At 45.4% G+C, this 968609-nt stretch overlaps 1 protein-coding gene and 1 pseudogene across 1 annotated transcript; one reads left to right on the top strand and one right to left on the bottom strand.

Moving 5' to 3' along the window:
* Positions 1 to 36136: 36136 nt before the first annotated feature.
* Positions 36137 to 905363, bottom strand: MAP4K1 (mitogen-activated protein kinase kinase kinase kinase 1). The gene is made up of 32 exons (XM_069644317.1): positions 905197 to 905363; positions 622318 to 622375; positions 613022 to 613112; positions 560382 to 560446; positions 547443 to 547498; positions 547075 to 547122; positions 532747 to 532789; positions 530960 to 531032; positions 507157 to 507288; positions 475606 to 475668; positions 451361 to 451442; positions 423036 to 423152; positions 392279 to 392357; positions 381094 to 381152; positions 380324 to 380391; positions 364831 to 364881; positions 359755 to 359797; positions 356103 to 356262; positions 312343 to 312422; positions 250486 to 250527; positions 249648 to 249732; positions 247751 to 247827; positions 229280 to 229340; positions 214644 to 214749; positions 211418 to 211476; positions 206721 to 206824; positions 181034 to 181211; positions 172059 to 172127; positions 141060 to 141137; positions 139028 to 139098; positions 44299 to 44354; positions 36137 to 37669 (listed from the first exon to the last, which is right to left on the bottom strand). The coding sequence occupies exons 1-32, from the start codon at positions 905341 to 905343 to the stop codon at positions 37597 to 37599; spliced, it is 2574 nt and encodes an 857-aa protein (XP_069500418.1). The 5' UTR covers positions 905344 to 905363; the 3' UTR covers positions 36137 to 37596.
* Positions 513306 to 514204, top strand: LOC138566096 (heterogeneous nuclear ribonucleoprotein K pseudogene; annotated as a pseudogene).
* Positions 905364 to 968609: the final 63246 nt, after the last annotated feature.

The following is a 968609-nucleotide window of genomic DNA, read 5'->3' as shown; positions in this document are numbered from 1 at the left end:
GGAAATGTGTAAGGTTTGTATGGTCTGCGGAGTGTGCGGCAGAATTTGAGTTGGTTAAGAAGGAAGTAGAGAATGCTCCTTCATTGAAGTCATTTGACCTAAAAAATAAAACTGCTTTGACTGTGGATGCAAGTGAAGTGGGTCTGGGGGCAGTGCTAGAGCAATGGATAAAAGGTGAATGGGTACCAGTGGCTTTTGCTTCGAGGAGTTTGAGAGAGGTGGAAGCAAGGTACTCTGTAATTGAGAGAGAGACTTTGGCAGTTTTATGGGCTTCAAAACACTTCAAGACATTTTTGTGGGGCATACCTTATATTGTCAGAACGGACCACAAACCGTTGGTGCAGGTATTTTCTACCAAAGGGGTCATGGCAGTGTCTCCGAGAATTGCAAAGTGGTCAGTACAATTGCAGGATTACAATTTTTCCTTGCAGTATTTTCCAGGAAGGTTGAATGTTGTTGCGGACTGTTTGTCTCGTTTGCCAGTGGGTCAGTGTGATGGTGAGGCAGGAGTAGTACAAGAGGATGATTCGCAGGAGTGTCAGGTTGCTTTGGTGACTTCAGCTGTGGAGAAGTCGTTGTGGGATCGGGAGTCTGAGAGGGATCTTGAGTTGAGGTGGATTAGGGAAGGTTTGCTTAAGGGGTGGCACACTGTTAAGGACAGGTTGGAAGGGAAAGCTTATGTTCAGGTTATTGATGAATTAGCCCAGGGTCCCTGGGGTGTGTCTAGGGGTTGTAGATTGATACCTCCTGTGAGTTTGAGGGCTAGAATACTGGAATTGGCACATGTTGGTCATTTGGGACGATCTTTGACTAAAAGGAGATTGAGAGAGGAGTACTGGTGGCCGTCTATGGATAAGGATGTTGAGCAAGTAGTGAAAGATTGTATGGAATGTTCTGTTAGTGATAAGAGCAAGGTACTGCATCCACAACCTATACATCCTGTAGAGGTTCCAGAGCAAGTATGGTCGAAATTGGCTTTGGATATCATGTGTCCATTTGATTGTTTAGAGCCTGAGTCCAGATATATGTTGGTATTGGTGGACTATACGTCCAGGTGGATTGAGGTGGCGGCATGTTCTAGTGTTACAACCAATTCAGTTATTGATTTTTTGAGGAAAGTATTTGATCGTGAAGGATTACCTGCAACTTTAGTTACTGACAATGGGGTGCAGTTCACCTCTAGAGCAATGAGAGATTTTTTCGAGCAGCATGCCATTTCGCTTTGTAGGACAGCTTTATATAATCCTTCTGCGAATGGATTAGTTGAGAGAGCAAATGGTACTATTAAGTCAGCCATACAATTGGCTTTGGCCAATGGGTTAGATTGGCAGGATGTGTTGACACAATATCTGGCTGCATATCGGAGAACGCCTGCCATGCTTACGGGAAGATCTCCATTTGAACTCATGAGGGGTAGGAAGGCAGGTACAACATTGAGAACTTTGGCCATGGGGGGTGGTGGGCCATGCGATAGGGGCTTGCGAGCCATTCATCGCAGTGTTTTGGAGCGCTAGCAGAGCACAATGTCTTCACAAAAAGCTAGGAAGGAGTTGAATGTTAAGCCTGGGGATGAAGTTTACATTAAGAATCCTAGGATGGTTCACAAGGGTTACAGCTCTTTTATGCCCTCAAAGAGTTATCAAGGTGGGAAAGGGGCATGTGCACTTGGAGGATGGCACTGTTTGGAGTAAGAGAAGGGTGGTGGTGAGTGGGTGCAAAAGTATGGATAGGCCAGGTGTGGGATCTAATTTGGAATCGCAAGAAACAGTTCTGGATTATGATCCTGTGGATTCACAAGGAATAAGGATTGAACAAGAAGGGATGGGTCAAATTCCAATTCCTGTTGGTCCAGAGGTAGATGTGGAATGTCAGAATGCTATGGATCAGCAACATGATGAGAGACAACATAGGGGTCATGTGGGTAGGACCTGTGGTCCTCCCATAAGATTTAGAGATTACATTTGTTAAAAGTACAAGTACATTTAATTGCTCTAATTTTTGGTCTGTATCTAGATGGAAGTTGTATTGATGATAAGTCATGTAACATTTTGTTTATGTTCCATTGTTCGAATTGATATTAACAGTTTTATCCAAGGGAAGAGGATATGTTGTAATATGCACGGGCTCGTGCATAGGCACACTGGTGGAATGTTGATGCATGTTTGGCAACCAACATTCCACAGTGGCCGTTGGAGCTGAGGGAGCTGTGATCCGCTGCGGGGTCTTACAAATAAAGATACTTATATTCTTATATATTGGAGTGGCGGTGGATTATTACAGTAACACACCTAGAACACAGACGTGCACAAGACGCCATTTCCTCCTGGTTCTACAAGCACCACGGAAAAGAACAACCTTTATCCTACTCCCTCTTCCCTCACTAATGTATTCAGCCCACATTCTTACAGAACCCCTTTAGCGCATGGAGACAATACCAATGGTAACGGTATAAGACATCTTGACATAACATAAACTAACACTCTGATGTGCTTCCTTGACTGTAATCCTCTGATCAGGCAAATTAGAGGACTGCCACCATATCATTAATGTCCTTTGTACTTCAGTTTGTCTGCTTCATTATCACATCTTGAACACGCTTGTAAATGGATATGCAGGTTTTGCAGAATTGTAATTGCCTTGCTGGTGCTGAAATACTTCTCATTTGTTTTGCAAACTCCCTATTCCCTTTCCCCTGGACTGTGCCCGCCTGCATTTTCCAAAACTGTGTGAAGTGAGCTGACAGGGTTGCGGAGGGAGTTAGTTGGTGACGTGTGTTGCTGACAATCCCATACACATTGACATGCATCCATGCGTAAATGTGTTCTCTTATGGCCCATTAAAGAAATCTACATGCAAATTAACTGCTGATTGAGTGTGGCAATTATAATGCTAGTGGTGTAGACAATCCACCGCCCACTGTTCTCATCCAACTACTTCATTCACACTCTTGTTTTATAATATTTATCCTGAAACAGAGATCTCAAATCATGTTCTCCAAGTCCTGGCATAGTTACCACATGCCATTTTCATTCCTGTACACTTTATACAAACAAGACTACAAGTACCAGAATGCCATATGGTCTAAGCACCAAAAGCCAAGACATGTTGATTATTTTATACTTGGCATGGAACAACTTAAGATCCTGGCCAATGCATTAAATTACTACTACTCAAGGTCCTGTATTCGTCCTATCAGTTAATGGCTGATCAACACATGCTTTCTTAACTTTTAGTCGTAAATAGGGGCATTGGAGCTCTATAATGAAACATTTTATGTTTCAAGAATGAACACCACACAATGAAACTCAGTCCTATTAAGGAATATCACAGAGCGTTCGCATTCAGATGGGTATGTCTTCGTTCACATCAAAGTTACAGCGTCCGCCTCACCCGCATGCACTTTACGCTACTTTACTGACAGCTCGCATTGAAGTGGCCTTCAATGAGAGGCCTTGCACATATGGCCCCTAGCGGCCCAGTTTGACCTTTCCCCCCACATGCTCTCCTTTTTTGTTTCTCGCATTCACATTTACACAGCCATTGTCTGCCTCTATCACTTCTGACAGTTGGCCTGGCAGTCCTACACAATTTTCTTGGGGATTGCAAGAAGGTGTCTAAAACGAATACATGATAATCAAGCCTCCATAATTCAAGGGCATGCATGAGAACATCTCAGATCATCGCAAAACCATGGTTTGACTAATCCTATTACCAGCTTCCAATGTATTTGAAACTGCTATCAATGCTAAATGTTCATCACCATAAGATGTTGCATTTTCTTTGTCAACTAATCAGCATTCAATCTAATCCAGTGCAAATGACTAGCAATACATCCCTACTTACCCCTCTCTCAACCTTTTTGCATGTTTCGAATTGTTAGTCTGTGTGTCTCGCACCCCACCCCTGCTTCTCCCTTCCTCTCACCTTTTCCCGCTTCTTCTCCTCGAGCACACCATGTTCTTTTACCCCTGGCTGAGGCAGAATACACAACTTTCTGGACAAGGTCTGGCACTGTACCTCTACGGTGGTGATGTGGACAGTACAAATGCTTGTAAACATAACACACCTTACATATAACCTAGAAGAGTCAGTGTGATAAAGTCATGTGCTTGTAGTCATCTTTTTACATAGACAAGTAGCTAGTTTATATTCATGACATGTACATTTGCAGGTCCATAAAAACGTTAGAAACATTTTATGGACATCAAACAAAACAAGCAAATCCATATTTAACAGCTGTCAGGGAACAGCTTTAACTGCTGAACGGTGACGAGAATGGCAAGTTGGGCCTCAGGCCAAATCAAAATGGATCTTGCCCCTCATGTCACTCCCAGTCTACACCACTCAGATATAATATCCTTACCTGCACCCTATAGGTATATGTAACCCTGTGGTATTTACTCCTGGTTGCACTCTTATGTTCGCTGCACTTGGCATTGAACCCTCATACAACTTTCACCACTGGGACATTTCATTTTTATTCAAACCTAGAATGATTTAGCTATATCTGGGATAATGGCTCTTGGTTACACTAGCTCCTCACTGCACCCTTGATCCTAGTTGATCCTTGCCTGCACCCTATTGATAGCTAGACCACTGTGATATTTGCTCATGGACCTTGCAAATATCTTCCCCTCTATATTTGTGCTATTGATCACTTCCTTCTGTTATATGCACGACCATGTTGTAATCCTGTTTGCACTTTTTTTGTGTTGTACTTCTGATTATACCCCTGTGATATTTGCACTATTGTGTTTTGCTCCTGGTGGCATTGTTCGGCTATATGAAATTATGCTGTGGGCTTGTTTTCCCTCTTCTGATTGCATCTTCATAAGACTTTTGCATTGCTACTGCTTACAAACCTACTAACATAATGTTCTCCCTCATGGCTATCGCATGAAACTAATTGTGTGACTGCTATGTTTACTGGGTTCACAAGTACTCCCAGCTTCAACCTCCTACCAGCCAAAAGGTAGTAGTTATCACTGAGGTTTCCATCACCCCGGGCACCTTGCACCCAGATCCATTGACAAAAGGCAGGCCGGGGTGGAAATGCACGTCTGGTTGAAGCCTCTGTCAGGACCCTATACTACTAACAACTGTGCCCTAGCTACACTCTGCATCACTTCACCGACCTCTGCAACACATCATCTGGGACCACAGAACACACATACCTGTCAAGTTAAACATTGTGTACCTACCCACTCATCCAACCTAACCACCACCGCCTCTATGAAGTGGAACTGAAAGTACAGCAGAGTCAGAGCAGTTGACACACTCAGCTTACTCTGTTATAAGGATTTATAGAGTGCACTACTGCCACAAGGCATCTCGGCGCTAGGAAACCACAATACGGTCCACTTCAATCTGCTGTAGAATAGAACATTTTTCAGGGACTGCCTGAATTCCATATGGTTAGGACTGTGAAGGTTAACCTGGTGTAGCCTCCATCTATGCCTATCATAAGTGGAAAGCCTTATTGCGGAACCAGCTCCTTTGCCTCACTTTACAGGACTCTCAACTCAAGGGATAGCCTCCATCTTTGTCCATTGTATAATGAGTATTATGAGACCTAGTCCTCTGCCCCACCACACAGGATACTTAACTCTAGGCATATAGCCATACTGTGAAGGTCAGCTCCGAGACATATAACCCACTAACCAAAAAAGCTCAAACGCTGCATACTTAACTCCTATGGAAACCTACACAACCACCTCTCGCTCAGTAAAACGTGTGCACTTCACCACACTGCAACAACAAACAAACAACACATAAGCTGCACCAACAGCACACGCGGCCTGACTCCAATCCGATACTCACACCAAAGCTCAGTGCACAGTGTAAACCGAGCTGAAGCTGCCAACAGCACACCACTTCTCCCACTATCCTACTGGCTCCTGACCCTACTAACCCAACCCGCCTTCTCGTTTACAGATTTGCCTGAGCGCCTTGGGACCAACTCTGTTGGTGACAGTGCGCTATACAAATACCTTTAACATTAAACACTGGCCTGTCGCCTCCTCCAAGCTAAACTTTGCTGACCTTGGAGCATTCACAACGAACTGTGGGGCTCTCAGTTTAAAATAAAGGGCACAGTCAACTGCTTTCAGCCTGCCCCAAAGCCCATTAGTTCCCCCAGAAAACCCCACTGACCAAGTTAAATGCAGTTTTGGAGTCCAAAAATGACAACACCGGGTCAGTCATGTCTTCAACCAGTAAATCCATCAAAGTGAGAGTTTTCTAAAAGCTCCCTGTCTCCCTAAAGCGCATACCATCTGATCTCAGTTGACAAGGCCGGGCAGCACGTTATCCAACCTAGTCGCCAGTACCCTTGTGAAGATTTTCACCTCTACAAACGAAACTGTCACCCCAACTTTTTTCTCGAAGAATCGTCAGTACATCCACTCCACCTCAAAGAGATGTATTGTGTTGTATATGGAAAAAGGACATGGCCCCTTTAAGAGGACCAAGGCGAGGGGAGCGGGAGAAAGGCGGAAGGGGAGGGGCACAGTGGGAGAGGGCAGAACGTGTGAGAGAGAAATAAAGAAGGTTGACAGGATCCCAGGCTCCGTGTCTTTAATCAGGCGTATGCATGAGCGATGTGTACGGCAGGCCTAACACTGGCGACGAAGCCGATGCGAAGACTCGCGTGCCGGCAGCAGTAACAGGAGGGCGGTGAGCCCAGCAGTTGAGGAGGGCCCGTGTGCCCGGCAGTCTGGGCCCGTGTGCCCGTTGCTAATAGGAGGCCTGCGCGCCTCGGGAAGGTGAGGCCTGTCTGAGGAGGGCCCGTGTGCCCGGCAGTTTGAGGTGGGCCTGTGTACCCGTGGCCCAGCAGTGGCCCGTGTGCCCTGCAACTCGACAGAAGGCCCGTGTGCCCGTTGCCAACCGGAGGCCTGTGCGCCTCGAGAAGGTGAGGCCCACGTGAGGAGGGCCCGTGTGCCCGGCAGTTCGAGGTGGGCCCGTGTACCCTGAGGCCCAGCAGTGGCCCGTGTGCCCTGCAGCCCGTTGCTAATCGGAGGCCTGTGCGCCTCGAGAAGGAGAGGACCGTGCGAGGAGGGCCCGTGTGCCTGGCAGTTTGAGGTGGGCCCGCCTACCCAGTGGCCCAGCAGTGGCCCGTGTGCCCTGCAGCTCACCAGAGGGCACGTGTGCCCGTGGCTGATCGGAGGCCCGTGCGCCTCGAGAAGGTGTGGCCCGTGTGCCCCAGGTGGGAGAGGACCGCGCGCTTCGTTGGACGGGGAGGGCCCGTGTGCCCGTCATCGACCGACGGCCGGTGCGCCCCACACAGAGGAAGTCTGCGCACCTCGAGGGAGCAAAGCCTGCGCGCCGGAGAAGAGAGGAAAGAGCGCCGGAGGACCGGAGTGGGCCCGTGCGCCCAGGAGAGAAGCGCCAACTCCGACGAGAGGACTGGCACCTTGACGACCACTTCAAGTAATGAGGGGGGGAAAAGGAAGCCTCGCGTCTCCCGATTGTGACAAGCTAAAGCAGTCTGGAAGGACCGCAACTCGGGGAAGGAACCCCGTGCCCCCCCACGTGACACTCACAAATATCACGGGAGAAGAAGAACCCCGTGTCTCCCCACGTGACACCTTCGGGTCACAAGAGAAAGGGACAACAAAAGAAATCCCTGTGTCTCCCCATGTGACATTTACAATTTATACGCGGAAACCGCAATTTACACAAGGAAGCTCCCACAAAAGAACCCTGTGTCTTCCCACGTGACATTTCCAATCAAAAAAAAAAAAAAATCAAAAGGGAATACACTATTACCACACCACGCGGGAGAAAGGAAAACCTGCACCCACGTGGAAACGGTACAAAAGGACCGTAACGCCATAGTTAACCACCATATGCACCTAAGTGCCACCCAACCAACAGAAGGAATTTCAGTGACACCATCATGTCGGCTTCAGACGCCACAGATCCCAATGCACAGCCAGCACCACTAGAGATACCATCCTCATACGCCAGCCTAATGAGGAGACCCGCGCCGTTCACTCTAAACCCACACCATGACCAGGGCCAACGATGGGAAGAGTGGATGGAAGAATTTGAGGACTTTGTAGGTGCCATAGGCACGCAACAACCACCCAACATACTAAGCATCTTCGCAAATGTAGCTGGCAGAGAAATTAAGAACATCATACGCACGATCCTGTTACAGGACCGTTCCACGTCTGCAAAACTACAACAAGCCATCAATGACAAAATTGTCATCTCACCCAATCGCGACTACGAGAGATACACGTTCAACCAATGCAGTCAACTACCCCACAAATCAATGGGGGAATTTGTCATTTGCCTTCAAAGGAAAATATCGAAGTGCGACTTTAATGACGAGGAAGCCATCAGGCTACGTATAATAGAAGGCTGTGTATCGTCGATGTTCCGGAAACACCTCCTAAAGAAGCCCTTATCCCTAAAGGAGGTATAAGACCTAGCCAGAGTTTACGAGAGAGTGGACATCCAAGCAGCGGCCATCGAGAACCCCAAGAAGGGAGAAGTAATAGCAGCAGTACATCCCTATGCCCGAAACACAGCACAACAAACAAGGATGAACACGAGGTACCCGTCACAACGGACACAAAGTGACCGCCAATGCTATCGTTGTGGATTTGAATACCCACACAGAGGTCCCTGTCCGGCCATCGGCCAACGCTGCATGAGATGCGGCATGGAAAATCACTTCCAAGTGATGTGTAAAGAACTGCTACCGGAAGGAGGATCATCACGCCCGAGACCTGTCACTCGCACGATGGAAACTCACACAGACCAACCGCGCCAGACGGACAGAAACACGTCAACCTCCGCGAATGGTTATCAACGCCCAAACACTATAAGAGCCCTCGAAGGTCTCCAGATCGAGCCAGACAAAAAAGATCATGAACTATATGACACGCACAGGAGTAACGTCATGCAAAACGTGGAGTATGAAGTGACCCACAGGGGAGAGACCACAAGTTTGTGTGAGCAAGACAGAGACCCATACCTCAACTTCCCGCCCCAACATCACCCAGGAGGGAATGACCACACTCAATACTTGCAAGATGGCTACGACATAGAGTACGTATGTCTTCTCAGTGTTGAAGATGAAGACATGTCGGCCCCAGAGTAACGGTCCAACTGGGCAACATCAGAAACAGATTCATCATTGACACGGGAGCAACAGTAAATGTCATGAATGAAGACATCTACCGTAACATAGCGCCATCATACCCCCTACAAGAATCCAGAACACACATTTTTCAATGGTGAGTGACACAACCCATGTCTTCTAAAGGAAAGTTCCAATGCAATCTACGGCACAGAAACATCACAATACCAGCCACGATACACGTCGTAAGGAGCCCATCCGTCGGCCGCTGCCTCCTCAGCTACCGAACAGCTAAGGCCCTTGCCCTAATTGACCTACACTACGACCCGTCAGAAGAAATAGAAGGGCTACCACTGCCTCACGGACTCATCAAGTCAATAACAGACAAGTCCCTATCGAAAGAAGACCTCAAACGCCAATTCCCCAGGCTATTTGAAGGGGTGGGCATGTTAAAAGACTCATGCATCAAGCTGCACATTGACAACAACATCAGACCGGTCCCACAACACCCGCGCAAAGTGGGTTTCCACCTTCAAGAACAAGTATCAAAAGAAATACAACTTCTTCTCTCCAATGATATCATAGAGAAAGCAGATGGACCAACACAATAGTCATCGTCCCCAAAGACAACTGTCGTCTCCGCATATGCGTTGACATGCGCATCCCAAACACCGCTATCCAAAGGGAAAGGCACCCGGGCCCAAGCTTAGAAGACATGCTGATCAGGCTAAACCAAGCCAGATTCTTCTCGAAGCTTGACCTCAACCAAGGATATCATCAACTTGTCCTGGATCCAGAGTCACGGCCCATCACCACATTTGCATTGCACGATGGGTTATTCCGATATAAAAGGTTACATTTTGGCATATCATCCGCCGCAGAGATCTTTCAAGAGACCATCAGACGGCTCATAGCATCGGAGATGAATGCACTAAACTATAGTGACGACATCTTGATATTCGGGAGAGATCAGGACCAGCACGACAAAGCCCTAACAACTGTCTGCTCCATCCTACAAGACGCGGGACTGACCCTCAACGAGCCCAAGTGCGACATCAACAAGACAAGCTTAAAATTCTTCGGACACACATTCTCGAACAGGGGCATAACAGCCGACCCGGACAAAATCAAAGCAATAACCGAACTCCAAGCACCTACGACCGCTGCTGAACTACGCTCCCTGTTGGGAATGGCAGGATACTGCGCGCGTTACCTCCCAAACTATGCCTCAACAACTGACCCGCTCCGCAACCTCCTAAAGAAAAATACACCATTCACCTGGGATGCACCTTGCCAGGAAGCGTTCATGGTAATAAAGGAAGGCCTCTCCAACAACCGTCAACTGGCATATTTTCGTCCAGACTGGCATACCATTATTACAGTTGATGCGAGCCTGGTGGGACTAGGAGCCATCCTAGCCCAGACCGACCCCTCGGACAGTACTCATCACGCAATAGTTGCATATGCTAGCCGTGCCCTGTCACACACTGAAAAAGCTTACTCTCAAGCGGAGAGAGAAAGCCTAGCCGCGGTATGGGCATGCGAAAAGTACCACCATTTCATCATCGGTCGAAATTTCACCCTGGTCACGGACCACCAACCCCTGCTGTCAATCTTTGGAAACCCCAGGACGAAAATGCCGCCCCGCATTGAACGATGGGGGATAAGACTGCAAGAGTACGATTACTCCATTATCCACAAACCAGGGGGAGGTGCCAATCCAGCGGACTACCTATCCAGGCATCCCCTAAGGGACAAAAAGGACACACTACAACACAAAGCCACTGAATATATCTCATACCTGTCAGCAAATGCCACGCCACCCACCATCTCCTTAACAACATTTGAGGAAAGAAGCAAAGCAGACCCGACAATCAGAGCCGCAATCTCCCTCACCCGCTCCAACAAATGGAGAGAGCATCGCACAAGAAAAACGGAAATGGAGGAGGTAGACCAGAAAGAACTCGACCGGCTGTCCAAGATACACGACAAACTCATAGCCACTGACCAAGGACTCCTATCACGGGGGAAGAGGCTATTGCCAGGGAGAAAGACCCTGGCAACCCTAGCTCATGAAGGCCACAGAGGCATAGAGAACACCAAATGATTCCTCAGGAACTACGTCTGGTTCCCATATATGGATGTGATAGTAGAAGACATGCTTAAGCACTGCAGACCCTGCCAACTAGCAGTGCAAGGACCGAACCCAAACCCTCTGCAACTAACAACGCTCCCGACAAGACCATGGCAAAGAGTCGCAATGGACTTCTACGGACCCCTAGAAGAAGGGGGTTATCAATTAGTAATAATAGATGAGTATTCAAGATTCCCCTTTGTCAAACAAACAATGTCAACATCATTCGAGGAAACCGCACCCATAGTGGACGAACTGTTCAGCGAATGGGGCATCCCCAACGTTGTCAAAACCAACAACGGATCTCCATTCCAAGGAAGGGAATTCGCAAACTTTGCAACCCACCTAGGATTCTACCACCAAAAGATCACCCCGCTGTGGCCCCAAGCCAACGGGATGGTGGAACGATTTATGGCTACCATCAAACTGACAAGACAAAAGGCAGTGGCAGAGCAGACGCCACATCCGAAGGCCATCTGCAGCATGCTCCGGGGCTATCGGAATACCCAACATGACGCGACAGGAAAACCACCAGCCGAACTCATGGTGAGATACCAACCCAGAACGCGCATTCCCCGATGGGAAGAATATACACCTGAAGAAGACCTAGCCATCAGAGAACGAGACGCCGAAAAGAAGAGGAAAGAAAAGCAATGGGCCGACACGAGAAGGAGAGCGAAAGGACAATAGCTAGAGATCGGACAAACTGTCCTCGTGCGACAAAAGCAGCGCAAGAAAACAGACACCCGGTACAGTCCCGAACCGCGAATAATCACGGTCATCAAGGGACCCATGGTCACAGCAACCGGAGACCTAGGAGACATCACCCGCAATTCCTCATTCTTCAAGAAATTGTATCTAGAGGAACCCGAGACACAAGAACACCTACTGAGGACAGTAGTGAGGAAGAAGAAACAGAGCCCCCAGTGGAATCAACTGGCGGGAGCCGCGAATCACCAGGGAGACCCCCTCGGACAATAAAGAACCCAATGAGACTCATCGAACAGATGTAATTGGACTTTCATGTTAAGCACGGGGGAGGTGTTGTATATGGAAAAAGGACATGGCCCCTTTAAGAGGACCAAGGCGAGGGGAGCGGGAGAAAGGCGGAAGGGGAGGGGCACAGGGGGAGAGGGCAGAATGTGTGAGAGAGAAATAAAGTAGGTTGACAGGATCCCAGGCTCCGTGTCTTTAATCAGGAGTATGCATGAGCGATGTGTACGGCAGGCCTAACATATTGTTATGTGTGATTTCTATGGAGCGTCATTTACATTTTGGTGTACTCATCACTGCGACCCAGCCCTTGTTTGCCACCGCCATCTTGTGGTAATGCAAAGTAAAAAGCGCGCGGGTTGAATGTGAATACTATGGTGTCCCAAACCAGACCATACACATTCCTGCTGGTGATGCTTGTTGCCGGCAAGGAAAAATGCAGCCGCGACCCGTTTGTGCAATCACGTGTTGCCATGGAAATGCGGAAGACTCTTTTGTCTGCGAACTGCGCGAGGTTTTCACTTCATCCACATGTCTATCTTGCTGTTTAGTCAGTGTTTGAGACTACATGTTTACTTTACCATATCCCTTTCGATATCTTGGTGAAACTATAGCATACTCGATCGGGCTCCACATCAGGCACATTAAGTGTCCAATGTTATACATGTTTACGGTGCCGCATGTATTTGTGGAGGAATGCATCTACAGATCAAAAGATTAAACAAACTAAGTATAAAGGATCTGCATTAACCATCCTATGATCATGTTATTTTTTTGTACTTATGAGAATGACCATAGTTTAACATTTGTAGTATAAAATAAATGTGTGTTAAGCTTTTTCCCTGCGTATCACTCTCGGGTTGGTAATTTCACAAACTGTGCGATTACCATTGTTCCATCATTTGCAATCATTTTCGCTAATATATGTTTTGCCTCTACTTTTTCTTATGTACCTCTGGCTGGCTTTTTCTGTTCTGCATATTTAACACAACCAGTTTGCTTTGTGTACATGTTCAAATATTGTTCTGCGCAACGTGATTAACAACCGCAAGTCTGTGTGCTGAGTTTATTTAAAACTTTGCAATACATTAGTACAATCCAGGTGGGATATTTTAGGCTCAAATCATTTTGCAGGTATGTTTGTAAAATACTTTACTGGTTGGATGAGGAGCGAAAGCTACATTCTCAGTTTGTCATGTTTCTATTATTTTTTTTATTTTTTTTATTATTACTTGTATTTAATCATAAAACAAGATTTTTACAAGAGTGAATTTCATCTGGTCGATTTCATATTCGCATTGCGTCTTAAGATCAATGCCAGCCTTACAGTTAGATTAGTTGTTAGGCCGTTGTAAGCCCAACCTCCGGTGTCAGTTTTGTTCTTTCCATTGCCAAGTTCAAAAGTTTAGCAGCTGTCGTAAGCCATCGAGTCTTTTCTCCTGTAATAAGGCGATTCCACCAGATGTATTTGTTTCCCGCGAAGGAGGTGGCCGTCAAAGGGGTGAAGTAGGCAATCTTGGCTTGATGGAGAGCAGGGCAGCGCATCAATAGATGTTTTATCGATTCAATCTCTTCGGGGTTTGCACAGAGTCTACAGGTTTTTTCCTCTGAACCTGTTCTGATCGCTAGAATCTCTTGGGTTGGTAAGACATTTAGGCGAGCTTTTAAGAAAATTCTCATCAGTGATTTGTCGGGGTATCTATTGCAATAATCCATAGGTTCTTTCAATTTATTCATATTCATAGGAAGGTGGGCTAGAAGTTTGTTTGCTGATACATTTTCAATCGTGTTAATCCAGTCCAAAGATTCCAGTTTTATTTTGATCCTAGTTGGATTTTCCTTCAGTTCTTCTTCGGTACACACTATTGTCTGTAGTTTTTGTTTTTGGTCCATCGCCCACAGATTCATAGTGTGATTGAAGCCTTTTTCAATTTCTTTTGCCATCATTCGATAGATTTCGAGACTCCCCGGGTGAATGATTTTTCTATATAGCTGAAGAGAACTGTGGTCCACCACTGCTTCTAGGGACAGAAGGCCAAGTTTTCGCCTTATAGAAGCTATCGGGGTAGAGTTTGGTAGACCCAGGGCCGCTCTCCATATGTAGCCTTTGAGTTTTTGCCAGAGTAGTGGAGGGATTGAAGGTGTGGCGTCCATGCCATAGGTCAACGAAGGAACAATCTTCGCCATGTAGTAGTTTATTGCCGGTTGAAGTGAGAACTTGCCTATTTTCGGTCTACTAATCTCAGTTGCGCTGTTAGATTTTTTGTTTTCGACCATAGGCTAGCTTGCATGCTGCAAGATTTCTTCGAGCTGTCAAGTTGTACTCCCAGATATTTGAATGAGTCCACCACTTCAATTTGTGTCTCGTTGAGATGCCTTTGAAACCGCTCCTTCTTTTTACTGGCAGGTTTTTGTAGGATCATTATTTTTGTTTTAGATTTGTTAATCTCCAAGTTATTTTCCTGTATATAGGTTGAGAGATTATCCAGTTGACGTTGGAGACCAACCTGGGTCAGATCAAGTAGAATTAGGTCATCCGCATACAGCAGTCTTGAAATTCTTGCCGACCCTATTTTTGGTGGAAATGACCTGATCTTACTTTGGCTATCTTTGAAATCCCCCAGAAAAGATATAAACAGCGCCGGAGCCAGAGGGCAACCTTTCTTTACTCCGTGACACGTCGGGATGGAATTTGATAGTAAGCCTTGGTTGTTTAGGCAAACTTTTATGCTGGTGTCGCTATGTAGACTGATTATGGGCTCCAAGATCGAGTCTGGACAGTCCCATGTCCTCAGTTTCGCCCACAGTTTCTGCCTGTACACTCTGTCAAAAGCTTGAGATAAGTCGACAAATGCAAGAAAGATTCAAGGCGCTCCTGTCAGAACTCTTTCTTTAAGTATGGTCAGACACATTATGTTTGCGCTGGTACTTGCATTTTTCTGAAAACCTGTTTGCAGAGGATCAAAACACGTGGAGGTAAGTTCCCATTTCCGAAAATGTGACAAGAGGGTGGAGGCGAAGATCTTTCCAATAACGTCAAGAAGGGCTATTGGCCGGATTAGTCTCGATTTTCAGATCGTAGAACTGCGACTTGGTCCCCTTGTTTCTGCATGTGAGATTCAGTAAGTTGTGATCGCTATGGCTTGTTTTAATTACGCTGAAGGAGGCTATATTGAGATATAGAGATTTGGAGACAAAGATGTAGTCAAAAGTGGCCGATGACGAATCACGTTCCCAGGTTGGAATCAGGGCATCTGAGTCAGTCACCATGGCTGAGTTAAGGAGATTACGAGATTTCATAATTGCGTTCCATGCCAAACCCCTATTAGAAGCAGTTGAATTTATGGATTGTTTTCTTGGAGTTGTGCAAGATGTTACGCAATTGGTCACCGCAGATCAGAATATTAGAAGATTTATAGTTCATTGCGATTTCGTCGATTGTGTTGGTCACTTCCTCACACATGTTCGCAGTCGAGGTCTTTTGAGGGTTCCAGTACACATTTATTATTGCTACAGCATCCTGTGTTCCAGACTTTGTAAAAAAGGTTTCCGGATTCCATGTGGTTAGAACTGCCAAGATTTCATAGGTCCGCTTTATGACCTTTATGATGGATAGACCGGAACCAATCCGGATAGCTGTCAGAAAACCTGACAAAGGATGGCCTAAAAGTCCCTTGTGGGCCGGAGATATTTCAATGGAGTAGCCGTCAAGAGCTGGTTTTTCGCGCAGCCATGTTTCCTGCAGACATATGATGTCGTAGGGGCTTAGGTCGTGACTCTCAGGTTCTGTAAGATGAACATGTCCCCTAGTATTCCATGATGCTATGCTTAGGATTTACCTCACAGGTGTTTTCAAAGACGTATGGGATGTGAGTAGCATCGATTTAGCATCCCCAGATGATTGTTATCTTTTCAACCCCGGAGTTAGGACACTGTGAAACCAGCTCCATTTGTCATTCTTTGTTGATTTTTCTGGCTCAGTCGGGGTTTGCTTAGAGACTCTTCTTACGGACCTGTCATTGAACGGCGAGGGTCTTCGTTCATGGTCTCGAAGACGTGGGGTTGTAGCAAGTTTTAGACACCGATCAGACTTGTGTTTTTGTCTCCGATCTTCTCTATGTTCAAATCTTTCGTCGCTGCTTGTCTTATGTGTCAGGTGGCTAGTTCCAGACACTCCTTCCGATGAAGTGCCGTCGGATCTCATGATCTTGTTCGATGCTGATATTGGGCTTCTTCCCCTTCTTACTGATCAATATAAATCTTCAGTTCTGGATTTGAATCTATAGTTCTTTTTTGGGGAAGTTCTGTGGTCAAGTCTTGGAGATTCTTTGGGGATCGCAGCAGGAATCTCGCATAAGTTGAACCCCAAGTGTGCTAATTCCCCATATACATCTTGGGAGAGTTCTTCCAAGACACGTTGTTTGATGTGCAAGTACGCCTTTGCTAGCTTCTTTCTATGATATGGCTCAATCAGGACAAATTTTAGGTTTCGTAGAGTTTTTACCTTCTTAAGTGTCTTGAGAACGGTATTGCGATTTAAGACCATGTAATGGTCGATTGTGGTTATTTGATTTATTTTGAAAAGACGTGTCTCTGTTAGAGACTGACCTCTTTGTCTGGCATGTTCGTCTCTAGAGCGTCTCAATGGACTGTTTTTGCGGTTTGTATGATTGCCTGGCACTGGAAGTTGTTTTTGATGCTTCTGAGCCGCCGAGTCCGGTGCTGATTTAAGATTTTTCGATTCTGATTCAATCGTTTGCGCCGAGGGAGTAGTTACCTCGATAGGATCGATGGTTTGGTCACGGTTCCCTTTTGTATTCACTGGGCTCATTATTCCACCTTCTGCTCCATCCAAATGTTGAGTTAGGTCCATCATCGAACTCTGGACTATAAATTCTTCGATCGACTTGGGAGAGGTGGATATGCAAATGACTGAGTTGTTGACGCTTTGAGTTGACTGAGGTAACTTCGGGGTTTCTTTTGATGATTCCTTTTGTTTATTTCTCTTTGTCATCAGGGAATCCAAAGCCGACACTGTTTGCTCTCTGCTTCCTCTTGATTTGTTGATTGTTGCAATTTTCAGCAATGGTTTACTTTTAGTCGTCAATATTGTCGTTTGTTGATTTTCTGTAGTCTTCTGATGTTTAGCCACTATTGGATTGTCTTGGGGAAGCTTTTCTGTTTGTTTTTTAAAGACTGGTGCCAGATCTTGTGGCGTATCCGGCACTTCGGTCTGGGATTCTTTTTCCACAGTAGCCGGAGAAGCTGGTTTAAGACAGGACAGGAGGTCTTCTAGTCGGCTCAGTTTTGCGTCCCATATATCTCTCTGATCTTTATTTTTTTGGTCCAGCGCTGTAATGAAACCTTCTACAAATATTAATTTGCTATGCATCAGTGCAGCTAGGACCGAACTGTCTTTCAAAGATTCATTGATAGCTTCATACAGCTTTCCAAAGGGTGCTAGAGCTATTGTAATTGCTGACATGATTATTGGGAGATCTGTTTTTTTTTAAGGCGAATCTTTGTTGCCTGAGGCTGTAATTTCACTGAGTCTTCGATTTTCTGGGGGGATCTGGGATGTGGTGTTTGTTGAGACGCTAGGTTTGAAGCTTGCAAGTGGTCGTCAGATTGAAAAGACCCCACATCTGGGACCCGATGGTCAGGGAGAGGCCGTTTTTCTGGTGGCGGTGAGAATGGGCCAGCCTGTGGTTCCGGGCTACGTTTAGGCATGGACGAGATTTGTTTGCCCCGTGTTTGGGCAGAGTCTTTAGGGCTAGACAGCTTGGTTAACTCATGTTGATTGTCCTCTGCCACACAGGAGTTGTCAATGCTAGATCGGTTTGCACCGATTGCGTTGCGGGTCACTCCCTGTGGTTCTGGATCTTTGTTAATTTCTTTGTCCGATGGAACCTTGTTGATAAGGTTTGGTACACCCCTTTCGGGTAGCTCTTCTTGTCTGGGTGCCTCAAAGGCTTCTTTCGATCCAATTAATTGGTTTTTGATGGCCGTTTGAATCTGGGCCTGGTTGGGCGGCCCAGAGGTTAGTTTCCTTGCTTTGCTCACGGGTGGTAGGTCCTGAATGGCCTCCAAAATTTCGCATCTGATAATTCTTTGGTTTGGTCCAATTTTCTTTTGAATTGCTTATTTATAAAGTCTTTCAGTGCACTGGAGAGAAGGGGCGCCGGTAGGGTTGCCTTTCCTGTTTTCTTTGCTCTATTTAATTTTGTTTTTGCATTTGTTGTAATCTTTTTTTTTCTCTTTTGACTTTGTTTAGTGGCTTCTTGAGAGTCTTTGACTTCTGATTCCGGCACGTAGCTAATTCCAGATGGGAACTAGACACATCTGAAAGCAAGTCCGTATGGAGAAGTGTGTTTAGATTCCTTAGATGGACGGGCAAACCCTTTAGGGTCGCACATAGCACTTCCACTTCCACTGCTGTTTCAGCATTTTCCTGAGTGGAAAAATCCGCCCGATCTGTTAATGGGGGGGCCCGAGGGGCCGAAAGACAGTCTGTATTGCTTGACACTTCTTGGAGGCGTGGTATTGGGCCTCCACCGTTATTGTCATTGAGTTTGCGATGGAACTTTTGTCTGTCGTGGAGCCCTTTATGGGGCCCTCCGGTTCAGACAGCAGAGCAACCACGTTCTGGGCGGGCTTTGCGCTAAAGTCTTGCACCCTGCTAGAACTCTCCGGGCTCAACTTTTCCGCAGTTTCCACGGTTAGTGTCGGAGAGGAGTTCCGTTCTCTGGCGACATGCGCCTTTACCTTTGCCCGAGGCGACCCGCTTCCAAAGGGGCACATCCCACACCCATCGCCCACGACCGGCTGCACAGGGGTCCGGGCCAACAGCCCTTCGACGGGTAAGCCCAGAGCACCCCTCGTCTCGTTTTCAAGACGGGATGGCAGAGCCTGACGGGCGGGGGAGCGGTTGCCAGAAGAAGAAATGTAGCGAGCCGGCTGTACCACAACAGGACGGAAGGCTCCGGAGGACCCCAAGCCCTGAATCCGAACCACTGGAGAAACAGGTATGGCAGGTAGTGTGTGCATGTTAGGTTCAGTGAGTTCGATGGGCGTAACTGTTTTTGCCGTTTCTGAATCAGAAATGTCCGACACATTAAGGGTCGTATTAGGCGATAGACTTGATGATTCAGAAAGAGTTGTCGGGGTATTTAAGGGTACCGCCTCGACCCTATGGGCAACTTCCAAGTTCTGGTCCTTACTGCCAGTAGGAGCCGTTGTTTGTGTCGGAAAAAAGATAGTGTTCGCCATGTTCGTTAAACTCGTACTGGTCGTGGGTACGACTATTGTTGTCTTCGGTGGTAATCTTTGTTCTTTTAGCTTTTTAAGGCTCGGCGCTGATTTAAATTTGATTTTCTTGTTGTCAGCTGTTTTCAGGGAGCTCCGTAGTATTCGGAGGGAGGCCTCCGAGGAGGAGTCCATTGTGGTGGCGTTTACACGCTGTTGAGGCCGAGTCTCAGGCGTACCAGTCGGCTTCAATGGCTCCATCCTCTGCAGCAGACTGCAGACGACTGCTCACCCGCTGCTCATGCTCCGCTCACCGCTCTGCGGTGTATGACTGAATTAAAGAGTCTTCCAGCAAAGGACAGCGTAGAAAGACCAGTGTGTGACTGCAGGCGACTGCTCACCCTCTGCTCCATTATTTGAAATGTATTTGTCATGGTGGTTTATTTTGTGATTTTTGTTGTTTCCAAGTAATACCGCAAAGCAGATAATTATGTTAGTTCATCAAGTAAAATATTTACAAATAATTTTTCCTTGCTGTAACAAGAAGTGCGACACAATATGGCCACGTGTGGGATTAGATGACTGAGCTCAAATCTCATCTTCAGCTCATAACCAAAGTGTGTGATCCTGGGCAACTCATTAAATCTCCTGGTCCCCAACCTGTCAAAATTGCCTGTGCAATATTTGATAATAGTCATCACCTAAGAATGATTTGATTGTCAGGGTGAGCTCTTCATAAAAGCATCATCCTACTCTGTTGCGTAATCTATAATAATAGTAACCATTGAGAAACTTCACTCCACAAAGTAATTTGTTTTGTTGCTCAATAACCACCAGTTTAGAAACATGAACGTCTTCTAATCTCAGTCTTCTGTGTCTATACTGGATTGTGTATACCACTTTTATATGATTACTGACTCTACTGACTTGCATGGAGGACCTGTGCATCTTTAGGATTTTATCAGAGAAGTTCTACGGAGAAAGTGTGTGATGTAAGGTGATCATTGAAGAGCAAAGGCATTGGAACATGCAATATTACTTTTAGCAATGGTGGCTAGAGGGGCTGAAGCTGTTCTTAGTAACCATAAATAACTTGGGGCTCGATGCGAGTGGGAAACTCCTTAATTGGGCATTTTGAAGAAATGAAGATTGTAGAAAATATTGGTTGCTTTATTGTACATAGTACATGATGGTGTCCAACACGTTTCGAGTTATCAACCCTTCTTCAGGGGCAGTGGCACAATTTTTCAATTTTTCTAAAAAAACAAAGAAAACAAATCATATTTTAACCAATTCTATAAGTTCATATAGCCTATACACGTTTTAAACTCGGAAAAATGACAATACCGACATCTTTTCAGCAGATGATAACAATTTTAAAAGTAATGTTAGGATACAGATATCAGATTACAAGCAAATCCCTGGACTAGACATTGTGATTTGTTGGACAAAAGAACAAAAGGTAACTCTCATTTTACTATTTAAAACTTTTTAAACAGATCCTGTATCTCTAGGAGAGGTAGGTAATATTTCTGTACATAATCCCAATGACCTATTAGTTGTTAGTCAAACATATGAAAAAAGCCCTTACCCTACAGGGTAGAAAGTTGTGCAAGGGTAAGTTTTTAAAGAAGTGCTTCAGGTCAGAGTGTTCAAATTTCTTTCTTTGAGTCTCTCTATATTATGTAAAAAAGAGTGTTACGTAAAAGTAGTCTAAGTACTGATAAAAATGAGAAGATGAGGATAGGTGAATGGCAACTTACATGTCGCTCATGAATCAAAATGCTATTTAACATATTTCATCGGAAGGTTATCTCAAAAAGGGAATGGTAACAGGTAATGTCCAGGATGAGGCAGTCGGCTGAGTATTAGAAAATGGACAGGTAAAGAAAAGAAGGTGAGTATATATAGTGGCCTATAGATTGGAGGTCAAGTATTCGATGCCGAACAGGCCAAAGTACTTACTTAAATCTAGAGAAAAGGAGCTTAGAGTCTTCACGGTGGTTCGCATTTACCAGGCTGGAGATGCGACTACACCGTGAGGCATCTCCTTTTATACTGTCATCAAATGGGTTTTCACAAGAGTCATGTGCGGCAGATACGCCGATGTGCGCATGTGTGGATTTCTACCGTCATGTTTGTTGATACGTGGTGTGTGTCAGACGAGTGACATCACAATCACATTTTGCGTAAGTAAATAGAAACCATCGAGCGTGAGATGCTCGAAAGAAAACTGGCGTGCTGCATAGTATTTTTAATGTGAAGAAATTCAAGTAGTGAAGTTGTGAAAGTGATATGGGCAATCCGATACTGTGGTCAAAAATAACCGTCCAATATTATGTATCGAGTAGTCAACCGAAGTGTGTCGTTAAATGTATTATGCGAAAAGAAAGAAGAAGTGAACAGAATTGCCTAAATATAAACACAAATAGACATAAATGTGAACATACACATGAGAAATACATATTGATATAAATCAGACAATGCTCGATCAGCGGAGGGTAATTGTATGGTTACATATTTCCTGTCCCAAATTGGATGCACATTCTCATAGCCAGAACCTAGTCTTTAACACAGATAGTGGATGTTAAAAAATGGTGCGGATTGGGAGAGTTCTTAGGTGCCAGATGGGCAGTATGGCAGTCTGTCTATTGAAACAATAGTTTTAAAAGAAAAAAAGGCAATAATGAAGGATGGCTAATTATAGGAAAGGACCTAGATAATAATCCTCATTCATCCCCAATGGGGTAAGTGAGTCGAGGGAATGTATCCAATAAAGTTCTCTTTGTGACAGGATTTTTTGTAGGTCACCACCTCTTGGAAGAGGGTGTACAATTTCGAGGATTACAACTCTCATTTGGGCCACAGTATGTTTGTGGTCTCTGAAGTGTCTGTAGACTGGAGATTTTATATTTTTGGTACGGATATTATATTTATGCTCCGTCCAACGTTCTTTTGCTTTTCTTGCTGTTTTCCCCACATAGTGTAGCCCGCAAGGGCAGCCTAGTGCATAAATGACATTTTTCGAGTCACAGGTGGCGTATTGTCTTAGTGGTATTTTTTGCCAGTGTTGGCATGTCTAATATGGTCTCCCTTTATCACATTGGAGCAATGCTGGAGTTCAAGCAAGGAAAGGTGCAATTTTTTGGTTTGTTTAAAACAGTTTGTTTAGGAATTTTCTGTTTTTCTGCTTTGATTAACTTGTCTCGAAAATTCCAACCCCTTTTGTAGGCCAACATGGGTGGTTCTGGGAACAGCTGATTGAGCTGTGGGTCTGATTTAATGATGTCCCAATTTTTGTAGATCATCCGTTTTATCTGGAAACTCTGGCTAGAGTATTTCAGTGTGTGTATCAAATTGGATTTGGCCTCCTTTGGTTTAGTGTCCAGTAGGTCCGTCCGGCTGTGTGCTTCTGTTCTGAGTATGGCCGTGTCGATAAGTTCAGTTGGAAAATGTCGATCTTTAAATCTGGACTTCATGATTGAATATTCCTCTTGAAGTTTGTCAGCCTCTGAAGTGATTCTCTTCAGGCGGAGGAGTTGACTATATGGTAAGTTCTCTTTTAGATGTTTCGGATGATGGATGGTTTCCCAATTTCAATTGTCAACTTGATTCTGTCGTCGCATTGGTTTAGGTAGTCCCAGAAGGTCAGTAGTACCGATTCCATGCCATTGAAGATGCAAAATATGTCGTTTGTAAGAAGAATTGTCTGTTGAACCTGAAATCAAAGATCTCGATATGAACAAACCTAACCTTATACTATTCACCATGGATGTAAGTAGTTTATATACTTCAATCCCACACAACCAAGGAATTGACGCATTAGAATGGTTCCTCCTTCAACATCATGAAATCAAGATACAAAAGACCTTTGCAATTGAATTAATTAACATCATCTTATTCAACAATTATTTCAGGTTCAATGGACAATACTTCTTACAAACCTCAGGGACATCGATGGGGTCTCCAGTGGCACCTTCCTATGCCAATATATTTATGCATTATTTTGAACATACTTATGTCTTGGAGAATCCAACATGGAAAGGAAAAATCAAAAAATGGTATAGATACATTGACGACATATTTGGCATCTTCCAGGGCACGGAACCGGAACTACTGACCTTCTGGGACTACCTAAACCAATGCAATGACAGGATCAAGTTGACAATTGAAATTGGGAAACCATCCATCAATTTCTTGGATGTAACTATAGAAATTTCCAACTCAGCCGTAAAGACACAAATTTACAGAAAACCCACAGATGTTAACAGTACCCTACACTTCTATAGTTCGCATCCGAAACATCTAAAAGAGAATTTACCATATAGCCAACTCCTCCGCCTGAAGAGAATCACTTCAGAGGCTGACAAACTTCAAGAGGAATATTCAATCATGAAGTCCAGATTTAAAGATCGACATTTTCCAACTGAACTTATCGACAAGGCCATACTCAGAACAGAAGCACACAGCCGGACGGACCTACTGGACACTAAACCAAAGGAGGCCAAATCCAATTTGATACACACACTGAAATACTCTAGCCCGAGTTTCCAGATAAAACGGATAATCTACAAAAATTGGGACATCATTAAATCAGACCCACAGCTCAATCAGCTGTTCCCAGAACCACCCATGTTGGCCTACAAAAGAGGTAGGAATTTTTGAGACAAGTTAATCAAAGCAGAAAAATGGAAAATCCCTAAACAAACCATTTTAAACAAACCAAAAAATTGCACCTTTCCTTGCTTGAACTGCCAGCATTGCTCCAATGTGATAAAGGGAGACCATATTAGACATGCCAACACTGGCAAAAAAATACCACTAAGACAATACGCCACCTGTGACTCGAAAAACGTCATTTATGCTCTATGCTGCACTTGCGGGCTATACTATGTGGGGAAAACAGCGAGAAAAGCGAAAGAACTTTGGACAGAGCATAAATCTAATATCCGTACCAAAATATGAAATCTCCAGTCTACAGACACTTCAGAGACCACAAACATACTGTGGCCCAAATGAGAGTTGTAATCCTCGAATTGTACACCCTCTTCCAAGAGGTGGTGACCTACAAAAAATCCTGTCACAAAGAGAACTTTATTGGATACATTCCCTTGACTCACTTACCCCATTGGGGATGAATGAAGATTATTATCTAGGTCCTTTCTTATAATTAGCCATCCTTCATTATTGCCTTTGTTCCTTTTAAAACTATTTCTTCAATATACTACCCATCTGGCATCTAAGAACTCTCCCAATCCGCACCATTTCTTAACATCCACTATCTGTGTTAAAGACTAGGTTCTGGCTATGAGAATGTGCATCCAATTTGGGACAGGAAATATGTAAGCATACAATTACCCTCCGCTGATCGAGCATTGTCTGATTTATATCAATATGTATTTCTCATGTGTATTTTCACATTTATGTCTATTTGTGTTTATATTTAGGCAATTCTGCTCACTTCTTCTTTCTTTTTGCATAATACATTTAACGACACACTTCGGTTGACTACTCGATACATAATATTGTATGGTTATTTTTGACCACAGTATCAGATTGCCCATATCACTTTCACAACTTTAATACTTGAATTTCTTCACATTAAAAATACTATACAACACACCAGTTTTCTTTCGAGCATCTCATGCTCGATGGTTTCTATGTACTTACGCAAAACGGGATTGTGACGTCACTCGTCTGACGCACACCACGTATCAACAAACATGACCGTAGAAATCCACACATGCGCACATCGGCGTATCTGCCGCGCATGACTCTTGTGACAACCCATTTGATGACAGTATAAAAGGAGATGCCTCACGGTGCAGTCGCATCTCCAGCCTGGTAAACGCGACCCACCGTGAAGACTCTAAGCTCCTTTTCTCTAGATTTAAGTAAGTACATTGGCCTCTTCGGCATCGAATACTTGACCTCCAATCTATAGGCCACTATATATAATCACCTTATTTTCTTTACCTGTCCTTTTTCTAATACCCAGCCGACTGCCGCCTCCTGGACATTACCTGTTACCATTCCCTTTTGGAGATAAACATCCGATGGAATATGCTAAATAGCATTTTGATTCACGAGCGACATGTACGTTGCCATTCACCTATCCTCATATTCTCCTTTTTTATCGGTACTTAGACTACTTTTTCATAACACTCTTTTTTACATAATATAGAGAGACTCAAAGAAAGAAATTTGAAAAATCTGACCTGAAGCACTTCTTTAAAAACTTACCCTTGCACAACTTTCTACCCTGTAGGGTAAGCGCTTTTTTCATATGTTTGACTAACAACTAATAGGTCATTGGGATTATGTACAGAAATATTACGTACCTCTCCTAGAGATACAGGATCTGTTTAAAAAGTTTAAAGAGTAAAATGAGAGTTACCTTTTGTTCTTTTGTTCAACAAATCACAATGTCTAGTCCAGGGATTTGCTTGTAATCTGATATATGTATCCTAAAATTACTTTTCAAATTGTTATCATCTGCTGAAAAGATGGCTGTATTGTCATTTTTCCGAGTTTAAAACGTTTATAGGCTATATGAACTTATAGAATTGGTTAAAATATGATTTATGTTTTCTTCATTTTTTTAGAAAAATTGAAAAATTGTGCCATTGCCCCTGAAGAAGAGTTGATAACTCGAAACGTGTTGGGCACCATCATGTACTATGTACAATAAAGCAACCATATTTTCTACAATCTTCGTTTCTTCAAAACATTTATTTGTTCAATGAATATGGTTTATGTACCACTTAAATTGCTTACTACAAAACACTTTATGCTAAATGTTTCCTGAAACAATGTATAAAACGAGTATCTATAACTGCCTTTAGTTATTGATCTGTATTTACAGATATTGGACAGTGTGCAGGGGACGGGAGTTCCCAAACCTTTTGGGAACAACCACTCTTTTCCATATACATATCCAACCTAGATGCCAAGGTTGAGCCTTTCTCCCCCGGCACCTCAAATTTATTTTCAAAACCTTGACTTTTATTGTTTCCCTAACTGTAAAACATCTTACATAGGTGTGCCTCCAGGTTCTATACACCTCTCATAAAGTCACTTATCCCCAATGGGGAGCCCTTCCCTGTGAGGATGGGGAGGTGAGGCAGCTACCCAACAGTCCCCCTGGGGTGGTAAAAAGCGGGAGGACCTCCCAAGGAGAGACTCTGCCTATATGGACCTGGACTCCCGTTCCTTGATGGAACTCCCTAATCCTCCTTCTCTACAAACTATAGAAACCTTAAGATCTGTTGAGGTGAAGGCAGACAATACTTCTGTATACTATTGTAATACTCCTTCTCTTCTTCCTGTAAGATAAGATACCTTTAATATGAATATTCCTGCTCAGTCTAAACAGGATTTGTACTAGGAAGGTACTGAGAAGAAGAAGAACATTTGTGGAGACATACAGAATACTCATGCTCCTTCTAAACAGGTGTTACATTTCAGCCACGAAAGGCTGTGTTTCCCTATTACGCAGCTTCCCTGCGGAGAAAGACGCATTTGCATGCTCCCTTGTGGAGCAGATTCAGGTTGCCATGGCGCCTGTATACACTCCGGAGGAACCCGTGTCAGCTGACACGTTACGTGCGTGGGGAACACGTATCAAAGCCACGCCCCCTGTGCTTTTAAAAACACCGTTCTCCAGAAGGCTTTTTGCTGCTAATTGTGGTGTTACTCTCATACAGTTACGTTCCGTATTCCTCGTGAACTCCTATTTCAAACTTCTATTGAATTCCTGGTTCCCGACTTGCGCGTGTATTCCTGGACTGTTTTCGGATCTCCTTCTGGCTTTGTCTGTACTTTGTACGTTGCTGACCTGGACTGACCCACTCCTCCTTGTTGGTTTCCTGCACCCCCGGCCTTGACTTGGACCACTACTGGATTGCCTCTGCACGTGCCCACTGCCTCCTTGCAGTTTCCTAGCCTTACTTCCTTCGGGACTCCTCAGCTGCTCAACATCCTGCCCGAGGGTGTAAGGTAAATCAAGTCTAAATCATTCCCTTGGGGAGACCCTGTCAGCGCTAACTCAGCTGAACTGCTTCAGTCAGAGACCATTACTCTGCTGGGTTTACTGGTACATTTCCTTCTTCCTGTCTGATTCTATTTATACATTTTCTGGGACTACAACATTCTTCAGTGAACAGCTCTCCAAGTGCATTTGAGACGCTTTCCTGTGTATGCACCAACCCATCACTAGTGCGACCCTTGTGCCGCCCGGGTTTTACCTTCCTGTACTAACCTGCCCTTTTGGTATTTTATCTTGTCGTTGTTGCCCTCCATTCTGGACACCATTAACTCTTGAGAATTCCTCCTTTCAGGTCTGTTTTTGGTTTGATTACCTATTGGGAGCCTATTAGGTTACATTGATGCTTATGAAAATGGGTTTATTTTCCTTGAATTAAGGGGAGCTGGGATACTGGAGGCTGAACCATGAATTCCTGTTCTACTTCCGTCTCCAAGGTCGCCTTATCCAGATTTCTTGACCTACTTACAGAACGGTGAGTAACAACGGGACTATTACTATGAATGTACTGAGAAGAAGAAGAACATTCAAGGAGTCATACGGAATACTCATGTTTAGTCTAAGCAAGATTTGTGCTATGAAGATCCTGAGAAGAAGAACATCTATGGAGTGATACAGAACACTCTTGTCAAAGATACTGGGACGAGGGGGCTCCAAGGAGACAAGAGGATGACACAAGTAAGCCCGACAACAGACTACGGCCCTCCATTGGGGACGGCCTCAGTAAATAAGATAAAAAGCAAAGAAGGACTCACTAAAGGGTATGAAGCCTGATCAAACCGAGAAGAGAAGACAAGATGCTGCAGGAGCAACCCAGATGTTGGGAGGACGCCAGCCACAGACCAGAGGAGTACTTCTGTGGCCAAGTAGGAGCAAGCCGAGCTGGATGCTGGAATCCGGGAGACGGTGGCGTGACCTCAAGGGGGTGGACCGAGTGGCCCTGCAACTACACTAATACTGCCAGTGACGTGCTCCAAACAAAGTAAAGGTAACAGGAACTACAGGAGACCCGGTATAGGAGTGGGGTGCGTGTGAATCACACCTCAAGAGTGTTCTCACTCATCTCAGTAATTGCATTGTAGAGGAGCAGCTGCATGCCTCTGCAGGAAACCCTGCCCTTTACCTCCCATATGTTGGAGAACTGAGATTGTGCTGTGTTTGACACCAGGAGTTGTGCCAAAACCACAGCGTGTGTTTGAAAGAAGATACTCATTGAGACTACCGTACCAAATGTATCCAAGAAGCAATGACAACCTAAGGGTGGAACTCCCTGAAGGAAAATGAAAAAGAGCAAGAAAGAAGCTAGTGACATCACAAGAGACATATAGAATGCCCAAGATACTGGCCGAAGAGAATGTATGGATGCTACAGAAATTAATGAAGAAGATAAGAATCAAGTGAAGTTTAAAATATGAAAAAGAAGATTGCACATACACAAAGTGCTGCAGAGAATCAACCATTTCATTTGTACAGACGCTGAAACGCAAGTAGACCAAGTCATCATAGAAGCTGGCTATACGTAGTGAAAAGGAGGCCGGCACAGCCGGCATTGTATAGAAGCTGGACCTCGGAATCATGAATTTAGAAAGCCAGGATTTATGATGCGGAAAGGGAGAATTGTGTTGCAGCAAGATTAAGCTGAGTCGTGGAGCTGCATGGCGAGGTTGTCTGGTCTGGAGTCAAGAGCGAAGCAGCCATGGTCAGCTATCTATTCTGGAAAGGAGAGAACGTGCAAAGGATAAATCATCCCTGGTTAAGGTGAAAAGAAAGAACACCAAGGTTGCCATGGTTAATTAATTTAAGACATTTAAAACCTGCAAATTGGACCAAATTGTGGTGTCCTGCCACGTGAGCCAAGGATGAAAATGGAGTTCGACTTGGAGTCCCAGAACATAATAGTGAAAAGGATACCTTTGCAAGGCCAAGTTTAAAGAAAATCTTCATGGCAGAAGGCAGGGGTGATGAGAGATGCTGGGCTAATTGGGTGGGGAGGTAGTGTCATGCCCCATCTCCTTGCACCTGGGTCTGGGCTTCCGTGCTGCTAACTGAACTGAATGTTTCACACATGGCACAAGCAGGCCAACCAATTGTAGTGATCCATATAACGAAGGACCTTATAGTTTGAAAACCAATGAGAAACCGTGTATCTAATGTTTCTGAAGACAACATGTTTTAGAGGTAGGTATATATTATCCACCTGACAGACAGTGGGCAGCCAATCGCAATCCTAGTTCCTATAGAAAATATACTTAGATGTTCCCCTTAAGCCAATCCCAACCCTTTGTAGATTTTTCATTATTTGCCACAGAGTATGATGTCACCTCTGATGTATTTCTGACACATGAACTATATTTTGTGAAAAGATCGCTGAGAGAACCTGAGCGTCTGTCCATTGATGTTCGTTGTAAACACCCTGTTTTAGATAATTGTTAATAAAACAGTACTTTGCCATCTTCCTGAGTTGGTTCGGCTATTTGGACTCAGAGTTATTTTGTGTGATCCCATCCATTACATGCACTTCCTAAAGGGCCCAAAGCTCACGTGGTAGCGGTGTGGGTGGTTCAAAAGTTCCAAACTAGATCAGCTCCAGATTTTCAGACGATCGGGCGTCCTCCACAATTAGCTGGAAGATCACAGAGTTTCCTGTGGAGAACGGGTGAATAGAAATAAACTTACAAGAAGAACCGAGGTGGTGGGCTGGTCCACCTTTGGAGAAATCGCTGCCCGGTTTCCAAGGGCGCTCTGCGGACAGAAGGCAAGGTGGTCCGATTGGAGGAGAAGTCGATACCGAAGGCCTCGAGTCGATCAACGAATGGTGAGTAGACTAAGGGAAATGGCAAATAAAGAAACAGGATTGTGATAATTTTGAGTAACAGGGAAATATTGTGAAGATAAAGAGATACTCCCTAGAAATCCTAATTCAAGGGAATTAGAAGGAAACATTTCAAACTCCAGCATGAGTAGTGTGAACTATAAAACGCGCAATCAGGACAGCATAAGGTAATATCTCAAAACCTGTACAGGGTAAAAGAAAAGAAAAGGCGAGAGAAGAGGTGATCACAGTGTTTTATGAAGTGTAAATGTCTGACTAGTTTAAATGTTGTTTGTTGAGTAAAATATTGAGGAGCAATAGAAAGAGTTGAAAAAGTAACAGTAAGTAAAGATAAAGTGAAGTAAAACGATTGGCTCCAATCAAAAGAATAGATAGGCCATTGAAACAAGAGGATTGAGCAGCGACTGATAGTGCTTGCTTATATTTGTTGTTTTAAAAATGTTGAAAAGTGGCGATTTAACCAAAGGTAAAAGGTTTATTTGATGGTCTGGTAAGTATTTACAGTCAATTGAGACTTGTCATTATGGGGGATACTCATCTCATGCACCTAAGCAAAACACTGCCAAAACGTATGCCCAAACACAAATGGAACAGTGCAGAATGGGTCAAGGGCAAAGCAGATAAAATGTTCATGCTGTGGCCACAAGGGGGATCATTGTCAAGAGCGTTATTGTAACTCATGACCACATACGTGCACGCTGCATACACACGGAAGAAATTAGAGAAAAGATTAGCGATTTTAGAGCTTTGGAAGATGTAGCAAGAGGAAAGAGAAGGCCCGCCACCTGAGGAGTGGATGCTTAATCAGCATAAGCAGGAAGGGGTTGAGCCCTCCGCTCCCCTTACCTTGCCTATAGCAAAGAGTGTTGTTACGGAAGAGATAGGAGTTTAGCCTTTAAAGGAATTAAGAGCAGCAACGGGGTACAGTAATATATGATCCGCCCTGCTTACAGTTGCAACGATAGTCTAGAAGAGAGTAAAAGAAAGGAAGAGATTCATAAGTTCTTACAAGACAAGGAACAAAAAAGTGAGCTGTCGAATTTGTCGATAGAAATAGACAGGGAGGTTAAGAGATGGAAAGTAGGAAAGGATAAGACTGACGAGGGAGCGCTTATACAAAATAAATTGTTGGGAGGACAGATATTACTCAAGATAGATGGGAACAGTATCGAGGAAGTTAGGCAAAGAGAAGATAAGGACGGACAAGAAAGGAAGGATAAGAAATGAGAGAAAAGATTGAAAGAGAATGCGCAGAAAAATAAAAGTAGGGAGCGACGAGAGCAGATATACCAGGAGGAGCCAGAGAAAATTGAAGAATGGCCAAAAGAACAAAGAAAGTACAACAATAGATAAAGAGTGATAGAAGAAAGGGACAGAAAGGGAAGAAGAGAGAGGAGGAGGAAGACTAAAAGATACAGATTAATTACAAGAGATGCAAGAAAGCAAAGGGAAGTAGATGAAGAAATAGAACAAAAAAGGAGACAGGGAGGTTTCCATGCCAGTCTCATCCGAAAGGAACAAATGAGGCTGAGCCCAGAAATACAATGGGACAGAGTGGAAGAGATTCTTCCGATAAAGGAAGTAACACCAGCAATATCTAGAGAAGGCTCCAAGAAGAAAGATTTGATGTCGAAGGCATTAGAGAAAGGATCGATAAGGTCTATCAAAAGTTAAGATAAGGTAGCGAGTATGGAACTCGAGAGAATGGTGATCGATCCCCAGTACGTCAATCTCGAAGTGAGGAGGTAAACCTGTTCAATGATGAATTTCAGCCATTGTCTGTGAGCAGACTGAACTTAGACAAGGGCGAGGGGGATGATAATCACACTAGTTGCGGCCTAGACGTGGCGGACGAAGAAAGAGAGTTTGATCTTGGGGCAGAAGGAGGGAGCGCATGCACCCCTGAAGGAAGCCCGCGAATGGATAAGGAAGTGAGATGGTCAGATCTGGAACAACCTAAAGATAGAAAACGCCAGATCCCATAGCATATCCTGAGCGTCCATGAGAATGATCTCATAGTGAGATGGGAGAGTCTCCATCATATGTAAGCACGCTAAAGTCATTACCAACAAGTAGACAGGCATTGATTATTATCCCTGCCATGGCTAGACTAATAGTGGGATCCGACTATGGGGCGGGGTTCACACAATTCCCCTTGTTAGAGAAGGGGGAGCAAGAGTGTAGTACATTCCATGGCCACAGATGGATAAGGATAACTTAAAATGCAAGCTCCCTAGTTTGACTTCAGGGGCTGAGAAATGGACATACGAATTATAGAAAATGGCAGGAGGAAATATGCTGGAAATAGGGGACATAAAAGGTCTCCTGGCAGCCATTCTTAGAGAGAGGGCCAATAACATAAGGAGGAGAGCGGGATATTCAAGTGTGACTGCACAAAACACAGCGCATGATGGAGCGCCGTTTAATAAATAATTGTAGAGCAGACATTTGAGGGCTCTCAGGGTACAATATCCTGACACATCAGATACGGCTGCAATTATGACACGGAAAATGAAGGAAGAGGAAGACCCTATTGCTAACATTCAGGATATTCAGGAGAAATGGCAACTTGAAACTCGAGAGTCTTGGGAAAAGACAGTGGCATTATTTTACCACATTTTATGTTAGGGGTTGCCTAGCCAGTACAGAGGCAGATGAAAAAACAAGTAGGGATGAAAGCAAAGCCATGGGCTGAGATACAGTTGATGATAGTGCATCATTGTCAGTTATTACAAGAGAAGAACAAGAAGAAAGATGAGAATAGGAAGATCGAGGAAGGCAAGTTAGTTCAGAAAAAGTTGTCAAAATTTGCCATAGAAGGGGCGGTATTGACAAGCGAAGACGGATTGGGAATGCAGGAAGCAATAGGTACATCGCAGGTTAATACCTCATGCCCGATGGACCGAGGTGGGAATGGGTTTACGCAACGAGGTGGACGAATAGGTTATATTGGAAGAGGAGGCAGATTTCAGAATAACCAAAGTGGGTTTCAAAATACACAGAATGAGAACCAGAGTGCTGAGGGAGGATATAACCAAGGAGGGATTGACAGGAGGGTTCCCCCACTAGGTTGTAATTGTGGAATGACAGGACATATTGCACGGCTATGTGGGAGCCAAGGGAATATACAAAATGGCCAGTTTTCCAGAGGGGCAGCTTATCTTCTGCCATACAGCTCACAGACCAGAGAGGGCTTTGCCAAAGAATACCCTTCTTATCAGGTACAAGCACCTCAAGTACGGAAGATGCAACAGCAGGGACAAGCACAAATGAATCCGCCACAAGGGCAGTTGCAACAAGCCCCTATGCAGACACAGCAGTATGCAAATACAGGACAAGTATTAACACCTAGAATAGGAGGTGTGACTGTGGTAGGAGGAACTCCTTTCACAGTGACAGGGATGAGCTTGTATCCACAATAGGACAACTCACAGGGTGACTTGATGTGTTCAGTACTATCTGTGACACCAGACCCCCAAGAGGAACCAAGAGTCGATTTGACTGAGTGCGTTGAGGCCCAGGGGTGTAAGGCACTATATAACAATGCAAATAGATGGATAGAAATAGAGGCAAATCACTTTCTTTTCTTGTAAACACTGGAACAACTCATTCGTGTATACGAGACGGAAAATATCCCATGTCAGGTATTGCCATGAATGCTCAAGGTTTCTCTGGAGCTATCAGTTGAGTTCCTTTTACTGATAAATTATCCATTTTCACAGGAGAATGAGACATGTCCGTCCCCCTGTTATATTCATGACAGACGCTGGTTAACATTATAGAAAGCGATTTAATGATGAAGCTTAATATGATGATTTCATTTACTGACCAAGGAATAGTGTGCTCCACTCCAGGAATACACTATTTAAACATGGGAGAGTTTATACTGCCATTTACAAACCAAGTGGCTCTGCGAGGCATTGCAGTAGATCCACAGATTTTTTATATGGGGTAAGTATTTTACTGACATGGCTACCTGGCCTGGTAGGAAATGGCTACCTTGCCTGGGAGGAAAGATTGTGAGGATACCTGATCAGTTTCTATTTAGACCACAAATACCTATGGATGAGGAGGGTGGACAGACTATTCCTATAGAGTTGGAAACAGCTATAGTACGAAAAGAAATGGCAATGCTCGAAGGAATAGATGATGAGGGTAGACAATGTAAAACAGTGATATCTCTTGAGAAGGGTACAGACTGACTGACATAACTAATGATGATATGTTCAGGGAAGACAGAAGCGATGGCGAAGTAGTGTTCTTCATGAGCATTACATACTGGATCAGGATACCCAGTGGATATCACAACTATACACATTAAGATTTTAAAATGGCGCTGGCAGACGGGAACCCGTTCTTGCTGACACGTGTGATTAAGTGTATTACGGAATCAGGTAAGACTGCTAAACCTATGCGATCACACTAACATCGTTCACTTGCCTGACACAAGCACAATGGTTGAGATGTATGATCATGATGATACACGGTTTTCTTAAGGGAACAATATGAGTAGGATAGCTTTGGATTTAACATTATACGACAGAATAATGGGAACAATTGATTCCCCTATACTCTTGACACCATACGCCAGTGATACACTTATCTTGATGTATTGTACTGAATGGAAGACACGATTTAGGTTTACAGGCTGTCATTACGCTCTATGGGACACTTTGATTAAATTAGCACCTTGTGCGACTATTTTGATTTTCAGACTTCTTTCTGACCTGGGGATTGGGCCCCATTATTTTCATTGTGATACAGCCTTTTGGATTGATCCTTCCATAAACGGGTAAACGTACCTGTAAATTGTTGTATGGCATACCATGCTGAATTCTAGGCCAGGAGTGAAATAATTCTTTCTGATAATTAAATTAATGAATTTTTGTGTGTTTTCTCCCCCTTTTCCATTTGTTTTTTTTTACTTAATAATGTGGATATATCATATATGTTTTTCTTAACCCCTCCAACCCTCCCCTTGACCAATCCTTCTTTTTCTGTCTGTGCTTTATTATTTTCATTTGAAATTGTTAATGTATTTTGCGGCATGCTGATTTAATTACTGAATTAATAGTTAATTTTGCTCACAACAAAAACATTTTTGGATTTGATTTACATTTTTTGGTTCACATGTTTTGTTTCACATTACTTCTGTTAATCCATTTACAAACATGCGGTTCTTGTCATGATGCAATTGTATATATTTGTTCAATGTTGTTGGTGCACAATAACAGCCCGGATTTGATGAAGGCTCAGGGGAGCCGAAACACGTGTAATCGTTCGTACATGGGCTCTACTTACTTGTCTGGTTGAATAGTAAAACCAAACTTACACGTATTTGATGGCGCTGAGTCCTGGAGTCATTTTCTGGTGTACTGTTTCTGATTGACGGTTAGGCTTTTCTACCGTCTGAATCCAGTGACTTGCGACATTTATAGGATTCATTGAATGCTGATTTATTATTGTGGCCCCTTAATTAATATTGAAGGGATTGTAAGGAGTCGCCTGCCAGAGCAACTTACACCAAAGCCACTTTTTTTTTTTGTAAACCAATTATAATTCACAGTTTTCTCATAAACAGAAACCCATGATGCTAGATGTTGCTTTTTTCTTGCAAACTGGGACTCACAATGATTGTCTTTTTTTCTAGACACACTGAGCAAAAAACAATTACAGCTGTAGCTTTATTTTCCCCATTCTCTAAAGTGTCCCTATTGTTAGAAATAGAGTAGCCTGTTTATATATCTGTCTACATTATGCCATTGCAAAAGATATGGTTAAAAATGTATCCCTTGGTTTCAGGTGGAAAGAACTGAAGTTTATGGTTCTCAATACTTCAACCCATCCACGAGAGATACACAGAAACTCAGATCTGGCCTGGCTTTTCCTGATCCCAGTGAAGATAATCCGGGTATGTTCAAGCTGTGCTACTTTCTGCTGCCATTGCCAGCATTGCAGCGGCATAGTTTAACATTCCTTGTTATAGGTGCTCCAGGGTTGGTTGGAAGGAACAAACATGGATGCTTGAAAAATGTGGTTGCGTACATTTCTGGTTTCTTTAAGAGATAATGTCCCGGACAGACCATGCTTCGCAGAGCCTGTAGTGGCTGGAGCCTCAATTATTGAGGAACATCATCCTTACTCATAGGAACACAGTTGGCCCCAGGGCATCAGGGTCCTCAAAGACCATAGTCTACCAGGTGGTACTTGGAAAGGCAGTTGCCTGGGTTCCAAAGTTGGAAGGACTGGAGGAGTTTGCAGAAATAGATGTGACGCTGCATTTAACAGTGGCCTTGAAGCCTAAAAAGGGATTTCGGGTCAATTAGTAGGGGTGTCAGAGATGATTGGGCAGAGACATTAACGACAGTCCTTGTACCCCAGCACAAGGGCTTTTCGTGGGGTCTTCCAAGGCCAGAAATGCACAGGCAAGTGCATTTAGTTCAGTCTTCTCTACTCTTCAGTGACAAGTACCTACAATCAACGAATTGGGCAAGGCATTTGCTAAGTTTTTCCCTAACCCTTGGACATTCAACAGTCTCCAGAAAATGTGCTTAGGGTGGAGTCCGGAAATCAACTCTTGTGAAACTCACAGATAGAGGCCTCCTCTACAGTAGAATCAGAAGTGGCATGCTACGTGGGCATGTTGAAGAACCAACCAGGTACCATACTGAGTATGCAGCACGTGCAACAAGGTAGGTCCGTTTGCATGCATTGGAAACAGCTGTGCAGAGCCGTTGGCATGTCGCGTAATGAACTAGGCACATCACAGAATCAGCAGGGTTTGTCCCTGGACATGTGGTTGTAGCAAGAGGCTAGATTAATGATATGAAGCGGAAACATCAGTTCAGGTCTTCCTGGGCATTCAGGAGAATCAGCAGACCCTACAGTGGATCCCCAAAGCAGGTCCCAGGGCATGTGGCGGAAGGAGCAGTGATGGTCCCTGGTCATGTGATGGACATAATCATGTGACAGATGCTATGGGCAGGCCATTGGATGTGCAATGTAGTAAGAGGAGCAGGCGCATGGCCGTGCATTTGAATCTGTAGGTCAGGGTCCGAATAGATGGCGAAACGCCAGTGTCTAGGCAGGTAGATCAGAAAAGCAGGTCCACAGGTTTGTGACGGATTCAGTAGGGCAGGACACCAGGCTTCCAGTAGAACCAGTAATGTAGGACTCTGGAAGGCGTCGAGTGAACATGGCAGGCCCACCGGTAAGTGACAGAATCAGCAGGGCAGGTCCCAAGGCAGAGAGCTCTCTCATTCCTGGATGTAAAGGTTACTTGCTGAGGAGCTGTCATCAACTGGCCTCGTTTCTAGGACAATTGTCTTACTGTTGTGAAAATAAAAAGAGAGCGAGTTAGTTCGAGTGGAACGAGAGGAGAGAGTGACAATGGGTAAAGAGACATATTAAGAAAGCAAAGCAAAGCTCATGCCCAGACCATGGTCCCTACCATAATACTTGCTAAGAAAGCAAAACAATGCCCATGATCGGGCCATGCTCTCTACATTGGTACATGTTAAGAAAGCATTGCAATGCCCATGGCCAGCCCATACTCCATACATTGGTACATGTTAAGAAAGCAAATCAATGCCCATGGCCAGGCCATGCTCCCTACATTGGTACATGTTAAGAAAACAAAGCAATGCCCATGGCCGGGCCATGCTCCCTACATTGGTACTTGTTAAGCAAGCAAAGCAATGCCCATGGCCAGGCCATGCTCCCTACATTGGTACATGTTAAGAAAACAAAGCAATGCCCATGGCCGGGCCATGGTCTCTACATTGGTACTTGTTAAGCAAGCACAGCAATTCCTACGGCCAGGCCATGCTCTCTACATTGGTACTTGTCCTCCCCATGACCATTCCTTTCTCTCTGCCACCGGAATGGCACGCATAAGTAATTAAAGGGGGGGTAGGGGGTTGGTGTTTGAATAAAGGACATATGTCCTACAGACTAACCATAAGCACATTGATACAGTATTGTGTTACTCTTACATGGTCACCTTTACTTTCTTCATACATCTGGAAAGATTCCAAGGCATTTACTGCTCTATGTGGGTGGCAGGGCAACAAGCAGAACTGGGGTAGCCAAAAGTATTCTTTATCTCGGGCTGAGTAAACTGTGAAATGACTATAGAGCTGACATCCATTGGTGATTGTTTATAGATGGCCTCTGGGGTTGCTTTGAAGATCTCATCAATTTGACCTGCTTTTGGAATAGTGCAGTAGAGAATTCACTGGGCCCTCGTATTGGCACTCTGATTCTTGCACTTTCAATGGCTAAGTACATCTAAAGGACTCTTTGTGGTGATAGTGCACTTTACAAGCCGGGAGGATAGTTCAAGGGCAATGCGCTTACCTTGGAAAAGGACAACGCAAAGCAGCACAGGTTTGAATCCCGGTCCTGTGCTTAGAGACTGATCTCCGGTTAGAGATTGATCTCCGGTATATAGCACGTTATAAATAATCAATTAATAAATACGCATAAGATAAAATAATAATTGGGCCTGCATGTCATTGGCAGATAGGACATTTGTCACCCTACCTGCCCCCAAACATAGACTGAGGTTACAGTCTGTCGGCTACTGTTAGCTGTTTGTGGCAGGCAAGCCTCTGATTTGGCAGATTTGGTGTAGCACTTTCTTACTTACTGGTGGCTGTTGACGATCAACATATGCTGTCATAGAACCTAACGTAAAGACCACAGTTCACTCAATGAGGGGAATACTTTTGATGGCTTCAATCCTACTTCGTATACAAGATGCTATTTAACAGGCCATCAAAGCCTTCGGAGCCCTCTTTTTTGGTTAAGGACTACCATTCAAAGTAAACATGTTATATGGATAAAGCGCTAGATACATTTTCATCAAGAGTCATAGAGCCCTTCCAGATCTTGGGTTGTCCTTTTGGCTAGCAAACAACATAGGAAATGAAGTCTCCCGATTCAGTTGAAAATCAGATAAAACTTTCAGCAAAAAGAAAGAAGGTTTTTTTTTCAATGACAAGACATGAAACGTTTGGATCCTGTAACCTTGCATAACAACCATCTCAAAGATTACCTTCCTCCTTATCAGCATATACTGATTATCGCCGGTTCAGCACTCAGTCTAACCCCATCCTGGATCAGGGTCTCCTGCATGTTACGTTATGGGAGCCCCATAAATGTCTCTTTATAGCCTGGTTTAGCAAGGAGGATGCTCTCTTTTGCCATCAATTGCCCAAAGTTTGGATCTGCAGGATTCTACTTAAATGTGTAAAATATGAGTGTTATTCAATTTTCCAAGGTCCAGCAGAAAACCCCGAGCCACTTAGTCTTGCTCTGAGCTTCCATTGTTTATTTCCACACCATCTGCAATTTGTGCAGGTCATAAGCGAAACCCAATGACTCCATATTAGGGCTAAAAGTAACAGTTGGCCATTCTCAAGAAGTAGTTGAAGATGGTCGCCTGGCGCTAAAACTCAGTTTGCTCCACACACGTGCTACAAAAATATTCCAACACGGAGAGCTGTGAAACTTGTGAATGAGTTTGGGTATGGCGGGAATGGGAGGGAAAGCAGACTCAGATCACCCACCAGCTGAATGGTGGTGAGGACTATGCATGATCTCACTGGCCAGTGGGCGGAGGGCAGCTGAGTGAGTGCCTCAAGGTTTGTTCCCTTGAAAAACACCATATTCTTGTTAGCATGAACTAGTATCATGTTTCTCTTCTCTTTTCAGGAAACAAAAAATGTAAACTTCAAAATGAAGACAGATGCCCTACTGCGTGCATGAAGAAGGAACCCCCAGTGTTTCGAATGTAGCAAGACATGTGTTGCTAATGACGCTTCTAGAGCCTACGAGTAAACATGACCACCATAAGAGCCTGCTTTCCCCTGTGAGAGATGGAGACTTGGAGGAAATAGACATTATCCTCTTGGTCCTAATGGAGGTCAGCATGGATATGCCCTTCTCTTGCTCAGGGCACACCCTGGTCAGAGGATGCCACAAGAACTAGCACCCCTCAGAAACCACCAGGCTGTGGTGGAGCTGTGCATTGGGCAATGCTTTGCTGTCTCCTGCAGAGCCACTGAAGTCTGTGGTGGGCGGTGGAGGGGGCTTTCTCAAAAGGCGATCTGAGCATGGGGATCTAGTCTAATAGACCCAAGCTGACTGATCTTTTTGTTCTATATTTCTTTTAGCCTTGCCTTTTTTATCTATCTTCTATGCTTTTATTTAACTTTTCCTCTGCTCGTGTATTACCCATTTTGCCGGCAATTGCATGTTTTTATATATTGTCACTAGTGTCTTGAAAATGGTTGCACTTAATACAAACTACTTACTACCTACTTACTACTTACTAGTGTCACTAAAGTGCAACAGAACCAATGTGGTGAGATGGATCAGTGACTCCTATGACAAGGGTAACTGTCAACCAATGACCTTACACGCAGGGATAGATACAGCTCTCTGTCCTCCTCATGGGTACCACAGACCGCGCCCTTGACCTAGGTACAGACCCAGAAGGCCAATGGAAGCCAAAGGGCAGCACTCTGTTGTGACTGTGCCGCAACCTATGACAACATGGAGGAGCTTATGATGTGGCTCGCAGGTCACTATCCGCAAATAAGTATCCCGAAGGTTGAGCAAACGCAATTCTCTAAATGCAGGCAGGGCACGATCCATGCTGCTACCATAATGAAATTTCCACTCCAAGGTGTTAAATATGATTATTGTATTGTATTGAAAGACATCTGGAGCAAAGTCCTTTACCATTCTCAGTGGCATGGACTCAGTCTGTGGATACTGTTTCAAGTTCTCACTCTTTCAAAAGAGGTGTTTGAGTCCAACTAATGGCATAGGAAAGGACTGAGGGCCGGGTGAGGAGAATTTGCACTAATGAACAGGTAGTGTGCAAGGATTCCTGGTGATAGTCCTTCAATTTTCCAGTTTTGGTTTCTGAGAGTCTTAGCTGGAGTGCATCCCTATTAGATGGCCTCTGTCTTTTTGTAGTGTCCACTGGAGCAGCATTCAGGTGTTAAGTATCTATCTGTAAAGGCTACAGTGTACATGTGGTACATCCCTTATCTGACCTGAAGGAAGGAGATGGCAGAGGGAAGGACATAATAAGTGGAGTGTGGCCTTTAGGCCAGGTTGGTGAAAATCTGCATTAGCTATATAGCTATGAGTGAACAAATCATTCATTAGTGGTAGGCAGAAAAATACATTTCTGACAAAGATTCAGACCCAGCAAAACCGAGTGAGCATCTTGTGCCAAAAACAAAGATTTTAGCCAGGATTCTTTTCAGGTTGTGGTGCCTAGTTCTGTATCCTGTGGGGTTGCATCAACTGGATCACGGAGTGCGATGATCATTTCCAAGGATATCTTTCAGCCATCTTAAAACGCCAAGGTATATTCCAAGGTCACAGCATTGCAAAAACATCTATGGAAAATATGCAGGCCTTCCTAGATCAGAAGGATAAACTTGCAGAGGATGGCATCAGCATTTGCTCGGTAAAGAACAGCCCCGTTTACTGGTTAAATTGCCACTCTTTTGCATATGTGCATATTCCCTTTATACCAAGTGGGGTCAATGACGTGGCTTTAAGCCTTTGCTCCAACGCAGGGCCATCAAGGCCAAACTGGACCGTGCAGCACAGACAAATGCAGTCCAATTGGTCACCTGAGGTGTGAGTCTCCCATGGGTCCACCTGGAACGGATCCATTTACTCAACTCTAAAGGTACATCTGCAGTCCCTGGTGTTAGGTCATGCAGCCACATCAAGGGTGTTGCTGTTGTTTGGCCATTGGCACACTTTGAGTTGGCCCTTCCATAGTGACTAGGGAGGGAACAAGGCCACCCTCTGGCTCAGGAAATGCGGGAATGTGTTCTCTGAGGCACACAGGGAAGATTTCAGTGACGTTCTATTAAAATGAAAACAAAAAAATGCTGTGCGTATTCCTAATAACTCTCAGGGTAGATCTGACAATGCATATCCAATCCCATGGATAGATACATTCAGACTGTCTACCAGCCACTGCATATTCAATCCCGCGAGAAGATACATTCAGACTGTCTACCAGACACTGCATATCCAATCCCATGGGTAGATACATTCAGACTGTCTACCAGACACTGCATATCCAATCCCATGGGTAGATACAGTCAGACTATCAGACACTGCATATCCAATCCCACGGGTAGATACATTCAGACTATCAGACACTGCATATCCAATCCCACGGGTAGATACATTCAGACTATCGGACACTACATAGCCAATCCCGCAAGTAGATACATTCAGACTGTATCAGACACTGCATAGCCAATCCCACGGGCAGATTCAGACTGTCTATCAGACACTGCATATTCAATCCCGCGAGAAGATACATTCAGACTGTCAGACACTGCATATCCAATCCCACGTGCAAATCCAATCCCACGGGTAGATACATTGAGACTATCAGACACTGCATATCCAATCCCGCGAGTAGATACATTCAGACTGTATCAGACACTGCATAGCCAATCCCGCGAGTAGATACATTCAGACTGTATCAGACACTGCATAGCCAATCCCACGGGCAGATTCAGACTGTCTATCAGACACTGCATATCCAATTCCACGAGTAGATACATTCAGACTATCAGACACTGCATATCCAATCCCACGAGTACATACATTCAGACTCTATCAGACACTACATAGCCAATCCCGCGAGTAGATACATTCAGACTGTATCAGACACTGCATAGCCAATCCCACGGGCAGATTCAGACTGTCTATCAGACACTGCATATCCAATCACGCGAGTAGATACATTCAGTCTATCAGACACTGCATATCCAATCCCACGGGTAGATACATTCAGACTATCAGACACTACATAGCCAATCCCGCGAGTAGATACATTCAGACTGTATCAGACACTGCATAGCCAATCCCACGGGCAGATTCAGACTGTCTATCAGACACTGCATATCCAATCCCACGAGTAGATACATTCAGACTATCATACACTGCATATCCAATCCCACGGGTAGATACATTCAGACTATCAGACACTGCATATCCAATCCCACGGGTAGATACATTCAGACTGTATCAGACACTGCATAGAAGGGGACTGGGCGCATAAGAATAAGGGCTAGTGTGATGGAAAGAGGCAGCGAATAGAGTGAGAGGGTCCAAACAAGAGATTAAGAAGGAAAAAGAGGCACCAAGAGATGGGGGGGTTAGGGGGAGACTGGGAGAGGTAGAAAAACGAAGAGATAGAGTAATGGGAGCTGGGGGGTGTTATGGGGTGCACGTGGGAAGGGCTGAAAATAGAGGGCATAGGGAGAGTTAGGGAGAAAGAGAGAATAGGGGAAGGCGAGTGTGAGATAGCACTGAACCCCCATATTATGCAGTTTTGATTACAGGCTCCAGCCTCCAACCTGGAAAGATCAGCTCATCTATGTTCCTCAGTCGGTTTCAACTAAGGACACATTGACATTGAACCTTCTTTATTCCATAGAGAGGGCAGCTAGACAGGAGACCCTGTCAACACTAACTGCATCTCACCTACCACATAAATGCCATGACTAATAAGGACTATCCCAACACGTGATCATGCCCACCTGATGTTTCACACCAATGGACAGCCTCACGCCTTTGCACATTAACAGACCATTCAAAAGATGCGTGCATCCACACATACAATGCAGATAGAACAGTGAATAACATAGGGCGAGAAAATGTTAGGAACTAGAGAACAGAGACACGAGAGGAATAAGAGACAGAACAGAAAACACATAGGTACGAAGTTGGTTGAAGGGAAGGTGTTAGAGATCAAGGAAAGACAGGAAGGAACTGGAGAAAGGAGAGCGAGTGCCACACATTGACACATCAGTAAAATGATATCCAATCACAAGCAGGCTACCAACAAACACAGTAGAGATACCAAGTCGTATCCCTCATCTCTCGTGGAAACATTTTACCTGCTGGAGTTCAGGAGGCGGATCTGACGTTTATCATCCCGGACATCCTCCATCACCTGCAGAAACGACAGTAACTGCCATCATGAGAGGGAAAAAACAAACTTGGAGGGGAGGGGGGGTAGGACATGTGTGGAAAGCCAGGCCCCCACTAGTTCATAGAGTCAGATCCAGCAAGTATCTCAAGTCATCATCACACATGAGGGCATTTTGGTAGACAGAGATGAGAGCGTTCTGTACAGCCTAGCCTGTTTTTGCTGACGACTGGTGCCTCTTTCTTACTGTCATGTTCCCTCTGTGCATTGCTGTTATTTCAGTGTCTGTCAGGCACAGATGTGAACCGTTTCAAGTCCCTTGCCACCCTGCAGTGGGGAGACCACTGGCCCCTGGGTACTTGGTGAGCGGGCGGAGGGCCGCATAGTGAGAAAGAACCTGCGGGGACTTGAACATAAGCTGACAAAAATATGAGTGAGCATCTCTGCATAATACGAGTTTCTTTTCTGTTTACTGGGTTCCTGAAGGGATTTGAGTCTTTTTGCTCAACTCCCCCCACGATCCCCACAGTACGCCGAATATGACAGAAAACAAACCCAATTCTTTGTGGTTCTATTCCCACCCTCGATGTCAGTAACGGCACACGTTATTTACCTCTATGCCCACACTCTTTGCATCAGCGGCGCTTCAGGTCAGGCAAGTAAAATGGCTTCTTTGGGCTAAACTGCACAAGACCCCCAGACTCGTATGTAGTGGAAAAGGTTGTTTTAATGTGACAGGCCAAAGCTTACGATAAAACGCTAACCCAGCTCTTTGGCCTTACAGACTACTGATTGTTAATTAATTAATTAAATCCTGCATTAATTCCTGTCCCTTGTTACCTCCCCTCCATTACTCCCACCCTTCTTCCCCCATTGTCCCCCATCTTCTCCCCAAGGCCACACCCCTCCTTCTTCCATACTTATTCACCTTTCTTTTACCCCCAGGCTAGCCAGTCCGTACAAACAGCGGTACCACCCTCCTTTACTGTGCTAATACCCCTTTTTGCTTCCTCCAACCATCCTCCAAAGGACCATCTCCTCCTTTTACTCTTGTTCCACCAGTGCTCCCCTCAACACCTTTCTCTCTCCTCCCACTCTTGGCCGCGGAGCCTGGCTGTCCTGCCACATCAGCAACAACAATAAACCATTGAACACATCAAACAGCACCCCCTAATGTCCCAGCCTGTCACACCAACACCCTCACCCCTTTGTAAGCCACCAAGCCTTTTTTCCTGTGCTCCCAACCCCTGATAAGAAAACATTCACTGGCATTTATAAGCACGGGGTGGGAAGTCAAGAAACGCAACACCATTTCCAACTGTCGCTGCTCCCAACCTTCCCAGCCCCATTTTATACCGAGAAGTGGGCACTTTGGCCCCAGCACTGTTCGCTGGCCGAGGTGCAGTGCTGAAATCACCCCAGGGGAATCGCGCACTCCCCAGGAGACCCTTTGGGCTAAATTGCTAAAGAAATCACAGACTTGCATGTGGTGGAAAAGATTGCTCTAAAATGCTAACCTGGTTTTTCAGCCTTACAGAGTATTGATCATTAACAATTACAGTTCATTAATTAAATCTTTCATTTATTCCTGTCCCATGTTCCCGCCCCTCCCCCTCAGTTCCTCTCACCCTTCTTCCCCCTTTACACCCCATCTTCTCCCTGAGGCCACACCCCTTCTTCTTCCATACCACTTAACCCCTCTTGTACCCATCGGGCTAGCCTGTCCATGCAAACAGCGCTACCACCCTCCTTTACCAGGCAAGCACCGCTTTTTGCTTCCCCCAACCATCTGCCAAAGGACCATGTCCCCGGCACCCAGAAAACCCTCCCCCGAGGTGTTCTTTCTACCCCAACCCCAACTCTCATCTATCTCCACCTCTTTACCAATTCTCCTACCTCCATCCTCAAATCTAGCAAGTAATATTGATTACCCATTACCTACAGGTGCACTCCATCCTCTCGAAATAAATCAAACTCCTTGTACTTAATGTCCTGGTGTGTCACTGTCCGCACCCCCCATGACCTGCAGAATGTTCCCATTACCCTGTTGATCTTTTTTCGTGTACGCTCAACTGCCCCTTCTTTGATAGCCCCCCTCCAAACCTTACCTAAGAATCAACTATGTCCAATACAAAGAAACCATTGGCCAAAACTCCCTCAGTCAGCTCAAATCCCTCTTCAATTTATTTATCAGCGCCACCCCTGGCTCCCTGACCAAACCTTTCGCTCCCAAGAGGAAAAACAGTGCTGCTGCAGCCCATGCCGCTCCCTGAACCGAGACAGCCTGGGCAGCAACTGGTCCCGCTTTAGACCTCCCACCCCCGACCATCTCAAGAATGCAACTGCATAACAGCGTCCCAATTGGGTACAGAAAATTCGCTTTTCAGCCACTCTCCCAGCTCATTCCACCATGGATGGCCACAGATCCATATCCGGGGAACCTCACTGCTCCCTCCAGCTGCATCTGCAAGAGAAATGTACATGAGATACCCTGTTAACAAACTCCCCCCATTTCTACCCTCCCCTCCCCTAACCACTCCCCTTCCCAAGTTCTCTTATTTACACCTTGTATTTTGATGACTTCCAATGGCATAATCTCTTCATTCCCCCTTCAGTTAAGACCAACTTACTCCCTTCCGATGCCGCACCAATCCTGAAAGAATGAGTCCATAATGCTGCCAACCTCTTCCTCATCCCCCCAGAACCTGCCCTGCCATCACCCCTTCTCCATTCTCATGTTGGCAAACTAAACCTTCCCTACCTGAACCTCCTTCACCATGTTATACCAGCCCTGGCTAGGCACAAATCCTGTCCTCCCCTGTCCAAATGAACCCAGAGCTGTTTGCCTTTCTGATCCATTTTGAATTACTGATCTTAACTGAACTTGCAGCCAATCAACCCTCCACTAAATGCAGTGCTCTCCCTCTCATAGCTGCCATAGCTCCTCTGGGATCTGGTGCCCTTCAAGCTCTGCTTCGAGTGCCAACCGATGGAATCTCTGTCACTGAAAATGAGATAATGCATCAGCGATGCCATTATCCTTTCCTGGCACATGCGTTGCCTTAAACACAATATTCCACCTCAGGCACTGCAGCACAAACTCATTCAAAAGCCTGGACACCCTCTGATCCTTAGTAGACTGTCTGTTCGCCACATTAACCACTGCTGTATTATCCACATTGAAGTTCACCTTGTTGTTCTCCAACTCTTTGCCCCACAATGCCAAAGCAACCAGAAATGGAAAGAACTCCAACAATGCAAGGTTCCTCCCTCCCTTTCTCCAGTGTGGTGGCCATCTCTCTGCACGCCATCTCCTTTGCCAGTACACCCCAAAAACTCCTGCTCATGAGGCATCAGTGAAGACCTGTAGCTCTCAAGCCACTGAGTCCCCTAGCAGCCACATTGACGCTCCATTAAAATCCCCCAAGGAATGCAACCATACACTGCAGTCATTCCTGAGAGTCCCTGACACCCTTATTCTGTGGTGTGGTTGTTTCGCCCTGGTAAGACCTTGCCATGCTTCTGCAGAATGTCCGTCCCGGAGCCACAACACGGCACACAAAATTCAGGTGTACCAGCATCTGTATTTCTACCAGCGTCACTTTGCACGCCCCATCACCTTCTCCAGTAACTGGGCCAATTTGTTCACCTTGTCGTCCGGCAGGTGTGAGGTCATCACCACCAAATCCAATCCATTCCCCAAAAAGGTCAGGACCACTGTCAGCCTCTCTGCCTTGTCTTCCACCAGCGGAACTCCCAAATCATCTATCAACTCCTGGAAAACCTCTAGCATCTCCTGACACTCCTACTTTCTCCCCGCCCCACTGATAAACAAAAAATCATCTAGCTAATGCAACACTCCTTCAAACCTGATCTGCATGTGAAACACCACTGCAGGAAAGATCTAAAACTCTCAAACAATGCACTGGACACTGCCTATCCCATAGGCGGCACTTTATCCACAAAAATCTGGTCTTCAAACTGCATCCGCAACAACCAAAAATCCTCTGGATGCACTGGCAGCAACCTGAACGCAGACTTGATCTCACACTTGGCCATAAAAGCTCCCTTTCCTTTCTCTCCGCAAGCTCCATCCCCTGATCCATGCTCGTGTAAGAGACCATACAATGATTTTGGTCATTGACATGTCCTCTGGCCATGACAAATGGTGGATCAGTGTGAACTTCCCTTCAACCTTTTAGGCACCACCCCATGAGGGGACACCACCAAATCACCGAGCAACTCCACAAAAGGTCCAACTACCCTCCCCTTTGCGACTTCTTTCTCCAGCTTCAGCCTTACAATGTCTGGTCTGTGCCGTACAGACTTCAAGTTTTCCACCCACCTCCACCCCTAGGTCCTTGATACCCCAGCTTAAAACCCTCTCGAAACCCTTCCCCAAAAATCTTTGCTGCTTCCCTGTCTGGGTAAAAGCACAGCCATTCTTCCATCTTATCCAACTTAAATGGAGTATAGACCTTTCCCCACAATCCCAATCCCTGCACCCCTGCCCCTCCCTCTGATTCCTGTAGCAACACATTGCATGACAGCGTGCTGTCCTGCGCACCTGCTGCACTTGTGCTTAAACCTACAGACAGTCTTGGAGAACCCTTCCTTGTTGAATGGCCAGCATGCTGCTGACGGCGGCCCTCTGCCTCCTCCCCCACCCCGTCTGAGGTGGGGCGACCATCAAAGGGCTGGTAAGGCACAGGCAATCCGCTTACTGTGTGCAAAGTGGGCGTTGGATGTGTGGGCGCCATCTACTGTAACCACAAATGCAGGTCACTCTCACCCCACACTGCCACCTGGTCCTCCCCATCCTTGTCCTAATTTCCTAATCATACCTCACCCATGCAAAACCACCAAAGCTGACAAATGCCTTCCTAATGACGTATAGATATTTGAACAACGCCACACTCCCCTCTGGGTAATTCTCACAGTACACACTAGCATATATTAAAAAGGCTGGCATTGAATTATTAATCATTACAGGCACCTTTGGCCTCGATAGCAGCTCCTTCTCCTTTAATCCCTCTCTTGGCCTCACTTCCTTCTGTAGGAGCTTAAATACATCCACACATTTCCCCACTGTGAGAAACCTGAACGTGTTTCACCCGCTAGTCCGCAAGGATCTGTCATCCAGGTGGCCAGGACATGGCCATCGCTTTTGGATCCAGTTCCTGGGGGGTCAACCAGTGTGGGAGGATCACATGTGTAAGGGGTCTTCGGGGAGTGGGAGTGGGACACCGGATGGTGAGATGTGGTTCTCCTTCTGTGTAACACCTTTACCCCATCTCGAGGATACTCAGGATCTCAACCCCCCACTTTCTTAACACAAACACTTTCTCACGGACAGCTTGCTATGAGAGAAAACAGACTAACACTAGCCGTATACCTGACATGTCCCAATACAATGGTGAGGCCTAGTCAGCAATTACTGACCATCACGCACACATGCAGCTTTATAACATGACTCAGGTGTATAAAGATAGGGGACTGCGAAGGAGGAGGGAGAAGGCATTGTACCAGCGAGGCAAAGCACATGAGGAAACAGCAGTTCCAAGATGGCAGTTTCACATGAGGAGAAAGATGGCGAAACAGAAGGGGATCACAAGGAAAAAAGTGCCCTTGACCTTTTCGACAAGGAACCGTTACTATCACGAAACCTCAAGAATAGAAAGCTTAAGACCAGGAAACCAGTCTGAAGAATCCACATTGTGTGTCAGAGATAGCTGGGGCACTCCTGTGTCGATAATCAAGGCGGTTAGAATCGTCTGCTGCCATGGTACTTTCCTTGGCTCAAAAAACAAAGCAGCACCAGTGAAATAAACACAGCCGGTGAGTTGGGGGAGACAATACCAGACCAGTCTGTGTTCAAGCCAAGTTTGCAAGCTGCAATATTGCATGGTGAGCGCTGAAGCGACCAGTATATGAAACATATGTGATAACCAATGCAAGTAAAATTGAACAGCAGATGAGTAATTGAACTTTGAAGCCAAGAGACGATACCTTTGACAGAGAGGTCTGGCACTGTGTGTGTGCTCATTCGAAGGTCTCTGTAAGGTATCCAACTCAGAGTTGACAAAGGTGAAAGAGTGGCAAAGAACTGTGCATCGAATTGGTCCTGCAACGGGTCAAGCAAAATCCTGTGCACACTCGAAAGTCTTCGATGTTGATACTGCCCAGAAAGTTGACAACAAATTAGAGAAAGTTTGTCCGAGCCCGAACGAGGGAGATCAATTGAAAGTTCGGGGTTAAAGCAAGTTTGTGTTAGAGTGAATTAAATTGGTCCTAGCCCGGCTGAGGGAGACTGATTGAACATTGTGTTAATATGGATCTGAGCCCGGCTGAGGGGGATCCGGGTTGAATAGTGAATCACTGAAGAAATTGGATACATGAAAATCCTACGAGCATTGTGTTAAAGGGAATCTGAGCCCGGCTGAGGGGGATCCGGGGTGAACCGTGAATCACCTGAGAAATTGAGTGAAATCTTGAGAGGAAAATAATGTATTGTTTGTTTGTCGCATCAGGCCCCCTGAAAGAAGAGACTTTGAAAGGCAAAGAGACTTGGGCATGGAAGGTCCTGATGCTAATGTTTGAACTGCACCCTCGTGCTAGAGAAGCCAGAGACTGTGCTAAGCTTGAGTGTGCTGCATTGTCCTGTGCTGAAAATGGGGGGAAGGTAGGCAAACGGCCTGAATAACCTGCCATATCATTTCTTGAACACTTCTTTCTTTTACATAACATTGTTTCACACACTATTTGTATTTAGCAGTAACGATTGGCAGTAGTTTTTTTTTAGTATAGAACCTTTTGTTTTGACAAGACACCACTAGGACTGCGTTATAATTTTTTGATGGTGGTAGCTTGCTCCCATCTTTAGATTTATGAGTAGATGGGCATTTTTCAACCCTTTTTGAAGTTCAATAAACACCCTTGAACTGTGGTCACTTGTAAATGTCTTACTGTTGATACCATGCCTTCCTTACACTGCCATTAAATGCGCCCCTGGTGGCTTTGTGATACCAATATATGCCAACGTCTTCAACTTCTCTGTCCAGGGTAACAGTCCTGGATCTTTCCCTTCTTCCACCAACTACTGGGGAGGGCATCCACCTCCTAGCCCCTGCACTGTTTATCAGACACTTTTTCCCCTGGCCCCCTCCTTACTGCCGTAGCCACCTTCTGCTCCCCTACATTATCCCCTTCTACAACCCCCTTCCCTTTCACCTGAGTCCTGCAACTCCCCTTCCCTGCCGGCAACACTTTGTGCCTTTGGACCCTCACCACCCATTTCACTTTCTGCTTGTGAGTTAATTTTGGGGAGACACTCCCTGCCGGGGAGCTACAGCATTTGGAGTGCATGTTATGGAGGGTGTCCTTTCCTCCACGAATCAGATATCAATACATAAAAGCCAACCAGGTCACGCACATCCGAAAGCACACCCTCCTTATCACTCTGATGGTAAGGTGATCATGTTTTGGTGGTTACATTATTGCCCAAATCTCAGACCACAAAAGAATAAATTCCGACCACAGGATCTTATGGAAGGTATTTAGACCTTACTGTTGCTAGCCTGACTGCAATGCTTGTCATAATAACTTGTTTGTTTATACAGTGCTTGCAAGAACGGAAGATGCCACCTCGGAACACAGTAAGTAACAGGTGCTACTATTGTATTGTAAATCCCAATGGTATTCATTAAGTTTATTAACCTTAAGAAGATGTCGGGGCAGAAATGGCCCTGTCTGGATTTGAGTCTTGGCCTCAGGTTGTACACAGATCTCAAAAGTGAGAGATTAACTGAATGGGATATATCATGATGCGGAGACCATCTCACTTTAAAGTCTCCATGGTCCTTCCTCTCCAATATGAGGATTCTGGGCTGGACATCTCTTGATGTCAATGTACACTCTGAAGTATACTCTTGGTGGAATGTAGTGCATTTTACTATAACACCCTACATGCATACATGCATACATGTAAAGGGCTGGTCTGGTACTAAAGGTAGACAAATAATGGTGCCTCCTCTCTAGTTTCCATTGGAGATGACACCACAGGAAGTTAAAACACATCAAGAGACATCCTCGGTGGCATTATGTGAAGAGACATTATGACCTTCTGTCCTCAATGGCATTTTGTCAAATGAAATGTCTGGAACATCAGCATAAAGGGTAAAAATGCCCCAGTATATTTTAAATTAACAAAAGTCCATAAAATGCCCTTAATGCTATTTAGACATATGATCTTTATGATATGATATGATAGTTTATTTATATAGCGCCTATACACAATGTGTTTCAAAGCGCTTCAAGGCAAGGGAAGGGAACAAGGGTAAACACAATGACATTCTTACAGGCCATGAACAGTAAGGATGTGAAATTAACTATTGTACTCGGCCTGACGACATTTCAGATAGTGCAAGAGCTAAGACATAGATAAGGAAGGGAGGGGGAGAAGGGGAAGGAAATGTAAACAGACAGGCGACTACCGTACTAGGCCTGACGACATTTCTGGTAGAGCCGGAGAAAAACAAAAGGTGAGGGAGAGGGGTGCAGAAAGGTAGGGGAGGACCAAAACAAGCGACTATCGTACTAGGCCTGACAACATTTCAGATAGTGCTGGATGGGTCGTGGTGAGGGTTACATTAAGGGGAGGTGGGAGGAGACAGAAGAGGTTCCTATCATACTAGGTCCAGGGACAATTCTGATAGAGTAAGTGCATAGAAGAAAGTAAGGGGAGGAGGGGAGGAGATAGGAGAAGGGAGAGGATGGGAGAACAGAGAGTAAGCACTCAAAAGAGTGGAGAAGCAAGAGGGGAGAGCGAATACAACTGCAGAAGTCAGTAGTAACACATCATGTTGCAAGCCAGGATACAAGATGAAGACGGAAACAGCATAATTCAGGGCCACCGTGAGTACAAGATGAAAAGGAAGTCCAGCATGAGAGTTGAGAAAGGGTGACGCACCGTAAATCTATGAAGTCCATAAAAGTCAAATCCAGCATTGGCCACAAGACGGTGATGGTGAAACCAGAATGTATCAGGACAGACTCCTGCAGAAGTAGGCTGGAGGGGTCAAGGAGGGGGGAAGCCTGGTAGAAGAATCAAGCAAAACAGGCAACATCTGTGTGTGAGAAGGGGGGGCAAAAGGGAACATCACGGGAGACCAGAACGGGTGGGGATGGCCTGCGGAGACAGAGGGTGTAAACACATGTTGGTGCATGCTAGCCTGCTGTCTGAGCAGGGGGTCGGCCCCTGGGTCCTCGTGGTCTGAACAGGTCAAAACAGGAATTGTCCTTTTCTTCGTTTGCCCTTCGCTTCGGACGTCCGGGCGAGAGACGCCCTTGATCTAAGAGTTAAGAGCAGGAAGGAAGAGGCAGGGCTAAGAAGGTGGGTGGTGCTTAGGCCGGGTGATCTAGATCCACTTGCACCTGCTCCCCAGCTGCAAAGGAAAAGAGCCTGGAGGGCTACTTAAGTAGGCAAAAGAGCGGCAAGCAGGACTTTGTAGCTCTTGGCTCTTCTTTCACTGAAGGCACCAGTCGTGTCTATGTAGTCTAAGCATGCTGCTGCAATTGCTCCTTCAATTGATAGAAAGGTGAGATCCCAACTCAGTAGATGCGTCCGGGGCATTATTGAGAATGGACATCTCTAAGGGCAAGCAAACAAAGCACATGAAGCCTTGGGCTTTGTTAATGGACTTGACTGGCAAGATAGTGTCATGGGTTAAGCACTCGTTGCTGAAATCTGTGTATGCTCCCGGCAACGCCAACTCAGCCTTTCATTCTCCCCAAGTTGTTAAATGAGGGCCCGTTTCCGTTGGATACTAATGATTGTAAATATTAATGGCCTCTGTAGACTGCTTTGACAAAAACACTATAAATAACAGAATATTATTATTACTATATGTGTTAAAGAACTTTGCAAGGTATTCACTAATCAGGGATGAAAGCAGCAAGGTTGAACATCTTTTGAAACAGTCCAGAGGGCCTCAGAACATCTGGTACCATAATGTGTTATTTCTAGCATTTCTTTTCTAAGTCTTCCCTCTACTCACTGTAGTCTAGGGATGCAGAAATATCTGCTTCTAGTGGGGGAAGTGTGAGTCCTGGTCCAACAGCTGCAATTGGGAAATGTTGAGCATTCATATGGCTTCCTCATCTTCAGTCTGCAGAACCTCTGTTCTGCGGATGCAACAGCCACTCGGCTAGAAAGTCGAAATCTTCATGCAAGTGCTCAATCTGTACACGTAATTAGCACCAGGCTGCATCATCTCTCACAAGTTCAGGTCATTTAGTCTAAATCTATAGTGGTCTGCTTTCCTTGTTCCGCGATGTTGCCTTGTTACCATCCTCCATTTTGTTCCCCATGCTGCCAGTCTCGTTTTACCTTACCGTGTACTGTCAGCCAGTCGAAGAGGTGAGTGCGAGCATTTTTCGTGTGGCAGGATTGGCATGGGCCAGGAGCGGGCACGGCGCCAGCCTCTCCTCTACGTATACGCTGAGCCTGCTATCTGCATGTGCCACATTCTGCTCATCCTCCATGCCCTGTCCCGGTTTTTGATGCATGCTTGTGTAAGATATGATATGATATGATAGGCTATTTATAACGCGCTTAATACCCAGAGGTTTCTAAGCGTGGACCCGGGGATCGGACCTGTGTTGCTCCGTGTCATCTTGCTTCCAAGGCAAGCAGGTTGCCCCTGAGCTATCCTCCCGAGACAAGAAGGGGAGTGCACACACCCAGATTCTGCTGGGTGCTAGTGGCCAGTAAGCACCCAGAGCCCTCTTTGTCATCTTGGACTGGCGGGAGATTTCTGGCAGATCTGCCCCACGGTCCCCCACAGAATCGCCCAAACATATTGAAGAACTTCTAAGGACATATCTTTTTCTGGTAGGCCAGGAATAAGGGAGTTAATTTACTGAAACACGGAGTTCCCCCACTCAGAAGAATGAACCCCAACTGCTGTGCTAACCGACCGACGCGACCGAAGATGTGGCAGTCGCGAAATCTCTACTTTTCCACTGTTTACCTCTTTAAAGCTGAAAATAACCTAAGAACGGTGTAAGCTGCTGAAAGCATCTATGAACGCACTGTGCTGCCGCATCAACGAGAACACAACACAGTACCACTGAATGCACTCGCGCGACCTCTATTCATGCCAGTCCCTCACATTGAAACATTTACATTTTCTTTGTAAATTCCCATCTACGTTTGAAGTCACTTCCAGTCTCTGGTTCTTCTGTTCTGTTGTTTGTTTAAAGGCCTGTAAGTGTAAAACCCTCTTGGCGATACCTTGGTAAGAATGTAAGAAATTCATCAGCATGTTTCACGGCCATATCAAGTTGCGTGCTTTCACTCGTATCAGTTTACTGACTGACAGTGTTTGCCACAACAACATGTCCGCCCGCGTTACCAAGCGTAGGGGGAATTGACATGACGAAGGCTCTGGTGCCAGCAGTCATGTCGCTTCACTTCAGATGGTCACGTCAGGGGCAGTTTCAGACACTTGCATTCGTCCTTTAGTTGATGCATTTGTCTGAAGACTGGCAGCTTTCCTGCTTGCCACATTCCCACCGAGTAGAAGAGGCACATAGGAGGGGCAATGAAACTCCCACTTCTTTCAGCATTGTCTTTCTTTATGTCGATGCAGAATGGTGCAAAGTCACTCAATGATACCAAAGAAGGTTGTTGCCTCAGTGGTTTGGATTCAGGGGAGGACTGGCAACTTTTGGCATGTGGACAAGTCTAATTCGTTGGCGCATGGCACAGTGCAGTGGCCAAAGCCTGCAATGCAGCAGCACCAAATTCCACAACAGAATAACTCAATACCAATCTCTGCGCCCCAACACATTAGCAAGTATATATAGTTGACATTATTGACATTACTTTCTTTTTATGCAACATATCTTTCAGTTATGTTTGTGGTTTCTTAGAGAGCCGAACCCCAGGAAACTCTCCCACATACCCACCACAATAACATTATTTCACCAGGGTCATGTAATGGGTGAAATGGGATAGCTATTAATATGAGCCCAGGTTTGCTTGTGTCTCACTTTGCAATGTGACAGCCGGCTACATCTCCTCCATTCGCATCAGATCCCGTCATTAGTATTAGACCAATGAAAAGAGGTGGCAAAGCTAGAGCTGAGCCCGAAATGAACCAGAGGTCTGGCTTCTCTCTCCGAGCCAAACATGAGTTGTCACAGAAAAAGACCCATTCCTGCCTTCCTGCCTCCCCAGCCCACAACATAAAACCCATACCTGGCACTCTGTCTGCCGTTCCAGTCTATACACATAACATCCTCACTTGGCAAACTGCCTCCCCACAAGTTTACATTATCACAATGGTTACAATTATAATAATTTATGGAGTAAAAATGTAGATCATAAATCCCACATGAGTGATAACTTTCTCTGCAGATAGTTAGGGAAAATAAGGCACAATGATGAAAAGTGATTTGCCCAGAATCACATATTTATGAAGTTTAGAAGGTGGGGCTTTGGGTCTTGTCTTCTTGGTTCTACAGTTTCCAATTTAGAAAGCAGGGGAGACTTCATCTTCTCCTATTCCATCTTCAATATTAACATTTAAAAACACACTTTCTGCAATGTTGTAATTCAAGGGATAAACTAGTACACTGTTCCATAAATCTGGCTTTCAAAACACCAATTTATCTACAAGAGGGAAGCCTTTTAATAGTTTGTATCCTGTGGTGAAACCATCTGAAAGTACACACAATTGTACAGACTCAGATTATAAATATAATGAAAATTCACTATAGTTATAATCTTAGTCTGTGTAATGGTGTGTATTTCCAACGCACCAGGTCACATGATAAAGCACCCTGTAAAAATATAAGAGAGGCTTTAATTGAAACATATGTTCATAAGGCAAGTATGCATAACCCTGTCAAAAAAAGAAAGTGGCTGAGTCGGTCCAACAATCAGGGCAGTGACATGCAGGTCAGGCAGAGATCTGAGTTACAGTTAATCAACTTGCTGACCTACCTTTACAGATTTGTACCTCTGCCTCATGAACCCTAGTTTCCCTACTGATCACCCTTCAGTGCCTATCCCTTTCACCAGATTCTTGATGTCCCTTTATTTCCCCTTAATTACAATTGACTTTCAGAGCTCTGTTACCCCTTTTCTCCATTCTTTAACCCTTAATTTAATCTCCTTCCCTTACCTTGATTTCACCCTTTTCCGTTGCCTACATCGCTTAGTCACAAGTTCCTTACCCCCCTCCATTGCCTTGGCTCACATGTAGAACGTACACCACCTTGATTTGCCAGTCAGCCTATGGGATCTGTACGTGTACAGCGCACAGTGTAAGTCGCCAAAGGGGCTTGGCTTTCACTGTGGTCCCAAGTTTCTCTTTCTTGGAAAGCCTGCTGCATATTTAAATTCATGTACGCAAAGGGAACTGTAAGGGGAGACTACCTGGGATTTGGAGATGGCAAGGGAACAAGAGCGACCTGTTATATTTATTTGTGATTTCAAGGAAGGTGGAGTGTGTGCATGTGTCTGTGTATGTGCTTATGTTTGAGTTTCTGTGATTGTGGTGATATGTTTGAGTGTATTTGTGACTGTGTAAGGTACAGGTGTAAGGATGTATACATGTACATGTGACCGTGTATCTATATATCTGAATCTGTTGTTGATATGCATGTGTGTCTTTGGCTTGTCGCAATAGTGTTCTGACCCACTCTATGCTGATTGGCCCTCGCACACAATTACTGGCCCTGACAACATGATGAACTTGCTCTCGCTCCCCGCCCCCCAGACGATCATACATGCCCCCTGTCCCTCGGACCCCCCCATCTTCCCCTGCAAGGACCACCAACTCTATAACCAGCACAAACGTTTATCTAACAACTCCTGTAAATCGGATTGCACCTTGGATGTGGCCGCTTAAAGGTGTCTGGTCAAAATGCTCATTCAGACAGACCACTAGAGATACAGACGGTAATTAGGCCAGTTTCAAACTATGGATAGCTATGGTCACACACTTAGCTGGATCTCCCTACCTAATCATCAAGGGCTTACCCAAGCATTCAGAACGCTCAACCCATAGGTCTCACTGGGGGTAGGGAGGAAATGCACCAGCTCAACCGGGGCAACTGTGCCCGGAATGCACTTTGTTGGCTTTTGGTGGTAGGAATAGAGATACATTAAGATGAACTTAGATGGGTCTTTCCGTTGGGGACGGGAAGAATACCATTGGTCCTAGGACATAGGTGGCAATATCTATTTAACTTAATTTATTTCCTATTGTACTAAACGAATGACACCAGGCAGGTCCTTCCAAGAGGTAGTATGCTAACCCCACAAGAAGATGCACTCGAACAACCAGTCTATTGTCTTGAGAGTCCCAAGAAAACGACACAGAAGAAAAATGTGTCCGAGTCTAACGGAAGTATTAATCATACCACGTCTGTGGACACATCCCGCAGACACGGCTCCCCATCCATGCACTCTAGAATGCAGTTATGGCTATTTCAAATCCGGTCTAGCAGCTTGCATAGCCATCCACACTGAAACCCCTGACATGCCTCAACACCTCTACCATTAGTATTCAGCGAAAACCTAAGTTCAAATTCGTCTAGCTGGGAACACATTGAGTCTCCTACAGTAGCAATCTGTCTTAAATGGCTAACAACACCCGCCCACGTGCCTGACCTCTGGGTTGCTTTCCTGAGCCTAACCAGCCCTCCAAGCCCTAATCCTGGCTGGTAGAATTCAAACAGGCATCTTAAATTAAACTCTTATAACTCTACAATACCTGGACTTTGGTCCCTGAGGATGTTCCAACCACAAAGTGCATTGAGGCCATACAAATGGGGAAATGGTGCTATATACATGACAACTACAATACACAGCAATGCCAAATGATCATAGACTTAGGAACTCATTCAGAGTTGGGTGGTAACATTAAAATCAGCAGTATTTGGCAAGCACTGCCAATTTTACCATCCACCCATTTCAGGGACTGATCAAATACCACCAGCGGTATTCCATGGGAATGCTGGTGGCTGTATTTTAGAGTGTAGATGTTCTTCTGAACATCCAGCGATTGCTACCTCCACCTATTAGGTAGAGGTAAAAAATCCAAATTGGCCCAAATCGTTTAAAACGTTTTATTATTGTACGGGAGGTTAGAAACAGGTGCTTCCCTTCAATACGGTCAAAAGAGTTTTTTTCATAAAGGGCCTTGTTAAGGGGGTGGAAATGTGGGCATCTCTGATGCCCCCCTCTCACCAACCTACCCATGTACCATGCATGATTAAAACGTACACTGGTGGTACGAGCCAGCAAGCACAACCAGGAGAGAACCACCATTAATGGGAACTAGACATACAACACACCGACTCAGGCAGACACAAGAACAAACAATAACGCACAAGGGAAAAAAGGCAAATTACACTGCATCCTACTCAACGTAAGATCCATGGCAAGAAACACAACAGAATTCCACAACCTCCTAAGCGAGGAAGGCACAGACGCGCTCCTTCTCACAGAAACATGACTATCAGACAACTACAAAACTATAGCGCACAAAGCCATAACAGACAACTTAAGACTAATTGTTAGTATAGTTTGGGCACTAGGCTTAAACTCGACTTGCGCTTTACTCAGGGTGTTTCTTGGTTTCTTTCAGTTTTACTTGAGCTGCGAGGTTGCCGGTCATTAAGGTGTTGCCACAACTCGTGTCTTAACAAGAAATTGTATTTGTCTGGTTTACCTTGCGCTTAGGATCATTAAAGACACTTGATATTTTAGGGTTGATAGTATTAGGTTTTAATCTTTGATGGCATAGTTATTGTTGTTTGTCAGTTGACACCGAAAGGAACCCGAAAGGAGACGATATTCTCCAAGGAACAGACACACTCTACAAGGGGGCACCCATGGGCAATGACAGGAAACTGAGCCCCCGCAAACTGCAAAATGTGGAAACAATTTAAGGAATATTAGCCATGATAAAGACCCAGAGGAGTTGAAACAACAATAACGATGTCATCAAAGAGTAAAAACCTAATACTATCAACCCTAAAATATGAAGTGTCTTTAATGATCCTAATCGCATGGTTAACCAGACAAATACAAAATACATGTCATCAGAGGAGGCGGAATCGCAATGGTGCATAATGAACACATCTGTGCCTCGCCACTCCCCTCAACGGACATCGAAGACTGTGAAGCTGTCCTTGTCAAGATCAAACTCAACAACCAAGCCAACATAGTGTTCCTTCTGAACTACAGACCGCCATCCTACAACCTGAACATCGCCACGAAACTAGCAGACTCCATCGCCATCCCATCAGCCTAGCATGGCAAACTAATCAAATTCGGAGATTTCAACATCTAGTTTGAAAGACAAAACAAAACCTCAGCTAATTTTCTGTGCGCTCCTGAAAATACCCCACTTCAAGCAAATAGTAAACAGATCCACCCACAACACTGGACAAACCTTGGACGCAATCTTCTGCAGTGGAGGACTGCGCATCCACCCCACCAACACCAATGGTATGGAGCGATCACTACCTGATACCATTCTACATCAAATTCCAAATCGGCTAAAAACCTTAAACGCAATACTACACGTCACTTGGAAAAGAAACTGGGAGAGTCTAAGCTTGGAATCCTTAACAGATTTGCTAGAATCAACGCAACCAAGCACCACAGAGCTGAACGAAATGAACCCAGACTCAGCGGAAAACGTACTCAGCACCTGGATCACTGAAGTCTTAGACTGACTAGCACCAGCAAAAAATGTCAAAGCCACACCAAAAAAGCTTGCTGCAAGATGGTTGACCAAAGAGCTGAAAGAACTAAAAAGAAAAAAAACTGCAAAATGGAAAATATATGGAGAGAACATTACAACCGACCAGACTAAATAAAATACCAAAGACAACTCAGATTATACAAATCAACAGTACTCAAAGCAACAAAAGAAAATACTAAACTACAAGAATCGAATCGACAAAACAACACGCAAAAAGAACTCTTCAGAATCATCAAAGAGATAATAAACCCTTCATTCTGCAACAGACATCATCCCAACACAAGGATTATGTGACAACATCACCAACCACCTCAGATCAAAAATAGAAACACTCCAACAGACTGTCAACGCAAACTGTACTAATACAAACTCAACCACTGAGGCACGGATAACTGGCAAAACACCAATCACAGCAACACTTACCTGCTTTGAACCAATAACTGAAGAAACTTTCTCCACATTTATAAAGGACACCAACTACACAGGATCTCCAAGTGACCCTTGTCCCCGGATATCTACAAAGAAATCCTCAACCACAAAACCCCAACGTCACACTTCCGGCACCTAATGAACCTGTCGCTAATCACATTTGAAGGAGACCAATCTCCTTCAAATCGGCATAAAGAAACCACTGATAAAAAGAAAATGGAAAGTGCGGAGGATCCCAGCAACTAAAGACCTGTATCCAACCGGCCCTTCCCGGCAAAGATAAGGGGGACCCATGCATGCAAAATCCTGCTTAAATGCGTTAAAAGAAATGGAATACTCAACCACTCACACGTTGGTTTCAGACTACTGAGAGAAATGGAATCGGCACTCCTATCCATATGGGAAGACCTTAAAATAAATTAAGACAATGGCAGTCAGTCTGCCCTCAGACTACTGGACATCTCTATGACAGTCAACACAATTAGCCAAATTGCACTAATTAAAAGGCTGGTGGAATGTGACATAAAAGACTCCACCCTAAAATAGCTAACCTCCTTCCTCACAAATCAAACCGAAAGAACTTACATACTACTTTTCACCTCAAACACCAAAAACATCTCCTGCGGAGGTACAGAAGGATCCAGCCTCTACTGCCACTCTCCAACCTCTACATGTCCCCCTTGATGAAAATCATTTGAACCCACGGACTGACTGCCTACAACTACGCAGATGACACAAAACTGACCATGAAGCTACCCACGACCCAAGAACCAAACAATACCCTCAACAATTGTCTCACAGACGTCTAGAGCGGGATGACAATGAAGAACCTCAAATTGAACCCGGCCAAAACAGAAATAATGGTCTCACCCGCAGGAGGCAACGGAACCAATCCACAAATGGACTGGCCGCTAGAAATGGGAACCCAACCGCAAACATCAAATATAATAAATAACCTAGGAATGCTCATGGACAATGGATTATCCCTGGAACCTCAAGTCAACGCTATCACAAAGAAGTGCTTCTATCTCTTGAGACTCCTTGGGGGGATGCTCCTGTACCTCTCTTGTCCACATAGAACCTTACAATCATATCCCTGATATTAACAAGAATTGACTATGTAAACAGTCTCTACCTAGGAATACCTGAAAGGCTCACCCAAAAAGTGCTGCGCATCAAGAACACTGCAGTTCTGAGAAGCCTACGTTCTCAGAGGCCATAAGGATAGTTCAGGGGCAATGCGTTTGTTTTAGAAGCAAGACAACGTATAGCAACACAGGTTTAAATCCCGGGCTTGCACTTAGAAACTGGTCCCCGGTATTAAGCGCATTGTAAAAGAATAATTATAATTACATTGGCTACCAGTAACAAAGGGCATTAGATTCAAGGCCCTCTGAATAGTCCACAATCCCTCACACAGACAAGGAGTCAAATTTCTCCAGGCCAAGATCAGCCACTACCAACCAAGAAGAGACATAAGATCAAGCAACGACCTCCAAATAGAGACAAAAGCATACGAAAAAAGGAAATTCTGGAAGAACTGCATTCTCACGCTTAATTGCTAGCCTACGGAACACAATGCCTAAGGATATAAGAACCACAGAAGACCACCTCATCTTCAGGAAATGACTAAAAATATGGTTATTCAACTGCCAAATACCAGCACAAGGGGACAATAGCAGCAAAGGCAAAGAGGACTGAAAGAAATGCACAAAGGCACAATAGCACAGATAAGGGCGAATAGCAGAGAAATCAAAGAGGACCAAAATACCCCTCCACTCTCCTCCTGCCAGTCATACGCCACAGCTAGAGAGATCAGCGAAGAGTAGCCATGCCTCACATTAGACAGATCTGTGAAAGACACCACACGCATAACATCTAGACATTCTGGAAAGACCAGCCATGTAATGCATTAAATTGAAGCATGCAAACTAACCATGCGTCATTCCAGATAATTAGGGTAGTTCAGCCACGCATCGCCTTTGGAAGGTTTGCGAAGACCAGCCATGTGCCACTTTAGCTGCCAATCGTACAACAAGCTAATGCACAATTACACAGAATAATCCTTGCTGAGCAACTAAAGACCTATTGGGTGCAACCGATTTATTGCACTCAGAAGAACCAGTGGGGGAAGGTAGCCCCCAGAGCTTGGAGAGGTGGCAGGGAATATTGAAGAGCACGACTAAGTGGTAACTGGATGAGCACTGAGGACATATTTTGGAAGTACTTTTGAGATTAACCAATGTAATAATCAATCCACCCTACTCCTGCTCCTCCATCACAATCCACAACTATACCTGACTATGGGCTAGCCAAAATACACATACACACACCAAGTATTAATTAGCTTTTTCACTCAGCAAACTACAGAGACACTAAACCTAACCTCTGATGGAAAATACCAGTGCACACAATCCATAAAACCTTAGCCTTACCACACACAAACACACTGAAACAAACACCAACACAACTCCCTCAGGCATTTTACAAACAACCATGACACTGGACTCTGCCCTATGGATACAACAAACCAGTGCACACGATTATACTTCCACCCTAACCGCACACGATTCACACACCCAACATAAACACTAGTACACAACCGAGGCACTGAGTCTTACCCTTACGGTAACAAGCTGGCACGAACAAGCATCTTGCACGCAAGGCAACACACACACGCCAGTTTCTCCTGGTTCTGAACCTATCCTATCGTCCTATCCTCACTAACACACTATGCCCTCGTTTCTTGAAGAGCCACGTGAGCGCCTGGAGACCGCCCCTGGGTGGTAGCAGTGCGCAATATAAATCAACATAACACTACAATACATACTCAATTTCCACCTTCACATGGACGGTGAACATGATTGCAAACCATTTTTTTTAAATAATCTTTTTATGTTACCACCAGCGGAGGTGGCATTTCCAAAATACCTCTGGAGGTATTCCAGAAATACCACCTCCCTCGATGGTAAATTCTAAATTGGACAGATTTTCTGAAATAACTATGGTGGATATTGTAACGTTCTACAGCAATAATTCATTAAAAGAATCCACCAAACTCTGAATGTCACCTTTAGTTTGTAGTCTACTTATAATTGATACCTGAAGGTCACATCTTTCTATAGATGTTTTTCAACTGTGCCCAAAGGTGAGTGCCACAAACAATCCACCCTCTATTTTCATAGCCACTGTATACTAACATCCATCTGTGCTACTCAGGGTGCTATTAAAGTCTTTTTTAAAGAAACTCACTAGTTATAATGCAATACATCGGGACATAGGGGAAGAGTTCTTAAAGAATAAAACAGTGGACAAATTATAATAAGATATGGACCGTGATGAGCTGCTGAGGCTCGTAACAGACCAATGGGGGTGCAGTGGTGCGCACATTGCCATTCAGGGTCACAGAAGCTTGTATTTAAATGCGTGCGTTTCTGCTGGGCCATATGAACATGCACCTGTAGCTGAGGCACTTCTCACTCTCGCTTGTTCACTCTGGAGGCTTATGTGAGGGGGCCACACAGGCATATCTGCAACATTTCTGAAAACAAGACAAGTGCCTCATGTCATCTACAAAGAAGCTGAGCAGACCTTGCAGCACTCAGTTCCTTTTAGGCAGCCTGGAGTCTGATGGATGTTCCCTTTTGCAATTATTTGTTTTGCATTTTGCAGCCCTCGCTCTGTGAGCAACAGCCCAGCCAGCCTGGAGGTAATTTCCCCCCTCACCCATGCCCCCCCTCCCAGCACGCCCCTGGTTAGGCTGCTGCATCCTCCACAACTAGCTTCAAATTGTGACAGGGACAGCTATTAAAAAATAATTTTTAGATTTTATTTTAAGATTTGAACGTGCACTCCTTGGTGCTGACATTATATGCTAACCTCACTGTCATATAATTGTCCACATCAATCTGCAAGGGGAAGATTCAGTGCTTCGAGCTTAAGCAATTAATGCTTACTTTCGTCTACCAGGGGCCTGAATGCATGCAGTGCTTATTTATTTATTTATTTATGTATTTATTTATTTTCTTTGTTGGTAGCGCCCAGACCCGGCGGTTCACCGGCGCCAAGAGAGCGATACATAATAGGTTACAGAAGGTGGTAGGAAACATAGAGGTTATTTTCACATAATTAGGTTCATCGAGGAGAGACAAGCAGTACAGTTGAGTTACACATGTTTGTTAAACAGCACCGTTTTTACTTTCTCGCGGAAGAGTGGGTAGGTGGACTGACTCATGGACGGTAACACAACTATCAGTAAGTCTGACAAATTCCACACAAAAAGTCACTTGAGCTGCATGATGCCCATCAGGTGTACAGCCAACAACAGACAGAACTGCATGTGTGTCTCTGGCACAGCACAGGATTTCTTTCAGTGAAGTCCTATGGCATGAGCTCAGTCAGTTCATTCAGAATGTCTTTGCCCATATATTGTGCATGAGGTGTATTTATAGTAAGCCCAAGAACAATTCCTGATTGCTTGGTGCCTCTATAAAGCCTCCCTCCAATGAGTGGTCCCTGCTTGTCATCTTTATCATTGGAAATTTCCTGCATAGTCGAAGTTTAAGCTCAAGTCACTTGTGAATATTTGTGATGTTTTCCAGCAAATTCTCATTCCCCTTTAATGGTTGTCCGAGGTCAATTTACCTGAGTAGGGTTCTCTTATCATCTAAATCTGTGTAGAAAGCACTAATGGAATCTATGCATGTTGGATCTCCCACACTTTCCCCATTCTCTGCCAGTGCCACAGTGTCCTGGTGCTGCTGCTTGCGGAGCTCTTGCTTCAGACTGTGGAACTCAGAGATTGTGCTAGTGGTTGCAGCAATGGCTCGTGGCCACCTGCTCCAGCAAGGCGGCCCACCTTATTACTATTAGAAACTGTGACAATATGCCTCAATGTAATATGGTGTGATAGAAGCTTGCTCCATTGTTTCCAGTGCTAACAGTGTGTTAATGAAACTTCTTGTGTGACTCTGATTCTTAACAAAGACATAGATAGTATACATTACAGATCCTGCAGGTCGCACAGGTCCTGCAAGTACTCATTGCATGAAGAGCGCTTAAGTAAGCCTGGACGAACTTAATTAAATATGACTCTCAGATCCCTCAAATCCCTTTGATGTGATTCCCCCTACACAACGAGCGCAGGATGGGCCTTTGGTGCGGTTCCCAGAGGTCTGCAACCTTTGGCTCTCCAGATGTTTTGGACTACAACTCCCATCACTCCTAACCATCATATTCAATGGTGAGTGACCATGGCAGTTGTAGTCCATAACATCTGAAGAGCCACAGGTTGCAGACCCCTGCGCCTAGTTGATACACGCGTAGTAGTACTGAACACTAAAGATCTAACTCAGTACCCAATGCTTCTCGAAGGAGATATTAGTGCTTTTTACTTTTGTGTAATTCTCTTGCAAAGTGATTATTTTTCATTTATTATTGTCATTACATGAACAAATCACAAGTGGTGTTTTAGCCACTCAAATAACTAGCACCTGAATGGTTATAAAAACATGCAAATTCTCACATTTTTTTTACTTAATGTACTGTTTACTTAATGAACTATTTTTCCATGTGTAATCCACATTTTCTTAGATTGTATTATGATTAAATGTATTTACTTTGTGAAACATTCTGCTTACTTTATTGACATTGAATAGGCATTGTCAGCCTACAGTGTGCCCTGACTTTGTCCCCCATTCCTGGTGGACCTCCTGTTCGTTATACACCCAGTGTGTTGTGGCACACATGCTTGAATGCTCTAACTGCTGATGCACATGTCCATGGAGGAGTGGATTCTTAGGTCGACAGACTGCTGTGGTACCCTCCCCACAATAGCCATAACCTTATAGTGCATGCACCGTGTGGGATTAAAAAAAACAGCGGCTGGGATCCTGGGTTTCTACAAAAGAGTATGCAAGAGGTCCACTGCCAAAACTAAAGCCAGGTTAGCATTGCGGTGGCGCTGTCTGTCATGTGACTTGAGATATTTTTGGGCAGGCTCAAATGTTTCCACAGCACTGGCTCGAAGAATTGTGGGATCAATGCTATGCATTGATGGAGTTCAGGGTGTAGGGCTTGGTATCTCACTCCCAAACAATAACACTGCTGCAGTATTTACAGGGGCAATTGTGTGGACTGGTGGTGGTATGATGCTTGCCTTTTGGTCTGGGGAGGACGGAACTGCAGATCTTTTGACTTCTGTACATGTTTGCACATGGTACAGCAGCCTAGAGGATCGCATAGATGTGGTACCAATGTTGGTATCTGCCTTTCCTCGGCACACCTTTTTCTGGCAGAGTGTTCAAGAGGCCAGATTCGGTTGTTATTTATTCTGTGTGAAGTACTCAACACTTGTTGACATTCCTTGTAAGCTAACAACACACTGGCTCTGGTCATCTGGACAAGATGATACTGTGAGTGGTGGGTGCGTTCACAATGATTTGATGTGCTTCCTGATCTTTGACTGAAAGGCAGTTTCTTGAAGAAACAGTACACCGGTGGGGTGTAAGGTGGGGTGTAAACGTCTATTATCTGCATATGTTAGAATTCTCCTCGTCCTCCCTACCACTGCTTTCCAGTAGCAACACACATTCCTGTCTGGACGCTGATGGATCATAATCTTTGTCTTATTCACCATCCATGTTATCGTCATCATCATCATTGTCTGACTTCTCAGTGTCTGGAAGCAGCAGAGAGAGAACTCTGGGGTTTTCAATCTCCTCCCTCTAGTTGAACAGACCCTGTGTTGTTCTTTCCAGACTTGTGAAGAGGGTGGGGTGGAATGTGAGTTGGACGATCACTTCAATTAACCACTTGCAATTATGGCATGCCTCGTGCACACATCAAGTGTTGCTTTATATGTGAAAGGACCTCCAGCAGCTACACTCCGCCTACTCTGGCTCGTTTACAGTTACTTGGACACAGAAGGCTTGGTTCCCCTTCGGGCCTCCTACAATCAATGCTATTTTCTCCAGACTTCTAGCTGTATCTTCGAAAATTAAGAGTCATGCGAGTGTTTGTCTCACGGTCACCCAAGCTGCTCTCCCTCTCAGGAATGCCCTCTCCCTAAACTGACCACAGATGTTAATTGTGGAATTGTCTGTCTTCTTTTCACTTAATGTGTCACAGAACGCTGTGTAAGCAAAGCCTACCTGAAATCTCACTCTCTAAGTCCCCAGTCACTGCTACCTGTCCCTACCTCTCGTTCTACTCATCTACTAAAACTCCACTCCAGCTTATTAACACTTCCCAAAAAGTCTTTAGGCTGGCTCCAGCAATAGCCTATTGCCTCTCTGAAAGCTGCCCAAAGCTAAAAACGAGCTCCAACTACACATGTCCCTTTCTAGACCACTCAGTCATACTCAGTTAGATTTCCGAAGAAGTTCAGCCACGGTTCGACATGGTCGAATCCTCTCAAATTCAGGTGATATCAGATTCTAAAATGGGAAAAGCCAAACTGCAAGTTCCAGACTGGAAAGAATACAATCAGGACTGCATGACATACACAGGACATGGAAATATTGAGAGCCCTGTGTGTATGTTTCTAAATCTATAACTACATGACAAAGGCTGAAAGGGGAAACACCTATTCAACAAAATATGTGGGTGTCACTAAGATCTGAAATGTATTATAATAGAACATATTGCCTTTCAGGATCCCACTATTTGTAGCAAAGTGGTAGAAACATGCTGCATGTCTATGGACCTCATTACGACTCAGGCGGTAAGGGGTTTACGGCAGCGTAAACAGCGCCGACCCTTACCGCCTGATTCCGAGGTCCCTTAGCGCCATGGCGGATTTAACACCTGCTTTTCGCAGGTGTTAAAATCCATGGCGCTAAGGGACCATGTTGTTAATTACGCCACTGTAATTTACGGCGGCGTAATTAACGCCTTCCCCACTCCCATTATGCCCTATGGGGCAAAAATGGGAATGGGGAAGGGTAAATGGGGATTGGGGACTTACCGCCCCGCCGACCTCGGAATGGGGCGGTAAGTCCGCCAACCACCATGGCGTAAACGTAGTTTACGCCATGGTGGTAAAGGTACGACCCAGGCGGTAACTTACCGCCTGGGTCGTAATGAGGCCCTATGTATTCTTTCTGAGGCCAAAAGTGCATTGAAATTGTACAGTTTATTTCTATTTTTAAGACGTGCGTGAGTGAGAGCAGCTTCTGAAATTTGTTTACAAATACAAGCCGGGAGATATCTCAGTAATTAAGCACAGAGAACAGCGTGGGTCCGATTTAAATCCTGGCCGGGTCAGCCTTCATTGTTTCTGGGGCAATGTTAGTACCCCCAGTCCAATAAACCCCAAGCAGGGACACACACCTCATGGGTGTCCTACCCATTTATGATAGCATTCCCAGGCTCCCACCCTCAGTCAGTCCTTCAGGCCTCCCTACCCACCGGCCATAGATCTTTTTGCTTGTTAAGAGCTCACTATATCCCATCTGCAATATCCTCCTGAAATCTCCATCCATGGGTACTACTCCCAGCCTCCTATCTATCCATGATAGGACCCATATGCTGCAATATCCCTATGATCGGTACCCAGCCTAACAAAGGGGTCTGGAATTCCTAAAACATACCCATTAAAAAATAATTCCCTTCTGACCCTTCCATGCATCCCTCGTAACTCCTGGGCCTCCCATCCTTATATAGTACCCCCTACTATACCATAATACTATTTAAGGCACCAGGGACGTCATTTCATCAAAATGCCAGTGGTAGCGGAAGTGACATCACATGACTCTTGACCTCTGATGACATCACAGGAAGTGATGTCATTTGACCCCACCCCAAAGTAATATTACAGGAAGTGATGGAACACGACCTTTCACGCCTTGACAAAACAGGTAGTGGTATCACATAGTATTGTTCCTAAGTACACTACGTAAAATATGGTTACAGTATCACTATAATGTGATATACATTTCATACAAGATTGGATCGCCATATGTATCATTAAGATCAGGGTGTATAGGCCCATATTACCAAATGACTGTGAATGCAAGCAGACGTCCCTGGCCAAATGATAATGATGTGTTATTGTATAGCACTTACGCTTAAGTGCTTTATATAGAACAAATATACATACAATATCACCCAAGCTGTGTTGGTACTCATTTATTGACCTCAGAAGGATGACATGCTGATTTGAGGTGTTTAAGAACAGACTAAATCAGTGACTCACCCCCTGAAGTGTGCCTGAAATAAACCTTTAATGATTCCAACAATTATTGTATAGAATTCCAGAAAGACAAATGATTTGGTATTCCTATTCTTTCTTATTTATTGTCACTGCTGAAAGTGTTAGACTTGTGGAACTCCTGTTCTTTTTTTATTTATTTTGTATGTATTTTTTAAAGAGGCTTGAACAAGAAAGCCAGCCACTCCAGAAGCAAAGAGCCACATTGCGCTGGCCAAAGCCCAGAAGCAGGCATACAATTTTAAAAAAAAAAATGTAACTCAGTTTGTTTTCTTTTTTTTGTAGGGGTAGCAAGAGAGACCCCAGGGGTAGCAAGGGAGACCTCAGGGGTCGCAGTTGTAACCCCTGGCAACCCCTAAATGACGTCCCCGCAAGGCACTTTAGTGGCATGACACGTTAGGCAAATGTTGTCCAGGGAAATATATGGGATGCACACATGTTACATTCTGTTCAGTAGTGATGATTTTGATGTTCAGATTTTTTTCTGAAAGTCCATATTGCTTTGCACACATTTGCCCTGGGATAAAGCAGAGCTGTTCTTGTCTACTTTTAATAGCAAAGACTTACCTAGGGCCTCATTACAACCCAGGCGGTAAGTTCCCTACTTTACCACCATGGTGTAAACTCTGTTTACACCATGGAGGATGGCGGATTTACCACCCCATTCCAAGGTGAGTGGGGCGGTAAATCCCCATTCCCCATTTACCCTTCCCCATTCCCATTTTTGCCCCATAGGGCATAATGGGAGTGGGGAAGGCGCTAATTACGGCACCGTAATGAGGCCCATAGTCTCGCAAAATGCTAGGAAATAAGAGTCTTGAAAGTCTTTGGATGTAGGAGTTTCTCTCATTTCCTATTGCTTCTAATGCACATTGCTGACATATTCTGTCCTCCCTGAGTTCATTGTTTGAGCTCTGTCTGTCAGTTCCTAGTTCAAGATTGTGGTTCAGTGAGTGTTTGCCTGAGATTTTGTTTTTTTACTTAATTTAGGTCATCTGCGAGTTGAAAGTGTTGCCCAATGACGTGTAACATTCTAGCTATCTGTGCTGTCCTAGTTCTGCGCTCCAGTACTTTGTATATTGCTTCTTTAGGGCTTGGTCTATGCCTTGGTCAGTTCTTCCTCTTGCCTTTGTTTTCTATGCTGTCAAACTGTGTGGCACTGCTGCTGAACAACCACCATTTTGTAACATATGCTGATGAAGGGGTTGTGTCTAGAGTGTTGCCGTTTGGCCTCAGTGACAGCTTTTGAATTATTTAATTAGAGGGGTGCAAATGTTTCCCACTAATATGCAGGACTGAACGAGTGTAGCGAGGGATCCTAAACTAACCAATGGGAGTTTGGGGTGTTCTCTTGCCCAGAACATCTTTAAAATAAATGGGCTCAAATGGCGCATTTTACAGCGCACATTCTGTGAACAATTGGGTAAAAAGCCACAAAGCTTGCAATCAGTTGTGTAGGGTAAACTTCCAATAGATGCAAGTCATCAACAGTACACAGGAGCATTTTCCAACTCATTTACATGATATCACTGCCAATGTTCCCTCTAAGCTGTGCGCATGTGCGCTTGCCCAGCTTCCTTCTGGGAGCCGCTCACACGATTTTTAGCAGCGCACACAGACAATTCTCACCTATTACTATGCAATAAAATCCCTAACAGCAAAATACAACACAAGAGGTTAAAAACTAATTTGAAAAATTGGCTCCATGAACAAAATAATCTAACCAAGATATGCCTGCACACATTAACCAAAAATGTTCCCTCCCCACCCATGACTCCTAAACCTGACTCTACCATACTTTTACATTATGACTCTAACTTCTGCCCTAGAGTACATTAAGATACTACCGAACAACCTTGACTCTTCCTCTCTTGGCTCAGTGAAAGGTTAGCAGATGTGTACCTACATCCACTAGTTTTATGTTTATTGTAACATGAATAACGTTAACATGAATAATGTTCACGCAGCAGAATTCCAGTTACTCATTGTGCCTTACCAAAAGCGACACCTACACTATATTATCGAACTACCAGCTCAAATATCGGATGCTATTAAGCAGGCTACTTGGATGTGTAACCAAATTCCATACTTCCTCTTCTTTGTACATATGTCACGCAAGTGCTTTGAAGTGCCCCCCTTGTAAGTTAAAGCATTATAAAACTCAAATATTAATTTGCCCTCTAAGGATTTAGAAAAGACAGAGGTGAGGCTCAGTGTCTCCTACTTTAGCATTACTAACATTACCCTATAAGTAGAGAGCAACACTGCAGTATCATTTACTTAGCCTACAAGGGATAATGGGTATGGACTATGCCTGAGATAACTCCTCCATAGTAACAGGGCAATGGATATTCAGACAGGAAAATGCTTTTCACTCAATCTGCATCGTTTCCAAGTGTTCAGAGTTCCTTCGGGCATAGACCATCACACATTATATGGTAACTCACTTCTATTCAAAAACAGTTTCACTGAGCACTTGTGTAATCCTACACAATGATATAAGGGTGGGGTATGTTGCAAACAATCTTGTATGCACTGCAAAGAATTGTGCACATGCAGAGTCATGACATTCTTAAAATGTACATCATATGTTGAGGCATTATAAATATGCCTTGCTTGCAAAGTATTGTGGGTCTGCAAATATGCCAATGAGTGTTTATTGCTACAATCCCTCACTTTTTACAGTGCTATATCAACTAGTATTGGAGGCAAGCACAGGGGCCCGGGGAAGGCTATGGGTGGAAGTATCACTCTTTGTGGGTGATGAACAAAGCAGCACATTTCATGGACCAAGTCAGATATTTCGGCACTACACTGAAGGAAATGTGTTGCATGTTTGCTAAAGGATAGCAAATTCTAGTACCCATCTAGACAACAGCACCTTCTTTCTCTTCCGATGCTCAACTGCAGAGGGCTTTTCAATATAACCATGTGTTCTGTGTGTGCAGTCTCTAGCATCTCCCTGCATCTTATTTAACTAATCACAAAGGATTACAAAAGAAGGATCCATAGTTACAGAAGAAGGTACTCAATCAGTTGTATCTCTGATGAATTGATGCTTTTAACTTAGAAGGCATATATGTGTGTGATTTTCTTCAACAGGGTTCCATAATAATACTCAGTAAGGCTCTTGTTTAAATGTATCTATGGTGCAGAAGGGTGGGAAAAACTATACACTTTATTATGTGCCCTGTCACTTCACTCCCTATGTCAGGGGTACAAGCAGGGCTCTAATCAGATTTTGCTTCCTAATTGGAGTCAAATGATTTTCCAGGGAGTAAAAAAGTAATTAGCTTTGCCAATAGGGATACTTTCTGCTTATTAAAAGATATTCTTTCCCCATAAAACTCCTTTCGAGATTGGGCATTAATATTATTAGAGTATCTTCCTTCCTATGCCACTGCTCTACTGGTCACTAATTCGCAAAAATATCAGTGGAGCTTTGAAGGTTGAAGCAATGATATGTTCATTGTTTCTCGTTTTTGCTAGGCACATTTTCTTTTTTTAGGGAGTAGTAACAATGCATGGTGCATATGTCTCTTAGCTCTAAGGCAGGTGTTATCACTACCCACAGGAGAACATAATGTGAATAGTCAGCAGAGGCACAGGAATTTTGGATCATCATATTCTAAGGTGCAGTTATTATGATGCAATGATCCTCCTTACACAAATTATTATCATGTTCTCCTGGCCGTTGAATTACTTCATTAAAGTGGCACTTGAACTCCTTTCAGCATGTATTTGACACATTGCTTTTAATTGCCATTCATCCATCAGCAAATGTATTCTGCATGAGTTTGTTGACAGCCACATCAGTTATGACAAGAGATATTTGTGTTTTGTAATACAAATGAGGGATTTTCCAGTGGCATAAAACATATAGGACCTCATTACGACTTGGGGCGGTATCTTGGTGTAAATCTGCCAGAATACTGGTCAAATGAATTACTGTTACCGCCACTTTGTCCGGAGGAATTTCCGCCAGATTACAACTGGTGGTGGCGGCGTAATTCCCCATTCATATTGCGTCCATTGGACTCAATGTGGCTATTTTGGGGGAATTACAGCAGCAGAAATTCCGACCATTTCGGTGTTGAGGTGGAGGATTTACCTCCAGGATTTTCCAGGAGTCAAATTTTCCACTCCAGGCTGGAAATCGTAATTTGATGTTGTGGTAAAGTTGACGGTAAAGGAGTTACCGCCAACTTTACCACTTACTGCCAAACTCGTAATGAAGCCGGCATTTTCCTCTGCGCAGAAGTATATTTGCAAGGTACTGTGGCAGATATTGAAGTCTTCGACTGGTTGATGAGTTTTCTGTATAATCCTATATGACATATTGTATTTAGCCTATGTGTTTTAAAAAAGTGTGGTAAGATTTTTAAAGAATTGCTGTGGCTGGAAAGAGGAAATTCCTTTCCAAACTCTCTTCTGCGATGGTAGCTCACAATGTGGCTTATCTCATTAGTCCATTGCGCACATGGAAAATAATGTGCGCACAACAGCCAACCGGTCCTGCACATAGAGAAAAATAATTAGAGGGAACATTGATCACTGCCCACAATATATGCCAGTATAAAAAGCTGTTCATACTGGTTGTGGCGATACATGCTCATGCAGGCTGCACCCCTACATGCTACATGCCAATATTACTGTATAAAAATATATTGCTTCCTGCAGCTGAGGGAGCGCTCAGTGTTTTGACTGGGCTGGCTTGGCCTGTCTACTACAAGTGGCAGGTCGGTGCCCCATTGCCCATTATGGACGGGCTACCCATTTGGTCTTGCAGGGCCTGATAGGGGCGTTGGGTTGCTGCTCTTGATATGGCATCAGAATTTAAAAATTCACTTTTAGACGTTGAGCAGCAGGTGGTTCTCCTTAGTTCTGTGGCGCACCCGCGGTTTGGGCAGTTTATACGCACTCAAAGTACCTGTTTGCAGAGCTGGTGATGCAGAATTTCTGTGGGAGATTCGACCCATTCTGCATACTCTGTTTTAAGTGTTGGACCACACGCCCTACTCCTGTAAAGTAGGATAGGTTAATGGTGTTGTCAAAAATATTTAGCATTCTTTTTACAGGTTAAATGAACTATGAGAGTTGTTTAGTGATGGCACGGGATGCAGGGAGGGCTTTTTCTTGAAGTGGTTTTACTGCCAGTTTTAGAACTCACAGATGTATTTATTTATCTATCTTTTTATAGTGCACCGGAGCCCGCAGGCATCAGGGCGCAGAACGATTACTGCTTATTGCAGATGCATGTTTTCTGGGCTCTAGCTAAGTGTGGTCTAAACATGCTAAACATCTGTTCAATTAAGGAATAGTCTACATTTGTTGCGGTTGTTCCTTTAGATGTGGTTGGTCCTCCAGGGCCCAGGTTTTGCACTATTCTTTGAGGAGATTCAGACTGTATTGAAGTCCTTCCTGGGTAGGGGCAAGAATGAAAGGGCCATCTGCAGGCCTTTTCTTTCTGAGCCATTCCGTCGCATCCCTGGGGCCTGGGATTCATCCGGTAACATAGGGAGGTCATTGATATAGAGAATGCGTAAGGTTGGGCTGAGGTTACACCCTTGTCTCACTCCTCATTCCTGTTCAAAGGACCGAGTTTGCATATGGTGAAGCTTCAACTTGCAGCTGATTGAATTGTGCATCTGTCATAAGTCATCTGTCAGCCGGTCTGATAGCACAGCGAGTAGAGCGCTCGCTTTGACATCTGTGCAGAACACCACACACCGTGGGTTATAATAAGCAGCGCTCAGATACCTGGGGGTTTGTAGCGCTATATAAATGCTAAATTATTATTATTAATATGAAGTCTTCCCTCCTATTCCAGCCTGCAGTAATTTAGGTTTTAGTGCTATCTGCCAGATAGAATCCAACACGCTATAAAGCAAGCAAATATTTTCCCCGTTTTTGTTCTTTACATATTTGCTGATCAGGGACTGCAAGGTGAAGTAGTGGTGTTTGATTCAGTGTTTGGGTAGGATCCTAGCTGACTATTATGCAAAATGTTATTCTCGATTAGGAAGTTCAGTACTTTTGGTTCATGAGGCCCCAAAATAGTTTTCTGAGGTTACTTGTTATACCTCTTCCCCTGTAGTTGTTTTCTGAGGTTACTTGCTATACCTCTTCCCCTGTAGTTGTTTTCTGAGGTTACTTGCTATACCTCTTCCCCTGTAGTTGTTTTCTGAGGTTACTTGCTATACCTCTTCCCCTGTAGTTGTTTTCTGAGGTTACTTGCTATACCTCTTCCCCTGTAGTTGTTTTCTGAGGTTACTTGCTATACCTCTTCCCCTGTAGTTGCTTTGATTCAGGGGATCACTATCTTTATATCTGGACCAAGTGACTGAGAGCTGCCCAGATTGTGGAATGATATTAAATAGTTTCACTAGTGCTTTTTGGATTTGGTAAGAGGAACGAACATAGTATTTTATCGAGGCCGCAGGAGTCCTTTGTTTTAGTTTTTTGATACCTTCTTTTATTTCCTGAATGGTTATAGGCTTGTCTGTGGGATTTTTCTGGTCTTTAAAACCTCCCCCCGGGAGATACAGCTTTGTCGTGACCTGTTTCTGGCCCTCTGTCAGGTTTTCAGTAGGGATGGCTTTTTATAAGTTTCTAAAGTAGTCTGTTCCTATTTTACCATCATTAATAGTTTATTATTTAAGAAGCTGCTTTCACTTGAACTCTCTATTTGAGCAAGTTTGCCTGTCATGTATTCCATCCTTTTCTTCCTTACTGTTGATTTATATTCCCTGCGTGTGCAGAGATGTTTTGAGCAAAGCGTGGGGTTCACTGGGTTCTGGCATTTTAGGCTAGACAAGTTTCCAAGTTGTTGTTTCAGGTTTTTTTACAGTCCATTCCAAACCAGGTATCCAATTGGCCATTGTGTTCCATATGTTTGGGGGGTTTATAATTTAAGTGCATCTATTGCTGTTCTCATGACCACATTATTCACGTCTATGAGAGCTTGCTGTGTGTCGGCTCTTGTCTGGTTGTAGGTTGTATTGAGTAAGGGGTTTGCTTAAACTTCTTGTTTTGTTGGAATGGACAGCATAGATTAATTTGTCTTTACTCGCTTCTATCCAGCGAATTATGTGGGGGATCTGTACATTTTCTTTAGAGGGGGTATTCTCAGTGGGCTGTACAGGGATGTTTGTATGTATAAACCCAGTGATAGCATAATCGATTATGCTGCTGCCCTGAGTTGAATTGAAAGTAAATTGTCCGAAAGTATCACCTCTTGCCTCCCCCCCATTCAGGCTTTGCACACCTACAGTCTTGCACAGGCCTAGTTACTATTTGCCATCTGGGTCAGTGGTGTTGTCATAGCTATTTCTGTGTTTTCAGTCCTCTTTCGTTCAGATGCATGTCATCATATCATTGGTGCCACTGTCCACAGGAATATACCCTGACACCCCATTTTTAGTATCCCCCTACAGACCACACTCATAATGTACCCTGAGACCCCATTCACCATGTTTCAGTATCTGGTGTGGATCCTCATCCATAGCTCTCCATTTTCATTCATAGCTGAGTGAGTATCCCCTAATTAACAGCAATTACCCAGAGCGAGACCTATGGAACCCATTAACCCCATATTTAGAGCCTCTTGCGCCTGGCCTCGCCCTCCATAGTTAACTCCAACCCAGTTCGTCCCTGGAGATTGGGGGTCGGTTCTGGCAATGCCTGGGCTGGTGAAAAAAAAAAGCTGTTCATCCTTCTTAGGTCGCTAAATGAGTACCAACACAGGTTGGGGGATATTGTATGCATATTTGTTATATAAAAAAGAGCTGAAGCGTAAGTGCTATACAATAACATCTTATCATTTGGCCTTGGACGTCTGCTTGTATTCACAGTAATTTCGTGTACTTAGGAACAATGCTATTTGATACCACTTCCTGTTTTGTCAAGGGGTGAAAGGTCGTGTTTAATCGCTTCCCAGGACGTCACTTTGTGCACCACACTCACTAAGTGAGCTTCAAGCAGGCAGCAGAGGCAGCAGAGGTGCACTGCTGATAATGGTGGCTCACAAAAGTGAACTTCAAACAGCAAACTGAAGGCCACACTCAGTGCCGGCCCCAGGTCAGCCCTGTGGGAAATGTGTGTGCCCCTCCCCCCCCCACCAAAACTGCATAACAGCAGGGGGCTCCCTTCTGTTGCTGGGCTGATACTAGAACGAGTATCAGCGCAACAACAGAACTGAGCCCCCTGCGGAACTTGCAAAGTGTATTTAAGGACGCTTTGCCTCCAGCCCAGTGTCATGTATATAACGCCTATCACGCCGACACTGACCTGGAGGCAATGCACCCTTTGACTTACCGCACAGTGGGTGCGCACCTTGAGCCAGCGCTGGCTAAACTGCAGTGCATGTGTGCTCCTGTGAACTTGTGGCTACTTCCCACTGATGCCTGTGACAAACGGAATAGGCCTGCGTGATCTACTGGAAATAAGAGAGAGGATCAGGCTGGGTGCTAGTGGATCACCCATCTACCCACACTCAGAAAGAGCACACCCAGCAATTCAGCCGTGCAGGGCAGTGGGAGTAGGTGCAGTCCTCTACACCACTAACTGCAGCATGGGAACGTGTGCTGCGGCTCCTATGTGCACGTCTGCTGCTCTGCCTTCAAATTCATCAATAGACCTCATGTAATACCACATTTTCTGAATCATTTATCGTCTCTGGCCGACATTCTCAATCCAGATGAGATGCCTCCGAACCTGCTGAGTTTCAAAGGTGCTGGAAGGCATCCATTTTGGTCTGGTGATCCCATTCAGGGGCGTCATTTGGGGATCACCAGGGGTCGCAACTGCGACCCCTGAGGGTTCCCTTGCTACCCCTGTGGTCTCCCTTGCTACCCCTAAAAACATGTTTTTATTTATTTATTTACATTGAAGCTCCTGGGTGGTGGCCAGTGCCATGTGGCTCTTTGTTTCTGGAGAGGCTGACATTTATGTTGAAGCCTCTTAGAAAAACAGGGTGTTCCACAAGGTTAACACTTTGAGCAGTGACCCTAAATAAGAACGAATAGGAATAAGAAATTATTAGTTTTTCTGGAACTCTATACATTAATTGTTAGACTCATTAAAGGGGTGAAAGGTCATGTTCTATCGCTTCCCATGTCAGTTCGGGTGGGGTCAAATGACATCACTTCCTGTGATGTTGTCAGAAGTCAAGGGTCATGTGATGTCACTTCCACTACCACAGGCATTTTGGTGAAATGACGTCCCTGATCCTATTGAGTGTTTTTGAAGCACGATGAATGTTTGCTGGGAGGGTGCTTCCTCTGGTCTATATGAAGGACCTTTCCGCTGGAGTATATGGAGGGCCTGCTTGTGTGAGGGGTGAAATTGAGTACAACGCTGGTGACACATTGAGTTGAGCGTGTGAGCAGGAAGTTGAACATTCCAGACATAAAATGGGTCTGCGATTGTGTTGAGGGTGGCGGACGCAACAAGTACTGATTACTTTTTAAACTGCTAAAAATTAAAAAAAAATTGCTGTTCGTGCCCATGTATCTGGTGTCTGGTAATCTTGCCTGTTCTTTATAAGACGCTGCATGTCTCTGAAATGCTTCCTTAAACACAGTACACACACCAGTACAGAATGTTGCGTGCCCCTGGTCCTTACCCAACCAGGCCCGCAGCAGGTACTATCGAGCATGCCCAAGACTGAGGAGAGAGAACAGGAGGGGACTGAATGTTACAAGTCCCATTATTTGTGGGTCAGCAACCAGCATGGGGACGGAGCGGGCTTCACATCTCTCCACTCCATCCCCAGATACCTTCAGCCCCTGCCTAGCAACGCTGTCCCCCGGTGCCAGAGTCTGGCGCAGCACTGGGATTTTTCTCCCTGCAAGAGCAAACTCAAGCCGCGGACTCCTCCGCCACACCCACCTCGGAGATTACACTCGCCAGTGCCAATGCAGACCGGGCTCACCACGGGACGAACGACACTCAAACACGTAATATGCTTCCGCTTGATAGATTCTTAAAAGAGACAGGCCTATTTCATGTTTGAGAACCAAGACATTTCTGTAGCTCAAAAGCTCGCTGTGGAAAACAACCACTGGCACGTGATTCATGGAATTATTTGCGTGCAAAACGTGGATGTGCGTGCCATTCTGCCCGCAAATCCCCATTCGTCAAACTCGGATTTGAGTGCAGAATGGCACACAAATCACCGTTTTATACACAAATAATTCCATGAATCAAGGAGGGTGCGTAGCAACGTGGCAACAGCGTAGATAGAGGGGAGGGTGGCGAACACCCTGGCGCGCATTATTTAGAGTTGGTTAGCAGGAGTTAAGCGTTCTTTTCAATATATTTTTTAAAAAAATGAACAAAGGTAGTATGTAGGCAGTTTATTTGGTTGTGGATAGGAAATGGAAAAAAAGAATTAAGAACATTTCTTATTTTTATGGAAATAAATTGTAATATATTGCATATCATAAATAGGAGATATGTATTTAAACACTTCGAGCCGGTGAATGTTAGTTGTAATCGTGTCATTGGGCCTCATTACGACCCGGGCGGTAAGGGATTACCGGTACCGGTAAGGGCACCGGTGCCGGTAATCCCTTACCACCCTATTCCGAGGTCCCTTTGCGGGTCCTCCCTTAACGGCTGGTGAAACCAGCCATTAAGGACGGAACCCGCAAAGGGACTATAGAGGTAATAACGGTACCGCAATTTGCGGTACCGTTATTAGCGCCTTCCCCATTCCCATTGAGCCCTATGGGGGCTAAAATGGGAATGGGGAAGGGCCATGGTGAATGGGGAATTACCGCCCCCGCCAACCTTGGAATGGTTGTCATCTGTAGTAGTTTCAGATGGCAAACGTTGATTTCACATCGGAATGGTAGTTTTATGTGACAATTGCACTCAGTCTGGATTTATACTGAGAAACGCAAAAATACAAACCCCATAATGCAACGGGGCTGCAAGGGGAACACCACAACACTGACTGAACTGCTAACTCACGGAGCAGCAACCGAGTATTGATTACTCAAGTAATTGTGCCCAAAAATACAGACACTTCCATTATTTTTCTTTACTTATTGATCACCCAGAGACCTGGGCGCTACTATTATTACCCTGGGAACTTTGCAAGACTCTGAGACTGCTAGAAGACCAACATGTGGGTTATACACAGATCTCTGCCGCAGGCTCATTAACCCAGGGAGCTATTTTAGCAGGTGCAAGTACCAATTCCTTTATGAATACTATAAAACTGCCCGATCAAAGTACATTTTTAGTAGCTCATTGGGTCCTTTTAATTATTCTGAGGTACAATCCCGCCTGAAAGCCATTCACAACCGTATGAAGTGTGGACAATCACACGCTTCCATTGCAACAAACAGCCCTTTTTAGGGCACATAAACCCACCAGGCGACACGTTCCACAGGCACCTATTGCATTCAGGATATGCTTGTCCAGACCTATTCTCCTTTGCATTCTTGGGTTGGTAGTTTTGCTTTTCCCATTATAAATACATGCCTACAAGTCCCAGAATGCATTGAAAAAAGGACTCAATAGCACCTCCTGATTGTAATGAGACCTGTTGGCATGTGAGACTGCTCCAAGGCTCGACCAGAACAAAAACAGAGCACTTGACAGTAGACGAAAACTGTTTAACACTATGACCGATTTCTTGAATTAAGTTTATGAAATGTGTTTAGGAGGCTCTGTTTTTCTTCCAGCTTCCTCACGCATTCCCCCAGAAGCAAGGACACGTGCAGACTTGAACCCCACAGGTGCAGGAAGGAAAGTACCAGAAGACTTGCTTCCCGCTCTGTGCACTTCTCCCTGTGACTTGCAAGTGCTCCATTGCTTCCCAAAGCTAGGCCCGCGCTCAATGAATACCCTCAGTGATTAATGAATGCATTACGGGGGCTACACCCCATGGGGGGACTGGAAAGGCGGCGGCTTCCATGCCATACACATTGAACAACTAGGATGATAGGTTCTAATATTTTTGAAATAAGAGGCACACAAGCATTTTTGCGTGGTGGACACAGACGACGGTGTTTCAACCATGTTAAAAGTGTTGGATTCAGATGGTTTCAAAAGCTCTGCCATTGCGCGCGTTTCCACATAACTAGCACCCACCACAAGCAATCAGAGGGGGAGAAAACACATAAAGGAAGGCATTACATTCGTCTCATGCATAATCTAAATGGAATCATAACCTTATTTCTTCCTTCCCTCCAACCACACATTAACACAGCTGATTCTTTTTTCACAGTATGGCCCTTATATCCCATGAAAACACAAACCATGTTTCAGAAAAGCAAAAGAATGAAAACATAAACAAGGAGGGGTAATGCATGTCTTCCAACATACGGGAAGGAGGGGGCTAATTACAAATCGAGACCCCATAAATCTAATCCAGTGTAGCATACTGAGCCCAATGAAAACACGAGCCAAAGAGAAAAGGGAAGAGCTGGCACTATTTGCATCAAAGAGCGACACCATAGCCAGCCAATCCAAACAGCAGAACACAGGTCATGAAGGCATGTTCTTCTAACAAACTGGTGGCCCAGGAGTGAGAAAAGGAGGGACTATATGCCAAGCAATGACGTGGATGGGTATTTATCCACCAATTTCATTCTCCCTTCTCTGCACACTATACATTCTATTGCATTACTTATAACTCACAGAAGGTGGCCCTAAAGAGCCACCCACGGGCCAAAACTAAAATGGTTCCTATCTTTTTCCATACATTTCTGATAATGCATTCTGTAGGTGTGGCTGCCGCACCATATCTTTGTGGTTGTTTTCATTTGAACCTGGTGGTTGAGGCACCTTGGTGGCACCCACTGGGAAGTACGTATGGATCTCTTTGACTCCTCTAGAGTCTTTATTAACATCTATCTAAATGGTACTGTCATGGTGCAAGGCCCTCAGGCTAACCTCCTCCTCTTTGATAGGCAGTTCCCTCGCCTCATCAACTTCCTCTCATCTCCAGCTATCCCCTACTCTCTTCGCCTGCCTACCTTGCCCTCCTCCGCCTCCTCCTTTGCCCCATCTCAAGCTCCTTCCACACCTTCGCAGGGCGTACCTACGATCTGTACCCTTCCCCGGAAGGTCTTTAAAGGCATGGTCTAGTAAAAAATGTTATTTAAAAAATAGATAGGCAACATAAAAAAAAAATACTAGCATTCTCTTTTTTAAAACTTCCTATGTAAAATTTTGAGCTATTCAAGCTCAAAATTCGCAAAAGCAAGCACATGGGCGCATCCATTTTGTGAAATGGATGCCCTCCTGTGCTGGCTTTTGCTTTTGCGGCACTAATGAAGGAAAAGCCAGCCAGCTGTATTAAACAAAAGCTACCGCTGGGTGGCTTTCCCTTCATTAGTGCTGTACGCGGAGGACGGGGACCGGAGACCAGAGCAGGAAAGCTGCAGCTGAATCTCGGTAAGTGCTATTTATTTAAAAAAAAGAAATAAGCACTAGCTGCGGTTTTTTTTCTAAGTTTTCCGGGCTGGAGGAGCCCGGAAAACTTAGAAATAAAACCGCAGCTTTAAAAACGTTGTATTTATGTTTGCGGTCGCTTTTGAAGTGACCGCAAACATAAATACAATGGTATTGTGTTGGAAAACGCTGCGGTTTTTCTTTCCAAGTTTCTCAGGCTCCTCCGGCTCGGAGGAGCCTGAGAAACTCGGAAAGAAAAACTGCAGCGTTTTCCAACACAACCGCGTTGTGTTTCTGCCTGCTGTGGCTATCACTTTGGGTCTCCGGTACTCCCAGGGGAGCACCGGAGACCCAAAGTGAAAGCCACAGCAGGCAGAAACACAACGTGGTTGTGTTTACATGCCGCGTAGTGTTTCTGCCTACAGCTGATTTCCCATTTTGGGCTCTCGCAGAGGTTGCGAAAGAGTGAAGATGAGGGACAGGTAGAATCAAGATGAATGTTGAGATAAACAAGGAGGAGAGGTTGAGTGGTTGAGGCCAAGAGGGAAGAGGAGAGGTCAGCCCACTCAGAGAGAAAAGAGGTGATTTGACCAGGGGGCCGGTAGAGAGTAGCAACAGTAAGAGAGTGGCTAGGAGAGAGAGAGAGAGCCTGCAGACTAGGCATTCAAACGAGGAGTAAGCTTGAGTGGGAATGAGAGAGGCAGGGATCCACTCAGGGAAGATAAGGGGAGGAGAGTGTCAAAACTCGTGATAGAGCTGGCTGTGAACCATTTCTCGGTGAGACCGAGGACATCAAGGTCGAGTACTTCTAGGAGGTGACGACGAGTTTTTAACGGCCGAACGAGAATTTAGTTGCCGCGTTGTTTCTGCCTAAATCTGCTTTCCCATTTGGGGCTCTCGGACTCCCCGTGGGGAGCCTGAGAGCCCCAAATGGGAAAGCAGATTCAGGCAGAAACACAACGCGGTTGTGTTGGAAAACGCTGCGGTTTTTCTTTCCGAGTTTCTCAGGCTCCTCCGAGCCGGAGGAGCCTGAGAAACTTACCGCAGCGTTTTCTAACACAATAACGTTGTATTTATGTTTACGGTCGCTTCAAAAGCGACCGCAAACATAAATACAACGTTTTTAAAGCTGCGGTCTTATTTCTAAGTTTTCCGGGCTCCTCCAGCTAGTGCTTATTTTTTAAAAAAAATAAATAGCACTTACCGAGATTCAGCTGCAGCTTTCCTGCTCTGGTCTCCGGTCCCCGTCCTCCGCATACAGCACTAATGAAGGGAAAGCCACCCAGCGGTAGCTTTTGTCTACTACAGCTGGCTGGCTTTTCCTTCATTAGTGCCGCAAAAGCAAAAGCCAGCACAGGAGGGCATCCATTTCACAAAATGGATGCGCCCATGTGCTTGCTTTTGCGAATTTTGAGCTTGAATAGCTCAAAATTTTACATAGGAAGTTTTAAAAAAGAGAATGCTAGTATTTCTTTTTTTATGTTGCCTATCTATTTTTTAAATAACATTTTTTACTAGACCATGCCTTTAAGTCTGGCAACCTTCTCCATCTCGCCAAACTAAATTCTCGTTCGGCCGTTAAAAACTCGTCGTCACCTCCTAGAAGAACTCGACCTTGATGTCCTCGGTCTCACCGAGAAATGGTTCACAGCCAGCTCTATCACAAGTTTTGACACTCTCCTCCCCTTATCTTCCCTGAGTGGATCCCTGCCTCTCTCATTCCCACTCAAGCTTACTCCTCGTTTGAATGCCTAGTCTGCAGGCTCTCTCTCTCTCTTCTAGCCACTCTCTTACTGTTGCTACTCTCTACCGGCCCCCTGGTCAAATCACCTCTTTTCTCTCTGAGTGGGCTAACCTTTCCTCTTCCCTCTTGGCCTCAACCACTCAACCTCTCCTCCTTGGTGATCTCAACATTCATCTTGATTCTACCTGTCCCTCATCTTCACTCTTTCGCAACCTCTGCGATTCACTCTCCCTCTCCATCCTTCCCTCCTGCCCGACTCACTTGGCTGGCCACACACTTGATGTCTTGATCTCATCCGGCCTTCCCCTCCCTACCCCCTTTACCACTCCTCTCTCCTGGAGTGATCATTGCCTCCTCTCCTCTCATCTCTCCATCTCCTCCCCTAAGCTAAGTCCACTCCTAAATTGCCACCCACCTTCTCAGATATCCGGGCCATGAAGTGTGTGTCAGTCGAGGCCTTCGCTGCAACCTTCTCCCCCCCTCCTCCATCCCAGGCTGACTCACACCCTGACACAGCCCTCTCTCTTCTCTACTCCTCTATTTCTGCTACTCTTGATACCCTTGCCCCCGTCATGAGGATCCGTTTGAAGTACAAAGCCAAGTGCAATTCTTGGTATGACTCTGACCTATCTACACTTAAACGGAAGTGTAGGGCAGCAGAGAGGAAATGGAGGGTCTTCTTGCTCATCCTCTGACAAATTGGCCTGCCGCCTGCTCCAAAGGCAATACCGACTTGCTGTCCGCACTAAGAAGAGAGTCCACATTCAAGCCCGTGTCTCTGCGGCATCTAACAACTCGGCCGAACTTTTCAAAATCTGCAAGGAGCTGGCCAACCCTACTGCAGTCTCCACCCTTCCTCTCTCCTCCCAGGATCTTTGCAATGCCCTTGCCTCTCACTTTATCTCTAAAACCCAGGACATCCTGTCCACCCTCTCCTCTGCTCCCCCTTCTCGTCCCTCTCCTTCTCGGCCTGCTGACCCTCCCTCAGCTACCCCTAATCCCCCTTTCTCCTCCTTTCCTCTTGTCTACCCTGATGAGATATATAGACAAGTCCGATCTATGAAAACCTCATCAAAACATGTCCATCCCTGTTCCTCTAAAACCATTAAGGACCACATTGACACCCGTGCACCGGCCCTTGCTGATTTCTGCAACCTCTCCTTTGCCTCTGGCTCTTTCCCCACCCCTCTTAAACACTCCCTTGTGCATCCTCTCCTCAAGAAATCCACTGCTGATCCGTCATGTCCGGCAAACTACCGCCCAACTTCCATTACTCCCTTTTTGGGCAAGCTCCTGGAAAAGCTGGCCATCTCTCAGCTTAAACTCCATTCCGACTCTGTTGGGTCCCTCCATGACCACCAATCTGGCTTCAGAGCTGCCAGAAGTACCGAAACTGCTCTCGTGAACATCCGTGAAAACCTGCTCTCCAACCTCGATTCTAACATTCCCTCTGTCCTCATCCTACTTGATCTCTCTCCTCTGCGGTCGACACGGTCAACCATACCACACTGCTCAATCGTCTTCGTGACAACCTGGGTATCACTGATCAGGCACTGGCCTGATTGACCTCTTTTCTCTCTGATCAACCCTCCCAGGTACAACTTGGGTCCTTCCTATCTTCTATCTCCCTCTCCACATGTGGTGTCCCCAAGGGGTCTATCCTCTCGCCCTGGCTTTTCAACCAATACCTGGCAACTCTCGCTTACTGCATCTCAATGTTCTGCTCAACTTTCCAGTGCTATGCTGATGACACTCAACTCTTTTTCAGGCTTCCTTCAGCTTCCTCCTCTCCTTCCCTCATCTCTGATTGTCTAATCACCATTCAAAATTGGTGTGCCGCCAATGATCTATGGGCCTCATTACACGGAAGGCGGTAATGGTTAACGGCCACCGTTAATGGTAACGGTGATCGTTAACCATTACCGCCTTACTACGAGGTCCCTTAGCGGGTTGGTGCTTTAACGCCTGCTTTTTGCAGGCGTTAAAAACCAACCCGCTAAGGGACCTCGGAGCTAATTACGGCACCGCAAAATTGCGGTGCCCTAATTAGCGCCTTCCCCATTCCCATAGAGCCCTAAAGGGCAAAAATGGGAATGGGGAAGGGCAATGGCGGAAGGGGGATTTACCGCCCCTCCAACCTTGGAATGGGGTGGTAAATCCCCTTTCTGCCAAGGCGGTGCCGGTATTTTACCGGCATGAGCCATGGCGCTAATAGCGCCATGGCTCACCGCCTTCCGTGTAATGAGGCCCTATGTCTAAATGCCAACAAGACTGAGATAATCCTTATTGGTACACCATCTCCATCCTTTCCTCCCACCCCCACCTGCACGGCTAAGAACCTTGGGGTTATCTTTGACTCTACACTTTCCTTCTCCACACACATCTCTGATGTCTCCAAAAATCTAACTTTTTACTTCACCTCCTTAGAGGTACTCTGCCTTTCCTCTCCTTCCCTCAAAAGCTCACTGTCTCCCAAGCTCTGGTTCTTTCCAGACTGGATTACTGTACAGCCTCTTTCTAAATCTACCTGCCTCCACTCTCCGCCCTCTACAACTAATCCAGAACAGGACTGCAAGACTTGTCCTTGGCCTGAAGCCCTGGGATCGTATCTCTCCAGCCTTGAAATCCCTTCATTGGCTCCAAGTGGATGCAAGGATTAAATTTAAAACCCTGTGCATTGTCCACAAGGCTATCTGGGGCCTTGGTACAAAATACCTTCAACTATCCCTCGGTAAATACCTCCCCTCTCGAGCCCTTCGCTCCTCTACTTCTAACTCCCTCAGGGTTAGTAGTTTTGCAAAAAACGGGCTCAGGGTAGATCCCTTTCTTCGGCTGGTCCCTCCCTTTGAAACAGCCTCCCGGCCACCTTGAATCTTGAGGAAAAACATCTTCAGTTCCGGAAACGTCCCAAGACCTTCCTCTTTGCCTCTGCCTTTGCCCCCCTTCTCCCCTGTTGATCTGTTTCTTCTCATGGCATTGTGCACCTGGCCACCCTCTGTTCTTTCGGGCCCAGGTACCTGCTCACCCTGCCACCCTCCTGCACTGCCTCCAGGCCACCATCTGCACTAGGGTTCTGTGTCTGTACCCATACAGTCCCCCTCCCACGTTTCTTCTGCATTTATGAGATATACCTTTCTGACTAACTTTCACCTGCCACTTGCTGGCTGCACTACCATGGTTTAAAGCCCTTATTTATTATTTATTCTATTTAATATTTATTTATGTTTTCTCTCCTCTGCTTTGCACTTTCCACTCACCCCCCTTTCCTTGCCCTTTTCCCCCATTTTCCTTTCCCATGCACTTGCGCTTTCTTAAATGTCACTGGGTCTAGTAAGATCGCTGTTTTTCTGTTTTTTTCTACCTTGTTTCCCCTCCCTTTTTGCCTGGTCGCGCTCTGAAACACTTGTGTACGAGCGCGATATAAATAAAATATCATTTCATTTCATGTTCTGAATTATACTTTCACCTGATGTTGATATCTGCTTTCCACCATAACACATTCCATTGTTATGTCCTGGCTTTGCATACATTATTAATTCATTGGCTGCATAATCGATAACAATTGGTCTACGAAGGGTTACACGCCCAGCAGCAGTCCAATCTTTGGAGGAGGGACTTCCACTTTTCAGAAAACCCCTTCACGGTCATCCTTAAATCCTTAGATGTCATTGGGTGGAGGAAATCCCAGTAGTGTGGGAGGAGGCAGCTATCCTTTGGTGCTATGTGTAGCCTTCTTCACAGGCTCACGGTCACCAGAGATTGTAATAATGACACAACACAACACTAAGAGGATGAATTTACAACTCTTTATTCCTTTGCATCTCTGTCATAACTAACTTTTCCTTCCTCCCCGCTCCATCCGCCATTTCCTTGCTTCCTCATTCCTTATGGTCCATTCTTCCCCTAACGAGGTGAATAGCACCTCAACAGAATATTGCATCAGGCTGCTGGATGCACAATCTATTTTAACATGCCCGAGTGAAAATTAGAACCCAGTAATATCGTTTGATTCTAGTCTCTAGGATAACCTTCACCTTCACCAGAAAGCAGACTTGTAGGTTCCCTGCAGTTGGGTGAGCAACGCATTATTTTGGTGCCAGCGTTTCCCCTTGTGCTCGTTCCGAGTCAATATATTAAAGTCATAACCAGGGTTGAACATTATATGTTTATCTCAGATATATGAAAGCTTTCAATCTATCCACTGGTGCGTCCCTGTAAAGCCAGACCTGTAGGTTATGTGTTTGGATGAAACGTCACAAGCTAGAGTTGCGGCGAAAGTGGGGCAGAATGCATTTATTAAGTGGTGTTTTGTGCCACAACGTGTTGCTTTTATAACGCAAACGTGGCAGGCAGGCAAAGGGGAAATGGCATAGGTGACAGACAATGTATATATAGCTCCAGTATTCACTGTGATTAGTTCCTACATTTAAGTGTGTAGCCTATAGAGTGGGTGCTCACTGATTCTAATGGTATCAACTTAAGAAGTCAAAGAAATTATGGAAGGAGTTGAGGTTCAGCGGGCTTCCATGGCCAGCCAGGGTCGTCATCACAATCAGTTAAGACATGTTGCATACGCAGCATCCCCACCACGTTCCAGTGTCTTAACTTCACCCCTTGCCCAAGATAATTGACTAATACCAACAACAGATTTATATGTATGCTGGCGACGCACAGAGCCTCTTTCATATGGACGATGGTTTTGTGGCCATGGGTAACCAAGGGTATGTATCACACTGACTCACCTGTGATATGCTATATTAAGAGTTTCTTCATAATGCACCAGCCACCACAACTGGGTATTCCATTCCATGACTTATTGAATTGTACCTATTGAGGGTACAGTGTGTTTCACCCAGAAACACCTACAAAAGCAAATAACAGTCAACGGGGGAAACCTGCATCATGTGCAGTACATTAGCAAGAAATGTAGTGAACATTCAGCCAGTAGAGGATGGGGGGTACATGGTACATAAATCAGAGATAGGACAGGTACATGGCACATAAATCAGAGATAGGACAGGCACATTACAGAGGGTAGTCTGAGGGTCTGGACTATGCACAGGGCAGTATGTACACCTGGAAAGATAGTCAGGCAGGGTTTAGTAATTTGGGAGTAAGCAGAGGGTGACCTTTCTTGGTTTAAAAGGTGGCGTTTTAGTGCACATTTGAAGGAGTGGACAGTAGTTGCATTTTTAACATGGGGAGGAAGGGAGGGTCAGTGGTGCAGGGCATAAAGGGAGATGAAGCGGAAGCAAAAGGAAGTGCGGGGAGGTCAATGTATGTAGAGCTTAGGGATTGTACTAAAGCAGAGGAGTAGCAGGAAATAGTTTTGGCTCTTAGGGACAGTTATGTCTGTTATCTCTCCAAAGAAGGAAAAAAGCACTCTGGCAAGAAAAGAGGCTGGAAAGCACAATGGAAAAGACAGTGGTACCGTCTTACAGCACAAGGCACACTCAGGGGGATCTGGGACTGGGAACCCCACACCCCTACTCCCTTCTCAAACCTCTGCCATAGGATTGGCTTGGCTTACGTCCTGGAGGCCACCTATCCCAGGATGGGAGAGGTTCCTGCTCCCCTTGACAGGGATAGGACCCTGACCCCTTAATATACCTCCATCCCTTCTTCCAAGACCCTATTTTCTTTGCTCTTTCTATCTACCTGGGGCTATGTAGCTTGACATTTTTCATGCCGAGTCTGGAGAGTCTTTAGGCACTTATGTGGGGTGATTGTTATTGGGGGTTATTCCTTTGTATCATTCACTGATATAGGGGATGGTGCAAGGATTTTTGTTGCTAATATGTGGGGTGCATTTAAGGCCCTAACCAGAAATCCCCTTCACCTAAAACCGCATTTGAACAGTGCCACCAAAATGGCTGTGCTTTTGTCTTTCTGGAAAATGTGTGGCAAGCAGTAGAACACTGCATTGAAAAAAAACATAACTCGAAGTTATGCCCTGCAACCAGACCATTGCGGCGTCTGTTTTTCTTACATCAGGAGAACAAAAAGTATGTACGACATCCAAAACAGCCTTGTTTTAGTGATGAATCACATGAGGGGCAAGGGTTTCTACATTACAACCTGACACAGCTTTTGTTTCCCTTTGATGTGAACCATTGCGCTCAAATTACTGCAAATGAAAGAAATAGCGTGGCTTTTTCTCTTTTCTGTGTCAAAATCAAAGAAATCCTGTACAGTATCTCTCTGTGTCCACGAACCAACAGTACATGCAAAACCCCTCCAAAGAACTAATTGAAAGACAATCCCGTGACCGGCAGAACCGCATTTTGAAAATTTAAATGAAAGGTCTGCACACATGTGAATCTGTTCTTGGGAAAATAAGGAAAAATGTTGTTTAAAAGTCAACGTTGAATGACAGCTTTTGCTTGCACAGAAATGTCTGAATATGTGTGGGTGGGGATTTGGCTACACAATGTACATTATATTTGTCCCCACATGATTTAGTTACCTTGGAAAAGACTCAGAAACCAGTAAAACTGTTTTTTGGCTCAGGCACAGAGCCTTGCCTCCCACTGAAAATTCGCACCAATAAGTGAAACAGTCCACAATGGCATGTGAGCTGGCCGAGAGTGTGAGGATTCTCTGCTCTACCGGACTAGCATGCATTACTGTAAGAGGGGACAAAGGAAGCATTGTGGCTAGTGCGTGACCAAGAAGTGTGATTCCCTCCAGCACCCACTCTGAAGGAGGAACTGTCAAACTTCAAAGGGAATCATAAAAGTCCTTTGTTGCAAGCCGAGCCAGGAGGAGACAGTTTTCTGTGGGGTTCTGCAGCACCACCCCATATGTGACAAATCCTCCCGATTGACATTAAGGGACTTCTTCATTTAAGACATTTTTCCCTGCATTCTGAATAAGTAATAATTTTGTTGTGATGCTAGTTTTCCATGTGATTTTTCGGCGGATGTAAAGAGAACACATGCATGTTTCTAGCACTTTGGGAACTGAAATGGCCAGGAAACACGCTTTTCTGGCTGATTTTAAAATGGGACAAATATGACGAGCGGTGGGAAGCTGGAGATGTACATAATGAATATGCTTGATGATTTGCAGAGTGATAACTATCATGCATTTTGTGAAAATGGCCAAAAGGTGCCAAGGGGTCACGCTACCTCTCACTGAGTTGCCGATTGGACTGTCTAATTCCCTATGGCCCACTGAAACCATTCTTATGGCGGTGGCTCGTAGAGGTTTGAAGTTATGAAGAATAACTCAGTTTTGCTAAAAAGTGGACCTGAGAAACAAAGAACTGTCATAAATGACCATACAAACAAATTATGCTCTCTCCCCTGGAACCAATGACACCAGGGCGTGGAGGGAAAAATGGTAGGCTGTCCTATCCCAGGGTAGGAGTAATTCTAGGGTACTTCCCCCAAATTGTAAAATACATGATGTCATTTTGGGCTATATAAGGGGGGACTATACTAGACAGAGAGATCAGATCAGATTCACACACACACAACACTCCGGGGAGACAGGAGAAAGAAGAGGAGGCGGCTGATCCCATCCAAGAGAGTGCAGTGACCAGATCCTCGCCTAGCTGACCCCATCCAGGAGAGCACAGTGACCAGACCCTGGCCTAGCTGACCCCTTCTAGGAGAGTGCATTGACCAGACCCTAGCCTGGCTTTCCAGAAACCCATCCAGGAGAGCGCAGAGACCATATCCCTTGCCCAGCTGTCCACAGAGTCCTGTGATCCAGCCTGGCTGTCCAGAACCCCAAACCAAGGCTTACTTTGTTAGTAGCAACTAACCCCAGTCCCAAACTGCATTAACCCCTTTCTTTGTAACATACATCCCATAGAAAATCTCATTGAAAGTCCCAAATTGCCTACAAGAATCTGGCACACAAAATTCTGTATTAGCCTGTTTATGTTAGAGTATTTCTTTGATAAATCTTTCAGGTGTCTGTCTAAGTCCTGAGTATCATTTTGAAGAAAATCAATTAATTCCCCATTGAAAATTCACGCTCAATATTGTTGCCATTCGAAAACCAACAATTTTGTCAAGTGTTTCTACTAATGATAGTCTTTAAAATATAGCCTTTAAGAAGTAGCCTCCTTGTCACTGAAATTTGAATTTGCTCGTGTCCTGTGCACATTACCCCATGAACTCTTAACTTGCATCTGTCCCATTGAAAACCCAAACCATAGTCCCGTTGAGAGCAACCCCTTTCTGTTAGAATCCTATCTGTAATGTGCCTTTGTCCTTATCTTTAAAACCGATTTCTGATTTTGACAGCTAAGCCCTTTCTGTGGCTGCCTGTCATCCCCAATCCTGTGTGAAAACGAAATTCTGATTTGCTCTGTGTTTTTTTTTTGCATTTGTTTGCTTTCCAAAATCGATGTTCTAACCTTGTGTTCATGTTGACTTTGTGCCCTGCTTAGTCATCTGTAAGCTTCCATATCTCTCAAGTTTAGCAACACAGATTCCTTTCTAGCTGTTCCACCGCTGTTGTGAGCTGCTGTGCGAGTAACAAGCAAATCTGATTCGGCCGTTTTGCTCAAAAGTCGGGTTTTCATTTTCTTTTCTGACTTCCCATCTTGGGGTGGTGGGTTGCATTCTAAATTCGGTTCTTCTCTATCCTTACTCCTTGCCACTGCCTCACATTCAAAGAGAATTAAGTTAGCTGATGTTTGGGGGTGAGTGTTGCAGGGATAGTGCTTAACTTTAGTGCTATCACACGCTTAAAAAATAGTTTTCCTGTGTTGTCATTTAAGATCCATGTGAACTGTGTAAGATTTTGAACCCATTGTTCTGTAGGACGTATTGCTTTTGTGTGCCACAACAATGGTGGCTATTGTAAAATTGTATTTTGAATATGCTTTCCTTTTCCATTAAATAATTAATTAATAAATATCTTATTGATACACACCGGCCTGGTTCCTAGTCCATTGTGACACGGAGTGTTTGTAAAATATGGGTGCGAGAGAGGTTGGGGCCTACCTGAGGTTTATTAAAGATAAAAAGAGTTTTTATTGTGCGCCACATTCCTTGTCAGGGGAAGGAGTCCCTGGCGGGATTGTGCCATGTTATAAAACCGGGACAGTGAGAGAAAGTTCACTTGGCAGTCCACACCCCCCACTATGTATCACCACCTCATGCAAGATTTGTCCTCACTGTGTCACATGTTTGTCTTGCTCACCACATTCACAGATTGACTTTTCATCATCATGATTTAGACCTTCATTTCATAACAAGGTAAATGTAAATCACTCTCTCTTACACACACAATCTACAACACAGACAGGATTAGGAACAATAACCAGATCAAGCAAGATAAAAAAATATCCGTATCAGGCTGGATTCAGAAAAATCTATATCAGGTAGAATTAGAAATAAGGATCATCAGACATGCCATTCCCATAATCCCTTATGCCTCGTCCCCCACACACACACATTCCTGTGGCAGCAGTTTTCTCAGTCATTATGGACCGCTTTAATGACATACAGTAGGCATCTATTTAAAGGTTGTCAGAAGGAGGCAATTGCTTCCTTCCACCAACTGCGCTGGCTTTCTGCCAGCAACCCCCAATTTGGAGGTGGAGATACAGATGGCTATGCTTTCAGCATTTCTGCCTCGGCCATGCTTCCATCCACATCTATATTGCCTTCACCAAAGTGAGTAGTAGAATCCGCTGCTTGAGTCAATGAAAAGTAGAGGGTGGTGGCGGCTATCAGTAGCTTTACTATTGCCACCTCTAGCTTGGAATGGTGGAAGCCCCCCTCGCACCTTTCTTTCAATCATCATAGATAATGTTATTTTGTTGCTGAAAGGAGGAAATCTTATTTGGTGTCTTGGAGCTCTGGGAGGGAAATAGGTGTGGGGCTGCCCCACCAGCCCCTGACCAGGTGGTACTCTACCCAAGGCACATATGGCATTGCAGGGAATCCACCTGGTGAAAGGTATGTGGACAGCCTGATAACTGCCAGAGGGCGGCTGTTAACACTGGATATGAAAATAAAGCGCTGTCTCTGCCGCCCGGCCTTGCTGCCAGGAAGTGCAATGAAGGGAACTCTGGAGATGTTTTCCCGGTGGGCCCCTGCATCCTGGCCCTCTTTTGTGTGGTGATACTAATTTCCTGTTCCTCTGACCTTCTTTCCCAGTCGTCCAATCCCCTTCCCTCCATCTCTCCTCATCCAACAAATCCCTTTGAAGACAATCATTTGTTATACATTTTCCAGCTTCATTCTTAAAATATATGTTATGTTCATTGTTATGTTCGTTATTTGTTATTTGTAACAACTTTTTAATCCCTGTGTAGAGGCCAATATGTTTGAAAATACACTATTTGAACACATTTTTCCAAATATTCTTGAGGGGAGAACCACTCCCAAAACCTACTTATGTGGGCTGGGCTTGCTCACCCGGTGTAATATAAGGCCACTTTGAAATCCATTTCCAGGAACACTTTTGATTCCCAGTCCACCTCTGAGTAAGGTGCAGCAGAAGCTCTGTTTCCACCAATTCTCTCAGACTGGGGCTTTAGTGCACTGTGCAGCTCTATCTATCTATCTATCTATCTATCTATCTATCTATCTATCTATCTATCTATCTATCTATCTATCTATCTATCTATCTATCTATCCATCTATCCATCCATCTATCCATCCATCCATCCATCCATCCATCCATCCATCCATCCATCCATCCATCCATCCATCCATCCATCCATCCATCCATCCATCCATCTATCTATCTATCTATCTATCTATCTATCTATCTATCTATCTATCTATCTATCTATCTATCTATCTTTTGTATTGCCCAAAGGCCTCAGGGCGCTCACAAGACAGACAACAAAAAACAGAAAACGGGGGGAAGGAGCAATGTCAAACGATTGCCATTTGGGTCATGCGGTTGGTTTAATCGATCCCGCTGTCAAAGAGGAGCGTTTTCAGTTGCTTTTTGAACCTGGTCATTGAAGCGCATGCTCTAAGCTCTGAGGGGAGTGAGTTCCAGATGGTAGGTGCCCAGGCTTAAAACCGGCACCACCAATCTTTTTTAGAGTAACATGTGGTTGAAATAGTGTTACAGTTTTTTTTTAACTGAGAGTTTGCCTGAAAGGAGTTGTTTTAACTCTCGAAGAAAGGTAAGAGGTTGCTTCGCCTAAAAGACATTTGAACACAAGGATGGAGCCCTTGAATTGTATTCGCTGCTCAACTGGGAACCAGTGTAACCTCCTACGAGAAGCTGAAATCTTAGAACAACGACTTAGCCCGCATACAGCCCAAACAGCTTCGTTCTGTGGCACCTGTAACTTCTTTATGTTGGATTTGGAGGTACCTAGTGAATTTACAATGGCTGCTGAAAACAGTGCTCGATTATCCTCAGATAAATAAGGGCGAATCTGATACAGGAGGCTGACAAAGTAGGCGCAGGAGGATTTAAGGTAAGACACGTGTTTCTTAAAAGAGAGATGTGATTAAAAGAAGACTCCTAATGTTTTGACTGCATCAGACACTATGATGGTATTACCATTGACTTCAAAACATTTATACCCAGTGTGAAGGATTTTTAGCTTTTGTTGGGTGCCGATATTAAGCAACCCCGTTTTTGAGTCGTTCAAGGCCAGAGAGTTAGCAGCCATCCATAACTGTATGGCTTTGAACACTTTTTCACTCTGTCCACATCTTCACTATAGACGCCAGATAGTTTAAACACTATCGGGGTGTCGTCTGCGTAGTTTGCAAACTGCACCCTGAGTGAAACAAGAAGATCACATAGGTGTTTTGAGTACACTTTGAACAACAATAGTGGAGACAAGCATGAACCCTGTGCAACGCTTGTTTTAACAAATTCTACTGGCCCTTCCTTAAAAAAAGGTACAGTTTCCAACAAACTGCACAATCAATGATCCCCTCGTACTACTAAGTTTGTTGTGTGAAGTGATTAATTGTTGTTTTGAGAATGTGTGCTACACCGCTCGCATAACTAACCTCGGACAGCAATGGCCGTAAAGACAACACACAGAGAAGAATTACTTCCCCTACATAGCGGAAAGGCACAAATTGGGTAACATTAGAGTAAGTGACCCTCACACAAATAACAGGTAGGTACAGCACAAGGGGAGCATTGAAAGCTGCCATCACATACTGGGCAGACATATTGTGGGCAGTTACACTGCAAACTATTAGCACACACCGAACAGGTACAGCATGGCATGCAGTAGTGCCAACGTATTTCACAAGCATTCAAAACAGTAACAGGCTAGGCAGCACTGCTGCAAAGTGTGCACAACTACACTACAAGCTTTTCTCACAAATACAGCACATACACAGTTGCTGCATGGGCCTGGCTAGCGCAGGCTTCCCTCACACATTGAACAGGTGCAGCAGGCGCAGTAAAGGGAGGTCTAGCACAAGCACTCCTCACACAAGTAAAACCTTGACCAGGCCAGTTAAAAATCTATGAGATACGACATGGGCAGGACCAGTGAAAGCTTTCCTCACAAACAGATGCAGCATGTGCAGAGTCACGGCAAGCTTCCCTAACAAGCAAGTACACACACAGCATGGACAGGGCCAATGCAAGCTTCTTTCTCAAACAGGCAGATCATGGGTAGGATAGAAGCATGCTTCTCTCACAGGGGGTTCAACACGGGTAAATGGAAGTTGTTTCTTAACATAAGAATCACTGTATGCTTCCCTCAGAAACAGGTACGGGTATAGAATGGACAGGGCAGAGCATGTTATGGCCTCACAAGTGTGCAGCGTCAAGCATGGACAATGCCAATATGTGTTTCCCAAACAAATAGGTACATGGCCAGCATTGGTAACCCCAGGCCCTTAACAAATGGGTACATGTACAGCATGAGTGTGGACAGTGCAAGCAGGGCTCCTGGACAGGTACAATGTGGGCAAGGCCAGTTCAAGGCACCGGCAAACAGGTATCCGTATAACAACCAGGTCCAATGTGCCTTTCCCTTACAAATATGCACAAAAACAGCACTGGCAGAACAGGCCTGTACAAACCTCTCTCATAAATGGGTACATGTTTACCACAAACAGGAACCGCGCACAATTCCCTGACAGAGGTAGAGTATGTCTAAGGCCACTGCAGGTTTTCCTCCTGAACTGGTACAGGGACAGCATGGTCAGAGCAAGGGCAAGCTCCCCACAAAGACACAATTGGCACAGCACGGACAGTGCCAGTGAAAGTATAATTCATAAAGAGAAGATATAGCATGAGCTCTGACTCCGCAGAGCCTAAAAGCTCCCATGCATACAGACTCTCTTCCCCAATCAGCAGATTTTACCAGTGGCCATGTGTTGGCTGTGGAGCTGAGTGGGGTGCTGGCCTTCCTTAATGTGTGGGAGTGAATGTGAAAAATAAGGCACAGTGCGCCCTGTTGTTGGCCTACATCCTCACCCACCCCGCCCCCACCACGTGCCCTATGGTCAAAGTAGTTGCTCCGGCCCTATTATTAAGATATCTCAGTTTAGAGGGTCACACCTTTTTTGATCACATTTTCCATATTCTGCAGTCACCTACCAAAATGTCCAGTTACCCCCCCACTGTAAGTTTAAGATTTGACCAGAATTGTAACATCAGATAACCCACAGAAAACCTTGATATGTTGAGCGGAGCACTATTCATTTACCCTCAACATGCTCATATTATCAGCCAGGATGCCTACCTTGGTTTTGTAGCCTGCAACGAATAAACATATGCTGGCAAAGAGGGAATGCAATTTAGCGAACAAAATAAATTGCAAATCTAATCAATTGGGCAGATTCTCTTTATTACCTTTACAAAAAATGCCGGATACTACATGCAGCTGTGCATTCGCCCAGATACCAATAATTGAGACATGCATGTTGTGATGTGTACCTAAAATAAAGTATATTTGGTCATGCAGTGGTTTTAAAGTTGCATGAATATGTGCACTTCCACTTGAGAGCAAACACTGCAACAAATCAATTGTAGGGTCAGTACTAAAAGGCAGCCCTTCCAGCATTGCTTGCAAGATCATATCATGCTTATGAAAACATGTAAGCGATAATGTGGTGCAAGCACAATGCACTTGGACCTTAATGAGATTGTGTGGGGAAAGCTGATCAACTCCTTGCTGTTGAACTTGCATGAGGGCCCTAGGTCCATCCCATCTTCCTCCTGTTCATTCCTTTGAGGTTTCTGATTTGGCTGGCCCATGCTCTGTCTTCAGAGTTGCCAAGTAGGATCTATGATCACTCTGATCGGCCTGGGGTACATAACTTCGTCTATTAGTGAATCCTAGATATGTGAGAGATGTGGTTTGCAGCTGGGCACCCTGTAATTCCAGGCAAACATCATGTAACCACTTTAGCTCAGAGTGGTTTGCAATTCTCTTTTAATTCATGATAAGAGGGGGAACCTGCAGTTTAGGTCCCCCTGCTGGTCCGCACCCTAGGCAGCTGCCTAGTTTGCCTAGTACCTGCACCGTCCCTACGTTTTATCCAGAACAGCAGATATACAAATAGGCACTGACTGGGTGTATATGTGTTATATTTACCAGAACCACAATTAGAATGCAACTTGTATCTAGATGAGAGTGTACTCTAAATTAAAATGTGATTACTTAGCTGCCATCTTTAATCGGAATAACTCATGTTATCACGCTTCAAGTTTGCATGCCAAAGTTGAACCTTTAATCCATTGTGTGGAAATATTGGCTTACAATGGCCAGAAACAAACAGGCATTGACTTTAGTTTTTACAGGTCCAGCGCCTGGCTAACATCAACGTATAGGGTGATGGAAATGAAGTGGGCACACCTCAAAAAATTCCTGGAATTACAACATTGAACAATTAGGTATAATGGTTGTTGTTTTTGTCAAGATTCGTGCCTTCTTTCGGTGGACACAAAAGAAGAATTTGACGGCCTCTGGGACACTGATATATAGTGTGTTTTTCTGTCCATAGAGTCTGAGTGCATAACGCGATCCTTTTCATGTGATTGCTCTGACCTCGCAGGGATGCACGAGTGATGAATATCAGTGAGTAGTCTCCTCAAATGGCGGATATCTTGCAGTCAACCGTGCAGGGAATGCAAAGCTCGTGGGCGTTCTTTAATGTTACTGTACATTTCCATTCTTTGACTGTGCGCCACGGGTCATCCCGGCACTCCTGAATGAAGTCTATTATGCAATTATTTAATTCGAGAGAGGCAAGGGGACACAAGGTCTTAGGGAGACGAGGAACTCACCCTTATATGGCTGAATGGGAGAAACGCTCTTTGCGAATGCCTCGGTTCTGCCTCAGTTCTGCCTCACGATTCATGAACATTCCCTAGCTTAATGATCAAGACCATGCCCTGAAATTGCAGAGTTCCGCAAGGATTACAGATGGACTTTTCCTTCTTTATCGTAAAGCTGGTTGGCAACCTTGTATTACCGCTTCTTCTGAATGAGCTCATTATATTAAAATGCTCAGGCAACTCATTCCAATAAGAGTATGTACATGGCAGTCACCATTCTTCATACATGCTTTACATTCTTACATTCTTTACAACATATCAACCTAATATCCAATCACCATCAAAAGATCTCTAGCCTGGCCAAGCACTCTGGGAAGATTCTCAGTGTAGATTGAAGACATGATGGGAGGATTTCGAAATTCTATTGTGATTTTTGGACTGCAAAAAAGAAATGATTTCTGTTTCTTATTCTTGCTAAGAAAGTAGCCATTTTTGCGATCAAATGAACAAAGAAAATCTATGATTAAAAGGAGTACCAAAACCGTTGTAAGGACAAACTTGAATGTGTCATCTCTGATTAAACTGTTAAGTACTCTTAAATTCAGAATAGGCCTACTAAATGTTTCCACCTTTCTCTTAAGAAATGCATTTAATAACTTTTGAAATAGAATCTTTCTCCTAAGTTAATTTTTCAATAGTTCTTGATTATTCTGGAAAGGGTTTCTATTCAATCCTTGGAACACGATTTCAAGAGGCAAGCTGAACCGGTGATGACATTTAAAGAATGGTCTTTCATGATCATGTCTGGCTCTCGTTTGTAAAATGCTATCCTCTTCTAGTTAAAGAGAAATTCCAAAAGCCCCTTTCCTTAATTTTTGGGAGGAATAGACCGAAGCGAGTACATTGATTTTCCCCCGGAAGAAAGACGTTGGAGCAAGAGCATCCTAGCCTCTTGGTGTTTCTGTGTTTTTGGGAGGTAGTTAACTGGGGTAGGTGATGACCAATAGGGAGCCTGCATTGGATGATGGAGATGGAATCCTGCTCTATGGCAGCATTGGTAGTGTTGATAATGTCTACTCACCCAAATAATTCTCACAAAGCTTCAGGCTTGGTGTCTTTCTTTCATTTCCAGCATGCCGCCGAACGGGAGGGCGGCCATCACAATACATGGGGCTGTGCTAAAGGTTTGGGTGGAAGTATGCAACTCTCAAGCATGCACCTCTTCTTTGTGCAAGTCCAGAAGCACTCTGACTACTGGGGCAGTCATAACAGTGGGAGGTCTGAAGGTCGGTTTATCTAGAGGCATACCTTCTCCAAAGATAGACCGTTCTCCCTTCTTTTTGCCTTTGCCAAATACTGACATTGGTGACATTTCCCCTGCCGTTTCTGGCTGGCGTTTACAACACAGAAGTCACCATGGCTGGTCAGTGTTTCCATCTCACATGCTGTGATTCGCCATAAGTGATCTTAGGTTAACTAACTCTTTTCTGGCCTCAACTGAGCCTGTAAGGGACTGAGTCTAATAAACTGCAAACCAGAAAAAGGGCGCTCACAGCTGTATGGAGCATCGGAGCTTGGGGGAGAGAGGGGAGGAGATTGTGCAGAGAACAGACATCCCTGGATGCAAGTAGACATCATAGGCTGGTGTTAGTAAAGAAGAAGCGATTCGGGCTGCCGTTTTTAAAATAAAAACATCTGGGATACGGCACCTTTGTCAAAGGAAAGCCCATTCTGCATTGCTTCCCTGCACGATGCTGTAGAAAGCAGATTTGTCATCTCGGAAAAAGGCTTTGGAAGAGCCTATTCTTACTCCAGGGAGGAGATATCCTGTACTTCTCTTCAATATCTTCAGCATTGGGAGGGAGATGTCCTGCACTCTTGTACATCTTCCTCATGGGTGAAATGCTTTGTACTCCTTTTGCAGATCTTCCTCATAGGGGTGGAAAGTCCTGTACTTCTCTAGCACATCTTCCTCAAAGGGGGGAGGGTCATTGTGCACCCCTCTCACACATCTTTAGATGGGGTGAGAGGTATCCTGCACTCCTCGCAAACATCTTCCGCAAAGGTTGGGGGAACGGCCTGCACTTCTCTCACATATGGTCGTCATAGGGAGGAGACTCCATGTACTCCTTTTAAACATCTTCATTATATGGGGCGTCGTGCGGCATTCCTCTCACATATCTTCCTCATCCAGGGGAGAGGGCCTGTGCTCCTCTCAAACATCTTTATCAAAGGAAGGAGATGTCCTTTATTTCTCCCACAGATACTGTACTCATCACAAACATCTTCCTCAAAGGTGGGAGACATCCTTTACTCTTCTTCTCCATCTTCTCCATAGGGCCAGACGCCCTATACTCCTCCTGCACATCTTCCTCAGATGTCCTGTACTCTTCTCTCCTATCGTCCTCATATGGAGAGACATCTGTACTGCTTTTGTGCATCTTCCTCACAGCAGAGGGGGTAGATATCCTGAACTACACTTATACATATTTGTAAAAGGGAAGACATATTGTAATTCTCACCCATATCTTCTCATCGGGGATAGGTCTTCTGTTCTCTTCTCGCATATCTTCTCATAGGGGATAGATCTTCTGTTCTCTTCTCGCACATCTTCCTCATAGGGGTAGATATCCTGTTCTCCTCTCGCATATCTTCCTCATAGGGGATAGATCTCCTGTTCTGCTCTCGCATATCTTCCTCATAGGGGATAGATCTCCTGTTCTCCTCTCGCATATCTTCCTCATACGGGATAGATCTCCTGTTCTGCTCTCCCATATCTTCCTCAGAGGGTGTACATGTCCTGTACTCTTCTTAAACGTTTTCCTCATAGAGAAGTACCCAGCAACATTCAAAAACAACTGCCAAGACAGGTCCTTTTTGTGTCCATAGTTCTGAGCTTTAAGGGACAACAACCTTTGCAGTGCTCTTCCCCTATACCTTTCCTTCACCTACCCTAACCCTTGAGCCTAGGCACCGGCAGGGAAGCGAAACACAAAAGCGCGATTAGATGCAGTAGTAACCGTGTGTTCTTCACACAACAGTGCTTTCTTCCTTAGATGCAGAGGACTTTGTTTATTTTTGTGATGAGATGGCGGCACATAATACAGAGATGTCTTATTGCTCCAAACAGGGTGCAGGTGCTCATTCTTCTTTATAATGAGCACAATCCAAAAATAATGTAAAGGGACAAGGCAACATCTAAGCCAAAGAGATTGCAGCGATCCAACAAGAAGAACCACAGGATGGCTCATCCGATACTGTGACAAATCAACTTCCGGGGCACCAGTGGTCCAGGGATGAATATCGGTTTCAAATTAATCAATCAGCCCCACATCTCTAGTACACCAGAAGGGATCTGAACAGATTGGAAACACAAGGAAATGATAAACCTCCTTGTTGAATTTTGGTACAGTGGACGGAATGGCAGGCTTTACTCCAAAAGGTTGTGGATCGTTGGTTAGTTGCAACACAGCGAAAATACAATTATTACCCAATGATAAAAGGGACTGTCCAGTCAAGGTTGTTATACAAATATCTACTTTATTATTATCATAACAGACAGTTCTAGCACACTGTGAAATACAACCCACCGTGTATAGGAATGCCGGTGAAAGACTGTTTCAAAGAAGGCAAAGGGATGCACTCTGGATACTGACAGTAGGGTAGTCGGTATAGTAAATAATCGCAATAGTTCAATGATACTTGGTTTCAACATAAAGGGAGCAATGGGTCATAAAATGTCAGAAGGGGCCTTCGGAGAAGGACAAGGGGGACAGAACCACAATGTACCTTGTGCTGTAGGAGCTCTTGGTGCTCGACAGGGTTGAGTCAGTTTCAGGGCACTTTGCAGCTTTTGCGACAGAGTTCGAGACAGGAGACAGCTGTGGGTATCAGGCAGCAGGCAGTTCGGCGGGGGATGCTGGATGGATGACTACAGGCTGACCTACACAGTGGCTCTGGTCAGGAATCCTTGCCTCAGTGCTGGTCAGCAGTAAGCACTGGTCAAGGTGTCTCAAACTGCTTTAGCTAGTGTGGCGTAACAACAGTCAGCAGTGCAGTCGGTTACAGCTTGAGGGGCTGAACTGGCTCGAAAATATCCTTTAAGGTGGACATCGGTAGATGCTTGTCGATGCACTCCTCCTAGCTTCTTCACTGGGCTTGTGTCGTCCTTTAAGGCGGACGCCCCAAAGCTGAGGAGAGTGTTGCAGGCAACTGCCTTGTCCTTGGTTTGGTTCAGAGACTCTCTGGCACTTCCCACCTAGGAAGCGTGCTGCAAAGCTTAGCAGGGCACGCTGTGTGCTTGCTAGTTACTGTTTCTTTGGCTGCTGGAAGGTCCTCTGGATTCGGTATCTCCCTCTGTTCCCTGGGAGATGTTTAAGGGAGGGTTCCTGCTTCCCTCTTGGAGGTCCTGGCCTTCCTGCACTGGCGAACGATGTAAGGCAGACTGTACCACCAGCCATGGTCCAATGATGAGTTCTTCCTTCTGCTTCTGGTGGAGCCTTCAGATGATCTGCCAAAAGAGGGGCTTGGCCCTCTTTTAAAGCCAAATGGACCACATGGATTGGTGTAGGCTAAGCCTACCTTACTGAACCAATCCTGGGTCCCCACCAACAATTTCCTGTATGCATGAGGTCATAACCAGAGTGTTTTGCAACAGAAAAGGTAAAGGGTTGAAAACATGTAATACTAAGTCCCACCCATCATCCTGTCTGTTGTGGATCAAAGGGTCCCTCTGATTAATGGAGCTCTCTGTGGTTCCTGATTAAAGAGGCAGGTCTCCCTTGAAGCTGCGGCAAGACCAGACTTTCTGGCTCCGTCAATCCAACTACTCATACCTTCTGAATGGGGTCTCCCTGCAGGGATGACTAGTGTAAACACGCAGTCCTAGACATGACATTTCACTGTCAATTGACACTAATAGCAGGATCTGGCATCAGGTTGACACAGTGCATATGAAAGGGTGTTGGGGTTTCTTGTCTCCATTGTAAGCCTCTGCAGCCAGGCCCCATGTGGGCCTGTCTGAATTAAACTATGATTAGTATGCAAATGTTGCCACCAGCTACAGAGCTCAACAAAAGGACAGGGCAGATTCATGGAGCCTTTATTAGTTAATTATACTGGCCATGGCAGGGGAAGGTTTGGCCCTCCCCCTTCTGAGATGACATGGTGTACTCCTGGCTGTCATATCCCAACTAAATATGACAGGGGGGACTGCGCCTGTAGGCTGTGTCCACCCAGAGTACACAGGTCTATGCGTATGTGTAATGTTTTGACACTAACCTGTCTCGTGCAGCAATTTACGAGGCAATTGGGGAGTCCCCCTAAGGACCCTAACACCTCCCTCCTCCCTGAAAGGGAAACGAAGGGGTGTGCAAGGGATCCCAGGGAAACCCTCCTGGGGGAAAAAACCCTGCTGGAACGGATGAGAAGCTGGATCGGTCGCGTCTCCGCTGGCTGCAGCTCCTCAAGATTTGCGGGATTAACTGGATCTGGTCACTGTACCTCGGCGAAGTCCTGATTGAAAATAAGTGAATGAGAGATGAGAGAAGGAACTAGGTACGAGAGGAATCAATATCTTGATTGGGTAAGTACCTAATTTGTCTGGAAGAGGGGACTATCTGTGGACTGCGGAACGGGAAGGCTAGGCAGAATGGTAAGGCTGTAGGAAAGAGTAGAAAAGAAAGGTAAGTATAGGTATGAGGTATAGAATAGTAACCCCCTAGTTGCGAACTCACGTAGCGTCTGTAGAGAGTAGCGACGCTCTGGGCTTCGGCTCTGCTGGACCATATCCAGAATCCATGAGAGAACGAGATGACGTCAGAGGACATCTGACTTGTGAACGTGAAAACACTGCACCGTAACCCAGAGGATGAGAGGCCATCTTGGAAGAGGGAAAAACGGCGAGTGCACGCAATCTCCAGCGTTCCCACAGGGAACGCCGGTGCCAGCTAGCCGTGACAGTATGCCTCCTTCCGATGGTAACACCTCCTGGTTTGCCCGGATGACACCTGTGAAAACGGCGAACCAGTAAGGGGGCGTGTACTGCTGAAGCTGGTTCCCACGTACGGTCGGCCACCGAGTAACCCTTCCAGTGGATCAAATACTGCAGTCGACCGCGATGATAACGGGAATCACAAATGCCCGAGACTTCGAACTCCGGACCTTCCGTAGTAGCTACTGGAGGCGGGTAGGCTCTTATAGATCGGCCAAAATGATCCGATCTGTGAAGTTTGAGTTGCGAAACATGAAAAACTGGGTAAATCCTGGACCAAGAAGGTGGGAGCTGTAACTCAAAAGCCAAAGGACCTTTTGCTCTTAATACTGTAAAAGGTCCTAAATATTTCGGAGACAATTTAGAGGGAACCAGATGTCTGGGCAGAAACTTTGCTGAGAGCCAGACCAAATCCCCCGGGACAATCACTGGAGCCGATGAACGATGCAAGTCAGCATAACGTTTAGAATGCTCTTGAGCTTCCAGTAATGCGGTTCTGGCCAAAAGATGTCCCTGTTGAATGTCGCCCATTAGGGCGTCCACATCTGGAAAGGCCGAAGCTCTGAGAAGAGACGATGAATAGCAGGAAGGATCGTACCCATAGGTACAATGAAAGGGACTGGTTTTGATAGACGCATGAGGAGCATTATTGTAGGCAAACTCTGCCAAGGGTAACAAATCCTTCCAATTGTCCTGTGCCGCTAATACAAAACAGCGCAGATACGTCTCCAGAGTCTGATTTAAACGTTCAGTCTGCCCATTAGTTTGAGGATGGTATCCCGAACTCAAGGCTCTCTTTATGCCTAAAGCAGAGCAGACTTGTTGCCAATATCGAGAAATATATTGGGAACCTCGATCTGACACTATGCTGTCAGGAAGACCATGTCGGGAAAAGATGGAGTCTATGAACTGTCATGCCATCTGTGGAGCTTTCGGTACTGAAGGTAGGGCTTGGAAATGAGCCAATTTGGTGAAATAATCCACTGTTACCATAATGGTTGTATGATCTTTAGACACAGGTAAGTCAACGATAAAATCCGTGGAAATCAATTGCCAAGGACGAGTAGGTATTTGGACTAGAGCCAGCTTTTCCAATGGTTTACTGCGAGGAACCTTGACTTGCAAACAGACTACACAGGAAGAGACGTAATCAGTCACGTCCCTTCTTAAGGTTTCCCACCAAAAATGTCTCAGTATGAGTTCTTGGGTACTGGCTATTCCACGATGTCCAGCAACCATAGAATCGTGGCACATGTGCATGACTTCCGTTCGGAGCTGGAGTGAGGGAATGTACACCTGATGACCCCGGTAGAAACATCCGTCTTCGAGACTTAGTCCCCATTTGTCTGCCTGACCTCTAATGGAGTCCATTAAGATTAGAGTTTGGGCTGCTACAGAGTGGAGAAAGTCCTGAACTATAGATATGAACGTAGCATGAGGAAACAATCTCTCGGTCTGAAAACCAGATTTGCAATCAGGATCTCTACGAGATAGAGCGTCAGCTTGAAGATTGATTTTACCTGGAATGATAGTGAAAGTGATATTGTAGGGAGAGAAAAAATGGGCCCATCTTGCTTGCCGGCTGTTACGAGTCTCCGCGTACTGTAAACTCTTGAGATTCTGATGGTCAGTGCGGACCTCAATGGGATGTTGGGAACCCAACAGGAGATGTCTCCATTCCTGAAAGGCCCGTTTTATAGCCAGCAACTCTTTCTCTAACACTGTGTAATTGATCTCAGAGGGAGAAAAAGTCTTGGACAGAAAAGCCACAGGGTGTTCTGGTCCTTGAGTAAAAGCTTGTTTAAGCACCGCACCCAATGCAAAATGGGAGGCATCAGTTTCTACTATAAACGGTAAGTTTTGATCTGGGATTCGTAAGAGAGGAGCAGAAGTAAAGAGAGTCCTTAAAGTTTCAAAGGCTGACTGGGCGTCTTCTGTCCAACAAAAGGGCTTTCCTTTCTTGAGTAGTCTTGTAAGGGGCAGAACGATTGATGAGAATCCAGCTATAAATTTCCTATAGAAATTCGAAAACCCGGGGGCGTGGCCAACCGCCATGTGAGGAAGCCGTACCTTGGAGGAGCTCCGTGTAATACGCCCAACGATCCGCCGCCAACTTAAAACAAAGATTGCAAAAACGCTTGAAAATAGTCTCATCGGACTGTGAATGCCTGAGGAACCTGTAGCTGCGGCTTGGAGCGGCTCTGTACCCTCATTCCGACACTGCGACGCATGAGAGGGGAGAGACGCCGATGCCGGAAAATGGCGGCCGCATAGAGGTCCGCCGCCCTGTGGAAACCAGCGGCCTGAATCGAGCCAGACCCAGGGAGCCCAGCCTTTGCCGCGGGGAGCGGGTGTCCAGCGATCGGCACTGGCGTGCTGAGGAGGCGGGCCAGCGCCCCGGTGTACCCGGTCGGCTGAACGGAGAGAGGTGCGTGGACCCAGCCCGGCGCTCCCCCGATCGCCCAGCACCCCGGGACGGGGCTCCGGGAGGCATTTCGGAGCGACCGCGAGGCCCGGAGGCGGGAAGAGCCGCTCGCGCTGGCTGGGACGCCCCGCCACTGGGCGACCCGCTGAGCGCCGCGGCCCCACAACAAGGTCCCTGGCCGACAGCGGGAGGAGACAGGAAGGAAACAGCGACCGAAGAAGGGCGATAAGGAGTCGGTGGGGGGGAGCAGAGATCTCTATCCCCCCAGCATCCAAAACCGAGGGCCCTGCCCCTCACGGCCCCCGGACCCGCAGGGCCTGGCACCAGGAGGCGGAGCGGTGCGCTGATGTGAGACGCCAACAGGGACCAGCGTGGTGGGCCCCGGAGTAAACAGTGGCCTACACAGGGTGGGGGCTCCCCCAGTGACCGGAGCGGAGCGAAGCGAAAATGATCGTGAACCCCCGGGTGCCCCGAGACACCAGCTGAACTAGGCATCGGGGGGCCGTTTCCCCCAGACTCATTAACCCCTGAACGGCTTCTTAAGCCAGCCTGCAATGGCCTCCGCGCTACAAGCGCCCTAACGCCCCGGCTTTGCTTCAGATCACCCCTACCCCCCGCGGCAGCCCTTAAGGATAGAGGGCAATACACTCGGACATATAACGCAGCGCTGCGCTCCCAAGAGACAGACCACCCTGACTACCACCCAGGGCCAACAGAGCACACGGCAGGCCGCCACACCACGTAAACCATGTCGGCTAAAACCGCCAGAGGCAAACATAGACAGACCACTATGGAATCCTTTGCCGCCTCTGGGGCACCCGGCCCGGATGCCACCCACGCCAGCAATGAGGCACCAAATGCAGAAGCGTCTGAACCATCGAATTCGCAACTTCTGGAGGCCATCATGTCACTCCAGAATACCATGGAAAATAAGATAGACGCTGTGGCCATAGACTTGAATCTGCTACGTCAAGATGTGCGATCCATCGCCAACAGAACAGACACCCTTGAAACCCAAATGAAGGAACACTGTGAGTCCAAAGCTAAGCTCTCAAAGGAAGTGGACGTCCTAGTACAGAAGGTAAAGAACCTCGAAGATAGAGCGGAGGAGGCAGAGGGAAGGGCCCGCAGGAGTAACATCAGAATCATCGGCCTACCCGAGGGAATCGAAGGCAATGACCCCACGAACTACGTCGAAGACCTACTTATACACGAGATTGGCGCGGGGAAGCTGTCTCAAGGCTTTACTATTGAGAGAGCCCACCGATCCCTGGCCAGACGGCCGCCACCTGGAAATCCGCCTAGGCCTATAATAGCCAAAGTACTGAATTACAAAGACAGGGAAGCAATCCTGGCCTTCTCCAGGCTGGGAGGTTCCATACAGAGAGACTCCGCCAAGGTCACCATTTACCCCGATTACACCCTACAGGTCCAGAGAAGCAGGGCTATGTTCAACCACACCAAAGCCAGACTAAAAAAGGCAGGATTGCGATACATGCTCCTATATCCGGCCAGATTAAAGGTCCTTCACAACAACAAGGCCCTTTTATTCGATACTCCCGCTGAAGCGACTGAATGGATGGACAGAGCACAGATCCCAGACTGGGAACCGAAACAGCACAAGCCTAAACCGCCAGACCCATGAGGCCGCTCATACTATCCCCCAGCAACATCTACCACATACTCAGTACTACTAGATAAAGAGCGGCAACCCAGATGCAACTGGAGCCACACTGACCACGGAAGCACTTCACACTTGTTACAATCAGGACGTGAAGCCACACCCGCCCTAGAACTATCTTTTTTTTTTGGGTAATTACCCGTCCGTAGGGCACCTAGGGACTTAGGTCCATGGGGCAGAAACGGGAATGTCAGAACGGGGGATACCCCGCTAGACGAGTTATGTTACAAGTTCAGTTAACAGTTAATGTTTATGGGGACAAAGAAGTTCAAGACAAACAAACACACCGCAATCCACTAAAACACCCAAAGATGTCAATGGAACTGATCAGATTCACTCGCCACATGATAGGCTGCCGCACCAAGAGCCAGACGCCGCAAGGCAGCCCACCCAGGTACCCTCACCCACACCACATTCATGGCTAATGCGATTAGAGTAATGACATGGAATGTTAGAGGGTTGAACAGTTATATTAAGCAACACAGAGTCTACACCTTCCTTAAACGCCACAAGATAGGCATTGCCTTATTACAAGAGACCCACCTGAACGCACGGAAATTAGCAGCGCTGGCCGGGGTGTGGAGGGGGACCCTAATAGGCACCAAGTACTCCAGCTACGCCAGGGGGGTGCTAATATGGATAGCCCCTAACACGCCCATCAAAGTGACGCACACTAACATCGACGATGAAGGTAGAATGGTCCAGATACGTTGCACTATAGAAGGCAAGGAACTATGCTTGGTCAACACTTATGCCCCCAACCACGACGCCACGGTCTTCTTTAGATCATTGTATACCCGATTGAGCCCAAGCCGAGATGGCACGATCATATGGGGGGGGGATCACAATTGTACTTTACAGCCACGCATGGATAGATCAGACGGTATACATTCTCAGCCCTCCCCGCCCGCAAAAATATTAAAGGCCCTCACACAACAATACGCCCTATGCGACCTCTGGAGAGCACAGCACCCTGAGGGTAGAGCCTACTCCTTTTATTCACCACCACATGCAGTACACACTAGAATAGATAGCATACTGGTTAGCAATGAACACTTAGATGCGTTTGAAGACACGCAATACCTGGCTAGAGTGCTGTCGGACCACTCCCCTCTGATGACCACATGGTCCCTAACTGCGCCCAGACCCCCTATGCCCACATGGAGGCTCCGGAGTGAAGCGTTACTAGACAAGGCATTCTGTGAACAGATAGGGCAATGCACATCCGCCTACTGGCAGATAAATATAGACAGTGTCCAGCATATCAACACTGCCTGGGAGGCATACAAAGTAGTGATAAGGGGGGACATGATAGCCGCTGCAGGGGGCGCCCAAAAATCCATCACTTCCCAACTGACGCGTGCAGAAGACGAGCTACAACACCTAGAGACTGCAGCCTCATCAGACCCTGCCCAAATATGCAGAGCGGTTGAACTAAAGCAGGCCTGCCTGCTGCACTGGGAGGCGCTCGGGAGGCTCAACTATGCCAAGCACATTGAAAGAAGCCATGCCCTAGGCGACAAACCTGGGAAGTTGCTATCGTGGCTATATAAACGAGAGGCCCCTAGACAACCCATCTGCCAAATCCGGGACGCAGCAGGGCTAGAAACATACTCACAAATGGATATCAACCGCACTTTTGCAGAATACTACCAGAAGCTATACACTGACCCCTCACCCCCCACTGACATGGCAATAGAGGATGTGTTAGACATCATTAGGCTGCCACACCTCGAGGAACAAATGGCAGAGTCCCTGGAAGGCCCTGTCACCCCTGAGGAGGTAGCGACCGCCATCAGATCGCTGCCCTCCGGGAAAGCACCGGGACCAGACGGACTCCCAGGAGAGTTCTATAAGACCTACGTAGATACACTGGCCCCGTTAATGTCCCAGGTGTTCAATGAGGCGTATGAATTAGGCTACCTCCCGGACACCATGAGAGAAGCAACCATCATCCCACTACTAAAGCCCAACAAGGATGCTACAGACTGTGGGTCATACAGGCCCTTGTCCCTATTAAATGTGGACAGCAAGATTCTGACGGCAATATTGGCCATGAGGTTGCGCAGTGCCATCCCGATCCTGATCCACCAGGACCAGACAGGGTACGTGCCGGGCAGAACCATCACGGAAAACCTGCGCAAACTACATCATGTCATTTACAGTACCGAGGGTAGACGAGAGAAATGCGCAGTAGCGTCTCTGGACGCCTCAAAGGCGTTCGACTCGGTTCGCTGGAGGTGGCTCCTAGCTACCTTGTCTAAAATGGGGATGGGGCCTAGCTTTATTAAATGGGTTACACTCATTTACACTAACCCAGAGGCCAGAGTGCGCACCAACAAAACTTATTCGGACAAATGGAGGTTATCCCGAGGTACTAGACAAGGTTGCCCCCTGTCCCCCATGCTATACATCCTCGCCGTCGAACCCATAGCAGCATACCTCAGACAGGAATATGGAGACGTAGGCATCGAGATAGATGGGGTATCCCATTTGCTCTCTATGTACGCAGACGATATGCTCCTCTATCTGAGGAACCCTGAACACACACTGCCCTACATTCTAGAGACCCTGGAGGGGTTTCACAGAGTCACTGGCATCCACATCAACCGTAGCAAATCCTGCTTGTTCCCTCTGGCGGCCTTGAGCGAGCTTGCAGCCGACGAGCTCCCTACACTAGAATTGAAATGGGAACCCACCTCCTTTAAATACCTGGGCATTGTGATCCACAGAGACCCTAAAATGGAACACACCCTCAATACAGTCAGGGCAAAGGAAGGCCTAGCGAAATCAATGAATTTTTGGGGCAGGCTGCCGCTTTCGGTGGCTGGCAGGGTGGGGCTGCTCAAGATGGTAGCATTACCTAGGCTTCTTTACCATCTTACCAACGTGCCATATAACATCCCACAACAATTCTTTAACGACCTACATAAGCTCTGCAGAAAATTTCTGTGGCAGGAAGGAAGGCACAGAGTGGCCCTGGGCACGATGCAAAGACCTTATGACAAGGGAGGCCTGAGGGTCCCCAACTTTGAACTTTACTATTTGGCCGGACAGCTAAAACATGTGATCCAGTGGATGGCGGATGGCGCTTCTACAGACACCCGCCTGCTGCAGCCAAGCATCGCCCAATCGCTACTGAGAGACCTGCTGTGGGTCGAGCCATGCCAAAAACACCAATACCCATACTTAGTCCAACTTGGAACTCAGATTTGGAAGAGAGCCAGTAAATCCATGAGCCTCAAAGACCCATACTCCCCACAGATCCCGATAGCTGCACTCATGGTAGACAGACCAGGGAGTCGGAAAACAATAAGAGACACATGGGAGCTGTGCGGCGTTGCCACCCTGGGAGACCTAGTGGATGACCAGGGCATCCTGACATTTGCTGAACTGCAGGAAATCTCTGGATTACACACGGGTCAATTCCTTCTGTACAATGCTGTAGCGAAGAGGGTTGCTGCCCGCTGGCCATCTGTAGAAAACTTGGACACACGACATGAAAGGATCGAGAGCCTGCTGGCGGCGGCGGAAGGGGGCCACAAGACCTCCAGGGTTTACGAAACGTTGCTAGACAGTACTACCCAGCACAGCCTCAAGTGCAAGGCAAAGTGGGAAATGGAACTTGGACAGCAATTTGAAGAAGCTGAGTGGGAACCATTACAAGATACCACAAAAAGGTATCTAGAAACGCCAGATTTCAGCTTATACAGTTTTACATAACAAACAGAGCATACCTCACCCCGGCTATCATTTCCAGATTCAACGAAGCCAACAGCAGGGGATGCCCCAAGTGTAACGAACCCCACGCAGATATGACCCACATGTTCTGGGGGTGCCCCGCAATGCAAACCTTCTGGACACTAATCAAAACCAAAGTGGCTGAGGCTGACGTCACCCTGGAGGTGCATACGCCCACAGCATGCATTCTGGGAAGATACCCCAGGAACCGGAAGAACAAACCACTGAACAAGCTAAAAGACCTAATGTACATTCTTGCAAAGCGACACATCGCCATGTGTTGGAAACGCCCCCAGGCCCCGTGTTTAGTAACATGGTGGGAAGACCTCCGGAGATGGACACAGGCCGAAACAGGGGCCTGGGAGAAAGCCCAAAGCGAGCAAAGACTGGACACCTCTGCCGACCTACTCCAATGGGTGGAGCTCACGGTGACGCTATTCAGCCCCAAGACGGTGGACTCATCGAGTGAAAGTACGATCACTGTAGAATAAAGCGGAAAGGACCTTGCGGTGCAGAGCGAAATGGTCTTGCAAGTTGGGAGCGAGGGAGGGGTGGGGTGCGGGGCGGGGGGGAGTTCAAAAGGGGTTGTATGCGGCCAATTCATGGCCCTGCTGTTGGTATGTTTGACTTAAATGTAATAAACAAATATAAAAAAAAAAAAAAGAAATTCGAAAACTCCAGAAATCTCTGTAGTTCCTTGACAGAACTAGGAGAGGACCATTCCAGAATAGCGGTCACCTTACGAGGATCCATGGATATTCCAGTAGGGGACAAAACGAACCCCAGGTAAGTGACCGTAGTCTGATGGAATATACACTTTTCAGGCTTGCAATAGAGGTGGTTACTTCGTAATCGGTGTAATACCTGACATACGTGTCGGTGATGTTCTTTTGGATTCCTGGAAAATACCAATATGTCGTCAAGATACACCACTACCGTATGAAGAAGGAGGTCTGAGAATATATGATCAATGAACCTTTGAAACACTGCCGGGGCATTCGCGAGTCCGAAGGGCATTACTCGGTATTCGAAATGTCCAAAAGGAGTACGAAATGCGGTCTTCCACTTATCCCCTTCCTTAATTCTAATGAGGTGATATGCCCCTCTGAGGTCCAACTTTGTGTAAATAGTTGCCCCTTTTACTGCTTCTAGGATGTCCGGTATTAATGGCATTGGGTATCGATCGGGAATCGTGATCTTATTAAGTCCCCTATAATCAATGCAGGGACGTAATTCATCCGTGTCCTTCTTAGCTATGAAGAATAATGATGCGCCTGCAGGGGAAGTCGATTCCGTAATCAAACCATTTCTGAGGTGGGTATCCAAATACTGCCGTAGGAATAATTTTTCCTTTTCAGAAAGGATGTACATCTTTCCAAAGGGGAGTGGTTGAGAGGAGTCTAGCCGGATGCAACAATCATCTCTCCGATGAGGCGGAAGTTCAGAAAATTGGGAAGAGGAGAAAATGTCCTGAAACTCTTCGTACTCAGGAGGAACAAGAGTAAGCAAGTCTACTATCCTTTGAGAGGCCACAGGGTTCGATGAAGGAGCACAAAATCCCACTGACCCTTCAGTAAGACAGTGTTGGGTAAAATATTCTGATCCCAAAAAAATGGAACCGGCTGCCCAATTTATGTATGGGTTATGTAGTTTTAACCAGGGCAAGCCCAGAATGACAGGGTAGTGAGCTGCTTTTATTATATCAAATACGGCTTCCTCCCTATGTGAACCAATGAGCATCGTCAAAGTGTGAGTCTGTTCTCGGATAGGTCCCGATATTAGTGGGGTTCCGTCTACGCCCTCAACTGGTATCGCGATAGCTTTGGGAGTTCGGGGAATATTCAGTTTTCTCGCCCAAAAATCGTCCATGAACAAACCAGCTGCTCCACAGTCGACCAAGGCTGGGACAGAAACAATGTTTTCATCTGGCCAAGAAAAAGTGACGCGCAAGACTACCATGTCCAGCGAAGGAGACAACCTTGTAGGAGATTGGGAACCGGTATCAGTTACCCCGACCGTAGGTCCCCTTACGGTTGAGGTCTGGCGTTTCCCGAACAAAATGGTTTTCTGAGAGGAGCGACTGGGCACTCGTGCATGGTATGATCAGAAGAACCACAATACATGCATAGTCCTCGGGATCTTCTACGGGCGCGTTCCTCTTGAGTCAGAGGACCCCGTGTAGTGCCTAACTGCATAGGTTCGTCTGCAGTAGCTGTTTTGGAGAAGGATACTAATTCAGGCGCAGAGCGATGACTTCTCCCTTTCCTCTTCTCTGCGTGCCTTTCTTGCAGTCGATAGTCCAGCTGCATGGTCAATGAGATAAGTTCAGCTAAGGTGTTTGGTCTCGGAACTCGAGCCAATTCATCCTTCAACTCCTCATTAACCCCTCTCCTAAACAATGTAATAAGTGCGTCATCGGCCCAGGATATGCCTAAGGCCATTTGTTTAAAGCGGGTAACAAATTCTAAGACTCCTAAAGAGCCTTGCTTGAAATCTAGGAGTTTCTCTTGAGAGGAGACATTGTATTCTCTCCGTGAAAACATAGCTTTTAGACTTGCCGTAAAAGCAGGCACCGAATCCAATATGGCATTATTGGAAGTGACAATAGGTGTGGCCCAGGCTAGCGCGGGGCCCGTGAGATGAGTAATCATATATCCCACTCTATCTCTGTCTGAGGGAAAGAATGATGTCTTAAAAGCAAATTGAACCGTACAAGCATCCAAAAATTCCCTTAGAGAATGCGGGTTTCCGGCATATTTCCCGCCTGGCAGAGGGACAGGAGGAATTTCTGAACTAGTGGGGGCCTTATTTAGCATTTGCTGTTTAAGGATTGCATTTTCATGCTTTAAGGCTTGTACCTCGTGGGACAATCCTTGTACTGCGGTCGTCAACTGCTGCACTTGATCTAAGGCTGCTTGCAAAGTAGTCATGATGTGCATCTAAGTATTCCTCCTCTATATTATTATTTTTTCCTTGGGCGTCGCTAGCTGTAATGTTTTGACACTAACCTGTCTCGTGCAGCAATTTACGAGGCAATTGGGGAGTCCCCCTAAGGACCCTAACACCTCCCTCCTCCCTAAAAGGGAAACGAAGGGGTGTGCAAGGGATCCCAGGGAAACCCTCCTGGGGGAAAAAACCCTGCTGGAACGGATGAGAAGCTGGATCGGTCGCGTCTCCACTGGCTGCAGCTCCTCAAGATTTGCGGGATTAACTGGATCTGGTCACTGTACCTCGGCGAAGTCCTGATTGAAAATAAGTGAATGAGAGATGAGAGAAGGAACTAGGTACGAGAGGAATCAATATCTTGATTGGGTAAGTACCTAATTTGTCTGGAAGAGGGGACTATCTGTGGACTGCGGAACGGGAAGGCTAGGCAGAATGGTAAGGCTGTAGGAAAGAGTAGAAAAGAAAGGTAAGTATAGGTATGAGGTATAGAATAGTAACCCCCTAGTTGCGAACTCACGTAGCGTCTGTAGAGAGTAGCGACGCTCTGGGCTTCGGCTCTGCTGGACCATATCCGGAATCCATGAGAGAACGAGATGACGTCAGAGGACATCTGACTTGTGAACGTGAAAACACTGCACCGTAACCCAGAGGATGAGAGGCCATCTTGGAAGAGGGAAAAACGGCGAGTGCACGCAATCTCCAGCGTTACCACAGGGAACGCCGGTGCCAGCTAGCCGTGACAGTATGTTGTGCACTGAGCACAGGAAAATGTGTGCAGATTATCTCCACACATTTTCAAGAGGTTCATCTACCATCATTCAATTTCATTTAAAATTTCAAAAAAGCCCAGTCGAGCGCACACCCACCATGCGGATGGTTGAATTCCTCAGAGATATGGAATAGAAAATGCAAACGCCCAGAGCCATCACTCTCACGCATGCTTGGCTGGATTGCGGAACCATTCCCACTGCAGGTGAGTCCACTGAAAATGAAGCATTGCCGAGATCAGTGAACAATGTGGAGTTTTAGCAGTGTTTATCTTTGCAAGGGGCTCCCGTTATGAAACAGTGTTGCCCCGTTATAACAATCTCGAAATATTATCTAGAAATATTATGGTGAATACAAAATTGAGGGGTGAAGGACACTCCAGTGTGATGTAAATACTTTGCCACAATACAATCACACACACACACACACCAAAAGGGAACCGTTAGGTCAGACTCAAGGTCCATTCAGGAGGTTTACAGAGTTTACATTATTTGGCGAAAGATCTACGACCATTGATACTCACCTTTATCAAATTCTACCACCGTGCTTTCGTCCTTCTAAAATTGAGCACATTTGCTTTGCCAATGAGCATGGATAAGAAGTTGATTTTTATTTGAGGGTAGGCAACCAAATCATAGCTTTGGCCCAATATCAAATCACACTTGGACCGTCCCAGTCCTAGTCTACAGACTGGGCTCCTTCAATCCGAGAATATTTCACTCCGACTAACTGCAGATGAAATAATACTTTAGCCAATCAGACAATATGAGGTCTACAAAAGGGACGAGTGCTTAGAAGTGGCTGCAAGGCGTTATGTAGGACATTACAGAAACACATAAATGAATAAACAAAAATATAACGTATATCAATATTTATACTTCAGGATAAAATACTGAACACAAGCTGCTGAGATCTGTCTGCTCCCTGCAGAGCACGGGGTTGAATTGCAGCAGGAAGCTGCGGCCTGCAGATACAATGGCAGGACTGCAGCAAATTAACTAACCGAGGAACCGTCTTACCGTGTTTGCACTGGCACAGTGGGTTACACTGAAATCTTTTTTTGCAAGTCCTTGTAAACAATTTAATGTGTCAAAGGCTTTGGAATCTGTTACGTTAGGGTTACACATACACCTCTGCCGCAGCTGAATGAATCCAGCAGACTTGGAATTAGAACCTGTGTCTCATACGACACATGTCTTTTCAACATGGGGTCAGCTCACACCAGAGTCTTGTCCTCATCCGTAAGTGCTGCCACCATAGTTGCATTGGCCACACAAGCCTTAGTTGTCCACCGTCCTTTGTGCACCATTATGGGCATTTGTAGATCTTTGTTGGCACATCACCTTTTTGTCCCATTGATAGTACTGGGTCTTGGAACCAGACTGTTTTTGACCCCAAATGATGATTAGGTGCAATTGACTTTTCACAACAATGGGGTGCAAGTCTATGCAAAAAGCTTGGAATTTAAGGGGTTAAATTGTACTTTTCACTACATCATGGAGTCCAGTCAACCGTGGGTGTAATCCACAGATTTGAACGGCTCTGTGTAAAACAAAGGTATATAATCTCAGAGACTCTCCTGGTTGGTCCAAGTGCTTTTATTTAAAAACGTCTTGGCCCTAGGGCCGTTGCTTCCTCTCTCATTTTCCTCGGGGGTCTACTCCCAACGCAGGCGTCCGTAACCCCTGGCTTAGTGCTACTGATCAGTAACCCCTACTGTCTGATGGCTGTTCTTTCCTGGAAGGGTCTCCCTAAGACGTCAGCTACCTGACTCCCTTGGGGGCTTCCTAACTGTCCCTACTCTAAACGGCTGTTAGTGTTCTAATAGGGGGTTGGGAAGTGCCTGTCACTTTTCAGGGAATTCAGGCTTGCTCACTCATGCCCTCCCTTCTCTGTGCTCACTGGGCGTCATTGGGAGTTTGCTGGAATCCTGCAGGTAAATCCGATGGGATACCACCAAACGTTATTACTGTTCCTGCTGTCTGAAATCCCGGAATTACCGGGATATTACAGGTGCAAATGGACTAAATGGAATAGTAAAATAACATAAACACATTTAAGCATAGATACAAACACATATTTCTCAGTGCTGAGAAAAAGTATGAAAGAATCGAAAAAATATGCAGTAATTTAAACAATGAAAAAAAGAAAGCTATTACAAAACCTAGTAAAAAAGCAATCACCCCAGTCACCCACCAATTCCCCACTATGAACCCGAAGTGTGCAGTGGTACCCCCTGTCTGGACATATACATGGCTTGTTCTTAAGAACGCCAGGGGGCTACTACAGCTTGTTCCCCATTACAAAAAGATCATTCATCCTTCTCATGAGTCTATAGAGGGTCCACTGCAAGAGAACGCCATAGTTCCAGATGTGAAAAAGGGGAACCTTTCCAGTGCAGGCCCTTTCTCTGCAGCGGTACAACATACCCCACACTGCCCCTTGTGTTAGGACAGGTGAAGCAGCGCTTTAACTTTGTGGGGAAAGGTTAGAGCGTGAATATTGATCTTCAGAGGAGGGCAGGAGTCCATAATCTTTCATTCTCATTCAAATTCTCTCCAAGCAGAGGGTGCTCTTCATGCCACCCCTCTCACACCCGCCTGAAGAATCCAGGGGGTGTGCCAGGCCTGTTGTATGATCTCTTGACTGGTGAAGTCTTCACAATAACTGGATGGTATAAGCATAAGTATTAATCTGCCACCAGGTATTAAGAGATCTCACGGCATTGAAGGGATCTGCTGAGGCAACTGACCTTTCCCCGGTGAAGAAGGCAAAGTCAGCAAAGCAGGTTTATCATTGGTTCTGCCAGATCAGGGCAAGTGTGCAACCTGCGGCCTTCCAGGTGTTTTGTACTGCAACTCCCATAATCCCTCAGCATTGAGTTGGCTGTCTATGGCTGATTGGAGATTACGTCCAAAACATCTGGAGATCCGTAGGTTGCATGGCCCTGTGGCAGATGGTGTCATGTGTTGCTATTTCATGTTGTCATGTACTGTATCCTATATCGATGATGAACCCACATGATCTGATTCTATGCACCAAAGAGATATATACACTGAAAACACTGCCTCTATTGGCAGAGCGATACGAGCCACCGAAGCAGCCATCTTGTATAAGAATCATCCACATTTATCAGTAGAAAAGGTCAGAGCTGAGAGCTTAAAAGACACACTGAGAAATGTTGGGGGCTCCACATGCCATTAACAAGGAACCTTGATCTTATATGGCACCTGTGAAGGTCAAGTAACACCTAGGCTCCTTCTTAAGGAAAGGAAAAGAATCAGACCAATAGCTGGAAGGGAGCAGCTCTAATCCATTTCACATGACCAATTTACTTATGGCTACACAATAGGGGTGATGAAGTTTTTATGACATTTTTTAAATTTAAAGTAGTACAAACTCCCTGTTTAAGACATTGGATTTTCGAATCCGATTTTAAAAGGACCCCAAAACATACATGGTGGAACAGGAGCAAGGGTAAATTGGGGTGGGGCAGAGAGGACGAATCAGGTTTGAGGGACAGACCTCCATGAATGCAAGGAGAAGGTGGGGGGTCATTTTATTATGAGTGCCTTTAAACCCTCATTTCCCCCTCCACCTCATTGCACAGCCGTTGCAAGGCGTAGGAGGGCAGCAAAGCAGAGTTCGAATCTCCGCTTTGCTTTCCCCCTCCGCCTCAGGAGAGCGCCTGGTTTTACGTGAGATTTTCATGAAGGCGTTAAAATGATGGATTCCAAAAGAATACGCCTCGCAATTGCAACTGCTTAGTAGCAGGCAGATTCCATTGGAACCCAATATAAAATGCTGCCTGCAAAGGATACTTTGTAGGCAGTATTTTATTTCTCTCAAAGCAGAAGGTAAAAGGGAAGAGTAAAGGCAATTCTGCCTTGCCTTACGCTTTACTTTTACACTCCACTTTGAGCGTGATGAAAATTGTATGCAGGGAATGGAGCAGCACCCCTGGTGAGAAAATAATTATGCAAATTCTAAAACGAAATACATTCGAACCTAAACTCATGAATGATATGTAGATTCACACTAAATCACAATCATGGTCATTTCAAACTGTGCCGTAACGTGAATGGAAGGCGTAACAATGACCATCGAGTTCAAGAAGAGGTTAAAGACAATCCTTTTCAATTTTTCAATACCCCTCTTGGGTGAGCTCCTTTGTCTCTAAAACCCCAGTTCTGACGCTCCTGCCTGTAGTCTGTCTTCGTCTTGTTTTTGCCTGCGCTCTGAGGTCTTCGGGCATGCAGTGCTCTATAACAATTAAAATAAATATATATAAGCCCTGAGTAAAGCTTTCGCGGCTTCCATTCACGCCACATCTCATTTTTAAGCTTTTGTATGGCGGAGAAGAAGAGTGAAACGCAACTTGTGTTTCCGCTGCTCACTTCCTCTGTGCCATACAAATGCCCCAGCAGGTGTGCTGGCATGGATTTTCATGCTGGTGCAGATGCTGAAGATCACTATGGGGTCCGCCTGCTTCATGCACCAGCAAATAGCAGACAGTGCCCATAGGAATCCAGTGCAGACACTGCCTGACAAAGAATTCAAATGAAACGCTCCTCGGCATGCTCGCACGTTGGGAAGGGTTTCATTTCAATTGGGAACACTGCTTACCATGCACGCATTTCATTTGTGAACGCTGCTTGCCAAGCAAGCATGGCAAGCAATGCTCAGAAACAAAAGTAAATTCTGCTTGGCATGCAAGCATGCCAGGCAGTGTTTATTCACTGTGCACTGCGGAGTGCAAATGTGAAGGGCAAAAGGCAGTTTGTCCTTTACATTTGCACTAAGCAGTGCAAATAACGACAATTTGGAGTCAGGGAGTCGCTTACGTTCCAATGTAAGGTAAAAGCTCGCTAACTGCAAATTACGTTTATATAGAAAATGTGCCCCAATGAGTAATGCTTGAGATCAACTCCAGTCCCTGGAGCATAGCTCAGTGGCAACGTGCGTACCTTGGAAGCAAGACCACACGAAGCAACACAGGTTCGATCCCTGGGTCCGTGCTTAGAAACCTCTGGGTGTTTAAGCGCGTTATCAATATGCAACTAAGACCAAAAAAAAAACCAATTACGCAACTAACAAACACTTTCTGTAACAGCGCCTCGATGTGTGAGCGCTTTAAAAATGTAAAATTAAAAAATCAGTATTACAGAATGCTTGCTGGCACAGTAGTGCTAGAGCAAATGCACTTGTGCTGCCCTCTGGTTCACTAGATGCAGGCACGCATTGACACTTAAGGGCCTTTACATTTCTGTGTAAAAGACATTTCACAGAAATGTTCGGGCCTGCTCGCCAGCATGTCCAAATACACCCTCACCTGCTTTAATGTGTTTTGCATGTGCATGCAAGCAACACATTTGCGGAAGTGCACATCGCTTTGTGGGCTGTCCCGGAAAATCAACAATCCACTGCATCCTAAACAGCGGTGATAGACAATGAGCGCTTGTCAATAGCAATGGATACTCTTACAAGTAATTGCAGGTGCTGCCTGGGGTTAATTAGTAGGCCTGGTGCAAAGCAAAAAGTTGTACAAATCTGCACTAAAGCAGAAAGCAGAGCATAGCATACTTTAGAAATACCATCCTCTCGAGTTGGGCGAACCCAGCAAAGCTACACATAGCCTATAACTCGCCCACTCCTGCACCCCCACTCAGCCAGCAAATACTGTAACCATGGCTTGTGAAAACATCATCTGCTGTTCTTTTCTACTGGAAGTTACATGCCCCCCCACCCCCCCATTTTCTAAACATATCACCGAGGTGGTTTTTCATAAACCACCCATTTATTTATTTATTTATTGGTTTATGTGGAAGTCCAGCCTCAAAGCATGTACCAAGTATTGATCCCATGCTGCTTGACATTGTTTTGCTTCAAGACAAGAATGTTGCCCCAGAACTATCCCCCTGACCCTTTTATTTTCATTACTGCCTAAATAGTCACAGACCCCCAGAAAAGACTACATTCATGAACCGCTCAGCCCACCCAGGCTGAACAATACATCGGATCTTAGCAAAGACCCATAGCAGCACAAGGACACACACGTGAACATATTGGTACGCCTTTATGAAAAACTAGACCAAATTCATCTCAAAAGCTAGGAAATGGAACCAAACAAGCACCACGATATCGACAATATCTCGAGCCCTGAAGAAGCAGCTTATGGTGAAACACACATTGCTGCTTTTCAAACAAACCAAACATTAACAAATGTTGTTTTTTTAAATACAAAAACTTGATTTTATTTGTGTTTGGCAGATTAAAAAAAACAACAACATACACCAGCAATGTAGAGCAAAACACTATTGCGTTAGAGTACAGACAGAGGAACAAAAACAAGTAGACAATATTCCACACCGTAAGTAATACAATTGTCCCACTCCTATCGCACATCAAATCTCCTTGCTGGCGTTATCATTCTCCACCGTCTAGGGCCGGCTGTTCCCTCTGCGAGCCACTGAGGTAAGTACGAAACTTGCACCATATGTCTCTAGGCCTAGAAGTACTTGCCGTGGTGGATATATATAATTCCTCACAATCCTCTGCCCAAATCATGTTGGAAAACCATTTCCGTTGCATGGGTGGATTGGCCTTTCTCCAGCTTTGCAGTATACTGTACAGTGTTTAGCAATTACATACCTAGGGCCCGATTCATGGAATATTTGCCTGGTTCAAAGTGAATTTGCACTGCTGAAAAGTGGCTTTGCACTGCCGACACAAACCCTGATTCATGGAACCGTGCAAAGTGTACTTTTGCTGTGCAAAAGTCCGGACTTTGCATGGAAAAAATACACTTTGCACGGTTCCATGAATCAGGGTTTGTGTCGGCAGTGCAAAGCCACTTTTCAGCAGTGCAAATTCACTTGGAACCGGGCAAATATTCCATGAATTGGGCCGCTAGTGTTTAAGAGGGCTCGTATACGTTTTTCCCGAATGCTCTCCCACAGTCCAAGCATTGCCTCTATAGGGAAGTATGCGAGTGGGTGTTGTACGATCACTGCTAGTGTATCGAGCACAGCATGTGCAAGTGACTGGCCCCTTTATTTCTACACCGGGGACACCTACTAATTGGGTCAGGGTATATCTTCTGAAGTTTATCAGGAGTGTAATATAACCTATTAAGTATTTTATACTGAATGAGTTTGAACCTAGAGTTAAGGGATGTGGTTTTAGTCAGTGAACACATTTTATACCATTGCTCATCAGTGATTTCAATGTTCTTCTCCTCTGCCCATTTATCTCTAGCCGACGGCACCTGTTCACCAGCTTTATATATAATCTTTTTTTTTCTTTCATCTTGCACAGTGTTGCCACTATTCTGCGGCATCCATAGGAATTACACATATACACTAGAAACCCACTGGTTCCCCTCGGTATGTGTCCCACCATCTGGACACCACTGCACGCATCCAATAGAATAGCAAGGTGTCAGTAATGGTGCTCGTATCCCTCTGCTTTCATGTCTGCTTGGTAATGAACGTCCCATCTGGGAACAGGTCCCCCACTGCCCGGTACACCAATGCTTCCCATCTCCCCATGAGCGTGTTATCACAGGTGGGTTCCAGCCCTGGGAACCTCCATAATAGCAGCCATTTGTAGTAAGAGCGGGAGCCCGCTGTGCATTGGAATATGCCTCGCCATGCGGGTGTGGTTTGCACCGAATCAAAGGGGTAGTCATCAGTATATTTGCCATCCAACGGCAGAGTTCTTATATCGGATTTGCCAGATGCCCTAAATTCCAGAAAGGCATGGGGCATGGCCTCCGTTCCGTATCAATATGTTGAGAATTGTGCTTGGGCCGTGAGCCAGTATTTTTCTAAATTGGGTGCAGCATATCCCCTTTCTCATTCGGTAATGCCATGTCGACCCATTTCTTGCGAACTGCCACAGAATGCCATAGGAACTGCACTAGCGTATAGTGAAGTCTGGTGAAGTACTCCTTGCCCGGCCATATGGGCACATTTGCAAACATATATAGTAATTTGGGCAGGAGTGCTAGTTTGCCCACCAATAAAAGCAGGGCAGACAGCCAGCGGGAAGCCTTCCCCATCACATACGTCTCATCGTTGTATATTTACGGTTTAGTAAGGATTTTTTGTCCCTAGCCACCTGGATCCCAAATAGCGAATCGCATCCGGTGACCACTTTAGAAAGTACACCCCAAGATGCTTACTCATCTGTTCGGTAAGGGGAAACATTTCCGATTTTGAGTAGTTAATCGTGAAGCTGGAAGAGATCCCAAACTCTTGTATGTCTCTTATCGAGTCTAGGTTTACACTGGAATCTCTAATGTACAGTAGTACATCATCAGCGTATTGCAAAATAATGTCTGGGGGACCAAGCAGCCTGATTCCCCTATTCCTGTGCCGCTCGATAACCATATCCACCATTGGCTCAATTGCAAGCACTAATAAAAGTGGGGATAGGGGGCAACCCTGGAGCGTGACCCTCTTCTGCGGTATTGCCTTTGAGAGTTGTGCCAGTGGGTATGTGTATTAGAGCTTGATGAATTTGATCATATTCTCTCCTGGGCCACATTTCTCCAGAATGATGAACATGTATTCCCAGGAGACCAAGTCAAAGGCCTTCTGCGCATCTAAGGCAACGGCCACTGCTGCGGTGTCAGGTTTAAGGCATGCCATGATGTTAAACAGCCGACGGATGTTTAGCGCCGTGGATCTGCCTGGAATAAATCCCTCCTGGTCATTATGCACTAAGTGCGGCATAAGGGGAAGGATTCTGTTTGCAATGATTTTGGCGAAAATATTTGTATTCACATTCATTAGTGACAGAGGCCTGTATGACCCACACTTGTTGGCCGGCTTGCCAGGTTTTAGGAGAATTGTTATGGTAGCATCCTGTAGTGTGTCGGGCAGAACCGAGCACCTCAGTGCCTCTTCCACACCTTCAGTAAGTGGGGAGCCAGTATTGGGCCGTACACTACAGAGAACTCATCCGTTAGGTCGTCCGGCCCCAGGGCCTTGCCCCTTGGAAGTTCCCCTATTACTTTGACAATTTCCTCTACTGTGAACAGGACATTTCTTTTTTCCCTAGCACTCTCAGATAATCTAGACAGTGGTACCCCCTCTAGTTGTGATTCAATGACATGCAACCCACACTGCGGGGCCGCCCTGTACAAAGTTGTATAAACTTGCTTGAATATTTCTAGGATCTCTTTATCCGAGTGTTTGCTTCCTTCCTGTGCATTCAGAACCCCTTTCACATGCGAGGGGTCCGTCTCTGCCCGTACTAGTTGGGCTAGCTTCTTACCGGGATGCTCACCATCCCTATAGCGCTGTGCTGTCGCAGGGTTTGCAAAATATTTAACCTCCCTATGGGCGTGGCCCCTGAATTGTTCTAATACAGAGTGTATCTCAGCCATAATTATAGGGTCTCGGCCAGCTGCATATGTGTTTTCTAACATTTTTTGTTGGAGCTCACAATTGGCCAGCTCCCGCCTAATCATTCTAAGGACCCTGAATTCTTTAGATATCGCCAGCCCCCTAATGTAGGCCTTGAATGCTTGCCATAGCATACCGTGTGATGTATCCCCAAGGATGTTGTGTTGAAAGTAAGTGCATATGACCTCTTCAATGTCTGCTTTAAACACCACACCCTGAAGGGCTTCTGACTTGATCCTCCATCGTGAGCCAGTTTTAGACTCTGCGCCCACCGAAATCGACATGGTAACAGGGGAGTGATCCGAGAGTGTGCAAGGTAGAATAGCACAACTGGAAACCCTCCCCCACCCATTATTTTAGGATTTGTATCAGTTCAATACGGGAGGCCATGTCGTGGACGGAGGAATAATACGTGTATTGGTGATCGTATGGGTGCAGTACCCTCCAAATGTCCCGCAATTCCAGCTTGCCCATCTGATCAGTGAGACTGAGACTACTCTTGGATAGTGGCTTTGGGGCTGTCCCCGTACAGTCTAGGTCCTGATCTAATAGGCAGTTCATATCGCCCGCCCAGATTATGGGGTTCAGTGGGTGTGTGCAGATGGTGTCCGCAATAGCCTCATAGAAGTCGTTGTATCTACATTCGGACCATAAGTATTGGCAAACAACAATTCTACTCCTTCTAGTACCCTATACACCATCACGTATCTACCCTCTGGGTCAATACAGGTCCCCTTAAGTACAAATTTAAGCATTTTGTGTATTACTATCATAACCCCTCTGGAATGAGTTGAATACACTGCGAAAAATCTATTAGGACCCCAGCAAGGGTGCAATCTGACGGTTAGTGGCCGCAGTTCGGTGTTTCTCTTAAAGAAAGAGAACATTGACCTTATTTCTTTATGGCATAGGATATCACTTGTTGGGCCTTAGTATGGTTTCCCAGGCCCCTAACATTCTAGCTTAACAAATTAACCACACCCATCAAGTTGTTTTGTGACACAAGACCCCCAGAGAGCATCCCCCACCACAACAGTGCAGTCCCAAAACCCTGTCAGCGTATATCTACGTGCAGCTGATGTCAGCCATGGTCTCATAAAAAACCTGAGTGTCAACATACGGGGGTTTGTGTAATTTCCCTGACCACTGATACTCCAACTCGAGAGGTTGATTACCCACATCGGCTCTCCGATTGGTGTCCAACCAGTACTAATAGTCCAACTCTACAGCACGATAATGCCCGTGCCCTGCAAATGTCTCTCTGTCCAGTTTTGTCTGCAAAAGCACTTTTTATGTTTATTCAACCCCCAGCAGATCCCACCCTATCCCACCCTCACCCACCCAAACAGGGTGATGACCCCCTTACCAAACAATGTGGGTCGGCCTCTGAACTGGGTGAACCGCACAAAAATATACAAATTGAACAGTGCAGAACTGCATGGGGGAGCTGTTGCTTAACCTCTCTTACGCTCACGTTACCAACTCCCACTGTCAGTTGACAGGATAACGTCTTGAATGAGCACACCATAGACCCTTAGAATAGATGATTGGTTTCTCAGCATAAGTGTTCTTGCCAGCCATCTCTCCATTTTTGCCTCCCTCCCACTTACCCCAGGGCTCTAGACCCTACCCAACTCAAAGCACTTGAGATATTAACCCAAGAGAGTGGCGCTCTCTGCACTTACCCCAGTCTCAACCTACCGGGTGCACTTGATCCTCCTCCACCCTATGTCCCTCTGTGCACTTTCTCGATCCTTACGCACCACGCCAAATGTCATATGTCTGTTCTCCCTTGTCTTGACCCCTTAATCACACTGTCTAAAACTGCAGAATCGCTTTCAGGCATATTTGCTGTACCCCATACTGTTAAATGTACTTGCTACACACTTATTCTTCTGACTCTGCAGACTATTATCGTCTCAGAACTTCAAGGTCTCTGAGCGATTGTTTGTTTTTTCCCCATGTTCCCACCCTCCTTGAGCGCTTAGAAACACTTGCCTATTTACAGGCGCTATATAAATAAACAATACCATACCACAACATGTGATGAGGGAGGGGAATATTTGCCTCGATATAGGCAACAGCCTCTGTAGGTATCGTAAAGAATAGAGTCTTCCACTGGTGTTGAAATCTCAGTCGTGCCGGGAATAGCATTGCATATTGCACCAACCTGTCCCTCAATAGTTTATTTACTCCTGCGAATGTCTTGCGTTCCTGCTGGACTGCTGTGGAGAAGTCCGGGCAAATGTGAGTATTAGACGATTCATACCGGAGTGGGCTCCTCTCAGTGGTCAACCGAAGGAAAAGGTTGCAGTCGTGATAATTCAGCAGGAGGTCCAGCACGGCCTAGGCGGAGCCCCAGGCTTAGGCCTAACTGCCGGTGATCTGTGGGAATGCTCCAACACAAATGATGTTGAGAAGGGTGGGTCTCCTAAGAGTTCCTTTAGGAGAATCTCAATTGTGACTTCCATGGAGCCCCTGCCAAACCTCTCTGGCAGGCCCACCATGCGTATGTTATTACACCTGGAGTGGGATTCGAGGTCGTCACATCGCTGCAGAGTGCGTTTGAGGTCTTTGGACATGGAGGTTACTTGTGTTTTCAGTTCCACAATATCATCTTCCACTATCCCAATTCTTGTCTCTGCCTCTGTCACCGTGGCACTTTCTTGCTATATTTTTGCACTCAGGGTTGCGACCTTGGTGTCAATGTCGCCGAGCTTACCATTCATAGTTGCCAAACCAGTCTGCATGCTGTCCATTATCTGGAGCAAGTCGGGCATGTCAGGGTCTGCTGCCTCTGCATTTTCTCTAGGGGCTTTGCCAGCATTGACAGCAGGTTTGGCAACCTGCCTAGTGAAGGATTCAATATTACTTTTTTTTTTTTAGCACCACTTCCCTTCTTCATGGTCAATGTGGGGGGTCCACCCACGACCAACGACTCTTTCAGGTAGATCCAGCCGCCCTTGGTTCTCCAAAAGCAGCACAGGGATCCGAGAGGTGCCCCAGCACAGCACCCCCTTGCATGTACACATCGACCAGGGCCCGGACCACCTCCCAGGCGTTATGTTTTGGTAAGCCAGGGGAGGGCGGTCCATCCAGATGACTGCAGTGGCCAGCACACGCCGCTGAGATGGCCGCCTTATCCACCACCAGCCGTATTTTGGTCAGTGGTCTTGGTGTCACGGCATATGCAACATCCCCATGTCTTAATGGTTTTAGTGGTGTCATACAGCCCCGTTCACATGCTCCCAGCCCGCAACACACAGCAATAGTTCAATGAGGGTGAGGGGTAAGGCCGGGCTCAGTCCCCCCAATGTAAAATAACAAGATGGCCCCTCTTCCAAGGCGGGCCAGCCGCCACAGCGGTGCAGGCCCTCCCCTCCTGCCGGCTCTCCATGGTCTCTTGCCTCAGCGCATAAAAAGTGTTCCAGCTGCTCTTCGCTGCCTGCTGTAGGATTCCAGAGGTGGAACCACGGTCACAGTACAGCCCCAAGGACCCGGGCACACGGCAGGTGTCTCCAATTGGACGTTCTTCAGGCGGGGGACCGATCTCAGCAAATTTGGGCATGCCTGTGTTTTTTCCCCCAGTCCCGCCACCATCTGCGCATGAGCACAAGTTTCAGGAACCCGTATATCAGAGTGCAGGGTCTTTGCCACACTGCGATTCACCATAGCTGGACAATGCTCCGCTGTTCACTGCGCCTCCTTCCCCGACAGCGGCGTGCTCCAGTGGCCCAGCATTGCACATTCCGGCCGTGGAAGGCGGGGGAGTGCACAGGCCGCCAGAGGGCAAGTCACCGAATATGGGGTTGTAGCGGAGCTCTTGCTCCCCAACTTGTTCAGGATGTGTCCCAGCCCTCCAGACACCTCCCTGTTTGCTGCGCTTCTGCTTTATGTCCCATTTTCGGGTCTATGGCACTGTTGGCGACCACGGCTCCTCATTTTACAAGCTGCTGAACTGCGCCCCTAACACATGTAGTTTTTTTCTTTTCCTTGTAACTACTATGAAATGAGCGCCTGATAAGCCAAGTTCTTAAGCTACTCTCAAAGCATCTCAACCACATCACACTAACAGGAGGACATTTCCATTACATCATACTGCAATACCCAGACAGGATACAAAAAGGCTGTCATTGTTGACCACCTTTGAGAGGTGTCTGTTTTGGCTAATAGTCAGATTAAAGCAAACATTTTTTTCAGAAGGTGACATGGTTATAATATTTTGCCCGGAATCAGTAAAATAAAAAGTGAGAGTGGATCAGTGAATATGTATGTAGGGTATCCCCCCATATATTTGTTTCCCCATATATATCTGTATCGACCCCTGTCACTATTTATCTGTATCCCCATACATACCTGTGTCCCCATACAAACCTATATCGACCCCTGTCGCTGTATATCCGTATGTCGCTATGTATGTCCCCACCGTCCTGTTCACGTGCCTGATCCAAACTCTGAGGCGCTTCTACAGATAACCACCTATCACACCACTGCGCTTACTCTCCGCTATACAACATAATTCATCTAGAACACGGCTTAGCTGTTCACTTACGAATACGAACCCATGAACACCTCAACACCCTAATAAAACTCAGCTAGCTACGCACATTCCGGTCTAGCTGCTCACCTAGGCGTTCCTCAGGCCTAACGCAGCCAAGAACCTAGTCTGCGTGTCCACCCACCTGACTGTACACATCACCTAAACGCTAGGACGCAGCTATCACCCAACCACTACACCAGCTGCACACTTATCTGGTGCACCCACGCACTATACAACACTATCTCTCTCCACTAACTTGAACTACAGTTCCCGAGGGCGTTCAACCTACCAGCGCTTTGAGGTCATACCAATGATATACAAGGCGCTATATAAATGCCAAGTAACATAACATAGCATGTGCAAGAGACCAATGCCTTCTTGGCGTGGGTGGTAGCTTACATAGAAAAATTGCAAGTCAGCAATTCAATCAGCTACTGCTAGGGCAACCTCAAAGAAGCCAACTAGGTTCACTTTCTTACTAGCCAACAGATCAAAAACGCCCGGCCCAGGGAGCACACCTCTTGCACACGTGCTGAGAGAGAGCGTGCCAGGACTCTTTATGCATAAGGCTCACAACTTCCCTGTGGGATCTGCGTGTATGCTGTGGGTGACCCACGCCGAGGCTTTGCTGTGCGGATTCGTTGCCAGGACTCTTGCAGCCCTTCTCACCTTGGATGTAGTAACTAACATTAGGAATGTGGTTCAAGATGAGGACTTGTTTGAAAAGGCGTTAATTAAGTAATATACACGATGGAGGGAGGGGGCATTACCCCCTTAAGGGTGTACGTTGCTATTAGCACCCCAGGCATCCGAGCAGGATGCTAATAGCTGTTTACTGTTATGCGTGCCTCATGTCACCTGAAAGAAAAACCACAGACTAAGTTGGCCACCCTGGACATTAAAACAATATTCCTTGCTCGTGGCTTTGGCGTTTAGTGGCGTAGATTTTGGGCAGCGACGAGGGACCAGAAGACAAGGTAAGGGCGAGCGGGTGGACGGGGAATCAGGTGGATGGGAGCAGGGGGTCAGTGGGAGCATTCGTGGGGGCAGCAAGGGCCAGTGCTGTGGGCCATAGGGAGTAACTGCAGTGGTGGCCTCAGGGAGAGGAGCTGATGTCTTCTGTCTAACACAGGCTTTTCAGTGTGGTAAAGCCCACTTGTACAGCCTTCTTATTGGTGGCATCACCCCCCCTCCCATTCAAGGTGCCAATTCTTAATATAAACACAGATACGTTTCTAATGCATTCCATCAAAGAATGCCAACTCCAACATGCAACAGGAAAGACGTTTTCAGCGCCGGGAGGTTGCCACAGGTGAGGTAAACAAATCGCTCGTGGCATAACATTCCACGATGGATTACCATAAATATCACCATTTTAGGCTGATCATCTGAGTTTGAGATTTCACACCTGTCCCTGGTTCTGCCGGGTGCACACAAACTCAAAGTTCAGGACTAGATTACCAACAGATCGCAGAGTGCAAATGCATTTTTGTGCAAATGGCACAACACTAATGCAGTTGCGGGAAAGCCATTTGCTGATGTGCAAACGTGCTTTTACGTTTCAGGATAATGCATCCCTATGACCCTCATTACAGACGTGTAAGTGCAATTATGTTCAGTATAAGCACTAGAACAAAAATTGCTCTAGTGAAATGTGTATTCTTTCAACACAATTTTGCACTAGGGTACCATTTGCCCTAGTACTAATACCACACTATTGCAAATTGCATTAGTACAAACATGCATTGGAAGAATACTGGCGGTATTACAACACGTTGAGCAACCACAGACACATTTGGCCCATGCGCAAAATGACATTTGGACCAATGTAGACACATCTCTACTGTATTTGTGCTGGTGTTAATGCGCTTGCACATGTTAAAAAATGAGATTCTGTTCTGTTGACGTCGTTGTGCAGGTGGGAACCAAGAAACAATGTTAACATTCACTAAAAAATGTGGGCCTTGTTGCACAATTTCTTCACCAATGCCAGTGCACTTTTGCACAACACCCCCCAACCCCTTAGTCCAAATAACATGAGGCGTTATCACATTTTTGGACCTTATTAAATAGCTAGAAGGTATCCCGAATACAGCGTCCAGGCTCATCCTAGGCCTCAAACCCAGGGACCACATAACGCCAGCATTAATGATGTCCTTACATTTGCTCCGTGTTAAGGCACGCAAGGCCTTTCACGTTCTGTGCCTTAGCTGGAGAGATAAGTGCAATATGGGACCGCTTTACTCAGGCTAGGGATTAGGTAATACCTTCTGTACAGACGTCTTTTTCCTTCAGCCTCCAGTGTATTGTTAGTGCCTTCAGGAAAAAAGAAGCTGGGAGGCAGAGTACTGGAGGCAGCTGGATCCTCCCTCTGGAATGCCTTCCACCTGCCTCAGATGCACTGAGAATCAGCCTCACTGCCGTAAAAGACCTAAGGCACTCCTCTTCAGGAAAGCCTTTGAACTGAAATCCTGAACATCCACTGACTTCTGAATCTCTTCAACGCAAATTAGCAAACTATAAGGACTGCCTGTCTCATTGTCTTTCCGCTTACACAGTTGTACCGTGCTCTTCAATCCCCTCCCTCGCACACTTAACGGACTCACACGTTTCCAAAGGCTCGGAAAGATTGTCATTCCCTTACTCTTCCCTTTGGAGATGCTACAAAATGGCTATGCCCGTGGCTGGCACCAGATAGAAACCCAGTAAAATAAGTAAGTAAATAAGTAAGTAAGTAAGTAAGTAAGTAAGTAAGTAAATAAATAAATAAATAAATAGTCTTTCAGCTCTGGTGGATATTGTGATCCTGGATGGGCGGGCTAGAGAGAGGGTATTCAAAAATGGGAAGCAGTCAATTATTATGTTAGGACAGAATTACATTTTTAAGGTTCTTTTGTCTAACTGCGTGGTACTACGTGAAAATGTTTTTAAAAAATGACATTTTCAAAGTCCGATTTAGTAAGGCCGTCTGTGACTGCACAGAGCACCCTTTCGGAATCTAACTGTCACGCCCCCGTCTCTCACAAGTGTGCGCAGGGGCTGACAGGCGCGGCCTAGACGAAGACGGAAGTGGGATGAGAGGTAAGTCAGGGGACGTACTAGCCCCTGCAGGGGGCGCTCGAGGGACATCCCACATAGCGTGGGCGCCCCTCTGGCAGCCCCCCTCCCTGCAGGTGTGGTTCCTACCCCTTCCGCTGTTATTTTACAAAATGCGTTCCTTCCACAGAACGTGCATGTTGGGGCAAAGGGCTAAAAGGCATGTTCTGTGCATGAACAATATTTTGTGTTAGTCGGGGGGCTTAGGGACAGTTATGAGGGAAAGGGCGCAGGTTTAATGGGTGTGTTGAGGGTGAAAACCCCCGATTTAGGAGGTGAGGGGGGCAGGGGAGAGGTTGAAAAGTGACATTTGAAGGCTGCACCAAATGGGCCCAAACAAAAACGTTATTTGTTGTGTGCGGGCTTTAATATTCGACAAAATCACACAGAACGAACTTTGTGGCTCCTTCAAACATTTTGCTGACTTCCATGACTTTTTAATTATTTGTTCAGACAGAGTTCTACCGGGACAGTGGTGCTTTTCAAGAACCAAAGTTTGCTATGAGGCTGAAAGTACGTTGGGGATTAGTCTGGTGGCAGCTGTACTTTAGTTTCCGCTGCACCATGGCTGTAGCCATTTTTACAAAATGAGTAGCCCAATGCCCATGTACAGTGGTCATGGCTTGTACTAATGTATTGTATAAGTCCTACACAGGGTCATTTTATTTTATGACATTTCTGTGTCTGTGTAGTCCACAAGGCTTGTCCTCAATGGGCGTTTTGCTGACATAGGCTTATCATGAGGACACAAAGGCATCCTACATGTGTGTTAAAGCCAGTATAAACACGCTTAACATACTCCAGACTTCCCAATCCACACACGTGACTGTGCCTGAGTATATGGAGTTTTGGAAGGCCTGTCCTGGTTGGAAGACTACAATGTACAGGAGAGCAATCCCCGACTCTTTTTCATTGGTGCCCGAGACAATTGTATGGCCCATTCTGACCCTTCATGGAAACCTCTAAAATATGGAGAAGCATTTCACTTCATCCAGACCCTCAATGGTCGGGAGCGGTGTTCCACTACTTTTATTTTGTATTGTTAACAGCTCCACTACTTTTTGCAACCTTTTTCTCCACTCCACAACTGTACTGTGTGAAGTTCAAGCACACTTGATATCAGTTACAGCTAAAGTGAAATATGTTTCAACTCAATTGGCTGTCATCCAGCATGGCTGCACCCCTTGGAAAATGTGTTGCACGTTGCCCCTTCCTTCCTACTCTGTCCGCCATCCAGAGTCACAGTTCCACTACTTTGTTGGTACACTTCTACCCAGAGGCCACTTTTTAATGCGCATCTATAGCCCTATCAGTGCGACCCTGGGGCCTATGGTTAAAAAGGCAACGTCCACGTGGGGAGAGAAGAGAGGTTTAAATTCAGAGGCTAGGGGCATGACTAAACCGTGCCTATTTTAACCCTAGTGTATGTGTGTGTGTTTCTGTGAATAACCCAACATGTCTTGCTTCTTTCAAAATTCACTTTTTGCATTTCTGGCCCTTGCTCGCTTTCTACCAGACCATGGGTTTCAAAGGGCACATGAGTTTTGAACACCTTGCATGGAGGAAATTGACTTTAATGACTCAAACTTTTATTTTATATATTATGTTATGTTACCCCCGCAACCACTGATATCTTTTTTTTTTACAAGGGGAGCAGGGGACATCTCTGCAACCCATCCCCATACATAATGTCACCATATGTAATGTTGCCAATGGCTTTTCCCAGCGTAATTATGTATGGGGACATGATTACCTGATACCTATATAAGGCAGCGAATCTAAATGAGCTGATGCATGGCTCTGCATAAGATGGCAGCATGTTGGTATTTCACATTACACTGGGCAGCTGATGGCAGCACCTGAATAGGCCATGTTGTATCTTGCTAGTGAGGACTACCTCTGGCATGTGAGGCTTCCACCAGTGCACGAGGGCAGGGTTTGGGCATCTGGGGCGGCACTTGGCATTTGATGGCAGTCCTTGGTTTTGTGGAGCTGTACTTTGCATATCACTTTTATACTTGGCTTGTGGGGCTTTACCAGACACCAGAAATGTGGTACCTGATGTTTCACGTGACAAACGGGAGCAGCGCATTCTCCAATTACTAGACCTCGATTATATTCAGAAAGGGGCTAAAAACAAAGTTATTTAACTAGTTAGCACACTGCACAGTCTCCTATACGGTTCCTCTGTAACCTCGGAACACCCCTTCAACACTGTCACTGAATTTGTATTACTGTCTTTGAAACAGCTGTCCTAACCTGTACTAAGTGAATATTGCATTGTGTTTAAGTGAATATTGTATGATATTAAGGGAATATTCTGTAACAGCGCCACAATGTCTCCAGGCCGCTGGGCGCTTTATAAATGCAAATAAATAAATGAGGCTTTACTTTGCATAGGGTGGCAATATGTTGTCACTTGGGGCTTCATTTGGCATGTTATGGCAGCATGTGGCCAGTTGAGAATGTATTTTATGCAAGTGAGGGCTATTCCTAGCTTTTGAGACTTTACCTGGCATGGGACAGCAGCAACTGGCCATGCCAGTCTGTGCCTGAACACTAGGGAAGTGCCCCTGGCCTATGGTTTACCTGACGCATGTGACCCAGGCGAATTCCTGCTGCACGCCGTGCATCTCCAAGCATCAACCATATATCAACAAGGGTGCAAATTAAAAATTAACTTACAGTAGCCTTTTTATTTATATTTGCAAAAAACAGTCTTTGTGTGCATCCATGATGTTTGATGTCACTTCCTGCGATGCCATTGGCCTCAGAGTTCGTGTTACATCACTCCCTGTGATGTTGGTGGTCAGAAAGCCATGTGATGTCATCCGATTAATTATGCCACTTGCACTACTAGACTGGTGAAATGTCATCGTAGTAAGGGTAGAACGAGTGTGTAAGGAATCAGCAGTAGGTTGTGTGGCGTGTGAGGGGTCCTGGCGTTGCAATAAAGCAGCACGTCATTTCCTGCTCCCTCTCCGAGTGGAGCTGTAACCGCCTCCACCTGTGTTGTGACTGTTTTCGGTGCACGAGGGACGCGCGTTCCACGCCTACAGATGATGTATATTTTGAACGGAAGGGAAGCAGTCACTGCTGCTGGCTGCACTGTGCCTGGGGGGGAGGAGCAGTGCTGCTGATACTGTACTGAGTGTGAAGAAAGCTTAAAGGGAAAGGGGAATGGGATCAAAGCTGCACCATTCGCTTAATACACAAACGAATATGTGTGTGGTGTGCGTATGACGCCTCAGCAGTGAATATACGTGGGTCTCCGTTCCTGCCATGCATCCGCAGCTTTGCCAGTCCATGCCATGCTTACCTCCATCGATGGGTAATGTCGGATTTGCCAGCCGTGCTTCCAATAGGCTTGAATGCTGTCCTTCGTGCAAACTGCAAGACACAACACTTGGGTTAGTACTGACGACCCGGAAGGCCAATGACTTAGTAGCTTTGTAGAAAGTCTCAACTGGGCAACACCGACCGGCAGAGGTCCCCCCAATGCAGACCACTTGGCAGTTGCACTTGTTTAATACTGTGTACTAGAAGTTGCAGTTTGCAATTGTCACCACCACTGCCTGGCACGTGTGTTAGGCCCAGAGCATGCTTGCATGGGTTTGCTGTTCAGAAACAGCCCTGCCTATCCACAGAGGAGGTTATATGGCAGGGCATGGCGCATCTACACAGCTTAGCTGTGGCTTAGGAAACGCTATTTCCAAAACTGGAGGGGGCATTTAGCATACGTAGGGAGTGTGTGAAGTAAGGGTGGGGGGCAGAGATACTGAGGAGGGGAGTCAGCTGAGGTCATGCACACATGGAACTGAAACTCTTCTACCAGCTTGGTCAATGACAAGAACATAGGGTCAGTACGTGGCATTATTTGAGGTGGGCAAGGGTTGCATCTGCCACCCTGTGGCGCCTCCCTCCTGACTACCGATTCAGGGGTTGGAAGTGCTGCCAAACCAACCGTAAACTCGGAGTCCGGCTTCTATTTGGTAGTCCCCCTTCCCGTTTGCATTTCCCCCATCCGAAGGGCTGCTGAGGGCGGTGGGAGGGGGGCGTGTAGTGGGGAGTGGGGGGGGAGAAGTGGTGATGATAACTGTTTGCACCCACTGACCTGGTGCGAGAGGGAAGAGGTGCGGGTGGTAGAGCAAGCTTGTGTTTTGTAATCCTTGTGCTGCCAGAGATGGGAAGATGGCGACAGAGCGTGGTCACTGCCAGAGCTGTGGCAGGGGCGGGAGCTGGAGCTGTGGATGTATGTTGTAAGGTAAGCGATGTCAGCGGGTGGCATGGCTGCTGCTGTACATTCGAGGTGGGTATGGAAACATGCTTAAGAGGCTGCAAATGAAATGTTGTAGCTGTGCCATTCATATGAGACTATTTTAAATTGTGCGGCCGACGACAATGGGACATGTTAAAACGATTTGCAGTACCCAGTGCCAAGACCTGCCCTCTGGGCTGTGGCAACTTCGGAGGCAAGCATTGGATGGATAGTTTCCCATGTCCCTAGGAGTGGGGGAAGGAGTGGACTGGCCTATAGGGAACTCTGGAGATTTCCCAGTGGGCCTCTGCACCCTGGGCCTCTTTTGTGTGATATTTCCAAATGTTCCCATACGAGAAGGGTTGGGCTCGCTGAAAATGTGTAATATGGGGCCACTTTGAAAAGTATTTCAAGGGCCTCTTCTGGTTCCCAGTCCACCCCTGAGTGGGGCTCTGTGCTAAGGGGCCGGCCATGATGTTAGGCAAACACCACCCTCGCCCCATCCAAGCACGTTTTTTTCAAATGAATTATCCTTTTTTCCAAAGTGAGGAGAGGGGGCTCAGCTCATGTTTTCACAGGCCAGTGGGTTAAAACGTGGGCCAAACATCCAAGTAGCGCCCGTCTTCCCCACCTCTAATTGGGAATATCCGAGCGAGAGAAAGAGGAAAGTGGGGCATGCAGAGAATAAGGAAGATGTGTGTCTGTGAGGTGCGCAGAGAGGTGGAAACAGATATCTGAAGAGGTAGGTGGGAGGGGGAGGGAAGGGTGTCAGAAAGGGGATGAGGGAGAATTTAAGAGGAAGGAAGTAGAGGAAGTGTTTTGAGGATGGACAGGAATGAGGGCATGATGAAGGGAATGAAATCAGCAAATGAATCAGGACAGTGATGGGTTGGTGCATGGGAAGGGATAGGACAGAGGTCTGTGGCCTGCAGATCTTCTGATGTTTTTGCCTAATACTCCAAGGTCCCGCAGCATAGATAATCATAGCTAGGACTGATGGGAAATGTAGTCCAACAAATCCAGAGAGCTACAGGTTGCAGACCACAGGGCTAGGAGGTACAGGTGAAAAGGGAAAAGATTCAAGTCCACTTACCGACTGACTCCTTAGTGACACTGATGTTGGGAACTGTTCTCAACTGATGTCCCTGGAGGTCAACAAACGTGATTGTTTCTGTGGAACGAAAAACAGAGACTAATGATACACTGGGACTAAACCGGACGTTTTTAAAAAATAAATGCCCCTCTGCTTCAAGTATGGCAGGAGACAGAGTTGCAAACAGGTGTGGATGGGTGGGAGAAAGAAGGACCCAAGTACTTACACTTGCTACACCTGTGAATCTAGTGCATAAGCTTCCTTCTACCACCCATGTATGGAATGCCCCCCTTTCATATCCAGGATCAGCTAGTGTTTAACAGCTTTTATAACAAAGCACTGAAATACCTCGTCCTAGGTATGTACAATTACTTCACAATTTTATGGTGGACCACGCTCTTTCTTGTTTTGCCGAATTCTTTTTCTCTATAAGAATTTGTCTTAAAGATTCTGGGATACATAATACATTTACTGGTGCATGCACTTCTGGGTTAACGTATGGTAGGCATTTTTTCTTCTGCCTTATGATTGAAAAGTAAATAACGCAATCAGTTTAGTCCTCTGCATTTTCATTGTGACAAACCTAAAATTAAATTGACCCACAAGAATGTTCTATTTATTTTTAAAATAATTTTCTGAACAATCTCCCCAAGTTTAAAAATACAATTATATGTAGTCATAACATTGAATCTCTTGGGTAACTGGTATTTTGTGTAATTGCTGTATTAGTTCCAACTAAAAGGATTTTGGTCTAAATGTTAACAAATAAAAACAAACTATAAATCTATACTATATCTCATGATAAAGGTAAACATGCACATTGTGAAGGCATCATGAAATAAGACACAGACAACAGATTCAAAGTTCAAAACAAACTTATTATAGTAAATGTCAGGATGGTAGAATGCCTAACTTGCCCTATGCCAATGTGGGATTTCCCTACCTAAAGAAAAGTAAGGATAGTCTGTGTCAGGAAGTCCAAAGTAAAACATCAGTCTGCGTTCAAAACCTATACTTACCCTCACAACTAACTGAATACATTGTGTAGGGATGTCAGCATCAAAAATAATAGTGTTCAAAACAAAGTTCTGAGCTTCTTCCAGCTCCTGGCTTGTAATTAGCTCCCCCTTTCCCAAGTTCAAAACAGTTCACAATGTATCAGGGTTCCCTTCCCCAAGAGTTCAAATCTTCAAACTTTTCAAAATAACAGAAGTTGAAATCTTCCAGATTTTCAAAACACCCAAAAATTCCTTCAGGGATACTTCCCAGCTCTCTTGTCATCAGTACTTTTCACTGCGTCACAAAGATAAGTCTGTTTCTTGACTTCAAAATCACATAAACTTCTGTAGCAAAAAACAAGCTTCTTTAGGGATACTTTCATAGGCATTTGCATAAAGGGGGCCCTCGTTCTAGTTGCAGTTGTCAGACCTTACGGTCCACCCATTACAGGTCACGCAACCGATACCCCTTCTGCTTCCCATCAACAATTGTCCACTGCTTTCCTTTGTCGGTGACTCTTGTATCTTTTATCAGTGTCGCACTCGTCCAACACTTTATCGTGGCTTACCTGACCACCATGCACTTTGTTACACCTTCTGTATTCTTTTGGCAACACAGGTTTTCCCTTATCCTGCAGTCCCTTGAACTCTTTTTACTTTGCCCAATACTTGTGTTCTTCTTTTCTTTTCTTGGCTTTGCCAACACTTGTCTCTCAAACAGTTCATTCTGTGGTATCTGCTACTTGCACCACCTTACTTTTCACCAGCTTACTTTAATTCTGTTCACAAGTACTCATAATTTGCTTTTGTTCTGAGAGGCATTCAGAAATGCTTATAATGTTTTCCAATTCGTTCAGTATTCAAAAGTATCTGTTTAAGCCTTCAAAAGTGCTGTTAACAACTTTCTGTTCATTCGATTCTCTAAAGCACTTGTTTCAGTATTCAAAAGTGCTTTTAACCATTTTCGGTTCATTTAATATTCAAGAGTGTGTGGTTCAGGCTCCCGGAGCGCCCCAGTAGGAGTGTTTCCCTGTTTTCACTCACATGCTCCACATGGCAGCTCCCTTCGGCTTCCCTCTGTGACTTGCACTGCTTTCCGGCTTCCCGTGGCTCTGCTCTCCCTTTGCGGAGCCAGCAGAGGGCACCACTCAGCTCTGGTGGTAAGTGGATTGGTTGGCACCTCTCAGCTCCAGCAGCGACCACCATGCTCTTGCGGCCAGCCTCTGCCAAGGTGTCCCTTTTTCCTGCTCGATATAGCTTTTGGCTCCCATGTTTCCTGCTCTGCTTTCTCCAGCCAGCTTCGGTCCAGTACGCTTCTGCAGCCCGCTTCTGTGTTCCCCATCTTATTGTGTGGCAAGGCTTTTTATACTCCTTGGAGTTGTAAAAAGACCACAGGCGTGGGACATTAAGTTCAATTTCCCGACCGTAGTGAAACTCCTTAGCTGGACATGCCTGGCTGTTCCATCGGTACAATTGCATAGCCCTCTTCTTCGTCTCAGTACCAGAGTGGTGTTTGGGGATGAAGGAAGTGTGCATAACTCTGTGTTGATTCTTCCTGGTCTTGGTACTTGACTGATCTGTATTAACAATATAAGGTGGACCTGTGTTTATCTCACCAAAATGAGGATGTGTCCTCCTGGTTGGTCTCTTCTTCATCCCAATGTTGAGGTGGTGTTTCTGGGGGACATTTTGGAGGGAAGAAAAGGGAAAAGGTTGACAGCAGCCTAAAAAGACTTGGGGGATACCATGTCTCACCTAGGGATGTCCTCTTCTCACTCCCCAAGGTCCCTCCACCCAGGTGATCATCCCTCGCATATCCAACCCCAGGGTCGGGATCCAAAAGCGATGGACTTTCCCTGGCCACCTGAGAGGAGGATCCAGGGGGAAAAGAAATGAGGACAACCTCAGGTTCCTCACAACATTCTAGTCGAAAAAGACCCAAGAAAAGTCCAGTGGATAATACCAAACCCAAGGATTAGATCATATGGAAACATACTTGCACATAGGATCAGGCTGCAGCGTGTCATCCTTGAGCTTTGATGTGCTCGAATTAATGAGCCTTTATGTGTTTCTAATATAATACAGCTACTCTTTAGCCAGTAATATATATTGGCTGGGCATGATGGACCTCACCCGCTATTTCCCTTCAACTTGTAAGCGAGCTTTCCTTTTCTTTAATAATGGCCCCCTGATGCAATTACAGCATTTAGATCCATCTGTACGCGATGGGTTACATTGCCGGTACTTTAGACAACGTGGAGTGCCTGACGGAGTTCGGGCTTCTCTGCCTGACCGTTGCGTGCATGTGGGCGTGCACACAGTGTGTCCCGTGGCAGGGGGAAGAGCTGGCATTAGCCAGCGTGGAGCACAGGAATCCGTCTTCCGCGTAGGGTTACACACGCTCACGTGACATGCTTGAGCATGCCACGTGATGCGGAAGAATAGACGACTCTTCCCCGTCTTCCCTGCTCTCCTTCATAACACGGAGATCTTAGCACGACCACGTACGCGCTCGTGTCGGGCATTTTGTCTAATCCTTGAGATGCCCGTTGAAGGTGCTAACATGTAAGTGCAGGGGAACAATGGCGATATGTTATATTTAACATTTCCTCACCCGCGTTTACACGGGTAAGCATCCTCTTTCAAACACCAATAATTGCCTCTCACAGGACTATGCCACTCTATGTTTTCCAATCTGCTGTCTTGTTCCATAAACTGCCCAATCCAAATATAATTACTAACTTGGCGGTGGCACCAAGATCTGTGGAATTTACAAAATGGCATCTTTGAGAGTTCAGTGCCTTCAATTTGATTACAACTCTGTATTCGTTTACAGATGTACAGCACGTGGACTGGTCAGTATAGCTGTGCCGTAATTGGAGGCATACTCCACTTTAGATCAGAAAAGGAAAGGGAAATTAAGGGTGAGTGTCCTTTCTGATAACCATTAATGAGTAATCTATATTGATGTAAGAATAATTTTAATTAACAACTGATTTCCAACAAATAGTATTGTAGATATTGGATACAGGTGCTATGCTATTTAGCAAGGAGATGAGAACTGTACACTAAGACTGAAAGATGAAGTGGTGTTTTGGGACAGCCTCTAATTGTTTTTGCATGGCTGGCACGTCACCGTAGTGTCAGCCATAATCCAATACATGGAACTTAGCAGCCGCCTAGTGACTGTGGTTTACTTTGTTTGATCCCACAGGTTCTTTCCCAGACTGTTCCAGTCCTATGATACCAACGGCAAGGTGGTAACGTACTACTCCATCTACCGTTTTTTATCTTTCTCACAGACTGGTTTTCGAGTCACGAAATATACCAGCTTTTGAGGAAGCTTAGAATGTCCTGATGAATGTGGCTTTATCAAAGTTAGGCTTACTGAAACCGGTTGACGGTGTTTGTTACATCTAAAAAGGCACCAATTTGCCTATTTTTTAGCTTGAGCAAACTGTTTTATGTTGTCCCACTTCCTGTTAGTAAAAATAAGTTCCGTATGGAAAGTGGTGACTGTATTGTCTTTGTTGTTGTCGGAATAGGAATCTATCCTCTTCCTTTTGTTTGTGTCATTTTAACCCTAGCAACCCAGGGTCAGTGTGACAATCAATGGGTTTTTAAAGAATTGTTTATCCCATTAGATGCCACACAGTTTCTAAAGAGAAAGAATGTATCCTCTTTTCTCTCCCTGCTGTGCTTCCCTTCTGTCTTTACTTGTAGTCTCTTCCGAATTAAACTAACCTGGACGGGAGTGGTATTGGACTTACAAGGCTGAATGTATTACACATCATAGAAGTTGGTAATTTCATTCTTATTCTGTCACTATTAGACAGGCGTTGTGGCACCTCAAACTAGTTGAGAGTGCACAGTAGGCAGGGATAGTACCTCTGTTTCGCTCTATCCTTCTGTCTTCCGTCACAGCCTTGTTCTCTACTCCATCAACACACTAGAGTCCATACCACAGTAATCCTTGGGTTTGGTTTTTATCAACTGGACCTTTCTTGGGTCTTTTTCGGCTGCTAATAGCCTACAACACAGATGTGTGTTGCCTACTCCTTTTGTGTGAACATGATCTACTAAGGGCAATATCCTGTCAACTTCGTAGAATTGGCCCTATTGTTTGGTTATAATCCTCACAACATTCAACAAAATTATATATGAAATCAACATGTAATTTCTCATCCAATCTTTCCAAAAATACTAAAGTGGGCCTATCCAATTTTCAAAATTGACAGTAATTGATAAACTTTTAAATAACAGGAAGCAAACCTTCTTCACTTGTTTAGCAGCGCCACAGTGAATACTCGACAATATTGTGATCAATACATTTTAATTTGATGTATATTTATGGCCCTTTTGTGAGACACTTGTTTTGGCAAATTCTATGCCTTTTTCAATCAGGGCAAATAGCGGTTAGGTTTCTGGCCATTTCTGTCTGTAGTGGTTGCACAAAAATAACAGATTGAATCCCACCAGAGTGCTGCACTGTAAGGGTTGAAGATGACGTCCCGGGACTTGAGGTTTTAAGAGGCTGCCAATGCTGCTCACTTAAAAAACAGCAAGCAATTCATCAACATCGCATGTTTTCAGAGGAATCTTTGTGGCCACTGCGACTTTGTCTTGATGAAGTTTGTTGGCTTTATGCCCGAGAGATCAATCAAGTCTGATCCGATGCCGCCTGGAAACTGGAAATCAGGGTAGGGCAACTTATGTTGATATCTCAAGACCCCAATAATTGATAAACTTGACATTGCTTTTAAATGTTTATAGTTAGCAATAGAGCATTATTGTTTCTATAATGTGAGTCCACATAAATCAAAATAATTCCACATTACTCATTAACAATACTTTCTTCAAATGAAAAATCCCAAATCCCTTTCAGTGTTCATTTCTTTTGGAACAATGATGAGAATGTCTCAATCCAAGACATTCTTATTGATGTAACCTCTTCTGTATCTGTTCCCCTCTTGGCGTAATTTGAATTACTTCTAGGACAAGACGTTGTAATTGTTTTGCTGTGTGAAGATGGTTAGAAAAATATATTCTGGCAAGTGACTTCAATGATTTAGTCCTAATACTCCATTAATATTTTGTCTATCAATTGTTCCCTCTGCAGGTTTTAATGCATTCATAATATATGCAACAAAGGTATCTCAATCCATATTTGACATTTTTGAAGTCACATTTCGCATAATGCCTTAATATGATATGAGTACCTATTTGTTAACGTCTGATGGTATCTCCATGAATTCGGTTGTTCCAACGTTAACAAGATTAACGTGGAAATGTTTTTAAAGACATATAATCCGCTTTTACAAGCATTTTACTTAAACTCTTGTGTTTCCGGTAAGCAAATGTCAGTGATTTGTCAAATACCTTTACGGTTAAAGTATCATGCATACAAATGTACCAGATTATATATATATATGATTGAACTTCTGACTCTGTTTTGAGAAGTGGTAACATGTGCTAAATCTTAAATTCACTAAATGTTTTAGGTTTAAATAATTGATTTCATTTTAAAGCTGTTACTTTTTCAACTGAAGTGTTCCTCCTCCCAGCCCTTCCCCCCTGTCCTTTGCCCTCCCCCAGCACTTTGCCACTTGCACGGTCTGAATGTTACAAGGTCTCGGATGACCGTTCATGTTTGTTTTTTTCTCAGTACCTCCCGCCCCCATTTTCTGTCTTGTGGTGCCTGGGAAGACTTGTGTATAGGTGCCATACAAATGTACAATAAATAAATAACATGTGCTAAATCTGGCTTTCATCAAATGTTTTAGGTTTACATAATGTATTTCATTTTAAAGATGAGACTTTTTCAACTGAAGTGTTGTTGCACGCGGCAATATTTAGAAAATCTTATCTGCTAAACTCGTAATATTCCCTGTTTAAGGCCAAAGCCAATGTATTACTATTTCCATCCATGTTCTGTAGGCACGGCTGACTGAATGAAATAAAGTTTATTCTCCAACAACACGCACACATTTAAAAAAAAAAAAACGCAACTTTGTAATTGGTTATTTAGAACACGCTTTATACCCGGAGGTGTCTAACCGCAGACCCGGGGACCGAACCCGTGTTGCTTCCAAGACGAGCTCTTTGCCCATAAGCTATCCTCCCGAAGCATTGAACGCATATGCAGTAAGCTCAGAGTGACAAACTGAATGAGCGTTATACCGGCCAACATAAACAAACACCCACCTCAACTACACTCAACAAATGGATACAAATTTCCATACCTGCATAGCAGGGGTGGATGGACAAACGAAATTAGGTTTGCATAGAAATAGTCACCAAAACGAGCCGGCATGGAAAGCTCACCCCGTGAGGTTGGCGGGACAAATGTAATGAGGTTCATACTGACCAACACACACAAACATGTGCAATCAGAACACACAATATGTATTCCGAACTGGATCTGCTGAACATGAGGTATTTACTTTTGATATTACTTTTGATATTCAGCTCGAAAAACTTTCTCTCTCTCTCTCTCTCTCTCTCTCTCTCTCTCTCTCTCTCTCTTTCTCGCTCTCTCTTTCTCTCTCTCTTTTTTTGGAAGGGCAAACAAAATGAACTCATGCTGCCCAATCCATAAACACACTTGCAACCACCGGGTCCAACATGGAAAACACACACTGCAAGGTCACTGGAACCAAATCAATTACCCAATAGACAGACAGATACACAGAGAAACAGACAGAGAGCCACACAGACACAATGGATGAAAGGAAGGCACTGCATAACAAACATTCATAATGTTATGTAATATTATATGGCATTTATATAGCGCTCTATATTTCATTGGTATGACCTCAAAGCGCTGGTAGGTTGAACGCCCTTGGGGACCACAGTCCAGGTTAGTAGAGCAAATAGAGAGAGTTAGTGTCGTAGGGTGTGTGGATGCACCAGTTATGTTTGCAGCTGGTGTAATTGCCTGATGGTAGCTGCATCCTAGCATTGGGTGTGGTGGTGGAGATATCAGGTGAATGTGTGCAGTCTGGTGGGTGGCCACCCAGACTGGGTTCTGGCTGCGTTAGGCCTGTAAGACGCTTATGTGAGCAGCTAGGCCGGTTTGTCATGGGATATAGCTGCGTTTTATTAGACTGATGAGGTGTTTGTGGGGTAGTGTTCGTATGTGAGCAGCTAGGCCGAATTTATTGAGGGGTATAGCTGTACTTTAATTGAGTGATGGTGTAGAGTAGAGAGTAAGCGCAGTGATATGATATGATATGATATGATGGTTCATGCATAAAGCGCCTAAGCATAATGCGCTTTGAAGCAAGTGGTGTGTTACGGACAGTGGGGGCATGCCAGGAGCGGTACATGAGGACCGGAAGGGTTGGGTACACATCCTGAGGGGCAGTGGCAGGGACAAACAGCAGGCATGCGGGGGCTGGAAGTTACAGGACCAGGGAGCTGGGTATACAGCGACATAAGGTAACTGGAAGGCTTGGCAGGCAGTCACTACGTGGGACACAAGAGGGGCATGGTGCACAGCAATATGATAGGGGACCAGGAGGATGGGGGTATTGCATCACTGCGGGGAGGCAAGGGCTGTGCACATAGTTGCGTCATATTCTACCGTCAGATTGGCGCAGCAACTGGATGGTCTGGGCAGCAGTGGAATATGGGGACCTAGGGATAATGGGTATACAGAGACATTGAGGGGAAGTGAGGGGCTGGGTAAACAGCGACATCACAGGACCAGTGGGCGGTACGCATCAAGAGCACAGGGGCTGGAGTGGTAGGGCACAATAGGGACAGCGCAGGGACTAGCGGGCTGGCCATACAGTCACAGGGGCCAGAGGGTTGCGGGGAAGGGCCTGAGGGGCAGGCGTACAAAGTGACAACACGGGAGCTGGAGGGGTAGGGGCACTAGGGACATCACATGGACTAGAGGGATGGGCTTACAGCGACAGGACATGGGGCCAGAGGGATACATATCAACTGGAGGGATGGGTTTACAGCGACGGGATGGGGGGGGCCAAGAAGGCAGGGTACAAGCGACACATGGGGGCTGTGGGGCATACAGCGACATCACAGGTACTCAAGGCGGTGGGATACTACAGGTATATATAGTAATATCACGGGAGCGGGAGGGCAGGGCAAAACAGCGACACACGGGGCACACATTGGTGGAGGGCTGGGCTTACAGCGGCAGGATGGTGGATCAGAGGGATTTTTTGCAACATCATGGGGAACAGGAAGGCAGGGTACACAGCGACACACGAGCACAGTGGGGCACACAGTGAGATCATGGGGACTGGAGGGGCAGGTGATGCAGGGGGATATATAGTGGAATTACGGGAACAGGAGGGCAGGGGTACACATCGACAAATGGGCACGAAGGGGCACAGAGACAGAGGGCTGTGCTTACAGTGACACGACACGGGGCTAGAGGGCTATGATATGATAGGTTATTTATAGCACGCTTAATACCCAGAGGTTTCTAAGCACGGACCCGGGGATCAAAACTGTGTTGCTCCGTATCGTCTTGCTTCCAAGGCGAGCATGTTGCTGCTGAGCTATCCTCTGGAGAAAACGTATTACGAGGATAAATAACGACGTGGGGAAAGGAGGCAGGGAACACAGCGACACACAAGTGCAGTGGGGCATACAGAAACATCACGGGACTAGAGGGGAGGGCAATACAGAGGGATACATAGCAACATCACGGAAGCAGGTGGCAGGATATACAGCGACACACCGGGCACAAAGCGACATCACAGGGACTAAATGTGTTGTCGAAGGGACTATAGGGGACTACAGGGACATAGAGGGGGTTGTGTATACAACGATAGGACGGGCCAGGGGGGTTTCAATGAATACATGTGTTGTACGTGGGCAGGGCACACAGGACGGTACGGAGACAGAGGGGCTGGGGGTATGTCGAGACATCACAGGGACTAGAGGTTGGGCAGACAGCGATAACCCGGGGAACAGAGGGGTACATGGCGACAGCACTTATGGTAGCACGAGGGTACATAGCGATATCACCAGAGCCAGGGTGGGGTGAGCAGTGACAACAAGGGGGCTAAAGGGGTGGGGAACAGTGAGACACGGGGGACCAAGGGGTATGGGGCCACGCAATGATACACAGTGGGCTGGAGGGGATGGGGCATATGGCAGAGGTACGGAGCAAGATGGTACACAGTGATCTCACTGGGATCCTGGGCGATATCACAGGGATCCTGGGCGGGGGAACAGAGCAACAGAGCGACAGAGTGACAGCACGGGCCACGGGCCAATGGGCTGGGGGACATAACATGAGAGAAGAGATGATCCAAGGAGATCCATTATTCTGTATTCAGGGATAGGATTGTCTATGGCTAAATCACTGGACGTATTCATTGATGACATGGTTGGGTACCATTGTATTTAGTCTTTTGGTGTCTTGTCAATTCAATCGCTTCTTAAGGTTGAGGTTGGTTTTATGGAAAGAGCCACGTTTTAGTACAACATCATGCTAGCAAACCATGAAAGAAAACCAATATGTTTCCCATGACGTGACAACACAATGGCCAATCACACCTCCAAATTGCTGCACACATCTGTTCCTGTGCAACCATGCTAAATATCTTGCTGAAAAAAATGAAAACATGTGCCACTTCTATTAAATAAGACTATAAAAAAATGAAGTACCACCAATACGTACAAAACAACTACACATTGTTATCAGCAACAAGCACACATCTAATTCCAGGTCCATGTTCACCCTGTGCCTCACAGTACTCGTAGCAATAAGACATGTCGATCCTTGGCGGTTAAGCCCAGATCCCTGATGGACACTGAATCTGATGCGTACAATACATTTTTTCAGTGCAAACGCATACATAAAAAAGCATCCACACCAGTAACAGCAGACATACATAGCATGCATACAAAAAGAACATGAAATAGACCCGTCAACCACACTTCAACTCCCCCAGAAATATGGCTCAATACACTCCCATGCACACAGCTACTGAGACAGACAACCTGTGTTGGTGCACCATACCGCCTACCAAGGACACACTCCAAAATAGCAACAGAGTGCACAGAGGTAGGAATATATATATAGAGAGAGAGAGACAGAGAGAGAGACAGAGAGAGAAGTAATAGAGGATATGTATTACTGGTACAAAACTGGGAATACAGTTAAGGTTACATCGGCCTATACAAAGTAAAATACAAAAATGTATTCCTCTGTATCTTTTGTTCTCAAGCACGAAAAAACACCACATTTGGCATGCAATTAATCTGGACTCGAGCGATCACTCATGCCTAATTTGGCAAAAGGTTTACAAATGTTTATATTCCTAAAATAAGTGGTAAAAAGTATTTATTTCCCGGAACTTTCCATTGAGGCTGAAAAATTCACTATTTAGCTCATAATATCGCAGTATTTTCACTTCAATGTTTGAGATTTTTGGCACACGTCTATTCCTTGGGCTGAAGTAGTGCATTCCACAAACCTTTCTAAAATCACACCAGCCAAACTTGAAATGTTCAACTTTTAAGACATAAAAAAGTATTGCTATTTTAAAACAAGACTATAGGTACAGATGGACGGATGTAATGTAAATAAATGTGCAAAAGGAGGACACATACTCACAACTGCCAGTGCCAATCCCCCCCCCACACACCTCCATTCAATCATGTGTAGTAGTTTCAGAGGGATAATATGAAAATTAAAAAAATATACAGCTTGAGTGTGGAATGTAAAATATTCTGCAATATACGCACAAGAGAGGTTCTGCCTCACAAAACACACAGTAGTTTGTAGTGGGTTGGATGGGCAACATTAAATGAAAAACATTATACAAAATAAAAAAACTTTCCACCAAACACACAAAATATTTGCAGCCTCCAATACACACATCACACTCACAAACACACACAAACGTCCGATCACACACACACAATAACAACCACAACAAGAGTATGGCCAACATATATGCAAAATAGGGCCTGCCGGATAAGGCAAAATAAAGCACATACTACGGAATTAAAACTATTCCAAATAACATCTGTCTCACCCAACACGCAGTCTAGACACATGTGTGAAATGAAAACATTTTGCATGAAATTGAAAAGATTATCTTTCAGGTCAAAGTTGCAGTAAGATTACTGTACCTGTACAATAGAGTTGGATGGACCAAACGAATTGAAAATATTCTGGGAAATGAAAACTCTTCCACAACACTGACAAGAGGATCGAACCAACACATCGTAGGGCCACTGTGCCAACTCAATATGGGTGGAGGGACATAATGAAAAGAAAAACATTGTGTGGAATGTAGAATAAAAACATATTCTGCAAAAGACACAGACATATCCACAGCCCCAATACACACACAGATCACACGCGCGCGCACACACACACACACACACACACACATATATATATATATATATATATATATAGACACAACCCTATTTAGACATGCCCACTATGATCGAAATGACAAAACGCAACTGATGATCTGCCACACTCAACACAATATAGAGCCACTTTACATAACAAACATAACACAAAATGAAAAATATTCTGTGAAACACCCAAGATGTAGAAGTGCCACCATGCATAAGGAGCAGGTTGGGGGACATATTAAAAAATATTTTGCAAAATAAAAACCATTCAGCAAAATACATAACATAATAAGCCACACCCAACATACAGGAGGGCCACAAAACATGCACACTATGATTGGAAGGACAGTATGAAATGAAAAACGCAATGATGAGAAATATTATGGAAACACACAAGATTATTCTCCACATCCAGCACACAATAGGGCAGCGTTACATGTGCAACAGGGTAGGGGCAAGATGTAATGGAAAATATTCTGACAAATGAAAAATATACCAAAAACAAACACAATGACCTGCCAGAATCAACAAAACAGGGGTCGCCTGTGAGGTGGTAGGAGTAAGAGACGGACATAAGGGTGGCATATTGATTGATACAAACTTTTATTCAAGACAGAACAGGAAAGGTTGGAGAAAGTACCACCTAGCTCTATCTCTATCAGGGGTTTCCCTGCCTCAACAAAACGAACTAATGTTACTGTCAGTGTCAGGATGACCCACTTATAGTCCACCGTCCTGTGTCCACAACCTGTCCTATCCCTCACAAACTAAACAAAGGAAAAATGTGAACAAGGGGAAATGCGTTGACTGCCGAGCTGCAGCCTGATATTATAGTTCCAAACTGAAAGTTCACAAATGGCGTAGAAAAGCAAATATAAACTCCAAATGGCTGGTGTTCATTCCCTGTCCCCCAAAGCCTTTTCAGTGTTACACAATGTAGGTTTCTTTACAGGTTCAAAATCGGTGTAGGGAAGCAAACAAAAGTTCCATAAGGTTTGGGGTCTGATTCCCTCTTCCCAAGGTTGTTTCAGTTGCTCAAAGTTTGTTATTTGTGCGTAGACTCACCCCCCAAGGTTGTGACAAACAAAAGGAGGTTGGTGTTCCCTTCCAAGCTGTGCATACATTTCAGAAGGCTTGATGTTTGATTCCTGTACCTCAAAGCCTTTCTTGTATTCAACAAGGTCTATTCTTTGTGAGCAGACCTGCTCTTCAGGGCCGCGGCAAGGTAAAATAGCCTGGCTCTTTTCCCAACCTGTGCTGCAATTAATGTTCTCAATTGATGTGGGTCGCAGACCCCATTCACAGTACCCCTCTGCTTGGCCCACTCTCTCGCCAAGTAAGGTACTCCAAGTTCTTCACTTCCCAGTTTTGTCTCTCTTCATTCACTTTCACCCAAAGCCTTGGTTTACTCTCCTGCAATGGTCTCTGGGAGTTCTTAACATCTACAAAGTTCATAATCCCTTTGAACATAGTTTGGGGAACTCTCCCCTAGCCAGGGTCCTACACCCCCTTTGCATATTCACTCACAACACTCTTGTTATCCAATCTCTATCCCACAGCCCTGGTTTACTCTCCTGCCAGGGTCCCCAACCTTTAGACTAGTCAACCTTATACCTGTAGGGCTTTGGCCTCATCTCTCCGGTTGTTCGCGGGTCTCCCAGAAGTTGTGGCAGCTCTTCAGGGTTAGCGGGACCTTTTACTGTCCGTTAAGTACTCTCCTTGCAGTCTTCCATGGCCTGGATGTCAGCGCAGCAGCCCTGGTAACTGTCGGGTAAGTTTCCTCTCCCACGGTCTGCTTCCCGCTTTGTCGGTTCCCTGCTGGTCTGCACTCCTCCCGCGCTTCGTCTGCTTCTCCCTGCTGAGTGCATGTGCAGCCATTGCGAAGTACTCGGTCCACCCCAAGTGTTGAACGAAGACACCATCCTTCTCGCCCTGCTTTGCCTTTGAACGACAGCTGACCAATCACGCAGTCAAAAAGGATAGAGCGTGTACCTTTTGTCCTTTTGGCAATCTTCCTTATTCGCATCCTTTTCCTCATCCCAGTACTACCATTGAATACTGTGTGAATGTCTTTTTCCTCAACGGTATTACACCAGTACATGGTGGTAGTTGGTGGAGAGTACAAAGAAAGGGTTGTACTCTCCAATGACCCCCTTTCATTGAAAGTTCACCAAAATTGGTAGATCACTGATCTGGCCAAACTCTAATACTTATGCCATATTTGGTGACGTTTTATCAATGTTTTCATGCCAAAAAAGATTGCTGGAAAAACTGTTTGTATGGAACTTTCTACAGAGTCTTAAAGATTTCGTTTATTCCCACATTTTCACGATGTGTAGCACACACCTGGGTTCTGGGTTGAAGTAGTGCATGCTGCAATAATATTGAAAAATCACATTTGCCAAATTCGAGATATTCACTTATTTAGAGGCAAAAAATGTATTCCTAATAATAAACGTCTACAGTAAGTGTGGAAGGACACATAAAATGCAGTTTATATTATATAGCTCACACGCACATCCGCAAACAGGACAGCCCGCAGTTAACACATGCACAGAAAGGTGGGCTGAGCGAAGCTAATTCAGGGCTAAACAGTGCAATGCAGAAATCATCTGCAGCACGCAACAGAAATGGAACAAAGTACAACAAAGCAGCTCCATAGACAACATATTTAATACAGGGATAAACTGTGCACCACATACAATAATTCACAACACATAAGGGACAAATTACACACTGTACAGCCACAGAATTCCCGACACAATAGAAAGAAACCCATCTTGCTTGCACTAGCTGATGAACGCTTGCTGGAACAAGATCCATTGTGTATGATAACGTGTGAGCAAGGAATGTTATGATATGTGCAAGGAATGGAAGGACCAATCAAAAACCCATGCGTCTGTTGAGACCTGTCCCCACATAACCCTATTACTAAGGCTGAGCCTAAGGCTGCTTGCAGAGGTCAGGGGACCTGCAAGAAGCATCCGGGATCGATTTAAGGGCTGACCTCTGACCCCAAAACTGGCATCATTGAAATGTCTTTCCACTCAAAAAGAGCTTCAACTGGGCTGAGAGCAACACAGAGGTCATTAAAACACAGTGTAATGTGAGGGGTGTGAGCTCGTTCCTAGGATCAGCCCAAAAACAAAATAACCGCCCCTCTACCCTCTAACTTTATGCAACATTGAACAATGAGTAAATAACATGAATAAGCAGCACTTTAGTGAGAATGGTAAGAATGCAAGTTATAGGTCCCAAATACACAGAGCACATAAGCTCACGTTTGTAGATATTCAAGCGCCGCATCTAGGACCCATTCAGCCTAGCGCCTGGCCCCTCTTCCTCTCTGGACAGCACCAGACTGGCCTTTCTCCCTCTGTGTGATCAGCACTTAGGTGCGCTGTGGCATGCTAGGAACCTCTGCACAGGAGCATGCTGTTGATTCTGGGCAACCCACATGTGCATGGTATAAGGTCTGCAGAAGAGTTCTCCTGCCCCCCTTGGGTGCAAACCTTTTATCAGGTGGGTCTGTCACTGAAGGTAATGTAACTCTTCCTGAACCTTCGGGGCAAAAACATGCTTTCTGGTGGAAAAACAAAACTCTGTATTGATTCAAATCGCTCTCACCGCCTCACATCTCAGAGCTCAGCTGTGGCTGGGAAGTGCCTCTCTGGAATGCCTCTTATCAGGACTGCCTGGGTCAAACTGCACTTTCTCGTACAAATGCGTACCTGTTTACAATGGATGGCAGAGCAGCTCTTGGGAAAACAGAGTGCCTCAGTGACAGCAAAATACATGTATTGTAATCAACCCCTAGTGAGCCTTTTTGTGCTGGCCCATGATCTCTGTGTTTTTTCATTTGAATATAGCTCACTAAAGAGGTGCCTAAGCACTACTAAGCCACCATCCAAAGAAGCATAGTCTAAGATTGCCCACTCGAATAAGCTATGAGCTCTATTTCCCAATACAGCAGACTATATGCCTGATATGCAGGGTGGTAGCTCAGCGGGGTTTGCATGTGTTTGCGCATTTCATTACATACCTCATTCCTGCGGAGGTCAGGGGACTTGCAAGAACCATCCAGGATCGATCTATGTACTGTACAGGTGACCTCAGACCCCATCATTCACAACACATAAGGTACAAAGTACACACTGTACAGCAACAGACACACAACATATTGGTAAATACCACACACATCTCCACTTATATATGGAACACTCTGAAATCAAACTCTATTACGTACTGATGTCGCTGTCTATTTCACAGGATGTCCACCAGACACCCCATCTCAGACAGTGACACTGACACTGGTAAGTGGAACGTGCGCTGTTGCCCCCACCTACAAGTCCTTTGCGAATAGTGCACGCGTGTCACTCATCATCCTTATTCCAGGAAGGTGAAAATACACTATACAGCTGGATTCGCATTCTTGCTACTAGACAGCCAAAGAACATCATACAAGCAGCACCCAGAATGTGGCAACACTGTAAGCATAATGGTAATATCCCAGCACGCTTTCACACACTCATTGTATTCATGGATGAATGAATCCATGCACCTTTCGAAGCCTACAAGTCCATTGGCAAAATATGAGCATGCACGTCATCACACACAAATCTCAAATAAGAAAATTCATCATACTACTGCATGGACTCCATCATCACTAGTGAGGCAAGCACCACCTGAAACACCCTGACAATATTAACTCGATGACAGGGAATCCCTTTAAAGCCATACTCCACCGCACATTCACAAATGAATCTTATTCTTGCATGTACAAATACATGCACCTGCCCAGGCTTAAAGATCCACAGCAGAATAACATGCACACACTTCATCACACACATATCTCAAATCAGAAAATACTTCAGGTAAAAACCTGGGTCACCAATAGCCTGATATTTCTGAGCTTCAACAACAATTTTAAAATATGGAAATGAACAATAATATCCTTTTAAATAAGGTAAGACATCATTGTGACTAATTACTTGGAGCTGTCTCTGATATTGACGTGGATACATGCACAGAGATATCCCCGGTGTATATATACATTGACCTCTAGCCGCAGAATGTAATATGTATCCTAGACAGATTGAAAGAATAAAGGCATACTAAAGAACCTAACAGCAGCACATTAGTTCAAGGTAGCTTCTTCTATATGGACATACAACACGTATCAACAACTATGGCTAAATAGCTTGTATGAGGAATTTGTGTATTCATGAATTTATGGATTCATGTAGTCATCAGCTGCAAAACTGTAACGAAGAGTCTGTTGGGCGAGAAGGTTTATACTACAATAAGATCTGGTGGCTCACCTATAGAAGTGTTATAGTTAGAATACAGATTTTCATTATGCAGCGGGAAAACTCCAGCTGCATTTTATGTAGTCTGACTGAGGTAGGATAGCAGCGATAGATCACCTTGTAGGCATTTTCGTTTATTGTTGTCAACCGATGAGGATTCTAGCAAGATGTTAGCAGATATATAATTTATAAGAACAACTAGTTATCCTTCACCTTAAATAAGCACAGTAATAGCATATGATATAAGATGACTGTGTGGAATAATACAAGAATAAGGCATTGTGTTTAAATGTATAAATGTGATTGTGACTAACTTGATTAAACATTCACTCGGTGTATTATATATTAGAATATATGTAGTATATGCAGCATAAGGGAGTAAAAGAGAGAATACAGTATACACAGATGTATGGAAATGGTCAACGATTAAATGATCAGGCAATGTTTATTTTTCTGTATTATTTCTTTTCTTTATATTTCTGGAACATCTGTACAGTCTTGAAAAAGAAGATATTGGGTGTGAAACATGTGCTGCTGCCTTCAAAGAAAACTGCAAGCTCTTGATTATGATAATAAAAGATTAATGTTCATAGGGAAATCCTAATGTGTTTCGGATCAATTGCTTTGTGGCCAAGAAACGCATCATTTATAAGGATACCATTTACTTTATCGGCACATTATGTTTTGGGTTGTGGCATAGTATGCATGAGAGACGGACACGTAGGTAACGTTTTATCAGAAGTCACCAGTTATTAAATAATAAAAGGGATGATAAACACCTGTCTTTCCCTAACCGAAAGAGAAATAACCTGCCTTTCAGACCAATACTAAAAGGAAAGTGACCTAGTGTCCAAAAATGTCTGTCCCTCACACTCATACATACAACAAAATCATATTTGGCAACATCATCATACAAGAAAAGAAAACAAGAACCCTTATGATCAGGGTTGGCTCCCTTTCCCCTTGATGAATTTTGAATGTGTTAACTCAAGTTCAATTTGAAGTGGAATATACAGTTCTTTGTATCCAATGTGTCCTTCACTATGTCCCCAAGGTTTCTCAATTTTATAACAGTTGGTACAGTTGCCACTTGACAAATCAAAGTCTCTTTCTTCATATATCAACTTTATAAAGTCAATAACAAAAAGATTCCTTTCTCAGGAGACCAATCTGTTTTGACTGCGTTACATTTCTTCTTCTTCAGAAACAACACCTTATTCGAGATAGATCATTCAACAGTTTTACTTTAGTCAGGATGGTTATGCAACAGTTTATCAAAACACAGTAGTGGAATTGCAATTCTTTTCCACCTTCAACCTCAACCACAACATTCTACCACAGGTACAGTACTCCAGCTTTTTTTCTTCGTGGTTCACTCGCCTGCCAGGACTAACCAATAATTGTTCCTTTCCTGGTATACTCCCCTGTCAGGATAAAACTCCTACTACTATTTCTTGTACTGTGTGGTAATGCTTGTTCACAACTTTCCACATTTAACTCCTTAATATGGAAATTTTAATCAACATCATCTGGAGTAAGTCTTTTTTTGACTTGAAACACAATTGTCTTACAACTTCTTTCATACACAAGAGGACAATGATTTTCTCATTGATTTACTTGCTCTTGGCAAGGCAGGTTGCTCTTCTCTCCCCTTGATCCTATCTATAAGAAGGGCTCTTCCCCTGCTGTCTCAGACTTCTTTCCACACAACCCACTGGCTGTTCATACTGTGATTTACAACTTTCAATGTGTCCACATTCAATTTGCCTTGCTGTCTCTTGGCTTTGGTAATGCAGGAAGCAAGGCCCCTTATTTGAATGTTCCTTGTTGGAAAAATAGTACCCCTTTGATTTTATATATGCCCTTCTTTGGCTTGGGCAATGCTTGTTACAGTGTTTTCTTATGGGTCTTTTCTCTCCCAAAAGTTGTATTCACTTTGTTTATCGATTGGCCCTTTCTGGCGTGGACAATGTGGGTTATAATCTGTTCTGTTTGTCCTCTTTTAAAGCGTTACATTAATTTAGTCTGTTTTCAACTCTTCGGTATTCACAATTAGTTTTTGGGTAAAGTGGCCGGTCTCAGAGCACCCCAGTGGTACTTCACTTAGACCAACTCACCGGCTGTTGCTGGCATCTCCTCCGGACCTGCTTCCTCTGCTGCACTGCTCGTCAGGGTTTGCCATGTGTCTGACAGCTCCGGTCTGCTTCCAGCTGACCACACAGTCTGGTATTGGAGCTCTCCCTGCTCCACACATGCTCTGGTGCATTTCACTCACTGGAGCAAGATGCAGGATGCGAGTCCTCTGCATCTCTTGGGCACCACAACTTCTCAGCATCGCGCTATCAATAAAGTGACAACGCCAATATGTGTTTCACACTGCTCCTGCTGCTGCCTCTCCTCCACCCGCACTTGAAGGTACTTTAAATATTTAAATGTCCCACTCAGGTGTGGGGTATTACAACCACTATACTGCATGCAACGGTCTGGTAATTCTGAAACTCTCTTCTCCTTCCCAATACTAAGAGCATTACGGTGTCAGATTCCATTTCTTTGATTTATAAGCAGAATCCCACATTGATCAGTACAACTAAAATTAGTAGCATTAACTCCCTTTACCTGATATTCTTCCTTGTCATACTCACAAACAAGTCTTTTATATTTGGTACATTGGGCAAGACTGGCAGGGGAAGCCGTATGGTGACAATATGCCATTAAAATATTCAGGCATTCCTAAACCTTCATCCTCATACGAGGATGAATACTGCGTCTCTCCTGACAAAGTCTGCCCATTCTCTTCATAGCCTTCTCCTCCCATGTGATTATTCCCCCTGATACCTCCCCTGGGTTAGGATCCGGTAGTTTCTGACCTTTCCCTGGCCACATGGGAGGAGGCATTAGGCTGAGATTCTGGGATAACTCCTGCAAAGGCATCATGAAGCAAGAAACAAACACAGATTCAATTTCTGAACAAAAGGAATGCTATTTCATTTGTCAGGATGGATTAAAGCCTATCTTGCCCTACGCTAAGGTGGGATTTCCCTACCTAAATAAACTAAGGATAGTATGTGTCAGTGAGTTCAACTTAAAAGTCTGTCTGTGTCCAAAACCTATACTTGCCCTCAAACTTAGAAATATATAATGTGTAGGGATGGCAGCACCAAAGGAAACAGTGTTCAAAATAAGGTTCTGAACTTCTTCCAGCTCGGGATTGGGTCAGCTTCCCCTTCTCCAAGTTCAAATAGTTCCATAAAGAAAACAGGACTCAGGGTTCACTTCCCCAATCGTAACACAATACCAAAATGTTTCTGGATTCCCTTGCCCAAGCTGGCCACAGTTCCAGAATATCTGAGGTATCACTCCGCCAAGCTCAACACAGTTCCAAGTGGTTCCAGTCTCTTGGTTTCAGAAATATTGTCAATTTCCACTGGTACTACTTTCAACTGGTACCAACCAAAAATGCTCCTTTCCACTTCAGCAATTATATCACACAGCCTTTGTCTTCAGTCTTTTCTTGGCTCTTCCTAGGTTGGGGCTACTCGTTACAGGTCACCAACCAATAACCTTTGGCACTTTGTGATACTCCTTAGGCCTTCATGATTAACACTGGTTTTCCACCAAACACCAGTGTTAGCATTGAACATCTATTGTGCTTTCTTTTCCTCTTTCTGGCAACTTAGGACTTCATCACTTTTTGTATATTGGCAGTCTTTTTGCTTTTCCACAACTTGCATTCAACTTGATTGATGGTGTAGGTTCTCTTCCACCACCTTGCATTCACTTTGCCTTTTTTCAAGTTCCACAACTTGCCTTTCACATGTGCCTCTCATTCAGTTCATAACTGTTTATAACATCTTTCATGTTGTTCCTTATTGCTTGCAACCCATTTCAACTCCTTGTAGTATAGCACATACTTGTTTTCCAGCTGTGCCACACTTTTACACTCTTTTGGTATGATATGATTGGTTATTTATAACATGCTTAATACCCAGAGGTTTCTAAGCGCGGACCCGAGGATCGAACCTGTGTTTCTCCGTGTTGTCTTGCTTCCAGGGCGAGCACGTTGCCCCTGAGCTATCCTCCTGAGACAGCTATCATCCTCTTTTCTGTAGTTCGGTATTCAATATTGGCAGTGGTATTTTCCTTAATACTCAGCACCTTTTATTGTTATTTCAAAAGTCACTTGATAATTCATTCACAGTTCCTTCTCTCTTCCCTCCAGTTCTGAAACTTCTTGTTATGCACCTTTCGCCTGCGCGGCTACCTAAAATACCTCACATGCGCCCCAGAGCACTACGGCATAAGTACTCTCTCTCTCGTACTCACTGGAGCTACTCTGCTCTGCCTGGCGGCTTTGTACTGCTCTTCATTTGTCCGGCAAGTCCCAGATAGGCATCGGGAGTTGTAGCGAGCCTAGCCTTGGGCATAGTCCCACGGCAGTCAGGAGTTCTCTGTGTTCCCCAGCTCCAGCTGGGAGAACGTAACAGGATCCAAGGGGAGTAGGTGTGAGGACACCCTCAGGTTTCTCACATCGCCTTCTCCTATGCATGTTGGACCCAGGTGCTTCACAGGGAAACTGGGAGAGAAAGTCCACGTTACATTCCTCTCTGCCCTTCTGGTGTTCCACTGTGAAGCAATAGGGTTGGAGGTCCAGGATCCATTGCATAACACTAGGGTGGGATTCCTTCCTCTGACTAATCTATACCAAAGGAAAGCGATCGTATTAAGTCGAAACCTATTACCTAAAAGAAAATATCATAGTTCATTTGATTGCCAGTGCCTCTAACTCAATGATTGAGTAGTTTTTCTCTCGAGGAAACAGCTTCCGACTGATATATAATATCGAATGTTCCACTCCATCGTGGTTTGAGATAGGACAGCCCCCAGTCCCATTATGGACACATCTTTTTGGAGTATAAACTCCTTAGAGTAGTCTGCAACTTTCAAAATGGGGCTCTGGCATTGGGTGTGTTTCAACGTTGTGTAGCAGATCTCATCTTCATCATCCCATTTGATCTATTGGGGCTCAACATTTTTCAGTTTGTGCATTAATTTGGAGGTTTAAAATAAGAGGTTTGGTATAAACCAGCGGTAGTAACCAATTAATCCCAAAAAACCCTTAAGATCTTTCTTGGTTATTGGTGTGGGGGCATCGATAACATCTCTTACTTTTTCTTTGTCAGGACCATACAGCAGAATCTGCCAATAACCCTTTGTGAGATCTATTGTCAAAAGGTAGACAGCATTACCTCGCCTGTCAATAAGTGGCATTGGGTAAGCATCAAAGCCAGAGATGACATTCACCTTTGATATGATATGATAGGTTATTTATAACATGCATAATAACCACAGGTTTCTAAGCGCGGACCCGGGGATCGAACCTGTGTTGCTCTGTGTCGTCTTGCTTCCAAGGCAAGCACGTTGCCACTGAGCTATCCCCTCCCACCCGAAGTTTATACACAACCTCCAGCTCCCATCATGTTTAGCCACCAGCATGATAGGGGAAGACCAAGGACTATTTGAAGGTTCAATGATGTTGTCCTCAAGCATTTGATTAACTTATTCAATTATGGTTGCTTTTTGAGACTTGGGTAATCGAAAATGGTTTACATGTACCACTTTGCCTTCTGGAGTTTGGATGTGATGAAAAACCTCCTTCACTCTTCATGGCTCCTCTCTAAATTTGTCAGTAAATGGTCTTATGAGATCATACATGCTGTTGGTTATTACTAAGATTACAAGGAATTAAGGCATTATTATCTGTATCTTTGGGCAACAGACAGGATAATATGGTGGCATTAGACTCTGAAGCGTTTTCTCTCCATTCCTTTAACAGATTTATATGGTTGCTGAGAGGCAGATGTAAATGTCATCTCTAGTGCCCGTCCCCTCACCTCTGTCATATTGGAAGAACAAGAAAGCACTGTGTGTGACACCAGGTATCATGCCAATACCACACAGAGAATACGAAAGATGTTATGCACTTAGACAACTGTATCAAATGTACCCTTGCACTGATGAGGTGGAAAGGTGTCTGCATACACCACTGAACACAGAAGAGCTAAAAGGGAAATCATTGAAATAATACACAAAAACTTAAGGAATGAAGATGTAACTGAAGCAACAAGAGAAACATGTATGCACATATGAAGAAATCATATACACTAAGGAGATAAGTAAGACGATAATCAGCAAATGTATATACGCAGAAACACAAGGTAGATAATACATATAGAAGCTTGCTGCAGGAGAAAATATAACGCGAGTAAAGCGGCCATAATGGAACGATGGATGTCGGTTTCCTATAATAGTGAGCCAAGAAGCCTTGAAAGGAGAGACCTGAACTGCAGTGCTGAAAGGCGCTGGAAAACAGCTTAGTGTGAGGAACAAAGAATATCTGTTTGGCTTGGGATCAAGGATGCCACATCAAGAGGCAACTGCAAGGAAAAAGGGGATTCAACGATGATAAGCATGACATATTTCTCTTAGATTAAGGAAAGGAGAAAATATTTGCAAGTGACATGTATTGGACAATTAAAGATGCAGAAAGCATATGCAAGACAGATAAAGCAAGTCTTCAGAGGCCAAGAGCAGACAGCTTAATTGAATTAAATAGCATTAAATAAAAGGTCGAAATGGACAAAATCACGGTCTCCTCACATGTGGTGCAAGACTCGAAAACAAGGCCTATTCATGAAGCTCCAACTGAAGATAACGATGTACCTACACTCCCATGAAAGTCCCAAGGAAGAGAACAGTCAGCAAGGTCAGCTACAGAGAAGAAGCTTCGGCTTAGGGCCTAACTGATGAGGGTTACATGCCTTTATATCGAGATATTATATAAAGAAAGATTATATATTGAAACTTTTATAAAAAAAACATTTATATTGAAAGCACTTTTTTTCTTTTTTGGGGGGGGGTCTGCCCCACAAACTCCCATTTCTGACCCCTAAAAACCTACCCTAACCTTTTCCCAAAAGTATTTAACCATTTTCCCCACCCCTAAATGCATTCACTATAAAATGTTTCGATATAAAATATTCAATATATGTTCTTTCAATATACAATTCTCGATAAAAACACTGCATACCACTGATGAGAGATGGTAGGCTAATTGAGCAAAGTGGGCAGTGGTCTGACGTTCCCCACACCTGGGTTTCATTTTGCTTAAATGCTGCTAACGAGCCGAATGTCCAAGGTTGGGAGAGAATGTGAACCAATCATGAGGGCTTATGAAGCAATGTACCATACACTGTTGCAGAAACCAATCTGTTGCTGTTATTCTGCTATTAATCTGTAATATACATAGTAAGAGGTAGCTCAAGGCGTGCCTACCTGATAGGGAGCAGCCAATTATGTTACTAACACCTAAATGAAGTATAGATATATATGTTCCCATAACCTCTTTTCAATAGGATTTTACTATTTGGCACATAGGATGACGTCATAGCTTACGTACATTGGGGTATAAAGCCTTTGTGTAATCGAAATGTAGATGAGAGTGAGTGAGCTGCAATTTATTTGTTCACCAGGTTTCCCTACTTTACTTGAGCTGATATTAAAGTAGTATTTTGCCATACTCTTTGAGTCTCTCTGGTTATTTGGGTCTGAGATCATTTATTGGTAATTTCACCTTGCACTTGGAACATTCCAGGTGCGACTGCACATGATAGACTTGGGTAATTAGACGACGGTTCGGTTGTGAGGTTTTATAATTACATGGACCCATTTGCTCCAGTACCTCATAAAGTCCATGACACTTAGATATAAGTTTATTTTCAGAAGTGGAAAGTAGCACTAGTACTTTTTGACCTATGGAAAAAGACCTCAAAGAGACTTGAACCCTAGAGGCTCTTTTAATCAAGGTAACACATCGTACTATGGATGGGACGGAGAATAACATTTGTACTAAGCAAATAAGACCGACTCAGGAAGTTGGCAAATAACTCTGTTTTATTTTCAATTATCTAAAACAGGGAGTACAACGTACGTCAACGGACATCACACAGCATAATCTCAAAGCTTATCATAAAGAAATCACACATATAGAAAGAATGTGTCATATGTGACATCATACTACGTGGCAAACTAAGAAAACCTACATGGGATTATGGTTGGCTCAAGGGGAATGTCTAAGTATACTTTCTATATGGGATAGGATCGTGATTGGTTTTCTACAGTCAGGTGGGCTACTCATGCCATCCCTTAGTGCAAGTCATCTTTAACAGTTATAAGATACACAACATATTATTGGCTCTCAAACTATAAGGCTCTTCGTTATATGGCCTTCCACAATTGGTTGGCATGCTTGTGCCCGTCCAGAACATTCGATTCTTTAGCAGTATGCAAGCTGGTATCCCAGGTGCTGGTGGGTAGCCTTGACCATGTCTTCCCACCCAATTAGCCCAAAATCGCTCATCACTCATGCTGTCTGTCATTCACATTGTCTTTGAACTCGATCTTGTAGTAACTTCTCATCTCTGGGAATATAAGGGAGTAAGAACGCTCACTATCTTCAGTCTGGTACACCATGCTCTTCATATATTTTCATCCTCAGCTCACGTGATCAAAGACCGTGAATTTGCTCGTATTATAACATTTAATAGTCTTTAATGAAGAAACTTGGCGCTCATGGTGTTCCTTCTTTGCAACTCATCAAGGGATGCCTTGGCTTCTCACGTATACTGTTCTTCACAGGCTGATAACCAGTTCTTGTCTGCTTCTAGTCTTTGACATCAAGCCAGATAGCCTCTTTGGTCTTTGCTTTGAATTCAAGCCTATTCCTTGCTGAGACACATGTGTAGCTTTCAATCTGTCTTTCTTCATGGAGACTCGCTTACTAAAATTGAGATCTCGAATGCCCAGAATTCTAAATATATACATACTAGCGGCACTGCCTGCAGTGTATGAACACCTATACCAGTGCCTCCTCCAAGGAAACTCTCACCGACATCCTCTTTGTCGTGCCTTTGCCAGACCTATGGACCCTTCATATGGTCTCTGTGCTCTCTCCTTTCTCCTCTTCTCCCATTAATGGTGGCACCCATTGGGTCTCCATCTTGGCCTCCTTCCATTCCTCTCAGGTCATCATTAATGTTTACTCTAATGCGACCGTCTTGGTCCAAGGCTCTCAGGCCAACCTTCACCTCTTTGATAGACGTTTCCCGCACCTCATCAACTTCCTTTCTTCTCCCGCTGTCCCCTCTCCGCTCTCCGTGACTACCTCGCCTCCCCCTTCTGCCTCCACCTTGGCAACCTTGCCTTCCCCTTCCCACTTTGCCCCTTCTCGGGCTCCTTCTACACCTCTGCAGGGCATACCCCTGATCTGTTCCCCTCCCCGGAAGTCCTTCAAGGATGGCACCTTCTCCATATTGCCAGTCTTAACTCTCGCTCTGCTGTCAAGCACTCCTCTGATATCTGCCGCCTTCTGGAAGAACGTGACCTTGATGTCCTCGGTCTCACCGAGACATGGTTCACGGCCAGCCCTGTCACTAGCTTTGACATGCACCTACCTGACGGCTACACAATCCTCTCAGCGCCAAGGTCCAACCGCTCTGGTGGGGGTGTAGCCCTGATCTTCCCCAAGTGGATTCCTGCCTCTGTCACTCCTACGCAGGCCTACTCCTCTTTTGAATGCCTTGCCTGCAGACTGTCACTCTCCCTTGGCCATTCCCTTACTGTGGCTACTATCTATCGACCACCTTGTCAGATCTCCTCCTTCCTCTCTGAGTGGGCGGACCTCTCCTCCTCACTCCTGGTCTCAACCACTCAACTCCTCCTTTGTGAAGACTTCAACATCCACCTGGATGCCTCCTGTCCTCCCTCTGGACTCTTTTGCGACCTCTGCGACTCTCGCTCACTCACTATTCTTCCCCTCTGGCCCAACTCACTCTGCAGGGCACACTCTGGATGTTCTGATCTCCTCAGACCATCCTCATTCTATCCCTCTCACCACTCCTCTCTCCTGGAGTGATCACTTTCTCCTCTCCTTCCACTTCACCCTCCCTACCCCTCAGGCCAAGCCACTTCCATCACTGCCACCCATCTTCTCGGTCATCTGACCCATGAAGCACTTGTCCGCTGAGGCTTTCGCCGCCACCTTCTCACCCCCCCCCCTTTGGCTGACTCTCACCCTTACACAGCTCTCTCCACGCTCCACTATGCTATATCTGATACTCTTGATATCCTTGCCAGTGTCATGAGAATCCGCCTGAAGCCCAAAGCCAAGTGCAACTCCTGGTACGATTCAGACCTCGTCCCCTTGAAATGCAAGTGCAGGGTGGCCGAGAGGAAATGGCGTGCTTCATGTACATCCTCTGACAAACTGGCCTGCTGCCTGCTGCAAAGGCAATACCGGCTCTCTGTCCTAACCAAGAAGAGAGCTCATATCCAAGCACGCTCTCTGCGGCATCCAACAACTCGGCTGAACTCTTTAAAACCTGCAAGGAACTGGCCAATCCTGCCGCTGTCTCTACCTCTCCTGTCCCTTCCCAGACCCTCTGCACGGCACTGGCTTCTCATTTCATCTCTAAAACTCAGGACATCCTGTCCTCACTCTCCTCCTATCCCCCCTACTCCCTGCTGTTCTTCTGGCCGTTCTGCAGCCACCTCTCCTCCCTCCTTCTCTGCCTTTCCCCTGTTCTCTGCAGACAAGGTTTCTAGAAAAGTCTGATCTATGATAGTCTTGTTGAAACAGGTTCACCCCTGTTCCTCCAAAACTATCAAGGTCCAAATCGACTCCCTGGCTCCTGCCTTGGACGACTTCTGCAATCACTTCTTCGCCACTGGAGTCTTCCCACCCCCCCTGAAGCACTTCCTTGTGCACCCTCTTCTTAAGAAACCCTCTGCCGACCTCTCCTGCCCGGCCAACTATCGCCCAATCTCTATCACTCCCTTCCTGGGCAAGCCCCTGGAGAAACTGGACATCTCCCAGCTTAATCTCCACACTGAATCTGTTGGTTGTCTTCATGACCATCAGTCTGGCTTCAGAGCTGCCAGAAGCATGGAAACTGCTCTCCTGAACATCCGTGAAGACCTGCTCTTCAACTTTGATTCCAACACCCCCTGTGTCCTCATCTTACTTGAGCTCTCTTTTGCCTTTGACACGGTCAACCATGCCATCCTGCTCAACCGTCTCCGTGATAAGTTAGGAATCACCGGTCAGGCTCTGGCGTGGCTGACTTCTTTCCTCTCTGATCGACCCTCCCAGCTCCAACTTGGGTCCTTCCTCTCCTCTATCTTTATCTCTAACTGTGGTGTACCCCAGGGTTCTAACCTCTCTCCCTGGCTGTTCAACCAATACCTGGCACTTCTTGCCCACTGTATTGCCACTCTCTGCCCCAACTTTCCGTGGTATGCGGATGACACACATCTAATTTCCAGGCTACCTTCAGCCACCTCTTCTCCTTCTCTCATCTCTGACTGACAGCTATCCAGGAGTGGTGTGCTGCCAATGACCTCTGCCTTAATGCCAGTAATACTGAGATTCTCCTAATCGGCACACCGTTCCCTCCTTTCCTGTCACTATCTGGCTGGCCTCTCTTGGCCCTCTTCCTGCTCCCACCTGCAAGGCTAAAAACCTTGGGGTCATCTTCGACTCCACACTCTCCTCCTCTCCTCACATCTCCGACGTCTCTAAGAAGTCACACTACCAGCTGCACCTCCCCTGAGGTATTCTTCCTTTCCTCTCCTTCCCCCAGAAGCTCACTGTCTCCAGAGCTCTGGTTCTCTCTAGGCTGGACTATTGCAATAGCCTCCTCCTAAATCTGCCTGCTTCTACTCTCTGCCCTCTGCAACTCATCCAGAACAGGACCGCGAGACTTATCCTTGTCCTCAAGCCCAGGGATCGTATGTCTCCAGGCCTAAAATCCATGCACTGGCTCCCAGTGGCTGCGAGGATTAAGTTCAAAATCTTCTGCATTGTCCACAAGGCCTTCTGGGGCCTTAGGCCGCAATACCTTCAACTCTCTCTTTCTAAATATCTTCCTTCTGGAGCTCTTCACTCATCTGCCTCCAACTCCCTCAGGGTCAGTTGCTTCTCCAAGCAACGAGTTGGTGGTAGATCTCTTTCTTCAGCTGGGGCTTCCCTTTGGGACAGCCTCCTTGCCTCCTTGAAACTTGAGGAGAGCCATCTCCGGTTACGGAAGCACCTCTAAACCTTCTTCTTTGCTTCTACTTTCTCTCCTCCTTTCCCCTGCTGAACTTTCGGCTGAAACTGCAGATAACTGCACATGTTACCTGGCCACCCTCTGATCTCGGGACCAGGTCCCCTCCCCCACCAGTTGCACACCTGCACTGCCTCCCTGGCAACCCCCGCACTCGGGGACTGTTTTCTGTATCCCTACAGTCCCCTACCAGCACTTGAAACCTGATCTCTGCAACTGCCCTTGCACTTGCCACCAGCTGGCCGTACTTTTACTTATTGCTTATTTATTCTATTTATTGTATTTATTTATTCTATTTTCCCTGTACTGCACTGTTCCCATTCCCCCTTCCCCTGCACTTGTGCGATCTAAATGACACCTGGCCTAATAAGATCGTTGTCTCCGTCTTCCCTCAGTTCCCCCTCCCTTGCCTCGTCGCGCCTTGAAACACTAGTGTATAGGTGCGTTATAAATGGCATATCATATCATATCTCAGGTTTATCTCGCGTATAGCTGTTCCAATGTTTAATTATTTCAATATTTATGAGGTGTGGGCCAGTTTCAGGGAATGGCTATGGGCTAACTGAAAATTAAAGTGGATAACTTTGAGGTAAGCATGTTTATTTTGGGGTGTACGGGAACACTCAATGTAACAAAGACATCTTTTAACCTTGCTACTTCAACACTACAATAAAGACAGGTTGTCGAATATAATTCTGTGAACTCAACATGAACGAAGTAGCACAAGATCATAACAAAAAACATGTTCAACGAACAAACAAAAAATCGAAATTACAAATATGACTCGTTTTAAGTTTATAAATATCATTAGTTCTGATTCATGTTAATTAATATGTGCAACACATTTTGTTTAGCAGGATAACAAATGTCCTGCTATTATGTCAATGGTTTTAACAACTTGGGTGTAAAGTCTGTAAAATTGTTAGTAAAGAACTACTTTGTGGATGTATGAGTGTAAGGAAAGACAATGGTTAAGATGAACATCACCAGAAGTTATTGGATGTATCGTAGCATCTTATGTTGTTTTCGAGATTGCTACAGAAAGGCACATGGTTCCCAAGTGATGGATTACAATTGACCGTACATGTTCCAGTATGTCACAGTATTTCAAGATTGACAAAAGGAGAAGGAAGAAGAGAGTAATGTGATGCGGGGAGGGTGGGGGGTTGTACTTACGATCCAACAGAACCATGACAGTGTTGTTCTCTAGCTGGGTTACTTGCACCGGAACTGACAAAGATCCTCCTTCAAAGAGAAGATAGCAAATGAGGGTTTACAAGTTACACTTGGCTGCGGGGTTACACAGATGCACACATGGATATCCTCCCCTCTCCCACACCACTCAAAGAGAAAATGTACACGCTCACAGATTGCTTATACATGGACGTGTTTTGAAATACACTCGAGTGGTGCACTACAGCCGGTCTGAACAACTTGCACATGTCCAAAACACAAAATGAAAAAGTAACATGTGCATGAAAGATACATAAGTGTATAAATAGTTCTCCAAAGTTAATGATAATTCCATCGCTTTATGGGCGGCATTGAACATTATATCAGATTAAGCAAAGAGTTAAAAAGTCTTGTAACACTAGTTATTGACCACAATAAATTTTAACATTTGTAATGATATCACTAATGCTAGCTAAGGCTACACTTCATTTCAATTAGCATCTTTAATTTCCCTTTGAATCTTTGGATGATATCAAGCCTCGAAAATCACTGTTACAGGCATTTCAATTCTTTAATGTTATGCTATGTGGCAGGACAGATGTCAAAGAGGGGGTTTGTAAGAGATGTCGATCCGACCTGTGCATCGCCCCACGAATATGGTCTATACAGTAGCTTTTAGAGAAAAAGTCAACAGAGTCAATCTTTCAATACAGAAGCACACCATGGATCTTTTAATCCATTCATAAAGTGGCTGGACCACTCTGAGTTACACAATCCTAGTTGCTGGGTTGAAATTACCAACCATAACCTGACTGTAGGAAACCAGAGTAGGCTAGTAAATACATTCTGTCTTAATTTTGACTAAATCAGGGATCCCCAACCTTTTGTGTGTAATGAGCAACATTTGCATAATCCAATCAAATGGTGAGCTTTCGATGGAACATATCGGCCCTCAGTTGGTGGAAAAATGATTGCAACACATATTAGAAATGTAATAAAGTTAAGACTGCTTATAGAACATTTTAATTTGCAGTACTGAATAGCCATTTAGACCAGGTGTTATTCTAGTAAAGGACATTTTCAAAGCCTTTAACTTCATCTGACATTAAGTGGTTGTTTACAGGAAATGTTGAGGAAATTGAGTGGCCATTAGGACATTTTTAGACACATAGGACAGGTCAACTTACTCAAAAATATAGTATGACTAAATAAACATTACTAGGGGTTTCAGGTTCTCGAAGAAAATATTTTAAAGACATTCAGTGCAAAGGACAGTAAAATTGGTCACAAATGGAGCACTGATTTTTCAGGTGTACTTTGGGATCCTGCCCAGGGATTTTCTTTAATGCAAATTGTTCATTCCTAATCATACACGATCAGCAATACTGTTCCACAGTCATTAATTACTGTATTGTGGATTATTTCTCTTCAGGAATGTTATGACATTTTGCATTTCAACAAGGAGTAGAATCACAAAGAAGATGTCTGACAGCCAGAGGGGCTGGTTGGCAATGCCTATGCTCGACAAGGAGGTAGGCACAGGAGTCTCAGGTTATAGAAAGGGATGCCCCAATGTAGAATGTAGAGTCGCGAAAAGAAAATTGAACCATGATTTAATGAGTGGTGAGTTATAATTTCAAAATGGCATATAAAAATTGCCAAAAGGAAAAACAATATTTGTGAAAGAATGGGAGTTTTATGTTGAATGCACTTGTCAAGACAAGCATTATGCAATCACCTTGGACAAGTAGTTCTTGGACCACCAGCCCCCCACAGTTATAGGCCAATTTCCTTACTGGATATTGCCAGTAAGGTATACTCCAAATGCTTGTTGCCCAGGCTGGAGGAGTAGACTCAAAGTAACAATATCTTGAAGCCCCAACCAAACAGGTTTCAGGGGAGGGCTTAGTACAGTGGACCACATCTTCTCTCTGAGCGCCATTCTGCAGGAATACAGAAAGGTTATGGGAGGGAGATTATCTTTGGTTTTTTGAGATTTGGAAAAAGCATAGCGTGGCGTAATTTTCCTTTTATTAGGGTCCCTAAAGTTGATTAAATCTTAGCCAACTGTGATACACAAACATCTCACAATCTGTCTGATATACAAGTTCAGGGAATTATACATTGTCATCCACCACCAATAAAGGTGAAAAGCAAGGATTTCAGTTGGGCCCAGTCTATTCCTTTCAGACATTGATTTTAGTACTTCTCTAAGGAAAGTTGATTCACCCTCTCTGAAGGGTACATTTTATAGCAGGCTTCTTTATGCTGAAGATGCAGCTATTTTTTACTTACACCTGGCAGGTCTCCAACAGGGCCAACTAAACACAATTGACTATTTTCGGGACTATAGTTTGAAATTAAATATGATAAAAAACAATAAGGCTGGTGTTTGGGAAAATGGTGAAAGCTTGTAGCTAGTTTTTAAATGAATGTATGCATGAGGGAGCAGTCTCATTCTTATTTGAGCCTAGTCTTTTCAAAGACCGATGCTTGGGTCAATAATTTTAAGAAGATAGCTAAAAGGGCATCATTAAGGATTAAATAGCTTTTTACATTGTCATTTCAAATTTTAGGCATTCTGATTGGACAAGTGCCTGGAGGTATACAGGGCAAAGGTCTGTTCCTTGATTCTTATGGCAGTGAAATCTAGGGTGGTCTAAAATGTCATGTCCTGGAGGGGTTGAAAAATAAATGACTGGGACACATAGCAGTTTTCCCTGCAGATACACCTAGTAGGGCCTGTGACGAATTCCAAGGTATTGGGCCTCATTAGGACCCAGGCGGATTTCGCGGTGCTAAATGCACCGCGAAGCACGGCGGAAAGCCGTCGATAGCGCCATGGGGGTTGGCGGATTTACCGCCCCATTCCGACCTCGGCGGAGCGGTAAATCCCCAATCCCCATTCTGCCCTTCCCCATTCCCATTCTTGCCCCATAGGGTATAATGGGAGTGGGGAAGGAGTTAATTACGCCACCGTAAAATACGGTGGCGTAATTAACAACGAGGTCCCGTAGCGCCATGGTTTTCTCCGCCTGGTAAAACCAGGCGGAGAAAACCTCCATGGCGCTAAGGGAACTCGTAGTACGGCGGACGGGTCCGCCGCGATTAGCGCTGGCGGAAACCCACTCCGCCTGGGTCCTAATGAGGCCCATTGTCACTGTTTCCATGGTGGAAGCCCCTTCCCTTGAGGCCAGGGAGGTGAGGCCGCTACAGGAGAATCCCCCTGGGGGTGGTACACAGTGGGAGAATTGCATGGGGTGGGAAATCCCCATATGGGACCAGTGACTACTATCATGGGGGAATGCGGTCTTCCCATATGTCCACCTCTTACCCTCACCTCCACACTTCCCCTCCCTGTAATCCTCTACCATGGAATTTTGTAAAATTACTCCAATACTGAGACAAGGAAGAGCAGGGACGACTTGCTAAGGTATTGGCCCACTCTGTCCCCCTCTACCTCATATAAGTACCCTATATTTTCTGCATATACCTCTCATATGTTTCTGTAAGTTATGAAGTAAGATTCGCTTAACCAGTACTGAGACGAGGAGGGGCTATCAAAGAGTAAACAATGCAGGATCAGAAATGCTGACAAGGGACACGACATGCATTGCCAACCATTGCCAACCAAGAAGTATAAAAACAGATGAAAGGACTCAGCCAATCAACAGAGAAGAGAGCCCAAACCGGGAAGTTCAGTGTCCGAATACAGAGGGAGCCAAAAACAACCCGCTTTCGAACCGGGGATGGAAAAAAGAGGGACTGTTGCGATGATGGTCCGCACCGATGGTCTGGATGGTCTATGGCTTCCTACAGAGTAGGAAGCCATAGGGTGTTGACCTCACTGCACAGCAGTGGGAAAAGGAATCCTGTGGAAGCAACCTGGGTGTGAATGAAAACACAGCTGGGAACCAAGGAGCCATGAGAAAATCCGCTCCAGCAAACCCAGGGGACGCGAAGGAGGCATCACGCCCCAAAGGCAGAGATGAGACCGTCTCAGTCCAGGAAGCAAGGACTGGAGAACCATCTGTCCGAGGCAATCTATGGGTGTCCCTGAAACTGGGAGGTTGCTGTGAAGAGGTGAAATGCTCCTGCCAGGATGCAGAAATTAGCAGCGCAACAAGATACAAAGAGAAGTGCCCGATGACTCTCGGAATCTCAAAGAGAAGTCCTGCTGCCCTGAAGACGCGAACCTTGAGAAAAAGGTACATAGGCAGAGAGCGAGGGACTGGAAGCCCAGAGAAGCAGGGACACCAATATGTGAATCCGATTTTGAGCCACTTTTGTCTGCCCAAAAGGGATTTTACACAAGAGTTAGTGGGAAACATTGGTCAAAACTTTAAGCATTTGATGACATCTTCATACATGAGTGTGGTGTGTTGACTAAGTATTTGGATTAATTAACTGGCTTGTAAATTTAAACTTATTTAAACTTATCAACAATAACTTAATTGGATTTGAATATAGGGCAAATTCATTATGAAAAATGTGGCATACATTTACCTTATCTGCTCATTATCCACGTGCCAGATGGGCATTTTTCCACTAGGAAACTATGTAATAATAAATATAGGTGACACTAAAATGGATATTGCCGCTAAATATAATGCATGGTGGCATCAAACACAAACCACACTAGTACAAAAGCAGTGCATGCACATTATATAATAAAGGAAATGTGGGTATGCATGCCGCCTATTTATCCATTATGCTCCTAATAGCTGTACCAAGGAACAGAATATGACAATTTTCTCCAGGACACACACCAGGTTCAATTATTGTACTCATTAATACATTTGTCAGCTGGGCAAAGGATCTGAAGATGACAGGGTTTTCACAATGAATATGCTATAAATAGCAAGGGGACTTTTTCCAAAAAATAATTTGCGTAGTGGCAACACATCTTGCATGTATAAAAATAAGCCCGCTGAAACCACAGCAGGCTCATTGCACAACATTCTCCCACAATCCAGGACTCTGTCCAGGTTATATTGCTACTGAGGTCCCATCCCTTCAGCACCTCCTTCTAGGCCTCCACACCTTGGCCCAGAGCAACTGGCGAGCAACAATTTAGGGTGTTTCTCCCGAGCTACACGCTGGGGATCACTGGACTAGATCTACGAACAGGATCAATCTGGCCGGAGGGAAATCGGCCCTGGTATACCTTTCTTCGAGTATTTCGTGTATTACTGTGATTTAAAGTGGTTTGGTGACAGAACCGAAAGTTATTTTTGCTCTCTACTTTTAAAACAGACTGTGGATGTAGATTAGCGTGTACGATGAGATCCAGCCTCTAATACTAACATGTGCCCATGGGCAGCAAATACAGCATGCGTGTTTTAATGATTGCAAAGGGTGCATCACATAGGTAAAGTGTTGGGATCTGATGCTCTGTTTCTGCCTGCACTACAGAAGTCTTATTCCTGCTTGAAACTGCACTTTCGCAGATGTTGGCATGTTTTCCTGAGAAAGGACAGTACGAAGAAGGTGACAGGGGCTACAAGTCGCAGCGTGATTATATCTTGGTCTGCTCTGAGCTACTCAAGGATACCTCTTTCCTAGGAAATCCAATACTTTGCCTGCCAATAAGAAACATTGTTTCTTATTGGCAGAATGCCCAGTAGACCTTCACTAGCTGGCTAACAGACCGGATGCTTTCACAGTTCTACCTGCACGGTTTACCAACCATAAAACGACCCATAAAACCTGCTCTGGCATGTAGCTGTGCAGAGAATTTGCCCATTGTGCCCCAACTCTAAGGAGCCGAAGTCAAGTCACCTTGAGGATGCTGCTGTTGAACTTGCAGTTACAGCTCGACTAGGAAAGACCTCGGATGACAGATGGTGTTGTTAAGAGTTTTGCTGGAGCATCGAAGGATGCACAAGCAATTCCCCAATCATGAGTTAGCATCTGCGTAGTGTTGCCGGCTTGGTGCGGAGATCAGTGGCAGCTGCCATTCATGGGTCTACTTACTTGATTACAGCTCAAGTCATGACAGCGCTACGACAAGAATGATCTGTAATTCTATCAGAACATTTGGGTTTGGGGGGACCCCAATAACAAATACGCTCCCTTTTAGTTCCGAGATCGGACATTAAGAATATAGTGTTTTTCTTTGCTGGAATGATATTCTTCAGCCTTACAGGCATAGCTAAGATGGCCGATAGCAATCAGAGGTGGCCAAAGCCCGAGCAGTTAGTGGTTCTCTCCAAGACATCAAGTGCAATCCATGTGGAAATTTACTCCGGGGGTCAGAGAACTGTTCTCAATTTCACCAAGTTATCCTTGCCCACTTCATAACCTAGGCCCTTGGAGTTACTCATATTCAGCAATCGGAGTTGTAAAATATGCTCTTTCCGCTGCAACTTCTTTCTCCTTGAAGAATCCCCAGGGTGCAGCCACGGATACTGCAAGCCCTTCTTTAGTGGTGCCTACTTGTGCTCGCGATAACGGGAGAGGCACGCTCACCAAGTGGTGCTGCCCAGAAGCGATGATGACATTACCAAATGAATGTGGCATCACTAATGTTGTCCCCTCAGTTCCCCAAATATGTCCCTCTGAGAGGGGATGATGAAATCCAAAGGTAAGAAGACACATCTGTAGAAGTTACTGAGGACATATAGCATTGACAGTATGTGGATGTCTAAGGCAGATTGAACGTGGCACAGTGCAATTATCTGAACAATCTGGTCATTAGCAAAAGGAATTGTGGAAAACAGCATGGTGATTTGCTTAACTTGAGCGGAACTGGGAATTAAAGTGTTCAAAACGGACCAGATATTTTTAGAGGCAATGTGAAACTGGAATGGGTACTTTCTGAGCAGTGCAACAGTGCCGTAACACATACATGAAGAAATTTAGGAATTCAGGACCGGAGACTAGTCTTCCCTCTGACTCTGTCAGACAAGGGGAGATAACAGAGGTGATTTATTTCGAAAGGCCATATATAAATGTTCCAACTGACTGACCAACTGAGAGAAATTAATGAAAAACCATACAGAGGACCTCCTCCTTTTTCCTGTTGCACCCACTTGGTTGTCAACGTAGACCATCCACAATACCTTGAACCATGTGCTGCGCCTAAGAGAGTTTACCACTGGTTACATAGACTCAGTTAGGGGCAGAGAAATCTGTATATTGTACAATAAAGTCAGAAAGGTCTCTCTGTTCCTGATTTTTTTTTCACTGTGTCTGCGAGGCCTTGGGGGGAGGTGGGAGGGAGGTGCTGCGTGATCTGTATAACCTTGTTATCTGCTTAGACTGCTCTGTCTCTAGAATGGGATCCTGAATTTACAAGAAGGCCAGCAACTGTTTATGCAACAACATGTTCTCAGATTGAGCTGTGGGAATACAATGCCATGGTACAAGGTTGGGGCGAGGTAAGCTTGGTAGAAGGGGAAGATTTCTGATGTACTTGCAAATGCCTTTGTAACTTGATGTAATGTATGGGTGCGATTAGATGGATATGAGATGTAACCATGACACGCTTGGGGAATGACCCCCATGTTTGACTGCATACGTTTTTAAAGGTGATCTGTTTAATAAATGAGAAACTCCTTATCAGACCTGAGTGAACTGATCTCAATTGCGGGTTTCTCCCCTCCCCTGCACATTGCAGACACCAAAGTGAGGTTTGGGGCACAGGTGTGTCCCCACGCGGCTTTACCACCTGGCGTAGTGGGTTCTCGTTCGGGTGTCGAAGACGCAGAATTGCTGCAGCTCATTGATGGCCTCTGCTTCCGAAATGGTCCCCCTCAGAGGTTTAAGAGGTTTCCATCCCATCATCCTGTCGTCACTTTCTGCTGGCCGCACTAACAACACAATCCCTACTTTCTATGAACTATTTTCTTGGTCTGGCAGGCAGGGCCATCTTAAGCACTTGTGGGGCATGGGGCACAGACACATTCGCGCCCCCCCTCCACCAAACCAAAGGTATCAAAAGATCTGAATATCTGGTCACGCCCAACTCATTGCGATCACTACCCATAGCTTGATATGGTGCCTCCCAGCAATCAAAACCTGTCAGCAATAGACAGGGAATAGGGTTAGACTCAGCAGCATGCCTTAAAATATCTTGGCGTGTGCCATTTATGTTTGGTGAACAATATAACCTGACTTCTTTAAACTAGGTGGGAGCCTGGTGCAAGTGCCCCTTTTGCCCTCCCATAAAGACATCTCCGCTGGCATGGCGAGAATAACATGGGAGCTACAGGGAGTTCACACATAACTAAGCTTATTTATTTATTTATTTCCATTTATAAAGCACACAAACTGCCCTCAGGCATCGAGGCGCTGTTACTGCATTTTCACTTGGCAGCAGGTTAACATAGTTACAATACTTAGGTACAGGTTCAGCGGTTAGGTACATACGCTGCTCTTGCTCCAAGGTTACAGGGGAGACAGTGGAGCAGGTGTGGTTTACTTGAATAGTTTGGTTTTCATAGCCTTTCTGAAAGCCATGAGGGAAGTTTCTGTTTTGAGTTCAAGTGGAAGTGAGTTCCAGGATTTTGGTGCCAGTACCTCGAAACTGGAGCCACTGGCTTTAGTTCTATTTGGAAACCTCCGTCTACATCTTTGCTATCTGGTAAGACAGATGCAAAGGAAATAGCCCTGTGTGATGTTATGAGTAATTAAGATGATTGTTAAGTTCTTTTTAATGTCATCATTTTCATTCTGGGTGTGTATTCCTGTGATAACATAGAACATTCTACAATATACATTCAGGTACAATTTTGTTCCATAGACACAGAACTCCATGTAATCATATTACAATAACTTGCACAGCCTGAAAACATACTTCACACTCTATATACATTCTCAGGCTTACATAAACTGGCCTGCATGGAATATCTCGCACACACATTGCAGAGGGGTAGACAGGAAGAACACGCCCAGCCACTCATGGTAATGCCACGTAAAGATACTTCTTTTACAAGGCCTCAGACTTTCCTGACCATCATGCAGCACGCCCTTACCTGCTGGCTTGTCGGTGAACCACGAGGTTAAGGAATTTAAGTTGATGGTTTCGAAGTCGACTGCCTGATTTGCATTCCGGCCTTTGCTGACCCCGGTGCAAACCACTGGGTATTCTTCACCAGGCAGTATCAGCATCTCAAACACCCGCAACGTCTTGGGCAGAGGGAAGTCAAAGCACTGTAAAAAAATAATCATATTAATATTGTGAGTGCGAATTAAATACAGACAATTCTCCAAGCAAAACCACAACTCACCTGTCTGGACCTTCAGGTTACTACTGTGTCTCACTTCATTGCAGGGTTAGAGGATGGGGAGTTTATTGAAGAGGGAAAGAGCTAGAGCAGATACCGGGAATTTCAATCCAGGATGGTACAGGTATCCTCCTGCCTTTGGCTATCATAAGATTGGCGCATGACGTATCATTGGCAGTAGAAGGTTGGCGCGGTTCAAGCTTACCACGTCGGATGTTGTCTGCTTATTGGGCATGTTAATGATGCAACCTGGACATCCCAAGACTGTCCCCAGCTAAACCCCACAAGAAATGTAAGGCCGCTGTAGGAATGTCCATACAATATTTCAGGGTGATGTCAGACTTTTTTAGTGGACATTATAGAGATGGTGCAGGCATGCAACGTAACCGCATGTGATAGAATGACAACCTCCCACATTACACCGCCTTACGAGCCTATCAGAACTGAAATTAAAGTTCACAGTTAGAAGCAGATGTGACCGAACATTAAATTTAAAAAATACTATATCCCCTTTTTGTTCTCGGCACAGTACCTCTTCATGATATTAAAAGGCTGTGTGCAGTTACCGTGGACTCTAAAAACAACACTTCATAAAGTGTCTGTCCTAAGAAATCTGCCAAAATGGTGGCGCAAGAACTACGTCATCAACCCGGGATCCACCTGCGGTCATATCATCCAACCTTTGCACCGGTGCTAAAAATTGGGCAAATGCATTTGACGCCGGGTTTGCTGCATTGCTCATACGGAATGCAGCAAATGGGTCCTGTTCCAGTCCATATAATCTATAAACATTTGCACCAGGGCGAAAAAAGGAAGCAGGCTGTTATTTGTATTACGTTTGCTGCGTAATCTAAAGAGAAATGGGTTTGCTATGAATCGTCCTTGTCTCTGTTAAGAGTGTCGACTATTAAATCCAACACACAAAGCAATGGCCCCTCTGGGGATGTGGGGCCTAAAGAAATTACAGATGCTAAAAAACTCTTCACAAAGAAACATTTAGGTGGCTGTTCTCCTAAAGGTGGCATGCGCCCTGACACCAATGCCCACACGATCATGCCATGTAAAGCTGCGAACAGAAGCCCAGTTGGAAACCATATAGTCGGCAGCAAAGTTATGCTATTGCCATACATGCATCAGAAGGAGCCATATTGTAATGCGCCCGCAGGACACAAAAGGACAAAAGCCAGACCTATTCATCTCACCTCAGATTCTCCCCATATGCTATCACTGTCCTCATCACCCTCAGACTTTCACACCTGCTTACTTTGCTTCTGCTTCAGGTAGTTTTGTATCCAACCCTCATCAGCTATGACCCCTCCGATGGCTTCTTATTTCTCAGGGCCTCTCACATATATCAACATCAGGAACCCACCGGAAGAAAACTAAATCGACAAGGCCCGGGCATATAAAGAGTCGCTAATATCATGCACCAGTGTGCCATTGGGATAATCGGCCAAAAGAATGGAGTTGCCCAAGATGGTGAAGTGAGAGAATTGTAGGACAGGTTCAGCTAGGTGGTCAAGGAGAAGATGAGGACTTGTTCTGTAGCGACTGGTTGGCCTATAACAGGTCAGACAGCTTGACTTCCGCTCCTCTTCAGTTAACATCAACATAGGTTCCAAGCAGTTTTTTCAATCCTAATGGTATCATCGAGAGCGTAAACCTTTTATGAAACCTATCTGCCACTCCATACCAAAATCCCTAACAGGATTAACACAAGTTAGTACCCAGCGGGGTCGTGGCTTTGTCCTCCCAACCAATGGGGAGGCTCGGCACAGGGCATCACCATGCGGTCATCCCGCTGATCTGAGCCTCTTTAGGGCTGGAGGGGAACAAGATAAGGCTTTGCTTGGGCCTGTAACTATGGGCCCCGGGGCATTACCCAATGTGGTAATGCCCCCCGTCGAGGGATTTATTGCTTAAGGAGATAATTTTTAGTAACCAAACTGGGACGATAGGATTCGAGGATGCAGAGGGACAGGTTCCAGTTAGCAAACGTATGTCAAGTATTCTAGTAAAACACAATGGCTCTCCTTACGAGTTTGACTGTATTCCGGCATTAAATATGTCGGAATACCACCATATGGAATTACTCTTATTGCCACTTGGTCCGGGGAATTACTGCTGGAATACAAGTGGTAGTAGGCAGAGTTAGTCCCTATTATTTGGAGTCCATGGGACTCAATGGGGATTTTGGCAGAATTACTGCTGGCGGTAATTCTGCAGGCACCGATTGCGCCGATTGTTTGGCAGAAAGTTGGAGGATTTACCTCCAGCATGATGCTAGCGGTAAATCCTCTGCTCCAAGGCCACATTTTTTACCGCTCTGCCATACTCCTAATGAGGGCCCATGTATTTCAAGGCAGTATTTATGAGCCAATTTAACCTTTATTATATCTGATCCAAGTTTACCTTGCTTAACTGCTGAAAGCTGATGAAACATCCACAAGGGCCTTAAAGGAGGTAGAGGGGGCTTTAGTTAAGAGTACTAAGGGTGGATAATGCAGAGGGTGAGATGGATTAAGGACCCCAAAGATGGCATAACACATCATGATTGATTGCCATTAGACAGAAAACAGAGGTTACTTCTCAATGAAGCCCGGTGGCTCCCTGTGCTGAATGGAGCTAAACAGGACAAGTCCTTATCTGCAGCCCTTCGTTGTATACCTATGATTTTCATTAAAAAAAGTGAAGAGACTTGGACATCCAGGCCTCTGTGCGGGTCCTAGCGACAGCTGGAAGATGGATGGGCAAGCGTAGGTTCAACCAGGGCAGGGGGAAGAGTAGCCAGCAAGAAGATGGTCCATAGTTGGAGTGTGGACCCAAGTTCTCACCACAATAATGTAGACGATGCAGAATCCATCAAGCAGCGTGATATGTGGTAGGTCAACAGTGCACCCAGGCCCAGACATGGCATCCAGGCATATGCATGGCTGGGGAGAGAGTCCTGATGAAAGATGGACCCCCAGTAAGGGCCACAGCAACAAAGCTGTTGCAGGTACCTTTAGAGGGTGTCCCCATGACCCGAGCCCCAAATGCAGGCACAATTAGTGGGTCGCGAGCAAAAGGCCAGAAGATAATGTATAGATGGATTGTGGCACCTAGTCCTCACCACAATAATGCAGCAGACACAGAATCCATCAAACACTTCAGATGATATGTACTTGGTTGTTATTCATTTATTTAATTTTTTATTTAACAAGCTTATATAGCGCTGTTAATCCATAGCGCTGAACAATGTAGTAAACGGTACAAAAATACGAAATACAAGAGCAGAAAACAAAGTAACAATTCATCTCACAAAGCGATAGATAAGATCAGAATGATTATAATGATACAGATTGAAGAAAAGTAGATTTGAGGTGCTTCTTCAATTGATTGAGAGGGGCAGGAGCGGAGCTCAAGAGGTAGGGCATTCCACAGACGGGGGGCAACAAGCTGGAAAGAACACAAACGGGAAGAAGCACAAGGGGACAAGGGACAGAAAGGAGAAACTGAGAGGAAGATGAAAGCTTCAGCACTGCATGGTATAGAGAGATCAGGGAACAGATATAGGGAGAAGCCAGAGAATGAATGCTCTTAAAAAAGAAACAAAGAAAGTGGATCTCAAACCGTAACTTAATAGGAAGCCATTGAAGACGGGTGAAGTGAGGAAAGATCTGAGAAGACGGAAGAAGGTTAAACAAGTTTTGTATGGCAGAGGTTAGAATAGAGCGCAAAGGAAGAGTAGCATAGATAGTGATGCCTACATATAAAGCAAGCAGCAATAGTTAAGACAGGAGCGAACAATAGTTTGAAGAACTAGCTTGATGGATGAGAAAATTATGAGTTGGTGGACCTTCTTAATGTCGGTGGAACCAACATCATCGAACGACAGAAGAAAACTGGGGATGGAGAGAAAATGAGTAATCAAAAAGAAAACCAAGATTGTGGGATTGGTTGCCAATGGAGAGCACGAGAGGAGGAAAATAAATAGACAGAGGAGAAGGAATAGAGAGGCAGGAAAGAACAAAATCTCATTTTTTTGTGGTTAAGACAGAGAAACCAGGAGGTCATCCAAGATTTGACTGCAGAGAGAGAGACAAGAGGAGAAGCGCTGATGGATAGAATCATGAAAGGAAGATAAAAAGGTGAACATCTGAGTATCATCGGGATACAAGTGAACCTGGAAGCCTAAATCGAGAATGAGTGAAGCTAAGGTGGAAGTATACAGCTAGAAAAGAAGAGGGCCAAGTACCAACACTTGGAGGACACCGTACAGAAGGGAGTGTTACTGGGAAGTGGACCCTTTCCATATGACTTTAAATAAACAGTCAGACAGATATGAAGAGAACCAAAGGGATGAAAGAGTAGAAAGAAGTGTCAAGTGGTCTACTGTGTCAAAGGCTGCACTAAGATCGAGTAAAACAAGAATAGAGGCAGGTTTACAGTGATGTGCATGAAGAGTGGAATCAAAAACAGACAGAAGGGCGATTTTGGTTGAGAAACCAGAACAAAAACCAGATTCATTAGAGGGAAACAGCTTGTAAAGATTAAGGTAGGAGCTCAGTTGGGAAAAAACAAGACGCTCAAGAGGTTTTGAGCAATAAGGGAGTAGGGAAATAGGGCAGAGGTTAGAGGGATCAGCAGGATCCGAGGAAGGTTTTTTGAGGAGAGGAGCAAGAGTAGCAGATTTGAAAGTGGAGGGATACTGACCGAAAACAAAGAAAAATTGAAGAGAAAGGACAACATGGAAACAAAAGCAGGAAGGATGGGTTTGATAAGAAAGGTCGGAAGAATATCATAGGGAGCAGATGGAGTTAGCAATATTAGATTCAGAGCTATGGGAGAAAGGGTGACGATCCGGATGGGGCTAGTGAGGGATTTGGAGGGATTCATCACAGGAGCAGAGTGTGACTCAGGGGTCAGAGACCACCTAATGACATCACTTTTTGACAAGAAGAAGTTTGCAAAGTCGTCAGTGTTATGGGAGAATGAGACAGAAGGATCAGGGGGAGGAGAAGTAAGAAGCTTATTAAATATGGAGGGAAGGAGCTTAGGAGACGAACTCCTGGATTAATTTTAGAGACAAATGAGCCTGTGTTTTAAAGGCCAAGGCTAATCGGCTTAGGTTGAAAAGCTCACAGAGTGGGGTAGATAATATTTAAATGAGATACCGGATGGAAGACCTGGCTAGGTCTAGATTTGGAAATATGAATGTTCATAGTAAAAAGATAAGACAAGAGGCTGATCTCGGCTAAACGTAACATTGCAATGATGTGAAAACCCCTGGGGGGATCCATATGTGTTATCTGACTTAGGGATGTGAAGAAGTGGGTCAAGGCTCAGATGGATAATGCTAGCACATCCATAAGATCCAAAGGAGATATTGCACATTATAATATCTGGGTTGAAGTACGCTACTTACTATGAAGCCCAGCAACCTCCCTAAATGAGACATAAGGTGGTTGTGGGATGGCTGGGCCCCCTCACTACCTGGTACTACAGGCACCAAAATGTATAACGATGCCATGGGGAGATTTATGGGAGGGTTGGCGAAAGCAACTATTGGTTGGGGATGTGAATGAACAATGTATTGTGAAATTGGACACACTTGCGGATGTCTACATTTTGTCTCATAGTAATATGAGAGACGGTAAGACCCTACTTTGTCAAGTTGAAAGTGCCTCTAACATGCTGATTTACTTACTTCGTTGATACTACTTTGTAATGGGCAACCTTAAAATTAATAAATAGAAGTTTATAAATAAATGAATCCTTCTACCTGCTTTTCCTCCACAGTAGCTCTTTGTGGATCTCTTAATTAATTTCTTCTTTATTGAAAAGAAATCACAAAAATTAGGTTCAGTCTGGCTATGACTGAAAAGCAGCTAGACAGGGATCTCCCTTCTGCTGTCATCCCTCCTGAGATTGTTCTTGTAGATGGGTTTACTCTGTTCACAATAACTACTGCTTCTATTGAGGGCCCTGTAAAAAAAAACTATAGAATCTGAGGCCGATCCAGGCTGGCTGCTGCTTCAACATCCTGCCCTTTTTCCCAAGTCTACTGCACAGCTGGTTAACACCAGCTTCTCTGCAGGTCTTGTTCCTGATTCCTTGAAATCCGGTGTTATAACTCTTCTCTTGTAGGAGGCTTCACTGGATCCAACTATTCCGGGTAATCTTTTGACCTATCACCAACTTCCTCTTTCTTTCTAAACTAATGGGGAAGATTGTGGTAAGTCAGCTACATCTTACCTATATCAAAACTGGTGCCTTTCCCCTTTTCAGTCTGTTTTTTGGCCTGGTTATTGCATCGAGCGTGGTTATGTTATACTGGATTTCTCGTCCTCATTTCGCATGGTGAGCCACGCTGCCCTTCTTCACACATATTCCGCCACCATCCATCCTTCTAATTCCACCTATTGCTGACTTCAGTCATTGTTCCTTCACAGCTGAAATAGGCCCATTCACTTTCTCTCAGAGGTCTCCTGCGGGGTACCTCTGGGCTAATCTTTCTAGCCAGTCCACTTAAATATTTTCCTCACTTCTGTCTTACATTGTGTACAATCTTTACCGGTGATGTTGCAATCGTATGTAGACGATACTCAGGTTTATTTGTAGATTTCTTCAAAAGCAGGGGATTTTCAGCCCATCTTGGAGTGCCTTGACCCTATCCTTTCTTCTATCAGGAAATATCATTTACAGATAAATGGCTCCAAAACAGTGGTTATTCTGTTTGATGTTAGAGAACTGAAACATTTGCCAAACATCCAGATGCCTCTGTTGTTTGGCCACAACCAACTATTGAAAACTAAGGCGAAAAATCCCATATTCCTATTTGACGGCGTTATGGTACTTAGGCCACAGATTAATACACTTCTTAGCGGTTGTCTTTTTCAACTTACACTAATACGGAATAGCATGCCATTATCCTCTTTACACTACCAAGCTACTGTTGTTGGTGTTTCTGTAAATTAGCTTTTAGACTCCGTAAATGTGATCTATTTGAGTGTTATTGGGTGTTGCATTGATAAAAGGTTCAGAATGCCACCATTAGGCATGTCTGTGTACTCCAAAAGAGGGATACAATCTATGCAGCCTGCTGATCACTTTATTGGCTTAAAGTTCATGTCAACCGCTAATTCAAACTGGTCTCTACAAGGTGGCCACTTTCTTGTTGTCCATTCGGTTGACTCGGTATGCACCCCTCTTATCCGTTAAGAAGCTCCACATGTTTGATCCTCGCCCCCCCTCCGTTTAAATTGTTGTATTTTAAAGGCTGTTCTTTTGCATAGCAAAAAGCTAAGACTTGGAATAGTCTTCCAGTCCAGAGCAAAAACCTGGGACCTCTCCCTTTTTTCAGAAGCCAACTCTCAAAACATTCCTTTTCTACTAGCAGCTCCATTGCTAGTGCCTGGAGGTCTCTTGAGGTGTGGTGAGCTACAGAAATGTTACTAACCAATTAATCAATCCACCCCGACTCTCCTACAGGTACTCTTCAACAGCGCCATCAGTCCCCCTGAATGCCACTCCCAATTCATTCACTGAAACCTCTAATGTACTCTCGCCTCCACTCCCCTTCTCTCGCCTACCCTCCAACCCCTTCAGCTACTCTCCACCCGCCTACTCTGCCACGTTTCAGGTATTATTATCCCCCATAGGTACATGACTTGAGTACACTCTCTTCCCTCCCTCTCCCTGATATTGCAGCAGTTCCACCGTGTGCACTTGCCTCCCCGCAACCTTCCATTTATAAAACCGATCTCACCTGGGTCTCCACATGCACAAAGTTCCGTCTGTCAGTATTTTGTCCTGTAACAACTCTCTGCTCCCACTGCCTTATTCTCAGGTGAGCAATAAAAGTGCTTTTGGCTTACCTCCTCAAGGAACTATACGTTGATGCTCATCGTTCATCCCCGTTTTGCTGCAATATATTTCCAGACAGGCCGCCTTTGCCGAAAGGCAGCCTGTCAAGAAATAGCACATGTGGTAATTGTGCATAAACGGGAAAGGGCAGGAAGTGTGGTGGTTGGACCGGAAAGGTAAGGAAGGGTATGGGGTGAGGTCGGGGTAGGGACTAAGGCTTATTTTGGACGCCGAGGGTGGTGGGGGGCTGGGAGTTTGGGGGAAGCGGGTGCATTCATGGGCGGGAGCAGAGCGCTGCTTGCCGGGAGGCCGTGGATTCTTTGGGTGTGCCGCCACACATGCTGCAGGAGAGGGGTGTGGGGGAGGCAGGTTGGGGAGATAAGAGGGGCTGGGGGTTGTCCCCCCATTTGAGGAGGGAGGAGAGGGGGAGCATCCAGCAGAATTGTGTCTTGCCACAGCACCTATGTAGGAGCTGGAGAATCAGGCTTTGGCAAAACTGGCCTGTGGTATTTCACCATGAATCCATGATCATTACTTGGATTTCAGAACTTGTGTTTGTGAGGGCACAATGCAAATGTGCTCTGGCCTTTTCGGAGAGAAAGCCTAAAGACAGTCTTCTTTGGAAAGTTGACCTGTCTCTTCTTGCAATACATTGGTTTCTATGCTACATATAGTCAGGAGCCAAATGTTCACTCTTTGAAGAAAGCTGAACATTTCTCAATGTTTTAGAACCAATACATAGGTGACACTTTTAACAGGATCCACAATGCTAATTCCATGAGTGTGCAGTTTGGTTTAAGGCTTGAGTCATTACACTGGCAGAACACATAGTTGCAAATATGTTAGGCATCTGCGTACTCCCAGCACTTGTAGTTTCAGGTTTGCGATGAATGGCTGCTCTGCAAGGGCTCAACTGTGATAATTCACAAGAAATGTGGCACATTCCAGGGATGTGCACAGCACAGAGAGAGGACACATGCCACTGTGTGTTTCCTCTTTTCTGAAGACCAGTCGTAATCATGGTGCTCAGTGCCATGATTGTGATTGGTCTTCCTGTGCAACCTAGCAGACAACCAGCATCAGGCTTTTGAATACAGCTTGAAAATAAATGTAAGGTACACTGCTTGGAGTTGTAAACAAACCTGTATCTCAGAGCTCAACATGGGCCATGTCAGGTACCCTCAGCCCATACTGCCCAATGTGGGGCTTGGAGTCCATTATTTATAATGGATGAAGCAAAACTATTACTAGAATGCAAAGAAAGAAGGCAGCGTGGAGGAGCAATGCAAGCCTGACATGCGTCCCGGTAGGAGAGAGTTTCCAAGACTTATATTTAAAACATTTGTGAAGTAATAAGTGGAACAAGGCCACCAATAGTGGCAGACAGGCGCCATACAAGTCAACGTGCATTACACTACATCAAAATGCACAGCCCGCCTCTTAACCAATACCAATATTTGATGTCATGTTTCTGTGCTATTTTGACTTCATACCCCTGCATTATCAGGAGTGCTGCAACACTCCATCACTGCTCTGTTCTCTCTTTCCTTCCTGCCCCAGCGGCCAACTGCCTTATGTGACTGAGGTCATCTTAGAGTGGGCAGAAGCTGGCTGGGGAAGCTTCTGTTAGGTTCTGTTATGCTTACCAGTACACACGTCGACTTCACCACACCCATAATTTGACTTACTTGATACACCTGTAAAATTACTTCACATAAACTCCCCTGATCTCCCCAAATAGACTCTGCCAACTTGAGTGTGGTTTGAAGAAAGTAACAGCTGTACTTTATGAAGGGCTCACTTACTGGCTATCCTTAAAGACGACAGGTCCTCTTGTTCTTCAAGAGTTTAGGTTCTAGCTGTGCCCAGGTTTGGATTGGCATACGCAACAAATAAGGCAATGCCCAAAATGGAGGCACAACATGCTAGTGGGGGGCAATTTTACTAGTCAAAGTGTGCCCGTTTTTTTTTGGCCAAAATGAGCCAGTCTGATGAGCTATCTCCCTGTGCATCTAGTAGGTTTGATATGATACGATATGGCATTTGTAACGCGCCTATAGACAAGTGTTTGACCAGTGTTATTGAATAAATATTCTTTAAAATGCACAATTTGCAACTGTTACCAAAAGCTCCACGTTGAGTACTACTCAAGCAGTCTATCATTAAAGGAATGATTTGCCATTTGCGTCTGTGGGACAATTTTTTCATTGGTGCCAGAGACAGAGACAGAGTCTATGGGGCCCCCTTTCATGCACATCAACATTTTGACAGGTGGGAACGCCACCTGCTTCCGGCCTTAGTCCCGCCTTCCTTTTGATAGGGTTTTGATATAACGTGAATATGAATTTGATATGAAATTGATATAAAAAATTATATCAATTTGATCTAAAATGTATATTTTATATAAAGTGGGTATAAAACGGTTATCAAAATGTTTTGATATTTGGTTGAGATGATTTGATATAACGTGATCATACATTCTATATAAAAATGGGTATAAACATTGGAGCAGTGGGTGGTGGTGCTGGACAACTATGGAGGGCGATGTGAGCTATGAAGACAGGGACTGTGAACTTCTGAGGGTGTGATGCGGAGGATGGAACAGCATTGCTGCTAAAGACAACAGAAAGCAAGATTTCCCTATGTGTTGGTGTGGCCATGGCCAGTCTGTAGGCAGGCCCCTGGCTATAGCCATCATGGCAGGGATAGATAGAAGACCCGTGTGTGCTTTTCTCCGTAACAACATCCAGGGTCGGACTGGGGCATAACATTGTCTTGGGCACCAATGAAAAAGAGGCCCACAATTGCAAATGGCAATTCATTCCTTTTGTGACAGACTGTTTGAATAGTACCCAAGGGGGAGTGTTTTGATCAAATGTAATACAAATTATGCAATTTAAAGAATATTTATTCAGCACCAATGGTCAGAACTACTAGCCGCATAGTGAAGAAACTCATCAAAAAGGCCCACATTGGCCAACAAAGTGGCCCACTTTGACCAGAAGTACTGGCCCACACTAGCATTTTGCGTTTTTGGTTCAGGCATTGCCCTATTGCCCTATAGGCCAGCATCTCCCACTTCCAGATTCTGCTAAGCAGCTAAATGAAAAGCAGCCTGGATGGTGCAGACTCTACATCACATATAGTCACTGTGCCTCGTGTACAGTGCATAAACGCTCCACCATTGGTTCACCGCACCAGTCCTGGAGCATCTAAAGCTACACAACGTCTAACCCAACCTAGGGTTGGTGCAAAAAGTCATCCCCTCTCCTAATTGATCATTCTCTGGTGCCCCGCTTTGCTCTTACATTTGAAAGAGTGGAATGAACGTGTGACACATCATCGAGGGTGTGCGAATGAAGGTATCACTTGCTTTAGGTCAAGCTCAAGGCATGACATTTGGCAGGCCTGCGAATCAATCTCACAGACGGGATCAGGAGCAGTCCCTCAGGATCGAGCCACGTCCCAAACCTGCCCTGTGTAAATGCCAGAGAGTTTGTGATTTGCCATTCCTTCGTAACGCCCAAGGACGTGGCTGGGATATGCCTAATACACGTGTTGCTGGAAGGCAAAGTTTCCATCCCATTCTCTGTGTCTACCCAGAAAGAAGAGAGCCGCATTTAATTATTTATTCATCGTAGATGTTGAAGATGCCCACTGTCAACAAGCTCACTTTGGGGCATGCCAAGGAACACGGAAAATGGGGGTAAAGCAGACTGTTCACAGTTCTTGGGTATTCGGATCCTGTAATTGTAAGGGGGGAGGGGAAGGGAAGAGTCCAAGAAAGCAATGATCAAAAAGTTGAGACATTGACTAAGTGCCCCTGAGATGCAGAGAATGATCATTGCCAGGTCACAGGGAGCCTAAATGAGGCCTGAAATTGCTAGGCGAGTGGATAGGCTCAGTCAGAAGGCAGGGGATTCCCGAAGCTGAGGAGCTGAAAGGGAGAAGGCATCCTTGTGAGATGTCAGTCATGCTCTAAAACAGTAGACCTGGGGCGGGAGGGGCGATGAGATTGCCAAGCGATTTTATGTAGGCATGGAAAAACCAGGGTGCAACACAAATCTATGTGAGTGACAAAGGTGGCTGTGATGCTGGAAATGCATCGGAGGGACAGGGCCTCTGTATCCTTGTCCTTTACTGCTTTTCATTGTGTGTTCTGTCGTGTTTTCCGCGCAGGAGTTCATGTGGAACTCCTGGCGGTGCAGCTCTTTCTTTTGGTTTGGTGAACCCGTGGATACCCTTATGGCACCCATGGGTGGGGGTACAACTCTGTGCCCCTAGTGTATGTTTTTGGGCACCTGTGGGTGGCCCACAGAGCAGGGTATGGGCTGGTGGCAGCTCCATGCTGAATTTGACAGGTGCACGGAGTATCCTCCATTTTGGGATACCCCGGCCCTGCCATTGGGATCAGTTGATTCCTGATGGAAAACAAGATGGCCCCGGTGGCCTCTTGCTTTCTATTACCCATTACCTTGTTTTCCCAAAGTCCTGGGAAGCCCTGACTCTGTCCCTTCCCCCTGACTGGCTGTTGGATGGAAGTGCCATATATGATGTTGTTGTGAAGGCCCGGCCAGACCAGCTGGAGCCTTCCCGGTGATGTATGTTGTGGGTACCTCCTGTGGGTGGGACCTGGGTGAATAGAGTATGTGACGAATATGCATTCTGTGTTGTGGGTGTCTAGTATCTGGTGGTTGACACAATGACTGAGACAACCCTGCCCGAAACCGGTATGAATGCAGCTTGGAGTGTTGAATGGCTCGGTACTTGTTCCATAACACATAACTTGTTGTGAGTGTCTGGAGAGAAGTGAATGGCCTGAATACCTCGTGTGCCTGATTGGCTGCCTGCCTGCATGAATGCCGTAGTCGTGATTGGATGCTTGACTGTGACCCAGCGGAATGAATGGGAGATCAACAGTATATCTGGGGATCTCTCACTGCTAGGAATCGTATTCAGAAGCTGAAGTCCACTACGACGAGTAACTGGATTAACTGACGCTTGACCTTGAAGTCCTTCTGGACGAGAAGAAGTGCTGTTGCTCTCCTTCACAATCTGAAAGCTGCTGTGCCTCCAAGGACTGACCTAGAGAGGACCTGGTAAGGGGCCCTCTTCCCGAGCTACGAGGGACCATCGTGCACAGCTGATCTTTGCCAACGCCCTCTGGTAGACAGACCTACGACAGGCTGCCGACCCGATACGGGGACTGCTGCGGAATTGCAAGGAGAAGCACCCCGACTGTTGTCCGCCACTGTCGACGACCGCCGTCGCCGACCGGAGCCGCCGTGCTCCTGTTTGCCTAAGAACTTCATTGATCATCGGTGCTCTCGTCTGCATCGTCACCCGCTTGTCTCCCGCTGGAGAAGGCCCGACCGTCGACGCGCCGAGGAGCATCCACCGGTGGGTTTCCCGCCACCTACAGACCGCTGAGACACCGACGACTCGACGCCCTTGCTATGCCACAGTTCTTCATCATCTCTTTGCGGTCCAGAACTATTGTCACTGAGGTGCCCCGTACGCCTCTTCCTTGCAGGACGCCAACGCTCTGTCATCGACGAGCACCGCTAGGAACGAAGCTGCCACTTCCCTGCCATAGTTATAGCCGGTCAAGTGGCACAGCGAGTAGAGCGCTCGCTTTGACATCCGTGCAGAGCCTGCGAACGCAGGTTCGAATCCCGGCAGCGCCAAACTCAGCGTTTCATCCTTCCGAGGTCGATAAATGAGCACCACACACCGTGGGTAATAATAAGCAGCGCTCAGATACCTGAGGGTTCGTAGCGCTATATAAATGCCAAATTATTATTATTATTATTATAGTTCACCCTGTTCACCATCGGACGTTCGACGACCCGTGACTCCTGCCTTAAAGGGAGGGCACTCAAGAAGGGGCGTCGATTCCCCTACACCGAACGCCAAGTTTCCCGACACCTCTCAACGATCCGTGGCTCCCGCCTGAAAGGGAGGCACTCAAGAAGCATCAGTCGGTGCATTGTCGGAGAACTCTACTCTACCAGGTACATTGGGGGGGTAAAACCTTATTAGGAAGAAGTAAGACTATCGGACAATATATGGACTGGGCTTGTGCTATATATCTTTATTTACAGGTTGCCCAGGTGGGGGGATCTCCACACAGAACTGTGCCTAGTGGTAGGGGTCAGCCTTCTGCCTATTGTTTCAACCATCTTGCGTTCCTTCCTATCTCTATTGCTGGTTTACTCGTTATTGATCTGTGTGACATTTTAAACGTACAGTTGATGCACCTTAATGGGATTTGATAACATCAGTGGTACCACTCTAGACGTTTATATATTTATCATTACTGACTTTCCAGTACAAAGTGCGTTATTGTGATCGTAAACATACCTTTGAATATTAATTATATAAAGACTGTGTTTTCAGTAATACAGTGTGTGGACATTCCTTTGTGGGGGTTCGGGGAACACACTGTACTTAAGAACCAGCCCGCATCACCTCCTGAGAAGCTAGGCCTTGATTGCTCGTCCATTGCTACCGTAATAGAGAATCTTGGCTGGGATCTGCTGTGCCTCTCCTCTACCATATAGAGAGCGGAAGTACAGACACCCCCTACCGGTCTTTACACTGGTGGCAGCGGTGGGATGCTTATGGTTTTAAGACTCAGTGTATAACCGTGCCACTTACAAAATATCTGCACTTTATTCGATTAAGGTTTGGGTGTGTACAAAATAACTGCATTACAAGCAATGGAGTCTATTGCGAATGGTAAATTGACTCGGATGAGCTTAGAGGCTCTCCAGAGCGCCTTTGTGACGCCAGGGAGTTAGACTTTGTAGATAAGTCTAGGGCTGAGCTGATAGCTGCCCTGATGGACTACCAGACCGATGGAGGAACTCTTGATGAGGGGGGAATGCAACCAATGTGGACTCTGCCCCTGGGGTTTCTACTGAATCTGTTTCTGGGAATGCTGCCATTCCTGCTGCCTCTGTTCCGAACCCCAGCAATACCTTGGAGCTTGAGTTATTAAGGATGATATTGGCCTTTGAATATCGCAAGTTGGAGATAGATGCTGAGCTTAAGAAGGAGGAGTTTGCTCAACAAGTGGAGCTCAAGAATAGGGATCTTGAACTCAAAGACAAGGCCACTGAATGTCAGAGATTCCAGCTAGAGAAAGCTTGAGTGGAGACTTTAGCGAAACCCAGTGAGAGTGTCAGGTCCCCAGCCACTAAATTTATGAAGGATTTGGTTGGTGTGTTTTCAGAGGGTTCTGATATCCTCCAATGGATTGAAGCGTTTGAAATGTCTTGTGCAATTCATGATGTTGACAAAAGAGATTGGGCTAAGTGTCTGCTAAGCAGAGTACCTCAAACTGGATATGACTGTATTCTGAAGCTGAGTGTGGAAGAACGGGGTCAGTATGAGTGTATGAAATCTGCTTTGATTGCCAGGTTTGGCAAGACACCTACCCAATACCTTAAAAGGTTCAGGGATTTTAAGAAAAGAGAGAATGTGTCTTGGGTCGACTGGGTGAGTGCTGCGCACATGAATATGATGGGGTGGATTGATGGTTACAAGGTGAAAACTTTTGTTGAATTGTCCCACCTATTGTTTTTTGAGCATTTTTCTGAAGCCTGTTCACCAGAGCTGCATCAGTATGTTGCTGACCAGAACATTATAGATTCCTTTAAGCTGGCTAGGTTGTCTGACAAGTGGGTCTCCCACCGGGTGTCCCCTAAGGACTCCAGTGGGAAGGACAAGGACAAAGAAAAGGGGGCCTCTCAGAAAGCTGAGGAGTCCCAAAAGCAGTCACAGTCGAATAAACCTAAACCCTCCTCTTCTAAGACCCAAAAATCTAGTGGGGATAAGTCATCTGTGGGTGGGAATAAGAGTAGTGGTCCACCTGCTGCAAAGCAGGCTCCCGGTGGTTCCAGTACCGTACCCCGCACACCCGGCACTTGTTGGGACTGTGGGGATCTGGATCACAAAAGGGATGACTCCAAGTGTAAAGGTAAGGCACTCGGAGTACAGGCTGTCAGCCTGACCTACCCTTACCCCATGTCTGAGGTGGAGGTCACCGTCCTCCCCTCCTCTTCCGGGATCACTTTTGGTGCTCCCGTAGAGATTTCCTTAGTGTCCCTTGGGGCCTGGGACCAGTACGCGGAAGTACTGGGGCCTATCCCACAGAACACCCGTAGATTTTTGAGAAGTGTCCTCCTGAAAGACCAACCTTCTACTGGTTTGAGAGACACTGGGGCAAGCATGACAGTGGTGGACAGGACCCTGCTCAAGCCAGAGGACTATGTAGATGCTCCTCTGAGAACCAACAGGTTAGCTGGTGGGCCTCCCAAATTATCGCCTGTAGCCCGAGTCACACTCGTAATTGGAGACAAGACAGCAAAGCTTCCTGTCCTGGTTCAGGACAACGTCCCTGCTAACATTCTGTTAGATAACGATCTAGTCGTGTTGGGATTGATCACGGATGGTCTTCCCATGACTGCTGCTGCAGTCACTAGGTCACAGGTGACACCGGGTCTGGCTGTGAGTCAGGTACCCGAGCCAAAGGCGCGGCCTAAGGCACGACGAAGGAAGAGCAAGAAGGCCAACTCTGTGGAGGGAGCCCCTTCTCTTCCTGCTGTTCCTACAGCACCCATTGGGATCCATGCTCCGGACGGGCTGGGTCCAGTGGTAAACCCCGTCTCAACTCCTGTGGGAGAAGAGCCCGAAGACTCTCCTGTGGGAGAGGTTCTCAACCCGGAGGACCATCCCGATCTTCAATGCTTGTTGGCTGAAGGGGGACCCTCCCGGGCAGACTTCTGTAAAGGACAGAGAGAGTGTCCCTCTCTTGAGGGTCTGAGGAAACAGGCCCTGTCCCAGGCACAAGGCGAAGTGCCTAGGACTTTCCGGATTTACTGTGAGGGTGAGCTCCTTGTTAGTGAGTCCACTAAGCCTGAACCTGGTGCCCTCAAGAGGTTGGTGGTACCCCAGGTTTACAGGCCCTTCCTCCTGCAGTTGGCGCATGAGGTGCCCTTGGCTGGTCATCTTGGTACCAAGAAGACTAAGCAGAGGCTTTCTGCCCATTTCTACTGGCCTTGGATGGGAGTAGAAGTGGAGTCCCACTGCAGGACCTGCCCAACTTGTCAGTTGTCTGGCAAGACTGGAGGCAGTGTCATTGCCCCACTGCAGCCATTGCCAGTGGTTGGCACACCGTTTGAGAGGGTGGGCATCGACATCGTCCGTCCCCTTGACCCTCCCACGTCAGGTGGACATCGGTTCATCCTGGTTTTGGTAGATCATGCCACTAGGTACCCTGAGGCTATACCCCTTCGGACTGTTACTGCCAAGGTGGTTGCCCGGGCCCTCCTGGGCATTTTCACCCGCGTTGGATTCCCCAAGGAGGTTGTCTCTGACCGAGGATCCAACTTCATGTCTAGTTACATGAAAACCATGTGGAAAGAATGCGGGGTAACCTACAAGTTCTCCACTTCTTACCACCCCCAGACCAATGGTCTGGTTGAGAGATTTAATAAAACTCTCAAGGGCATGCTAGGTGCTTTGGAAGAGCCCCTAAGGAGGGAATGGGATCTCCTCCTGCCATGCCTGCTGTTTGCTTACCGAGAGGTACCTCAAGAGGGTGTTGGTTTCAGCCCCTTTGAGTTGCTCTTTGGACATCCCGTGAGGGGGCCCCTCGCCTTGATCAGAGAAGGTTTGGAAGCCACCCCTCTCGGTCCTACCAAGCAAGTGGGGGACTATGTGTTAGGCCTCAGACGGAGGATGACACAGATGATGGGACAAGCAACGGCGAATCTCAAGGCTAGCTAGGAATTGAACAAATACTGGCATGATCTTAAAGCATCGCAAGTGGAGTGGACTCCGGGAGAGGAGGTCCTCGTGATGGAGCCTACCAAGCCTCGGGCATTGGCAGATAAATGGACTGGACCCTTCCGGACAGTCTCCAAGATGGGCGAGGTCAATTATATGGTTGACATGGGAATCCCAGGGGTAGCCCCTCAGGTATTCCATGTTAATAGGTTCAAGCTGTTCCACAGGCGAGCAAAAGTCTCATGTCTCTTGCTGGCTTCAGAGCAAGAAGAGGATGAGAGTGAGCCCCTTCCTGATTTGCTGCATAGCAACCCTCAGGATGGCTCAGTGGAGGGAGTGCAGCTCTCTCCAGATTTCACAACCGAGCAGCAGAGGGCCTGCAGGACTTTGCTCCAGCACTATGCCTTTCTGTTTTCGCTGACGCCAGGCCTTACACCGTGGTGTAAGCACAAGATTGACACTGGTGACAGCGTGCCTGTCAAGAGCAGGAGCTACCGAATGTCAGATACTATTAAGAACCACAACCAGGCTGAGGTCGCCAAGATGTTGGATCTGGGTGTTATTGAACCCTCAACCAGTCCCTGGTCCAGTCCAGTGGTCCTTGTCGCCAAGGCAAGTTCCCCAGCCGGTACCAAGGATTGGAGGTTCTGTGTGGACTACCGAGGAGTCAATGCCGTCACCAAAACTGATGCGCACCCACTGGCCCAGGCTGATGAGCTTGTGGACACCATAGGTGCTGTCAAATTTGTGAGCACCTTTGACCTCACCTCAGGCTATTGGCAAATAGCTCTGACGGACCATGCCAAGGAAAAGACGGCGTTCTCCACCCCAGAGGGACTCTACCAGTTTAGGGTCATGCCTTTTGGGTTAAAGAATGCCCCTGCCACCTTCCAGAGATTGGTCAATCATGCTCTCAGTGGGCTGGAAGCCTTTTGAGTGGCTTATTTAGACGACATTGCCGTCTACAGTTCCACTTGGGAAGAGCACTTGACACATCTGGGTAGAGTGTTGCAGGCCTTAAAAAGGGCTAACCTCACTATCAAGGCCACCAAGTGCCAGATAGCTCAGGGGAAAGTCACGTATCTTGGAGGGGGTCAAATCCAACCTCTCCCCAGTAAGGTACAGGATGTATAGGACTGGGAGACTCCCACTACTCAAACCCAGGTGAGAGCCTTTTTGGGTCTCACTGGGAACTATCGCAATTTCATGGCGGACTATGGAACCATAGCTGCACCACTGACAGCTCTGACTTCACCCAAGCAGCCTAGGAAGGTCAATTGGACTGAAGACTGTCAGAGGGCCTTTAAAGGCTTGAAAGAAAGTCTGTGTCGGGCACCCCTGTTGTGTGCGCCTGACTACAGCCGACACTTTATCGTCCAGACGGATGCCTGAGACACCAGAATTGGAGCTGTCTTGTCCCAGTTAGATGACAAAGCGAGAGAACATCCTATCATATTCATCAGTAGACAACTCAAGGGTAGAGAACTGAGGTGGACTACTGTTGAAAAGGAGTGTTTTAGTATAGTTTGGAGCCTTAGGCGTTTTAGGCCCTACCTTACGGGGTCTACCTTCAAGGTCCAAACAGATCATAAGCCCCTAAAGTGGCTTATGCAGATGAAGGGTGAGAACCCGAAACTGCTCAGGTGGTCCATTAGCCTGCAAGGGCTAGACTTCACCATAGAGCACAGACCAGGGAAGAGTCACGATAATGCAGATGGCCTTTCCAGAAGGTATGTTGACCGTCTGGATGAGGGTGTCTATCCCGTGGGAGATTAGGCACCCTCCACCTCAGTCTGGGGGGGGGCGACTGTGATGCTGGAAATGCATCGGAGGGACAGGGCCTCCGTATCCTTGTCCTTTACTGCTTTTTATCGTGTGTTCTGTCGTGTTTTCCGTGCAGGAGTTCATGTGGGACTCCTGGCGGTGCAGCTCTCTTTCTTTTGGTTTGGTGAACGGACCCGTGGGATACCCTTATGGCACCCATGGGTGGGGGTACAACCCTGTGCCCCTACTGTATGTTTTTGGGCACCTGTGGGTGGCCCACAGAGCAGGGTATGTGCTGGTGGCAGCTCCATGCTGAATTTGACAGGTACGCGGAGTATTCTCCATTTTGGGATACCCCGGCCCTGCCATTGGGATCAGTTGATTCCTGATGGAAAACAAGATGGCCCCGGTGGCCTCTTGCTTTCTATTACCCATTACCTTGTTTTCCCAAAGTCCTGGGAAGCCCTGACTCTGTCCCTTCCCCCTGACTGGCTGTTGGATGGAAGTGCCATATATGGTGTTGTTGTGAAGGCCCGGCCAGACTAGCTGGAGCCTTCCCGGTGATGTATGTTGTGGTTACCTCCTGTGGGTGGGACCTGGGTGAATAGAGTGTGTGACGAATATGCATTCTGTGTTGTGGGTGTCTAGTATCTGGTGGTTGACACAATGACTGAGACAACCCTGCCCGAAACCGGTATGAATGCAGCTTGGAGTGTTGAATGGCTCGGTACTTGTCCCAATACACATAACTTGTTGTGAGTGTCTGGAGAGAAGTGAATGGCCTGAATACCTTGTGTGCCTGATTGGCTGCCTGCCTGCATGAATGCCCGTAGTCGTGATTGGATGCTTGAGTGTGACCCAGCGGAATGAATGGGAGATCAACAGTATATCTGGGGACCTTTCACTGCTAGGAATCGTGTTCAGAAGCTGAAGTCCACTACGACGAGTAACTGGATTAACTGACGCTTGACCTTGAAGCCCTGCTGGACGAGAAGAAGTGCTGTTGCTCTCCTTCACTATCTGAAAGCTGCTGTGCCTCCAAGGACTGACCCAGAGAGGACCTGGTAAGGCGCCCTCTTCCCGAGCTACGAGGGACCATCGTGCACAGCTGATCTTTGCCAACGCTCCCTGGTAGACAGACCTACGACAGGCTGCCGACCCGATACAGGGACTGCTGCGGAATTCCAAGGAGAAGCACCCGGACTGTTGTCCGCCACTGTCGACGACCGCCGTCGCCGACCGGAGCCGCCGTGCTCCCATTTGCCTAAGAACTTCATTGATCATCGGACGCTCTCGTCTGCATCATCACCCGCTTGTCTCCCGCTGGAGAAGGCCCGACCGTCGACGCGCCGAGGAGCATCCACCGGTGGGTTTCCCGCCACCTACAGACCACAGAGACGCCGACGACTTGACGCCCTTGCTGGGCCACAGTTCTTCATCATCTCTTTGCGGTCCAGAACTATTGTCACCGAGGTGCCCCGCACGCCTCTTCCTTGCAGGACGCCAACGCTCTGTCGTCGACGAGCACCGCTAGGAACGAAGCTGCCACTTCCCTGCCATAGTTCACCCTGTTCACCGTCGGACGTTCGACGACCCGTGACTCCTGCCTTAAAGGGAGGGCACTCAAGAAGGGCCGTCGATTCCCCGACACCGAACGCCAAGTTCCCCGACACCTCTCGACGATCCGTGGCTCCCGCCTGAAAGGGAGGCACTCAAGAAGGATCGGTCGGTGCATCGTCGGAGAACTCTACTCCACCAGGTACATTGGGGGGGTAAAGCCTTAATAGGAAGAAGTAAGACTATCGGACAATATATGGACAGGGCTTGTGCTATATATCTTTACTTACAGGTTGCCCAGGTGGGGGGATCTCCACACAGAACTGTGCCTAGTGGTAGGGGTCAGCTTTCTGCCTATTGTTTCAACCATCTTGCGTTCCTTCCTATCTCTATTGCTGGTTTACTCGTTATTGATCTGTGTGACATTTTAACCGTACAGTTGATGCACTTTAATGAGATTTGATAACATCAGTGGTACCACTCTAGACGTGTATATATTTATCATTATTGACTTCCAAGTACAAAGTGCGTTATTGTGATCGTGTACATACCTTTGAATATTAATTATATAAAGACTGTGTTTTCAGTAATACAGTCTGTGGACATTCCTTTGTGGGAGTTCGGGGAACACACTGTACTTAAGAACCAGCCCGCATCACCTCCTGAGAAGCTAGGCCTTGATTACTCGTCCATTGCTACCGTAATAGAGAATCTTGGCTGGGGTCTGCTGTGCCTCTCCTCTACCATATAGAGAGCGGAAGTACACACACCCCCTACCGGTCTTTACAGTGGCCAAGTAGTCAGTCACCCATTCTGACCATAACAAATCTGTTCTCCAGGATGTTGGTGATCCAATGTAGTGTGAAACATTTGAGGCCAGTGGAGGACTCCAGCCTTTACAGAAGAATTTGATGATCCGCGGGGGTGTGGGGCTATTATCAGCAGGCAGGCAGGCTCTGATCCTCTAGAGAGTCTGAAGCCAGGTCGATTCTCCTGCAGAATGGTATTACATTTGTTAGACTCATGTAGATGTGGGGCGGCCATTTTCTCTGTTGGCTGCAGCGCAGTAACTATGAGCCTGGGCCTGCCTATCCAGATGTGGGGGAGAACAGCGGAGCATTGTTGGCACTCTGACTCAGTTCTAGGATCGGACTTAGCTGGGGTGCACAAATATCCTCTCAATGTTCCCACTCACCTGCAGAGGACACCTCTCAAGCTTCTATGGCAATCGCTGCAAGCTGCGCATTTTCAGGATCTTACTTTGGCGTTGGGGAACCACTTCCCCACAACCAAATGCTGATCTTCCAGAGTCAAATAAAGTTCATTTGATAAAGGCCCCATATCCATTTTTGCAACCAATAAAACCATTAAAAAGCACCACCTACACCAGATTTGCTCCAGTCAACGGTGGTCATCATGCACTATGAAAGGCGTCAGTACATACCTTTGCATGTGTTTCACCACATGCCAGTTTCAGCTATGACAATACCATGGTATAATAATCACCATGCAATGCAGCGCCAAAGTGGAAAATACATTCATGTACCAAGCAGAAGGGAAACAAACCTTGCTTTTACTAGCATCATTCACAATGATGTCACCAATCTTTCACAAACTCTTGCAAAGGGGCCAATGCTCTTATAAAAATAGCCACTGCTATAGCTTTCAGCGGAAGGCTCTTACTCTGCATCACAGAGCAGCTCATGAGCACCAGGGCCCCTCTCTAATATGTATCGGTAAGAGCTCTGAAATAGAGCTAATGCTGTCCCGAGGAAGACCGAAAATCAAATCTACTTTCAAATAAATAGGGCTGTATGCCTCCTTAAGACTTGTGTCAGGCTCAAAGTCATAAAAGGTGAATTATAAAGATAAGTTTAAACACGACTTTGTTATTAAACTTTCTGAGGTGGTCAGGCTTAGCTCTCGTCCTAATGGCCGAGGCATGACACAAGAATAAATGGTGACCTTTTAATGCAATTTAACATACAGCCGTGTTGACAAATGTCTCTTGCTCCAAAGCTTGAGAGTAATCTGGAGATTCCCATTATCAGTGTACACTGTCTTCGCCAAAATGTCTCTTGGTTTTCTAAGGAGTCTGCAACTCTCTTTTCCATGGTGCACTGTTTTTTTCCAAATGTGTCATTCGCAGGTTTCTGAGGAGACGAAGACTCCAAAGTCTAACATGCAATGTTTCAGGCTAGTAACTGTATCTCAGATGCTTGAGGAGTACGCAACTGCAGCATGCAATGTTTTAATCAATTGTTTCTTTTTCAGTTGCTTGAAGAGTAGGGAACTCCTATGCAATGTTTTAGACGGTGGTCTCTTTTCCAAATGCTTGAGGTGGAGGAGGCACCTGAATTCAGCATGCAACACATTCCCAATGACACAGGGAACTTCCCTCAGTTCACCCTGGGACTCGGTGTCCCAGCAGGAACCGTTTCTAACAAATGGTTTATCCTTCCTTGGTCTGGGCAATAGACTCAATATCCCAGCATGCATCCCTGGTGTTCACCGAAGGATATCTCTTGCTTCACTCTGCGAATTGGCCTTGTTGCCTTAGAATGCAGTGCTTACATTCAGCAAATGGCTTTTCTTGGTTTTCTCTGAGAATATGATGGGATATCCCAGCATGCATCACTCTTATTCAGAAAGTGGTTTCTCTTGGTTCGCACAGGTAATTTGACAGAGTGGCGCAGCATGCAACATTGTTCATCGTATGGCTTCCCTTGGTTCACTTCTGGGAAATGGACAGTTTCCCAGCATGCATTGTTTGAGTTAACAGGTTTCTTTTGATTCACTCCTGTGAATTGCAGTTGGTTTCACAGCATGCAGCTTATCGAGGGGATTCTCCCACTCTTCGCATTCTCCGAGGTGCTCCACACCTCCTTCTCCCAGATGTCTTGGACAGGTTTTCTCCTTGGCCTGCATTCTGTTTTTCTCACACTTGCACCCACAGTGCTTCTGATTTCTTCTCCAGTTTTGGACTTTGGTTGTTTCCCTCAGCAGATGTTGGCCAGGTATCCACAGGCTCTCTCACTCACCTCTGTCGGGGCGGCCACTGATTGCTAGCCCCCCCCCCCTCCTTGTGCCCTCTCCCTTGTCCCCACAAGTTAGGAGGGGTTTCTCTAGAAGTATCTCACTCAGCTACCGCAGTACACATCTCTAGTTCGATCTACTCTGGCTGGTAGCGTTGTCTCATGCTCCACTGGGCGGGGGTAGCTTCCTCACTCTCTAAAATACTTATTCTGACTTCTAGCAGGAATTGCTATTCTCGATCTGGTATTCAGAGCTTAACGGGTGATTTGGGGAGCACGACAGCGAATCCCTTTGTCTCCCCACTCCTGTCAATAGTGCACCTGCTGCTGCTCTCCCACAGTGCATTGCTTCTCCCTTAGGCTAGATGTTACCCTCGCCTTTCGATTCCATTGCGGTTTTCACGCCACCTCCGTTACCGCATCACGTGGACGCTGCCATGGTAAAAAGACTTCTGAGCTCTGTGCTCTAGGCAGCCTTGCGATGGAATTTTATCTCAGATTGTAAAGTGCAATAGGGAGATATTGGAGCGTGATTACGCATGCCAAGACGATGCACATAATTGTCTATTTTAGTTTCTTGAGGTTAAAATAGACCGGCTAGTAATGTTTGAAGGAATGATGCCTCGCTTTCTATTAATCGGATCATAAGACTGGAAGGGCCATTTTACCTTGCCTCGTGCAATAGTAATGCTTTATACAATGTAATTGAAGTGATAACCACAAGGTTGAGCCCATCGCAGGGTTCAACACTGACCCAGAGAGCAGACTTGCTGTACCTCTAAGTATTGTACTAGAGGGCAGAAGCAGCTATATGCCCCTACAGCCATCTTAATCCTTAATACTAATTTTTTAGCTCATAACGCACAATCACAATAGGCACGGGGTTTTTAAGCACCACACTGTTGCTTGACATCTTCACAGGGATGCCACTCGTGCATAGGCCGCGAGTACAAGGGGCAGAGTGGGCAACTGCCCATTCCCACTTCAGCGATGGGGGTAGAAAGCTTGCTTTGCCCCTCTAGGGATGTTTTGACTGTTCGTCGTAAATGTGACTGTGTGTAGTGTCTTGGTGGCTGTAGATGAAGCGATATTGGCTTTTATGTTGTGTACATTAACCACACTATTGATAATGCAGTGACTTCATCAGGGATCCACAATGTTGAATTCTTTGAAAGTTGAGGGAGAAGTCCTAAAAACAGAAAGCGGCAAAGACAGCTCAGCAAGTTAGCTGACTGTTGCTGTGATGTAATACCTTTAGACCTGCCTGTAAAACCTATAGCATTTCTCGAATTACAGCTAAAAAATGTTCAACTTGGGGATGGGTTAAGCTCCCTCTCTTTGCTCAGTGTCGGAATTTCAGTCTCCTCCCCCCCCCCGCTTAGTGAAAATCAAAAGATGGCACCCCTGAAGAGGATGCCTCGTAAAGACTCACTCACCTTCACAAACATGAACTTCTGCATGGGCTCGTACCATTGCAGGAGGACCACACTGGACTCCAGCGCCGCGCAGAGGTAGTGACAACCCGTCTCGAAGTTTTGTGCTGTGGAGAGAACAAGAGATACAATGAAAATGAAACTCTGTTTTGTATAAGAGGACTGTGGACAGCCAGGCCTGGAGGATCCTATTTCCCGAGCTCTGAGAGCTTTCCTTTGCAGAATGTTTTCTTCCCATTTAATGTGTTTTGCTCAAGCAAATGTACAGCTGGCCTATTAACTTTCTGAGACAGAGGCGTCTCCTTTAAGAGTACCATCATGATGCTAGCAGCAAGGTAAAGAAATTAGTATTGGGGGTGATCAGACATGGCTCTAGGTGACAATTTCTTTTTCATCTTATCCTTCTAAATAATCGTTTCTTAATGTCTTCTTTTACATTCCCTTCAATGTTCATATCATGCATTGCTATTACAATCATGTCTCTTGAATAATATCTTTGGATTTCAAATTGCTTTTCACTCCTTTTTCATTTCTGTCACCTATCTGTCACTTTTATATTTTGTTCTATTTTTTTATGCTGCTCCTTTTTTTAAATTTTTGTTCTTTGCTGTTGGGGGTAACGGTGACTGGCACATCTCTCAGCGTATCTCTTCATTTTGAAATTCACCTCTGATTTAGAGAAGGGAGGTGTTTTTGAGGAAGGTATCGTTCCCAAAAAGATTTTTTCAGGCTGCATTTTTCCTAAGAGGCACTATTAGAAAGTAAGGTTCGCAGGCTTAGCGTGGTTTGAGGGGTGACTAAGGGGTCCCCCATCTCCATTACCTTTGAAGATACAATTGCTTCACATTTTGATCAAGCACTGTCTCAGCTATCAGCCACGTGCCGATGATGCTGCAACTCTAATCTTGCAAATCTTGTTAATGGCCTCGACACATGTAAATCCTGGATGCTTGACATGCCCTCTAATTAAACCCAAGCAAAACAGAGCTTATTCTTTTTATGATAATAAAAATATATTCACTTTATTTGATATTCCTCCAAGTAATGCCCTCAAGTTCAAAAGTCAGTTTTTTTAATTGCCAACTGGATCTGGAATTGAGTTCTAACTCCTTTGAAAACAACTCCCTCAAGTTGTTAGCTCTCTTATTAATTCCAGAATCGAACATTGTAACTCATTATATTTGGGCCTTCCTGATTACCATTTCCAAACTTCCATGTAGAATTCTGCAGTCTGTCTGATTTTGCCTCAAATGCAATCAATCACCGCTTTTCACCTGACACTGCAGTGGCTTCCAATGGGATGCCATATCATTTTTTAGATTCTTTGCTTAGTTTTTAAGTGCATTCAGGGGCTTGCTCCTCCTTATTTGCAAAACAAGATTCATCAATATAGACCATCTAGCTCTTTGTGATCTAAAAGACAATATTTACTTGTGGTCCTCAATTCCAAGTTTAAAATACAGGGGTGATTGCAGATGTTCTGTTGCCGCGCTGCGACCCTGAAATGTCTTTCCTTTTCTTAACTGGCAAATGGACAATTTTCTGCAATTCTGTAAAGCCTTGAAGACCGGACTCTTTAGTTATCCTCACCCAAGGGTTTCTTGTAGCTGGATGTGCACAACCCTGGACACACTTCAGTCTGCATGTGGCACATTGCAAATTTAAATTTAAATTCGAATTCAAAGTTATAATGTAAAATTTAAATTCAACTTCAAATTAATGGGCGACGCTGAATGATTTAGATTTCACACTAATGAAGCTCAAAGCTGGAATACAATGATTGTGCCTTTGGGAGGGTCAAGGGGCCTGCAGCCACATTCTAAATGTGATGGATTCTAGAGATCAGCTCCATGTTTCCGCAAGCCAGATCTTTGGAGGAGTAGATTGCCTCCACCAGATCCTGAATGCAGCAAAGGGAAGGACAGCCCCAACTGTAGCGCTCTTTATTATGAAGCATGGCATATAGGGTGCGCAACGGCTGATAACTGCGCTCTGTAATAACTTATTACAGTTGTGTGGGACGTCACAATGCCCAGTACTTGAGACAGACCAGAGCAGAAATCCAGCTGCCACTGGATCACTTGATAACATTGATGACTCGCTTTTCACATGCTTTTCTTCTGAAATAGAATTCTGTGACATTTAACTAACATTGATCGATAAGAAGCTCTTTATGGTAATATATGTGTTTTGTGCACCGCTGGCAGCAAATTACACGCTACACATTAGTTTTTCCATCCAAACAGATTCTATATTGATTTTATAACTGGTTATTTATAATGCGCGTAATACCCAAAGGTTTCTAAGCACAGACCGGGGATCGAACCTGTGTTGCTCCATGTCGTCTTGCTTCCAAGACGAGCGCGTTGCCCGTGAGCTATCCTCCCGGTGCAGCCTTGTATTATAAAGGAAATAAATACCCCCTACGCATGTAACAAGGACAGTGCTCGTCACCTTGGAGCACTGTGAAGTTATAGCAGAACTCAGACTTGGGCCTTGTTCCTCTGTTTGGTCACCAAACTCCTTGGTGACTTGCAACAGACTTTTAACATAAAGTAGAGGATAGATTATCCGATATATACACTGCATCAGGGACAGTCCGGCTGTGGGATCAAAGGCTCTGGAAATTTATGAAGACACAAAGAAAAAAGTTGCTATTTTGTAGAGCTTTCAATGTTTTCAACATACACGCTCATCCGGAAATGAGGCTTCAAGAGGACATGTTGGCATTTGGGCAAAACGGGCAAATGCTGGAATATCTCCATCGGTTACCCGTTTAAGACACGAGTGAGCTTGTAATGGACACTTCTTAAATGGCAGTAAGAGAAATTCATATATTGGTTGCTTTAGGTTTACAAATGCGTCCAACCACTGCTTCGTACCCATGAGGCACTGCAAATATTTCTTTGCCCTCTGCCTCTTCTGCCTCCCTCCAAAAGCATTTCCTCATCTCCTCCTCTTACCCAGAACAGGAAGAAAGGTTACCCAGGTAATCATTTCAGCAATTGAAAACCTCCAGAGGCTGCTATTACTGCAACCACCTATCTCATTAATACACATAGCCCAGTGTTGGTAGCTCTTGCTCAGCTAGAACCATAAAACAGACAAGGAAACACCATTTTTCAAGAAGATTACATATTCTATTACAACATTGAAACTGATGTGTAAATACATAATCAGGAGACAGGCTTTAAAGCTGTTTGAAGCTTTCACAAAAGCATTTCATTTTTCTCCCTTTTCGCTACCGTTCTGGTATGAGGTTCCCTGCATATGTGGATTGAGTTTCTTAATTCTATGAAGTGCTTATCTATTTATTTTTGCATTTATTACAGTTCACAAAACCCTCAGGTTTCTAGGTGCTAGTTACATTGAGGGAAAAAGAGAAGGGGTGATGGGGAAGAAAGGGGCAAATGCATTAGGATGAGTGATGAGTCTTGTGAGGAACTGTGTTAGTTGAAGAGCCAGGTCTTTAAGTTATTGCGGACAGTCCAGTAGGCCAGTTCTTTTCTGAGGGCTGGTGGGAGATTGTTCCAGAGTTTGGCGGCCATGACCGCGAAGCTCTTGCCCCCCACTGAGAGGCAAGTGAACGTGGGTACGGGACACATTCGATCGGTAAAGATTATTAAAGCAGTAATCTTGCACCCCACACCACTGAAAGATCTAAGGACCATAATTGCATTAATTTGTTGCATTGTTGGTCGGAAATCTCATTGGCTGCCTTTCATTTCCTTATCATGTCTTCATTTTGTTCTATGTTACTCGAGTGGGAGGACAGTCTCAGGATGTGCTATGTGACAGGTTGGCAGGGCAGGGCGACTCTCTTCTTTCACTCTGCATAGCTCTGTGATTGTCTGCGCATGCGGTACCCCCCGCCCCCGGTTTCTGAGTGGTCTATTGGGGCCAGTATATATAGTCATGTCATGTTCTTGGTGTATGACATGCGTGCGGATCCCACATTGCATCAATTGATGACTTGGCACTGCCTGGCATTTACGGGCATTGACAAGGAAGAGGGAGGTTGTCATACTACTCGGATTAGAGCACACTTCACTGCAACAGGTCCTACTTCTCCTCAACAGAGTATTGCATTTCATGTGCCCCACTCCTCTGTCCAGACAGTGAGGTATTGACTGGGAAGTGCCCAAAGGAGGTTTATAGGGAAAGATCAGGTGCAAGCACCCTTTGGTCGAAGGGGTGCTAATATTTTTCGTTCAATTCAAATGGCTACTGGTGTTGCACTTTTCCAGGGTATGGATTCACTGCCATGAAATGAGGACTAGTGTCAGGAAGAGCAGGAATTCGTGTGAAGAGTGGAGACTAGCAGGAAGCAGTCAGAGCATTCTAAGCAAACAATAATTCGGCAAGCCTTGCTGACTTGTAGAGACCAAGCAATTCTGGATTGATCAGACCAGATGGAATCATGTTAGTCGGGCAGGGGTGGTAGAGGCAAAAGGGTAACATGGAGAAAAGGAAAAGTGAAGCGAACAGAGAAGAAAATAGGGAATAAGAGGCCAATTATGAGAAGGGGAAGGCCACTGGAGAGGAGAAATGGCCAGACTGATAGGTTCATGTAAAAGAGGCTCTCAAGAAACATGGAAGCAGCGGAAGAACATTTGACTGGAACATAGGGTGTGGAGTTAGAGGAAGAGGCAAGGATGAAGTAAGGGTGATTATAAATATTATACTGCCGCTTTCCTTACCCACACAGCACATCCTGCATCCCTTAGTGTCAGGTACCTTACTGGATATTGGGTTTTTCCTGCAGAAGTAGAAACATTGTGTATGACATTATTTCACAGGATATTTTACACAGTGCCTGCTATACCCCTGAAGCTGCACGAGGTCCTGCAAACCATCAGCACGAGGCAAAGGCTTGTGACACCTTTGTACAGGTCACAGGTGGACCATGTCCACTGCTGTGGCCTGCATCTCAGGAGAGACAATAATATACACAAAGGTATGGAAGAGAGCTATCACAATGGCACAGGTTCTGCAGGATGTGCAAAGGACGTCATAGACGCTGCCTATGCCCTGGGGAGCAAGGCCTTTTCAAGAAGCTTACATATTCTATTACAACATTGAAACTGATGTGTAAAGACATGGGGCCTCATTCCGAGTTTGGAGGTAACCACGCCGCTATTTGTGGCATGGCTGCCTCCAAACTCGTTCCGATTCCGCCCTGGTGAATGGAGCAATTACCGGTCCATTCCATAGTTGGCGGGACCGTTAATTCCCCATTCACCAGGGCCCTTCCCCATTCCCATTTCAGCCCCCATAGGGCTCAATGGGAATGGGGAAGGCGCTTATAACGGTACTGTAAATTACGGTATCGTTATTAGCTCTAAAGTCCCTTTGCGGGTCCCGTCCTTAACGCCTGCTAGAAGCAAGCGTTAAGGAAGGAGCCGCAAAGGGAACTCGTATTTGGGCGGTAAGGGTTTAACGGCACCGGTCTCGTTACCGGTGACCGTTAACCCTTACCGGCCTACTTGCAATGAGGCCCATAATCAGGAGACTGGCTTTCAAGCTGTTTGAAGCTTCTACAAAAGCATTTCATTTTTCTCCCTTTTCGCTACCGTTCTGGTATGAGGTTCTCTGCATATGTGGATTGAGTTTCTTAATTGTTCGAAGTGTCATTTTGTTTGAAGAATTGGAAGCGTTTGCGGCATCACAATAATTCAAACAAAATACTTACCACAGATGCCCACTGTGGAGATGGAAGGCAGGGTTCCATGCAGAGCCCCTCTGCCATTTCCATGGCGGCCAGCAGGGACGCTGAGCAGCGGCTGTTGTTGCGCAGTTGCCAGAGGAATCGGGTAAGTGGGGTAAGCGGAAGGAAGGGCAGGGCGGGGGAAGATGGAGGGGTGGCAGAGAAAATTACGGTTTGCTCGTAACGCGGGCATGGATCGTGGGATTCAGTTTGTCATCCGAGCAACCTGACTGGCTGGCTCCCCCGCCACGGGTGCTAATAGAAAATAGCTTTTCGTCTTATAGGAAAGTGCTAGCCAACCAGGCACCCATTTCACCCTCATTAGGGATAATCAGTGCTGTATAGTCAGACACTCTTATCGTTGGAGCACTGGGGTAAGTTTAGCAAACTCCATCAGTGTTATGGTGCGTTTAAAAAGGATACCCAAACCTCTACCTGAAATGTGAGAGTAGAATGTGCAATTTCACCTCCAGTTCAGAGCCACTGAGCAATGCATTGTGGGTACGCAAAAAATAAATCAACTCACACCCCTTAATTGCAGGGGTGTTCAACCTGTTAATTTCTTTTTGCTACTGATAACTCAACCTCCTCCTACGAAGTATGGCTCATTTCGACAAGTAAAGACCTTATTCAGAGCAATGTTTTGTTTTTTGGTAAATGAATATACAAACTAGTTCTGGACCATTTGACTCAGTGCCTTTAGGGGAAAGTTGGCAGAGGAGGGACTTGGGAGTAAATCAGACATTAAGGACTCATGGTGCATCAGTCTAGTTTGTAATGTAAAGTACATTAAATCAACTTTCATAAAACTTTCTATTGCATTTGGTAAAAAGTTGAAAAATTGACAATTTTTCTATGATCTTCAAAAAAATCTTGACAGATCACACATCCCTAGGCCCCTACCTCGCCAGTGCATAACAACAGTTCATGCAAACAGAGGACCCAATTCAAAGGGAACGCGAATATAGACTTCTCTTGGAAAATGTGGCTTAGGGTATTATCGCGCGGATGAAATTCTTGTCAGCTCTCTGGATGGATGGCATATCCAGCCTTTTAACTTTAGGTTTGTACAGGTTCCTGGCATTGACACAGCTTTCATTAGTGAAACTAATGGCTGGGGCGCTTGGCATATGGAACTTGTCCTCTGTAAGACATGATGGCTTAGGTGCATGCGGTTGGGATAGTGCAGTGGTAGAAGTGTACCGGAAAAACTGGTGGAACAGGGAAGAGGGTAGGTGGAAGCATAGTGCCACATGTGACCAGGTGTTGCAACCGGGTTATTGCAATAGTGTAAGTGACTAGTTAATAACTTTACACTTGCACATGGACGTGAATGGGCAAATCCTCTGTATAGAATGGTGACTATAGTCCTAAAAAGTAGAGGAATGGTAAACAGAAAAAAATAAAAGTAGTGGAACACGGCTCCCGACCGTTCCCGGCTCACTTTGGGAGAGTGGACATGTCACCTTTAGGGATGGATGACCGTGGATGCTTGATACACGGGTACAGGTTCTTTTGGCTGCAGTTGTGGGTGGGTTTGGGGTGTTATCATTGCACTACAAAGCGTTACATGCTTTGGTATGGGTGACACCGCAGATGCGCCTATGGCTTCATGGGCTACTGATATCCCAGACCATGCAACACCTTCAAACATATTATACACCCAGCTGGTGTGTAATGGTGCTAAGGTCCAATGCTAAACAGCATGGCACAAAAGGCAAATCGTGAAATGTGGCCATGCTCGGGCAGGAGAGGAGTGACAGGACTTTATGTCCAACTTTTATTTTCCCGTTAACTTTCCCAGAGAGATATCTGCTGCCGGCCGGTGAATCAAAACTTGGCACTTGTGCACACAAAAAAAAGGAGCAAATGAATTGAGCCCCAAACAGGAATTAGACTGTTTTGTTTTTACTATGTCTGCTGTGTAACATAAAAAGAAATGCAATCAACACATTTACTTGTATGTTGTGCAGCAAACATAGTACAAAAAACAGTCTGATTCATGTTTGGCCTTGCAAAGAACACCTTTGATAATGCAGATTGGGGCAAAACTAGGTTGACATTGTTAAACAAGAAGCAAAACGAGGGCTTTATTGATCATTTGTATAATACAGGCGTGTTTGCTCCACTGTGGTCCATTGATAGCAAAGGTGCCAATGTTAGGCAATCTTCCCCCGGGACTCGAGCTCTGTCTCCTGACCCAGAAGTGGACACTGTACCTGGGCAGCAGGAGGTGTGTGGAGATGTGCACCATGGAGCGGTGCTCCTTCTTCGCTTGTTCGTACAGGCCCACGAGGCTGTGGCAGTGCAGCTGAGATGCTTTCCCTGTAACGAAAGGAGAGAGCTGTAGGCGTGCCTGAAACAGAGAAATCCTTACAGAGCAGGGCTGAAGTCGAGGGAACACGGGGGTGGACGGCATCCGCCCACTGTTTGCCCCCCCCACCCCCATGTGTTTTCAATTAATTAAAGGCATGGTCTAGTAAAAATGTTTATTGTCCCAACGGGTCGGCCATGTTTTTTTAAGCCTAAGTGGCTCGATTTTAGAAAACTTTCCTATGGACCTTACCCGAGTTTTCGTCCATTAAACGCACGCGAAAACAAGCACCAGGGAGCTGCCATTTTCTGATAATCCTATCTTTTCCCCGATCGCCCTGGCGGACCTGCTTTTGCGGCACTAAATCAATTCCTCCGCCCCTGAGCCTGTCATCAGCAGACTCGTACCGCCCATTTCCCAACGCCAAAGCACGTCTTGTGTCAACATTTGCTGCGCTTCAGCTAATGACGTGTCGCCATGGAAATGGCAGGACGCCTCTCTCCTCAATAAGTATAAACAGACCGTTTCACAACACACAGCAGCAGATTTTCGATTCCATTCCTCTCTCTGTGTTACTTTGAGTATTCTGTGACTCGTTTCAGTGCTCTGGTCAGCTACCTTCGCCGCTTGTAGCCCGTGTGAACAGATATCAGTACCACCGCTATAAATTATTTTAGTTTGTTTAACACACAATGGCTACAATAATGCCCTACATGTACGAGCCCAAGTATACCGAGGAGGAACTACTGGAAAGGGAAGCACGTGAAAACGATGGGGATTTGGATGGCAGTTGGCAGGACGAATCAACAGATGAAGAGCCTGGGCCTAGTCGAATGGACGGCGTCTCCACCTGGTGCACATGCAATCGGTGCGAGCTAATGCCAACTGAGGACGAGAACTGCTGCAGCTGAGAAAACTCGGGATGCCTGGCCTACATTTCAGAAGGCGAGCCACGACCGCAATGCATCATCGAGCTGCCAGACCTCAGGGCAGCCTGCCTCACACGGGCCGTGTTGAGAATAATGATGGTGCTTATGCACGAACTTCGAGCAACTGTTAGTCCTCGTAATCCGAGTAACGAGTAAGTATACTCTGCTTGTCATGCCACTCCTATTTCATGTTCTTCTACTATATCCAAAATTACATCTACATATCATTGTAACGCATGTAAGTCATTCAATAGTGTGCATTGTCTAGATAGCATTTGTCCGTGTAAAATGCCATTAGTTACAAGAATTGTCATTGACAACAAACGTTTATTAAACTTATCTGGGTCATTTAAAAACAGTTTGTTTCATTCCTTTTCACAGGTGGTACAGGCTGGTGGCCTATCGTTCCTTTACATGGTGGCTTCACGGGAGGCTTGGACACCGCGTTCGAAGAGTGATACCCGCCTGTGCCGTTCGTGCCATTAGAGAAACGTTCCCGAGTGACAGCGGTCAGTACAGGGGATTTTCTCTCGCTGTGCTGCAACCTGACCTGTATAATCTTTAAAGTCTTGTATTTTTGTGTCATGAAAATAAGATACAAAATAAAACACCACATATATTTTAACTACGTTTGTCTCGATTTTTTGAATTAATCAAGTGTGTCTCCATTCAAGGATGGACGTCAGACACCTGTGCAGGGTGGTCACTATCTATCTAAGCTAACATAACATATTCTCGATAATGCATGCACTAAATAACACTTGTTCAAAGTCTTTCAGTAGGTTATGTCTCTATAAAAGTCACACATATATCTATACTAACAATTACCATTGGATTATACAGGCCCTAGGGTCTTGGCCACTATAATACACCGGTTGAAGTGTGGGTCTGTGCTCACAAGAATCTCCGGTATGTGGCATTTGTTATTGATAAGCAACGATATACTATCATTGATATAAAGGCGATATACTGTATATTGATATAAAGGCGGTTCGCGCCGGTGGATGCGCGCTGGCAAGGGGGCTGTGACAGGCGCAAACGGCCAAGGTGCCAAACTACATGTACACTTCAAAAGGTGTCCCACGCCAAGGGGCCATCGGTCACAAGGCCTCCTCAGACCCCGTGTCTCCAGGCAGGCCTCCCCTGAGGCAGGCCGCCCCCCTGCAATCCACATAAGTGTGTCTCCATTCAGCAGTCTTCCTGTGCCTTATCTGCACGCCCCAGGGCCATCCATCCCACCCCCCTCTATCAAAGGCGGTTCACACCCGGGGATGAGCGCTGGCATGGGGGGCTGTCCGGGGCGCGAAAGGCCAAGGTGCCAAACTACATGTACACTTCAAAAGGTGTCCCACGCCAAGGGGCCATCGGTCACATGGCCTCCTCAGACCCCGTGTCTCCAGGCAGGCCTCCCCTGAGGCAGGCCGCCCTCCTGCAATCCACATAAGTGTGTCTCCATTCAGCAGTCTTCCTGTGCCTTATCTGCACGCCCCAGGGCCATCCATCCCACCCCCTCTATCAAAGGCGGTTCACACCCGGGGATGAGCGCTGGCATGCGAAGGTGCCAAACTACATGTACACTTCAAAAGGTGTCCCACGCCAAGGGGCCATCGGTCACATGGCCTCTTCAGACCCCGTGTCTCCAGGCAGGCTTCCCCTGAGGCAGGCCGCCCCCCTAATACCGCGACATACATACGTCATTCATTCACAAACACACCCCAGTTTCTAATACTTTAAAAACCACTCGATATGTCTCATGAGAACATCTTTGTGCTTTGCAAGTCAACTCTTGAAGGTGCTACCTGGGAACCACTGAGATCTATGCTAATCTGCTTGTCGTCGTGCTATCCGTGAACTCTGTGACCGACCGCTTCGAGCATACCCATCAGTGCGCTACCTGTGGCCATCCACCTATTCTCCCGCAACATACTGCTCTGCTTGCTGAACCCAACTGTTTGCTGGTCAAGGTAAGGCCATGTATCCTGGTTATATTTCGCAGTTTTTTCATTTCTATCTATTTTCCAGTAGAGTACAAAATAGTGCTATGTTCATTGGTCTCATTGGTATTGACTTGAGTTTCCATTGCTATGCTATCAATAGATCTATTTATTTTCATCTGTGACTATTGTGATTGAATTGCATCCTTCGGGGGTCCAGTTAATAATGTTAGCATGTTTCCTTCTCGTGCAAGACAGAACATCCAAGGGACGAGTCACATGTTCAGATTTCAGTCACTTCAATTATACATTTCTGCAACTTATGCAAATACTAAGCAGCACATAATGAACTGGTATAGTTCCTGCGACCAAAACAAACCTTGCATTGATCATTGTATGATTCATTTACTTTTGTATCAAATCTTTACTCTTGAAGATTGTATAATAATGTCAATATTTACTTTTCAGATTCATCAACAATGCCTGCCTGTTCGATTAGCGGTTGTCCTTCGAAGACCCATGCGAAATCTGAAGGAACTACAATGCATGTATTCCCGAAAACTGTTGATCGAATAAGAGAATGGGTCAGACATTGTGGATATCCACTGTATGAGCTGGAAAGTAGATTCCAACAAGTCTTAGAGGACAAGAGGGGTGATCGATACCGCATCTGCCGCCGGCACTTTTCCTTGGACATGTACACAACTTCTTGGGTAACAAAGAAGAATAAACGGCGAACGACACGGAAATTGCGCGAAAACGCTATTCCCACTCTATTCGTCCACATTCCGCCACCGGTGAGTCAAGTGTCCGGATTTAGCTTTAGCCCTTGCGGTAGTGTGTAGCCGAATGGATTAATAGATATTGTAGGTGTTCTATCCCTTGTAATAATTTCGATATTGATATGAGTGTATACTTTTTTGAATAATGACATTTATCAATATATTCTTTTTCGATTTCATAACCCACAAACGCAATGTATATATATATGGGGACAGGGAACTGTGCTGTATTGAGCATTTTTCAAGTATTCTGTCGGCTTACATGGCTATTTTTAATATTGGCATTTCATTATCAATCATTAATTGACCTTTACAACTTCTTGACTATCCCTTGAATCTGAAGCAAGAACATTCTACATCCTTGACGTGGTCGCAGTTATCAACCACTTCTAGCGCGTATCAGGTAATCTTACTAGGCTAATCCGCTACAGACTTGTTTTATGCATGTCAAGTAATAGTTTTATTCTATCGTGTAATTATTTTACAGAATGTTTGGTTACTGCTTTCCAATTAATATACACCTTAGTTATCGTCCACTGGTGTTTGTTTTCAGTTATAATTAGTGTTATCCATACTAATGCAAGTACTGTCTTTCAGGGAGATGCTGAAGCGTCCGCCACATCTACAACGTTTCTAGATGTTCCTCACCAACAGGAGGTATGGATACTGACAGCTCCATTGAGCGTCATCATCAGAGCTGGAATTCTTGTCATTTGATTGTTCTACACAATGTTTCATTTGTGGTTAGCCATTGATATGTACCTGTGCTGTCGACCCCAGGTGTATTTTATGTTTTCGCAATTGTAATCCTCACTAATGCAAGTACTATGTTTCAGGCAGTTGATGGAGCGTCAACCCCTGCACTTGATGCAGAGCCTGACATTCAAGTATACGAATCGGCGCAACAGCTTTCGGAAGTGCGCACTACATTTGCAACATCCATAGATATTCTTCAGCAGCACGAGGTATGGATAATGACAGCTACATCATGCGTGATCATATAACGTGATTCCATTTGCTATACTTTCTTCCCTATTAACGCAAGTGCTGCGTTTCAGGGAGACGACGGAGCTTCCACCACAATCACAACATCTCATTTAGATGATGCAGATGTAAAGGAATCGTTGAAATAAGTCGATGAAATTTGATCATATTTGGATTTTCCTTGATTCTTTTGGACAATGCATCTTTCGCGGTTATCTCTTTATATGTACCTGTGCGTTCGACCCCAAGTGTGTGTTATGTTTCCAATATTGAAAACCATACTAATCCAAGTGCTGTGTTTCAGGGAGACGACGGAGCTTCCACCACAATCACAACATCTCATTTAGATGATTCAGATGTAAAGGAATCGTTGAAATAAGTCGATGAAATTTGATCATATTTAGATTTTCTTTGATTCTTTTGGACAATGCATCATTTGCGGTTATCTCTTTATATGTACCTGTGCGTTCGACCCCAAGTGTGTGTTGTGTTTCCAATATTGAAAAGCATACTAATGCAAGTACTGTGTTTCAGGGAGATGCGGATGCCTCCTCTTCAATACAACCATTCATGTCAGTCCATGCAGAGCCAGAGGTATGGATACTGACAGTTCCATCGAAATAGATCATCACTGGTCGAATACTTGTCCTTTGATTGTTGCACACAATGTTTAAATCGTATGTGGCTATTGAGATGTACCTGTGTGTTCGTCCTCACGTGTGTTTTATGCTAACAATATTTTGATACATAGTAATGAAAGTACTATGTTTCAGGGAGACGATGGAGCCTCATTCCGTGCTGTCTATACGGATACAGAAAATATAGTCCTTGCAGCGCAAGAGGAAGGGAGGACATGCGGAAACGAATCGGAGCTACAGCGTGCAGATGTTGAAGGTCGAGTCAAAAAAGTTGCAAAGAAAAAAAAACAAAAAAAGGTTAGTTACAAACAGTTCATAACTTTAAAAAAATGTTTGTGGTGGGGACTATTTTATGTTTTTTTCCAGTCAATTCTGCTACACTCCATCTTGTGTTTAAACTGAACATCCCTTTTCCAATATCTCCTCCAGTTACCCGTGGGTGTCAGAACTATACACACACAGACAGTGAAGTGAATGAGAGATGTGGCTTGCCAGACCGTGTACACTATGGAGAAACTATTAATTGAGGCGAGGCGTGTTCAGGCTCGAGATGCTCATGTCCAATGGCCAGAATATGAATTAACTGTGTTTGGAGACTACAGCAAAGTTGCATTGGACCATAGCTACAGTGCGACCGGACCACCACAAGAAGATGTTATTGAATGTATTGAAGATAGCTCTGAAGTAGTTGCAGATCAATTTACACAATCTACACCCGCCAAAAATTTGCCACCAAAAAACCTGTCGACATTGTTGTGTTCTCCCATCAATGTTGAAGTAATAGATGTTGAAATGACAGTGAATGAACCAGCCGCAGCATCCATAGACGCATCAGAACTTGATATCAGCGATATTACTTTCCAATGTGTTGAAATCTCCACAACGTCAAAGGCCGAAACAACGTTGACGCAGGATGACAGTCTAATGAAAGAGAGCAAATACATTGTATTCGACAGTTGTTTGATGGAAATTATAAGTATGCTGAAATGTGTGCGTTCCATTAGAGGGAATGTATGTGGGAAGCCATTGATTAATGTGACTCGTCAAATAAAAGGCAGTAACGTCAAAATAAATGCCGCCTGTAGATTAAATCATAGGTTCTCATGGTCTGCACAACCAATGCTGGGGAAAATGCCAGCAGGCAATCTACTGTGTGCAGCTGCATCACTTTTTAGTGGCTCCAGTTTTAGAAAGTTAGAGGCTTTCTTTCAGTTTGTGGGACTCCATTTCATTTCTAAAGCGCTGTACTACACATACCAACGTGATTATCTGTTTCCGGCCATTAGTGATGCTTGGAAAATTGAACAATTGTCTCTAGCAAGTACATTCGAAGGCAAACGATTCAGGCTAGCCGGCGATGGACAGTGCGATAGCCCTGGATTTTCTGCCAAGTACTGCACCTACCACTTTCAGGACATGGATAGTAAGAAAATTGTGAGTTCGGTTGTCATGCAGGTAACACAATGTACATCGTCAGTGGCCATGGAGAAACTAGGTTTTATAAAATCAGTGAAACATCTACAATCGAGGGGGATGCACATCGACCTCATAGCCACGGATAGACACGTTTCAATTGCCAAGACAATGAGAGAGCAGTTCCCACATATTAAACATCAATTTGACGTATGGCATCTTGCTAAATCAATCAATAAGAACATCTCGGCTGCAGGAAAAAAAAAAGGTTTTGAAAGTATTTTGCAGTGGTCACATTCTATCACCAACAATCTTTGGTGGAGCTCAAAAACTTGTGAGGGGTCCGTGGAAATACTACTTGAAAAATGGCGGTCACTGATGCACCACTGTACCAACGTTCACCGCTGGACAGCAAATGAACATTTCCACCAATGTGAACATGGCCCTTTGTCCCCAGAGGAGGCACGGAAGAAGAAGTGGTTGATTCCATCTTCACCGACACACAAAGCCATTGAGAGGATTGTTTTCGACAAAACTCTATCAAGAGATTTGAGAGGACTGACAGAATTCTGTCACACAGGAGATTTGGAGGTGTTCCACAATATGTGCCTAAAGTACAGGCCAAAGCGCTTGCATTTTAGCTTTCGGGGCATGAAACATCGCACTCTACTAGCGGTCTTGGCCCATAACAGCAATGTCGGACGTGAACAATCTAGGACTAGGGGTAAAGTAAGGATGCCTCGCTACACTAAGGTGTTTTCAAAACGAAGTAAGCAATGGGTGATCAAACCAGTCTATGATGAAATGCAGTTCGACTTTGTGAAAGGCCTTATTGTTGCTGTGTTAGAGAAGCACAGATATGGAATTTTGGACGTTTCTGTACAGAGCAGTGATCCATTGCCACCGAACATTGCGACTGTGCCATGCCCACCCGATGCACAGCTGATTGTGAAGTACAAATCCCGGTTTAAATAATTGCAATACGATTGTCTTTTTGTAAATAAATGTTATTGTACAGTGTACCTGTAAACCTAACCCCTAACTTCACCATCATGGGTGGCGAACAAGCTGGGTGTCATCTTTGAATTCTCTCTATTCACCTCACATATGTGTATGTATATATTTTTCTCATGTCTCATCTCATGTAAATGTAAATGCTGCGCACTGTTAACGGAGGGGAGGCTTGCGTATTGCAAATAATAAAACAAACAAACAATAAATCTCACTTTTAACTCAACTCCACTGGTACTTTATACTTTCCCTGACCTTCCGCCAAAAATTGAATGTCTCAATTTGGGCTGCAAAGCTCGCAGACAACGGTGACAAAATTGGGGCACTTAGAACGCGCCAGCCAAGCGGGCCGTGGCATTTGGGAGAGAAGCCAGTTCCCATTTGCACATTGAGGCGCACTACATAGACGGATTCTAAACTTCAAGTTCTCATAGATGCCTATACTACGTGATGTTGCAAATAAAGAATGCGAAGGACAGCGCCCAGATGAGGCCCACAAGTCGCACTGGAAGTATAAGGGTCTATTGTTTTTTGACCTTGAGACAGGGACCATGCCGAAAGAACTACATTTGAAGGGAGTGCGCAATAACGTAAGAGACGATAAGGCAGAAAATTCAGAAACTAGGCCGAGTTTCAGTTTTAGGTCAGTATACGAAAAATCATTGTTAAGAGCACGGTCCATGTTACAGACTGCATTACGAAGAGACACAATGGAAATTTCAAATATAATGTAAGTAAATCTTTACACGCTTTTATACCGGAATGAAGATTTAATGAATGGATGCATGAATAAATGAATGAATGAAGAGCTAGGAAAAGCAAGTAAAACTGTTCGTAGTGGGCACACGGGCATGCAGGTCCACTGGTCTCACCGATCTCGCTCCATGGCCCAGCCACTTTTCCCTGCACTACGGGACTGTCTCTGTATCCTTCAGCCCCTTCTCCCGGCATTTACCTTGCACTTGCCACTAGCTGGCCCTATTATTTAATTTGTATTCATCTAACCTTGTATAGCCCATCCCCATGCGCGATCAGAAAGACACCTTGCCTAGTAGGATCGTTGTCTGTCTGCCCTTGTGCCCCACCTGCCTCGTCACGCCTAGTAACACTTGAGTATAGGCGCGTTACAAATGCCATATCATATATTATATCATTCCTCACGCATGTAGACTGTCGTTTATCATTGTGTGTTGGCCTCGATTTATCTCGTTACTTTTCGCATTGATTTTAGAGACAAACATACTCCATTGAACTACCCTTGCAAGCAAATAGTTTCTGATCGGCCGTAATAAATAAAATGAGTAATATTAATGAAGTTCGCCTAGCGAGACTAATTATCATTTTTTGTTTTCATAACAGGTATTTGATCCCTTACTGCCACTGCCATCTGTTTGAGACACCGGCGGATGGATTCTTCAGCAGACACCTGCAGCTTCGTGTCAACAACTGGAGCATGATCACCATATTATGGGACGATCGCCAAGGGCCCACATGCCCTTACGCTGTACTAGTGGCTAGAAGCAACATAACAACCTTTAGGCTGGACTAGTGCCTAGTTGATGGAACAGCCTTGCGGTTCACCGCGTTTCCAAAGTGATTCTTTTTACGAAAATGAACACCCTGTGTACCAAAAAGGAACACCGCGTGACTCAAGATGAAACGGAGCAGTTATTGCGGATACAGATAAAAGAAAATAAATGGCTTCCGGAGTTCATATGGCAATTGCTGAATATTCTCTAAACATTTAATGTCAAATAAATGTACTTTACCAAATGTACCGTGTTGCTGTTTCATTGTAAAGTACAGTTTCATATTCCGAATTGTGGCGCGCTGTGTTGTGAGTTGATCTGTGTTGGTTTCCGGGTTCTGTGTGGAGTCGCGCAGAAGATGATTGGGCGCGTTTGCCTACGCAGCACAGTAACCTCACGGGGAGAGGCGGGGAATATGAATGTTTTGATAATGTCAGGCTCAGGGGCGGGGGAATTGATTTAGTGCCGCAAAAGCAGGTCCGCCAGGGCGATCGGGGAAAAGATAGGATTATCAGAAAATGGCGGCTCCCTGGTGCTTGTTTTCGCGTGCGTTTAATGGACGAAAACTCGGGTAAGGTCCATAGGAAAGTTTTCTAAAATCGAGCCACCTAGGCTTAAAAAAACATGGCCGACCCGTTGGGACAATACAAATTTTTACTAGACCATGCCTTTAATTTCTTGAATTGAAAAGGGCTACATCCAGTTGATTACACAGCGCCGTGTTGGGGATTTGAACCCGGGTCGCACGTGAAACAGTCATATTGACTTTCTTCAGTACAGGACACGTTTTCTTACACGTGTTTAGATATTAAAGGTGCACACCTTTTCTACTTAGCAAGCAATATTTTAACATCATGTTCTCTTTGGAAAGGCGTATTTCTCCCATGGACTTTCTTGAATTGGGAAAGACATCTTAAAATGAAATATGCAAATGTCTTTTAATTTACGTTCACTGACTGTGGCGTCACTCCCCAAGGCATACGCAGGGTCCCCCCACTTCTATTTTTTAGGACAGAGCCCTGAATCGCCATAGGAGGAAGTGGTATATTTTCCATGGAAGCAGTGACTTTACATAGAACATTCGGAATTCTCTCTCAGTTGTGAGTCTCACAAGTCCCCTCAGGGCAACGAGCCATCTTTAGCCTGCATAGCCACGGTGTCTTCCTCCCTATAGTCACTGCCTTGCAGTCACATCCACGATCAGTTACAACGCCACTGTCACGTGGCCAGCAGTTGTTTTCATTGCGGGCCTCGTCCAAGCGAACCCGTCAAACATTTACAGCATCAGCTGACCGTGTGACTTGGCTTGGAACGCATTTTTAGCAACGTGACCAACTCACACAGCATGTGGGCACCGCATAAAACCTCGCCCACCTTACCTGCACACAACTCCCATGGCCCTGCTTGTAACTGGGGGCACCCCACAACATCCTTTGCGCCCCCGCCTCCCCTCCAGCTCAATGTAAGAACTCCCCTTCACCACCCGACATCATTAATTCGAAGTAAATAAAAAAAATATATTTGTTCATTGTACATGCATTATATAGTTTAAAACAGTGTATTATTCTAAAACAATGATTTAAACGTTCATTCATCACCCGTTTTATTTTTGCTGAGTTTTTTGCTGAATAATTTAGGCCGAACAAACAAACAAATCGGAAAATATAGGGCTGGTGGGAGGGAGGGCATAAAAGGGATAGGGAGTGGGAGGATAGGGAATACAAAAAAGGGTAGAGGTTTGGGGGTAAACCACCCCAAATAAAATAAATAAATATTTGATGAGTTTTTTCGGCCAATACATTTGGACAAAAATCTCCACGAAAAAAAAAACGGGGCTGAATGAACATAGAACCCATTATTTATTGTTCGAAATAAGTACGTTTTTCTTTCAGAAAATGTTAATTATGAGTTGCTTTGAACATGGTACAGACCGATTTACTTTTTCATGCCAGAAAAGTGAAAATACTATGGATGAGGTGAAAATCCTAGCCTGGTAACAGTCCATGTTTTAACTACTGATGAGGTAAAGTGATGAAGTGGTCATTTTCATGATATAAAGGGGCATCCCCAAGTTTCTCACTCCAGTCATTTCTTAGGAATTACTGATACCGGATACTGTTTCACTTAGGGCAGGAGTCTGCAACCGTTGGCTCTCCAGATGTGTTTATTTTCATACAACTCCCACCAACCCTAGCCAACATAGACAATGTTGTGGGATCATGCAAGTTGTAGTCAAAAACATCGGGAGAGCCAAATGTTGCAGACCCCTGCCTTAGGGGCATTTTTCCTTGCATTTTCCTTTTGTGATGCAGTGGCCCATGCGGTCCCCAACCCTTTGATGGCCACCTTTCTTTGTTCAGTGTTGTGAGGCTTGAGCTCCTTCACTTGGTTTGCTATGTGTTTCTCTCTCACTTTCTTCCCTCAGTGCCCATTTTTCTGTACTTCAGTGTGCTTCAAGACCCGTTAGTTGTTCTTTGGTCCACATCCATGCTCCATACCGCTGTTCCACTGACTGCAGATGTGATTGCTGCAGAAGTATTAATATACACTGTGGCGTGCTGGAGGAAAGAGATCGATAAAGGAATGAAGTGATATAAACACGTCTTTATTAAATAAGAAAGGAAGGTCTAACTCTCCATATTCTAAAGGGTATTCCTTAGCTAACTAAGGAACACTCGGGTGCTCTTCGTCACAGTGGTTGTCCAAATGAAAAAAAAGTTATGTCCTCTGTCCAAAACTACTTAACTCTAACCCTATCACTATATATACAAAAAACATAGAGAATGCCAGGAGAATGACTCCCTTCTCCTGGTCGACCTGTCTTCTGATTACAGTGTTTCTCAACGGTTCTTTAGTAGATGTTGTACTTCTCTTCCAGAGTAACTGTTCCCCACTCTTCTACTTTTAATGGCTCAACCACATTTGGAGCAATTTTGTAAGAAATTCTACAGTGCAGAAAATTGTTCCCATGGCTCACTTCACTTTGCTTACTGTTACAATAAATATTGTGGTAAGGAAGATTACTCCTGAGTCTTTGGTCATCTTTGCCAGAATAATTGAGACGAGAGAGATCACTCCCGATGCAATCGTTATCCTCACCCAAGCCCCTCCTGGGTCTACCGTGGTTCCTGTTACCCCTTTCTTCCTAGGACCATACTGCTGGTACTTCCTAGGACATTGGGGCCACTCTTCTATGTTGTCGTTCGTCACCACTCTTTCCTCACTTCTCTCTAGCCCGCTTCAGTTCAGCAGGGCCCCCGGTTCACTGGTATCGCCTTGTTAAGGGACCTACCAGTCCACCTCACTGAGGTCACGTCACGGTTAAATGGGTTATCACTTCTACCTGGTCGAGCTTCCTTCCGGCTCTTGAGGCTTCTTCTGACCTTCCAGACACGTCCTCTCGACTGAGGGCCTGCTTCTCCATCCGGCATCTTGGTTGCCGGGTTTGAACTTCCCGGGCAGGTGCGTCTTCACGCAGGCTACTCTTTGGTTTCCCTGGTTGCCCTTCGGGCAGTCCCTTGACTTTTTATGATCGGTAGCTGGGTCCTCTCCAGCGCAATGTTACAGACCCTTGCTTTATCAATGATTACATTATCCACAAAAGAATTAGGCACATGGCATCACCCTAGCGGAATTTCAGGTGCTTTATTGGCTTAATGTTTGATATATTCAGATGCAGTATGCCAGGTGTAAAAAGTCCAAGTTGATATTTTATGTATTACTCTTGTAGGGGGGTGCCAAGGGTATGATACTTGTGCATTGACACCGACACAGCGGCTAGGGCTCCAGGCGCTGCATTGTGGCCCGGCTCATCTGAATCATTACGACAGCAAGTAATGCCAGTTTTGGCATAAGGTCCAGATTGGTGGGTGAGGTGATTGGGTCCAGCACGTGAAGCTGCACTGCCGTTTTGTCACTCGTGGTGTTGGCTGGCATTTCTGGCCACATGTAAGGATTGGTGATGGTGGACGGTATGCGCATTGTTGGTGGGGTAATGGAAAGAGGGCAGGGGGACTATTAGTCATAGGTGTTCTGGCAATATCAGCCCTCAGACACCACTGAGCCTGTCCAGTTCTTACTGCTGTGTTGCGTAAATCTCTTCCTGCCACATGGTCGGTGCACAGCACGGTAGCAAACAGATACAGAATGGCGGCACAACGCAATTCTTCTTCTATCCATGGATGGTACTGGACTCTTCATTATTTGGTTACTGCTAACTGTGCATGTGGAACTCTTGACGGACCCAATTTACAGTATGGCCCTGAGGTTTAATGTTGACTTTGGCTTTTTATCAAGAGAATTCTATTCCAGTTGGCAACAGGTTTGTCTCTGTTGAGACTGCAGAGTTCCAGCAAGGGGGGGTATCCTTGTATCTTAAGCAACATTTTTAAGAAAGATGCTGCTGTAGCCACATCCTCATGTTTTGGTGGGTACTTCATCTAAACCTTCAGACAGCACTACCTTCTGGTGGAGGGCTCTGTACAATGGTGTGGATGGGTTAGAACACACAAAGACAAATTCTACATGGGGTTGCATCCATCTGCTACACTTTAGAGCCCACTTGGAGCTGCTCTGTACAATCCTCTTCTCTGTACGGGGAATCCAACTGCATCACCACACGCATCAAGTGGCGTTCCCTCACCAGCCTCTTTTTTTGCTTATTGGCTGTATTGGCAGCCTCTATGGTTTTTCATGGTGCCTGCCATTGCTGATATCCACTGTGAGCATACACGTATGTCAGAGATCAAGGCGAATTCACTGCATGATGCAGTGTTAGGCACGTTAACCTGGAGTATGCCCAGTTTCCCGCGCCTCCTGCTGCATCAGGCAGTGAATTGTCAGAATCAGTCTGAAAAAGCCCACACTGTAGAAACAGAGAGGTCGCGCTATTTGCGGTGTATTCTCTGCCAGCAACGAAAGGGTGCTCCTTTGTGTTTCTGTTTTGTTACTAAACTAGTTGCTTGCATTGATTGCTTACCTCAATCCTCTTCCCAACTCACTGATCCCCCGTCCTACTATAGGGACAAGGTTACGCGGTGCTCACTAAAAAGTGTTACTTTATTTTGAGAGATTAAGGGCCTAATTCATGGAATATTTGCAAAAATGTCTATGCAGTGACTTTGCCCGGACTTTGCACTGCAAAAATACACTTTGCATGGTTCCATGAATCAGGGTTTGTTGTGTCCGCAGTGCAAAGTCCCTTTTCAGCAGTGCAAATCCACTTTGAACCGGGCAAATATTCCATGAATCGGGCCTTAGTCCGCCCCGGCATACACACCACTTCACCATCGCACATTGAATCATCACAACCTTCCTCTTACCTGAGACGGACATCAGCACATTATTGATACAGTAGAGCCAGGAGGTTTTCCCAGAATACATCTACAACAAAAGTTTACAAGGAAACAACAATCAGGTGTGTGGGTGTACATTTCACGCCGAGCACATCTTCACAACCCCACGGAAATTAAATACACAATGATATATGTAACTTGGATCTTCCTCTACCACTTATGCTTCACTGTAGGTAAAAATACAGTTATGTAGAAAGGTTTAACAGTTCATCTCTGTGTCATTCTCAGCGCCATTTTAGGTCGCGATAGAGAGACCTTTCTATCTCTCCTAGAGCGCTTGGAGGCACATATTAGACGGACCGGGCATTCATTGGTTGCTCTCTGATGCTGAGCAAGCGCATACTGATGAAAGCTCCATCACAGCGGCAGCCATTTCATAGAAGTGAGTGAATGGGAGTTTGTGAGGGAGATGTCGAATCTTGCTTCTAACTACTTTTTTTGTTTGTTTCCATGCTGCTTGAGACATCGTTTTTACACTTTTGAGCTTCATTTCTTGTTTGGCTTTTATTGTAGTTATTTATGTTGCTTGATAGTTTCTTGATTTTGTTGTTTTTTTGTTAATAGAGCCTTCTTTTTATTGGTTTATCGCTGCAAGAGGCCTGGTTAAAGAATCCATTGTAAAGCTAACACAAGGCACAGGTAAGCTGTAACATGGTCTATTAAGTTACAGAAGCGCAAGCACCCCAACAAGACCAACACCTCCAATGCAAAGGGCTCAACTGTCTTCCTAGGAACCCGGGCCTTGATTTGCCCCTAAACATTCCACACAGAAGTTCCACAGCCTATCCAGCTATCCCTCACGTTCCACCCTAAATCACCAAAGCCATTAGAACAGAATCTAATAAAGAGACTTCCATCGTTTATGCCCGACCCCTCTAGTTACTTCAGTTTCAAAATGAATTCTAGTTGTGTGATCTCTTCACTTTAGGACGAACCACATTCTGACACATTATTTTCTTCTGTGTTTATTTTCATACATGTTAGAGGAACAATATTACTAAAGGAAAAGATAGCAAACATCTCCTCCAAGTGGGAATTAGTTGAATTGCACTATATAAACCAGCCACTTCCCTGCATACGAAAATCATTCAAGCAAATTAAAATTACTTGCAATGCTGTAGTTCTGAAAATACATAAAGCAAGGGTGAAGGAACATGGTATTCCTTAAGTGGAACTGCAATGTTAAGCAATCTTGACCAGCAAAATCTCAAAAGATATAAACAAATATATTGTAGTAATCGTTGAATTAGATGTGAAAACAGTGCCCCTCAGATTGCACAACTGATTTTTATAACAAAAAGTGCTATTTGGCAGTGCATTTAGAACATGCTCTGACAGGTGTTAAAATAACATGCTGCTGTAAAGAGAGGATTGTTTTTTATGTTAGCCTTTGGCAGCTTGTGATCATGTGCCAAACATGCATGTGGGCTCTTGTATTCCTGGGGAGAAAAGGGAAGTATTCTTCATTTGGAGATGGAGGGGTTAATTGCAGTGCAGCCATGTGATCCATTGCCATATCCTTTGACAGCTGTCGTGGCCCTTGAGAAGGGAATAACAACAGTGCTGGAGTTACAGTTTAGCCTTGTTATCCTGGAAAGCAGCATATCGTAAGTGCTTGTGGTCTATGGGCACAAACGAAAAGCCATCAGCACTGCGAGATGAAAGGATTAACTACAGTACAGTCTTTTTTCTCGTGGTCAAGCAATATCCTGACAAGTCGTTTTCCAAACGGGGGCAAGAAAAGGAACCAACTCAGAGAGGTGATGGGATTATCAGGTGTTGTGGTCCAATCATAGGGAGGAAAGTAATTCGCACAGCAGTCCGTTCTTGGGTTGGAGGGATTAATTACAGTGAGCGCAGCCTTGTGATCTTGGGCAGACAGCATATCAAGAACTATTGGGGATGAATTGAACTAATGAGCACTGGACAGTGCATGCATTAGTGCAAGTAGCCTTGGTATCTTGAGAAAACAGTATATTTTGAGATCATATGCCCCTTTATGAAAAGTGCAGCCAAAACATGTATGTGGTTGGGTTGTCGTCTCCTGCAGAAAGGATGTGACCAAGCACTTCAGACTCGACAGCCTCTTTTAACGGTGTGACCAAGCTTCATCTGCATATGGTCTTTCCCCGTTCTGTACTGGCTTGCAAGGCAGATGGGGAGCAGGTGCAAGTGGATCTAGGTCACCTGGCCTAAGCCCCGCCCACCCGGTGCCTTCCTGGTTGCTGCTCTTTTTCCTCACTTAGCAAGCCCTGCCCACCTGGTGCCTTCCTGGTTGCCGCTCTTTTTCCCTACTTAAGGAGCCCTCCAGCCTCTTTTCCTTTGCAGATGGGGAGCAGGTGTAAGTGGATCTAGGTCACCTGGCCTAAGCACCGCCCACCTTCTTAGCTTCCTTCCTGCTCTTAACTCTTAGATCAAGGGCGTCTCTCGCCCGGGCAGCTGAAGCGAAGGGCAGAAAAAGAAAAGGGCAATTCCTGTTTGGACCTGTTCGGACCAGGAGGACCCAGGGCCCACCCCCTGCTCAGACAGCAGGTAAGTATGCAAGAACATGTGTTTACTCCCTCTCTCCCCACAGGCCATCCCCACCCCTCTGGTCCCCCTGTCATGTTCCCTTGTGCCCCTCCCTTTCTCACACACAGGTGTTGCCTGTTTTGCTTGATTCTTCTACCTTGCTCCACACCCCCCCAGCCACACCCCACCTTCAAGCCTACTTCTGTAGGATTCTGTCCTGATGCATTCTGGTTTCACCATCACTGTCTTGTGGCCAATGCTGAATTTGACTTTTATGGACTTCATTGATTCACGGTGCGTCACCCTTTCTCATGGTGGCCCTGAATCATGCTGTTCCCATCTTCATCTTGAATCCAGGCTTGCAACATTATGTGTTATTACTGACCGCTGCAATTGTATTTGCTCTCCCCGCTTGCTTCTCCACTCTTTTGACTGCTTACTCTCTGTTCTCCCCTCCTCTCCCTTTCTCCCTTTTCCTATCTCCTCCCCTACTCCCCTTACTTTCTTCTATGCACTTACTCTATCAAAATTGTCCCTGAACCTAGTATGATAGCAACCTCGTTTGTCTCCTCCCCCCACAACTTACTTATCCCCTCTCCAGCACTAGCTGAAATGTCATCAGGCCTAGTACGATAGTCGCTTGTTTTATTCCTCCCCTCCCTTTCTTCACCAATCTCCCTCACCTTTTGTTTTCTCCGGCTCTACCAGAAATGCTGTCAGGCCTAATACAGTAGTCGCCTGTCTGTTTCCATTTCCTTCCCACTCTCCCCATCCCTTCCTTATCTATGTCTTATCTCTTGCACTATCTGAAATGTCGTCAGGCCGAGTACGATAGTTCATTTCACATCCTTACTGTTCATGCCCTGTAAGAATTTCATTGTATTTTCCCTTGTTCCCTCCATTGCCTTGAAGCGATTTGAAACATATTGTGTATAGGCGCTATATAAATAAACTATCATATCATATCAAATCATATCATAAGGCTGCAGGATGATGGTCTGGATGGGTTGCCCAGAGATCTGTCAGAGGGTAAGATTAATTCTAAACCTTCGAGCCATCACCTCTTTTGTTTTGCCTCAGCCAAAGTGTCGACAGATGTTTCTGACATCTCGCATTCAGAGTGCCTAGATCCTCACTTGTGTCTATTTGACTGTGGTTTCTGTGGCTAATTGTGTGTCATCTTTTATAGACGTGTATTGAGCTGTGTAAATCACCAAACTAGGGGTGTGGGGACAATCTTCACAGAGGATTCCGCTAAAATGGCTCCCTACAGTATGAGCGCAGTGGTCATGTCATGGAAGGGTCTTTGCACAGTGTCCTCAAGGCTGAAGTTTGCGGCTTACAACTGAAGTGGGAGATTTGGCATTCCGGGCTACGCCCCTTAACTCAGTGATCACACCTTCAATGCGGGTGGAGTGTCTTTCATGGGAAAAGGTACAGCTTTCTGACTGACCTTCATGTTCTGGTTACACTTGCACTACGCAAGCAGGTATTGTACGAAATTACCTACTCCCAAAAGTTCGACCCTCCAAAAGTTCGAAACCCAATTTTCTGCATATATATGTGGGGGGATAAAGTGAATAAAAAATGTATAGGGGTAAGGTGGGGGGATGTTGGGGGTCTCCCCCCACATATATATATTTGCAGAAAATTGAAGAAAAAAAAACAACAAAAAAAACGGACTTTTGGGAGTCAAACTTTTTGGTTCGGTAAAATCACGTAGATCCCGCAAGCACCTCTGTACGGCAGCCATCTTGCAAGATAGCCAAAATTCAAGCGTTTACCCTTGAGCACCATTCCCTTACTTAATCCGGCACAGTGGTGCTCCGATGTGATGAAAACCAAGTGTTTTAACCTTGAAAATTAGCAAGGCATCCTCAATGGAAAAGACGCAGCTTTCGGTCTCTCCGCCACTTTCATTTTACACCTGTGCTACACACGCACGCCCATTCCGTAGTCCTCTCACCGAAGAGCGTATGTCGGAGAGTTTGCCTGTGGGCACCGCTCCCTAAACAATCCAGCACAGCGGCTCATCAATGGCTACTCTGACCGCCTGCATCACCAAAATGGCAGGCCACCATGGGAAGACTCGTAAGCAGTACAGTGTCACTCGTGTTCCTCAGCTGCACCAGGCACGGCCCTCTCGCACCTCTCCTGTATTTGCGATGACGGGACAAATTGGAACACAGTCCACACCAGTCGAGTGAGGAATAGGTAGGAATATGGAGAGTTAGTGTCCACCCCATGTTTGAAATGGTTGAGAGAATGATCCACAAGTGTATCTCCTTTTAGCCTCAGGAGCTGGTAAAGACTGCGGCCATCTTCGTTGCAGCTCAACAGTGCTTCACCTATTCTGCCCTTCTTGACCCTAACTTTACTTTAATTAATTTAAAACGCGCATCCAGTGACCCGTGGGCATAAGGCAGCACAAATAAGAGACATACACAAATACAAGCATAATACAGAGCATTAAAAGACAGATCCTAATAAAAACATAAGGATTAAAAAGGTTGATTAAGAGAATAAAATGGTTTCAAATGTTTTCCTAAAAACATCCATCATCCTAAATTCTCTCATGTCAGATGGAAGGGCATTCCAAGCCCTGGAGGTCACAGTCACAAAATCTATTAGCACCATGGCTACCCCCTTACCACATTCCGGGTCCGGGTTCTCAAAATAGGGACTTACCGGGTCATTCCAACCTTGGAGGACCCGGTAAATCCCCATTCCGAGAACCATTCCCCATTCCCATTCGAGCCCCCGTAGGGCTCAATGGGAATGGGGATGCAGCTAATAATGGGCCCGCTAATAGCAGGCCCGTTATTAGCTCCCTGGTCCCTTAGCGGCTCCCGCTAAGGGACCTCGGAATAGGGCGGTAAGGGTTTACCGACACCGGTCTCCTTACCAGTGCCCATTAACTCTTACTGCCCACCTCGTAATGAGGCCCATTATCTCTCCAGTCAAGGCCTGTAACAACTCTAACCGCACTATTCTGAATTACCTGTAGGCGGTTACATTCCGTCTTTGGGATGCCAATCAAGACACTACAGCAGCAGTCAATTTTAGAACCTATTATGACCCTGGGGATGGGTTCAGCATTAGTTTGGGAGATATATAGACGTAGATGGCCCAGAAATGTATTGTAATAGGCAGAGGGTTAAACAAGGCTACTGACGTGTGCCTTCATCTCTAAATGCTGATCCAGGGTAGAGCCTAGCGTCTTGACTTACTTTTTTGTGGCAAATTTACTTTCAGCAATAGTAAAACCATCATAAGAGACACCTAGTTTTCTAATCATATTTGGGGTGCCAACCACCATAAGCTCGGTCTCATCTTTGTTGAAAGCCAAGCCGTTTTGCACCATCCAAATTTGGTTGAGATTGTACACTCTATTAATATTGATTTTATCTTCCTCATGTGCCCTGGCCACATTTTGTGTCATCTGCATAATTCGTAAAGGCCACACCATTCTGTTCTAGAAGGTCAAAGAAGGGGACCATGAAAATATTATAAAGGTAGCGGGAGACACATGCCCCCTGTGGGATGCCATATTCCAGAATAACAGACGGGGCCTCCGCCTCTCCACAATATACTCAACACTCTCTATTACTAAGGAATGGCGAGATCCAGGACGATGCTTCGACAGAAAAATTTGCAATCTCCCTCAACCTGGAGACCAAGATAGAATGGACTACCAGGTTGAAAGTCTCAGACAAATCTAATAACATGAGAAGAGAAGCCTTTCCCTTGTCCATACCATCAAGGAGCCTAGACTTCAGCTCCAATAATGCTGTCTCGGTCCCATAGCCTTGTCCGAAACAGGACTGGAATTTGTTGAGAATAGGCCATTTGTTTAGGTGGGCTGAGATTTGGATATAGACCACGTAGTCCAAGATCTTTAGGAGGAACGGAGTATTGGTAATTGGACGATAATTTAAAGGTGTTCTGGGACATAAACCTGTTATTTTTAGAATAGGAGTTATCCATGTCTCCTTTATCCTTACTGGAACTGGATTTTTGTAGAAGGATGCATTCATGAATTTACAGATAGATTCAATCAATATGGGTGAACAAGGTTTTATAATTAAAGCTGAACATGGATCGACCTTGCATAGTAGATTTAAGATGGTCGATGATGCTGGCCAGTTCTGAAGTTGATATAGGTGAAAACTTAAATTCATGTAATGATGAATTGCCTATTGGTGTCGCGGTGCCCATGCCTGCTAACTTCATTTTATGAGATACCTTTCATTTTTGAGCAATGTCGGTCTTCATTTTTTTTAATTTGCCTAACAATCCTGCCTGAATAGATGTACAGCATGCGCCATCCTTCAGTATGAAACCAGAATCCTGAATGTGAGGAGATACTTGCTCTCTTAGGATCTTAAAAAGTTCCTTAACTTCCGACTCGGAGTTCTTAATTCTACTATTAAATGTGTCTTTTGTGGCAGCGATGAATGCTAATTTATGCTCTTTTGCCGCAGCCTTAAAAACTCCCAAAGTTTGGGAGTTCTGGCTGGATTTACAGGCCTAAATGTGTCTTAATTTGGAGGCCTTAAGTTTATTTAAGTCGGCAGAAAACCATAAATTAGGAATCTGAGTATCCTTACATTATATCTGAGCCAAGGACTTAGCAATGGCCCCAAAGGAGTGTGAAAGGAGATTAGACATTTCCTCAGTTGAGCCTGAATCTAAGATATCTGGAATGACTGAGGTGAGCAATGGTCCAATCAGATCTAATGTAAGTTTTTTAGTGTTTCTAATTAAAACAGCTTAATTCTGAAACCCTTTAGGTTTTATAGGGAAATTCACTAACAATCGTGAATAGAAGAAAAAAGTGGTCAGACCAAGGGCAGGCCAGAACCTGAAGATCCTTAGTTAGAATATTGTGGGTGGTCACCCAATCAAGAGTCTGCCCCTTACAGCCGGTAGGTTCTCTGACCTTTTGATCAAAGCCCAGATTATTTAATAATTCTTCCAGACCAGTAGCTACATCATCTGACTCATGCCCCAGCCAGAGATTAAAATCACCCAAGACTACAAACTTGGTCTTGGGTTTGAGAAGAGGTAGAAGGAGAGTTGTTAAAAGTTGTGGGAAGTCAGGCACTGCAGTAGGGGCTCTGTATAGCATTAACAAGTTAATTGTAGTTTCTGTGTAATCGTTAATGCCAATTTTAACCATTTTAATTTCTGTATCGCCAATAGCTTGACAATCAACATCCCATATAATGGGATTTGACTGAAAAATCAATGCAACCCCCCCAACCTCTTCCCTCTGTCCTATCCTTTCGAAACATTCTGTAGCCTTCTGGCATGGCTAGGCCCATAGATGGACCTGAAGCATCGTAACCCCATGTTTAAGTGATAGCACAAATATCCACCTTAAATTCTATGATATGTGAAGCCACATCCAGGGCATACTTAATTAGAAATCTAGTACTCAACAACATTACCGCTAAGGCAAAAACGGAGGGTTTTGCGGTATTGAGGCAAGGACTCAAAGGAGCGGCTGGAATTGACTCAGTCCCTTGAGAAGAACCTAAAAGCCCCCAAGGCAGCACTTATTTAACCCTAATTCGGACATCTAATTCCAGGCATGCCTCTGAGCTTCTATGAGTTCCCCTAGAAGAACTGCTTTCCATCGTATCTGCCATGAGAGGCCCAATTAAGTCCTGTGGTACATCAGAGGGATAAGTGATTACCTGAGAATCAGGGCCAACTGGTGAGGCCCGAAGGAGACCTCCTGAATGGGATTGTGCGTGATACTTAAATGATTCACTTCTGCTCGCGGGCTTCTGGGCAGGCATATTAGTAACACCTTAGTAGGAGGTATATTATCAAACGCGGCTCTGGCTGCCGTTATAGCTGCCAGGACCTCTAAAATTCCCATATTAGTGATAGAAAGTACGAGCATTATCAGAGAAGAACGCCCTGCCTTCACCGGCCCTTCACGGACTGCCACAGACTGGCTTGGAGCTCTCGCGCCGTTGCTCTCGCGCCTGACTTGCAGATAAGAGCAGCGCGAGAACTACAAAGATCCTAGGAATTACAGTTCCAAGAGCTTGATTTCAACACGGCAGGTTAATTTACAGACAACACTAGTGCAAACAAAGTGTAGAGTAAAACCATGCTAAAATCACTCAAAGCACATATAAATGCGCAATAGTTTATCTAATTTGTCAAAATTGAGCAGCTTTTAATAAACCAGATTTCAATCGTGTTAAAAAGGAAACAGTGCAATGCTATGACAGCTGGAAATCTACACAATTAAAAAGTGCTCAAATGAAAGCTATGAAGAACTGAGCCAGGTGGCGGGTCTCCTTAAATAAGGCCACAGACCGGTTTATAGCTCTCGGGTATACTTTCTGCCTAATAAAGGTGATATTGAATCCTTCTAACAATCATTCCGTCCCCGATTTCGATAATAGAATCACTGTCAGGCAGCACCAAACTGAACATATTCTTATCTCAGACGTGGCATGCACTGACTATTCAGTCCACGCAGTCCTACTTTAATCACATCATTCAACCGAACTTTTCTTAAAAGGACAACACAGTCCAATAAGGTCAAGACACACTAATAACCGTAAATAGGCCTTAACACGTGTCGGCTGTCCACACTATGGAATAAATCCTAAACACCAGTAGAATGACTTTTTCGGACTATCTTGAAGATTCTTTAAATGTTTAAAGACACAAGGGGCCTCATTAAGAGATTGGTGGTAGTCATGGCGCTATTTGCGCCATGACTGCCACCAATAACGGGTCCGGCACCGGTGTCGTTCAATGGGGACTTACCAGTCTAATCCGACCCTAGCGGGACCGGTAAGTCCCCATTGAACATGCCATTCCCCATTCCCATTTGAGCCGCCATAGGGCTCAATGGGAATGGGGAGGGCGCTAATAACAGGCTTGCCACGTGCAAGCCTGTTATTAGCGCCCTGGTCCCTTAGCGGGACCCGTAAGGGACGTGTGGTCTGACCACACGTTCCTTATGGTCCTCACCAAGGGACCTCGGAATAGGGTGGTAGGGGATTACCGTCACTGGTCTCCTTACCGGTGCCTGGTATCCCTTACCGCCCTACTCGTAATGAGGCCCAATACCCTGAGCGCGAGTCGCCCTTCCCAATGATCTGATTCTCCTAATTTACAGACGACACTAGTGCAAACAAAGTGTTGAGTAAAACCAAGCTAAAATCACTAAAAACACATACAAATGTGCAATATTTTAGCTAAGATATAGCTGACACTTCTCTGATGCAATTGCACCAGCTCTGTTATAACTCCAGAGGTATTTGGTGTGTTACAAGGGTGGGAGCCATGTCTGGGTGCAAAAGCTCCTGGAACATTAAAAAATCTCCAGCTGGAATTCCTCAGCATTATCTGTTCTCTATAGAAGCGAGGAACATCAGCAAGCCAGCCAATGGCACACATCTATACAAGAAGCAGAGAAGAGTTCTAGCTGGCAGGACTTTTATACTGTTAGAGAACCACAGCAAAGGAAGTAAGTGCGTGACCATCATGATAGTTTGGGAAGCTCGAATCCTGGATGCTGGCAAAGCAAAGTATTAACAGAACAAAATCTGAAGAATTCCCCAGCTCCAGCCTCCAGCTACCAATTAATCACCAGCTTTACCATGTAGGTGAGCAGCACACATCAAGTTCCAGCGGTAGTCCCAACACCTACAACCATGAATCTGGCACTGACTGCTGCCAGGACGACCCCAATGGTCTGCCACACTTATCACAGTGCATGAACATATAACCCTGTGAAGGTATTAAAAGAAACCGATCGCTGGCGCGAGAAGCCGTGCTGGGGACCCGGGAAAAAAAAAATCAGAGGAAATGACCTTCGTGCATGGTCGCATGAGTGTTCCTTTAATCTGCAGGGGAAAAAAAGTTACAGGCGTGGTGGAGCTCTGGTCACAACGAAAAAAGCCTGCAAGGGTTTAGATATACTTTGCTCCGTGCCGTTCACCGCCACTGCACAGGCCTTCATGCTGGCGCTCCCTTGAGAAGCAGGGGGGTGTCTGTGAGCACAGCCAACACCCCCCCAACCCCCCGAGGTGGCCCACAATAACCACTAAGGCCCTGGGTACAGTATATTACTGGTGCTTCCCACAGTAGGAGAGCGCCCCACATATTCAGCCCTCCTGGGCTGTGTTTCAATAAAGGGGCCGCCTCCTCTGACAGGTGACCCGCCAAGACTTCCTGGGCCACACCTGGAAAACGTGGCCCAGGTGTAAGAACGTTGTGGGACTACCCTTATGCTGCTCTTACCTGCTGGGCCGCTCCTAGCGTAAGCATACCAGCCATATACAAGACTTTGGGGCCTCCACACGTTGCTGCTGCTGTTGCCTGCTGCTGTCTGTCTGCCACAAGAGAACCATCCTAACAGAGCTCCAGACACAGGAAGATCAAGAAAGAGGAGCAGCAAAGACCTTGAAACAGCCCTGGCCAGGCTGTCTTCGAAGTAAGGTGTTATTATATATAGTTCTTGGCACCGTGCACTGTATGTGCTTTGTATATACTTTCTAAAGACTTTTTACAATTTTTAAGAACTATTTTAAAGGACTGTTTGTATATTGGTGAAGGTGTTTTTAAGATACGCAGCTACTTAGGGTTAAGTTTATTGTATATAGTTTCTTGTGATTTCCCCTTTTTTTTAAACTTGCAAAACCCTGCTGGTGTACGGAAAAGAAAAGTATATGTAAGCATACAACTGAAGGAACAGTACACCAACATTCCTTTGTCCGCCTTTCCTTTTGTGTGCCAGTTACTTTAACCTCAGGTCTTTTAGGAAGGGGTATTTGGGGAACATTCTGCCATAATCTTTGCTAATTCCTCACATGACAGCAGGGCTCACCGGGGTGATCTTGGACCCATGGAAGCGGGTGTTGGAGACAGGTAAGAGGCGGGTCAAGTCTTCAGTAAAGTTAAATATTAAGTATGTTGTGTGCCCAGCATACACCAGTGTTTATAAAGGTGCTTGGTAGACTCCCCCCGCCCCACTACAATCATATAATGACATAACCTCGGATTCCTGGTTATATCAGGAAACTAATGATAGAAATGTCACATCATCAATCAATAATGGGGAACAGAGAAAAGAGGCAGGTTCACAAGACCTGTGACTTACAGGATAACCTTTAGGATGGAGCAAATAGTGTAATTTCCCACAAGATGTTGGAGAATCACCAAACTCCTCATTTCCGATTAGCAAAAACAAAGGCTTGAGGCCAAATTAAAAGGATACCATTGGTTTAGTAGTTTATTGAAGACCAGAATGCAGACAGAAGTATTTAGTAAACCTGAGCTGCAGAAACCTGTGATTGCTTACTTAGCTATAAAAATAGTCTATGGCTTTGAAGAGCATTCAGGCCATGCTATGATATGATATGATATGACAAGTGTTTCAAGGCGCGACGAGGCAACGGAGGGGAAACAGACGGAAGACAGAGACAACGATCCTACTAGGCCAGGTGAAATTAAGATCGTGCAAGTGCAGGTGAGTGGGGAAGGGGAAAAGTGCAGGGGGGAAAGGGCCTCTCCACTGCACGCTGAAGGTTAATAAGGATTGCATGGATTTGGTTGTTTGAGTCCAGAGAGAACTCTGGGGTAGAAAGATGTCTCTGCATCATTTTGCACAGGTGACAAGTAAACAGTGAACACGCCCATCCATACAATTATTTTGTGTCCATTTTATGTAAACCAACGAAGATTATTTGTGCCAGCATTAAAAAAGTTCACATTTTTAAGTTGCATAATACCGTTTTGATAGTTGCTAATGGCAAAATATGGTTGTCTTAGTTGTGCATTTAGTCGCTTTTAGTTTTGGCTTTTAGGTGACACTAGATTGCTGCCTATAAGCTGAAACGATTAAAAATGCAGTCAAAATCATGCATACAGTTTTCATGCATGGTTGATATGATATGATAAGTTATTTATAACGCGCTTAATACCCAGAGGTTTCTAAGCACGGACCCGGGGATCGAACCTGGCTTCCAAGGCGAGCATGTGCCACTGGGCTATCGTCCCGAGTCCATGTATTTTATGTATGATTTTAACTGTAGCCCAACAGCAACATGACTGCCAGGATCATGGCAAAAGTTGCCTTGGGTACTAATTTTAAATTTACAAGCAAAAAAATAATTTGGGTGTACCCTAAATAGTTGTAGATAGTGTTGATTTAATATTAAAACAAGCAGCAAACAAGCACAACACGTAAGACACAGAATTTTATATATATATATATATATATATATATATATATATATATATATATATATATATATATATATATATATATATTTGTAGTTATGGTTAAGTGCCCCTGGACGAATCCTCACCAAACTTTGCAAAAAAGGTATATGTATATATTTTCCCATAGACTGAATGGGGGAAAAACTTTGCGCATGCCTACAGGTCAAACCGTTGGACGTATGGTCACCAAATTTGCGGCAGGGGCAGGGGGTTCATCCCGAAAGCGTGCTTTTGTAAATTTGGTGACAATCCGTCCAGTAGTTTCCTTTAAAACGACCAAAAAATATGTCTAAAAAAACTAGTCATATCTATGTCCGCTCCGTGATCACACTTCCCTGTTCGCTCCACGGACAACATACCGATTAGCCAGGGGGTGGCGGCATGACCGCAGACACGCAACGTCTTCGCCGATTGGCTGCAGCGAGCCATGATATGCGTCAGAATGTGTGGATGCGCCCGACATCTTGGATCCAAAGATAGCGCGGTCGCCACCAGAGGCGAAATGTTGTTTCGGAAACTGTTTTGCTCTCCTATAGTGCGTGGGGAGGTTCACAGAGTAAGAGATGGGTTAAATAATGTACTTGTTTGAGCGACAGGTGTTAATGATGTATTCTCCATGCGAAATGCTGTTTAGCAAACTATTTTGATCTCCTACAGTGCTTGGGGAGGTTCAGAGAGTAAGAGATGGGTGAAATACTGTACTTGTTTGGCCGGCAGATGTTAATGATGTACTGTCTATGGCCACCTTGTTCGGGATGTTTGTATGTGCACAAAATGAAGGGTCTAACAAGGGTAGTATTTCAGTCCGAGCTATGTACAGGCACCTTGAAACTGTTGTAAGGACACGCGTGGTGTTAGTGACCATTGAAATTGAGTACATGCCGTTATTACATTATTTTTTCCCATAAGTGTGCTATTGATTAGTACGCCGCCATGGGTGTGACATGCTACAGTGGTTGTGGCCAGGGCCTAGAGTCTGGGATGCATGGCCGTAGGCCGAACGCCATATTTCCAAGACTGTAGGCCCTGGCCACAACCACCGCAGCATGTCACAGCAATGGATACACCTGTAGTATTGATTATTGATTAGATGGTTGTGGGGAGTGTGTACATTCTTGGGTGCATGGCCAAAGGCCATGCTCTCAAGAACAAAGTTATAAGCACTGGAGATATAAGCCACTGCACTCCCACACATTGTAATATCTATGGACATACAGCTAGGAGTGTAACCTCTGGCCAGAACAAGAGAAGCATACCACACCTATCGATACAACCATACTTCCGCACATCACTCAGGTGGTTGTGGGCAAGATGTAGAGTTTAGCTAGGAGTGTAGCCTCTGGCCAGAACAAGAGAAGCATACCACACCTATCGATACAACCGTACTTCCGCACAAATATGTTGATGCAAAGTAAGAATGGATTTGGCTTCTGAGTGAAGGTCACATGAGTTGCTTTTTTGGTTGGATGCTCAATACGCCTGCGCATCTGAGTGAATGTATAAGGGGAATTGTTTTTTGACCTTGAGCGAAAGGACAACCTTTGAAAAAATTCACGGAATGAAAGGGTCGTAAAAAATAGCAATTGATAAGGTTATGTTTCAAAAGTTTGTAAGGGACATAGTGGAGTTATAAGCCAATGTACACTCATACATTCAAATATCTATGGAAATATATCCAAATCTCTAGTTTCTGCCCACAACCACTGCAGCATATTAGACAGGCACGTTAGTGACTGTGTTGTTATGGTGAAGTTGCTGTTTCCATAGGAAGAGCACTTTTTGGGTGCCTTATAACTGTGCTCCCCTTGGACGAATCCTCACTAAAGTTTGAAAAAATATATATATCGGCCACTCTGAATTTCTTTGCAAAGTTTGGTGATGTTTGGTGCAGGGGGGCAAAAGTTATAGGGGGGTCGCAAAACGTCTTGTTTTCCCATAGACTGAATGGGGGAAAAACTTTGCGAACGCCTACAGGTTAAACCGTTGGATGGATTGTCACCAAATTTGGCGCTGGGGTAGGGGCTTCGTCCCGAAAGCGTGCATTTGTGATTTTGGTGACAATCCGTCCAGTAGTTTCCTTTAAAACGGCCAAAAAATATGCCAAAAAAAATTAGTGATATCTATGTCCGCTCTGCGGTCACACTTCCCTGTTCGCTCCACGGACAACGTACCGATTGGGTGGGGTCATGACCGCGGACACGCGACGTCTTCGCTGATTGGCTGCAGCGAGCCGTGATTTTCGTCAGAATGTGTGGATGCGCCCGACATCTTGGAATCAATGGAAGTTCGTGCTCACTGTACCACTACCAATTAGTGCATGTGGGTTAGAATGTTTTTGGAATAATATTGCCATCAGACTGGCGTTCTAAGTTTTGAAAACTAAGGCCACCATCTGCACTCTTTGCAGGAAACAGCGATTCCAGATGTGTATGGGAGTAGCGGTTTTCATAAATGGATTTTAATATGTTGATGCAAAGTAAGAATGTATTTGGCTTCTGAGTGAAGGTCACATGAGTTGCTTTTTTGGTTGGACGCTCAATACGACTGCCCATCCGAGTGAATGTATAAGGGGCAATTGTTTTTTGACCTTGAGCGAAAGCAAAACCTTTGAAGAAATTCACAGAATGAAAGGATAAAAAAAAAAAAAAAATAGCAATTGATAAGGTTATGTTTCAAAATGTTTGTAAGGGACATGCAATATCAGTCCACGAAGATTCTTCGATGCAAACACATTGGTGTCTGACTTGCAGAAAAAGAATGGAGGCAGTAAATACTGTGTAAGTTTACTTTTGCCCACTCTACAGTGAAGCGCGCTTTATTTTTACATTACCAAAAAACTATTTGTGCCATTACAACTGACGTATTATCTTTCTGCGCTGTTACATTTTTCCTGTGATATTGCAGAGTGCACAGGTTCCGCATTTGTAGAGTATGAGTACACTCATCCTTTTTTAGCCTTAATATTTTTGTTTGCAACGTTATGTTTCCACACATAACTTTGTGTATCAGTTTGCATGTTCTTTTGGTGTTGTTTGAAATCACAAGACGTAATATTTTTTTAATTGTCCATTCATTTTGCTTTCATAACTGCATTATCGTCTTCCTGTGTAGTTGGCATTTTTTTTTCTTTTATGGTGTATGCAGAATCTCGGCGTTTGTAGCCTATTATTATAGTTACACATGGTCATTAGTAACATTTTAGTAAAATGTCATGTTTGACCATTTACATTTGTGTATTACTTAGCACATTTTTTGTGTCTTTTAAAAAAAAATGTTGGTAGAGGTTGGTTATTGATACATATTTTCTGTTACTTTTCCCGCCCAGGTACATCTTGCCGAACTGTCCGTGCCATGGTTTCCAGATGCCGAGTGAGGGCTTTTTCGGCCGCCAAATACAACTGCTTGTGAGCGGTTGCCTGTCCATAACAATTATGTGGGATGACACCCTAAGCCCGCTTTGTGCGTACGCTGAACGCTATTTGGAGCAACATCACATCATTTATGGTTTTGTAGGGTCATGGTCATGGCGCCTTCTTGGAAATCACTGTGTAAACAACGTGGCTGCTTTAACCAAGAACCCATTTTTGTATGGGAAAAAACCAACGTGTTCCTCATCTTTACCATTTCCAATGTCGCCCTTAGAACCATTGTTATCATTGCATTGAAAATGGGATTACTGACAGTTTGATGTTAAATAAACCTACTTTATGAACTCTAAAATGTTCACGTTTTCTTTTACAGTCCAGTCTATTATTTCAAAATGTAATTTATTAGGTTGTACGTCGCTGTATGTTTATTTACAGGTTCTGCGTCACGTCACGTACTTGTGCTTTTTGCAGCCTAACATGGAAGGGGAAGAGGGACTATGTATGAAATAACCACCTTCCCTTTCTATGGTGGACATCTTGGAAAAGGATTTTCTTTTGTAATCCAACCCGCCAAGGCTGCCCCGGATTATAACAAGTAATCCTCCTTTTTAGTAGCACATGTTACTGCTTTACAAATGTAGACTATTACTGGCAAAGATTATTGCGTCTATGTATTTTACTAAGAAATATGCAGTAATTGGAGTGTATGCCATTTTTTTTAATGTTATTTACACTGTGAAATGTCGCTATTAACACATTATTAACTTTGCTTACGGGTGGTTTTATTTTTTGGTACGGCAGGTAATAAGGCAATTTGCAAACGGCATTGAGCAAAGAGGAAACAAACGGTAATATGGGTCGGTAGATGTACGGCAACAAATTTTGTGCGTTTGATATTTGCAAGATAGCGGCACTGTTTCTCATGCTTCTTCATCACAGCAATGCTGCTGTTTCTTAGGGAGGAAGGGTGCCTTTAGCTGATGTCATTTTCAGATAAGTACAACTTTTGGTAAAGATATGTAATGTGTAGTGCATTGGTAATCGCTGCATACCAATATGTGTTAGCGTTATGTAAGGGAAATGTTGAAGGTGGACATTCCTACATCAATATAAAATCTATTTCCACACTGTGCACGAGGCATAGATCTTACTGTTAAGTGTGTACTGATTCTAGGACATCGCTGCATACCAATTCGTGTTGGCGGTGTGTAAGGGAAATGTTGAAGGTGGACGTTCCTACATCAATATAAAATCTATTTCCACACTGTCCACGAGGCATGGATCATACATTTGTGATGTCATCTTTGATGTCCTGGGTGTTAGTCTTAGCAATGCACGTAGGTGGTGTGAGTTAAGGTTGCTTAGCGTACCATAAGTAGTGAATGTCAATGGTTTTTCGGTTTTACTTTGAACTATAACGTCCCTTTCACAAAGTTTATTTTACTGAAATATATATATATATATGGCAGTGAACAGAAACAAAGAGGCTACACATGTGATAGCATCAGTGATGTCATCAATGACATTTATAATGTCATCTTTCATGTCTTGGGTGTTACTGTTAGCAGTGCACAGGGGTGCGGGCAGGTATGGGTGCTTAGCCTACCATAACTGGCGAATTTCAGGGGTTTTTCGGTTTTACTTTGAACCATAATGGCACGTTTGTGAGGTGTTTTTAGTGAATTGCGTAGGTTTTTAGTAGTGCAACTTAACCATAACGTCCCCTTAACAAAGTTTTTTTTGAGTGAATATATATATGTGCATTATAATTTGTAAAATATATCAGGATATAAAATTCATAGACTAAAACACTTGGCTTCAATTATCTTCCCGACACACTACTTGCATAGTGTTGGACTTTCATTTCACAAAGTAATGAACAATGGGAGATGTAGTCTTGAAAAGATATATGAATTGAGCATATATAACTTACTCACCCGATAACAATGATTTGCAAAATGACAGCACAAGGCTGGAAAAGTGGTGTTTCGGTGACAAAGCATCACCTGATCCCCTCAGTGCAACGATAGACCTGTGACTGCATCACCCTTCAAAGCTAATGCCCTGCTCTGGTAGCCTCATTCTTAGAACACGTTCCTATTATCCTCAAGTTGTGCAAATGATAGAATTAGAGTGATGGCTTCTGTTGTTTCTTAATGTGTGACAGGGATTTGAAGCCAGGGGGCTATTAGAGCGGATCTTCCCCACTAGCACCACACTAGTCTGCGAGCTAGAGGCATTCTTGCAGTGTCCAAACAACATTCCCAACATGCATTCAAGAGACACGATGCCTCACCATCTCCATCGTGGCCTCACGCTCGCTACGATTCAGCGCAAAGATGCCTTCCTCTGCTCCCAGGATCAGATGAGTTTCTGCAAAAACACCAAAATGGCAGGTCTGTAAACATGAAATAAGCATTGCATGGCTGTGTTTGTAATGCATTTAACCTTGATCTCTGCCCCTGAGAAGCCATGGTTCAATGCAATTCTATGTTCTGATTTCCAACTGAAACCTCCCTGACAACCCCAGGCTCGGTGCACTTGACAATAACTGACTTGCTTGCTCATTCACAGCAGGAGTCTGTGCATAGTGTTTGGGCAGCAACCTTACGAAAATAGGTTAAACATTTCATCCCAGGATTGACTTCCGGAATACACATGTTACTCATTTCACTGTTAGCCAACAATTGAGGTGCTCCCAGCTTCCCGTCTCTGCTGTTGGCATGAGAGGTTTATGTTCCTTGTGTTAATCAAGCCAAAGTAATCATATATACAGCAGAGTAGGGAATCCAGGCAGGACTGGACTGGGAATAAAATCTTGGCGGGTTAAAAAAGTGCCCTACATCGAGAAAATGCAATTTGTGATTTTTTAGATAGATCTGTGCAAGTGTACCCGGTGCCACAGCTCTGCGTAGCAGTTGTCAGGTTACAAAGCACATTGGGTCAGTAAGATTAGTCAAAACTGCCAGATGCACAGTGAACAAAGTCATTGGGCCTCATTACAAGTTTGGTGGTAGCCTTGCCGGTAAAACCAATGCCGGTGCATCCAACATGCTATGCTCGCGGGTGCCGGTATACCCGCCAGGTCAGACCTGGTGGGTGGGAAGGCACCCGCGAGCAGAACTCGTAGTTTGCCGGTCCGGTAACAACAGAACTGGCAAGCTTACGAGTACCGCTGTTACCGGACCAGCAAACTTATAATGAAGCCCATTACATTTCCCCCAAATGTGGTCCACACTGACATGTCAGGCAACCGCTTCGGCATTTCCCTATTGAGGCACTGGCCAGTCTGAGCCAGAATCTAGCCTCATTAGAGTGGGCCAGTGACTGTGGCAGAATGCAAATTCCAACAGCAATCAAATGCCCTGAGTCTCTTCTTTACAACCAACCATTTAGCAGAGCTTGTTAAAAACTACTGCGCACAACACAAGGGAGGAAGAATATGTGGGCACACCTTTGGCACCAGAGTTAAACACATTCAACTCTCTCTCCCTAAATACCTCCTTGCTAGAGCCCTTCAGTCTTCTTCCTCCAACTCTCTGCAGAAGAGACGTTCTTCCAAGCATAGAGTGGGGGGTAGATCTCTCTCTTACGTGGGAGACTTCCTCTAGAATGGTCTCCTTGTCCTTCTCAGGCTTGAGCCGGATCTCTGTAAGTTCCAGAAGCTCCTCAATACCCTCATTTTCTATTCTTCCTTCCTTCCCTCTCCCCCTCCCCTGCTAATCTGCCGCATTGACTGGCTCCCTGGTTCTCGCTGAGTCCTATGGGGCACCAGATCCCCCCGCCCAGTAAACTCCTGTCCTCGCACTTAGCTGGCAGACCTTCACTCCCTGCACTCCCTGAATTCCCTGGCACTTGCCCACCTGGCCTCCCCTTAGCACTTGCCTAGGGGCCCTATTCTCCCCCCTTCACTGGCACCCTCTCCTCTCTGCCCTGTACCTCCCTTCCCACCCTTGCACTTTGCGCATTCCGTACCGACCGGCACACCTCCACCCCACCCCGCATCTCCCTTTTACTTCTTGTTACTGCACTTGCACGATCCGAATGATACAAGACTTGGTAGAATCGTTGCTGTTATTCTTCTTCCCTGTCCTCCTCACCCCTTTTTTTTGTCTTGTGGTGCTTGAAACACTATTTGCTGTATAGGCACTTTATAAATACACAATAAAATAATTATAATTAAAATAAATCACCTTTTGTGTTGGGATGCGTCCACGATGTGCAACAAGTAAGTTTCAAAGGGCAGCCAATGAAGATCTTCTTAAAGAGTGAACTGACCTGCATAATCGAGAGACGCTCATCAGACAACAATGGAGCACGTGACTCAGTGCCACCTACATTGATTCTGCATGCATTTAGACAGCGGAGCAGCCAACCTGCCTGTTCCTCGAATAGGCCAGTCTTGGAATCCTACACAATTCTGGTGATAAGAGATCCAATTTGGATTATTACATGAAACTATGATTGGCTAAACCCTGTACTGAATAATATATTTAGTATATTTAGTATGGAGCCCAATTCAGAATAGTTTGACATGTATTCAGCCTAAGACGAATATGTGGATGAATAGTTGCGTTTTTAGTAAATCAAGTTCCAAGCGTAAACAATAACAGACATTTTAAAACAAATTTAATTACTATTTTAAATATGCGTTACTGTGCTTTATTTATTTCTCTTAATTTTTATCATCATATCCTTATTTAAAGCATGCAAGCCAGAAAAGAAAGAATTTCCAAAAAAGGGGGGGAACACATTTGCAGAATGATGTTGCATATGCAAAACCAATGCAAATCAAAGTGGCAGGTTGCAATAAACACAATGGGTATTGGAATTGCCATTGTGAATTGCATGCATTGCAACCTCTTGTGTGTTGCACTGTATATTAGATGGAACATGAGTTTCTACTCTTGCTTTTAGGTCACATAGAAATGTATGGGCGGTTTCTGTCCACACGTGCAAGACATGGTGTAAGTGATTGAGTGGCCTCCAATTCCTGATTCTGGTTTGATTTAGGAGTTGTGTTTCACTTACTCGCCTCTTGACTGTGGTTGGGTTTACGTGACCAGCAGATACCTAGGAAAAAAGAACCACATGTCAGAGGGCACTGCAACACCATGTATCTTGCAGACCTAATTGCACCAGCTGCAAAGGTAGCTGGGTCAAGCCTTTTCCCTGGATAACCCAGTCGCCTCTCCAGATTTTCGTATACAGCAGAAACATGATACACTGCTTTGCAGGCGCCACACTTTCACCTCATTTTAAGGCAGGGGTCTGCAACCTTTGGCTCTACAGATGTTTTGGATTTCGATCCCCATGATTCCTCGGAGAGCCAAAGGTTGCAGGCTTCTGATCTAAGGCATTGAGAGTCCCTCAATACCTGACTGCGCTTGTGCAGTGAGAAAAGCCACTCAAAACAATGCTTGAGAAAACGGATACAAATCTAACATTTGTCCAAATTTACCGGTTGAAAGCCTTAGATTTTAGAGTCAGTTCCTTAAGGGGAATCTCATATGGAATTCTTGATATAAGCCAAAAAAGCCAACAATGCAGGATCTCGCACAGTGCTAGGAACCATCAATGCGTCTTCAGCAGAAAATGAATGTATGCGCCCACCCCAAACATTGGACACTGCTCATTATACATAAGGTTATCTGCTTTCTGTTTTTACTGATTTCAAAATATAAATGCAGAGGGAAGTGATTCTGTTTCCTTTGTGAGGGGTTAGAAATGTGAGGTGGACAACTTAGTAAAGGTTTTTCACAAGTAGCCTTAGCTCCTAAGGGTGTGACTAACGCCTCACTATACCTAACCTAAAGGGGATTTCCCTGCCTATCAAAATACACCAAATAAAAGGAATCTGACCCTCACACTTCTACATACATCCAACTCATAGAGGTAATAGATGGCAATTCAAATGTAACAAAAATACAATTATATTCAACATACAACTAATAACTGTGGTTCCTTGTAATCTAGGTCAGATCCCCTTCTCAAGAATCAAAGCAGGATTTTCAATCAAAAGTTCAAATAAAGCACTTTCTTTTTTATTATAAAGTTCGTCTTACTCCAAAAGTCTTTCACTTGTACTTTTGACCAAATTTCAACCGGATGAAAAGTCTTTGTCTCTCTAAGGACAGAAAAAAATTCGACACAACTTCTTCTTCTTAAGAGAACACACACACTTTCACAATTCCTCTGTATCAACAAAAATATTTTGTCAGGATGATTCCACCACAATTTATGAAACACTTTAGTGGTCTTGCCGCTTATTCTTCTACACAACTTCCAACCATAATGCAGCACTTCAATGATTTCTTCCTGGTCCACTCACCTGCCGGGACTTCCACTAAAAGATCCCTTTCTTGGTATACTCACCTGACGGGACAATAAAAATCACCTAACACTACAAGTACTCTGTGGTGAGGCTTACTTCAAACCTTCTCAAAAAATCTTTGACTTTCAACAACATCGAAATTCATAACTTCTGTTAAGAAAACATGATACACATTGGTGCTGTTTGTTACTCTAGTGTATTTGCCCATGCAATACAGGTCATGCCCCTCTCCTCCTTGATACAGGAGGGCATTTTTCCTGCCACTCTTGTTTGCCCACTTTTACATGAAAGAACTGCTTACAATGTTTTTTTTATTACATTTGCCCCTCTTTGGCTTAGGCAATGCTTGTTGATGTCCTGTTCAACTATTGCCTCTTCCTCACTTTGGCAATAATGATTATAATTAGCTTGATTTAGTATTGTCTTTTCTTTGCTTTGGCAATGTTGTTTATAGTTAGAATGCTTCAGTATTGCTCTTTATTTGCTTTGGCAATGGCGGTTATAGTTAGCTTGCTTTAGTATTGCCCTCTCTTTGTCTTGGCAATAACATTGGCCTTGCTAGCAATGATGTTAACTCTTCTTTTCTTGTCTTTTTTATAAAGTTCTTATTATGCCCATTAGACTTCTTTAAATTAGTTCGGTATTCAAAAATGTTATCAGTAGCCAGTGGTTGATTACGGAGTTTACCGGGATTAACCGACAATGGTCAACTCGCTGTTTTCTGTTTTCGTCCACTCCAAACGCTGCCACTGCTCATTCTGCTTCTTCTGCTGCCTCCTGCACAGCAGACTGTTTTGGTTTGTTTCCCGCAGCCCATGCCAGTCAGGAAAGGAGCTTTTCTCGCTACTGATGCACGCCAGCTACTCGACATCCACTGGGACATAGCATGCAATAAGGAGAGCCTCTCTCTCCAGGGGGAAAGCTTCTTCCAACATTGCATCCTGCTGCGCAACCTCTTCATTGAAGGCCATCAATGTTGGAGTCCCTCTCAGGACCATAATCTCCAAAGACAGCAGCGGCTCCGGCGGCTCCGTTTTCTTTCTTCGTCTGCTGCAACTGCGACTGTCAGCCTCTGCAACTACTCCAACTCATGATTTTAATGGCCTGCACCTGAGGGGGCCTTAAAAGTTCAAATGTCCCACTCAGGTGTGGGTCATTAGAACCACTGGACTGCCTACTGCAGTTTAGTGCCTCTGAATCCCTCTTCCTCGTCCCAGAACGCAGGATTTGACATCCACAATGTTCTGCTCCTTCTTTCTTCAGGAATACAAACTTCAGATTTATTAGATTTATTCTGTTTATTAAATAGATCTGTAGGGCAGGGTTTTATAGGAATTAATGGTTGGTTCAGATTTAATGGAGAATTATATTCACCAAAGGTCAGGGTGTTAAGGTTTTGATTCCCACACATATTATTCCTCTGTTGATCACAAGTGTTTTCATGACCATCAATGCATGTAGCTTTAGAACAGAAGCCTTACTCTGACAGAAAGCCATTAAATATTCTAGCATCATGGAGATCTCCCTCTCTGAAGAAGATAAATACTGCATATATCCTTATGTATTCCTCCTGTCCCTTTGGGGGCCTTCCCCTCCCAGGTGATCCTCCAGGCTCACACCACCCTCAGGGTTACGATCAGGTACCAGCTGCATTCCCCTGACCACCTGGGAGGAGACTTTAGGCAGGCATTCTGTGAGGATTCAGCAGTGTTCATCACTCCTTCCAATATTTATTTTTGAAACCAGAAAAAATCAGAAAAGCAGGTCTCTTGCTAAGCTCTCTGCCAATCATGCCTTGCAAGTCAATTTCTGTGCCATGAACAACCACCTAGAGGCTAAAAAATGAATATTATTCCCTTAGGAGATATTGAAATGACTACAGCTTTGTTGCTCAGAACAGGAGTGATTTGGTTTTAATGTAACAATAGATCATGGCTAGAGGTGCAGGAACCAGACTTTCTGAGCATGGCATTACAGCCATCGAAGCATTACATTTGTCATTTCAATAAGGACAAATATTAGTTGCATGTTATGTTTTTATAAAACAATGTATACATGTGGATGAATGCAGATAAAATGACCAAAACATAAAAAAGCATGACTACAGATGGACATGTTGAAAAAATAAATACCGTAACACAGGAGTTTTAATTTTACACAAAGGACGCAAGGCATAATTTCGATTGTGCCAGAACAGAACACAACTCAACGTGTGTTCCATTAGGCTAGCGTCAATACGTCGGCACGAGAAGGGTCACAGCAGTAATTAAGGCCGCACGGGAAGGCTCCCGCATATGATACGTTGAAAAGAGAGACCGTGGAAAATTATAACCGGTAAGCCTAAATATAAGAGCGGGCGTGTGAATGTGATGTTTTTTTGTGTGGCTTCTCTAAAATTCTAAATTCATACGTGCATTTATTTCTGCACAGTATGAAAAGGTTGGAGGCGATACAGACAACATTGCCAATGTCTTTGTCAGATATAAGGGAAACAAGGGACTCCACAGTCAGCACGTGAAGTGAAGCGGTGTGCAGTCATAATGTCGACAGTCAAAATGTCGACAGTCAAAATTTCGAAAAATAAATGTCGAAAAAAATAATGTCGACAAACAATAATGTCGACATTTTTCGATATTTTTTCGAAATTTTGAATTTATTGTATAAATAAATAAATATATATATATAAGATGTGTTGAGTATGAGGGGTGGTTGGGGGGGTGTGGGGGGGTGGCAGGCGGGAGTTGGGTGAGGGGGGGTTGGGGGGGCCCCCCCCATAGTAAATGATACTATTTTTATTTATTTAATTATTGACTAAATAAATAAATAAATAAATAAATATATAATTGGTATGTGTTGAGTATGAGGGGTGAAAGGGTGGTTGGGGGGGTGTGGGGGGTGGCAGGGGGGTGTTGGGTGAGGGGGGTTGGGGGGGGACCCCTCCATAGTAAATGATCCTTTTTTTGGTTATTTATTTATTGAATGAATAAATAAATAAATAAATAAATAAATAAATAATTGGTATGTGTTGAGTATGAGGGGTGAAAGGGTGGTTGGGGGGGTGTGGGGGGGTGGCAGGGGGGTGTTGGGTGAGGGGGGGTTGGGGGGGTACTCTTGCATTTACTATGGAGGGGACCCCCTCCATAGTAAATGATCCTTTTTTTGGTTATTTATTTATTAAATAAATAAATAAATAAATAAATATATAAATAGAATGTGTTGCATATGAGGGGTGGGAGGGTGGTGGTGGGGGGTGTGGGGGGGTTGCAGGAGGGTGTTGGGTGAGGTGTTGATAGTTTTAAGGGTTTATAGTCATAATGTCTAAAAAAAAAGTCGACATTTATTTTTCGAAAAAATGACTTTTTACATTATAAGTATAGGATGTCGACATTATTATTTTCGACATTTTTTTTCGACATTTTTGTCTGTCGACATTTTTTTTTCGACATTATGACTATAAACCAAGTGAAGCTAGTGCCATTGTGGCAGACTATGATGTAAAGAATCCGTAGTAGGTAAGCGCTCATTAAGTGCCCCACATTTTGAGTTTGATGATTGTTTTTAGAAACTTATATGTAAGATAGGGATGTATTCCTCTCATGTGCAGCACTTATTCACAAGCAGTAAAGGTAACGGAAATTGTGCATGACTTAATAACAATAGATAAAAGACACATTTGAAGGTACGATTGGTGTACCGGAGAGATTTAGGTGAGATTTTTTTATTTATTTTTTTGTAAAAAGACTATGACATGCAAAATGTTGGAAAATTGCGTGCTAGTGGCGAATAATGAGACCACGAAGAAATACATCCCTCTGCTCATACTGGAAATAGAGATGAAGTTGATATAGATTTGATGTATGATTTGCTTTGTTTAAAGTCACAAAACCATGTTTTTTAGACCAAATGTTTGTTTGTTTTTTAGAATATTGCAGCTATGGCTGTTAACACGTGACGATAAACGAGCAAACCAGTGAATATATAATGAAGATTAAGTGCCCTGAAGACAGCACCAGCAGGATATACAACGTGGATTGATTAATGTGTATATTCTTTTGATTGTGATTCAAGCTGGTCCTAGAAACACATTTATGAAGTGTTGGCACAGTCTCTTGACCGTATAAATTAGGAGGGGCAACAATAACAACAGTGGTGGCCAAGATAGACACACACCTGAGGGTGAGGCATAGAAAGGGTTAGAAATGTTATTCTTTGTTTCTGGTGGACAATGTATATACATATAGATATGTGTTTCAGAATGTGTTCTGATCATAACGTTGAGCCTTTTTAAGAGAAAATATTTGTTATGTGTAATGTGTTTTTTTGATAAAAATTAAAATATGTATATTTTTGATAATTACATGGTTATTCGCTCTTTTTGGTTAGGGGGTGAACATGGCAAAGTGCATATGCATCTATAGTTACTCACTCTGAGCAGAAAGGGAAGGAAGGTGTTTTGTGGGAATCCGTAGGTTTTTTGCCTCACTGTCCTCACCCACACATCCCCTAAAAAGAGGACTCCTGTAGCTCAAGATAGCTTATTATATTGCATTTTCTGCAGTGCATCACACACATGAAATTTTCTTTTCGCATATTAAAGTTTACTCGATTCTTAACTTCGTCATCAGTTTCTATAGGGTCCATGCATTCTCTTCAGCCAGTCTTCTTAGTGTGTCACATTCATCTCTTGTGACGTCACCAGCCCCTCTTCTGCTCTTTCTTATATTCCTTCTGGTAGTTCCTCCCTTAGATCATCATCTCTTCGGGAATATATTTGGTAAGGCTTTCTCAGAGGGTATATTTTTTTTAATATTATCCATGGTATGGTCACGACTGCTGGTGTCAGGCATGGCACGATATCAGGCTCTCAACATACCGGAAGTCGGGGGACAGGACTTCCTGCAGAGGCATTAAGCTGCTCTTCTACACCACGGTCCCTGCACATTGTGAAACGCATCTCTCTCAGTGTTGCTCCACATCTTACTTCCCTCTTCAATTCCTCTCTTGGTAATGCTACTTTCCCCATATCCTATAAATTAGCTACTGTCACCACTCTCCTTAAGAAACCTGGTCTCTAACCTAACTGTCCTGCTAACTTTTTCCCAGTCTCTCTTCTACCATTATTCCTTACTATTCAAAAATACTAGAGTGAGTAGTAGTCAATCGATTTACTGAGTTCCTTGATACTCACAAACTCTGGGACCCTTTTCAATCTGGTTTATGGCCTCAGCATCCTACCGAGACAGCTCTTCTCAATGTCAGCAATTTCATCTCTTTCAGGCGTCATGCAAACCATTCATCTATTGTTATTCTTCTCGACCTCTCTGCTGCCTTTGATACCAGCAACCTTTCTGACCTTGTCTCAACATTATCTGACAGTGTAGCTAATGTTGTGATGAAGGGGTGCCTGATTTCATGGGCTAATGCTCTTTGGCTGATGTTTAGGGACATTATTAGAACTGGTTGTATACCATATGGCTGGAAAAAAGCTGCGCTAATTCCTATTTATAAGAAGGGCCTCATGGATGACCCCCATAATTACTGATTATTGGCACTGTCTGATACAATCGCTAAGATCTTTCCCTTATGTATTCTGAGTTTTATGCAAGAATTGGAAACCACAAACAATTTACTTAAAGCACAACAGATGGGTTTCAGAAAAGGTTTTAGTACCTTTGTATAATATATGGATTCTTAGATCAACATTGATGGCTAAAGATTTCAAGCTGTATATTTGTTTCATAGACTATGCGGGTGCTTTCCACTCTGTATGCCGAAGTAAACTGTGGACTAAATTGTACCAATGGGGGCTCAACCTGAATATACTTGGGCTAATTGAACAATTATACCATGAAACATCAGTTTGTATCAAGGGGGCCTGTCGACATCACAGATTGAACCCAATGTAGGATTAAAGCAGGGGTGCATTTTGGCCCCACTGCTTTATAACTTATATGTGGCTGATCTATCTGATAGTTTGAAACAGGTTATCAACTTTCCCCCGCGTGCCAGCACTTTTCCTTTGTCATGGCTTGCCTATGCTGATGATGCGTTATTGTCGACAGGACAGCGGTTGGGTTACAGCGAAGTGTGAGAAACCTGAGGGTGTTCTCACGGATGAACCCTGAGGATCTTTTGTTTAGGTGGCCAGGGCACAGCCATCACACTTGGAATAAGACCCTGGGGGTGGACCAGTGTGTGAGGATCACCTGGACAGGGGTGCTTGGGGACTGCGGGAGGAATGTCCTCGAGAGAGAAGCAGTATGCCCCCCTTTCTGACACACCCCTACCTGACACCCCCTGACACACCATGCGATATATTAAACCCAGTTTTCCCATAATTTTTTATTTTTTTATTTTTTATTAGCAATTGGTTTAAAAATCAAACCTTACAGCTACAATCTCACAGCGTATTAAATCAAAAACACACAAATGAAAAAGCTTTAAAGGAAGCACCATAGAAATTGAATTAAAAAAATGAAAAACTTATTTATTGTTTTACACATCTCCACAGGTGGATACACCAGTTTTCCCATAATTACTAGAAAATACTATGACTTCCCAACTCCCCCCCCCTTTTCTATACAAACACTGAGACGAAGAAGAGAGGGACTGAGAGGATGAAGATCACTGGGAAAAAACACACTCAGGACCTGATTCTCAACTGGGTCTTAAGTACCGAAAAGGTTGCTAAAAGCGTTAACAACCTTTTCGGTACTTAAGACCTATTCTGAAGATGGCACATTCTTCCGAAGTTGGAATGAAGGCGCTCCTTTCAGAATATATGTGCTGGTTGCTAGGATGGGTGGGAAACCAAACTAGCAACCGCCACATTCGTAACCTACCACTTAAGACAGGTATTCTTGTGGCACTCCTCCACTTTTAAATGTGCGCTTAAGTGGCGCATATGTACGGTACCATTTTGGTGCCGGTATTGCCTTGTTGCATTGCAGGGCGTATATGAACACTTTCATAAACACCAAAGTAAGCAGCTTCAACGTTGTATTCTGCAACATTGAAGCTGCTTACTTTGGTGCATATATGCACCTGTGTTCTCAGCAGCAGTTTTATAAAATAACGAAAGTGTTAAACAATTGTGTAAAACATTGTAAATCCACCCAATATCCAGTCAAAAGTGCTAAAAAAAAAAAAATACATCCAACCAAACGAAGGTGCTGATGGCAGCCAGAGCATAAGAAAAGTACAAAACGGCAATCATATTGGATTGTCGTAAAAGTGTATTACGGAATAAAAACCTCCATAAAAACAATTCATAAATACAATACAAAGTACATCCATAAAAAATAATTCAATTCAATGAATACATCACTAGTGCCAGGAAAAGTATGATTAAATGTTTCACAGTGCTGACAAACACATATTAACGAAAAAGGAGCAGCACCCCAATCATTTCATTGATGGTCTAGGGTAGAATACTATCTATCGCTAGTGTCAATCATGAGCAAGCAGCTATTTTCTCCTTTTCGTGACTTGTCTAAGATAAAGGAGTAGTGCCCAGCTTATTCTCTGTGTTTCTCCTCTTAACAGATACAGTAGAGCTGACTAGCATTGAACAAAACCTGTTTCACACAGGATCAGCATTAGTCTTCTAGATATAATGTTTTTAAAAGCTGGGCAAAAAAAACATAAAATATATCAAATTCTCTTCTTCGGGCCTTGCATAATAATCAACATTTATCATTTGTCTGGCCTGTCTATACGGCAGTAACATATCTCAGGTGTAAACGATTGAATCTCGCTCTAGTCACGAGGCATCTTTCATGTTTGTAGTTAGACCATATCAGATAGTTGAATTGTGTCAGTAGATAAGACGACATGTTTTCGGTTGATAGGTTTTACCAATTCTACAGATTCACAAGTAGACTTTACCAAAGAAACAAATTGTTCATTGAAACTGTGCACCATTTTCTCTTCTAGGATGTCTAAAGATAAAAAAGTGACTGTGTGCATTAATCGTGTCAAACCAGCTCTTCGCATGCGAGATCCAAGGATTAGAAAGTACCTTAGAGTTACAAAGCATAGCCTTCAAAATAAATTATGTTAGTTCCGCTTTTGGGTTTGACCAAATAAGCAACCAGTGAAATACTGGTTGGAGTGCTAGATCGTCGGACAGGATTTTCAAACACAGCTCTAAATGGACTGCGTAGTTAGGGGGAGAGTGTGGCAACCCCAACCATCTTTTGCCAAAGTGGCCACCAATTCAGCAATTGCACTGACTTTACAGTTGTAAACCCTGAAGACCATGTTCAACGCTTGGACTCTGCAGTCCTTCATAAAGCCAGTCACTCCACCAAGTGCCGGTATAATTCTGTTAGATTGTTTGGTAACATGACAACTCCAGGTTAGTTTATGGGAAAAGCCTATTTCTAAATAATCGAATTCCCAGACCCATGGGATTATGTCATCATTACTTCTCATTTTTGGCAAGGATATACGTCTATTACCTTGACGACATGCCATAACTGCCACCCCACCGCCATTAACTTTCAGATCTAAGTTATGCATACAATATTTATATACCGTCATTAATATTGGCAGAGCTCACTTGGTACGGGCAATTCAAATTTGAGGTACCCAAAACATGTCCCGTACATAACACAAGTCACTAAAGCTCATAATACTGTCAGGTCTCCAAACCCCACATCCCACCAGTGCTGCATACAAAATGTAAAGTATGAACAATGTATCATAGGCATTACTAAACACAAGTCAATTTCTTAAGTAGCTGCATCAAGTCAGCGGAAGGAACATTAATGCACCTGATCAGCACCCACCCGGAATGCCACAGGTGCAGGCTGCTCTTCACACAAAGGGCCGTAGCATGTCGAAGCACACAGGAGGTCAACATGTTGGGTTACAGAATGCTAAACCAACCTATGCGGGAGGATGATATGCAGTTTAGAGCACATAGCCGTCAGTACAAACAGTGCTAGAGAATGCATGTCCCACTAAGAAGGTGCAGGAGGATGCTCCATCACTCAACACAAAAGAGAGGACCCACATATAATGTTTCTTAGAACATTTTAAAAATCGACTAAGAAAGCTTTCCTTAGACACAATGGGCCTCATTACGAGTTTGGAGGTAGCCATGCCGTTCTTAGCGGCATGGCTACCCCCAAACCGTGTACCGGGTCCGGGTCCCAAAAATAGGGAATTACCGGGCCATGCCGACTTTTGCGGGCCAGTAATTCCCATTCTCGGGACCCGGACCCGGTACATCCCCATTCCCATTTGAGCCCACATAGGGCTCAATGGGAATGGGGAGGATGCTAACAATGGACCCATTAATGACTGGTCCGTTGTTAGCATTCAGGTCTGCTCGCGGGTGGCGATAAGCACGCCTGGTCTGGACCAGACGTCCTTACCTCCATCCACGAGCAGACCCATAATGTGGCAGCCCGTAATGAACAGTGCAGGTCCCTTACCGGCACCGTTCATTACGTGGCCACCTACGTTGTAATGAGGCCCAAGGTATTCATATAAAACAATACATATGAGAGATATTCCACTAATTTCTTAAAATGTATAAAATGTATAAAAAATAAAATTTTCAGCATTTCACAGTTCAATCAAGAGGTAAGCAAAATATCAAGTAGTTCAAATTTCAGAAAATCAATTGTGATTCCTGTTGTCACATACATACATACATACATACATACATGGTGCTGTGCAAGCAGGCTGAGCCAAGTTTGGGTGCAGGGGTTTGTGTAACTCCAAGCGGGAAGCAGGCATCCAGCTGGTTCAAAATGGTAACTAAGAGCTGTTCAAGAGTAGCCTTCGAACAAGGCAGCTTGGTTGGCTCATCCGGGTCGGTTTGAAGATCAGGTCTGGTTCGAGCCATGGTAATGGCTGGTTGGGGTTCGGCATGTGACTCTCCAGCGGTTTGAGATGAGGTCCAGTGATGGTTCGAAATCGTGAACCTGATGGTCCGAGGTCCGGTTTGATGAGGTGGCTACTCAATGTCAAACCGGTTTGAGCCGTTGGGTAACAACTGAATCGGGTCAATGAGCCATTGGTTCTAGCCAACAGGCGACAGGCACTGTTTAGGACATGACAATGTTGAACGGAGGCTGGCTGCGGTTTGAAGAGATGTTCGACAAAGTGTGGCTTAGAAGGGCCACGAGGGTCCGTTCAACTGTCAAGGTGACAGCAGAAATGCTGGTGACTGGATTCACAGCTCTAGCTGGTGGTTCGATGCAGTGTTCAAAGGTTGCAGTGTGAAGGGTCCCACAGGGTCTGGTCAACTGTTGATGAAGATTGGCAAAACTTGGATCCTTTCTCCCCTCCACCTCTCTCTCCACATGCAGTGTCCCCCAGAGCTCTATCCTCTCAACCTGGCACTTCCATGTCTACCCTTGGCTCACCTAATCTCCACCTTCTCTTCTAACATTCAGTATTATGCGGATAACACTCAGCACTCTTTCAGGCTTCCCTTATCCTCCTCTCCTCCCTTGCTCATTCCTGACTGTCTATCTGCGATTCAGAATTTGTGCACCTCCAACAATCTTTGTCTTAATGCCAGTAGGACAGAGATCCTTCTCATTGGGCCCCCTGCTCCCGCTTTCCCTATCTCACTTTGGCCGCCTTCCTTCAGCCCTCTACCCTCGCCTTCCTATGAGGCAAAAAACCTTGGCGTCATCTTCGAGTCCACTCTCTCCTTCTCGCCTCACATCACGGAACTTGCCAAAAAGGCCTACTTTAAGTTGCACCTCCATAGAGGTATTCTACCTTTTCTCACTTTCCCCCAGAAGCTCACTGCCTCTAGAGCCCTGGTTCTCGCCAGTCCAGACTACTGTAACAGCACTTTTCTTTTTTGTAAATTTGGTTTTATTAGTTTTACAGATACAAGTCATGCAAAGAAAGGATACACTGAGTAAACGATTAAACGTCTCATAACAAGAAAGCGGACCCTTAAAGTTCTGTGTATTTGGTGTCTGTCCCGCAAACACCTTCGTCATACATATGGTTCACACATGGTCATGACTTTGCCCACCTCCCTTTTCCCACCTCCCTCCCCCCTGGTGAGAATCTATGTTATAGATCGAGCAGCGTGCATCGTGTGGCAATCAGAGTCATTGTGCATCGTAGGGATCATCTTGGTTATGAAAGTGTCTATAGTAGAGCTCATCCTGGTTGTTTAGGGCAATCTTTGTTCCTCTGTCGCCTTGGTGGGAGCATTGTTACGAGATAAGCCGTTGGGCAGATATATACTTTTATATTCCATCCATAAGTTTTCGGTCTGTGACAGTTTTCCGTGTAGTGATGCCGTTATATGTTCCATTATGCATGTATTAGTGGATACATGGATCCATTCGTTTTTCGTGGGGATTACAGGAGCTTTCCACTTCATTACTAGTGTTGCCCTAGCGGCTAGTAGCAGTTGCGGCGCTAGATCCTTAATCTTGACCCAGTCATCCTCATCTTTCTCAAGGCCAAACAGTATAAGGTAGGGAGTAGGTGTTCTGTTAATACCATCGATTTCTTTAATTCAGCCCAGGACTTCTGACCAGAATACTTGTATTCAGGGGCATCCCCACCACATGTGCCAGTAGTCTGCTCTTTTGTCCGCATCCACGCCAGCATTCCGGGCTTATGGTCTGAAACATTTTGGATAATCTAACGGGATCATATTGCCATCTATGTAATAATTTGATTGCGTGGAGTTTGTATTGGCTCGAGATGGATATCCGTGTGGCCGCTTGACATATGGTGTCCCATAGCTCTGGAGTGAACTGATCGGCGAAATCTGTTTCCAATCTACTTTTGAATGCATCCGTAGTTATCCCCTCACCTTCTATCAATGTTCTGTACATATCAGATATTAGGCCTTTCATTACAGTTCTTGAGTCCAGTATTTTCTCAAAAGGGGTGAGTTCTCTCATCAGTTTGGGTTTCCACATGGCTCTTGTCAAAACTACTTTTATCTGCAAGTATTGGAAGGTGGATAAAGGTCCTATTCCGAGGGTTTCAGTTAGCTCAGGTAGGGAGATGAAAGAGTCTTTCCTTTGTAATTGTCCCACTCTTTCCAGGCCAGCCTCGTACTACGATTGGAACCTTCCGACGTCTGGGATATGGTCATTGATTCCTGGGGACCATAAGTGGCTCAAGGGAGCTGGCCAGGTGGTGATGTTTTGCATGTTTTTGCCAGGTGTCCAGATATCCCAGATGGTCATTAGTATTGGGTGATCTTTAAGTTTTTTACAGATTCTTTTCTTAGGTGCCCATAGCCATTCAGATACTGTGGCTGGTGTAAAATAGTAATTGTCCATATTGACCCACTGGATGTTTGTTTGATCACGCAGATGTGGAATCAATACTCTAAATTGGGAGGCTTCGTAGTATTTTTGAAGATTGGGAAGTCCAACTCCACCTTTATCTTTAGGAAGCGTAAGGGTCTTATATGGGATCCTTGCTTTTTTCCCTTGCCATAGGAATTGGAGCATGGCCTTTTGATCTCAGTAAAAAAGCTTTTCGGGATTCTAATGGGTATCGCTTGGGAAGGGTATAGGAACCGGGGAAGGGATACCATTTTCATCGCATTGAGCCGGCCGAGCCAGGATATTGTGAGCTTATCCCATTTCATCAGATTTAACCTAAACTGCTTCAGTAGAGGAGGGAAGTTTGCTTCAAATAAGTCACTCAGATTTTTCGTTATTCGTATGCCCAGATATTGTAATTGTGAGTGTTCAATATTGAGACCGAGTGGAGAGAATTTGATGTCATTCTCATTTTCTCGACCTTGAAGTGGGAAGAGTGTCGACTTTGTTTTGTTTATTTTAAACCCTGAGAGTTTACCATATTCATCTATTATGCAAAGAGCCAGGGGGATGGGGACAGAGGGGTTTGTGATGTGAAGGAGGATGTCGTCTGCATAGAGGGCAATTTTGTATTCTGTTGTCCCCAGTTGGATACCTTCTAGTGTAGGGTCTGCTCTCATTGTGATTGCTAGGGGTTCTAAGGAGAGGGCAAAGAGAATTGCCGAGAGGGGGCATCCCTGTCGGGTTCCACGTTGCAGGTTGCACCACCGTGAGTATTCATCGTTCACAAATATAGATGCCTTGGGATCTGTATATACTGCTTGTATCGCTCTTCTGAATCTAGTGCCCATTCCCACCCTTGGTAGTACTGCTTCTAGGAACCCCCATTCTACTCTATCAAAGGCCTTTTCCGCATCGATGGAAAGTAAAACCGGGTCATTCTCCATGTTCTGGGATGCATGGATCAGGTGTAGGGTTTTGCGGATTGTGTCTGCTCCTTGTCTGCCCAATATGAACCCAACTTGATCGGAGTGTATAAGTTGAGGAATGAGGGTTTCGAGTCTCGCTGCCAAGATTCTGGTATATATTTTTGCATCAAGGTTAAGTAGTGAGATGGGGCGATATGAGGAACATTTCGTATGATCTTTCCCAGACTTGGGGATAACAGTAATCAACGCCCTGGTGAAAGAGTCTGGGGGTTTCCCCGTGTCCATTATTTCATTGAACAGGAGTGTTAGGAAGGGAGCTAGCGTGGTGTTGAAGGTTTTATAAAATCCGGCAGTGTAGCCGTTTTTGCCCGGGGATTTGCCCAAGGTTAACCTTTTTATGGCAGCCTGGACCTCCAATTCTGTAATAGGGGATTCTAGGGATTCGGCATCTAGGTCAGGAATACGGGGTACATCTATTGAAGACAGATAGGACTCTGTTTCTGATCTCTCAGGGTCCACCTCAGAAGAATATAAAGTTTCATAAAAGTCTGCAAAACATTCTGGGATGGTGGTGTGGGCATGTGATGTAAGGGAGTAATCATCTTTAATTTCTAATACCCTACGCTCAGCTCATTGCTCTCACAGCCTGCTGGCAAGAAGTGCGTCGGCCTTGTCACCCTTTTCGTAGAATTTTTGTTTTAAAAATCTCAATTTACGCACAACCTGTTCATGCTCCAATAGTTTCAGTTAGTTTCTTTTCTCTCTGGCTTTGCTCATTCTCTGAGGGTCTGATTCTTCGTCTATTTTGGGTGTGCTTTCTAATCGGTAGATTTCAGCTCGTAGCCTTTGCTCAATAAGATTACGTTCTCTCTTCTTATATGAACCTTCCCTTATCAGAATCCCCTTCCAGGTGGCCTTCCCTGCCTCCCACACCGTTTGTCTGGATATCTCTCCATTGTCGTTTGATTTGAAGAATTCAGAGATTTCTGTCTCCATTTCAGTTCTGAAAATGACATCTCTTCACAAGGTTTCATTGCAATGCCATTTCCCACTGTTTTTGGGTAGGTCAGCCCACTGAATGTCCGTGAGGACCATATCGTGGTCAGACCAAGTAATCAGGGTTATTCTCGCCGGTGATACCACCTCAGAAAGCTCTCTGGAAAGATACATGTAATCGATGCAGGTGTACGTGTTATGGGGAGCTGAATAGAAAGTGTAGCCTTGTTCTTTCGGATGAAGAGCCCTCCATGCGTCCACCATGTTATACAGTTCCATCACATGAGCTAGTTCAGTGGGTTCAGGTCTTTTCTGCTGAGCTGTGGTGGGGTTCCCAGGCTTCCGATATGTATCCGGGTTCGCCCATTGATTAAGGGTTCGCCCATTGATTAAAATCCCCCCCCAAAATGATGTGTCCAGTGGCTTCCAGTAGTATCTTAGGGATCGTCCTGGAGAGAAATGTAGACTGGCCTGTGTTTGGAGAGTATAGGGTGGCAATTGTGACATTCAGACTACCTAATTGCCCATTCACTAACATTGCTCAACCTTCTACATCGGACCATGTCTTGATTAGTGTAAACTCTATGCTTTTTTTTATGAGAATTCCCACCCTGCCTTTTCTGAGTGGGCCAGAGCCCCAGAATTCAGTTCCCACTCGTTTCGCAAGGATCCGTCGTTCATCTCCTTTTATGTATTTTGTTTCCTGGAGTAGAAGAATATCTAGTCCGCTTCTACGAAATTCTCTAGCTACAAGGAACCGTTTTGTCGGTGAATTGAGCCCATTAACTTTGAGCGTCCCAACTCTTAAGGCGACAGGTTCCCTTATATTAGTGTTCGTAGCACTGACTGTTATGATTCAGTTTGTTCGCTGTTCGGATCTCATCTGATTTTCTGACTGTTTCTTCACTCTCCCCCCCTTTCCTCCATCCTAATTGATGGCGTCCGATCGAGCCCGGTATGTTGTTGAAGGTCAACATCGGACCACTTCCGAGGGCCGTTACTTCACACCCCTTGGTCAGAATAAGTCAACTTAGTCCAAAATGAGCCCCTTGATGGTTCCCCCCTAATTATCTTCATTAGAGTCCAGGGAATGTGTGTGTGTTAGTGCATCCACATTACATTATTTACCTACTTTAATTGGAACTGTTTTACCGGTATCACCTGGTGTCAAGCGTCTGTTTCCGGAGAGAGATTACCTCTCCTAAATATTCGTGACCCCTTCACTCTCCTTCTCTGGGGGCCTTGGAGTCGCCATTCTCTTCCTTCCCTGTTTGTTGTTTCTTGAGTAGCGTCTTCTCCTTGGGTTCCTAGGAGGTCAGACATGCACGATTTTATTTCTGTCTCTGATCGAAGTCTGAATCTGGTCCCCTCGTATTCGAACGTGGGCGAGAAGGGGTAACCCCATCTATATCGAACATTCTTTTCCTTGGGCATCTTCGTCAGTGGACCACACATTCTTCTGAGGGCTAGGGTCAGGGAAGAAAGGTCTTGGTAAATGGAGATTTGTGCTCCCCCTAGCGTGATCATGTCGCTTTTCTTGGCTTTCTTGAGAATTCTAGCTTTATCCCTGAATCGGTGAAAACGGACGAGAACAGAGCGTGGTCCACCTGCTGCGCCACCCGCTCTATGAATTTGTTCTGTTATTGGTTCATCCACCTCATCATCCATTGTCAGAAGTTTGATGATGTTGTGGAGTGTCTCTTTAAGGTTCGCCTCAGTCTCCCCTTCTTTCTCAGGAATACCAAAAATTCATATATTATTCCTCCTTTCTCTATTTTCCAAATCATCGAGTTTGAGTTTAAACTCATGTTCGCGTCGTTCCAGTTCTGTCATTCTCTGGTCGAGTTGCCCTTCTAGTGTGTGAATGGAGGCCTGATAGTTTTCAACTCCCTCAAGCCTGTCCTCCATGCTATCGAGCCGTTGCATGATTCGATCAATTTTGCCACCTATGTTTGTTCCCAGGTTCTTGATCTCCCCCAGTGGGGCAGCTATGTCTCCTTTTGTAGCTGCAGCTAAGTCGTCCCCTGTGGTAGCGCAGTTTGCCATCCTGGCGGCGTAGGATATAGGTGAAGTAGGGGTGTAGGCAAAGTGGGCCAGCTTGTGGTTAGAACTCATACAGTCCGCAGTTGGTGGCCTTGAGTAGCAACTGTGTGTGCTGTGGTTCTCCACACCTTGCCTGATCTAAAGGTGGATGATGACGTCAGCAGGACCTGAGTGCGACTGTAGAATGTTAGGAAATTTCACAAGAAGGGCAGTCTATGTCGCAGGTTAGGAGCTCTTATTTAACTGCTTCCTTTGGTTCATCATGTGCAAATTATCACTTCGGTCTCCTAAGGGCTTTTTCCGGGTGATACGCACTGCGGTATGGGTAGTAGAGTGTTTATGTGCGAGCACTGTTGCGGGAGCACAGCGTGCTATAACGCCGTGAGGAGTCGGTCGGAAGCAAAATCTTATGGCAGTCTATCGCGAATAAGGGTTAATTTAATTGGATGTTTACTGTTGCCATCCGCCGAGGGTAGATATATGTTCCTACTGGAGTCGCTGAGATCACATCATGTGGGCAGGGGGTGGTACTCTTTAATAGCTGGTAAGCGGGGTAGTTGTACCCAAGTGTGATGAATGCAGGGCAAGGAAGGGGTGTGAGTAAGGTTGTTACGCTGCCCTCTTGCTCCTCTTACCCCGTACTTGTTATGGATGCCGTTGCTCCCTGGCGATGGTGTAGCACTAGAACGTCCTTGGGTTGGAGGGCGGCAAAGTGAGAGATGCAGGTTTTCTGTGCCCAGGTGGGATATTACACTTCTGTCTGTGGGGGCCCCGTACCCGGGTGCATGGGTCGGTGGAGTCACGCTGGGCTCCGGATGTTCATCTGCAAGTTACAGGCACCAAATGCCTGTTTGTTGTAAAATGATTGGAGCGCTTTGCTTTCTTTTCCTTTCAGGTTACGCTGCAAATGAATTGCTGATGAGGCGGTGCAGGGCCTTATGGGGTTCTGGGGTGGCGCTGTACATTGGCAGTGGGTTGTGCCGGGTGGCCAATCTCTGAGGGACATGCGCCGTCTCCCGTCAGGTCCGATTGTGGATCCTGCCTGTAGTGGAGTTTGCACACAGTCTTTAGCCCAGATAACTCTCCCGGCGAGCTCACCCGTGAAGTTGCGGGTCTATAAGGGCTTCATTTGGTATTTCTCTCTCCAACGTTACTCCGGTATGAGCTGTTGTGATTGGAATCTGCAGTCCGCTCCTCCACGCTGCACTTATTCGTGTTTACCGGGACGGCTGGCTGGTCTCAGGCCCGTGTGTGAGGGCGTTCCATTTCGGGAGCCGTATGTACATTTTCCGTGCCTTTTAGTAGTGAGAGACACGCAGTTGGTTTCGGTTTCAGCAGGTCTCAGAGGCTCGACTTCTCCTTCCTTTTTCTGGGGTCGTGGAGGGCCGATTCACGTCGAGATTTTTCTCAGGGTTAGGGGGGCTGTTCACACGGCGGAATCCCGTATTTGTTCAGTGGGGGGGTTCCAAAGGACGGGGGCTCATTCCATCTTTCGGGGTGCTGGTTACGGAGCGCAAAGAGAGAGCATGCTGTTCTCTGCGCTCCCTGGTGGCCGTATCGTTATAACAGCCCCTTTCTGAATCTACCTACCTCGACTCTTCGCCCCCTACAACTAATGCAGGAGAGGACAGCAATACTTATCCTTGGCCTCAAGCCCAGGGACAGTATCTCTCCAGCCCTGACATATCTCCACTGACTCCTTGTGGCTGCAAGGATCAGGTTCAAGACCTGCTGCATTTTCCTCAAGGATTTCTGGGGACAGGTACCACACTACATACAACTCTCTCTTCCAAAATACCTTCCTTTAAGAACCCTTCGCTCAGCTACCTCCAACTCTCTGAGGGTCAGACGCGTCTCCAGGCAAAGAGTGGGGGTAGATCTCTCTCCTCTGCAGGTGCCTCCCTCTGAAATGGCCTCCCTACCCATTTTAGACTTGACCCGGACTACCTGAAGTTCTGTAAGCAGGTCACGACCATCCTTTTCTCCTCTGCCTTCTCTCATCCGCTCCCTTGCTAACTTACCTGTCTGCGGCTCCGACTGGTTTGCTTGTTTCCCTCAGAGTCTCACTGTGTACCAAGCTCCATGACCAGTCTTCCTTTACACTGGCTCCTGGCCTACCGTACACTTAGGGGCTGTTACTGTAACCACTACAGCCCCCTGCCTCCTTGCACTTACCCAGAGCCGTGCTGCCCTGGCTGCACTCACTCAAGCCATGCTGCTCTGATCGAACTTCCCACTTTCCTCTCCCTTGCACTTCCCCCCTCCTTCCCCTTGCACTTCTAGTGTGGCACTTGCACGATTCAAATGACACAAGGCCGAGTAGTATTGTTTGTCTTGTCCTCCCTGTGTCTTCCCTCTTTTGTCTTGTGGCGCCTATAAACACTTGTGTACAGGTGCGTTATACATGCTTTATCATATCATATCATAGCAAGATGCTGGCAGTTCAAAGAGTAGTTAAAATGGTGCATATGCAGCAATGGCTTCCTGTTTGAGCCTAGGCAATGACATGGTCAGGGGGCATGGTTTGGTGGCGAAGTGGTTTCTGAAGGGTACATCACAGCAGTTTGTAGATTAGGTGTGTGCTAAAGGCAGCCCCAGTGGGTTCTGTTCGTTTAAATGACTCGAATGAGCCTGAGTCAGGGTTCAATGGTGAATATACAGGGGTCCTGGATGTCTTGACTTTCAGGTTGCTTTGCGTTCCAATCCAGGGGCTCACAGATAGGTTTTAGTCCTTGTTATTGGGTGAGCACACATGGTGGAGGCTAACAGAGACACAGGTCCTGTCCCAGCAGTAGTTCAACCCCAATGGTCCCAGGGGGTGGTTAGGGGACAGAGCTTGCCTCTGCCTTGGACACTTCGTCTTCACCTCACTGGTATAGGACTTTGGAAAGATCAACTCTCCCAACAGAGGTCCAATGAAACCTTCATGAAGATTTGAAGTCCAGAGCTGGTTCATTTAGATGATCAGAATATAGGTAGCCTTCTTTAGGGGTCCAATCCCTGTTCTTGGAACAAGTGGACTTTGCCCTCTGACATCACAACCAAATTACTATAGGAAATGGAGGGGACAGAAAGGAAAGTAGAGAAAGAGAGCGAAACAAGATGGTGTAAACGTCCGCCAGATGTAAAGAGCTCCCTCTGTCATCACTAAACCGGACCACCTCACTTGTCAATAGAATCAAAGCCTTTTGGTGTGCCGCACCCTAGCTTGAGGCTGCTCCTTTTGTGAATGCATGTGCCCTTCGATTCCTGTTCTCAGGGCTGCTTCCTGTTAAGTGGCAGTCTCTCTGGGGAGGATGTAACCTGACCTCACAAAGGAACAAAGAGAGGCAACTCCCAAGGCTACAGTCTTGCTGGTAACAGCAAGGGCATCCTGGCTGGGGGGAATACACATAACCCTTTTGCAGCTGAGCTGGGCTCACAGGGCTGACACATGTGTGATATCAAATGAATGTGGCTTTGATTATTATGAGAGATGCTGGCTGTTAGGTTTAGATCTGCTCCCTGTCAATGGTGTGTATTCTTAGGTCATTTTCAGAGTGTTGGTGTAGAATGTTTGGACTGGAGTGTGCATGAGTGTTCCAAGAAAAGCAGTTGGGACCTGTAACTGAATGGACGAGGGGGCCGGTGGATGTCTCTCCCTGCCTATGTATTTTACTTAAAAGCCCTCATGTCCTTACCTGAAGTATAAATCCAGTAAAGATTTGTCAAACCCACGTACGGCTCCACTCGCATATTTTACCCTAAAGTTAAGACGTAACATTGGCCACCATACCTTAAACTCAGGTAGGGCATATATTTACATTTTGGCATGCCACCAGGACAGCAACCTCATACTTATGTGGTTTTTGGATCAGGGGTGCATATCTTAAAGGCAGCTGCAGAAATATGTCTGTCACTGCAGCTATCAGATGGGCACCTTTGACCTGCTCTGTGCCACCGGAGAGCAGGCACTGAAGATCAGGCTATTGATGCAGCAGGCGCAGGTGTAAACTATGCTTTGGCAATAAGCTTATGAAAGGCCCATCTCATTAGCAGATTTCCCTTTCGGAGATGGAATTACCCGTATCGTTTTATTAATTCAATAAAAATCAAAAAGCCAGGGCTTCTGCTACAGTGCCAGATGGCAATCCATCACAGTTGTCTAGGCACATCACACATTTTGCTCATGCCTTCATTTTCCCTATTTTCTGCACTGCATTTTAATTATGTGAATTACCAGACTGCCTGTGTTATTTTTCTACATTTCTGAAGGTATGATGTCTTCTTAAATGTGAATACATGAATATTTGCTGTGTATCAAGTTTGATTTGATTTTGGTGTAGAGTGATGGTGATATTTGCATGCAAAAGCAGGATAATGATTGCTTTTGGTGACTATGTATGCCTACCACATAAGTCTGCTGCAGTATTTACAGGTCTTGGTGCAGAATACTATGAGAATCATGGTGTGTACAGCAATTTGAGCATCCAAAAGATCTGGATGTGGACCTTCCTGGCAGAGCCGGTGCAGTGAGTGAGAATTGGAAAGGACTGGCCTGGGGAGTTGGAAGTATCATGTGGAGGTTTTAAACGTAACGTAAAACACCCTTCTGCCACTATGAGTGTCCTGGCTGTGCATAAATGCATGCCCATGCCACCCAGTTGCTTATGAACCTTCATCCAGGAGCTGGACATAAGAGACGGGCAGGTGATTGGGGCAGCACAAGCTTGAATGGGGACCAACTGATTGTGTCCTAACACTGGTTGGTCAGAGGCTGTAAGATTGTGCTTTGATTCTGCAACTATCCCTCTCTCTTTTTGGCCTGGCCTGCGATTTTAGACCTGCCCTGCTTTGGATGGGCTGCAACTGGTCCTCCTTTTAGTGCCTTTCTTGCTCTTGAAACCCACATCGGTGCTACTGCAAAGAGGGTTCATTACCATCTCGGCCTGTTTAGCCGCACACAGAGGCATTGCTAGGGGTGTGGGGGCTGAGGGGGTTGTAGCCCGGGGCCTTTGGGTTGTAGCCACAGATAGAAGCTCAAGGGTTACAACGGAAAAGGCTAGCCAGCCCGCGGTCACGACAGTCCCAAAATTAGCATAGCCCCAGATCTTTTCTAGACCTAGCAACACACCTGGCCCCATGCATCAGGCCAATCTGATCGGATCTGGCTGTGTCCAGACTCTGCTACTGCAAATTGGTCTACACAGGGCTCCTTAAAGAAAGCTTGCATAAACTCCAGATGGTTCAAAATAGAGAAATTAGACTTATCGACGGTTTAAAAAACATGATCATGTTACTTCCAACAGACAGAAGCTGTGCTGAGAGCATCTTTACTATGGGCAACTATGATGGCCGTGTGCCCACAATATTTGATAGGGTGGCAGCACTTTATTGCCCCACTGGATGGTTATGTTCTCAGAAAACAGACCAATTAATGAATCGTGTATAACGCACTTAATACCGGAGAGCAGTCTCTAAGCACTGGACTGTTGCTCTGTGTTGTCTTGTTTCCAAGACAAGCACGTTGTCCCTGAGCTATCCCCCCGGCTATATAGAGGCCCTTGGAGTCCAGTAGCAGAAATGTGATGGTAAATTCCTCTAAGCCTGGGTACTGTGGCATTCGTTGCCGGCAAGCCTCCTTCTAAAGATCTATCATGGACTTTTCAAGCAACAGGCAACATTGTATTTAAAAGGACTTGGGAAGTTTCCCTTGTCAACAAGAAGACTTGCCGCGAAGATGTTCCCCATATCTATTATTTATTAGAGTTGTCATACTTTGTTAATGTTGTAATATGTCACCAATGGCGAGTGCCAAGAAGATGTTGTGCCAAGAAGAGGTTCTCTTAAATTATGTGAATTTGTAAAGCACATATACACTAAAATGTGGTTTCTCTTCAGACGTGTCTTGTTATTGTCCACTTACAAATTTGAATAAATAAATAAATGCATCTAGCTATGCTTCTCACATAGTGCTGAACTCACCTGCCCCCTCCTCATGTACCCACCCTGATAACCTATCTAAACCCACATTCTACCTGTAATACCCTGGGTGTGTGCCCTATATACAGAATTCCCCTGCTTCCCAGCTGGGGTTCCTCTCATACATATATACGTTCATACAATTCATATATATGTCCCATTTCAGCAGAGAGTAGAGCATCTTGCTCCGTTTGCTTCTTTGCATTCTGGTACTTGTAGTTTTGCTGTAAGTGTAAGGCTGCAATTGGCAGAATTCAAGCATAGGGAGTTGAGTGGGATGCGCTATTCACAGTTAGCACACCTAGCAAAGTTGCCAGCCAATCAGGATGCTCAGAATGTGTGCTGTATTCACTGGTACAAGGCCTCGTTCTTAGCTGCCTGCCAATTGAGCACTCTCGTCCCTCCATGCGGCGCCAGTCTGCCCCCTGAGCTTCCCCCCACCTCCCCCAATTATATTAGCATTAGCGGATCCCATTGGCTGGTGATAATACAAAGTTACACTAATAACACATTAAACGTACCCGAGGCATTTCTGGTGTAAGGCTGTACTATAGAAGTCCCTTTTCCATGTTGATTATGCCACCATAATGGCTTGGTCCCGTAACTGACACGGTGGCCTCTTACTGGCAAGGTCATCCCGCCACAGCACCATATATCACCGCAATGAAACTGGACCACTTAAGTTTCCCAAGGTTATAAGATCCGGAACAAAAACACGTGTTTATTATTGCTTTAAGTAGAAATGCAGTTTGTTGTTGTGCATTTATGGAATACAAGGTGGGATTCCAGAAAAAAGTAAACCTTTTTTGCACGCGAAAAAAAACAAAGAACTCGAACAAAAATTCCAAGCATTTAGTTTACCTCTTCTTTCGCAAATTAATAAATTACTTTTGGGCTGTGAAGGGGTTTTAGCTTTAAAATTGAGGCGGTCCTTCAGAGTTTTAACAACAGAAACAGCCCTTTTCATGAAGCAGTAGAGCTTTTAAATACCAAAGTGTCACTCAAGATGAGCTTTTCCTCGTGACCCGTTTCTCATTAATAGCTGCCTGGTGAGCAGCCCTTGATTGCTACAAAAGCTGAAAGTTACAGCGTTGACCAAAACAGACAGCATAAAAAGAGGACAGCAGGAAGCCTTGACCACTTGAGATCTAATGCGCACCTTCCGGCCGGACAGCATCCTCTTTACCTGATACCAGGATAACCTGATGGGGGGACGCATCCTCTTTACCGGCTACCATCATTAACAGTTATTGGGGGTCATTCCGAGTAGGGCGGTAAGGGTTAACGGTCACCGTTAACGAGACCGGTGCCGTTAAACCCTTACCACCCTATTCCGAGTTCCCTTTGCGGGTTGGTACTTAACGCCTGCTTTTTGCAGGCGTTAAAAAACCAATCCGCAAAGGGACCTAGGAGCTAATTACGGCACCGTATTTTACGGTGCCGTAATTAGCGCCTTCCCCATTCCCATTGAGCCCCATGGGGCAAAAATGGGAATGGGGAAGGGCCCTTGGTGAATGGGGAATTACCGACCCCGCCAACCTTGGAATGGGGCGGTAATTCCTCCATTCACCATGGCGGAGTCGGAAAGATAACGGCGTCAACCAAGGCGCTAATAGCGCCTTGGTTAACGCCAGGGTCGGAATGAGACCCATTGTGCCGCAAACTACCTCCCCATCAGTTACTATGCCAGGGTATGCTTAGCTAACATTTAATGTTACTGCGCCATATTATTCCTGCCCCCCTGCACCGAATGCCAGGCCCTCATACTGCTCCCTGGGAGATAACAGGGACACATACAATTAGGTGCGTAGCCATTCTAGAAGCTTCGGGAGGAAGTGCACCCCAAAGCTGCGAGTCTCAGCCTTCCGGTGGGCTTTCCTTCTCAACCCGTTTCTCATCCTGAAATCAGGGGAGCAAGGGACGTCTGGGGCAGGTCGAAAGGAGGAGGGAGACTCATCACAGAGAGAGGCTACGAGGAGAGTCAAGGCAGCACGTGTGGCTTTTCATGACCCCTAAATTGCATCATCGATTATAATCAAGGGTATTTAGCCCAAATCTAGGCCCAGGCTCTAGGCCTAATATGGCAGGTTTTATTTAGCAATAAGCTGAGCAGAGACCCTTATGAAATAAACACTATAGGTGGAAAACGTTTGCCCGCAGGCTTTATTATTACAACACAAAAGTAGGTATTACCAGAGTGTAGGTGCTTCTGGGCACGGTCAGGAAGAGTAGGCCCAACTCCCTCAAGCCGATTACAATTAATTCCTAGAGCTAGATTTCAGTCCATACCGATATATTTATTAACCGGTTAATTCTCTGGTTTTCTTGCACAGGTCCCTTTAGCGGGTATTAGCATAATTGACTTAAAAACATTTGACCTAAAACACTTGATCGAATTTTGTTGACCTTTCTTTCGGTCAAATTGAATTAAATATATGTATGGGGTTGGGTAAGGGAATAGATTAGGTTAAGGGGAAGTGGGGGAAGTAGCGGGGGGGAACTCCCCATGCATTTTAGACCGAGAAAAGGTCAAATTCGATCAAATGTGATTAGGTCAAATGTTTTAGGTCAAATAGACCCAAACCCTTTAGCTTTCAGCAAGCGGGACCTGGTCGTTACTTAGCTGGCAATCCCTTACTCACAGGTCGACTTCCTCTGCTCTGACCCGTGCCAACACACCTGAGTGGGTCTACGGCTGCTCAGGTTCTCCCAAAAGCCTCCTTATGCACAACCTTTTGCTGCCAAGGCCTCAACAATGTTGCCAGAGAAAACGTCCATGCCCGCCTTGAACAGGGTACCCCCACTGATGTATTTACAATAAGGCCAACTACGCCCCGGACTAGAGCGGCAGATTCCCATGGAGCGGCACATTTTCAAATGTGTTCCTTAACTTCTTTACTTGTTTTCATTGAAGGACTTCCATTTTTTATGACAAAGATATTCTTGGGGTCGGAAATCCATTGGCTTAGAAAAACCTTCTCCAAACAAATATGGGACACTGCTCATGACCACATGACGCCTGAGCGTCTGACGTCATCCTAGCATGCAGCGGGAAGAACGGGCAGTGAACCTCATATTGCGCGCTCACTATGATCGGCAACAAGCATGTTACGACATCAGGCAGGTTGAACCATGTTCAGCACAGTAAGCAACAGGGGAGAGCGCCCTCAGATACTGCGTCTCTCGCTCTGAGCTGCCTTTTGTGTCAGCACCCCCCCCACCCCGCGCTACTGCCTAGAAGTCTGGCTTGGTGCCTTATGAAGGAAAAAGCACCCAGCAACAGCAGTGACCACAATCCATGACCGGAGTATGTGGCCTCGTAGAATCCATAGAAAAGAAATGGCGGGTGTTAGCAGGTGAGGCTTCTCAATCATAGGAATGCAGCTTGATTTAAAAAAAAAAAAGACAAAAGTGCACGCTGGTTTTGAACCGTGTATGTTCCTGTTACACACCACTGACAGATGCCACTACACTAACTGCATCTGACCGTGTGTTTTTGTGTGTGAAAGCCTTTTAATAGTTGCAAGATGTGGAACAGTGCTTTAGCACACTCATTCTCCCAATGACAACTACTGAACACTGCTGTTGCCCTGTTCCTGGGTACCACTTGTAAAGCCACTGGAACTGAAATGACATGCTAAGCAACATGGGCCACGTAGCATGATGTATGTGTCTCCTCACTTTTCCACAGTCTCATGGCTGGCCTATTAGTCTGACTTTGCACAGCTGAACAGGCTTCCATGGAGAAATTAACAGTGCCAAACTGCTGCTCTTTATGCACTGTTTAACACTGTCCAGATGCAGGGAAGCCATTTGCAAAGGAGGACTGATAGCTTAATGGTACCTTGCTCGTCTACAATGTGGGAGTAAGGAGGTTGGGTTCCAGTGTTCTCTACTGTTTTTTATTTTTTAAGTTTGACAATTAACGACAATTACAGTTCATTGATACAGCTGAGTTCATATGGAAACTGCAGCAACACTGTGAAAACAAAACCATTTCCCATTTGTTGTAATTAATTGATACACAATGAACATCTATCAAAAACACCTTTCTCAATTCCTCTGATATTTTTTAGGAGAGGCTGTCCATGGTGCACCTGATGTGTTATTTTACTTACCCTCTTTGCGCCACTACGATCATAGAATCTCACTTTTAAAAATGCTTGTCAAAGAACGATAATATAGATGGCCAGGTGTTACGCACAGGAGAACATGTGCAATGCACGCTGCACATATATCTTTTGTTAATCTAGCTCCAGGTGTGCACCTTTACCAGCTGCCCACAAAGTGTTTTTTATGTGACATGTTTAAGGTCTCCTTTTACTGTTTGATCAATGGCAACCAGTGCTTAGGCCTTTCAAGGTTTCTCTATAGTTGGCTATTGACCATAGCTTTCCTTAGGGTGATGTACCTGGAGTGTGTGAGAAAAAACTCTGTAGCATGCGTCACACACCCATGTATTGCTTTTACAAATAGGAGACACATGTCAGATTTGGGGGTGGTTGCTAAAGAACTACTCCCTTTAATGTTTTACTCACCCACTCACAGAGAGCAAACTACTTTAGAGAACATTTTTTATAATGTTTGAAACTTGACATTTTGCACCAGCACCTTCCACGAAAAGCATGAGGTAAGAATGGAGAAAATGCTGTATGATTTTATGTGAAAACAGGTGTGAATGTCCAGTGACATGAGCTGAAGCTTTGGTGTGCTGTTACCATGCGCACATTCAACACATTTGTGTGCATGTAGTTCTAGTAGGGGTGACTGAAATGCACATTAAATGTGCCCAAAATCTATGGGAACCGAAGCAATTACGTGACCATAAAAAAAAGTCAGAGCTCAAAAGTTAAAACTTGCAAAGCACTGTGGCTAGAAACACCATTCTCCGGTCAGATATCGGTTAACTCAGCCTTTCATCCTTCCCAGGTCGATTTATTGAGTACCACCCTGTGGGATAATAATGTCTTCTGTTATTTCAGCGCTCTGAGACCTATGGGTGTGTAGCGCTATATAAGAAATGTATCATTATTATAAAAAGTGAAGAGATGTAATGTTTTTTCACTACAATCTAATAGTCCTACTTTTATCTCTTTTAAGATAAGCAGGGACAGGGGGTGGGGTGGTGTCTGGGCAAGGGTGCAGAGTAAAGTAGAGGGGTGTTATTTTGTTAGGCCCGTTCTTCCCCCTGCACGTTAGGACAACATCACATGCTCAGACGTCATGTGGTCATGTGGGCAAGAGCGGTGTCCCATATTAGTTTTCGGAAGGCTTTTCTAAGCCAATGGACGTCCGACCCCAAGCATATATCTGTCATAATAAATTGAAGTCCATTAATGAAAACAGGTAAAGAAAATATGAACACATTTGAAAATGTGCCGCTCCATGGGAATCTGCTGCTCTAGGCCGGGGCCTAGTTGGGCTTATTGTAAATCCATCAGTGCTTCAAATATGGGCTTTGAATGAGGGGTTCTAATGCTTTTCAATGGAGAAGACATTTGAGGAGGGAATACACAATGTAATTGGTGTTTTTTGGTTATTGAATCCCTCCCATTCCCGGCCCCTAGCCATGTTAATCCCTATGGCCAATCCCACCCATCTGAACTCTTTGAGTTCTGAGCTCTTCCATTGAGGCAGCCATCTTGGATGACTGCTTCTAAAAACTGCTCTCTGGAAACAAGCCAAAACTAGTGGCCATTTTTGAATGGGAAAGATACCATGCATCTTTTAAATAAAATGATACATTGAATCACGTGAGTATAATATTTTTTTAACGGGGTTGTTCCATGATTACTACATGAAGATTGCTTGCACTTAACACCCTAAAACTAATTGAGCAGCATGCACGATCATGATGCAACTTTACACTCACGTTGCTGGGATATGATCACTACATAAGGATCATAATGGTTATTACAATATAAGCTCCAACCATAACTTGCTCTGCACCTAACACACAATAACCAATTCATTAATAAACTAAAACTAGTCACCAGCACAATGGAAGTGTTCTTATTAAACGTAACCTCCCGGATTTCATTCAGGTTAAAATTAGTTTTAAAATAGTCTTCAGTTTTGCATACTTCCCGTGCAAATCCTTTATACATATCACTGTATACAAGACCACAATGGACACCGGTGGCAGATTCCTACTAGTGTAGGGGGCTTTATAAACTGACGTTGTGACCACTGCAAGCCTTTGTACTCATATAAGCATGTTCAAATCTGTTGCTATAACAACGAGTCACTGTTGAAGGATAAAAGTGCACTGCACATTGACACCCACTCGTGACCATGATCACACAATCCTTATGATCACATGACTGTAGCCCGGCTTTAAAATGAAGGATGCCACTCACACCAGTTCTCAAGCATATGCCATCTGCAGCACGCTGTTTTTGGATCAGCTAACAAAGTGCAAGGCAAGCACACACTAGATTTAGAAGGGACATCGACTGGTAATAGTTGGTAACACAGCAGTATTATTTTCATCAGATATGCCCATCAGTAGTGGGGGGTTAGGTCTTCATCCCAAATTAGACTGTGTGCATACGCCTGGCAGCACATGTATCTAAGTGTATTCAAGGGGTTAAAGTCATAGGAAGATGTCTGAAAATAGAGTGAAAGCAGCAAATTCCTCACAGCACGTTCCTTACTGTATTCACAATCTCTTCTGCTTGCTTAATGGCCGCCGTGTGCTCTTCCCCCGTGTTCCAGCCGAACAGAAAAGCCTTTTGTCGGGTGCAGGCTGCGACTGCGGTTCCCAATAGATTTCAATCGAAGGCGAATCACGCCTTTCATCAAAAACAGCCATTGAACTTGCTGAGGGTAACATACCTTTGTCATCTCCCTCCTCAAATTGCAACGCACTCAAGTCAAATAATGGGACAGATCAGTACAATCTATTCAGTGTACTGCAGAGCAAGTGCTCGCTGAGGCCCACCGAGAGACCCCAGCGACGACTCAGCATCCGCACAAGTCAACAAAAAGAGCAGGGAGTTCACCGTGCATATCCAGACATACGATACACACTGAAGAGGAAGAGGAACAGCAGCCACCATTCCCCCGGTCAGGTGGGGGAACATACAATGTCTTCCAAGCCTCTGCTCGAATAAGGGCCTGCCACCAGCCATTTCCCGCTCATCAACTGCAAGTACCCAGGACACAGGTTTAAACAAGGCAAGCATTGTGAAAGCCAACAGTTCTGGGTTTATTGTAGGCATGCGATAGGTATTTGGAAGGCACTGCAATTATAGTACTACCTGCCCATTAGATGGCAACAGCTGGAAAATCCTGTGATTACTTGGTTATATGTTAGAAGTGCTTGGCAAATGCCTATGTTATACTTATACACAAGCCAAAAAAGTTGGCTTTGTCACTGCTTGTTTTAACAGCACTTGCGGACTAATAACAGATATAAATGAAGTGCTTGAAGGCACACTAAGTTAAGGCATTTTTATTACACAAGGACCACATATACAACTGTAGTTAAACCATTAACTACCTGAAGACTGCTTAGAAATAACACTGGCAGGGCGAAGTTTGATAGATGGAAAATAATCTTGGAACATAAATAAATACTCGCTGTGTTCTTAACAAGATTTGTAAACACCTCCTTTCATCACCTTGTGGTCCCGGATTCCATAAAAAGACTACCATACCTCCTCTGATTAAAAAAGCAGGATTAGACCCACATGACGCAAATAATCTGCGGCCAATTACAAACTGCAACTTTCTGCTTAAGATCTTGGACAAAGACGCCACTGTGCAACTCCTGAATTTTGTCGGCGAGGCTTGCATTCTTCATCGTAGGCAATCAGGTTGTAGGCCCATTTTTAGTTAGTACTGAGACTGCTCTAGTTGACCTACAGACCCAGCTGCTCAGTAACCTCTATAAAGGCAATACCGGACTGCTGATGCTGCTTGATCTATCTGCAGCCTTCGATCTCTTGCACCATAATCGTCTGATCCAGACATTGAGGGTCTCTAGTTCACTCAGCCCCCATGCTATTACTTGGGTACACTCATTTCTGTCTAATTGTACTTCTACTGTCTGCTGGGGCAATGCATCTTCCCTTTCTACACCCATTATATATGGGGTCCCTCAGGGTGCCTGTTTATCACCACTCCTGTTTAACGTATGTCTTAAACCTCTATGTGATTTGTTGCAAAGCTTCTGGGCTTTTTTTTTACTAACTATACTGACAATACTCTGCTGGTCCTGGTGTTTTGTGAGAACTGTGAGCAGGACTCGGCTAGACTGAATGATCTCTACCTCTTGATAGAATCTTGAATGAACCAACATTGGATGTGTCTGAACTGATAATTGGTGGCTCATCTCACTATCGAGATAAACATGACTTGAGATATCACTCTTTTAAGATCATGAGTGTGATATTCCCATAGTCAAGAAAGTTAAGACCCTTGGTTTCCACCTGGATCTCTCCCTCAAAGCCGAATCACACATCAATCAGACCATAGCAAATTGGTCCTATTTCCTGCGGCTCCTGAAAAACATCCCACCAGTTCTGTCTGAACCCAACAGTGCATCTTTTGCATGCACAGTGATACTTCCAAGAATTGATTACTGCATCACCCTATTAGGGGGACCCTCTAAAAAGAGCATACAAAAACTCCAGTTTTTCAAAATGATGCGGTCTGCATTATCAAAAAGAAAAAAAGGAGGGACCACATAACAGAATGCCATCAATCATTGCATTGGCTTCCCGCCCTGGCCAGGGTAGAGTTTAAGACTGCTACTGTGGTGCATAAATGCCTGTACGGCTCCTGTCCTATCTATCTTAAAACCCGGATACCTCCATACCAGCCCCCCAGACAACTTGCAGTCCTCCTCCCTTCTCCTGGTCTGTCTGGTGAACTACTCAGGTACTTATTGTCTTGGGATATCATTCCCTGCTACTGCAGCCAGTCTCTGGAACACCCTCCCTTGTGACCTCAGACAACAGAAAGATCTGCAACCTTCCGTACAAAGCTGAAAACATTACTCTTCTCTTCATTCCCTGGCTCGCTCCCCCTCTGCCCTCCCTCTGCATTGTCCCATTTATCTACTTCCATGTGTCTTTATGCTGTAGGCGCCCCAATGCCTGCAGGCTTTTGGCGCTATATAAATAAATTAAAAATAAGTTTAAAAAAGATGGGCAGTAAACGAATGCCATGCCGGCCTGCCCCCTTGACTCCCAGTGCCTCGCATGCACACCTTATCACATTAATTATAAATGTGCGTGTGGCGCGCTGAGGGTCCCATGGGGCAGGCAAGCATGTCATTTTTTACTGGCTATGATAGATGCCGAATGCCCACCCCTTTAGCATTTTTACTCCAGCCCACGTAGCACAGTATGGCCAGACCTCACCCTGACTTTAGTCAGGATAAGGGCAGAGGCAGAGTGCCAGGCCTCCCTCCCCCCGCACCTCGGGGGCTGAGGGGGCTCCCACTTCATCCTGGGAATGGCATATGGATTTGAATAGCCATGGGCAGACAATGGGTGGGTAAATAATCAAGCAACACCCACAAGCTGTGTACTCCTCAACACAGTGGGACCGGAGATCATACATGAAGTGAAAGCAGGGCAATGTCCGTACCTTTAAGTTAATGGCTATGCTCATTACCAGGCCCCTTGGGTTAAATTCCCATGATTACCAGTACAATACGTTTGCTCATCTGCCACAAAGGTGGAGTTGGGATAGAAAGTAACTGTTAAGAATGAAAACCTGAATTTCAATACACATACTAATGTTAACAGACCTCTGCCCACTTTCATCACCTAATATCACCGATTGATCAATCACAATCATTTTATTTTTTCAATATAGAGACAGCTAGGAACATTTTGAATGTCCTGGCTTTTAGGTCATGTCATTTTTAGTTTGGGCTACTAGGTGTCGCTTTAGCAAAAATTATTGCATTAGAGTACAGATAGGGAAAAAAGACATATGAGGTGGGGCACAAAGCTTGAAGGTGTTGTTTGGTTATTTGCCCACCCATTGACTGCGCATGCCCATGCTAAACCTTATGGCCAATCCCACCAGTTCCTGCACTTCCCCGCCCAAAACACCTCCCCATGGGAACTCTTTAAGCTGGCTTTATTCAAGCTTTACCATCAAACTTAGCACTGTTAGTGCTTGCCAGGTTTTTCTGAAAGCAGTTGTTTGAGAGTTAATGACTTAATTGGAGCTGTTAACATGCTATTGGTGTAATAAAAATGTTTTAACCAGGTCTGCCTTTAGCCATTCAATTTATAAGCACTATGGGTGTCCTTTTCGGAAGTTCTATTGAAAACAGGTATTGGCAAAGCCACCAGTTTTGGCTTGTGTATAAGTATTATGCATTTGACAGGCACTGCTATTAGAAGCCCAGGTACTCACACCATTTTGCACCTATAACCGTTAATGGTCAGTTAATTCCACTATGGCAATGTCTGCCAAGTGCCTTTCAAAAGCTTACACAAAAGCCCAAACTGTTGGCATTGCCAATGCTTGTTATTATTTCACCCTATAAAAAAGCTTGGAACTGCAACCATGATAAATGGGTGAAGTGCCAAGAAAATTAAATAAATAAATAAAATAAAGTGCGTGCTTGGATGTCATTTTGCTTAGCGCGTGTTGCACGGCAGACACATTGCCCTCCTGCACTGAGACATGCAATGTGTTCACTAAAAAAAACCAACGGGATGAGCTGAGTAGATATTTGAGACATTCTGGAATCGAAGTGAGAAACTGACTGTTACCTGCAGGCAAAAGAAGTCTTACTTCTAAATGCTAATGACTCCATCTTCTCAATGTGCAGGCGTTTCAGTGCTTAATTTGTGGGGGTGTTTGCCAGGGACCAGCCCCAGCTCTTATTTCTGAGCCCCGGCTCTTATTTTCTCAGACTCAGTCAGATTATGATGTGGTAGTTGCCACACAACAAGGGAAAACATTGTGCACTGGGTACAGTCTCTTCATCCTGGGCCGATTCATTGTTATTCCTGAACCTAATTGCCCAGATGGGCAGGACAGTGCTAGTTTTCGAGGATAACAAGGAGCTGGAAGGTGACAATGCTGGGTGTTCTAGTCATCCTGCATGACAATGGTGCTGGTCTGCTACTGCAGTGTGGGTTGACAGTAAGAGGACAGTCACCTGCCTGCAACATCAACACAGGGGCAAAGCCAGGGAAAAGGCAACTGCCTTGGAGGAGTGTCTGCCATTAGCACCAAACTATACACATATATTTTGCTGCTGTGTTTGGCAGGAAAGTTCAGCATTTCAGGAATTATTTTTCCTGCAATTGTCAATTTACCGTAGGAGGAAAGCATGTTTGCTTTGTTTTCTGTTCATATGCCAGTAACATAGCTCAGCGGGTTCAGTGCTCGCTGCTGCGATCTGAGCGTGATCTGCAGGTCGCAGGTTCGAATCATGGCAAGGCCAACTCAGCCTTTCATCCTTCCGAGGTCGATAAATGAGTACCAATTTTGGTTGGGTGATATTGTATGTAAATATGTGCTCTGTAAAGCACTTTGGATTATGGCGCTATATCATTATCATGAACATCATTATAGATGGTCAACATGACCACTTGCCACCTATTGAATCCGAGAAAAACTTTAACAGTGATGATGTGTTTAAAGAATAGCTCAAATATCTGTCTTAAACTAGTACTTTATGTCGATTGGTATCTATAAATTGCACATCTGCCATGGGTAGTGCATCCATCACCCACAACAGCCTGTAAGAGTTGCAGGTTTTACTCTAAATATGCAGACACCTTTGGGCACAGCTGTGGATGGTGGCACCAGTGAACCAGGAGTTGCCTGCCCCAGTGTGTCCCAGAAGTGAAGAAAATATTTAAGCCCTGGCACATATTTCTTTACAAATTAAGCACTGGCTCATCTTTAAAAGAGCGAGCGTTTATAGCTGTCTTGGCCGGTGCAGGCGGGCAGGAGTACTAGGGTGGGGACAGAGGCCAGTGCTCCGAGTCCGACGTTTCCACAGTGAATGCTAGTGGGGGAAGTACCGGGAGGATAAGTTGGTGCGAGGGCTATATCTGCTCTCCAGCAACTGTGGGATTGATCGTCGCTGTGGAAAGGCCGGAAATCCCGGAGACTCCACGCTCTTCCCTGGAGACCCGGAGAAGAGCGCAAAAACCCAGAGTCAACGGGATAAACCCGGAGATTAGGCAGGTATGCATTCAATTTACCACCTAAGGAGGCCGCAGGCCGTAACCCTTATTTTTAGTAAAACCTGTGAAACGTATTATGCTGCTGTCTGGTAGTAAAGTATTACCAGTGTGCAAGCCTCAAAATGGCTTGCACCCTTCAACCATGCAAAAGTTGTGGCAAAGCGATTGCTTCATGCAACTGATAAAGGGTGGCACCCCCGACTAAAGGGCTCACCGCAAGCCCATACCTGCCTACATTTGCTAAAGAAAAACCTGCTGGATGATGTCTTCGGTTGCCCCGCCTCCTTTTCCCAGAGACTCTCACGCCGCCCACATCTTTTTTTTCAAACATCTAGGCAAAGGAGAACCTTCGAGACTTTTAAAATCAAAAAGGGAGCGTGTATAACTTTCTTAGCCTGTGCAAGTGGGTAGAAGTACTAGGATGGGGACGGAGTCTGGGGCTCTGAGTCCAATGTTTCCACAGTGAGTGCTAGAGGGAGAAGTTCCTGGAGGATACATCGGTGCAAGGGCTATATTTGCACTCCAGCAAACGTGAGATTGGTTGTCGTTGCAGAAGGGCCAGAAATACCAGTGACTCCACGCTCTTCCCCGGAGACCTGGAGAAGAGCGTAAAAACTCAGTGAGCCTCATTACGACCCAGGCGGTAGGGGGTTAACCGCGCCGGTAGAGCTGCTGGCGCCGTTAACCCCCTAACGCCTCATTATTAGGTCTGCTCGCGGGTCCCGCTAAGGTGGGTCCCACGAGCAGACCAGGATGCTAACAATGGGCCCGTCATTAAAGGGCCAGTTGTTAGCTCCCTCCCCATTCCCGTTGAGCCCTATGGAGGCTCAAATGGGAATGGGGATGTACCGGGTCCGGGTTCCTTGAATGGGGAAATACCGGGCTCTCCAAGGTCGGAATGTCCCGGTATTTCCCCATTCAAGGAACCCATACCCAGTACCCGGTACCCGGTATACTTGTTATGAGGCCCAGTGTCTTTGCAGCTATGTTCGAGCCATGCCCCGCAAAACTGGCTCTTTATCTCCCCTAATTCAGGTCTCGATCTAACCACTTTGTTTTGCCTCCTATACTGGCCAAACACAAAAAAGGTAGGGCCGGGAGGGTACAATGCCAAAGCAATATTACCTGTGCACATGAGGGATTGAACCAACAACTTCCCTAGCACAACGTCCTGTCTGTTTACACAATCACGCACGGGGTACACATACCCAAGCCCAACCGATTGCATCACAAGCTGCGACCAGTCCTTAATACAAACCTTTTACTATCATTGTCACTAGAATTATTATTTTAGCTATAAAGGTAATCCAATATACTACGCAACAGTCTAGCAGACCAGCCATCCCTCTGTGATAGCGACTAGGTGCAGTGAAACCCAACCTCGCCTGTTTCCAGTGAAAGCAACTACAGACCCCTTAAATAACATTCAATAAACTGGAGCTGGAACAACGCACGTCTGCCCAGGTCCATATCCACTCAGAAGCCATATTCAGTCAGATCAGATCTTCCTTTATCCGTGTGCAGTTGCAGCCGGAGTGGAAAAGAACTGGAATGCATGTGCAAGACCAAGGATTGGCATAACTCATGGCTTTTCCTTATCAACGCATCTCTCAATTAACAGGACCGGTTCAGACACACATGATGTTTGCACTCGAGTATTTCCTTTTATAGAGACATGTGGCATAACACTATTGTCATGAACAGTGAACATGAGGAAAGATGAGCTGGCAAACCACCAAAAAAAACATATTAGGAAGGTGTACCATGACATTTCATAATCATTGAATTTCACAGGTGTTTTTCTTGTTCTTCCAAAAGATGAGTTAGAACATCTATCCATCCTTCTCTCATCATTCTCAACAATAACATCATTACCACCCACAGCTCCCTCCAGAACCACCTCCTGCAGACCAACACACTCGGCATCCTCAGGAGATGCTTTCAAACATTCATTGCCACCCAGGCAGCGACAATCGCACCATGCTCCCCCTCCCTTCACTCCTAAATGATCACGCACCTTATTCTCATCAGTCACTACATCCTCTGGACATGGACCATACTCCAACATATACCATTGCTGGCCACCACGTGTGTGCTTCTTTCCTACTTTCACTTCTTTGACAGGATCAAAATAATGTGAACATCCTTTAGGTACACCAAATCGTTTATTTATCCGAACTATATCCCAAACACACATTTCCCCCAACAGGCCTCACATCACATTGATGCTTTTTGTCAACCTCTAACTATTGGGGAAATAATTGTGAACACATTTTCCTGCCCCTGATTTTCTCAAATGGTGATACACCTGTGCGAACATGCAGTGTGTCCCTATAAGCTTTTACCATTTCTTGTATGGAATTCCTCCAATCGAGGCTGTCGGCAGAGGTCAACTGTAAGGTATCCTTGATGATTCCATTTATACGTTCAACCAAGCCGTTGGCTCTGGGTTGTACAATGCTGTTCGATGACTCTCAATGAAGTGAGATTTTCACACATTTCTGCTGACACGAACTTCACTCCATTGTCCGGAAAATGATTCCCTTGGGATACCCCTCTCAAGAGAACAGTCTTTCCATGAAATCAATGACCGACTTAGTGAATATAGATGCAACAAACTCACCTCAAAACATCTTGGAATGTAATCCACCAGTACTATGGCAAATCTGTGATCCGAACCCAGTATGCTCATGGGACCCATAAAGTCAATCGCCACTATTCCTATGTCTTCTCAGGGGTCTCAACACAACCAATCTCACACTTCTGAGTCTTCAAAGATTTGTCACTGGTATTGCATGGAGCACAACATCCCACCTCCTCGTCTACCATGCTGTCCATGACCAGCCACCAGAATTTGGACCTTAATCTGCATTTTTTTAAAACTCTTGCCCAGATTGATAAACTCCCTGTGGAGGGAGAGACATAGGAGGCACTAACCTTTCCCCTTTTGTCAAGCCCCATACCTAACTACTCAATTAATCTTTTATTTTGTAAAATGGCGAGCTAACCTCTTCCCCCACTCGCCACCCCTTTTCTGTTCAGGTGATAGCCTCCTTTAAATCCTTATCTTCCTTGATGCCTACCAACCAAACAGTACAGTGTCCACAATTTGGGCAATCCACTCATCACATATCCATTCCCCATCCACCACCACCTTCCTGGGTTGCAGCACCCAGGCAACTATTCCACCTTAGAATTGAAACCCTGTAAGGCTGCAAGCCATCTGGCAGTTCTGGGAGTGGCCAAACCGGAAACCCATGGAGGTGACTACGTGTGCCAAGGGTTTGTGATCGCTTCTCATGGTATAAAGAATCCCCCATACATATGCCTTGAAATAGTTTGATGCCCAATAACATACCAAGCTCTCACACTCAATGGTAGAATACTTCAACTCTGATGAAGATAAAGTGTAACACAAATGCCACAGGAACCTTTATACCTTTTTTGCACTGGGACAATACTGCCCTTACACCCCTTGAACATGTGTCCACAGTAATGATAGTCTCATCCCTAGGATTGAACCTATGTAGTGTGGGGGCATTAGCCAATTATTTATCATTTTGAAAACCTCCTCTTCCCTCCTACTCCACAAAAACTCCACTCTTCCCTTCAACAGGTCTCTGAGAATAGCACATTTAGCAGAAACATCTCTACACATTTAGCTTAAAATTTATGTTAAGGGTGGCATCCACCATCTCAGGGTGTGTCTCTAGTTCATTACTAGTCAATCTATGGCCCAGAAATTACACTTGGTGAACCTTTAATTGGAACTTCTCCCTTTTGACCATTAATCCAGCCACTGCCAACCTCCTGAGGACTTACTTATCTCTACAATCATGCTCCCCTTCACTCTTTGCCCCCACCAAGATGTCATCTTGGAAACACCGAACACCAGGTACGTCCCTTAATAGAGCCTCCATAATCTTCTGAAACCCTGAGGACGTAGATGCCAAGCCAAATGGTAGTCTTTTAAATTGATACACCCCAATGGGTGTAATAAATGTCATCAGCGCTCTAGAAGATGGATGCAGATCAACCTGGTGGTTAGCAGGCGATAGGTCTAAAGTGGAATATCACAGAGCCTCCTCGATAGTAATGAGCATTTCGCTAACCTTGGGTAGGGGATGTCTATTCACCAGGATGTTCCTGTTTGAATCCCACAAATCTACATACAACCTGATCCTCCCATCAGGGTGCTGCATGACCACAATGGGAGACAGCCACGCACTGCTCTCAATAGGTTCAATAACCCCCTGATCACATAGACTGCATAACTCTATCCTTACTTTTATTTATTTATTGTTTGCTTGTAAGGCCCTTACACAATAAGAATATACTGTTTCAAAGCGCTCACAGGGCAGGGACGGAGGGTGGGAAATACAAATACAACACAATATTAAGAGCAGAGTGGGAAGAGGGGAAGGGACAAACCTACTATGTCTTGTAAGTATTTAGAAAGTGCAAATGCAGAAAGGAAGAAGGAAGAAGGGGTAAGTGCTGGGGAGTCCGAGCTCGAGGGTGAGCCATGGACGAAGTTCTAGGAATGTTGAGTGCTACACGGCCAGGCCCATGGGAGGTGTATGTCTCCAGGGCGCAGGGTGTGCAGATGCAAAGTGTTGTGGATAGACAGGAGCTGGGGAGAATTGGTGTGGGAGGTCAAGGCCCCGAAGATGCATAAGGGCCAAGGACACCAATACAGCACCTGTGAGATTAGCAGAAGAGAGAAAGTGGGAAGGGGGAGGATAAGAGGAAAGTCTTAAGGAACTTCCGTAAAATTGAGAAGATCCTGCTCAAGGTACAGGCGGAGGGAGAGGCTATTCCAAAGGAGGGAGCCTGCAGAGGAAAGAGAGTAACCCCCTGCCCTCTGTTTAGCAAAACACTTTACACAAGGAGTTGGTGCCAGAGGAGCGAAGTGGTCTGGAGGGAGAGTATTTAGTGAGATAAAGATGAAGATAGTGTGGTCCCCTGGCCCTGATAGCCTTGTTGATGATGCATAGGGATTTGAATTTAATTTAGCCAATGAAGACTTTTTAGTGCATGAGTGATGTGGTCCCTGGGCTTAAGGCCACAGATAAGTCTTGCTGCCCTATTGTGGATAAGCTGAAGGGCTTGCAGAGTGGAAGAATGCACATTCAGGAGGAGGCTGTTACAGTAGTCAAGTCTAGAGAGATCAAAGGCTTGAGTCACATTGAGCCTCTGAGGGATTGTGAGAAAAGGTAGAATTGCTAGAAGGAAGAGCTGATAGTTGGACTTCTTGGCAATGTCAAGAGTGTGAGGGAGGAAGGGGAAAGAGGAGCCCAAGATAACTCCAAGGTTTCTAGCTTCTGTGGAAGGTGAAGGGGTAGAGCCCAAGGAGGCAGGCCAGGGTGAGAGGAAGAAGGAGGGATCAGGGGTCCCAATCTGAAGGCTCAGTTTTACAGGCGTTGAGGCAGAGATCATTGGATGTGCAGCAGGACTGGATGACAGATAGGCAATCAGGGATGATGGAGGGTGAAAGAGGGTCAGCAGGGTAACACTACAAGTTGGAGGAGAAGGTGGAGATGAGATGTGCAAGGAGAACGAGGCAGATGTTAAAGAGCCAGTGGAAGAGTATAGAGCCCTGGGGGGCACTACAGGAGGAGATGGAAGTAGGAGGGGAGAAGGGGCCTAGGATGACTTGGGAAGAGCGTTTAGTGAGGAAAGAGGACAGCCAATCCAGTGCCTGTTCCGAGATACCAAGTTTATCGTGAAGCCTTTGTATGAGGATGGAATGGTTAACTGTATCAAATGCAGAGGAGAGATCGGGAAGGATAAGGACAGCTGGGGAATTGGAATCCAGAGATGTGAGCAATTATTCACAGGTGTTCAGAAGAGCAGTTTCCATGCCTCGGGATGCTCGGAATCCAGATTGATGGTTGTGGAGGCCAACAACAAGTGCAGTGTGAAAGTTAAGTTGGAGCAAGGCCAGCTTCTCAAGTAGCTTTCCCAGGGAGGGGGTGATGGAGATAGGGCGATAGCTGGCTGGGCAGGTAGGGTCAGGGGAAGGTTTTTTCAGGAGTGGGCACCCAAGGGATTGGTTGAGGGGGGAGGGGAATGATCCAGTGGTAAAAGAGTGATTGCAGAAATGAGCGAGAGCAGGGGCAAGAGAGCCAATGTTATCCTTGATGGTCCTGGATGAGCAAGGGGAGACCTGTTTAGAGGAGACCTTCATCGAGCGGACAACTATGGTACCTTCCTCAGGTATCACAGGAGAGAAGGAGGAAAAGGAGGAAGGAGAGCGCAGGGGGTGTCTGAGGAGCCGGTGAGGGATGGGTTGTGAGGGAGAGTAGAAAGGGTGGTCAGAATGTGCTGAGTTTTGGTGGCAAAATGTGAGGCCAGTGCTTCTTCTTTATCACTCAAAGGTAGATTCCTCACCTTATGCACATTGGGTTTAGCATTTTCAATCAGTTGAATGTTATGTGTGTATCCCCGTAGTCTCCCAATACCTTTGTGAAAGACTTTACTGAAACGTTTCCTTACCTCCTCACCAAACCTCTCAGATGTGTCTTTTTCCACCATTCACACTTGCAAATCCTTCCCGGGATGTAATTCCAGCCCAAGCTTACCCTGATGTTTCCATTTCAATAAGCAATCACCCTTTGCAACCGCATAGACTTTGGCATGGATATTTGTTTCACCGTAAGCAATTGCACCACACAAAACCCCTTATATCAACCCTGCCTCCGTCAGATGCCTTGGGTTGAATGTCAGTGTTATGTAAAGTGTGTTTTCTGTCACCCCAAATTTCTCTGTATTTCTCCTCAGGTATGATAGTATATGGTGACCCCGATTCTGCCAAAGCTTTAATGGCCCTCCCAGCCACAACCTCTACCTCGCGGATTATATTTCTCATCATCATCGTCCACCTCCTCCACAATGTGAACAATCTTACCAGCCAACTTCTGATTCTCCTCCAGTCACATTTAACACCCATCTCCCCTACTGATGAACTCGTCTTCACTTTACAGAATCTGGCAAAATGGCCCATAATCCCACATTTTCTACATTTACCTCTCATTGCCAGACACTGTGTGGGATTGAGAGCATGTTTTTCAAACCCGCACTTTGGACAATGCCCTTTGCAGATGCCCTGATGGGCACTCGAACTGCTCCGACCTGGTTTGTTAAATCTTTTAAAAGCACATACCTTAGGTTCATCCTTAGACAACTCCCCTTCATCATCCCTCTCCTTCACTACCTGAATGCTGTCCTTCCCATTTTTAGCATTCACCTCCATCAAACACTTGCTCCATCAAACACTTGCCTCCATTCCCCTGGCAATTGCCAATGCATCCTGTAAGGGAGGGTTTTTTGCTTGTCATAATCTCTCCTGTGTTTTGGGATTAGAGGTATGCATCATAAACTGGTCCCTGAAGAATTAATCCTCCATCCCCGTGTATTTGCATGATGCTAGCAAACCTTTTAGATCAGCAACACAAGTCCAACGTCTCCCCAATGCCTTGTTTTCCAAAACCTCAGTTCATCGGAAAATCTCTGAAAAAACCCGCAGCAAAGTAACTTTTTAAAAGGTCTTTTCAGTCCTCCCACGGAATGGATAGGTCCCCAGGTGTTGCCAAACATTTGGGGGGAGGGTCCAGATTCTGCATATTAAAAGAATAAACACAAAAATGTCAACGATAACATTTTGGGAAGCAAAGCGAGTTATCTAGTTGCACAACCGCAGACACCTGTGAAAGCATGAGCGACCTCCCACTGCCTCCACACTTCCAATCCCTTGGGCTTTGTATAGTACAGCATACAGTTAGAAAATTAAACTACTGATAGCCACTAAGGATGTGGGTGCAGGCGTGATCTCCCACTGCCAGCACAACACCACAGTACCAAAAGCTCTGATCCTATTGCTGAAATAAATGGTTCTATAAACAAAGTGCAATGCAGCCCCTAACCAGGAGATGTCACCACCGCTCCACAAACCAGCAAGGACACTGTTCCCACAATGAAGGTGTACCGCCCACCTCTCGGGGCACCTCCTCATGAAAATCACATCTGCCGGAAAAGTTGACGGGTTTCTCCTCACACCGGCCTACAATTCCAGCTCAATGTGCCCACGGACGGCGCTGCCTCCACAGCAGCATCATAAATATGGTGGCAGACACCACAGTGAGTGCGGGTCTCCTACAGTGTGAATGCAAAGCGCAGGGTAATTGTCGCGCTGACAATTCTCCCGGGCCCCAACACGAACCCTGAGGGAGATCCTAAACCCGCCCCCTGAGCCCCAACCAAGGGCCCGAATGGAAGGGTGTGGCAGCGCGACCCGCTAGGCCCAATCCTCACACACCACTACTGTCCAGACCGGACAAACACAGAAAATTGCCTGCAGCGTTAAGGCGCGGGATAATTGCCGCTCAAATACTCTCCCATGACCCGACTCGGACCCCGAGGGAGATCCTGGCCTAGGTCCCCAGCCCCGACCAAGGCCCCGAATGGGAGAGTGATTTATCACGACCCGCTTGGCATAAAGCACTCACCACTGCTGTCCCGTCGGACACAGTTGCAGTGCCAAAGTGCAGTGGGTCGGGAAAGGCACCCACGACTCCCACTGTTCTTCACCTCATGCCTCCAAGGCCTCCAAGGTACCACTCTTCACCAAAGATCTCCAAAGTGCCTCCCAACAAGGTTATTCACGGAAGACCCAAACACAGGTCGTCTGCTAGGGCCCAATTAACGGATGCCCAACTGTCACCGGCCCTGCGTGCGAGGGCATTCCAAAATGGAACGTTTGGATGCCATTGCACACACAATCCTTTAATATCACTGGCAATGAATGTGAGAACTATATTCTAGATGTAGCGGTTGTTAATGCTAGACGTCAGCGTTAAGGTTGTCATATATGTCGTGGCATTATCTATTACCTTTTGTTATTCATAGAGTATTGAACGATGGAAAAAGTAATCCAAATAATTGTAACAGAGGTAACAATGAGTGGAATTCCCTTCTTGTTGCCAATATGGGGTGTCTAAATGTCTCTGTTCCTTTTCTTCGCTGCTACTCGTTAATTCTTGATCGTCACTTTCCTTTTCAGCATTATAGGTAACCTGGTCATCCATGGTAGCTTTCCTTTTATTCGTGATTGCCTTATTATGCTTTTCCTTTTGAAATTCATTCTTTCCCCACCCCGTGTAAGAGGAGCGCAGGAACTTCTCAAAGTTGTTTTTAAATTCCTCTGATGATGTACCTGCAATCTCCTTGTCTGTTGCTTTTGGCTGTGCAGATCTGCTTGCAGCCATTTTCATTGCCACTGCTTTATTCAGTTAATTCGCTCTGCGACGTATTGGACTATGGCGCTTCGTCCTCATCTGATACTTTGGAACCGGGGTCATCACTGTCTCGAAATGAACTGGGTGATCCTCTTTGGACTGTGTCAAATTCCATCTCGGCTCTCTTTGCCCGTGCTAATAGCTAGCTGTCCGGGGATCTGCTCGGGTTCAGTCAGACGCCTCTCTCCGATCAACTTTCCGCGAACGCAGTCAATTTACCGCCGTGTGAGAGCCACAATGAATAACAATCCTCTGCTCCCTTGTATGAAAGACGCAAAGGAACTTCTCTATCAGCACAACCTGCCTCTGTGAGTGGCACAATTAGTAACTGAACTGCAGAGTGTAGTTCAGATGTTCTTTTACGCTTAAAAAAGCATCTCAGGCAAAACATTTTGGGTGCAAAGTGAGAGGCTGCCCGGCCCCCTCAGGGGGAGTTAGAGGGACAGCCTACATAGTGGGCTGTCCCCTCTTGCCCCCCCTTCTGAGGGTGGTCACACTCTACTCTTCCTCCCCTCTGAGGCAGACGAGGCGTCCCCCAGGGCTTGACTTCCGGTGGCAGGCACTTGGGGTATGCTTATAAGACCGGGGCTTCTGAGGGTCAATCTCTTTTTCAGCAGCCCCCCAGCCTTTTGATCCCCACCCACCCTATGTTGGGTAACATGGTTTAAATGAGGGAGAAGATGAGGATGGTTTGCAGTATAAAGTGATGCGATCCTTATTAGGAGGTAGTTCAGTGCTTGGTGAGGCGTTCACACGACCAAGGACAGTGCAGGTATTCAGGTGTTCATAATGTTTCATAATTTGTCCATATGTATTGTGAATTGTGTTGTTAGGGTTATGTTTCTAATGATCATTTTCTGTCTCAGGCGGCATGTCGGGCAGTCCTAGCCAGTGAGGAGTTTTGACGCTGCAGCTTCGGCTGTGAGCGGTTCAGGTATGGCCGGGCTCAAGCCAAACCCAAGTGACGGGCACTGACTCCCCTCCAGGGCAGTTTAATCTACAACATCTCATTTCAGTGGTCCCGAAAATGTTTACTGACTGGCAATATCGAAAGTCGGTCTTCAACAAAAACTAATGCAACACTGCTGCGTTAAATCATGAGTTTGTATAATGTCTCTGATTTTCCTTAGTTAAAAAGCATTGGTAAAACACAGGAGCTTAGCAACAGGGAACTGCGATCGAACACAAAGGGAGAGAGCCCTGGCATGCCGGATCCAGTCTAAATGCGAGGAAAGCCATGAATCGAGATAAACCAAATATAATCCGAACCATGAACATTGAAATCTATGCTACCTATAAAATGTGTCACGATATTAAAGAAATGCTAATACAGGGATACCACTCCTTCATAGCCCCATCGGAACATTTCCTGCTCACTAAAGCCTCATACCCATCCTAGCCTGAACGCTGTGGCGTCCCTAACAATCACCAGCAGTTGGTGAGTACAGCATCTCCAAGATTCATCTATACCCCCGTATTACATGTAGAGGATGCAACGCAAGGATCTGTAATATGAAATGACCGCCTCACGGCGAATGCATTTCCTTCAATTAACACAATCCACTAATGAAACCATCATCCTTGTCCAAAGAGACATTTTGCTGTATTACCTGAATTCTAAACATTCGAACAGGAGTATTACTAACAGGATGATGACATCTTTTAAAACCCAACTATTGCAGTCATAAAAATGGAAAATAGGTGAGTTCTTGTCACCGACCAGGATATCAATAACATGAACTGTGAAGCTGATATCTTCCCGCTCTCCATGTGGGACCCAGCGTTGACTATAGTGACTGATTCCCACAGGAGAACAAATTAGATGCCCTATTTCAACACTCATGGCTTTTTTTAATTTTACTGACAGAAACGGCGACTGAACTATTGAACATGTATGAAGCACACCATTAGTTTTGATAACACACACCCCAAGGTTAGTGGCTAGTGTTGACTGATCTGTTTAATATAAGAATTGTGCATTTTTGAAAATGGAGTATTCTACAGGACACTGACACATTATTATCCTTACTTCCAGAACCAAACTACTGTCCCAGATATCCTTACCTGAAGAAGGGCACAGTAGCCCGAAACGCGTAGTAAATTAATAGGAGACGATCATTAGAGAGATTCTCTCTCTCCCAGAACTGCAAAATACTTGTCACTATTGTGATATCTTATGTTTTCAATTATCCATGAATCTAATTCTTTTTTACACTGGAAAATATTGAAACTATTTGTTAATTTTACTTACCTTATGTGAAGTTCATTATTTTATCTATTGTTTGCCAAGAAAATCACAAGCTTTTTTGACTTGTAATATTTGTTACTTACCTTCTACAATGTGAGATATAAAATATTCTTTATCAATTGAATTTCTTTTCCGCACTAATTAGTAAAGTCTGACCTGCTGGCCGTGGTCCTCTCTCCCACTATACAGGTCTCTCAAATTTAGCAGGGGGTCTGTTCCCAAATCACATTGTATGATATTCAGATTGCATTGATAGGCATCTCTCCCACTATACAGGTCTCTCACATTTATGCAGGGGTTCTGTTCCCAAATTGCATTATATGATATTCAGATTTCATTGATAGGCCTCTCTCCCACTATACAGGCCTCTCAAAGTTAGCAGGGGGTCTGTTCCCAAATTGCATTATATGATATTCAGATTTCATTGATAGGCCTCTCTCCCACTATACAGGCCTCTCAAAGTTAGCAGGGGGTCTGTTCCCAAATTGCATAGTATGACATTCGTATTGCATTGATAGGCCTCTCTCCCATACAGGTCTCTCAAATTGAGCAGGGGTTCTGCTCCCAAAATTGCATTGTACGATATTCAGACCACATTGATAGGCCTCTCTTCCACTATACAGGTCTCTCAAATTGAGCGGGGGTTCTGCTCCCAAAATTTGCATTGTAAGTATTACAATACTCCTTAGAGTCCCTCCTACCATACAGGACTCTAGAACATAGTTAGACTTAGTCTCAAGCACAAACTTAGCCTTAACCACCTTAACATACTCCTAGTGAGGACCAGACCGTGATAGTATAGTTTCAACCACCCTCACCTTTTCCGAGAGACCTACATAGACAGCACTGAACTTTGAACTACACCCTCGACAACTGTACGCCAAGCACCACAACCCCACCGGATAGCGCTCCAAGGATACACAAACCAACCCACCTGAAGAACAGACAGCACAAAAACGCACCCAAGCCTACCAACACAAGAACAAACACCAGCACTCCCCAGAGCCATCTTAAGCACTTTTGGGACCCTGGGCATGGACATCTTTGGGGCACCCCTTCACCAAACCAAAGGAATTAAGGGTTCAAGAATACTGGTCGCGCTCCCCACCCCCACCCATCACACTCACATCCAATAGGTTGATATGCTGTCTCGCAGCATAATAAGCATGTTTACTCCCTTTAAGTCCTCTTACCCTCTTCATTCAGAATGATAAACAAGTAGCATTTGAAGACCAACATTAGAAGTCTACGAAGAGGTTAGTGTTCTAGTACTTACAGGATACTTTTTATCAATAACATCCAGGAAGGTATGCAGCCTGTAGTATTAATGCAGGAGCATATGTAAACGGTACATGTAACCCAGAATAGAGAACTCACATTGGTTGTCTCACAGAATGCAAAAGTGCTCATTCATGGATAGAGACCACCAATTGGAAGGAAGGAGAACGGTACACATGCCGTAGCATGGGTAGTGGAGGTAGATTAAAAAGCTACCAGGAAGGTGTATTTATCCAGACAGACTAAGATTAGAAGTGGGATATGGTTTTCAAATAGTGTTGCCATTAGTTATCAAAGGAACAAATGCCTGTGGTGTGCGATATAAATATGCTCACTATTAACACAGTGAAACCATGAATAAGGCTTTTATGAAGATCATACCATGAGAAGGAAATCACTCAGAAGGGCTGACAATCTTGAAAGATTTAGGGACTGGCAATATTGAGAGGTTAAATGAGATGCCCAGGATCACACATTGGTTAAGGGGTGAAGGGCTGAAGCTGGGATTTGTTCCAACTCTGCAATTTCTGCATTTGAACACTTTATTTTCTAGTTCTTACCATGAAGTAAAACAATCTCATTTAATTAACAAAAAAAAACAGACTTGGAAAGTACACAAAACACATTACCACCATTTTTAAACAAAATATTATAGAAGGGTGTTATGCAAAATGGGAATGATTCTAGCTTCATTCTCTCCATCATCAAGGGAAGTATATAAGAACCATCATACCAATCGATGTGATTTAACAAATTTAATTTGAGTTTGTCTTTTATATTTTAAAGCTTTGAATACTTCCAAAATAATGGCTTCTGACATTTTCATTTATAAACGTGCATAAAAACCTTTGACTTTTACCAAAAAGCAAACCGTTTTTTGTGTCAAACAAGCAGACCTTAAAATATGCTTGCCTGAGGCCTGCAACATATTGTCCGCTTTCTTCTGTCTACCATCCATTCCACCCAAATGGCCTGCATAACAAGAAAGATCAAGTAATGGGCTAAACAATACCAGCAGCATGCAAGAAGGCAAACCTCACAGAAGACAGCACAGTAATGTAAGCTATATTAGATGATTTGACCAGGATCACTGTATCGTCTGCTGACAAATCCAGGATACAAGCACGAACGCTTTTGTTCCATAGTCTTGAATTTGGATACTTATTCACCTCTTGGACTAACAGTTTATGCCATTGTTGGGGGCGACTGCCTATGTTTTACAAGACTCCATCTGAACAAACCAATTTCTAGACCTCATTTCTATAGCAGCCCCTATCTGGTACAGGCACATTGCTGATAATAGCAGATGTTGTTCTGCAAAACCAAGTACATATGCAGGCAGGTTTATAAACTTCAGACATAGGAAAGGCTCAGCCAGCCTTTCTGGAATGTGATATTCTAATTTTGCATATGAACTCATATCTCTGCAATGGGTGCTTCACACACTGAGCTAACTTCTGAACCATTGTGGCACTTAATGTATCAATATGCATTTGACCATTGCCTATTGCACATGAGCAACATAATTCCCACAGGAAGGAAAGAATGCTACAGAGTTGTGCCACAAGGAACACATAAGCTATGTATACCACAGTGAACACAGAAAGCAATACATGATGAATTGATCAAGGCAGAATGTACTTGTCAAATCAGAAAGGCAATGAGTTTAGAGCCTCAGCAGCACCCTATAAAATATCCTGACGTGTACAATTTAAGACTGGTAAACAATGGAATCTTACTTCTTCAGATAAGCTAGCCTTGTTGGGCTCCCCTCCAAGGTGGGGGCCCTGGGCATGTGCCCCTTTTGCCCTTGCATAAAAAACATTGCTGGCACTCCCATCACAAGACACAATAGCCAACCACTCAACCGGTACCTCTGCACTGAGCACCAAAATGCCCCGGACTGGGAAGGGACGCAGAGAAAGGGCACAAGAGAAGGCCGCACTGGACATAGAGGCACAAATCCAACCTACCACTGAAGCAACAACCGCAAATAGAGGAAGCACAACGCCAAAAACCAAAACGACCAGAACAAACATCCAAAGGGAAAAATCCTTACATCTCATACCATACCTCGCAACAACCCCTGAACCAGGATACCCCAACGACACAGAGACATCAAGACACACAAAGAACAGCCCGAGACAACCAGGAAAAAGATGGGAGCACCCAAGAAGAGTATGGATAGAGTCCGACCCATCACTCCATACATCACAAGAACAGAAGGACACCCTCAACACCCACGCCACACCGGACATAATGACGATGAAGATCTAACAACCAACAACCCAAACATCAACCTAACTGATGGACCTTCACCTAACTGGCATAAACAGAGAAGCACCGCTATTCAACAGCCAAGCTTTCAATCTAGCAGACCGCTTCAATGAAGATGCAGCCTTCGCTGATCCTCATCCACCCCCCTACACTGAAGATGCAGCCTTCGCTGATCCTCATCCACCCCCAATCACCGCCAATAATGATGCACCGCAACCGAACAATTACAAACCAAAACAAGGAACAACTAACAAGCAAAACCACACCAAAAAGATCCACTGCAATCTCATCAATGCAAGGTCAATGTCCAAACATGCCACCGAGATATACGATCTGCTCTGCGACGGAGGGATCGACATCCTGTTTGTAGCAGAAACATGGCTGGACGACAACTACAAGATCACCCTCAACAACTGCTTGCCTGAATACTTCAAATGAATCCAAGCAAACAGAAAAACCAAACAAGGTGAAGGACTGGCAATCATTCACAAGGAACACCTGGATATCAAATTGGAAGACCCACTAAACATCGATAAATGGGAATCCCTAATCATACGTCTAGCAGTAAGCCCCAAAACAAACCTGAAATTCATACTAATATATAGACCACCAACCTACGATGCAACCTTTGTAGACTCCTTCACAGAAGCAATCACCGTCCTAGCCATCAAACACAATCACCTGTTAGTCCTCGGGGATTTCAACATCTGGTTCGAAGAAGAAACCACAACCAAACAAAAATCACTAACCAGCCAACTAGCAGCAATTAATCTACAACAACTAGTCAAAGGAGCAACACACTCAGCAGGGCATACACTTGACGCAATCTTCACGAACAAACTACTCATTACCACGGCACCCCCAATTCAAATACCCTGGAGCAACCATCTCATCATCCCCTTCGTAATCAAAATGACCACCCCAACAAACAGTCAACCGGACAAAACAATGAACACCATGAAAAGAAATTGGAGAACCATCAAAAACTCCAACCTGATTGAACTCCTGGAGCTAAGCAAACCACACCCAACATTCATGGAAGAAGATGACCTGGACAAAAAAGTAACCCTGCTGCTATCCTGGATTATAACTACTATAGACAACATCGCCAATGAAAAACCCTTCACTTTTTCTCATAAACGGGCAATGGCAAAATGGTTCACTCCACTACTTAGCACCATGAAAAGGAAAAACTGAAGACTAGAACTTGATTGGAGAAAACAAAACGACACTGCGAACAAACTGAAAATTCTACAACACAACTGGGCATACAAAAAGGAAATAAAAAAAGCAAAGAGGAAACACTATGACAACCGAATCTTCGAAGCACCAAACACCCAAAAAGAACTCTTCAAAATCATAAACGAAATCAAAAACCCTCCGGGATGTAACAACACACCAACTCTGTCCACGAAACTTTGCAATGACCTTGCAGACCACTTCAAAAACAAAATCACCAACATCCAACAAACCATACAAAGCAGACTATCTGATCTGACCACGATCCCCACCTACACCCAGGAGGGGCACCCAAACAAACTACGAAGCTTTCCAGAAATATCAGTGGAGACATTCGTCCAACTGGTGAATGAAAACAATAACTCAGGGTCTCCCGAAGACCCCTGCCCTCCAGACATATACAAATCGATTCTTAAACAAGGAACGCCCATGGAATATCACAGGAACGTCCTCAACCTTTCTATCGAAACGGGGAAAGTGCCACCAGCCTTCGAAATTGCATACATCAGGCCGATACTCAAAGATACAGTGGGAAACGTAGAGGACCTCTCCAACTACAGACCCATCTCCAACATCCCGTATAAGGCCAAACTGCTTGAAACGTACATATAAAAAACAACCCAAGACTTCATAGAAGAGCACGGCCTACTAGACCAGGCACAAGTTGGCTTCAGACCACTGAGAGGAACGGATTCAGCTCTACTCTCAATATGGGACGATCTAAAAATGAACGCAGACTCGGACAACAGCACTGCCTTGATACTCCTAGACCTATTGGCAGCATTCGACACAGTTAACCACGACACCCTCATAACAAGATTAGAAGGAGTTGGAATAACAGACACCACCCTACTATGGATCAAATCTTTCCTAACAAACAGAACGGAAAGTGTATGGATGAAACCCTTCGAATCCAGCCCGAGAGATTCCACCTGTGGAGTACCACAAGGATCATCCTTCTCCCCGCTACTATTCAACATCTACCTGTATCTACTTATCAGAATCATCAAAAGCCACAGCCTCACCTGCTACAACTACGCTGATGATACACAAATAATCTTCAAAATACAAGACAACCCGGAAATAAACTCAACACTAGAAAACTGCCTCTGCGATGTATTCTTCTGGATGAACTCCAACTGCCTCAAAATCAAACCTGGCAAAACAGAAATAATGATCATCACAAAAAATGGAGACGAAAACCATTTCATCCCTTGGCCAAGGGAACTCGGGACAACCCCAGCATCCTTACCGATTGTAAAAAACCTGGGTGTTCTGATGGACAATAATCTCACGCTAGAGCCACAAGTAAACGCTCTCCTCAAGAAATGCTTCTTCCTCCTGCGAGCGGCAAAGAGGATCTTACCGTTCCTATCGTTCGCCATCAAAACAACCACCATCATCGCCCTAGTCATGTCCCGAGTAGACTACACCAATAGCCTATACCGAGGCTTGCATGAATGACTTTTAAAAAAACTACAATGCATTCAAAACGTGGCAGCCAGACTACTTCTGAAACGACCCTGAAGAGAACACACCACACCAGTGCTGAAAACACTACATTGGCTACCAATAAAACAACAAATAAAATTCAAAACCATGTGCATTCCTTACAGAGCAGTACACAATGAATGCACTGAGTTCCTGAGAGACAAACTGAGTCTACATCAACCAACAAGAACGCTGAGATCAAGCATTGACATCCGCCTGGAACCGAAACCCTACAACAAAAGAAAACTTGTAGGATCCTCCTTCTCTCACCAAGCCCCAAAAACCTGGAACGACCTTCCAAAGTACATACGTAACACAAGAAGCCACCTACTATTCAGGAAACTACTCAAAACCTGGCTCTTCACTTCATAACTAGAAAGACCGGCCACAGGGGAAAACACACAACTGAAACATCAATGAACGTAGAGAGACCCTGATCCACACCAAGCAATCAATGGGAAAAACCCTAAGGAAAATATCGCACGACATACTAAACGACTAACCGGGAGACAGCTGCAATACGACCAAAGTCCATAAACATAGCAAGACAAAGACAGAAACACTAGGACGAATCATCAAGAGGACCATGACCTTAAACTATAACCATCCCCAAACGACCTAAGGACAGCAGATAGAGAGGGAAAGGAAGCACTGCACCACGAGCCCCAATACAATGGGTGAGAAACAGAATGTTTCATCATTACACACTGTCCACCAATACAGAGCGGGAAGCACAATGCCCCATTACACAAAAACTACAAATAAACAATAGCCTCAAGTATGTTCACCGCACGGAAACCAAAGAACCAACGGAAAGAAAGTCATGACAGAAGGAAACGAATGACTGAATACACATGCTCACCAAGATGGATGCACTAGGATGCCACTTCAACAGCACTCCGACCCTGAACCATTCAAAGCCTCAACTGACCAGTGTCACACTAGATAACCAGAGAATAGATATTAAATACCCAGTCCCACACCCGAAGAAAAGGTTCAGACGCACCTATCAATCCAAACAATACTCACTATGATACAGCAAGACCAGCGCAGCTCCACCAAAGCGAGTCAGCCCACGAGGAACCAGCAACAACCCAAACCAGGTATACAACTCTAACGGAACCAGAAGTACCTGAATCAGGATACAGACCCCACTAACCCAACCCTCAATCTTCTGCATAGTTAACCCACACAAAGCCACACAACCATCTCTCTCCCAGCAATCCGCACACACTTTACCACACCGCATCAACAACACATAAGCATCACCTACAGCACACAAGGTCTCGCCCGATACTTGCACCAAAGCCCAGCACTCAGTGTATACCGAGCTGAAGCTGCCAACAGCACCCCACTTCTCCCACTCTCCTTCTCCCCTCCTCCCGACTAACCCTACCCCTTCTTCCTGTTTACAGAGCCGCCAGAGCGCCTGGGGACCAATTCCGTTGGGGACGGTGCGCTATTTAAGTACTTTTAACATAACATAACATAACACAGCTTACACCTGTAAACAGCATAGATTCTGTTTATGGCCTTAGGCGGCACCTCTGAACGTTGAAACACTGGTCGGTGTTTACGATAAAACTATTTTGTGTGGATGTTTACGGCCAAACTGTTGCGTGTTAGTATAATTTCACAAATACATGAGAATAATCATGTTATGTTTTCAAAATACCTTATGAAATTGCAACAGAAAAGTATATATTGTAACAAAAAAGTACAGATGGCACATACGATGTGATTCACGATTTCTATGTAATGCAAAATTGATTTCAAGTGTGGATGTCACACTACATACAGAATATATATTTTCTGTTGACTTGAGCGTGTGCTTATTCCCATTTAATTGTGAATATCTCAATTCCATTGAAGAATATACATTCGATTAACTGTTGAATTTACTGCAAAACTGCCGTACATAGTGGCTCCACTACCCATTTTTCTAGGAGTAAGCCGAGTGACAAATAAACTGTGATGTCCAGTTTATAAATTGTCACTGTTAATATTACATATGTGGCAATGTCGGAAGGGGGCTTTTTTGGAGTAGGAGACAGTGTGAGCTGAATCATTTGTAAGGTATTCTCATTTTGGAACATAAGGCATAGTGAGATAAAATGATTTGCCCGAGAGCACTTTGAATTAAATGGTGAAGCCGAGATTTGAGACCAGTCAGCAACTCTGACACTTAACACATCTTCCTACCTGTAGTTGGTAGGAATGTTGTTGGCGATGACATGCCATTTTGCAACTTTGGTTTAAAAGTTTAAAAACACCATCTGACTGTGGAATGCAGAAAAATGGTGATTTTGTTTTGCTAACTCAATTAAACTGTGGTTTCTGCAGAAGTGTCACAATGGGCCTCATTACGAGTTTGGTACCGGGTCCCAAAAATAGGGAATTACCGGGCCATGCCAACTTTGGCGGGCCCGGTAATTCCCATTCTCGGGACTGGGACCCGGTAGATCCCCATTCCCATTGAGCCCCTCTAGGGCTCAATGGGAATGTGGAGGATGCTAATAACAGGCCTGTTACTGACGGGCCCGTTGTTAGCTTCCTGGTTTGCTCACGGGTGCCGCTAAGGACGTGTGGTCTGACCAGACGTCTTTACCAGCACACGCAAGGAGACCTCGTTATGAGGCGGTAGAGTGATAACAGCACCGGCAGCTCTACCGGCACCGTTATCACTCTACCGCCTTCCTCGTAATGAGGCCCAATGGCATTTATTTCATATGGTTTATATATTTCGTCATATTGTCCAAAATAGCAACCAACCCTTAGCTGAGATGCTACATATGGGGAATATTTTGCCTGTGAATAGAAATCAATCTCCAAGCAATTCTTTTAATATTTCTAAAACTCACAGGGAGCTACATATCCAAAGAAAGTCTCCCACTGTGGCTGCAGTTTCCAAGGAGGCCAGGGCATGGTGTGTGCCCGGGGCAGATGGGGCAAAGAGCCTCCACTGCAGGGTTGCCTTATTTTGCATCAAAGCAGAGCCTGTTTACCTAGAAGACCTTCATGCACTGAGAGGAAGCAATTTCGCAGGTCTTTGAATGTTAACAAAATCCACATGGCTGAAATCCTAAATAAAAGTTGGGGGCTCATTAACATACAGAATGTGAACATACCTTAAAGTGAAATAGGCAAATGTAATTCAATCGGCCTTTCCTAATAGAAGAAAGTGGATCAGACAAATGAGCATCAGCTTTTCAAAAAATGTATCACAAAGACCCGAAAAATTAACAGAGAGTGGAGATGCTGCTATAACGTCACTGGCAAAGTATACAATGTGTATACCCTTTAAACCCAAGCATCTATATTGAGATATTTTCTGCAATGCAATATACCAATACGAGACATGTGCTTTGAAGTGTGTAAGTGCCTAAGCTGGGGACGTGATGATCTAGGTTCAAATCCTGGGGGTCGAAAAAATAAGAAAACAGACTTTATTTTTTACTACCGGCATCAAAAACACCCAATGGGAATGTACTCTGAAAAAAGTGGGCGGACAGCATCCACTCACGTGTACTCTCAACCTTTGCGCTGAACGTCTGCACAGGGCGAGGACCAGGAAGAACAACCTGTCGTGCCTCGAGGAGAGCAACGTCACTTCCCACTTCCCTGGCCCTGCAAACCAACTTGTCCTCTCCCACTTTCCCCTCTCCAAACCCAACTTTGGCTTTCAACATTACTAGAAAAGTATAAGCATCATCAAAAAGTGCTTGCACAAATGTGGAACTCCTTGTAGAAAAATGTTAAGCAATAAGAGTACGCTTGTGGCCTTTCTCCCCCCATTTTGAATGGAAAACTACAAATATCTGATTGCAATTTAGCAGAAGGATAAAAAAACGCTTTGCGGTTCCGTAAAAAGTCTTTCAAGGGTTAAAGTCTCATAACAAAATATCGTGTGAAACTTTGGAGTATTACATTGTTTGATAGGGGAATGCTTCATATATGATGTGAGGAAAATGTGACATTCTACAAAAAAAGACATACTTTTTGGTGTGTGAAATACGACCATAAGGGAGATAGTTGAAAACGTTTCAGTGTGTGACTTTTCTAATTGTCTTGAAAGAAGGCGTAGTCGTTTGGTGTGTTCTTTTAGAGTAACATTTCTTCTCACCGAAAGGTTAAGAACAGCTTTTGCAAAACACTGGTTACTTAAATGAACCATAACCTATTAAAAGATTCCACTGGAAAGGCTCTCATAAAGAAAAGAAGGGGATACATAGGACTTGCGAAGCCCCACTGCGTCTGCTGGCCTGTTGAGGAGGTTGGGTGCTTGTCTCTCGGCGTCACAGGGGGTTCTTAGGTGATAGCAACATTACATTACATTACATTGCATTTATAATGTGCACTATAGACCCGCAGGCATGAAGGCGCGGACAATTATTACAGAGAAAACATAAAAAGGATGTCCAGATAATAGGATATCTGCATCAGACATGAAAGAAAAGGGCTGGCTCCGATGGCTGTTCTAGTTGTGTAGAGAAAGACCGATTTGTGAGAATCGTTAAGAAAAGAGCAGCATTTTCAAGTCTTTCTTGAAGGCTTGAAGAGAATTATGCCTCTGCATGTGATCTGGCAGTTGGTTACAGAGAATTGGAGCCTTCAGCAAGAAAGCTCTGTTCTCGGCTTTTGTGGTTTTGCATCTGGGTTGCACTATGAGATTCTGCGTTCTGGACCTCAGAGCTCTAGTATTGATTTTGTCCTTGATGTAGCACTGCAGGTATAAAGGCATACCTTGTAGTTTGCATTTAAATGTTATGACCAGAACTCTGAATTTAATTCTCGATTCAATGGGTAGCCAGTGAATCGATCGCCTGGCCTCTGATACATGGTCGTGCCTAGCTAGTCCAAGAACGACTCTGACAGCCCAGTTCTGTGCCACTTGTAGCCTGTGCAGTTCATGCTGACTAATGCCTAATAATAGGCTACAGCAATAGTCAATTTTTGCTCCTATAATTGCTCGATCGATAGTTTCTGCGCTTTTCTGGGAGATCATAGGTCTCAAGTGCGAGAGCAATTTAACATAGTAAACTAATCCTGGAACCACCATTATAACATGAGCTTTCATGTTTAGTGACTTATCTAACGTTACTCCAAGAATCTTAGTTTTAGATAGGGGCGGTATAATGTCATCGCCCAATTTAAAGGAACTGTAGGCTTGGTTGAGTTTACTAAGGGCAAGGGGGCTGCCTACAATCCTAAGTTCCGTCTTGCTTCGGTTGAGGGCAAGGTAATTGTCCAACATCCACTTTTCTATTAAAGTGAAAATTCTGACAGAAACAGACAGAAGACAGACATAAAAAAAAGCTGCCTGCCTGAAAGCGAAGCAGACACTCTTGAAAACTGCCTGTACTACTTGGTACACTCATGGTAGCTGGTGACTGCAGTGTCCCCATGAGAGTGTGGCCCTGAGGGACAACACAGACTGCCCATGCTTAGGGCCGGCACTGTCTACCCCCTTTTCAGTCCTCACTCCTCGGTGGATATAATATGATATGATATGGCATTTATAACGCGCCTATACACAAGTGTTTCAAGGCACGACGAGGCAAGGGAGGGGGAACAGAGGGAAGACAGAGACAACAATCTTACTAGGCCAGGTGACATTGAGATCGCGCAAGTGCAGGGGAAATGGAAAGGGGAAAGTGCGGGGGAAAGGAGGGGTCAGTGCAGTACATGAGATCAACAGTACAACATACTGAATAAATAGAAGCCATAAGTAAAAGGTGCAGCCAGCTGGTGGCAAGTGCAAGGGTGAGTGCAGACATCAGGTGTCAAGTGCAGGTAGCGGACTGTAGGGATACAGAAACAGTCCACAAGTGTGGGGGTTATCAGGGAGGCAGTGCAGGTTTTCCTCTGGTGGGGAAGGGACCTGGGCTCGAGATCAGAGGGTGGCCAGGCGACCAGTGCAATTTCAGTTTCAGCCAGGTGTTCAGCAGCGGAGAGGAGGAGACAAAGCAGAAGCAAAGAGGAAGGTTTTGAGGTGCTTCCGGAACCGGAGATGGTTCTCCTCCAATTTCAGGGGGGCAGGGAGGCTGTTCCAGAGGGAGGCCCTGGCTGAAGACAGAGCTCTACCACCAACTCGTTGCTTGGCGAAGCGACTGACCCTGATTGAGTTGGAGACGAATGAGCGAAGAGCTTGAGAGGGAAGATATTTAGGAAGAGAGAGTTGAAGGTATTGAGACCCCATGCCCCAGTAGACCTTGTGGATAATGCAGAGGGTCTTGAACTTAATCCTCTCAGCCACTGGGAACCAATGCAGCAATTTCATTTCTGGAGAGATACGATCCCTGGGCTTGAGGCCATGGACAAATCTTGCAGTCCTGTTCTGGATGAGTTGCCGAGGGCGGGGAGTAGAAGCAGGCAGATTTAAAAAGAGGCTGTTACAGTAGTCGAGCCTAGAGAGAACCAGAGCTCTGGAGACAGTGAGCTTCTGGGGGAAGGAGAGTAAAGGAAGAATACCTCTGAGGAGGTGCAGCTGGTAGCGTGATTTCTAAGAGACGTCAGAGATGTGAGGAGAGTGTGGAGTCTAAGATGATCCGGAGGTTTTTAGACTCACAGGTGGGAGCAGGAAGAGGACCAAGAGAGACCAGCCAGAGAGCGACAGGAAAGGAGGGCACAGGTATGCTGATGAGGGGAATCTCAGTCTTACTGGCATTAAGGCAGAGATCATTGGTGGAACAACCACTCCTGGATAGCAGACAAACAGTCAGAGATGAGAAATGGAGAAGAAGTGTCAGAGGGGAGTCTGAAAATGAATTGCGTGTCATCCACATAGCACTGAAAGTTGGGGCGGAGAGCGGCAATGCGGTGGGCAAGAAGTGACAAGTATTGGTTGAACAGCCAGGGAGAGAGGTTAGACCCCTGGGGAACACCACAGGTAGAGAGTGAGATAGAGGAAAGGAAGGACCCAAGTTGGACCTGGGAGGGTCGATCAGAGAGGAAAGGGGTCAGCCAAGCCTTGGCCTGAACGGTGATACCCAGGTTATCATGGAGACAGTTGAGCAGGATGGTATGGTTGACTGGGCATTATGTGGACATGTGAATTTGAGTGCCTCTCACTGTCTGTGGTGAATATACAAAATCTGTCTGAACCTTTGCAAGACACCTGACCGGAGACATTTCTGGAAGAGTTCTGTGATAGCTTTAATCAGAGGTTCATTACAGACAAGTGAAAGAGGGCTAGGTTCCTGATGGAGAGTACGCAGATATTAATTTCACCGAGCAGCATTGAGCTGTGAACTCCCACATAAGTCCTTGGGGGTCATTACAAGTTTAGCAGTGCGGTGAAAGAGTCGGTAGAAATGCTGGTAAATACGTTACCGGCACTATTACTGCCTTGCCAAACTACAGGTTTGCCGGTAAGGGTTACCTGATTTTACCTGGAGGTAAATCGGGCCACCACCGGCAAAAAAACAGCCGGATCTACTGACATTGGTAATACTGGTTCCCAGTAACTGAGGTAATCCCTCCCATGGAGTCCTATTAGAATCATGGAATGAGGAATTACTGGCATTCCCACCACCTGTAATATCCTGGAAATACCGGGATATCAGGCAGCTGGAATGCTAATTCCTTTGGCCGTTATCCCGCCGGTACCGGCATATTTGTGTTTGGAATCTCTCTCGTGGGCTATTTTCCTGCCCACAGAGAGGAAACCTGAGCATCCCCTCACGTGCTACCCCCACTGTGACGGAGTCCCTCGCAATCTTTCTGTGGCCTCGCCCACACCCGTGGTAGGTCATCTGCAGGGGAGCTTGCAGGATGAAGAAAGTCTGCCCCACCACAAGTTCCATCATTTTTGAGAAGTCAGCGTCATTCACTGTTTTATAAAAACAAGCAGTATGAATATTTTCGAGGGCTTCTCTCAATCAACCAATTGGGGTTTTGCAGCAAATGCTGTTTTAGATTTAAGGGTAGCAGAAAAAGGAAGCCAGATTGCTTGTCAAAACGGGATCCTGCTCTCAACATTGATGGCAGGTAAAATTAAATACTGTAATTTCATTGCAGCTAATTGTCCTGTTTAGCAAGGTACATTGTTGTGCTACCCAGAACGGACAATAACATGTACCTTCTGTAATACCTGTGAAGAACTGGGTGCATGTCCTGCAAAGCCCTAAGCCCCCATTTCCCAAAGCGTATTTGCAAAATTGCCCAATGTTCTCTACCCAGAGCATTTCACTCTGATTCTAGCACCCATCTGAGAAAGGGCAATGGCGCTGATCTAAGAGGTGCCAGGGAACTGCCTGACCAGAGGACATCCCTGGGGAGACAACATAGAAGCGATTTGTTTGTTTGCTAGAAAGATGATGGAAAAAAAAGGCTGGCAACCTTACCGGTCTTCCTTTCTTCTCCATTTTGGGGGGAAGCAGAGGTGGCTGTTCTTCACTGAGGTGACTCGCCCACAAGTTAGGATCTAAGACACAATGCACAGAAAACACAGCTTTAAAGATAATCCTGCAAGCAAAACATTTAGAGAAAGGGATTGAAAGTTATACTATGTATCGGTCTTACTGTAGCAGAACTGACATTTACAGATATTTAAAAAGAAAAGGTACCACGCTGTACATATTTCCAGAATCTCTCAATTTAAAATGTGCGCTACCAATGTGTTGAGCACAACCAACTACATCAATATTATCGGGTTTGGGACAGCTTTTCAGCTTTTATTTATATGTTTTATTTTTGTTTCTGAAGCGGTGCTTCGAAACAGGCACACTTATAAAATGTCCAAATCCTCTACAGAACAGAAGAGTTCACCTTTCCACCTTATAGTCAGATACCTAGACTGTTATTTCCTGTTTTGCTTTAAACAATTGCATCAATGGCTTTGACACGTGGACCGCTGCAGAGCTAGAGATCCCATGATCCCTCCCACAAACTTGTTCTTTGAGTAAATTGCACCCACAACTAATATTAAAGAAACAGCAGGAAGGGGGGCGCTGTTGTGCGCCGAGCAAGATGGCCGCCTGATGCGTGAGCTCCGTGGCGAGCGGACTTCATAACCCTGTTTTTTGGCGCTTTTCCTATCTGCTGCCGTGTACGGGGCACACGATTCTACTGCCACGGCTTCGGGGCTCCTGCGGACCCGATCCTGCAGCGAATCGGAGCCGGGAAGGGCTTTCCCCGACTCCGCAGCACCCATCCCCCCGCCTGCGGCGCTCCTGCGCGCCTAAAACTCAGCCCCGGCGGAGGGTGGTCGTACCCGCCTGGGGCCCTGCTGCGCTGCTTCCCACATCTGCCGGGCATCGGTGGGGGCCGGCGTGCCTCATCCCTTCCGGCGGCGGGGTCGACGGGGACCTGGGATCGTGACCCGCCGGCCGGGCTGCTGCTTCTGCTGGGACGGTGCGGCCTGGGGCGCGCTGCCCCCGTGTCCCTGGAGGGACGTCGGGCCTGTGACGCGGCCGGCCCGCTCCCCCCCCCTGCTGCATACTTCATCTTGGGCCCTCCTCGCCCTCTCCGGAGGATCTCCGCGGCCTGTGGGGAGGACGCCGGAGCCTCTCCCCCCGACAGCACGCGCTGCGCTGCTGGAGCGGCGCGGCTTCCAGATACGTGCTGCGGGGGGTCTCGCTGCCTCCGGGGGCGACCTTGCAGCCGCTGCCTCGGTCCTCCTGCGGCCCCTCGGGCTCCGCTTGGCCGTCCCCCCCTCCTGGGGTGATCTTGTGGGTCGCGGCCGGCCCCGGCGGGGGGTGGACGAGTCCGCCTGGGGGCCTTGCTGAATTCCTCCCAGCATCTGCAATCTGCTGGGGGGGGCCGGGCTTTCGTTCCCCCTGGTGCCGGGTGGCCTGGGGCGCGCTGCCCCCGCCATTCCTGGCGAATCGCCTGGACTGATCCCTCTTCCCAGCTTGGAGTCGCCGTGGGGTCTCCTTTCCTTCTTCCTTGGGACCCAGCAGGGGGGTCGTGGGGACCTTAACCCCCCTGCTTGCACGCGCTGTGCTGGTGGGGCGGCGCGGCCTCCAGGTGCGTGCTGGGGAGGCTCCACTGACTTTTTATGCCTGAACTGCCGCCACCCTGCCTCGGGACTCTGGGGTCACCCCTCTTTGGCGGGTCCTCCTCTCTGCGGTGAGGGGTGTCTGAGGCCCACAAGCAACGACCACCGGCTCCGCTTGGTGAGCCCTGACCTTCCTGGCTCTCCTGCTTTGAAGCCCAGCTCTTGCTCTCCCCCTCCTTGGGGGGCTACTCGGCCTTCACCAACTCCACATTGCTTCTACCTTGGCTGGAATCCCTCGTTCTGTGTGGCCCTATCGTTCACTGGGGGCTGGCCTCTCCCCGCCTCATTGCTTTGGGGGCTACTGCCGCTCCACCCGGAGTGATACTCTGCAGAAGGGTTCCGTCAATACCGCTGGTCCCCACTCTTCCATCTCTGGCTGTCTTCCACACCTTCCTGATTGGGCTGGAGCCCTGCAGCCGCCACTTCTCCGGCATAGGCTCGTGGCCACGATATTCCCTGCTTCCCTTTCTTGTTACGCACTCTACCTGGATTATTGACTTGCACGGCCTGGGATCCCCCCGTCTCCCTCTCGGGGCGGCTGGTGGCTCCCCTTTACCCCACTCAACCATCACCATTGTCAAAATGACCAAGGGGGGCGCGAGGAAACAGAGCTCCATCAACATGTTTGCGAAGGCAGCTGTGAGATCCCCGGAGGACTCCATTGAACAGGCCCCTGTGGCGTCATCGTCCGCAGTGGCACCTGAGTCCCAGGGCATGATGGACTTTATCAGGGAGGGTTTCACTGCCCTACACTCAAAACTGGATGATATGAACGGCACAATATCCTCAATCAAAGCCCACATCGAGAGGACCGATAGCCGCGTGTCTGAGGTCGAGACACGGGTCGGCTCCGCCGAGGATGCACTGGGTGCACTGCGCTCCTAGGTTGTCGCTCTCTCGAGCCGAGTCCTCGAGGTGGAGAAGAAGAACGAGGACTTGGAATCCCGCTCGAGGCGCAATAACCTTCGCATCATCGGGGTCCCTGAGAACGAAGTACACGAGCCAATGGAGGACTTCATTGAGCACACATTAATGTCACTCCTGGATTCGCCCAAGCTCTCCCCCCACTTCGCTATTGAGCGGGCGCACCGTGCCCTTACCGCTAAACCCAGACCCGGGGCTCCGCCTCGTCCCATCATCGCCCGTGTCCTGAACTACCGGGATCGTGATACTCTACTCAGAGCCGCAAGGGTCAAGGGCGAGCTCTTATTGGGGGGTGCGAGGATTCATCTTTACCCCGACTTCTCGACTGCCGTCCAACGAGAACGCAAGACTTTCCAGGCTGTGAAGCGGAGACTGCGAGACCACTCCATTAAATATGCCATGCTCTACCCCGCCAAACTGCGCATAGAACATGCTAATCAGGTGTTCTTCTTCACGATCCCGGAGGAGGCCTCCAAGTTTATGGACGAACACTTCCCAGGTTGACTTCCTTCTTTTGTCCACAGCTCTGCAGCTCCCCCCTTGGGCCCTGCGGGGGGCGGCCGGGTCCGGCCCTTCCCCGTCATCGGTGCCGCATTGATCCTCTCTCCCGGATTCGGCTTGTTCAAGTTTCTCCTTTCATTTCAATGATGTGCCATACTGCTAAGTGCAAGACACCCTGTCTAAGTTACATTTAATGTTTGTAGTTGCACCTTGAGCTCTACTGGTCCTGCTGCGGCCCGGAGCGCTGCGGCCAGCCCGGCCTACAGGCCCCCAGGCGCTGATGCCTCTAGTTTGGTTTTGGTTGAGGGGGTTTGGGATTGTCATTCCTCTGTTTGGGAGGGGGATGTGGGTGGGGGTGGGACATGTTTGGGGTTTTATTATCAGAAAATTGGCACTGGCAGCGAAGGCGGACTGGGGTGCAGCACTCACCCATTGGTCTAGGCCACCTTTTTTGACTCCACCACTACCACATCTATGGCTGAGGGGGACTTAACCTTTATGAGTTGGAATGTTCGGGGGTTGGGGAACTATAGAAAGATGAGGCAGCTCCAGCTGCAGGCTGAGCGCCACGGGTCCAAGATTCTCTTTTTGCAGGAGACACATGCTCGCATGGAACAATGCGTGCGCTTCGCCAAAACCTGGGGCCCCCATAGGTTCTTTACCGACTTCTCTACTCAAAGTCGCGGGGTCATGACCCTTATTCACAAGAGTCTCCGGTTCACCCTCATCTCTTCACATATTGACCCCCTGGGCAGGTATGTTCTGTTACACGCCACGCTTCAAGGGAAAGAATTGGTTTTGCTGAACATTTATGGCCCCAACCTCGATGACCCTGAGTTCTACAGACAGGTCACGTCCCTTCTAGATGGCTTCCCCCTTGTTCCAATTCTCTGGGGGGGGGCTTTAATATTATCTTCGATGTAGCCCTTGATAGATCTGGGACCAAGCCCCATCATCTCTCCAGGGCAGCCTATGCTGCATTATCATCTCTGCCCCGCTTGGCCATGGTGGACGCATGGAGGTTCTTTTACCCCGATTCTCGCATTTATTCATTTTACTCTTCAGTCCACGACTCATACTCCCGAATTGACCGCTGGGGGATCTCCAATGTCTTGGTTAAAGACGTGAAACAGTTAATGATTTTACCCAGAACCTGGTCCGACCACTCTCCAGTGACCATCACCGTGAGTTGGGCCCCTGATCCTGGCCGGTCCCGCTGTTGGAAACTGAAACCCCTCGCCCTTCTTGATCCAGAGTTTCATTCCGAGCTCGAGGACTCTATTGAAGAGTTCTTCGAGTTAAACGCAGGCTCGGTACCATCAATAGCCACACTATGGGAGTCTTTCAAGGCCTATATTAGAGGGATTGCAATTTCCAAGGAAAACGGAGTCCTCAAATCAATTAGGAGAGGCCTAGCCGAGAGTGAATCCAAGCTGTCGACCCTGGAGGCTGCATGTTCACTTCACTCTTCTCCGGGTAACCTGGCGGCCATTGGGATGGAATTGGATACATTTCGCTCCCTGGCTGATCATGAACAGAGGTTTCTGGACAACCCAGGTATCGCGCGGAAATACGGGGAGGGCGAGCGCCCTGGTCGATTCCTCGCGAGGTTGATCCGACATGAGACAGGTTCCCCACACATTCTCGGGATTGAGAGACTGGACGGTTCTTTGGCTGTCTCCTCCCGGGACGTCAACACGGAATTCTTTAATTTTTACGAGTCCCTATACTCCAATTCGGACGAAGTATCAGTGGAAGAAATCGACTCCTTTCTCAGATCCCTTCCCTTGTCAACTTTATCCCCTGAGGCCGCGGGCTCTCTTGACTCCCCACTTACACTGGAAGAGCTCTCCGACGCTATCGATTCCCTATTCCCGTGGAAAGCCCCCGGCTCCGACGGCATCCCAGTCGAATTTTACAAGTCCTATAAGCCACTTCTCCTTCCCCACCTGTTGGCTGTGTGGGAGGAGTCGGTCGAGACAGGTGTGTTCCCCCCTTCACTACGTGAGGCCACGATTACAGTATTGCTAAAGGCTTGCAAACCCCCCTCGCATTGTGGATCGTATCGTCCGCTTTCCCTTATAAATTGCGACGCCAAAATATACGCAAAGGCCCTGGCTCTCAGGTTGGCCCCCATCCTACCGTCCATCATTCATTCCGATCAAGCGGGCTTTGTCCCGGGGCGGTCCACCTCCCTGAACTTAAGGCGTATATTTAATATAATTGACAGGATTAGCCCAGAGACTGAGGCTGTAGCGGCTACGCTGGACATGCAAAAGGCCTTTGATTCGGTTTCATGGCAATTCCTTTCGCGGGTTCTCGAGAGCTGTAAATTTGGTCCCTCCTTTCTCTCTTGGGTCAAGCTACTTTATTCGTCCCCCGTGGCTAGGGTCCGTACAGGTGACCACTGCTCTCCTTCCTTTGGGATCGCCAGGGGGACGAGGCAGGGGTGCCCGTTCTCTCCCTTGGTTTTTGCAATTGCCATAGAGCCCTTTGCGGACATGCTTCGTCATCGCGATGCCCACAGAGGCCTCCGAACTGCCGGGAGGGCGGACATAGTGTCCCTATATGCGGATGACGTGTTGTTGTTCATTCGCTCTCCATCCCTCAACTTGCCTCCAGTGCTGGAGGATATCATTTATTTTGGCCGGGTCTCGGGCCTTAGGGTGAATTGCTCGAAATCCACCCTTTTCCCACTCACGGAATGCACTCTTCCCCCCCCTGACACTCTGGGATTCACATGGGCTCAATCCACATTCACTTACCTGGGGATAGCAGTAACGCGCCAACATGCACTAACCTTCGAAGAGAACTTCCGGAAATACCTTACACTCCTGTCCGTTAAGGTTTTAGCCTGGGACAAGCTCCCGATTTCTCTCGCGGGCAGAATGGGTCTATTGAAAATGGTGGTGTTACCTCAGCTGCTTTACAAGTTTGCCAACGTACCCTTGTGGCCAGGCGCGGACTTTTTTCGCGACTTGACTCGTACAATTAACTCCTTCCTTTGGCACTCGGGAGCGGTCCGGCTTAGGTATGAGACCTTGTCCACCCCCATGGCCAGGGGGGGCTTTGGTGCCCCTGATTTTCTCAAATATTGGCTAGTATCCCAGATTCAATATATCTCCCATTGGTTTAATACAACTGACCCCCCCCATGTCCGGCTCGAGAAACTTGCGGTCAGTGATCACGAAATCCGCTCTTTGGTTATACAACCCGCTCCTCAGGTACTGGATTCACAGAGTCCGGTCGCCTGCACATCCCTTGCATTAGCCAAAACATGGAAGCTGCTTGGAATAGCCCGCGCCTTCCACGGCAACCTTGCCCTCTGAACTTCCTCCCGGGGGTCCCCCAGGTCACACCACTTACTGTTCGTCGCTGGGCCGAGGCAGGTTATGAGCTGTTGCGGGACGTGTTTGACCAGGGCATATTCATCGAGTGGACTGATCTTCCCCTACCCTTGAGGAGTGACCGGAATGTCTGGCTTCAATACGCGTCTCTCCGTAAGACCCTTAAGCGTAATTATCCAACATTCCCTGCGTTACCACCAGACGACCCGGCCATTGAGGAACTCACTTCCCCCTCACCCATGAAAGGTAAAATCTCCAGGTTATACTCCATGCTGCAGTCCAGATCCTCCCCAGAATTTTCTAAACTCAGGGGGTCTTGGGAGAGGGACCTGGGGGTGGAAATGTCAGACGACCGCTGGGCACATATATGTGACCGCACTCACCGGGTGTCCTTTAATTCCCGATTTAAACTCATCCAGTTAAAAGTGCTGCATAGGTTCCACTATACTCCGGTCAGATTGCATCGCATGTCCAGTGAGCATCCATCTAGTTGCCCTCGATGCAGGCATGATGACGCGGACTACATCCACATGATCTGGTCCTGCCCCCGCCTCTCACAGTTCTGGGGAGCGGTTTGCTCGACGGTATCTGCTATGCTTGATCACCCCATTGATCCTTCCCCAGCATTGTGTCTCTTCCATGACCTCCCTGGTCTCCCTCGTAACTCCAAAAAACTGACTGGCCTCTGCATGCTCTTAGCGGTTCGGTCCATCCTGCTCTGCTGGCTTCGCTCCTTTCCCCCCACACATGCCCAATGGTTAAAGGCGGTTACTTGGGCCTCTGACTCCGAGGAAACTTGGTCTCACATGCAACCTACCCACTCCAGGCCTAGGGACATCTGGCTTAGGTTCCGCTCCTACTTGTCCGACCTTGACATGACTCCGGTTGCTTCCCCTCCACCTGCTCTTTCTCACTAGTCTGAGAGCTCCTCCCATATTATTTTGATCAGTCTCCCCTCCCCGCATGTCGTTTGTAATTCTGTTTTTGAATCATTTAATGTGCAATCTCCGTATGACTGTATCATGATTTGTATTGTCAGTCTGTACCTGCTGGGCGCTGTTCGCCTGTTGTTTTGCTGCCACGCTGCCTAATAAAAAAGAATTAAAAAAAAAAAAAAGAAACAGCAGGAAGACTACTTCAGGAGCAAAACCCAGCAGCTCATCAGGTGTTTTGGGCTAAATCTCCCATTATCCCTCACCATTTACTATGCTGGATAAGGCTGGTGGAATTTGTAGTCCAATAGATCTGGACAACCAAATCTTGCAGGTCTCTGGGCCAAATAACACCCTAAACACCATATTTATAACCCTCACTCTGACCGCAAAAAAAGCTGATAATGATTATTTCATAGCCACATAGTGTCAGCAATCCACTGGTGCCACAATTCGAAACTGACTTGACTAATGGAAGCATATTAACAATGTCGCTTTATTTATAAGTTTTTATTTCACTTGTTAAAATTGTAAAACAATGCCATTAATGCCAGAAATTAAATCTTGTAAATAAGCTCGTCAACAATTAAAAATACAGAATGAGATATTAGACAAAATTCCACAAAAAGACTTATAATTGAAAATGTGATCAAATAATTATTCTTACAGTCATAAAAATATCTTATCATAAGAATTAAAGATTTTTCAAATAATGATCTCATAGAATATATTTACCAAAGCCCAACTTGTACATTTGAAAATGAAAACCTAATGTAAACTATTCATCATCTGTAAACAAATTGCCATATGCAAATAGTTTCCTATGTTAATATGTTTAGCCGTGTGATTTGTTCTCCATCTGGAAGTATTTGGCCATACAAACATTGTTTGTTCTACTTCTATTGTTTGTCAATTAGTTAAATAATTCTTTACCTAGGATCAAATGTTCATGTAAAATCGTTTTCTTCATATGGTTTATTTATTTGGTCCTGAAATATTGCTTTCCATTTGTGAGTGATTGGCCATTGAAATTATTATTACTCCAGAGAATTCATCATTTCAATTGCCAAATTATTTCCCACATGTGAGTAGTTGGCCATACAGAGTTATTTGTACTTGCATGATTCACTTTACTGTATGCCTTGTTTGCCAATACATATAATCAAAGGATTAGTTTGACAGATCATTTTACACTTGCAAATAGTTTAGCATGGAGGATTTATTGTTACTTATATGGCTCGTTTAACCATGAATGAATTTTGAATGTTAAGAACAAGCAAAGTAACAAAACGAAATTGGCAAATTGTGCTTGCTGATAAAGACTTTAGTAACATCCTGCATGATAGAGTACATTTTACCTTCAAAAGATCTGCTAAAATGTGCTCCAAATTATGTCACTGTTTCTTGGAAATAATCTACTGTCAGAACGTGGCTTCACCCTAAGTGAAAGGGATTGTATAGTTGTGGAAATTGTAATGTTTACAAGATGGCCAAATCCAATACCACATCATTACAATATGGTTAATCTTTAAAAGAAACAATCTTTGACTTTATAAATTGCCGCACAACAATTACAATCTATATGATTGACTGTATGTGTGGAAAATATTATGTGAGCAGTACAATTCGCCCACTGAACAACAAAATACAGAAGGACTTGTGGACCATGAAAAAACCAGGACTGCAAATCTCAACGAGCATCACACTGAATGAAGAAGCATTCTGATCAGAAACTGGACCTAAATACATTTTGCGCCAATTGAACATTTCAAACAACACCATAAAGGAGGAAATCGAGAATTGTAATTATGACAGAGGGAAACCTGTCTTATTTTTTACCTGAAAGCAATGGAACTCGGAATTGTTTGTTTTATTTATATAGCGCTCTAGACCCAGGGGTAAAAGGGTGCTTTGGGACACGGTTACATAGTACATTATATACAGTTTACATAGTACTTTATATCCAGTTTACAGGAATTAATGAGATGTACACTTTTATAGCCAATTAAACTCCTTTTATCGTGATTAAATCAACATTTTTCAACAGGCTGTTGTATTTTGCCATTCTGCTACTAACCATTGGATGGTTGCCACGTAGTAACGCTTATTATGCTTGGTTAATCATAGTTGCCCAGTAAAAAATGTCATGCCACAATAAGAAATGGCGAGACTGGTTGTACCAAAATGCCGGTCAAGCCACATTATCACATGTATCATGCTCCTTTTATTATCTATTCCGAGTAAAAAAATGATATCCCTCAAGTCTCCCTGCCCCGACTCATCCTGCCCAAATCAGCACCCCGGGCCTGCACAAACCAAGCACACGCACATTAACTCTATAAAGTACTCACTCATTCAAACGCACATTCAGGCAGCATTCACTCACTGATTCACACTCCATTTAAGCATCATTCAAACAGCATTCACTTGTTCATTCACATGCACACCCATGCACCATACATCGTACACTCGCCCATTCACACAAGCATTCATACACTCATAACAACATACTACATCCACAATCACACACACAAAAATTCAATTTCAACACATTACATTCAGCACCAGTCTGGATGCTGCTCCTTGCGGCAAAACCACCTCCCATGAAAAGGACCCTCTGGATCCTGCGCTGAGAGCACCTAGCGCTTCCTCATTCCTGCACATGTGCGCAGGAGCCGGAGCGCAACATTGTCAGCACCCCATTCAGTCTGAATGTGTAGGCAAGTGAAAGAGCACCCCTGCATATTCAGATATACAGTTCCCCAGCCTGCATCACTAATGGGCCATGTAAGACAGGAGAAGCAAAACGCCCCTGGTCTTGCATGGTCCATTGGACATGCACGCTGGGGAACATAAACTGTCAAAGGGAAGCTCCGTTTCCCTTTGAAAGATTAAGCCATGGCACCTCAACAATGGTCAAGGGTACTGGCGTCAGCGCCCCCTTGCCTATTATGGATGAGCAGCCCTTGCTAGGGTCCTTTAAGGCAGACCAGGAGGACAGTGCTACTAGGCAGCAGGATCGATGGGATCCAACAATGTGGTGTGATTCAGCAGCAGCAATGGCTTGCTGGTTGAAGATGCTGGGAAACGACAGGCGATATTGGGTCAGCAGCACTTCATGACTCAGAGGCCTTATAAGTATAGACGCAGAGACTTGCCTCTGGCAGCAAGCAGGCTTGGCTGGCTCAGCTTGTCATCATGTTTACATCAGCAGCAACGGCTTGAAGCTGAAAGGAGCTGGTAACCTGGCAGGCTGTGTCGAGTTGGGAAAACTAGAAAACTATCAAAAGTGGAGGTCAAATGTGGAGGCAGGTCTCAAATGTGAAGACATCTCAGCTTTGATGGGAGATATGGAGGCGCTGGATCAAGGTTAATGATGACCCAGCGGTTTCCTTTCAGCAGCTTGGGCAGCATTGAATGTGCCCAAACTGGTGCTGAGGTGTTTTGAGATGCAGGGACAGACAGGGGTTGTGTGGTTGCTGGGAGACCCAGTCCAGGGTCTCAATGGAAAGATGGGTCATTCCTACTTCCCTTCCCAACCAGGAAGGTTTGTAGAGAGCACTTGCAGGGTTCTGTCACCTCCAGTGAGCATGGTTGTCGGTACCAGTGCCTTAGTTGTAGTTTGACTTTTCTGGCCATCCCAAATAGGCCCTTGGGATTGTTAGGGAGAAGATCTTGCCTCTTTCTTGGATCTCTCTGTCCTCTTCTCTATGGTAGAGGACTATGGAGCAGACTGCACCTCCAAAACAGTTCAAAGTGAATCCTTCTTTAATAGGGTTCACAAGATGAATCACAAAAGAGGTGGGCCCCTCACCCTTATATAAACAAAATGATACAACAGATTGGTCTGCATCAAGCCCAGAGGTCTTCAAACTGTGGGACGTGCCCCCCCAGGGGGGCGTGGCCGCCTCCTAGGGGGTGGGGGGTGCGCCAGAGCCCAGCATGAAATGTAAAAAAAAATATATATAGATATATATATTTTTTTTTTAGATTGGAGGAAATGGGAGGGGGCAGCTCACATGGTCAGACTGGACCATAAAGCGTTTTAGGCACCAATGAAAACATGGCCAGCATTTGCAAATGGATATTCAGTCCTTTAGTCACAGACTGTTTGAATAGTACCCAAGGGGTTGTTTTTTATTCAAATGTAAACAAATTGTGATATTTAAAGAATATTTATTCAGCAACAATGGTCAAAACTACTAGCTGCATAGTGAAGCAACTCCTCAAACTGCCTCACATTGGCCAAAAAAGTGGCCCATTTTGATTGGCCTACACTAGCATTTTGCATTTTTGGTACAGTCATCGCCCTATTGCCCTATAGGCCAGTCCAAGCCTGCCGACTGATCCATAATGGGTGAGGGGGCGGACACCCACTGGCCACCTCACCCATTATGGAGGAGCCGAGGAGCCAGCCCAGTAAAACACTGAGCACTGAACACTGTTTGCCTTTGACAGTTCATTTCCCCAGCCGCACATGATCAAAGAGCCATGCAACGTTGGGGGTGTTTTGCTTCGCCAGCCTTGCATAGCTCATTGAAAATGCTGGCTGGGTCACTGCATGTATGTATGTGCGAGGGGGTGCTCCTGCGCCTCCTCGCACATACGGGCAGAGCAACCTGGAGCGGGGCATTTTAGCAACCATGCGCAGGCCCCTGCAGAAGGTACGTTTATGGCGATTTATTTTTTATTTAAATGTGTATGAATGTGTGTATGTTTGTGTTATGGGACTGTGGTGGGAGCAGGATGGGCGGCAGCACTGTGAAAGTGGTGGGAGTAGGGTGGGGGAGAGCCCAGGGTCTGTACTGGGAGTAGGGTGCGGTGACGGTACGCAAAAGTTCATAGCAATTTCTACATACTGTCCATCCGGCACTTTCAGGGGGGCGCAGCCTGCCCAAACTTGGGTCAGGGGGGGCCCAGGCTAAACAAGTTTGAAGACCACTGATCAAGCCTGTTGTTAAGGGTCCAATAATAGCTGCTGTAACAAATGTACTTTTCTTTCCTATGCCATACCCAGAGTGTCTGGTCTTCAGGAAGTGGGGATGGGGGACAGGAATTCTGCGAGCGCTAGAGTCCTAGGAAAATCTAAGATGGTGAAAGCCCTCTCTGGACTGAAGCTCACTTCTGGGCTATTCCAACTCCTCTCCCTTCCTTTGTCTGCCTCCTTCAAAAGGTCTCCAGTAATTAGCACCCTGGCCTAAGTTGGTCATTGTAATGACAGGTCTTACTTTTGTATTACAGGTTCCCAAAGGACCTCTCAGGAATTGTTCCTGTTCCCTGGATGAAGGTGACAACCCTTGCAGGGGATCACGGAGAGGGATCCTTGTGCTGGCCCCAACATGTTTTCTATGGGCATACCCACGCCAGACAGCCTAATACACACCTGGCCCTGCCATAAATGAGTCATTGCCCACCAAGTTGACAATAAGATGACATCAAATTCCTGTGGCTATATAATTGTGCAATCTCAAAAACCAACATGCCAAAATTAGACATGGCATATAATTTGTTTTTTAGCAGACTTCTGAGTTACACAATTATGTTTTGAATCAGAGGTGCATAAAGTTAAAAAGCCACCTCTTTCTGGGGACTTGGGTTCCAGCGATATGTTCAGGAATGCACATGTGAACTTTGAACCTGCTCTGCTTTCACTGGTTGTATGAATGTGGGATCTGATAATCAGAGCCCACATTCACAAACAGAATCACCAGCATCATTTTAGCATTAACAAATTAAAGGTCAAAAAGGTTCAGGCTTCCCACCCTCAGAGATGGCATTCTTTCACAATCATACTTCAAAGCAAGTATCAAGACTTCGCTGTTGCTGTCTCATGTACCAGAAAAGAAACCTCAGCTCTGGATCTCTCTACCAGACCTATGCTAGGGTTGTAACTGTTCTTTTTTCCCTATCATGAAGAACGATTTTATTTTGTTTTAAATTGTTTATCGAAGTCTATGGGCCTCATTACACGGATGGCGGAGAACCATGGCGCTATTAGCGCCATGGTTCATGCCGGTAAAATACCGGCACCGCCTTGGCGGAAAGGGGTATTACCACCCCATTCCAAGGTTGGCGGGGCGGTAATTCCCCCTTCCACCATTGCCCTTCCCCATTCCCATTTTTGGCCCATAGGGCTCAATGGGAATGGGGAAGGCGCTAATTACGGTACCGCAAATTGCGGTACCGTAATTAGCTCCCTGGGTCCCTTTGCGGGTTGGTTTTTAACACCTGCAAAAAGCAGGCGTTAAATCCCCCAACCCGCAAAGGGACCTCGTAGTAAGGCGGTAAGGATTTACCGGTACCGGTATTTTACCGCTACCGGTAAATCCTTACCGCCATCCGTGTAATGAGGCCCTATGTGCTATAACAATTGACAAATATACTCACCACAGCGATTCATAAATCGTGGCGAGAAAACAGAGAAAGATTCAAGTGCCAAACAATGTTACAACCCAAGAGTTGGAGCACAGAGTTCACATTAGTTTATACGATGGAAGATCTGTCATGATGCTTTGAATAACGGGTTGTATGAATAACTTATACATATAGCAAAGCCAGTGGGTATGAATAATACAAATAACCCCTAATGAACTAGTAGTACCTTGCTTCTTTACCCGACAATGTCATACATGTGATTGACCGATGGGGGCCGAGCAACCCATTTCCTCGAATGATTAGCCCTGTGCTGCTCTTGTGTGTGCCGTTTGTGGAAGGCCCAGTAAACCTAGCTGTCCCAATGCAGGCACTTTAGATATACTCCTCAAAGAGGTCCCATCATCGATCTGACCTAGGGAAGCCATGCTTGTTCATTTAGCTGCGTCTGTTATGAGAACAAGTTGGGAGAGCGCCTTTTACCACATGTGACGTTTAGGCGGTTCTTTCGACTTCCATTTAGTCACTGTGGTTTTCTGTGCACTGAAGAGCATGGTATGCATGAGTCTCATTTTGGGTGTTTCGGCATGCCATGTTTCCACATCCTGACCGAGCAGAAGAGGTAGGGGAGAGAAGACCAGGTTAGACATAGGAATGGATGAGATTCTGGAGAACACCATCCTCCAAAAGGCCTGTATCTTTGGATAGGGCCACATTAAATGTCCCATCGTGCCCAGCTGCCCACAATCCCTCCAGCATAAGGGGTTTGGCAATTTGTCAATAACATCATTGCGTAGAACTTTGGCAGGGTACAATAGATACATTGGGCCTCATCACAAGTTCGGCGGAATCCCAGCGGTATTACTGCCGGGATACTGTCCGGGCTAATGGCATTACCGCCAAACCCTCTGGCGCTGGATCACGGATTTGGTGGTAACAGTAATTCCCCATTCCTCACTGGGTCCGTTGGACCCAATGGGGACTTTTCAGTGCAATTACCTTCAGTGGTATTACCGCACCGGAAATCAGGAATTTCCCGGTGCATTTACCCCCAGCTCAGAGCTAAAGAAGGTGTCTGAAGGTGGTAGATCTTTCTCTGTAGTGGATCCTGCGCTCTGGAATACTTTGCCGTTAACCCCGAGGCTGATGGAAGATCATGCCATATTTCAGAAAGCATAAAGTACATCCACGGGATGGTGTCGAAGAACAAACATGATAGGATGCCTGGGATGCGTGTGTGGTATATTTCCAAATTGATGAGTGTGGATAAACAGGTCATGGATGAACTGACAACTATAATCATTGCAGCTGAGTTGTCCTTAGCAATTTACACACCTCCAATTCCTGAGCCTACCTAATATTTGTGCTGGACAGACCCATCCATTCAGAAATTGAGGGCATCCTCTGTCACTTGTGATGTTGAGCCTTTTGCGCTCAGTCTCGGGCAAGCATGGGGTATTATTCCATTGCGCACAGAAAAGGGAAAGAAGGTATGGTAGTTTTGTATGCCGATGATATGGTATACCCTTTGGGACAGATTCATCATATTTCGCACTGTGCCTCTGCCTTTGGAAATGAACATTGAAAAAACTCAATCAATAGTGTGGAATGCACCAAATTATGCAGGACTGCAGTTAATGGCAGCTATAGATCTTCGAACAACTATTTATAAAGACTCAAATCTATGGGAAGGAAAAGCAGTGAGAGGGTTTGCAGTGAAGTACAGGCCCTGATAAAGAAATGGGTGAATGTGTCAATTTCTATAATTGGTAAGATTAAGCTTTTTAGAATGATGAGTGGACCTAAATATCTATATCTATTCAGTGTGTTTGCCATCTACCTCAACCACCACAAGCTCACGTTTATCAATTCTAACATATCATCCTTTGTATTGTTGGGTAAAACCCTAGGCATTGTCAAAAGAGGTTTTGCAGAGTTTGGGAGAATTGAGTTTTATCCATCCCCGGAATCACAGGTTATAACTGGCCTGTTACATCAAATGCATCAAGGTCACATTATTTCATGTGAGGGCAGTATTCTATGTCTTTAGAAATCTTGACAAACAAGGGGGGGTCGTTGTGGGGAATTTATGTTTGGCAACCCAAGTACTGTAAAATAAAAAGAAAGTGTCTAAAATCTCTCTGAACATTCATGTGTACATGGCATGGCCTTCAGAGACGCTCTAGGCTTCATAGATGTCATACGTACACAAATATATGGAAAAATGAAGCATTGCTTTTGTCAGGATGGCCACTTGGATCAACAGACAGGACACACAGTATATGTTTTATGGGTTTTATTCCACAATACATCAAAAGGATTCCTGTATTGCTAGATCAAATAACAAAAAAACAATAGGATCCAAGGCCTAACACCAAGGACACTCCCACAGTGGAAACCCTTGTCTCCAAGACATTCCACTGGGTTTTGCCATACTAAAAATCTCTGTGGTTGAAAGCTTTCTTGGGGAGGTCCCAAATCCACAATTCAGTCTTTCAGTATGGTGTACAAAAGAGGTCCAGAAACTACCTGGTTCCTTCTCTTTGTTGGGTCATAAGTAATGTCACTTGTCCCCCTTGGTTTCCCTAGATCTTCTGTTGCATAGAAGTCTCTGGTGTGGCATATTGTTGGCGGTGTGGGGTTAGGGGTGGTGGCTCACAGGCCCAGCCATAGAAATGTGATTGGTCCTACTCAACATCACCACAACTCCCTGTGCTCAAACCTCTTCCCATCTTGGAATGTGGGCCTCCCGGCTAATCATGTTCCTGCCAAGCAAGGCCTTTCTGCCTCTTTCAACTTCTCCTCCCACCTCTGGAACTTTTCATTGTCCTTCTCCTTGGCTTCTCCTCATTCCTTGACTTTACCTTCTTTCACCTCCTGCTCTTGTTTAATCACTGCCTCCTTTTTTTAAAAAAACTTTATTTATTGGTGCACACAAGCCGAGCGCATACATTTACAAATCCAAACTGATTACACATCAACAATAATACACAGTCATTCAGTGCCCAATTCTGATTCTTCCGCTAGAGCATTGTCTGCAAGGTACTGCTTGTACCGGTCCCCTATATTCCTGGGTCTAGCGGTGGGTAATACAGAGTCTATATACATTTCTTCAGTGTCATTTGTCCATAACATGTCTCTCTCCAAATCTGCCTTGGTTGGGGGTGTTACACTTTTCCACTTCAACAATATTGCCCTCTTGGCGATTAGCAAGCTCAAATTCAGTAGTTTACGCCACGTCAGATTCATCTTACCCACCGCACCCAGCAAACACAACTTTGGTGACCACGAGACAGGTAGATCTGCCATTTCATCTATCGCTGCACAGACCTCCCTCCAATACTCTTTCAGTCTTATACCTTCCCAGAGAATATGGTAAACATTTGCGTCCTCGGCATGGCATCTCGGGCACCTTCCCGAAGTGGAGGGGTATATTCGCTTAAGCTTTGCGGGAGTATAGTGTACCTGTGTATTATTTTATAGTGTATCAGCTTATATCTGGAGTTACAGGAAATTCTTTTGATCAACATACACATTTGCGTCCATTCGTGGTCCTCTATTTGTTGCCCCAGGTCTAATTCCCAGTTGGCTCTGGACGGGTGTACCCCTGCTGGGCACGTCTGGGTTATGATTTTATACAATGCAGAAGCTGTGACTTTCTGGAAGCCGCCCGTGAACATGTAAACTAACCCCATATTTATCTCTGGTTCTTACGGGAAGGAGGGGTAAGCACCATGCACGACTTCTTTAATTTGGTCGTATTGCCATTTGTGTCTATTCGTGTTCCCCACCGTTTCCTTTAGGTCATCCCATGTGGCAAAGAGCCTGCCCCGGAACAGCTGCCCCCATTGAGCGATCCCTCTGGAACTCCAGTGAATGGCCACCTCCCTATCCAGTGAAAAGGGTGATTGCGGGTCCCCCCATATCGGCATACTCGGATGATATAATCTATCTCGGCCAAAGATATCTGTAATTTTTTCCCATGCTGTAGTTGTCACCTTTGTGGGGTCTAATGAATTATGTAGTGCCAGTATTGATTCTCTTGCTTGTTGGTCAGGTAGCGTTGGCCCCGGGTTAAGAAAGTTTGTGGCCCATTGTGCGGCATAATTAGCCTGCGCCGAGAGGTAGTACAGCTCCAGATCTGGTGCCGTTAGCCCTCCCTGTTGGTATGTGTTAGTTAGTGTCTTCCAGTTAAGCCTGGGGTGTCCTCCCCAAATGAACATCGTGCAAGCACTCTTCATCTTGACAAACAAAGTGTGCCTGGGCCACACCGGAACTCTATGGAACAGGTAGAAGAGTTTCGGCAGTATGATCATCTTAACGAGGGCTATTCTCCCCATTAGCGAAATAGGAAGGGCACTCCAGCGTTTCATTTTTTTTTGCACACAGGGAGTCGGACAGCGCATTATTGTTTAGTGCCCGTGAGAGTTGGGCCGTGCTCACTATATACGCTCCCAAATAGAGTATATGTGTAGGGCTCCACATGAGACCGCATAGGTCCTGGGGTTCTGTTGTATTTTTCGTGAGGGGGACTTGTTAGGGTTGAGTCTCAGTCCAGAGTACCCACCAAACCTTTCAACTTCTATCAGTACCTTGCCCAGAGTGCGGTCTGGGTTCCTAAAATATAATAAAATATCATCGGCATACAACGTGATAATCTGCCTCTTCCGCTCCAGTCAAATCCCATATGCACTGTAGAGTGCCCTGAGAATGTCAGCCAACGGCTCTATTACTATGGCAAAAAGTAAATGCGACAGGGGGCAGCCCTGACGAGTGCCACCCAACAGCTCCAAGACTTCCGTTAAAGTGCCATTGATTCTAATCCTGGCATATGGGTGTGCATATAAGACATGAATCCACTTGATGATGTTGGGGCCGAAGCCATAGTTGCATATAACCCCAAATAAGAATGGCCAAAAAACCGTATCGAACGCCTTTTGCATGTCTAATGAGACCGCTACTGCTTGGGTCTCAGGAGATGTTGTTGCTAGTATTTTGTGGCATCTTCTAATATTGGTTGCCGTGGATCTGCCCATAATAAACCCTGCCTGATTTTCATGTACCATGTACAGCATTAACGGTGACAGTCTGGTTGCCAACATTTTAGCGAAAATCTTCGCGTCTGTGTTCATTAGTGATAACGGTCTGTATGACCCACATTCCTCCGGCGGCTTCCCCTGTTTAAGCAATAGTGTGATCACTGCTTCTCTAGTAGTTTCGGGGAGTTCCCCTTTATTCAAAGCCTCCATCAAAACATTGTATAGCCTGGGCACAAGGAGATTGCTGAATTCTTTGTAGAACTCCGCTCCCAGTCCGTCTGTGCCTAGGGCTTTCTCATTGGGCAGTGCTTTGATTGCTTCGGCTATCTCTGCCTCAGTGATTGGGCTCTCGAGGGACTCCCTGGTGGCGTCCGCCAGAAGTGTTGTCGGTATTTGGGATAGGTAGGCATCTATCTCCTCATCAGTGATGTCACATTGAGGGGAATACAGTTTCCTATAGAAATCATAGAATTCCTCCTTCACCTTAACATTCTCCGTGGTCACAGTGCTATCAGGCAGTTGTATGCACGGTATTGTTGTCATGCCTCTTTCACCCCTTACCATTCTCGCCAGCAGTCTCCCTGGTCTTTCACCCTCCCCATACCTTTGTGCTGCCACTGGCTTCTCAAAGTAGCGGATCTCTTGTTCCGCTGCCTCTTTGTATTCATCAAGCCTGGTTTTAATTTCGGCGCTTGTCTGTGCTAAGGGAGAGTGTGCGTGTTGAGTTTGTAAGGTAGCTATTTGTGTTTCTAGGATTGTCAGTCTACTCCTAATATCCTTCAGGATTCCGCTTTCAGCAGATATGGAGCTGCCCCTAATGCAAACCTTGAATGCCTGCCACAGTATTGCCTGACTAGACACTGTTCCCTCATTAATTTCAAAATACTCCTGTATTTGCCGAGCCATTGTGTTTATATAGACTTGATCCTGGAGGGCCAGAGGCTTGAACCTCCACGGTGGCCTAATTGCCATGACACCAGGAATTTTTATCGTTAGCTGTATCGGGGAGTGATCCGAGTACGTTCTGGGATAGATATGTGTGTCCGTAACCCACCCCAACAACTCATTGTCCACCAGCCATAAGTCTATTCTGGAGTGCATGTCATGGACTGAGGAGTAGAATGTGTATTCCCTTTTGTCCAGATTCAGCGTTCTCCATGCATCTTTCAGGTTGAGGTCGGTCATGTGGAGAAGTATTTTTTGTGCCGCCTTGGTGAGTGCTCTAGTTCTTGTTGATGTGCGATCTAAGTTTACATCAAGGATGGTGTTGAAATCCCCCCCACAAATCAGATGGACCGTCGGGTAGTTTGCTAACTTCTCAAAAATTCCAGCATAAAACTCTGGGTCATCAACGTTTGGCCCATATACATTGAGTAAGACTATTTCCCTATCGCTGAGGGTCCCGTGGAGCAACACATATCTGCCTTCAGGGTCGGTTTCTGAATGTATACAGGTGAATGAAAGAGACTTATGGATAAGGATTGCCACCCCTCTTGCCCTTCTCGAATAAGTTGTGAAATATTGATGAGATCCCCAACTCGGGATTAGATGTCCTGCTTGTTGTGGCCCTAGATGTGTTTCCTGCAGGAACATTATTTTGGAGCCCAGCCTGTTCACATATGCTATTATCTTTCTCTTCTTTATGTGGGTTCCCAAACCGTGTACATTCCAGCTCAATATTTTCAAGCCGTCTGTGCCTGGACTAGCCATTATCTAACAATTGATTACGACCATTCCCATGCCTGTGTGCTTTGACAGTGCATTCAATAGTTGTAGTGCCGGAGGCTTGTGTGCTTTTCATTTTAACCTCAACTGTTTCATAACTTGTGCCCCATAACATCTGTCCATCCCCTGCTCCCTCCCTCATAGTTCCCCAAACTTCAACTATGCTTATCAATCCCACCCCTTCTCCTCCCAACATTTAACATGCACCTGCTACAGGGGGGGCTGTAGCGACCACCATTGCCTTTGCCACACGTCATCCTTTCCAATGTGGCTGGTTCACCGTTGTTACTCTAACATATGTTAACACATGCAAGGGTGGGCTAGCCTATCTGATTCATCAACGTAGTCTTAATTATCCCGCATGTGGGCCACCCGAGGGGGAGCCTTAGCTGTCTGCACTCTCTTCTTAATCAGCACCGTGGTAGTATTTTGTCACTTATATGTTTCTTGAGTCTTCCTCTTTTCCGGGCATCCCAGCGGGGGCAGGGATGTGTGTCTCGACGAGGTTTGCCGCCTCCTCAGGGAACGTGAAGAAGTATGTTTTGTTTTGGTGCTGTATTTTGAGTCTCGCCGAATAAAGCATGGCGTATTTCACCTGGCGTTCACGTAGTATCTTTACTCCCGTGAACAGTTTCCTTTCCTGCTGTACTGCCAAAGTGAAGTCCGGGAAGATGCGGATTGTGTTAGCCTCCCACCTCATTCCTGTTTCTCCCTGGCCGTTCTCAGTATTTCTGTCTCTGTAATTTATCAGGCGTGCGATAATAGGTCTGGGATATGCTCCAGGCTTTGGTTTGGGAGCAGGTGACCTGGGTGCCCGTTCCACGAGAAACAACGCGGACCATCCAGGGTTCCCCCAGTAGGTTTCGGAGGAGTTCTTCCACCGCCTTTTCCATTGATCCCTTTAATGCTTCCTCCAGAACCCCGATTATGTGGATATTATTCCACCGAGACCTGGCTTCCAAATCTTCACATTTGGATTTCACTGTCCGCAGATCAATTGCCATCGTAGACACAGTGGTCTTCAAAGCCTCTAGTGCATCCTCTGTTCCAGAGATTCTCGTCTCCGCCTCAGCAATGCGTGATGTTGTCTTGTCTAGCTTGGCTTTAATGGATATAACATCAGCTGTTATTCCGTCCAATTTGACATTTAGTGCTGAGAACCCCTGTTGCATAGCTAGGAAGACCGCCTGCGGGTCCATCATGGCCCCTTGGGCAGCTGGTTGTTCTTGCGGGGGTATGTCTTCAGACATCTCAGGGTTTGTTCCCTTGTTCAGTGCTTTTGTGAATCTCTCAATGGTTCCCTTGCCTTTCTTGTGGCCAAGACGGTTGGGCATTGTCTGTGCGGGGTTTGAATACCCAACAGAGTCCCGTCCTCCACCCCTCCACTCGTCTATCTGGGGATTGATCAGGGCCCACAACCAGCCTATGCGTGGCGCTTGTGGTACTTCCTCCGTGTTAATTTATACAACCGGTAGGGCGAGAGAATGGGTTCCAATGCCAGCCACCCCTCCTATTAGCGGCCTTGTGTTTCAGTGTTGGGGTCCGCAGCCATCGTTGGGATCCAGTTTAGTATGCAACAGGCGGCCTTTTAAATTAGCTCCACCGCTTACTTCTGTGCCTTCTCAGACCCAGATTATCAGGGTAATTGTGCGTTGCCTGCAATCATGGCGAGCGGGGGGAAGATACCTCAATATCCCTCAATTCTAACGCACCCTCCGGGCTGATGAGCCATTATTCCATATGTGGGGCTGCTGGTAGTTGTGTTCGTGTGGGGGCGGCGGGTGGGATGGCAGCACTCCAGGGTCCCGAAGCCTCTTCTATTGCTGATGATTCCCTGCCGTCGGCGGCGCCTAAAGTGCGTGAGGGCCGATGTCTCCTAGGGCCGCTTACCTCCCGCTCCTCCAAATGTTCCTTAATGATAATGCCCACTCATTGAGCATCAGTGGGCGGGCCGGCTGCGGGGTGTCTCATGGGGGGCGAGGGAGCCATCCGCTTTCGAGTGTCGATGGAGTAGGATGGGTCATGGGCCCCAGGGCCCTCGGATGCGTGACCTCAGCAGAGGGTGGACGGGGAGTTCCCCGTGGTCTATTGCCTCCTCGGCGGGGTCCCGCAGTGTCACCAGGGGCGCGGGGAAGCCCAGGCACTGGACGGGGGCCCCCGACGCGTTCCCCACCTGATCGATCGTCGGGGTTCTTTAACTGTGCTAGGCGCCGGGGAGAAGTGGTCGAGCCTACCTTGCGGGCTGCGGGCCCTTTCTCTGGTCTTGCCGGCCTCGATGGAATCTGCCGTCATATGCCCAGGCGGGGGGGGGCCAGCAGGCACTCGACGGCCTCCAGAGCGCCCGCTTCCCACACCCGGCCGCCGGCTCCCCTCCGCGTCCCGGGCCGCTCGAGCTGCTGGACGCCGGGCTCCTCCCCTCCTCAAGCGGCGCTCTCCCTGCTCGAGTAGGGTCTCGGCCGTGGGATCTTTCCCGCGGTGCGGCTCCGTCAATCTTGTGAGTTTCTCTTTGAAACTTCACGTGCAGCTTGGTGAGGTGCTGATCCACAATTATATCTCGTTCTTCATGCGAACCAGGTTGTTTTAATCATCTTATTTGGCTTTCCGGCATTGGTCGTCGCAGGAGCTCAAACGAGTGCGACCATTCCGTCTCGTGCGCAACAGCGCCCCCCAATCACTGCCTCCTTAAACTCTCCAACCATCCACTTCTCAACTCTACTTCCTTCTGTGAGACAGGCATGGTATCAAGAGATGACACAGACAAGTGAAACACAGTTTGAAAACCTTTATTCTCAATGGTCAGGATGGTGTAACGCCTAACATGCCCAAACTCTAAGATGGGAATATTTCCTAAAGCAAATCAAACTAAGGAAAGTCTAAGCCTGTCAGTCCTAAACAAAATACTGTCTGTGTCAAAACCTATGCTTGCCCTCACTTCTATAGAAAAACAGAGAGCATGGGATTTGGTCAATTCAATAGTGTTCAAAAAAAGGTTAATGTGACAGTGGAGCTGTTCCGTAGGCCCCTTATTCAAGTTCAAGACACTCAGGTAATGTTCAAAGTAAAGTTAGCGTGACAATGGAGCTTCTCCACAGCTCCCTTCCCCAAGTTCAAGGCACTCAGTTTTAGAAAGTTCCACAAGTTCTCAGGATGTACTTGGCAATTCAGCTTGGCTTGACAAAAGTTCACAGTGCCTTTTTCTTGTCAGGATATACCTCTGCAACGGCTCTCTCAGGCTTCTCTCGCCCCGAGCCAGACCCCCTTGATGTAGTGGGGTCTTTGCGGCCCTCCTGGATCAGCCTCCTCTTTGGGGGCCACCCCATTACTTTTTAATGCTGTTGGTTTAGAAGAAATTCTCTTTTCCTTTAATTTTGGGAATTTTGGGAATTTTGCTCCCACTTCGGCTTTCGCTCAGCTCCCCTTTCGGATCTCTATTTTCCTCGATCTTCAGCACTGTGCATAGCTCTCCTTTTCATAGGAGCTTCTTATTCAGTGACAGAGTCTTCTGACCATGTGTACCCCTGCACGCAACCACTCTGTTACTTTGTATCAGCAGAATCCTTATTTCACTATACACGGTCGAGCGATAAGATTGTATCCTGTTCAAACACACTGGGCTTTCACATCACTCGCCTCTCTGGTTTTGTTTCCTTCCTTTTACTAACAGCATCCTTGTAGTCTGAGGTCTGTGTCTTCTCACCTGCCCCTCAGACGCTCCTGGGTCTCCAACTCAGCCCAGGGGAATGAGCATTTGGCATTCACATAAAAAGGGATTGGCATGCCTTCCGGCTCTTTTCCAGACCCTTTTCCGCAACTGGAGTGGCAGGCTTCTGCCTACACTGTTATAGGACGCTCCCTCATGCAAGCGCTTGGTGTCTCACTGTCCTGGATTTCCCCAGCTGGTCCTGGGCAGCCACAGCTCCACTGCTCTCCTCCCAACTCGTTCTAACTACTGAGTGTGTGGGGGCTTTTTATACTGTCCTGAGTGTTCAACAGGCTGCAGGTGGGCATACTTGATTTCAATTGCCTGACCTTGCCTGGCCTTGTTAATGGGACATGTCCATTGAGTATGTTTGTTGTGCCGCTGATCACATCTTCTTCGTCCCGATACCATAGGTGTGTTTCACATAGGAAGTCTGCATTCTACCTGACTCCCTCTTCTTCGTTACAGTACTTAAGTGATGTTTGGGGGAAGAGGAGAGTGTGCTTTTATACATCCTATGAACACTGAGGGGGGGGGTTTGGGTAGGTCATTATCAAGGAAAGGGGGATACCATGTTTCTGGTCTAGGGGTGTCCTTATGATAGGAAAGTGGTAGTGGTGCTAGCTTTCTCTTCCCCTTCTCAATGTTAGGATATGAAGTGCCAATCTTCTCCTTCTTATTACGATGATGATAACTAGAGGTTGGTGGTTTTGGTTCCTTCACTCTGGTACCCTCAAAGGATGAGAGTAACAGGGAAGGAAAAAATTGAGTCTCACTGTAGTTTATAATGTTAGAGGGACAGGGGTAAGTCACTGTCGTAGTTAGAAAAAAGGGGTTTGCCGCCCTGGGGTTGTATATTCCCTTACTTTCCTTTGAGGATGAATGTTTGTCAGAAGGTTTTGGGATGGGGCAGGACATGCATGGCAATATCCTACGACAGTAGAGGGAGGGTAGGCGAGGTCAGGGCTAGACAAGTGGGGATACCCTGTCTTGCCCTTGGGCCCTCCTTTCCCAATCCCTGAGGACCTTCTACCCAGGCGATTCTCCCTCACTTATCCACTCCCAGGGTTTGGATCCAAAAGCGATGGCCTGCCCCTGGCCACCTGCTTAGAAGATCCCCAGGGATTAGGAAGGGGAAAACCCTTAGAGTTTTCACAATTCTCTAACTTTACTTGTGTTCACATCCTGATGTTATGCCACCCTCTTCCTCGAACACTCCAGCCTGTACCTTCTCAACTTTGCCTGCTTTCATTTCACCTCCTTTCACCTACTGCTGTTGTTTAACCCACTACTTAAACTGCACAGCATCCTCCTTCTCAACTCCACTTCCTTCTCTAACTTCACCCCATGCCTCCTTTGCTCACCACCCTCCTGACAGAACACCCCACCCTCCTTCCTAAATTTATCAACCTCTGCCTTAGCCTTACCAACCTCCTTCAGCATCTTTACATCTTTCTTAACCTTAACTTTACCAATCCCCAACACTGCTCCCAGCTTGTCCTTATGCTCATCAACCTGCTCAAAAACAGTCCACCTCTTAACTTTACTGACCTCCAACATCTCACCCATTTCCTCCTTAAGCCTACCAAGCTCCTCCCACAACTCCCATCCAACCTCCTTATTTAACTCACTCTGGGATATAGTGATCTTCTCGCTAACTACCTTATTTACCTCTAAAGTCTCATAAACTCGCCTCCACACTCTGCTCCTCAGGTCTCCTCCTGCTTGCTCCACTCCAGTCTCTTTCTCTCCAGCTCTCTCTCCATTCATGCTTACATCTCCTCTCCAGCACTTCACCAACAGAGACGAGTTGTATGTCTTTTTTTATTGTCGTTGAACCTGGCCTGGGCTGGCTCCATGGCTGATGTTTTCTACCTGTAGATTGTGGGGAGGGGCTCAGCTGTCACGGATTGAGGCTGCTTCCTTCCTGTGACCTCCGTCTCCTGCACCCCACCGAAGTTGGATTGAATGATATGATATGGCATTTATAACACGCCTACACACAAGTGTTTAAAGGCGCGATGAGGCAAGGGATGGGGAACTAAGGGAGGACAGACAATGATCCTACTAGTCCAGGTATCATTCAGATCGCGCAAATGTAACAGAAGCTATAAGAGGTGGGTGAATGGTTTGGCTTTAATTAGGTTGCCCTGCTTCTCTCTGACTGCCAGCTGTCTACGGCTCTCACCCTTGTCCTGGTCTGGTGAGTTGTGTTCTGATTGTGTAGTTGTTGTGGCTCCCTGGCTACTAAACCTCTATTGAGGTGCCATTGTTTTTTCTGTGTTTTCTATGAGCCCTTTGTAAAGCTGTGCAATGCTAGGGCTAAAAGCAGCCCTTTAACATCTGATTTCTACTCTCAAGTGTGTCCTCGATCTGCTGTTTATTTCTGGGGTTAAAGCTGCTACTCACTTGCTGGGCTGGTAAGGGTTTATTGTGAGGAGTGCTTTGATCTCGCCCTGAGGCAGGGATTAAGTGGAGCAGAGTTTTGGACTGTTTTGTGGTTTTAGTAGGACGTATTCTTTCTTGGCAGAGCCTAAGCCTGCTGGCATGTTAGTAACGCAATGATGCAGCTTACTCTTGTGGTGTTCTTCTGCATCAGGAGGATCCCCAGAGGGAAGTAGGGCAGTCTGTGGGTCTGTATCTGTTGGTGCATTTTCCCTCACAGCCTTTTCTGTTCTGGAAATGATACTCAATACAGAAGAAACCCATTATGGATTTTCTCTCCAGTGGTCTCTTGATGGATTCCTATACCCAAACAGTTTAAAAAGTGGGTTTGGGTCGAACATGGGGTCCTGTAAGTGTCCCCTGGTGGGCAGAGGCAACTGAAATGGGCAACCCCCAGAACACTCCATGTTCCAGGGTCACCTTCCGCTAGTTTGAGGAGTCCCTGGTTTGCAATACCTCATATATACTAAGAAAGGTTTCTGAGTAAATTGTACAGATTAGGACCACTAGCGGAGAACAGGCAGGTACTGTCATTTGCACTTGTTGCCTCCTGATCTGAAGTGCCACAAGAGGGATTTTTTCTTCAGTTTCGGAACCTAGCTAAGACCCTGAAATATTTGTTCCATGGGACTATCTTAGAAAATGATGCCATTTCTTTCTTGAACAGCGGTCTCAGTGGTTGTATGGTGGAAGGGCATGATATGATATGATATGATTGGGTATTTATAACGTGCTTAATACCCAGAGGTTTCTAAGCGCGGATCCAGGGATCGAACCTGTGTTGCTCCATGTCATCTTGCTTCCAAGGCGAGCACGTTGCCACTGAGCTATTCTCCCGAGTCAATACTCCTGCCATTTTCAAGCGACAATCCTTTGTGGGAGCGACAGATGCAGTGACTCGTCTCTGGTACCCTGGTTAGCACCCATAGGACGGTCCCTCCCTCTAATCACTGGTTACACAAGTTTAAGATTCTGCTGTGATGGTATCATATCCCTGCCCAAATAAGCGTATGGTGCACATACAATGCATTCCACTGCTGGAGAGGCGGTAACACTGATGCAGCTTTAGCACACGTTTGTTACATGCCTAAACATACAGCCATTCCAAAATTAAAATGGGTTCTTATATCGCGCTTCATGCCAGGGTCCAGTCCCTAAGGGCAGGACCGGGATGCAAACCCATCCTGCTGAGCGGTGTCTTGCTTCCAGGGTGAGCACATTGCCCCTGAGCTATCTTCCTGGCCCATGGTGGGAGTTAGTGTTCCCTAAATGATCATAAATTACTTCTCAGGTGACTAGCCTAGCACTGTTTGCTATCTTCTTCGGTTCGGATCCAAGCAGGGGTCTCTCCGTGGGCACTTCAACACCTGCTCTATTCGATCGAGCCATAATTGTGGTTAGCCTGGTGATTGAAAGAAGCTGAAAAGAAAGGATTACTCCCTCATCTGAGCACTGGTGCAAGGAATTCATCATAGTATGTGTGGATGAAAGAAAGGGCATTCACTTTTAAGGATGTGCTAAGTATTTCTTTAGATAGGGTTTGGGCACTATGCATCATTACATCATGAAATATGGTCTTGCGTGATTGGCATCTGAAGGCATTATGGTTAAGTCTATTGTTTTAGTATCTTGGTTTCAATTAATTGATGCCAAGTAATTTAATGCTGCAGCCCGGGTCTTTTGTTTTCTTCATGAACTGTGTTTATGTATTTTTATGATAGACTTACTTTGATGCATATCCTAATTTGTTATTTCATAAACAATAAAAAAAAATACAACTGTTTAGAATCAGAGGGCAATATGGTTCTGCAGCTTACACAGCTAGTAAAAGGGCGCAGCAGCTGAATGGTTAAAGTGATTGATACTGGAGTCCATTCATTTTGGCTTACATAATGGGGATCGTCATATCCTCTCCACTCATAGTGAGCCCAAGCCCACAGGTGGTGCACCCGGGTGGAATACTGTGACCCCATGATCCCTTACTGGGTGAAGGCCATTCCTGGCACACTTTCACTTGAGCAAAGGCAGGTGGCAGTGCATCCAGTCACCACAATCCTCGTCCCTTGTGCACTCAGGCAGCCCATTCTTAAGGCACACTTTACTCCCAGCAACGTGTAATATGTACCCAACCACATGCCTTCCCTTTTCCTGCACAACTGGATACTGTGTTCCTTGCATCAGTACTTTCACCCTTCTACACACACAATAATTGCCCTTACTCCTTCCCTCAGGCTGTCATTTCATTCACTGCTCCCTGAACCATCCGTCCAAGGAGGCCTTCAACAAATCTCAAACCCCGACCCCCATCCACATCATCCACTATATGTTTACTAAGCCTGGCACTGGATTCCCTGTATGCACTGTGACTCTATTGTCTGCCCACTTTATATCATGTTATTGCATGATATATGAAGCCTATCCCCATCTTCACTGCTCCTTTTGCTGCATATACTCCCCAGCAATCCTGGGCAAACATATTCAGCTATAAACCAGACCACACAAATATTGGCTCTTTTTGCCGAAAACAGATATTTCCTAAGTTTGAAAGTGATGCAGGCGAATTGATTGATGTGTAGGGTGATCCATAAAGTCGTCAACCCAAAAAAACGGGACCGTGTTTTCCGACATTCAAAAACTGGGACATGGTTTTTAAACTTAATAAACTCTCGGGACCACAGGACCGCGGGTGAAATACTGCGACAGTCCCAGGAAAGCCGGACGTCTGGGCACCATATTCGTATGACCACAGCAACATAGTCTACATAGCTCGATTTAGTAAACAGTCTGTGTAGGTAGACACAGGAGGTTGTACAGATGTTGAGCGAATAGGCTTTAGTTGAAGGGTAGGTAGGAAATGAATAGAGATAAGTTGAAGGAGAGGCAGAAACTTAATTGGATTTAGTTGTCCGAGGGGCAGAAAATAAAATAGGCTTTAGCTAAGTAAGATTTAGTGAAGGAAAACAGGACTCGTTTTAGGGAGAGGGAGAAAATGGAAGTTGGATAGTCTATTTTTTGTGACTACTACTTAGGTCGAATGGCATAAACGCAAGCGCCTTTGCTTGTCAGAGGGAGGAGAATATGTCCACCGAGGCAGCGGAAGGCGGGAGATTACATTCAGTGTCTGCAACTAAACGTGCCTTCTTTATTTGGCAAGCCCACATATAATCACTGCTTGTGTAGAAACAGCTTAGAAATACTTTTGCCAAAAGACTTAAGTGTCTTCTTGCCAATGAAAAGTCTTTGAAAGCATTAACGACAAAAGCCTGCATTTAGTGGCTGTGATGAGGTGGTCGATAAAAATCCCACTAAGAAGGGTTCACGTTGCGCATGCCATATTGATGACTGGAAACATGGCAAAGTTGTAGGGATGTTGCCATTTTACATATATTTAATGTAGTTAATGGGAATGGGGTATGTGTCACTTTTAGTGTTAGTATTGTGTTTAAGTTGATACATTTTATATTGCATGCACACAGTAAGATAAATGTCAAAACCACTGATGAAGTATAAATGCAGTATAGGTATGGTGTGCCACAAAGCGCCTAGAAACTGGACAAAGAGCTTCCTAATGCACATGTGAGAAAGGAGATTTTCAATGAAGAAACCACTGTAAAGAGGATGCAGTAGTTTTAAACATGCATGCACCAAAAAACATATATAGGGGTTTTAAAGGATATATATCTGGGACAGTTTGGGCTACATGGGGAATGTACACATATGTATGCCATGTGCTCTTTCATAGTTGGGCCAGGCCTCGCAGCCAGGGTTTGCGAGATGAACTCTGTGTGACTGGGAAAACTGGTTTAGCAAGATTCCAGGCAGAGGAAAGGGCAGGCTGCTGCAAAAATATCAGATGGTCAGTTACAGTCAGGCTAGGTTTTTACGACTTAGCACTATTGTGGTAAGAAGATGCCATTTTTTTAAGTACACGGAAGCTGATTACTCATTTTCTAGGGGAATCCGGTCATCTGTTATGATCAGCCAAATACTTGGTCCAAGAGCGCTTAAGGCAAAGTTGACAAAAATCTTTATGGACTTTTGTCAGTTCCTCCAGAGGCCATGCGTGTTGAATAGGTAGTCGTGTGTATTAGAGTGAAACAAGGATGCCAGCTAGTTGGCGGGTGGATTAGTTATTACCAGTTCAAAGGGAACGTGTTATTTCTCCCTCTCCTCATATCGTTAAGTGTCCTTGCAAACCATGTGCATCACGTCCGTGGTTAGAATTCCCAGGCCAACAGTAACTTGTAATTAATTATGTTTGTGTTTAAAGGTGTAACTATGTGATGATGTCATGACCTACCATGGACAAATACCAAAAAGGGGTGTGCTGTAAATATCTACTGAAGATGGTAGTTAGATAAATGTGACCAATGAGAACATGGGAATTAAAGAAGATTGGATTTCTTTTGTATAGGTTTGAACAATCATGTGTGGGGGAAGACTTGTAATAAAATAAGTGGGAGTGTTTTAACTGTTGCAAACATGTATAGAATGTGTCAACTTGTTTGAGGAGACTCAGGTTAGTTTGATTCTACTGCATCATCTAGCCCCTCCCGGCGTTTGTACAAAAAACTTGCTTTATGGACACACGTAAACTCGCTTCTTAACTGGTGGGCATGCTTTGTGTTAAAGTGTCCACCCGCACAGCTGTAACTAAGGACGTCAACTTTTGTGGGCAATTCACATATGTTTTGCTTGCATAAAAAAAGTTGTATAATTCTTGAGGGATGAGGAAAACTGCAGCAACTAATAGGTCATTTTTGTATGGCTAGTCCATGTACATGCTGTTTGTGTAGAAAAGCCTTAGAAATCTTTTTATGAATGAAAAGTCTCAGAAATCTATCTGCCAATGAAAAGACTAAGAAGACTTTTTGTCAAGGAAAAACCTCAGAATTACTACTAGGTTATAGAGGGAAGTCAGTGGCTATGACTGCGTATGTCCTTATTGTGTAGCTGGTGCACATACTTGTTGCTTGGGTAGACATGTTTTATAATTATCGGGAGTCTGGCGGAGGTCTTCAATGTCTGTAACTGAGCATGTTTTCTTTGTGTGGATAGTCCACATGATTGTTCCTTGGGTAGGAAAGGTTTAGAATTGTCAGAAGGTAGGCAGAGATTATATCCAATGAGCCTCATTACGAGTGTGCCGGTCTGGTAACAACGGTGCCAGTAAGCCTACCGGCACCGTTGTTAGCGGACTGGCACACTATGGGTTTGCTTGCCGGAGCCGCTGTGCCCAACAGGGCAGACCCTGCCGGACACAGTGGCCATGGTAAGAAAGCCGGAAATGAAGCACCAGCACCGTTATCAACGGTACCAGTGCTTCCGTGTTCCCCATTCCCATTGAGACCTATCGGACTCAATGGGAATGGGGGTTTACAAAATTACTGGCGCCTGACTTCCCGGCAGCTAGACTCAGAATAGCCCGGTGGCACTGGCAAGTCAGGCGCTGGTAATTCATTACAGGTCTGGAGGCAAACTGCTGGTTTTACCTGGCACGGTTACTGCCAGACCTGTAATGAGGCCCAATGTCTGTCACTGAGCCTGTCGTCTTTAAGTGGCCAGTCCACATATTTGTTGCATGTGTACAAATGTACCAGTAAATCATTTCATTAATAAAAAGTCTTAGACCACTTCCTACCAAGTAAAGTCTAAGGACCTTTTGTAGGCAACATGATGCATTCAGTGGCTGTAACTGAGTGTGTAATCTTTGTGAGGCCAGTCCACATGCTTTTTGCACAGAGAAGTCTCAGAAATGTTTTTGAGACTTACAAATCTTAGAATTGTTTTTGACAATAAAAAGTATTAGTAATGTTTGAGGCAAAATAATGCATTCAGTGGCTGTAACTGAGGGGGCCGTCTTTTTGTGGGTCATCCACATACTTCTTGCTTAAGTAGAACATTCTTAGATTTCCTGATAGGCAGGGGGGGGATTACGTTTATTGTCTATGACTGAGTATTAGGGCAGAATTCCATTGATGGGGCTTTGCTGGTTCCTCAAGCAATTTGTTGACTGACATGGTTTCTGACTTTTTTGTGAATAGAGGAACTTCTACTGTCACAGCAGCCCTATTTTCTGGTTTGTTGTCCTTAATATGAAATATGGCTACCATGTTAACAGTGCTTTTCAAGCATCCCATTTTCTCCCTAGGGTATTGTTAAGATGGATTTCTGAACTCTGTCCTGGAGGAGCAGAGGTTCAGAAGGCCAGCCTAGTTTCTTGGAACAGGGTAACCTCTGGACAAGCCAGACCAATCAGGGTAGCGATCGCGGCGGTCAAGACTAGGTCTCAAGAGGGGTGAGGGAGACTGAAAGCCCGCAATGAGCACACAAAGCAAGGACACTTACAAATTACTCCAAGCAGGTGTTATATTAAAAATATAGACACATTTATTACAAGGCCTTTGTAACATTGACCGTAGCGAGAAATCACAATAAAACTCAAGTAAACCAACACATCTCAATCAAATACAATATATATACAAATACAAACGAGTCTTACGAGTTAGACGCACAAAATGTGTAGACCACCTAGATGGGGAGGAAAACAGGCAGTGCGAATAATAGTTAGACCCAGTCCGCCTTCAGAGGAACCTAATTAAAAGGAAGTCTGAGCCCTATGAAGAGTGGAGCCTTGTGCTCAAAAGTACCTACACACGCTGCTGCCAACAGGCAAAGGAGAGTCTCTTTGAGGGAATCAGGCAGTTTAGTTCAATGAACAAATGAAGATGAACAGAGCTCCGCGACTCAAGAGCAGCCTCCATTGTGGGCAGAAGCAGAGCGTGAGTACAGAAAGGCGTGCTGTTAGAGTTGAGGATGTCCCAAACGCAGTGAACCCGCATAGTTTGTTACCACAGCAGGGCAACGGAGTGGCCGTGTGTATTTCAGCCCAATGTACACTACTCACTTCAGACCTGGGAATGCCAAGTGTGCGAATCGTGTGGGAGTGACGAGGACTCGTAATACAACACAACCTGACGGCGGTTACAGAGCAAGACTCCTGGGTAGGCTGATCAGTCCACTGGATGGCCCAGAGACACTTCCGAAGGCTTACGTGCAGGAGATGGTGAAGATGCCGAGAATAGTTGTTCCCACTATTCCAAGGGGTCGAAGTACCAGTACAGGCCTTCTCGTTCGAACAGAGGTAGAAAGTGTTTCACCAAGCGACAGTAAAGAGGAGCAGTCCTTCAGCGGGTCACCAGCGATTCCTCGGTTCAGCCTCGTAGTTGCAGGATACTTGGCTCCTATATTCTTTCGTTCGTGAGAACTCATGAGATCGACATGGTAGTGGTGTTTCCAGCCTCCTCTTATCCACGGTTCCCTTTGCGCTAAAACAGAGGGGACCCAATGGGAGATCTGCTCACAAAACACTCACACCATACGTGGACCTATCACGGACCACGGTGGTCCCAGGCATTCACGACACACTAGACTCTCTGGCACCCAGGATGTGTAATGGGACCAGACATCCTAGCCCACATCCTGGAGGCACACACAAGGCCTGTAGAAGCCCGCGAAAGCATCTGTGTTTCGCGGGAAAGTACATGCCCAAATAAGGAAGGCCCCGGGTCGGCTCGACCTGGGGAAGCTGAAGGGGGCAAGACGGTCAGCGGACAGGACAAAGAGCCTCGTGGTCTGGCCATTTTGGGAAACAGGCCACCATTTTGGGCTAAGCGTGAGAAACGTGCTTAAACAGCCAAAAGGAGCTCAAAACACAAAGAAACGATCGCTGCCACCAGTCCCGTCCGTGATTCACTTGCACCGTTTGTTAACAATCCAAAGAGAGTATCTAGGGCCTGTAGAAGACTAGAGACCCAAGAGAGCAGTAACTTAGTTTACAGTGCCCTCTTGTGCCATGTTGCGCGAAAGCTGCAACATGATAAAAGAACTACGGAAAACAACGGTTCCCGGTACTGACTGTCTTAAGGGCATGTCAGTTTCCCCGTAAGAATGGAGCGAAAGCCCAGAGGAGTGCGGCAGAAGGCTGCACTTCTCTGGCAAAGTCTAGATCACAGTGAAAACAACAGCAAAATGTTTAGGGGTTGCCACATGGAAGGAAAATTACCCACAATTAAAAATCTTTCCTAACAGGTAGTTCTGTCATCCTGAGAGAAAGTGTTCTGAGGAGTAGGATGGCAGCAGCTGTAATTTAGGTTTAGCTACACTAGGGTTGAAGCCATGCTAGGGTTGTAGCCATGTTTACTGAATTAGCAGCCCCTTGCACATATATAACAGCCTATTTGTACTACTGCATTTGATCAAGTACAGAACCTGGTCATTCTGTTTTGTGGCCTTCCTTTGCCTGTGTGGACCATGAGGAATGGCCAAAATGGACGTTTTGCTGACATAGGTTGATCGTGAGCACACACGCATGCACCCTAGTTTAGGACTAGACCTGTGCAGACTGGCTTAAATGTTGCCACACATTCCCATCTACATCCTGTGTGGGAGTGCCTGTATGTTTAGCAGTTTTTCTGGCTAGCCCTGATTGGCACACTAGCCTCTGGAGTGTGACTGGTGTGCTGGCTTGGGCCACCTCGAGTGAATATGTTTATCAGTGGGAGACACTGTGTATTGCTTGGACCTGTTCCGGAACTCACCTGAAGAATGGTGCTGAGATGGGATGCGCCTCAGGATCCTGGTGTGACAGGACAATGTCAGACTGCAGCTGTGGCTGGCCCACACTGTACCCCACACTGCACTCCTTTCTAATGTGAGTGCAGTGTGGCCAACGTACCGTTGTAGTGTGAAATTGTGTAACACTGTCCTGCAATATTGAACTCAAACTCATATGCTAAGAGTCTTACATACTGCACTGATACTGTAAACAGTATTAGCTTAACATTTTACATATCAAAGAGGGCGGTCCATTACGATATTTTTAGGATCCTTGTGTAGCATACTGGTAGGGCTCTGGGTCCTTCAGCATTTTCATCCCTGCTTCCCTGGGCTGATAGAATCCCTTGCTGGGCCCTTCATTTACTTCTTCCAGTCTTCTTTACTGAAATGAATGGTTGGACTCTAACTTGCAGTTGCTTTACCCCTGATAATATCGTTATGGCCCAATGTCTTAAGGTTCAGGGTCTCTCCTTGCTTTCCTGGCCTGGAGTCCTGAGTGGCTGGTGGCTGGTCACCCTCAACTCTGTGGTGGAACATCCCTGGTTACCTTCAACCATTGGCTTCTTCATGCGACTCTTTGCTCGCTGTAGGGCTGTATCCTCCAGCTTGATGGGCTGACCTGTGACCCTTGCTGTGTCCTGCAGAGTACCCTTGTTGCTGCTGCTGTATTCTTTACCTTTTGAGTGCTCTCGCCAGGTGTCTTCCTCAATGGGCTTCCCTCGTGTGTGCCCTTGCTGGGCCATGAGTCCGATTCACACCGACTGGAAACCCCAAACGCTGTTAGCGCAACCTAAAACCAACACCAAAACTCACCTGTGGCCGAATTCACAGCAGTCAGCACTGGGTTCCATTCTCATGAGTCTCCTGGTCCCGCAAGCAGAGGAGTTTTTTCAGCACCCAAACCCCTTCTGCTCTTTGATCTCCATTTACAAGAGTGGGCCTTGGGATCTCTGCGACCAGCTTTTCCTCGCCTGCTGGTTCACAGGCATTCGGGCTAGGCTGGCACTCTTCTTTGGGGGTCCCGCAGGCTCTCCATCTGGCTGCTTGCCCCTCCTGCTGTATCTGTGGGGTAAAACAACACTTACCTAACTTTTACCCATAAGACTGATATTGAGTTTGTCTCGTTGATCGCTATGGGAGACATGTTTTAAAACTTTGTGACCTCCTGAAAAGTGAATTTAAATGTTACTTATCTCAACATTGACATTTTCCCTGCTCACCTTGAGGCCCTGGAGTTTCCTGAACAGAAAACACAATTTTATATAGTACCAAAGATTTATTTCACCTTTTAGTATAATACATTGCTGCAGTTTACTCATTCGAATAGGAAATAATGGTGTTAGAGTAACAGATTGCAGTTATTTACATGTTTGCAACATGTTTTGTGGGATGAACTGGGACCTATGCAGAGCCAGCACTTTGATACTGATTTGATCTACTTGTTTTTGGTGGCCCGGGACTTTTTTCTTCACTGTTTACCCCTCCCCCTCCTTTCTAAGAACCATGCAGGTCTAGCACCCCCCTGTTAGGTTATTGTTCTATAGTGTGCTTTATGGAGGGAGGAGGAATCAATGTGTCACCCGTTACTGTGTTTTACTGAACTACTTGCTTTGTTGATATATTTTCTAAATACATTTTGTCTTTGTTTTTAACCTCATTGCAATACTAAATGCATGTATGTATATCTTTACAGTATGTATGTTATACTGTATTGTGTATGTGCCTGGGTATAATTGTAATGTGATATCAGCCATCCGCCACCTAAGGGTAAATCCTGACTGCTCTGCCGCACTGCCAACTGTGAGTCTGCTGTGATAAGTCTTCCTATCCCACTCACCAGTGTACTTACACTCAGAACTATGGGCCTCATTACACGGTTGGCAGTGCAGGAGAAAAGTGGTGGCCACTTTTCCCATATTGCCAAACTACAAGTTTGGTGGTGGGGTGGCTCCTTAGTGCAAACTGGCCTGAAGCACTTATACGTGCAAGCAGAATAGGGAAGGCATACACTCAAAAAAGCAAACAACCACAAAGGACTCCACAAATGTTTTCTCAATCGGTGATTCAGACTTTAAGGGCCTTCATAGAACAAGCATAATATAAAGTAAAAGGTCACAAACGGACTGAAATGTAAGAAAGATATGCAAACAATGCCCTGAGGGGCTGCAGCAGGACATCCCCTGTTCTTTCCTTATGTTAGGCAGCCATGCCCCTCCCTCTGACAGTCAGGCACAGCCCAGAGACAAGCAGCAAGAGATGTGGGCCTTTTATCAGCAGCCAATCCTCCCCATTGAATCGGAAAAGTAGGACTGGCGCATCGGTGCAAGTCACACATGTTCAGCCTGTCGTGGTCGATTTTGGGCTGCCAGCAGGTCCTGCACGATCTCACATGAAATCTGAATATTGACAGCAATGTGAACATCTTCCACTAAGATCCATTTGGTGAGGGTTCGACCACCCATATTTTGCAGCTTCATTTCATAAAATGATAGGACAAGAAGTGACATCAAGCATCTTTCGATCCCACATATCTTGACAGGAAGCGACACAAGAACTTTGATTCAAATGACGTCGCCGTAGTAAAAGAACCCTGAAATAATTTTCATTAGCACACAGGGAGGGGGAGCAACCAATCAAGTTTCTCGGATCGTGGGCTGAATCTACTGATCCAAGCTGGCAATCTTCCCCGGCCTCCCTTCCCATAATGTTTAATTTCCCATTCCCTCCCACCCCACCCCCACTTACCTTTCTTTCAGTGGCGGTGCTGCCACCACGGCATCCACTGCCTCTCCTGTACCTGCTGGCTGCAATGGAAATGGAAGAGGGGCTCCGTTGGAAGACCCTCTTACAGATCCATGGCAGCCATCTTGCGTAAGTATTTTGTATGAATGAACGGGACGCCATGGGGCATGAGGCATCCTGTACATTCATTCAAACACATTTCTGTCACCACCCCGGTTTACCGGATTAGCACTGCTGGTTACCGGATTAGCAACCTGGGGTGCTAATAGCAATAACATCTATGCCTTTAACACTTCAGAAACTGGTAAGCAGAGGATAGAGGCTCACCCCACATGCAGGTGTGTGGATACCGCAAGTCACGAATGGAGTGATGAATGGTCTCAGTCACAGCCACCCAACTCTGAAAGATGCTACCACCCACCAGCAGAGAAAGTGGACATTCTACACTTCAGAAAGGCCGTCACAACCTCCCTTTCTCAATAATAAACTTCAACACTCCAATGTTCCATCACCTAATCCTGTATCACTCCCTTAAGTGTCAAAAGGCCATACTCATGGTATATGTAATGTTGCCCTCCATAACAACCTTCAACATCATGTAGCCACTTTTAGCTACAGGGGTGCATGATGTGGACAACGGAGGTGTCCATAACATGCAATCCCTAACTTCAGAGGTTTATCAATTGAGGTTACTGAAGTGGGTGAAGCTTAGCAGTGGCAAAACACTAAACACTCAGATCAATCACCTTGCTCGCACATACTCACTAGTGAAAGAGCGCATGCGCAAGTGAGTATATGATTGTCGCATCACTCTCTCATATTACTCATTTCATGTGCTCTCCCTGTTCACCTCACTATTGATTTACCTTCACTCAGCACTCTTACATCACTCACATCACTCAGTTACCCTCTCACATCAGTCATTTATTAAGGAGTGAATGTGTGCATATGAATTGGCACGTATGTATGCATGTGTGTCTGAGAGAGAGAAAGAGCAAGGGAGACTTTTTGTGTGTGGGTGTATGTTAGAGCCTACAAATGCAAAATATGAGGGAACATGATGGCTTGTGTATGTTTGTTTGAATGCCTGCATGTGTGCTTGTGTGTGTTTAGATCAGAGGAGGAGGAGACATTAGGCAAGACATACCTACTACAGTACGGCAGAGAGCGGGCAGTACTTGATTGTAGATTGGACCAAATGTGCACACTCCAGCTGTAGAGGAGCAGCTGCATACCTCTGCAAGAAACACTCACCCCTATCTCCCATATGTGTGCCAATACTGCTGCGTGTGTTCGAATGAAGATACCCGTTGAGACAACCCTACCGAATGTATCCCCGAAGTGAGGACAACCTAAGGGAGGAACTTCCTGAAGGAGTATGAGAAAGAGCAAAGAAAAGAATTAGGTGACGTCACAAAAAAAAGTATGTACGAAATCTGGAGATACTGACTGAAGAGCATCTATAGATCCTAAGGAAACTAATGACGAAATAAAGAATCAAGTGAACTTTTGAATGCGAAAAATAAGATTACACATGCACGAAGTGCTGGAGAAAATCAACCGTTCAATAAATATACAGATGCTGAAATGCAAGGTACACTAAGTCATCATAGAAGCTGGCTACTTGCAGTGAATAGACGCAGGCGAAGCAGCCATTGTATAGAAGCTGGACATCAGTATCGTTAATTTAGTAAGCCAGGACCCATGAAGCGAGAAGGGAAACTGTGTTTGTATTGTATTTGTATTTGTGTTGCAGCAAGAATAAGCAGAATCGTGGAGCTGCATGGCGAGGATGTCCGGCCTAGAGTCAAGACTGAAACACCCAAGGTCAGCTAACTATTCTGGAAATGAGTGAACATTCGGAGGATGAATCATCCCTTATTAAGGTGCAAAGAAATAACACCAAGAGTGCCAAGTTCAATTCATTTAGAGCATTTAAAACCTGCAAAATGGACCAAATCGTGGTCTCCTGTCACCTGAGCCAAGGATGAAATAGAGTTTGAACTTGGAGTCCCAGAACACGATAGTGAGTGGTCTCACTCCAGTGTATTCTAAAAGACAAGGATACTTTGCAAGGCCAAGTTCAAAGACAATCTTAATGGCAGAAGGCATGGGCGATGAGAGATACTGGGCTAATTGAGTGGGGGGGTAGTGTCATGCCCCATCTCCTTGCACCTGGGTCTGGGCTTACGTGCTGCTAAGTGAACTGAATGTTCTAGACATGGCACAAGCGTGCCAACCAATTATGGTAGTCCATATATAACGAAGGACCTTATAGTTTGAAGACCAATGAGAAACTGTGTATCTAATGTTTCTGAAGATGACATGTTTTAGAGGTAGGCATGTGTTGTCCACGTGATAGTGGGCAGCCAATCACAATCCTAGTTCCTATAGAAAGTATAATTAGATGTTTCCCTTCGCCAATCCCCCCCTTGAAACGTTTTTCATTATTGCCACATAGTATGATATCATGTCTGACATATTTTTGATATAAATACTGTTTTGTGAAAAGATCGCAGAGAGAGAAACTGAGAGTACGTCCGTTGATGTTCATTGTAAACTCCCTGTTTTAGATAATTGGTAATAAAACAGTACTTTGCCATCTTCCTGAGTTGGTTTGGTTATTTGACATGCATGTTCCTAAAGGGCCCTAAGCTTGCAGCTATCAGGGAGGTTGCCATGCCCAGATGAAGTCCAGGGGTGCAGGACTGAGCAGGAGACCAGAATTTTGAGAGGTGAGTGTAAAGGAACACCGTTTCCCCTTGTCTCTTTGTCCATTTAACCCTCCTGGATCAGAGTGTCTCTGTCCCGAAGGGCTGACACACAGGAGGGGAATCCACCAGAGCGATTGGAAGCTTTGTACCGGTCCCCAATCTGGGAAGTGAGTAAACTGAGCTCGAGTGATTGGAGGCCACAAGTAGGAAGCACCAGAAATGGGAGAAAAAGGAATGGATCTGGACAGCAGCAAGGAAACAGCTAACTGAAATGAAGGTGGATATAGTTGAAGGTAATCTTGAGGAACAACAAGCTGTGCAAGGTTTAACATGGAACTGTCAAATATCTTGACACCAGGAATATGATGGCGCCGTCAAACTAAAAGATCAATGTTCCTCTTATATCATCGATCACCTGTGATCAAGTGATATAGGCTTCACTGCAATGCAGAGCTCATGTCTTTTTCTGGGGAAGCACCTGCTCTTTGGGAAAACAGGTGAGAAATATCATGCAGCCACCACCCGAAGAGCATGGGGAAACACCAGAATGATGGGTGATATGATACGATGATCGTTTATTTATATAGCGCCTATACACAATGGGCCTCATTGCGAGGCTGGCGGTAAGGCAACAACATCGCTGGTATCGCTACCGGCACCGTTGATACTGTACCACCATACTATGAGTCCTGCTCACGGGTGCCCTTGCAGCCACAAGGTTTTACCGTTGCTACCATCAAGTTCTGTTCGCGGGTGCCGGTACGGCCAGCTGGTAAAACCTGGTGGCTGCAAGGGCACCCGCGAGCAGGACTCATGGTATGGTGGTACGGTATCAACGGTGCCGGTAGCGATAACGGTGCCGTTGTTGCCTTACCGCCACACTCATAATGAGGCCCAATGTGTTTCAAAGCGCTTCAAGGGAAGGGAAGGAAGGGAACAAGGGAAAATACAATGACGTTCTTACAGGCCATAAACAGTAAGGATGTGAAATTAACTATCGCACTCGGCCTGACGAAATTTCAGATAGTGCAAGAGCTAAGACATAGATGAGGAAGGGAGGGGGAGAGTGGGAAGGAAATGGAAACAGACAGGCGACTACGGTACTAGGCCTGATGACATTTGCGGTAGAGCCGGAGAAAACAATAGGCTAGGGAGAGGGGTGCAGAAAGGGAGGGGAGGAACAAAACAAGCGACTATTGCACTAGGCCTGACGACATTTCAGATAGTGCTGGGGGGTGAAACATTCAAGGGGGGGTGGTGAAACATGCAAGGGGCGGGGGGAGGAGACAGATGAGGTTGCCATCATACTAGGTCTAGGGACGATTCTGATAGAGTAAGTGCATAGAAGAAAGTAATGGGAGGAGATTGGAAAAGGGAGAAAGGGAGAAGAGGAGAGAACTGAGAGTAAGCAGTCAAAAAGAGTGGAGAAGCAAGAGGGGAGAGCAAGTACAATTGCAGAAGTCAGTAGTAGCATATAATGTTGCAAGCCTGGATACAAGTTGAAGATGGGAACAGCATGATTCAGGGCCACCATGAGAAAGGGTGACAGACCGTGAATGAATGAAGTCCATAAAAGTCAAATCCAGCATTGGCCACAAGACGGTGATGGTGAAACCAGAATGTATCAGGACAGACTCCTGCAGAAGTAGGCTTGAGGGGGTGAAGGGGAGCAGGGTAGAAGAATCAAGCAAAACAGGCAACACCTGTGTGCGAGAAGGGAAGGAGCACACGGGATCATCATGGGGGGCCAGAGGGGTGGAGATGGCCGGGGGGGACAGAGGGAGTCACAGAGGGGTGTGGTGGGTATATAATGCGGGCTGGTGAGTTTTCTAGTGGCGGGGTATCAATATTTTCCTGGAATGTGTGTGATTGTGTGAACCATTTACATGGGCTTGGGGATTGGGTGTCTCTTTTGGATACACGTTGTTATAATAATTGGCTGCGGCGATGTATTTTATGGGATAATTTTATGGCTCCCCAGATGTGAAGCAGGATTTCAGGCGGCTCTGGAGCTCCTTGATGTCGCCAGAAACTAGAACATTATATCTGACTGGACTAGACCGGGGAGACAACAAGTGACAGCACTGCATACATCTGTTGACACCAACGTGAAATTAAAAACATTTCTACATACAGGCATCTTCTCATTTGATCAAACTTAACTGATTTCCCACTTGCAATCAGCTCCCCTGGCTCAGACCCTTGCCACCGTGCTGCTGCACTCGCCCCTTCATGCATGGCTTTCCACTGCAGTCACTAGCTGCCCTGCCACTACATGCACTGTCCTTCAGAGAGTGGCGCGTGGCGCTTCAGGGATTCCTGTCTGTGTTGGCATTGCATTCTCTGCTGTCCATGCACACAGGATCGGGGCTCTACAACATGTGGTTCTCCAGATGTTTGGCGCCTCAACTTCACTTATCCCTAGCCCGCAGGATCAATGACGAGGGATAAAGGTAGGTGTAGTCCAGAACGGTTTATAGTGAAAATGTCGAAAACAAAAATGTCGAAAAAAATAATGTTGAAAAAAACAATTTCGAATGTTTTTTTTTATTTTTATTTTTTTAATGGGGGTTCCCCCCCCAACCCCCTGTTTATTTTTAATAGCTAAACCCAAAAAAACATACAAATAAAAAAACTCATTCGATTTTATTTTTTGACATTTCTTTTTTTCAACATTTTTGTTTACGACTTTTTGCAGTCGACATTATAACTGCACACCGTCCAGGACATCTGGAGAGTGACAGGTTGCAGACCTCGGCACTGGGTCATCCCATTGACTGCTACATGCATGATGTCACTGTGTTCACTGCATTTAAGGCCAGTGATATTTGGCAAGGCAATTTTAGGCATCCACATTGGGCACTATCACTTTGGGGATAACGCTCACTGCAGGCCATCATACTTATGCTGCAAACAGTACATATGGCAACAGCACATTAGAGGAGGAGCCAACGACTCCCTCTCCTTGGAGCAGCCATACTCCTTCAAACTGTTCTGACTGCAGACAAGCCCACCTGTGATTGGGCTGCCGCAGTCTTGTGTTACCTGAGCTGGCAGAGAGGTGGAAGGCCCGCGCATGGGTTTGCCTTGGCGATACAGAGATTCTTCCAGTTGTTGGGCCGCTGGCACATCTGGTAAGGGAGACGGGCATCTGCAGAAGATCTTCCATGCTGCTCAGTTCCGCTGACGTTGTACGGCTTTTAGGCTAGAATCACAAAATATGTATTATAGAAATGGTGCGCGTCATGTGGAGCATTATCTCAGATATATGCCACCATAGTGTGCCATCGCTTGCGCATGTTCGCAGGGATACCGCTCTATAGTGCCCCATAACTACATCACCATCGAACGAGTACTGCACCATAGTATTACAAATTCACAGCATTACCACATGAATACTAAAACATAGTGTGCCATATCTAGAGCATTATTGCAGGAATAGTGCATCATATCTAGAGCGTTATCTCAGAAATATGCCATCATAGTGTGCCATCGCTTGCGCATGTTCGCAGGGATACCGCACTACAGTACCCCATGACTAGATCGGCATTGCACCAGAAATGCACCATAGTATTGCACATTCACAGCATTACCACACGAATCCTTGAACATAGTGTGCCATATCTAGAGCACTATCGCAGGAATAGTGCATCATGGTATGCCAAAACTAGAGCATTCTTGCAGGAGTAGTGCATCATGGTATGCCAAAACTAGAGCATTCTTGCAGGAACAGTGCATCCTGGTATGCCAAAACTAGAGCATTATCGCAGGAATAATGCATCATTGTATGCCAAAACTAGAGCATTATCGCAGGAATAATGCATCGTTGTATGCCAAAACTAAAGCATTATCGCAGGAACAGTGCATCGCAGTATGCCAATACTAGAGCATTATTGCAAGAATAATGCATCATTGTATGCCAAAACTAGAGCATTATCGGAGGAACAGTGCATCTTGGTATGCCAAAACTAGTGCATTATCAGAGGAATAGTGCATCACGGTATGCCATATCTAGAGCATTATCGCAGGAGTATTGTACCACTATATGCAAAATCTAAAGCAGTATCACAAGACTATTTCACCATAGTTTACCACAATTACCACATGCACACTTCACCACAGTGTGCCATATTCATACGAATACTTCATAACAATATGCTATATTTAGAGCATTATCACTGACATACTGCACCATAGCGTGACAAATCTAGAGTATTATCATAGGAATACTTCACTATAGTACGCCATATCTAGAGCATTACTACAGGAATACTGTGCCACCCTGCACCAAATCTTGAGCCTTATCACAGGAATATTGCACTGTAGTGTGCCACACCCACACGTGAGTATACTATGCTGCATAAAGGGGATTGCCACAGGAATACTGCCCTGCGAGTGTGCCAATCTAGAGCATTATCACATGACTACTGCACAACAGAATGCTTTATGCACAGCATTGGCACATGAACACTTCAGCATCCTGTGCTACATCTAGAGTATTATCGCAGGAATAACGCCCCCTGTGTGTGCCTATCTAGCGCATTATCACAGGAATACTCCAGCATAGTATGCTAAATTCACAAATACCTCATGAACTCTCCGGCATCCTGTGCTACATCTAGAGTATTATCAGGGGAATACTGCACTGCAGTGTGCCTAGCTAGCGCATTATCACAGGAATACTGCACAACAGAATGCTTAATGCACAGCATTGCCACATGAACACTTCAGCATCCTGGGCTAAATCTAGGATATTATTGCAAGAATAATGCCCCCTTTATGTGCCCATCTAGCGCATTATCACAGGAATACTGCAGCATAGCATGCTAAATTCACAAATATCTCATGAACTATTCAGCATCCTTTGCTACATCCAGGGCATTATCACGGGAATAATTACCTCATTATGTGCCTATCTAGAGCATTATCATAGGAATACTTCACAATAATATTCTATATTTAGAGAATCATCACTAGAATACTGTTCCCATAGTGTGCCTACCTAGAGTATTATCACAGGAATACTGTACCATAGTATGCTAAATTCACAGAATTACCACATGAACATTTCAGCCTCCTGTGCTACATCTAGAGTATTATCACAGGAATACTGCACCATAGTATGGCAAATGTGATACATACCTTATGGACCCTTCAGCATCCTTTGCTACATCTAGGGCATTGTCACGGGAATAATGCCCCCCATTATGTGTGTATATAGAGCATTATCACAATAATACCATACCATAGTATGCTAAATACTAGGCATTACCACATGAACACTTCACGATCCTGTGCTACATCTAGAGTATTATCACAGGAATACTGCCTTGCAGTGGGCCTAGCTAGCACATTATCAGAGGAATACTGCACCCTAGTATTCTATATTCGCAGTATACCTCATGAACACTTCAGCATCCTTTGCTACATCTAGAGCATTATCACAGGAATAATGACCCCGGTGTGTGCCTATCTAAAGCATTATCATAGGAATACTTCACAATAATATTCTATATTTGGAGAATCATAACTAGAATACTGCTCACATAGTGTGCCTACCTAGAGTATTATCACAGGAATACTGCACCATAGTATGCTAAATTCACAGAATTACCACATGAACATTTCAGCCTCCTGTGCTACATCTAGAGTATTATCACAGGAATACTGCCCTGTAGTGTGCCTAGCTAGAATATTATCACAGGAATACTGCACCATAGTATGGCAAATGTGCTGCATACCTTATGGGCCCTTCAACATCCTTTGCTACATCTAGGGCATTATCGCAGGAATAATGCCCCCATTATGTGCCTATATAGAGCATGATCACAATAATACCATACCATAGTATGCTAAATACTAGGCATTACCACATGAACACTTCACGATCCTGTGCTACATCTAGAGTATTATCACAGGAATACTGCCCTGCAGTGGGCCTAGCTACAACATTATCACAGGAATACTGCACCATTGTATTCTATATTCGCAGCATACCTCATGAACACTTTAGCATCCTTTGCTACATCTACAGCATTATCACAGGAATAATGACCCCAGCGTGTGCCTATCTAGATCATTACTATAGGAATACTTCACAATAATATTCTATATTTAGAGAATTATCTCAGGAATAATGCCCCCATTATGTGCCATCTAGAGCATTATCACTGGAATAATGCACCATAGTATGCTAAATTCACAGCACACCTCATGAACACTTCAGCATCCTTTGCTACATCTAGAGCATTATCACAGGAATACTGCACTATATTATGTTAAATTCACAGCATACATCCAGTGGTAATACCGCCTAACCAAGTGGCGGTATCAGTAATTCTGTTTGCCGGTATTCTGGTGGATTTATCTGCTAACTGGCAATGAGCCCATCATTATCACAGGAACACTTAATTGAATGCTAAATTCACAGCATTCCCACATGAATTCATTCGTCATGTAGAGGGCCATATCTAGATGGTTAAATGTAGGGTATGATCATAGAAGCACTGCGCAATAATGCGCCACGGCGACAGCATTCATTCAACAAGTGTCAGATCAACAGGCTTCCTATGAGGATATTAGACTTCCATTTCCTGGTGAATGCTATATCACCATCACAATATCATGCTCTCATGACATGCCAAGAATGCAGTATGTACCTTCGGGGGAGAGTTGAAAGAGTACAGTGGAGACTCACCTTGGGTGGCAAAGGCGGAGGAATGCCCATGGGTAGAGTCCCGCTGAAACACAAAGACACAAGCATGTTAGAAGGAGGGTCGAACATAGGAGGCGCAGACAATCTGAGAGTGTAGGTGGTTGCTTCCGGGTGTGCATTCCATGGTTGTGGGTGACTGCTGGTGTGATGGTGTATGATGCATGTGTGCAGGTTTACTTTCTATAGAGTTCTCCCTCACACACCAGTGCCACCATGGTAGGCCCTACGTCTGTTGATGGAGCTATTAGGGTCAATTTATCCCACGTGCTGGAGTAAGTTACAAGTCGCTGGAACAGCAACAGAGTATCACGGTTTTCTTCTCATACCATCCAGTATTCATGCAGTAAAAAGGTCCCTAAACATCAACCTCCACCCAAACACCCTCCTTTTGCTGCTGTTCTGAATTTAAAAACAGAGAAAATTCAAAAATGTGGGGATCAAAGAATCGGGGTTAAATGATATGGGGCCTCATTACGAGTTTGGAGGTAGCCATGCTGCTTTTAGCGGCATGGCTACCCCCAAACCGGGTCAGGTCCCAAAAATAGGGAATTACCGGGCCATACCATCTTTGGCGAGCCTAGTAATTCCCATTCTCGGGACCGGGAACCCCGTACATCCCCATTCCCATTTGAGTCCCATTAGGGCTCAATGGGAATGGGGACGATGCTAACAACGGGCCCGTTAATGACGGCAGTTGTTAGCATCCTGGTCTGTTAGCATCCTGGTCTGCTCGCGGGTGCCACTAAGGACGTCTGGCCTGGACCAGATGTCCTTACCTCCTTCTGCAAGCAGATGCGTAATGTGGCGGCCCGTAATGAACGGTGTCGGTTCCTTACCGGCACCGTTCATTACGTGGCCGCCCTGGGGATCGAACCTGTGGTGCTCAGTGTCGTCTTGCTTCCAAGGCGAGCACGTTGCCCCTCATCTATCCTTGAGACATCCCATGGACACGTTGAAATATCTGCTTGTAAAGCCAGACAATACCACTTGGCTCTGTGATGTTGTGTTGGGATTTTTGTGCGCCATGACGATGCACTTTATGGGAGGAGCAAACGCGTCTTGAGCTCCTGACTTAAGGATATCAGTGGGATGACTAAAGGCACACACGGGCAAAGTTGAGTTCCGGGCACAGAACTAGGAGTCCACTGGGAAAATGTCCTCAGTGGAGTGTCAGCAGTATGAGAGGTCACAGTGGGTGAATTTTCCACAGAAAAGTCTACGGCCAGTCTGGTGGCACACCTTCTGCAACATGCATGTGCGTGATGTGCATGTGCGTGATGTGGTCTCCCGGGATCAGAAGGCAGGTGGTCACTTCATGAACGCATTAAAGGCAGGAAATGAGGCAGTCGGCAATGCTGCGGAAAAACGAATAGCATACAACAGGTGTGAGCTTGGGAATCAGAGGGGAACAGAAGAGATAGTTCTGGGGAGCAGAAACGGCCTGATTGGTTGGGACAGCCACCTATCAGCAAAACAAACACATCCACCCCTGTTTTACGGTGGTGTCATGCTTTGGAGAAGAGCTGACAATGATTACAGGCAATGTAAGGGTGTATTTCTGGTAATGGAGAAATAGAGGTTTAAGAGAGGAGAAGAGTTCAGCCTCCACGGAATCTAAGTAAGTGGCAAACTTTAGTTTACAAACATTTGTGGTAACGTCTAGGTTCTCTGTGAAAGCATTTTATTTGAGCTTTTGAGGAATTCTTTTCTGTGAAAGCAATGGGGCTAGTTGAACGGGTTCAAGGGCAGTGTATGCAGACACTTAAGTGTGCAAAGCTACTTAATTGTCGGTGAACTATAAATCGCTGAGGCCTCTAACTCCAGTGACATCACCATTTCCGGGGGCGCAATGCACTGCCTGATGGATGATGTTGGTGGTAGGACTGACGGGTTGGTCTGGCTACCAGAGGAATGGTTAAGCAAGCCCTTTGGGTAATCGTGTTGCGTCGGCAGGAGTCTCAATTGGAAAAAAGCAGGATCGTAATGATGGAGGAAGCAAGGAAAGTTACCAACAGAAAACATTGTTTTCACAGGTTTTCCGAGATTCACCCCATTTTTTAGTTGATTCCCCTGACGAAGTGGGAAACCTGGTGTGATGTCTCCCCCTTGGGGTTTCCCGCTCCATGTGGGGAATTTGCACACCACACCGTGCGAGCAGTAGTCAGATGCTCACCAGATGGACAGGACTCTGATAGTCTTTGCCAGCATTCTTTGCACCTGCTAAACTGCTGGTGGAGTACTTTCATGTCTGTCCGATTTTTTTACCGGCAGTCCCCATCACAAATCTCCAATGTGTAACCACCTTAAGTTGCACTGTCAAACCTGGCTGGGTGTATATCTCTGTGTTTATCATGACTCGCTTGGCCATTTGTGGTAAGCTTCTAAGGATGAAGGTTAGAGCTCATTTTTGGCTCAGCCAAGAAACCTTTTCTCGCTGCGCTCATGAACTGAAAACATCTAATTCTCCCAGCAACACCCCCCCACCCCCATCCCCCATGGACTGTGTTGTGTCTGTTCTTGAGATAGATGGTAGGCCTGCCACAGTCTGTACCAGAATCTGGGTTGGATTAAGAACTCAGAGAGTTGAGCTTTGAATAAGCAAAGATATTTAAACCCTCTCCCAGAGGGAAGGGAGATTGTTCATGTTGCTGATGAAAGGAAGGATGGAGAATGAGTACCGGATCACCGCAATGGAGGATAATTTAGAACCTTTGAAGACTCAAGAGGCGGACCTCTGGCATATTTCCAAAAGACGTGATGAAATGACAGAGGATTTGGAGGGTTGTTCTTGTTGCAACCATGTAAGGAATGTTGGTCTACCGGATGGCAGTGGTCTCTATGGAACTGTTTTTAGCTACTTCGCTACCCAAACAGCTGAGGAAGATAGGGTTTGGGTCATTTTTTCAATATAAAGGGGACACAGGTTCACAGTGAGGTCCCTTATAAACAAGAAGAAGAGACAAGACAGACTGACTACCCCTCTCTCTTAGGTCTTTCGACACTACAGATGCAGGTGCTAAGGTGCTGTTACATGAATCTACAGCGATTACCTTTTAGAAGAACAAAGTAGACCCCCAGCTACTTGTGTGCTGATAGAACAAACACGCAAGGTAGTAATTTCCCTCTTTGTGTCCCCTTTCGACAGGGCCCTAGAAAAGGGTAATACATAAGATACCCTACAACCTTATCTCCGTGGTCTACAATAATTTTTCGACCACAGGTTGGTGCAGTCCTTGTGGTATAGTAATCAAGCCATCACCTTGATGATAACTAGTAGAGATCAGACCGTTCCACAATGTAATATATGTTTAATTTATGTTTTTAGATTTGGCTTTTCATATGAAAAAGGGTGAAGACTGTAAGCTTTCACAAAATCATCACTGTCCTGAAGATGGCCCAATAATGACTATTTAGACCACCGTAGACAACGATGGGACTATTGAAAGGGGCCGAAACATATGTCGACCTACAGAAAAACCAATTGTGTTTTTTCTAATGTCATGCATACTACCAACAACCAATATGCTTAAAGAAAAGGTAAAATTGCCGAACCCTTATGTTACAGAATGAATGAATTGGTATGAAAGGTATGAGTGATGTATGAAAAAGCCTATTAATGTGTAGTTTTAAAAAAAATGTGGTTTTAAACCAACTATTAAAGTGATTTATATCTTTATAATTCAACGGTTTCTGTTCAATAATTTGTTCTCCTAAAAGGTAATCGCTGTAGATTCATGTAATAGCACCTTAGCACCTGCATCTGTAGTGTCGAAAGACCTAAGAGAGAGGGGTAGTCAGTCTGTCTTGTCTCTTCTTCTCCTTTAATTCTCCCTGTTCACAGACCTGACCCCCCGAAAACAAAACATTTGGGAGAACCCACTGTTATACCTACCCTTATAAACAAGCCAGACCCCTCGCTTATTAGGCCACACCCCTTTCACACAGTATCTGGAACCCACCACCTTTTTCAGACCACTTCAAGCACTAGGGACTATTGATATAAAGACCTGGATTGAAGTTGTGGGGCCTAACTGGGCCGTGTGGTGAAAGGTGTAGGGCAAAACGTCATCATTACATTTAAATGGACACTAATAAAACATTATCAGAGGGAGTTTCTTGCTAATGATTAAAGCCATTATTTCGAGTTCCTGGAAAAAGTATGTGGGAGCACATGGTGCTGGACAGAAGGACTCCCACTATATTGGAAAACGGCCAATTTAGGATGCATAAATGTGAGTAAATATAATTGGTTATTTATAACACACTTAATAACCAGAGGTTTGTAAGCGCGGACCCAGGGACCGAACCTGGGTTGCTCTGCATCGTCTTTCTTCCAAGGCGTTGCCCCTGAGCTATCCTCCCGAGAACGAACTGGGGAACACTTAGAATGGATTTGTAGAATACTACCTCTGATTTGTATTTCTGAATATCTGCCATGGGTGTTATCCCTTCCATCCCCCCTACCTTCTTCATTGTGCTTAGGTTTTGCCTATCTGTATTGGGCATATAAATTCAATACGCTCAAGTGAATCCCCTCCCTCACACCTTTTCTTATACTTCCCTTGTCTCTCCCACTGGGCCGAAGCTTATTTCATTATATGGGGTATGGTGGGAATATGTTCATTCTTTATGCAAAGATACATTAATACCACTCTGTTGATGCAATGAAACTTGTCATTAGATCAGATGACTTATGCTAAAATGTTTTTCTTTGATTAAAATGCTAATATACAAAAAGGCCCTGATTTATGGAATTATTTGCGTACAAAACGGGGATTTGCGAGCCATTCTGCCCGCAAATCCCCATTTGTCAAAAAGGGATTCTACGCGCAGAATGGCAAGCAAATCCCCGTTTTATACACAAATAATTCCATGAATCAGGGTCAAAGAGTTCAAAGGAAAGCACTAGCCAAGCGTGCACACCTGCCTCTTGAAGACTGAAAAGCAAGAGTGAAGATAAAGGGCACAGGTCAAACCAGAAGAAATGGGGAGAGCTAGTAGCGTAACAGGGGGAGGAGAAGCAGCCGGTGCAGGCATACACAGAGAATTGCCACCTACATGTCCACGTCATCATAGTCATCTTCCGCTTCGGAGCTGTCTAACTCCTCCCTGTAAAGATAGAAATGGGACGGGTGAAATGGGAGCCATATTCTCTTAAAGCACAGGATACGAGCGCGAGTGGTACAAAAAACATATAAAAACACCGGACATTCATTCAATGCAACCCCGGCGAATATTATCCTTCCATTGGAGTGTAAAGGAATAAAGGGGCCTGATTTACATGCGCATTTTTCAATGGGAATCTCCCAGTAAAAAACACTTTGCAAACCAGGAACATAGTCTCTTAACCCAACGCAGGAGCATACAGCTGCTATTGAACTAGGCCAGGATAAATCACAGGGTCCTGCCTGGGAAGCGATTTCTAAAGGTTTTCTAAAAATGCATGGGGCCGAAATCCCAAAATGACTTGCAAGCAAATAAGAGGAAATGGAGCACATATTTTTTGATGGGCCTTCCATGTGAAATGACATCCGTCATTGAGAAATGGCAATGTGAAATGCATTTCTATCCTTGTGTGTGGGGGAGGGGGGGGCGGCGAGTGGGAGGTTACACTGTGCATGCAAGTCACATTGCTGTTGTCATACTTAAAACATGCAGGAAAGGTTCAAAAACAGCTCTCGCGTGCATTGCACCTCCCCCTGCTCCTGTTCCAAACAGGCGCAAGGGGATGTTTCTTCTTTAGGGAGTGTGTCAGCAAAAATTGTATATAGTTGGATGCATGGATATGGATGGATATGTTGAAGGTATTGAGAGACTCACTGACCTGTTCAGGTCCATACATAATAATAGTAATAATGTACCATTTATATAACGCTACAAACCCTCAGGGATCTAGCTCTCCATTACCATGTCATGGTGTGAGAGTTCTAGCTCTCCATTACCATGTCATGGTGTGGGAATTCTAGCTCTCCATTACCATGTCATGGTGTGAGAGTTCTAGATCTCCATTACCATGTCATGGTGTGAGAGTTATAGCTCTCCATTACCATGTCATGGTGTGAGAGTTATAGCTCTCCATTACCATGTCGTGGTGTGAGAGTTATAGCTCTCCATTACCATGTCACGGTGTGAGAGTTCTAGCTCTCCATTACCATGTCGTGGTGTGGGAATTCTAGCTCTCCATTACCATGTCACGGTGTGAGAGTTATAGCTCTCCATTAGCATGTCATGGTGTGAGAGTTGTAGCTCTCCATTAGCATGTCGTGGTGTGATAGTTGTATCTCTCCATTAGCATGTCATGGTGTGAGTTCTAGCTCTACATTAGCATGTCATGGTGTGAGAGTTCTGGCTCTACATTACCGTGCAATGATGTGAGAGTTCTGGCTCTCCATTAGCATGTCTTGGTGGGAGAGTTCTTGCTTCCCATTAGCATGTTGTGGTGTGAGAGTTGTAGCTCTCCATTAGCATGTTGTGGTGTGAGAGTTATAGCTCTCCATTAGCATGTTGTGGTGTGAGATTTCTAGATCTCCATTCTCATGTCATGGTGTGAGAGTTGTAGCTCTCCATTAGCATGTCATGGTGTGAGAGTTCTGGCTCTACATTACCGTGCAATGATGTGAGTTCTGGCTCTCCATTAGCATATCTTGGTAGGAGCGTTCTAGCTCTCCATTAACATGTCATGGTGTGAGAGTTCTAGCTCTCCATTACCATGTTGTGGTGTGAGAGTTCTAGCTCTCCATTAGCATGTCATGGTGTGAGAGTTCTAGCTCTCCATTAGCATGTCAAGGTGTGAGAGTTCTAGCTCTCCATTAGCATGTCATGGTGTGAGAGTTGTAGTTCTCTATTAGCATGTCATGGTGTGAGAGTTCTAGCTCTCCATTAGCATGTTATGGTGTGAGCATTCTAGCTCTCCATTAGCATGCCATGGTGTGAGAGCTCTTTCTCTCGATTAGCATGCAATGATGGGAGAGTTTTAGCTCTCGATTAGCATGTCATGGTGTGAGAGCTCTAGCTCTCCATTACCATGTCATGGTGTGAGAGTTGTAGCTCTCCATAAGTATGTCATGGTGTGAGAGTTCTAGCTCTCCATTAACATGCAATAATGTGAGAGTTCTGGCTCTCCATTAGCATGTCGTGGTGTGGGAGTTTTAGCTCTCCATTACCATGTCGTGGTGTGAGAGTTATAGCTCTCCATTAGCATGTCAAGGTGTGAGAGTTCTAGCTCTCCATTAGTATGTCATGGTGTGAGTTCTAGCTCTCCATTAGCATGTCATGGTGTGAGAGTTCTGGCTCTACATTACCGTGCAATGATGTGAGAGTTCTGGCTCTCCATTAGCATGTCTTGGTGGGAGAGTTCTTGCTTCCCATTAGCATGTTGTGGTGTGAGAGTTGTAGCTCTCCATTAGCATGTTGTGGTGTGAGAGTTATAGCTCTCCATTAGCATGTTGTGGTGTGAGATTTCTAGATCTCCATTCTCATGTCATGGTGTGAGAGTTGTAGCTCTCCATTAGCATGTCATGGTGTGAGAGTTCTGGCTCTACATTACCGTGCAATGATGTGAGTTCTGGCTCTCCATTAGCATATCTTGGTAGGAGCGTTCTAGCTCTCCATTAACATGTCATGGTGTGAGAGTTCTAGCTCTCCATTACCATGTTGTGGTGTGAGAGTTCTAGCTCTCCATTAGCATGTCATGGTGTGAGAGTTCTAGCTCTCCATTAGCATGTCAAGGTGTGAGAGTTCTAGCTCTCCATTAGCATGTCATGGTGTGAGAGTTGTAGTTCTCTATTAGCATGTCATGGTGTGAGAGTTCTAGCTCTCCATTAGCATGTTATGGTGTGAGCATTCTAGCTCTCCATTAGCATGCCATGGTGTGAGAGCTCTTTCTCTCGATTAGCATGCAATGATGGGAGAGTTTTAGCTCTCGATTAGCATGTCATGGTGTGAGAGCTCTAGCTCTCCATTACCATGTCATGGTGTGAGAGTTGTAGCTCTCCATAAGTATGTCATGGTGTGAGAGTTCTAGCTCTCCATTAACATGCAATAATGTGAGAGTTCTGGCTCTCCATTAGCATGTCGTGGTGTGGGAGTTTTAGCTCTCCATTACCATGTCGTGGTGTGAGAGTTATAGCTCTCCATTAGCATGTCAAGGTGTGAGAGTTCTAGCTCTCCATTAGTATGTCATGGTGTGAGTTCTAGCTCTCCATTAGCATGTCATGTGTGAGAGTTCTAGCTCTCCATTAGCAAGTCATGGTGTGAGAGTTCTAGCTCTCCATTAGAATGTCATGGTGTGAGAGTTCTAGCTCTCCATTAGCATGTCATGTGTGAGAGTTCTAGCTCTCCATTAGAATGACATGGTATGAGAGTTCTAGCTCTCCATTAGCAAGTCATCGTGTAGGAGTTCTAGCTCTCCATTAGCATGTTGTGGTGTGGGAATTCTAGCTCTCCATTAGCATGTCAAGGTGTGAGAGTTCTAGCTCTCCATTAGCATGTCATGGTGTGAGTGTTCTAACTCTCCATTAGCATGTCATGTGTGAGAGTTCTAGCTCTCCATTAGCATGACATGGTGTGAGAGATCTAGCTCTCCATTAGCATGCAATGATGTGAGAGTTCTAGCTCTCGATTAGCAAGTCATGGTGTAGGAGTTCTAGCTCTCCATTAGCATGTCATGGTGTGAGAGTTCTAGCTCTCCATTACCATGTCGTGGTGTGGGAATTCTAGCTCTCCATTAGCATGTCAAGGTGTGAGAGTTCTAGCTCTCCATTAGCATGTCATGGTGTGAGTGTTCTAGCTCTCCATTAGCATGTCATATGTGAGAGTTCTAGCTCTCCATTAGCATGACATGGTGTGAGAGATCTAGCTCTCCATTAGCATGCAATAATGTGAGAGTTCTAGCTCTCCATTAGCAAGTCATGGTGTAGGAGTTCTAGCTCTCCTCTAGCATGTCATGGTGTGAGAGTTCTAGCTCTCCATTAGCATGTCGTGGTGTGGGAATTCTAGCTCTCCATTAGCATGTCAAGGTGTGAGAGTTCTAGCTCTCCATTAGCATGACATAGTGTGAGAGTTCTAGCTCTCCATTAGCATGTCATGGTGTGAGTGTTCTAGCTCTCCATTAGCATGTCAAGGTGTGAGAGTTCTAGCTCTCCATTAGCATGTCATGGTGTGAGAGTTCTAGCTCTCCATTAGCATGTCAAGGTGTGAGAGTTCTAGCTCTCCATTAGCATGACATGGTGTGAGAGTTCTAGCTCTCCATTAGCATGTCGTGGTGTGAGTGTTCTAGCTCTCCATTAGCATGTCATGTGTGAGAGTTCTAGCTCTCCATTAGCATGTCGTGGTGTGGGAATTCTAGCTCTCCATTAGCATGCCAAGGTGTGGGAATTCTAGCTCTCCATTAGCATGTCATGGTGTGAGAGTTCTAGCTCTCCATTAGCATGTCAAGGTGTGAGAGTTCTAGCTCTCCATTAGCATGTCATGTGTGAGAGTTCTAGCTCTCCATTAGCATGTCGTGGTGTGGGAATTCTAGTTCTCCATTAGCATGTCATGGTGTGAGTGTTCTAGCTCTCCATTAGCATGTCATGTGTGAGAGTTCTAGCTCTCCATTAGCATGTCATGGTGTGAGAGTTCTAGCTCTCCATTAGCATGTCAAGGTGTGAGAGTTCTAGCTCTCCATTAGCATGACATGGTGTGAGAGTTCTAGCTCTCCATTAGCATGTCAAGGTGTGAGTGTTCTAGCTCTCTATTTGCATGTCATTTGTGAGAGTTCTAGCTCTCCATTAGCATGTCGTGGTGTGGGAATTCTAGCTCTCCATTAGCATGTCATGTTGTGAGTGTTCTAGCTCTCCATTAGCATGTCATGTGTGAGAGTTCTAGCTCTCCATTAGCATGTCGTGGTGTGGGAATTCTAGCTCTCCATTAGCATGTCAAGGTGTGAGAGTTCTAGCTCTCCATTAGCATGTCATGGTGTTAGAGTTCTAGCTCTCCATTAGCATGTCAAGGTGTGAGAGTTCTAGCTCTCCATTAGCATGACATGGCGTGAGAGTTCTTGCTCTCCATTAGCATGCAATGATGTGAGAGTTGTGGCATGCACTGTCCATTTGCAGCCAACACATAGAATCCGAATAAAAGGATGCTACATAATAAACCACCAAGAAGATTTGCACGAGGTATGATCACATCGCATGGCTGCACTGATGGTTGCACAGCTTGAGGTGTCCTACTTCCATTGCGATGGCGAGGTGCCACCCACCTGTACACATCTTTAGAATATAATCCTTTGTAAACGCACACATCCTGTCCTCTTCACTGGACACACAGTGTTAGTTTATCAATGGGTATAGCCGTTGTTACTGTAAGATGGGCATCAGGGGGCACTACAACACGATCACTTAATCACAACATGGAGAGCCGTTGCCCCTCATGTTTTCTTTCTCCAGAGCCCTTACAGCTGAGGGTGACCAGATGCCCCCGATCTGGTGGGACTTTTCTGTCCGTTTTCTATTAATGAAGAACTTGAGTAGAAGTGGCTTCCCAGCACTAGGCTTAAGCATCTTCCTGACCAGTGTGCCAGCAGGAACGCAGCTCCTGTGCAGCCTCGCACGCCTGCAATCAGAGGTAGTTGCCTTGTTGCAGTAGAGTATGTTAGGTAAGCATTAGCGGACACGATCCATGCTCACGGGAGCCATTTCACAAAAGAACTGGGGTGCACCTTTTGAGAGGCACTTTTCCCATTGTATCTCTGCACCCACAGTTTTAACCAGTACTTTAAGAGGCAAGCGAAATCGATGGGGGGGAGGGGGGATCTCTGGAAGGGGTCGTGACCGAAGTATGTTGGACATGGCCTAAAGGAGGAGCAGGCGGCTTGGCCAAGAGCCACCAGATTCAAACAGTAGCACCTTAGGCAGGTGCATTATCAGGGAGCTTGAAACTCGGCTGGATTATCTGGTAAAAGCTGTGTTCCAAGCTCCCACATTGCCGCGTGTTCCCCGCCATGTGCCTCCCTTGCTCCCTCCACCTCCCCCATGCTTTCTTTAGCACCTGCAGGTAAGCAAATGTGGGTGCAAAAGACAAAAAAAAAGTATTACAAAATAAAAACGTACTTTCATTCCTACGATACGCCACTTCCGTGACATGGGAGTGCACTTTCATTGTTGATACTTCACCTTCATCAACACTGAAAACAGACTCCTTCTCTGAGACACGGCATCGTAGGACTCCAGGTACATTTTTCTTTATTTATAATTTATTCGAGCCTTTAGCTCTGCATGTGTTAATTCATGGGTACTTATGGTGACATGCACCTCAGCGTTGGGCCCACCCTGCTTGTAAGTGTCCCATAACGTGTTACCGGGCCCTCATTTCGCTCTGCCCCTTATTGGGCCGGCAATGTCAGCCCGTCGCCTCGATGTATATTGCCTCAATACATTATGAGGCCTTGCACACATGCATTTCCGGTCAGCATTGTCTCAGCTGGTCTTGTCTGCATACTATAAATAAAGCTCCCTCTGGTTCAGTTTCTAAATACATCTCTGTAAATAGATTTGTTTCTCAGTAAATCACGTTCAATCTGTAAAAAAGGTGACCAGGCCCTTTTCTTAAGTTTTCATTTGGGGTTTTAGCTCCCCTGCTGGCTCTGTGTACTGTGATAATGTGGAGCTATTAACCCCCTGGCTCCATTGCTTTGCTTTAACTAGGATCTTGCCACATGAAGTCACACCGAAGGACTGACAGTATGCATATATTGCCTAGGGCGGCGCCAGTCTCCTCCAATGTGCTTTTGGTAGCCAAAGACAGACCTCTTTAGGATGTGTTATCGCTGACCTGTTTAACCTACTTTAAGCTCTTTGATGTGGGGCAGGGAATATGCTCGGCGAATAATGAAGATCGAGGAGGGGCTAATGTTTTGAAAATCCATGATACATCCAGGAAATCACCCACTCGAGTTTGTATTAGGAAATATCTCCACTATAATGTATGCACCGCACAGCTGCCTCAGAACGTGAAGGGGGAGTGTTTGGGCCTCCCCAAACATCATATTGAAAAGGCCCCCCAAAGAGCCCCCATTCATCTTCCACAAGGCCTGAAGTCACCCATGAGAATGGGGAGGGGAACACATAAATGTAAGCTACTTTGCATGCAATCAAAGAACTTTTTGGGAATATGAAAACTAGCACAGGATTTTTATGTGACATAACTGTGACAATGATTGAAACCTGCAAACCTTCTGATCACATAATGTACACTAGCCTGCCTTCTGCTGTCATGTATGATAACACCCTAACAGTAAAATGACTGCAAACTATGAGTTGTATACATACATAGATTTGGACAGCTTCACACGCAGAGGAGCAGCGGACCCACCAATCACACCAAGGCACCGCACATCACCAGGACTCAGAACAAAACACTGCCGTGCAGAGGAACAACCTTCCTCGCCTGCCACCAGGCCAAGGCCCAGCCAAGACCCAGAGGACACCCACCACATCCAAGCTGAGCTACGTTGGAGTCCTAAAGATGCCATCCAACCCACTGCGAGCCACTGTCCCAGTGCAGGAGGAGGGAACAGTGAGCTCCATCAACTGGAAGACCATCATTGCGCAATTTGCAGCGTTTGTCGTAGAGATAAACATCGACCCCACCGTGATGATGGTGGCAAGGCTCGTCCTGAGCCTATTCAAGGGAGAAGAATCAAACCAACATGCCATCTAAACCGAGCTATGCCATCGTGATGTGGCAACCCAACAGTATCCTGAAGCAGACAGATTAACTCCTTCATCTAACGGAAACGAGAAACATGAGTGCTGCCTTGCTGTCAGAGACCCACCTGCAAGGAAACCAGAAGCTGAGCCTGGCGAACCACAAAGTGTACCGGACCGACCGACCAGCAGGAGCCAAAGGAGCGGGGACAGCAGTGATAGTGAAGACAGCGATCGACCACCATGACATTGCGCTCCCACCCCTCAGAAGTATTGAAGCCACTGGAGTGCAAGTCAAGACTGCGAAAGGACCACTACAGCTGATTGCAACTTACTGCCCTCCGAAAACAAAGCTTGACCTTGGAGACCTGGATGCTTTGATGACCTCCACTGTTACAACAATCATCAGAGGAGACCTCAACCCCAAACATTGATGCTGGAACTCCAGGACCGCCAACCAGAGGGGATGGACACTGCTGGCGTTCTCCAGGTCGAACAACTGTGTGGTAGCAAGTCTGACTGAATTCACGCACTATCCAGGTACAGAAAGTCACAACCTAGGTGAGCTGGACATCGTGCTACTGATGAACCAGCAACATTCCATGGAGCTGGAAACACTGGCAGAGTTGACCTCGGACCACAACCCAGTGGGAGGCGATATGGAACCCTACCAGCAGGCCGAGAGGTACAACTTCAGAGGAGCTGACTGGGGCTACTACAAGGAAGAGCTGAGCGGCATGGCCACACCTAGCCCCCTGAGCACCAAGGAAGACATCGACAATACTGTGGAAGACTTCGCAATAGCAGTCCAGCAAGCAGTGGAGAGCAGCATTCCAAAGCAGAAGACAAACTGATGTTTCATCTATGATCTACTGAGAGGCATCCAGCAGTCAACAACTGACAAGAACCGGGCCTGATGTTCGTGTCAGAAGTTCTATGTGCCTGTTCACCTGCAGAAATACAACACGCTCATGAGGTTCCTGCCGGAGCAAGTTAGATAGCACCACGGAGAGAAGTGGGAGGCCACAACAGCCAAGCTGAAGAAGGCGGACAACTCAGTGGGGGCCATCATAAGTTTGGAGGTAGCTATGCCGCTATTAGCGGCATGGCTACCCCCTTATCGGGTACCAGGTCCATGTTACCTGAATGGGGAAGTACCGGGCCATTCCAACCTTGGAGGGCCCGGTATTTCCCCATTCAGGGAACCCGGGTCCGGTACATCTCCATTCCTATTTGAGCCCCCAGAGGGCTCAATGGGAATGGGGAGCATGCCAACAACGGCCCTGCTAATAACAGGCCCGTTGTTAGCATGCTGGTCTGCTTGCGGGACCCGCTAAGGCCGCCTGGTAAATCTAGGTGTCCCTACCGGGTCCCTTGAGCAAACCTCGTAATGCAGCGGTAGGGGTTTAACGGGGCCGGCAGCTCTACCGACCCCGTTAAACCCCTACCGCCAACCTTGTAATGACCCTTAGGGTGGAGAATGACTTGTCACCTGACTGGGAAGAAGAATCCAAGTCCACCAATCCAGGGACTTATCCACCTTGCATGCAGCAACAAAGACAAGGTGGAGGTCCTCGCCGACACACCGGAGGCTTTGTTCACCCCAAACAAGGCAAGCAGGCTTTCAGAGTGGAGGAAGAATTTGACAAGCATCTCGCAGAAGACCAACCGGGATGGAAGCAGAAGATATCAAGGAGCGCACAAGCTCTGAGATAGCAGGACTTGCAGAGAAGCTGGTGAATGGCAAGGCACCAGGGAGCGATGGAATAACCAACCTGGCCATCAAGAACCTCCTGCTGACATCAATGGAACACCTCACATAGCTCTTCAATGCATGCATGAGACCTCAGCACTTCCCAAGATCCTGGAAGGAAGCAAGGGTCATTGTGTTCCCAAAGGCCGGCAATCCACTGAGGGATACTGCAAACTACCGCTCTATCAGCCTGCTCTCTGGATTATTGTAGCTCCTGTAAAAGGTACTCCTTGTGCGCCTCAGTAAATTTGCATCCGAAAGAAATCTGCTAGCAAAGGAGCAGTTTGAATTGCGAAAGGAGCATGCAATGACCAATCAGCTGCTGAGAGTGGTGGACACCATCAGCCACAGATTCAGCATCAACAAGTCCACAGGAATCGTTTTCTTGGATGTTGCCAAAGCATTCGACCGAGTCTGGCACAAGGGACTGCTGCACAAGATGATCGTCGTGGGATTTCCAAACTACCTGGTGAAGTTGATTGCAAGCTACCTGGGAGAAGGCACCTTCCATATCCCCGTGCAGTCTGAGATGTCCTCATCACATCCCATACGAGCTGGTGAGCCATAGTGATCGAACCGCAGACCCCGCCTGTTCAACATTTTCACCAACGACATCCAGACAGATCTCCACAAGGACGACCTGGCACTATATGCGGACAATGTTGCAGTGATCTCCCAGTAGTTCAGCAAAAGAAAGTGGCGAAGAACCTGAAAGCTTCAATGGATGCTATCTCAACATGGCGGACAGAACTCAACACCAGCAAGACAACTGCCACGCTGTTCACCAGAAGAAGATCAAGGAGCACCCTCACATCAGCCTCAACGGGGAGACCATAAAGTGGGAGAGCAGCAGTCGCTACCTCAGTGTGACCCTGGTTAGTAAATTCAACTGGCAAAGCCATATCAAGAAGAATCAGCAGAAGGCATCAGGAAAGATGGAGGGGCTGTAACCACTCCTGAAGACCAAGTCCATGCCCCTTGGGACAAAGATCAATGTCTACGATGCGATCATCAGACCTACATTGACGTATGCCTCCCCAGCATGGATGACCTGCCAGGAGCGACACCAGAAGAGTCTTCAGATAGTCCAGAACAAGGCCCTGAGGATAGCATCTGGAGCTCCACTCTTCACAAGGATAGCTGACCTTCACAGAGAAATGGACATTGAGATGTTGGACGAAGATCTAGCAAAGCTGAGCAGGAACCTCTGCCAAGTACTGGATCAGAACCCAAACCATCTGATCAGAAGACTCACTGCCACCACTGCAACCCCTTTTGACCGCTGCTTGTGGCCCATCACGGTGAAGACCCTGTGAAACCAGCCTTACTGTGACAAGTCCACACAGACCAGGAAGAAATCCAACCCACGACTACATACTCAACCCGAGAGGATTGAGTAATGAGGCTCAAGCCTCGGTATCCAATAATCACAGCTGATGCATAAAATATGTCAGCAAGAAGAAGAAAGAAGCCGATTCACCCTTTGGGAGTCAATGGTTGGCTGTTTACAAACAGCTCTCTAATGCGGCTGATTACTTAATACTGATTACTAGAAGGTGGGCTCTTCTGCAGAGGTAAGATTGTGCAGGGCAGGCTCTTTGGATCTGTCATTGCCATGTGCTTGTGTTTGGGACTGAGAGAGCTCCCACCGAGCCCCACATCAAAGAAAGTCTTCGGAGGCTGCAGGGCTCGACCCGTCCAGCTAACACACCTGATTGTAAGTTTGCCTGTCCCTGATTCCCAGAAGAGACGTGCTGTGATTAGGCGATGGTAGCATAGGTGGGATTGGGTGTGTGGTCAGGCAGTCAGCCCCCTCATGCATACTTTAGTGTCGGCCATGTTGCCAGTTGAAATAACACGAGAAATACACTTCAGTCAAAAAATTGAATTGGCTACAACGTTCGCTTAAAACGAAGGCAACACAATGAAGAACAACGCTTTCATATAGCATTATTTTCTAAAACAAAAGAACACAATCTTAATGAAGTGAAAATACCCATTTCAAAGTTCACAAATCAATGGATTTAAGTGTAATCAAGATAAACAATAGGCAGGTGACAGGGTGAAGGCATATGTTTGCTTAGCCTGAGACAAGAAAATGGGAGCATTAAAAGAAGTGCACCCATTGCAACTTGCAAAACGTGAGAAACCACTGAAATGTCAATTTGACGTGGACATGCTGGGAGCATAGTCAGAGGTTTGGGGGCTGCACTCAGATTTTATGGTAACACTATGCTGTTTGACAATGAGCAGTTTAAGTCACAGATTTGGGGTGCTGGGTTATGTGGGCTCCGCTCGTTTTAACAGGCCTGTTTACAATCGAAATTTCACCTTTTTTTAAACATAACTCTTTGCACAGAATTGGGCTTTCCATATCTTTGCTTCCTGTATTTTTTGTACTATTTTCAATATTATTGGTTACATTGTTTTAAACATAAAATGTCCTCTTGAAATCCCTGTTTTTACTACAGGGTTTTACTGCTGGGGTATTTTTTTGTATCGTAGAACTGTTACCGACACCTACGTATTGCATTGACTTATTGCACCCTAGTTTCTGGGGTCACCCCCCTCACCATGTCGTGAGCGCATTTCGAGTGACAAGACTGAAAGGACCAGTGACTGTGAATGGATTTTTTAGATTGGCACCGCTGTTTAAAAGGTTTACATGTAAAAATAAAAAAGAATAGAAACGTTCATGTCAAGCAAGAGCATTTCTATTGAACATAGAAATGAGCGTTGCGGCTGCGGCAGCAAGAAGTGCATCTGAATGTGCATCAAGCATGCCCTTTATCTGTGGCAGTCCCTCGCCAAATCCCTCCACCACCTTCAATCCACATGCACAGAGTAACTTCAGTGAATCAGTGTGGTCACAGAATGCAGGCGTTTTTCCACTTGTGGGTTTCCTGTGCACAAGAAGCGGAGAAAACCTCTTTGTGAATGTGGCCGACCATGTTGACTAGTGTGACTGCATGCCTGTCCTTCTGCCGTGGGTATGAATGATGCCCAGTCTGTGGCGAAGCCTACATGTTTTTTAATCTACTGTTGACTGTTGTGGCGTGAAGGGAATCGCCACACTATAAGGCATTGTTATATTCTTTCCGTGTCTATGGAGTCTCCTAACTTTGACAAGCTTTTTAACTACAGCAACTTTATTCATTTCATTTCTAAAGCGCACTAAACCCGGCGGCATCAAGGCGCTGTTACAACCAGTGACACAATCGCAAGACAGATCTAATATACGCTATTGGAGCTGGAATTACCACAGCTGCTGGCACCAACTTGCCGTCAATGGCTACTCTTTAAAGGATTTAAAGTGTACTCATTCCAATTGGTGACCGTCCTTGATATTAATTTTGAAAATAGGGTTGCCCAATGGAGATTATCATTTCCGGTACAGTATTTCTCCCTGAATTCCATAGCGTCACAGTGTAAGGATGATGCCTGCATCTGACATGCCTGATGAGTAGAGATAAGTGAGAGTTTTGGGATAAGGAAGGCACCCCCCCATTCTTTTTTTCTTTTTCTCCGCACAGGTGATACTCATACCTAACTCAAAGGGTAGGTGTTCGTATCTCACACATTACTCGCAAATCCTTACTGATCAGACCAATAAGAAACCACACAAGTCAGATACTAATATAGACATACTATTTTATTTCCCCACAGACCTCGTATCGTACCAATGTGCTGGAAACCCCTCTAAGACCAAGCGGAAATATCCGGACGTTTGAAGTATCCGCCTTCTATCTTCGCTTTGTGGATCGCCACAGACTGCAATTAAAGCAGTTTATTCCCTGCATGCCCACTATTTGAGGTTTATTAAGGTAAGCGCTCTTCCTGTCACCCGCTGCTCGTAAATCCTCACAGATCAGACCAACCAGAAAATATACGACTCACATACAAATATAGGTATACTACTCCTTCTTGCAACAGATTTCGCATCAGACCAATGTGTTGGCAACCCTTATACGCATTACTTACAACAGCATGAGTGCGACCGTTATATAAAAGCCATACAGGTAAGCTTATTTATTAAATCCTCAGTCTAAAGCATATACTTTCTTGAAAAGATGTCCTTACATAATCGGGTAAATATAAATATAGATTTGCAATCATCAAAAATCCATAATTTATGCCAATTAATAGAATTTATACAGTGAACAAAATGTGCAGTCGCATGCTGCGACATTATGGCTGCGTTACGCAATGTGCCCGTCCGAGATAATTTAACTTTGTACTACGCTAGTTACCAATAGCAGCTTAACAGGCTATTTTCAAATTAAATTAAATCCAAATTTAATTCCCAGTTTTGAAACATGAGCCATATATATTTTTCTCTTTGGTCTAGATCTGTGTTCCAAACACCATTTTGGCTTCTCAGTATTTGACAATGCAAACAACAAGTCCATAGCTTATTCCGTTGTTGAACGCCTGCATGGTATAAAACAGCAGACTCCACATTCACCCACCCCATTTAAATCACAAGGAAATGTAATGAAAAGCTCTTTTCTGAGACTGTGCCTTTTTAATGTTCACATATCCAATCACATAAACAATGGGTCACTCACCTCAGTACTCCAATCACTGCTCAGTATTTACTTAGTAAATGGCTAGCATGTTCACTAATTTCATGACAGTATTTATGAAACAAAGGTCACTTCGAACTGTCTAATCTATTGTTCTCCCTCTTCCTGTCCATGCTCTTACATCTCTCTCTCTATCTGCACTGAATTGCAATACATGCAACAGGTTGCTTCAATGTATTGGACAATACAATGAGTTGATTATAATTGCTCAGCCCTGATATGATATGATATGATTGTTTATTTATATAGCGCCTATACACAATGTGTTTCAAAGCGCTTCAAGGCAAGGGAGGGAACAAGGGAAAATACAACCACATTCTTACAGGCCATGAAAAGTAAGGATGTGAAATTAACTATCGTACTCGGACTGACGAAATTTCTGATAGTGCAAGAGCTAAGACATGGATAAGGAAGGGAGGGGGAGAGTGGGAAGGAAATGGAAACAGACAGGCGACTACCGCACTAGGCCTGATGACATTTCTGGTAGAGCCGGAGAAAAACAAAAGGTGAGGGAGAGGAGTGCAGAAAGGGAGGGGAGGAACAAAAGAAGCGACTATCATATTGGGCCTGACAACATTTTAGATAGTGCTGGAGGGGTGCTGTGAAGGAAAAAAAACATAATGGGAGGGTGGAGGAAACAGACGAGGTTGCTATAATATTAGGTCCAGGGACAATTCTGATAGAGTAAGTGCATAGAAGAAAGTAAGGGGAGGAGATAGGAAAAGGGAGAAGGGAAAGGAGGAGAGAAAAGAGAGTAAGCAGTCAAAAAGAGTGGAGAAGCAAGAGTGGAGAGCAAATACAATTGCAGAAGTCAGTAGTAACACATAATGTCACAAGCCAGGATACAAGATGAAGATGGGAACAGCATGATTCAGGGCCACCATGAGTACAAGATGCAAAGGAAGTCCAGCATGAGAGTTGAGAAAGAGTGACGCACCGTGAATGAATGAAGTCCATAAAAGTCAAATCCAGCATTGGCCACAAGACAGTGATAGTGAAGGAAGGCACCAGGTGGGCGGAGCTTGCTAAGTGGTGAAAAAGAGCAGCAGGCAGGAAGGTACCAGGTGGGCGGGGCTTAGGCCAGGTGACCTAGATCCACTTGCACCTGCTCCCCATCTGCTAAGGTTGATGACAACCTTAGTAGGTTGAAACACGTGTCGGCAGTTATAAGTGTCTTAAATCTGCCTATTTTTATTTGATACTCTTAGGAAAACCCTAAAATTGATGTTTTGTTAGAAACTTTTGGGATTTCAATTGATTATGCAATACAATGTTTTGAATGTTAAACAGTCTGAGAAAACCCATCTATGTCGACTTTGTATTTAGATTAGCAATCCACCAAGTATAAATTTTACAGCAACTATATGTTTCATTTCCACACCTGTTCTGACTGTTTATCACAAATAAATTGAGCCACACAGGCAGAAAATTGAAACTATATCGCTTCTTTTGAGCACACAAACAGAAACTTTGGTGTAAAGCGCAGCAAGCAGAGGACAACATTTCTCTCTGGATACTCATACCTGGTGGTGTCTGTTGCTATGGAGATCCTCTGAGAGAATGTGCCATGGTCTGCATCCAAGGACCTGTTCTGTAAGAGAAGAAGCGAAGCTTTAGGGGGTACCAGTATTTCCAGGTCTATGTGTTTTGAGCTTTTTTTTTTAATAATGTGGACCAAGTACTATTGACACGAATAATGTCTACATGCAAAAAAAATGATAATGTTAAAATCGGGCAAAAATATTGACTCCAAAAATAAGAATGTAATGACTCACTAAGAATCCCAGTAAATCAGGAACACACCCAACACCTAAGAAACGACCAAGAAGTACACAGCACACACTTGCTCCTACTGACTCCCCAACCCCCACAACAACTACAGGAGGAATCCCTGTGCCCCTAGGATAGCTGCCCCTTTCTCCATCAGGTTCACTTTCTGGACAGGGTATCACGTCTCCCTTCCCATCACGTATGCAAAGGCACACACACTCCACTCAACATTTGTACGGCCTGCATTTGTTAAACAATATTGTAACCTCGATATGTTTGATGTCAGCGAGTTTTCTGTAGGTATTATCGCTGAGCGATGCAATCAGGGAGATGGGGCGTGTTCTATGGGCGAAGCACATTTATGCAGATGCCGTGTTGCGCTCAGCCCCTGAAATACGCGGACAGTGTCTGAAAGGTGCGAAGCTGGCGGGGGAGGATGGAGAGTGGGAGTGGCAGGGGAAGGAAAAAAAGGATGGGAGGGGAAGGGCTGGTGAAGAACAGCAGGACTGGGAACTCATAGTACCGTCTCGAAATCCGAGTCTGCTTCTTGCTTCTGCAGCTGCTCAAAGCGGAACTGGTGCCCTGAAATGGGAAGAGAGAGAGAGCACCCGTCATCACCTTGGCCCGATCCAACTCCAGAGTTCCCAACTGCAGAGACGCATTTCCAGCTTGGTAGCAACAGAACACACCTCAAGAGGCGCTTTAGGTTATATGGACACGGGTCTTTCTTGCAGCCTGTGACTTTCTACCTGCCGCTCTACTGCACACTAGAGGTTTCCCTATCTGCACATGTAGCTTACGGCAGGGGGCTGCAACCTGGGGCTCTCCAGATGTTTTGAGCTACGCTGCCCCTGATCCCTTACCATTGAATATGTTGGCTAGGGCTGATGGGAGTTGTAGTCCTTAAATATCGAGAGCCATAGTTTGCAGACGCCTTCCTTTGGGGAGGGATCCCTGGAGAGGTGCACACAGGGATTCTTCCCTGTGCAGATCCTTTAGGGGAATTCCTATTGTCAACGACATGCCAAGGGATTCCTACTCACCCGGGCACGTGTGGGCTTCTTTCTCTCATGGAACCCCAGTGGTATATCAGTTAGGTGAGAGCCTCCAACTTGCCTCTGCATATTTGGCGCTTCACCTCTACGGCGCTACATGAGCTTTCTCTCAACCAGGCATATCAGGTGGGTACCACTTCAACCAGGAATATCAGGTGGGTACCACTTCAACCAGGAATATCAGGTGGGTATCACTTGCTCTGTGACAGAAGGGGGCCCCATCGTGTGCGTGCATGTTGGGGTGTTCTGCGTACACAGGCGTATCAGGGTTTTCCTGCTCACACTGGCCCCACAGGCGCGTTTATATCTAACCACTGTAATATAAAGGGGGGAGGGAGATCCACTCTGGTGTGAGTTTAAAACACATCACTAGCCCCTCCCCTAACAGAGGATTCATTGTTTTAATTAAAATTTGAATTTTGATTCATTGATAAGCCGTACTAAAAAGTCTTGTACCCAGCGCACCTAATGAACTTCAATAATGCACATAGCCATGTAGCTGAAAAGAAATTAATTAGAAATCACATTTCATTAAAAATAATGCACATTAAACCTATGCACAAATCATAATGTTCTTCAGCTTGAGGCTACGGGTAAGAGCTTGGAACATTTAATTATAGATGTCGAGTAATTGGATCCCAGAGATTAGCTAAATTAAAATGAAATTAGTAAGGCGTATTTATCAGTAGCTCATGTGTGCTGCCAATTCGCACATTTGATAAGCAAAAATGCTGGATGCAGATTCAAAATTGCACATGCGTGACTTTGCAACTTTGGTTTACTTAAACTGGGTAATTTTTCCATATCCAGTGGCGGCTTGTTTGTATGGGCAGGTGGCCGCCTGCCACCCCCGCGCTTGAGTGGCAGGCAGCTCAGTCCATTATTTGCAGGAGGACTGTGCTGCCTGCCTCTGTGCAAGAGGTTGTCCCCCTGCTACCTTGTTTTTCAATGTGGAGCTCTTTAGGCTCCAGAAAATGTGGATAGCTTAATAATAAGAGGCCGGCATGGCCCCACTACCTCTCATTATTACTCTGCTAGGGTAGGCGGTGCTGATTGACAGGAGAGGAATCCTCTCCTCTACTCTTAGTCAGAGCACTCTGCGTGGGGAAGACCTTCGGGATGTGTCGACATGCAGAAGGTGCGAGCAGGCGATAAGTGAAAAATAAATGTATGTATGTAATGTGTTTGTATGTGTGCATGCAAGTGGCATTGTCTGGGGGTATGTGTGTGATTGTGCCCGCGTGTGAATGTATGGATGTTTGCTTTTATGTATGCGTGCATGCAAGGAATATTCTGAGTGCTGTACGACTGTGCGGCTGGATAAGAGAGTGATTGTTTTGTGAATGAGAGCATGTGTGCTTTGAGTGTGTGTTTGCTTGCGCTCTGTGCATGAAATGGGAACGTGCCTCTCATTTTATAGGGTCTTCTGGCAGTATGGCATTTTTGCTGGTCATCAAGGGTAAATGTCTAGCTTTTTTGGTGCAGCCAGTCTGGATCTACGTTCTTACTGTGGCATGGCACTTTTTGCTGGGCATCTATGGTAAAGCAAGAATGATGAAAGTTTTTATTTTATAAGGTGCACTATTGCACTATACAGCAAAAAGGTTTTTCCAGGCACCATTATGCAGCTACACTTACTTTGGTGCAGACAATCTAGTTATGTTTTCATATTGTAGCATGTCATTTTTACTAGTACGAAGGCGGAAGCCAGTATGATAAGTGTTATTATGTTTCTAAGCTGGCTTTCATTGGTGCGATCTACTTTCGTACGGTGGCATCACTGGAAAAGCAAACATGATAAGTTTTATTATATAGCTAGAATGATCTACTTTGGTGCAGCCAGTCTAGTTATGTTTTCATATTGTGGCATTGCTTCTTTTTTGCTGTTATGAAGGGTAAAGCCAGCATGATGAGTGTTATTACATTACTAAAAAAGTCAGTTTGTGCCTGCACCTCTTTGCGCCAATTTTAACACGTACCAAGAAGTCACAAAAGCCAGTTTTCTTGAAAAAGAATTTTTCTTAATTTATTGACTTGTCATTTAGCCCTTGTTGGATGACACGTGTTTCGGCGTGTATCTAGCGCCTTTTTCAAATCCGGGCTGTTTATGTGCATGAAAAGTAAAACAAAACCAAATACAATTTTGAGTGCATTGTTAAGTAACATCCTCTTTAGTTCCTCATTACATAGTACAAATGGTGACTCTCATTGGTGCTGTGATCTCATTTGTAAAGGTTCCCCACAACAATAGAACAAAATGACACCTTTGCCATCCACCTCGTGCAATTCTCTGTGTATCAATCAACATAGAAAAAAAAGGAAAAAAACCTAAAAAGAAGAGATGTAAATAGATTGTATCTGTTACAGAAAGATGGGGAGGATAAGTAGGACTTATATTATATCATGTTAAATATCGAATTGAGCCATTTCTTACCCTTTCTTATTTGATTTTAGTTCCCCCTCTGGGAAAAGTCTCTCTTGGTTGATCACAAGACCGGAGTCCTAGGGCTCAATCCCTCCTAAACACAAAATTCGATATGATTGTCAATCTGTATTGATAATTATATAAGGTCCAATGTTCAACACTCACGTACGGAGTCCCTCAATTCTATGTTAATGTTTGTATTGAAACCATAGTTATTCATTCATATATTATTATCTTTAATTATTTGTCCAAAGTCACTCATAGAATTCCCTCCGTCACCTTATTGTATATTTTGTATTTATCCCCGTGGTTCTAAGGCTTAGTTCTGTTTGCCCACATCATCTACAAAAAGTTCTGTGTGCTACAGTAACAAGGTGCTTCTCCCCACTACTACGGGAGAGATAGACATACTGGGCACGCGTGTTTACAATATTTGCCTCTTGCGCGAATTCGTTTACCAAATACAAATTAATTTGCACGGTTAAGAACGTGCGTGCTTATTCACGGTGGGCTTCCCACCCAGAATAAGGGCTTACCTGAAAATTATAATGCTCGTGCCTCACGGGTTGGGGGTCCCATCTTACCTGGAGTTGACTCCTTGTTAATATGGAGTCTATTTCCTCCAGTCCCTCTTCGCTCTCCATGCGCGTTCCTTAGCGGCCATATTTTGGGATGCCTGCCTATATTTTACTATGCGGCACGTTCAACATACCTCTAATGTCCCGTGATAGTTACATGTTTTGTATCAGTATGTTTAACTAATGTTAGTTTACTAAAAGGCAGTGTTATTTGGTTTACAATTTCAATGTTCCGTTTATTTCAAAGAAGGGGGACTTCTCGTTTTAAACTTACCCTGCGCAAAACTACCTCCACGTTGGGTGTAGAGGATTCTGGTTATAGTAGTCCCTTGATTGTTACGATATTATAATTCCTTTTCAATCATTACATTGTAAATGGCTGTTTAATTATTTGTTGTTTAATATTCCCCAATTAGGACCTCTAAATGAGCCAGGACTTTTGAATAATTCCTATGTGATTTATATGTATGAACATCTTTTTTGTCATATTTGTTTCAAAGGTCAATTGTTATACATTCATTGTGAGTGAGCCCTGATTCTAGATAATATTTCAAAAATCTGAAAGAGTATGTATTCGTAGTAAGACAATTGTCATTTGTTGGTCAAGAATATCTCTAGGAGTTAGAGTCTCACAATGATAGTTAAAGCAATTACAATGACAAAAACACCTTTTTTTAAAAGTCTCTAAAACTGGTTTCCAATCTCCATTCCATTTAAATCAAAGAAAATGTACCATTTCATTGTCTGAATTTAACCCTTTTTCCACCGTTTTGAAACGACAGATTAATCTGGCTTCTTCCTGCCGTAAGCATAGTTCTTGGTTTCCTCCTCGTTTTCCCATCTTTATTCTTTTCAGACCAACGAACCTTATATCTTGTTTGTTCTGCATTTGGTGATGGTTTTGCCAATGTAGGGACAACGGGAGGTTCTTATTTTGGCTTCCAATAGCCGAAATATGTTCCCTGATTCTGGTTCTCAACTCGCGAATGGTACTGCCAATGTATATCATATTGCAAACACATATCACTGCATAAATGACATATTTGGATCTACAGTTGATTTGCTCTTTGATCCTTATTTTCACACCATCTTGGTTTACAAAAACATCTGTTTCTGGTACAGCATAGTGACACATCAAACAGAAGCCGCATTTTCTGAAACCTGACTGCGGTTGATGTAGCCATGCCTCTGGCAAGACACCTACTTGTTGGCGACCTGGGATGTGAAAGCCTTGTACACATCCATTGAATACAAACTGGCACTAGATGCAATTGACTATACTTTCAAGAACAGATCTGCCTCTTACTTTAATTATGCATGCATGCTTAAACAAATGCTCATGGCAACCTTGGAGAATAACATCTTCATCTTTGATAATCAATTTTTCCGCCCAAATTCGTGGGGTTGCAATGGGTGCCAAATACGCCCCGGCCCTCGCAAACATCGTGATGGGAATGTTTGAAGATTTATTTATATACCAATTACAAGATTTCCAAAACAAGATAATCAAGTGGTTGAGATACATTGATGATGTACTGATTATTTGGAATGGACCACCAGAAGAATTAGAGTCTCTATTACATCAAGTAAATGGGAACCAATTTGGCTTAGAGTTCATTGGCCACAGTAGTCGGTCAGAAATTAACTTTTTGGATCTAACCATCTATGTATCCGGGGATAAACTACACACTAAAACGTTCAGAAAAGAAACAGAAGTTAACTCGACACTTTATGCAACCAGTTGCCACCATAAACCAGTTATTCAGAATATTCCCAAAGGCAAGTTCATTAGAGCTAGACGAAACTGTACTGAATCATCAAATTTTGAGAGAGAGTGCCAACTGCTATCAGATAGATTTACAGTCAGAGGATACCCAAAAAAATCAATCACAAATGCAAAGAAAAAAGCCAAAAGCATGACCAGACAATCAACATTGTCTCAAAATATCAAAGAAGTACAACAAGACAGCACGATTCACTTTATTACTGCGTATTGCGCAAATAACAAAGAAATCAAGAGAGTCCTAAAGAGGAATTGGTACTTATTAAAGTTGGACCCGCATATATGTGAATATATACAAGATCACCCAACAATAGTATACAGGAAGGCTAAAACGCTGAAAAGCATGCTAAGTCCATCATTTTTGCCGGAAAAAGGAGAAGAAATAAGACCAGAGGCATGGCTACATCAACCGCAGTCAGGTTTCAGAAAATGCGGCTTCTGTTCGATGTGTCACTATGCTGTACCAGAAACAGATGTTTTTGTAAACCAAGATGGTGTGAAAATAAGGATCAACGAGCAAAACAACTGTAGATCCAAATCTGTCCTTTATGCGGTGATATGTGTTTGCAATATGATATACATTGGCAGTACCATTCGCGAGTTGAGAACCAGAATCAGGGAACATATTTCGGCTATTGGAAGCCAAAATAAGAACCTCCCGTTGTCCCTACATTGGCAAAACCATCACCAAATGCAGAACAAACAAGATATAAGGTTCGTTGGTCTGAAAAGAATAAAGATGGGAAAACGAGGAGGAAACCAAGAACTATGCTTACGGCAGGAAGAAGCCAGATTAATCTGCCGTCAAAACGGTGGAAAAAGGGTTAAATTCAGACAATGAAATGGTACATTTTCTTTAATTGAAATGGAATGGAGATTGGAACCAGTTTTAGAGACTTTTCAAAAAGGTGTTTTTGTCATTGTAATTGCTTTAACTATCATTGTGAGACTCTAACTCCTAGAGATATTCTTGATCAACAAATGACAATTGTCTTACTACGAATACATACTCTTTCAGATTTTTGAAATATTATCTAGAATCAGGGCTCACTCACAATGAATGTATAACAATTGACCTTTGAAACAAATATGGCAAAAAAGATGTTCATACATATAAATCACATAGGAATTATTCAAAAGTCCTGGCTCATTTAGAGGTCCTGATTGTGGCATATTAAAAAACGAATAATTAAACAGCCATTTAGAATGTAATGATTGAAAAGGAATTAAAATATCGTAACAATCAAGGGACTACTATAACCAGACTGCTCTACACCCAACGTGGAGGTAGTTTTGCGCAGGGTAAGTTTAAAACGAGAAGTCCCCCTTCTTTGAAATAAACGGAGCATTGAAATTGTAAACCAAATAACACTGCCTTTTAGTAAACTAACATTAGTTAAACATACTGATACAAAACATGTAACTATCACGGGAAATTAGAGGTATGTTGAACGTGCCGCATAGTAAAATATAGGCAGGCATCCCAAAATATGGCCTCTAAGGAACGCGCATGGAGAGCGAAGAGGGACTGGAGGAAATAGACTCCATATTAACAAGGAGTCAACTCCAGGTAAGATGGGATCCCTGACGCGTGAGGCACGAGCATTATAATTTTCAGGTAAGCCCTTATTCTGGGTGGGAAGCCCACCGTGAATAAGCATGCACGTTCTTAACCGTGCGAATTAAATAGTATTTGGTTAAACGAATTCGCGCAAGAGGCAAATGTTGTAAACACGCGTGCCCAGTGTGTTTATCTCTCCCGTAGTAGTGGGGAGAAGCACCATGTTACTGTAGCACACAGAACTTTTTGTAGATGATGTGGGCAAACAGAACTAAGCCTTAGAACTACGGGGATAAATACAAAATATACAATAAGGTGACGGAGGGAATTCTATGAGTGACTTTGGACAAATAATTAAATATAATATATGAATGAATAACTGTGGTTTCAATACAAACATTAACATAGAATTGAGGGACTCAGTACGTGAGTGTTGAACATTGGACCTTATATAATTATCAATACAGATTGACAATCATATCGAATTTTGTGTTTAGGAGGGATTGAGCCCTAGGACTCCGGTCTTGTGATCAACCAAGAGAGACTTTTCCCAGAGGGGGAACTAAAATCAAATAGGAAAGGGTAAGAAATGGCTCAATTCGTTATTTAACAGGATATAATATAAGTCCTACTTACCCTCCCCGTCTTTCTGTAACAGATACAATCTATTTACATCTCTTCTTTTTAGGTTTTTTTCCCTTTTCTTTTCTCTTTTGATTGTGCACAGAGAATTGCACGAGGTGTATGGCAAAGGTGTCATTTTGTTCTATTGTTGTGGGGAACCTTTACAAATGAGTTCACAGCACCAATGAGAGTCACCATTTGTACTATGTAATGAGGAACTAAAGAGGATGTTACTTAACAATGCACTCAAAATTGTATTTGGTTTTGTTTTACTTTTCATGCACATAAACAGCCCGGATTTGAAAAAGGCGCTAAATACATGCCGAAACACGTGTCATCCAACAAGGGCTAAATGACAAGTCAATAGATTAAGAAAAAATCTTTTTCAAGAAAACTGGCTTTTGTGACTTCTTGCTACGTGTTAAAATTGGCGCAAAGAGGTGCAGGCACAAACTGACTTCTTTCACAATTTTCAAACGGAGTTGAGGAACTCAGTGTCTCTGTGATGACCTACACCCATGCGACAACCTAACAATAAATGATGAAAAAATAAGGAAAATATTACACAAAGAAGACATAATCAGCTCAAACAGCAATCAGAAACAGGTCGCGAAAGTGCAGCTTGAGATATCTCTACACACAAAAAAAGTTCCTCTACCTCATAACCATTATTACATTACTAGACTGGCTTTCATTGGTGCAGCCAGTCTGTACTTCCTTTCTAACTGTGGCATGGTTTTTATTTTTACTGAGCATCAATTTTAAAGCAAACATGATGCATGTTATTACCTACCTACACTGGCCTACTTTTGTGCAGTCAGCCTTGTTATGTTTTCATATTGTTGCATGGCATTTTTTATTGGTATGAAGCATAAAACAAGAAAGGTTAGTGAATTTAAGGTGCTAGACTGGCCTTCATTGATGCAGCCAGTTTGAATATACTTTCTTTCTATAGCATGGTATTTTATTTACTGGGCATAAATGGTAAAGGAAACAAATGTTATTAGATGGCTAAACTTGCGTTGTCTAATGGCACCAGTTTGGCCATATATTCTTACTGTGGTATGCCATTTTGTTACTGGGCATCACGTGTAAAGCAAACATGATAAGTGTTACTAGATTGCTAGATTGCCCTACATTAGGGCAGTCAGTCTGGACATGTTTTCTTACTATGGCAAAGTGAACTAGTCTAGGTTCTTAATAATGGCATATATTGTGCACTCTGAATGGACATGCATGGGCACAACCAGTGTGAAAACCTTTTTTTTATACATGCATGTTTGTTTGTTTGTTTATTTATTTGGTAATGCACACCAAACCCTTAGGTAGCCGGGCGCAGCAGTACAAGAAGTCTTATAGCTTGGTTACATTGCATAACAGGTTCAAACAGGTAAGTACAACAAGTGCATAAGTGCATATAATACAGAGGGTAACCTTAGAAGGCCAAGGTATTGTGTAGAAAGGCATCATAAAAATGCATTGAAAATGCTCCTGTTCACTGTGGGTGACTTGCGTATATTAGATATTTTCCTATACTACCATACAAAATAAATTGAAAACTGTGCAGCTTTTGGCCCAGTTTTTCATGGAATGTGTGCTAGAAAGGACTCAATTTTAACATATTATTTTTAGACTCAATTTTAACATATTATTTTTAAAAATGTTCTTGCCGGGAGAGATCCCCCCTGAACCTCTCTTGGTTGGTTAAGGTGCTCTCACTATGCTCAGTTGCCCCACCATATTCGAGGTACACAATAACACACTCCAATAAAGAAAATTACCAGCGGCCACTGTCCACATCCCTCTGTGTGTTCTTAATCTAATAGTGGAGAAATCGGTTAATCTGAGAGAGCACATTCAACTTGATAACACACTAGCTACCACGTGTGGCCTATGTTGAGCTTATATGAACGGTTGCAGTTGCAAGCACTCAGCAAATTCTACAGAGCTTGTTGCCAGTTTTGAATCTGACGGCATCACTCAGATTCGATGTTGGCTGCCCATCAATGGGTTTGTTCGATGCTGTTGTGCTTGTGTGTGGGAGCACTTTCAGATAGCAGAGTTACGGGGCTGCTGTGTGTGTGTGTGTGTGTTTTTATTGCATAATAACATTTCTGATCTTCCCTTTTTTCTTGTTTGATCAGATCGGGAGGTCAGGTAATATTCGTCAGCGATGTTGTGCCTTTAGGATCCTGCACTAGATCGTGCGAGGTGGCGGGGCGCCTTTTGAATATATTGCCTTGGCCCTGTCGACTCATTGCTAGATGATCTGTCTTCCCTAAGTGGGCTAGTAGTCCAAACAGCATACAGAATGCATCCTACAATCTACCGCTCCTATTCTGATCATTTACTTATTTCACCGTGTGTTACACTAAATGAGCTTCTGCGCCCGTGGAAAGGTGTTGATCCCCCATTCGGCCAACGATCCAGCTGAGGCGCTCTTGTCCATGATATCTGTGAAGATCTCCCCACTAAGGTAGGTGATGGCTAACTTCGGTACACTGTGCACTCTACAGAGTATGCCTGATTATTCCAAATGATTGTCGAGAACATGGAAAAGTACAATGAAGTGCAGTGCAGCCTTGATGTTTCACATGTACTTGTGGCCACAACTGGGCGTTTTATGTGGTCGACGAGCAGGATGGGCGAAACAAGAGGGCAAGGGATGGGAATTGCTGAGCCAAGGCTTCTTTTGTAAAGGGAGTTCACCCGGGTTCCATTCCATTCCATCATTTTGTTAGTTTATCTATCCGATTACATAAGAAGACATAATGTATGCAAATCAATCTTGACCCCGGGACTCAAAGGGAGCAGTGCACACTAAACAGCTACACAAGGTTACATGTGAAGTTTATATTCAGGTAAATCTTTGGTGGAGGGCTCACCAGGATCCTAGAGGGTGCTAGAGACATAGGCCCTCATTCTAAGTTTGCCGTTATCCCACCAGCAAACTAGCCTTACCGTCTCTGCCACTGATATCCCGGTATTGCTGGGATATTAGGGCAGCGGAGTGCCAGTAAGTTCCCATTCCCATGGAGTCCCGTAGGACTCTATGGGATGGGATTGCCGGAATTACCAGCACTGGTAGTACCGATGCCAGTGATTCCGGCAATTATTTGCCAGTAGAGGCCTGACTGCCGCGAGTTCCTTTGCCCCCACCAGCAAACATGAAGTGTGCCAGTCTGGAAAAAATGTCAGAGCCGGAATAACCGGAATTTTTTCCGGCACACTTGTGATGAGGCCCATTTCGTTAGTGAACCCTTACCGTGCTGCACACATGTGAATGATGAAGAGATAATACCTTCTGAAACTCATCATGATTAAAATGTGAGCCCTCTGTATTCTGTGGTCTGGTCTACTTCAAACAGGGTGGAACTATTTTCATTGGCGTTGCCATGTTCGACAGGTTGCACACTTGGAGTACCACTGCATGGTCTGAATTCTAAAGGGGTGTACCAAAGCTCCAGAGGGAAGTTGGGCGCTCAAAGAGTTGACTGTTAGTTGCTGAGTAGAGAAGAAGCCAGCACCAGGGTGAGAAACGGGAGAGCCGCCTTTCGTCTCAGCAGGAGCAGCTTGTGCACATCCAACCCGTCCCCCACCCACTCTCCCTGAGGTCCTCAGGCCTCGGCCGCATACCTGTGGAGTGAATAAGGGCCCTCCAAGAGGAAGATGTCATACATACAGTTTATATCGGAGCAAGTGCGTTCGGCTCTGGCATGGCGGTGAGTGGACTGGATCCTGCGTAGAATGGCTGGAGGGGGCTGTTGGGGAAGCAGAAAAAGAAACACTCACAAGTCTGTCTACAGTGAAAAGCGGCATGTGGGGTCTACTCTACAAGTGTAGATGATTGCTTTAGAGCATGCCGACTATATGAGACATCCTCTACTAAGAACAAACCAAAGCAAAGCTAGCACCTGTCTACTGTATTATTTATTACGCACTTAATACTTGAGTTCGAATTCTAAGCGCGGATCCGGATCCGAACCTCGGTTGCTCGGTGTGGTATTGCTTACCAAGACCAGCACGTTGTCCCTGTGCTATCCTTAACCCTCCCTCTGTGCTGTACCAGAGCAGAGTATCCGTTCGCCTCTCAGCCTGATCCTGCCCACAAGGGCAGTGCGGCACGAAACGGCAGGTACATTTCCTCCCAGGCAAAGAACCAACTGCAACCCAACACAAGCCAATGCCTCCTGAAACTAGGGGTGGGCGAAATTACTGGCAGTGAAATGAAACACCCTCCCTTCTGTTTCACCCATGGGGCAGATTTGTATTCGATTTGTGCTTTTTAGCCATTCTCTTGAGAAATGTTGCCCCCCCCCCCGACATTTTTTTTTTGTCTGAAACTGGCAATTTGGCAATTTTGCCTGAAATGTGCCCATTTTTGAGCAGAGCGCATTTCAGTATTTCACTCACCGCTGCCTGCAACGTCATCCTTGAGGTGCAGGTTCCATTCTAGCCATAAAGAGCAATGAGTCACCTCTAGATTCTCGTACTCTCGGGGTGAGGCCCCCTGGGATTGAGGCCCCCTGAGTTGGATACAGCCAACTCCACCAGAGTTGCTTACAGTCTGTGGGCCTCATTACGACCCAGGCGTTAAGGGTTAACGCCGTCGTTAACCCTTAACGCCTGATTCCAATTTTAACGGCTGCTTTTAGCAGCCGTTAAAATCCATGGCGCTAACCCGCCATGATGCTAATTACGCCACCGTAATTTACCGTGGCGTAATTAGCGCCTTCCCCACTCCCATTATGCCCTATGGGACAAAAATGGGAATGGGGAAGGGAAAATGGGAAATGGGGATTTACCGCCCCACTCACCTTGGAATGGGGCGGTAAATCCGCCATCCACCATGGTGTAAACATAGTTTACACCATGGTGGCAAAGTTGGCGTAATTACCGCCTGGGTTGTAATGACCCCCTGTATGTGTTGATTAATTATTTAAAAATCACTTAACAGAATGGCCACCAGGGGGCGCAGAGATCAGCATGCTCTCTCTGTGAGCTCCGTAACCAGCACCCCGGAAGATGGAATGAGCCCCCGTCTTTTGGAACCCCCCGCTGAACAAATACGGGATTTCGCTGTCTGAACATCCCCCCCACCCTGAGAAAAAATCCCGATGTAAATCGGCCCTCCACGGCCTCAGAAAGCGCAAGGGAAAGTTGGGGCCTCCGAGACACGTGAAAATCGAAACCACCTACGTGTCTCTCGCTGTTAGAAGGCCCGGAAGGCATGTGTGCGGCTCCCGAAGTGAAACACCCTCACACGAGGACGTGAGATCAGCCAACCGACCCGGTGAGCACGAATAAGTGCAGCACACAGGAGCGAACTGCGGATCGCGAACATAACAACTCATGCCGGAGTGACGTTGGGGAAAGCTGCCGAGTGGAGCCCTCACAGACCCGCAACTTCCCAGGTGAACCCAACGGCGGAGTTATCTGGGCCGAAAATTGTGTGCAAACCCCACCTGAGGCAGAATTCATAATCGGACCCGGCAGGGGACAGCGCCTCCCCCTCCCAGGGGCCGGTTACCCAGCACGACTCCCCGCCCGCCCACAGCACCACCCCAGGCCCACACAAGACCCTGCGCCACCTCATCCGCAATCTACCCGCAGCGTAACCCGAGGGAGTAGGACCCAAACCGCTACAATCACTCCATAACGCATGGGCGTTTAGTGCTAACAACCTGCAGACGAACAGCTGGAGCCTACCGTGACTTCACCGACCCATGCATCTGGGTACGGGGCTCCCACGGACCGAAGTCTAATACTCTATCCGGGTACAGAGGACCCACATCTCTCTGACGGGGACGCGATTGGCCTGCCAGTGACAGACCCTGCCGCCCTCCAGTCTCACAACAGCATTCTACCACTACATCATCACCAGGGAGCACCGGCATCTATGTACAAGGTGAGAGGACCAAAAGAACAGTGTAACAAACGTAATTGCACTCCATTCTTGCCCTGCAGTGACCGCACGTGGATATAACCATCTTGCCTACCGGCCATAAAAAGTACCACCTCCACTGGCATGTTGCGAACCCAGCGACCCTATGAGGAACACATATCTACCCTCCACCGGCTGCAACAGTTAACAACCAATTACACCCGCCCTCATTTGCAATGAACTGCTACTAGCTCTCGCTTACAGCTGAACCCTCACGGCGCCATAGCACACTGTGCTCCCGCAACAGTCCTCGTGCATAAACACTTTAATACCCCTATTGTGGTGCGCACCTCCCTTCAAAAGCCCTTAGGAGACCGAAGGGACAACGCACACACGTCGAACCAAAGGAAGTACTTGAATAGGGGCTCCCAACCTGCGACATAAACCACTCTCCCTGTGAAATTACCTACCACTCTACAGTTGCACTCAGGTCTCGCCGCCATCATCATCCACCTTTAGAGCGAGTGAGGCGTGGATTATCACAGCGCACGCAGTTTCTACCCAGGCCCACCATCTGCGGCCTGTTTGAGTACTAAGCATAAGCTGGCTCACTTCGCCTACACCCCCACCTCGCTTACAACCTCTGACGCCAAGATGGCAAACTGCGCCACTACAGGAGACGACCTGGCTGCAGCTACGAAAGGAGACTTAGCTGCCCTACTGGGGGAGATTAAGAACCTGGGAACAAACATAGGTGGCAAAATAGATAGGATCACTCAACGGCTTGATAGCATGGAGGACAGGCTCGAGGGAGTTGAAAACAATCAGGTCTCCATTGACACACTGGAAGGGCAACTCGACCAAAGAATGACGGAACTGGAACGATGCAAATACGAGTTTAAACTTAAACTCGATGATTTGGAAAATAGAGAGAGGAGGAATAATATACACATTTTTGGTATTCCTGAGAGAGAGGGGGAAACGGAAGCGGACCTTAAGGAGACACTTCACAACATCATCAAACTTCTGACAACGTGTGATGAGCTGGATGAACCGGTAACAGAACGAATTCATAGAGCAGGAGGCCCAGCAAGTGGACCACGCTCAGTCCTCGCCCGATTTCACTGATTCAGGGACAAAGCTAGAATTCTTGAGAAAGCCAGGAGGAGCGGGATGATTATGCTATGCGGAGCACAAATCTCCATTTACCAAGATCTCTCCTCCTTGACCCTAGCCCTCAGAAAAATGTGCGGTCCTCTGACGAAGATGCGCAAGGAAAAGAACGTTCGATATAAATGGGGTTACCCCTTCTCCCTCACGTTCCAATACGAGGGGACCAGATTCAGACTGCGATCAGAGAAAGAAATAAAATCATGCATATCTGACCTCTTAGGAACACAAGGAGAAGACGCTAATCAAGAAGCGACAAATAGGGAAAGAAGAGAATAGCGACTCCAAGGCCCCCAGAGAAGGAGAGTGAAGGGGTCACGAAAATTCAGGAGAGGCAATCTCTCCCCGGAAACGGACAACTGACACCAGGTGATACCCGTAAGACAATTCCAATCAAAGTATGTAAATAGTGTGATATGGATGCACTAACGCACACACATTCCCTGGACTCTAATGAAGATAACTAGAGGGGAACCACCAGGGGGCTCATTCTGGACTAAGATGACTTACTCTGGTCAAGGGGCGTGAAGTAACGACCCCCGGAAGTGGTCCGATGTCGACCTGGAACAACAGACCAGGCTCGATCGGACGCCATCAATTAGGAAGGAGGAAGGGGGGAGGGTGAAGGAAAAGTTAAGGAAACAAATGAGGTCAGAGCAGCAAACATAATGAACCACAACAGTCAATGCAGCGTGCGACTTATGAGCATAGAACATCGTCGAGTGTATACAAAGAGACAACTCCCAGCGAGAAAGAACTATGGCTACGAACATTAATATAAGGGAACAGGTCTCCTTAAGAGTTGGAACACTCAATGTTAAAGGGCTCAATTCACTGACGAAACGGTCCCTTGTAGCTAGAGAATTTCGCAGAAGCGGATTAGATATTCTCCTACTCCAGGAAACAAAATACATAAAAGGAGATGAATGACGGATCCTTGGGAAACGAGTGGGAACTGAATTTTGGGGCTCTGGCCCACTCAGAAAGGGAGGGGTGGGAATCCTCATTAGAAAAGGCATATAGTTTGTGCTAACCAAGACATGGTCAGATGTTGAAGGACGAGCAATGTTAGTAAATGGGCAACTAGGTAAGCTGAATGTCACAATTGCCACCCTGTACTCTCCGAACACAGGCCAGTCTAGATTTCTCTCCAGGACAATCCCCAAGATACTACTGGAAGCCACTGGGCACACCATCTTGGGGGGGGGATTTTTATCAATGGGCGAACCCGGCTACAGACCGGAAACCTGGGAACCCCACCACGGCTCATCAGAATAGACCTGAACCGAATGAACTAGCTCATATGATGGAACTGTATAACATGGTGGACGCATGGAGAGCTCTTCACCCGGAAGAACAAGGCTACACTTTCTATTCAGCTCCCCACAATACGTACACCCACATAGATTACATGTATCTCTCTAGAGAGCTCTCTGAGGTAACATCACAGGCAAAGATAACCCCGATCACTTGGTCTGACCACGACATGGTCCTCACAGACATTCAGTGGGCCGACCTACCTAAAAATAGTGTGAAATGGTGCTGCAATGAGAGCCTTTGGAGGGATGTCGTTTTCAGAACTGAAATGGAGACAGAAATCTCTGAATTCTTCAAAAGAAACGACAGTGGAGAGATATCCAAACAAACGGTGTGGGAGGCTGGGAAGGCCACCTGGAGGGGGATTTTGATAAGGGAAGGCTCATCAAAGAAGAGAGAACATAATCTTATTGAACAGAGGCTCCAAACTGAAATCTGCCAATTAGAAAGCACACCCAAAATAGCCGAAGAAGTAAATCCTCAGAAAATGAACAAAACCAGAGAGAAAAGAAATTAACTTAAACTACTGGAGTATGTACAGGTTGTGCGTAAACTGAGATTTTTAAAACAAAAATTCTACGAGAAGGGCGATAAGGCCAACGTACTTCTCGCCGCCAGGCTGCGAGAACAAAGAGCTGAGCGAAGAGTATTAGAAATTAAAGACGATTCCTCCCTTACATCACATGCCCACACCACCATCCCAGAACATTTTGCTGACTTTTATGAAACTTTATATTCCTCTGAGGTAGACCCTGAGCGATCACAGACAGAGTCCTATCTGCCCTCAATAGATGTACCCTGTATTCCTGGCCTAGAGGTCGAATCACTAGAATCCCCTATTACAGAACTCGAGGTCCAAGTCGCCATAACAAGGTTAACATTGGGCAAGTCCCTGGGCGAAGACGGCTACACCGCCAGATTTTATAAACCCTTCACCACCGCGCTGGCCCCTTTCCTGACACTCCTCTACAATGAAATACAATGAAATAATGGACACGGGGAAGCCCCCAGACTCCTTTACCAAGGCATTGATCACTGTTATCCCCAAGGCTGGGAGGGATCCTACGAATTGTCCCTCTTACCGCCCCATCTCACTACCTTGACGCAAAGATATACACCAGAATCTTGGCTTGAAACCCTCATTCCTCAACTTATACACTCCGATGAGGTCAGGTTCATACTGGGCAGACAAGGGGCAGACACAATCCGCAAAACCTTACACCTGATCCACGCATCCCAGACCATGGAGAATGATCCGACGCGGAAAAGGCCTTTGATAGGGTGGAATGGGGGTTCCTTGAGGCAGTACTGCAAAAGGTGGGAATGGGCACTAGATTTAGAAGAGCGATAAACGCAGTTTATACAGAGCCCAAGGCATCTATATTTGTGAACGGGGAATACTCACGGTGGTTCAACCTGCAACGTGGAACCCGACAAGGATGCCCCCTCTCGGCGATTATCTTTGCCCTCTCGTTAGAACCCCTGGCAATCGCAATAAGGGCAGACCCTACACTAGAAGGTATTCGACTGGGGACAACAGAATACAAAATTGCCCTCTATGCAGACGACATCCTCCTCCACATCACGAACCCCTTCGTCTCCATCCCCCGGGCTCTCTGCATGATAGAAGAATATGTTAAACTCTCAGGGTTCAAAATAAATAAAACAAAGTCCACACTCTTTCCCCTCCAAGGTCAAAAAGACGAGCATATCATCAGATTCTCCCCACTCGGTCTCAATATCGAACACTCACAACCTGGGGATACAAATAACGAAAAATCTAAGTGACTTATTTGAAGCAAACTTCCCTCCCCTATTGAAGCAGTTTAGGTTAGACTTGACAAGATGGGATAAGCTCACAATATCCTGGCTAGGCCGGCTCAATGCAATGAAGATGATATCCCTTCCCCGGTTCTTATATCCTTTCCAAGCAATACCCATTATGATTCCAAAAAGCTTTTTTACTGAGATCAAAAGGGCCATGCTCCAATTCCTATGGCAAGGGAAAAAAGCAAGAATTCCATATAAGACCCTAACGCTTCCTAAAGATAAAGGTGGAGTTGGGCTTCCAAATTTTCAAAAATATTACAAAGCCTCCCAACTTAGAGTATTGATTCCACACCTGCGTAATCAAACAGACACCCAGTGGGTCAATATGGACAACCACTATTTTACACCAGCCACAGTATCTGAATGGTTATGGGTACCTAAGAAAAGAATCTGTAGAAAACTCAAAGACCACCCGATACTAATGACCATCTGGGATATCTGGACACATGGCAAGAACATGCATAACATTACTACCTGGCCGGCTCCCCTTAGCCACTTATGGTCCCCAGGAATCAACGACCATATCCCAGAAGTAAGAAGGTTCCAATCATGGTACGAGGCTGGATTGGAGAGAGTAGGGCAACTGCAACGGAAAGACTCCTTCATCTCGCTCCCTGAACTAACCGAAGCCCTCGGAATAGGCCCACTATCCACCTTTCAATACTTGCAGATAAAAGGGGTTTTGACAAGAGCCATGTGGAAACCCAAATTAATGAGAGAACTCACCCCTTTTGAGAAAATACTGGACTCAAGAACTGTAATGAAAGGCCTAATATCTGATCTGTACAGAACACTGATAGAAGGAGAGGGGGTGACCACGGACTCATTGAAAAGAAGATGGGAAACAGATTTTGCCGACCAGTTCACTCCAGAGCTATGGGACACCATATGCCAGGCAGCCACACGGATATCCATTTCGAACCAATACAAACTCCATGCAATCAAATTATTGCATAGATGGCAATATGATCCAGTCAGATTATCCAACATGTTTCAGACTACAAGCCCGGAATGCTGGCGTGGATGCGGAAACAGAGCAGACTACTGGCACATGTGGTGGGGATGTCCCAGAATACAAGTGTTCTGGTCAGAGGTCCTGGGCTGGATCAAAGAAGTCGATGGTATTGACAGAACACCTACTCCCTACCTCATATTGTTTAGCCTCGAGAAAAATGAGGATGACTGGGTCAATATTAAGGATCTAGCACCACAACTGCTATAAGCCGCTAGGGCAACACTAGTAATGAGGTGAAAAGCTCCTACAACCCCCACGAAAAACAAATGGATCCATGTATCCACTAATATATGCATAATGGAACATATAACGGCATTGCTACATGGAAAATTGTCTCAGACCGAAGTCTTATGGATGGAATATAAAAGTATATATCTGCCCACCGGCTTATCTCGTAATAATGCTCCTACCATGGCGATAGAGGGACAAGAATTGACCTAGGCAACATATAAGTTGAGCTTTACAACAGACACTTTCATAACCAAGGCAATCTCGGCATTGTACACCGACTCTGCTCGCCACACGATGAACGCTGTTTGACCTGCAATACAGGTTCTGACCAGGGGGGAGGGGAGCGGGGAAAGGGAGGGGGGAAAGGTCATGTTTTTGCACGAACCCTATGTTTGAAGAAAGTGTTTGCAGGACAGACACTAAATACGCCGAAATTTAAGGGTTCGCTTCTTCATTATGAGATAGTTAATCGTGTACTCAATGTATCCTTTCTTTGCATGACTTGTATCTGTAAAACTAATAAAACCAAATTTACAAAACAAAATCAGCTTAATAAAGTGGCCACAATGAATTTAAATAGTGATTGGATTCAATACTTTTCAAGGATCACCATTTTAAGTCTTGAAGCCTAATACGTACTCGTTTTTAATCACACATTAATTTCATACACTATTTGTAATAGAACTTAAAATGTTATGTTACAAGCCTTTAATACTGCACTACATCATCAGCGTATTGTCCAAGGAGCTTATCAAGCATGTGATTTCAATCATTCACTATTTTCATTAGTCTACCGCTTTGATTCAGTCAATATGGGATTAAGGTTAATAGTAGACTGATCAAAGCACGGCAAAGTGTGGCACAGTGGGCAAGATGCCTGCCTGTGCTAATGTGGATCAGCAGCGCAACAAGAGAACGATGCAAAAGGTGCGCACCCAAAAGGAAGGAACGAGAGAAAAACAGGCGAGAAAAGGATGCGATCAAACGATAAATGTATAGAGCCAAGGAAAGAATTAAAATAAAGAGGACCTCAGCACACGTGACAAAATGATGATTGCTATGCAAGAATACAGGGTTGGGATGGCGCAACCGTCTACTAGGCCCCACATTACCAGTAAACCAGCAGTGATCTTAATCATAAAGGTTAAAATCATAAAGGTTAAACAGACACAGCCCGACGGGTGTACCTTCTTCACCTTTTATGGTAGTGTGGGTCGGGGCAGGCTATGCTCCCAGGAGGGGTGTGAAGTGATCACAATGCGCCCCAATCCTGATATGGCCGAAGACCAACACATCATCTAGCTAGGCAATGCTGCAATCATCTAACCCGATAGGAACTCATTTACCATCCTCTGAAATATGACAGGGATTTTTTTTTTAACCCAGATGACATAAAAGTTAATGATAGTGCCCCTCTGGTGTTTAAAATGTTAACCACTCCCTTACTTCATCAGTTGCGCCGATCTACCAATACTCCGTCGTGTAGTCAAAGGTACTCATTGTACTTGGCAGTGTCTATTCATACAATCAGCTCACCTGCCCGAGGTACGGGGTGAGTATTCATCTTGCCGACAGAATAAGGCCATTGACAGTCAACACAAAAGCAGATTTCAGTTTTCTAGCTACTGGACTGTTTGGGTACCAGTAGCACAGAACCAGCCCAGGGCTATGGGAAGGCTCAATAACTCCTAACATCTTGGAAATGTTCTCCTTGAGAGTGTCTTGTACCTTGTCGACATCCATTGAATTCTGCCATTCACTGGCTTATGTCCCCAGTCTCAGTAACATGATTGCACCAATTTAGTTTTCCTGGAGTCCGTGCGAATAGACACACAAACTGGGCCAACACCTGCTAGGCGTCCCACAACTGCTGTTTGTGTAGGTCTGGGGAGACCTGAACTCCCCCCAGAGACCCATCTGCAGGCTCTGCATGCAACAACCTCCACGTTCTCATCATCTGCCACAAGAGACCACGCTCATCCCGGCTGTAATGAGGTTTAAGCTAGTTTATATGAAAGATCCTGTGCATGACTTATGGCCTTTATATCAATTAGGTCGTTTTTCCTCAAGCACCACATCCGTCCCAGGACACTTATCATGAAGGGCGCTGGCTTGACAGGGTCTATTAGCCAGACCATCGGACCGAGAGAGTACTCGTCATTATTGCAGTGCTTCATGAGCTCTTGGCTGGCCTTGAGGTGCTGGGTACTCTGTTCCCTTTAGTTGACCATTTTGGATCTATTTTATTTATTCATCTGAGCTCAAATACATAGTCCACTATATTGTGGAAGAACGGCAGGGATCGGCCACCCATCTTTCACTCCCCAGACTTAGGGGAATCCTAAAGGGTGGCCAAAAGAATGTCAAAGTGACTGTACCCTTTTGTGCTATGTGGCACCTTCGATTAGGAGAACCGAAGGCATGGTATGAGAATATCCCATTTCTTCAAAGCTACCTATGGCACCATTGGGGCGCTTGTGAAATCTTTCAACAAGCCCATTGGTTTGTGAGTGGAAAGCTGTGGAGAACTTGTAAGTAACGCCACACTCCTCCTGCATCACCCTCCTACATGCAGATATGAAGCTGGAGCCTCTGTCAGAAACGACCTCTTTAAGGAACAGCACAAGAGAAACCACTGAGGTTTTGATACTTCTCAAGGTTGCCGCCTTTGGGTACCAGGTCACTAAGCAAAACAAATGAGGTGATGGCTGGACAGTTTAGAATTAATCTTAACCTCTGTCATTGCTCTGGCCAACCCTCCAGACCACCGTTCCTCACCTGCCAAGCCACTACAAAAGGGGAAGTCCATATGCAAATCTGGCTTCATCCCACTCCAAAAAGGGCAGTCCAGCCTGAACTGCTCGGTCACATCCTTTCTGCATCTAGAAACCCAAGCTACTCCTCACCGAAACATGTCTGGGTATGCTTGTGGTCTCATGCAGAATAGAGATGACCTAGCAGTTCGGGCTGGACTGCCCCCTTTGTGGTGGGGCCAAGCCTGATTTGCATATGGTCTTTCTCCTTTCTGTAATGGTTGGCAGGTGAAGAATAAAGGTTTCAAGGGTTGCCCAAAATAATTGCCAGAGGTTCAAGATGAATTCTAAACCTTCCAGCCATCGCCTCTTTGTTTTGTTCACGTACTGGGTGGAATGAACTACACAGCCAAGATGTACCAGTTCCATGAGGGGATTGGAGAATCCAAAGAAGCCACAATGGCCTTGCCTATTCTCTTGAAAGGCTGCCCAACCTTTGGTAGGGGAATGAAGGGGTCCTGTGTCACCCCGACTGACTTACCTGATGCTTTGCTAGTATGATAGCACCAGGCAAATTCCTTTATTTAATAGACCCATGCAAATCCACTCCAAAGTAACTTGCCAAAGGAATCTTGTGAGTAGAGTCCAGTAGGATCCTCCTGTGGCAATGGGGTGCAACTAACCCCTGGTTGGCCCCTGCCTCAGAACTTCTGGGATCACTTTACAGGAGACCAATCTCCCAATACACCCTAACCATCCCAGGGCCTTCCCTCCAAGCCTGTTGCTCTGCCTGCTCATGCAGATTTGCCAGAGTGGGGCAGTCTCTCTGTGCCTTGCAAAGGTCAGCCTGACTCTGCCCTCAAGCTGATGACAACTCAATCTGTTCTGGCAGGGCCTTGAGGACCCAAAGTACCATATCCTTCACCTCAGGAACCCAGAATCCAGTGCCACTGCAGTAGGTACCTCAGCAGCAACTATGCTCTCTCTGGCAGAAGCAAGCATCTCTGTGGGATTTTGATCTAGACTGTGCGGTACAGGACGTCTCTGGCCTTTCACCTTCTTCAGCTTTAAGAGCCCCTGGGCCCAGGGTCTTATGTAATGCCCCCCTTGCTGCTTCACTGGCCCCAGATCTTATGACCATGGCAGTAACCTCTTGGTCAAAAAGGTAATTTCCTAACAGATAGTCTGAGCTGCAGAAGAACAGTGTAGATTCAAGAGAGTAATGTGAGTAGTGGTGAATTCTACATAAACAAAAGACAAGTCAGAGTACAGACAAGAAAATGAAGAGTTGGAGTAAAGGACTGCTAGTAGAACATTTGGATGAGAATAAAGGAAATGAATGCACACAGATGAAAAGACTCATAGTAAATCTGAGATCTGCACATGTACAAAAAGAGAAGTATTAGCGTAAAGAAGTGTTAGTGGCATGGCAAATGGAATAGGGCTGAGATCTGCACGCAGACAAGAGTCAGAGAATGAGAGGAACCATGAGTTATTATTATTATTATTATTATTATTATTATTATTATTATTATTATTATTATTAGTTACAAACACACAAGAGAAGAATGAGAGTCGACGTGAACTCTGGACACAGACCAGAAGATGAATCTTAAAGTTAAGATCTTAACACCAAAATATAGGATAATCAAAGTCAAGCGTAAGCTCTACCAAAACCGACAAGACTTTTTTGAGGGGATGCAATCTCATGTGAGGTATGCGGTGTGGCTGTGTGTGTTGAAGCATATGTGTATGCAGTGAACCTTGATAAATACCCCCCATGCAGGGACAGGTGTAGGGCATGCATTGCAGAATATCAAAGACCAAAGACAACACAAAAAGTTACAGCAAAAGATGATGGTTGTATATAAGCAGTTTGTGCACTGCCTTCTTAAGTAATGACGATGTATGCACCGTAATGGTCTTGGCAAAATAATTAGTAGTCAGGTGCTATGCAACGTGGTAAAGTTCTTGGAAACTGTGGTTGCACTAAAAATATGTGGCAATACTTGCAGGTAAAGCAAAAAATTGTAATCTGTTAGCCAGCAAATTGTTCACTGCGTGGGTATTTCCCCTCAGTTTATTAGGTTTAAATGTTCTCCACCTTGAATGGCATATCTCGTGTTCCCGGACTCTACCCCGTCCACAAACGTGTACTCCATGTGTAAAGTCTTTTGTAGAGGAGGAGTCAAGTACCCCCACTCCAACTGCCCCGCCTACATTACCTGAAACATATGTATCAAAATATGTGACATATACTGAACAGTTAAACCAACAAAGAGAAGAGAGAGGGCTCTGTGCAGTACCCATAACAATTCCTATACCTAAGAAAATATGGGAAGTAAAGTACCCATTGAGGAAACCATACTTGCATCCAAGACAATATGATGGCCATTTGAACGGGATTCCTGATAAAACAAAGAGACTGAATGACCAGGATGAATGGTGACATCATACAAAGTTGAATGGACACCCAGATAGAAAGATAACCAGACCAGAGAGGCAGACGATTATAAAGAACAAAGAAGTACCAAGGATAAGTGACATCTTGGGATCAAGATGAAGAAACATATGCCACAAACGTGACGAAGATATTTAGTTAGTTTAAACTTGTACAGATACAATGAAACGCAAGTAGCAAAGCAATCATGAAGCTAGTCACATGCTTAAATAGATTAGACTGTGGCAAGCGCCAACATATACCTATATACCTCATAGATACATATGGATTAAGTGAAGAATTAATGTTTCCCCTACGTATAAAGCAGTACTGAACAACGTGAGCAGGCTTCATTTCAGTGTCGCAGTTACAAAAAGCAATTGAATTAAACATAATCCAGTTCAGCTTATGAGTTCCCTGAGGCAAGAAAGCCAAGGTCTTATCAAACAAGGAGTTGGCTGACAGTGCATACAAATAATGTGAAAGAACAGAAGCTCCTTTTCAAGAAGGTCAAGCAAAAACAAAAGACGTCAGAGGACTATTGAAGAATAAAATCAAATACACAAAAAGGCTCAATTCATGGTGTCCAGTCAGGTGATGGAAGAAAGTTGGACAGACGAGATGGTCACACCTACGCACGGAAGCCGGATAGTGCCTGTACTCCTTAAAAATGCTCAGAGAACAGTACAAACTCAAGGCCAACTTCAAAGTACTAATTGACACTGGACCATTGAGGTGATGATGGATGATATTTTAATTGGTGGGAAGCTGGTGCAAAGACGAGCTTATCCGCACCTGGTTGTTCAGTCTGTGTGCTGCTCACGCAGGTGGAAAATTATTGACGGGGGTTAGAAACCAACCAATTGTAGGGGACCAGGCAGTTAGAGGTCCTATAGTTTGTGTAGCCAATGTGATGTTGTACATTTAGTGACATTCATAGTGGCCATTTTGGAGGGAGGGCTTAGTTGCCCCACCTGATGTTAGCTATCCTATTACCTTTCTCTGTTACTCCATGCAGATATGGTAACTATGCTTAGTTATTCACTTAGACCCAATCCCGCTTCCCGATAAGTTTCTGTAGTTTGCCACATAGAATGACGTTGGTAATGACGCAGCTCAACACGTCAGCTATGACCAATTATGGGGATAAGAACCCAACTTTTTTATGAAGTAGTTAGAATCAGAGTGTCGCGCGATTGCTGATGTTCCTTGTACTTCCTGTTTTAAGACTTGCATTAAAACAGATGAACTTTGCCAAACTATTTGTGTCATCTTGATTATTGATGTATGAGAAGAATCTGCATCCCCACCCATCTCCAGGGTATTGCTACTCATCTTAAAGGGCTGGAAGACTCCAGTTCACTTGATAGCAGCGGATGGTTAGATAAGATACCATCGGCCATCGACATAAGTAATTTTAGAGTCTCTGCAATATCGCACAACCTTTGCCTTTCGGCTGACAGGACGTGAAGCTTCCCGTAGATAGTGGTTAGCATAGGAAAAAATCCCTGCAGGAAAAGGTTTGACAGGACCCCTATTTTGACATAGAAACCCCTTCCATAACTACGAGAAGCAGATGGGAAAGCGGCTCGAAGAGGCGGTAACGAATGCAGTGATCCCGAGGATCCAAAGATGAAAAACATGCGAACGGTGAGTGAATAGATCAAAAAGTATGGCAAAGGGATGCATGCCTAGTAAATAACGAAGTGTAACGGAGGGAAGCAGGATAAAATATAATGCAAGAGTAAGGGCCTCATTACAAATTATGCCGGTAGCCATGCCGCTATTGGCGTCATGGCTGCCGGCATAACCGCATCCGTGTCCGTGTTCTCAGAATGAGGACTTACCGGGCCATTCCGAGTTCGAGTGGCCCGGTAATTACTCACTCGAAGACACGGACACGGTTCATCCCCATTCCCATTTCAGCCACCATAGGGCTGAATGGGAATGGGGAGGGAGCTAATAATGGGCCCATTAATTACGGGTCCATTATTAGCTCCCTGGTCCCCTCGCGGGACCCGGTAAGTACGCCTGGTTTTCCCAGGCGTGCTTAACGTGTCCCGTGAGGGGACCTCGTAATCGGGCAGAACGGGGTTAACGGCTCCGGCACCCTTTACGGCGCCGTTAACCCCGTTCCGCCAGGGTCGTAATGAGGCCCTAAGAGTGTAATATATATGTATATGGGAAACAAGATATTTATTGACTTGAGTATGATCAAGTCATATATGAGGAAAAATAGTTGTGAGTGTAGCCACGCTATGAGCATACGCCCTTTTCCTAGACTTTAAAGAGTGCTAGCAGAAGCTTTAATTCAGAGCCCCTTTACGTGCGACATGTAGGAGACGGGATACGTTTAAAGACTTTCTTAAAGGAATTAGCTTAAATTCCAATCAGAGCATATCTAGAGGGCAAGACAAGTCTTAGAAGAAGATCATAAGCAGTACGTACATGTGGCCGGTCAAGTCTGTTTGTTTTTATTTATGTGGTTGTAAGGTGTGATGATGTCAAAGTTGAAAAAATAAATGCTTTAAGTGATAAAAAATGTGAAGTTGAGATGCGAAAAGTGATTGTTTTAAGATTAAACTTCGATAGTTGTTTTTTAGCAAGATTAAAGTTAAAAAAAATGGTATTGTGACGGGATTGGAGCTTGCGACGGTTGGTGCTTGATCATAGGTGTATGTTGATTAAGATGTAAAAATGAAAAACTGTAACTAAAGCATAAGCAAGTGGTAGCAAAGAGGAAAGTAAAGGTTAAGAAATGGAAGAAGTTACGCCATTAGTGCATCTTTGCAAATAGCTACCAAAGCATGCGCTCAAACTTAAACAGTACAGTGCAGAATGGGTTAAAGGAACCGCCGATAAAATGTTCCAGCCATGGCCAAAAGGCAGGTCATTATCGAGAGCAGTTCTGCAGAATATGATGACATATTTGAATACTGCGTACACAGGAAAAAAGTTAGAAAAGCGCCTAGCGAGGCTAGAGCTTTGGAAAATGTATGAACATGAGAAGGAGGAGGAGCCTCCTTTAGATTGGATACTCAATATATGCAAAGAGGGGGGTTAAGAGCCCCATCTGAAACAAAAGACGAGATTAAGAAAGACAAAGGATTATACCCATTTAGAGAACTTAAAGCAGCAACGGGATATAGCAATCCGTCATATGAGTCACCTATGCAAAGTAGTGACGAGGGCCAGGAAAAAAGACACTGAGAAAGATATAACCTCCAAAGTCCCGAGGGACAAGGAGAGACGCGATAAGGAGAGAAATGATTGAGCAAGCACATCTCTAGACATAAGGAGAGAAATAAAGAGATGGAAAGGAGATAAGGATAACACTGATGAGATAGCGCTCTTACAGAACAAATGGTTAGGAAGTCAGATTCTACTTAAACTTGATGGCAAGAGTATTGAAGGTAAGAAAAAGGGGAGATCAAGACGAACAAGACAGAAAAGACAAAGAGAGGGAGGAACGATTGCAAGATGAAGAAGCAAAAAGAAAAGACAAAGACAAGAACAGTTATATCAAGATGAGCAAGCTGAAAAAGAAGAGAGAGCATAGGAGCAAAGAAAACACGATAATAAAAGAAGAACAGCCGATGAAAAAGAAAGGCTAGAAGGAAAAAGAATAGAAGATGATGAACAGGAAAGGATAAGAGAGAAAAGAATACAAAGAGGAAGGGATGAGGAAATACAAAGAGCATATGAACGAAGGGATATGAAAAATAAAGAGGAAAATAGAGTAAGAGAAGAAGCCAGAAAGCGGAGAAAAGTCAATGATGACATGAAACATAAAAGAAGACAGAGAGCACGAGATCTCGAGTATTTGGAAAGGGAAGTAAGAAATCCCAATCTACGAGTAGGATGGGAAGACATAGAAGAATTTGTCCACGAGTCCGAGTCATTACCAGGCACGTCTAGAGCAAATCTAGAAGACGAGTTTGACTCACGAAGCATTGGGGACACGATTGATAAGGTATACCATGAAATGCAAGCCCAGAAAGAATCACAAGGGAAGGGAAAAAAATATTGTTTCAAGAGCGCCCAGGTGTATGACACAGAGGAAGCCTCCTGTAGTGCAAGACATATGGAGATGTCTTTAGACAGACTAACCTTAAATAGTGATGATGAGGAGAGAAGTTGCACGAGTTGGGCACAAGAAGTATCAGACGAAGAAAGGGAAATCTTCCTGAGGGAAAAGAAAAGTGACATATGTGGGTCCAGAGAGATGTTCACCTATGGGTAACGGAGTAAGATGGTCATATTCAGAAATACCTATGTCTAAGGCACCAGAGCCACTGACATAGTCAGATCGGCATAAGAGGCAACCTCATGGTCAGAGGGGGGAGTCCCCACCTTATGTAAACTGGCTAAGATCACTGCCAGGTAGACAGTGATGTGGAAATATTATCCTGGCGGTAGATAGACAAATGATGAGAGACGAGAATGAGTTTTGAGTGTCACAGTTCCCCTTGTTGGAAAAGGGAGGGGCCAGGCCGCAATATATACCATGGCCCCAGATGGACGAGAACATTTTAAATGTAAACTCCCAAATTTAAGTTGCGGTGCTGGAAAATGGATACATGAGTTAAGAAAAATGATGGGAGGGAACACATTAGCTGTAGAGGATATTAAAGGCCTTCTAATCCCCATACTTTGTGAGAGAGCTGATGACGTGTGGACAGGGGCAGGTTACCCTGGTATGACTACAGTCAACACTGCGCACGATGGAGTGCCGTTTTATAACTATAGGGCAGCGATTTGGAAAGCGCTCCCAGTGTTATATACGGACACGTCCAATATGGGAGCTATAATGACGAGAAAAATGAAGGAAGGAGAGGATCCGTTGCTTTACATTCAAAGTTTTCAAGACGCATGGGCACTTGAAACACGGCAGGCTTGGGGGAAGTCCATACCTGTATTTTATCATATATTATGCCAATGCCTGCCAGCGCAGGTATGGAAACAGCTCAAGAAATTAGTGGGTATTGAAGCTAAACCATGGTTGGAAATCCAGTTAACCATTGCACATTATTGCAGACTCCTGCAGGAAAAGAATTGCAAAAAGGACGATGCACAAAAAGGTGAAGAAGAAAATTAGATCAGAAAAAGCTATCTAAGTTTGCAATTGAAGGGGCAATGTTAACTAACGTAGGCGGATTAAATTCACAGCAGGCAGTGCACAGGCCAAAAGTAAATCACCAAAGACAGTTTAATCAGACAAATAATGGATATGCTCCACGAGCAAGGGGATATCGAGGGAGAGGTTGGCAAGGAAACCAAGGGTATTGGCAGAATAATCAGGGAGGGTTCCAGAACATGCAAAATAGTAATCAGAACATGCAATATGGGCAGATGGGGAGACAGCCGCTTGTATGTTGGATATGTGGAATGACAGGGCACATAGCTTGTATGTGTAGAAGCCAAGTGATCATACAGAATGATACATTTTCGAGACAGGGAATGCCAAATCCACCTGCATATTCACAGCAGGGCGGAAATGGATTTGCGCAAAATCAAACAGTGCAGCAGCAAGTGCCGAGGGTGCAGCAAGGCTTGCAATCACAGGAAGTAACAGGTAATCAACTGCATGGACAATCGCAGCAATCTCCTATGCAACTTCAGCAGAACACAAACACAGAACCGTCTATGACACATAGAATAGAAGGTGTTACTGTTGATGGATGGAACTACTTGTACTGTTGCGCCCAGATGCCCACGGGCTTGGAGCGCATTACCAAATAAATAAACAAACATAAACATAAACATAAACATGGAGGAAATGCATTCACAGTTGATGGAGTGAGACTGTACTCGAAAAAGGACAGCTCACTGGGAGACCTGATGTGTTCAGTTCTATCTATTACGCTGAATCCTCATGAGGAGCCAAGGGTAGACGTAATTATAGGCAGCAAAGCTTTTTCCTTCTTAGTGGACACGGGTGCAACATGCTCGTGCATACGTGAGCGTACATTTTCAATGTCTGGCCATGCAATGAATACTCAGGGCTTTACAGGAGCAACGAGTCATGTTCCTTTTACAAAAGATTTACCAGTCTCCATAGGAGAATGCAATATGACAGTGCCACTGCTTCTTTCGAGGCAAACACCTGTCAACATATTACAACAAGATTTAATGATGAATATGACCATTTCGTTTACAGATGATGGCATAGAATGCTCAACACCGGGAATGCATTATTTAAACATATGCTAAATGGTCAGGGCATACGCAGGGCAAGTAGCACCTAGAGCAATACCGTTGGAACACAAAGTGTTCCATTATCGGATACGTTTTTTGTTAACATAGCTGCCAGGTCTAGTAGGCAGAACCATGAGAATACCAGAGGAGTTTCTATTTAGACCTCAAATACCCATGGACGAAGAGGAGGGGCGAATTTTCCCCTTAGGCATAGAAGCAGCTATAGTTCGAAGAAATATGGCTTTGCTTGATGCAACTGATGATAAAGGTAGACGATGGAGCACAATAATTGACATTGAGGAAGGTTGCAGAGTGACTGATGTCACTGATGAGGATTTGTTTGGAGATGACATATCTGACGATTTTATGATATTTGAAATGTGCATTACTTATTGGGTAAAGGCGATTAAGAGAGAAGTTCCGCAGAGAATGATGCTAGAAAAAAGCGTCCTGAATATTTTGATGAAGATATGGCGAAAGTGCCAATTTTATTATGGACCACTGGCCCCTATGACGTAGGCTTACTGAAAGGAGTTGGGGAAGTAAAGATTAAATTGAAACCCAGAGCGATTTTAGCTTGAGCACGACAATATCCCATGTCTCGAGAGGCAGATGAAGGAATTTTCAAAACAATTTCCGCCATGATGGACCAAGGTATCTTAGTGACGTCAGAGACACCATGCAATATGTCAGTTTATCCTATCAAGAAATCTAAGGGGGGTTGTGGCGTTTAATACATTTGCCCAATAAACCAAATTGTAGAGGCCATGTTTCCTCTAGTCCCTGACCCGTCTACGATTTTCCTGTTGATGCACAATATTACACGGTGATTGATTTCAAAAATGCGTTTTTCCAATCCCATTGCACAAAGACTCACAAGATTTGACATTGATTACTTTTAGACAAGTGCAATTAAAGAGCACAAGGCTGCCTCAGGGGTACTGTGAGTCCCCATCGATTTTTAACAGAGTCCTCCAGATGGACTTGAGCAATATTGCTTTAGAGGGCATTGTGCTGCAATACGTAGATGACATTCTAGTTTGCAGCACCACAGAGGAAGAATGCAGACGCAATTCTGTTCAGATGATGATTATACTTGCTGACAAAGGATATAAGGTTGACAATGAAAAGTTACAATATTGTCAACAAGAAGTGTTGTACATAGGCCAATTGATTTCACATGAGGGAAAGTAGGTCACCCCTTAAAGAGCTGAGGTCATTTTAAAAACAGCCAAGCCAAACACGATAAAACAAATGCAGAGTTTTCTAGGACTATGTAATTATGTCAGAGCATGGGTCTTTGACTACAGGTCATATACGAGGCCCCTTTTACAGGCCTTGAAAAAAGCACAGGAAACGAAAGAAAAAATCGTGTGGACTGAGGCAATGGAAGAAGGGTTTGGTGAATTGAAAAAAGCAATCTGCACAGCTCCAGTTCTAGGGATCCCCACTTATGCAGAGGAATTATTTTTATTCTTGCATACTGATGGTACTTTTATGACAGCAGTACTCACACAGAGAACCACGTTGGGGTACAAGCCCCTTGCATTTTACAGTGGTTATTTTGGACCCAGTAATGACAGGTCACTTTCCATGCGAACAAAATTTGGCAGCTGCCATGTTCGCCATAGAAAAGGCTACAAGCATAGTGATGGCATGCTCCATGATGTTATTTGTTGAACACGCATTATTTGCCATTTTAGAAAAACCAAAAGGCACGTTGACTACTAAAAGGGCTTCTGTCTATGAGGTTATCATATCAACTCCAGCTATTAAAATAGTTTGATGTAAAATAGTGAATCCAGCCGTTTTTATAGCTGAGCCAATTACCGAAGGAGAGCCTATACACGATTGTGCAAACTATGAAGAATTCTGTGATGAGCACCCTAGATTAAAGAGAATGCACTCGCAGGGGGAGAGATTGTCTTCATTGATGGGTCTTCAAGAATCTATCAAAATGATGGGCAAAGATATACAGGTGCCGCGGTAGTGAAACATTTGGCAAATGGAGAATTTCGAGTGCTTGTGAGTACTCGATTGCCATCTCAGTATTCAGCGCAAGCTGCAGAATTATTGACGTTGATACTCGCAATTGAGAATCACGCAAACCAAGAAGTAACAGTGTACAGCGACTTTGCCTATGTGACGTTGATGGTACACGTAGGATTAGCGCGCTGGAAAAGTAGGGGCATCCTCCTGGCGGACGACACGCCAGTGCAGCATGCAGCCTTATTGGATAGGCTCATTAAGACACACAACCCCCGGTGGGCATAGCAGTCGTCAAATGTGCAGCTCACATGAAAGGGACAGATTCCATCTCGCGTGAAAATCATGTAGCAGACGCTGAAGGCAAGCGCATAGCAAATACAAATACAGGGAGAATGAATATTGAAACCATTAATGTGAATGAAAGGATGAGGGATATAATCATATGTCTAAATCACAGATAGTGGAACTTCAAAGAGAGGCACCACAAGAAGAAAGGAACTTGTGGAAGCAAAGAGTGTGTTCTTTAAACCCCCAGAAGCATTGTGGTGAAAAGACAGCACTGGTAAACCAGTGATGCCTATAGCCATATTAAGCGTGGTGTTAGAACAGCTATGCTACCCAGCGCATACAACTAGGGAAAATCTTGATGTAACCATTGCTGAGGATTGGTTCGTACCGAACCTAATGGAGCATTTGCATTTTTGATGGTAAATTGTACTGTTTGCCAACAATTCACGGCTGGACATACACTGCGCATAGTGAGGGGAGTCATCCCAAGACCTACTGGCCCTTTTCAGCACTTGCATATCGATTATGTCACCATGATACAAGTTTGTAATGGATATAGATACCTATTAGTTGTAATATGTCCTTTCTCTAGATGGATAGAGGCAGGTCCATGCACGCATCCAGACTCTACCTGTGCAGCCAAGTTCTTAGTGCGTGAAGTATTTCCCAGATGGGGGTTGTGTGAAGTAATGAGATCAGATAATGGACCTCACTTTGTTAATAGAGTTTTTGAACAGATCACCTCGCTGTTTGGTATAAAACACACGTTTTCTTCGGCTTATCATCTGCATGGAAATGGTATCTGTGAAAAGCTCAACGGCCTGTTAAATAAAGAATAGCTAAGTTGAAACTTACTTTGAAAAAAGGGTGGTTGCACTGCCTCCCACTGGCATTGTATGCATTGAGGAACCAACCAGGTTCTGACCACCATTTTACGCCGCACGAGATTGTGACAGGCAGGCGAATGAGGATACCTTTAATGCCTCCATCCCTAGCTAGAAGTGATGCTCAGCCAACGTCAGAAATTCTAGGAATTGAATTGCAAAACTACTTGAACTGTTTAAAATCTAGTTTTTCTGTGATATCAGGACAGTTGCAGAATGGCAGTGAGGTAAGTAAGGCAGTGCAGAATGCAGAAGGAGATGTTTCAACAATCCAAACTCCCGAATTCCTACGTCCAAGAATCTACCCAGGAGATAAAATCCTAATTCGTAACCACACAAGGAAAAAGTGGGACGAGCCCCGTTTCAACTGGCCTTTTGTCGTTGAGGATGTGACACCATCTGCTGTCAAATTGCAGGGTAGGCGAGCTTGAATTTTCCTGGGAGATACAAAGATCTACTCTGGAGAGACCCCTCTGCCTGCACCCCACCGTGAAGAAACTACAAACATCGGGGAAGAAAGCACGTGCAGACGAGATATATGATGAAGAAGAAGGACGCATAACCCGACAAGTGAAAAGAAAGGAACCTACTAGTGGATTGTGGCTTAATTTGGACACTCCCTTTTCACCTACAAATAATAGGGTAAAAGGACACATTTGAACACTCTGTGCATATTAGTTGCAGGGTTAAGGGAAGATCTGCATTCTTGAAAGCCACAGTAGCTTACTGACTTTGGACTAAGGCAGACTTAAGCCTTGATAAAAATAAGGATATGCCAAATTTTGATTGTGGACACAGCAATTGGAAGAGGGTACAATACCCTGATTTATTTTACACAGAGTTCCTGTGTGGCTCTACTCATGGTGTTACCTAGTGATGACTTTTCTAGGTTCGTACTCACATATCTTGAGTGGGTGTTATGTTTTATCCTACCTTGGTGGGGAGAACTTGCCGTATTCCAGCATGTATCCAGGATCCTGACAATGAGAAACATATTAGAAGATTGCTCATAATCATCACTGAATTGTTTTTGAAGTTAACTGAGTTCAGTGAGGAAACCACAAATGACCCTATCAACCGATGCAGCACAGAGACTGGTCAGTGTGGTGTTCTTTCATCTAATTGAAGAATACCTGCATCTCGTTGGAAGACACACAGACGTAGTAACTTTCTTAAGAGATCCAAGAAATACTGCAAACCTGAATGTGATCCTGGAAGGAATTATCATCCAGGTGACAATCTATTTGAAAGAAATTGCAGAGCTGTGTAGAAACTTTCCTCCGAGCGACAGCTCGAGGAATTGAATGAAGGATAAAACTCTTTGTTCATGCTGACAGAGAAGCAACATGTCATCTGGACTTAAGTAGATTCGAGGCATTGATTGGGAACTAATAAATTAAGCAGATTTCATAGAGGCTCACCGAGGACATTTTTCTTCACAATAAATTAACATTTGCATCCTGATTGGGAAACAACTGGTTCAAGAAAGAAAGATGAAGTCACTTCATAAAGGTATCCAGAAAGTGGACAATTGATGAAGGACAAATGCTGAACGAAGACAACAGCTTCTAGAAACAATCTAAAGATGAAGAGCCATTAAAACATTGTTTTTCCTTCCTTAGCATCAAACGATCGAGATGGAGAATTTCAACAGCAACGTTGTGTTGCCCCATGAGGACAAACGTACACATTGTCCAACGAGTAGATGCTGTCGCATCACCTACCACTGTATTATTTACACATGCATTATATTCATACTCAGATTGCTTTCACTGACAGTGAGAACTGCTTCCTATATACAAGCACATGAGGCAAAGATTCCTTTATATGTTTCTGAGCAGAAGGAAACAGTGAGCGTGGCAACTACAAAGCAGCCTAGACCCTACATAGTTATTCCTGTCCCAAGAAAAAATAAGAAGATATCTGAGCTTGAGATGGATGTTGTCAGTAATAAATCACACACAGCACTTGTTTCAAACACTGCCTTTATACGCCAGAGACAGGGTCAGCGGATTAGGCAAAATAAGGGGTTGACAAAGGTTGGGCCTACACAAATAATGCATATATGCACACCTGGTCCAGCAACGAAAGGCCCAAGCCCAAGTCCCACAGAAAGATCACAAGCAGAGTTTATAGCAGAATCTATATGGCCTTTTTTAGCTATTGCCATAAAAAGATAGATGGATAAAGAAACACTTGCTGAACTTTCTTCTAAGCAGGGAACCCGGATGGATGATCCTGCAAATCGACCAGTCAGAAGAAGCTATACTGATGCATTCAAAAATGTAGTTATAAGTAACCACATGAAGACTTTGAGGACCAAAAGAAGCACTCAAGAAGATAGTTATGAACTGAATGATTATCTGGACAGCACAGCACACTTGGGAAATAACATATGGTACCAACACATGAAAGAAGTTGGAAGAAGTAAGTCGGATGAAGAATGCTTTGTATGTGCACTCCTGCCATACAGCATGGGGAAGTCAAAGATCTTCATAGCTATTGAAATATATGTCCTAACTGCACACTGCATAGTGCACCTAGCTTTCTGTAGTACCAAAGGCCAATTCATGGGTCGAAAATGGGCAACTGAAGGAACAGATCCAAATGAAGATGACTATGTGTAAGACATAAAGACAAGAAACAATGACAAACTAAAGAACATTGTCATCAGATATGAGGAACCTGGAGTAAAAGGAACTGTAGTAAGAAGAGAACTAAATAAAAAACAGAAAGTTCCAGGAAACTCTACAGAAGACATCCGCAGATGGAAGAACAGAGGCCAGATGCAGATTTGGGGAACTGTCTTATCACCAGATGGCTGGGAAGAAGGAGTAGTAATCTGCAGAGACTGGATAATAATAGGTTACCATCAACCAACAATCGAAAATGCACAAATGTTGTGTAAACCATTATGCCCAAACCTTGCTAAACTACTGACATAGGTCGAAGACAGAGGCTGACCCCTGCAGGTAGTACCATTGAATAGTTCTAATTTGTGCTTCAGTAACAATGGTACAAGAAAACTGGGAGAAAATCAGAACTGTGGTCAAATCTTCGATGCACTAGGGATGAAAATCGGGACAGCAGTAATCATGGATCATTATTGGGCGTGTGGATCCAAGGCCTACATCAGACTTCCTAAAGACTGGGGAGGAATCTGCACATTGGTAATGTCCATGTTCCTGCATTAGTGATTCCTACAGGTGACCAGAACATTGATAGTTTCCTGAAAGCAGATGCTCATCTAAGAAAGAAGAGATCTGTGGAACTAATAAATCAAATGAAGAGGGAGAACTACTTTTCAGCTAAATCAATAGAAGCCTTTGATGTTATTCCATATGAACATAGACTGTTCAGCCAGACTTCTTCAGTATTCACGTTGATCTTCATGCCAAGGATCCAGGTTGGAGAAAATACCAAGTGGCTTCAGATCACCAGACAGGAACTGCTACAGATGATTAATACTACCATAAAGGGATTCAATGCAATCAGAGAAGAGCGGAGAGCTGTAAGATTGATGACCCTCCAGAACAGATATGTCCTGGATATGATCACAGCTATGGATGGAGGTGTTTGTGCCAAAATTGGTGTTACGAACACTCACCCTCACGGGATTTTTCGACAGTTTTCCTTATGGCTCCGTTGGCATCGCATCACAAACATCCAGAGTACTACTCCCAAAATGGCCGCTATACCACAGGGTGTTAGTCTAGAGGTTCGGAAGGTGATTGAACATACTCCGCCCATCCACAAAGTGAATGTATTTCCGGCATCCAACGCAGGACTGCTTTGCGTTGCTTCTGTTTTCAGAGCCTATGCTCCGTGAGTATCGCTACTAGGAAATCCTAGAACCTTACGAACTCGCTACCCGTCAATCACGTCTCCTTACTTCTTTCTCCCACTCCTAGGATTACATAGACCCCGACCGAATATCCCTGTTCGTGCTTTCAGGAAGTACCTGATCCGGTACACTCTCAAGATCCACACCTCTTAGGTAAACATAGTATCTTCACCCTTTGTCATCCAAACTTCAGTTTATCCCCGAACACATTCACCAATCTGTTTCCTCTGCTTATTTAGCAACTCACGTGATCCGGGCCGGTTCGAACTACAACAACCAACCGCCATTTCTACCCGATCGCGGAACTATGTCTCGAATCTTTCTTTCCTGCATCCAGTTAGGATTTCGGTACAAAGATCTGCCTTACTCTTTTCTAGTCTTTTTCTTTCCTTACAGAACTTGGTTAAGGGTCTATCTTCCCATTTTAGTTACCCACTCTCTCCCACCATTGGACTCCAATCAACAATACCTCCTACTTCTTCTAAACATCAAGGGTAGTATTTCCCAATAGTTGTCAAACTTACCTGTTTTCTTTTCCCAAACTAACTGTCCCTTCTCGTTATAGCTAAATTCCGGGACCAGAAAGACTCCTACCATCTCAAGGACGACTTGACTGTGACCAGCTTTCCCCGGAAGACGCCCATCTGAAATACTCTGCGTCCTACTCTCAACGAACTCCATCTTCAGGGTTTTCTTCTCCTTGAGGGTTTCCCTGGTGTTTTCACACAGTGCGGACTTCCTCCGCACGGTGAAAGGGTGCCAGGTAAACCACTCTAATCTACAATCGGTTGCTGTTGAAGAGCAGGTAGGATTTCTTATCTTTACACTTGTGTATAATCTGTGGAGGTGATTGGTGCATATCTTATTTAATTGACTAGAGTTATAACAATTGGAGAATCATGTTACACATTTACACCTTCTCATGATGACGAGAATGGAACCTTGACAAAGGCCATAGATATGCTAACAAAGCTACATGGTCAGATGATAGAAGAGGTCGAAGACATTGCTGATGACAGCTGATTTGGATCACTCTTCTTGTGGGCTCCACAATGGATGGTAGATATGTTCAAGTTTTTAGGAGCTTTATTATTATTAGTAATGCTTGGATTCTGTGTGATCAAAATAATAATCTCACAATGCAGGAAGACAGCAAAGAAAGCCATATGGATGAAGACTATGATTGATGTTGAACCAGGATGGAAGCCTAAAGACCTTACTGATGAAGAAATCAGAGTCTTTGTGAAGGCCAGTATCCATGCACTTGAGGGAACAAAGTTCCTGTATCTAAAGGACCATAAGAAGTATGTGGGGAGATGGATCTACTGCAGTGCAAGTGGACAGTGCGTGCTCATGACATGGAACAAGGATGAGCATGTGAAATCAGCTGGATGCTTGAAGGGGGGTCATAAAGATATGGATACCTAAGAAGCATTTCTTCAGACCAGGATGTCTAGATACAGAAGAAGATGTGAGAGTGGTCGATAAATCACCCAGAGGGGGAGTGTAGAGGAGGAGTCAAGTATCCCCTCTCCAACTGCCCTGCCTACATTACCTGAAACGTATGAACCAAAATATGTGATGTATACTGAACAGTTAAACCAACAAAGAGAAGAGAGAGGGTTCTGTGCAATACCCATAAAAATACCTATACCTAAGAGAATATGGGAAGTAAAGTACCCATTGAGGAAGCCATACTTGCATCCAAGACAATATGATGGCCATTTGAACAGGATTCCTGATGAAACAACGAAACTGAATGACCAGGATGAATGGGGACATCATACAAAGTTGAATCGACACCCAGATAGAAAGATAACAGACCAGAGAGGCAGACGATTATAAAGAACAAAGTACCAAGGATAAGTGACATCTTGGGATCAAGATAAAGAAACCTATGGCACAAATATGATGAAGATATTTAGTTAGTTTAAACGTGTACAGATACAATGAAACGCAAGCAGCAAAGCAATCAAGAAGCTAGCCACATGCTTAAATAGAGTAGACCGCGGCAATTGCCAATATATACCTATATACCTCATAGATACATATAGATTAAGTGAAGAATTAAGGTTTCCACTTTGTATAAAGCAGTACTGAACAACGCGAGAAGGCCTCATTTCAGTGTCGCAGTTACAAAAAGCAATTGAATTAAACAGAATCCAGTTCAGCTAAGGAGTTCACTGAGCCAAGAAAGCCAAGGTTTTATCAAACTAGGAGTTGGCTGACAGTGGATACAATTAACGTGAAAGAACAGAAGCCCTTGTTCAAGAAGGTCAAGCAAAAACAAAAGACGTCAGAGGACTATTGAAGAATAAAATCAAATACACGAAAAGGCTCAATTCATGGTGTTCAGTCACGTGATGGAAGAAAGTTGGACGGACGAGATGGGCACACCTACGCATGGAAGCCGGATAATGCCTGTACTCCTTAAAAATTCTCAGAGAACAGTACAAACTCAAGGCCAACTTCAAAGTACTAATTGAGACTGGACCACTGAGGTGATGATGGATGATATTTTAATTGGCGGAAAGCTGGTGCAAAGACGAGCTTATCCACACCTGGTTGTTCAGTCTGCGTGCTGTTCACACAGGTGGAAAATTACTGACGGGGGTTAGAAGCCAACCAATTGTAGGGGACCATGCAGTTAGGGGTCCTATATGTTGTGTAGCCAATGGGACTCCGTACATTTAGTGACTTTCATAGTGGCCATTTTGGAGGGAGGACTTAGTTGCCCCACCTGATGTTAGCTATCCTATTACCTTTCTCCGTTACTCCATACAGATATAGTACCTATGCTTAGTTATTTACTTAGACCCAATCCCGCTTCCCGATAAGTTTCTGTAGTTTCCCACGTAGAATGATGTTGGTAATGACGCAGGTCAACACGTCAGCTAAGACCAATTATGGGAATAGGAACCCAACTTTTTTATGAAGTAGTTAGAGTCAGAGTATCGAGCGATTGCTGATGTTCGTTGTACTTGCATTAAAACAGACAAACTTTGCCAAACTATTTGTGTCATCTTGATTATTGATGTATGAGTAGAATCTGCATCCCCACCCATAACCAGGGTATTGCTAATCATCTTAAGGGGCTGGAAGCCTCCAGTTCACTTTACACGCCGAGCACGTGTTTGTGGACAGGATAGTGCCTGGTATTGCCACATATTGCTAGTGCAAACGCAGTTTCCAAGAACTTTACCATGTTACATAGCAGCTGACTACTAATTATTTTGCCAAGACCACTATGGTGCATACATCAAGTTGCTCAGAAAAGTGGCTTGAAAACGACCTTCCGGTCAACACACGTGTCAGCTGACCATACCAAGATTAAATCGAGACTTCAACAAGAATCATATTGATCATTTCAATTTATTTTACTTATAATATCACTTGTCATTACTTAAGAAGGCAGTGCGCAAATCACCTATATCCAACCATAATCTTTTGCTGTAACTTATTCAGAGCCTTTGATTGGGTGGGCTCTTTTGGAAGGGCTTACGCTGCAAGCCAACTATCTGAATAGGAGAGAGCGATCATAAGCCCACCAGTACCATTTCGAACCCAATTTAACCCATTTAGACAACACAAAAGGATTGCATTTTTTATGAACCAGAAAACAAAGCAAGCGTGGACTGAACATAGCATGTGAGTCATATAGCTCACCATAGGAGACAGAGGACAGGGAGGGTCAAGTAAGAGAAGTAGGTCATCTATGTCAGGAGACATATAAGGAATGGTGTGAACTTCAGGGGTGGTGGAATGAGGCAGGCGAGCCATAGATTCCGGTCTGGTCAGTCCTCATTTTCCCCAAGGAGACTTGATTAGCAAGAAATGCAATTAGCTAATGGGACAAGGGCAAAAAGCTAGCTGGGAACATATTCTGAAAAAATAACAAGTGCCCACCTTACAGAAGCCTTGTTCCAGGCCTCAAGGATGGTGGGAAAATGGTTTATATTTTTTTTAAATCTTTTCAGAGGTTCCATGTTTCCATTCCTTCTTCCCATCTATCTATTCAGCCACCACTTCTTTATTCACTGCAGTATTCCACTCACATATGTCTCCCTTATCTTCGACTCCCACCACATACCCTCCTCCATGTTTCAAGCTGTGAACCATTGCCCACCCTCCACACTTCCCCATCCATCTCTCACAACTTTCCACTCATACCCACAGAGCACCATCTCTTCCATCTCACCACTTGCTGACCCTCCATCAGCTCATCAGGTACTCTATCAACCCTTCTCCCACCCACATCTCCCAGAAACTCACTTGTGCCCTATCAGCCACCTCTCCTCCTCCACCTGCCACAGTTATTTAACAGTCCATGCCCTCTCTTTCCTCCTATGCCATGCCTGCCATACTTCTCCAGCCATCCCTCCCCTTACCACTCCTCTTCGATCTCTCCCAACTCTCCATGCATAGTGCCCTCACCTCACCACCCCTTACAGCTCTCCAACCATTCCTTCTCCACCACCACCTCTTCTTCCCCATCCCTCTCAGCTCTTCCCCTGTCACCTTGCTTCCATCTAATCATTCCCTTGCTCTGCTTCTTGCCATGGCCCCCAGTTGTTCATCCTTCGCCTTTATCCTCACCTCCAATTCCTCCTCCTCTGGGTCCAGATAACGTGAGTGCTTCTCTGGGTTTCTTAGTTTTTCTAGTAGCTCGTGGGCCAATGCTTGGCTTAGTCCAGACTGAGCCACAAACTGGTGCTGAAAGAGAGTATGAAAAAAGGAGTGTGGAAGACCAGAGTAACTGCAGGTCAAAAAAGATTACGACGAAAAACATATGGATATATTCAAGACATCATGAGGACTCATATTAGGTACCATGAGGTGCCACAGCAGACACCATGACGCTCACCACACAACATGAGACGATACAACGGAAGACAAAAGTTCCTGCTAGTCATTGCCATATGCCACTGAGCTTTGCACCGGAGAGCATGAAGAATCTCGACCAGTAACCAATAAGGATCTCACGAGATAGCATAGGAACCATATGAGACATGATAAAGAAGCCTACCAGACACCATGCTATGACAGTATTAGATATTGTGGAACAACAGCACTTGGCATCAGCATAAGGGTGTACCTCTGTGTCTTCTCAAGGAAAAATAATTTGTATTTGTATTTATTTATTTGTATTTATTTATTTGTAGTGCGCACCTTGCCCCGGGGCATCTGGGCGCATGTTTAAGAAAACAGTTACAGTTTACAGGAAATAGATATAATTTACATTTACAGATATTTACATAATGAGGAAGGCAGCAGGTCAAAATATACAGTGTATACAGTCAAAACAGTGAACAGTTGGTATGGGTGAGAAAGCAATAGTAGAATTAATGAGAGGCGGATGAGGCATCCTGTTCATGTAACCACCATTTAGTTTTAGTTTTGAAGGAATGAAAGAAAGGAATGTTTCTGAGAGCATTGGGAAGGGAGTTCCAAAGCTTGGCGGCGAGCACTGGGAAGCTTGACCCCCCTGCTGTTCGTAGCTTGAAGCTAGGAATAGTCAGTGTGTGGGCCTCAGGGGTCTGGTTGCTGTATGTTGTGTGAAACGTGAGGATAGGTAGGCAAGGGCTGCGTTGTTCAGTGCCTTGTGGGTGAGACTGAGTACTTTGAGGGATATACGGTGCGTGATGGGTAGCCAATGTAGGTTACGTCTAGTGTTGGAGATATCGGAGCGCCTGGGTATGTTAAGAGCTGCCCTTATGGCGTTATTCTGCGTGACCTGGAGTTTGTCAAGATTTCTATGACTGGTTCCTAGGTAGAGGGCGTTGCAATAATCGATCTTGGACATGATGAGGGTTCTGGCGAGAATCAGACAGTTCCCCGGTGTCAAAAAGGGACGGAAAGCTGTAATCAATTTGCAAGTATAGGATGATGCGGAGACAACTGCGTTGGTTTGTCGATTGAGAGATAAGGTGGAGTCTAAATATATTCCAAGAGTTTTTGTAGCATTGGAGACTTTAATATCGTTCCCGTCAATAGTGAAGGATGTGTATTTGGGGTCAAGTTTCGTGAGTTTAGGTTGAGAACCTAGAATGACTAACTCCGTTTTTTCATCATTGAGGCAGAGCCTGGATGACAGTGTAGACGGCATTGAGAGCTTTAGCGTCGGTTGCATAGTCGCCAGTGATAGGGATGAGTATCTGGATGTTATCCGCATAGTTTGTGTAAGAGACGCCCAGATAGTCAAGTATATCAAAAAGCGGTTTGGTAAACACGTTATAGAGAGTGGGAGATACACAAGAACCTTGTAGGACTCCGCACAGGACATGGGCAGGGTCGGCTGCGGCTAGAGAGGAGAAAACTCTCATAGTTCTCTTAGATAGGAATGAGCTGATCCAAGATGTGGCTGCGTCTGAAAAGTGGGCAGCAGTCTTGAGATGGTGGCAGAGGATCTGATGATCGACCAAATCAAAAGCTGCTGAAAGATCGAGGAGGAGCAGGAGTGCCTGCTTGCCCTTGTCTTTGAGAACCTCGATTTGGGTTTTCAAGTCAATTAAGGCTGTCTCAGTGCCGTGTCTAGGACGGAATCCACATTGTCTGAGCCCTAGTAGGTTGTTGGTTTCAAGGTAATCCTGGATTTGGATATAGGCTGCTCGATCAAGAATTTTGAGGAGGTAAGGCACCGTGGTAATAGGTCTGTAGTTAGACAGATTACTGGGATCAAGATTAGGTTTTTTGATTAGGGGGATGACCCAGGCATCCTTGAGGTTGTCGGGTACGGTGCCCGATTCGAAGGAGGCATTAATGAATGAGGTAATGAAAGGGCCGAGATCATGTGCGGCATCCTTAATGACCGGTGCAGGACATGCATCACCATGGCAGTTGGAAGGTTTGAGCTTCGTAATGATGTTCTCAACTTCCATGGTGGTGAGTGGTGAGAAGCGTAAAGGTTTGAATGAATGTTTGGGTGAGGCAATTTTGTAGGAGGGGGGATTACCAGTTGAATCCGAGAGATGTTTTTTTTTAATGTTAATTTTGGCTTGGAGCAAGGCAATTTTGTCAAGCAGAGCCTTTTGTATGTTAGAGCACCATTCAGCGTCAGGTGTGCATGTAACAAGTGGGGCAACTGGGGACTCGAGTTCCTTGAGGATCTTGAAGAGTTCCCTAGTATTAGATTGGGCTTGAATGATCCTCTTATTATAAACTTCCTTTTTTGCAGCTAGCATGGCTTCTTTGTATGTAATGGAGGCTAAGGTAAGGTTATTTTTGTTGGCTAGAGAGGGTAAACTTTTCCAGTGAGCCTCAGCTTTTCTTTTCTCTTTACGTAGGTCGCGTAGGTGCGGAGTGAACCAAAAATTGAGGTGGGGCCGCGGTTTTTGTTTGCGCAATTTGAGGGGGGCGATGGCGTTGAGGGCTTTTAACAAAACGCGGTTATAAGTATCTACCAATACAGTGGGGTCCGTGCAGGTGGAGGACACCTGATTAAGTAGAGGGAGGATAAGAGGGAGAAGTTTCTCAGTCGTGATATCCCTTTTGTTGCGTGTGTAAGTGGGAGGGGCAAGGTTCGGTTTATCTGTAGTTGGACTAGCATTAATAGAAAATTATATTTTGTGGTGATCAGACCACGCACAAGGAGACACAGAGGTAACGTTGAGTGCACAGTTCAAGTCTGCAATCCAGTCAAGAGTGCAGCCCTTGATATGGGTGGGCTCGCTGACATGTGGGGTAAGGCCGAAGTCATCTAGGACACTTTCTAGGTCAGTGGCTTTAGTATCATTTGCATCCTGGTAGCCTAGATTGAGGTCGCCCAGTATAATAATTTGAGAATTAGGCTTAGTGCTAGTGGCTAAGATCGATGATATGTCCTCTATGAAGGAGGAGGTAGGGCCAGGAGGCCTGTATATGAGGTGCACAGTGGCTGTGTGATTAGGTGAGATTGACAATTTAATAGACAGTAGTTCTGCTGATGGTAGTTGGAGGCTGTTAATGGCTCTGAGGTTAAGTGAGCTCTTAAATATGAAAGCTAGTCCCCCCCCCTTAGTTTGGTTGTTGTCCCTATCACATCTGATGATGGTATAGTTTATAGATTTGAAACAGGCCCATCAACTTGGGCTTTTCTGGTCACGTTGCTGGGTCTCCTGAGTTAGAGATCCCAGATCTGAACATTAGTGTACCTTTCACTGGTCCTTGTACTCAAGGGCCATCATATAACACCCTATGTCTCTAGGAGCACAGAGCTCCCTGGGTATAATATAGTTTATTGGTTTAGGAAAAGTGGGACTGTGCAGGACAATAATTAAATTGATTTAGTACAACATCATAGTAATGTGTGTAATTGAATAATGTAACATATATGTGTAGCCCCCTAAAGATTCAAAGAAGAAAACGTCAAATGACATTTTAATATTGAATATTGAAGTATCATAAAATCAGCAATTTTTTGGTATTGACAAACAAACACCACTTGGCACCAAAGAACCATCACACTGCACACCATGGAAGAGCCAGAAAATATGGAATTACTTCAGGAGACATCACGAAATGAAAGCACAGGACATAATGGTACAACATACATGGACAATATGGATTGACAGCATGAGACACCATGGAGCGACAACCAAGAGCAGTCTTAAGAAAACAGAAGGGCATACTTACCATCAACACTGGCACACCAAATTTGGGCAAACGGTATAGCAATTGCACAGACACAGACATTGAGGAATAATAGTCAAAGAGGCTGAGAGAAATCCATACAGTATCCATGAGAGAGAATAGTGTCCTTTCTTCAAGGGATTTGGTAATGAAATGTTGTGTCTCTAAAATCTTTTTTAAAATGAATACAATTGTTGACTCTGCCAGCCAGAGGCCCTTCAAGAAAAACCCTTCACTGCCAAAGTATTACAATGATTTACCCAACACAGCTCTTCAAGCACATTGTTATATGCACACTCCTCGACCTCTTCATTCTTTATGCTGTGACAAAGCACTCAAAAGGGGATGAACAACTTTAACCCATCTGTGGCAGAGAGTAGCAGCAACAGTAGCACCAGTCCTGCCAGCATTTATCACAAGCTTCTCCAGAGTCCAGTGGTTGGTTGAACTCAGTGACTCACCCACAAACATGGAAAGCATCACTCCTTAAGGACTAACAGTAGCGTGTGGCTCTACGGCACTGCATATCCCCCTGAAGATAATTGCAACTGTACTGTTGCCCAGGACTCCAGTGTGCCCACAATGAGGCTAAATATCTTTTTGTAAAGAGACCTATGTCCTTGACATCTGCAAATGTTCCAATTCAGCATTTTGCTTTGTGTTATTTTTCCTTTCTTTCATGTACACTTCCGTCCAACCCAACCTTCATACCTGTGGTATGTCATCTTCATTCCATTTCTACCAATCATTTTTTCTCTTATAACTTTGGATTTCATTTGATGACAACCTAGTATTATTGGTATTATCATGTCCTTTCTTTGTGATTGATTTGTCGCCAATGTGCACTCCTTATCATTATTTAACCAATGGCATCTGTTATATTTATTTCTCTGAAACAAAAACACATATTTGTGTTGGTATGTATTTATTTAGTTTAATGCCTATGTCTTTGTTTTGGTTTTATACTGTAGAGCATTGAGAACAACCTGCGTGATCGAAACACGTGTCGGCTGTTCACTCTAGCACTAAAAAAATGTTCTCTACATTATTGAACCGAACTGCACTCTTGATTATACTTTTGACCAACTATTACTACTGGGCTAAGCGCGTTGAGTGTTACTTCCAACAACCAATCCATCTAATTTGAAACTGATCTGTTAGGGGGATCCCAGTGGAAGTTCTAACGCAGCTGACCTTATTTTTTACAAAAATGTGTTATAATAAGCACACTGGTGCTCTTTAGACCAACCCCTAAGTTCCTTATCTCCTAAATATTTTTGAAGAAACACTAGAAGAAATGCTCCCAGCTTGAGGAATGCCGTTCGAGTTGTATGCTATTGGCATTCAGATATATGTACTATGGTGTATGATGTATTATGGTGTATGATACTCCTTATCGCTTCACACAGGATCTTGCCTTACTGTAACTCATGGCACAACTTGTACCTGTACCTGTAACTAAGTTCCCCTACAAGTAACAGCGCCACAATGCCCCTGGGCTGCCTGCGCACTATATAAATGTAATAAATAAGTAAATAAATAAATAAATACATAAATAAATAAATAAATACTGTGAAGTCTATTCCGATCAGGCCAGCTGTTCCTACAAAATAATGGGCATGGTCTCTGTGGCGTAATCACTGGAGACCTTAAGGATGTGACCAGGGGGGGCCATTATCTCATTGGGTACCTTCCTGGGTCCTCCACTCCCAGACCCCCTTGCATGGCAAGGAACAGTCACAGGCACCCACCAACCAGAGACCCTCAGCAGGCACGAGAGTCTAAAGCACTCAATGGACAGATTCACATTCCCAGTGAGAATAGAACAACAGCCGTCAGCGCACACAATTCAGAGGTCAGTAGAAATCCAGCTGTTACTGTGGCTGGAGATCTAGCACCTGACATTGTCATGTGCATGATGTTCAGAGAGGAGGACTGTGCGTGTTTGCAAACCACTGACAACATTCTCCCACCAGCATTTTGTCTCCACATTGCCCTCAAACCCCAAATCCACAAAGTACGCTCACTAACTAGGGATTGTCTGGGAGAGTGTAAAGACTGGTAGGGGGTGTCTGTACTTCCGCTCTCTATATGGTAGAGGAGAGGCACAGAGGACCCCAGCCAAGATTCTCTATTATTGGTAACGCAGTCGAGCAATCAAGGCCCAGCTTCTCAGGAGGTGATGCGGGCTGGTTCTTAAGTACAGTGTAGTCCCCGAACCCCCACAAAGGAATGTCCACACACTGTATTACTGAAAACACAGTCTTTATATAATTAATATTCAAAGGTATGTACACGATCACAATAACGCACTTTGTACTCGGAAATCAACAATGATATATATATACAATTCTAAAGTGGTACCACCAAAGTTATCAAATCTCATTAAAGTGCACCAACTGTACAGTTAAAATGACACACAGATCAATAACGAGGAAACCAGCAATAGAGGTAGGAAGGAACGTAAGATGGTTGAAACAATAGGCAGATTTCTGACCCCTACCCTTAGGCACAGTTCTGTGTGGAGATCCCCCCACCTGGTCAACCTGTAAATAAAGATATATAGCACAAGCCCAGTCCATATATTGTTCAATAGTCTTATTTCCTCCTATTAAGGTTTTACCCCCCCAATGTACCTGGTGGAGTACAGTTCTCCGAAGATGCGTCGACCGATCCTTCTTGAGTGACTCCCTTTAAAGCAGGAGCCACGGATCATCGAGAGGCATCGAGGAACTCGGCGTTCGGTGTCGGGGAATCGACGGCCCTTCTTGAGTGCCCTCCCTTTAAGGCAGGAGTCACGGGTCGTTGAACGTCCGACGGAGAACAGGTTGAACTACGGCGGTGAAGTGGCAGCTTCGTTCCTAGCGGTGCTCGTCGACGACGGAGCATTGGCATCCTGCAAGGAAGAGGTGTGCGGGGCACCTCAGTGACGATAGTTCTGGACTGCAAAGAGATGATGAAGAACTGTGGCCCACCAAGGGCGTCGAGTCGTCGGCGTCTCTGTGGTCGATAGGTGGCGGGAAACCCACCGGCGGATGCTCCTTGGCGCATCGACGGTCGGGCCTTCTCCAGCGGGATAAAGCGGGCGACAATGCAGACGAGAGCGTCCGATGATCAAATGAAGTTCTTAGGCAAACGGGAGCACGGTGGCTCCGGTTGGCGACGGCGGGCGTCGACAGTGGCGGACAACAGTCTGGGTGCTTCTCTTTGGGATTCCGCAGCAGTCCTCGTCTCGGGTCAGCAGCCTGTCATATGTCTGTCTACCAGGGAGCTTTGGCAAAGATCAGCTGGTGCATGATGGTCCCTCGTAGCTCGGGAAGAGGGCGCCTTACCAGGTCCTCTCTGGGTCAGTCCTTGGAGACACAGCAGCTTTCAGATTGTGAAGGAGAGCAACAGCAATTCTTCTCTTCCAGCAGAGCTTCAAGGTCAAGCTTCAGTTACTCCAGTTACGCGTCGTAGTGGACTTCAGCTTCTGAACAATTTCCAGTGGTGAGAGGTCCCCAGATATACTATTCGGTCTCTCATCCACACTGCTAGGTCACACTCAGCAGCCAATCATCCAGAAGGGCATTCATGCAGTCAGTCAGCCAATCAGGCACGCAGTGCATTCAGGCCATGCTTCTCCCGCTCAGACACTCACAACAAGGATTGTTGATTGGGACAAGTACCCAGCCATTCAACACTACACACTGCATTCAGGCCAGTTTCGGGCAGGGCTGTCTCAGTCTTTGTCTCTCATGCCAGAAACCAGACAACCACAACAAGAAATGCATATTGGACACACACTCCATTCATTCAGGTCCCACCCACAGGAGGTACCCACAACATACAGTCACTGCTGTAGGCTCCAGCTAGTCTGGCCGGGCCTTCACAACAACACCATATATGGCACTTCCATCCAACAGCCAGTCAGGGGGAAGGGACAGAGTCAGGGCTTCCCAGGACTTTGGGAAAACAAGGTAATAGGTAATAGAAAGCAAGAGGCCACAGGGGCCATTTTGTTTTCCATCAGGAATCAACTGATCCCAATGGCAGGGCCAGGGTATCCCAAAATGGAGGATACTCCGCGCACCTGTCAAATTCAGCATGGAGCTGCCACCAGCCCATACCCTGCTCTGTGGGCCACCCACAGGTGCCCAAAAACATACAGTAGGGGCACAGGGTTGTACCCCCATCCATGTTTGCCATAAGGGTATCCCACGGGTCCGTTCACCAAATCAAAAGAGAGAGAGCTGCACCGGCAGGAGTCTCACAGGAACTCCTGCGCAGAAAACACGACAGAACACACGATAAAAAGCAGTAAAGGACAAGGATACAGAGGCCCTGTCCCTCCGATGCATTTCCAGCATCACAGAGAGCTGCAGTCCAGCTGAGGTCAAATATCGCCTGTTGAGGCCCATCTAGACACCAAGCACAGGGAGACCATAGGGATAAATCACCTAATGACAAATAGGGGAAGGATTCTAAGATGGCGAACAGACCTAAGAAAGACCTAGTACGCCCCCCTTTCAGCCAATTTATGGCAAGGTCTCACAAGAGTCTGAATGTAGTTGTTCTCTCTCTCCTTAACCTAACCTCAGTAGTAACAACCATGATTTGTCCCAGGCTAGTCTGTGTCAAGATCCTTTACTTAAGTTGTCTAATCTTATACCAAAAACTGCAAGTGATATTAAGCATAGTAGTTCAGTAACTCGTGGCCATCTGGAATATGGACAATATCACAAACAAGGAGTGTGCAAAAGACGTCTCACCGTGCAACGTATACATCACGAAACCTTAATAATGTCCCTAAGAGCAGTTCTTCCCCACACAGGACCAACAGATAAACTGCAGCGATGCTTATCTGGGTGTACACTTAATTCAATGTTGACTGTTAATTAAACCCTCTTTTAAGAAAGAAAGATGTGCACGTTTAGCCCTAACTATAGAACTCCTCACCATTGGAAATTAGGTTAACTAACAACGGTCTGCCTTTTAAGAAACCATGCTGTTTCCAAATTAAATCCACTCTTCAACTTCGCAGTCAAAAAAACCTTCTCATTACAACACTATGAATGCACCAGAAAAACACAGAAAGCCACTAAAGACAGGTGGGGAACAATGGCACCAATAATAAACAGCTCGTGCAGACACATTGTCCAACCGTGCCGGCAACTATGAGGAGCCAAACCAGAGACATTAGTCTTTAATGCTAGAGACAAATAAAAAGGCAGACTGGCTACAATGGGAACTGCACATGATACATCAGAGTGAATCACAGGGGGTCATTATGACCTGGGCGCAAAGGGATACCAGGCACCGGTAATGACACCGGTGCCAGTAATCCCTTTGCGCCCTATTCCGGGGTATTTTTGAGGGTCCCTCCCTTAAGGCCTGGTTTTACCAGGTGTTATAGATGGGACCCGCAAAGGGATACCGGGGTCAATAACGGTACCGCAATTTGCGGTACCGTTATTGACGCCTTCCTCCTTCCCATTGAGCCCTATGGGGGCTCAAATGGGAATGGGGAATGGCTTTTCAAATGGGGATTTACCGGTCCCGCCAAGGTCGGACTGGACTGGTAAGTCCCCATACCACCAAGTCGGTGGCGGTACCAGTATTGGTGCTAGTCATGGCGCTAATAGCAAATAGCGCCATGACTAGCACCTCCATCGGAATGAGGGCCACAGACTATACCACCTCAAATATAACATGAGGAATGTGACGAGACACAATGAAAACCATTCCAAATACCAATCTGAGGCTTGCCATACATTATGGGGTGCAACACCTTGTCGAGAAACTAATTAGTTCTACATTTCACGATCTAGCAAAGCATCCCATTAATTAATCTCTAGACTAGCCAAGGAATTTAACACATTGCAGAGTTGAATAGGCTACCAGAGTCTGCTAAATGACTGCTAGGATGATCAGTTGCACTCAGTATTAGTATAGTAGTAAATTATTGAAATCACATTTCCTCTGGTGTGTCTGAATGCTACAAAGTATTTTATTTTTCCCCTTTGGGGTGAATGAGGATTGGAATGTACGATGTTTCCTTTAAAAAGTGTTCTTTGTGTGATTTGGTTCCCATACAAGTGTGGAAGAGTCTTATTGATACGATCAGCCTATATGTGCCGTAGCAGAGTGAGACTTCAATATTCATCATTCATAAAGGTTGCATTATGTGTTCATGGTTGGGTGCTCTGTGTGTTCACCTTTATGCTACGGTTTGTAATGAATATCAATATCTTCTTAAAAATGATGCGTGAGGATAAAAGCATCTTTAGTCCTTTTTTTATATCCACTGCACAAGGTCAGGTTTATATCACAAGATCTTACTGCCTTCTTGTAGCAACGTAACACTGTAACGCGGATTCACGCAGGAGTATACTCGCGTGTTCGAAAAAACAATGGGTAAGAAGTCTGATCTTTTATGTACACGATACGAATTAGCATCATAATAAAAACAGGCTTTTGAGAAGTCGGGATTAAGTAAGGTCCATTGAAAAACGTGTAGCACAGGCAACATGTGCTTTTCTAATTTATTTTCAACCACTGAGAGTAAATACCTATATTTTTATGAGGTTTGGCATTAAAAAAGTATTCCATAAACATTAGTGCTATGAGCTGTTAATAAGTGCAAGGATGGCAAATCAGATGTCAATTACAACAATATTTTGCGTGTCAGGTTCAAATATATGATATTTAAAACGTTATACGTTGGTAGTTGCGTTCGTGAATATTTATAATTTATTTTCACAGCCACCTGAGGAAGATCCTTCAGGATCGAAACATGTAGATGTTGTGGCAAGTCGATCTCTACAGGTCAGTTTAGAGCAGTTTTATTGTTTGGGAAATGGATGAGCTTTAAACAAGTAAATGGAATAAGCATAGTCTGTCAATATATTTAAACAGCTTTGTGGTTGTCACTTAAAGGTTAAGACCAGTCTCTTCTACCAGAGAGTTGCATAATCTTGGGTGTTCTTGTTTTGCCACAGAGCTCCGTGGGCTGTGCTCACATGTCGCGCAAAGGCCTGCGGAAGACCATCGACCTTCAGAGAGGAAATAAAGGGGGCTTCAGAAAAAGACCACGTGAAACAAGCAGTAAAGATTGCAAGGAGCTGCACAGACAACGCAAAGCGAGAGACCTAAAAAGAACCACAGTGGGTTCAGCGTAGGAAAACTAGCATCTCTTTCTGTAATACCTTCAGAAGATGACATATATGCACGCCACAAATCTAGCCATGCAATGCTTCTAAGGACTGAAACATAGATTTCTAAATTCTATGTGCTGCTGTCAGCACCCATACGTTCCTACTGTGGAGGGTGAGAGACTAAACTGTGCATATACTTTGTGCGATTCATCACAAACTAAGGGTGCTGCTATGCACATAAGGAAGCTATATTGTTAAAAACACCACCCGTCTTGTTTATATATGAAATGGGCCCACCCTGTGTTTTCCATTCCCATTAACAACTGTCAAAACCAGGAAATAGGGAGCGTTTATACCCAGTGTTTAGTTTATTATTTGTATAGCGCAGCCTAACCCTGAGGTATCTGGCCGCTTTAAGCATGGAACATAGGTTACATTTACTGTAGACAGGCAGCTTGGTGACATTTATGAGAATAATTACAACCAATGATGCATGATGCAATATATGGAATACAAGAGCATTGTGAAGACCAGGTTACAGAGTGGTCAAAGCAATAGGCATTGAGATGTTGCAGATACAGTAATAAAAAAAGCAGACAGTCAAAACTAAGTCCAGCTCAGAGAGGTGGACAATTAGGGTTGCTGAGTGAGGAGCAAGTCCTTCACTTTGGCTCTAAAAGAGCAAAAGGAGGGTTCAGCTTGAATGTCTGTGGGGAGCGAGTTGCCGCATTTTGCTGCTAACACCGGGAAGCTCGATCCACCGGCTGTTTTCAGGTTAATCTTGGGTATGTTCAGGCAGTGTAGGTAAGGGGCTCTGGTAGGTCTTGAAGTGGGAAAATGGGAAAACTCCCTCCCCCCATACGCACCAAAGCAATGGCCCAGGACATCAAGACCCAAGCACCCCCCGCTAGAGGAGTTCGAACCCCTCACTTCATCACCAAACGGACAGGTCCCCTGTGTCCGCGGCCCACACACCCGGGAACCGCCGATGTCAGCCTCATGGACCAACTCAACTAGACAACAGCCACAAGCGCCATCATCGTTAGAGATGCCATGATGACATAGCCTACAGACAGGAACACACATGCCACCATGCACCCTGGTCACTCACACTCCATCCCACACGAAGAACATAGTCAGTGCTATGACATAGAGGACCGACATACTCTTAGACAAGCATCGTTGTTATTTTAAACATAGGCCTCCTCCAGCACCGCAGAAACGCAAGACGCCTGAAGAGCTTGTATATATATATATATATATATATATATATATATATATACCTATGCTTGCAGATGCTTTCTCGCTACCTGTTCCTGTGAAGACGTCACCCTATATATCTACTGCTTGTGACGCTCGATCACCCATAACGATTCCCATAATATGGATCATGTACCGCCACCCAGAAACTAGGCCAGAGTAGGCCTCAAAACAAGAGTCTCCAGGCAGGAGCAGCGCAGCCGAAAATCCTCTCAGACAAAAAACAAGCGCTGGTCACACAGAAGGAGCCCCAACGAGAGCCCACTGACAAGGCCACCATGTAGCCATTCATATGCCGCGCTCTTCGCGCCAAGGTTACACTTGCCAACGCTGATTGTTCCTCAGAGCCGAAATACAAATCAAATGCTCATAATTCTGCTTCAGCTACGGTCTCTCCACACGTGACCAAGCCGAGCTGACAAGATGCCAAGCCAGCAAGACAGAGAGTCGCCAGAGTCCCACGTCTGGGACGTGAGTTGCAACAATGAAGTGACAAGTTGGACACCTACAGCGGTGGGAAAAACATGCACATGAGCCACTAGCCAGACCTGTCCATTGTCCACCATTAACACCTAGTTACACATTGTTGCCAGCACCAGGTACACTGCGAGCTGGGAACAGTGATGATCCCAGGCTTGGGGGCTCGTGGATGGACCAATCAAAATACAAGGGGCTAACCAGTGACGCCATTCTGGGTAGCCAATCACCAAGTGTCCCCTTGTAACCAATTTCATGTAACAAACTGTTAGGGACGACCCAAGCGTACCACTTGACCTGTCCTCATCCAATAATCCACCTTTCTATATGCTCCTATACTAACCCTACCACTCAGGGAGCCAACCCGAAGTGGCGTTATGTTTTTGGGACAATTTTCCCAGGTGACACAAGTAGCGCATCATACTACGGTAAAACGGGCCTGCGAGCTCCACGAAGAGTGAGAGCATCTCCCCAGATTCATACGGGCCGAGAACAATCCCTGCCATTACTATAATAAACAGCAGTAACTATATTGCTCTTGTGTGAGCCTCCTACTCCTTTTGGGACGCGGGAGGAGTTTGGGCCTCCCCAGAACCGGAGGTCCGCAGATGGCTCTGCTGGCCCCCGGGAAATCACCCCAGCAAGTTGGAGGCACTGCTGAGATCTGGTTAAGTTCTACCCAAAGACAGCCACCACAAGGCCTCTTGCGACGAGACAACTCAGCAACGCGGCCCCCTCTGCTGTTGCCCCCTTTTGAGGACTACATGACCATCAAAGAACTGCGAGATGACCGGGCAGCGCAATCGGGATATTGGCCATCGGGAGCCGACTTGAGAAGTATCCTGCCCGCGGTTGGCGAGTGTCCAGTCGTGGTCCAGACGAGGGGAGGTGGCGAGCCGCTTTGGAGGGGCGCCCGCTGTCGAGCGGCCCCGGATCACGAGGACTTGATGTGAGTATGGCACACCCAACCATCAATGTAATGTTGTGCGGGAGGGGGGGAGGAATTGTAACCAGGGTGGCGGGTGGCTGCCACAGTGTGTGGAAACTGATTTGGGTTACTAAGTGGCGGTAGATGTGCAAGGCGTAGCAGGACAGGCACGAGGGCCGTCCACTATAGCGTCACAAAGTGGATTGGGTGGGGCTTCAAGCGCCCACGTGTGAAGGTAGATCGTGCTGATTGGTCTAGAACGCAGACACCTGTATGAGGGGGATATTGCTTTCTTATGAGTTGACGTTGTAGATCAATGAGTAGATGAGGTTCCCTGCTAATTGAGCGTTTCAGTTCAGTGAGTGGATGATGTTTTCCCGCAGGAAGTAGCTATATTGTTCCCGAGTGCGGAAGATAATTGGCTGGTTAAGCTCCCCTGGAGAGGGGGCATCTCACACACGAGGCGAGGCAGCGTGCGCAGTCCGATTATAAAAGTTAATTGTTGATTACCTCACTCCAGGCGTAGTGAGAAGACAGCTGCGGGGTTAACGGGGATTGAAAGTGTTAAGAATAATGCACGTCCATTGGTCATGAAGTTGTATGTACTTGCAATGTCTTGTAGAGGTTGTTGACGTCACCCATAGGGCTGCATAGGACATAACAACCATCTCGTGTTCATACAAAGGTGGTTGGGGGAAGGAAGTACGATAAGGGAGGGTGAAAGGGGAGAGGCGGGCACGCATGGAGAATGCCGGCTGCGCTGGACAGAGGGAGGAGACAGAGCGGGTAGTGAAGACGGGGAGGAGGAGGAGCTGAGTTCGAGGTGTGCAAGATACAGGCGGCATTGGAAGGTGGGGTAGCTCAGAGGCACGTGACACAGGGCACACGGCGCAGGGGGCTTTGTGCACCACAGCCGAAGAGGGCCATAGTCGTAAGATAGGAAAAGGAGAGGAGCAAGAGCAAGCACTTTAAAAGTTGAAATTGCTTTTCTTTTCAGCGGACTGTCGGAAGTCCCCAGTTTACGGGGCCAGGTAAAAAGTTGAAGTTGAAAAAGGTGAAAGTGTAACATGGCAACGTACTACGGGTCGGGGCAGGAGCAGGGTTGGGGCTCAGAGCAAGGGCTTTAACTACACCACTCCAACACATTTGCGCAACATTGGCCCTCATTACGACCCAGGCGTTGGACCATGGTGCTAATAGCACCATGGTCCATGCCGGTAACTTACCGATTCCGCCATGGCGGAATGGGGAATTGCCACCCCATTCCAAGGTTGGCGGGGCGGTAATTCCCCATGCCGCCATGGCCCTTCCCCATTCCCATTTTTGCCCCATAGGGCTCAATGGGAATGGGGAAGGCGCTAAGTACGGTGCCAAAAATTGTGGCACCGTACTTAGCACCAAGATCCCTTTGCGGGTTGGTTTTTTAACGCCTGCTAAAAGCAGGCGTTAAAGTGCCACCCGCAAAGGGACCTCGTAATCAGGCGTTAAGGGTTTAACGGCAACGGCACCACCACCTTTTACGGCGCCGTTAACCCCTTAACGCCTGGGTTGTAATGAGGGCCATTGTCACCACATAGAGAAAAGATTATTTGTCACCACATAGAGAAAAGATTATAAAGTATAGCATTGAATGGACTCAAGGCACTGACAACAAAATAAGGGTACTGTGGCCGCCCAACGGCAGCTTTGACACATACACCCAACACTATCTACTGACGTACTTGCATAATACTTATAAGGGGAAAAAATTAGCAAACCACTTAGCGGTTTTCGATCTGTGGAAGATGTTGCAGGGAGGTACACCGGGGGCCCAGGGAGTGTACACGATATAGGAGGTAAAAGGAGAGAAGGTGAAAGGAAGAGGTGGGGGTGCGACATGCGAAACCTCACCCAGTACCGAAGAAAGTGAGGCGGAGGCTGAAGGGTCATTTGCGGTAGCAGAGGCAAAGGTGTAAAAGGAAGTGACAGGGGACATGCCCACGGCTAAGGTAGTAAAGAAGGAGGAGGGGGGATTATATCCAGTAACAGAACTAAGAGAAGCCGCCCAACAGTAATTAACGGCCGCTGAGGGGTATTCAAACCCTGCATACAGCCCTCCACCATACGCACCAACAGACAGTTGCCGAAAGGGGGAGGTGACATCGAGCATTGCAGATACAAGCAGAACGCAAGTAAGCACTGGGGACGGGAAGAGGATCCAGAGAGAATTTGCAAACATAGGACCAGATGAGTGAATAGCAGCACAGATACTTCTGAAACTCCGGGGAACACTAACGAGGGAAGAGGAGGGCACAGTGAGGAAGGTAAGAAGGGAAGAGGTTGACCATGCACAGGCAGGGGACGAGGTAAGAAAAGAGAGAGAAGGGTGACTGTCGCAAGAAGAGGAAGAGATGCTGGAGAAAAAGTTGGCGGAGTTGAGGGAAATACAAAGCGCACGGATTAGGCAGTTCGAAAAGGAAACGCGGGACAGAAGGGAAGAGAGGAAAGCAAATAAGGAAGAGAAGGAGCGGATGAGAGAAGAAGCAGAAGAAAGGAAGAAGGAAGAAGCACGCATAAGGGCAATAGCTGAAAGAATGGCATGCATGGAGCAGCAGGAGATGAGGAGAAGGGAGGAGGAGCGGGAAGAAAATGAAAGAGAGATGGGACTGTGGAAAAAGAAGATAATATCAGAAAGCGCGCAGAAATATGAAGAAGGGAAGGTAATAGAGAGCATATTGAAAAGGGAAAGGGGATATGGGGGAGAAAAGAAGAGGAGGAGAGAATACTGGCAAAGGTAAGCAAAGAGGTAATGGAAGAACTCTGCAGGAAACGAGCGGAGATAGGTGGCGAGGTAGTAAAAACGGAAAATGAGAAAGAGGGAAAGAAGGGAGCGGAGGACAGAACAGAAAGGTACCCCCGCAAGGATAGAGAGGTTGCGACAACATTGCCACAGGGGGCTACGGCCAAAGAAGGTGAGTACACAGACATAGACCTAATAGATTTAAGGACAGTGACAGTAGGGGGAAAACGCACAGAGTGGGGTTCAACATTCCAGGATGGATTCTGTAGTGAGGAAGAAGAAGGATTGTGTGAAGATAGGAAAGATCGAAGTAGGGAACGTTTAGATAAACTATATATAACGCGTACTAACAGTGAGTCTCTATGAGCATGCGAAAGGAGGGGGGACAGCACACAGAAGAAGTGAAGGGGGTGAAGAAAACAGGAGAGTACCACCACCATTAACACCAACACCCATACACACCCCTTATGTCAACAGACTTAGGGACCTCCCAGGGCGCAGGCAAGAAGAGCGAAAAGACACATTCATGATGGGACAAGAAAGCAACAGGAAGGGAAGGAAGTACATGGGAAGCGATAGCGCGACATATTGTCATGTCAACAACATAAAAAAAAGAGTTACACAGCATAGAAGATGATGAATACACCATCGAATCCCCACACAGGCGTACACCCGGGGAGGTAAAAGAATACAACTTTATGCCACTATTGGAGAGGGGAGGATCAAGGCCCCAATATGTTCCATGGAAACATGCAGACAAAGAAAATATTAAATGCAGACTTCCATCCCTGAGTGGAGGAGCAGGGAAATGGATATATGAGATGGAGAAACACACTGCGGGTCAAAAGTTAGCAGTGGGTGATGTAAAGGGACTACTAATTTCAATTTTGGGGGATGCTGCAGACGAATTATGGAGGAGGACGGGGTTCCCAGGAGTAAAGATAAACAACACATCACATGATGGAGCACCATTTGCTAACTGCAGGCACGCTCTATGGCAGGCCTTGAGGGTCCAGTACCCAGACACCTCAGACATAGGAGCAATAACATCTCGCAAGATGCGCGAGAATTATGACCCTGTTGATTACATCCAGGAGATACAGGAGAGGTGGCGCCTAGAAACACGGGAACCGTGGGACAAGACACTAGCAATATTTTACCACATATTAATACAAGGGCTCCCAGAAGAGGTCCAAAGGCAGCTGGAAAAACTAGTGGTAATGGAGGCAAAGGCGTTTCCAGAAATACAGCTAACAATAGTGCACTACTGCAGGAGGTGGCAAGAAAAAATGAAACAAAAGGAGAAAGATAGGAAGGCTGAGGAAGCAAAGTTGGTCCAAAAGAAATTGTCTAAATATGCCATGGAATGGGCACTGATAACAGCACCCACACCCACACAGGCCACTGTAAAACAAGGCACAACTCAACAACAGATGGCACCATTGCAACAAGCACTGTTCACAACGCAACAGATGCCTCCTCCCCCACCATACACGACACACACGGGAGGGGGTTATATACAAATGGGGAATGGATACGCAAGCAGCTACAGAGGAAGGGGAGGACAAATGAGATGGAGAGGATTTGGTGGGAATGCCCAACAGCAAGGGGGAGGGTTCCGGGGTTACAGCCAACTGGGACAGCAGGGGTACTCAGATAACCCAGGGGGATACCCATGGCAAGCACGGGAACCACCAATATGCTGGATATGTGGGGTAGTGGGATACATGTCACGCACATGCAGACTAGGGCCGGGACAAGCAGGTTGGGGAGAGCAAGGACAGCAAGGGTCTATTGGTGATCAGCAATTTTACCAACAACAGCAAGAAATACAGCAACCACAAACACCACTGCAGAAACAGCCGCTGCTTCAAGGGCACATACAACAACCCCAGGTACAACAACAACCACAACCACATACACAGCAAACACCACAGTACCCGCAGCAACAAATACAAACACACACACCACCACTGCAATACACACAACACCAACTACCACAGCAGGTGATTGCAACCCAACAGCAAAAAAGTACAAACAGCACAACAGTTCACACAAATACAGGACACTACAACATCATCGGTTGACATGCCTATAAACCACACACAGCTGGGGAAGGTGACAATATTGGGGCACAACCCTTACACTGGGAGTGGTCAGTCACTATACCCACAATAGGACAGCCCACAGTTGTCCTTGATGTGTCCCATCCTATCAGTAACACCTAACCCTGCGGAGGAACCACGCATACAGGTGGCAACAGGTGCCACTAGCTCTGCATCTTGGGATGAATAATGTTGTGGTAACTGTACACATTTTACTGGAACGTACGTCCAATCGTCCCTTAGTCATACCACTGCTGCACCTGTCCTTCTTATCCCATCACTCTGATCAATTGTTGATGATCCATCAATGTACATTAACTCACCCCCCTCTAGGACATTTTCTTCAACTTTCCTTGTGTTTGAGTATATGTCAATGGCTTGTGTGTAGTAATGTAATAATAAAATTTATATTTAATAATTAAAAAAAAATATTTACTAGTTGACACCGGGGCAACCAGGTCCTGCATAAGGGAGGGAAAATTTAACTTGTCAGGGGAAGCTATGTACACTCAAGGGTTTTCTGGGGCTAGAGGGCTGGTACCCTTCACTGATAACATCTCCTTATCAATAGGGGATCACGACATGTCACTTCCCTTGCTGTATTTCAGGCAATCACCAGTGAACATACTAGGAAGAGACATCATGAGTAGATTGAATATGACCATCTCCTTTACTGAAAAGGGGATAATATGCTCCACACCTGGCATTAACATGCTTACAGCACGACATATACTGCAGGCTTATTATGGCAAAACAGTGGCCAGGGCAGAACCGGTGGATGGAGACATCTTCCAATATGCAACAGATATGGCAATAGCATGGCTACCAGGAATTGAAGGAAGAATATGGAGAAGGCCAACAGCTTATCTTTTCAGACCTGAAACACCAGCCAGTGAAAAGGAAGGGGGCATGATGCAAGAAAGCATCGAGAGTATTGTGGCTACAGCAGACTACATTGCAGTGCATGCAGAGGACAGGGAAGGGAGAGCATGGAGGGCAGAATAGCTCTGGCTGAGGGGTGCCATCTCACACAGGTATCAGATGAGGAACTGTTCTCTAACGATAATGGAGAAGGGTAGATGGTGTTTGAGATGAGCGTTAACATTTGGTTGAGAGTGACATACAAAGAAGTTGCACAAAAGATGAGAATAGCACTTGTGGCGCCTGCCACAACAGCAGTACCATTTTACGAGGATGACTTAGCAACAGTACCAGCATCTATGATGACCACCAGTCCATACGACGTAGGATGTATCAAAAGCATTGGAGGAATACAAATAAAACTGAAAAAAGGAGTAATGCTGCCAAGAGTAAGGCAATACCCACTATCAAAGGAAGCAGATGAGGGGATATATGAAACAATTACAGCACTGATAGAAAGAGGGATACTAGTACCATCAGAGTCCCCATGCAACACTGCTGTATACCCTGGGCGCAAGGCCAAAGGTGGGTCTTGGCATTTCATCCAGGATTTAAAACCCCTCAACAATATTGTAGAGGCAGAGTACCCCATAGCAGCTAACCCAGCCACTATATTATGTGGGATACCAGCAGAAGCATCACGGTTCACCGTGATGGACCTCAAAAATGCATTTTTCTCGATACCCCTACACCCTGATTCACAAGACCTGACCAGCTTCACATACCGCAACACAAAATGGAAACACACCAGACTACCACAAGGGTACTGTGAATCACCATCCATCTTTAACAGAGTGATACAAATGGATTTGAGTAACACCCAAATGGAAAGCATGGTGCTACAATATGTAGATGACATAATCATCTGCAGCACCACAGAGGAAAAGTGCAGAAGAGACTCTGTAAAGATGCTCACAATACTAGCCAAGACAGGGTACAAGGTTGACAAGCAGAAATTGCAATACTGCCAAGAACAAGTACTGTACATAGGCCAATTGATTTCACAGAAAGGAAGGAACATTGCGCCACAAAGAGCACAGGCCATAACAAACACACCGCAGCCACAGACAGTGAGAGAATTGCAGCAGTTTTTGGGACTATGTAACTATTGCAGGGCATGGGTTTTCGACTACAGCACACACATAGCACCACTGCTTGAGGCCCTCAGAGAAGCGCAGAGAGGGGAGAAGACGTTGGGGTGGACAAAGGAAATGATGGAGGCTTTCAGTGAACTAAAACATGCCATCTCCACTGCACCAGTACTCGCAACCCCAAACTATGAAGAGCCATTCTACATATTTTCACATTGCGACTCAGCAGTAATGAAGGCGGTACTGATGAAAAAGACTAGCATGGGCCACAAACCAGTAGCATTTTACAGTGGCCATCTAGATCCTGTAATGATGGGCCATTTTCCGTGCAAACAAAGCCTGGCAGCAGCAGCATTTGCAGTAGAAAAATCATCATCAATAACCATGGGGTGCCCCACCACACTATACATGGAACATGCTCTTTTTGCAATATTAAATAAACCCAAATCCACACTGACCACTCAGAGAGCAACAGGTTATGAAATTATTTTATCCAGGCCAGAATTGAAAATTGTGAGGTGCAGTAATGTAAATCCAGCAAGATGTGTAGCAGAGGTAGTAGAAGATGGTAACAACGCCCATGACTACACACAAGCCATTGACATATACTCAAGCACAAGGAAAGTTGAAGAAAATATCCTAGAGGGGGGTGAGGTAATGTACATTGATGGATCATCAATAATTGATCAGAGTGATGGGATAAGAAGGACAGGTGCAGCAGTGGTACGACTAAGGGACGATTGGACGTACGTTTCAGTAAAATGTGTACAGTTACCACAACATTATTCAGCCCAAGATGCAGAGCTAGTGGCACTGATTTTGGCATTACAGGAAAGCTATGACAAAAGAGTAACAACATATTCAGACAGTGCATTCGTCACATCAACTGTGCACTCACGGTTAATGAAGTGGCAAAGGAGAGGATTCAGAAGAGCAGACGGCACCCCGGTGCAGAATGCTCTACTACTTGCTGAACTGATTGAAGTAATTGAAGACCCCAAAGAAATAGCCCTGGTAAAGTGTCAGGCCCATAAAAACAGGGATGACCCCATTTCAAAAGGCAACAAAACAGCAGACGCACATGCTAAATATGCTGCGTATTTTGGTGAGATTTGGACCCTCCCAGAAAAACAAAAAAGATAAGGGGAGGGTGGAGGCAAGACAGATGCTGATGAAGGAGGGATATACATACATCCCTGAAACACAAAAAATGGAGTTGCAGGCAGCAACACCTATGGCAGAAAAGGAACTATGGGTCAAAAGTGGATGCACTATGTCCCCCACAGATGCATTATGGCGACAGAATAATAAAGGCAAAATAGTACACCACCCCGTGCACACAGGAAAAGAGGTGATTGCAGCACAAATAAAAGAGGTGTGGGTCTGTCTCGAGCTAAATTCACACGTTACGAACTTTATTGGTAACTGTCTCACTTGCCAGCAATTTACGGCCGGTCACATGCTGCAAGTGATCAAAGGTACTATACCCCGGCCAGAAGGGCCTCCCTGCACCTAGATATTGACTACGTTGACATGATCAATGTATGTCAAGGATACAGATACATGATTGTAGTAGTATGCCCCTTTTCAAGATGGATTGAGGCTGGCCCATGTTCGCATGCAGACGCCTTCAGAGCGGCAAAGTTCCTGGTGAGGGAGGTCTTCCTGAGGTGGGGGTATGCGAGGTGTTGCGCTCTGACAACGGCCCACATTTTGCCAAGGAAATGTTCCAACATGTAACTGACCTCCTTGGGATAAAACATAGGTTTGCATGCGCGTACCACCCACAGGCAAATGGCGTCTGTGAATGCCTCAACGGCCTCCTAAAAGAAGAGATAGCAAAGATTCAGCAAATGACCAAAAAGAGTTGGTTTTACTGCCTTCCCTTGGCTCTGTTTGAATTAAGGAATAGGCCAGGGTCAGATCACCACCTCACACCCCATGAGGTGGTGACTGGACGCCAAATGCGCTTGCCACTCACACCACCATCGAGAGCTATAACAGATTGCCATGCCTCGCAACAAGTTTTTGGTGATGAAATGTACGAGTATGTCTCTTCCCTCGTTACTAGTGTCGCCTTTATCTCTCAACAGATTGAACGACCAAGGGGAGGGTCGAAGAACACCCAACAACAAGAAGAAACAAACGAAGGATAGGAACAAGCAGTACAGTGGACAGTGAAAGGTGGGGACAGTGTTCTTCTCCGAAATTTTAATCGCCGGTGGAATAGCCCACGCTTTACTGGGCCCCACCAAGTGGAAAAAACAGCTCCCAGAGCCATAAAATTGAGAGACAAGAACGTTTGGTCCCACCTGCACGACATCAAGCCCGACCAAGCACTGACCCCCACGTGCGTCGATGGAAGGGCCAACGAACAAACAACAACAACCGATGAGGACAGCGACACAGCGCCAACACCAAAACCCCCTAAAAACATAAGTGAACAATTACCCATACCCCATCCTATGGTCACGAGGTCCCAGACTAAAGCAAACACTACCCCGGCCCCGGCCAATCCCTGATAAAGAAATTATGAAGACACACAGAGATTCGCACCACACTCTGTAGACACGTGCATGTTCTCTTCTCGTTTGCCTCGCACATGCAGGTACCGCGTCATATTGTGTGTAAATATATTTATATGGAAAATAGGGAAGTAAAGTACTAACGCATACGTCATTGCCCAGAGGTAAATGCTGCCCACGGATGACAACACCCCTGAAGCGTTGTCACACCAATTTGTGTACGCAATAAAACGACCAGAATAGTTAAAGAAAAGAAAGATACATGTGTACTACAACACGTTCACTTTGATAATAGAGCAATACTTCCCACAACTCCACGAGCACTTGCCGGCTCTAAAGGATAAAACACTAAGGAAAGCGTGGGAACAGCTTTTTGCCTGGGCTTTGAATGACTATATGATAGGGAGGGCTTGAAAAAGGCTAACAAAATAATGCATACCTTCAGAAATTTCCAGGCGGGCATCTATATCATCTAAAGTAAAGAAGCTGCAAGACCGCAGCAAAGGTAAGAGAAATATGCCAGTGATAGTAGCAATTGTAATAAAAATGTTAGCAATACTGTTCATCACTGGTCTACTTGCTGCCACTGTCTGGCAAGCACACTATGCTTCCTATGTTATGGCATCACCCTCTACTAACGAACCCCCCACCATGGCTGCAACCGGTATGGTGTCAGGTGGTACAAGTGCTCCAAGAGGGAACGGTAAGAGGGAAAAATGTAGTGTTTCCATTGAGAAAAATGGGGTAGACACATACCTTACAGAGTATGCACACGTCTCAAATAACATGTGGTAACAGCACATGTCCAAAATTGGAAAGGGGACAACCAAGGACAACTGCTATGTGTGCTCATTGATCCGTATGCCATGAGTGCGTCCAGAACATTTGTGGCAACTGATGTACCTGCAACATCGGTGGAATGCCTGCTCTACCTGGTCATGTTCCAAACAAGAGGATGATTCCAAGGAAGACTAGCAACACTGAAGTGGAAAACAAGGGACACGTACCCGTACGAAAACAACTTCATCAAAACACTACCCATTTACGACAATTACTGGCAGCATACACAAGGGCTCCAATACATATTGGATGGACCTGAGAAAGGAGAAACAAAGGAAGTAACATTAAACTACCTACCATGTGAATGGCGAGCAAGAGAAGTTCCTGGGATACCAGGGTGCTGGGAAAGACCCCTGATATTGATATATGGAAAAGTATACACGAAGGAAGGATGGGTAGACGGGGTTGTGGGAAGTAATACGATAACATTGACAAAGGCGACAGAAGTAACAGTAACAGAAGAAAACAATAAATGTTACAACGGAAGGACAAGAAGCGCAGCACTAGTAACATGGCTAGAGAAGGACGAAGAACCAATAACGATTCTTCCACTAACTGCACCTACTTTATGCTATCAACACAATGGTATTGTCGATGTTGGAAGGAACAGCAACTGCAAAAGAACAATAATGATAGCTGAGGGGGGTGCCAGCACAGCAGTACTTATGGACCACTATTGGGCTTGTGGAGAAAAAGCATACCACAGCTTGCCACCATCATGGAACGGAATATTCACTATGGTACACATCAACGTATCATCCCTAGTGGTACCACAGAAACAGGTCAATCTGGAAAACTTCCCTAAAATGGATGAAGGAAAAAAAAGGAAGAACAGATCAGTGAAGATAGGGGAAGGAAGGGAAGGAGACAACACGGCACGCCTGCAGGGGGTGAAGAGACAAGGAGAATCACTGACGGGGAACTATCTGTGGGGAAGATCAGAAACAGCTCTTAGTGACATCCCACCAGAACATAGACTATTCAGCAGAGCTGCAATGTTCTTCTCCTCCGTTATACATCCAGGGATGCAAGCTTATGCAAATGCAAAATGGCTCCGAATTACAAGATGGGAGTTAATGATGACAATAAACTCCACCATCAATGGATTTAACGCAATAAAGGAAGAACTGAGGGCAGTAAGGATGCTGGCACTACAGAACAGATATGTGTTGGATCTCCTAACAGCAATGGAAGGAGAAGTTTGTGCAAAAAATTGGGAGCTTCTGTTGCACATTCATCTCTGCCAACGACGCAGATAACGGCGTGCTTTCTGAGGCTGTATCGCAACTCGCCAAGATGGAAGAAGAAGCAAAGGGTGTGAAGAGAGACAGTAGCTGGTTTTCCTACTTGTGGTCATGGATGCCATCATGGTTGTCAGATGGTCTTAAAATAATAGCAGGATGCATAATACTGGGAATGGCCGCCCTGTTGGGAATAAGGTTTTGGAAAGCAAGGTCAGCACGTACTACTGATGAAATGATGGAAATGATCGGCATGCATGCCTTAATGCCAGCTGAAAATGACAATGACACAGACATAATAATAAAGGAAAGAGAACGGTTACGCCAACAAATAATGGAAGCAGACTTATACCCACCATCAGTGAAAGTAGAGAACCCGAGGAACCCGAAGCATTATGTTGGAAAATGGGTATATTGCAAGCCTAGTGGTGGATGCGTGTACATGTACTGGTCATTTGAAGATCACGTGAACCAGTATGGACACTTGGCGGGAATAACGAAGGTATGGAGAGTATGCAGAGACAAAAGAGCGGATAATTTTGGGGTTGACAAGTCGACCAGAGGGGGGACTGAAGTGGGAAAATGGGAAATCACCCTCCCCCCATACGCACCAAAGCAATGGCCCAGGACATCAAGACCCAAGCACCCCCCGTGAGAGGAGTTCGACCCCCTCACTTCATCACCAGACGGACAGGTCCCCTGTGTCCGCGGCCCACACACCCGGGGAGCCTGCCCACTACCACGCCCGGGAACCGCCGATGTCAGCCTCATGGACCAACTCGACTAGACAACAGCCACAAGTGCCATCATCGTTAGAGATGCCATGACGACATAGCCTACAGACAGGAACACACGTGCCACCATGCACCCTGGTCACTCACACACCATCCCACACGAAGAACATACTCAGTGCTATGACATAGAGGACCGACACACCCACAGACACGCATCATTGTTATTTTTCACATAGTCCTCCTCCACGACTGCAGAAACGCAAAACCCTATATATCTACTGCTGCTTGTGACGCTCGATCACCCATAACGATTCCCATAATATGGATCATGTACCGCCACCCAGAAACTAGGCCAGAGTAGACCTCAAAACAAGAGTCTCCAGGCAGGAGCAGCACAGCCGAAAATCCTCTCAGACAAAAAACAAGCGCTGGTCACACAGAACAAGCCCCAACGAGAGCCCACTGCCAAGGCCGCCATGTAGCCATTCACATGCCGCGCTCTTCGCACCAAGGTTACACCTGCCAACGCTGAGTGTTCCTCAGAGCCAAAATACAAATCAAATGCTCATAATTCTGCTTCAGCTACGGTCTCTCCACACGTGACCAAGCCGAGCTGACAAGATGCCAAGCCAGCAAGACAGAGAGTCACCAGAGTCCCACGTCTGCTGGGACGCGAGTTGCAATGACAAAGTGACAAGTTGGACACCTACAGCGGTGGGAAAGACATGCACATGAGCCACTAGCCAGACCTACCCATTGTCCACCATTAACACCTAGTTACACATTGTTGCCAGCACCAGGTACACTGTGAGCTGGGAACAGTGATGATCTCAGGCTTGGGGGCTCGTGGATGGACCAATCAAAATACAAGGGGCTAACGACTGATGCCATTCTGGGTAGCCAATCACCAAGTGTCCCCTTGTAACCAATTTCATGTAACAAACTGTTAGGGACGACCCAAGCGTACCACCTGACCTGTCCTCATCTAATAATCCACCTTTCTATATGCTCCTATATTAACCCTACCACTCGGGGAGCCAACCCGAAGTGGCATTAGGCTTTTGGGACAATTTTCCCAGGTGACGCAAGTAGCGTGTCATACTATGGTAAAAAGCGCCTGCGAGCCCCGCGAAGAGTGAGAGCGTCTCCCCGGATGCATACGGCCCGAGAACAATCCCTGTCGTTACTATAATAAACAGCAGTAACTACATTGCTCTTGTGTGTGCCTCCTACTCCTTTTGGGACGCGGGAGGAGTTGGGGCCTCCCCAGCCTCGGAGGTCCACGGACGCCTCTGCCAGCCCCTGGGGAAATCACCCCGACAGTCTGGTGGAGCAATGTCTTGAGAATTTGTCGGTTAGGTATTGGAGCGTTGTTAAGGACAGGCATTTGTGAGTGATGACAAGGGTGCGTAGTTTAATTCTATCACGCACTGGAAGCCAACGTACATCCCGTCTGATAGTGGAGATGTGAGTAGTATGAGGTAAGTTTAGCACGCATCGAAGGCCGTTATTCTGGAGAACTTGTAGTTTGTTCAAGTTGTGAATTTTGTAACCAAGAACTAGAGTGTTACAATAATCCAGTTTGGACAGAATCAGTGCCCTGGCTAGGATGAGGCAGCTGTTAGTGGACAGAAAGGGTTTGCAAGTTTATACCTAGTGTCTTGTTGAAGAACACCATGTTGCATTGTGATTGATCTGTGACAATACCTGGGACATGAGAGTTATTTGGCTGTAAAAGACATGTCATCTGACATGGTGTAACCTGAATAATACTATTTATTTTAATCTGGGGAATTTATTGAGTGTGAACTGAGATTTGGGAAAGACTGGAGCACTATGCAGACAAGGGTTTACTTTAGAAAAACCGAAGAACGGAAATTAAACAATGATGCCATGAGTTGGGGAGCAGGTCTGGGGGGCACTAAGAATAGGAAGTTGTGTAGGTGGGGGGTTAGGAGCGGAAGGTGGGAGTGAAGATAAGTAATTGTTGTCAGCTTACAACATTCCCCTTTGGAGAATTATGACCAGCATCCAAAGGTGGGGACCGTTTAGAAAAACACTGCACTTCAACTTCATAATGCATTACCTTTGGACAAATTATGCATCTAAGGCGTATCCTGTCCCCCAAAGTCCTTCATTTAGCTATCAAGGCACTATCTTCAGATGGGAGTTCCTTTAAGATTCAATTAGTCCCCGCCCGGTTGGAAAAGGCCCCCCCCCAGCACTCTCTTCCAGCTCTGATTTCTGCAATGTCCCCACACATTCTCTTTGACTTACGCTCAGCATTTTGGCAGCACTGGGTCTCTTCTTGGCATTCTTCGTCAGCGTCACTTTAACAAAGTTGTAAAATGCGGCGGCCCTGCAAATGACAATCAAAGCGCTGTCACAAGCTGATCAACACAAGACTTTTCATCTAAACAGCAGGTCTGTTAAGTCATGCATGTTCCTCTCTCCAGTGATGCCTGACATCCAAGTCTCTCAGGCACTCCGACAGCTGTATGAATGCATTTTCTATACATTGAACAGACATACAAATATACCCTAAGTAGCATACAATCAAGAGGCGAAATAAAGAGCCACCTTTGCCCAGCTTGGCTCTCGCTACCTCAAACCAGATTCACGAAGCCTAAGAATAGAGCAAACCCTTGAGCTGCCTGGGGTATCTCTGAAGTGCCCTTGAGCAAATCTTTGTGCACCACATTTGCACATGAGCATCTCAAAGATGCTTCAGGCTGCTCTCCAGTTGGGAGAGGAGAGGGAGGAAATATTGGGTAGGTCCCCAATTTTTTGTTTCAGGGGGATTGAGCGGTGAAGGGACCACTTGTGCGGTATCTAGAAAAGAACAGAACTGCTCAATTGCCCCTCTCCTAGTCTACCATTTGGAGTGGTCAGAAAAAATAAGAATGGGATAAATTATCTATTTCATCTATCCGAATTACATATGAACCACAGCACTTCTTATGCCAAAAAAGTGAACAAAAACATTAAAAACACATTTTAATCACAAAATTCAGTACATAGTCATGTAGTGCGTGCTTTCCACAAGGCACCACATACATTCAAGTTGATATTAAAAAGTTGGAGACAAAAAAACAGTCCAGAGTTATTGCATTTTTGTGCCAGTGGTGGCTATGGTTAGTAAGTGACATTCATGGTTTATCACAGTGATAACATTTTTTACCAAATCATATTTTGGTGGGGGAACATACTATAGATGTACAGCAAAAGTAAGAAGTTCTTTTGCAGAAAAGACAACGTTATTTGGATGTCTGTGGGATGTCTACATATGTTTTGGCTAAACAGGTTACATCAACACCGTCCCTGGTGTTCCTCTGTTTGTATTGTAGCCCTCTTCAGGACATTTCGTTGCTTTGACGAGTTGACAGATAGTTCAAAACAAATCCCCAATATGTTAGAGTTTCAATGGAAACTATAAAAAAGAAGGATGAAAGCTATTTTAGTGAATGATCTGGAAAGGATCTTCAAGCATCACAATGTTAAAAACTTTTTTTGGCAGAGTTCATATGTAGTAGGGCTGTTTTCATGTCCTACATAAACACTTTTCACTGACCTTTTTAATCTTGTAGCGGTTGGACTAGACCGTTGTAATTTTTTTGATTTTTTGAAAGCAAGAAAATCACTTCCTTCTTGTAGTTTGCGTTATGCAATAGACTTTTTAATTCTCTGTTTCACTTTTCATTGGAGGTGATTGATTTTCAGAGTGCCTTTCTTTGTTCATTTTCAGGTACCATGATTCAGTTTTTTTTGCCATTTTGGTATCTTGGTGCTTTATTTACTGATTATTTGGGTGCGCGGGACCTGTTTATAAAGCAAACCCGCGTCAGATGTTAAAAATTATTTAATTCTGTGTAACTTATTTTTACAATTTTTCCACTCGTGTACTGACCTTAATGAGTCCTGATGACTTTCAGAGTGCTGTTGCACCGTTGTTTAATTGTAGGATGAAATTGCTTGTCCACAAGTTTGGGTCAGCTTTTTCTTGTACGATTGTATCGTCCGCCTTCTACCTGTGTTTAAAGGCAGAGGGGCAATGCTCAGGACATTTCATAATATCGCGTTAGAGTCTTACATATTTCAAAATGACACAGGAGCTCACGGCGTGTCAAGACAATGTTTTATGTGCGGCGCCTAGCCAAATGCTGTGATTTCATGAGATTCAGAAAAACGAGGCAGTATCTTTTACCTTCTTATTTCAGTGCGGCGTCCTCACAGTGTCCTCGCTCGTGGGTCTCCGGTGTAAAGCGGTTTCAATGTTTTTCGAGGCCATGATTGTTTTCGTTTTTTGCCTTTGAGGCGTCACATGATCGTGTAGGGACGTACTGAATCTGCTTGTGAAGTCGTCCCGTTCCATCCGCCATATTGGATGAGTAAATGCACAGAATTTGTATCGTGGAATCGGTGCATTACCGATCTAAGATTTAATATTATTGGTGCGCTCCCAAAGAGTGGTTAAGAGTGGTTACATCAGCCCATATCTTAGGGCCTTAGGTGTCAATGTACACAGTTTGATATTTGTAAGTGTATATTCACCAGGAGGGTTGCTTAATTTCTCAGTCGGTTACGTTTCTTATTCTGATCACATATATTAGACTGCTTATTTAAAGAGCCCATGATGTCGGGTCTTCATCATTCTTTGAGAGGGCTACCTGTTATATGCAGCCCTTTCCTTATGTGAGCTGTTGCTTTAGTGAAATGTGTCCGTGAGTTAAATGTGGGGTTACACCCTGTGGTTTTTACAGTCCCCTCTTGGCAGAAACAGTTCTTATTTAGAAGAAAATCCCCCATTCGACTGCAGAGTTTAGGCCATTTTGTATAGTGTCTAGGTCGAAAATCCATTTCTGTTCACATTCGCGGAGTGCCAGGTCTCTGTCTCTGCCTCTTTTTGATATTTGGACTGTTTGAATTATAAACCAAAACATTTCACATGGTTCATGTTTTAAACGTGTATAGTGAGCCACCAAAGGTTTGTTTGGAGTTTGGTTTCTGATGTTACATCTGTGCTCTCCAATCCTGGTTTTGATGTGTCTTTTGGTTTCTCCAATATACAGAAGTTGGCAGGCACACTGAAGGGCATACACGACCCATTGCGAAGTGCAATTGGTGAAGGTTTTTAATTGCCAATTTCTCCCTTTTAACAAGATGTTTTTCAAGTTTTTTGTTAAAGGACAGACGGAGCAGTTGCCGCATTTAAAATGTCCGATTACATGTGGCAGTTCTCAAAGTGTTCTCAGTGTATCGACTTTTTTTGTTTCTTTTGGATACGTGTGTACTAGGTTGTCCCTCAGATTGTTTTGTCTTTTGAAGGCGAACCTTGGTGGTGCAGGGGCAAAATCTTCAGTTTTTATAATATGCCAATTTTTCAGAACCAATTTTCGTAGGTTGTGGCTAATGGGGCTGAAGGTGTTGACACATGTCATTTTTTCCGCTGTTATTCTCTTGGTCGGGTTTAGGCATGTTTCTCTGTTTCCATTTTTGGCTCTTTTGTATGCCATATTGATTTGTTTTTTGGGATATCCTCTTTGTTTCAGGCGTTGTTTAAGTTGTTTCCCATATGTTTTATAGTCTTCTAAGTGGGTGCAATTTCTCCGGACTCTTAGGAATTGGCCTTTAGGCTGGCTGGATGATAACTTTGATATTCCAGGAGGGTGTTTTTATCTGTCTTTTTCCTAAAGAGATTGGTTGTTAAAGTCCCATCATTGTCAATCGTTATTTTTTTTAATGTATTCATTTCTTCCTCTATTTTCTCAAGTTTCTGTTTGATCTCCATAATAACTTGATCTGATTTTATTTTTTCCTCAAAAATGTTTATTTCCGCTTGTTGTTCCTTGGCCTCTTCTTGCGCAATGTCTATAATCAAAATGAGCCAATCTCTCGAACATTTGTTCCCAACGCCGCTGAATTTTCCTTTAAATTTTGCGTTATCTATGAAGACGCGAGGGATATTTTTAATCTGCAGGCCTTCGGGAATGATTCTGGCTTTCCGGCTTTTAAGTATGCCAAAGCTAAAATGACTGGATTTAGGGCTTAAAAAATGCATTGATACCAACATGGTTACCTTGAAGACCCATTTGGCAACTAGTGTGGTAAATATGGCTGCAGTCAATAGTGCATCCGTGAAGCCACACCTAAATGAAACTGACACAAACCTACACCACAGCATACCTTCAGGGTAACAGAATCACCCTGGGGCCAAAAAGCACCCATAGACTACTAGCCATATGGTCTACAGGAGCAGCAGATCACAAAAAGGGTTGCAGTGACAAGGTAACTTCAGTAGAGGTTCCTCATTGCAAATTAAGCCAATACACCAGGGAAGTCAACATACAGAAAGCTAAAGTGTGGCAGACCCACGGAGTGGGTGAAGGGGACCCCAAACATGGAATTCTGCCCTAACCGACATCAGTGATGATTCTAAAGACTGCAATAATTTGCTTTCCACTGAAAGCTTCATGAATCGAATACCAACTCCCTCTCGATGATCTATATTTAGCAGTAACGGCTTCCAAAAGAAAAGGTCTCCATCTATTCTATAGCAACCCCATGAGTTTACATTTGTAACTGGATGGACAGTTTTACACTAAAAGCAAACTGGGTCTCCTATGAAAAGTAGCGCACAGCCCTTGAGAATGGTAGCACGCGTGCACCATACAGATCAGTTCTTCACCAGAAAGGAATACTTGCAGTTACAATACTTTTGGATATGGAACCTGCCTCCATTATTCTGTTGGGCAAATGCTTCTAAGAATTGTAGCATTTACAATTGAGCATAATTATGCTATGCTCAGACATAACAATTATAGGAAGGTACGGAGCATGCTATGGGGATGCTCGTTGTACCCCAATATTCAGAACTTGGAGTATGTTTATAATCAGAAGCAGGGGCGTTGCTAGGGGGGGGCTAAGGGGGCTATAGCCCCTGATCTTTTGGTTGTAGCCCCGGATAGAATCTCAGGAGCTACAGCCAAAAGACTAGCTAGCCCCCAGTCCCAACATTTCGGACATAGGCTTAGCCCCGGGTCTTTTCCAGACCTAGCAACTCCCCTGATCAGAAGAATCGTGAATATACAAGTAATTGTAGTAGGAGTGATATTGAGCATTTGATTTTGAAATGTGAAGTGAAAAACAAGTTATGCTAAAAGATTCTTTTGGAAAATATACAACAACAAACACTCTGCTTGACACAGTTATCCCAAGACAACAATAAAAGGGATCCCCCTGTGGAGCAGGGATTAGAGAAGGAGACACTGCTCTCCTCGTGAAAATAGGATATTGAGAGCATCATTAAACAAACAGACGAGTGCAAAGTGGAACAGGCGAGAGTGGTGAATAAATGAAACTATCCTTATCAGGTTGTATCCAACTTGTGGAACTTAAAAACAGAGACCTAGGGCCTCATTATCCGGTAGGCAGTGAGCCATGGCGCTATTAGCGCCATGGCTCATGCCGGTAAAATACCGGCACCGCCTTGGCGGAAAGGGGATTTACCGCCCCATTCCAAGGTTGGAGGGGCGGTAAATCCCCCTTCCGCCATTGCCCTTCCCCATTCCCATTTCTGCCCCATAGGGCTCTATGGGAATGGGGAAGGCGCTAATTACGGCACCGCAATTTTGCGGTGCCGTAATTAGCTCCTAGGTCCCTTAGCGGGTTGGATTTTAACGCCTGCAAAAAGCAGGCGTTAAATCCCCCAACCCGGAAAGGGACCTCGTAGTAAGGCGGCAGGGATTTACCGGTACCGGTATTTTACCGGTACCGGTAAATCCCTACCGCCATCAGTGTAATGAGGCCCCTAGAAATATTTAAATCTATAGGCATTAAATACATACTGAGGAATAACTGAGGTGAAAAAACACACCAGCACATTTAGATCAGTAAGCCGAAAGATTGGGTCTGAAGCTCAAAAGGAAAAACTGGGGCCTAAATATGGAAGAATGAAATCCCTTATTTGTATGCGAATCACACGAAGCATTGATCACACAATGAATGCTCTGCTGTCAAACATAAACCTGAGTGGAAGTGGGTAATTAAATTATCCCAAACGAATTCTAGCAAATGAGATGAAATGTGCGACATAGTGCATAAAGCAATGGCTTTTGGTCTATTGTGACAATGCGATGAAAGGCATTACAAGGAAATAAATAGAATAATATGTTTACAAATTATATGAAGTTATAATAACATTATTATTAAGTGTATCAGACATGGAGCATGACTATACTAGAGGCGAGGCATTGTAAAATATATTCCACTTAATATATTCATATTTGGGTTGCTCTAGTTGCAAGTGGTCATCCTGATCTTATATCCCCTATTATACACTCCAACCCCACAACTCTTGGCAGGATCCAGGCGGCTTGCTCAAAACTCGAATTTACTAAAACAGAGGAAGTAAAGGTGGTCCCCAGGCTTTATGCAGGGGAAATCACAAAGTTACACAATAACAAGGAGCTTAGCTACAGAAAACGAAATTAAGCTGACTGCATGAACGTCACTGTTTCTCACACACATGCATTCATTTCCATGATAAATTCTATACATATCTTAAGTTCTGAATAACATTCTAGTTGTACTTCTACTGCTGTCTGGTCAATATATCAAAACCCTTATCTTCATGAAAACATATCTAAATTACACATAATTCACAATCAGAGAACTGTTGCATGTCTCCCATTTCCCATGTAGATCCAGTACTGTAGGGACTGCAGGTAAGTGTGCATCATTTAAAGTAGACTCCTAGTGAACTACACCAAACTCCTGCATTTGTCTCAGGTTAGGGAAGCAGTGTCCCCAATTTAGAACACACTCAATTACAGCTCCCCCACCCCAATCTATGGGACTAGTTCTCAGATTGTATTTAATAGATACGTCACCCCTTTCCCTTCAAAGGTTTTGAGAGGAATAGAAATAACTCAATTAAACCCATTCACATTTCACCCCAACATATCTTTTTTAAGTATCTATGCCCTTCACAGCACACACATTATCAAACTGACCTTCATTAGGCCATGGCACAGGGCCCTGAACCATGGTCTAATGTCGACTATATCTGTGATAGCACTTAGGGTACCGTAAGGGTGCAGAAGGAGGAGGCTGACACAGTTGTGGCATGATTGTTGGCATACATCTTTTTTAATCAATATAAAGAGGAAACCTATCTCGCCCTAACTCTAAGAGCGATTGCCCTGCCTCCAGTAAGGAGATAAGGAATCTGTCAGAATGTCCAAGTGAATGAAAAAGAGTCCATTGTCATGTGTCAAAATACCTACTTCTGTCCCTCACACTGATAACTAAAATAAAGAAGTACTAGGTCTTCTTGGTCCATAAGCATGCCTCCCTTCTTCTGGACAATGAAGCATAGTTCCAATTGGCAGGTGGGAAAGTCGCATGAGAGAATGACTCCATTTTGCAGGTCTCATTTCCTTTCCAAGATACAACACAAAGTTACAGCTTGTGGTGCTGTAAGGTTCTCAGTTCAAATGCTAAAGTTCCAACTCAAACATCATTCCTTATTGCCCATAGTTTTTTTCACTACTGGGTTCCTGGAGAATGCTTCCTTTCTCCAGGTCTGGTTGTCAGTACTTTCACAGTTCCAGAGGAATTACTCCCTTCCCCCAGGCCTTCCCTGGCGTTGATTCACATTACAGAACACCAGGGGTTATGACTCCCTTCCCCTGATCTCTCTTGGCCTGCAATTTCACTGTAGTAAGGGGAATGTCTCCATTTCCTGGCACTTTTTAGCTCTTTACTGCAGTTCACAAAGGCTGGGGGAAGGAATCCCTTCCATGAACCCTTCTTAGGCTCTTGGTCACATTTCAAAAAGGCTGGGGGATTGACTCCCTTCCCCAGGCCCTTCTCAGGCTTTTTGTCCAATTCAAAAATGCTGGAGGAATGAAGTCCTTCCCCAGGCCCTTCTCAGGCTCTTTACCAAAGTTCACAATGGCTGGTAGAATGACTCCCTTCTCCAGGCTTCCTTCCACCTTGTTTTACATGTTGTAGATGTGGGTCGCAGACCCGAAGGATTCTGCTGCTTTCCTTTGGCAAATCTGGTCTGCTTTCCTGTCATGTACTGCCACGAAGAAGAGGATTTAGGATGCTCTTCTCAATTGGATATGGGCCCCAGACCCATGCTTCTCTTTCTGACTGCTTTGGCAGTCCTGGCTCTCACCAACCTGCCAGGTACATTGCTGGAAAAGCGGATTTGTGGTGCTCTTCTTAATTGTGTGCGGGTCTCAGACCTGTGCTTCTCTCTCCGATTACTCTGGTCAGCTTGGCTCTTTCCTCTGCCAGGTACTGTGCTGAAGAGGATTTGTGATGCTCCTCTCAACTGGGTGCAGGTCCCAGACCCAACATGTGTGTCGCTTGAACCCTTCCAAAGCCCCATCAAGCATCCAGGCAGCCCTTTACCTGTGTGGGTCTTGCCTAAACACTCTCCGGTTGGTATGTGGCTTTGTCATGTCTTCGGTGGGGTTTCTGCAGGCTTTGTTTGCCTTTCGATATGCCGAAGCAGCTCCAGAATACTCTGCTCCTTGCTGGCGGCACGTCTGCCTTTGACCTCTGACTGGACATCCCATGGTCTTTGTCGTCTGGAGGTTAGTTCTTGCAGCCTTCCAGGCCATCCAACCTCAGCAAACGGCGAGTGAGCTTTTCAGCATGTCGGTAGGCGTCCCAGATGCTGACTTTGAGTCCCTCTGCTTTCTGGCTTTCATGATCCCGGCTCCTCCAGGGATGACTTCTCTCTAGGTTCCACCAGGGAGGCATGAACACTGTTTCCAGTCCCTTCTCACTTTTTATGCTCATACAGCTTCCACATTGACTGGAACGCTTGCTCTTGTGGGGGCGTCCCTGTTGTGGGGGCGTTCCTCATTGCTCCGCGCTTCTTCATCCCAGTATTGACATGGTCAATCTTTACTGGATTCTTCCTCAACCCCATCTCCCAGTGTACTTTTGGAGGGTTGTCCCTATTCGTCCTCATTTCAGTATTTCTCATGAGGGTTGTCTTATCTACCCCACAAATATACATGGAAGTGTGTGGAACTAATGGGTCCTGCATAGGGTAGGAGGATGATGGAGGTTGTGGTGTAGTGTGGACATACCGCATTCTCCCTGGATAGTGGGCCTTAGTCCATGGGGGATCCCTCCTCATGTGATCCACCCACTGAGTACACCAGGGGGACTATCGGGTAGCGGCCTCACCTCCTTGGCCTCATGGGAAAAAGCTCCCCCTCGGGGAGTATTGACAACATCCAAGGATTCATCACAGCACTTTTTAAGGAACCTTTTACAGCGTAGTGCATCAAATGCACAGAAGTGCTATCAATATAATTGTGCACATACCTCAGAAGGGTATTTTAAGTTCGATTGAATTGACTTCTCACTTAATGTTAAATGCAGTGAAATTGCACTGTGTATTTTCCATTCAAATCAATGTATTTTGAGAACATCTTCTCAGCCCACCTCCTTTCTGGGACATAGTAGGAAAATTGTTATAGAGAGCATATATTATTTCTTGTAGGAGACATCTCATACTCACTTTTGATTAGTCTTTAAAGGCATCAAGGCAGGAGAAACACTAATGTGTTCCCTGGGGAGCCTCAGTCATCATGAAGTTCCCTTGTGGATGGGAAAAATCCCCCTGAACAGGAGAACAGGAACCTTGCCTTCTGTAGCCCTTAAGTTGTGCTCTCTCATTAATCCATCCGATAGGAACAGGTGGTGTTGTTTCCCGCAGCTCTTCACAGGGTCAGATTGCTCTTCTCTGTACTCCCACTATATTTATGTAATGCTTACCTTGAACTCTGCCGGAGCACCTGGACCCTCTGACACCTTCTGCTGTTTCGCACCGTGTGGCGCTGTAAATGGACACACCTTCCAAGTGTTTACGGTAGGGCTGGGTTGTTGAGTGCAGCTGCAGGACGTGGGCTTTTTGGACTTCCTGCCTAAGAAAGAACACGTGTGTCATGCGTGTGTCAGGCCAGTGTAATGCAGCCCCTTGACCCCCCCCCACATGGAAGGCTGGACTTGCACTATGGCACACTCCTTCCTGCTGACTGTTGCAGGGTCGCTTGGTTCTTGCTCTTTATTTACGCTTCATTCTTGCTTCAGTTACTTCACTGGGTAAACCCAGATCGGCTGTGACTTAGGTGAAGAGTGACTGTCCTTCCCTTCACTCTTGCTTGCCTCCGTTAACGCGTTTCTGCCCTGTTCCCAAAGTCTTCGCGCTACTTCCCTGTTGCGCGCTATGGGGGATTCATTGTTCCCAAAGATTTTTCACTGCTTCCCTGGTGCGCGTTATGGGGGATTCAGTACAATGTTGCTGCCTTGTGCGCAGAGCGTGTGTGCAGCTTATTAATGTCACTGTGCATTTTCTTTTCTTCTCTGATGCTCACTGCTACTATGTGTTCTCTTTCCTTCTCTGCTGCTCAATGCTGCTGTACGTGTTCTTAATAACTTTCCCTTTATTATCTTTCAGGTGCCGTGCCAGAGCCTAACGAGCCGGGAGCCACTGAGGGCAGGAGGAGGATGGAGCCCATGGCACTGGAGGACCAATCCAGGTGGAGATCTTGGGAGCTGCATGAAGAAGCAACCAACTCGATAATTGTTCCTAAAATGCTGTTATCCGTTCCGATGTACCCGTCTCTGATCTGTGTCCTTTTTATTCAAGGATCGAGTTGCTGGAGCAGGAGAGCCTGCATTAAGCATCAAGCTGCTGCAGGCAGGGTAACGCGAAGCGAGGATGCAAGCATGGGTGTGGTTTAAATAGACACCCACCCATGTGCCCTAGGCCACCAAGCTATAAGAGGCATAATGGCCCAGCTGTTGGCCATTTTGGTGGTAATCCGGATGGATTTTTGAGTGGCCATCTTGGGGGGCATGCCACACAATGCTAAAGGCCAGAGCAACAGGTGCGCCATGATGAGATCCAGCCTTCCTTTTTCCTTGCTTCCTGGCCCCAGATATAATGTGAGCATGTGGACGAGATGGGGAACCCCTGGTCATTAGGGAACCCTTGGTGATCATGAAAATTTAAAGTGTCAACAATTCCCACCGTATGCCATAACTATGTTGCATTATGTGGTTGGCTAAGTTCTTCCATTTGCTTACCCCATTGTTAGACACTGCTCTTGAACCCACCGCCCACAATGCTTATTGCATAATTACAAGTTCTATACTTGTGATTAAAAGAAATGGTGGGGGCCAAAACTACTCTTAAGCAATCTATATGCTAGATAATGTTTCCAGGGTAGCAACATGCAAGCTCAATGAAATCAAGAATATTGGAATCTATGTTTTCAGACACAGACTTAGATATGCAGCACTACAATTTGGCATATTGCTTCCTAGATGTATTAATTATTCTCATTTGAATCATTTTTCAAATGTGTACACAATGCAAATTTGGTGTCAAAATGCGTTTGTAAATGTCATTTCAATTTTAACTGGTACGTGATGCTAGAAGACGTCTCAGCCAGTGATTAATTCAGGTGTGGTGACAGGTCCCTTTGTTCTGATTCCATTATCAACCATGTGGTCTATCGAATGGAGGGCTGGGCCGAAAGGTGAACGCTCTAAGAATAATAATGTATTCCTTAAAGACTGACCAGAGCATTGACTCTCTGGTCACTTCAGATCCTAATCTATATGAATCACCATGAATTAAATTTCTGTTGGTACTTTATTGTGTATTTATAAGAAAATTGTGTGCTCATTACCCAGAAGATTTGTGTACAAGGCTTTTTGTCCTGGGAATTCAATTGGTCTTCATGATCAAATCATTGAATACACCTCTTTCCCCCTGCAATGCTCAGGCTTGTCCCATGGTAGTCTCAACCTCCCACACATGGGAACCTGCATAAAAGGCTTAAGTGGAATGAGCTAATCAGTGAACTCACTGGAACAATACCCAGCATTGCTCCAAGCCAACAATTAGCATCTTATGTTTCAGTATACCTGAAAAGCATTTTGTGAGAAACCTGAGGGTATTTGCACTCCTAAATTCCCTGGATCCTCTTCTCAGGTGGCCAGGGAAAGGCCATTGTGCTTGAATCCCGAACCTGGGGCTGCAGAAGCGAGGGAGGATCACTGGGTGGAGGGTCCTTGGGGATTGGGAGTGGGGTGCCATCAGGAGAGACATGGTGACATGGTATCCCCTTTTCCTATTAACCTAAACCTCCTCCCCTGACATTTATGGGTTACTGTAAAGCTGTTCCCCTCATTTCCCCACATATAACATTTGACAGTACTGAGATGCAGAAGAGGCGACTAAGAGTAATGAACACTACACCATTTCACCACTTGAGTACTGGGACGAGGAAGAGGCAACTAAGAGTAATGAACACAACACCATTTCTTCACTTTAGTACTGGGATGAGGAAGATGCCTACAAAGAGCTATGAGGGTCAGGCATGCCCCTTTAATTATGGTCATGCAAGTCGAATTAGGCATCCACACCTGCAGCCTGTCAAGGGGCTACTGGTGTATAAAAGGAGACCAGTAGAGCAGAGAGGAGAGCAACAGGGAGGCTTGTGTGGGAGAGACCAGCAGGGGGCCTTACTTGAGAGGACCAGAGAAGGAGCCTGGATGCTGGAAAATACCCCAGAGGACTTGCAGAGTCCAATGCCAGTGGTCTGTGTACTTTTCGCAGGTCTGGAAGTCTCGGTGAAAAAGAACCTGCAGCAGGAGCTGCGAGAGAGCACAAAGAAAAGAATAAGCCGTCCGTGTCAGGAAAGAAGTATTCCAGGTGCCGGCGTGCAGAGAGAAACATGCAGCAGACGAGCAGAGCTCATAAAGGAGGACTTTCCAGCTTCAGCAACAGAGAAGAAGCAGCGGGAACCGCCAGAAGGAGACGCAAAGAGCCTGTGAGTTTCGGGGAGGATGCTCGAACACTGGGGCACTCCTAGAGGAACGCAAATAAAGATTGGTCTGTAAAATTAAGCAAAGCATATGCACATTAAATACTGGACTGAATGGAATCTTAACAAGACCTCTGGAACTTGAAATAGGGTTCTGTGACTAAGATCCGTAATATAACTCTGAACTCAAACTAGTTGACAAGGATGGAAGAATGTATTGGAATTCATTTTGGTGGACTTGGGAGGGGGGGCGGCTTTGCAAGAGAGTTCGAAGTTGGGTATTGCTTTTTCCTTTTTTTATTTTCTTATTGTTCTGAATGTGCACCCAGTTGGTGCAAATGTACACCAAAGGTATGCAAAATTCCAAGAATAAAGTTAAAAAAAAAACATTAAGTGAAACAAATGCATATTGAATACCCAACTGAATGGAAACTTAAAATGAAGCGGCATGAATGCTTACTGAACACCGGATTGAATGAAACCTGGAAGATAAGTATATTAAATGTTTAATGGAATAAAACTTTATGGGCCAAGCAAATAAAGAGAACAGCCAAGATGCTCATGTGAAAACGAATTACTAAAAAAGGTGCAAGTGTGACAGAGAGTCAAAGAAGGTGGGGTATGAACAAACCACCCTCAAAGTGAACTTTTATGAGTGAATGCAGTTTGGCAAGGGCAAAGACTGGCAAGAGGTGTGTGACACATGATGGCAGAGCAAAGAGGCTGACAAAGAAAAGCCAAAGGAGTGTACATTTGCACATAAAAGCCAAGAGGCCAATAAAGAGGAATTGAGTGAAGGTGATTTGGTACGCAGGGATAAATACTGAAGAATCTCTATGGGCTGGAGAGCCCAGGGATCCTAGTTGCGCAACCTGTGATGGGTGGACCGTTCAGTCTGACAACTGCGCCTAGACCAGTGAGACTTGAATGCTGAAAACCAAGGACATTTTGGTGGTGACGTTAAAGTCTTGGGGAAGAGAAACCTGAGACTTGAGAAACTACACTTGTGATCTTGAAAAGGAGCATCAATACCTTTTGTTCTCTTTGAACTGTGTTGCTTGGAACTTGGGGAAGAGAACCCCGAGGATTGTTTTGAACTGTATCACCTTGAACAGGAGAAAGGCAATCTTGAGACTTTTTTTGTGGAACTTTCTTACACTTGGGGAAGGGTAGCTGAAAGAGAACTGCGAGCAGGAAAATCTTTGAGTTGAACACTATTTCTTTTATTATTGACATTCCCACACTAGTTCTAGTTGTGAGGGCAAGTATAGGTTTTGGACACAGACAGACTTTTAAGTTGAACTCTTTGACTCAGACTTTTCTTAGTTTCATCTAGGTAGTGAATTCCCACCTTAGCATAGGGCAAGTTAGACCTTCTACCATCCTAACATTTGATTTTAATAAAGTTATTTACTTTGAACTTTGTATCCGGTGTCTGTGTCTTGCTTCATGATGCCTTCACAATTTTCACTCTATTTGTAATGACAATATGTAGAAACATACAAAATACCTTATTTTGTCATGCACATAACAAGATATTTGTAATTCTAAATACATCCACAATTTCCAATTTAAATAAAACATCTTTTAAATGGATTTTCTCTGGTGTAAAGTATAGAATCTGCATTTAGGTAATTTCCTCCATGGACAGTAAATAGGGGCTTCTTTGAAAAACATGGTAATATCCTATCAAAGGAAAGGATGATTTATTTGACTTTCTCACTTTAAAGTGTACTTCTTGTAATGCATACTGTATTGTCCTGTTCTCCTGTTAGCTGAATTAAGTTTCTGACACATTTGGGCCTCTTTGCACTTTTAGAAATTAAGTTCCATTTTAAAGTGGTGCATTCTGCTTCTCCTGTTTTCTCTAAGATTAGTAAAAACCAAGTTTTCGGGTGAAATGTATGCAAAAGCCCAATGTGTTGAGTATTATCTTTCTTGAGCGCAGGTGACTACCTCCATCCTGCAGGTGCACTCTTGTCATGGTAGCGAGTAAGAGGTGGAAATCATAACTAAGGTGATGCCTTTTTATTGTGCCTCTCTCATTTCAACATGAAACAGTCTCCATTGGTCTTTGATTCTCCCTACACTGATACCTCTGAATCACACTTAAAAGAAGTTGCACAGTTCTACGTTATTCGGAATCAGTTTGCTTTGGGGAAGTAGTCACAGCATACACTATGTTTGTGAAATATATGCTGAAATATACATTGATCATTCAAAAATGATATTCTGAAGCAGGAATAATTGTTCTTGTTATCTCAATACCGAGAAATCACTTGATAATATCTATAAGAAAAGAATGGGTCACTCCAATGGGTAATTAAGGAATTGTTAACCCTTTAAGGAGTTAACACTTTAAGGGGAAATGCAGTTTAGTAAAACATATCTATTGCATTTCACTTTATTACAACATGCACTTTATGGAATATGAAGTCACACTTCAATAAAATGTTGTGTGATATTGAATACATGTTAGAAAAGGAGAAAATATAAATTCCACTCCCAGAGAATGAAAGTGAAGTGTAACAGTACGGCTGACATGCAGGTTAACACAGGGCATTATGCACTTCATAAAATGTTTAAGAAATGTAAAATGCTTATTCATGATAATAATATATCTGCTGCAGCTCTCCCTATTTTTCACTGTACAGTTTATAAAATGAGAAGTTGTAGTTTATAATAGTATATCTTCCATAAGAAGGGTAGTCAGTTCCTGTTTTATCTCTGTTTGCTCCAGTTTGTCTGCATCCAATGTTCCATTTGGCAGGGGCAACATGCCAGACAGGGTTTTTTTGATAATTGTAGCTGTGGGAGGGGTGTGTAAGTATTGAAGACCCCCAATTAGACGGGCGAATCAAGGAGTTCTCCACAGATGGTGATGTCTGGTCTTGGGAAAGAGAATCCCAGCTTGACTTGATGCAAACGGTCATAGGGCATGGAATGGATCGAAGTGTGCAAAGTGCCTCTCGTGTGTACATACAGTTCATGAAAACAGAGCATTGCTGTATTTACGGGTGCACTGAACACCAGTGAGAGATCAAGTAGGATCAATGGACGTGTCGTGATTTGATCCGCCGCTGTAAGGAGCTCTCCTCTAATGTTCAGAAGTGATGCTTTGGTTCCCCGTCTTGGTCTGAAGCCTGACAGGAAATAACTTAGCAGGTTAATGACCTCCAGATGGGATGGGAGTAGGGATGCTGCTGCTATTTCTAATACCTTTGCCTGGCATGGTAGGCAAAGACTGGGTAGTAGACACTTATCCATCTGATGGCTACTGTAAAGGGGCTATGATGATGGCCTGCATCAAAGCCTTCGGAACATTACTGAGGTAAGTGAGTTATTAAGGTTTTTGATGATGGGCCAAGCACATAAGGGCCCAGGTTGATGGCCTTTACACGATATAGATATGTTGATGAAGATGACTTTGTTAAGTAGGAGATGGTTTTATTGGCCAGCAGTAAACTGAAGAAAGAGTATTGGGCACTGTGCCACTAAGTCACATCACCAGCTTGCATTGTTGCCCAAAGAGCTTTATAGGTGTTTCTAGACATTAGACTGGAAGTGAAATGATTGCAGGTTGAGCTGGCATGCTGAAATAAGCGCACCAGTTATTTATTAATTCAGAGTAGTTATTTAGGGGAGTGCTTTGCTTCCAAGTTGCTGATCTGGATGTGTGCGTTTTGCGGGAACCAGTCTGCCTTAATAGTGAACATGTCATTCACAGTGGTATGTAGTGTTTTGAAGCAACATGTTTCAAGTGGCCTGTCCTTACCTTTCAGATGTCGAAGGTCTTCTTTGTACTGGCTCTTCTCTCTTATGGTTGTGGTTGGGTTTGAAGGTCTTGGGGGAGCCATGCTATTAAGGGAGCTTTTGACTTTCCTTTTGAGCTGTGCAAGGCTTGCAACCAGTGCTTTTGTAACAACCTCTTTGTAGATTATGCTCCAGTTTTCGAAGGAAGGATTGTGCCCTTGTTGGGAAGGTGGTTTTGGATTTAATGCATAGCTTGTTGTCGATGGTGAAATTTACACGGGTATGATCTGGCCAGGAGAGGCATTGGCAGCTAGGAATCACAGGCTCAGGAAATGCACACCTCTATGAAATGGTTTGCCGACAAGTTGTGTGAAGCCCAAGATGTCATGTTGTCAAGTATTCCTTGACTGTAAGAGATGGCAATGCCATCAGCCCACATTTTCAGGTAGCCTCAGATGAATGCCTGTTTAGATGTCCCTAGGGTGAGTTTGTCAAGGTATAGTATGTTCGTTGGAGGAAGTGTGACATTTCTTGAGGGGGTGACATACAAAGGCACAAGCAACGGCATTGGTTTGGCGGGTGGCATTTATGATTAGAAGACATTAAAGGGAGTCAAATGTATAAAGCTGGATTGCTTTGCAGGAAAGCATAACAACATCAAGGTTACTCTGATCACAAATGGCCAATTTTAATAACCTAACTAAATTGTTTTAGATAGCGTTGTTAGCATATTGGCCAATATTAAATAATGATGCATTTCCTATGATAAGTGGTGCATTGATGTAGAATGTGAACGCTCTTAATACAGGGCTTACCTAAAATGACAATACTTTAAAGTAATGCCCACATTTCCCATTGCTGATTGCAGCCCACTCGTTCCACTCGCTCATGGTATTGTACCCCATATAAGGCACCCGTTCTGGGCTCTGCACAGTGGCAACGAAGGGAGTGACCTGCAGCATTGAAAAGGCATGTTTTTTATTGTCAAGCAGAACAAGTATTTATGTTCATATTTGTAATGCGTAGGAGGGATTGGGTTCTAGAACCTGAACGCTCCTGTGCTGAGCTCTGTGTAGTCATAGTTCTGTCTCTGTCAGGGAGTAAAGGGCAAACCTAATGCCCCTTGTTGAAATTTCGTACAAAAAGGTCCTGGTTACGTTGCAGTAACTTAAGATATATTCGACCCTTGTAAATAAAAGGATCTCACGCAGGTTGCTGTGTCTTCACACGTGGTTTCATCAAGGCTGATATTTATAGAACATTGGTCACAGAGGTCACAGTTGTGTTGTCACAGGATAACGTGTGGTGATGACCGTGGCCAACGTGACATGTGGTGAGAAAGGTGACAATGTGAGAGTGATTTCAGAACACAGTTTCCATTATGATATGAGATTCAGGTTGTGTTTGTGACATAATGACAGTAGTATAAGATCAACAGCATGGTATGAGAGTAAGTTGCAAATTCCATGAATGCAATTAACAGAAGAGGAAAGAAGGGGTAGAGGGAGGAAAGCCAAAAGGGGGAAAGCGGATTAGTTGTATGTTCTTTCAAGGCAAGGAATGTTTAAGCAAGATATCTAGTCATTGGATGGTAAACCCAAGATGGGAGCTTACCATTTGTGGTATGTCTGTGGGAGTTTGTTCCAAGTTGTCCTGGCGGCGCAACTGTGGAACTCTATCCCTGACTCATTAAGAGCCATATCTCCCTTCCACTGCTTCAAATCTAATGCCAAGAAATGGCTACAATCCTGAGACCATTGACCCTGGCCTGTTTCCTATTACTGCTCACTGTAATCCTGCTAATCACTGGAAATAGCTACCTAGGTCTCTACCCCACTGCATACATGCCCATTGCTGATACATCTTCTATGTTTTGTATTATATGTATATTTCCGTCTTTCATATCTTTCTGTACTTTGCTTAGCTTTCATATGCATCACTGTAACCTGACTATCTGCGCTCTTTGTCCTTTGCTGTACTGTTATATGTAACATTGTAACCTGACCTGCGCCCAGATGCCCACGGGCCCGTTGCGCACTATAAATCAATAAACAATTACAATTACTGTAGTAGCATCAGAGTGCTTTGGCGTGTCTGTGGAATGGGGCTGTGCCACTGCCAGGGGCATCCAGACTTTAGTCTGCTGGAGGAAAGGAAATGAGCGAGGAGAAGGTAAGAGGATGGGAAAGTGGAAAGTCAATGCTACCAACAGCCAGAGGGATGGCTGCACTAGGGGGAATAATGTCTTGTGGTGGCATGGGTGCATCTCAGTCCTGTTAGGCGGACCATGGTTCTGCAAAAGGGAGGCGCATGGTATGTCCTAATGCTCTCTGATAATTAGGTAGTGATTCCGAGGCAGATTTGGGAAACTATAAGCTAGTACACAATGTAATGTTGGATGCCTGAGGGGCCCAAGAGTGTGCTGGGGCAATCCTGGAGGTTTCATGGCTTATGTACCCCACCATCTTTATACGTTGCACCCCAGGTCAAACTACAGGATGTACATTCTGTGGCTGCCAAGCCTGAGCCAAGAGTCGCTCAGTCAAGTATAGACTATGTACATAGGTGAATGTTGCTGGTAACAGACGGTAAGGGCATGGAGTGGTCAGACTGGCACAGTAAAATTGAAAAAGCCTAACACAGGATATCAAAGATTTTGATGCCATACTTTATTTTGGTCCACGGTGGTGCCGTACTTGGAAATAGGCTATCAAAGTATAGTAATATATAGCCATGTATAGTGAGAAAATACACGCTGAGCTTTCAGTGCAGGCTGTGGTCATTAGACTGGGTGAAAGGCAGATGTGTGACAAACAGGATGGTTAGGGGGGAGAGCCCACTGTATGACCTTCTATATCCAGTAACAGACTGGCACCCTTCTGTTATGCTATGTTATTATGCTCTGAATGTTACCATAAGGCCGAGAACACACTTTGCTGCTGGCACAGAACTTTATGCCAGAGTAACGCCACCTCACAAGACTGAGGAGAAGTTGGGGCAGGAGGGGTATTTCAGGTTACAAGCCAAAAACGTGAACACCAGTGTGTTGCCAGAAGAAAGTGAAAAAAATGTGTTATGTAGCCTAATGCCTGTTTTTGCAAGTTTGCTATGATAAATCTATATACATTATTTGCGGGGGTCATGTGTCAAAGTGTCATTGGGTGTTGCACCTCTCATAGAAGCAGCTTCCTCGAGTGTAAACTACACTTTCAAAAGCGTCCATGTGAGATAGAAAAAGCATGGGGGGGGAGACAAGATAGAAACCATCGTAAATCTTGGAAAGGGGAGACAAAATAAAAACCAGCATAAAGCTTGGGAAGGGGAGACAAAATAGAAACACTGCATGAAGCTTGGGAAGGGGAGACAAGATAGAAATCAGCATAAAGCTTGAGAAGAGGAGACAAAATAGAAAACAGCATAAAGCTTGGGAAGGGGAGGCAAGACAGAAATCAGTGTAAATCTTGAGGCGGGGAAACAAGATAGAAACCAGCGTAAAGCTTGGGAAGGGGAGACAAAATAGAAACACTGCATGAAGCTTGGGAAGGGGAGACAAGATAGAAATCAGCATAAAGCTTGAGAAGAGGAGACAAAATAGAAAACAGCATAAAGCTTGGGAAGGGGAGGCAAGACAGAAATCAGTGTAAATCTTGGAAAGGGGAGACAAAATAAAAACCAGCATAAAGCTTGGCGAGAAGAGACACGACAGAAACCAGCGTAAAGCTTGGAAAGGGGAGACAAAATAAAAACCAGCATAAAGCTTGGGAAGGGGAGACAAGATAGAAATCAGCATAAAGCTTGAGAAGAGGAGACAAAATAGAAAACAGCATAAAGCTTGGGAAGGGGAGGCAAGATAGAAATCAGTGTAAATCTTGAGGCGGGGAAACAAGATAGAAACCAGCGTAAAGCTTGGGAAGAGGGGACAAGATAGAAATCACTGTAAAGCTTGGGGAGGGGAAACAAGATAGAAACCAGCGTAAAGCTTGGGAAGAGGAGACAAAATAGAACAACTACATAAAGCTTGGGCAGGGCAGACAAGATAGAAATCAACATAAAGCTTGTGGAGGGGAAATAAGATAGAAATCAGTGTAAAGCTTGGGGTGGGGAAACAAGATAGAAATCAGTGTAAATCTTGAGGCGGGGAAACAAGATAGAAACCAGCGTAAAGCTTGGGAAGAGGGGACAAGATAGAAATCAGTGTAAAGCTTGGGGAGGGGAAACAAGATAGAAACCAGCGTAAAACTTGGGAAGAGGAGACAAAATAGAACAACTACATAAAGCTTGGGCAGGGCAGACAAGATAGAAATCAACATAAAGCTTGTGGAGGGGAAATAAGATAGAAATCAGTGTAAAGCTTGGGGTGGGGAAACAAGATAGAAATCAGTGTAAATCTTGAGGCGGGGAAACAAGATAGAAACCAGCGTAAAGCTTGGGAAGAGGGGACCAGATAGAAATCAGTGTAAAGCTTGGGGTGGGGAAACAAGATAGACACCAGCGTAAAGCTTGGGAAGAGGAGACAAGATAGAAAACAGCATAGAGCTTGGGGAGGGGAAACAAGATAGAAACCAGCGTAAAGCTTGGGGAGGGGAAACAAGATAGAAACCAGCATAACGCTTTTGTAGGGGGGACATGATGGGGATGCGTGGCTACCAACCAGTTCTAATTCTAATGTTTAAAAGTAAAACAGAGTAGAGGAATGCATCAATGTGCACCAAGAGGTATCAGTGAAATGACAGCTGTAAGAGGAAATTGCGGGGGCTATTTTGTAACAACTGTTAAGTACCTCGCTTGATCCCACTTTTAAAACAATTTTTACAAACTGGCGCATCGAACCTTGAGTTGGGAGGGAAATGAGAGAGAAATATCAGTGCCTACTAAAAAAGTGTCACACTTTTCCCAAGTGGCTGCTTTGCAGACTTTAGCAAGAAAGCTATTGTCTAAGTGTATTGTGGTCTGTGCCTTCCCTCTATGTACGGGGAAATAATGGAGTGATGCAAAAGATGGTCTATGATCCATGGTCTAAAGCCTCTTATGGAGCGCTAACAGCCGATGCATGAAAGCGCTGCTGTAAGACTGGGGCGGAATATACAGCGCGACAGGACGGACGTTATGGAAATAAGAAGGTTTTCAATTCCTTCCTGAACATTATGATGCTGCGACTGCCCAGTCATTCCAGTGGTAAAGGGTTCCAAAGCTCAGCTGCAAGAACTAGGAAAGATCTGCCCGGAGCCCTGGAACACTCAAAGTGATGCTCCAGCAGAAGGTGAAGCGGGTAATGAACGTAGATTTTGTGAAGGAGAATACTGCTGCAATATTGTAGTGAGGTAACTGGGGCCAGTATTTTGCAGGGCTTTGAAGACTAATGTAAGTGCTTTGAACCGAATTCTCTTTGCCACAGGGAACCAATGACGTTTTCTCAGGATGGAGGAAATGTGCGAGCTAGAAGTCAATCCAACGACAACACCTGCTGCTGTATTTTCAACCATTTGTAATTAATTTACAACTTATTTAGGTGCACCGAGCAATAGAGAATTGCTATAGTCCAAACGTGAACTTATGACTGCCGGGCCATACTGGCTGTGTGCTCCTCCGATATATATTGCCTAATCTGCGTTAAGATCATGACGTAAAAACTTGTCACACTGATTCGTTTATTTGCGTGATTGATCATGGAAAGATGTTGATCTAGATGCACCCCTAGATTTCTCACCAGTGGGGAACATTTTCCTTGTCTAGGGACAGTTGCCCATTGGGCAGTTTAGGCCTTAATGACGCATAGGTACTGAGACATTCAGTTTCGCCTGTGTTCAGACCGAGCCAGTTCTGGTCCATCCATTGTTCGATATGGTTCATGGTGTAATTGGTTTTCGCATACACTCGGTCCACACTGCAAGGCGATATGCCGAAGATTAATTGAGTGTCATCTGCATAATTATGAAACGTGATTTCATTATCTTGGTGCTAATCATGAAATGGTTTAAGATATATCTTATAAAAGAAGAGGGGACAAGCATGCTCCTGGTGGGACTCCACAATCAAGTTGGTATGTTTTGGATTTAGATTGATTAATGCTGATACAAGATGTGTGCTCTGGTAAAAATGATGAATACCATTGGGAAGGCACTTCAGATATATTTGTCACACCTTTTAACCGAGATAATAGAATAGTGCGGTCCACGATATCAAAAGCAGCCGACAGGTCAAGCAAAATCAATAATGCAGATGAAGCCTGGTCCATAATATGCTGAAGGCGATCCTTAGCATAAGGTAGTGCACTTTCTGTGCTACGGCCCCGGTCTGCACCCAGACTGGAAATCATGAGTTTAAAAATGGCATTTAACCCTGTTTCAAGGAACGATCCAAACTGAGGTATCTTATTGCAGACTACTTTTCCAGTTGACCCACCAGTTATACCGAGTTGGCCCGTCCCTCTAAATGGTTTAATCCTGCCTACAGGATATTGCACATGGCGCTGAGCAGCTGCCCATTCCCAGATGCCCCAGCAGGAAATGCACTATTAGGAAAGGAAACTGTGGCAAAGGGACTGGCTCACATGAAAATCAAAATCTCCTCTCAGCTGCAAATAAGTATTATTTCTTTGAGAAACACCAAATGACCATCAATTAACAAGACATACATTGCACCAACTTTAGAAATGTCTAACACTGTAATGACTTTGCAAGACATTGGGCATGGATATATGGGCTCAAATGTGTGCTAGAATATCTCAAGACCACACACTTCATTACAAAGGCTCCCAACTAAAAGACATGGGAGAATGGATGGGGAAGGCCCGGACTCCCTGAACATTCAGGGAGATGAAACCACAGGAATGTGACCATAGAGGCCAGCTTATCTCTAGGGGCACAGTCACTTCTCTCTGATCCCCTAGCCAACTTCCAGACTGATAGTAACTGATGCCTCCAAACTCAGAAGTCCCTCCCTTCTTCCTTTTGCTGCCCATTAACCTTTAACCACAAAAAAATAAGTGCTATAATTGGGGATCCTGTACACTGATAATGGTTAGAAATACCACCTGATTACCACTGCTAGCATATAATATTGGGGTAAAAATACCCCCAGTGGAACACATACATTTCAGAATGATGTGCGGTGCCATGAATTCTGCCAGCAGTACATGTTGAACCACCAGAGTAACATCAGCAAAAAATACAATCAAAGCTCTCAAGTTTCCCGTGGCCGTGCGGGAGAAGGCCATCAAGTCCTCTTTTATCCCTTTGTATTCTGGGACTTGTAGTTTCTTTTATTTCCTATTTGAACGTTAGGAAAACTACTTGTTCCACAATTCCAAGCCAAAACAGGACTGGATGGCCTTCTCACGCATGTCCACATGAAAGTGGAGAGCTCTGTAAAAGTAAACTGTGGGACTGTAGCAAAAATCAATGTACCCATTAGTGTGTGTAATGTGACAACACATGCCACACAGTTTGCCCTGCAGAAGCTGCTAACTTGTGAGACAGTTGTAAGAGCAGCTCAACGTTGATTCTATTTTCAGTGGCAATGCCATCATTTGTATACATCATTCTTGCCTGGATGGGGATGGCTGGTGGTACTCCTTTCACTTAAGGCTGTAATGTTACCACCGTGGGTAATTGATTAGTGCAGTCAGGGCCCGCTTTGGCGCCCTCGCCACCCCTCCCTCCCCGCGCACTCCTGAGTATATTTGTAGCCAGCTGCCTGAGCTACTTTTTAAAGACAGTCCAAATGTAGATGGGATGCCTATGAAAGGGTATGCGAGTGAATGGACACTGGCTTGGTTTGAAGGTTTCTTTCTATGTGTTTGAGAAACCCCAGAGCCCGCATTTCTGTATTCCCCGCCTCTCCATCGGCCGAGTGCCCTAGGAGAGCATGGACGCTCCTACCTCCCCTCAATGGTCCACTCACCACTTTGCTTTATCCTTCAGCTTGGGAGGCTGGTAGCCACTCTTGGACATCAGGAACAGGACCCTGGAGGGACGAAAGAAACAAGAGAAGTTGGTGACGACAGCACATGTAGGTTTACTTGTCTACACATAACTCGCTGTCCTTTATGTAAGCGCCCCGTCACCGAACATGCCCTGCTCTGATACAGTTCCCACAGTGGGAACAGTTCCGTATGTGTACGTTGCCTCTCCCGAGAGAGAGGGGGGGTGAGAGAGAAAGAGAGAGAGAGGGGGAGAGAGAGAGAGACAGAGAGAGAGATAGAGAGAGAGAGAGAGAGAGAGAGAGAGAGATCAGCCAGTCCATCCTCTGACTTGACGCTAGGATCAAAGCATCGCCACTCTCTGCATCTCTGCCCTGTACTAGGAATCAGAGCAATACCACTGTCTCTCTGCCCTGTATTGGGAATCAGTACAGCGGTTCTGTCTACCTGCCCTGCAATTATAAATCAGAATAACACTTCTCTTTCTCTGCCCTGCACTAGGAATCAGAGCAACACCGCTGTCCGTCACTGCGCTGCACCTGGATACACAGAAGCACCACTCTCCCTCTGGCCTGCACCAGGAATCACAGCAGCGCCAGGGTCTGTCTCTGCACTGCACTAGGAATCAGAGAAACACCGCTGTCCGTCACTGCGCTGCACCTGTATACACAGAAGCACCACTCTCCCTCTGGCCTTCACCAGGAATTACAGAAGCACCACTCACCCTGTGGCCTGCACCAGGAATCACAGAAGCACCACTCACCCTCTGGCCTGCACCAGGAATCGGAGCAGCACCACTGTCTGTGTCTGCACTGCACCAGGATTCACAGAAGCACCACTCTCCCTCTGGCCTGCACCTGGATACACAGAAGCACCACTCTCCCTCTGGCCTGCACCAGGATACACAGAAGCACCACTCTCCCTCTGGCCTGCACCAGGAATCAGAGCAACACCACTGTCTGTGTCTGTACTGCACCAGGATTCACAGAAGCACAACTCTCCCTCTGGCCTGCACCAGGAATCACAGCAGCACCACTGTCAGTGTCTGCACTGCACCAGGATTCACAGAAGCACCACTGTTCCTCTGGCCTGCACCAGGAATCACAGCAGCACCAGGGTCTGTCTCTGCACTGCACCAGGAATCAGAGCAGCACAGCTGTCCATCACTGCACTGCACCTGGATATACAGAAGCACCACTCTCCCTCTGGCCTGCACCAGGAATCACAGCAGCACCAGGGTCTGTCTCTGCACTGCACCAGGAATCACTGCAGCACCAGGGTCTGTCTCTGCACTGCACCAGGAATCACAGCAGCACCAGGGTCTGTCTCTGCACTGCACTAGGAATCGGAGCAACACCGGTGCCTTTGGAAGATTAGAAGCTCCCTTTAGCATTCAAAGGATCTTCATGTGATAAAGCTGTTGACTCGCACATGCAATGGGGCAGTTCTAAGTGTGATGCTAATGGACCTGCCAGACATTCCCTCATTGGAGCAGAAGGGACCCGGAAGGACATCTCTGTGGCAACGACCTCCCACCTCGCATCTCAGACTCCAGTATAAAGGAATCAGTCGTCCTCTGCGGTCACCGGGATCCACCCTGGCTATGTCGCAGATCAAGTTGATCACTCTCTTCTTCACCCCTGGAACGTTCATTGGTTCTTTGCTCAGGAAATATATTGTGTGGGTGGGGCTCTACTAAATTCATAACCCGCACTCTTCATACTCCTAACCCAATTCTTACCACCCACCCTCCATCTATGCACCCACCATCCACCACCTTGCTTGACCCCATACTTCGCACCCCCTTCCTAATATACACTCTGCCCCTCCAACTCCCCTTACTACTTCCTTCCCCTCCTCCCCCTCTGCTGTATACCAGTTGGGACCCCCCTTCTAACACTTTTGTCCTTTCAGCTAATCCTTTTGCTCTGGACACAGGGACATATCCGTTTTCATTGACATGCCTCTTCACCCCCTTGCTTTTCTCCACTTCCTCGCCCATTCTTTCTCTGGCTCTCCCCAGCTGCACTTCGGCGCCCAAAATCTGGCCTCTCGCCTTCAACTTCTTACTGGCTTTGGAAATTGCGTATTGACTCGATGCCACAACTAGTTATGAACATGCAGGATGCCCTCCGTTTGAGGGATAATTTGGTTGTGAGGGTCAATTTATGGGTTATCTCTATTCCTTTGACGCCATTCCCTTTATATTTGGGGTGTGATAAGGCCCTTCTCAGCATTGACTTTATAAATACAGGACTCCTAGATCCCTGATTGATAGTATGATCGGTAAACATCAGAGAAACACCAGGTTTAGTGTTATTGCACGTGACGATACATACAACGGGTTTACGGCCGACTCGAGCTCTTTCCCAGGGCTAAGTGAAAGCTATTTTGTGGATCTTGTGGTATTCGGATTTCTACGGCCCTCGGGGGATCTGAATGAGCAGGGGGGCCAGTATGGGCAGTGGGAAGACAGCATGGGGTCGAAGTGGGCGGGAGCGGTTGGGGGCGGTGCTCCTCTACTTTTTATTTTTTTATGTTTTACTGTTCCAATACTTTCATTTTAAAAAGAAACCATTCCGGAAGTGTAGGAAGAAGTTGAAACTTGTACTTCAGTGCAGTGCACTGAACATTCCCTTTAACACCAGGCGTGTTTTTGTTTGGGGGTTTGGATTGTGCATGGGAGTGGGCGTGGTGATGGGGTTTGTGGGTGGGGAGCAGGCGAGCAGGGCACATAGTTCCACTACTTCTTTTCCTACACTCAGACCACTGGGAGAGAGGAAACATTCAAGGTCGTTTTCTTGTTGTGTTGATGCGTGTGGACCGGAAGTATCCTGTTTTTATGTGCTATGTGACCAGAGCAATGTGTGCTTTGCCTCACTCTTGCTTCTCCATATTGAGTGCCTGGATTGTGTTGGCCTATGGGCTCATAAACATAAACTCTTTATTTGGGTTTTACTGTGTGTAAATCTGAGCGCCTGTTTGACTGATTGTTGCCCTTCTGATCAAGATAGATGGCCAGGTCTGCAGATATCCACACTATCCACTAGATGTCACTCTGGTATCAAACTTGCCATTGCTTTCTTTCACTGCTAGAGGTCCCTTTGTGGATCGAAAGCTCATTTGCCGAGACTGTGGGCCTCATTACGACCCAGGCGGTAAGTTACCGCCTGGGTCGTACCTTTACCGCCATGGCGTAAACTATGTTTACGCCATGGTGGTTGGCGGACTTACCGCCCCATTCCGAGGTTGGCGGGGCGGTAAGTCCCCAATCCCCATTTACCCTTCCCCATTCCCATTTTTGCCCCATAGGGCATAATGGGAGTGGGGAAGGCGTTAATTACGCCACCGTAAATTACGGTGGCGTAATTAACAACAAGGTTCCTTAGCGCCATGGATTTTAACACCTGCTAAAAGCAGGTGTTAAATCCTCCATGGCGCTAAGGGACCTCGGAATCAGGCGGTAAGGGTCGGCGCTGTTTACGCTGCCGTAAACCCCATACCGCCTGGGTCGTAATGAGGCCCTGTAGCAAGCTACGGCAAACTTTACTTTGAAAACAATTTGTCGCTACCACTTGCTCTTTGGTCGGAGAGCATTTATTTTTCAAATGCTCTTTATTCAACTTACACATTCCCATGTGGCGTTCAACCTACCAGCGCTTTGAGGTCATACCATTGATATATAAGGTGCTATATAAATGCCAAGCAACATAACATGACATACAGAGCCATGCAAATCAAATTGAAGTAAACATGCCTAGTGAAGAAGAAAAAATAAAAGGTTGACCAAATCAACTCATCCCCCCTTTTCACAAAGGCGCAACATTATATGTTTCCCGTCGCAGAAAAAACGGTAACTTGTCCACCTAATCCTGTAACCAGCGCCTTGAGGCCCCCCCGGGTTTAGAGCGCTATATAAATGCAAAAAATAAATATAGCCCTGAAGGAGCATCTGCACTTGGCCTTGGAAGAGTTAACTCACTCATGTTGGATATTCAGAGGGTTAAGTGAATATAGCGCCTGTGCGCCACCCTCTATCAATTAGTTGTTTATATGAAATATAGCTGTATCCTTGCTGCAGTAGCCTAACTGGGACTGATATTCACTTATAGTCAAAAAGTAGGAACATAGTGAAAACAGTTAGGTGTGGTGCTGCGCTAGGAATATTGTATTGTCTTATGTCTTAGCGCAGCACCACACCTAACTGTTTTCACTATTTCACTCACCTTGGAGTTGACTCTACCAGCGACCTCATCCATTCAGCTCAAAAATCATCACCTTCAGCGAGGATGAAAGATATCCAGCAAATACCCTTCTACTTGCCAAAAACAAATCCTAAGGTAAAATACAGAACAGGAACACTATTGCTACACACTGAAAGAACAGCCCTATACGGTTCAGCATCAGTGGATAGTCACCCGCCCAACATGCAGCCCTTTCCATTGCGCCCCCATAAAATATCAAAGAAAACATGAAACTCTATCATTTGTGTTTGAAAAGGATCTATGTGATCACTGCAAACCCCCTTTACACCACATAGATATGCGGGGGAGACCCCCCCAAACAGACCAATATTATTATATTATCCCATAACCCCCACATATATATATGTGGTGTTAAAAAAAGTAAAAGTCAGGCATTTCGGCTGTCGCAATTGTGAGGGTGACATTTTGGGCCATTACCTTTGAAAACAATAGCACAGCAGCACAAACCGTGTCATTGCCTCAACGGGGCCCTCAACCCCCGCACACCATGCCCTAGCCTTCATGTACGTCAGTATTTTCAGTTTACAGCTAGGTTCACACATCAAGGTCTGATCTGAAGAAAACCTGGACAGGGACAATCGCCAATCCTGAAAGAGTGCAATTCCTTCACCATTAATAAGAAAAGTCATCTTCTCCAACTCAGCGCACCCCACACCTTGTGTCCCTTCCATCCCGTCCAGGAGGCACGTTGCTTCCCTCCATCGCTGTGCTAATGCTATTCTACCCACACCCAGAGGTGCCTTAATCAGCCTGGCAACCCCTTCTCCCGCTTCAGTCCCTACCCCAAAGAAAGAGAAGTCTCAAGCAATGCACAGGCAGCATCTCTGCCCCCACGTCTATAATCCAACTGAGGAGCTCCCCCCCACTACGTGGGTGCTTTTGGGCATCCCCACCACATGTTTAAAAAAGCATTTGAAATGCCAACAGTTTGGGATTTTGTATAGGCATGCGACAGGCACAGCCGTAGTGGTATTAACTGGCCATTGATGGTAGCATGTGCAGCAAAGTGTGAGTAGCTAGGCATCTGATGGCAGTGCCAGGCAAATGCCTAATACTTATACACAAGTCGAAACTGTTGGCTTTGCCAATGCTTGTTTTGAACTGGACTTCGGTGAAGGACATGCATAGTGCTTACAAATTGAGTGGCTGAAGGCAAACATGGTTATGACATTGTTATTACACTAGTAGCTGGTTTACAGCTCCAATTAAGTCATTAACTCCCAGAATACTGCTTTCAAAAAACATTGGCAGGCACTTCAAGTGTAAAGTTGGATGGTAAGACTTGATTAAAGCAATATTAAAGAGTTCCCATAAGGAGGTATTTTGGGCCGTAAGGGTGGGAATGGCCATAGCGATTACCATGGCCATGGGCAGGCAATAGGTGGGAAAATAACCAAACACCTTCATGCTTTGCGTCCCTCGGCATATGCCCTTTCTCCCTAGCTGCACTCTAATGCAATATTTACGGCATATAGGTGGCTGTGCCAGCTAATAGCCCAAACTAAAAAATGGGCAGTTATGCCACATCCTCATGGACAGTTGCTATTGGTAGATCCATACATTTTAGCCAAATGCCACCTGTGCAGTAGTATCCTGAAGGAAAGGGCCTTTGCATGTGCCGAAAGTTGACCTCTAAATATTGCCCCACTACTCCTACTCCTACTCTACCGTTACTACTCACATGCTTTATTTTCACACTCAAACACTTCAGAGACCCCCTCCTAATAATATACTCCCCACTCCTTTCGCTTGCCCCTCCTCTGGTCTCTCAGGCATCCTCCACCGCCTCCTGTCCTCACCCGACTAACCTACACTAAACCATTCACACATGCTTACTTAATTACCCCATCCCCTCCCAGGACTGGCCACTTACCTTAACAAATAGTTTACTTGGCTGCAGGGGAAGGTCAGGGGAGGGCTTAAAAGGGCTGGTAAGCCCCAACCCTTTCCAACATGGACCCTGCTGCGGTCCAGGGACGTTGTGTTGCCCAAAGCCTGCAGGGCCTTTTAACCATATTAATATTCCCTGGTGGTATAGTGGGTTTAAGGCCTTCATGGGGCCTTTATTTATTATTTAAAATATTCCCTAGTGGGCTAGCGGGATCCATGCGTCTGCAGACTCCACTGCTGGAGCCTGACAGTGTTGTGATGGATACGGCACCCCTTGATGCTACGTCTCTCCTTGCTACATCCTGCAGCCAGTGTTGTGGCGTTTTCGGGCACCCCTTTTCAGGAATGCCTCTGCGATTTCCGGCGTTTTCTTAGTACATTTCTTCCCCAGCTGCTGCGCTACTTTTACGACCGAGGGCCCGATTCTCATCTTGGCGCAGTGAGCGTGCTAAATAGCACGACTCACTGCGCCATTTCTTGACGCCCAGGCACCACTGCTATTCTCATGTGGGCCTGGGACGTCTTCGCAAAGCACAACAGTGCTTTCACTGTAATCCGCCTGTTTCTAATGGAAACAGGCGGATTGCAGAATCTCGGCAGCATTTTCGTTAAATAACCAGGGAATCGTTATTTAACGAAAATAATGCCGAGAACACAGTTCCTATACACCAAAGTGAGCAGCTTCAACATTGCAGGATGTTGAAGCTGCTTACTGTGGTGTATAGGAAAGTGTTCATATACACCCGTGTGGTGTATATGAAAACTTTCATTTAAAGCGAGCAGCTTCAACGTTGCATCCTGCATCCTGCAACGTTGAGCTGCTCGCTCTGGTGTAAATGAAAGCGTTCATATACACTCGTGTGTTGTATATGAACACTTTCATGTACACCAAAGCAAGCAGCTTCAATGTTGCAGCAACGTTGAAGCTGCTTGCTTTGGTGTACATGAAAGTGTCGAAATACAACACGGGTGTATGGACACTTCCATTTACACCAAACAAGGCTTCTTGTGGCACTCCCCCAGTTTAACGGCACCAAAAGGGTACCGTAAATGTGCGCTAGTTTAACACACATATTAAACTGGAGGAGTGCCACAAGAATAGGCTTCCAAAAAACCAGTTTACGAATGTGGCAGTTGCTAGGTTGGTTTCCAACCCACCCTAGCAACCGCCACATGTATTCCGAAAGTGGCGCATTCCTTCCGACTTCGGAAGAAGGCGCCACCTTCAGAATAGGTCTAAAGTACCGAAAAGGTCATTAAGCCTTTTAACATACTTTTCGGTACTTAACACCTACATGAGAATCAGGCCCCTAGAGGCCGCCACCACCGCAGGTAAGGAGGGGCGGGGAGGGGGACTGCCTGCATTCAGGCACCCATGTTGGGTAGGGATGGGCTGCCTCCCCCAGCCCCTTGACAGGGCCACACCACTGGCTCTGTCACATATGACAAAAGCCACTTAGCCGTCGTGTATTAACTGTGGGAAAACATTTTTCTAGTTTCTTTCCAAGCGCTTTTTCCAGGATTTTCATATCTATGTTAAGAAAGGTTATTGTAGCTGTAAGAGGAACACTCCAACTCATCTTTCCCCTCTTTTGTGACAGCTGTTATTAATGTCCCCCACATGCTAATAGGCAAACTATTTCCCAACAGGATACCATTAAACGGTTTTACTAAAAAAGGTCCTTCAGAAGACTTTAAATGATGTAATCGTAAAACCATCCTCCCCGGGGATTTTCCACTTCTGATACTTTTGATAACCCTTTTAATTTCGGTTTGGTTATTGGTACTTCTAGTGAATCTCTTTCCACTGAGGAGAGATTAGGCAAAACTGTCTTATCTAAACTGTAACATCTATGTAACGCTTTTTAAAATTCTGTGAACCTATTCCCAATTTCTATGCTCTTGTACCTAATTGTACCATCTGCGCTTCGGGTCCCTGTGACCTGCGTGTCCGTCTGTCCTCTCAGCATATTAGCCAATAGCTTGTCAGCATTTCCCCCTTTTTTTAATAACACCGTTACCTTAAGTACCTTAATTTGGCTTCAATGTCACCCATTAAAAGAACTTAAATCTCCTCCTTTAATACTTTTATGGGGTCCCCGAGGTGTCTACCCCCAGATCTGTCTCCTACTCCCACTTCTAGCTTCCCAATTCTCTCATGAAGAACCTTTTCCTTGGCCAACTTCAGTTTCTTGTAGTGTGACCCCTGCCCTGTCCTTCCCATCCCCACCGTGCCTTTGAAGATTTTCCATACCGCAGCAGGTTTAATTTCCCCTTTGATGTTCTCTTCAAAATAATATTTAATCTCTTCTGCTATTTTCTTTACCCTGACTTTGTCTGTGAGCATGTAATCATTACACTGCCATCTCCTTCGGGATTTGCTTGCCATCCATTCTTCTAATGAAATGTAAGATACATCATGATCTGTCAAGGACGCACCATACATCCCAATTGCGAGTTCCTTTCCTGAGATTCCCCCCAACTCTTCCCTTCCAATATATTCTTGCTTGGGTCTAGGACCATATGAAAGTTTCCACGTAGCAACATTTCTCCCTGGGCAAAATCGATCAATTTCCCCCATGATTTCCCCCAGTAAACGCTGTGACTTGATTGGGGCATTAGCTACATGCAAGGGTAACCTTCTCCCCTAGATAATCTTCCTAATAAACAAATGTCCTTCATTGTTCGACTGCATGGCATCAGAGATAGATAATCAGGGCCTGATCGATAAACACCAAACGCCCCCTAAAAGCAATGTTCCCTTTGACTCTGATCTTCTTGAGGCTCACTTCTTGATCTTGGTGGTAGTGGAATGTGGCCACCCCCGGCCTTGTGTGGGTGCAGTTCCTCATGTCTCTGGGTGCTCTGTCCGCCTTCTGTAGCAAACATGTGGTTGACCACATCCTTGACCAGGCCTTTCACATCCTTGCCTGACTCTCTCTCTTTTTCCGGACGGCCCATAAAACATAGGTTACATCTGCACGCTCTGTTTTCTATGTCCTCCAACTTACTGGTCAAAGCAGCTTCTTTCCTATTTAAATCCATGTTTCCAAACACAGTCTTTGATTTCTGTTTGCGTCTGTAGGGATTCCGGCTTGAAAGCCTTACCTTCCACACTGTTACGTTTTTGTTTAGATTCCCCAAGGAGGGAAGTCAGTTCTGTTTTCATCACTCTTATTTCATAGTGTATGCTCTTTATGTCACCCTTAGTTGCCGCTTTATCCTCCTCATTGACAGCGACTGTGGGCTGCACCTCGCCCAAATTTGTGCTGGGTACCAGTGGGTACTCTGCTCATCTGAATTTAGCAAGCAACTCTTTCCAGCGCATCCAGCTCAAATTTGTATGTATTCCCGTTGGCAATTCAGCCTCTGGCTTCCTCATGGCAGACATTGCCAAACCGCCGAGGGGCCCTGTGATAATCAAAGACACTGAATAGTTGGAGAAGACATTTATTGCAGGAACCCTGAGCCCAGCAGGACTCTCCAGCAATCACCAACCAACTGCTATTATGTGGAACATGGAACCCGCTACACAAGTAAACAGAGAGATACTGCAGCACAGGTAGAATGCTGAGGTAAGGAAATTCCAGGTAAGCCCTAAGCTCCAAATCATAACACTTCTCCCCCCCATAATACTTTACATAGCAACTATAGCACATCATAACACAATCCTCCCCATCGCACAGAACAGTAACACATCCCCTTAGGTGATCCACTCCTACACTACGCACCCCCATTCAGCCACCATACAGTCAAACAAAGTGGAAGGGAGGAAGAGGAAACAATTATCCAATATCACCAGGAAAAAGGAAGTACTTTACAAAGCTCAGTAAGGTAACATAACATAAAAATTGACATAATAGTGTATGAACTGTATAAGAATCTGACAGATCAAAAAGTAGTGCCTCGTTTTCAGCTTTCAGCAAAGTCTACTGATATGATAGGTTATTTATAACGTGCTAAGTGTGGACCCGGGGATCGAACCAGTGTTGCTCTGTGTCATCTTGTTTCCAAGGCAACCACGTTGCCGCTGAGCTATGCCGAGACGATGAGGAAGGACATATCAAAAGTGTGATTCATGGAATTTCAAATTTGCATAAAAGCTGAGTAGCATAACGTGGCATATATAGTGGATAAACCTCTGGAAGACAGTTTACAGCTCCAAAAAGTAGCCCTGCACTATAAAGGGAGGACATCAATGAGCAACGACACCTAAAAAGAGTGATTTGGCAAAGTCCGTAATTCACACTGAAAGCTGGAACATAACAAAGTGACATAGGGAGTATAGCTCAGTGGCAACGTGCTCGCCTTGGAAGCAAGATGACACTGAGCAACACAGATTCGATCCCCAGGGTCCGTGCTTAGAAACCTCTGGATATTAAGCGTGTCATAGATAACCGATCATATCATACATAGAACAGAATGCATACAATTATATTTGAGCGATCCAAAAGTCATCGCCAATCAGAGAAGTAAACTGATGAGGAATTATACCTTAGTGGTGTAATTCATAAAAGCTTAAAGTATAACATAACACAAAGAGTGGATTGTTGTAGGATGGCAACTAAGAATGAAGTACATAGATGTGGACAGACCCCTTAGAAAAGTTAGTAATTTGCATTGAATGCTAGGTAACCTCAGAACATAAATAGCAACTCTATAGAATGACAGAGTAATCCAAAATGTAGCTTTTCACTATGAGCGAAGTATACTAATGAAAAGTTATACCTTAAAAGTGTGATTCACAGGATTTCCAAATGTGTATACAAGCGGAGTTACATAACATTTTTGTTAGTCTCATTGTCCTTTTGTAAAGCGCTTTGGCGTAAAGCGCTATATAAAATGTTAATAAATACAAATACAAATACATACATGCAGCACAACATAAAAAGCGCGTACAACTACTCAAGAGGACATTTTAGAGCTCCAAAAAGTAGCCTCTCGCAATCAGCAAAGTTTACAGATGAGGAATGCTGCCTTAAAAGTGGGATTCTGGGGCGTTTTTAATTCATATTGAAGGTTCGGTAAAGTAACAAAACAACATAATTAGGATTCCAAGATGGCGGCCGCCAGAGAAGGACATGCATTAGCGTGTCTCCTCACCGGGCCACAACACAATGTAGATAAAGAAGATACGTGGCATAGCTGTTAATACAACTCCTCCACATCGAAAGCGGGAAACAGAGAAAGAACACAAAGGAGTAGAAGGAGGGCACTACGTGCTGATTCTGTAAGTTAATTCTTCAATTGTATTTCACTTATATTGCTTGGTGAAGTTTTGACCTGGGGCTACCAGTCTATGTAGGTCCTAAGGCATGAGGACCAAAAAATATAACCAAAGAAAAATAGAGTGGTATGACTCGATTAGGACTGGTGCTCTCAGTTTACCCTAAAATTAGGGAATATACACTATTGCGTTGCAAATACACATTTCCATGGCATTCAAATGGGATACTGTGAATCTTTTTTAAAAGAATATATCTTTATTTATACGTCTTTCTTGAATATTCTACTTCATATTCAATGAGGCCTGTCTCAAAGATCTTGGCTCGAATTCAATGTACGTTTGCTAATGCATTTCGATTGTAAAAACCTTCGTCAGGGCCGTACAATTGCTTCGTGGTGCCCAATTATTCACTAATACAAAACAATCAGAATAAATAAACATAATCACTTAATATGCATTTATCAGTAATTCAAAAATTAGAAATCAAACGCATGCAGTCAAACATACCCGTTCCAAGGTGTGTTTAAAGTGTTCCAACAGTGAAAGGATGATTATGAAAAATAGAAAACAAATCATTTTTAGAGATTGGTAATCTGCAGTTTAACCGTGTGGCTATTCTGTGATTAATAAAATAAGTACCTTAAGTTTCAAAGGGCTCTAGGACTCGTAGAAGAAGTGTCCAGTCTGAGTAGTGCCTGTGGGTATTATGTGACAAATCATCAGCCATTCATTAGCCTGAGGTAAAACTATCAACACGTATATATCTGCAGCGCGAGACATTCGCTTACCGTTACTCAGCAGAATTGCTCCGTGCTGGTTAAACGCGTCTGCATTATGTTCCATCGAGTTCCATTGGTAACCTCTGGGGGCAGCAGCCACCCCGCCATTTAGTTGTGTACCACATACATCGACCAGCATTTACATACACTCCATCCATGCACTGGTATTTGGATGTCTACCACCTCAAATAGTTAGTATTTGCAATTACATATAGCGAGCATTTTCCTTCATTTACACAGGCGGCAAAAACCGCCGCAGTGACGCATCCACACAGGATCAAGTACCGTTGTTTGAAAACACCGTTTACATTGAAGTACCGTAGCGTAGCCATGGTGACTGTCCCGCCTTCCGTGCTAGCACGGGGGTGGGACCCAAGGCGTACGTGTCCTCACGCGACACCGTTGGATCACCATGGCAACGCATAAAGTACTGCTGCCGTCATTCGCGCCTCGAGCTCCTGCAGACGCGTTTGACCAGCACGGAGCAATTCTGCTGAGTAACGGTAAGCGAATGCCTCGCGCAGCAGATATATACGTGTTGATAGTTTTATCTCAGCCTGATGAATTGTCACATAATACCCACAGGCACTACTCAGACTGGACACTTCTTCAACGAGTCCTAGAGCCCTTTGATATTTAAGGTACTTATTTTATTAATCACGGAATAGCCACACAGTTAAACTGCAGATTACCGATCTCTAAAAATGATTTGTTTTCTGTTTTTCATAACCATCCTTTCACTGTTGGAACACTTAAAACACACCTTGGAACGGGTATGTTTGACTGCATGCGTTTGATTACTAATTTTTGAATTACTGATAAATGCATATTATGTGATTATGTTGATTTATTCCGATTGTTTTGTATTAGTGAATAATTGGGCACCATGAAGCAATTGTACGGCCCTGACGAAGGTTTTTACAACCGAAATGCATTGGCAAACGTACATTGAATTCGAGCCAAGATCTTTGAGACAGGCCTCATTGAATATGAAGTAGAATATTAAAGAAAGACGTATAAATAAAGATATATTCTTTTAAAAAAGATTCACAGTATCCCATTTGAATGCCATGGAAACGTGTATTTGCAACGCAATAGTGTATATTCCCTAATTTTAGGGTACACTGAGAGCACCAGTCCTAATAGAGTCATACCACTCTATTTTTCTTTGGTCAAACAGAGAAAGAACTCCACTGAGGGATAAGAAAATACATGGCGGTACTGCCACGCGAAGTGAATAACCCCCACTCAGCACAATGAAACCCAGTGATACGCAGCCGTACAAGCCGGCAAAGGCATACCCAGAGGGGGAGCAGTGGTCGTCAGAGGCGAGGCCCGAGAAAAAGGAACACCCAGCGGGGGAGCAGGAGAAGCCAGAGGCGAGGCGGAGACACAGAGGGGCTCCAGGAGCTTGCCGGAGGCGAGGCAGAAAAGCCTTGTCGGCCATGGAACGAGTGAGTAAAGAACCCATCCGACCCGGCGTACGGTCACATCATCCGACAAGCAACCTCATTTCCAGGAAGCATAATCAGCCGCAGTGAGTGGGGAAAGTACTAATGATAGTGCCCCGGACGAGGGGGGACGAAGAGGCGAGCTCTGACACAAAGGTGGAAAAAGCAAAGGCAGAAAGAGCCGGGAGCCCAAGTACATAGACGCAAAAAGAAAGGAGGAGGTGGAGCAAAGAAACATCAAGAAGACCCCAGCCACCATGTAAAGCAGAGAACGTGGGGAATATAAAACCCCACAGAGGCAATTAGATCCAACAGGGGCACCAGGACCAAATAGCCGGGCGGACCAGGAGACAGCTACAAAGGGGAAAAGAATCAAGAGACTCCAGGCGGGGGAACCTAAGCAAGAACAAAAGCATTGGGGTGGTCACCCCCAATCCTACCAACCTCTCCCAACCCCCAACAGACCAAATATAAAACCGGGGGAAACAGGAACATATTACCCGTGGGGCAGGGGCCAGGAGAGACGAGGGAAGCAGAGCACAACAATGAATATCCCCCCCGGAGGTAGAAAGAAGGTCAAGAAGAGAGGCACAATCAGGGGACACCACAGAACAGTCTCCCTATCCACGTGAGCAAAAGAGAACCAGGGTACATAAAGTAGGGGCACATCGGAAGAGGCCCGAACAGCACCCACATGTCCAAGACCAGGGCAAAGGCGGCGTCAACAACCCAACAAAGCTCCCAAGTAAGACAAGAGACAAGTATCAAACAACTGTGGGGCCCAGGGAATATAGCAAGCTCCAGGAGAGGGGAATCAACCCACGCCAACTACCAGAGAAGAAGGCATGATGGCAAGCAAAGAAGATATGCAGAGCTGGTTTAAAGAATTCCAAACTCAATTTATGTCATCCTTCCAAATACAATTTAAGACTTTGAAAGGTGAAATGAAGCAATCACTACAAGAACTCAGCAGTACAGAATATAGAGGAAGATGCACACAAAAATGATGACACACTGGACAACCTACCACGCCTAACACACAATCTTGAAATCCAAAGTGAGGACCTGGAAAATCGCTCAAGGCGATCGAACATTCGGATAAAAAACCTCTCAGAAGTGGTGGAGGACAAAGATTTAAAAAGCACAGCTCAACAACTTTTTGAAGAAATAGTGGCAATGGACAAGGAAGAACAGGTCCAAGTGGACAGAATAGATTGAGCGGGACGAAGAAGGCACTGGAGAAACAGGCGCCCACCCAGGAGATGTACTGGTAGCAATGACATCATACGGCCAGAAGGAACACATCTTAAGGAAAGCAAGAGTGGAGTAGCAGGTGCGAATAAAGGGAATTGAGGTACACCTATACCAAAACCTAGCACAGACCACACTCCAAAAAAGCAGATGGATGGGGCCAGTGGTGAAATTCCTAATGACGAAGCAGATAAGATATAAGTGGATGTTTCCTTTCAGCTTACTTTTCACATGGAAGGGACGAAATCACAGGATTACAACGTGTGAGGAAGGCAAACAGACCATAAACCTGCAAAAGAGAAGATGGAGGGAGCATAGAGGAATAACGAAGTGGAGAGGGAAACCGCAGGAAAACGTGGGAATGGAAAACAGTAACAAGAAAAGGCAAAAGTGGGATCAAGACGTGAGTGGACGAGGACAGTAGGAGTACGAGTACACCGGACGAAAGGTTACAAAAACAGGAGGGGATGAGGACATACGAAATACCCAGGAAGAGGGGGTAAGACAACAACACGTAACATAAGCTTGCAGCCCAAGGGAAATGGGAAGAGGGGACGCACCTTGAAACCTATAGTGGGGTTTAGTAATCCCTGTGATGATTTCTCTGCGAAGGCACGAGGGCCAGGTGCGACGGGCACACCGTCCGAGCGCTCATAGGAACCTGGACCCCCCTCAAGGAAAGAGAAGGGAGAGTTAAAGTTGGGAGTTGATGTTGACAAGTTGGGGAACAGAGAAAGGGAAGGGGGGAAATGGAGGGGCCAGAAGTAGAGAAAACAAGTAATGGAACAGAAGATAGGGGGAAGGGATGAAGAAAATCTTGATGAAGGACCTTAAAGTATTAACGTTCAATGTGAGGGGCCTCAATACCCAGTCAAAAGGAAAAAAAGTAGAACACCTCTTACGGGGAGAAAATTCTGATATACTGATGTACCAAGAAACGCATATAAGAAAACAAGACAAATGTAAATATAAAATCTGGCGATACACTCAAACATACCAAGCTAATGCGGGGGAGAAAAAGGTAGGGGTGCTCATCGCATTATATGACAGGTTGGGAACACAAGTAAAGGACTCTGTAGCGGACAAGGAGGTAAGATACATATTTCTGAACAATCACAGATAACCTGTAGCAATGTATGTACCGGTGTAACTAAGGCACATTGCCTGTAACAGTGCCTCGATCCCTCCGGGATGCCATGCGCTTTATAAAATATTTTTTTAAAAGTCATGCGAGGCCAAATGATTTAAGTTAGCGTCAATATATGTGACAAATCCGGAATAGGATGATTATGTAAGGGAAGTCCTGTCAAATCTACAGACCTTTGCTAATGGGGACATCATACTAGCGACGGGAGACTTCAACATAGCGTGGATCCTGGTACAGGATAGGAGTGGGTACATATCATAGGGAAAACAAGCCCCATCCAAAGCATTAAAACGGAAGATGGCCACATTGGCCTTCATGATGTATGGAGGGTAGTCAGAGGGCAGGAACAGGGATTTACACACTACTCACATGTACACTCCTCCAGGTCACGGATAGACTACATCTGTACTATCAGACCGTGCCCCATTGTGGATGTGCTTGAAGTGGGGAAATACGAAGTGGGGACTATGGAATTGGAAATTTCCCACAGACCTCCTATATGACCCACTACAGAGCAAAACAGTAAGAGAAAAGATTGAGCAATATTTCAGAGAAAATGACCCAGAGGAAGTTCCCCAGGAAATAATCTGGGATGCCTTTAAGCCGGTAACAAGGGGGACCTCATAGCACTCAAGGCGGGGAAAGATAAACAGAGAAGAAAGTGGGAAAAAGACCTGGAAGAGAAAGTAAGAGACATACAAGAGGAAATGGCAAAAAGCCCAAATAATAAGCTAAGAAAGGCTTTGAGACATACTCAGGGACAACTACAGACACTTAGAGCAAAGAGAGCCGAGAAAGCATTACTATACCTGAAACAGTGGCACTATGTGAAAGCCAATAAAGCCAATAGACACCTAGCCAGACAATTAAAGGAAAAGAAGGGTAATTATAAAACTCTGTAATAGCCAGGGTCAGGGCAAAACAACAAATGAGGACATGGGGGAAATCTTTAGGGAGTTCTACCAGAGGCTGTATGCATCAGTGTTACGCTCACCTGATATCCCCGGGGGCGTCTGGAAGGCTCTGAGATCTGGAACCCTGGATGCGTAGTTGCCTAGTGCTGAATAATGAATCTTAGTTATTTGTAGGGTGCGCTATCCGTCCTGCGTTTCTTGTGCAGGGGCGCTTGACGTTTGTTGGCGAGCTGCCCGAGTTGGTTCACTGGTGCAGTACGCCTTCCTTGGGCTCAGGCCTGCTGTGACCCCGAATCTGCTGGTAGGTACGTAGGTTTGTTAATTATAAGTCTTTGTTCTGTTTATGGTGGGAATTTGTTAATGTCTTTATCTCCTTCTTTTCAGGTGCGAAGGTCTTGATGCTGGCGTGCTGGATGTAGAGGCAAGTTTCTAGGTAAGAGAAAGCGTGAAGCGCAGCGCCTTTATTGTCTTTTAAAGCTAACCTGTGTTTTCTTCTTCTTCTCCTCACAGGCCGCTGTGGTGCTCCGGATGGAAGTGTGGCGTAGCGCAATGGAATTCAGGTAAGACTGATGGAATTCGATGTTTGGATGTTTTGGAAGCACGCGTTCTAATATTGTTTTTCCCTTTCTCGTTATTGCAAGTTGCAATGTTCGAACAGCAGCTGTGGTAGCGGTTCGCCAGAAGTCCTTAAGCTAGTACTCACAGGTGAGTGATGTTTCTTCTTCTCTCGGTTTCCACAGATTGCAGCCCAGTTGAGCTGCTGAGTGCTGGATGGTGTTTTCTCCGGTAAGACAGAATAATCTTGGGTCCTTCTTACGAGTTTGGCGGTAGACACGGAGCTATTAGCTCCGTGGCTACCGCCAAACTGGGCTCCTTTACCGGGTTCTCAGAATGGGAAATTACCGGGTCATTCCGAGTTCGGAGGGCCCGGTAATTCCTCCCTCTGGGAGCCCGGACCTTCCCCATTTCCATCTGAGCCCCCATAGGGCTCAATGGGAATGGGAGAGGGAGCTAACAACGGGCCGATTACGACCGGCCCGTTGTAAAGCTCCCTCTTCAGCCTCGCGGGACCCGGTAACGACACCTGGTTTTACCAGGTGTCCTTACCGGGTCCCGCGAGGGGACCTCGTAGTTTCACGGAATGGGTTTGATAGGTCCACCTCCATTAACGGAGCCCGTTAACCCGTTCTGCGAATCTCATAATGAGGCCCTTGTTCTTGTTCTTGCAGGATTACAGGAAGATGCTGAAGACCAGGAGCTGGACATGGTGAGCGTCACGCTGCTGGTTGCAGAATAACACGAAGCGTGTTCTGCAGTCAGGGTGTGGTTTATATAGCCCAGGTTAAGTAGTACCAGGGAAAGTAGTTCCAGGCCTGCCACACCCAAAACACTAGACCGCTTGGCTAGGTTCTTAGAACTAGACTGTGTGGGTGCTTCCATGTTGGATTTAAAGGCCCATGTACATAAATGGAACCTAGTTTGAACAGTCCTTCCTTTCTACATATGAGCCTGGTGCCAAAGGTGCCAGGACTGGATCCAGGAGCTCTTTTGCAGTGGTTTTATGGCCCTCAGGGTTCTGGTGGGAGCCTGCTTGTGGCACAACTTGTGCACCCTCACAGTGGTCATGACAATCAGATAATCCATTGGAAGAACAACAAGAGGAATAAGGGAAGATCAGGTAAAAAAATGCTATAAAGGATCTACCAAAAAATAAAGCCCTGGGCCAGGATGGATACCCGGCAGGCTTCTACCAAAAATACTGTGACATTCTGACCCCAATCCTGACGAAACTATTAAATACATTTAAAACAAATGGAAATATCACGCCCTCAATGAACGAAGCAAAACCTTTAGTATTCCATAAACAGGGAAAAGACCCAAGAACACCAGACCAGCCAATAGCATTAATAAATTTAGATGCAAAACTATACAACAAAATACTTGCTAACAGATTAATTCATCTCCTGGCAAAGTTAATTGGCCAGGACCATACGGGCTTCATACCATCAAGACAAACCTTCGACAATAATCGTAGAATCTGCCATCTAATAGTAAAAACGGGAATAACCCAAAACCCAGCAATTCTGGTGTCGCTGGATGCAGAAAAAGCATTCAAAAGGGTCAAGTGGTCTATGCTGTTCAACACATTGAAACATATGGGTTTGGTACAAAGTATCTCAACATGGTACAGGCTAACTATGTGACACCATCAATTTGCATAACTCTAAACAGTATAGTGTCGGGCAAAGTAGCATTAGGACGGGGAACCAAACAAGAGTGTCCACTATCCCCGGTGCTCTACGCCATGTACTTAGAACCCTTATTAATTAGGATATGAGAATTAGATCAGCCAATGGTAATAGAAATGGCGGGAGAAGCACATAAAACTATAGCATTCGCAGTCAATATGCTAGTAGCCCTGTCGAATCCGGAACACTCGCCACCGGTTTTAATAAAAGAGCTGGAAGAATTTGGGGCGATAGCAGGACTAAAAGTACATAAGCAAAAATCTGAGATGCTAAACTTATCAGAGGACCCTGAGGTAATGAACAGATTGGAGTCGAACATGCAACTGAAGCAAGCCGAAAAAGGCATAGCGTACTTGGGCATAACTCTTACAAAAAAGAACAAATGTATGGGGTGAATTATCCGCAACTGCTGGAAAAAATTAGAACAGACCTGATGAAATGGAACCCGCTTACAATAACATATGGTGGTGGAAAATGACGACAGTACAAATGGTGATACTACCAAGACTAATTTACCACTTTCAGGCATTACCTATTAGAGCCCCAAAAACATTCTTTTGCTCCCTGAACAAGGCCATAATTTCATAAATATGGAAAAGAAAACCTCCAAAGGTTGCAATGACCACACTCACGGCCCCGAGAAAGAAGGGGGGGTCCTGGCATTCCTGCACTTCTCCAGATATCATGAGGCGGCACAACTAAGGCTCATGAAGGAATGGCTAAGGGTAGACCAACATAAAATATGGGCACGACAGGATAGGGCGGTTTCAGGAACCCCCTCCCAGTAATCTTGTGGATGGATAAAAGAAAGAGACACCCGAATGCTAGGATTAGTGAGATACTGGGGGTAGGAGTAGAGACATGGATAGGGTAATGGAAAGGTGGGCACTATCGGTGAAACCATCCCCATTTCATCCAACGTTTGGAAACCTGGAATTTCAACCAGGAATGGAAAAGGAGGCATTTTGGAAGTGGGAAAGAGTAGGTTGCCAGAAAATAAGGGACATGTATCAGGGACAGTCACTTAGAACGTTCGAGGAATACAGGATATAGGCCTGACGGGGGGGATAGATTCAAATATAACCAATTGAAACACTGGCTAAGTACCCCAACAATTGAGGCGGCCACAGGACAATTGACGCCCTTTGAACAGTTTATAACTACAAATACAGGATCAAAAAGCTTAGTATCTAACAGATAAAAACACTTAAATGATCAAGAAGGGCTGGTTCAGTGGAACTACATGAGGAAATGGGGGAAAACATTGGGAGAGACAATACCAAGAAGACAGTGGGAATATCTGTGGGAAGCAATTGCCAAACTAACTCGCTCTATCCAGCTAAAGGAGACGTGGATCCAGGTACTCTTTCAATGGCATTATACCCCAGCGAGGACCCATGCAATGCTTCCCCTAACATCTGACCAGTGTTGGAGGTGATGTAAGGCTGTGGGAGACTGGCAGCACATATAGAGGAATTGCCCAATACTTCAACCATTCTGCAGGGAGGTCAAGAAACAGATGCAAGAAGTATACCAGGGAATGGAACAAATGGGGGCAAGATCTGGATGTGTGCAATGTGGTACCCGGGATCAAAAACCTCTACAAAAACCCAGAAAAGAGGACTAACAACCTTGTTGATAGCGTTGTGGCTAGCGAAAGCACAAAAAAGGAAACAACAGACAGCTCCCACGATACAGGATTGGCTGCAAAAAGTGTGGAACTTTGTGTCATTGGAATGGGTAACCTATAAAATCCAAGGGGACCAGGGAAAATTCAAACAGGAATGGGGGCCAACTGCTGACATATCTGCAAAGCATGGTACAATGGCGCCTGCACAAGATCAGAATTTCGGACATACTATGAACCACTACGACCATGAAAATAAAGAGAAGAGATAGATACCACTCCTGGCAGGGAGGGGGGAGGAAGTTGGGAAGTTGAATTGCACATTGTTTTGCTGTGTGATGCAGTATCAAAACGAATACAAATATTAGGGGAAATAAAACAACATAAATAGAGCATAAAGCTACATGAAATGGCATTCGAAAGGTCCAAAACTCTGCCTATCATCAAAGTACATTAATGAGTAATGATACCTTTAAAGTGTAATTAAAGGATTTAAAAATGTGCATAAACACATAACATAAATAGTCAAAACTCTGTAGGATGACATTTTAAATAGACCCTGACTATCTATGAAGTACACGGATGAGGAATGACACCTTAAAAATGTGAACCAGAAAAGTGTGTAATTCACATAGAAAGCTGAGTAACGTAACATAACACAACAGCATAAACAGCACCTAAAACTCTATAAAATGACATTTGAGAGATTCAAAAATGAGCTTCTCGCTATCAGTGAAGAATTCCGATTAAGAATGAAATCCTATGAGTGTGATTATGTGAAGTGTGAAATTCCCCAAATTAATGTGGCAGTAGACGTATTAAAAAGAATCAACTTTCTACAAGCAAGTCAAACAAACTGTATCCTTAAAAGCGTTTTGATGTTGAATTTAAAAGAGCAAACCATACTCATCTCACACGTGTGGGGCAGAAGTAAGTCACATACATGGTGAAAACGGCGTAAATGTACTTATCACTAACCTAGTTCTTAACTGCACCCTCTCACATTGACCTTTTACGTTTACTATGGCACAACCTTATAGGTTCTAATGCTATTATTTTAGGGGAGAATCACTGACTTAATTAGTGCAGCTCAAATTCCAGGGATCCTCACTAGGAAGGCTCAGGGCCAACGCACTTGTTTTGGAAGCAAGACGAAGCGGAGCAACACAAGTTAGATCCCTGCTTAGAAACCTCTCGGCATGGGTGAACTGGGAACCAAAAAGGCCCTGGAAATAAGCTTCAAAATGGCTGCATATTGCACATTTTCAAGAAGCCCAAGCATTTTCCTACGAAAACATTTGGAAATAAAATAGATTAGCCGACAAAAGAGGCCCAGGGTGCAGAGGCCTACCGGGAAATCTTCAGAGTTCCCTATAGACCTGTCCAGCCCTGCCTCTGGTTATTAAGGGTGTTGTAAATAACCCATTACAAATTACAAAAAAATCAATGAGTGTCACACCTGATCTTACATTTACGCCCAGAGGTGTCTTCTTTATATTGTGTGACCTCCTTTACACTTTTCGTGCAAGTCATGACTTCTATGTACTTTGTGCTCCTTCCAAAGTCTTTGCCCTTGGATGTCTGTCAGCACAGGCTCATTCATACCTGACTCCCATTCGGCCTATCATAGTCGAGTTGAGTGCTCATGGTGGTTACATTGTGTCAAGTCATCAGTTCCATTTTGAATTGGAAAAGTTCCAATACTGCTTATTTGGATCTTGACAACTTCTCGCATTTAAGGATGCCTGAGCTTTCAAGATATGCTGGAATTGCTCCGTCGGACCGTGCCCCCTCTTCCTCCCTCTGTTATCCAGAGAAATTCACCGTCCTACACTGTATAATCTTTAATAGACTACTCTCTTCCCTCAGTTTGGGCAGTCCAAGAATTAATATTCTGGAGTTTGACTTGTGGTATAAGTTAAAGGTTGGACCAGTAAAATAAGCCACCACATGCTTTATGATTGCCTGAGCACACCTCGAGCCCATCATGCATGTACACATTGCACAGTGCACCATTTTTCCTATCCTCCAAATCTGCCTTGTAACTCAGTCCAATTAAGCCCATGCCCATTAGATTAAACCCATCTTTTCTGCATCATAAATGCTATGCTCCCCCTGCCGGGACTAACCTGCACCCAAGCTATCACAAAACCTTCTCTGCGCTGCTTCCTCTCTCCCTCTTTTTTGCTGGGGTTCTTATCCCCGCTTTCCATCCTCTTATCTTATTTATTTATTTATTTATTACATTTGCAACACGCCCAGACCCTGAGGTATCACGGCGTAGTTACGGACATCTTTAGCATAGAAATTGGACACATTCACTTACATAACTAGCAGAGTGATTTTTGACGTTACAAGATGATTCTTAAAACATAGACTGCTAATATACATAGGGTGAGAAAAATACAACAAGCATATTTATTTACAGGTGCAGTTTCGTAACTCTCCTTCTGGGAGCTAAGGTCCGGATAGCCCTGACGAGGGCACAATGCGCATATTCTCGGACTAGCATAAGCATTCTGCGACTTACACAGCTGTGATTTGGCACAGCATAAACCACTATTAACAAACCATAGTATAACTTGGCAAGGTGGCATTCTTCCAGCTCCTAGGATGTTCATCATCCTGTCTTGCTGCTCTCTAGGGGCAATCTTGCACCTCAGAGGCTGCTTACAATTAGCTTGCCTACCTAACTGATCCAATAGCTGTCCTAGGTAAAAAATGAAATCGAAGATAATTTGGCTGAAACTCGCAGATCATGACTTTTTTGCAGAAAACTGTTGGAGTGGTGCCTGTTGGTGCACTTATGCAAAACATTTTTGTGAAACTGCGCATTTGAAGCATACGAGCCCAGTTACATTGATCAAAACGACCAGTTACAGACTGCATTAAGTTATTAAACTGGCCCACATTGGCCCACAAAGCGGGCATACATTGGCACGTTGTTCCAGCCTCATGAACTGCCATACAGATTAAACCAAGGCTGGCAGGTCCTGGAATACAGTAACCCTTTGCTTCAAACCCTCTGTGTGGGGTCTTGGACTGCTGCACTTAGAGCGGTGCAAGTCCCTACCACCATGTGGCTTGCCAAGGTGAGGGGCCACTCTACGATGCCCTTGACAGCATGGCATGCAAATCCAGATCAGAGTGGGCCTGCCCAAGAGCAGGGGGAATTCAAGGTCTTGACACAATCTCTGTGTGGGCCCCGCATGAGGCCTGCGAGACCCTACTAAGAATGACAGAAAATAGACTTTCCCAGGAGTACACTGATGGCCTGACTCACAAAGACCCCATCAGAGAAACATGCAGAATTCACTGTGTGCACTTTAACACCTGAGCACATTTTGTTCCACATCACAGCATTGCGCATCAAATGCAAAAGGTCCCAGCTCGAGTAGTATGCCACCCTGTCATGAATCCAAAAGTCACTTCCGGTGCAGGAGTGCAATCGCGAGAGGTTGCAACATCAGCCCATTTTTTTTCTAACGTTTCGTGACATTTTATTAAGAAAGAATTTCACATTTTTCAACAGCAGTAACCTTTCTAAAGACATCCCAAACATACTGTACAGGCGGTCCCCAATGAGGGATGGCCCGGATGGGCTAGCGCGCCACCACGCAGCAAGAATACGACAGAGCCAGCGTGCTCTTGTAACAGCTCCTTATTCTTCACCCTCCAACACATACTGCCCTGGTCCTTCCCTCTTCCCGTGACACACACCGAAGCCATTTTCATGTGAAATGTGCTCCTTTCTGGCTTCTCGGCTTTGAAGCAGTGATGGGGCGCTTCTAGTTGCAGATAGTATGAGTCCACAGTTCTACCACTTCGCCACACATGCAGGGACGTCATTTCACCAAAATGCCAGGGGTAGCGGAAGTGACATCACACGCCCCTTGACCCCTGGTGACATCACAGGAAGTGATGCCATTTGACCCCACCCTGAAGTGATATTGCGGGAAGCGATGGAGCATGACCTTTCACCCGTTGACAAAACAGGAAGTGGCATCACATAGCATTGTATACTACGAAAAATATGGTTACGATATCATTATAATGTGATGTACATTTCATGCAAGAATGGATCGCGATATGTATCGCTAAGATCAGTGTGTGTATAGGCCCAATGTTACCAAATTACTGTGAATGCAAGCAGATGTCCATGACCAAATGATATTGATGTGTTATTATATAGCACTTACTCTTAAGAGCTTTACATAGAAAAAAGATACATCCAATATCACCGGACCTGTATTGGGTTGGTACTCATTTATCGACCTTGAAAGGATGAAAGGCTGAGTTGAGGCGTTTAAGAACACTAAATCAGTAACTCACCCCCTGAAGTGTGCCTGAAATAAACCTTTAATGAGTCTAGCAATTATTGTCTAGAATTCCAGAAAGACACATTATATGGTATTCCTATACTTTCTTATTTAGGGTCAGTGCTGAAAGACTTGTGGAACCCCTGTTCTTGTTAGTGTTTTTTTAATTTTTATAAAGAGGCATGGACAAGAAAGCCAGCCACTCCAAAGAGCAAAATGGCGCTGGCGTCGCTGTGAGGGTCAATTTATGGTTTATCTCTATTCCTTTCAGTCTATTGACTTAATATTAATATTTGGGGTGTGATAAGATCCTTCTCAGCATTGAATTTATAAATACAGGACTCATAGATGGAGCCCATGAAAAGGACACTTTATATAAGATGCAATGGTCCAAGGAAAGGCATGCTCTGCATCACTCAGCAGCTGATTGTTAACGATTAGATCCTTTAAGTACACTGTGGTGCAGCACACAAGCTGGAAAACAGAGCAAAATCCAACGTCAAAACTACACAAAAGGACGACGTTTGCATGACCGAGCAGCTGATTAACACCACAGTCCTTCGATAGTGCAGGAAGAGCTGTGGCAGCCTGCTAAAGCTTTCTGTAGGCAAGCCTGAAAACAGCATGTTAGCTTCTTGCCATCTGTGAAATAATGCCTGCCACCATGAGAGCGGTGTGCTCCCACTGGCACGTTTTCAAGGTAATGAAGGTTCCTAACTTCACGGATCTTGTACTCATCCTGCATTTGAGGGCATTGTATTTAATTGGTGTTTTATAAGGCGCCTAATACCGTACGTGAGTTAGATTTCTAAGCGCAGATCTGGGATTCCAACCTCTGTTGCTTTGCGTGGTTTTCCAAGACAAGCACATTGCCCCTGTACTATCCTCCATTCACCAATCAGCGGCGGAACATGCACCCCATGGCAGGATTTGTAATTGACATTACATTTTCCGTCTACCCATGGGCATTATCCTGACTGCTGTTGGTTGAGTCATCCCTGCAACCCGAAACTCTGAGGCACGAAGACAGAGGCGGTGCGAGTCTGGTCATGACAAACCTCTTGGAGCTGTGGCTTTACAAAGAGTGGGTGGCGTTATCTCAGCTCAGGGCTGCAGGACTCATAGTGAAACCCGCCTCCGTTCTAAGGAAAGCCTGGTGGGTCCCCGACGGTAGTATGGGCAGTAGGGCTCCTAGATAGACTAGAGCTTCCAGACTCAGAGGGGATGTGGGTAATGGAGAGGAAACACATGTGCGACATAGTTGTGGCGCCACACCATGAAAACAATGGCACCGCCTAAGACAAGCGCGCGCCAGCGATCAACGGCTGCTGCTCAGCGCACTGCGCCGTGGCTCCCAGGAAACCCCAGAAGTGCAGCAGTGTATCTGATATCATGAGAAGGCAGCCTGCATAAGGAGACACACACAGCAGTACGCACAGTGTGTGTAAAATGGCAAGCTGAGGCACAGTTAGATACGCTGAATGCAATGGAGAAGAGATGCACACGGGCAGGGAGAGGTGCACTGGCATAGCCCACTTGCAAATAGAGTCCGGCCCCTGAGACGGACAGTGGTAAGTGAGGGGGCCCCAATGCCTGGCACCGGCACCCACTTCCTTGTGCCGGCGTGCTTGTGTGCAGACCACATTTGACTCAGGCCTTGCCTTGAGCACCAGGTGCATGTCTGTGTCTCTCTGTTTCTATTGGAGACACCTCAGAATCCAAGACATACCATTATCCTGTGCCCCACATGCCGGCTGAGAAAGCGCATGCCGGAAATGGCATAAATGCCTGATCCTATCCACACAAATGCCATTTTGATCACTTTTTAGGGAGCTGCAAACTTCATTGTGTTGCACATCCCAGTTTACATTTCTCATCTGGTTCAGCATGAGACCGAGGGAGGGCAAGGCACCATTGCTTTTCTGGTCACAAAGAGTACACAAGGCAGCTGTCACGTTTAGGAGTGGCTGTGGGCTACTTCTGCTGCCTTCTCTGATATTTCCCAAAGACATCTTACCAACTTGTGTAAAAGTTGTAAATGTAAGAGCACAATCTAATCAGCACCCCACCTATTTCAGAAAGACAATGGGCCTCATTCCGAGTATGGAGGTAATCATGGCGCTATTTGATCACCAACAGCATATTTCTAGGTACACGATAAATGCATGGCCTTCAGATACGTAAGGCGTCTTGCCACCTAACTCCAGACAGATTAAGCAATTAAATTTGCATCAGACAGATATGACATCTGAAATTGTGAATTGTTTAACAAACCTGAAGTTGGTGACCAACTTTTAAGATTGGGGGCATAACATTAAATGTTGTTATACATCATACCTTAGGGGCAGGGTTTCAAAACTCTTGCTTCAGGGTATTGCATTAGGAATAGCAGACTCAGAGTAATGCCCATCAAATGACAGCAAGTAGATTCCTGAGGGGTTTTCCATCAAAAGGTATATACATGGTATACAAGCCTTCTTTAGGTAGACTGGCAAGCTGACCGACTGGCAAGCTGACTGACTGAGAAGCTGACCAACTGGCAAGCTGACCAACCGAGAAGCTGGCATGCTGACTGTCCTGATGGGGTGTAGCTCAGCAAGCAGTCTGAAGATCCTGTCTCACTTTGACGGGCCACATCTATTGACAGGGAATGTCCTGATTAATTCAGAAGCAGACATTCAATAGGTTAACTTGCTGGGTATTAGCTACTCTTGAATTGAAAATACTCTAACATTTCATTCAGCTTTCACTATTGATATTGTATTCCGTTATGAATTGCAATCGAGCCTTACATGTTTGGATTTGAAAACTCTGGCATTTCATCCTTACAATTCATACCTGCATAATGGCTTGCATTATTGCATTTTGATTAATACATTTCTGAAATAGAGTGTAGTACTTATCATTGGTTATTATTGCTCATACCTTTGGGTATTTTGCAGAGAACAAATGATTTTATAGCTATTTTTGCATTTACAATACAAGATTGCATTTCTCAAGCATTGAGAGAAAAATACACAGTTTTGTTTTAGTTCACCTGTGGATAGGTAGCAAACTGCATTTTGCAGGCATCCCAGTGACTACATTTGGTATTATTTGGTTTTGGCATTTCAAAGAGAAATTGTGGGCATTGGGGGAATCATGAACGGAGCAGTTCATGGTTGTTGCTGATTTGGAAAGTATTTTACCTTCAGCACCTGCTCATAATAAGAAATATGAATTGTATGCTGTGAAGGGAGTGATCACGATTTGTTACATTAAAGGAGTGAGATGGGAGATTAGTATATTTTAATAATAAAATATATTCATTTACATATTAATGGTCAGGACATTAATTTGACTCCATATTCATTTTGGAAAATGTTATGCCAACATGCTATGCCACTCATTCTGTTTGATTTCTGTTTTGCTCTGCTCATAACATGCACAGTTAATGAGGTAACACTTTAAGGACTCACTGACAGTTCCCACTTAGGGATGAACGTGCTTAAGAAGGTGGGTGAAGGAGGAATGCTTACTATGAGTTCCATGAGGTAAAACTAACAATCCGTAAACTCTAATGCAACTTTGTTGCAGGCACAGAAAGGGATGTGCACTTGGAGATGTCTCCCCAGCTTCTCAGTCACCACCCTGTGCTACTTGTCGCATTTGTAGGGTGCTAGGTTCTTCCTCTGCCAAGCCACAGGAAGGGAATCTCTCTGTGAGAGCCAACATTTCCTAGCCAGCCAGGTAATTCCAAAGGACAAAGTGACGCCATAACCCTTGTCTGTACTGGTGGGCTGGGAAGAAAAAGAGGCCCTGGAAATCATTTTCAAAGTGGCCCCAAAATACACATTGTCAGCAAGCCCAACACTTCTGCTATGGGAAAATTTGAAAATATCACACAAAAGAGGCCCAAGGTGCAGAGGCCCACCGGGAAATCTCCAGAGTTCCCTATGGGGCAGTCCACCCCTGTACTGTCACTGCCAACAGACTGCTCTTCAACATCCTGCTGCCATTGCACCTCCCTGCCCCCTTTCCTACACCAATGTGCAGCACATTTCTAGAGGAATCCACACTCCACCCTCCATCTTTTCTGCTCTGCATACCATCACAAAGAATCTGCTGCAGGGTTGCAGCATCCCTATAATGCCGACGGCCTGGTGCCATGCAAAACCTGGTGAGTTTGTTTCTGTTCATGGCAGTGGAGGGGAGATTTTCATTTTGGACTTTGAGAGAAGAGCACGTTGCTTGAGGGAGACAGCAAGGTAGACCTCTGGCCAAAATGAGCAGGGATTCCAGCCCCTGCCGCCACCAGCGCATGACGCATGCCTGACAAATGCCTTCTTGCCCTGCCCTAGGTGGGCAGAATTCCCAGCAGGCCACTGAGCACAGCACCTGAGCATGGTTGAGTGAGCTTTGATGCAACTCTAAGCCTGTCAACCAGCATGCTAGGCCAGGCAAACTGGATGACTGTGGCCCCAAATGTCAAGTAGTCCCTTCTCTTAACCAAATGTTCTTACCTCCCATACCCCTTAGCTGCAGTTTATGGCAATTAACTGGAGTTTACAGATTTACAGACCATCCCCTCATCTGCCAGCTCACAGATGCTTGTTTTGTTGCACACAGGACACAAAGTATCAATGCAAGAGAGAGAGAGAGAGAGAGAGAGAGAGAGAGAGAGAGAGAGAGAGAGAGAGAGAGGTCAGTGTTGGGAGTCAAGGTTTGCAGGTTGTTTTTCCTTGTAAGGCCTACTTACCCATTCCCCTGACTAACTGTCTCCCTTTGAAGATCCCTTACCACCTTACACTAAACACCCAAACCCCCCACCCATTGTGAGCAGAGCAACACTTACAGAGCCACGACTAAGCTCTCCTCTTTAGCCCTGAGGCCTTCTCCCACTTCAACAGCTAACCAGGCCAAAAGTACTGTAGTCTATCAGATCTTGGGCTTCCCTGTGGATAACATACTCCCAGGTTTTTTCCGCCAAACCCAAGGAAAGCAGTTTGGCATTCAAGAATCGGGCACTTCTGACCTGCACCTATCAACACGATAGGTTTTGCATCTGTCTTTCCCATTGTCCCTGTAATGAATCCCACCCCCCTTTTTTTCTTACAGATCCAAGCGCAGTGAGGTCACCAATAAAGGCAGACGGGCGCTATACAAGACCACTTTCATTACATTATGTATACCTATAAAACGTTTGCCTTTCTTAGTACTTGTTTTTAACAGGACTTAAGTGCAAGGAACAGGTGCAAGGGCACACATCTGTCTTATTCTAATTACAACAGGAACTCCTTCACATGCACAATTGAGACATTACATGTCAGAAGACTGGTTAAAAATAACACTGCCAGGCCACATAAAACACACACTTTGTGGTTTCTACATGATGAAAGTAGCTATAAACTAAGGAGTAAACATTTCCCAAGCCCTGCCATAATGTACTTCGCCATGACATGGCAAAATCAGGAAAATGCCAGTGATTCGCCCTGCATCCTCCGATCTCCTGTTATACCCCATTCACATCGTCCCACAAGCTCGCCCTCTGATCCCTGTCTCCCCCATACAAAACATCACCTCCCAACTCTGGGCGCGCCACTGTTCCCAGCCAACCTCTTCCTGCATCTCCCTCTCAATGCGGGAGACGCACATGCAGCAATACCCAACAGGGCATGCTGCCAAAAAAAGCAGCCAATCAGGAAATTGCCTGCGGGACAAAAGCGTAGCAAGGTTCTGCAACCTTGCAGTCTGCCTGGTGCCCTTACTCCCGCCCAGAAAGCAGGAGAACATTCTAGAGCAGCCCCCATGGGCGTAATTTTAGGGGGGGACAGGGGTGTTTGTCCCCCCCCAACTTTCATGGCACACCATTTTGTCCCCATTCATTTGGCTGGGGCACCTTTTCTTCAGATGTCATGTCCTCCCCAAAATTTTCAGCAAAGTTACTCCACTGAGACCCAGGTATGATATGCAGCGTTAAAGGAGTGACTGAAGGGAATGAGAGCACGCAGTTGTTTACCCTGCACCCCTGGGTGTACTTTGTCCTTCAAGTATTTTCACAACCTTTAGCTTTTCAAATATTCCCCACTTATGACTCTTGTCACTCTGTTGCCTGCGTCTTCCATCTGTCCCTATTGTGCACCGTCAGGGTACCAGGTCGTCATGTCCAGAGCATTTTATTTTGAAGCGTGCAAGTAACTGCTTAGCAACTGTGGGATAGATTCAAATTTTAAAAAACTCGACCAATTCGGATTCGACCAAAAAGATTTGATGTAATCAACCCAAACCTCAACAGCAGCACATAGCAGAGACTCTGCTGAGGCTCATTTTACTCCAAACAGAGACTCAGGTAATCCCAAAAATGCCATGGCATAGCCCCATCAAATCCTCACCCTCATTTATAGAGGGTGAAGGAGGCGTATGAGATAAATTACCTTAGAGGGTGTAGGTCGAACAACGGAGGCTGCAGCTCTGCCAGTTCAATGGCTGTGATGCCGACTGACCAAATGTCACAAAGTTCATTGTAGCCGCCCTTCAGCTCCACCGCAGCCACTTCTGGGGCCATCCTGTGATGGGGAGAAAAGAGTCAGAAATAGAGGCATCATCTGGTGCCACACACACCTCCGGGCACACTAAGACACACAACCATGGCAAACGTATTGGAAATAGGTGCTTTAAACTCCTGAATCGTGCATATACAGAAGGTAAGGTCTATTTGCAAGGACAAAGGGTAAATAGTGCACAAATGTGTACTATTTGCGACAAGTCACCTGACAAGCAGGAGGTGGAGAGCATTGCTATGGTCTGCTCTTGGATGAGAATTAGTGTTTACTTCCGGTTCAATAAACAGAACGCCACACTCTGCCTCTTTCTCGTCACGTGACTTGGAGGAGAAATAAACATACTTTCTGCACAATTTAGCATACCCTCTTTGTCCATGTGAATTGCACAGAATGTATGCTATTCGCAAGGACCAAGTGTACATACCATACATTCTGCACAATTTAAACGGACCCTCTTGTCCTTGTAAATTGTGCTGAAAGTGTGTTATTTATGATCCTTCGTCCTTGCGAATAGACACTCCCTATACACAAACACATAGTATTCCCGAAATAAAATTAAAGAACGAACGAACGTAGTCAAAAACATACGCATGCACAATGACCAATAGTTACAGTGACAGGTAAACACGCACATATATATAAGCAAATATTCAGACAAACACAAATGGGTGCATTGCGACTATTGTTCAAAAACAGGTGCACACATTCAAGCACAAGGACACAGATGTAGGCACATACAAAAACAAGTACGTGCGCGCGTGCGTGCGTGTGTGAGATATACCAGCACAAGTAGGAGCTTGAGTGTGTGTACGTGCGCGCACGCGTGCGTGCGTGCGTGTGTGTGTGTGTGTGAGATATACCAGCCCAGAGCTGGGTGCATACAAATAAAAGCACACAAGAACAGATGAGAGCACATAAACACAGGTGGGCAGAGACAAAAACTGTAAGATGTGCACAAGGTATAGAGGGAGACTAACAGGTGCGCACACACATCACAGGGACACCCTTTGGTAGGTAAGAAAAGATTACAACCCTGCTGTAGGAACGTCTGCCTGCCCATTAAGTCCAAAGCCCCACCCAGTACAATGGCCCTCATTACGGGTCTGGCGGAAAGCGTGCTGGTAAAACCGGCATGTAGCTTCCGGACCCGTAATGATTTACCGCCGCCTGACTTGCCGGAAACACCTGGGCATTACAGCCCCGGCATTCTGGAAAGTCAGGCGCCGGTAAATTGTACGTCCCATTTCCATGAAGTCCCATAGGACTCCATTGGAGTAGGGACTACGGAAGCACCGGCACCGTTAATGACTGTCAAAGGTGCCAAGAAAGCCAACTCCTCAGAATTCTGGAAGCAGCAAACTCATCAGTCATTCTCTTCTAGAATGGGATCCAAAATGTCTTAAGTCTACCTTGTGGTTTCAAACCAACATTAAAATGGTTTTCCGACCTCCTTCATGACTAAAGGGGATGTCATCCAATCAAAGATAACAGAAAATCAGGAAACCTACAAAGTCTCACAAGCCTCTCCAGCTTCACCACCAGCTTTCTTCATGACTTTCAAAGCGATCCGAGTTGAACTTACAGTAATAAAAATGAAAACCTCACAACTGTGATAAAAATCAAAACCTCACATCAGTAGAAGTAACTTAGTGAGGAAAGATGGTTCAAGTAGTTCTTCAGCATATTGGCCCCAAAATATTGGAATTGGCCAATTTTACAGAAAATAGTTTACTGTATGGCCTAGTTGACCAAATTTAGGCTGTACGAAATAATCGTACAACCAAAAATTCGGTCAACTAGGCCATACGGTTCCATTATAGCGAACAAGGGGAACGGGGGTTGTGGGGGCGTCCCCCGCTCCCCTTGCCCACTATAATGGGAATGGGGGTTGCAGGACTGCCCCCCGCTTTCAGGACATTGGAAGCGGGAAACTTAAAAAAGAAACTGAGAAAGGGACACTGCGTCATCGGTTCTGACCCACATTGCAATGACGGAACTGACGCTGCAGGTTCAGAATGAAAGCGGATGCTGAAAGGTAAGTGGGGGGAGCGTGGGGATGTATGGGGGGGTAGGAGGAGGGCATGGATTGTTGATTTTGGCCATGGCAATTTTGGGTTCACAGCAAAATTGACTATGGTCAATTCTTCCGCAAACAATTATACCACGGTCAAATCATACCAATCCAAAATATTGACATTGATCAACACATCGCTACCACATTGCAGGCTACGTCACTGTCTATTTTCTCTAACTCCAAAACTGCTTGAAGGCCAATAGTATATTTGCCGACTGCCATGAGCTAACCCCAACCTTTCGCCTTTCTGCTTGTGCTGTCAGCTGCCTGCGATTGTCGACCAACAGATTTCATCGAAGACCTTCATGACTAGGTAGGTATAACAAGAGCCACCTGCAAGGGAAGTTATCCTTTCTTACAAACCAAAAAACATAATGGAATTGGTAAGCTCCACTATCTCCTGGATCACCTGTGGAGTTTCAGAACCCTCTCCTTACCCCACTGCCACTGCTGTTCAGCCTGTTCTCCAACCTGCACACTAGCACAACTGATCGATCCACAACATTTCAGTACCAGAACAGCTCAGGAGTAGTTAAGACCACACATGGAAAACTACAAAGCTAAGAATTGCCTTTTGTCCCAGGGAAGGGATTCATCCCACTGGACGAAGAAGACATCAATTTGATTTAGTTAGGTTAGTGTGTTAGGGACAGATTTAGGATTTTTGACACATGACATTGGGAATTCTTACTTTGGACATTGTGACACTAGTTATTTCAGTAGAGGGAAGGAAGCCCCTCTTGGGGTTAGGGCAAGATGGGGGTTTCTTTTCCTTTTTGTCTTCTAATAAAAGCATGCATCAAAAATTATCCCCACATGTTCAGGCCTGCGGCGTAGGTGAGGTGGGGGTGATTATGGAAAAGGTTGAGGTCAAGTCACTATAGTTCTTGATGTGTTCAGGAAAGGGATTAGAGGTTATCCATCCTGTGATAGGCAGGAGACAATCTGCAACAACAGTACAATCCCACCGCCTTTCCGAGCTTTGCTTCAGTATGAAGTGCAGCTGGATGTTGTCAACATGCAACTGGAAGCCATTCTCATGATTGGTGTGCACAATGTGGAGTGTGGAAATGCCAGCTCAGAGGCGGCAGAGATCGACCATATCAAATCCAGCCGGTGGGACATGCAAGACCCAGCTTTCTGCCGAGAAGTAGCTTCTCTCTGATGGCCACGGTGGCAGTTTCAGAGTCTCAGTATGGACGGGAGTGGGGCTGAAAGTCTTTCAGCAAGTCAGTCTGCTTAACACGTGCCTAAGAGTTGTATGAAGTCGTCATTACGCTCAGTGTGTGCCGAAGAATAGTGTTGCCTGCCTGAGCATGCTCCATTCAAGTGCCAAGAACAAAGGATGATTCATTGTAGAATACTCATTTTTTTAAAACACTTCCATGTTATGCACTAAAGGAGAAAGACTTAGCTTCCTACATTTGCCTTTAAGATGGATATTGATTACTGGGCGGCTGATTTACCTGTGGATGGATGGTGCTCTGCTAATCCTGGAATTATGTTCTTCTCAGCAGAGAACATAACTCCAGCTGTGAAAGGTATTTGGTATTTTAAAGGTGCCAAGTCAGCACATTTCAAAAGTATTCAAATGTTAGTAGTCGGGATATGGGTAGTATATGGGGCCATGTATCTGGTGGCCACCAGCCAAACAGATCCTGAAATCCACAGGAGTGTAGGCTCAGTGCTTTTTCCCTGACATCACTGGTGGCACTTTGCTGGACATATATATGTCCATTTTAGTTTGTGTTTTGCAGGAACCACCTTGGCAAGCATTCAGGCCCCAGTGTCATATTACTCCCAGAGGAAGGTCCTTGTCGTTGGGGACTCTTCTGTTCCAGTGTGCACAAGCATTCCCTGGCTATTCTTTCCAAGGATGAGAAAAATCCTGGACCTCTTTCCAAGGATGAGAAAAATCCTGGACCATGATCTTCATGTACGGAGAGCAAAACCTCATAGCGCTTTTGATGGCCAAATCTGAAAGTCCATCCTATCAATTTGATCTGCCCTAGAGGTGTGGGAACAGAGAGCAAGGTAGGAGAAAATATCAACTTGCACCTGTGGAAGACTGGGGACGCTTTGGGGATCAATGAAGGAGGAGTTCGAAGAGCTATTTTGTGCTTGTGTTTTAAAAAACAAAGGAATACGACTGGAGGCAATCTAATCAATGATGCTGATCCAGGAAGGAATCCGAATGGAAGCAATCAGGCAATCTAACCAATGATTCTGATCGAGGAAGGAATACGACTGAAGGCAATCAGGCAATCTACCAATGATGCTGATCCAGGAAGGAATACAACTGGAGGCAATCTAACCAATGATGCTGATCCGGGAATCTAGTTGGATTTTCTCATTCCCAATAGGTACCAACAGTGGGCTATCCGAAGGGGCTTGAACTGTTTTGAGATCCCACTCTGATCTGCTCTAGCAGCCCAGTGAAGCAGCACAGCGGACATTATGTAGGCACCTGGTTGCATCACTAGAAGTTAAGTCTCTCTGAGGTACTTTTGTAATCCCCATTTGCATCCTAAAAGCAGTAGCAAAAATCAAACTGGATAACTGCTTCAGTAATGTCGGTGGTTAACACTTCACTTTAAAGCTCCAAAATTAATCCAATTGTTTTTTACTGCAAGGTAATGCAGTGCTTCCTGACCCACAGCATGACATCAGTCCTTTGATCGGACTGGCACATGTTTCATATTTAGAAACCAAACCTTTAAGATCATCAATTGAGAGCTGAATTATCTTCTGGTTCCTCTGCCAGAGGAGGTCTCTTTACTGGAAGAAGAGCTGGATCCTGCCCTTTGCTAAGAACAGAAGATCTAAAAGTTAAATTAGCTTTGCTCATAGTGGAGAGATCGAGATCACCATACACAGATCTAATTGATGATTATCACTATGAGTGAATGGGCGGGACTAGAATCATGTAGACATCCCACTGGCCAATGAAAGGGGAAAGTGCCCCATCCTGATCCCAAACTTGAAGTTGAGATGATTGGCAAAGAGATCTACGCATCAAACTAACCATGCAGCTGTTTGTCCAATAACATACTGTTATGCACGGGTAAGGGCGTGACATCATTTTCTACCGGTTAGAGAGATTTTATTCATTTTATTGGTCATTTAGTATGTGCCTATATATACGTGTGTCTCAAGGCAAAACTAGGCAAAGGGTGGGGGCGATCCTACTAGGCCTTGTACATTCGGATCGTGCAAGTGCAGGTTATTTATAACACGCTTAATCCCGAGATCGGTTTCAAATGTGGATCCAGGATTCGAGCCTGTGCTGCTCACCATGGTCTTGCTTCCAAGACCCGCGCGTTGCCACAGAGTTATAGTCCCTTTACACTGGCACAAAGGCTTATATGTGGAACCAACAACAGAAAGGGCATCCGCACTCATAAGAAGACCTTAGTGTATTTCAATTCCTGTCATGTTGGTGGGGTGAGGAGTTCCAGCAGAGACTCCTAGGTCTTTTGCTCCATTAGCAGTTTTCTCAATTGTAAACGGGGCTCGACCGCTGGGGATGCCCTTCACCTGTAGTGCTGGGCTGTGCCTCCAGTGGGAGATCATTTGCTGCAGCAAGAGAGAACCACTGGCCAGCATGCAAATGTGGGAGCTGGGCAGTGGCAACACAAGAAACAGGCTTGAGTAGCCCTTCAAAAGTGGGCACACAGGAAAGTGTCAATCATTTGGGGAGTAACACAAAGAATACTCAGGGATATTGAGACAGGTGTGCGGTGTATAATCACTGCACTTCAATAAAGAGTATGCCAGCCAGATCGACCACCTGCCTCTGCATTATGAAACCCGATACCATTCCGTATGAGTTTATAAAACATGCAACCAGAGGTATGCAAACTTCGTGTGCCAAAACCTTGTCACCAATTCCTCTTCCTGCACGGTCTTTGCTGTGATCGACTTTGACGGAGGTGGTTGTGCGAGATTTCATTAAGAAGACAAACACCGTTGTACAAAAATGGCGAGCGATTCCGAACAAGATACGAAATCTACCAATGGCAAACGTCCAGCGGACGACTCTGAGGAAGAGCAGAAGTCGAAAAAATCATGATACGCTGGCGGGAGGGTAGAGCTACACATTATGCTTCAAGTCAAGAATGCAGGGGTTGTGATTGGAAAAGGCGGAAAGACCATACAATCGCTACAGACGGACTACAAGGCCAGCATTTCCATTGTAGACAACAGCGGGCCAGAGCGCATACTTTTCATCGATGAGGATAAACTAGCTATCGTCGATATATTGAAGAAAATTCTCCCTGCATTCAAAGAGCCCGCATTTAATTCACAGCACCAATACTACAAGGGAAGTGACCAGGACTGTGAACTCAGAGTCCTAATTCACCAGTTTAGCCAGTGGGATTATTGGTGTTAAGGGTGCGAAAATAAAGGAGCTGAGGGAGAAGACACAGACCACCCTTATGGTCTACCGCAAATGTTGCCCTCAGTCAACCGATCGATTTGTTTTAATTGGTGGAAAACCCGACGCAGTTCTTCAGTGCATCGAACACATCCTTGACCTTATTTCGGAGACTCCAATCAAAGGGCGAGCACAGCCATACGACCCTAACTACTACGATGACTCTTGCGATTACAGTGGCTTTCCGATGACGTATGATGACCGTGGCGGGAGCCCCATGGGCTACCCAGTGCAAGAGAGGGATTGCTATGACCGTGCGCCTCCGAGCTGAGGTGAGCGCTACATGCAGTCATGAGGGGATTATGATGAGGAGAGTCCCCGCAGAGGTCCCCCGACTTCTTCCAGGCAGCGGTGGTAAAGCAGCCTTTAATCTCCCTCTACCACCACTCTGCCCCCACAGGTGGTGACTAAGAGGACGGCCTGGTGAATATGATATGTAACCAAGTGCATATGGATACGAGGGTGTTGTTTATGTGGCAGAATTGGCGAGCCTGCCATCGCAATGCAAGTAATCATTCCCAGAGGTTCGTCTGGCTCCATTGGTAAAGATGTTCAGAGGATAGCAAACGTGCTCAAGGAAAGCTTCCATCAAGAGACAACTCTTCTAGGATCTGAATCGCGGTAAATTACCATCAATCACGCGACCAGAAAAGGACTGCAAAGGACTTTATGCAGAATTGTGCCAAGCAGCAATCTGAAGAGTTCCGTAAGGGCAAGTGGGCCTTCTGCAGTAGATGTCCACAGGGGAAAGGGCACTGTGCAGTGAGCAGTACCGAGTTTCGTTCAATTTTACACGTGTGTGTTTAGGTCTGTAGGTGTTTTATAACTTTTTTACACTCCAACGACCTGCAGGACTAACCACAAACTAGCTAGCCTCTGAATACCTTCCTAGCTCTTGCATACTACGCTTGTATATATGTATATTCTTTCACTAGATTTTTTCAAATATTTATTTGCAATGTTTTTTTATGCACCCATGCCTTATTCTGTAACTAAGTTTGAAGTATGCTTGTATACTGTACTCTTTTGCGCTCAGTTACCTTTGGGTTTGGTGCGCCATACAAATAAATAAACAAACAAACAAAGAAACAAACAAACCGGGGTGATGAGTCCCTTCACTGTTCTCACGGGGCGAGGTGCAACCAACTGTGTATATCCCATGGGATAGGCACGTCTTCACAGAGTAGTTGTATTCAATAGGATGGTGCTTGTGCATTAAATTCTTCCCCTGTCTGTGGCAATGCCAATGCAAGTCTTTCTATGGAACACCCAGGGGGCCTTGCCATAGGAACAATGGCTATACACAGGCGCCTGTCTGCATGGAAATAGCCATGGCAGTCTGGATCTGTGGGCAAACGGTGATTCACCTTTTATCTTGCCTTGCAGTGCTGCAATATTCAGTCACCGCCTCCATTTTACACTGTAGGAAAGTGTCATCTGTAAGTGCTTGGGGCAACTCTTTCCTGTAGATTGGGGTGGAGTGGGGGGCAAATGAACCTGTTGGCAGCATCCTGCTTCAGCGTGTGCTTTGTAAGGCACGCTTAGCGTCTGGCATTGATACCAATAGCCACTCACTGCGCCCTGGCAGAAGCAAGGCCCATTGCTTTGCACGTCTTATATGCAACATCTCTGAGTAGAGGCTTCTAGCAATGTGGCAAGCTCATCTCGCATCAGCATGGTAAACCAAACGAAGATTTGCAGGGGCGTTTACCTGCCAAAGAGAGTTAGTATTTTTGATACATTTTCTTTCTCAGCATGTCGCAGTATGCACCTTGCTATCCTTGTGTGAGTAGAGTCGGCTGACAGAAGAGATGCATCCTGGATGCAGCTGCGTGCTTCAGCAACCCAGCAGTGTAATCCTTGTGTGAGTAGAGGGAGGTTGGCGGTAGAGATGCGTCCTGGATGCAGCTGCGTGCTTCAGCAACCCAGCAGTGTAATCCTTGTGTGAGTAGAGGGAGGTTGGCGGAAGAGATGCGTCCTGGATGCAACTGCGTGCTTTCAGCAACCCAGCAGTGATATCCTTGTGTGACTAGAGGGAGGTTGGCGGAAGAGATGCACCCTGGATGCAGCTGAGTGCTTCAGCAGACCAGCAGTGATATCCTTGTGTGAGTAGAGGGAGGTTGGCGGTAGAGATGCACCCTGGATTCAGCTGCGTGCTTCAGCAACCCAGCAGTGATATCCTTGTGTGAGTAGAGGGAGGTTGGCGGTAGAGATGCATCCTGGATGCAGCTGCGTGCTTTCAGCAACCCAGCAGTGTAATCCTTGTGTGAGTAGAGGGAGGTTGGCGGTAGAGATGCATCCTGGATGCAGCTGCTTGCTTTCAGCAACCCAGCAGTGTAATCCTTGTGTGAGTAGAGGGAGGTTGGCCGTAGAGATGCATCCTGGATGCAGCTGCGTGCTTTCAGCAACCCAGCAGTGTAATCCTTGTGTGAGTCGAGGGAGGTTGGCGGTATATATGCATCGTGGATGCAGCTGCGTGCTTCAGCAACCCAGCAGTGTAATCCTTGTGTGAGTAGAGGGAGGTTGGCGGTATATATGCATCCTGGATGCAGCTGCGTGCTTCAGCAACCCAGCAGTGTAATCCTTGTGTGAGTAGAGGGAGGTTGGCGGTAGATATGCATCCTGGATGCAGCTGCGTGTTTCAGCAACCCAGCAGTGATATCCTTGTGTGAGTAGAGGGAGGTTGGCGGCAGAGATGCATCCTGGATGCAGCTGCGTGCTTCAGCAACCCAGCAGTGATATCCTTGTGTGAGTAGAGGGAGGTTGGCGGCAGAGATGCATCCTGGATGCAGCTGCGTGCTTCAGCAACCCAGCAGTGTAATCCTTGTGTGAGTAGAGGGAGGTTGGCGGTAGATATGCATCCTGGATGCAGCTTTGTGTTTTCAGCAAGCCAGCAGTGATATCCTTGTGTGAGTCGAGGGAGGTTGGCGGAAGAGATGCATCCTGGATGCAGCTGCGTGCTTCAGCAACCCAGCAGTGTAATCCTTGTGTGAGTAGAGGAAGGTTGGCGGTAGAGATGCATCCTGGATGCAGCTGCGTGTTTTCAGCAACCCAGCAGTGATATCCTTGTGTGAGTAGAGGGAGGTTGGCGGTAGAGATGCATCCTGTATGCAGCTGCGTGCTTCAGCAACCCAGCAGTGATATACTTGTGTGAGTAGAGGGAGGTTGGCGGTAGAGATGCATCCTGGATGCAGCTGCGTGCTTCAGCAACCCAGCAGTGATATCCTTGTGTGAGTAGAGGGAGGTTGGCGGTAGAGATGCATCCTGGATGCAGCTGCGTGCTTCAGCAACCCAGCAGTGATATCCTTGTGTGAGTAGAGGGAGGTTGGCGGTAGAAATGCATCCTGGATGCAGCTGCGTGCTTCAGCAACCCAGCAGTGTAATCCTTGTGTGAGTAGAGGGAGGTTGGCGGTAGATATGCATCCTGGATGCAGCTGTGTGTTTTCAGCAAGCCAGCAGTGATATCCTTGTGTGAGTCGAGGGAGGTTGGCGGAAGAGATGCATCCTGGATGCAGCTGCGTGCTTCAGCAACCCAGCAGTGTAATACTTGTGTGAGTAGAGGGAGGTTGGCGATAGAGATGCATCCTGGATGCAGCTGCGTGCTTCAGCAACCCAGCAGTGTAATCCTTGTGTGAGTAGAGGGAGGTTGACGGAAGAGATGCATCCTGGATGCAGCTGCGTGCTTCAGCAACCCAGCAGTGTAATCCTTGTGTGAGTAGAGGGAGGTTGGCGGTAGAGATGCATCCTGGATGCAGCTGTGTGTTTTCAGAAAGCCAGCAGTGATATCCTTGTGTGAGTAGAGGGAGGTTGGCGGCAGAGATGCATCCTGGATGCAGCTGCGTGCTTCAGCAACCCAGCAGTGTAATCCTTGTGTGAGTAGAGGAAGGTTTGCGGTAGAGATGCGTCCTGGATGCAGCTGCGTGCTTCAGCAACCCAGCAGTGTAATCCTTGTGTGAGTAGAGGGAGGTTGGTGGTAGAGATGCGTCCTGGATGCAGTTGCGTGTTTTCAGCAAGCCAGCAGTGATATCCTTGTGTGAGTAGAGGGAGGTTGGCGGTAGAGATGCGTCCTGGATGCAGCTGCGTGCTTCAGCAACTCAGTAGTGTAATCCTTGTGTGAGTAGTGGGAGGTTGGCGGAAGAGATGCGTCCTGGATGCAACTGCGTGCTTTCAGCAACCAAGCAGTGATATCCTTGTGTGACTAGAGGGAGGTTGGCGGAAGAGATGCGTCCTGGATGCAGCTGAGTTCTTTCAGCAACCCAGCAGTGTAATCCTTGTGTGAGTAGAGGGAGGTTGGTGGTAGAGATGCGTCCTGGATGCAGTTGCGTGTTTTCAGCAAGCCAGCAGTGATATCCTTGTGTGAGTAGAGGGAGGTTGGCGGTAGAGATGCGTCCTGGATGCAGCTGCGTGCTTCAGCAACCCAGTAGTGTAATCCTTGTGTGAGTAGTGGGAGGTTGGCGGAAGAGATGCGTCCTGGATGCAACTGCGTGCTTTCAGCAACCAAGCAGTGATATCCTTGTGTGACTAGAGGGAGGTTGGCGGAAGAGATGCGTCCTGGATACAGCTGAGTTCTTTCAGCAGCCCAGCAGTGATATCCTTGAGTGAGTAGAGGGAAGTTGGCGGTAGAGATGCACCCTGGATGCAGCTGAGTGCTTCAGCAGCCCAGCAGTGATATCCTTGTGTGAGTAGAGGGAGGTTGGCGGTAGAGATGCACCCTGGATTCAGCTGCGTGCTTCAGCAACCCAGCAGTGTAATCCTTGTGTGAGTAGAGGGAGTTTGGCGGTAGAGATGCATCCTGGATGCAGCTGCGTGCTTCAGCAACCCAGCAGTGATATCCTTGTGTGAGTAGAGGGAGGTTGGCGGTAGAGATGCATCCTGGATGCAGCTGCGTGCTTTCAGCAACCCAGCAGTGTAATCCTTGTGTGAGTAGAGGGAGGTTGGCGGTAGAGATGCATCCTGGATGCAGCTGCGTGCTTTCAGCAACCCAGCAGTGGTATCCTTGTGTGAGTAGAGGGAGGTTGGCGGTATATATGCATCCTGGATGCAGCTGCGTGCTTCAGCAACCTAGCAGTGTAATCCTTGTGTGAGTAGAGGGAGGTTGGCGGTATATATGCATCCTGGATACAGCTGCGTGCTTCAGCAACCCAGCAGTGTAATCCTTGTGTGAGTAGAGGGAGGTTGGCGGTAGATATGCATCCTGGATGCAGCTGCGTGTTTCAGCAACCCAGCAGTGATATCCTTGTGTGAGTAGAGGGAGGTTGGCGGCAGAGATGCATCCTGGATGCAGCTGCGTGCTTCAGCAACCCAGCAGTGATATCCTTGTGTGAGTAGAGGGAGTTTGGCGGCAGAGATGCATCCTGGATGCAGCTGCGTGCTTCAGCAACCCAGCAGTGTAATCCTTGTGTGAGTAGAGGGAGGTTGGCGGTAGATATGCATCCTGGATGCAGCTTTGTGTTTTCAGCAAGCCAGCAGTGATATCCTTGTGTGAGTCGAGGGAGGTTGGCGGAAGAGATGCATCCTGGATGCAGCTGCGTGCTTCAGCAACCCAACAGTGTAATCCTTGTGTGAGTAGAGGGAGGTTGGCGGTAGAGATGCATCCTGGATGCAGCTGCGTGTTTTCAGCAAGCCAGCAGTGATATCCTTGTGTGAGTCGAGGGAGGTTGGCGGAAGAGATGCATCCTGGATGCAGCTGCGTGTTTTCAGCAACCCAGCAGTGATATCCTTGTGTGAGTAGAGGGAGGTTGGCGGTAGAGATGCATCCCGGATGCAGCTGCGTGCTTCAGCAACCCAGCAGTGATATCCTTGTGTGAGTAGAGGGAGGTTGGCGGTAGAGATGCATCCCGGATGCAGCTGCGTGCTTCAGCAACCCAGCAGTGATATCCTTGTGTGAGTAGAGGGAGGTTGGCGGTAGAGATGCATCCTGGATGCAGCTGCGTGCTTGAGATGCATCCTGGATGCAGCTGTGTGCTTCAGCAACCCAGCAGTGTAATCCTTGTGTGAGTAGAGGGAGGTTGGCGGTAGAGATGCATCCTGGATGCAGCTGTGTGTTTTCAGCAAGCCAGCAGTGATATCCTTGTGTGAGTAGAGGGAGGTTGGCGGTAGAGATGCATCCTGGATGCAGCTGTGTGCTTCAGCAACCCAGCAGTGTAATCGTTGTGTGAGTAGAGGGAGGTTTGCGGTAGAGATGCATCCTGGATGCAACTGCGTGCGTCAGCAACCCAGCAGTGTAATCGTTGTGTGAGTAGAGGGAGGTTTGCGGTAGAGATGCATCCTGGAAGCAACTGCGTGCTTCAGCAACCCAGCAGTGTAATCCTTGTGTGAGTAGAGGGAGGTTGGTGGAAGATATGCATCCTGGATGCAGCTGCGTGCTTTCAGCAACCCAGCAGTGATATCCTTGTGTGAGTAGAGGGAGGTTGGCGGTAGAGATGCATCCTGGATGCAGCTGCGTGCTTTCAGCAACCCAGCAGTGTAATCCTTGTGTGAGTCGAGGGAGGTTGGCGGTAGAGATGCATCCTGGATGCAGCTGCGTGCTTTCAGCAACCCAGCAGTGTAATCCTTGTGTGAGTCGAGGGAGGTTGGCGCTAGAGATGCATCCTGGATGCAGCTGCGTGCTTTCAGCAACCCAGCAGTGTAATCCGTGTGTGAGTGTAGGGAGGTTGTCGGAAGAGACGCATCCTGGATGCAGCTGCGTGCTTCAGCAACCCAGCAGTGTAATCCTTGTGTGAGTAGAGGGAGGTTGGCGGTAGAGACGCATCCTGGATGCAGCTGCGTGCTTCAGCAACTCAGCAGTGTAATCCTTGTGTGAGTAGAGGGAGGTTGGTGGTAGAGACGCATCCTGGATGCAGCTGCGTGCTTCAGCAACCCAGCAGTGTAATTCTTGTGTGAGTAGAGGGAGGTTGGCGGTAGAGATGCGTCCTGGATGCAGCTGCGTGCTTCAGCAACCCAGTAGTGTAATCCTTGTGTGAGTAGTGGGAGGTTGGCGGAAGAGATGCGTCCTGGATGCAACTGCGTGCTTTCAGCAACCAAGCAGTGATATCCTTGTGTGACTAGAGGGAGGTTGGCGGAAGAGATGCGTCCTGGATGCAGCTGAGTTCTTTCAGCAGCCCAGCAGTGATATCCTTGAGTGAGTAGAGGGAAGTTGGCGGTAGAGATGCACCCTGGATGCAGCTGAGTGCTTCAGCAGCCCAGCAGTGATATCCTTGTGTGAGTAGAGGGAGGTTGGCGGTAGAGATGCACCCTGGATTCAGCTGCGTGCTTCAGCAACCCAGCAGTGTAATCCTTGTGTGAGTAGAGGGAGTTTGGCGGTAGAGATGCATCCTGGATGCAGCTGCGTGCTTCAGCAACCCAGCAGTGATATCCTTGTGTGAGTAGAGGGAGGTTGGCGGTAGAGATGCATCCTGGATGCAGCTGCGTGCTTTCAGCAACCCAGCAGTGTAATCCTTGTGTGAGTAGAGGGAGGTTGGCGGTAGAGATGCATCCTGGATGCAGCTGCGTGCTTTCAGCAACCCAGCAGTGGTATCCTTGTGTGAGTAGAGGGAGGTTGGCGGTATATATGCATCCTGGATGCAGCTGCGTGCTTCAGCAACCTAGCAGTGTAATCCTTGTGTGAGTAGAGGGAGGTTGGCGGTATATATGCATCCTGGATACAGCTGCGTGCTTCAGCAACCCAGCAGTGTAATCCTTGTGTGAGTAGAGGGAGGTTGGCGGTAGATATGCATCCTGGATGCAGCTGCGTGTTTCAGCAACCCAGCAGTGATATCCTTGTGTGAGTAGAGGGAGGTTGGCGGCAGAGATGCATCCTGGATGCAGCTGTGTGCTTCAGCAACCCAGCAGTGATATCCTTGTGTGAGTAGAGGGAGGTTGGCGGCAGAGATGCATCCTGGATGCAGCTGCGTGCTTCAGCAACCCAGCAGTGTAATCCTTGTGTGAGTAGAGGGAGGTTGGCGGTAGATATGCATCCTGGATGCAGCTTTGTGTTTTCAGCAAGCCAGCAGTGATATCCTTGTGTGAGTCGAGGGAGGTTGGCGGAAGAGATGCATCCTGGATGCAGCTGCGTGCTTCAGCAACCCAACAGTGTAATCCTTGTGTGAGTAGAGGGAGGTTGGCGGTAGAGATGCATCCTGGATGCAGCTGCGTGTTTTCAGCAAGCCAGCAGTGATATCCTTGTGTGAGTCGAGGGAGGTTGGCGGAAGAGATGCATCCTGGATGCAGCTGCGTGTTTTCAGCAACCCAGCAGTGATATCATTGTGTGAGTAGAGGGAGGTTGGCGGTAGAGATGCATCCCGGATGCAGCTGCGTGCTTCAGCAACCCAGCAGTGATATCCTTGTGTGAGTAGAGGGAGGTTGGCGGTAGAGATGCATCCCGGATGCAGCTGCGTGCTTCAGCAACCCAGCAGTGATATCCTTGTGTGAGTAGAGGGAGGTTGGCAGTAGAGATGCATCCTGGATGCAGCTGCGTGCTTCAGCAACCCAGCAGTGTAATCCTTGTGTGAGTAGAGGGAGGTTGGCGGTAGATATGCATCCTGGATGCAGCTGTGTGTTTTCAGCAAGCCAGCAGTGATATCCTTGTGTGAGTCGAGGGAGGTTGGCGGAAGAGATGCATCCTGGATGCAGATGTGTGCTTCAGCAACCCAGCAGTGTAATCCTTGTGTGAGTAGAGGGAGGTTGGTGGTAGAGATGCATCCTGGATGCAGCTGTGTGTTTTCAGCAAGCCAGCAGTGATATCCTTGTGTGAGTAGAGGGAGGTTGGCGGTAGAGATGCATCCTGGATGCAGCTGTGTGCTTCAGCAACCCAGCAGTGTAATCGTTGTGTGAGTAGAGGGAGGTTTGCGGTAGAGATGCATCCTGGATGCAACTGCGTGCTTCAGCAACCCAGCAGTGTAATCGTTGTGTGAGTAGAGGGAGGTTTGCGGTAGAGATGCATCCTGGAAGCAGCTGCGTGCTTCAGCAACCCAGCAGTGTAATCCTTGTGTGAGTAGAGGGAGGTTGGTGGAAGATATGCATCCTGGATGCAGCTGCGTGCTTTCAGCAACGCAGCAGTGACATCCTTGTGTGAGTAGAGGGAGGTTGGCGGTAGAGATGCATCCTGGATGCAGCTGCGTGCTTTCAGCAACCCAGCAGTGTAATCCTTGTGTGAGTCGAGGGAGGTTGGCGGTAGAGATGCATCCTGGATGCAGCTGCGTGCTTTCAGCAACCCAGCAGTGTAATCCTTGTGTGAGTCGAGGGAGGTTGGCGCTAGAGATGCATCCTGGATGCAGCTGCGTGCTTCAGCAACCCAGCAGTGTAATCCTTGTGTGAGTAGAGGGAGGTTGGCGGTAGAGACACATCCTGGATGCAGCTGCGTGCTTCAGCAACTCAGCAGTGTAATCCTTGTGTGAGTAGAGGGAGGTTGGCGGTAGAGACGCATCCTGGATGCAGCTGCGTGCTTCAGCAACCCAGCAGTGTAATTCTTGTGTGAGTAGAGGGAGGTTGGCGGTAGAGACGCATCCTGGATGCAGCTGCGTGTTTTCAGCAACCCAGCAGGGTAATCCTTGTGTGAGTAGAGGGAGGTTGGTGGTAGAGATGCATCCTGGATGCAGCTGCGTGCTTTCAGCAACCCAGCAGTGTAATCCTTGTGTGAGTCGAGGGAGGTTGGCGGTAGAGATGCATCCTGGATGCAGCTGCGTGCTTTCAGCAACCCAGCAGTGTAATCCTTGTGTGAGCCGAGGGAGGTTGGCGGTAGAGATGCATCCTGGATGCAGCTGCGTGCTTTCAGCAACCCAGCAGTGTAATCCTTGTGTGAGTTGAGGGAGGTTGGCGGAAGAGACACATCCTGGATGCAGCTGCGTGCTTCAGCAACCCAGCAGTGATATCCTTGTGTGAGTAGAGGGAGGTTGGCGGTAGAGACGCATCCTGGATGCAGCTGCGTGCTTCAGCAACCCAGCAGTGTAATCCTTGTGTGAGTAGAGGGAGGTTGGCGGTAGAGACGCATCCTGGATGCAGCTGCGTGCTTCAGCAACCCAGCAGTGTAATTCTTGTGTGAGTAGAGGGAGGTTGGCGGTAGAGATGCATCCTGGATGCAGCTGCGTGTTTTCAGCAACCCAGCAACCCAGCAGTGATATCCTTGTGTGAGTAGAGGGAGGTTGGCAGTATATATGCATCCTGGATGCAGCTGCGTGCTTCAGCAACCCAGCAGCTTAATCCTTGTGTGAGTAGAGGGAGGTTGGCGGTATATATGCATCCTGGATGCAGCTGCGTGCTTCAGCAACCCAGCAGCGTAATCCTTGTGTGAGTAGAGGGAGGTTGGCGGTATATATACATCCTGGATGCAGCTGCGTGCTTCAGCAACCCAGCAGTGTAATCCTTGTGTGAGTAGAGGGAGGTTGGCGGTAGATATGCATCCTGGATGCAGCTGCGTGTTTCAGCAACCCAGCAGTGATATCCTTGTGTGAGTAGAGGGAGGTTGGCGGCAGAGATGCATCCTGGATGCAGCTGCGTGCTTCAGCAACCCAGCAGTGATATCCTTGTGTGAGTAGAGGGAGGTTGGCGGCAGAGATGCATCCTGGATGCAGCTGCGTGCTTCAGCAACCCAGCAGTGTAATCCTTGTGTGAGTAGAGGGAGGTTGGCGGTAGATATGCATCCTGGATGTAGCTTTGTGTTTTCAGCAAGCCAGCAGTCATACCCTTGTGTGAGTCGAGGGAGGTTTGCGGAAGAGATGCATCCTGGATGCAGCTGCGTCCTTTCAGCAACCCAGCAGTGATATCCTTGTGTGAGTAGAGGGAGGTTGGTGGTAGAGATGCATCCTGGATGCAGCTGCGTGCTTCAGCAACCCAGCAGTGTAATCCTTGTGTGAGTAGAGGGAGGTTGGCGGAAGAGATGCATCCTGGATGCAGCTGTGTGTTTTCAGCAAGCCAGCAGTGATATCCTTGTGTGAGTCGAGGGAGGTTGGCGGAAGAGATGCATCCTGGATGCAGGTGCGTGCTTCAGCAACCCAGCAGTGATATCCTTGTGTGAGTAGAGTGAGGTTGGCGGTAGAGATGCATCCTGGATGCAGCTACGTGCTTCAGCAACCCAGCAGTGTAATCCTTGTGTGAGTAGAGGGAGGTTGGCGGTAGAGATGCATCCTGGATGCAGCTGTGTGTTTCAGCAACCCAGCCGTGATATCCTTGTGTGAGTAGAGGGAGGTTGGCGGTAGAGATGCATCCTGGATGCAGCTGTGTGTTTTCAGCAAGCCAGCAGTGATTTCCTTGTGTGAGTCGAGGGAGGTTGGCGGAAGAGATGCATCCTGGATGCAGGTGCGTGCTTCAGCAACCCAGCAGTGATATCCTTGTGTGAGTAGAGGGAGGTTGGCGGTAGAGATGCATCCTGGATGCAGCTACGTGCTTCAGCAACCCAGCAGTGTAATCCTTGTGTGAGTAGAGGGAGGTTGGCGGTAGAGATGCATCCTGGATGCAGCTGCGTGCTTCAGCAACCCAGCAGTGTAATCCTTGTGTGAGTAGAGGGAGGTTGGCGGAAGAGATGCATCCTGGATGCAGCTGTGTGTTTTCAGCAAGCCAGCAGTGATATCCTTGTGTGAGTCGAAGGAGGTTGGCGGAAGAGATGCATCCTGGATGCAGGTGCGTGCTTCAGCAACCCAGCAGTGATATCCTTGTGTGAGTAGAGGGAGGTTGGTGGTAGAGATGCATCCTGGATGCAGCTACGTGCTTCAGCAACCCAGCAGTGTAATCCTTGTGTGAGTAGAGGGAGGTTGGCGGAAGAGATGCATCCTGGATGCAGCTGCGTGCTTCAGCAACCCAGCAGTGTAATCCTTGTGTGAGTAGAGGGAGGTTGGCGGTAGAGATGCATCCTGGATGCAGCTGCGTGCTTCAGCAACCCAGAAGTGTAATCCTTGTGTGAGTAGAGGGAGGTTGGCGGTAGAGATGCATCCTGGATGCAGCTGTGTGCTTCAGCAACCCAGCAGTGTAATCCTTGTGTGAGTAGAGGGAGGTCTGCGGTAGGGATGCATCCTGGATGCAGCTGCGTGCTTCAGCAACCCAGCAGTGTAATCCTTGTGTGAGTAGAGGGAGGTCGGCGGAAGAGATGCATCCTGGATGCAGCTGCGTGCTTTCAGCAACCCAGCAGTGTAATCCTTGTGTGAGTCGAGGGAGGTTGGTGGTAGAGATGCATCCTGGATGCAGCTGCGTGCTTCAGCAACCCAGCAGTGTAATCCTTGTGTGAGTAGAGGGAGGTTGGCGGTAGAGATGCATCCTGGATGCAGCTGCGTGCTTCAGCAACCCAGCAGTGTAATCCTTGTGTGAGTAGAGGGAGGTTGGCGGTAGAGATGCATCCTGGATCCAGCTGCGTGCTTCAGCAACCCAGCAGTGTAATCCTTGTGTGAGTAGAGGGAGGTTGGCGGTAGAGATGCATCCTGATTGCAGCTGCGTGTGTTCAGCAACCCAGCAGTGTAATCCTTGTGTGATTAGAGGGAGGTTGGCGGAAGAGATGCATCCTAGATGCAGCTGCGTGCTTTCAGCAACCCAGCAGTGATATCCTTGTGTGAGTAGAGGGAGGTTGGCAGTAGAGATGCACCCTGGATTCAGCTGCGTGCTTCAGCAACCCAGCAGTGTAATCCTTGTGTGAGTAGAGGGAGGTTGGCGGTAGAGATGCACCCTGGATGCAGTGCGTGCTTTCAGCAACCCAGCAGTGTAATCCTAGTGTGAGTAGAGGGAGGTTGGCGGTAGATATGCATCCTGGATGCAGCTGCGTGCTTCAGCAAACCAGCAGTGTAATCCTTGTGTGAGTAGAGGGAGGTTGGCGGTATATATGCATCCTGGATGCAGCTGCGTGCTTCAGCAAACCAGCAGTGATATCCTTGTGTGAGTAGAGGGAGGTTGGCGGTAGATATGCATCCTGGATGCAGCTGCGTGCTTCAGCAACCCAGCAGTGATATCCTTGTGTGAGTAGAGGGAGGTTGGCGGCAGACATGCATCCTGGATGCAGCTGCGTGCTTCAGCAACCCAGCAGTGATATCCTTGTGTGAGTAGAGGGAGGTTGGCGGCAGAGATGCATCCTGGATGCAGCTGCGTGCTTCAGCAACCCAGCAGTGTAATCCTTGTGTGAGTCGAGGGAGGTTGGCGGAAGAGATGCATCCTGGATGCAGCTGCGTCCATTCAGCAACCCAGCAGTGATATCCTTGTGTGAGTAGAGGGAGGTTGGTGGTAGAGATGCATCCTGGATGCAGCTGCGTGCTTCAGCAACCCAGCAGTGATATCCTTGTGTGAGTAGAGGGAGGTTGCCGGCAGATATGCATCCTGGATGCAGCTGCGTGCTTCAGCAACCCAGCAGTGATATCCTTGTGTGAGTAGAGGGAGGTTGGCGGCAGAGATGCATCCTGGATGCAGCTGCGTGCTTCATCAACCCAGCAGTGTAATCCTTGTGTGAGTCGAGGGAGGTTGGCGGAAGAGATGCATCCTGGATGCAGCTGCGTCCATTCAGCAACCCAGCAGTGATATCCTTGTGTGAGTAGAGGGAGTTTGGCGGTAGAGATGCATCCTGGATGCAGCTGTGTGTTTTCAGCAAGCCAGCAGTGATATCCTTGTGTGAGTCGATGGAGGTTGGCGGAAGAGATGCATCCTGGATGCAGCTGTGTGCTTCAGCAACCCAGCAGTGATATCCTTGTGTGAGTCGAGGGAGGTTGGCGGTAGAGATGCATCCTGGATGCAGCTGCGTGCTTCAGCAACCCAGCAGTGTAATCCTTGTGTGAGTAGAGGGAGGTTAGCGGTAGAGATGCATCCTGGATGCAGCTGCGTGTTTTCAGCAACCCAGCCGTGATATCCTTGTGTGAGTAGAGGGAGGTTGGCGGTAGAGATGCATCCTGGATGCAGCTGCGTGCTTCAGCAAACCAGCAGTGTAATCCTTGTGTGAGTAGAGGGAGGTTGGCGGTAGAGATGCATCCTGGATGCAGCTGTGTGTTTTCAGCAACCCAGCAGTGTAATCCTTGTGTGAGTAGAGGGAGGTTGGCGGAAGAGATGCATCCTGGATGCAGCTGTGTGTTTTCAGCAACCCGGCAGTGTAATCCTTGTGTGAGTAGAGGGAGGTTGGCGGTAGAGATGCATCCTGGATGCAGCTGTGTGTTTTCAGCAAGCCGGCAGTGTAATCCTTGTGTGAGTAGAGGGAGGTTGGCGGTAGAGATGCATCCTGGATGCAGCTGTGTGTTTTCAGCAAGCCGGCAGTGTAATCCTTGTGTGAGTAGAGGGAGGTTGGCGGAAGAGATGCATCCTGGATGCAGCTGTGTGTTTTCAGCAAGCCAGCAGTGTAATCCTTGTGTGAGTAGAGGGAGGTTGGCGGAAGAGATGCATCCTGGATGCAGCTGTGTGTTTTCAGCAACCCAGCAGTGATATCCTTGTGTGAGTCGAGGGAGGTTGGCGGAAGAGATGCATCCTGGATGCAGCTGCGTCCTTTCAGCAACCCAGCAGTGATATCCCTGTGTGAGTAGAGGGAGGTTGGCGGTAGAGATGCATCCTGGATGCAGCTGCGTGCTTCAGCAACCCAGCAGTGTAATCCTTGTGTGAGTAGAGGGAGGTTGGCGGTAGAGATGCATCCTGGATGCAGCTGTGTGTTTTCAGCAAGCCAGCAGTGATATCCTTGTGTGAGTAGAGGGAGGTTAGCATTAGAGATGCATCCTGGATACAGCTGTGTGTTTTCAGCAAGCTAGCAGTGTAATCCTTGTGTGAGTAGAGGGAGGTTGGCGGTAGAGATGCATCCTGGATGCAGCTGTGTGTTTTCAGCAAGCCAGCAGTGATATCCTTGTGTGAGTCGAGGGAGGTTGGCGGAAGAGATGCATCCTGGATGCAGCTGCGTGCTTCAGCAACCCAGCAGTGATATCCTTGTGTGAGTAGAGGGAGGTTGGCGGTAGAGATGCATCCTGGATACAGCTGTGTGTTTTCAGCAAGCTAGCAGTGTAATCCTTGTGTGAGTAGAGGGAGGTTGGCGGAAGAGATGCATCCTGGATGCAGCTGTGTGTTTTCAGCAAGCCAGCAGGGATTCCACTGCACAGACCTGCACTGAGGGGCATCAACGCATCTTCTGAACCGGAAACATATTATCCATTTGTGTTACCATTACTCAAAATATCTGAGCCTTTGGAGGTAAAAACGACATCTCTATCTTAAATCATAGGCCCTGGCCTTCTTGATCATTGTGATTTAAGCTTCCTTCCCATCCCTGTACTTGCTCCCATGGAGGCTCTTGCATCGGACAAATTCTTCTGTTGACTTTTTGGAACCATTACACTCAGATTCTGAGAAAGATTTGCCCGTAGTTGTTACTTCCCTTCTGATGCATCTGGCAAGGATAAAACTGTAAGTAACTAAAATCTGTGATCTCTGCGTTTGACGAGGTTTTTTGTTGTGAAGGCCTCCAAAACTGGACTTCCCCCGATGCACATAACTATGTCCAAAAGGTAAGGATCAAAATAGCTGTTCCATCCATATTCTTCCATCTGTGCCGATGTAGACGTCAGGCATGGAGGCGAGGAATGCATGCTGGCATGAGAATTTGCTTACTGGCATTCTTTGCATTATTCTATGTTACTTTATCCTCTGATGGAAGCATAGACCAGAAAGAAATTGAAGAAGATCGTGCATCCACCCACAGCAATTATGTTAAAAGGTCCCTGGCCTGAGAGTGATGGCGGAAAATCAGCAGCCAAGGCCACCCAACGAGAAGCAAACCTTATTGGCAATAAGTAAGGTTATCCCATGATGTGGTCTTGGGTTACATAGCGCTTTTTGCAGGCATGCGCGTGGTCTCTTGGAGATACATGTATCATCTAGGCTGAAGCTCCACAGAAATCCTATACACTGTTAGGCTAATAATGATTGCCCAAAAAGATACAATGAGTCTGTGGAGAAGAATAGTGGAAGGGTTATTCACTGCCGACTGAATCAGGCCTAGTGGGTTCCATTTATTATGGGACCAATATGGTTGAGGCCAATATAGGACTGGGCATCGGTACTTGTGTTGCTGGTTTCTCCTTGCTTTATCTTCTGCTTTTTCTTGAAGGAGAGGTGGAATCGGAAACTATTTGTTCTACATCATGCACATCTTTTCAAGCCCTGTGCGGTTCCTGGGAACACTGGATTCCTTGACTTTTTAAGGACCGTCCATTCTAGTACTAGATTTCCCAAACACATTTTAAGAATCAGTTTAGGAACCCATCAGGTCTCTGAAAGGACCTCTAGATACAGGTTGTGACTGGGACAAAAAGTAGACCTGGCAGGGATAAAAGTGGCCTACGTTAACAAATTCTTCCTTGTAAAGCACATTGTTCAAAACTACCAGGTACAGAGAGCACCGCGTAATTACAGTTGCCCACATTGACCCAGAAAATTGGCCCACACTAACCTATCAGGGGGTCACTTTGGGTATTGCGCAATGGGCCAGTCGTAGCCCACCTCCATAGGAAACATAAGGGGTCATGAAGCCATATTATTCAGGCCACACATTTTCCTGGTCACCCCCAGACCCGTTTCAAGTGACAACGACGTCAGAACAATCTATGATGTAAACATGATGTCTGATCCAGGAGGCTGGTGAGTTTTTCTGCAAAGTATCACCCAGGAAGAGTTTCTCCTTTTGCAGGTTTAAAGAGAATCAGGCAATTGCAGAGTTGCGTACAGGAACTGAGATCAGACACGTTTGCAGGAATACAGGTGGGATTTAACCCTCTAATAGAGACACTAACTAATAAACAGAAAAACTAGACCGCCCAGACTGTCCTTCATTGAAAAAACAGTGACATGCAATATCCGTCCATGTGCCTTGGTCCTAACTACATGGAGTGTTCACGCCTGTTATCTAACAGTCCATAAGGTATGGCTATTTCCCCACATTGGGACTTGAGAGTAGGACATGACAGTTCTTTCATCTACTTCACCTGTTTGCCGATCTAACAAAAGTGGTAGTGACTCATGTGGAGATTTGTAAGCCAGCAGACGGAACGAAAAGTTCCTGGTGGCAGCACTTATTATGTTATGTTATATGGTGGTTTAATAGAGCGCCCAATCACCTAACGGTATCTGTCTCTGTGTCTCTCTTACTGTTTCAGAGTGGGCATGTATCGCCAGTAACTACAAAGCACAAGCACTAGCACAGAGAGGTCACTCACAGCAACATATAACATTAACAGTTCTCAGGCTTCCTTTACCAATACGGTGTCCCGATGAACGACATTCTCCTGGCAAGGGTGGCCGTGATTTGTGCAGAGATCCCAAAGTCGGCTGGTGGACAGGAAAAAGAAGGAGAATCATATATGTTATCATTTTTCACCACTGCGTGCATATGTACCCGTCCGCAATGTCAAATTACGTGATAACGCAACATGATACCCAATCTGTCTTCAGCTCAGTTTGTCTCTATCTGAAACTACAACCTTGGAAAAAAGTGACAACGCCCTCAGAAGAGTAAAAGTAAAACATTCTAGGTTTGTTGAATAATAAAAATAAAAAAATGGAAGTGATGCAGAAGGAAAAGTACTGATAGAATCTTCAAATTATGCATGTGATGTTGTGAAAAAAGCACCAAGTTAACATTTTAACAAGGTTAAAGAGAAGTTAAAAACAGACAGCGAAATAAGATGATGGGCTGCCTTAAACAACAGGAGTGCCTGTTAAAAAAAAGTTCTGAAATAGTTCACCATAGATTATTTTATTTTGTGTTGACTTGTCACATTTTGAAACATATTATTGATCTGGGTAGACTCAAATACTCTTACAACTTTTTGTAATATCCATTACCATTTAGGGTCTGTATTTAGAGTAGGGGTGTACCGAACTTCGGCTTCGAGTAAGTATTTGGCTGAATTCCGGCTGAAAAAAAGCTATTCGGCCCCGGCCGAATAGTTTCCTACTATTCGGCTCTTGCCGAATACTTTGACATTCTCATTTGAATACAATGCAACATTAACTCAGAAAGGCAAATATAGACTTCAGTTTGCAAAACTGAATCACAAAGCTGAAAAATATCTTATATTGTAATCTGCTCTTTAGTACATGTTTTGTTACAGATTCTTAGACATAAAAGGTGCTCATCTTTTATACTTAGCCTGCAACAATATAGGAAAATATGTTTATATGCAATGTGCACTTTTTTCAGTTGGAAAAGACAAACTGAAAGAAAAATAGATACTTTCAGTTCCTGTCATGTCACTTCCCATTGCATATGTCATAGTCCCTCCTTTTCTTTTTTTACAGACTTGAGTCCTGAGTTTAACATTATCTGATATTTTATCAGGAATGATCAGTTGCATATGTTTGTGTATTGGCGAGAAGGAGTGGCTAGGATAAGTGAAAAGTGAACAGCATTTGGTTGGGTGGGGTGAATAGTTGTGAGATGGAGTTCACGCATTTTAAATTTCCTCTTGACTTTATACATTTCTATGTGAGCTGCAAAGAAGTTTCGAAACTAGACCGCATCGACTTTGGAACTGGAGAGAGAATGCAATGCATCTGATTCACAAAGGCAGTCCTTTTGCATTTGTGAAGCCTCCTACTTTAACTGGCACTGAATATGCAACAATCTTCTGTACATTTGGTCCCTTCATTTTGGTTACATTTGCTTTTTTCTGGCTTTTATACTTTATTAAAAGATGCTACATTAATTCCAATGAAGAGAAATAAAAGTATAGAATGCATTTAAAATGTTGCTTTATTTGTTTTTTTAATAAGTGTGTTTTTTGAAGTTTGGAACATGATTTACTAAATAAAGCAACTATTCGGCTTCATATTCGGCTTCGGCCGAATAGTTGACAAACTATTCGGTATTCGGCCGAATACTAAATATGCTATTCGGTACAGCCCTAATTTAGAGCATGTGAAAATATGGAGCAACATCTTTCCAGCATTTACATCTGAAATATCTCTTTCTGAATAACTCACTCCAACTCACACACTTATGTTCTTAGTTAACTACCTGAGAAAAAGAGAAATAACTTACCTAACTTGACTTCCCCATTTTCGTTGAGTAGGATGTTTGCCCCCTAGACGAAGGGTAGGAAGAGGGTAAATTCAATTATCCATTATGTACACACCTTTCCCCATCAGTGGTAGAAATCGCTCTGTCGATATCAGAGACAATAGTGATTAACTTCTGAAATGACAGATTTCGTTAATTTCATAATGGCATAGACCCAAATATTAGTGGCAGCGACAGAGCTTCTGGTTTCTGTGGTAATGGCAGAACTATGGGTAGAGCAGAGCTTGTGGTAATCAGAACAATGACAGAGCTCCAGATATTGACAACAAAGACAATCAACCAGATATCTATGTTGAAGACAGAGCTCCCAGTATCAGCAGCATTAGCAAAGCTGAGAGTACCTGGGGGAAGGGACAGAGCTTATGGTAATCAGTGCCCTGAAAGAGCTCTGTATATTGGCAGCAAAGGAAGTCATTCACATAGCCATAACAGAGACAGATCACCCTGTAACAACAATACTGGCAAATCTCAGGGTGTCTGGATAAAAAACAGAGTTCATGCTAAACAATGCACTGACAGAGCTCCAAGTAAAGACGGCAAAAGCACTGTCAAGGCTCCAGATACGTGCAGCAAACCTCTCAGTATTGGCGGCACCGAGAACGCTTTGGTTAACCATGGCTTTCAGGGAATTTAACTGTCTAGGTGGCAATGATGTGACGTCTGGTAGCCCTGGCATTCTTAGCTGCTGGTATCTGTCAGGGTGACAGAGGTCAAGGTGTGCACAGCATTGACAGAGCTCCCATCATAGGCAGCAATGAAAGATACCAAGGCAGAGATAAAAGTCAGTGTTGGTGCTATGTCATAGTACCAGAAAGCTCAAATGAGAATGGGAAGGGTCAGGTGGTGGGTGCTGATGAAGTCCCACAGCACTAAGGAGTATGTGGTGAAAGGGGAGGTATACAGCGGCATAGCCAGAGTGTGGTTTTAGGGGCAAGGCCCACCCTCTTTGCTCCATGACCCATTCTGCCATTCTGGCCACAGTTCAGCTGTGTTCAGAGATGTTCCTCGCTGCTGATCATAGTGCATATTGACTTGTTTGGCACTCAAAAAATATGTTAAACACTCGTGTGTGCAATTGCAAATATTATTTGCGTTGTGCACAGCCATAAGATACATGCCTCTGTCAAAGTATGATTGCAAGCATGTGCCTTCATTACAAAAACTATTCTGGTGTGTGTCTAAGACTAAACGGTATTAAACATCATTGGGTGAGATCTCAGGCTGTCTCATGTCAGGTGTGACCAGATCCACCAGTCTTGGCTTTTAGGTGCACATCACACTGCACTCTGGTACTTGTAGTCCTTTATTTACAAATTATACAGGCATGCAAAATGTCCTCTTGGAACAATGCCGGGATTTACAGAACATGATATGAGAGTTCTGTTGCAGCATGCTTTTATGAAACTAGAGAGTGTCTGAAGAAACTTCTGAATGGAAGTGAGCAGTGGTTTGTCAGTGTTGCTAAATTAAGAATGTTCACACTCAGCAGTTATTTTGCATGCAGATTACTGTTGTGTAGTAAATGGGAGTGCATTTACCTATGTATACATGTATGTGATTTCAGGCAGGTTCCTTTCTGCCTTTCTTCCTTACAGTTGACAGAAAAAAATACCTTTTAGTTGGGCAATAGTAATCTCTTTTCTTTACAATTCAGCAAAGCCAGTCTGTAAAAGATCAAACTCCAGCCGGGTGCACGCGGGAAACATAAAAAGAAAACAGTAGCTAAAATGAATATATCCCCCATTATTTTGTGTGTCACTTGTACACTGTGTAGGCCCACCACATAGTGAAATTCTGGCTGCACCATGCACTCAGATGCCAGGTCTGGCAGTGGAGGTGTTTACTAAAGCCTAAACCCAGAGTCTGCTGTTCCACACTCCACTCCTCCTCCCCACTCCCAACCGGTGGCAATAAAGCATTTAGAAAGGCCATGCCACAACTAGTAGAACAGGAAGCCATATTGTTCAGAGGGGCTAAACAAAGTGTCTGTAAATGTATACACAAGACAACCACACATAACTAATAAGCATTGAAAAAAACAACAGTATTGTTTGCCAAGTTTGACTTTTGTGTATGCATGGTATAGGCATTTGCCAGGAACTGGAATAATGTCATGCACTGGCCAGGATAGGGCAACAGCTAGACATGGTGTGAGTACTTGGGCATATGATGCCAGGGCCTGGCACATGCTATCTAATATATACATATCTAATACACACATATTGCTTATAAATCACGTGGATAGTGGCACAGGTGGATAAGACATTTATATTACACCGAGGCATCCTTTATAGCTTCAACAAGGGCATCAACTCCCAGCAGCTTAGATATAACACTTGCATGCGAGGTGCAGCACAAAGTTGTGTGTTGCTGCATGCTTAAGGAACTGCCAGTAGGATATGTTTTGAGAGAGGTAGTGAGTGGGCATGGCATAGGGACTTGCATGGTCATGGGGAGTGAATGGGTGGGTAAAAAGCCAAACAATACTCACAAGGTATATGTCCACCATTACACTTAAGGGCATATCCTCCTCCTCTCTTTTGCAGAACTGTAGTCCACTTAACAGAACTGACAAGCACCCATGCCTTCACAAATGATTATTCTTTGTAGCATGCATTTCCTGCTTTCCTATTCTCATATTATCTCCTCACTAATTTTCTTTCCTCTAGCAGAGTAAGGTCTGTATGCGCCCGTATCGGGCATGGCACATCACTCCATGGACAAGGCTTGGAACTCTGAAACTACTACAGTGCTTGCTAAGACAGAATTCCTATTTTGGGGATTTCAGGGCCACTTTCCAGAGCCCCACAGCTTTTTACTTTTGCCCCTCTATTTATTGCATCATTGAGCTATTTTTGACAGGCGGAGCTGCTTCTCCTGAAGTCCTACGGCCATTGCAACCCTTTCAACCTTATGTAAGGTATATGGTATTAGGTCGTACATGTCGCTCCCAGTGGCAGGAGTGCATCTCAGGCACCACAATTTTGCCCTAGAGTAACTATATCACTGCACATTAATTTTAGGGACTAGGCTGCTGGTAGCTGTAACTTTATTTTGGCTTTACCAAGAGTGGAAGCTATTTCACTGGATTGGTAGCCTAATGTACCTTTTCAGTAGCTATTGGGGGACCAATATATTTTCTTACACCCTGATCTTTTCCATTTTGTATTTTAGGGCTTCCTTTGTTCTGACTAAATGGACGTTCCGAGCATATGAGCTCAGAAAGATCCTGTGATCTTCGTGAGACCACATGGCAGCCTCCATATTGGTTTTAACTGGTTGACATCTGGTCCCTGAGCTCTCCTTCTCACTTCCTGTGAGGGTGGTTTGGGCTGTGTGGCTATCCAGATGTCCTACCATAATGACTTGCTACCTGACTCTTTACTCGCTTGCCCACCCTTAATGATTGGTGGTCTGGCTTTACCCATCCACTTTTTGCAGTGGTATTTAAGACTTCGCCCTGCCTCTGCACTCTCTCTGAGCTCTCTGCTCCTGGATCCTGGAGGAGAGGGGCTTAATTCCACCAACATGCTAGGGGTAGTGGATGTGACATACTTGCTGGAGGACATCACAGGATGTGACATCAAACAACCTTTGACCCTGGTGACATCACAGGAAGCATTCATACCTTTGAGATTCATAAATTAACAAACAACTTAGTACTATTTTACAGCTAGGGTGGCACTCAATAGGCAAGAGGTATACATAGTATAAGTTGCTATGGAGAAGGGTACTGCCTTTATCTGACAGTATAGCCTTATAGGGCCATCTCCTGTCAGTTACAGCTCCCACATCAAGTATAATAATGCTATGTTAAAAACAGCCCCACATAGTGTGCTGAGTCCATAATATGTTGAGTGTATTCTCTTATATATTTGGGTACACCCAATGTCTTCCAATTAAAGTGTCACATGTCACGTATTGTCATACTATGCAAAGGGCAGTCTCTTAAGTGCACGCAATGCCAAGTGCATTCTTAATGGTATTAGCATAATTGACCTAAAAACATTTGAACTATATATATATATCAGGTCGTGATCAAGCGGCTAGCTTTGCCGCGAAACGCGTCGTTGTCCGCATTTTTCTCTTGTCCATGGCATTTCATTAAAGAACATTTTGGACGTTTGGATGACTGTTGGTCTCTTTGCTACTCTGGGTCCAGTGTGGAATCACCACGTGGGTTCGTTTTCTGGAGTGCACTCCTACAGCCTTATACTGTGGTACAAGGCTATTCTACATATATATATATATATATATATGGGGGTGGGTAAGGGTATAGATTAGGTTGAGTTCCAAGATTCAGTTATCTTGGAACTTTCCTTAACTGACATGGGGGGAGGGTACATGAATGGACAGGGACATGTTCTGAGTGCAATATGCTGGCTACCCTTAGAATTCTTCTAAGGGCAATACATTGGCTACCTTCACAATTCATCTAAGTACAACACATTGGCTACCCTCAAAATCTTCTAAGTGTAATATATTTCCTACCCTCAATGTTCTTCTAAGTGCAACATATTGGCTGCTTTCACATTTCATCTAAGTGCAACACATTACTACCCTCAAATGTTTCTAGGTGCAATATTTTCGCTACCCTCAAAATTCTTCTAAGTGCAACACATTGGCTACTTTCACAATTCATCTAGGTGCAATGCATTCACTACCCTCAACATTCTTCTCCGTGCAATACATTGCCTAGCTCTGGAGCACAGCAGGAATGGTGGCTATGCTCTAAATATGTACTGAATTCAATCCATGGCTACGGACTAGATGTGTGCCTAAGTTCAGATCAGTGGCACTCCTCGAGATATGCACCTAACCTCATTACAGTGGGTATACTTTAAACACTCACTGAATTTAAAAACACATAACTTCAGATAAGAGACGATGACATTTGTGTCTTAAGGTAATGTTAATTACATAGCTGAAGGTTGCTGCAAAGAGTTTTGGGGCTTGGCTGGGGTGTTCCTGGTGAACAGGTCAAACAGGGGATAGGAGCTGCCCTTTGCCTTAGGCCCTTTGCCAGGTGCCCTGGGGCTCTCCGTAAAGAGCGCTACTTCCAAACACGGTATGGGTGGGCGGGAGCGGGGGGAAGAGGAGAGGGGAGGGGGTTAGGATGGATGGAGGCACAGGGATTGGGGAAAAGCGGGGGAATGAAGAAATTAAATAATAAACTGTAAATTGGCACTTACCACAAAAATGAATGCCGAAGAAGGAGAGTGAGCAGGGCCCACTCTCATGGGCCTGCAGTGGCACAAAGGAGTGTCTTGAGCTCAATGCCCAGTTATGCTCTAGCTTCCTGGTGGAGGCAGCCAATCACTGGAAGGGTGGCAGGGAGTGGGCAGGAAGAGGACAGGGGAGGAGGTTAGGATAGATGGAGGCACAGAGAGCGAGGAAGAGCGGGGAATGAAGAAATTAAATAATAAAATGGAAAATGGCATGCGGAGGGCCACGTATCCCAAACGTGAACACCGAGGATGGAGAGTGAGCAGGACCCACTTGCAAAGGCCTGCAGTGGCACAAACCTGCACTACTGTGTGGCTAAAAGGGTTTCAGGGAGTTCTAGGCCAAAACATTACCAGTAGTTTTAGTAGTTACCAGGGACTTCAAAATTGCATTTGTAAAGTAATACTATTTTTCTTTAAAGTTTATTGCACTGATAATAGTTTCTAAAATATACCCCAATTTCTGGAGGCCTTTGGATATGTATAGAAATTGCTTCCACTTTCTAGCACTATTATTAATCATAATGTGTACATTTGTATTATTCAAATACTATGCCCTAGGCCTAGAGGGCCAGAATTATTGTGGAGTGTCAATGTTCACCTTAGGGGCCTTTATGACTTTTTTCCTGTGTGGTAAAATGTTTGGTTCTCTTTTCTTCCCAATCCTTGTCTATATGTGTTTTGTGCTTGCAACCAGGTATATAACTATATACATACTAGCTGAGCCCAGCATAAAATACACTGTTTTAGTATATAGATGGACATGGCTCTGCTCAGCTTCAGATAGCTTAAAACAGAGGTGGCAGATACCCCAGAACAGGGCATGCCTTTGGTTTCCAGTTCCAGTGCATCACACACACCAGCATGCACATGGGGATTTCTGTTAATCATTCGTCCCACATGATATCTATAAAATATACCTGTGTATATTCCTCTTCAGAACACTCACAGGAGAGACTGAAACGTTGAGCCGATCATTTATGTATTTATTTATTTTATAGGGCTGGAGGGTCATATGAGGTGGGTTACATGCACATATCATACTCAGCGCAGGGCTGTAAGGGTCCTATCAGGTGGGTTACAGGCACATATCAAAATCAGCGCAGGGCTGGAAGGGTCATATTAGGTATCAGCAAGTCAGATCAGGTATGTTACAGATAATATGAGTTAAGAATACAGTTGTAGGCAAGTAGAGTTAATACAACAGTGCAGAGCAGTGTAGCCAATGGGGTAGGATACACGCTACTGAAAATATAAATACAGTGTTAAGCTATGGCTCAAAATCAAAACACTGGAACTGCTGTGCTCTGTGTGAAAGCAAAGTGGGGGTGGAAAGAAGTAACTTGAAATTGTACTGAAGGTTTGCAATAGTGGAAGGTGAAGGTGACCGCTTAGAACGGTGCTCATTCTGTTTGTTAAAATTATAGCTGTTGTTTAAGTGGAAGGGAACACAGAGGTGCACTTTGCCATTTGGACAGCAGAGGGAAACCTAACACTAACACATTGCATCAGCTAAGTATGGAAACATAGGTGTTTTATATATAGAGATAGATAGCAAGAATGTGTTGTGTCTTTAAATACATTACTATATGCTGTGCAGGAACTAGTTTTTTTTTTACTATAGTCTTAAAATGTCTGTTTTCCTTGTTCTCCCCCCTTGTCATTATGTTGTGTGCCTATCTATGATAGTGGACCCACATTAACGTATTGGGCTGGGGAGAGTTCTCAAAGACATTACTCTTTCGATACATATACAATTTCCAATTCTGTGCATTATGCTCCTAAGTACGTATTTGAACTGCTAGAGATCTGTATGTTTTTCAGTATTTCTAGGTGGTGTATGTCTCTATAAATAAGTGTGTAGTGTGACATATCCAGGGAATTTGTCCCTTCTCCACAAGTGGTAGCCACCCCCTTTGGGACAAGGGAGATGGGCCCGCTCAGCTTAACACCTCTTAGGGAACAGTGCAAGCAGGATCCCACTAGGGATGACCCTCCCTCCCCTTAGGGGACAAGGGATTCTCAAGAAAGGGTTTTACTACATCTTCCTTTAAGACATAACCTCAAGTGTTTGTTGGCTATATAGGAATTGAGCAGTACAATAATGCACAGGCCCCTATAAAGGTGGATAGTTTGGTTTCTGGGCCGACTTTGTTAACATCCATGACTGCAGAATGCAACCAATGGAGTTTCTCCTCTCGTTCCAGGGAGGAACAAAAAGGACCCAAGACCCATGCAGAGAGAGAGAGATCCAGCATGCGACAGAGAGACAGAAGCCTGTCCAGAGCATGGAGGACGGGAGGTCTGCCATCCTGGAGGAGCCTGGAGGAAGGGCCATGCAGGCAGCAGGGTGGCGGCGGAGGAAACAAGATGTCTGTGGAAAGCTGTTGAGTTCATGAAGGTGGAGAGCCCAAGGAACTTGGAGCTGCCTCGAGAACAAGGGACTTAGCTGCCACAGACCTGGCACTTCAGCATTCAAGAGGCTCGACGCCGAAGTGGTGTGAGTTGAAGACAGGAGGAACAGAAGCAGGAGACCCGACCATAAAGAAGTCGGAGTCTGGGTTCTGCACCAAATGAAGAAGCCGCCTCCCCGACGAGCACCGACATCATGAACCAGGTACGTGGCTGGCAGGGAGGAACAAGAGGAACAAGAGGAATTGAGGCGCAAAGATACCCTAAGATGGGGTGAAAGAAATATTAAGCCTAGACGGCCCAAGAGGCCAGATAGTCCACACAGGGCTGAACAACGAGATACTCAATGAGGGTGTGAAAGCAATACCAAATATAGACAGTCCGAGTGGCCAGATACCCCATGCCGGGCTGAACAAGAAGCTACCCCAAGAGGGGGTGAAAGCAATACCATGGCTAGACGGCCCGAGAGGCAAGATAGCCCACACCAGGCTATGCAACAAGATACCCCATGAGGGAGTGAAAGCAATACCAAGCCTAGACAGCCTGAGAGGCCACATAGCCCACGCCAGTTTGAGCAACGAGATACCCCATAAAGGGGCAAAAACCAAAGAGAATTCAGGAAGGGCTCAGAAGCCTCCTAGCCTGCGCAGGGCTAAGAATTGAAAATTTGAGGCAGGCTGAAGAGCTGGGAAGCCCATGCTGGGATAAAACATACAAAAACCTGCAAGGGATGAAACACCCAGCAGAGGTGAACGAGATAAAGTTTCCAGATGTACCAAGAGAACAGAAACCCCCGAGCAAGGGCAAAAGACATTTACAGGTGAACAAAGGGAAACCAAGAATGACTCACAAAACCTGTTGTGTCAGGCAAGAGCAGACTCACCTGCTTGGATCAATTATTCCAATTGATTGATTGATTGATATTTTATTTATATCGCGCTCGTACACAAGTGTTTCAGAGCGATACAAGGCAAGGGAGGGGAACATGGGAGAACAAAACAGCGATCTTACTAGGCCCAGTGACATTGAGAACGCACAAGTACATGGGAGATGGGGGGAGGGGAAAAGTGCATGGAAGGGGGAGAGGTGGAAAGTGCGAAGCAGAGGGGAAACAGATAAATAACAATAAATAAATAATAAAGGCAACAAACAGTGGTAATGCAGCCAGCAATTTGCAAGTGCTAGGTTTAAGGCAGCAGACAGGGTAGGTCTGATAAGTGCAGGAAGAAAAAGGGGGGGCTGTATGGGTACAGATACAGACCCCAGTGCAAGGGGTGGCCCGGAGGCAGTGCGGGTGGGTGGCAGGATGAGCAGGTACCTGGTCCAAAGGACAGAGGGTGGCCAGGTGCATGGTGCCAAGAGAGAACAGATCAGCAGGGGAAAGGGGGAGCGAAGGCAGAAGAAAAGATGAAGGTCTTGAGGTGCTTCCGGAACCGGAGATGGTTCTGTTTGAACTGATTGAACTGTTTGAACTGATAAGAACACATGCGTGGGGGTCCGGACCAACCTTCTCAAGGAATAAAGGACCTATTTTTTTAACTGTAGCAGCAGGCTGGGCCTGAGAGCACACAATTGGATGGGGGTCAGAAAAGCCACGAAAAGTCAAGAAAGGGGGCGGAATCTCACTGAGGCAAAGTTTATGTTGCTTATTTTTCATTTGTGGTAGGGACAGACAATAGGTTAGGATAGGTTTGGATGGAGGACAGAAGTTTTGTAAGACATTCTGACAAGCAGTACTGTCTCTTTTTTCTTTGAAGTTTAGGAAACACATTGTCATAGCAGCAGGGGCAGAAGAGGCAATCTTTCCTTTACTAAAACTAATAGGTTTAAATCATGCCTTCTTGTCAGTCTCACATTTCTGACTTGCAACAGTACCTTTGTCATCCTGCCGATATCTGAGAGTAAAGCCTTGTCGTCCTGACCGAGTTCCTTCCCTTTCTTGCTAGGTGTGTTAGACCCACCTTCGCGTTAGATGGCCGTACAGCACTTACCAGATAAAAACTGCCTTAACAGCAGTGATTTGGCATAGCTTAGCATAACTTGGAACCAGAAGAGGCCCTGTAAATAATGTTCAAAGTGACCCCATATTACACATGTTCAGCAAGTCCAAACCCTTTCCTATGGGAACATTTGGAAATAGCACACAAAAGTGGCCCAGGGTGCAGGGGTTTACCGGGAAGTCACCAGAGTTCCATATTGGCCAGTCCAGTCCCGACTCCAATGCAATAGTTTCCTGGTGCTAAGTGACAACAACAGTCAAAATTAAAAATGAAGCACTAAAACCTACTATTTGGCATTCAATTGCAGACATTTTAAATGCAGTATCTAATCATCTCATCTTTTGAATTGGATAACTACAGGTTTATAAAGCCACAGATTTGTTTTAATTGGAGTCTCTGTCGTATAATTTTAGTCTAGCAACTCCAAGTGAGGGTAACATCTTAAATTCCATTAAGATGTGTCCGCAACTTGGAAACAAAAGTAGTTAGAACTCACTTTTCAACTATATACACCAAATCACCAATGGTATTTACAAAACCAAAACCAAAACCAAATTTGAGAAATTTGCCACCCACTCAGCATTTGAGAGAAAAAAGTGCTTAATAGAAAACTGATTGCAGAACAACATGACAGTATTTTCATGTCTTTCAATGAGTTATATTAATTCAGTTCAGCATGCACCATATGGTTTCTTTAGTGTGCCCTGTCCAATCAATCTCTGATGCAACAGATCAGTGATGTAAATTAGATCCTTTGTTTAAATGGCACATTAGGTATTCCTTTGGCACTGCCTGTCGATGTTGGTCAGACAATTCATTTCAGTGGGCACCAATAATGTATTAAGGAAGGAGTGATTGCATCATGAGCGGCGGGGCACAGTCCCTTGTAAGGAGGGGCGGGGGTCCTGACACTTAAAGCTGATCAATTATATGGACGAGTTGATGTGCCATTTTAATTTATTTAGGTTTCCTCTCGCCTTGCCTTCCTTTGTTTTGCTTTCCTGGATCCTATTGTGTCCTACAGTAAATTAAAAGATACTTCAAGATATTGGGCATCATCACCAATTTGCCGGTACCCCATAAAAGCAGTAGTAATGGTAATAGCACTGCCAATCCCGCTCCGCCGGATAATGAGCCGGTCCAAATACCGGCGACTGTAAAAGCAGCTGGCGCTATTACAGCCGGTGCCAATACAGCCAGCGCTGTTACAGCCACCCACACGAGGCGCAAACACAGCCTCGTCACAAGTCCTTCCTCTGCGGTATTAGCACCAAAAACCAGTTGTGCAAATACCACCAAAAACACAGCGAAGTTGCCTCCCGCATCCAGCTGGAGGCAAATGAACACAGGTCCCTGAAATGAAGCCACGGGTGATCCCAATCCACCCTAGAGGGCTATAGAAGGCACACACCCACCCAAAACACTGTTTCCAACACCTGCTGCCACTAGCCACTGTGAGCTGGGACAGGCAGCTGCTCATGCTGCGCCTGGAAGCAGAGAGGCAGGGGGAGCAGGCTAGGGCACAGAGAACACGGGGGACAGGGTGGAGGAAGGGGAAGAGGAGGAGGAAGAGAAGAGCACAAGCAAGGCGTGCACCCATCCCCAGGGTTAAGCCCTCACCCTGGACACTCACTGACACCCAGTTGGTTACACTGTACCGCCTCAACAGGGAGACCATGACAGAGCTGCTCACAACAATTCAGGATGACATAGGCAGCAGGATTAACATCCGTACAACTGTGCCCCTAGTGCTTAAGCTAGTGTCAGAAATACAATTTCTAGGTACAGGCACCTTAAGGCATTTTATGGCCATGATGCACGGAATGGCATAGCCCACATTCTGTGCAGTGTTGGCTCAGGTGATGGATGCCCTCCTTCTTCATGTGCAACACCACCTGTGTTGCGCACAGCCTTGTGCCAAATAACCCGATTAAACTGAACACATTTTATAGGAGCAGCCACACCATAGTTCTTCACAGCCCCGTGCATAGTCACTGTATTGTGTTAGCACATGGCGATTGTTAATGACATCCTCTTATGTTTATAGTTCAGTCAATAACTTCTGGTTTTGAATGCATTCTGAACATTCTGTCTCCAAAAGCAATCAGGGAAACAACAATCTCTTTTCCAGGCCATATTTCCTTCAACTAGACACATTTCCGAGAGGACCTTCCTTTTTGCTGCAACATCATATGAAAGAGAAAGTTAAAGTATGCAAACATGTTTTTCTTTCTTATAGAGAAATCATTTACTTTTAAATAACACAAATGCATGATCATGTCGCACATGTTTCAGTTCAACCAAATTTGCATTTAAAATGCTTAATTTATGAGGACACCCATGTTATTTTAATATGACAAAATACAACCACATTTAATATACTAACTCAGTTGCCTATTTACCCAGTTTTAAACTAATTCACCACCGAAACTACAAAACATAAATTGCTACTAACAACATGTGTGGTGTGTTAATAGCCTTAAAGACTTGGGGAGGCTCATCATTGCTTGCGCGGATTACCCTTGCCCAACTTATGGCTCTCGGCTTTGCCTCGTTCCATGACTCGGTGATGGGTCATTATCCCATGATAATGACCCCTCCCTCGATCTATACGTCTATATAATTCCCTCTGTTTATAAGACTACTGTCGTTCACAAGTACACTACACTTCTCAAAGACTGTCAGACTATCAAATGTACATACATCTGTCTTTCTTTTCCTTCTAGTCTATTTCTAGTTCTATTTATTGATATTTGGAAAGCACACTATCAACATCGTTGACATTGCCATGAGGCAAAGAAAAATGTCAGTAAGAATTAGATGTCAGAGAAAAAGGCTTTAACCAGGTTTTACAATACTGTCTAAAGAATAAAGATCACAATGATATTCAGAGATGCATTGGGCGCAAGTTTCCACAAACACCTTTTCCAGCAATGCAAGTGGGGCGAAACAGAAAGGTGTCTAGGTGGTGTCAGGAAAGTCTCCCAGCACTTGCGACAAGAAGTAGAGGTGGGAGGTGTGTCAAAAAGTCAAGGGGTGTGCCAGGAATATCTCCCACGACTGAGGAGAGTGGTAGAGGTTGAGGGGTGTGTAAGAAAAGTCTTTTAACACTAAACGAAGTAGTAGAAGTGTAAGGTGTGTCAGGAAACTCGTGCAGCACCGAAGACAGTGGTAGACGTGAAAGGCTGGATCCAAAAAGTATTTCCACACTGAAGGCAGTGGTAGAGGTGGAAGATGTGTCAGAGAAGTCTTCCAGCACTGAAGAGAGTGCTTGAGGTGTAAGAGTATGTCGGGAAAGTCTCCCAGCACGGAAGAAAGAGATAGGAGTGGTGGAGCATGTTGGAAATTCTCCCAACCCTGAAGAGAGTAGTAGAAGTGGAGGGGTGTGTTGGAAAAGTCTTCCAACCATGGGGAAAGTAGTAGAGGTGGAAGTTGTGTTAGGAATGTCTCCCAGCACTGAAGAAAGTAGTAGAGGTGGAAGGTGTGTCTAGAAATTCTTGCAGCACTGAAGAGAGGGGTAGAGGTGGAGGGGTGGATTCAAAAAGCCTTCAGCACTTACGGAAGTGGCAGAGGTGAAGGGTGCATCAGGAAAGTCTCCCACTATTGAAGAGAGTTGTAGAGGTGGAGGGGTGTGCCAGGATAGTCTCCCGCCACCGAAGAGCGTGGTAGCGGTGGAAGTGTGCGTTAGAAAAGTTTTCCAGCACTGCACGAAGTAGTAAAGGTGTAAGGTGTGCCAGGAAAGGCTTGCAGCACTGAAGACAGAGGTAGAGGTGAAGGACTAGATCCAGAAAACTCTTTCAGCACTGAAGGCGGTGGTAGAGGTGGAAGGGTGTGTCTGGAAAGTCTCCAACCACTGAGGAGAGTAGTAGAGGTGGAGGAGTGTGTTTGAAAAGTTTTTCAGCACTGAAAGCAGTGGTAGATGTTGAAGGGTGTGTCAGGAAAGTCTCTCACCACTGAAGGGAGTGGTAGCAGTGGAAGGGTGTGTCATGAAAGAATCCCACTACAAAGGGAGTGGTAGAGGTGGAAGGGCGTGTTTGAAACGTCTTCCAGCAATGAAGGAAGTAGTAGAGGTGAAAGGTGTGTCAGGAAATTCTACCAGCACTGGAGGAAGTGATAGAGGTGAACCTGATCATCATAAACATCTCTCATAAATGAAGGGAGTGTGCATTAGGGAAGTTTTCCAGCTCTGAAGAGAAGGATAGAGGTACAGGGGTGTGCCAGGAAAGTGAAGAAAGTGGCACAGGTGGAGCACTTAAGGAAGTGGTAGTGGTGGAGGCCCGTGGGTGAGCTTTACTGTTTTAAAGGTAAATGCCCCTCTAAGGAGGAAACAGTGATAGCAGTAAATAGCACAGCAACTCAATCCCCCGGAAATGAGGAGAGGCTGTTAATCTGCAAGAGGGGGAGATTCTGTACCAACATCATTAGATACTTAATTTAACCATTTTAATCAAACTGTAAAAAGATGGCGTGGTATGTTTTGTAATCTGTGGGCTTGGCATGGAGTTTGGAGTAATACCTCTAAGCATAGGCGTAGCCAATTAGCATCATGTATGGTCTTTGCTCATTAGTGCATCTCCTATGTCCTATTTATAATCCTAGTAGCAGTGTGGTTAGAATCAACAGGACATAAGACGTTTCTGGTGCATAGTTACCTTTATATCTCTGTGAATCTTTCCTTTATTGTGCAGATAGGCCAACCCCTACATTCACGACAGCAACATTTAGGAGGGGAGAGAAACAATGAAGAATTACTTTGGCTGATTCTTAAATTAGTTTATTTTCAATAAATTACAACATCTGTTCCCAGCTTCAGTACTGTACTTGATAAACAGATGGAAAATATCAGTAGAACTAGACTGGATATGTAACTGTATTGGGTACAAATTATGCATTACCACCATGTGTGTTATGCAGTGTCTAAAACTCCTGCTGGTACCAATGAAAGGTTCAATGAAGGCAGCTATATGTTTCTAGAAAGCCGCAGGTCCGCACAAATAACACCTGCTTTCACAAGTCTCACCTGTAGCATTTCCCGGCAGACGTAGGCAATTTGCTGCTCAGAAAGTGACCCTGTCACTGCAAAAAGGGAGAGAATGAAAATTAGAGTGAATCTTCTCTTATGTCCACCTCAGTCCCAAGATGCATAAACATTCTCTACAGGCTCTTCTGTATACATTGACTTCCTTCTTTGTTGTGCTTGAAAACTCAAATTCATTGTATCCTTTGTAACTGGAGACATCACAACTCTCCACTGCACTCACCCTAGTGTTTATAACTTGCAGAGTTTCAACCCAATCTCCCACCACCATCACCACTCCCTTTAAAGAGTAACAGGAAGAACCAACTTCTTCCCTACTTTCTGCTCTGATACTCCAGTGACACCCCGTCCCCAACTATGGCTTTCTCCTTGTTGACCTTCTGCCTTGACAGCCACATTTATCCTTACCATGAAGACCACAGAGATATTGCTGTCTTTCTACCTCGGGGATAAGAGTACCCAAAGAGAGCCAGTAAATGTCTATCTTTCTCTCTGCTTAGTTTTGTGATTTCCACCAGTCACATCGCATCACTTCAAACATCTCAGAGATCTCAACATTTGGAGCTGAAAAAAGATGTGATATATGAGAAGTACAATCCAAAAATGGACAGTGTAACAGTTAAGAGTCTCCTGCATTTGGGTTTGTGGTCAACCTTTAATTCTCCATATGTGCAAAGTTCTCTTTCTTTCTCTTTTATATACTTTGACCTATGCATCCTGGAGACCAGCAATAAAATCTGCACTGGAGTCCCAAATCTCCTGCACAACCCAGTAAGCATCCCTCCAGTGTGTCAGCCAGCCTAGGTTGAAAGAAGACCAGGTCCTGCATTTCCTCATATAACTAGTCACCACTCCTGCTGTACACAGATATTCTAATTCCACCAGATAGGTGTACGCTGGAATGCCACTTCCTTATCTGCTTTACTCATCTTGTAGATTTGAATAGCGCAATTCTCTTTGCTTGAAAAAGCATACTCTTTTTTGGGGATTTGTTATTAGCCCTTGTTTTTTTAGTGTAGCCCTTCAATATAGTTATTGCACATCAATAATTTGGCATTTATCTTTCTTTTGCTTTTGCTTAGGAACTAATTGTGTTGTCCCAGTGATTTCAATATTGAGTTAGGTGATCATCCAATATAATCAATGTAAAAAGTCATCAAAATTGATACTAATGGTAATGCCTTATTGCAATATTGGGTTAGATGATATATCAATAATATCAATGTTATCAGTAATCATAATTTGGCAATAATGCCAATTAAATTTCCTTCTGGAATTCTATACAGTAAAGTCAAGAAATACTTTATTTCAGATAGCAATCCATAAAAGATATGAAATCACATGTTACAGTTTCTTTAAGTAAAAATGTGATAAAACAAAATTATTTACAATATTAAATTAAAACCACCCACTATTACAAAATGAACCATACAAATAATAAATATTCCTTACATAATTGAAACTACATTATTTGATAATAATGCCTGAGACTATAAGTTCTAATATTCGATGCATAACTCTCAACCCTCATTACGTTTTTCACTGCTCCTTGCAGCTTCTTCAGGAGGTACTGCCAACCTTCTTAAATAGCTTAAGTCGTTTTATATTACAATTGTACAATACTTTCCTTTAAAATTAGTTGTCAGTACCTCTGATACGTTAAAATCATTTTGATATTCCATTTGCACAATGCTAGAAAAATAGAGGTTCATTCAAACTGAGTATGTATTGCTGATTCTAAGGCATGTGTACAGTTCTGTGTAAAAGATCATTTTCTTGTACATAAGAACTGTAAATGAAATGTGTAATATGTATCACAACTAAAAAAGCTGAAGATTTGTTGTAAGTTAGGAAAAAGTACTGCTACAAGAACATATTTTTTCAGTCACAAATATTGAGAATACAATTTCAAATGTGGAAAATATTACTATTTAAAAATGAACCAGGATGATTAAGCATGAAAAGAAAGTGAGTTGATCTTTTTGTTTTTTTAAATTGTCAACTAAAAGGAAAACCTGATCTAATATTAAATTGGACTACTTGATACCAAATTCAAAGAGACACTAACCTTTCCATTGACATTGTTTGCCAGTGCCTCAGATATGTTCTTTCTTTCTCAAGATCCTGAAGGAATGTGTAGAACAATTCATATTGTGAACGGCTATGTATTAATTGGTAGTATTACAGTGATGTGGAATATACTGACTGTCAGTAAAGTCAGTATAATCCACATCATTGTACTACATCTAAAACCAGTATATATTTTACAAATCCTTAAAAAGAGTATGCTCATTTAATACAAAGGGATTATGCTATTGAAATCTACAAGATGAGCAGAGATGTACAGAGAGCAAATACAGATTACTAGCTTCAGTCTTAAAAAATACTCTAAGCTAAGTCATAACACACATACTCTTTCTCTGCACACCAGATTGTATTTCATCACCCTATCTGATTTGGTAAACCTTTCCGGCCAAATGAGCAAATCATTCTATCGTGGCCTGGTCATGTTGGAAAAGGAACATGGATTTGAGACCGTAAAGAAGGCTTGCAGGCTTTTCTAGGACGACGACTGCACTAAGTCATTGTTCGGCCATTGATTAATTAAAGCAAGGTCCATTTGGCAGTGGAACAATGTTTACCCACAGAGGACCATGCTTAGCATTCAGGAATGGGCTGTCCTCTGTGTAGAAAGAAATCCCAGTGAACCCCACATCCCTCCCATCACCTCCCCCCACAAACACACACCATTATTCAGGTCAGAATGTGTAGGAAAAGAGCAAAGGCATATCAAATTGGCTAGATATGATTACAAGTCCTTCCCTATTCTTGGAAGACACTGGGGTATTTATTTCACATCAGCAGCCTACATAAATATTGAAGCAAGAGTTTGAGGGGCCAACAAACTCTTGATTCCACATGTGTGAATGGTGCCCTGTCAGCCTGGAGCCGTAGTGTAAAGCAAGACAGAGCAGATGCTGCCTCAAATAGCCTGTCCCTACTTTCCTTCACACAAAGAACAATAGTCCTGCAATCCCATGATATGGTACTTCTCTAAAACTTTAAGAACCCTGTAAACCTAGGGGAACTCCTACACCAGCTAAATGCCCAACGTCATCTTATGCCAGGAGAAGGAGCACACCCTTCACGTGTCCATGTAAAGGGGAACTAGGATCACTGACATGTAAGCATTCTTCTCTCTCTTCATTAGAGGTAGCAAGAACTTGGGACATGTGTGGAGCCGACTTCATGCCCCTGTGGAAGAAATCAGAACTGAACCAGCACATTAGAACTGAGAACAGAATGATCCAGTGGATTTTTAATTATTGTCAATGCACAGTAAAAAGAAATCGTGATAGTGAAATAGTGAAGGTTATTATGATATTTGAAATGTATGTTTTATTTGGTAACAACCTAATACTAAATAATAAACTTGACAGCTTGATAAAAAACATAAACAAAAGACTCTTCAATGCATGTTGCAAATCTTTCTATGTTGTACAACCACTTCCAGATCCAAAGATATTAAGAACCCCACCATGCAATTTGTTTCGAAGAATTTGTAGAGATGTTGAATGTGACTATGGCTGGTTGATGACTAATTCAATATTCTCCTGCTGCCAACAGAACCAAAAAGACATGGACAAAAGAAAAACATGCCATTCATTCTGAAACCACTGATAAAAGGAGTGCTTATGATGGTAGATTCAAGTAAATTGAAAAACTAGATGGCACCTTTGAGAAGCAGAGATGAAAATGATAAAGCCTAGATTACGGTTCTTCCATCATCATCCCTATAGACAATGGTACTGCAAAGGATTGGGAAGGGGAGGCTCAGAGCAGAGATTTCCCCCCCTTCTTCACAAAGGCATCCTTAAAATTTTGTTTGAACCATAATGTAGAAACAAAGACCACCACCCCCAAATTTGTAGCAATAGGGAGACAGGTGTTGTGGTATGTACTTTTAAGGGTAGGCATGTCAACATGATTTGAAGAATGGTGACCAGTTCTAGTGTAAAAATCAAAGCTTTAAAGCAAGTGCTCAGGATATTGTTCATCCTCCTGTCTCTGGCCCAGCATGATGACAATTCATTACTGTTCCCCTGACTCCCACCTGAGAAGCTCTCAGTATGTTTAAGATAGCCTCCTACTGATAAGCGATAGTACAACAGCTCAAAGGCATAAAGATCTCTGAACAATTTTCTCCTTAGCACAAGCACCCAGAATCTGGCTATCCTACATCCAGGAATGAGTCGTAGAACCCTAAAGTAAGGATCCCAGCATGCCACTGCTATAGAAAGAAGGTGACCACCACCCACAGAATCCATGTGTCAGCCCCAACAGTCTTCGTCTATGGAGGATAAGCAACAGCTAAAACTGATCTGCGAGTCCTCCTTACAATAGTCCAGTTCTTCCAAGAGTAGCTCATAACTACTGACCAGTACTTCTCACAGGACCAACCACTTGGTCAACCTCCCCAACAACACTTAAGGGGCGCTTCCGTGGCAGGGACGAAAGGGCAGAGGATTACTCTCTCTCAGCTATGCTGAGTGTATCCTGAATCCTTTACTTTAGAAGAGAATTGAGTAGTTCTGAAGAGCCACTCAATTGATGTTTTTCTGGTTAAAATGACAGTACAATTTTCCTGTTGTACTCTCTCCAAAAGACCACAATTTGAAGACCAAAGAGGAGTGTACAAGCAAAATCAGCATTACATCCAAAGAACCCCACCAGGTTGCCGAATGGTTGGCAGCCATCGAATTTGGAGAGCGTTATCTCCCAGCATTCTTATAAGGCTGTGCTTTATTCAAAAATAGTTTTTGAATACCCCCAAACTGTAATCATACTTAGAACCAAACAATGGTAGGTCAGAAGCAAAGGCTGGTGTCTGTTACTGAGCAGCTCCTACTGACAACCACCTGGGCTGGACCCTCCAGGAGAGAACTCAGCTGTCCGACATTTTTGAGGTGAAAGTCAACAGTAAATGGTTATTTGTACCTGCAGGGAGAACAAATAATCTCTGACATTGAACACAAGACACTTTCCTGTTGAAGTGAACAGAAAAAAGTTCCCCCTAACAACTTTTATCTCATCTGCCCACGTGGACATGCATTCCCATACCAGGTGTCTCATGTCAGGGATCTCTGGCCAAGTCCTCAACTGATTTACTGCTTTTTTAGCTGATCGCTCCCAGTCAATTTCTCTTCCTCCTTTTTGTTCGGCTCCCACCCTTCTTTCTTTTGGGGTCCCTCAGGGATGAGCACTCTCTCCCATTTTGTTTAATGTCTACATAAGATATCTCCTACTCCTCATTGGGGCCCACAGGTTCAGCTTTTATTCATACGCTGATGATACCTAGATTCTGGTTTGTCTTGATCTTACGAAATCTGAAACGACCTCGCGATTAAGATGCTGCCTTGAGGTGCTGGGATCATGGATGTCACTGAACTGGCTGAAACTCAATGGCAGTAAGACCAAGGTTTTAGTTGTGGGGACGTCCACTCCTCAACTGTTCTGGACGGCTGACTTCTGGGCCTACTACCCTTAGCCCCCTTCCTATACCAGTCTCCTCTGTGCGCAATTTCGGTGTGCCGATCTCCGCTTCACTGACCATGGATGAACAGGTCAGTGCAGTATGTAAATCCGGCCATTCTAAACTTCGGATTCTCCGAAAGGTACTTCCTTTTATTCCTACAGCCAATCAGGCTCTGGTAGTTGCGGCCTTGGTCCTAAGTGTCCTTGACTATTGTAATTCACTTTATTTGGCCCATCCTGGCTATCTAATTGGCTGGCTGCAACTACTTCAAAATGCCGCAGGCAGATCCATCCTTCGCCCTCCGTTTGGTGCTCACATGACCCATCTATTGAGACAACTGCACTGGCTCCTTGTCGCACACCGGATCATGTTTAAGTCCATGTGTATAGTGCACAGAGCATTCTATGGGGCTGGAGAGGAATTTCTGCAAATAAAATTCTCCCGCTACCTGTCTACTCGTGCCCTCGTAAAGGAGGCCGCATCTTCTCAGTGGCGCCCGCCAAAGCATGGAACAATTTACCTCTGCCCCTACGGCAGATCGCTGATCACCTGACCTTTCGGCAGAAAATGAAGACTCTGCTCTTTTAATGGCAGCCTGGTTCTCACTCCTCACCTCCTCCTTAGCACCAAGATGCCCCTGGGTGTACATGCGCTCGACAAATTCCGTTAACATAACATAACATAATATGTCAGGTGCTCCGGATTCTGAAGTAAAAGCAGAGTTTCCATGCGTTGGTGGCTCTACAGAAATGGCAGTCCTCTTTCGTGCGTTGAACGTTTGTGATGAGTAGTGGCAGTTTCTCTGCTGAAATGTACCGGATGTACAAAAGAGAATGCTGAAAGGTCAAATAACGCATCAAAGAAGATGTCTGATGTAGCGGCCCAGAGGAAGAGCAAGCTCTGTGCAAGGGCTTTCACTGGCCCCCATCCCGCCACTTCTACAGCATGATTTGCTCACATCCAGTGGATCTTGATAGGACCTCTTGGAGGCCAATATTCACAAATCACTTGAGGGCCATCAAGGAAAAAGATCTAGTAGCCAAGAGGTCTATGCTGCTGCACCTAGCCGGCAAAACCATATGTCAAATCATTCTGACCGCGACCAGCATGGGAAATGATGGCACGGCGACCCTCAACAGATACTTCAATCCTCAACTAGTGACTGTGAACAATTTGTCATGCAGTAGTAGTAACAAATATTCATTAAGCAAAAACCTCTCATCGGCAAGCCAGTATAAGGCACTTAACCCAGGAATTTCATAAATTACAAAGAGCAGTTAAATAACCATACAAAAAGCACACTATAAAAACAACCACAACTAACATACATAAAAACAATGCTCTTCCTGGACACTGTTAACAAACATCAAGAGCCAGAAAATGTTGTTCAAGTCCGTATTTAAAGGCCAGCAATAAAGGGCTACTTTTAATGGAAGTTGGAGGATCGTTCCCAAGTCCACACCCTGTGGTACACAGCATCCTGCCACCATAACAGTCTGTGTTATATTTACCAACTACCAGGAGGTCATTTGAACTGGACCTAAGGGTTCGGGTTGCATTGGTGGCTGCTAGCTTGGGGTGGGGGGTGTCATCCCCCCCAGTCTTGCAGAGGAGGTACTAAGTTGCTCAGTAATAGCAGTACACACCACCAGCGCAGCGTTGCTTGGGAACAACGTGATAAGTGAATACATAAATAATGTTCAGTCTTGCCTTACGAGAGACACATTGTGGCATGGAGCACGCAAGCACAGGGGTGCTTCCCATGCCAGCAAGTTTTCTTTTTGAGATCTGTCGGAGCCCCATGGCCTCCACACAGAGAGCGCAAGTGTTTAGATATAGATCCAGGCGGGCATCAGAAGTGTGGCCCTGCCAGTATGATTTTCTGCGAGTAGTAGATTCGATCATGTTGTTGATTCTTTTGAGACGAAACTGTCATTGTCAGCCACAGTTGTCAAACATCAATTGGCTACTCAACGGCCAATCACATTTGATATTTTCAGGGGTGGGCGGGCCTTCAAGCGGCAGAGCTGCCTGACGCTGAGCTGGGGTGTTGTAGCCTCGACTCGTGACCAGGAAGGAAGGAGCCACCCAGCAAGTGGGTGCATGATGCATCTCTTTCATCTCCTTATCCCGCTGGTCTGATTGGAGAGCAGGGACAGGGCAAAGGCTCTGCAAGTGGAAGAGACAGAGCCATTGCAGGATAGGACCTCTCTTTATTTTCTCTAGAGAGTTCTATCCCGGGCTCTAGCAGCCCCTACTCTTTCTCCCTCCTTTCCCCGTCTTGTTCCCTTCCTTCCAGCCCTTAAGGTGGACTTTAATTTAAGGTCATCCATTCGGGGACTCCATATACAACACCCCCCCCCACTTATCATTGAGTTGGCCCCTTCATTTCTCCTCATAGTCTCTCTGGGTCTTGGCGGCATTCGTCTTGGTCTTCCAACTTCCGCTTTCCATAATTGCACCTTCTGCTCCTGTTGTTGCTTGAATGCCACTATCTCAGTCATCTGACTGCGCGCTCTGCACACCATTTTCTATTTCCCTCCATCTGATCTTTTCCTCCCACTGGTGATGCTCAAGTTGTACATTGGTCTGCCGTGTGTATTTCTTTTGTAGGTCTTCATGGCTGCTCGTTTTCTCCTTGTCTTGCAACGGTCCATGTTCTTTTCCCTTTGTTTCCATAGTGAAGAGAGGTATGTCGTATTTCTTCGTTGCAGGCAATTGTTAGTTACCAGAGGGCTCCTTTGTCGCTGGAGTACGTTCACCTTTTTGTTATGTTGCTTTTACACCCACCCCTCTCATGTGCCAATCGTTCGTTCTCTGAGGTTTCTTGGATCCTTCTCTGCACCTAAACCCACAGGAGTGGAAGTCCCCTCAATGAGTACTATATCCTTCTCCTCAAAGAGAACAACTCTGCAGTGACCCGATGTATAACCCCTGCTTTTGTAATGATAATGAAGGTGCTCGGTTCAAAGGGAAAGGATCCCCGCAGTCACCCCGAATTATTGAAGCAATGAAGCAATGTAAATGTAATAGGCCCAAGAGGAGGAATTGCTTTAAGGAACGCAAGGAGTCAAGGTCGTACCATGTTACGCTGTGAAGAGGGGCATGCAGGCTGCCTGAGTTAGTCTAGCCGTTGCAGTCGAAGACAATAGAAGACAAACGCCTCTGCAAATGGCTATGCGGATGCTCTGCGTCAAAATTAGGTTTTTAAAGAATGACGACTCCTTCAATGCAGCAAGCAGAGTAGACAGACTTCAACACAGCACCAGTAGAAGACAAACACCTCTGCAAACGGCTCTGCGGATGCTCTGCATCCAAATGAGGTTTTTAAAGACTGACTTCTTAAATCCAGCAAGCAGAGTAGACAGACTTCAGCACAGCAGACAAACACCTCTGCAAACGGCTCTGCGGATGCTCTGCATCCAAATGAGGTTTTTAAAGACTGACTTCTTAAATCCAGCAAGCAGAGTAGACATACTTCAGCACAGCACCAGTCGAAGACAAACGCCTGATCTTCATTCATTCTATTGGTCTACAACTCCAAGTTCCCGGATGGCAAACATGGGTCGCATCCTCCCTGGCTGATCGCACTTCATGAGTCTTTGCCGACAACCACTCTTCCATTCCCACAGCAATCACATGTGGAGTTCCACAAGGTTCCTGCATCTCCCCACTCTCTACAATATTTATACTTAACCCTTCTTTGACCTTCTTGACTCTCTCAATATCAAATATACAAATTACGCTGATGATACCAAGCTTCTCATTCCTCTGACTGGGGATCACTGCTGAGACGCCCAAAAAATCAACAGCATTTACGAAACCATCCAAGGCTGGATGGCCACCCATTACGTGTGTCTCAACGATGAGAAAACCAAGCTCCTTCTTGTTGGCAACCCCTCTCGCTTCGCCAAACTCAGCCCAGACTACCAGCTGTTTACCATTGACAATCACCCCATTCATATATTGTCGGCTGTGAAAACGCTTGGCGTCCACTTCGATGCCACCCTCTTATTGTCCCGCCACGTCAACGCCATTGCCTCCTCAGCTGCATACGTGACCAAACTTATCACTGCTAGCCAACCTTTTCTCTCAACTGACAATTGCCTGAACATTGCCAGGGCCAACATTGGCACAAACTGCATTACTGTAATGCTCTCCTGGGAGACACCTCAGAACGTAACTTGAACAAGTTACAAACCTTGTAAGAACAATGCTTTGAGAGCCACTATGGGGCTAAACAAACACGACCACATCACTGCAGCTAGGAGACCAGCTTACTGGCTCCCGGTCTGAGAATGGATCAAATTTAAAATCCTCACCATTACCCACTGATGCCTTGACAACACCAACAGGGCTACCTGTAAGAGAGACTTTCCAAACCAGCCATGATTAGGCTCACCCAGTCCGCCTATGCTAACCGCCTATGCACTCCTAGGTTCAAGCATGCCAAAGCTGGAGGTTCCAGGTTCCACCTTTCCGTGGCTGCGCTTTGGAACATCCTTCCCCTGTCTTGAGATCCGAGCCATCCAACACTGTGTTCCGCAAGAGACTGAAAACATTCCTATTTCATTAGCAGCTGGTGTTCCTGCTAACTGTATGTATCTTACTAAGCTGCGACAGCGCCTAGACGCCCACGAGTTAAGTGTGCTAAATGTGTTATGATAGTTTGTAACTGCAAACTGCTGTGAAGCTCAAATTTCAACCATATGTAAAACACACTGTACATCATTGCAGGGTTGGTTAGATCGCAGACTGGTTGTATTGAAAGGTACATCAGCTGTTGTTATGCCGGCAAATAACCTCTGCGAACAGAGTGTCTTGTCAGATGAAAACAAGTTTAAAAAAGAGGTGATAGCTGGAAGGTTTAGAATTAATCTTAATCCTCTGGCAATTGCTCTGGGCAACCCTAAAAACCATTGCTCTTCGCCTGCCAAGCCATTACGGAAAGGGGAAATACCATATGCAAATCCGGCTTGTTCCCAGCCATAAAGGGGCAGTCCAGCCTGAACTACTAATCACATTCCCTCTGCACGAGATTCCTGAGTAGTTTTCTTAGGTGCAATTCATTAATTTGATCACGGCTCCAAACTCCAGCCGTGTGGAAATGGTAATGCTAGTACATCAATAAACGGCAATTCGATTGGTAAAATTATATTGTCAGACCTGCTGGTGTATAATGAGCATAGTCCTGGTCATCATCGCTATGGTATGTCCCCAGTTGAGTAAAGGCAATCTTGCTTCCTATTCGGTTCCTTAGGGGCAGTACTTGTTGACAACAGTGTGAATGCAATAACTGCCCATGGGGGTCATTACGAGTACAGCGGTAGGGATTTAACAGCACCGGTGAGGATGCCGGTGCCGTTAACCACCTACCGCCGCATTCCGAGGTCCCTTAGCGGGTCCCACTAGGGCCGGCTTGTTTTACCAGCTGCCCTTAGTGGGACCCGTTAAGGGACCAGTGAGCTAATAACGGGCCCGCAAATTGCGGGCCCGTTATTAGCTCCTTCCCCATTCCCATTGAGCCCTATGGGGGCTCGAATGGGAATGGGGAATGGTTTTGGGAATGGGGACTTACCGGGGCCGCAAGGGTCAGAATGTCCCGGTAAGTCCCCATTCCGACACCACGGACCCGGACACGGGTTTGGAGGCAGCACCAATGACCCATGTCTTTTCTGCCTCTTTCTTCTCTATGCAGGAGCCCAAGAAAGCCGAACTTGACATACACAGATTCGGGCAACTGGCATCATGATTTGGATATGTAATAAGCGTTTAATTTGAGGAACGTACATTCTAAGGTGCATCATTTTCTGTTCTAAGTGTCAATGGGCCTCATTACGAGGCTTGCACTCCCGTAATGAAGGGTGCCGGTACAGGACCGGCATCATTCATTATGGAATGCCTGATTACGAGGTCCCCTAGCGGGACATGGAACAGACGTCTGGTATAACGGGCCCGTTATTAGCTCCATCCCCATTCCCATTGAGCCCCATGGGGGCTCAAATGGGAATGGGGATTGGTTTTATGCATGAGGAATTACCAGGTCCTCCAAGGTCGGAATGACCCGGGTAATTCCTCATTCACAGAACCCGGTACTGGAACCCGGTATGGAGGCAGCTCCTTACTCGTAATGAGGCACGATGTGTTTTATTACGCTCGCCAGCCTGCTAAAGTAAACATTCACACACTCATTTCGAATGTTTTCTTGAATTCCTTAGACACAAAATGATATTGTCACACACCTCTGTGGGATTTGTGTGCTGTGTTATGAAACCAGAAGACATATACAAGGATTTTATTAAAAGAACCAGGCTGTGTTCCAAGAGATCACGCCTCAAACCCTAAAGGTGGTAAATTAAATAAGGGCATTTGCCAATTTACATATGCAATTTATTAATTGGTCTCTTGAAAACATGGTATGAGTTCAATTTCACTCCTGTGTTACGTGAACATTTAAAGAATGCTTTCACATGAGCTCTGGTTCCACCATATCCCAACATGAAGCACCCTTCTAAATAGAAACCAATAACTCATAGTTTATAGCTCATAAAGGAGAAATAGGAGCAGCACATCAAAGACTGGAAGGATTCAGTCCATGGTCTAATTATTGGGAACACTAACATCATCGAAATGCATGCGTCAGATTCTAGAGAAGGAATTGTAGGCTCTGAGATCTGGGTTCATTTTATAGTCCGCTTCCGATGAAATCCAGACAGAAATCAAGAATCTACAACATCTATGCATCTTTCACTGCTTTCACCAGTGGATGTCACACACACATGCCAGACACTAGGGCGTGATCACGATTTTGGCGGTAACGCCTGGGCTATTACCGCCGGTGGTATTAGCCCTACCGCCGAACTCCCCGGCGCTAATAGCGCCGGATCACGAGTTCGGCGGTAATGTAATTCCCCATTGAGCACATTCAGGAATGCCCCATTCCCCATTGGGCTCAATGGGGAAAATTTGCGCTCTTACCGCCGGCGGATTTCCAGCCGGCGGTAATAGCGCGAATTTTCAGCGGATTTCCCCCCAGCCAAGAGCTGGGGCGAAATCCGCCGAAGTCCTGATTTGGCGGACCCTTAAATCCGGCGGTAATAGCGCGACCGCCGGATTTAAGGCTTACCGCCAAAGTCGTGATGAGGCAAAGTCGACGTACTGACATACCTACAGGGTGATGTAAACTTTGAACAACCAACCTGTTAACATTGATATCGGATCACTGATAGCTAGCGTACAAGCATAACCGTTCCGACTTGGGGGCAGACGGCTCAACCGATAGTCCTCACGCTGCCGCCATCATTGAAAACAGTTCCTGGACCCCTGCGGAAACATCAACGTCTCATGCCCAAAGAATACTTCCGGCCAACATTTCAATATCTTACCATGGTAGATATCTTGCAGAGACCCCCCTCCACAGTACTCCATGCAGATCCACAGCTTGTTATACCTGTGATGTAGAAGTGAGAGACATAAGAGGCGGTGATAACAGCCAAAGAGAGGCCGCAGCAAGGATGGAAAGAGGGAATGCATTTATTTATGGTTTTATATTAAGGGTCAACCAAGCACCATACCAACTTACTGTAGACAGGGAACAGTGACAGTTTATAAAAGAGAAGCAATCAACATACAATATAGGCATTATCACATCTTAGAGGCTAAAAAGAAAGTGATTCTAAAGCAATATAAAGGCCTACAATCAAAGCATATACAAGCAGTTGTTTGGAAAATTATTTTGTGATGTCCTGTGCTTTACCTATAAGGATACTATTTATGGTTATTTTCGCTTCTTATGATCTAGTTTTGATTACGTTTAAACAAAATGAACAACATTCAGTCAGAATGTATTGCTTATTATTTAAAAAATGCAAAATGCATTAACACAAGAAATGTTGTGTTTGTACTTCCACATGTGACTAAAATTCCTTTAATATTTCAATGTATGTGATGACCATGATATATTTCATGGGCGACACGTGTTTTACTTAAAATGAGCTTCCTCAGGGCCATGGCAGTTATGTTATAGCACATCTCAAGTGATTGGTACATTCAGTGGAAAGCAAGTGCCCTTATCTTTTTAGGTAATCAGACATTTAGTTATGCATAACTATCAGTATTCCATCAAGAATCTGTGATGTTTTTGTTTCAGCTTTCATACTTTGGCGTGTCAGCAAACCCTCTGCACCAGGATCCAGAAATGTACAGGTTGCGTGAGGGAATCACTCTTCAGCAATGACTGTGAGACAAGTCTAAGGGATAATACTTCCACGGACATTAAAACCAACATTCCAGGTACCATGACAGTCAACCTTTGTGACAAGCCCAAGTACAGAAGCTGATGGAATTCTGATTGTTAGGCATCATTGAAGGTTAGAGCATCTAAAAAGATAAAGGGACTTGGTGTTGACTGAAGAGGTAGATGTACCAATCATCATTATTATTATTATTATTATTATGGTATTTATTGAGCGCAGATTTAACTTTGGAGTGCAACAGATCGCTTTACAATCATTGGGGAAAGAACACATTTGAGGGAAGCAGAGAAACAATGGAGCAGGGGAGCTAACAACAAGGGAGGGTGAGGGCAGGCAATCTGGCAGCAAGGGGTCTACAGGCAACCAGGGGAGGAAAAAGTGGGGAGCAGATCACCCAGTCTCGGGTAGGTGATGAGTGGAGGGTGTGTGGACATAGTAGTTAGGGAGGAACCATTCCTTGAAGAGAAGGGTCTTGAGCTTCTTCCTGAACTGTAGAAGTGAATGGGCGAGTCTGATGTTGACAGGGAGGAGGTTCCAGAGTCTTGGGGCATAGACAGAGAAAGCCTGTCTTCTGGTTCTTTCCTTCCTGCACAGGTGGAGTTCAAGTCGGCACATGTCCCTGCTTCTAGTGGATCGTAGGTTCCCGGAGATGCTGAGTTTCTCAGTAAGGTAAGCTTGGGGCCTTCAGTGTGACAGCCAGTAGCGTACCGAGTGGGGAGATGCGGGGCGGGGCAGTTTGCCCACCCACAGTGGCTCTTTTGTGAGCCAGACCGGGACATTTGGGCACAATGACACATGTCAGTGTCCTGCCAGCGAGACACCTTGCCAATTTTGGCACCTTAGTTGTCAGTATGAGGGTGCTAAATAGGAAAGTTCTCCCACTGCCAGGCCAATGAGGGTGCCGAGCAGGAGCACACTCTAAACAAGTGTCTGTGTCCTGCCTCGCTCTGGGCCACTGCAGCGGCTTATAGCGGTGGTGGTGTGTGCTCTGCCCCTGAGTCCTGAGCACATTCCCTCTGACTTCAGAAAGAAGTCAGTTCATTTCTTTCTGGAGTCGGAGTGCATCCGACTCCAGAAAGAAATGATCTGACTTCTTTTTGACTCATGCACTGAAAAAGGCAGCAGATGTAGTGGCTCCCCTCAAACAGGTCCAACTGTGGAAATAATCTTCTGAGCCATGGTTTTCTGACAAACCTAAAGCAACTTGTTTGGGACTCAGGCAGACCGAGTGCAGATGGCACCGTTTTTATGGGGCCGAAGGGAGAGTGTGCTGTAGACTATGTTCCTCTAGCTGCTATGCTGCTATTATGGCAGCACAAAGTGCCTTCTTACAGCAGAGAATTAATAATTCTATTAGTAAGCCTAGGGAACTGTTTTCAGTGGTGAGGTCGCTACTTTGTTAGGAAAATTGAGACCTTTCGGTCCAACATTTCATTGGCTACACCAGCTGTAACACCAGTTAATCTGGTGCTGTTTACGGATCCTGCTGTGCATTCGGCTAAGTGGTCATTGTTTACCCAATTTTCATTGGGCCTCATTACGACCCAGGCGGTAAGTTACCGCCTGGGCCGTGACTTTACCACCATGGCGTAAACTACGTTTACGCCATGGTGGTTGGCGGACTTACCGCCCCATTCCGACCTTGGCGGGGCGGTAAGTCCCCAATCCCCATTTACCCTTCCCCATTCCCATTTCTGCCCCATAGGGCATAATGGGAGTGGGGAAGGCGTTAATTACGCCACCGTAAATTACGGTGGCGTAATTAACTCCATGGTCCCTTAGCGCCATGGATTTTAACACCCGCTAAAAGCGGGTGTTAAAACCTCCATGGCGCTAAGGGACCTCGTAATTGGCGGTAAGGGGTCGGCGCAGCTAACGCTGGCGTAAACCCCTTACCGCCAGGGTCGTAATGAGGCCCATTGTAAACAATTAGTATGGCAATTCGTCATCTTAAATCAGCAGTTCCATCTGGCCCTGTGCTTCTGCTGTTTTAAAGGACATATCTTCAGGGCTAATGTCCGAGATTGATCAGGCTGTCGATGTGTCCTGTCAGTCGGGCCATATTCCTAGAGAGCTGAAGCAATCTACTGTTATTTTGGTATTTAAAAAACCTGCTCTTGGCCCTTCACATCCATCTAATTACTGCCCTATTTCCCTGCTCCCTTTTTTATGAGGCTGCTATCAGGGGTGGACCTGCAAACAAAAGAGTCCCTGGAAATAATTTTCAAAGTGGCTCCAAACTACACATTTTCCTATGGGAACATTTTGGAATACCGCACAAAAGAGGCCCAGGGTGCAGAGGCCTACTGGGAAATCTCATGAGTTCCCTATAGGCCAGTTCACCCCTGGCTGCTATAGGCTTTGGTCTCTCCAATTCTTTCATCTTTTCTGGAAACGTCAGGATTAATTGACCCTTTTGGCCGGTGCACAGAGAGTATTTTGATATCGGTACTGGACAACATGGCCAGGCTGGAAGATGGTGTTGGGGTTGGTACCCTGATTTTGTTGGATCTATCAGCTGCATTTGACACTGTTGACCACCCCACCCTTCTGGGCCGCCTGGCTGATGCTGGGATCGCCAGCCCGGTATTGGCATGGTGCACCTCGTTCCTGGCTGGGAGGGGCCAAGTTCTTTCACTCCCTCCTTTCTCCTCACCTTTTTGCTCTCTTACTTGTGGTGTTCCCCAGGTGTCCGCCTTGTCTCCTATGCTTTTTAACATCTATATTCAGCCTCTTGTGTGTCTCATCCACTCCTTCGGCCTCAGGTGTTACTCTTATGCCGATGACCCCCAGATCCTGATCTGTTTAGACCTTGATCAGACTGGAGTGTCATCGTGGTGCCCATTGCCTAGGGGCCATGGGGGAATGGATGAACCACAACTGGCTAAAGCTTAATGGAGACAAGACGGAAGTCTCGGTGGTGGGTGCCCCTCCTGTGCCATCACTTTGGGTATTTTCTTTCTGGCCATCCACATTGGGCTGTCTTCCCACTCCAGTCAATGTTGTGAAAAAGCTTGGGGTAATGCTCTCCTCCACCCTCTCTATGACCAGGTTTCAGCAGTCTGGAAGGCGGGACACTGCCATTTGTGGATCTTGCAGAAAGTGCTCCCCCTCATACTTTTTCATCTAGGACCTCCGGTGGTAGCAGCCCTGGTTCTTAGACGCCTGGACTACTGCAATGTGCTGTACCTGGTTCAGCGATTGCAGCAACTTCAAAATCTGGCAGCCAGAGTTGCTACTGGTTCCCCTTATGGAACTCATACTACCCCGATCTTGCAGTTTCTACATTGGCTGCCAGCGGTCCAAGGAGTTAACTTTAAGGTGCTATACCTGGTTCACCGTTCCCTCCATGGCCAGGGGCTGAATATCTTCTGGACAAATTTGTTTGCTACCTTCCAAGCCAGGAGCTTTGCTCTCGGACGGCTGGTTTGCTTTTGGTTCCAACTTTCCGGTGCACTAGGGTGGGGTGGGACTTCTCTGTCGCGGCAGAATATTCTATCACCCTTACTGAGAAATATTACTTATCATTTAGAATTCAGACGCTCCTTGAAGACCCTTCTCTTTTAGCCTGGGCTAAGGGTATGCCCTGTGATATTCTAGTGCCAAGATACCATTTGGTGATAGTGCACTCTTTAAATTCTCTTAACATAACAGAGCCAAAGACGGAAGAAAGTAACAGTTTAGTTGCAGTGCGCGTGCCACCTTGCAACTAAAACATTTATTTCTGTCAGATTCCGACCCACTACGCATGACAGGAAACTAGGATGCTCTTCCTGCTTCCCTGTCTGTCTAGTGGAAGTGGGAGTCAGCTGAGCACAGGAGTGGGCAGGCTGAAGGGGAGGCCAGGACTTCTTCCTGGTGAAGATGGAGATAAACCTTGGGTTTATCACAGATGCCCAGAACAAAAAATTGTACCACAGTAAAAAAGGGCTAGATTGGCTGCCCCTAAACGCCTGATGCAGAGGAGCTACACACAGCTCCATGTCCCACTCTGGTGCAAATGTTGCAGGCAGAGGTAACGTCCTCATATGAGGTCCGTGAACTATTGTGTGTCAATTTAGCAATAACACTTTTTCCAGGGTGCATTTGGTGGGGAAAGTAGCAAGACATTATTCGGGCCCCTCCAACCCCCCCAACCCCACTCTTGCTATGCTCCCCTAGAGACAGCCTTGAATATGTGCTATAATTAAGGGTGTAAAATTGTCTTTCAGTAAGTATTCGTCTAAATTCCAGCTATAAAAGAGAGTTTCGGTTGTGACTGAATGCTTAATATTTTTGCCAAATTCCACTGGTCATAATTAGCTCACGCACTTGTTATGCTTTAAAAGATACGCGATTTGCAAATCCCAGATTCTGTTATCATTATTATGATTAGGGTATTAATTGAGCACGGGTCAAGCTATGGGAATCAGCAGAACACTTTACAAGTCAGGGGGGGGGGACACACCGGGAGGGAAGCAGAGATACAAGGGAGGAGCAGCTAACAACGGATGTGAGCGGATGCTCCATTTTGCTCAAAGGGGGAAACAGAGGGAGCAGATCACCTATTCAGAGGTTAGATGGGCCGTGTGGGTGGATCTAGATGTTAGGGAGGGGCCTTTCTCTGAAGAGGAGGGTCTTGAGTGCCATCCTGAAACCTAGATGCAAAGGGGCGAGTCTCGAGTTGGTGGACTTTGGGGCGCAGGCAAGGAACACCTGTCTTCTGGTTCTTTCCTTCCTGCATTGGTGGAGTGGCCTGCGCCGCATCTAGATAGGATTGTGAAGGCCAACAAGTGCCACACTTAGACAATACTGTGAATGTTAGCATGCTAAAGTTCAGGTAACCCACTAACCAATATAACCTCAAACTCTGCATACTTATCTCACTCAAAAACTCACACAACCATCTCTCGCACCACAAGCCGCACGCACTTCACAACACATAAGCCGGAGCAACAGCACACGCGGACTGACACCGATCCAATACCCGCACCAAAGATCAGCATCCGGTGTATACAGAGTTCAAGCTGCCAACAGAACACCACTCCTCTCACTATCCTACTCCCTCTTCACCCTACTAACCCAGCCCCCCCTTATCGTTTACAGATCCGCCAGAGCGCCTGGGGACCAATTCCGTTGGTGACGGTGCGCGGTACAAATACCTTTAACATTTAAAGGGGAAGTCCAGCAAAACATTTTATTTAAAAAATAGATAGGCAACATTAAAAAAAAATACTAGCACTTTTTTTTTTTAAACTTCCTATGTAAAATTTTGAGCTATTCAAGCTCAAAATTCACAAAAGCAAGCACATAGGCGCATCCATTTTGTGAAATGGATGCCCGCCTGTGCTGGCTTTTGCTTTTGCGGCACTAATGAAGGAAAAGCCACCCAGCTGTAGTAAACAAAAGCTACCGCTGGGTGGCTTTTCCTTCATTGGTGCTGTACGCGGAGGACGGGGACCGGAGACCAGAGCAGGAAAGCTGCAGCTGAATCTCGGTAAGTGCTATTTATTTTTTTATTTTAAATAAGCACTAGCTGCGTTTTTTTTCCTAAGTTTTCCGGGCTGGAGAAACCGCAGCTTTAAAAACGTTGTATTTATGTTTGCAGTCGCTTTTGAAGCTACCGCACACATAAATACAACGTTATTGTGTTTGAAAACGCTGCGATTTTTCTTTCCAAGTTTCTCAGGCTCCTCCGGCTCGGAGGAGCCTGAGAAACTCAGAAAGAAAAACCGCAGCGTTTTCAAACACAACCGTGTTGTGTTACTGCCTGCTGTGGCTATCACTTTGGGTCTCCGGTGCTTCCCCAGGGGAGCACCGGAGACCAAAAGTGAAAGCCAGGGCAGGCAGAAACACAACGCGGTTGTGTTTCTGCCTAAATCTGCTTTCCCATTTGGGGCTCTCGGGCTCCCCGAGCCCGAGAGCCCCAAATGGAAAATCAGATTTAGGCAGAAACACTGCAGCATTTAGCCTTTCCCATTTGGGGCTCTCTGGCCCCCCGTGGGGAGCCCGAGAGCCTCAAATGGGAAATCAGATTTAGGAAGAAACATTGCAGCATTTAGCATTTCCCATTTGGGGCTCTCGGGCCCCCCGTGGGGAGCCCGAGAGCCCCAAATGGGAAATCAGCTGTAGGCAGAAACAGCGCGGCATGTAAACACAACCGCGTTGTGTTTCTGCCTGCCTTGGCTTTCACTTTGGGTCTCCGGTGCTCCCCTGGGGGAGCACCGGAGACCCAAAGTGATAGCCACAGCAGGCAGAAACACAACGCGGTTGTGTTTGAAAACGAAGCGGTTTTTCTTTCTGAGTTTCTCAGGCTCCTCCGAGCCGGAGGAGCCTGAGAAACTTGGAAAGAAAAACCGCAGCGTTTTCAAACACAATAACGTTGTATTTATGTGTGCGGTAGCTTCGAAAGCGACCGCAAACATAAATACAACGTTTTTAAAGCTGCGGTTTTATTTCTAAGTTTTCCGGTCTCCTCCATCCCGGTAAAACTTAGAAAAAAAAACGCAGCTAGTGCTTATTTTTTTAAAAAATAAATAGCACTTACCGAGATTCAGCTGCAGCTTTCCTGCTCTGGTCTCCGGTCCCCGTCCTCTGCGTACAGCACCAATGAAGGAAAAGCCACCCAGCGGTAGCTTTTGTTTACTACAGCTGGCTGGCTTTTCCTTCATTAGTGCCGCAAAAGCAAAAGCAAAAGCCAGCACAGGCGGGCATCCATTTCACAAAATGGATGTGCCCATGTGCTTGCTTTTGCGAATTTTGAGCTTGAATAGCTCAAAATTTTACATAGGAAGTTTAAAAAAAAAAGTGCTAGTATTTTTTTTTTTAATGTTGCCTATCTATTTTTTAAATAAAATTTTTTGCTGGACTACCCCTTTAACATTTAACATAACGCTTTCAGAAAGGTATATACAGGAAGGCAGTGTGCACAGCCCATTTGCCACTGAGTACCTCGATCCCAGGAGAGTTTACAGGGGGGCACGCAGTTTATCTGGTGTTACCAGATAAGAAATGGGATGTTAAAGAGAAGAACGGTGACACTGCAAGGGGGAAGCACTAGCGAAACGAGAAACAAAATATGCCACTTCTGAAGTTGTTCCAACCACCTCACATGGGTTGTAATGAAACCCTGCGGTTGTTGGCGGAAAGGCAACAAAGAAAGCCCAGGGCCAGGTGGCGGAAGAAGTGGAGTACAGTTCCCTGTGAAAGATGCAAGGGGAGGGTAACCAGGAAAAAAGGCAGGCTGGGCGGAGCAGAGTTATTCTGCAGACAGTATGGGGAGATCAAAGGTTAGGCAGTCACTCTCTGCAGCTGTGGTGCTGCACAGGCTCACAAATATGCCACAAGTGTTCCTGATTATTTTGGCAAATTCGGTGATTGTGAAATTAATCTAAATATGAAGCTCTAAGAATTCATCACAAAATCCGCCAGGGCACACTTTGTGTCCTTGTCACTGGCCACACTGGTCATATTTTCTCTGAAGATTAATAGGTCAACACACACAGGACCTCATTTAGCATCCTGGTTTTCTTGCAGCACATTGAAGCTGCCATAACGGCGTGTTAGCGCTACATAAACATATTAAGATAAAATGAATAAAAGACCGAACTCCAACAGATCCGAACAAAAGGCCCAGTCCGAAACCCTTCTAGTGTTAAAAAAAAGTAGGAAACAACCATCATGATTGAATTTCAGGAAGAGGTGGGCATCCGAGTGGCGGGTCACTTCAAGCCGGTGGGAAGGTAAGAAACTAGCAGAATGGTGCAACTTGATGGACAGCAGAGGGAGCCGCTGCAGAAGGAAAGGTCTAGTGAAAGAGAGGAGGAGTGAGAAGGAGAGTAGTGAAGTTTAAGATGGGTGTGGAATGCAAGTGAACGCTAACAGCCTTCAGTAGAGGCTGAGGAGAGTGGTGCCCTGTGTAAAGCAAAATGAGAAAGCTAACAGCCTTCAGTAGAGGAGAGTGATGATCTGTGTAAGGCAAAATGAGAGCGCTACGGGCCTTCAGTAGAGGCTGAGGAGAGTGACGATCCGTGTAAGGCAAAATGAGAAAGCTAACAGCCTTCAGTAGAGGCTGAGGAGAATGGCCTGCTGTGCAAAGCAAAATGAGAAAGCTAACAGCCTTCAGTAGAGGCTGAGCAGAGTGGCCTACTGTGTAAGGCAAAAAGAGAAAGCTAACGACCTTCAGTAGAGTGTGAGGAGACTGGCGCTCTGTGTAAGGCAAAAAGAGAAAGCTAACGGCCTTCAGAAGAGGGTGAGGAGAGTGGCCCAGTGGTTAAAGGAACATGAGAAAGCTAACAACCTTCAGTAGAGGCTGAGGAGAGTGGCGCTCTGTGTAAGGCAAAAAGAGAAAGCTAACGGCCTTCATTAGAGAAAGAGGATAGTGGTGCACAATGAAAAGGAAAACGAGTAAGGGAACCGTTTTCTGTAGAGGCTGGGGAGAGTGGTGCTCTGTGTAAGGCAAAAATAGAAAGCTAAGGCCTTCATTAGCGGATGTGGAGAGTGATGATCTGTGTAAGGCAAAATGAGAGCGCTAAGGGCATTCAGTAGAGGCTGAGGAGAGTGGCCCACTGTTTAAGGGAACATTAGATATCTAACAGTCTTCAGTAGAGGCTGAGGAGAGTGACGATCTGTGTAAGGCAAAATGAGAAAGCTAACAGCCTTCAGTAGAGGCTGAGGAGAGTGGCCTGCTGTGCAGAGCAAAACAGGAAAGCTAACAGCTTTCAGTAGAGGCTGAGGAGAGTGGCCCACTGTGTAAGGAAAAAAGAGAAAGCTAATGGCCTTCAGTAGAGGGTGAGGAGAGTGGGCCACTGTTTAAAGCAAAATGAGAAGGTTAACAGCGTTCAGTAGAGGCTGAGAAGAGTGGTGCCCTGTGTAAGGCACAATGAGAAAGCTAACAGCCTTTAGTAGAGGTTGCAGAGAGTGGCCCACTGTGTGAAGCAAAATGAGAAAGCTAACAGCCTTCAGTAGAGGCTGAGGAGGGTGGCTCTCTGTGTAAAGCAAAATGAAAAGGCTAACAGCCTTCAGCAGAGGCTGAGGAGAGTGGCACCCTGGGTAAAGCAAAATGAGAAAGCTAACAGCCTTCAGTAGAGGCTGAGCAGAGTGGCCTACTGTGTAAGGCAAAAAGAGAAAGCTAACGACCTTCAGTAGAGTGTGAGGAGACTGGCGCTCTGTGTAAGGCAAAAAGAGAAAGCTAACGGCCTTCAGAAGAGGGTGAGGAGAGTGGCCCAGTGGTTAAAGGAACATGAGAAAGCTAACAACCTTCAGTAGAGGCTGAGGAGAGTGGCGCTCTGTGTAAGGCAAAAAGAGAAAGCTAACGGCCTTCATTAGAGAAAGAGGATAGTGGTGCACAATGAAAAGGAAAACGAGTAAGGGAACCGTTTTCTGTAGAGGCTGGGGAGAGTGGTGCTCTGTGTAAGGCAAAAATAGAAAGCTAAGGCCTTCATTAGCGGATGTGGAGAGTGATGATCTGTGTAAGGCAAAATGAGAGCGCTAAGGGCATTCAGTAGAGGCTGAGGAGAGTGGCCCACTGTTTAAGGGAACATTAGATATCTAACAGTCTTCAGTAGAGGCTGAGGAGAGTGACGATCTGTGTAAGGCAAAATGAGAAAGCTAACAGCCTTCAGTAGAGGCTGAGGAGAGTGGCCTGCTGTGCAGAGCAAAACAGGAAAGCTAACAGCTTTCAGTAGAGGCTGAGGAGAGTGGCCCACTGTGTAAGGAAAAAAGAGAAAGCTAATGGCCTTCAGTAGAGGGTGAGGAGAGTGGGCCACTGTTTAAAGCAAAATGAGAAGGTTAACAGCGTTCAGTAGAGGCTGAGAAGAGTGGTGCCCTGTGTAAGGCACAATGAGAAAGCTAACAGCCTTTAGTAGAGGTTGCAGAGAGTGGCCCACTGTGTGAAGCAAAATGAGAAAGCTAACAGCCTTCAGTAGAGGCTGAGGAGGGTGGCTCTCTGTGTAAAGCAAAATGAAAAGGCTAACAGCCTTCAGCAGAGGCTGAGGAGAGTGGCACCCTGGGTAAAGCAAAATGAGAAAGCTAACAGCCTTCAGTAAAGGCTGAAGAGAGTGAAGCCCTGGTAAAGCAAAATGAGAAAGCTAACATCCTTCAGTAGAGGCTGAGGAGAGTGGCCCAATGTGTAAAGCAAAATGAGAAAGCTAACAGCCATCAGTAGAGGCTGTGCGGAGTGGCGCCCTGTGTAAAGCAAAATGAGAAAGCTAACAGCGTTCAGTAGAGGCTGAGGAGAGTGGCGCCCTATGTAAAGCAAAATGAAAAAAGCTAACTGCCTTCAGTAGAGGCTGAGGAGAGTGGCCCACTGTGTAAAGCAAAATGAGAAAGCTAACAGCCTTCAGCAAAGGCTGAGGAAAGTGGTGCCCTGTGTAAAGCAAAATGAGAACGCTAACAGCCTTCAGTAGAGGCTGAGGAGAGTGGTGCCCTGTGTAAAGCAAAATGAGAAAGCTAACAGCCTTCAGTAGAGGCTGAGGAGAGTGGGCCACTGTGTAAAGCAAAATGAGAAAGCTAACAGCCTTCAGTAGAGGATGAGGAGAGTGGCGCACTGGGTAAAGCAAAATGAGAGTCCTAACTGCCGTCAGTAGAGGCTGAGGGGAGTGGCGCCTAGTGTAAAGCAAAATGAGAAAGCTAACAGCCTTCAGTAGAGGCTTAGTAGAGTGGCTCCCTGTGCAAAGCAAAATGGATAGCTAACAGCCTTCAGCAGAGGCTGAGGAGAGAGGTGCCCTGTGCAAAGCAAAATGAGAAAGTTAAAGCCTTCAGTAGAGGCTGAGGAGAGTGGCGCCCTGTGTAAAGCAAAATGAGAAAGCTAACAGCCTTCAGTAGAGGCTTAGTAGAGTGGCACCCTCTGCAAAGCAAAATGTATAGCTAACAGCCTTCAGTAGAGGCTGAGGAGAGAGGTGCCCTGTGCAAAGCAAAATGAGAAAGTTACAGCCTTCAGTAGAGGCTGAGGAGAGTGGCGCCCTGTGTAAAGCAAAATGAGAAAGCTATCAGCGTTCTGTAGAGGCTCAGGGGAATGGTGCCCTGTGTAAGGCAAAATGAAAAAGCTAACAGCCTCAATAGAGGCTGAGGAGAGTGGCCCACTGTGTGAAGCAAAATGAAAAAGCTAACACCCTTCAGTAGAGGCTGAGGAGAGTGGTGTCCTGTGTAAAGCAAAATGAGAAAGCTAACGGCCTCAGTAGAGGCTGAAGAGAGTGAAGCCCTGTGTAAGGCAAAATGAGAAAGCTAACAGCCTTCAGTAGAGGCTGAGGAGAGTGGTGCCCTGTGTAAAGCAAAATGAGAAAGCTAACACCCTTCAGTAGAGGCTGACGAGAGTGGCCCACTGTGTAAAGCAAAATGAGTAAGCTAACAGCCTTCAGTAGAGGCTGAGGAGAGTGGCCCACTGTGTGAAGCAAAATGAAAAAGCTAACAGCCTTCAGTAGAGGCTGAGGAGAGTGGTGCCCTGTGTAAAGCAAAATGAGAAAGCTAACAGCGTTCTGTAGAGGCTGAGGAGAGTGGCGCCCTGTGTAAGGCAAAATGAAGAATCTAACAGCCTTCAGTAGAGGCCGAGGAGAGTGGCCCACTGTGTGAAGCAAAATGAAAAAGCTAACAGCCTTCAGTAGAGGCTGAGGAGAGTGGTGCCCTGTGTAAAGCAAAATGAGAAAGCTAATAGCCTTCAGTAGAGGCTGAAGAGAGTGAAGCCCTGGGAAAGCAAAATGAGAAAGCTAACAGCCTTCAGTAGAGGCTGACGAGAGTGGCCCACTGTGTAAAGCAAAATGAGAAAGCTAACAGCCTTCGGTAGAGGCTGAGGAGAGTGGCGCACTGTGTAAAGCAAAATGAGAGTGCTAACAGCCTTCAGTAGAGGCTGAGGAGAGTGGCCCACTGTGTAAAGCAAAATGAGAAAGCTAACAGCCTTCAGTAAATTCTGAGGAGAGTGATGCCCTGTGTAAAGCAAAATGAGAACGCTAATAGCCTTCAGTAGAGGCTGAAGAGAGTGAAGCCCTGGGAAAGCAAAATGAGAAAGCTAACAGCCTTCAGTAAATTCTGAGGAGAGTGATGCCCTGTGTAAAGCAAAATGAGAACGCTAATAGCCTTCAGTAGAGGCTGAGGAGAGTGGTGCCCTGTGTAAGGCACAATGAGAAAGCTAACAGCCTTTAGTAGAGGTTGCAGAGAGTGGCCCACTGTGTGAAGCAAAATGAGAAAGCTAACAGCCTTCAGTAGAGGCTGAGGAGGGTGGCTCTCTGTGTAAAGCAAAATGAAAAGGCTAACAGCCTTCAGTAGAGGCTGAGGAGAGTGACACCCTGGGTAAAGCAAAATGAGAAAGCTAACAGCCTTCAGTAAAGGCTGAAGAGAGTGAAGGCTGGTAAAGCAAAATGAGAAAGCTAACATCCTTCAGTAGAGGCTGAGGAGAGAGGTGCCCTGTGTAAAGCAAAATGAGAAAGCTAACAGCCTTCAGTAGAGGCTGATGAGAGTGGCCCAATGTGTAAAGCAAAATGAGAAAGCTAACAGCCATCAGTAGAGGCTGTGCGGAGTGGCGCCCTGTGTAAAGCAAAATGAGAAAGCTAACAGCGTTCAGTAGAGGCTGAGGAGAGTGGCGCCCTATGTAAAGCAAAATGAAAAAAGCTAACTGCCTTCAGTAGAGGCTGAGGAGAGTGGCCCACTGTGGAAAGCAAAATGAGAAAGCTAACAGCCTTCAGCAAAGGCTGAGGAAAGTGGTGCCCTGTGTAAAGCAAAATGAGAACGCTAACAGCCTTCAGTAGAGGCTGAGGAGAGTGGTGCCCTGTGTAAAGCAAAATGAGAAAGCTAACAGCCTTCAGTAGAGGCTGAGGAGAGTGGGCCACTGTGTAAAGCAAAATGAGAAAGCTAACAGCCTTCAGTAGAGGATGAGGAGAGTGGCGCACTGGGTAAAGCAAAATGAGAGTCCTAACAGCCGTCAGTAGAGGCTGAGGGGAGTGGCGCCTAGTGTAAAGCAAAATGAGAAAGCTAACAGCCTTCAGTAGAGGCTTAGTAGAGTGGCTCCCTGTGCAAAGCAAAATGGATAGCTAACAGCCTTCAGTAGAGGCTGAGGAGAGAGGTGCCCTGTGCAAAGCAAAATGAGAAAGTTACAGCCTTCAGTAGAGGCTGAGGAGAGTGGCGCCCTGTGTAAAGCAAAATGAGAAAGCTAACAGCCTTCAGTAGAGGCTTAGTAGAGTGGCACCCTCTGCAAAGCAAAATGGATAGCTAACAGCCTTCAGTAGAGGCTGAGGAGAGAGGTGCCCTGTGCAAAGCAAAATGAGAAAGTTACAGCCTTCAGTAGAGGCTGAGGAGAGTGGCGCCCTGTGTAAAGCAAAATGAGAAAGCTATCAGCGTTCTGTAGAGGCTCAGGGGAATGGTGCCCTGTGTAAGGCAAAATGAAAAAGCTAACAGCCTCAATAGAGGCTGAGGAGAGTGGCCCACTGTGTGAAGCAAAATGAAAAAGCTAACACCCTTCAGTAGAGGCTGAGGAGAGTTGTGTCCTGTGTAAAGCAAAATGAGAAAGCTAACGGCCTCAGTAGAGGCTGAAGAGAGTGAAGCCCTGTGTAAAGCAAAATGAGAAAGCTAACAGCCTTCAGTAGAGGCTGAGGAGAGTGGTGCCCTGTGTAAAGCAAAATGAGAAAGCTAACACCCTTCAGTAGAGGCTGACGAGAGTGGCCCACTGTGTAAAGCAAAATGAGTAAGCTAACAGCCTTCAGTAGAGGCTGAGGAGAGTGGCCCACTGTGTGAAGCAAAATGAAAAAGCTAACAGCCTTCAGTAGAGGCTGAGGAGGGTGGTGCCCTGTGTAAAGCAAAATGAGAAAGCTAACAGCGTTCTGTAGAGGCTGAGGAGAGTGGCGCCCTGTGTAAGGCAAAATGAAGAATCTAACAGCCTTCAGTAGAGGCCGAGGAGAGTGGCCCACTGTGTGAAGCAAAATGAAAAAGCTAACAGCCTTCAGTAGAGGCTGAGGAGAGTGGTGCCCTGTGTAAAGCAAAATGAGAAAGCTAATAGCCTTCAGTAGAGGCTGAAGAGAGTGAAGCCCTGGGAAAGCAAAATGAGAAAGCTAACAGCCGTCAGTAGAGGCTGAGGGGAGTGGCGCCCTGTGTAAAGCAAAATGAGAGTGCTAACAGCCTTCAGTAGAGGCTGACGAGAGTGGCCCACTGTGTAAAGCAAAATGAGAAAGCTAACAGCCTTCGGTAGAGGCTGAGGAGAGTGGCGCACTGTGTAAAGCAAAATGAGAGTGCTAACAGCCTTCAGTAGAGGCTGAGGAGAGTGGCCCACTGTGTAAAGCAAAATGAGAAAGCTAACAGCCTTCAGTAAATTCTGAGGAGAGTGATGCCCTGTGTAAAGCAAAATGAGAACGCTAATAGCCTTCAGTAGAGGCTGAAGAGAGTGAAGCCCTGGGAAAGCAAAATGAGAAAGCTAACAGCCGTCAGTAGAGGCTGAGGGGAGTGGCGCCCTGTGTAAAGCAAAATGGGAAAGCTGACAGCGTTCAGTAGAGGCTGAGGAGAGTGGCGCCCTGTGTAAAGCAAAATGAGAACGCTAACATCCTTCAGTAGAGGCTGAGGAGAGTGGCGCCCTGTGTAAAGCAAAATGAGTAAGCTAACAGCCTTCAGTAGAGGCTGAGGAGAGTGGCCCACTGTGTGAAGCAAAATGAAAAAGCTAACAGCCTTCAGTAGAGGCTGAGGAGGGTGGTGCCCTGTGTAAAGCAAAATGAGAAAGCTAACAGCGTTCTGTAGAGGCTGAGGAGAGTGGCGCCCTGTGTAAGGCAAAATGAAGAATCTAACAGCCTTCAGTAGAGGCCGAGGAGAGTGGCCCACTGTGTGAAGCAAAATGAAAAAGCTAACAGCCTTCAGTAGAGGCTGAGGAGAGTGGTGCCCTGTGTAAAGCAAAATGAGAAAGCTAATAGCCTTCAGTAGAGGCTGAAGAGAGTGAAGCCCTGGGAAAGCAAAATGAGAAAGCTAACAGCCGTCAGTAGAGGCTGAGGGGAGTGGCGTCCTGTGTAAAGCAAAATGAGAGTGCAAACAGCCTTCAGTAGAGGCTGACGAGAGTGGCCCACTGTGTAAAGCAAAATGAGAAAGCTAACAGCCTTCGGTAGAGGCTGAGGAGAGTGGCGCACTGTGTAAAGCAAAATGAGAGTGCTAACAGCCTTCAGTAGAGGCTGAGGAGAGTGGCCCACTGTGTAAAGCAAAATGAGAAAGCTAACAGCCTTCAGTAAATTCTGAGGAGAGTGATGCCCTGTGTAAATCAAAATGAGAACGCTAATAGCCTTCAGTAGAGGCTGAAGAGAGTGAAGCCCTGGGAAAGCAAAATGAGAAAGCTAACAGCCGTCAGTAGAGGCTGAGGGGAGTGGCGCCCTGTGTAAAGCAAAATGAGAAAGCTGACAGCGTTCAGTAGAGGCTGAGGAGAGTGGCGCCCTGTGTAAAGCAAAATGAGAACGCTAACATCCTTCAGTAGAGGCTGAGGAGAGTGGTGCCCTGTGTAAAACAAAATGAGAAAGCTAACAGCCTTCAGTAGAGGCTGAGGAGAGTGGCCCACTGTGTAAAGCAAAATGAGAAAGCTAACAGCCTTCAGTAGAGGCTGAGGAGAGTGGCACACTGTGTAAAGAAAAATTAGAGTGCTAACAGCCGTCAGTAGAGGTTGAGGGGAGTGGTGCCCTCTGTAAAGCAAAATGAGAAAGCTAATAGCCTTCAGTAGAGGCTGAGGAGAGTGGCACCCTGTGTAAAGCAAAATGAGAAAGCTAACAGCGTTCAGTAGAGACTGAGGAGAGTGGTGCCCTGTGCAAGCCAAAATGAGAAAGCTAACACTATTCAGTAGAGGCTGAGGAGAGTGGCGCTCTGTGCAAAGCAAAATGAGAAAGCTAACAGCCTTCAGTAGAGACTGAGGAGAGTGGCACCCTGTGTAAAGCAAAATGGAAAACTAACAGCCTTCAGTAGAGGCTGAGGAGAGTGGCACCCTGTGTAAGGCAAAATGAGAAAGATAACAGCCTCCAGTAGAGGCTGAGGAGTGTGGCCCACTGTTTAAAGCAAAATGAGAAAGCTAACAGCCTTCAGTAGAGGCTGAGGAGAGTGGCCCACTGTGCAATGCAAAATGAGAAAGCTAACAGCCTTAAGTAGAGGCTTAGTAGAGTGGTGCCCTGTGCAAAGCAAAATGGAAAGCTAACAGACTTCAATAGAGGCTGAGGAGAGTGGTGCCCTGTGTAAAGCAAAATGAGAAAGCTAACAGCCTTCAGTAGAGGCTGAAGAGAGTGAAGCCCTGTGTGAAGCAAAATGAGAAAGCTAACAGCATTCAATAGAGTCTGAGGAGAGTGGTGCCCTGTGTAAAGCAAAATGAGAAAGCTATTAGCATTAAGTAGAGGCTGAGGAGAGTGGCCCACTGTGTAAAGCAAAACGAGAAAGCTAACAGCCTTCAGTAGAGGCTAAGGAGAGTGGTGCACTGTGTAAAGCAAAATGAGAGCGCTAACAGCCATCAGTAGAGGCTGAGGAGAGTGGCGCCCTGTGTAAAGCAAAATGAGAAAGCTAACAGCCTTCAGTAGAGGCTGAGGAGAGTGGGCCACTGTGTAAAGCAAAATGAGAAAGCTAACAGCCTTCAGTAGAGGATGAGGAGAGTGGCGCACTGGGTAAAGCAAAATGAGAGTCCTAACTGCCGTCAGTAGAGGCTGAGGGGAGTGGCGCCTAGTGTAAAGCAAAATGAGAAAGCTAACAGCCTTCAGTAGAGGCTTAGTAGAGTGGCTCCCTGTGCAAAGCAAAATGGATAGCTAACAGCCTTCAGCAGAGGCTGAGGAGAGAGGTGCCCTGTGCAAAGCAAAATGAGAAAGTTAAAGCCTTCAGTAGAGGCTGAGGAGAGTGGCGCCCTGTGTAAAGCAAAATGAGAAAGCTAACAGCCTTCAGTAGAGGCTTAGTAGAGTGGCACCCTCTGCAAAGCAAAATGTATAGCTAACAGCCTTCAGTAGAGGCTGAGGAGAGAGGTGCCCTGTGCAAAGCAAAATGAGAAAGTTACAGCCTTCAGTAGAGGCTGAGGAGAGTGGCGCCCTGTGTAAAGCAAAATGAGAAAGCTATCAGCGTTCTGTAGAGGCTCAGGGGAATGGTGCCCTGTGTAAGGCAAAATGAAAAAGCTAACAGCCTCAATAGAGGCTGAGGAGAGTGGCCCACTGTGTGAAGCAAAATGAAAAAGCTAACACCCTTCAGTAGAGGCTGAGGAGAGTTGTGTCCTGTGTAAAGCAAAATGAGAAAGCTAACGGCCTCAGTAGAGGCTGAAGAGAGTGAAGCCCTGTGTAAAGCAAAATGAGAAAGCTAACAGCCTTCAGTAGAGGCTGAGGAGAGTGGTGCCCTGTGTAAAGCAAAATGAGAAAGCTAACACCCTTCAGTAGAGGCTGACGAGAGTGGCCCACTGTGTAAAGCAAAATGAGTAAGCTAACAGCCTTCAGTAGAGGCGGAGGAGAGTGGCCCACTGTGTGAAGCAAAATGAAAAAGCTAACAGCCTTCAGTAGAGGCTGAGGAGGGTGGTGCCCTGTGTAAAGCAAAATGAGAAAGCTAACAGCGTTCTGTAGAGGCTGAGGAGAGTGGCGCCCTGTGTAAGGCAAAATGAAGAATCTAACAGCCTTCAGTAGAGGCCGAGGAGAGTGGCCCACTGTGTGAAGCAAAATGAAAAAGCTAACAGCCTTCAGTAGAGGCTGAGGAGAGTGGTGCCCTGTGTAAAGCAAAATGAGAAAGCTAATAGCCTTCAGTAGAGGCTGAAGAGAGTGAAGCCCTGGGAAAGCAAAATGAGAAAGCTAACAGCCGTCAGTAGAGGCTGAGGGGAGTGGCGCCCTGTGTAAAGCAAAATGAGAGTGCTAACAGCCTTCAGTAGAGGCTGACGAGAGTGGCCCACTGTGTAAAGCAAAATGAGAAAGCTAACAGCCTTCGGTAGAGGCTGAGGAGAGTGGCGCACTGTGTAAAGCAAAATGAGAGTGCTAACAGCCTTCAGTAGAGGCTGAGGAGAGTGGCCCACTGTGTAAAGCAAAATGAGAAAGCTAACAGCCTTCAGTAAATTCTGAGGAGAGTGATGCCCTGTGTAAAGCAAAATGAGAACGCTAATAGCCTTCAGTAGAGGCTGAAGAGAGTGAAGCCCTGGGAAAGCAAAATGAGAAAGCTAACAGCCGTCAGTAGAGGCTGAGGGGAGTGGCGCCCTGTGTAAAGCAAAATGGGAAAGCTGACAGCGTTCAGTAGAGGCTGAGGAGAGTGGCGCCCTGTGTAAAGCAAAATGAGAACGCTAACATCCTTCAGTAGAGGCTGAGGAGAGTGGCGCCCTGTGTAAAGCAAAATGAGTAAGCTAACAGCCTTCAGTAGAGGCTGAGGAGAGTGGCCCACTGTGTGAAGCAAAATGAAAAAGCTAACAGCCTTCAGTAGAGGCTGAGGAGGGTGGTGCCCTGTGTAAAGCAAAATGAGAAAGCTAACAGCGTTCTGTAGAGGCTGAGGAGAGTGGCGCCCTGTGTAAGGCAAAATGAAGAATCTAACAGCCTTCAGTAGAGGCCGAGGAGAGTGGCCCACTGTGTGAAGCAAAATGAAAAAGCTAACAGCCTTCAGTAGAGGCTGAGGAGAGTGGTGCCCTGTGTAAAGCAAAATGAGAAAGCTAATAGCCTTCAGTAGAGGCTGAAGAGAGTGAAGCCCTGGGAAAGCAAAATGAGAAAGCTAACAGCCGTCAGTAGAGGCTGAGGGGAGTGGCGTCCTGTGTAAAGCAAAATGAGAGTGCAAACAGCCTTCAGTAGAGGCTGACGAGAGTGGCCCACTGTGTAAAGCAAAATGAGAAAGCTAACAGCCTTCGGTAGAGGCTGAGGAGAGTGGCGCACTGTGTAAAGCAAAATGAGAGTGCTAACAGCCTTCAGTAGAGGCTGAGGAGAGTGGCCCACTGTGTAAAGCAAAATGAGAAAGCTAACAGCCTTCAGTAAATTCTGAGGAGAGTGATGCCCTGTGTAAATCAAAATGAGAACGCTAATAGCCTTCAGTAGAGGCTGAAGAGAGTGAAGCCCTGGGAAAGCAAAATGAGAAAGCTAACAGCCGTCAGTAGAGGCTGAGGGGAGTGGCGCCCTGTGTAAAGCAAAATGAGAAAGCTGACAGCGTTCAGTAGAGGCTGAGGAGAGTGGCGCCCTGTGTAAAGCAAAATGAGAACGCTAACATCCTTCAGTAGAGGCTGAGGAGAGTGGTGCCCTGTGTAAAACAAAATGAGAAAGCTAACAGCCTTCAGTAGAGGCTGAGGAGAGTGGCCCACTGTGTAAAGCAAAATGAGAAAGCTAACAGCCTTCAGTAGAGGCTGAGGAGAGTGGCACACTGTGTAAAGAAAAATTAGAGTGCTAACAGCCGTCAGTAGAGGTTGAGGGGAGTGGTGCCCTCTGTAAAGCAAAATGAGAAAGCTAATAGCCTTCAGTAGAGGCTGAGGAGAGTGGCACCCTGTGTAAAGCAAAATGAGAAAGCTAACAGCGTTCAGTAGAGACTGAGGAGAGTGGTGCCCTGTGCAAGCCAAAATGAGAAAGCTAACACTATTCAGTAGAGGCTGAGGAGAGTGGCGCTCTGTGCAAAGCAAAATGAGAAAGCTAACAGCCTTCAGTAGAGACTGAGGAGAGTGGCACCCTGTGTAAAGCAAAATGGAAAACTAACAGCCTTCAGTAGAGGCTGAGGAGAGTGGCACCCTGTGTAAGGCAAAATGAGAAAGATAACAGCCTCCAGTAGAGGCTGAGGAGTGTGGCCCACTGTTTAAAGCAAAATGAGAAAGCTAACAGCCTTCAGTAGAGGCTGAGGAGAGTGGCCCACTGTGCAATGCAAAATGAGAAAGCTAACAGCCTTAAGTAGAGGCTTAGTAGAGTGGTGCCCTGTGCAAAGCAAAATGGAAAGCTAACAGACTTCAATAGAGGCTGAGGAGAGTGGTGCCCTGTGTAAAGCAAAATGAGAAAGCTAACAGCCTTCAGTAGAGGCTGAAGAGAGTGAAGCCCTGTGTGAAGCAAAATGAGAAAGCTAACAGCATTCAATAGAGTCTGAGGAGAGTGGTGCCCTGTGTAAAGCAAAATGAGAAAGCTATTAGCATTAAGTAGAGGCTGAGGAGAGTGGCCCACTGTGTAAAGCAAAACGAGAAAGCTAACAGCCTTCAGTAGAGGCTAAGGAGAGTGGTGCACTGTGTAAAGCAAAATGAGAGCGCTAACAGCCATCAGTAGAGGCTGAGGAGAGTGGCGCCCTGTGTAAAGCAAAATGAGAAAGCTAACAGCCTTCAGTAGAGGCTGAGGAGAGTGGGCCACTGTGTAAAGCAAAATGAGAAAGCTAACAGCCTTCAGTAGAGGATGAGGAGAGTGGCGCACTGGGTAAAGCAAAATGAGAGTCCTAACTGCCGTCAGTAGAGGCTGAGGGGAGTGGCGCCTAGTGTAAAGCAAAATGAGAAAGCTAACAGCCTTCAGTAGAGGCTTAGTAGAGTGGCTCCCTGTGCAAAGCAAAATGGATAGCTAACAGCCTTCAGCAGAGGCTGAGGAGAGAGGTGCCCTGTGCAAAGCAAAATGAGAAAGTTAAAGCCTTCAGTAGAGGCTGAGGAGAGTGGCGCCCTGTGTAAAGCAAAATGAGAAAGCTAACAGCCTTCAGTAGAGGCTTAGTAGAGTGGCACCCTCTGCAAAGCAAAATGTATAGCTAACAGCCTTCAGTAGAGGCTGAGGAGAGAGGTGCCCTGTGCAAAGCAAAATGAGAAAGTTACAGCCTTCAGTAGAGGCTGAGGAGAGTGGCGCCCTGTGTAAAGCAAAATGAGAAAGCTATCAGCGTTCTGTAGAGGCTCAGGGGAATGGTGCCCTGTGTAAGGCAAAATGAAAAAGCTAACAGCCTCAATAGAGGCTGAGGAGAGTGGCCCACTGTGTGAAGCAAAATGAAATAGCTAACACCCTTCAGTAGAGGCTGAGGAGAGTGGTGTCCTGTGTAAAGCAAAATGAGAAAGCTAACGGCCTCAGTAGAGGCTGAAGAGAGTGAAGCCCTGTGTAAAGCAAAATGAGAAAGCTAACAGCCTTCAGTAGAGGCTGAGGAGAGTGGTGCCCTGTGTAAAGCAAAATGAGAAAGCTAACACCCTTCAGTAGAGGCTGACGAGAGTGGCCCACTGTGTAAAGCAAAATGAGTAAGCTAACAGCCTTCAGTAGAGGCTGAGGAGAGTGGCCCACTGTGTGAAGCAAAATGAAAAAGCTAACAGCCTTCAGTAGAGGCTGAGGAGAGTGGTGCCCTGTGTAAAGCAAAATGAGAAAGCTAACAGCGTTCTGTAGAGGCTGAGGAGAGTGGCGCCCTGTGTAAGGCAAAATGAAGAATCTAACAGCCTTCAGTAGAGGCCGAGGAGAGTGGCCCACTGTGTGAAGCAAAATGAAAAAGCTAACAGCCTTCAGTAGAGGCTGAGGAGAGTGGTGCCCTGTGTAAAGCAAAATGAGAAAGCTAATAGCCTTCAGTAGAGGCTGAAGAGAGTGAAGCCCTGGGAAAGCAAAATGAGAAAGCTAACAGCCTTCAGTAGAGGCTGACGAGAGTGGCCCACTGTGTAAAGCAAAATGAGAAAGCTAACAGCCTTCGGTAGAGGCTGAGGAGAGTGGCGCACTGTGTAAAGCAAAATGAGAGTGCTAACAGCCTTCAGTAGAGGCTGAGGAGAGTGGCCCACTGTGTAAAGCAAAATGAGAAAGCTAACAGCCTTCAGTAAATTCTGAGGAGAGTGATGCCCTGTGTAAAGCAAAATGAGAACGCTAATAGCCTTCAGTAGAGGCTGAAGAGAGTGAAGCCCTGGGAAAGCAAAATGAGAAAGCTAACAGCCTTCAGTAAATTCTGAGGAGAGTGATGCCCTGTGTAAAGCAAAATGAGAACGCTAATAGCCTTCAGTAGAGGCTGAGGAGAGTGGTGCCCTGTGTAAGGCACAATGAGAAAGCTAACAGCCTTTAGTAGAGGTTGCAGAGAGTGGCCCACTGTGTGAAGCAAAATGAGAAAGCTAACAGCCTTCAGTAGAGGCTGAGGAGGGTGGCTCTCTGTGTAAAGCAAAATGAAAAGGCTAACAGCCTTCAGTAGAGGCTGAGGAGAGTGACACCCTGGGTAAAGCAAAATGAGAAAGCTAACAGCCTTCAGTAAAGGCTGAAGAGAGTGAAGGCTGGTAAAGCAAAATGAGAAAGCTAACATCCTTCAGTAGAGGCTGAGGAGAGAGGTGCCCTGTGTAAAGCAAAATGAGAAAGCTAACAGCCTTCAGTAGAGGCTGATGAGAGTGGCCCAATGTGTAAAGCAAAATGAGAAAGCTAACAGCCATCAGTAGAGGCTGTGCGGAGTGGCGCCCTGTGTAAAGCAAAATGAGAAAGCTAACAGCGTTCAGTAGAGGCTGAGGAGAGTGGCGCCCTATGTAAAGCAAAATGAAAAAAGCTAACTGCCTTCAGTAGAGGCTGAGGAGAGTGGCCCACTGTGTAAAGCAAAATGAGAAAGCTAACAGCCTTCAGCAAAGGCTGAGGAAAGTGGTGCCCTGTGTAAAGCAAAATGAGAACGCTAACAGCCTTCAGTAGAGGCTGAGGAGAGTGGTGCCCTGTGTAAAGCAAAATGAGAAAGCTAACAGCCTTCAGTAGAGGCTGAGGAGAGTGGGCCACTGTGTAAAGCAAAATGAGAAAGCTAACAGCCTTCAGTAGAGGATGAGGAGAGTGGCGCACTGGGTAAAGCAAAATGAGAGTCCTAACAGCCGTCAGTAGAGGCCGAGGGGAGTGGCGCCTAGTGTAAAGCAAAATGAGAAAGCTAACAGCCTTCAGTAGAGGCTTAGTAGAGTGGCTCCCTGTGCAAAGCAAAATGGATAGCTAACAGCCTTCAGTAGAGGCTGAGGAGAGAGGTGCCCTGTGCAAAGCAAAATGAGAAAGTTACAGCCTTCAGTAGAGGCTGAGGAGAGTGGCGCCCTGTGTAAAGCAAAATGAGAAAGCTAACAGCCTTCAGTAGAGGCTTAGTAGAGTGGCACCCTCTGCAAAGCAAAATGGATAGCTAACAGCCTTCAGTAGAGGCTGAGGAGAGAGGTGCCCTGTGCAAAGCAAAATGAGAAAGTTACAGCCTTCAGTAGAGGCTGAGGAGAGTGGCGCCCTGTGTAAAGCAAAATGAGAAAGCTATCAGCGTTCTGTAGAGGCTCAGGGGAATGGTGCCCTGTGTAAGGCAAAATGAAAAAGCTAACAGCCTCAATAGAGGCTGAGGAGAGTGGCCCACTGTGTGAAGCAAAATGAAAAAGCTAACACCCTTCAGTAGAGGCTGAGGAGAGTTGTGTCCTGTGTAAAGCAAAATGAGAAAGCTAACGGCCTCAGTAGAGGCTGAAGAGAGTGAAGCCCTGTGTAAAGCAAAATGAGAAAGCTAACAGCCTTCAGTAGAGGCTGAGGAGAGTGGTGCCCTGTGTAAAGCAAAATGAGAAAGCTAACACCCTTCAGTAGAGGCTGACGAGAGTGGCCCACTGTGTAAAGCAAAATGAGTAAGCTAACAGCCTTCAGTAGAGGCTGAGGAGAGTGGCCCACTGTGTGAAGCAAAATGAAAAAGCTAACAGCCTTCAGTAGAGGCTGAGGAGGGTGGTGCCCTGTGTAAAGCAAAATGAGAAAGCTAACAGCGTTCTGTAGAGGCTGAGGAGAGTGGCGCCCTGTGTAAGGCAAAATTAAGAATCTAACAGCCTTCAGTAGAGGCCGAGGAGAGTGGCCCACTGTGTGAAGCAAAATGAAAAAGCTAACAGCCTTCAGTAGAGGCTGAGGAGAGTGGTGCCCTGTGTAAAGCAAAATGAGAAAGCTAATAGCCTTCAGTAGAGGCTGAAGAGAGTGAAGCCCTGGGAAAGCAAAATGAGAAAGCTAACAGCCGTCAGTAGAGGCTGAGGGGAGTGGCGCCCTGTGTAAAGCAAAATGAGAGTGCTAACAGCCTTCAGTAGAGGCTGACGAGAGTGGCCCACTGTGTAAAGCAAAATGAGAAAGCTAACAGCCTTCGGTAGAGGCTGAGGAGAGTGGCGCACTGTGTAAAGCAAAATGAGAGTGCTAACAGCCTTCAGTAGAGGCTGAGGAGAGTGGCCCACTGTGTAAAGCAAAATGAGAAAGCTAACAGCCTTCAGTAAATTCTGAGGAGAGTGATGCCCTGTGTAAAGCAAAATGAGAACGCTAATAGCCTTCAGTAGAGGCTGAAGAGAGTGAAGCCCTGGGAAAGCAAAATGAGAAAGCTAACAGCCGTCAGTAGAGGCTGAGGGGAGTGGCGCCCTGTGTAAAGCAAAATGGGAAAGCTGACAGCGTTCAGTAGAGGCTGAGGAGAGTGGCGCCCTGTGTAAAGCAAAATGAGAACGCTAACATCCTTCAGTAGAGGCTGAGGAGAGTGGCGCCCTGTGTAAAGCAAAATGAGTAAGCTAACAGCCTTCAGTAGAGGCTGAGGAGAGTGGCCCACTGTGTGAAGCAAAATGAAAAAGCTAACAGCCTTCAGTAGAGGCTGAGGAGGGTGGTGCCCTGTGTAAAGCAAAATGAGAAAGCTAACAGCGTTCTGTAGAGGCTGAGGAGAGTGGCGCCCTGTGTAAGGCAAAATGAAGAATCTAACAGCCTTCAGTAGAGGCTGAGGAGAGTGGCCCACTGTGTGAAGCAAAATGAAAAAGCTAACAGCCTTCAGTAGAGGCTGAGGAGAGTGGTGCCCTGTGTAAAGCAAAATGAGAAAGCTAATAGCCTTCAGTAGAGGCTGAAGAGAGTGAAGCCCTGGGAAAGCAAAATGAGAAAGCTAACAGCCGTCAGTAGAGGCTGAGGGGAGTGGCGTCCTGTGTAAAGCAAAATGAGAGTGCAAACAGCCTTCAGTAGAGGCTGACGAGAGTGGCCCACTGTGTAAAGCAAAATGAGAAAGCTAACAGCCTTCGGTAGAGGCTGAGGAGAGTGGCGCACTGTGTAAAGCAAAATGAGAGTGCTAACAGCCTTCAGTAGAGGCTGAGGAGAGTGGCCCACTGTGTAAAGCAAAATGAGAAAGCTAACAGCCTTCAGTAAATTCTGAGGAGAGTGATGCCCTGTGTAAAGCAAAATGAGAACGCTAATAGCCTTCAGTAGAGGCTGAAGAGAGTGAAGCCCTGGGAAAGCAAAATGAGAAAGCTAACAGCCGTCAGTAGAGGCTGAGGGGAGTGGCGCCCTGTGTAAAGCAAAATGAGAAAGCTGACAGCGTTCAGTAGAGGCTGAGGAGAGTGGCGCCCTGTGTAAAGCAAAATGAGAACGCTAACATCCTTCAGTAGAGGCTGAGGAGAGTGGTGCCCTGTGTAAAACAAAATGAGAAAGCTAACAGCCTTCAGTAGAGGCTGAGGAGAGTGGCCCACTGTGTAAAGCAAAATGAGAAAGCTAACAGCCTTCAGTAGAGGCTGAGGAGAGTGGCGCACTGTGTAAAGAAAAATTAGAGTGCTAACAGCCGTCAGTAGAGGTTGAGGGGAGTGGTGCCCTCTGTAAAGCAAAATGAGAAAGCTAATAGCCTTCAGTAGAGGCTGAGGAGAGTGGCACCCTGTGTAAAGCAAAATGAGAAAGCTAACAGCGTTCAGTAGAGACTGAGGAGAGTGGTGCCCTGTGCAAGCCAAAATGAGAAAGCTAACACTATTCAGTAGAGGCTGAGGAGAGTGGCGCTCTGTGCAAAGCAAAATGAGAAAGCTAACAGCCTTCAGTAGAGACTGAGGAGAGTGGCACCCTGTGTAAAGCAAAATGGAAAGCTAACAGCCTTCAGTAGAGGCTGAGGAGAGTGGCACCCTGTGTAAGGCAAAATGAGAAAGATAACAGCCTCCAGTAGAGGCTGAGGAGTGTGGCCCACTGTTTAAAGCAAAATGAGAAAGCTAACAGCCTTCAGTAGAGGCTGAGGAGAGTGGCCCACTGTGCAATGCAAAATGAGAAAGCTAACAGCCTTTAGTAGAGGCTTAGTAGAGTGGTGCCCTGTGCAAAGCAAAATGGAAAGCTAACAGACTTCAATAGAGGCTGAGGAGAGTGGTGCCCTGTGTAAAGCAAAATGAGAAGGCTAACAGCCTTCAGTAGAGGCTGAAGAGAGTGAAGCCCTGTGTGAAGCAAAATGAGAAAGCTAACAGCATTCAATAGAGTCTGAGGAGAGTGGTGCCCTGTGTAAAGCAAAATGAGAAAGCTATTAGCATTAAGTAGAGGCTGAGGAGAGTGGCCCACTGTGTAAAGCAAAACGAGAAAGCTAACAGCCTTCAGTAGAGGCTAAGGAGAGTGGTGCACTGTGTAAAGCAAAATGAGAGCGCTAACAGCCATCAGTAGAGGCTGAGGAGAGTGGCGCCCTGTGTAAAGCAAAATGAGAAAGCTAACAGCCTTCAGTAGAGGCTGAGGAGAATGGCACCCTATGTAAAGCAAAATGAGAAACCTAACAGCGTTCAGTAGAGGCTGAGGAGAGAGGCGCCCTATGTAAAGCAAAATGAGACAGCTAACAGCCTTCAGTAGAGGCTCACGAGAGTGGCCCACTGTGTAAAGCAACATGAGAAAGCTAACAGCTTCAGTAAAGTCTGAGGAGAGTTGTGCCCTGTGCAAAGCAAAATGAGAAAGCTAACAGTGTTCAGTAGAGGCTGAGGAGAGTGGCGCCCTGTGCAAGCAAAAATGAGAAAGCTAACACTGTTCAGTAGAGGCTGAGGAGAGTGGCGCCCTATGTAAAGCAAAACGAGAAAGTTAACAGCCTTCAGTAGAGGCTGAGGAGAGTGGCCCACTGTGTAAAGCAAAATGAGAAAGCTAACATCCTTCAGTAGAGGCTGAGGAGAGTGGTGCCCTGTGTAAAACAAAATGAGAAAGCTAACAGCCTTCAGTAAATTCTGAGGAGAGTGATGCCCTGTGTAAAGCAAAATGAGAACGCTAACATCCTTCAGTAGAGGCTGAGGAGAGTGGTGCCCTGTGTAAAACAAAATGAGAAAGCTAACAGCCTTCAGTAGAGGCTGAGGAGAGTGGCCCACTGTGTAAAGCAAAACGAGAAAGCTAACAGCCTTCAGTAGAGGCTGAGGAGAGTGGTGCACTGTGTAAAGAAAAATTAGAGTGCTAACAGCCGTCAGTAGAGGTTGAGGGGAGTTGTGCCCTCTGTAAAGCAAAATGAGAAAGCTAATAGCCTTCAGTAGAGGCTGAGGAGAGTGGCACCCTGTGTAAAGCAAAATGAGAAAGCTAACAGCGTTCAGTAGAGACTGAGGAGAGTGGCACCGTGTGTAAATCAAAATGAGAAAGCTAACAGTCTTCAATAGAGGCTGAGGAGAGTGGCCCACTGTGTAAAGCAAAATGAGAAAGCTAACAGCCTTCAGTAGAGGCTGAGGAGAGTGGTGCCCTGTGCAAGCCAAAATGAGAAAGCTAACACTATTCAGTAGAGGCTGAGGAGAGTGGCGCTCTGTGCAAAGCAAAATGAGAAAGCTAACAGCCTTCGGTAGAGACTGAGGAGAGTGGCCCACTGTGCAAAGAAAATGAGAAAGCTAACAGCCTTCAGTGGAGGCTTAGTAGAGTGGCACCCTGTACAAAGCAAAATGGAAAGCTAACAGCCTTCAGTAGAGGCTGAGGAGAGTGGCGCCCTGTGTAAGGCAAAATGAGAAAGATAACAGCCTCTAGTAGAGGCTGAGGAGTGTGGCCCACTGTTTAAAGCAAAATGAGAAAGCTAACAGCCTTCAGTAGAGGCTGAGGAGAGTGGCCCACTGTGCAATGCAAAATGAGAAAGCTAACAGCCTTTAGTAGAGGCTTAGTAGAGTGGTGCCCTGTGCAAAGCAAAATGGAAAGCTAACAGACTTCAATAGAGGCTGAGGAGAGTGGTGCCCTGTGTGAAGCAAAATGAGAAAGCTAACAGCCTTCAGTAGAGGCTGAAGAGAGTGAAGCCCTGTGTGAAGCAAAATGAGAAAGCTAACAGCATTCAATAGAGGCTGAGGAGAGTGGTGCCCTGTGTAAAGCAAAATGAGAAAGCTAACAGCATTCAGTAGAGGCTGAGGAGAGTGGCCCACTGTGTAAAGCAAAATGAGAAAGCTAACAGCCTTCAGTAGAGGCTGAGGAGAGTGGCCCACTGTGCAATGCAAAATGAGAAAGCTAACAGCCTTTAGTAGAGGCTTAGTAGAGTGGTGCCCTGTGCAAAGCAAAATGGAAAGCTAACAGACTTCAATAGAGGCTGAGGAGAGTGGTGCCCTGTGTGAAGCAAAATGAGAAAGCTAACAGCCTTCAGTAGAGGCTGAAGAGAGTGAAGCCCTGTGTGAAGCAAAATGAGAAAGCTAACAGCATTCAATAGAGGCTGAGGAGAGTGGCGCCCTGTGTAAAGCAAAATGAGAAAGCTAACAGCCTTCAGTAGAGGCTGAGGAGAATGGCACCGTATGTAAAGCAAAATGAGAAACCTAACAGCGTTCAGTAGAGGCTGAGGAGAGAGGCGCCCTATGTAAAGCAAAATGAGACAGCTAACAGCCTTCAGTAGAGGCTCACGAGAGTGGCCCACTGTGTAAAGCAAAATGAGAAAGCTAACAGCCTTCAGTAAAGTCTGAGGAGAGTTGTGCCCTGTGCAAAGCAAAATGAGAAAGCTAACAGTGTTCAGTAGAGGCTGAGGAGAGTGGCGCTCTGTGCAAAGCAAAATGAGAAAGCTAACAGCCTTCAGTAGAGACTGAGGGGAGTGGCCCACTGTGCAAAGCAAAATGAGAAAGCTAACAGCCTTCAGTGGAGGCTTAGTAGAGTGGCGCCCTGTGCAAAGCAAAATGGAAAGCTAACAACCTTCAGTAGAGGCTGAGGAGAGTGGCGCCCTGTGTAAGGCAAAATGAGAAAGATAACAGCCTCTAGTAGAGGCTGAGGAGTGTGGCCCACTGTATAAAGCAAAATGAGAAAGCTAACAGCCTTCAGTAGAGGCTGAGGAGAGTGGTGCCCTGTGTAAAGCAAAATGAGAAAGCTAACAGCCTTCAGTAGAGGCTGAAGAGAGTGAAGCCCTGTGTGAAGCAAAATGAGAAAGCTAACAGCATTCAATAGAGGCTGAGGAGAGTGGTGCCCTGTGTAAAGCAAAATGAGAAAGCTAACAGCATTCAGTAGAGGCTGAGGAGAGTGGCCCAATGTGTAAAGCAAAATGAGAAAGCTAACAGCCTTCAGTAGAGGCTTAGTAGAGGGGTGCCCTGTGCAAAGCAAAATGGAAAGCTAACAGACTTCAATAGAGGCTGAGGAGAGTGGTGCCCTGTGTAAAGCAAAATGAGAAAGCTAACAGCCTTCAGTAGAGGCTGAAGAGAGTGAAGCCCTGTGTGAAGCAAAATGAGAAAGCTAACAGCATTCAATAGAGGCTGAGGAGAGTGGTGCCCTGTGTAAAGCAAAATGAGAAAGCTAACAGCATTCAGTAGAGGCTGAGGAGAGTGGCCCACTGTGTAAAGCAAAATGAGAAAGCTAACAGCCTTCAGTAGAGGCTAAGGAGAGTGGTGCACTGTGTAAAGCAAAATGAGAGCGCTAACAGCCATCAGTAGAGGCTGAGGAGAGTGGCGCCCTGTGTAAAGCAAAATGAGAAAGCTATCAGCCTTCAGTAGAGGCTGGGGAGAATGCCACCCTATGTAAAGCAAAATGAGAAACCTAACACCGTTCAGTAGAGGCTGAGGAGAGAGGAGCCCTATGTAAAGCAAAATGAGACAGCTAACAGCCTTCAGTAGAGGCTCACGAGAGTGGCCCACTGTGTAAAGCAAAATGAGAAAGCTAACAGCCTTCAGTAAAGTCTGAGGAGAGTTGTGCCCTGTGCAAAGCAAAATGAGAAAGCTAACAGTGTTCAGTAGAGGCTGAGGAGAGTGGCGCCCTGTGTAAGCAAAAATGAGAAAGCTAACACTGTTCAGTAGAGGCTGAGGAGAGTGGCGCCCTATGTAAAGCAAAACGAGAAAGCTAACAGCCTTCAGTAGAGGCTGAGGAGAGTGGCCCACTGTGTAAAGCAAAATGAGAAAGCTAACAGCCTTCAGTAAATTCTGAGGAGAGTGATGCCCTGTGTAAAGCAAAATGAGAACTCTAACATCCTTCAGTAGAGGCTGAGGAGAGTGGGCCCTGTGTAAAGCAAAATGAGAAAGCTAACAGCATTCAGTAGAGGCTGAGGAGAGTGGCCCACTGTGTAAAGCAAAATGAGAAAGCTAACAGCCTTCAGTAGAGTCTAAGGAGAGTGGTGCACTGTGTAAAGCAAAATGAGAGCGCTAACAGCCATCAGTAGAGGCTGAGGAGAGTGGCGCCCTGTGTAAAGCAAAATGAGAAAGCTAACAGCCTTCAGTAGAGGCTGAGGAGAATGGCACCCTATGTAAAGCAAAATGAGAAAACTAACAGCGTTCAGTAGAGGCTGAGGAGAGAGGCGCCCTATGTAAAGCAAAATGAGACAGCTAACAGCCTTCAGTAGAGGCTCACGAGAGTGGCCCACTGTGTAAAGCAAAATGAGAAAGCTAACAGCCTTCAGTAAAGTCTGAGGAGAGTTGTACCCTGTGCAAAGCAAAATGAGAAAGCTAACACTGTTCAGTAGAGGCTGAGGAGAGTGGCGCTCTGTGCAAAGCAAAATGAGAAAGCTAACAGCCTTCAGTAGAGACTGAGGAGAGTGGCCCACTGTGCAAAGCAAAATGAGAAAGCTAACAGCCTTCAGTGGCGGCTTAGTAGAGTGGCGCCCTGTGCAAAGCAAAATGGAAAGCTAACAGCCTTCAGTAGAGGCTGAGGAGAGTGGCGCCCTGTGTAAGGCAAAATGAGAAAGATAACAGCCTCTAGTAGAGGCTGAGGAGTGTGGCCCACTGTATAAAGCAAAATGAGAAAGCTAACAGCCTTCAGTAGAGGCTGAGGAGAGTGGCCCACTGTGCAATGCAAAATGAGAAAGCTAACAGCCTTTAGTAGAGGCTTAGTAGAGTGGTGCCCTGTGCAAAGCAAAATGGAAAGCTAACAGACTTCAATAGAGGCTGAGGAGAGTGGTGCCCTGTGTAAAGCAAAATGAGAAAGCTAACAGCCTTCAGTAGAGGCTGAAGAGAGTGAAGCCCTGTGTGAAGCAAAATGAGAAAGCTAACAGCATTCAATAGAGGCTGAGGAGAGTGGTGCCCTGTGTAAAGCAAAATGATGAAGCTAACAGCATTCAGTAGAGGCTGAGGAGAGTGGCCCACTGTGTAAAGCAAAATGAGAAAGCTAACAGCCTTCAGTAAATTCTGAGGAGAGTGATGCCCTGTGTAAAGCAAAATGAGAACGCTAACATCCTTCAGTAGAGGTTGAGGAGAGTGGTGCCCTGTGTAAAACAAAATGAGAAAGCTAACAGCCATCAGTAGAGGCTGAGGAGAGTGGCGCCCTGTGTAAAGCAAAATGAGAAAGCTAACAGCCTTCAATAGAGGCTTGGGAGAATGCCACCCTATGTAAAGCAAAATGAGAAACCTAACAGCCTTCAGTAGAGGCTCACGAGAGTGGCCCACTGTGTAAAGCAAAATGAGAAAGCTAACAGCCTTCAGTAAAGTCTGAGGAGAGTTGTGCCCTGTGCAAAGCAAAATGAGAAAGCTAACAGTGTTCAGTAGAGGCTGAGGAGAGTGTCGCCCTGTGCAAGCAAAAATGAGAAAGCTAACACTGTTCAGTAGAGGCTGAGGAGAGTGGCGCCCTATGTAAAGCAAAACGAGAAAGCTAACAGCCTTCAGTAGAGGCTGAGGAGAGTGGCCCACTGTGTAAAGCAAAATGAGAAAGCTAACAGCCTTCAGTAAATTCTGAGGAGAGTGATGCCCTGTGTAAAGCAAAATGAGAACGCTAACATCCTTCAGTAGAGGCTGAGGAGAGTGGTGCCCTGTGTAAAACAAAATGAGAAAGCTAACAGCCTTCAGTAGAGGCTGAGGAGAGTGGCCCACTGTGTAAAGCAAAATGAGAAAGCTAACAGCCTTCAGTAGAGGCTGAGGAGAGTGGCGCACTGTGTAAAGAAAAATGGAAAGCTAACAGACTTCAATAGAGGCTGAGGAGAGTGGTGCCCTGTGTAAAGCAAAATGAGAAAGCTAACATCCTTCAGTAGAGGCTGAGGAGAGTGGTGCCCTGTGTAAAGCAAAATGAGAAAGCTAACAGCATTCAGTAGAGGCTGAGGAGAGTGGCCCACTGTGTAAAGCAAAATGAGAAAGCTAACAGCCTTCAGTAGAGGCTTAGTAGAGTGGTGCCCTGTGCAAAGCAAAATGGAAAGCTAACAGACTTCAATAGAGGCTGAGGAGAGTGGTGCCCTGTGTAAAGCAAAATGAGAAAGCTAACAGCCTTCAGTAGAGGCTGAAGAGAGTGAAGCCCTGTGTGAAGCAAAATGAGAAAGCTAACAGCATTCAATAGAGGCTGAGGAGAGTGGTGCCCTGTGTAAAGCAAAATGAGAAAGCTAACAGCATTCAGTAGAGGCTGAGGAGAGTGGCCCACTGTGTAAAGCAAAATGAGAAAGCTAACAGCCTTCAGTAGAGGCTAAGGAGAGTGGTGCACTGTGTAAAGCAAAATGAGAGCGCTAACAGCCATCAGTAGAGGCTGAGGAGAGTGGCGCCCTGTGTAAAGCAAAATGAGAAAGCTATCAGCCTTCAGTAGAGGCTGGGGAGAATGCCACCCTATGTAAAGCAAAATGAGAAACCTAACACCGTTCAGTAGAGGCTGAGGAGAGAGGAGCCCTATGTAAAGCAAAATGAGACAGCTAACAGCCTTCAGTAGAGGCTCACGAGAGTGGCCCACTGTGTAAAGCAAAATGAGAAAGCTAACAGCCTTCAGTAAAGTCTGAGGAGAGTTGTGCCCTGTGCAAAGCAAAATGAGAAAGCTAACAGTGTTCAGTAGAGGCTGAGGAGTGTGGCGCCCTGTGCAAGCAAAAATGAGAAAGCTAACACTGTTCAGTAGAGGCTGAGGAGAGTGGCGCCCTATGTAAAGCAAAACGAGAAAGCTAACAGCCTTCAGTAGAGGCTGAGGAGAGTGGCCCACTGTGTAAAGCAAAATGAGAAAGCTAACAGCCTTCAGTAAATTCTGAGGAGAGTGATGCCCTGTGTAAAGCAAAATGAGAACTCTAACATCCTTCAGTAGAGGCTGAGGAGAGTGGGCCCTGTGTAAAGCAAAATGAGAAAGCTAACAGCATTCAGTAGAGGCTGAGGAGAGTGGCCCACTGTGTAAAGCAAAATGAGAAAGCTAACAGCCTTCAGTAGAGTCTAAGGAGAGTGGTGCACTGTGTAAAGCAAAATGAGAGCGCTAACAGCCATCAGTAGAGGCTGAGGAGAGTGGCGCCCTGTGTAAAGCAAAATGAGAAAGCTAACAGCCTTCAGTAGAGGCTGAGGAGAATGGCACCCTATGTAAAGCAAAATGAGAAACCTAACAGCGTTCAGTAGAGGCTGAGGAGAGAGGCGCCCTATGTAAAGCAAAATGAGACAGCTAACAGCCTTCAGTAGAGGCTCACGAGAGTGGCCCACTGTGTAAAGCAAAATGAGAAAGCTAACAGCCTTCAGTAAAGTCTGAGGAGAGTTGTACCCTGTGCAAAGCAAAATGAGAAAGCTAACAGTGTTCAGTAGAGGCTGAGGAGAGTGGCGCTCTGTGCAAAGCAAAATGAGAAAGCTAACAGCCTTCAGTAGAGACTGAGGAGAGTGGCCCACTGTGCAAAGCAAAATGAGAAAGCTAACAGCCTTCAGTGGAGGCTTAGTAGAGTGGCGCCCTGTGCAAAGCAAAATGGAAAGCTAACAGCCTTCAGTAGAGGCTGAGGAGAGTGGCGCCCTGTGTAAGGCAAAATGAGAAAGATAACAGCCTCTAGTAGAGGCTGAGGAGTGTGGCCCACTGTATAAAGCAAAATGAGAAAGCTAACAGCCTTCAGTAGAGGCTGAGGAGAGTGGCCCACTGCGCAATGCAAAATGAGAAAGCTAACAGCCTTTAGTAGAGGCTTAGTAGAGTGGTGCCCTGTGCAAAGCAAAATGGAAAGCTAACAGACTTCAATAGAGGCTGAGGAGAGTGGTTCCCTGTGTAAAGCAAAATGAGAAAGCTAACAGCCTTCAGTAGAGGCTGAAGAGAGTGAAGCCCTGTGTGAAGCAAAATGAGAAAGCTAACAGCATTCAATAGAGGCTGAGGAGAGTGGTGCCCTGTGTAAAGCAAAATGAGAAAGCTAACAGCATTCAGTAGAGGCTGAGGAGAGTGGCCCACTGTGTAAAGCAAAATGAGAAAGCTAACAGCCTTCAGTAAATTCTGAGGAGAGTGATGCCCTGTGTAAAGCAAAATGAGAACGCTAACATCCTTCAGTAGAGGCTGAGGAGAGTGGTGCCCTGTGTAAAACAAAATGAGAAAGCTAACAGCCATCAGTAGAGGCTGAGGAGAGTGGCGCCCTGTGTAAAGCAAAATGAGAAAGCTAACAGCATTCAGTAGAGGCTGAGGAGAGTGGCCCACTGTGTAAAGCAAAATGAGAAAGCTAACAGCCTTCAGTAAATTCTGAGGAGAGTGATGCCCTGTGTAAAGCAAAATGAGAACGCTAACATCCTTCAGTAGAGGCTGAGGAGAGTGGTGCCCTGTGTAAAACAAAATGAGAAAGCTAACAGCCATCAGTAGAGGCTGAGGAGAGTGGCGCCCTGTGTAAAGCAAAATGAGAAAGCTAACAGCCTTCAATAGAGGCTGGGGAGAATGCCACCCTATGTAAAGCAAAATGAGAAACCTAACAGCCTTCAGTAGAGGCTCACGAGAGTGGCCCACTGTGTAAAGCAAAATGAGAAAGCTAACAGCCTTCAGTAAAGTCTGAGGAGAGTTGTGCCCTGTGCAAAGCAAAATGAGAAAGCTAACAGTGTTCAGTAGAGGCTGAGGAGAGTGTCGCCCTGTGCAAGCAAAAATGAGAAAGCTAACACTGTTCAGTAGAGGCTGAGGAGAGTGGCGCCCTATGTAAAGCAAAACGAGAAAGCTAACAGCCTTCAGTAGAGGCTGAGGAGAGTGGCCCACTGTGTAAAGCAAAATGAGAAAGCTAACAGCCTTCAGTAAATTCTGAGGAGAGTGATGCCCTGTGTAAAGCAAAATGAGAACGCTAACATCCTTCAGTAGAGGCTGAGGAGAGTGGTGCCCTGTGTAAAACAAAATGATAAAGCTAACAGCCTTCAGTAGAGGCTGAGGAGAGTGGCCCACTGTGTAAAGCAAAATGAGAAAGCTAACAGCCTTCAGTAGAGGCTGAGGAGAGTGGCGCACTGTGTAAAGAAAAATTAGAGTGCTAACAGCCGTCAGTAGAGGTTGAGGGGAGTGGTGCCCTCTGTAAAGCAAAATGAGAAAGCTAATAGCCTTCAGTAGAGGCTGAGGAAAGTGGCACCCTGTGTAAAGCAAAATGAGAAAGCTAACAGCGTTCAGTAGAGACTGAGGAGGGTGGCGCCCTGTGTAAATCAAAATGAGAAAGCTAACAGTCTTCAATAGAGGCTGAGGAGAGTGGCCCACTGTGTAAAGCTAAATGAGAAAGCTAACAACCTTCAGTAGAGGCTGAGGAGAGTGGTGCCCTGTGCAAGCCAAAATGAGAAAGCTAACACTATTCAGTAGAGGCTGAGGAGAGTGGCGCTCTGTGCAAAGCAAAATGAGAAAGCTAACAGCCTTCAGTAGAGACTGAGGAGAGTGGCCCACTGTGCAAAGCAAAATGAGAAAGCTAACAGCCTTCAGTGGAGGCTTAGTAGAGTGGCGCCCTGTGCAAAGCAAAATGGAAAGCTAACAGCCGTCAGTAGAGGCTGAGGAGAGTGGCGCCCTGTGTAAGGCAAAATGAGAAAGATAGCCTCTAGTAGAGGCTGAGGAGTGTGGCCCACTGTTTAAAGCAAAATGAGAAAGCTAACAGCCTTCAGTAGAGACTCAGGAGAGTGGCCCACTGTGCAAAGCAAAATGAGAAAGCTAACAGCCTTCAGTGGAGGCTTAGTAGAGTGGCGCCCTGTGCAAAGCAAAATGGAAAGCTAACAGTCTTCAGTAGAGGCTGAGGAGAGTGGCGCCCTGTGTAAGGCAAAATGAGAAAGATACCCTTCAGTAGAGGCTGAGGAGAGTGGCCCACTGTCTAAAGCAAAATGAGAAAGCTAACAGCCTTCAGTAGAGGCTGAGGATAGTGGCCCACCATGCAATGCAAAAGGAGAAAGCTAACAGCCTTTAGTAGAGGCTTAGTAGAGTGGTGCCCTGTGCAAAGCAAAATGGAAAGCTAACAGACTTCAATAGAGGCTGAAGAGAGTGGTGCCTTGTGCAAAGCAAAATTAGAAAGTTACAGCATTCAGTAGAGGCTGAGGAGAGTGGCACCCTGTGTAAGGCAAAATGAGAAAGCTAACAGCCTTCAGTAGAAGCTGAGGACAGTGGCCCACCGTGCAATGCAAAATGAGAAAGCTAACAGCCTTTAGTAGAGGCTTAGTAGAGTGGTGCCCTGTGCAAAGCAAAATGGAAAGCTAACAGACTTCAATAGAGGCTGAGGAGAGTGGTTCCCTGTGCAAAGCAAAATGAGAAAGTTACAGCATTCAGTAGAGGCTGAGGAGAGTGGCACCCTGTGTAAGGCAAAATAAGAAAGCTAACAGCCTTCAGTAGAAGCTGAGGAGAGTGGCCCACTGTGTGAAGCAAAATGAAAAAGCTAACAGCTTTCAGTAGAGGCTGAGGAGAGTGGTGTCCTGTGTAAAGCAAAATGAGAAAGCTAACAGCCTTCAGTAGAGGCTGAAGAGAGTGAAGCCCTGTGTACAGCAAAATGAGAAAGCTAACAGCATTCAGTAGAGGCTGAGGAGAGTGGTGCCCTGTGTAAAGCAAAATGAGAAAGCTAACAGCATTCAGTAGAGGCTGAGGAGAGTGGCCCATTGTGTAAAGCAAAATGAGAAAGCTAACAGCCTTCAGTAGAGGCTAAGGAGAGTGGTGCACTGTGTAAAGCAAAATGAGAGTGCTAACAGCCGTCAGTAGAGGCTGAGGAGAGTGGCGCCCTGTGTAAAGCAAAATGAGAAAGCTAACAACCTTCAGTAGAGGCTGAGGAGAGTGGCACCCTATGTAAAGCAAAATGAGAAACCTAACAGCGTTCAGTAGAGGCTGAGGAGAGAGGCGCCCTATGTAAAGCAAAATGAGACAGCTAACAGCCTTCAGTAGAGGCTCACGAGAGTGGCCCACTGTGTAAAGCAAAATGAGAAAGCTAACAGCCTTCAGTAAAGTCTGAGGAGAGTGGTGCCCTGTGCAAAGCAAAATGAGAAAGCTAACAGCGTTCAGTAGAGGCCGAGGAGAGTGGCGCCTTGTGCAAGCAAAAATGAGAAAGCTAACACTGTCAGTAGAGGCTGAGGAGAGTGGTGCCCTGTGTAAAACAAAATGATCAAGCTAACAGCCTTCAGTAGAGGCTGAGGAGAGTGGCCCACTGTGTAAAGCAAAATGAGAAAGCTAACAGCCTTCAGTAGAGGCTGAGGAGAGTGGCGCACTGTGTAAAGAAAAATTAGAGTGCTAACAGCCGTCAGTAGAGGTTGAGGGGAGTGGTGCCCTCTGTAAAGCAAAATGAGAAAGCTAATAGCCTTCAGTAGAGGCTGAGGAAAGTGGCACCCTGTGTAAAGCAAAATGAGAAAGCTAACAGCGTTCAGTAGAGACTGAGGAGGGTGGCGCCCTGTGTAAATCAAAATGAGAAAGCTAACAGTCTTCAATAGAGGCTGAGGAGAGTGGCCCACTGTGTAAAGCTAAATGAGAAAGCTAACAACCTTCAGTAGAGGCTGAGGAGAGTGGTGCCCTGTGCAAGCCAAAATGAGAAAGCTAACACTATTCAGTAGAGGCTGAGGAGAGTGGCGCTCTGTGCAAAGCAAAATGAGAAAGCTAACAGCCTTCAGTAGAGACTGAGGAGAGTGGCCCACTGTGCAAAGCAAAATGAGAAAGCTAACAGCCTTCAGTGGAGGCTTAGTAGAGTGGCGCCCTGTGCAAAGCAAAATGGAAAGCTAACAGCCGTCAGTAGAGGCTGAGGAGAGTGGCGCCCTGTGTAAGGCAAAATGAGAAAGATAGCCTCTAGTAGAGGCTGAGGAGTGTGGCCCACTGTTTAAAGCAAAATGAGAAAGCTAACAGCCTTCAGTAGAGACTCAGGAGAGTGGCCCACTGTGCAAAGCAAAATGAGAAAGCTAACAGCCTTCAGTGGAGGCTTAGTAGAGTGGCGCCCTGTGCAAAGCAAAATGGAAAGCTAACAGTCTTCAGTAGAGGCTGAGGAGAGTGGCGCCCTGTGTAAGGCAAAATGAGAAAGATACCCTTCAGTAGAGGCTGAGGAGAGTGGCCCACTGTCTAAAGCAAAATGAGAAAGCTAACAGCCTTCAGTAGAGGCTGAGGATAGTGGCCCACCGTGCAATGCAAAAGGAGAAAGCTAACAGCCTTTAGTAGAGGCTTAGTAGAGTGGTGCCCTGTGCAAAGCAAAATGGAAAGCTAACAGACTTCAATAGAGGCTGAAGAGAGTGGTGCCTTGTGCAAAGCAAAATTAGAAAGTTACAGCATTCAGTAGAGGCTGAGGAGAGTGGCACCCTGTGTAAGGCAAAATGAGAAAGCTAACAGCCTTCAGTAGAAGCTGAGGACAGTGGCCCACCGTGCAATGCAAAATGAGAAAGCTAACAGCCTTTAGTAGAGGCTTAGTAGAGTGGTGCCCTGTGCAAAGCAAAATGGAAAGCTAACAGACTTCAATAGAGGCTGAGGAGAGTGGTTCCCTGTGCAAAGCAAAATGAGAAAGTTACAGCATTCAGTAGAGGCTGAGGAGAGTGGCACCCTGTGTAAGGCAAAATAAGAAAGCTAACAGCCTTCAGTAGAAGCTGAGGAGAGTGGCCCACTGTGTGAAGCAAAATGAAAAAGCTAACAGCCTTCAGTAGAGGCTGAGGAGAGTGGTGTCCTGTGTAAAGCAAAATGAGAAAGCTAACAGCCTTCAGTAGAGGCTGAAGAGAGTGAAGCCCTGTGTACAGCAAAATGAGAAAGCTAACAGCATTCAGTAGAGGCTGAGGAGAGTGGTGCCCTGTGTAAAGCAAAATGAGAAAGCTAACAGCATTCAGTAGAGGCTGAGGAGAGTGGCCCACTGTGTAAAGCAAAATGAGAAAGCTAACAGCCTTCAGTAGAGGCTAAGGAGAGTGGTGCACTGTGTAAAGCAAAATGAGAGCGCTAACAGCCGTCAGTAGAGGCTGAGGAGAGTGGCGCCCTGTGTAAAGCAAAATGAGAAAGCTAACAACCTTCAGTAGAGGCTGAGGAGAGTGGCACCCTATGTAAAGCAAAATGAGAAACCTAACAGCGTTCAGTAGAGGCTGAGGAGAGAGGCGCCCTATGTAAAGCAAAATGAGACAGCTAACAGCCTTCAGTAGAGGCTCACGAGAGTGGCCCACTGTGTAAAGCAAAATGAGAAAGCTAACAGCCTTCAGTAAAGTCTGAGGAGAGTGGTGCCCTGTGCAAAGCAAAATGAGAAAGCTAACAGCGTTCAGTAGAGGCCGAGGAGAGTGGCGCCTTGTGCAAGCAAAAATGAGAAAGCTAACACTGTCAGTAGAGGCTGAGGAGAGTGGCACCCTGTGCAAAGCAAAATGAGAAAGCTAACAGCCTTCAGTAAATTCTGAGGAGAGTGATGCCCTGTGTAAAGCAAAATGAGAACGCTAACATCCTTCAGTAGAGGCTGAGGAGAGTGGTGCCCTGTGTAAAACAAAATGAGAAAGCTAACAGCCTTCAGTAGAGGCTGAGGAGAGTGGCCCACTGTGTAAAGCAAAATGAGAAAGCTAACAGCCTTCAGTAGAGGCTGAGGAGAGTGGCGCACTGTGTAAAGAAAAATGGAAAGCTAACAGACTTCAATAGAGGCTGAGGAGAGTGGTGCCCTGTGTAAAGCAAAATGAGAAAGCTAACATCCTTCAGTAGAGGCTGAGGAGAGTGGTGCCCTGTGTAAAGCAAAATGAGAAAGCTAACAGCATTCAGTAGAGGCTGAGGAGAGTGGCCCATAGTGTAAAGCAAAATGAGAAAGCTAACAGCCTTCAGTAGAGGCTTAGTAGAGTGGTGCCCTGTGCAAAGCAAAATGGAAAGCTAACAGACTTCAATAGAGGCTGAGGAGAGTGGTGCCCTGTGTAAAGCAAAATGAGAAAGCTAACAGCCTTCAGTAGAGGCTGAAGAGAGTGAAGCCCTGTGTGAAGCAAAATGAGAAAGCTAACAGCATTCAATAGAGGCTGAGGAGAGTGGTGCCCTGTGTAAAGCAAAATGAGAAAGCTAACAGCATTCAGTAGAGGCTGAGGAGAGTGGCCCACTGTGTAAAGCAAAATGAGAAAGCTAACAGCCTTCAGTAGAGGCTAAGGAGAGTGGTGCACTGTGTAAAGCAAAATGAGAGCGCTAACAGCCATCAGTAGAGGCTGAGGAGAGTGGCGCCCTGTGTAAAGCAAAATGAGAAAGCTATCAGCCTTCAGTAGAGGCTGGGGAGAATGCCACCCTATGTAAAGCAAAATGAGAAACCTAACACCGTTCAGTAGAGGCTGAGGAGAGAGGAGCCCTATGTAAAGCAAAATGAGACAGCTAACAGCCTTCAGTAGAGGCTCACGAGAGTGGCCCACTGTGTAAAGCAAAATGAGAAAGCTAACAGCCTTCAGTAAAGTCTGAGGAGAGTTGTGCCCTGTGCAAAGCAAAATGAGAAAGCTAACAGTGTTCAGTAGAGGCTGAGGAGAGTGGCGCCCTGTGCAAGCAAAAATGAGAAAGCTAACACTGTTCAGTAGAGGCTGAGGAGAGTGGCGCCCTATGTAAAGCAAAACGAGAAAGCTAACAGCCTTCAGTAGAGGCTGAGGAGAGTGGCCCACTGTGTAAAGCAAAATGAGAAAGCTAACAGCCTTCAGTAAATTCTGAGGAGAGTGATGCCCTGTGTAAAGCAAAATGAGAACTCTAACATCCTTCAGTAGAGGCTGAGGAGAGTGGGCCCTGTGTAAAGCAAAATGAGAAAGCTAACAGCATTCAGTAGAGGCTGAGGAGAGTGGCCCACTGTGTAAAGCAAAATGAGAAAGCTAACAGCCTTCAGTAGAGTCTAAGGAGAGTGGTGCACTGTGTAAAGCAAAATGAGAGCGCTAACAGCCATCAGTAGAGGCTGAGGAGAGTGGCGCCCTGTGTAAAGCAAAATGAGAAAGCTAACAGCCTTCAGTAGAGGCTGAGGAGAATGGCACCCTATGTAAAGCAAAATGAGAAACCTAACAGCGTTCAGTAGAGGCTGAGGAGAGAGGCGCCCTATGTAAAGCAAAATGAGACAGCTAACAGCCTTCAGTAGAGGCTCACGAGAGTGGCCCACTGTGTAAAGCAAAATGAGAAAGCTAACAGCCTTCAGTAAAGTCTGAGGAGAGTTGTACCCTGTGCAAAGCAAAATGAGAAAGCTAACAGTGTTCAGTAGAGGCTGAGGAGAGTGGCGCTCTGTGCAAAGCAAAATGAGAAAGCTAACAGCCTTCAGTAGAGACTGAGGAGAGTGGCCCACTGTGCAAAGCAAAATGAGAAAGCTAACAGCCTTCAGTGGAGGCTTAGTAGAGTGGCGCCCTGTGCAAAGCAAAATGGAAAGCTAACAGCCTTCAGTAGAGGCTGAGGAGAGTGGCGCCCTGTGTAAGGCAAAATGAGAAAGATAACAGCCTCTAGTAGAGGCTGAGGAGTGTGGCCCACTGTATAAAGCAAAATGAGAAAGCTAACAGCCTTCAGTAGAGGCTGAGGAGAATGGCCCACTGTGCAATGCAAAATGAGAAAGCTAACAGCCTTTAGTAGAGGCTTAGTAGAGTGGTGCCCTGTGCAAAGCAAAATGGAAAGCTAACAGACTTCAATAGAGGCTGAGGAGAGTGGTTCCCTGTGTAAAGCAAAATGAGAAAGCTAACAGCCTTCAGTAGAGGCTGAAGAGAGTGAAGCCCTGTGTGAAGCAAAATGAGAAAGCTAACAGCATTCAATAGAGGCTGAGGAGAGTGGTGCCCTGTGTAAAGCAAAATGAGAAAGCTAACAGCATTCAGTAGAGGCTGAGGAGAGTGGCCCACTGTGTAAAGCAAAATGAGAAAGCTAACAGCCTTCAGTAAATTCTGAGGAGAGTGATGCCCTGTGTAAAGCAAAATGAGAACGCTAACATCCTTCAGTAGAGGCTGAGGAGAGTGGTGCCCTGTGTAAAACAAAATGAGAAAGCTAACAGCCATCAGTAGAGGCTGAGGAGAGTGGCGCCCTGTGTAAAGCAAAATGAGAAAGCTAACAGCCTTCAATAGAGGCTGGGGAGAATGCCACCCTATGTAAAGCAAAATGAGAAACCTAACAGCCTTCAGTAGAGGCTCACGAGAGTGGCCCACTGTGTAAAGCAAAATGAGAAAGCTAACAGCCTTCAGTAAAGTCTGAGGAGAGTTGTGCCCTGTGCAAAGCAAAATGAGAAAGCTAACAGTGTTCAGTAGAGGCTGAGGAGAGTGTCGCCCTGTGCAAGCAAAAATGAGAAAGCTAACACTGTTCAGTAGAGGCTGAGGAGAGTGGCGCCCTATGTAAAGCAAAACGAGAAAGCTAACAGCCTTCAGTAGAGGCTGAGGAGAGTGGCCCACTGTGTAAAGCAAAATGAGAAAGCTAACAGCCTTCAGTAAATTCTGAGGAGAGTGATGCCCTGTGTAAAGCAAAATGAGAACGCTAACATCCTTCAGTAGAGGCTGAGGAGAGTGGTGCCCTGTGTAAAACAAAATGAGAAAGCTAACAGCCTTCAGTAGAGGCTGAGGAGAGTGGCCCACTGTGTAAAGCAAAATGAGAAAGCTAACAGCCTTCAGTAGAGGCTGAGGAGAGTGGCGCACTGTGTAAAGAAAAATTAGAGTGCTAACAGCCGTCAGTACAGGTTGAGGGGAGTGGTGCCCTCTGTAAAGCAAAATGAGAAAGCTAATAGCCTTCAGTAGAGGCTGAGGAAAGTGGCACCCTGTGTAAAGCAAAATGAGAAAGCTAACAGCGTTCAGTAGAGACTGAGGAGAGTGGCGCCCTGTGTAAATCAAAATGAGAAAGCTAACAGTCTTCAATAGAGGCTGAGGAGAGTGGCCCACTGTGTAAAGCGAAATGAGAAAGCTAACAACCTTCAGTAGAGGCTGAGGAGAGTGGTGCCCTGTGTAAGCCAAAATGAGAAAGCTAACACTATTCAGTAGAGGCTGAGGAGAGTGGCGCTCTGTGCAAAGCAAAATGAGAAAGCTAACAGCCTTCAGTAGAGACTGAGGAGAGTGGCCCACTGTGCAAAGCAAAATGAGAAAGCTAACAGCCTTCAGTGGAGGCTTAGTAGAGTGGCGCCCTGTGCAAAGCAAAATGGAAAGCTAACAGCCTTCAGTAGAGGCTGAGGAGAGTGGCGCCCTGTGTAAGGCAAAATGAGAAAGATAACAGCCTCTAGTAGAGGCTGAGGAGTGTGGCCCACTGTTTAAAGCAAAATGAGAAAGCTAACAGCCTTCAGTAGAGACTCAGGAGAGTGGCCCACTGTGCAAAGCAAAATGAGAAAGCTAACAGCCTTCAGTGGAGGCTTAGTAGAGTGGCGCCCTGTGCAAAGCAAAATGGAAAGCTAACAGTCTTCAGTAGAGGCTGAGGAGAGTGGCGCCCTGTGTAAGGCAAAATGAGAAAGATACCCTTCAGTAGAGGCTGAGGAGAGTGGCCCACTGTCTAAAGCAAAATGAGAAAGCTAACAGCCTTCAGTAGAGGCTGAGGATAGTGGCCCACCGTGCAATGCAAAAGGAGAAAGCTAACAGCCTTTAGTAGAGGCTTAGTAGAGTGGTGCCCTGTGCAAAGCAAAATGGAAAGCTAACAGACTTCAATAGAGGCTGAAGAGAGTGGTGCCCTGTGCAAAGCAAAATTAGAAAGTTACAGCATTCAGTAGAGGCTGAGGAGAGTGGCACCCTGTGTAAGGCAAAATGAGAAAGCTAACAGCCTTCAGTAGAAGCTGAGGACAGTGGCCCACTGTGCAATGCAAAATGAGAAAGCTAACAGCCTTTAGTAGAGGCTTAGTAGAGTGGTGCCCTGTGCAAAGCAAAATGGAAAGCTAACAGACTTCAATAGAGGCTGAGGAGAGTGGTTCCCTGTGCAAAGCAAAATGAGAAAGTTACAGCATTCAGTAGAGGCTGAGGAGAGTGGCACCCTGTGTAAGGCAAAATGAGAAAGCTAACAGCCTTCAGTAGAAGCTGAGGAGAGTGGCCCACTGTGTGAAGCAAAATGAAAAAGCTAACAGCCTTCAGTAGAGGCTGAGGAGAGTGGTGTCCTGTGTAAAGCAAAATGAGAAAGCTAACAGCCTTCAGTAGAGGCTGAAGAGAGTGAAGCCCTGTGTAAAGCAAAATGAGAAAGCTAACAGCATTCAGTAGAGGCTGAGGAGAGTGGTGCCCTGTGTAAAGCAAAATGAGAAAGCTAACAGCATTCAGTAGAGGCTGAGGAGAGTGGCCCACTGTGTAAAGCAAAATGAGAAAGCTAACAGCCTTCAGTAGAGGCTAAGGAGAGTGGTGCACTGTGTAAAGCAAAATGAGAGCGCTAACAGCCGTCAGTAGAGGCTGAGGAGAGTGGCGCCCTGTGTAAAGCAAAATGAGAAAGCTAACAACCTTCAGTAGAGGCTGAGGAGAGTGGCACCCTATGTAAAGCAAAATGAGAAACCTAACAGCGTTCAGTAGAGGCTGAGGAGAGAGGCGCCCTATGTAAAGCAAAATGAGACAGCTAACAGCCTTCAGTAGAGGCTCACGAGAGTGGCCCACTGTGTAAAGCAAAATGAGAAAGCTAACAGCCTTCAGTAAAGTCTGAGGAGAGTGGTGCCCTGTGCAAAGCAAAATGAGAAAGCTAACAGCGTTCAGTAGAGGCCGAGGAGAGTGGCGCCCTGTGCAAGCAAAAATGAGAAAGCTAACACTGTCAGTAGAGGCTGAGGAGAGTGGCACCCTGTGCAAAGCAAAATGAGAAAGCTAACAGCCTTCAGTAGAGACTGAGGAGAGTGGCCCACTGTGCAAAGCAAAATGAGAAAGCTAACAGCCTTCAGTAGAGGCTGAGAAGAGTGTCCCACTGTGCAAAGCAAAATGAAAAAGCTAACAGCCTTCAGTAGAGGCTGAGGAGAGTGACACCCTGTGTAAAGCAAAATGAGAAAGCTAACAGCCTTCAGTAGAGGCTGAAGAGAGTGGCGCCCTGTGTAAAGCAAAATGAGAGAGCTAACAGCCTTCAGTAGAGGCTGATGAGAGTGGCGCCCTGTGTAAAGCAAAATGAGAAAGCTAACAGGGTTCAGTAGAGGCTGAGGAGTGGCGCCCTGTGTAAAGCAAAATGAGAAAGATAACAGCCTTCTTAGAGGCTGAGGAGTTTGGCCCACTGTGTAAAGCAAAATGAGAAAGCTAACAGCCTTCAATAGAGGCTGAGGAGTGTGGTTCCCTGTGAAAAGCAAAATGAGAAAGCTAACAGCCTTCAGTAGAGGCTGAGGAGAGTGGCGCACTGTTTAAAGCAAAATGAGAAAGCTAACAGCCTTCAGCAGAGGCTGAGGAGAGCGGCGCACTGTGTAAAGCAAAATGAGAAAGCTAACAGCCTTCAGCAGAGGCTGTGGAGAGCGGCGCACTGTGTACAGCAAAATGAGAAAGCTAACAGCCTTCAGCAGAGGCTGAGGAAAGTGACCCACTGTGTAAAGCAAAATGAAAAAGCTAACAGCCTTAAGCAGAGGCTGAGAAGTGTAGTGCCCTGTTTAAAGCAAAATGAGAAAACTAACAGCCTTCAGCAGAGGCTGAGGAGAGCAGCTCTCAGTGTAAAGGAACATGAGAAAGCTAACAGCCTTCATTAGAGGCTGAGGAGAGCAGCGCTCTGTGTAAGGCAACATGAGAAAGGTAACAGCCTTCAGTAGAGGCTGAGGAGAGTGGCGCACTGTGTGAGTCTGAACTACAAGGCAGGGTTCGAAATTGAGGCGCATTTGGAGCTATTTAGCTCCTGCTTCCAGAATAGTAGAGCCTGATAGGCTTGAAACCAACGGCTACCAGGAGCTACATTTGGTTCTAAAGGTCAATTGGTGCCATACAAATATATCCATATGCCATTAATCCTATGCATTCAGGAATGTGCCTAAACATGCCCTAGGACACATTCTGAAGACCTTGAAAGCTTAAGGGGTGATATTTAATTGACAAAAGGTTCTAGTTTGCATCTCATGTGGGAGTACAATTTACGGCATGCTATATAATAGCTCCTGGTTTTCAGAGGTAGCTCCTGCTTACTGGGTGATGCCGGATACCCAGGTGCTGCTTTTAGTTCCTGCTAATCAAATCCTTATTTCGATCCCTGCAAGGTATGGCAAGTTAGGGTAACGGGATTTGCATAGTGTGACGGCCACGAATAGGCAGCTTTATGCTAAAAACTCTCTCAGAATTCCAAACTCTTTCCTCCGCAGTGATGGTAAGACAACTGAAATTGAGGGAACAGAAAAGTTTGCAAGTAACATCTGACCCCCAGATGATCTGGAATATAAGGAAATCTTGATGGCTGAGAATCCCACAACTCAACCACCTGAAAAGGAAAAGGAGCTCCCACCCCCTTTCAGGTACCTGTACTTGGGCACAATAAGCAGGTCAGCGGAAGATGATCTCAACATTCTGGGTGGTTTGTGTTGAACTGGGTTGGGAACATAGAATGGAGGAGGAAGAAGGAAGGGATATAGTGAGTTTCTGAGTAGACTGACCAGGGGGAGGAATAAGAACTAACCTTAGGCAAGGTGAGGTGATGAATGCAAGCTAGATACTAACATCAACCCTGTGGAGGACACACGAGACTGCAAAGGGGCGGGCAATACGAGTGAAGAGTTAACCTCATTTGTTGATGGCAGTAAACGATGGACGACGTATTGACAGAAAACGATGACGGCATGGGTGGCGTGATGAATGAAAGCTACGCAGTGAACACATGGAGATTGAGAAAGGGAAGGGTGGAAGCTGGGGGATGCGAGCAGAATGCTAGCTGCGTTTGTCAGAGAGAGTAGAGGAGGGACAGATAAGCAAGGCATGCTATTGGAGGCAGCATTGAGAGGGAAAGGGCGTATGCTTGGAAGCGTGAGGAAGTGGAGATAATAGCTTACTATTGGCAGAGGTCTATGACTAGGATGTAAAAGGAAGAGAGAGGAAAGGGGCGGGAAGGAGAGGCAGGGCATTGGCATAAGGGTGCCAAACAATGAAAGCAGTGGTACATAAATGTGAAGACGCTTCTCTTTAAAGAACATCCCACCAATCTGATTGCTCCACTCAACCCAACTTACCCCCACCTCCCTCGTTTCCCCTACCTACCCAGCTACCGCTATTACCCCCACACCCTGTCCTACCCCTATGTACAGTGCTTTGTGCTTCCCCGCTGGGAGGTAACTTATAAATTGCATGCATACATACATACATACATACATACATACATACATACATACATACATACATACATATAAGGGGTCAACAGCAGTTAGAAGTTAGGTCCTGCGGGTGAGGTTGACAAAACAGGGGATGCGGGTGACAGAGCAGCTGTTACTAGCCAGATTGAGGAAAGAAGCAGGAAGAGAATTAATAAGGTATTGTCCCTCAGAGAGACGCGGGGGACAGAATGAGACAAGTGAACCAAATACTTCACCAGCCAGAGAGACCAGAGCTAGTCATGGTGAAACTACACCGATAGACAGCAAGAAATCAAAGAGAGCCAGAGAGAAATCAGTAGATGTGGGTGGGTACTGGGGTGAGGACAAGCATTACAAGATAGAGACATTCAAGAGAGAGGGTGAATGGACAGGCAAAAAGTGGAAAGAGGGAGTACCACGACTACAGGTTATACTAAGAAGAAAGAGATCGGAAAGAGATTGAGGGTGGGTGCAAAGCAGCAAAATTAGAATTAGATGGCATGTTTGAATGGACATGAGCAGCAAGAGGGGTGTAACCCCTGGTTGGGGGATTGAAGAAAGGATCCCCAGCACGTGAAGCCATGCCGGGGATCCCGACATAAAAAAAAGAAAATCGGTTCCCTGGCACGAAAGCCGCGCTGGGGATCATGATAAGAAACACATTAGAGTAAAGGATCCGGATGCGTGCCAACGTGAGGGTACCTTTACCCTAAAAAAAAATGAGAGACCATGTTGCCTGCCACGAGTGGAGCACCTGACACAACGGTCAAGCCTCCGAGAGGGTTAGAGGTGCTCCGCTCAGCGCTGTTCACCACCACAGCCCGGGTCTTAATGCTGGCACTACCCAGGCTAGTAGGAGAGCATTTGTTAGCACAGATACCCCCCATGTGGCTTCTCATCACCGCTGGGCTCCGGGCACCTTTAATGATTAGTGCTCGCCATAGCTCGGAAGCTCCCAATGTGTTGTTGGGCCTCCTGGGGCTGGATAAAAAGAAAGGGTCCACCCTTTCAGGTGGCCCACCTGAACTCCCTTGGGCACATCTGGCAGACGTGGCCCAGGTGGAGTGAGTGGTGTGGGGGCCCCACGTTGCCTCTGAGTGCTAGGCTGTAACTGACATGCGCAGCACAGCCCATGTAAAGCATTTAGGGGGTCCCCACACACCCCTTGCTGCTGCATCTGCCACCACCCCTGCTGCCATTGCTGCTGCCACGATAGCCATCACAGAAGAGCCCAAGAGGAAAGGCGATCAAGAGAGCAGCAGCAGAGATCTTGAGACAGTCTGGGTAGGTTGCCTTGCAACTAAGGTGTTTTCAAATAGTTTTTAATACAATGCACTGTATAAACTTTGTATATATTTGTTAAAGACTCTTTTTATTTTTAGTGACGCAGCTGCTAGGTTTAGTTACCTTGTATATAGTTTCTTGTGGTTTGTCCTTTTCTTTTACAGAAACTCATAAAACCCTGCTGGTGTACCGTAAAAGTATATAAGTGAACATATAACAACTAAGGAACCATACACCACCATTCCTTTTGTCCGCCTTTCCTTTTGTGATCCAGTTACTCTAACCTTGTGTTTTCTCCTTATGGGTAATTTGGGCAACCTGCTTGACCTAACCTCTTGATCTTCCCTACCCTTACCACTTTCATAGCGAGGTTCACTGGGGAAATCTTGAACCCAGGAGAGCGGTGTTTGGAGACAGGTAAGAGGCGGGTCAAGGTATAAGTGAAGGTTTAAGCTGTATATTGTGTGCCAGCCTACACCTGTCTCCCAATAAGAGGCGTTAAACGATCACCCCACTACAGGGGATTTCGGCTTTTCAAAGATGATGCAGAAACATTTGAGTGGATGACTGAGAAAGGGAGAAGGATGGGTGGGGAGAGGGAAAGGGTGATACCAGCTAAAACTAGCCAAAGAGAAGGAGAGATAAAATGCATTTTATTGCCCATCAACTTACAAGAGAGAAAGAAAGGAGACAACATTCACAAGCCAAGTGGAGACTAGCGAGACAGAGGCATAATACGTGATAGATACAGACACAGGGTAAATAAATGGGAATTAATAAATAGGTGTTATAGGCAAAGAGGGATTAGACAGAGAAAAAAAGATGGCGGAATATTGTTATCACCAAATAGAGAGTAGAAAGAATGAAGCCAAGAGCGACAGACCAAACAGAAATCAGAGAGACAGAAATTACAGTAAAAGACGGGGACGGACAGAGAGAGAGAGAAAGACCAAATAGAGAACGAGGGAGAAAGCACCAGACGGGACAGAGAAAAATAAAGGAAAAAAAAATATCGAGAGAGGGAATGAGAGAGGACAGAGGACAACAAAGGTAAAGCAATAGAGAGGGAGACAGATAGACAGATAGACAGAGGGAACAGAGAAAGACAAAGGTAAAGAAGAGAGAGGGAGAAAGAAAGAGAACGAGAGAGACCGAGAGGCAGAGAGGCAGTGACAGAGGAGACAGAGAAAGCCAAAGGTAAAGAAATATAAAAAAGAAAGTGAGGGAGAGAGGGCAAGAGCCAGAGGAGACAGAGAAAGACAAGGGTAAAAAAATGTCCCTGCCGAAAAGAGGTTAGTGGTCCAATGAGCATTGGTGGGAAAATGCATACATAAGGGCACCTGGGATATCAGAAGTGACTGCAGCGCTGGAAATGGAAAGAATTTAGTGGGAAACGCTCTCCTCCTTAGAGGGTCATGGTTCGGTGGAGGAGGGGCCAGGCCAATAGATGTGGCCCCAGGCCAGGTCACAGGTGAAGTGGTGCAACACAACACAGTATTTCCTCACAAACCTCAATCCTGGCGATTTGTATAAAAGTCAACAGCATTTTGGGAATTTAAGAATTTTCAATTTTCAATTTGAAACTTGTTTTATGGTGATTCAGTAACAAATCCCTTTGAGGGGACACTGGTATTTGCACTCTGCTGTTTTCATTGGTCACAATACTCACCCTAGCAAAAATAATTTGAGCTGTAGGACATATATACTAGTTTGGACAGTGTGTGAGACTTTAGCTGTTTCTGCGGTTTCTGTATTCAGCGTCCCAGGCCGAGTCTTCTGAAAGCAGTCTGGTCGGCCATGCGAGAAATCGGCTTCAGAGCAGATCTGTCAGTTTGTGGAGTCTTCTGAAAGCAGTCTGCACGCTGAAGCGTGGGTTGCTTGTCCAGTGTGAGGATCGGCAGAGCAGATCTGTGAGTTTCCTGTGCTAGACAAAACAAACACCGGACGTTGCTGACCGGTAGCCCTGTGCTGCACTCCCAATGGGATATAATCCCAAACTTAATTTCACAACCAGATGGGGTTCATAAGCATCTGAAAGGAGTCAATTCGCCCTGTAGTTGGTGGTGTTTGGTAATTTTCAGACAACAATATTCAGACTTTTTCTTGCATTTCATTACAAAATAATGGTTCATAAAACATATCCATGTTGACATATTCCTGTACACCTGCTAGAAGATAGTCAATTCACACCAAACTGACTCAAGGCAGGTTTAAACAGGTAAAATCGTGTTTATATGTCACACTCAATTTCACCACACTGTTAGGCGCACAGTGTGGGGTACAAATTCAGAAAAGGGATATACAATGGGGTATTTCAAACAACAATAACGCAATTGAGCTGAAAGAGCGCTCAATAGGAATATACAATAGCTGTGTAAAAATTCCATAATTTCACATAACTCTTGGTTTTGTTCTGAGCATTACAGTACATTGCGCCTCATTCTGAGTAGGGCGGTAAGGGTTAACGGTCACCGGTAACGAGACCGGTGCCGTTAAACCCTTACCGCCCTACTACGAGTTCCCTTTGCAGGTCCTTCCTTAACGCCTGCTTTTAGCAGGCGTTATTGACGGGACCCGCAAAGGGACTCCGGGGTCAATAACGGTACCGTAATTTACGGTACCGTTATTGCCGCCTTCCCCCTTCCCATTGAGCCCTATGGGGGCTGGGAATGGCCCTGGTGAATGGGGAATTACCGGTCCCTCCGACCTCCGTTTAAACCTGCCTTCAATTAGTTTGGTGTGACTTGATTAGATTCTAGCGGATGTACAGGAATATGTGAACATGGATATGTTTTATGAACCATTATTTTGTAATGAAATACAAGAAAAAATCTGAATATTGTTGTCTGAAAATTACCAAACTACCTGGGCGAATTGGCTCCTTTCAGGCGCTTATGAACTGGTTGTGAAATTAAGTTAAGTTTGGGATTATATCCCATTGGGAGTGCAGCACAGGGCTACCAGTCGGCAACGTCCGGTGTTTGTTTTGTGTTTCATATTTTGGAATCCGAGTGGACTCGAAATCTTCCCAGCTGCACCTGAAGCATCTCTTATTAAACTACACACATTACCTACAAATCCCCCAGCATTACACGTACAAGAAAAATTGTTGAAATGTTGTTGTGCCTCCATCCCACAATTTGTCTATCGATTTCCTGTGCTAGAGCCTGAGGACAGAGCAGCTTCGGCAAGACAAACATTGCTCTACCTTGTTCAGGCTCAAGTCCTGCCCTGGCAGTGAGTGTCTGCTGATGTGTATATCTTTGATACAGTCGGCAAGAAGACGTTTATAAGCCATGGACTCCAGAAACCATACTACCCAAAGTCATAAGTACTCCGATTTCCCCATCACACAGAAATCTGCACCACACACAAGCATCGCCTGCCCTCGGGGCCGCGTGCCACGGCTCTCTCACCTAATGTAGCTCCCATGGTAAGCCACGATGTTGTGGTGTGAACAGCTCCTCACGATCAGGATCTCCTGCTGGATGATGGAGTAGTCGTCCTCTGTGGGAGAGACGCACAGAGCAAGTGACAGAGTGACATACAGGCAGTGTCCTTACAATGCACAGAGAAAGCCCTTAAGGGCAGGCTGCAATCACTGTCTGCACAGAGGAGGAACTCACAGGGCCAAGCAGCCAATCCAATTGAAGGGGGAGAGATCGGTTTACAAGGCCACGCCATGTGCTTACAGAAAATGGCGGATCAAAGGGGAGATTGGCATTGCAAATACTTCATAAAGAGACAGACATGAGGCAGGGGAATGACACTGCACAAACTTCATTAAGAGACACGCAAGAGAGCTTTGGACTGCCAGTGCAAATACACCTATAGGGAGAGAAAGATATGACCGGGGATTGATAGTGCAAATACTTCATACAGCGAGTCAAGCACAGGGGACGAAATCTGTAGATATTCAGAAGGCTGGGATTGGGAACAAGAGACTAAACTTGTAGATTCCAGGCCAAGAAGGCCACACCCTCAAGGTCAGTCTTTTCTTCCTGGCCCTCTACCAGTCCATTTCGGGAGGCGCCCGTCCTCATGGGTGGACTGGCCTGTAGGGAACTCTAGAGATTTCCTAGTAGGCCTTTGCACCCTGGCCCTCTTTTGTGTGATATTTCCACATGTTCCCATAGGAAAAGGGTTGGGCTTTCTGAAAATGTGTAATATGGGGCCACATGGAACATTATTTCTAGGGCCTCTTTTAGTTCCCAGTTCACCCTTGCCCGTCCTCCACTGCGTTGCCCCTTCCAAACCCCTCTCCCACTTACTCGCTGTGGGCTCCGGCGGCCTTTACTCACTGTCTGCAGGCCCTGAACATGGAAGCTGACCCACAGTACATTGCGCTTCTGTGCGCAATGTTTTGTGTCTCAGTCTTCTGAGTTTCTTGCACACAGGGAAACACTGCAAATACTCCAAACCGAGAGACAAACTTTGGACAGAAGACTTCCAGCACAAAAACTTGGACAGGGAGACATACATAGGACAGGAGAATGGCAGTGCAAATACTTCATGCAGTGAGACAACGTGGAGCAGGAGCAGAGCTTTAAGTGGGCCAGGGCTAGCCGGGCTGAGTACCGCAGTCTCCAGAAAGGGACCCCGAGTCGGGGCCCTGCCACTGCCCACCCCGGACTAGCCCCAGACAGGCTGACACCTGAGGCAGCCCATGTAACAGCTGCACGGTTATACGAGCTGGTTGCAGGTGTCATCACTTCGGATTATAAAAAAAGAAAAGGCATCGCCTTTTCTTTTTTCTAAACCGAAGTTCTGACACCCTCGAGCAGCAGGTGTAACCATGCAGAGCATGCTGCTTGATGTCTATGTACTCTGAAACACGAGGAGGGCTGTACTGCCCAGCTCCCCTTTTACTTCAGAGTAAATAGTCATCACCCAACATGAAGCCAGCAGCAGCCCTTTTTTCAAGGAGCCTGTGGTTAAAGCGCTGCACCATGCGGCACTTTGAATGAAAAGGCTGCCTGCTGTGTGTGATCTGGGGCACACCGGTGTAACATCTTTGGTGTGTCCACCCCCTTCTTTTAAAAGAAGGAGCTGGGGGCATCAAAGGTAATAATGCCTGTGCGCCCCAGTTCTACTTCTTTTAGCAGCGCAGCTCCCCCCCCTTAGGCGAGGGGGGGCTCTCGATAGAGGGCATGGCCCACCTAGCGAGAGTCCCCCCTCAATTTCTAATCCCACTTAAAGCACTGAACAGGAGACTGGCAGTGCAAATATTTTCTACAGGGAGACATACATAGGACAGGAGACTGGCAGTGTAAATACTACATAGAGTGAGACAACATGGAGGAACAGGAGACTGGCAGTGCAAATATTTTGGGACTATACCAAAATGTCAATTCAAAAAGGCTGACTAGTACAATTACTGCGCTTTTGCCCCTTACCAAAATTCTGATTAAAGTCGCAGTAAATTGGATAGCCCTGCCCTTTAAGATGAGTAGCAATTACCCTGGCAATGGTTGGGGATGCAGATTTTTATTCATACATCAATAATCCAAACGACTCAGGTAGTTGGCAAAAGGAAGACTGTTTTAATATCAGTTATCTAAAACAGGGAGCATAACAAACATCAACAAACTCACTCGAACCCTCTTACTTAAACATTCTTAGTAAAAACAGAAATCTTACAAGAAAAACTCATCATCAATGACGTTAAGTTGTGTATGTACAAACGTCATCCTACGTGGCAAACTACAAAAACCTGAGTATAGGGGATTGGCTCTAAGTGAACATCTAAGTATACGATCCATACTAATCTAAAAAAGTGTGAATGTGTGATTGGTTACTTAACATCAGGTGGGGCAACTAAGCCCTCCCCTAAAAATGACCACTATGAATATCACTAAATACACACCGTCCCATTGGTTTACACAACTATAGGACCCCTAATTACAGAGTCCTCTACAACAGGTTGGCACTATAATCTTCGTCAGTACTTTTCCATCTACATCTAGCAGCATGGAGGCTTGCCATCCAGGTGCTGGTGAGCTCGCCTTAACCATTGCTTACCACCAATTAGCTGATCAATCCATCATCACCTCAGTGGTCTACTGTCAATTAGGCTTTGAAGCTCGACCATGAGTTTGCTCTTAGCTCTGAGAAATTTAGCGAGTGATAAGCACGGTCTGCCCTTGTGCGTAGGTGTGACCATTGCGTTCGTCCAACTTCATACTTCCATGTGACTAGAGACCATGGAATTGAGCCTTTTGGTGCATTCAATATTATTTTTTAATAAACCTCAGACTTCTTCCTTGATATGTTCATGCCTTCTGAACAGGAGTTTTGTTCTTTCACACGATTTTGTATCCAATGTGAGTTCACTCCAGTTTGATAAGACCTTGGCTTCTTTGCTCATCCAGCCTCATCTGCTGAGATTCACTTTGTAATTCAATTTGCTTTTTAACTGCGGCACACGAGAAATGACGCCTTCTTGCTACTGTCCAGCACTGCTATAATGCGTAGTGGAAGCATCCATCCTTTATTTATCCATAAGTATATATGTATGTCACGCTTGCCGCAATCTATTCACTATAAGCTTAAAGCTAGCTTTCAAGATTACTTTGCCTGATTGCGTTTCTTTTGCATCTGTACACGTGTAAAATGACTCAATGTCTTCATCTGTTTCTGTGGCATAAGCTTCTTCATCTTGATCCCAATATGTCACTTATCCTTGATACTTTCTTGATGCCTTATAGAATATCTGCATTCTCTGGTCTCTGCATCTTTTCTAGGTACGTCATCTCAGGTCTGTGTGATGTACACTGGCAATGGTTAGTGACGTTACCATTCGCCATTGCCATTTATTGGCTCTGCTTTTTCAGGGATTTAATTCAAATGGCCATCATATTTTCTTGTATGCAGTTATGGTTTTCTCAATGGGAACCTTGCCTCCAAGAGTCTCTTTGCTGTCGGTATTTTCACTGGTACCACACAAAGTCCATTCTCTGCTCTTTGTTGGTTCAACTGTTCTGCATATGTCACATATTCTGGTTTCCAACATACAGGTAAAAGGGGCGGAACGGTTGAGGTAGGGGTACTTGGCTCCTCCTCTACACTAGTCTGAATGTTGGTAAGGGGCAAAAGCTGGATCTATGCCAATAAATAAAAAATCCCATTACACCGAATACGGCGAGTAGGGTTTGCGGGGGTGTTCCCTGCCTCCCTTGTTCAGTGTAATGGGAGTCGAGGTTTTCAGTGCATGGCAAAGTAAAAATAAGGACCCTCCAGCGCCATTTCTGAGCCACGCTAGTTCAAGGGAACTGATGCTGCAGGGGCAGAGGTGAGTTGGCGGCACACACAGAAGTGTGCCGTGGAAAGGTGAGTAGGGAGGGGCGTAGAGGAGAGATGGAGGTGGGTAGTGGATGCAGGCCAAAGTGATCTATGTGATCACTGCGCCACGCCGTAATGGAAGTCGGCATTTGGAAAGTCGACATTATGGACGGCTCTGTGATCACATAGATACAATGGCCCTCATTACGACCCTGGCGGAAATCGTGGCGCAAAATGCACCATGGAGCACGGCGGAAAGCTGCCGATAGCGCCATGGGGGTTGGCGGATTTACCGCCCCATTCCGACCTTGGCGGGGCGGTAAATCCCCATTCCCCATTTTACCCTTCCCCATTCCCATTTTTGCCCCATAGGGTATAATGGGAGTGGGGAAGGCGTTAATTACGCCACCGTAAAATACGGTGGCGTAATTAACAACAAGGTCCCGTAGCGCCATGGATTTCTCCGCCCGGAAAAACCAGGCGGAAAAAACGCTCCATGGCGCTACGGGAACTCGTAGTAGGGCGGACGGGTCCGCCGCGAATACCGCTGGCGTAAACCCACTCCGCCAGGGTCTTAATGAGGCCCAATGTGTTCTACTGAGAGACATTCATAGGACAGGAGACTGGCAGTGCAAATACTTCATACAGTGAGACAAAATGGAGCAGGAGACTGGCACTGCAAATACTTCCTACAGAGAGACAGGCATAGGGCAGGAGACTGGCAGTGCAAATACTCACAGAGGGAGAGAAACATAGGATAGGAGACTGTCCAGCAGTGCAAGTATTCACACAGAGAGACATGTAGGTAAGGCAAAATCTATTCTGAATATTCTAAAACCAACCATTTGCTGATGATCCATGTCCTGCTAAAGTCATCAAAGACTGTGGGGATCTTTCAGGTCCATGGATTTGCATAGTAATCAATTCCTCATTTCTGAAGAAACCTTGCCTAGAACCTCTGGACTGTGCCAGCCATCATCCTACCACTAATTCCGCCTTCTTTTAATGGTACGACGTTCATTCATTGCCGTTTTTGATTTCTACTGTACTTTTTGCCAAAACATTTTGCCCGAATAAAACTCATCAAAAAATATGGGGGTGGGGAATATAAGGGGTAGGTTGGACTGGGCAATAGGGAATTAATAATATGGCAGGAGAGGCTTGGGGGGACACCCCCAAATAATAAAAAAAGCAATGATTTATTTTCGGGCAAAGATTTTGGTAAAAAATGCTGGGGAAAAAAACTGGGAATGAATGAACATAGAACCCTGTTAATAGGTTTGAACTGTGCTGCCACCATCCAGCTGCAGGCTCATGTGGAATGCCATCGGTTCTTAAGGGACTGCCAGTCGGGTTTTCGTCTGGAGAGGGGGACCAAAATGCTCCTTCTGGATATACATGTCTCCCTTCTACAAATTGTAGATCAAGAACAAATCGACCCTGTTATGTTACTTGCACTCTCGCCCTTGCTACACTTTTTCCGTGCTTTAGAGATATAGGTATGGCATCTGAAAGGATTGCCAACTGGTTTGGCTCCTTTCTCACATGTGAACTTGCCAGAACCAGCTGTGTATGGGGTACCCCGAGGTTCCTGCATTTCACCAATTCCCGTTTATATGCAGCCGCTGCGTGACCTCTTAAAAGATCATGGGGTGCTTTTGTTCAGAATTACGCAGATGATGCTGCTTGGCCGAGTGAGGCCCCTCCATTTGGAAAAGCACTGTGCGTCCATTGTTAGAGGCCTGATGGGCGCAAAAATGGATGACTGCAATGCGCTTTATGCAGCTGTCCCGAACAACATATATTCAACAGGGGCAGGTTGGACAGAATATGGCAGCCATGATTCTTACCAAGACATTCCCACATTTCCCTGTGTTAAGGAAACTGCCCTGGCTGCCCTTAAAGGATAGGGTTGTAGTCAAGCTGGTAACTCTTGTTCACAAAACACTGTTTATTTATTTATAATATATTCATTTAGCGCCAAAGCCCGCAGACATCAGTGCGTACACCAACACAGAAGACGCAACATAAGAGACAGGACACAGAAGAAATCAAGGCAAGAGGGGGAGTCAGTTATTCAAATAAACAGGTTTTCAAACGTTTCCGAAAGGAGGACAAGTTCCTTTCCTGCTATAAATCAATAGGCAAGGAAGTCCAGGTAAGGGCAGCCTGAGTCGGGAAAGACCGACCATTCCCATGCTTAACTCTAGAGCAGACAGGAAGGTTAGCACAAAGCACTCATTGGCTCGTATTGCACTAAATTGTGTTTAAGGTAAGAAGGAGCCGTACGTAAAGGCACTTATTTATTTAATTGTGTTTTTTATGACGGCGGCGCGGATCCGGCATTCGAACCTCTGTTACCCTGCGTGGTCTTGATCCCAAGACTGGCGCGTTGCACCGGTGCTATCCTCCGTTCACTATGTGGCAAGGAATTTATCTTGAAATCCACTCTGGCAGCTACAAGCAGCCAGTCCAGTTGTTTTCAAAATTCAGAAATGCGAGCTCTGCAGGAGACGTTTTTAACAATCCGGACGGCTTTATTCTGGATGCTACCCTTACCGGGACCCCTTAAGAGTGCATTACAATAATCAATCCTGGCCAGGGGAGTTGCTAAGTCTGGAAAAGACCCGGGGCTACGCTGATGTCGGAACTGTTGGGACTGGGGGCTAGCTAGTCGTTTGGCTGTAGCTCCTGAGATTCTATCCGGGGCTACAACCAAAACACCAGGGGCTATAGCCCCCCTAGCCCCCCCCTAGCAACGCCCCTGATCCTGGCCATAATCGTGGCTCTAGCCAAAGTTTCACCATTTTTATTAGAGACAAAAGGTTTGATTTGTCTCAAGAGTTTCAGATGGTATTGCATATTTTTTGCAACATTATCAGTTGGCGCCGCTGCACCAAGAGACGACTCAAAATGAACACCAAGTGTCTTCATATTATTCAGAACCAGAACACTGCTGTCCTCGATAATGATGGTGGAATATCTTGGGTCAAGCTTAGCTCGAGCTTGAGTTGATCCAAAAACCATGAGTTCTGTTTTAGAGCTATTCAGACACATCCAGTGTTTAATGGCTCTGTAGGTGGAAGTTGACCTCTCAGAGTCATTGGCATAGTTACCATTCAGTTCCTTCAACAGCTGGGTGTCATCAGCATAGTTGGTAAACTGCACCACCATTGGCCAAGCGCCCCTTTACATGAAAGCGTGCTTTAAGTGGTCTACTTTCCCACGTCCTCAGAGAGCAGTCACACCTTTCACCTTCTTCAGCAAGGGTTTTAAATGTCGCAGGACCGTTGACAGTTCCTGTACTATTGCTGAGGCCGAAGTACAGAACATCAGCATTCTTCATGCTTTCATAAAAAGGCTGAAAATCCTTCTGTGTAAATACATTTTTCTCCTTACTTTCGTTATGTCCTTTCTCTCTTTTTGGTCCTTTGGAGCAGCACTTAAGAGCTCCAACTGGAGTCCGCTGGTGGGAAGCTGCTAAGCGGGGCCTTTTGCATACACAGGACCTAGCCACCAAATGTTCCTCATGTGCACAGTGCAGTGCAAAAGGGGAAGGTAAAAAGGTAGCATACACACTTTTACGCCACCCTTTTGCACTCCGTCGTGCGAGTAAAGTAAACTCTGCGTGCTATGTACGCATGGAAGGCAGCGTTTACAATGCATTCCTGAGGAGTCTGTCCGCTTTGCAGGCGGACTCCATGCGATCCACAGTATTTGCATGGCAGAGAGTAAGGTGGCGGCGTCCTTAGATTTTTTGTTATGGCTCACCTAAAATGAGCTCCTTGGATACCTCTGGGTGGCAGTGTCTTCCGTTTACCATATGAAGCAAATGCCACACAAGGAAAGAAGGACACGGGCAATTAATTGCAGCGTGATCAGTGACTTTCACTGGTTGAAGAGTGGCATTGCACTTACAGTTAGCGGCCAGATGGGCAGCGACTTCCGAGGCTAAAGGGAGACAGTAAAAGCGACTATGCTTTGCAGACGCACACGACAACAGAGCAAAAAACGGGCACGGCATGCAATATTTACAATACACAAACCCTAAGGACTCGTCAGTCCCGGCTATTATTCCCTGAGAAGCAAGGCACACACATATAGGTGAAGAGACTGTCACTGCATCATTGTGCAGCCGTCTGGGACTGGGACTCTGTCTTGGGTATGGCGAGTGAGTATTATAAGATGGAATCTAACTGTAGTCCTCCGAAGGGGATCCCGGGGGGAACACAAAGCGTTTCCCCCGGGGTGTATTTTGGCGCTGCACACGGCCAGCGAGTGGCCGTGGGGGGTAGAGCGCCTCCAGGGGGGTACTTAAGCCTTCAGGGAAGGTTCAGGAGGCAGGCGACGGTTGGACTTTCAGATTGGCCCACCCTCCCACCCCTTTCTTTTGGGTTAGGTCTTGTATCTGTTTTTATTTATAAGGGGGGGGTGCATGTACTTGGGTTCTGCAGGTTTTTTACCTTCCATGTCAAGTTTTATTTTTATTTTTATTTTTTTTTATTTTTTTATTTTTTTTCCGGGGTTTTTTGGGTCTGTTTAAGGGGCGATTTATCTGGTAGTTTTGTGTGACAGGTCGGGGCACTAGTGAAGTTGTAATGTAAAATTTCTGTTGCCGATGTGGCAGGTCAGACTGGCTGCAGGTCATAGGAAGGGGGAGATTGGTGTAGAGGGGAGTCAGAGGGGTCTTGAAGTGGTTCTGGTTGCCGGGGGCATGGCCCCTTTAGATGTGGGGGGAGGGAAGCACAATGGGGAATGGCGCGGGAAAGGATGGGGTGGTGCTGTTTGCACAAGCGGGCCACCCCGGGGGAACAGGTATTGAGCCTGGAGGGGCATGGCCCCGGGGAGAAAGCGGGATGCCTGGAGAAGCGGTAAGGAGACGGTAGGGTCCAAGGGATAGTTAGGGAAGAAGTGGTTTTATTTAATTGTCGGGGAAAATGAAAATGTTTAATGATTTAATTGGTGGTTTAAAATAGTTCTTTAGTCTGTAAGGCCATGGAGCTAGGTAAGCGGTTAATTTTAAGCTTTGGCCTGGCACATTAAAGCAACCTTTTAAATGAGTCTGGGTTTTGTGCAGTAAGCCAAAATGCACACATGCACGCATGTGCAGTGTGATTTCTATGGCAGAATGAGATTCCACGTCACTGCTTGGATGTAACCCTTGTGCTCAGCATTTTACCAACACAAGGCCTTTCTGGGCCCTTCACACTCACTCCTCTGTTCCGTGCACGTTCTTCTAATAAAAACGAATCTGCGGGCAGGGACTGATGCTGTTGCTTTAGGACTCAGTCACACATGCAACTCCCCATGCCACTCGTGAAGACTGCTCTGTCTGCCCCCTTCACTCTTGCTTCATCCCAGTCCTACCTCTATAAACAGCGCAGCAGCATGTGCAGGCACGTGGCGCGTGACATTGAACAGGGACTCTCACCTGGTTCCATTTTCACAATCTTTATGGCAGCAATCTCGCCCGTGTCCTTGTTTCTCGCCTGCAAACAGGAGTGACAGTAACAGAATCAGTCAGTGACCCGCGCCAGTGTTATAGATGGGCTAAGTAAGGTATTTGCACATTAGATGGGTCAGTTGAAATACGCTGTTTTCATATGGCGCGGTTTCCTACCTTATAAAACATGCATCGCCACCCCACATGCTCTGAACAACTTTCTAAATACTTGATTTCCACCTTGCGATAGTGTTCATATACATTATTTTTAACTGTGTGCTATGAACACACGTGTGTATACACACACACACACACACACACACACAGCTCCATATTTAATCCAAGGAGGATTTCCTGAACCCGACCTTGAACTTCCATTTCCACGCCAATAATGTGCATTTGCACACCCACACACAGACCCCCCTCATACACACACAAACACATATGCAAGCACACCAACATAGACAAGCTAACTCATGCTCCATCATATATTGCATCACCCACTCCCACATTCACATGTTCCTACACTCATGCACGAACACTCTCTCTCTCTCTCTCTCTCTCTCTCTCTCCCTCTCTCACTCTCTCACTCTCTCTCTCTCTCTCTCTCTCTCACACACACACACACATACACACGCACTTTTGTCTGGTAGAGGCAGGTGGAAAAACAGGCATAAACGTCCTGGAACAATAAGCCACACATTGGCAGCTTTTATTTTGCTGGCCCACCGGGTGCCGCCTTCCATGGACATGGGTTATATTGCGTGACCAGAATCCAATAGAAGAAATGATCCCCGCAGGGGAAGAATCCATAATTCCATGTTAACAGAACATGGCCAGAGACCACCAATTGCGGCAAACATTGCAGGACTAGACACGATTAATGTCATCCATCACAACAGGGACACAATCCATGAAGCCCAGAAAACGCAGCAAGGCCCGAGTAAATCGATCCCACTGAGCATAGCAGGGGCAGAGTCCATCAATACCAGCTAGCATGGCATGGCCAGAGGGAAACCATCCCAGCGAGCACACACATGCCATTTGCAATGTATCCCACTAAACACAACAGGACTAGAGACCGTCAATCTCTAGCACCACAAGACCAGAATCCACCCACCCAACTAAACATAGCAGGGACAAAGGTCATCAATACCAGCTAGTGTGCAATGGCTAGAGGGAAACCATCCCAGTGAGCACATGCATGACATTTGCAAGGTATCCCACTAAACACAACAGGACTATAGATCGTCAATCTCTAGCACCACAAGACCAGAATCCACCCATCCAACCAAACATAGCAGGGACAGAGTCCATCAATACCAGCTAGCATGGCATGGCTGGAGGGACACCATCCCAGAAAGCACACACATGCCATTTGCAATGTATCCCATTAAACACAACGGGACTAGAGATCGTCAATCTCTAGCACCACAAGACCAGAATCCACCCATCCAACCAAACATAGCAGGGACAGAGTCCATCAATACCAGCTAGCATGGCATGGCTGAAGGGTCACTATCCCAGCGAGCACACACATGCCATTTGCAATGTATCCCACTAAACACAGCGGGACTAGAGATCGTCAATCTCTAGCACCACAAGACCAGAATCCACCCATCCAACCAAACATAGCAGGGACAGAGTCCATCAATACCAGCTAGCATGGCATGGCTGGAGGGACACCATCCCAGAAAGCACACACATGCCATGTGCAATGTATCCCATTAAACACAACGGGACTAGAGATCGTCAATCTCTAGCACCACAAGATCAGAATCCACCCATCCAACCAAACATAGCAGGGACAGTGTCCATTAATACTAGCTAGCGTTGCATGGCTAGAGGGAAACCATCCAGCGAGCACACACATGCCATTTGCAATGTATCGCACTAAAAACAACAGGACTAGAGATCGTGAATCTCCAGCACCACAAGACCAGAATCCATGCATCAAACTAAACATAGCAGGGACAGAGTCCATCAATACCAGCTAGTGTGGCATGGCTATAGGGAAACCATCCCAGTGAGCACATGCATGACATTTGCACGGTATCCCACTAAACACAACAGGACTATAGATCGTCAATCTCTTGCACCACAAGACCAGAATGCACCCATCCAACTAAACATAGCAGGTGCAGAATCCATCAATACTAGCAAGCATGGCATGGTTAGAGGGAAACCATCCCAGAAACCACAAACATGCCATTTGGAATATATCCCACTAAACACAACAGGACTAGAGACCGTCAATCTCTAGCACCGCAATACCAGAATCCAGGCATCCAACTAAACATAGCAGGGACAAAGTCCATCAATACTAGCTAGCATGGCATGGCTAGAGGAAAACCATCCCATCGAGCACACACATGCCATTTGCAATGTATCCCACTAAACACAACAGGACTAGAGATCGTCAATCTCTAGCACCACAAGACCAGAATCCACCCGCCCAACTAAACATAGCAGGGACAAAGGCCATCAATACCAGCTAGCGTCGCATGGATAGAGGGAAAGAACCCCAGCGAGTACACACATGCCATTTGCAATGTATCCCACTAAACACAACCAGACTAGAGATTGTCAATCTCTAGCACCACAAGACCAGAATCCACCCATCCAGCTAAACATAGGAGGGCCATCAATTAAAGCTAGAACTGTTAAAATAGATCCAGTGGTTCCACTGATCACAAAAGGACCATATTCCATTGCTTCCAACTAAAACAGCAGGACCAGAGACCATCTATCCCAGCCATCACAGAAATGCCACATTCAATTGATCCTACTTAACACATCAGAGCCAGAGATCATCAATCTAAACTAACCCATCAAGTCCAGATTGCATTGATCCCACTAAATACAAAAGGACCAGATTATATTAGTTCGAGCCATAACCACATGGCCAGCGTCCATCTAGCCCAGAAAACACAGAACGGCCAGAGTTTATTGATCCCACAGCAGTGCCAGAGTCCCAGCAAACACAGCAGGGCAAGATACCATCAATATCAGCTAGGACAGGAAGTCCGGAGTCCATTGATCCCATTAAACATAGCAACGTCCCAGCTCTCACAGCCAGAATACATCAATCCCAGCTAGTACAGCAAAGGTTGCTTTCATTGAGCCAATAAAAACAGGGCAGGGCCAGAGTAGATCGATCCTGCAACCACAGCAATGCCAGATTCCATTAGTCCAGTGAGCACAGTGAGGCCAGATTTCATGGGTCCCCCTAAACACAGAATTGTCAGGTTCAGTTTTTCCCAGCTAACACAGCAGTGCCACAGCACAGCAAGGTCATATTCCGTTGATCCCCCTAATTGATTGATTGATAGTTTATTTGTATAGTGCCTATACACACATGTGTTTCAAAGCGCTTCAAGGCAAGGGAGGGAACAAGGAAAAAAAAATGACATATTTACAAGGCTTTGAAACATTAAGAATGTAAAATTAACTATCGTACTAGGCCTGACGACATTTCAGATAGTGCAAGAGCTTAGACAAAGATAAGAAAGGGAGGGAGGGGGAAGGAGATGAGAACAGACAAGTGACTATTGTACTAGGCCTGACAACATTTCTGGTAAAGCAGGAGATTAACAAGAGGTGAGGGATTTGGCGAGGAGGATGGAAGGAGATGAACAAAACATGCGACTAACGTACTAGGCCTGATGACATTTCAGGTAGTGCTGGAGGGCAAGGAACAAATAATGCGGGAGGAAACAAAAACAGGGGGCTATCGTACTAGGTCTGGCGACAATTCTGATAGAGTAAGTGCATAGGATAAAGTAAGGGGAGAGAGGAGACAGGGAAAAAAATATAAGGAGAGGAGGAGAAGACTGAGAGTAAATACAGTGTTATAGAGGGGAAAAACAAGTGGAGAGAGCACAACGAGTTGCAGAGGTAAGTACTGAACACATAATGTTGCAAGGGAACAGCAAGTGCAAGCCAGGATTCAGGATGAAGATGGGCACAGCATGATTCAAGGCCACCCTGATTACTTGATGCAAAGGGAAGTCCAGCATGAGAACAACAAGATTTGAGATGGGGGAAGTCACATGAGTCACATGAGTCCATAAAAGTCAAATCAAAGCATCAGCAATAAGGTGGTGATGGTATCATCATAATGTGACAATACAAATTTCTGCAATGGTCAGGGGGGGCTTGATTGATGGAGGGGCGGAAGAAGGAGAGGGCTACCATGGGGAGCGAGGGGAAAGCAAGATGAAAGGATTCAAGCAAACAGGCAACACATGGGTACAACAGGGGGGTGAAATACAACAGACAGACAACAGGCAACACATGCATACAACAGGAGGGGTGAAATACAACAGACAGGCAACACATGCATACAACGGGGTGAAATACAACAGATAAGCAACAGGCAACACATGCAAACAACAGGAGGGGTGAAATACAAGACAGGCAACACATGCATACAACAGGGGGGTGCGAAATACAACAGACAGGCAACAGGCAACACATGCATACAACAGGGGGGCGAAATACAACAGACAGCCAACCGGCAACACCTGCATACAACAGGGGGTGGCAAAATACAGCAGACAGGCAACACATGCATACAACAGGGGGGCGAAATACAACAGACAGGCAACACATGATATGATATGATATGGCATTTGTAACGCGCCTATACACAAGTGTTACACATGCATACAACAGGGGGGGTGAGATGCAGCAGGCAGTGTTACGGTAGCGGACACGGAGCAGACAGGGGCCTTAGAATCGGGCCTCAGGAGGAGGGCTAGCCAAGCCTGCCGGCTTTGAAATTGGCTGAAAAGAATGGGGACTCAGCCAATAAGGGCACACGGCAGGTACTCTGTGTCAGATCATGCATGTCATATTTCACTGTTCTCAGTTCACACAGCATGGCCAGGGCTCATAACCGCCAGGTATGAACACATAGGGCCTCATTAAGAGCAGCAGAAAGAAGACTATTGAAAGTTAGCACTCCAACAGCTGTACACTGGTTTCCCACGCATGGCAAAGGGGAGCATTGGTGTAATTTTAGGAGGGGACAAGGGTGTTTACCCCTCCCACCAATTTATGGGGCACACCATTTTGGCAGGGGCACCTTTCATTTAGATGTCATGACCCCCACCCCCAACATTTTCAACGAAGTTACTCCACTGATGAGGAGATATGGAATTTCCACCAGTTTTCCAACAGCAGCAGAAATCCAGCAGATTTTACACTCTGCCATACTGTAAATGAGGCCCATAGGAAATTGCAAATTGTGACATATATGATAAATGTTCTTGCAGTTTGCATGTGACTGCATATTATTCAGTACGCATGTGTTCAGCATGTAAAGTATAGCAGGCTCCTAACAGCCATCTAAAATCGTATTACTATTTGCACACAATGTAATGTTCTTTTATTTTCATGTTTATTCAGACTATGGTCTGCCGACGGACTGTTTACGCCACAGCGTTTCAAGGAAATAACAATGGCAGGAGGCACTATACAAATATCAACAAACATAACATTGTGAAAATGGGAAAGTATTTAAATATAAACACTTGTCCTTACACTTTGAACCATTCATGACTAGGCGCAGGGTTCGATTGTTAAGGACAAACCAAATGCTTTGGCAGATGAAGGGGCTTTGCACAAAACTGGCTCATGGAGATTCTTTCTTGGACACATTTTATTTTATTATTTTCAAACACATAACACTAATTTCCTAAGGTATTCTTTGTATTGCTAAAGGTATTTATTTAAGAACAAGATGTCAATTCAAACCTTAATACTTATACAGTAGTGATGTGGCAGTATTTTTATGCTATGCTATGTTGGGCAGGATTGTTACACTATGTTTGGTATGCAGGAGTATAATACTATGCTATGATATACTACATTAGGTTCTCTCTCATACATTTAGGCCTCAGATCTTCCCTCTGCCCCCCTCTGTACGCAGCACCCCGGACAGGCCCAAACCCCCCCATCTGTCCCCATGGGGCAGTTGACACATTAGACCTTCTCTTCCGCTTATGCTCTACAAGTCTAGTATTAGCACCATATATGGGAGATAACATTAGGGTTGCTACGAATGCCGCTTATCCATAATACACCACCATGTCCCTGCAAGGCTGCGTCAAAAGTTCACAAGTGAGATGTCGACAATTTCTTGCCAAATGTCTGCACTGTCGTGCCAAGTAACACCCCCCATTGTGAAAGTGCTATAAAAGAATTAGTGATTGCTTATGATATGCTATATAACCAACGCACTAGGGGTGGTCCCGAGAGAGAACTGCCTGAACACTTGTCCTGCTGTGTTCCCTGCTGATCAGCTGACCACTCTCTATGCTGTCTATTTGCTATCTAATAAAAGAAGCTTGGTTTACCACCAATTTGTGTCTGATCTCCTTATTTGCTGCAAACTGAGGCTGATGCCAAGGGGGCCTTTGTATTGAATGATTTATGGCAGGTCATGAAGGGTTAGGAATAGGTGCACACATGAGGGACAGGGACTGTAGGACATTAAAACTTGTTTAACATTAGGAGCCTTAGGCCATTATTTGCATATTTACAAATTAAATAGAGTGTTCTGAGGGCACAATGATGAAGATGTGGGTTGGCAATTGGTTTGGATAGAAGACTGAACAGGGATTGGGGGCTACTTCCTTTGCTTGGAAATGGAGTGTGAGCCTTGTTTTACAGAGTTCCACTGAAGAGATGTCCTTGATGGCCGGAGATGCGCTTTCCATGGATTGGGGAAGTAGCTCAAAGTAGCGATAGCGGGAGAAGGTTGTGAAATGGCATGCAGCGAAGAGTTCATGAGGGAGAGTACAGTGAGTTGCATTTAGTGATGTGGTGGAGCTGGCGGGGCTCAAGACCATGGACCATCTTCCAGAGCGACAGACCCAATTCTAGGGGCGAAGGAGTGGTGCTGATAGTAAAGGACTCCTTGCCCATCAGAGAACCTGGCATCACCATTGAAGGCAACTGTGATATTCTGTATGTGAAACTTACTTTCTCATATACAGACACTATCACTGTCCACCTCATCTATCAGCCCCCAGGCCTAGCACTATCCTTTGAGGAAGACCTCTTGCACACTCTGGGCGCATCCACAAAACCCACATCCAAAACTATCATGTTAGGGGACTTTAACCTGGGATACAATGACTCTGCCAACCCAACTGCTAACTCTGTAACAAACTCGCTCCAGTAGATTAGGCTTCAAGCATTTTATCCATGCCCCTACCCATACCAAGGGGCGCATCCTAGACTGGATTGCAGACCTAAATTGCCAGGTAGCTGGCCACATTAACAGCCCTTGTCCTTGCTCCGCCCACCACATAGTGCACTTCACCATGTCTCCTATTAAGCATGCGCAACATCTGTCACCCCATCTTTGCCCCCTGCACTGGCTTGCAGCGCAAGAAATATCACTAAGGATAATTTTGCACCCCACCTTAGCACACTCCAATCTCAATCTTCCCTCTCTGCTGACCTTAACGTGATTGCTGACCTCTACTCTAAAAAAGTGACTGCAGTTATTGACCTCATTGCCCCACTATTGCGGCGCAGGTCCAAACCGCCAGCACACATAAAATCATGGTTTACATCAGACCTTCAAGAGCTCCCGACTTGTAAACGGCTAGCAGAAGCCAAATGGAAAAACTCACCTACAGACGCTCTGAAGCTTCTCTTCACCACTGCGTTCAAGCGCTACAACCAAGCTATACTGCAGGCCAAATCTACCAACTACAATGCCAGAATGGCCAATGCAAAGTCTAACACCCATGACATTTTCACCATCCTCAGGGAGCAAAAAAACACCAGTGCCCTTCCTGTACCTATCTCCTGTGGGGAACCTCAAGGCCCCTGTGTATCACTGACCCTCAAGACCCCTGTGTATCACTGACCCTGAAGACCCCTGTGTATCACTGACCCTCAAGGCCCCTGTGTATCACTGACCCTCAAGACCCCTGTGTATCACTGACCCTCAAGACCCCTGTGTATCACTGACCCTCAAGACCCCTGTGTATCACTGACCCTCAAGACCCCTGTGTATCACTGACCTTCAAGACCCCTGTGTATCACTGACCCTCAAGACCCCTGTGTATCACTGACCCTCAAGACCCCTGTGTATCACTGACCCTCAAGACCCCTGTGTATCACTGACCCTCAAGGCCCCTGTGTATCACTGACCCTCAAGACCCCTGTGTATCACTGACCCTCTATAATATATTCACTAAACCTCTCTTTGACTTACTAGACTCCATTGGCATATCCTACACCAACTATGCTGATGATACCCAGATACTACTCCCCCTCTCCGGCAACTACCAAGAAGACTGCTATGCTAAACACCACCTACACAATCATTCAAGCCCGAATGGCTACCCACCGCCTTTGCTTAAATGATGAAAAGACAGAGATCCTTCTGGTAGGTCCTTCAACAGTGATTAAGAAGCTTGACAATCAATACATCTCCTTCAATATAGATGGCACCCTATTTCTGTATCTTCCTCTGTGAAGACTTTGGGATTATATCTGGATGCAACTCTATCACTCACGCCAGTTGAACGCGATTGCCACTTCTGCCGCCACACCACAAGATAGATCAATGCTGCCAGACCTTTCTTATGCCCTGACAGTTGGTTTACAATCGCCCGAGCCATCATCGAGATCTAGGCTCGACTATTGATGCCCTCTATGCAGGCACCTCTGAGCGCAACAGACAAAAGATGCAGGTGATCCAGAATAATGCAGTGCACGCAGCTCTCAGCATCCCAGACTTGAGCATATCACTGCAGCAAGAAATAAAGTCCATTGGCTCCCTATTTGTGAACGGATCTCATTCAAAACCCTATCAATTACCCACAGATGTCTCTTCAATGCAGCTCCCCCACCTGCGCAGAAAATTTCAAAAGCAAATTCATCTGGACCCATTATAGCGGCCTATGCTCATCGCCTCACCCAGCCCAAATTCAAACGAGCAAAAGCAGGTGGCTGAAGTTTCTCTAATATTGCAGCCAAACAATGAAACCTACTCCCTCCAGCCTTGCAAACTGAGCAATCAAACTGGACCTTCCGCGGGATCACTTAAAACGTGGCTGTTTGCATAAATGGTCAGATGTACTTTGACTATTATACTGTCCTGATGTACATTTTTCAAGAGTAACTGGTTGTCTAACAGCTCCTTCATGCCCTCGGGTTTAGTGCACTTTATAAATGGAAAAACAAATAGAAAATGGATGGATTTATAGATGACTAGCAGGTATTTAAAGAGGGAGTGATATTGCATGCATAGCCATCAGGCCGAAATCATCACTGGGGAGTGTGGGCCGGTTTCTACCCATGCCTGGGCCGTTTACGAAATAAAAAAAAAAAAAATATGGACCAAAAAAAAACCATTGAAAAAACCCACCTGCAACGGCATAATTCATCAAAGCAAGGTAACACATGCTACCTTGCTTTGATGATTGATTTGCATGCATGAGGTGTGCATGATAAATTATGGTGCATGCATCATTCACATGCTGCTGAGGGGCCAGGTCGATAAATGAGTACTAACACAGGTTGGGTGATATTGAATGCATATTTGTTCTGTAAAAAAGAGTGTAAGTGCTATACAATAACATATTATCATTTGGCCTTGGACGTCTGCTTGCATTCACAGTAATTTGACAATATGGATCTATACACACAGATATTAATGATACATATGGTGATCCATTCTTGTATGAAATGTATATCACATTAGAGAAATCATAACGATATTTTTCGTAGTGTACTTAGGAACAATGCTATTTGATGCCACTTCCTGTTTTGTCAAGGGGTGAAAGGTCGTGTTTCATCGATTCCCGGGATGCCACTTTGGGGTGGGGTCAAATGACATCACTTCTGGTGATGTCATCAGAGGTCAAGGGTCATGAGGCGAGGGGTGGGCCACTTTTTTGAAGCGAGGGGTGGGCCACTTTTTTTGGGTGTCCAGGCCTATTTCTTGTCCCAGTCCAACCCTGATAGCCATCCAGCGTGGTGGTGGTAGATAGAGGCAGGAAGGTTCAAGGTAGGTTGAAATGGGTGCATATTGAAAGATTGAGCACTTTGTTGAGAGGAACGAAAGAGTCGAGTGGAAGACCATTCTTCTAATGTGAACTATCAGCCAAAATAACAAAACTCAGGTATGGGTTATATTTCAAAATGATCTTGCCACCAGGTGAGAGTTTATCATACTTACTATGGTTTTGGATCAGAGATGCAGATTTTAATGCAGCATCATTCTGCAGTGACTTTGCTGTCACGGCAGCAGAACACTTGTGACCTCTAATCCTGCTCTGTGCCTTTGGAGAGCAGGAGCTGAAGAGCAGGAGACTAATGCAGCAGGGCACAGGAGTTGACTAGGCTTTTGACATGCAGTTTAATGAAAGAGGGGGTCTGTTCAGTAAACCACCCTTTCTGAGATGGACTAGCTGCATCGTTTTATTAGCACAAAACATTTAAAAGGTGGCAGCTTCTTAATGGACAAAGCCAAGCTAGTTGCATTCTTACAGTGGCTGGCACAACTGGCCTAATTGGACAATGTCAAGACAAGTGTATTCTTACATTTACATTACTGTCATTATTAAGCAAAGCCAAAACAAATAATTTCCCATACAAGTGGCTGCGGTACTGTCCTTCATGGGCTAAGCTATTGCTGGTGCGTTTTTACAGTTGCAGTAGCGGCATTATTGGGCAAAAACAAGACAAGTGTGCTCTAACAGTGTCTGGCAGTACTGACCTTATCTTCAGAGCTATCAAGAGTGTGTTCTTACAGTACAGGCATTATTGGACCAAGGCAAGCGTTTTCTTAAAGTGGAATGGCGGTATTGGGCTTATTGGGCAAAGCGATCATTGGTTTGTTTTTACAGTTGCATAAGTGAAATCATTGGGCAACACCAAGACAAAGGTGTACTTACAGTGGCTGTCAGCACTGGCCTTACTGGGCCCAACTATCAGTGGTGTAGTCCTGCAGTTACTGAAGCAGCCTTTTTGACCAAAGCCAAGACAGGTGTGTTCTTACAGTGGATGGTAGTACTGACCTGATTGGGAAAATCCAATGCAAGTCTGTTCTTACAGTTGTAGTACTGGCATTATGGGACAAAGCCAAGACACGTGTTTTCCAGTGGGTGGCAATATAGGCCTTTTTGGGCAAAGCCTAATCGATGTATTCTTACAATTCAGGTACTGGCATTATTGGGCAAAGCCGAAATAAATGTCATCATGCAGTGTATATGCTAACATGTATTAGGGCCAACGCTATCCTGAAAATATATTAGCAAATACTTCCGGGTATCGTTACATTGACTGGATTTTTTTAATGCATTACCCTGGTTCCTAGTGATTCCATCGAAAGCCAAACCATCGACAACCATACCATTGACAAGAAAGCAGCTAAAAATAAAGCGAATGCATTTTTTTAAAAGCCATTAAAACACTTTTTTACTAAACTAAACTCTTTACCATTGACAAAAATGCATTAGATGGTTTTTTTTCGATGCATTTTTTCCAATGGTATGGTCTGTCGATGCTTTGTATTCGATGCCTACATTACCCTACAGAACCCTTCTGAAAACTGCATGGCTTTTACCCAATTTTTCACATAAAGTGTATTGAAAATGCACTATGTTAACTCATTATTTATTTTAAAAGCTTGGGGTTAAACACTGCTTGGTTGTTTTGTGCCCCCCAACCCCACCCCGCGAGACCTGGTGTCTCGCTCTGATTAGTTGGAAATATTTGCGTCTCCCTCATTGAAAAAGGTCACCGCCCACCACAAGTGTATAGTCAGTGAGTACCTTTTTTCTTCTGAAATTGAAAAAGTACCACTGGCGTGCATAGTGAATGTTAGCTATGCACTGCAGGCCAGGGTCTCAGGAAACCTGGCACTGGGTCTGGGAGACAGCTAGTGACCGCTTATGTTGTTCTGGGTAAAAAGGAAATATTGTTGCAATGGATTGTTTCTACTGTCGCTATTAGCAGAGCAAGACATTGCTGGAGGGCGCGAGCAGAGGACAGTCGCACCTAGTGAACGTTCTGTGACTGGAGGAAAAATATCCTGGTTCCTGTATCTGGAAATTTGTGGAGGTGGGAAATCAGCCCACCTGCCTGCCTGGTATCTACGTCACTGCAAGCACAGTGCTGCTAAAAGTGTTTGCATTAATAGTCCCCTGGCGGTGGATGCATCGAATGAATAGCACAAGCCCTGGGATTCTGTAACAAGTGACAACACCACCCAATTGGGGAAAGCAGGGCAGCCGTAGCCCTGCACATGCACCAGTGCTCAGACCCACACATACATTTGTTTGCAAACCGCAGGTAGCGAATGCGGGTCAAGCACCGCACAAGTGCTAGCCTTGGACTTCTGCAACACATGACAACAGCAACCAATGGGGCGAGCAATGGCAGTGCGAGCCCTGAACATGCCCCATTGCTTGGACCCCCCCACACCTGCTTTTGTACGCATGCCATGTTATAGCCAGCTGTGTGGTTCACACACAGCGCAGTGTCAAAGTATGTCTGTTGTGTGTACTTCACTCATGCAATAAACACGTGTTCCTGACATAGGTTCTCCGCTCCTCTTCTTCATAGTCTTCATCATCATCTACCTCATCAACAGTACTGCTGGAACGGCGATCCTCCGATCATCCTGTTATAGTACTGATTATGCCACTGTTGGCGGTGGGGCAATCTCATAACCAAATATGGTGATACGTCCGCCCCCGTTGGCACCTCTCGGGCTATACAGATATGTCTTGGCTTCATCTGGACCCGATTCCCTTTAGAGCACACTAAAACCTTGTGTGTATTGATTGTCCCTCACACATAGGCTTCTAGCATATGGACCTTGTGTTTTCAACCATTTCCGCCCACAGTTATGAGAAAAGGTCCATGTGACTCAAAGTAAAAAGGATTCTGCATGATAGTGTGTCATCGACACCCTGGACTCATCTCTCCCCTCGAGTGAGTGGGTAAAAAAACGGTTTCTAATGCCAACTACTGACATTTAATCAACCTGCCTCCTCACATGTACTAAGAGGCATCACACCCTCATCATTGCAGGCACAATCGTCCAGGGTCACACAATAAAAAGACCCATTAAAAACCAAAACGCAGAAAAATAGCCATAATTCAATTTATTAACTTTAATATCCATTAGAAAGTAAAAGGTAGTCATGCTCACAACAATCCCATTGTCTATTAATGTCAGGACTGGTCTCATCTTTCCATCAGAACAAGAGAAAGCCCTTTCGCAAAGCCACTCCGGCCTCAGGTACAATAAACAGAGAAAATAAGGTATATGCGACAACTAACCTCAAAAAGGAAGAGAAAGTCTGATGGCCTGGGAGCCACCCAGACTGAACGAAGGTGCATCAAAAATGTGAGGTTATTGGTATTGGGAACCCACCGGAAAAGAAAAGCAATCAACATGGAGGAGTTGGGGACACATCTATCCCATCACCAGCTGCTGTTAAAGAAGGCATTAGTCAATGTCTGGAGGAAAATCTTCTCAATTAATCAAGCATGATACAAAAGAAGACACCCACAACATCCAGAAGATACCCTGTAATTTGGGACCAGGTACCTGCTTGTCCAGTTACACCTCGCACTGCCTCTTGGCCCTTCTAGCACTTGTGGTCTGTATCTGTAACCCTACTGTCCACCCACTCTCTACACTTATTAGCCACTCACTGGCTGCAACCTCGGATTACCGGCACTTAGCCACATGTTGACTGCACTCTGTTACCTGCACTTATATTTCTCCCCTCCCTTTTGCACTTCTCCATCCCCCACCCCCTTTTGCACTCCCCCCCTTCCTGCGTTTGCGCGATCTGAATGACACAAGGCCTAGTAAGATTGTTGTTGTGTCCTCCCTGTGTTACCCCCTCCTTGTCTTGTCGCGCCTAGAAACACTTGTGTACAGGCGCGTTATAAATACCATATATCATATCATATCTAATGCCTTGTCCTTCCTCTATCAATAGCAGTCTTATATAGTGATATCTTGAAAAGAAACATTCCTTTTTCTCCTTCATCTTCCGGAACAACCTCAGACCCAGCCGAACCAGCCTTTGTCCAAAGCCACAATGCCATCAATATTTTTTTCTATTTTTATTTTTTTACATTTTTATTGTAACATATAGCTTGTAAAAAAACTTTAATTACAAATGTCAGTTAATATATCCATTTTTATTTCATTACTCCAATTTACATCTACAGTTGTCGCCATGATTGGCTTCCGATTTTCTTTTGTAATTTTTTTTTTAGTATCTGTTTGGTAGGGGGACAGAATCATTTGATAGTATTTTATCAAGAAAATCTACAACTGCAAATGTCAGTATTACATTATTGCTCAATAGCATCGAGAACCACGAATCGTCTATGTTTCCATTTAACGGAGCATATTTTTCCAGATAAAATGATCTTGTAGCAGTTAATGGAACACATTCGGTAATCAAATGCTTTAGCAACTTAACTAACATGCTACAGAATCTGCATTGGTTATCGCTGGTATCTCTGTCATGTTTGATCCACAGCATCTCCTTGTTTTTAAAGGCATTTAGCCGCAGCCTTAAAAACTGGTTTTGATATATTCTTGAAAGGTATCTTGGTAAAGAATCAAGACTGTTTGCTGCCGTTCCTGTATATAATGAGGTCAATAGATTAGACTGCATGTCGTTGTTTTGTATCCAATTCCATATTCTAAGTTTTTTCTTTGCGATCTGTGGAGTCTGCATCACAGTTTCCCATTTTATTCTGGTGCACTCTAACATTTCCTGTAATTTTGGTGCCTATGTCAATAAGATTCCAGAGTGTGGATTTGATTTTGATGGTACAAAAATCTGATATGCAGGTGCAGGCTTTCTTAGGTGTATTTTCCTTACGGCAGCAATAGATCTCCATAGAACAGTCCCGTACATGGAGTCTAAACCAAGTTCATGTTTTATGGCGATAATTGACACGTTTGATGCTAATCTAAGAACTCGCCTCCAGAAATGTCCTTCTAAGAGGGACCATAGGTGATAGCTTAGATTCCACCCTGATTCCGTACCAAATGTAATTGATGGAATTACCTTTTGAGTGTAAAAGGTCAGGACTGGTGTTAATGTGAATTTACCATACTCTGCATGCAACTTGGCGCCCTGTAATGAGAACGTGGATATACGGTGTTTCAAGTCTGACGCCCAATCCCATTCTCTGATGGAGCTATTGAACTGTATACCTAAGTATCGAATTGCTGCCACTTGTTCGATATTATTTCCAGCGACCTGCCACTTAAAGCCCTTGTCTCTTTGTTTCTTCATTCCACCTATTGACATAATCTTGGTCTTGCCTGCGTTTATTTCAAAATCGTTTTTACTCAGATATTGATGGAGTTTTGAAATTAGCCTTTGTAGGCCAATCTGAGTAGAGTCGACCAAGACAATGTCATCCGCATAAATTGCCCAACTGATCAAATGCCCGTTTAGTTTGGGTGGAAAACAGGGTACTTCACCTAGGGCGACAGGGATGTCAGAGATAAACAGCTTAAAAAGAAGTGCAGCTAAGGGGCATCCCTGTTCGACGCCCTTATTAGTTGGTATTTCCTCAGTTAAGTCACCACTTTCATTTACCCGCACCCGGATACTTGTGTGTTCATGTAGCGCCATCAATGGGTGAAGCAGTGATGACAGACAGGACCAGGCAATCAGCTTCGACCACAGTTTATCTCGATTTATGGTATCAAAGGCTTGCTTCATGTCAGCAAAGGCCATAAAAACTTTTTTCTTTTTCTTAATGGCTTCTAATTTTAGAAGATTGAGAATGATTAGATTTACTTCCGTTCCCACGCCTTTGGTGAAGCTGGTCTGCCTACAATCTAGAATGTGGGCATTCCGTGCGCATGATGTTAGTTTCTGCTGGAAAAATGTTGCAAAAAATGTTCCGATAATATCAAGAACGGTGATCGGACGATAGTTAGCAGGATCGTCTCGACCACCCTTCTTGGAGACCGGAACTATTACAGCTGTTCGATAAGAACAAGGGAGCATCTTATATGTTACAATTTGACAGAACAGTTCTTTGATAAATTGTGCTCATAATTCATTTTTGCCTTTAACATCACATTGGTTCATCCATCGGGTCCTGCTGCCCGTGGGTTTTTCAACAGTTTGATAGCAAGTATGATGTCTTCTGTGGATTTGTTGACATCCCAATTGACAGGCATGGATGGAACCGGAATAACCGGAATTATGGTGTCAGCATAAAACACCTTACTAAAGTGTTGGTGCCAAGTCAACCCAGAGATTCCAATCGAGAGCTTAGCTGATTGATGCACTGACCTGGTATTTATTATTCCCCATATTTCTCTTGAGTTATGGCACATGATCAGTTTTAACATGTGTTCACCTCGCTCTTGATCTCTAATTGCTGTAAAAGATTTAGTCCAGTTTCGATAAGTTTGCTTTCGCTGCTTGATGGTTTGTGCAGCGTTCATTCCCAGATTCTTTCTTATTTGTCGAATGTCCTTGTGTAGTGCTTTTTTTTGTGCACTTACTGCGATGCTAAATTCATATTTCTTTGTGTATGATCTATTCCCCTTATCCAACACTTTAGTTTTGAACTGCGATAACAGTGGTTCATAATTGATTTTGCTGGTTGGTATAGAGAACCAGATAACAGATTTTGTCTTAATGCATTTATCTGGAAATCTTTTATTTTTAATCTGTTTGATCCTTAGTTGATCTCCACCGGCATAGTGTATTTTGCGGCAGGAACCGTAGAGGACAGCATCCATATCATTACTAGGGCAGAGTGATCGCTGCAGGATGTTTCATGAATTGTTAGCTGCTCTATTTTCGGCCATAATGACCTTGAGATCCAGATATAGTCTAGTGTTTTAAAGCTTACATTTCGGTGCAATGTGTAGTTTAGTGGTATGTCTCTGTTGACATTACCGTTCAGCATCTCACAGTTACGTGCATTTAACACCGCTTTCAAGCACTGGCTATTACGCGTATTTAAGTTAAGTCTCTCTGTGTCGGAGTGGACGTGATTTATTTCTCCATCAAACCACGAAATATTACTGCAAGATCTTTAAATTGTAGTAGACAAGCATCAATCAGAGTAGTTATTGAGAGAATGTATCGAGATGTTGTAATCATTTTCAGATTCCAATACGTATTAATTACTAATAAAGTTTTTCTTCATCAAGGTGGACTTTTGTCAACTGCAGCACTGTTCCTTGGACAAAGAGGTTTAGATTATGAAACTGCGCAATTTCCCAGCCCTTTGCATTGTTCACCATTGTTAAAAGGCGGGAGTATTGACGTCCGAACATGTTCTTCTTTGCTGGATTAATTAAAATTGTGTAACCATCTCGCGAAGGGGCCTCCCGTAGCCATGTTTCCTGAAGGCATACTATGAAATTGTTTTCCAGAGACAATGGAAAGTTTTTATACAAATGAAAAAAGCCTCTTGTGTTCCATGAAATCAACTCACAAGGAGCCTCAACTGGGGACTGTGATGGTTAGGCTTGGTTGTCAGTGTTAGTGTTTAACTTGCGCTCTGAGTGCAGAGAGACATCATATGGCGCACTTCCTTTTTTTTTTAAACAGTTTCCTTAGAACATCTCATCGGTTTTCCTTCTCTGAACCATTCGCATTTGGTAACATGGCGCTAATTCCCACGGAACTTGATCGTGCCTTCTCCACCAAAAGATCAAAACCATAAAACAGAAGCTCATCTTTTGCTGCCATGAGCGTATTTTCAACAGCCTGAGAGCTAATATGTAAAAATATTTGGTCGGAGCAGTCTTCTGTAATATATTCATCAATCACTATATCTTCAGACTTGATTGTGCGAAGAGAGGGAATATTGTGTAGAAGGTGCATCACATTGCTTCTGTTTAAGTTGACTTTGCTTTCATCTGGAAAGATATTTTCTATTTGAATCTTCCAGGTCTTAGCGCTCATTTCATTTTTCGGCACTGGCAGATTTCTTGATTTAAGATGTGATTGTTTTTTCCATTGCGCTGTAGTCATTTTTGTATTCAAATTCTTTGGGTTTTGTTTCTACAAGACAGTTTCGTGGGATGGAGTGTGGTGCTGACTTCTATTTTTCATTGGAGTTGCACTCTTCAACGTAGTGGACCTTCTTGCTCCACTTTTTGACTTTGAAAAAGTGTTTACAAGGTTTTTCAAATTGGTGTCTTTTCTTTGTGGGACTTGTGCCTGCGTTTGATCTGACTGACTCTTTCCAGACACTCCAATGTTGGTTGTAGCCCTGTTGTCTTCATCAGTCTCAATGGAGTATGTAGAAAGATCACATAGACCAAATGAGCTGTCTGCTGAGCTGGCTGAACAGTCCTCGGAAGCAATTTGTGCACGTTTATTGGGGTTGTTTATGTGCTTCTGCAAGGTCGGTACTGGTACAATGGAATTCATTGCTCCTGACGTTTTATTTTGTGGCATTAAATTCCTTACAAATTGTTTTGTCTTTGGTGGATGTATTTTTGACTTATTTTTCGTTGTATTACTCTTACTTTCAGTTCTTCTCACAATGTGTGACATTCGAGATGGTGCTTCTTTCGTCGGTAGAGTTTTTGCTGCTCCAGTGAATATTCCAAAGGTGTTTAGCGACACTTTCAGTGGATTTTTCGACAGCTGTGAGCTTGTTGTGTTCAATTTGGACCTCTTTAGGTAGCGAGGGTTCCAAAGGATCAACAACTTGCCTATCGCCAGCTGCTGTGGCAGACTTGTCGATGGCCGATGCAATATCGACTACTTTATTTGAGGCCACTTTCTTGGCGGTTGATAGATTTCCTACTGTAGTTGGCGGACCTGCCAGCGATGGCGGCTTTATTGAGGTCATATTCTCCACCTGAGACCTATAATCATCCTGGTGGCAAAGCCACTTCATACATTTGTGTATGGCATACATTAATACCCCCTTATCGGCATGGTCTCGCATAGCAAGCTCACCCAGTTAATGTTGCCGTTGAAGAGAGAGTTCTGCTTCATGTTCTAGCCTCTGTTTGAGCACGTCATTTGCATGTTCAATATTTGACATTTTTTCATTCCAATTCAGCAATTGTGTAGATTGATCTTTTATGGATTCGCTCAGTGTTTCATATAGTTTTGCAAATGGGATGAGCGCCAAAGATGTTGCTGCCAGAACGTTGTTGTGAATTTGTATTCCAGCTGCTACTGATAGATTAGCTTTGTCAGTGTATTCGGAACCAATATCATGCTTTTGCGGGCAGTTCAAGAAAGCTTGGCAGCTTTTATCCAGGGTTAGCTGTTTCTCACTGAGTGATTTGTTTTGTGCGAGATCTAATTCATGAGTCACGGGCTGATTTACAGTCTTTTTATCCTTCAGTGACTCAGATCTATTTCTGAGGGCAAACGGCGGTTTCAAGTAGGGAGTGCTGTTCGTGCAATAGATACTGGCTGCAGAGGAAGCTGAACTTCACTGCCCACGTCTTGACGTATGGAAATGTTTTCCCCCATTTTTATCGTTTTGTCCATTGACGAGTTTACAAAACTGTTAATAGGCTTTTCTTTGACAAGCTGAAAATCCGCTTGCCGACGTTCTGTCAGGTGAGCTTCCCGACCTGCAAGATCGAGTTCTATACCATTTACTGGTCGGCCAGAATTGTTTTGCGAACTTTTAGCATTAGACTGCGCCTGGGCGTTTAGTATTCCTGACAAGGAGTGACTTGCAGCCACTAGCATTGAGTTCAGGTGTTCAAACACGCAGTAAGTCAGGCAGTAGATGCCTCTACTGCCTGACTTACTGCGTCGATTTTCTGGGCATTGGTGTTTCACCATTGTACCAGTATCCACGCACTGGCTGACACCCTTTCCAGGTAACACACTCTTTTGTTGTAAACTTGGCAGAAGGACCTCCGGATCACAGTTTGTGTGTGCATTACTTGTCTCACTGGAGGCCGTTTTCAGCGTTATGTTTGCTCTGTTTTGCTGATCATGGCATCTAAATCCATCCACCATGTAAAGTTGCGCCTGAGCTGGCGCTGAACTTTCATCGCCACTCGTTCCACGCTTGCCTACGTCGGACTTCTGACATCCTGCTGATGGCTTTATAGTGTATCGTACTCCCACGTTTCCAATGGGAGGAACAAAGGTAAAAACGCTACGATCCGAAGGTCCTTGTGGGATTTGTATTTCTAAAAGTTCATTATCAGTCACATTGAACGGTGACAGAAAGTGCATAGTTTCAATCTCAACAGTTTCAATAATATTTCCAGTTTGTTGTGCACGCATGTTGATTTCAACAGCTATTAAAGCCTCATGAGCGATGTTGGCAATGTTGGCAGTATTGTCAGTGTTGATACTAGCTGTGCTCGCATCATTTGCTATGCATGTACAGTCAACCTTTTGATTTTCATACTCAAATGAATCAATAATGGAAGCAGAGCCGTTTAACTTTTCCAGCACTAATGAGGATAGCAGAGGCACACGGCCATTTAATGGCACATAGCAAGAAGGCCGCTCCACAGCATCGTTATGAATGCTTACCTCAAGCTTATTTTCTGTGGAAGGAGAGGTAGTAGTGTCGGCTTGACGGTGCACTTGAAGGGTTTTGAACCGCGTCTGCGGACCAGACGCGGCCATTGTTGATGAGCTTCTTACGCCTTCACTCCTCGCTGCCGCGGCGGACTGGGGCAAACTGGGAACTCAGTGCCTGAACTCTGCACTGCGCTGCGCGCTGGAAAAGTGTTTAAATCAAAAAATCAAAAAAATCACAGCAACAGAAAAAAGACTTGACCTCGTCGTGCAGCTCCTCACAACAGGAAAACAGTGTGGGGACTGGGGCAGACTGGGAACTCAGTGCCTGAACTCCTGCCAACAATATTTACTGTACCAAAACCTATGCCACACAATTGTTACAGATGTACCTCAGCACTCTGTTGGATTTGACCCTTGAACAGCAAGCTGGCCCCAATGCCCCAAGTTCCCTTCTTGTCTGGATGATACTGTGTGCCCAGAAGGTCCCAGCAAACAGCATCTTAACCCTTAAGAATAACATGCTCAAACTAATGCCTACATTTAGGAGGCCCCGTCACACCTCACATGCCAGCACACAGACTCCACCACATAGATGGTCAGAATGCCCATTTGGTACTGTAGCAGGTTTTGTGGCATGGGCGACTGCTGTACCCAAAACATAACTCTGTAGAGAATTAGATCTCTGCACTTAGCACAAGAGAAAACTAAACCTGAGCCTGACTGACTTACAATTGGACAGCACAATTGTCATGGAGTTCCGCCTAGAACATCTAGGAAACAATTATTAGATCTCATAAATAACATTGCAACACAGTTCAGTCATTAAAATAATAAGCATTTACACTTGTAATATAGTGATTCTTTAAACATATAACTAGAAACATATGAAGACTGCACCCACTCTTTTATTTAGCATTGTTGTATATTCTCTCCTAAAGATAATTTATGTACATTAAACATTAGTATAGTCAAACAATAAGCAGTCTCTAACATTAGCAATAATGTAGTTGAATATAGTCCTAGCACCGTATTCACTTCTAGGAATTTAAAGTCTTCAGCCAATCAACCATGTGTATAACCACCTAAAATATGGCACAATAAAAGTAAATATCTATTTGTATTCCTTGTGCTACTCTATCAAAAGCCCATGGCTTTTGAGAGCAATGACTTAAAAACAATCAAAAACAACAATACAGCTAAAATGGTTGTAATGCACATGCTGGATTCATCCCTTTTACCCACCACTGCATATGTGGGCCCACTTAGCTGGCTAGAGGAAATACATGGAAGAGCAGTGGTTCTGCAAAGCACTATTCACAGACTTGCATCACACCATGGATTAGTGTTTGTCCACATATTATGGCAGTTAGGAGCTTGCATAACAAAATTATATCATGGCCGCTCTTCCGCTCTTGGGTTTCAAAGGCTATGGAAAACAAAATATGGTATTACAAAGGCTATATGTTCAGAAATGCATTAAGAGGGCTCAATTCAGGCTATTTAAGGCCTGAAAATATAGAAGCAAGAATAAAGGTTAGATTTAGGAAACATTGGGAAAGTGGCAATAATTTAAAACCAGAAGAAGAGATTTAATCTGCAATGGAAAAAGTATGTCACGCAGATTTCCAGGGAGCTCTGTGTAACCACTGATTGTTGGAACTAACTATATAGGATTGCCCCAGGGTTATCCTAACACCACAGGCTTATTATCAACCAATTCTGCTCTTGTAGTGTCATTGAATATTTTTCTTTTGGATCAAACACTGCTATTGTTAGAATAGAAAATTATCCAGGCAAATTCATCTTGTTTTCATTATTCAAGGACATGTACTCTTGTGAAATATCAACACTGACTTTAACTTTATAATGTATTGTAACTGAAGTCTGCAGTGATCAGGCCATGTCTGGATTCTTTCATGTTAATGATACATCAGCTCACCCCGGGCAATAATTTAGGGGCGGGTTATTATCCCACGACAATGCCATTTCCTTAGTCCAGAAGGCTTAATTATAGTCTACTAAAGTATGAACTGAAGAGAATATAATACAGATTTGCACCTTGATTCCATCTAGGGTGAGTGCTGTTGGTGAGCTCTGAGCTCTGTGTGTGTTTAACAAGATATTTTAACACTTTGTGGGCCTAGCAGGCAACGTAGGACAAGATCCTTTGTTCCCCTTTCCTCTGTGTTTGCTCCCGCTTCCCAGCCCTGCTCCCTCCCCCTGATAGGTTAGATTTCTCCTCTTCACTGACCCTCCCAGGGCAGTACTTTGCTCGGCAGCCCCTGTGGCTAAGGACCCCAAGGCAAAGGGTGGCTCCTACAGAGGCGGCTCTAGCTAGTGTCTGCAGGTGTCAGCAGGGGAAACCAGTGGCCAGTCGTCAAACAGCAGCGAGCAGTAAGGTAGGAGTGGCCGGGGTTAGGGATAGAGCCTGATCTCTACCCAGACAACCCTGCCACATAGTAGACTCTCAGACTTAGGGGTGTTTTTCTCCAGTATCTAAAAATTGCATTGTAAAGTATTTAACATTGTGTTGTGAAACCTAGGCCTGTTCCCCTTATACAGGACTCTCAGACTTAGGTGTGTTTTTCTCCAGTATATAAACAACATTGTGAAAGTAGTGCCATTCTGGGGTTTTGACCATTAGCAAAGCATTCATCTAGGAAACATTCTACCTTTGTCTGAGGGTCTGTCGTCTTGTCCAAGTTCCACTACTGTTTCATCTCTCTCTGTCTCATCTGCTTGCGCCCCTCCCTTCGTCATTCCGTAGGGCCCTCCCTTTCCTCTTTTCTCCTCTCCCCACCTACTCTGTGGTGCTCTCTGTCTCTCCTATCTTTTCTAACTGCTTCGCTATTGACTATCCTGCTCTCCTCACTAAATCTGGTAGGAAGAAGTTAAAAAGGACATCCTGGTCTCCAACCCAGGCCTCCCTATCACTGAGTGCCTCCTCTAGGCAAACCCTCACTGCCATCCTCTTTGTCATTCCCTCACCAGACCTATGGACTCTTCATATGGTCTCTGTGCTTTCTACCCTCTCTGCTTCTCCCATTAATGGTGGCACCCGGTGGGAGGCCCTCCTGGCCTTCTTCGACTCCTCTAAGGTCATCATAAAAGTTTACCTCAATGGCACCGTCCTGGTCCAAGCCCCTCAGGCCAATCTTCTCCTCTTTGATAAACGCTTCCCGCGCCTCATCAATATCCTTCCTTCTCCTGCTGTCCCCTCTCTTCCCTGCACGGCTTCCTTGCCTCCCCCTGCTGTCTCCTCCTTGGCTACCATGCCCTCTCCTCCTCCCTCTTCTGTCGCCCTCAGGCTTCTTCTACACCTCTGCAGGGCATACCTCTGATTTGTATGCCTCCCCGGAAGTCTTTCAAGGACGGCATATTGCCACTCTTAACTCTCACTCAGCTGTCAAACATTCCTCTGACATCTGACTACTCCTGGAAGAACTTGACCTCAGTCTCACGGAGACATGGTTCTCGGCCAGCTCTGTAACACACTTTGACACTCTCCTCCCTGACGGTTACAAGATCCTCTCTGCAACCAGATCCAACCATTCCGGAGGGGGTGTAGGCAGAGTGGATCCCTGCCTCTGTCATTCCTGCACAGGCCTACTCCTCTTTCGAATGCCTCGTCTGCAGTCTCTCTCTCTCTCCTGGCCATTCCCTTACTGTGGCTACCATCTATCGGCCACCTGGTCAGATCTCCTCCTTCCTCTCTGAGTGGGCGGACCTCTCCTCTTCCCTCCTGGTCTCGACCACTCAACCCCTCCTTCTTGGAGACTTAAACATCCACCTGGATGCTTCCTGTCCTTCCTCTGGACTCTTTTGCGACCTCTGTGACTCACTCTCACTCTCTATTCTCCCCTCTTGCCCGACTCACTCTGCAGGGCACACGCTGGATGTTCTGATCACTTCAGACCTTCCCCATTATATCCCTCTCACCATTCCTCGCTCCTGGAGCAATCACTTTCTCCTTTCCTGCTAGCTCACCCTCTCGACCCTCCAGGCCAAGCCACCTCCAGCACTGCCACCCACCTTCTCGGTTATCTGCCCCCGTGTGTCAGCCGAGGCTTTCACCGCCACTTTCTCACCCGCCCCTCCCTCTTTGGCTGACTCACACCCTAACACAACCCTTTCCATGCTCCACTCTGCTATATCTGATACTCTTGATGTTCTTTCCCCTGTCAAGAGGATCCACTTGAAGCCCAAAGCCAAGTTCAACTCCTGGTACAACCAGACCTCGTCAACCTCAAACGCAAGTGCAGGGTGGCTGAGAGGAAATGGTGTGCTTCCGGTACATCCTCTGAAAAACCGGCCTGCCGCCTGCTCCAAAGGCAATACCGGCTCTCTGTCCGCACCAAGAAGAGAGCTCACATCCAAGCCTGTGTCTCTGCAGCATCTAACAACTCGGCTGAAGTCTTTAAAATCTGCAAGGAACTGGCCAATCCTGCTGCAGTTTCTACCTCTCCTGTCCCCTCCCAGGCCCTCTGCATGGCTCTGGCTTCTCATTTCATCTGAAAAACTCAGGACATCCTGTCCTCTCTCTCTTCCTCTTCCCCTCCTCCCTCTACTCCCTGCTCTTTCTCTGGCCCTTCTTCGGCCACCTCTCCTCCCTCCTTCACTGCCTTTCCCCTGTTCTCCAGTGAAGAGGTTTCCAGACATGTCCGATCTATGAAAGTCTCGTCAAAACAGGTTCACCCCTGTTCCTCCAAAACCACCAAGGATCACATTGGCACCCTGGCTTCAGATCAGGCTGACTTCTGCAAGCACTCCTTCACCACTGGAGCCTTCCCTTCCCCCCTGAAGCACTCCCTTGTGCACCCTCTTCTTAAGAACCTTCTGCCGACCCGTCCTGCCCGGCTAACTATCGCCCAATATCCATCACTCCTTTCCTGGGCAAACTCCTGGAAAGGCTGGCTATTTCCAAGCTTAATCTTCACGCTGAATCTGTTGGTTGTCTCCATGACCATCAGTCTGGGTTCAGAGCTGGCAGAAGCACGGAAACTGCTCTCCTGAACATCAGTGAAGACCTGCTCTCCAACCTTGATTCCAAGACCTCTTTGTCCTCATCTTACTTGATCGCTCTTCTGCCTTTGACACTGTCAACCATGCCACCCTGCTCAACCGTCTCCATGATAACCTGGGTATCACTGATCAGGCCCTGGCTTGGCTGACTTCTTTCTTCTCCGATCAACCCTCCCAGGTCCAACTCGGGTCCTTCCTCTCCTCTATCTCTATCTCTACCTGTGGTGTTCAGCCAATACCTGGCACTTCTTTGCCCACTGTATTGCCGCTCTCTGCCCCAACTTTCAGTGCTGTGCGGATGACACTCAGCTCATTTTCTGGCATTTTCAGCCACCTCTTCTACTTCTCTCATCTGTGACTGTCTGTCTGCTATCCAGGAGTGGTATGCCGCCAATGATCTCTGCCTTAATGCCAGTAAGACTGAGATTCTCCTCATCGGCACACCCGCTCCCTCCTATCCTGTCACTCTCTGGCCAGCCTCTCTTGGCCCTCTTCCTTCTCCCACCTGTGAGGCTAACAACCTCAGGATCATCTCCGACTCCACACTCTCCTTCTCTTCTCACATCTCTGACATCTATAAGAAGTCCCACTACCAGCTGCACCTCCTCAGAGGTATTCTTCCTTTTCTCTCCTTCCCCCAGAAGCTCACTGTCTCCAGAGCGCTGGTTCTTTCTAGGCTGGACAACTGCAGCAGCTTCTTTCTAAATCTGCCTGCCTCTACTCCCCACCCTCTGCAACTTATCCAAAACAGGACTGTGATGCTTGTCCTTGGCCTCAAGCCCAGGTATCATATAAATCCAGGACTGAAATCTCTGCACTGGCTCCCAGTGGCTGCGAGGATTAAGTTCAAAACCCTCTGCATTGTCCACAGGGACTTCTGGGGCCTGGGGCCTCAATATCTCCAACTCTCTCTTACTAAATATCTTCCTTCTCGAGCTCTCCGCTCATCCGCCTCCAACTCCCTCAGGGTCAGTCGCTTCTCCAAGCAACGAGTTGGTGGTAGATCATTTTCTTCGGCTGGGGCCTCTCTCTGGAACAGCCTCCCTGCCTCTCTAAAAATTGAGGAGAAACATCTTTGCCCATCTTTGCTTCTGCATCTCTCCTACCCTGCCTGCTGAACTCCTGGCTGAAACTGAAACTGCACTGGTCACCCTCTGTTCTTGGGCCCAGGTCCCCTCCCCGCCAGTTGCACACCTGCACTACCCGCCTGGCAATCCTTGAACTCTGGGGCTGTTTCTGTATCCCTACAGTCCCCTACAGCCCCCTACCAGCACTTGACACACAAAGTCTGCACTTAGCCCTGCACCTGCCACAAGCTGGTCGCACTTCTTATGTATTGTTCTTATTTATTGCTTTTATTTATTACTATTTATCCTATGTGCTACACACCCCTTCCCCGCTGCACTTTTCCCCTCCCCCCGCCCTGCACTTGCACGATGTCAATGTCACCTGGTCTAGTAAGATCATTGTCTCTGTTGTCCCTTTGTTCCCCTCCCTTGCCTCGTAGTGCCTTGAAACACTTGTGTATAGGAGCGTTATAAATGCCATATCATATCATATTAAGTGTGGATAAAGAAATGTGTAATATAACCATGTGTACCCTTAGCATGAACAGTGCTTATGTTTTTTTTTCCATGGGGGTTTAGTGGGATCACTTTCAAAGTACATAGCTTCACATTGGCGTTGGACAAGTTCTGTCACATTTGTGGAAATGTTTTAACATAATTTTGATGAAATTAATATTTTAATCTGTTTACTAAAAATGACAAATATGTTTCCTTACATTCACTGTTTGCTTTATATTTCTGTTAAGGAAGTAAATGGCAAGTAGAAGAAATTGAGTATGGTCCTGCAATAGACACCATGCTGTGTAGACTGAAGAGGGAAAATCGAGATCAAACCCATGCCCCCTCACCCCAGGCGCATATACAGAAGAACAGCAGGAAAAACAAGGAGCGCACTTATCATTTGAACCAGGCCCCAGCGCACCCATGGGTGACAAATATTCTGAAACACACCCACTTCACCAACAGTACAACTTCCATGCTACATTAGAATCAATGCTGCAATATCAGAATCTACAAACACAAAAATCCCTGTTTAAAGGCTTGCAAATGCCTATATGAATTAACATGGTCTAAATGCACAGTGTAAAGCCATGTTGCAGGAAAATTACAGCCAAGTTCATTTCTCTCACTGAACACTGGCTGCGGGAGCCTTCAGCAATGTTCCTTGCAAAACCTCCGACCTGCCAAGGCCGCACATTCAAGATAAGATTGCTTTCTGCAGACAGACATTTTTTAATTATCCACAAATGCGAATAAATCACAGCAAACCAGTGTGCTTTTTTTTTCTTTCCGGGAAAGAAAGACATTTTCTCAAGGACTCGCACAACATTTGAAACATAAATTGTAACAAGAATGGCGCAGCCCAGCGCCCAGAGCCCAGGTGCGAACTGCTTGTTCAGCTAAAAAGTTATGGGAACAAGGTCATATTGCAACAAGTTAGAATTAGGTAATGGGGGCTGGCACAGCTAAACCAAACCACTGACGCAAAAGGTTAATATCCAATTATCAGGTTCTCTATAAGGGCTACATAGGTAACCTACCACTTAGCAGCCAATAGCAGGAGGAGATAGGTTTCTGGGAGCTGATCCAATTCTGTGAGGTCAGCCTGCAGTGTGATTACAAAGCTGGCTTGCAAGCCAGCCCCGGGGGAGACGGCGCCTGAACTCTCGATGTGCACGATGCTCTGCGTGTTTTTTTCTTTTTTTGCTGCCCAGAAATAAACGCAGTTTGGAACATGCTGCTGCCTGCTTGGGACTCTGTTGCATTTCTGGGGGCCATATGGGAGGTGTTGGGGTCTCCCATAGATGGTGAGGGTATGGCTGCTGGCCCCCACTGCCCTGGTGGGGGTCCAGCTTCTCCCCAACAAGTTGGTGCCCTCTGTGAGGCTCATTGCTCATTGTAACATGGGTGAATGAGCACTGCCTGCGCAAGCCCTGCGTTGAACTGAACTCCCTGCCGCCGACTCAAGGAAGCTGTGGGACCCTCGCCTGCACCTGAAGACCACCGGAAAACGCGTAACCGGCTAAAGGCTTCGGGGGCCACTTGGAAATACCCCGCTTGAGGGCAGGTGAGAGCCCTGCAGGAGAAGGGGTCCGGTGAAGCGCCTTGAGGGGGTGTCCAGCAGCGGAGCAACTGCCAGTGCAGCATAGGAAAATGTAAGTCAACTAGCAACATGGGCTTTGAGGGGGGGAAATGTTTAAAGTATTATGATGCATTGTTGATCAGTATGTTGCAGAAATGTTAAGTTCTTTTGTTTGGGTAGAAACTGAGGGAGGGATTGTAAATTGGGTGGTGGGTGATTGTACATTGTCGCAAAATTCAGCGCATTGGTGGTGATCAACACGTGAATTGTAGTTGGGACTGGGGCGGTGGCAGTGGTCCCTTCTTGTGTTTTTGAGCTTATTGGGTGGGGTAGTGACTCCCTACATATAGAACAGGAGCGCCACGCTGATTGGTCTGGATGGTGATTTCATGTACGGGGTCTGGATTTCCTATGAATTGACGTTATAGATCAATGAGTAGATGAGGTTCCCTGCTAATTGAGCGTTTTAGTTCAGTGAGTGGATGATAGTTGGCTGGTTAAGGTCCCCTGGTGAGGAGCGTATCACACGTGAGGCGACGCAGCGTGTGCAGTCCAATTATAAGAGTTTTTATTATAGTTTACCTTGTTCCAGTTGAGACAGGAAGACAGCTGTGGGGATTGTGGGGTTTTATTTTGGGATTTTTGTGGGGTTGGGAGAAATGAGTTATTGTTCTGTGTATGCACATTTGTCTGTTCATTTGCACTGTGTTTTTAGTTTGGTGACGTCACCTTCAGATTGATGCATAGGACACAGAGTTTTGATGGTGAGGAGATAGTGGTGTGGTTTTGGATTTGGAGAATAGGTGACCCAGAGGCGGTGTGGAAGACACATGCGCAAGATTGTGGGGGTGTGCCGGAGAAGGCAATGGTTTGGTGAAGATGGGCTGCACGTGGAGTGCACTGGCTAAGGTGCGGAGCCAAGAAGGCTCACAGAAGTTGAAAAATGTTCAATTATCTTCTTAACTTTTGCTCCCTGAACAGCGGACTATCGGAATTTTCAAATTGAATAGAGGTAAAATGTATCACACAATACAGAAATGACTGCCCTTCACCTGTTATGTAGCACACAGCTTCCATGCCGAAATAAGTAAGTAAAACATAGTGTGCAAAGATTCAAAAGTACTGAAGGTAAATTAAAAAAGACCATGGCTGCTCATAGGCGGCTTCTCCAGAAGCGTGCAGCAATCGCTAAGGACACACATACACAGCACTTACACGGGAATAGCTTTAAAAGCACATGGCTACAGTTGAACTGTGTGCACGAAGGAAAGGGAAGATGCGAGGGGTCAGCTGAAGCTGAACCAGCGCGAGCAGAGGGAAGAGGGGACTCACCCTTCTGAACCTCCGGGAGTGTAATATTTGATGACACAGGGGCAGAGAAAGGCAGATGAGGACAAGTAGGCACAAAATAAATTATTAAAGTATGCAATGGGAGGGGCAGTTAAAAACAGCCTCAACACACACGCACAAGAATCACAATAGCAGTGTCAACAATCACCACAATATGCATCGCCCATGTGGGGAGGATACATGGAGCAGGATGGGATCATTTCAGCAGACACCACAAGCACCAACGCAGGTACTGTCACCACTACATGTACAGACACAACAAATGACAGCACCACTACCCCAGGACTGACTAGAATCACAACACAGGGGCACTGCACAGCAGCCAGCACCCATACAGAACACTGACACAATAGCAATGGTACCGGTTACATGACTGGGTGGGGTCTTCCTGATGGGGAACAAACCTTTCAAAGGACATAGATTGACATTATACCGCTAATAGGACAGCCCAAGACAAACTTGATTTGACTCACTCTGCCACACACACTCATGCTCCACCTCCCCGACAGAGCGGGTGAGACGCGCGCCGACACACACACTCACGCACACTCAATAATGCAGAGGACAATTGCATAGGGGTGGTGATAGGTATCAAAACATTTTCTTTTCTGGGTGACAGTGGGGCGACTAGACCATGCATTAGGGAAGAGACATTTGTGACATCATGAGCGATGTGGACATGACCACCTTATTAACAGAGAAATCCATAACTTGTTAAACACCAGGCATACACATGTTGAAAGTAAGGAAGATTGTTTAAGGATAATGGGGGTACACGGTACAGAGGGGGTTGCATAATGATAGCGCATCACAAGAGAGTACATTTAGCTACATTTTGAGCACACATCTTTCAGTGAGGAGAGTGGGCTCATGAATACACGATTAACACAGAACAATTAAATGAGACACACAAGGTGGAAGAAGGTGCACTTGAGGGGGGAGGCCTACATTTCATTGACAGTTCACCACAAGAGGAGAGAAATAGGGGTAAAGGGTGGATGATCCATGTTCCCAACAGAATTAATTTGGCGACAAAATGACAGTGCAAGTGGTAATGCCACTAGCGCTTTTTGAAAATAGCACTGGCACAAATGCATTAGCCAACACACATAGGGAAAGAGGTAATTGCTGCACGAACTGGAGCATAATGGTTGTATTAAAATTTGAGAGCAGATATTGGGGGGAGAAATATATTGTTTAAATGTAACAGTAATTACAGTAGTGGAGTAATAAAATACTAGACTAAATGAGTAATTAACAGAGTAGGTAGGGTTTAAAAAGTGGACATGGGGTGGGATAGAGAGAATGGGAGTAAATTGTGAGGGTTGGGTTTGAAAGAAAAGAGGAAATAAATAAATAAATATATAAATAAATAAATAAATACAAAGAGGGGGGAGAGACAGGTAGCGAATAATTGGTAGCGAATTTCATTAGTACCAGCTTAAAGTGCCTGCAGTTCACTGCGAGGCACGCCCTGAGAAGTTGAGAGAGGAGCCATAGAAAAAAAAAAAGAAAAAAGATTTAAAAACCCTGCGATTATCTTAACTAAGTAACATGGTGCACTTAATTTAGAAACACAGCCACCCTATATGACGAATTTACCACCCTGATGTTTCCCTATTTAGCTTGTCAGTGCCTGATGCCCCACGGGACAAAGGCACGCACTATAAATAGCTTACAACAAAAGCACAGTAAATATAAAGATCCAAAGGCCCATTTGTACACTAGCACCCAAATTGCATTTATATGATCCAAGTGTGTAATGAGTATCTTCACATAAATTAAGTGCCTACCCATTTTCTGGGTACATTTCGAATTGTGTAACAATTTACAGTAAGACCACCATTGAACGCCACCAGGTGGTGACAGGATGGTGCATAGGTGTACCATTGGCTCCTCCCACTAGGACACTGAATAGTGTGAGAGTAGTGCAGAGAGGTTAGGTCAAGAAATTGAAGAATATGTAAATTCTCAGGTCTCAAGCGCTTCCATTTCATTTCTCGCCAGATATAAAGGACCCAGGGCAGGCCTGAAGACAACGGACAACCAACACCCAATGGCTATGGACTACAGTGGGACATTTTTCCCCTCCTGACAGACTTTGTTAGATGTGTGAGGCGTCAAGCCCTACAAAGCGGTGGCCACCCTGGCAACGAGGGAGCAACGATCAACAGGGCCAACGCAAGAGATTTTCATGAACTGCAAAATAGCACGAACACTCCCGAGTTAGGGAAACATGGCCATCCTATGGTCCAACGCACACTAGCAACTAGAATAGGGACTGACAAACGCATTTCCAAAGTTTAATTGAGGTTCATATTACATTTTGTGCACCTACAGCTGTAACACTGTTTTGTTTCTTCTCTTTTCCCCGCACATGCAGGTTGTTGCGTATGTATGCTGTTAGAAATGTGTAGGAAATTTCCTTAATGTTATCTTCCATTAGAAACTGTGAGGCCTACTGATTAAAACATCGTGAAGCATTCCCCACTCAATTGCCCACCCTATCAAGAACCTCAGACCCCTTAGAGCATGTTTCCCTGAAGTATATTTCCTTGCTTCCATTGAATAAACAACCCAAGATTTTCCCTACCCATATTGAGAAGTTTTGAAAACACGAAATGTCCAGGGGGAGGTTTGATTTTTGCCCTTAGTGATTGTTTCGTTCGCGGAGCTTGAGGTTACTAACAAGTACTAACTATTAACGCCTTTCTTGCGATTTTCAGGCGGGCAACTTTATCATCTCATCAGCTGCAAGGACCCAGCAGCGTAAGTGGTTACGGGCAAGCAAATAAGGACTTTTACCTTCACGATGGGACTATTAATGATGAACGAAATAATGGGGGTGGTAATTTGAAAATTATTTGTAATAGTGAGCATTACCGCTGTATCCCCTGCTAACATTGCCTAACCTAAGCAGGAAGAGTTACGGCGTCAGTGGGTGAGGAAAAGCTGCTGCTAAAGTAAGGAGAGTTAAGGGCAGACACAAAGGGAGTAAAAAAACACATAACACACATAGCAGAAGTGACCAACAACATGCACACATGTACAAAATTGGTAGGGACACCACTGGAGAGAGCTGTCCTAACTGTTCTTTAACATATGCCGGAAGGGAATTGATTACAACAGAAATTACTACAGCAGAGCACGACTCCCATGTATGCCAAGGTGCAAAGAAGATTGCAAGGGAAGACAGCAACATTGAGATTGGAAAAAAAAAAAAAGTGGTGTAATCCCCTATGGAAGATGATTACATAAAGCAGCTAATTGGAGAACAACTGTATGTGGAAAGTGACCAGAGAGAGAAGAAACAACGAGCAAATGCACAAGTGAGCAAGCTGCAAGAGAAAAAAAAATAATAACTAAATAAATAAATAATAAAATAAACAAAAAGAGAAGAAAAAATAAAATAAAAGAGACAAAAATATGATAAGTGCCTAACGGAGTGAGACAAAAGAGCGAAGATGGTCACTTGGGTGGAGAATGAAGAAGGACTTATACTGTTAAGGTACCAGCGTTATGTTACCAGCACAACAGTGACAAGAAGTGGACAATCATTCTGGATGCAAGAAGGTTGAGAGAAGTTGCAAGATGAGAGCAGGAACATCACTGCTTATGGACTACTATTGAGCACATGCATCTAAAGATCAAGAGAAACTACCACTGAATTGGGGAGGAGAGTGTTCATTGGTGCGCATCAGCATGCCCTTGTTGGTGATGACCAAGGAATATGTGAAGAGTGACACATTCACCAAGATGGAAAACAACGGAAGAAGAGAAACAGACAGAGAAGTAAAAAGAGGGGGGAATTACTTCTCGACCGAGACAGAAAAATAATTGGGTGCAGTACCAGCATACTAAAGAATGATCAGCAAAACTGCATCTGAAAAGAGAAAGCAAAGTACTAGCTAGTGCTTGCATGGTAATGGAGGACATCATGACTGCCTGGTTGATTGAAGGTGATAACGGAAGAACTAGTACCGAGCACAGCATCATTGTGCAAGGTAGAGATACATTGCAAGAGAACAACAGAAGAAGTTAACGGAATGCAAATAAGAGACATGGTGAAAGGAAGAGCCGGACTAAGATAGCGGTGTGCAACATGGTTCCAGCAGTAATAAAGGTGGCCACTCCCTGTGATCAGAGGAAGTACGAAGGGAAGTGAGTGTGGTGGAACACAGAAGGAGAACACTCCTATATGTACTGTTCATCAACAACAATGCAAAAAATTATGGACACTTCAAGGAATTGACAAAGATATGAAGAGCGGAAGGAGGTGAATGTAGCTTGGTGGTGTGGTCGACAAAGTCGACCAGAGGGGGGACAGAAGAGGGAAAATCGAGATCAAACCCATGCCCCCTCACCCCAGGCACATATACAGAAGAACAGCAGGAAAAACAAGGAGCGCACTTATCATTTGAACCAGGCCCCAGCGCACCCATGGGTGACAAATATGCTGAAACACACCCACTTCACCAACAGTGCAACTTTCATGCTACATTAGAATCAATGCTGCAATATCAGAATCTACAAACACAAAAATCCCTGTCTAAAGGCTTGAAAATGCCTATATGAATTAACATGGTCTAAATGCACAGTGTAAAGCCATGTTTCAGGAAAATTACAGCCAAGTTCATTTCTCTCACTGAACACTGGCTGCGGGAGCCTTCAGCAATGTTCCTCGCAAAACCTCCGACCTGCCAAGGCCGCACATTCAAGATAAGATTGCTTTCTGCAGACAGACATTTTTTAAATATCCACAAATGCGAATAAATCACGGCAACCCAGTGTGCTTTTTTTTTCTTTCCGGGAAAGAAAGACATTTTCTCGAGGACTTGCACAACATTTGAAACATAAATTGTAACAGGAATGGCGCAGCCCAGCGCCCAGAGCCCAGGTGCGAACTGCTTGTTCAGCTAAAAAGTTATGGGAACAAGGTCATATTGCAACAAGTTAGAATTAGGTAATGGGGGCTGGCACAGCTAAACCAACCCACTGACGCAAAAGGTTAATATCCAATTATCAGGTTCTCTATAAGGGCTACATAGGTAACCTACCACTTAGCAGCCAATAGCAGGAGGAGATAGGTTTCTGGGAGCTGATCCAATTCTGTGAGGTCAGCCTGCAGTGTGATTACAAAGCTGGCTTGCAAGCCAGCCCCGGGGGAGACGGCGCCTGAACTCTCGATGTGCACGATGCTCTGCGTGTTTTTTTCTTTTTTTGCTGCCCAGAAATAAACGCAGTTTGGAACATGCTGCTGCCTGCTTGGGACTCTGTTGCATTTCTGGGGGGCATATGGGAGGTGTTGGGCTCTCCCATAGATGGTGAGGGTATGGCTGCTGGCCCCCACTGCCCTGGTGGGGGTCCAGCTTCTCCCCAACAAGACCATTTTGTGATTCAATTAGTTACATTATGGATTCCGTTGAAAGCTCTTCTCAGGAGGACATTTTGACGAACTGAGACAGAGCCAGTCTGAGATTTTCGTTGAGGCGGAGCTCCCATGGTCTTTCTCCCTGGTGGAGCATGCTACTTAGGAAAGCAAACTGACAGCTGTTTCAGACAAACCTAAATGCCATAGTGACAGCAGGCCACGAATGTTGCATTCCTTTAAGTACAGAATTCTATTTTCCACCTGCTTTCTGTGGAAACACTAATTGATATCAATTTTCCTCAGAAGAGCTGGAGTGGTAAGAACACAATTTGAACACATGTGACTCAGGTTTGTTATTTTCTATGGAAAAGTAGGCCCAGCGTCACTTTGCCCTTCCCATTGTTCCCAAGGGTGAGGTTGGCACATTCTCTAACTTTCAAAAAACAGGTAACATGAATTTCCAGAGGAAGAGTGAGGATCCCTCATATACTGTGCTGTACCCCAGGGTTGCCAAAAGGACAGTGTACAGAAGTAGGCTAAGAAAAGGGGTCACGTTACAAAGCCATCAGACCATAAGAACTGTATGTCAAATAATGACTGCTGATGCTATGTGCTTAAATAGGACTCAAACTCATTCAGCAGTTAACCTTCTAGGTAGAATATTGAAAGGCTTTCCCCAACCAAGTGCCTAAATAGGGGACATGTAGGACTAAGAGACATTTCAACATTGAGAGTGTCAGTACTGGCGCCCAGGAAGGATCAAAAGACATGTCTGTGCTACACCCTAGGCAGAGTCAATATATTCCTTAAACTATCCAATATGAAGCACCCCAGTTGAAAAGAGCGTTGTTTCCAACCCATTTCAGGATCCAGCACACCACTCTGCCATTCAGTTTACCAGGCAAACTTCCTGCGTTAACAGTTCTTCTGGCTGTTTCCTTTGCCCCTGCTGCCACCACCGTTCCTCCTCATCCGCACCCACCTTTCTCATCTTGACCGCCAAGGAAATAGATAATGGGCACTGTCATTTCAGACAGAGCACCCATTCCCACTTGCCCGCTGGCATCTTTGCCAGTTGTATTTTGCACATGAGCCCATTCACTTTCCTCATGATGGCCCATAAAGCACCCGGGGCATCTGCCCAGGTGCTACTAGCCCTACATGCCAGCATGGCAGGCTATATCAATCATTAAAAGTGCAGGAAACCTCGTTAAAGACCCCCACTTCACTGAGGTCTCCTGGGCTTTTCAAAGCCTTCAATAAAATTGAAGAAATTCAAGGAGAAGTCAAGAAATGTAAACTGCAGAAAGCCCTGAGGATGGAAGTGTTTCTCAGCGCATTTCTGTATGGTGACCTTGGCTCACACAGTCTCAGGCGTTTGCACGTCCTTTTCACATGACGGGGAGGGCACAAGTAGCATGTCTGAGGCATGTGTGTGTTGGTCGTTCCAAATCCCAGAAACAACCCAGAGAACTGTATAGTTCCATGGATGTACTAGATAAAGATGTAAACGTTTTCCCGGGGATCCGAGCCACCATCAGACTCCAAAGATTGCTCCCATGCTTAATTGACCCCAAGCAAGCTGGCTTTTTCTCTGGCAGACAGGCGACTGATGACATGCATCAGGTCCTTTACCTGATGGAGGCGAATAGCTTAGGAAAGCAACCGATGATCCATCTCTCCCTCCAGACACAGTGAAGGCATTTGATCAGGTTAATTGGAGTTTCCTGCACATGGTCCTGTATAGTAAGAATCCAGAGGTCTCGACTAGATATCACACCGACAACATGTAGCATCATACAGGTAGAAGACAGGGGTGGCCTTTGTCTCCACTATTATTGACAATACCTATGGAGCCACTACTACTATCATCATAACAAATACACATTTACAATGAGTCGTACTGGGTAACAATGAATATTAATTAATGTTTGCTGATGAAATGCTTGCCTCTTGAAGATCCCATGGGTCCACAGTCCCTGCTCATATTGCAGAACTTGTAATGTACACCCCCATCTAATTCTAGGGTATATTGCAGAACTTGTCAGGTACAAAGTTTCTGACTTGAAGATTGATTTAGCAGGATTATCCTCCCAACAGTATCGCTGGGCTTTTCATTTCATGAAGAACGTAGGGGCATACCTCACGAGCACCTTTGACTAGAAACTAAAAGCCTCATGTGTAGCTGGCACTTCTAAGCGATATACTGGATGGCGGTAACGAAAATACACATCCCTTCCAGAGCAATATTCCTTTTCAACTCAGTGCCTATAGCAATAGCAGCCCACGTGACGGGTACGCTCCAAAATACAATCTGGATCAACATCTGGCGGTGGAAAACGGTACTAAGTGAAAATGTGAAAAATGTGACAGAAAACTAAAAAGATGGATTTCGAATGACAACTCTGTGACCGAACGTGAGTGTCTGTATGTGTGTGTGAGTGTTTGTCTGTGTGAGTGTTTGTGTGTACGGATGTGTGTGGAGTTGGTGTGCGTTGTGCTTGGGGTTTAGGGGCCCGAACCTCCCCCATTTTACATAACAACGGGTGGGGAAGGGATCACCTTGGGGAGTTATAGGGGGTGGCGGCAGCATGTCATATTTTGCTGCATTTTAAAGCCGCGACAAAAACAGGCCCAAAAAAAACAGTCTTTTTTGTGTTCGGTCTTTAAAATGCAGTAATATCACATAGAACCAGAAAAATGCTAGAATTCTTCAGAAAATAGTGGTATATGGGAACTAGTATTTATTACGTTCCCCCATGCTGTGTCTTAAGCCTTCCACACGTATATACCATGTCATGTGCTTTATATCTGTGCCTCTTTCGAGGATGTTGCTAGATGTTTGGGATGGAAGAGCCATTACATATGGCCTAGGGTTCTATGCCCTGATTTTTACCAGCCCTATCTTTTCCCCGGTAAATGGGGCTAGGACATTCCTACATTGAGAGAAGGGAGGCTGAGAAAGGACCTCGCAACTTTTCACCAATGAGGTCATAGAATAATTTCTGGATTGTAAACTGCAATTTAATCTATTGTAGAAGCAAAAGTTCAGGTACTTACCTGTGCCACTGGGAGATGCGTGAGGGGGGAGGCAGGGTGCCAATAGACTGCTTACTTTATTTGAGAGTTTGCTCTTCACGGGTGCTAGGAGGAAGTGGTCAACATGTGACCTTACTAGGAATTCTTCAAGCTATCCTTACTGCTCTACATTAATGACCCCACCTATTGGGCTGGAAAGGGGAAGTAGGCAAAACTTTAATATACAAGGAATGGGAGTTGATCTAGTTCCAAACAGGGTCCTGGGAGTAAGTGTTCACATGAACGAATTGGGAGTGCACAATTATTCACAGATGGAATTATACACCCACACGCCTTACATTATCCAAACACTGTTGCAGAAACCGTGGCCAGAAGGGCTCTTGGTACCACCAGTTGTGGAGTTATCATTAACTGTTTTGGGGACATATACTGCAAGTGATCGAGGAATCCTAAGGGAGAGGTATTCTGGCTACTCCCGAGATGGTCATGTGGGGCCTCACGGTCTGCAATGTATATCCCTTGTGCTCTAATGTTAGTCAGACAATTGCTTTATTGCTCATGATTGGAAAGCAAGCCCCAACTTTATTATTTTGTGCTGTGCATCAGTGCTACGATAGCCTTATTGTAATTGGGGAGGGGCTGTGGGATGGATGGATGTGATTTCTTCAAAAATATTTCACCTAATGGAGATTTCACTGAATACATTTCACTGAAAAACAAAATCAACTTTTTACTTTTTATATTTTTTTATAATGCGGGGGGGAGACCCCTGCAGCCCCCCGCACCTCTATCTACCCTAACACATACCTTTACCCCACCTATTATGCATTGCACATATACCATTTCCCCTACCATTTTCGGTGAAATAAATTCAGTGAAATCTCATTAGGTGAATTGGTATTGGAAGAAATCTACGGTAACGCAGTGGGGTAGGTTTGGGGAATATGTTTTCTTCACTAATTGAACATAGTGTGCTCAGGAAGTAAAATATATAAACATAAAAAATTGGCAAACAATAAGCAGTCAACATATCTGATTGGCTGTAGACTTTACATTCTCAGAAGGGAATTAGGTGCTAAGCCTATAATCAATTATATTGTTGCAAACATTACAGACTGCATATTGTTTGAATAGGCTATTTCATATGTTCACATATTTCTTTACAAGAGAATACAAATACATAAATGTTAAATAGAATAGTGAGAGCATTATTTGTATGTTTCAGGAAGTAATTACTCCAAATACTGGGCCTCATTACGACCCTGGCGTTAAGGGATTATCGGTACCGGTAAGGGTACCAGTACCGGTAATCCTTTACCGCCTGATTACGAGGTCCCTTTGCGGGTCCCGACCTTAACGGCTGGTATGTCCAGCCATTAAGGTAAGGACCGGCAAAGGGACTTTGAAGGTGATTACGGTAGCGATTTTGCGGTACCGTAATTACTGCCTTTCCCATTCCCATTGAGCGCTATGGGGCAAAAATGGGAATGGGGAAGGGCCAATGGTAAATGGGGAATTACCGCCCCGTCAACCTTGGAATGGGGTGGTAATTCCCCATGTCACCATGGCGGATCCGGTAAATTACCGGCGTTAACCATGGCACTAATAGCGCCATTGGTTAACGCCAGGGCCGTAATGAGGCCCACTGTGTTGTAATTGATTGCTTTCTTTAGAAAGAAGATGTATTATAACATAATAAATATGGGCAACTCCTCCCAGCCCTCTTAGCAGCTGTATTTAGCATGACTCTATGATGGGTTAATGCAGGACCTGCAGAACAAAACCGAGAGAGCCTTGTGGTTCACCCTTATGCTGGTGAGGTAGAGGTGTCCAGGTTTCACCCATTTCAACCAAAAGCAGGTGCCACTGTCTATTGTCTACAGTGATATCTGCACTAACCTGTCCGTTGTGGTTGTTCTTGAAGTGTTTTGGTCGAAGTCTTTCATAACAGAATGGAGACATTGTTGGTTACAGGAAAAACGTTTTTTGTGTGTGGTTACAAGAGGAGAATGTAAAGACAATGGAAACAAGCATTGACAAAGACAATAGTTTTGGTTGTTGCATGGTAAAAACATTTTCTGAGCTCATGCACATAGACACACTTAGGCAGATGAGGGATATCTCAAGGGTTAAGTAGGAGTGTAGAGAGAGTGCAAGAGCAGTGGATGAATGAAAAGTAATGTGAAGAATGGTGAATGGAAGAGAGTGAGGAGAATGTGTGAATGAATGATTATGAGGGCAGATAAATGAGTAAGGTATTCTGCTGGCGAGATGAAAGAAAGATTTTGAGATGAATTAATGAAAGTGTAAGGGCACTTACTGTGTGTTGTGACTAGAGTGTGTGGGCCTCACTACAAGTCTAGCGGTAAGCCTGCCGGTGCAACTGGTCTTGCAAGATTTACCAGCGCCTGGCTTGCCGGTAACACCAGGGGATTACAACCCTGGCGTTCTGGGAAGTCAGGCGCCAGTAAATTGTAAATCCCCATTCCCATTTGAGTCCCATAGGAGTCAATGGGAATGGGGACCACGGAAGCACCTGCACCATTAATAACAGTGCCCGTGCTTCTGTGTAACTCTGTGGGCAGGTGCTGTTCTGCCCGCCAGGTCGGACTTTGGCGAGTGGACGGCACCCACACGCAGCGTCGTACTGTGCCAGTCCGGTAACAACGGTGCCGGTATGCTTACCGGCACCGTCGTTACCGGACCGGCACAGTCGTAATGAGGCGGTATGTGTCTTGAATGTTTGCAGTGAGAGGCCTATTAGAATACTGTGAGGTATGTGGAACCCTGGACGCCTGGAGGTTCTGGGAATTTCAGTTAGGGACTTGGAGAGAAGACAGGGACCAGAGTGGATGCATGCTACCTTCTTTCCCACCTTCCCACCTCTATACTGCTAAACTGTAACTATGAAGAATAAATAATCATGTTTCTATTTATAACTAACCTGGGTCAGCCTGGTTCCTGCTCCTTGTCTTATTTCCTGGCCCAGGATACTACATTTAGCATGAAGATACATGGAGAGATAATGGATAATGCAATATGCAAATTTGAATAAAAACACAGCTGCCGTAGTAATTACTGTTATCCCCTCCTTCTGTATGTGTGGGGCTGTGAGGAACCTGAGGGCGTCCTCACACTTCTTTTCCCACGGGATCCTCCTCTCAGGTGCCCAGGAAAAGGCCATCGCTTTTGGATCCCGACCCTGGGGGTGGATATGTGAGGGGGATCACCTGAGTGGAGGGAACATGGGGAGTAGGGAGAGGAAATCCTTAGGGGAGACATGGTATCTCTCATTCCCTTTCCAAACTGAACCTTCCATCCTTCAAGCCTTTGTAGGCTACTGTCAGCCCTTTCCCTTTTCTTCCCTCTGAAATGTCCCCCAAAATTATCACCTCAACACTGGGACGAGGAAGAGACCAACTATGAGGACACATCCTCATTTAGGTGAGAGAAAACCATGTTCACATTATGTTGTTAATACAGATACACAGCAGTTAAGTACCAAGAAGAGTAGGAGGGAACACAGAGTAATGCACACTTCCTTTTCAAACCTCCCTAAATACCACTTTGGTACTGAGACGAACACAGGGGCTATGCGTATACCATTGGAATAGCCAAGCATGTCCAGCTAATAGGTTTGTTCAAGGTCAGGCAATTAAACTAATTGACCCCTACCTGTGGGCCTTTGACAATCCCACTCGGTATAAGAAGCCTGGCTGCATAGCAAAAGAGAGCACAGGAAGGAACCCAGAGGTGGGTTGCCGACATGAGCGTGAGAGAAGCTGGCTGGAGAGCGAGAGGAGCCAAAAGCAGTGTTGGGCAGGAGAGAGGGACGCCAGGGAAGCCGCATGCCTTGAGAAGGCCTGGAAGGCTCACCAATCCTCCTGGTTGGGTGAACGCAGCAGGAGCTGTGGACGTCGGGACACTCCAGTGGCCGCAGAACAACAAGAGAGCAAGCGGTGCTCTCTCCAGTCTCCGCGGAAGAAGAGCGCAGACACGAGAAGCCAGACAGCCATGCGAGGAGCAGGAGAGAGGTCTAAGGGAGCCGACCTATGGAGCCAGTGCGTGGTACATGGGAAACACTCATACCGGGGCACTCCGGGAGCTTGACAGACACACTCTTAGTTATCGAATGAATGAAAAACTGTTATAAGCACTTTTGGAATGCAGAAACAAGTACTTTTGGAAAATTGAATGAACCAAAAGTCATAAGAAGACATTTTGAATACTGCATAAAGGCAAAGCCAAAGCAAAGTATTTTGAATACTGAACAAACTGAAAGAGTGGAGAAGAGTGTTCTGTGTGGCGAGAGGTCTTGAAACATACAAGCCATTGGAGTCTATTCTCTTTTACTGGAGTCTGTTATCCATTACTATTTCTGAGAAGGAGGTGCTTCTAGTACATAACACTTGCTCCCAAGCGGTGTTCTGTGGCTCTGCAGTGATCGCGATATTCCATGTTAAGACAACTGCTTGCACATGGAAAGCTTGAAACTGGTGAGTTCACAGAGCAATAGGATATAACTGCAATCTTGCAACTCTATTTTGCTTTGAGGTATTACATAAAGCTATTCAACATATGTGATATTCACTCACTCCTGAACTAAGTGACAATTAGAGTAATAGGAAAAGATAAGTGCTTTAGAATCGACAGGGGAATTCTCTCATTGAGTACTGTTTGTCGGGGGCTGCGGGACATAGGAGGCAAAAGTCCTTTGAACCGGCAAGGGAATCCCTTGTTGGTGTTCTGTTGGTCAGTGACTGCGGGGCATAAAAAGGAAAAGCCCTTTGAACCGGAGTGACATTTGCTGTTTGTGTATTCTTATGCTGATGGGACATTGGATATCAAAACCCTAGAATTGTTAAAAGCTAAAACTGCAATTTGAATACTGCCCACACTATAAGAGCACAGAAAAAGAAAATTAATAGTGTGATGACGCACAAGTATAATTTAAGAAATGGTGCTTTGTGTGATGATCTTCGTGCACCAGAATGAGCAGAATCGGCACCTCTGAGATTAAAACAGCACCAACTGAATGGATCACTATTTAGCCATGAACAGGCGAATTTGCAATCTGCCGAGATCCCTATAAGTATTAAACAAACCTCATCCATTTTAGAAACAGACAGACAATAAGTCTGGTGGATTTCTTAATATCTCCTGTGAGATCACATGACACCCATAGAGTGTTTGAAAAGGGTTTGGAATATACATTTACTACATCAATAAAGAGGAAAATAACAGATTGTTTTGTAAAAGGGAGAAGTAAAAGTATGGGAAATGCTGAACCTATAGTCTGTAGCCCTGTACCTGCAAAAAATGTTGTAAGTAATTCTGGGGCGGTAAATGTGACATCATACATCGGACTGAGAGATTTTCCGATACCTGATTGTTTGGTGTGCTCCTTTATTGATTCTATTCCACTGAGCCTGAATGTGTCCGATATAACTTCTGCTCAAAGGATTAATCAATTGGACGAGTTGGGCCAAGTTGAAGGATCACAAATACCATCTATAGCAGTGTCTGGGGAGCAGAAAGACATCAGTGATGATACATTATCATAGTAAAAGAGGTACGGGCGCCCCTGTTCGAGAACTAACATGGCCTAATGACCTGTTCTATGGGAAGGTGCCCACTTGAGAGTACGCAGCCACATTTTAGTTCACTGTACCTTTCACAAAGGGGAAATATCCATTTGCATATCAGTCTGTCCCGTGCACTTGAGCAGTCCAGCACCGAAATTCTAGGCAATCCTCCTTTCAACAAGAGTACCAACAGCAACCCCAGACATGTGTTTCAGCCTAGTCGGGCCTCATCAATGAGGTGGAGCTGTTCCCCTCTGAGCACAGTGAGCAAGGAGTCCACGTCTGGATAACACTAGGTAACTTAGGGTGACCAACCGTAAGTTACTTAAACATAGAAAAAGAGGTACGGGCGCACCCCTCTGTGAGAACGAACACAACCTCATGACCTGTTCTATGGGGAGGTGCCCACTTGAGAGTACGCAGCCACAGTTTAGCTCACTGTACCTTTCACAAAGGAGAAATATCCATTTGCAAATCAGACTTTGTCCCGGACCTTCTTTTGCATATTTTGAGGTACCATAAGTAAAAATGTGTTTGACTTAAATGAAATACAAAATATGCAGGATATGATTGAGATTGAGGATACTCCTGTTGCTGTAATCAATACTTCTCAATATCTAGATGATACTCCCTTATCTGAATCTGTTATGGAGGAATTTATAAGGCTTGCACAGATTTTTGAGGGCTTGCCGGTGGACCAGACAAATGTTAGCAACATAGCTCAACTGTGAACCCCATTGAAACGCTGACCCCTAACCTAAACATAAATAATAACAAGAACAAGAAGAGAAAGACTGCAAATAGAATAAATGAAGATGATAAGATACTTCAAATGGAGTACTGGAGGAAGAGGTAAAACAATTAATGCATAAAAAATGTATCCCAAAGGGTGTCTTGTGATGTTGGACAGCAAACATCAAATGTCCAAACTCCAAAGAAATCTGAGAAACTTCCTTTTACCCTGGCCAAATCTTCTGTTGGGGAATGAGGGGCGATAAGAAAAAAAGGGGTGCTACAGGGAAGAACCAAAGCATAAAGATGCATTGAGATGCAGAACAGCAGACGAAGTGCGCCTTGGGTTTTGACGAGAATGTAAAACAATCACCTATCATATCTGAAGTTTCCCATATAAGTGTGACAACAAAGAATGCTACTGTTGGGATCCAGACCAATTCAAAGCCTCCCCCGTCTAAATGAGAACCTATTTTTTTTATCAAACAAAAAAGTACCAATCTTCTCCCCCAACTTCCTTTGAGGGTTTGGCAATTGTGAGGAGGGAGAATAAACAGAATACAACAAATGATTAAATGAATGGTTGCCCAGCTATTGTGGGGGACGCAATTAGTGCCCCGAGTAAACACACTTAAGTGTTGGTAGACAGTGGATTGCTGGTTACCAACAGTCACACAGGGGTGACAAAAGTGGGCTTAATTCAAGATGTGCAAGTGAACCATCCATATGCTATTCCCAGAGTCTGGATGAAATGTAGGGTAATGGCAACAAAGTATTAAATCTGGGCACAATCCGGTCCATACTAGTTATTTGTACTTTTTTTCATCGATTGATACAGAGTACAATAGTTTTCCCTATTCCAAATGTATGAAAATAGTTGAAATAAGTCCAAATTGGGAGCAAATGCCATTTTGGCTGCCAAGCAGGAATTGGAAGAATGAGGTTATGAGGTATCCGGTGAATGTATTCAAGAAAGGACGATAAAGGTCAGAAATTGAGGGCCCAGAAAAATGTACAGACGAATAGACCCAGGGCAAATGGGGATGTCAACCCAATGAACAAATGCGCGAGTGATACAAAGATTAAAGTATGGTGCTACCAGACATTTATAATACATTTTTGAGAAATTGGGGGCAACTGAGGACTGTCTCTAAAAATTGTGGAGATTAAATGGATGGGATGGAATAGAAGGGGTTCCTGTTCATTTAAGAATCATTGTATAAGGGAAACAATCTTTGGTAAATTTACATTATAATGTTGCAAGAAACATGGCTGACTACAAATTTTACGGTGGATGGGTTTCTGATCTTGGATCAGTTGGCCATCTACCGGTGTAGTGGAAGGCCGGTTGTGTGGTTTGGTGATTGGGGTCAGAAACTCTGTTTTCTCTAATATGGTATTATTGAGTGGGCATACCCCAGGTCTATTGGCTGTAAATATTGAGTTTAGGGGAGATTTGGCTGTTCAACCTGTTATAATAGTCGATCTATACTGGAAATCTTCTGAACTAACCTGTCTGACTTTTTGTCATCATTGTCTGCAATACTGCTGGAAATTAAAATACTATATGGTCCAATGGGGATCATACTGCAGGTAATTTGAATTCTAGTATTTTGGGAAGTAGGAGAGCTAGAGAGCCCAGCCAGGATGGTTGCCGCTGGTCAGTATTCTTTAGAGAGTGGAATCTTAAGATAGCCAATGGCAACAAAAAAGGAGATATTCTATCGGGCTGTACATGACGAGATGCAAATCTGAGTCAACAATTGACTACTTAGTCTTGTGCAAAGGGTTTTGTATAAGGGAGGAAGCTACCAGTGGTCTTAACATCCTGACAGGGTTTGTTACCCATCCTGGTCTGATCTCAGATAAACGGTACACAGATACTTTGCGTGTTAATATGGGGCAGAACAGAGTGGTTAGGTTCAGGGGTGGAGGTGCTGCCCTAAACCGCAATTTGCATGATAAGCTTGATGCCTTGTTAGCATCTGAATTGAATACTATCTGTAGTCCGTCAAATTTTATGGAACTTCTTTGAAACTTTTCTGATGTAAGGGCAAAGGAAAATAATCCTGGAATGTCTAAGACACATACATTTGATACTGAAACATGGTTACGCAAAAGAAAGCTGAGGGGAGGGATAACTCTAAGAATAAGCTATAAATAATTATAAAAACTTGTCCAAATCTCACAAATACCTACATTATCAAAGAGATGGGGAAGTTATGTAGGAGGCTCTAGGAAACTCCAGTGCTTGACATTTTTGGTCTCTGATTAACTGTCAAGGTAATTTCTGGGGCCAGCAGGGCTGGGCCAAGGTTCTGCAGACTCCCAGCTCACGGAGGGCCATGATTCCCTCCCGGGTCCCAAGAAGCTGAGGTCCGCACAAGACGCAAGTGTCTACTGTGGTTTATTTCAGGAAACACACAGGGATCAGATGCCAACGAGGTCCGGGCACATCACACTGAGCTCTGGCTCGCAGGCCAGTTTTGATAACATGTGTCGTCACATTCTGCGTCACCCCTGGCTCCTTCCCCTCAAACCTAACACCACTCGCTATAGGCTGTGGAGTGGTAGGTCCCCTATAGGAACTTATAAATGCCGCTTTTAGTGGCTAAGGCTATGTCAGGTGGCGTGATTGGATCCTCCCCGAAAATTGTTACTACAAAAAGGTTTACATTGGGTAAGCCCTAAGATTGGTCTGTAGCCCCCACCATCTGCCCCTCGATGCAACATCCTGATAGGACAATCCGCAAGCCCCCAAGCCTGGGACAAGCTCTGTTCCCAGCCCTCAAGACACCTGTTCTCACGTGCATCTCTACTATGTTTCGATAAGTTTCAACTATGTGTCTGTATATTACAACAGTGTGAGAACAGCTAATGCCATCAGGGCATTCCATTCCCATCTGCGAGGCAGTCGGAGTAACCATCATGTATGAGGCCATTGCCTAGTTTGTGAGACGGCCACCTGTTTTCAGGCTCCGAGCCTTGGCTGGGTGTCGGCTTTGCTGGATCACGTGGCCTGGTTGCAAGCTTAATTACTTCAAATTTAAGATACTTTCGCAGGGAATATTGACTGTAGCTGCCGGGGTCACCTTGGCTGGAGAGGTGGATTGTACAGTTGCAACATGACGGCCTTGATGGCCTGAGACTCTTGCCAGGGTTCGTTCTGTCCGCACCGCACCTTGCATCTGGAATTTTACTGAACTCGTCATGGCCTAACGCGTCTCTCTGAGGACTGCGGTAGTCCCATTAGAGAATCGTCGTAGTATTCATAGGTTGAAGAGTTTCGGTGACTAGCCAAGTCCCATGCTTCTGTGGGGTTTAGTGCTTATAAGCGTTGCAAGCGTAGGTACAAATTCTTCTTGCTTCTTGCGTTCCGCGGTGCTATGATACCCTAATGATAAAACAATAAACGCGTAGCTAATGTATATGTATATTACTGTCCTCTAACTTGCAAATTGTTCGTGTTCTTCATGTAGGTTTGTGCGTGCGTATCCAATTGGGCGGATTTGCGCGACCTGCAACATGGCGTTCATTATTCAGCGTTTAGTCAAGTGCGTCCATGCGATTGACTTCAGTTTGTTCCTGTTGTTCGTCAACCATCCTGAGAAGAGTGCGTGGACTAACAGGAGCATGCCATAGGCTAATAGAGTACCTTCCATGGTGAATGCTTGTGGCTGGTACGGTAGCAAATGGCATGAGTTCATAAGGTCGGTGACTATGGTGTTGCTGTCCCTTTTTCCGGCTGGAGATCCGTTCGGGAAGAGGAGTATGTTTGGATTTTTCCTCTTCATAACCATGCTCAGTCCACTCAAAATAGAATACAAACTACTGGAATATCAGGAACTTCATGGCAGATATATTTGGACAATGTATACAGGAAGCAAGATGATTTGGAATTTACTTATCTAAGTAACTCCCCTTGTCAGCTTAATATAACAAAGCAAACTATAGCAGATGATAAGATAATGGGTTCATCCTCCTCAAGAGCAGTGGGACCTAATGGCCTCTCAAATTCGATCTTGAAGACACATGTACAATTGTGGTCTTTGGTCAGGTGTTGAAAAGGAGATGCATGCCGCACTCAGCCATAATTATTCCAATTCATAAAAAGGGCGATCGAACGGACCCAGCGAGTTACCGCCCGATCGCCCTTTTAGATGCAGACAGCAACATTTTTGTGGGTCTGAAATTAAATGAATTGGAGAGTTGGGCAGAAAGTAGGGAGATCCTGTCAAAACATCACATAGGCTTTCGTAGGGGTCTGGCCACATCTCTGAATGGGCTTCTTCTGAGAATGGCGAGTAGCAAATATTTATTAAAGGGTGGTGTTATACTTTATGGAACTTGGAAAGCTTTAATGAAAGCCTTTGACATCGTAAAAAGGGAACATTTTTGGCAGAAGTTGAAAGAGTGGGGAATTCCACATACTTTGTTACCAATAATAGTACATTTACACTCTAAATCCAAGCTCCAGGTCAAACTGAATTTGCAGAGACATGTCATAGATTCTATATCAACTGAGAGAGTTGTAAGGCAGGGTTGTGTGTTAGTTCCCTGCCTTTTTAATTAATATCTTGCTGATTTGGCTCAGGCTCAGGAGCAGATGGCAGTGGCAAGGCCTAAAATCGTCTCTGTACGATTGAATTGGGTTGCATATGCTGATGATATTGTGTTGTTGGATGGTTATAGGTGAAAGTATCTAAAAGAAAAGGATCGAATGCCTTTTTTTTTACACCAAAAGTGCTGGGGAAAAGAAGTTTTGAATGCTTTTTTTTTATGTGGGGGTTCCCCCCAACGCCCGTTTTCCTTTGTAAAAAAAACACTAAACTAAAAAATATATGAATAAATAAATATAAAAGCATTTTAAACTTTTTTTTTCAATCCTTTGACCTGACACCTTGTTGGATTATACAGCCATTGGATTACAGCGTTTATTATCAGCATGGGGAAAATATGCCATTGCAAATAAACCGCAAAATAAACTGTGCTAAATCAAAGATTGTAAAATGAAAGAGGCCCTTCAAGAAATCACCACACTTCAGAAGAATACTGGACAATCAAGAGATACCAGTGGTAAAAGAGGTTGTTTACTTGGGTATCAAAATAAGATCTTTCCCTACTGTAATGCCATTGACTCTGGACTTGGAAAGTAAGTTACTTCAACTTTCATGCCAGATGAAAAAGATCTTTCATACATGCAAGTTTTCAGTGACTCTGTTGATACGGTTTTATGTAAGTAAAGTTATCCCCTCTCTATTGTATGGTCTAGTTGCTAATCCTCTATGCAGATCCTTAGATTAGATTGGTCAAGACTAGAGGGGAATGTCTAGAATACTGTGTTAAATTGCCCTCAATGCCTCTCAATTCCTGCTCTAAAATACGAGTTGGGATTACAGTCAATGTGTCTATAAATAGGTTGGAGGCGTGTCTCTTTATATAGGCATTTCATGAGTCCTCAGTAGAATTAATTATATAAGGATATATCAGAGGAGTTGAACAAAGATAATAATGTGTTCCTGAATCAACTCAAGTGTGATGTGATAAAGATCCTGCAGAAGTGTGAATGCTCAGTTGATGATCTAGGTACAAATCCTACGAGCACAATTGAAATAGTTCAAGAATTGCAGGTTAAGGGAAAACCTGTATTGGCAAGAGCCAGAAGAGTACACAAGGTGTAACAAAGTGCATGGTGGCAAACCAGGCCATGGCAAAGTGTTGGAAGAGTAACATTGATGAAAAGAACAATTGTCACTGTTCAAGGAGAGCGATGGACAATTGTTAATGGAAAATACATAAGAAGGGGTATCGGTTGCGTGGCCTGTAATGGGTGGACAGCGTGGTCTGACAACTGCACCTAGACCGAGGGCCCTTTGTGAAGAAAGCTAATGGAAGTATTCTTACAGAAGCTTGTGTTGTGCAACGGCTGCATATATGATTTTGAAGTCAAGAAACTTATTTTGTGAACCAGTGAAGAGTACTGATGACAAGAGAGTTGGGAGGTGTCCCAAGGAACTGTGTTGCTTTGCCAAGCAGGAAAACTTGAACTCTTGCGGCAGGGAACCCCAGTCTTTTGTGAACTGTTTTGAACTTGGGCAAGAGGAGCTGATCATAAGCAAAGAGCCAGAAGAGACTCTACATTTTCTTTTGAACTTTTGAACACTATTCATTTTGATGCTGACATCCCTAAACATTGCATACAGTTAGTTGTGAGGGCAGGTATAGGTTATGGGCACAGAAAGATATTTGATTTGGACTTCCTGACACAGACTATCCTTAGTTTTGTTAAGGTAGGGCAATCCAACCTTAGAATAGGGCAAGCTAGTCCTTACTCCACCCTGACTTTTAAGTTGAATAAACCTTTTTTGAGTATGAATTTGAATCTCTTGTCGGTGTCTTACTTCATGATGCCTTCACAGGGCATTGTGAGTTGCTAAACGTTCAAGATTCTGTAAGTGCCTTAATTGGAATTTGTTTCCACTAATGTCAATTCAATGGAGATATCTAAGGCTTGACATTGTGTTATTAATAATGTGTGTTATAGCTAATATTTTAACTTTCCATACATGAAATGTATCCAAATGTCATATAAAACATAATCAGTAATTAAATTAACAATGTTTACAGAGTATATAATATCTTAAAATCATGAAGTTAAAACATTGACATAATGTAATTCCATAAATAGATACTTGCGATAGTTAAAGATGTGGATCTACCCAATAAAAAAACAATGCAGAACATATCGGCTTGTAATGTTCTGTAACAGACTGCAGTGTGACCCACGTATTTCACATGCGCATTTTGATGCTTAGGGCAGCAAGTTATCAAATGAGAGCTGCTTTCCAGGCATTTGCCTTCTTTACAAAGTCTGCATATGCTGTCTTCATGGGAAATATTTAGCCCTGCCCCTAACACCACCGAAGAAGGTAACAAATTGAAATTGTACGAGCATAAAAGTTCCACACAATTTAGATGTGGGGTATAATAACCTGTGGTCTTTGAAATGGAAGAATTTTAAATATATTGGGCCTCATTACAACCATGGTGGTCCGGGAACTACAGTACCGGTAAGCATGCCAGTATCATAGTTCTTTCTAGATATACAGTCAATGTAGTTTCTCCAGTCTCAAAGTTTAGCTTACTTTTTTATTTGGAATACAAGCGTTTTAGGATAAACTTTAATCTGGGGTCCATTCAATCTTTCCAGGAAAAGAATTAACAGGACTTCATATAATCTATATTTGAACAATCAGGTGAATTACGAAAAGCTTGTCCTAGTAAGCCTAGTAATGTATCATCCTTCGAGCAAAGGATCTTTATGAATAGAAGGCTCTGCCTTAATTCTATTAATGTGGCGAGTGATGGAAGATGCAATCCCACGCATAGTCGCTCAACAGGATTACAGTAAGGAAAGGAATGGAAGGCCACAGTTTCCCTTCTGTTTTCTTCAAGTACAACAAAATGTAAGCCCTGAATGATTTAACATAATAGGTTTTGCTTTGCATGTTTTTCTTGAAAAGCATCACTGTGTTGTGTTCAATACTGTAACGGCTTAGAGTATTGACCTGCATCTAGACTGGCTGTCTCCTGATTTCACTCATGTACCGAGTGAGTGTTCAGAGTCCAGTCAAACAAGACATCCACAGCATAGGGGAAACAATGACTTGGCTACAGTCTGAACTTGGCTGGACACAGGGAGGCGTTCCCTGGCATACACGCTTGCCACCCTGAAGTAGATGGGGCGAGAAGACACAGACGGATGCCATTACTTCAGGTATTTGAACAAGGGAGGTGGGCCCAAAAGACTGAGATAGCATAGGAGCATCTTGTTGTCACGCCATCCCTATGAAGTGAAAGCATGCCACCCCCTCAGCTCTTGTAGCAGGGGTTATGTATGTCATTAATGCTCTTCCCTACATTTTACAGATGCCACACTTTATTTGCCATGAATTTTATAGCAACGCATTTCACATTGCCACCCAAGACACAGTGCCCTCCATTAGGGATGGGAACTAGTCACTACTGAATGCAGGCAAATGACACCCATCTTCAGACCGGTCACGTAAATAAACATGGCCAAATGAGCAACCAAGGATTTCAGTGAGAAAGAGGCTGCCCTCTACTGTCGGGTAAATGACCATGGAAACTGCAATTCTCACAGCTTGGAAGGAGGAGCTGCACAGGAAAGCAATTGAGGAACTCCTATGAGAGGCAAAGCTTGGGAAAACTAGAGCTGAAACTTTTGGTCCAACTGGCTGTATGCCAAACATGTTCATCAACTCTGTGACAGTGTTTTTACACAAACATCATGATGGAGGTTAAAAAGAGGTGGAGATTTTGAAGTGGGATGCATTTACAAAGAAGATGAAACACAGAAATACAGAAGCCACCCTTACAAGTCCTGTGCTCACTCATTGAGCAGAAGCAGCCACAGTCACTTGCCTTCTAGAGCCAAAAACTCAGAAATCATGAGCATTGACATTGAAAGGGATGACCAGCCTATAGCTCTACACATTGCTTGGGGAGACTCCTGATAACTGGTCCCCCTTTCTGTCAGAACATGCCTTTTCTGAAAGAAGTTATTCCTGTATATTTGCAGGATTTTCCCCACTACATTCATTGTGCTGCTGCAGGTACACAGTTTACTGACCATGTTGGTGTCAGCAAGCTTTTGTTATCTTTTCAATTATTTATTTCCCCTGAAGTTGGAATATTTCACTGTAGCCTATTTCCAAGAGCTCATTATACTTTACCTCTTTACAAGTTCTATATTGTAACATGGATGTGATAGGGGCCTGCATGAGAAAATGACAGAATCTCATCATGTTCATTGTTCTGACACCATCCTAAATCTTTGTTTGCATGTTGATTGGAAGTCTCTCAATGTAGAAACTTGATAAACATGTCTGCTTTTGTCTGTTACATTGTTTTTCAGATTTAACACATGAGATGTACTGTTTCCACTGTTCAACTTCCAGCATGCAGCGATGGAGATAACATTTTTTAGTAAACATTGGTTTCCCAATATAAACCCACTTTTGTAAGGGTAAAATATCCCCTTTCTGAATGAGGAGGATTTCATCCATATCAATGCACATCGCCTGTTCCTCTGCACCCATCCCAGAATTGTCATTTTTTGTTTTTACTCTGCCATTTCAAGTTAGTGGCTTTTAGCACTTCCACACCATATGCTGTTTTCCCTGAGAAGTGGTAGCTAGATAACAGGAAACATGTACTGCAGTATACACTGGTGAAACATACAGCAATATAGGACTGCATACATGATTGCATGCATGTTGTGTTTCATATGCCTGCCCATTTGGAAATCAACCCAGATCGCTTTTTGAAGGGGGCAGAAGTCCAGTTTAGAATGTCTTTAGTCAGTCTTTTGTATGGCAAGTTCTAAAGTGGAATCTTAAATAATAACCATTTGTGCTCTAACATTTACTTCTGTGTCTAAGCCTCCCTTACTTTTTAATATTTGGAATTGTGCAGCAGATTGAAACATGGCATTGGCCAGTGGTGCCCATTCAGGCTTAGATTTTCTTTAAAGTTACTTGTCTTCTAATGTGCTACTCGAGACATCTAGATCCGAATGAAAATGTTATTGGAAAGTATTGTTAAGAAGAGATTCTGGTTAAAAGCTTTCAGCAAACCACAGCACAGTGACACCCTCTGAAATGTGGCTTCTGGTCAGGCATTACATCGGTTGATGTTACAAACAGACAAAGTGCTTGTGCTTTTCCCTACCTTGAATAGAAATAAAAAAAAGACACAGATTGAATCCTGCTCAGCTGTGCCATGTTCTGTAACACAAACCACTTAAACAAACCATAGCTGCTATCTATGAATGGTTTAACAGGCAAGATAATGTTGCTATCCATCTGCTCTGTGATTGGGGTGAGAGCTGGTTCCGCGAGGCATCTTGCATATACTGTATTTCCCTAGCAACATTGCAGTCTGAGGTCCTCATTCGCTCTGAGCTCTAGCAGAGAAACTTTGGGCACCACAGTGCGAAAGAGAGAACAAAGGAGGCAGAGAGAGGGAGATGTGGTTCATGCCGGATGGATAGCTCAAATGCAACATGCTGGCCTTGGCAACCCTGTGTAATGGGTGCGATACCCTGGTTGCCTGACTCAACCCTTTATTCTGAAGAGGTTGAAAAATTGAGTATCATGAGTGGATAATAATAGTGAAACTAATTACAGAGCTTAGAAGCTGGAGAAATCCGGCATTGGAGCAAGATATATCTCACCAAATTATTATAATAATGTGCATATTTTTTATATCTGGGACTGGGAGACGAGACCAGACTGGAGTGACGTCAGTATTCATTCAGTCATGTCCGTCTGATTCTGTCACTTAAGAGTCAGGCATTGGATAAAAAGCTCTACAGTAAGGAAATCAGCCAAACTGCTCAGTATCTTTACACAAATCTAAAAGTCCACATACATAGGCATACTGTGACAAAGTTGGCTTTGCCAACTTTCAACCAAAACTAAAAATGGGGAAAAGAAATGTCAAACACTGAAAGGATGGAGAATAGAAAAGGAAAAACAAAACAGGAAACATCAGCTGACGAGAACTGTCTCAATAATGAAGGTCCCAGGTCTTATTTCTGAAGTATCTTAAATAACAATTTGTGCTCTAACATAGTGCTTCATGCCAGATCTCTCCCACGTCTAAGCACTGTATTAAAAGCTGTTATTATCACCCAATTTAATATTACTAAATGTACTAACATAGTGCTTCATGCCACTATACTCCCAGCACTGTAATAGCAGGTGTTTCTATCACACAATTTAATGGTGCTCAATTTATTGACTTCAGAAGGACGGTGCCAGGATGGAAACATGTAAAGTGCAGGCTTCCCCATGCCTGATGCATGTTTTCAACTGCCACTCTGCACCTGCCAACACACATGAATGTAATGAACTCATTAGCACACACTCCGCACATATACTCTTCATTACAGGAACATGGCTCAAACCACACCACACCCCTACAATCCCTAACATGCTCCCCATGCACTATCTCACCCACCATAGAGACCGTCCACACTAACAAGGTAGTGGCATTACCATCATATATAAAGACACACTCACACTTAGTAATCCCACACACACCACATGCACATCCTTTGATGTTCTGTCACACTTGCCCCCCTCTCTCACACCCACACCCCACCTTTCTCCTCCTCATTTATCGCCCTCCTACACACAATACCAACTTCCACAATGACTGGACTGCCTTCACTATTAACAACCGCACCTCCCCCTGCAACAACATCTACCTTGTAGACTTCAACCTGATATTTCTCTTCCAGACACTAATCCCATACTAAAGACTCCCCTCGCTCCACCCATCCCTTATGACCTCACTCAACTCATCACCTATCCCACACACGTTGCTGGCAACACCCTGGAAGTTTTCATTACAAGCAAAAATCATATCTACGTGGATAAGCAAATTTGGGTATCGTGGTGTGACCATATTGCTATCCCTTTCATGCTCACACTACCAAACAAACACCTGTCACACATCCCCCTCAACCCCAAGCCAGATGATCCAAACACATTACAGACATAGCCTTATCACCACTCGTACCACTCCACCCCTCCCCACATGCACATCCCTCCATCCTACTCCACCAATATAATTCCATCGTCACCCAGGCACTCGACAAAATTGCACGCCTTAAATTACAAAAACTCCACAATAACCACCACAGACCATGGTTCAACAGTTCCCTCCTCTCTATTAAGCAGGAAGTCAGACAAATAGATCCTGGCAGAAGACCCTGTTCCCTTCAACTAGGGCACTCCTCAGACACTACTGCAAGAAATACAAAACAGCCATATGCAATGCAAAAGCCACCAGTTATCTCCAAGAACTCCAATCCACCACCAATCGTACCCAGAAACTATTCAAAATTGTCAAGTACCTCTCTGCACCCCCGTCCACTGCAGTATGCAACTCTGTCATGAACTACTTCAACTCCAAATTACACATCAGGACATCCCTTCCCTCAGCTCTCCCACTCACACCCCCCACTCTCAAGCATTCCATACATGGGACACACTCATCACCCTCACGTCCAAAACAAAACCTGCACACTTCCTGGATGATGCATGCCCACCTCAAGCTGCATCCTATTGCATCACCACCCGAGCTCCCCACTGGCTCAACATCATGAACTCCTGTCTCTCAGCTTTGTAACTACCCAACTGCAACTACACATCGCCACAAACAACCTACTGAACCCCTTCCAATCTGGCCTTCCAATCTGGCTTTCGGCCTGGACACAGCACTGAGACGATACTCTTCATGTCCTCGATGACTTTCACAGCATCACAGATAAAGGACACACAGCACTACTCACACTCCTCAACCTCTCTGCAGCCTTCAACACCATCCACCACACCATTCTGCTCGACATTATAGCCCACAGGATGAATCTCACTGGCACTGTACTCGACTGGCTCACCTCCTTTTTCACTGACAGGACATACTTTGTCTCCAGGCCCCCTTAGGGATTGGACCCCACCCCTGTCAAATATGGGGTCCCGCAAGGCTCCTTCCTATCTCCACTCCTCTTCAATCTATCTGTTGAATCCCTTCGACAGACTATTAGCAAACACAATGTACATTCCCAGCAATATGCAGATGCCACACAGATATACTTCCACATTTCATCCCGTTTGAAACTTCACACCCTCAATACCTGTCTCTCCACCATCACCACTGGATGGCCATGCAATTACTCAAACGCAACCCTTCCAAAACCGAATACCTCCTTAACCGCCGCCCCAAGGCACAAATCTGACCACATCCACTGGATCCAGAAACTTGCCACGGACAATACACACATATCCCTCTCCACACCTGTCAAATCCCTTGGTTTCACCATCGACCCACACTTTTCCTTCATACACCACATAGCTGCTGCCACCAAAACACACAATCTACAACTACACCTCCTATGCAAAATCTGACATATCTTTCCTTCACTTATGCTTAAAATGCTCTGTCACTTGTACTGAAAGGAGGATCCAGAGGACAGAATTTATACGAAAGTATCACAAATTATTTATTTAGAATGATACAAAATTGTTCATGAAATAAATCATGAATAAATCAAAAAGGAGCAACAACTAAATGCAGGTAAAATCACAATTATAAGAGAAGAAGAGAGTGACACAAACTCATTCAGACCCATAAATCAAAAAACTATCCTAATTCATCAGGACACAAAGGCCACTCCAGTGTGGTGAGCAATAAACATAAACAATTTTGTATCATTTTAAAGAAATAATGTTTGATTCTTTCTTATAAATTCTGTCCTCTGGAACCTCCATTCAGTACAAGTATATGTGGTAATTCCCCATTCCACAGAGTGGGGATTTCCTGCTCTTCAGCATAACATAAAATGCTCTGTCACCAGATGCATTTGATGTTATGTTTCCCAACTGAACTTTCAGAATGACTAATACAGCTCATAGATTTAAACTATTTTACCATCTGAAGTATGAAGCTAGGGCCATTGACAATAATTGAAAATATTTCATGACATTTCCAAATACTCACTACATAGCCCAATTTTTGAGGATTCACCTGAACTTGTTTCCCACGAAGGAGGTTCTCTCTGAAAGAATGGGTACAGGCCCAATAGATGGGGAAGCCCTAAAACATATAGCACGCTTCACACACAACCTGGAGATTCAGTGTGAGGACCTGGAAAACCGATGTCAGAGGTCCAACATTAGAATTAAAAATATGTCGGAATCAGTGGAGGATAAAGACCTCAAAGGGGCGGACCAAGAAGTCTTCACAGATATTCTAGCAAGCAATGGGGAAGAAGAGATCCAATTGGACCGAGTGCACCGTATGGGTCCAAGGAGGACAGGAGAAGCGGGCACATGCCCAAGGGACTTATTGGTGGCACTCATCTCATACTCCCAGAAGAAACACATTCTGAGGAAAACAAGGACGGCGGGTCAAATTCAAATGAATGGAGAGGAAATTCAACTCTACCATGACCTGGCACAAGTCATGCTACAAAAAAGGAGAGAGATGGGCCCAATGGTGAGATTTTTAGTAATAAAACAAGTCAGATATAAATGGACACTTCCTTTTTGGCCTGCTATTTACATGGGAAGGAAGACAACATAGAATCACGACATGTCTGGAGGGTCTGCAGATTTTGAAAATACAAGGAAGGATAAGAAGCGGCAGAGAAGCAACAAAGAGGAGAAAAAGGGTGAAGAAGACCGCGGGAATGGAAAACGATACAGAAAAAAAGTAAAAGCACCTTTAAGAAATGAATCAATGAAACACGATACATTATGTAGAGCAATATCGATACAAGAACTATAGATGTAGGAGAACATGGACATATAACAACTCACCAGGAAGGTGATAAGATGGCACGCGGCCCATGGAGTTGTGAGAGGGGGGAGAATCTTGGAATCCTAGTGGGGTTTAGAATTCCCCACAACGGCTATTTCTCTGAGTAAGGGAGAGGGCCAGGGTCAACGGACAAGACGTTTGAGCAATCATAGGAACCTGGGCCCCCCTCAGGGGAAGGGCAGGGTTAGGGAGGGATGCGCCACGTTGGCGGTTGTTGCTGAAGGAAAGGGAGGAGGGAGGTGGGATTTGAAAGGGAGGGGGGATGCCAGAAGGATAGGGGAGGGGGAAGAATCCGAGATGAAGGGAGGGTGAACAAAGGAGAAAATTCAAATGGGGGAGATTAAAATCCTCACCTATAATGTAAAGGGACTGAACACCCCAGAAAAAAAGGAAAAATTTAGAAAACCTTCTGCGCAGAGAGAAACTTGATATCTTCATGTTACAGGAAACTCATATCAGTAAAAAAGATAGGGGAAACCTGGGAATTAAAGGCTATACTCAAGTATATCAGGCCAATGCAGGAGCAAAGAAAGCTGGGGGACTAATAGTGTTCCATGATAAGCTGGGCCTGCAATTTCAAGACGCATTGGTGGATGAAGAGGGAAGGTACTTATTTCTGAATGCGACCGTAGAAGATAAAATGGTTACATTAGCATCAGTGTATGCCCCAAACACAGGTCAAGATGGGTTCTTGAAGGATGTTCTAACTAAACCTTCTAAAGCTGTGCGCTTTAAAAATGCAAATAAATAAATAAATAAATAAATAAATAAATAAATAAATAAATAAATTAGAGATCTTCACCAAGGGAGAAATAATAATGGCAGGGGACATTAATATAGCATGTCAGCCCAAGGTGGATAGGTCTGGCGACTCGTACCAGGGATCACAGGCCCCCTCAAGGACCTTAAAGCAGAAGATGGATATATTAATCCTTCAAGATGTGTGGAGAGTAATAAGGGGCCAAACACAGGGTTTCACCCACTACTCTCATGTGCATACCTCTATGTCCATAATTGATTACATCTGGGTGTCCATAGGTCTAATGGGGAAACTGGGACCAATTTCGTTTTCAGATCATGCCCCATTGTGGATGGGTATCTCCATGAAAAATAGGAAAGCGGGGCTCTGGCACTGGAAACTACCCACCAACCTCCTACACTATCCAATTCAGGTTGCTATGATAAGAGACAAGCTAGAACAATACTTTAGCCAAAATGAGACTGAACGGGTTTCACGAGAAACAGTATGGGAAGCCTTCAAGGCAGTAATGAGGGGACATATGATAGCATTGAAAGCTAAGAGAGATAAACAAAGAGTTCAGTGGGAAAAGGAAATAAGGAACTAGAGGGAAAACTATGCGACATCCCGGGAAAAATGTCTGAGAACTATATATTGAAAAAATCATTGCGACTTGTCCAGGGACATTTGGAAGCCATTCAAATGAAACGGGCCGAGAAAGATCTCCCATATGTAAAACATTGTTATTATGTCAAAGCTAATAAAGCAGATAGACATATGGCCCGTCAATTGAAGGACAAACAACGCATACAAACAATTACAAAATTACAAAATAAACAAGAACGGGTCCAGACAAGGAACGAGGACATGGGGGAAGTCTTTAGAGAATATTACCGAATATTACCGAATATTACCGAAGCCTATATACAACAGATGGTCCATCAGACGAGGATCAGGTAGATTACCTATCAAGGTTAACACTCCCACAGATATCGAGAGAAGAGAAGTATTTTCTGGAAGATGAAATTAGGGAGGAAGAAGTTAAAAAAAGCAATACAAGATCTACCATTAAACAAAGCCCCAGGCCCGATCGCATTTACAGCAATCTTCTGTAGGAAATTTAGCAATATATTGGCCCCTGTTCTCACAAAACTATTCAACACTTTTAAAAACAAAGGGAATCGTCAATGAATGAGGCTAAACTGCTAGTATTCCACAAAGAGGGTAAAGATCCGACGTTACCAGGATCCTACAGGCCGATAACATTAATCAACTTAGATGCAAAATTATATACAAAGTTCTTGCGAATCGACTAACAGGCTTACTACCCAAACTAATCGGATGTGATCAATCGGGATTCATTCCATCAAGACAAACATTTGATAACACATGTACAATTATCCACTGGATAGAAGAAATTGGGATAACCCAAAACCCGGCAATATTAGTCACACTAGATACAGAAAAAGCATTCAATAGGGTCGAAAGGTGCCTGTTATTTTCCACCCTAGCATGCATGGGGTTCGGGGAAAATGTTATACAAATGGTGCGAGCCAATTACAAATCACTGGGAATTTGCACTGCCCTGAATGGAATAGTAACAGATAAAGTAGCATTGGGTCAGGGCACAAAACAAGTCTGCCCCCTATCACTGCTGCTCTATGCGATTTACTTTTATTGGCAAAAATATGAGATACTGAACAGATTAGAGGAATAGAAATGGCGGGAGTAGCACATAAGGTTGTTGCATTCGCGGAAAACATTCTGATAGCACTGACAGACCTCAAACACTGACTTCCCGCATTAATGCAAGAGTTTGATGTCTATGGAAGGATCTGGGGTCTAAAAATAAATAGGCAGAAATCAGAAATCTTAAATCTATCTGAAAACCAAGACAAGATGGATAGCCTAGCCACAAAGATGCAACTAAATCAAGCAGATAAGTAATTAACATATCTAGATATTAAGCTTACTAAAAAGATAGGCCAAATGTATAGTGCAAACTATCCGCCACTATTAGAAAGAATCAAAAATGAATTCGCAAAATGGAATCCTCTAACAGTATCATGGTGGGGGAGGATAACTTCAATAAAAAATGAAAGTGCTGATGCAATTATTATACTATTTTCAGGCACTGCATTTTAGGGTGCCAAAAACATTCTTTAAGTCCCTCAATAAGGTCAATTCCTCATATATTTGGAAAAAAAGACCCCCCCAGAGTAGCAATGACAACGCTAACAGTCCCAAAGAATAAAGGGGGCATGGCCCTTCAACATTTTAACACATATTATGAAGCAGCACAGATACGGGTGCTGAGAGAATGATCAGCGGTAGGCTACATAAAATATGGGCCACGCAGGATAGAGCGGTTGGGGGGACTCCCCTCTCGGGGCTGTTGTGGTTAAACAAACAGGATAGACACCCATATCTTGAGATCAGCAAAGTATTGGGGGTGGGGCTGGAGGCTGGGGATTCGGCGATAGAAAGAAGGGCACTTACGGTGTTGCCAGCCCCCCATTATGTCCAATGTTTGAGAACCCCACGTTTCAACCAGGGATGGGAAAAGGGGCATACAAGAAATGGGTGGATTCAGGATGCATTAAGATACGAGATATGTATCAGGGACAGTTAGTTCATTTCAAGGCTGTTTGCACGAATTGGGCATGACAGAAAAAGATAGGTTTAAATACGAACAATTGTAACATTGGTTGGCCGCCCCATCCATTAAACAATCGGCAACAAGACAACTAACGCCATTCGAAACATATATAACCTCCCACATAGGCTCAAAGAATCTGATCTGTAATATCTATCGATTCCCGAATGAACATGAGGAACGAATCCAATGGAGCTACATGAAAAAATGGGGAAAGTCACTTGGGGAAACAATACTAAAGAATGACTGGGAACATTTGTGGGGGGCTATGCCTAAGCTAACTCGAGCCATACAGTTAAGAGACATGTGGATACAAATCCTTTTACAATGGCACTACACCCCAAGAGGATGCAGGTAATGTTTCCACAGACAACAAATCAATGCTGGAGGGGGTGCAAGAAAGTGGGGGACTGGAAACATATTTGGAGGGAATGCCCAGAGCTACAGATGTTCAGGGATGGGGTTAAATCTCAAATGCAAAGGATGTTTCAGGGGGTGGATCAGTTAGGAGAAAAGTTATGGTTGTGTGGTATGTGAGAACCAAAGTCGAAAGTACCAACCAAATCACAGAAAAAGGGGTTCATGATATTATTAATAGCGGCACGGCTGGTGATTGCATAGTGGGAGCCTGAGAAATAGACACTTATAAAGATAGACTATTTGCCTTCTGGCGGGGAGGAGGGGAGAGGGGGATATTTAAGTTGAAATGTTAATTGCCATGGTGATGGCATTACATAGAAAAAATCAATAAAAACCATGTGGGAAAAACGTGACACTCAACAAGAAGCATGTGACTGAAAAATTAGACAGGGTGGCAACGAATCAAAGTGCTACTGATGTGGAGATCACAAGTCAAACATTCTATCATGTCCTGCAAGAGAGAAAATGTGTTCCCACTGAAAGAGAAAGGGACATTTCAAATACTAAAAAACTCACCTGCACAAAACAGGTGGTGGAAGTTTCATGATAACGTGAAGATTCAGATCAACATGAGGATAATGGATTGCTAACAGCAAATCAACCAGAAAAACGCAATCATTGATAGCCATACTACAATGTAATGGTAAAAAGTCATCGGATCTCACCGTTCTACTGCTGCCGACTCTCAAGAAAGACTTAACTGAAGACCCCATCATATTGGGGAAGTCAGACGTAAAACCAGGAGTGCACTGTGGAATGGTGATCAGTTTGTGAGGGTATCCCCAATGCCTGCTTGAATCAACGAGGAGATGAGGCATGCATCTTAGACGAGCATTCCCATCACCTGACCTGCTCAGGCTCGGGATCGATCACAACTTAACATTGCAGAGAAATGAAAAGATTTTCATTGAAGATATGGGGTGCATCAAGGTTATTCCTAGTGCATCAGACTGAAAGTGGAACCTATCCTCACTACTGCCAGAAAAGAGTTTCAAGACTTACTTGACCAGATGCCATCAGGGAGCACCAGTGATCACCACGGAATGGACTCCCCCTGTAGTGATGATTAAGAAGATGGACACAGGAAAAGTATGTTTATGTATTGAACTTTGAAGTCAAAACAGAACAATAGCCGATTAATTACACGTACCCACAGCCTAACATTGCTGAACTGATCTTGCTACTAGGGAAGGAAAACCATTTCACCACAATAGACATTTGCAAAGCGCAGCACCAGTTTAAACCGCAAAATTCATCAGAACCACTCACAGCCATCCATTGTTCAAGTATTTCAGTTCAACGGCTCACAGTTTGGCCTTGCATCAGGAGCTTTTAAAGTTCAACGAACGATGCATCGTCTTCTGCATGATATACATGATATATTCTATTCTCAGGATGACGTGGTGTGTGGTGACAAAATGCACAAACCGAGCATGACATTGGGACATAGTACTGCCGCACATCAGCCGTGCAAGTCTCAAATGAACAAGGGAACAATGATAGTTTGACCAAGAGAAGGTGGACTATTGTGGACTCACCATATCAGGCAATGGCATGAAGTCATTAAGATCTCTGACGGGCCACATTCCTAGAAGAGGGATCAACGCAAGTCAAATTAGGATTTACTCAATACTATGCCAAATGAATCCTCAATGTCTCCACCAGAAACGAGCCCAGTCAACATTCACTGTACACAGGACAATCATTTCATTGGACAGAGAAGATACTGCATTCGTGGATGTGAAACACATGGTTTTTAGAGTTCCACGGCGCCAACCTTTCAACTCTGACGTGAACATGTGTGACGGTAGATGTCACTGCAATTCTCGAACAGAGGCAAGTGATGGCCCAGCAAATAGTTGCTTCTATTTCCAAGACACTCCCCAGCACAGAGCTCAGCAATTCTGTAATCGAAAAAGAGATGATGGCATGTGCCTGGGCGACAGCATATTTCACAGTCTACTTATGGGGCCGAGATTTCAGCCTCTGCGCAGATCACAAGGCCTTCATCTACATTCTAATCCTGGGAGAGACAAGAACAGCCACTCCGAGATTGTCCGGACTAGCGGGTAAACTGTAAAGCATGGTCCAGGGTGGAGCAACAAACAGGAGGAGTAATTGTCAAGATTACCTTCTGAGCAGGATGCAGTAGAGAACGTTCTACATGATGAATGCATTGTAGCCGCCATCGTGAACTGGAGGAAGACACCAATGCCACCATCACCACGTAAGTCTTGCTCATGCACTGTGTGCAAATGAAGGCACTCTCAGCTCTCTGACCTCACAGATGGAATGGATGTCCTACAGAGAGAGCTCTACCAGCAAAACTACAACCATATTGGAAGCCTGCAAATTAAATCACAATAGAAGGAGACATATGGGAGTTCAAAGTAATGTTTTCATACCGATGAAGGAGTAAAAGAGTCTAATAGATAAACATCATCATTGTCATTCTGGAGCAACCATGACTAAAATAAGGCGTTGAGCAACACATTGTTGGCCGGCAATGGAATCGAAAGTGGGGGAAAAGAATGCAACACTGTGCAGCTTGCATATTATCCAGGGGACAGCACCAGTGCATCAAATACCATATCCAGATTAGCTTGGGACCGTATTACATAGGCCCCTGGACAAGAGGAGAAACTAGGAGAAGTTTGGTGGTATGGTATGGTGCTTGTAGACGGCCGATTTAAAGGGTTGTTGTTAATAACATCCCCACAAGCACAGTAAGTGTGTCAGAGGGTGTATTCCAAAGGGAGGGATCCCATGTCAGCTGAATATCGACAATGGGGTACAATTGACTTCCTTGAACAATCTATTTATCAATGGCCTCTTAACATACAGAGGCAAATGGCCAGTTGGAATGTGTAAATTGCCTAATTAAAGCTCATTTACAGCTGGTGGACGCAACGGGCATGGAAGGTAAAGACGCATACATTAGAGACACAACATCACACGAAATGGCGCCTCATACTACAACGGAATTGACCCCATAGGAACTCATGAGAGGGAGATGGGCAAAGTCTGAGTCATTCTATTCCCACCATACACGCGCAGCCGTGCCATTCCAATGCGGATAGATGTGGGAATAAAATGCTACAGAGGGGAGCAGCATCAAGAGAACATGAAACAAGCATTGGCAAAGCCAACAGGTTTGGCTTTGCAAATGTAGATGTTAAACCTTTTTAGTCCTGTGGGGATTTGCAAAAGCCAGACTTACCTACCTTATCGCCTGGCACTCTTGTTATAGTTAAGCCTATTATAAGCACGTGCCTACAGGTCACAGCATGCAAAGGGCTCTTGACTAATATGCCAGAACTGACTGGTTCATAAAAACAGGCCTCTTTTCCAGCTACCATGAGAGGAGACAATTGGCCTGTGAAGAAGAGTGTGTTGAGATGTCGGTAGCTCCAGAAAGCAAGGCCTCTTTGTTTATCTTCCATTCAGACTCGACTCTGCACACCTGAGACACAGTAAAAGAGCAGCGAGGAAGGTGAGGCAGGTGAGGCAGGTGGGAGGTAAAAGATGACCTTGCCATCATGGGTTATCGCTGAAGAGAGAGAAAAGACAGGAAGAGAGATGCAGTGAAACCTTATACCTTCTTAATTTGACATGTTGCACGTTCATAGAGAGTCCTGGGATGGAGAAGGCGCTCCTCGCTTGCGCCCGTCACTTGTGTCAGATAACGTTGTTTTTTCTAATATTCTCCAGGATTAAAAGTGCCTCGCAGGTACGCAGGGAGTTTTCAGGGTGGGTGTGCCCAGGGGGGAAGTTTGGCAACTCAATAAACTTACAAATTGTGTTTGTGCCCAAGGCAAACAAAAGTTGCAGATGACAAACAACACAGCTGGAGTCCAGGTGGATCTTTGGGGTGCAAGCGATCTCCTAATTTCAACGCTTCAAAAAAAGATGGCCCTTTCTCAAGAATAAAAAGCTTGGGGGGATGTGTGAGATGAATGCACAAAAATGTACACATTTTGGACGCCATTCCAAATTTTCGTTGATTTGTGTAGCGAAAGAGGGCATGGAAAGGTATAAGCATTTCTACCGATCCCATCCTCTCCGCCATACAAATCACCAAGTATTTATTTACGCCAACCTGATAGTTTTATGCTGATGCAAATTAATGCATTGGATTCCTATGGAATCTGCCTGTTTTTTACACCAACTAAACGTTCTCCTACTTTTACAGCTTTTTTGCACTTCATAGTAAAACTTATAAACATTGCATGGATGGGACCTCTTTGCACTTAAGTGCAAATTTGAGAGGTCCCATCAATGCAATTTATGCGGACCACGAACATGCGGTCCTTTGTGGTCTTCCTATAAATTGTACCTTTTTCTAGGAAGCGCTGTCTACCAGTTTTGCTGTTTTGATGTTTCTGAATGCTGTAAAATAATCAATATTGCTATTGGCAACTGTATGGGAGCGATTTTGTTGACCCCAGAAATATCAAAAGAGAAGCCAAACCTGGTGAAGTTCCAAGTCACAGTCACCAATTCAAACCCAAATCTCTCCCGAGTGTGCCTAAACACAATGAGCCAACTTGTCATCTAAAGCAAAGGTTCTGAGGGACTATTTCTTCCCATCGTTGATTGTGGACACTTCGTAGCGCTACACTAGGATTGGTTAGTAACCTAATAGAGGTTCTGGGTTGCATACTTACAGCGATCTCACACAGTGATGGATTGCTGCCGAGGACAGAAGAGGCAGAGCTTGCTGACCAGCTCACCTGGATACAGAAGCCCCACAGATATCGCTACTAGTACTCAGTATTTATCATTCCATTGTCTCTTAAATAACTTCTCCTTTCAGAAGGGCCAAGCTCTAGCCCACTTCCCGATTTCAGTGCCTATAAGGTGGGTTTCAAAGGGAACAATGGTTGAGGCGAGAGCGTAGGAGTGGGTCTAGGGCCAGTCTAACTGAAGATAAGTCCTTTATCTGGTGTGTGTGTCTGCATAGAGATGGAGTGTACCAAAGAAACAGGGCTATTATGTAACCACTAAAATGCAGAGTGCAACATGCACTGAATTCTGACAGAGCTAATGCCCAACACGATGTCAAAGCCACAGAAGTTTACACAGAAAGACACAATGAAATGCCACACATACAAAATAATTATAGAACGACTAACTTACACAGGGCCTCATTACACGTTGTGCGGTAAGGGATTAACGTTACCGGTAAAGGAATACTGGTATCGTTAAACACCCATGCCAATTACGACCTGGATTACCGCTATTAGTGGCACCGCTAAGTACGGTGCCACTAATAGCGGCTAGTTCGCGGGTGCGCGACACTTCATCCCGTAAATAGTGGCATGGCGGTAATAGCACACCATCACAAGCCATGCGGACATGCCAATAGCGGCATGGTAAAGCCCCAAAACCCCTTACCGGAATGGCGCTAATACCGGCATCGCGAACCACAAGTTAAGGGATCTGAGCAGTGTTCCCACCTGCCACAGGTGGACACAATCAGCACAGGTGGAGGCAATGGAGACTGTGCCAGCACAAAAGGAGCACACCACACCCCTTCACACACCCCTCCCACACCAAGATGGTTCCAATACTAGCAGCATTACATGGGCTGGAAGACATGATTGCAGTGCAGCAGCAACAACAACAGGCAGCACAGAGGAGACGCAGGAGGAGGAGGAGGGCAAGACAGGCGCAGCAAGCACCACCAGGGCACCTAGTAATGCCACAGAGGCAGCCACCAATCCCCAGGATCCGAGCCAGTCCATTTAACCTAACCCCTGAGCAGATACACACCCTGTACCGTCTGAACCGGGATACCATCACCAGCATCGTGGACATGATACATGACGACATTGTGAGCCTCATAGACATAAGAACTGCCATCCCCCCTCTACTGAAGGTGGTGACTGTGCTCCACTTCCTGGCCACAGGCACCTACCAGCATACAGTGGGGCAGATGCATGGCATCTCACAATCAGTATTCTCACGCACGTTGAACCAGGTACTCGATGCCCTCCTGAAGCATGCACGTGAACACATAGTCCTGCCACGGACTGCACAGGAGATCGCAAACACCAAAGTTGGCTTCTATTCACTGGCAGGCGTCCCAAGTTGCATCGGGGCCATCGACTGTACCCATGTGGAATTGGTTGTCCCACATCACAATGAAGTAGTCTACCGAAACAGAAAGCAATTCCACTCCATCAATGTCCAAATGGTATGTGACGCAAACAAGATAATCACACATTGTTGTGCCTGATTTCCCGGATCAACCTATGATTCTATGGTTCTGCGGAACTCAACCATACCACGCTACATGGAGCGACAAGCCGGACAACGTTCAAGGCTACTTGGTGAGTAGCAGGGCAAGCACATGCCAGTGTGATTGGGGGGGGGGGGGGAGAGCTACATACTCCAACTGGGTGTTGACTGTCGTCCATAGGACCAATGGACATACAGATGTACGCCAATGTCCATCAGGGAAGGCCACAATGTACTTGAGAAGAACCCACATGCAATTTGAAGCTGCACATCATTGAGAACAATCCAGGTTTCCAAATATTACAAATCCATCCACATCCACATTGCACATCATGCCACACCACATAGTACACAAATCAGCAACATGGCGTCAAGATAGTTATACAGAATTAGCACAGCACAACATCAATACAGCAATGTGCCCTTGAATGCATGCAAAGGGATCACCCCTAACCATAGCATTGAACCACACACCTATAGCACCACTGAAGTGATGCTTCACAGCATGGCAACATCAATGTCAGAATGGCAGTACACTAGCAGTGTGGTACCAAATTTGCCTGGGCCCAGGGACACCTAAGACCTGGCCTCACCCAGGACATGTCAATTACTGTCGGAGGCATGAATCGGGCATGTCCACTTGCAGGGTCGAGCTCACCTTTGCATATTGCAGTCACACAGAACGTCTGCATGCATGCTGGTAATCGTGGATTTCAATCACAATGCAAAGTCGATTTGTGTGATATGTACAGGCCGCTCTTGAGGTGAACAGTAACAGGTCCCCATTCTTCCCCCCCTACAGGGGATGCCAGCTATCCCCTGAAGAGGTGGCTCCTTACCCCTGTACGGAACCCACAGAACAGGCACGAAAAGGACTACAATCGTGCACATACCCGTGTCGTGATTGAGCAGATATTTGGCCTTTTGAAGACACAGTTCAGGTGCATAAGCAGGTCGGGTGGGGCTCTCCTGTACGGCCATGAGAAGGTGGCCAAGATCATCATGGCATGTGTCATGCTTCACAATATGTGTATCAGACGGAATGTGCCACTGCCCCCTGACGTTGAAATGCAACCACCTGATGAGGATGATGATGGTGATGAGGACAGAGGTGACGGGGATGCTGGTCATGAAAGAGGCGATGCCCAGGAGGGACGCGATGTGCGACAGCATCTGATCAACCAAATATTCTGAGACACATGGTTTAACTCTGTAGGATGGATATTGGTATTAGTGCACTGGTGTCTGTGGTGAAGCGCACAATGGACCCTGTCACCAATAAAGTACACATACACAATGACGAAGTCCAAGCCTGTGTTTCAACTAGTCACCAGTGTATTAAGGTATAATGAGATGAAAAAGTGCATGTCCCCAACTATCCCACCACCCTTTCACCCACCACCCCCCACAACACTCAATAAACACCCTTTCCCCCCTCCCCCACAACACTCCCGAAACACCCTTTTCCCCCTCCCCCCACAACAACCCCATGTGTGGCTTGCACAATGTTGGTGTCCTGCTGCACACCAGCCAGCTAGACCCTGCTGTCCCTATTTCCCATTGCCACCACCACCACCACCATTAGGAGTTTGGGATGATGTGCGCCTTGTGGTGCACATGGAGCGGCGGAGGGGGCTTGTCTGCCTTGAACTCGCAGATAATGAGGTGGCTGTCTGTCCCTGTGGTGGTGGTACGAACTGGCAGTCCATCGCGTCTGCTATGCGCGTGAGGACTTGCCTCAGTTGGCCAATCTCCACGCACAGCCTGTTGGTACAGGCTTCCATCGCCTCCCTCGAGTGCCTGGCAGTCTCCATGATCTCCCCCCTGAGACGGGCAGCCTCTTCCACATGCTGCCCAACCAGCACGGTAATGTCCTCCTGGCGCTGCCTGATGGTGGCCAGGTCATTGCCACTGTGGCCAGCTCGTGGTGTGGCTGCTGCGCCTTCCTCTACGTCCTGGACAACAGGTGACATCAGGCGAGGCCACGGGTGGCCTCCAGCACCTTCCCGTTTTCACCTCGCCAGACTAGGCATGGACACTGGATCCTGGTGTTGGCCGTGGAGTTGCTTCTGGGCTTCCTGGGCGGGTGGGGGTGTGCATTTGCATGGTGAACTCTATAGGGTCCTCCCCATCTGACAGCGGCGCTGTGGCTGCTGCCTCACCAGTGGAACTTGTGGCAGCGGAGGGTGGGCCCTCCGTGGGTATAACCTGTGGTGGGGGGTTCACATCAGTGGGTTTGGCAATTGTTGCTGGCGTAGACTGCGGTATTGGTGCAGTGACCCTCTGCAGGGGCGCACTCCTCCCTGTGCCCCTTGATGTGGTGGGGGTGTACCCTGTCTCCTGTGCCCTGGGTTTTTTCTTGGCAGGGGGAGCCTGAGTCGCAGTGGCAGGTTCTTCACTGTCTGTATGTGAGCCTGTGGGGGACAAAGAGGGGATGGCATTGGTGATGGTTCAACATGCTTCATGTAGATTCAGTTCATCATGCTGTTCTGTGCATTGGGACTTCATTGGTGGGGATTCAGGTGATGGGGCTGTTGAGTGGGTCATCCATCCATGGGTCTGTGTGGCACTTTTCTGTGGTGATGCATGCATGTGTGTGTGTTGGGGTGTGACACTCACATGGGCAGGGTTGTGTGCATGTATGATTGTGGCCACATCCATCAGGTGATTCTGGGCTCACATTTGGGGGGTGCCTCAACATTCACAGTGCATTGCTTCATGTGTACACTCACCTTCATCTGATGTAGTGGCCACACCATGCTCCATGCTCCCGACTCCCTCGATTGATTCAACGCCAATCGTGCTGGCGCAGGTCTCCCCCCACTCCTTCAATTTAAATGGCGAATCAGCGCCACCTCCTGTGGCCATGGCCAGCTGGCGGTTCGCAGACAGTATGCTGCGGACCCGGAGGCGGAGATCGTCCCACCACTTCCTGAACTTCATGACGGTGCGGGTGGTGGTGCCCACCGCAATCACTTTCAGGGCGACCTCTGCCCAGATGGCCTTTTTCTGGATCAGGGTCTCCCGCCGCATGTCGTTGGCAAATACCACATCAGAGTTTGCTTCTAGGGTCTCTGTCAGCATTATGAGTTCCTTGTTCGTAAACTTCTCTTTACGCTGGCGGTCGGTGGTTTTTTTTATGGCCTTTGGCATGGTGAGGGGATGCTTGTGGCTTTGGGATGGCACAGTTGTCGAAACAGGTCCAGGGGGCAGAGGATGGCAATGGATTGTGTTTTTAAAAATGGCCGCCGTGCTCTTTCCCGTTCCTGTGCGATGATGCAATTTCCGGTTCCGCTATTTAACGGTGACCGCTAATAGCGGTGACCACTATTTGCGTGGTGCAGGAGGTCGGAAGTGCTATCAGCGCTTTCATCGGTGCCGCTAAGGGTTTTTTTGGGGTCTTTAACGGCATGGCGGTAGGGTCAATACCGGCATGGCGCTATGCTCGTGTCCGCGTACTCGTAATGGTACGCAATTAGCAGCCTCTTGCCAAGGCGGACACGTTAATGGGGCCATGTGGGTAAATGCCGTTTTTTACCACGTACCATGTAATGAGGCCCACAGTGTCAAACCCATAGAATTATAAGAATATTACAATATGAAGTCCCAAACTCACAGAATTATTATTGGAATACTAGCCTACTTAGTACCAAATCCACAGAATTATGATTGGAATACTAGCCTACTTAGTACCAAATCCACAGAATTATAAGGATATTACAATATGAAGTCCCAAACCCTCATAATTATTATTGGAATACTGGCCTACTTAGTACCAAACCCACAGAACTATTATTGGAATACTAACCTACTCAGTACCAAATCCACAGAACTATTAAAGGACTAGTAATCTACCCAGATCCTAATTCATAGGATTATAAAAGGATTAGTACGCTCCACAGCCCCACATCCAAAGAATGATAATTGGAACACTCACCTACATAATTCCAAATCCACAGAATTATTATCTGAACACTAACCTACAGAGTGCCTAATAGGACTGGGAACATACACAGGCCCACATTCACAGAATTGTTATAGGAACTGATACAGTGCCAAATCCACAGAATTATTCTAGGACTAATGACCTACAAAGCGCCAAATCCCACAGATGTTCATCAGAATACTAGTCTATTCAGAGCCAAATCCATAGAATGATTATAAGACTAGTAACCTGCTCAGACCCAAATCCCCCAGAATGTTCATTGGAATACTAGTATACACAGTATCATTATTATTAGAATACAATCTAGACAGTGCCAAATCCACAGAACTATTACAGTATGAGTAACCTACACACTGCCAAATCCTCAAACCGAGCATCAAACTGTGGTGCCATAAAGTGGCACAATATTGTAGGAATACTGTTCTTTAGTACCAAAATATCTGAAGAATTATTAAAACACTGCTGTGACATCATCTGCACAATCCACTATTTCTAATGACCCTTGAACTGTATAATGCCACATCCACATAACTATAAAGGAATTATGGTGTATCAACTTCCCTGAAATATCATCAGAGCATTTCAATCCCACAGATCACAGCTGTAAGAAATACCCATCCATTATACTGTGAGATTTGCGGATGTAGTTCTGACCTCTTGATTTATAGAAAGGAGACTTGGCTGGATTGCCCCTTGCCCTTTTGTGTTGCTAATGAACCCATCGCCAGGCAAATACGATTATCTTAAATTCCATGTATTGAGAAGGAAGGCACAAAAAAAGTGAATTCTGTTAGCATGTTTCAACATCTGGATTGGTAAGAGTCTGACAAGTCTTTAGTGATGTCACCTTCATCTTCATGGTGTGGGGGGCTTATTAAGGGTGGGACATCATGGGGGCACAAAGACAACTGGGGACTAATTTAAGCTTTTTGGGGTTTCCATATATATCTTTTCTTCTTGGCCTACATGGCAGAATTGGAAGTTGTACAGGTGATTGCTTTATTCGACCAAAGGTGGTAGGTGCCTTGAAGGACTGAACAGAATTTGCCTATTGGGAGTATGATTGAGGTCTGGGGTAAGTGGTTGCATAGCTGGTAGTGAGATAGTTTGCAGTGACCATGCCAGGCTTGTTCTGGTGGAGTACTATGGCGGCAGAAAAAACAAAAACGTATCCCTTCAAATGGGAGGTTAATCATCTCTTGGGCCCCCTATTTGCGCTCTTGTAACTTCAGACAAGTCTTCCGTCTCATGGAGATGCCCACATTCATGGCATGAGTGGTCACTTCTACGATGTCTTGGAACATGAAGAGTTATTGATGTGCAGTCTCTTTCCCCGGTTGATCATGGACTCCTTATTCAAGTGAGATGAGGATGTCTCGCCATTGTGGGGGACGGCTATCACTGCCACTGATCATACTGGGAGGCTCACTGTTGCAAAAATGGGTCCATCCAGAAGAGCCATGAATCTATCGTCTACAGATAGATATTTGGAAGGCTCTGAGTTAGGTCTGAAGCAGATCACTTTGATCTGATTGAGAAACCACCGAGCCAAGTAAAGAGAAAGTATCACTGCTAGTGACACCGGGGCCAAAGAGCCTTTCTTCTGAAGCAGGAATGTCTATCAAAAGGGCTATAATCAATTTTGCCTCAACAGTAGAATACGTGTTGGTAGGATGAAGGTCTGAGATCCTGTACCATCATCTTCATCTTCAATACCATTGTCGACTTTTAAGTCAGATCCACCAGCTTTGGACTTCCTGAACCCACTGCTTTTACTTTTCTTTAATCGCTGGTGCAACCTGCCCAGGTCATCTGACCTAGGAGAAGATGTCCACTGTGGTGCAGAAGGAGAGGTAAGCACTGCTCCAAATCCATCGCTCTACGGAGCTCAAGATTCTACTTGTTTTGTCACCAATGGCGGGTGAGTTAAGGTGAAAGTGGCACACTTGTGGTACCTGGTGGGCATTTTTCCAGATCGGATAATGCCAAATTTCAACTAATTGTAGAAAAGGATAGAGTGAATGCATATCCTGTGGGTAAGGTCAATATAGTAAAGCCTCAGTTAGAAAATGCATGGTGAGAGGCTCTTTTGTTTCTTAAATATACATGGGAACCCCTTATCATTTCTGTGTTCTTAGAAAAATAAAATCAGTTGGCCGGCCCATGACACATAAAGAAACAAAAACACATGTTTTGCCTGCTGCCTGCATTAGTGTGGGGAAAATGTTGCAAGTGCAAGTCATTCAGGCAAATTGCATGTGTGATGGGAGAATATGAAAACTCTATCCTCTCCCAAGCCATGCACCACTGGCTTACTCAGTTGCCCAAGGTTGCACAAGTTGTCCTATGGCTGTAAGGATGACGTGGGGGAACCCGGGCTGAATGAACATGGTGGCACAGATGGAGTGTAACTACATATCACTTCAATAATTTCCAGTTCACTAGGAAGCCTATATGCACATTCATAAAAAGCTTGCAGGTGGTTCTGTCATGTTGCATAAACTACTGCAACCTACAAACAGTGGCGAGTGGCTATAGAGCCTGACACGTGTCTGCAAATTTGAAATTAGGTACACTTACTCCAGAAGACACGCCGCATCAAGAAAAAAGGGCTTTGCGTCACGTCAGTCTGAAGCAAGAGCTGATTTCATGATTGCATTCATGTGGGGTGTTGCTAGGTCTGGAAAAGATCAGGGGCTAAGCTAATGTCAGGACTGGCGGGATTCGCGCCTGGCTATAGCCTTTTGGTTGTAGTCCCTGGGGTTCTATCCAGGGCTACAACCAAAAGACCGGGGCTATAGCCCCCTCAGCCCCACCCCTCAGCCCCACCCCCCATAGCAATGCCTCTGCGGCAGAGTGTGATCCAACAGGACAGGTCTTGCAGAAGAATTTCCAGGCAAACGACGGTTGTGTAACCTGAGGTTTGACCTTACCAGGGGCCAGAATATCTCAACTAATGCATTTCACACCAATGTTGCTGCTTGCAAAATATAGATTGGATCAAACATGTTTTGTCCCAATAGACATTTGCACTTGGGGCAAAAGGTAAAGGTGAAATGAAGTTTTTGTTTTGACTGTTTGCTGTTTTGTGTCTGCTTAAAATGAAATGCAGTGAACAGTCGCATTCATTTTTGCCGTAGATCATATGGATCAAGACAAAATCTATTTGCTCCTCTTGTATTAACTAAGCAGCAAAACTGGAGCAAAATGCACCAGCCAGATGTTTAGCATCTGTGCAACTCTTATATAATCTAGCTCCAGAGGTTGCTTGAACCATTTCCACATTTTGAAAATAAGAGACCTCAATACTGGAAGCAGAGGGGCGTTGGGTGGCGTGCCACTCCTTGGTTTTTGTTGAACTCTAGACAGTGCCTAGCCTTTTCTTCAAAATGTATTCTGACTTTGCATGGTGGATAGGATGTGCCCCTTGGAAATGCATTGTCAATAGAAGTGCAAGTAGGGCTCCAGACAGGATTATGAGATAATTGTGAGCAGTGCTTAAAAGAATATGTTATCTTTTATTTTTGACAACATCTTTGAAAGATTATCCATATTTAGGTTGAAGGGGAAGGCTACGCAGACGTGGGTAGGGCAACAGGCTTTCATATTTTGTACTGGGGTGGCATGATTAAAGGCATGCTCATGTACCACTTGCTTGAGCGAAATAGCTGATCCTAGCACTTGAATTTCCTTTCAAATGTATTAGCATATTTTCAGGGAATAGGAAAAGTCTTTTGAGCATGCTTGGAAAAATATGTTTGTAGAGTGGCATTACTGGCATAATGATTGGGTGTGTGATGCAACACACCACCTGCTTGGATGTAGAGGGAATTTCCACTGGAGAATCCTGATTGAACGCATTCTCACCAGGGACGTCATTTCACCAAAATGCCAGGGGTAGCGGAAGTGACATCACCCGACCCTTGACCCTCTGATGACATCACAGGAAGTGATGTCATTAGACCCCGCCCCAAAGTGATATAGCGGGTAGCGATGGAACACGACATTTCACCCGTTGACAAAACAGGAAGTGGCATCACATAGCATTGTACACTATGAAAAATATAGTTATGATATCACTATATGATGTACATTCATACAAGAATGGATCGCCATATGTATCATTAAGTTCAGTGTTTATTGGCCCGTATTACCAAATGGCTGTGTATGCAAGCAGACGTCCATGACCAAATGATAAGCGTAAGTGCTATATAATAACACATCATTAAGCGCTTTATATAGAAAAAATATACACCCAATATCACCCAACCTGTGTTGGTACTCATTTATCGACCTCAGAAGGATGAACGGCTTAGGCTTAGTGAGGCGTTTAAGAACAGACTAAATCAGTGACTCACCCCCTGAAGTGTGCCTGAAATAAACATTTAATGAGGCCAGCAATTACTGTATAGAATTCCAGAAAGACACATTATTTGGTATTCCTATTCTTTCTTATTTAGGGTCAGTGCTGAAAGTGTTAGAAGAAAAATAAGAACAAGTGCCTCAAGTCTTTTTTTTTAAGGGGCCTGAACAAGAAAGCCAGCCACCCCAGAAGTAAAGAGCCACAGCCCAGGAGCTTGCATAACTTAATAAAAAAAAAAAGAAAAAAAAAAATGTATTTTTTTTTTTAGTAGAGGTCGCAAGGGACACCACAGAGGTCGCAAGGGACACCACAGAGGTTGCAGTTGCGACCCCTGGCGACCCCCAAATGACGTCCCTGATTCTCACACACAAGTTCGCTGAGTTCAACAGCGGACACACATGAGCACTTGAACTTCTGGCCATGTTAATTAGTACACTTTGAGTGAAGAAGAAAAGTCTTAGGGGTGTGTGGCTTCGTTAGACACATGCTTACGCATAAATTGGTTGAGCACAGTCACTGACACACATGAGAACTTTAATGTCTTGTCAAATTGTTAACACCCTCTGAGTAAGGGGAAAAGTGTTTGAGATGTGTGCCTTGTTTGTATGCATGCTCATGACTGACATGGTCTTTTTCACAGTAGCTTACACATGAGAAATTGAATTTCTTGTCAGAGATATTGGAACACTTTGAGGGTAGGATAAATATGTTTGGCCAATTATGGTTGATTGAAAACAAATATACATGACTTGGTTAAACACAATAGATGACACAAGCGTTGACATTTCTTGTCAAGTGTATTACTGGAAGAGCAAATGTCTTTGGGGTGCGCTGGTTGATTGAACATGTGCTCACATACAACTTGGTTGAGCACAATAGCAGGCATTAAAATAATTTCTTATCAAATGTATTAGCACACTTTGAGAGATGGCCAAACATCTTTGGGGTGCACTGGTTCATTGAGCACATACTCACACACGACTTGATAAAGAGCAATAGCTGACAAGACCAGTTTATTTCTTGACAAATGTATTGCTACATTTTGAGCGAAAGGCAAATGTCTTTGGGGCAGGATGGTTGATCGAACACACATTTACACACAACGTGGTTGTGAAATTTAGCTGACACAATGATTTGAATTTCTTGTCAAATGTAGTAGTACAGTTTAAGGGTGGGGCAAATGCCTTTGCAGCAGACTGGATGATTGTACGCATGATCATGTTTATTTATTTATTTATATTTATATAGCACGCAAGAAGCCCAAGGGCATTGAGGCGCTGTTACTTGCAATAACTTAGTTACATGGTACAGGCATGAAAGCGATTGATAACACATTATGATTACTACAAGATATCATACTGTTGTTACAGATATTGCATTGGGACGTATATTACAACATATATGATAAGTATTCGTGCTGGTGTGTCGGGTCTTATGTGAAGAGGGTAGTTTTCAGAGTTTTGCGGAAGGTGGTGAGGGAGGCCTCCCCTCGGATAGTGGGAGGTAGGGCATTCCAGTGAGTGGGCGCTAGATAGGGGAAGCTGGATCCGCCCGCTTTTACTCTTTTTACTAGTGGCACCGAGAGCATGTTGGTGTATGGTGATCTGGTTGGCCTGGTAGTGGAGACGGGGTGGATCCTTTGAGAGAGGTATGCTGGAGCAGTGAGTTGAATGCACTTGTGGGTCAGTGTCAGGGCTTTGAATACAATCATTTCCTTTATTGGGAGCCAGTGGGCTAGTTTTCTGGCTTCAGAGATGTGTTCTCTTTTAGCAATGCCTTGGGCTGCCCGGAGAGCATTGTTCTGTATTACTTGTAGTCTCTCGAAGTTTTTGTTGGAGGTTCCTAGAAAGAGTATGTTGCAGTAGTCTAGACTAGAGCCGGTGATGGCTCTGGCTATGTTGGTGCAGTTCTCTTTGGAGAGAAAGTGTCTGACTGCGTTGATAAGTTTGGCATGATATGCAGCTGCTGAGGCTATTGCGCTGACTTGTCTATCCATGGATAGGCTGGAGTCCAGGTAGACTCCCAGAGTTTTGACAGAGTCGGAGACTTGGTTGGGTGCAATAGCTGACACAAATGTTTGAGCTTCTTATATCACACTTTGAGTGAAAGAGAAGACATTGTGAATTTCTTTTCAAATGTATTGAACACTTTGAGGGAAGGACACATGTCTTTGGGGCATACTGGTTCAATTAATGCATTCCCATGAATGACTTGTTTGAGAGCAATAGCTTACATGAGTATCTGAATTTCCTGTCAAATTTATAGGTACACTTTGAGGGAAGGGCATGATGCTTTGATGTAGCACGTGATTAAACAGGGCTCGGTTGAACACAAAAGATGACAGAAGCAATTGAATTTCTTGTCAAATTTATTAGCACACTTTGAGGGAAGGAAATGCTTTAGGGGTGTGCCCTGGGTGATTTTCTGCATGCTCACACATTACTTAATTGAGCACAATAGCTGACACACATGTTTGAAGATCTTGTCATATTCATTAGCACACTTTCAGTGTAGGACAAAAACTGTTCAAAAGACATGCAGGGACTTGCAGCTGAGGCCATATGAACGATCACACAAAATAGCACTACCAGAGATGAGGGTGACAATAATATAAATAAGATGTCCTCAAGACCAGCGTCTAAATATGGGAGCAGGAGAGGAATGTATGGAAATGTTATACAGTGTACAACAGGGACTCCTGCTGCTGCAATTGTTTTTGGGTATTTTGATGGGTCTGAAATGTGAGGCGGACAGCTTTGTGAGGGTTTTTCAAAAGATGTCATTTTATTGTCTCAATAGGTTGGATAAATGCCTCAATATCCCTACGCTGACAACGATTTCCCTCCCTAAAATAAATTAAAGGAAACACACTAACAAAATGTTTCTGTCCCTCACACTTACACATACAATAAATCAACAAGGTAATGTATGGCTGTTCAAATGCAACAAATATAACAGTCAAGTTCACCACACGATAACAAAGTTCCAACACAGTTATTTTGTAGTTCCAACTTGATAACAAAACTTCCCACACTTCCGAACAAAGTTTCAAAGCAGTTCTTTGTGGTTCCCACTTGATAACAACAAGTTCCAAATCTTCAGAATTGTTCACCAAAGGTTCTTTCTCTTCCACTTGTAATAGTGGATACTCAAACAATATTCTTCACATAGACGAAGAAAACTTCCTCAATCCATCAGCATCAAGATGAATTGTCCTGATCAGGGTTGTTTTGTCACAGCATATTTGTTTGGTTACACATACATATTTCTGCAGCAGTTTATATAACACTTTCTTCAACAATGAAAGTTTGGCAGGATGATTTGTTAACACCACTTCAAAGCACTTCATCAATTTCCACCAGGTTTACTTCCATGCCAGGCTTCTACTTCAATTACACCTGGTTTACTACCATGCCAAGCCTACTACTTCAAAGTTCTCTGTTCAAGTATACTTCCCTGCACAAGCAGCATGAAGTGTTCATCTTTAACCTCTAACCTGGTATACTCCCCTGCCAGATTAGTACATTCCAAACAACAAATGCCTCCGTGGTTAAGATCAGCTTGCAACAACTTTGCAGTGTTCAACTTCACAACACCAAGGTGTAAGAAATTTGTCAAGGAATTCAGGATTCACATTGGTGTTCATTATTACACTTTTGTGACATCCACAACCTTGGCAAGTTATGCTCAACTCCTTCTGGATAATCTTTACCACAAAGGGCAGCCTTCTTGGCACTATGGTATCCCCACTTCTTCATCAACCGAAAACTGACAATGATAAAGTCTTATTCTGATTTGTTCTTGGCTTTGGCAATGTGTGTTTATACCAGCTTCTGTTATGCACTTCTTCAAACATGGGGAATAAGCGTTACAAACTCTGGGACTTTTATTTGACCCCTTCTGACAAAGTTTGTTGGTTTTAATTGCTTTGCTTTATCTTTCTTTTGGCTTAGGTAATAGTGGTTTTCATTATGTTGGGAAACTATTGCTCCATTGTGTTGCTGGGTTTTAAATAAACTCCCATGCTTAAAGTTATAGTCAACTGACTGTAAAAAAACAATGTTTTCTCTGCTTTCTGTCAGTTTGGTATTAAAAATTGCTCCCTTTCATGTTTTCCCTTCTACACAACTGTTTCCTGATGTTAATGTACCTGCTCTGAGCAGGCAAGCGGTCACAAAGTGCTCCGGTGTCACACCAGCTTGGTGAATTTACCGGGTGAGGCATGCACGACCATCTCCCTTACTGCTTCCAGGTCTTCTGACTCAGCTGAACCTGGCGGTCAGGCAATCTTCCACTGCTCCACAGGCTCTCCGGTGTTCGGCTGCCACGGGAGTGTGCCTTGTTGGGGGGAAGGTTTGAAAACTTTAATTTCCCACTGCACAGCCTCGGCAGACCAGGTCTCCAGGGGGCAAGCTTCTTTCTTCGGCGCTTCTTTCTTCGGCGCTTCCCACTGCGCAACCTCTGCAATTATGGCTTCTGGAGGTGAAGACCGTCTCAGGACTGACAACTGCTTGACTCTCAACAGTGGTCCCGGAGTCTGCCCTCTCCTCCAGTTTCTTTTTCTGATACAACTTGAAGAGTTCACAACTACTCCATCTATGACTGCTACTCCTCTCATTCTCCTTCCTTATGGCATGCACCTGAGGGGGTCTTTTAAGAATCCCAGTCTCCTTCAGGTGGGGCTCATTCCCATTAACAAGCTGCGCTTTCCAGTTTTGTTCCTCTGCAGCCCTCTTCTTCGTCCCAGTACTTTGGGGATCATGGGATTTGAAGTCCATAATGAAAAACAAATTGTTTCGAACTTCTTCTGTTTTGCAATAAGCCATTAGAAGATTGTGGTCTCGGCGGAGGTTGCAAAAGGGGGTTTCCCATTCCCCCTGTCTTGCTTCCCCCTCATGTGATCCTCCCGCAGTACACCACCCTCAGGGTCTGGATCAGAACGCACCTGCCATTCCCTGGCCACATGAGAAGGGTGCCAGGTCAGGATTTCTGGCGGAATCACCTCTGATTCATCACAGTTTGTATTGTAAAAAGCACGGGTGGCAGCTTAATACAGCAACAAGTAGAGACCAGAGGTAACACATCTGCCATGGCAACAAGTAATCAGAGCATTGAAACACTGCCTGAGGTCACTACTAGTACTTATCATCACTGGCCTGCCTGTCCCTGACACTGCAAAACTGCCAATCGAAGGTCCATATTCTCTAACATCTGTGTCTGACACAAGTGAGAACCCATCTCATCCTTCCATATTGCAACAGGCCAGGGCACATGGCCAAGTTGTGCAGGGAATTCTGTGACATCAGCAGAAGAGCAGTCCATGGAATCTGCTTCATAAGAAAATGTTTTTAATGAGCAGAGTTGCAGCTCTGACAAGCAAGTCAGGAGACGCATGGCCACGAGCAATTGCCCATGTTAAAGGCACAGAATGTTTCTCATCCTGGCAAACCAACTTTATCCCCCCATCCATTCCATTTTCTTTCCTGTGAATTCTATGATAGCAACAGTGGTGTTGATGAATCTGGTGAGCGTGATAATGAGAGCCATTAAGATGTTAACTTTAGCCCACCTTGTTGCAAGAGAAAGCACAGAGCTATATCTGAGAACACTGATACAGGGTCCAACCCCAGCAGTGAGACATAGGTGCTGAAATGGCACTTGCCAGAACAACTCCTGCTCGAGTTCAGAGGGCTGGCCTTCCACAAACCAAACATCCTGTCTATTCTCCTTTTGTCACATATTCACAGACCCCAAAGTGTCAGTGGTGTATATGATTGTGAAGTAGTGGCAACACCAATCAGGCTGTCACAACAATCAGTGACACCTATCGGACCAGTTTGCTTTGCAGAGCTCAATATTACCTCGCATCCTGGCTCTGCCACACAGCCAATGACACATGCTACCACTACTGCAGCCCTTCAGGGTATTTTGTTCAGGGTAAACAGCTGCATCTTGCTACCTGCATACTGTGCCAGAAACAGAGTCCTGTGGGAAACCAGAGACCAATCTGCGTACCTCATCAATGCTTTTGACATCATGAACAGGAATGGGGCCAAGATACACAAGAACCATCCCCAAGAATCAGGGAACACTCTGCTGCATGCTGCCATTCAGGCACGCTGTCACCCCGGAAGCAGGACGTGAGTCAAGCCTGGAGCAAAGTACTACCGGCAGCAGTCGCAGATTTAAGGCAAAAGGCCCAGTGAGAAAAAAATGACAGAGGACCCCAGGTGGGTCGGTCATGGAGGCAGAGCCTAGACTGTGCAGAGTTGCACAATGTTGAACTTTAGGGACTAATGATACTTGTTTAAAGTTGTGTATTTTTTATAGTTTTCTCTGTCGGGCAGGGGTTTTTCTCTAGCTAGAGACAGCTGAGCCCCTTCGCCAGGTTTTGCTGTCAATGGTGGTAACATTGAAGGATCAAACCTGAAGCTAATGTTGGAAATTATAGGGTCTAAGGCAATGGGAGGGGCCATTACAGGAGGTGATATCACAGGATAATTTCTACAGCATGCAGAACCATTTTGTGCATGTCCCCAGTGTTCTTACCCCACACACTTGAAATGTCATTGAACATCACAAACTTAAAGGAGTTCACCTTTTAATCTAAACAAATACCAGAGGTTACCTTTTTTGTGGGTGCTTCTTGTGGCACTTGAAAGACCCTTTAACTCCAACCCACGACCTCCCGATCCACAGGGCCCTGCGGCAGGCCAGAGAATGGAAATGGAGAGGGAATAAGGGCAGGATGGTGAGGAAGAAAAGAAGAGAAGGGGCAGGTAACATAAACACTGATGGGACAGGAGAGTGGAGAATGAAGAAGGGCAGAAGCGTGAGGGAGAGATTGAGAGTGAGGGAAGGCAGCAGATAGTGATTGAATAGAGCCGGGTGAAGGTGAAAGGGTGAATGCGTACAGAGAATGAACAAGGGCGGGGAGATTGGGCAATAGTTAATAAAGCACAAGAGGAGAAAAGCACAGTGAAAAGGATTAAAGGTGGGGAAATAGAGAGCAGGGGTTCAGGTGTGTAAGGGGAATGGGGACTAATGGAGGTCTAAAGAGTCAGGGAGAAATGAAGAGTGAGGGAGGGCAGAAGAAATGGAGAGAAAGGAGGCATGTGAGTGCGGAATGGGCAGTGGAGGAGCAGCACTGTAAAAGCAACTGGTGTGATGTGGGTAAACAAGGGAGGAAACAATTGAGTGAAGCAAGGGAGGTGATTATGCGAATAGCAGCAAAATGAGGAATAGAGCGTTATCTTTATAACAAAGAACCTTTAGCAGAAATGTAGAGAGAAAAGGTGAGAGGAGGATTAAGGCTGCCCACCTATATGCAGTCACAGCTGCAATAGATAAACAGGTAAACAATTAAAATGCAGCCACTTAGTGAAGAATGTATGCTCCACCAGCGCAGACGAATCAGACAGGGTTAGACAGATGCTGTCAATATTTTGTGATGATCCATCCATAAAACGCATCAAAGAAAATATGTAATATCTTTCAAAATCATTTGTTGACCTCCACTTTAAGGTGAAAGTGGCTGCATGACAGAATGTGGCGAGCAGAATCACACATTGAGAAAATGCAGTTGAAATTGCACTTCAGTGGACTTTGAAAATCCATGTGCTTGCAGAGCAGAGGCATGAAGGATTAACAACAGTTGAGCATCCCCAACATCCAGTCAGAAGTCTGGCATCAGGTATCTCCCTCTTAGCAAATGCAACTGTGTCTGGTTCAGGTCAACCCTGTGTAGGATGTGAAACTGTCACATACACACAACCCGTTGTACTCACTTCCTGATTCTGCATTTTTCAACATGTGTGGGCCAGGGTATAGAACATATAGTGGTAGCCGATGCTCCTTTATATGGATGGTGGATTTGAGCAATGCTTGCCAGGTCAGAAAGGATGATGATCCGCTGCAGTATCGGTTCTTCAAGCGGCCAGGGTGGCCAGCAGCACTTTTCGGTGTTGCCATCAACATCCCAAGCTGCCGCAGCTAGTGTAACAATCATAACATGTTTTCAATGCTGCTAAAGCAATTGGCTCTAACAACAGAAGTCTCTCTGTACCTCATTTCGAACAATATCACAGAAGGAGTGTTTTAGAGGAAATTTTACAAGCACAGGAATAGTATCTTAAAAGTCAGCAGCTAATCAAAGTAGAGTCAGAGGATGCCATCTGACTCAGTGGGAGGCAGGTTAGCCTGATCAGTGGGGCCGGGGTGGTGACTACTGTTGTTATGGATACTAACAACTCATGGGGCTGCATTGTTGGTAATGGTGATTGAAGGTGACTGCTGGTGAAAATGCTAAAAATGGGGTTAATGCTGTAATGTGTAAAGTAGCAAGCCGCTTACATTTTCTCTGTCTACCATAAGAATACCTATTTTTGCTGCACTACCGCAGGAAAGAGGGTGTGCTCACACAGTTGCTAACACACGGTTGCAACGTATGTGCACACACACAATTTGTGATGTACACATTCACATACAATTTCTAATACACTCCAGTAGGAAAGTGGACACACACCTCATATTTGGCAATGCACAGAAGGATGAGAGAGGGCAGTGACTGTGACAATGTGACAGCCTAGTGCAAGCAGGTGCAGGAATGCGCTGTCCTTTCCTCTTTGAATGATAAACCCCCTTGAGATACTGTAATTCTGGCATTGTCCAATGCAAAGGGGAGAAGTATGCATGGAGGAAAGCGAGGTTAGCATCCTGGTTGGAGCGGGCTTTTAGCAGAAATGCAGGTCACTGCCCTGGAGATCTTATAGTTGAAATATAATCCCATTGACTCCCTGCAGCAAAGAGGACACACACATTATTTTGCTGCCTGAAGAGAAGCGGCACACACAATTTCTAATGGACTCCCACAAGGGCAGGGGGCACTCACAATTTATTTCTAAATCGCTTCCACTGTGGAAGAGGCCCCAGACACAATGGGCCTCATTACAACTGTGCCGGTCCGGTAACAACGGTGCCGGTAAGCCTTGTAATGAGGCCCACTGTCTAACACACTCCTTCAGTCAACGGGGTGAACAGCTAAGATTTGCGGCATTCCCACAGGGAAGGCGATGCAAACAAACATACGTTGCTGCACTACTGCAAGTCTGGGGCAGACACCTAATTTGTATTGCACTCCAGAAGGGGAGGGGGGACACACACCCATTTTGCCACACTCTTGAATGGGAGGTAGTGCACACACAATTTCTATTGCACTCCAGCAGGGCCGGAGCACACACAATTTAAAAAATGGGCACACACAATCTCTAACACACTCCTGCTGGGAAAGGAAAGACACATCATGTTTGCCACAATTTTGCAATGAAGGGGATAAGCACACAATGTATGGCACAATCCCGCAGGGAAGGGGGCCCGAACACAATTCTGAGCCCAAATGGAGAGAGAGGTTTGTTTATGAACCCACTCTCAAATCTGAACCGAATACCTTCAAATGGTGGGACGCATTGGAAAGCATCATTACCAAATTACAGGCACCGCAACAGCATTTCAACAGCACATGAACAGCTGCTCCCTAAGCAATGTCTCCTAGGCTGATGGTAGGCAATGTTGTCCTTGGGCCTCATTAGGACCCAGGCGGTAAGGGGTTTACGGCGGCGTAAACAGCGCCGACCCTTACCGCCTGATTCCGAGGTCCCTTAGCGCCATGGAGGATTTAACACCTGCTTTTAGCAGGTGTTAAAATCCATGGCGCTAAGGGACCTTGTTGTTAATTACGCCACCGTAATTTACAGTGGCGTAATTAACGCCTTCCCCACTCCCATTATGCCCTATGGGGCAAAAATGGTAATGGGGAAGGGTAAATGGGGATTGGGGACTTACCGCCCCGCCAACCTCGGAATGGGGCAGTAAGTCCGCCAACCACCATGGCGTAAACGCAGTTTACGCCATGGTGGTAAAGGTACGACCCAGGCGGTAACTTACCGCCTGGGCCGTAATGAGGCCACTTGTCTTTTACCTCTGTGGCACTGACACTGGGATCAACATACACACGTTTGGAATGGAATGGGAGAGGCGTGAAGCTGCCTTCCAGTTCCATCAGCCACGGCATCAGGCGAAACCCAACTACATATAGTTATGTTTTTACCATTATTCTTACAAATACCTGCAAAAACATCCTTGTCATCTGCACTGTCAATGGCGGCAGACTCCAAGGGCCAGGGCTCAGGAGGTGGTAAGCCTCATGGTACTGGACTAGAGGACAGGGCCATGTCAGCCGCTGAATGGCTGGCAGGTAAAGCACCTCTTCAGGGACTGTGGCTATTCTCTGTATGTCACTGGCAGAACCGGAATCAAATTTATTTAAGCAATTGAACCCAAGATGGGGGGCATTGCCGGGTCAGGGAATGCCCCGGGTGTACGTTACAGGCCTAAATGAAGCAATGGCCTTAAAGTGGGCCCAGGGGCAGTACAAGACCCAGTAATGCCCCACCATTGAGTGGTCTATTGCTATTAGCACCCCAGCATGCTTTCCGGGGTGCTAATAGTTATATTTTTAGGTTACGAAATGGCGCGATTGCTGTTTCCCAACCTCAAATAAGTGACAAAATAAGATGGCCGCCATGGAAAAGAGAGAAGGGAACTACACTTAGACCATTTCTCCTTTCCATGGTGGCCATCGATGCTATGAGAAAAGGTGGAATGGTAGGTGAGAAGATGATGCCGGCTGAAGGTGAAGGGCTGGTGTGGGGAATGGGTGTGGAATGAAAGAGGGTGTGAGGGGATGGGGTGCATATCCTCATCAACATTAATACTGAACAATTGACATGTTAACTAAAAGCTTGCTTTGCATCACTCAAGGCAGTCAATGGGATTATATTTCAACTATAAAATCTCCAGGGCAGTGACCTGCATTTCTGCTAAAAGCCTGCTCCAACCAGGATGCTAACCTCGCTTTCCTCCATGCATACTTCTCCCCTTTGTATTGGACAATCCCAGAATTACAGTATCTCAAGGGGGTTTATCATTCAAAGAGGAAAGGACAGCGCATTCCTGCACCTGCTTGCACTAGGCTGTCACATTGTCACTGCCCTCTCTCATCCTTCTGTGCATTGCCCTGTACCATACCATCTACTCTGCCATGCACCATTGCCTCAGATCATTCCACCAACATTCTATCTGTGGACCCTTGTGGGACTTCCATACCATGGCAATCCGTTGCTTTGCAGTATACATGCCAAATCTATCATCTTAGTGTCTGGCCTAGGTGCCCTAGGGCGTGGGAATACACCCAACAAACATGTCTCAGGCAACCAAGTGAATTTGGTAACTCTGCTTTGCCTAATCCGAGCTGCTATCTCTTGCCAGAACTGCTTAATCACTGCACAACCCCAGAACATATGGATCATATCTACTTTCCCATCTGCGCACCTGTTGACCCAGATAATTTTGCTATATGATGTGGTGTAATGTATGCTCTGTGCCGTACATATAGCTGGGCGAGCTTAAACTGAGTATTCATTGAGACCTTCTTGGTGTATAGCAACATATTTGCCTGTTCCTTTTCTGTAAACTCTCTACCCAAGTCTGCCTCCCATTTAGATTTCACTGTACCTGATAACAACCTCTGATATAGCCTAGAGACCCTGTGTAGTTCCTCAGCAATTTCATAATAACCCCAGGATGGCATCCTCTTCCTGATTTTCGGGGAACTCCTTCCATCTGGTCGTGGCTTCTTGGAGCAATCGTATATGTGTCAGAAACTCACCTGCATTCAACTTTAACCCCCTACACTTTGTCTTGGAACTTGAGCAGCCTTCCCTCTAAAAACAGGTCCCCCCACACTGCAACCCCTTTGTCTCCCAACTGGGTCCTAATGTTTTTGAGGTCACCTTTATCCTTCCCAAAGAACACAGCAAGAGATATCTTCGCAGAATAGGGTTCGCCAGGTCCAGCATTTTCTTGCTTCTTGCCCATATTCTCTTGCCTTGCTGCAACATGTGTGGGCAGTATGGGATACCCTTATCTGCAAGCCAGAGCACCTCCTTCAGCAGGTACGGTCTCATCATCTTTTGCAATATTGTTGTTTCCAGTGTTGTCTCATCTGAAAGCCACCAGGCAACGTACTGTAATTGTCTGGCCAAATAATGCAATTGAAGTGCTGCAATTTCACCCGCCCTCTGTAAATCTCAGCACAACTTACCAACACAATCATACGTCTGTCTCCCCGAACTCTATATAAATCCACTCAATGTGGCATTTAATTCCCTGAAGAAGGACCTCGGAATATAAAATGGTACATTTAGAAAGTGATATAGCAGGCGAGGAAGCACTACCATCTTATTTAACACCACCCTCCCCATCACTGAAAGTGGCAGCTTCTTCCAGAATCCTATTGATTGCTCTATACCTTTCCGTATTCTCACTGTGTTTTGCTCGTGCAAGGCCTCAAGCCCAGGGACTGCGTCTCTCTAGCGCTGAAATCCCTTTGCTGGCTCCCCTTGGCTGCAAGGATTAAATTCAAGACTCTTTGCATTGTCCACAAGGCATTATGGGGCCGGGGTCCACTCTATCTGCAAAACTCTCTTCCTAAATACTTTCCTTCCTGAGCCCTCCGTCGTCTTCCTCTAACTCTCTGCAGTGACCCGCTTCTCCAAGCAGAGACTTGGGGGGAGATGTTTATCCTCTGCAGGTGCCTCCCTCTGGAACAGCCTCCTGGCCTCTTTCCATTTTGAGCTGGATCTCCTTAAGTTCCGGAAACTCCTTGTGATCCTGAAAATGCATTGGAGGGAGAGGGCGTTCATGTCCTTGTCCTTCAGTCCTTTTATCATGTGTGTTCTGTGTTATTTCTGCACAGGAGTCCATGTGTGCAGCTCTTCCTCTTTTTGGTCGTGGTGAACAAACCCTTGGGATACTCTTATGGCATCCATGGGTGGGGGTACAACCCTGTACCCCTTCTGTATGTTTTTGGGCATCTGTGGGTGGCCCACAGAGCAGGGTATGGGCTGGTGGCAGCTGCATGCTGAATTTGACAGGTGCTCTGAGTATCCTCCATTTTGGGATAACCAGGCCCTGCCAGTAGAAACAGTTGATTCCTGATAGGAGACAAGATGGCCCCTGTGGCCTCTTGCTTTCTATTGCCTGTTACCTTGTTTTCCCAAAGTCCAGGGAAGCCCTGACTCTGTCCCTTCCCCGGACTGGCTGTTGGGTGGAAGTTCCATATATGGTATTGTGGGGAAGTCCAGGCCAAACTGGCTGGAGCCTTCCCAGTTACTGTATGTTGTGGGTACACCCTTGGGGTGGGACCTGGGTGAATGGAGTGTGTGACCAATATGCATTTCATGTTATGGGTGTCTGGTTTCTGGTATGTAACACAAAGACTGAAACGCCCTGCCTGAAACTGATATGAATTCAGTGTGGAGTACTGAATGGCTGGGTGCTTGTCCCAATCCACATTCCTGTTGTGATTGTCTGGAGGGAGAAGAATGGCCTGGATGCACTGTGCGCCTGATTGGTTGCCTGCCTGCATGAATGCCTTTCTGAATGATTGGTTGCATGAGTGTGACTCAGCAGAGTGAATGAGAGACCAAACAGTATGGGCCTCATTACAAGTTTGGAGGCAGCCATGCCCTTACTAAGGGCATGGCTGACTCCAAACTTGGGTCCGGGTTCCCTGAATGGGGAAATAGCGGGCCATTCCGACCTTGGAAGGCCCGGTATTTCCCCATTAAGGGAACCCGGACCATCCCCATTCCCGTTTGAGCCCCCATAGGGCTCAATGGGAATGGGGAGCATGCTAACAATGGGCCCGTTAAGGATGGGCCCATTGTTAGCATGCTGGGCCGCTCGCGGGACCCACTAAGGACGTCTGGTAAAACCAGGAGTCCAGAGCGGGTCCCACGAGCGGACCTCATAATACATCGGTAAGGGGTTAACGGCTCTGGCACCTTTACCGGCATGTTAACCCCTTACCGCCCACCTCATAATGAGGCCCTATATCTGGGGACATCTCACTGATGGAAATTGTTCAGAAGCTGAAGTTGAAACTTGATGCTTGTTCTCAAAGCCGAGCCGGGAGAAGAAGGTTAACTGCTGTTTCCCTTCTACGCAATCTGAAAGCTGCCGTGCCATCGAGAACTGATCCAAGAGAGGATCTGGCTAGGAGAACTCTTCCAGTGCTACGAGGGAACATTGTGCAGTCTGCTAACATTCACCGAAGTGCCCTGGAAGCCAGACTTAGAAAGACTGAAGAGAAGCACTCGCACATCGAGGCCATCGAAGACCATTGCCGTCGACCAGGGTTCGGCGGATCTCCGTAACCGTGGGAGGTCTGTCGCAGCCATGTTGCCCAGAAGCGGGGACAGCTTGATGCCATGCCACCGACGACCGGAGCTGCAACACTCCATTGCCTAAGAACACTTGGAATCAAGGACTCCCTTGCTAATCACCGTCGACTGCTTTGTCCCGCTGGAGAAGGTCAAGGTCGCTGACAAACTGAGGAGAATCCGCTGGTGGGTTTCGCGCCACATGAAGTCCTCAAAGATGCTGATGAAGATCTGAAAGCAAGCCATGGTCGAGTCCTGATCGCTGACGCCAACCGCTGACGACCCGACGTCCTTGCTGGGCCTACGTTCTTCATTTACTCTTTGCGGCAGCAAACTATCGTCGTTGAGGTGTACCGCATGCCTCATCTTCGCAGGACGTCCATGACCCATCGTCGATGAGCAGGACTGAAGCTGCTGCCTCGACGACTTTCCTCTTTGCATCCTCTTTCTCTCTCCCTCTCCCCTACTAACTACCTCTTTCTGCTCTCTCGCTCTCTCTCCTCTACTTCTGCTCAGTTTTGCTGATTGGCTGCCTTTGTACCCTCAGTGCCTCACAGGTCCCAAGCTTTCCTTGCCAGTCTCCTGCACTTGCCTCCGGGCATTGCACTTGCCGCAGCACTACTGCAATTTGGTTACGACCCATGAGAGTGGTATCTCTCTGCACTTAACCCATGTTATGATGCGACTGGGCGCACTTGGTTCTTATTGCCCCCCCTCGCACTTCCTATTCTGTGTACCTGCACGATCTGAATGTACCACGTCTAGTAAGATTGTTGTCTTGTCTTCCTTATGTCTTCCCCTCCCATGCATGGTTGCGCTTTGAAACACTTGTGTATAAGATCAATCAAACAATCAATCTGCTTTTTGCTTTATGGCATATGTTCACCCCCTGGTATCGAAATGTCTATGTGGCCCACTTCAGCCCAAGATTTGGCAAACATGCCTCATCCAGGCCAGCCATCCTGCCAGGGGGAATATGCATGATTTTTCTCTGTTGATTGTTATCCCTGAGAGCACCGAGAAGTTGTCAAGAACCTCAAAATTGGATGTCAAATTGTCTTCTGGATTTTGAACATACAGGAGCATGTCATCTGCATATAATGAGATGATATGGTGAGTCCTGTCAATCATCAACCCCATCTCCCCAAGTTCCAATTGCAAGAATGCCGTCAGGGGCTCCAGTGCCAATATGAAAAGCATAGGAGTCAGTGGGCACCCCTGCTTCATGCCCCTCTGGATATCCCATTTATCTGACATATGTTTGCCAGTCTTTACCCTTGCGGTAGGTGCTATGCATATTAATTTGATCCACCGCAGGAACTTATCCCATACCCCCAAAGCACTCAAGAGTGGCATATAACCAACAACATTGGAGTCAAATGCTTTAATCGTGTCTAATGAGATCCCTGTGCAGCAATTCCTCTGTGACTTTGTCCTGTCTATGATAGTATGTGGTCTCCTCAGGTTGCAGAAGGTAGTTCTGCCCAGGACATACTCCATCTGATCTGGGTGTATCAGTGTCCCTATCACCTGTTTCAGCCTCTCAGCAAGGAGGGCTGTAAGGGTCTTGCAGTCCTGATTAACCATAGACAAAGGGGTGTATAGCTCACAGTTTTGCCATGGTTTTCCAGGTTTAAGCATTGGGACTATTATGGATTCTCTAATACTTGGCGATAGTACTCCCTGATAGTAAGCTCCCTCAAAAGATTCCAGCACCCTCTGTGTTATATCCTTAATGAATTCTATATAAAATACCACAGGGAGGCTGTCTCCCCCTGGTGTTTTACCTGTTGGCAGTGCAAGAATCACCGCTCTCAGCTCCTCCTCCATCAGTGGTGCCCCTAGTATCTCTGCCTGCCCATACTCCAATCTGGGCAATTGGATCTGGGACAATGGTCCTCATTTTAAGTTTGCCGGTATCCTGGCGATAAATCAGCCAGGTACTGGCAAACAGAAATACTGATGCCGGCACTCGGTTCGGCGGTATTAGCTCCGGATTACGAGTGCCGGTGTTGACGGTAAATCCCCATTCCATGGAGTCTCATTGGACTCCATGGACGGATTTACCAGCATTACCGGCACTGTTTGACAGTACCGTGCCAGAATTACCTCCAGCTTTTAGCTTTTAGCTTTTAGCTGGAGGTAATTCTGGCACCTCGCCGGCAAACTACCAGTTGTAGTTGGCCAGTGCAGTAACATGGCAGCAGAAGTTAATACTGGCACATTATTACTGCACCAGCCAACTCATAATGAGCCCTAATGTCTCCTCAATTTCTCACATATCATCTTCCCTACCCACACTATACAGGTCCATACAGAAATTCTGAAATATACTATTAATCTCCCTTTAAGATCTCCATAACTCTCTGCATTCATCTACCATTGGGCTAATCATCATTTGTGGTCCTTCTCTGCGACAAACCACGCAAACATTCTACTGGGTTTGCCCCCTTGTTCATGAAACCTTTCAGTGTACTTCCCATAGTCATATCTACCCAGTCTTTCCCAGTACTCCAGACAGGTCTGTCTGAGTGTCAGAAACTCCCCTCTGCTCTTTCGTCCTCTTTCTGTGAATTTTCTAACCACTTTATCTGTGCTTCCGTCTTGGATAAGTACCCCAGTAGTTCTATATTGCCTCACCTCTCATCACAAGCTTGAACCTCCTTCTACACTCCTTTTGTTAACCCTGAAGAATTCCTCCACCTTATCAGCCATATGTTCCTTAAATGGTCCATCCAGGAGGGCCTCCACCCTGAGCTTCCACTTAGGCACCGGGGGAGACCCATTCCCACCGTCCAACTAGTAACCAGCGTGGCATGGTCTAAAAGTGTCCTACCCTCGTAAGTGGCACTAGTGAATTCCCCCACTTTTTTTTCGAGTCCAGTGAAGAAATAATTGATACATGTATAAGCTCTATGTGGGCCAGAATAGTACGAGTATTCCCTGCTGTTCTGATGTCCACCCATTCCAGATCTTCTAGAAGCTTCCTCAGGACACTTGCCGGTGGTGCCAGCCTTGTGTATTTGTCATCTGATCTATCTAATCTGGGGTTCAGTGTGCAGTTTAAGTCTTCCCCCCAGATCCACATAATCCCTCTGTATGGTGCCAACCTAGCATACAAATATCGATAGAAGCTTGAGGCATTGTGGTTGGGGGCATAAGTTGTGATGATGCATACCTCACTGCTGTCCACAAAGCCATGCACCAGAACCATTTGCTCTTCGCCTTCTGTCTGCATCTCCCTCATTCTAAAGGGTTCCAAGGACGCCACCCACATTAGTACTCCACTGGCATATATGGAGTATGTGGCCCCATATCCAGCCCCTCCCATCTTCCAACAATGGTGGCCTGTTTTTCTGCCGTATGGTGTGTCTCTGGCAGCAGGGCTATCCTCACTTGTTTCTTGCGCCGGTGCGTGCTCACCCTATTATGTTTGATGTGGCTGTTTAAGCCCCTTACATTCCAAGAGACCACCTTAGCCTGTCAGCGATTCGGACACTTTACCATCTCCTTCCGCATCATGCCCCCGGCGTCCCACTCACCCAACCATCAGAGGGTGTGGTATCCAAAGCGCCAGTGCCGACCTCCTGTTTGTAGGTTCCCCTCCATCCTCCAAATATTCCCCCTCCTCTTCCTTTTGTCTCTCCTTAGATTCTCAGTATACTCATGCCGGCCCTTTTTCCTAGTTTGTACCTACTGTAGCATCCCCTACGTTCCAATAACTCCAGCCCCCAGTGTGTTAGCTAGAAACCACACAACAAGAACTCATAAACTAAACCGGTAACTGGCCTAAAAGTACCATGATATTCAAGCCTGCCTGTCATCCAGCCCACCCAAACTAGGTGATAATTGACAGATGAATACCAAAATGCAGTGTCACTGATAAAAATTTGACCAAACACAATTCCAACGTATATGTTGTAACACCAGCAGGTTCATGCAGTACACACAAGCCCTCAACCTAAATCGCTCATCATGTCCCGTGTGAGTTGATCTTTGCCCTGCCCGTGAATGAACACAGGAGCCTCACATGAACTTTAGGAACCATTATATTGTCAAAGGATATTATCGCTCTTATCTCTCATGGACACCATTTTGTTAGTACCCATCCAATGGTTCACCTCCGCAGGATTGTTGAAGAAATGGGATTTCCCATTGTGTAGTACCATCAGCTTGGCTGGGTATAAAAGCATGTATTTCAGACCTTGTTGCTGTAGTCTTTCCTTCGTCAGACCAACTAGACTCCTCCATCTTTACACCTGAACTTTGTAGTCAGGATTAATAGCCAGTACCATGGACACCCGCCTTATTTCTCCCCCTTAAGTCCAAGATTCACTCTCTGTTCTTAAGGTTCAGGATTTTCACAATTATTAGTCTCAGTTCTGCACTCAGGGGTGGTCTCTTAGCCAAGGATCGATGCACCCTTTCTCTGCATCAGTGTTCCAGGGTCCACTTCTTGGAGTAGCAGATTTTCGACATAGGTGGTAGGGTCTCTTCCTTCCTCTCCATCCGGTAGTCCCAGAATCCTGATATTGCTTCTTCGTGCTCTCCCGTCTGCATCGGCAACCCTGTCTTGTAGCGTATGCACTTTCGCCATTAAGTCTTGAATCATCAACCTCACTTCCCTCGTGACAGTCATCGCTTCCTCAACATTCATCTCTGCTGTACCAACCCTTTCAGCTAGAAGTGCACATCTTGCCTCAGCCGGCCCACATCTATTTTCATTTCACCCATCCTTGTCTACATGGATGCCCTCAGAGCTGTTATCACCTCCAGTATCTGGCCACCTGCCCCACCTGTGCCTGGGTGATCACCTACTTGAGCTCTTCACCTGCTACAGCGGAGTCAGCCCTACCCTCCATTTTGCGGGCAAAGGCATCCATCTTTCTTTGCTTGGCCTTTGCAAATGGTCACTTATCATGCATGTGTCCTAGTCAAAATACAAACTTCCTGTCTGTACCCCTTGCTAATGTTTCCTGTCGCCCGTCTATTCAGGGTGCTATTACATGCCTGAACTTGGGTCTGGGGTGTCTCTGATGTTTGTGGTCCCACTATCGGCAGCTCTCATGCTTCGGGCCCTCTTCCACCTTCTTCTGGTGCCGAATATTGCTGGTATGGTACTCAGACTAGGATCTCATGTGCCTTCCCATTCCTAGATTAAGACACTCTAGAACTCTCATGAATGGAGTGTTCTTCCTCCTTGTGAATCCTAGCGGTGTATCGCTGTGTGGAAGCTGTGCTCCCACGAGACCGTACCTGCTGCAGTCCTAGCTTCCTGCCTCTGTCTGAGGATCCTTCACTTATACCAGATCCCCTCCTGACTCCAGGCGCATCGGGCAGCTATCTCGGTGCCCTGCAGCGGTCACTCAGGTGTCACTCCCCTCCTCAGTTCAGATCAAGTGGGCGCCATTTTGTCCTGCGTCAACTCAACCTGCAGAGCTTCTTCCACACTGCCCGGCAACCTGGATACCATTGTCATCTGCTTCAAACACTGCCAAAATGGGTCACCAGGCTTGGCTGAATCTTTTGGTCCCCTGCACAGTGAATTCTAGCACGGGAGCATATTGAATTACAGGATCTATTGGGAGCTCTGGCAGAGGCAAGTTTACTCTACATGGCAGCTGGCCACACCCCCGTCAGTGATTCATTCCTATGCTAAATAAAATGCCTCCTGATTTCTGAAGGAAGACACCTGCCCTTCAAATTTCTACTGTTACTTGGATCTTTATTCTAAAACACCAAAAAAATTACAAACTACATAGAGCAAAGTTTACAATGGCTTTTTGGGGTTGTTTAATAAGTTTTGATATTTTGGATGTGTTGATTATTGTTTTAAGAAACTAGGGAAGGCAAAAAGGAACACAACATTCTCAATCCCCCACCTCAAACATCAAATACCTTTCACAATGCCAGTGCTGCAGGTAGTTCAGAAACGCTATTGTACCCAGTTAATGGCTGGCTGAAATATTACTCCTCCTGGCGAACACCTGGCATAAGGTGCACTTATCAGTGTCATCCTTTGATACCTTAAATCACAGACGTTAGAGGATGATGGAAAAGGTAGAGAGTTTGTCCTGCCTTCTATGTACCTCTGAAGAGACTCTTGGGGCTTCCTTGCTCCTTTAATAGGCTGTATGCTTCCTCTTCCTGACCCCTGAACATGCTGTGCTGCCCTCTCCCACACCACCCTCTCACCTGCATGCACCTCCTTTCTTCCTTCTTCCACTAATACTCCTTCAAGCTCCATGCCGCATTCCTTCTCCACCACCCCTGCATTCTTCTCCTACGCCACCCTCTCACTTGCCCGATCTTCTTTGTCCATTCCCTCCACCACCTGCCAACAGTTCCACATCCACCTGCACCACTGCATCAAGATCGCTGTACTTGATTGATAGCACAGCATCTTCCGCATAGGAACTCCCCCAAATCCCCATGTTAGTACCCAAATCATTTCAGAACATCACAAACTGACCAGAACCCTCATGCGGACTGTGACTTACCCATTGGCTCCCACAAATCACTCAAATCCAGAGGTTGAGTCCAAGGGGATTCACAAGCGCGTTCTGGAGAGATTTGCCCAGGCCTGCTTACTTCGCATACAAACATGGCTTTTTGCCATTAAATTAAACATTACTAGAAAATCCTATGTAAGTTTTGTTTTTCACAAACAATTTATTTAATGTTTAGTTCAATATAGGTTGGCACCTACAATGTAATAATTTAAGAATAATTCTCATGTTGCTAATCCCTGGCAATTTATTTGCATGCAACCTGAATCACCTGCTTTTCCTCTGATTCAGTCAAATCGATCCTCCTTGAACTTTGCAGTTTCGCTGTAGTCGTTCAGGCACATTGGGCCTCATTCGTTATAAAAGGCATACGTGGGTGGTGTTTTCCCTAAGCTTTCTAGGCAAATATAAAAGTAGCAGGTTGCTAGAGTGTTTGAGGGGGAGGAATAACAATTCAGTTGAAATAAGATTTAGTTGTGGAAGAGTTAGAAAATTGAAATAGGGTACATTAGTTATTCCCAGAGTTGGACTGCGTGGGGTTTGCCAGGGGTATTCCACATACCATCCTCAGGCCCATGATCTGCTAACATGAGGATATACCTGGCCCCGTTGATCACCACGCAAGATGCCTCAAGATTCAGGCAGAGGACTTCGCGACATAGCTCCCTTTCTTTTACCAACCTCCCTCTGATGTTAACTTGGGAGTAAAGAGCAGGTTTGTCATGAGATGTATGGTTCATTCACGTCAAAGAAATCCTGATACCCCACCATGATCTATGAGTTTGACTCAAACCAGTGCACCAAATCTTGGTCCTGGGATCAGGTTTCTACCCTCTTTACGTCATGTGTCAAAATGAGAAACATCTGTCCCAAAGATTACATCTTCCAGCAACAATGGGAGTACCACCATCTTTCCTTGGTATTTCTGGTCCTGTATGCTGAATTGTAGGATGGTCTTAGATTAGACCTCTCTAATGCTGTAAATCCAGGTTTCTAGGAGTAGACTTCGGGCATTTGTTTGGTCTGCGAGGACCAATTCATAGCAGACTACATTCTTGGATAGATGGAAGTAACTCTGACTTTGATTGGTTCCCTTGGGCAATGATCTCAGCCTCTCCAGCTGTTTCAGCTTCCTGATACTCAGACTCGAACCCCTGTATCTGGTCTTCCTTGCTCATCTCTACTGGGACACAATGGGCCTCATTATACGGTAGGCGGTAACCATGGCACTATTAGCGCCATGGTTGCCGCCGGTACCGTACCGGGTCCGCCATGGTGAATGGCGGAATTACCGCCACATTCCAAGGTGTGTGGGGGCGGTAATTCCCCATTCACCATGGCACTTCCCCATTCTCATTTGAGCCCCATGGGGCTCAACGGCAATGGGGAAGGTGGCAATTACGGTACCGCAAATTGTGGTACCGTAATTGCCTCCAAGGTCCCTTTGCGGGCCCGTTCCTTAACGGCTGGTAAAACCAGCCGCTGAGGTTGGGACCCGCAAAGGGACCTCGTAGTAAGGCGGTAAGGGTTTACCGGTACCTGTACCCTTACCGGTAACGGTAAACCCTTACTGCATTCCGTGTAATGAGGCCCAATAACTCATATCAATGGGTTCAGGTGGGAGAATGGATAGACAGGCACAAGATATTATTTCTATTTTCCCAAACACATTGCACTTTACGGCAGGTTTTTCAGCATAATGGGCGTTGGTTCCTTCAAGTGTCTAGGTGGATGGGTTTTCTCACTATGATCAGCAAGGTTTCATTTTAGAGTCTTATGTTTTTTGGAGTCCTAGACCCACTGACAATTCTTGACTCACTTTTCACGAGCGTTAGTCACACCTTTCTTACTTGAGACCAATGTTGCGACAGCTGGAACCCCAGAGAGTTGAATAACTGTTCTAAAATTTGCCATTTCGTTAACTCTTCAAGATTCCTTTTCTCCAGCCATTTCTCTGCAAAGAATCTGAGCTAATATGACTGATGAGTGGGATCTTGGGGAAATAATTTTACCTCCTTGCGTTCTTGTGATTGGTATTCTGGGACATAGCCCATCCTTTCTAGGATTCCCTGTTTCAGTGCCTTTTAACCTGTGAGCTGTCTGTGTCTGCATTCACCCCCTGGCGAGCTGCCTGTATTTCTACCTTATCAACAGAGCGTTATAGTGAGACCATTTTACGCCCACAGTTCTATTGAAGTTCTGAAAGAAGGCTTTGAGGATCTTCCTTGTGAGGCTACTTTTTGCAGTGAAGAGACCAGTGACACCAGAGTCTATGACTAACGTTGTCCACATACAACCAGTTGACCCATTACTGGTTGGATCAAGATGAAGGTTTATGGCACAGCACCCCTTCGACCTGCTTTCCTGACAGGATTTCTGTTAGATTGTTTTGTGGTTCAATATTGGCTAGTTCAAGAAGGGGACCTGCTGGCTTCCTGAGTGGGGTGCCCTTCCGCCTACATCCCCAAAATAGATTCCCTTCCTTCTCCTATTTCAGACCGGGTGGTGAAAGTTTTGAGTCTTAAAATGTTCCAGGAGGCGAAAGGGCCCAGGTGTAGTTTCACCCTGTTTCCAGAGGCATGGCTTTGCCCTTTGATGGAATAAAGCAGCATTACTTCTTTCCTTAGCAGAAGATCCTGGTTAATCTCAGTGTCGAAACAACTGATGAAGGTAGGGAATTCAGAGCCTTCTTGATCATTAGGCAGATTACTGCAGGATTCACGCTCGACTGACCAGAAGGATGCCTCGGGGCTCCCTCCCGGGTGATGGTCGGTTGGGGCATCCAATAGCTAAATTCCCAGGCCTGGTCTCGAATGTCTCAGGTTTAGCTTATTGTTCCTACGCCTGGTGAGCCTATTTCTGTTACCACATGTGATATAGTCCTTTGGGATCACAAACCAGCTATAATAACCTGCTCTCATATTGCAATTATCGGACAAAATTAAATTAAAATGAATAGAAGAGCACCCAATAAAGATTAGATGCAACATTTTCACCTCATTTTAACACACTCTAGGACTTAAGACCATCAACCCTTCCGCTCCAGGTTTCAGCCGTGTCCTTAGTTGCAGGCTTAATGGTTTCCCACGCCATGTTTTCAATCCTTATGTCCTCATGCACACCCTACTTCCTCAAAGTGTACACCCTTCTGTTTAAGTGGTTCCAATACCATACTTCTAAAATGTTGTATCCTTGAGCTTACAGGGGTTCCTGCACTTCTGCCCTTTACTGCTGATATGTTCCAGAGTCCCTCTACTTATGTTGGATATCTGTAGATGTTGCAGTGGCTCCTATATCAGTTATATTAGTTATATCCTTGTCAAGCGTGCCTTATCTCCTCCCGGAAAGGTCCTGATATTCCACTTCTCACCATCTCTATGCTCCTGTAGTACTCGTTTACCTGCTCACAACATACCACATGCTCACTCCCGCTCCCACCAGGGTTCACCCACTTCAGGGTTAAGGGGCTTTTACTCTACCCTTTGCCATGGCCAACAGGCCTTTATTACTTCTTGCACTGGCTAGCTGCCACCCCACTAACATTCAAGTGTCCTTCTTTTAGCTCTTCCTAATGTTCATCTGTTAGGGAGAATTTTCAGTTTCTGTGCCAATTCCCTTTAACATGAGAGACCCCCAGCACTTTTGCTGGACTCTGTACTTTCTTTTTTGATTTTAATCACCTTTTGTGACTGTAGCTTTTTACCACTGCCTCATTCTTTTTCTCTGACTGGGATTTTTATTCCTACTGTTTATGGAGTCTGGTAACCTCCATATGTTTAAAACATCCATCTGCTTTTTGCTTTGTGAAACCCAACACCCTCTGTGCAGTGTCACTGAGGAGTCCTTTGGACTTATCTTTATGTTTTAATACATTTTCTTGTGAGAACTACAGTTCCCAAGAATAGTAAGATGACTTATATCGTACTTACCCTTTCTTTTGTGGGTCCACAACACACCACTTTATGTGGAGTGCTGGTGGGTTACATTGTAACTCTTTCCCCCACTCCTCATGCAACATTTTGTTACAATGGGCCTCATTACGACCCAGGCGGTAAATTACCGCCTGGGCCGTGACTTTACCACCATGGCGTAAACTATGTTTACGCCATGGTGGTTGGCGGACTTACCGCCCCATTCCGAGTTTGGCGGGGCGGTAAGTCCTCAATCCCCATTTACCCTTCCCCATTCCCATTTTTGCCCCATAGGGCATAATGGGAGTGGGGAAGGCGTTAATTACGCCACCGTAAATTACGGTGGCGTAATTAACTCCATGATCCCTTAGCGCCATGGATTTTAACACCTGCTAAAAGCAGGTGTTAAATCCGCCATGGCGCTAAGGGACCTCGTACTCAGGCGGTAAGGGTCGGCGCTGTTTACGCCGCCGTAAACCCCTTACCGCCTGAGTCGTAATGAGGCCCAATGACTAACTTAAATGGCTGGTGGCAGTTGTTACTTTTTACTACCTTTTGTGCAGGCTACTAGCAGGCTGATTTCTCAGCTGCAGTACAGCACCCACAGGTGACCATTTTCTCAAAATGGACCCTGTCTTCTTTTTTCACCATTTTTCATTTGTCAGTTCCTTCTGAGCTTTTTTTCCATCGTTTGGAGTAGATTTGAGCCATTTGTGAGTTTTACCTTTGGCGGGCTTAAGCCCTGACCCCTGTCCAGGATCCAATGTGTCTGGGAAGACAGGAGGTGAGGGAGGAGCATGCAACTTCACTGTCCTTTGTCTGTAGGTATGCCTGGCTGAAACTAGTTATTACCAGCTCTATGAGTGTGAATGAATGTATTCCAGCATAAAAGGTGAGGGATTTCGGACCACTGGCAGAGTTGTCCACTGGAACAAGGAATCCAAAGCAGAAGATGAGCATAGACACCAGCAGCACCTTCCAGGACCACAGAAGAACCAGTGAAGCCCTGCAGCTGTTTTGACATTGTTTTCAAACCGACAGGGAAGACCCACCAAGGTTGACCTTCTCCCTTAGACTAGTGGGACCAACTAGCCTCAAGACCTTCTTCATTCTGGGCCATTCCCCGACGTCCTGTGACTTTCCCGGGCTGCAAAACATCAATACCTGGGGTACCTGAACCATTATCGAGTGCATCATCTTCTGAAGATTGAATTTGGCTGAAACTTTGTATGCATCCTTTTGGACCTCCAGAGGCAGGAATTCTTTACCAAAAGTCCTTTCACCAGAGTTCAGGACAGAGTAATTAATCAAAGGGAATCCAACTGGCGATATTCATTTCTTCATGGTGCTAAGAAAAAGGCACCAAAACCACAAAGATATGCTGAAGTGAGCTGAATCCATTGCTGCTGACCTCTACTCCCAAGTGCTGCTGCAGAAGCCCGCCAGAGGCCCACCTTTCCTCACCACGACAATGGAGCAGGAATCAGGGTCTGCAATGTTGCACCTAGAAAGAAAACAGCTACAAATTCTTCTTCATCTTCAAGGTACTGTGCGGATTGGGTTGTAATTACCTTGTGCCATTTGCGGTGCTTCCTGTCTTGGGACATGCTGTTTGATTCACTTGAGAGTTGACCTCAACTCCTCTGTGCTGGCTTTGCAGCCTGTGTGTTATCAATAAGGCTCCCCTTGAGCTCCTGTGTTTCCTCAAGAACCACTGATTGGTCAATTAACTTTTCCTCTGAAGATCTTCATCAGAACTGGAACTGTCCAGTTGACTATAGCTGTTCTGGTTTCCCAAAGGTCTGTCTTCTTGATCCTACTGCCTTTGGCAATGCTGGTTCCTTCATAGGTTTTAACTGTGAACACTTTCATTGCTAGGAAACAGACTGTCTATATCCCTCTTGGAGAGTGTACTTGTTAGTAACAGTTGCTAGTTGTGTTTAAAACTTTCCCTCCAATCACAATTGTGCAAAGTTGATACATATACGTGCTGATACTGACCTAAATTGACGTCACTCTGTGTGCTGGATATGTAAAGCATAGAAAAAGTTACTCATCTGCATTATTGGTTATTATATCATTTGATTTAATTTCTAATTAAATGTTATTGTTAGTTGCTGAATTTATCATTGCTGGTATGCCTTGTGTATAAATAAATAAATATATGTTAATATAACTTTAAGTGAACAAGTGTTTTCTTGGGTCTATGTAGGTACTGATTACTCTCTACTGCTCTACAGCTCACATAACTCACAGATAAGCCTGGCTGCTCAGCCACTCTACCGACTTGTGTAGTAGAGAGCTATATTAAGTGTTGGGTCCCTAATACCAAGAGGTAAGTCTTATGAAGTCCCACAACCTTTGGACTATAGAAAAACGTACCTAATATCATCTACCACTTCCTGCTCTTCACCAACCACCTCCTGCTAATGTTCACTAACCGCCTCCTGCTCTTCACCAACCATTTCCTCCTGATGTTTACCAACCGGTTCGTGGTCATTGCCAACCACTTCCTCCGGCTGCTTACCCACCACATTCTGCTCTTTACCCACCACGTCCTTCCAATGTTTGCCAACGACCTCCTTCTCTTCACCAACCACCTCATGCTGATGTTCACTAACCACCTCCTGCTCTTCACCAATCATCTCCTCCTGATGTTTACCAACCAGTGTGTGGTCTTCGCCAACCACTTTTTCTTGATGCTCACCCACCACATTCTGCTCTTCTCCCACCACGTCCTTCCGATGTTTACCAACTACCCCATTCACTTCGCCAGTCACCTCCTCCTGATGTTTAGCAGCATCTCCTGCTTTGCACCCATCGTTCTGATATTTACCCACCACCACTTTCTTTTCATCAACCACCTCCTACCGATGTTTACCAATTACATTCTGCTCTTCACCAACCACCTCCTTCTGATTTGACTAACCTGTTCCTTCACTTATTTTATCTCCAAAAACCTGCACTACTTCTCTCTCTTCTGGGCTCTCTAAACTGCCGCCACCTCTTTCACAAATCACAAACCCACTCCAACCACCTGCAACAGCCTCCTACTCCAAATAGTGTTTTGCATTTAATCGTTCTGTAACACCTCCCCCTAGGCTGACATGTGAAATTCCGGGTCTGTGAAGGTAAATGGATGAGGGGTCATGATGGTTGTCTGCTCCTGACCCAGATGTACTTACTTTAAGGCCAGATGAAGGTTTAAAGGGCCGGTCTGTCGTTTTGAAAGCTACTTTCTTCCTAGATGCCTTCCTGGTCTGCAGGGGGGACTGCCAGGAACTCATATTTTGTGAGTGCGGGTAACATTTGTAAAAGACTAAGTGCCACTGGACCCTAGATTCGTGAGAGTACTGTTCTGCTGGTGATAGGTCCAGAAGAGTTTGGTTTCCATTTTGCTCTGTATCATGCAGCTAATTCACATCATGTTAAAACGTTATACATAACATTAAACGTGTGAAACAAAATGAAGCGCTTAAAATGATTCCAGACTAGTGAATTCTGCAAGACTGAAGACTTAGGAATGGAGACACTGAGGTGCCAAATTACTTAAATAACACAAGTGTGCCCTGCTAAGGAAAACACATCAGAGGTCCCTTTCATTAGTTGTATCTCTATGTGCAGCTGTGCAATATTGCGAGCAGGCCCTTTTTCAGATGTCTGTGCAACTGTGGGAGGTGGGGAGTCTCTTTTTGAGTGAGCATAGCAAGCAAGCTTTCAGAAATTTGAGAAAATGGGTCCAAATGCTGGCTTTTAAAGCAATATTTTTTCTAAAAACGTTGGCTAAACAGTTATAATATTGAGACTTTTTCATGGAGCAGACTGATTCTATAACATGGGGAAAAGTAGCCAGAAAGAGTAGGATTCCACTGCAGAAAAACATGTAATTGGTGTTCCCATCAGAAGCAGCTGAACAAGCTTAGCCAAAGGGGACGGTGCTCGGCCCCTGGTTCAAAATAAAACTCGGGGGTGAGCACCTGACAGCCCTGGCACAGGAGAGTCACAACAGAGACACTGCAGAAGCTAGAGTTGCTTCTGGCTTTCTACAGCTAACTGTACGCTGTTGTAAAGTGCAGCTCTAATTATTTTAACCAAAAAGACCTACATGTGATGACACCAAAGAGAAGCTAGAACAAACAATTCCAGCTGGGAATATGACGACGGACCATTTCAAAAACTCAAAATAACAATAACTCGGGGAAGGATAACATTATGGCTTCTTTCTACAACATCGTCATGTCCGGGCTAGCTCAACAAAGCTGTTCTATTTGTGCAGAGTGTCTGCGAGAATCATTGGCATCAGAATGGCAGGAAATATAAAAACCTTCATAGAAAACTTTTTTACACCCTCAATCTATGTTTACATTTTTCTTGTCCTCATATGATATGATGTGGCATTTATAACGCGCCTGTACAGTAGTGTTTCTAGGCGCGAAAAGACAAGGAGGGGGAAATCAAGGAGGACCAAATAACGATCTTACTAGGTCTTGTGTCATTCAGATCGTGCAAGTGCGGGGAAGAGGAAATGGGAGAAGTGCCGGGGGCAGGGGATGGGGGAAGTGCAGTTAACTCACAAGTGCAGCCAGTGGGTGACTCATAAGTGCAGAGAGAAGATACTGTAGAGTTGCAGATACAGACCCTTAAGTGCTGGGGAGCCCGGAGGAAGTGCGAGGGCAACTGGACATGCAGGAGCCTGGGCCCGAGTTCAGAGGGTGACCAGGTGACCAGTACGTGGAGCAGGCAGGTGCATCAGCTGGAGAAAGGAAAATAGAAAGCAGAAGTGAAAGGGAAGGTTTTAAGTTGCTTCGGGAACCAGAGGTGGTTCTGCTCAAGTTTGAGAGAGGCAGGGAGGCTGTTCCAGAGGGAGGCCCCAGCTGAGGAGATAGATCTGCTCCCAACTCTCTGCTTGGTGAAGCGCCTGACCCTGAGAGTTGGAGGTGGATGAGCGGAGAGCTCGAGAAGGGAGATGTTTTGGAAGAGAAAGTTGGAGGTCGAGCAGTCTCAGGCCACAGAAAGCCTTGTGGACAATACAGAGGGTCTTGAAGTTGATCCTGGCAGCCACGGGAGCCAGTGAAGAGATTTCAGAGCTGGATCTGGAGAGGTACCTTAATGTGGGCTTCCCCACTGCACATGCACCTTGCAGCTGTGTGTGAAATATCCCTGTTCTCATTTCTCATTGAACCCCTGCTGCTATACTGTCTCAATAATTCACACCTTCCCCAGCCTGCATGCACGCTTTTAGTGAACATTGCACCCGAGCTGCCCAACAGCTCTGCTTTTTGTGCGTGGATCACCAAAACCCACCACCCGTTTCTCACCCAAGTAGTCGCCATTTGAAATGTTCAGTAGTTTATTTATTGTTTGTTATAGTTATATTGAACTTTTCACACATAAGAAAAAAAACAAAACACATATAAAACATTGTAATTTAATTTGTTATGAGACTGTCTCCGCGCTTGGAACTAGTATTCTCATAGGTCAAAAATTAACAGTGCATCTGTTTGATTCTGTAAATTCTAAGAATAGTCCAAACATTAATTCGTGCAATAGTATTCTTGTATCGAAATCTTGCAATAGTCCATAGAATATAGCCGATGCGTGTTTCGACCAATTTTGGTCGTTCTCTAGGCCTCTGGGTTCAGTCAGTCAATCTCCACTGCCCTTCCCGGCGTCCTCCTTCACACAGGGAAGGAGCACGCCAGGAAGGGCAGTGGATTTGTTTTCGGGGATCTAACCCATTCATTGGAGACTGAGATTGACTTGAAGGATCCTAATTTCAATTCAGAAGTAACAACCACATCTTGCATTGAAGAGAGACCGATGGGTCTTTGAGAAGTGTGCATGACAAATAAACCCAGAGGGATTATTGTGGGAGGTTCACAGTTATTGAGACTCCCGCTGCTGGATCCTTGATTTCTTTTTCTAATTAAATACTCAATAAGCTTGGTAAACAGCGCACAGCAACCTGTATCTAACCTTTAACTTAGTTTTTTCTGCACATATAAAACATATTGATAGTCTTCATACAAAAAGAATTAAAAGCCTTCTTGTCTTGACTTTTAGCTATTAGAATTTAAAAGAAATAATCCTTAAATAGTAATTTTTAAAATCTCACTGCCACAATACACAAAGCAGTATCTGGTTCACAAAGAAGTCGATGCCAAAATCCTCCTAAGGACACCTCCTGAAAATTTGACACAAATTTCCCAAACAGTTGAATTTGGATATCAAATAACAGATTACACTCTATGAATAAATGTTGAAGCATTTCAACTGGCATCTTACAAAAGCGACATAGTCTTTCCTGCTTGGGGATTTTTGCCCTAGCTCTTAGTACATCATTTGTTAGAAAGAGATTCAGTTTTAATCGCAACATAGTAGCCCTGCACTGTCGAGAGGGATGCTTCACCATATATCTCGAAACTGAATGATATGATTCCATATTATATTGAAAAAGATTAAAAACCTTAGCATTTGAGAGCATCTCACTATTTACAATCCCGTCTCGTTCAAATACCTTTTTCTTTGTTTTAAATGGACGAGAAATCAATTCATCTTCTGTTGAATCGATGGCTGTTAAAATTGATAGGCAAGAATCCTTCCAAGAAGTCAATACCTCACACGACTATAGTGGCCTCTCCCTATCAACTTTACAAATAGGGTTCCTGCGGGGGGCACAAGAACGCCTCTGAATAACTATGGGAGACTCTAATCAATATGGGCTTGCAAAGAGACAAGCCCCATTTCATGCCTAATTGTCGGCAACAGGACCCTCTGCGGAAGAGCCAATACGTTTTTTCCATAGTTTGGCCTCCAATTTGACCCACTCTCCTCTGTCTTCAAAAGTCGCTGCTCCATAGATTAGCTGTGGAACTATTGCTCCTGCAGGTCTTGAAGCTAAGTTTAAAACCTGTTTCCCATTGTTAGCACATAATAATACTCCCAAATATTTAAACATATCCACAATCTCCAATTGCTGTCCCTTAATGACCTACTTAAATGAATTCTTCAGCACTCCTCTCTTAAGAAGGTTCATAACTAGGATTTTGGATTTGCTGATATTAAGCTCCAAGTCCAAATTCAAACAATATGCATTGAACGCAGCCAATGTCCGATGCAGCCCTATAGGTGTCTAGTCGAATAAAACAATATCATCAGCATAGAGCAGATAGTGTATTTGGATAGTACCCATATTATGTGGATTGGCCCTCACATGCTGGAGAGCTGCCTTCAAGAGCTGCCTTCAAGTCAGATATGTACATGCTAAAAAGAAAGAGTGCAAGTGCACAACCCTGACGTTGGCCCCGCAGGGACTCTATCCAGCTTGTGTACATGCCCCGCTGACCCAATCTGACTTTCAGCCTAGTATCAGTGTGCAGAGCTGCAAGCGTGCTCAAGAGGGCCCCAGGACAACCTTGCTCTCGCATCTTCTCCCATAAAACAGATATGGGATAACACAGTCAAAAGCCTTTGTGATGTTGGACAATGCCAAAAACAACTGTCTTTTTGCCATTCTACCCTGTTTTGCTAATGGCTGGATCATTAGACAATTCAGAGAGGTACTAACTGCCTTCTTAAAACCGGACTGATAATCATCCATACAATGTAGTGATGTAGCCCAAGATTGAAGTTGCTTCAATAAGGTCGCAAAGATCGTGTACGAGGAGTCCAACAAAGAAATCGGTCTATAATTACTGGGATTAGCTCTCTCTCTTTTTTGGTTTTGGTGCTTTTTGGTGGCATAAGCCACCAAATTTCCCCAAAACATTGGAACTGTAAAAGAGAAAGCAGAAAGGGGAGTTCGAGAGCAGCGTATGGTGTTGGCATTGCTACTTGTCAACGCTTGGCTATGAAATGACCAAAGCACTAGCTGGGCCTTGTTTTTTTTTCCATCTGCTTGGCCTTGTTTTTTATCCATGTTCTTCCGCTGAGCGTGCTTTTATGAGTTTTTCAAGAAGGGAGAGCACACGCTCTTTGCAGCATGGGTACCAGCAGCGAAGCAACGCCTTGCTTCTTTCCTCGCCTTTTGTCTGTTTGTCTGTTTGGTGTGCTGCGCTTACAGCCAGCGTTTGCTCGGGCTACAGCAGTGTTTTCCGCTGTCTCGCGATGGATGTTGCTTCGGTCACTGCCAGGACATCGCTGAAGGTGGCCAAGTAGGGAGCCACCAGTTATTTACCACATGGGGGCAAAGGGACAATGCGGGACGGAGCAAGAGAGAAAGTCAAGAGCAAGTCATACGAAATGTGCCGTGGCCAGGGCGCTTGGCGTACTGAGCGTATTTCGCTCTAGAATAGCATTGTGCGGTGGGGGGTGTAGCGCAGGAACACAGTGAAAGTTTAATATAATCATTGTTCACGCTAATGGTAATGTGGTCTAGGTCTGTGATTTTTGACCCCTTTATGTCCGGCCTTTCCCCTTTCTGTTCAGTCTTTTTCAACTTTCCAGCTTCCTTTAGTGCACGTCTGAGAGTGAGGAGTTATCGTTATTGTTAACGTCGCCGTTTATGTCCAGCCTTTCCCCTTTATGTTCGGGCTTAGAGGTGGAGATGCCGCATGTGCAGAGCCCGTACAGGCTGCGGCCTAGAGAACTGCCGCGGCCACATAAGCGGCTTGTAGGTTCTTGGCCTTTGTCGGCTTTACAGCTTCCTTTAGCGCACGTCTGAGCGTGAGGAGTTATCGTTAACGTCGCTGTTTATGTCCAGCCTTTCCCCTTTATGTTCGGGTTTAGAGGTGGAGATGCCGCGTGTGCAGAGCCCATACAGGCTGCGGCCAAGAGAACTGCAGTGGCCACATTAGCGGCTTGTAGGTTCTTGGACTTTGTCGGCTTTCCAGCTTCCTTTAGCGCATGTCTGAGCGTGAGAGTTATCGTTAACGTCGCTGTTTATGTCCAGCCTTTCCCCTTTATGTTCGGGCTTAAAGGTGGAGATGCCGCGTGTGCAGAGCCCGTACAGGCTGCGGCCAAGAGAACTGCAGCGGCCACATAAGCGGCTTGTAGGTTCTCGGCCTTTTTTTTCAGATTTCCAGCTCCCTTTGGTGCGCGTCTGAGCGCAATGGGTTAACGTTAATGTTAACTTTCTGAATGTTGTGGTAAGTGGGGTAATGTACTACCATGCTCCAGCTGATGCCTGGAGTTGGGCGGACCGGTCAGGATACCTGGGGCACAGCATACTGATGTGGAAAGAGGGCTGCCCCGCTATGACGACGCACTGCGCCCGTAGCAGGTAATGATGTATTTCGTCAATAGTAAAAGGGTTAATTTTCAGTGGCATCAGCAATTAGGTGATAGCATGACTATGAGTTGAGGAATCTGGCTCCGAAAGGTAATAGATAGAATTAGGTGGATTGTGTATGTAATCATATGTGCATTTATGGCGTGGCAGCCGCTGCCTTATTGGTGTTATAGCGGCCGGGTCCGTAGCTTTGCCACACAATTTGAATGCTATATAAAATGTTAGTGGATACGTGCATGTTGTTTTGCAACGGACTAGGAGCCTTGACTGCAGTTGTGGTGAAAGCATTTTGCTCTGTAGGTCTTATAGCGGCTGCAGCCGTGCGGCACAGCATGAATGTATGTTAAATGTAAGTTACGATTGCACGTGGTTTTGCCACAAGCATTCACAGTGGAAATTAAGAGGTGCATGTTTAAATAGCTCCGCAGGTTGAACAAGCGCTTGCTGCAGCAAGCAGATGATAATATGCAGTTTGCAGGTTCAAATAGGGCAAGGCCGACTCAGCCTTTTCTCCTTCTGAGGTCAATATAGGGGTTCGAACTTCAGTTGGGTGATAGCGTAGAATTCGAAGTTTTCAATATTTACAAAAGAAATACTGACTACGATTCAGGGGGTAATGGTATGGAATACAGGCTGAGAGCAGCTCGAGGAAGGTCTCGCGTGTATCAAGTTATTACCGCTGCAGACTGCGAGTCCCTTTCATACTGTGAGTTTTAAGTGCTAGGAGCGTGGATTTCGACATGAAATACGGAGCGGTTTCATCAGAAAACGCCGGTGTAAAACGTGTGTCCCTGATGGCATATTATGTCGAGGGATAGCTCCATTTTGTTTAAGGGTTGGCACTGGCAGAAAGATGTTTTTTTCGTGCAGTTTGGTGTAGGCAACTTAGCTCTAGAACAGGATGGAAGGACGACGGGTGGAATTTGCATTGCAGAATTATGGCCGGGGGAGGGCTGACGTTTGTCTCTACACGTAACCCACGGTTACTTGGTCTTTCTTTTTGGTATTGCGGCTTTTGGCGAAGGTGCGTAGTGACTTGCAGGCGCAAGGAGGCCTGGTCTCCTTCCCACTGCTGCTTATGCTAGGACCCTAGCACAGCCTTTGGAAAGGCCAGCCTCCCGCCGACAACCTCGTCCCTTTAAAACTATGTTTAATGGTTTTGTCAACAGCATTGTCTTGCATTCTCGAATGGGTGGCAGCTCCTTCTCCAGCCCTGTCTTTTCGTGCACACCAGCAACATTTGGCCGTTATCAGTTTTAAGTTGGTGTGACCAAATGTGTCTGTTCGCTAGGACCACCAGGTACGTTCTACGAGTCGACTTTTGTTTACCAAGCTAATGCATTCTGGGAGTTGAAGTCTTGGGGTGCTTTGTGGGATTTACGCACCTAAAACTAATAATTTGTACAAGGGAAGAAAGGTGTCGCTGTAACACGGGGTCATCACGCCACACCACCCTGACACCTCGGGGCAAAAAAAGATGCTAAATTCGGGATATTATGCATAGTGACAGTGCCACCTTGAGGTGCGCCTCATAACAAATAAACATGGCATAAGAAAGGATGGCATTACATAAACAAGAATGGCATATATCATAACATAGGCTGAGACAGCATACCATAACACAGCAGAGTGCAACATACAATACAGCATGACAGCAGAACACTGCACAACACAAAGCATATCAAAGTATGGCAGCACAGCACATCATTTGTAACAGCATAATATGGCTTCACAGAAATAGCATATTATGGCATAGCACCATTGTATGACCTTGCATAGCCCAGCAGAGTATAGCATGACACGGGACAACCCGCCCTAAGGCTCCGGCTGTTTTTATTGGCAGAGTCACTGAAAAGTTGGCAGTGCAACAGCCAGTCTGATTTCTCAGAATATAACTCATAAATGCTGCCATTGGACTGTGTGGCATCTCGTTCCCCAATAGACCAATCGTGCAAAGAGGACAGGCTGCTACAGCGAGGGGATGGAGATTGGCAAGGGACAGCATTGGGCCATCCATGTACCGGAAGCATTGGTGACCTTGGACGCAGTCGATGGCACTATTTTATGTCTCCCATTTTGCAAGACTGTAAACGAATGCGTACAGAATAATATCGTGGCGGGTCTACCGCACATCTTTGTTGTGGGTCTTACCACGTGATGCACACACACATTAGCGGACATTTTAAGACATTAGTTTCCTGGGCTCATGTTAAAGGCACCTGGCTTACAGCAGCACAGCTCAATTATAACCAGCATTTGCACCGGGGCTAACATTTCACCAGTGCAACAGAGTCCCTTCCTCGTTCCATTACACACCTGCACCCCTTATCACACCCTCCTTTAAGCTATGCACTCTCCTCTTTGCACCTAGGTGCCTATAAATACAAAATGCAATGAACATCATTAAACGCCAAAGCTACTGGCAATGCCAATGCTTGTTTGTAAATTACTATAATAAGAGCATCCCTCCGTGAAGGTGGTATAAGATGCAGCCGGATTACATTAAAAAACAGATCTAGTAGAACTGTAGCCCATAGTTCCGACGCCGACATTACATTAACATTGGGCAACCAATCCGGTCCCGGGATATTTGATGTTTTCCAACTCTTAATCGCCATGTGAACGTCAACTATATATTATGTTATGTTATTTTGCATTTGTATAGCGCATTATATACCATTGGTATGGTCTGAAGGCGCTGGTAGGTTGAACGCCCTCGGGAACCGAAGTTCAGGTCAGTAGAGAGAGTAGAGAGAGCCGAAAGGTGCGTGTGCGCACCAGGTATGTGTGCAGCTGGTGTGGAATTCGTGTGGTAGCTGCTTCTTAGCGGTAGGTGTGGTGGTTGAGAGATCAGGAGTATGTGTTCGCTCTGGCAGGATTTATCCAGACCGAGTGTGGCTGCGTTAGGCCTGAGGAGAACGCATGGCTGGGGGTGTGAAGCCAGCAGTGTTTACTTAGAGTGATGGGGAGTGAGCGGGAGATGTTGATATGAGAACAGTTATACCGAATGGTGTCATAGTATCACTGAGTTCTAGTTGAGTGGTGGTGTAAAGAAGAGAGTAAGCCTGGGGTGTGGTATGATAAATGCTCTTTCAAATGTTCCCTGCATTCCAAAGCATATTATGTGCGTCACGCAATTCTATGATATCAGGTCCGTTCTATGCATTTTATTCATTTCAGGCGTTCAAGATTGCACTACACACTCCTGTCTGCTCGACACACTCACGCACTCTAGTCCAACTTTCGTGCTCTAGTCTATCCCTCATTCTCCAGTGAGTCCCACGCATGCACTCATGTATTCCATACGCATGCGCTCCTGTCTTCCCTGCGCGTGCACTCCTGTCTAATCCGCGCATGTACTCCTGTCTGCCTACGCACTCATCCGCTCTGTTTACTCATCCGCTCTGTATACTCATCCGTTCTGTACGCTCATCCGCTCTGTCCGGTCCACATGCTCATCCGCTCAACATACTACTCGTCCGCTCTACGTACTACACATCCGCTCTACGTACTCAACCGTTCAGCACACTCTTCCGCTCTACATACCCATCCGCTCCATACACTCATCCTTCCATGCGTTCATCCGCTCCACATACTCATCCGCTCCACATACTCATCCGCTCCACACCCTCATCCGCTCCACATACACTCGTCTGCTCCACATACACTCGTCCGCTCCACACACTCGTACGCTCCACACACTCGTCCGCTCCACATACTCGTCGGCTCCACATACTCGTCCAATCCACACATTCGTCCAAACGGCACATATCCATATCCATACTCAAGCCTTCCTGCCATGTTCTACCCTGTAAACTTGTCAGAGCATGTGTAAGCGCCGCACCACCTACATCTGAAGAAGAATATGAGCTACCCAAGTGATCTTCCCATTCTCTTGTCGAAATTGGTTGCGCCTGCAAAGAGTTTTGAAGCCCAATGATGTAAGCAACGTCCAAAAGTGATCTTCATCTCTAGGCCGCAGAGTCCAGCATGTTTTCTGCATCTCTCTGGCTCTTTAAGTATCTTTGAGACTTAGCCCGGTTGGCATACTCCTGGTTTAATGGTGTTACCATAACCATACCCACACCCCCCTGGCCCAGCTTCATCTCTTCCCTCATATGTCTCCTAAATGTTCCTCTCTTTTCAGTTGAGATCTTTTGTCGAATGTATGACAGTGGGGTTTATTTGCTGCCTCTTCGTTCAACTCCCTAAACTAGGTGAGACCTCTGAACAGCCCTTGTACCATGGGCTCAATCACCAATGGGGTCGCCCTAGAAATCCAGCCTCGCCATTTGAAATGCAGTGTATTTACTCGCATCTTTGTTGCCTTTTTGCAGAGGCTAAGCATTGCCTGTTGCTGTTGGATTGCTCTTCCGGTAAAGGCTAAAGTCATGACTATATATGTATATGTGTGTGTGCTGTTTCCTGTGCAGGCCAGGCACCAGGGTTCAAGCACCTTCTAGTAATGTTATGGTACTAGCAGGAAGTATGTTACCCAGCAGCGTTCAAACAGACAAATAACTACTACCATTGCCCAGATAACTATATCATGACACAAATCACACATTTACATCGAATTCACGCTGTCACCAGTGACTCCAAATTTGGCAGGGGGAAGCAGCAAAGGGGCTGGTTTAGTTCAACAAGCTACGCTATTTGGCCCCCCTACAACGGCATCTTCAGCGGCCTCGGCTGCCAGAGTTTTACAGAGGAAAGAGTGGGCGGGAACTCTCTCAAAGAGACTTTAAACAGATAAAGGAAGGGCATGTAGGCTGTCCAGCCGGCACAACCCCTCATGTCAGCGTGAGCACCAGGCACGTCACCGAGCCCAACAGAGGGAAGATGGCGGTGCTTTCCAATCTACGTGACACCATTGCAGACCTCACCATGACAATGGTTCTGGGCAAAGGGACGCAGGGCAACAGAGGCACGAATATCGCCTGCAGCGGACTCACATCCAGCCACAAAACAAGCATTGGCAATGCCAACAGTTTGGGCGTTTCTGTAGACGTGGGAAAAGAGCTTGCCAGGCACTGCCGTAGTGGTAGCATCTGGCTATTGTTGGTAGCAGCTGAAAAGTGGTGCTGCTGCCTGAGCATCTAATAGCAGTGCCTGGCAAATGGCTAATACTCATACAGAAGCCAAAACTGCTGGCTTTGCCAATGCTTGTTTTTAACAGGACTTCAATGAAGGACACGCATAGTGCTTATAAATTAAGTGGCAGAAGGCAGACCTGGTTAAGATTTTTTTTTTATTACAGCAGTAGCGTGTTTACAACTCCAATTAAGTCATTGGGCCTCATCACAACCCAGGCGGTAAGTTACCGCCTGGGCCGTGACTTTACCACCATGGCGTAAACTATGTTTACGCCATGGTGGTTGGCGGATTTACCGCCCCATTCCGACCTTGGCGGGGCGGTAAGTCCCCAATCCCCATTTACCCTTCCCCATTCCCATTTTTGCCCCATAGGGCATAATGGGAGTGGGGAAGGCGTTAATTACGCCACCATAAACTACGGTGGCGTAATTAACTCCATGGTCCCTTAGCGCCATGGATTTTAACACCTGCTATAAGCAGGTGTTAAAGTCGCCATGGCGCTAAGGGACCTCGTACTCAGGCGGTAAGGGTCGGGGCTGTTTACGGCGCCGTAAACCCCTTACCGCCTGGGTCGTAATGAGGCCCATTAACTCTCAGAAGAGTGCTTTGAACAATTACTGGCAGGCACCTGAGTCCAAAGTTTGATGGTAAGGCTTGAATAAATAAAGCTCAAAGAGTTCCCATGAGGCGGTGTTGTGGGCGGGAATGGGCAGGAATTGGGTGGGAATGGCCATTTGGATTAGCATGGACATGTGCAGTCAATGGGTGGGCAAATAACCAAACAACACCAGCAAGCCCTGTATCCCTCCTCATATGTCATTTCTCCCTATCTGTAGTCTAATGCAATAGCTTCGGCTTAAAGGTGGTGCTAAAGCGCCACCTATTAGACCAACTAAAAATGGAGGGACATTAAGGAACATACCTTAATAAAGAAACATACAGCAAGGTCAAGGTAACAAAGGGACAAGAAGTGAACTTATGGGAAGGAGTCTAAACAAATTCTACAATAAATAAACTAACAAATACATGTTTTTATAGAAACAGGTGCACAGTGAAGGAAGACCCCCATTATCAAAGTAGTGTACACAGCTTGGGGTGATATAAGGCAATTGGAGGAATGCAAAGAGTGTAACGATATGTAACTCTGCTGTACACATGATTATGCGCCCAGTTACCCGAGGGTTCGGATGCGCTTTATAAATGAACAAACTAAACTAAACTAAAGCATTCCGACCCCCATGATGTTTTTCTTTTACCCAAACACGGACAACTCTTGTTCCAAAGAAGTGCCGGGAAATAGTCTTTTATCATTTTGTCAGTGACACACGAGGAACAGACTCGAGAGCAGAGAAGAAGAGTCTCTGTTCACATTGTCAGCACTGCAGGCCAAGGAAAGTATGAAGACTTACCCAAACTATTGAAACAGGAATCAGAGGACCTCAACGAATATGAGAAATGCCTCAAGAAAATTGTCCAACACTAGAGGAGGCCAGCACATTTCTAGGGCAGTACCACGTTGGCACAGGAAGTAAGGGGAATGGGAAAACAGTGAAATAGTGCATAGCAGCCCTAAGGAGGCAAGCATGATCCTGCAACCTAGGCAGCCAGATATCAGGGTGGCTCTTGCTGCCCGCGAGGATTCCCCAAGGACCTCCCTACATATCGAATGTTCAACCAGACAAAACGTGGCAACCCAAGGTTGAGCAAAGATGAGGGTTAGACTACTGGCAGCGAGCCCTAAACTGAAATAGAGAAAAATACATTTTGAGAGTAATATTTGCAAGAAACACAAACAAGAATCCAGTGGTCATCAAATGGCTATCCCGGCCACGGAGGAGACCTCAGTCCTCCGGATATAGGATCTGTGATGAAATTCTGGTTAGGTTCACATTAGGTTTCAATACGCCCCAGTAGGTTAGCAACCAGTCTGGCTTGCACGCAGCGATGACAAGAACAAAACTTTGAACATGTGAACCTAATCAGAATTTCATCACGTGTCCTATATCCGGAGGAAAAAGGTCTCTTCCGTAGCCGGGACAGCCATTTGATGACCACAGGATTACAGAATAAGAACATTAGGCGACATGGGTTATGAACGGCCATCTTAGACAAATACTAGCTCTCCTGTAAACTTATTGAGTCACTGGAGCATTGAGGATTGGATCCACCCGTTTGCACTACCCCCATGATTTGAGTTGGAGATGATGTCTCCCACACCATATATCTAAGGATGAGGCACCATTTGTGCCCCATTGGAGTCCTGAAGTAGGTTTAAAAATAGAGGGCAACAGCAGCAGCCCGGAGAAGCCAGCAGAAACACTTTTCGACAAGTTCAATCTCTTATAGAACAGAGATTCACATGTGTATTAGAAAAAGGTGGAAAGAAGTAGTTAGATCGATTTTGGATAGATGGTTAGATAGAATATGTAACCATGAGGCAATGTCATTTTTTTGTTGTTGTTTCTTTTGTTTTATTGGTTAACCTACAGCCCATTGTTAACCTTTAGCATCTGATCATATGTACATTCTGCTCTTCTCATTAAATTAGTCTCTTAATTTATTGTATTTTTTAATGTTCTAAGTGTACGTCTTCGGTCCTTATTTCCTTAAAAATCCATTCCTCTAATTTCAACACATTCAGTGTGTGACCAATTACGTGAACCGTCATTAATCATTCCCACCATTCCTCCTCTACGGTACAGTCTAGCTGAGTCATTGTTTTCCTCAGAAACCTGTTTCTTACTGTTTGTAGTTCTGGGCATGAAAGAGCCAGATGCCTCGTAGACTCTATTATGTCTGGGTTCTTACAATAGCGGTATATGGCGTCCTGCTCATTTATCTGCTTTCTCAGATATTGCACTTCCCTCGATGGTAACAGATTAAGTCTACACCGCATCAAGAGATGACGATACAAGGGTGATGGAAATCTCTCCATGTATGCCGGGAGGCAGTTCAATGCTTTCTTTTCCCAGATGATTTTCAAACAGTATGTATTCTCTGCCTTTAACGTGTCTGCTTTAAGCTAATCTTTTTCTTTCAGGTGTATTTTTGCTTTATCTGGATTGTCTTTGAGAGTTTCCAATTCAATGTTATTGTGGAGGAATATATCCATACAATTTTGTTTCCATGCTCTCAGAAGTTTATCTCCTTTGACATTTGGTTTGGATTCCAACATTTTCCTAAGGGGCTGTCGGTCTCCCAACTATGCATTTACGATATAAAGAGAGTGATTTCCAGAGGACTATTGAGTTCATAGATTGGAGTCTTAGTTTGTGTCTGATTGTGGCTATTTGTAAACAATTGGGGCGTCTAAGGATCTTCCACCAAAAATATGCCTCTAGTTTTCCCCAAGCTTCCCATGTTAAATTTAACAAGGTCTTTGCTCCATATGTCAGTATGGGTGTCCCGGTTTTGTCTGAAAAAGGTAATAATTGGAGTCATAGAATATGCTCCATATCTTCGGTGCAGGGCTTTGCCTTGCTTGGTTAGCTTAATAAGTCTTTCCTTTATGAAATCATATTGGGCTTGCTCATTGATGTTTTTATTTATCATAACACCTAAATAGATTTTAAGGCTTGGTTTTCGAGTGACAACGTATACGGGATCTTTTTCTTCGCACCACGGGCCGAGTTCATTATTAGGATTCTTGATTTCTCTATATTTATTTTCATTTATTTTTGTCCAGGTAATTCTTAAATTCTATCATCCTTCTTTGTAGTCCTATTGCTGTTTGATCCATAAAGATGATGTCGTCCGCATATAGGATCCATGCCAGATCTACTTTTTCCAGTTTTGGTGGAAAGGCCCTTACAATTCCTTGCGATGTTTGCATATCTGCCATATATAAGATAAACAGGAATGGGGCCAAGGCACATCCCTGCTTAATGCCTTTGGAAGTCCCAATCTTGTCTGTTGTTTCTCCTCCTTTAGACACAATAATTTGAATTGTAGTGTCTGTGTAAAGTTCTTGTATTGCTTCCAGTAGGTCGTCGGGTCAATTCCAGTTTTTTAATTTTGCCCATAAGAGATCTCTACAGACAGTATCAAACGCCTGTTCCTGGTCTATAAAACCTAGATACAGCGTCCCTGAGGTGTCCATAGCTCTCAGTTTTAATAGATTTAACAAAAAGAGGTTCAAGGAGGTTCCCACTCCCTTCACGAAGGCCGTTTGGCGGTTGTCCAGTATACCGACCTTAATGGCCCAATTTTTTAGGTCTCTCAACAGAATTGATGAAAAGATCTTCCCAATTGAGTCCAAAAGGACTATAGGCCTGTAATTCCTTGGGTTCAGTCGGTCCCCTTTTTTTAAAGATTGGGACTATTAGGGCCTCTTTCCAGGATGATGGAATTGTTCTCGTTTTTAGGATCTGCTGGAATAGTGCCAAGATAAAGTCTGCCCAGGTTTCACCATTTTCCTTTATCATCCCATTTGAGATGCCATCTGGCTCAGCAGCCCTTGAGGAGCTTAATTGTTTAATTCTCAATGTTATGTCTTAGTTATCAACATCTATAAACCAGGGTGTCCGGTTATTCTTCCCTCTGGGCGATTTTCTGGCCGTGTCGTCACCGAAAAGAGCCGTAAAGTGGTTCACCCAGACTACCTTTGATATTTGATTTATACTTACAGCTGATTGAAAGTCTTCACCCTTGTTTATAATTTCTCACAAGGATCGCGCATTCCCCGTTGTAATTGCTGCTAGCATTTTTTCAGCGTCTCCTTGTGCTCTCCATGCCTTTGAGGAATTTAGCCAGTTATTATAGCGCTGCTTGTTCCACCTTAACAGGTCTAATTTGTCCGGTAAGTGGTTTCGCGATAGTCTTCTTTGCTCGGCTCTAAATTCTCTTTGCTTTTTTACTACTTCTTTATTATATGCATGCTTCCTTTGGATTGTGAAATTTTGTTTAATATCTCCTTTCACTTCAAATTCTTTTAGCATCCATTGCATTTTTGTTGTTTCTGATGTTGTTTGCCAATTTTTCCGCTAATTTCAGAATATTTGTGAGTTTGATTCTGATCCTATTTCTTCCCCATGTTGTTTCCACTGGGCAAGTTGTTGGTTTATTCTGTTTCTTTCCATTCCAGAGTAGTTCAACTTCTAGTAATGCATGGTCACTCACGGTTTGTTTCTTTACTGTGAATAATTCAATGCATCCTTTTATTTCTGGCCACAAATCAATAATCTAAACAGGCACTCTTGGAGGTACAAAACCAGGTTTCTGCTCCTGGAATGTCACCCTGAGTCTGACCGTTTAACATGTTCATGTCACAGATGTTCATTTCCACAATCCATTTTTTTCCAATGTTTCTAGTTCCGATCTTATTTTCAGTCTACCCTTTCCATCCAAAATGTTTAGGTTCAAATCCCCACATATCAGAATCATTTGTTCAGGGTCTTCTTCCATGGATTGATCCAAGGGACCACTAATAGCTGTAACATATTTGTCAAAGTCTATGTCTAGAATGCTCCGGTATGTATTGATAAGGAGCAGTCTCGTTTCCATTTTTCCTTTATTTTTTATCAATTTCACCGTTTGTACATATGGATTTGGTGTTTGATGATCACAAACCTGCATGTCACAATCCTCTTTAATTAGGGTCAGCAGTCCGGCTTTTGGTCTTCCCTTTTTGCCTTTCAGTGCAGGATTGATGTAGATTTGGAAACCCTCACAGAGGGCTCTACTTTTTATCCAAGATTCTTGTATACATATAATCTCGAAATCTGATAAGAAGTCTGTTTCCCCCCAGTATAAATGTCCAAATCCCCTCGTATTCCATGAGGCAAGGAGGGATTTATGGGCTTGTTACTCTTTCTCATTCTTTTGCATCTTTTTCTGCATTCCAATTTTGGTAGATCCATTTTCCTTTGCCGCTAGGGCCTGTTGAGTTAATCTATGTCCTTGATGATTCGGCTGTGATCTTGAGTTATCCACTGTGTATCTCATTTTTGACAGCATTCTGTCCGTGGGTTTATAGTTTCGATTTTCCTGTGTGTTTTTAGCAGTTTCCTCCTTCTTCTCTTCCTTTTGACTCATTCTTTCCTTAATGGACTTCACGGGAGACTCTGGATGTTAAGGCACCTGCGTGTCAGATTGTTTATTTTCTTCAGTCTTGCGCTCACGCTCAGATCGGTCACCGTCTTCAGATCTTATATTTCTCCCCTTTTCCTCCACTTTGGATAAATTCAGGCCCAGATCCCATAGTTTAGTTTTTGTTCTCAACACCATGTCTCTTGCCCTCTCTGACCTAAGATGTATAACAATCAGATCCATCCTGGTGTCATCTATGAATTCAATAATCGCTATGTCATCTACCCGCAGTTTATCATCTCAGAGAAGCTGATTTAACAGCATGGTTACATTTTTTCTATTCAGAAGTCTTTTCTCACAGCTTTTGTTCATCCTCTCCAATTTCAATTTAGGGAAATTTTTATTTGGGATGGTTCGCCTTGGGTCATCTTTCCCCACTCTTCTTTCCAAGTCTTTTTTTTTATTGTATCTGTTTTCTCCTGGTACGAGCCTTAGTGTGTTTTCCTTCCCACTTATATTTTTCTTATATTTTCTCTCTCTCTCTTTTTCTTCCCCATCTGATTGCTCGAACCTCTTTCTTTGTGATCGGTCCTCCTTATCTTTCCAGTTTATTCCCTGGGTTTTTTAGCCTTTCTTTTTGTGCTCTTTCCTGCCCAGTGCAGATTCATCCCTCCTTTCGTCTTTTCATGATGGCCTTTTGTATTGTATATATTTTAAGAGTTCTTTCCTTCTATTTTCATTTGTTTGTACTGAGTTCTTCTCGTCATGTTCCTTCTCTTTTTTCCCCTCCAGGTTTGAGTATTTGTCGATGACTTGCCAGTCTGTTAAACTGATATTCTCCCATGTTTCCTCTTCATGGTTGTTTTTAATTACTTCAATGAGATCACTCAGACACTCTGATCTATCTAAGTCTACTACTGCCACTTCATCAGAATCACCTTCCCTTGTATTGATCTTTTCCCTCTATGGGTTTTTGTTAGGGATTTTACTTAGAGTCAATTCTCTTCTTGCTTTCTTTAGAGGTGGTTGCAAGTCATCTCGCAGTGGGGTTCGCAAATTTCTCAAAAATGCTTGTGAGCCATTTGATTTACATTTAACTGCTTGCTTTTTTAATTTCTTTGGTGGAGGTGGTGAAGATGACTTTGGGGGAATATTTCCCTGGTCCAATATTTCGATCTTTCCTTGATGATTTCCATCTTGAAACATTGAGTATATTAGGGGAATTTCATTATTGGCTAGATTTTTTTCCCCCTGCCCCTTCTGTCTTCTTTGTATTTACTTTGCCTTTGCCCTGACATAGGAGATCTTCAACGCTTTGTGTAGGGAGTTTGCGTTCTGCTCCCAGTGTTAATTTTTTCCTCGGGACAATAGGCACTGGACTCATCTTTTGTAGATCTTTAATTATTCCACTAACGGTAGCACTTATTTCACAGGATTTTCTTATCCACTTGTTGTCCTCTAGAATAGCTTCCATTAGTAGACGCTTATCATTTGTTTCTTTACATGTCAAGTCGCACAGACGACTTTGCCATTGGCATGAAGTATCCGATTCTTTTTCCAGCCTTGCATCTAGTCTTTTTGCAAATCCTGCCAATTTGCAAACCTGCTCTTGTGTATTCAGGTTTAATGTATAGGCCGAATTTACTGAATCATTGATGGTCTCGTAAAGTTTCAAGAATGCTGCCATTGTTGTATTCAGGGCTGCCATAACAACGGTCTGGATATTGGTGAAATCCTCTTGTCGACTTTTATCGCACATATCGCTCATTTCTCTCAGGGCCTCTTCATTGATTATTCTTAAATGGTCCCCTTGGTCCGGTTGTGAATGAGGCGTGTTGGATAGTTCTCCTGTCATAGGTCTTTGTATGGATTTCCTTGCTTCAAATTGTGAAATTTCAATTGAAGCAGGATAATTTGATGGGTCTTCTTCTTCCAGTGCAGTGATTTTTTCCATTATGAAGGATAGGTTCCATTTTTTCTCACTTAGTATTTTTCCTGTGAGATTGGCAATGTCCTGGATCAGCTTAGTAGCAAGGGTTCAATTTTTCTGTATTGGAGTCTTCAGACTGGGTAGTTCATCTACCTGCAACAAGGGGATACTCCTATCTTGGCACAAGGGTAGCTTCCCTTCATTTACTGGTTGTATTACATGACTCATTTTTTACTTTTCCGCTTCTTTCAGTTCTATTTGGCCCTCAGTCAATGTTGTGTCCCTCGTCTTGGTTTGTGGTTTTAGGGATGGTATATTCTCTTGTTTATTCAAATCATCCCGAATTTCATTGTGCCAGTCCAGCTCATTTATATGGTTTGATAAATCCTGAGCAATCTCTACTATTTGACACTCTTCATCCAATTTAGGTTCTTGTTGCTGTTGCCTCTGGTCTCCTTGTGTATGTTCCAGGGTTGCACTAGCACTTTTAGTCTGGGAAATCTCCTCTCCTCAAGCGGGAGTCTTTTGTCCCACTTGCCCCTCCCCTCCTCCCGTTCCTTCTCTTTGTTCTGATATAATCCGATTTGCTTCCGATTTTCTAATTGTATGGTTGGTATTTCTACATTAATGATCTTTAGGGGGGTTGTTATTCTCTCCCCCTCTCGCTCTTGTTCCTCAAGTTCATTTAATCCCTCCTTTCCATTTAGTAAGGCACTTGTCTTTACCAGCGCTGAGTCGATCCCTTGTCTCCTAATATCCCCATTTTTGTCTGAGTCACCCATTTTTGGGGTCTTTACCAGCTCCTCCTCGAGGGCCAGGCTGGTGAAGATTAGGCGAGATTGAATTAAAGAGGAGGGTACTTTGTGTCTAATTCGAGTTGTGGTGGGAGACGTGGACTGGGTGGCAGGGTGAGAGGTCAGACGCTGTATCACCTGTAAACGCGTCTTTCTTTGTGAACTTGCCTCAGGGTCCGTCGAGTCACTTGTTGTGCGCATGTTCTAGGACGTAGTGCAGCTCCTCTGGTGTAGACATCGTTCGCTGCCAGCAACTGGAAGCGTTGGTCTTACAGTTCCTGCGTTCTTTACAGCCTTTGCAGCCGTAAACAGCAGGAAAACAGCAGTGATTCGGCGCCCATGACTCCTCGGCGGGCTTAACGCTGCAAGGTCAGACAGGCAGTGGTTTTGTGCAAACTTCCTGGGGGCGTGGCTCGTAGGTGTCACGTGACTCGCCACTCACTTTCAGAGTCAGATCAGCTGCTTCCCGTGCTCGCTTCAAACTGCTGTGGCTCCAGCCAACAGACTTACGCGAGTTGGAGCGGGGCAGAGCAGTATTCACTTTTAGCAGAGGTAAGGTGAGCTTCAGTTCATCAGAGATGTAGACAATTCCAGCAGGAAAACAGCAGTGATTCGGCGCCCTTGACTCCTCGGCGGCTTAATGTAATAGGATTAATTCTGTGTATGATTAAGTAAGTGTGAATGTGAGATGGAGTGAAAAGAATGGAGTTGGATTTATATCTAAATTGAAATGTCTAATGGAGTTCTATGTTAATACAGTATCACCAATTGGAAGTTGTATAATCTGAAATAAATTTATATTTTTGTGTATGATCTAGTGAGTAAACCTCTTTTCATCCTCTCATCTACGGTCCATGTTATATATATAATGCACACGGAGATGTGCATTATATTAGTTTGGCGGGGTATATTCCCATGGAGCTGTGTGGCGTGTTTCTATAGTCGTGCATGAGCTGATAGATGGTCTGTTCCAGTGGCTTGCATGCTATATTTTAGATCATCACTGCTCGTTTGAGGTTGGCCATGAATCGTTCTACTGTCCCATTAGCCTGAGGCCACAATGGTGTGATCCTCTGGTGGTAGAACCCCATGTATTGAGCAAAGACTTTGAAGTCTCTCTCTGTGACTGGGGGATCGTTATCCGACTTTACTACTTTTGGGATGACATATATCGATAATATCCAGTCTAGCACACGTATGACTGATGTGGTTGCAGTGGAATGCAGTATTTTTATGTCGGGGTATCTCAAGAGTTCATCCAATACAACTAGAATGTATATGCCAGACTGGAGAGGGCAGAAGAAGCCTATTGCCACTTCTTCCTACACGTGTTCCGGCAGTTGTGTCATTTGTAATGGCTCTGAAAATGTGTCTGGCTGTGACATGACTTGAGAATGCTCTCCATCATGCTGTCCATGCCGGAGAATCATACTTTTTGCCTGAGCAGTTGTTTAGTGGATACAAGTCCCTGGTGTCCCTCATGCACCACCTCAATAACTCCTTGTGGCAGCAGTGGTGGTATAACTTTCCAGTTTCCTTTCAGCACTAGGTTGGATGGGGATACAGAGAGTTTGTCCTTTATCTGGGCCAGCATGCTTAGCATTGTCATGTCTAAGGCTGGGTTAGAGGACGCTGTATTTTCAGCCGAACGCCACCTCCCCTTCCAATTACATGTTGACACATGCTCTAGTTTTGAGTCTTCCGTCGTCAGTCTCATGAGTTCATCTAGCATGACTGTGGATGGTCAGGCATGGTATAACAGGTAGTTAACGTATCCTTCTGCGCAGTCACTCGAGTATGTAGAGCACGAAAGCGGATGGCAGGACAGAAAATCTGCCGGGTTGGCTTCTTTCCCTGGTTTGAGAATGATATTGAATTTATATTCCTGCAGTCGCAGTCCCCACCTGGTGATGCGTGGTGGCATTTGTTCTGTTGGTTTGCCATTTATCGTGATTAAGGCCTGGTGGGCTGTTATGATAGTGAATGGCTTGCCATATAGAAACAAGTGCAAATGTTTGCATGCCCATATGACTGTGAGGCTTTCTCTTTCTGCCTGTGAATAGCGTTGTTGGGTGTCCGTTAGGAATTTGCTGGCATATGATACTATTCTCCTTGGGGAGTGGTCATTGCCTGAGTGTTGAGCTAGCCTGGCTCCCTATCCCACCGGGGCTGGCATCTACTGTCACTTCCATGAACAGGGTGGGGTTGAAGTAGGACGTGCATACAGTCTTTGCAATTCCCTTTCTAATTCTGTCGAATACAACCTGGAATGGTGGGTCCCTGGTAAACTTGTGTTTATGTTTTGTAAGCATCCGCAGTGGAGCGCTGGTTGATGGAAAATCAGGGAGGCATCATTTGCAATAGCTTGTGAGGCCCAGGAACAAGCGAACCTGAGCCACGTTCCTCAGGCATGGAGATGCTGTCAGTGCTTTGATCGTGTCTGTTTCTGGCTCTATTCCTTTCTCTGAAAATATGTGCCCAAAAAATATCAGCGTTGATTTATTGAACGCACATTTTTCTTTGCTGAGCGTTAAACTGGTGTCTTCCAGTGCCTTGCACACTCTCAGAAACGTGGCATCATAGGACTTTTGTGACTTTCCATATATTATGATGTTGTCATTGTAATTTAGGCAGTCCGGTATTCTAATCTGATCCTGGAAAATCTCAGCTGCTGACAAGATTCAGAAATTCTATCTTTTATATCGGAGTAGTCCCAAGTGTGTGGTGAAGGTGGTTATGTAGCGTGATTCTTCCCGTATCTCAATCTGATGGTACCCATTGTTTAGATCTAATCTGGAGAAAGCCGTCACATCATTGAGGCGGTGCATCATGTCAGTGATGCATGGTGTTTGGTGTCGCCCTCTCAGAATGGCTTGGTTGGGTACTCGCTTGTCAATGCACAATCAAATTTGTCCTTCCAACCCCTCCTTCGGTACTGGTACATGGGGGAAATCCATGGCGTGGGACCAGTGGCGGATTCAATCAGGTCTGCTTGTAACTCCTTTTCTACTAGATGTTTTATGTTGACGGGTATGCCCCTGTAGTGCTAGGCTAGTGGCTAACTGATGGATCAATGTGCAGTTTTATTTGGCACACTTTGAGTTTGCTGATACCTCTGAATAAAGCTGGGAATGTTGCCTCCACTTCTGCAGCCGGTGTTATATATTTGTCAGCCCTTATGCTTTAGAGGATGTGTATGAGTCTCATTTAAATTGCCGACTGAAAACTCAGTATGCATCCACATGTTGCCTCGGCATCTGTGATGTGGATCATGATATGTTTTGTCTTGTCCTTGTAATTGCAGGAGGTGGTGAATGCTCCTTTGCATGGTAGCGGTTGTATCGCACCATTGGGGTAGATGTCTACTTGAGCTCTCTACAGAGTGGGGGCTGTTTCAGTTTGAGGAATTCGTTTTCTGGTATCACGTTCACTGTGGCTCCCAAGTCTAGTCTATCAAGACTGCTTTCCCTTGTATTGCGAGTGGTAGTGTCGGGCTGTGTGCTGTGACCGTCTGGTTTGCTAGCACATACGTGCAGGTCTCCGTGCTAGAAGGGGTTTCTGATCCACTCATTGATGGTGTCAATATGCACTGGTGGTGTATGCATCGTTTCCCTTTCCTGCATTCTTTATGGGATTGCGAACATCTTGACCTCGTGTCGCGTAATTCCCGAGTGTAGTATCTCTTTTCCGAGTGCTTATTTCTGTCTTCCCTGGAGTATCTAGATGGGGACCTATTTCTATGCGATCTGTATTCCTTGTAGTGTGGTCCTGACGTCTTGGTTGACTGGCACATGGACATGAAATGGTCCTCACCCCCACATGCTGAGCACTCCTGCCCTACAGCCAGACACATGTCCTCATGAGGGAATTTATATCTGCAGCGAAAACATTGCTTCTTTTCTTTCTTCTCTTCTCTCAACAGGGTGGGTTGCGATGCAAGCTTGTGCAGCTATTCTTCTTTTATCTTCGGAGTGGGGGAAATCTGTAGTTTGCTCATGGTGTTCTAGTGCCATGGTTGTTTTAGCCAGCAGTAGTGTTTCTACAAGCGTTTGTGTCTTCGGCAGCAGTTTCTATTTGAATGTCATGGATTCACATCCTGCGATGATCTGTGATTTAATGGCCTCTTGATTGAAGTAGGGATGGAAGTCACAGTATTGGACTTTGGCTCTGAGGTGCATTACAAATTTGTCTATGGATTCTTCTTGCAGCTGCATAGTGGTATGAAAGATATGGAGCTCATAATCTACATTCTTATGGATCGCGAAGTGTTCGTTTAGGGTGCGTTTCAGTGCTGGGTAGGAATATTCAACATTTTTGGGTAGTTTGAGTATAATGTCTCTTACTTTAAGGCGTGCCGTCAACGTGAGGAGCCCTTTGATCCATTTGTCATCTTGTGTGCCCAGTGCATCTAGGTACACGTCAAACTCTCTAATCCATCTGGACCATCTGGGCCCGAGGTTTGTCCTGTCTGTCATGTGGAACGAGGTATGGAGAAAGTATCCCTAACCTGTTATGCCATTTGCTATACAAGCCCACCTGGTGCTGGTCCCGGATTTGCTGGACATTGCTCTTGGCCTCCCATCTTATCATGCCAGAAGTATGCACGTAGGCAGTAGGTACTTCCTGTGCCCCTTCTGTTTAATGCTGGCTGGTTTTTTCTCCCACCCGTATATTGAAGTGGACATAATCTAGGCCATGTAGCAGTGTATTCTGCTGCTCATGGGGTCTGCCTGGCCCCTGGTGGGTATGGCCAGTGTTCTGCCTTTGTTAACTAGGTGAACGGGGGCACTCCTAATGTTAAATGCAATCAATTCTAATTAAATTTAAAATAGGGGGGGTGTAAGGGAGAATGACCATCCCTGGCACTGGGTGGTTTCTAATCTCCCGTCCTTCGCACACCCAGTTTGTGTATAATAACTACGAAAAGGATTTGTAAAAGTAATAACTTTTCTATATGCATAAAAATTTCATTTGTTTCTAGTACTCAAATGTAATATATATATACACAAATTAAATCAAAAAATTCAAAAATTCAGATTTCATAGTACATTCAAATTTACAACCATCCATTTTCATACAGTTTTTATACTCAAAAAGTTGATAGAAAACAGATTCAGAAATCAAGTAGTTCAACTGTTATATGGAAATAGGAATTCATTCCTTGAGATTAGCTCAACGCGTTTCGGGACTTTATTCCCTTCATCAGGAGCATTATGTTCATTTTGTTCAGTATTTAATCTTCATACTGGTATGTATCCATAACAATTCAGAAATAGCAATCAATTGTCTGCTCTTGCTGCATGATTTTCAATATGTAATTCTCCACTGTCATAATCATTAATGTATAATCACCTGGTTGGTGTTCCTGTCTTTGTTCCTGTAGTAGAACGCATTGACTTTCTATTCTTAAGATTGAAAAGATTCACTGGTGCCTGCACACTCAGTTTTTTGCCACATTTGATATTGAATCATTATAAACTTAATATCCCTCAAATGGAAACTTTAATGATTGTCGATAAAGTACTACAAGAACTAGTACCGATCTTGGAAATTCCACGAGTTTTTGTTCTCCAGTTGGCAGAGATTGCTTTGACTCGTAATTTCTTAATGCACAAGGATGAGTATTTCCAACAACGCCCTGGTACTGCCATGGGGGCAATCTTTGCGCCCTTGTTGGCCAAGTTCTAAGTAGCAGACTAAGTACATCTATGGACAAGGGTGTAGGAATGACCAGTAGACCTTTCAAGAAACAAATTCAAGAACATATGTCAAGCATAAGACCTGGACAGGAACATGCACAGATGGTAGCTCATTTTCAGCAGTACCATCATGTGGACAAATGATGGACAGTAATTGAGAAAGTCATCTGCCCATGGAGGGGAGGCGATATCCAATCGTTGTTACTTAAAAGAGAACACAAGTGGATATTTTATATCAAAACAGACCAAGTGGGTCTGAATGAGGCCATACCATGGCAAACTCTGGCAGTTTTACATTAGAATGAATAGGAAGCTAGTAGTGGGTCCTACCAGTCAATCGAGATATTTCATTTACACAGGTAGGAGATAGTTCTCCTTTATACCAGACAGGTTTTGGTTCGATCAAATTGCAGTTTTGCCATCCATAGATTTATCCTTTGTTCACCTGTGTACTCAAACAGCCCTATTTCAGATCTGACTAAAATGTATGCCTGGCCGTCAACATTGGGCCATTGCTGAGTGCTCCATTCAAAAATGGTTGAGGGTTTTCCATCCATGTGTAGCAATTTAAGCTGATAGAAGATCCTAGAATAAAAATATACACAAACCATTACCATTTTGGAGGTATCCCTACAAAATATCCCCACCAAAATATTACCGTTCACATGGCCGTTTGTCTCGCATAGGCGATATTTTTGGGGGGGGATAATTTGTGGGAGCGGGGGTTGTGGGGGTGTCCCCCACACATTTGAAAATACTGCAGGGGTTGCAGGGGTCCCCCGCAGGGTCCATTGGTCAATACTGCCACAAAAATATGGCAATATTTTTGTATCGCTATATTTTTAAGGGAGTATTAACACATGGAACCATTTTGGAGTGATCTGCTCATTCACAGACTACATATACACAATATCGCAACTATTTGGGCACCTCCACATGTTTATGGTTGACCTGACCTGGAAGTCAGACACACTTCATGTGACACATATGTGAGGGCAATCTGTATTTTGCTCTATTAAATGCTCAAAATATGCATGCAGAAGACCGACCATTAACAATGAGTCCTTAGTGGCACAACAGCAAATAGATTTTGTGAGCTGAAATCCATTTCATTATCTGTTAGAGTATCCGTGTGTATGCCTGACCTGCCTGACTCCTAAGCAGGACGTTTTGGCATACATGATTCACGCATGCACAACAGACACGAGAGTCACATGATTGGTGCCCGGTTTACTACTAGCGTTTTTGTCATCAGCGCACATAATGTTGTTGTTCGACCGCAGCTCAGGAGATACACACCATCAAAGAAGATTCGAGCCAACGCCATTAAGATTGTCAGAGGAGGTATGGACTATGTGAGACTGATAGGCAACAGTTTGTAAGACACGTAGCGCTATATAGTACAACATAGATCGAGTGTATCTAGTAAACATGTGGCTGTGTCTCTGTTTTAAACAGAGCCTTTTTTTTCACTCTAATAGATACTAGAAAGTGATCAAGAGAGGAAAAGATTGACTGTTCCCTCACATTTTCCGTTTTGTTTCTTGACTAGTTTAACTGGTAACATGATGAGCATGGTCCAGCAGTTTTGCCTTGAGTCTACATGATCCATCATAAAATACAACCTCACATCAGGGACAATTTCAGTTATGTACACACAAAGGGCCTCTTTATGAGTGCAGCAGTAAGGGGTTAATGGTGCCGGTAAAGATGCCAGTTCCGTTCACCCCTTACCGCCGCATTCCGAGGTCCTTTACCAGCCGCCCTCAGCAGGAGCCGCTAAGGGACCAGGGAGCTAATAACGGGCCCGTTAATAACGGGCCCGTTAATAACGGGCCCGTTATTAGCTCCCTCCCCATTGAGCCCTATGGGGGCTCGAATGGGGATGGGTATTTTGAATGGGGACTTACCGGGTCTGCCAAGGTTGGAATGACCCGGTAAGTCCCCATTGAAAGAACCCGGACCCGGACACGAGTTTGGAGGCAGCCATGGCGCTAATAGCACCATGGCTACCTCCAAATTCGTAATGACCCCCAAAGTGTACTGTCTGCAACATGAGATAGATGCAGAATTACCAACCCCTGGTTACCCATGGGCTGGTGTTTAAGGTGTTGAATTATTGTGTGTTTTATAATGCGATGTGCATATAGGAATCACGATGTTCGTGATGTGATCTGTTTAATTACTTATTTTGCAACAATGCCATGACCCTATATGATTCCTTTTTTATAGGGCCACGTGTACAGTCTCCACTTATATTTTCGAATGACGGTGCGGTAAGGAATGTGGCACACGTGCTTATAAATAAGATACTAGTGAGTTTATTCCTCCCTTCTTTTACAAACCAAGACTGTCCTGAAGAAAGTGGTTGCAAGGAATTCTTACCACTGAAACTGGTAGACATCAGTAACTGTAGTGGGGGTGGTAGGGAACCTAGTCATATATACAGTTTTGAACTGATCGATTTTGGACCAACAGGATATCAGGTGTCCTAAATCCGATCATACATAGGGTCTTCGCATTTATTTTAATATTGCTATGTTGGAAATATGCCCTCCTGACCATAGGTTAATAAATTATGCTTTACCACAAATGGTTTGGTGGACCGACCAAAATTTCTTCTAACGACAAAAATTAAGTTGGAGAGGAGAAAATGAGAAAGTAGAGAACATTTTGAATTGAGAACAGTCCATTCTTAGAAACAATATTAACACATTGTGAGAAATATATTTCTATTTTTTCTTGTTCTATGCACTTTTAGATAGGCGGAACACTAGCGCAGCCTAGAATTATTTTACTGGCAGGCAGGATTAGTTAGACGATCACCCTATCCTTTGCTTCAGCACTGTCCATGTTAATACCACTGGGAAGTCACTCTACCTCCTCTCTAACTTTGAATGAATCTGGAGTGTGTTGCATTGCAGTTTCATCAGGTGTGTTTGCCCTCTTTTGTGATAACACTTTACTGTCAGGGCTTATACTGTTTACTTTGACAATGGGCTCCCTATTTTGTGATTCAGTGTTATGGGAGGCCTGTCTAGCTTTCCAGTACCTCCCTATATTCGACGGCTGTGTTATGCCGTAATCGTTTATTTATGAAGAGAAACCTTTTTTTTAGTTTTTTTTCTGCTTCCCGCCGGGCCCACGTGTTGATTGGCACCCTTTGCAAAGTACAGGCAGCTATCCTTCACTGCGTGGAGGGATGGGTCGGCGTCACCAACCAGCCTACGGGCGCTATGGGGTCCTCACCACCTCTCCTCACCTCCTTCCAAGGTTGTGCGCCATCGAGCGCCTGTTTTGCGGAGCATCCCCTTCACTCGGGCATATGCTCTGGAGCCGTTCCATTGAGTTGGCTCTCCTGAGCCTGCCTTCGTCTCCAGTATAATGACCACTCTCTTGGTGGGGCGTGGACATCCAAGAAATCACGACCACACTGGTTCTTGGTCATCAACATATATATTTATTGCCGCCAGCCCCTTCCCCTCATAACGTGCAGTCACATGACCTTGAAGCGGTGGCCCATCATGTGACGGCGCGGAGTGGCTGTAGCCCAGACATTACAGGGACACAGCGAGCAGAGGTCCATACACAGTGTATGGCACAGTGGTACAGCAGGAACAGCAGAGAAACATACACAAAGTTCACTGTAACATGTTGTAGAGCACAGCCCCGAAGCGCAGCAGTCGTCCTTCACGTTCTTCTTAACCTTTGCCTCTGAGTTTTTGGCACTTCCACATCATGTGGCCCACGTGTAGTACTGCATGTACTAGAGGGCACACGGACTGCTGGAAAATGTAGTTTCCCAAGTCTCACATCTGCACAGAATCTGCCAGGACTTCGCTGCAGCCGAGATCAGATGGGTGTGATAGCGCAACATGACACCAGACTGATAAGCGGCTGAGAGACCAGTTTATGTTGGAATGAAGAAATAGAAGGGTGAGGATAAACTATGGCTCAGAGATGACCCTGCACTTGACTAAGTGTTGGTCATTGCTAAAGAAAGAGAGGATACCATCCTGGAAAAGTTTGAGAGCAGAGATCTACAAAGTTCCCTAAAAGACCCAGAAGCGTAACCTGTATCCCAAGCAAACAGCCAATCGGTACAAACTGCCCAAGCAAAGAGTCACAGCAAAGAGTTCACAGTCATACAGAGGGATTAACCCTGTCTCCTCCAGATGCCCAAATGAGTCAGGGTGGCTCCCAGGGAAATCTACAAAAAGCTTGAGGACGCAGAAGGAAATGTAAACCCTCCTGCCCCCCCCATCCTCAGAATGTACAAATAAGCTGTTTTAGGTGTGACTGTACCAGCTCAGAATGTCCTGCCAAATAAATGATGTGCAGAAACTGCAAACTGCAGGGTTCCCATGGAAAAATGCTCCAATGCCACAGCCTCTATACACTGGGCCTCATTACAAGCTTTCCGGTCATGATGAAAGAGTCGGCAGCCAGGCATTCCTTATTGGCAAAATCAATCGGCAATGGTACTTTTTACTCCCGAAGCTTATATAGAAAGTACACATTAACCAAGTGGCACATGGTGGGGTGCGTATCAATCTACTGGGATGGTTCCATGCAGAGTTAGAATTCAAAGAAAGGCTTTCAGAGGGGCAGATGTGTGTGTCAAGAAAAGGATCCATGCCACTTTTGAGTTGGGCACACTAAAAGAAGCTGGAAGTGAAACTGAATCCAAATGCCATGGGTACAGTGAACCTTTACTAACATGGCCACCATGGAAAGGGAAGGCGGGGCTCCATACGGAGCTCCTTCTTCCCTTTCCATTGCAGCCGTTGTGAGCAGAGAGGAAGGTTCGGCTCCTTAGTATTTAGGGAGGGCATGGTTTGTATTGAAGGATCCATGCACCCAATCAGGCCGCATCCAACATCAAAACCTGTGATACAGAAATGATGTAACATTCCCATTTCAATAGGACGACATAAAAAGACAGAACAACACGCAGTTATATAAATGATTGATGCATATGTTCAAAACACAGAGCAAAGTTTGCTTATGCAGCTCGTCTTGCAGAGTGCTTTAATAACGCGGACCTGCCTGCCTGTAATGGAAGTTTGCCTAGAGGTTTCCTTGCTAAATCCACTTGTGGGATAATAATGTAGAGCGGTGGTAGATCTATTTGCTCTTGGTGGGGGGCAGGTGTAGGAGGCATCATAATACCCTTTATGTTTTTTACTTAGAAGTACTTAACTCACCTCTTACTGGTCTCCAGTGTGCCCCGCTCACCTGGGTTTCTGAATCAACCTGGGTTTGCCGTTCTAGGTCAGAATAAATATACAACACAGGGGAAGATGGACAAGGGAATGCTGGTGTATGTTTATTGTTAGTTATTGCATGGAATGCTTATACATCTTGACTTCAACCGCAGAACACCAGCAGTTTTCTATTTTTATGCATAAAAAGGGGGAATCACATTAAGTAGTGTTAAAGCACATTAAGCTGTGTCAAAACATGTTTTTATTAAAGTTCTTTAAAAATATATAACAACTCCTTATAAAGTGTAATTTATGTAACCAAATATACAAAATCCTTACTTGGGAGACAGTCTGGCTAAGGCCACTTGTGCTGCAGATGATCTTCTCATGTGCTCTTAGATGGTGCAACCATGGCAGCAGCAGCAGTGTGGAATGGACCTGAAAGTTCTTTTAAGCTGGGCTGCAAAGAGCATTAGCACCTGGCAGGGTGGAGCCAGCCAATCAGGTGGCTAGGAACGCGGGCTTGAACCGCTGGTGTTAGCCCACGTTTCAAGCCGCCTGACGGCCAGCTCCCCTTGCCGCCATCGTCCCCCATACCCCCATTTTTTATTGTTAACCCCCTGCCTCCAAACTTACATTATTGCGGCTGCAGCAGCACTCCCCGCTGCACCCACACCTTCCTCTCTGCTCACGTACAGAGGCCGCCTTCCCTTTCCATGGTGGCCATGTTGGTAAAGGCTTGTCCTTCCTACAACGGGAAGCCACGCACATCCCGTTGTAGGAAGGAAAAAGCTTTTATTTTTTAGCACCCCGGGTTGCCGCATTGGTAACCCGGGGTGCTAAAGGCCTTAACACCTGATCCGGCTTGCCGATCGGGTGTTAACACCATTGAGGCACCTCGGCACGCTAGCTGCAGCATGGGGGTCCCTGCCATCGAGTACAGGCCAGGCCGCATATGTCAGAAGTGGCTTGGCATTCATTGCAGCAGCAAGAGGGCCCCAGGTGAGTTCTTTCCCCCAGGGTGTACCTGCCAGCAGCTCCCTAAGGAGTCTGATCAGTGGGCCCAGCAATATTCACGCGGCACTCCCATTCCTTGATAGGAACACCCAGTAAGGAGGACCAGGCAGGGCAGCTGTGAAGATGGGCACTCCCCATCCCCACAGAGAGTACCAAATAGAGAGCCAGGTTGCAGCAGTGAGGGAGAAGCAGGTCAATGGCAATGGGGTACGATGGAAACAAAGTGCAGGGCCACAGTAGTAAACACCAGCACGGTGCCCCTCCTGGGAAAGGAGCACCGCAAATTGTAAACAGCATGATGAAGCAGGTAGTCATTTGGTTGGTACTGATACTTCTTTTGTTCAATTCACTGTTGCTCCTCACTCCAGATTTTGTGTGGAATGGGGTAAGGCTTCATATTTCATTAGCACCCTCCAGGGGGGTGCCAGACAATCAGGAGGCTCAGAATGCGGGCTGTACCATATGGTATAAGTCCACGTTCTGTGCTACACAAGCAAATTATAAACCTCCTTGTCCAATTTTGGTAACATGGATGGAACGGCAGACTTATCTCCAAAAGGTCGTGGATCGTTGGGTAGTTGCAACACAGCGAAAATACAATTATTACCCAATGATAAAAAAGGGACTGTCCAGTTAAGGTTGTATAAAAATATCTACTTTATTATTATCACAACAGACAGTTCTGGCACACTACAAAAACCACCCACCCTGTATAGGAATGCAGAGGACAGGCAGTTTCAAAGAAGGAACAGGGATGCACTCTGGATACTGGCAGGAGGGTAGTCGGAATAGTAATAAATCACAATAGTTCAAAAAAACTTGGTTTCAACAAAAAGGGCGAAATGGGTTATAAGATGTCACTAGTGGCCTTCAGAGAAGGACAACGGTGACAGAACCACAATTTACTTTGTGCTGTAGGAGTTCTTGGTGCTCGACACGGTCGAATGGTTTTAGGGCACTTTGCAGCTTTGGCGACAGAGTTCAAGATGGGAGACAGCTGCAGGTATCATGCGGCAGGCATTTCGGCGAGCAAAGCTGGTCAGACGGCTGCAGGCTGGCCTAGACGGCAGCTCTGGGTCAGGAATCGTTGTCTGAGTGCTGGTCTGCAGTTCTAAAGCACTGGTCGAGGCATCTCGGATAGCTTTACCGACTGCAGCATTACAACAGTCAGCGGTGCAGTCGGTTGCGGCTCGAGGGGCTCGAAAATGTCCTTTAAGGCAAACATCGGTAGATGCTTGTCGATACACTCCTTGCTTTTTCACTGGGCTTGTGTCGTCCTTTAAGGCGGACGGCCCAAAGCTGAGGAGAGTGTTGTAGGAAACTGCCTTGTCCTTGGTTTGGTTCAGATACTATATGGCACTTCCCACCTAGGAAGCTTGCTACAGAGCCTATCAGGGCATGCTGTGTGCTGGCTGGATACCAGTTCTGGAGCTGCTGGAGGGTCCTCTGTATTCATATCTCCCTCTGTTCATCAGGAGATGGTTAGGGGAGGAATCCTACTTCCCTCTTGGAGGTACTGGCCTTTTCTCACTGGCAGAAGATGTAAGACAAACTGTACCTTCAGCCAGGGTCCACTAATGAGTTCTTCCTTCTGCTCCTGGTGAAGCTTTCAGATGATCTGCCAAAAGAGGGGCTCAACCCTCTTTTAAAGCCACATGGGCCACAGTGATTAGTGTAGGCTATGCCTCCCCTAATGAACCAATCCTGGGTACCCACCAACAATCTCCTGTAATTGTGAGGTCATAACCAGAGTTTTGCAACAGAAAAGGTAAAGAGGGGAAAACATGTAATACTAAGTCCCACCCATCTTCCTGTCTGTTATGGATCAAATGGTCTGTCTGTTTAATGGAGCTCTCTGTGGTTCCTGACTAAAGAGGCAGGTCTCCCTTGAAGCAGTGGCTAGACCAGACTTTCTGGCTCTGTCAATCCACATACTCATACCTTCTGAATAGGGTCTCCCTGCAGGGATAATTACTGTAAACACGCAGTCCAAGACATGACATTTCACTGTCAATCAATACTGAGGGTGGCAGCTGGCATCAGGTTGACACAGTACATATGAAAGTGTGTTGGGGTTTCCTGTCTCCTTTCTTAGCCTCTGCAGCCAAGGCCTGTTTGAATTAAACTGTGACTAGTATGCAAATGCTACCACCGCTACATGGCTCAACAAAAGGACAGGGTGGATCCACGCAGCCTTTGTTAGTTAATTCGATTGACCATGGCAGGGGGAAGGTTTGGCTGATCTACCATCATTCAATTTCATTTAAAATGTCCAAAAAGAACAGTCGAGCACACAACCACCGTGCGGATGGTCGAATTTCTCACAGTACTAACGGTATTTTCAAACAAGAAGCGTACCTTTACTACGTACTACGTTATCTGTTCATATACCAGAAATGGGTGTAACAGGCCATGTTCTCCAGGTATCCTCACATGTCATGTCTTGCCATGATATAGCCAGTTACCCCAATCTCAGAATTCCCATCGTACTTCTGATATTGACATTACATGCATGTGTGGCAGGGGTGTTGGTAGGTCTGGAAAAGATCAGGACAGTTGGGACTCGGGGCTAGCTAGCCTTTAGGTTGTAGCTCCTAAGCTTTTATCCGGGGCTACAACCAAAAGACCCGGGGCTATAGCCCCCTCAGGACCCCCTAGCAACACCTCTGATGTGTGGTGCCAGGCATTGATATGACTTGCTGCACTACTTGCATCATATGCCAAGCATGATCATAAGGCAGGATCCTGTGTGCCTGTTTTTGTCATCATATAGCATGGTACTCCACATCATGCTTTTGTGCCACCATAAGCCCAGATATTCCCCTCAAACAGCCCTACAGATAAGCGGTGTATCAGACAATTTTACTCCCTACAAATAGGCAAATACTCCCAAAAAATTAAAAGAGGGAGAAAAATACTCCCAACAAAAAAATAGGAATCAAACACGTAGGACCTTGTGCCCCTTCTTTCACCCGCACAGCTCCATGGATATGTTTGGACTACACAGCACGTAGTACCACAGGAAGAAACTATTATTATTACTGACTGATCAGAAGAAGTAAACCTGTATCTATTAATATGTATGAATAACTAGGCGCAAAGGAATAATAATTACAAAAACATTCCCGTTTTACAGTTATGACATATTTTTACTCACTAATAAAATACTCCCCTTGGGAATTGGACTAACATTTGTACTCACCCAAAAATCGTTTTACTCCCAACTTTACAAAAATAGGGAGTAAAAAACTCCCACTTCAAAATATTATTTGTAGCGCTGCCCTCAAATGCCTGTTATTAGCATCGTATGTTTCCGTAGTCACACAGAATGCACAGGTAAGTCCATATTATAACACAGTCCTCCCTCTTATGATATATATTGCCATAATAGGCCCATGTGATCCCACCTCACACACACACACACACACACACATAAATGCATTTACATATATAAAAACATACAATCATACATACACATACGCATACACAAGCATGCCATGTATTGCTATCATGCCCAGGTACCCACACAATTGTACAGATGTTGCCTTCTGTGGAAAGCAAGTACAATTATGGCATTACGTTAAAAAGGCCTATCTCTCTGCCTACACAAAAAGCCCAAACTGTTGGTTTTGCCAAGGCTTGTAAATCTTCAAGAAGATATACTTTCCAGTGCCTTGTTTTGCTGTTCTACCCTTTAATGTGCATGCGTACATAGTTGTACCACAAAGTTAATCATCGTCACATCGCATTGTCAGTTTTTGTTAACATGCACAAACAAACGTGGTAACATTTGCTAGGAGAAACCACGTGTATCTGTCCCTCGCTTAATACCTTGTGGTTTAACCGATATAACCTATGCGACCTATAAAAAGAAAGATGGGGGCGGGTGGGTGGCCTCGTAGGTCGTGCACAGGACTTCATTGCAAACGTGTCCGAATTTTAAACCACTGAGGGGGTGGCTCCAGCTTCGTGTAAAGGTCAGACGGCCTCAGTGTTTTAATGGTGGGGCCGCTAACCCGATGCTAACATTCTGAAAACAATGCAACTGTTAGGAAGTGAGGCGGAACAGCCTCTTGTGGTGAAAGGGCATGAAGAGTGAGTCAGAAACAAAGAAACCTGCACCCTGCACCGGGTGCTTAACGGACTGCTAACCTCGCATACCACATGCAGGCAGCTGGCAGTCCCTGGCCAAATTCAATCCATGATTCACCAAAATATAAGAGATAGAGAGGCGGTCAAACGACGCTCAGATCATTAAACCATTACGCACTCACTAAACATGCAGCATTGCAAGCGTCCTTGACATACAAGAGCTGGGGGGGCACTGTAAACGTTTGTTACAGAACTAATGGAACGTTATGCACAACAGAATAGCCGCAGTAGGCCAATGTTCCTTCGTGCACACAGCAAGTGTAGCTGTTGTATATGAACTGGTCAGACCCTTAGTGAGGTTGTAACTTGGATTTATTGGTAAGTAGCCAAGGCAGCATAAATAAAGATAGTAAAGCAGTACAGTTGCATACTCTGTAGGTAGTGTCCAAGTCTCTGGGTTTTATTCTAGTCTTTTGGGCTGTGATGGGTTTCTCACTACCCATGCAGGAGGAGCGCCAGGAGCTGCTGCTGCTCTGTGGCTCACAAGCCCCTTCAATGTGGATGCTGCTTTCTCTGGCCTTCCGCCCCTTTCACTTGAAGATCTCGTGAGATCTTGACATTGCCGGTCTCGTGAGTAGTCCTACATATCACCCTTTGGTAATACAACAAATGTTTTAACTCATAACATAGTCGTTATACTTTACCGGTCTTCTGCGCTCTCTCCTTGGCCGATCCTCCTCCTCACACTCAATGACCACCCTGTGGAATTCTTTGTTGGTCATCTCCGGCAGTTTGTTCTCTATTTCGCTCACCCTGTGTGGTATCCTCTGTGCCTTCGGCTCCAGCTCCCTGGCCGCTTCTCTGTCACGAAGTTCACTGCTGCTGGACTCATTGTTCGCTCTCTCATGTTCCACATGCGGCCGTCTTGGGTGCGGGCATGATTGGTGCCTCTGTGCATCACTTGATGGGCTGACTGAACTTGAATCCCATCACGTGATCTTTTAGTGGTAGGTGGATCTTGATGCAGTCACCTTCTCTGACTTCACGACTTTGGGTTGCTCTACGCCCATCATACCATTTCTTCATTTGGGCCTTGCTGTTCTTTATCCTCCATACCACTTCCTCCATGTTCAACTCTTCGTCTGCCCTCACACTAGCCGACCATGACGGTAGCAACGTGGACACTGCTCTCCTGCCCCTCAGCATGCGGAAGGGTGACATTTGGGTGACACCATTAGGGGTCAATCTGTGAGCTGCTACGGCTTCTTTGACCGTCTTGAGGAGGTGCATTCCCGATGCCATGGCCAGCTGTATCGCTCCCTTGATGAACCGGTTCGCTCTTTCCACCAGTCCATTGGCCTGGGGATGGTACAGCGCTGCTTTTATTTGCCTTATGTTGTTCTTTTTCAAGATGGTCTCTATTTCTTGGGAAACGAGCTGGACTCCGTAGTCTGTGAAGATGTCCTTGGGTAGCCCCTCTCTCTGGAACACATTTGTCAGTACTTCTTTGATGGTTGACGTGGTGATATTTGACACAAATTCGGCTTCCACCCATTTTGACCAATAGTCTACCATGATTATTCCATACCAGTGTTCTGCCGACATCGCCTCTAAGGGGGGCTGATGAAGTCTAGTCCCACCTTTTTTTTTTTTACTTTGTATTTATTGAACATACACCATAGGGAACAATTGCAATGATTAAGCTCTTTGTTCCCAATACTTCCCTCCCGCCTCCCCCCAGCCCCTCCACTATAAAGCAATTTACACAACACTAGGTTACAACAATTGTTTCTAGATGATTACATTCATTGTGGCATTAAAGCAAGGATTCTATACACCCCAGTTGTAGATACATTTCGGCTCTTTTAATTTTGTTTTACTTTCTCGCGCTATAAATCCCCCCTCTAAAACACAGAATATAATGCCCTTAATCCCCTGCAGAGAGTCTCGCTATCCCTTTATGGTCTGTTATCACCCCATTTGAGTGTGAATATTCTCCCATCCATGTGAAAGGATTCCAGTTTGCTGTTTACCATTGCTGTGAGTTTTTCCATTATGAAGATGTCCCAAAATGTATTCAACCAGTCCTCTTTTGAGTGGGGTTGGTACCCTTCCATCTTTGCGCTATTGCAACCTGAGCTGCCCTTAGCATCGCCTCACATTTTCATGGAAGACGGCTTTTTTCCCTATCAGTTTCAGGGACCCCCCAATAGCATTTGCAATGGATCCAGGGATAGGGCTATTCCCACCACTTCTTTCATCCAACTGAGGACTTTGGTCCAGTACATCTGAATTTTGGAGCAGGACTAACACATACGGTATGATGTACCTATTATTCCACATTCCCTAGGACAGAGAGGACACACCCCGGTGAACATTTTAGACCGTTTCTGGTGGGCTAGTTGCCAGCTGTGTAACATTTTAAAGTTATGTTCCATTGTCGCCATAAATAGGTTCTTGTGAAACATGAACTGGTATACCTGGTCCCAAGTCTCATTGGGAATTTCCCTCCTGGGCTCTGCCTCCCAGATTTACTTGAACATTTGCCTCCCTTCCAAGTTTGCTATCACCATGACTCTTTACATTTTGGACAAAATCCCTTTCCTGGTGGTGGTCTCGCTAATAACTCGTTCAAAGGCTGTTAATGGGTGGGAGAGTTTTGGAAGGACCCTGGGGGCTGTGCAAATACCCTTCAACCATAGATAGTCAAACACTGTAACTCCCTCCTTTCCCAGCACCTCCCACACCATATCAATATCCTTGAACCGTTCCTTTTGGAAGAGTTGGTACCACTCTCTCCAGGCCTCTGTCAGACCATAATTGTGCATTTTAAATCCCTGTTTACCTAAATCTCTGGGGGGTCCCCACAGTGAGCTCAGTTGGGATGGCCAAGTGTAGAGGCCGTTGTTTAGTCTATTGTTCTTCCACAAGCCCCACATTGCCCCATCACTGGATGTTCCCTGAGTCGAGCTGGCACATTCTTGATTGGGGACCACAGCAGAACTCTAACTTTCACAAGAGGAGAGTACATATCCTCCAAGTAGGACCAGAATGTGCCCATGTCATCCCTCGTTTGTTCTAATAATACACGCAATTGGGCTGCTTTGTAGTATAGGAAGAAGTCTGGAAGGGTGAATCCTCCAAAGTCTTTGAGGAGGGTCAGGGTAGTTCTTTTGACTCTGGGTCACTTCCCTTGGCATACAAAACGGGATATCATGGAGTTAAGTTTCCAAAAAAAGGTGTCAGGGAGGAGTGCGGGGATAGCTGTGAATAAATACAATAGGCACGGAAGGACTGACATTTTGATTGAGGTCATCCTGCCGTACCATGAGAGAGTCAAGGGGGCCCAATGCGTAAGGTCAGAACCAAGTCTGGCTAGGGCAAGCGCAAAGTTAACCTCAATCAGTCGGGTCAAGTCTCGGGGGAGACATATCCCTAAATAGGTAATTTCTTTGTTTTCAAGCCTCATCCCTCTCAGTGATACCTGGGCTATCGTGTGGGTGTGCTCTAGATGCAACGGCATTACACTAGACTTTGAGTTGTTAATTTTTAGGCCCAAAAAGGTCCTAAAGGTGTTGATTTGGTCAAGTAGACATGGGAGCGAGTGCTGTACATCAGATATGTAACACAGGATTTTATCTGCAAATAGTGATAGTTTGAACTCAACTGCACCACACCTTATCCCTCTGATGTCCGAGTTATTCCAAATTGACATTGCCAGGGGTTCCATGGTGAGGGCGTATAGGAGCAGGGAGAAGGGGCATCCCTGTCTAGTTCCCCATGTTAAATGAAGGGTTTGTGATATTGTGCCATTGGCCATAACTTTAGCCGTTGGGTCCCTGCGAAAGTTGGGGCCAAGCCCTTTTTCCCCAGTACCTTCCTCATATGCCCCCATTCAACCCTATTGAAAGCTTTTTCACATTCAAAGAAGACCAGGTAGCTGTTCAGATTCTGATCTTGGGCTAGGTGCATTAGGTCGATTGTTTTCTGCATATTGTCTGCACCTTGACGTCCCGAGATAAATCCGACCTGGTCTTCATGGACTAATGAAGGCATGAGTGCTTCCAGTCTGATTCTTAATGTCTTTGTGATGATTCTAGCATCTGTGTTTAACAGGGAGATTGGTCTGTATGACTGGTATTGTGTCGGGTCCCTGCACTCTTTTGGAATTACTACTATCAAGGCCCCAAGTAGGGAGTCCAGAAGGACCCCTGTTTCCATCGCCTGATTAAATAGCCTAGTCAGGAAGGGTGCTAGGATGGAGCGGTATATTTTGAAAAAACGGATTGAGAAGCCGTCTTCCCCTGGATAGGTTCCCGATTTCAACTTCACAATAAATTATATTATTTTGTCGACTGTGAATGGCGCATGCAAAATTGCTGCTTGTTCTGGAGAGATACCTGATATCGGGAGAGCATTAAGAAATCCATTTATCTGGGTTCCCTCCCCCTTGTATTCAGTTATGTATAGGGTCTCATAGTATTTGCGTAATTCCTCTGCAATTTGTTGGTCTACATATACCCTTTCTTGTCCTCCTTGATGAATAGGCCTGACTCTCTTAGCCTCTCTCTGCGGCCGCAGTTTCCAGGCCAGGATTTTATCTGTGCGTTCCCCCGTCTCCATGTATATTCTCTCTGTGTGATATAGGAATAGGTCCCTCAACTGGGTTCTATATTTCTGCGCTTTCACCAGTTTAACTGAGGTTATTTGGGCTTTTAGCGTCCCCTTAGGTTTTAGTGCGTCTATCTTACTCCTCAGGTTCAGTTCCTCTTTCCCTTTTCTTTCTGGCTCCCAGTCGGATTAATTCTCCTCGTATCGTGGCCTTAAATGCCTCCCAGAAAGTCGTTAACCTTACCTCCCCATCATCGTTGAACATCAAGAATTCCCTTATTACTTCCAACAACTCCTGTGCCACCTCTCTATCCTTCAGCAGGAGATCATTACACATCCACCTCCCCTTTCTCTGCTCTAATGACCCCTCTTCCAGTTTCAATTGACCAAATCATGGTCCAACCTGGGAACCGGTTCTATGGTTGCATTCGACACTCTGTGCATCAGGACAGAGTCTAATAAGACATATTCTATCCTCGAGTAGATATTATGGACTTTTGGGTGGAATGTGTACAATGTTTCATGTTTTCCCTCCGGGCCCATTGCATCTACAATCCCTAGTTCGTTATTTATTTGGGCAAAGTGTCGAGCCATTTTCCACTGTGTTTTGAATCCCCTTGATGGTGTTGCTCCCTTCCTATCTGTTGCCGGGTCCAGGACCATGTTGAGGTCTCCCCCAATAAGTAGATGCCCCTCTACAAAGGTTTGGATCTTCCCTTTCGCTTTATCCCAGAACTGGGCATGTCCCTCATTTGGGCAGTAGATTGAAGCTAAGGAAACTTTATACCCTTTTATCAGTCCCTTAACCAGTATCTAGCGTCCCTCTGGGTCTCTAAGGATATCATGTTCTGTAAGGCCCATCTTGTTAGCAATAACCACCGCTACTCCTCTCTTTTTGGATTCCCCTGAGGCTTGGTATATTATATTGATAGATCTTGCTTTCATGGGTGGTTCCTCCCCCTCTTCCAATGGGTCTCTTGCAAGAAGATAACATCAAGTTTTAGGTGGTTGAATTCTACGATCATTAAGGTTCTATTCGCTGGGGAATTTATACCTCTGATATTCAGTGAGGCTAATGATATCTCTGTAGTCAGATTAGCCATACTGGAGTTTGCATCAGTATCAGATTAAATTGCTGTTCCTTTGGGGCTCTGTGTCTGGGTGCGACTGTCTCCTTCTCCTGCTTTTCCTGGTGTTTAACTATCACCCTGTGTTGGGTCGCATTGAAAATATTAATAAACCCCCCCCATAGGCAAACTGCAAAACCTTAACCCTAACTTTCCCCCCTGCCCCCATTTTGATCACGTCTGAGCCTCTGAAGAGATGCCAACCACCATTGGTCCAGACCATCAGTCTCCTCTCCTTCTCCAGGCATAGTTTTCCCACTTAATAGCATTCCATTGAGGCCACCTCATTACTTGAGCATTATACTATTTACTTTGTGTGCCACCCTTCCCCCCGAACCTGCGTTTGGATTATCATCACATTTTTCGCAGATTTCGTACATTTCACCTTCTGAGTCGGATCTCCCTCCTCCGTTCGCTGAGAGTACTGTGCGTCAGACTTTACCCCTTACCACTCTGCATCTTTTTTTCAGCCTCCATCTGTGTACATGAGTGCTCTGAATCCGGTGCAACAGTTCATTTTCATGATTCCGACTTCAAGTTTGTGCTGGGGAGGGTGGATTCAACTTCTTGAACTTGGGGAATATCCTAATCCGTCGCCTGTCATTGGATCTCTCAGACCTTAGGTTCCTTACCCGTACCTCTCCCACTTCCATGGACGCTTCATTCTGGGGAGAATCTCCCATTAATTCTTGTGAAAACCTGCCAATGTCGTCTTGCGTAGTCAGATTGTGCCTGTATTCCTCATGTTCAAAGTTTAGAGAGAAGGGGAATCCCCATCTATAGTGGGTGCCTTTCAAGTTGAGCCATTTTGTCAAGGGGGCACATAGGCAATGTCTGGACAGCGTGAAAGAGGATAGGTCCTGGTAGATGGTAATCCTGGTTTCTCCCCAGTCTATTGGGCCCATCGCTCTAGCCTTTTCCAGAATATTCATTTTTTCTGGGTAGTAGAGGAACGTCGCCAGTAGGGTGAGGGGGCCTCGGTTACCTCCCCCCACTCTGTGGGCTCTATCTATGGTGGGTTCCATGGTATTTTCATCGTTGAAAAGTTTTATGATGATTCTGTTGATTGCTTGCACAATGTCTCTTTGTGTTTCTCCTTCTTTCTCAGGATGCCCAAAAAAGTGAAGGTTATTCCAGCGCTCACTGTTCTCAAATTCATCCATTTTTAGGGCACATTCTGCTTCTCTCATTTCTAGCTCTGAGATCCTCATATCAAATTGGGTTTCCAGGACATCTACTGAAGACTGGTTGGTCTCTAAGCCCTGAAGTCTCTCGTCCAAATCATCCAGTTTTTTATCTAGTCCATCTAGCCTATGGGTGATTTCGGACCTGAAGCCTTTCAGTTTGTCCAATATTGCTGCCATGTCCCTCCTCATTGATGTCACATCATCTGCCATGGCCGACTTCCCTGGAGGCGACTGGGCTTGGGTTGGTTTGGAGGACGGGTTGAAAAATTGATTTGCTTCTCGATTCCCTGTGTGTTTGCTGCCCTGAGCGGAGCCTGGGCCCCCTCCTCTCCTGGACTCGCTCTTTCTTGGGTTCTTTGTTGTGTTCTTTGCTGCGTGGATGGTTGTGTTAGGGTAGGGAGCACCAGGCCTTTCACCCTCCAGCATTTCTCTCCCTGCTGCCAAAACTGGTGTAATCGCTGCCTGGGTATACAGGATGGGGTGTCCAATCCCCTCTGCCCTGGTGGTCCTCGCTCTTGCCAGAGTGTAGTGTTCACATGGAGTCTGAGGCTGCAAGTTCTTGGGCTTTTCTTCTTTTTCTTATTTTTGGCGGCACTGTGGGGCATGTCCTCACAGTCCTTATACTGCTGGTTCTCCAGATGTTGCCCTGGGTTGGGAGTGCCCTGCGCGGGCCACTTAGCCCTCCACAGGCCTTTGCTTTACTCTTTGGGCCGGCACCTTGATTACTGAACAAGTTTCTGCTCTGTGGGTTCCTCCTGGCTTTTCTCCTACTTAGCCCTGCTTGGTGCGTCCCCCCGTACTGATCCTCGATGTGTGCCGGTCTCCAACAAGAGATCTCCAAGAGGTGGGATGTCTGGGTCTCCTGCCGGCGTGCGTTTATGCAGGGGGAGGATCTCCCCTCCTGGTGGTATGCCTCCGGAGTCCCAGGCTGCATGGTACCTTACTTATCCCCTTAGACTGCCTCTGCCTGCTTTACTCTCCATTCAGGGACGGGGGCATGGGCCTCCCAGGCCTCTCCCTGGGCTTCGAATACCCTCAGTGTACTGTGAGCAGGGGGCCAACGTACTCACCCCTGCCACTGGTGCTGATACTCCTGGTGTGCTTTCTCATTTGCCAGTCACCCGTATTCCGTGTTCTCTGGCAGGGGTCAGATGGGGATCGGGCCGCGGGAGCACTTCCAAAGTGAAAGTTCGTCACTGCATTGAACACCAGGCGATGCTGTGTCTTCTCTGCGGCTTCACTCTGCTGCTGTCTGGAACTGCAGTGCGGAATGGAGTTGTTGCCTTCACCGCCGCAGCTTCCCAGCAAGTTTTCTGTGTTATTCCGGGGAGCTCCTGGTCTGTTTTTTCAACCCCACGTTTCCAGAGGTCTTAGCTGGGTCAGGGGAGGATCGGTGCAATGCTCTGGGGGCTGATTGGGGGCTCTTCTCCTGATTATGCCCTGCTAGAGGGGGGGTAACACAGATGTGTTAGCACATCCCTGCACCCCCTGGTGGCCGATCTTAGACCCACTTTATGCCACACTCCTTCTGGGACATCCATGGGTATGATGGGTGCCGGTCTCATCTTTAATCTCTTGTCGCTGTTTAAGCATTTGAGACATCTGTCGACCATTATGCGGATGTCTTGATCCATGGCTGGCCACAAATAGGCCTCTCTCACTCAACATTGTGTCATGGTGTTACCTAAATGTCCTGAGTGGGTCCTACACAGGATGACATTTCTAATGCCCACTGGTGGAATCACATGGTCGCCCTTGATGATCAGACCTTCTGCCTCAAATAGTTCCTCTTCTACTTTCCAGTACTGTCTCATGCCTTCTGGGATGGCTCTTTCCTCCGACCAACCTTCCGTGAGTCTTGCCATCGTGGGGTCTTTGCAGACTTCCTCGTTCCAATGTCCCTCACTCATTTCCAGAAATTCAGTACTTCTTAAATCCCGAATGGACGCTACCAAACATTCATCTTCTAAGAACGTGGTCGCCTTCTCACTGTTTCTTTGTAGCCTGGACAGGGAGTCCGCTTGGGCGTTCTTTTACCCTGCAATGTGCACTATGTAACAAGTGTACCCCTGAAGTTTTCGTTCATCCGGGGCTTAGCTTGTGGATCAGTGATTTATGGTCGCTGACCAGTTTGAATTCCATGCCCCAAATGTAGGTTCTGACGTACTCCACCGCCCATGCGCAGGTTACAACATATTCTTTTCCACTCTGGAGTAATTTCTTTCAGCTTTGGATAACGCCATGGATGCAAACGCAACCACCACGTTTTCTGTATCTCCTTGCTTCTATGCCAGGTCACACAGTGCAGACGAAATTACCCCGAATGCCTAGAGGCTTAGATCCCTGCCAGGACAGAAATGGAGAGAGATGACAAAGGCCTTTACATTCACTAAAGACATAGGGAGACATGACAGAGGGATGGCACTGACACAGTTTTTGTTATTAGAGAAGGGTGGCGGATGACCTCAGTATATACCATGGCAACAAATGGATAAGGAGAATTTCAGATGTAAGCTACCTTGGTTGAATGCTGGGGATGGGAAATGGATTCACAAGCTCAAAAGACTGACAATAGGGACGACACTGGCAGTGGACAACATGAAGAGCCTACTTGCAGCCATTCTTCTGGAGGTAGCTGACGATGTTTGGAAAAGAGCAGGTTATCCCGGAGTGACAGCACAAAACATGGTGCACGATGGCGCACTGTTCAATAATTGCCCAGCAGCCGTGTGGCAAGCTCTAAGAGTACACATCAGACATTAGAGCAATAAAGTCACGCAAAATGCGAGAAGATGAAGACCCATTTCAATACATTCATGAGATTTTAAGAGTATTGGGGTTATTTTACCACATATTATGCCAAGGACTGCCAGAACAGGTGCAGAGACAGCTGAAGGGGTTAGTGGGGATGGAGGCTAAACCATGGTCAGAAACTAACTATAGTGCGCTATTGTCGGTTAATGCAAGAGAATGTGATGAAGAAGCATCAGGAGAGAAAGCAGGAAGAAGCGAAATACATCCAGAAAAAATTATCAAAATTTACCATGGAAGGGGCGATGCTGAGAAAAGTAGAGGGTGTAGTCACCCAGAATATACAAAATCAACCGCAGGCAATGGGAGGAGGTTTTGCGGGAAGGGGTGATGCAGACCATTGGCCACGGGGACCGGGAGGACTGCCCCGGGGAAGAGGGTTCAGACATCCAATGCAGCAGGGGACAGATGGCTTCAATGGGGGACAGCCAAGACAAGTGGGGGGTCCCATACAATGTTGGCTATGTGGAAGTATAGGTCACATACCTTGAATGTGCAGAAGGAGAACCGGAATGCTACAGAATGGGGGAATGCCACACCACCAGACATACCAGATAGAATAAACCAACTATTATGCCCAGAATCACAGGCAAGCGCAGGCACATGCGCCACAACCGGCGCACACACAAAACCTGCAAATGCAGCTATATCAGCCATGACACATGCACTGGAGGCACAGGAACACATGCAGCCATCTCAACCAACACACAAGCACCGACATAGCAGAACATCGTAGCAATGATACACACAGACTCCATGATGATTTACCATGATTAAATCGATTCTGAAATGATTGAGGGAGAAAAAAATGAGTTATTTGTTCAAAAATAGCTTTTGGTTTTTCATCCCGTGGTCATTTCAGATAACCCGTTCCCATCCCCCGCCCTCCATCTTACTTATCGATCAGTGGCACACTTCATTGTCTGCCTCCGACTTGCTGTGTCCCTGCGATGCCTGTTCCCTTTACTTCCGTGGGGAAGCGGGGGACATCCCCCAAAGCCATTACAGTGAACAAGGGTGCTGGTGACACACCTGCCACCCCTGCAACCCCCGCTCCACTTGTTCACTGTAATGGCACCGAATGAAAGACTTGCTCAAAATGTTCCGCCACACAACATTTTCGTACGGCCTATATTCGATCAAATCTCCAAAGGTTTATTCTATGGATTCCCTCCACGATGCAGACTCCCGTGCAAAAACTGGGAGATGTAACTGTAGTGGGGGCAATACATTTACAGGGACGGGATTGTCATTATATTCACAACAGGACAGCCCACAGACAAACCTGATGGGTTTGATCCTATCCGTTACACCCAATCCAAATGAAAACCACGTATAGGGGTAATAATAGGTGACAAGATGTTCTCCTTTCTCGTAGATTTGGGGGCAACGGATCCTGTATTAAGGAGGGAAGGTAACTGATGTACGGAATTTCTTTGAATTCACAGGGATCCTCTGGGGCTACAGATGTGGTTCCTTTTACTGAAAAGCTCCCACTTTCGCGAGCTCACAAGCTAACTATGCCATTGTTATTTTCCTGAAAGGCACCAGTAAACATAATCGGAAGAGACATGATGAGCCGACTTAACATGACCATTTCATTCACAGACCAAGGGATCGTGTGCTTGACACCAGGAATTCAATACATGAATATGAGGGGACTCATTCAGGCACATTGCAGGCAGACGGTACAAAAGGGGGGTGCCAGCAGACTTCAAGCTTTTCCAATATGGGTTAGAAGTGCTGATAGCATGGCGTCCAGGGACACAAGGCAAACTATTAGGTATATCAAACAAGTTGTTGTTTAGACCAGAGATTCCTCTAGATGAGAAGGAAGGACAAGTAATACCAATAGAACTAGAAGCGGTCATAGTAAAAGACAATAGAATAGTGTTACATGGGACTGACAACAAGGGGAGGTTGTGTAGGACAGTGATCAGAGTAGGGGAAGGGGCACAGGCTGACTGACGTAACAGATGAGAAACTGTTTTGAGACAATCGTTCGATCATGACTCAGTGTTCTTCATGAACATTACACAATGGGTGATGATACATTACAGGGAAGTGCCACAGAGAATGGTTTTGATGTGAAATGCACCACCAGCATTTCTCGAGGAAGACTTGGGGCGAGTAACCGTATCCTATGGACCAACAGTCCATATGATGTGGGTCTGCTAAAAGGGAGCTGTCAAAATAAAGCTTAATCCAGGGGCTATTTTACCAAGGGCAAGACAATATCCGCTATCAACAGAGACAATCAAGGGTATTTATAAGACAATTGCTGCGTAAGTAAAGCACAGTATTTTGGTACCTTCGGTGTCACAGTGTAACACTACTGTGTACCCGGTGGAGAGGGTGGCAGGGGTATCATGGCATTTTATTTAGGATGTGCGCCCTTTGAATCAAATTGTTGAGGCAGAATTTTGACTAGTTCATAATCCAGCGACAATACTTTGTAGCATCCCGGCGGAAGCTTCCCATTTCATGTTAATAGATTTGAAGAATGCCTTCTTCTCTATACAACTTCATGAAGAGTCACAGGACTTGACCTCTTTTCTAAATAGAAACTGGAAGTGGTAACGCGAAGTTACCACAGGGGTACTGTGAGTCACCCTCCATCTTTAATAGAGTCGTCCAAATGGACCTCAGCAACATACAGATGGAGAGTACCGTTATTCAGTATTTAGACAACATTTTTCGATTTGCAGCAAGTCTAAAGAACAGTGTCAAAATGACTTAGTATACTTGTTGACAGTGCTAGCAGAAAAGGGTTACAAGGTAGGCAAGGCACAATTAGAATATTGCCAGAAAGAGGTGCTGTACATAGGACAGCTGATATCGGAGGAAGGCCAAAGGGTAACTCCAGAAAGGGCAGAGGCGATCTTCATGACACCGAAGCCAAAGACAGTGAGATAGATGCTGCCATTTTTGGGCCTTTGCAATTACTGCAGAGCCTGGGTATTTGACTACAGCACGTACATGAGACCCCTTTTAAGTGGGCTCTGTGAAGCACAGAAAGGGGACAGTAACCTATTATGGACAAAAAAATGACTGAAGCATTTGAAGAGCTGAAGAAGGCAATATGCACAGCGCCAGGGTCATGAATTCCTGACTATCACAACAAATTCTATTTGTTCTCACACTCTGACAGAGTAGTGATAACTGCAGTACTCATGAAGAAGACAACCTTAGGACACAAAGCAATGGCTTACTATAGTGGACTGAAGAGAGGAAGAGAGGGTCCCTGGAATGCCCCTCCTCACCCCCATGAATCTGACAGCCCGAAGTGTCAAGAACACACAAAGCAACTCACTGTTTGGACAACCCCCAGGAGGGCCAGTAACATCCACATATGCAAACAGATATTCTCTTAGACAGCCATTCAACCCTTATCCAGTGTCTTTATGGCTATAGCTGCCACTACCCTGATCATGGATCCAAATTCCTCGATGGATCAGATTGACTTACAATGGAAAACTATTGTGCTGACGTTGTTAGTGACACCACCACATAGCATCACTAGTCATGAAGCAAACTCACAGTTGGTATGCAGTGATAATAACAAAACAAAAAATAACGAACACAAAAATAACGAATCAGAAATAATGAATATCGCTAATAACTCATGTAAATATAACTAATTCAATATTATGAAATATCGAATTAGTTATATTATGCTGTGTCTTTAAATAATCATATAATGTTAATTTTTTAAATATTAATTAGAGTTGTAATTCTATCATGTATTTAAGGTGATACAACAATTAAAGACTAGTGAATAACACAGAAAATGATTATACACTGAATGAATGCACCATGTATGTGAAGTATGAGTGTGACGTTTTAGCAGATTTTTGGCATATTGTTGCTGCTGTTTTGCTATGTTAAAATGATCAGTGTATAATCATTTTCTGTGATTTATTCACTAGTCTTTAATTGTTGTATCACCTTAAATATATTTGGATTCATTTTTTCTAAATATACTTTTCTCTGGACATATCCTTTCTGTTTTTTGATGCTATTATAATACTCTGGTCCAGAGGCTAGAGTTTTCCTGCTCTTTTCAGTGTTTGCTACATGAGGCCACAAGCCACAGGATGAGAGGCGAAGAAAATCAGAACTAGGCTGCACAGAACAACAGAATAGGGCTTGCAGCCAAGGTCAGAGACAAACAGCACATTCCATAGCTAAGAGACAAGGGGCCTGATTCATGGAAGTGTTTTATAATGGCACAATCCCATAGGAAAATGTTCCATGAATCAGGCCCAAGGAGTCATCTGCGGAAAAACAGAATAAATCCTAATAAATTGCAGACCAGAGAGCTCGATTTCGCAGTCCTCAACCACATGGTGCAGCCGAGCCAGACAATGGGAATTCACAGGCGGTGGGGAGAGAAACAGTTCTCAGCAACACAGACATGAAGTGAAACATGGATTCTTTAACAACGTTGCAACACTGAGGGCACTCTCACAGGCAAAAGTGGTAGCAGTGATGGTTACATTGGGAACACATAGTCTTTCTCATCACCTTGAGAAGGTGCACTGAGAACAGAGTTGGGCCCCAGGCCTGGGGAGATCAGCTCCAGCCAATCAGGGATCAGAAATCCAGGGGTGGATGGCAGAGGGCAAGGGCCAGTGGTAATCGTGTGAGCCTGCAACAATGTAATAGATAGTTGTCGGCGAAGGGGCAGGCAAGCAACCTGACATGTGAGGACCAATAGAGTAACATCTATAGGTGCCATGCACAGGCACTACCACCCCAACTACCCAATCCTGTCGTCTCATAGGTTTTTGGGGAAGAGACCTCTGTTGTGATGTAGAAAGCCGACACAGGCTTAGGAGCTGTGAGTCCGGGAGAATTTCTGTGTCCTGTATGATCCCAATCTTTTTGTGTAATAAACTACAGTTCTAACTTGCCCTGGCTGAGTCCTCCGTCTTTGCGCTGAGGGAGGGTTCGCTGTGCCCTTGGAGCTGGAACAGTGTGCTCGTAGTGTGACCTCCAGTCCCTCTTGGATACCTAAGCCAACAGGACGTTTAGACACAGTAATGAGGGGAAATTACCGATGCAAACAAATTTTTGATGCTGCTGCATTCACAGTAGAAAAGTCAGTGTGTATCACAATGGGGTGCAGTACGACCCTTTACGTGGACCATACCCTCTTTGTGATCATTGAAAAACCCAAAAGCATGTTTTTTTTATTTTTTTTATTTTTATTTTTTTTATTTTTATCGGTTTATTTCAAACCTTTAAAAAAAGAAAAAGAGAATGTTTTACAAACAAACACACGATACAACACTTCATCAGGAAAATAACTGTCCTTTAACACTCCCTTAGCCATCCCTTAGGATCACTTAGCAATACCCCTACCACGGTCACATACAACTATGAAAGACATTGGTCTCCTTGAGCTTCAATTGACAATGAGTTCAGTCGATTTTCAATTACCATTAGAAATCGAGTTAATGGTAATATCAGCTTCCTGTGGCATCCTTGAAACATGTGGGCCCACCAATCGTCTGCACAACGGGAGGGGTAGTTTGCTCCCCAAGGGCCCAGATGGATTGTCCTTTCAGAGCGGAAATTAGTGCAAAATAGGACCAAATGCTTTAGGGTTTCCTTGTCTTTGGTACATAATCTACACATCAAGGATTCAACTTTATTTGAACGCCAAGACACCAGCCGATCACTGGTTTTAAATGCATTCAGCCGCATCAGCATGAACACTCTTCGAGCCTGTGGGTCTGGAAATAATTCAATGTAACGTTGTAAGAAGTTAAAAGGCCTTGTCTCGAGCGGGATGTCCTTCATCATGGAAGCTGTGCTGCGTTGCATACAAGTTTGGTCCCAGTCTGCGCGCCAGATTTTTGTGGACTACTGTGAGAAATCTAAGGGCGTTCTCACATTTAGCCCCCTTAACACTCCCCCACAGGTTACCAAGGGAAAGGCAAAGTTGCCAGATCCCATTGCTGGGGCTGAGTCTGTGAAGGGCTACTGGGATGGAGGGTCTTTAAAGAACGGAAGTGGTATACACCAAGATGAGATCTGGCCTCCCCTTTTCCTAATCCCGATCTATCCTACCTCCCCTCATCTGTCATAGGGTATCATCACGCATGTCCTACCCTATCCCAAGATCTTCCGTCGAACACTCACACTCGGAGGAAAGCAAGAGAATGTAAAACCACTTTTTCTAACTATAACCCGGACTTCTCCTCCTGTCCCTATAATATCATAAACTACTGTGAGAACCAATCTTTTCCTTCCCTGTTAACCTCATTTTCTGAGGGTACCAGAATGAAAGAACCAATACCAATTTCCTATCCTAAGACCACCCCTAGACCAGAGACATGGTATGCCCCTTCCTTGACAGTGACCTACCCGACCGCCCCCTCAGGCTTTATAGAATCTATTAAGACACACAATTTTCTTTTTCCCAAGTATCACTCAAGTACTGTGACGATGAAGAGGAAATCAGGAGGCGTACACATTTCCTATGTGAAGCACCATTATGGTACTGGGACGAAGAAGATGCAGATAGAGGTACATCAACATCTTCATAGGCCATGTCCCACTAACAAGGCCAGGAAGAGAAAGGCAAATTAAATCAACCGTGCCCACCTGCAGCCTATCAAGTCTTCAGGAGAGTATGAAAGGAACACTAGCAATCAGCAAAGAGAGCGAGTTGGCAGGAGAGCTGAGGAGCCGTGGCTGCCCAGGACCAGCTGGAAAAAACAGGGATGCTGAGACACATGTGAGGAAACAAACCCGGGAGAAGCATGACTAACAAACCATGTTTCCAGCAAAGAAGAGAAGATCAAAGAAGGAAGCCAGGACGTGTGCTGATCCCTTGTTACATGGGTAAAATATAAGTGAGCAAGATACAACGGACCGTGTATGTTCGACCAAGGGAAAACACCCTGTTTACCTGAAAATGCTGTAGAACCCACGCAGATTGGAAGGATACGGCCTCCATTAACAAAACAAGAGCGGGACAAAAGAAGGCAACAGCTTTCTTTGTATTGTGGGAAACCAGGACATTTCCTGAAGGACTGTCCAGTTAAACCCCCAAGAACAACAGTCGGGCCACAGAGAAGGATGAAGCTAAGGAATCAGAAAACTACCAAGCTCGACAAACGTAGAGGTCAGTTTGTCGAGTGAGAAGAAAGAGTTGCTGACCTCGCACTTTGCAATACCAGTGATCTTAATTAACCACCAACAGTCGTCAAGAATGCATGCCGTTGAAGCATACATCGATAGCAGAGCAGTTGGAAATTATATTGATCAAGAACTGGCAGCAGAGATGGGGCTTCCTTTGTGTTCTAAGCCAACTATGGACAAGGTAACCACCGTGGATGGGACAGAAATCGCTTCCGGACCAGTAACGCAGTGCACAGCCAGGGTAACCTAGCTGTGCCAGGACGGACATCGGGAGTCTATTTCATTCGATCTCATCAAGGCACCTGAGCTCAGGCTAATACTAGGGATGCCATGGTTGGTTGCTCACAAGCCTTTGATAGACTGGCGGGCACGAAAATTATCCTACCCCGGTGACTGCTCCCCTGCCTGCTATTACCAAGAGGAGAAACCCGACGTCTGTATCCCCATGACTCCCGGAGCGACAGTATCAACCCTGGGAGCAACTAATACCTTGTAAAGTGAATACCATGATTTCCAGGATGTTTTCCGAAAGGACCAAGCCAATACATTGCTGCTGCACAGGCCCTGTGACTGTCAGATTGACCTTGTTCCTGGTGCACAAATCCCTTGCGGCAGGATCTACGCTCTCACAGAACCAGAAAACCTTCATTTGAAATCCTATTTAGACCAGTACCTTGCAAACGGATTTATCCGTCCTTCGAAGTCCCCCGCAGCCAGTCCTTTGTTCTTCATACCGAAAAAGGAAGGAGACTTGAGAGCCTCTATTCACTATCGCGCATTGAACCAGATCACCGTGAAGAACCGCTTTCCCTTGCCACTTATCCCTGAGATGCTAGACCAAGTTAAAGATGCCCAGATTCATACCAAATTGGACCTTCGAGGAGCGTACCACCTGGTCCGATTCAGAAAAGGAGATGAATTGAAAACCGCCTTCCGTAATAAGTACGGCTTGTTTGAATATCAAGTCATTCCCTTCGGGTTATGCAACGCTCCTGCGGCATTCCAGTATTTCATGAATGACGTCTTAAGGGAGTTAATTGATGTGTGCACCTTAGTGTACATAGACAACATCTTAGTATACTCAGCCTGGGAACAAGATCATGTCAGGCACGTTCGTTCAGTCCTCACCAAGCTCCGTCAGCATCGCTTGTTTGCAAAGCTTGAAAAATCCTTTTTTCACGTCACCGAAGTAGAATTTCTTGGTTTTATCCTTACTCCAGGAGGCATCAGAATGGACGTGCACAAGGTAGATGCCATTCTGAAATGGCCTTCACCGACGTCTCTGAAAGGGGTACAAAGCATGCTGGGCTTTGCGAACTTCTACCGCCGGTTCATCCCAGACTTCTCTCAGGTTGTGCACCCAATCACAGTACTATTACGAAAAAACAATAAAAAGTTTGCTTGGACCGAAGAAGCAGAAGAAGCCTTTCAGGAACTTAAACAAAGGTTTACCTCTGATGCAATCCTGCGACATCCTCGTCCAGCCCTCCCTTATGTTGTTGAAACTGATGCGTCCAGTCTCGCAATGGGGGCTGTCCTGTCACAGAGAGACCCGGAAACCGGCCAGCTACATCCTGTGGCCTTCTGGTTCAAAAAGTTCTCACCTCCAGAGATTAATTATGCCATCACGGACAAGGAACTCCTGGCTATCAAATCCGCCTTTAAAGCCTGGAGGCACTAACTTCTGGGGGCCAGACACACCATTACAGTCATCACAGTCCACCGAAACCTGCAATATCTCAAAACAGCCAAGGCCCAGTCCTCGCGCCAATTACGGTGGGCCCTTTTCTTCGCCGAATATGATTATGTAATCACATTTCGACCAGGAGTCAGAAACAGAAAGGCGGATACCTTATCTCGCATGGGCATAGATGAAATAGTATATACAATTCCAGACCCAGTACCTATTATACCTGAAGACAAACTCTTGGGTTTCACGACAGCCTTAACACAAGCAGAACTACGAAAAGAAATCCAGCGGACAATGAATCCTGATGCCTACCTCGCATGGCAAACTCAAGGAGAACAATATACCATCAAGGACCATTTACCCTTTTTTAGGGATCGCCTATTTGTACCCAAGAAGGAATTACAACAACATATTATTTCAAACTATCACGATTCACTGATGGAAGGGCATCCTGGGATCGCCAAAACCCTAGCTAAGGTGAAAGAGAACTTTTGGTGGCCTACCTGGCGTAAGGACATCATTCAGTATATTCAGTCCTGCGGTGTCTGCGCACAAAATAAATCACAGAAACAAAAACCATCTGGTCTCCTACAACCATTGGACATTCCTCCAGTTCCATGGCACACTCTTTCCCTTGACTTCATCACTGATCTACCTCCAAGCCAAGGGTTCAACACCATCCTTGTAGTTGTGGACTTATTCTCGAAGATGGCCCATTTTATTCCTCTCAAAGGCCTCCCAGACGCAGCCACTTTAGCAAAAGTGTTCCTGGAGGGCGTGGTTAAGCTACATGGCTTCCCTTCGGTTCTGGTCTCTGATCGAGGCAGCCAGTTTGTTTCAAACATCTGGAAAAAATGTTGTGCAATGGCGCAGATCGACGTTCGGCTATCTACCAGTCACCATCCCCAAACGGACCGCCAAACCAAGAGAACCAATCAGACACTCGATAAATATTTACGGTGCATGCTGCACCACGAACAAAGGAATTGGAAAGACCTACTATGGATTGCCGAATATGCATATAACAATTCTTTGCATTCAAGCACAGGACAAACGCCCTTCTATACCCTTTATGGCAGACATCCACGTACCTCTGAACTAGACCTTCCAGCCAGCTTGGAAAGGCCAGCAGTAAAGACTCTACACACAACCATTACTCAGGCTTTCAAAAGGGCAAAGGAACACCTTATTCATGTCAATGAAAAACAAAAGAGATTCGCCGACCAACAACGGAAAAAGGCCCCTGGTTATCAAGTAGGAGACAAAGTTTGGTTAGCCGCTAAATTCGTACCCATCAAGGGAACCCGGACCTTTCATCCCAGATTCTTAGGACTCTATACCATTAAGGCAATTATCAACCCAGCAGCCGTGAAACTGGATTTACCACCTAATCTACACATCCACCCGGTATTCCATGTGTCCCTCCTGAAACCAATGCAACCCGGCACACGGATTGGGACACCACCCAAGCCCATACTTGTTGACGATGAACCAGAATTCGAAGTCAAAGATATCTTGGACTCTAAATACTCTAGGACCAAGCTATATTTAAAATTGCCTGCAAGTCTAACTTGTGCCCTGCAGCACTGCGAGCCGAGCTCTTGCTGCCTTCCCTGCTTCCTTGAGGAGGCGGGGCCTATCGCGCACACGTGAGTGGTCACGTGATTCCATCCCAGCATAAATTGCCGGTATATCCGCCCGAGCGGCGTGTGTTTCTGAACATTTGGAAGGTGCGCTTCATGAACGGAGCGTTTTAAAATTGCCTGCAAGTCTAACTTGTGCCCTGCAGCACTGCGAGCCGAGCTCTTGCTGCCTTCCCTGCTTCCTGGAGGAGGCGGGGCCTTTCGCGCACACGTGAGTGGTCACGTGATTCCATCCCAGCATAAATTGCCGGTATATCCGGCCGAGCGGCGTGTGTTTCTGAACATTTGGAAGGTGCGCTTCATGAACGGAGCGTTTTAAAATTGCCTGCAAGTCTAACTTGTGCCCTGCAGCACTGCGAGCCGAGCTCTTGCTGCCTTCCCTGCTTCCTGGAGGAGGCGGGGCCTATCACGCACACGTGAGTGGTCACGTGATTCCATCCCAGCATATATTGCCGGTATATCCACCCTTGCGGCGTTAAGCCCTGGAGGCAGTAAGGGCTGGAGAGAAACGCTGTTAAGCTGTTTGGCTGTGACCTGTGCCTGTTCAGTGAGTATTACAGATTTGAAGTTTTTTCATACTAAAGTTGGCCCTGAACTCCCATACGTCACTGAGGTAAGGGGGGAGAGTCGGACTCTGGCAGCTCCTTAAGCTGTCGGGCGTTCCTTACCCGGTGATTGGGAGCTGACTAAACATTTTCCGAAAGATAAATTTAAGTGATACAGGGGAAAGCATGACGGGAAAAAGTAAACTTTTAACATTGAAAACTGGAATGCCTCTCAGTGTCATGGTAACACGAGCATCAGTCACGCTACAACCATCCCCAACAAAACCTTCTCTAACAATTGCGATGAAGAGGAAAATTAGCGGATGCCCAATTGTAATACCAGACAAACGTATGGTTCTAGGTGACATCCGTGAGTTCTGTACTTTACACACATATGGTCTACCCTCCAAAAGCCCTAATCTTAGTAATGGTCAGTTTCCTGACCTGTGTGACGACACGAATCTAATTCCAATAACGAATATTACAATATCTGATACACAAATCATGTCTGAAATGACAGAGATGACGGCGAATGCAGCTAAACAAAATGATGTGACAAAACTATCCGAAATCGCTGAAGAAGTGATAGATCTGCAGAAACAGATAAGTGACCCAGAAAGTATGGAAAATGAAGTATTGGAATTAGACAAGGTGGAGGCCGACGCACAAAGAAATGAGATTTCTACTATAAACATATCAGAATCTCAAAATAAAAGTAAAATAACCACGCCGGTAAATAAAATAACTATGGCGGAAGCTGAAATCAGTCTTAACCAGTCACCGAGCCTGTTTGAACATTTAAGTAGTGAATCAATGCAACAATCTAGATCTTTTGCACGAATAACTCCGCGAAAGACTGTTGCTCCTTGCAGCCCTTCTATTACTTCTACACCTCGAAAAGTTGCTGAAAAAAGGGGTGCCTTACTAGATATCACTTTGCAGGCTATGAATACAACAATAATGACTATGTCCAAACTATTTAACACACTAGAAGCAAAAATAGGAAATCAAGAAAAAAAAATTGATGTAATCAGAAGATGGATGAAAGATTGGGAGGCAAAACAGAAGGCAGAAAAGACGTTTTTGACTATGGATACATCTACTGAAATACAAACCATCGATAAAATACCAAAAGATGTAGACAAACTAATAAACCTAACTCCTACTCTGGCCACTAAACCTCTCCCTTTCTTCAAAGATATCATTCGCCCAGTCACATCAGAAGATCAAAAAGAAGATGTATATGGACCAAGTAATGAATCGCCAGCTCAAATAAGTGTAACACCTAAAATAGGACTAACATATAACATATTTGGAAGACAAACAAATGAGAACTTGGGCAATAATAATAACCCAAGTTCAGAAAAATTAAATCTCTAAGATACAAAACAGAACCAAAAATCAGAAGAAAAAAACAAATATCAAAAATTTCATTCAACGGCTGAAAAGTTTTAAACTTGCAACCAGAACGGACAGTCGGGCATTACTACGACATAATCATTTAACAAAATTAAGACAAGAAGCCTCTATAAAAAAAGCAGACAACAATAAGGATTATGCACCCCTAAATGACATAATTTCTCTGCTTGAAAAACCAGACAAAAAGAAATCATCCTTAGTGAGTATGGAACAGACAACACAAGAAGAAACACCGAAAACTGATATAAGTCTATTTTCTGCACAACCATTACTGAAAGAAAATCCCAAAAAAATAGATAACAAAACTCTCTACTCAGATGATATTTTAAAAGATATAAGAGCAGAGATAAAAAGATCTCTTGATGACTATATGAAAGTTAAGGAGGGATTTTCTAATCTAAAAGAGATTACGACGACAGAAATTGAAATCCCTAATTCTGGACATGAAAAAACCTTGATATCTGCAGAGAAAAATCTGGAGTATAGTATAGAAACACCATTAATTCATGAAGCACAAAAAATTGCTGTTAAGATCTCAGAAACTAACTCCAGTAAGCCAACACCTTATAGCAAAGCTCAATCCTTAACAGATAGTAGTATGGAAAAAAAAAAAATTTCCACACCATAATTCATAAAGCAATGGACGAATACTTTCAATTGAACTATCGGGGACTGAACAAAGAAGAGGAACTAAAAGATAACCAAAAAAACAAAATTGAAACACCAGGAGGAAAAGTGGGAAAAGTCACAGATTCGACCAAAACAAGTAATGAAGGGAGACTTGCAGAATCAAAAACAAAATCTCCAAGAGATTCTAAACACAAGCTTAATCCTAATATACATCATAGATTTATCCTCAAATGCCGGGCGGAACCATTCCCGCAATATGATATGTGCCGAACAAGCATAATGGCCATTTTTAGTGACCTACCGAGTCTGAGTGATATTACGTCTGGTGACATAGCACAAGTTGAATTCTTAAACGATGACAACTTGGCGTGGTCAGATTGTGGATCACTTCAAATGTGGTTCGAAATGTGATCTGGCAATCTCGACTTGAACTGTTTGCACTGGGATTTTTACTTGCTATTGACCCGACCAATTATGATGATGAAATTGAGTGGGATATAAACACATCTAAAAACAGAACCAAAGAGCTGAATGTGTACAAATTGGATAAGCGACATCAACCACAAAGCCAAATGAATGAAATATATCAAACATCTACATCTGTATCTCAATTACAAAGAAACTCATCATAACTATTGGAGGAGGGCGACGTAAGACACCTTTCCATAGTTAGTTGGAACACATGTGGTCATGTGCACTTACTTAATGACTGCTCAAGCCTTTTACCACACACAATAGTAATGTTACAGGAAACTTGGTTGCTCACAACACCATTATGGAATGGCTATGAGATAATTTTATCTCCTGCAATTAAAACAAACGGTAGACCAGCTTCGAGCATGTTAGTGGCACTAAAAAATGGAAGAGGTTTCACATTGGAACCCTGGAGTACGCCTAACCCATATCTACAATTGGTTAAAATTATCTACAAACATGGCACAATAGCAGCACTCAACATATATAGAAATCCGATGGGAATCACAGACTCAAAATTCTTCAAAGACATAGAAGATTTACTAAACATTATTCTAATGACGAAAGAAATAACAAATACTCTGATAGCGGGTGATCTAAATCTTCACTGCCTATCCACCGAAACTCATAAGAGAAATGCAGTGTGTCTTAGATGGGAAAGCTTGATGAAAACCCGCAATTTTATCATGCTAAATGGGTCTCATAAAAATGATATACCACCCAAAAACACGTGGACAAGAGGCACGTCTAAGTCAATAATTGACTATATGTATGTTGATACTAAAACTTTCAGTCAAATAACTAATTTTGAGGTGCTGCACCAAAAACACAGTGACCATGAAATGCTGTCTGCTACTTGGAAGAATACACAATTGAATGAAATGACTAAAAATAAAGGATATACTCCAGTGTTAACGATTAACAACTCAAGAACTCATTTTAGGTGGAACCCAAGTAATTTAGAAAAACTAAATTACGATATTACACTAGGAACCAAGAAAAATGAAGCTATAAAAGACTCTTATATTTTGTGCTTACAAGTGTACAAAGTAACCCCAAGTAGGGGTAATCAAACTTCTTATGCTTCCAAATTTAAGTTTGATGAAAAAATCCAACAGCGTAAAAATAACTTAAGAAAGGAAATAAAATTGGCAAAGACCTTATCAATGGAAGCTAGAGGTGGAATCATTAAAACCTTAAAAAACAAATATAAGAACTGGTTAGGAACACATAAAGCATGGCTCTACCAAAACCAAGGAGAAGAAATGTTAACTGCATTGGAATCTAAAAATATCTCAGAAATGTGGACACTGTTAAATAACGCAAACCAATCTACCCAACTGTCAGTACAAATAAATGGTGTATTAGAATCGGATTGGGTTAGACATTATCAAGAGCTATACGCTGGAACAGAGTTAATAAACCCAGAAAGTTTAAAAAACCAAGACAACTTTCAAGATTTACTTATTTCAAAAGAAGACATTGGGCCTCATTACGACCCTGGCGGTAAGGGGTTAGCGCCATCGTTAGCTGCGCCGACCCCTTACCGCCAATCACGAGTTCCCTTTCCGCCATGGCGGATTTTACACCTGCTTCTAGCGGGTGTAAAAAACCATGGCGGTAAGGGACCTTGATGTTAATTACGCCACCGTAATTTACGGTGGCGTAATTAACGCCTTCCCCACTCCCATTATGCCCTATGGGGCAAAAATGGGAATGGGGAAGGGTAAATGGGGATTGGGGACTTACCGCCCCGCCGACCTCGGAATGGGGCGGTAAGTCCGCCAACCACCATGGCGTAAACGTAGTTTACGCCATGGTGGTAAAGTCACGGCCCAGGCGGTAACTTACCGCCTGGGTCGTAATGAGGCCCATTTTAAGCTTCATAAAGAAATCTAGTAGATCACGAGCACCGGGCCCTGATGGGTTGAGTAACTATATGCTCAAAGAACATCCTGAGCAGTGGACAAAAATTCTCTTCAACATTTTCTCCTTGATTATAACCACAGGTATAGTCCCGGCATCATGGCGGAAGTCAGTAATAGTACCCATCTTCAAAAAGGGCAATCGGACATGTCCTTCCAACTACAGACCGATTGCTCTTTTAGACGTACCAGGGAAAATCTTTGCTAGGTTTATCTTGAGAGATTTCAACAAATGGGTAACAAACAACGACAAAAGAGACCCATGCCAGACAGGCTTTATAGCAGGCCTTGGCACCTCAATCAACCTATTAACCCTAACTTCAATAATCCAACATCATAAACAAACAAGACAACCCCTGTACATGACATTTGTAGATTTCCGTGCTGCTTATGACTCAATTTCACGAGAAATGTTGCTTCAAAAGCTAATTCAAGAAAATTGCCCGTTGTACATAATTACTTTAATAAAAGCTTTATATTCGGACACAAGTATCCAAATAAGGATAAACCAAGAGGGTCTTTTGTCCCCTGCTATTCAAACATATAGAGGACTTCAGCAGGGATGTATTCTTGCTTCTGCTTTATTTAGCTTTTTTATAGCAGATTTACGAAGGATATTTACTGCTGAATTTGCGGATGCACCTAAAATAGCCAACAAATGCATTCCGGCCTTGTTATATGCCGATGATTTGATACTTTTGTCAAAAACACCTGTGGGACTACAGAAACTGCTGGACGCATTATCTATATACGTAACAGAAAATTTATTAGTGGTTAATCTGGAGAAATCCAAGGTCATGGTATATAAGCCATCACTGCAAAAAAATAGGAACTACATATGGACAATACAGAAACAAAAATTGGAAAAAGTTCAACAATATACGTACCTGGGGATGATAATCACAGGAGCTACTCATGAAGCACAACTATCAAAATGGTCCAATAAACTTGACATGCTGATTTCGCAGGCCAAAATAATTCAAGCAAAATATGGGAAGTTTTCCATCTTACCAATCCTAACATATTTCAAACAAAAGGTAACACCGATACTATTGTATGGAGCTGAAACTCTACCAATCTTACATGAAAGCTTATGGGCTAAATTTGAATCAAAATTCTGGAAGAGTGTTTTAAATTTACCAAATCGCACTCCGATAGCATTAATCAGAAATGAATTGGGACTGATTTCTATTTACGCTCGCTATTTGTGGTACCTAATATCTTTAAGCAGGAAGTGCATTCTAGCAATCAACTCAAATATGCTTATAGGAGTTTTGGCACAGCACATACTCTGCTCAGATGACACCTTTGCGCAAGGCTGGCATAAGGAGGTCATAAATGCAATGGCTTATGGCGATGTTACACTGAAGCTATTAATTGAAAACCCGAACGCAGTCAAAACCAAACTATTCCAGTAGGACTGGGGTAGAAACAGAAACATGTGCTTAAGATATAATGATTTCGATGGAACGGTGTTCATACACAAGAAATACACACTGGCTGAACCATATTTACTAAAAAGCCCATCTGTGCAACATAGAAAAGAGTTTATGAGATTAAGATTTAATCTGTGGTTAACACAAGAGGTTCTAGCAAAAAGGAAAAAAATTTTAACAACAGAAAAAGATTGCAGGTTCTGTAAAATTACATCACAAACGGAAACCTTACGCCACCTACTGGTTGATTGCAGTGAACTTTGTAACCAAAGGGTTACATTCTTAAAACCAGCGGTAGAAGATCACACAAACCTGTCACATAACACTCTATGGAAAATGATAGTTGGTGGACTTTCTATTCGGTTAAGAATGGGAGCCTTATATTTTTTAAATAGTTTAGAAGAGCTGAGAACACAAGATAAAAATAAGGAATAAAACAACGAATCCAGACAAAAACCAAATAGCTTCTGAGGCTGAAAAAGAAAATGAAGTGAACTTTTATGCAAATGTTTTATGTAAAGTAAATGCTACGCAAATGCGATTAATTTGAACACACTTGACCTTGTTGTTGGGAACTGGCTCCCCTTTTTGATGTCTAAATTCATTTTAAATGATCTTTTATTGTCATAATCATGTTTTTCATTTTTGTATTGATAAATAAATTGTAAAGTTGATTAATCTCAACTAAAAACAATAAAAAAAAAAATTAAAAAAAAAGCTATATTATCTTGTTGATTGGAAAGGATTTGGACCACAAGATAGATCCTGGGAGCCCAGTGAGAATATCCATGAACCACGTCTAATCAGGAAATTCCATCAGAACTTCCCAACCAAACCTGGGCCAGACAGAAGGAACACCATGGGAGGGGCCTTAGGGGGGAGTGCTGTCACGACCCTCGCCCAAAACCCCCTCTGGCAAATCCATTGGCCAGGTGGAGTCAGGACTCGGGCCTCTAGAGCCTGGCATCCTCTTCAAAAGCCCTCATGGGGCCAGGCTCATACACCATGAATAACAATGTGCTTGGGAACTACTTTAAACTACTTTATTGTATTGTCAGCCAACATGGAGGCATCCACATAGCTTGGTTCTTAAGAACCAAGCTATGCGGTCTAGTGTTTTGGGTGTGGTAGCCTGGGACTACTTTGCCTGGACTATTTTGTTGGGGCTATTTAAACCACACCAAAGCAAGACAAAACTCTTCACGTTACTTTGCAGGTTGCAACGTGACGCTCACGTGTCCAGCTATTCCCTCGAACCTCGGAGAATCAGAACCTACAAGGAAACAAAAGGAACATCATTAGCAGCAGCATCTTACCTGCAGTCTTCATCTTTAAACACATGCAGCTACTGAGAACAGCTTCCTCGAATCTGCACGCCTCCTGGACAGAACGACCTGAAAGAGGAAGATAGAGGCAACATTAAAGAAAGCAGTAGAGACATTTACAATTTACGAAATGCTCAAAAGGCTTACCTGGTTGGGTGCCTCTCGGCTGGCACCACTCCGGACATTCCACTCGCGCTGAAGAACACTGCGACCTACAAGGAATTAAAACACAGGTTAGCAAAGGCAAGACTTTGCAGCGCTGCGCATAGCACTTACTTACCACATCATAGCGCTCTTAATGCGCCATCATTTACCAGCGGGGCTGAACCAAGCCAGTTCACCGTGCTGAAGCTCCGCATACCTCAGGGAGAAAAAAGAGACATTTTAAACAAAGAAAGGCATGCAGGATAGCAACAAAACTAAAGAACAGCAATAAGACCTACCTGAACAATTTCAAACGGGCCGGCGCCAGTGAAGTAACGGGACCGCACTCGCCCATGAAAGACAACGCGCCCCTGCAAAGAAGGCAGGATGGAGAGCATGCCTAATTCTACCACAAGGTGAGGAGAGGGCGCCAGAGGGACTGAAATCATACGGGGGTGGAAGGAGGATACTTACCCCAGTCGGTCAGTCTTGAACACAGTCCTCCTGTATTTTCAGGCAGAACCTTCTCCGCTGACCACATCAGGGCAAAGCTGAGAAGCATACTAGCGAGTAACCCGGCTGGGTGGCGTCCCTGTGGATACCAGGTGCGCGTAACAGGATCCCACCGGGTTGAGGAACAATATCCCTTAAGAGTTAACCCCCTGACTAAGAGAGGACACAACTATCATCATCATCTCTACCAGTAGGTCATTTACTCATGAAACACATACTATAATATGAGGGTCACCTTTCGTTCCTTCACCCTACCGGCTATTTTCCCCCTAAGGAAATTCATAGAGGGGAACAGATACCATCTTTTTTGTCCCCAAGATCATGTGGTGCAAGGGAAAGACAAAGTGGAAATTTCTTTGACGTTACAGATGAGTTTCCCCCAAAAACTTTCCATCTATGCTGACTCCCGCAGGGAAAGACATTTGAAAAGTCTACCTCTCCTCTCCTGTGGGAATGAACTAAAGTTTGTCTCTTGAATTTTTCCTCAACCCCAAATAAAATAAAAAGGGGTGAGTTAATGGGAAGTCTGATGTATGACATTCTTTGGGAACTTCCATTCACCGAAACCTGTGAGCAGAGTGAGGAAGATTACCATGGGAATGAGTCTAAAGAGCGGGGAACCCCAGAGAATCTGGTTTTATTATATATGTTAAAGGGATGTTATGATTACGTTGCGCTACTAAAAACCTATGAAAATCAGTAAAAAAAATGGTAGGAAAGGGACGTTATGGTTCGAAGTAAAACCGAAAACCCCCTGAAATTCCCAAGTTAAGGTAAGCTAAGCAACCATAACTCGTGCCACCACCGTGCACTGCTAAGACTAACACCCAGGACATCCAAGATGACATCACAAATGTTTTTAGTAGAGCAATTTAACCATAACGTCCCTTTAACAATGTTTTTTTCACTGAATTTCATAGGTTTTTAGTAGTGCAACTTAACCATAATGTCCCTTTAACAAAGTTTTTTTACTGAATATATATATATATATATATACATTTGTGATGTCATCTTTTATGTCCTGGGTGTTAGTCTTAGCAATGCACGGTGCTGGCGCGACTTTTGGTTGCTTAGCTTACCATAACTAGAGAATTTCAGGGGGTTTTCGGTTTTACTTGGAACCATAGCGTCCCTTTAACAACGTTTTTTTACTAAATTTCATAGGTTTTTAGTAGCGCAACCTAACCATAACGTCCCTTTAACAAAGTTTGTTTTACTGAATTTCATAGGTTTTTAATAGCGCAACTTAACCATAACCTCCCTTTATTAAAGTTTTTTTTAAACTAAACATACATATACATAGTGTGAATTTGATAGATGTTTACTAGGATTCCCTTACTTTATATACATGTAACATAGAATATACTGAACACCCTGCTAGTGATTTTGATGTCCGCGGACTGTGTGTGTGTCCGCGGACAGACACGGATAACATAAACACTACCTAAAAACTCAGGGGGTATCTTAGATTTTTCTATCATGCCATATAAACACTGGACAAGTTAAAAAAGCAGCACATTAACACATTATATGTAATAATAAATAAGAAGTGGAACCTATGTATGTAACACATCAACCGTCCATTTAAATAGCATATGTACTAAAATGGAATGTACCAAAACAAAAAAGATATGCCTCCAACATAATTACCTCACTGAAACTGCACAGAAAGAAGCAACAGCAGACCTACACAACAGTAACAACAAAACTTACCAGAAACTAGCAAGTAAACTTCATTTTTCTTATATATTTGTAAACTTTCTGTATAAGGTACACTAAAAGTAATACATATTTTTTTACACAGAAATGTCCAGTACTTTAGAATGGCTTGAAGAAAATTTCCCACGTGATGAAATGAGTGAGGACAGTGATACTAATGGTAGACACTTCTCTATATAAGCAAATTAATATACTTCATGTGTACTTAACACATTTTTTTTAACAGACCATACAGACAGTGAAAATAATATAGCAAAAGAGACATTAGAATATGCTCTGCAGAGCATGGAACAAAAAATGGATATGCTAATAGGAAATTTCAATCTTTTAAAACATTTTGTGGAGGACCACATAAAAGAAAAAAATAAATATCACTGTCCCACATATACCTGTTACCCCTCTCCATGTCCCAGTCAACTATCCCCAAACCCTCACCACCAAGAAAAATGTTATGATGAGACTTACATCCCTTCATCCCCTCCCATCCATTCTCTCCAAACCCCTAATTCCCCTGTATTTGTGTCAGTTTCTGCTTCCCCTCTCTTTCATACATTTATATTTATATATAATAAAAAAAATATTATGTTTGTTTTAATTCAGTCCTCTATGTCTTTCTTTTTTTAAAAAGGCAGTTAAGGTGTCTGTGGACAGCGCGGGTGTCCGGAATGTCCGATATTAACCAAAATTGAGGTGTCCTAAGGACACTATGCCTGTCCGTACTGTCCGCAATCAAAATGGAACTGTTCTTAGAATACACTCGATGTCCGGGATGTCTGCAATTAGCCAAAATGGAGGTGTCCTAAGGACACTATACCTGTCTGTACTGTCCACAATCAAGATGGAACTGTTCTTAGAACACACTCGTTGTCTGGAATGTCCGCAATGAACGGAAATGGAGGTGTCCTAAGGACACTATACCTGTCCGTACTGTCCACAATCAAAATGGAACTGTTCTTAGAACACACTCGATGTCCGGGATGTCTGCAATTAACCAAAATGGAGGTTTCCTAAGGACACTATACCTGTCCGTACTGTTCATAATTAAAATGGGAGGGTCCACACTGTCCGTAGAACATCTACGCACATGCACACCACACCCATAGGTCCTACGAACATCGCGCCTGTCCGTAACTGTCCATTGCACGTGTGTCGCACTTTTAATTAGTTTGAGGACCCGAACACTCTCCGTGGAACATCCGCACGCATGCGCACAAACGTCCCTGCACATTTGGTGTCCTGCGGACACCCGTCCCATTCGCGAACGTGTTTGCAACGTCATCATGTGACCGCACCCACGCTGAGCGTGTGTCCTGATTTGCGGACACTGTCCGGGTCCGCAAACATGTTAAAAGTACTTTTTTTGGACAATCCAAAGTATTTTACAGTAAATGTTCACCATTGCACATGTCCCAGACAATGTCCCTGGCGATCTAAATACTTTTTGGAACTTTTTGAGGCTTTTTTGGGCGTTCGAAGTGTCCGCAGACATCCAGGATGTTCACGGAGCGTGCACCAGCACCCCCATAAAAGGCCACACCCTGGAATTGCTCCTCATTGTGCTTCTGGCTACCTGATAGAGCATTGCTTCAGACCAGCATTGACTACCTGCTTTGCTGGTGATTTATGCCTGCTGTCTCCCAGATGACGACCAGGGCTGCTTCAGCTGCATCAGCGCCCCCTCCCCTCCACCATCACCACGTCCCCAAGGGCCTGAAGAGGGGAACAGGCGTGAGGATGTAGAGGAGACGGATGAAGAGTATGAAGAGGTTGAGGTAGTGGAAGTCCCTACTACAAGCACTCACCGTGAGTCTTGGGTGTGGCGGTTGTTTACCACTCTTGATGGAGTGTCAAAAGCGTGTGCGAATAAGGTCACCTGCAAGCAGTGCAAAATGGTGCTGAGTCGTGGGAGGCCTGGTTCGTACAGCTTTGGTACGACATCAATGAAGCGACTCCTAAGGTCTTTCCACGGTGGGGCTATTCGCAAGGTTATACCTTGTGATAAACGTAGTAGGTTGAGTTCCTCTACAACATCCTCTGTTTCTGCTCCTGTCAACACAAGAGACACTCCTGTGGGACAGTGCATCATCCCTCCAGCTGCCTCACAGGCCATTCATGATGCTGTTGACCCTTACCTTTTGAGGGTCACAATATTGTGTATGTACTGCAACGCAGTACTCTGCAGGGGGGAGAATCTTTGGAGTGCTTTTGAGCCTACCGTCAAGGAGCATGAGAAGGTCTGCCCACTACCTGAATAAGGCCCACCCTACATCTTCCTCTCTCAACCTGCCCTTTCTTATCCCCGTGGTTGGTGTCCCTTCCTTACCCTCCTTTCCCTGTGTGTCGTGTTTAAAAAACAAAAAAATATATAAAACAACAAAAACCAAAAAAAAGGCTCTTTTCAGAGCCGCCTTTCACAGTTTTAAAATAACTAGTGCAGTGACAAATAAATAGCCCTGTGCATTTTTTAGGAATCTGCGGACATTTATTTTTTGGGGGTGCTGCCCTATCAGAGCCATTGCACATTTCTATGGGAAGAAGTGGTGGCTCTGTTTTTTTGTGTTTCAAAAAGTTCAAATGATTAACACCTACTGCAAAATGTATTAATATAATTACAAAAAAGGTTGCAATGCATTTTGTATATTTCGCAGAAAAATCTGATTGCCAGCATATGTAAGATGTACTCCATCTCTGCGAAAAATGTATGTACTACGAAACACAATATTTTCATTGTGAAAAGAGGACATGCCAACAACTCTTAAAAAGGCACAAGCAGCCTTATTGACATTGCGCCTTGCTTTCTGCATTTGTGGACCAAATGAAGAAGAACGCAGCCACATTTGTCTCTGTGCAATACGAGAAAAAATTACTTGGGAATTTGGAAACATGTCCATGACCTTCCCAAGTCCTTCTTTCATTACAAATTGCAGACACATGTCCTAAACTGTTCCCTCCACAATGAATTATAATTATGTCTGGATCTCCAAAGTAGCACAGAGAGGTACAAAATCCAGCCACTTCATTCCACGCACTCTGTGCCACTGCACTTCCACATGAGGGAATCCAAGATGTGCAGCCACTCCACAGCGTTCTGTATACACCTCCAACCAATGTATCCATGAGTCTCCCAAAATCAAGATAATCTTTTTTCTGAAACACACAGCATAGCTATCTGTTCTTCTCTCAGGAAAAAGACTTTCTGACAAACTCTCTCCTTACACAACACACTGAGTAAACTTAATTAACCAATCCCTTGCTCTACTCATTCTCATTTGCATGCCTCTCCACCCCAAAATCCCTGTATATAATACGTGGTGTCCGCGGACAACCGCCATGTCCGCGAACATATCGAAAAATCTGAGCGTGATGAATTTCAATTTTAATAATATACCCCATTTCCCCTTTAATGTTGGCGCTGAAAAGAGCCGTTTTTTGGGGTTTTTTGCAGATGCTTGAGAGACACCTGTTATTTTGTATATTTTTTTTATTTATTTTTCTTACTTTACTCCTAAAATCTTCACATAAGCTTCTCCAAAGCAGCCCTTATATTCCAAAACAGTATGGCATTTCCCATAAAAGATAAAGAAATGCCATCTTCTTTAAAATAAACAGCATTACTAGAATCAATGTTCTCATTATTACAAATGAACATACAAGCTCTAAGCATGAAAGCAAGCATGTCTCGGTTGTTGCACACCTAGCAATGTTTTGCTGAGGACAAAAAACAGAACTATTGTCCCATATTGCCCTAGGTACTAAACCAGAAAAAATAACTTTGGCATTTGGAAGAACGTTCATTACTGCTTGAACCAAGTGTAAAGTAGGGGCACTCACATAGCCCAAATGCAAAGATCCACAGTGCAAAACTACCACATGGGGAATGTTCAGCCTACCCATATCTTCACAAACTTGTACAATTCCCTGTACATTGCTGTCAGGCACAGTGTTCCACACCACCTCCACTCCTTTAACATCAAAATTGTTTGCCACATTCCTGCATTCAGAATACTGCTCTAAACCATACACAAACATATATCCAACCACCAACACCCTGACTTTCTCCACCTCTGCCATCTTCATTACACACAGCCTCTTTCAACACAAATCCACAACCTCAACACCCGATTGGCTAATCCCTACAGTCCCCTTTCCATGCTGGACTTGCTGGAAAACCCCAGATGTGACAAGACCTGTCCGCGGATTGCTGCGGTGTCCGCAGAGCGCGTAACTCTTAGACAGCCCTTCTACCCTTTCCACTTCACTCTCTGGGCCATTCCCTCATTGGATACAGCTAAGCAGTCACACAACCATCAACCGATCACATACAAGACTTCTACATCTAACTCCATCATTATAGTTCAGCACTTCAAATGTACTGTTGATCACTCTGAGTACAAGTCTCATGTCATTAGAAACTACCTAAAACAAAAACTACTGTACAATTCTCCAAGATTTCTACTTGCCGCTGCATGCATATCCACATGCATGAATACAAACTACAGGTGTGCATATTTTCTGCACAGTACATTTACAACTCTTATAAATGCATATAAACAGGTTAACTGCCACTTAACCTGTATAACCTATAAAATGAACTTACTGTCATTTTTCCCATCTGCTTTAACTACTGTCTGCTTTAACTACTGTCACTTCCAAACCTCTTTGCTATCTAAATTCTTTTTTTACACACACAGCTATCTAAAAAAGTGTAACTTAATATTAAAAGATGGTAGAAATAACAGTATAATTGTAGAAAAACACTTAGTAGTGTATTATAAAATTACACACAGCCAGGATGAGTTCATGCATCTTTATACACTCACAAAGATAAACACTATCATTAGAAAAGCTCCCAGCTGAAGAAACACCACTGCCTCTACATCACATCCTTCTGCTTTATTACCCACACCTTCACAAATGCATACATTCTATGCTTTTTCATACAGTTTCTGCCATTTACCCTATAAAAATAGAAAAATAAGTATATGATTATTTCTTCCATCTCCTAACATCCAATAACACACCATTAAGAAACAAAGGGAGTTTCATACGCTTAATTTTATACTCATTTGCAAAGCATGTTCAACTAACTGATTGTAAGTAAAATATAAAGGCTGCACATAGTCACAGGAAACTACATGTACACACTATGTTCAGTTATCAAACAACAATACTACTACAAAACATAAAAATCAACATCTAAATAAACAACAGTGCTATAAACACACAAAATTACTAACTTCTTTCTTTTACAATTGCAATGAAGACCACTCTCCTGAAAAGCAGAAGCATCTGAAGTACAAACAACAACTCAGAAGAAACCTGCTCATTTCAAACAGAAAAGTAAGTACAATACTATCATAATGTTATAACTGTAACTCAAAAACACTGTGGGGTTGATTCATTAAATTTGTGTGCCGAAAAACGGTGATTTGTGCCCCATTCTGCCCACAAATCCTCATTTGTTAAACAGGGATTTGCAGGCAGAATGGCATACAAATCCCCGTTTTTCGGCACACAAATTCCATGAATCAGCCCCTAGAATGTTAGTATTGCAGAACAAAGAACTGTTTTAATTCTACACCATTAGATTTAATATGAGTGCTTCTCCTCAACACTAGCTTACTTTGTATTGTCATCTAAACCCCAGTATAGTAACACACAAATACAAGAATAGCCTTCCCAACTAAATGTAGCTGCCCATTGTACAATCACACACCTCCACATACATCCTTACCATCATACTCAGACACTCATGCACACAGCACACATACCTTGCAGAACAGTCCAACCCATACCTTCCTTTTTTCCCAACAGACCCCAAAGAATGCCTACCAAAAAGCAAGTCCTTAGAAAGCAACGCAGAAGTAGAGCAAATCAAAATAAAAGTGTCCAAAATAAGCATCCATCTCTAGCAGAATTTGTAAAAAAAGTTCAAACAAAACATCTAAAACAGTCATTAAGCGAAACAAAACAAGCTTCCAGTACAGAAACCTTGCCTCCTCTTTCAAAATGTAAAACGAAACAGAAAGTGATTAACAAGAATTCAGCTACCACTACTGCTAACACTGGCACTATAAATCTTGATGTAGTGGCAAACCACACAGTCCATCAGAATCTTATAAAAACAGGAGAGAAATCTTGCACAACCCTTAAAACGTACCATAGAAAATTAATATTCGAAGCTCTCATAGACAATGCAATCCTTCTCAAAGGGAAGTTATTTATTTTAGTGTTAAACAGAATGAAACCACTAACAAAACTTACTACTAAACTACAAAAAAGACTTCTCAATAAACAGAATTTCAACAGAAATAACTTCTTAAATATCTTTGGCGGTGAATGGAGTCACACCACGAGCACATAACGATATTTCAATGAAGAAGCATACAAGCAAAAGCAAACAAACACAATTGCCATACATAGCAGTGGACGAGGGTATGAAAAACTTAATGATACCATAATGGAACAAGAAATGCTGCTTAAAAAATATCCCCAGAAAACTCAGTATCACCTCTCCATCCGACTGAACCAAAAAGTCAAGTGTACAAATGGCCCTGCACGTCAATGTCTAACATTGACAAAAATTGTTTCAAATCTTTACGCCAGTTCCTCAATCAATATGTGAAAGGCAAAGTCAAATTCAAAATGAAACTACTAAAAAATATGGATACCTGTCCAGTGCACAAATACACAGGACTACAAGGACATTCATTAGCCTGCATTTCAGGACCTATTCGCAAAAGTGCCTTCCATCATATCAAAATGATATCAACACATCATTCAACTATAAGAAATCTAATCCATAAACTGTACTATGCTAAAAGTCCGGCTTTAGCCTTAGGCAATTTAAATAACAATATTCTACATGGTACAGCCAAATACCTACTCTAAGAAATAGAGCATATCCAGAGAAAATATTTTGGAAGTGAAAGCCACTTACAAAATGCAATAGCTTTACAACACACTAGGAACAATTGTACAAATGGCAATCTTCTACTATACACATACAAAAAAGAAATACTAAAATTTAAAAGTACATCTGCTGAAGTACCAAACCATGTGTGTGTGTGTTGCCTCAGAACTTCTTATAAAAGTAGCACAAAAACTGTAGACATGACTTACAAAATAGAAGACAATGAAAATAGTTTCCAAATGATTTGAATTAGCTCTCTACCTTATAGCAGAAAACAAATACGAAATAACGGACCCCTTAATACTTTGCAGTTACTGCAATGCAAAACTTGACAACAACCAAACTCCTTCACGTGCTATCCCAAATAACTTGAAATTATTCCCACTACCAAAACCCCTGCAACAACTCAATTTATATGAGAGCATCATAATTCAAATAGTGCACCCATTTCAAGCAATACTACGCCTTCAACCAAAAACAGCAAAAGGCATTTGTGGCAAAGTAGTTTATTTACCATTAGATCGGAAAGAAAATGTACACACTCTGGGAGTGCAACGTCCTATAGATCAATCTTTAATTGTCTTAGTAAATGGTGTACCTACAAAAACAAAAAAATGTGGCAACAACTCGTGGACTTGCATAAAGTTAGAGAAGCCTTGCAATATCTAAAAGACAATAATGAATACTACAAAGAAATTAATATTGAAGAAAACCTGAGGGAAACCACTGAAATAATTCAAGAGTCACCAGAAACTGGTCAATTTCAATTTCTAGATCCTGCTACAGTATCCAATATTTTAGACCATTATACAATTCATCCATTACACTCTAAAGACACCAAAGATGATGCACTAGAAACGTACCAAATACGACAAACCAAAGGATTACCAATCAGCATATGGGAAAAAAGTATCGAAGCACGTGCCTTTCCTCTACTCTTTCCTACTGGGAAAGGAGGAAGGTACGATGATGGACCCACTCAGATAACAGCATCAGAATACCGCTTGTTACGAATGTGTTCTGAAAATCCCAGATTTAGACAAAATGTGGAATACATATTCCACCTAGTCTTTGAAAGTGAACTAGCAACTCTATGCTACGGAGTTGCACACACATTGAAATCAGGTACCCATTTTCAAAATATGTCAGCTACGCAATTACTACAAAAAGTGCATGAAAAAGATGAGGTTCTACAATCAAGCATTACAAATCTGTTAGCAAACATGCATGGTACAAAAGAACACTGCTTCCGACGTCACGGAGATGTACGTTGTATGATAAGAAACCTTGGCTCACCCACTTGGTTTGTTACATTAAGTTGTGCAGAATATGCATGGGAAAATTTACATGATTTCCTATGCATAGGAAACAAAAACAAAACAAACATAGATATACTAACACCTGGAGAACTCTGCTCCCTAGATCCTGTTAATGTTTCAAGATATTTCCATCATCGCTTCATTGCTATGCTACACTTTATTTGTAATAAAACTGTTCCTCCCCTCAGAGAAGTGCAACTCTTCTTTCGGAGAAAAGAATACGAAGCCAGAGGAGCACCACATATCCACATGCTTTAATGGATCAAAGATGCTCCTAAATTTGGTCAAGACAGTGATGCCACTGTTTTACAGTTTATCAAACAATATGTCACTTGTGAAATTCTTTCACAAACAACAAATAGTGACCTTCGTGTACAAGTTTTACAATTTCAAAGACACAAATGTGGGAAATATTGTCGTTGCAAATACAAAAACAAAGGGAAATACTACACCAAATGCCACTTTGGTTTCCCTAGACCAGTTACAGCAACAGGGCAAGTAAACAACTTCATGTCTTCAGTTAGACATAGTGTTAAAGGTAAATCACCTAAGAACACATATTACATAAAAAGAACAGAAAAGGCAAGATATATCAATGATTACAATGCAATTATGGAATGCAAACATAGATGTGCAGTACATTACAGACAATTCCACTGCGTTGCACGATATGTTACAGCCTACTTAACCAAAGCAGAAAACACAGAGCTTTAAGATCTCTGGGATGACCTATCATCGGACAAAACACTGTCTCAGAAATTGTACAGCTTAGGCATAAAAATGCTCTCTCTGCACAAAAATGTGGCTGCTATGAAGCTGCAGATCGTTTAACCGGTACTGCTTTGTATGGAAAATCTGAAAATATAGTACTGCTAAGTCTTGGTCCTGCTACATCTAGAAAAAGAGTTCTCAAATCATACGAGGACCGAGGACATAGAAAAAATAGCCAAAAATGATCCCAACAGCCAAGACATTTTGAAAAACAATTTACTAGACACATACTACCCAAACAGGAGTACCACTTTGGAAACCATGTGTCTATACCACATAGCCCAAAACGTCACATACAAAAATAATATAAAACCAGATGTAAACAAAGATAGATGAAGAGTGACAAATTGTGAAGGCAACTTAGTGAAACTTACCAAACGAAGCTTAATTAATCATATCAAATTGTCATTAAAAACTCCTCAACATAAAGAACTATATTACATGTCCCTGCTCCAACTTTTTAAACCATGGAGAAAAGAAGAAGAGTTACTAGATATCTATGACTCCTATGAAGACGCTTTCAAAGCAAATGAAAGCACTATAACAGATGTGAACTTTACACAGTACAAAACAATGTTGCACATTGAACAGCAACACGAAGAAGAACCCCAGGCCCAACTAGATAAGGACACTCCTGACAGTAGTCAACCTTCTGTAACAGGAAGCCAAGAACCACTGAGACAGCCACTAATTGCAAATGAGGCAGAATTAGCTATGACAGAAGTAGAAAACACCATGTCTCACTATGAAGATACAGAACACTTCACTGTACTGAAATCAAAACTGAATAATGAGAAGCGTACCATTTTCCAAGAAGTAACAAAAGAAATTGAACATGGTGTACAACATGAAAATAACAAGTGTACCTGCCAAAACTACAAACCTATACTGCTATACGTCAGTGGTCAAGCTGGTTCAGGAAAAACATTCCTAATCAAAATCATCAGCAAGTTCCTTCAACAATTGACAAGCAACAAACTGTCAGCTGTTGTAACTGCCCCCACAGGTTTAGCTACCTACAACATAGGTTGTGTCACTTTACACCAATTATTACTCCTTCCAGTAGAACACCAAAACAAATTAGATTATTACAAACTTTCTACAGAAGCTGCAATGGAACTACGCAGAGTTTTGAAACAAATGAAAATGCTACTAATAGATGAAGTGAGCATGGTCTCCAACCTAATGTTGGCTTTGATTCACCTCAGATTACAAGAAGTACTCAAAACAGACTACAAAGAGCTCTTTGGAGGAAAACACATTATTGTTTTCGGAGATCTTCTTCAATTGACACCAGTGAAAGGTGAACCTATTTTTAAAACCTTAGGGCACAAACTCTGCCGTAAAACTGTTGACAGCCTACGGTCTTCGGCCATGCACCCAAGACTCTAGGCCCTGGCCACAACCACTGCATCATAACACACCCATAGAATCAAACATTTTAACTGTGCTATATTGGCTACTTATACAGGATATTAAATACAATCAACACTGTACTAACAACCCAAAACCAATATCATACTAAAGTAAAATAACCAAAATTTCATTTTGTATGTCAGCGGACAGCCACAGTGACAGCGGACATGACGAACACATCAAGGGCACCTGCCACCTAAACAAAAACAGCATTTGATCCAACTCTTACTCCCCCACCCTCACCACGCACTCTTACACACCAACCGCACTGTCCGCGGATGGCCGCAGATCCAAGATGGCGGACGCATCAAAACAATACGACGCACCTCACACTTCAACCCAGCCAATCAGCGAACACGTCGTATGTCAGTAGACATGACGCAAGCCGATTAGCCAATCAGTGTCCTGTCCGCAGAGCGAACAGGGAAATGTGTCCACGCAGCGGACATAGATAGCACTAATTTTTTTAGACCTACTTTTTGGTCGTTTTAAAAAAAACCTACTGGACGGATTTACACCAAATTTTTAAAAGCATGCTTTCGGGACCAGGCCGCTGCTCCTGCCGCAAATTTGGTGCAAATCCGTCCAGCGGTTTGACCTGTAGGCGTGAGCAAAGTTTTTTCCCCATTCACTCCATGGGAAAAAAAGAAATTTTGGGACCCCCTTATAACTTTGACGCCCCTGTAACAAACCTCACTAAACTTCACAAAATAATTCAGAGTGGGCCATGTATTTTCTTTGCAAAGTTTGGTGAGGATTCGTCCAGGGAGACCGAAGTTATAAGCCACCCAAAAAGTGCTCTTCCTATGGGATTAGCAACTTAACCATAACTACACAGCCATTACCGTGGGCCGTGTAATAAAGGTTTTAAGGAACAGGAGGCCCCCACATGTCTCTGTCAAATATTTAAAAAAACGACTTGATGGATTTACCCCAAACCAGTTAAGGAAATTAAGCCATTGCTTTGTGCCCAAATCATTTCTTATTTGGTCCAAATCTGCCAAAATGGCTGTTCAAAAACTGCACTTTTTTCTATATGGCAAAATTAATGGGAGTAGGCTAAAAACTGCATTTTTATGTTTGCTTAATAACGTTTCAATTATTTAAAGAATTGTTCCCAAAGTGTCCAGTTTCAGGGTCCTTCGACGACCTTTTGATTTCATCCAAATCCATCAAGTAAGTCAAATGTTATTGGCCTTGCTCAGCCTCTCTGCTGCAAAACACCAAGGCCGATATAAAGGTTTGAAGGAGCAGGGGCGCCCCCTTCTCTGTCGAATATTTAAAAAAACTCCTGGATGGATTTACCCAATGCCAGTCATGGAAATTCAGTCAACGCTTTGTGCCCAAGTTGTTTCTTATTTGGTCCAAATCTGCCTATCGGTTTTCATGCTGCTCATTTTAAAATGTTTTGTTCCCAAAATGTGTAGTTCGGGATGGTCTATGACTTTCTGTTTGGAAAATATCATTCAAATCCACCCAGTAAGTCATAATTTATTAGCAATAGAATTTGGGGAGAAAATGGCTGCTTTGTCATTTCTGGAAAACCTCTCAGCCTCTGCTGCAAAGCACCATGGGAGATATAGATATAACCGTGGGAGAAGGGAGTACCCCCTCCCCCTTTAAATATTTTTAAAACTACTGGACTGAATAAGCAACCTCCCCCCCCCACACTCCTGGAAATCTAGTAAACACTTTTTGGCCATGTTGTTTCTTAATTGGTCAAATTCCATTCTGTGTTTTTTGCCCTGGGCTGCACGGAAATATGGACTTTTTCTCTATTAGAAAATGAATGGGGGTAGGTTGAAATCTGCGTTTTTCTGCTTTTTTTAATAACTTTTTCATTTTTTAACGAATCAATTCCAATCTCGGGGCCATCATGCAAGTCAACAGTTATTAGCAATTCAGTTTTCTGTTTTCCTTTGGCCGTGCCTGCTGTATATTTTGAAACACTTCCAGCCCACTTGCCATGGGCTTCAGCTGTGGCCACTTTCCATGTCTTTTGAGTCCACTAACCAGGGCCTTTGCCCGTGCCCACTTTACATTGCCACTGCACATGTCCCCCCTCTGTTTTGAGCACAGCCTTTGGCCATGCTCTTTGTGAAAGTTCAACCTCTTCCATCCCACTTGCCAGTGTCTTTGGCCATGGCCAGTGTCCACTTTCCACCGTCACCTCACTGTAGGTGTCCAAATACTTTATTTCTCTATTCTCTTTTTTTAAAAACCTTTTCCTTATCGCAGCGGCTACAATAGCAATGTACACCAGATAGCTGCGGTTATTGGAAAAAACTACTAAAACTACTACTAAAAACAGGTGCCCCTCTCCTCCTGGAATACTCCCCCCACTCCCTCAAACTCATGTTTCCCTCCCTAGCCCTCTACCATGCCTCCCCAACCCTTGTTGTTCCATGTGATGCACTTTCATTGTCGTTTTCTTTTGTAGCCGCGGTTATGCCACCAAATAACTGCAGCTACCAGAGGACATTTGTGCTTGTAACTTGATCCCTAGCCCCAATCCAACTACCCAATTTCACATGCTGATCTCCCCCCCACAACTCCCCACCTCTAGCCTGATGCCATTGCATAATTGTTCCTCCTCCAAAAGGCATTTTTTTTCTGCCTTTTCGTGTTCAGGTAGCCGCGGTGATCTCTTGAAACGAACAAAAAATAATGGTGGCTTTGTCATTTCTGAAAACCCTCTTTGCTGCAAAGCTCCATAAGAAATATCACTATAATTTTGGGAGAAGGGGGCCCTTCTCAGTGAAATATTTAATAAACTACTGGACTCAATAACACCAGACCACCCCAGAATCGAGTCAATACTGTTTCCTCTATGGTAAAATGAATGGGGACTAAGCTGAAATTTTTCATAATAACTTATTTTTTCTTAACAGATCTTTCCTTAAATGTTGAGTCGGGGTGGGGTTGGGGTTCAGGTGATAGGGGGGCAGCGTAATTTCATTTCTGTTTGCAAACCGTTAGCCAAAACCATCACATGAGTAAATAGTTATTAGCAATTCATTTTTGGGGTTTCCTATGCTACTTGATACTCAACTATAGTGTGTATGACCACAATGATGATGCCATTGGTGATGTCATCATTGTGGTCATATGCTGCCCAACAGGGGGCACATATTTAAGGTGTACTTGCTTGAAATGCGATTGCTAGATTTCAAGGGTTTTGTTGTGTTAAATCTGATCACCTTAACTCTGTCTTCACTAAGGTTTTTTCACTGAACTTCAAAGGTTATGCTGCTCTGTATTTTTCACGTTAACTGATCACTTTAACTCTCTCGTAACTACAGTTTTTTGAATGAATTTCAAGGCTTTTATTGTACTATAGTTTCTTCAGGGCCCACTAGCCATGGCCTTTGGCCATGGCCGCTGTACATGCTGCACCAACAGGTTCCTTACGGCCCACTAGCCTTGCCCTTCGGCCTTGACCAGTGGCCAGTGCCTTGGGCCATGGACACAGCACATGCCACACCAATAGGTTTCTTCGGGGCCCACTAGCCATGGCAGGTCACTTGGCCTTCACCCATGGCCACTGTACATGTTGCACTAATAGGTTTGTTCAGGCCCACTAGCCATGGTCTTCGGCCGAGGCCAAGGTACATGTTGCCCCAATATTTTTCTTATCACTGTACATGTTGCACCAATAGGTTTCTTCAGCAACCACTAGCCATGGCCTTTCACCGTAACCACTGTACATGTTGCACTAATAAGCTACTTTGATGATTATGTCATCTGTGATGTCAGCATTGTGGTCATACGCTGCCCAACCGGGGGCGTTTACTTTAGGTGTACTTGCTTGAAATGTGATTGCTGAATTTCAAGGCTTTTGTTGTGTTAAATTTGATCACCTTAACTTTATCTTCATCAAGGTTGTTTCTCTGAACTTCAAAGGTTATGTTGCTCTGTATCTTTAACGTTAACATTTTGTCCACTGAATTTTAAGGGTTTTGTTATACTATAGTTTCGTTGGGGCCCACTAGCCATGGCCTTCTGCCGTGGACACTGTGCATGTTATACCAATAGGTTTCTTTGGGCCTCACTAGTCATGGCCTTCAGCAGTGCACACTGTACATGTTGCACCAATAGGTTTCTTTGGGGCCCACTAGCCATGGCCTTTGGCCGTGGCCACTCTATGTGTTGCACTAATAGGCTTAAGCAGGACCCACTAGCTATGACCTTTGGCCATGGCCAGTGGCACAGAAACCCATTACCCCCTGCCTAGTAGATGTGATCCCTGCAGGTGTAAAATATTTATTTTTCACGCTCTCCAAATAATTGCGGGATTTCCCCAATGTTCCCCTGATAACAGCAACAAACTACAGATACAACAGATTCCCACGGTATTCCCTGATAATGCTTGAAAATTAAAAGCTCTTCCCTGTCCTCCGAGGCACTCACCACGCCCACAATCTCCTCAGCTGCTTTTTCCTTCCCGGGCCCTCTCCCATTACCCCCTGTCACTCTGTAGTACATGTGATGCATTTTCTTCTCCGATGGCGTCTTCTGTTGTAGCGGCAGGAATCTCGTGAGATTCTCCCGGTATTCCCCTAACAATCCAAAAACATTTAAGCTGTAATTGGTTCCCGAGACCACCCCCAACTCTCCAATTTCACATTGTGTCCTCTATCCCCCTCCTCATCTCCAGCATGATACGACTGCATCTTGTTTCCTCCTCCAAATAGATCTCAAGCACTTTTTATTTTAGCATTCCCCTGGTATTACCCCAGTAATTGCTTACATCAAGAACAAAAAATTGTAGCTTTTAATTTCTAAAAAGCCTCTCTGCTGCAAAGCACCATGGGAGATACAACTATTTTTTGGGAGCAGGGGGCACCCCTTTCCCCGTTTAATATTTTTAAAACTCCAGGACAGATATACTCCTAACCTGTCCCGGAAATCGAGTCAATGTTTCATGCCCAAGTAGTTTCTTATTTGATCTAAATCCGCCCAGCTTCAGTTGACCATAAATTTGACATTTTCTCTATGGGAAAATGAAGGGGAGTAGGCCAAAACCATTTGCGTAATAACTTCTTCATTTGTTAACAACAAATAAAAAAAATAAGAAGACCTTGCGCCCTCCCAGTCTAAGGTAACATTCTTTCTGGGACATGGGTCTCCATTTCTTGAAGGTCTGACCAGACAATGAAGACATGTACCTCTGACACTTGGGCTTGAAGGTGATTGACTACCTGTTGTGCCTGTGTTCCGTGTAGTGGGTGTCTGAAGTCAGAGCTCTTGATGCATCCCTGTGGCATCTCACCCCAGATGGGATGTACTTTCATATCATTGAGAAAAGCAACACCTCGTCCTCATACTCTGTTTTTGAAACTGCTCCTGGCACATGCACACACTTAAGCGTGATTGTTTTATTACAGGTGTATAAGACCGGGGGGCTCCGATGTACACTGTACGGTTGAATGGTCTAGTGCCTGAGCACTTGCCACTCTTTGCCCCAATTGTAAAAACAAAGAAATATCGAGGCTGGGTACCACAAAAAGGAAATACACCAATCACGGGCTAAAAAAGATTCACAGATCTTTATTCTGTACAGTTACAAAGAAATACAGAGAGCTATCTGGCTCTCAACACCCCGCAATGAGTACCAGCCAATCAAAGAGAGGAGAGAGAGTGCTGGACATTAGAAACATTTGTGCTTTTATACAATTCTGAGTAATATTGTTCAGCCTCTCTACATGTTAATAATTTGTGGTCTAGAGTTCGTGCCCAGTTCACATACAGTTTATACAATAATATGCAAAGAATTACATAGGTTTGCATTTCCATGAAGACACAATGACGATGTATGTTCTCAAATCCTGCAGCAAGCACTGTTTGTTGTCTCCTCACAATTGCATTCAGCCTGTGTCCAAGCTCAAGGTTTGCTTTATATTGTCCCAATGTTTATACAAGGATACGGATTGTGTGCGCAGACAAAACTTAGATGACAGTTCATATGGAGTGCAAGGTCTCTTTACCCAGTCTAAACAATTGGCTCTTGGACAGCCTAAACATTAACAGAACTCAAAGGTCAGGAGGCTTGGTTGCAAGCTGAAAACACAGTCCACCATTTTAGAACAGAGAATATGCGAACAGAAATCAAAATGGCAGATGATTCTACAATGGCGGCAAAGTCGAACCAAAATCGGAACTTTGCAATGTGGTTTTCCCCATAGAGCGACTAGGCTTAGGCCAATATAAATCAAAAGGAACACTATATGATTTGCATTTAACAAACCCTCCTTTTGGCCTAAGCCAAGTGCTAAACTAAAAAGGAGTCGCTTCACGAGTAACTCCACGTTTCAATGTCCATACATCCTGAATCACATTGATCAGATATATCAATCGCAATAAGATCTGCGGCGGAAATTTCCTTCATCACAAATTCATTGGTTATTCTTTCCAGTGCGTGTACCTTTGGTCCTAACGTTCCCATAGTCTGTGCACAACATCCCCCTAATATTGAACATATGGCAGGAAGACATTGCATACAGCAACAGCAGAACAACAGAATACCAAGAATTATCAATACAACCGAGAGGAGATTCCATCCCCAGGATCGTAAGAAGTCCCAGAACCAAGCACTAAGATCCCAGTTTCCCTCGGGAACATGTACTTCTGAACTCAGGACGTGCAGATTTTGTATTGCCTTAAAGATGGTCGGGGAGGAATCCGGTACGAAAACACAGCAAGCGGACCCCGCTAATTTGCTTACTCCACTACGCTCAGCCAAGATGACATCTAACACCATCCCGTTTTGTAGCGCCACTAATCTGATTGCCTTTTGCTCTAGAATCATGTTATAGAGTATGTCAGTGGTCCAGTTGATGGTTTTCTCCAGTACTATTGCTAGTCTCCTGATATCCTCGAATTCATGATCTGCCCCCAGAAAGGTACAAAGGATTTTGCTACATCGCCCAGAACTTGTGACGGAGTATCACCATTCTCGTCCCGCCTAGGACGAGCCATGGAGATTTCAATGGTACTGGCTACATATACCCCTGGTAGCAGAATTCCCAAATAACAAGTTCCTTGCCAATCCCTAGGTAGCCATGGATAAGCTTCATTACCGCAAACAAAGTAGACAGTTTCGCCTACATACAAAGGTCTGTCCTCACTGGTCAAGTCTGCAATACTAGTGCAACCCTCGAAATCGCCCATTGACTGAGTACCATTCCTTTGTATGCAGAAAGAAACTGAGTTGGGGCCATGGTTAACAGTGTAGGAAGGTGGCGTGGCATCCCTATTACCTATAGGAGCCATCCTAAAAGAAATCAGAGATTGAAAAGGTCAGGACAGTCTATCAGAAGGCCTAATAGAAGCAACATTGAGCTTGCTCCTATTTGCAAAGAGTGAGCATCCCAGAGGCGTCAGGACTCGCCTTTCAAATTCATTCAAATTCGTCCCATCAAAGTTCCCTGAGATGCTATCATTCCATCGGCCAAATAATTGTGCCCGTAGAGAACCATAACATGCAGTAGTTAAAGGCAAAGGATGAATATACCAGCCCAACCCTTTTTCCCCATGTTGCGGTAAATGGGAGCAAATCCAGCAGTTTGTTCTGTTCAAAATGGCATGAGTTGCGTTCATTATAAGCAGTACGGTATTATTATGATAACTCTATGTTGAGAGTCCCTAGGAGATAGAGTGTGCAGGTGCACGAAAGGTGTAGATACAGTAGGAACATTCTCAGTAGGCAAGAATGTTTCAAGTGAGCGTACTTCTTCCATGTACCAAAATCCTAAGGCAGCTAATAATATGAAACTGGTTAAAACAATTACAAGAAGACATTGTCTAGCCACGCATTCTAGTCTCTCTTTCTCTCTTTAGAAACTGTATTACGAGTTACAATTTTCGATTCCGCTCCCTTATCAACTACGAGCAGAGCAGAACTACTTGGAAGAGAAAGAGTAGACACATCCTACATCTTGTACAATAGGTAACGAAGGTGCTAACACTGGTGAAAAAGACAAATCTAAAAAGATTCACAGATCTTTATTCTGTACAGTTACAAAGAAACACAGACAGCTATTTGGCTCTCAACACCACGCAATGAGTACCAGCCCATCAAAGAGAGGAGAGAGAGTGCTGGACATTAGAAACATTGTGCTTTTATACAATTCTGAGTAATATTGTCCAGCCTCTCTACAGCTTATACAATAATATGCAAAGAATTACATAGGTTTGCATTTCCATGAAGACACAATGACGATGTATGTTCTCAAATCCTGCAGCAAGCACTGTTTGTTGTCTCCTCACAATTGTATTCGGCCTGTGTTCCACGCTCAAGGTTTGCTTTATAGCGTCCCAATGTTTATACAAGGAGGAGGATTGTACAAGGAGGAGGATTGTGTGCACAGACAATACTTAGATGACAGTTCATATGGAGCGCAAGGTCTCTTTACCCAGTCTAAACAGTCGGCTCTTGGACAGCTTAAACATTAAAAGAACTCAAAGGTCAGGAGGCTTGGTTGCAAGCTGAAAACACAAAGAAATCAAAATGGCGGATAATTCTAAAATGGCGGCGAAGTTGATCCAGAATCAGAACTTTGCAACGTGGTTTTCCCCATAGAGCAACTAGGCTTAGGCCAATATAAATCAAAAGGAGGCACTATATGATTTCCGTTTAACAAAATGACATCGGCCACTTTGGACCAGTGGACCATTCTGTCATCCCAGAGGCAGGCGTGGAACTATTCATGCTTGGAGCCCATTCAGCGAGAGGGGTAATGGCTTCTGGCATGCTCTTCTCTTGTGCCCATTTGTGGGACATCATGCAGACTTTTGATTGAACATGCACATTCAAATTTACGACGTTTTACCTGCAGCCAGTAACGCACCCTTACTCTATCAGCTTTGGACTTGCCATAATGCTGGCCTCTGCATTTTGCCATAGAATAGATCGGGAATGGCAGATTACTGTGCTGCACATTTGGTCGAATCTGAATTGGTCGCATTTTTTTGGGCAAAATTGAATGCACATATATGTGAGGGGAAAGAGGGGGCAAACGTGAATATAAATATTGGGGTAGTTGGGTCAGCTGCCGCGGGCTCCCCCCCTATATATTTGCAGCCAATTCGAGTTAGAAAAAAAAAAAACTCGACCAAATCAGATTCAACCAAATGTTTTTTGATCTAAACGCCCTGAACAGTATGGATATGTTCTCAGTTTCACAGAGGGGGATCATGATTCTTTTGAAGACACAGAGGCAATTATGATCCTACCCTTTCTGTGATGTCCTGCGGGTGTTTGCATAGCTAATCCATGGCTCATATAAGAGAGTTTTCTCTTGCAGCCTTGTACGTCTACGGGCTGGTCAAGAATTTAAGGCTGGGTGCTACACGGCAGCAGGTCTATTCAGTGCTTCTGGGCCTCTGTGGAAATAGACCGTCTCCAGGGAATTGTTATGCTTTGTTCTTGTCTCTTTTTCTGTTCGGATATAACAGTAACTTGGGCGCATTTTATTTGAAAAAGAAAAGTCATAATAATAGCGTCTATTCCTTACATGAAAATGAGAAAGTCTCCGTTCATCCCTTCTAGAATGGCCACTCGTTCACCATGATCAGCTAATGTCCAGAAGGTACATAAGTGTGATGTGATTCGAGTTTCCTTCATCTTACATATAAGACCGAAATAGAGCTAATCTCTCTGGGACTGGTTCTGTCCAATCCAATAAAACCCTTTTATCTGCTGCTGCTGCTGCAAATCGCTGACACAGCTTTATAGTTATCGCCCATCAACAGGAGTGTGGGTGTGGTATGTAAAGTGGAAATGTTGTTAGCTACACAAATAAAAATAGTCATTCAAATCTGTCTTTATGCGTGAGATCGGAGCCCGACAGATCTTTCTACCACACCTTCCCACAAAGTAGGACCAGAACGGTAAGAACTCCTTATACAAATAGACAAAAAAACAGACACATTGTCACGTCGGATGAACAACAGACTGCTTAAAACGCCTATGATTGTTTGAGTCTTAATAGTACCTAAATGGGCAGACTGCGCTCCTGGCCATGGGTGGATTGCCTCCTCTGGATACGGCCGGGATCGGAGGACTGCCCTTTAATCCATGGGTGGATTGCCCCTTCCTTGTCCTTCACACGTGTGGACGTGTAGGTGGAGTGCCCTTTTCTTCCGGATGTGGCTGGGATCGGCAACCTTCGCTGGGCGGTCTGCCCCTTACCAATGGGTGCAGTGCCCTTTCTTTCCTGATTCGACTAGGATCAGCAACCTTTACTGGTCGGACTGCCCTCTTCTGTCCTTCACATGCATGGACGTGTCCTCTCGTCGCCAGTGGTTTTCGTCTTCAGTTGGCTCACGGAGTAACGGAAAATGCTAAACACCTACCCGCGTGCCCTGGGGTGGAATTCCCAATAACCAAGACAGAGCCACATGAGGGTACAGCCTTCTTTAATGTCCCTCTACATGCTTTTCTCCAGGGCCCTAGTAGCCCTGCCTCTTCCACCCCCATTCCCCGTGCCTAGTCCTTCTTCCCCTTCTCTTAAGGTTGTCCTTGGTTTAAGGAGGAATTACCTTATTCACTCCACAACAATAACAGAAGTCCTTGCATCCCCTCTCCTACACAACCAACAGATTTATGTGTCAATTCTATACCACCTTACACTACTCAAACACAGCAGTGATCTGACTATAAACTACCGCATTAATGGATCTTTGTTGCTTCTGAAATCTCTAGTTTCATCACACATACCCTCACCATGCCAGTGGCTCACCTGGGCTCACAGTGCTGGCTTCCAATGAATTGATCTTGCGCTCTCCAAGCCATAAGAAACACACACCTAAGAGTCACGTCCACAGCACTTTAAAAAAGTACTTCCCGCCTCCATGCATCAGCACTCCAGGATTGGCATCTCTCTCTCTACTCCACTTCGGTCACTAGCACCCCAGCCCTACCCCTTTTCTTCCAGCGCCCTGCAAAATGAGGTTGCCGAAATGGTAGAGGTGAGCTATACAAGATCACTATACATTACATTTCCCTGTAGGAAGTTCTAGAATATCTTGGGGAGACCGTAACCACTGCACACTAGGTCAGTCCCTTCAGTCGGCGATGTGTATTGTCCTGGATGTTCCCATAAACTTCACCAAAGGGTTCGGGGTAAAGATTCTCTGTTCTAGCACCTTGATTATGAAATAAGCTACCACGATACCATCGATTCCTGACTTCCTGCACGATATTTGGTAACCTGTTAGCATCTCCAACTATTTAAACTGCCTTATGTTCAGATAACGTCTTGAAACTATTTGCGCTTGCGTCACACTCGATCATGATATGCTTGTCCATGGAAAAAAGGGATTAAGATAGGAATGTGTGAGTGAAGTGTTACAAAGTCCCATCTCGTAGGCTGGGAAATGGGGTGACAGGGAGCCAGGAGGTGGAGGGGGGTGTGGGTGGCCACTCACAGTGTGATTCCAATCCCAGAGGTGGTTTAGAGAGGGGACACAATCCCATTCTCAGCCACTCTTATCTGACCACCCAAAGGCCCCGTAATCACACGGTGACGTCTTCCCTTCATGAATGCGGTCTGCGATTTCAGCTCCTGAGTGGGAAGCCAGTCCAGAGAAGGGACATACAAGGGGATACTCGGCCAATGGAGTGGATCATGATGATCTGCTTATCAAGTATGCCGAAGCTATCCGAGTCACAGACATTCACCTGGGAAAGTGGCAAAGTGAACATTGCCACACACCAAGTGAAGGCTGCCATGACACTTCAGCCTGATGCCACAATGATGGCGCCACTCTTTATAGTTTTAGCACGTGGAGCCCCGGGCCACCTAACATGGTCCCGAACAGTAGTGGCCACATACAGGTTTGAGGCGGGTTTAACATACGCACCCGTTCACATAAGCCCAAATTCATAATCTGCATAGTTGCACAAGGATCACTAGTATAAAAGGGAGCTGTTCCAGGCTCATGGTGTGGGAGAAGAGGAGACAGTGTGAGAGTGAGCACAGAAAGCAAGAAGGAGAGTGGAGGAAGGAGGCATGAGAAGGGAATGCGAAAAGATAAAGACCAGGAGACTGAAGGATATTGGGAAGATTGCAAGCGAAAGGTTGATGCAGGAAAATTGAACAATCAGGAAGGAGAAGTTCTGACGTAGAGCGTGGCTTTTTTGGAGTGACAGAGAAGGAAGAAGAAGACTCAGTGATCTAATGAGAAGACAGGTGGAGAGAGGAAGCAGGGCAACATCAAAAGCAGCGAGAGGATCACATTCTAGGAGGAACAGTGCAGAAGTAAGGCTAAGAAATGGTGACACCAGAGAAGGAAGGAAGAGGGCATTGAAAGCAGTGAGAGGTCGGAGAGACCAAGCATTGGCCAAGCAAAGAGGAGCAGCAGCTAGATGGGGTTCTTAGTGGCAGTGGCCAAACCAATGAGACCAGAGATAATTATTCACATTTAGTTACCCTTCATCCAACCCTTCTTGTGATTTGGAGCAAATAAAAGTATTGTGTTGAAACCTTTTATGAGTTGTGGTAGGTTATTAATCTCCCAGCGTGTAGCAAAAGGTACACCATTGGGGAATGACCATCTTGAAATAGAAGTGACATTTTGTATGGTTGAAGTGGTATGGTCAGACCACGATATCATTGGTCAAAATATTAAACCAAAAATATAAAGTCTTTCTTAACACTACGCCAGTCAGGCTGCGCTTACAATCAGCTATTAATTCCCAAAAACGTGCATGATCGCTCAGATGTTGAGTATTTTAATTACACAGTTTCAGCTAATTATATATGTGAAAAGCACATCTCCAAAATAATATTGTCATTCCAGAGAAGGGAACAGAGAGGCAAGTTCGACCATCAAACATCCAATTGAAAAAACAGCAAAGTAATCCTTCAGTGGGGTCTGAGGAAAAATGTTGTCAAGCAAGTTTCGAATGCTAGCCCCACCTCCTTTATTGTGCTGGCCTAGACCGAGTGGTTTAGTCCTCTACCTAGGTTTCTAAAAAGAGACTAATTTGGGGGCTATCTTGGCACGGTGAGTGATGTATAAGCATGCTTCCCCAGAATCGAATAGGCCTTTTACCCCTTGGTCTTTTTCCTGACTTGTCACCCAATTTCCATTTGTGCCAGAGTTTCCACCCTCTCGAAGTTTTTTTCTCCTCCATTGTGACTTCTGCCTACCTCCTGTACTGAGAATCCTGACAGTTTACAGAGACATTTCAACAAATAGTGTTGTTAAGTAAAGAAGAAAGTTTGATGAACAACAATTAGAAACCAACATCTCTTTATCCCTTAACTCAAAACAAAGTGAGGACAAAAACGTAATATTTGATGAAGAGAGAGAATTGTGGCAATCAAATTTGAAAGAGCAGGAAACTCAGTTGTGAGAGGGTTAGGGGGTTTATCTTTCCAAAGTGGATTGACACTTCAAAAGAAAGAAGCAGAGACACAATTTATTGAGAGGCCGAAATAGAGGCTGTGTCTGCACTTCTATGTAACACTAGACACTTCCCTCCAAGAGAAGAATCTGAGGAGATGTAACCCCACAAGGGGCAGCTCATCCATAATGGGTGAAGGGGTGTCGACCCACCGGGTCTTGGCCCCTCTCACCCATTATGGAGGAGCCAGCCCAGTGAAATATGAGAACTCCCTCAGCTGTTTCTTTCAGATGAGGGAGCGCTCTTAGCTATCAAAGGAAAACACTGTTTCCCTTTGACAGTTATAGTTCCCTAGCTGTGCAAACGTACCCTCCAAACCCCCAGTGCCTTGCATACACACAATCATTTTCATTGTGAGTGCATGTGTGGCACTGTGGGGCCCAGTGGACACGGGTGGCATTTTTCTACTGGACATTTGTCATAGATATGTAGTCAAAAATACCAAGCCTGCCCACTGGACAACCCAGCACCTTGCATACACTCATAATCACGTTGATTGTGTGCGTGTTTTGCTCTGTGAGGCCCAGGGGACAGGCATGGCATTTTTCTACTGGACATCTATGATAGATGTCCAGTAAAAAAACATGTGTGATCCCAGTCCCAGTACCCCCCCCCCCCAGCACCTCACACACAAACACAATCACATTCATTGTGTGTGTGTGAGGCACTGGGACCCAGTGGGGAAGGCATGGCATTTTTAGTGGGTATGTCCAGTAAAGAATGCTAGTCCAGTCCGCAGGGATTCTAAGCACCTCACATGCAATGTCAAGCCTGACCCCTAATCCCTCCAGTGCCTTGCATGTACACCCAATTGATTATCTATGCATGCGAGGCACTGGAGGGCAATGAGAGGAGGAATATCATTTATTAGTGGGCATCTGATAGGTGCCCAGTGGAAAATACCATGACTGGGCCCCCAGCACCTCGCATGCACACAATTAATGTGTGCCTGTGAGATGCTTGGGGCCTCGGGGGCTAGTCATGGCAGTTTTTCCTTGGCATCTATGCCCAATAAAAAATGCCATGGCTGTACCCTGTTAACCCAGCTCCTGACACACATCTGCCCCCTGGGTCGCCTAGCACCTTGTAATCACACATAATCACATTCATCATTAATGTCTGAGTACAAGGCATTGGTGCACCATGGAGCAGGCATGGAATGCTTTACTGGGCATGGTTGATGAAGCAAGCATGATAAGTGTTATTATGTAGCTAGACTTGCATTTTACTGCAGCCAGTCTAGCCATTCTTATTGTGGTATGACATTTTATATTGGGCAGCTTTGATAATGCAATCATGATCAGTGGTATTACTCTTTCTGTGGCATGACATTTTGTATTGGGCTTCTTTGATAAAGGAAGCATGTTAAGTGTTAATATGTAGCTAGACTGGCATTTCAATGCAGCCAGTCGAGCCATTTCTTATTGTGCTATGACATTTTGTATTGGGGATCTTTGGCAAAGCAAGGATGATAAGTGTTTTTACGGAGCAAGACTGGCATTTATTATGCAGTCTAGCCATTTCTTACTGAGGAATGCCACTTTGTATTGGGCATCTTTGATAAAGCAAGCAGGATCAGTGGCAATATTCTTACTGTGGCATGATATTTTCAATTAGGAATCTTTTGTAAAACAAGCATAAGTGTTATTATGTAGCTAGATTGGAATTTCTTTGCAGACAGTCCAGTCATTTCATATTGTGGTATGACATTTTGTATTGGGCATCTTTGACAAAGCAAGCATGATAAGTGTTATTATATAGCTCGGCTGGCCTTTTAGTACAGCCAGTTTGGACATGTTATCATACTTTGGCATGCATTTTTAATGGTAAAGCCAACTGGAGTATGTTTTTATGTGGGGATACTGCTACATATTGGCAGAACAAACATGGACATGTTTTCTTGTAGCAACATTACTGGCATTATGCGCAAAGCAACATGAGTGTGTTCTTATATGGGAATACTAGGGTATAATGGTGCAGTCAGCATGGAAATGTATGGGCAGAGCCAGTGTAAAAAATGTTTTATGCTGGCACATATTGTGCGAAAAGGCGTCATGAAAATCTGTTGGAGAAATGCTCCTGTGCACTGTTGGTGACTTGCATCTACTGGATTTTTTCATGTGTTACCCTACAAAACCAAATGCAAACTGTTTGGCTTTTTACTCAGTTTTTCTAAAAAGTGTACTCTAAAATGCGCCATTTTAACCCATAATTTAAAAATAATTCTGGGAGGGAATTCCCCGAAAACCACTTTATTGCTGCAGGCTCCTTTGCTATGGTCAGTCACTGTGGCATATCTGGGACATTTATGTCGCTCCAGTTAAACAATTCACCAGCCTCCACTGACCCCCACCGTTCCCAATTTCAAAATGTATCTTTATTTCCACATATTCTTTGAACAACCCACCAAACCTGATCTCTGGAAAATGTCTATGTTATGGCGGCTCAAGATCAAGTTTGTGAAACTGCTGATATAAAAAGAGCACATTCTGATTCGTCCAGTAACTCATACTTTCTCTAAATTGTAAATGAAACATGAAAGGTTTTTCACTCACAAATTAAACCAGTGAAGGGTTGAATGGCATCTCTTTAAACCTTTCCTAAGCAGTTACACAATTTTTATGGCATAGAATCTCCAAAATGTGGAATCACAGAATGAGAAATCAAAATAGGAGGACAGCAGCTGAAACACCTAGCAAACATCATGGCTCTCAAGAGCACATCATTTCTAATGGGAAACGACTTAATTTAAAGGCTCTGACCTTTGATGGACTGCATGAACAGGTCCTCTGGTCCCAGACCCACTACCCATACATGCTAAAGAAGAGTGCCAATTATGTGTGCTGTGAGACAGGCATGGTATCAAGAGAGACACAGGCTCAATGGTAACAGTTTGAAAACCTTTATAATCAAACTTTGTGGGGTTGGCGTAATGCCTATCTGGTCTAACTCTAAGGGGATTATTGACTCAACTGATGCTTATAAGGGCCGTCGATGTCCGTAAGTCCAAAACCAAAGATTGTCTGTATCCAAACCTATGCTTGTCCTCACTCATAAACAAAATGCATTACAGGATTTTCTTAAAGGAAAAAATGGTGACTAAAAAAAAGAACAAAGGAAATGTAAACCACAGCTGGTTTCAGGTAGTCTTACCAATAGGTATAGTTCCGCAAGTTCAAAATAGTTCAACTCACAAAGGTTGCACTTGGAACCTTCCACGTAGGGCTCTTGCCGTAGGTCAATAGAGTTCACAATGTCTCGGGGTCTCCTGGGGTTCCCTTCCTCAAGATTTGTTCCTTCCAGTTCCCAACAAACAAAAAAGACACAGTTCCTGTGAGGCCTCTAAGGACTCCATTCCCCAAGTTTAGGCCTCTCTTTGCCAAGTTTAACAATGTCTTTATTGGGCCTCTTAGGGTTCCCTTCCCCAAGCCTAGGACTCTCTTTACGAAGTTTAACAACTTAAAAAGTTCTTCTTGTCAGGATGCACTATTCAATGTACAGTTCTTTTGTGGGGGTTAGTATCAGAGACTTTCAAGAATGCTGGGGTCTATTCTCCACCCAGGTGTGACCACTCTGACCTCTAACCCCTCTCGTTACTCTCTGGAACCTCTTCTTCTTCTGTGCCTCTTTCACTCTATTTTCTTCCACTTTACTGTGCTTCCTGCACACCTTCTTTTCTGTTGTGCACACTTGCACCTTCTTTCCTCCTCTTCCGGGCCCTTGCACACTTCTCCTTACTTTTCATCGTGCTCTCTTGCACCTTCAGTTTCTCACTGTGCTCTCTTGCACCTTCATTTTCCCTTTAACATGCCTCTTGCGCCCTCTGTATTTCTTTCGGGTCGCTAGCCCTCTCTTTCTCACTTTCAGGTTGCTTACACTGTCTGTTTTCCTTCTCACTGTCTCTTTGCTGTCTCTCTCAGTTTCAGGTCATTTGTACCCATCTCCTTACTTTTGGGTCTCTCTTGCACCCACTCTTGGCTGGTTCCACGCCACAAGCACACTTTGCTGTCTTTCATTACTTCTGTGACTCTAACGCAGCTTTTCTGTCAATCCGCTTTGCTTTCTTTCACCGCTTTCCAACGTTAGCTTGCTTCGTTTTACTTTTCCCTTTCTCTAGCTTCACTTTTCTTTCCTTTCAGCGCTTTCCAGCTTTTGCTTGCTTTTATCCCACTTTTGCTCACCGGGCTCTTCTCTGAACAAAGCTCCTGTTCCCGCTCCTGCTCCGGCAAACCGCAAGCTAATGAGTTTCTCTCTGTCTCATGAGACTCACCAACATTAGTGTAGCACTGGTGAGCATGTCAAATGCGTTTGGATCGAGGTCATGGTCTTAGCACCTGCCCCTAAGACACCCTTAGAACTGAAACACATCCCAAGGGGAATAAGCATTTCACGCAGCACCGCCAGCAGGATACAGGCTGCCTCCCTCTGGCTCCCTGGAGACACGCCTCGCTAGCCATGCTGCAGCCCCTCATGAACACCGGGCCGGCGTCTCAGCAGGCCGATCCCCTCCGCATCCTCCAGGCTTCTCTTCCTATAACTCCTTGCTCCTTGGCTCCTCTGGTCCAGTCAGCATCCCCAGCTCGCGGTCTGATTCCGGTAGAACCACCTTTTTTATACTGCAGGTGAGGGCCAATTGTGCCTGACCTTGCCTGACTCTATTAGTGGGACAATTCAAAGGTGTTAGATGGTATGCCTCACTTTGTATCCCTTTGTTGTTTCTATGGGTAATTTTCATTGCTCCCGGCCACCTCTTACTGGTCCCAATACTTATTGGAAATGGGTAGGGGGAGATGGGGTGTGATTGAAAATACCCTATTAAGACTAAGGGAGAGTGGGTTGGTGTACAATTTGGAAAGGGGGGACACATTGTCTCGCCCTTGGGTATTCGCCTCCCAATCCCCCCATGACCCTTCACTCAGATGATCCTCCCTCGCTTGTCCACCCCCAGGGTAGGGATCCAAAAGCAATGGCGCTTCTCTGAACGGAAGATCCCGGGAAAATAGGTGGGAGAATACCGTCAAGTTTCTCACAGAGCTTACATGATGCTTGTCAATTGAGTGAGCAGCAACCAAACCAAGTCCAAACTAATTTCTGAAACAATCAGATACCTGACATCACCATCCTATCTGTCAGCGAACAGAATGATGGCAATGCGACTTCATCATAACCTTTGAAAATCAACCTTCAATCAAATAAGGAGTCATTCTACGTTTTGGATGGAAATACATTATGGTTTTATGTACGGGATACCTCCAGTAACATTCAAGGACAAAACCATCAGTCTAACAAGTATTCAAAAGAAGCACAAGCAGGTGTTCTTCCATACTCAAAGAATGGTGGTATGGGTCATGTTTTCATCACACTATGTATAAACAACGATGGGTTCTTACTTATTGAAAAACTATTTAAAATGGACAGACATATCCCTCATTTAATCTGCTCAACAAATGGGAATCAGGTGTTGATGCATTTAATTCCAACCACCTGGAAGTAACAGGTTCATATAGTTCATTAGCATCCAGGGAGCGCGGGAGTACAGCCAATTATGTTCAGCGGTTTGCGTGCTGAAACGTGTAATCTCAGCCCCCGTTCCACAGAACCCACAGGCTGCCTACCCCACCACGGAGCACCATCATCCCCCCCCTGCACTCCTTATTTATTTTATTGAGTAAAGAAATCCCAACCACTCCTCCCCATCCCCATTCACCTGATTGTGGTGGCGGCGGCCAATTGTGCCTGACCTTGCCTGACTCTATTAGTGGGACAATTCAAAGGTGTTAGATGGTATGCCTCACTTTGTATCCCTTTGTTGTTTCTATGGGTAATTTTCATTGCTCCCGGCCACCTCTTACTGGTCCCAATACTTATTGGAAATGGGTAGGGGGAGATGGGGTGTGATTGAAAATACCCTATTAAGACTAAGGGAGAGTGGGTTGGTGTACAATTTGGAAAGGGGGGACACATTGTCTCGCCCTTGGGTATTCGCCTCCCAATCCCCCCCTGACCCTCCACTCAGATGATCCTCCCTCGCTTGTCCACCCCCAGGGTAGGGATCCAAAAGCAATGGCGCTTCTCTGAACGGAAGATCCCGGGAAAATAGGTGGGAGAATACCGTCAAGTTTCTCACAGAGCTTACATGATGCTTGTCAATTGAGTGAGCAGCAACCAAACCAAGTCCAAACTAATTTCTGAAATAATCAGATACCTGACATCACCATCCTATCTGTCAGCGAACAGAATGATGGCAATGCGACTTCATCATAACCTTTGAAAATCAACCTTCAATCAAATAAGGAGTCATTCTACGTTTTGGATGGAAATACATTATGGTTTTATGTACGGGATACCTCCAGTAACATTCAAGGACAAAACCATCAGTCTAACAAGTATTCAAAAGAAGCACAAGCAGGTGTTCTTCCATACTCAAAGAATGGTGGTATGGGTCATGTTTTCATCACACTATGTATAAACAACGATGGGTTCTTACTTATTGAAAAACTATTAAAAATTGACAGACATATCCCTCATTTAATCTGCTCAACAAATGGGAATCAGGTGTTGATGCATTTAATTCCAACCACCTGGAAGTAACAGGTTCATATAGTTCATTAGCATCCAGGGAGCGCGGGAGTACAGCCAATTATGTTCAGCGGTTTGCGTGCTGAAACGTGTAATCTCAGCCCACGTTCCACAGAACCCACAGGCTGCCTACCCCACCACGGAGCACCATCATCCCCCCCTGCACTCCTTATTTATTTTATTGAGTAAAAAAATCCCAACCACTCCTCCCCATCCCCATTCTCCTGATTGTGGTGGCAGCGGCACCACCTGCTGCAGCCGCCGCAGCAGCTCCCCTTTTCCGACTTCCATGGTCATAAAAGAGGAGCTCTGTTTGGCCAGGTGCCCTCTCGTTATAGGCCCTCCCGGTTGCCGGGACGTTACCCCCCGTTCCACCCCTTGGAAAGGGGAGTTAACGCTTTATTATCATGGCAGGAAAAAAGTAAGTCACAGTTGTTCAGTTATGGGAGATGTTATTTCTGATTTTGACATCAGTAATGATAAACTCCACTGATGTGGAATTAATTTGGATTTTATGGATAATGAAGTCTGGTCCAGAGTAGTGGTCCATCCAATGGATTTCAGCAATATTGAGAAAGCATTTTCACCTACTCAGTTGCTTCTCTATGCTACTGAAATCCAAGAAAAATAATAAGTTGCTATACCTGGAAGTATCAGAGAATTTCCCCCACCTGTGAGGATAAGAAAAGGAAAAGCCGTGTAAATGAAGATGTGTATGTAAATTCGAATAATATTCTGCAGCAACAATGACCCTCTCTACATCCCACATCAGTAGTAGACTTCAAAGAGGATCCCATTTGAATATTGATTGACAATAACAGTCCCAAAAATATTTTTTAGTTTAAAAGACACCTATTGTAATGCATGGGGTTTTCAGGGGGCAGTTCTAGGTAATAAGTGATATATGGTTGACACTAGAACTCACAAGCACCAAGAGGGTCTAGCTAATGTAAATCTCTCCTGGCAGGAGAACTAGTGGAAACAAGGCAGTTAAACTGCTGCACATTTTTTTGTCAAGTGTTACATTTATATGAAATAATGCTCATTGAAAATGGGAGTAATTGCAGTTTTTAATACAAGACACAAACATTCATTTTATATCGTCCAATGCATTTCAGATAACAAATATCCATCATCAGGGACGGATTGTGACAGGGTGGCCCACCACAAAGAACCGCGCCGACTCTGATGAAAAGTCCAAGAGTGTTTCTTTTTGATTTACAGATTGGTTTGTTGTTCAAGGAGAACATTTTCTGTGGTTCTCAGGACTTGGGATTTTTGGTAATAGGGCGGTCCCTCTCTCACTCAAATGTCCCTGGTTTTTCCTTCTCTCTAGCCCAGGCGTCTTTATCAGGGATGTTACTACTTGCCAACCTGCATGTCTGTTCTCTTTCTAAGACTTGTGGTGATAGCCCTAATACGATGACTAACTGACTCCCTAAGGATCTTCTAACTGTCCCTCACCTATACCCACTTAGTCATCTCAGGGAGTAATCTGGTGCCTTCTTCCGCCCAGCGTCACGCTCACTGCTTTCAGACCCTCTGGCACCTGACCCTTCGATATACCGATCTCTTAAGTTGTTCCGCTCCCAAAACGTCACTGTCCCTTCAACCTCTCACTGCACATTTCCACCTCCACCCTTTGATCTTACTTCCCCCCTACTCCTGTTCTTACTAAAATTCATACCTCCAAATACCCCTCTGTTTCTGTTATCGTCTCTTCCCTCCTTCCTCTCCCTCTATACCAAATAGCTACTCGTTTTTCTCCACTCATTGTCACCCTACCCACTCTCTGTATACTACTGCTCCTATTCCGCTACTATTAATCTCACTTACTGCCCTTACTCCTTTATCACACCTAGGGATATGGTGCCCTGCTCACCCTTCTACTACCAACTACAACTCTACCTCTTATCTCCTTCACTCACTACTACCAGAGCTTACTTTACTTCTTCCCAACTACCACTACTCCACTCCACCTCTACTACTCACAATCTCCCGTCTCTCACACAAACACTCCACAGACGTCCTCCTTAACATTAACCACCACCATCCAGTCACTCTCCTTCCTCTGGTCTCTTGGATGTCCGCCTACGCCACCAGTCCACACTCAAGGATCGGGGTTGAATACCTGAGGTAGAAATGTCTGAGGGAGAAAAGACAGAAGATTTGTTTTCCGAAATAACCTTCAGTCTTTTCTCCCCTGAACATTTCCAACTTGGGCCCACCCCCAGCCCCCACCCCCAAACCCCTACTTACCTTGCTGCTGACTCGCTGTGTCCCTGCAACGACTGTTCACTTTCACTTCCGTGATTGGCAACCGGCGTCGCAGGGTCCTTTCCTTTTATTTATTTATGTATTTGCAACATCTGCAGGGGACACCCCTGCAACACCTGCTCACAATATAGTGAGCAAGGGTGTGGGGACAACCCCGCAGTCCCCAGTACCAAATGCGTGATTTGGTCAAACTTTTCTGCCGTTCAGAATTTTCAAACGACCTAAATTCGGCCAAATCACGCATTCTCTCTCTGAGTGGGCAGACCTCTCCTCTTCCCTCCTGGTCCCAACCACTCAACTCCTCCTTCTTGGAGACTTCAACATCCACCTGGATGCTTCCTGTCCTACCACTGGACTCTTTCTTGACCTCTGTGACTCTCTCCCATTCTCTATTCTCCCCTCTGGCCCGACTCTGCAGGGCACACTCTGGATGTTCTGATCTCCTCAGACCTTCCCCTTTTGATCACTCTCACCACTTCTCTCTGCTGGAGTGATCACTTTCTCCTTTCCTCCCATCTCACTCTACCCCTCAGGCCAAGCCAACTCCAGCACTGCCACCCACCTTCTCGGTTATCCGACCCATGAAGCGTGTGTCAGTTGAGGCTCTAGCCGACAGTTTCGCACCTCCTCCTCTCCCCTTGGCTGACTCACACCCTTACACAGCCCTTTTCATGCTCCACTCTGCTATATCTGATACTGTCGATGTTCTTGCCCCTGTCATGAGGATCTGCCTGAAGCCCAAAGCCAAGAGCAGCTCCTGGTATGACTCAGACCTCGTCACCCTCAAACGCATGTGCAGGGTGGCTGAGAGGAAATGGCGTGCTTCCGGTACATCCTCTGACAAATTGGCCTGCCACATGCTCCAAAGGCAATACTGGTACGCTGCCCGCACCAAGAATATAGCCCACATCCAAGCCAGCTTCTCTGCGGCATCTAACAACTCGGCAGAACTCTTTAAAATCTGCAAGGAGCTGGCTACTCCTGCTGCAGTCTTTACCTCTCCTGTCCCATCCCAGGCCCTCTGCACGGCCATGGCTTCTCATTTCATCTCTAAAACTCAGAACATCCTGTCCTCTCTCTCTACTTCTCCTCCCTCTACCCCCTGCTCTTCCTCTGGCCCTTCTGCGGCCACCCCTCCTCCCTCCTTCTCTGCCTTTCCCCTGTTCTCCTCAGACAATGTTTCTAGACAAGTCTGATCTATGAAAGTCTTGTCAAAACAGATTCACCCCTGTTCCTCCAAACCATCAAGGACCACATTAACACCCTGGCTCCTGCTCTTGCTGATTTCTGCAACCACTCCTTCACCACTGGAGTCTCCCCCCCACCCCCGAAGCAGTCCATTGTGCACCTTCTTCTTAGGAAACCCTGTGCCGACCCTTCCTGCCCGGCTAACTATCGCCCAATCTCCATCACTCCAGCTTAATATTTACACTGAATCCGTTGTTTGTCTCCATGACCATCAGTCTGGCTACAGAGCTGCCAGAAACATGGAAACTGCTCTCCTGAACATTCGTGAAGACATGCTCTCCAACCTCGACCCCAACACCCCTGTGTCCTCATCTTACTTGATCTCTCTTCTGCCTTTGACAAGGTCAACCATGCCATCTGCCCAACCGTCTCCGTGATAACCTGGGTATCACCGATCAGGCCCTGGCTTGGCTGACCTCCTTCCTCTCCCAGGTCCAACTTGGGTCCTTCCTCTCCTCTATCTCTATCTCTACCTGTGGTGTTCCCCAGGAGTCTAAGCTCTCTCCCTGGCTGTTCAACCAATACCTGGCACTTCTTGCCCACTGCATTGCCGCTCTCTGCCCCAAATTTCAGTGCTATGCGGATGACACTCAACTCATTTTCAGGCTCCCTTCCGCCACTTCTCCTTCTCTCATCTCTGACTGTCTGTCCGCTATCCAGGAGTCGTGTGCCACCAACGATCTCTGCCTTAATCCAGTAAGACCGAGATTCTCCTCATTGGCACACCTTCTCCCTCCTTTCCTGTCACTCTCTGACCAGCCTCCATTGGCCCTCTTCTTGTTTCCACCTGTGAGGCTAAGAATTTTGGGGTCATCTTCGACTCCACACTTTCCTTCTCTCCTCACATCTCTGATGTCTCTAAGAAGTCACACTACCAGCTACAACCTCCTCAGAGGTATTCTTACTTTCCTTTCCTTCCCCCAGAAGCTCACTGTCTCCAGAGCTCTGGTTCTCTCTAGGCTGGACTACTGCAACAGCCTCTTTCTAAATCTGCCTGCCTCTACTCCTCGCCCTCTGCAGCTCATCCAAAACAGGACTGCGAGACTTGTCCTTGGCCTCAAGCCCAGGGATTGTATCTCTTCAGGACTGAAATCTCTGCATTGGGTCCCAGTGGCGGCGAGGATTAAGTTCAAAACCTTGTGCATTGTCCACAAGGCTTTCTGGGGTCTGGGACATCAATACCTTCAATTCTTGGTTCCTAAATATCTTCCCTCTCGAGCTCTTCGCTCATCCACCTCCAACTCGTCAGGGTCAGTCGCTTCTCCAAGCGAGTTGGTGCTAGATCTATCTCTTCTGCTGGGGCCTCCCTCTGGAACAGCCTCCTGGCCTCTCTGAAACTTGAGGAGAACCATCTCTGGTTCCGGAAGCCCCTCAAGACCTTCCTTATAGGCAATTTTTAAGCGTGAAACAGATTGTTTCAGACACAGGTGAGAACTCTAAACAACTGAGCACTATGTTCAACAGATTCCTAGAACGAGGATGCGCACAAATGGAATTGTCTACAGCACGCTACAGAGTAGACCTCAAAATCGGACAAGAGATACTGTGTACATCCCATGAGAAAGAACAACCTGATTTAGTTTACGTGACTAAACATTGTAAACAGCGTAACAAATTGCAGAAAATCATCAGGAAACATTGGAATACATTCAGACATGATGACAAAGTCAAACCACTATTTGAGAAAGCTACAGTATTTGCATACGCCAAGAGTAAAAACTTAAAAGACGTACTTGTACATACTGATAGAAAAGATGTTATAACCACTACAAAAAGAACAGGCACATTTCCACATATCCAATGCTGTAAACACTGCAATTACTCATGGAGACACATTACACGGTAGGCGGTGAGCCATGGTGCTATTAGCGCCATGGCTCATTCCGGTAAAATACCGGCACCGCCTTGGCGGAAAGGGGATTTACCACCCCATTCCAAGGTTGGAGGGGCGGTAAATCCCCCTTCCGCCATTGCCCTTCCCCATTCCCATTTCTGCCCCATAGGGCTCTATGGGAATGGGGAAGGCGCTAATTACGGCACCGCAATTTTGCGGTGCCGTAATTAGCTCCGAGGTCCCTTAGCGGGTTGGATTTTAACGCCTGCAAAAAGCAGGCGTTAAATCCCCCAACCCGCAAAGGGACCTCGTAGTAAGGCGGTAGGGATTTACCGGTACCGGTATTTTACCGGTACCGGTAAAGCCCTACCGCCATCCGTGTAATGAGGCCCATAATTTCAATGAGCATTATTTCATATAAACACCTGACAAACAGATTTTGCAGCAGTATTAACCAGCTAGGTTGCACTAGTTTCCTGACATATGTCTGCCAGGAAAAACCTCTTTTGGAATGGCCATTCATTACCAATATTTGTTGATCAGTTTAGCTTATCCAATTAATGGTCATATACCCGAATATTGATGCAACAATGCTAATGGCATCAGTCCTGAAACTACCTATGTGCACTCGACACAAGTGATTTTCTTGATGTGCCCCCTTTGTCCTTATGGGGTAGAGAATCTTAGCTGTGCCACTTGGTGGGATGAAATGGTATTCTGAATGACAAGCAACTATTGCAATAGCAGTAAATCTTCTGTGAAGGTCGACACAACAAATAGGGATCTTTCCTACCTCTGAAATGACTACTCTAGTTTATCCCAAGCTTCCGTCACATGGTTAAAAACAGATTGGTCGGGATGATGCCCGTGATACTGATGAACAAAGCCATCAATTGAGAAACATATTTTCGAATCCTGATGGCATTTTCTCTATTGATTCCTACAACTACGGGCATACATCTCTACATTACACAACGATACCCATGGACAATGGTATGGCTCCAGTATGTGTTAGACAATACAGCTGCCTCTTGCATTCATGAAATAACTCAAATAGAGTATCAAAAGCTTAGAACCCCATAGGAGCATTTGTCCTATTAATATTCATGTACTGGGAGAACTAAATTAGAGGGTCCACATTTCAAGGAGTCCTTTTCCTTATATTGATCCATAACTTGCTCTGATCCAAGGGTCTAAAATGTATTTGTCACTTGTTTAGTCAAATGAGCACTGTTTCTGATTCGTGATCATCAATAAACATGATCTTTTCCTTAGTGCGCCAACAATATGCATGGCCTTCTACAACAGTGGGAATCAATGTAATATCTTCCGACCTTAGACCATGCCCAATGTGGATGAAACAGTAAGACTGGCCTGTAGTGATGATTTCCTAATACAAAATAAAACATTGTAAGAACACCTTGTAGAGATCAGCCATGCTCTAATACTGTTAAGAAATACAAGTGCTTAATCATCATTCCAGAAAGCCTATTGTTGTAGAACCAAATTTCATTTTCTGGGACATGAAATTAAAGCTGATGGCTTTAACCCTCAGTAAAGAAGTTTGAAGCCTTAATGAATTTAAAGAACCATATGAGTCTACGTGGGTTAAGAAGCCTCTTAAGAGTAAGGCCCTCATTACAAGTTTCCTATTACGATGCTGGTGATTCCGCCAATCCGGTAGTACCGTTACTGGCTACCGGCATGGCGGAATCACTGGCATATTACAACTCTGTGGACGTCTGCGTCCAGCAGACCCAGAAAGGATAAAACAGGCAACCCGGTAATAGGGGGAAAATTGGAAAATGACAATGCCACTGCAATAAAATATGCCGGTAACAGCTGACCAGTCTTCATGATTCCGGAAACACCAGCACCGTTAACACGGCACCAGAAACAGCGGCATCACAGGAAGTGGAAGTTGGCTGGTGTCCATTTTGGAAAACACAATACAATTTAAATCAGGCATTTCCTGTAGGCATCAACACCAGGAAACATTAACAGAATGTCAGGAAGCAGCAAAAGCAGGATGTCTGAAGTCCGGTCCCACAAAGTCCTGCTTTTCGGATGCCGAATTGACAGCCATGACAGACCACATTGTGGACAATGCTGACACGCCACACCCGCCAGTGGAGTAAGTCAGCCATATGGGTGAATGTGGCCAGTAGGGTCACAGCGGTGGGGTCCATCCTCAGAACCTCAAGGGACTGCTGCAAGAGGTTGGATGACTTGGGGCTGCGGGAGTCAATGGCCACAGGAGTCAGGACTGTCTCTCCCATCAGACTGATGCCCTGCAAAGAACAATTCAGCTCTTTCATGCCTCTGGAAGGCCTCTAGGGTGTCGGAGGAGCAGAGGCCAGAGCTGGGACCCAAGGGGTTGGCAGTGAGTACAACAAGCCGCAACAGAATGCCCTGCACCCACTCAAAAAGTGCACACAAAACAGTCAAGGGAAACATGCTGAAGGAAAGGGGTAGTAGGAGTGACATCAACATCTAAGGTCCCTGTGCACACATAAATGACAGGGGTCACACCCAATGTAAGACATGCAATACCATCGTACCCAACAAGCATCCATGCAGATGTGCACATGTCAAGTGCACCATTGCATGACTGGACAGTTAGAACTTCCCCAATGTACACACAATAACAAACCACTGTGCTATGAGTCCAACCAAAATGGACAGACCCTATACATGCATGCATCTATGCATGTATGCATCAGTGCACAATTGACCCCCACACATCTTGACCAGGCCAGGAACCATGCAATGTGCAAGTAGCGTAATGCAAGTGCATCGATGTCACACACAGGCTTCTAACTGCTATGTTTTCTCACCCTAACAGGCGCATCCACTGACAATGAAGACGCTGGTCCATCCAGATGCCATGTAAGACCCTGTCAGGTTGCCCAATGGCCCACACGCACCACAGCTGTGGCAACGCCGGCCCCACAGACACAGCCAGCTGCCCAGGAGGAGCAGACAACTCCGCAAGCCCAGCCACCACAGCAAGCCCAGCCAGCTGCCAAGCCCAGTCAGCTGGCCCAGAACAGCAGCCTGCTCCAGAGGCCGAGTCAGTGGCACACCCTTGGCGGCCATCAAGGGCGCCCATCAGCCATCATGGCTCCACGTCACATGGTACCAGCTCTGAAGAGGTGGCAGTTCAGTGGGCGAGACAGAGATGACATGCCACAGAGCTCCACCTATCCCTCCCCTACCTTCAGTCCATCCACCCTCCACAGCCCACCACGTCCAACAATGCCATCTATCAGAGAGATGGACGAGCGCATTCGGCGGATGGAGGCCCGCCATGAAGAAATGCTTGGTATCCAAAGGTATCAGCTAGCAGAGGCCCAGCTGAATAGGGAGGCAATACAGTCCACTGGCCGCCACTTTGCCCGTGCCCTAGGCCGCACCACTTCTGCCCTAATACAACTTGCCCAGAGGGTCTGTGAGGGAATGAGGGTGTGCCCACACTGGCGGAGTCTGTGGCATTATCTGTTCAGGCAAATCAGGAGGGCATGGGTGTACGGCCAGCCCTGCCAGCTCAGTGCAGGCAGCCATAGGCGCCACTCCCAGAGACATATGGGTACGCCTGCCTGTGGAAAGGGTCCTCATGGGAAGAGGCACAGGGAATGAGACTCTGGATTCAGACAAGTGACACTCCATTGTTAGGTTGTGTGGGGAGGGGGTGGTGGGTGTGTGGGGAGGGGGTAGTGGGCAGGGTTTTTGACCTGTAGTGTGTAGTACTGTTCAATACATTCATCTAGTCAACAATGAGTGGAACGCTGTTATTCATGTTTCTGAATTTTATTGAGTGAGCACATCAAATACAGTGACATATCATGGGTGGTGCACAGTGAGGGGACCTCAGAATAAGTTGCCAATGATTTATTTTCGTACAATACGGCCATCCCTGGGCTCCATGTGCACGTGCCTATGCCTGGCTGGTGCTGCCTTGCCAGCATCATCACAATCACCATCTCCACCCTCTCGTGGTGGTATATCGTGGTCTGGGGGCAAGGGTATGTTCCATCTAATGCAGATATTATGCAACATAGCACAGGCCATGTCTATCTGCTCTGTCTTCTCTGGCCTGAACATGGGTGGACCCCCTGACCAGTGTAGGCATCTGAAACGTGCCTTTAGGAGTCCAAATGTCTGCTTGATGGTTGCCCTTGTTCACACATGGGCACGGTTCTATGCCATGACCTCCGGCGACTGTGGATCCCTCACCGGGGTCATTAGCCACTGCAGTAGTGAATACTCTGAATCACCTGCAAGGGGGGGAGACACACAGTGAGCCATGGCATGCATGTTGCGGGTCTGACGTTCAAATGGCACATTATTCAATACCCTGATACTCCATGCATCCAGTAGAATTGTAAGTATGTGAGTCATGCACTGTGACGCACCCTGTGACAGCAATTGTGTGTCATCCGCAACAGGAAGTGTTCTATTCCCTGGGGTGGATTTATGAGGGTGGGAATGCAATAGCCACCAACAGATCCAGCATGCATATCCCCATGGTGTGGTGTGTAAATCGCCATGCCACCGCCCCAACCAGTGTCTGCACACACCACATGATGCCCACACTGTGGTCTGGACATGCACAGACATGCATCAATGCAGTATGAGGGAACACATGCACAGTAGGCACAGTACACATATTACTTCTTTGTTATCACACTAGCTGGCAACAGCACTCAATGGACATGTTGTCCATCTCCCATCCTGTCCCACTGACGTACGCCCCTGTGCTTGTCAGAGAGCAGTCACAATTGCGAACCGACAATAACACAAGACTCAATGGTGCAATATATGGGGCACTTTGACTTTTGCATTGAATGTGTGAATGCATGGCAGGTGGTGCATGGCAGTGGTGTTGCCTGTGACTGAGGGATCTGCACAATCTGTGCATGCATGCACTTTGCTAGGACATGCCTTCATTGGCCTGGGTGGGACGGTGCACTGCAGGTATGGATTTGTTGGAATGGCAGTGTGTCATTCTGGTACCTGTAGTGTGTTGCCGGTTTGATTCTTCAGGTTTAATATATGTACTTGCCACTGATGGACACGGCAACAGTCTGGTGTCACACCCGTGCTTCATGGACTGACATTTGGGTATGCACTAAGTTACTCTCTGGTGCTCGGTGGTAGTGGGTCATACATTTGTGTCAGGCCCCTCCACTTTGGCCTGTGCACCATGCAGCAATGTGTGTGTGTACTTGTCCATGTACTCACCCAACATACAGGTCCTTTGTCCGCTGTGCTGCGCCATGTATGCTGGCTGGGTGCTGTTCCACAAAACCATAGAGTCATGGGTTTACCCTGGGAACTGTGTGCAGCAGTGCGTGATGGTGAGGTCGCATCACAGGTCATCTGTGCATTGAGGGAATGGTACTGCTTGCAGTTCCTGTACACCTTCTCTGTGGCGTGTGCGTGCACCAGCTCAACATGTGTGAAGTCCAATCATCCAAGCACGTTTGGCATGCCTGCAAGCGCGTAGAAGAGGGTATTGGTGGCATTCACCTGTTCCATGGTGGTTGGGAGGGCGATGTGCTGGCCCACATGGTGCAGGAGGGCCTCCAATACCTGCACCAGCACTCTGGAGAAGGAGAGCTGTGATAAGCCATACAGCTGGTCACGGAGTGCTGGAACGTGCCTATGGCTAGGAAGTGCAGCACCGACAACTGCTTCAACAGCAGTGGTATGGCTGTCCGGATGCCAACCCTGCTAGCTATGTTGCCCTGGATTAGGGTCAGTAGTTCTTGGATTGTCTACCCATTTAGCCATCACAGGGTATGTATCTACCCATCTGTAAGTGCCCACCCTTGTGTGGGTTATGACTGCTTGCCTCCGCCCCTCTCCACTTGCATCCCAGCCATCCTCCTCCTCCTCCTCTCCCTGGCCTCCTGCTGCCATTGGTGCTGCTCCAGCTCATTCAGCTGCACCACCATGTCCATTAATACCACTGAGAAAGGCAGCATAGTTGTGTTGGTGGAGTATTCTGGGTGTGGGTGGGCACTTTTCTAGTGTTCCTGGTTGTATTAGGTTCACTTGTAGGGAATTGGTGGAATGAACATAGAAGCATGTTTCTGTACTCAGCTGATGCAATGTATTAGTGTTAGTTTGCCCTCTGCTGTCCAAATGGCAAACTGCACTTCTGTGTTCCATTCCACTTCAACAACAGCTATAATTTTAACAAACAGATGAGTATGGTTCTATGCGGTCACCTTTACCTTCCACTATCACAAACATTCGGAATAATTTCAAGTTAGTTATTTCCAACCCCACTTCACTACATATAGGGCACGGCGGTTCCAGTGTCAATGAACAGTTAATTATCGGCTCAACATTCCAGTCTCTAAACAGCAAAACACTGTAGGACGAATGCCTCCTCACAAGCTAAAACTGAAAGTAGGTGCTGTAATTATGCACTGTAATTATGCTACTATGTAATCTCATGCTATCACAGGGACTCTGCAATAAACACTCTGCAATGGAACAAGGTTGACAATTATGTTTCTAAAAAGACACGCCATAGAGGCCTGTGTAACCAATGGATTAATCTTAGATACAGTTCTTATAACATGGATACCTCTCATTCCATCTGATACAAATATGCCTTTCAAATTCAAAAGAAGGCCCTTTCCTATACGTTTAGCCTTTTTAATGACCATTAATAAATCACAAGGGCAGGCTTTTGACATAATCTGCCTATACCTTCCGAAACCTGTATTCAGTCAAGGGGAACTATATGTTGCTCTCTCAAGAGTTCGATCATTCGGCTCGATAAATGTTGTAGCTGAGAATAACAAGATTTTTCATTGTGTTTACAATGAAATATATGAGTGAATAAATAAATAAAAGTGTGATTGTTTAATTAATAACCTTTAAGATATGCTAGAACGGCGGCATATGTTACACCTGGTACAGCTAGTTCAAACATATTCACCCTTCCAGACATACAATATGTGTGCATTCATCTCTTCACCCACCTGTACTTCCATATTAACCTACTCATACATTCACCTATGCTGCCATTTGCATCTACTCATATACATCCACTTATTGATCCACTCACACAACCACATTCCCCCATTCATCTATCCACTCACGCAACCACATTCCCCCATTCATCTATCCACTGAAACAATCACATTTCCCCATTCATCTATCCACTCACACAACCACATTCCCCCATTCATCTATCCACTCACACAACCACATTCCCCCATTCATCTATGCACTGAAACAACCACATTCCTCCATTCATCTATCCACTGAAACAATCACATTGCCTCACCTACTCACTCATGCTTACAAAAGAAGCAAGCTAGACCTGTTGGCTCTGACGAGTGCTTGTCGTCACTATTGCACCGCCTGCAAAGTCGGTACCATCAAGATATCCATTTAAAGTAAAGACATATGTTTTTTCTCAATTTAAGTGTTTTAAAAAGGGCGGTTGACTAAATATCTGCATTTACATGCAGTAATGTCAAGTAAACTTACCTTTACAGGTCTGATGCAGCTGCCATTTAAGATTTGCCTATTATGACTTTGTGTTTAGGTTTCAGTGGAGGTGTAAAAAACCTCTCACGTTTGTGGGCGTGGGGGTAATTAAGTGCGTGGTGCAAAGGACAGGCATTATTGTCCCTTTGTTGGTAATCTTCATTGGTCAAAACATATATATCGGGACAGCTGTTTTTGAGAGGAGCACACCTTTCTCAAAAATTGTCAACAATCACAGGTGTAATTTGTGATACTGCACAAGTAAAACGTAACGTAAAAGAAACACGATGTACGTGAATGCAGAGGCCATGTTTTTCATCAGGTTTCGCTATTCTATACTTCGCATCTACCATCAAGTGTAAAACACGCACACAAATGACGGCATAGTTCACAACAGTGTGAAACAAGTAACAGGTATTTTAATTACTTTCAAACCTCGGAAGTTCCCTGGCTACTGAAATGTTCATGGCTTTCATAGTACATTGCAAAACGAGAAGCGGTGCACGTCAAGTGGTTAGAATTGGCTGATTAGAGGTTTCAGGGTTCAGAATTCATGCACCAAACTGCGCATTATTGCAGCTTTGCGCTGGTCCTCTGTCGTTAGATTTGTCTGATCATAAATAAGGGACGTGGTTTTCCATTCTTGGTGATTTAAAAAATAAAGAGAGAAATAAATCAATGTGTTTTCTGACTTAATTTATTGGTAAAAACACAAAAACGCTGGTAACGCAGGTCTCAGTGCTTGGCAAACCACGCTTTGAAAACTGGCAGAATGGAGATTGTTTAAAAAGGAGGCGATCTCACATCTGAGGGTACTGAAAGTCAGGAAATTGCTGCTGGCCAGTCCTTAGACCTGCAGTACTGAGCCTTGTACCATATGTCCATGTGTCTGTTTTTTTTCATTAATATTTTTTCCTTTGAGTAAATGTTAGGTTTTTATTTCAGCAGAACAAAAATAAAATGTGGTTAAATAGAGAAAGAACGACAAACATACGCATGGAATGTCTAAAAATGTAATATAATTCTGAGCACCTTAGTCATGAGCTATTATTCTTTAAATGCTTGTGTACAGAAATGGTGATGTAGCCAGAGCCTTGTTGTTTGTAAGATGTACCTGATCCGTATCAGTGAGCATTCCAAGTCTATAGCATTTGGTTATACAATTGTTTTCCTCTTCCACTATCGATCTTGTCAGATTACTATGTAACTCCAAATAACAATTTGGTGTGTTCAAATGTTCTTAAGCCATTTGAGAGTAGTCTGACTTGTCGAGTGTCACCACACTGCCTCCTTTGTCCGGCTCTTTGATAATAATATGTCATTTTAAGCACTTGAAGGGTTGTCCATTCCTTGTTGTCTAAGAGAACATTGAGTTTTTTGTTATATCTGTCTTCTTTTTTAGGAAGGTCCTGTGTAATCGCTTTGTGAAAGGATTCTATAAGAGTATCTGATGGTAATTGCGGTACAAATCTGGACGGTAATTTAAGCTGCAGTATTTTAAGATTGTGAGATTGTATCGGGAGCTCTCCTAACACATGTGTCTGATTTTACCATCTCTTGCACGAGGGACAGGACTAGTCTTGTGTTTTCTATGTCCCGCATGGTTAGTGTGCTGATCACAATTTCTTCTCGAGCTGGTTCTCTTGTGGGAATCTTGTTGTGGAAGTACTTTTTCATTTTAAGTTTACATGTGAATTTATATGGGTCAAAGTGTGCATTTGTGAAACCAATACTACTAGATGGGAAGTCATTTCACGATTTGAAAGATTCAAGACCTGTGCTGTGGTATTTTCCTCTTGGCCTCTTGTTTCTTGATGTCAGATCTGGTTTCTATCTCCTCTTCCTTTATTTCTTCCTCCTCTATGTCCTCCTGTGCTTTTGTTTGCGTTATAATATTTCTTGCTGGTGGATCTTGGAATCTGACCTGTTTTTGTACATTTGGCCTCTGATGTGTATCTATCCAGTTGATTATTTTGTACCATTTTATCTGATTTAAACAAGTGTTTTCTTTGTTTTGCTGGGGCTTTGTTCTAATGTTGATTCTATAACCGACAATCTCCCCATCTCTGTCGGCATCGGAGCTGATGAGGAGGACTTTGCTGAGTTAGATGGTGTAATTGATTTTTTTGAAGCTAAGTCCTCATATTTTGGTTGATAAGTATTTACCATATTTCTGGAATCACGGTCATCCCTTACACATATTCTAGATTTACATACTTTATTTCATCTTGATATGTTTTAATGATTTTGTCTGTTTAGTGATTGTTTGCTTCAGAAGCTTCCAGTGAGTCAATTTCATCAATTCCCTTGTTAAGTTTCTCAATGTCACTATCCGTGTATAAAGGAAGCACTATGCGTGATTGAAGACATTGAATAAGAGCACATCTGAATTCCAATGGGTGTCAAGACCAGAAAATACCATTAGCAAATCACAGGCAACAACATCATCAGAATCAATTGAAGAGCGGGATTAGATTTGCAGAAATCCATCAAGTACCTGCACCAATCCGAGGTGGAATCCGGGAACAGGAATTAAGAACACTCAAGGTAAGATACATGTGTCAGCAGCAGACAGTATACACAGGACTAAATCTGGAACATGAAATGCATGTTTTCCTTTGAATAATAAGAACAAGGTTTGGTACATACCATCAGGACTTAATGATGGACTTTATTAGGACATGGAGTAATGTTACAGGCCGGGATGCCACACTTCATGGGTTAAACTATGTTTGTCTTATGTCTAATATAACGAAGGTGAAACTGTTTGTTTTTATGGCTAATATTCCGTACGTGACACAAACTGTTTGAAGAGTTATCTTCCTTGAATATCTAATATCATGGACAGATTAATTCAGTCCCAATTCAAAAACAAGGTTCCTCCATATATTGAAGACATTATAGTAATGTATAGCATATGCCACAATATGAGAGGGGAAGTGTTGAAGATGCTGGAGCCCTGCATTCTAATAGCTCCTGGATGTAGTGATTCTCACTGTTTCATTATATATCCTTAAGGGCAGGTACAAAGATGAGTCCTGAGCCAGTTGTGTATGCATGGTAAGGTTTTAATTGGCACAAGGTTGCTGTGCTTAATGAGCAACGTAATTGCCAGTAACATGAAGAAAAAGCCAACACGTCTTTCAAACAGGGGTCTTTGTCAAGGCTCCCTAGTGCTGTTCCAGAAAATAAGTCTTTGGTTAAGGTGCTGATTAGCACCGGATAGGGCCAGGGGGGCCTCTGCAAACATGCCCAGCGGTGAATCGGACCTGTACCTACCCTTACAGATAGATCATGAAACAATGAGAATTACTACATCCAGGGCCTATTAGAATACAGGGTTCCGGCACCTTCATTATATGGCACAATATATCTCACAATAATACCATAACAGAGATATATTCATGAATTTATAATCAGACTTTGTAATTTATCCATGTCGATCTCAGCCTCTATATTTTCACATCCCTTCACACAAACATGTCATCATGTAGAGGTCACATGCAGTGAAGTCATACATGATGATGTCATACGCTGATATGACGTCCACATTCATAACGCACATCACACAACATGTGGCACATGCCATTTTATGCAATGAAGTCCCCAGACCTTTGCAAAAAAGGGAAACCTTATGGGTATATGTAGGTAATAGATCCTATGTGTATCTCCTTTTAGTTACATGCATTGCTGAGATACCATTACCAACATATGCAAGAATATGCAGGTCCGCACACACACATTATACTGTCTTCCACAGTTACTTTTGCATGCAGGATAACTCCTTCTTTCTATAAGACGTTACCATGCTCTGTAATGAAACTCCAGGTGTCATGAAAGTATTAGAGTTAGCTTTTAACATACAGTGGATATATTTTGGACTTCACACACTACATATCTCTTCATAGATATTGGGAGAATACCACATTTGATATTTGAAGGATCATGCCACTGTGCACAGACACAACGGGTTGGAGTGCATGGAACGGGTTGGAGTGCGTGGAACAGGTTGGAGTGCACAGAATGGCGTGATGTACATGGAATGGTTTGGAGGGCATGGAACTTCTGAAAGAGCAATGAAAGAAACAGTTTGAGTGCTTGAAACAGTCGTAATGCACGGAACAGTCGGAGTACATGGAATGGATGAAGTTCATGAAACTATTGGAGTGGGCGTGATCTCAAGCACCTAATGTAAACCACCATATTCACATCTCCATGCTTACTCTCTTCTTTACATCACCACTCAAATAGAACACAGAGATACTATGACACCATTCAGTATAGCTGTTCTCATACCAACATCTGCCTCATACTCCCCATCACTCTAACTAAACACTGCTGGTTACACCCCCCCAATCCAGGCGTTCTCCTCAGGCCTAACGCAGCCACAATCGGTCTGGATAAATCCTGCCAAAACGAACACATACTCCTGACCTCTCAACCACCACACCTACCGCTAAGAAGCAGCTATTACACGAATGCCACACCAGCTGCACACATATCCGGTGCACACACGCACCTTTGACTCTCTCTACTCTCTCTACTGACTTGAAATTCGGTTCCCAAGGCCGTTCAACCTAGCAGCGCCTTCAGACCATACCAATGGTACATAAGGCACTATATAAATGCAAAGTAACATAACATAACAAGATAAAACAGTCTCAAAAAATGGCATTCAATGTTTGAAGTCTTCAATAATCAACTACCCAGAAATGTATTATAAATTATTACTTTGTGTAACAGTATTGATGAAAGTATCAGGACATTTATCATTAATCATTACTTTGTCAAAAATGATTGATGAATGTTTTATGGTTTATATATATCAGGCGGTAACAAGGAATCGCAATCAGGATTGAAATGGTTTGAAAAAAATAACTCACTCGGGATAACTATATGTTGCTACTGAGAAATCTGTGCAATAATATAAAAGTGTTTTAAATGATTGTAATGTACAATGTGGACCAAAACAAACTGTAACACCATATGCAATTCATATAAGAGGCTTTGAATGAAAGTGTTATAAAGAAAACGTTATCACTAACTACAAGAGTTGAGTGCACGTTTCTTGGAGTTTAAAATAAAATGTGTATGTAGTCATCAGGAGCCCGCCTCCCACCTGAGATAGTGTTTTCCTTTATATACTTGAAGTGATGGAGAAATGCTTGAAGCTATGGAGGACATAAAGCCTGCAAAGTGGAGTTTAGTGAAGTCAGGGGGAGCCATAGAAAGGTTTGTGTACTGGCAACCTATTGGGCGGCACACCAGAGCACATGCACATATTACTGCAACTGGTGAGCAATGCAATTCGCCAATAATCTACGAAAGGGAGCAAGGGCCAAACAGCGGTTCAGCAATTTGTGGCAGGAACAATCGCTTTCATTTTTGTAGCCATTTTTGTTTTGATTAAAAATATATTAGATTTCGAAGAAGGGTGTTTGCATTAACATCTTCACACAAATATCCCTCATTAAACAACGATACAACAAGCTCTGATTACATACAACAAAAAAAGGAAAATACAGAGAGAGTGGAGGTGGCCCGAGCAAGTAAGACAATGAGAAAGAGTCATGGGGACGGGTGATGAAACCACAAGCATTGATAAAGACAATAGGTCTGGTTTGAGAAGCATTGAGGAACAATCCTTTTTTCCTGTAGGTGTTATTCAATACACTCTTACTCTCTACATTTACGAAGCCAGGAGCAATGGCTTTGCCAATGCATGTTCATTTTATCCTCTCTTCATTGGCTCAAATTATCCACTCTTTGGATTTCCACTTATTTGCCAATCTGGCTAATACACGGTTGCTGCTACAATTGGAAGAGTGTCGGATATGTGATAAAGAGTTATGGACATAGGTATTGCATGAGGATATGAAGGAGTGGAGGAGTGGCCGCTGGCTGAAGCTCAGCTCAGACACATTTTAGTAGTGAGTGAGAGTCAGACCTGTGCAAAACCTGATGACCAAACGAAATTTGCCTTTTACCTACTCCTGCATCCTGCAAACAACAATTATGACTAATGTGTAACAGAGCAAAAATATTGGTAGAGTAAGTAGAAAAATCAGTGTGGAAAAGTACAGGTAAAAAGGTAAAACAAAATAGCACATACATCCAGAAAAGTAAATTGTATGCAGCCAGACTTTGTATTTATTAGTATTTGTATCACGTAACCCGTTTAGAGGCTCTTCAGTGTGTAGTATAAAATAAACAACATTTCTTCATGTGTTGGCCTAGAGTGGCTTGTCAAGGAAATTAGAAAAGAGAAATAATGAGGGTAGACACAGATTATAGTGACTACAAATTACTAAAACGGTTGACAACATTCTAAATTCTTCAGGTGCGTATAGGAAGTATCAAAAAAGACCTATTTGATACCCTTCAATACCATCACTAACAATTTCCCTTTTTGACAAAAAGAGGACCCCGTCGCACTCCTAGTGGACAGAGTCTTTCCAAAATAACTCTAAAAAATGTTTTCAAAAGTATTATTACATATTTATTATCTATAATTTATAACCATGTATGTAAGATTAAATACAAGTGTGACTGTCAATTTGTATTCCAACCTTGTTCTTATGCAATATTAATTTTACAAATATCAACATATCAGTATCCCATTCAACCTTGTCAATTTCAACGTTATACATTCCAGTATGTTCGCTAACACACCACGAATATAACAATACTTTTTTTTCAACCTAATATAATGTTCATTGATTCCTTGTTCATTGAAACAACATGTTTTCATTAAATGTAAAGAAAAAATGCAATTGTTTTGGATTTAACAAAAATAAATCAGGTTTTTCGTGTTCTGGAACCCATCTTCATGAGTGTGTGTCTTGTCTTCCTGTTAAGTGATTAAAAATAAACAAAATGACTAACTACTTCTTTCGAAGTTCACTTATTTACCTATTTGCTACAGCGGCTTTGCATTGTTATTTGGAGAATACAAACTAACTAGGGTGTGACCAAAGGCACTCAAGTGCTCGTGCAGCCTTTGCATCAGATAACCACTCCTTCTGTTGCAAGGCCAGTGAAGAATGAATGAATGTCTGTCGTTTTAGGGGATCCAAACCCTTACTCTGTCTCCATCACACGTGTATAAAAAAGTATAATTCTAAGGGAGATAAGCACAGCCTGGGGACGTTCCTATTGAAAGAACCCATGCGAACCAAACATGAAACGATGCATGTCTGAGGGTCTAAGTCCTCAGGGCCCCTTATGCAACCTGCTAACATTTTAAATACATTTCGAGTAGTTTTGGGGAGCTGGGCATGACCTAGGTAACCATTTAATGGGGAAAAGTGGCGAATGGACGGGCATCTGGTCTTTCCATCCAATGCCATTGCATCTAATGCCATTCCATCAAAATGTTTACATCTAAAAAATGTCCATCGAATGCATATTTTGGGGGGTGAAGGGTTAATGTTTGTTGTTCAGGTGCTTTATAAAGGGTAAGAAATGGGAGTTAGGGGGACCCACCCCCAAAAAAAAATAATAATAATAAAATAATAATAAAATGCATTAGATGCACATTTTTTAGATGGACAAAATTAGATGGAATGGCATTAGATGAAAATACCCTAAACCGACTGGACACAGCCACAGGCCATCACCAGTGGCCACTTCAGTTAGCTTTGTGGTCTGTGGGTATGTTCATAGGTAAGGATGGATGCGGCCACTCCAGGTGTGTATGAATGATTGGGGCATTGCCATAATCGATGCAGAGTGGGCACTGTTTGCATGATCGTGTATATCTTTAAAATAACTAAAACAGTGAAATAACTATGATTAAAGGGAGGTTATGGTTGTGTTTCCCCTACAAATTCACTGGTTGCGGTTCACTACGCCACCATAACTAAGCCACCAACATCGAAAAACAATGATAACTTGGCCACCACCAGGCACTGCTCATGACTTGGCCACTTAGAGTGGTTTGGAAGCAGCGTCATGATAAAGGCCAATTCTCCTGACAAAGTGGCATAGGGGAAGGGAAGAAGCATGGCCAAAGCCCATGCCCTGTGCAGTCTGGCCACTGACAATGGCGCGGGGCAGGCCATAGCCATAGACCACTATGGTTAGGTTCAAGTGGCCTGGTGCATGGTCAAACACCATGCACCATGAGCACTGTTTTCATGGTACTGTGTATATTATTAAAATAAACTAAAAAAATCAGTGAAAACACTTTGGTTAAACGGGTGTTCATATCTTAAAAAACTTTAAATTCAGTAAAAAATAAAGTTTGTTAAATGGGTGGAATGGCTGCAGCACAAAAGCACAAGAACCACACAAAATCACAATTGATGATTCCTAAAGCAACCATAAATGTGCTGCAACTAGGGCTTGGGCAATATGGACCAAAAGCCATATCTCTATACTTTTGGGCTATATCTCGATATACGATACATATCTCAATATTGTTTATGTGGGCTAAATGCTCAATTGTAAGCCCCCAATGATATTGTTTATGTGGGCTAAATGCTCACTTGTAAGCCCCCAACTACATGTGAAATGTCACAAACACCTTTCTTTTTATAACACATTCATCAAAATGAAGTGCAAATACAGGGTTCGTGTTTGAGAATAGACCCAGCTGTGTAAATATCAAAATGTAAATAAAAAAAATTGTAGTATATGTAATAATGTATGTATATGTATATATCTCGATGTAAACATTATTGTCTCATTCTATATCGATTTTAAAAATATATCAATGTATCTTCAAAACTCAATATATCGCCCAGCCCTAGCTACAACCATTGAAAAAAAACTATAACTCGGATGCCGCCATGCAGTGCTCATCACACCACATATGCCAACACAAATGACATACACGAACATACAGGGCCTCATTACAAATCGCCCGGTATGGAAACAACGGTGGCGGTAAACCCGCCGCCACCGTTGTTTCCATGCCGGGCGATCACAACTCCTGCAGGCGGGAGGTGATGTTCCCGCCAGGTCTGACCTGGCGGGTTTAACACCGCCCGCCTGCAGGTGGATGAGGAAACACCGGCAGCATTACGAGATGCTGCCGGTGTTTCCATGATCCCCATTCCCATCGAGTCCAATAGGACTCGATGGGAATGGGGATTAACACCATTCCGCCTCCGTGATTCCCGGAAAACCGGGGTTGTAATGCCCCGGAAATTCTGGGAATCACGGAGGCGGAATGGTAATACGAGTTCGTCGGTAACCAGGCGGTTTTACCGCCGCGGTTACAGCCGGACTCGTAATGAGGCCCACAGTCTTTACAGAGAACGAGCAACAAAGAGATTTATGTAAAAAACACAGTTCCCCAAACTTCCTAGGGTTAATTTAAAATCGATGTGTGCACCAACACAAAAAAAGCCTTAAAACTTTAAAAATTAATTTGAAAACCCAATTTACTAGGGCAGTGAGCACAACGAGAGATGCATGAACAGTGCAACATTGCGTTAAGATGGTTGTAGCCACGGTATGGTTGCTTGGAGAACCACACCTGGTGAATTTGTGTGGTTTTGTTGTTTTGCACAATGGTTTATTTATGTCTTACATTTACAAAAAAAAAACATTTTATGTACAAACTAAATTCATACAATGGGCCTCATTACGACCCTGGCGGATTTTTTCCGCCATCCGCGGACTTTTCCGCCATGGCGTAAAGTCCGTTTACGCCATGGCGGATGGTGGACTTACCGCCCCATTCCGAGGTCGGCGGGGCGGTAAGTCCCCATTGACCCATTTACCCTTCCCCATTCCCATTTCGGCCCCATAGGGTATAATGGGAGTGGGGAAGGAGTTAATTACGCCACCGTAAATTACGGTGGCGTAATTAACACCAAGGTCCCATAGCGCCATGGATTTTTACGCCCGCAAAAAGCGGGCGGAAAAATGACCATGGCGCTCTGGGAACTCGGAATTGGCGGTAAGGGGTCGGCGCAGCTAACGCTAGCGTAAACCCCTTACCGCCAGGGTCGTAATGAGGCCCAATGAAACTACTTGCTCAACTTTGTTGGTGAGATTTTGGAGTATCAAAAGAACATTACAAATAAACAAAAGTAATGTTAAACACAGTTAATGCAATGCCCGCTTATCACATCTTTTGGAAAAAAAGATTTCAACTTGATGTAAAGATATTGAACAAAAGAAAGATGATCAGATGCACGTCTCGTTTATCGGATACTGCACACAGACTTATTTGGAGTAAAAGCAATACAAAAAATAAACACAACAAAATATTCAGTGTCCATAAAACATTTCACAATGCAGTTTTTAATAAAAAGGAGCACTTTAAAGACTCATCTAATATGTATCAAGTGCGGCACGTTTTCTGTTGTGGGCTGAATTAAAAAGGTATACTTTTTGTAAAATTGCACTACAGAAGATCAAGTGAAATAAGAACAGAGGAAAATTACTCAAGACATCATGTTAGGGACATTGACAACATTCTGACGCATGCCTAAAATGACCAGCATGTGTTCATGGCACAGGAATTCACACGTTGTCATGTCTGAATACAGCCATTTATTTTATCACTTAAATGATGTCCCATATCCTACGTCGGGGCAGGAATGGGTGACCTATTTTACTTATTTCAAAGAATTGACAATCAAATACAGCTGACTTAAGCCGTGACCTTGGGAGCGTACTTTAAAAAGAAAACCCCATCCGTTCCGATGTTAAACACTAGATGATAAGGGCCCCTCTCCTTGAAGTGATACAACGTAGAATGTTTTCCATTGAGAAGATAGAAGGCACGATTCATCACAGGAAAAGCAATATCTGCCAACTGTATGTCCAAACCATCCTGTAACAGCTGCTAGTTATCCTGGTTACTTCTGTGAAAGCAAATGGCACAGTCTCATCGATTCAATTTAGCTAGCAAGATACAATCTGAGACTTCCAGGGGTGGCTTGTCCATAAAGGTCGAGGGGGCATCAACCCACTGGGTCTTGGCCCTCTCTCACCCATTATGGAAGATACAGTCCAGTCAAATACGAGCACTCCCTCAGCTGTTTTTTTAAGCTGAGTGAGCGCTTTTAACTGTCAAAGGGAAACACCATTTCTCTTTGACAGTTACCCTAGCCGTGCAAGCTCAATGAGCCATGCAAGGCTGGGGGTGCTTTGCTTCCCCAGCCTTGCATGGCTCATTGTAAATGCTGGATGAGGAGCTGCATGTCTGTATGTGCAAGGGGGCGCTCCTGTGCCTCCTCGTCCACACAGACAGAGCAGGCTGGAGTTGGGCATCTTGTCACCCATGCTCAGACCCCTGCATGCATGTGCAGAAACCAGGAAGCTTCCTGATTCCTGTTCATGCTAGCTGGGGCCTGAGTGCTGCGGAGGAAAGACCAGTGGCAGAAGGTAAGTTTATGTTCATTTTTTTAAAATTTAAATTATGTGTATGGATGCGTACATGCTTGTTTTGTTAGGTGAATTAATGTATGATGATGGATGCTGCTGTGGATGAGAGCGTGATTGCTGTGTGCATGTTGTGTAAATGTGGGTGTGTATGTTCATTTATTTATTATTTAAATATGTGTATGGATGTGTGTATTCTTTTGTTATGAGTGCATGATGGATGTTCGTGTGAATGAGACAGAGTGCTTGGAGTGTACATGTTTTTTGACTAATTGATTGATATTTTATTTCTATCGCGCTCGTACACAAGTGTTTCAGAGCGCGACAAGGCAAGGGAGGGGAACAGGGGAGAATAAAACAGCGATCTTACTAGGCCCAGTGACATTGAGAACGAGCAAGTGCATGGGAGAGGGGGGAGGGGAAATGTGCATGGAAGGGGGGGAGAGGTGGAAAGTGCGAAGCAGAGGAGAAACAGATAAATAGCAATAAATAAATAATAAAAGCAACAAACAGTGGTAATGCAGCCAGCAATTTGCAAGTGCTAGGTTTAAGGCAGCAGACAGGGTAGGTCTGAAAGTGTAGGAAGAAAAAGGGGGGGCTGTATGGGTACAGATACAGAGCCCAGTGCAAGGGGTGGCCGGGAGGCAGTGCCGGAGGGTGGCAGGATGAGCAGGTACCTGGGCCCAAAAGACAGAAGGTGGCCAGGTGCACGGTGACAAGAGAGAACAGATCAGCAAGGGAGATCAAATCAAGCCTGACCCCTAAGCCCCACAGCACCTTGCATGTACACAAAATTGATTATCTGTGCCTGTGAGGCACTGGAGGGCAATGAGGGAAGGAATTACATTTATTAATAGCCATCTGATAGATGCCCAGTAAAGAATACCGCGACTCTGCCCCCTAGCCCCTCGCAGGCACATGTGAGGCGCTCAGGGGAGGATGGCAGTTTTTCCTTGGCATCTATGCCCAATATAAAATGCCATGGCTGTACCCTCGGACCCCAGCCTCTGACCCCAGCAACTCACAATCACACATAATCACATTCATCATTAATGTGATTATGTCTGTGTGCAAGGCGCTGGCACACCATGGAGCAGGCATGGCATTTTTTACTGGCCATGGTTGATAAAGCAAGCATGATAAGTGTTATTATGTAGCTAGACTTGCATTTTAATGCAGCCAGTCTAGCCATTTCTTATTGTGGTATGGCATTTTATATTGGGCAGCTTTGATAATACAAGCATGATCAGTGGTATTATTCTTTATGTGGCATGCCATTTTGTATTGGCATCTTTGATAAAGCAAGCATGATAAGTATTAATATGTAGTTAGACCGGCATTTTAATGCAGCCAGTCTAGCCATTTCTTTTTGTGCTATGACATTTTGTATTGGGTATCTTTGGAAAAGCAAGCATGATAGGTGTTATTACGAAGCAAGATTGGCATTTCTTGTGCAACCAGTCTAGCCATTTCTTTCTGTGGCATGACATTTTGTATTAGGCATCTTTGGTAAAACAAGCATAAGTGCTATTATGTAGCTAGACTGGCATTTCAATGCAGCCAGACAAGTCATTTCTTATTTTGGTATGACATTTTGTATTGGGCATCTTTGGTAAAGCAAGCATGATCAGTGTTATTATGAAGCAAGACCGTCACTTTTGTGCAACCAGTCTAGCCATTTCTTATTGCGGTATGACATTTTGTATTGGGCATCTTTGATAAAGCATGCATGATAAGTGTTAGTATGTAGCTCTACTGGCATTTTAGTAGAGCCAGTTTGAACATGTATTCATACTTTGGCATGCATTTTTAATGGTAAAGCCAACAGGAGTATGTTCTTATGTGGTGATACTGTCATATATTGGCAGAACAAACAGGCACATGTTTTCTTATAGTATCATTACTGGCATTATGCACAAAGCAAATATGAGTGTGTTCTTATATGGGAATATTAGTGTATAATGGTGCAGTCAGCATGGAACTGTATGGGCACAGCCAGTGTGAAAATGTTTTACACTGGCACATATTGTGTGAAAAGGCATCAGAGAAATGGTCCTGTGCATTGTTGGTGACTTGCATCAATTGGTTTTTTTCATGAATTATCCTACAAAACCATTTGCCAACTGTTTGGCTTTTTACACAATGTTTCTAAAAAGTGTGCTCTAAAATGCACCATTTTAACCCAATTTTTAAAATAATTATTCGAGGGGTTGATCCCACAAACACCCTTTTATTCATGCAGTCTCCCTCGCTGTGCTCAGTCACTGTGGCTGATCTGGGATGTATATGTACACCTCTTCAGTTAAAGAATTCACCAGCCGCTACTGGAAACTTCACTTCCTTTTTAGCATTAAAAGAATAGCCCAGACTGTTTTGTACATTATAAGTCATACAATTGTAACCTATTATAATACAGCATAAAGTGTGAAACAACAATGTGCCAAAAAGCAGGGACATGAAACCTGCTCTTATAAGCATGATTCGACACATCCCTCCTCAATGTAAACAAATACACTCACTCGTACAAAATGTCTGCCACTATAACAGAGGTTGCACCCTGATGCTCCTTTCTGCATCCCCGAGTAGCTGAGTAGCATCAGAGTCCCTGAAATCTGTATTTTTAAGTGCCCCTGCAGAAAACTAAAAGTTCTCTCTGACTAAACCTAAAAAGGGGTGGTGGTGAGCATGATGCAGTTGCACACATTCAACGCAGTGAAAGGGACTGACCGTTGGAAGATCAAATCTCCTTCCTGAGTCAAGCCCTCAGATACAGCACTGAGGGGAGATGCTGCAAGAACGTCACACTCACCTCACTTGACTGGGGTGCCAAAGCCTGCCAGACCAAACTGGATCGAGTGCACCAGGGCTCAGTCAGGCTGATCGGTCCCTGCACATGTTGGTGGTGTAGGAATCAGCAGGCTACCTTTGTGGATCTGATATGGTCCTGCTAGAGACCTTCAAAGGTCTGCTCACAAACATCCACTAGAACCAACCTTGTTCTCCTGGCAGAAATTCTATTTAAGATCAATTCTTTCATTTGTGGCAATGACACAGGTTTAGAAAAGCTGCCAATTCTCAAAAGGATTTGCTGCATTAGATAGTGTGCTACTTTCCCGACGTTGTTACTGTTTTGTGGTTAAGGAGTGAGTTGTAGGCTGGAAAGGGCTTTTTCCTGTCACACTGCTTGTGGCCCGGTTTTTCGTCTACTCACCTACCCATTCTGCCAATGGTGCAGGCCTATCATCCCCTTTCATATAAGAATGGCCCTTGGGAAGGTCTGGCCAGGACATAATTAAAGGCTGACTGCACCCTCGAGGTCTCCAGGTACCACTGGTTCCAAGCAGTCTATACATCTGGCAATAAGGCACTGCCAGGGGAGCTGGCTGAGAATCCAGTAAACAACCCTTTCACTGCCAGTATTGCAATGATTTCCTACAGCAAAGGTCTGCAGCCTGTGGATCTCCAGATGTTTTGGACTATGACTTCCATGATTGCTTTCCTTTGGCTATGCCGGCTATGCCTGAAGGGATTGTAGTTCAAAACAGAAGGAGCAGTGGTGGCTGTTGATTCATTTAATTGGAGGGGTGTAAATGTTTCCCTCCAATATGCAGCAACGGGGAGCCTAAATCAACCTAGGTGGGCTCGGGGAGGATTTCCCCCTGCGATAATGTTTAAAATCATGGGTCAAATGGCGCATTTTACAGTAAACTTTTTTGAAAAACTGGGTACAAAGCCATACAGTTTGCAATGCTTGTTTTGAGCAAATCATTAAATATTCCAATAGATGCAGGCACAACCAGCGCACATGAGCATTTCCATGATGCCTTTTCACACAATACATATATACCAGTATAATTACATTTTCATGCTGGCTGTAAAACCATACATTTCCATGCTGGCGGCACCAATATATGCCAGCATTCTCAGATCACAAGATATTCATGTTTGCTTTGCACCTAATTCCAAGAAAGATACTATAAGAAAACATGTCCATGCTGACTCTGCCCATGTAAGATCACACTCATTCTGGCTTTGCCAGTAAAAAGGCCATGCATCAATAAGAAAACATGTCAAGACTGGCTGCACAAATATAGGCCAGTCTCCAACACTCATACTACTGGCTTTGCCCCCGATGCCAGTATAAAATGCACTTCCATGTCAGAAAATATATTGAGACTTGTTGCACCAAAGTAGGCCAGTCTATCCACAAATAACACTTAACATATTTGCTTTAATTTTGATGCCCATTAAATCAGACCATGCCACAGCACGAAATATATCGAGACTTGCCCACCAATGCAGGCCAGTCATGCCGCGTAATTAAAAAAAAATGGGGCATCAAAAGAAAAGCCAACAAATATCATGTTTGCTTTACTCTTGATGGCCATAAAAACATGGAATGCCATGTCCTGGCACTCCCCTCTCACCCTCACTTCTAGTGTGGGGCGGATGACAGGATATGGCCTTGCTGCCCCAAACCCCCCACCCCGCTAATCTCCCTTCCTCACGCAGACATCCATGCATCATACAATCATGCACATTCATTCCTCCATTTTCCTCATTCAAACGACCATTCCATTCATTTCTCCATTCAATCGCGCCCACATACAAAAACACTCACCTTTTCACTCGCGCACACTTACAGAGAAAAACACTCGTATACACGCATACATACATACATTAAAAAAAAAATTCTCCTAACCTGCAGCCCCGGTTCCTTACGCCGCCGTCTTCCACTAAGGCCCTCCATCTCCCGTGCAGTATCAATAGGAAGCTTCCTGGTTTCTGAGAGCATCGCGGGGAGCCATTGCACCTCCTAAACAATGCTCAGGGAGACCTAAATGGGTGGGAAGGTGTGGGAGGGCCCTGTGGGCACATTTAGGCCTGCAGTTCCATAGTCTGCATATCCAGTGGGCAGTATAAGGCTGGGGAAGATAAATGCCCCCAACCTCTCATGGCCCATCGCACTGTGGGGAATTTAAACTGTCATAGGGAAGCCGCGTTTGCCTTTGACTTTCCTTCGGCTGACTTTTGGCTCGTCCATTATGGGCGAAGGGAGGGCTGGCGGCCAGTTTCTCATTATGTAGGAGCCATCACTGATCAGCAGGGCCAAAGGTTGCCGACTCCTTTCCTATGGGAATCATGACGTCTATATATATCCGAATGGAAGTGAAAGGGTTAGCCGAGGAGATGGTTGTTGGAGAAATACCGTCTGATGGATCATTTGCACTTTAGACTTTTTCACGAGGCGTCAGAAACAGACGTAACCTTTGTTGTGTATTTGGAATCACAAAATGTCCTATTGTATTGAGATCTTTCACTTTACAATCTAAACACAATTTGGGTGCAAACATAATTGAGTACAATAAGACTCCACTGATTTGAACACGTTATCATACACATTGAGTTGCTGCTTTGAACAATAGTACAAGCCACACTGCCACACATTCTGACAGTACTTTGCACATTAGTTGAATAACCTTTGAGTACCCTTCAATCTTACGCCCCAAATTGTGATTATGGATTTTGAGTTTTAGAAAAAACCTCTTGGTCTCTGCAATTGTTTGTCAAAAGTTGCATTTATTTTTCACTTCAATTCGAGTAGTGAATTGTTACTTCACATTTCACCAATCACTTAACTGGAGTTGAAAAGATAATCAGGTTACATCTTCGTCGACACGTGTTTCTCCATTCACATAAAATGGTTCATCAGGAGGGCTAACATTTAATGCATTTAAATTGATAAACATAAAATAAATAAATATTAACCTCTAAATTCCCCTATTAACTAAGAAGATGATTATACACTGGTTTGTCATGAAATATCTCAATGGAGTTCTTTTCATGAATACTTGATGTAACCAACAGTTCTAATTATATTGATGTATTTTTGATTATTAATTTACTTACTGGTTGATTCTTTATTGTTTTTAATGGTTAAAATGTTGTGATACCTTTTACTCTTGTTGTCTGCTTTATGCGTATGGCAGGATGTTACTTGTTTGTGCGGTAACAACGTGCTGTGTTATGATCTGCTAATCGCTCTATTTGTGTTACTAGAAATAACCTGTCAATAAAACAACAATGTGCTTGTTGTAATCAATCTTTGTGGCGTATCGTATACATTAGTACGATGCCTTGCATAGTATTGAACTGCTCCTTACCTTTTGCGTGTTATCGCATTCTTGCTTCCTATGTATCCGCAATAATTTCAGTATCGGCATGCTAACCGCGGCATCACTGTATCCAAGATGGCCGTCTATTTATGTCGGTGTGACAATGCGAATACGCATTTGTTTTGCATGATTGCGGCATCGCGTCATGTGCCATCTTGGATAAGTTTTGCAATGACATATGAAGTGCTCTGTTATTTTGGTGCGTATACACTTGTGTCAATGTTGCTGGACAAAAAGTAGTCAAATCAAATGGCGATAAAATAGTCAAATTGTGGAAATGATACAAACCAGTGTGAAAATGATAGCTTGCTAACTTAACTTCTCGAGGCTGAAATGAAAGATCAATTTAAAGTTACACATGACCTGAACAATTTATCTGTAATAAGGAAATGCGAAAGTCTGAGCAGTACCGCTTGTTTCACTACCCGTTATTCATAAGAAATTATTAATTTCTGTGTCACGGTTCAGCCCCGTGTGGCAACAGTCCATCAGGCAAATCCAAGTTGCTGTGCGTTGCCTTAAGATGTTTTCAAGATGTCCTCCTCTTGCTGGCACATTGACTTTTTCCAAGCCAAAGAATCGAATATTTTCAATTTGGTCCTGTCCATGTTCCTTGTGAAAATGGTGTGCCAAGGCATACTTAATGTGTTTATTTCTGATTGTCCTCAAATGTTCGGCAATCCTGGTTTTCAATGAGCGAATTGTGCTGCCGATATATAGTTTCAGGCACATGCATCTTATGCATTAAATCACAAATTTCGAATTGCAATTTATGAATTCCTTTATCTGGTATTGCTGACCATTTGGCACGGGTACTATCCTTTTCCCGTTTTCAGAGAATGATCTTAGTGTGCAATTCCCACATTTGAAGTTCCCTTTCAAATGTGTTGGGTTCCATAGTTGTGATATGCCACTATTGGTTTTTTTTTTTTTACCTGGAAGTGGTACGGACAAAGTCGTTTTTTCAAGTGTTTGGCTTTGCGGTACGTAATGCATGGTCTGTCATTCAAGTGAGGAGCAAGATCTTCATCTAATTTAAATATTTCCCAATGTTTGGTTAGGATCTTTCTAAGAAGATGAGTCTCCATATTATAGGTCGTGATAAACCTGATCTTGTTTGTATCGATTTTTTTTTTTTTTTTTTTTTAAGGAACCTGGGATTGGTAACCCTAGGTCTCCTGGGGGCAACCAGACGTGGTCTCCCTCTCACTGTGCTTAGAGAGGCATCAGCTTCACCTCACTGATGATCCCCAACAAGGGTGAAACACGTGTATGGGGTTGCTGGTGGTACTCTCGTTCAGATTGGAGTTGCCATTGTATTTCGGTGCTGGACTGCCCCTGGGCAGGACAAAGACTGATATGCAAATGGATATTTCCCATCTGTGAAAGGCACAGTGAGTAAAAGCAGTGGCTGCGAACTCTCAAGTGGATTAATAACCACTGAACAGGTTATCATGTCTGTTCTTGCGAGAGACGGGTGCCCGCTACCTTTGTAAAACTTGTTTGTATCGATACTGGACTTTTGTTTGACTTTATTTTCAAATTAGTTCCATCCTGGTCCTAGGCAACGTTTTGTCATAGGCTTGATCAAGTTTCCTTGTATCATATCCTCTTGCTACAAATGTATTCTTTGCTATCACTGCATGTTTCTCCAATTCCTTGTTTTGTGTGCAATTCCGTTTGATTCTTAGGAATTCGCCGTAGGGTATATTGGTCATGATGTGGTTGGGATGGTTGCTAGTGGCATATAGGATGGTGTTTTCAGCTGTGGGTTTCACATACAATGTTGATTGTATTGTATTGTCTTCTATGCAGAGTTCTAAATTCAAAACATTTATTTTTACTGTGCTTTCTTACATGGTGAATTTAAGGTTGTAAGGATTGTTGTTCATATATGTGTGATATTGTTCCAATGATTCTTTTGATCCATTCCAAATTACCAGGATATCATCTATGCACATTAACCTTGTAATACATTTATTTTTGATTGAATTGATGAATTGTATATAGTACTTTGATGACTCCTTCTATCCACTTCTAAGCACTTTTCTACAAAGAATAACGTCCTGCATAAGGAGCCCAAAAAACGGAAAGACAAAGATATGAAGCTTGTGTTCTGAGTTAAAGGATGAGCAGCTCCTTAAAGTTCCATTGGTACCAGTGGCGGAAAGTAAGAGGACCAAGGTAGGGCCATAAACAAAGCTGATGAGGAGCTGTGCCAGAAAATAGTCTGTGTGGGTGCAATAACTAGAGTAGCGAGTGGGGAGGGAAAGGAGGAGGTGTGTGCCAATTGAGTCGATCTGTAATCTTTGAAAAGAGACAGCTTATCAACGTTTCTTCCAGGAAACAGAGGTACCACGCTTCAGCGACAGCTAAATTAAAATGGAGTGCCATTGGATTTCATATAAATGAGAGGGTCAGATCCTGACGAGGGCCTGGCCCTACTGAGGGCCTGATTCCTTATGAGGCCCTGATCCTTGTCAAAGAGCTCCGGAACAATGCTTATGTCACAGACCTTAACAAATGTGTGAAGCCACCGTTACTGTCATTCATTTGTTCGGGGTCCACATCTTTAAAAGGAATCTGCTTGTTATTAACTAAAGATCATTCGAAACTAGATGACATGCCCCCCAGTGCCAGATTATCCATTAGGCCATGTAGGCACCGGCCTATGGGCACCACTCCTTTTAGGGGCCCCACAACAACGGATCAAAATAAACCGGTGCAGAAAATAAAAAATGTATTAGGAAATAATTTGCAAGGGGGGTGACATTTTGACTGCCTAGGAGCCTCCACAGGGGTCAATCCGGCACTGCATGGCGGCCTCCTCCCGACCCACAGACCTCATCCACCCTCCCCCTGCAGTTTCTTTCCAGACCTCTGACCTCTCTTGCCCACACATTTTTGCCACCTCAAAGGGGAATCTCGGTCAGTAGCAGCTTTATTAACATGTACCCATAATTCTATTGATACCGGACAACTTGGGCAAAATAAATTTAATGAGCTCCTTATCCTCCTGCTGCCCATTTCCCCGTCCACTGTCATGGTACCTATTATTATGTTATGGTATGTTATGTTATGTTACTGGGCATTTGCATATCGCCTTTCACCATTGGTATGACCTCAACGTTGAATGCCCTCGGGGATCGTAGTCTAGGTCAGTGAACAAAGTCGGGTACTAAGTAGTGCATATCTTCACTCTACGTGTGTGCAGCTAGGTCGAAAGTTTTGTGGTGGGAAGTTGAATTCTAATGCCAGAAGTTATCGGGTAAAAAGGCAGCCCCAGAGCGACAGAGATGGAGAGGCCATGCTTGGCCCCTATTGTGAGAGTGAAGCTGGCTAATGTTGCGTTCCATTGAAATATAAAAGCCAGTACAAAACAGTGATTTTGACATAAAACCAAGTGAAATGGAAAGAAATGATGAAAAACTGCAGCCGTGCACATGGAAAGAAAAGACTCATTGGAAACACTGCACATTTGGAAGATAGAAAGAAGGAATGATTGCTGACATTTAAGAAATAAAGTCAAGTGACAGATTGAGTTTATCAGGAATAAAGAGATTTAATTTCCATCATATAAAATGACAGCCTGTAAAGAAAAGACCTATGTCGTTTTTGTAGCAGGGACACTGGTTTCCTAGGTTATCTATGGCCTATTTGTGTGCATTAGATTAAGAATGAATCTACCTCTGTTCTAATATAGTAGAAAAGAAAGATTGTATTTTAAACCACATTCCCAGATATAATGCTAAAATGTTACATGCAATTACATCTTGTCGATTTAAAGCTGTATTTTCTGGAGTGTGGATGCAGCGGGTGTTTTTCCCACTGAACTGAAATGTCTGTGCTTTGGTAAAAAAATTTTACTCAAGACCTTTTGCTGGCCCTCCCAGGAAAAGCAAGCCTGGTTCAGTTAAAAACATAAAGAATGATGAGAGAGAGATCAAAAATATGGGATTTACAGATAACATGACCAACAGAAATGGCCCTTAAGTTCAAACCTCCCCATAAATTTTGCATTAGCTCCAAGCAAAGACCTTTGAAGCCAAGGAGGAAGAGGGTAGAATAAACATTGGCCTGAGCAGATGGCCTGGTCACATGTTTAAAGATAAATGGAACTTAAGCCAAGAAATGGTGGGGGCCATAAGAGTGAAACTAGAAGCACCTATTATCCAGTGCCATTGATTAACATTGGACTCCTTTTTCCCTAATAAAAAGAAAATCGTGCATCCCAGTGAGCCCAGCCGGGATTCACATTAAAGTGTATAATTTGTGTGATGGATGTAATTTAGGTTATGATCAAAATTATGATTCTGGCATTTTCATACATCTGAGGAAATGGAAAAATTGATAGAGTGATAGACGGTGAAATTAATGTTGGAAGTATGTAGTGTCAGAGTTGTAACTATTACGGGTCAACCACAAAGAGCGGAAAACGATAGCTCCACCCAGGAAGGGCGTGCCGAAATCAAATTAATATTGTCCGACTAGCCATAAAATGTAGAATCCAAAAATGGATAGCTTCAAGTAGTTATCTGAAAAATTAGCATAGCTGCCCTGTTGTTAGATTTTCAGAACCCAAAAAGGTAAAACCACCTGTCATTTTGAAATTGTGTATTTTTACTGCTCCCTCAGCCTACATCATACACACACTCCAACTCCTGGTCCTATCAGCACCCAGTGGGCGTCTTGGTGGAAGGTGAAGGGAGAGTGCTAGCCAATCCTTACCATGGGAATTATGAAAATGTAAGATTGTCATCAGCCCTATAAGAAGTCCTTTTTGCATCAGGACAAGGCTTTTCCACTTTATTCCTGGAGGAAGTCTACTGCTGGACTCTTGTGAGGAAAAACTAACAGAGAGGCCTCAATCCTTGCATTGGAGACAGTCACAGGGAAATCTAGAAGCTAGCTGGGACCCCCATCGGAGGAGCCAGAGGAAGTATGGGTGCAGGAGAAAAGCCTTGACTGAAGCCCTTGACCATATCTGTGCTATCCTCAGAGGAGCCCTGATATTTCCCTGAATGCCCCATAATTAAGGCCGCCCATGTAAGTCGATTAATCTAAATGCCATCAAAAGTGTGAGGGGGAAACTGACAGCCTTAATCTCCATCTTGCATAGCAGGTAGGGGGCTGGTACTGGGAAGACCCTTGGCACATTTTATTAAGTCTAATTCAAATTAATTCCGGCATAGCAAAACCCCCTATCCATTTAAATTGAGTTGTGTTGGGAACCACCTGCCTTAAAACTTTCCATTAAATTGTGGGGATGGGGGAAGCTGTATAGATCCTTAGCGCATTGAATTGAAGTTAAATCAAATCCCATATAGAAAATCACGGGATGAATATTGTTAGAGTTCGAAACTAAGTCTTTTCCCAGTGTGTTAGAGCCGGTATAGACAGTAAAAACTTGGGTGACTGTCCTTATGAAACCCCTTACTCCTGTCCAGAAGGGGGTTTTGGGTACCTGAATCCCCACTTACTGTAACAATATAATCAATGTTGGGCTTGGCCATTTCCCCACCTACTGTACGAGGCTAGTAACTTCTCTATGCTGCAGAATGTTGAGTGTATAGGTCCAGGCATGGCAGGGGCTGCAGAGGGTAGTAGCAGTCCTGGTGCATTGCTGGGCCAAGGCGATTGCAGATCTACTGTCCACCAACCCTGTGCCTACCTGAGTGGGCAAATGCTCGGCCATTAGCTACTTCTTGATTGCATCCCTAATAACCAAGTTCCTCTCTCTCGTGCAATGAACATGCAGGGGCAGCAACAGATAGCCCCGGACACCAGCGTAGAAACCTATTTTATGCTTTTCTGTCTTTTGTTCACTGTCATATATGCCCATACGCCTGAGATTGTGGTGTACATGCGAAAAAGGCATGCTCCTGTGATCACTGGCAAATGTACATACCCTGCATTTGCTCGCTTCATGCTTGCAGATTGATTAGCAATATGGGCCGGCCATTTTAGGTTAATCTAGACACCCTTGCACGAGTGCATAGACTCTTTAATTTGTTGCAATTTTTGTCCATCACAAGTAAAATTTAACCTCTACTTTTTAGAGCCCATCGCACTCTCTCTCGTGATTAATCCTTACCAACATGGAGGTCTCGTTCTTCCATACTACAGGCAGAGCAGCATGCATCTAAATGACGTTGTAATGTGTTAAAATGGGCTCCTGGCCAAGCCTGACACTGACACCAGTGTAGGAACAGGAAACATCTTTACTAAGTTCCAGCTCCGAGCACAGGGTACAGGAATACATTTATGCCACATCAGGTAAGTTACTAGGACAGACATCTACTGGCATCCTCTCTCAGACAACCCATATTCTCAATTGCATATTCACAGAACCATTCACAACATAACATTCTCACACACAGCATTCCATGCCAGTCTCTCCTAGCATTCCATGCATACAGGGCAGGGTGCAGGGAAAGACAAGACACAACATAATGTGTTAGTAATCCTTGCCAAGACCACTGCATCATCTGCATGAGATAATACGGGTGTGTGATGTTTACCCATTGTCGAAGCGTCTATAGTGTGTACCATCAGTACTCTACATCAGTTGTTCTAAGGAGTTTAGATGTTAATTAAGGAAAGGGTTGTAAGTACACCGGCGTGCCTTGCTCCTCTTTAAACCTCAAATGTATCTGTGCACTGGGCTCCTATCTCAGAGCTTTCCGGTGACACATCCTCACTATGAGGAATGATAATGAGAGTAAGAAGGGGTAAAGAGACCCTCATAGCTTCCATTATATCCCATATAATCTTCCTCTGCACACACAGACAAATGCCTATGCGAGAGTCATAAATGCCATGGACAAGGGCAATTTCTTACCCAACATATATTTTTCATGGGGTAGCTGCAAATTCAATCTTGTTCTATCATAGTTCTTCCCTCGCTGAAGCCACGTTCCCATATCCAAGATTAGAAATCCAGTCTAGCAGACCTTTATAAATAAATGGACCTCTCAGCACACTCTACTTGACCCCAATAGACGCTGTCCTCCATGACTGATTAACTAAATTATTATTAATAATTATACCACGGTTTTAATATTGTGCTTCATCCTAGATTCCTCCAAGTTCTAAGCACTCCAGCAATAGGTGTTATTATTACCCAATGTAATGTAATGGTACTCAATTTACCAGCATCAGAAGGAGGAAGGCCTGAGTCAGGCCTGCTGGGATTTACTCATGGAAGCCTCAAAGGACCCTACGTTGGAAGCTGGAGTTTATACTGTAATCTATCGACCAGGATTGAAATCAGATTCCTCCAATTCTAATACATACTGTAGTAGCTGTTATTATTGTCCAAAGTCATGTTGCTCAATTTATGAACCTCAGAAGGATTAAGGCCTGAGTCAGACCTGTGAGGATTTAAACATGGAAATGGCAGTTGGCCCCTTGTTGGAAGACAGATCTTAATTTGGGATCCGTCCACATGGATTAGAACTAAGGATCTTTCTACCACTCCTCCAATGGCTCCTCCGGAAACTTCCACAATGAGTCCATAAGGATGGCCCAGGCAGGTCACGCTCACTGCCTCACTACCATCACTTCTGGAATTGCATAAAGCTAAGATCCCTGTTAATTCCGCAGACTACGTTAAAATAACGGGCAAAAAAACGAGGCTGAAAACACCAAATTCTTTTTAATCAAATTTCGAAAAATAAAAAAATTAACTATTTGCAAATGTTTTCGAATTGTGATGCAGGGGGTGACCCCCCACACTCACCCTATTACCCCACCGTAATTTTAAAGAAATCAGTGTTTTCAGCCTTGTTATTTTCCAATTTCGTTTTTTTCAGGCGATACCGTCTCCGGACAATGACAAGGATGCGTCCTGAACGTTTCTTCTGTGCTCATTATATACCTCCTCAAGAACTGTCCCTTTACACACCTGGAACACAATCACTAGGATATTCTCCGAAGCGTGCTGGGCACTGCAGGTATGTTATAAAGTGTGAGTATAGGATTAGGGATTTTTTGGGTTTACTGCACCCAATCCATATCTCCCCACCTATAACACAAACTGCCTGATTCATGGAATTATTTGCGTGAAAAACGCAGATTTGCGCACCTTTCTGCCCGAAAATCCCTGTTTGAAGTATGGGGCTTTTCGGGCAGAAAGGCGCGCTAATCTGCGTTTTTCACGCAAATAATTCCATGAATCAGGCGGATGATATTCTGGCAGTGCCTGTTTTCCTATTTGCATAAATGGCAACAGGAAACGAACTTGTGTATCAATTCATAGCTGGTGTTAATACTGGCATTATGGAATCTTGGGTAGGCAATCAGCTGGTGTGTATGTATACATTTGTATATGTTGGGTTTTATAAAGTGTGTGCTATTATATAGCACTTCATGCTGGATTCCTCCTACTTGTAAGCACTGTATTAACAGGTGTCAGTACTACCCCATTTAATTGTACTCGATTTTAGCAGCAGATAAATTTAGGCTCGGGAGGATAGCTCAGGGACAACGTGCTCGCCTTGGAAGCAAGATGACACGGAGCACCACAGGTTCGATCCCCGGGTCCGCGCTTAGAAACATCTGCGTATTAAGCGCGCTATAAATAACCCATCATATCATATCAATTTAATGACCTCAGAAGAATGAAATGATGAGTTGACCTTGTTACAGGATTCAAACTTGCAAAGTACAGGGTGGCCCAACGTGAGAGGCGAGCACTTAACTTGTGAGCTATCCACCCGCACTGGAGCAGTGTACAAAGGAATACAGCAATAAGGCACAGTAATATGCATACACGTGGGAGGGGAGGGTACGGAATGTGAAGGGTGCATTGAGAAGGACATGGAGGGAGGGGCTGCAGAGGGTACCAGGCAGGGGGTAGAGGTTAGGGAGGGAAAGGCAGGGCCCATCTTGATTCATATGCCAGTGGGTCTATAGGCGTGCTGCGTTAATGCCGATCTGGGTCGCACTATCATATGCCTTCTCTGGGCTTCCAGGGTTATACTGTGCCTCTGCTCTCAGAACGTCATCACTCGCTTCCACACGATTATGTCAGATGAAATCCATTAAAGGGGTGCAGCCTGGGAGACACCCTGAAATACTGGGGGCTATCATTAGAATGTCCGTCCATATGCTCCCTCTAAACAAGATGCAAAATGCATTTGGGTGAACACGTCAGCATGAGTAACATGAAGCCTGGTGGCACCAAGGTACGAGCCAAATGCAACCTGCTGTCATCATTGCAAGGCTCATAACCCGTGCATCCGTCCATTTGGACCCATTACATAGCAATTGCTCATTCCACCTTTCCCCCCAGAAATGTGTAGAATGAATCCTTGTTTTTTATTTTTCCACAACATCATAAAAACCACACTGTACACATTTGTGGAAATAACTCAGAAGATGCGGCGACTGCTCCGTGTCCAACAACCTGCTTCCCCCTTTGCAAAAGTCCAGTATAGGCCCAACTCTCCCAACCCTTTGCGCCTGAGCCTCGCCTGCCCATGCAGGTGTTCCTGGGCGGGGAGAGAGCCGTTTCCTTGGGGGAAGCTGAGCCCTTATTGATCCTCCCAGACGCCCCTGCCGTTTAGGCTCCCAACGGGCGCTGGTCTGAGAAGAGCGAAGACCCTTCCGGCTTTCTCCTGGCTCAATCGGAGTCTGTCTCTTGTGCTTGGTCGCCAAAACACTGCCACGCCACAGGTGGGTTACCGGCCACCGTGGCTCCCCCCTTTCCTTGCCTCCCATTTCTCAGATATTGGTGCAGAGATTCAAGTAAATACAATCCATCCCCCTTGGTGACAAGTGCACCCCATCCTTTAGATAATACTCTAGGGATCCCAAATTAATTGGGCCGTGCCTGATCTGTCCAAATCCTCTGCCCCTGCAGAATTTGGCCACTGGCCCATTCAGCTTCCACCTGGATCTCTCCCCGGCTGCTTGATTATCCGCGCCCCTTCCTTCCGGTCTCGGGATTATCTCCGACCAGCTGATTCCCATTTCTCCCAGTTGTCCTGCTAGCTCCGGTAATGAGAGCCTTGTTTCCAGCATTAACGCCCCCTTCCCCCGGCTTATCAAGTCATTTGCGCACCTGCCCCTGCAGTTGCGCTCCATTCACTCCTGGCACCCCGTGCCACTCTATCCTGAACTCACTGCCGTCAACTCCTCCTGCTTCGGCGTCCAGCTTGCCCCTGCCCTAAACCCAACTGAGTGTCCTATACCCAAGACCGGCTGGTGCTTATGGGATGAGAAGGCAGCATGTCAACCTTACCGTTTTTCTGGTTGTGCCTGATCTAGGGGGGGACTTCTGTCCCATCCACCTTTCCGTCCTACCTTCACCTGCTCTCGCACCACCAGCTCCCGGTCCTAACACAGCTTTGCGGCCAACTGCCTACCCCTTTCTTCCAACCATCACCTTAGTAGGCACCACTCTCCCAACCCTCAGTGCCTGATACCCGCCTGACTCTGCAGGTGTTTTAGGGCTGAGAGAGCACCATTTGTTCGAGGAATCTGTGCCCTCGATGCCACCACCAGCCGCCACCGCCGTTTTTAGGCTCCCAAGAGGCGCTGGTCCAACCCCGCCCCTTGCATTGTCTGCCTTGACCAGGGCAAGCCTGCTCTGGGGAACACCTCTGCCCCTGCCACCTTTAACCAGCCTCCACGCACTAATCTCAACAACTCCACTCTGCCCATGGCATCTCTCCTGAGTTAGTGTAGCCTAAACACGAGGCTACTGCACATACTGCCTTGTATTCTGGCACTACCAAAAGGTACGGGATAGTGGTTCATACGGCAGTGTGCAAAACCGTTGACCAACCGCCTCATTCTACTCCTGCTCCTTTGCTCCCAAAATGACCCCCATGGTTGAAACGTCTTCCCCCCTAACATGAAATCTGACCTTCGTGGAAGTTAACTATTTGATAACATTGATCAAAAATTATTCCACCTCTTGCTTCGTGCTCCTGGTGTTATATTGTTTCCGCTTAACCGACCCCTGTGCACCATCCATAATATCATAATCTCTTCCCCGCTTAGTGCCATAGCAACTACCAGACCATGCAGTGATATGGTCCCCCACCATGTCCCCAACCTGGATAACCTGCCTTGTCGCGTAAACCCGCTTGTGCATCCACCTCGGAGGAGCAGCAACTGACCTGAGCACCTCAGCAACCTTCACCCCCTGGCCAATTCAGAAATGCCCCATACCGTGAACACTAGTTTCTGCACAGATATGGTACCTCCCCGGATGTGGGTGGGGCGAAGGAGGGGCCCTGAAAGCCAAAGCATCAACCGCAACTAACTGAATTCCCCTGGTATATGCTATGATGCATTATTTATGACATGCTTAATACCCAGAAGTTTCACCAAGCGTAGTTGGTGCCTGAACCTGTGTCGTTCCCTGACATCTTGCTCTCCAGGTGAGACTGTTGCCGCTACGCCATCCTCCCAAGGCATATTGCCAATTGTCTACATCTTCTCCACCTGAGGGCACCCCTCTTTAGTGACCATGAACTACCATGTGACTCCTCACAGAAAACACCAGAAGTTTTCTCCGAGCGGACCCGGAGCTCAACCTGCGCTGTTCGGTCCCTTCTTGCTCAAAAGATGAAATGTTGCCACCGAGCCATCCTCCCGGGAACTATGGACACCATCAACCTCTTCCTCAACCCTGGGTGCACTACCTACCATTGACCGTGACCACTGTGAGAGTCCTCACAGTAAAACACTTGCTTGCCACATGGGCCTTGTTCCACTTGTCCCAGTATTGTGCCCCCCTTCCCTGTGGCAATTACCATATAAAAAAGGACCATTAAATGAGAGCAACCCAATTTGAGACCCCTTTCAGCTACAATGTGCCCCAATCCCTTATGAAGTGCGCTCCTAAACTTGGGAATCCTGATAACCTGCCTGTGTCCTACACTTGTAACTCTCGCGAATTGGGAGGCCAGGAACAGTAGATGAGGTGTCCGGTTACCCCCCCGCCCCACATACTGGCAGCTGAGTGGCATCAGAATGCCAATCGTTTCCAACACCACCCCTTGTGCCCCATGGCCCCGCAAAGCACTGAGGGGATCTACCCTCCTCCCAGATGTCGAGAGATTCCGAGTTTTCATGCCCTGCTTATCCACACCTGAATGAGGTATATGAGAGCGGAGTTTGTCCAATTAGACTTGAGCTACAACGCCGTATTCCCCACCAGCAGCCCATCCCCAAGCCATGCCTACTCCCGGCCCTGCTGCGGGTCCCACCTGAACTCTGCTCTTCACCGCTTTGTTGGGTGTCCTGACCCACGTTTGAGCTATCATGCTGCAACATTTGGTGCTGTGGGCTTAGAAAATCCAAGATGGCCAAAAAGCCCACATGTGCGCCAAAATCCAGGAGAACCACACAGTTTGTGCACACTAAAATGGTTGCCTAACTTGCCACCCACCAGTGCGAGCAGGATGGGCCGGGGTGCCATGAGTGAAATGTGTGCCAAAGGAAAAACCGCACTTTAAAATTACCTTTGGTTTCTCTGAATGCCAGCTCAAAATGCCTATTTTCAAACATTGCAACACATCCAAAAATCTCACTGAACACCAGTGGACATCTGGCAGAATGAATTATGTGTGCATACTAAATCTGGGAAGTTGAAGAGCCCCAAAATAATGTTCATAACAAGACTGGCTGAGCTCTGCAGGTCTGCAGCAGCCTAACTGAAACTGGATTTAAAACTACCAAAAATCGAAAATGTTTAAATTAACTGAGTGACCTACTTTTGAGTGTCACATAGTTTGTAACTGTTAAAATGTCATAGTTTTGAACTTAGAATCAGCATTCTAGCTGCATATGTAAAAATTGTCTTGACTTAAACTGGGGAACAAAAAGTGACATTTTACCTGAAACCTGGCTTAAGGAAACTGGAATTCTGCCAGACAGCTACCCCCGACAGGAGTGGGGGCTTGCCCAACAAATGCATTCCCAGGCCTGGCTGCATTCTGTTGCTCCTGCCAAAAGGAGGTCACACACTCTCTGATTGAATTACCAGGGGATTGCAAGAAACTAAAGAAAGGGCCCAGGCAGATGGTTTATTAGGGTGGTCGTAAATGGCTTCCTTTTGAACAAAGCCCTGCCTTGACTCAGGCAGATGGTTTATTGGGGGGACCGTAAAACAGCTTCCTCTTGGCAGAAGCTGGGAGGGGCAGGGTCTCTGAGCTTGGCAGAAACTGGATAAACTGGTTTCCATACCATGTGACCTGAAAAGACACACCCCTGTTGGCCAGAATATGTATAACTCACAGTGCGGACTTGTCAAAATTATTTAAATGATACCATAATTCTTGTGATTTTTCGGTGCACGTTTTAAGATGCGTTGGAAATTTGTGTGATGTTCTGGGGCAAAACCCTGCTATTTATGTATACTACAGACTCTGTGTTTAAGCTAGAGACATGGGAATTTACTGGAGTATGTATGGACAGGCCGTGTATATGTGTATAATTTTTAATGAAAAACCAATATTGCAAAACCAGTTAAAAAATGCAAAATGTTGCCGTTTCTGAATGCAAGCTATTAGAAACATCAGAGTTTGAACAGAGTATACCTCATGTGATACGTGATGGGTGCATGTAATTTCAAACCACTGTGTATCTATGAAATATGTCTTTAGGTCAAATATAGATTTGTGGGCAAACTGACCAGGGGAGGATCCTCTGACCCATAAAACCTACAGCATCACCATGAGACACATTTCCTTCCCCCAATCAAAGCAGTGCGGAAAGCTTGACCAATGGACAGTTGAAAGAGGGGCTGGCTAGTGATGCTGCACACATACCCACTTTCAAAAGACATAAAAAGAGCCACTGGAAGCTAGAGAGGACATTCAAATCCAGTTGCTGCAACGCGCTCTGCCGGACCATACAACATCCAGAAGATACCAGATTCAACACTTAGACTTTAAAACTCCAAAGAACTTGATTCAGAACTCAAAGCAAGGGCCTAAACCCACAAACTGAGAACTCTTCTCAGTAGGCCTCAGCATCCAGCAAACCTAACAGCGGTAGCAGCATCCAGGAGCCGTGCAGATCAGCGCTGGGTCCAGAGAAAGCTGTGCAGAAAGATCCAGAAGCAGTGTTGTACCCAGAGAAAGCAGAGTAGTATCCAGAACCAGAGGCCAGAGATCCAGAGTGATCCAGGCCGCTGTTAGCAGAACCAGAGAGCTGACCCAGATCACTGTGAAGTGCCGAGACCAGAACCGGAGTCCAGTCCAAAACCTGACCAGATCCGTGGGGAGGCCTATTTCAAAATATATTGTGAGTACCTAGCAGAACTGTGCAGAACCAATCTCTTAGTTAAAATAATATAATTCAATCTATTTTAATCTAACCAGAACTGCCTCCTAACTGTCACCTGTCATTTGCAAAGCTGTCACCTGTCATTTTCTAGCTGCAAGCTGTAACCTGTCGCTTTGAACTTTTAAAATTTCAAATCCGAAAAACTACCTTTATTTAATCGTCCGTATCTCTGGAACCGTTTGGGCTAGGAACTTGGTTTAACTTTCCTCTGAAAGCTTAGAATCTTATACTTTTGCCGTAATCGTGATTCACGCATTCGCGAATTTTGCCGCGATTCGCGATTTGGTTAAAAATCCAGCCACGTGTGAAAACAGCAGCTTCCTTGCTTTCCTTTGCCAAAAATTCGTTTAACCTGCTAGTTACTCCTAGATCCTTACTAAAGTGAGCCTGAACTCATCCCAAGTATATTTCACTCACCCTGAAACTCCTAAAGGGAATTAAAACCATTTTCAGCATATTCCTCACTTCATTGCCAGCACATATAAAAGCATTTTGGGCCTGTGTTTCAAACTTCTGTAGTCTAGGCTTGCTGGGGTGAACTGAATTACATTTGATTGCATTTCTGAGAACTGTGTGCTCTCCTCTTCATTTCCTTACATTGCATAAGGGGGGGAGTGGATTGCCAGAGAAAAGTGATTACATTGTTTTGTTGAAATCATATTGAGTATTTTCTGTATTGCATTTTCATTCAACATTGCATCCATCTGAAACTAGATAAAGCATTCTCTACCACCTTATTCTTCTGTTCCTATTCCCAAGCGTGCTACCTCATCCTTTATACTACTGCTGGGTAATCAAATCAGTTTATTAGTAGAACATTACCCATTGTTGTTAACTGCTCATGTTCTGAAGTGTTATATTAATTATTAATTTATTATAAAGTGTGATATATATATATTGTTTACATTCTCAAATAAACCGTTTAAACTTGCAAAACAGAACTACTTCTTGGCTCAGTGGGGTCAGGGGGGTTCCAAGAGAGGGGTGCTATATAGGGGTAGTCATCCAGAACTCATGAACTGGACATAAAGATATATCAATAAGGGTTTCCATTCAGTATCCCAGACTGGGCATTGACTTAGCTGTAGTGCTGGATTGAATCCTCTTACAAATTGGGGGTTCGAGCCGGACGTTTGGGTTAGATCTATCACTTGTGCAGATTAATACAGTGTGCCAGCTGACCAGATACACATATCTGGTCGGATCACCATGCTGTGTTACGCTGTAAAGCACTCCTCAAAGGAACGCTCTAAGGAAAAGGTCTGTTTTGCAAAAATAAAATACAAACTTCTGTAAGTCAGGAAGGAACTCAAATTCCAGAATGACGACCTTGGTAGATATGAAAATAGCCAGAGAGCACTTCTTACATAAGCTATTTGTGAGAGGTGAGTGGACTCATCAGGACCAGACGGTCTGGTTGCAGGCAATCGCACCTCAGATCACTGAAACAGGGTCAGATATATGGAGAGACCAGGGTCCCTTACATGTGGCCCTGAGTGAACTATATATGTCCCCTAAGGCCAAGGATGAGCACAACAAGATCGCCAGGGTAGCGGCATATTTATATTTACATATGGGAGCCATGCAGGACAAATGTGCTGAAGGCCAAGATCTGGCGAGTAGGCAACTGCTGGCATTACAGAAGGCCCAATCTGATCTGGACTCTTCTGAGCAGAGGCTGCAGAGGAGCCAGGAGTCAGAAAATGATAGTAGGCAGTATATCATTAAAATAAAAGAGGACATGGATATACTGCAACAGGAAAAGGCTGACCAGGATACCAGAATTCTGGCCTTGCAGAAGGAACGCCAAGACAGTTTGGACTCCCTACTGCAGAGCCAGAAAAAGCTGGAGCAACAGATCAATTTCAACAGGGCATGTACAGAGCAGGTAGCCACCCTGCAAATCCAACTAGACAGAGAGAAAGAGGAGAGCAATAAACTGATCCTGAAAGACCTGGATACCCAGGCAGAGTTTGATCAGGAGCGCCAGAAAGCTGGTGCCTTCCAAAGGCAAAGGGACGACCTGACGGTACAGATGCAGACTCTTAGTCAGGAAAGGGACACCTTAGGCCAGGAAGTCTGCCACTTAAAAAGAAAAATGGAAGAAAATCACCTGGCCCACCAGGGACTAGGTGACCTCCAAAAAGAACACCAGGACTTGCTAGAACACACCAGGAGGGGGACGGAGGCTCTGGCAAGACAGGAGCAGGCCAGTAGGGATGGGACTCAGGAGGTAACCCTCCTGCAGCAAAGACTGGCCCAGTGCTCCAGGACCAATCAGAAAACGCAGAGAGAGAATGAGGCTCTCTGGCAGCACAACGATAGGCTCCAACAACAGGTAGCGATGCAGGAGAGACTGATAGAGTCTAGTAAGGCCTTAACTGAGGAACTGAAGGCGCAGGCTCTTGCATTGCAACAGGGAGCAGGGGCGGATAGAGACCAGGTTCGCTGGGAAAGGGAAACTCCTGAGCATAACCTCAGGAGCCCTAGTACCAGAGGCCTTTATCTCTCTCAGTCCCTGGACTCTGCCACCCCCCTGTCCCCTGGCGCACATGAGCACCGGGCCACAGGGATGGCAGATTACTATCCAGCCAGAAGCATGGGGCTCAAAGGCCAGTACCTCCCAGGAATGGATGGGCGGGCATCCGGGTATGGGCACCCAAGCACAGTGCAATTTAGTTGGGAACCCCGGGAGAATAGGCCCATTAAGGGCATCCTGAAAACTTCTGCCCAGTTAGGTCAGTGGGGGGGGGGTACCCATCAAATCCTGGCAGCAAGGAGGAATCTGAAGACTCCCCTGAACGGCGCAGGACACAGGAGACCAGGTCCCCACATTCTGCCAGCCATTCCCAGGCTCGCAGAATCCGGGAAAACCTGGAAGATCAGACAGGAACCTCTGGGAGCAGTGCCTCTGAGTCAGAGGATGAATGGACCAGGGTTACCCGAACCAAAAAGGCCAATAAGGCAAAAAGGGCCTTGCTTAAGGACCCATTGAAACAGATTAAGGCAATCAGGAGTGTCATCACGCCTTATCATAAGAACGCCAAGTACTCTGTTTGGGAACACTTGGAGCTCTATGAGCAAATGATGGAGACTTTTCATTTGAAGGACAGCCAAAGCTGTATCCAATATGTAAAGTGGACATTCTCCCCAGAGTACTCCAGTTTCTTTGCGGGGCTGGAGGACCAAAATCATTTAAGATGGTCCACCTATAAGGCGGCCATCTTGAAACATTTTTCTGTTCACAGAAATACTCAAGAGGCTCGCAAGGCGCCTACAATTTGCAATGTGGGGAGGATCAGGCCCCACAAGAGTTTGTGCAAGAATTAAAGCGTGCTTTTGCGCAGACCACCAGAAGGGTGCGCACAGACAGCAAAGAGTTTGTCAATACATTTTTCCATGCTCTCCCTAAATATATAATGACCCAGCTCGTGAGAGATTTTCATGAGAAAAGATCTTTAGACTGGGTCATTGAACAGGCTACCCGGATCTATGAGGTGCAGAAGCCTATCGAAAATAAAAATAACGCGCCGAAAAACCCCAAAACCAACACCACCCCTGCTGCTGCCAAGGTGGCAGAGGTAAAGGTTGCCCCCGTTTTAGATTTGGAGGTGGGGGGGCCTAAAAACCTGCCTGCACCAAATAACTCACAGCCCAGAAGGCCCTCGGGCCAGGCACCAACAGGGAGTCGAGGAGGTAGTCCCACAAATGGGGTCCCCCGCTCCCCTGACTATGTAAGTCCCTGCTACAAGGGAAACCGACCAATCCTGGGTTATGTGTGGACTCCTCCAGCCCAAGGGGGGGGATCCAGCCAAGCACCTAACCCAGGGAACTTCCCTCCCAACTTCCCACATGAGGGCAGAAATTCTCCAAATCCTGGGCAGAACTTTTTCCCCAGGTATCCACCCAATTTCCAGCCCCAAAATCATCCATCCTTCTTTCCCCAATTCCCTGAGCCCAGACAACCTAATCCGGGAGAGGGGAGGCCAAGGGTGGAGGGGTACCAAAATCTTCCCAACCAGGGGTACTACCAGAGAAGGGATAGCTACCCTTCCCGGGATCAGCCCAGGGGAGAAAATAGAGCCCCGTATCAGCCTGAGCGGGTTTCCCAGTTAGAGTGCCAGGTCCAAAATATGGCACAGGATCTGGGTCACATACTGAGGGCTCAACAGAACCCTCAGATGAGCATGCCACCGCCGAATGCCCCAAACTCTGGACGTGGTGCTCCAGAACAATGACGGGGGCAGCACCCAGGGAGGAGGCACAAGGGGAAGGGGGGTGTAAAGCCTTGGAGGAAGCTTCCTTCCCAACTTGTAAACAGCCCCTGGAAAACCAGGAACCGGAAACAAAATCTCCTGCCCCTGAATGCCTGCCTCCCAAGGAGCAGAGGGGGGTAGGAGAAACAAAGGACCCAAACAGACCCACTTTGTGGAGGAGGTACAGGTCTTCCAATTTGAGGGAGAGGGATCCTCAGAGGATCCTGGGGAAAGGACCTTCTCCTTCAGAGATGGGGGAACTCCTCCCAAGGAAAAATGGGTCCCAAGGGATGTCAATTCAGACTGGGGAGATATGGAGACTGAGCTACCGTCGCCCATCATCTCATCCCAGAACCCACAATACCGATATCCCCTGGTTCAAACCCATCCTGATGACTGCCTCCAAAAAGGGCGGGGCAGCCCAGAACCAGAACCAGGGGGACCCACAATGGCTCTGATCTCCAGTTGCCAACTTTTTCTTTCAGATTCCCAAGGCTCTCCACAGAATTCTGCCCAAATCTCTTCTCTCGCCATGTCCAAAACCAGAAAGTTAGCCCACCAGTTGTCCAAAAATGTGCATTATCTGTGCCCCCTTGAGGAGAAGGAGGGAAGATACTATGCCCCGATACAAGTACAGGGGCAGGGTACAATTTTGGCACTGGTGGACACTGGATCCCAAGCTACCCTTCTGTCCAAAAGGGCCTTTGATGAACTAAATGCCGGAAGGGGGGAGAATTACCGTATTCCTCTCACCTCTCTTCCTGGACAACTGCAGAACTTTGACGGGAAGGAAATTCCTGTTGAGGGGACTGCAGATTTGGACATCAAAATTGGGCGACACAAGGTGAAACACCCGGTCATAGTAGTGACTCCAGAGGGCACCCCTTGTTTACTAGGGAATGACCTCCTGAGAAGGTTGTCACCCCTAATAGATTGTGTAAACAAGGTCCTCTGGACCCAGGCTAGCCGACCAATAAAATTAAAACAGAGTGTCAACCATGTTAGTTTAAACGGCACCTGCCACATGGTTGAACAAAAATCTGACCAAGTAGAATTTCACTTCCGGAACAACCAAACTCCAGACGTGACAGTAATAGCAGTAGGACAACAGACTGGTGATGGGGGGTCCTCTCTATTTCTGAAAATCAACCTTCCTTCCAGTTTAAAGTGGTATTCCACACTGGAAGGAAACACCCTGAAATTCTTTACTAATCCACAATCAGAAACTCCCACTCCTATAGTCCAGAAAGATGTGATATCAGCTCAGAGCCTGGCTGATATTCAGCAAATTGGAGAGCAGTTGTTCATCCCTGTTCAGTTAAATGATGGGAAGGACTCTGTTCTCGCTCGAGTGTGTGTGAACAACGGTATGAGCTTCATCAGCGAAGCCATGTTCCGCCAACTCCCAAAAGATCCAGCCATTCCCACATTCAAACTGATAGACAAATGGGAAATGGACCTGGAAGCACCTAATTCCAAACATCTCTTGCCAAGCAGGTGTATGCTCAAAATCTCCATTGGCAACAAGAGCATAGTCCACAATTGTTGGGTCGTGCGAGACGTGACTGCCGCTTTTTACTTAGGCAGTGACATTCTCAATCGCTTTGCCATTAGTTTGGACCTAATAAACTTCAAAGCTTGGTCCCGATTAGCGGATAATCCCATGGGCTTTGATGATCCAGAAAAAGCATTTAGGTCAGCTCAATTGCTACCTTATGCAGTTGAAATTCAGATCAAAGAGGAAGTCACCATCCCAGAAAGGACCCGACAATTCTCCCTGGAAGTGAAAGTTAAAAGAGGACAATATTTGCAAAACCCTGATGCTTATATACATCTAAATGCATCTCTCCAACAGCCAGGGTTGGGGGTAAACCCAAATCCATTAGTCAACATAGAACATGACACCGTTCCAATAGAGGTGGATAACAGCGACTTAAAGAGTATTACTCTAGCCGCAGGCACCATTATTGGAATGGCGGTTGATGACCGACATTTTTCCATTGATTTAGGAAATTAACTGTTAGGACCAATCCCCTAGGACTGCTTTGACAGTGACAGTGATGACAATACAACACCAGACAGGATTTTTACCCAGCATGGGGGGAACTTCCTGGTGTACACTTCTTGCCCTTATGGTAAGGAAGATGTGACTTGTGACTGCAGGAGGGATGAGGTGATTTTCCAAGTCCATGAGGGCTGCCTTTCCCACCTGAAGCCTCCAGTCCAAATCAGCACTCTGACCAGGGACTTCTCCACCCAGCTGGAGGAGGCCGCTGAAATAGCCAAACCAGAAGTCTTTCCAGGCTTCAGACAGATGGTGGAAGAGAGAGTCAACGTAGCTGATGCCTGTGTGACTCTGGAACAAAAGCAAAAGTTAAAACAAGTTTTCTTGGATTTCCAAGATCTCTTTGCGGTAGACTCATATGACTGTGGTCGCACCGACATCCACACAACAACAATCCCCACGGACCCTGGAATTACTCCAGTGTTTGTGAAGCAATATCGCTTGCCTCTCGCATCCATGGAGTCCCTTACTGAAATAATTAAGAACCTTGAGTCCCGGGGAATAATCCGTCCAGTCCACAGCACTTTCAATAATCCGGTGCTGGGAATATTAAAGCCATACGGCCAGTGGAGACTCTGCGCCGACCTCAGGGAGCTCAACAAACGGGTCCATACTTCCCGATGGCCTCTGCCCTACATTGACCAAGGGCTGGCCCAGATCCAGGGGTCACAGGTATTCACTGCAACAGACCTGACCAATGGATACTGGACTGTGCCTGTCAGTAGGGAGGACCAATACAAGCTGGCTTTTACCTTTGGGGGCCAGCAGTACACATGGACCCGGACTCCCTTCGGATACCTCAACTCCGGCAATGAATTCAACATTTTCCTACACAAGGCCATGCTCGACCTGGGTGCAAAGGGTAACCTGGCTTATGTAGATGATGTCCTCATCAAAAGTTCATCTGTGGAGGAACACATAGCGGAGATCCGTTATGTTCTGACCCAGTTGAGGGCCGCCGGAGCAAACTTTCCTTTCAGAAAGCACAGTGGTGTAGAACCAGTGTTAATTTCTTGGGGCATGAGATTACTCCTCAGGGTCTCTGTCCCCAGGAAAAGAAAGTGGAAGCACTTCAGAAACTGAAAGACCCCACAACTCTGCGGGAATTAAGGAGCCTCCTTGGACTGACTAATTACAGCAGAAAGTTAATTGAGGGCTACGCAGAGATCACCAGACCCCTGATTCATCTCCTGAAGGGGGGGTCAAGTGGGAATGGGGTCCAGAACAAGCCGAGGCGGTAAAACAACTCAAAAGAAGCCTCTCACAAGTGCCTTGCCTAGCTTACCCTGTCAGAAACAAGGAGTTCTTCCTGGAGACGGGCTTCTCTAATATGTGCTTGACGGCAGTATTATACCAAAAGCATGACAAGGTCAATAAAGTAATCTCCTATGCGAGCAAAACTTTATCCTCTGTGGAGGAAAAATTCAACGATTGTGAGAAGGCACTCCTGGCAACGGTGTGGGCATTGAGGAATTACCGCCCGTTTATCCAGGGGGAACACATCATAGTGGAGACTCCACACCAGCCTCTGCAATATCTCCAAAGTGATAGAATCTGGGCCGGAAATGTGAGTAATTCCCGAATTACTTCCTGGATTCTGTCAATGCAAGGCTTTCCTGTGGAGGTCAGATATGGCCAAAACAAGAAGAGTCCCCTCGCGCAAGGTCTGGCTGACTTGCATGATTGTGCCAGAGAAAACTGTCTCGAGGACGAAAGTCTAAAAATCAAGGACAACACGGAGGCATACCTTAATTCCCCACACAAAGTCTTTGAAGAGGACAAGTGTGAGGGGATGCCCACTGTCTATGTGGATGGATGCTCTTACCATGTTGACAACAACGGGGAGAAAGAACTGGTGGCTGGCGTAGGGAATGCATGGGTGAAGGAGTTCCCAGAACCCTCCGCTGGATACAAAATTGGTCCCCAAAGTAGTCAGGTGGCAGAATTGATGGCTGTGCATCAGGCCATCCTCACTGCTGTCCAGCATCAACTCCACGAACTGGTCATAATCACAGATTCTGATTACGTACGGAACGGGTTCGTGGAGCACCTGGTTAGTTGGAAAACCAGAGGCATGTTATGTGCTAACAACAAACCCTTGAAACATGGGAAGTTGATCCAAAACATTGATGATCTGGTCACATCGAATGGGATGACCATCTACTGGAAAAAGATCAAGGGTCATTCCAAAGTAGAGGGACCAGACAAAACTGGAAATGACTTAGCTGATCAGCTGGCCAAAACCGGGGCCATCCAAGGGGATCTAATAGAAATAGAGTCCCTGTTGGGGGAAATCCAGGTCACTGCTATCACTAGGTCCCAGACAAATGCTCACAATGATCTTTCAACTGCCCAATGGAGCAAGGAGACACCTGATGCTGATTTGATTACAGCTCAGAAGGGGGATCCAATTATTGGTAAGTTTTACCAACACCTTGAGGACCCTGAGAACTTTCCCCTGACGGATACCGATTACATTGGGAAAGAGGACCTAAGAGTATTGATGAAATGTCCAAAAATGTTCCGGATCCAAGACGGTTTGCTGGTAAGGAAATCCCAAGCTGGCCATGATCAGTGGGTGGTTCCTACCTCATTCCGAAGCCTGATGTTAAGTCACGCCGATGATGCGGCCACCGCCGGTTATAGGGGGTTTCACACAACACTGGAAATCTTAAGAGAGGTTGCATACTGGCCACACATGGGGCAGGACCTCGACCAATACTTGAAGGGGTGTCTTGTGTGTGCACAATTTCAGCCAACATCCCTCACACACCGGGCGCCTCTCCAAAAGAGGGGAATGACACTCCCATGGTCAGATTTACAAATCGACTTTGTAGGCCCCGTGATTCGCTCCGCTAGGGGGAATAAGTACATGTTGACTGTGACATGCTTGTTTACCAAGTGGGTGGAATGTCTCCCAGCTCCAAATTGCAAGGCAGAAACAGCAGCTGCCCTAATGATTAACCACATTGTTTCTCGTTTTGGTCTACCTCAAAGGATTGAGTCAGACGGGTAGCCACTTCACCAGTGAAGTAATGACAAAGATGTGGGAGATACTAGGGGTCAAAAGGAAGTTGCATATTGCTTACCGGCCAGCTTCTTCTGGGGCAGTAGAGAGATATAACCGAACCATTGTGAGCATCTTAAAAAAGTTTGTGGCAGATTCTGGGCCAAGTTGGGATATCCGATTACCTCTGGTCCTAATGGCCATCAGATCTACCCCTTCATCTGCAACCAAAATGTCACCATTCGAGTTGATGACTGGACGCAAGATGGTGCTTCCGCAGCATTTGCTCTACAGGACCCAAGAGCAGACACTAATAAATGCCTCCACAACTCATGAGTATGTGGAGAATTTAAGGAAACACCTTCAACATGCTTTTGCCTATGCTCAGCGGAATCTAGAAAGATCAGCTGAGAGTATGAAGACCCACTATGACCTGAAAACTTCCAGGAAGGAATATCAGGTGGGGGACCGGGTCTATTTATACAATTTCCAAAGGAACCAGGCCAAACAGCGAAAATGTTTGCCTACATGGAAGGGACCGTTTGAAATTATAGACAAGATCTCCCCTGTGGCCTACAAGATCCGCATCCCCAAAGGCGGTTTGGCAGAGGGGGAAGACAAGCGGGTCCACATAAACCAGTTGAAGTGTTGCCATCCCAGGCACACTTTGCAGCAACTGGAGGAGTCCTCTGTAATCCCAGAGGGTACCGCTCCAGAGTAATTCAATTCCAACCCTAAAATATCCTACCTATAACCTATCAAATTCTGTGTTTCTCAAGTGTATGTGTTCCTGTCGCTTAATTTAAAAAAAATGTGCATGTTCATATCTGTTGAGTTCTAAAATATATATGCCACCCCAATATATCAATGGTGGGGGAGAAATGTCCATGAATAGGTATTGCCGCTTTTCCTTTGTCGTCCTAGGAGAAAGAAAACCTGGAGACTGGCCTAGGAGGACGATCCGGAGACCGGGAGCAGAGACCCAAGGGGCCCGGGGTACCGCCCAATTTTCCCATCAGGACCGGCGAGGAGAACCCATCGATCAGTACCGGATGGAGGAAAAGATGCTGAACTGTGCCATTTGCAGAATTTGAAGAAGATTATGCGGACATACCAGTGCGTGGGTCATCACCTTCTGTGCACCCGACTCCCCATCGACTCAAATTCAAAGTGCAGTCACGTGGGGGGGCTTTGTTGGGTGTCCTGACCCACGTTTGAGCTATCATGCTGCAACATTTGGTGCTGTGGCCTTAGAAAATCCAAGATGGCCAAAAAGCCCACATGTGCGCCAGAATCCAGGAGAACCACACAGTTTGTGCGTACACCAAAATGGCTGCCTAACTTGCCACCCACCAGTGCGAGCATGATGGGCCAGGGTGCCATGAGTGGAATGGGTGCCAAAGGTAAAACAGCTGCGCCTGTTAGCTCAAAAACGCTTTAAAATTACCTTTGGTTTCTCTGAATGCCAGCTCAAAATGCCTATTTTCAAACATTGCAACACATCCAAAAATCTCACTGAACACCAGCGGACATCTGGCAGAATGAAGTATGTGTGCATACTAAATCTGGGAAGTTGAAGAGCCCCAAAACAATGTTCATAACAAGACTGGCTGAGCTCTGCAGGTCTGCAGCAGCCTAACTGAAACTGGATTTAAAACTACCAAAAATCGAAAATGTTTAAATTAACTGAGTGACCTACTTTTGAGTGTCACATAGTTTGTAACTGTTAAAATGTCATAGTTTTGAACTTAGAATCAGCATTCTAGCTGCATATGTAAAAATTGTCTTGACTTAAACTGGGGAACAAAAAGTGACATTTTACCTGAAACCTGGTTTAAGGAAACTGGAATTCTGCCAGACAGCTACCCCCGACAGGAGTGGGGGCTTGCCTAACAAATGCATTCCCAGGCCTGGCTGCATTCTGTTGCTCCTGCCAAAAGGAGGTCACGCACTCTCTGATTGAATTACCAGGGGATTGCAAGAAACTAAAGAAAGGGCCCAGGCAGATGGTTTATTAGGGTGGTCGTAAATGGCTTCCTTTTGAACAAAGCCCTGCCTTGACTCAGGCAGATGGTTTATTGGGGGGACCGTAAAACAGCTTCCTCTTGGCAGAAGCTGGGAGGGGCAGGGTCTCTGAGCTTGGCAGAAACTGGATAAACTGGTTTCTATACCATGTGACCTGAAAAGACACACCCCTGTTGGCCAGAATATGATTCTAAGAAAGATGTATAACTCACAGTGCGGACTTGTCAAAATTATTTAAATGATACCATAATTCTTGTGATTTTTCGGTGCACGTTTTAAGACGCGTTGGGAATTTGTGTGATGTTCTGGGGCAAAACCCTGCTATTTATGTATACTACAGACTCTGTGTTTAAGCTAGAGACATGGGAATTTACTGGACTATGTATGGACAGGCCGTGTATATGTGTATAATTTTTAATGAAAAACCAATATTGCAAAACCAGTTAAAAAACACAAAATGTTGCCGTTTCTGAATGCAAGCTCTTAGAAACATCAGAGTTTGAACAGAGTATACCTCATGTGATACGTGATGGGTGCATGTAATTTCAAACCACTTTGTATCTATGAAATATGTCTATAGGTCAAATATAGATTTGTGGGCAAACTGACCAGGGGAGGATCCTCTGACCCATAAAACCTACAGCATCACCATGACACACATTTCCTTCCCCCAATCAAAGCAGTGCGGAAAGCTTGACCAATGGGCAGTTGAAAGAGGGGCTGGCTAGTGATGCTGCACACACACCCACTTTCAAAAGACATAAAAAGAGCCACTGGAAGCTAGAGAGGACATTCAAATCCAGTTGCTGCAACGCGCTCTGCCGGACCATACAACATCCAGAAGATACCAGATTCAACACTTAGACTTTAAAACTCCAAAGAACTTGATTCAGAACTCAAAGCAAGGGCCTAAACCCACAAACTGAGAACTCTTCTCAGTAGGCCTCAGCATCCAGCAAACCTAACAGCGGTAGCAGCATCCAGGAGCCGTGCAGATCGCGCTGGATCCAGAGAAAGCTGTGCAGAAAGATCCAGAAGCAGTGCTGTACCCAGTGAAAGCAGAGCAGTATCCAGAACCAGAGGCCAGAGATCCAGAGTGACCCAGACCGCTGTTAGCAGAACCAGAGAGCTGACCCAGATCACTGTGAAGTGCCGAGACCAGAACCGGAGTCCAGTCCAAAACCTGACCAGATCAGTGGGGAGGCCTATTTCAAAATATATTGTGAGTACCTAGCAGAACTGTGCAGAACCAATCTCTTAGTTAAAATAATATAATTCAATCTATTTTAATCTAACCAGAACTGCCTCCTAACTGTCACCTGTCATTTGCAAAGCTGTCACCTGTCATTTTCTAGCTGCAAGCTGTAACCTGTCGCTTTGAACTTTTAAAATTTCAAATCCGAAAAACTACCTTTATTTAATCGTCCGTATCTCTAGAACCGTTTGAGCTAGGAACTTGGTTTAACTTTCCTCTGAAAGCTTAGAATCTTATACTTTTGCCGTAATCGTGATTCATGCATTTGCGAATTTTGCCACAATTCGCGATTTGGTTAAAAATCCAGCCACGTGTGAAAACAGCAGCTTCCTTGCTTTCCTTTGCCAAAAATTTGTTTAACCTGCTAGTTACTCCTAGATCATTGCCAAAGTGAGCCTGAACTCATCCCAAGTATATTTCACTCACCCTGAAACTCCTAAAGGGAATTAAAACCATTTTCAGCATATTCCTCACTTCATTGCCAGCACATATAAAAGCATTTTGGGCCTGTGTTTCAAACTTCTGTAGTCTAAGCTTGCTGGGGTGAACTGAATTACATTTGATTGCATTTCTAAGAACTGTGTGCTCTCCTCTTCATTTCCTTACATTGCATAAGGGGGGGAGTGGATTGCCAGAGAAAAGTGATTACATTGTTTTGTTGAAATCATATTGAGTATTTTCTGTATTGCATTTTCATTCAACATTGCATCCATCTGAAACTAGATAAAGCATTCTCTACCACCTTATTCTTCTGTTCCTATTCCCAAGCGTGCTACCTCATCCTTTATACTACTCCTGGGTAATCAAATCAGTTTATTAGTAGAACATTACCCATTGTTGTTAACTGCTCATGTTCTGAAGTGTGATATTAATTATTAATTTATTATAAAGTGTGATATATATACATTGTTTACATTCTCAAATAAACCGTTTAAACTTGCAAAACAGAACTACTTCTTGGCTCAGAGGGGTTCCAAGAGAGGGGTGTTATAAAGGGTCAGTCATCCAGAACTCATGAACTGGACATAAAGATATATCAATAAGGGTTTCCATTCAGTATCCCAGAATAGGCATTGACTTAGCTGTAGTGCTGGATTGAATCCTCTTACACCACTCCTTAGTTAACAGCACACAACGGCTACCAACGGAAGCTGCAGCACCCGCCCGCCGCAATGAAAACTTTGCCATCCCAGTGGGTACAGCTTGCAACCTGTACCTGTTAAACAAACATGCCCGTTCATTTCACCTGTCCTGGGCCAGTCCGGCCCTGAGGGGCCGATGTGCAAGCCCTCAGAATCTCTAAAGACAACAGTAACCAAGGGGGAACCCCAAAAAGTTCTGAATAATCACAAAATGGATATTTCTGCCGCTACCAGTCCAGCAAGGTGGGTGATATTAAAAACTACACGACCCGAAGCTTTCCGCTACCCATTCTTTCCCGTGGCCTCTTCTGGTTGGAGTTGTGCGCCACTGTGCAAGCTAAACCCCATCCCAGCCGGTCCTACTTTGCAACTCCACTACCACCTCTTGCCCCTATTACCAGTACATTTCTCAGGCCCACCCTGCCAACAATGGCGCGATAAACCCTACAACTCGACATGGCCTCCCTACATTGTTTCCCTAAGCCTGCTAACTGCTAGCCAAGGGCGACCATTAATTCCTGATACTACCCATGCAACCTTCTCCGCAACGTTGGTGCCAACAAGTTCTCCGCCTGCCGCCCTTATTTGTCCCCAACCACCAAAGCGGAACGGCGCCCCTGCGCCCCTCTCTCCATGGCCCTGTGGTAAGTAACTCCCCTTTCGAAAAACGGGCCTTGCCGCACAGCGCCCCACACTGCGCACTTTCACAAATAACGCAAAGGCATCCTGCCTGGATTTTTCCACCCCGCAATGAAATAGCAGTAGAAAACCACACGCTGAGTTTGACGCATGCCTCTTAACCCTGTGTTAGCAGCCTACCAGAGAAAATGCAATAGTCGAACAATAGCTCGGCCCCAACCATTAGTTATGTTAAACCCAGGCAGACTCGAGGATCCACCCCAGATGGGATCCGAACCCACAATCCCTGGTTTAGGAGGCCAGTGCCTTATCCATTAGGCCACTGGGGCTGCTCACGTCAGCCTCACTGTCTCTCATATCCACACAATTAGGCCATGCTACCCAAGTTACCTACCCACTCGTTATCAACATGCCCTCCCAGCTGTCGGCACCTCACCAATGCGCCCGCGAAACCCTGTTCGCCTTACACCCTCATGCTGCCCCTACGAGCATGGCGCCTGCATGCGCCAGCAAGCCAGCCGGGTCCAACCAAATGCAAAACACCGACCTGGATCACTCTACTTTGACATAACATATTGGACTTTTATAGCGCTACAGAGCCTCCAGCATCTGAGCGCTGTTTTTTAATACCCACAGTGTATGGTGCTTATTTATTGAACGGCCGAACCGAACCTACGTTAAGCAGCATACTTTCCCCTTTAATATGAATTGAGGGGCTCCTGACGACATATCCTTCCCAACAACGAGATATTTCCAACGCCAAAACTGCCCGAACCAGTCGCTAATGAAGCTATATGGTCAAGTAAAAGCTAGCATGCTTCCCTTCCATGATCAGCAACTTTCCAGCATATTACCTACTAAGGTGTACGGGCTGCCCAGCGGCGAAAAAATTCCAGCCGCCGTCATTGTGAATCATGCCCTAGTTACCCTGCGCCAGTGGGGGGTTCCTTTCCCACACTGGCCCCACCAAGATTCGTAAAAGCCGTATTCAACATCCCCAACATCTGCCAACCCGATTCGTAAAAACAATATTCAACAACCCCAACATCTGCACATGACTGCAACGCAGGCATTGAAAGACTGCAGCAATCCGCACTACAGCTGCAGGCCTGGATAGGTAACACGACTGTGTGTCTCTGACAATTAAATAACTTAAAGGACCGCAGCAATAACAACAGCGTGGCTGCGAAAAAGCATCACCATTCCTGCGTGTCTGCAGGAATGATGACACAGCACCTGCTAGGTGGCGCAGAAGCCTCGCCACTGTATGTCTGAGCAGCTTAAACCCCATTCACAGCCTGACAATACACATGGGACGCCCAACACGACCTTCGCCAAGGGATGTTTTGATGAAAGGGGGGGTCCATGTTCGAATATATTCTGTAATACCCACAGCTTTCCTTTGTACGTCCCCCAAGCAGACTACCCCTTAATTTTAAAATTCACTGTCTCACCCCCTGTTACATCAATACTGCGTGCCGGGAAGAGAGTGTCATTATAATCCCGCCCGGACCCTCACTCACGCCGGACACACGCGCGCCACCGCATACCTAGCCCCACAATAAAAGTGGGGTGAGGAGGGGGTGCCATATCAAACTTATGCTCCAAACCAGCCTGCCCCACAAGCTCTGTTGCAGCTCTTCTTATTGCCCGACATCTGACAACATATCTGCCCCATTTTCCTTAACAAGCATGCTCCTACAAAATTCCTCTGTGTTTACCCCAAACGCAACTCGCCCTGGGCACCCGCCTGCCTTCGCCAACTCATCCCGACACCCAAAAGACACAGTCTGCATATTACCATCCCACGCAACCCATGCTGTACTTCACATAGCTGGACGATGATTAGCAGCATTCAGGCCCTTATTCTTAAAAACAAGCTCATACGAGCTTCCGCGCTCCTTACTCTCCTCATGGTAGAGAACCTGATCAGCCATTGCAATATCCTTGAAAATTCAACCTCTGCGCACACATCAACCGTAACGATGCTCTAACCACTGCAACAGAAACGCCACCACCCTCTGCTTTAAACTTAGTTAAATGCCTTGCGTATTTAAGGCACTCTGTTCCCAGACAGCACGCTATTTACCCATGCTTCCATACCGCACTTCACCAACACCACCCCACTCCGGTGGCATGACGCCCCTTCCCAAGTACCGTCTCCGCTGTAACCTTGCCCGGGCAGGACCACTTCCTTCGCTCTAACGTGCCCTTTCCTTCTCTGCTACAGGAACCTGAACAGCAGCTTCTCGAACTTCCTCCTCCACCTGAATGAAATCCTCTCGAAACGAAATCCCCTTCATGGTCCTTGCGGGCAGGCGGCCTTCTGCCAAGGCTGGATGGAAGCTGCCTGCAGTAAGGAGCCTGCCCAATATAAAGGGGTAGCTCCGCCCCTTTCTTTTGTAGCCCTTAGCGGGTTTTTCCCATTTCTGCTGCGCTTTCCGCCAGCGCCTCCCCCTCGTTCCCAGGAGGAAGGGGGGAGGACAGGAGGAGGACACCGCCCAGGTTATCGGGGTGCCTCCTTCATTTTCTTTGTTCTTGTTCGTCATCACTGTCATAACCCGTGCATCCCCATTACATAGCAATTGCTCATTCCACCTTTCCCCCCAGAAAAGTGTAGAATGAGTCCTTGTTTTTGTTTTTTGGCATAAAAAGGCCGCAGATTTATTTTTCCACAACATCATAAAAACCACACTGTACACATTTGTGGAAATAACTCAGAAGATGCGGCGACTGCTCCGTGTCCAACAACCTGCAAAAGTCCAGTATAGGCCCAACTCTCCCAACCCTTTGCGCCTGAGCCTCGCCTGCCAATGCAGGTGTTCCTGGGCGGGGAGAGTGCCGTTTCCTTGGGGGAAGCTGAGCCCTTATTTTTCCCCCGACCCTGCCGTTTAGGCTCCCAAGGGGCGCTGGTATGAGAAGAGCAAAGACCCTTCCGGCTTTCTCCTGGCTCATCCGGAGTCTGTCTCTTGTGCTTGGTCGCCCAAACACTGCCACGCCACAGGTGGGTTACCGGCCACCGTGGCTCCCCCCTTTCCTTGCCTCCCATTTCTCGGATATTGGTGCAGAGATTCCAGTAAATACAATCCATCCCCCTTGGTGACAAGTGCACCCGATCCCTTAGATAATACTCTGGGGATCCCAAATTAATCGGGCCGTGCCTGATCTGTCCAAATCCTCTGCCCCTGCAGAATTTGGCCACTGGCCCATTCAGCTTCCACCTGGATCTCTCCCCGACTGCGTGATTATCCGCGCCTCTTCCTTCTGGTCTCGGGATTATCTCCGACCAGCTGATTCCCGTTTCTCCCACTTGTCCTGCTAGCTCCGGTAATGAGAGCCTTGTTTCCAGCATTAACGCCCCCTTCCCCGGCTTATCAAGTCATTTGCCCACCTGCCCCTGCAGTTGCGTCCCATTCACTCCTGGCACCCCGTGCCACCCTATCCTGAACTCGCTGCCGTCAACTCCTCCTGCTCCGGCGTCCAGCTTGCCCTGCCCTAAACCCAACTGAGTGTCCTATCCCCAAGACCGGCTGGTGCTGATGGGATGAGAAGGCAGCATGTCAACCTTACCATTTTTCTGGTTGTGCCTGATCTAGGGGGGACTTCAGTCCCATCCACCTTTCCGTCCTACCTTCACCTGCTCTCGCACCACCGGCTCCCGGTTCTACCACAGCTTTGCGGCCAACTGCCTACCCCTTTCTTATCATTAGCAAGCGCAAACTCCAGGCAGATGTCAGTTTCCTTTGCAAGATCACAGAGGTTCAACATTAGGAACATGCAGCTGCATGACATTATCATGCGGAACATGCAGGTGGGTGACATCATCAGCAAGCGCAAATGCAGGTGACATCATCTACAGGTGCAACATCAAGATTGAAGTTATTCCAAGGCAAGAGGGTAAACGTGGTGCCTAAATGGGGAAAGAAACATTTAAGCTGAAGACATCATCACAAGGACCGAAAAACAGTGAGGATATCTTTGACAAGAGCAAAGTGCATGCTTACGATGTTATTATAAAAGGAAATACAGGTTAATTACATAATTTGCAAAATTGCGAAGCGCAGGCTGGTGACATAGGCATTATCAAAATGGAGGTTGATGACAAAGGAAATAGACAAGCAAAAGAAGGTCATTTTTGGCAGTGACCTGAAAAGCACATTGGGCCTCCATCTCAAAGAAGTCCATTTGCGCTGGCTAAGTGAAGTAGGTACCGTCTGCACACGCGACCACACAAATTGCACCTGTCTGGTCATATACAACAAGTCCGATATTTGCATATTCCATGAGAGCAGAGCCCGATTCTCACATCAAGGTGCCGGTCTTCGGCTGTTAAACTAAATATGAGAAGTCCAAACAGAAAATCGTTTTTTCCTAATTCCTCCCTAAAAGTGGGGGCAAGCTGTGGAGGAAGTGAACCATTTTTGTTGAAAAGCGCGTCATGATGGGAAATGTGTTTCTGCGGATTTAACCCTGCCTTAAAATCGGTGTATGGAATGTTAAAACAGGACGTGTATACATGGGCGAATGCCTGTGCCTTGCTACTTCTTTTGTCAGTCGGGATGCTACACCTGTGTTTGCAAGTGTGTCCTTCACTTGCGTTCCCCCGCCACTGGCGCGCCTCCAGACGCACACATTTTGCAAATGCAAGGTCGGAGTTAGTGGTGCTCAGGCGCCGAGTACATGGGAGCGAAGGAGGCAACTTCCCCTTAGTTCTGTAGCAGGAACCACGCTTGATCCCCAACTCCCCGCCACCCACAATCACCCCCGACCTCACCCCCCTCTAGAGATCTCCACGCTTATCGATTACAGTACCGAAGGAGAACGAATGCACAGTCAGTGCTGCAGCAGATGAAACAGGAGAGGCTTTTAAGCCGTGTATGTCCATGGACTGCACTGCTATATGCAGTGATTTTTAACTGTATCACGGACCCACCTGCACTGCTGAATTCTGTTTTAAAGTTGAGTGACAGTTCCCAAATCAGAAATCTGCAAGGTAGCACAGCAGGTTAGAAGACTGTTGTCGAGCTATGGAACCTCCTCTGCGTCAGCATCAGAGTCGCCCCCACGCTGCTACAATTCAGAAAAGAACTCAAGACCCACCTCTTCAAGGAATCTCCCCGTCACACTGAGGACATCACATCCCCCGTTGCGCCACATGAATCGCTAGACGCTGTCCGCCCCTCTGCTCCCCGCCACCCGTAACTGCTGAACCCATATGCATGCACTTGTATTGGCCGACCCTTACCCCCACCAGTAAATAAGTTAGAGCACACAGTTTGTCAAGTGTTGGCAATAAAAGGCCGTTGGTTTTTATTGTGAAGATATGGTTATGGAATAACGATAATCACATATAATAATAATATCATACTTTTGGGCACCGGATCCAGAGGTTACCCCCTCTGGCCCGTGCCGCCTTATTGTCCCACGACTTGTAGTGGTCACCGTACAGTGTCCTTCTTCGTTTTTTCTTTGTTCTTTTCCCTTCTTTTGTAGGGTGGGAGGGTTTTGTGGTAAAGAAGCAAAGATTGGAGGACGCTGAGTTAACAGCGAACCTCCTGTTTGTTTGGGTCCCCGATCAGGTTCCACAAACAGATTGTGTTTTCTCAGAGCATGCTGCTCTTATTTATAAGACCCATGGGAGCCCTGGATCTTTGATGTGCATAGTGGGGGAGCTGTAGTCCAGCCCCCAGGACGGTGTAGCTGACTGTCTAGGCCCCCTTAGGGGGGCAGGTCTTTGAAACTGCGCCCTGCCTGACTGTTACTTCTCCTGGTGCTTAGCACCTTGGTGCTTCGTGGAAGGGTGAGGTGATTGTTCACACCTCACCCTTCCCTTGCTTTGTGTGTCAGAGATTGCGTGTCTCTGTGTCTGTAGGGGAGAGGAACAGGCTTAGGGGGTGGGGGCTGCTCCTCTCCCTGGCCTGCCACATGGTAACAGCAGTTACCCTGCCTCGCCTGGGGCGGCCCTGCGGCATTGCCCATAACTGCTGAACCCAAATGCATGCACTTGTATTGGCCGACCCTTACTCTCAGCAGTAAATAAGTTAGAGCACACAGTTTATCAAGTGTTGGCAATAAAAGGCCGTAGGATTTTATTGTGCAGATATGGTTATGGAATAACGATAATCACATATCATAATAATATCATACTTTTGGGCACCGGGTCCTGGTGTTACCCCCTCTGGCCCGTGCCGCCACACACGGGCAGGTTTCCGGCTGACCGTGTTCCCCCGAAAGTATCTCTTATTGGCAACGCCTGGAGGCTAAGGTTGCTGTAATTTCTCAAAAGAAATGTTCCATGTCCTGGTTTGATAGGTGGGTGCCGTCTTTAAGAAAAAGATCTGGGTCACCCAAGGTAATGGCGTGTGTTTAATGAAAGCCAGGCCTCTTGCTATACAGAATTCCTCCACCCCCCTGTTCAATTTCCTTCTGGAAATGTCTATAGATTTGTAACAGTTGGCTCCCTGCCATTTCTTTCTGGGCAGGATGGCCAAGAAGTACATTTCTGTGTCCCTACAGTTGTGTGCAATGCCAGCTAAGGAGGAGCACATTTCCTCAAATAGTTTTCTTCTTCCTGTGGTCACCAGGTCGTTGCCCCCTATGCGTACTATCAGGAATTCTGGCGGGTCTGTCTATGCGACCAGCTCTGCTAGTGTATCGTGGATGTCAGCACAGAGGAGACCTCTGTATCCCCATCATGAAGCTATGGTGTTCCTAAAGGGTGGGCCCTCCTTGGGATCTTCTGCCCATCGACCTGTCCTGAAGATGAAAGAGTGGCTGACTATCCATGCTGATCGGAGTCGGGTCTTCTCCCCGTCTGTTTTTTCTGGAAGGGTGGAGAGAAAAAGAGAAGGGGGGGAGGGCTATATTAGCTGTGGTCTGATGTATCTTTTGTAGCAGTCTGACTTCCACCCCCTATGTTTTTTAGCTGGTGTGGTGCTAGGCCTCCTTGCCATGCTGCGGTGGTGGTCCCGATCCTAAAGGAGTGTGTGCCAAACTTGTTTGGATCCCATCCTGCTTTGCTGATTGCCTTCATCAGCACCCCTTTAAATTGGTAGCGGATTAGTGCCAAGGCATCCTTGTGGCTTAACCCCCGCCCACTATTGGTCTTTGGGCGTAGTAAAGGTTGGTGATGCACACCGGGCAGTTTGCTGCATCATCAATACATCAAATGTTGATAGCTCTTTTGGCCCCCGTTTTGGACTGTTGGATGTCTGTGCCGACGCTGTCCTGTCTGACCCTGGCCTCCATAATGCCTAACCCACTGTTGGCTTTGGTGCTGGAAGCGATGAGTTCCCCTACCCGGAAGGCCCCGAAGTATGCCAGAAAAAATGCTGTTTTAAATAGCATGGTCTCATATGGGTGCCAGCATATGGCCTCCAGTTGCTACGCTATTTTTACTAGTTTGTTGAAATCTAAGGGGCGGCGGGTGTCTACCTGGGGTCCCTCTGTTCTGCCCCAGCCTTTCATGGCGTAGGAGATCAGAACGCTCTGGGTGGGGTCTGAGTCTCCCCGTATTTTTGAAAAATATGAAATTGCTACCAGGTGTCTTTTTGACCAATCTCTCTTAAAACCCTGGTCATGCGCCCATTTAAAAAATATTTCTATGTCTTTAATCGTTATTAATTCTATGTGCTTCAAACCTGTAGCTTTGAATACTGTTTGTAAGCACTTACTGTACTGAGCTGCGGTAGTGCTTTCCAGTGCTTTCTCTGCCATCTCTGTTAGGAACCCCGGGCCAGGGTTCGTGTTCTCTGTGGGCAGCTAGTTGTTGGCACCTGTTTTTGAGGTGCCTGGTTCTTGTTGGGCATCCCGGCCTGGGCTCTCTGGCGCTGGTGTTGATGCCATTTTTCTTAGTTTCCCATTATTGACCAGCATTCCGCTGGTATTGCTGTCATCTGTTTTCGGGCGTGTGGTGCTAGCTCCCGGAACCTTGGCCACTGAAAGCGAGATAAAGCATCTGCAATATTATTGTCTGCTCCAGCGATGTGTTTTGCTTTGACAACAATGTTTTCTTGTAGTGTGACTGCTGTAATGGCTCGTAGAACTTTCAGCACTAAATGGCATTTGGTAGATCTTCTGTTTATGGAGCCTACTACAGCCATGTTGTCACACCAGACGAAGAGTTCCGTGTTAGCTAGCTTCCTGCCCCAGATGTTTAAGGTTAGCCAAATGGGAAATATTTCTAGGAGGGTGATGTTTTTTGTCAACCCTGCTGTTTGCCAAGATTCGGGCCAGTGTCCTGCCACCCATTCTGAGTCTAGTATGGCTCCAAAACCCATGCTCCCAGCTGCATCAGTGAAAACGACCCTTTTTGTCCATGTATTCAATGGCGTGTGCCAAAGTGCGGTCCCGTTGAAATTTCTGAGGAAATTCCCCCAAATTTCCAGATCTTGTTTTACCTCTTTGCCTAGCCGGATGTGTAGGTGGGGTTTGGTGCATGATTTGATTTTTAGTTCTAGACTCCTAGAAAATACCTTTCCCTGGGGGATGATTCTGGCTGCAAAGTTGAGACTTCCCGCCAGTGACTGGATTTCTTTTACTGTGCCCTTGTCCTTTGTTGTTAGGCCTTGTATTTTTTCCAGGAGTTCTGCTATCTTAGTTTTTGGGATTCTGCATAAGCCTCCTGCCCAGAAAGATTATGTTGGTGGCTGGTTTGGTCGTCTTCTCTGCTGCTAGGGGGATGCCCCACTGTGCGGCCATCTTTTCTAACCTAGCCAGGGCTCTGCTGCATTCTTCAGAGTTTGCTGGTCCCATTACCATGAAATCATCGAGGTAGTGTACCACCTTGGCACCTGGTCTCTGTTTCTGGAAGGCCCATTGGAAAAAAAAGCTGAAGTGCTCAAATAGGGCGCAGGATATTGCGCATCCCATGGCGAGGTATCTGTCGATGTAGAATTTGTTTTTGAAGTTAAACCCTAGCCATTGTTGAGAATCTGGGTGGACTGGCAGTAGTCTGAAAGCTGATTCAATGTCTAATTTGGCCATCAGGGCGTTCCTACCACATTCCAGTATGAGTCTTACTGCCTCTTGGAAGTGTGTGTAGGATACCGCAGATTCTGTGTGTGGGATGCCGTCGTTCAGTGATTGGCCTTTTGGGTAGGACAGGTGGTGGATTAGCCTCATTTTCCTGGGTTCTTTTTATGGGACCAATCCTAGTGGGGAAATGATGTACTCCGTGAATGGCATGGGGTCCCAGGGGCCGGCAATCCTGCCTAGAAGCAATTCCTTTTCAATTTTGCTCTACACTAGTTCCGGGTTGTCCCTGGCTGATTTCACGTTTTTGGGGACTTTCTGTGTCCCTGTTCCTTTGAAAGCAATGATGAAACCCTTGGTGAAACCTTGCAGAATTGCCTCGCTGGTTTCTTTGTCTGGGTAGCTCATTAATGCATCTCTAAAATTGAGTGGATTGATGGGGGTTCTACCTGGTTCTAAAAGTGGGGTTGGCGATGCAGGGTTGCTGCTAGACTTTTGCATTTTTGGCTGGAAGTCTGGTGCAATTGCTTGCTGCATGATCGCCGTTGCAGTTTGTGCATGTGTGTTTGTACCAGCATTCTTTCCCCCAGGTGCACAGGTTTTTCCACAAATTCCTGCATGGGATTTTGGCTTTGGAAGAGTGATTTTTGTTCTGACTGTGGGCATTAGACTTAGCCACCCATGGCTGGTTCTTCCAAAAGGGCTGCTCCCCCTTCTTTTGTTTTTCATTGTCTGAATGTCTGGGGCCCTATGAATTTCTGTTATTTTTGGGTGTTGCTTGGGTGGCCTCTTCATCTGATGGAGGCTGGGCGTTTAGCATGTATAAGTCATTTTGTACCTTGTCCCATTCTATGGCTGGCCTCTCTGACATACTCTGCCTGAATCTAATATCATAAGCTAGCCAGTTTTTTCCCTTTGGGCCATTTTTACTTCTCTGATTTTGTCCATGTATGCCCATAGTTTTTTACCATTCTCTGGGAACTTTTCCTTGTAGATGGTTGCTAGTATGGCGAAGGATTGTAACCAGTTGTCCCAATTTTGTTCTACCTGGAAGTTTCTGGCTATGGCTTTTTCCTCTATCTTTTTGGGATCCCTAAATGCATCTCTCCCTTTTCGTTGGGCTTCTATAAGTGAAAAGATTTCAATGAACTCTTTTGCCCATATGGCTTCTTTGATTGTAATGTTAATGTTCCTTGCCAGGCATCTTTTGTATATGTTTAGGATTTCTGTTTGGAACGATTTCAGCTTTTGGTCTAGTTGGGCACCGCTGATCATTACCATTTCTGATGGGCTGTTGCTGTTTCCCCCTGTTTGTCCTGGTGTGCTTGAACTGGGGGTTGCCCATGCTTTTAGTGCACCTGTCGGGTCTGGTGTTGCCGCTGTTGGTGCAAGTGTTCCTGTGGCGGCTGCTGTTGGTGCTGTTGCTGTGTGGGGCAGGGGTGTTGCTGGGAGTGTTAGTGCAGGTGTTGTTGATATTGTTGTGGGTGGCGGTGGTCTATAATGATGTCAGGTTCTAGTGGTACGGAGGGGCATGCGGGCCCTGTCCCGCCTGGGGGGAGTGGTTGTTTACCCCTAATTTCGAGCAATAATTGCTGCATTTCACTCATGTTTTCACATAATTTTGACAGTTTTTTGTTTTTGTTACCTTTTCCCATGCCCTCTGGTGACTTCCTTTTCTTTGTTGGTGGCGTCTCGTCCTCTGGGCCCAGTGGCATGGGAGCCCCATCTTTTGGTAGGCCATATATGTTTTCCCTGACCCAGGCCCAGCCATAATGTTCAGCTGCCTCAATTGCCGCCAACAAATGGGGTGACTTGGGTTTCTGTGGGGGAGTTGTGGGTTCCTGTGATTTTTTCGTTTGGGGCCCATTATTCTTTGCCTGTCTGGGTAAAATAGATTGTAAATACTTTATTCTTCTTTGTATTTTGTGTAATTACCCAAACAGTTTTTTGCAAAAAGAGACTAATTAATTCACCAGTTGGCTTGTAGGCCCTGTAATTTAAACAATTTTTAAAAATGTATTGTGTTGTTGCCCTTTTTCTGTAACTGGCTGATGTTGTGCCCGTATACCTCCAAAATCTATGCTCTTTGCAGGCTGGACTGTTTAGAAGCATGAATTACATTGCAATGATATATCATAACTATTTTTTGAAATGGCCATTAATTTGTAGTTTGGAAAATATAACTGTCGATTTTTATGCACCCCTTTGCCTTGAGCCAGCCTAAAAAGGCTTGTTATGGCATGACACGTAGATCTGCAAATGATTTCTTTTTTTGTTCATTTCAAACTAAAGAACACATCCCTGGCGGATCCGGACTCACCGCCAGGTGATCTCGGCCCTTGTTTGCTTCTCGAAGCCCCTGCTTCACCTAAAAGGGGAAGCTTCCTATTTTACCAAAAAACATGCTGGGTTAATTGGAGCCCTGTCAATTGTTAGCCAAACTTCACATGCTTCTGCACACAAAACTATTGGGCCTGCCGTTTCATTATCCGGCAGCCACCTGTGTTCCTGCTTAAGTCATACTTTCACTGTAGATCTTATTTTGTTACACTGATGTTTATGCATAAAAAACCAGCCGCGTTGTCACGGACCCTGTTGCTTTGTGCTGTCTTGCTTGCAATGTCATGGACTCAAAGCTGTTTTTGTTATCCCAGAATGATGTGCTATTGTTTACTTCACTGCCACACTAGAACACCAATTCCAACCTGGGCATTTGTATGATGTATTTATCGTTCATTTATAAAGTGTTTAAAGCAGCGGTGGGGTGCATTTCTAAACGCGGCTGCAGGATTTGAACCTGTGTCACCCAGCTTTGGCTTGCTTCCAAGACAGACGCATTGCCCCTGAGCTAACGTGGTACTGGCAGCAAACTATTAAGTTTCTTCCTGCAGTGTTCTAAACCCCCCGCCCGTGTCAAATTAGACCCGGCTGCGTTTGTAGCGGGCTTGTTATTTGTGTTGACTTGGCTCAAGGGAGGCTGCATCTATTTCATTTGGCCATGCAGGTAATGCGCAGTGGCCAGGGCGGCCTCCAACCGGTGCCACGGCTGACTTACTTGAAATAATGTAGCAATGTTGCCATGGCGCCGGGTTCCTTTCTTCAGTGCCTCACTCAGGAGGCTTACTGCAGCTTCACGACTCCCTGTCTTCACAGCGTCCCGCTCTGTTATTCCGATCACAGCTGGGCCTCCTTCAGTTGCGGGGGCTATGTTTATTGTTCTTCCACGCTACGGTGAAGCGCGAATGCCAGAGATTTTGAAGTGAACAGTACGATGTTCAAAGAAGGAAAGTGACGCTGTGTGTACGGCAAACACGAAATATGGTGAAATACATGATGCTGAGCGCACAGCAAATGTGAAAGGTTGCAAGAAGAAAAGATTGGAGGACGTTGAGTTAACAGCGAATCTCCTGTTTATTTGGGTCCCCGTTCAGGGTCCACAAACAGATTGTGTTTTTTCACAGCATGCAGCTCTTATTTAGGGGAGCCCTGGGTCTTTGATGTGCATAGTGGGAAAGCTGTAGTACAGCCCCCAGGCCAGTGTATCTGACTGTCTAGGCCCCCTGAGGGGGGGGGCAGGTCTTTGAACCTGCACCCTGCATGTCTGTTACTTCTCCTGGTGCTCAGCACCTTGTTGTTTCGTGGAAGGGTGAGGTGATTGTTCACACCTCACCCTACCCTTGCATTGTGTGTCAGAGACTGCGTGTCTCCGTGTCTGTGGGGGGAGAGGAGCAGGCTTAGGGGGTGGGGGCTGCTCCTCTCCCTAGCCTGCCAGATGGTAACAGCAGTTACCCTGCCTCGCCTTGGGCGTCCCTGTGACATTGCCCAGCACAGCTGTACCCCTCTTCTGTGCCCCTCTGTATCCCCACACCCGCTGTATAGTGTTATGTCTTTAAAGCGTTCCATTATGTATCTGTATTGGTGTATACCTCTGTAAAGCGCTCTGTTGCTTCTCGATGCCAGATCCGCTCTCAATAAATACAATAATAATAATGCAAAATATTACAAGTTGAGTTCTAGAGCCTTTAACTTTTTTCGAATTCTTTCTATAAAATATGCTCTAATGTGCACAGTTTCCACCTGAGTAGGGGTCAAGCTCGGTTGCTTGGTCGCATCCCCTGGGCGATGGGGAATTATATTTATTTATTTATTGTGCATTTGTAAGGCGCTTATACATCAAGTAAATTGTTTTTCAAAGCGCCCACAGGGCGACAGAAGCATATATAACAATGAAAGATAGAGGCAGACCTATTGGACCTTGTGAGCATTCAGACCGTGCAAGTGCAGAGAGAGAGAAGGGATGAGGAAGTGGGGGTGGGGAGGTTAAGTGCTAGTTGGACCAAAAGGGAAGTGCTAGGGAGGAGGCTTCTGTTAAGTGACATGGTAAGAGTGGTCAACTGCCAATAAACAAGCGCAGGTCTGTGGTGGCATAGGCCAGTGCGTGGGAAGTAGGTGGCGGTGTAATGTTTGCCCCCGTAGTGAAAATCAAAAGGAGACACCCATGCATAATGAAGTGACTGCCCCTCCCGCCTATTTTTATTTGCATATCTAGGTGCATGCAGTCCCCATCTGGATGAACGAGGCACTTGCAGTTCCCATTTTGACAGTCGCATTGAAGCTGCATGCATGCCCTGTGAGGGATTTTGCAGGCAACGTGCATGTGTGCGCTCACATCGCTTTAAGAAGCAGGCCCACTGTTTCTCGCTATAACCATCTACTGTTCGGGCACAGAGTGTCACGCCAGGCCAGCGCAGAAGAGTCCCTTGTTAGCGATATTTGCACAGAGCTGAAGAGAATAATGTGAAACTGAGAAAGCCCCTGGGCCTTCCGCACCCAACGCTTCTCCCCGCCCACCTGCACCTTCAAGAGGAAATCAGATCAAAGCTTCCGGAATGAAACCTTAAAAAAGTCACGTGCCTGTCAGCATTTTCAGCTGCATCTATGACGGCAACTCTGCCTCAGGTTTAGATTATATTTCGAGACAGTAGTTAAACTGTAAAGGCCACAAAATAACCATGATATTATGTGGCCAATTCACAGCAGCAGGCAAAGTGACCAGATTCCAACCCGCAAAGAGGCAAGAGTTCAGCTCAGTCATGACCCGCAGCAAGGGTCCAAATGCTCACACAATAGAGACAGCACACAGCTCTACCAAAGCACCTCAATTCTAGCCTTTGGCACCAAGGTCACAAAAAGCCACAACCCCTCTACTGGAGCTTCCGCCCAGCATCCACGCTTTGCCCAGTGCAGAGACCCCCGCTCTGTCAGTACACCCTGCACCTGTCTTCCAGAAGATAATTTCTCCGCGTACTGTAACCTCCCGGGCTGGCTCTCCACGTACTGTAACCTCTGGGCCAGCTCTCAGCGTACTGTAACCTCCCGGGCTGGCTCTCCGCGTACTGTAACCTCTGGGCCGGCTCAAGTGTCAGAGTTTGGGGACCCATTTCAACATGTTTGGGGGCTTTGGAGGCAAAGGAAAGCAGAGAGTTCATTAATAGCTGCCGATTATGACGGGATAGGCAACCAGAAAGGAGCTGAAACCCTAAGGGCCCGATTCGTGGAATATTTGCCCGGTTCAAAGTGAATTTTCACTGCTGAAAAGTGACTTTTCACTGCCGACAGAAACCCTGATTCATGGAACTGTGCAAAGTGTATTTTTGCCATGCAAAGGCTGGGCAAAGTCATTTTGTACTGCAAAAATGACAATGCGCTGACTTTGCCCGGACTTTGCTCTGCAAAAATACACTTTGCACGGTTCCATGAATCAGGGTTTGTGTCAGCAGTGCAAAGTGATTTTTCAGCAGTGCAAATTCACTTGGAACCGGGAAAATATTCCATGAATCAGGCCCAAAATGTCCACTGCAAAGCTATTAACAGCTCTTTGACAGCAAGGGCTAATGTGGACTAAACTGGGTAGAAAAGTGACAAGGTTATAACAAGGTTGCTGGATACTGCAGGAGGCCAGAGAAAGGTGATAGGCTGAGGGCACAATCAAAGGACAGCCTGTAAGGTGCCCACTGCAAAGCACACATTGAATGTCCTTAATGAAAGAAGTATGTTATTGTGCCAGACTGCCAACATGGGGCCAGCTGCTCGAGGGACCCCCGAGGCACACGCCCTCTTTTTAAATGCCATGTAAGGATGTTTGTGATGGAGCAGCAGAGGCACAGAAATGATGGGTCCAAGTGAATTGTCAGAGGAGTGCATGGGTCGCTGTAGTAAAACAGCAGTGCCATTGAAGGGCAGAGTCATGTAGTGGGGGTTGTCAAATCTGGTCTAAGCAAGGACGGCATCAGGGCTTTGAACTGTTTCATTTAAAACGGTACTCATAACAAATTTAATTTGGGACATTAAATGTGCACTTTGCAGCGCATATGTTACAAGCTGCCGATACTGGCCCTCATCATGCTGTCATCTCCCTTGGGACCTGCAGTATCCAGCAACATACTTATCACCACGTTGCCTTTTTACTTAGTTTCAACAACATCACCCTTTACTGACAAAGTGGGATTAATAACATTTCAGTGGACATTTAGCATTGCAGCTCCCCACTGCATGCCTGTCCCATGCAATCTGCAGCTGTTAACCCTCTAACTGTGTTCCTTTATGTCTCATTATAATCGGAGCACGCCGGGGGTGCCTCAGACTGTTTTTCCCAGCTCCAGGCCACGAGACCCCCGAACATCATGTTGAAATTGGCCCCACGAGCCCTGAGACATCTTCAGCTGACCCTGCTGATTGGTCCTGTAATGTCCCACAAAACAACATGACGCTGCCCTCCATGGTCGCTGCTATTCTACTCCAGACAGAAAGACTGACACACACACCTGGATCCTTCCATTCCGTGCACCCGCGTTTCCACTAAAGACGCCCACACACAGATCTGACTAAATCACCTGCATCCGGCTCTTCAGGGCCACTGTTTTCCAATAGGGAGCCACATAGAGCAATAATTATGCACCTGGATAATGACTTTCTGGGCCCCTCGTGTACCAGTATACTAGGACATACACACAGGGCCGGCCCTGGGATTTGTGGGGCCGTGGGTGGCAAAAGATGTGTGGGGCCTCCTTATTTGCATCATAAAAATGATGTCACAAAATGAGTCTTTAATATCCATGGGAATCAAATAAAGAGTTTCCGTATATAAATTCTAACTGTTAATATTACGTATTTGGCAATATCACCAGGGAAGCTTATTTTGGAGTAGTCGACAGCGTGAGCTGAATCAGTTGTAGACGCATCTAATGTTGGCAGGTAAACTTCATTGAGATCAATTGATTTGCCCAGGAGCACACATTTTGTTCAGTGGCTAAGGCAGAAATTGAGAGCAATCTGTAACTGTGGCACTTGAGCACATTTCTACACAGCTGTAGATAGTAGACATATTGTTTGTGACTGGTCTTTTTGCATCTTTGGTTTGACAACACAATCTGACTATGGCATGCAGAGCGAGAATAAAAGTGGTGTTTGTGTTTCGCTACCTGAAGTTAACTGTTGTTTTTGCTTTTATTTTTATGGTGTATATATATATGGCCATGTTGTCCAAACTAGCAATGTACCTTTAATTTAGATTATTATTTTGACTATCAAAGAAATTAAACTCCAAGCAAAGCTTTTATTATTTTTAAAACACACAGTGAGCTACACTACCTCTTCCTCGCCCCAGTACTTACTTATCAGTTACCCAGCTCAATTGTCAGGGGCCCTTCTTTTATTTCCATTATCTTTTTCGTTCATGTTCCACTGCTATCCCGGATGTATAACACCCTAGTGTCTGGTCATACTGTAGTTCAACTTGTTTCAGCCTTTGGCAGGGTCCCTGGAAGGCTGCTGGGCTATCGGCAACCAAAAGAATGGATGCTCTGACCGGAGCTGCTTGGCTGTGTCTTGGGGGACCTGCCATGAGGATTTGAGTTTCGTTTCGTATTGGTAAGTATTTGGATGAGGAAGAGGAACATAAAAGTAATTCTCAGATCACTTGAGTGTAATCTTCATTACTCCTTGTTCTTCTCTTCCTCATCACATTACTTGCAGATGGATTGCTGTTTCCTGCTGGTTCCAAGGATGTACGGGTGAGGATGGGCTCTGGGCCAAACCGGGCAAAGTGCTGCAGGATTGCCTTATAATGCAATCGAAGCAAAGCCAATTTACTGGGATGGTATTTAGGCAGAGTAAGCAATTCAGCAAGTCTTCAAATGTGATCAATAGGGTTTCAAGTCCAAAAGAAAGTTTGGCGGGGGTTCATTAACATACACACAGGGACTGAACATATCTTAAAGTGAAATATGCAAATGTAGTTCAACTGACCTTTCCAAATATAAGAAAACGTGCAATACAAATGAACAAAAAAAATGATTCATCAATACCTGAAAAAGAACCAGACAGAGGAGATTTTCCTGTAATGTTGCCTGCAAAGAATAAAAGGTGCACATCTTTTAAACGCAAACATCTATATTGAAATATTCCATGGAAAGCAAAATATCAGTGTAAGACGTGCTTTGAAGGCGTTTCCGCGTGGTCTTGTGGGTAGGTGTGGCCCTCAGAGTATGAGGGCCTGGGTTCAAATCCTGGTGGTTGAACACTTGACCAAACAAGGTTTTTTTGCATGTCGGTCTCAAAAACATCTAAATGGGGGTGGCGTTCGCTCTGTAAAAATAGGGCAACGATGTCTACCTATATATGCCCTCGACCTGGGCCCTGAAAATCATCACAGGACCAGGGAGAGCAACCACTCTTCCCATATCCATGCACCTGGTAAATCATCACAACGAATGTATCCTCTCCCCGCCCCCTCACGGCCACGTTTGGCTTTCAACAATACTATGTTTTATAAAAAAAGGACTTGAAAAGTTCATCAATAAAGTACTTCAGAAATATAAGAATACTGATAGAAATATGCTAAACAGAAAGAGTAAAACTGAACGCAATTCAACAAAAGGATAACAAAATGGCTTGTAGGCTTTCTTTCAAGATTTAGACTTGTAACAAAAGATCATGTGAAAAGGTAACCTAGGTGTTTTGCATTGTTTGACACACACATACTTCATAAGATGCGAGTGAATGCGATATTCTACAAAACAATAAACGTATTTGACACACCACAATGCGAACACATGAAAACTAGCGCGATAGTTCGCAACTTTTTTTGTTAGCATTTTATGATTGTCCTCAAAAAATAGGATTTGGGCATAAAATTAGTTTTTTATATGTGCTTTCAAAATAAAATACCTCTTTTGAACGCCTTGTCCAAAACAATGGTTCTTAAATGGATCAATTACTTATAAAGAGCTTTCACTTTCAAAGTGCGTGATAAGCCCTAACTGTCAGGCCCCGTAGGGTTTAATGGGCTGCTGGGGAGGTAGGCGGATACTTGTCTCTAGAAGAGTCACATGATGGTGGTTGCTGACATCACGGTCTCGCTACGACGGCTACAAAAAGCCCTGTGCATGGAAACGGCGCAGCCCCCGTTAAATGCAATTTGTATAACTTCATGTACTCACTGCAGCTGGTGGCTGCGGGCCCCCGAAGAGCACAGGTCCCGGGGCGACAGCACAGAGCACCCACGCCTCAGGCCGGCTCTGTATACAGAGCTCTGAAAATGCCCCAGTGCCCTTCCAAGTATTACCCCTGTATACAGAGCTCTGAAAATGCCCCAGTGCCCTTCCATGCATTACCCCTGCTTTTCTAGTAAAGAGCTCCTGACCACGCCTCGGTATGTTACCCATCACTGCCCCTGCTGTTCCACTAGGGGCGCATGCAGCGGTCTCACAGGTCAGGTGCATCCTGCCCTGCGGAGCCGGTGTGTTTGAAGTACAGAGACTCACGCGCTGTCTGACCATGCACTTGGTTTCTGCCCTTTTGCGCCCTATGCGAAAGTGGAAGCCTGCTATCTATTCCTAGCATATCCTCACCCATGTGTGGCCCCTGGTAGTCATGAAAATACAGAATAAAATGCCTATTTTAAATTCACTCATTTCTCTAGCCCCAGACTGACCTTTAAGGACAGGAAAATTAGTGTATGAATCGATCATCGCCGAACTTCCAAGAAATACAAGATATGATATGATATGCCATTTATAACGCACCTATACACAAGTGTTTCAAGGCGTGAGAACTAAAAAAAAATATTTATATTTTTAAAGCGCTCACACAGCACGCGGGCATCGAGGCGCTGTTACAGGAATAGTTTTTTTTTAGTTCATAATTGTTTTTTTTTGTCTTAGTTGCGTATATATAACGTGCTTAAAAACCCAGAGGTTTCTAAGCGTGGACCCTGAGATCGAACCAGTGTTTCTTCGTGTCGTCTTGTTTCCAAGGCACACACGTTGCCGCTGAGCTATCCTCCCTTGCTGCTCCGATTATGTGTACATATGTGTGATTATCGGCAGCGTGCCAATCAATGCAGTGTTTATTCTTTCGTGTCTTGGAGTGGCTCTGCGCTTGGTGTTTTGGCTTTTGCCAGCCCACTCCTCCCCACCTCCCACTACAGTCCTTCATGCAGGTGCTCACATTGTTTTCTGCAACTCTATTTTCGGAATTCCGTTATTGTGGGTTTGCATTTCTGTATAGCATCTCAGAGCGTGGCCAGAAATCAGCAGGTTGGCGCTGTACAGCACACTTGAAAAAACAAGGCCGGCGGCACCGCAACTCTACAAGCTTGGGGTGAGACCCTTCCCGAAGGAGCAGTGTTGAGGGAAACGCATTCCCAGGAAATCCAGGTCATTTGCACATACTTAATTAGATGCGTTTTTTGTATCGTATTGTTGTAGTCATTTATATAGCGCCTTTTCCCATTTTATGGCCTCAAAGAGCTTTGTGGTAGGAACGTCCTTGGTGGACGAGGTGAACGTCCTTGGTGGACTGGGACAAGAAATAAGCCTGGTCACCCAATAAAAAGTGGCCCACCCATCGCCTAAAAAAAGTGACCCACCCCTCGCCTCACGACCCTTGACCTCTGATGACATCACTAAAAGTGATGTCATTTGACCCCATCCCAAAGTGACATCCTGGGAAGCGATGAAACACAAATTTCACCCCTTGACAAAACGGGGAAGTGGCATCAAATAGCATTGTTCCTAAGTACACTAAATTACTGTGAATCCAAGCAGACGTCTAAGGCCAAATGATAATATGTTATTGTTTAGCACTTACGCTTAAGCTATTTTCTATAGAACATACAATGTCACCCAACCTGTGTGGGTACTCATTTATCGACCTATAAAGGATGAAAGACTTTTTGAAAAAAAAAATGGAAAAATAAATTGAAACAAAACAATATTTTTTCTATTTTTTTTCTTCCAAACCGGCCCAGGCATGGCCAGAAACCGGTCCCCACTCCCCAGGCACGATTTTGGCCCGGCCACGGGCCAATCCGACCCTGATGGTATGCATTTGTATTTGTATTTATTTTATTTATAAAGCGCAGCCAGGCCCGGGGGCATGCGGGCGCATACATTAGATCTGGTTACAGTTACAATTGAAAGCAGACAAATATATAAGATTTGTATATGTGTGTGCATACAAAGGTTTGCGTACTTGTCAAGCCATCGTTTTTTAAACATTTCTATGTTTATAAAAGATGGCTTGAAAAGTACACAATTCAATACCTCTTTTATAAAGCTTTGAGGATGGACAAAACCCGAGGTGTCTTTGTCCATCTGCAAAGCTTCATAAAAGATGGCTCGAATTGTGTACTTTTCAAGCCAACTTTTATAAACCTCAAAATATGTCAAGGAATCCCCAGGTTCGCGGAGGGTTAAAGACGCCTCGGCGACCTGGAGAGGGGGTGGGCAAACAAAGGGACAGTAACTTCCTGGTGACGCCAGTCACCAGAGGAATTTACAGTGACTGACAGAAGTGCCAGACAGCCACATCTGTGTCTGGCTGGCACTTCTGTCAGCTTGCCTGGTTTAATGGTGGGCGCATCTTCCGTCGTGGCTGCGGCCACCGCGAGGTAATGCGTCCTGCCAATGCTGTGGTGGGACGGGGGGGCGGCAGGGCCCCAGCTCAGCCCCACATTTTGGAGACTGCCGGGGCCCGGCCCGGGCTGGCCCCGGCCCACTTAAAGCCCTTGTCCTATGTAATGCACACCAACACCTTGAACGTGCCCTATACTTTCCCTGGGCAGAGTGAGACTTGCGAGCCCTTTATGAGAACGTGAAAACGGCCACTATCTACGGGTTGCACAAATGACATCTGTGCGCAAAACGCAGCCTGTCAAAAATAAGCGCTAGTATGGTGCAATTTATTTATTGCCAAAGAAACAAGTTGCCAAACAACGTTTGTGTAACCTGGCCCCTAGCACAGGCTGCAAGGGCCACGAAGGGTTCGGACCATTCGCCATTTTGAGACGTGGCCCTTTCCGTATCGTGCAAGTAATGATATTCTATTCTGCATAGGAATACAGCATTAGCAGGACCCGTGCACCATGATTCACACGACGTCCTGTAAAACACGTCACTTTCGTCTCCCAGAGACGCTGAACACCCACGTATCCGAACCCAGACACCGCCACTTCCTCAGCCAGGACACCCATAAGGCGAGTCTGCCGCGCTCCCCTGGCACAGGTCTACTCCCCCGCTCTCAATATACCCTTTAGAGGTGTTGTTAAGGTGGCAGCCTTCGTGGGACCCATTACTCCTAGTGTTTAAGGAAGGGATGGAGATGGGGATCCTTACAGACCTCTAATATGGACTCACCTTGTAAACCTCCCCGTAGGTGCCCCCTCCCACGCGCTGCAGCAGCTCGAAGTCCTCGAGTGGGTCCTTACTGGAAATGTCCAGTTGGGCCTTGGCGGCCGCGTCCATATTCTGAACCAATGCGGCGCTCTCAGCTCGGGAGAGCATCCGTGTCTGTGTGTCTGGCGTTCGGGTTACACTGCACGCCTGCCAGCGATCAAGGCCGACAAACCTCAATGCTGCTTCCTGTTTAGCGTCAGAGGGGAGAACCCTGTAGGTGTGCTGGCTGCTAGATTCCTGCACGCCGTGGAGGGCCAGCCAAACCTCCCCTGCCTGACACACAGCACAGGCAAGAGCCGCGAGACAGGGCCAGTCGGTGTTCTAGAATGCACCGTGCAACAGGTGCTGGTTTAGGTGGAGATGTGGGCCGGTATACCACAGGGTAACAGGCGAGCGAAATGGATTATCGGTTTAGGGTATTTAAAGGTGTCTGTGGCAGTGCACCTGTACCCTACTATTTATCTGCACCTCTAGCACTTCTGCTAATCTGCTGCTAAAGGTGAGTGGAACCCAGGCCGGTCGGCCGGCATCATACACCAAAGGTAATGTAACAAAGGCCCACTGGTTGTTGTGCCTCTTGGTCAAATTGCACAGTGGGCAAACCCTGCTCTCCTTCCAATCCGTGCTGTTTTCAACGCGTTTTCACCTCGCCATGGACACACATCATTCGTAAGTCTCCACCGCGCTTTACATACTGCAAAAGTCAATGGGGCTCATTCCAACCTTGCCGGTCCGGAAACAACGGTGCCTGTAAGCTTACTGACACCATTGTTCCCGGACCGGCACAGTACAAGTCTGGTGGGCGGGTGCCTTCCCCCCAGGCAGGTCTGACTTGCCGGGCAGACCCTCACCCGCCCACAGACGTTCATGGAAGCACGGGCACAGTTATTAAAGGTGCCGGTGCTTCCGTGGTCCCCATTCCCTTTGAGTCCTATGGGACTCAAAAGGGAATGGGGAACAACAGATTACCAGCGCCTGATTTACCGGCTGCCGGGGTTGTAATATCCCGGTGTTACGGCAAGTCAGACGGCAGTAACTGTTTACGGGTCTGGCAGCTACCTGCTGGTTTTACGGGCACGGTTACCGCCGGACCCGTAAGGAGCCAGAATGACTTCACATCTACCATTCAACAGGGTGAAGATCCTGTTTCAGGCCATCATCAAACACTGCATTATCCCTCTCCCAGCACACGTTATTCTTCAAGCTATTCATAGAGGAAACAGAGCACAGACACCGCATGAACACCTCCAAGCACGTGACTGATCTCCCCATACCTTCACTTGACACCCCGAGAAGGAGCGAGTTTAGGACTTGTACCCAGGAAGTCTTGACCAACATCCTCACTGCCCACCAGACCACCTCCTGACAAGGTGACTTCCCCCCTGTTTCAATTTCTATTTGTATTCCTTGACCAAGAGGGCAGATCGTTTGATCAGAAATGCTTCAAAACATAAGAGAGATAGAGTGCATGGCAGTCGCCTGAAAGGGTAGTAGGATGTTTTAATCGGGCAACATCCAATTTGGGGGAATTTTCCACCCACCCCAAACCAGGCGGGCACAATTTTTATTTATTGAATAAAGTTCATTTTATGAACCTGGGACCCCTAATTAAATAATATTAATTCATTTATCTTTTGGGACAAGAAACATGCAGGGTTGCACATAAGATCTATTTGTTAATAAAATAGAAATAAATTAATCAATTTAAATATCAGGCAGTTATGCATCTATAAACATCCAATATGAAATGGTGCTACAATGAAAATTTAACAATACACTGGTCCGATCACTTTTCTATGCTACATTTACTTGAATAGACTTTTGTAAACACACACATCACCATATTTATTTTAGCTGTCGCACAAGTAAGGAAACCCCCCTACGACCTTTAGCTAGAAAGGGGCAGGAGACTGCCAACTCGAGATTGCTGACATGTTGGAATGTCCAATATATGTCCCACCTCCAAAACCCCCGTCTGTCACTGCCATCACACTGCTCTTCATCATTCTGCGGCTGCCGCACCTCTCCATCCCCATTTTCACATCAGGGTGCTGAAATGTTTGGAGGAATCCACACCCCACCATCCATTTTTTCTGCTCTGTGTTTCATCTTGAAGAATTCCCTGCAAGGCTGCAGCATCACTGACACCAAAATCCTGTTGCCATGTCAAAACCTGGTGAAGTTGTGTCTGTCGGTGGCGGTGGTGCAGGCATTATCACTGTGGACTGTGTGAGAAGAGTTTGGGAATTCAGGGATATAGCAAGGTACACCTGTGGGTGAAATGAGCAGACTAATGCCTGGCGAAGGCCTGACAAAAGCTTCTTGCTCCGCCCAAGATGGGCAGAATGACCAGCAGGCCACTGAGCACACTACCTGAGCATGGCAGAGTGAGTTTAAGGCATCTCTCAGCCTGCCAACTAGCACGCTAATCAAGGCAAAATGGTGACTGTGGCCACACATTTAAAGTAGACCTTTCTATGCACCAAAGGTTCTTGCCTCCCATAAAGCCTTGTTGTTACTTATGGTAATTGACTGGAGTTTGCAGACTGCGTAACCCTCCCCCTCATCTGCCAAGTCACAGATACTTGCTTTGCTACACATGGGATTCAATGTATCGATGAGAGAGAGAGATTGGCAGGTGCACTGTGAGCTAGTGAATGGTACCTGTGTGCAATAGGCCACTGGTGGGAGTCAATGGTTCCTCTAAGCGTGCACATGTGCGCCTGCCCAGCTTCCCTCTGGGTGCCGCTTAGAAGTATTGTAGCAGCGCATACTGACAATTCCCTTCCAAACTAAAAAGGGCACACGCCACAGCAGTTTTATATTGGTTCTAATATGAATAACGTTCAAGCACCAGAATTTCCATAGCCAATGGTGCCTTAGCAAAAGCGTCACCCACACTATGTAACCCGTCAACTCAAATATCGGATACTGAGTGTAAGTAAGCAGGCTACTTGGCTGTGTATGAAAAAAGAAGGTCAGGCGCGCACTCTCGTTCTCAGTCAAAAATTCTTGATGCAAATAGTAACTGAGTTAAATCCCAACAATATGCTATAGTTACAGGGTTGCATCCCATGATGCAATAATAACAGGGTTGAATCCCATGTGCTGCTGTTCAAGTCCTCTGTTGCTTTTCTCCTCCAAGTACTTTCTTGTCTCAAACAATCTTCAGGGAGGCTGTGTACCTTTTCAGGTGTTGCTAATTAGTTTTCAATTACTTGGCTGTGTAACCTCATCCCATGCTTCCTATTCTTTGTACATTTGTCGCATAGGCATTTTGGTAGCGACACCCCTATATATTAACGCATTATAAAACTTAATTATTAATTTGTCCTGTTAGGATTTTGAGTAGGCAAATATCATGCTGCGCCTCTTCCATTTTAGCATTGCGTATGCTACCCTAGAGGTGGAAAGCAACATTGTAACATCATCTATTTGGTCTACAAGTGATTATGGGTATGGACTATGGCTGGCACTACTCATACATAGCATAAGGGCAATGAATATTCAAAAAGCCACATTGTTATTCACACAACCTGCAGGCTTTCAAAGGTTTCAGAATTATATTGGGCATAGACCGTAACAAATTTTAGAGTAATTCTCTGCTATACAAAAATTGTTTCACTGAGCACTTGTATAATCCTACGCAACAACATTATAAAATGTTGCAAATAATCTAGTTTGCACTGCTAAATAACTTTGTGTATGCATGTTCATGACATTTTCTTAAACTGCCCATAACATCATGGTGACGTTTTAAATATATTTTGCTTGTTTTTTGCTTGGGTATGCAAAAATCCCAACGCGTGTTCACTGCTACAACCCCTCGCTTTTTACAGAGCTCTGTCAACTACTTTTGGAGGCCAGAACAATATCCGGGGCTGATGATGTAGAGGTACAGGAGAACACTCCTTGGGGGTGAGGAACTAATCTGCAACTTTAAAATAACCAAGTTATATGTTTGGGCAGTGTCGTTTATTTGCATTAAAGGATAGTTAATTCTAGTAACAGTCTAGGAAAATGCACCTTCTGTTTTACTTTGCTCAGCTTCAATATACTCATGTTTAGAGCCCCTGGCTTCCCCTTTCATCATATTTAACTGATAGCAGTGAATTGCAGAAGAGGGGCCCCTGGTTACAGAAGAAGGCACTCCATCTGTTCTACCTCGGAGCATTGCTGCTATTAGCATAAAAGGCAAATCTTGGAGATTTTCTTCAAAGGGGGGGGTCCATAAAAAAACCCAGTAGAGTTCTTAGTAAATTTAATCTTGGCTGGGGCGAGAAAGGGTGAGGAAAACAACTGTAGTCTGTATTATGTGCCAAGTCATTCCAGTTCCCATGCAAGGGTTACAAGCAAGGCTCTGGTCATAATCTACTCCCTACTTGGAATCAAATGATATTTTAAGGAGTAAAAAGGTCATTAGTTTTGCCAAAAGGTTTATGAACAAATGTAATTTCCCCTTAAAATTCCTCTTGAGATCAGCCAGTATTATCATTAGCGCTCCTTCCTATGCTATCACTCGTCTGTTCACTGATTTGAAAATATCAGTGGAACTTTGTGTGCAAAAGCAGGGATTAGCTCTGATTTGATCATTGTTTTCCATTTTCTTGTTAGGTTTATTGGTACTCTGCAAATTTTTGTGGGCAAATGTTTCTATTTTTAGAGACTACAATTGCATGGCATGTACGCCTCTTATCTGTAGGGCAGGTTTTGAGCAAGTGTTTTTGCTCTGTTCATAGGACAATGGGCCTCATTACACGGTATGCGCTAAAAAATGTGATTTACCGTCATGGCGCCATTAGCGTGTCCGCCATCGTAGGAGACCGCTAATAGCGTCACATTACGAGTTAGCGGACACGCGCATAGGGCCATGACGGTAAATGACCCCACCGCCATGGCGGAAAAGCACCTTACCGGCTCCGACCAAAGTGCTGATAGCACCTCCGCCCTCATGCTGCACGCTATTAGCGGCCACCGCTGTTAGCGGTCACTGCTATTAGCGGTCACTGCTATTAGCGGTCACCGTAAAACACCGGAACCGGAAATAGCGTCATCGCACCGGAACGGGAAAGAGCCCGGCGGCCATCTTTAAAAACACAATCCATTGCCATCCCCTGCACTCAGGACCTGCAGCAACACCACGACTGGCAAAACCACATCCCAGAAGAACAAACAATGCCCAAGGCCCTAAAGAAAGCCGATGCGCGCCAGCGCAAAGAACGCTTCTCAAATGAGGAATTGAAAATGCTGGCAGACACCCTGGCTGCAAATGCAGAGGTAGTGTTCGCTAGCGACATGCGGCGCCCGGCACTCCTGAGAAAAAAGGAAATCTGGGCTGAGGTGGCGCAGAAAGTCAGTGCGGTGGGCTCCACCCCCCGCACCGTAAAGGACGTGCGCAAGCGGTGGGATGATCTGCGCCTCCGTGTACGCAGCATTTTATCGGCCAACAGGAATCTGGCCATGGGCACAGGAGGCGGAGGTGGATCCCCGATGAAGATGCAGGAGTGGGAGGAGACATGTGCCAGCACCATTGGCATAGAATCCATCGAGGGAGTGGGCCGAATGGAGTGTGGTGTGGCAACAACGTCAGACGGAGGTGAGTGACCACGCAAGACACAGCAATGCCAAGCATGAGTCCCTCCCCTAAATGTGAATTGGGAATCAGCTAATGGATGGGGTCATCACACACACATGTACACAACCCTGCATATATGCCCTGCACATCCCCACACAACCACATGCATGCAGCACCTCACACACGTGTCACCCTGACACATGTCCGGATGACCCACCCATCTGGCCAACAACCTGCAGGCCCAAAGTAGATGTCCAAATCCAAAGAACTGCAGCAACAACAACATATGCATGATGCACGTTGACCCATCACTGATGTTATCCCTGTCTTGCTCCCCCACAGGGTCACAATCTGACAGTGAGGAGCTGGACGCTGCAACGCAGGCCCCACCACCCAAAAAGCAGGCCAAGGGAAAGGATGCAGGCACCAGGCCCAGTACATCGAGGGGCACTGGGATATCTGGAGTGGCCCAGCGTACAAAAGCCACCCACGCAACGACCACACCAAGGGTCGAAATGCCATCCGACACTGTGGCAGCACCCCCACCACCCACCCCCACCACTCAGGAGCCAGTGCCAGAAGGCACGCCGTCCGCAGCCAATAGCTCCGTTGGGGAAGCAGCAGCCACGGCACCTATGAGTGATGTGGACGACCCATGTCCGACACCGGAAGGGCAGCGTACACCCAGCCCCCAGCTGTCCCCACTCCACAGCCCATGCAACACATCCAATGGCAACATCCATGAGGTGCATGCCGGAGATGCAATGGATGGGTCATTCAGTCCCGTGGCGAGCTCACCTGATGTCGGCCACATGCAGCAAGCTGCGCCGAGGAGTAACAGGGGCAGGGCCGCAGACGACACCATGAGCCTGATACGCCAGCGCCAGGAGGAGCTCAATGCCCTGGTTGCCCGGCAAGTGAGCGAGGCTGCCTCGACCAGGGAGGAGATCCGGGGGTTGTCAAGGGACATGAAAGCTGCCATGGACAGCAACACGACGCGCCTATGTGAGGAGATGGCCGCTGTGAGGCAGGTCCTAACGCGCATTGCTGAGGCGATGGAGAGCATGCGTCACTCACAGGGAGCAGATCAACCAGCCACGCCCTCGTCTACTAGCTCCGACCAGACAACCATCCTGCGCAGGTCCAGCCGGTCCTTGCGGCGGTCAGACTCACAACCCCCCAATGGTGGTAGTGGAGGAGGGAAGTAGGGCCAGCCTGTCCCTGTTGACACTTGGGAACTAATGCAGCACTGATGTGCACACCATGTTCGGTGGAGTTGTGGGGGAAGGGGGGTGAGGGTGTTTGGGGGAGTTGTGGGGGGAGGGGGGTGAGGGTGTTTTGGGTGGAGGGTACATGCACGTTTGAATGTCATAATGCTCAATACAGACGTAATGGCATGGATAATCACATGACTGGACATTGATAATTGTGTATGTGTGTTTTATTGTTGAAGGGTGCACTGTGATTATGTCCTCCATACACCCCGTGCCCTGAGCTGAACACCAATTGCACCCTCCTAATCCATGTGCATCAGAAACAATGGTCTATCAGGTGCTGCCGCACAGCACGTCCCTCATGGGCATCGCCACCTGCATGACCTGCAGCCCCCTCTCCTCCATCCTCATCCCCGTCATCATCCTCAGACGGTGGTCGCAGTTCTATGTCAGGGGGCATTGGCACATTCCGTCTGATACACATATTGTGAAGCATGACACATGCCATGGTGATCTTGGCCACCTTCTCATGCCCGTACAGGAGTGCCCCGCCCGACCTGCTGAGGCACCGGAAGCGTTCCTTCAATAGGCCGAATGTCTGCTCGATCACCACGCGGGTACGGGTGTGTGCATGATTGTAGTCCTCTTCGTGCCTGTTCTGTGGGTTCCGCACAGGGGTAAGGAGCCACCTCTTCAGGGGATAACCTGCATCACCTGCATGGGTGCAACAATGGGTATGTGTAAGTGTCTACATAATGTGGAGCGTGCACATGTCACACAAACAAACATTGCATATTCAACGACATCCACTAATCCAAGCACGCATGGCAATCAGGGTAACTGCAATGTGGGAAGGTGAGGTGGTCCTTGCAAGTGGACATGCACCATGCATGCATACAGCAGGGATTGCCATGTCCCGCCAGAGTTTAAGTGATTTGTGTTTCCTGGCCCTGGCAACGTTAGTGCCACACTGCTAGTACACTGCCATTCCTTAGTTGATGTCCCCATGCTGTTTGATGGCAATTCTGTGGTGGGGTACGGGTGTGCCTCACCACAATGGCTACAGGGGATCCATTTGTATGCACTCATGTGCGCGGACCATTTCTGATGTAGTTCAGCGTACATTTCAGTTGTGATTTTGATATGCATGTTGCTGATTTGTGTAATGGGGGAATGGTGTGTTGTGCGGTGTGCATGTTGTTTGGAATGGCCTGTTTGGCGTAATGGATTGATATGTTTGCCGTGGCACTCACTTCCGGCATGTGGTTTTGTCTCTGGTCCATTGTGGGCTGCCTCACTGTACAGTGATGCAAATATGTATGTCCATTCTTCTCATGACACAAGTTCACGCCCAGTTGGAGTATGCATCTCCCCCCCCACTCACAATCCACATCACACTGACATGTGGTCAGCCTGCTACTCACCAAGTAGCCACGAACGTTGTCCAGCATGTCGCTCCATGTATCGTGGTATTGTCGAGTTCCGCAGGACCATTGCATCATGGGTTGAACCGGGATATCGGGCACAGCAATGTGTGATGATCTTATTGGAGTCACATACCATTTGGACGTTGATGGAGTGGTATTGCTTTCTGTTACGGTACACTACCTCATTGGCATGTGGGACCACCAGTTCTACATGGGTACAGTCGATGGCCCCAATGCAACTTGGGATGCCTGCCAGTGTATGGAAGCCTACTTTGGTGTTGGAGATCTCCTGGGCAGTCCGTGGCATGTATATGTGTTGACTTGTGTGCTGCAGGAGGGCATCGAGCACCTGGTTCAGTGTGCGTGAGAATACTGGTTGTGATATGCCATGCATCTGACCTACTGTATGCTGGTAGGTGCCTGTGGCCAAGAAGTGGAGCACTGTTACTACCTTCAGTAGAGGGGGGATGGCAGTACGGATGTCAATGAGACTCACAATGTCGTTGTATATCATGTCTACTATGGTGGTGATGGTATCCCAGTCCAGACGGTACAGGGTGTGTATCTGCTCAGGGGTTAGGTTGACTGGACTGGCTCTGATCCTGGGAATTGGTGGCTGCCTCTGTGGTATCACTAGGTGCACTGGTGGTGCTTGCTGCGCCTGTCTTGCCCTCCTCCTCCTCCTCCTGCGTCTCCTCTGTGCTGCCTGTTGTTGTAGCTGCTGCACAGCAATCATGTCCTCTAGCCCATGTAATGCTGCTAGTATTGCATCCATCTTGGTGTGGGAATGGGTGTGGGGAGGGGTGTGGTGTGCTCTTTTGTGCTGCCAGTCTCCATTGCCTCCACCTGTGCTGATTTTGTCCACCTGTGGCAGGTTGGAACTCTGCTGTGCTCTTTTAACGTGTGGTTCGCGATGCCGGTATTAGCGCCTTGCCGGTAAGGGTTCTTTGGGTCTAGTACATGCCGGTATTGCCATGTACGCATGGCTCGTGATGCCGTGATATTAGCGCTATGCCGCTATTTCCGGTCTGAGGGGCCGCGCGCTCACGGACTTGCCGCTAATAGTGCCACCGTACTTTGCGGTGCCGCTAATAGCGGTATGTCCGGGTCGTGATTGGGGAGGGGATTTACCGATATCGGTAATCCCTTACCGGTAACGGTATGTCCCTACCGCCTACCGTGTAATGAGGCCCAATGTAATGATGATTGTAAGCAGTGGCACAGGAATTCTGATGATCATACGTTGTGGTGTAGTTATTCTGATGCAATTATCTCCCTGACACACTTTATGAGAGGCATGTTCTCCCGACCCCGTGAAGCCCCGTGAATTACTCCATTTAAGTGGGGCATGGCATTTTGTTGGCATTATTTCTGGCACACCCCTTTGAGATTATAACCACAGAAGTGATTGGTATGATATGATATGGCATTTATAACACACCTATACACAAGTGTTTCAAGGCGTGATGAGGCAAGGGAGGGCAGAGGGAAGACAAAGACAACGATCTTACTAGGCCAAGTGACATTGAGATCGCACAAGTGCAGGCGAGGGGGTGAATGGTAAGGGCATGGGTAAGGGGGTGGGGGCAGTGCACAACATAGGATCAACAGTAAAGAATAAATAAAATAAATAAAAACAATAGGTAAAAGTGCGGCCAGCTTGTGGCAAGTATAGGGGCAAGTGCAGACATCAAGGGTCAGATGCTGGGGGTACTGTAGGGATACAGAAACAGCCCCCAAGTGCAGGGGTTGCCCCGGAGGCAGTGCAGGTATGCAGATGGCGAGAGAGGGCACCTGGGCCCAAGATCAGACGGTTGCCCCGTGGCCAGTGCAGTTGCAGTTGGGAGTTCAGCAGGGGAGAGGAGGAGAGAAAGCAGAAGCAAAGAGGAAGGCTGTGAGGTGCTTCCGGAAACGGAGATGGTTATCCTCAAGTTTCAGGGAGGCAGGGAGGTTGTTCCAGAAGGAGGCCCCAGCCGAAGAAAGAGATCTACCACCAACTCGTTGATTGGAGAAGCGACTGACCCTGAGGGAGTTGGAGGCGGATGAGTGAAGATCTCGAGAAGGGAGATTTTTAGGAAGAGAGAGTTGGAGTTATTAAGGCCCCAGACCCAGAAGGCCTTGTGGACAATTGTTAGGGAGAATTCTCATTTTATGGCTATTTTCCCTTACCTATAGAGTCCCCCAGCAGCTTTGCTGGATTTGAAGGGTTTATATCTTTTTACCTGCTAAGAGTGAGACTCTTTTTCCCACTCTTAGGCATTTTTGCTATGTGTTCTAGGCTATTTTTGTGTTTAATGCCTATGGGATCTTTTCTCTCACCCATAGGAGCCATCTTTATGCACATGTGTCACACAGCAACCTCCGTGCCGTGACACAGGGGTGTTGTAGCGACCCCCAAACATAGACTCCATACCCTGGGACTGACTACTGTCTCCCAGGGCATGTAAAGTCCCCATTGACTTTACTAGTCGATTTTTATGAACTTAACCAGTACACCCCATCTTAATATGGAAGTACTGGAAGGGGTTAATAGTTTTTCCCCTATGTTCATTTTCGAGAGGGTACGTTAAAGTCCCCTCTACAAAGTTTCTGGCTGGTGGTAGTGGTTACTACCTTTTATATTCGACCGCAAATATTTCTCTATGGGATTTTCCCATTGTTCGAGGCTACCACTTTTACTGACAGCCTCTAACATACCGCCGGTTTATTTTATTATTAACTTTACTCCGGTAGGTTTTATTTGCCAGAACTTTGTTAAAACTTCTTTCTCGAGTCTTACTCCATTTTCCTAACCCAGGTCGGGGATCCTTTGTTTGTCCTTTTGGTAGGCTTCTGCCAAAAAGCCCTCCTTTCGGCGCCACTGAGTCTGTGGTGGGTCTGTTGTTTGGGAGGGGGAGTAGAACCCCCGGACAGAGTTGCCACAGCAACTCAGGTCGCACTCTAACCTGATAGGCTGGAAGAAGACCACTCCACTGTGTGAGTGACACGTGCCACTAGAACTACGGAACCGAAGGGAAGAGAAGCCAGAGACATCTTCAGCATCTACACCACCGGTGAAGCCCTGCCGGATCGTCTCACCACTTTTCTTCCACACGACGAGAGGAGATCTTCAGCGGAGGAGCCTCCTTCCCTTGAGCTGGTGGGGTCAACCAGTTCACCTATCGCATCCTCAGACCTGCCTTGGTCGACTTGACAGTGCCCCGCACTTGAAGACCGGATAGCCAGGCAGCTATCGACCCGGACCGCGATCAAAAGGAGCTTATCTTTTAAACTTCGTTTGGAAGAACCGCGGCTGGTTTCATCCCTGGGTAGTGCAGCAACTCGAACCTTCCTCCACAACGAGAGCCTCTCTTCCTCTGTTGGACCCCTCGGCCTGCAGGAACTACCAGGAACAACCGCCACCGCAGGAGCCACTTCTCCACGTTTAAGGTACATTGTTCCGCCAGGCCGCCCTTTCTCCGTGGTAGCCCTAAAGGTGTTTTAAATCCTTTAACTACTTGTGGGGTCGGCCGCCCTCTCTCTTAACATTGTCTTTTGCCTCGTATCTACCTCTTCAAAAGTTTTCTACTAAAGACTTGACTGCAGCTACAAGAACATTTTTGCTCCTAAACTCTGGTCCTGTACCACTGACTCTGGCTCAGGCCTACTGAATCTGGCTGATTTGTTAGATCTGCTCTCACTAGATTAGTTTTCAATGAGAAATGTGTTGATGCACCAAAATCTTCTAAACCCCTCTTCCTTCCTACTGTTTTAACTTGTGGAGTGCCATTTTGCTCAGTTTTCACTCACTTGTCTTTTGGTTAAAGTGTTACTGTGCATTACTTGTTCACAAAACTGCAGGGAAGTGTTGCTAGGGGGTGCCTGAAGATATTTCGGTTTAACTTGTACTTTCCCTCCTTTTCGTTGAATTGGTAGAGTAGCATTTGTAGTAGGTTTTCACTGTGCCGTTTTGCTCAGTTTTCACTATACCACAAACTTGTCTATAATTGAATAGGGAGTTGTATATGCTTTTCTTTTGACTAAACTTAACTTACTTTATTAACTGTGATCTATGTGATGACTTAGAAGTGTATAAAATAAATATATATTCTGTTTTTAATACAAAACTTTGGTCAGTGTTTCCTTGCTCCATAGTACTGTACTACCTATTGTGTCAACCCTGAATACTGCTCATCTCCCTCTTGAGATAAGTCTGATTGCTCAGCCACAGCTACCAACTAAATCTTTGTGGTACAGACTGATAACAAGGGGGATTTATTGTTCTCACCTGTAGTCCTAATCTGGGGTAGTGCTCCCCAAGGGAACTGCCCTGGATTCTGCCTAACACTGGTGTACAGCGGTGAGGATAAAAGTATTGGATTAAAATTTTAGTGTGTTACTAATGCCTTGGTGCAACTAACCACAAGGTTAACAATCACAAAAAGTTATTTTAACAAAAGTCAAAATTATGGAAAGTTATAGCCAGGAGACCCTCCATACTGATACTGCTGATTATTTAAGGGATCTGTGTAGACAGAAAGGTCTTCCTGTCATAGGCAAGAAACAAGAAATTATTGATAGACTGTTAGAGAAACAAAGTTTGGATAGTGGTGCTGTAGTGCCCACTACTCCAGCAAATGTGGCAAACAGTAATGAGGATAATGTTGAAGATGTTATTGTTGAGACAGATGAGGAAGAGGAGGATAACTATGTCACCCCCTCTGGTCCTCTGCCTGCTCAAGGGCCTCAACCTGTAGCTACTGGACCCTTACCAGGTCCCACATTAAGTCCTGAATTTATCTCCCTAGAACAAATGCGACTTGAACTTGAATTCAAAAGAATTAGTGCCCAAACTGAACAGAGACACCAAGAACTAAGGCTCAAAGAAATTGAACTCAACCATGAGCTTGAGATGAAGAAATTGTCTTTGGAAAATGCTTCTCTCCCCGAATCCTCTAGATCTTCCAGTCCAAAAAGACCCCGGATGCCTAAAGAGATTGTGGGTATGTATGAACCTAAGTTGGATGTATTAGATTGGCTTGCTATGTTTGAATATAATCATGGGCTCCAGGATATCAGAGGTGATCAGCTGATCCCCTGGTTATTCTCTAGGCTCCCCCCTGTTGCATCTGATGTGGTAATGGAGTTGGGGGAGGAGTATAGAAAGGATTATGAATGTGTAAAGCTAACTTTAATAGCTAGATTTGGGAAGACTCCTTCCCAGTACCTTAAGAGGTTTAGGACCCTCAAAAAGCATGATAGTACCCCTTGGGCTACTTGGGTGAAAGAGTGTTTGAAGAACTTAGAGGGATGAATTAAGGGTTATAGAGTTAACACTTATGAAGGAATGAGAAATCTTGTTATGATGGAGTCTATCTATGATGCCTGCTCTCCTGAGCTCAGGCAGCATTTAGCGGATCCAAAAGAGTTAGATTCTAAGAAACTGGCTAAGGCGGCTGACTTGTGGGTTGCCAACAGGGCTACTCACAAGGATTCAGGGGTAACTCAGAAAAAGGATGAGGGAACGCAGCGAAAGAAAGACAACAAAGAGAATTCAAATAATTCCAATTCCAAAGAGGGCCACAAAAAAAATTCTAAGGGTAAACCACAAGGGAAACTGTCAAGATATATACAACCAATAAGGGAAGAGCGGTCGACACTCTCCCCCGAACCACAGAAGCCGAATGAAGTTGACCCTCCCACCGTGGTTGGCACAGGTGCCTGATATAGAGTAAACAGGTCACCACGTGGCAGCCAGTGGGGGGAAGAGGGTTAGGAAGAGGTTGTGGACAAGGTGGGGGATTACAGGGAAACCGGAAAGAGGTTGGGGCTAATCCTAGAGTGGATAGGTCGAGGGAAGCAACAGGAAAAAACCCTACACTACTAACCTGCCTAGTTTCCTGAACCTGACATGCCTCCAACACACTTGTGAACACCTTAGCACATCTTAATACATGTACCACAGTGCACATTGACATAAACAATACATAAAGCAAGCAGTATGGCACATACAATGGAGAAACTCTCCCTTATGAAGGACATAACACATGGCCCTTTTGGGCTAGCAGAATGCAAACATGGATCACAATAACATAGAATACACTTCTACGTGTGGAACCTGTTTTTCCTGCTGCCAGATATAAACCTCTAGCCCGGTAATTTCTCGTGTCAGCAGATAACCTTATATGCTGTTTGAAGGAGGACGGATGTCTAAAAGTCCTCAAGAAAACATTGTATACCAGGGCGTAGTTTTTCCTAAATAGTGTTCATATGAAAATGCCCTTGTGATTCAACATTGCGGAGTATATGGCCACCTCTCCGCACCCTAGCCTTTCAAGAATCAATGTTCGTGATACGTAGACCAAAGAACTCATGCAAGTGGGTAACCATAATTTGCAATACACACTTATCTGATGTCCGGGAGGCTCGGAAGCTGTCCCGGACGCTGGAGAACACAGCACTTCACAGCGGTCATTGACGGGACCTTGGAACGCCTGGAAAACCGCTCACCGCCGCCGTCTCTGCCGTTGAGAATCGCTCCGGCATGGAGCTCTGCGTACACCCACAATAAGCCACACCTGCCATGCACCGCGTGGCCTTAATAAACCGTTCTTAATTCACATCAGCTGGTCACACGCGCGCACGGCAGTGAACTACCGGTATCTCCCAAGTGTTCATGGGAATTGTAGTTTCTTGGTCATATTTGCATTTTTTGACGTCTCCTTCGCCCTTGCCAGCCCCTAATCATGACAGAAACCTAATCAGGCTAGTGTACCTTCTGGTCCCAGACCAGAAGGAGGTCAGAGCAAGCCACCATTCATAAAGACATTTGGAAAATGTTATGTTTGTGGCTCAACTGACCATGTGAAAGGGGATCCCAGATGTAAGGGTAAACCTTCAGGGGTCCACACTGTCTCCTTAGCCTTCGCTCCAGAGGAGGAAGTACATATGGCCAGTGGAAACTTTCAGCTACTAGCTGATGATCCCATTGGAGTCTCAGCTAGTGTATCTTTAGTATCTCTTGGGTTGTGGGAACAACAGAATTTAGATGTGTATTATTCTATCCCTCCTAATACTAAAGAGTATTATAAAGACAGTGTCCTAGTCAATGGTCAGGAGACTCCTGCCATTAGAGACACTGGGGCCAGCATAACTGTGGTGGACGAATCTTTTTTGAAGGTGGAGGATGTTGCTAAGGCACCCAAACGCCTCACCAAGTTAGCTGGAGGGCCTGTGCAGATGCTTCCCCAATTACCAGCTCTCATCCAGTGCAATGAAATGACTGTCAGGATACCTGTGAGTGTACAATCTGAAGTACCAGGAAGGGTGCTGTTGGGCAATGATCTGAAAGACCTGGGAGTAGTGTCAAGTAGTCCCAGACCTCCTAGTAAGAGATTACGAGAGTTTACCAGACCTGCAAGGGAGAGGACCTTGAGGGGCTCTCCTGAGGAGATGATAGAAAAGGAAATCACTCCTACTCCACTGGAGTTACTTACTGCTATCTCTAAACAACCAGAAGCAAAGGGGAGACCCAAGACTTCCAAAAAGAAACCAGCAGAAAGCACTCCAGTGCTGCCAACCAGGAAATCTCCTAGGTTAGCAAAAATCACACCTGTGATTCCTCCTCCAGCTGAGGCTGAGAGTGAGGTACAACCCTGTGTGGTTGAACTAGAGCCTGAGGACTCAGATCTAGTAGGAGGCCAGGAACCCATTGGAGATCTTGACCCTGTGGACCATCCTGAGCTGCAGTCGTTACTGGCAGAAGGTGGACCCCAAAGGGCAGACTTCAGTAAGGGACAAAGAGAATGTCCAACTCTGGAAGGTCTTGCCACCAGGCAGCTTCTCAGCTCAAAGGGCAAGAGCCTGGGAAGTATAGGTTACACTGGGAACATGGCCTCTTCCATAGTGAACCAACAGAGTCAACTCCTGGGGACTACAAAAGACTTGTAGTGCCCCAAGCAAAAAGACTCCAATTCTTGCAACTAGCCCATTAGATACCTTTGGCTGATCACTTGAGCTTCAAGAAGACCAAGGAAAGGCTCTCTCTCTACTTTTATTGGCCTAAAATGGGGGCTGAGGTAGATAAGTATTGCAAGAGTTGCCACACTTGCCAAACCTCTGATAAAAGTGGCGCCAAGAACGTGGCACCTCTAGTGCCTCTCCCTGTGGTGGGAGTACCATTTGAGAGGGTAGGAATCGACATTGTTGGTCCCCTTGATCCTCCAACTTCTTCAGGCAACAGGTTTATACTTGTAGTAGACCATGCTACTAGGTTCCCTGAAGCAATTCCTATGAGGACTGTTACAGCTCCGGCTGTAGCTAAGGCCCTCCTTGGTATTCTTACCAGGGTTGGGTTTCCTAAGGAGATAGTATCCGACAGGGGGTCAAATTTTATGTCCCACTACGAGAAGGCCATGTGGAAAAACTGCAGAGTTACCTACAAGTTCTCAACCGCATACCACCCTCAGACAAATGGGTTGGTAGAAAGGTTTAATAGAACCATGAAGAGCATGAAAGGAGCTTTAGAAGACCCCCTTAAGAAAAAGTGGGATCTTCTACTGCCATGCCTTCTCTTTGCATATAGAGAAGTCCCTCAGGAGGGAGTGGGTTACAGTCCCTTTGAACTTCTCTATGGCCATCCGGTTAGAGGCCCATTGGCCCTGATGAAGGAGGGGTTGGAGAGTGCTCCTTCCCCCACACCAGTCAGAGTCACTGACTATGTGATAGGACTCCGGAGGAGAATGTCACACATGATGGCTGAAGCAAGTGATAACTTGAAAGCAGGTCAGGCTCTGGTCAAGCATTGGCATGACCAGAAGGCCAACATGGTTGGGTTCGCTCAAGACCAGCTAATTCTTGTTATGGTACCAACAAGGCAGAGGGCCTTGCAGGACAAATAGATGGGACCCTTCAAGGTTGTGGGAAAACTTGGAGAGGTGAACTATCTGGTGGACTTAGGCAATCCTAAAGAGGCTCCTAGAGTCTTTCACATCAACCGTCTAAAAGCTTATGTCTCGAGTCCAGAACTGGGAGCTTTGCTTCTAGCTTCAGCTCAAGAGGAGGAGGAGAGTGACCCTCTACCTCCTCAGAGGCAAACCTTTAGATGAGAAAATAAAAGGAGTCAATCTCTCTTCTAATCTGATACCTGAGCAACAGGAGGAGTGCAAACTTTTGTTAAATCAATTTGCCCCTCTATTCTCACTGACACCAGGTTTGACCCTTTGGGGCCAACATGATATCCAAACTGGTGACTGTCTACCTGTCAAAAGCAGGGGCTACAGGATGTCAGAAAATGTAAGAACCCACATCAAAGGAGAGGTCAACAAGATGCTTGATCTTGGGGTAATAGAGCCCTCTACTAGTCCATGGTCTAGCCAGTTGTGTTAGTACCAAAGGCAGGATCCAAGGAGTTGAGATTCTGTGTGGACTGTAGAGCTCTAAATGCAGTTACTAAGACTGATGCCCATCCTTTGCCAAGGACAGATGAGCTGGTGGATAGACTTGGTTCAGCCAAGTTCTTCAGCACATTTGATCTCACGTCAGGCTATTGGCAAATGGCCCTGACTGAACATGCCAAGGAGAAAACTGCATTCTCCACCCCAGTTGGCTTGTACCACTTTAATGTTATGCCTTTTGGATTAAAGAATGCACCTGCTACATTCCAAAATATGGTTAATCAGGTTCTGAATGGGATGGAGGACTCCTGCATGGCATACTTGGATGACATTGCAGTGTTCAGCCCTACTTGGAAAGAACATGTTGACCACCTAGGATATGTTTTGCAGGCTCTGCAACAGGCCCATCTGACCATAAAGGCACGCAAATGTCAAATTGGTCAGAGTAAAGTGGTCTACCTTGGGCATGAGGTAGGAGCTGTTGAAATAAGGCATTTGCTCAGCAAGATTGAAGCTGTTAAAAATTGGACAACCCCTTCTACTCAAACTCAGGTGAGAGCCTTCCTAGGCCTCACTGGGTATTACAGGAATTTCATTGAGAACTATTAATCCATAGCTTCTCCACTGAATGTAATCTCTTCTCCTAAGTTTCCTAAAAAGGTCAAATGGAATGAGGAGTGCAATCAGGCCTTTGAAAGCCTAAAGAAAGCCCTTTGTCAAGCTCCAGTTCTCAGAGCTCCTGACTACCACCAACCCTTCATTGTACAGACAGATGCTTCCAATATAGGTATAGGTGCAGTACTCAGTCAACTGGATGAGAAAGGTAGGGTTTACTTCATCAGTAGGAAACTGAAGGAACCTGAAACAAGGTGGGCAATTATTGAGAGAGAATGTTTTGCCATTGTGTGGGCTTTGAAGAAGTTTAGACCATACATCTATGGATCTACTTTCACCATTCAAACAGACCACCAACCCTTGAGATGGTTGATGCAAATGAAAGGGGAAAACCCAAAACTGCTAAGATGGTCAATCTGCCTCCAAGGGTTTGATTTTACCATTGAGCACAGGTCAGGATGTCTCCACCAAAATGCTGATGGTCTCTCTATGATGTTTTTAACCGACTATAGGTATGAGACTCATCCAGGAGTGGACTAGATCCTCCTGTCCCTTAGTCTGGGGGGGCGAGTGTTAGGGAGAATTCTGAGTTTATGGCTAATTTCCCTTACCTATAGAGTCCCCCAGCAGCTTTGCTGGATTTGAAGGGTTTATTTCTTTTTACCTGCTAAGAGTGAGACTCTTTTTCCCACTCTTATGCATTTGTGCTATGTGTGTTCTAGGCTATTTTTGTGTTTAATGCCTATGGGATCTTTGTTCTCACCCATAGGAACCATTTTTATGCACATGTGTTACACAGCAACCTCCGTGCCGTGACACAGGAGTGTCGTAGCAACCCCCAAACATAGACTCCATACCCTGGGACTGACTACTGTCCCCATTGACTTTACTAGTCGATTTTTATGAACTTAACCAGTACACCCCATCGTAATATGGAAGTACTGGAAGGGGTTAATAGTTTCCCCCCTATGTTCATTTTCGAGAGGGTACCTTAAAGTCCCCCTCTACAAAGTTTCTGGCTGGTGGCAGTGGTTACTACCTTTTATATTTGACCGCGAATATTTCTCTATGGGATTTTCCCATTGTTCGAGGCTACCACTTTTACTGACAGCCTCTAACATACCGCCGGTTTATTTTATTATTAACTTTACTCTGGTGGTTTTATTTGCCAGAACTTTGTTAAAACTTCTTTCTCGAGTCTTACTCCATTTTCCTAACCCAGGGTGGGGATCCTTTGTTCGTCCTTTTGGCGGGCTTCTGCCAAGAAGCACTCCTTTCGGCGCCACTGAGTCTGGGGTGTGTCTGTTGTTTGGGACGGGGAGTAGAACCCCCCGGACAGAGTTGCCACAGCAACTCAGGTCACACTCTAACCTGATAGGCTGGAGGGTCTCCCGCCAAGAAGACCACTCCACTGTGTGAGTGACAGCTAGGCTGTATGAATGGGTCTCTTTCTGCATAAAAGCGGAGTCCTGCGGACTGGAAGAGCAAGACATCGCCACTGGAACTACGGAACCAAAGGGAAGAGAAGCCAGAGACATCTTCACCATCTACACCACCGGTGAAGCCCTGCCGGATCGTCTCACCACTTTTCCTCCACACGACGAGAGGAGATCTTCAGCGTAGGAGCCTACTTCCCTGAGCTGGTGGGGTCAACCAGTTCACCTATCGCATCCTCGGACCTGCCTTGGTCGACTCGACAGTGCCCCGCACTTGAAGACCGGATAGCCAGGCAGCTATCGACCCGGACCGCAATTAAAGGGAGCGTACCTTTTAAACTTCGTTTGGCAGCACCGCGGCTGGTTTCACCCCTGGACCCAGGAACAACCGCCACCTCCGGAGCCACTTCTCCACGTTTAAGGTACATTGTTCCGCCAGGCTGCCCTTTCTCCGGGGTAGCCCTAAAGGTGTTTTAAATCCTTTAACTACTTGTGGGGTCGGCCACTCTCTCTCTTAACATTGTCTTTCGCCTCGCATCTACCTCTTCAAAAGTTTTCTACTAAAGACTTGACTGCAGCTACAAGAACATTTTTGCTCCTAAGCTCTGGTCCTGTACCACTGACTCTGGCTCAGGCCTACTGACTCTGGATGATTTGTTAGATCTGCTCTCACTAGATTAGTTTTCAATGAGAAATATGTTGATGCACCTAAATCTTCTAAACCCCTCTTCCTTCCTACTGTTTTAACTTGTGGAGTGCCATTTTGCTCAGTTTTTATTCACTTGTCTTTTGGTAAAGTGTTACTGTGCATTACTTGTTCACAAAACTTCAGGGAAGTGTTGCTAGTGAGTGTCTGAAGATATTTCGGTTTAACTTGTACTTTCCCTCCCTTTCGTTGAATTGGTAGTAGGTTTTCACTGTGCCGTTTTGCTCAGTTTTCACTATACCGAAAACTTGTCTATAATTGAATAATTGACTAAACTTAACTTACTTTATTAACTGTGATCTATGTGTTGACTTAGAAATGTCTAAAATATATATATATTCTCTTTTTAACACAAAACTTTGGTCAGTGTTTCCTTGCTCCATAGTACTGTACTAACTATTGTGTCAACCCTGAATACTGCTCATCTCCCTCTTGAAATAAGTCTGTCTGCTCAGCCACAGCTACCAACTAAATATTTGTGGTACAGACTGATACCAAAGGGGATTTATTGCTCTCACCTGTAGTCCTAATCTGGGGTAGTGCTCCCTAAGGGAACTGCCCTGGATTCTGCCTAACAACAATGCAAATGGTTTTGAACTTAATCCTTGCAGCCAATGGGAGCCAGTGCAGAGATTTCTGTCCTGGAGAGATACGATCCCTGGGCTTGAGGCCAAGGACACGTCTCACAGTCCTGTTCTGTATGAGTGTAACGCTCACCTGTTTCCCGCAGAGGCGCCGGTCTTGACTGGGTGAATGCCGTATCTTCAAAGGTGATGTGTAACACACGGTTGGCTCTTTGGGCTGGACCTCTGTGTACTGTATGTCTGACTCGAAGAGTAAGATGTCTTAGGTAAGTGAACGCCGAGCTCTCCATCTGCCTCGGGGCAGGGTGCCGTAACCAGTTTCTTCACTGGATAAGGGTGCAGGCCTCTTGACCTCAGAGGACTGCTGTCCGTCGTTAACTGCACGAACGGTAAATTCTGGGCACTTCAAATGTCTTAAAAGTCTTTTGTAATGATATCTCTTGTTTTGCAGGGTTCTGGCGATGGCGGATGGCGGGCTGATGAGAGTTGAGGATCGAACCCGCGTGAGGAATAGAAGCGCCTGGAAGCACGTAAGTAAGCGCTTGTAGCCTGCTTCACGATGCGCACTAACTGTCCCTTTTATCTTGCAGGTACAAGTTCGGAGCTTTAGAGAAGCTGAAGGGTGCTGGAAAACCCACTGGATTCGGCGTGGGAAGGAGTAATGGCACGTGAGTAATAAAGTTGCCCAATGTCTTTAAACGCACCTTCTTTTGTCTTTCAGATGCGGGATGCAGTGCCGAAGGCCTCCGGAGCGTGCGAAGAGCTGGTAAGCTTTTGTCTTTCAGATGCCGGAATGCAGTGCGAAGACCTCCGGAGCATGCGAAGAGTAGGTAAGCCTTTGTCTTTCAGATGCCGGAATGCAGCGCGAGGCGTTGGTGACAGCCGATGGACCAGGTAAGAGATGCGCTGCCACTGAAGACCGTAGTGCTAACCTGTTCTTTCTTTGTCTTTACAGGTGCTGCTGAAGACTGGATTCCAGGATGGTAAGCCTTTGTTCCCTTAGGCCCAGGATCAGAAGCAGAAGACATGATGAGCGTTCTGCTGCAGAGAATGCAGAATAACACAAAGCAAGATTCATCCATCGGGTGTGGTTTAAATAGCCTCCTGTAGTGCTTAGGTGTCTCCTTCCACAGCCACGCCTAGGTAAGAAAAGAGTTCCTCCTTTCCAGAAGAGTTCCAGTGTTCTGAACCTAGGGAGTGGCTCCTGCCTCACCCAACAGGAAAAGTAGTCCCAAACAGAAGAGGATCAGGGGTTCAACTGGCAGGTAAGTAAGCAGCATGGTCTGCTGCAGGTAAGTCCACCCAAGCATTATGAGCCCGGCGCTTCCAGCGCTGGGACTGGGCATCTTTATGAGCCTGGTGCCACTGGCGCCAGGACAGGGTCCAAAAGGTCCCAATTGGGACTGGCTGGCACTCGGAACCGGGGTTATGGGTCTGCTTCCAAGGGAGTCGGGCAAGTCCTGATATTTTGGAAGCAGAGATCATGACAGCACCCCCCCTCAAGGCCCCTCCCAAACCTGGCTTCTCCGGGGGTTTGGGCTTGTTAGGAAATGTTCGATGAAATCTTTTGATTAGATGAGGCGCGTGGACATATTCTGCAGGTTCCCAGGATCTTTCTTGGGGACCGTAGCCTTTCCAGTCAATCAGGTAAAATAGTTTAGATTTGGAGATCTTGGAATCCAGGATGCTTTTGACTTCAAACTCGAGTTCTCCATCAACTAGAATAGGTTTAGGAGATGTAGTTAGTCGGGTTTGAGGTTGCACGGGTTTTAATAGAGAGACGTGGAAGACCGGATGTATCTTCATGTGAGGGGGCAAGTCCAACTTGACCGCTACTGGATTTACTATGGTAGTGATGGAATAGGGACCAAGGTATCTTGGGTTGAATGTGCGTGGTCCTTTTAGAGGTAGATATTTGGTGGATAACCAGACTTGATCTCCTACTTGATATTGGGGGGCTTCCTTCCGATGTTGGTCTGCTCCTTTCTTGTATTGTTCTTTAGCCCTTTGAAGGTGAGAAACGGCTTCCTTAAAGGCTTGGGTGATTGTAGAATGCAGGTGGTCTACTGCTGGTGTTCCAAGATCTTGGAGTGGATCCAACTCCGAGGTTCGAGGGTGACTACCGTATAAAAGAAAAAACGGGGTCTTCCCAGTTCCCGAGTGGACAGAGTTATTGTAGGCATATTCGGCTATCCAAAGGATATCTTTCCAAGTTTTTTCAGTTTGTTGTAGCATGCAGCGCAAATACTGTTCCAGAGTTTGATTGGTCCTCTCGGTTTGTCCGTCGGTTTGAGGGTGGTGGCTGGTCGAAAGTCTCACATCAATTTGAGCCGACCGACAGCAACTTCGCCAAAAATGAGAAATAAATTGACTACCTCGATCCGAAATTAGAACTGAAGGAAAACCGTGCAGTCGGACGATGTTTTCGAGAAATTCTCGGGCCAGAGTTGCTGCTGTTGGTAAGCCTTTGAGTGGAATGAAATGCGCCATCTTGGAGAATAGGTCCACGATTACTAGGATGGTATTGTATCCGGAGCATGGAGGTAGATCGGTGATGAAGTCCATAGAAAGCGTATGCCAAGGGCGAGGCGGGATGTCAATAGGGCGTAAGAGGCCGGCTGGTTTTTCCTTTTGACTCTTGTTTTGGGCGCATACTCCACAGGACATTATAAAGTCTCTGATATCTTTTTTCCAAGACGGTCACCAGAAGTAGCGCTTGATCTTTTCCGAGGTCTTGGTCATACCGGGATGTCCTTCCATTAAAGAATCGTGATAACAAGAGATTACCTTTTTCTGTAAATCTGTGCTGGGCAGGTATAACCATTCTTGGAAATATAATAGGTTGTCCTTCACCGTAAAGTCCTTTCCCTGCAGATGCCAATTCTGTATGTCTGCTGGAGTTACCAGTAGCCTGGCTTTATCCTTAACTTCCTCTATGGATTGTGTGGCGATTACACCTAGAATTCTTTGTTCGGGAATGATAGGTACAGGTTTAGGATTGATCAAATGTTCTTCCACTCCCATCCGAGAAAGGGCATCAGCTTTACCATTTTTTGTACCAGGTCGATAGGTAATTATGAAGTTAAACTCGGCAAAGAATAGTGCCCAACGGAGTTGCCTAGAGGATTGAGCTTTTGCGGTTTTCAAATATTGCAGGTTTCGGTGATCTGTAATCACAGTAACGGTGTGTCGGGCCCCCAGAAGATAATGCCGCCAAGCCTTAAAGGCGGACTTGATAGCTAGAAGTTCCTTATCAGTAATAGTGTAATTGATTTCAGGAGGCGAGAATTTGCGGGACCAAAATGCCACGGGATGCAACTGATTGGTTACTGGGTCCTTTTGTGATAGAACTGCCCCCATGGCAAGGCTCGAAGCATCAGTTTCAACGATGTAGGGGAGTTCTGGGCGAGGAAGTTTTAAGATCGGTGCAGAGATAAATCTAGTCTTCAAACTCTGGAAAGCTTGTTCCGCCTCGGTAGACCATTCAAAACGTTTGTTTTTCTTTAACAAGGCGGTGATGGGCTGGACTATTCGAGAGAATTCGGGGATAAACCTGCGGTAAAAGTTAGCGAAGCCTAACATGCTTTGAACACCTTTTACGGAGGATGGCGATGGCCATTTGAGAATTGCATCGACCTTCTTTGAATCCATACGCACTCCGCTAGGTGATAATATGAATCCCAAGAATTCAACTTCAGTCACGTTGAAAACACATTTTTCCAACTTAGCGAAAAGTTTGTGTTGACGCAATCTCTCGAGGACCATTTTCACGTGTTTCCGATGTTCAGTTTCCGATGAAGAATAAACGAGGATGTCGTCAATGTAAACAACAACACACACATCTATGAGCTCTCTGAGGACATCGTTCATAAAATATTGAAAGGCGGCCGGGGCATTGCAAAGTCCGAAGGGCATGACCTGATATTCAAATAGCCCATACTTGGTGCGGAAGGCCGTCTTCCATTCATCGCCCTCTTTTACTCGTACCAAGTGGTAGGCTCCTCTAAGATCCAGCTTTGTATATATGCATGCTTTTCTGACTTGGTCCAGGAGTTCAGGGATCAAAGGTAACGGATATCTATTCTTAACGGTGATCTGGTTCAGGGCGCGATAATCTATACAAGTTCTAAGGTCCCCTTCTTTTTTTGGAACGAAGAACAAAGCTGAGGAAGCAGGGGACTTGGAAGGACGAATAAACCCATTCGCTAGGTATTGATCCAGGTATTGTCGGAGGTGAAGATTCTCAGGCTCGGTGAGGGCATAAATTCTACTACAAGGAGGAGTAGATCCAGGTATCAGGTCTATCTGGCAGTCATAAGACCTATGAGGAGGTAGAGAGTTAGCCTGATCCTTCCGGAAAACATCTTGGAATTCTAGGTATTCAGGAGGTAACTGGGGAGCCTCCGAGGAAATTGCTGCCAGTGCAACACCAGGTCGAGGGTGACAAGTAGAGACACATTCTGGAAACTGAACCGTTCTTGCTCGCCAATCGATCTGAGGATTGTGCTTCTCTAACCAAGGAATTCCTAGAATAATCTGGAACTGAGGGGCCTTGATCACATCGAACACGATCTTCTCATGGTGTCCATCTTGACTTACTAACGTCACTTCTTGGGTGGTATGCGTTACTGGTCCGGAGGCTATCTCCGTACCATCCACCGTAGTAATGACGTCCTTTACAGCCTTTGGACAAAGAGTCAGATTCATCCTCAAAACCATTTCATGATCCACATAATTGCCGATGGCACCGCTGTCGACGTAAGCTTCAATCGCATGTAATCGATCCGGATGTTCAGGGCTAATGAGGACCATAGGTATCACGAAATGCGAGGTCACTGAACTGGTTTTAACGCTCGGCAAGAGGACCTCTATTCTTGTCGGGCGAGGTCGTTTCCCTGCTCAGAGTTTGTGACCCTGGTAACTGCAGCTCCTACTGCCTTCTTGGCTGGTTTCACCGGACAGTCTCGAAGAAAGTGCCCCGAGTTTCCGCAATAGAGGCATAATTGCAGCTGTTTTCTCCTTTCCCGCTCCTTTTGTGTTAGTGGTCCTTTCAGGCCCCCTATTTGCATGGGTTCCCCGGAGTCTACTCCTTTGGTAGGAGTTGGTGGTTTGGAAAATACTCGAGCATCAAACTTGGAATGATCGGCCTTCCTGTTCTGCAGTCTGTGGTCAATTTGAACGACTAAGTCAATATAGTCCGAACAGTCTTGCGGGGGATTCACTACTTGGGCTAACACATCTTTGAGCTCTCCACGTAGACCTCTATAAAACAGCGTAATCCTTTTGTCCTCAGGCCATCGAGTTTCCACTATCAGTCTGTTGAAAGACGCAATATAAGCCAAAAGGTCTTGATTACCCTGTCGCAATGAAAGGAGCTCATTGTCCAAGGCCTGCCCCTGTGAATGTCTTGCAAACAGTTTTTCCATACTGAGCTGAAAAGCTTGAAAATCATGGAGAACCGGATCATCTTGATTAACTAGAGGGATCGACCAGTCTGCCGCATTGCCACTAAGGTACGAAAGCACGAAAGCTACCTTAGCTTGATCAGTTGGAAAGGCTGCTGGCCGGCATAAGAAGTGCAACCGGCACTGATTAATAAATACTGCAAACCTCTTTGGGTCACCAGAAAATCGTTCGGGCGGAGCCAGAGGTACATTCCCAGGTAGGTTGATCTGCACTGGGTTCGTAGAGGATGTTGAAGGAAGATTTGCCCCTGATGCGGGTAACGGAGTTTGTCCGGCTTGTGACTGTAGCAATTGTCTAGCGAGATCGTCTGTTCGCTCCTTGGAAATAATCAGTTCCCTTCTTAGAGCATTCGTTTCCTGACGGGCTGCATGCACTTCTGCTCTTAGTTCCCCAAGTAACTGGGCTAGCTGGTCGGTATCCGAGGTTTCCATAGCGCCTGGGTGGGAGTTTTGCGGTAGGCTTTGTGTTCTGTAACGCTCACCTGATTCCCGCAGAGGCGCCGGTCTTGACTGGGTGAATGCCGTATCTTCAAAGGTGATGTGTAACACACGGTTGGCTCTTTGGGCTGGACCTCTGTGCACTGTATGTCTGACTCGAAGAGTAAGATGTCTTAGATAAGTGAACGCCGAGCTCTCCATCTGCCTCGGGGCAGGGTGCCGTAACCAGTTTCTTCACTGGATAAGGGTGCAGGCCTCTTGACCTCAGAGGACTGCTGTCCGTCGTTAACTGCACGAACGGTAAGTTCTGGGCACTTCAAATGTCTTAAAAGTCTTTTGTAATGATATCTCTTGTTTTGCAGGGTTCTGGCGATGGCGGATGGCGGGCTGATGAGAGTTGAGGATCGAACCCGCGTGAGGAATAGAAGCACCTGGAAGCACGTAAGTAAGCGCTTGTAGCCTGCTTCACGATGCGCACTAACTGTCCCTTTTATCTTGCAGGTACAAGTTCGGAGCTTTAGAGAAGCTGAAGGGTGCTGGAAAACCCACTGGATTCGGCGTGGGAAGGAGTAATGGCACGTGAGTAATAAAGTTGCCCAATGTCTTTAAACGCACCTTCTTTTGTCTTTCAGATGCGGGATGCAGCGCCGAAGGCCTCCGGAGCGTGCGAAGAGCTGGTAAGCTTTTGTCTTTCAGATGCCGGAATGTAGTGCGAAGACCTCCGGAGCATGCGAAGAGTAGGTAAGCCTTTGTCTTTCAGATGCCGGAATGCAGCGCGAGGCGTTGGTGACAGCCAATGGACCAGGTAAGAGATGCGCTGCCACTGAAGACCGTAGTGCTAACCTGTTCTTTCTTTGTCTTTACAGGTGCTGCTGAAGACTGGATTCCAGGATGGTAAGCCTTTGTTCCCTTAGGCCCAGGATCAGAAGCAGAAGACACGATGAGCGTTCTGCTGCAGAGAATGCAGAATAACACAAAGCAAGATTCATCCATCGGGTGTGGTTTAAATAGCCTCCTGTAGTGCTTAGGTGTCTCCTTCCACAGCCATGCCTAGGTAAGAAAAGAGTTCCTGCTTTCCAGAAGAGTTCCAGTGTTCTGAACCTAGGGAGTGGCTCCTGCCCCACCCAACAGGAAAAGTAGTCCCATATAGAAGAGGATCAGGGGTTCAACTGGCAGGTAAGTAAGCAGCATGGTCTGCTGCAGGTAAGTCCACCCAAGCATTATGAGCCCGGCGCTTCCAGCGCTGGGACTGGACATCTTTATGAGCCTGGTGCCACTGGCGCCAGGACAGGGTCCAAAAGGTCCCAATTGGGACTGGCTGGCACTCGGAACCGGGGTTATGGGTCTGCTTCCAAGGGAGTCGGGCAAGTCCTGATCTTTTGGAAGCAGAGATCATGACAATGAGTTGCAGAGGGCAAAAGGTAGAAGCAGGCAGATTTAGAAAGAGGCTGTTGCAATAGTCCAGCCTAGAGAGAACCAGAACTCTGGAGAGAGCAAGCTTCTGGGGGAAGGAGAAGAAAGGAAGAATACCCCTGAGGAGGTGCAGCTGGTAGTGTGACTTCTTAAAGATGTCATAGATGTGAGGAGTGAAGGAGAGAGTGGAGTCGAAGATGACCCTGAGGTTTTTGGCCTCACAGGTGGGAGAAGGAAGAGGGCCAAGAGAGGACAGCCAGAGAGCAAGAGGAAAGGAGGGAGCAGGTGTGCTGATGAGGAGAATCTCAGTCTTACTGGCATTAAGGCAGAGATCGTTGGCGGCACACGATTCCTGGATAGCGGATAGACAGTCAGAGATGAGAGAAGGAGAAGAGGTGATATTGAAGCGGGACAAACAGAGACTTAAAACCTCAAAATAACCAACGGAATTCAGCAAATAATGAACCCTTAAAAAAAGGTGCGCCTTAGTCGCTGCAAACAAGCAACTCACCTCTTATGAAACAATCAGAAACTCAACAACTAAATGAAAACCCGTAGGGAATCTGGTCCTGGCTGCCAAAAGCACTCGCAAAAAACTTGAACAAATAGCAACTCAAAGGTTGGCAGAGCGCCGACAACGACACCTTGCCAGCCGACAAATTCCCCACAGTTCTAAAACTTTGTTCCTGGAACACTCACGGACACACCCACTTGACGACTCGAAACGATGCTGATCTGGTATCATTCGACGTGATTTGTCTTCAAGAAACATGGCTCAACGACAAACCCATCCTGGACGGCTACGACAAAGTCCTGCCACCTGCAAAAAAAGGCCTTTTAGGCCGACCATCATCCGGATTACTCATGGCATGCAGAAATGGTGTAGGTTTAAGAATGAAAGAAACCTTGCTGTCAAACCAATCCATACTGGCAATACTCATCGATCTTGAAGGCTGCGAAAGGACATCAAGCACAGAAATAGTGATCTTGAACACCTACTGGAATCGGGCAGCATTAGACGCAAAAAACTTCACTCATATGATGGAAGAAATAATCGACAAAATTCAGTCAAATCGCCAAGTCTCGTCCTTCATAATCTGTGGAGACCTCAACATCGCTCTCAAAAACCCCAGCTCAATAGAGGAGAAAAACTCCAATTCGACAAAAGCAACTCAAAGAGGAAAACTTTGGTGCAAACTGATGACCTCACGGCATATGTTAAACCTCGACACGGTCTTTTCAGAGAAAGACCGTTTGCCGACCTGGGAACAGGGAGCGTTGCGAGCAACAATTGACTATACCTACGTCTCCCGTCCCTTTTTGGACACCGTAACAACCTTTAAGGTGCACAAGACAATAAACAGTGACCACAACCAACTAATAACAACGTGGTCAACCAACTTCTGCAGAACCAGCGACAAACCATTTGGCATTGAAGTAAATAACCAGGGAAATCGGCTAAAACTTTCAAAATCGGCAGTAAGGAAGCTCACACAAAGATACTCCGAAGGGGGTATGTCGGAAGAAAATCCAGAACCTGACTATGTGCCTCTGCTCGTGGCTTTTTCCACAAAAAGACCGCTCAAATTACCGACACCAAACATAAGCATACCTATGATGCCCAGTTAGCCCAAAAAAGACGCGAATTTCGAAAAAATCAAGAGGCAACTGAAGCAAACAGTCCAGAGACCAGGGGTCAAAACTAGCAGAAGCCTCGAGAAACTACAGAAATTGGGTTAAAAACCATCGCTCAAATCTCTACCAACAAGATTCGGAAAAAGTACTGAAGGCGATTTGCGGCAACAAAGCAAGAGAATTTTGGTCCCTCATAAAAACCACGTCATCATCAAAAAAAAACTCGATTAGCAATTCAATGGGGGAGCAGAAATGGATCGACCACTTTTCAACGCTCTTTGAATCTGCAACCAAAGAGGATGTTGGGCCTAGAGAAAACGACCCCTCGAGCTGGTTATGTTTCGATGACCAAGAAGAAATCTTCGAGACTCTAAAAAAACTAAAAAACTCACAAGCGGTTGGCCCAGATGGGATTTCCAATATGGACCTTAAAAAAAATCTGGCAGAGTGGTCAAAACTACTAAAAAAGATCTTCATGAGATGCGCAAAATCTAAATCCATTCCACCATCCTGGACCAAGGCAACCATCGTCCCGATTTATAAAAAGGGGGATGTGTGTGACCCTACACATTTTCCACCAATCGCCCTCCTAGACTGCATTGGAAAGGTCTTCGGAGCCTAAATGCTGAAAAGGCTGCAAACTTGGACTAAACTTGCACCATGCCAGGATCGATTCCAAACTGGCTTCAAAATAAATGTTGGCACAGCGGCGAACATCTTGGTCATCAGCATATTAAAAAGCAAGGTCCTTGAAGGAAAACCAAGATCTTTTGTGGCCTTTGTTGACCTTTCCCAGGCCTTTGACCTGGTAGAGAGGTCACGACTTTGGTCAAAACTTGAAGGATGGAAATGTCCAAAGGAGATCCTTCTACCACTGAAGGCCTTGCATACAAACACCACCCTCAGAGTACGATTAACCCTGCAAGGTCAAGTCTCAGCAGAAATCCCCACAAGTAGGGGGGTCAAACAAGGTTGCCCTCTCGCTCCGGAGTTATTTCTCGCATACATGGGCGTCTTCAGTGCAACAGAAGATCTTACAAAAACCTTTCCGCTAAAAACTGGCCGAGGTACAAATCAGCCGCCTTATGTACGCCGACGACCTCGCCCTGTTCGACCAGACCCAAATAGGCCTACAGAGACAGCTGACAAACCTGATACACTACACAGCGAAAAACAATCTACAAATCAACAAAGAAAAAGCAAAAATACTAATTCTAGAATCAGCATCGAAAAGATCGGACAAATTCAAATGGTATCTAGAAGATACAGAGAATGAAAGAACAAAATAGTTCAAATACCTGGGAGTGACCCTTGACAGTTCCCGCACAGAAAGTGCAATGCAAGAAAGCCTGAAAATAAAAATCAGAAAACTAGCAGCACAAGGCAAAGCTATAGATCTCAAATTCTGAAACTTTTCAACAATCCCGGTAATTGAATTCTACAAGAAAAAAGTAGTACCATCAATTACATACGGAGCCGAAGCAATGCCCCAAATTCCAAGAAAACTCTGGACAAAGCTTGAAGGGCATTTTTGGAGAAAAGTGTTGTGTTTGCCAAACTCAACTTCAATGCTGGCGATTCGACGAGAATTGAGCCTCCTCTCTTTAGCAGGCACGGTAAATATCAACTCGGTCCTGCTGTACCGCAAGTGCATCGCCCAAGACAAACAAAACATCTACACAATGATTGGCGAGGAGATGAAAATGGACACAGTGAAAATGTTGACAAAATGGAAAACGGAAAATTTAGCATCACTGGATTCAGTAGCTTGTACAGAAGCTGACCTGTCCTCAAACCCGGTCAGAGTGACCGAAAAACTCAAAAATCTGGACTGGTCAATCACCATAGCAGATGCTACAGCAAATAAACTTTTAAGTCATCTTCCTCATACCCAGTGCAAAGTAAATTAACTCCAGAGTTACATTAAAAAATTCCCAAACAGAGCTTCCAGAAACGACCTACTCAGGATAAGACTAAACTTAATCGAAACAAACGAGATTCGCCACATTCGAGGTATCTCAGAAACAAGCGAGTGCCGATTCTGCGGCGCCGAAAAGGAAACAATTCGCCACCTACTAATGGTCTGCCCAAAAAACCAAGCGATAAGATCAGCTTACCTCGACCACCTACTCGCAAACGAACACTTTGATGCGGACCAATGGTGGCTAAGACTGATTGGAGGGAATCGAACAGCGTGGCAAATCACCTTGGTAAAGTTCATCCAAGAAACATTGAAAATCCTGGGAATAGGCCCCTGAGGACTTGCGGATATAAAGGAACAACATTTTGTAAAGTTCCATTTTGGAAGAAACACAAGTAAAAAAAAAAATTTAAAAAAATTTATTGATATTGATATTTGATTTCTATCGTACTCATACACAAGTGTTTCAGAGTACGACAAGGCAAGGGAGGGGAACAGAGGAGAACAAAACAGCGATCTTACTAGGCCCAGTGACATTGAGAAAGTGCAAGTGCATGGGAGGGGGGAGGGGAAAAGTGCATGGAAGGGGAGAGAAGTGGAAAGTGCGAATCAGAGGAGAAACAGATAAATAATAAATAAATAAATAAATAAATAAATAAATAAAGGCAACAAACAGTGGTAGTGCAGCCAGCAATTTGCAAGTGCTAGGTTTAAGGCAGCAGACAGGGTAGGTCTGATAAGTGCAGGAAGAAAAAGGGGGTGCTGTATGGGTACAGATACAGACCCCAGTGCAAGGGGTGGCCCGGAGGCAGTGCGGGAGGGTGGCAAGGTGAGCAGGTACCTGGGCCCGGAGGACAGAGGATGGCCAGGTGCATGGTGCCAAGAGAGAACAGATCAGCAGGGAAGAGGGGGAGCGAAGGCAGAAGAAAAGAGGAAGGTCTTGAGGTGCTTCCGGAACCGGAGATGGTTCTCTTCAAGTTTTAGAGTGGCAGGGAGGCTGTTCCAGAGGGAGGCCCCAACCGAAGACAGAGATCTACCCTCAGCTCGTTTCTTTGAAAAACGACTGACCCTGAGGGAGTTAGAGGTAGAGGAGCGAAGAGCTCAAGAGGGAAGGTATTTGCAGAGGGACAGTTGAAGGTATTTTGGACCCAGGCCCCAGAAAGCCTTGTGGACAATGCAGAGGGTTTTCAATTGAATCCTTGTATCCACTGGGAGCCAATGGAGAGATTTCAGAGCTGGAGAGATACATTCCCAGGGCTTGAGGCCAAGGACAAGTCTTGCAGTCCTGCTCTAGATTAGTTGCAGAGGGTGGAGAGTAGAGGCAGGTAGATTTAGAAATAGGCTGTTACAATAGTCCAACCTAGAGAGAACCAGAGCTTGGGATACCATGAGCATCTGGGGCAAAGGAGAGGAAAGGCAGAGTACCTCTGAGGAGGTGCAGTCGGCAGTTTGACTTTTTAGAGACCTCAGAGATGTGGGCAGAAAAGGAAAGGGTGGAGTCAAAGATGACCCCGGGGTTCTTAGCCTCGCAGGTGGGGGTAGGGGGAGGGCCAAGGGAAGCCGGCCAGAGAGTGAGGGGAAAGGATGGTGAAGGTGTGCTGATGAGATGCATTCAGACAAAGATCATTGGCGGCACACCAATCTTGAATGGCAGTTAGGCAATCAGAGATGAGAGAGGTACAGGAGGTGGCCGAGGGCAGCCTGAAAATGAGTTGAGTGTTGTCAGCGTAGCACTGGAAATTTTAGCAGAAAATGGCAATGCAGTGGGCGAGAGTTGCCAGGTATTGGTTGAAAAGCCAGGGCGAGAGGTTAGACCCCCGGGGAACACCACAGGTAGAGAGGAAGATAGATGATAGGAAGGATCCAAGTTGGACCTGGGAGGGTCGATCAGAGAGGAAAGAGTTCAGCCAGACCAGAGCCTGATCAGTGATACCCAGGTTTTCATGGCGACGGTTGAGCAGGATGGTATGGTTGACCATGTCGAAGGCAGAAGAGAGATCGAGGAGGATGAGGACGGAGGGAATGTTAGAGTTAAGGTTGGAGAGCAGATTTTCAGGGATGTTCAGGAGAGCAGTTTGCGTGCTTCTGGCAGCTCTGAAGCCAGACTGGTGGTCATGGAGACAGCCAACAGAATTGGAATGAAGGTTAAGCTGAGAGATGGCCAACATTTCCAGGAGTTGGCCCAGAAAGGGAGTAATGGGAATTGGGCAATAGTTAGCTGGACAAGAATGATCAGCTGTGGGTTTCCTGAGAAGAGGATGCACAAGGGAGTGCTTCAGAGGGGAGGGGTAGGATCCTGAGGCAAAGGAGTGGTTGCAAAAATCAGCAAGGGCTGGAACGAGGGTGTCAATGTGGTCCTTGATGGTTTTAGAGGAACAGGGATGAAGCTGTTTTGGCGAGGCTTTCATAGATCGGACTTGTCTAGCGACCTTGTCAGGGGAGAAAAGAGGAAAGGACAAGATGGTGGAGGGTGGCTAAAGGAGGTTCAGCAAGCACAGATGGAGAGGGGAGAGGAGGGGGGATGGAGAGGGTGGACAGGATGTCCTGGGTTTTTTAAATGAAGTGAGAGGCAAGGGCTTTGCAAAGAGCCTGGAAGGAAACAGGAGGGGTAGAGACTGCAGCAGGGTTGGCCAGCTCCTTGCAGATTTTAAAGAGTTCGGCCGAGTTGTTAGATGCCACAGAGACACAAGCTTGAATGTGGACTCTCTTCTTGGTGAGGACAGAGAGTCGGTATTGCCTTTGTAGCAGGCGACAGGCCAGTATGTCAGAGGATGTACAGGAAGCATGCCATTTACTCTCAGCCACCCTACACTTGCGTTTAAGGGTGACGAGGTTGGAGTTGTACCAGGAGTTGCACTTGATTTGGGCTTCAAGCGGATCCTCATGACAGGGGCAAGAACACCAAGAGTATCAGATATAGCAGAGTGAAGCATAGAAAGGGCTGTGTCAGGGTATGAGTCAGCCGAAGGGGCAGAGGGGGTGAGAAAGTGGCAGCGAAAGCCTCCACTGACACATGCTTCATGGGTCAGAAAACCAAGAAGGTAGGTGGCAGTGCTGGAGTTGGCTTGGCCTGAGGGGTGGAGAGAGTGAGCTGGGAGGAAGGGAGAAAGTAATCACTCCAGGAGAGAGGAGTGGTGAGAGGGATAGAGAGGGGAAGGTCTGTAGGGATCAGAACATCCACAGTGTGTCTTGCAGAGTGAGTCGGGTGAGAGGGGAGGATAGAGAGCGAGAGAGAATTGCAGAGGTCAGGAAAAAGTCCACAGGAAGGACAAAAAGCATCCAGGTGGATGTTAAAGTCTCCAAGAAGGAGGAGTTGAGTGGTCGAGACCAGGAGGGAAGAGGAGCTGTCTGCTCACTCAGAGAAAAAGGAGGAGATCTAACCAGGTGGCCGATAGATGGCAGCCACAGTAAGGGAATGGCTAGAAGAGAGAGAGAGAGAGAGCCTGCCGACGAGGCATTCGAAAGAGGAGTAAGCCTGTGTAGGAATGACAAAGGCAGGAATCCACTCAGGGAAGATCAGGGCTACACCCTCTCCAAAACAAATTGGCCCTGGGCGCAGAGAGAATCTTGTATACATCAGGAAGGAGAGTATCAAAGCTCGTAACAGAGCTGGACATAAACCATGTCTCAGTGAGACCAAGGAACTCAAGGGCAAGTTCTTCGTCGAGGCGGCAGATGTCAGAGGAGTGTTTGACAGCAGAATGAGAGTTTAGAGTGGCAATATGGAGAAGATTGGCATCCTTAAGAGACTTCCGGGGAGGGGTACAAATCAGAGGTACGCCCTGCAGAGGTGTAGAAGAAGCCCTAGGGGGGGCAGAAGAGGAAGGGGAAGAGGGCAAGGTAGCCAGGGAGGAGACAGCATGGGGAGGAGAGGAAGCCATGGAGGGAAGAGAGGGGACAGCAGGAGAAGAAAGGAAATTGATGAGGGATGCATCTATCAAAGAGGAGAAGGTTTGCTTGAGGGCCTTGCACCAAGATGGTACCATTCAAGTAAACATTAATGATGACATTAGAAAAGTGGAAGGAGGGCATGAGGGCCTTCCACCGGGTGCCACCATTATTGGGAAAAGAAGGGAAAGAAGAGAGCACAGAGACCAAATGTAGAGTCCATGGGTCCAGTGAGGGAATGATAAAGAGGATGTCGGTGAGGGTTTGCCTGGAGGAAGCACTGGTATAGGTGTCAGCGATAGGGATTTGGTGACCAGGATGTCCTTTTTAAACTTCCTCCTACCAGACTTAGTGAGGTGAGCAGGAGAGTCGCTAGAGAAGCTTTTAGAAAGGATAGGAGAGACAGAGGGCACCATAGAGTAGGTAGGGAGAGGAGAGAGGTGGGAGGGGGCAGGAAGAACACTAGGTAAGGACACAGGGAGGGGCACAAGCAGACGAGACAGAGAGACAAGATGATAGTAGACACTTGGACAAGACGACAGTAGCTCAGACAATTGTAGAAAGATTTGCTGGATGAGTGCTTTGCTAAGAAGGCAAAACCACAGAATGGCACTACTTTCACAATGCTATTTAAATACCGGAGAAAAAACACAGTCTTAGAGTCCTGTAAGTGGGAAAAAGACCTAGGTTTCACAATGTCATTTAAAACAAATAACTTTCACAATGCAGTTTTAAATACCGGAGAAAAACACACCTAAGTCTGAAAGTCTGAGAGTCTGCTATATGGCAGGGTTATCATGATAAATCTGCGTGGAAGGTTTTGAATAAATCTGAACCACTGGCATTGCTCTGTGCAACCTTCCACATCACCGTTTTTAGCCCGTCTGCGCCATTGCAAAAGAAGTCCAGCCATACGCAAATCTGTCAAGTACTGCCACCAACGGTAGCAGCCCAGCCCGAACTTCTAGGCCAGGTCACCTCCGCACAGAAACACAAGCAACCCCAGACATGTTTTGGCTTTGTTGGGCCTCCCCATGAGGTGCAGCTTGGTTCCCTATGGCACAGCGAGCATGTCTGGGGTTGCTTGTGTTTCCCTGTGGAGGGAACCTGGCCTAGCAGTTACGGCTGGGCTGTGACCATTGGTGGCAGTAACTGGCTGATTTGCATATGGATGGACCCCTTTTGCAATGGCGCATATGGGCAAACAAAACTGTGGTGTGGAAGGTTACCCAGAGCAATACCAGTGGTTTTGATTCATTCAAAACCTTCCACCCATCACTTTTTTTGTTGTAGGTTGTCTCACTATGTGAGAGAGGGTATGCCCAGACGTGGGTCTCTTGGTCGCTGCGCCATAGGGAACCGAACTGCACCTCACTGAGGAGGCCCAACAAGGCCAAAACATGTCTGGGGTTGCTTGTGTTTCCAGGCAGATGGGACCTGGCCTAGCAGTTCGGGGTGAGTTGCTACCATTGACGGCAGTGACTGACTAATTTGCATATGGCTGGACCCCTTTTGCAATGGCACAGACGGGCTAAAAAACAGTGGTGTTGAAGGTTGTCCAGAGCAATGCCAGTCATTTAGATTCATTCAAAACCTTCCACCCATCACTTTTTTGGTTGTAGTTTATCACACTCCTTTCAGATGCTATTGTTACATCTGGCAAATCTTGAATAACACTGAATAACACTGTAGGTTCAGAGGACAGCCTCACAACCAAGTGTTTCAAGTGTTCCGGTGGCCATCATATACTGCGGAAGTTTATTGCAGCTCTGTGAAAATACAAAAAAAAAAAAATTTGACCATTTGTCTTTCGACCAAATGGTGTCGACCATTTGTCCTGTCAACCTTTTTTTTTCGACCAAATGACTGGTAACCACCATGGGCATTTACATGAAAGAGGCTCATGGCGGCCTAGACACTCAACATTTACTATGAGTAAGGAGGCATTGTGCCTGAGTGACGGTCTTGGCTATTAGCAGAAAGACCCAGATGCCATCATTTTCCACATCAAAATCTGTTCATAATGATCATACTGATTTGATAAAAACTCAGTGCAATTGCTTATTCTAATGTGGAGGGAGAGCAGCACGTTGCTCAGCAGCCTTGTGGAAGTTGTGGAAGAGTGGTTTGGTTTGTTATTCAATTGCCTCCTTCCCTGTTTTATCTTGATTTCTGTTGATTACTGATCTGAGCAAGCTTATTTTACTTATAAATAACTTGCAATTCTTAAATTTCATTTGAAAATGCTTTTGCGCAGCATCTCAGGGCTCGACGCCAACCACTCTGGCTCCCATTTTGGATCAAGACATGCTGTTGGCGGTTGCCCTCCCACTCCCGCTATCACCACTGGAAGGTGTTGCGGGGACACCCGCCTTAATTGAAGCCCACACTCTGCTGGTCCCCCCTTGTGATACAACCTTGACTATGTCTATGGCTTCATCCTCAGATCAAGGTTTACCCAGTTCTGACCCTCATAATGGGAGAATAACTGCCTTTTTGTTCTGCAACTGGGAAAACCTATCTTCACTCTGATGAGCCTGTGCAATTAAGCTCGGTGTAAGAGGCATTGATTCCAGCATTATTGCCTCAACACTGTCTGACTCTTCATTTTAATCGTTTAACGCTACTGCAGGATGTGTTCCACACCTTAGACTGCAGCCCTTAAAAACCGCAATGGGGCTACGGATCCTTTATTATATGGCCCCTTGTCTGAAAGTAAGCAATTGTTGTGTGTTGGTGTCTCTGAATGAAGGGTTTAAACTGGAATCTAAATCACATTCAGTTTTATTAGAATCTCTCCTTTTTAAATTTGAGATTGTAAAATGTCATACTATGGCTAAGGAATTTCATTCTAGCTATGGGCAAGCTCATGGATTGGTAGGACAGGCTGACACGGCTGCCACCTTGGAACAGGGTGCTTACAAAATTGCAGTTGCAAATTCAGTCGAGACAGCCTGTCAGGAGGCGGGGTCTGGTCTATCCTCTGAATGTGCATGTTTCCTCCTTCAGGTGCTGTCCATTGTTTCTAAGAGTTATAATACAGTGGATAGTCCCACTACTTGCCCTATCGTATTGGGCAGTTTGAGAAATATTCTTCCCCAAATCTCCGATCCAACGTTGTTTATTTAACCGCTGAGGTTGGTGTATCCCCTCCAGGGGGAGAAGGCTCCAGCATCACCAAAGCAGATTCCTCATTAGTGTCAAATACTCAGATTAATGTTGCTAATCATTCGGGACATGAGGCCTTGCACCTACCCATTTGCAAACAAATGCCCCCCCCCTCGCAAACAAATTAGGAAAACAAAAAGCATACCACTTAGTAAAAAGAATAGACAGGTATCTTAAAACACTGTGGATGAATTGCTAAAGCCTCCTCAAGTAAAAGCAAAACTTAAATCAAAAGTGGCTGATCCTGACATAATTGATGTGTTCGAGGTGGTAGGTTTTTAATGTGCGGCCACTGGATCCTTCTGTCGGGACTCTAGTGTTCAAACCTCCATCTTGGGGAAGACAGTCAGAGTTGGCTCCTCAGAATGCACAGTGACTTGCCTTGCCTCCACCCTCAGCTCCTAGTTGCTTAAATCTGGTTCCATTGCGGTCCAATTTTAGAAAAGCCACTACCAGCTCCTTTGGTGGCCCCCAATAATGTTATAAGCAAACCAAACCCCTTGCATTCGGCGATCTTGGCCCACACTAGTTCTACATCCAGTAATACCCACATGGGATTTCCCATTCCCGCTGCACAGCAAGATTGGACTTCTCATTGGCTGCTTCCCACTCGTGTGGCCCGGAACACTCACACATCGAACCAAATAAATGGACCAAGGAGCTCACTACCTACCCTAATATTGCCCTATATCAGATCAGGGAAATGTTCATCTTATTAACCTGGTGGCTTACGGCTGGATTCTGGCTTGTATCTTAAATCAGATAATGTGGTCCACAATAATCTTAGAAGTGGTAAGAAGTGAGCACTCGGGGAACCTCCTACTTCTTCAGCACTGCCACGGAGAAGGATAGATAATGCCCAAATCGCTTTCCCAGCAACACAAGACGACAGTTTTGAGGGCACTAAACTGCTTTTGGAAAGCGTATTGCCTGAAAATAGAAATATTAATCTCAATCGAACTAACATACTATGATTGTTCCGCTCAGTACCTTCTTTTCAGGCACTGGTCACTGATGATATAGAACGAGTTGATTTCATAGATTATCATAGAACTAATCGAGCCATCCTATATATAAAATCCAAGATTCTAATTGACCTGTTGATGAAGGAATTACACATGATTAGATCATTGGGTTTTGACCTTTCTCCATATTCCTACCCAAAGCATACCAGTGGAGCTTCAATTGAAGGGGACAAGAATGTTTTATCACCCAGGGAAATGATAGTCTCCATTCGTAGAGAGAATGACCAGCTGCGACAAATTCAGCTATCCAGGAATACACTGTTTGTCCATGACCAGCATAAAGCCTGGCCCTGGCTATAGGGGTCCTCGATGGCTGAAATGAATCCTCAATTCTCATATTTTCCCTAAAATTCAGCCTATTAGCTTTTCTTTGACCCTTTTATCATGCAACTCCAGGGGACATTCTATGCTGTTGTCTAATCCTGCAGTAGGTCATTTGTTGAAAAGCGATTATCTTATTTTCCTTCAGCAGACATGGCTATAGTGATGTCCGGCCCTGGATGGCTACATGATTAGTTCTCAATTAGCTAGAATGGGGAGTTTAGGTCACCCATATGGGCGTCTACTTACCTCGGTTTTTGCATGTACGCAACTATGCATCATCAGCTCAATAAATTAATGTTTGGCATTTTAGGAACGCACGTTAGGTTATCACTTGATTCATCTGTTGACATCTTTGTGCAAATCTGTTGACATATTGGTGCTTTAAATGTACTGGCAAGCAGGCCTGGGTCTTCATGAGATGTTCATTGATTCAATCATGGTCTGCGTCAATGAATGGTTGGCAGCTAATTCAAATGGTTAAGTAATTGTTTTAGGAGACCTGAATGCTTGCTGTATGTCTATTGAATCAGTGACAGACAGACATTTTGGGTATATTTGGCTCAAATATTTGAAAGGCATTGGCCAAATAATGATGAATGGTTCGATTGCAGGTGATGTTTTAAGTAATCATACCTGGACGAATGGGTCATCTCAATCAACATTGGATTACATCTTTACAAGTAATGGGCTACACAAGAGTTGTACCCATTTTTTCATTGTACAAAATGACTATAGTGACCATAGCTACCGGTCATCTGTCTTTTCATTAGCATCTTTGATCAAGAACCGTTGACCTCCGTCTCTCTTCCCTTTAGGATTACTCCAGCTGGAAACCGAGTGTGTTGAAATAGGGGCACTGTTCAAACGGTAAACGAGCCAGCTTCGGCTTGGATTGGAAATACTTTACATTAAGGGTGGGAAAATATGGTGAATGTTTGAAGGATCTTCTCATTTACAGTTTACCATTGCACCATTACAAAGGGAAACCCCCTAAGAAAGATCGGCACTGTTTTGATTTCAATACCAATAGTCGGAAAAAGGCTATGCGTGCTGAAATAAGATTTTTGAAATCAAATGCAATGCTCAGTTTAGAAACTAGGATCCTTCAAATTGAAAAAGTAAAACAAATATAAAAATTGGGTGAGGGGCAATCACGTTTTATTTTATCAACGCAATGCTGAGAGATTGTTATCCGTCTTGAAAAACTAAGATGTACGCTCATTTTGCTACCTGATTAATGATATGGGCCGTTCCCATCCTGAACTTAGAATTTCATGAGCTTCTGAGAATCAGTGGACTGCGCACTTTGGGAATGTGTTTTCTAAACAGAAAGTATTGACTGATAACATGTTAACATCTGAAGCCAGTAATTGGAGTTTTGCTGTGGAGAAAGACTTAATTCTTGAAGTCATCTTAAAAGCGTGTTCTTCACGGGCACCAGGCCCCAACAATTTATCGAATAAATTATTTAAAGGGGACCTGGCAACATGGGCATCAATTCTGCCAGCCCTTTTTAAGAACATTGGGGATACCTGTACTTTTCCCAAAACCTGGCCAACTGCTTGTATTCTTCCAATCTTCAAAAGATGTTTGTGTACTGATCCATTGAACTACCACCGTATAGCGATTTTGGACACGGATAGCAAAATGTTCTTGTCTTTGCTCCTACAGCACCTGGAAGGTTGGCAGAAGACAACTGGTAGAATTCCACAATGGCAGACAGGTTTCCACAGGCATCATTGTACTGCATTGAATGGGTTCATATTTAAGGCAATTCTTAGCCAGGGTTGACAGAAAAAATCAGTTTATTTGGCCACGATTGAACTTTCATCTGTCTTTGATGCCGTTGATCGTGGCCTTTTGTGGGCAAAATTCCAGCAAGGGATAATCCCTAATGGCCTTCTTAGGTTAATTATTGGTCTTCATGCTGATTGCAATAAACAGGTGCTATTGGACCATGATGGAACATTGTATCTCTCAATATCAACATCTAGAGGCATCAGGCAGGCTTGCGTTCTTGCACCCTGCTTTATTTGAGTGACATCAGGGAAAATGTAACTCTATCGGCTTTGGCCACTCCGAGGAGTCACAACTTGAAACCAATTTGACTCACCTATGCCAATGATTATTTTATTTTTGATGTTACCCCGAACTGTCTTCATCGCCTATTGGCTGCATTTTCTGAGTTAGCTGTGGCTCATAAATTGAAGTTCAATCCTAAGAAAATGTAATTCTCCAATGCACCAATAAGAAAGTCAAAACATGTACTTGGTACATTGATCAGGACCATGTCGAAAAACGTGGTCTTTTTTTAACTTGGGAATCGCCATCTTTGTCAAATAGCATAAACTGTCAATCAGGGATTGGTTATTGTCTCGTGAGGTGATGCTCTGTAATCAATTACTACGGGTTGGCTTAAGGTATGGCAGATTCTCTATTTTACCTTGTGTGAAATTCTATGATGGGAAAACTGTTCCAAAAATATTGTATGTGATAGAACTTTTACCATTGTGGGCTCTGGACTTGCTGCCCATTATTGCTGCCCATTATTGAGGGGAGGATGTGGAGGAAGGTCCTGCAGGTCCCAACTAGCACTCCCCTTGCTGCTGTGCGACATGAGTTAGGCATTTACTCACACAAAGGTCGAGCCCACTGGAAGTACTTATCCTTTTATTACAAACTGTTAAGCCCAACGAGCGCACCTTCTTTGTACACCAAGCTCAATCTGATTCTTAAAGAGACAGGTGACATTTTTGTCTGTCGAATTTATTGACTTCTGCAATCAATTTACTTGTTGATTTGGGCCTTTTACCTGGTGATCTTGCCGACAATCCAATGAGAGTTAAAAAACAAATGGTTTATAGGCACGACTTGGCCCTCACGATTGATAGTTTTTACTCATATGAATCCCTAAAACATTTCAGGATTGATTTTAAATTAGTCGGAATTCCTGCACCTTATCTCGCCATCTATCCTCATCAGTCTATTCATCGTTTGTTTATTAGGTTTAGACTGAATTTAGTTCTTACCAGGGAGGTGCCACTTCGCTACAGCACATCATCAGACAAGTGTGGTTCTTGTCGTTTTTGCAATTCATTGACCTCAGTTGAATCTTTTCAGCACTTATTAATTCATTGCCCTAATCTCCAAAGTTCTCGTGAATTGCACGTAGATGATTTTCGTCACTATTGGTCCTGCCGTCACATGACTCCTTCTGGCAATTTTGTCTAGCTGGGCCCTCTGATTCATTGGTTGTGGCAGTTACTGGCTTTTTGACATTGCTGAACCTGTAGTGAGCTGTAGACGTTATTAGTGTTACCTCATTTTAATCCAAAAGGCTAGGTATTTTTAATAAGCTTTTTAGAATTATAAGTGACTTTGATTAACATGTTTCTTATTGCTCTTTCTCTAATAATGAAACAATATTTGTAATGAATTTTCTCCTTGTAAGATTTTACGGCATGTTTATTTGTAATTGCATATGTCTAAAGTTTGAATTTGTTAAAGCTAATTGATTAACCATAAAACAATTACATTAAATAAAAAAATACTAATGTATCATTCTGAATTATTTGCCAGCTACATCAGTAGTGATGAGCAATATGTGTATTTTGTAATACACATGAGTGTTTTTTTCCAGTGGCATAAAACACGTTCTGCATGGTCTCTGAGTAGTGTGAACACGTGAATAGCCATGACTAAAACTATTGTTTATATTGACCACCTAATGTTATCTGTATATAGTAGTACTTTCGCTAGGTACAGCAGCAGATCTTGAAGTCTTGTACTGGTTGATGAGCTCATTTTATAATCAAATATAAAATGTTTTTTAGCCTATATATTGTTCCTTTTACACTGATTTATAAAGAATTGCAGCGGTTGTGGGGGGTGAGGGGAGAAATTCCCCTCCAAACTCTCTTCAGAGAGGATAGCTCACTAACTACGCATGCTCACAAAATGGCTTACCTCATTAGTCAGTTGCACACATGGAAAAATAATGTGCACGCAAAAGCCTACAACTTCCCTACTTTGAGAAAAATTATTAGAGTGAACATTGGTGGCAGTGCAGGGTTGCAGGTTGTCTGCATGTAAAGTACAGCAGATCCCTCAACTGCAGACAGTTGTCCTAGGGTTTGATAGACTATTTATAACTCTCAAATGCCAATTCCCCCTTTTGCATTGCAAACCATAGAATATAGTTGGGTCTCACAAAATAATGTGTTCCAGCTCTAACATAGTCATTGACATAGCAGCCATCTATGCACATGAACACAATGTTCTATATGATTTTTATAATTTTTTAGACTAGTCATCTTTGCTAGTAATTCAATAGTCACCTAATCCTATTTGCATCAATGTAATGCTGATTTTACTTCCATGCTTGCACAGACTGTGATCTTCCGAAGAGCTTTGCACCCTGCAGGGCCTTAAAGCCATAACAATGCCACTGGGCACTATACACATATCAAATAACATAACATAACTGCACAGACAAATGCACCACAGATGGCCATCACAGGCCTAGCCTTGAGCTCATCAATAATAACTAAGCCACAACTAAGCTCTTTCCTTTAGCCCTGTCACACTGTCCAACATCAGCAGCCAACCAAACCCAATGTGCTGCAGTCTAACAGATCCTGGGCTTTTCCCTATGGATAAGATACTCCCGGGTTTCTCTGACAAACCCAGAGAAAGCATATTGGCACTAAGGAACTGGGTCCTTCCGACCTGCATCCATCAACATCACAGATTTCACATCTGCATTTCACACTCTCCCACTAATGTAGCCCAACCCCCTTTTTTCTTACAGAACCAAGCACAGCGAGACCACCTATAGTGGCAGACGTGCACCATACAAGGCCACATACATTGCATATTACCTATACAAAAGCCAACACTTTTGTCTTTGTTAGTACTTGTTTGTAGCAGGACTTAAGTGCAAGGACCAGGTGCAAGGGCACAGATCTGTCCTATTTCAATTAAAACAGGATCTCATTTACATGCACAGTTAAGGCAATCAATCTTAGAAGACTGCTTAAAAACAACAAAGACAGGCTCTATAGAACACAATCGTTGATATTACTGCATGATAGAAGCAGCTTGAAATCAAGGAATAGCCACTTCTGCAGCACCACTATTTGGACCTAGTCATAACATGGCAAACAGTCAGAAAAGGGTGGAAGTACATAATCATATGTTAGCCCCTCACAGATCCTTTGTGTGTGTGTGTGCACGCGTGTGCATGCCTATACAGAGGTCAGGGTAGACTAAATGAGCTCTTAGAGCAGCATTCTATAACCTTAGACCCAGCTTACACTGTGGTCTAGGCACTTACAAAATGCCTGAACCAAGCCACACAGATGCCATTTTGTTCACTTATCAGGGAGCTGCAGGCTTCATCTCTGTGTTGCACATCCGGTGCTTAAAATGTCTTACCCATTTTAGCATGAGATCGATGGAGGGCGATGTACCATTGCTTGTGTGGTCACAGAGGGTACACACTGCAGCTGCTCAGTTTAAGAGGAGTGTGGGGTACTTCTGCTGCTTTCTCTGACATTTCCCCAAGAAATTTTACCCTCTTGTGTAAAAGTTGTAAATGTAAGTGTACAATTCAGTCAACATCCCAAGTACTTCGAAGAGACAGCCCAACAGCCCATCTCCTCTTTTCCTCTCTCCTCTGCATAATCATGTCAGTCCCTCACAAATCCTTTGGGTGTGTGTGTGCGCACGTGCACGCCTATACACAGGTCAGGGTAGGCTAAATGAGCTCTTACAACAGCATTCTATAACCTTAGACCAAGTTACACTGTGGCCTAGGCACATACACAATGCCTGATCTAAGCCACAAAGATGCCATTTTGTTCACTTATCACGGTGCTGCAGACTTAATCTCTGTATTGCACATCCCATTCTTAAATTGCCTTAGCCACGTTAGCATGAGATCGATGGAGGGCAATGTACCATTGCTTTTGTGGTCACAGAGGGAACATGCCACAACTGCCCAGTTTAAGAGGAGTGTGGGGTCCTTCTGCTACCTTCTCTGACATTTCCCCAAGACAGTGTCCAGCCAAAGGATCGAAAACAAAAGGATCGAATTCAATAGTTGAGAGTCAAAAGGACCGAAAAAAAAGGTTGAATACCTTTTTTAAAATGTATTTTTTGTTTTGGTTTCCGTTTAGGAAAAAAAAGTGCTATTTATACCAACAAAAAAAAGGAAAAAAAATTCTACCTTTTTTTCGGTCCTTTTGACTCAAAACTTTTGCATTTCGATCCTTTGTATTCGATCCTTTCACCTATAACACCTCAAGACATCTTACTACTTGTAAACGTTGTAAATGTAAGTGCACAATTCAGTCAACAGCCCAAGTACTTCAAAGAGACAGCCCAACAGCCCCTCTCCTCATTTCCTCTCTTCTGTAGTGTCAATAGCTCTTAATGGGTAAGGCAGAACCTCCCCAGACTCCAGGAGACCCCCTGTGGGGAGCAGTTTAAACCATGCGCATATGCTGATCCTTGACTGTCCCTACCTACCCTTGGAAGGACCGCCCTTAGAATCTGAAAGAATGAAGATTGTCTGTATTTGCCCTGCTCCCATCATTTTAGTTGTAACACAAGTAAGGAAACCCCCTGAAACCTTTGGCTAGAAAGGGGCCAGAGAGACTGCAAACTCGGGATTGAAGACATATTGGAAAATTCATCATATCCACAGCCCTATAACTCCTGGCTGTCACTGCCAACACATTGTCTTCACCATCCTGTGGCTGCAACACCTCTCCATCCCCTTTTTTATGCCAGAGTGCCGCATATTTTTAAGAAATCCACAAACCCACCCTTCATCTTTTCTGCTCTTCATTTCATCATGAAGCATCACATGCAGAGTTGCAGCATCACTGATACCAAAGGCTGGTGCCATGTCAAAACCTGTTCATTTTGTCTCTGTGGTGGCGTTGGAGAGGGGGTTTCACTGTGAACTGTATGAGAAGAGTTTGGGGCTTGAGGGAGACAGCAAGGTAAACCTCTGGGCGAAAAGAGCAGGGATTCCAGCCCCTGCCCAGAACAATGCCAACAAATGCCTGACAAACACCCTGATGGGCAGAATTCCAAGCAGGCCACTGAGCACAGAGCTCAAGCTCCATAACTGAATAATTATATTCTCTGGGAAATAACTTTCTACTGACGTGGAGTATAGGGTGTACCCAGTCCGCCATGATTTAGAGAAAGGACAGCTCCTAATCCCATTAAGGAGGCATCCATTTGCAGGGTGAACACTTTTGAGAAATCAGCTACTTTAAAATGGGTCTCTGACAAAACGTTTCCTTCAATGTGGTGTAACAATTCGGATCCCACCTGATCTTTTGGGGCTCAGCATTTTTCAATTTTTCTGTGAGTCTTGCTGTTTAACTTGTGAAATTAGGAGTACATCGTCAATAGTAGCCGATCAATCCTTAAAGGGCTGTAAGGTCTTTCTTTGTGTTTTGGTGTGGGGGTATCAAGGCTTTTCCTTTTTCCTTTTGGGATTGTATGGTACCATTACACACGAAAAATCCTAGATTTTTGACTGCTGACTGAGACAATTTTCATTTTTTTGGATTAGCCATTAAGTCTGCCTTTCTATACAAACTTGCATGACTGTATAAAGATGATAGACGTGATCGTCCCAAGTTTTACTGTGTATTAAAATATCATCTATATAGGCCCCACAGAAATCAGAGTATGGTTGTAAGATCTTATCCATCAACCGTTGCAATGTTGTGGGGGCTCTGTGTAGACCGAATGGGAAGACTTTAAAATAGAACAGGCCTATGGCGGTGGCAAAGGCAGTCTTTTCCTTGTCAGGACCATATAACAGAACCTGTCAATAATCGTTTGTAAGGTCTATGGTAGAGAGATAGACAGTGTTACCCAGCCGGACAGTCAGGTCATCAATGCACGGCATTGGATACGCGTCAACGGCCAATAGGGCATTTACCTTCCTGAAGTCAATACAAAATCTCCAGCACCCATCGGGTTTTGCCACCAGTATAATGCAGGAAGACCAGAGGCTAGTAGATGGTTCAATAATATTAGCCTCAGGTATCTGCTTGACGTCCTGGATGATGGTTACTTTTCTAAATTCAGCTAATCTGTATGGCTTTAGATGTACTACTTTGAATGTGGTGGCAATGAAGTGAGAAATATGCTGAAAATGCTTTTAATTCCCTTTAGGAGGTTCAGGGTGAGTGAGAGATACTTGGGATGAGTTCAGGCTCACTTTAGCAATGATTCAGAGATGGTGATAAAGAGGCAAACGAATTTTTAGCAAGGAAAGAAATGACTGCTGATGGTTACACGTGGCTGGATTTTTAACCAAATCGCAAATCGCAGTAAAATTCGCGAGTGCGTAAATCGTGATTGCGGGAAAAGTATAAGGAGTAGGAAGTCGGTTCTAGGCTTGTTGGAAAGCTTAGATTCTAAACCAAGTTCGTAGCCCAAACGGTTCCAGAGATATGAACGATTTTGTAAAGGTCGCTTTTCGGATTTAAAGTAAACTCAAAATGACAGGTGACAGCTTGCAGCTTCAGAATTGACAAGTGACAGTGGTGCAGCTTTACAAAATGACAAGTGACAACTTCTAGGAGGCAGTTCTGGTTAGATTAAAATAGTTTGGACTAAATTATTTTAAACTTAGAGCTTATTTCTGTCACAATCTGACCTAAGTACTCACAATATATTTTGGAAGGACTGGACCTCATCACGGATCTGATCAATCAGGCTAGCGGCACTTCACAGCGATCTGGTCTCTGGGTCTGCGGTTCTGCACGGTCTGGTCTGGTCGGGTCTGGCACTGGTCTGGTCTGTCCAGATACAGCGGTCTCTGCACGGCTCCTGGATCTGTGCACTGGTCCTGGCAAAAGTTCTTGGCAAGGGATTCAAACAGCTCACCCGGCTGTGAGTAGCTTGCAGTGATTTGAGGCCTGCTGCAGAGAACTCAGCTTGTGGTTTTAGGCCTCTGATTTAGGTTCTAAAGTATAAGTTCTAGGTTCTGGAGTATGTAGCTGGAGTCAGTCTGGAACTGGTATCTTCTGGATGTTGTGTGGTCCGGCAAAACGCTCCGCAGCAACTGGATTTGAATGTCCTCTCTAGCTTCCAGTGGCTCTTTTTATGTTTTTTGAAAATGGGTGTGTGCCTGGGCCTAGCTAAGCCTGCCCCTCTCTACTTGTCATTGGCCCAATTCTCCCCTCTCCCATGATTGGGGGAAGGAAATGTGAGTCAGAGTGATGCTGTAGGTTTTATGGGTCAGAGGATCCTCCCCTGGTCAGTTTGCCCACAAATCTATATTTGATTCAAATACATCCTTCCCAGATATACAATTTGTTGAAATTACATGTGCACATTATATATTCCTTATGGTCCATGCTTGTCCGCCTCTGATCTTCCTGGGGGCTTGCATTCAAAAATGACAACATTTTGCGCTTTTTAACTGGTTTTGCAATATCGGACATTTACCCAAATTTACACACATGTGCGCAAGGAGTATGGACATGAATTGATGAAGTGTCAGATTTTTAACATGCAGACATTTGGAGTGAGACCCTATTTTCCGCTAGCAACCCCCCAGAATACACCACAGGGTCCTAACGCATCTCAAAATGTTCACAGAAAAATCACAAACATAATGATATTACTTATATAATTCTGACAAGTCCGCACTATGAGTTATCTATCTTTTTAAAATTATGCTCTGGCCCAGATGGGTGTGGTTTAGGTACCAAAGCACATGGGGGAAGCTTCTGCCTGTCCCCGCCTCCAGCTCGGGTGGCTCCCAGAGGCACTTCTCCTCCCACTTCTCCCAAGAGGAAGCCACTTTTACGACGCCCCCAATATAACATTTGCCTGAGTCCAGGACAGGCCTTTTTTCACCTCCCTGTAGTCCCCAGCTGCTCCACCCCTAATCTAATCAGAGAGGTGACAACTCCTTTTGGCAAGGGGAAGAGTGGCTGAGCAGGTTTTAACTCCTGTGGGGGTAGATGTCAGCCAGAATTCAGTTTCATTAAGCTAGGTTTCAGATAAAATGTCACTTTTTGTCCCCCAGTTTAAGTCAATACAATTTTTACATATGCAGCTACAACGCTGATTCTATGCTCAAAACTATGACATTTTAACAGTTACAAACTATGTGACACTCAAAAGTAGGTCACTCAGTTAATTTAAACATTTCGATTTTGGAGGTTTTAATCCAGTTTCAGTTAGGCTGCTGACATGCATAGCTCAGCCAGTTTTGTTATGAACATTGTTTTGGGCTCTTCATCTTCCCAGATTTTGTATGCACACATACTTCATTCTGCCAGATGTCCGCTGGTGTTCAGTGAGATTTTTGGATGTGTTGCAATGTTTGAAAATAGGCATTTTGAGCTGGCATTCAGAGAAACCAAAGGTAATTTTAAAGCGTTTTTGAGCTAACAGGCGCTGCTGTTTTACCTTTGGCACCCATTCCACTCATGGCACCCTGGCCCATCATGCTCGCACTGGTGGGTGGCAAGTTAGGCAGCCATTTTGGTGTACGCACAAACTGCGTGGTTCTCCTGGATTCTGGCGCACATGTGGGCTTTTTGGCCATCTTGGATTTTCTAAGCCCACAGCACCAAATGTTGCAGCATGATAGCTTAAACGTGGGTCAGGACACCCAACAAGGCCCCCCCACACGACTGCACTTTGAATTTGAGTCGATGGGGAGTCGGGTGCACAGAAGGTTTTGACCCACGCACTGGTATGTCTGCATAATCTTCTTCCAATTCTGCAAATGGCACAGTTCAGCATCTTTTCCTCCATCCGTTACTGATCGATCGGTTCTCCTCGCCGGTCCTGATGGGAATATTGTGCGGTACCCCGGGCCCCTTGGGTCTCTGCTCCCGGTCTCCGGATCGTCCTCCTTGGCCAGTCTCCAGGTTTTCTTTCTCCTAGGACGACAAAGGAAAAGCGGCAATACCTATTCATGGACATTTCTCCCCCACCATTGATATAGTGGGGTGGCATAAATATTTTAGAACTCAACAGATATGAACATGCACATTTTTTTAAATTAAGCGACAGGAACACATAAACTTGAGAAACACAGAATTTGATAGGCTATATGTAGGATATTTTAGGGTTGGAATTGAATTACTCTGGAGCGGTACCCTCTGGGATTACAGAGGACTCCTCCAGTTGCTGCAAAGTGTGCCTGGGATGGCAACACTTCAACTGGTTTATGTGGACCCACTTGTCTTCTCCCTCTGCCAAACCGCCTTTGGGGATGCAGATCTTGTAGGCCACAGGGGAGATCTTGTCTATAATTTCAAACGGTCCCTTCCATGTAGGCAAAAATGTTCTCTGTTTGGCCTGGTTTCTTTGGAAATTGTATAGATAGACTCGATCACCCACCTTATATTCCTTTCGGGTAGTTTTTAAATCATAGTGGGTCTTCATGCTCTTGGCTGATCTTTCTAGATTCCGCTGAGCATAGGCAAAAGCATGTTGAAGGTGTTTCCTTAAATTCTCCACATACTCATGAGTTGTGGAGGCATTTATCAACGTTTGCTCTTGGGTTCTGTAGAGCAAATGCTGGGGAAGCACCATCTTGCGTCCAGTCATCAACTCAAATGGTGACATTTCAGTTGCAGATGAAGGGGTAGATCTGATGGCCATTAGGACCAGAGGTAATCGGATATCCCAACTTGGCCCAGAATCTGCCACAAACTTTTTTAAGATGCTCACAATTTTCCGGTTGTAACCTTCCACTGCTCCAGAAGAAGCTGGCCTATAAGCAATATGTAGCTTTCTTTTGACCCCCAGTATCTCCCACGTCTTTGTCATTACTTCACTGGTGAAGTGGCTACCTCTGTCTGACTCAATCCTTTGAGGTAGACCAAAACGGGAAAAGATGTGGTTAATCATCAGGGCAGCTGCAGTTTCTGCCTTGCAATTTGGGGCTGGGAGACATTCCACCCACTTGGTAAACAAGCATGTCACCGTCAACATGTACTTATTCCCCCTAGCAGAGCGAATCACGGGGCCTACAAAGTCAATTTGCAAATCTGACCATGGGAGTGTCATTCCCCTCTTTTGTAGAGGTGCCCGGTGTGTCAGGGATGTTGGCTGAAATTGTGCACACACAAGACAACCCTTCAAATATTGGTTGAGGTCCTGGCCCATGTGTGGCCAGTATGCAACCTCTCTTAAGATTTCCAGTGTTGTGTGAAACCCCCTGTGACCGGCGTTGGCCGCATCATGGGCGTGACTTAACATCAGGCTTCGGAATGAGGTAGGAACCACCCACTGATCATGGCCAGCTTGGGATTTCCTTACCAACAAACCGTCTTGGATTCGGAACATTTTTGGACATTTCATCAACACTCTTAGGTCCTCTTTCCCAATGTAATCAGCATCCGTCAGGGGAAAGTTCTCAGGGTCCTCAAGGTGTTGGTAAAACTTACCAATAATTGGATCCCCCTTCTGAGCTGTAATCAAATCAGCATCAGGGGTCTCCTTGCTCCATTGGGCAGTTGAAAGATCATTGTGAGCATTTGTCTGGGACCTAGTGATAGCAGTGACCTGGATTTCCCCCAACAGGGACTCTATTTCGATTAGATCCCCTTGGATGGCCCCGGTTTTGGCCAGCTGATCAGCTAAGTCATTTCCAGTTTTGTCTGGTCCCTCTACTTTGGAATGACCCTTCATCTTCTTCCAGTAGATGGTCATCCCATTCGTTGTGACCAGATCATCAATGTTTTGGATTAACTTCCCATGTTTCAAGGGTTTGTTATTAGTACATAACATGCCTCTGGTTTTCCAGTTGACCAGGTGCTCCACGAACCCGTTCCGTACATAATCCGAATCGGTGATTATGACCAGTTCGTGGAGTTGATGTTGGACAGCAGTGAGGATGGCCTGATGCACAGCCATCAACTCTGCCACTCGGGGACCAATTTTGTATACAGCGGAGGGTTCTGGAAACTCCTTCACCCAGGCATTCCCTACGCCGGCCACCAGTTCTTTCTCCCCGTTGTTGTCAACATGGTACGAGCATCCATCCACATAGACAGTGGGCATTCCCTCACACTTGTCTTCTTCAAAGACTTTGGGTGGGGAATTAAGGTATGCCTCTGTGTTGTCCTTGATTTTTAGACTTTCGTCCTCGAGACAGTTTTCTCTGGCACAATCATGCAAGTCAGCCAGACCTTGCGCGAGGGGACTCTTCTTGTTTTGGCCATATCTGACCTCCACAGGAAAGCCTTGCATTGACACAATCCAGGAAGTAATTTGGGAATTACTCACATTTCCGGCCCGGATTCTGTCACTTTGGAGATATTGCAGAGGCTGGTGTGGAGTCTCCACTATGAAGTGTTCCCCATGGATAAACGGGCGGTAATTCTTCAATGCCCACACCGTTGCCAGGAGTGCCTTCTCACAATCCTTGAATTTTTCCTCCACAGAGGATAAAGTTTTGCTCGCATAGGAGATTACTTTATTGACCTTGTCATGCTTTTGGTATAATACTGCCGTCAAGCACGTATTAGAGAACCCTGTCTCCAGGAAGAACTCCTTGTTTCTGACAGGGTAAGCTAGGCAAGGCGCTTGTGAGAGGCTTCTTTTGAGTTGTCTTACCGCCTCGGATTGTTCTGGACCCCATTCCTACTTGACCCCCCTCTTCAAGAGATGAATCAGGGGTCTAGTGATCTCTGCGTAGCCTTCAATGAACTTTCTGCTGTAATTAGTCAGTCCAAGGAGGCTCCTTAGTTCCCGCAGAGTGGTGGGGTCTTTCAGTTTCTGGAGTGCTTCCACTTTCTTTTCCTGGGGACAGAGACCCTGAGGAGTAATCTCATGCCCCAAGAAATTAACACGGGTTCTACACCACTGTGCTTTCTGAAAGGAAAGTTTTGCTCCGGTGGCCCTCAACTGGGTCAGAACATAACGGATCTCCGCTATGTGTTCCTCCACAGATGAACTTTTGATGAGGACATCATCTACATAAGCCAGGTTACCCCTTGCACCCAGGTCGGGCATGGCCTTGTGTAGGAAAATGTTGAATTAATTGCCGGAGTTGAGGTATCCGAAGGGAGTCCGGGTCCATGTGTACTGCTGGCCCCCAAAGGTAAAAGCCAGCTTGTATTGGTCCTCCCTACTGACAGGCACAGTCCAGTATCCATTGGTCAGGTCTATTGCAGTGAATACCTGTGACCCCTGGATCTGGGCCAGCCCTTGGTCAATGTAGGGCAGAGGCCATCGGGAAGTATGGACCCGTTTGTTGAGCTCCCTGAGGTCGGCGCAGTCTCCACTGGCCGTTTGGCTTCAATATTCCCAGCACCGGGTTATTGAAGGTGCTGTGAACTGGACGGATTATTACCCGGGACTACAGGTTCTTAATTATTTCAGTAAGGGACTCCATTGATGCGAGAGGCAAGCGATATTGCTTCACAAACACTGGAGTCATGCCAAGGTCCGTGGGGATTGTTGTTGTGTGGATGTCAGTGCGGCCACAGTCATATGAGTCTACCGCAAAGAGATCTTGGAAATCCAAGAAAACTTGTTTCAACTTTTGCTTTTGTTCCAGAGTCACACAGGCATCAGCTAGGTTGACTCTCTCTTCCACCATCTGCCTGAAGCCTGGAAAGACTTCTGGTTTGGCTATCTCAGCGGCCTCCTCCAGCTGGGTGGAGAAGTCCCTGGTCAGAGTGCTGATTTGGACTGGAGGCTTCAGGTGGGAAAGGCAGCCCTCATGGACCTGGAAAAACACCTCATCCCTCCTGTAGTCACAAGTCACATCTTCCTTACCGTAAGGGCAAGAAGTGTACACCAGGAAGTTCCCCCCATGCCGGGTGAAGATCCTGTCTGGTGTTGTGTTGTCATCACTGTCGCTGTCAAAACAGTCCTTGGGGATTGGTCCTAACAGTTCATTTCCTAGATCAATGGAGAAATGTCGGTCATCAACCGCCATTCCAATAATGTTGCCTGCGGCTAGAGTAATACTCTTTAAGTCGCTGTTATCCACCTCTATTAGAATGGTGTCATGTTCTATGTTGACTAATGGAGTTGGGTTTACCCCCAACCCTTGCTGTTGGAGAAAAGCGATTAGATGTATGTAAGCATCAGGGTTTTTCAAATGTTGTCCTCTTTTAACTTTCACTTCCAGGGAGAATTGTCGGGTCCTTTCTGGGATGGTGACTTCCTCTTTAATCTGAATTTCAACTGCATAAGGTAGCAATTGAGCTGACCTAAATGCTTTTTCTGGATCATCAAATCCCATGGGATTATCCGCTAATCGGGACCAAGCTTTGAAGTTTATTAGGTCCAAACTAATGGCAAAGCGATTGAGAATGTCACTGCCTAAGTAAAAGGCGGCAGTGACGTCTCACAAGACCCAACAATTATGGACTATGCTCTTGTTGCCAATGGAGATTTTGAGCATACAGCTGCTTGGCAGGAGATGTTTGGAATTAGGTGCTTCCAGGTCCATTTCCCATTTGTCTATCAGCTTGAATGTGGCAATGGCTGGATCTTTTGGGAGTTGGCGGAACATGGCTTCGCTGATGAAGCTCTTACCGTTGTTCACACACACTCGAGCGAGAACAGAGTCCTTCCCATCATTTAACTGGACAGGGATGAACAACTGCTCTCCAATTTGCTGAATATCAGCCAGGCTCTGAGCTGATTTCACATCTTTCTGGACTATAGGAGTGGGAGTTTCTGATTGTGAATTAGTAAAGAATTTCAGAGTGTTTCCTTCCAGTGTGGAATACCACCTTAAACTGGAAGGAAGGTTGGTTTTCAGAAATAGAGAGGACCCTCCATCACTAGTCTGTTGTCCTACTGCTATTACTGTCACGTCTGGAGTTTGGTTGTTCTGGAAGTGAAATTCTACTTGGTCAGATTTTTGTTCAACCATGTGGCTGGTACCGTTTAAACTAACATGGTTGACACTCTGTTTTAATTTTATTGGTCGGTTAGTCTGGGTCCAGAGGACCTTGTTTACACAATCTATTAGGGGTAACAACCTTCTCAGGAGGTCATTCCCTATTAAACAAGGGGTGCCCTCTGGAGTCACTACTATGACCGGGTGTTTCACCTTGTGTCGCCCAATTTTAATGTCCAAGTCTGCAGTCCCCTCAACGGGAATTTCCTTCCCGTCAAAGTTCTGCAGTTGTCCAGGAAGAGAGGTGAGAGGAATTCAGTAATTCTCCCCCCTTCCTGCATTTAGTTCCTCAAAGGCCCTTTTGGACAGAAGGGTAGCTTGGGATCCAGTGTCCACCAGTGCCACAATTGTACCCTGCCCCTGTACTTGTACCGGGGCATAGTATCTTCCCTCCTTCTCCTCAAAGGGGCACAGATAATGCACATTTTTGGACAACTGGTGTGCTAATTTTCTGGTTTTGGACATTGCTAGCGAAGAGATTTGGGCAGAATTCTGTGGAGAGCCTTGGGAATATGAAAGAAAAAGTTGGCAACTGGAGATCAGAGCCATTATGCTCATGTTCTGGGCCAACCCGCCCTTTTTGGAGGCAGTCATCAGGATGGGTTTGAACCAGGGGATTTCGGTATTTTGGGTTCTGGGATGAGATGATGGGCGGCGGTAGCTCAGTCTCCATATCTCCCAAGTCTGAATTGGCATCCCTTGGGACCCATTTTTCCTTGGGAGGAGTTCCCCCATCTCTAAAGGAGAAGATCCTTTCCCCAGGATCCTCTGAGGATCCCTCTCCCTCAAATTGGAAGACCTGTACATCCTCCACAAAGTGGGTCTGTTTGGGTCCTTTGTTTCTCCTACCCCCCCTCTGCTCCTTGGGAGGCAGGCTTTCAGGGGTAGGAGATTTTGTTTCCGGTTCCTGGTTTTCCAGGGGCTGTTTACAAGTTGGGAAGGAAGCTTCCTCCAAGGCTTTACACCCCCCTTCCCCTTGTGCCTCCTCCCTGGGAACCGGTGTGTTATCGGGGTGCTGCCCCCGTCATTGTTCTGGAGCACCAGGTCCAGAGTTTGGGGCATTCTGCGGTGGCATGCTCATCTGAGGGTTCTGTTGAGCCCTCAGTATGTGACCCAGATCTCGTGCCATATTTTGGACCTGGCGCTCAAGTTGTGAAACCCGCTCAGGCTGATGTTGGGCTCTATTTTCTCCCCTGGGCTGATCCCAGGAAGGGTAGCTATCCCTTCTCTGGTAGTACCCCTGGTTGGGAAGATTTTGGTACCCCTCCACCCTTGGCCTCCCCTCTCCCGGATTAGGTTGTCTGGGCTCAGGGAATTGGGGAAAGAAGGATGGATGATTTTGGGGCTGGAAATTGGGTGGATACCTGGGGAAAAAGTTCTGCCCAGGATTTGGAGAATTTCTGCCCTCCTGTGGGAAGTTGGGAGGGAAGTTCCCTGGGTTAGGTGCTTGGCTGGATCCCCCCCTTGGGCTGGAGGAGTCCACACATAACCCAGGATTGGTCGGTTTCCCTTGTAGTGGGGACTTACATAGTCAGGGGAGCGGGGGACCCCATTGGTGGGACTACCTCCTCGACTTCCTGTCTGTGACTGGCCCGAGGGCCTTCTGGGCTGTGAATTATTTGGTGCAGGCAGGTTTTTAGGCCCCCCCATCTCCAAATCTAAAACGGGGGCAACCTTTACCTCTGCCACCTTGGCAGCAGCCGGGGTGCTGTTGGCTTTGGGGTTTTTCGGCGCGTTATTTTTATTTTCGATAGGCTTCTGCACCTCATAGATCCGAGTAGCCTGTTCAATGACCCAGTCTAAAGATCTTTTCTCATGAAAATCTCTCACAAGCTGGGTCATTATGTATTTGGGTAAGGCATGGAAAAACGTATTATTATTATTTATTTCGTTGATTTAATCAAATTAATGATTTTTACAAAACATAGTTGAAGAAATCAGTAGAAAAATTGAGATGAGGAAACATTTACAGTCAAAGTAGAAGACTCTTAACAAAGGAAATTCATAAAGACAAAATGGACTTTAGGGTTTGAGTGGTCGCGATTGTCCAGGTATTTCGTTCTCCGCTCATTAAGCGACCCCACCAGAATTCTTCCTCCCTGATGTAGGATGCCTGAAGATGTTGTTGCAGATACTTTTCACCAATATCTTGGGTACCTGGACAGTTGAGAAGCAAATGCCGAATAGTTTCGACTTTTGAGCTATCTTTACAAAAACGACATATATCTGAATCACTCAGTCCTCTTCGTTTCAGAATCTCATTTGTCTGCAGTAGATTTAAACGTGCTCTCAAAAAAAGGTTTCTGGCAGCTTTGTTTGGGAACCTGCTCAGATAGTTGGGGACCGTGTTTAATTTGCTGTTATAGGGCGGGAGATGTTGAACTGATTTCGCTTTTTCTGCAAAGTCCAGAGTCTTTATCCAATCACACTCTGCCATTTTATTTTTTATTTTTGAAGGATTTCGCACCAGCTCTTGTTCCGAGAAATGGAGTTCCAGTAGTTTTGCTTTTCTTGCTGTTTCCCAAGATTTTAGCTCCAAGCATCGCGTCCTTTTGACCTCAGCGTGGATCATCGCTAACACGCGAAGGCAATCGGGTAACAGCATTTTCCTGTAGAGCATCATAGATTTAATCTCCACAGATCCTTTAGTGAAAGTAAACCTAATTCCCTTCTGATTAAGGGTGCCGATGTGGATTTTGGCAACCCCAGAACCGTGCGCCAAAAGTACCCCTCTAATTTCAGCCATAAATGGAAAGGCACATGAGGGAGAGCGTCCGCTGCATAGGTGATTGATGGAACTACCTTTGTACGGTAAAATTTGATCACTGGAAGCAAAGAAAAACGCCCGTACTTTCTGTCTAATGCTCGCGCCTGTGCTGCCAGTTTCTTAGCCTTATCTATCAGACACATCTGGAATGCTACATTTGTTCTAGAACTGTCCAAGGTGACTCCTAAGTATTTTATAGTTGACACTTTCTCGAGAACCTTGCCTTCCAAGTACCAGGATAATTTTTCTTGTCGCCGTTTGAATTTTTCCATCGTCAAGATTTTGGTCTTTGCAACGTTGATGGTTAAGTTGTTCTCGCAGACATAAGCAGCAAGGTTATTAAGCTGACGCTGTAGACCGATTGGGGTCAAATCCATTAGGATTAGATCGTCTGCATAAAGTAACCTTGTAATTTTGCAGTCTCCCAATAACGGTGGAAAGGAGCGAATTAATTGCTCTGAATCTTTGAAATCACTGAGGTAAGCGATAAAAAGTGCGGGAGCAAGTGGACATCCCTGCTTTACTCCTCTGTCAACCAGAATTTCAGATGATAACAAGCCTGCTTGATTTAACCTAATGCGAAGCTTGGTGTTCTTGGAGTATTTCTGCTGGACAATTCCACTGGGACAGTTTCCTCCACAAGTTTGCTCGATTGACTTGATCAAAGGCTTGCGCCAAATCGATAAAGGCCAGGAACACTCTTGGAGCTCCTGCTAGCACCTTACTTTTTAGCGCACTGAGAAACATAATATTTGTGGATGTGCCATTTTTCTTGGTAAAACCCGTTTGAAATGGGTCTAAGCGATCTGTGTTGTCGAACCATCGATGAAATTGCTGAAGTAGTAAGGAACCAAACACCTTCCCAATCGTGTCCAAGAGAGCTATAGGACGATAGTTCTTGGGATCGTCTTTTAGCCCCTTTTTGAAGATAGGGACGACTATTGAGGTTGTCCATGAGAGCGGGATTTGTCTGGCCTTTTTGCATCGTCTGAAGATGCCACTGATCAATGCAGACCATTCTGTTGGAAATTGTTTTAGGTCCAGGTTTGTAACACCGTCCGGGCCGGGGGCTCTGGACGGTTTAAGCCTACGAAGTATTTTAATGATCTCTTCTTTATTGCTCAGATCAACCCACGGTTCCAAGTTTGTATTTTCCAGTGTAGGCCCCGAGTGTATGGGTGCCTGAAAAAGGTTTGAGTAGAATTTTATCCAAGCAGTTTCACCAATTGGGTTTGTTAGTGGTTCGCCGAAAGGCGAGATCGTAGATCTAATTAAAGCCCAAAATTCTCTTGGATGATGACCACTGACCAATTTTAGCATGGCTTCCGTGTCTTTTTGGTAAAGATTACACCGTTGTTGTTTAATCCATGTTCTATAGGTTTTCTGCACTTGCATAAAGAGCGCCTGATTTTCTGGCGTAGGGAATGCTTTCACCCTTCTTTTTGCTTGTCTTAATTGGCGCCTTTTCAAAACCAGTTCTTTACTGTACTCGTGTGAGATGACTTTGTTTTGTCGTCCCTGACCCTTGAAGTCTGACCTGTAAGGTAACAGAAGTGGTTGGTAATCTGGTAATCGCAGAAACTCCTGTTCTTTTTGTTCTTTGCCTGTGTTCTCGTACTGAAACTTTATTGCAGAAATAGCAGCTGCTGTCAGTTTTAGACGTGTTTGTTGGCTGTTCGCCTCGACAGGAGCAGGCATAACCAAACTGTGAGTTGGGTTTGTCTTCCACTTTAACACCAACAAGTTGTGATCACTCTCCTTGGTTTTTAGTACTTCGAATGATGTTGTAAGAGTAGACAAATGTCTACTAATGAAGATATGGTCAATGTCCGCGTGCGAATTTCCTCTTTCCCAAGTAAAGGGTCTCCCTTGTCTAGAGAAAAGATCACCTGCACTCAGCAGGCCGCACGCTGACATCAAAGATAACCATTTGTCCCCTCGTTTGTTTCTGAGGGATGAAAAGAGAGGGGGATGCTCTACTACTTCGAGCGGCACCCAAGTAGCATTTAAGTCTCCACAGATAACCAACAGTGCTTCCGGATTGTTCACCAGGACTTCGTTAATGGTCTCTCTAGACAGGGCAATAAAAGAGACATCGCTCAAGGCTGCGGGAAAACGTATTGATAAATTCTCTGCTATCCGTGCGCACCCTTCTGGTGGTCTGCGCAAAAGCACGTTTTAATTCTTGCACAAACTCTTGTGGGGCCTGTTCCTCCCCACAATGCAAATTGTAGGCTGCCTTGCGAGCCTCTTGAGGATTTCTGTGAACAGAAAAATGTTTCAAGATGGCCGCCTTATAGGTGGACCATCTTAAATGATTTTGGTCCTCCAGCCCCGCAAAGAAACTGGAGTATTCTGGGGAGAATGTCCATTTGACGTACTGGATGCAGCTACTGCTGTCCTTCAAATGGAAAGTCTCCATCATTTGCTCATAGAGCTCCAAGTGTTCCCAAACGGAATACTTGGCGTTCTTATGATAAGGCGTGATGACACTCCTTATTGCCTTTATTTGCTTCAATTGGTCCTTAAGCAAGGCCCTTTTTGCCTTATTGGCCTTTTTGGTTCGGGTAACCCTGGTCCATTCATCCTCTGACTCAGAGGCACTGCTCCCAGAGGTTCCTGTCTGATCTTCCAGGTTTTCCCGGATTCTGCGAACCTGTGAATGGCTGGCAGAATGTGGGGACCTGGTCTCCTTTGTCCTGCGCCGTTCAGAGGAGTCTTCAGATTCCTCCTTGCTGCCAGGATTTGATGGGTACCCCCCCCACTGACCTAACTGGGCAGAGGTTTTCAGGATGCCCTTAATGGGCCTACTCTCCTGGGGTTCCCCACTAAATTGCACTGTGCTTGGGTGCCCATTCCCGGATGCCCGCCCATCCATTCCTGGGAGGTACTGGCCTATGAGCCCCATACTTCTAGCTAGATAGTAATCTGCCATCCCCGTGGCCCTGGGCTCATGTGCGCGAGGGGACTTGGGGGTGGCAGAGTCCAGGGACTGGGAGAGATGAAGGCCTCTGGTACTAGGGCTCCTGAGGTTATGCTCAGGAGTTTCTCTTTCCCAGCGAACCTCATCTCTATCCGCCCCTGCTTCCTGTTGCAATGCAAGAGCCTGCGCTTTCAGTTCCTCAGTTAAGGCCTTACTCGACTCTATCAGTCTCTCCTGCATCGCTACCTGTTGCTGGAGCCTATCATTGTGCTGACAGAGAGCTTCATTTTCTCTCTGTGCCTCCTGATTGGTCCTGGAGTACTGGGCCAGACTCTGCTGCAGGAGGGTTACCTCCTGAGCTGTGTCCCTATTGGCCTGCCCCTTTCTTGCCAGAGCATCCTCCACCCTCCTGGTGTGCTCTAACAAGTTCTGGTGTTCTTTTTGGAGGTCACCCAGTCCCTGGAGGGCCAGGTGATTTTCTTCCATTTTCCTTTTTAAGTGGCAGACTTCCTGGCCTAAGGTGTCCCTTTCCTGACTAAGAGCCTGCATCTGTGCCGCCAGGTCGTCCCTTTGCCTTTGGAAGGCACCAGCTTTCTGGTGCTCCTGATCAAACTCTGCCTGGGTATCCAGGTCTTTCAGAATCAATGTATTGCTTTCCTCTTTCTCTCTGTCTAATCGAATTTGCAGGGTGGCTACCTGTTCTGTGCATGCCCTGTTGAAGTCCAGTTGTTGCTCCAGCTTTTTCTGGCTCTGCAGAAGGGAGTCCAAACCTTCTTGGTACTCCTTCTGCAAGGCCAGAAATCTGGTATCCTGGTCAGCCTTCTCCTGTTGCAGTCTATCCATGTCCTCTTTTATTTTAATGATATACTGCCTACTATCATTTTCTGACTCCTGGCTCCTCTGCAGCCTCTGCTCAGAAGAGACCAGGTCAGATTGGGCCTTTTCTAACGCCAGCTGTTGCCTATTTGCCAGATCTTGGCCTTCAGCACATTTGTCCTGCATGGCTCCCATATATAGATACAAATATGCTGCTATCCTGGCAATCTTATTATGTTCATCTTTGGCTTTAGGGGCCATATATAGTTCACTCAGGGCCACATGTAGGGGACCCTGATCTCCCCATATATCTGACCCTGTTTCAGTGACCTGTTGCGCGATTGCCTGCAACCAGACCGTTTGGTCCTGATGAGTCCACTCACCTCTCACAAATAGCTTATGTAAGAAGTGCTCTCTGGCTATTTTGATGTCTACCAGTGTCGTCATTCTGGAATTTGAGTTCCTTCCTGACTTACAGAAGTTTGTATTTTATTTTTGCAAAACAGACCGTTTCCTTAGAGCGTTCCTTTGAGGAGTGCTTTACAGCGTAACACAGCGTGGTGATCCGACCGGATATGTGTATCTGGTCAGCTGGCACACTGTATTAATCTGCACAAATGATAAATCTAACCCAGAATATCCCGGCTCGAGCCCCCACTTTGTAAGAAGATTCAATTCAACACTACATCTAAGTCAATGCCTAGTCTGGGATACTGAATGGAAACCCTTATT

Source organism: Ambystoma mexicanum, chromosome 2p, assembly GCF_040938575.1.
Source record: "Ambystoma mexicanum isolate Mex_15411 chromosome 2p, UKY_AmexF1_1, whole genome shotgun sequence".
Lineage (NCBI taxonomy): Eukaryota > Metazoa > Chordata > Amphibia > Caudata > Ambystomatidae > Ambystoma > Ambystoma mexicanum.
This window is presented reverse-complemented; position numbering and strand designations above follow the sequence as displayed.

Coding starts and splice junctions, on each gene's coding strand:
- MAP4K1 (XM_069644317.1), bottom strand. CDS start 905,343: ATGCTCTCCCGAGCTGAGAGCGCCGCATTGGTTCAGAATATGGACGCG. Junction 613,113..622,317: donor GATTGTGAAAATGGAACCAG/GTGAGAGTCCCT, acceptor TCTCTCCCACAG/AGGACGACTACTCCATCATC. Junction 532,790..547,074: donor AGATTCACAGAGATATAAAG/GTAACTATGCAC, acceptor CCCTTCGTCTAG/GGGGCAAACATCCTACTCAA.